The following is a 1,153,433-nucleotide window of genomic DNA, read 5'->3' on the forward strand; positions in this document are numbered from 1 at the left end:
TGCCAGTGACTATCCAAATTTATTTTTGGAGAAAGATGCAAATTGTAAAATTTTATTAATCTGGTAAAGAAGGCTAATTTTGAAAAGGAAAAGTAATAATATAGGTGGAGTTTAAAATTTGCAAACAAACATAATAGTACACATGAGAACATACTAAACATTCCATTTACATTGATAAGCCTGTTCCTTTATTAGCTGTTAGCCTTGTTTAGACTTCTTGAAGAATATAGTGAAAGTTCCAGACTCTCTCCTCAGAAAAATGCACATGTATTTATGCACCCAAAAGATTGGATATGAGTTCAGGGAATTCTAAATCCCCAGGAATCATACAGATGGATCTTTGCTTTGGAGGATGGAATAAGCAAATTAATAAATTCTATGATTCTATAAAAGAGCAATTTCTAACTACAGTAGCCAACTAAAATTTAGTCATGAGGAAAATAATGTTAAACACATTACTTGTCCAAATGATGGTGTGAAATTATATTACCATACATTTTAATCGTGTTTTTGCATGTGGTGATCTAGTAATCTGATATTCTGCCCTTTGTTTGCTATTATCCTCTTATTTTGCTTAATACTAGTATCTTGCAATATAAATATGTTATATGCCATCTTTGATATAATTATCTAGTTTTGTTCTTTTCTTATGTTTCACTTTTGCTTCTTGTCCCCATTTCAAGGAATTTTAAGGTAATGGGACTCAGGAGAGTGGGTGGGTGGGGATTATTTCCAGAATAGATTTTGGGACTGTAAAGGAGGCTTTGAAAACCCAGGCAGGGATGTTCTTGGGGGCTGAGGCCACTCAGTGCCCCTGTAGAAGTTTCTGTTGGCTGGAGAGCTGGTTGAAATGGAGGTCTCCTTGGTCACAGGGGGTGATAGAGGTACATGGAGTGGAGATGAACAGGACTATCTGAGCCTTGGATTCAAATTTAAATGCATTTGAATAAAAAAATGCATGTATGTCAGGTACCACGTTAATTATTGTTCTTTTTTCAGAAGTGTTCCTCTGAGTGATTTTCTTCTGTTTATTCATGTGTACAACTGATTTTTGCAGGTTTTAAATGCTGTTTGAAAAACAGAGTTCATCCACTCTGGCAAATAAAATAATTGAGGGATTTAACTCATTTACGAAAAAGCATTTTGTTTTCAAACAGTTTAAGCTGTCCAAATGTTTATTAAATAATTTACCTTCTACCAGAAATCATAATAAAATAGTAAAAGCAAATACCCTTCCCCCCACAGTGCATTGGTATACACGACTATTCCTTTTGTAAGTGAATCTTGCCGAAATTTTGTTTGTTAAATCAAAATTAAAACTTCTCATGTTAGCTAAAATCTCTTTCATATCTAAGCCAGTTTGAGACACATCTTACCCGACAGATGGCAAAAGATTCCTTGCCCTCACCTTCTCCTCCTACCATTCGGAAGACCAGAAGACCAAGTCTAGTTGAGTAGAAAAGCTAATATATCTATATTTCAATGCTTAAAAAGAAAAGGCACATAAAGCAGAAGCAGATTTTTCAGTATTATTTTTAAGTCCATTGTCTACTTCAGAAAATGTCTATCTCGGTGTGAAAAAAATAAAATAAAAACAACAAATCACTTAAATTTCTGCAGAAGATGCCTGAAAAGTTTAGGGAAAGATCAGATGACAGAGGGAAGGGCTTCAGAATCAGGGAGAAGCTAAACCTGTGCAGGTCATTGCCGTCAAAAACCTAATTAATCAATAGGAGGGCAGAGCACGCTGTGGTGTCCACGGCTGTTAAAGAAACGCTCCCAGAAGACGTGTCCTTATCCTGCTTCTAGCTGTAACTAATGTTGGTTAACAGAATTTATGTGCTGAATGAATGCTGCTATATTTTTCCAACTAGACATGCCTGTTTAGACTTCAAACTTTACTCTAAGTAAAGAGAAAATCGGCTGGATTGCATAAAAAAATTTGCAGGCAGATGAATGCATCACTTACCCCTTGTTAAACACCTTCCTTACCGGAAGTGCTAAGAAAGTTAGAATCAGGCCTGGCTGGGTGGAAGATAGGCCACCCCCTCCTCTATTTTTTTTAAAGGCGATTTTCCAATCCTAGTCAAATGGTGGTGCTAGTTCTTTATTTTTGAGTGGCTGCATTTCCTAATTTCATGATCATAACGGCCCCCTGTCTACTGCCTCAGAACGGATTGCTCCAAAACTGAAAATGCAGGCTCCATGCTCAGAAGCTCCCTAACGACGCCAAAGATTAATGCTCCTTTCTTCCGTCCATTCAGTAACACAAGAAGACAGCCTTCTCTTCAAGTAGGTATACTCCTCTTTCTTCTCAATTTGTTATTATTATTTTTTTTTTGCTATGTGTGCTACTGTTTACAAGCACAGTGTAACTTTAGAGATTACCTCTCACGTTAAAAGATGTTCGTTTTTCTCCTACTGCTCCAGGGCTGTTTTGCAAAGCCTTTGCAAAGCAACATATCCCTGTAAACAAGTCTTACTATGATGTTAAAATGTTGACTCTAAACTTGGTACAGTGGAAATTCACTTTTGGAATAATATTCAGCTGAGTCAGAGGGCAACACGACTACTCTCTTTAGCTCTGCACTGATAGCCTGTTTGGCTGCCCCAGATGAAGTATATTTATTGGGCACAGCTCCTCGCTATGAGGTTCTGTATTGTTAGTGTGTCGGAATCTTAAAAGCTCTCAATTCAACTGATCATGGGTTAGTGTGAGCATACTACCTGTTTTCTTCGTCTTTGGTGCTGTAACTCATGCGAGTTTGAACTCAGCAGTCAGAATAAGCTATTATGTGTTTCCGGAAGATAGTAATGTCTTCTGAAAAGCTATATAATCTAGCCATGCCAGGCTGAGACACCCTGTGTTTCAATGGCCCTGTGATTTCCAATAAGTTCTTTTGAGTCTTGCTACCTTAGACTTCTCTTCTGTTACAAAGATCAGCTACTTTTAATGCAGCAGGGTGGTACGTGTGTCAGTGACTCCACCACGTAGAGCAGTGTGCTAGTTGATGAACGATGTGGTAGTCACAAAAGCCGGGACAGAATACTTTCATTTTGATTAGAGGAATGGCCCACGTTTCAGGAAGCATTCGTTAAGTTTTAAGTTTCATGCTTTGTCAAGAAGGTCACTAGATTTTGTTCTCTCAGACATGCCCATAGAAGTTAACCTGATTTTTTAGAATTATTATTTTTTTACTAAATACTGGATAAGGCCTGGGCTTTATAGAGCTTGGAGTTGTGGCACTGATTTCTATTCAAAGGTCCCAGATTTCTATCGGCCAGATTGAATGAGCTTGCAGAATAGCTCTAAGCACAAGGTTGCTGGAAACTTCTCTGGTTTTGAATGTATATATTCATTAATATATATACATACATATATTCATGTGTATATTAATGTTGAGAGTGAACTTGCAAATAAGAGGTAGAAAGATTTGAACTGAATCTTAAAATGTACAGATAACCAAAAGAAATGAAGTTGGATGGGAACTTCTGAGATCTAGGATTCAGAGCCCATTTCTACTCTATAACATTCCTTCCTATTCCTCAAAAACAAATGTTTGCTCCAGTAATTAATATTCTGTGGACACTGCCCACTATTATATCCTTGCTAGGCAGGGATATAATACCATAGAAGTTGCTGGATTTTCAAAGACACTGGTAATAATAAATAATTTAGGTATCAGAGACAATGGTATGTGGAGAGAAAAAGCTAGATTTTGGATACAAAGGTCATGTTATTTCTTACTGGGACATTTTTCTTGGACACTTGGAGATATTTGTCATGTTTCATTGCTTGTGACAGTTAAGGAAAGGGATAAACCTCATGCGTCTTAAACTTGCAGCAAAAACTAAGTCAAACGACTCTCTTTTATTTCATTTAACTCTGTATCTTTTGTTTGGTTTAGGATTTGGAGCTTGCTACCTCCCTAGAATCCTCATTCTCACCCTTTATAAAAAGTAAATATCTACATCAGTTCCTGCAGAACACTTCTACGTGGTTCTTGGCAGGTTCTTGGAGTCTTTGTCAATGTTCATTTGACCAAGGTGGTAAAGGTAACCGCTGGAAGTTTCAGTTTGCTGAACTGGTGGACTTTCAGTTTGCTTTGCATGGAGAACAGCTCTACTCCGTGGTTATAGATTAGCTGCAAGGAAAAATCAGCGAGAAAGAGGGTGACCCAACCCAGAGGAGACCTTCACACTGTGGAACACTCATAGCACGTTCTTCCTCAACGGCAGTTGAGACGTAGTCATACCACTGGCTTCCATTCTTGCTGCATCTCTGTTGTCAGTCCCCGAGAAACCCTCAAGGAGGGTACTTTACAAGTGGCTTTTGATGAAGCTGATGGTGTTGAGGGTGAGCCTGCCTTCTTGGCAACCTCCCAGTAGACTTTCCCTAGGTTATTCCCTCTGGATCACAGCAGCAAAACCTTGTACAATGGTGTGTTCTATGGTTCTTTATGAGGAGTGTATAATTTTTATCTATCAAAATCTGTGCCACTTCTAGAGGATGAAGAGGTTTGCACTGTCCATTAACTCCCCCAACCCCCATATCTCCCTAGAAACTTATACTTCTGATCAGGTTTTCCACATTAGGATTTGGTGAGGATTCCAAGATTAAATAGTTCCATTCACGGTTGACAGCTGGAGCTTTGGAGTCCAACAGAGTTGAAGCCAAGCCATAGATCCCCACCACGTTCTAGCTGTGTGATTCTGGGCAAGTTATTTCAGACAATAAGAGTAGCTACCAGGCATAATTATATGGAATGAATGAGACTAAACTACTCATTAAATAACTTTTACACTCTTCCATATGTGGAAGTTGTTTTTATTCTAGGTCTAGTATAGTGTTGGATGCTCAATAAACATGGGTTGGAAGGATGATTGAGTGAAACTAATGAGGGTTTCACATCCCTCTGGCCATAATGGGGAACTGACTTGCAAAAAAAAAAAAAAAAAAAAAAATGACAGTGAACCCAGTCAGCTGAATATGCCATGGGGTTGAAATTCTGCTGCTTTTGTAATGGGCATGAAGTGCTGGAAGAAAAAGTGCTGGAAACCTCCAACATCCTTCCCTCCATTCTTCATCTCCTCTGTGATTATTAGGATAGTCACATCCCTTTGGCAAGGGAAGAGCAGAGCAATAACAAAAAGGCAAAATTCTTGCTGAGATGAGCATGTAAAAAACTTGTTAAAGATATTTCACATTCATTTTCACATCAAAGGATGCATTCTGCTCCACTGTTGGTTAACATCTTAGTCTGTCCCTACATCGAGTTGCCCCTAACTTTTTTACCCAACTTGAGGTCAACAACCTGAGACCGTCTCTTCTTCACTGGCCCCTTAACATGTATTTGGAGTCCACAAAGAGGTAGTAAAAGCAATAATATTTGCATCTAACCTGTAGGGAGCTCCTCCTTGGTGCAATATTTTTTATAGGTATTACCAAATTTAATCCTTCAGCACACCCAGCTGGCAAATTCTCATTTTACAAATGAGGAAACTAAGGCTTTGTGAAGTAAGGTAACATATTAGATGTCATACAGCTTATAGTCTGGAGCTCTGGACCCCAGAAAAACATGTTCTTAATCTTAATCCACTCCTGTGGGTACAAACCCATGGTAAATAGGACCTTTTGAGAAGATTACCTCAGTTAAGGCATGGCCCAGCTGAATCAAGATGGGTCTTAATCCTATTGCTGAAACTCTAATAGGGAAGGTCACAGAGAGAGAAAATGAAAGGGAGATGCCAGAAGGTGGAAGTCAATGGAACCCAGAAGAGAAAAGAGAGGCTGCCATGTGACAGAAAAGTCAAGAACCTAGGATCGCTGGCAGCCAGCCCCAAAATGCCACAGACTCCTGGGAGAAAGCATCACCTTGATGATGCCTTGATTTTGCACTTCTCCTAGCTCCAAAACCATGAGGTGATAAATTCCCATTGTTTAAGCCTATTTATTGTATGGCATTATTTCAGCAGTCATGGAAACTACAAATGAAAGTCCTAATATGTGAAGCTAAGCCAACCTAATTCCAAAGCCCATGTTCACAACCATTACTTGAAAGAGTAATAATTTCTAATGCTTTTGATAAATATGATCCTTGCCTTGGAGAAGCAAGCTGAGCATCTGTGGCTGATATAAGATTACAGCCTCTCCAAGACTCGGTGTCTTTGTCTGTAAAAAGGCAATGCCAATATCTGACTTGTAGAAGTTTTGCAGATGTTAATGAGTGTTCAATGAAATGGTGTATTTAAAAGGGGTTTGTAAAAAGTTTAGTTTTAAAAAATATGAATAATTATATGGACTGCATAAATGATTACTTAGTTATACATAAAATGTTGTCACCAAGTGAGAAAGAGTGTAGTGCTCTGAAGTGGGCCTGGGGGTGGGTTGGTTTATGGTTCTAAAGAATTGGGAGACTGAGCCGTGGGGTGAGTGAGGCTGGAAAGTTCCAGCCTCCCAGGCATTTGGTAGAGCTTGAACCAGACGATGTCAGGCAGGTGGGTGGGATTTTGGTGGGATGGTGGAAGAGGTTCTCACAGAGAGCCTCTCGCTGGGGCATCATTGAAGTTTTGGGTGATATTCTTTGACTTCTTTGAGAAGATAAGTTGCCAGGAGCTGTGTTGTAAAAACTGTAAAGATTCACATCAATTGAGGCTGCACACCTGGAGCTTTACCTCCCCAAACCATGGCCTTCAGAAACCTAATGTGGCTCCACTCACCTATTCAAAGCTGTCTCCAACTCTCAATATTCGGGGTTTCTGGCCAAGAATCAATGCAAATGTCCTAGTCTTCCAGCTCTCCTTTCTGACTGCCTTGAAGACGATAGCAGGCCCCATGTGGTTGCTGCTGATACCCAGGGGGAGAAGACAGGTCACAATGAAATGTCAATCCTGGAGAAGTTTCCAAGAGCCAATGAACTCACTGAGCCTGTGCAGTCATGGCTTCTGCTCCAGGATCCTAACCTTTGCTGGGGTAGTGAAGAGCCAGTGGGTTTCTGACATTTCTTTTTTGTGTGTGATCTCATCAAACTATTCTCTCACCAAACAGCTAAGGTACCCTTTGCCCTAGGTTAGTTGGGAAGGAGCAACAAGGCCTACTTGCAAATGGGTGATCCACATTTTGGAGAATCTTCCTTCTGGGGCATTTCTTCTGCTGTTCATAGAAATGGTCTCATTGGGGTATTTCTTTTCAGAATTTCCACAAAGACACCAAGAAATCCACCATGACATTTTGAGTTTCTCTGATAGAAGGCATTTATTTGCTTTTTATACTTTCATTTTTATTGACTATAGCCAATCATTCTTCAGATTTTCTTAAAATGATGTAAGGGATGGTATTTAATAAAGTCTATCCCATCATACCTAATCGTCCATCTTAATATCATTTACTTTAAAATTGCATGACAACTACAGATATAAATTTCTTTTTTTAGGATATGGAATTTTGAAAATTCTACTTGCACGAGTTTTAGTAAAGGGTATTTAGGATTTATGGTTACTCCAAATCCAATGCAGTTCAATCCAACCAACATCGTTAAACTCTTTTCCTGATTTTGTCTAAGGAATGGGTAGCATTTACTGGACCCTACTGTGGTTTGCCAAGGTCTGTCGCAGTGTCAAATTGCTCCACGGGCAGAGACAGAATTTGTTTATTTTTGTGCTTAGTGCCTTTGGAAGGGACTGGGACACACATTTCAGTATATATTGTTGTATCTGATTGAACCTGATGTGTCCTTGATCACAAGACATTTTCTATCAGTTCTAGTCAGTAAGGTGCATGCCATGATATAGGATTATGACATAATAAGTATAATATGCACATCTTATGCTAGTAAGGTAGCCTAATATAAAATAGAAAAGTGGGATATGAGGTGTGCTTTGAGCGGGATGAGGCTGCAGGGTAGAAGCACAAAGAGGCAGTGCTGGTTAAGGATGGCTTCTCATGAGAAGTGACATCTGAGCAGATAAAAGGAAAGTAAAAAGCATGAGTGGAGGTGGGGGCAAGTCTTGACCAAAAGGGGGAAAAGAAATGAAACAAAATAAACTTTCAGTGGCTGAGAGATTTCAAATTGAGTCCAGAGGTCATTTTGGAGGTTATTCTCATGCATTATATAGATATTCCTTTTTTAGTTTCTAGTGTATTAGAATATCTAGAAGGAAATACCTGAATTCTGTTGAACTGTAATCCAGTAGCCTTGATTCTTGATGGTAATTGTGTAACAGTATAGCTTTTATTGTGTGACCGTGTGATTGTGGAAACCTGGTGACTGACGCTCCTTTTAACCAGTGGATGGGCCAATGAGTAATAAAATAGTGACAAAGAATATATAAATAAAAGTGGGTAAAGAGTATGGGATTGTTTAGGTGTTCTTTTTTATTTTTTTTAATGTTTAAAAATTCTATGTGTATATTATTTATTTTGGAATAATGAAAATGCTCTAAAATTGATTTTGGTGATGAATGCACAACTATATGATGATACTGTGTGAAACTGATTATACATTTTGGATGTATACTAACATTATATGGCATGTGAGTATATATCAATAAAATTGCATTAAAAAAGGCCAGGGGCAAGACTTTGGGGACCCCGTAGCCAGTTTGATGGGAACATAAGACAAGGGCAGGGAGGCATAGGAAATAATTTAAGAGTGGAGAGTTAGATGCTAAGGAGCTTGCAAGATTAAAGATTTTAGGGTAGAGTTGAATGAAGTAAAAACTTAACCTTAGGAAGTTCTCAAATGAAGAGTAGGTACATCAATTTGGAGGCTATTAGAATAGTTCAAGAGAAGTGTAACACAATTTTAAACATCTTTTAAGACTTGCTTTCTGAAATCCTGATGGGTTATGGTTATAAAGATTTAGTTCTAAAAAATAGCTAGTGGTGAAAGAAGCGAGTTGGGAGTCAGAAGATACGATTCTTCCACTAATATGTTGCATAACTTTGGCAAACAATTCGTTCTGTTTCCCAAACTGTAAAAAGGGCTTAATGACTACCAAATTCATATTAAAAGGTTAATCTAGAGCTATAATGAAAACTAAGTGATAGAACTTTGGAAAGCAACACAGCTCATAGCTGCACAAAAGGCTATTAACTTGGAATAATTGTGCAGTAATAAAATAATAAAAATATATGTTATATATATTTAATACATAAAAATTATAATAGGCATATAAACTATTTTCCCAAAAAGAGATTTGGGAGAAAATAGTTTATATGTCTATTAGATTAGATCAAGATGAGTATCATTTGTTTATAGTTATCAAATAGGTACTTTGTATTGGGTGCTGAATGAGTCTTTTGAGTTTCGGGACCTCGTTTCCCTCACCAATTGAATAAAGGTGTTGTTGGATATGTGGATGGACCATTTTATGGTTCTGTAGTTCTTGCCTAATGTCCAGTTAGAAGTGTGAATTGTGCCATAAGCACAATCAAACCCACTGGCATTCATTCTGAGAATAAAAGGTGTGACATCATTCCATTGATTTAGGGCTTCAGTGGGAAAGCAGGCTGCGGTGTCTCTTGCAGCTGCCTAAAATGCTCTACATGAGGGAAATGGGGGAGCTGAATCCAGAGACTGAAGGGCAGAAGGGCAGAGGTAAAAGGGCAGATTGTGCTTTCTGCCTTCCTCTTTTTTCTTCTCTTCTAAGGGGAAAATAAAAGCCAAGGGCATATTGGGGATAGAGCTTGGGAGGGAAGGCCAAGCACGCTAAATAATTTCAGTTCCAATAAATCTCAAGTGATGATACTACAGTTTTGAGAATGTTCCAGAGTGGACAGTGCCTGGGCTTTGTGTTTTGAGCAGGGAATTATAAGGACACAGTGACATCACAATGGCCAGTGTGCAAGACATTGCCCAGGTTGCCTTGATGGGGCCCCTCTAGGTCACTTGGGCTGCACAAATCAAGTAGACAAGGTACTTCAACCAGTGGGTGAAGGAAAAAAGTCACAGAAAAGCATTTTCTAGGAAAGAGAAGAGCAGAAAGCAAAGGTCTTCTGCATACTGTAGTATTCACAATGCAGAAGCAATATTAACGTCATTGCCTGTTAACCAGTTAGTAGTAAAGCTCACATGTTGTTTGCATTTGAACTGTGCAATGCCCTTGCTTTACTTCCTTGTCATCTGGATTCTATCCATTTTTCTTCTTCCTTAGCACTTGGAATAGAAGTAAGAAAGAAATCCAAATGTGCCAATTTTCTACTTGCTTGCAGCCATGGTAATGTGTTCAGTAGATGAAGAGATTTCTGATGTTAAATAGAAGGATGTCTGGGGATATTTAAGGGTTTAATTTGTTGATGGGATTCCTAAAATCCATTTCCATTGATATTTGAGAATCGAGTAGATAAGTTTGTAGATTTACAAAAGTGTAGCTGACATGAGTTGCACTTGATTTTCTTATCCAGCTCTTTAGTCCTAAATTTGTTGCTAACTTTATTTATCAAATGTATTCTCAAAGGAGTGGTATTTGCTGTGACCACAGGGAAACATCTGTGAGCTTAAACCTTAGAGGCAGATAGCCAGTTGGAACATTTGGCACATGTGGTGTAGATTGAAGAAGAGAAAATTAATCAAGGCGACCCTCAAAAATAATGTGAAGACAATTAAGAAAAATGTCTTATCACTGACGAACTGAAATTTGAGTTCAGCTTAATTAATGAATATCAGAGTCCATTATAAATCAATTAGGAGTGTCATATTATGGCCAATTTGGAAGTTGATTTCAATCCCTGCAACCAGGATTTATGGTAGCTTATATAATGGAATCCTGAGTTCTAAGAGATCAAAGGCAAATGCTGGCTCTTTCTTCATCCATTCTCTTAGGTCAAGCCTACCCAGCAAGAAGCCAAGTGGAGAGTTGAGTAATTATCTGAAGTGGGCAGTAGAGATGGCCAAATCCAGATAATATATAACCAGAAAATCACAGTGGAGGGAAAATTTGGACTGAAAAAAGTCAGTGCCAGGGGCAGGGGTGGGGGTAGAGTGCCAGGCGATTTGGTTAGTGTCCTAGTCCAAATTCACTGGATAGCAGTCAATTACTTGCTTCATGTGGTTATTTAGAATGAGCCTGGAAAACAGGGGTTAAAAAAAAACAAACCAAAAAACGATCAGTTCGTTAGTAAGGTTGCTGCATGTTTATGCAAAATTTCTCCATGTCTATAGCATGCCTAATTCTGAATATTTCCAGGGGTTAGATTTGACTATTTAAGATTGGTGGGTAGAGGTGGTTAAGGAAGCCCATTATAAGCTATAGCCCTATGTGGAGAAAAGTTTTCTTTTATAACTTAGTTGAATGTTATATTTTATTAGCCTTTTTTTCCCCTCACAATACGTGCTTTTGAATTTCCCATTTAAAACTCTAATGCTGTCCTATCTTTATCATTTCTTCATATGGCTATTTCCTTAACTCCTTGATTTTAATAAAAAATAGCAATGAAGTATACAAGTCCACCAGAATAGAATTTGCATTACTTTTGGCTAAACAAACAAACCTACTAGAGTCTTGGAATCAGTGTGGCATTTTTCCTCTTGTTTGATATGGAAATCATAAAATACTTACTTGGAGCAGATGTTTCTCAGTCCTAAAATATAGCTATAAGTCCATTGGTCCCTATAAATCTGCCTGTGTATATCTACTAATTCTGAAGACTCCTTAATTCAATGTTAAACTTTCCATTTGTTCTTTTATTGGGAGAAACCTCATAAATTAGGTTCACTGCTGCTTGAAATTAAAAAAACCTGCTAATGTTTCAGATGGAAAAACAAAGAAGTTAAACAAGTTTTTTTTTTTTTGTCTTGTGCAAATGTCTGTGCATTTGAAGCCTTTAAACAGCATTTTAGAAACAAAGATAATCAAGGACCATTTTTTTTCAATAGCTCAGGCTAAAGTTCGAAACCCGTACTAAAAAAATGTCTCATGGAATTTGCTTGAAGCACTCCAAGGGAGTCTAGAGAAATACCTAACAATAAAGTAAATATTCAAGGAAAATTTTACATGCAAGTAAGTTGTTTTTCAGTTGTGTATTAAGTGACATTGCTAAATTCCTACTTGCCCTGAGCAGTGACTGTTTGGTCCATTGACTTCTGGATCTCTGTGGCGAAACTATACCACACAGCCAGGCAGGTGCCACTGTGCTACTGAAATCATGCTTTGAGAGCCTTTGGGCCAGGACTTTTTGCTCTAACAGCAACATGGATCTCCAGAAATGGAAGGCATTTCCTGGGGCCAAGCTGATACGATGGCTGTGGCCCGTGCATTCTGAATAAATGCTGTCAATATTGCCAGTGGTAAATAGCTTTATGCTTTGCTTAGCTTTGTAAAAGAATTTGGTCAAAGAATATGATCTGGACAGGTAAGCAAAACATTGATTCTTCAGTGCCTATTGAAAGCAAGACGACTTTTCACTTTTTCTGAAGCCATCTTATTTAATTTGAGTGGTGAATCAAACCAGCTTTAATTAAGGAAGTCTTTAGAAATCACCCATACCACCCTTCCCCTCTCTGTTAAAAGTAAAACAACAATAAGAAGAAAACTAGAAAGACTTAAGCACAAAAACTTCTGAACATTGTCCAGGATCTCAGCGCAGATCTTTTTGTGCAGATATTCATCTGATTCTTGAACTATCACTGCGATCTGTGTGAATATGCCAGTTTTCTCTTTCTCTTTCCTGACTTCTTCCAGGAATACATAAGACCTAATTTCATCATTAAGTTCAGAAAATGATTTTTCATTTAATTTCTTTGATCATCAAGCACGTATAGCACATGGCAACCACTCCACACAGATGCCTTGACTGGAAACCAAGAACAAGATCTATGAACTACCACCACTTAAAAATCCCTTGCACACATTGAGTGGTTGAAGTTTCTTTACGTGTTATCAGGGAGGTTAAAATATTTATTGACAATGCCCAATAACCCACTACTCTTATTACAGAAAACCCAAACTTTTAAATGACTTTTTAATTTCGTTCTCTTTTTTCCTCAGAGCTTTACTATAGCTGCCAGGGAGTGAAAACATTTTCTGATGGGAACTTCACAACCTTCTTCTTCTCCAGCAAGTTATATAGTGCTAATGAGGAGCAAAATGTGAGCTTATGTTTAATTTCACCCTAAAATAGGAGAACATCTTCATAATATAGATGTTGTATGTTCTGTTACCTACCTAAAAATAGAGACATGGTTCTTACATTCTCAGTCACTAAGAACCATTAAGAAACATTCTATTGGACTTAATTATTCAAAGGGACACTTGGCATTTTCAAAAGAAAAACAAGCCATTTATGTGGACAAGCAGCCATTTCACTTATATTTGTGATTACCAAATAAACACATCTACTTTTATTTAAAATCTAAAAGACAAAATACCTTATTGAATTTCAAGTCCATTAGTCATTTCCTCCATGGAACATTTTAAATTCTAGTTAAAGAACCTCTTGAAAAGCCATGCATATATTACAATGAAAGTACAAATTGTCACTATCACCTGGAAACTAACTTGAGAGCCTGTGCATTTACTCAGCAATTTGTGAATCCAATACCAGGCATGTAATAAAAAAGATTAAAAGCCCCTCTGATTTGCAAATACCATGCTATCCTTCAAAATGTTGAAAAGCACAGGAAGTCTGAGTCAACTGAGTAATACCTTGGGTTTATTTTTATGTACCCTGCACAAATTGCAAAGGAGGGGTGGGGTGTGAGACAGGGGTCTGTCTACCAATCAGAAAAACCTGATTTCACCATATTGCCCAGCATGGAAACTTCCTGATTGTAGAACCTGGGTGTTGCAGTTAAGTATCTCAGGAAAATTTTCAGTTGGACCATGTCTGTCTCCTACATAGGAAATGAAGGTTTCTAGACAAAGACTTTACTTAGTGACTAAGCAAAATGTTGAATAAACCCCCCATTCCAATCTTAGCCACTATCCTCTAAGGACTGGTCTGGTTAGTCTTCCAAGGTTGGAACGTTCCCTGGCAATTGGGGTGGACAGAATCTTGCCTGCCAGGGTATCCCACACTGCGGGCTGTTTAGAAGCATAGGCAAAAACTACTCTGGCTAAGGCATTGTTATTATACCCACTTTCTAGGGAAGCAAACTAAGGCTTAGAGGAATCAAATAATTTGCTCAAGACAACCCAGCTAGGAAGTAGTAGGACAAGACTTGAATCTCCAACAATGACTCAAGATCTTGGCCATTGCATATATGGGTTTCTGGGTTATAGGTGCAGGCAGAAGGGCATAGATGCTAAAGGAAACACAGAAGCAGTATGAAAAGGCAAGCTCTCTTTGTTTAAAAAGCTTATAATCAATTGAAATATGGCGCTCGAATCTCCACTGTGAAATCAGAATTGTATATTGTTTCGGACAAATTCCTTCGACTTGCTTTTTATGGTTTTTGAATATGTTTTTCTGCCTATGACACTTAATAGACATTGACTAATTGATTATATTTGGATCAATTTTGCTTAGCAAAAAGACAAGAGGCAAGGATGAGTTGACCAGTATCTTCTTTGTGCATCAAGTTCAATTCCCATTTTCACTTCTCTCCCACTGCTGAAAATGTGTCACGAGATTTTGTCCCAAACTAGAGGTTGTTTTCCTAATTAGGTTTGACATGGATTAATGGTAAACATGATTTTGGGGTGTCTGGACACATATGAACTAAGGGGCTCCAAGGTTGCAGAGAGAAGGAAAATCCACAACATTGGTAAATCACACCTGAATTATCAAGAACTGACTACAGTATAACAATGTGTTCATTTTCCACTAATAAATAAGCTTCTGTTATGCTCTCTTCACTCTGAGACAAATTACTTCTCTGCTGTAGTTCTGTTCTTACTGGTGCCCACTTGCTGCAATGTCTCCCAGTTTAGTCTGTAACTTTTTGCTTAAACTTTTCTCTAAGTAAATTGCAACCCAGTAAATATATTCCAACATTCTTTACTGTAATTCTTGCCTTTCTGTAGGTGCTGAGAAGAAAGCATTTCTTTTATTAATTTATCTGCCTGGATATATGCTAGCGGGAGCCTTGATACAAATTTATCAGGTTGATTGGATGGGCCTAAAAGATTCAGTTTGACTTACTAAAAAAAATTTTTTTTGCCTGTCTACATAGCAGTTAGTGCCACAGAACCAATTACACTGTTTTTTACTTGTATTGTTGACCTGACATATGGTAGCAAACAAGATGGACCAGAATATTCCATCTAGTCCAAACCTGTATGTATCCAAAAAGACATTTTCTTTAGAAGTGGAAACCTTAAGCAGTCATCAGGAAGTTTGGGTTTCACGATGGCAGAGAGAACCAGGTACGAGGGCTTAGAATCAGTAGAGGATATTAATGCACAAATCCTTGTCCATGTTTTCTCCCTATTACACAGCACCTATTTAACTTATTACATGTTATTGCTCATCAAAGTATCATAATAGTTTGTTTCCAGTTTGGAGTTGAACAATTTTTCAGAATGGTTTGCTGATCTTTACTCAACTCAAGCATGTAGAACACATTTCTTCAAATTTCTTTGGCAACAGGAGGGACTGGTGAGTGTTTTCTTTTTTTTTTTTAAATTAAATTCAGTTTTACTGAGATATATTCACATACTATCCAATCATCTATGATGTACAATCAACTGTTCACAGTACCATCATATAGTTACGCATTCATCACCCCAATCTATTTCTGAACATTTTCCTAATATCAGAAAGAATCAGAATAAGAATAAACGATGAAAGTTAAAAAGAACACCCAAATCATTCCATCCTCCCCCCATCCCACCCTATTTTTCATTTAGTTTTTGTCCCCATTTTTCTACTCATCCATCCACACACTGGATAAAGGGAGTGCGATCCACAGGGTTTTCACAATCACACTGTCACCCCTTGTAAGCTACATTGTTATACAATCGTCTTCAAGAGTCAAGGCTACTGGGTTGGAGTTTGGTAGTTTCAGGTATTTACTTCTAGCTATTCTGATACATTAAAACCCAAAAAGCGTTATCTATATAGTGTGTAAGAGTGCCCACCAGAGTGACCTCTCAACTCCATTTGAAATCTCTCAGCCATTAAAACTTCATTTTGTTTCATTTCACATCCCCCTTTTGGTCAAGAAGATGTTCTCAATCCCAGGATGCCAGGTCGAGATTCATCCCCGGGAGTCATATCCCCCGTTGCCAGGGAGATTTACACCCCTGGGAGCCAGATCCCATGTAGGGGGGAGGGCAGTGAGTTCACCTGCGGAGTTAGCTTACCTAGAAAGAGAGGGCCACATCTGAGCCACAAAGAGGCACTTGGGAGACTCTGAGGCACAATTATAAGCAGGTTTAGCCTTTCCTTTGCAGCAACGAGCTTCAAGAGGACAAGCCCCAAGACAGAGGGCTCAGCATACCAAGCCTTCGGTCCTCAATGTTTGTGAGAACATCAGCAACAGTTCACGAGGAACTCCAACACTTCCACATTTTCCCCGAGCTCCTCAGGGGGGCCCTGCATATATATTTTTATTCTGGTGAGTGTGTTTTAAAGAAATCTGCCATGTTTCCAACAGCCTTTTCTCAGATCCCACTGGGCAATCGGAAAACTATGGAACAGAGAGCCCTTGTTAGCCTCCACCAGACAGGAGATGTCCTCCTGAGGTGGGGGGGTGGGAGCGCTTCAGAGGGTTGATGTTTAACTGGTTGGCCCGGGTCTGGGGAGGGAAGATTTGCTGGGATAAGAACTGAGCTTACCCGCCGTCCCTGCTGTGGTGGAAGAGAATGCGAGGCCTCTTCACTGTGAGGTGTGTTTGCCTTCCCATCCCCGTGTCCCTTCCCATCCCCACGTCCCGCGTCTCAGCTGAAATCCCTTCCACCCCAGAGGAGAGCCGAGAGAGGAAATGGAGGAGGGGTTGTACATTTTTTGACGTCAGATCAAACTACAGAAATCTGGTCTTGCTGGAAATCTGAAGAAATGAATCTGCAGTCTTGTTCAGTAGAGGTAATAATGAAAAACAGCCTTGCTGGGTTTGGATCATAGAAGGGCTTTCTGAGCCGCCTAAGAGCCGACTGGGGTCTCCATCCGCGAAATGTGGACATTGCTCCTTCACCCGGGTTTGCAGGATTCAGGAGGAGCAGCTTGTTAATCTAGGGGGCGTTGGGCTTTTATCTTTATCCTGCTGATGTGAGACCCATGTTTAGGTTACTGCGAGTCTTAGTTCTATTTTCTAATGTTGAAGGAGCGTCGGAGGCGGGTTATGCCTCTGAAGATGTAGAATGGACCAGAACTGCCCTTACTCATTTTTAAATGAGTGAGTTACTTTATTTACGCTTTCCATTAAAAATGGCCACTGGGCTTTTGCTGACTGTAGACTGCATATTAATTTTAGAAAGTTTTAAAAAGGGGGAAAAAAGATGTAAATAGAAATCACTTATATTTTCACCTGTTGATAATCACTGATAATGTTTTAGTTTGTTTTCTTGCAGTCTTTTTCTTAGTATGTGTGTATATATGTATATGTTCATGTTTATATATCTGTATATATAATAGAATGAAAAATCCTCCCAAATAATGTTAATGAAGACCCCAAATGTAAAACAATTTCTATTTGAAAAATGCATACATGTATACATAAAATACACACACATCTATACAATTTGTCTTTTGCAAATTGTATCTTTGTTTTCATTAGCAATGTATAGTGTGTTTATATATGTATAAAACACATATATACATAAAGTACCTACATATATACAGTTATATGTTTTGAGAATTGAAACTATGTTGTATCTTGTAAAATTTAGTTAATGTAAGAATGCATTTAACAATTAGAATTCGTTGTACTACTTTGGTGTTTTAACAGACATTGTTGTCCACATCTCTGCTTATTTACTTAAGAATAATTACCAACAGAAAAATTTTGTCAAAGTGCAAATCTATTTTTAAGATTTTTGAGGGGATATTGTCAGATCTCTTACTTTTTTTTAAAACTATTTATCTATTGCAGAAACTCTCTTTAAAAATTGTCCACAATCCCATCTAGAAACCAAATCACTGATTTATTTGGCAAGGTCACCTCAGGTCCTTGTCTAGGAGCTTATTCTATTAATATAATAGAACTTTATTTTCTACATTTTCTTTTGTTATTTGCCATGCATAATTCCTTTTATGCTATAGGCTTCCTTTTTTGTCTATCTTCCTCCTTCCTCCTTCTCTTTGCTGTCCCTCTATCCCCTCAAAGAAACCAGTAAATACAGCTTGACATGTATCTTTCCACTTCTTTCTCCATGCTTATAGAATCCTACACAAGCACATATACTGATATATATGGAGATGGTTACTATCTTTATAAAGCATGTGATCAGGCTGTATGCCCAGGATATGCATATGTGTCACTCTGAATCTTGCTTTTCTCACTTTGCAGTGTATCTTGGACATTCTAAGAAATACAGATCTATCTTCTTCTTTTTCATAGTTGTGTGAGGTCTGAATTTACTGAATTTACTATCACTTTGCTAATAGTAAGAATTCTGTGGTTTTCAGGATTTCAGCACACAGACAGTGCTGTCACTATAAATATTCTTAGACATATATTCTTAGCTAATGCTGTTTTTATTTTTACGATGTGATTACCAGAAGTGGGATTGCTGGTTCAAAGGGTATGTGGTTTTTTTAAAAAATTTTAATGGGTTTTCCATATAATTTCCTAAAAATATTACAGCACTGCGAGTATTATTTTCCTCACATTTGTATTAGCATTGCTGTTCTGTTTTCTATTTTCTAATTTTAGAAATATTTCTATTTTCTAATAGTTTCTAATTCTTGCTAGTCTAATGAGTGAGCATTGTTAGTTTAATTTTATTTTCTTGACTCCTAATGAGATAGAACATCTTTTCATATTTTATATTTCCCATGGATTCCCTCTTCTGTGAATTACATATTTGTATTCTTGGCCCATTTCCCACCATGTAGTTGCTTTTTTCCTTATTAATTTGTAGAAGCTCTTTGAATATATGTTTTTTGGTCACATTAGATTTGTCACATATCTTTCCCCGTAAGTCATTTGTCTTTTAATTTCATTTTTAAAATTGTTAAGCATTTTATGAAGTCAAATCTCTCCCTCTTTCTTTCTTTACAGATTCTGGGTTTCCTGTCTTTCTTTCTTTAAAAATATCCTCCCAGCTTTTATTTCTTGAATTTTCTTCTAAAAATTCTATTTTTAACATTTTAGTATATACTCAATCTGGAATTTATTTATTTTTATAAAGTGGAGAGTTCCATTGTATTTTATTTTATATGGATAGCCATTGTTTTTGCACCACGTATCCAATAAACTGTCTTTTCTCCAGTAAATTACATTTCTACATATAGCAGATCTGATTTTTTGATTATTTTTTTTCTATTCCACTTGTTTATTTGTCAATTTCCATGCCTATGAAATATTGATTATAAGTAACTGTTTGGTGTATTACAATGTTTGGTAAGGTTAATGTCCCTCATTCATTATTATTATTATTCACAATTTTGGTCTAATTTTCAACATTTATTCTCCACATGTATTTTAAAAGAATTTTATCCAGTTTTCCTTAAAAACAGAAAACCATAAACAAGCAAAGAAGAGTGTAGCCTGTTAGGTTTCTGGTTATGACTAATTTAAATGTATATCCCAATTTCCAGAGGTTTGACAGCTTTATGATATTCTTCTTATCCAAGAACATAGTATATCTTTACATTTGTATAAGCTTTGAATTAGATTCTTCCATAGGATTAATTTTATTCATATTGATTTTATACTTTTGTTGTCATGTTTCCTCTTAGAGTAAAAATAATCCAGTAGGAAAAACAAAACTGGAAGCAAATGTACCAAACTGTTGACAGTAGCTGACTGTGGTAGTAGGATTATGAATGAATCATTTTTCATTCTTCTGTATTTTCCAACTTTTCCATACTGATCATGTGTGATTTTTATAATGGTTAGAAATTAATAAAGTTTATTTTTTAAAATAGGAACAATAATGTCTTGGAAAAACCACAAAACCTGTAGTTTCACGTGGTATTATATTGTTCTCACACTAGATCAAGGAGGGAAGGAGGCAGGGTTGGGAAGGAGCTTCTTGTTGGTTTTGTGCATACAATTTTCAAAAGCATTTTCCTTTTTATTCTCCAATTTAACCATAGCCTCCAGCTGGCATCTAGTAGTACTCAGCCAACAGTCGATGAATAAATGACTCTTATTAAACATTGTTTCTGGGAAAACAAACCAAAAATCTATTGTTTACATAACACTAAATGAGAAAGTAAAATTCAAGTAAAAACATCTTGTTGCTTAGTAAGAATGTGCAGAAGATAAACCTTCTTGTCTATAAATCAATAATTATTAAGAAGTTGCACCAAGGAAGTCAGTCTTTACCACAGAGTTCTATCTGGAGAAGGAGCATGAAATTTACCTTTTTTTATACAAAGGTTCAGATAAACTGCACTGAGGGTGTGGTAAGAGTCACAGCCCCTCATCTTAGTACTTCTGCACCTAGCAAAGATTCTACCACCTAGTGAGAACTTAAGGAGGATTGGTGAACTGGTTAAATAATATTGAATTAGTTTTTGGGGCCAAAGAATTGGCCAAAAAAATTGGGCTTTTTATTTTAAAGATATGCACAAGATTTCCATCTTTCTGCCTGAATACTATACTAGTGAGAACAATTATGCAAGGACTAGGAAAAAAAAAAATCCCATTTTTCCTTACTAATGGGTCAAAGGTGGAGGTGATGGAGTGGTTTTACTATCTAAATGACTGAAAAATAGGTTATGGTGCCCCAGGCGAGTCATTTTACTTACTGGCAATTAGTATGTCTGTTTAAATCATGGAGTTTTATTGGGCCTTAAAAATATCTTTCAGTTAGTTTCCATTTCTACTTGGGTCAAATGAGGGCTGGGAGACTGGAATGACTCCCTGTCCGGTTGGAAGGTCTAACTACATTTTACCTCTTTTCAGATGAGAGCCCTTAGCAGTTCCTCCCTTTCTCTTTCTAATATTACCATTTTACTCCCTTCTTCAGTATTATCTTAGCTCTTCTTTTCTTCCTCCCATTCTTCAGGGGTTGGAGAAATAGTTGGCCTGAGCCAGTAAGAGGTGGGGGAGGTAGAAAAGAACCCCATCCTTGTTCCTTCTTCCTCCTTTCACCTCCTTTTCATTAAGCTCCACCTTCAGCCTCAATTGGACAAATCCGACTTAAAGGACTCATTCCTTCACCCATTCAAAAGTTTTTTAGCTCCTACCATGTCAAGGTGGTGCTCGAGATGCTTGGATCTATCAGTTAACACAGACTTCAAAGTCTTGCCTTTGTGGTGCTCACATGCTATGGTGGGGGGCGGGGGGGGAGGCAGATGATAAACAATAAACTCAACAAATAGAATTGCCAGATGGTGGTGAGTGCTATGGAAAAGTGCCCAAATAGAGCTAGGCAAGGCATATCAGCTGTGTGGGTGTGGATGGTTAAGGTAAGCCTTCCTGAGACGCATTTGAGCAAAGACATAAAGGAGGCAAGGAAGTGAGGTAGTGGACATCTGGGGAAGAAATGTCCAGACAGAGGGAAGAGCCAGGGTTAAGCCTTGAGGTGGGAGAGTTCCTGTGAATTTGGAGAATCAGGAGTCCACTGTGGCTGGAAGCCAGTAAGGGTGGAGGATTCGGAGAAAAAATCAGAGAGGGCAGTAAGGGGAGATGGCACCTGGACTGCTTTTTAGTTGGGGAGTTCAAAAGGTAATGGTTTGGATAAATAGAAATGAAAACTTTCACACACTCATTTTCATATTCTCTGTAAAAGTCACTTCCATGTGGAATCTAGATTGGCAAGCGGACTGCTATATGGTGACCTCCCCTCAGGTCTGTAGCAACATTCTGTTTCATAAAGTTTCTCTTCTCTCCCTTTTTAATTCATCAATAGAGAAAATAGATATATAGGAACCATAGAAAATCAAAGCAGAGTCTCCCAGAGCCACTGAGATATAAATACGCTTAAGCCACCACTGAATTTATTTACGTATTTCTCTTCGATATTTGAAGGGACAGAAGTACTTGACTTGGGATTTGTGATTGCTTACAAATGTGACTCAACTAGTAGCTTTCAGAGAGAATGCAAGGTCAAACTTAGCAGTTGATAATAGCAAAGAAGAGGACAGAATGTTTTGAAATTACATGATTCAGGTCATCCATTGGCATTTTATTTTCTTTTTGTCAACCTAAGGGTATAAGGTAATAACTGATGTTGAGAATATTCTTACATCTAACATTTATTTTTACCTTATCCCATGTCTGGCAATATGAGTAGTGCTCTACCTCCATGATTTCATTCAAACTGCTGAACAGGCCTATTGAAATAAGTAATTATTAACCCTATTTCGCAAAGTAAGGAAACTGAGGTTTAGAGAGGATAGATATTGTAGGATCATATACATAGCTGGTAAGAACAGAATTCAATGTTCTCTGTTTTGCCTTCCTGCTTTGTTTGTACTCTGATTATATTTAAATAAGTGGAAAGACTTTCACTTATCTTTAAACAAACATATACAAAGTAGCATTTCTTAAGTGAGTTTCTCAAGATGTTGCTTTGTTAAAGACTTTCTTCAGCAAATAAGAAAATGCTGCAGATTTCGAGCTTCCTTTTAAGAGACTTCAATGCAGATTAGCATATTAAGGACTCTGAGGAGTAATGACACCTGATTAACTTATTTAACCCAATTTTCCCCAAAGTTTTTGATCATTCAAGTCTCTTAAATCTTTTAATCTTCTTTGGGAAACCCCTAGGAAGTATTAATGTGAAAAATGTAATTGGATAAATTAAAAAATAGAAACCTACTTAAAATTATAATATTTTAGAATGAAATATAAATTTTGGTTTTCAGCTGGCTGACGTATCCTAGTAAGGACATAATGTGCTTTTAGTGATTTACACTCTTTTATTTTTTTCTTTGACTTTCTCGTTACTTTATTAAAGTAATTACTTAATCAGACCATTTATTGCATGTCAGAAGACTGCTAGGTGATGATCCTATAAATGTCAACAGAACACGTATCCTGGTATGGGCTCATGGTATGGGAGGAGACACAGATATGTCATTTACAGGATTGATATAAATCCTACATTAGACACATCTATAAAGGGCTATGGGGGACGAGGCACAAAAAACTTAATTCTGCCCCAGAAAGTCTTCTGGAGGAGGCCATGCTTGACTGACACTTAGAGGAAGATAGACTCTTATCAGGAGCACCAGGACGTCACATTAGAGGTGGATATTCAAGAAAGAAGCAACAAGAAACGTCTTTTGGGAAACAAAAGAGGAATTGGCACATTTGGGGAATTGCAGGTGGCTCATTGTGACTGGAGTGCAGGGTTCCAGGGAAAGACTGGGGATCAGCAGATCACTCAAGGGCTTGCCATGTCCTGGTAGGCTACCAGGACAGAAATGACAAAAATCAGATGTGAGTCTTACAAGGGCCTTTGGCTGTGACGTGGAACATGTGGGGTTGGATAATTGAATGAGTGAGATCCCTAGGGAGACGGAAGGGGATAGGGCAATTGAAGCACATTTATAACCTTTCAAAATTATTACAGGAAATTTTAGGTAGCAAAATCTGGGCAGAGCCACGAACTCTTTGGAAATCATGCAACCAGAATGTTTGGAAAGGAAGAGGCTAAGGGTTTTCATTCATTTGTTGAGCATCTACTTCTTGAGTGTCTGCTATCACCCAGCAGTGCATCCAATGCTAGAATACAGCAGAGAACAAAACACGGTGCTGGATGCTGGTAAGAGAAAGAGCCTGGCTCTTCCTTCACAGAGCCTCAGTTTAGGAGACTTGCATTGGTTTACAGCAATCAACAAGGGCTTTTGGCGTATCCACGTTAACAGGAATTCACTGTTTTTCAAAGACAATTCATTCATCCAACAATTATTTGTTCAATAAATGTGTGTAGCATTGTAGTCAGTACTTGGGGAGCTAGATGTACATGTGAAGTATATTTCATTTATTTGGAGTGACTCAGACTTGTAAGCTAGTCTAGTGATCCCAGACAGTGTGTAATTTGCTTTAAAAAACATCAATTCCCTAAGAGACTGGTCTGCCTTGCAGGCATTGGAGAATCTTGTTAGGGAAGCAGATTAGAGTCAGGACCCCGGAAATTTGGAGGCATTATTGAGGCAGAGAGGGGTGGATGGAGGTATACCTGGGAGGAAGGGAACAGCATCTGAACAGCTTTAGGGGGAAGACAACCTGATCAGGAGCTGTGTGGGTCTGGGAGGAGTGAGATCCTGATGTCTGTGGGTGGGTGGGCTCCGATTGTGGAAACTTGGACAGGCCTGCTGAGAAAGTTTTGGTTTCTCTCTGTAGGTGACAACCAGCCATTAGACTTCTTGGAACAAGGAAGTAACAGGTGGAAAGCAAGGATTCCTATTGGGAAGTCCCATGTATAGGGAGATTTGATTAGGAAAGAGGGAGGAGGCAGCGACAATGCGGAGGAGAAGGCAGATATGGCAGAAGGAGGAGGAAGAAGAGGGAAAAGTCACTGGAGTTTTGTCTGTGTATGGGAAACCTGGTGCCTTTGGTGGAGGAGAGAGCAAGGACATATGAACCAACACGGTCGTGCGGAAGAGCTGATATGGTGTCCAAGTGGGGATCCTGTGTTAATAGTCATTCTGGCACTGCCTTTCCCGAGCATTTATAAATTCTGATAATGTTTCAGAACTGGAGTAACTTTATAGTCTGGATATATTTCAATGAACATCTAAGCGTCTCTGAAAATCTTTGTCTTCCGTAAACTGGTAATGATCACGAGTAGCATGCACCTTTGCAGAAAGCCACTGAGGTAGATCTTGTTTAAAGTGAATTCATTATCTGAGCGAGTTGTTGTTTTATAGTGTGATGTAGGGTACGTTTGGGAGGGCAGAATATGAACGCTTTCAGTGAGCTATATCTCGTAACACTTATTATAAGCCTTTCTCTGTTCCTGGAACAGAGACAATTGCACAGAAACAATTTCTGCAAAATGCCAAAGATTAGATAGGTTCAGGCTTGCAGGGTATAGCATACTTTGAAGTTCTTTTGAAAGATAAATGTTCATGCCTCCCCGGTCTCAGATTTCAATATACATGAAAGCAGTATATCATAAGTTTTTAACATTTTTTAAATTAATGAAATGTTTCAAATACATGTGGAAAAGTATGAATATCTGTCCATCCATTTTTAACAAATCTCAACATATTGCTACAATTGCTTTAAAAAATACAGATAAAGTTTAAGCTTCCTATGTATCTCTTCCTGATCCTGTTACCCTCCCTCCACAGAGGCAAAAACTATACTGAATTGGGTGCCTCTTGCTCTCTTATCATAAGTTTTGATCTGTGGATTGGGAAGGAAATGGGGTTTCATCATGGCCATTGGGCATATGGAGCTGCTTAGATAAAAAATGCTCTTTAGATTACGTATAAAATACAATCAGGGGCTTCTGACTAAATGTAGAAGATGAATTTCCCTGAAAATCTCACTCAAAGGGCAACAGAGGAATGGGAAAAAAGCTTATATCCATAAGAACAAAGAGTCAGAGTGATAGATGAGATTCTGGAATGTGGCAAAAGCTGATGGGTGAGTGGTAAACAATTTAGCAGACGAGTTCATGTGTAACCTAAGCCTAGGCGTGGGGTGGGGTGGGATGGGGTGGGGGAAGCTGGTAGAAAAGCAAGCCCCCATATACCACAGAACCCCGGAAAGGCTTAGGATTTGGAAGCAAAATTACCTCTGAGGGCTAGAGTTGGGGTGAGGCTGAAAAGAGAATTGGCTGGAAGTCTTAAAAAGGAACAGTCAAAGCTACAGATAACCTCCAATACGTGAACCCTCCACAGTTCAGTGGAGAGGGGTAAAGATTTTCCTGAAAATAGGGAGACTAAGTGAAGGCTGTCATGTCTGATGGTGAGACCCCTAACCCCTCCCACCTCGATACTGGCGGCAAAGCTTGAACTGTGCCAGCAGGAGTTTGGAGCTGTCTCTGAGAAAACTAGCCCGTCCAAGGGAAAGACCCTTCAGAAACTGACATTTAGGGGTCTCCAATGAAATGATAAGGTCCCTTGGCTTAGAGAGACACATACACAAATATGATTGGGTAATCAAGGTTCATTAGATGATGCTGGTGGTGTGAAAGATAGACACCAAAACAGATCCACATGCACATTCCAGATTTCTTGGAAGAATTACCTAGGGCGAAGGAAATCTTGTATCTTTCTTAGCTACTGTTTGCTGAGAAGAGTGGGTTCATGTATTCTTGGTTTCGCTAACTGCACCCTGAAGACACATCTTTATGAGTCAAAGAAAATCTGTTCAGTGTTAGCAACGTCGGACGTCATCCTGGGTCTTTTCTGATCTCCATCCCTGCTCTTTCTCATTTTCAGATTTAAATTCAGAGCAGGGGATAGAAGAACCTGGAGCAAATTTATGGATCTGTTTTCATAATTCGTCTTGTAGGAATCTCAAGAAACCTATGACATGTGCTTCCATTTGATCACTTTAAGAACTAAGGTTTTGAATTTTAAGTATTTGTATCCCTGTATGGTCAGCCAATGGAATAAGGGAACAAATTTGCTGTCATTCTTGTCCTTCTGTGCATTATGACTCACATTTCAAATTTAGAATGAAGGTTTTAAAAGGATAAGATTTTTCATTTGTATATCATCCATTGGAGGGCTTTCTGCCAAAGATTTATTAAAATTCTCCCATCTTTGGTCTGAGAGGAATCACACTCTTCTCCATGATAACTCGTTAAATCCATATACCCTCTCCCCCACCCCCAAGGCAGCTAGTCTACTCTTAGTAGATTTGTTTGTTGATTGGAGCTTTAGCTTTTGAGGTCATGTGGGGGTGGCATGTTTTATTGTGTCTCTCTAGTATTACAAAACTCCAAGAACACAAAATTTATTTAAAAGGGTCCTGAATTTTTTTGCTTGTTTTTTCCAGGAAACCTTAAGGCTATGTTCTTTGATTTGGGACTATAAGGTTTCTGGGTAAAGCCTCCAATTCTTACTTTTCCGGGTAAATTTGTGGGAATGCTTGGGAAGTAGTAAGGCTCCCAAGATTATTGTCAGACTGTTTTAATTAAAGGGGAAAAAGCCATATAAATCTTAAATTTCTAGGGTCCTATGCTATTGCATCTGCTTGGCTTATAACCAAAATGTCATCTAGTTCTTATCCAATCATCAGGGCAACATATTTCTCATCAAACAAATCACTTCAGTGAGTGTTTATTGGGCATTTCCTATGTTAAAAGTCTTATGCAAGGATGAACCAAAGAAATAGAAGGCATGAATTTTATCCTCTTGGTGTGAGCATTCTAGTTACAGAGGTGAGTTGTGAAAAGTTAAGTATTTAAATAACAGACAATGTAAGAGCTCGCAAACATTATTAAGACTAATCATATGCCAAAATTATTATAGAACTCAAGGCAAGAGAAATTAATTGAAAGCAAGCTACACAAGGAAGAAGTTCTGGAAAGGTAGCATTATCCTGGATGAGTGGATTTGGGCAGATGGAGAGGAAAAGGAGTAGCAGGAATCAAAATCAAAGGTGGGAAAAGACAGAGTGTAGTTGATTCTCAGAGGACAAAGGAATCAGTTGATGGGGAATGAGGAACCCTCAATTCAAAATCTTGGGACCAGTCAGGGTGTGGGATTGTAAGAAGCAGAAACCGACTCGGTTCGCTCAGGCAGAAAAGGAATTCACAATACTGAGCCTGCCAATCCATGAGCATATAATCACCCCACCCCCTTATTATAAATAAATCTTTAAGTATTTATTAAATAAATAATAAATACTTAAGCCCAGTTTGATTTCGCTTTCCTTTTTCTTTATAGTTTTCTATGTGGCCTTGTACATCTCTTATTACATTTGTTCCTGGAGAGTTGATATATTTTTTTTTGTTATGGTAAAAGATATTTTTAAATATTTCTATTTCTAACTTTGCCATTATCTAGACACAATAGATTTTTGTATGTTGCTCTTATTTCCAGCAAAACTGCTAATTTCACTTATTAATTATCATAACTCTACAGATTCTTGTGAATTTTCCGAATATACAAAGATGTCATGTATAAATAAGGACCCTTTTATTTCTTCTTCCTGGTTTTATATCTTTATTCCTCCTTCTTGCCCTATTGCACTGGCTAGAATGTTCAATACAAGATGAATAGAGGGTGATGGCGGGCATTCTTTTCTCATTTCTGATCTCAGAAAGAAAGTTTTTAAAAATTCATTATGAGTGATGTTTGTGTTGTAGTTTTTGTTGAAACCCTTTATTGAATTAAGGTAGTTAACTTGTTTACTATGGTTCTTAAAACTCATGAATTGATATAGAATTTCATCACAGGCTTTTTCTGCATCTATTGAGATGAGCGTGTGAATATTTACCTTCATTTTGTTAACATGGAGAATTACACTAATTGATTTTCAAGCAAAGTTTTCACTTCTGGACTCAACCCATCCTCATTTTGAAGTATTGTCTTTTATCAAAGCAGAAGTTGACTAATGAGACTCAGAGAGAAGAGGAGGCAAGGGAAGGCTGAGTGGCCCTCCAGTGGGGGTGGGGAGTTTCCCCCAAACCAAACCGGGGTGTTGGTACAAGAAGGGGGTGTTCCGGTTTGCTAATGCTGCTATTTTGCAAAGAACCAGAAATGGATTGGCTTGTATAAAGGGAGTTTATTTGGTTACAAAATTTACAGTCTTATGGCCATGCAGATGACCAAATAAAGGCATCAACAGTAGGGTACCATCACTGAAGAACACCGATGGTGTCTGGAAACCCCTGCTAGCTGGGAAGGCACGTGGCTGGCATCTGCTTGCTCCAGGTTGCGTTCCAAAATGGCACTCTCCAAAATGTCTGCATCAGCTTCCAACAGCCATCTTCAAAATATCTGTCTCAGCTCCAGACCCTCACTCAGCTCCTGTGCATTCCTCAAAGTGTCCCTCTTGGCTGTAGCAAGCTTGCTCCTTCAGTCTGAGCTTATATAGTGCTCCAGTAAACTAATCAAGGCCCACGCTGAATGGGCAGGGCCACACCTCCATGGAAATTATCCAATGAAAGATCTCACCCACAGTTGAGTGATCACATCTCCACAGAAATATCCAATCAAAAGTCTCCAACCCAATCAGCACCAATATGTTTCCTGCCCACACAAGACTGTATCAAAGATAATGGCATTTTGGGGGACATAATACATCCAAACCAGCACAGCATCCTAGGATCAAGAGCCAGGCTCATCCTTGGGAGTGATGTTTCATGTTGCTGGGGAGACTTACATCCCTGGAAGTCATTTCCCATGTAGGGAGAAAGGTAGTTAATTTGTAGAGTTTGGCTGAGGGAGAGAGAGAGATAGAAAGAGAGCAAGAGACAGTGTGAGAGAGCACATTCGAGCAACAAAATAAGTTTTGTGGGAGTGACTCTTAGGCATTAATTTTAAGTAGGTGTTCTGGTTTGCTAATGCTGCTGTTATGCAAAACACCATAAATGGATTGATTTTTATAAACGGGGTTTATTTGGTTACACAGTTACAGTCTTAAGGCCATAAAGTATCCAAGGTAAGGCATCAACAGTCGGGTGCCTTCACTGAAGGATGGCCAATGGTGTCCCGAAAACCTCTGTTGGCTGGGAAGGCACATGGCTGGTGTCTGCTCTGGAGTTATGGTTTCAAAATGGCTTTCTCCAAAATGTTACTCTCAGCTTCCAATGGCTGTCTTCAAACTGTATCTCTTAGCTGCAGCCAACTCCTTCTGTCTGAGCTTATACAGTGCTCTAGTAAACTAATCAAGGCCCAGGCTGAATGGGTGGGTCACATCTCCATGGAAACATTCAGTCAGAAGGTTCCAATCTAATCAACACTAATAAGTCTGTCCCTACAGGACTGCATTAAAGAATATGGCTTTTTCTGGAGGTCATAATCTATACAAACCAGCACAGGAGGCAGCACAGTTTGGTGATTAAAAGCAGGGCCTGTGGACTTGGACCAGTTGACTTGAAATGCTGTTTCTGCCTCTTACTTGGTGGATGGCCTCAGTGCCAAGTTCCCACCTCTACAAAATGGGGATAACTGACCTCGCTTTTTTATCAGGGATAAAATCGATAATGACACACCAAAGTACATAGTTTGTATCCCGTCCTCAGTAAGTGATTATGATTTTGCCTGTTGTTATTGCCATTAGTGAATACTAGACAGCAAAAACGGCCTGCTCTGCCATCTTACAAATGGAAAATTCAATTGGATGATGAGAAAATTTTCAATCCATTTATCAGAAAGATTTTCATCAACCAGAAACATTGGTTGACTTTTTGATGCTTTGGTCTGATACAGAAGCCTGAATAATGTTCAAAACTCATTCATGTTACCTGAGCCGTTCAATGATTTCCAACCTTCCCATTTTTGACAGCTTTATTGAGGTATAGCAGACACACAACAAACTGCACATATTTACACTATACAATTTATGAGTTTCCCCATATGTATATACCTGTGAAATCACCACTACTATCAAGGTAATGTACATTTCCATCACCCCCAAAGGTTTCCCTCTGCCCTCCCTGCCTTTAATTTCTCCTCCTCTCCCTCCTTCCTCTCCACTGGGGCACTGAAATATCTGATGGTCCTCTGGGGCCATCTGACTCCAGAAAATAATGCAGAGCAAGACAAGGAAAGTGCCTCTTCACCGTGTGGTTCTATTAGACTTTAATGAACAAGATGTCATTTGAGCCACATAAACCCAGCACTAAAATTCAGGGTTCATTTCAGCAAGGATGATGCTATTAATGCATGCAGATGAAAGGTCTTACTTGTTCAATCATCAGCCACTGGGGTGAGATCTTGTTATCTCTACCATGACCCACTCATACCTTTGCATTCCAAACCTGTCTGCCGTCCTTTTGGCCTTCACTCCCTGTCAGCTCAACACACTATAGATCGCAATGAACATCTTGTCCCAGGCACTCCGGCAGGAACCAGGCAGGTTTGTACCTGAGATCAAGGAATGTAGAACGTAAATAAGGATAAACGGAAAGGAGTAATTGGGTGAAGGAAAATAAGTTGCATTTATGGAGCCCTTCCAAGTATTAGACACTGTGCTAAATGGTTTGTACATGTCTCAGCAAGCCAGTGAGGTAGGTCTTAGTAGCCTACTTTACAGATGGGGAAGCTGAGGCTCGGAGATCTTAAGTAACTTTACCAGAGTTATAGAGTTGTCAGTGGCAAGGTGGCAAAGGGCTGCTTCTAGTCTGGGGAATTTAGAGAGGATTGGAGCCAGTCCATCTTTGGCTCAGCCTCCCATCAGCCTTGTCACTGCCCCTGCTCTGAATTGTGTCCTAGGCTAGGTAACTGATTCCTTTTCTTGTTTCTGCAATAAGCCTCTTCCTCTCTCCCTGGTCTAGTTCCTAGGTTCCCGTTCTGGTTGTGCACACCCAGCCCTGAGTTTCTGAGTCTCCAGAGATTGGACTCTTGTCAGGGGGCATCCTGGTCCCCATTCAGCTCTGTTTCTGGGGCTGTTCTCCTTGCTGCCTTAGACCCCTGATGCTGGCCCCATCCTTACATCCTGCCTGCTTCTACACCCCCATCTTCAACTCTGCCTAATTGCTCCTCACTCTGGATGGGAACTTCCTGGTCTGATCCATTCACTGGTTCCCACTCTCTCTAACCATCTTCTTCTGGTCTTGTCTAGCTTCCCATTTTCCAAGGTTGATCTGTCCTCAAAGATCTGCTTCTCTTTGGGGGTCTCAAGTTCCAGCTCCCCCAGGACTGGCCAGTCTTGGGGACCAGCACCTGCTCTCACCTGTCTCATTGGACCTTGGCACTAGCTCTTGTTCAATCTCTCTCTTTTTTTGTCTGCCTTTGGCCCTCCTGCATGAATCATTACCAAGCATATATGTGTCTTCACAATTAATTACTCGTAGTGTGGTACTCATCCTGAATGCTCACAAGTCCAGTAGATTAAGAAGAAGCAGTGCATCATATTAGATGATTTTACATTACCTGCGATTATATGATGTTCTGCATTATAAGCATAAAGGGTGGCACTGAAGGTATTCCTGCTAGTCTTCCCTGGTGAAACATTCATCCCAATTTTCCTTTTATCTCTGAGACCACTTTCACACAAGCTTTAATTGGTCATTATATTAAACAGATTCAATTTTCTCTGTCTGGCCAAACCGCAGTTAGAAGGATCTTTGTCTATCACTGATTATAAAAAGGCCTTTGAGTTGCCTCTTTTCTCTAGAAGGGAGCCTGTGGGTCATTCAAAGGTGAAGGATGTCCTTGTTCTTTTGTGTCTTCTTCATCTGCTCCAAGGAAATTGATTAGCAGTGAGAAATGTGAGCACTGATAAGGGTCTCGGATTTTTTTGTTTTGTTTTGAAAATCCTTGGAGGGATTGGGTTTGGCTGGCCAGGTGGTTGGAGCAGAGTAGAAAAGAGACCCTGCTAGCAGCCTTCCTGATGGAGACCTCACCCAGAGCCCCGGAAGGGGCTGTTACAGAGGATGCCAGATCCTCTGCTTTGGTTTGGGCCAGTCCTTGCAATAATCTTTGTATCCAACTCCTATAAACCCTTTGAGAGTTTATACCAAGCCAGTTTCTCAGCCATGGCTTGCCAGTGATGGAATACTGATCACATTTTATCCTGACCTCACACGTCAGAGTGAGATGGAGTGGTAGTTCTTTTTTTTTTTTTTTCTTCTAACAACCCTCATCATCTTCTTTCCTCTCTTGTCAGGGAGACAGAATAAGGTGTCTACATCACCACTTTCATCATGCACTTGCAAGAGCAAGCTAGAGGTTAAATCCATGGTTACGTTTTGATAGACTGCTGCAGGCTTGGTAACATCGATGTAAAGTGCTGTTTTCCCACTAACCAGAAAAAGAAATTGCTAGTCATAATGAAGTGGGCCCACTGTGAAATAGGAGACAAGAAATAGAGCAGGTGCATGGAATTATGTGCAATGATGGAAGGTGCCTGGAATTGCCCTTTCCACCCTGTACATTAGATCATTGTGATTAACTGGCTGCTGTTTACTCTGGAAGTACTTTTTTAATTTTTTTGAGAGAGAGGGAGATACAATCTGAAAATGCAAGTTTCTTCAAGTTACAACTGGTGACTTTTTATAACAGTTTTAGAAAGCTTCTTTTCTTCTCCGGGGATAACATTTTGATTTCAATTATAAAATCACCACTATAAATAGCCAACTCAAGTTCATAGGGCCTTGGTCTCATCAGGCAGTTAATTTACACTGTAAAAAAAGTATGAGTCATTAAACAAAAATAAAAAATGTAACTGATGTCTTGTTGTCACATACTTTATGTGAGGCCTTTTGTCAGAAAGGTAGAGTGATTTTGTAACCTTGCCAATTTCATCCCATAGAACTAAAGACTTGTTTGTATCTGTGAATTTATGTTATTCTGGTTGTGAGCCACAAGACATGGCTATTTTTCTGATGAAAATAAAAACTTTGCACTTCCAGGATATGCATAATTGTAAATAGGTTTCTTTTCAGTTTTTGTGTATGAAATTATGTGGGATGCATATAATTCATACTTCCCTACTAGTGAGTGTTAATTTAATGTTAGTCTTCTCTGATGACCTATTGCACTTTAAAGGAATTTTTTGGATGTGGTGCCTTAACCCAGAAGATTAACTCCAATGATGAAATGACCTTCGGGTTCTCAAAGAGGCTAGTAGGGGACATATTTTGGGGTGAAGGGTCCTTATGCCAGCCATCAGACCCCATTTTACAGACCGTGGCTACTCTAATCATGACCCATGAAGACAGCACAAGCTGTTATAGTGAGATTGAAAGGGGAGGGATTGCCTTTTGGACAAGAGAGGAACCAAAGTTGCTGGGCCTTGCAAACCTAACCTGCCATCCAGCCCCATCTCCTTGGACTGCTTTGCACCCACCTTCTGCTTCTGTCCTGCTCATAGTTCCTCTAAGAGTACCCACCCTTAGGTCTCTCTGCCTTTATTTCTCTTGTTTTTCCGGACCTGCACAAAACCCAATGGCAATAGCAGATGGCATTTATTTATGGAGCACTTACTGTGTACTGTGCCCTCTTCTAAGTGCTTTACCTATACTTAATTTTTATCTTCACAGCAAATCATTTTGCAGTGGAGGAAATTGAGGCAACAAGAGGATGCACGACCTGCCCAGGACCACACAGTTCATAAGTCAGTAGAGGAGTCCGGATTTGGACCCAGGCTGTTGAATGCAAGAATGCTCGTTATTATCACCTCACTATCCTGGGCCTGGACCCCAGATCAGTCATAGGAACCCATCACGTACTAAAATTAATCAGGGGCACAGCTGTCTCCTCTCCTTAATTATGTGCATCTTGTGATGAGGAACATGCACCATCTCCAGCACCTGGGCAATAACTGTTATCATCATTATCATCATCATTGTCATCCTCTCCCACGTTAGGCATGTGCCAGGCCCACTACACACAAATTAGATTAAATTCCCACAACAACATTATGAGGTTGATGTTACCTGCATTCGGTTCTAGTACCCTTTCCCTTAACCACTGCAAAGGCATATGCTCAATGGATTAAGAGAAAAGGAGCTGGGTGGGTGAGACAAAACACTGAGTGATGAGTTTTGCTTCCCCAGGTGTTAGGATTTCTTTCTTCCTCATGCTAAACTCTCGCATGCCCAGATCGTGTGTAGCGGTCTCTCAGAAGGGAAGGTTGTTTATCTCGGTTTTCCTGGAGTCACAAGAATGTTTCTGCCCTTCACTAAAGGCCTCTACCTTAAACAATTATTTTCTCCCACTCATTCTATTGAACACATATTCGTTTATGACAATTGGGTTCTCCCTCCTATTTAAAACTGTGAGACAGGTGACTCAATCTCAGCTTGGAATGAAGCTCTGAATCCAATTGTTTTGCTTTCAACGCCTCAGGTCATGCCAGTGCAGAAATGGGAGTTTTAATTGGTAGTAGGACCAAGAGGTTGTATTGGGGCACAGGGGTACTTTAAGAAAGGGCAAACTTATCTTGCAGGAATGAAGCGTGTCCCTGGGTTTCCTTGGAAAACCAGTGGGTGGAATGAGAGGCCCGACAGCTTGGGAGGGGTTGATACGGGGTTATCATGCACAGGAGAGATGCAGAAAGAGTAGCCACAGTTCAAAGTCAAGTTCCATCTTCTATGTGAGTCTGAGGATCTCTGAAGGGTATTTTCCCCTGAGCTACCTTTGGAGAGTGTCGCTGGCCTCGAGTGCCAGGTCTTGGTCACCCTCAGCTGCTGTTACAAGAATAATTTAGGGGAGCTTCAGAGGAATGCTCCTCTTTCCACCTGGCAAAGCCCCCTCTGGTTTGCTATTCTCCAGGAAGAGCGCTGTCTGTGTGGGAAGGGGACTTGCAACCTGGGTGACAGCGTCCAGGACCTCTTGCTTCACTTCTCAGCACCCTGCTGTTTCCTACTCAGGGGCAAAATCAAGCTCCCAAAGACAACCAACCACCACCACCACCACCATGTAAACTGAAATGAAGTCTAGGTCCGAAAGGGCCATTGGATGATTCAAAGCAAATCTAAAATAAAATGTTTATGAAACAGTTTGTGAACAAATTATATTCTTTGGCCATTCCTTCATTAGACAAGGATCCTATCTTTCACGATTATGCTATTTTGGGAATGGATGATAACAAAGAGAACCAATGTAACATCAACAGATTGTTTTTCTTCGTTCTGGGCTAGGTTTCTTAGCATAATGCATTGCTGTGGTCCTCATGGCCTGAGATTCCTTTGCCAAGCTTGCTTCATCAGTCCCCTGTTGTCCTACAGGTTTGTGAGACATTAGAATCCTAGCAACAGATTTCTCGTTTAAGTAGGATCTGCCTGATCATGACCAGGCTCCCACAGGTTTCTAGAAGTCTTATGCTTCTTCTTATCACTCATAGAACATCCCCAGAGCATTTTAGTTGAGCCTGCCCTTCCACCGATTTGTTAGAAAAATATTAGAAAATATGTCTTTCCTGTGAAGCCATGCTCAGGTTTCCAAAAGAGTCGGCCCCCTCCAAGGAGATAATGTTAGATGTCTTACCTCAGTGGTAGAGGTGGTTTGTATCAGTTTGTTTTTGTTTATTTGTGCATAAGAAGGTGAATAACAGGAAGGAACTTTCACCTTTATTAATTTGAAGGACCAAACTGACAGTAGTCCATTCCTTTGCAAGAATCTCCTGATTAAATATATATTTTTTAATCCATTGACCCCCTAAATCTTATTCATTGGTGCTTTTTTGATTCTTAGAAACATGTAATAAAGTAAAAGTTGAAGTTGCATAATAGATCATCAACTTGGGTTTTTTAAAGATGTCTTCCCATATTCTAAAGGTAGTAACAGCAGAAATAAGCATTTCTATATCACTTACTATATTCTAGATACTGTTCTAAGCAGTAGGCTTCTGTCAGTTTCTTGGCCTCACAACAATTTCTCTTTGTGATAGTAATTATTATGATCCCCTTTTTACTGATAGGAAAGGGAGGCTTGAAATCAAGGCACAAAGAGATTGTGTAACTTGACCAAAGTCCCACTGTAGCAAATAGCAGGGTTGGCATTGAATTCTGGGTGGTTTGGCTCCTGAGACCATTCTCCTAACAATGAAACTGTATTTGTTTAATGTAGTGAACTTGCAAAACACAGAAGAATGTGTACAAGAAAAATACCACCCTAAGACAAAAAAAAGTCATATGTACTTTTGGAATTCTTATGCACATGTTGTACATACTTTTAAAATTAAAATAGCAGTTTATTTGCATATGTGGATTTGTAGCCCCTCTTTTTAACTTTCCCATGTCAAAAATTCTCTGTCACCACGTTTTTTTTGACTGGGCCATGCTCCATTGTATGGAAGTATATCATTTGCTTATTTAAATTTCTTGTCAAAAGACACATGTTATATCCAAAGTTTCAATAAATGTCATTGACCATTATTTTTAGATATTTCCTTAAGATAAATTGGTTATTTGCTTAAGAAAAATTCTTAGGGTCATTTCTGAGTGATTGAGGCTGAGGCAAAGGATATGCACATTTTAGGTCTTTTTGTTCATTTTGTTAATTGTCCCGCAGAAAGACAGTCTCAAGTGACATTAGCGCTGGCAGTGAAATGGAATGGCTAGTTCCCTGGGCACTGAATGCCATTGGTTGTGATTCATAATACTCTTCAGTTATTTAATAGACAAAAACAAAAGCAAAACGTTTCTCTTTTCTACGTGCATTTTTTGATTTGCAAGAAGTTTGAAAAATTAAGAATTGTATTCATTCCTTGATTAAAGGTTCATGGTTCAAAATTTTAAAGAAACAAAATATTATATGGTGAACGTACTTGGACCTCCTACATCTGCCCCCCAGACAGCCACCTGTAATCCTCTCAGGAGGCAACCACTGTTAGCATTTTTTTGCATAGACTTCCTAAAATAATTATGCTTATATACTGCAAGAAGTATGTAAACAAATACACATGAACACACAACAGAAGCATACTGTTTTGCCCTTGCTTTTTTCACTTAATGTATCTTGGAGATTAATTCATATCTGTACACAAAGAATGATCTTATTCTTTTTAATGTCTTTATAGTATTGCAGTATAAGGAAACGACTGTAAGCATTAGAATTTATTTACTTCACATTTCATTATTGTCTTTTGATTTTGTTTTATGGTGAAATTTTTGTTGTTGCTGCTGTTTTTGTTTTTTGTTTAGGTGTGGATATAAAGAAGCTTTTTTGAAAATGTAATTTTAATGAAATATATTCACATACCATACAATCATCCAAAGTGTACAATTGTTCACAGTTTCATCATATAGTGGTACATTCAACACCACAATCAATTTTTGAACATTTTCATTACTCCTCCCCCAAAAATGAAAATAAGAATAAAAATAAAAGTAAAAGAGAACACTCAAAGCATCCCATACCCCTCCTCCCCCATTTACTTTTAAAAAAAATCTTTTTAATTGAAATATATTCACATACAATACAATCATCCACAGTGTAAAACAGTTGTTCAGAATATCACCATATAGTTGTGCATTCATTGCCACAATCAATTTTTGAATATTTTCATTACTCCAAAAAATAAAAATAAGAATAAAAGTAAAAGTAAAAAGAACACCCTAAATGTCCCAAACCTCCTTCATCCATATTATTCATTTACTTTTTTTTTTTTTTTTTTGTTCTGGAACAATTTAATGAATGCATGAAAAAAAATCAATCTTGACCCAATCTTTACATCATTCCACAAATAAAAATTACTTCAAGGTGGATCACTGAACTAAACATAAATCTGAAATGCTAAAACTTCTAGGTATAAATGTAGAAGATTATCTTTTTTTTAAATTAAATTAAATTTTATTGAAATATATTCACATACCATACAGTCATCCATGGTGTACAATCAACTGTTCACAATACCACCATATAGTTGTGCATTCATCACCCCAATCTATTTTTGAACATTTTCCTTACACCAGAAAGAATCAGAATCAGAATAAAGAATAAAATTAAAAAAGAACACCCAAATCATCCTCTCCATCCCACCCTATTTTTCATTTAGTTTTTGTCCCCATTTTTCTACTCATCCATCCACACACTGGATAAAGGGAGTGTGATCCACAAGGTTTTCACAATCACAGTCACTCCTTGTAAGCTACATTGTTATACAATCACCTTCAAGAGTCAAGGCTACCAGGTTGGAGTTTGATAGTTTCAGGTATTTACTTCTAGCTATTCCAATACATTAAAACCTAAAATGTATTATCTGTATAGTACATAAGAATGTCCACCACAGTGACCTCTCAACGCCATTTGAAATCTCTCAACCACTGAAACTATTTCGTCTCATTTCGCATCCCCCTTTTGGTCAAGAAGATGTTCTCAATCCCATGATGCCAGGTCCAGATTCATCCCCAGGAGTCATATCCTGCGTTGCCAAGGAGATTTACACCTCTAGGAGTCAGGTCCCATGTAGGGGGGAGGGCAGTGAGTTCACCTGCTGAGGTGGCTTAGCTAGAGAAACAGGCCATATCTAAGTAACAAAGAGTTACTCAGGGGGAGACCCTTACGCACAATTACATGCAGGTTTAGCCTCTCCTTTGCAGTAACAAGCTTTATAGGGGCAAGCCCTGAGACAGAGGGCTCAGCATATCAAGCTGCCAGTCCTCAATGTTTATGAGAACATCAGCAACAATCCAGGTGAGAAAGTCCAACACCTCTGCATTCTCCCCCAGCTCCTCAGGGGGGCCCCAAATATATATTTTTATTCTCCACCCAAATTACTTTGGGATGTGTTGCTATGTCACTCTAACCTATACAAACCTACCGTATCTCACTTCCTGTTCAAAGTTCCATGTAATTGTGGTGTTTGAACAAACTGTAGAAGTTATACTGTTTAGGAAATATAGATCCTGCACCAAATGAACATCTCTTCCCTTGGTCTCACATGGAAGTTGAAGTCTTAATACATAGTTTCAACCTTTACCCTTTGGCCCTATTTGCCCTAGTCTTAACTAGATCTGCTTCATTCAAATCTCTAATTGAAGTCTGGGCTCTTTTTCAGCTTTTTTTTTTTTTTTTTTTTTTCAGTTGCTATATGAGCTAATACTGACATTCATATCTGCCAAGCTCTAGCTCTGAGTTTCAGGTGTCACACAGATACCCAATGTTCCAGAGACCAATTAGGTTATACACAAAGAGGTCAACATCTCAGAGTTTGGAGATAGCCATTACAATTCAGGAATAGATTTAACTGCTGTAAGAACTCACAATCTAGGGACCATTACAATAATCATTCCCCTGTTAGGCTGTGCTCTAAGATTCAATTCTGAGTTTACACTTTGTAGTTAGTCCATATTGGTGAGGCATTACAGTGTTTGCCTTTGTTTCTGGTGTACTTCACTCAAAATGCTGTCTACAGGATCTGTTCAGCTTGTTGAGTATCTCACAGCTTCACTCTTTCTTGTAGTTGCTCAGTATTCCACTGTATGTATACACCACAGTTCACCATTCTGCTCCTCAGTCAGTGTACCCTTAGGCCTCCTGTATCCATTGCAAATCATGAATACTGTCTCTCTAAACACCAGTGTGCAAATGTCCATTCATGTCTCTGCTCTCACATCTTCCAAGTACATACCCCATAATGAAGTTGTAGGGCCTCATGGCCCCATATACTTAGCTTCTTTTGGAGCCACCACAGTGACCTCCAGAAAGGCTACACCATTCTGCCTCCTCATCAACAGTAGATAGGTACATCCCTCTCTCCATATTTTCTCCAGCACTTTTACCCTTATTTATATTTTTTCCTACAATTTTATAGAATATAGTCACATACCATCCAATTATCCACAGTGTACAGTCAGTTGTTCACAGTATCATCATAAAGATGTACATTTATCACTACAATCAGCACTTGAACACATTGATTACTACAAAAAAAAGTTTTTTTAGCAAATAATAAAAACGATAATAGAAAGCAAAATAAAATGTCATAAGTAAAATATAATAATAATGACAGAAAATAACACCACTTCCAAGAATCCCATATTCCTCCCTTATAACCCCCTCTCATACACTTAGCTTTGGTATATTGCCTTTGTTACATTAAATGGAAGCATATTACAATGTTGACCATAGACTCCAGTTTGCTTTGATTGTATTTTTTCCCAAATACCATCCCTTTTTCAACACTCTGCATGGTTGACATTCATCATCTACTTTTTGTCCCCATTTTTCTACTCATTTGTCCATATCCTGGGTAAAGGGAGTGTGAGCCATAAGATTTCACAATCACATGGTCACATCATATAAGCTATATTGTTATATGATCACCTTCAAGAATCAAGGATACTGGATTGCAGTTCAATAGTTTCAGATATATCCTTCCAACTCTTATAATAAACCAAAAACTAAAAAGAGTTATGTGCTGGTTTGAATGTATTATGCCCCCCAGAAAAAGGCATATTCCTTGATGCAATCTTGTGTGGGCAGACATATTAGTGTTGATTAGATTTTGGAATCCTTTGAGTGTTTCCATGGAGATGCACCCCACCCAACTGTGGGTGATGACTTTGGTTGGATAATTTCCATGGAGGTGTTGCCCTGCCTATTCAAGGTGGGTATGAATTAAATTACTGGAGCACTATATAAGCTCAGGCAGAAGGAACAAGCTTGCTACAGCCAAGAGGGACACTTTGAAGAATGCACAGAAGCTACAGATGAGAGACATTTTGAAGATGGCCGTTGAAAGCAGACTACTTGCTCCAAAGAAGCTAAGAGATGACAAATGCCCCAAGAGCAACTGCGAGTGGCGTTTTGAAGAGGAGCTGCAGCCTAGAGAAGAACGTCCTGGGAGAAAGCTATTTTGAAACCAGAACTTGGAGCAGATGCCAGCCACGTGCCTTCCCAGCTAACAGTTTTTCCAGATGCCAATGGCCATCCTTCAGTGAAGGTACCAGTTTATTGATGACTTACCTTGAACACTTTTTGGCCTTAAGACAGTAACTGTGTAACCAAATAAGCCCCCTTTATAAAAACCAATCCATTTCTGGTGTTTTGCATCCTGGCAGCATTAGCAAACTAGAACAAGTTATCTATATAACACATAAGAATAACCTCCAGAATGACCTCTTGACTCCTTTTGAAATCTCTCAGTTACTGAAACTTTATTTTGTTTCAATTCTCTTCCCCCTTTTGGTCCAGAAGACTTTCTCAATCCCATGATGCAGGGTCCATGCTCATGCCTGAGAGTCATGTCCCACGTTACCAGGGAAATTTACACCCTTGGGAGTCATGTTGCACATGGTGGGGGAGGGCAGTGAGTTCACCTGCAGAGTTGGCTGAGAGAGAGAGTCCACATCTGAGCAATAAAAGAGGCCCTCTGGGAGTGATTCTTAGGCACAATTATGAATAGGTTTAGCCTCTCCTTTTCAGTAACAAGCTTAAAGAAACTTTTTTTTTTTTATGTAATCAAATCTATTGATCTCTTTGGTTTGGTTTATGAATGATTTTCCTGCATGATCAAAGGCTACCACTGCCTTTTTAGATGCTTTTGGCATAGAGTCATTGGGTTTGGACTAGAGAGAACTTAGGGGTAACAGAGTCCTGTCTTCCATTCAGTGCAGAAGCCAATAGCAATCTGGAAAGATAAAGGTCTTCCTCTGCTTGAATGAATCAATGACCAGGAGCTCAGCCCCTAGCAACACCCATTCCATTGGCCAGCTCTAATTTCTACCAAACCTTTTATTGAATAAAACTTCAACATACCACCTTGTATCTTCTGTCTAGTATTGGCGTCTTAGTCAACCCCAAACAGATCTGTTTCCTCTCCTGCATACAGTCATTCAATTGTTTTGAATATAACATTCCTGTCAATATTTGTTTTTAAAAAAGTAGCTCCCAAGTGACATCCCTCCAACCTCACATAGTCTTTAAGAGCAATATCACAAATGAGAACATATCTGTAGTTGGAAGACTTTTGTCTTCTGTGGGTTAGCTTCATTTTACATATGCATCATTTATGAAATAATTTCTAATGGGCATAATCTGAAATTTAGTGGCTGTGGTCAAAGTGGTTGTGCTGGTTTGAATCTGTTATGTACCTCAGAAAAGCCCATTTAAAAAAATCCAATCTGGTGGGGGCAGACCTGTTGTGGGTGGGACCTTATGATTAGGTTATTTCCATGGAGATGTGACCCCGCCCATTCAAGGTGGGTCTTAATCCCCTTGCTGGAGCTCTCTATGAGAGGATAAAAGGCAGAGACATTTTGAAGGGAGCTCAGAGAAGCTAAGATATGTAATCCAGAGTTTGCCCCTGGGAGGAGCTAAGAGAGAAGCCAAGACAGAAGCCCAGAGACATTTTGAAGAGAGCTCAGAGACGCTTAGAAAGAAGTCTCCCAGGGAGAAACAAGATGGACCCACGGAAGAAGCTAAGGGAGGCAGAAGCCTGGAGACATTTTGGAGAAAGCATTTTGAAACCAGAAACCAGGAGAAGAAGGACCAGCAGATGTTGCGATGTGCCTTCCCATGTGACAGAGGAACCCTGGATGCCAGTGGCCTTTTCCTAAGAAAGTATCTTCTTGTTGATGTCTTAATTTGGACATTCTCATGACCTTTGAATTGTAACTTGTAACTTAATAAATCCCCATTTGTTAAAAGCCAACCCATTACTGGTATATGGCCTTCTGGCAGCCTTAGCAAGCCAGAAAAGTGGGCTTAATTTTGAATTGGAGTTGATTAATTCAGGGTGGGTCTGAATTAAATTACTGGAGCACTATATAAGCTCAGGCAGAAGGAACAAACTTGCTACAGTCAAGAGGGACACTTTGAAGAATGTTCCTCTCTAGGCTGCAGCTCCTCTTCAAAATGCCACTCTCAGTTGCTCTTGGGACATTTGTCCTTTCTTAGCTTCTCTGGAGCAAGTAGTCTGCTTTCAACGGCCATCTTCAAAATGTCTCTCATCTGGAGTTGATTAAGTGAAATGACTGATGAGTTTTACATTGACCCAGGAACTGATGGGGGCTGAAGGTCCTTTAAAGGAGGGGTAGGGACAATACTGGAGCCTTGTTAACCTCCATTCCTTACTCTGTTGACTTGGCACTTTAGTACTGGATTCAGCACATGGTAGACATTCCCTAGGATCTGAAGGCAGCAGGACACCTGAAACCCTTTTCAAATCATAGACTATGGGCTATTGGAAGAGATGTCTCTACCCTGAGTCCTTTCTGATATTTCATGTTTTATCTTATTTATAAGATAGGGCTTTATCATGTAGGACCATCTTGGCTTGGCCATTAGGTGATTCGGGGGCAAGTTTCTTAATCTTGGTAGGTATTAGATTTCTAATGTTTCAAACAAGGATAATAATACTAGTTCCTACCTCAAAAGGCTATTGTAGAACTAAATGAGCTAAGACATGAGAAGCACTTAGCAACATCCCTGGCCTATGAGTGTGCAACAAATGTTAGAAGTGGTTGTTGTTGTTGTTATATCCTGTAACCATATCATTGAGATCAGCCAGGTTTTTATTTATTATTCCAGACACTCAAGATAAAAGTATAAAACCATGGGTGTGGATTTCTTTCTAGGGAAATTTTACTAGCACCAGAGATAGATCTTCACTGTGGATGGTTTTTCTTTCTTTCGTCTCATCAATCTGCAGGGATTCCAAGTTCAGTACTGATTGCTTATTTTCAAAGTGAATAACAATTGCTGACGGCAGAGTCATGATTATAAATAAAGTCTTCCAAGTGCTGTGTGTAATATACTTCAAAGATTTGTTTTTCACTAAGCCATTGCCCTTTACTCTCAAATGACAAGGAAATCCTTACAGATGGAAACTCCAAATCCCTTTGATGCCATTTCCAAATATGGCCTTGAACATCGATTTAGGTAAATTGTCTGATTTTACCTTGTGGTCCCTGTTGTTCATGCTCAGAGTTGATTTTCAACTTCCATTTTTACTTAGAGGTACCACACTGCAATCTCTTTCTGGAAGAAGCTTGTTACCCTTTAATTTCATCTCTTAATAACCTACCCACAATTTTCTGCTAAATGGTCCTCATTTGCTGTCTTTTCCTTCCTTCCTTCCTTCCCTCCCTTCCTCCCTCCCTCCTTCCTTTATCATCCACAAATATTAATTGAGAAACCTACCACCTGCAAGTGTTGCACTCCTTAAAATCTGAATCTGGATATTGTTTTTGTTTGGTCTGTCTCTGAAGATTCACCAGGGGCTCCCTGTATATATTGAAACAAATGTTCTCTGAGAATCTTTCCAGCTTCTGCCACTTACGAATGGGCTGTTTCTGAGTTGTCTCTCAGGCTCCTTAACCTCTGTGCTACCCCATGGCTGATAAAATATTACCAGAACTTGTTTCTGGCATGTGCATGTCTGGGTTAATAGTTCTTTGAATCAGATGCCCAAAGTTCTGTTTGGTTAATGCTGAACATTCCTTTTTAGTCGTTTATTTAGCATTTCTACCTCTTCTCCTTAAACCCTTAGCTTTTATTTCAAGAATATGGATACTGATGTTCTCTCTATCAGGTGGGTAAGTGTGATTCAAAGGCCACTGATGCTTCTGCAGCAGTGTTTCCCACTTCCTGTTGGCTATGGCCATGTGCGACTCCAAGTGGGGTGCCATTGCAGAGATGGCTGCTGTGTGTGGCTGTGTCTACTTCCTGGCCAGCCAGGTCCTCTGTAGGAAGGATGTTTTTCCATTTCTGATTGGGCAGGAGAGAGGGGTCTGTTGGGTCCCGCTCTTCCCTAGCAATCCACAGCAATGCTAATTTACTGTCCTCCGTGCCCTGATGGGAATCTTTCTAGTATCACAAATGTCCCCTAATCCTCTTCCCTTTTTCCTCTTCCTGCTTCTTTTCCTCCTCTTTCTCCTTCTTGCTCCTTTATCAAGGTTCAGTTTAAATACTTCTCAGTCAAAATTCTTCCACATTAAAAAAAAATTTATTCACCCCTCCTCTGTGCTTCATGCGGCAAGTTCTTTCTGGAAGAAGCTTGTTACCTTTTAGTCCTTGTCGTTTTGTATTATAGTTCTCAATTTCCGCTGCTAACCTATGAGCTCATACAGGGTAAGGACAGGATATTCTTTTATATATGTATATATATGTCTATATGTATACACATATATATATAGTTTCATTTGAAAATATTCTTCAGGCATTTATGAACATCATTAATTTATTGTGTTTTCTGGTTTGGAATTATTAGGCACAATAAATTATTTTAAACTCTTTTTTTGCAGTAACATATATACAACTTGAAATTTCCCATTTTAGCCACTTTCAAGTGTACAATTCAATAGTATTAATTGTGCTCACAATATTGTATTACCATCACTAATCATACCCATATTTGTCCTCTGTGTCTGGCTTCTTTCATTCAACATGAAATTGTCAAGGTTAATCCTTGTATCGTAGCACGTATCAGAACTTCATTCCATGTTATTCAATATCAGAACAGAAGAACATTCCTTGGCATTTTTCCATTAATCAGTTGATAGACATCTGGGTTGTTTCTACTTTTTGGATAATTACGAACAATGAATGCTACAAACATTTGTGTACAAGTTTCTGAGTGGATGTATATTTTCATAGCTCTTGGGTAGATAGCTAAGAGTGAAAGTGCTGGTTCATGTGGTAACTCTATGTTTATCTCCATGAATAGCTGCCAAACTGGTTTCCAAAGCGGCTGCATGCTTTCACATTCCCACCAGCAATCTATGAAGGTTCCTATTTCTTCACATCCTCACAAACACTTGTTATTGTCTATTTTTTGTGTTTTTAAAATTTTATTTTTAGTTTTTTATAGCCACCCTAGTGGGTGTGAACTGGTGCTTCGTTGTGGTTTTGCTGCACATTTCCCAAATGGTTAATGATATTGAGCATATTTTCATGTTCTTATTGGCCATTTAAAAATCTCCTTTGAGAAAATGTCTACTCAGATGCTTTGCACATTTTTAAATTGGGTTAATTGTCTTTTTATTGGGGACAGATAAGTACTTTTTATTTCTCTTGACTACTTGACACTTATCAGCTATGCAATTTGAAAATATTTTCTCCCATTTCTTGGGTTGCCTTTTCACTTCCTTGAAAGTGTCCTTTGTTGCACAGAAGTTTTTAACTTTTAAGTCCAATTGGTTTATTTTTTCTTTTGTTGCTTGTGCTCTAGGTGTCATATCTAAGAAATTGTTGCCTAATCCAAGATCACAAAGATATACCCCTATGTTTTCATCAGTGATTTCTGATTTTAGCTCTGACATTTAGGTCTTTGATCCATTTTGTGTTAATTTTTGTATATGGTGTGAGGTAAGGGTCCAACTGTGGATATTCTTCTTATCCACGGATGTGATTATGTTTCTTCCCTAATAAAAAAACACTGATTTCCACCCATCCTCCATGAAATCCTGCCAAATAAGCAACATAAAATTCAAGATCCTTTATGGTCTAACCTCAATCTACCTTCTAATGTTATTGTGTTCTTTCTCCCGTCCTGTCTGCCACCCTTTCCCAGACATCCCTGACTACTCAGCCTGTCTCTTTCTGTCCTACGTGTGACATATGGGTTAAAGAGAGATGCACATCATGGCTTTGGGTGTTTACTGTCACAGAACTACTTATGGAACATGGGTTTCCGCCTGACTTTAATTAATATCGATATTATCGGCATATTTATCCTATTGAAATGACTTAAGGCAAACTTCAGAAATCAAATTTTTGGGACTAGCGTTCTATTTTAGGATAGTTTGGGTAAAAAATGAACTTTCATTTTATGCATAGAGTAAAATTCACAAATGATTCTTATGTTATAATTTGAGTAATCAAAAAACCACCCCAACAGACTCTATGTCTCTGTTGGTTAGTTTTGCAAGTTACAGTTCTGCATTTTTCACATTCTGACACCTGCATTAAGGCCTCAGACTTTACTAAAAACTATGGCTTTTGCCATTGAAATAAAATAGAAGTCATTAATTTTTCAATTGATTTTCCCACATGGGAATGTTAGCTAGGTTTTTGTCTCTAGTCTTACCTATGTACTTCCAATATTTTTATACTTTTAAAAGGTGTTACTGATAGAAAATGTTGAACCATGCTTTTCACTTTTATACACTTGTAACAATTGCATCTGCTAAGATGACTATCACAGAAAATTGCTCTCTGTTTTCTTAAGTTGAACTTTTGTCACAAACCATGTGGATAATTAAAATGAAGGTGATTTTTTCCTTCTGGGGTTTTCTTAAATTCACTGAATTTAAGTATCTCCCTAAATTCACTGAATAATCAAGTAATTCTCAGCCCCAAACTCTTATTTCCTGATTTAGGTTTTCCATTGTTTTCTGAACATTTCAACTTCTCTACTTTGCTTCTTTTTAGACACATCCCATTAGGATAACTGTTTTGGTTTCCTAGGGCTGCTGTAACAAGTTACCACAGACAAGATCACTCAAAATGGTAGAAATTTATTTTTCTAGAGGTTAGAAGTTTTAAATCTGTTGGGGAGAATCATTCCTCGACTCTTCCTAGCTTCTGATGGTTTTCCAGTGATCCTTAAGCTTCAGTTTTTGCCTCCATTGTCACAGGGCCTTCTGTCTGTCTATCTTAGTTCTCCACTTCTTAAGGACACTAGTCATATTAGATTAGGGCCACCCTAAGCCAGTTTGGACTCATCTTAACTAATAACATCTGCAAAGATCCTATTTCCAAATACGGTCACTTTCACAGGTCTGGGGGTGACGGTGTGAACAGGTCCTTTGAGGGGGGAGGGGCACAATTCAACCTAAAATGATAACCGTGAACAAAGTGCTATGTGAATTCCATGTACCTTGTGTTTTTCTTTTCAACAGGTGGAAGTGCTTGAAGTCCATCAAACTTGGGGACCTTAAAATAAATATAGGCTGATCACCATTATTACTGTTGGACTATTGGCTAGTCCTATATAATTCCATCAAAACAAGTTCAAACTTGGAAAAAATAAATCATCCCAGTAAAAAAGGAAAAGTAAATCTCCCTCCTTTTTGGAGGAGACTATAGACCCAACATTTGATTGATTTACCTGATTTTTTTGTCTTTTAAATTTATGGTTTTGCATCACTTTAGAGATAGCACACAAACAGGATGGTTATCTTAAATTGTCCCAACAGCTTTAAGGGGTTTCAATAATTTTCTTAGATGGTTCATGGTCATTTTTTGTGTTTTATAACAAATCCTATGTATTTTAACACGGAAGTGAGGCTTTTCAATATGCCAGTTTTATTTAGCACAAAAATACAGTGGATGGATGTCTATTAAAGCCCTCTAGCTAACAGATAATAAGACTGTAATAAATTTTGATTGAGACATAAGTGCTATATGCAATAAAAAGTTGATTCTGAAGAAGACAAAGGTGAAGAAAGGTACGAATTAGGGTGACTGTATTAATTTGATTTTGGGTTTTACTTTGATTAAGAATGTTCTTAGGGAAAACACAATCTGTTGCAGCTTTTTTTTTTTTTTTTAACAGATTAATCTGGGATTTAGGTAAAAAGGAGGTAGAATACTGGTCAAGAGCAGGGATTCTGGAATTGGAGAGCTTGCTGCCAATACTGGCTCTGTCACTTACTAGACTTTTGACTCTGGGCAAGCCACTCAGAGCCTCCAGCTCCTCATCTGTAACCTACAGGAGACAATGGGATCTGCCTATCAGATGGTTGTGATGTTTAAATGAATTCATTACAAGAATTCATGTTTAAATGAGCTTGCTAGAACAATGCCTGCTACGGATTGGTGCTATATAAGACTTCACCGTCGATTTCTAGCATCAGTCATGAGTTCTTAGGTTGTTCTACGTTCATTTTATTACCCCAGGCATCATTGTTGTCATCTGCAAAGAATAATGCTTTCTTAACTAAATGGTTTTAAAATATAAACAAATCAAATGTTTAAAACCTCCTTTCCTCTTAGTCAGTCAGTAGTGCATTAATTGAAAGAGTGATGGATGGAACATTTTGTACCCCAAAAACTCTTAGCTACTGAATGCCCAGGGAACACTGAAAGAGTCAGTGAGTGCATCACAGATATATTCTGGGTGGATGCAATCATTTTTAATGAATGAATCACTGAATAGGCAGATGGGCTGTGGGAGGCAAACCCCTAGTATGTTTTTTTTCTTTTACTATAGAAACATTTCTGAGAGATAAACACCCAAACCGCCATTCATGACTATAGGCTTTATTTAATTTTTAAAGCCTTTGCTATTTTGCTTGTCTGTGTTTTTCCATATGCATGTTCTCACCTGTACAAATCCAATGAGATAATGTAATGTGATAGCACTTGTAAAACTATTTTTTAACAGCTTTATGGAGATATGTTTTGCATTCCATAAAATTCACTCCTTTAAAGTGTACAAGTTTGTGGTTTTTAGTATATTCACAAGGTTATGGAACCACTGAAATTTAAAAAAATTTTTGACTCCCTAAAAAGCAACCCCATACCGATCCATCTGCCGTCATCCCCATGCCCTTTTCCACCAGGCCCTGGCAGGCATTACTCTACTTTTTTTGTCTCGATGGATTTACCTATTCTGAACATTTCATATAAATGGGACCATACAATGTGTGTTCCTTTGTGACTGGCTTCTTCCATGTTTTCAAGGTCCATTCCTGTTGTAGTACATATCAATACTTCATTCATTTTTATTGCTGAATGTTCTAGTTTGCTAATGATGCTGGAATGCAAAATGCCAGATATGGATTGGCTTTTATAAAAGGGGGTTTATTTGGTTACACAGTTACAGTCTTAAGGCCATAAAGTGTCCAAGGTAAAACATCAGCAATTGGGTACCTTCACTGGAGGATGGCCAACGGTGTCCGGAAAACCTTTGTTAGCTGGGAAGGCATGTCATCCCCACTGCTCCAAAGTTCTGATTTCAAAATGGCTTTCTCCCAGGGCATTCCTCTCTAGGCTGCAGCTCCTCAAAAATGTCACTCTTAGTTGCTCTTGGGGCATTTATCATCTCTTAGCTTCTCTGGAACAAAAGTCTGCTTTCAAAGGCCATCTCCAAAATGTCTCTGTAAGCTGAAGCTCCTCTCTCAGTTCCAGTGTGTTCTTCAAAGTGTCCCTCTTGGCTGTGGCAAGCTCACTCCTGTCTGAGCTTATATAGTGCTGAACGGGCAGGGCCACACCTCCATGGAAGTTAGCCAATTAGAGTCATCACCCACAGTTGGGTGGGGCACATCTCCATGGAAACACTCAAAGATTCCAATCTAATCACCACTAAAATGTCTTCCCCACAAGACTGCATCAAAGAACATGGCTTTTTCTGGGGGACATAACAAATTCAAACTGGCACACCAAATAACATTCCATTGTATGGATATATTGCATTTTGTTTATTCATTCATCAGTTGACATTTGACTATTATGAATAATGCTGCTGTAAATGTTTGTGTGTGACCACTTGTGTAGATGCATGTTTTCATTCCCCTTGAGTATATTCCTAGGAGTGGAATTGATGGATCATATGGTCACTCTGTGTTTAGCATTTTGAGGAACTGCCAAATTATTTTTCACAGTGGCTGCACCATTTTACATCTTCACCAGCAATGTCCAAGTCTTCCAATTTCTCACCATCTTCGCCAACACTTATTACTGTTTGTTTGTTTGATTTTAGCCATCTTAATCAGTTTGAAGTAGTTAGAAAAAAGTAATATATACATAGAGTAAAAATAAAATTGAAAGAATATGGAGAGTACTGACCAGGCCCAGATCCCCTCCCCAAAGTTAAATATTTTTTCTATAGTCCTCTGTATCAGTCAGGTTCTCCAGAGAAACACAACCAATAAGATATAAATAAATAAATACATATATATAAACAATTATATACAAATATATACAAAGAGATTTATTTCAAGGAATTGGCTCACATGTTTATGGGGCCTGAAAAGTCCAAAATCTGCAGGAGAGGCCAGCAGGCTGGAAATTTTGAGGGGAAATTTGTGTTGCAGTCTTGAGGCAGAATTTCTTCTTTGCTCTTGAGGCCTTCCTTCAACAGATTGGATGATGCCCACCCTCGTTATGGAGGGTCATCTCCTTTACTTAAAGTCAACCGATTGTAAATGCTACTCCCATCTACAAAATACCTCCACACCAACATTTAGGCCAGTATTTGACCAAACAACTAGGCACCATAACTGAGCCAAAGTGACACAAAAAATTAACCATCCCATCCTCCAAAATGGTCTATGTACATATGATGTAACTTTAGATACATACTTTAAGAAACCCATCTGAAAGCATACTGTTTTGTAACATTCTTTTTCCATTTCACAATATACCTTAGAGTGATTTCTATAGAACATATTGGTCTACCTCATTCTTTCTACTCTCAGCAAAATATTCCTTAGTGCGGTTATACCATGACTTATATCAACAGTTTTTCTCTTGAAAGGAATTTTGGTTGTTTCCAATATTTTGCTATGAAAAATAATGTTCCTGCGAACAGCCTTGTATAATTATTTTTGAGTCCAAATTGTGAGGATGTTCAGAAGAAAAATGTGTTTTATGTTGTCACCAACAGGGTATGAGGGTGTCTGCTAGCTCACAATCCCTCCAACATCACACTGTGTTAACTGACTCTCCAATCTTGGCCAATGTGATAGGTGAAAAATGGTTTAGTGAAAGTGAATTAGACCTATAAGTCATGAATCAAGTGTTTGCTATTTGAAGCTTGAAGGTCAACCTCTCAAATGTATCAGAGTGGAACCCCAGGTAAAATAGTTGAAGCTTTCAAATTTCTAAAATAAATGCAGTTTTAGAGATTGTGTGTAAATTTGCCTTAATAATTAACATAACCATATGCTAAGTGAAAAAAAAAATTGGTTCGTTTATTCATTCAACTGATATTTATTAAGCACTTATTATATACCAGGCAGAACAGGGATAAATAAGAAACATATTGCCCACAAGTAAGCTATGGTCTTATAAAGGAGAGACACATAAATTGACAAGCATGACAAAATACGGAAAACAAGTGTCAACAAGTTCTGTATATTAGTCAGGCCACAGGCTAAGCTGCTGTTAAAAGAAGAAACCAAAGTACTTGGGAGATTATTTTTGGGAAGAGATCAGAGAAGCTTATGGGAAAAGGAAAAGAAGGAACATGGAGAGTAAGCATTTCCTTTTAAGAGTGGAAGTTTTGCACATAGCTTCTCAAAATCCATTGGTAAGCCACTCCTAGTTGCAAAGTAGGCTGGGAAAAATAGACTCCAGCTGGGCGGCCACAAGCCTCCATGTTACTCCATATTGGAAGGGCAGCAGGGATTTAGGCTCCCTGTCTGGGGATTAGGTAGAGGAGCAATTAGTTGTGCCTCTGTGATGTTTTTAGCACTTCAGGGGACAGGAAATGCCAAACAGATCCCTGCCAACCTGGGACTTGCATCTCACTGCAAAATCAAATCACAGAGATGACAAGTGATTAGTGAACAGGATTATTCTATATAACATTTTGTGGTGACATAATAAATATGATTCACATGATCACATAATAAATTATATAGAATTAAATTTATGTAATGTATTGATTGTGTGGCACAGTCCCTTAAATATGAAAGGAATTGGAGCGGGAAAGAGAGTATAAATTGATCCTTAAGATATTTATGATATTATGTTCCATAAGCTAACACCTCCTTTTGGGGATATTTCTTCATGTTGTATTTTTTAACATAGATTCTTAAGTTTTATATATTTAGAATACTCCGTGCTTTATAGCCACATTTATGAGGAATTAAAATTTTCCTTTTGTAAATTTGCTAGGCTATTTTTTTCCTATGGCAAGGACTATTGATGCTACTTAATAGTTCTAAGCTTTGGCGGTTCAGAAATATTTTCCTTGGTCAATAATAGTCTGCAGAGTTTGCTTGAGGGCATAGCACGTGAGGACAGGTGGCTTTTGGTTTTTCTGTCCCATGCCTTCCTCAGATTTGGGTCACTTTTGAGCAAGGAGACTTAAGTCTTGTATGTAAGAGTGCCCTACTTCTAATTATTTTCATAGGGATGCTTTGTAGGGATCTTTTAGAACTCACAGAAGGATGTCCCTGATGAAGAAAATTTCCCAGGTGTCCAGTGAAAGGTTTTTAAATGACCAAGTACAATTTGCCAAGCTTTCCAAAGTGGTTTTCCTTTAGGCTGAGAAACCATCCTCTGACTTCGTCTCTTCTGTTGGAATGCTAACCGTAAGACAAGACCATTTCAGAGAAGCTGTTTGTTTTTTTTTTTTTTTTTTTTTGTTTGTTTGTTTTTATTTTGCCATTGAATGTGCAATTTCTGAAGATAGGGGATCTGAGAAGTCATTACCGAGCAGGTCAGATGGATTCCTGTGATATTGCGATCAGGCCTAATTTTATGACTATGACTAATAAAAAATTAAAAATCATATTCTCTAAACCCAAAAGCAAAGTTCAGAACTCAGACTGTTCATAACTGCTTCTCTAAGTTTCCAGGATGCCAAGGGTTATTTGAAGAGAAGCCTGGGAATCTAACCCAAGGGGAGAAAAAAATCACTTTTATGTGAAATGCAGCAGACAGCCTTGAAGAAGCGTAGCCCAGATATTGCAAAGGGTCTGAACCCCAGTCTTCAGAGCACGTAAAACAGCATGCAGTAGATATTTTAGGTATTTAAGGAAGCATGATAGTTGACCAGGTGCTCAATTTTTGGCTGAGCCTGACTCTGCCAATTGCCCTTGGATGAATTTGCCTGAAGCGTGTGATACTATCTATAGGGAAAAGATGCTGCAGAGATTTCCCGAGGCCAGGACCTACAGGGTCACGGCTATTGCTTGGGAGGTATCACGTGCTCATTCATATAATATTTACACAGAATTGGTCCATAATCAGGCCATTTGAGATCGAAAGTTTGATTATTATAATGTCACTCCTTCCGTATTTTTCTTTCTTCACGCGTTCTCCCTTGCTACAACCCAGCAGACCTCATAAAATGTGTCTATTGCTGATAATAAGGCACAAAGGGTCTTGCAAAATAAACGAGAGCCATTATGCTCATAAAGCAGTTTTGTCAGACTGTAAGCATTTGATGAAATCTTTGTTGGAGAGTCTGGATGGGATGTACTGAAGCTGTAAATTAAAAAAAAAAAAATTGGGAAGAGCTAATATTCAAATCAGGAGACTTACCTAGTAAGTATGACTGAGCTGGTAAATTGTGGTCCAATTTAAACAAAGTATTTTTCGTTTTCTTTGAACAAACATCCTACATAAACACAAATGATGATAGGAGACAGAGATATAACTTAGATCACAATATTTTCCAAAACTACAGTCAGGTGGCCAGTTGGTGGCACATGGGAGAGAAGATAATTAAGAAAGGGCTAAGAGCATTTCATTCTGTAGCCCACACTACGTGGTACAGGACTGGAAACAATGCATTATAATATGGAGGCACTTTATTAAAATAATATTTTAATGGGAATATTTAATACAGATTAAGAAGTGGGCATTTTCCTGCAATGATTTCTCAGTGGCTCTTCAAAATCGTTACCTCTGTGCATTTAAGTGGAGGAGTGGCTGTGTATTTTGGTAAGCACATTTGGCAGAAGCATAGCTTTGGCAAAGGAAGGGTAATAGCATGTGAGAGCCCTGTGTACTGGTGAGGCAGTGCTACAGTAACAGTAGCTTTTAGCAGCTACCAGATTTACTAAAAGCAGCCTCGTCCAATTAGCAGTAAGTGCCTTGTACCTGCAGTTACTAGGAATTCAATGTTTTTGGAAGGCTGAATCTTAATGTAGCTATTTTTTTTTTTTTTTTTTTGGTAAATAATGAATATCATCCTCATAATATACTCTGGGGGAATAAAGAAAAATTATAAATGGCAAAATGGCAAAATGAAAACATTCTGAAATTTATTATTAATGCAGATTTAGAATATAGGGGGAAATGTGCAGTCAATGATATATTTTTAAACTGCATTATTTTTAAATGCTGTTTTTTCACTGTTTATCATCAGGTTTTGAATTTAATTCTCATATTAATATTGCAGTTGCTCCTTTAGAAATATACAAACTGGCCACAGGCTCCCTATAGGTTTCCATGATTTTCTACAGAACTTTTCCATCAGGATAACAAAAATAACAGTTCCAAATTGCAAAGACATAGGGGAAAACAGTTCTTCTCAACTTCTTTTTAAGGTGGTCAAATTTATCATGATAGAAAGGACTACAGCATACTATTAATTATTTTAAACAAATCATCCTTGTTTTGAAGTGTTTTCAGCATCTTCTTTTTCCTTAAACACTTGATATCCTTTTCCTGAAAATGTTTACATTCAGAAAATTTTTTTGAGTGTTCTGGGCAATATGGTATTTCTTCTTTTACTTTACTGCTTTTTTTTCTCTCTTAAAGGATATTGTAGGAGAGAGACTTCTGTTGGGTTAAGCATTTTCTGGAGTTGCTAGGTTATTTAGTTCTAATAAGACTAAGGGACTAATAAAATAATTTCATTGCTCCTGGAAGGTGTTTTTTTAAAAGAGCCAAGAACACCAAAATAATCAAATCTAATGTAGAACATACAGTAACTTTTATTTTCCTCTCCCTCACATTTGATTACTTGATGAGATCCATCATAATGAATAGATCATAAATATTAAAATTGCTGCCTTTTAATGTACTCTGGAACTATTTGCTTCAACTGTTTGTGCTTTAGAGTTAGGACTGGGATAGCATGCCAAAAGGATCCCAAACCATCATTGTTTGAATTTGTACTGCTCACCATTGAGAATTAGGTAAACCAGTTTGGAAAAATTGTGAAAATAAGAAGTCATTGTCAAAACTGGTTCTTTGATGAAATTTCCAAAGGTTGGTCCCCAACTGATATATACCATTGGTTTGGGTACGTAGTCATTGCCATGGTGTCCATTTATTTAGCACATAACATTATTTAGGTAAAAGTTCAGCCAGACTTTATCAACTTGGAACTTCTAAATTCTGGAGCATCTGGTTCAACCTGTTTATGTGGGAATAAAGGAAGCACATGACCAACTAAGTCACCCCATCCCTCTGCCCCTTCCAGTTTCTCTTTTTCTCTTACCTTTCTTCTTTCTTGTCTGTTCTGAAAATCCATTACGTTTCATGAGTGATGACAGTTTGCTGCTGTGGAACTAGGTAGAATCTTATAATGCCCAACATCAAATTCATTATGATGGTTCTGAGTCAGGATCTGGAAAAGAGGCAGGGAAACCAGGACATGAGGGAAGAGAGAAATCTGAGATGCTTACACAAACAAGAAAACCTGCAGAAAGGAGAGATAAAATGGAAAACCAAAACTCAAACCAAGATAATGAATGGAAATATAGATTTTTTGCATTCTAGGTTGAAAAAGGAACAAAAGTTTATTTTTAATTAAGAAAAAAAATTACCTATAATTTCCTGAGTATTGTAAGCAAAAAAATATCTGCACCTCACGTAAAGTTAGACCTCTTGTTAGCTAAGTAATATTAAGTGTTAAGATTAAGTCAATCATTGGAGAGAAAATAAAAACATACATATTGTTTATGATTATTATTTTGCTACGAGATAAGGAAAATATTTATTCTCTTCAGCCTTTGGCTTATAAAGTAAGATTACCAAACAAAGACAACTGAAGATCGTTGGGTCTTTTTTCCTGTAATATAATTATTTAGCCAAAAATTTGATTGATCTGTTTCACTGAGGCCAGTGGCCATATGACAGCAGCAGTCTGTCTTCATTGATATTACCAGGGATAATTGCTAAATCCAAAGACAGTTTTCGGTCCCTATCTTATTGACAAGTTGGCTGCATTTGACCAACTGATCACAGTCCATCTTGAGACCTCACTCTACTTGGTTTCCAATATATTCTGCTTTCTTCATTGGCTGCTCCTTTTCAGTCTTCTTTGCTAGTTGCTTCTCATTTCCACAGTCTTTCCAAATTGGAGCTCCCCAGGATTAAACCCTTGAACCTCTCCCTCAAGTTTGATATTGTGGCTTTGAAAACTTTATTAAGACTTCCTCTCTGCCCTTGAACTCTGGACTCATCTATCCCGCTGCATACTCAACTTGGATGTCTAACAAATTTCTCAAACTTGACAAGTCTAAAGCCAAATTCCTACCCCTCCTCCCCCAATAAACCTACTCATCTCACAGTGTGTCCCATCTTGATTTACGGCAAATCCTTCCAGTTCTCAGGCCAAAAACTGTGGAGTAATTCTCCACTCTTCTCTTTCACACCACTTATCTGAACGCCAAAGAATCCTGTTGGCTTTACAACAAAAATGCATCTGGAATTTAATCACTTCCTACTCCTTCCATTCCCACCACCCACCCTGGTCCCAGCTACCACCATTTGTTGCCTGGAGTGTCTAATAGCCTTGTAACTGGTTTCCCTGCTTCTCCTTTCCTTTCCATAAGCAGTCAGTTCTATCATTTAAAAATGAAAGGAAGATTGTGTCATGACTCCTCAAGACCTCCCAATAACTTCCACTTTCACTCAGTAGAAGCTAATTCTGAATCTTCCCTCCCCCATCCTTACCTCTCTGTCTTTATCTCTAGCTCCTACTCATTCTGCTTCAGAACACTGGCCTCTTTGCTGTCCCTTGAACTCACTGGACATACCTCTGGTCCAATGTCTTTGCATTTTTTATTTTCTCAAGTGCATGGCTTGCACTTTCATTGTCTTCATGTCGATATTTCAATGTTGCATTGTCCACAAGACCTTCCCTGACTACATATTTAAAACTGTCACCCTCCCCGCCTTGTGTCTCATCCTTCCACATTCAGTACTATCTTCTGTACTTTATTTTCTCCCTAGCACTCTTCACCTTTTAACCTACTGGATACTTTACATTCTATTTGTCTGGCTCCCTACACTAGAATATAACCCTATGAAGCAGGGGTCTTTGTTTTGTCCCTCATTGTGTCCCTAGAACTTAGAACAGTGCCTGACACATAGTGAACAGTCAATGAATATTTTGAATGAATTGAATGTTTTTTTGAATAATCAATCAAAATAAATTAGAGGATCTCAAAAGGTGTCATTCTTGTATTGGATGAGAAAGGAAAAAAGTGCATGTGGGTGAGGCTGAGAACCTTATTTGGCATTAATATGGGAGTTCACATCTGAGTTATCTACCCTCCTTACGTGGTACTCCCCTCTTGTGAGTCAAATAAAAAAGAGCTCTACCCTTGATAATGGAACAGTTTTGGTATGGATGGTGGTGATGGTATCACAACATTGTGAATGTAATTAACACCACTGAACTCTATGCTTGAAAGTGGTTTATGGAAACTTTTAGTTTGTATAGATGTTACCACAATAAAATTAAAAAAAAAATATCCTATAGAACTGTACAACACAAAGAGTGAGCCCTAATGTGAACTAGGGGCTGTAGCCAATAATATACTATAATAATATTGGTTCATCAGGGGTAGCACAGTACACACTAATGCAAAATGGTAATAACGGAAAGCTGTGTGAATGAGGCAGGTGGTAGCGGGGATCCATGGGAACTCTACTTTCTGCCTGATTTCTCTCTGAACTTACAACTGCTGTAATAATAATTAAAAACAAAACAAAACTTTACCCTGGAGCACACCTTTTACTAGTCCTGAGGCTATTTTAATGTTCCATTAAAAATCACTTAAAATTAAAAAAAACCAGGGCTGTATTCCTTTAACTCTGACCTTAGAAGACTCTCTGTTTTATAACTGCTTAGAGAAAATGTGGAAAGACTGAATATGTTTGCTGGCCCTGATCTTTTCATTACTCATCTCTATAAAGAGGCTTTTAAGGACATTTTTAAAAGTTTCCATCTCTCTTGTCTCTTGCCCTTCTTCTCATCATCCTTCCTTGCATCCTGAATGGTCAGAAGCAAGACCCTGATTTCTGGAGGAAATGTGCTCTGGTGAGAGCAGATGGGGTGGAGCTGGCCTAGAACCTGGAATCCTGACCTCAGAATTACTACTTGTATTAGTGCTCTCTAAAAAAGTGAGCTCGTGTGCCTTCATCACTAAGAACTAATTTAGCCGTTGCTTCACCCAGAAGTTAAAGTTCTCACTTGCACCCTGTGCTTGTTTGTGCTCATTTGGATGTGTTCCCTTGTGACTGGGTAGAACTAAGATGAAACCTTCAGTTCTGAGAACAGGTGCCACAACCAAGGAGGCAAAGAGGCCATATAGTGGAAAGCGGGGTGTTAAACTGAGAAAGCAGGTAGTTTTTTTAGAAAAACTGCAAGCCAGAATGACTTCATCCATTTCCTGTAATGAGGCAATAGGCTGACCTTGAGGAAGCCATTAAAGTGTGCTTCCAAATACAGAGGCCATTTCTAGGGCTAGATGTAGATTGGGATTTATCCTCAACAGCAATCGGAAATAAGGAATATTCTTGCAGGAATATAAAGTTTTGCAGAATCTCCAAGTCATGGGAAGGGAGCTTAGAATTTGAATGTTCTTGCTGTGTGAACTCTGTAGTTCCATAGCTTGTTTATTTAGCATTCTTTAGAGACACCTGCATGATAGAGATTTAGCAAGAATTTGTATGCAATTTTGTTGTTATGGGCTTATTTGTTCGTTTGTTTTCCTTAATAGAGGTAGCAAAATAGCGGCTAAGAAACAAAATGCTTAGACTCTTTTAGTTTCTCAGATGCTAAAACAAATACTAGTACAATGGGTTGGCTTAATCAATGGGAATTTATCATCTCATGGTGTTGAGGCTAGGAGAAGCGCAAAATGGAAATGTCAACAAGGTGATGCTTTCTTCTGGAAAACTGTGGCATTTGGGGGCTGGCTGGCAATGATCCTTTCTTCCTTGGCTTTTCTGTGACATGTCAGTGCACATAGTGGCATCTTCTCCTTTCATTGACTTCCAGCTTCTGGTTGCTCCCCGTGGTTTCTCGCTCCATTGGACTTTCATTCTGCTTATAAAGGCTCCAGAAATCTGGATTAAAGCCCAACCTGATTCAGTGGGGCCACACCTTAACTGAAGTAACATCTTGAAGAGATCTTGTTTGCAATGGGTCCACACCCATCAGAATGCAGACCAAGATCAAGAATGTGTCCAAACTGGGGTACACAATTCATTCCACCACAGTGCCTCTGAGGGCCTCTTTTTTTGTCATTGGAACTTAAAATACACTTGTCTCTTCAGTTCCTTTTTATGCATTTATTTTACAGTCTTCAGCTGATGTCTTCTCCATAAGCTGTTCCATGATTCTTCCAGATAAACACCATAATAGCACATTTAGAATCATAAAGTTATGGTGTGTTTGAGCTCCAGGGGACTCTAGGAGCATCTAACCCAACTCCTTGTAAGATGAGCAGTGACTTGTCCAAGGTGTCACACTGAATTGTGTTAAAAGCTGCTTCTCCTAATCTCTTTCCAGTATTCATGCTGTGAAATCACAATTAAGTCACAAAAAATAGCATGACGTTATTTCCCAAATTGGTCTTTCCATATTTTCTGGTTATATGGAAGAATAAAACTTACTATAAACTTTAGAGTAACAAAAATGACAAAACAAAAACAAACTCATCAAAATCTACTACATGATATAAAGAACCAAAACTAGAATATCCTTGTTGTTTCCATTGAGTAAGACAAAATGGTCCAGCTGATATGTTAAACAGTGCTGATATATTATGTTCATTTCACTGCATTTAAAATGTTCAGGGAATTTAAGTTATGCTAATGTTTTCTTGGCATGCATGCTCTCCCATGCCATGGAGTCTTTATCTTGCAAAACACCACCTGCTGGCCTATATCTAGAAGGTAGAAATCAAGGACACATTTACAGTATTGATAAAAAGGACACCATGTTGTGATCACATTGTACAAAAATTTCTGCTGAAGTCAATCAGGTGGCATGTCCAGGTTGCTTGAGTCTATGGATTCTGTTTAATCCTGATGGACCATTTTTCTAAGCAAAGAAAATTTCCTCTCTGTGAGGTGCCATTTGTCAATATTTTATAAATAAATGCATAAATATGTTATACCCACATACTTAACGATAATTAATATCTAGCTCCAATACCATCATGGTTCTGATGTAAATTCCAGTCCTTCTTCATTAAAGAGTTGGTGAATACTTCAGCCCCAAGTGCCTAAGGGAAAATTGCCTGCTGTATTTTAAAGTCTGGGTCCTCTTATTTTTATTGTCTTAGCTCTACATCTTCAATCAGTCTTCTTTTGGGTTTCATCAACCTCAGACAAGTTTTTCCTTATATATGCGCTATTCCACTAAACAGAGAAAATTAATTTGTTTGCAATTGTTTAAAGCTCTGATTTCAGTGCAGTCTTTGTTGTTAATTCCATAGTTCTACCATCCAATTCCATGCAAAAGATGGAAGTACAGTTCTAAGCACTTTCTGTCTGCTCAGCAAAATTTCCCTCTGAGCTGCCCTGCAGCCATGGCAAGAGTTGTTTTTTTTGCTTTTTTGTTTTTTGTTTCTTGGCCTCCCTGGTTTTGGAGTAGAAGAAACAACTTCCAGGTTGAATGTTCCTTCTTAAAGTCTTCAGCCATTACTAAGACATTATGTCTGGTTGCCTTCCGTTTTGCCCTCATCAGTGTTGTCACTGAAACAACTGGGTTCCTCTATTCAGTTTTTTCTGTCCCATTCTGTGGAGGCTACACCATTCTGGATGGGACATGACTGGAATGAATGGGTGGTTGGAAATACCCCAAATGACTGTTATTACCTGAGTATCAAAAATAAAAACCACAACAAAAGTCCACCTGTTCTAGGCCTTATGTCATCTAATGAGAAATTGTAAATCATATGTTTTTAGGTGCAAAAGATTTCGTCTTTGAGGAGAGTGATATCCATTTATGGCAAACAAATATTTGAATATTTTTTTTTTTTCTTTCTGAGAAAGTAGTCAGAATGTCAAGATTGGTTTAACTAGAGTGCAACATGGAGGTGCAGTGCAGTTAGTCATTTCACTGATGCTGTTTCTGCAGGGCCAAACAATGTAACCCTTGTATGCTATCTGTAGAGTTAAGGACAGATATTAGTAAGGATGGTTAGTTAAAATTTTCTTTTTTGTCCTTCCTTTAGGAAAATGATCACACTCCCAACATAGATAACAAGTCGTATGCTTTCCATGAAGAAATATGGGTTCTAAAAAGTTACTTTTTTAATGAAATTAATTGGATCTCCATTAGGGGAAAAATCAGAGTAGGAATATTATTATGCCAAAAAATAGATGAATATATCAGTGGATTTGGTATGGTAAATGTGGTACTCCTAAATAATCCTTCTACCTCTCCAACGTGCTCTCCAGTGCTTCCTTGCAGAAAGCCTCCCTGAGGCTACCTCCCTCTAGGCAGCATCTTCTGTGTCTTTTCCCCAATATCTTCTCCACCCCCACCCCACCAATGATGGTAAACACACTGCGCATATCTTTCCCATAAACTGACACCTCCTGGGGTGGTAACCAGACTTCAGTGTCTTAAAGTTCTCCAGTTGCTTCCAATGTTCAGCCAAGTTTGACAATCACTTCTAAGATCTCTTCCAGGTCAAAAATGGCTGTAATTCTAACTTAAATGAAGGGCTAAATGAACCTGTTATTAAGGCCTATTATCTACTCTTCCATGCCTGGGCTTAGCCCATGAAACATAAGCATTTCTTTCTAAAGGTGTATGCATATCTTTTGAGCATCTTTGGGGGTCTTTTTTGTTTCTTCGTTTGTTTTTAATTCAGTTTTATTGAGACATGTTCACATACCATACACACCATGCAGTCACAGAAAGCGTACATTCACTTGTTCACAGTACCATCACATAGTTGTGCATTCATCACCAAAATCAGTTTTTGAACATTTTCATTACCACACACACACAAATAATAATAATAAAAATTAAAGTGAAAAAGAACAATTAAAGTGAAAAAAGAACACTGGGTGCCTTTTTTTTTTTGCCCCCATTTTTCTACTTCTCCATCCATACACTAGACAAAGGGGAGTGTGGTCCATATGGCTTTCCCAATCACATTGTCACCTCTCATAAGCTACATTTTTATATAATTGTCTTCAATATTTAAGGGTTCTGGGTTGTAGTTTAATAGTTTCAGCTATTTACTGCTAGCTATTCCAGTTCATTAGAACCTAAAAATGGTTATCTATATTGTGCATTAAGAGTGCCCACCAGAGTGGCTTCTCGGCTTCTTTTGGAATCTCTCTGCCACTGAAGCTTATTTCATTTCCTTTCACATCCCCCTTTTGGTCAAGAAGATGTTGTCCATCCCACGATGCTGCGTCCAGTTTCCTCTCCAGGAGTCATATTCCATGTTGCCAGGGAGATTTACAACTCCTTGGGAGTCTTAAGGATTGCCCCAAGTCAACTTGGTGCTCTCTGAAATGTTACTTAGGACTGCAGATTATTTTTATAAATCTGTTTTGCTGATTTGTTATTTCATTATTGGAGAGTAGTATAGGCATTTTTCTTTGCATCCCAGGGGATTGCTATTTAAGGGATCTCCTTAAATCCCAGATCTTCCCTTTATAAATTCAATAATCATACAAGTTTTCCCACCTCTCTCTTCTCCAGATCTCTCTGTAAAGTGGGAATAAGTATAGAATCTACTTCATAGGCTTTTGAGACTCATACAGGTAAAACTTTTTGACACAATTAACACTCAAAAAATCATTAATAATCTAATGTTCAAAAATTTATTTTCAATTTTAAACATTTTCATTTTATTTCCATGTTTTTAAAGTATAAAGATATTTAAATTTCATTTAAGTATATGAAAATAGATAAGTTTAAAATACATAACTATATAAAATTAATATATATTATTTAATATATTCTAAAATTTTTCTCTGTATTTCTAGAAGCAATCTATTTCCTTATGTATTATGTAATATTTATGAAACATATTGATATAATTTCCAAATAATCACCACTGTAACTCCTGGAGTAGGAGGACTATGTTTGATACTCCTCAGCACCCACCTCTTCCAGAATCACATTGCCTCTGTCCAGATACACTTCTTCCACCATTGCTACACATTCTCTCTGCCTTGCTACCATAATGGAAAGAAAGATCCATATTCGAGCCATTGCAAGATTCAGAAGCAAAAATCATTAACCTATGCAGAAAATGAAAGTGAAGGCTTTTGTTATTGCCCTTGCTTTTTGGTGCATGTATGTGTTTGTGTGTATGTTTCTTGGTGGAGGGTGAGAGGGATGGGAGGTGAGGGGTGGTGTCATGGGTGAGTGACAGGGTGATGTTGCCCCTTGTGTTGGAGGGGCTAAGAACAGGGAGAAATTCTCTAAGGCTGGGAAATGGCAGAGACATCCAGGCTTGAAAACAGTGTGTTGTTCATTGTTATGTCAGAAGAGGGGTATATGGGTTGGAGGAAAGCCAATGGAACAACCTAGAACTCAGATACATTTCTAACCATGTTGACCTTCATTCATTCACAAATTCAACTAACACTTATTGCCAAGCACTGATGTCTATAGTAAGCATACAAAAATGAATGGTAAGACTCCTGGCTTTCAGGAGCTCATAGCTGGTGGGTGGCTGGAGACTGGACAGAGAATTAAATACAATATATAAAGACATCATCTCTCAACCTGGAGGAGTTGGATTGGAGAGGAAAGATGTCTGAAGGATTAATGTATAGCAGACAAGTTAAGGGGTGCCAAGGAAGAGGTGGTACATGTGGGCCCACAGGGGTAAAGGGAAGGAGGCACACACAGCCTGTTTGAGATTGCTAGAGAACCAAGTATGAATGTCATCTCTCTTGCTTTACTGTCAACAAGTCATATTGACAAGTAGGGTGACCATCCATCCTTATTTACCAAGTACTGAGGGTTTTCCTAAGGTGTAGGACTTCCTTTGCTAAAACCAGAACAGTCCTTGGCAAACTGGAATGGTTGGTTACTCTTTGTTTGGGTTGGAAAATGCCAATTGAATCATGGGCCTGTCTGTTATTTTTTTCCCTTTTCATCTGAATAAGAGAAGAATATATTAAAGATATAACATGAAAAAGAAGTCTTAGAAGAAGGGTGTGTTTTAGTTTCTTTGGTGCTTAAGCAGATACCACGAAATGTGTCAGGTTAGACAATGGGAAATTTATTTGCTCATGGTTTGAGGCTGGGAAAATGTTCAAATCAAGACATCATGAAGGTGATGCTTTCTTCCCAAAGACTGCGGTGGTCTGGGACTGGCTGCTGGTGATCTTTAGGCCTCATGTCACATGGCAAGGCATGTGGTGGTGTGTTCTAGTTGGATTGGCTTTTATAAAAGGGGGTTTATTTGGTTACACGGTTACAGTCTTAAGGCCATAAAGCGTCCAAGGTAACACATCAGCAATTGGGTACCTTCACTGGAGGATGGCCAATGGTGTCCAGAAAAATCTCTGTTAGCTGGGAAGGCACGTGGCTGGCATCTGCTCCAAAGTTCTAGGTTCAAAATGGCTTTCTCCCAGGATGTTCCTCTCTAGGCTTAGCTTCTCCCAAAATGTCACTATTAGTTGCTTTGGGGGCATTTTTCCTCTCTTCGCTTCTCCGGAGCAAGAGTCTGCTTTCAAAGGCCATCTTCAAACAGTCTCTCATCTGCAGCTCCTGTGCTTTCTTCAAAGTGTCGCTCTTGGCTGTCGTACCTCTTCAAAACATCATTCACAGCTGCAGCCGCACTGTGTTCCCTCTGCCCATCAGCTCATTTATATGGCTCCACTGATCAAGGCCCACCCTGAATGGGTGGGGCCACACTTCCATGGAAATTATCTCATCAGTGTTATCACCTACAGTTGGGTGGGGCATATTTCCATGCAAACAACCTAATCCAAACGGTCCAACTTAATCCCCACTAATATGTCTGCCCCACAAGATTGCATCAAAGAATATGGCTTTTTCTGGGGGACATAATACATTCAATCCAGCACATGGTGTCTCCTGGTCTCCCCCTTCTCTTCTGGGACTCATTTATGTTCATCTTCTTGATTACTTTGGCTTTCTCTCTGTCTGTCTGAATTTCATTCTGCTTATAAAGGACTCCAGTAATAGGATTAAGACCCATCCTGACTGAGGTGGGCCAGACCTTAACTGAAGTAGCCTCATCAAAAGGTTCTACTTCCATTGGGTTCATGCCCACAGTGAATGGATTAAGTTTAAGAGCACATTTTCCTGGGGTAGATATAGCTCCAAACCACCATGGAGGGCAAGATTTTTTTAGATGGAAGGAAATGGGCATCTTCAATGAAGGGTGTGTTTATACCATGAGTGAGGATTATTTCAGCAGCCAAATATATAAGTTGAGACCACAGGGCTGGTGACCGTCTATGCAGTGTGCTTGTGAGGATGACAAGCAGAGGGAGCTGAGGGGCAGGGGACACATATTAGGCTGGGGCAACAATGTTGGGAGTTGATAAAAGAAACGGAGCAGGAGGCAAGCTTATTGGGTTGCTTCAAAATGTTTTATTCATGTCATCAGTTCATTAGCCATGACAGAGATGATTTGTGCTTCCATTTATCAGGACTCAGACTTTGTAACATCGTTAGCTATTTATCAGTCACAGTGATGATCACTGAAGAGGGGTTAATCATGCCCTTTAAAAACTGTGTTTATATTAACCCGTACAAGTATCAGTGCCTACTTCAGTTTTTAAAAAATTAATTTGGGGATCAGATAGGACCTAAAAACATTTAAAAATATAACACTTCATGTAATTTCGTAGGTACCAAACACATTTACCTCTTTTTCTGCTTTTAAATCAATTAGAAGACTGTTGTGCAGGAGAAGTATGTGAACCACAAGTACCATTTAAAATTTTCCCATTACAAAAAGAAAAAGAAACCAATGAAATTAATTTTAATAATTCATTTTATTTAACAAAATATATCCAAAATATTATCATCACAACATGTAATACGTATAAAATTATTACGAACATTTTCTTTTCTTTTTTTTACTGTCTTCAAAATTCAGTGTGCCTTTTATACTTATAGCACCTCTCAATTCAGATGCTAAATTTTAATCATGAATATTTGATCTGCATTTAGATTTCTTAAAATTGAAGTGAAAAAGTAGATTCACATATCTAAGTTGTTTCAAACAGAGTTAAAATTTCCCAATGACTGAATCGAGTATCACATTTTAAATATAAGTCGATTCAGTTAATTAAAATGGAATGAAATTTGAAATTCCATTCCTCAGCCTTACTAGCCACATTTCAAGCGTTTCATAGCCACATGTGGCTAGTGGTTACCATATTATTGGACAGTGGTGTAAGAATTTAAAAGTGAGCACATTTTATGACTCTCCTTTGTCATGCTATTCCTAATATTTTTTTCCTTTGGCTGATTACAACTTTAAACCCCAGTATACTCCACATTTTTGTAGGCATTACTTTCATATGCTTCCTGCAGATGGCAGCGCTTTCTTCCTGAAACTGTGAGGGGGAGGAGCTGCTAGATTTGTCTTCCACATTCTGGAATTTTTCACAGAAAGTCTTAGTTTTCTGGAAAGTTCTTTGGTAGCATAGGCCAGAAACTTTTCTGCTCTATCGTCATTGTGCAAAGACAGCTGTTGCTTATGAAAACAATCTCTTGGCCTCTAGTCTAGATAACTGAATATTCCTCAGTTTGGGCTAAGAGGAAAGAAATGAACTATAGGGCAACACCAGAAAGAGACAATTAAAGAACCTTGATCGAGATGCTTTCACTTGCACACATCCACACTTTGGAAATGGTGATCCCAAGGACCACTCAATAAAACTTTTCAAAGTAGATGAGAGGCCGTTTTTGTCTTGCATAATGTAGCAATATTAATCTATTTTTTCATTTTCCACTGGACTTTTTAATTGAAGTTTTTAGAATGCACACAGGGTTTCAGATTGCTTTTATATATAAACATTCACTTCTGTTATTGGAAGAGGATAACACTAAGATGGAGCTAAAGTTCTATAATCCCTGTGTAAAATTAGCTTTTTTACCTTTCGAAGCACCCCTTCTCTACCTTCACATTGTTCTTGTGAGACAGCCAGGAAAGGTAAGGAATACGTACGTACCAGGGAGAGAAGATACAGAGATTTGGACTTGGGTTTCCTTAGAACGCTGCACATCTTTTTACAGCACATGAGATCCCTCGGTACTAACCCCACCAAATTGTGGTTTGGTTTCTTGATCCTCCTTGACTCACATTTTTAAAAACCACAGCCTCTCTTTATTTGTAATTATCACTCAATTCACTTCCCCAATAGAATATCAAGGTTCTGTGTGAATTTTAATTATGTTTTTGCTTGTCTTGGGTTTATAGCTATGGTATTCCTACTGTAGCTAGCATAAAAAGTCTAAAACCGATGCTTTTGCTGTAAGAAAAAATTTACATTTTTCTTGATATAGTTTTTAATTATTAATAGGTTTAAACTCAAACCTATTCTGGGAAATGGATTGTTATTTTATTGGGTTGGAGGAAGTTTTCAATATTGGGGCATTGTCCTGGGTTGTTTTGTATGCATTTTCTTGTGCTATCGCCTTTAATTTGCATGGCAATTTTATGCTTCAAGTAAACAGCAGATATAGTCTGAAAACCCACTGAAATGGTTTTGTTCCTTATTTTTTTGAGTAGGGACTACCTATAAGGACACATTCCATATAAAGGCATCTTAGAATTTAAAATATGGTGTTGGATTTATGTCATCTCTTGTACCATCTATTTCTGGTTCTCTTTCTACCCTTCAGACCATTCTTCTTTCTATTTCCTTAACCACTTTTCATCTTCCCTTTCAAAGTGTTGCAGTTTCTCAAAGTTCAGTACTTGCTTTTATGTTTTTCTTTTTCTTCTTCAATGATCACAACCACTCCCATGGCTTCAACTATCTTCCTATGCACATAATTTCCAATTTTCTAATTTTAGTCTCTCTATTCATCAGGATAGGGTGAGTGCTGAACAAATAACATCCCAAATATTAATGTGGATATTTCTGACCTGCTTTACTGGGTGTGTCCCCTCCATGCAGTGACTCAGAGATTGGCTCCCTGCATGTTACCATATTTTGTGCTTTGGGTCCTTTTGGCAGTTGGAAGAAGCCTGTGCACCTCCTCTCAGAATAATGTTTCTAAATGTTAAAAAAAAGCAAAAGATATAGTGGCAGATCTAATCATTAAACTTCAAACTTAATTTCAAGTTAGTAATTATAAATATGCTATTTACATTTTCTGCATTAAGCATGATGTGATATGAAGTTGCTGTGATTTCTATTGGTGACAAAGTTGCAGCTACTGCTAACACCATTTTATTGTTATAGGGAAAAACACTAGTTTATTGCCTATCTTCATAAATCATTTCAGTTAAAATTAGCTAAACTTCAGTTAAAAATCAGTGAAAATAAAGATACATTTTCCTCATCCAAGTCCAGGATTCCTTGAATCTCATAGACCTGAATGCGCTAGTGGCCTTTGGGAGAAAAGCCTTTGGAAAAAGTCCTCTTAGAGTCCTTTACTGGTGCCTGTGCATCCAATTGACTGACAAGAAAAGATCTTGCAGGATAACATAAGGTGTTTGGGAGGCTAAACCAGGAATGGGTATATATCACTTCAGTTGGTTGTGGCTTATTGAATGGAATTAGTTACATGGTTTCTTCCAGATGCCAGAGGACTAGAGATTATATTTCAACTATGTGTCCATGAAGAAGGTAAGGTGTAGGCAGGGTGAACTAGGCTTTGCTGCATTGACTGCAGTGACCTCTTGACCTCCTGTTCTGTGGTTCCAACTGCTCACTGTGACTTTATTCTCTACCTCACATGTCCAGAACCAAGTTTTTGGATTTGAATAGGAGGTTGTCATGAGCTTCTCTTCATAGCTTCTCGTCAAGAAGTACACACAGCTCCCTTCATGTATTGACTCTTCAATGTTGAGAGCCTAGGTTCTCCTTTCACAGATATTCCTGATATTCTTCTCATGATAAAAATTCTCAATCCCTCTGTTTCTCAGTCCAGTTCTCATATAAACTCAAGCATAGCCTAGTTGAGCCAGACTGACACAATTCTCCAGAGAACTAACAAATAGTAACTATGGTATTACATAATCATAACTCTCTAAAGAAATGAATGCTTCCTTTTATCTCTTAAGATGTTGTTAATCACAGTTTTCAAGGGTTAACAAGTGTAAATACTCAGGATACCTAACAATTCCAATGCCTTTTCTTTGTAAAATGATATACTGTTAAAAGATAGATGCTAGGATTCCCACAGTTGGAAGAGGGAGTTACAAATAAGGAAATGGGAAAGGAGGGTGTTTTGGTTTGCTAAAGCTGCTGGAATGCAATATACCAGAAATGGGTTGGCTTTTACAATGGGGATTTATTAGTTTACAAGTTTACAGTTTGAAGGCCATGACAATATCCAAATTAAGGCATCAAGAGGAAGATACCTTCTCTGAGGAAAGGCTGCTGGCATCTGGTGGTCCTTTATTGGATAGCAAGGCACATGGGCAGTATCTGCTGGTCCTTTGCTCCCGGGTTTTGTTGCTTTCAGCTTCTAGTTCCACTGGCCTTCTCTTTGAGCTTCTGTGGGTCCTCTCTTAGCATCTCCAGTGTTCTTCTCTCTCTAAGCTCTCTCCAGGGGCCTTTTCTCTAAGCTCTCTCCAAAATTCTCTGGGTGTTTCTTTCTGAGCTCTCTGGGCTTTTTGTGTCTTTTATCCTCTCATAAAGGACTCCAGTAAAGGATTAAGACCCACCATGAATTCAGTGGGTCACATCTCAATTGAAACCACCTAACTAAAAGTTTCCACCCACCACAGGTCTGCACCCACAGGAATGGATTAAAAGAATGTGGTCTTTTCTGGGGTGCATAACAACTTTAAACCATCAGAGAGGGTCAGAATAAACTCTGTGGTGTTGAATTTGAATTAGAAATAATATCAGTATAAACTCCTCTTTGCTTTTAATAAATACAGATAGATACAAAATTATATAGACACCTTTACACACTTTTATATATGTGCATATATATATGTGTGTGTGTATATGTGTGTTTATATATATATATATATATATATATATATATATGCATATACCTACATGTATGTCTCAGCTCTGTCCATTAAGTGGACCTAGAAACAAAGATATCCCATGCCAATGAAAACATCTAGTTCATAGATCTTGGTTACTAAATACCGTTCTCCAACAAAAGGAATCTGAGCTCCTTGAAGAAATGGTTGATTCCAGGGCTGAGGCAGGGAAAGTCCAAGATAAACCTGAAATATCACGTGGTCCAGATAAACCTGAAATATCATGTGGTCCAGAAAGTGAAGATGTGCTCAAAGAGGAAATAATTGATGGCATCATGTCTAAATGACACAGGAGCCAACTTGAACAGGCTTACACTGGCCAGATTTGGGACAATTTAAACAATAAAATAAATTAAACGAGTGTGCCAGTTTGAATATATTGTGTCCCCCAAATACCATTATCTTTGATGTAATCTTGTGTGGGCAGATGTTATCAGTGTTGATTAGATTGAGACATCATCATGTTGATTAGATTAAGTGTTTCTGTGGAGATGTGCCCCACCCAACTGTGGGTGATGACTCTAATTGGATAATTTCCATGGAGTGTTAGCCCGCCATTGGGTGGGCCTTGATCAGTGGAGCCATATAAATGAGCTGACAAACAGAAGGAAATCAGTGCAGCTGCAGCTGTGAGTGACACTTTGAAGAGGAGCTACAGTCAAGAGGGACACTTTGAAGAATGCACAGAAGCTGCAGATGAGAGACAGTTTGAAGACGGCTGTTGAAAGCAGACTCTTGCTCCGGAGAAGCTGAGAGAGGACAAATACCCCAAGTGCAACTAAGAGTGACATTTTTGAGGAAGTGCAGCCTAGAGAGGAACATCCTGGGAGAAAGCCATTTTGAAACCAGAACTTGGAGCAGATGCCAGCCACGTGCCTTCCCAGCTAACAGAGGTTTTCTGGACACCATTGGCCATCCTCCAGTGAAGGCACCCAATTGTTGATGACTCACACTGGAGACTTTATTGCCTTAGGACTGTAACTGTGTAACCAAATAAACCCCCTTTTATAAAAGCCAATCCATCTCTGGAGTTTTGCATTCCGGCAGCACTAGCAAACTAGAACAACGAGCAAACAAATTAATGAATTATAACATATAGAATAAAAGAAGTATCCATGCTTATACAGATAAATGTATGAATAAATAAATGGGAGAGAGAGAAATGCTCTTATTTTTAGCAGATTACAACCAATAAATGTAGAAGGAATGATGGAACTATAAAATCGCTATTTGTCAACTACCCCAGCAAGAACTGTTTCATCATCCCAATGGATGCTAAAATTAGTGAGGGAATGTATGATAAGAAACAGGATATTTTCATCATGTCAAAATCCCTCCCCACTTATGAATTGCATGTGGAAAATAGTAGCTTTCCAGAGAAGAAGAAATCTGGCATACACCACTAAAGCAAGTGCTCAAAGGTTACATCACCAGTAATGCAACAAATTAGCATCATGTACTTCCTTATAGGATGCACAAAGAAGAAGAAGATATCAATTCTCTGGTGTTCCTTCCCAAAATACATAACCTGAATTTAGTTATAAAGAAACAATAGGCAAACCCAAATTGAGGGACATTCTACAAAATACCTGGGTAGAACTCTTCAAAATTGTCAAGGTCATGAACTGTTCTAGATTAAAAGAGACTGAGGAGACCTGACAACTAAGTCTAAGTGTGATCCTGGATTGGATCCTGGAGCAGAAAATGGACATTAAGGGGACAATTGGCAAAATCTAGATAAGGTCCATAGATTAGATAATAATATTTTATTTATGTGAATTTCCTGAGTTTGATAAGGGCACTTTGTTTTTGGAAATACATACTGATGTAGTTAGAGATTAAGTAGCATTTTGTCTATAACTTACTCTCAAACCTTTTAGGAAAAAATTAGGTAGAATATAGATAGATAGAATTATAGGAGCTATACGACAATGATAAAATAAGTGTGGCAAAATGTTAACATTTGGGGAATCTGGATAAAGCACATATGGGAAATTTCTGTAATATTTTTGTGACTTTTTCTTGAAGTCTGAAATTATTTGAAAAAAAAAACAGGAAACTTTTTATTTTTAAGCTTGGCTTTTATAAAACTGTGCCTTGTGCTTTCCACACTATTAAAGAAACTCACACCTGGAATCCCTGATATGTGAGATAATAAATATTTTTATTGTCTAAACCACTTTAAGTTTTCTGCTATAATGCATCTTGGGTTGATCACTTAACATCAGATAATATTCTACTTAACATCGGAGTATGAAAGTCTAGGAGTTCCTCGGCCATGTGGAAAGAATACAGCTCTCCATGTTTTGATCCATTTTCTTGATAAGACAAACTAGATGTGCTTTACTGTATGGACACTGCCTGCTAATTTACATACCAATCCTGCAGATTCTGGAACATTTTATTATCTTGATATTACCTTACATATATAGGTAGATTTGAGTGTGAGAATTGTCAATGTTTTGCCAGGGCTTCATTAGAAAATCTGGACTGGGAAGTTTTCTTCCCCAAGGCATCTCTCCAAGCATGACTTCTTGGACCAGAGGAAAAGAACTGATCAAACTCATTTATCAACAAAAGCTTATAATACTGATTGGCATTTTCTGGAAATCTAAGGAAACCAATGAGCAAACACTGAAGTCTTTTTACATCCTCTGGAGGTGATCCTTTATTATCAAACTTATTCTGATCCTCAATATCCTTGATCCTGACTCTAAAGCATGTGTGCATCCATTGCATTCACATACACACATGCACACCCATGTACACATATGCACAGATGCACATGCACACACATACATGCATGCACACACACACCCCAGCAAGAGTATGGAGATGAGGGATCTAAAGTGGAGTAAAGATTTCTAGAATTTTAATTAACCTTTTGATCACATTTAAGTAAGTATTGATATTTAGGTAAATATTGATAAAAAGTTCTCTTTTAACTAATATCTTCAGCTGTTAGATTTGTCAGAACTGGTCAGTCACTTGCCTTAGAAATGAGGTACTATAACACTGGGTAAAAAAAAGACACCCCCAAATCAAAGGATCCTGATATATTTGTCAAGGGTCCACAGCATGTAAAATCCAGTTCAAACTACTCACAAATTATTAAGAGTAGAACCTTACATAAATAGTTTATTTATTCAAAACATGTATTAAAATAGTGTAAAGTTTTGGGCTCATCTCTCAGGGGCAATGCTGAAGCCTGTGTTTTAGTAGAGTTTTGCTTAAGTATAACTCTGGCTAGAGGAATGATAAAGGTGAAAATCTATCTGTTGATGACAAAATTACTTTGCCAAATTACGTAGTTCTACTGTGGTTTCTTTACTGAATCTCTTAACTTCCTCAAGTGGAAGGCAATAATGCTTTCCATTCTAAATTATGACCAACCAATTACCAGAATTTTAAAAAAGTTTACAGAAAATTGTTTGACTACAGAATTCTTTAAAATCTATTTGGAGCAGTAGACCTCATGTAAATAAAAAGCGTATTTACAAACAGCTCTAAAGAAAACAAATTAAAAAACTCATGCAAAATCCCACCTTCTTAATCTTTATCTATTTTACTTTTGGGGTGTGTGTGGACTACATTCTTTGTTCATGAGAACTTGTGTTTTATAGTTTTAAACAGTATATGTATGATTTGCATTGTGCTTTTTTTGACTTAGAATTGGATTATACGTTCTTTTCAATATTTCTACATGGTGTTGATAATTATTTGAAATTTACACATAATAGTCTATTTATTAATTTTTTTTACTGGAATTTATTCAACTAATCCATTATTGTGAGAGCTGAAAATTTTTCCTCCAATTTTTTTTTCAAAATGGATAATACTTCCCAAAATATCTGCATGTATTTCCTTCTGTTGAACTTTTTCCCAAAGATAAGGATAATCTCCCAGGAGTAAGATTGTTATATCTAAGAATATGCATGTGTGTGTGTGTATACTCTCATTGTGTATTATTTTGAAAATGTCTTACCAGTTTTTAGAGGTCTGTACATACCATTTTCACCATCAGCTTATGAGATTTGTGTATTGCACCCTATTTTTATTTCCCAAATCAGTCTAATTATGACAGAGGGTAATAGAAAGAGCATGGACTTGAAATCATTAAGCTTTATGATCCAAATCTGATTCTTTAGGGATTCCATGATCTTAGCCAAGTTACTTAACCTCTATGATTTAGTTTCCTTTTCTGAAAGGTGTTTAATGACATCCACTTCTTAAGAGTTTCTGTGGGTATCAAGTGAAATGGCACCTAAGAAGGGGTTGGCAGTGGAGGTGGTGAGTAGTGGAGTGAGAGGAGCATTTAGGATCTATAATTGACAGGCTTGGTGATTGATATCATTGGCAGGTGAATTTCTACCTTAAAAACAATTGAATGGGGTGACATGTAGTGAGATAGAGAACACTGGGGGTGGGGGGGATAGATTGGAGGAGGCTGGGGGTAGATTGCATGTTCATTCTGGGACCTGCTGAGTTTGAGGTTCCTGTAAGATATCCACATGAAGAGGTCAAATTGGGAGTCACGTATTCATATCTACATTCCTGTCAATCAAAGCTTCAGAGAAAATGAGATTTGAAGAGTTCTTTGAATAACAGGAAAAGAAGGTCTTAGTAAGACACGATGGCATGATAGTTTGAGGAAGAGTTCCAAAGAAAAACACCAAAGAAAGCTGTGAAGAGCTCAGTATAAATTATCCAGGATGGAAGAGAGGAATGGGGAGATTTGGAGCCTGACAGGTGAGTTAAGAAGGAAGTTCTTTGCCTCAACAACCAACCCAGATAGTTTGTGAACTTATGTGGTGACATTCTAGTAGATCAAGGACAAGTTACTTCAGTATTATGTTCTCTTAAGTTTTCATTTATAAATTAGAAAATACTATGCAATACTTAGCACACTCTTCCAAAGAGCTGAACCAAGAATGTTAATGAAATTAAAATGGAAAAACTCTTTATTGTGCTTGGAAGAGATTTCATTATAAATATTTATTGAATTAGGGTAAATTACTCTAGAAATATTTGTTATACAGCATTAAAAAATATAATCATCACCAAAAAAAGCCAGGCATAATTTCAACTACTGTTTCATAATATTCAGTTATTAAATATAATGGTAAATTACTGGAAAAGGTTAAAATCAAACAATCTGAAGAACTAGCCTACAATTAGCCACTTCCTTCAAGAGGTATTGGTGATATGTAATTGGGTCTGTATATACGAAGCAAAAGAGAATTAAGCCAATGCCGAGAATTTCAGGCAAAGGTGTTTTGGGTATAGTTAACTAATTATGTATACGATTTTGCTATTATAAATGTTGTCCAGTCTATTTTTTATGAAGGTTCTGTTATAATGGGAGACAAAAGAAGGCTAGGCAGATGAAAGACTCTTTTTAGAAATCAATCTGCACCTCAAATTAGACCCGGAGATGATTAGTTTGACTATTTCAGTTGTTTCTGAGCAAAAAAAGAAGAAAGAAAAAGTGTACAGCTTAGAAAGAAAAAAGTTTGAAGAAGAAAGGACAAAAAAAAAAAAAAAAAAAAAGGTTAGAAGTACAAAGGAAGCCTCTAGACCAGTAAGATACCCTAGATATGTATCAGCAACATGGATTATACCACAGTTTTCCACGGAAGAATTGTAAATCACTGCAAAATAGTGTACAACTTATTTGCTTAAAATTTCCAGTTAATGTGCTTCAGTAGCATTTTGTGGATAACAGCTCTCACTCTCCACTTTACCACAGAGGCAGAGCTGTTTCTTTCTGTCCCATTCTCCACCCTGTGATATACTTTTTATTGCTCAAGCACTATAGAACTATGCCCATGCCCTACTGTCATCTGCGTGATGGGAATTCATGTAATTGAAAGCATTTATCCTCTCTTGGTAGAAAAATTGGGCACTTGGAAGTAATGAAATCCCCCACCTTTGTCCATGGCTCAGGAAATAATATTCAGTTAGCTCTTTTCTAAAGTTTCCAGTTTTGCCAGTTTAACCTGTGGAGAATTTAGTCCTGTGTAAGAAATAAAACTGGAATTCCTTGTAGTAGTCTAGCCGTCCCTGTTCATGTAGTAACATCTTTGGTGGCTATTTCATCACCAGTCAAAAAAATGAAATAAAATTGTGCTCTTTAAAAAGGAACACAGAATGACATGAAGAAAGTCTATAATATATTGTGGAGTGAAAAAAGGTAAGTTCCCATGCAATATGTCTAATGGATCCTTTTTTCTAATAAGCATATATATACACATATATATATGACACTTAAGTATGTATATTAGATATGTAAAGATGAACAGTGATTACCTCTAGGGAGCAAGATTAGGAAAAGTAAGGAGAGACTTGCACATTTTACATTACACTTTTAAAATTTATATACTCTGTATTGTGCAAATTTTTAAAAAATGAGCAAGTATTATTTAGTAATTAAAAAAACAACTGACAAAAATCTGCAGGGAGTAAGAAACTACTAGGAATGGAATACATTTAAATAATTAGTCTATACACTGCTTGACCATTATTTTCTTTTGCTAAATCAAAACTCCCCTGCTTTTCTCAGGACCCTGGCTGCTTTGAAAAGGAAGGGTTAATGTTTCTAATGAAGCAAGCAGCTTGACCTTCGCACACCAGCCTAAATTCCTCATTTTGGGTTTGTTAGTAAGAAATGTAGCATGCAGAGCTTGAAGGGAAATCAAGGAATGTGGGTGTTTAACAGGGTGGTACACACTACCGTAGTAAATGGGAAATCAGGTTTTTTTAAACAGCTGGTTTATCAAATTGGAGCAAGAAGGGAGATACAGAACAACAGGGAGTAGGTTCCAACAGGGGTCTCAACTGTCCTTGGCATTGTGACTCGGTGACCGAAAATGTCATGGAGTAGCACTTCAAACTTAAGCACCAAGCTGAATCTCTTCAAACTTTCTTTATTCTACCACAATCAAAGTAATGGGGGGGGGGAATGTTGCCAAGAACTTTTGTCAGTTATAGCATCATGTTACAAAGGATGGTTGCCTTTTGTGTGGCTGCAGGTATGTGCAAAATATAAAAATAAAAATAAAAATGAAAGCATCAGATATTCTTTAGGTCTTAATGTTTTAGGCAGAGCTTGGCAAAATACGTGGTGGATTCTTCAACTGTCTATCCTATAGACATTATCAACGTTTTAGGGGATTTATCATGGAGGCCCTGTCTGGGGTAGATTTGAGTGCAAGATGAGTGCCAGAGAGATGAAAGGGCTAAAAATGATGATTGCTCAATGATAATCTACGCAAGCGTGAACAATCTGAAACCTAGTTCTGTTGGCTGGAGAATCCAGATTGGCAAATCAACACCATAAACTTTGTAGTCTCTAGACTTATAGTCCAGAACATATACACATGTGCTAAAAGACTGCTCGACCGGGAGATTATAATGATGAAAGCTCTGCATGGTTGTAAAATGGACAAATTGTAAAGCATTACTCATAGGCTTACTCTTCCTCTCATCTGCTCATTTAGATTATTACCCTCTGCTTCATTTGATGCTACCTGAGATCTATTACTACTTGGAAACATCCTTTTCTTCCAGAATCTTGAAATCTCTCTTTCTCATCTGTGATAACACTAATGCTCTGAAGCAATACTTACTCATTCTTCTGTAGAAGCTGAAAGCTGACTGGTGAAGAATAATTATCTTTGATAGAGCAGGTGTTTGAAGGCAGAAGCTGGAAGGCAACTGGAGGCTTTTGTCCTTGTCCTAGTTGAAAGTCTGGGGTGGAGTCAGTTGGCCTTGTTGGCAGGTAACCCAATGACTCATGAAAGCTAGGATTGCTTCCTCGCTTATTGGGCCTTTGTGCAAGTGGGAGCTTTAGCATCTTCTTCTTTTGACTGATTAGTGAGGGAAACCTGCTCACTGTAGCATCAAGGAAAGAGCCTCAAGACAGAATCTAATTATCCCTTAAAAAAAAAAATCTCGTTTTCTCTGTTGGCAAATAATTGTGCTGTGGAGGTTCTGATAGGAAAATTGATCCCTAGGTCAAGTTCAATGGGTGAGCTGGTTTTTGGGATTGTTATCAGTGGTAAAGTTATGGTGTCAGATGGTTTTCAAGTAAATAAACCTACCCAATATCTTTGGTAAAGAGAAAGCTTTCTAAAATAAAAGCAATTGAAACACCATGCTTTGCATGATGTCAGTATTCAATAAGTATCTGTAGCAGTAGTGTTGGAATAAGTTAGATATTATAAGGAACCTAGAAGGCCTCTGAAAGAGTTCGGTCAGTTTTGGTTCATGTTGCAATGAATTTGGACAGAAATTATTACACTGTCTGGTAAAATTAATAAGCAACCTGAGATAGAGACTTTCACCAATTGCACTTGTTACTCCACTTCCAGAACCTTGTTTTGGTCATGCCAAATGGTGCCGTTTTGGGGCTGTCTCATGGAAAACAGTGAAGTAGGAGGATGGGGGGGACAAACGGTTGTTCTGTGATAATGAATAACTTTGCCATGTTGTTTGAAATTAAGTTGGGTCATTTGAACTTTTCTATCCCTGAACAAGGCATCATATGCCAAGAATGGGCAACAATTTACAGAACACTGGGGACCAATTTGTCATGCATGGGTAGTGACACTGCATTCAATTTCTGAAACTTTTAAGCAGCTTGTGACAGGTTCTCCTGCACCGTATTGGGAGGGCTGAACCACTACCAACTTTCATCTGCATAAGTCTTTCCTTTGTGATAGCTCCCAGTGGTTAGAGATGACAAATCAATATTCAGGTGAAACTGAAAAGAGCCGAAATCTTTCTAGACCTTTACGTTAATAAATTAGTCGGTCAGGTGCGTAGAGAAAACCTGGGATTAAAATGAAGTCATCTGTGCCAGCGTGAATGTATTGTGCCCCCCAAAATGCCATTATCTTTGATGCAATCTTGTGTGGGCAGACGTATTAGTGTTGATTAGATTGGAATTCTTTGATTGAGTGTTTCCATGGAGATGTGACTCAATCAGCTGTGAGTGAAATGTTTGATTGGATAATTTCCATGGAGGTGTTACCCTGCTCATTCAGGGTGGGTGTTAATTGGATCACTGGAGTCATATAAAGGAAATGCATAGAGAGAAGGACCTCAGAGCAGTAAGAGTGACATTTTGAAGAGGAGCTGCAGCTATGAGAGGAATAAACACCCCTAGAGCAACATCTTGGAGAACACCACTTTGAAATGCAACCTAGGAGCAAGCGGATGCCAGCTATGTGCCTTCAGAAATAACAGAGGTTTTCCAGATGCCAATGGCCATCCTTCAGTGAAAGCACCCGATTGTTGATGCCTTACTTTGGACACTTTATGGCCTTCAAACTGTAACTTTGAAGGCCAAATAAACCCCGTTTAAAAAAGTCAATCCATTTCTGACGTTTTGCAAAACGGTGGCATTAGCAAACTGTAATATCCTTAACCCATTTAATAGCTATATGTTTATTCAAAGTGCCTTTCTCTTGGTTTGTCACTGACTTCATTTGTAGTATCCTTGTAACAGACTAATCCTTCAACTTACCATAAAGGACCTAGGGAATAATAGAGTTGGGGTGGAACTTGAGCCAACATCTAGTCAAATATGGCCCTTTGATTTTAGGAAAAGTCAAACTTCAAAATGTTATCCTGCATGACCACTCTCCAGGCAGCCAGTTCTATCACTGGGCCAAGACTGAAGTGGCAGGAGAGATAAAAGGATGAGTCAGGACAGCAAGTAGACAATAAAGGAAACCAATCTGTTACACAGGGCAGACATACTCCAAAACACTGAAGAGCTCATTGATGGAGATAAATACTGGCAAATGCAAATTAATATAGTCCTGGAGGTTCTGGCTTAGAGCAGTGAAAGAAGAGAGATGAAATCTCCTAAGGATGAGGGATGTTGAAGACCTGCTCAAGCTAGGTCTCAGAATCAGGACTTGGGGGCACTTAAGAGAGGTCAGGCCAGTCAAACCAGATAATGTGCTGAATTTTTATGATCTGGACAGCAAAGATGTGGTCAGAAAGTCAGCTACTATGAGAATGGACTTGTGAGGATGTTACAACCCAGAGGGGAAGCAGAGTGCAGAATATAAGGGATGGATGGGCAAGTGTGGCAAATAGGAAGATTCAGGACTTCAGAAGCAGGGAGCAGCACATAACGCAAGTCCAAGGAAAGAGAGTGAGTCAGATGGGTTCTGGAACACCAGAGGGATGCCAAGAGAACATAGGGAAGGAGGAGAGGGCTGAGAAAAGACTGGGAAAATAAGTAGGGCACCAATTGAAAGAGGCTGGCACAAGCAGTCAGAAACCAGGAAACTGAAATATTAGGGAAAGGAGGTCCAGTAATTCATTTCAGGGTGGAAGGGACTTGCAGGGCAATACCAACTGGGGCAATTGCATGAGAAGAGATACCAAAGCAGAGGCAATCTGTTTCTGGTCTCAGCATGAACAGACAAGGGCTGGCAGGATGGTTTGGCAGCCAAAGGGAACTGTAGATCCTGGATGCTGGGGTTGGGAGAAACAGCAAAGAGTTCTCACGTATGCAGACCTAGGGATAAATGAGTTGTGTTCAGGAGACAGACTGCAGATTGGCCTGGTTGGAGACAGAATTTTGTATGGGAGAGAAATAAGAAGTTGGGCTGATGGTATGGGCTAGCAGGAGGGTATTCAGGTTTTACCTGATAGCTAAAGAGACCCAAAGTCATTTTATGCAGATGAAAATGGCATCTGAGAAAGGTAAATACAGGCTTGTGGGGAAGCTTACTTCGAGTATGAGAAGCCAGAGGAGGGGATGTTCAGCTCTGAGGCTCTGGCTTTTGTTTCTTTACCAATAAATACATTATTGGTATTTAATTATTTACCCAAATAAAGTGTGCTGGTTTGAATATATTATGTCCCCCAAAACGCCATTATCTTTGATGCAATCTTGTGTGGCCAGATGTATCAGTGTTGATTAGATTGTAATTCTTTGAGTGTTTCCATGGAGATGCAACACACCCAACTGTAGGTGATAACTCTGATTGGATAATTTCCATGGAGGTGTGGACCTGCTCATTTGGTGTGGGCCTTGATTAGTTTACTGGAGCACTATATAAGCTCAGACAGAAGGAGCGAGCTTGCTACAGCCAAGAGGGACACTTTGAAGAATGCACAGAAGCTGAGAGAGTAGCTGCAGATGAGAGACAGTTTGAAGATGGCTGTTGAAAGCAGACTCTTGCTCCAGAGAAGCTAAGAGAGGACAAACACCCTAAGAGCAACTGAGATTGACATTTTGGAGAGAAGCTGAAGCCTAGAGACAAACATCCTGGGAGAAAGCCATTTTGAAACCAGAGCTTTGGAGCAGACGCCAGCCACATGCCTTCCCAGCTAACAGAGGTTTTCTGGACACTGTTGGCCATCCTCCAGTGAAGGTACCCAATTGCTGATGTGTTACCTTGGACACTTTATGGCCTTAAGACTGTAAGTGTGTAACCAAATAAACCCCCCTTTATAAAAGCCAATCCATTTCTGGTGTTTTGCATCCTGGCTGCATTAGCAAACAACATGAGGCATTAGCTAGGATGGTGGCTGTGGAATTTGGGAAGAAGAGGTGAAATTAGCAATTGGGTATTTCACTGGACACAAATACTGAGTTTTGACAATCTCGAGAGCAAGGGGTTGTGGTCAGAAAGGTGTTAATGTAAGAAGGGGTGTCTGGGGACCAGCAGTCATCAGAGGCCAGACTGATGAATTCAGAGGAAACAGACAACTGTGGGTGCTTCAAATGTATGCTGGATCACAGAACAGCAGGAAATCCACATCTTGACACTCAACTACCCAAGACAGTATTCACTGCAGAAAATCACTGACAGCCCTTGTTCTTGAATTCTTCCTTTTTGTCCTTGCAGGTTCTCATGGTTAAGCCCATTTCTTCTCGTGCTGTGCACAGCAGGGAGTAGCATGACAAACAAACCTTGTGCACCTGTGTATTGCTAAGTAAAACCTGTCTTTGTTTTCCTTCGAGCTTTGGTGGTTCCTACTCTTTCCTTTTCCTCATAGGTTCTATTATTTAGCCTGTTGATTCTCAACTGAGCAGCACATCAGAATCGCTCTGGGAACGTAGGAAGATACTTAGGGTGAACTCCCCCATCCCAAGATTGTAATTTCTTTGAAGGGGTGAGACCTGGACACGGATATTATTTAAAAGCTCCTTCATGGTTCTAAGGTACAGCTAGGGTCGAAAACCAGACTTTCAAATTTTTTATGTATTTCCCAAAAGGCGAAATCTAGACTTCGGCAGAATTCAGATAGGATTAGGTTTATGTTCGATGTTGTTGACTCTTGATGCTCAGTCCGTTCAACACGTCCCAGGATAGCAGATGATATCAAAATCCTGGCATGAAGCTGCTGACACAAGTTCAGTTTATATTTCCCTGCTGACCTGAGAGTGCTTTTTGCTGCCTTGTCCATACAAACATAGTGTGGTAGAAATTTCCAGCTAGACATCTCATTTTGTTCCTGTTTTTTAAAATCAAAATGTAGCAGAGAATTATTAAACATTAAGTGGCTCTTAAATATAAAGTTCAGATTTTGGACACCATTGTTGCAGGATGTGAATACTAACAAAATGAAATCTTTTCTTCTTAAAATATACATTTCTTTTAGAACGTCTTTCAAAGTAGAATTGTAAAAGAGGAAGTATCCTTAAAGATTATTTTAATATAATCCCATAATTTTGTGAATGAGGAAGCTGAAATTCAAAGAGGATAAGTCTGAAGCAAGGGGGAACAGAAGCCAGGTTTGCTACTTGTGGTTGAACATCCTTTTTCCTATATTCCTGCCTCTTCCCTGTTTCCATTCTTCTCTTTTATGTTTTCATCTATTTTCAAGATACCCAAGTTGTGTACCAGACAGGTCAGAATGACTTTAACTTTTCATTTAATGAACAAAATAAAATATCTTTCTAATAAACATTGGTGAATATTTGTAAAAAAAAAATACCATGCAAAGATACATTTTCTGGACAGGATACATTTTCCAAATTATGTTTTTAATATGAACTAAAGTACTGTTAAGAGTACCTGGTGTAGTTGATTTTATTGTTACTCTGATTTTCTGTGAAAGAAAAGTAATGTGTGAAGCAGAGGAAAACAGTACTGAGGAAATAACAGTTAAAGGGTGATGTAATATTGAGGCACATATAGGCAAAGATTTTTGTTGGGTATGACAGAAACCTGCTCTAGAAATGCATATTACAATCATATAAATAATGGAACTATGAAAAGTTGGGGACTTGGATTGTGCTTGGTTCAAGTCCCTTGTTTTAAAAATGAAGACTTTAAAATTTGCTTTACTAAAGGTTAGCCAACACTGGATGGAGCAGAAACTTGATTCTGAGTCTTCATCTTCCATGTCTGGGAGAGAGAGGGAGAGATGGAGAGAGAGGGAGAGAGGGAGGAAAGGAGAGGGAGAGAGAGAGAGGGAGAGAGAGAGAGGGAGAGAGAGGGAGAGAGGGAGGAAGGGAGAGAGGAGAGAAAGGAGGGGGGAGGGAGGTTGAAATTAATTTATCAGTCATTTTCTTTCTATTTATTAAAGTAATACATGTTCATATAGAAATATGAACAGCATAAAAAATGTTAAAGATTATAAAGAGGTATGCATTGTATATATTTTTGAAACCTGGCTTCTTTGCTTTATATAAGATGATGAATCTTTTCTTGTGCCAGTAACTATTTTTGAAGAAATTATTTTAAAGAATTGTATTATATAATTCGTTATTAGAATTAGATAATGATTTATTTGATTGGGGTATTTTTTTTTAAGTTCAGTTTTATTGAGATATATTCACCTACCATACAATCATACATGGTGTACAATCAACTGTTCATAGTACCATCATATAGTTGTACATTCATCACCCCAATCTATTTTTGAACATTTTCCTTATATCAGAAAGAATCAGAATAAGAATAAAAAATAAAAATAAAAAAGAACACCCAAATCATCCCCCCCATCCCACCCTATTTTTCATTTAGTTTTTGTCCCCATTTTTCTACTCATCCATCCATAAACTGGATAAAGGGAGTGCGATCTACATTGTTATACAATCGTCTTTAAGAGTCAAGTCTACTGGGTTGAAGTTTGATAGTTTCAGGTATTCACTTCTAGCTATTCCAATACATTAAAACCTGAAAAGGTTTGTCTATATAGTGCATAAGAATGTCCTCCCTAGTGACCTCTCGACTCCATTTGAAATCTCTCAGCCACTGAAGCTTTATTTCATTTCATTTCGCATCCCCCTTTTGGTCAAGAAGATGTTCTCAATCCCACGATGCTGGGTCCAGATTCATCCCTGGGAGTCATATCCTGAGTTGCCAGGGAGATTTACACCCCTGGGAGTCAGGTCCCATGTATGGGGGAGGGAGGTGAGATCACCTGCTGAGGTGGCTCAGTTAGAGAGAGAGAGAGAGAGGGCCACATCTGAGCAACAAAGAGGCACTCAGGGGGAGACTCTTAGGCACAATTATAAGTAGGTTTAGCCTCTTCTTTGCAGTAACAAGCTTCAGAGGGGCAAGCCCCAAGCAGAGAGCTCAGTATGTCAAGCCGTCAGTCTGACTGGGGTATTTTTAAAGTTCACTTCCAAGTTTTTCCCAAGTGATGCTATAATAAGCACCTCTGTTACCTTAGTGTGAATCTTGGATTTGTTCCTTAACATAAATATATTAAAAGGCATAAAAAGGCATAAAAGTCACATATGTAAGGCTCTTGATACATACTTCCAAACGTGTACACCTATTTAAAAGTGCGTCCATTTTACTGTTCCCTGTCATTTTGGCTGCCTGCCACATAAATCAAGCTGCCCTGGTATTACATCTCTGCTCCAGAAATCAATCATTTAAGCACAGGAACTGGATCTGTGCGCAGACAATTAAGACCTGACTAAATGTGGAAAACCATTGAGGCTAAACTGAAATCAGCTGCAATATTAAATGCACTTCCAAACCCTTCTTCTTTCCCTTGTCCATGCTCTTTCCAATACCCCACATCCACTCAGTGAAATTTGAAGTAACACGTTCTTATTTCATATGACACTTGAGATGTCTGAGCTATGGGCTTGTTTAGGTGAGTTTCTTGCAGTGTAGACATGACCCCACCCATCCAGGACCCCTGTCTCCAAAAGTCACACAGCCTGCATGCCATCAGCATTCCCAAGCACACACCCTCAGTCCACCAAGGGTCACACAACAACTCACCCAGTTGGTGCCCGGTTAAAGTTGCTGGGCTGAGGGGGTGAGAAACCAGGGCACTTAGTGCGAGGCTGCGTGTGCTGCAAGAAGGGGCACTTTCTGCCAATTCCCAAGAAGGCCCCAGAGGGGTCCCTCTCCTGCTGAGATGCCTCCTGGGAGAGATGGACAATTGGGAGGGAGGGTTGTTCCTGTATCAATATCCTTTTCACTCTCTAATTTTTCTTAAATGGAAGAAAAAGCATGATGCAGTGGTTAGTGCAGAGACCGTGGGCTAGACTGGAGGAGAGCATGGAGATCCGTTAAACTAGAGACCCCCAAAGTTCTCTCCAGTCCCCTCTTCCTGTGGTCACCTGGCTGATCTTCACTGTGTGTCCAGAATATTCTTGGCTTTGACAAAATTTAACAGTAAGGTTGCAACTGATAAAGAACTGGCTGGTAGTGGTCTCTGTTTCTGGAGAGAATTTTCCTGATTCTAGCTGGGTCAGGACCAAGTTCCAAAGTCAGATGTTCTTTCCCAACCTTGCCTTTCCTGCCCCAGCACGGCTCCACGTGAGCCACAGGGCTAGGGGCTATGCAGAAAAAGATCTGTGACAAGGATCTGGAGACCTGGCAGATCCTGGCACTCTTTGAACTGAATTTACCCTTTCTTCATTTCGTCCTTGCTGGCCTTAGTTTAGAGAGCAATTAACAAAATGACCAAGCCTATTTTCTCCAAATTTTGCATTTTTAAACCACCACCACCACCACCATTTACATACATAGATATTGTCAAAAAAGATATTTGGCTTTATGCAAGGTTAAAAACCGAGCCTTTTAGAGGGTCTTTTGTTGGCTTACTTTGAAAACTTGGTGTTTGCCATATGAAGAATTACGAAGACATTTATTCCAGTAGGCATCAAGTGTGCCTTGGAAAGAAATAGGAGACATGTAGATTTGCCTGGCTCAGCAGATTCCATACCCATTAGACTAAACTGTCAGTTATGGGATCCATTTGTTCTATTTTTGAAGGCTGGGGCATGTGTGTGTGTGTGTTCATGAAAGGCCTGAATTCCTTGAAGGAATGTAATTGTGACCAATACGCTAAAAAGCAGGACTCACAGAGTATGGAAAACAAGTAATTGCAATGCCTTTACATTTATTCTTTGGGAAAGTTGTTTCCCTGGATGAACTGTAAAGCACGTCTCAAGACTTTCTGGTAACTTCCCAGTACTAAAGGCCCACTAATCACTAATTATTATAACCAATCTAATGTGGATATCAAGATGCCCTTCCCAGTTCAGGCTGATGCTGGCTGGCTGCTTGCAGCAGGTGAGGTGACACAATTGACCTCTTCTTTCCTCCCTCTCATTTATTCTTCTTTGTGCATCTTTCCTGTAAGTTTGAAGAGGGTGGTGTCAGGAGGAGAAAAAAGGGTCAGGAAATATTGTGGAGAGCTGGTGACCTGCTCTCTGGGTCTAGCAAATGTTTGAAGCTGCCTCACTCTCTCTCAGGGGCTCATTCATGGATTCTTTGGATCACCTCTTGCCCTGATGCCCTGATGCCCTAGACCTGAAATCGGTTCACCTGCAGATCCCTCCTTGCAGGTAAAACTACATCCTCTAGCTGATTACCTGTGCTCCCTCCTCAGCCTTTGGAGATGAGGTAATGCACCTTCTGTTGATGCCACTTCCAGGGAGCCCTCTTGGAATCGATTGAAATGGAAGCTATGCTGGATCTGTCTTGTGTGTGACCCACGTCAGATCCATCCTTTGCCTGCACTAGCTTTGGGAGTACAATTCCCTTTTCTTGCTTGCCATCAGGAGTGGGCCAGAATTCTCTTGTCCTTAAGATTTCCAGTTGAGTCATGCATACCAGGCCACTGTGTCTGCCCAGTCTTAGCAGACACTTATCAGGTCCTCTGGGGCTTTGCTGAGATCACCTTCCCCAGGCTTGAGACGAGGGCAGGCCTGCCCCACCTCCTCCAGATGGGTGGAAAGGGACTCACAGCCAACAACTTTCTCCAAAACTCACCCTCTAATTTTCAAACTCCTGATCCTTCTCTACCTTTGATGTACATGAGGGAAGAGTGAACCCTCCTTCTTTTCTTTTTAAAGTACTTCCTGGAGGCCTTGGGCTTCACTATGAAATGTGGCATCTGATATTTTGGGGTCTCAGGGACTAAATATTTCCTTTCTAACACCCTGTTTGTATATACATTCATTTGACCAAAGAAACCTGCTCCAGCTTTTTCAACTCATTGACCATCAAATCACTTAGTTCAGGTCACAAAAAAGACTGAAATAATGAGGTCAATCTTTCTACAACCCAAGAGTCTCCACTGCACAGTGCTGAATTGGTTTCTGAGCTTAATCTCCACCTTCAAAGAGTTTATAATTCTACTTGGCAATTTGATCTTGTAATAGACATTTCTGCAAATCAATAAATACTGTACACAAAGTTGGATATCATCAAATTTCCCAAAAGTTCCAGTATAAGTGTAAATGCTATAAATAACCATGAAGAATTTATGGCAGTTGAGTATAATTGTCTCATCTGGGCATGAACAGAGAGAGCTCCTGAGCTGGCCCCAGCAGGGTGTGCAGGGTTTGGGGTCTTAGCAACATTCTATTCATACCTCTCGACTATCAGCTGTGGATGGCTCTGTGATCACTGGGTCACATTGCTTCAGAGTTGCCAAGGGTCATTAAGAGAAGTCCATGCTCTGACTGATCTGGGATACAAGAATCTCAGAGGAGACTCAGTTTAACTACACAAAGAGCCAATCTTGAGTCTTTAGGACAGGGCTGGGACATTTGGAGGCACATGGCATTCATCTACCCAGAGAAAGTGTCTTCTGTCCCCATTCTTCCTGAGAGTGGATGTTGTTCCATAGTTCAGGTATTATCAACATCTGCTAAATGTTATATGACCCAACACAACAGGTAAAATACTGAGAAAACCTTTTAGCTACAGGAGGCTAGACAGGTGTGAGTTATTTCATGCATTCACTCCTTCTCTTCCAGTATGTTTATTGAGCACTGACTATGTACCAGGCAATGTGTTAAAGGGCCATAGGCTCTCACAGTCTAGAAAGCACAAAGTAAAACAATACCTAGAATTCATAGCAATAAATCCTGTCACAGTAGGTTGTCTATCCACTCCCCTTGGAGAACATAACTCTACTTGGTTGTTAATTTTAGACCCATTTACTTGTAATATACTAAAAAAAACACACTTTAAAAAACATTGGAGGAATAGAATGCTATCTTTAATAAGAGGCTATTTAATTTTCTCTTCACTGATTTCTAAAAAATTGGGATAGAGCATTATTTAACTGTGGAAAGAGTCTTAGTATAAACTGTACTCTGATATTTATGCTATGGATCAGGAGATTAATAAGCACATTACAGTTGGGTTTTCTTCTAATACCAAAACAACTATTTGGTTTCTTTTGAACAATAATATAAATCCTCTTCTTTTCATTAAAAATACTTTGATGGTAACAATCACTGTTTTCCCATCTTTCTTGGGACCCAAGTAGGTTTCCACAATAGCCAAATGCTGTGGCTTATTCATTACATAAATGGGAAGATTAAAGACACAGTTAAAGAAAATTGGGTGATTTATAATTTCAGCTTTACAGATAATTTTGCACATGAGGGATTCAACATTATACTGTAGACATGTTTGCCATTGAGTTCTGTGATGGTTAGGTTCATGTGTCAAGCTGGACAGATGATGGTGCCCAGGTGTCTGGTCAAGCAAGCACTGGCCTGACCATTACTGCAAGGACATTTGTGGCTGGTTAATATGCCAGAAGACTGGGTTATTAAATCATCAGTCAGTTGATTGTATCTGTGGCTGATTACGTCAATGAAGTCAGTCCGCTGGATTTAAGACAATCAGTGGGAGACTTTTAAGGGAGAAGAGAGAGAACTTTCTTTTTCTTCAGCCAGTCAGCTTCTCCTGGGGAGTTCATCAGAGACCTTCATCCGAGTTGCCAGCTTACTGCCAGCCCTATGGAATTTGGACTCATGCATCCCCACAGTTGTGTGAGGCATTTTATAAAATCTCATATTTACAGATATCTCCTGTTGGTTCTGTTCCCTAGAGAACCCTCGCTAATACAGCTTCCAAGGTATTTTAGCTATATATCAAAGCATTTTAATGTTTGATATTTGACAGTCTGCTTCAATATATTTATTTTATTTTTTTTGAAAACCATAGTTCTTTCCCTGACATGACAGCCACAACTTTGTCAACAATCTACACTTATTTGTAGAGGCTTAAACTCCAAAGATAGATATTTACTTGTAGTGTACAATGTCTCAATGGGGGCAATGAAAGGTAGTTTGCATTGGGTCAGAAAACATTGTAAAATAGTAAAAACTGACATTTCAATAATTCACCTCCAAAAACATAGTTACTTCATAAGTGGGTTACTGTTTTTCAAGTTTATGTAGCTTGCTTCTGGTGCTGCTGTCCCATTCCACAGCTAAGATGCCCCTGTGCATGGTTATTATTATTATTATTATTATTTATCCCTGGGGAGACAGTCATGATTTGTACTGAATTTCAGTACAAATTATTATTTTGGAATGGTAGTAAACATGCCTCCAACAACAGCTCTTTATTTCATCTAAAATCTCTGAGCCACACAACTCTGATTTTTAACTAACACAGTTCGCATCACCTACAAAACATTATTAGCTTGTGCTTCTGGGGCCCCAGTAATTGTTAACTACTGGGAAAATAATGGTGCAAACCAATGGGAAGAACTTGTATTTCTTACATTATTGCATTTAATTCTTGCAACAATTATACTGTAGAGTTTAGAATTGTCCCAACTTTACAGATTCATCTCAAATAATTTTTCTTCTTTTTGCATGGGATGTTTCTGGAAGAATACTTTTAAAAACTGGTAACATTAGTTGCCTCCAGAGAAGAGAAATGGATGGGTGGTAGACAAAGGCAGGAAGAGATTTTTGCAAGAGGACTTGGGAGTATCTTTTGAATTTAAAACACAAACTGCATTATATACTTAAAAGTAAATGAATTAGAAGGAGACAGAAAAAGATGGCAGTATAGAGAGGAGTGGAAGTTAGCTAATCCCCCTGAAGCAACTAATAAACAACCAAGAACAACTAGTAAATGATCTGGAATAACTGCTGGGGGACAACCGTGGCTGTCCACACATTGTGCACCAACCTGGATTGGGAGGAATGCCTGAGATCACAGCATGGAATCTGTGAGTAGAAACTGCAGATGTGAGCAGGGAGCCCCTCACCCCAAGGCACCCCAAACTGCAAACCCTCACAGTGATAGAGAGTGGCACTCTCTGAACAAGTGAATATTCCTCAGTCCAGCTCCAACTGGGGTTTTAATTGGCAAGCGTGGACTGGTTGATACAAGCTGCAAATCCCCAACAAGAAGATAGAGGCTTTTAGTGATGACTGACCTTGAAGAGCCAAGGGACTTCTCTGTGCCAGGAGGGGGAGCCCAGAGGACCAGGTGCTGTCTCTGGTCAGCAGGTGAAACTGGGGGTCATGGACCGGCCCTGAAAGGGGCTTTCTGTCCCTTTTTCTCTCTCTCAACCTGAGTGGCTCAGTGGAGAAAGCCTCAGCCATTTTCAGATCACAGCACTCTGCAGTGGAGAAAGCCTCAGCCATTTTCAGTTTGCAGGACTCTGACCCCGACAAGGGTAGAGACAGCAGAGTCAGAGAGATAAAGAACCCATTTAAATGCAAAAGAAATCTCCCTAGGGGTGTAGCTACCCTAAGATGAAAGAGGTGGTGCCCAGCACTACTACTCACCTTCCATTCGGACCCCAGAGGCTGCGGGAAAACAGCCATGGGCCACACCTCCTTACACCAGTCAGGAGCTACAGGCTGACAGGTGACACCTGCTGGTGGTTAGGAAAAGCAGAGTGGCTTGAGGCCTACAGGATGTGTCAATCTTCTAAGATACACCCTCAGGGAAGCCTGATACTGAATGTTTCTTCCGTCTGGGACCTGAGCCCATTCTGGTCTAGGAAAACCTGATTGAGGTAACCAAGGAAATCAGATGCCTAGACAACAGAAAACTACAACCTACACTAAGAAAAACAAAGTTATGGCCCAGTCAAAAGAACAAACTTATACTGCAACTGAAATACAGGAACTGAGACAACTAATGCTAAATAAATTCAAAAAGTTTAGGGAAGATATGGCAAAAGAGATGAAGGCTATAAAGAAAACACTGGGCATACATTAGGTAGAAATTGAAAGTTCGAAAAAACAACTGGCAGAATCTACGGAAATGAAAGGCACAACACAAGAGATGAAAGACACAATAGAGATATACAACAGCAGATCTCAAGAAGCAGAAAGAAAACACTCAGGAACTGGAGAACAAGATACCTGAAATCCTACATACAGAAGAACAGATAGAGAAAAGAATGGAAAAATATGAGCAATGTCTCAGGGAACTGAATGACAACATGAGACGCATAAATGTGCATGTCGTGGGTGTCCCAGAAGGAGAAGAGAAGGGAAAAGGGGCAGAAGAAATAATAGAGGAAATAATCAAAGAAAATTTCCCATGTCTTATGAAAGACATAAAATTACACATCCAAGAAGTGCAGCATACCCCAAACAGAATATATCTGAATAGACCTATGCCAAGACACTTAATAAGCTGATTATCAAGCATCAGAGTCAAAGAGAGAATCCTGAAAGCAGCAAGAGAAAAGCGATCCATCACATACAAAGGAAGCTTAATAAGACTATGTGCGGATTTCTCAGCAGGAACCATGGAGGTAAGAAGGAAGTGGTGTGATATATTTAAGATACTGAAAGAGAAAAACTGCTAACCAAGAATCCTATATCTGGCAAAACTGTCCTTCAAATATGAGGGAGAGTTTAAAATATTCTCTGACAAAAAGGCAATGAGAGAGTTTGTGAACAAGATACCTGCTCTACAGGAAATACTAAAGGGAGCACTACAGAAAGATAGAAAAAGACAGAAGTGAGAGGTTTGGAGCACAGTTTTGGGTGATGGTAGCACAGCAATGTAAGTACACTGAACAAAGATTACTGTGAGTATGGTGGAAAGAGGAAGGTTAGGAGAATGTGGGATACCAGAAGGAAAGAGGAAAGATAAAGACTGGGACTGTATAACCCAGTGAAACCTAGTGTTCAACAATTGTGATAAAATGTACAAATATTTTTTTTCATGAGGGAGAACAAATGAATGTCAACTTTGTGAGGTGTTAAAAGTAGGGAGGTACTGGGGGAAAAATACAATCAATGCAAACTAGAGACTATAATTAACAGAAACATTGTATTATGCTTCCTTTAATGTAACAAAGACAATATACCAAAGCTAAATGCAAATAAGCAGGGGACATAAGGGAGGGGTTTGGGACTCTTGGCATTGGTAATGTTGTCTGACTCTTTATTCTACTTTAGTTTAATGCTGTCTTTCCTTTTGTTGCTTCCTAGCTGTGATGATTTTTTTTTCTTTCTCTCTCTTTTTTCTTTTTCTTTTGTCTCTCTACCTTCTTTGACTCTTCCTCCTGCTTTGTGGAAGAAATGGAGATGTCCTTATATAGATAGTGGTGATGGTGGTGAATACATAAATATGTGACTATACAGGGAACTATTGATTGTTTACTTAGGACAGAATGCATGGTATGTGAACAAAACTGTCTTAAAAAAATGGGTTGATGAAGAAACCTTGAGGGCACTATATTGAGTGAAATAAGTCAGATATATAAGGACAAATATTGCAGGGTCTTCCTGATATGAACTAATTATAATATATAAATTCATAGATATGAAATATAAGTTACCAGGATATAGAACGAGTCTAAAGAATGGGGAACGGTAGCTTATTATAAGCAGAATGTTCAACTAGGTTGAAATTAAATGTTCAGAAATGATCTGAGATGATGGTAGCATGTTATGAGAATAAGTAACAGTGCTGAATGGTGCATGAAACTGGTGGAAAGGGGAAACTCAGAGTCATGTGTGTCACCAGAAGGAAAGTTGGAGGTTAAAGGACGGGAATATATAAAACAGTGAACCTTGCAGTGGACAATGTCCATGAATAACTGTACAAATAATAGAAATCTTTTATGAACTAGAACAAATGTATGACAGTATAGCTAGAAGTTAATAATAGAGGGTATATAGGGAAAAAAATACGCCTATTGCAAACTATATACTACAGTTAGTAGTATTTTAACATTCTTTCATCAATAGCAACAAATGTACTATACCAAAACTATGAATCAATAATGGAGGGGGGGTGGTTAGGGGTATGGGAAGATTTGGTTTTCCTTTTCTTGTCTTTTTTTCTTTTCTGGAGAAATGAAAATGTTCTAAAAATTGAAAAAAAAATTAATTGCGGTGATGGTGGTATCAGGGGCAACTGATTGTACAGTTTGGATCTTTGGATAATTGTATGGTATGTGAACAATCTCTCTCTTTCTCTCTCTATAGTAAATGAATTAAAATTTTAAAGTGAAATAATATCTGTAAAGTAGTTCAATTAACGGTTTCCAGGATTTATGCTAGGCCCTGGTGAGGCCTTAGAAGAGAGTTATCAGTACAGAAATCAGCTCTAGAAAAGATATTTCTGGATGTTTTGGTTGTTGTCAAACCAATCTGAAAGAAAAAGTTCCAAAATGGATGGTCATGTTTGTAACACACGGTGGTTTGGAGCTGTCTGTACCCCAGAAAAACATGCTTTTAACTTAATCCATTCCTGTGGGTGTGAACCCATTGTGAGTAGGACCTTTTCAGGAGGCTCCTTCTGTTAAGGTGTGGATGGGGATGGATCTTAATCCTATTATAGAGTCTTCTATAAGCAGAATGAAACTCAGGTAGGAAATCACAGGAAGGACAAAGCTGAAACTCAGCAGAACCTGGAAGAGAATGGAAAAGCCGGGAGAGGCCTTCGTGTGCACTGCCATGCGACAGAGGAGCCAAGGACCAAGGATCACCGTCAGCCAGCCCTAGAGCATCAGTCTTTGGGAATAAAGATTGCCTTGATGATGCCTTAATTTGCACTTTCTCTTAGCCTCAAAACCATGAGCTAACACAATCCCATAGCCTAAGCTGATGCCTTGCATAGTATTTGCTTGAGCAGTTGAGGAAAACTAAAACACCACACCAGTTCAGAGTGAATTAAAATGATCCTCACCGACAACACAGCTCACAGGGGCTGAGAGGATCTAGTTCCCTTCGCCAACTTCTTTCCTTTCCACACAGATTGGGGTGCTAGATGACCAAAGTCTCGGTAAAATGCACAATGCTGCCACCATTCTCGTGAGTGAATGAGGTTAGGGATCAGAGTTTCAACTGAAATTCCTTTAAACAAAGTAAAGTGTGTATACCTGGGGCTGCAAGTGTTACTGAGCACTCAAAAAACTTTAGACTACTCAAAACAGCAGGACAGTTTGGAGGAGGGCCAAGATGGGAAAATGTGCAAACTACATAGTTAAGGGTAAATGTGAGGTAATTGGGAAACACTAATTTGAATGAATGTAGCAATTACATTCAAGAATAAGCATGTCCAGACTGATTAAGCAAGAACTATATTTAGTTCAGTCCTTTTCACGCCCATTCTGAAAAAACTGAACCATCATGTCAAAAGGAATCAAAGATCACATTTTGCCTGCAAGGAAAGTCAGTGGACATGGTACTGTTAGACTTAATTTTTGCACATTTTATACTAGCACATAGAAAATGAGTTTATCACTTTTGTGTTCTTCTGTCTCTAGTATCTCAATGTAGCAAAGGAGCACATTTTAGCTATATGGAATGGTCTCACCTTCCATTTCCTTTAAGAAAATTGTTAGCTCTTCTGATACAACTGATGTGGAACACGTACTGTGAAAAACATAACTGCCCCCAGGCCCTGTTGTGCTAGTTTACTGTGTATTGTTAATTGCTTGTGCAAGGACAAAGAGAGTAAGGACCACATACCCTTACAGAGATGTGAAGAACTCGATGGGTGAACCACGGCTTGGGTTGGCACAGCTCCCTCCCCTTCTGCACTTTCAAGCCTCCTGGGAAAGAAAAGAGCAAGCTATGCTTTACATATAGACACCTCTTTCCTGAGTTGTAGGCTTTCCTTTTCTTTCTTGTGCTCTTCTCTCAGTAAAGATTTCACTTATTTAGTCAGATTTCCCTAATTAAAATTCAAATGCCTACCTGTGAGGTAAGAATGGAAATTAGTTCAAGCAGATATGTTCCTATGAACTGCAGTCTGAAAGGAGGACTGAGTCAACCAGGATTTTGATGGGATCGGGGACTGGGTGGGGAGGGGTGGGTAGTTTTGCAACTTGAACTGCAGCATGCTACCGAAAGCCAGGTCTGAGAAAGTTGTATTGAGGAAGGAGTGTCAACAACTAGGGATCCTGCAAAGAGAGAGAGTTCAGGACGCAGAAGTTAGAGCACCTTAGCCAGGAATGCATTTTTTTTTTTTTTCTGCTGTGAGTTTAGATTAGAATTCTGCGTCTCAGTGGGGTGACTCATGTTGATTAGCATGGAAAGACTTCACAGAAGAGACAGACTTGGCAAGAAGGAGTAAACACACCATGGAGGTAAAGATGTAATAAGTACAGAAAGTACAGAGGAAGGGTAGGGTGGAGAAAAGAGAAAAAAAACTACTGTTTCTACAACTTAGCTATTTATTAGCATTTGGCTTAAAAGTGTGAGGAATTATTTTTTCTCTGTATTTATGGCATAAAAAGCTGTGGGCAAGTGTCACTAAAAATAAGGTCATTATTCAAGCATCAACCAAAGTTTGCCATTAAGTTCTTTTTAGTCTTTGAGAGTTTAGTTCCAATATTCTTTCTAGTTCTTTTAAGAGGCTAATGATTTTTAGGAAGGTTATCACTTTCTGGTATTAAATGGTTTCTTTGATGAGTATGACAACAAAGTGGAAAGGAGCTTTAATGTCTTTCCGATTAGATTTTCTTAGAGATTGAAATGTATCAAATAAAGTTAAACAATTGTGTTTTTTTTTGGTGAAATGCAATATATTTGCAAGCTTGATCAATAGATGAAGGCTTTAAAGTTTTGGTTTTTTTTAAGCCTAGCTACAAAGTTTGATTCAAATTATGTGGCTATTTGAATGAGATCTAAATTAACTCTTTTTTTTTTTTTTTTTTTTTTTTTTTAATCATAATTTTATTGAGATATAATCACATACCACGCAGTCATACAAAACAAATTGTACTTTCGATTGTTTACAGTACCATTATATAGTTGTACATTCATCACCTAAATCAATCCCTGACACCTTCATTAGCACACACACAAAAATAACAAGAATAATAATTAGAGTGAAAAAGAGCAATTGAAGTAAAAAAGAACACTAGGTACCTTTGTCTGTTTGTTTGCTTCCCCTACTTTTCTACACATCGACCCATAAACTAGACAAAGTGGAGTTTGGTCCTTATGGCATTCCCAATCCCACTGTCACCCCTCATAAGCTACATTTTTATACAACTGTCTTCGAGATTCATGGGTTCTGGGTTGTAGTTTAATAGTTTCAGGTATCCACCACCAGCTACCCCAATTCTTTAGAACCTAAAAAAGGTTGTCTAAAGTGTGCGTAAGAGTGCCCACCAGAGTGATCTCTCGGCTCGTTTTGGAATCTCTCTGCCACTGAAGCTTATTTCATTTCCTTTCACATCCCCCTTTTGGTCAAGAAGATGTTCTCCATCCCACGATGCCGGGTCTACATTCCTCCCCGGGAGTCATATTCCACGTTGTCAGGGAGATTCACTTCCCTGGGTGTCTGATCCCACGTAGGGGGGAGGGTAGTGATTTCACCTTTCAAGTTGGCTTAGCCAGAGAGAGAGGGCCACATCTGAGCAACAAAGAGGCATTCAGGAGGAGACTCTTAGGCACAAATACAGGGAGGCCTAGCCTCTCCTTTGCAGCAACCGTCTTCCCAAGGGTAAAACTTATGGTAGAGGGCTCAACCCATCAAACCACCAGTCCCCTATGTCTGTGGTCATGTTAGCAACCATGGAGGTGGGGTAGGCGAATACCCCTGCATTCTCCACAGGCTCCTCAAGGGGGCACTACATCGTTTTTTTTTTTTTTTTTTTTTTTTTTTCCTTGTTTGTCTTTTTTCTTTTTTTCTTTTTTTTTTTTTTAACTTTCCCTTCTTTTTTCAAATCAACTGTATGAAAAAAAAAGTTAAAAAGAAAACAAACATACAATAAAAGAACATTTCAAAGAGACCATAGCAAGGGAGTAAGAACAAGACAACTAACCTAAGATAACTGCTTAACTTCCAACATGTTCCTACTTTACCCCAAGAAAGTTACATACTATAGCAACATTTCAGTGAACTTGTTCCTACTACATCCATCAGAAATTAACAGACCATAGTCATTTCTGGGCATCCCCAGAACGTTAAATAGCTTATCTGTTCTTCTTGGATTATTGTTCCCCCTTCCTTAATTGCTCTCTACTGCTAGTTCCCCTACATTCTACATTATAAACCATTTGTTTTACATTTTTCAAAGTTCACATTAGTGGTAGCATATAATATTTCTCTTTTTGTGCCTGGCTTATTTCGCTCAGCATTATGTCTTCAAGGTTCATCCATGTTGTCATATGTTTCACCAGATCGTTCCTTCTTACTGCCGCGTAGTATTCCATCGTGTGTATATACCACATTTTATTTATCCACTCATCTGTTGATGGACATTTGGGTTGTTTCCATCTCTTGGCAATTGTGAATAATGCTGCTATGAACATTGGCGTGCAGATATCTGTTCGTGTCACTGCTTTCCGATCTTCCGGGTATATCCCGAGAAGTGCAATCGCTGGATCGAATGGTAGCTCTATCTCTAGTTTTCTAAGGAACTGCCAGACTGACTTCCAGAGTGGCCGAACCATTATACAGTCCCACCAACAATGAATAAGAGTTCCAATTTCTCCACATCCCCTCCAGCATTTGTAGTTTCCTGTTTGTTTAATGGCAGCCATTCTAACCGGTGTTAGATGGTATCTCATTGTGGTCTTAATTTGCATCTCTCTAATAGCTAGTGAAGCTGAACATTTTTTCATGTGTTTCTTGGCCATTTGTATTTCCTCTTCAGAGAACTGTCTTTTCATATCTTTTGCCCATTTTATAATTGGGCTGTCTGTACTATTGTCATTGAGTTGTAGGATTTCTTTGTATATGCAAGATATCAGTCTTTTGTCAGATACATGGTTTCCAAAAATTTTTTCCCATTGAGTTGGCTGCCTCTTTACCTTTTTGAGAAATTCCTTTGAGGTGCAGAAACTTCTAAGCTTGAGGAGTTCCCATTTATCTATTTTCTCTTTTGTTGCTTGTACTTTGGGTGTAAAGTCTAGGAAGTGGCCTCCTAATACAAGGTCTTGAAGATGTTTTCCTACATTATCTTCTAGGAGTTTAATGGTACTTTCTTTTATATTGAGATCTTTGGTCCATTTTGAGTTAATTTTTGTGTAGGGGGTGAGGTAGGGGTCCTCTTTCATTTTTTTGGATATGGATATCCAACTCTCCCAGCCCCATTTGTTGAAAAGACCATTATGGCTCAGTTCGGTGACTTTGGGGGCCTTATCAAAGATCAGTCGGCCATAGATCTGAGGGTCTATCTCTGAATTCTCAATTCGATTCCATTGATCTATATGTCTATCTTTGTGCCAGTACCATGCTGTTTTGGCAACTGTGGCTTTATAATAAGCTTCAAAGTCAGGGAGTGTAAGTCCTCCCACTTCGTTTTTCTTTTTTAAAGTGTCTTTAGCAATTCGAGGCATCTTCCCTTTCCAAATAAATTTGATAACTAGCTTTTCCAAGTCTGCAAAGTAGGTTGTTGGAATTTTGATTGGGATTGCATTGAATCTGTAGATGAGTTTGGGTAGAATTGACATCTTAATGACATTTAGCCTTCCTATCCATGAACATGGAATATTTTTCCATCTTTTAAGGTCCCCTTCTATTTCTTTTAGTAGAGTTATGTAGTTTTCTTTGTATAGGTCTTTTACATCTTTGGTTAAGTTTATTCCTAGGTACTTGATTTTTTTAGTTGCTATTGAAAATGGTATCTTTTTCTTGAGTGTCTCTTCAGTTTGTTCATTCCTAGCATATAGAAACATTACTGACTTATGTGCATTAATCTTGTATCCCGCTACTTTGCTAAATTTGTTTATTAGCTCTAGTAGGTGTATCGTTGATTTCTCAGGGTTTTCTAGATATAAGATCATATCATCTGCAAACAATGACAGTTTTACTTCTTCTTTTCCAATTTGGATGCCTTTTATTTCTTTGTCTTGCCGGATTGCCCTGGCTAGCACTTCCAGCACAATGTTGAATAACAGTGGTGACAGCGGGCATCCTTGTCTTGTTCCTGATCTTAGAGGGAAGGCTTTCAGTCTCTCACCATTGAGTACTATGCTGGCTGTGGGTTTTTCATATATGCTCTTTATCATGTTGAGGAAGTTTCCTTCAATTCCTACCTTTTGAAGTGTTTTTATCAAAAAGGGATGTTGGATTTTGTCAAATGCTTTTTCAGCATCTATTGAGATGATCAATTGATTTTTCCCTTTCGAGTTTTTAATGTGTTGTAATACATTGATTGTTTTTCTTATGTTGAACCATCCTTGCATGCCTGGAATGAACCCCACTTGGTCATGGTGTATGATTTTTTTAATGTGTCTTTGGATTCGATTTGCAAGTATTTTGTTGAGGATTTTTGCATCTATATTCATTAGGGAGATTGGCCGGTAGTTTTCCTTTTTTGTAGCATCTTTGCCTGGTTTTGGTATTAGATTGATGTTAGCTTCATAAAATGAGTTAGGTAGTGTTCCATTTTTTTCAATGTTTTGAAAGAGTTTGAGTAAGATTGGTGTCAGTTCTTTCTGGAAAGTTTGGTAGAATTCCCCTGTGAAGCCATCTGGCCCTGGGCATTTATTTGTGGGAAGATTTTTGATGACTGATTGGATCTCTTTGCTTGTGATGGGTTGGTTGAGGTCTTCTATTTCTTCTCTGGTCAGTCTAGGTTGTTCATATGTTTCCAGGAAATTGTCCATTTCTTCTACATTATCCAGTTTGTTGCCATACAGTTGTTCATAATATCCTCTTATAATTTTTTAATTTCTTCAGGATCTGCAGTTATGTCACCTTTTTCATTCATTATTTTGTTTATATGGGTCTTCTCTCTTTTTGATTTTGTCAGTCTAGCTAGGGGCTTGTCAATCTTGTTGATCTTCTCAAAGAACCAACTTTTGGTGATATTTATCCTTTCTATTGTTTTTTTGTTCTCTATGTCATTTATTTCTGCTTTAATCCTTGTTATTTCTTTTCTTGTACTTGGTTTAGGATTGGTTTGCTGTTCATTTTCTAGCTTCTTCAGTTGATCCATTAGTTCTTTGATTTTGGCTCTTTCTTCCTTTTTAATATATGCGTTTAGTGCTATAAATTTCCCCCTTAGCACTGCTTTTGCTGCATCCCATAGGTTTTGGTATGTTGTGTTCTCATTTTCATTTATATTTAAATGAAATTTAATATAAATTTATTTTTATTAAATATAAATATATTTATATTTAGCAATTTCTCTTGCTATTTCTTCTTTAACCCACTGATTGTTTAGGAGTGTGTTGTTTAACCTCCAGGTATTTGTGAATTTTCTAAGTCTCTGATGGTTATTGACTTCTAATTGTATTCCATTGTGGTCAGAGAATGTGCTTTGAATAATTTCAATCTTTTTAAATTTATTGAGGCTTGTTTTATGTCCCAGCATATGATCTATTCTGGAGAAAGTTCCGTGAGCACTAGAAAAGTATGTGTATCCTGGTGATTTGGGATGTAATGTCCTGTAGATGTCTGTTAAATCTAATTCATTTATCAGATTGTTTAGGTTTTCAATTTCCTTATTGGTCTTCTGTCTGGTTGATCTATCTATAGGAGAGAGTGATGTGTTGAAGTCTCCCACAATTATTGTGGAAACATCAATTGCTTCCTTTAGTTTTGCCAGTGTTTCTCTCATGTATTTTGTGGCACCTTGATTGGGTGCATAGACATTTACGATTGTTATTTCTTCTTGCTGAATTGCCCCTTTTATTAGTATGTAGTGGCCTTCTTTGTCTCTCAAAACATCCCTGCATTTGAAGTCTATTTTATCTGAGATTAATATTGCTACACCTGCTTTCTTTTGGCTGTAGCTTGCATGAAATATTTTTTTCCATCCTTTCACTTTCAGTTTCTTTGTGTCCCTGTGTCTAAGATGAGTCTCTTGTATGCAACATATTGATGGTTCATTTTTTTTGATCCATTCTGCGAATCTATATCTTTTAATTGGGGAGTTTAATCCATTTACATTCAACGTTAAAACCGTAAAGGCATTTCTTGAATCGGCCATCTTATCCTTTGGATTATGTTTGCCATATTTTTCCCTCTCTCTATTAATATCCTTTATTGTACCCATACCGAATCTCTTTAGTACTGAACCTTTCTCCAAGTCTCTCTGTCCTGTCTTTGTTTCTCTGTCTGTAGGGCTCCCTTTAGTATCTCCAGTAGGGCAGGTCTCTTGTTAGCAAATTCTCTCAGCATTTCTTTGTCTGTGAAAAATTTAAGCTCTCCCTCAAATTTGAAGGAGAGCTTTGCTGGATAAAGTATTCTTGGCTGGAAATTCCTCTCACTCAGAATTTTAAATATATCGTGCCATTGCCTTCTCGCCTCCATGGTGGCTGCTGAGTAGTCACTACTTAGTCTTATGCTGTTTCCTTTGTATGTGGTGAATTGCTTTTCTCTTGCTGCTTTCAGAACTTGCTCCTTCTCTTCTATGTTTGACAGTGTGATCAGTATATGTCTCGGAGTGGGTTTTTTTGGATTTATTCTATTTGGAGTTCGCTGAGCATTTATGATTTGTGTATTTATGTTGTTTAGAAGATTTGGGAAGTTTTCCCCAACAATTTCTTTGAATACTCTTCCTAGACCTTTACCCTTTTCTTCCCCTTCTGGGACACCAATGAGTCTTATATTCGGACGTTTCATATTATCTATCATATCCCTGAGGTCCATTTCGAGTTTTTCAATTTTTTTCCCCATTCTTTCTTTTATGTTTTCATTTTCCATTCTGTCATCTTCCAGGTCACTGATTCGTTGTTCAACTTCCTCTAGTCTTGTACTATGAGTGTCCAGAATCTTTTTAATTTGGTCAACAGTTTCTTTAATTTCCATAAGATCATCCATTTTTTTATTTAGTCTTGCAATGTCTTCTTTATGCTCTTCTAGGGTCTTCTTGATTTCCTTCATATCCTGTACTAGGGTCTCATTGTTCACCTTTAGTTCTTTGAGTAGCTGCTCTAGGTGTGTCTCTTCTGGTCTTTTGATTTGGGTGCTTGGGCTTGGGTTATCCATATCGTCTGGTTTTTTCATATGCTTTATAATTTTCTGTTGTTTTTGGCCTCGTGGCATTTGCTGACCTTGATAGGGTTCTTTTAGGGTTTGTAGACCAGTTGAAGTCCTTATCTCTAATTTATCAGATCTACAGCTTCGTGGAGTACACTTTCTCTAACTAACCAGCAGGTGGCGTCCACGAGCCACCTGTTCTCCACAAGCCAGATCTCCCCTGCTTAGCCTTTTTGGTGAGTGGGGGAGTGAGTCTTGTGGGGCCCAATTGGTGTCCCAAGCTTGCGTGTGTAGTTGGTGTTGCCTGCCCTGTATGTGGGGCGTGTTTCTGGGCAGTCGGGGAGGGGGGGTGGCCCTAACAATCAAATCTCCCTGATGATCCTAGAGTTTTAAAGCTACTGCAATAGTCTAATCCTTCAATTCAGTCCTGCCACAGTTTGTCTCTGCCACTGACCCACAAGTCTTTGGTATTGGCGTATGGCTCCTGAGACTTGCAAGTGGGCCCCTCTTCCAGGCTGTGCACCCCGGGTCCTCTGTTGAGGGATGACTGTGCTATGTCGCAGGTGAGTGCCGTCCCCCCAGGGCAGTTCTGGGCTGCTGGGCTGTGTTGGGAGGCTCCCAGTCTGCTCAAATGATGGCTGAATGGGGCTCTGTTAATTCACACTGCTCCCCCTTCCCAGCTCTGGGACATTCAGCTGAGGTTGCAGGGAAGGCTAATGTCCACGCCCAGTTTTGTGGTGTGTGCCTGTTATTTGAAGCTCTTCCGTCACACTGGGTTGTCTGGGGCAGCTCTGGGCTATGGGGCTGGCGATGGGCAGGAGTGTTTCCTGTCCACCAGGATGGTGGCTGTGAGCGGACACCCCCCTTTTCTTGGGAAGTTGTGTTGTTTAGTGAATTTTCTCAGCCACTGGATTATTGCCTTTTGTCTCAGAGCTCTCTTAGTTCTGCTCTTGACTTGACGTGCCCAAATTTCAATTCTTTGAAGCTTTCTGTATTGAGCTTCTTAGAGTAATTGTTTTAGAAAAAGCAAAAAGGATTTAAAAAAAAAAAAAAAAAAAAAAAAACAAAAAAAAAACGGCCCTCCTCAGAGATCTAATGGGTTATTGAAATGCTAATAGACAAAGCAACCAGGGCCATTAAGGAAAGGTGCCCAGGGCAGAGAGATCAGCCTTGCTTCGGAATTTGCATATGCGCCTCAAGGCCTGATCTCCGCCCTTCCCCTTTCTGTGTTCACCAGAACTCCAAAAATCCTCTGCTTTTATTTTGGAGTTTTTCGTGTTGTTTTTTTTCTATGTCTGTCTCCTCTCTGCTGGGCTGGCTGCTCTCAGAGTCTCTGGTGTCTGGCCTCAGTCTATCTATGGTTGGAGTTTGAATCAGTAGAATGAGTTTCCGGTAAGAGCAGCCACTGCAATTCTCCCTTCTCCTTCCTGGAGCTGACAGCCCCTCCTCCCCCGGGACTGAGCCTGGCAGGGAGGGGCGCGGGTCCCCTGGCCGCAAAAACTTACAGATTTCGCTGATCTCAGCAGTTCCACGTTTTCATGAGTGTTGTATGAAGTATGCCCAAAGACAGATTGCTCTGTGGTGTCCAGTCCACGCAGTTCCTGGCTTTTTACCTACTTTCCTGGAGGAGTAACTAAAACATACAGCTCACCAGTCTGCCATCTTGCCCCGCCTCCTAAATTAACTCTTATATGAGGGATATTGATAATTCATTTCTTCATGTTCTAGAAGGCGAGTCATTTTCCTGAACACAAATTGCTTCAGTGTTTTAAACACATTCTCAAACTCTTCTCCCCATTTCTTAACCTGGGACTTGGGAATGTGGCAGCAGTTTTGTTGTATTTTCCAAAGAGCTGGTGATTTTTAAGACTCTAAGAGTAGCCCATTGAGCCACTAAGATTATGTTTTAATTTAATTTATATTGAGCATCCACCCTAAAAGTAAAAAGAAGGCAGTGTCTGGAGTGGGGTGGGTACAGGGGTGGAGTGGGTGTGTGGAAAGAATGATGTCCTGTAGGTTTGGAGACTCAGATCTAGTCCAGGTTATCCAGCCATGTGACCCGTGGCCTCTCTGAGCCTTTACAATGATGTATTTTACAAAGTACAATGAGGAGATTGGGTCTGACAACCCCTAAAGGGACCAATTCTAATAGTCTATAATGTGATAAGAAGTCTGAATTTTTCTAGAAAATATGAACCCGAATTTTCCTTCAAGCTCTGTCTCAAAATTCCAGCCATTATAACTATCCCTTTTGAGTTAAGTTGTTGAGGAAGTCAGTTAAAAATGCAAATGTGATATCTGGGAGGGGTTTAAACAGTCATTATTCAAGTAACATTTGTTGGGGACAACCGCACGTCAGGCATTGGCCTCATTACTTTGAAAAAAAAAAAAACAGTTTCTGAGTGCCTTTTTTGAATTTACAGTTCGTTTACAACATTGTGATAAAGGTTATGGCTGGGGATGTTTACTGAGGTATGGGCATTCATAAGAGCACCAGTGGGAAATTTTTCCAATGGGAAATCAAGGAGGGCTTCCTGGTGGCTGTGATGTCTCAGGGAGATTTGAAGGATGGGTAGGAGTAAGTCAGATGAAAATGGGTGGAAGGAGGATTCCAGGCAGAGTAATGGCATATGTGAATATTTAGACTCAGAGACGGTCTAGAGGGTTTCAGGAGCTTGAAGGTAATTGAATATGGCAGGAGCACAGTACCCGTGGGAGAGTGGGTGGGGACACTTGAAAAATGAGGAGAAAGATGCAAGTGGTTTTGTTATTGAGATAGACTACATTTCCTGCGGTGTAAAGAGTGGATAGTGGAAGAAAGAAATAGAAGGCAGTGATCTTGGGAGAGAAGGTGGAGGCCTGATCATAATAGTGCACATGAGAAAAGAGAGTGGATTCAAGTAGATCAAGGAGATAAAAATAAAAAGACTTGATGAAAGTCCAAACAAATGAAGCGACAAAGGGGGTCCAGGCCCAGGGCTGGATTTTTTGGGTTTGCACAATGAATGGGAATGCCATTTGCTGAGATAGGAAACAGGTGGGGGAAGCAGGAATGGGGACATGACGAGTTAATTTGGAGCAAGTTGAGCTTTAAATGTCTAGGACATAGTAGGTGCTTAATAAATATTTGTTTGAATGAATAAACACACAAGTAAAAATGTCCAAGAGGTATCCAGAAATATGGATCTCCTAAGCAGGAAAGAGATCTTGGTTGGAGAGTTCTATTTTGAAGTCTTCAAAGATGAAACTTAAATGTCCTGGAGTGGTTGGGACCCTCCGGGGGGAGAGAGAACAGGGAAGAGAAGATGGCCTGGTGGCTGAACCCCGAGGAAAACCAACAGGAGGACAGATCCAGGAAGACGAGCTTCTAAGGCGGTCCTTCAAGTAGGAGAAAAGCTCAGTGAGCATTTTGTTTTGTTTATTTTTTGGCTAAGAAGCTGTCCCGGTACACAGTAGGTAATCACTATTTTTGAATGAATTGTATACATGAGTCATTCATTGGTATGCTCATAAATGTAGCACTCCACACTCCCTGGCCAGAGAGTGGGTGAGATTTAGGATAGAGGGTGACGGTAATTGAGCACTTGTGAGAAGGGAGGGGCACTGGCTAGTGCAGAGAATCCTGGGTAGGGAGAAGAGGAGACAGCCTGCTCCCCAGATGTGTGCAGTAACAAAAGAGGAAGAGAGAACCCATGGGGCTCAACGTGCACGAATCACCCTTTTTGTCATTGTCTAGCCCTGGCCCTGAGACTGGGGTTGGTTCCTGGTTGATAATGTTTGTGGTATGGAGTGTGGGTGAGTGTGTTGTGTGTATGCAAAAGCCCTCCTTAATATTACAGAGGAGTGATTATCTGAATAAGAGTGATTTTAGGCACAATCTGGGTATTGCTCTCCACAGAGAAATAACACCCCAAGTTGGCAATGAGACCTCAAGCAAATAACAGATAAAGCGAAGAAGAGGGACACAGTGTAACAATAGTTGGAATAATTGGAATTCTTTTATCACTCATGGCACTTACAGTGAAAGAACTCTCTAAATTGTCTTCTACCACATGTAGGTTCATTATATGAAGAGGTTCTAAAATATTTTTAAAAATAAATTTCAAACAAAATGTGCGATGAAGATTTCTAAATTGTGTTAAGCCGGTGAACAGAATTTCAGTTATTCATAGATTCATAATAAAGAGTAGCCATTCTGCTTGACGATCAAAAATTCAAGCTATCTTCATTGACTTCTGGTTAGGAAGCCACCAGATGACATCTGAGGTCTCAGGGTTTGCAGGAGTAAGGAACTTGGGCTTTATTCTCAATTTCTAAATAATACCATTTTTTTTTTTTTTCTTTTTTGGAGTGGCAGTAGAGAAGAAAAGGCTGTTTAGAAACATGTTAAAGAACACTGAATTTCTGTGGCTTCTCATCAACTTGCACGCTTAGGTAACATTTGATCATGTTAAAAGCCTGTTATACTTAAAAAGGTCTGTGAATAGAGGGATGGTAAAGCTCTGTGGCCTTGGAGGGACCCCCTCCCAGGCAATGGGGTGTCACTAAGGGAGGACGGCCTGGTAAAGCCTCATGCCCACACCTGATGGGCTATGCAATTGGTTGGAACCTCCATTTTGGATGATTCTCGTGGCTTGGGGCACCCAGTGGCTCTTTACGGCCCTTGGCTGTTTGTCCCTTGTGTTTGTGTGGTGCTGGTGGCATATTCCTGTTGATTGTGGTCCCTGGTGTGCAGTGGGTGAATTTTTCCCGTGTGCCGCTCTGTTGTCAGCTCTCTGTGCCACTTGGAGATATATTGTGCAGTCACTTATCTGTATTTGTTATTTGTGGTGCTGGTCTGTGGGATTGCAAGCCTTTGGTCCCCCTTTTGGTCCTGTTTGCCTTCATTGCAGCTCTGATACTTAAAAAAAAAAAAAGAGAGAAATCACGACAGTGGTCACCTGTAGGAGAGGAGGGTTGATTGACTAACAGTACAGAGGGAACATTCTGGAGTAGTAAAAATACTCTGTATTTTCACTGGGTTAGTCCTTGCATGGGAATACTGTATACATTTATCCAAACTCATCAGGTTGTAAGATGTGTGCCTTTTACTCTATATCGATTATACTACAAAGCAAAACAAAAATCCAAAACCAGGTGAAAAAGGTCTAAGAGCTAAATGAAAACTCATAAAACAAATGGCCAAACTATTTTTAAAATAAGCAGAAATTTAAAAGCATTTTGAAGGAAATTCTTCATTATTCTTTAGTTTTAGAGGAAAACTGATGGTGTCAAATAAACACTCAAAAACCCAACTCCCAAACAAAGCATTTATATTCAGTATAATGGTCAATTTGAAGAAGGCCAGGCCTCCATGGCTGAGAGATCCATTCCTAGTAGTCTAATTTGGAGATATTTCCAAATTCATTTTCTCTTGTGTTTCCATGGGAGAGATGATGTTTTGATAAACGTAAAAAGCTTTTAATGGAGCCAGAGAAGGAACTATGTTTGGTCATAGTATTATCTGGTTCACAGCTAAAAATTCAGAGCTCTCCTGGGAATCATGCTGCAGAGAATTGCCAGCTTAATCCTCAAGATTATATGTATTCAACTTTATTGCCTCACAAAGATAATCTTTTAGCAAAAAGAGTTTTGAAAATGGTAGAATGATACATGGCAAGTTAGCTCTTAGAGATGGTGATTGAGATAGATTCAATCTGATTTTGTCCTTTTAAGTATCTGGATTAATAATTTAGCACACAGTTGATGACGGAAATGGAGCACTGCATTCAGCACCCAGAGAATTCTAAAGTAACTTTCTCCAGACCCTGTCCTCAAGGAGCTTCAGAGCATAAAAATATGTATACATAACTCTAGTTCAAGGAAGGATGTTATAAATGCATGAGAGGTGAAAACAAAATACTGCAGGAGTTCTAAAGAGAGGAAATTCTCTTTGAATAGGGGATAAAGAAAGGCATCATGAACGACATTGGGTTAGACCTTAAGATAATGGGTGTGATTTCCTCAGACAAGCCAGGAAAGTAGGGATGGGGTGGGGTGGTGGTTCTAGGCACAGAGAAAACCACAGAAGGAGAGCTTTGAGTGCTGGACCAGGAGCAAATGCTGGTTTGGCTGAAGCATCAGCAACACGTTGGAGGAGATGGACTAGAAAGAAAGGTTAGGAGCAGGGAGGGAGGCCTGAGCTCCTGGGGGAGGTATGACCTGGGTTGAGGGTTGAACTGAATCATGGGCAGATGGATCCTGAAGCAGTAAAGCCAATATATAGGCAGCAGGATAGAGGAAGAATATGGGGGTGAGGAGAGGAAGGGGATCAGAGCAGTTATTGGAAGCCTCAGGAGAAAGGCAAGGAGGTGAAAGAAGATGACAGAGGTGGAATGGGAAGGAGGGTTGGAGGGAGAGATTGCAAAGTTAGAATGCTTGGGAATTGGTCCCTGGTTAGGTATGGACAGCAAGGAGGAAGAAACCCCATGGAGGACTTTGAGATTTTTAAACCAAGGCAACTGTAGGGAAGGTGAGGCTGTGCACAGAGTCAGGGAACCTGAGAAGAACACCTCATTTGGAGAGACAGAACAGGGACCCATAATTTGAACCAGCCAAGCCTAAGCTAGAACTGCTGGAAATGCTTGGAGATACATTTGGAGGTGGGGCTAGAGAGACAGACTTTGCCCTTCTTCATCTGGTAGTGCCAGTTGAAGCCACAACTGGGATGAATGTCTCAAGCTTGAGAGGGAGGGAAGAGGAGAAGGCTGAGAGCCCAACAGTGAGGTTCCTTCCACAGGCTGGAGAAGAAAAATCAGGGTTGTGTGGTACCCTTTCTCACCAGCTTTCCCCACATCTCAGGGAGCAGCATTACCTAGAAGAGGAAAGAGAATGCTGGGCAGCAAGTGGTAAAGAAAATTGCCATTAGTGGGCATCTTGGATTAATTTTCATTAGTTAAGTCTCAATAATCAAGGTCTATAAAGAGCCAGTTTGGCTTCTTCTCGTTCCTATGTTACTACAGGTGAATATTGAAAGATTTCCCTTCTTTTCTCCCTCTCTCCTTTCTTTCTTCTGCCTTTCTTCTTTTTTTCTCTCCTTTCTCCCTCCTTCCCTTCTCTTCCCCTCCCCTCCCTTCTCTGTGCTTTTGTTCTCCTCCACTCCCCTTTCCTCCCTCTTCTCTCTTCCCCTCCCTTTTCCTGTTTCCTTTTGCCTCCCCTCCCCCTCCCTTCCTAAAGGAGGAGTCAGTATTGACCAATGTGACCATCAAAGGATAACAGCCTTTATTTTCAACATTTGTCCCTGTCGCTGATTGGGCAGGAAGTTCTGTGCTTCAATATTGCAATAATTTGGGTCTTTCAAAGCACAGAATATATGTTTGCATTATGACATCAACAACATTTTGGTGGCTTATTTTATTTTTACTTTTTATGCTGGTCTCAAGAGCCACTCCTAAATCTCTTGGTAACTGCTGGCCACTCCTGGCACTGTGATTGGAGTAATTTAATACCCAAGGTGGTGGATATTGTCTGGTAGTGCAAGGCTCCACTGGGCATCCCATGTCCTGGGCACGGGTACATTGGGAGCACTTTGTGACTGGGTGTCAGTACCACGGTGAGGAGAAAAGCTCAGGACCTGGTGGGCCCATGCAGGCACCACTGAAAACGAGAGACCCCTGCCCCAGGAACAGTGCTAGGTCAACCCGAAAGCCATCATTTTAAAACAAAGTTGCCCACCTTTGTCCTATCTTCATACTCCGGGCTTTTACTAATTTTTTTTTTTCATGTTTACAGAAAGAAGTCAACTGAGCTATTTGTAGAAGGGTTTGTGGGTTTGGTTAACAAGGTGGAGAAGTATTGCATTTCAGCTGGAAACACATCCCTAGAATGCCAAAACATTTATTCCAAAGTCTGGTTTCCTAGTGTGATGGGCGGCATGGCAATAGTGTGTTCCGAGACTGGGGGCTGGAGCCAGCAAGGCTTTCCATCCAAGTGTATCCCAGAAGGCTTTTTATTGTTAAATTATATTCTTCAGGAAAAACCACCCATCTCGCATTTTGTAAACTTGATACCCATACACTTTTGACTGGCATTCTATTTTAGCCGTTAAGTCTATGATTTCCAGCCAGCCCTGTTTTTCCCTCTTGCTTAGCAAGGCAGGGGAAAACGCAGGGCATTTTCCAGGCTCTGAGGCTAAGGAGCAAAGGGGGCTGGAGTTTTGCTTCTCCCAAGAACGTTTACTCTAGCTATGCCACACTGCTCTCCACTGGCAGAAAGCAACCTTCCCCTCACTCCCCACAGCCATTCATCAGCTCCGTGCAGCAGCCCAGCTGCTGTGTCTGCCAGGAGGGGCTGCCAAGTGCCCTGCCCACCGCTGCTGCCCCAATCCCTGCCACTCCACTCACAAACACATCCACACGCTCTGTCGCTCTGATCGCTCACATGCAGAGCCACTCGCGCCAGGGAGCACACTACTGCCTTCAGCCTCCCTGTCTCGGCCCTTGACTTCTTCAAGCCCATGGAGCATTTCTGGAAAGACGCTCTTGAACCAGCAGGGTAGGATTGTTTTGATTTCTCCCTTCATAGCTTTAGCATTTTGAGAAAGCAACTTACCTTTCTGGCCAGTGTTTGTCTGTCTCCTCCTTGGGGGAAGAGGATTTGCAGTTCTTCTTGGGAACACGTGAGTGTCTCCTTTTTCTTTTCAGGACTTGTAGGATTCTTTGTGCAATTTATGTACAATTTGGTAGGTTCAGATTTTTAAGAGCCCTGTAGAGTGCTTTTGCACGTGTTTTTTTTTTTTTTTTTTTAAGACATTGGAAAATTGAAAATGATTTACTGAAACGAAATCATCTGTAAAGAAATTGCTTTGGAAAGTAATAGTTGCTGGCCATTAAAAAAAAAAAGATCTGTGATTCACCTAGTGTGTTTTTAACTCTTTCTTTGCTTACAATCTATAATTATTGGAGCTAAGTCAATTTTGGCTTCATATTAAATCAGCTACATTTGCATATAGTTAAAAAATGGCCTGGCTGTTTTTATAAGAATTAGATAAAATGTGTATTTATTGGTATAAAATGTTTGTACATGCCGTGAGCATTTTGCCAGTTACTCTATAGGGTGTTTGGGATAGCAATTAAAGCAAAACATTAATGGTCTTATTGGAGTCTGTTAGGCTGGAGCAAAGGAAATTTATTAAAAACTATAAACTATCCAAGATTATGGATGCATCATATATTTATCATATCTTTTGTTTCATTAATAGGTGTATATATGTCTGAATATATGTATGTACGTATATATATGTATGTGTACATATGCAAATACATATGTGTATATGTGTGCATGCTTAGCTTTTAATTCAGTTCAAAACTTTTTTCCATATCTCTTTCATTTATTTATTTGCTTCTGTATATCTCAGCCCAAGGGAACCGAAAAAGTTCAATTGTAGGACTGAAGAAGAGAAATAATATTATTGCATTTAAAAATTTGTTGGGTCCACCAACAGGGTAACATATTTGCCAAAGATCTGATCAATGACTGGAGGTTGAGAGGTTGCCATTATGAAAAGGTCATATTTCGGATCCAGCTTTCTGAAGTTTGGGTTGCATAACCTGTGGAAGGCATGAACACCCGTGTTCGCCAAACTATAGGTTTTTGTGAATCATCGTTCACATGAGAAACCCTTATGGGAGCGAGTATAGCACTGGCGCTTCAACAGAAGCACACAGCAGGGCTGGGAGACTGTCAGATGGTGAGACCACTTTGGGAGCATTTTGCAGATAGGAGGTGGAGGTCCAGTAGCAGACTTCTGATTGCAAAATGTGGCTCTGCCTATACGTACACCTTGAATCTCCGCCCCCTTCCCCACCAGGGTCCCCCATCAGTCTCTGCAGCTGTCTTTGGCTGGCTGTATGGGCAAGCGCACACCCTTTCTATCTGCCGTATCTCAGTTACACAGTGGCCCTCCCCAGGGTCATTCTATGTACACACTACATATTTCTGGCCAACAAGGAAAATGAATCAAACAGAAAGGGAGACAAACAGAGATAGTTCGGAGTCTCTGGCTCCCCAGCACATAAGGCAGCGACAAAGTTACATACCCGGCTCAGTCTGCCGGGTTCGTTTTAAGCTGCGTCTCCCCTGGGCCACCTTTAGGAAAGCCCTCTGCGCCCCGCCCCTACCCCGCCGGGAGCGAAATGCAGCCTCGGTTCTGAAATACAAGTCAAGTAAAGTTCAGGGAAGCTGCTCTTTGGGATAGCTCCAAAACGCCTTGTGCCTGGAGTGATGTTTAAGCCAATGTCAGCGCGAGGCAACAGCCCTGGCCGGCCTCCAGCACCTTTGTAATGCATATGAGCCGGGAAGCCCAGTACTTAAAAGTGGGAGACACGGGGCGCACCGCGGCGGAGCGCTCCGGGGCAGCACTCGCTAGTCTGGCCGCGCGGGGCAGGACAGGGCCGGGGCCGGCCCGGGGCAGGGACGTGCGCGGCGCCACCTCTCACTGGCCGCTCTGCTCTCTTTCCAGGTGGCCCGCCGGCTGCTGAGCCTTCTGCCACGTGGGGAAACAGCTAGCGCCTCGCCCGCGGACACTGACCATGACCATGACCCTCCACACCAAAGCGTCCGGCATGGCCCTGCTGCACCAGATCCAGGGCAACGAGCTGGAGCCGCTGAATCTCCCGCAGCTCAAGCTCCCGCTGGAGCGGCCGCTGGGCGACATATACGTGGACAGCAGCAAGCCGGCCGTGTACAACTACCCCGAGGGCGCCGCGTACGACCTCAATGCCGCGGCCACAGCCGCCACCCCCGCGCCGGTCTACGGCCAGTCCTGCCTCGCCTACGGCCCTGGGCCCGACGCAGCCGCCGCCTTCGGCGCCAACGGCCTGGGGGGCTTTACCCCGCTCAACAGCGTGTCGCCGAGCCCTCTAGTGCTGCTGCACCCGCCGCCGCCGCTCTCGCCCTTCTTGCACCCGCACGGCCAGCAGGTGTCCTATTACCTGGACGGCGAGCAGGGAGCCTACGCCGTGCGCGAGGCTGCTCCCCCGGCGTACTACAGGTACTGTGCCAGGATCCCGGGTGGGGTGGGATCGGGGTGCTCAGGGTAGTGGTGGGATGGGGTAGGGAACCGCAGACAGGGCACCCCGGGCAGCCCCAGGACCCGAGGGAGCGCGCGGGGAGCCCGGGGCACTCAGCCCAGCCGGAGGATCCCTACGGATCCCGCGTTCCAGTTCTTGCGCTTGGCAGCTTCAAAAAACAAACGCACAACACCTCTGCTCTCCGCATCGTTGCGACGGAGTGAGAGGCAGATCCGAAACACCGTGTGCTTCCTAACTCAACAAGCCCCGAAAAACCGTACAAAGCAGCAGTCATTTGAGGGGTGAGGGCAAACCCCAAAGCATGAGTCAGTGTCCCGTGTCTTGGTATTTAGGGCTGGAGGTACTTGGGGTTAGAGGAGCTCAGGAGAATTAATAGTTATTTTAAAAAAATTCTGCTTGAAAAATTTCCTCTCCTCTAGAATCTCGGCTTGGGAAAACGCACGCTATCACTATTAGGGTTGTTGTTTAGGAAGACACTCTCTTCACCTCCACTTTACTCTCCCGCACACCCCACGTGGAAGGCTTTAGGACGGAATTGAGCTGCTCAGAAGAGCGCTGGATGAGTTGAATGGGTTTCAACAAGTTTCTGATTTCTGAGTGATCTGGCTGTAGCCGTGCGGGAGCTGCTTGCTACCATGTGACTTCTGACAGCGAGAAACGTATAGGTGTTCCGTGCGTTAAAAACACGCTGCAACAAAGCTAAAGCTTTGGTTGGGTTGCATTTCTGGCCTAGCAGGTAGAGAATGCAGAATCCGCAGGTGGGATCTGCGCCTCTAGCGCGGTAGTGGCAGCTTTGGCCGCCCCGGACAGATGGACACGTTTGTGACTTAAATGGTTACTATTTTGTGTCTTTATTTCTGTAACATAGATTGCCCTTTCTCCCTCATCTCCCACCTCCTGTGCTCCCCCTTTCCTTTGAAAGCTTCCCCTCTTCTCTCCGTGGGTCTCTGGAGGGCCCAAGAGGGTGTTCCCGGGCAGGGACCCCTGGAGTGGGTTTGGAAGCCTGGGGGGCCACGTGGCGGGGACGCTTCCCGCCTGTACATCCTGGCACCTGGGCTTGCCTCCTGCCCTCCCCCAGCCCTCTCTGCACTGAGAAGCCTGGACCCTTTGCAGTTCAGTGTTCTCTTTTTAGAGATATTTGCAGCAGAAGAAACAGGGCTAAGATGCAGTTCTGCCCAGAGATACTGAAGGACACACCCTTGGGGTATTTAACATACAGCTCAGCCCTTAGAGAAATTTAGAGTGCCCCGGAGTCAACAGGTCCAATCCGAAGTATTGCTTAAAAGACAATGAACAGAGCTTTAAGAGGTTGGCATATTTCAGGTTAATTTCACTTGTTTTAATTCAGGGTTAAAATGGAAAGAGCACAAAAATTTCTTCTGCCCACTTTTTTTTTTTTTTTTTAAAGGAAGAACAAAATATAGCGATTAAGTTTAATTCATACAGCATATTAAACTCCTTGATGGGAAGGAAGGCATTGGTGTGATGAAATTCCATAACCTCCTGGTGGACTCCAGAAACTATTTTCTTTTCCGTTTAATTTTCAGTTCTTTTATTGCAAATTAATGCCACTGAATTTCAATGGACACTAATGAGAGTGCTCCTTGGTGGATTATTTACCGCCTTGCTAGTAATTATAAAGTGAGCCTGGTCAAAGAAAAGGGAATCACATTTTATTCAAAATTATTCATCATCCTGGTGGCAGATGTTATTATAATATGTCCCATCTTAAACTTTTTTACATTAGATGATACTCAAATACTTTTTAGAATAATAAAAAAAAGACAAGAAACTTTAAGTAAAAAACTCTTACAAATTGGAATCTTTGTGGAAGTTCAGTCTTAAAAGAACCATTTTTTCCTTTGTCATTTATTTCCCATAATGTTTGTCCTCTTTTGTTTAAATTCTGCCTCTTTTGCCTAGAGAGGAAGAGAGCAGTCTTTATTGACCTCAAGAAAAACTATAAAAGATGTCAATCTAGTTGTTTCAAATAGATTGATATTATTTAGTATTTTTTCCCTCTCAGTTTTCCTATTTGTATAATGTGGGTAGAAATAAAAGGATCAATGAGACTGTTTCAGGAGCCTTTCATTTTCCTAAGAAGTTATCAAAAGTTTTGGGGGCTGAAAGCAGTGTTTTCAAACTGCTGGTCATGACCCAGTGGGTCAGGAAATCAATTTAGCAATTCTAGAATAACTTTTTTAAAGGAATAAAATAAAAAAAGATATAATAGAAAATATCAGAGTGCATGATACAAAGTGAAGGTAAGTTTCATTTCATGAAAATTCTGCTTCAGTTATACATGTTTGTCTCTGCTGACTGTAATTTAAAATGTGTTTCTTACTGTGGATTGTGGTCAAAGACATTTGAAAACTGGCCTAAAATGTATCTGTAGAAAACAAAATGTTCAGTAGAGAATGAAAAATCAAGCAAGTTGCTGGTTGCTTTATCTATGAAAACCCAATATTTTTTTCCCCAGTAAATTAGGCTGGTGTTTTTAGGTGAGTTAGATTCAGTTTTGGTATTTCTAATACTTCTGCATTTATAAAATGGTGCTATGTGTGGATCGTCCACTAGAATGTTCCACTGAAATGTTCAGAGAATTTATGTGAAGTGCACACTCTTTAGCATTAGGATGTTATCGGTACTTTTTTTCCATCAGCCGTAATATGCAGCTGCATTTATATGTAAGAAGAAATGTAATAGAAATGTAATATGCAAAACTGCTATGCACATATAATAAAGTGAGAAAGATTGTCATGTGGGAATCTTTAGCAGGGTATCAATTTGCTGATGGGCAAGCTATGACTTTGCAAGATGGGCCTTACCTAAAATTTCATTAACCTTTAATGATGAGGGCAACTGGGAGTCATCTTATGCTGCGATCCCTTTTAGACTTCAAACGACTTAGGAATTTTGAATAAACCTAAAAATGAAACTTAATCATATCCACCAAGTAAAAAATTCAAATTAGGTATTTAATGCTGCACATTCATTTGGGGTTTTACTATTCAGTATTCACTACTCAAAAAAAGCTTGACAAATATACAAATTTTACATCAAATTCAGTGCCCTGGTAATTTGTGTGCTGGTTGTCTGCATGTTTTGAATGACAGGTTTGCCCATTAGTGATAATTTAAAACTATTTCTCAACTTTGAACAGAGGCTAATCTCCAAGGAGAGATTTGAGTGGCTAATTTTCAAGTTTCCAATAATTCTTTCCTTGTATTTAGGTGATATTTTAGCACCTTTTCTTTCAGGTCTTATTCTTTTCATTCATTTAAATTGTTACTGATTACCTGACTTTTTGTGCTGGTCTAAGATTAGTCCAAGTAGCCGCATATTACCTTGGGAATGAGTGTGTTTTAGGACAAAAACAGAATCACATCTTCAATCCCCATTTCATTTTCACCTATTCTGCGTGGTCTGTACCTGTGCTTGGTAGAAGGACCCAGAAGGATAATTGCCACTTATTCTGATCTTCTTTCTCACACTTAGTTAATTTTGGTCTCTGGTGAGAGTTGTAAGTTATTTACTTTTGTGAATGTTTAGGACATGGCATTCATAATTTGAGAAAATTCAGGTTCAGGATTTTGATTTCTTATAGTTTTATGGTTATAAAAGGTAAAGTCAGGAAATTGACCTCAAGAAAAACTATAAAAGATGTCAAACTTCCATTAACAATGGCACATTCGTAATTTTGTCAGGTGAGATTGTATATGTGAAGGTGTTATGTAAGCTTAGCCATTATATTATTTTATCTATTTAATATTTGTTCTGGTATCTTTGAAAGCTAAAACAGTGGTCGGTGGGGTAGAAGAGATGTAAGTGTTCTTAAATCAGATAATATAAAATCTTTTCCCATGGAAGCAATGTTTAGTGAGAACTCTCTCAGGATCTGCAGCATTTATTTGTAGTCTGGGTTATCATAGAGAACATTTATTTTATGGCTGCATTTACAAAAGAATGTCAAAACCCTGATTATGTGAAAATGATTTTACATAAGGAAATGTATGTTTTATAATGATTTTTTCCCCTAAAATTAACACAATGCAACTTTTGAAGAACACAGTGGAGAGAGCATTGTGCTAAAGTACGTTTTTTTCTTTTCCAGGATTGATGGGGCAAATTAGCAATTTAGTTTAATTCTATGTCTCGAATTGCTTATCTAACAGAGGGAAAAAAAGTTGCTTTGTTAATTGTTTAGAACCACACAATGCATAATATGGAGAAAGATGCTAATAAATCCAAAAAATATATAACTGCTTGAACACAAACCAACCAACACAAAAGCATAAGGGATTTCATAGAACAGAAGGCAATCCAAAAAAGTCATTCGGCATTTTTATTTAATATTTTAAACTCTGCTAATGAATTGAGAAGAAATGCCATTTTAAAAAATGTATGTGTGAGCTCTCCCTTATTCCATACTTCAAAACATACTCTCACTTCACACACTCCTCTGAAATCTGAGCACTTAAATGAACTGGAAGAAAGAACCTTTAGGATATTCTTGATTTCATGAGGGAAGAAACCATAATTTCTAAGTTCTGTGTCTTGGAGAATATCGTTAGGAATGATAAAGGAAGGTCTTCATTAATAATGAACAAGGCTTTAAGTTATGGATATATTTTAAGACCCTATTAAAAATATGAAGGATACAAAATTTTAAGTAGTTTAATAAACTAATCATTTCGAGAAGTTTGGTCAAATAAGAAACGTTATGGCCACCACTCTTAAGTGATATGGTGGTATGGTGGTAATGATGGTGAAAATGGTGATGATGATGATGGTGAAGATGGTGGTGATGATGATGGTGAAGATGGTGGTGATGATGATGATGATGATGGCAATGTAGCATTGATATCAGTTTGGGTGGCTAGTATTTCCGGATGCCTGCTAGAGTAGCCTGGAGATATTTACCCTATGCAGAAATAAAATCTTTTTAATGTACTTGGCAAATTTTCATATAGTTATAATTTAAATGAATATTCTGAAAAATTCATTAAAGGCATTATCAATCATATAAAACCATAAATCTAATAAGTTCTTATAATTGCTACACAGAAAATAAAAAAGAAAACCTAAACAAACCTGTACTCCTTTGTTTCTTCTCCGAACTCCATCTTAGGGGGACACATTGCCTCACGAGTTTGTTCCCATAACATCTTCTGCTTTAATCAAATGTGTCTTTATTAAGATAAGAGACTTCTTAAAGGAAAAGAATACCTTTGTCCTGTTAATTTTATACTTCTGGAGCACCTATGACTTACACTTGGGAAATGGTAGAAGCTCACTCTAAAACTGAATTAAATTATGTTCAGGCCAAGATCTTTCCAAATGAGCCCTCAGTAAGCTCAGACAGGTTCTTTTTGAGAGTTCCCCAAATGTTGTCAGCTTCAAGAAGGGTGAAGGGCTTCCTGTAGTTACCGTTGAGATTCTCACCCCTAGCTTGGAAGCAACATGGTTTTCTGGTCCCCAGGCTCACCGCACATGTTCGCAAACGTGAGTGCCCGCAGGACACCACTTCTTGGGCGGTTTTTTTGGCTCCTTGACTTGCTTTTCTCCTTAACGGACTTGGAACTTTTTATAAGGCCCCGAAAGTAAAAAGACAATTCTCTCTTTCAGTTTCCTGCGACGAAATGATGTTAGAAATATTAATTTTTGCATTGGCACACTTCTTTCCTTCTCTGATCTGTTTTTGCTTTAAATAGTCTGTTCTCACATTTTCTTGTTTCCTTTCTTTATTTTCTAATGTTCTTCCCATTAAACTACCTTTGACCTCTTTCTTCCATAAAGTTTTCCTTTTTTCTTTCCCATTTTAGTTGTTTCATCTCTGTATTCCAATGTTTCCTTCTACTTTTCTAGTTTATTTCTTTGTCTGTTTTTCATCTGCTGTTCTAATGAAATTTGGGACAGAGCTCGACAGAGTTCCTAGTTAGCATGGGAAATTCAATAGTGTAAGAATATGCCTTAATAATTCAGACTGGCATCAATTCAATTACAAATTTCAAGAACTGTTTTTTTTGGTCTCTAAGGATAGAAACTTTAAATAAACAAGAACAGGAAGAACTTTTCACTTTATGGAATTGCTCAGACATTCACTCATTCATTCATTCTGCTACCTTGTTCTAAATTGTGTATCTCAACAAGGCTGTATACCTTTGATTGTATAAAATGCATTTTTGTATTTCCAGCATTACACAGAACAGTGTAAGCATAGAGCAGTTAGGAAACTTACTGCATGGATGGGTGAAATTCTAAAGTCACAGTCTTCTGTATTTGTATTTGGTATGGAGATAACTACAAGGGCAGCCTTGGCTATTGTAACCCAGGGGACTGGGTTTCAGAAGCTCTAGATCCACATGAACTGGCACAAGACATAAAGTGGCTATAAATTCCTACTCTATGAACAAAATCGCTCATTTTTGAACATAAGTGCATCCATGATCTATTTTATATATGCCATGAAATGTTTTAAATGGTAATCTCCTTTTTTTTTTTTTTTTGGTAAAGTTTTCATAATGCGAAATTGTCAGAAAAAATTGATTTTAAAGTTGCCTTATGATAAGTTTGACTTTTGCTTTTTGTGAGGACCTTACAAACGGTTGTGTTATTCTTCTGCTAGAATATTTCAAGCAACTCAGAGAGAAAGGGAGGTACATTCCGATTTGAGCCTGAGGCACAATTTAGTGATGTTAGTTATAGGACAAAACTTGTGGAGCCTTTGGAAGCCGTCCTGGTTTCTAATTGGAGTTATCCCTGAAGACAGATCCAAGCAGAGACGTCGTCTTCTCCACTGTTGTATTTCTCTCAGCCCTTAGCACAGTGCAAGCAACTTAAAAGCTCAGTTGGATGGTACTGGCAGGGAACACCATCTCCCCAGATTCTCTCAGACTTGTGACTATAAAAAGGCCCTCCTCTGAAAGGGATCTTCAGGAGCAACTGGAAGAATGTAGGAATTTTGTGAAACCTTCTTCTTCAGGAATAGAAGTAGAAACAAGGACTCCAGAGGACATTCCAGGGTTTAATAGAATGGCTGGGGCCCAGGCAGTTTTTTTCTGTCTGGCCTGACTCCTACCTCACTGTGCAATTTGGCAAGTTGCCTAACTGTGTGCCTCAGTTTACTGATCTGTAAATTGCCAATCAAAACAGCCTACATCTTTCAGTTGTTGTGAGAATTAAATGAGTTAATGAATGTCAAGGGCTTAAAACATGCCCAGCCCATAGCCAGCCATTGTTTCTTTTTTACTTCTCCAGAAGGTAATTGAGAACTATACACTGAAGGATATGTGTACATCTCCGGAGCATCAGTAACTTCCTTGTATTTGTTTATTTGGCCTTCAAGGGACCAACTTTAATATCCTGCTTGATTAGATGTTCAACTTTTCTAACCAAAAGGAAGGAGGAAGCTAATATTTCTTGACGTGCTTAGAATATGACAGATACTCTGCTAGGGAAAAAACCACACACTCAGAAGTGGCTGTTATTAATAAATTCCAAATAAGTAAAAACAAATAAATAAATGAAAAGAGTGTGGGGCATTAAATACTGTGGGCTGAAGTAACCCCAGGGAGGTAAGTAGTTGAAATTGAGGCAAGCAGTTCATGGAGAGGCTCTAACAGACAGAGGCCTTGGAGGGAATTTCTCCGTGGTCTGAAAAAAAGGAACATGATGGCAGCTAACACTGATAGAGTATCTTCAAGGATGTTCTTTCAACTCTGGCTGCACATTAGAATCACATGTGATTTAAGAATCACCAAGGTGGTTAGAAAAATGACTTGTGGGTGCTACTTCAGAGTTCTGCTTTAATAGCTCTGGATTGAAGGTAAAAGAGGCAAGTTTTAAAAACTCCTTGGGTTTTCTCTTGTGCAGTTGGGGTTGCAATCTGCTGATTTGCCATGTCCAGGCATTTTTCTGAGTTATGAGTGATGTTGTCTAATCTTCCTACAGCTTTGGAGGAATGGCATTACTCTCCTGGTTTTAACAGAGGAGGAAAGAGTGGTAGGATTCCCCGTGTGGCATACATAGCCCTGAGGCAGCCTGACTTCCACGTCTTCATTTCATTGGGCCACCTGGAAGTGGAGGATAGAAAGGAGAGCTGAGGAGAAAGGTGTCAGTAACCTTTAGTTATTTTCCTCATCTTTCCAAAATGAGAGTTGAAGTGGGCAGTTGCTTTTGAAATTGACTATATTGACTAGCTACAAAGAAGGTCAGAAGATACGAAGATGAAATTCAGAAAAAAACCCAAGATATGAATGCAAATATACACCTGTGCCAATTAGTCTGCATGGTTTAGGTTTTTATTCGTTTAGGTGATTGCTGGTAATCGAAGCCCTCAAACCTTCTCCACAGTTGGGGTTTCTTTCCTCCAAATATTTCAGATAGTTGCTACAACACACCACTTCATTCTGTTAGTGGTCGACATAACCTCTAGCATTGCTTATCTGACAATGAAATCGGAAAGCTCAGTGTAATTGACCGATTGCACAAAACAGAAGAGTTGCATGTTTGGAAAGTTCCAGAAGTTCAAATCCTTGAAGTCTTTAAAGTGGAGGACTTCAAGCTTTTCTCGTTTACTCCTTTCTGTCACAAAGTATTTGCAGAATTCTTTCCGCAAACTGAATATGTGCTATTTTTAACGTTTCCGCCCCAAATTTTGCATTTTTAAAAGACTGGTTTATTGATAAGGGAAACAGACACTCAGGCACTCAAGCTAGGCCCTTGAGCTTGGTTTGCAATCCAGTGAGGCTCTTTCCCACATTGCTCAATCCTCAAGGCTGCTGTTTTCCTCATGCGAATGCCCAGAATCAGCAGCTAAAAGCAAGTCTTTGAAATCCTAGAAATATGTGTAAATTCCCCTCCTCGGGTCAGAAGTGTGCACAGTCTCCTCCAGTGCTCACACGACTTGAATAACAGGTTCCAGGCCACACACAATGGCCCAGAACTCCCTACTTCTTTGTTCTTTGTTTGTGATTGCTCAGCACTAGTGATTGATGAAACCAAAGTTGCTTTTTGGTAATGAGTCCAAGTCTGTGTTTGACATTAGGAAATGGCCAGCAAAGTTATCGAGTCACTTGTAGAAGCATTTGCAGATTCTAGAGTCTTTACACTGAACCACTGTCACTCACCGAAGTGATGTAGCAGTCATTTTCAGTATATGTGAAAACACAGACCAGAAGTTTGTTCTCAAGAATCTAATGCCATTCCCTTCTTTTTATACAGATGGCCATTCCTGATTTAGTAAGTTTCTCACGTAAGTTTTAGCCTCTGAGCTTTCAAACTCTAATTAAGTCTTCAATTTGCTACCAGACTAAATTCTCCAGAGTGCATAACTGATCGGGTCCATTCCTCTGCCTAAAAGGAGTTTCTCATTGAGTAGTCCCGAACTCTTGTACATTCCTGTGTGTGGCATTCAAAGTCCTCGTATGCCTGATTCCAACCAATCTCCAACCACTCCTTGATGCTCTTGTTCAAAGCCACATTTTTTTTTAAATGCAATTTTATTGAGATCTATTCATGTAACAGATGATCATCCAAAGTGTGCAATCAGTGGTTCATGGTATCGTCAAATAGTTGTGCATTCATCGCCACAATCAAGTTTTGAACATTGTCATTACTCCAAAAAAAGAAATAAAAAGAAAAAAGAAAACCCCAAACATCCTATTCTCCTTATCTCCCACTATTATTTATTTATTTATTTTTGTTTTTTTTTTTTCTTACTCATATGTCCATATACTAGATAAAGGGAGCATCAGTTGCAAGGTTTTCACAATTACACAGTAACACCATAAAAGCTATATAGTTATACAATCATCTTCGAGATTCAAGGCTACTGGATTACAATTTAACAGTTGCAGGCATTTCCTATTAGCTATTCCAATACACTAAAAACTTAAAAGGGATATCTATATAATGCATAAGAATAAACCTCCGGAATGATCTCTCTACTCCATTTCAAATCTCTCAACCACTGAAACTTTATTTTGTTTCATTTCTCTTCCTCCTTTTGGTCCAAGAAGGCTTTCTCAATCCCACAATGCCAGGTCCAGGCTCATCCCTGGGAGTCATGTCCCACATTGCCAGGGAGATTTACACCCCTGGGAGTCAGTCCCACGTAGGGGGGAGGGCATTAAAGCCACATTTAAATGCCGTTTTCCCCTTCTGTCCTTCATTGTCTCCCCAACTGTCATAGGTGCCTCTCTTTCTTCCTGTCCCATCATTGTTAGACCAATTCTACCCTAATGTCAAGACTCAGCTCAAATGCTGACTCTATGGGGTGGTGTTTCCAGATCTTCCAAGACTGAATTTCTCTCTCTTCAGTGTTCGTTGTGTATATATACCACTGGTTTTGGTATCTCTATTATAGAAATTACCATAGAGTACTTTTCATTATGATCGTGAATAGATTTGTCTCCCCCATCTGCTTAATAGGTTTTATTAATTTTACTGGATTCAATTAGATGAGATTAATTTAACAGGTTATACAATATTATTAGTAAAATTAATAATTGTATTAATTCATTTCTGCATTCACCCACTCAGGAAGCTTTACCGAATGTTGGTCGTGTGCTGGCTTCTATGTCAGGAAAGGAGATTAGAAACATTATCTGTTGTCAAGGAACTGATAGACCAGGGAGGGAGATGACAAGGACAAAGACAATTAAAAACAGAGGGATAAGAACTGTGCCAGAGAAGGGGCCTCTAGAAGCACTTAACCAGATGGAGAGCCTGATCCATTGGTGACGGGGTCAAAAAAGGTTTGATGGAACAAGCCACCCCCCTCAACTGAGTCTTTAGGAACAAAGAGTTAGCCAGGCAGCAAACGGTAGACCCTAACATCATTCTGGTAGACCCTAACAGTTCCAGTCCAGAGCCTTAGACAGAATAAATGCTTAATAATTTACAGAACCAAATTGTTGAGTTAATAAAATAAGGGTAGGTTGTTAAGAATCAGAGAAATAACTTTAATTATATCAATAGCTAAAATTTTTTGAGCGCAGTGCATTAAGCACCTACCCTGCTGAAAACCTCAAATGGATGATCTTTGTTTATCTTCTCACACCTTGAGAGGCTGGGACAATTCTCATTTTCATTCTTTGGATGAAGAAACTGAGACTTACAGAGGGAAAGTGACTTGTCCAAGGTCACTCAGTTAGCAATGGAGGATTAGAGATTCTAAACCTAGAAGCTGGACTTGGAGTTCAAGCTCTTACCTCACTACATTATGTGGAAAAATTGAACCGGTTGTTTTTTTGTCACTGGTCAATTTACTGAGTGTTTGGTTTGTTAATTCCTTATAATATCTTTATATTTAGTTGTGACAATGCTTTAATCTTTGACTGTGCCCCAAGGCTGCTTCTTTTAGTTTTATGGGAAGTGACTATTTTTACAATGTTTGCTAAAAGCATGTTTAAACAATTTTCCATTAAGTAGGGGATGTTTTCCCTTCTAATATCAGCAGGAGCATTAAATCAAATCTTACAAAAACTTGCTGAGAGCCACTTTATGTATTTCCCTGCATGCGAAACCCATTAGAAAATTTTAGATCTGGACGAGGGATCATAGCATTCAATTGTTCCAATCCAAACAGATAAAACATAAAATCACAGTATTTTGTTCTAGAAGGGATCTTAGACATAATCTCTTCTAACCTTTTAATTTTTTTGTACAATATCCCTTTTGCTGATAAAATCATAAAATTATGATATTTTAAGTCTGGAAGGGGCATTAGAAATGATCCCCTTTACTTCTTCATTTTCCAGTTGAAGAAGTTGAAGTCCAGAGAGGCGAGGTGACTTGCCCAGCTTGTCGAGTCAGAACATCAGAACAAGAGCTAGAATCGCTATGTCTGATTCCTATCCCCTTCCTCATGGGGAACAGATGGAGGCACCACTGGCCTTCATTTGCTGAGGGTATCGAGACCATGCTGTGCTCAGTATCGTAGTTTTAGCATTTGTAGTGGAAGCTCAAGCAAAGTGATGGTGATTGCTGCAAATGTACAATGTTGGCCAATGTCAATTCACTGCCATGCCTGTCTAGACAGGCCATCATTTTAATTGGTATGTAGTTTGTGCAAGGATTTTTAACCCCTGCTTGCCACTTTAGTTTTAAGTCTCTGGTGGGGACTTATGTCCTATCCCTTTACTTAGGTTATTTCCTCTTAGTTCTAATAACTACACCTTGTTTACTTCACAATTGAAGATTTCCTTTCTTGTTTTCCTTTTTGCGTTTCCTGGGCTTAAAGTTTATGAGTTACCTTGCCAGATTTCTCTGGAGACTCTGCTAATTTCTAAAGAAGCTGGCTGCTATTTTTATTCCACAATTACCAGTGTGAAAAAGGAAATTGCGTTATTTCATCATAATTGTTTCACATTAGCACTGGCAAAATTAGAGCATAATTCAATCCGTACTTGGTCCAGCAGCCAGGTTACAATAGAAATTTTTAGTAACATGGTCCCTACGTTGAAAAACGTGCTGCCTTTGAGGCTAATTACTAAACCCAATGTTGATTACATACTGTTTACTATTAAATTTTTTCCCTTTTAGTTTAATATTGTTCCAGGAAATGAAATGTAAGTTTAATAGAATAGCAACTGATGGAACCGTATGTTGTAAGGATAATTAGTGTTCCTGGTTTAAATGTGTTGAAGAAGAGCGTGGCAAGATGGCTTGTAACTACTAAACTGAGATGATTTGACACAGCTTATTCTGTAGAAATTCATCTTTTTCAGCATAGGATTTATTATTAAACTGTAACAGTTTTCCACTTTCAATTTTTTAAATGAGTTAAAGAACTCTTTGAGCTGTCAATTAAAATATTTGAAAAGGAGACAATAAACTTACCATTCAAAACACTATATAGAGAGCATGTAGAAATCCAATATACTTTTCTTAATATTTTATGAATTCTGTATGTGTAAAAGAAAAACAAATGGAGGTAGGAGATGTTCAAATAGATTTATTCAGGTTGGCTTTCACAGTTCTCTTCTCTTTTGGTGAAAAATTGTAGCCCCAAACGTATTTTCTTCTGCTTTTGAAGGGACTGTCAATATTCTCTCAGCAAAAAGAGGTGGAAAACAAAATGAGTGCAGTGATGTTTTGGAAGGCTTCTTTTTGCCCAGCGTTTTGATTCTGGTGGTTTCTTGGAGATAAGTGATGATATGCAGTAAGTGGAAGACTAGGTCTAGGGCTGCTTTTCCTAAGTCAGTATTTCTCCTTGGGAGATGACCACTTTAATTTTCTCAAAGTCTGGGTGAAACCTTTCTAATTGGATCTACACACCGGCGAGTGGCAGCAGACGGACAGAAAGTGAGAAAGATAAATTAAGTGGCATGTGTCATAACGCTGTGCAGGATATTTCTCACCTGTGAGTGAGCTACTCTTTGGTGACCTAAGCTATATGAATTGGAAGGTACATTAATCTTTCTACTCCTAGGTAATTGTAGTAAATAGATGAACATTAACTTAATGTGCTATCCCAGTGGCCGAAGAGTTAATGAACCTTCAAAATTGCCTAATTATGCCCCCAAACAGACATTGCCTCTTGACGAGAAAGACATGGATAAGCATGTGATGATCAACCTTGTCTACTGTCTTGAATTCAAAACTATAATTGCTGCCAGACTTATGTGTCTCTATTATTTCCTTGTAAAAGCTTCATCGTTAGGGTTGCTGGATAAAAGATAGGATGCCCAGCTAAATTGTAATTTCAGATAAATGATGACAATTATTTTTTAGTGTATGTGCAGGCAGTATGATACTCAATCATTATTTGTCATTTATTGGAAATTCAGATTTAACTGGGCATTCTTTATTTTCATCTGCTAAATCTGGAATCCCTCACTGTTTAATGTGTTTAATTTTTAAGGACTGAAGGGTGATTTTTTGGCATCCCCTTTTAGCAAATACATAAATGTTCACTGATCTTTTTCTACCAGGAAAGGAGGCATAGAATTTGCTCATTTATTTTTGTCATTGTTATTGAGTACCGTCAAGGACATGGACTTAGATCAAGCATAGAATGATATAGCTGTTCATTCTAATACCTGAAGAGATAGATAAAATCCAACAGAAAATATTATAATGCATGAAGGGAAAATCAAGGAGTCTTGTAAAAAAGCTGTACCTGGAGAGTTTGACTTCAGCACTCCTGAGCAAACAACTTTTGTGAGTGAGGAATATAGGGTGTGTCTTATGGGAATTCTCTTTTTTTTGCAGCCTTACTGGAGTTCAGAAAATAGAAGTGCAGAAAAAATAAATCCCTGAAATTCTTTCAAAGGAGTCAGAGATTTAGAAGAAAAAGTTCAAATCCTGTTTAGATAAAACAATCAAAGAGACCTGCGCCCCTTCCCCTTTCAGTTGGGGAAACTTTGGGGAACCCCCTCCATAGTGGGATGCCAAGAACTTTGTCAGGGTGGCATGTGGGGTGCCACCCCATGCATAGGTTTGTAAGGAAATCAAGGCTGTGGTGTAAAAAGGAATAGCTACAGCAGTCAGTGACATAAGGAAATGATATGGTAATCTTTTGAGTACAGTTCCGATAACTGTACTTGTGTAGTTTCAGGGGGAGAGGGGGTTGTAATTCTCTAAAATCTTCTTGATGAGGCCACAGGAGAAGGAGTGTGGTGAGAATTCCTAAGCCCTTTGAAACCCAAGAACATCGATGAGCTCCCAGAGACAGGCTCCAAAGCATAGCTGGGGGTTCAGGGTTGGAGCAAGGCTGCAAGTGGGTTGCAAGTGTGTTCTTAAGCCTTTGGAAACTCACTAACAGCTGAGTAATTCTCCTCTCGGATGTGAGCTGGATTTGAGCAGAGTGCTCAGGATGGGGAAAGTAGCAAGTTGAAGGGATTTATTTTTATTTTTTGTTTGTTTTTTTGGTTTGCTTGTTTGGTTCACAGCGTCTTTATACCTTGGCAAACTACAACAGAAGAATCAGGAAGGGTATTTCTGAGCTAAATTTGAAGTTATACATACCATTCATAAGAGTCAAGATCTATGTTGTTGAAGTTCCTCTCACACCACCAAGATCATCTTGTTGGAAAATAGAGGCTGGGAATCTGAGCTCTTATCTCAGAGATTTCAGGTTGCTCTTGACTCCGCTGTCTAGAAGCAACTGCTCTCAGAGGGTTGTCTAGAAGCTGCAGGGAGCTCTAGAAGCTGCTGTCCAGGTATGAGGGGAGGCTCTTCAAACACTGATGTTTCCCAAGAGTGACCGGGGCAGCTATGTCTCCTGACTGCCTGATTCTCAGGCTCTAGAATGCTGCTGTATTGACTTCCTGGGCACCACCTTGGGTCCTTGATCGAAGGAGTTATTGGAATCACTGTTTGGTGGTCTGGTTTCAGAGTGACCAACACTGTGCTCCTTCGATGCTTATAAACTGCTAGCTAGCTTCACTCATTGGCAGGCCCAGTTTGCTCATCCACCCATCCATCCAGCCATTCAACAAATATCCATTGACTATCTGCTCTATGCCAGGCACTAATTAGGCACTAACAAGATTCCAGTGACCAAAACAAACAAAAATCCCCACTCCCATGGAAATTTTATTCTAGTGGAAGAGACAGACAATACCAAAAATATGATTAACCGTATGTTATAAAGGGGTAATACTATTGAGGAAAATGAAGTAGGGATGGGGAGAAAGGCAATGTTGGGGAGGGTATCTAATAGAGTGATCAGCAAAGATCCACTGTGAAGGTGACATTTAAGCAAAGACTTGAAGTAGGGGAGGGAGTGGAGCCATGGGGACATCCCTGTGAAGAACGCTTCAGGCTGAGTCCTAAGGCAGGAGCCTGCCCAGAGTGAAGTAAGAAGTAGGAAATAAACCTTATCCAAACTGTCTCCTGTTTCAGGATTGTTCAGTTGCTTTGGAATTCTGTTCAGTCATGTGTTCTAACCTGGGCAGTGACAGAGCAGATGAATCATGTTTACTATGATCTGTTATTTTTTCAAATCTCTGCTGGCTTTTCTTCCACTCAAATTCCCACTTCAGTCATTGTTGATAGAGCTCAGTGAACTAGGACTATGTCAAGCAAAGGGGGTTGGTCCCCATACTCCATTTTCCTTGTCTTTTCATTTCTTGCTTCCTTCTGTTGTCTTCCCATATTCTCATGCCTTGGATTAGAGATGTGATGTTTTTGTGGGAAAGTCATTTTAGCCATTAGAGGCACAGTGGCCATCACTGAAAGCTCCTTCTGATGGCATGGGTGTCCATCATCATCCATGGGTCATGGGAGTGCCGAGCTACCACCTTCTCAAGCATCTTTTAGGCATTTTATTACCCTTGGGAAAGAGTTGTTGAAGAATGGGCCATGCTCTCTTGGCACCCATTGAAGACATTCTAGTTGGCTACAGATGTTATTGCTAGCCAAAGGTATGGGGCAGAATCATGGGCATAACAATCACAAAGTGGGAAAAGAATCCAGAAAGCCTGTAGTCAAAATTTCTCACTTGTGGATGGACTAACTAAGGCCCAGAAATGTTTGGTGACTTACTTATACCACTCAGATGTCATTGGTAGTATTTGGCTAGAACCCAGGAGTTCTGACTCAGTCTAGAACTTTCTCACCACACTACCCTGCCTCCATTATTTTACCCAAAATTTTATTACATTTGCAGCACTGTGATCCCTAACCAATTGCTAATGCCCAAATACATGGTTGAAGCGAAAATTTCCATTGGCTATTCTGGCCAAGTTTGTGAGGACTTTTTATGTAATGATATATTGATCCTATCTCTTGGATGGGGTCATAAATTAAATGATTTCTGGATCATGCTCAAAAGCAGAGCAGAGTCCAGTGTTTATGCAGAATTATCTTTGGGATATGGAATTCTGTGCTTTAGTGTTAGTGGGTCTAGATTTCTTGCTTGTAGGGTCTCTTCCCAAAGGCCCAAGTCATCCTCCTTGAGTTGTCTGCTTTATAAAGCTGACCTTCTATTTCTTCTTACTGCTTTCCCCCCTCTTTATCCCCCTCCTTTTTTGTGTCTTGTCTTGTCTTCTCATACGCCCTGGCTGATAGATAGTAAGTAGATGCTCACTAAATATGGTTGAATGTTGAATGAATGAATGAATGAATTTCTTAATAATTCTGCATGTGAGTAAATTAATTACTCTCCTAGTGTACTGCCATGGTTTCTGTGGGAATTATACTGGAAATCAGCCTTAGGTTTAAGGTGTGGTGTCAAGATGCAGCTCTCTCATTGGTTTTGTTTCTTGCATCTCACTTTTGGGAGCCTGCTCTCCATTATCATTAGCACTTGCCATGGACTGGTGCAAGTGGAGAAAGGGGAGATGAGGAAACTCCAGTCAGATTGTTGGATTAGACATTAAAAACCAATAAAAGAGAAGGACATATTGACTAAATGGGATTTTTATGGAACTTGAGGCCTAGAAAGTTTCTTGTTTCCCATTAGTGTGGAAAGACTTGCTTGTATTTCGGGGTGAAGATACTTCTCTTAAGCGAGTGAGAAAACCTCTTGACATTTTACAGAAAGCCTTAAATTTTGAATGGCTCATGCTAATGTTCTTTGTGGATCAAGAATTTCGGAACTCGTGTATATGAACATTAATAACACGCCATTTTCAATTTGTTTATGAGTTAAAATAGTTATTTTATGTAATCATATTTTCAGGAAATATTCCAATCTTCATCAAGCCATTCTCTTGTATGACTGTCAGATCCATTAGCTCTGTTTTCATGGAACTCAGCAGTTCTCAGTCTTTCTACTTAAAATTGAATGAACATTTTGCCTCAAAAAAGTTGTTGGCTTTGTAATGAGTAACCATGGACAGTTCCTAATGGTAACTAATATTTATGAGTTTTGAAAGGACATCTGAGGCATTGACTTTGTCCCAAATGTGGAGAACTCTGCTCTTGGCTTGCAATGCCTTTGGGTGGAGTTCCCAAGGGCTCTGTTCTCTGCTGGAAGTCTTGGCTCAGTGGACAGACTGCCTGGGTCCTTGGTGCCTCTGTTTACCAATTGTATGATTTTAGTGAGCTACTTAATCTCTCTATTTTTGGTTACCTCACTTCCAAAACAATTTGGGTTAAAAATAGTACTTCTTAGGGTTGTTTTGAATGTTAAATGAGTTAATATACCTAACAACCATGAATTCAGAGTGAAAATTCGTTTGCCTCCCTCCACCAGCTCCTTTTACCTTGTTAGACCCAAGATCGTGCTGGGTTTTCCAGAAGTTCAGGGTATGGTTTGGATTTTGGGCACAAGCTGAAATAGCAGCTTTCACCCACCTTCTAGATAATTTCATGGAGCTGAATTGAACTGCATGTATCACCAGTAATTTTCTTGAAGAAGTTTTCTTCTACACCTTTTAGGAAAGAACATTGTTTGCCTTTATTAACTGAGGAAAAAACACAGTAGATAAAGATAAAAATTCTACTCATTTCGTGGCTAATATGAGGCAGGAGATAGAAGTTTTATATAAGCAGTGTAAAGGAACTTGAGCCTTTAATTTCCAAAAAAGATTGAAAGGACCTACTTCTGCCATGAAGACAAGAACTTTTCTCCTGCCTGCCCCAAAATGTAACGACCACATGGTATATGCTGGTTGCTCAGATCTGGCTTATTTAACTTGAACTCTTCTAAGGATGGGGTTCATGATTTTTCCTTTCTAGACTCTACCATTTTAGATCAACTTGTACATTCCTTTTAAGAACATCTGTTTACTCCCATGGAGAATAAATGGAAATGATGTAAAAATCCAAATACAAAGTTGCATAGAGATTATAAAGATCCACATTTAGGTTCTTGTCACAGGCACAAACCACCTCTAGCCTATGTCTATGATGATATTTAACACAGGGAGATCCTCAGGAGACTACACTCAGATTTGTATGTTGGTACACACAGGCTTCTGTTTCCTTGACCCATCGTTCTGTGATAGCAACAGACTCATCCATGCCTCTTGCTGAGTTCTTAATTCTTCCTCAACTCGTTTACTCAGTATTTATTGTACACCTTCCAGGTGCAGAGTACCACGCTAGGTGCTTCAGAATGATAATAATTCTAGAGTACAGTATCCATGGTCTTCTTACATCCTAGCTGGGGATGCAAAACACCATGTGGACCACGTAATTATACTCATTCCACAATCATTTATCAAATATCTCCTATTTGTCAAGACCATTATGGAACCTGGGACACACAGGTGAGGACAGTAGGGGCTCCTTCCTGGAGACTCACAGTGAAGACATAGTACATGCTGGAGATAAGGTTTCTAGAATAGTTACGTATTTGATACTTGGGAGTGCAGGTAATAAATTCTGTTGAGAAAGCCAGTGGTTGCTTCCTAAAGAGGAGGCATTTTCTCAGGAGGTTTTTGCCTTTTGGCCAAATAGGAGACAGTGGAAAAAGGCTCAGAGGTGTGTTGGCTTGGTTGGGGGGCATGGGGATAGGACTGGAGAGGGAGACAGGGGCCATGTCATGGTGGGCTGACGATACGGTATTTGCCATCTCCCCCATAGGCTGGGGGCAGAGGGCAGTCTTTGTCTGGGGCCTCCTTGGGAGACCATTTATGGGTTTCAAGCTTATAAGCCATCAAAGCACCAGGAAAGCCATGCTTTCTCCTCAAAGTCTGTAGTGTGCTGGTGCTGGCTTGCCACAACCCTTGGGCTTCCTCGGCTTGCATCTCTGCCCCCTGTCCCAGGAGTGCTCCCTCTCCTTGTGTCTATTCTTCTTGTTTTCTCTGACATTTGGCTCCTGTCTGTTGCTTTCTTTGACCTCTGACTTCTAGTTTCTTTTCTCTCTCAGGCCTCCAGTATTGTGGATTAAGACCCACCATGACTCAGTTGTCCACACCTTGACTGATAATAACATCTTCCAAAGGTCCTGTTTACAAATAAATTCACACTGGCAGGAACACAGAGTAAGATTAAAAGCATGTATTTTGAGAGGGTCTGTAATTCAATCTATCACAACCCTTTACTGTAAATCGTTGCTAAGTGTCACCGCTTTGCCAAATTCAAGTTCACTTTATCAGTCCTTGTTTTATTGGACCTCTCTGCCCCATTTGGAACTGTTAATCACTCGTTATAAGATTTGATACTTCCTTAATGCTTTTTACTTCCCCATTCTCTTGGTTTTACTGTTCATTCTCGTTTTCCTTTCTGGTATATGCTTCCTCCATGAATTCTTTGAAAGTTGGTGCACCTAGCTGTGCTCTTCTCATTCTACATGTTCTTAAAGAGGAGGATTGAGTATTGAAAAGTATCCTCAAATTATAGAGGGAAGTTATAAAAATTGATATCCAGGGTTGCTTTGTACCTATGATTTAAAATTTGGATTGTCATCTTCCTACACTTGTTCTATGCTGTTCATCCGTATGTGAATTCCAAATGCTCCAGCTGTTTTATGCTTTGTCTCTGCTGCTTGACAACCTCAGTGTGGTCCAGAGTTAGAAAGAGCGTTGGTCTTCCATGGTTATGAATTAATTGTGAATCCCTGAAAAAATGAGTGTTTATTAGAAACCAGCTAATCTCATTTTGTCATTGAATAAATTCTGATTAATATGATCTAGTGGAGGGAGTACGATTTTTTGAGCAAGTTTGCAATAAACAACTTCCCCGTAAGGTTAATATAATAGGCAAACACCTTTTGCTGCAAAAGACGGCAAGAGGCAATGAAAGATTAGCTCACGTTATGATTCATTATTTCAAAATGTCAGAATAAAGTGGATCTGCCCCATCTCCCAACCCTCTTATTCTTCAGAGGAGAGTGCATGTTTGGGCTTTTCTAATGTTAATGGATTCACTCTTTTTTTTTTTCTTTCTTTCTTTCTTTTCTTTCTTTTCTTTCTTCTTCTTTTTTTTTTTTTCCAGACCAAATTCAGATAACCGGCGCCAGAGTGGCAGAGAGAGATTGGCCAGTACCAGCGACAAGGGGAGCACGGCCTTGGAATCTGCCAAGGAGACACACTACTGTGCAGTGTGCAATGACTATGCGTCAGGCTACCACTATGGTGTCTGGTCCTGTGAGGGCTGCAAGGCCTTCTTCAAAAGAAGTATTCAAGGTAATAGTGCATTGAAAACGACATGTTCTCTTGTCAGTTCTAACAGTGGAAGGGGCTGAGGAAGGAAGACACATTGTCAACCATGTGTACAAAGCGCCAGTGCTTAGTAGGTTTCCTAGTCTCCTGAGAAGGAGCTGACAGATGCCAGAGCAGCTGTGACTGAGGAATTTTGCTTCCTCCATGTGGCAAGAATCCACACAGCCTTGAGGCATCTTCCTACAAGAAGAGGATTTCAGCAACTGGGTCTCTGAGTAAAAAAGAGAGGTTGTCCGTGAGTGATTGGAAGATGGGAGGTAGACATTCATGCTTTGTAGGCAACTGTGCTTTTATAACATGGTGTGATACTCGTTGCCCAAACATAATTATCTATGTATTTGGCCTTATGCAGTTAAAGATTCTGTCCTGATCTTTGCTCCAGACTGATTCTAAGTTAGCTTGTTCTTCTCTTCCTACTCTTCCATCTTGACTTCTTGCTAAATGAGAAGGCTCGATGGATGGTGACTTGCAGTAGGGGACATATCATGTGTACCAGACAGTTATGAAGTATCCATCTATAACATTTCATTATCCACCTGCCTTTATCCTTTTCCAGAACATAGTTTCCCAAATACAGCTTCTCTGATGTACTGCCAGCTACCTTTTATTTCTATCCTGGGAGTGTCCATGTCTTTGCATTAAATATACTACCCTGGGGAAGCATCATCTCTTTGCTACCTAAAATATCTGTGCTAAAGATCCCCTGTCTAGATTGTATGAAAATGTAGCTTCTGAGGGGTGACAATGTGATTGGGAAAGCCATGTGGATCACACTCCCCTTTGTCCAGTATATGGATGGATGAGTAGAAAAACGGGTGCAAAAAAAAACCATCCAGTGTTCTTTTTTTACTTTAATTGTTCTTTTTCACTTTAATTTTTATTCTTACTACTTTTGTGCATGTGGCAATGAAAATGTTCAAAAATTAATTTTGGTGAGGGATGCACAACTGTATCGTGGTGCTGTGAGTAATTGATTGTGTGCTTTGTATGACTGCATGGTGTGTGAATATATCTCAGTAAAACTGAATTATTAAGAAAAAAAAGATCCTCTGTCTAAAAGGAGCTAAGCCGTTTAGACTGATTGACTGAGTTCATATTTTGTCTTAACAGTGGCATTTTTCTCTATTCTTATTCCTTTGCCTTCTCAGCTTAAGGGAAGTTTAGCATATAAACACTGAGATCTTTCTGATGGAATTTTTGTCCCCTCTATGGAAATTTTGACTTAAGTAAATTGTTGGAATCGGAGTGTTCTAAATTAATAGACACTGATTAGAGACGTGATTCTCATAGGCTTTCTGTTGTAGCTCCTCATTGCCTTGATGTGGGAAGAAAGCTGGGGGACGGTACATACTGTTTATTTTTCCTTCCATTGATAGTGGGATTTTTGTTTTTTTTTTCTGTTCATATCTTAATACAGTAGCATGGGAGGTCAACGCGGAACATTTTCAAAGCATTTTCTTTGACACTTACTGCTTTCAACATCTTTTAGAACTCCATTGTAAGGCTTGGTCATATTTGTTGGTATTTTTTTTTTAATTGATGATACTTTCTGAGAGTAACTCTTTGTTAAACCAAATATGGAGTAACAAAAGTATTTAATTTTGCTAACATGCTACTTTAATTCAGAAAAATATTTATATGTCCATTTCTGGTTAGTATAAGCCCATAGAAGTCTTTCAACAACAATCTTCATTTGTGGTTTCCCTAATTATTTGATTTAGTATAAACTAAAATGTCTTTATTATAAGCAAGCATTCAATCTGGTGGTAGAAATGCATCCGACAGAGGTTATGCAACCAGCACATTTGTGGTTATGCAACCACAAATGTAGGCAAGTCATTTATCTGAGACTGAGTTTCTTCATTGGTCACAGTTATTTAGAAAGGTGATTACCAAACTTTTTCTGTAAATGGCCCATATTAAATATTTTAAGAGTTGCTGCCCCACTTCTCAGCTCTGCCGTTGTAGCCCGGAAGCAGCCATTGATAATATGTAAGTGAATGGATGTGGCTGTGTACCAATAAAGCTTTATTTACAAAAACAGATGACAGACCAAATTTGGTCTGTGGGGATAATTTTTTTTTATTGAATTCAGTTTTATTGAGATATATGCACATTCCATACAATCATCCGTGGTGCACAGTCAACTGTTCATAGTACCATCACGTGTAAAAGTAAAAAAGAACACCCAAATCATTCCCCTCATCCCAACCTATTTTTCATTTAGTTTTTGTCCCCATTTTTCTACTCATCCATCCATACTCTGGATAAAGGGAGTGTGATCCACAAGGTTTTCACAATCACACTGTCACCCTTTGTAAGCTACATTGTTATACAATCATCTTCAAGAGTCAAGGTTACTGGGTTGGAGTTTGATAGTTTCAGGTATTTACTTCTAGCTATTCCAATATATTAAAACATAAAAAGCATTATCTATATAGTGCATAAGAATGTCCACCAGAGTGACCTCTCAACTCCATTTGAAATCTCTCAGCCACTGAAACTTTATTTCGTTTCATTTCGCATCCTCCTTTTGGTCAAGAAGATGTTCTCAATCCCACGATGCTGGGTCCAGATTCATCCCCGGGAGTCATATCCTGCATTGCCAGGGGGATTTACACCCCTGGGAGTCAGGTCCCTCTGTGGGCCTAATTTGCTGCTGCCTAATTTAAAGTATGGAAAGGGAATAGTTGTTCTCTAAATCTGAATTTTTATTGTTCATGCTTATTGAGCCTTTAATCTGTACTTGTGCTGGAAGTTCTGAGGCAACTAAAAAAGATGTGTAACGTAATCTGTAATTCCACAGAATTTAGAATTTATTTTGGAAATTTACTTGGGGAGACTAGGTACTTGTATTCATGATACAATTAGAGAGTAAGTCAGTATAGATAAAGTGCTATTTATATGTTAAAGATAAGGAAAACAATAGGAAAATATTTCAAAAAGACACTATTATCAGTTGCAAATGTAGTATTATTGTGATTGAAAGAAGCACTAATCTTCCCTTCTGAGAATAGAAATATTCTCAGAATTTATTTTTCTTATGTTTGCTCAATATTTAGGAGTGTACTACATCGAATTTAGTATTTAAGCATTCAACATCAGAACAGAAAAAGCAGAAAAAAGTAAAATACACTTGCAGAAAATCAATGAAGAAAACATGAGCTTATAAAATGTTCAAACATTTTAAAAAATTTCTGCTTAACTTTTGATAGTTAACAAACCTATCTCTTATCCCCATCTTATGTATACAGACTCAAGAGTAGGATTTCATTGAAATTGTACTGTATAATAATGAAATTTCTACCTGGTTTCAGAAACATCTTATATTATAGTGTGAAGTCATTTGTATAAGGTTTCTTAAATGAGATGAATATAAAGTCTGAACTTCTGGAAGAAGCCTAGAAACGAAGCGAAGTTATTAACTTTTAGAGACAGAGAGGGACCTTAAAAATCATTCAGTTCACGAATCCATTCATTTATTTATTGAATACATCTACTGGACAAAGCAGTATCCAAGGCCATGGAGATAATGATCAGAAAGTCACAGTCCACAGCCTCACTGAGTTTATGATGTAGCAGGAGAGACAGACAAATCAACCAACAATTAAATAGCAGTGTGATGGCCCAGTGTGGGTGAATGAAAGTCCCAGTGGGATCCATATCTCACCCAGTCCTAGAAGGGCTCGGTTGGGGTCTAACAAGGGTGCAGATGTCACCTAGTCCCAGAGTCAGTGGGTCGGGGTCTCCTTGGTAAGTAGACCTCACCGAGTCCTGGTAGAGGTGGGATGGGGTCTCACAGGAATGCAGATGTCACCCATTCTTAGAGGGGAGCAGGTCAGGCTCTCAGAGAAATTGGACCTAGAGTCAAGTGAGAATGTGAAAGAGGAGGGGACGAGTGTTCAGTTACAAGAACAAGCCTATGTGAAGATCAGGAGGTCAGGCAGAGTGTGGAGCATTATGTTAGTGAAAACTTATAAAACCACTTATCATTATATGAAAACAGTTCATTCCTGGGCCATGTATTTCATCTTAAAATGTGTAAAACAAAGTAACTCATATCTTGTTTACTTTAACAGCATTTCCAGGCATTTGATTTGTTTGAGCATACAAAAGGGACATTTTAATGGTTTTTAGTCCCATTTTCTCATCCTAATTTTGCTAACCTGGAACTAAAAAGTTTTTCTGGACTTCTGTGACTCTTTATAAATCACACTGCCCCCTTAAACACGTTTAAGGACAGTGAAGAATCTGACATGGAGGTGGAAAGTTCTGAAGATACTGCAGCTCTCCTTGGTTTTCTTTTTACTAAGAAGTGGGTGAGAAATGAGAGTCAATCAGGTTATTCCAGTGCTCTAAGCTTTAGTTGAAGAGGTAGTGTTTGACTGGCTGGCATGCACATTTTCACCCACTATGTAGTGTACAAATGATTACTGAGGAAATTGAGTAATGACTTCCAGCTGAACATGTTTTTTTAAAGCAAAGTCAAGGACACTATTTAAGGGAGAGAAGTGAAGATGGATATTATATGACTTTACTAATCATTGCAGGTGAAGAAGCTAGTGTTCCTTAAGATGTGTTTTTGGCAGAGATTCTGGGATGAGTTATATAAGCAGATTTGATTATAGGGGCAGGAATCAGGTATTACTTTTGGGTATTAGTCCAAGGAAAAAAGGATTCCACTGAGTCCCTCCTTATATTATTATTTCAAGTGATTATGAGGCACAGTGGAGGCCCAAGCTTATTAATACACTGCTATGCTGCCACTTTATACTTTCTTTATGTGGCTTATCTAGAAGATGCTCAACATTAGATCAGATAGACATGGTCCAGGGTGGGTGCTGGCTGAGAGGGTAGCTAAGCTCAGGAGGACATGGTATTGGGGGTGGAGTCGGGTTAACATTCAACACAGTGGGGGTCTTAGGATCAAAAAGGGTAACAGACAGCCTGATCACCAGGTCCTAGACAGCTTCAGGATGAGACAGTCCAGCACCCTGGATAGCTCCTTTGACAGCAGCCGAGGAGAGGCAGAGACTTAATTTCTCGAGAACGTCAGGCCCATTTAGCTGGCTCCATCTGCTTTGCAGACCTCTATTAAAAGAGACTTTAGTTCTTTGGGGCCTAGAAACTCATCCTTACCCACCCAAGGTGGATTCATTTTCACGTCCAGTGGAAAATACACCTTCTGTACTGCCCAGATGCCCAATCTGTGCAGTCATGTCTGGAAAAGATCAACAAAATAGTGAGAGGGGATAGGTTCATGGAACATTGCTCTCTTCATCTATTCATCTGTTTATTCTCTGTGATTGTTTCAGAGATATGGTGCAAGGTTGAGATCCTGATAATATAAGCACGCAAACATACTCAGTAGTTGGCTCCCTGTGTCCACACTTGTCCCTGGACAGCCCAGGCTCCATGCAACAGTGGGAGGGGTCTGTTAGATAAGTTAATCAGATCACATGGTGTTTCTCTGAAAACCTCACTGTACTTGGAGTAAACTCTGCCTTCCTTTCGGTGGCTTTACATATCCTATGCACTCTTATTCCTGCTTATCTCTCCTCCCATTCCCTGTTATCTGTTTATGCTGGTCTTTTTCCTCTTCCTGCAACACACAAAGATATTCCTTCTTCAGAACCTCAGCACCTCTTTGCTTGGAACATCCAGATCTTCACTTGGCTGGTTTCTTGTCCTTCACATCTCTGCTCAATGCTACTTTCTCAGAGATGCCTTTCCCAATTACCCTATTATGAGTAACCCTGCACACCATTGCCCGTAGGCTTGCTACACTCCATTACCTTGTCTGGTTTTTCTTTAAGACTCTTAAAACCTGATGAAGATATCCTGTTGATTCACTTGGTTAACCATTGTCTATCTTCACCAAGTACGCCTTCTTCTATAACTGTCCAAACTTGGACATAAGCTCAGTAAGAGCCGATTTCTTGTCTATTTTGTTTATTGCTCTATCTCCAGTGTTTCTGACAGTGTTGGGCACATCTCTGGTAAACAGTAGAATAGGGCAAGAGGTCAAAAGAATGATGGATAATAACCACTAGAAGAACTCAGAGAAGGAAGAAATTTCACTGGCAAGAGAAGCATTAATGGTAATGGTATATTTCACATGGACCAGGAAAGAAATGGAGGGTTTTTCTAGGCAATGAGAAGTTTGGAAGAGAATCCCAGAAATGTGACTAGCACAAACGAAGACATGCTCAGGGGAAATTGAGTAACTCAACCTTGAACCTTATTTTCTCCCATCAACTCTGTAAAAATAGCCATTCCCTGGGGTCTGTAGTCTCTGCTCCTTTCTTCCCTTGGCCATTTCTCCTCCCCATTTCCTAGGCAATTTCATACATATTTAAGACCTACAGAGTCACAACTGTGCAAGGAACTCGTCCATTTCACTCCTGCCCCAACTCTGCTTCTTAGTGATGCCTGTGTGCCTCTGTCTGACGCTCGCCACCCCTGAGTGCTGAACAGTGCCATCACCATTCCTCTGTGTACACTCTTCAAACCTTTGGGGTTAGTTATCTTTATTGCTTCACTTTTCAGCCCTTGCTCCTGACGTTTCCCATTAGAACTGTCACAAAGTCCTGTTTGGTCTGTCTTTTAACTGTATATCTGCTCAATTCCCGTTACTCAGAGTTAACCCTGTTACCCTTCACCAGGGTCATTGCAATAATCAAATTTGTCTTTTTGCCCCTGACTTCTCCTTCATTCAAATCATTCTGCACACTGCCACTCTATTAATGTTCTTAAGGCAAATTAATTGTGTGAATACTTTGTACAGAATCCTTTCATCTCTTCCATGGCCTATGGAATAACCCTTAGACTACTGTTAAAGATTTCCATAATCTACCTTATCTTACTAGTCATTGAAAAGTTGATATTTCTGCTTCTGGACTAGACATTCCAGAGAAATTGAACCACATACTGTTCCTCAAATGTGTCCATCCCATTTATTTGCTGGGAATTTCTCTCCCTATTCACCTGCACAAATTCTTTTCTTAGTCAAAAGTGGCAGTCCTCAAACCTTCTCTGATGCCAGTGCAGCCATTCTCTCTTCTGTGGATACACTCACTGCTCTGTTCCCATTGCCGTGTGTTCAAGATATCTGTGTACATGTGTTCTCTCTTTCACCGACTATGAGCTCCTCAAAGTTAGGCCCAAAGCAAGGTGATGTACCTAGGAGTTACTCAATGAGTAAATAAAGGGAAGGAAGGCTAGGTTCAGTCTGTGGGGTTTAGCCAACACAAAACCATTACATTTTTTCAATCATGGGAGAGAGATGATGAAAATCTTCTTTAACGAAGGCTAATTTGCCAGAGGCGTATAGGAGGAACCAGACGGGAGAGAAGGAAAGCATGATGACTAATTTGCCTGATATTCGAATAGCCTAGACATACTGAAAATCTGGAATTTTTTTTGGTACTAGCAAAATGGGAGTAGAATTAAAGATATTATAAAGAAAGAATATGCACTGTTTTCAGATGATTAAATATGGGGTATCTGGGAAAGAAAGGAGGTAAAGAGGTTCAAAGAGAAGGAGAATGATGGTATCATCAACTGAATTAGAAAAGTCTAGAGGAAGGGCCGTTTGTGGAGGTTATGGTAAGTTCTGTCTTGACAGGCTGTGTTTGAGGAGACAGGTGAATATCCAGATGGAATTATCCAGCCACCTGAGAAACAGAATAGCACTCTGCAGACAGTCCAGGGGCAGGATTTGAGTCAATTTCCTCAATTAATTTTAAAGAAAATTGGTGAAAAAAAACCAAACAGTTCAAGTACTTCCTGAAGGTTGCACTTCATTAATAATGGGGAAGTAATTCCAAAGACTTCCTCTTGATTCTCATAATAAATATAAGAGCTCCCTGGATCTTATCCAAACCTTGTAAACAACACTCTTAATTGGCAAAAGTGCACATTCAAAGCCCTTCTAAACAGGAAAAACACAAATGGACTCAACAGGATCAAATGCTGCTCTCTGGGAGCTTACAGTTTAGAAGAGGACAGGCTGGCATTGAGCTGTACAAATAGTAAACTGCAGGAACAAATATAACTTTTTTTATGATGGTCAAACAAGAACCAAGCATAATTTTTTTTCAAGTTATTCACGCTGTGTGAGACCACAGACTCCTTTTCTGACCCAGAGCTTGCCTCTGCCATCCAATACTTCTATTCTTTACTCTCCATCTTGTGGCAGCATGCATGTTGCACAGCAGAGAAATAAATCAGATGAGTTTGAAGGGCAAGAGAGTTTTAATGTGCACGCATATAGGCTATCATAACATTTTCAAATGAAAGCATTTATAATGAAACTGTGTAAAAGAGATGTTGGTAAATTTGCCAGATGTTTGGCTCCTGGTTGTAATCAGAGGTTTAAGAAAGGCAACTGTATAACTGTTAAGGTCAAGATTTGAAAACCTCCTTCCATGTGAGAATGCCACACCCATGTCCGGTTTTAAAGGCCTGTCACTCTTTAAACAGCAGGAAAATTGGGATTTGTGTGTGCATGCACATACATTTGAAGAGGGGCTCAGAAGAGGAAAATCATGTTATTTCTACCTGTGAAATGGCAATGGTTATTCTTTTTCCTTTTTCTTTTTCTTTTTTTTTTTGGCCAAGTTATCTTTATCTTGGAGATAATTAAGACAAAATGCATCTGACAAATAAAATCAGTATAGAACCCCTATTTCTTGGCAGCGCTTGTGGACACAGCTGAAGCTTTCAGAGGTCTTTAAAAACCATGGCAACAAATGCCTTTGAAGGGTAAGCAAAGGTTCCAAATGTTTTTAATCGTTGGTGTTTTTTAATGCTACCACTTCAAGCATTCTTCTTCATTTTTTGTTCATCTGATCAAAATTAAATTTCCAATTTCCCTACTAAGTGACTGTGTCCCAGTTGTAGTCTTGACTATTTCCATTAAAGTTGTAGAGTTTGTGCCCATAAATATAGTGGTTAAGCTCATCAACAATTCCATTAGAAAGCCCCATTTATGAATGGCAGTAATTTAGCACAAAAATTGTAGATAGGCTTTAATGGGCACATTTTCAAAGGGCATTGACTGGCCCTCAAAATTACATGCAGACACTATTATTATAAAACATAACAATGGTAGTCCATGGCCTAATCCTTCCTAAATTCCCCTCTTCTTCCATAAAAATCTGTTGATACCTTTAAAATGCTATACTTTTGAAAAGAATGGTGTGTTTCTTGGATACTCATTCAGAGAAAAGTATACTTGGAGACATAGGCTGCTCATTTCTGAACTATATCCTATCCTGTCCTATCCTATCCTATCCTACCAATCTTATCCTGTCCTATCCTATCCATCTTATCCTATCTTATCCTATCCTATCCTATCCATCTTATCCTGTCCTGTCCTATCCATCCTATCCTATCCTGTCCTATCCTATCCTATCCTATCCTATCCTATCCTATCCTACCCATTTTATCCTGTCCTATCCTATCCTATCCATCTTATCCTGTCCTGTCCTATCCATCCTATCCTATCCTGTCCTATCCTATCCTATCCTATCCTATCCTATCCTATCCTATCCTATCCTACCCATTTTATCCTGTCCTATCCTATCCTATCCATCTTATCCTGTCCTGTCCTATCCTAACCTGTCCTATCCTATCCTATCCTATCCTACCCATCCTAGCCTAGCTAGCCTAGTCTATCCTACCTATCCATCCTCTCCTATCCATCTTATCCTGTCCTTTCCTATCCAATTTCTGATCTATGTAATGGGTTGTACTGTCACCTGCTTGGCCAGCATTTTTGTTTGCTTGTTTTATTTTTTTCTTGCAATTTTATTCAGATATAGTCACATTCCTTACAATCATCCACAGTGTACAATCATTTGTTTATATTGCCATCATATACTTGTGCATTCATCACCACAGTCAATTTTGGGACATTTTCATTATTCCAAAAAAAAAAAAATAAGAATAAAAATAAAGGTGAAAAAGGACACCCATACTCCCTGCTCCCCATTATTCATTTACTTTTTTGTCCCCATTTTTCTACTCATCTGTGCATGCACTGTTTAAAGGGAGTGTGAGCCACAAGGTTTTCACAATCACACTGTCACACCATCTAAGCTATATAGTTATACAATCCTCTTCAAGAATCAAGGCTACTGGATTGCAGTTTAACAGTTTCAGGTATTTCCTTCTAGCTATTCTAATACACTAAAAACTAAAAAAGAATATCTATATAAAGCATAAAAATAACCTTCAGAATGACTTCTTGAGTCCATTTGAAATCTCTCAGCCACTGAAACTTTATTTTCATTTCCTTTCCCCCTTTTGGTCAAGACTTTCTCAATCCCACTATGCTGGGTCCAGACTCATTCCCATTGCCCAGCATTTTGACTGAAACATTACAACATGCAGGACAAGTTTATTTCATATATCTATTATCCATTGTGTCAAACTTTTCTTGCTACTGTATTAATTTTCCACTCATTTGTGAATTATGCATCAAATTGGATTCATTTTTAATGAAACAAATGCATTTTCTTGAGAAAAAGAGAATGCAGTGGGGAAAATACTATTATTTTCCACACATTTTCATCTTTCTTTAGCTGAAATAGAGATTTTATATTTTCAGTTGCTTAGAAATAAAGTAACAAAAAGAGAACAACTCAATTATTTCTATTTCCATTTCTCTCTGTAACACCTTACTTTTTCTATTTTCTTTGAGAAAGAGTGTATGGATTTTAAATTTTATCCAAACGAACATCATCTAGGTCTGATTGCTTGGATAGTTTCAAACTCATATACTAGGAAGTAGGGAGTGAAAAAGTAAGGAAGCTCTTAAATCATCACCCAGGGGTGGATAGCGAGATTATATTTATAAATAATGATATTTTTGTGGGTGATTGAAATCTAAGTGCGACAATTTAAAAGAATGACTGCATCACTTTAATGAATCTCATTAAACAATATTTGCAATATTTCCCTTATACAAACTGTGTAGAAGAGAAATTAAAGTTCTTGAGAGAATCAAAATTCATGATTACTTTGTTCCTTTGATACTTCAGAGTTACTAACAAGGGAATTCATTTTTGAATGATTTAAAAGTGTATTTTGCCACTCTTAACTGGTTCCATGATAGTATTTTATAATTGCCATGGAGATGGTTTCCTCTTTTATTTTTATTTTATTTTATTTTCTGATTGCTAGTGCCTCTGTCCTTACCCTCTCAACCTCATCTTGCCGTGTTCTTTATACAGGCCTTCTGTTGGTGAGGGGTCGTCTCCAACCCTTTGTGGGCTGTTTTCCACTGCCCCTCTCATCTTGCACTTGACTTTCTCTGGCCTTTCTCACCATTGAACCTGACTTCTAAGGAGTGTAACTTCTGTTTTATCAGACTTAATTCTCTTTTTTTAGGGAGAGAAGTTGTAGGTTTACAGAAAAATCATGCAGAAGATAGTTTCCATACCCTCCCCCATTATTAACCCCTGCATTAGTGTGGTGTATTTGTTACAATTAACAAAAGAATATTATTATATTTGTACTATTAACTATAGTCCATAGTTTAGGGCCCCCTGTTTGTATCGTACAGCTCTATGCTTTTGTTTTTTTTTTTTTAATTTTTATTCTAGTAACATATGCAACATAAAATATTCCTATTTAACCACTTTCAAATATATAACTCAGTGCTGTTAGTTACACTCACAATGTTGTGCTGCCATCACCACCATTCGTTATCAAAACTTTTCCCTCACTCCAAATAGAAACTCTCTACAATTTAAGCATTAACTCCCCATTCCTTACCCCCATTCTGGCCCCTGGTAGACTATATTCTAGTTTGTAACTCCAGGAGTTTGCTTTCTAATTATATCAGTGAGATCATACAATATTTGTCCTTTTGTCTCTGGCATTTTTTAATCAACAATATGTCTTCATGGTTCATCCTTGCTGTCACTTATATCAGGACATCATTCCTTTCTACATATTCCATTGTATTCACATGCCACATTTTATTTATCCATTCTTCAGTTGATGGACACTTGGGTTGCTTCCATCTTTCGGCAGTTGTGAATAATGCAGCTATGAACATCAGTGTGCAAATATCTGTTTGAGTCCCTGCTTTTAATGCTTTCGGGTATATACCTTGTGTGGAATTTCCAGGTCATATGGTAGTTCTATTCTTAACTTTCTGAGGAACTGCTAGACTGTCTTCCACAGTGGCTGCACCATTTTACATTGCCACCAACAATGAATGACTGATCCTATTTGTCCTCATCCTCTCCAACATTTATTTTCCATTTTTTTTAATAGTAGCCATTCTTACGGGTGTGAAATGGTATCTCATTGTGGTTTTGATTTGTGTTTTCCTGATGGCAAATGATGTTGAGCATCTTGTCATGTACTTTCTGGCCATTTGTATATCTTCTTTGGAAAGATGTCTATTCAAGTCTTTTGCCCATTTTTAAGTGGGGTCATTATCTTTCTGTTGTTAAGTTGAAGGATTTGTTTATATATTCTGGATATTAAGGCTTTATCAGATATTTGGTTTCTAAATATTTTATCCCATTGTGTAGGTAGTTGTTTTACTTTCACGATAAAGTCCTTTGATGCACAAATGTTTTTAATTTTGATGAGGCCCCATTTATCTATTTTTTCTTTTGTTCCGTGTGCTTTGAGTGTAAAGTCTAAGAAAGCATTGCCTTACCCAATATCCTAAAGATGTTTCTCTATGTTCTCTTTTAAGAGTTTGATAGTTCTAGCTCCTATATTTATGTCTTTGATCAATTTTGCCTAATTTCTCTGGCAAGAACTTATAGTACAATGTTTAATAACAGTGATGACAGTGAGTATCCTTGTCTTTTCCTGATCTCAGAGGAAAAACTTTCAGTCTTTCACAATTAAATAGGATGTTAGCTGTGGACTTTTCATATATGCTCCTTATCATGTTGAGGAGGTTTCCTTCTATTTCTAGTGTTCTAAGTAATTTCATTAAGAAGAGGTGCTGGATTTTGTCAAATGCCTTTTCTGTACCAATTGACACACCTGTTTTTTTTTTTTCCTTCATTGAATTAATGTGGTGTATTACATCAATTGATTTTCTTATGTTGAACCAACATTGCATTCCAGGGATAAAGCCCAGTTTATTCCTGTTGATCATGGTGTGTAATTCTTTTAATATTCTTTTGGATTTGGTTGACTCATCTTTTGTTGAGGATTTTTTCATCTATATTCATAAGAGATACTGTCTATAGTTTTCTTTTCCTGTGATATCTTTATGCAATTTTGGTATGAGGGTGGTGGTGGCCTTATAGAATGCACTATAGGGTATTCCCATCTCTTCAATTTTTTGAAGTGTTTGAGTAGAATTTTATGTAAGTCTTTTTGGACTGTTTGATAGAATTCCCCTGTGAAGCCATCTGGTTCTGGGATTTTTTTAATTGGGAGATTTTTTGATGACTGATTCAATGTCTTTACTAATTGGTTTGTTGAGGTTTTCTATTTCTTTTTGACTCAATGTAGGCAGGTTGGTGTTTCTAAGAATTTATCCATTTCATCCAGGCTACCTAGTATATTGGCATCATTGTTCATTTTATCCTCTTATATTCCTTTTTATTTCAGTGGGGTCGGTAGTAATGTTCCCCTTTTTCATTTCTGATTTTAGTTATTTTACCCTCTCTCTTTTTTTCTTGTCAGTCTAGATGAAGTTTTGTCAATTTTATTGATCTTTTCAAAGAACCAACTTTTGGTTTTGTTTGTTCTATTGTTTTTTCTATTTATTTTTCCCCACTCTAATCTTTATTTCCTTCCTTTTATCCACTTTGGGTTTAGTTTGCTCTTCTTTTTCTAGGTCTTTTAATTTTATGGTTAGATCTCTGTTTTGAAGTCTTTCTTCTTTTTTAATGTAAGCATTTAGAACTATAAAATTCCCTCTCAGCATTTCCTTTGCTGTATCCCATAAGTTTTGGTAGGTTGTATTTAAATTTTCAGTCACATCAAGATATTTCCTAATTTCACTTCTGATTTCCTCCTTAACCCATGTCTGCTTAAGAGTATGTTGTTTTATTTCCACATATTTGTGGATTTGCCATTTGTCCCTCTGTTATTGATTTCTAGCTTCAATCCTTTGTGGTCAGAGAATATACATTGTATGATTTCATTATTTTTGAATTTAGTGAGACTTATTTTATGACTACACATGTGGTCTATTTTGGAGAATGATCTTCTCACTTGAGAAGACTATGTATTCTGCTTTTTTTGGTGGGGGGTGAACTGTTCTGTATATATCTGTTAGGCTTAGTTGATTTAGAGTTTTGTTCAAGTCTTGTATTTTCTTACTGATCTTCTGAATAGGTGTTCTGTCCATTATTGAAAGATGTGTTTTAAAGTCTCCCACTATCGATGTAGAAATGTCAATTCCTCCTTTCAAATCTGTCAGTATTTGCATCATATATTTCGGAGCTCTGCTCTTAGGTGCATATACATTTATAACTGTTACAGCTTCTTGTTGAATTATTCCCTTTATTAGTATTTAGGGATCATCTTTGTCCCTTGTAACTGTTTTTGACTTAAAGTCTGTTTTATAGGCTATCAGTATGGCTATTCCAGCTCTCTTTTGGTTACTACCTGCATGGCATATGCTTTTTTCATCCTTTCACTTTCAGCCTACTTGTATCTTTGAATTTAAGGTGAGTCTCTTGCAGACAGTGTATAGTTGGTTCATGTTTTAATTCATTCTATAAATCCCTGCCTTTTGACTGGAGAGTTTAATCCATTTACATTTAAAGTAACCACTGATAATGCAGGATTTTCTTCTGCCATTTAGCCTTTGTAAGTTTTATTCCTTTTTGTTCCTCCTTTCTTCTGTTAGTGCCTACTTTTATATTTATTTGATATTTTGAGTTGTATGATATTCAGTGCCTTCTCATTTCTATGGCTCTACTCAGGCTCTCTGTCTTATCTGAGCCTGAGTGGAGTCTTGGAGTCTGCTTCTTTTCCTGGACTTGTGCTTTCTCTGGGCTTTAGGAATTCCCTCTTTTAAACTTCACAACTGTTCCAGTGCCCCTTGAACTCCCTTTTAAATAGACTTTCACCCCCTCCTGAGTTCTCTTTTGTATGACTTAATGACAGTAGTGATTTGCCCCAGATTTCTTTGACTTGTTTCTTACACTGCTTTAGCTGTCTGCAGGCTGCTTCTCTGCCTTTCATACAAATTCTGGGAGAGCAAGTCCGAGACAAGTTTTCTGGTTCACTGTTTCATGCTTCCACTGGTTAGATTAGCACTGATATACAAGGAAACCTGTAGGCACATAGAGGTTACTCTGCTCCCTCTGGAACAGAGCCAGGGACATACAAAGTGAGCACAGGCTGGCTCCACACCATGCCAGGGAGGGGCTTAAGGAAGGGTTAGCAAGGGCACCACAAGTTTGCCTACCATTTTTCAGGGTTCTTTTTTTTTTTTTTTTTTTTTTTTTTTTTGATTCAGCACTTGTCCAGTTTCTACAACCCTTTAACTATTTTCTGGAGTTTTGAAAAGAAGGTGTCTCTGCCAGTTTTTGCTAGCTGTACAAATTTTTGTGGGCAGATGGCTCCCTGGAATGTATCATGCTGCCATCCTGCTTGAACGGAAATCCAAACTCAATTATTTATTCTCCTTATTTCACTATTCTTCACACACTTTCAGTCTGTACTCACCTACAGACCACATCCTTACTCCCAGAGAAGATTAGCCCTTTGAGCTCAAGGACATTAAAATGTTTTTCATGCAACAGATATTTACTGTATGACCATTTTATTTTAGCACTGGAAGAAATGGAAAAATATATATATTCCATAAGTACTGAGATTTAGTTAAGGATTTGGCTTGTACACAAATGGAAAGGTTGAGATAATACATGTTAAAACGTGAAAGCACTGCGTACACCTTGAGATGCCTCAAAACGGTCAAGGGTCAGAAGTGTGTCTCAAAGGATGTTAGGAGTTCAAAGTGGGGCCACGCATAGTGGTCTGGAGTAAGCTACAAGATGCAGGAGGTGACATTTGATTTGGTCTCTGCCCAAAGGACTGTGGAGGAAGTTCTACTTGATTTCAAGAGCCTATTGAGAGTGATTGCATATTAATGTCTGCATTTGTAGAGCATTTGTTATACACTGTTTTAGAATAGTGTGAATATTTATTTTTAGTAGATTTTAAAAGATATATCTGTCCCGCTATCATTTTCAAAAAATCTGCTATGTTTTCAGAAGTTGAATAATACATTACTCATATCTAGGATGAATAATGTACTATCTCAACTTATTTTTGATGGTAGACCTGGGGGTGCTATTAATAGAATCTAATACTGCTCAGTAGTAACAGGTAATGTAGCTCTCATGGAGGTATGTATTTGACATTTTTAAATTAAGTATGTGGAACAAAATAAATTTTTGGGCCTAGGTCAAGATTTATTTAGGTAGGTTCTTAGACTCCATAATGTTTAGGTTTGCAGGTTTCTTGTTGTTTTCCCCCTGTTTTAGTTCTATGAGATATTTAGCAAAGGAGGTTTACAAAAATGGCTAGAGACTCTTGCTTCTAAGAGTTGACATAAACTTTCCGACAACGTGGACCATTAGTAGCCAATAAACTTAGAGACACCCTTTAATTTTTTAAAATGGTGACAGTAAATGATCTCAGAAAAGGGAGAAAAATGATTTGGCCAGCTTTTATCAATTACATGCAAAGTGTTTGGAGGATTTCAATCTCCCTCTCCTCCAGTCCCCCATTATTAGACTTTATCTTGATGTAGCTGGTGGAAATGCAGCGATAGATGAAGTTGGACCTCAGGCATGGGCTTCTTTCACACTGCCCCTTGTTCTGACTCTGCTGCCTCCTGACTTTTCAAATGCAGGGGAGGAGCTGGACGATAAGCTGAGGACTAGCAGAACTTTGAGGATGCAGTGCTTTTCTCCTGTTTCTTGCTTTTTGACCCCTAACTACTTACTGAGCCAAAGAATCACATAACCTCATTTGGGATTCATTTTACCTAGAAATATAAGTACTGTTAAAGGCTCTTGTTGTAAAATACAGGTACATGTTAAAAAATGTTAAAGCTTCTAACATTTCTTACTTAACAAATGCTTCTTAAGTTGTCATTTTTCCTGAACTTAATAGAGGAGAAAGAGTTTGAGTCAAAGGTTTCTTATAAATGCTTTTCTTTATATAAGTGTGTGTGTGTTTAGGAATACACAGGTGCATGCATAGATATATATATATTTACACACACACAGAGAGAAAGAAGTATATATAAGCTTTGGAAAAATTTACTGCAAAATATTTGAGTGATAGGATTACAGATGTATTTTATTCTTTTTGCTTATCTGTAAATTTTTTTTGTCTGCAACAAGCATTTTTTACATGTATCATAAAAACTTTGCAATTAATTAACTAATTTCACACTAGCATTTTCTTTTCTCTTCCCTTGAAAGAGGAATATTGTCATGTGTCTAACAAGTCTTATTCATATTTTATTTTCAAGATATCTTTATTTTCAGTTTCCAAGAGAACAAGTTTGCAGTGAAGAGTGGCTTCCTTTTATTACCCAGGAACTCAGGCAGAATTGCATTGTGTGGCATTAGATGGCTGAGGTCAATTAAATAGTATTCCTTCTGGGTTGTTGAGAAACCATAGCAGAGGAGGTGAAAGGCTGTGTATTAATAATACTCTCAGGACTCTAGAATTTTAGAGCCGCTGGCTTGGCCAGTGAGGATGAATTGTTTCAGTCATGGAGCCAAATGGTGGTTGTTTATCCTAGCCATGTATTCATTCCCAGGGAGAAAAGCCAGCTCTCTGGGAGGGGCTTGGGTTTTTATCCGTTGCTGATTTCAGTTGCGCAGTAATAAAACTGAAGCCCTGATGAGATGAGGAATGGCAACCCTGATTTCCAGAATCAGCAGCTTTCAACTTCCTTTTCACATTTCTCAAGTCTCACACTTTAAAAAAGTCTGCTTTTTTATATTCCCAAAGGATGCCCCCAGTCAACTGAAGCCTTAAAATGTAGTCATTCAAGTGGACTAGTATTAGCCATAAAGTTTTTTTCTCTCATTCTTTGATTTGACTATGGCAAGATAGCCACTAAAATTCATGAAACTTTGAATTGTAATCTGACTTTATCTCCTTGGTGTCTTAGCCTTTTGACCAAAGCACTGGACTCTGAAAACCTTTCAAGAATAAGGGTCTCTTTTTCAGGGGATAAAATTTTGAGCACTTGCACATAATAGTGTTAGTTTTGGTCCTCAGTATCCCCTGATTGAGAAAACACATCCTGACAGCAAGCTTTCATAAACTGGGTAAAGCTTTCAGATGCATTTGCATCTTTTGTTTGCCATGATGTCTGCATGCATTTGGAAAGCATGAATGCACACGTCAATCTGCAGACATTCTGGAACCCCACCTTGATCGTCTATCCTTGGCTGTAACTCCAGGTACCAAGTGGCACTGAGAGAGACGTAGGGCATGAACTCTAACAATTCATTCTGCCTCCATGTCTTCATTTGGAGATTATGTATTTTGTATTCTGAGACTAGCTAGACAAAGGATAGGAAGAATCCTTTTGGGCAGGTGGAAAACTTGAAACAAAAAGTGGTATTGACTGCAGTGGACAACTGCCATATCGTACTTTTGCACCAAAAGTAAGTCTATGCTTTCAAGAAGGTCTTAGTAGAGAAGCTCCTCAGTGACTGGTGTTGGGACCCTGGTCTTCTGTGGATAAACTATGTGAAGTCCCAAGGAATGGGGAAGTCTGCAGTGGGGGCTCCCAACTGTCCTGGGTCAAGGTCAGTGTGTAGTCCAGTATGCCAAGGACTTCTTCCCCATGGTGGCAGGGCCTTAATTATGCCCCTATCAGCATCTCAGTGATTTTCTCTTTAAAGATTATTAAAATTTCCCACTTGGCTCTCGTAATGCTGGAGCTACTTTTTTCCAAATTAATTTTAGGTTTTAAAGTCCACTCAGTTGTGTTTGAAAAGACCTTCATTTTCACCTTTTTGAGCTGGGAGCTCTTTGAAAATTAGAGTAATAAAAAAGATTAGCCCCTTTGCTCTGGTAGAGTCTGCTTTTCAGGTGGTGAAATGTGTTGGGGTCAGGACACCATGGAAATAGACAAGTGAGAGGTAAAATAATTTGGATAGAAAGGGGGACACCCATCCATAGAGGGCCACAGCATATGTAGCTTGGCAGCTGATGGTGGTTCAGTCCCTCTGCAAGGAAGAGGCTACTTTGATGAGGGAGAGATGGATGCTGATTAGAAAGTGGAACTGGTGGGGGTGAGGGGAGAGGAAGGGGTCAGAAATGGAGCTGAGACTGAGTCATGATGACTGGAAGAACACGGAGGCTGATGCTTGAAGAAATTTACTAAAATGGTGTGTCTGGGGCACTGAGCAACAGTTTTGGAAGGGAATAGAATTTGAGATGTGATCTGGCCTACCACCCTGTCTCGGTCTATTCTGGTCTGTTATTAGTATTTGTCCTGTGATTAATGTATTGCTTTCCATTGTATTGTTTTTCAAAGGAGTTGAGCTTTGTGTTTTAAGTAGAAACAAGCTTGCAGTAATAACTGGTCTGCTGCCAGCCTACTCAGGACTACCTTTTTGCTTAAAACCATTACTGGATTAGGGATTGCTGTGATTTATGGCTCATGGTATTCAATCATATAAGTACTTAATAGACTATTTGAAATAAAAGGAAGGGAAATTAAAGACCAAATCATTTACCCAGAAATAACAGGTCATACTGATTTATTTCTGTAAGACTTGGTAGAGACTTGTTCCATTCTTCAAAATCACCTTTGTTTCAGTTACCCATTAAATGAGGTGAGCTGTTATAAGAAGGTATATGAGTCATATTATAGTAGCAGTCTTCAAAGAATAACTGTACAGGTGCAGCCAGTATGTGCCTCTCTGCTTTCTACTTGCCAAAATTGCAGTAGATCTGGATGGGTCAGCAAACAGGGCTTTAAATTGATGAGCTTTTACTTTTTCCTTCTTTTCACCTGTTTATTTCAACTCTCATGACTCATGATATACAAATAGCACAACCATTCTTTTCCTTATTATTTTAAAGATTTCCTTTCATTCAAAGTACTTACTAGAATGTCACTTTTTTAAGGTTCTTACAATTTGGAGGAGAAAGGAAGAATTGACAAAAAGAAAGTTAAACATTAGATGAACAGATAAATTTGCTTGTACACTCTTCAAAGTTTTCAGTCATTTTCTTCTCATAGAATTTTTTTAACTTTTCAATTTTTAAATTAATTTTATAAGCTGCCTGATTTATCTCCATAATTGATTAAATCTTTCTGTTTTTTTCTCTTAGAGTACTTCTATCTATTTCCCTTATTTCTTTTTTAATATATTTTTGTTGTGAAATTTAACATATATACACAACAGTGATAATTTTCAAAGTTCAATTTAGCAGGTAGTTAGAGAGCAAATTTCAAAGAATGTTATGGGTTACAGTTCCACCATTTCAGTTATTTCCTTCTAGATATTGATACCCTAGTATCTAAAAAAGTATTTAAATAAAGATTCAGTATTTGTAATCCTTTGTTAAATCCTATCTTGTCTGTTGCTACCCCTTCCTGTCATTTAATCACTTTCTTGGTATTCAGGGGTGTCTAGGCAGTGACCACCCTAACTTGTTCATATTGAATAGGGGGTGTCAACATTATGGGAAGGGGGCTGCATCTGGTTGCTGTTCTTAAAGAGGCTGTTGCATATGGGTTTTAGGACTTGTCACGCATAGGAACACTCTGGTAGATTTAAGTTTCTGAGAGATAAACTTAGTGAATGAGACTTTCATAGAATCTCAGATAGGGACTTAGGTATTTTGGGACTACTGTTGGTAAGGGTGTGTCATACTGTGGCCATTTGGGATATCTAGCTGGAGCTTGCATAAAAGAAACCTCCAGGATAACCTCTTGACTTTATTTGGGATCTCTCAGCCATTGTGACCTTATTTGTTACTTTTCTTTTCCCTCTGTTGGTCAAGAAGATATTTTCAGTCCCTCAAAGCCAGGGCCAGGCTCATTCCTGGGAGTCGTGTCCCACGTCACCAGGGAGATTCACTTCCCTGGGAGTCATGTACCATATAGTGGGGAGGTTAATGAATTTATTTGCCGATTTGGTCTTAGAGAGAGAAAGGCCACATCTGAGCAACAAAAGAGGTTCTCTGGTGGTGCCTCTTAGGCATAATTATAGGAAGACTTAGCCTCCTATATATAGCCCTAAGTTTCACAAGAGCAAGCCTCAAGACCAAGGACTTGACTTATTAAGTAGGGGATTCCTAATTTTACATAACATATTTTCTGTCCAAGATAAACAGCCAGTTTATCACATTATCTTCACTTAGTTGTACAGTCATCATCACTCTCAATGTTAGACAATTGTCATAACACAAAATATCCCATAGCTCTTATCAGCTGCTAATTATTCATCCTTAGTATTAGTGTAGGGCTGGTAAGCTATTCCTATTAAATATAGTCTATAATATTTAATGGGTAGTTTTTCCATATACCACTCTGTTGTTAACTCTTCGTACCAGTGTTATACCTTGGAAGTATATCATACAAACACATATTTATATTTGTAGTGCTGCAGTGGGTTACATACCCTTAAGCAACCACTTTCAATCATGTTCACCTTCAATGCAGCACTGATACTTATAATTAATGAGCCATCATCACCCCATACCTTTAAGTTGCCATACCTTTAAATTCACCTTCCTTATCATGTCTGAACATATTAGGCTATCATTCCTTCTTCACTAGCTTCTATCTCTAGTTCCCCTACATTCTACATTATAAGACAATGATTTTACATTGTGCACGGAGTTCACATTAGTGGTAACATACAATGTCTCTCCTTTTGTGTCTGGCTTATTTCACTCAGCATATGTCTTCAAGGCCCATCCATGTTGCCATGTGTTTCAGGACCTCATTCCTTCTTACTGCTGCATATTATTCCATTTTGTGTATATACCACATTTTGTTTATCCACTCATCTGTTGAAGGACACTTGGATTGTTTCCATGTCTTGGCAATTGTGAACAATGCCGCTGTGCACATTGGTGTGCAAATGTCTGTTCATGTCACTGCTTTCAGATCTTCTGGGTATAAACCGGGAAGTGAAATTGCTGGGTTGTAGGGTAACACGATATCTAGTTTTCTGAGGAACCACCAAACTGTCTTCCAGAGTAGCTGTACTATTATACACACCCACCAGCAATGAATGAGTTCCAATTTCTCCACGTAATCTCCAGCATTTGTAGTTTCCTGTTTGTTTAATGGCAGCCATTCTTATTGGTGTGAGATGATGTTTCATTGTGGTTTTGATTTTCATTTCCCTAACAGCTAGTGAATATGAACATTTTTTTTTCATGTGTTTTTTAGCCATTTGTATTTCCTCTTCAGAAAAAATGTCTTTTCATATCCTTTGCCTATTTTATAATTGAGCTGTTTGTACTACTGTTGTTGAGTTGTAGCATTTCTTTGTATGTGCAGGAGGATATCAGTCTCTTATCAGATATATGGTTTCCAAATATTTTCTCCCATTGCTTTGGCTGCCTCTTCACCTTTCTGACAAATTCCTTTGAGGTACAGAAGCTTTTGATTTTGAGAAATTCCCATTAATCTATTTATTCTTTCATTGCTTGTGTTTTGGATATAAGGTTTAAGAAGCTACCTCCTAATACTAGGTCTTGAAGATGTCTCCTTACATGATCTCCTAGGAGTTTTATGGTACTGTGTCTTATATTGAGGTCTTTGATCCACTTCAAGTTAATTTTTGTATAGGGTATGAAATAGGGGTCCTCTCTCATTCTTTTGGATATGATATCCAGTTCTCCCAGCCCCATTTTTTGAAGAGACGGTTCTGTCCCAGTTCAGTGGATTTGGGGCCTTATCTAAAAATCAGGCAACCATAGATCTGGGGGTCTGTTTCCAAACTCTTGATTTGATTCCATTGATCAATATGTCTATCTTTGTGCCAGGACCATGCTGTTTTGACTACGGTGGCTTTATATAGGGTTTAAAGTCAGGTAGTATAAGTTCTCCCACTTCGTTTTTCTCTTTTAGAATGTTTTTAGCAATTTGATGCCCTTTTCCCTTCCAAATAAATTTGATAACTAGCTTTTCCAAGTCTGCAAATTATGTTGTTGGAATTTTGATTGGAATTGCTTTGAATCTATAAAACAGTTTAAGTAGAATTGACATCTTAATGATCTTTAGCCTTCCTATCCATGAACACAGAATATCTTTCCATCTCTATAGGTCTTCTTTGATTTCTTTTAGTAAAGTTAAGTAATTTTCTGTGTAGAGGTCTTTTATATCCTTGGTTAAGTTTATTCCACAGTACTTGATTTTTTTAGTTGCTGTTCTTGAGTGTCTCTTCAGTTAGGTCATTTCTAGTGCATAGGAACATTACTAACTTTTGAGCATTAATCTTTTATTCTGCCAATTTGCTGAATTTGATTATTAACTCAAGGAGCTGTATCATTGATTTCTCAGGATTTTCCAAATATACAATCATATCATCTGCAAATAATGAAAGTTTTACTTCTTTCTTTCCAATTTGGATGCCTTTTATTTCTTTGTGTTGCTGGATTTCTCTGGCTAGAACTTCTAGCACAAAGTTGAATAATAGTGGTGACAATGGACATCATTGTCCCATTCCTAATCTTAGGAAGAAGGCTTTCAGTCTCTCACTATTGAGTACTATGCTGACTGTGGATTTTTTATATATGTCCATGTATATTTGAGGAAGTTTCATTTAATTCCTACCTTTTGAAGTGATTTTATCAAAAAAGGAATCTGAATTTTGTCAAATGCTTTTTCTGCATCTATTGAGATGATCATTTGATTTTTTCCTTTCAGTTTGTTAATGTGTTTTATTATATTGCTTTTCTTATGTCAAACCAACTTGCATGCCTGTAATGAACCCCACTTGGTCATGGTGTGTGATTTTTTTAATGTGTCTTTGGATTCAATTTTCAAGTATTTTATTGAGAATTTTTGCATCTATATTCATCAGGGAGATTGTCCTGTAGTTTTCCTTTCTTGTAGCATCTTTATCTGGTTTTGGTATTAGAGTGATGTTAGCTTCATAAAATGAGTTAGGTAGTGTTTCTTTTTCTTCAATTTTTTGAAAGCATTTGAGCAGGAATGGTGTCAGTTCTTTATGGAAAGTTTGACAAAATTCCCCTTGAAGCCATCTGGCCCTGAGATTTTATTTGTAGGAAGTTTTTTGATGACTGAGTGGATCTCTTGTGATTGGTTTGTTGAGATCTTCTATTTCTTCTTGGGTCAGTCTCAGTTGTTCATGTGTTTCCAGGAAATTATCCATTTCCTCCAAATTGTCTAGTTTGTTAGCATACAGTTGTTCATAGTATCCTCTTATGATTTTTAAAATTTCTTCAGGATCCACAGTATTGTCCCCCCCATTTCTGATTTTATTTGGGTCTTCTCTCTTCTTTGCTTTCTCAGTCTAGCTAAGGTTTGTCAATCTTGTTGATCTTCACAAAGAACCAACTTTTGTTTTTATTTATACTATTTTTTTTGTTCTTCATATATTTATTTCTGCTTTAATCTTTGCTATTTCTTTTTTTTCTACTTGGTTTAGTACTAGTTTGCTGTTCGTTTTCTGGCTTCTTCAGTTGTTCCATTAGTTCTTTGATTTTAGCTCTTTCTTCCTTTTTAGTGTATGCATTTAGAGCTATAAATTTCCCCCTCAGCACCACTTTTGCTGCATTGCACAGGTTTTTTTTTTTATTCAGTTTTATTGAAATATATTCATATACCTACAATCATCCATGGTATACAATCAGCTGTTCACAGTATGATCATATAGTTATGTATTCATCACCACAATCTATTTCTGAACATTTTCCTTACATCAGAAAGAATCAGAATAAGAATAAAAAATAAAAGTAAAAAAACAACACCCAAATCATCCCCCCATCCCACCCTATTTGTCATTTAGTTTTTGTCCCCACTTTTCTACTCATCCATCCACACACTAGACAAAGGGAGTGTGATCCACAAGGCCTTCACAATCACACTGTCACCTCTTGTAATCTGCATTATTAAATAGTTGCCTTCAGGAGTCCAGACTACTGGGTTGGAGTTTGGTAGTTTCAGGTATTTACTTCTAGCTATTCTAATACATTAAAACCTAAGAGGTGTTATCTATATAGTGCATAATAATGTCCACCAGAGTGACCTCTCAACTCCACTTGAAATCTCTCGGCCACTGAAAGTATTTCATCTCATTTTGCATCCTCCTTTTGGTCAAGAAGATATTCTCAATCCCACGATGCTGGGTCCAGATTCATCCCCGGGAGTCATATCCTGCATTGCCAGGGAGATTTACACCCCTGGGAGTCCGGTCCCACGTGGCAGGGGGCAGTGAGTTCACCTGCTAAGGTGGCTGAGTTAGAGAGAGAGAGAGGGCCACATCTGAGCAACAAAGAGGTACTCGGGGAGACGCTTAGGCACAATTATATGCAAGTTTAGCCTCTCCTTTGCAGTAATGAGCTGCACAAGGGCAAGTCCCGTGACAGAGGGCTCGGCACATCAAACTGCCAGTCCCATTGTTTGTGACAACATCAACACCAGTCCAGGTGAGGAAGTCAAACACTTCTGCACCTTACCCCAGCTCCTCGGATGGGAGAGGGGCTGTAACTATATTTTTTGTTCTCTGCACAAATTACTTTGGGATGTGTCACTATTTCACTCTAACCTATACCAACCCACCATATCTCACTTCCTATTCAAGGCTCCAATTGCATAGGTTTTGATATGTTGTGTTCTTGTTTATATTCTTCTCTGGATATTTAACAATTTCTCTTGCAATTTCTTCTTTGACCCACTGTTTTGGAGTATGTTGTTTGATTTCCACATATTTGTGAATGTTCTGGTTCTTTGATTGTTACTGACTTCTAGTTGCATTCCATTGTGGTCAGTGAATGTGCTTTGAATAATTTCAATCTTTTTAAATTTATTGAGGCTTGTTTTATGCCCCAGCATATGATCTATCCTGGAGAACATTCCATGAGTGCTAGAGAAGAATGTATACCCTGGTAATGTGGGATGTAATGCTCTATGTATGTCTATTAAGTCTAATTCATTTATCACATTTTTTTAGGTTCTCAGTTTCCTTATTGGTCCTCTGTCTGGTTGTTTTATCTATAGAAGAGAGTGATTGAAGTCTCCCAGTATTATTGTAGCAAGGTGTATTGCTCCCTTCAGTTATGCCAATGTTTGTCTCATGTAGTTTGGAGCACATTGATTGGATGCATAAACATTTATGATTGTTATTTCTTCTTGGTGAATTGTCCCTTTTATTAATATATAGTGTCCTTCTTTGTCTCTCATGACATCTTTGCATTTAAAATCTGTTTTTTCTGATATTAGTGTTGCTACCCCTGATTTCTTTTGACTTGTAGCTTTCATGAAATATTTTTTTCCATCCCTGTACTTCAATCTGTTTCACTGCATCTAAGATGAGTCTCTTGTAAACAGTAAAAAAAATTGATAGTTCATACTTTTTAATCCATTCTGCCAATGTATATATTTTGATTAGGGTGTTTAATCATTCATATTCAATATTATTACTGTGAAGGCAGTTCTTGAATCAACCATCTTATCCTTTGGTTTTTATTTGTCAGATATGTCACCCCCTTCTTTTTTGTTTTTCCCTTTTTGTTTCCCTGTCTAATACTCTTCACCTCCTGGGACACCAGTGATTCTTGTATTTGTGCACTTCATGTTGTGCATCATTTCCTTGAAATCCATCTCAAATTTTTCAGTTTTTTTCACCATTTGTCCTTTTGTGCATTTATATTCAATTGGTATGTCCTCTAGTTCACTTCTCTCTTTTGTCCCTTCAAATCTGCTGCTGTGTTTCTCTAGTATATTTTTAATTTGATCATCAATATCTTTTATTTCCATAAGATCTGCTTGTTTTTATTTACTCTTTCAAATTCTCCTTTATTCTCTTCTAGAGTTTTCTTCATGTCCTTTATGTCCTTAGCCAACTCATTGAAGTTGTTCTGGAGATTTGTGTGTACTTCTCTGATTAATTGCTCCAAGCTCTCTGTCTCCTCTGGTTTTTTAATTTGGTTGTTTGGGTTATTCATATCTTTTTTTTTTTTAATTCCTGTGCTTTATGATTTTCTATTGTTGGCCTCATAGCATTTGCTTATCTTGATAATGTTAATTTTGGAAAAGCAGGATTATTTGAACATTTATCTATAATTTGGCAGAGTTACAGCTTGGTGGAATGCACTTTTCCTGCCCAACAAGCAGATGGCACTCTTGAGCCACCTCTCCCTCAGCTTCGCCTGTGCATTAGGTGGGTCCAACCTGGATGGAAATCCAATTGCACATCAGTTTTCTGTGTGCACTTGGGACTGCCAGCCCTCTGGGAGGGGGCAGGCCCTGCACAGTTCAGCTGGGACTCTGCTCTAGGGCACAGTGGTCCTGGAAGTTCCTGGGGCTGCAAGTGGACCACACTGGGACTGTAGAGCTGTGCATCTCAACCTCCAGCTCAAATACACTGAAGTCCCTCTCTGCCATATGCCTGCAAGTTGCTGGGGTTGGGGAGGGATTCCCCCATTCTGTGTGGCACACTTGCCTCTGGGCTGTGCTCCCCATGGGCTTTCATGGAGGAAGAGTGATTGCAGTCACAAGTCCGCTGAATCCCAAGTTCCCTCACAGGAGCTCTCAGCCATGGGGCTATGAAGGGTTATCTCCCCAGCCAACTGTGGAGATGAGTGCAGGGGGCATGGAAAGCTGTAACTTTCCATGCTCCTTGGTCAACTACAGCCCACCAGTCCCAGGCTTGAGAGTTCTTGGTTGTGGGGCTGTGAAGGGTTATCTCCCCAGCCAACTGCTGAGATGGTTGCACAGGACTTATAAAGCTGCTTGCTCCTGTGCTTGTTGGCCAGCTCCAACTGCCAGCCCCCCATATGAGAGCTCTTGGCTACAGGGCTATGAAGGGTTATCTTCCCAGCCAACTCCTGAGAAGGGTACATGGGGTGTGGAAATCTACTCCCTCCTGCACTTGTTGCCAGCTTCAGCTGCCCATCCCCGGTGGTGGGCCAGGCTGCTCACCCCATCCTTTCAAATGCAGTCTCTCTGCCTCTCCAACTGAGTCCTCTGCTTGGCTGGTGGCACACTGGAACTGCTGTTCTGGAGTCCTTTCTGCCCTTTATCTAGTCATTTTCATGGAGGAGAATTTTGCTCTGCCTCTCTTAATCCACCATCTTCCCAGGAGTCCTCCATAGCCATTCTTTTTATAAACCTTTTACAGTGGTAACACATATTCAACTCAAAATTTCCTATTTTAACCACATTCACTCATACAATTAAGTGGTAGTCATTATATTCACAATATTGTGTTACCATCGCCAACACCAATTACTCCAAATTTTTCATCACCTCAGATAGAAACTCTGCACCCATCAAGCAATAACTCCTGCTCACCTTCCCCACTGGCTCTTGGTAATCTATAATCCACTATCTGTCTCTATGAAATTTGCTTTTCTAGGTTTTTCATATAAGTGAGATCATAAAATATTTGTCTTTTTGTGGCTGGCTTGTTTCATTCAACATTGTGCTGGTTTGGATATATTATGTCCCCCAAAATGCCATTATCTTTGATGTAGTCTTGTGTGGGCAGGAAACATGTTAGTGTTGATTGGGTTGGAGACTTTTGATTGGATGTTTCTGTGGAGATGTAATCACTCAGCTATGGGTGTGATCTTTCATTGGATAATTTCCATGGAGGTGTGGCCTTGATTAGTTTACTGGAGCACTATATAAGCTCGGACAGAGGGAGCAAGCTTGCTACAGCCAAGAAGGACACTTTGAAGAATGCACAGGAGCTGAGAGAGGAGCTGCAGCTTAGAGACATTTTGGAGATTGCCTTTGAAAGCAGACTTTTGCTCTGGAGAAGCTAAGAGAGGACAAGTGCCCCGAGAGCAACTGAGAGTGACATTTTGGAGAGAAGCAGCAGCCTAGAGGGGAATATCCTGGGAGAAAGCCATTTTGAAACCAGAACTCCAGAACAGACACTAGCCATGTGCCTTTCCAGCTAACAGAGATTTTCTGGATGCCATTGGCCATCCTCCAGTGAAGGTACCCAATTGTTGATGCATTACCTTGGACACTTTATGGCCTTAAGACTGTAACTGTGTAACCAAATAAATCCCCTTTTATAAAAGCCAACCCATTTCTGGTGTTTTGCATTCTGGCAGCATTGGCAAACTAGAACAAACATGATGTCTTCAAGGTCATCCATGTTGTAGCATGCATCAATACTTCATTCTTTTTAATGGTTGAATGATATTCCATTGTGTGTATATACCATATATATTTTTTTAATTTTTATTGAGATTGTTCACATACCATACAATTATCCAAAGATTCAAAGTGTACAATCAGTTGCCCCTCATACCCTCATACAGCGGTGCATATCAGCACACTTAATTTTTGTTCAATTTTTAGAATCTTTTCATTATTCCAGGCAAGAAATAAAGCAAAAGATGAAAAAAGGAAAAAAAAAAAAAAAGGAAACTCGAATCCTCCCATATCCCTAACCAATCCCCCTCAATTGTTGACTCATAGTATTTGTATAGTGCATTTGTTACTGTTTATGAAAGAACGTTGAAATACTACTAACTGTAGTATATAGTTTGCAATAGGCATATATTTTTTCCTATATGCCCCTCTATTATTAACTTCTAATTGTATTGTCATACATTTGTTCTGGTTCATGGAAGAGATTTCTAATATTTGTACAGTTAATCATGGACATTGCCCACCATAGGATTCAGTTTTATACATTCACATCTTTTGACCTCCAACTTTCCTTCTGGTGACATATATGACTCTGAGCTTCCCCTTTCCTCCTCATTCGCACACGATTTGGCACTGTTAGTTATTCTCACATCTTGCTACTGACACCTCTGTTCATTTCCAAACATTGAAGTTCACCCTAATTGAACATTCTGCTCATACTAAGCAACCACTCCCCGTTCTTAAGCCTCGTCCCATATCTTGGTACCTTATATTTCATGTCTATGAGTTTACATATTATAATTAGTTCCTATCAGTGAGACCCTGCAATATTTGTCCTTATGTGTCTGGCTTATTTCACTCAGTATATTGCCCTTGAGGTTTCTTCATCAACCCATATTTTTTTTTAGATGGTTTTGTTCACATGTCATACATTCCATCCTAGGTAAACAATTGATGGTTTTCTGTATGGTCACATATTTATGTGTTCGCCACCTTCACCATATAAGGGCATCTACATTTCTTCCACAAGGCAGGAGGGAGAGTCAAAGAAGGTAGAGAGGTGAAAGAAAAAGAAAAAAGAGAGAGGAAAAAAAAATGACAGCTAGGAAGCAGCAAAAGGAAAAATAACCTTAAATCAAAGTAAAGAGTCAGACACCACCAATGTCAAGTGTCTAACACGCCTCCCCTATCCCCCCCTCTTATCTGCATTTACCTTGGTATATCACCTTTGTTACATTAAAGGAAGCATAATACAATAATTCTGTTATTTACAGTCTCTAGTTTGCATTGATTGCATCCCTCCCCCAATGCCTCCCCATTTTTAACACCTTGCAAGGTTGACATTTGCTTGTTTTCCCTCATAAAAGAACATATTTGTACATTTTATCACAATTGTTGAATACTCTAGATTTCACCAAGTTACACAGTCCCAGTCGTTATCTTTCCTCCTTTCTTGTGGTGTCTCACATGCTCCCCACCTTCCTCTCTCAACCATATTCATAGTTACCTTTGTTCAGTGTACTTACATTGCTGCGGTACCATCTCCCCAAATTGTGTTCCAAACCATGCACTCCTGTCTTCTCCTATCACTCTGTAGTGCTCCCTTTAGGATTTCCTGTAGGGCGGGTGTCTTGTTCACGAAGTCTCTCATTGTCTGTTTGTCGGAAAATATTTTGAGCTCTCCCTCATATTTGAAGGACAGCTTTGCTGGATATAGGATTCTTGGTTGGCAGTTTTTCTCTTTCAGTATCTCAATTATATCACACCACTTCCTTCTTGCCTCCATGGTTTCTGCTGAGAGATCTGCACATAGTCTTATTAAGCTCCCTTTGTATGTGATGGATTGCTTTTCTCTGGCTGCTTTTCATCTTTGTCTTTGACATTAGATAATCTGATTATTAAGTGTCTTGGTATAGGCCTATTCAGATCTATTCTGTTTGGAGTATGCTGTGCTTCTTGGATCTGCAATATTATGTGTTTCATAAGAGATGGGAAATTTTCATTGATTATTTCCTCTATTATTGCTTCTGCCCCTTTTCCCTTCTCTTCTCCTTCTGGGACACCAATGATATGTACATTCTTGTACTTTGTTTCATCCTTAAGTTCCCAGAGATGTTGCTCATATTTTTTAATTCTTTTCTCCAACTACTCCTTTGCATGTAGGCTTTCAGGTGTTTTGTTCTCTAGTTCCTGAGTGATTTCTTCTGCCTCTTGATGACTGCTGTTGTATGTTTCCATTGTGTCTTTCATCTCTTGTGTTGTGCATTTCATTTCCATAGATTTTGCTAGTTGTTTTTTTGAACTTTTGATTTTTGCCTTATGTATGTCCAGTGTTTTCTTTATAGCCTTTATCTCTTTTGCCAAATCTTGTCTAAACTTTTTGAATTGATTTAGCATTAGTTGTTTAAATTCCTGTATCTCAGTTGAAGTGTTCCTTTGACTGGGCCATAACTTCATTTTTCTTAGTGTAGGTTGTAGTTTTCTGTTGCCTAGGCATCTGACCTCCTAGGCCACCCCAATCATGTTTTCCCAGATGAGAATAGGCTCAGGTCACAGAAGGAGGAAATATTCAGTATCTAGTTTCCCTGATGGTTTTTCTTAGAGGATTGAAACACCTGCTTTCTGCCTGGCAGGTGCACCTCTCAGCCTGTCAGGGGCTGGTATAAGAGGGTGTGGCCCATGGCTCTCCTCCCCTAGGCTTTGGGGTCTGGTTCCAGTAAGGCAGGCAGTAGAGCTGGACCCCTCCCTTTCCTCTTGGGAAGCTATGCCCCCTCCAGAGAGGTCATCTGCATATCAGTAAGTTCTTTGTTTCTCTGACTCTGCTGGTCAAAGTGCTGCGATTTTAAAATGGCTGAGGCTTTCTTTACTGCTAAGTGCTGTGGGCTGAAAACAGCTGAGGCTTTCTCCACAGAGAGAGAAAGGGACGAAAGCTCCCAGATTCACCCGTCAGCCAGAGACAGCACCTGATCCTCTGGGCTCCCCGTCCTGAGACAGCTATGTCCCCTGACTCTCCCAAGGTCAGTTGTCACCAAAAGCCTCTGTCTGCTTGTTGAGGATTCGCTGTCTGTATTGAGCAGTTAACATTAAAACCCCAGTTGGAGCTGGGCTGAGGTACACTAACTTATTTGGAGAGTGCTGTTCTCCTGAACGGCAAGGCTTCTGTGAGGGAGGGGCTCTCGGCTCTCAGCTCTTGGCTCTCAGTGTGGGTCCGCAGTTTTTACTTACAGATTTTATGCTGTAATCTTGGGCATTCCTCCCAATTCAGGTTGGTGGATGATGAGTGGACAGTCACCTTTGTCTCCCCGCAGTTATTCCAGGTTATTTACTAGTTTTTTGGTCATTTATGAATTGTTCCAGGGGGTCTAACAGTCTTCCACTTCTCTCTATGCCACCATCTTAGCTCCACCCTATACTGTGTATTATTAAAATCCACAATGGACACTTGGGTAGCTTCCACCTTTTGGCTATTTTGTATCATGCTGCTATAAACTTTGGTGTACAAGTGTCTGTCCAAATCCCTGCTTTCAGTTATTTTGGGTATATACCAAGAATAGTGATGGCTGGGTCATATAGTAATTCTCTTTTCAACTTTCTGAAAAGAAAGTGACTGCACCATTTTACAATGCCACCAGCAATGTATAAGGGTTCTTATTTTTCTGCATCCTAGCATGACTATTCTTTACCCCCAGTGTATTTTTACATTTTAATCTGGATCGTATTTTGTCACAATTTATAAAATATAGCTAATAAAAGGATTCTCAACCAAAATGGCTATTTCATGAGAACATGCCTTAAAGTTATAAATTACCATAGAAATGTTAATTATTATTATGACTTGTTGGGTAGTCTTAGAAAAATTATTTCACATCTTAGTCAAGACTTCTAGTTATGAGTGACCCAAATGTAACTCCAACTAGCTGTGGTGGGGGGGGGAGGGAATGAATTTTAGCATAAGGACACTTGAGTGTCTTGGCCAACTGCAGAAATGGCTCCGGTGGCCACAGACCCAGGGACTCACAGCTTGTGGGAATCCCAGCTGGGCCTCTGCTTCCATCTCTGTGTTAACTTCATGCTCTCTGTCTGTAAATTACTGCTTTCCCTGAGGTGGGAAGCATGGCTTCCAAGCTTCACCTCCTGAGACACTCCTCCAGTTAGCAGAATACTAAGCAAAGGGCTCTGATTGGCTCAACTTTGGTCAGGGCCATTCGGCCGTTGTTCAGAAGCAGAGTCTCATTGCTGAGGTGATCACTGGGGCTCACCCTGTGTAGGGAGCTGCTCCTGAGAAGAGATCATGGTGAGCCAAGCACCTCCAGTTGGTGTCGTCCATGTCTCCCATACCTCATGCCCCCACACTTCCATTTCCTTAGGTATAAATAGTACACTGATCCTTACTTTGCCCATTTGATGTAACCATTAGAGATGATGTTTAACATACAAGGATTCTCTATAGAGGGTCCTTCTTATTGCCAACACTGCTATCTCCAATGCTTTACTGAGTTTCCTGTAAATTATCTTCCTGCTCAGAAGCTTGATAGAGAAAATAACTGCACTGTTCGTGATTCTGCTTCTAAGTCAATCTTTACCCTTACTTCTTTTTTTCTTGATTTCCTCCTCTTGTTGCACATTACTTGTGTATAGGAACACTACAGATTTTTGCGTGTTGATCTTGTAGCCTGCTACTTTGCTGTATTCATTGACTAGTTCTAGTAGCTTTGCTGTAGATTTTTCTGGATTTCCTACATATAGAATCATGTCATCTGCAAATAGTGAAAGTTTTACTTCTTCCTCTCCAATTTGGATGCCTTTTATTTCTTTTTCTTGCCTAATTGCTCTAGCTAGAACTTCCAGCACAATGTTGAATAACAATGGTGATAGTGGGCATCCCTGTCTTGTTCCTGATCTTAGAGGAAAAGCTTTCAGTCTCTCCCCATTGAGTGTGATGTTAGCTGTGGGTTTTTCATATATTGCCTTTATCATATTGAAAAAGTTCCCTTCTATTCCTATCCTTTGAAGTGTTTTCATCAGGAAAGGATGTTGAATTTTGTCAAATGCCTTTTCTGCATCAATCGAGACGATCATGTGGTTCTTCTGCTTTGATTTATTGATGTGGTGTATTACATTAATTGATTTTCTTGTGTTGAACCAGCCTTGCATACCTGGAATAAATCCCACCTGGTCGTGGTGTATAATTCTTTTAATGTGCTGCTGGATTCGATTTGCGAGTATTTTGTTGAGGATTTTTGCGTCTATATTCATTAAAGAAATTGGTCTATAATTTTCTTTTTTTGTAGTATCTTTGCCTGGTTTTGGTATTAGGGTGATGATAGCTTCATAGAAAGAGTTAGGTAGCTTTCCTTCTTCTTCAATTTTTTTGAAGAGATTGAGCAGGATTGGTACTAATTCATTCTTGAATGCTTGGTAGAATTCACATGTGAAACCATCTGGTCCTGGGCTTTTCCTTTTTGGGAGCTTTTTGATGATTGACTCAATCTCTTTACTTGTGATTGGTTTGTTGAGGTCATCTGTTTCTTCTTGAGTTAATGTTGGTTGTTTATGCTTTTCTAAGAAGTTGTCCATTTCATCTAAGTTGTCTAGTTTATTAGCATATAGTTGCTCATAGTATCTTCTCATTATCTCCTTAATTTCTGCAGGGTCAGTAGTTATATTTCCTTTCCCATTTCTGATTGCATTTATTTGCATCTGCTCTCTCTTTTTTTTTGTTAGCCTAGCCAGTGGTCCATTGATTTTATTGATTTTCTCAAAGAACCAACTTCTGGTTTTGCTGATTCTCTCTATTGTTTTCCTATTCTCAATTGCATTTATTTCTTCTCTAATCTTTGTTATTTCTTCCCTTCTGCTTGCTTTGGCATTAGTTTGCTGTTCTTTCTCTAATTCCTCCAGGTGAGCAGTTAACTCTTCAATTTTTGCTCTCTCTTCTCTTTTAATATAGGCATTTAGGGCAATAAATTTCCCTCTCAGCACCACCTTTGCTGCATCCCATAAGTTTTGATAAGTTGTGTTTTCATTGTCATTTGCCTCAAGGTATATTCCAGTTTGCTAATGCTGCAGAATGCAAAACACCAGAGATGGATTGGCTTTTATAAAAAGGGGGTTTATTTGGCTATACAGTTACAGTCTTAAGGCCATAAAGTATCCAAAGTAACACATCAGTAATCGGGTACCTTCACTGGAGGATGGCCAATGGCGTCCAGAAAACCTCTGTTAGCTGGGAAGACATGTGGCTGGCGTCTGCTCCAAAGTTCTGGTTTCAAAATGGCTTTCTCCCAGGACATTCCTCTCTAGCAAGCTTGCTCTTCTTCAAATAACATCACTCACAGCTGCACTCCATCTGGTCTCTTTGAGTCAGCATGTTTTATATGGCTCAACTGATCAAGGCCCACTCTGAATGGGTGGGGTCACGCCTCCATGGGAGTATCCCACCAAAGTCACCACCCACAGCTGGGTGGGGCACATTCCAAGCAAATCTAACCAGCACCAAAACGTCTGTCCCACAAGACCACAAAGATAATGGCATTTGGGGGACACACACAATACATTCAAACTGGCACAAGGTATTTACTAATTTCTCTTGTAATTTCTTGCTTTACCCACTGGTTTTCTAAGAGGGTGTTGTTTAGCCTCCATATGTTTGTGAATTTTATGACCTTCTGCCTTTTATTTATTTCCAACTTCATTCCATTGTGGTCTGAAAAAGTGTTTTGTATAATATCAATATTTTTAAATTTGTTGAGACTTGCTTTGTGACCCAACATGTGGTCTATCCTAGAGAATGTTCCATGAGGACTTGAGAAAAAAGTGTATCCTGCTGTTGTTGGATGTAGTGTTCTATAAATGTCTGTCAAGTCTAGTTCATTTATCATACAATTCAACATCTCTGTTTCTTTAGTGATCCTCTGTCTAGATGTTCTATCCATTGATGAGAGTGGTGTATTGAAGTCTCCAACTATTATTGTAGAGGTATCTATTTCTCCTTTCAGTGATCGCAGTGTTTGCCTCATGAATTTTGGGGCATTCTGGTTTGGTGCATAAATATTTATGACTGTTATGTTTACTTGATGAATTGACCCTTTTATTAATATATAGTGTCCTTCTTTGTCTCTTTTAATTGTTTTGCTTTTGAAGTCTAACTTGTCTGATATTAATATAGCTACTCCCGCTTTTTTCTGGTTGTTGTTTGCATGAAATATCTTTTTCCAACCTTTCACTTTCAGTCTATGTTTGTCCTTGTGTCTAAAGTGAATTTCTTGTAGACAGCATATAGATGGGTCCTGTTTTTTAATCCATTCTGCCAGTCTGTGTCTTTTTATTGGGGAGTTTAATCCATTTACATTCAGTGTTATTACTGTAAGGGCAGTACTTTCTACTACCATTTTGTTTTTTGGAATTTATATGTCATATCTTATTTTTTCCTCTCCTTTTACCTTTCCTGATAATCTTCATTTCTGCACTCTTCTCCAGCTCTCTCTCTCCTGTCTTTTCCTATCAGCCTGTAGCACTCCCTTTAGTATTTCTTGTAGTGCTGGTCTCTTAGTCACAAACTCTCTCAGTGTCTGTTTGTCTGAGAATGTTTTAATCTCTCCCTCATTTTTGAAGGAAAGTTTTGCTGGATATAGAATTCTTGGTTGGCAGTTTTTCTCTTTCAGTGTCTTAAATATATCTTGCCACTGTCTTCTTGCCTCCATGGTTTCTGCAGAGAAATCTGTACATAGTCTTATTGACCTTCCCTTGTATGTGATGGATTGCTTTTCTCTTGCTGCTTTCAGAATCCTCTCTTTGTCTTTGACATTGGACAATCTGACCAGTAAGTGTCTTGGAGTAGGTCTATTGGGATCTATTCTATTTGGGGTACGCTGTATTTCTTGAATCTCTAATTTTCTGTCTTTTATAAGAGTTGGGAAATTTTCAGTGAATATGTCTTCTATTACTCTTTCTGCCCCTTTTCCCCTCTCTTCTCCTTCTGGGATACCCATAACACGTATATTGTGCATTTCATGTTGTCACTCAGCTCCCTAAGACCCTGCTCATATTTTTCCATTTTTTTCACCATCTGTTTTTTTGTGTGTATGAGTTCGAATGACCTGTCTTCCAGTTCACTGATCCTTTCTTCTGCCTGTTCAAATCTACTGTTGTGTCCCTCCATTGTGTTTTTCATCTCCTCCATTGTGGCCTTCATTCCCATGAGTTCTGCCATTTGTTTTTTTAAGTTTATGAATTCTTCTTTATGGTCAACCAGTGTCTTCTTTATATCGTTCAGCTCTTTTGCTATATCTTCCTTCATTTCATCAAATTTATTTAGCATTATTTGCCTCCACTCCTGTGTCTCAGCTGAGCTATTAGTTTGTTCCTTTGGCTGGTCCATGTTTTCGTGTTTCCTGGTATGGCTTGTTATCTTAAGTTGTCTAGGCATCTGATTTTCTTGAATAGTTTATTTTGGAGCTTGTTTTCTGTCTTTTACCTAGTGGTTTTCTTCTTGGTTGGCTTTGTTCTCTGGCCTCTGTTATTCAGTTCAACTTATTCTAGACCTCTAACTTAGGTTCTATTTAGTTGATCAGAATTTTTCCCCTCTTGTTTTTTCTGTTTCTTGCTCTGCCTCTATGTAACCTTTTTGTCAGTGGGTCTCCTCAGATATGGTCGACCCTAGTCAGATTTTCCCAGTCTAGTGAGGCCCAGGTCTCATTGGGAGGGTATGGAGTTTTCCTGAGAATGAGACCCTCCTATGAGGCCTTTAGAATTGGTGCTTTTCCTCTCCTGTCCAGCAGGTGGCGCTGGCCAGCCCGCAGCTCCCCCACCAGTGTAAGGAGGTATGGAGACTTTAGTTCTCCTGGTGACTCTGATCCTGTCAGGGGCGTGGCTGACTGAAGCCAGAATCTGAATTCAAGCCCCTGGGGTCTGAATTCCCAGAAGGAGGACTGCCAGTTGAGCTGAACCTCCCTCCACTCTCCCAGTCCTCAGAACTCCAGTTGTCTCTCAGGGGCACTATTCCCTTCTCCTCTCTCCTCTTTGGGGCCTCTCCAGGTAGATTCCTTGGTCAGCCTGAGTTGCCAATTAAAGACGGGGGTGGAGGCCTTCAGTAGTGAATATGGAATTCAGACACTGTGGGTACTCTGTCTCCCCCAAGCCCAGCCTAGTCCCTCAACCTGGGCTTTCCGATAGAAAATAACCACATATATTACTTTTAGATTTAAAAAAAAAAAAGAAAAGAAATCAAGAAAAAGACAAAAGGAAAAAACAAAAAAAGAGTCTTTTAAAAGTCTTTCCCCAGCCTGGAAGTTTTGTCAGTGTCAGAATAGAGCATTTAAAGATATGCTTTGGGCTATTGTCTGATAATTACTCTCCAACCGCTTCAGTTCCACCCCTGCTGGGGGCTATTGAAATGCAAAAAGATAAGGGATCAGTGAGAAGCCAGAAGGGACAAAATGTAGGGGGAAAAAAAAATGGCTTTTTTGGAGTCTGGGAATGGGTGCCTGCTTTTATGTGCCCCCACTTCTCGGAGTCCAGCCCTTCTTTAGCACCCCAGCTCCCAAAATTAGTTAATTAATTTGTTAATTAATTCTGCAGTTGAGGCTGGGTTGAGCCTCCCTTCTTGCCCTCAGGAGATTGCTGTTTTTTGGTTTTTTTTTCCCCCCTTTCAGGGAGCCGGCAGCAAGACAGTCTGTGAGGTCTGGGTGGGGAGGGGCGCCAGACCCCTGGTCCGGGAAACTTACAATGTTCACTGCGATCTCAGCTTTTCCTCCAATTCCAAACTTGTGTCCAATGTGTGACTGGTTACTGGAGACCCCGAAAACACTGTTTCATATAGTTCTTGGTAATTGCCAGATGCTCTAGGGGAGAGACGAAATTCTGCCCCTCATCACTCTGCCATCTTGCCCCGCCTTTTCTCTACCCTTACTTCTTAAATATGACTTCCATCTTATAGCTAGCACATGAAAATTGGTTAATACTTCTACTACAAAACCAAAAGAAGAAAGTCAGAGTTTATGCAAACTTCTCTGTGGATTTCTACCCCTTACCTATGTCTTTATCTTATTAAGAATGTGAGACTTTGGAGAGTAAAGACAGTGGATCCTTGGGCTTCTCATGATGTCAAATATGTAGCTTCTGGCACCAAGCAGGGACTCAGAAAATTCCTTGAATGAATGGATTTTCTTCATTCTCTTTTATTGCCATATCATTCCTTTTTGTAAAGTTTTTTTTTACTAGCCTTCCCTTACATACTTAAAATGTTTCTAAAAACTTCTTATTGTGATTACACATTTATAATACAAAATTTACCATTTTAACATTAAATTCAGTGATATTAATTACATTCACACTGTTGGGATACCATCACCACCATCCATTACCATGACTTTTTTGTCACTCCAAACAGAAATTCTGTACCCATTAAGCAATAATTCTGTTCCCCTAAAATATAGTTCTTTATGCTTTTAAAAAGAGGAAGTGTAGTGTTTAATTTGCATACTATGGAATTAAAGGTAAAGAAATTTTAAAACTTGCTGCAAGCATACTTGTTGGGCTATACTTTATCTTAAGGCTGAGTGAGATGGAAAGTACATTCAGCTGGCTGTATTTTGTGACACTGAGGGGTATAATCTTTCTCTATGACAGCATTCCCAAAGAGGGAGCTGTGCTTCCAAACAAGCCTAGCTTTTTGTAGTAAATTAAAAAATATCATAATAACTTTTATAATTGCCACTTCAAACTGGAAGTTTGGAATGGAATAAATTATTGATCAATCAATTGACAGACAGTAGATTTAAAAAAATAGTTATACCAAATTTAACACTTCTCAAAATATATTCTGTTAAATAAAATACATTCCTTCTTTCTTGCTCTTATTTGTAGGCAATGTGGCTGGTTCAGGTGGCTTGAATCAGGAATCTGAGAGATTTCTTTTTTCCACAGATTGGCTTAATCATTTTAGGCTTTCTTCAGATTGCAGGTGACTGTTTTACTTTAACTACTTGGGCAGGGGAAGCAAACAAGTTCACTTTAGAGCCTGGAAGTGAATTGTTAGTCTAGTTTAGATCTTGAAGAGGCATGCAATGACTTTCTCACATTTCTGGACAGGTAGACTATAATTCTTGGTTGCTTAAAAGTGTATTCGAATGTATTATGTTAAGAGGCTTGAATAAATGGCTGCTCTTCTTAGATATTTTGCTTGTTTTTTCAAATATTAAAATAGTATCCAGCTCTGAGAGGTAGCTTTATACCAACTGCAGTGAGCTTTTGGATGGGGGGAGTTTTTTTGGATGATTTGCACTTAAATGCATAAATGTAGCCTACCAAGTTACACGATGTGAAAAGATTTACTTAAGGGTAAGAAAGAATTAACTACTGAGAAAATGATAGGTTATTATAGATTGGATTGAGCATATCATAGTTTAGGTGCTGTCCCTACAAATTGAGCCCTGCTGGTCTGGAGATTTAGTACCTAATAATAGTGACACTTGATGTTTAATGAGTATTTGTCCTGCACTAGATTCTTGCTTATGGGTTTTATGTGCATCATCTCATTTAATCTTCTCTGGAGTGTCAGGAAGTCAGCACTATAGTTACTCTTATTTTACAGGTGATGAAACTGAGGCATATAAGGAAAAAAATAAAACGGTAATACTTGAGCCTGGCTAGCCTGATTGTAGGACCCATGCTTTTAATCCTCTAGCACCTCCTCCAAAGGAAAAAATGCTTATAAAAGGGACATTGGAAATGAAGACCTCTAGTTGGCCAGGGTTAATCTTGATTGCCAAGGGGAAAGGGGCCATAGCTGTGTGTCTTAGTTTGCCAGGGTTGCTGTAACAAAGTACCATGGATGAGTTGTCTTAAGCATCAGGGATTTATTGGCTCACAGTTTTGGAGGCTGGAAGTTCAACATCAAGGTGTCGGCAGGATCACACTTTCTCTGAAGGCTGCAGGGCTCTGGCGGTGGCTTGCAGGCAACCCGTAACTCAGTCTCTCCCTCTGTCATGTGGCTGGCTGTTTCCTTCCATCCTACTCCTGTGTCCAAATTTCCTCTGCTTATAAAGACTCCAGTCATATGGATTAAGGCCCATCCTGATTCAATTTGGCTTCACCTTAACTCATATCATCTTCAAAGATCCTATTGACAAATGAGTTCCCTTCCAAAGGACCTGGGTCACTGGAGGGAGCATGAGTCAGTCCATATCAGTGCTCAAGGAACAGAACCCAGGATCTGCGTGTGCCTCCTTGTAATCGCAGGGCAAGAATAAAGGTTGATGATGGCTCTCCCCACTGCACAGGAAGGTGACCAAGGCCCCTTCAGGATATTGAGTAAGCTGGAGGAAGAGAGTCACAAACACTTGGGAGCCAACACAGAGACAGGAGCCTCTCTACCTGTGGCTTGTGTTTCTCCTTCTTGTCTGCTGGAGTATCTCAAGATTGAAAAACATGCCTCACAATTAGCCTTCCTCCTATTTTTTGTACAAGAAATGTGGTAGTTTTCACTTGCTTAACAAGGCTCTGGTTGATTAAGTATATTGCTTAGTCCATGGGTTATGGATTGAGAGAATTAACGACTGAATGGGATTTTAGCAGAATCAGAAAAGAAATGAAGATGGTTAATGCTGAGCTGGTGTTGGTTTGACATTTTTAAATAGCTTTTCAAATATTTTTTTAATTATGAAAAGGCGCAAATGCACATGTTTAAATGATAAAACCATACAAGATGGTACATGATGAAAAGTTATGGTCTTCCTCTTGTCCCACATCAGTGTTTTTCCCAATAGGTAAACACTGTTAACCTGCATATTTGGTAACTTAAGTGATGTCATCTCTATACATTATTCTGCACCTGGCTTTCTTCATGGGGTAATATATACTGGAGGTATTTCCAGATCACATCCTATCATAGAGGCCTCACTCATTCTTTTTTTAAAATTCAGTTTTATTGGGATATATTCACTTACCATACAGTCATCCATAGTGTATAATCAGTTGTTGACAGTGCCATCATACAGTTGTGCATTCATCACCACAGTCAACTTTTGAACATTTTCCTTACTCCAAAAAAAAAGAATAAAAATAAAAGTAAAAAAGAACGCCCAAAGCATTCCATCCCTCCCAATCCCACCCTATTTTTCATTTAATTTTTGTCCCTATTTTTCTACTCATCTGTCTGTACACTGGATAAAGGGAGTGTGAGCCACAAGACTTTCACAATCAGACTGTCACACTGTGTAAGCTACATATTATGCAATCATCTTCAAGAATAAAGGCCACTGGGTTGCAGTCCAACAATTTCAGGTACTTCCTTCTAGCTATTCCAATACACTAAAAACTAAAAAGTGTTATCTATATAGTGCATCAGAAAGCCCTCCAGAGTAGCCTCTTGACTCCATTTGAAATCTCTCAGCCACTGAAACTTTGTTTCATTTTGCTTCTTTTTTTTTGGTCAAGAATGCTTTCTCAATCCCACAATACCAGGTCCAGGCTCATCCCCAGGAGTCATGTCCCACATTGCCACGGAGATTTTTACCACTGGGAGTCATGTCCCTCATAGGGGGGTGGGCAGTGAGTTCACCTGCCAAGTGATTTTAGAGAGATAATATCTGAGCAACAAAGAGGCTCTCTGGGGGTGACTCTTAGGCACAATTATAGGTAGGCTTAGCCTTTCCTTTGCAGTAACAAGCTTCATAAGGGCAAGTCCCAAGATCAAGGGCTTGGCCCACTAAATTGGCAGACCTCAATGTTTGTGATATATCAATGTTATTGATATTCTCACTGATTCTTTTTAATGGCTGCATATTATTCCACAGCATGGAATGATACCTTCTATTTCATGCAAAGTTTTACAGTTGACGAAGTGTGGACATATATTATTTCACCAAGCCTTCCAGTAGCCAGTAAGGGAGACAACAAATGGCCCAGAGGTTTACCTGACTCCACCAGGACCATTAGGAGCCTGGGATGAACACAAATCCATGCCCCTAACATAATGCCACTCCCGACATGAGCCCATCTTCTTTGGATTAATGCAGTGACCACACAGTCACGGTACACTCTAGATCACCAGTCTGGAACCCAGAGATGCTGGGTGAGAGGGAAATATGATCTCCAGAGGGTGCAAAAAGAGAATAGAAGGATTTGGGAATGAGAATGGACCTGATGATTGATAGAATCATCCCTTCCCTTTACAGATGAAGACCTGGGGCCTGGAGACATAAACTATCTTGTTCAGGCCATATGCATAGGTAATTTTTTTTACCTGATGCTAATTCTGGAGAGGAGAGGAAAGGAGGCTCTGAATTTTTCTCATCAGCTATGATGGGGTGTGGGCAGATTCTAGACTGAGAAGTCCAAACACACTTGAGAGATGCAAAATCTCCTTTCCAAGTGCTGTAATGCAGCTTGCCTGAGATAGTTCTTCTCACAGAGCAGACACAACCACATAGACTGGCAGTGTCTGGGTGCTCAGGCAATGAAAATTTGAATACTGCATCCACTTCTGCCTCCTTTGTTTACCCAGCCTCTTATAGTCACACAGGTCTGTGCTCACTGCAGGACGACTCCTGCATATGTTTAAGACATTCTCCCTTACCCTGAGGACTAAAGAGCATAGGGCACTACCTATTGCTTTTTTGGGTTACATTTACCATGCAAAGATGAGAAAATACATACAAAATATTTCTCCTTGTGCATCGGTTTTGTTTGTGGAGACCAGCATTCACTTATTTTAACTTGTCAGGAGACATTGTTACTTGAGCTGAGGAAGGAGGTTAGTACTTATGTCTAAGTCAGAAAGGATATCTTTTGGTTTGTTTCCTTATTTTTGAAGTGGACTTAAATAAAAAAAGGAATGACAAAACTCATTCTGTTACAAATGCTAGAGGAGTTCCAGAAGTTCTGGAATGTCCTTTCATTGCAGGGATGCCTGGGAGAACTTTGCCTAGTTTGTTAATTTGGGGGGGTCCTGAAGATGGTGAATCCTGCGAATAGCAGTTGGACAGTGTTCTAGTTTGCTAATGCTTCTGGAATGCAAAGCCCCAGAAATGGATTGGCTTTTGTAAAAGGGGGTTTATTTGGTTACACAGTTAGAGTCTTAAAGTGTCCAAAGTAATGCATCAACAATCGGGTACCTTCACTGGAGGATGGCGAATGGCGTCCAGAAAACCTCTGTTAGCTGGAAGGCATGTGACTGGTGTCTGATCCAGAGTTCTGGTTTCAAAATGGCTTTCTCCCAGGACATTCCTCTCTAGGCTTTAGCTTCTCTCCAAAATGTCACTCTTAGTTGCTCTTGGGGCATTTGTCCTCTCAGCTTCTCTGGAGCAAAAGTCTGCTTTCAAAGGCCATCTCCAAAATGTCTCTGTAAACTGCAGTTCCTCTCTCAGCTCCTGTGCATTCTTCGGAGTGTCCCTCTTGGCTGTAGCAAACTCACTCCTTCTGTCTGAGCTTTTATAGGGCTCCAGTGAACTAATCAAGGCCCATGCTGAATGGGTGGGGCCACACCTCCATGGAAATTATCCAATGAAAGATCTCACCCACAGTTGAGTGATCACATCGCCATGGAAACATCCAATCAAAAGTCTCCAACCCAATCAACACCAATACATTTCCTGCCCACACAAGACTGCATCAAAGATAATGGTGTTTAGAGGAACATAACACATCCAAACCAGCATATACAGAAGTCTTCAAGGGAATATTCAAATGTGTCAGGTTTGAGGGACATTCACCTTACACCCACAGTCTTTCTGCTCTCTTCCAAAGAGCCTAAATGATCTAGAAATGGGAGAAATCCCCTGCAGTCAGCACAGCCCTGCTCTGGGTCTATATGGCTGTTTCCCACCAGCTCTGATGGTTAGACGATACTCCTCTTACTTGCTTCTTCAGCTTAGCACAAGAACAGTTTCAATTTCTTTCTACTGCCTTGGGGCACCAGCCTTTTGGACTTCCAATGAATCTGTGGGGGAATAAAGCTTGGGGAACTCTCTAGTAACATTAAACAGAGCAAAGGAGAGGAGTCTCAAGGTTGAGCTGAACACTGCTTGGTGTTGAACTAATTGCAGTGTTTATCATAGGGCTCTTCTCTTTGTTTGATGCATATCAGTGTCTCAGAAGGAGCAATTTCAGAAAGTCCTTTCCTATGCTTCAGAACAGCGCTAGCTTATTTGTGAAGCCCTAAGAGGCATTCCTGAAAGCAGATTATTGTCTCCGGGGTATTACAATGAGATGGTGGTCACTGATTTCATTATGTTTTCTTCTATTGCAGCTGTCAGTTTGATCCCATGCCAGGTGGTTAGAACAATTGTAGTTTTGCAGATGATAAGCGAGGTTGGTCAAGAAGAGAGATTGTGTCCTTGCCCCGGCCAATATTTTTAGCAGACAGGGATCTGGTGAGGGAAAATTGATAGCAGATTATCTTGTCACTTCATTTTCATTTAGAGAAAGAATTTTTCCTGGATGATTATCTTTCCTAGAATTCTTTTTAATAATTTTTTCCTTTGAAAATATACTTAAATACAAATAATATTTCTGTATCACTTAAAAAAAATCAAATGCAAGTTGAAGCTGGTTATCACTGATAAGATATACTACAGTTGTCGCATTGTAAAAGTATAATTTGAGATGCATTATTAAGGCATCCTGTTTTTATTTGTATGTGGTTAGGTATAGAAGTGGTTGTGAAATAGTTCAAATCATGACACGTTGAATGTCCTTACTGGATTTTTAGGAATGTGTTCACTGAGACAGCCAAATTCTATTTCATTTTGTTTGGCTCCTTGCATTGGCTATAAATCAAAAAGCGTTCACTTTAATATCTGAGTCAAAATTTGTTTCCAAACATAATATGGCAGTTGTTCTTTCACAGGATGTAAATTCCTTATTTATTTCCTCAATACCTGCTTTCTCTCTTCTCTTTCTCTCCTTATTTTATGCTGGAGTGGGCAGATAGATTTTCCAGAAAGATGATTATAAAATATGTCATAATCTACTGATGGGTGCATTTCATGTGCTGCATCTCTTGTGTCTTTAACTATGGGAGGGCTAGGATTCCAGAGTTTGCAGTTTCTATAAATAATTTTATTGTTGCCTCTGAAATGCTCTCCCAATGATATGATACAGTAATTGTATTAGGGAGTTATATGTTTTGTTTGTTTTTGTGCTATTTTACTATTTTATTTTCTATTTTATTTTATTTTATGGTTGCTATGTCAATTTTTAATGCATTGCTTTTATTGTGAACTTTGACATGTACACGTAACAGTGATAATGTGTTCAAAGTACGATTCAACAAGTAGAGAGCAAATTTCAAAGACTATCATGGGTCACAGTTCCACAACTGCAGCTGTTTCCATTATTGTAAAATATATAACATGCATACAGAAAGGTGTTAACTTTTGATGTACAGGTCAACAAGCATTGATATAGGTCATTTCGAAAATTGTTATGGGTTATAGTTCCACAGTTTCAGTTCTTTCCTTAGTATGCAATATAGGGTTAGGATTAGGGTCAGGGTCTGAACAAGCCAACCTATAGTGTAGAACTTTGATTTCTTTTCCTGCCCTGCCTCGTCTTGAAGCTTCCTGCTCCTGCAGCTTCCTTTTTCAGTGATTCCACAACTTTGCAGAAAGGTGAAGACTTTCAAAGCACAATTCAATGAATAGCTATAGAGCAAATATCAAAGGATGTTATAGGTTACAGTTTCACCATGTCATTTACCTCCTTCCAGCTATTCCAACACCCCAGCATCTAAACACACATATATACAAAGTTTCAGTATTCATAGAACTTTGCTGAATCTTATCTTCTTTGTTGCCATCCCTTCCTCTCACTTAATCTCTTTCTCCATCTTCAGGGGTGTCTAAGCAGTGAGCACCCTAACTCGTTCGTACTGAAAGGGGGTGTCGACAGTATGGGGAAGGGGCTGCATCTGATTGTTGTTCTTAAAAGGGCTGTTGCCTCTGGGTTTTAGGACTTGTCTGGCATAGGAAGGCTCTGGTCGATTTAAGTTTCTGAAAGATAAAACTTAGTGAGTGAATCTTTTATAGAATCTCAGGTAGGGACCTAGGTATTCTGGGACTACTGTTGGTAAGGGCATGGCATACTGTGGCCATTTGGGATGTGTAGCTGGAGCTTGCATAAGAGAAACCTCCAGGATAGCCTCTTGATTCTATCTGGGATCTCTCAGCCACTGTGACTTCAGCTTGTTATCTTTCCTTTTTCCCCCCCTTTTGGTCAAGTAGGCATTTTCAATATATTAGGGAGTTATATTTTTAATACAGTTTAAAGTGCAACTTAATATTCAGGCCTGTGGTTCAGTAGTTACCAACTTCTTTCTGGCTCATTAGCTCTGATGTTCCTGGAAGAACAAAGGCTTATGAGTGAGAACGATCTTGAACTCAATCATGTCTCTGCTGTCTTCTAGGCAGGTGACCTTGAGCATGTTAGTCAACCTTTGAGAGTCCCATTTCTGCTTTTGTCATGTCGGCATTATGCTAACCTGCCTCGTCAGTTGTGATGATGAGATACAGAGCCTAACACAGAGCCTGGCCCATGGGAATCACATGCTCACTGTCGCTAGCCATCTTTGGTTCTAGAGTTTGTCACGCAGAAGGAAATCTGAGCAAGTCAATCTATGGTGCACAGCTTTGATTCCTTTTCCTGCCCTGCCTCATTTTGATGCTTCCTACCCCTCTAGCAACCTTTTCTACATGACTCCCCAGCTTTGGAACTGCATTTAAAATAGCCTGGTGGGCCGTTGCTCTTTGATGTGTTACTGAGATCCCCGATACGACATGTTTAAAATTGTCCCACACCTCTTTTTCCCCGACCCCTTTCCAAATCAGATCCTTTCTCTGATTAATGATAAGAACAATTTATAAGCCACTCTGGCTCAAACCACATGAATCTTCGACTTCCTCCTCCTCTTCCTTCTGGCCCTAAGCATTTGACAAAGCTATTTCAAGCTTCTTCATATCTTCTTTCTGCTCTGTCTACTTTACAACTAAAATCTGATCAGTGTATATTTTGGTATGATTTTTTTTCCCCTTGACATAACTTTGAATACTTTTCATCCTCCATGTTTTATGACCTTCATATACTTCCATTTTCATTTAGAACTCTTTTGAACTCTCACTTCTATTACAATCTCCCAGTCTTCCTTCTCTTTTTGCTAGTGTGTGCCCCAGCAACCTACCATTCAAATCTGTTCTTTGGTATTACCCGGTAACTCCCATAACACAGGAAATGAAGGTGAGTGGCCCTGACAAGATAAAGCATGGGGCTTATGAACCAGGGGCTGGGGTAGAGGTGTATAACGCAGGAAACCAGTGTTTTCCTCAGAATATAGGGGAAAGCAAGACTTGTTTTCCTCTCCAGAACTATGCCCAGGAAAATCAGACCATGCATTTCATCCCTGAGATGTAGGTCAAACTTTATTGCCAAACAATTCAAGATTGGTTTGGTCTTACTCGGAATTTATCTTGTTGATGTAGTAAATAAAAGCCAACAACATTGGCTGTGTTAACACCTGGCTTTTCACGTTCTGTATGAGAGCTCCCTGAGGAGCAGGGCACTTAGTGGTCAGCCTGTTGCAAAGAATCCTACCATTACTGCCTCGTGGAAATAGACACTGTTCTTGAGCAAAGAGCTTGCCCTTTGGGGAAGTTGGACCTCCTGCCTAAGGAGGCCATTAGAATGGTGAAAAGCTCAGTCTCTGGGATGAGGGAGACCTGGGTTCAAAACCCATCTCTGCCTCTTGCTTGCTGTGTGGCTTTGAGCAGTTTTTATAACTTTTATCATAGTTCTGCATCTGTGAAATGGGGATTCATATAATTCCTTCCTCATGAAGTTGATCAGGGCCTAATGAAATAATCCATGTATAACATAGTGCCTGGAGCCTATGGTTCAGGTCAGTTTTCTTAAGAGAGAGAATGTTTGGTCAGACGATCTTATGAAGTTGCCTCCCAGACAGGAAGTGAGCACAGTGTGAAATGAACCAGTCTGAGGAGGAACGTCTCCTGGAACCGACCGCTCAGGGCTGGGAGGTTGCAAGTTTATGTAATAGTGCTTTGAAAATTCATGAGCAGATGCTTGTTTTCCCAAATCTTAAGGCTTAAATCTATGGTTCTTCGTGGTTTCTGAACCTTAACACCTAAAAAATAACAGAGTCACTGATAACACCAAAAATTTGTGTGTCCCCCTGCCCATATGTGTGGTTCCTGTGATTCCTGTGTTCCCACATCAAATTTAAAACTGTATTTAACATCCTTTAAATATATATTGATATTTAGAAGAAGAAAGAAGTACAGATTTTGACATCTCATTTGGCAGCTTAAGCAGACTGTTTATGCACAGCTCCTGGATACTTCAAATTCTGAAAAAAAACCAGAGTTAATTTTGTGCAATATTCAGTGAGAACCTTTAAATGAAGAGCTTCTAAAGATAGCCAAGCCCTAAGGATGTTAGCTAAACTTTTGGAAAAGAATAGGACTTTGAAAATAAAACATTATTTTGTTGGAATCTTCCAATAAGCCTTTTAGATAGAGTTAGCTAAAATTGGCTCTTATTTGATTTGTGAGTACTTCAGACATTGGAGAGTTCATTTCTCTTTAATTTGAGAATCTGTTTTCACACAGATGCCTTAAAAATACGAACAGTTAGCTAAACGCTCATGTGTGTTGATAGGAAATGTTAAGTGTTTATTCCTGAGTTTTATATAGTTGGCTTTTTGCCTAACTTCAGGGAAGTTTCCTTGATTTTATTCTTTTTTTTTCAGATTATTCTTTATGTCTTAAGTGAGCTCATTTATAATTGATAGTAAAATAAGAGTTGACATCATAGTTATCAAGATTTTTTTTTGTGTTGTGAATTAACTGTGGGTTAATTCATAGGTGAGTGTGTGTGTGGGTGTGTGTGTGTGTGCATGCTCATGGAACACTCCAGGATGAATCAATCAGCAGAGAGAGAAATAGACAGAACTAGGTAGAAAGCACAACTTCACAAATCTGGAAAGCAACAAAAAAGAGAAGAAAACTACTCTACACACATCTGTCATAGGACTGCATTATGGAAGCAAATTCACCTTCTGATTCATGTTGTATTATTGAAGCAAATATTTTAAAAATATTCAAATATGTCAAACTAAATGTTTTAAGCTGTGAAGCCACAAGTAGATCACCATGTGCTTTAACTTCTCTTATAAATTGTGCCAGTTTCTGAATAGTCAATATATTTTGATGTGTAGGAAAGTCTATGATCAAGATGGACCTTTTCCCTACTAATATCTTGACCTTGCTAATAATTCAGAATTTTCATTTTCTATGAGAAATAATAAAATTGACCCAGTATATTTGGAGCTACACCTTTTCTTTGGTGATGTTGGTGGGGAGCGGGAGGTGAGGAAGTTGTGAGTCAATCACCTTGTAGTGTTGAACTTTAGTAAAATCACAAAGTAGAAATTTAAAACCTATTTAGAACCGCCTATGAAAATAAATCATTATTAGTAAAACAAACCACATTAAAATGCATACAGAACCAAAATGTTTGAGAAAAAAATAACATTTTAATTTAGGAAAACATTTCTATAAAGAAAAAGCTTCAAAATTATTAAAGTACATTGATTTTTATTTGTGACAGTCATAAAATACACTCATTAGAAAACCAGCAAGTCATCAAAATAGAGATAGTAGTGAAGGTAATTCACAGGTAATGACTGGTTTTATCATTGTTGGCACGGAACATCTGTGCCGATCTGCTCCCTTGTGCTAATGTCTGTTCCATGCCATGATGATAGAGCTCCTGGAGCTGAATGGTTTCTCCCTTAGCTGAGTGCCTGCTCCTTGCACCTGTCTTAGGGCCAGATATTTTTCTGGGCACCTGAGTTTTGGCTTCCTGGTTTGTAGCAGCCATTACTTTGTTCCTGGTCTTCATCATCTCAATGTTACTTCCTTTATGGAACTCCAGTCTGCCCCGTCCAGAGGCCTGTTCTCCATAGTCAGGGCTGGGGAGCAACATGGAGCTCTGACAATTGCATTTTGTTCTCATGACAGGTACCTGATGAGATCTGTTATGTACCTGACAGTGTATTGGCCATAGGATCGGTGGGGAGAAATGAGACCAATATGGTCCCTCTGCTGCCAGGCTAAGGTGAACTGGGGATGGAGGCCACCAGTTAAAACCCAATATGCTGAGTGCTATGGTAGGACAAAAACAGCATCATCTGAGAGGCAGGAAAGATTTCCCAGAGGAACTGATGAGTCAGCTGGCATCTTGGAAAGATGGGTAGGAATCAGTTGGGCCAAGAGTAGGGAAAATGTATTCCTGTAAGAAAGAAGAGCATGTGCAGAGTCCTGGAGGTGAGAAGGAGCAAAGTGAGTTTGAGAAATGGGAAGTCAAGGCTAGAACTCAGATGAGACTTAGAAAGTGGTGAGAGAAAAGGCTGGAAAAGGAGCAAAATGCCACATGGCAAAGAGCATTGTGAAGCCTTAAGGTCATTAGACTTCATCCCAAGAGCTTTGAGGAGCCTTGGAGATTTAAAGCAGGAGAGTGGCATGATGGTGTGTTACCATGGTGACATGGTGATGGATGATTGGCAGGGGGAGGCTGGCGCCAGGGGACCACCTGGTGAATCTTTCACATCTGGGTGGGGTACTATATGGACTGCAGTAGTGATGGTGGGCCTGGACAGAAATAGATTTTGATTTTAAAAAGAATTAGAAAAGAATTGATTTGATTGGTGTGTGGAGTCAACTGAGTAAGAACAGATTGGTGAGAAGAGAAGATGGTTAGTTCTGTTTGGCACATGTCCTTTTTTTTGTTTTGTGGTTTCAATTTTTATTGGGGTAACATATATATAGCACACAATTTTCCATTTTAACCATTTTGAGTATACAATTCAGTGGTGTTAATTACATTTACATTGTTGTGTTACCATTGCCATCATCCATTACCAAAACTTTTTCATCATCTCCAAGAGGAACTCTGTACCCTTGAAGCAAAAACTCCCCATTCTCTGCTCCCACCAGCCCCTGGTAACCTCTAATCCACTTTCTGTCTCTATGGAGTATTATTCTAGATGTTTCATAGAGGTGGAGTCATACAATATTTGTTCTTTTGTGTCTGATTATATCATTCGATATAATGTTTTCAAGATTCATCCCTGTTGTAGCATATATCAGAATTTCATTCCCTTTTAAAGTTGAATAATATTCCACCACATTTCGTTGAGCCATTCATCTCTTGATGCACGTTTGAGCCGTTTCCGCCATTTGGGTGCTGTGAATAATACAGCAGTGAACATTGGTCTGCAAATGTCTGTTCAATTGACACATCCATCTTGAAGGTTCTGTGAGGTAGATAAGTGTGGATGGACCATGGGTTGGTAGATACACAGGTCTAAAGCTCAGAAGGGAGATTTAATCGGAGGTGATTGCCAGAATATTCTAAGGGAAAATGGTGACAAAAGGAAAGGTGCAAAATATTAAATTTCTCTTGGACTACTGCACATTTTTAATGTGGCCTGTTTTTATATTTCTTTTGAATCTCTGAAGATGGGTCATTGTTTATTTTCATAACTAACAAATGTAGACTTTCTGTGTGATGATAACAAAGAAAACCCACCTGCTATTGAAAGAGGGAAAATAAGAAGAAAAGGAAAAAAAAATAAGTCAAGAGAAAGAGATCCCAGAAGGCTTAGGGAGAGCTTTGTGTGAGCCCTTCTGTTGCCCTAGCAGCCAGGGGCCATCTTTGGAAATTCCTGCTATAGACCTCTTCTCTTTCCACCCTTCATTCTTCTGTGATATTCTTTACTCTCCTCCTTTGCACTCCACTTCCTATTATTCACACCCTGGATTGCCCCAAAGCTTTTTTTTATTTATTTACTTTCTGGTGGGCAAGGATATAGTCTTTATTTCTCCAAACCTTCACTTGACTTTCAAATCTCAGCTTCAAATTTGTGGGATGCATCTGCAGAAGACATTTTTAGGCAGATTGGTCACAAGTATACAAAGTTCTTCAGTCTCTTCTGTAAAAGTTTTGTATGTTTCACTAATGCAATTGATGCGAGTTGCTTTTTAAAAATGAGCTCTATTTTCTCATGCATTATTTTCCTGAAGTCAAATGCTGAAAGTTAAAAAGGAGATTCTTCTTAAGGACACTTAAATCAATTGCCGCAATGACTCATATTTACCAAGTTCTGCTCATTCAGAAAAAAGCACTACTTTGTTGCTTTCATCTTCTGATATAAGTTAAATATAATAACTTATATAATAATAAATAATAATAATAAACTGATATAAGTTAAAGACTTCCAAATAATTACTAGTGGTTTATTATATATATTTATATATACAAATATATATAATTTATATATCATGGTTAAGAAAAATTTGTTTTAATTGTACGTATCAAATATGTACTTATTAATTTTTTTCTTTTTGTTGATTCATCAATCCTAAATTTTAGTGGATTTGAGCAGATGAAAGCCCAGCTTTGTCACAGAAGTGTTGCATTATGAACAAGATTCTATTGTGCATCTATGTTTATTATTGCTAAGGGATGACTTCAGTCACACAGATCCCATGTATTTTATGTGTTTTAAAATGTTAGTTCAGGAATTTCACTTGGTTCTATAAAGATACACATCTAAAGTGGATGATGACCCAAACACAAGACTCAGCCAGCTGGCCTCTCCAATTCGGTTCTCCCATCTTCTGGCTTGCAAAGCAACTGCCTTTTGGGGATGAAAGAGAGTCAAAGTAATATTTGACTTGAATGGTTATTGACTATTCTGAGAGTTAATGTCTCAGACATTTCTTTTTAGGGCATAAATATATCGACATTTACTTCATTGACACTATAGGAGATCAAACACTGTTAAGTCTCTTAAGATGTCAGGGGAATACCACTTTTGCTTAGAGTTAGCATCTGTCCAAGAAAATTGTATTTCTGGTTCTATTACTTCCTCTATTTGTCCCAATTAATAAGGACAGTTCTAAATCTAATAACTCTGCCTGGATATTCCAACTCTGATAACTATTTTGCTGGTTCCTATTACGCAATAGGAGAATCAGATGCTAATTTGATCTGAAGCCTGTTCTTCCAGTGCCCTTTATAATGTATACCTAAGGATGGAGAATCAGATTTTATGAGATCAACATTTCTTGTCAAGTCCCTACTCCACCCTTTTTATTTGGGACTGATCCTTGAGTTGAGTAAAGAACGAAGAGTTGAGTAGCTGAAACATTTCACCACGTGTTGTATCTTGCCCTTAGTAAATGGGAAAATTTACTAAGAGACTTTAACCAAGAACCTGAATTAGAAGGTGAAACATACACTCACTTGATTTTTCTTTTGTTGAGAATGGGAAGCATGTTTTTAAAACAATACGTATTTCTTTAGTCTAAATTCAGGACATTTTCCCAAGATATGTGAGAATTTAGACTTATGTAAATTGGCTCCTTTATATAAACAAGTCAATATTTATAAATTTGTTTGTGAAGTTTAATATTCTGTACATTGTAAACTAGACTTTTTAATGGATAAAGAGATGGAGGGGACTTTAAAATCTTAGAGTAGAAACTTCAAGTGGGCAATTAGATGGGTTTACCTGGAGCTCAGAGAGGAGGGCTGAGTTGGGAATATAAATTTGTGTCACCTGTATTTGGAGCCAATGGAACTCATAGGTATGGAATAGATTCTCTGTTGGAGAATACAGAGTGGGAAGAGAAGAGAGCATGGTTGATCCCTTTTCAGCTGCTGTTTGATATTGGGTGATGGAAAGTAAATCTGCAAAGGACGCTGGGAAACTGCAGCCAGAGAGGTAGAAGGAAAGCAAGGAGAGTGTCGTGTCATGGAAGCCAATGGGCAGGCGTGCTTCCAGAGGAAGGCAAGACCCAGGGGGTCAATGCTTCTGATAGGTCAAGCATCATGTGGACTGAAAATATCTATTGACTTCAGCAACAGAGTCATTGGTGAGCTTAGGGAAGCAGCTTTTGTGCGATAACAAATGGAAAACAGATTGGTGAAAGCTGAACCATGAGGGAGAAATGGAGGAGAAGGAGACTTCAAGTGTAGATATCACTGAGAAGTTCATGTGTGAAGGAAGGAAAAGTTAGAGGATTGGTGATAGAACGCAATGCGAGGTCAAGGGAGACTTTTTTTATGGCACAGATTTGCACATGATAAACACCAATGAGAAAGTAGTAGCATTTGAGCCCTAGACAGATTTGATAAACAAGAGAAAAAATAAAGAGGAATAATAATAAAATAGCAGTAACAGCACTTAATGTTTCTTGAATTCTTGCTGCGTCCAGAACACTGTGGTAAGTGCTCAACATGTATTCTTGCACGTAATTCTTGGAGTAATATGATGTAGTGGGTGTCATTACTTTCTCTAGGTGAGAGGGAAGGAGAGTGAGACCCAGAAATACTGAGTAACTTGCTGGGCATCCCACAGCAAGTGATGGTCTGGCTACAGTCTCTGAGCCTTTCCCCATGGCCCCAGCCCACCACCTGGGGTTTGAATTGACGGAGTCCTTACTAAATTTGAATACTTCACTTAAAGAGTCTTTACATGCAATTTTAAATAAAAGGGCCACTTTGAAAGTCTCTGAATGCTCTATGTCTAGCAGCTCTCTCTGACAATTTGAGCCACTGGTCTGGTCTTATCTGCTAAGAAAACATAACCTTGTGACTATCTATAAAATATGGTGCCCCAAAATATAAGCTGTGTGAACTGAGGGTGATTTGCCCAAAGATCTCCCCAAAGCAATGAGCTGGAGCAGAAATTAAGTCCAGGGGAGTTTTTGCTTTTTTTCACGTAGAGGAGGACAGAAAAAGGAAGGAAGGCTGAGGTAGCAAGATAGTAAGGCCAAGCGAGTGATGGGAAAACATCCCCCAGGCACCTTCCCTGTTGATCCTGAGGGGCTGAGTTTCCTGAAGTCATATTAATTTTTTCCTCTTGCTTTTAATAGGGCATAATGACTACATGTGTCCGGCCACCAATCAGTGCACCATCGATAAAAACAGGAGGAAGAGCTGTCAAGCCTGCCGGCTCCGCAAGTGTTACGAAGTGGGCATGATGAAAGGTGGTAGGTGCTCTGGGACCAGGGGCCGCTGGGCATGGCGGGTGCCATCCAGCACTGGGCATCTCTACTAAAGTCACAGGGCTAGGGATGGGCTTGAGTATTTTCACTTCTGATTAAAAATATATTTTTCCCCACTGTTTTTTTTTTTTTGGTTGTTGTTGTTGCAACAAAAGTATTTCCATAATACATTTTATTTTTATAAAAAGAGGAAGCAGCTGGAACTGGAAATTCTAACTTGCCTTTTTGTGTTTCAAATATGTCATGCTTCAAATACAAATAATTAAATTTTAAATCAAAGGTGTGTGAGAGGTGGTGGTGGAAGGAAGGAAGACAGCTTAGTGTATGACTCTAGAAATATTTTTTCAGTGACTGTTAAGGTTGCGAATGCTAGGAAAAAGGAAACTGCAAATAAAATTGCCCTGAGTTGAGACTTGTACATGTGAAAGCAGAATAGCTAATTTATAACCTTTCAATCTCTTAGCTTCCCTTAGGGAATTTGATTCCCAAACCAAAGGCAGCTTTGTCCTTGAGAAGTTGAGCCAACCGGCAGCTTTCATAAGCACAGTGTGTTGGGAACAGGTCAGTGTTTCCTGAGTGTGGACAGATCACATAGCCGTCAGGTTTTGTGCACGTGTGCCTGTGTCCTTGTGGGTGTGGTTGTGTTTTGGTGTGGTTTTCTGCCATCTCATATATTCGGTCTTTCAGTTTCCGCATTTGGGCATCTGGAGTTGGGTTCTGGGGGCAGTAGCTGCTCCATGAATATGGTTATCTGACTGAGTGCCTGGTATTTTGGGGCTCATGAGGAATCATGCTCCCAGGAGAGCCTTCAAAATAGTGGGAGAAAATGAATCGGAAATGTGTAATTAAAATAAGGCTGCAGGTGCCCACCAGTGTTCCAGGATGATGTGGAGGGGAGAAGGAGACCATTGCGTTTGCTGCATGCTTTTGATCCTGTTGGGAAAAAGCTTTCTGAAAGAGATGAGGTTTGGTGCGATAAGAATTGCACAGAAAAGCAATAGTGGTTTTGCCAATGAAAGGCAGCTGGCCTTTGACTCATCATTACTTGAACCAAGGAGGCAGGAAAGGAACAACTGAGAAGAGAGATCAGTATAAAGCACACCTGATTGGTACAGAATGTAAAGCAAAGGTTCCTTAGTTCCAGGGTCAGAGGTAAGCCTGCCAGGTTGAGATTTAGAATGCAGCGTTTGGAATAAATTCTCTTGACAAACCGATGAAATAATGAATTTACTCATTGTGTGAGCTGTGACTGTCATGTGTTGAGTGTTGGAAAAAGCAGTTTTAATTCTAAAGGCAATTAATTCCAAGAATTTACCAGCCATGTTTAGAAAATAACACCTTGAGTCATAAATGGACTAAATATTTAAGGAATTCATCTTTCTTTGTACTGTTGGAGAACTAATCAGGCCTAATTAAACTCACAAAAAGTTTTGTCAGGCAACTTGATAAGTAACAGGAACATCACAGTCATGTGAAAAAAATTTAATTTGAAACAGTAGAGTCCAAATTTAATATTCTTCTTTGGAGATTGTAGGTGGGGTGAGCCCATTCTTACATGTTCCCTCTGAATGCTGAAATAATCAACTTGTGAATACATTGGAAACATTTTTTCTTTGAGGGTACCCATACTTTGACCTGACTCCCTAAAAACAGTGAGAAACCAGGAGACAGAAATCCTAGTCATGAAATTCTCAGCATGGGAATTTAGCATGGGCAAAAACAAAAACAAAACAAAACAAAAAAAAAAACAAGAGAGATGACTGATTAAGCTTTTCCTCCAAAAGCTGGTAAAGAAAGAAAGAGATATCCTGATACCTAGTTCTCTTGACTGCTTACAGGGAAGTGGGCAGATGAGCATCTGTGTCTTTAGTTCAGTTGGACAAAGCATGATGATAGGCAGCCCAGCAAAATGACCCTTCTATGAATCAGTCTATGTTCAGTTCTCTTACCATAGATTTGAGCATCTTTCATATAAATTTGACAAAGAGCATGAAGAGATCAGCTCAATTTAAAGAGGGATCGCTCCACCAAACCTACTTTTGTGAAGGTCACCAAAGACCTCCACGCTTGCTAAATCCAGTAGTCAATGCTCAGTCCTCACCTTCTTGACTGATTAAAAGCATTCAATCCTTCGATAACTCTCTCCTCTTTAATATTCTTTCTTTCCTTAATATATGTTTCCTTTCTTTCCAGGACAATATGGTCTCGGGGTTTAATCTTGACCTCATTGCTCACTCCTTTTAGGTTTTCTTTGTGGGTTTCTGCTCTTCTCCCTGAAAACTTCATGTTGGAGTGCCCAAGGATTTCATTCGGGGCCCTCTCTCATTTCTTTATATACCCTCTCCCCTGGGGATCTATTCCGCTCGCATGGTTTTAAATACCATTTCTAGGCCCATTACTCCCACCTTAACACCTCCGAGCCAAACCCTTTTCCCATGTCCCCTACTTGTATATTTGAAATTGTTCCCTTTTCTTCTCCCACTTGCTTATCTCATAAACTTCTCAAACTCAGTTTGTTTGAACCTGAATCCAGGTCTTTCCTCTCTGCTATACTTTACCCACAATATTTCCCATCTCAGCTGATAACTCCATCTTTGGAATGGCTTAGTCTGATGACTCCACCTTCAAATATTTCTGATCACTTCTCGTCACCTTCTCTACAACCACTCTGGTCTGAGCCACGACTGTCTTTCTCTCAGTTTATTGCAGAGGCCCTCCCTGCTTCTTTCCTTGCCCCTCTACAGTCTATTCCCTCTATGGATACATTAACAATGTAAATCAGAGCATACCACTTTTTCACTCAAAACCTGGCAATGGCTTCCCATTTTGCTGAGCCAGTGTCATCACCATGGCCATAAGAAGCCCCAATGTCACCTGCCTCCTTCCCATTCTGACTTATTTGGCTTCCTTTCCTATTACTGACTCCCTGGTTCCCTCCACTCTAGTCATTTTGGCATTCTTCGTGACAAATGCATTTCAGTCTTACAGCATTCCTCTCCCTGGAATGGCATTCTCCCAAATATCTGTGTAGCTAACTCCTTCACATCCATCATATCCATTTATCCATTTATCAATGTATTATTAATATCAACTTGTCAGTGAATTGTACCCCAACCATCCTATTTAATAGTGAGATTTGCTCCCCTCTTATCCCATTGTCCTCTCAATCTCCCTAGGCAATCCCATCCTGTTCTATTTTTCGATAACATGCCCACCTTCTAATATACTATATAATTACTTTTGTATCATATTTATTGCTTGAATTCTATCTTCCACACTAGAAGGCAATATCCAACAGAAAATTTATAAACAAAACATGCTTATATATATGTATATGCTTATATATGCTTATATATATGCTTATGTATGCTTATATATATGCTTATATGTTTTGTTCTCTTATGTATCTAAAGGTCTGCAAATAATAGGCAGAGCATGTAAGGCAATATCCAACAGAAAATTTATAAACAAAACATGCTTATGTATGTTTTGTTCTCTTATGTATCTAAAGCACGTAGAATAGGAAAGGTCTGCAAATAATAGGCAGAGCATGTAAGAAATAATAGAATGAATAGAAGGAATGGGTAAACCTGAGAGTACATTCTAAGCATAGAGCTATGAAAATTGAGAATTGAGAATCTTCTGTTTTTCTAATTGAGGGAGAAAATCTGCTTGTAAGTTAGAATTGGTATAGTAGCTTTTGCTGCATTAACAAAATCTGACCTCAAAAGCTAGGCAGCCTACAGCAATAAGCCTCTGCTGCCCCCATGTCAGGGAGATTGGTTGGGACAGAGCTGATACTGGCTAGGCTTGCTTATCTATCTGGATATCAGCTAGCTGATTTGGCTAGACTGACTGGGATGACTCAGTTTTGCTTCATGCGTCTTTTAGGCATGTTTCTGTGATAATGCCAGAGGCACAAAACGGAGCAAGCTCTAATATATGAGCCTATTTCAAGTCTTTGCTTTTCTCTGATGATATCCAAGGGGCCAAATGGTTGAGTCTGTGGGCAGGATGGGAGGATGCCTCAGAATTATATAGCAAAGAGTACAAATTTGGGGAGCATTTCGGTAATCTATTTCTACCAGAAATATGGGCTTTTCAGACTTTGGACATACAAATAATTACAGAGTCTTAGGATCTTAGACTTGGAAGGGATGTAAAAATTTACCTTTTCTTCTTTCCACTCAATTCAGGAATCCCTATGTAGCTTCCCTGACAGCTTGTGCTGGAGTGCAGAGTACAGATGTGTATTTTATTTTCCCACATCTCTTATGTACATGATGAGTGGACAGTATAAAGCAGAAAAACCCAGGAGTAGATGTATGTTAGTACTTCTGGAAACACATTGATATGTTAGATGTCACTCTTTTATTCAGGTGTGTGTTTAATGTGGGCTTGTATGTGTTACAATTGGCTGTGACTGGAGATTAAAAAGCAATGAAATAAAAGGCTATTTTAATGTTTCAGTTAAAGTTCACTGCATATATAAAATTAACCAAAGAAGGCTGGCAATAATACTTTTGTTTTTATTCAAGTTATAGTTAGAATACTGATGTTTTCTTTTATCCTTAAGCAATTTGATTGCTTATTTAAAGGTCATTTCTCAAAGGAAGGCAGAAGAGGGGTCTTTCTACCTTGCCAAGAATGACTGCATCTCCCTTTCCAATGTGTTTTTTGTCAAATGGAATGAGTCCTGGCTAAGGGTCAAGTATTTAGGACTCTGCACCAACTACCTGGGCATCTTGGGCAGATCTCTTAAGTTTTCTGAACTCAATTTTCCCTTCTGCAAATGTGAGCTTAGGACTCAGTGGTCTCAAAAGTATCTTTCATATCTTAAATTTTATTCTTTATGATCTAATTTCAGATTTATAATGGAAAGGTCAGAATCTAAAGTTCCAGGTAGAATATACAAGTTTCTGGATATTAGGAACAACTTGTATTTTAAGCTAAATTTATCAGATGGGATAGCAACTGGAGAAATCGTTGGCACAAAATTATACTCTTTTTTTAAAAATGCAGTTTTATTGAGATATATCCATACACCATATAATCCTTCCAAAGTATACAATCCGTGGCTCACAGTATCGTCATATAGTTGTACATTCATCATCACAGTCAATTTTAGAACATTTTCATTGCTCCAAAGTAAGGAAAAAATAAAAATAAAAATAAAAAGAACACCCAAATCATCCCATACCCCTTACTCCCCACCATTATTTATATACATATTTTGTCTTTATTTTATTACTCATCTGCCCATCCACTGGTTGCAGTCAAGGTAACCCAAGGTTTTCACAGTCACACAGTCACACTATAAAAGCTATATAGTTATGCAATCACCACCAACAATCAAGTATATTGGATTACAGTTCAACAGTTTTGGGTATTTCCTTCTAGCTATTCTAATACACTAGAAACTAAAAAGGAATATCTATATAATGCATAAGAATAACCTCCAGAATGGCCTTTTAACTCCATTTGAAATCTCTTAGCCACTGGAATTTCATTTTGTTTCATTTTTTTCCCCCTTTTGGTCAAGAAGATGTTCTCCATCCTGCGATGCTGGGTCTAGATTTTTCCCCAGGAGTCATATTCCACGTTGCCAGGAAGATTTACACCCCTGGGGGTCAAGTCCCATGTAGCGGGGAGGGTGTTGAGTTTATTCGCAGGTGGGCTGAAAGAGAGAGGCCACAGCTTAGCAACAAAAGAGGTTCTCTGGGGGTGACTCTTGGCCATAATTATAAGTAGGCTTAGCTTCTCCTTTGCAGGAAAAAGTTTCATAAGGGCAAGCCCCAAGATTGATGGCTTGACTTTAGTAAATTGGGAGTCCCTAAAGCTTGCAAGAATATCAGGAATTCCCCAGGAAGGGAAGTTTAATATTTCCACATTTTTCCTCAGTTCCTCAAGGGAACTTTGCAAATACATTTTATTTTCATCCCGGAGTACGCTGAGATGTATCAGGGTAATACATTAACCTGTACAGAATAACACGTTAGAGCTCATTCCCCATTCTAGGCTCCATGTAGTTACGTTGCTTAAATAAACTGCCCATACAGGTTAAATTAGATAGTGTGCTACAGAGAATATAAATTTTGTACCAAATAAACATCTCTTAAATAACAGTTTAAACTCAGGAATAGATATGACTTCTGGAAGAGCTTACAATCTAGGAACCTTTACAATAAGCCATATTGAACATTCTGTACTCCTGAATCATCAATTGCCCAATCTCTGCCCACGTTCTATCCCTGGTAACCTATGCTCTCAAATTCAAATCTCAGCATTTGTTCATTATAGTTAGTTTATATTAGTGAAGATTTAACGATGTTTGTCCTTTTGTTTCTGGCTTATTTCACTCAACATAATGTCCTCATTATGCAACCTGGCTGCATGCCTCAAAAATTCATTCCTTCTTGCAGCTACTCAATATTTTGTTGTCTGTATATGCCACAGTTCACCCTTCCGTTCACCAGTCAATGTATTGTTAGGCCATTTCCATCCATTGCAAATCATGAATACTGCTGCTACAAACACCAGTGTGCAGATACCTATTCATGTCCCTCCTTTCAGTTCTTCCAAGTATATACAAAATAATGGGATTGCAGGAGCATATGGCAACCCTATACTTAGTCTCCTGTGGAACCACCACACTGTCCTCCAGAGGGGCAGCACCGTTCTACTTCCCTAACAGTGAATAGGTATATCTCTCCCTCCACACCTTCTCCAGCACTTTTATCTTTCTGTTCATTTTTTTAAATAGTTTTATTCACACACCATACAATCCATCCTAAGTGAATAATCAATAGCTCCTGGTATATTCACATAGTTATGCATTCATCACCATAATCTCTATGGGAACATTTCCATTGCTTCCCCAAAGAAAGAAGAAGAGGAAAAAAAAATAAAAGAATAAAGAATAAAAAAATTAAGAAGGGAAAACAGCAACAACAAAAGAATCCCATACCCCTTCCTTATATCTCCCTCTATTGACATTTAGCTTTGGTATATTGCCTTTGTTACAATTAATGGAAGAATATTACACTGTTACAGTTAAGTATAGATCCTAGTTTGCCTTGATTGTATTTTTTTCTTCTATGCCATCCCATTTGCAACACCTTGCAATGTTGACATTCACTTATTCTCCCTCATGTAAAAAACTTCTTCTATTTCTACATTTAATCACCATCATTCTCCACTCTAGGTTTTGCTAAGTTATACAGTCCCAGTTTTTATCTTCTATCTTTCCTTCTGGTGTCATACATTCCCCTCACCTTCCTCTTTCAACCATACTCACACTCAGCTTTGTTCATTATAATTGCAATATCATGCCACCGTAAGATGGTATTGTGCTATTTCTGGATCTATATACAATCAATCCTGTTGAACATTCTGTACTCCTTCAATATCAAATGACCAATCTCTACCTTGTTTCTACCTCTTGATAACCTGTTTTCTTAGCTTTCACTCTCAGAGTTTGCTCATTAATGTTAGTTTATATTAGTGTGACCATACAACATTTGTCCTTTTGTTTCTGGCTAATTTTGCTCAACACAAGTCCTCAAGGTTCATCCACATTGCTGCATGCATGATGATTTTATTCTGTCTTACAGCTCTGTAATATTCCACTGTATGTATATGCCACAGTTTGTTTATCCACTCACTCATTGATGGACACTTGGACTGTTCCATCTCTTGGGAATAGAGAATAATGCCACCAAAAACATCAGTGTACAAATGTCTGTTCATGTCCTAGCCTTCAGTTCCTCTGAGTATATACCTAGTAATGGGATTGCTGGATCATATGGCAATTCTATACTTAGCTAATTGAGAAGGCACCAAACTGCTTTCTAGAGTGGGTGCACCCTTCTACATTTCCACCAAGAGTGAGTAAATGTACCTCTCTCTCCACATCCTCTCCATCACTTGAAGTTTTCTGTTTTTTGGATAACAGCCATTCTGGTAGTTGTGAGATGATATCTCATTGTGGTTTTGATTTGCAGCTCCCTAATAGCTAGTGAAGTTGAGCATCTTCTCATATGTTTTTAAGCCATTTGTATTTCCTCTTGGGAAATATGTCTGTTCATGTCTTTTGCCCATTTTTTAATTGGATTGTTTGTCTTTTTGTTGCTGAGTTGTAGAATCCGTTTATATATTCTGGATATTAAACCCTTATAATATCTTCCATTGCATAGGTTGCCTTTTTACTTTCCTGAAAAAGTCCTTTGATGAGAAGAAGTATTCAGTTTTGAGGAGATCCCATTTATCTATTTCTTCTTTCATTACTCATGCTTTGGGTGTAAGTATTAGGAAACCACTTCTTATCACATGATACTGAAGATATTTTCCTACACTTTTCTAAAAGTTTTATTTTCTTAACTCGAAAATTTAGCTCCTTTATCCATTTTTAGTTAATTTCTGTGTAAGGTGTGAGATAGGGGTCTTCTTTAATTATTCTGAGTATGGATAACCAGTTCTCCAAGCACCGTTTGTTGAAGAGGCTGCTCTGATCCAGTTGAGTTGACTTGACCACTTTATCAATGATCAATTGTCCATAGATGAGAGAATCTATTTCTGGACTCTTAATTCTATTCCGTTGTTCAGTATACCTATCTTTATGCCAGTACCATGCTGTTTTGACCACTGTAGCTTTGTAATATGGTTTAAAGTCAGTGTGAACCTTCCACTTCATTTTCCTTTCTCAAGATATTTTTAGCTGTTTGGGGCTCTCTGCCCTTCCAAATAAATTTGATTATTGGTTTTTCTATTTCTGTAAAGTAAATTGTTGGGATTTTAATTGGTACTGTATTGAATCTATAACTTAATTTCGCTGGAATTGGCATCCTTAACTATATTTAGTCTTCCAATCCATGAACACAGGATGTCCTTCCATTTATTTAGGTCTTCCTTGAATTTTTTTAACCAATATTTTTGTGGTTTCTGTGTATAAGTCCTTTCTGTCCTTGGTTTAATTTATTCCCAAATATTTGATTCTTTTGGTTGCTATTGTAAATGGAGTTTTTTCTTGATTTCTTTCTCAGATTGCCTTCCCAGATAGCTCCTTATGAGTGTATGGAAGCACTACTGACTTTTATGTGTTGATCTTGTTTCCTGCCACTTTGTTGTACTCATTTATTAGCTTTAGTAGCTTTACTGTAGCTTTTTCAGGATTTTCTACATATAGGATCATGTCATCTGCAAACAGTGAAAGTTTTTCTTCTTCCTTTTTCCGATTTGGATGCCTTCTATTTATTTTTCTTGCCTAATAGTTCTAGCTAGAACTTTCAGCACAGTGTTGAATAATAGTGGTGACAGTGGGCATCATTGTGTTCCTGATCTTAGAGGGAAAGCTTTCAGTCTTTCCCCATTGAGTATAATGTTAGCTGTGGGTTTTTCATATATTCCCTTTATTGGATTGAGGAAGTTTCCTTCTATTCCTATTATTTGTAGTGTTTTCATCAAGAAAGTATGTTAAATTTTGTCAAATGCCTTTTCTGCAAGTGATTTTTCCCCTTTGATTTAATGATGTAGTGTATTACATTAACTGATTTTCTTGTGTTGAGCCACCCTTGCATATGTGGAGTAAATTCCGCTTGGTCATGGTGTATAATTCTTTTAATATGCAGCAGGATTCAATTTACTAGTGTTTTGTTGAGGATTTTTGCATCTATATTCTCTAAAGAGGTTGGTCTGCAATTTTCTTTCTTTGTAGTATCTTTGTCAGGCTTTGGTATTATGATGATGCTGGTTTTGTAGAATGAGTTAGGTAGCTTTCCCTCCTCTTCAATTTTTTAGAAGAGTTTGGTCAGGATTGTTACTAATTCTTTCGTGAATGCTTGGTAGAATTCACATGTGGAGCCACCTGGTCCTGGATTTTTCTTTTTTGAGGAGTTTTTTGATGACTGGTTCAATCTCTTTATTTGTGATTGGTTTGTTGAAGTCTAGTATTATCTTCTCAAGTCTGTGTTAGTTGTTCATGCTCTTCTAGGAAGTTGTCCATTTTGTCTGAGTTGTCTAATTTGTTAGCATATAGTTACTCATAGTATCCTCTCATAGTATCTCCTTTATCACTTTGGGGTCATCAGTAGTTATGTCCCCTCTCCTATTTCTGATTTTATTTATTTGCATCCTCGCTCTTTTTTTCTTTGTCAGGCTAACTAAAGACCCATTGACTTTCTCAAAGAACCAACTTCTGGTTTTGTTGATTCTTTCTATTGTTTTCATGTTCTTAATTTCATTTATTTCTTCTCTAATATTTGTTATTTCTTTCCTTCTGTTTGCTTTGGGGTTAGTTTGTTGTTCTTTGTCTAGTTCTTCCAGGTGAGCAATTAAATCCTTGTGTTGGTTTGTATGCATTATGTCCCCCAGAAAAAGCCATATTCTTTAATGCAATCTTGTGGGGGCAGATTGATTAATCTTTTTGATTAGGAGGGACCTCTTGATTGTGTGTTTCCATGGAGTTTGACCCTGCCCATTCAAGGTAGGTTTTGATTAGTTTACTGGAGTCTTTTAAAAAGAGCTGACACAGACCCAGACACTGCCGACATTTTGAGATGCTAGCCTAGAGTTTGCTCCAGAGAAGCTAAGAGAGGAAAAAATGCCCCAAGAGCAGCTGAGGGAGACTGTTGGAGAGATACTTGGGAGCTGATGCTCAAGAGATGCTTGGAGATGTTTGGAGATGTTAGCCCAGAGACATTTTGGAGAAAGTCATTTTGAAACCACAACCCTGGAGCAAAGGATCAGCGGACACCAGCCACATGTCTTACCAGCTAAGAGAATTTCCTGTACACCATCGGCACTCTTCAGTGAAGGTATCCTCTTGCTGATGCCTTAATTTGGACATTCTTCTGGCCTTTGGACTGTAAATTTGTAACCTAATAAACTCCCTTTACAAAAGCCAATCCATTTCTGGTACTTTGCCTAACAGCAGCCTTAGCAATCTAGAACAGTCCTCTATTTTTGCTTTCTTCTTTTTAATATAGGCATTTAGGGCAATAAATTCCCTCTCAGCACCACCTTTGCCATATCCCATAGGTTTTGATACGTTGTGTACTTATTTTCATTTGTCTCAAGATATTTACTAATTTCTCTTGTAATTTCTTCCTTGATCCACTGGTTAAGAGTGTGTTTTTTTAGCTTCCACATATTTGGAATTTTCCAGCCTTCTGCCTGTTATTGATTTCCAACTTCATTCTTTTTAAATTTATTGAGGCTTGTTTTGTGACCCACCATGTAGTCTGTCCTTGAGAATGATTCATGAGCACTTGAGAAAAATGTGTGTCCTGCTGTTTTGGGGTCTAACATTCTGTAAATATCTGTAAAGAGTAGTTCATTTATCATATGACTCAAAATCTCTGTTTCCTTATTGATCCTCTGTCTAGATGTTTTATCTATTGATGAGAGCCTTTCTCTTTCAACCTATATTTGTCCTTGAGTCTAAAGTTAGTCTCTTGAAAAAAGCATATAGATGAGTTCTTTTTAATCAATTCTGCCAGTCTATACTTTTGATTGGGGAGTTTAATCCATTTACAAGTAATATTATTTCTTCAAAGGCAGTACTTTTTTCAACCATTTTGTCTTTTGGATTATATTTATATGCCATATCCTGTTTTTTTTTTCCCTCTCTCTTTATACTTATTGATAATCTTCATTTCTAGACTTTTTCCCCAAACCTCTCTCTCCTGTTTTTTCCTGTCTGTCTATAGCACTCCCTTTAGAGTTTCTTGTGGATCTTGTCTCTTGCTCACAAACTCAGTGAAAAGAGTTTGTTAGTCTAAAACTATTTCAAACTCTCCCTCATTTTGGAAGGAAAGTTTTGCTGGATATAGAATACTTGGTTGGCAGTTTTCCTCTTTTAGTATCTTAAATATGTCATACTACTGCCTTCTCACCTCTATGGCTTCTGCTGAGAAATCTGCACATAGTCTTACTGAGCTTCCTTTGTATGTGATGGATTGCTTTTCTCTTGCTGCTTTCTGAATTCTCTCTTTATCTTTGACATTTGACAATCTGATTAGTAAGTGTCTTGGAATAGGTCTATTCAGATCTATTCTGTTTGGGGTAACTTCCACTTCTTGGATGTGTAATTTACATCTTTCAGAAGAGTTGGGAAATTTTCAGTGATTATTTCCTCCATTATTCTTTCTGACCCTTTTTCCTTCTCTTCTCCTTCTGGGACACCCATAGCTTGTATATTTGTGTGCTTTGTGTTGTTATTCAATTTCCTGAGACCCTGTTCATATTTTTCCATTCTTCACCCTATCTGTTCTTTGCATATAGGATTTCAGATGTCATGTCCTCTAGTTCACTAATCCTTTCTTCTACTTCTTCTAGTCTGCTGTTGTATGTCTCCATTGTGTTTTTCATCTCTTCTATTGTGCCTTACATTCCCATAAGTTCTGACATTTGTTTTTTTCAAGATTTCAAGTTCTTCTCTATTGTTGCTGAGTTTCTTCTTTATATCCTTCATCTCCTTTGCCACATTTTCCTTCAGCTTGTTGATTTGATTTAAAAGATTTGTTTGAACATCTTTAATTAGTTGTTTCAACTCCTGAATCTCATTTGGAGTGTTAGTTTGTTCCTTTGAATAAGCCATATCTCCATGCTTCCTGGTATGACTTGTAATTTTTTGCTGGTGTCTAAGTATCTGATTTCCTTGGTTTATTTATTCTTGAAGTCATTTTCTCTCTTTTACTTAGGGTATTCTTGTTGGCTGGCTTTGTTCTCTTTTTGTTCTTTGAGATTCAGTTCAACTTATTCTAGACCTCTAGCATATCTTCTGTTTAACTGGTCAGAATTTTTCAGCTCTTGTTTTTCTAGTTCTTGCCCTACCTACTTGGAAATGTTTTAGAAGGCTCTCCCCAGATAGGGTCAACCCCAATCAGATTTTCCCAGACAAGATAGGATCAAGACTAAGGAAAAAGATGCAGTCAGTATCAAGGTTCCCTGGGGATGAGACCCAGCAGGTTGTCAGGCTTTCTTGTGAAGCGTCTTTGATGCTGTGCTTTTTCTATCCTGCCCAGAAGGTGGCGCTTGTCAGCCCACAGGTCCCTGCTGGCGTAAAGTGGTAGAGTGCCTTTAATTCTCAGCACACCCTGTTTCTACCAGGGGCATGGTTAAGGCTGAGGCAGAGGGTGGGCCTAAACTGTTTCTGTTTTTGTACCCCTGGGCCTGAATTCTCTTCATGAGAGCCACCACTTGCACTGGGCCCTGCCTCCCCTTTTCTTGGGGGAAGATATGCCCTTCAGAGAATTATCTCCTTCACCTGACTAGTTACTTTGTGTCTCATATATTAACTCCGCCATAGCCTGGGGCAGTGCTGACAACTGAGAAAACCTGCTGCTTTATTTAGGCTAAAAAGTTAAAAACAAGTCCTTTTCAGAGCTATTCTCCAGCCCCTTTATTCACCAATCAAGAACCAGAGTTGGTACCCAGCTCTGCATGCCCCTTTTCTTGTGAAACAGCCCTTTTCTAGTATTCTGCACTCAGCTGACTCCAAATGCCTCTTTTTTTTTTTTTTTTTTTTTTTTTCCTCTATTAGCCTTGCCTCCTTTCTGCTGGGAGAGACCTCTGGGTTCCTTTCAGCTTTCTCTCGGTTATCTGTGCTCGGAGCTTGTATTCAGCAGTATGAATTTGTTAATTAAGTCTGCAATTGGAGCTTGGCTGAGCTACCTTCTGTTGCTCCCAGTAGAGACTGCTGCTTTTTCCCATGGGGAAGTGAGTCCAAAACAGCCTGTCATTCTATTGGGGGTAGGGCACCAGCCTCCAATCTTGGGAAACTTACGTACAGTTCTGTGCTGTGCTCTTGGTCATTCTACCCATTTCAGATGGTGTACAATGTGTGTCTGGTCACAGAGGTCCTCCAAACAGTTGTTCCAGACAGTTTCTGGCTATTTACTAGCTGCTCTAGAGGACAAACAAAACTCCACACCTCCCTACCCCGGTTATTCTCCTTTTTAATGTGGAAAGTAAATCTCTTCTGAATGGGAGATGTCACAAAAACGAGTTTGAGGCTATTGTTTTAGTGGTGTGAACAGATGGTTATAATATCTCTTCAAATTATTTAGTCACATAAAAAAAATAGAATTCCAGACCTTGGATTTTGAGATAGGACTTTGAGAAGATAACTATCCTCTTTTATGTTACCTGAGATATAACAGTCATAACCAAGACCCGAGTCCCAAGAGCTGATAAAATTTTCTAGTTTCTGCCTCATGGAATGGGGAAAGGAAGAAGCCAAAAAGATAGTGAATCTTGGGAAGCTTCTGATGAAGAGCACCCATGGTAGCCTGATGATGTTTGCATGGAAACTCTCCAGCAGGTGCACACCAATACACTTGGGGGCAGACTTCCTGGAAATCAGACACATCTGCCAGCCTTGGGAGGGCCTCTAAGGCAAAGTATTTTGATCACACCTGGAGGCAACATATGGTATATTTTAAGCTCAATGGATCCAATAAAAACTAGCAAGAAACATACAAAATTATACTTACGTGTTTAAGTTTGCTTTAAAGGACTAATTATTACCATATTTATTTTGTGTTAGTTTTTTAGCGGTTTTATTTTAAAATTTTACATAACAAATGCCAGGCCAAGTTTAGACTTCTTTCTTTAAATAATTTAGGTAATCTTTATTGAGCATCCACTATGTGAAGGGGTTGAGGACACAAGGAGATTTAAGACATGGACATTGATCACAGAGTCCGGGCAATCTAGTGGTAGAAAAAGGCCACTCCTATGAAAAGATGACCAGACCCCTCCATCTGCTTCCAGAGACCTTGAGGGAGTTGGCCTAAAAATTGGTGCACCTACTGGTTCTGACCTTCCTTACTGATATCCATGGTCCTGGGGATCATACAAGCTCAAGTTCACTGGCCCTTTGTACTTTGTGGCTTTAACCTCTAGCTAATATTTCGGGGGCTCTGACCTGTTGTCAATTTAAAGTCCTGCTCATTTTGGATTTATTTCCCTCTCTTCATGGATTCCGACTGCATAGAAAACATACTTGTGTGAAGGCACCAGCTACCTCATAAGGCTATATTCTGAGACTCAGAGATACAGACTGTGTGTTGATAATTACAAATTGCCATGCAAGTGTTAGATATTATTATTTCTAGATGGTTTGGCATTGGGGTTAAGAGTTTAACCTTGAGAATCAGACCACCTGGGTTCAAATTTTAGCTCTGTCTATAGATGCACAACCTTGAGTAAGAAACTTCCCATCAGTTTATTTATTTGTCAAATGAACATGATAATAATAATAGTACATACTTAATAAGGTTGTTTGAGAATGAACATAAATTGTGCTTGGCATGCAGTAAACCCTAAAAGTTGGTTACAACAAGTAATAAAGAGTACACTCAGTTTTCACCATATGTGCTTAATTTAATGTCCAACAGACAAAAAATACAATTTCATTGTGTCATCATCATCATCATCATAATTAAACAAGGCTTATTCAGTAATTGTTTATTATGTGTTTATTTCCTTTGGATATTCAAAGATATATCAATTGTAATATCCAGCCCTTTAAATGAGAATTTGGCTTTCTGCTATCCCTGACATGGATCACACCTATTTTTTTTCAGACTCTTTGCTACTCTCCTAACAAACCATTGGCTCCATCAGTGAGCAAGCAGATCTGTTCATTGACCTCAGAAAGTACCTTGCTCCTTTATGTCTTCTTTCAACCTAAAGTTGTTTACTAATAACTGTATATATTAATAATGAATGTTCCTATTTTTTTTAACTCTTTTCAGACTCCCTGGAAGTCATGACCTCTTCCCTCTGAATCCCTATAGTATTCTTTTTGTCTCCATTAGGTTTTCAGGGTTGCTGCTAAGCCTAGCTTCTGTGTTCATGCATTCCCTGAGCTCTTGGAACCCTGCAAGCTTGAGGACGAGATGTGGTCAATTCAAACTGCTAGAGAGCAGTTTCAGCCTTGGTTCTTGATTCCTGCCTGACCCCAGCCCCCTTGCTTGTAAGAATAACTTCAACTTCTGTCATCTGCTGCTCCTCCATTTCTGATCTTTGACATGACCCCGTCTGCACTGGGTTTTGCTTTTGGACTGTAGATCATTTTCCCTCATTCAAGATTTAATTGGGCTCTGACTTTGCTGTCACTCACCTGTAGATATGTCAGTCATCTAGTACGGGCCCTGGGACTGTCACCCTGTCTTGTCCCCAGCCCCTCAGGAGTGGCAGCGTCCCCATGCCAGCTGGCTTCTGTATCTCTGACCCTGCCGCACCCTAACACCTAGCAGACTGTCTGGCACTGTGCTGAGTGTCTCTTTGTTTATTGAACACCTAAATGAATGGGATACAGAATTTACCTTCTGTGTGCCAGATAGCATTGAGCCAAGTTCATTACTTAAAATTTTGTATTTTGAAAATATGTTCATCTCATATCTCTCCAATTAGGTTTTTCATTTCTAGAGGCAGGGATGATTGTATTTTCATTTGATCCCTAACACAGTGATATTTTTATAAATATTTGTTATTGATTGTGAGTTTAATGATAAAGGAAAAAGACAAGGTGATTTATATTAATGCTTAGCTAAACCATTCCATATGCCTATTACTTGGATCACAAAAGTATGGCGGAGGTAATAACCACTAGCAGAATGATCTAGGGTTTTTGCACAGTGCATGGATGTGCGGAAAATTTATGATGAATATTAAGCATATAAAGTAATGACAGCAAACACTGTTATCAAAACAAATAAATAAAAAGTATATGTGAAGTTAAAGAAAAGCGAGTTTTATGGAGTAAAAAAGCCATTTCCAAAATTACTAAGTCAAAGTCAGGTTTCCTTAGTATTGAATTATTTTAATGACATTGAAAATCACAGGTAAGATGAATTACTATATTGATGACTGACCCTTTTTATAGATATTTGTTTTGAGACCTGCTAGGGGTAGCATCTTTCCTGTTGAATGACAATTCTTATATACATATTTTTGCTTTATCCTATATATTCATGTTTATTAATTTGTTTTTGTGGAGACTTCAAAATATGCATTGTATGCTATGCATATAGTATTCCTATAAATTTTTAGTTGTAGTATGGCAGTTCCATCATGAATTTTCCAGGTTTTTTTTTTTTTGGTGCAGGCAGATATTAGCTCTATTTGATGTCCAGCACCTTCATACACAGAGCACACATGCACACACAGCCAGAGACACGCACACACTCTCCCACTCTATCAATAAGTACGGTCTGAATTCATTAAATGAAAGCTTTTTATAAGTGCTAAGCCTTCCCTTTATTAATAATTGATTTTAAAATAACTTGTTATATTTGCTCCAGGGCTGTAGCTCACCTTTTATTCAGTTGTCCTCGCTCAAATTAAATTATGTGTATGTGAAATTGATTCGCTTCACATGGGAGTTGTCATTTACTCCGAAAGAGATGTGTAGGTTTCTGGCCTTTCATTGCGGTAGTAGGTTAGAAAAGTGCCTTACAGATCTGTCACATTTTCACGGACTGTATTTTGCAGTTTAATCCACTTGGAAGGGCTGGGGGTCAGGAAGTGAGTACCACCCTCAGGTTACTTTTCTGAGTGAAATCCTATTAAAAGAATTAGAGAATTGTCTGGTACAGGGACAAAATGAATAAAACATAAACAGCAGTACCAACACCAGTGAGATAAGCTTCAAAAGTACTGAGAGTGTTTTAAAAATAAAATAAAATTCTCCAACAAAGTGTGCTGGTCCAATTAAAGAGCTCTGCAGCAGGAAAAGGGGGCAGAGCCGACTGGCCGAAACCCAGCAACGGAGCAGGACTGAGACAGCAGCTGGAGGAGTAGCGATGAACCGAAACTACTGTAAGAGACAGGAAAAAAACAAAAACAGATAAAGGCAAGAACTGACAAAAGGGAAGTGGCAGAATGCTAAAGTACTATGCTTAGTATATTCTTAGAATGCAAGAAAAAATAAAAACACCTGTGGAGGATATAAAATGCAGGCTTAGTGCAACTGAAATAAAGGTTTGATATAAAACTAAGCTAAGTTATACAATGTGCTGATGATAATTCAGGCAGAACTGGTAGAACTAACAGTAGAAAAATGAATTTGAATTTAAAATATTTGAATGATATAGGAAAATATAATTAGGCATATCAGTTAAAGAAAACATTCCTGTAACCAAGACCCTGTATTTGGGTCTAATCCTCAGACTAATTAGCAGAATCTGATCTGCTTTTCCATTTAAGCAACAACTACAGAGACTTTTGTGTTAAGACTAAGATGTTAAAACTGTTCCAAGGCTTTACTTCTCCATATTTGGTGCATAAAAGGATTTGGGGAAAATACAGAAACCTAAGACGGATTTTATGAGCACCATAAGTATAGTTTATAAGTAAGCTAACTTGCATTTAAAAGCAGAAAGATACTATCTCAAGATTTGAGATAGTTATCATTGGTAGGTTCCATCTGAAAAAAATGATGAAGGGCAGATGTGAGACACTGAAAGGCAATAGAATAATATAGCAAGAAAAAGTTAATGCTGCAAAGCAAACTATTAAATTAGATGCACCATATTTTTAAAATTAGAAGAGACTGTGAACTATGAGTTATTTCAAAAAACTACCTATAAAGGGTGGGGAAGATAAATTCATTCAAATCCATATCCCCTCTTGAATGTCAGAGTTTACTCAGTCAATTGAGGAAATTAAAAGTACATATTATTGTTAAAACAGAAGATTGCTTTTAAGAAAGTACATTAGTTAAGGTTAATTTTGACCTAGTTGTGGAGGAAACAGTTTAAAATTGTGAAATGGACTGGAAAAGCATAAAATTGTCATAAAAATAAGCTAATAGTAAAATTTTATCTAGAACTCAAAACATTCAATATTTAACAAAAATGGACTAAAAATAATTGACTGGATTAAAAAAAATGACCTTAAAGGGACAATATAACAGCTCTGAATTTTTTGTGTCCAAATACCATAGTGACACAATACCAGCAAGAAAAATATACAGAGACACTAGGTTATATTTTCTTATTGATTTTCCAGAGTTCTTTATATGTACTAAATTGTAATTTTAAAGTTATTTCAGTATTGCAAATATATTAATCTAGTACCTAGCTTGTCTTTGCTTTGTTTATGGTGCCATCTGTTGCACAGACAATTTTAATTTTGAAGTGGAATTTATCAAACTTTTTTTTATGTGTTGTGCTTTGACTTCTGTTTAATACATTCTTTCCACCTCAACATCATAGTTATTCATCTATATTATGCTTTAAAAATTTTAAAGCTTTGCATTTTCACATTTAGTTATTTATTTCACCCAAAGGAGAATATTTTGTATGATATGAAGTTGGAATATAATTTTATTTTCTTTTTTCTGGATAACCAAATTGTCCCAGAAAAATTGTCCCTATTAATTAATTGATTTGTGAAGTGACATCCGTCATATATGAAATTCATATATAAGGGAAAATCTGATTCTAAGCTTCCTTTTTTTTCTGTGGCCTGTTTGTCTATGCCCTCATAACCCAGTTAATTTCTGTAACTGGGTAATCACTTTGACATTATAATTCTTCCTGAAAAATACTTTGCTTTTCTTCAAATTTGTTTTGACTATTTATGGCTACTTTTGCCTTCAACAAGTTTCTAAATCAACTTTTAATGAAATTGCATTGAATTTATAAATTAATTTAGAAAGGATTGACATCTTAAAGATATTTAGCTTCCTTCCCATTAACATTATGTGACTCTTGATTTATTTTAGGTCTTTTAAAATGACTTTCAGTAAAGTTTTCAATTTTCTCCAAAAGATCGTGCGTGTTTAAAAAATATTCACAGCTTTCTAATTTTACTGATTTTTTAAAGTTATCTTTTAAAAAATTACATTATCTTATTTCAGAAATGTCATATATTTTTAAAAATATACAAATGTGGAATTACGCTATTTATTTAACATTTTCCCATGCGGTTGAGTATCCTTCAAAACAAGATTTTTAGGACAGCTGCATTAATATTCCAGTATGGATATATACTAATTTGTTTAATTATTTCCTTCGTAATTGGCTATTTACATGTATTTCTAACTTTTGCAACTTTAAACAAGACTGTGATGAACAGCTCTTTTGCTACATCTTTACACACAACAATAATGATTTCTTTAGAATCCACTCAGACCTTGAATTGCTGGGTAAAAATGTGTACACTTTTTCTCGACTTTTGAAATATTCAATAAAATTGGATTAATGCTGATTGATTCAGAAATCGTTATGTATCATATAAAAGAATACTCTGCAAGCATCACAAATTTTGATATATAGAAATATGTTTAGTGACCTGGAATGTATCATGAAGAAAGCAAATTATATATAGTACCTAAGTATTTTCATTTATATAGGCTTAAATTGAGAGACAAAGAGGAGAGTGAATGAAGGAATAAATGAATGAGTCTGGAAGGGTATGCAACAAAGGGTGAACAGCAGTTAGTCCTGGATAAAGGTCTTATGCATGATTTTTAATTTCTTCTTTCCACTTCTCTGCATTTTCTATTGATAAATAAAATATAAATGACAATTTTTATATACTTAAATAGGCTTTGTGGCATAGCATTTCTCCTTGATTTCTCCCATTTTTTAGGAGAGAAAAACTTTCTTCATAGCAACTGTTTTTCTTTCTAAATGAGTCTTCCTCTCTTTTAGTAGTGAGGTTGGCCAAGGATATTGCCATAACAACTGTGTATGTTATCACTGTTGGATCTAGCAGATAGATTTCACAACTGCACTTAGACCTAGCAATTAAAATTTAGGTGAGCCCAGAACTGTCATCATAAAGTAGTGCTGTGGCTGGTTTCTTGGGTATTAATACGTTTATAGGTTGCATGTGTGTTTTGGGTGACGGAAGGCCCATTGCCAAGGGCAGGATCATGGAAGGCAGCTCTGTGCTTCTGCTTCTCTCCCTGTTTAGCATCGACAGTTAGGGTGGATGTGACTCGGCAAGCTTTAGAGAAATCAGTTAACTTTTCCATCCCTATATCAAAATGTTTTCAATCCCTCTTGAAGGTAAGTGGAGCAACTCCAAGTAAAGAAAAGAGATTTCATGAACAATGAAAACATTCTAAACAATGGAGAAAAAGATTGTTCCCAAACAATTACTCATGCCCCGTCCTTTAATTTGACTGTTTGCTCAAGGCAATGTGGCAAAGAGATGGATGGTTTTATGTTTAAAGTAATTTTTTCCCCAGCAAGGCATCCCACTGTCCTCGGGTTTCTTTTAGAGGGCTCTGTAACCGATACGTGCTAGCTCATTCTGATTGCTGCCCCCCATCCCCTACAGTACACGCTGTTCCACAAATCTCCAAGCTGAAATATTTTCATTTGGGCAGCTTCTGCAATCAAGGTAATTCACCCTATCTTCAGAGAATATGATGGAAAAAAGGCAACCTAATCTCTGTGACCTTAAACTTCCACTGGAACTTAGAAACGGGGTAGCTCAGCTGGCGAGAGCTCTGTGCTAATGACACCAAGGTCACAGGTTCGGTTCCATTTCAGGGCAGTGAGGCTCAAAGGAAAAACCCCACTGCCTTGGCCAGCCTCCCTGGGACATCTGCTGGCCGTTCACAGCGATGAAGAGGAGTGTGGATTTTTTTAGTGAATCATGCCACGACCTAGGCACTCTCTAACTCATGTGGGACCAATTAATAGGGCTGGGTGGAGAGGCATTAGCGCTCCTTCTCGAAGGGTTGCTGTAACAAAGTACCAGGGGTGGCTTAAAATCACAGACATTTATTTCACCATTCTGGAGTCCAAAAGCTCAAAATTCACCTGTAGGGGAAAATCTGTTCCATACCTCTCTCCTGGCTTCTGGTGGTGGCTTGCTGGCAATCTTTGGTGTTCTCCCCTCTGTCTGTCTGTTTTTCTGACTGTGTCCAAATTTCTTCTTTTTATAAGGACAGCAGTCAGATTGGATTAAGGGCACGCCCTCCTTCAGTATGACCTCATCTTAGATTGCCTAATTCTATTTATAATAACCCTATTTCCTAATGAATTGACGTTCTAAGGTATTTGGGATTAGGACCTCAACATCTCTTCAGAGAAAAATTAAATTGGCTTTAGGAAGTAGGTGACAGTCCAAGAGACTGAATTCAGTGGGTGTACCCAGGAAGGATGGGGTCCAGACACTAGGAGGGCTTCCGGAGGCAGTTACTGCATAAACAGTGTCAGGATATCTGTCTATATGGGGCAGGACCCTCTGAGGCAGGCAGGAGCTCTTGGGGATGGGATCTATTACTTGAAGATGCATGGGCAGCTACACAAAATGGTTTTTCCCAACAACCTCTGGGTTTGTCATTGAGCCACACCTCTGAAGAGCTTAAGCAGAAGCACAACCTCAAGAACTTGGTCAACCAAACCAGGATGGAGTGGTGTAGACAAGGAGTAGGGTGAGGACATGTCTCTGCTGGGTTGGGAAGCATGATTTGATTATAGGCTTCACTAGATGGGCAAGCTGGGAATACTGACAGGCCGTCTTCTCTGCATTGGCTGAGTTGGGGTCAGGGAGGGACTGGCTGGTAGATGTGAGCCCCCAATGGATGCAACAGTAGGGAGATGGGACCGGTGAAGACGTAAGGACCAGAGAAGGTCATTGTAACCACACATCATCATTGCAAAACCTAGGAGGAGATTAAGTTCTATCAGCTGTCACCTTCTTATCATTCCTGACAAAATTCTAGTGTAGTGCTGTTGGAGAGAACTTTCTGCGATGACGGAGGTATTCTGTGCTGTCCAAGTTGGTAGCTGGTAGCAGGTGGTTATTGGGTGCTTGAAATGTGGCTAGTGTGACTGAAGCATGGAATTTTTCATTCAATTTAAATTCAATTAAATTAATTTTAAATTTAAATAGCCATATGTGCCTGGTGGTTATTGGGTTGGACAGAGTAGATCTAGATGCAGAGTAACATCTTGAGAATAATGTAACTTAATAATGATAAATAAATTAGGAGGACCAAGCTCAAATGGGGTCTCTCTACTGGCCTTGGCCATACCCTCACCCTCAAATAAGTAGCCTTCATATTTTAGTTTACAAAATGTAAACTCCTTTGCCTGCAGTGACAAATGGCCATCTCGTTATTGAGATTCAGCACAGAGACCACATTGAATTCATTTTCCAGACCTTCTTGGTGCTGCAGTTTGCCCGTCTGTAAAATGGTGATTAAAATCTTGTTGGCATTTTTGTCAATAAGCAGATATCTCACACGGTAGATATTACTGGGTCAGTTTCTAAAAAATCCTGTCGAATTTTGCGTCAGTGATTCTCATAGTCATTTGGAAAGCAGGCAATCTATTGAAGTGTAAAAAGAAACTATTTCTTTTTTTAAAATTCTCATTAAAAATCGTAGTTCATTTTGAATGTTTTGTATGCATATGACACGTTACTACACTAGTATACTAATGGCATTAAAATATGCACATCTATGGAGGATGCTTGCACAAAATTTTTTTTTCCTAAGAGAGATGTACAAACAAAAAAGTTTGGAGCTCACTTGTCAATAAACTCAGAGATTTAGATAGCATGACAACAAAGTTATCAACAGGCTCTCCTTTACAGTATCTTCAACAGCTACAGTAACTGGTTCTCTTGTTATAAGTTTTATAATTCTGTTCTACACTCAGTGTGTTTTATGTTTTCTTCCCATGTATACATCTTTTCTATATTTCATTTCCCCTGTATCCTCATAGCTCCTTCTAACAAAACTCAAAATTAATTGGAAGCTTCAAAACGGGGCAGTATTACCATGTAACCTACTGTCTCCCCGCCCACAGCTGCCCACAAGTAATATAGAACATATCCAGTGCCAGAAACACTGGTTCTCTGGGCATCTCCATTACCTAGCTTCAATTACTGTTCTGATTTAGAGGTGGCAATTCTATGTGCGGTGTCTATGCCTGAATCAAGTAGTTTAGACACTCTGAGGGAGGATCCCAAGTGATCAGAATTATTTTCAAAGCTCCCCAGCTGATTCTAATGTGCAGCCAAGAGTGCAAACCACTGAGATGGCTACTGCTGCTAAGCATGAGCGGATGTTAACTTTGTTGTTGCAGATTGCTGTACTGCATGTTCCTAGCATAGTAGCCACCAGCCTCATGTGGCCAATTAAGCTTGTCAATTACAATTAAATACTATTTTAAATTCATGTCAGTCGCAGTAGCCACATTCAAGTACTCAGTAGCCAGGGGTAGCTAGTGGCTACCATACAGGACAGCACAGATAGAGAATCTTTCCATCAGCACAGTGTTCCATGGAACACTACAAAAAATAGAGAAACATCCAGAGATGTAGCAGTGGAGGAGGGAAGGCACAAGGGAGGAATGGAAAAATCCAAACATTCTGTGTGGTTGGCGGCGCTGTATTTTAGATTGCATTTAGAACATAGTTTGGGTATTCCTTAATTTTTAAATTCAGTTAAAAAGAATTTTAGTCCATTTAAGTGAAAGTCTGGTGCTTGTTTTAATTTTATGCGGTGCACTTAGCTTGCCTTCGTTTAAGGTAGCTCTGTTGTCACACTGTTTGCAGCAAGGTCTCACTCAATCCCTAACTTTTTGTTGTTGCCGTGCCATTTAAAAACAATTTAATCACAGAGGTTATCCCCTCTGAAATCTATATTGTTTCAAGGAAGAGATGAACAGCTGGTGAAAATCGCCCCAAGGTTTCTAATCCCACCAAAGGAAAATGTGGTGTCAGTAAATTGCCTTGCACCGTGACATTTGTGAAATCCAGGAAAGGACAGATTTCCTGCTCTGATAATGCATCAACATCAACATCTTAATAAGGTGCTACCAAAGCCACCTCAGTGTATCTCCTGCAGCAGGAGCAGAAGAATGCAAACTTTAATGCTTTTTTCACGTATTAAAAAGCTGAAAACTCAAAGTAGCCATTTTACCAGCTAGCTGCGTGTTTACTGACTTTGGGTAAGAATCACTTTCTCAGATAACTTGAAACCTCGTCGCTGATGTCTCTACGCTCTCAAAGGTGTGGCTTCTCCGCTGTGCCGGATATTTCGTTTCATATGCCCTCCTGCTATTTAGGACACTTTCATTAAGTCCCTCCCCCGTACATAAACAGAACACATTGGGCCATTAATGGAACTGATTATGCTCATTTGTCTTTGCCAAGAACTATTGAAAATGATCACAAATAACTATGTAATTATAATTAAGATTTTGTAGATGCATACACTTTATTTTTAACAAGTTCATTCTGTTAAGTTTCACCCTATTTCAAATAGTGACATTCACTGGTACAAAGAAGAATTATTAAAATGACAGTTTAACTGATATCTTTGGCAAGTAAGTCAGTTATTGTATTCCACTATTGTAATTATTAGCTCATAATACACAGATAGTAACTCCAGGAAATTTATTATGTTAGAATACTTATGAAGATAAAGTAGAACAACTTATCTCACAGATTTATTCTAATAGTACCTGACTACTGAAGTGATTTTCTTTTCATTTTAGTCCATATATCTGCAGTTTTAATTTCATTCTCCTAAAGAAGGCCGAGTCTTGCTCAGGATGATATTTCAGATTTTGTAAAAATGTAATACTATGAGGAAGAGTAACATACATTAGATCTGCTTTTCATTTACTGGGCTAAAAATTGTAAGCATCACCAAATCACCAGAAAATTCTTATTGTAACAATCAGTTCCTTAGTGCAAAAACGATTCATTTTAAAGAAATGTGATAATCTTGTAATTTTCAAAGTAACATCTTTAGAAACTTTTTTTTCATTACTCTTCTTGTTTCCATTCAGGACATTTCATCAGGACCTAAATTTGTCTTTCCTCTACTGTATGTGGTCTTTATGTGCTTTCTTGCAGAAAAATAAAATTTTTAGTTTCAGGAGCCCCGTGTTCTATTCCTTTACTTTAAAATCATGGGAAAAATAACTGTCATTTCCTTATCCCTGTCTCCAATTCCCTCATCATTTTCAGCCAGCCAATTTTCTCCTTTTTCTTCTGTCTACTATAAGGAACTTTTTATTGTGTCCCATTCTCTGTAATTCAGTGCTCACAATTTCTTTGTGAGCTTCTCAGATTATCTTTTGTACTTGAGTCTACTTTTTCATTAAAAGAAGACTTCAATTTTCCTTTGACTTCATCATCTGTATATTGACATATTTAAAACCCATCTGCTTATTGACTGAACCAAACTTTTCTTCTGCTTAATCATACTGAATGTATAACTTTTGAATGTGTTAAGAATCATTACATACTGAGAGAATTTTCTGGCATGTTCAGGTTGCTACATGTGGTCCGCTGAAGTGTAATAGCTTATAATGAATAAAATACCAAGAAATAATGATGAGACTCTGCATATACAGTGTACTGGACCAACAAGCCTTAAGGCAAATCATCATTTTATCAGAAATTTGGCACATGAAACTAGAATTGGAGATGGTATCAAGAAGGGAAAAGGGCGGAGACACTGGGATTAGCCGCCTTGTTTCTAATTGTTTGCCAGACCCTAAATGTGTGCCTTTAGTCTAGGCCGTTGTTATCTACTGAACCTTTCCTTAAAAAATGGGGTTAATATCTCAGGTGTTTTAATGAGGTGTTATGCAAAGCACCCTCCAAAATGCATAATAAATAAGCATTCCATAAATGTTAGTTCTCTTCCTTCCTAAAAATGGACTTCTGCCTTGAATTCAGATGAATGAACTTCAGCCTAGAGCTGACCATTTCACTAACAGAGTATTTTCCTTTTATCATTACTGAATAAATGTGCTACATGGGTAGCTAAGCTTGCTTTTCACTTTGTCTACCAACTGAAAACTTGGTCTCAAATCCAAAGAAAGTATTAGACTGAATATCCCATCTGATCAAATCTCAACTAAGTATTCTTTCTTGCTTTTAAAATATTTTATCTCAGTTATAAGCTGGTCTATTCCCTGCATTGAAACTGTTTCTTCTGTGATTTCCCCAAGTCAGACCATTCGGCTGTTTTCATAAGTTTGATTACACTGCCTTCTCTGGAAAATTCGAGACCTCAGACATTAAGGCGTCACTACAAATAAACTTGAAAGTCTATGAATTCTACTGTAATAGATGCTTACTTATTGATTCAAGGCCCTGCCATTTAAAACAAGGATAATTTCAGATTGTTTACTGGACACCTATAATCACAATAAAGATATAATTTATATACCATAATCACTTCCAAAAATATTGTAAGCTTGTAAAAGTATACACTTACCAGTTGTCGAGTATCAAAAAATTTGGTGAGGTTGAAAACGGGCAGAAGTCCTTCTGTGTTCTTTCCTTCGGGAAAAGCATGCTGCTGGGGAACCCCTTACTTTACCAAGAATGCTTGGAATCTGCCTACTAATTTTTGCCCTGTGTCTCCCCGAGGAACATATACTAATTATCTATGCTTTCATGAGCTGCAGATAAGGTCTAAGATGTTTTCTCCAAAATTAAAGCAATAAGAGCACTTTTTTTTTTCAGTTGACCACAATCTTCTGATTCCCAATTTTTTTATCCTTCATCATAATTCCTGGCATTTTTAGAAATGGATACTGGTGGAGCACTTAAAGGGCCAGGGAACTACTTAATTATCCTTCTAGAATATTCTCACTTCAAGGAATCAAATGATGAAATGGGCCTATACGATTGGACTGTTAACCAGATTAGATGAGGTTTCTAAGCCTTGAACCGATTTTATAGATTTTCTTCCTTAGATCACAAATGTATTTTATCTGGGCTTGAGAGTTTTCTGGATGGTTAGTTTTGGAATTTCTGCTGATACCCTATTATAGTCATCACTGATATCAGCTTTTGCATTTTGACTGAAGGCCCCCCCCCCCATAGTCATCACTGATATCAGCTTTTGCATTTTGACTGAAGGTTTTCTCTCTCTCTCTCTCTCTCTCTCTCTCTCTCTCTCTCTCTCTCTCTCTCTCTCTCTCTCTCTCGTTTCCCCCCTTTCCAGGAGTAAAATCTACATTTTATAGGAGACCAGTAGTTACCTTAGGTTGCTAAATACCCTCCCATTTAAGGAGAAGCATTTTGGAGAAGCATATATTTAGTGTTTGACATTTGATAAACTACCCTGTTTAAGACATTTTCAATACAATGTCAGCTCTGGCAATGATAAGCAAAGGATCCAGTTGGTGTTTGGCCAAGTAAACAGATGTGGACACGTGGATACACTACGTGCATCTAAATGTATTAATTTTTCTGAAAAGTGGATAAGAACTTGTAAGGATGAATAATGGAATTTAAAGCAGTTGGAGAGAGATATTTGATATTCAGGAATAAATCACAGTATAATAAATGTGCTGCTTTATTTGGATTGAATGAGGAGTCACTAATGCAGAAATATAGTCAGGGAAAAGGAAAAGGAAGATTCTGTAGAGGAGATGCCACCCTTGGGTTATTTCTGGTGCCACCAGGGAATGTTGTCTTCTTTGAAAGGCAGTGGTTCAGTTCAATCAGGAAACATTCACTGATCACTACTTAGGAAAGCTAATTTATCTGCAAGGCACAGAGTTAAGTTCCAGTGGGAAGTACAAAGAACTAGGCACAGTTCTTACCATTAAGAAACTTAAACATAGGCATATTTCAGACAGAGAGATTCTCTGGCTCAGGGCAAAAGGAGCCTCCTTTGCAACGAGCGTGGGGAAAGTATTGCTCCTGATATATCAGTAATGAGTGGGATATTTCCTTTTGTTGACCTCTCTGTTAAAATAAAGTAGAACTTTGACATCCTTAGGACCTTGATAATTCTCCATTTTGTCAGCTTCTAGTACTAGTATTTGTCCAGATCGATAATTTGGAAAAGGAGCAGTGTTTTCTAGTCCCAGTAATTTCTGTTGGCCATGAGGATAAGATATAAATTGATCATTTGACACATATTTATGAATCCCCTAATTTGCCTAGCACTGGGCATCTAAAAGATCTCTTATGTATTTAAGGTGACAGAGTTCACAAATGAGACTTATAAAAAGGAATCTCCCTTTTTAATCCTCAGGAAACCTGATGTGCACCCACTTGAGGATTTGTTTACGCACCAGCTAGGGTGAACTAGCTCGAGACCCACTTGTAGAATCTATGCTTGAGAACTGTCCCACTGGCAGGTGTTTCTTGTCGAAGGGAGAGTAATTGGGTGTTGGTGATTCAAAGAGGCTGGGAGGACTCATCCTTGACCACATTAAAAACCTCAGGGTCTTTATTTGTATCATACTCAGCACCGATCAGCATGAGACAAAGAAGAGACCCGTGGAGAAGTGAGGAGACAAGCTGTTTCTTTTACTAGGTGGAGAAGGAAATCCGCAGGTCTGAGTTGCAGAGCTGCTAAGGAATGGGAGTAAGGAGAGAGAAGTCCACAGGCCGAACCTTGGTGTCTTATTTATTCCTCTTGGTTACAGAATCCCTGCCAGCAGGAGACTCATCACTAAGATATTACAGGGAAATGAAGCCAGGCAAGAAAAATATGTATTGCTTTCTTCCTCACCCCATAAATTTTGTTATTAATATATCAGATTCTTATAGAACAGCCTGCCATGACTGTCTCTACAATGTTTGAGTAACAATTTTTATTAAAATACACAGTAATTTCAAAAGTGAACAGTGTACTTTTTTTGATTTTCAGAAGTTTGTTGTTTATTTTAGTAACACATGTACAATCTCAAATTCCTCCCTTTAACCACAGTCAAGTATATATTTCAATAGTGTCAGTTACATTCAATGTTGTGCTACCATCACTATCATCTATTACCAAAACTTCTCCATCACTCCAAGCTGAAACTTTGTTCCAATTAAGCATTAACTCCCCATTCCTTATCACCACCCTGGCTCTTGCTAAGCTGTATTCTAGTCTCTGGCTCCACGAAATGCTTATTGTAATTATTTTTTATCAAGAGATCATACAATATTTGCCCTTTTGTGTATGGCTTATTTCACAATGTCCTCAAGATTCATCCATATAGATGCATGTATCAGAAATTTATCCCTTTTTATGGCTGAATAATATTCCATTGTATACATAGACCGTGTTTTGTTTATCCATTCATCAGTTGATGGACACTTGGATCGCTTCCATCTTTTGGATTATGGAAAATGTCGCTATGAACATTGGTGTGCAAATAGCTGTTAGATTCTCTGCTTTCAGTTCTTTCAGATATATTCCTAGAAGTGGGATTGCCTGGCCAAATGGTAATTCTAAACTTATTGAGGAAGTACCAAACTGATTTATGCAGCAGCTACACTATTATACATTCCCGCTAATAATTTATGAGTGTTCCTGTTTCTCCATGTCCTCTCCAAAACTTATTTTCCATTATTTTTTTTTAAAATAAGCTCTTCTAATGGACATGAAATGGAAACACGTTGTGGTTTTGATTTGCATATACCTAATGGATAATGATGTTGAGCATCTTTTCTTGTGTTTTTTTTGACCATTTGTTTATCTGTTTTGAAGAAATGTCTATTCAAGTCTTTTGCCCATTTTTAAAATTGGGTTGTTTGGCTTTGTTGTTGATTTGTAGGATTTCATATATGTATTCTGGATATTAAACCTTTATCAGATATGTGGTTTCTAAATATTTTCTCCCATTTTAAGGGTAGTCTTTTTATTTCATTTTGAAGGCCTTGGATGTACAAAAGTTATTCATATTGATGAACCCCCATTTATCTATTTTTGCTTTTGTTGCTTGTGCTATTAACATAAAGCCTAAGCAACCATTGCCTAACACAAGGTCCAGAGGATGCTTTCCTATGTTTTCTTCTATAAGTTTCATCATGTTTGTTCCATTTTGAGTTAATTTTTGTATATAATGTTAGGTGTGGGGTCCACATTCATTCTTTTGCATATGGACATCTAGTTTTTCCAGGATCATTTGTTGAAGAGACTATTCTTTCCCCACTATATGTACTTGGCACCCTTATCAAAAGACAACTGGCCATAGACATGAGGGTTTATTTCTGAACTCTTAAGTTGACTCTATTGGCCTATTTTTCTGTCCTTGTGCCAGTATCATGCTGTTTTGATTACTGTAGCTTTGTAACAAGTTTTAAAATTGGGAAGGATGAGTCTTCCAATGTCTTTCCTCTTTTTCAAGATGGATTTGGCTATTCAGAATCCCTTATCCTTCCATATAATTTTTTGTGTGATTTTATTGAGATATAGTCACATGCCATACAATCATCTAATGTGTACAGTTGTTCATAGCATCATCATATAGCTGTGCATTCATCACCAGATTCAAATTTGAACATTTTCATTACTCCAAAAAAATAATAAAAATAAAAATAAAAGTAAAAAACAACCCATCTCCCCCATCCCCCCCATTGTTCATTTACTTTTTTGTCCCCATTTTTCTACTCATCTGTCCATACACTGGATAAAGGGAGTGTGAGCCACAAGGTTTTCACAATCACACGTCACACTGTATAAGCTATATCGTTATACAGTCATTTTCAAGAATCAAGGCTACTGGATTGCAGTTCAGCAGTTTCAGGTATTTCTTCCTAGCTATTCCAATACACCAAAAACTAAAAAGGGATATCTATGTAATGCATAAGAATACCCTCCAGAATGACCTCTCAGCTCAACTCTATTTGAAATCTCTCAGCCACTGAAACTTTACTTTGTTTAATTACTCTTTCCCCTTTTGGTCAAGAAGGCTTTCTCAATCCCATGATGCTGGGTCCATACTCATCCCAGGGAGTCATGTCCCACATTTACACCCTGGGGGTCATGTCCTGAGTAAGGGGGAGAGTGGTGAGTTTATCCACTGAGTTGGCTTAGAGAGAGAGGCCACATGTGAACAGTGTACTTTTAAATCGAAATGGATGACTCTGAGAACACGTGATTGTGATTTACCCCTTATTTGACTTGGATCTTGGCTCTTGAGTTTTGTTGCTGGGAGAAGGTAGCATGATTTGACACGCAATTAAAGGTGTGGTAACCTGTGATTGATTTCCCATTCTTGACACTCCTGGGAAAATCCCCAAACAGTTCATTCTTATACCAAGGCTACCTTCTTCATTACATTGGCTTCTCCAAGGGACAGTTTTTCAACAGAACAGCAACAAATCAGGACAGAAACTCAGCAAGTCCTTTTCTAATTAAAATCTGAAGCAAATATTATCAAAGTAAATTATGATCTTCCAATATAATTCGGCTAAGAAAGGGAGACTCATAATCTCTCTGCGTTGGTTTTGCGGAAGGGTTAATTTTAAAAACAAGGACATACATGGATTGTTTTTCCAATTGTAAACATAAATACGTGCAAATTTTAGAAAAGAATTGCTATTATCTTGCGATTTGTGTACGTCAAGTGACTTTCAGCCAGTCAACTCCAGTCTCATAGGGCAGAGACTGGGTTGTTAAAGGCTTGTGGGAACATGCCCGTAAGAGGACAGACAAGTCCAGCCAGGGCTGATGGTGTGCTGATTACCTTTTCTTCAGTCCATGCCATAGTTGTTGCCTTCTATACTGCCGAGTCAGAAAAGATTATATTCAGTATGATTCCAAATATATGACATGCTAGAAAAGGTAAAACTTTGGGGCAGTAAACCAAGCAGGGGTTACCAGGTATGCCGGTTTGGATGTATTATGTCCCCCCAAATGCCATGTTCTTTGATGCAATCTTGTGGGGGCAGACATATTCATGTTAACATTTTACATTTTATGGTACATTCATCACAATTAATAAAACAATATCGATTCATTACTATTAACTAAAGTCCATAATTTATTCAGATTTTCTAAGTTTTCCCCTAATGGCCTTTTCTGTTCCCATCCAGGATTTCACATTACGTTTAGGGTCTGGTCTCGTTCGGCTACTCTTGGCTGTGGCCGTTTTTCAGGCTTTCCATGTTTTGGATGATTTTGACAGGTTTGAGGAGTACTATTCAGGTATTTTGTTGAATGTCCCTCTATTGGGATTTAGCTGATGTTTATCCTCACGATTACGCTGAGATTATGGGTTTTCTGGAGGAAAACCACAGAGGTGAAGTGCCCTTTCCATCTCATCATATAAAGGGCACATGCTGTCAGTATGACTTACAGCTGTTGATCGTGACCTTGATTGCCAGCTTGAGGCAGTGTTTGTTATGTTTGATCACTGAGTGACTCTTTCCCCCTTTCCGTACTGTACTCTTTGGAAGGAAGACATTATGCATAACCCACACTTAAGAAATGGGAATCTCTGCTCTACTTCCTTAAGGATGGAGTATCTACATAAATTATTTAGAATTTTTTCCTCTCCCCCATTTATTTATTTATTCGACTATTTATTTATATCAATATGGGCCAATGGATATTAATTTTATACTTTGGGTTATAATTCAATTCTTTATTTTCTTGCTCAAATTGTTCCACTTTTGGCCATTGGGCACTCTCTCATTTGGCTCCTGAACTCTTTTGATATATCCCTCATTGTGGGTTTATTCCCTGCCTCTGTCCTAGAATCAGACATTTCTCCAAGGGGGCCTGGATTCTTTTATTGGCGAATGGTTTTAGAAACCAACATCTGGGTGCTAGGTGTACTCATTGCTACTGGGATGTTTTTGTGTCTAGGCTTTCTCTGCTGACAGAGCAAATAAATATATCTGTGTATACTAACTAGTATATTTAGTCATATCTGTAAATATTTTTATATTTATCCATCTGTGTCTATATTAAGCTAAACATGAGTTAATACTGATATCTCCAACTTTAATCCATTACAGCATAGATCATTCTAGCCCTTTCTCCTTGCTTGTCTGTAACCTCCCACTCCAACAGTGAGAAATCTTCCTCTTACCATCTACCATGGTTTAATTAATTACTCAATTCCAGTACACATGCATAGTGGTTTCAGAATTATTAGCCCATACTTCCAGAAGAAACTATTTTTTTACCTGGAGTACAGGGCTTATGTAAAGTTCCTTTTGCCTTTAGACTAACAGACTCTGCTTATTTCCAAAGTTAGTTAGGTCAGCACCCTTTTTCCCCAATTGCACTGGTGAGTTTGTTTCCTACATTTGTAATAATTTTAGTGTTTTTTTTTAAATCACTTTCTACATTCCATCCTGGGATCCCACTGACCTCCTAAATGCTTTTCTAAATTTCCATACATTATGGTTTATTTTGGGGGACTGTGTAGTTTTATAGGTTTTGACAAATGGCATCTGATACTCCCTATTACAGTAATATACAGAATAACTTCACCACCCCAAAACATCTTGTGTCACCTATTCAAACCATGACCTCCCCTTCCCTGCCCCAAAACCCTGGTGTTCTGGTTTGCTAATGCTGTCATTATGCAAAATACCAAAACTAGATTGGGTTTTATCAAGGGTGTTTATCTGGTTACAAATTTATAGTATGAAAGCCATGAAAACATCCAAATTAAGGCGTCAACACAAGTATACCTTCACCAAAGGGAGGCCAATGGTGTCCAGAAACTTCTGTTAGCTGGGAAGGCATATGGCTGGTGTCTGCTGATTCTGGATTGTGTTCCAGCTCCTCTCTCACCTCCTGTGCATTCTTCAAAATGTTGCTCTTGGGGTATTTTGTCCTCTCTTAGCTTCTTCTGAACAAACACTGGGCTAGCATCTCCAACATGTCAGCAAAAGTCTGCTTTCAGCAGCCATCTTCAAAATGTCTCTCTGAGATCCTTCTGTTTGTGAGCTCTTTTATAGGACTCTAGTGATCAATTAGAACCCATCCTGAATGGGCAGGGTCCATATCTCCATTGAAGTAATTCAATCAAATGTTTCATCCACGGTTGATTGACTCGCATCTCCATGGAGACACTCAATCAAAGGATTCCAACCCAATCAACACTAATATGTCTGCCCCACAAGATTGCATCCAAGAACATGGCATTTGGGGGGACATAATACATCCAAACCGGCAAACCTGGTAACGCCTGCTTGGTTTACTGCCTCAAAGTTTTATCTTTTCTAGCATGTCATATAATTGGAATCATACTGAATATAATCTTTTCCAACTGGCTACTTTAACTTCGCATTATGTAGTTGTTTCTTCCATGTTCAAGCCATTTTCATGGCTAGATAGTTCATTTCTTTTTACTGCCAAATAATATTCCATTTTATGGATGTACCTACCACCTTTTCTTCATCCATGTATCTATTAAGGATATCTGGGTTGCTTCCAGTTTTGGGCAATTATGAATAAAGCTGCTATAAACATTCATATGCAGGTTTTTGTGTGGATTACTTTTCAAATCAGTTGGGTAAATACTTAGGAGTGCAATTGCTCTGTCATATGGTAATGCTATTTTTAGCTTCATAAAAATTTGCCAAACTTTCTTCCAAAGTGTACCATTTTGTATTACTACCAACATCGAACAGGAGAGTTTGCTCTGCATCCTCACCAATATTTGGTCTAATCAGATTGTTGGCTTTTAGGCATTCTAATAGATGTGTAGTCGTATCTCACTGTTGTTTTAATTTGCAATTCCCTAATGACAAAAGATTTTGTTCATCTTTTCATATGCTTATTTGCTATCTGTATATATTCTTTGGTTAGATGTCTGTTTAGATCTTTGACCCATTTTGAAATTAGGTCGTTTGCCTTCTTGTTGCGTTTTAAGAGTTCTTTGTGTATTTTGGTACAAGTCCTTTATCAGATATGTATTTTGCAAATATTGTCTCCTAGTCTGTGGTTTGACTTTTCATTCTTTTAACAGAGTCTTTTACAGGGCAGAAATTTTAATTTTAATAAAGTCCAACATATAATTTGCTGCTTTCATGGATGGCAGTAATTGGTATTGTATTTAAAAACTCATCACCAATTTAACATCATGTAGAAATTCTACAACTAGAATTTGTCCTATGTTTCCTTCAGGGAGTTTTAGAGTTTTGCATTTTACATTTAGGTCAGTGATTCACTTTGAGTTAATTTTTGTGTAAGATGTAAGGCAAGATGTTGGCTTCTTTCAAGATTTTCTCTCTGTCTTTCGTGTTCTGCAGTTTGAATCTCTTGCATTTTTTCCATGTTGGGATTTTTGTTTGTTTGTATTTAACTTGGTTGGTGTTCTCTGAACTTCCTGGATCTGTGGTTTTGGAAAGTTATTGACCATTATTCCCACAAATATTTCATCATCTCCTTTCTCTCTTTCTTCTCCTACTGGTATTTCAATTAAGCATTTATTATACCTCTTGAAATTGTCCTACAGTTCTTGGATACCCTATTGTTTATTCCATTCTTTTTGTCCTTTACATTTCAGTTTGAGAAGGTTCTGTTGATTTATCTTCAAGATCAGTGATTCTGTCCTTAGTCATACTAAGTTTATTGATGAGCCATCAGACATTCTTCATTTTTGTTCCAGTGTTTTTTGCTTTCTAGCATTTGCTTTTGATTCTTTCTTAGAATGAATTTCCACCCCTGCTTACATTACCTGACTCTTCTTGTATGTTGTCTACTTTTTCCATTGCAGCTGTTTACACCTTAATCATAGTTATTTTACATTTGCTTTCTGATAATTCCAAAATTTGTGTCATATTGGAGGGTGATGATTGGTTTGTCTTCTCAGATTGTGTTTTTTCTTGCCTTTTGCCATGCCTTGTAATTTTGTGTTGAAAGCCAGACATGTTGTTTCAGGTAATAACAACTGAGGTAAATAAGAATTTTGTTACTCTGGCTAGAAGTTGGGCTTTGTTTAATGTTTGCTATAGCTATAGGTGCCAGAGGCTTTGCAGTCCTCTACTATCCTTGTTTTTGTCTCTCCTCTTGACTTTGGGCTTCCTTCGTTCCTCAGCAGCTTCACTCCCTAGCTAGATTCATCACCCATGGAGTCTTAACCAAGTGCCTTTCATCAATTTACTGATGACACCCAAATTTATGTCTCTAGGCTTGACTTCTTTAAGTTTCTTATTCATACATCTAGTTGCCTATTAAACATATCCTCTTGGATGTCTAAAAGGAACCTCATCATTCATCCTCTTAATTGCTGCCTATCCCATAGTATAGAAATCTCAATTTAGTCAACCATTCTCTTTTAATGGACAGCCACTCTGTTCCCATTTTTGCCTTTCCTTGGAAGGATTTCCACAGGCTATTACTAAGTAAGAAAAGCAAACTGTAGAGAAATGTGAATGAAATCATTTCATTTTTGAAGAACCAACAGTGATAAAAGCCTAAGTGTTTATATCATATAGGTTATGTTTCTCTCTAAGTTTGTATATGGAGAAATATACAGATGGTTGTTCACACGGATGGGATATGGAGATGAGTTAATAGAAGAAGAAGATGGGATAATGGAACAAAGACAAAAGAAGAAAATATGAAAGCATTAAAAATCAATTGGCATGATATGATCACATATGAAATTAATAGGCACCTCAAAATTACATGTCTAAAGTGGAATTCTTTATTTTTTTCTTTCAAACTTGTCCTTCCCCCAGATGTGTCCATCTCAATAAATGATCCCTCATTCCTCCGGGTCCCTGCCAGCAACATGGAGTCATTTTTTATTTTTGTCATCAAAGGTTGTTGGCTCTACTTTCAAAATATATCTCTCATTCTGGTCCCTGCTGTCACCCTCACCCAGATGACTGTCTGTCATCTGTCTCCTAGACAACTGCAGTGGCTTCCTTGCTTATTTGGTAGCTTTCACTCTTGACTTCTGATTCTTCCCAGAGAACTCTTTTTAAGAATATAAATCCTATCATGATTTATCGATATTTCTCTGCTCAAAAGCAATGACTTCCTTTCTCTTAGAGCACACTGACGACTCCTCAGCTGGGCTCCAGGGCCTGCAGGATAGACCCGCTGTCTCACTCCCTCTTCACTCACTCTGCTCTCACCTTCCAGGTCTTCCTCTCCTCCTGGACACCTTTAAGGGATCTCCTTCCCTGTGGACCTTCATTTGCTGCTCCTGCTTCCAGGAACAAGGCTCCCTGCCCTCCTCGCTCCACTCGGGTCTCTGCCTCCTCCATGAAGCATTCCCTGATCTAAATACCCTCTCTGTTCTTCTTTCCACTCTATTTTCCTGCCTGGCACCTAGTGCTACCTGGCATTATACATTTACTTCTTTATTGTCTATCTTCCTTACAAAAATATAGGTGCTATAAGGAAAGGAACTTTGACTTGTCACCCCAGAGCAGTGTCTGACTTTCAGTAATTTCCTTTGCATGAGTGAGTGAGTGAAGTGATGAAATTAAGACTGATTCAATGTACATAGTTTGTATAGGTAAGGGTACATTTTTAGAATGTGTTATATGGGTATTCTTTCAAACCTTGGGGCTCTTTTCACCACTGTCAGCTGTTTGTGGCATCTTAGAAAGATCATGGTAAAGATGACTTTGAGAACTGATTTTGGTAGGGAATAGATGTCAAATTTAGCCCATCTCCTGCACTTGGAGAAAATAATCTACCCTAATGCATGTGAAATTTAAGCTATAGGATTCATTAATAGGGAATTAATTTGTATCCATAAATGCACCAGTGGAAATACAGGAAACTCATTTTTATTTCCAGGCTAGAATTTTTGCAATTTGGAATCTCTAATAGGAAATGTTTTAGTTGATACTTCCAGGCAGTATAGAATCTTGGTTCAATCCAAACATGATCAGCATAAGAGGACCAGTCTACATAAGAGTTTACCCACCAGGGATTCTGGGCCCTCAAATGCAAGCACAGAAACACAGAGCATAAAATATTTATATTGGTCAACAATACATGTGGGTTTGTACAAACTGCACCCATGAGTGTTTCCTGAGGCAGCTTGGTGTTTGAGGGTGTGGGCTCTGAAACCAGTCTGCCTGGGTTCAAATCCCACCTCTGAGTTTCATTTTCCTTGGCTATAGAAGGGGATAATAATAGTGCCTACCTCAGAGGGTTGGTTGTTTTGAAATTATATAATGTAATTCAGGTCAAGAACTTAGAATGGCATGTAGTACACAGCAAGTGCTCAATGAATGTTCACCATCACCATCATCATCATCATTATTATTGTTATTATTAATTGCAAACAAGGGAAGCTGGCTCTGACTTTAGCAGAAAAAGAAATTACTGAATTGATTTTGGTTAGGTCACAAACCTAAATACAGAAGAATGAGGCTTGGAAAACAGGTGGGAACCTAGCGCAGAGCAGAGCTGAGCACACGGTACCCCAGGAGCATCTGGCAGGATCTCTGTCTCCACTCATGGGAATGAGAGCCCCCACTGGGCAAGAAGTGGATTCTTTTCCGTCCTGGTTGCATGGTCCCACAGACAGAGCCCAGGTTGCCTCCCTCCACTCAAAGTGTCTGCAGCCATGGGAAACAGCGAGTGTCTCATGGATTTTGTGGTGGAAGGCTAGCCTGACACCCGCCAGCTCAAGTACCAGGGAATTCCCTGATGTAGGGAGGCCATCAAGATGCCAGGAAACGAAAAACCAACAAATGTCCATTTCACAAATTAGTTAACACAATCATAATCTTTCAATAGTTTCTGAACAATCCTCCATAATTAAATAAAGCTCAGTTTGAAATGCTCAACAAAATGACAACATCTCACCTTGATCCTTAGTTGTTCTAAGTCTCTGTAACTTTAGTGGTTAGTAGAGGTTCTGAGTCTCTAGAAAACTGCAGATTCTTACTTTGGGATTTAATCAAATCCTAGTGCAGGAGGGTCATGTTAATCAGTGCTTTTTTTTTTCCTTTTATGCAACATGAACTAGGGAGAACTTTCCAACTTGACTTGACCCCTACACAGGGGTGAACCATCCCATCCAATGAAGGAAGAGTTGCATTTCCATGGAGACACTGAGGGAGTGTGGAAAACGTTGCATGTCTTTGAGGAGACACTTCACCTGGAATCATCTGGGGGTCAGTGGATTAGGCTGGCTTCTTCCGGTTCCACTGTGAGGGCAACAACATTGTCTCCAGAAGACCATTGTACTCTGGGTCCAAGAGGGTCAGATGAGTGAGATGGAAATATTCTCATGGTTGGCTGGTGGAGAGGGAGGGAGCCACAGAATGGAAGCCAGGAATCGTAATAAAAGGGAACATAGAGGTCAGGTTTACGGAGCCAAGGCCCCGAACCTACTTAAGATAAACTACTCTCTCCACCTCCCTTGCCAATTTTGTCTAAATTGGGCTTGAAATTTTCTTTGCTCATTATGCTTTACAGGAGAAGACAAGGAAATCCGAAATGATCTATTGTAATAAAACTCTAGGAGAAGAAATGGAAAATTTTGAATTGTCAGTTGGTTAACAGAGAAAAGATGAGAATGAGGGATTTTATTAAAATTAATGAGCAAAATAATTATTGGGAACTTTGGCTTCTGGCCCAGGTGATTTATTCTCCCACTAGACAGATCTAAGAAAAGGGACAAAATATATCGAACAAACAGTTTTTCAACCTTGGACATCAGGCAGTGCAGGACTGTATTTCCTAAGAGAGGGAAAAGAAATGGGGTGATTGTACGATTGCTCCAGCTTCCCGCCTGGAGACACCATCCTCAGAAAGGGGAGCCCAGGTGTAATTAAACATGCAGGTAGGACACGATAGTTGCCTAATGAATGGCTCAGGAAACAAAAGCTACCAGATCAGAGGAGGCAGAGCCACCAGACGGAGATGGTATCCAAGGTTGTCTCATGGATGAAATGAGATTTTAACTGGGCTTTGGAGGATGATAGAAGAAGAGGGCTAGGAAGAAGACGGGGTGGTGGTGTTGGGAAGTATTATCTAGAGAGGCATCAGACTCTCCATGCTTCACGAAAAATAGATTTGTGGAGATAGGCTTGAAAAGTAGTTTGGGATGATTTGTAGGAGTTCCTGAATCTTAAGTTGGAGTTTGCCTTTATTCAGTGTGTCACTGCTTTTTGAAATTTAAAATAAAAGCACTAAAATTTTTTTACCCTAATCCCGATACACAAAACACACACACTTGCTCTATATATACCTACACATTCAGACACAAACACACATGCACACACATAGAACACACATGCATAGCTCTATGTCTTTATATCTATGTCCATCTCTCCATCTCCGTATCTATTTTATCTGTCTATATATCTGTTTAGATGAATGGGGGAAAGGGGGTGACCAGAAGCCCCAATGGCACAATCTCTGATTCCCCAGAATAATTGCAAACAGTCTTTAGAGCATAGTTTAACAACTCCTGCTGTAGGTTATAGAAGTCATGGAGAGATTTAAAGATCTGAGAATAACAGGATAAAATGGGTATGCAATGAAATTTATTTCCATTTTCAGTTAATTGAATTGGAGGAGAGATTGATGGTAGGCAAGAGACAAATTAGGAGCTGCTGCAGTCATCTAGGCAAGAAAAGATAAGGGTTGAACTAGGATGGTGGCAGTGAAGATAGAAAGGAAAGGACCAACGGAAGAGATACGTGAGGAAATAGTGGGCAGGTTGTTGTGACTTGTTGGATGGGAAAGGAGAGGGGTAAAGAGTATTACATTGCTTTAAATGGATTGGATAATTCATAGTTCCTTGATCTGTCTGTCGCACTTAGAGGAAGTGATCATAAAAATAATAAGTGATCATTATGATAATAACATAATATTAATAACAATTATATAATTATATAACAATAAATAATATTTATAAATAATTACATAATTTAATGATATAGCATAATATAATAGTATAGAGGCATTAGAATCAGAATAATATCATGGATTAGAAACCTAAGTAGGGGCAATAACCATGCCTGCCTCATAGAATTATTTGCAAGTGTTGTGCAAGGGGGAGCATTAGAATCCGTTCAGGAAAGTCCCCCTGGAATAATTTTGATTAGTTTTTATCTTAATTTAATGCTTAACTAATAGGCATCAATGTTTTCAATATGTTGAATTGAAAAGCTTTTGGTGTATTTCTTAGTCTGACTCTTTAATACCTCTTGAATAGTGTGGTGATTATTGAGAAACAAAAGGAAGGGGATTATGCAAATGCTTGAAAATTAATAATATAATAAATTAGCATTGTGAATTGGATAAATAACCTTACTGAAGCTATACTAGTTGTTTAGAGGCATGTGGTATTAAGAAGAAAAGGAATCATTTCCGAAAAGAAAACTTAAGAAATAGAATGTATTAGAAGAAAATAATCTAGTTAATTCTATTATTATGACTATTCAGACTATATATTAACTTTTCCTGAGCTACGATGATGGCCAAGCCAAAGAATTCAAAGAAAGAAAGAAAAAAAAAAGAATGACTAAATAAACTCTAAGTAATTAGTAATAGTCTTCAAAATGTTTAATCTGACGCATTAAGACAAGTCTTTTGAGTTTAGGGCCAGGCCACAATTGTTTAAGCAGCGGATTTATGTCTCCGTGCCTTTCTCTTAGTGAAGACTCAGTCCCTGCACCCCTCTCAGCCCACCCCCCAAATCCCAGAAGTCCTTTTGAAGAGCTGCATTAGAGCCTGCCTTCCCTAAAAAGTGTGTTACACAACACCTCACTCCCTTTCACTCTCTTTCCCAGTGCAGGTGTTTATTGGGTTATGAATTCCCTCAAGTTTTCACCTTCTGGGGATGGGATTAGAATTAGTCAGATCCACTTTGTTGGGAGGAGGTTGCATGCCCTGCCTCTCTTAAGTCTTTATAACAGTGTTGAGGAGGATTCAGTGAATTAAGCCACATTGAGCGGTAATTTCAAGTCCGATGATAGTGGGTCGGCCGGACGAGAGAGAGTTTGGTTGGAGTTTGGTTGGAGTTTGTTTGGAGAGTTTGGTTGGAGTTTGGTTTCTCCATCCCTCACAGTGGGGTGAGTCCTTTTTCTCCAAGATCCACAGCTGGGCCCGGTTAGGAAAATCGTTGAGAAATTCTTTGCCTAAAAATTTCAAAAGGACGTGTAAAGAAATTTGTTTTGATGCAAGCATTGTCTAATTAGTGACAACTTGAGAGCTAACAATGCTTGCCCTCCAGCACATCCCTTATGCGCCATCTGTATTGTGCTGTTGGACACGTATTGCTCAACCCTTCTAGAAAGTGTCATTTTTGTGTCCTAAATGATAATACTTCTTACTTAAATCACTTTATAAGCCAAAAGGCTATTTGCTATGAATAAACATCTTGACTGTCAAGAGGCTGTCTGCTTAGTCTTTGGATTATCTAGACTAATTTTTTTTATCCCCTCTGCTCTGTGAACAGGTAGTTTGGTCTTTGGCTTTTCCACTGGTAGTTAAAATCAAACAAAAAGGAGTGTAAGTAAAATGCAAATCAATCTTTGTTGCTGCTCTATAGATAATTATGGAAAATGCCTTGGTTGGGAGCAAAGAATGAGTTTTTAATTCTGTCTTCAGGTTTCTATTATCCAGGCCATGCCTGTGCGCTACTATTCTATAGAATTTAGTATTGGCTCGATGGTTTCTAGCTACGTAGCCTGTATTCATTCATTCTGAGCTGCAGTTCTCACTTACCTATGTTAAAACAGAAATAAAAGTAGGATTATTTTTCACCTTTTTCTGCTCAATTCTAGTTAGGATTTTTTAAACTGCTTTACATATTTGTGCACCATTGCCACTGGTAATGGGCACGATCACTACATACAGGGAGAAAAGGATGTCTTCCTCAGTAAGTTAGTTTCTGGGACCCCATCACATCCAGTTGGCCACGTAATATATATAATTTGCTATTTTTGTTGTTGGTACATTTTGCAGGCACTTTGGCATTTGAAAAATATGGTGCATTTGGGGTTACGATAGAGAAAATACTTAATGCTAATTGAATCTGCCTTTCCCTATTTAACTGTTTGATGGTTATTTAAATATTCAACTCTCTACATCTCTCCAGTTGTATTTTATTGTTCCACATCCCAAACCTGCGGCCGTTTTGTATTGTGTTCCACATGAATCTTGTATTTGTGAGACTCTCAGGGGTGTGGTGGGTCAGCTCACTGCATTAAGTAATACTACAGCGAAACCGTGTGAGTAGACTATTTCTAAATTCCTCCAAGAAAGGAAATTTCAAAAGACTGCCTGGGATTTGGCTTAAATGTAACTTCCTCTCCTAGAGAAGTTTTCTTTGTCTCCTTCCTTCCTTCTCACCTCTCTTCCTTACCTCCTCCCTTCTGTTACTTGTGCTTTTGGCAGTTCATTCATTTATTCATCCATCCATTCATTCTACTAATATGGAATAACTTTTGATTAATGTTTTTCTTCCTCCAAGCTGAAAACTTGATGAAGGGTAAGATGATCTGATTTTTGTTCACTACTGCATCTTCTGTGAACATGCATTGTAAATATTCAACAAATTTCTACCAAATGGACAAATAATCTGATAAACAGTTTGTGATAACTGCCACTAGTAGTCCCCGAATTGAATCTAAAATTCTTCTGGTGGAAATCAGATGATCTTTATTGTGTCTATTGGGACCTATTAAAGTGGGTGTTACTGTGTTTTATTTGTTTTTAATCTTCTACTTATTTGTCTTTATCTTTGAAATCTTCTAAAATGAAGATAAAACACATTTGTAATAGAAAGCAGAAACTATTTTTACAAAGGAAAGTGCTTGTGTGCAGTTGCAGTTAGGTAACTTGATCTTAGGGAAAACAATATCACCTTCTAACCTTCTCTTCTTTAGCCGAATGACTTGCTTTTATCTTTCAAAGTAAATCTGACATTAAAAGATTTTAATTGCTCCTGCAATTTTCCTGTGAGCTCTTCTCAGTCTCTCTAAACTTGTAAACTGGGAGGCTAAGTAACATTTCAGTAATAGACTAATATTGAAGAATAATGCATAAGTCACTCCCTTTTTTTTTTTTTTTAACCCCAGTCTATACCCAAAGTAGGTGAATGCCAATTGGATTTCATCTTCCCCAAATTCTGATTTCAGAATTTCCTATGAAGTGTCAATCTAAAGGAACTCTTTATGTGGATCTTCTTTTCCTATTTTTCATTTCCGGTTTTTGTGTTCTAGAAGGAAGATCTTAGAATCATGCAAGCTCAGGATCATACAGTATACGGAAGTTATCTAGTGCAAATGCTTTATGGATAATTGAATCTCTTCTGTGACATCCTGTAAAGTCTTCACCTAGTCTATGCTTGGAAGTCTCCAGTGATCCAACTCATCGTTTCCTTTTGTGGTAGCTTTTCTCTTTGTGGTCTGCCCTATTGCAAACTCCTTCCTTATAAGAAGTTTTACTAACTACCCATAGTTTCCACACTTTGCTTCTGTTTTATCCTTTGGCCATAAAGAGCAAATCAAATCTCTCTTATATAGGACAGCTCATCATGTTTCCTATAAATCTTCCTTTCTCTATGCCAAATCCTCTTAGTTCCTCCATCATTTTCCATGTAACCTGAATTCAAGGCTTCACATCATCCTCCTAGTCATTATCATCTGAACACGATTATCTTGCTTATGTGTGTCTTAAAGTACAGCATCCAGCAATGAGTGTGACCCTCTGTGTATGCTCTGATGAGCTGAGAAGCGAGTGGGGTTGTCATCTCCCTTATCCCAGATATCCTCATTCTGTTAGCACATCTGGCAATGAAATAGTTATGACCAGCTGTATACCACTGTTCTTGTCTGAACTGTTGTGTATCTAGCTGTTCACAAGCCTGTTAACCTTGTACCTATGTTAATTGATAAAATTCAGAATATTTGTTAACTGGAAAAATTGTCTGCATTTCAGAACCAGGTTCTGGAATCACACTTAATAGTGAACGACTTTGGACAAGTTAACCTCCCCAAGTGATAGTTTCCCAATATTTGGGTTTTTATCTTACAGGTTTATTTTGAGGACTAAATTAGTTAATATATGTAAAGTGCTTAAAATACATGGTAAGTTCTCAATGAGTATTAATAATAATCATCTTTATTATTATCATTACTTAGCCCCAGAGGTCTGAGACATGTGTAGTACTGAAAATTATTGTTCAATACTTAAAGGCTTACTTCTGAGCAAATAGGAAGGATCTCTGGCTTCATTATATATATTTCTAAGTGTCCACTAATATAATATATCCAAATTATACCTACAAGAGAAATATTAATACATAAAAAATTCAGAATCACACATTTCTCCAAATCCTGTGACAAATTAGAACAAAATCGAGCCATGGTATGATATCAGTTATTCATTTGCTATGGATTGATAGAACAGGTGGTATATTATGAAGAGGATTTGCTTCTCATGTCTTTAATAGTAAAAATGGTATTAAATTTTTACCAAAATATATACCTCCATAGAAATCTAAGAACTGTTGCTGCCTGACAAATTTTGGAGAAATTATTATTTTTTTTGGGAAATACAGAAGCTCATGTTAATTTTTGTCTTTTTAAAATATACATATCTGCTGATACATTTCAGCATCCCAGCATGGCCTTCTGCAGGTTAAGATGCTGAGCAGAAACCTGAAAGTGTCACTAGTAAAGAGATTGTATCATCCCCAGCATTTAGTTAGTAAGATCCACAGCTGAGGAAAGCTTTGGGAGGGAAATTATTTGTGACTACTTTTTAAACTTTTATATTAGGAAACAGAAACACATTGTGAAAAGCTTAAAACCAAGTCAACTTCCTGAGGGACTTAGCTCAATTCCTAAGATGATGAGGTGCAGTGTAGTTGCAGTGAAACTCTTACTGAGCATGGGGATCCAGAAGCTGTGAGAATACATTCTGGGCACATCATTCTTCAGTGTCTTCCATTGAGGGTCTACTTGGGCAATAAGGAGGTTTACGGAGAGCTTACGAAAAAAAAGATTGATTTTTAAAATTTATTGTTAAAAGAATATTCATAGCAGAAGCAATTTTCCATATTAAATCAGATTTCAAGAATAGCTAATTATTATAATTCCTGTTCTTTTTTTTATTTTTTTAAATTCAGTTTTATTGAGATATATTCATACATCATGCAGTCATCCATAGTGTAAAATCAACTATTCACAGTACCCTCATATAGTTGTGCATTCATCACCTCAATCTAATTTTTGAACATTTTCCTTGTACCAGAAAAAGTAAAAATAAGAATAAAAAATAAAATTAAAAAAGAACACCCAAATCATTCCCCCCATACCTCTCTATTTTTCATTTAGTTTCTGCCCCCATTTTTCTACTCATCCATCCATACACTGGATAAAGGGAGTGCGATCCACAAGGTTTTCACAATCACACTGTCACCCCTTGTAAGCTACATTGCTCTATAATCCTCTTCAAGAGTCAAGGCTACTGGGTTGCAGTTTGACAGTTTCAGGTATTTACTTCTAGCTATTCCAATACATTAAAACCTAAAAAGGGTTAAAACCTAAAAAGGGCCTGCTCATTTTTAGAGCATTTTTAACACACACGCACACACACAGACAACTCTAAGCAGTGGTGTGCTGGTGTTGGCTTATACAGACTCACAGAGCCTATTGATAAATTTTCAGCAGCTTTCTACGCTGGTTGAGGTCAGCTAAGTGGCCTGAAATTAGCCACGGTGAAAGGATTTACACCGAGGAAACTGGCAACTTTTACAAATCAATGCCTTTTGCTTTTCCCTCCCAGCCAGCAGGTTGTTAAACACTTACCCTGAAGCATTTCATTAAATACAGGGCTATATGTGTGGAAGGTTTTAGTGTGAGAGTTCACATCAGAAGAAATAAACTATCTTTTTTTTTCCCGTTGTTCCCAGGGATTCGGAAAGACCGCAGAGGAGGGAGAATGTTGAAACACAAGCGCCAGCGAGATGACGGGGACGGTAGGAATGAGGCGGGACCGCCTGGAGGCGTGCGCGGCGCCAGCCTTTGGCCGAGCCCGCTCGTGATCAAGTACTCCAAGAAGAACAGCCCGGTCCTGTCGCTGACGGCCGACCAGATGGTCAGCGCCCTGCTGGACGCCGAGCCCCCCGTCGTCTACTCCGAGTACGACGCGACCCGGCCCTTCAGTGAGGCCTCCATGATGGGCCTCCTGACCAACCTGGCGGACAGGGAGCTGGTGCACATGATCAACTGGGCCAAGAGGGTGCCAGGTAAGAACCGTCCGTGCTAGGAGCCAACGACTTTTCACGAACTGGTTGAGATGGCGTGGGAGAAAGAGCGGGAAATGATAGCTTGTTCTCTGATTGGTTTTGAGGTTACATCAGAATTGGTCAATACATTGAAATTCTAGAAATTAGGAAATTAAAAAAAAATCAAAATCTAGAAGATTAAATTCCTTAACCTGGCTTGCTTGCTTGCTTCCTTCCTTCCTTCCTTCCTTCTTCCTTCCTTCCTTCCTTCCCTCTTCCTTCTTTCCTTCCTTCCTTCCTTCCTCCCTTCTTTTCTTCCTTCCCCCTTCCTTCCTTTCTCCTTCCTTTCTCCTTCCTTCCTTCCTTCCTTCTTCCTTCCTTCCTTCTTCTCTCCCTTGCTCCCTTCCTTCCTTCCTTCCTCCCTTCTTTTCTTCCTTCCCCTTCCTTCCTTTCTCCTTCCTTTCTCCTTCCTTCCTTCCTTCCTTCTTCCTTCCTTCCTTCTTCCCTCCCTTGCTCCCTTCCTTCCTTCCCTCTTCCTTCCTTTCTCCTTCCTTCCTTCCTTCCTCCCTTTTCTTCCTTCCCCCTTCCTTCCTTTCTCCTTCCTTTCTCCTTCCTTCCTTCCTTCCTTCTTCCTTCCTTCCTTCTTCCTTCCCTTGCTCCCTTCCTTCCTTCCTTCCCCCTCCCTTCTTCCTTCTTTCCTTCCTTCTCTCCTTCCTTCCTCCCTTCCTTCCTCCTTCCCTCCCTTCCTTCTTTCCCCCTTCCTTCCTCCCTCTCTCTCTCTCTCTCTCTCTCTCTCTTTCTCTCTCTCTCCCCCTCTACCACTGTGTAGGTATAGACACTATGGAAATCAGCAAATTCTATAAATCAGAGACTTTATTTTATTGTATGTCCTTTATATTTCCAAACAAATATCCCCCACTTTCACCCCTCATTCCCTTGTATCTTCCAACCTGCTTTATATCTCTGCAGATTTGAAATTTCTGGTCATCTCTTATAAGTGATATGACTTATATGCCTTGCTTGTTTCACTGAGCATAATGTCTGCAAGTTTCTTCTATGTTGCAGCATATCTCAGAACTTCCTTCTTTTTTATGGACAAATAATATTCTATTGAGTATAGGTTCTACATTTTATTCATCCATTCATTTGTTGATGGAGACTTGGATTGTTTTGGCCTTTTAATTACTTGATTTTTTAACTTATCTCCTTCATCAAAAAGATTTGGGTAGATACTACGTAATAAAATTATTTCATATTTTGTGCTTATGGGTGTCAGAAATCTTTCACGCTCAAATGATCTATACCCTAAAAAACTTCTTAATATATAGGACCTATGTTCAAAACACCTCAATTATTAATAAACAATTTCACCATAAAAATCTTTTCCTTTAAGATTTTTGTGGAAAAGAGAATACAGGGTTTCTTTATTGAATGCCAATTATTTATCCAACCCCACATATGCCTAGTATTTTAAGAGAAAGAGAAATTGTATAGAAAAATAAGTTGGGTTCTTGACCCTCAGAGGAGCTTGTAGAAAGATGTGGTGGTTCAAGTGACACTTTGGTCCTTCAGTTGATTCTCGCAGAACTGCTGTTTCTGTAAAACTTGACTGTTGCTCTTATTCAGGAAGAAGAACTGTAATTATTATGGAAATAAGACTGGGAAACCACCCTCTTCCATGCCCTACCCATTCATTTATGAGCTAACATAGATGAACCAAGGAAAGAGGAGCCCAAACTTCTTTTCTGGGCTTATAGGTTAAATGACTGATGGATTTAGACAGAGATTTTTCTCTTTTGGTTTCTTTTAATAGATGAAATTAGTTATTAATTTTGAAGCATAGACCATTTTTCATTAAACTAAATAAATGTGGAGTTTGGTACTGGTATGCATGAGTCACATATGTCTAGCCTTAAAAATATTGCATATGTTCACATATATCAGCATATAACCATGTGGTCCATTAACTAAGGAGCCAGTGATGTGGTGATTAAACCTCCTTGGAGGGTATCCACTTAGATGGTGGAGATTGGGTTACATAGAGGCATGTGGTTAAATAGGCAAATTTAAATTTTCAGGGTCAGTCCAGTGGGAAACTAAACTCCTAGCTGTCTTTGAAATTCACAGTTGTATTGAGCGCCTATATATCTTAGCATTCTCATTTGTAGCAGATCTGTGCAAAGCAAAAGTTGGACTCTGAAGGTAATGGTGGCTATGAGTTTTATCTTTATCTTTATATCATTATTGCCTTTAAAAAAGTACTTTGGGAGAAGAGGAAAACAAAATAAACCAAAACTAAACTAATTGCCATATCCCTGAGAGCCACTTCTTGGCTGCTAAGTTCTATTGCTCTCTAAACTTGTATTTCTTCCCATGAAGTTTTGGCAATATTTGTCTGAGTGCTGGTGAGCCCAGTATATATATAGATATATTTTTTTTTCTTACTTATTAATAGATTCCCATCATGATATTTTTATAATTATAAAACTTTGAAGGGCATTGTTGAACCCAGAACTGTATCAATTTAATAGAATGAGATGTGTAGCCAAGCCACTCTATAACTTGATTGTGTTAGTTTAAAAGAGCCATATAATTCCAGAACCCTTGGACCAGACTGTATCTTGTTAGTTTATGGTTTAAAAAAAAGAATTGTAAAGGCAAAAACAAAACAAAAAAATGTGTGTGTGTGTGTGTGCCGTTGGAATACAGCTGTTATGAATCAAAAGCCACTATCTGACAACACAGAAAATAAAAATAGTCACTGATTTTAAAAGGATGAAAAATGATGGAAAAAAAAGGTCTTTTGGAAAAACTCTGAAGACAATTGTCAAGCTTTACAGAAAAATTGCTAAAGACACATTTTAAAAATCTTTGATATGTACAAATACCATCTGTCATTCAAAAACATAGCCCACTCTGAAAATTTAATGTGGACAATATTACATTTCTGTAGTAGAGTTTAGAGAATAACAATAATAGTGTTTTAAATAGAGAGAGAATAAAAAATGCCATTACTAAGATAAGTATCAAGAAAACCTGATCTAGAGGTACCTGGAATTAGCTAAATGATTCAATATCTGTATGAGACATTTGGCTAATCCTCAGCATGGCTATCAGAATAACAGAAGTTAGGAATTGACTTCATTTTAAATGGTAAACTTTAACAAAAAAATCAATAACTCAGTATTTTAATTCTAGAAGTATTTTTTCACTATCATCAGAATTTTAAAATATTGGTGATTATAAGTTGAATTTTCCTTTCCTTTAACATCTTTTTTGACTTGATATATCTGTCTACTCAAAATCAGGATGTCAAGAGAATTAGGATAAAATCCATCATGCAAGTGTGATAGACAAATTCTGATCAAGAATTTTTTTCCTTTTGCAATTAAAAAAAAACAACAACAGTGGCAACTGTTATTATCAAGTATGATAAAACCTGTCTCCCCAGTACTGAAAAGGGATGCACTTTTATAACCTATGTTACATATTGACTTTGGATATCTAGCTCTATAGAGGGCTTTCCTCTTTATTGTTTGTTTCTGAAATTTGTTAATCTTTAAAAGATTTTTTAATGATTTTATATAATGTATGTTTTACATTTTACATAATGTATCTGTGGTTGGAGATTTAGTTTTTAAAAGAGTTAACTTATTAAATCTTAATTTACTTTTATCCTACTCAATGCAAAACTGGTACAGAAAATGTAACATCATTCAGCTGACGGACAAAAAAAGAAAAAAAATCAGTTATATTTTTAATTTCCTCACGCTCAATGGTATTATTGAGTAGTTGACCTTTAATTACAGTGTTAATGAAGTACATCTGATTTTTTTCCCCAGAAGCTTGAATCATGTCACCAAATTGTCCTTTTGATTTCTTAAAGATTAAGCCTTTTCCAAATTCCCTGTAATTTTATATACCTCAAGAGCAATTTCATATTTCAGATTTATGTTCTAGTTGTATATATTTAATGACTATCTGGGTAAATATCCGGCCTGGGGCCCTTTACCATCTTTTAAAAACTGATAACTAGGGGGCCTGCAGCTTCACCAACCGCTCAGCACCCTGGGGAGGGTTGGCTGGGGCTGCAGCCCAGGAGGATGGATGAGAGAAAAGTTACTGAAGCCTGCTTCTGTGGGAAACACACCATTTGAACCACTTCCTCGCTCCCATCAGGTGCCAAGGAGGGGACTTTTCTCTTTCCCCTTTCCTGTCCCAGTCCCTCCCAGAATACTGGAAGAATCCCTTTTTTTTTCTGAGGCCTGCCTTCCCACCATTTTTGGCCCAGGAGAAAAGCATTCCCTTCCTCTGGATCTGTCTCCCACCTGTCACAAGCCCAGGTTTCTCAGGAGCTTCTTGGGCTGTCTCCTTGGGGGTAGGGTTGGCTGAACCCTCAAGGCTTCTTTGCCCTGGCATTTCCCAGGAATCCAGAAATTCACATCTCTGACTCTAATACTCCTCCTCACGGTTCAAACCGGCCATGAACTGAGCTCAGGAAATGCTTGTTGAAGGAATAAATGAAGGAAGGAAAGGCGGCTTTGGAAGCTCCTAATTTTAGGAAATGTCTGAGTCTTGTTAGATCTCAAATTTTTCATAAACTGAAACGTCTCTTTAAGGCTGTGGTGTTATTACCCTTCTTTTCCTCCTCCTTCTTTTTTTTTTCACTCCTTCTCTCCAAGTCTATCTGTTTTTCTGAAATCTCTCTGGCAGCTGCCCTGGTGAGAGATTTGGTTCCAACCTTTCTTTTCTAGGGAACAGAGTGCTGTCCAGAGGAACGTGTCCAGAGCCTGAGCTTGGAACTTTAAGAGAGCTCCACTGGCTATCATCAAGTTTGCATTTACTGCGTGTAATTTAAAACTTCACATGGGTAGGGACACGGGGACAGGGAGAGGCCACACTACCTCATTCTGGGAGCTGGGAGCTGGGAGCATCTTCAGGGAGCACATTCTATTCCGGGAGGTTGCTGAGGGTTCACAGGCTGTTGGCAAGCCTACCCCATCGTCGGGCTCCCAACCTGTCATCCAGCCAACAGCCTCTGCTCCCAGGACATGTGGCATCCCAGATGGTCTGGGGATGGCAGGGAAGGCTGACAGGGATGCAGCGGTGACAGATGTGAGTGTTTAAGGGTGAGCTTTGCTGCTTATATATTTCAACCATCCTGTAATGATGGCCCCAGGACTGGGTTGGAATTGCCCAATGGATGGCAGCCCATAGGGGATGCAGCGGGGAGGTCTCTGAAGTGCTCTGTGTCCATGTTGATCCTGCCACCTTTTCAGTGCTCCCACAAAGGCTCCAGGGAGACACAGGACACTTAGGATGCTTGTTGGCCCTGATAATTTTAAGCCTTTAAAATCCTTATCTCATCTTGAGAGACACTTGACAAAAATGCCCTACCTAGGCCTCTCCGCCCAGCCCACCCTCCTCCTCTCTCTTTCAATGAGTCTGGGTGGGGGCCCAATCTTGAGCTCGGTGGCCGTGGTGCTGGATGGGCTCAGGCCCCCTGTAGGGTGTGTTGGCCTGTGGTTCTGCTACCAGGGGGCACTTGGCATGGAGATGTGTGTTTGTGAGCCACAAAGACATGTATAACTATTAAAGTGAATTAAAAATAAAAAGGGCTTGCATTTTAGGGGCAGAAGAAAGGAGCTGTTGACTTAAGGGGAATGTTTGGCTGATCCAGTACAGGCTTGGCTAATCATTTACTCTTGTATGTTCTCTCCCCTGCCTGCCCAAGGGGTTCACTGAACTTCTAGCTTTGAAGTTGATTTAGAACTTTAATATTTCTGGGTGTCTACCTGGTAAATACCTTATTAAAATATTTTAACCTATACCAGAATGTTTTCACTTAGTACTTTTAAATAATTTCCCTTTCTACATTTATATCGTTGTTCCATTTTGATTTATCCTGGTAGACAGTGTGAGATGTGGCTCCAGTGTGGTTTTTGTACAGATAGCTCCTCAGTTGTTTCAATACCATTTATTGAATAGCCTCCTACAGAAGAATTTTAAAGGCATCTTTTATAATTGATCTTCCAAGTTTACATTTTGGGAAGAGCTTATTAAGTAGAGTGATAGATATGACCCACTGGTTTACATGTTTAGTTATTTTTCCCAATTAGAAATTCAGAAATAAAAAGGAAGTACATTATTATTTGCAAGTTATGCATTTTGTTTAGTTTATATTAATTGAACCTGTAGTGTGATTCGTCTGTCCTGTGTAGATATTTTTGGTAACTTTCCACTTTTAAAGATAATAGGCACATGGTCATGAGATTTGATGCCAAAAAGACCAGTGCTGATAAAAGGTATTCGGGTGACTGACTCATCATTCAATTTTTTAATACATTTTTTATTGTGAAATTTAACATATATATAGAACCGTGATAACTTTCAAAGTGTGATTTAACAAATAGTTATATAGGTAATTTTGAAGAATTTTATGAGTTCCAGTTCCACAGTTTTTGTTATTTCCTTATTGAGAAGTATACAGAAAGGTGATAACTTTTAAGTACAATTTAACAAGTAGCTACAGAGCAAATTTCAGAGAATGTTACGGGTTACAGTTCCACCATTTCAGTTATTTCCTTCTACCTAATCTAATACCCTAGTATCTAAAATATATATATATATATATATATATTTATTTTTTTATATAAAGATTCAGTATTTGTAATCCTTTGTTAAATCCTATCTTGTCTGTTGCTACCCCTTCCTCTAGTTTAATCATTTTCCCAATCTTCAGGGATGTCTAGGCAGTGACCACCCTAACTTGTTCATGTCAACATTACGGGGAAGGAGACACATCTGGTTATTGTTCTTAAAAAGTTTGTTGCCTCTGTGTTTTAGGACTTGTCTGGCATAGGAACACTCTGGTGGATTTAAGTTTCTGAGAGATAAACTCAGTGAGTGAAACTTTTGTAGAGTCTCAAATAGAGACCCAGGTATTTGGGGACTACTATTTAATTTTAATATGACAGAAAAAGTGTCCCTTGGAGAGAGAAGGAAGGATGAACCAGGCTCTCTTCTCATTTTCCCATCTCTAGTTGGTACCCCCAAATCCTCCAGTTCTTGAGGTGGCCCTGAACCCTCCTGCTGCTTTTTACCAACTTGAAGAGTGCACTCAGAATGTCAGCTGAGACCTTGTACAGTCATGATTTCCAAATTTCCTTCTCTAGGTCCCAAATACCTAATGTTCCCACTTTCAGCTGCCTGCAGGACAAGAGTTGGATGTCACATCTTCGTTAATGTTTCTGAGCAGAATGAGCCCTTTCTCCCCTTGCCAGCAAAGTCCTGTGTCTTCTGGTCCTTTCCATTTCCACTGGGGTCCCCCATTCTTCTTTACTACACTGTGGGGTCAGCTTTGTGCCTGACCCTTCTTCACCCTCTGCTGTCCATCCTTCCTCTTCAGCATCTCTAGATTTGTGCTTCTTCTCTGTCCCACTGCCATCAGTCTGCTCCACGTCCTAATTTTTCCCCAAGACTGATTAATATAATATCCTTCTAATTGCTTTTTTTTTGGCTCCAGCTTCTCCTCACTTCAGCTCATCCTACTCATCACTGCCAGATTAGTTTCCCTAAGTCACCATTTCACAATGCAACACTCACAATTAAAAATTTGGCTGTGGGACCTTAATAACTTAATAACTAAGCAGATAAATAGCAGTGTTCCCCAAAGCTTAAGTGTTAAGGTGCAGAACCAAACTATGTCTCAAAGGGCCAAATCCTAGGTTACCTTTGCGAAACAGACCCTTGGGAAGGACCTTCTTTTAGAAAGGCTGTTACATCTGATTGCAAACTCTGAGCTTATTTCTGGGATTTGTCAGCTTTGAGCTTCATTGTGGGTTGAACTGGGTAGGTCATTTATTGGGAAACTACCAAGGCCATTATCTTTAGGTCTTTCTTCTGGGGTTAATCAAGGGTTGGAGCTGGGTTTTGTGAGGCTTGAAGCTTATAAAATTGAGGGAGGCTCTTTAAGAAAGAGAATGCAAAATCACAATTTCAAAATTAAGTATGAAAGTAAATATTTATTTAAATGTGATAAAATCACAATGATTTACAAAATTTTAAAACCTGATGATTATCAGAAAACGTCGCAAAATATGAGAAAAAATATAATATTTTGATGAATTAACTGCTTGGCACACAACTATAATTCTTTTTTCCTTCATTTGGGGGCTATGAAAATGTAGTCTTTTTTCTACCATGGTTAATAAATTTCATTTTATTATTGTCAGTTTTATGAAAAAAAAAGAAAAGAAAAGAAAGGCTGTTAACTAGCACACTCTCTCCCATCTTATTTGAGTTCTACTTTCCAGCATGATACACTAAAATCAGACAATGCCCTTATCCCACCCTTACCCGTCTCATTCTCCCCCTCACACAGTGTGTATTTTTATTTTGCTTGAATTGCATCCCCTCATTCTGTTCACATTCTGTGCTCCTTTTTTTCCTGCTAAAGTGGCATCTCAACTTCTACTTCCTTTTGGAAACTTCTACTTTAACCTATATATTCGTGAATTGAGTTTGCTATCATAACCCATATATTCACGAATTGAGTTTGCTATCAGCAAATAACCAGTCCCTGGCATGGTAAACTCAAGTATCTTCCAACACTATATTGCCGAACAGAATCAACTGGGGAAACCATTCTTAAACTATTCTCTTGTTTCCCTGATGGCAAGTTTGTTGCTAGATGATTCATTTATACTATGTTTGGATTTCTTCTTTGAAATGAAAAGAAGGATAATTTTTGTTGGCAGGATATCTATGTTTGTTTAGAGGACTTTGTGAATGGAGAATAGTTTCTAAAATCTGAGTGTAACTTGCATCAAGCCACAGACATATTTCTTAAATGTTATGCATGGGAAAATGAATTTATTTTAAATTAATCATACTTCAATTGTAGTAGATGTCTTTCACTGAAATAAAACCTATGGCAGAGACTCAGGAACTGGGCATTCCTTTGACAAAACAGTTGTTCTTTTCCCTAAAATTTTATTTCTCACAAATTAAGATTTCTGAGCATGATGGCCCTTTGGATGAACAGTAGAGCTGAGTTCATAGAATGGCCTTGAAATTGGATGGCTTCTCCAGGGTACTTGTGGCAGACTCTCTGGCACAACTGTGTGTGATGCTTCTGGCTTCAATTATTCTGTGTCTAGGACTGTGGAATCTACTCATCCTCAGTAGTGGATTGTTTGAACAATCATAGATCTGACTTTCCTATGCCTTAAGCAGCCACATGGCCAAGACTGAATTTGAACTTCCCTGCCATCCAATGATTACATCCTCAATGATGTAGTATGTTAGTTTTCTTTAGGGGTTGAAGACCAGAGTAGCACAAAAAGGAGAGGAAATCAGTGATGGCCGCATGAGATCTAAGTAAATGAAGGTGTAAGACAGTGAGCATTTGGAAAGATTCTCAGTGGTGGGGTAGAATTAAAAGGCAAGAATTCATTTACTTCCTGTATGACTCCTTATATAATCAATAACTTTCTGGAGAAAGCACACTAAATAGATTAGCAAGTTGAATCAGACCACCACTGTGTTATCACTTTCTTTCCCAGGAACCGGGGAGTTTGAATCAATAAGTTGATGGTGTAATCTTTATATTAGACTACAGTCTAAGACGATGGAATAAACATTTTTGGCACAATTACTACTTTTCTTCCCTCACCCCTAGCTCTCAAAGACTCACAGGAAGCATTTTTCTAGCTAGCGTGAAGAATAAATCTACTGCCCCAGTGGTTAACCGTTGAAGCAGACTGAGAAGTATCAGTAGTAGACTAGACGTCACCTCGATATGTGTTCCTTTTCTCTAAATCAAATACTTCATTTCTCAGAGTTGGCAGTGTGAGCGATCTCCAAAGGTGATTCATTGCTGGAAAGGTAATAGTCATTAGGTAATCAGATGCTCACACTGCATTTCCGGGGTTGCTCAGAGGGTGGCGAGTTGCAGAAAGTGCAGTGGCAAAATGCTATTATTGCTTACAGTATTTTAGTATTAACAGTGAGGTAGGCACAACCTTGGAGCTGCTTATGTTTAGGTTTTTAATCCCACCGGAGTCACCACAAGCTGCCTGGGGTCAGGTTCATCTCCCTCAAAAGGATAAGTGACTGAATTAACTGTTCTGCTTCGGGAACCCCTTGTTCCAGGGGATCTTGGGGCTTCACTTCTGTTGCCTTGGTTACTCAACTGTTCCATGCTGTTTGCTCAACTTTGAATGGGAACTTCTCTTAGGAGCATTCCCCCTTATAAGTAAATTGCTTAATGTGTTAAAATTCAAGTTCTATTTAAAAATTCTTGAGGCAAATTTACCCTGGTTTAGTTTAAGATACAAGTGGTGTTGTCCTTTTGGTCTAGGATTTATCTCTTAGTCGTACTTAGCAGGGCCCTAACATAATAGTATGAACATGTAGAAGTGTGATTGCTTACAAAAAAGTGAAATTTAGTAAAATGGTGGCAATACACTTCTCTAGAGGGAATTAAGGTTTCTCTTTGTAGTAGAGTATGCGTTTATGATGTGACTGTCTCATGAACACAAAAACCAGTAAAATGGTGGACAGTTTTCTTCTCTGGAGGTTATTAAAGTGTCTCTTCATCAATAGCATGCCACATCTGAAGATTTGGTCCTTTTTACCTGGTTTACCTAAGTTTGCTCAGGACATTTGAAATGTGTATTTGAAAGCTAGCAGATAAATGCTGTGAATTCAAAAACTCATTCAAGACCTTGAGCTGTTGAAAGATGTTTTCCAAAGCATGCATTCAAGCTGGATCTGTCAGTGTGTTCCTTCTTGTATCAATAAAGCAGAAGTGGAACATAATCTGATTTGGTTTCTCTTTATTGCTGTCCACAGTTCAAGATATAATGGAAACATGTTTTCCCTTTCTAGTAGATCGTGATATCCCCCACTCTGTGATTTGGAACAGTGCTGCCTTTAAGTTATGTCTGTGGGAGTGGGAAACTCAGTTGCGACTGGTTATGAAAGTTTGCAAATGTAAAAGATTTACAAATATATATAATAAAATACAGTCACATCATCAGTGTCTTATAAATTTGTACCAGAACTTGTGGCCCCCATTTTATGAAATCAGACACCTACTTAAATACCTTTAATATTGTTCCTTACCAAATAATAGACCCCTGTGACTGACTCCTGTGAAAATGATTGTCAACACTGATAAATAGTTATTATTAGCCTAGTTAACCAACTTCTGATTTGCATTAGCTATAACTTCATTTAAACATATATCATGGAAGGCATATTTTTAAAAAGGGGTGGGTAGAGTACTTTATATAAAATATGTGAAAAGGAAATAGACATCACATGGCAAACACAAAATTAAATAGATATACAAAAATGTCAATGAAACAAGAAAGAGAACCTATTGTAGAGTAAATCCTTCTTCAAATATAACTGTTTGAAGATTAGAATCAACTACATGTAACAGAGAACACCCAAATAATGGTGGCTTAAACAAGACGTAAGCTTATTTTTCTCTTAAAATAAATCTGGACTTCTTTTAACAATGGTTTGGCATCTCCATAGTAAAAAAAACTCATGCTACTCTGGCTCTCTGCTTCCCTATCCTATTACCACTTTTATTTTCAAAGTTACCTCATGGACAAATATTGCTGCTGGAGCTCCAACCATCACAGCACAGGATAGTGAAAGAGGGGAAAGTCAGATAGGGCATATATCTCTATTGAAGTGGCTTTCTTTAAGGAGCTTTTCTGGAAATTTCACTTGGCACTTCCCCTTATATCTCTTTTGTCAAGCCTAAGTAACACCTAGCTGCATGGTCAACTGGGAAATATCATCTTTAAGCTGGGCTCTTTGTATCTGGAATGAAACCTGTATTCTATTAATAACAAAAAAAGCTGAATGGATATTTGGTGGGCAAATAGCAGGCTCTATCACAATAGCAAACTTCAAATCTTAATCTGAGAATTGGATATCCTCTTTAATGAACATTTTGACTTACTGCACATCAACATATATCATCCATAGATCACCATTTTAAAAAGAATTAGAACACAATAAAATATAATTTCCAGTAAGACCATATTGAGAGAGAAGCTGCTATTTAACTGTGTTTACTATTGAGCGCTGTGTAAAATGTGTCAATGTCACCATAGCAACCCTCTGAGTTAGATACTATTACTGTTGCTATTTTACAGATAAAGAAACTGAGGCACAAGGATGATGAGTAGCTTTGCCAAATGAGGCATGGACTAAGAGGCAGAGCAGTATTCAAATCCATGCGGTTTGGTTCCCAGCTACGAGCTTGTGAGGCCGTTGCACTCTTCTGCTCCCTTTTGTAACTCCAGAAAGGATTTTAGGGTGTGGCAAGCAGTTACCATGAACACTATCATTCTATGGTTTTGTGAAGAATTCTGGCCATTCAAACTATTTGATTGCTTGGATTTGTACATGTGTGATTGTACTGTGTGCATATTTTTTCAAACATACGTTATAGATCAAACTACACTCCCATTTAATTGAGAACAGTTTTTGTATTGAAAGAATTTTTCTCTCTATGTGAGACAATGTGTTCTGAGCACAAGTGATACATGTATAGTATACACTTGCCTTCAGAAAGCACCACCACCCTGAGTCCCGGAAAGCAGGATCGGTGCAGATGTAAAGCCAACAGCTTCAATGATCTTGAGTTTTGGCATCATTTCGGCTTTTGCCCGTTTGGGATTCAAAGATGATGAATTTAAAGTGGAGTTCAACCTGCTCCATTGGAAGAGACAAAGTTTCTCCAAGTGTGTGTTTGTGTTTCTATATGTATGTCTGTGTATGTGTGGTCTTTGCATGTGTCTATGTATGTGTGTGTACATGTGTGTCCATACATCTGTGTATGTGTTCCTATGTGTTAAGTATCCATGCACAGGTTTATCTATGTGTGTGTTTATGCATATGTGTCAGGTGTGTGCCTATATGCATCTATATGTGCATTTCTGTGCATATATGTACTTTGCATGAGTCTATGTGTATGCATTTATGTCTATGCATGTATTATCTTTGCATGTGTGTGTCTATGCATATGTTTCCATGCAAGTATGTGCCTCTGTGTGTATGTTTGTTCATGTCTATGCATTTGTCTATGTAAGGTGCTTATTTGTGTGTGTACCTATGTGTGCATGCAGGTGTATGTGTCTAAAGAGAGCTGTTCTTTGTATCTGCAGGGGTATTGCCATTAGCAAGGAGGGTGGCGTGTGAGGAAGTATTGGGAAGGTCAGGACTGGCATCTGTCAAGAGCTTCAAACCCACTGCCTAAAGTATGTAAATATAATTACCCCCAGGCATCAGCTGACCATCTTGGGACTGAAATGCTTAGCAGGAAATGACCCCTCATCAACCCTCATTTCCTTGGCTGCAGAGCTTGGCTTGTTTCTTCCATCTTTGTTTGGGTCCTTCCATTAATCAACCTTAGACTAAGACCATTTAGTCATAGATGTATGCATAAACTCTCAATTGTTCTGAATCACTGGTGCAGTGAACACACTTTTTCTACCCAGGAACAAAGGTAATGGTTGCTTTTCTCATGAGTTTTTCTTTAAAAAAAAAATTCTCAGGCTAAATTAATCACAGCCTCTTTCCTTGTCTCTCTCCTCCACTCTAATCTCATTTTTTCTCAGTCTCTATGTTCCAATGAGTCACCAAAGTCTCCCTTGGCAGTGTAGTAGGGTGGCTCACTCCCGTCTAGACCTGGGACCCTCAGCAGCTGCAGGGCTGGGCTCAGGGGCTTCCTGGAGCATATGTTAGTGGAAAATCTGAAAGCCAGCGACCCAAAGGGATCTGTCACATCATCACAGTGATTTTCAGCCTTCTCTTCATGATCGTTCCCTTCCCCAAGGAGAAAAATCAAATTAAATTAAATTTATGGAGGGAAATGAAATACTAAGGAATAAGATGTAATCTGTTATGGTGGAGCTTTGGAAGATAACAAAAACATTGGAATATCTAAATTTTTTCATTGTCCCACCCCCCCAGAACAAATTTTCACCCCCAGGGGATGCTATCACCCCTGTTGAGAACACATGCATTAATGGAAGAGGTCCACACTCTGTATGAGCATCAATCATTGAAGAATATGTCTTGGATATGTTTGCAGCATGCTTTCAGTGCTTATAAACCCATGGAGCTGGTAGAAAGTAAGTTTCATGAGGGCAGACCTTTTTACCCGTTTTGTTGACTGCTATATCTCCAGTTCTTGCAACAGTATCTGAAGCTTAGGAAGTGCTCATTAAATATTTGTTGATTGACTTGTGTGTGAATAAGAAAATACAAGTTCAGTCTACACATTACTGATTCCTGGGATTTTTTTTTTGGTTATTATATATTTTCTCAGTCAACGGGCACTAAAAGGACAACTAATGTTTGTGTTTAAGGGAGGGTAGGAGTAAGTCCTCAAACTTTACTGATGTTCAAATGGAGTTTCCATACTTAAAAAAGTAGAAGGAAATACTGTCCTAATGATCTCATATTGTGGTTGGAAGTGGCAGCCTCTTTGCTCATTCAGAAATTTTTGTTGAGCATGCTATGGGCCTGAGATTGTTCTAGATGCTGAGGATACATGATGCTTTGCCCTCTCAGGGCTTGCATTCCAGTGGGGGAGGGAGGGAAAAGAGCAAATCTCATAGGCAAGTTACTTATCTCTTTATGGAAGGTGACAGGTACTGTGGGAACAGAAAAAGAGCTGGAGAAAGGGGGGCAGGAGTGCCGCGGTGGGTTGCTTTTTAAATAGAGTGGCTGGACTAAGCATAGAGAGGACAATTGAGCACTATTTGAAGGTGTATTTAAGGATGCCTGGCAGATTGGCATTCCAGGTAAAGGGCCTAGCAAGAGCATCCTGAAAGCAGTTGCGATTCTGGAATATTCTAGGAACAGTCAATGACTGGAGCAGAGGTTATGAGGAGTGAGGTGGTGTCCCACCTCTGCCACTCAGTAGAAGATATAGGTACAGAGGGAAGGGGAGGAGAGATAACCTAGGACCCTGAGGCCACTGTGAGACATTGGCTTTTATTCTGAGGAAAGGGATTCCTTGCAGGACTCAAGAGACGTGACCTGACTTCCTTCTTAAGTGTTCACTCCAGCTGCTGGGTTGAGAAGAAACTCAAAGAGGGGTGTAAAGATTATCAAACATTCAGTCAGTAACTGCAACAGCTTCTGCCACCAATTGCAAATCCTGTAATAACTCAATCGAATTCAATTCTGACTCTTAACTATACAGAGTCAGTCAGATTCCACAGGTTCAGGGCCATCCTCTACAAGGATGTTCTCAGGAATCAGCTGCAAGTTTGGGGACCCAGGTCACCTGCACTTTTGACCAACTGGCTACAAACTTCAGGGGTTCCCACCACCCCCTGGTGTTTGGTAATTCACTAGGACAACTCACAGAACTCACTGGAAGCACTATACATACTGTTACAGCTTTATTACAGTAAAAGGATATAAATAGGGAGAAGCCAAAAGAAGAGACTTGCACAGCGTGAGGTCTGGGAGGGTCTGAAACGTGTCCTCTCCACGTGGAGTTAGACCTCGTCACCCTCCTGGCACAGCGATGTTTCTTCTCAATCATGGAAGCTCATTGGAGCTTCCAGTGTCCCGAGTTTCTGTGGGGTCTCGTGAGGTCTGGGAGGGTCTGAAACGTGTCCTCTCCACGTGGAGTTAGACCTCGTCACCCTCCTGGCACAGCGATGTTTCTTCTCAATCATGGAAGCTCATTGGAGCTTCCAGTGTCCCGAGTTTCTGTGGGGTCTCGTTACGTAAGCTTGGTTGGTAGACTCAGTGCCCATGTGGTTGAACTCAATTTGCAGCCCCCCTCCCCTGCCTGAGGTCAAGGAGGTGGGCTGACAAGAAGTGGCTCAAAGCCTGCACCCCTGAATACTTCGGAAGGTGGAGCTGTCAGGGTGTGTCCTCAGGGGCTGAGGGGAGAGTGTGAGAGAAAGAACAAAGCCAAGGGTAACTGCAGTTATCTGAGCCTGAACAATGAGGAAGTGGCATCGTCAACCACTGATACAGGGAAGACTGCAGGGGCGACAGGTTTTTGCGGGTTGGGGAAAATCAATTGCGTGTTGGCTGTGTTGAGTCTGAGATATTTGTTAGACACTCCAGGTGGAGACACCTGGAGTTTGGGAATGTGTCTGGCCTTGATATAATTTCACGAGCCCTCAGGGTAGAGATGAAGAATAGGACCACCCAGGGATGAGTGTAAAGATAAAAGAAGCAGAACCAGGACTGAGCTTAGGATGTCAAGACATTAAGAAGTCAGAGAAGAGGCTGGAACCAACAGAGGAGACTGAGAAGGCGCCACACTGCCATTTCTTGAAAGGCAATGCAGGAAGTATGAGAGGAAAAAATGATCCGTTGTGTCATATGCTGCTCTTGGGTCAGGTACCACGAGAATTTAATAATCATCCTTTGCCTTTAGGGACATGGAGGTCCCAGGTGATCTTGCCAAGAGTGGTTTTGATGGAGCAGTAGATGTGAAGTGCTGATCGGGGTGGGTTCATGAGAGAGTGGGTAGACGGGAATCGAAGACAGCAAGTGTAAGCGACCTTTCAAGGAAGGAAGAAGGAAGAATGGGCAGAGCATTCTCGAGTAGGAGAACACTAAAGGAGGGATAGGAGTGTGGGCAGGAAAGCAGAATGTGGGTGCTGTGCCCAGAGGTGGGCAGCTGTGGTTCTGATTGCCTTAATCCATAGGGAATTTGAAACACAGTCTTCAGCTGAGGGTGCATGGGGGCAACAAGGAGTACAAGGTACACAGAGACAGCTGGTTTCACATCTGTCTAGGGGAAGGGGAGTGAATGGGTCAGAGAGGAACAGTATGGGTGCTGGGCTCACTAGGGGCCCACTGAGGTTAGGGTCCTGCAGGAGTGGGTGTGTTTCTCTCCAGGTGGTCCAGCTGCTTGGACAGCAGGCAGAGAGAGTTGGCTTTAACCAGGATGGTGGTTCTGGCGAGGAAGCATGATGAGTCAGGAGAGGGACAAGGTGGTCCAGAGACTGTGTGAGAGAGTGATTCTAATGATGGACCATGAGAAGCAACATAGGTGAGGAAGGAAGAGTGGACATTGAGTGGATAGTAGTCAGAGAAAAGGGAGTGGATCAGTGCACCTGCTGCTTGGCCCTTCTAACTGTAGTTGGGGTTCTTCTGCTTCAAGGGAGTCCCTGAGGTGGGGTTCTGCTGGATGCCTAGGAGTCTGCTTAGAAGAGTGTTGGGATTCCTGCAGACGCCCTACATTCTGTATTGTTTGATCTTGAGGCCCTCTGATCTTTGGGAGATTCAGATGGAAGAATTACTGTGGGGGTTTAAAACTGAAATGGATTGTTTAGGCTCACATAGTCCATCCTCTGTTCCAGGTAATTCTGGGAGGGTCATGGGAGCCCCTGAAGTGGGTATTCTGCTCTGCTGTCCTCCTACCTGCTTTGTGTGATCACAGCCCTATATAACACATGTACTGAGGTGTGGTGGAGGGCTCCTAGTTGATGTAATTCCCTTTCAAATCAAATCTTTTGTTATAGCAATCCAACAAGGAATTAAATGGAGACTGGGCTTTCTTTTCCTTAAAAACCAAAACTAAGAGAGAATGAGAAAAAAAAACAAAAAACAAAGCAAACAAACAAAACAAAACAAAATGAAAGAAAAAGCAAATAAAACTCTACCAGAAAGCCTGAAATAGTCCACTCCGTTTTGTGAGGAGAAGCACTTAAAATTTCTTATAAATAAAAATTCTGCTGCAAGCACGCACCAAAGCAGCTGCTAGTGTAAATTTGCCTTCTTCAGTAAATCAAATCAATGCACATCTTATTCAGGAGACTGTTCCACACCATAAGGATCTGTTATGGGGAATCAACAGATATGTATTTAAGTGACTAATGTAAATGAAACATGGTTTCCAATTTTCTGCAAGAGAAGATATTCAGAGATCTTTTTCCTGCCTACAAGCAAGGGGAAAAACAAAGTGTGTGCAGGTCATTTTATCAAATAAATTTCTTATTGATGGCTGATGCCATCACAATCTTCCATGAATGAAGGAAATGAGACTGAGCAAAACTACTGAAATTGAACTGAAGAAATGGTTCACAGATTTGAGCATTGCACAGCTGGCAAGGCTTTCACCTACGGGTATAAATTCTACAACACACCTTTCAGAGATGAAGCAATGTAGAAGCACTCAAACTCCTGGCTTAGACCCAAGTTAAAATCCAACTGTGCTACTGATTAGCTGCTTCACCTTAGATAAATCAGTCTCTCAGAACTTTCTTCATCTGTACAATGGGGATGAGCCCAGCATACGTCTCATAGCGTTGTAAGGATTAGTTGAGATTTATACCTAGTTATAAAAGTCAAGTACCACTGAAAGGTTTGTAATAGAGAACAGTCCTCTCATGTTCACTCATCAGAAACAACAAGCCTCCACTTTTTTCTGCAGTTTCTATGATACTGATAGTTGCAGTTATGTATGGATTGTAGGCTTATGCAGTTATTTCTAGTCCTATATATTGATTTTAGACTCATTATCTCTTGATTCCCAGTGATGGAAGAGAACTTAGCTTTCCCCCACCCAACCCAAGTTTCTCTTTCTTCCATTTCCCCCCAATATAATTATATCATGATTATTACTCAAGTCATTACCATCATATGTAAATATTGCCCACTGCTGAGCCTCACAGGGAGTTAAAAATGGCCGTGCTAATGTAGACCTGGCATTGTGGGATGGAGAACATCTTCTTGACCAAAAGGGGGGTGTGAAAGGAAATGAAATAAGCTTCAGTGGCAGAGAGATTCCAAAAGGAGCCGAGAGGTCACTCTGGTGGGCACTCTTACACACACTTTAGACAACCCTTTTTAGGTTCTAATGAATTGGGGTAGCTGGTGGTGGATACCTGAAACTATCAAACTACAACCCAGAACCCATGAATCTTGAAGACAATTGTATAAAAATGTGGCTTATGAGGGGGGACGGTGGGATTGGGGGGGCCATGGGAATCACACTCCCCTTTGTCTAGTTTGTGGATGGATGAGTGGAAAGGTGGGGGAAGGAAACAAACAAACAAACAGACAAGGGCACCCAGTGTTCTTTTTAACTTTAGTTGCTCTTTTTCACTTTAATTATTATTCTGGTTATTTTTGTGTGTGTGGTAATGAGGGTGTTGGGGACTGATTTAGGTGATGAATGTACAACTATGTAATGGTACTGTGAACAATTGAATGTACAGTGTGTTTTGTATGACTGTGTGGTATGTGAATATATCTCAATAAAATGAATATTAAAAAAAAAAAGTAAATCCAAGACATATCATTTCAAACATGAATATTTTTGTAGGTATCTGTAACAAAGATTTTTTAAAACATAAAAAAAAAAATGGCCATGCTTTTCTTCTTGTACAACCCTTTATCTCGAGGTTGATAATTGCTTCATGTTTTCTATTGCCAGGCTCTTAATCTTTATTTTTTTCCAGATGCTTCAACATGTATGTAATATTCCCATCAATAATGTTTTCCATATTCTCAAATACAAGGTTCCAACTTGTTCCCCAGGGATAATATTTGACAGAATCATCCATCTTTCTGCTCAAGTTGAGATCTTATATCATCTTCTTTCTTGTTTTACTTTTTTGCTTTGTCTTAATGGGCAAATCTTTGAGGAACTTCCTAAGAAAGGGTGCATGCTAACTAAATTTTTAAAGTTCTTACATGTCTGAAAGTGTCTTTTCTTCCTACCCTTATATGTAAATGAGTTTGGCTGGGAATAAAATTTCCCTTTATTGTTTTGAAGGCATTTATCCATTGTTTTCTAATATTCAGTGTTGTGATTGAGTAAATTGATGCCAATCTTATTGTGGATTCTTTATATGTGGTTTCTATATCACAGCCCACTCTGAAGCTTTTTGGCTTTTTTGTCGCTGGTGGTGTGAAATTTCACGGTGATGTGTTCTTTCTTCTTTCATTGTGCTGGGTACATAGTCAGTGAACCTTTTCCTTTTTTCTTTTCTTTTCTTTTCTTTTTTTTTCTTTTCTTTTCTTTTTCTTTCTTTCTTTCTTTTTCTTTCTTTCTTTTTTTTTTTTTGGTGGGTTTGAGGGGTGGGAACCTCCTTTTGTAGGAGATTATTTCAATTTTATCTTCCAACTCTAACAATGAGTTGTTAAAAATCTCTGGCCCATTTTAATTTCCAGGAAATATCCTTTTTTTTTCTAAAATTTCTTTAAAACATATGAAATAGATTATACATGCATATGTTTTTGTATAGTTTTGGATTGTTACAATGTCTTTTTTATTTGTCTGAGGATGGTAATTATAGTGGGTTTTTTTTTTTTTGTTAACTTTTCTTCTGCTCCTTGAATTATCTCTTTTCTCTGGCCAGTCTTCCTCCCTCCCTCCCTTTCTTCCCTTCTTCTTTTTCTCTTGCTTTTGATTTTGGAGGTTTATCACAAATGTGTGTCCATGTCCAGTTTCAAGCATGAGGGACTAAAAAATGCTTATACCTAATTCTCTTTCAGATAATTTTTCCTCTGATTAAAGTGCTCTCCACTTTTCCTTTGGAAAATCCTGTATCCGGGGAAGGTTGCTACCTACTACTTACTGTTTGAAAGAGTTCTCTTCTTCTGGTCACACAGCAGGTCTGTTGGCCTTGGGATTTCTAAATCATTTCAGTTTCTGTTTTCAATTTTAAAAAGTGCTACAAGTTGAAAGCATAGGATTGTGTCCAAAGTACCTCTGCCTGATGATAATTTTCATTGGCAGGGTGAATTTTTAAGTTTTAAGGGCTCATTTCCACAGATGAATATTTACAATAATGTGAGGAAACTTCCATTTTTTAAAAGCAAATGTCAAAACTTGTGTTTCCAAATGAGTGTTGACATTCAATTCTGTGTGAGCAACTCTACACCTCAGCCAGCGATGCTGCTACTCCTCAAAATATTGCTGAAAATCCCCTTGGGAATTTCTTTTAGACCCAATTTGTAAGCCTCGCACATGATTGTGTTCTTGCTTTTATGATCCCCAAATGATATAAGAGACCTAATTAACCACATATACCCTTGAATAATGATTGACTGCAATAAAATATTTCCTTCATTTTTTTGCTGCACTGCAAAAGTATAATTATAAAATTAGCATTTACAACATTATTATACAAATACTAGTTACTGTAGTTGCACAATGGAACTTGAAGAATTTTCTGAGCATGGAGATCATTTCTTCTTAATCAAACTCACTGTGTTTTATATTTATATCTCATATCAGCTTCTTAGAGCCTTCTTTTTTTTTTTTTTTGGATTTGAGCAATTTTTCAGAAAGTGTAGGTGGGTTATAAACTTTCTGACCTCTCGGATGTCCCCCAAAATTTTGTATTCACATTTGCTAATATATTGGCTGAGTATCAAATTCTAAGTTCAAATTCTCTTTCCCTCAGAACTTTGATGATGTTGCCTCAGTATGTTCTAGAATCGGTCATTGCTAATGAGAAATTCTAATGTGTGTCTGAGTCATTTCTTTGTGGTCATCTATTTTTTTTTTTTTCTTCTAGGAAACTCTTAGAATTTTTAATTTATCCTCTGAAAGATGAAACTTCTTGGTTGTTTCTCTGGGTGTGAGCGTGTCTTTTGTTTAATTCTGTAGGTCCCCAATAGGCCTTCTAATTAAAGTCTCATCTTTCTTCAGCTCCAGGATATTTTATTATGCTTTGCTTTCTTTTTCCTCTTTATTGTCCCTATTCTCTCCTTCTGAAATGCCTTTTAGATAGATACTGGACTCCTTAAATCTATTTTCCTTGTCTTTGAGATTTTCTCTTACATGTTTCTTTTGCTTTCTTTTTACAGTACGTTTAGAATACTCTACAACTTTAAGACACCCCTTACTAGATCTTCAGTCACTCTATTTTTTTTTTTTATTTCCAATTTTGGCAACCATGTTTTTACATTCCAAGAATTTGTTGTTTGTATCCTGTTTTCTCCCTGAATCCCTACTGCTGCACCCAAAATACCTAGAAAGACTTCACATATCCATCGCTGAGTGTAGAGTGTGATGGGGCAAAGGTTTCTTTCCTTTCCTTCTCATCTCTTCTGTACCCAGAAGCCCTTGCTTCTCCTGGCATCCCTTACTCTCTTTTCCTCCATGCTGGTCATCACTCCTAAGGCCCTGCTTCATTTTGCCATTACAATTTGTAGTGGAACCAGGAAACACCCAATTCTTATTGGCATCCCTCAACTCTGCATTGACAGTCCTGCTTTGGATCCTGTTATTTAGAGTGGAGTGAGAGAAATAAAGGCAGCAAAGAGAGAACAATCCCATGCCTCCCACACTCCTTTTTCGTTGCAACTTTCTCTTGTTTCATAGACCCAGCAGCCTGTTTTGCATCTCTGTGAGGATGGAGAAGAGAATTTTTAAAGCACTCTTCTCTTCCTGGAAAGATCTCAATTATTTTTTCATGGCTCATTAATTCTGTTTGTTCATCTTGTATTTTCTCTTTCTTGCTCTGTTTCCCTCCAAGGTCCAGGGGCCCATGTGGTCCATTCGTGGTGTTCATATGTATTAGTTGAAGTCAAGGTTGCCACCGGAAGCTGGTGAGACTTCACTGTGGTTGCAGAAGTCCATTTCCCGTCCTGCCACTCCTCATGCTGGGCAAGCTGACTGGGGTTCCGGGTCACTGGTTAGAGCATTTCCTCTTACAGGCTGCTGGGTGAGAGCGGGCGGCAGACGCCTGGAACACTGCCCAGTGAGAGTAGCCTTCCTCCATGCAGCTCCTGGGCTGGGCTGCCTTTTTGATTTATATTTCCTTCTCCCTGCCTATCGTGGAGGTCTAGAGTTAGCTCAGTCTTTCTCAGGCATCAAAGCCTTGCCCTGCCAAGAGACTTCTGTGTTCAGCTCACCCACATTTTTCTTCAGCAAGCTAAGCTCAGGATTTGAGTGCAGGCTGAAGGCCCAGTTTTTTGCAGGGAGAGAGGAGGGACACAGTTCTCAGTGCCGGTCTTCAATGAACTACCCTGGTAATTGCTCCAGGGTTCTTTGCCCTTGTTCGCTTGGGGCTTCTAGAAGAATCGTGTTACCTCTGGTGTCTTGGAGTGTGGTATGCTCTGCTCAGAGTTCTGCACCCTTCCATCCCATGTGCGTCAACCCTCTGACGGTGTTTGTCAATTTATTTGTAGCAGATGTCCCTCTGGTTCATTTTAAATGTGATTTCATGTTTCTACAGACTCAGAAACTTTATTATAGTTATTAATCAGCCTTTGCTTTCATATGGAAAGAGAAAACCAAAATAAAGTTTTATATTGCAAAATCTGCTTTGAAACCATTTTCTAAATGAGCCATTCAGATATACAGCAAGGATGAGCCCCTGCAAACACTTGGTGTGCACACACATAACACATATTCTCCTACACACACACGCACATGTACACACATGCACACACATAACACATGTTCTCCTACACACACACGCACATGTACACGCATGCACACACATAACACATATTCTCATACACACACGCACATGTACACGCATGCACACACACATGTGCACAACATGTGTACCCGATTGTACAAACACATGTGTACACACACATGCACATGCATACATGTATGCTTGCATGTGCACACATACAGAGTATATTCACAGGTGCACATAGAATATGCTCGTGTGTGCACACATTTGCTTTTTTGCACACACACATATGCTGATGTGTACACAACATACATGTCTACCTGCATTCATACATATTCACACACCTACCTGTGTATGCTCACCTGCGTGCACACATATACATGTACATACATGATGATTGCACACCAGTATGCTTGCATGCATGCATGCACATGCACACACACAAACAGCCTTTTTCCTGGTCTCCTCTTACCTATTTCCAGCAGATACAGGCATCCGGGTTGCGGGGAGTTGGGGGTAGTTATCGGCCTTTCTCAGGGTCAGTGGCTATGCTGACAGTTTGTGCAGAAGCTGGCCCTGTTCACACCAGGGGTAGAACTGAGTCATCAGGAAATGGTTTTCCATCCCACTTACCTCTTCTCTTGCAGCGAGCAACTCCCCAAAAGAGCCATGGGGGCCTCAACTGAAGCTAACTTGCTCAGCCTGTTTCTACTGTGAGCCACAAACCCCTTAGACATTTTGTTCTCCCAGGATTCTGGAGCTCAATGAAATAAAAACGAAACTCACCACCCCCTCCACCAAACCTACTCTCTGCTTCATTGTTGGTAGCAGGGTTTCTCTCCCCTCTTTGTTTTCCTTGTAAAGAATAACTGTTTTTTTTTTTTTCTAATTTTACGATGATTCTTCATTGTCCTCCCTCAGTGGCCCCGCCTTCCCGTGGCATGGCTATTGCTCAGTCTCATTTTCCTCAGACTCTTGCCCCTTCTGCCTTCTGGTTGCTTGGCCTTCCTATTAGTTCCACTGTCTGGGAGTGGAACTTCCAGGGAGGCAGTTCCAACGCAGTCTCTGAGGATGTCCAGCTCGGACACTTCTCAAAAGGCAGGATCCCTGTCTGATTCCCCCGGGCCCTCCCATGCTCACACAGTTCTGGGCAGTCAGTGAACAAGGTCATGGCAGCTCCATGCTCTCCTTTCTCCTCCACCACTGGCTCCAGCTTCCCTCCCTCTTTCTTCTGTCATGACACATGTGACTGAGGACACTCGCATGGAGAACACCCTTCACATGAGCATACCTAGGTTGTATGAAAACACAAACATCTGCCGCGTAGCAAAGCACTTGGAGGCTACCTGTTTCTGGGCTTCTGGAAGGTAGGCTGGGTGCCGTGCTGACCCCTTTCTCCTCTCTAGAAAGCAGATCTGAGCTATTGAAGGAAATGTTATGACAGGAAACACCTGGGATCTCTTCTAATTTGTATTTTAAAGGGAATTCAAACTTTATATTGTTAGTACCAGGTTCCTTGGAGAAACTGTGGACAGTTGGCCAGGAAACCCTGCACTTGAGCAAATGAAGCTCCCCTCTTGGGCAGCACCGTCAGCCTTTCTCTTGGTTTCATCTTGGTTTAGCCCTGGCTTCTTGCTTATTCATTCCCTCTCAGCTCCAGCCCAACAGGAGGATTTCCTGTTCTGTTGAATCCAGTGTTTTCCTTTTGTAGGACCTTTTCCCACACCATTCTCTCTCGGTAGAATACATTGCCCTCCCGTATCTGCTTTGGAAGCCAAGCTCAAATGCTACTTTTCTGATGATACACCCATCCTTGCCCCAGCAAAAATCTTCAGTTCCTCTAGCTGTTTGTACCTTTCTTATAGTATTTTTCACCTATACCACAGTTGTTTGTGGAGATGCCTTATTGCTCCAGACTGTTATTTCATATACTATTTGCCTCTGTGTGGGCCAGCATAATATGTTATGTATCATAGGTGCTTGTTGACTGTATTTATATTAAATTGGATTTATATTAAATTTGTCCTGGCTAGCAAAGGCACCTATATGGGAGAATATCAAAAACTATTTTTTCAATGTGGTTAATAGTTAATGGTCCTCATGGAAAAACAGATGCTAATAAAAACAATTACATTAATTACTAACATATACAAGACCTTCATCTATCTCATTCAATTCTTGCAACAACACAGTGTTAGGTATTTATTTTCATTATGCTGAGGAGGAAAGGGGCTTACAGGGGTTGAATAATTTGCCAAGGATCCATAGCTAGAAGAAAGCAGGAGAGCCAGGATTTATCCTGTGTTCTGTGTCTGTGTGCAAAAGTGTGTGTTGGTTTATTAGTTCCTGGGGTAAGCTCAAGCAAAAGAATGCACTGAATTTTTCAGTTTCCTCCAGCTTCCTCCTTGGCTAACCAGACTTGCAGAGTCAGTGTGGGGAATAACCCTGCTCTGGGGCACCAGAAAATCCCCAAATTTTATTCCTGGTACTAAGTGTTTAAGATACATAAAGCTGTCCATGTTATCTGATAATGCTGAGAGCCACCATGCTTCCAGTGCCAGCGGAGATGGGCCTTCTGGCCCAACCTTTCCTTGCACTACCGTGTTGGAAGCAGGCACAGAAAAGTTGTTGTGTAAGTTACCTTCCTTCCAAATTCTTCCAGAAACAAAACACAGTTTCAGAGGAGAGCCAAGGGGTGTATTTTGTTGGTAGAAAGCAAGGCTTTGTGTACTGTAGACACTCCGTGAATGCTTCCTAATCAGAGACGTGGATGGAAAAACACAGCTCCCTGGCTTTCTGTAACTGCCTGCCCATTACCTCATGTCAGATACCTGTCAGAGTTGTTTATTTGTGTGTTTATTTAGTTTTCAATTTTTGTCATTGAGTTAAAGCAGAGGAAAACTTTCTGCAAAGGGCCAGATCGTAAATATGTTAGCCTTTGGGAGCCGTATTGACCTCTGCTGTCTTCTAGCACTAAAGCAACCATAGACAATCAGTAAATAAAAGATGAGCATGTCCTGGTTCCAAGAAAACTTTATTTAAAACAATGAGGCATCCACCTGGTCAGTTGTTTAACATCCACGAATTTAAAGTAAAGACAAAATGTACTATGCTTGTTAGATAGTAGCATGTTTCATTTTGTGTTTTCCATGTTTTTCTAAAACTTGCTGGACCAAAAATGACTCAATTGATGATGCAATGATAGAATTTAATCATTGAGATAATAATGACTAATAGTTACTGAGTGTTATGTATCAGGCATTTTGCTAAGCACTTTTCATGCTTTATACTATTTATAAAGCAAGCATGATTATCATCTCCATTTACAGCTCTGGGAACTGAGTCAGAAACTTAGCTTGTCAGAGGCCACATAAACAGAAACATTGATTCAGGAGGTCTGATTACAGGGCTCATGAGCTCCAATGCAGATAACAACAATATTGAACTGACAGGAAAGAAAGTGTGAGGCTTAAAATCAGAAATCCAGGTTCATGTCCCAAATCCATTCCCTGGCAAACTGCATTAACATTGAGCCTCACTTTTCCCACCTATAAAATAGGAATAATGATAGGACTCACCCTACCAACTTTAGAGATTGTTATGAGGATCAAAGTTATATGAGTGCACTTTACAAACTATAAACACTACACAATTGTTGCTGTTATTAGTATGTCATTTGGATATATTTTACTTGTTTTCCCATGTGAAACAAAAACTTTAAAGAGTAGCAGTGGAATTCTTGGAACTATAAATGGCCTCTAAGGGTGTCATCACTTAAAGCCATGGTCACCATTTGCTCCTAGTATGACTTCAGCTCTGTCACATGTTGAATCACATTCCCACAAAGGCATGTTCAAGTCCTAAGCCCTGGACCTGTGGATGTGAACCCATTTGTAAACAGGATCTTTGGAGGTGCTATTAGTTAAAGTGAGGCCGAAATGAGTCAGGGCGGGCCTTAATCCGATATGACTGGAGTCCTCATAAGCAGAGGAAATCTGGACCCAGGAGGAGGAGGCAGACAGGGAGAGAGTCGGCCATGGGACAGAGGCAGAAATTGAGTTACAGATCTCTAGCAAGCTGTCACCAGCAAGCTACAGACCGCAGAGGAAGCACAATCCTGCCAATGTCTTGATTTGGACTTTTGGCCTCCATAACTACAACAAATTCCTGTTCTTAAGCCAACCAGCCTGTGGTATTTGTTACAGCAGCCCTGGCAAACAAAGACAAGCACTAACTATTTCTAGGTGTTTGTTCTTTTATTACTGCATCAGAGCCACATTTGCTATCAAGAAAATGTGCACCATTCTCTCTCCTTCCCTGTTGAGTAAGATTTAACTTTTTTCAAAAGGACTTTTCCTAGATCACTCAGTTTGGGTGAAAATAGGGGTGAAGCTGGGGTGTAAAGAAAGAAGACAAAGGGTACATAAAAGTATTGTTAGATTTTTACAGAGTTCAAAATTGTGATCCTCGTCCAACTAAGTCTTGCTGTAGATTGACTAGGCTTCTGAATCTGAGGATGCTGTCTTTCAACAATTCTGAAGAATTCTATTGCTTTGAGCGTTACGTTTTCCCACTCCTTTTACTATCTTCTCTAACACAGTTTTGGGGCACCCAGTCCCCAATTCCATCCCTCACCTTAGCTTGCCTTCCAGTCAAGAGTTAGTGTTTTACTCACATGGGTCGGTCATCATACGTCTCATCTGAAAGGAAACCCCAATGGAAGAATGGAGACAGCCTTGAATGCTGCTTCTTTTCTATTTAGTCAACTCCCACTTTATTTTTCCCTCAGCTCTCTTTCCCTTTTCAGCTACCTCAGGTCTATATTACCCTTTATTGGTAACCTGTCATTATATCCCATCTATAACCCTGAAGTGGAGAAGAATGTTGGTCATCCTGAATGATATCTTTTGGACCCATGCGGAGATAAAGGACCTTCTTCTTGACCCAGTAGGTGGAGTGAAATGTTTGCAGTGTACTTGGCCCTACAGTTCACTTACTTGTTGGTTTTTCCACTGTTGGCTTCATGCATATAGTATTCTGATTAATTTGAAAGAGCATTATTTGCCAAGGATGGAGATGATGATGGTTTATCATTAGCTTTACCAGTCCAAGAATTGTAAGGGGTTTCTTCCTTTTACTAAAAAAATGATTTTGATTCTTAAGTTCAATAAAATAAGTTTCATTCTTTCCTATAAAAAATCTGGAGAAGAACAGGAAGGGACAAAGTAGCCCTTCAGAGGTGTGATTTGTAACCTAGCTTTTTTTTCACCGATTCTGTTCTGTTTATGTGAGATTTTGACTGAGTTAATGAATATCTATGCTAGTTGAAAAGTATAACAAGAAGTACACCAATATGTTTATTTAATGGCTAATGATGTTGCTCATGTTTTCATATACTTATTGGCCATGTGACTGTCTTCTTTGGAAAAATGTCTACTCAAACCCTTGGTCAGTTTTTAAATTAGGTTATCTGTCCTTTTGTTGCTGAGTTGTAGGAGTTCTATATGTATTCTAGATATTAAACCCTGATCAGATATATGGTTTCCAAATATTTTCTTCCATTCTGTAGGTTGTCTTTCACATCCACTAGGATGGCTATTATTTAAAAAATTACTGAAAATAACAAGTGTTGGAAAGGGTGCTGAGAAATAGGAACCCTCATACATTTTCTATGGGAATGTAAAATGGTGCAGCCACTGTGGGAAACAGTTTGGCAATTCCTCAGAAAGTTAAGTGTAGAATTACCACATGACCTGACAATTCCACTCCTAGTTATATAAACAAAAGAATTGAAAGCAGTCCCTCAAACCAACATTTGTACACCAATGGTCATTGCAGCATTATTCACAATAGTCAAAGGTGGAAGCAACTCAAATGTCCAGCAACAGTTGAATGAATAAACAAAATGTGATATATCCATGAGATGGAATATTATTAAGCCATAAAAAGAAGTGAAGTGCTGGTACATGCTACAGCATGGATGAACCTTGAAGACATCAGGTTGAGTGAAATAAACCAGACAAGAAGGACAACTATTATATGACTTCTCTTAAATGAAATACTTAGAGTAAGCAAATTCGTAGAGACAGAAAGCAGAATCGTGGTTACCAGGAATGGTGGTGGGGGTGGGGGTGAGGAGTTATTACTAAATAAGTATAAATTTTGATTTGGGAGATGAAAATAGTGTGGAAATAGATAGTGGTGAAAGTTATACAATATTGTCAATGTACTTAAAGTTAAAGAATTGCCTACTTAACTGTCAAATGATTCTTATGTTAGGTATATTTTATCAAAATTAAAAATAAATGAATTATAAAAAAAGAATTTATTCAGAGACTTCATTTGCTGACAGTATGGTGCACAAAGCCCATTGGAACAATTAAAAATGATGGATTACCTCTTTAAAAAATATCTTTCAAAATGCATTGCTTAGCTGGCACAAAATTCTGACATTGTCAAGAACAAAAGAAAGTGAAAGTCCAAATCCTGGGAGGTAAGAGAGCCTGAGGCTCTAGCCCTGAAGATATTTGTGAGAATTGGGTAACCTCCTTTCCATTCTGACCTGCACTAGTCCAGTAGAAGATTGGTGCATGCACCTGGCACTCCCCAAACTACATCTCAGTGTTAGGATGATGAGAACTAAACTCTGTGCAGAAGGAACAGTGACAAAACTTGGCTGATACAACTTTGGCTCTGGACAGAAGAAAGGAAAATGTCTTTTCTGAGAACTGATCACTCCAAGCTGGCTTGGGATGTGGTTACAGCAAGAACTGAGGTCATCTCTGCAGTCCACAAAATCCACAGCCTGACTTCCATTTAGTGTGGTCCCAGGTTGACAGTGACTCCAGGAGACTGAGAAAGGAAAACACAAACCCTCACTGGGGAATGGAATTTCAAGGGGGGCTTCAAAGATTTCCCACTAAAAAAAGCTTCAAAGAATATGCACCCAAAGTCAGAAAGCACAAAACACCCTCACTTTCAAAAAACAAACCATGTGTGAGCCAGTGGAAAAAGAAACAGTAGAATCAGACTTGTAGAGACATTGGATATTGGAGATTTAGAGCCATCATACAAAAGGTGCTAAATATGAGAAATAAAATGGAGGCTTGAAAATATCAGCAAGGAGCAGAAAGCTATGACAATGATCAACAAATTTGAAAATAGAACCAAATAGAGCTTCTGGAAAGAAAAATATTAAAAATTGTAGTTAAAAAGTTATTAGATGTGTTAAACAGTAGAATCGATATAGCAGAAGAGAGATATAGTAAACTGAAAAATATATCCGAAGAATTGATCCAGAATGAAGCTGACGGAGATAAAGAGATGGGAAGTATGATGTGTACCTTAAGAGACATGGAGAACAGAGTTAAGAAGGTGAGGTAAATTCTAACCAGTGTTAGAGAAGATAGTAAAAGTAGTGGGAAAACACAACACTCAAAGCTATAGAATTCTTCAGAATTGTTGAAAGACAGCATCCTCAGATTCAGAAGTCTATAATTTGCTAGCAGGAAAAGTTGATTAAAAAAACAATCCCCACCAGGACCCATCTTAGTGCAAGGCAGAGCATTAAAGATGAAGAGATTGCCTTGAAAACAGCCAGTGTGAAAAGACAGATTCCCTTCAAAGGAAAGGGCAATTAGATGATTGATTTCTTAATAGCAACAGTGAACATGAGATGCTGGTAGAATGATACCTTCAATATGCTGAGAGAATATAATTTTCAGTTTACAATTTTATGCAAAGTAAAATCAGCTTTCAAAAATGAGAATATATAATGACATTATCAGACAAAGTGTTTCCTATAAAAAAAACAATCACTAAAGGAAATTCTGGAAGATGTATTTCAAGCCTAAGAAATAAGCTTCTAGACAGAATGCCTGACATGCAAGAAGGAATGGTGTTGTTAATTGAATTATGAACCCTAACAGAGACGTTTGTGATCTGCAACTATTGTCAACCCTTTGTGAAGAGAGAGGACTTTTTTGAAGCTGTTATTTTTAGTTAGGGTGTGATCCAACTGAAAAAGTTTGGATCTTCATCTGAATTACTGGAGTCCTTCATAAGCAGAAGAAATTCGAAGACAGTTGATAGAGAAGGCCACAAAGAAAGAAGCCAGAAGTAGTTGGAAACCAGAAGGAGAGAGAGATCACCATGTGACAGGAGGCAGAGATGCAAGCCAGGAAAACCCAAGGATTGAAGCGAGCCAGCCCAAGACTGTCACAGACTCCCAGGAGAAAGCACAGACTGGCTGATGTCTTAATTTTAAACTTCTAGCTTCCAAAAATATGAAACAATAAATGCTTGTCGTTTAAGCCAACCATTGGGTGGTGTTTGTCATAGCATCTTGGAAAACTAAGACAAATGGTGAGCAAAATATTGAGAAATATGTGAGTAGACAGAAATAAGCATTGACTTTATGAAACAATGATGTGTAGTTTGGAAGTTAAATAATGAAGTAGAACTAAAATGGAGGACAATATAGTACAAAAGATGGGAGGGAGGTGATGAGATTTAAAGTTCTCCAAACGTTGCATTACTTAGTAAGAGAGTAAAGATAAGATGCTGATTAAGAAGAAGTTTGCTTAAGGCTAACAATCAAATGAACAAACATTAAGAACATAACTTTCAAGCAGGCAGAGGGAAAGTAATGAAGGAGAGGGGGATGGGAAACAAAGAAGACAAGAAAGGAAGAAAAAGAAAAAAAGTAAGTAAGTGAATATAATAGGTTATTAATTATTTATTTTTAAAAGCACATGTTTGAATGTGCAGAGAGTCTGAATTGGAAAAATAAGAGTTAGGGTGGGGAGACTGGGAGTCAAGTTGATTTTTATGTACATTCTTTTGTACCGTTTAAATTTTTGACCATGTGAACATATTACTTGATTTAAAAAATAATTACTGGGCTTCCAGGAAGATGGTGGATTAGGAGAGACAGAGCAAAATTCTCCTCCATGAAAAACACTAAAGTATGGAAGTGTTCCAGAAAGCAGTTCCAGGGTGCCACCTGCTGGGCAGGACATCTACACCCGTAGTGAGTGTGTACTTGGAGAAACTGCATTTAAGACCAGTGAGTGTTCAGCCTGGAATGCTGCCGGGGAATGGGCAGTTGGAGCCACCTGACAAGCATGCAGGCGAGCAGCCTTCCATTCCCTGGACACTCTCCTGAGCACTTGACTCAGTGATAACCCTTCACAGACCTGTGGTCAAGAGCCCTTGTGACAGGGACTGGTGGTTGGAGCAGGCAAATGACCATGGAAGGGGACAGCTTTACACACCCTGTGCAGTTAACTTTGCAATTGGCTGGGGAGATGACCCTTCACAGCCTTGTGACTGAGAGCTTCCTTGAGGGAATTCGGGATTTGGCAGGCTTGTGATGGCATCCACTCCTCTTCCACGCAAGACCATGGTGTGCACATCCTAGAGTCAAGGATGCTGCATGGAAGTGCCAGGAACCCTCCCTCAATCTCATGGACTCATGGGTGCACAGCAGACAGGGACTGTGGGGCATTTGAGCAGGAAAGTGAGATATGCAGCTCTGCAGCCCCAGAATACTCCACCCGCAGCCCTGGGAATGTCCAGGACCACTGTGTCCTGCAGTGGACTCCCTGCTAAACTGCACAGGGCATGCCTTCCACCCACAGGGCTGGCAGTCGCCAGTGCACACAGAAAATTGGTGCACTGATTGGACCTCCACATGGTTTGGACCCCCACTCAGTACATAGATGAAGTTGGGGAAGAACTTGGCTTGAGGGTAAGAGGTGGCTTGAGAGCGCCATATGTTGGTAGGTCAGGGATATTGCACGCCACCAAGCTGTACCTCTGCCAAATTATAGATAAATGTTCAAATAATCCTGCATATCCTAAAGGAACCCTATCAAGATAAGCAAATGCCAAGAGGCCAAAAACAACAGAAAATTATAAACCATATGAAGAAGCCAGAAGATATGGATAACCCAAATGTCCAAATTAAAAAGCCAGAGGAGACACAGAACTTGGAGCAGTTAATCTAAGAAGTATACACAGTCATCAATGTCATGGCTCAGGATATAAAGGACATGAAGAATATCTAGAAGAGCACAAAGAAAAATTTGCAAGAGTAAATTAAAAAAAAGCAGCCCTTTTGAAAAGAAAAGATACTGTTGATCAAATTAAAAATATTCTTGAGACACATAACAGCACGTTTGAAGAAGTAGAGGAATGAATTAGCGAACTTGAGGACAGGATGATGGAATGTGAAAGCACAAAAGAACAAATGGTGAAAAAAAATCAAAAAATTTGAAACAGATCTCAGGGAAATGATAGACAACATGAAGCACACAACTATAAGAATCATCTATGTTCTAGAAGGTGAAGAGCAAAGGGCTAGGAAGTGTATTTGAAGGCATTGTTGGGGAAAACATCCCAAGCCTTCTAAATGATATAAATATGCAAATCAAAGATGCCCAGTGAACTCAGAATAAATCCAAATAAACCCACTCTGACGCATAGCCTGATCAGACTGTCAAATGCTGAAGAGAAGGTGAAAGTTCTGAAAGCAGCAAGGGTGAAGCAATTCACCACATACAAATGAAATAGCATAAGACTAAGTACAGTACTGACTACTCAGCAGGCATCATGGATGTGAGAAGGCAGTGGTATGACATATTTAAAATTCTGAAGAAGAAAAATTGCCAGCCAAGAATTCTTTAACCAGCAAAGCTATCCTTAAAAATGGAAGGAGAGTTTAAAATTTTCACAGACAGACAAAGGCTGAGAGAATTTGTTAACAAGAGGCCTGCCCTACAAGAAATGCTAAAGGGAGCTCTACCAGCTGAGAAAAAAAAAGGCAGGCTAGAGAAGTTGGAGAAAGGCACAGAATTGAAGAGTATTAGTAAGGGTAACTTAAAGGAAATAAAGAAAGGGAAAAAATAGATCTGACAAATGAAATCCAAAGGATAAGATGGCTGTTTCAAGAACTGCCTTCACAGTAATAACATTGAATGTGAATGGATAAAACTCCCCAATTAAAACATATATATCGGCAGAATGGATTAAAAAGTATGAACCATCAATATGCTGTTAACAAGAGACTCATCTTCAATCCAGCAACACAAAGAGATTGAAAGTGAAAGGATGGAAAAAAATTTCCCATGCAAGCTACAGCCAAAAGAAAGCAGGGTAGCAATATTAATTTCAGCTTAAATAGACTTTAAATGCAAAGATGTCTTAAGAGACAAAGAAGGACACTATATACTAATAAAAGGGACAGTTCACCAAGAAGAAATAACAATCATAAACGTTTATGTATCTAATCAACGTGCCCCAAAGTACATGTGAAAAACATTGGCAAGACTGAAGGAAGCAATAGATGATTCCACAATATTCATGGGAGACTTCAATACACCAATTTCTCCTATAGATAGATCAACCAGACAGAAGACCAGTAAGGAAATTGAAAAGCTAAACAATCTGATAAATGAATTTGATTTAACAGACATATATAGAACATTACATCCCAAATCACCGGGATACACAGTGTTCTCCAGTGCTCATGGAACATTCTCCAGGATGGATCATATGCTGGGGCATAAAACAAGCCTCAATAAATTTAAAAAGATTGAAATTATTCAAAGCACATTTTCTGATCACAATGGAATGCAGCTAGAAGTCAATAACCATCAAAGATCTAGAACATTCACAAATATCTGGAGGTTAAACAACACACTCCTAAACAATCAGTGTGTCAAAGAAGAAATTGGAAGAGAAATTGCTATATATCTAGAGACAAATGAAAACAGGAACACAACATATCAAATCTTATGGGTTACAGTGAAGGCAGTATTGAGGGGGAAATTTATTGCTCTAAATGTATATATTAAAAAGGAAGAAAGAGCTAAAATCAAAGAATTAATGGAACAATGGAAGAAGCTAGAAAACGAACAGCAAACTAATCCTAAACCAAGTAGAAGAAAAGAAGTAACAAGGATTAAAGCAGAAAAAAATGATACGGAGAACAAAAAAAAACAATAGAGAAAATAAATGAAGCCAAAAGTTGGTTCTTTGAGAAGATCAACAAGATTGATAACTCTTTGCTATACTGATGATGTCAAAAAGAGAGAAGACCCAAATAAATAAAATGATAAATGAGAGAAGGGACATTACTGTGGATCCCACAGAAATTTAAAAAATAGTAAGAGGATACTATGAACTACTGTATGCCAACAAACTAGATAATATAGAGGAAATGAATAATTTCCTAGAAGCACATGAATAAGCTAGACTGATCAAAGAAGAGATAGAAGATCTCAGATCTCAACAAACCAATCACAAGAGATCCAAGTAGTCATCAAAAAGCTTCTTACAAATAAAAGCCCAGGGCTTCACAGGGTAATTTTACCAGACCTCCCAGAAAGAACTGACACCAATCTTACTTAAACTCTTTCAAAGCATCAAAGAAAAGGGACTACTACCTAACACATTTTATGAAGCTAACATCAATCTAATACCAAAACCAGGCAAAGATGCTACAAAAAAGGAAAACTACAGGCCAATCTCCCTAATGAATATAGATGCAAAAATTCTCCACAAAATACTTGCAAATCGGATTCAAAGGCACATTAAAAAATAATACACCATGACCCATTGGGGATCATCTCAGGCATGCACAGGTAACTCAACATAAAAAAAATCAATCGATCTAGTACAACACATTAACAAATAAAAAGCAAAAAATTAAATGATCATCTCAATAGATGCTGAAAAAGCATTTGACAAAATTCAGCATCCTTTTTTGATAACAACATTTCAAAAGGTAGGAATTGAAGAAAATTTCCTCAATATTATAAAGGGCATATATGAAAAACCCACAGCCACATAGTACTCAATGGGGAGAAACTGAAAGCCTTCCCTTTAAGATCAGGAACGAGACAAGGATGCCCACTGTCACCACTATTATTCAACATTATGCTAGAAGTTCTAGCAATCTGGCAAGACAAAGAAATAAAACCTCACAGTTAGACAGTGAGGGAGGAGTCTAAGGGATTCGCTTGGTGTGCCAACACACTATTTCCAAACATCAAGTCTGGTTTATCATAGCTCTGATTTTCAGTTATAGAAATAGATTACAGATCTCTACTTCAAATTGGAGAAGAAATCAGCCTAATTTAGCCAAATTTTTGAATTATATTGTGACATATATTATAAATCCAACTTTTATAGTAAAATCCCATTTTCTTGTGGAAATATTAAACTTCCCCACCTGGGGAATCCCTGATATGGTGCAAGCATTAGTGACTCCCGATTTAATAAGCCAAGCCCTTGATCTTGGGGCTTGCCCTCAGGAAACTTATTCCTGCAAAAGAGAAACTAACTGTACTGATAATTTTGCCTGAGATTCACCCCCAGAGAACCTCTTTTGTTGCTCATATATTGCCTCTCTCTCTCAGCCAACTCTGCAAATAAACTCACTACCTTCCCCCACTACATGGGACATGACTCCCAGGGATGAGTCTGGCCCTGGCATTGTGGGATTGAGAATGCCTTGTTGACCAAAAGGGGGAAAAGAAATGGAACAAAATAGTTCCAATGGCTGAGAGATTTCAAATAGATTTGAGAGGTCACTCTGGAGGTTATTCTTATGCATTATACAGATATTCCTTTTCAGTTTTTAGTGTATTAGAATAGCTAAAAAGAAATATCTGAATCTGTTCAGCTGTAATCCAATAGACTTTATTCTTGATGATGATTGTATAACTTTATAGCTTATTTGGTGTGACCGTGTGGTTGTGAAAACCTTGTTACTGACATTCCCTTTATCCAGTGTATGGGCAGATGAGTAATAATATAGAGACAAAAAATATATAAATAATAGAGGGGGATAAGGGGTATGGGTTGTTTTGGGTTTCCATTTTTACTTTTATTTTTTTCTCTATTTTGGAGTAATGAAAATGTTCTAAAATTGCGGCAATGAATGTACAACTATGTGATTATACTGTGAGCTATTGATTTTATATTTTAGATGGATTACATGGTATGTGAATATATCTAAATAAAATTGCATTAAAAAAAAAACCGTTTTCTGGAACTGGTAGAGATCAATGCTATGCTGGAGGATTGAACTTGGCTATTTATCTTAAGATGCTTTTAGGAGAAAATGGATATTTAACATAACAGATTTCCTCCTTTATGATTTTATAAATGACATAAGATGCTTAAAACACTCAATAATATAAACAGTAGACTAATAATTATAACTGAGATTTCTGCTCCTGATTTTAATATTATAATACTATTTCCATAGAAATAGAATCATATAAATCATATTTTAATTTATTTTCAAGACTGTATGATATGTGAATTACCTCTGTAAAACTGGATTGAGGAAAAAAAAAGAATGTATGATGATTCAAAGTAGGAAAACAGAGTGCAGAATCTGCTTTAATGAAGAGATAAGAATGATTAGCCATTATAAAACTAATTATATATAGTTCTTATAAAGTGCTTGAAAATAATCTGTTCTAACCAGGGTAAATATCCTTCCTCTGTAGTATTGTTTGCAATATTGCTTTTCTTGATTAGCCTGTTTTTTTTTTTCTAGATAGTAAAGCAGAAATCTTGGGTGCATTTGCTTTCTAAATACCAAATTGCACATAGAATTAAAAATTAATGAGTTTTTCCTACTGTATTCTCAACAGGCACAATCCTTATTTGCTGCTGATTTTTCAATAAGAAATATTTCATTGAGTCACAGAGTGGATCACATAAGAACTTTAAAATCAGTTAGGTTTTCTAAATTGCATAATGCCATTGCTTAGTTATTTTGCTAATTATTTTTTATGACAGATATTTTATTAAATATTTGCTTGTCTGAAGTTGGAAGAGTCAGACAAACAATGAACTTTTAGTTGTTGCATTTTGGAAAGGGTTTTTGGGGGAGGAAAATTACCCTCTAGTTGGTAGGTAAGTGATGGATTTTCTTGGAGCACATTCCTTACTAATATTACTAGACAAGAAAATAAATTCAAATGGTCAGCTACATCCCAATTTGTATTCTTCCCCTGAAGTCCTCCCCTTTTGCATTCCTGGTTTTTGACACTCCTACACACCAGTAAAGTACTTGTTAGAGTGTTCAAAAGAAATTGTTGCAATTAATTTCCCAGTCTCTTCTCTCTTTGATGTGTCACTATAATGCTTTGAATAATTTCCAGTGTCTGGCGTCTGTTCAAGGCCAATTTCTTGACTTTGAGGAGTCAAACATAAAATGGAAAGAATGTATATTTTTCTCCTAAATAGGAAACAAAAAGCATGACTTTTTGTCTAAATAATCCCAAACTATTTTTTTTTCTAGATAGGTGACAAAAAATAGGCAACGAATTGGCACAGTTGTAGACTGTTAAGAGCTTTTCTCTTTGGGGTAGCTAGTAAGGGCAAACTTTGACCAGCAGTCTTTACTCCATCCAGCATGGCTAGGTTATCTCACCCAAAAGAAATTCAGATAGATGAGCTTTGCAAACTGGAGCCATCTGTAGGTTTAAAATGGCTGCAGGTGTCTTCGTAGGAGACTAATTTTATTTTCTAATGATTAGAAAGAATGACCAGGCCATGAACTCTTGGGCAAGGCTTCATTTCTTATGTCCTGCACAGTGTGTTCTAAGGAGTTTCTATTGGTAGCTGTATAGTGGTTGTCATCTTGTTCACTCTATACTTGCATTTTAAGGGTAAGAGGGATTTTATCTTCCCTTGCTTCTTTTCAAACTTGTTTCATTTTATTTTTTCCCTATGCTTCTGTTCTTAAAGGAATGACAGCATTTTCAGGGGCAGGTAAAAAGGGAAAGAAATTATAAAACCAGGAACTTGAAGGGACTTCTTATCCCTGGCCGCCTTCACTGTTTAATAAGCAGCACCAAGCTTTGAGTGGCACCAGCAGTCATATTTCAGTAAAACTGAATGGAATTTGTTTAGAGTGAGTGACGATAAAGAAAACAGTCTTGCAGAAACTTTCAATACAAGGGAAATACCAAGACTAATGGTTAAATATTCTCCTTCTTCTGATGGATCCTGAGCTTTTTTTTTTCCTTGAAAAACAAATCCACATTTAAAGATAAGACATTGCCTGCTGACAGATCAAGGCCAAGAGAACAGATTTGAGCAATATGTGTAAGATGTCTATTAAAAAGTCTGTCATCCTATGACATACTTTGAAATCTGCCAATTACTTGTGAAATCATACTTTGAAAGTTATCACTGACATATATTTATGGTAAAGTTCATAAGAAAAAAAATGTCTTGTGTGATATGAACCTAAGAATATGAGAGTGTCCTAACTGTTCAATAGCATTATTACTGCTGCAATTTTGGGCAGTCTGAAATATATTGAACCATAAAATTCATCTGTGTGCTGGTTTGTGATATCTCTTGCTTCATAGGTGGATGTTGCTCCCTGGCTGCTGTGTGCAGCCAACCTCCCAATGCCTTGTCTGGCTGTCGTTTGGCTGAACTCTTGTTCACAATGAATGCATTTCTTTGGTCAAAAGTAAACACCAAAATCAAGGCGTTCCACAGGGGCTTCCAGACAAGTCACAGCCATTTTCACCGTCTCTGCATTGTTCAACTCAAATCTGAAATTATAGAGACTCCTTCAAAGTTTGCAAATTTATCCACATAGCTCATCTCATTTCATTCACTTTCTCTGTGTTTAATTCATTCAGTAACAGTGTATTGGTTGCCTACTATGTGCAAGTTGTAGACAGAAAGAGGTTTCAGGATTCAGGCATGGTCCTGAGGAATCTACAGTCCAACAGGTTGGCTGATGTGTCAAGCCAGGGAAATGCTGGGAGTGGGACAACATGGACATCTGGTTCCAATCCCACTGACCAACTTCTCCTGGTCTCCTGGGTGTGTTCATGAGTATCCTTTAAAAGCTTCTGTTCCCTTACTGGTATGACAGTCTTAAAATATAAAATGCTTATTTCAGTGAGGAACATTTGAAAATGTCTATAGAATATCTAGAACATTGCTTGTCCAATAAAAATATAATCCAGGCCACCTATATTATGTTAAATTTTCTAGGAGCCAAATTAACAAAGTAAAAAGAAAGAGGTGAAATTAACTTTAATGATAGATTTTATTTAACCCAATATATCCAAAATGTTAGTGTTTCAATATGCAATTGATGTAAATTATAATTAGTGAGATATTTTGCATTTTTTTCTTTGTTCAGTCTTCTAAATGTGTCATGTGTTTTATACTCAGAGCACATCTCAGTTTGGATGTTCAATTTTCACTGGAACTATTTCATCTGTATCTAGCTTTCATAAATTTTAGGGTTGAAAATGTAGATTCACATGCCTAAATGGTTTCAAACACGACTTGGTTTTTCTGGTCACTGAATTGACAGAGTATCCATTTTAAAATTGGAATTAGTTGCAACTAAATACAATTTAAGATTTAATTCCTCCTTCATACTAGGCACATGTCAAGTGCTCTGCAGCCACAGCAATTGGCTCCTGTAATGGACAGTACAGCTCTCAAAAGACAGCTCAGTATGATAAGTGCTGTAAGCGAGGCCTGAGCAGAGAGGAATCAATGAGGTGGGTCTTGAAAAGAAATAGGAATTTATGAAGCAGGCCAAGAAGGGGAAGAAAACTCCAGGTCAATCTCTCAGGAGCATAGGAAGTAGCAACAGAACACTCATTTAACCATTTAACAGTAATTTATTGAACATGTGTCATGTGCTATTGAAGGGCGAGATGCTGGGGCTTCCGTTAGGGAGATCTAGACCCTGAGCTCACATAGTGTATGGTCTACATATCACTCATGCGCCCATTTTCCAGAGAGGTGGATATGGGCATGCAAAAATGCTGTTGCTTCCCATAGCTCAGATTTCCAGTTTATTGCTTTCAAGATTTCCTGATCAATATGGCTTTCTTCTTCTTCTTCTTTCTTTATTAGAAAGGTTGTGGGTTTATAGAACAATCACGCATAAAATACAGGATTCCCATATGCACTCAATTATTAACACCTTGCATTGGTTTGGAACATTTGTTACAACTTATGAAAACACATGTTTATAATTGCATGAAGTATAGTCCCTGGTTTAACTTAGGGTTCACTGTTTGTATAGTGCAGTCCCATGGATTTTTTAAAAGATTTTTATTCTGTTACCATATATACAACCTAATATTTTTCCTTTTAACCACATTTAGATATATATTTCAGGGCTGTTAATTGTGTTCACAATGTTGTACTAACCATCACCACCATCCATTACCAAAACATTTCCATTGTTCTAAATAGGAACCTTGTATATTTTAAGCCTTACCTTCCCATTCCTTATCCCCATCTCATCCCTGGATAACCCGTATTCTAGATACTGACTCTAGGAGTTTGCTTATTCTAATTATTTCAAATCAGTGAGATCATTCAATATTTGTCTTTTTGTGTCTGGCTTATTTCACACAACACGATGACTTCAAGTTTCATTCTTGTTGTTGCGTTAATTAGACTTAATTCCTTTTTATGGCTTTTGGGGCCATAAACAGATTTATTTTGCATATTTGGTTTCCCATGAGAAGTTTTTTTTTTTGTTTTTTTTTTCTTTGCAAAGATGACATGGCTCATTCTGAAGGTTTTGTATAGCTTCTGGGGTTAGTTAGTCATTTGCTCGCTGGCATTTCAAACTATTGACCAATGTCAAGCCACATCCCTTCCTGCCTTCAGGTTTTTTTTTTGAATACCTGGGCAATGGATGGGAGTTGTCGCTATTCTGTCACTTCTCTGGGGTGCTGGACCTGTCTCTGGGACAAATAGAAAGGAGATGACTTAAATTCACATGACTCTTATTTCACCTGCCAGCTAAGATTCTCATAAACTTCTCAGCATGTTGCTTATTTTACAGTTCCTTGTTCCTACCAAAGATCAAGTAAACTCCCAAACTTGTAGATTTCTATTCATTTGACCTAGTTTGGAGTTTTCCTGTTGCTTTTTGTCCAGCAACTCTCCCTGAAGATTAAGGGAAAAAAACAGACTCTTGCAAAAAAAAAAAAAAAAATAGCTAGGCACATCTAGAAAGATTCTCAAGACTATTCTCAACACGGTAATTGTCTACTCTTTAAAATATTCAGAAAAGGAGAATTTTGCTGTCATTCTTGATTGTATTTTATGAATAATCTTTTTAGTTATAGGAAGCTTTTCTTAAAAATCTAACCTGTATGTCTGTTTTCTCATTGGGTGTCTTTAATGAAGGGAAGGCTATTCCCCATCAGTCATAAAATTTTTCCTACCTTCTGAGAAATATGGGTTCAAGTGAAATCAGAGACTTTTCTTAGAAAGGAGGTAGCCCATTCAAACCCAACTATGAGGAAAGAATATGTCTAAGCAGGATACAAAGAATCAAAATGTTAGAAATAAATCTTGTTATCAATTTTGGTTAAGAAAGCTACACTAAAATCAGCAGCTGTAACTCCTGCATGTATGATGGAGAATTTAGGGCATGAAGTAATTTTTTACCTTTGTTTTTTTACACTATCTGTTTGCATAGACAGACTTCACTTCCTGTAGCCCATCCTAGGCTGTGCAGTCTGAACCCTAGTCAGCTATTTTTTATAAGTATTATTCCTATGATTCTCCTTCTTTGTCTCAGAGCTGGAGTGCTTCTCTTTCTTAAATAAGCCACTTTATTTCTTTTTTTAAAAAAAATAAACTTTATTTTTAAATGAATTCAAACTTAGAGGTCACTTTGAAAAATAATTCAAAGCCTGTACTCCAATGAACCCCCCTACCCAGATACACAGGTATACCACTTTTTAATGTTTTGCCGCATTTGCCATATTATTTATGTATGTATGTGTGTATGTATGTATGTATATGTGTATCTCTCTAGCTATCCATTTATCCATCTGCTTTCCAAATGTTAGAGAGTAGGATGTATGCATCATGGTCCTTGAACACTCAATACTTCCATGTGCTTTTCCTGGGAACAAGGATATTTACTTATATAACCACCTTAAGTACTGTTATCACTTTCAAGAAATTTAAAATTTATATAGAGTTTACAGTATATTTTCCAGTTTTTCATATGTCCCAATAATGTCCATTTTCTCCCCCATTATTAGACCCAGTCTAGGATCATGTATTATATTAATTGTTATTGTCTCTTTACTCTTTCTCTCTTTTTTTTTAATTGTGGGAACATGCACGACATGAACTTTCACATCTCAGACAAGCCACTTTGTTTCTTACAGATACATGCTGTTTTCATAGGACCCTATTTTTACAAAGTAATCTATACCCATACTGAAATCTCAGACAAGTTTAACAGATATTTAAGGTACTAATTTTTTTCCTTCTATTCTAAATGTTATCCTACTTTAGCTCACCATACATGGACATTTTGAGACAACTGTAGAAGAAACAACACCGAAACCTGATTTGAAGGCCTGGTCCCTTCCACTTACCAGTTATATAATTTTGCACAACAAATTTAATCTTGTTCATCCTTAGTGCTCCATCACTAAAATGGGAGGCAATAAGCCCTACACCATGAGATTCATATAAGAAGTAAGATATCCATATCTGTATAAACAGCACACCGTAAAGTACTAAACCACTGAAGCATATTATTCAATATGTGCATGTATGTAGCTCACTGTGGCTGGATTCCATTCCAGTTGGTCACTATGGGCATCTGTTTTTCAAAATAAGCAGGATCTATAGACAATACTAGTGAATCTTCTGGAGCAAGGCAGCAGTTATAAGCTTGCTTGTTTGTTTTTAATTGTAGTAATATATATATATATATATATATATATATAAAACACAGAATTTCCCATAGTCTTTGAATTGGGGCATACGCCTGCTCTCAGGCATTAGAATAGTAATAGCAATAATCATAATAATAATGATGTTAATTTTCTAGATCAAATTTTTCATGTGCACAGTATACTGGAATACAGAGGATGGGCTTCACAGTTGTATTGCTGATGAAAATGCGTAGAGTATAAAAGTACAGGTGGGTGAACTTATCTGTCTTCATAGCAGGGCCACAACTAGGGTGAGGGAGTGAGGCACTTGCCTTGGGTGCAGAATATAAGGAGGTACCAAAGAAAGAAAAGCTCATATCAAGATAAAAAATTTAATACAATATTTTAAAAAATCAAAATTAATACAAAAATACATGATAAAAATATCAAATTTTAAGTAAAGACATTGCTCCTTTCTTTTCCTCTGTATAGTAGCACAAAACTGTTTAGGGGAGAAGTAATTGCCCATATTTTCTCCTCTTACTCCCTTATAGCAATTTATGGGGGTACACTCTAAACTAATTGGCACAGAAAAGTATCATTTATTTTGGTTAAGATTATAAAAATGGATGTAAATATGTATCATGAACATTTTCTGGACCAACTAGATGCTTTAGAAGACCTATATTGAAAAAGCTCATTAGGTATGTGCACAAGGAAAAGTAATTCATGTATGGATGTGTATTAAATGGAAAAGTAAAGGTGCCCCTTCCTACCACCTTCCCTTCAATTCTTTTCCTCAGTGGAAAACTCACCAGTTCTGGTGGCCATGGCCATAATTCTAAGCAATTGCCCATGTCTCTTGTTCTTGGCTTACCAACTTCAAGAAGAATCTCATGACATCTTGGTATTAAAGATGGAAAATATAGATCATTTGCTCTCTCTCTTCTCTCTTCCCTCATTCAATTGTGTGTATGTGTGTGTGTGTGTGTGTGTCAGTGTGTGTAAAGTAAAGCCTGGTGGGCTTTACATCTGGAAGAAGATAGTCAGGGTGGCCATCTCTCTCGCAGAGCCTTGGCCTTTTCCAAGCACATCATTCAATTTCCACAGAGGTGGCTTGAGGTGTGGTTTCTCCTCCTTCAGCCTGGGTGCAGATGGCTTTGCTGCCAGTGGTGGTTCTCATTCTCCAGATCCCTGCTGTGTGTCAGTCTTTCATGCTCTGTATATTAGTCAGGGTTCTCTGGGGAAACAGACTGACAGAAAATATCTGTAAACATTATGAGATTTTTATAAGAATTGACTCATGTGTCTGTGGGGTGGGCAAGTCCAAATTCCATAGGGCAGGCTGCAAGTTGGGAACTACAGTGTATTCTCCAGGAGAAGCTGGCTGGCTGACGTAGAGACGGAAATTCTCTCTCTTCTGATTGCTGATATCATCACTTCTCCTTTTAAAGCCTTTAACTAATTGGACAAGACTTCTCTCCTTATTGAAGGCAGTCTCTTCAGTTGATTGTAGATGTTATCAGCCATAGATGTAATCCACTTACCGAAGATGTAAGTCCATGAAATATTCCCACAGTAACAATTGGGCCAGTGTTTACTTGACCAAACAACTAGACACCAAAACCTGGCCAGGTTGGCACATGAACCTAATGATCACACACCACTTCATCCCCCTGCATTTACCCATCAATCATCTCTTCCAAGAGTTCATCAAAGTCTTTGATTGATTGATGTCACATGCCTCCAGTTCATTGCACTTTTAAGAATTTTTCGTTTTGTATGTTGTTATTATTTTTAAAAGGCTCTTGGATTTTTCATATTAATTACAAAAAGTAGACCCTGTCTGTCCTTTAAGCATCCATTGCTTTGTTACTTGAATGTCTCATAAATATGTATAATTTCTTCTCCAAATAATACAAAGTGCAAATAAAGAATTACTTCTCTTGCTTATCATCTATGTTTAATTCTGGGCTCAATGGAATTAAAGCCTAAACATAAAATAGTTTTATGAGTATAAGATTGCATTTATATATGAGTTTCCAAGGAGCGTATTTTTCCTCTTCTTTTTTTTTTTTTTTTTCATTTTATTTTAAGAACAGTCAAGATGGGTACATTGAGTAGGAATTTTACCAAAACTTCTTGCAAAATTGAGGCTCTGCATGATAAAGGAATCTTTTAAAATTTGATGTAGCTACTTGGGGAAGCCTCGCCCCTAAAGATTCTGTCATGTATCTTCTTGAGTGTCCTGATGAATCTCCCAGCCAGATCTTCAGGGCCAGAAAAATTCATAAGATGAGATTCTTGAATTAGAATTCACTGCTTCATTTATTTGGCCAATGTAGAGAGAGTTATTCTGGCAGTGTGAATCCAGTGGGAATATTTTTATTTTATTGCTATTTTATCTGGATCTTGCCCTCTTAAGGCCTGTAAAAAGCACGTTTAAGGCCTTTAAGCAGACCTAGCACCAATTATATTTATAAATATTGTCTTGTTGATAAAAATATTTAAAAGACTTCTCTAAGTCAAAAAGAAGATTACACAGTTCAAGTTTAATAAATACTTTCATGAGCATAGTTTATTTACTTTTTATTACTATTGTTTCCTTATGATGTTTTTCTCCAAGATTAATTGAAAATATTTAATAGTAGTGCTCATATTATGGTCATTATAGTTCCCTCTACACTTAACAATATTCACTTTAAAAGTATGATAACATCATTATATTTTAAACAGCCATAGATTAAAACGGTTTGCACAGGGCAGTGAAAAAAAAAGTTTAGTGATGAGCACAGAATTAGACTTGGTTGCCAATAGTTTTTCTTAGATTGAGGTAGTTCCCAAATACATGTATTCCAGCTAAAGTTCTGAACAGTTAAAAATGTGGAATTTATTAGTTTCTACCTAGATTTCGTTAATATATTATTAGCATATTGTCTTGAGATTACTAAGATCTCAAGGCAGTTAGGTAAATGGATATTCTGTGCACATTCTCAATATCTCTATTAGCTTCCATATACTTTCATATTAACATGTGTATGTTATTGACACTAGAAATTAGATTTAGTTTCCATCAGAATTTAATAGTTGTCACCCATGCTTTGTAAGCTTAAGCATACTGTTTGTGCTAAGGGTGGGGGTGGCTGCACATTTATGCTGGATTAGTGTATCTGGGTTTGTGGCACTGCCAACTTCTTCTCCTCTAGTTAGTAATTCTCTCCATGCACAAAAAGACATCCTCTAGCCCTTAGGCTCCCAGCATTTTGATATCACTACATTTCATGAGTCATCAGTGGACTGTTAGATGAATGGTTGATTAATGTAATGTCAATAAATATAAAGAACAATAAATAATTCCGCTTAGATGCCAATAAAGAAATTGCTGATAAATATAAATTTGCTGGCTTTACATAATTTAAGCATCTGAAATGTGGGACAAGTCATCACAGTTGGCCATGACTAGTGCAGTCTTTCTTCTCATTTAATTTTTTATGTGTGATCTCATTTGTGTAATGAATGTGCATACATGTGTGTGTTGAAGAGAGAGAAGAAAGACACAGAGAGAGAGGGAAAGAGGTAAGGAGAGAAAGGAGAGAAACACAAATGCATGTTATGTTAGAGAGATTTAGCCACTATAACAACACTCCAAAATTTGAGTGGCTTAACACAATAAAAGTTTATTTTTTGCTCACATAACTGTCCATTGTTGGTGCTCCTGATTGGTGGCTGGCTGTACTCCACATAGTGTTTCAGGGATCAAAGCCCCTTCCTTTGGTTATCCCCTTTAAAGTCCCCTGCATTTAGTTTGCAGATGAGTATAGCGAGGGTGAAGGATACTTACTGATTAACTGCCTTGGCATGGCCATGATGCATATCCCTTAGGTTCACATTCCCTTGGGAAGAAGTAATGACAACTGACATGGTGGCACAGAGCTGCTGCGAGGGGGAGACTGGGAGGTATGGCACCTGGAGAAGCAACTTCTACCCAGCGCTAATTCTGTATGATGGGAGGGGAGCATGAATTTTCGTGGGCAGTGAGCCATCCTCCACCTAATATTGAAATAAGACCCCCTCAATGTTGTGACATTATGCAATATAAATATATGGAATAATCATCATTGAAAGCCAGACCAAAAAGAAAAAAAAAAAAAAAGGAAATCCTTCTCTTCCATTTTGAGTTCTGTAATTCAATTTTGCTTATATTTTGGGTTATATTATAGATATGAGTAAATGAGAGAGTGTCTATAAACAGATATATAAATTAGTATCTTACACTAGGGGCAAAAATGACTAAGAAGAATTAAATTAGCTGCCCAAAGCCCTGTAGTACCACCAGGGCCTATGTCTTCTAAATCCAATTTTATACTTTTTTTCAGTGCCCTAAATTTTTGCCTAGTAGTGTTCCTTGGGAGAATGTTGTTTTCAAGGAGAATTCCAAGCGAAGAGTCCATTTTTCATTCTCTCCACAATGAGGGCAAGTTAATTTCTTGGAATCTGTGGCTTCTGATTTTCTCTGACGACAGGGCAAATACTGACCAGACTTCTGAGTACCTCTGAGATACAGAGATTTTGAGGTGCAGGGGAGCACAGCCTCATGATCCTGCATTTTTAAAATACATAGATGAATTATTTCTTGGGGGTAAAAATTTCTTCTATAGAATATGTTATTTTCTTTATTAGAGAAGTTGTGGGTTTACAGAGCAATCATGCATTAAATACAGGATTCCCATATACCACCCTGCTATTAACACCTTGCATTGGTATGGAACATTTGTTACAATTGATAATAGCACATTTTTATAATTGTACTATTAACCATAGCCCACGGTTTAACTTAGGGTTCACTGTGTAGTGTAGTTGCATGGATTTTTAAAAATTATTCTGTTAACATATACAGAATCTAAAATTTCCCCTTTTAATCACATTCAGATATATATTTCAGTGCTGTTGATAGAAATGCTTTGGTAATGAATGGTGGTGATGGTAGCACAATATTGTGAATGCAATTAATAGAATTTGGTTTTGAGTTTCATTTTTATTTCCTTAGGAGCCAGTAGTTGGAAATTCACAAAGAATTCTATTTCAAACACATTTATTGAAGAGAATTTTCTAATCTCACCTGTTACGTGCTTTGAGGGACAAAGCAATATGTGCTTTCTGCCCTTTGAGGGGCACAAAATCCGGATTAAGGGAAAATAAGACCAAGAAGTAGAGTATGATGGGGAGCAAAATGAGTGATAGAGAAGGGTTATGAGAGGTTAGAGGAAGGAAAGATGATCATGAATTACCTGGCAAGGGAAAATTTCACAGAGAAAATGCACCCTGAACTGGTTCTCAGAAGATGGATCATATTTGTCTAGATGGCGTGAGGGACAGAGAGAAAAAGGATATGGTACTGAGAGATTTCAAATGGAGTCAAGAGGTCACTCTGGTGGACATTTTATGCACTACATAGAGAACACGTCATAGGTTTTAATATATTGGAATAGCTAGAAGTAAATACCTGAAACTACCAAACTCCAACCCAGCAGTCTGGACTCCTGAAGACAATTATATAATAATGTAGATTACAAGGGGTGACAGTGTGATTGTGAAGACCTTGTGGATCACACCCCCTTTATCTAGTGTATGGATGAGTAGAAAAATGGGGATAAAAACTAAAGGACAAATGGGGTGGGATGGGGGGATGATTTGGGTGTTCTTTTTCAACTTTTATTTTTTATTCTTGTTCTGGTTCTTTCTGATGTAAGGAAAATGTTCAGAGATAGATTGTGGTGATGAACGCATAAGTACATTATCATACTGTGGACAGTGGATTATATACCATGGATGATGTATGGTGTGTGAATGTATTTCAATAAAACTGAATTTAATTAAAAAAAAAAAAAGGATATGGTAGCGGAAACAACATCGTGCATAGGGGCTTGGAAGTTGCCTCCTAGCTTCATGTCTATGACTCTCTCTCACCTGTGTTTCTGCCCCAGGAACACACATTTAGTTCCCCACAGGGACCATGTACTTCTTCCTCTCCCAGCCTTTCTGTGTGCCCTGCAGGCGACCTTTCCTTGCAGGGAGAGCACAGGGGTTCTCTCTTGGCTTCTCCTCCCATTGCCTTATCCCTGCCACCCCTCCCACCCCAGACACTCGCAGACTCCTGCTTGACTTGCTCTTTAATTGTTCACTCGGACACAAGCAGGCAATCACCTCTTCCAGGGAACTTACCCCAACACCAGAACACCAGGCTACGTTACCCAGATGGCCATAACATTTGTGCACAGCTAAATTGGGGCAGCCACCATTTGTTTTATGGTTGTCTGGTCCCCCAACTAGACAGTGAGTTCTCTGGGAGACAGCTATTGTGCCTTATTCTCAGTTTAAATCCAGATGCTCTGCGTGATACTGTGTGTTCTCATGCAAGTGTCTTATTCTGTCCAGGCCTCAATTTCCTCAACTCTAAAACAAGTGGTATGGACAATGGAACTCAGAGGTCCTTTCCAGCCTGAAGATTGGATTCTGAGGTTCCCACATAATATGCAAGATTTTAATCCTGGCTTTTTGTGATTGGAAACTTGGCACTAAATATATATATATATATATATATATATATATATATATATATCCTACCCCATATTCTTGGTAAGCTTTCCAAATATAATTTCAGGTCTCTCTTTTGTATTTCCTGATGAACTTGAGCAATGCTAAGCACTAGACATTCAGTAAAAATTTGTTGAATTAAGTTGCAAAATAATCCCCCAAATAAAACGAAAACTGAACTTTAAGGACTCACTAAGATCCTGACCCACTCCTTGTGCTGCTGGGTCAGGATCTGAGGGTGACAAACCATCTCCCACTTGTTGTTCTATGTGTGACTGTGATTGGCATCGGAATGCCCTCCATCAAAAGCAAGTCCAGGGAAGGATATCAAAGAAAGATCTTTCTCTTTAAGAACTGCAGTTCATTCTAACATGCTTGCAGGAAGCCTATTAAATCTCATTTTTAAAATATCTTCACAATCAGGGAAAAGATGCTCAGAGAAACAGAGAGAGAAAGAGAATGAGATTATTTAGACCTATCTGTTTTTTTTTAACCTTTTTTTTTTAAATTAAATTCAGTTTTATTGAGATATATTCACATCCCATACAATCATCCATGGTGTACAATCAACTGTTCACAGTACCTTCCTATAGTTATGCATTTATCACCACAATCTATTTCTGAACATTTTCCTTACATCAGAAAGAATCAGAATAGGAATAAAAAATAAGAGTAAAAAAGAACACCCAAACCATCCCCTCCATCCCACCCTATTTTTCATTTACTTTTTGTCCCCATTTTTCTACTCATCCCTCCATACACTAGGTAAAGGGAGTGTGATCCACAAAGTTTTCACAATCACAAGGCCTATCTGTTTTTGCTTAGGGTATTTTCATTTGAGAATTTATTAGTGGAAGGATCAGTTTCCCCAGATTTCAGGATAGGTTTCTTACATTGACTTTGAAGTGATTCTATATAAATAATATCTAAATAACATGATTTTCCCATAGGCAGAGAAGAAGACTTTATGGTTTTCATATGCTCTCACGTGTTTCTCAAATCCCCACTTGGAGTCTCATTTAGGGAAGATTTAAAGAGAATGAAAAGTGGGTGGAGCACACAGCAGCTACAGTGAACTCCATGGGTTACCTTTTTATATTCTGAAGCTTCCTGTACACATGGAAATCAGCTCCTAGAAACAGGGGCCATGGCCCTGGATCCAAATCTCCTGAAACCATAAAAGGCTTTTGATTGTTGGAGCCGGGAGAGTAAATGACCTCTCACTTACTGGCCTGCATGACTACTTGCCTTCTTTCATTCATCCACCTATCCATCCATTCATCCATCTATCCCTCCTCCCATCCACCTGTCCATCCTCCCATCCATCCATCCACTAACTCATGCATCCATGCATGCATGCGTCCATCCATCCAACCATCCATCCATCTATCCTTCCACCTATCCATGCACCCACCCACCCTTCCACCTACCCATCCATATATACCCAGTCATCCACCCACCCCTCCATTTATCCATTCATCTATTCAAGATTTATTGAATGCTTATGTGCCAGAAAATATGCTAGGGAGATACAAAAGAAAATTCTATTCAATTCTTCTCAGGGCAAGAACCAATGTCAGAAAAATTTTCATATGAAAAGTGATACTTGAAATAAGATTATGGTAAACAATGTTTGCCTAATATTTGACAAGGGTACTTTTAAGTTCAACATTGAAATTCTAAGTACATTGTGTTCTTAAGTTCTGTTTTCCAGTCGTATTTCTTTGTTAAACCTTCAGAAACTGAATTATTATTATTATACTGTATTTTATTTATTTCATATGAATGGCAAGAATTGTAGAGGAAATTGAGTATCCTATAGGCAAAATATTTTTATACCAAACCAATTCTTTATCACATCAAATCATAACAAGAGCATTACTACCACTAATGATAAGGGAAAACTTATTGAGTAATTAGCAGGTGCCAGACGCTGTTCTAAGCACTTCCTATTTATTAGTCCATTTACTCATTACAATAACCCTATAGGGAACGTACATTTATTATCTTCCTCTTTGGATGAAGAGTCATGGAGAAGTTAAGTAACCCTCTCAAAGTTTCTCCACTGTTAAGTGTCTGGGCTGGGATTAAACCAGAGGCCATCCTTCTAACTAAGTCACACTGCAAGGTCTCACCGAATATTGCCTATTCCAACCCATTTTCCTTTGAGGCTAGATCTTGCCTATCACGAATGTTAGTATCTGCTCATAAACGGCATATTTTTTCATGGTTGCTCTAGTGTACACAGAACAGCATCCTCATTTGTCTGTAAAGGATCTCCAGCTGTGGCGACCACAGAATCACATCAACACTTCTCAGCAAGTCACTAAGACCTGCCCCAATTTGGCTATGCACCACCTAGACAGATCTTTTCTTCTCCCCAGGACACACCCTTTGTTTTAGCCAAGGTGACTTCCTCCTTGTTCTCTCAAAGTGCTATGCTCTTTCCCAAATGAAATTCCTACAGTGGAGTTTGCTTGTTGCCTCTTCTGCTAGCAACGTAGCTCCTCTGCCCTGCCGTCTTTGTTTATGTCCCCTCTGGTGGACCTGTCTCCCTTCTGATTCTCCTTTCCTCTAAAACTCTTTGAACTACAGCCTCTGTCCCTGGATCGGTTCAATCCTCAGACTACCTTATTTCAATACCTGTAATATGAGACCGTATTATTTGCCTCTTTGTGTATCATTCACTTTCAAGCAATAGTGTATCATTCACTTTCAAGCAATAGGGAGCGATAAGCATGCATATGGAAGGCAAAATTAGAACCTTGGGCTCCACCCCAAAGTACAAAGGAAATCAAAGTTTGCTGAGTTTCTCCCTTAACTCAGTGCCTATGTATAAAAGCCTATAATAAATATTTGGGGGATGCACTTTTTTGTTATACTCATTTGCCTGAGCAAATCCATCAGTGTCATACCCTGTGTAAAAGGACAGGGAATCCAATCTTTTGGGTCATTCAAACAGGTCAGAGTCACTCAAAGAGATTTAATTGCTGAAAAATTTTCCAGTCCATCCTAAGATTTTATTCTAATATTTGAGCCCAGCTGGTCAAATGGGGCAATAAAAACCTTTCACAAACCAGTGTAATCTCTATGGAAGTGCCCTTTCTAGTCCAGGCCAAAGGAGAAAAAAATATGAAGATCTCACTGTTTATTGTTTTGCTTGGTTTGCCCAAATCTAGTTGATGGGGCTACATTTGATCAGTTTTGGAGGGAAATCGGTATTGGTATATGCCTGGCCTCTGAATTTTCTCATATTTATTCATTTATTCATCCATTCAATTAATATATAACTTTACTAAATGAAAAGTTCTGTGGTAGATCCTTCAAAAAATAGAAATTGAGACCCTAAGTCACTGCAAAGCCAAATCCTTTTGCTCAAGTTAAATGATCTTATTTTGTAGTGACTGTAGGAAATTCAGAATGCTTTTTACACTCTTGTCAAGAAAAAAAAATTTTCTTCCACCACAGCCCCAGTCTTGCAAAATGAGACAGAAGACACAAAGTATCCCAGGGAGTTGACATTATAGCTGTAGGAACTTCAAATGGACAAGTATAACCCGTTACAACTGTTAATACCGATGCATCAGGAGAAAAATATACCCTGGGAAGTAATGTGCAGAATAGCTATGATTGCTGGAAGCCGAGAGAGCCAATAACCTAAGTTATTTTTCAACAAACCATCATTCTACTTTCTGCCACTTTCTTGACATTGACTGTGCTTTTAGCAGGGCAAAAGTGATCTGAAATTTTTGTTAGAGTTGAAAATTTCACTCATGTTCACTTTGCTAAAACTCCCCTGGATGGAGTAGCGGAAGGAAAAAAAAAACACAGATATAAGAGAAGGGGAGTAAAAGATAATGGAAAAGCTAAAGAGATGCCACAATCCTGAAAAGATTGGAAAAGTGAGCCAAGAAAACCAAGGGGAGGGACAAAAGTCACTTGGAGTTGTTCCTAAAGTCTTCCAGAAATGGGGAGATGTCCCAGCCCTTCTTGTTACTGTTGGCATTTCCTCTGTCCGTTCCTCAGCTTGTTTTGGATAATCTTTCAAGTTGCTTTCTCTCTTTGATTTTTAATTTAACACCGGCTCATTGGTTTTCATATTCCATTTAACAAATTTTATATGTTTCATGGCCTTGTTGCTAGCAAAATTATTTGCTCTCAGATGCATTGCTTTTAGATTATCTGTGTAATTAGGGCAATTATTTATCTTTTGGAGAATAAAATCCAAAATATTTACTCATAGAGTGCATTGATCTCTGTCATTCCTCTGAAGCATCTAATTTGGAGAGTGGATAATAGATGGCTAAGTAAAATGTCTGCATAAATTTAATATTCACACAATAATCACAAAGATATTGAGGTCTCATCTAGCAGATTCTACCGAATAACTAGGATGATATTTTTGCCAGTAAAATCAGTAGTAATGTGCTTCTTTTTATCTATTCTTTCCTGGCTTCTTTCAAACAGTCACTCCCAATGTTTTTTTAAACATCAATTTTGTGAAAAGTACAGCAGTGTGTACTTTGGGGAAAGCAAGGATGAGCCAGGCTTCATGTTCCTCCCTTGTAAGTCCACTGTTGACGATGACTCAGTGGGGTGTGCAGTCGAGGGGCAATGTCTTCTAGAACTGGGGAAAGGTTAAAGACAAGCACCAGAATCCTTTTTAAGTCAAGAAATTACATTTTTCTGAGAGCATGTCCTTAAGCACGCGCAGCCTTGCAGACTCCAGATAGGGACTATATCATTGGTCTCCTACTGCAAGGATAATCGATTAGTCCAGGATCAGTGATTCTTCATGTATTTATGATTAGCATCTGCTTTGTTCCCTTCTGTTTTCATTCCCAACCTTAGATGTTCTTCACATTCATTGGCCATCCAAAGCAGAATCCTTTCACAAACGACAGGCCTTACAGATGATGTGGTCGTACTGTCGATTTCCAGACTGAAAAATTGACATTTATGGTGTCTAAGATGACATGGACAGATCCACAGAAGTTCCTCACAGTGGGCTGGGTGCACAGCTCTTACTTCATCCATCCCAACCAGCCCTTGTAATGGTCGCATCCAGCTCAGTGGCCAAGTCTGTGTCCCAGTTCTCCTCGCCCAGTTCTCAGCTGGCCATTTATCTTCAACCTCCAGAGAAAGCCTCATACCTTGGGCAAATTGTTCTGAGAGATTTGAAAGAAGTCAACCATGTAATTTTGAGGTTTAACCTGTCTATTTCATGCATAACTTCTTATTAAGAGATTTTGCTGTCGCTTAAAAATAAATAAAACATTTTTTTGATATTTTAGGGTCATTTTATAATTTGTTAAAGTAATAGTCTATCTTAGGCTTACCATTTCTCATTAATCTTCCAATCCTGATTATTTTTTCACAAACATCCTAATTAGGTAAGGAAATTAACTATTTCCCTAAATAGCTTATGAAATGAGTCATTAAGACAAACTCCTGTACAAGCTCTTAAATAGAAGTTTTACAAGATCTGTATTAAAAACCTTTCTTTCAGATTTCTTTGTCTCTTATGTAGAAAGCATTCTTGGTAGTTTGTAATACTCTCTTTCTCTTTAACAATTTTATGAGCACATTCCAAAAAAGGAGGGACTTCCCTGTTGTAATATGATATACATGAAATTCTCATTTAATTTATCGTGTCTTAGATTCAAGAGAAAATATGTGATGAATCAATGTGTATTCTATAGCCTTTTGAAAGAATGTATTAGTTAGCCTACCAGTAGCCTTTTATCATCTGATAAGTCATTAACCTATCATGAGTTCTTAATCTGGGATTCAGGAATACCCAAAAGTTTTTAAGAATAACCAGATTTCAGTGTAATTGGTTTGATTTTGTGATTTTTTAATATTTTATTTTATATATTTAAAGCTTTATTCAGAGAAGGTGTCCATAGACTTCACCAGACTCCCAAATAGAACAAAAATATGCAAGAACCCTGTCATAAATGTATTTCTAACCATATATTCTAGATGATGAGACTTATGGTCACATAGTGACCATGCATAATATTTGACACATTTTTCCATTGTTAAAATTGAACCTTTAGTAATGATAGCTACCATTTATTTGGTGACAGCCAGTATTTTCTAGGAAATATGATAAGTCTTTCTTACCTATTCTTAGTTGTCACCTAGCACATTGCAGGGAAAGTATTCTCACTCCTATTTGCTGAAGAAGAAATTCATTCAGAAAATATTTATAGAGCATACAGTAAGGGTAGGCAGGATGCTATGCAACAGAGATCTCATTATTCAACCAACGTTATACACCTAAAAAGGGGCAAAACTGGGTGGGCTTGACAAAGTCCATCATTCTTTTCACCACATTTTGCATCTTCCTTTTAGAGTCATGATATCTTATTCCACCTTGGAAAAGTTAAAAATCCTATTGAGACACACAGAACTCTAAGAAGGTACCCAATGGATATTTTTCTCTTTATATAAATATTGAAACAGATAATTAGGTCTTCCTAGTAAGGAAGTAGTCAATCTGGTCATGCTTTTTCTTCATTCTAGCATTGCTTGAGCAAACCAGAGCCCAGTGATTTCCTGGAATAAGCCATTTCTCTTCTAGGACCATGGCTTAACTAGTCTGGTCATCATGAGATGGAATTAATAGTGTATGTAATTTCAGTGTGGACATTTGCAGTCATTTGTGTCCAGGAAAAGAAACCTACTCCTCCCCTTGCTAAATGTGCAAAAACCTTGCTTCTAGTTTGGTGCAGATGTCATTGTTGCTGTAGTTGGGTTTTTGGAATGATCCCAAGATTTTCTCATTGATGGTCTGAAACACTTAGAACAAGAAGCTCTGCGATCTTGAAGACTGATGATATTTTCAGCTCTCAGTGTAAGCCAGGTTTGTGCCAATCAGGACAACTTCTTAGAGTCAAGAGAAGGCTTCATGCCCTTCTCTGGTTCAGGTTTAACTCTTCTTTCTGATGTCTGGTGGAAGCCTGTTTGAGAAGGGAACCATGACACTGTGCAATGTGGAGACCAAGTGGAGGAATGTTGGCTTGTTGCTCCCTGAGGGATTTACTAACTTCTTCATCAGGGGTGGAAAGAGAAAGACCAAAAAAAAAAAAAAAAAAAAAAAATCATCCTTTACTCCTTTACTACCTTCTTTATGTCTTTTTGGGTTTATGACAGTGCAATATAGCTTAGATATCTGGTTAATTCCAAATTACTGGACATGGATATTCTCTTTTAAGAATTAAAGTTAATTTTGATTTACAAAAATGAAGACAATTCCCTATAAGAAAAAAAAAAATTAAAATTCTGTTCAGAAATTCTTTTATTTCCAAGTACTCAATACGGACAAAGTAATTTTGAGTTGCACTTTCCTCAGATTTCATTCCAGACTGACACCTTGCTTTCCAGCTTTAGGAGAAAAGCTTGTCCTGCTTGACACTGCCCACTTCCCCTAAGGATTGCATTGGACTTGTTCCAGGCTGGGCAGCCCAAGGCCTGCAGCTTCTCCTCCAAGAGGAATTTAGTGCAAGATCTGCCAGGAGGCCCCAGCAACCTCACTGCTAGAGCAGGGGCCCCACTGCTTCCTAAGTGGTCCCAGTTGGGCTGGGAAGACACAAACTCTATCTTGTGCCTCAGGATGTTTTAGGGCCTGGGAGCTTCTCCTCCAGCAGTGCCTCCTTCGATTGCAAATGAAAAACACAAGCCATTTTTTCCTGCTAGTCTTCTAAAGTGAGAAAGTGGAAGTGTTGCTTAACCCCAACCAGGGATTATCAGGAAATAATATATTTTATGCCTTTTTAGGAATTCTTGTTCTTGAAACTATTTTGATAAAAAGCCATACGCCCAGCATTGATCTTTTCAGAATCAATAAACAGATGTTCATTTTGCCCTCTCAGGACATCTGTCTAACAACTTTGGACCTAATAAGTACAAAGAAAGGCATGTGTGTGCCAGTCCCATGCTGTATATCTTTTATGTTGGATATGATCTCTTAGCAGGGAGAAAGGTTCTTTGTAAAGTTATCAAGTCATTGTTCTTAGAATGGGATAAAAACAGTATTTTTTTATGCAGTGACGTTTGCTCAGGATATTCTTTGCCTTCCCTTTATTTTCTCTGCATACCCCTTCCAATTGGTACCACTCATCCCCATGATTTTAATGTCCACCTATTTCCTGATAATAGTCACATCTATAACTTCAGGCAGCTCCTCACTCCTGGGCCTCACACCCTTATCTCAGCTCTCTACTGGACATCTCTACATGGGTGCTCCATGGGAATCTCCAATTAGCATGCCAACACCATGCCCATCCCCTTCCCCTATGACCCTTCTCTTCCTTACAAATGGCCCATCAGATATGGGTGGCCAACCCTACCATCCAGAGCCTTAAAAGACCCTTGACTACTCCTTCTCTCCTTTTCATCCCTCAGCTGCTATATACTGTGGATTCCCCCTCCTTAGTATCTCATAAATTGGTTTCTTTCTTTTCCATCTCCCCACCATTACCCTAGTTGAGAGGCACATCTTTAAACTCCTTCACTTGCTTCTCTTTACCTAGAGGCTGGAGTCTAAGCTCTTCAGATGGATCTGACCTCTGCTTTCTTCTCCAGCCACATTTCTGACCACTCACCTTCACTTTTTGGGCACCTGAAACTTTGCCCGAGAGCTGGTTTCAGGGGCACGCCACACTTTCTGATGATCTGCAGCTTCATTTCCCTCTCTTCAACCACACCATCAAGACTGGGTTTAGGAATCCCAGGATATCTTGGCACCCGGATTAGGTGCCGATACTCTATGCTCCCAGTGAATCCTGTACAATCCACCAATGTGGCCTTAGACCCTCTTTTCCAATCCTTTTTGAATTGGACCACCTTCTTTCTTGTTTTGATGTCAGAGACCTTGACATATGAAATTTTTTGTCCCTAACATCAACCTAGTGCCTAGCATGTAGTAGGTTTTCAAAATAAATATTTTTGAGTGAAGTTGTTTATTTTTCTGTAATTAATTCATGTTTTTAAGTACTCCCAATATTGCTGTATTTATGAGTGTTGTTAAATATTTTTCTTTTTCTTTGTAGGGAAAAGTTATTGGGTATTCAAAGGTCACTTCTTGCTCCTTAAAAATTGGGTCTTAGACATAGATTATACGGAATTTTTAAGGCTTAAACAATGCTATATTCCAGGGACAATTTTCCCATTAAAGGGAAAGATGCAATATTTTAACCTATGATCATCTTCAGACTTATCTTTGGATAGATTGGAGAGTCTGACAGCTAAGTTTCCAGTCTGTTCTACCTGCCTGTGTAGCACATACTCTTTCTCTCTTTTTCTCTCTGTCTCTCTGTCTCTGTCTCTCTGACTGTCTCTGTCTCTTCAAATTGTAGCACTACCCCTGGAAGATCATACCCTTACACCCATCCTCATATCATTCAATTATTTACCTTTTCCCCCTTCATTTGTCAAATATTTAATAAGTCCCTTTTCTTAGCTGGTCACAGAGCTAAGTATTGTAGGTACAATGGTGTCAAGAGATAGTCCCAGTTCCCAAGTTATTTCCAGTCTGGTGAGTGATGCTGATAAGAAATTAGGCACTTTCAGAGAGAAATGCCACTTCAGAAGATCTAGATGCTGTGAGATTTGAGGTCATCAGAAGAGGGAAAAATATGTGCTGTCACCCAGAAGTAGAACCTTTTCTCCAGCCTTGGAGAATAAGGTGCCCTCTCTCTGGGGTGTCTATCTTGGTACTAACACTCATCATGATTACCACATGTTCATTTGTCTGCATTCTTTTGAGACCACGAACTTCTTGAGAACGAGGATGCTGTCCCATCTCTGAACCCACATTACCCAGTCTCACCCTCGTTTTATGCATATAGGAGATGCTCAGTCAATATGTGCTGAATACTGAGCATGGTTATGCAGAATATGAAATGTTTGCAGTTTGTGAGTCTTCATTTTTATTAAGAAATATCATTGTAATTCCTGTTGTACTTCTCAGGAAGTCAATAGTATGGGACCCACTTCCAGGCCAGGACCCAGTTAGAGCTAATGAGAAATGGTAGTCCTTGCTTTCAAGGTAATTAGCATCTAGAGAATCTCTCTTTCAGACCCAGCTAGCTACCCATTTTATTTTAAGAGTGATTATTTAGCAGCCTGGTGAGGTCTGCTATGCTTAGAAAAGAATTCACCATGTGTTAAAGGCAAATAGTTTCTGGCTTTCTGATCTCCTCTTGGCCTCCCTTTCCAGTGGTGAATATAAGTTGAGCAATTGCTGATTTCAGTGTGGGGTGGGAGATGCTGAAATAGTTCTTTCTCCTTCCTATTGTGTCTTGTTCTCTCTTGTGCTGCTGAAATTGGTTTAGGATAATGGAACGAGGTGGGAGGTGGGAAGACTGGAAGGGAGGGATTCCTCCATGTAAGTATGAGAATTGCAGAACCCAGAGACCCCAGATCCGATGGCCTGCCCCTTTTTGGCATGAAGGCGGACTAACCTGCCCTCTGGTTTTAGAGCTGGATTGCCGATATGTGATTTGGTATCTCTTGGTGATTTTGACTTATAAATTCCCATTTCAACATTCTGGATTTAATATGTCACTGGGAGAAGAATCCCTTTTTCTGCTACTTATGCATTCAGAACTAGATCTCCCTGGGTCATTGGCAACCACATTTAAATCAAAGTGTGTGTGTGTGTGTGTGTGTGTGTGTGTGTGAGAGAGAGAGAGAGAGAGAGAGAGAGAGAGAGAGAGAGAGAGAGAGAGAAAGAGAGAGAGAGAGAGAAAGCACTCCCTGAAGCTGCAGGATGGTCATGAATTTGGGTTTCTGGAGGGGCTAGAGCAAGGTGGAGGTGGAGAGGAAATCACCTTTGTCCATTTGTTTTGGGAACTTGCTCTTATAAGGAGCTTGTCTGCTTGCCTCTCTGTCTTTGTGTTGATGACATTTGTAGAGATTACTGGGAGCATACAGTCATCCGGAAAACTCAGACTGATGACAATACTATTTGAAATGCTTCTGTAGGTCTGCTTCTAGGTTGATGGGGGAAAAAAATGTATCTTCCAAGGTACAAGTGCTTGTTGACTTTTCAAACACAGGCCATCTGCACTCTTTGTTGCAGAACTCAGGACCACTCCGTAGGGCAGGCCTTTCTGCCCATTCCAAAAACACTTAAAAGGACAGTCATAAGTACTTTCCTTTATAGTTTATTAATTTTTCATCCTCCTTTAGTTGGCAATCTACTCTGAGAAACTGGAAAATAATTTCTTTTACTTTATTCCTCTCTCATATAGCTGAAATTGATTTCTTTCTGAGCTCATAAGAAAAAAAAAGCGGTAGTTAATACAATCGCCATTGCTGAATAAAAGTAAAAGATTAGTTTACCTTCAGGCCCTGGTGTATCTGAATAAAGAGACATTCTGTCACTCCCAGGAGGGTTTTGCTATCAGAGTGCAAATTTTCGTAGTATCAATAGAGAATAATTACGGTCCCTACAAGAAGTCATAGAATTGTGTGTTTGGGAGTTGAGGGGTGGAGATGGGTTTTTGTGTGTGTTTGGAAAACTGGGATGCTGGGGAGACACTCTTAAATCCGTCAGCTTCTCCAGAACTCTTCTCAAATGCTTATTGTCATGACAACCATCTCTTCATAAACCAAGGCTCCGAATGTAATACAGATGGGGTTGGTAGCAAGGTAGAGTTGCCATCTGCTTTGTTTTCTCTGAGAGACATTTATTTTTTTTTTATCCCAAGTCTGATCTTCATATCTGAAAGTTTTGATTTATTTTCTTTCTAGGTTCATATCTAGCTTTAAAATTTATTCTTTTCTTCTGACAAACTGCTTTCTTACCTGTCATCACATACTTTACTTACGTTAAATAGAGGAAAAAATGGATAATTGTGTGAGTGTGTATGTGTGTGTGTGTGTGTGTGTGTAAGGATATATACATGTATTAATGATTTATTTTCTTATCTACTTAGTAAAATCTGATATGAGGTGCCTGATAATTTAACAGTACAGCCAAAAGGGAAGTCAGGAGGAAGTAGGACTAAGGCAATAATTTTCCCTGGAAACAGGTAAAATTGTGACTGTATTTGAACATTATATTAATATCCATGTTTCCTGATAGCAGGGCTGCCTGCAGTTAGCAATAAGCTTTTACATTCTTTCTCTCCAACAAGAGAGAGCATATCAATTCTTCAGGGAAGGAAAACCATTACCTGTTACTAAATGTGAAGAGAAATTTGCCAAATGAATTAATTTTTACATGAAGAACACAGCCTAATACCTCATCCTCCCCTTTGTCAAAGACGCAATGACATTTTCTCATATCAACTCACTACAAAAACTGAGGGCATAATTTTTAAAGGAACATATCCAGTATTTCACCAGTTCATATATGCTGTGATCAGAATTAAGATATATCCAGCCTTTGAAAAATAAGAAAATACCTATGTAACCATTAAGAGGTGTGTGGTCAAGTAAATTGATAAAAAAAAAGGGAAAACATTTCACGAATTTTTAAAGTCAGGAGTAACTTCCTTCTTTGGATGATAATTATTTTATGTATGCTACAATCTATAATTCTAAACCTTCAAGTTTCGAGAGGCTTTTACAATATTGCTCTATTTTTCTTTCTAAACAGAAAAGTTCTATAATTGCCACTCTAGATCGGTAATTTTTTTTTGTATACTGTTTTTATGTTCTACCTGTTGGTGTGTAAACATAGTCAAATACTGGTGGATATATAAAATGTATAGCTGCAATAAGTTATATACACAAACCACATAGGAAAACGCATGTAATGAGTAAACAATAAACGTGAGCCAGTTCCCAGAGCAGGGGAAAGCTGCTGGAAGACGTACGATGTAGAGCTGAATATGCTTCTGTAGTTAAGTCAAATAATCGTTCACAGCAGCCGTGAGGAGTGTGGTTGCTTGATGGGGTTTGAAACTGAGAAAGGGGTGAACAAAACTCGAAACCAGTTCTCTTTGGGTTTCCTTTCTCAGTGAGTAGTCTGCGCCTAAGACCTTGTCAAAGGGCAAGAAAGTCCTCTGCATTTCCTTTATACTTCAAGCATGCGTCATAAGAGGGGTGTCCGGGAAGCAAATCTGGCCCTTCCAGGCAAACTCTCCGCTGGTCTTTCTCTTTCATTTAGAAAAAAATTGGGAAGAAATGGAATTAGGTTAATAATATTGCTAATTTTTATTTTGGCGGTGCCTTAGAAACGTATCTCTGAATCTGTACATATAAGAATAATTCTGAGTCAGACATGTTACATTATGCTTCATGGTACTGAAGGAATTGATAATGGTGTTATAAATGCCATTATTTTTGTATTATATGAAATAACACAAGGGAAGATGTCAGACTCAGAGTCAAGTTGCAAAGTTTGTAGATTAATGCAGATACCATGACTTTCATTACTTGTAATTCTTTCAAGAAACAGTCATCTTAATATGTAGTATTAGAGGCAATGGTCAGTTAATTAAAAAAAAAAAGCAGTCTGTTGATTTTTAAATCTGTGGACTGAATTCTTCAATATTTACTCAAAGTAATGGGGTATCAACTCTGCTAATTGTGACATATTTTTAAGATATCAAATTTGTCACCTTTGGTTCCTCACTTACCATTGGTTTTTATTGCTTAGTCTTTGTCACGAGAGCACCAGTTCATTTCCCTTAGTAAGTAGCCACCTCAGAGCGGGATTCCAAAGCAAGTAAGGTGCAGCCCACGCAATGAGGAAGGCTACTGAATTCAACGGGAAGCTGCAGGCCCTTATACTGGGGGCTGTTGGACATAGCCCTGTTTGGGGTTTGCTAAATATCTTGAAATGCTTTGAAAGTAATAAAACCCCAAATGTGCTTTCTTTTCTCATTTTTTCACGTGTATTCCAAGAGAAATATAATCCACATGTCCTTGTTCCCTCATTTTTAAATCATGAAAATGTTGTTTGGTAAAAGCAGTTTGATGTCCAAGAAGTCTTTTAACTTTTTTTATTACACTATTTATATATATAAATAAAAAGAAAAAAATAAATGGAAAACACAACACAAGTGACATCGTGACTTCTCAGGGCAAACTCAAAGTGCCCAATTTAAGTTTGAAGCTCAAAATTGAAAATATTTCAAAAGAAAACCTTTCTCTTGATGTTTTGCAAAAAGCAGGCTCCCTCCTTGAAGGCAGAAGGTACAGGTCTATTAGGATGAAGAAGAGAAAAGATTAATATTCACTAATTGGCTACTCTGGTACTTGGAACATCTGCTAACTCCTTACTCTTTACAACAACCCTCAGTGTAGGTCAGTATGTCTGCATTTTATAGATTGGAGAGCCTTTCAGAAATCTTAAATAACTGGCTGCAGGTCACAGGGGAATGTCAACCCAGGTCTCCTTGACTTTTTGGCTCATACTCTTTTCATTACTGCCACCCTACCCTCCATGTAATCCAAAAATCCCATCTTGGGAAGTGACTTGGAAATACGTAGAAGGAGGGCTATTTTTGCTTTAAGAAAAGTCATTTCAGTGTTGGCAAGGAAATGTTTAGTATGGCAATTGAGCAAGAGTGTTGGGTAGGTGATATTGGTGGGGGTTACTGCTCACACTTGCCTGTCTTATAGCAGAAGAAACCCAGAATGCACATGGTGATGGGGATCTGGGGCAGACTCAGGGAAGGGCCAGGGTTTAGGATTGCGGTTTATAACATTTCTTCCAAAAACTGAGACTCTCACCATTTATCTGATTTCACAACAGTGCTATCATTGGTAAGACTGATGCATGAAATTATACATTTAAATGGATTAAAGTCATTTCCTAAAGAAGAAGTTCCCAATACGTGTACTGTTATTGGAGACATCTGAAAGTGTTGTAGAATGGGAATCAGAGCTTTAATGATCTCTCCATGAATAAAAGGGAATCTGAGAATTTCTTTTGGAGGGGTGTGGGGTGGAGAGAAAGTCATACTCAACTCTTCCATGGAGTACGTGCCCACAGTCAGGAATTAAGTTGTAAAAATCATAAAATGGAGGGCACATGGACTGCTCAGCTTTGGAAAAGGAATGTAGCTTGTTCTGATACCATTTGTCCTATAGGCTTTTTTCTCAGAAATCCCAGGCTTTATTCTGTTTGTAGCTGTCTTTGTACAACAGTCTCACCTTCCATGATTTATTCCCATTTTTGATCTTATTCTACTTGTGCACTAAGTCTTTGGCCTCAAGAAGAAAAAGAGATGGATTATTCAAATCATCTTCCATTGAGTAATAAGACAATACAGAGAAAAATGCAATTGGCAATTTTATAACTGCCATTTGGGAGAACATTGGGGTTATCATATGACTAAGAAAATGATTAATTTTGTTTGAAGGTCAGGGCATCAATATTTTCTTCCAGTGGATTTACTAAGGGAACCAACCACCTGACTTCTAGTTTTGTAGATGGCATTTCCCAGAGAAAAGTTGTTTTGGAAAGTCAACTCCATAGATTGCATTCTATGGAAATAAGAAGTAGAATTACTGCAGCATTAATTATTCTCATGCTTCTGTAGAGCCAGCCTGATTTATCATTCAATCCACGGCAGTGTGGAACTTTATAAGCATTCGTATTATATTAGTCATTTTGCCTAAGGGTCTCTGAGTACTTTTCAACATCACTTCTAACAACCTTGCCATGCCCCACAGGGGAGGGTGAAGCTTTAAGAATCAGCCTGTGACCGAATCCAATGAAACAATCTGTATGTCTGTCCCTAGAAGAATAGAGAAGAGGGTTTAGGATCTTATGAGGCTCAAGAGTGGACATGCTGTGAGCTCCTTTCACAGTCAAAACTAAGTTAAAATATCTTGGAGGAAAGGCAGATAACTCGGGACAGAGGCAGGAAGGTCCTTGCTTGGTGGAGAAGTTGGAAATCCCAAGCCTGTTGAATGTCTGGGAAGGTGTGTCTTTTTCTAAGATACAGACATCCCTCCACCTCATTAGCTAGGTTGTTACCCAGTACCAGAGGTAAGGAGTGGGACTTGAGGCATTTCTATTTCCAGTATGTTCTATCTCTGGTTATTCTATTACTAGACCTGTGAATGTAGAACAGAGAAAAAGAGCTGTTTTCTTTTTTAAAAATTTTATTTTGTGAGATTTCTGAGCATCTGATTTCATCTAGTCCCAATAAACTATTGTCACTGTATTTTAGGTGTATATTCTGTCCCACTGGTGGGTGTATATTCTGTCCCACTGGTGTCCTTGTCATTGACATGGGGGTCCTCACGTGATGGGGAGAGGTCCACTGTCACTGGGTCACCTGTGAAAATATCTGTTACTGACGCCTCCACTCCACCCAGTAGGAGCTGCTAGCACCATTTTCATTTTGGCAAAACTTTCCAGTGTCCAAGAAAGACTGGGGATTTACTTTTGAATGTCTCTGAGTTGTTATTATCAGATCCTTTAGAAATTGCATATTAGATCATTCTTCATGTTCATTAGGAAGATAAGCCAAGGGACAGAAACTTGACATCTATAGGTAGCTGTTTTTTTTTTTTTGTTTTTTTTTGTTTTTTTTTTTGCTGTGAGATGTGTTGCATTATTTTTCCTCTTTAGTTATGAATTGAAAGTATTAATGGGCATTTATTTCTCTGTGGTTAACGTAAAGTCTAGGGCAGTACGTTGCAAGAAAGGAGGTTCTCCTATTATGGCTTCCTTTCCTAGTTGTCATGTTCACTGAGGATTAAATGATATTTTTCTTTCCACATCTCTCTCCCATCCCTAACCCTACTCCAAGAACTCACAGAAGATACTGTGGAGTGGCCATTTGCTTAGCTGGGAAAGGTAGTTAAACAGACTCTTTCTTTCTGTGAGTCCTACAAAATTTCAGCAGAAGTACCCAGCAATATTTCTGGACTCTGACAGAAAACTGTTACATTCTTCAGACAGATTTCATAATCACCATACTTGTGTGAAACAAATGGTTCTGGTGAGCTTCTTAGGCTCCCAAAAAAGCCACTAAAACTGTCGAACTTCAATAGCACTGATGTTGTGAAGTGAGAATTTAAAAGCATGATTCAGTTAATATGTAAAGTTGCTACCAGAAAGTGCTCCTTTGATTTTCCAAAATTGATGGTTTACAGGGCCAGCTGCAGTTCTTGGATGTCCAAACCACTGAGAACTGCGTGGGACATTCCCAAACCCCAGCCTGTCTCCCTCTTTTTTTTTTTTTTTTTTTTTTTAACCCCATCCTGTCTCTCTCTCTCTCTCTCTCTCTCTCTCTCTTTTTTACTGTCTCATTTTCTGAGGTTGATGTAGGGTATTGAATAATCTGGTGTAGGTTTCATAATGGGTGATAGTATCATATGATTACATCCCCCCCCCCCCCAAAAAAAAAAACAGTGAATGTCAGGAGAAGAGAGAGCAAAAGCCTCACTTTTGAATGTTAACATTTCTGAAAATGAGTTTAATTTGCAATATAAATCTACATTACTATTCTGAGAGTTGGCCTAAAAGATTGGGGTGAAATCTTAGAGAATTAAAACTTCCTTGAGAGCTTTCACTTTAAGTACTGCTCCTTCGATTTGGTTTATCCCCTTGGTCACTGGACACCGAGAAAGAGGACCATTTCCTGCTGTCTCCAAGTGATGGTTCTCTGTTTCTCCCAGAGCAAAGCTAGGCCACTTTGACCTAATGCCCTCTCTGGGCCAATAGCTGTAGGTTCTAGAGAAACCTGTTCCTTTTTTCCCTCTACGGGGTATGAAACCAAATCAGTTTTTTTGTTTTTAAATTTTATTCTAGTAACATAATAACATAAAACTTGCCATTTTTAACCATTTTAAGTGTACAGTTCAGTGGCATTAATTACATTCACAGTATTGTGCTACCATCACCATCATCCATTACCAAAACTTTTTCCTCGCCCCAAACGGAAACTATGTAGCCATTAAGCAAAAGCTCCCCATCCCCCTTTCTCTCATCCCTGGTAATCTCTAATTTATCTAAAGATAAGTTAAAAATAACTTATCTTTATTAAGATAAATGCTTAATCTGGACATTTGATATAAGTGAAATCATACTTATGCAACTTATGCAACTTATGCATACTTATTCTACATTCTCCCTTCAAGGTTCACCATATTGTATCATTTTGTATCATGTATCAGAGCTTCATTCCTTTTTATGATTGAGTCATATTCCATGTATGGTTATACTGCATTTTGTTTAGCCATTCATCTGTCAATGGGCATTTAGGTTGCTTTCACCTTTTGACTATTGTGAATAATGCTGCTGTGAACACTGGTGTACAAGTGTCTGTTAGAGTCCTTGCTTTAAATTGTTTGGACCAAATCACCACTTTTTAATCCTTTAGTTTTCTTATGAATAAAGCAAGCAGTCTACTTTCTCATTTCTTCATTTGCAAACTCTGCGTTATGTGATTGAACCCACGCTTTCCATCAAAAAGACCTCTGCTCTGATAAAGGCTGAATTGTTTTAATCCTTGGCATGGTTGAGTCACGTTGTGAAAGATGCAATAAATCCAAGCTGAATTTGATAAGAGTCATGAATTTTGTGCATGAGTACACAATCTAGCAGGATTTACAGATTCATGCATAATTCATCTGAATATAGTGTGATAAGATGATCGGTTAGAAACGTGAAAAGATTCTCAACATCATTAGTCATTAGGGAAATGCAAATTAAAACTGCAGTTTGATTTCTCTATATGTCTATTAGAGCACTAAAATTAAAAAGACTGACCATATCAAGTATTGACAGGGTTGTGGAGAAACTGGTACTCTCATATATTACTGATGGAAATGTAGAATTGAACAACCACTTTTGAAAACTGTTTGGCAGTTACTTAAAATGTTAAACATAGACCTACCATGTTATCCAGCCATCCCACTCTTAACTATTTACCGCAAGAGTAATGGAAGCAAGTTTCCATCCAAAAACCTGTGCATGGATAATCATAACAGCTTTATTTGCCAGAGCCCCAAACTAGAAACAACTCAAATGACCAATGAAAGGATAAACAAATTCCATACAATGGAATGCCACTCAATAATAAAATGAATCCAGTGTTCATACTTACAACAACAGGGATAAATCTCAAAATCATTCTGCTGAGTTAAAGAAGCCAGACAAAAAGGTAGGAGACTCTTGGGAACTCAATTAATATGTTAACCACAGGAATGGAGAGGAAGAATTTGAGAGTTACTTCTAAGATAGATTGACAAAACTTGATTATGCGAAGACGGAGAGAGAGAAGGCATAGACCTGAGGTCTGTCTTTCGCTTGGATTTCTCTAGGTGAATTATCACCTATTTGGAGGTAAATACTAGGAGAAAGATGGCGTTTAAGCATATAAGAAACATGAGCTAATTGTCTGATGATGAGCATGTTGTGTTTCTGAGGCCCCTACAAAGAAACATCTAGTGTGCAAATCATCAGTACTTGACTGTTTAAGGAAATAAACTTATGATTTGCTTTTTAATAAATGCAAGCACAGATAGCTAATGAAAATGCAATATTAGAGAAGATAAAGAATAGAAGGGAGATACCATAGAAAAAATGGAATTTCCTAGAGCCATCCTCATGGATAAGAGGGAAAAGATGGTTGAGGGAAGGAAGAGAGAAAAGAAATAGATTGTGATGGGATAAATTAAGGCAAAAGATCAGGGAACTGATTTGGAAGGCAGCAAGCCTTATGAACATTTTGTTTGCTTAATGCTCTAGTCACTCTGGCAAATTGTCATTTGTATGGTTGGGTGTTTGGTCACGTGTTCCAAATTCTGTAATTAACTGGAGTTCATAAGAGGTAGAGACAATGGTGGTCAAGAGTCATGTTCTACAGTCAGAGATTATACTCCCATCTCTGACCTTAACAAATTATGTAGGCTCTTTGAGCATCTATTTCCTTATCTGTAAAGTGGGATATCAGTTCCTACTTCTTAGGGTTCTTGTATTAGAGATGAAAAGAAGTTGTGTGCAAGAAGCACTTGGCATTGCTTCTAACCCATAGTAAGGGTTCAATAAATTTGTCATCATGGTCTTTTTCTCCTCCTCCTCCTCCTCCTTCCTTCTTCTCCTTCTTCCTTATCCTCTTCTTTTCTTATTCTTACTAACAGTCATCCACCGTTCCATCAGTGATGATTGGAAAAGCTGTAATCTACAAATCAACCATAAAAATTTGAATGGCTAGTTCCAGAAGAAATGATAATGTCATCTTGTATGCCATGAGGCTCATTCTCCCCAAGTGAATTGCATGTGCTATTTCATTAATCTTTATTTTACCCAGAATGAAAAAAGAGTATGGATTAGTGACTAGGTAAAGAAACAGAAATTTAGTGACCTGAGTTTTGCCTTTGCTCGCATTCCTGTATAGTTAAAAGCAGTAATTTAAATTTCTTGCACCTCAGTATCTTCAGCTGAAACACAAATGAATAATAATAGTCACATATGGTTATTAGAAATGTCTAAGTAGAAATCATACAAGTTTTAACACTATTTAACAACAAAACATCATAGAAAGGTGAATTGCATAAGTTAGCGTATTGTCTGTCGAAGTACTATTAAGGAATTAAGAAACATATTATTGCATTGAAATTCACTGATATAGCTAGGTTTAAAAAAAGAAAACAGTCACTTGACTTCCCCGTAAAGTTTGCTTCTGTTACACTTAATTCCACTGAATGGAAAATAGACCATACTGGCTCAAATCCTTGGTTGCATTAATTTTGACAGTAATGCATACTTGTTTTCTTAACTTGTTCCAGGCTTTGTGGATTTGTCCCTCCATGATCAGGTCCACCTTCTGGAATGTGCTTGGCTGGAGATCCTGATGATTGGCCTCGTCTGGCGCTCAATGGAGCATCCGGGAAAGCTCCATTTTGCTCCTAACTTGCTGCTAGACAGGTGAGTGACCTGGCTGTAGCTGGGGTGAGCACTTCCTCTGCAATCAGCAGATTATTCATGAAGTTGTATTATTCAGTACTCGGTGAAACTTTAGGGAACTTCGTAAGGTATGTTTACTTTACAAATGGGTAAATTTGGGTGATGTGGGCTTCTCAAGTCCACAGAAAACTAAGGATAACTTTCTGTTAGACATCTGCTCGGAGGACCTTTATTCTACATTCTTTTCCAACTATGAGCTGTAGTTTTCTAAATCTACCTTCATTTTGTCTTATATGAAAGTGATGAATAACCTCTGTTAATCAAAATTTTTTTGATGGTGATGGTAGCACAATATGATGAATGTACTCAATACCACTGAGTTGTATACTTGAAAGTGGAGTTGTATACTTGAAAGTGGTTAAAATGGAAATTTGGAGTAGTATATATGTCACTACAATAAAAAGTTTTTTAAAAAAACTATTTTTGGAGTAGGTCCATCCAAATCACAGTAGCCTTTTCCTTTCCTTCTCCAATATTCCCATCAGTAAAATGAGAAATTTGACCAGAGCATTCTGGAGGCCACTCTCAGTTCCGTGAATCCACAAAAGTTACTTGCTTATTTTAGAAAATGAAGATTTCTGTTTTCAAACCTGTTGCCTTCTTTAGTGTATTTTGTTTGGGTTACGATGAACTGGGAGTCCTTTCTTTTTCAGTAATTGCTTAAAGTGATAAGTGATAGCATTTAGACATTATTCAATGGCAGCACCCCCCCCCCCCCCATAGAGTCTTGATCTTTCACCAGCCAGTGTTTAAGGTTTCACATATATCATCTCACTTCCTCCCCATGGCACTTCCTGGGAAACAGCATATTATCATTCACCTTGTAACGGAAAGCGGTATCTCAGAGACATCTGCTACTTGCAAAAAAGCAGAGAGCTAGCAAATGATGGAGCCAAGATTTGAATTCAAGATCCTTTTGACTCTGGCACCTTCTATTGCTTCCTCTCCTGAACACACTCTTTCATGCGCAGAGATCCCTCCTTGGTTTGCTGCCATAGACTTTTGTTTCCAGGTACACCTTGTCTTTGTGGGTTTCATCACAACTGGAATGGGAAGAACCGTCTTCTCAGCCTTAGCAATCCCAGGCTCCCCGTTGTCTGCATCACTTCAGAATGCCCCACACTGCCCCTCTCTGGTCTGGCTCCTGGGACCCCCATACCTGCCAAGCCCCCTGGAGCAGAGGCACAGAAAAATGAACTGAAGTGCTGGCAAATTGTCCAAGGTGTTGGCTGCTTTTTTGCCATTTTATATTAATAGGGCTTTTGAATAACTGTGCTGATACTGTTCAAGAAGCAGATTTTGCTGTCCATGGAATATTCCACTATCACAGTCTCTCAAAATGATTGAGATTGGCCACTAGTCTCTCTCCTCAGAACTGTACTCACACCACATTCCGTCAGCCTTCTGGAGGATGTCTTCACAGTTTTCCTTTCCCCTCCCCTCCCCTCCCCTCCCCTCCCCTTCTCTTGCATTTTCATGCTGTTCTAGTTTGCTAATGCTGCCAGAATGCAGAACACCAGAGATGGATTGGCTTTTATAAAAGGGGGTGTATTTGGTTACACAGCTACACTCTTAAGGCCATAATGTGTCCAAGGTAACACATCAGCAATCAGGTACCTTAACTGGAGGATGGCCAATGGTGTCCGGAAAACCTCTGTTAGCTGGGAAGGCATGTGGCTGGCATCTGCTCCAAAATTCTGTTTTCAAAATGACTTTCTCCCAGGACGTTCCTCTCTAGGCTGCAGTTCCTCAAAAATGTCACTCTTGGTTGCACTTGGGGTATTTGTCCTCTCTTAGCTTCTCTGGAGCAAGAGTCTGCTTTCGATGGCCATCTTCAGACTGTCTCTCATCTGCAGCTCCTGTGGTTTCTTCAAAGTGTCCCTCTTGGCTGTAGCTCCTCTTCAAAATGTCACTCACAGCTGCACTGCACTGAGTTCTTTCTGTTTGTCAGCCCATTTGTATGGCTTCACTGATCAAGGCCCACTTTGAATGGATGGGGCCACACCTCCATGGAAATTATCTCATCAGTGTTATCACCTGCAGTTGGGTGGGGCATATTTTCATGGAAACAACCTAATCCAAACATTCCAACTTAATCCCCACTAATATGTCTGCCCCACAAGATTGCATCAAAGAATAAGGCCTTTTCTGGGGGGACATAATACATTCAAACCGGCACACATGCCTTATCATTGTTTTCCCTTTCCACCTCGTTTCTCCTTTCTTTTCCTTTACCTTCCCCTGCCCTTCTTTTCTTTTCTCCTCTCTCCTTCTATTTTTTGATTGTCTCCCAGTAGGATGGTTCTGTGACCAAATTATACCAAATCTGACGGAGAAAATCTTAGACTATGTATGCTATTTCCCTGCCACAGATTCAATGTTAGGTTTTCTGAATGTCTGTAACTGACTGGTCTGCTCCATGATTTGCAGCCTCATCCATGTCTGTCTTCTTGGGTGTGCCCTTGCTGAGAACATTCATCAAAACATAGCATTTTGGATATAAAAAGGACTTCCGACATTATCTTGCCCCGGTGAACTCATTTTACCAGTGAGGTGATATTATCTGCCACCAGCTTCTCTTTCCTTTCCATACACTTTCAGTGGTTAATTCACTATCGTATCTATCACTGCAATCTGGGTGGCTAGAAGTTCTCATCTCTATCCATTCCTACTTTCTGAAGCTCCATATTTGAAGTTCTTACTACTTCTAGACAAGCATTTCTCAATCTGGGCATTATTGACATTTTGGGTTGGAAGATTCTGTGTTGTGGGGGGGGCTGTCCTGTGCGTTACTGAATGTGCAACAGCATCCCTGGCCTCTCCCCATCAGATGCCAGGAGCAACCTCCCTTCCCATTATAACAACCCAAAATGTTTCCAGACCTCGCAAAATGATCCCTGGGATAGGACTGGGGGATGGGTGGGGATCATCCCTGGTTAAGAACCACTTCTGTGGACTTTCCTACTCCAGTGTTCTATATGCTCTTCAGAGTCACCATATGCTGAACTGAATACATTACCCTCTGCTCCAACTCTGGGCCATTACTTTTGTTCTGTAAGTAACGTCAACACACATCTAGGTGCTGATGCTATAAAGCCTAAATTCGTGATAGATTACACATACACACACCAGATTATTCTGTTGACTGTGAAGTCACTTCTGAACTTTTTCTTGAAATCTGACTCTCTCCTTTGTCTCTATTCCACTGCCATAGTGTGGGCCTTCTTGTCTGTTCCCCAGATTTTTGCCTCTTAACAACCATCTCTCTTTCTCAGTTATTGTCCCTCTTTCCTTTCCCACCCCCAACGGTGCTGCCAGAGACTTTTTTCTGAGATGCAGCTGTGATCATAATTCCTGACTCAACTGTCATTGGCCCGCCCAATTCTTTAGAAAGTACTATATAAACTTATCTTGCTAATTATGAATTCTTATTACAAGCCTCACAAACTCAAACATCTGCAGAGCCGGTCAGATGATGTAAATGAAGAAGGCCAGTGGGTGGGTGGGTGTGACACCAAAAAGAGAGCGTTGGGGATTAGGGTGACCCGGTGTGTTCTATGCAGGCTAAAAACAGTGATGAGCTGAATTCAGCCTGAGAACTGTGGGTTTTAGTTTGAACTTTCCAGCTTTTCTTCTACTGTACCCGCTCCTGCACCCCATGATAACTCTATCCTTGGCACTATGTCAGGCTTCCAAAATGCCCTGCTTGCCTCTGCTTCCTGAGAGACCCTCTATTTTTCAGCTTCCTTGTTAACATCTTATCTGTTCTGTAAGGCTCAATTCAAATGCCACTCTTCCTTAAACCTTCTTTCTGTCTCTCTCCTCCCCAGGCAGAAAGTAACCACGTCTTTATCCCAGTTCTCATTGTGCTTGGTTTGCACCTTTCCAAAAGTATGTCTCCTTCTGCCATGTGGTAATCATGATACATGTCTTAGCTTCACCACCAGCTCATATACTCGTTATGGGCTGGGACCAGATCGTCTCTGTCTTTGCATCACCTCTGATGTGCAAAGTCTTCATGGCACCCAATAAATGTTTAAGTCGCATGGCCAAGATCACCCTGGTAGCTGGTGGAGGAATCCAGAGGAGAGTCCACACCCTCTGGCACACATTTCAGATGATCTTGTCATCTAACTCATGTACCTCCCATGCATTGCTGCACATCCATTCCTGGCTTACTCACTTATAGACTTTGCAGAAATCAGTATCCGTCTGCATAGGAGGGATTTGCTTAATTGCTAAATACATCTGGCTTATGTATTCTTCTGCTTATACTCCACAAACCTATTATGCAAATCCTAAATCCCAAATGGGAATGTGTGAAAGATTTACTAGTTTTTACACAACTAGTCTCACTATCAGGGAAAATCTTAAGTTTGTAATAAATTTAATAATACTTAGGTAAATGTTAATAATTAAAAAAGCATAGAAAGTTTAAGATGTAAAATGTATACTGCAAATATAGTTCATATAAAATATAAATATATTTATATAAAATATATAGTTCATATAAAATATATATTTATATGAAATATAAATATGTATTTATATGAAATATAGATACATTTATATGAAATATAGACACATTTATACACAATATAAATATATAAAAATAAAATATTTGTAATACGAAATATTTTGTGCTTTTCTAATCATTAACATGTACCTAAATATTGTTAAATATCAATATTATAAAATGATCCCCTTGTATCTGAGGGTCACTGCTTTGAATGACATTGACATATGCATAACAGTAAAAAAAAACACAAAAAACTGTGACCAGCAGCCAATTGGAATTTTATACATCTGGAAGACGGCTGTTGCTTGCTAGCTGAGAACCCAACCCCTCTGGTTGAATGGAGCTCTCTGTTTGCCATAAGTCACCCCCTATTCCTTTTGCTCATTTCCCATCATATTGTGCTAAAGTTGGTAACTGGAGGCAAGATTTTATCTGGAATTATTACAATGATGTCCTCATTTCTCAAAACATTGGAAATGCAGGCATTTGTGCCTTGCAAGGCCGTCCAGAGGCTTGCACTGACCCCAGGCACTCACATTCGTAGTTACTCAAATGTTGGAATTGGCAAGTGGGGCTCCGTGATCACAGGAATATAAAAAGCTGTTGGGTTATCTCACATTTGTGAGGAAAGGACCTATTTCCTGACTTTTGTCCATTTAAAAAGAGTTATTGCTGGATTTTCTCATGAGATCTTGATTCTGGTGGCTTATAACTTTCCTGATCGTCATGTGTTTGCTGGCCAAGCTCACCCTGCCATGCTTCACCTAACCACATTTCCAGTTCCTGCCTGAATCCTGCAGCAGGGAGTTCCAAGCACTTAATGTAGTCATTCTTGTCAAAAACCAAGAAATAGAGGTTATTGTAAGGTAAAGTAAGGAGCCCCATAACTTCTCTTGGTGTGTTTGTGCTTTATAAGAGGAAAGCAAAAGATAATAAAAACACCTGTGAAAGTAATCAGGAAATGGAGAAACTCATTTTCCATTCTAGCACCTAATCCTTTGGTGTTTTTTGGCATCAGAAAACACCAAATATGTTCTCTGTGTCGACCAGGACTGCGTCTCTTTGTTTAGTCCTGCCTGAGTGCTCACCCTGGAAAAATGTAGACTGAAAACTGAAGCAAACGTGTTCAGCATATATTGTTCCTTGTGGGGTCTCTTTTCTTTCACAGGAGTAAAATTTACTATAGCTGGAAGGCAGATGTGATTCTAGAGGAACCGATGTAAATTGAACGTTCAGTAAGAATATCCGGTTTCCAAGGGACTGCCTAGTTCTGTTTTGCTGGCGCCATCCATGCTAACAAATTCTGAGAAATATTTGCGGATTTCTCAGTGAAGCCAAAGCACTCTCTTTTGACTCCTGTGCACCCTCAGAGAAAAAAAAAGTATTCATCCATTTGAAAAGCAGGGAATAATTGGACAAGCAGAATATTCTCTCTACCAAGCCTCTGGCTAGAGGGCTGTTGACTTAGCTCTTTCCATCACTTGCATCAGGGGACTCTGCCTGCAGGAAATAGTATTGGACAACAGAAAGTTCTTTCACTTGTAGGCATAGACTCTGACGAAGTTGTCTTCCTTAAGAAAAAAACAGGTTGCCGCCTGAGAGAAAACATTTTGCCTTTTCTATTAAATAGCAGGTTGTTTTCAGATGATAAATTCATTTTAAATTGGAGAATAAGAGTCATTTTCTAGAAGCATGCATATTCTTCTTTTAGGCTGCTTATTGAAAATATTTCCGAGGCATTAAAGTGAGAAAAAGCACGTAAACAAGACAATGCTTCCAGCAACGCTTTTATTGCATTTTTCCGTGTAACTCTTGATGTTAAGTTCTTTTCAGATTTTCTTACTTGGAAGAATAAAAAAATAAAGTTCTGAGATCAGTTTATGAATTCAGAATGTAACCTGTCTGCATGTGTTTCTCGGGCATGAAGAGAAGGACCTCTCTTTATTTCTCCCTCTCATAATTCTCCCCTCTGAAAAATGTGTGTGTTCCGGTTTGCTAATTCTGCCTTTTTGCAAAATACCAGAAATGGAGTGGCTTTTACAAAGGGGTTTTATTTGGTTACAAAATTACAGTCTTAAGGCCATAAAATGTCCAAGGTAAGGCATCAGCAATAGGGTAACCTCACTGGAGGAAGGCCATTGGCGTACAGAAAAACTCTGTTAGCTCAAAAGGCATGTGGCTGGCTTCTGCTTGCAAGCAGGTTGCATTTCAAAAAGGCATTCTCCAAAATGTCGGTGTCAGCTTCCAGCAGCTGCCTTCAAAATGTCTCTCAGCTGCAGCTCCTCCCCAAAATGTCATTCTCAGTTGCTCTGAGGTCCTTCTGTCTGTGAACTCCTTTATACCAGTCCAGTGATCCAATTAACACCCACCCTGAATGGGCGGGGTAACACCTCCATGGAAATTATCCAATCAAATGTTTCACTCACAGTCGATTGAGTCACATCTCCATGGAAACAATCAAAGAATTCCAATCTAATCAACACTAATACTTCTGCCCCCACAAGATTGCATTGAAGAACATGGAGTTTTAGGGGACATACTATATCCAAACCAGCAGAGTGTGCTACCCCCAAAGGGGAGCTTTGTAGTTATGGGAGGGGGCAGTTATGGGAGGGGGCAGTGATCCACCCATGAGCCCAATTTGCTGGGATGACTGGAGACATTTACACCAGTTTAGCCCACTCCCTCCATAGCTTTCTGGATGCATAGGTCCTTTTGTCCCATTCATAACTCAGAACTTTGCTCATAATCTTTTTTCACTCTGTCTTATGGAATTGAGGGTAGGGGTGGGGCTGGGGAAGCAAGAAAGGGAGCCCACATTTACTGAACCTTTTAAATGTATGATGCTGTGCTGGGTTATCTTCTCGATTTCACTCAATGTATAGAGAATACAGGAAACAAAGGGCTTTGCTTGTTTATATGTCAGTTGTTTCTTTCCAGTTCTGAGCACTTAGTTATTCAATGGCATGTGCCAATTGATTGATTCTTAAAAGTCTTTGGTTTAGTGCCCTGATAAATCCTGGAAATATGAAGCTGTTCATTGTAAAGGAGAAAACTTGAGGCCAAAAGAATGGAGAAATATGCCAAACTGTCATTAAACCGCTGCTACTTTTGACAAAAGATAATTCAAAATTTCTATTGGACTAAAACCCACTGAATTGTGCATTTTAAATTTGTGAATTTTATGATATGTGAATTATATCTCAATAAAGATGGTAAACACACACAGACACACACACAATACGCACACATACACAAGAAGTATCTTACTGTTAATCGACAAGTTAGGATTTAAGGAATGATTATGATTACTGAATCATTACATAGATATTCCTGTTTATTTTCTGGTGTATTAGCATAGACACAGGGAAATACCTGAAATCTCTGAACTGTAATCCAGCTGCCTTGATCTCTGATAATGATTGCATAACCTTTATCTTGTGCCCTTGTGATTGTAAAAACCTTGTGACCGATCCCCGCTTGTACCCATTTTATCTGGTTTTTGGACTTTGTAATCTTGTGATCACTAAAGACAGCCCCTAATTGTTATTAATGAATGGCCTTGGGTCAACCCAGAACTAAACCATCCAAATTCCAAAGTTATTTTGATAACCGAAGCTGGATCTAACCAAAATGGGCCCACCTGATATGTGAAGTAGCTTAGGCTTTAAACTATAAGTGACCTATACCTCATTATAAATACCAAAAATCATGCCCACCATTATATTAAGGCTGCTATTTTCTTATATACATTCTGTGACTAAGCATGTAATCAGTTTGTGCGTGCTCAATAATTAGATCACCTCTAATTATATCATCTGGAGCCTTTGTGCTCATTATCCTAAAATCTGCCCATCTTTTGATGCTATAAAACTATCAGAATTACTGCAGTTTGAAGAGACCAGTTCTGGGGCTGATAAGCCATCTGCTCTCCTGCTTTGCACCTAGCAATAAACTCTTTCTCTCTTTGAAATCCCGGTGTCTCAGGAATTGGTCATTTGAGTGCATCAGGCAGAGAATCCACTGCCTTTGTCTGGTAACAGTACTGGAATTTCAGGAAAAGTCGTTTTGACCTACCAGGCCATCAACCATGAAAGTATTTGCTAAGGGTTCTGTTGGGAAAAGGTAAAAAACAAAAAAACAAAAAAACAAGAAACTCAGACCAAGGTTTCTCCTTAAAAGTAAAAGCAATTAAGCTGCATTATATTATAAAGCTTGCTGATTCATGTCTTTAAATCCTCAAGAGAAGTAAGCCTATAAACAGCAAGGATCCACTCAATATAAAATCATTCCCCTGGAAAAGGCATTACTCCAGCGCAAGAATTAACCTTGTGTTAGAGGTTAATTTGACTTTTTAAGATTTTTACAAACCACATTATTTTTGCCTTTGCTGTTTATTATTAACGATTAAACATCAGCTGAATTTATCTCTCTTATAATCTAAATAATATGTTTAACAAAGCTCAATTTAAGATATCTTAATAATATTTAAGTCGTGCATACTATACAGGGGTAATTAAATAATCCCCCTCTCACATCTGCTTTAATTACAGCTGTCTTGTCTTTCCATAGTTGACATTAGAAAGATTTTGATTTGTTTCAATATTAATGCCCTTAAAATCTGACAATAAAGGGAGATGGTCAACCACGGGGCAGCGTTTGTCAGGATTCAGTTTACGTCAACTCGGTAGATGATGATTGGGCACCATCATACCCTAAAGGCACTGAATGGTACCGAAGTATGGGAAAAAGAGGTGGGACCTGCCCTCAGGGCATTTGCTGTCTGCTGATGGAGCGATATTAGCATGCAGATGTTACAAGGCCAAGGTTACAAGCATGCCTCCACTACACCTCACACCATTCACTGCTAGTTTATCTTCCTCAATCATGTTCTAATGCCTGTGGATTCCAAGTGAAAAGGAAACCCTCATTTACAAGTTGCATTTATTTACTGATATACACATGACCTTACGTGCAGAGTGTTGGCAAACTTGTACTCATTACACATTTATCCTACCTAAAAGCATATTATAACAGGTATAGCTCTAAAAGCAAGATCATTCCAGGTATTGGTCCTTTGGGGGCTGCCAGGAGGGCAGCAGTTGGCAGAGCTTGTCAAGGTAGATGAGCACAGTGTACATATTTTGAAATATTAACTCATGTCAAGGTGTCACTACTGCCTGGATATATTCCAATGATGAAAACTCTTAATTTTACCTATAGATAGAAGTTTGGCTTCAGAGTAAATGATGTTAGTATGTCTATTTCCATTTCCTGTTAAAGATTGAAATTGTCTTCTATTAATAATGTCACAGTTATATAATTAAGTTCCATGGTATTATTGATTTCTCCCTGTGGTCTCCTAACCCAAAGAATAAGGATGAAATTTCTCTTCTGACATTTTTAAAGGTGATCATTCATTAAGTAGCTACGTATTCTTATATGTGACTTTTCTCATGTTTTCATTTTATCTAATAGAAAGATACAAAAAGCATGCTGTTGGAGTTTTCTTCAGTTTTACATCAAAGCAAAGATCGATTTCTTGACCAGCTTCCATATTTTACCATGCTCCATTGGCACAGATTCTAAGAGCCATCGTAAATTTATAGTAAGTAGTTGGAAAAGAGGATGCTTTGAGAATATGTTAAGACAACAAGTGAAGGCTACTTACTGCTTACTCAATTTACCCAGGCTTTCTGGACACCAGGTTTCTAGACTGGACCTCTTGATAAGTAAAGAGCTTCTAATGTATCTCCAAATTTGTTCAAGATTAGTTTATTTCCCATGTACAGCTGAACCTGCAGGTCCATTTTAGCCTCTGGAGAGCGCAGAGCCTGAATGAATACTTAATTCAATGTGGGTGTGACTATTATCACATGGAATAAAATTATAATAATTCCTTGATATTATCTAAAAAACATAATTAAATTTCCTTGGCTGTGTCCAAAATGTCTTTTTATAGTTGGTTTATTCAAATCAGAGTCCAACTGAGGCCCATATATTAGAGTTGCTTGATAATGTCTCAGTCTATTTGAATTTAGAGCCATTTCCCCTTAATTTATTTTCTCAAGCCTATGTGGTCACTGGGTCAGTGATCTTGTATCTGTCTGGATTTCTCTGATGGTTTCCCTCTGGTATAACTTAACTGGCATCTCTCTCCCCATCTAGGAACTTAGCTCTAGAGCAGGAGTCAGCAGACTCTGGTTGGCTGGAAAAGCAGTGCTCATTCATTTATTTAGTGTCTTGTGGCTGCTTTCTCACTACAACAGTAGAGTTGAGTAGTTACAATAGCATGGCCTGCAAAGCTTAAAATATTTATTATCTGACCCTTTACAAAAAAAGTTTGCCAACTCCTAGAAGCTTGATTAGATTCAAATTCAACTTTTTTTTTTTATAAAAATTCTTCATAAGTGGACTAGTGTTCTTCGAATTGTGTCATAATATCTGGTAGACCCACATTTAGCAATACTAAGATTAATCAAAGGTGACCACCTCTGTTGAATTTTTAATCTAATGGTTTTTCATTCATTATTTAATTGCCTGAATCACCAATTTCATTAGAGTTAGCAGAATTCTATCCTTCATTCTGTATTTATTAGCTGTAATTCTTTGGTAAAAAAGATTTTGCCTTTTCAACTCGGGCACTTTGGTTTCCCTGATAGTTCATAGAAGAATAGCAGGACAAATGTTTAATTCTTTCCTCTTAATGAACAAATTTCAAAGAAAGGAACTAGTGTCTTAGTTACATCCACTGATGTCCAAGGAGAATATTCTGAATGCCATTTTGAACTCATAATTTTTTGTATATTCAGTGCGTATCAAACAAATTATTTATTATCCTTTGGTTGATCAAATTGTCCCTTCTTTGGCTAATGATAGTTCCTTCATGTTGACTTTTGTGTCATTTTGACATAGGCATTTATCTTTGATGGTCCTTGCTATCTGGCACAGCAAAACATTCCACTTTCAGATTGTAAATTTCCTGTAAAATTTGGAGCAATAGTGGTGTGCCAGTTTGAATGTATTATGTCCCCCAGAAAAAAGCCATATTCTTTGATGCAATCTTGTGGGGCAGACATATTAGTGGGGATTAAGTTGGAACGTTTGGATTAGGTTGTTTGCATGGAAATGTGTCCCACCCAACTGTAGTTGATAACTCTGATGAGATATTCCCATGGAGGCATGGCCCCACCCATTCAGGGTGGGCCTTGATCAGTGGAGCCATATAAATGAGCTGACAAACAGAAGGAATTCAGTGCAGCTGTGAGTGATATTTTGAAGAGCAACTGTGAGTGACATTTTGGAGAGAAACTGAAGCCTAGAGAGGAATGTCCTGGGAGAAAGACACTTTGAAACCAGAACTCTGGAACAGACACCAGCCATGTGCCTTCCCAGCTAACAGAGGTTTTCCAGATGCCATTGGCCATCCTCCAGTGAAGGTACCCGATTGCTGATGTCTTACCTTGGACACTTTATGGCCTGTGTAACCAAATAAACCCCTTTATAAAAGCCAATCCATTTCTGATGTTTTGCACTCTGGCAGCATTAGCAAACTAGAACAAGTGGGCACCATTTACTTGGACCTGGTATGTGCAGCAAAGCTTCTATTGTTTCCCCAATATGCAAGATCATTTATATTTACATTATAAAAGTTTCCATGGGTTTCTGTATTATTGTACTTATTGGGAATGAAGTCTTATTATTTTTACATCAAAATTCACAAGAAAGTTTGGTGTGCAATTTTTTGTTCTTGTTGTTATCAATGTTATATGTGCCTCACAAAAATATTTTGGAATCTTTCTTTCATAGATGCCCTGGAAAGTTTAAGTAGCATTGGAGTATTTGATCTTTACAATTTGATAGAATTCCCATTTGAAATCATCCTGACCTGGTGCCTTCTTGCAGGGAAGCTCTATGAAAACTTTATTTCTTCTGTACTAATAATTGGTCTCTTTAGACTTTCTATCTCATCTGGGGTCAGTTTCAGTACACCAACTCCTCTGATTAAGTTATCTATTTCATCAGGTTTTAAAATTTATTGCATTAAGTTGGACAAAGTAGTTTCTGATGATTTTTTTTTTTTTATTAGACAAGTTGTGAGTTTCCAGAACAATTGTGCATCAAATACAGGATTTCCATATACCACTCTATTATTCTGATGATTTTGAAAAACTTCCTCTGGTTTGATGGTTACTTCCACTTTATAATCTGTTTTATGTATTTATCCTTCTTTTTGAAAACTTAGGCTACCTTGTGGTTTCTCTACTTTGTTGATTCTTTTCCCCAAAGAACCACTTTATTATTATTATTATTTGTTCTGCTGGTTTTTGGCTTTCTGACTCATTAAGTTACAATTTTAGCTTTAGTAAGCCCTCCCTTTGCTTTCTTTCTGCTAACTTTGTAGTTCTTTCTCTACTTTTTAGTCAATATTTAATTCATTTTTATTTTATAATATAGGTTATTAAGGCTCAGAATTTTTTTAGATCATTGCTTTAGCCGTGTCCCATAGATTCTGAAAAATCTTCCTTTCATAATTATTATTTCCCCAAAAATCAGAAATGTCATTTTGTATTTCTCTTTAATTCTGGAATTGTTTAATATACAGTTTATTTTCCCAGTTGGGAAGGCCTTTTTCATTTTCAATTTGTTATTAACAAATATGTCTGCCTTGTAATAAAAGAATACTGTCCATATTACTTCATTGTTGGAACTTATTAAAGTTTCCTTTGTGACTTATTATAATTTCAGTTTCTCTAAATGTTCCATATACATTTGAAAGGAAAGTATGTTTTATCTTACTGAGTTAGAAGATAAAACATTATCTGCCTGTGTCTATATCTCTTCTCATATCCTGTTATATCTCTCTCATATCTTGTAGTTTCTGCTTTATGAAAGTGCTGATTTGTTATCTGCTGCATAAATATTTACATCTGCATTAGCTCTACTGCACATTATAGTTTTTAGTATTATAATGTTTTGACTCATTTAATCTTTTACTTGCATTGAATTCTACCCTGTATAATATCAAGATCATGACCCCTGCTTCCTTTTTTTATGCATTTTTTAATTGTGAACTTTAACATATATACATGACAGTGATAACTTTCAAAGTACGATTTAACAAGTAGCTAGAGAGCAAGTTTCAAAGAATGTAACGGGTTACAGTTCCACAATTGCAGTTATTTCCATTATTGTAAAATATAACATATATACAGAAAGGTGTTAACATTCAAATATGGCTCAACAAGCAGTTATATAGGTAATTTCAAAAAATGTTATGGGTTACAGTTCCACGGTTTCAATTCCTTCTTTATTATGCAACATAGGGTATATACAGAAAGGTGAAGACTTTCAAAACACAGTTCAATGAATAGCTATAGAGCAAATTTCAAAGAATGTCATAGGTTACAGTTGCATCATTTCAGTTATTTCCTTCTAGCTATTCTAATACCTTGCATCTAATATATATTTATATTTATATTCATATTTATATTTATAAGTTTCAGTAGTCATAATCCTTTGTTAAATCCTATCTTGTCTGTTGCTACCCCTTCCTCTCATTTAATCACCTTCTCCATCTTCAGGGGTGTCTAGGCAGTGAGCACCCTAACTTGTTCATATTGAAAAGGGGTGTCAACATTATGGGGAAACCCCTGATTCTTTTTTATTTGTACTTGCCTAATATATTTTTCCCAGTCTTTAATTTTAACATCTGAATATCTTTTTTTTAGGTCTCTATTTTATATAGTCTAGAAATGGATTTTACTCTATTAGCCAATCTGAGAATGTTTTTCTTTTAATAGGTGAGTTAAGCCAGTCATATTGGAGTGAGGTGCACCCTGATTCATTAGACCTCACCTTAATCAAAATCATCTTCAAAGATCCTATTTACATATGGGTTTACTCTCACAGTATCCATTGTTAGGACATTGACATGTCTTTGTGGGGGACATGATTCAATCCATAATATACCCCAACCCCAATTTTTAGTGTAAATTCTATAGTTAAATATATTTAATGTGCACCCTCAGACCACATGCTCGTGGTTCTCCAGTCATTTTTTGGTTGTCTGGAGCTTTTTTACTTGTACATTTTTCAGGAAAGGTTATTTATTTACTTAGTTTCAGTCTGAAAATGTTTATAATATTTTTTATGGCAAACATATTGAAAGTTTGGCTGAATATAAAATCTTTGGCTCACATTTTCCCACAAGTATCAAATAATCGTTCATTGTTTTCTAGTATAAAATGTTGCTCTCCAGAAGTTGGATGACAATCTGATTTTCTTTTCTTTTTTTTTTTTCTCTCCCTTAGTAGTGATTTGGAATTTTTGTCTGAATGCCCAAAGGAATTTTTTCAAAGACTTAACTTTCAATAGTTTTACTAAGATATGCATCTGTGTTGATCATTCTAAGTCAGTTTTCCCAGGTCCATAGTGTGTCTTTTGAATACATACATTGAAATCTCTTTTACTTTTGACTCTCTTGATTTACAGTTTTAAATATTTGTTTTGCCACATTTATCTTGTTTTCTTCTTTAGGGAGCCTATTTATACATATTTTGGATGCCCTTTTCCTGTCTTCCGTATTTATGACTTTCTGTTAAATCTTTTTGCTCTTTTCTTCTACTCTTTATCTTTCCATCCTTTAGTCCCCTCACAAGTCATAGAGTCTATTCACTGTTATGTTCCTTCTCATTTAGTCTGTGTTTCAGGATGTTTTTTTCAAATCTTCTTTTCTAATTTATTTCTAACCTACCTCAGTCCTTGTTTCATTTTCTCCTGTTTTCTGACCATTTCATTTCTGACTTTTCTATTTCTAAATTGTGCAACTCTATCAAAGCTTTGAGAAATTTCTTAAATACTGTAAATTCATTCTGAAATATCAGGCTGAAGTTTTCATTTGCTTTGTGGATTGTTGAAACAGACCCACATGAATCATAGTTCTCACCACACCGAGTCTTTACTAATGATTAGCAAAGGATACAAGCTAAAAATGTGCACAAACAAATATCATTGGAAGGACTCTAAACATCAGGTGGGCTTCCAAAGACCCTTTTTCTTAACTGGAATGTGTTTTTATTTTTAGAGTAATAGATGGTTGCTAACTGTGTGTGTACTGTAAGTTCATCCAGAAGTTGCCATTTAAGTTTGATGCTTCTCAGGTTTTATATTTTGTTAGTCATGCAGATAGAAAGCCTATCTGCATCCTATGAAATAAAAAAATTCCATTTCTTCTTTTTCTTTTCTTTTTCTTTTACTGTAAGCCATGTATACAGACCTGATATATCCTGCTTAAAACATTATGAGATAAGAACTTTCTTCGTTATCTTTCTGAGAATAAACCCCATCAGAATATTTGCAAGAAGTTCAGATTAATCAATATCCAAAAACAAAACACAATGATATATGCTGTGATGGTTGGGTTCATGTGTCAACTTGGCTAGGTGGCACTGGCCTGATGATTGCTGTGAGGCTATTTGAGGCTGGTTAATAATCCAATGGGCTGGTTTGTTGGATCATCGGTCAATTGACTGCGGCTGACTGATGACTCATCAAGGGGCGTGCTTCCACAGTGAGAGAATGCAATTGGCTGGATTTGGTCCAGGTGATCAGTTGAAGGCTTATAAGCAGGATTGTTAGAGAACCTTCACTTCTTCTTCAGCTGCCCAGTGAAGCGTTTCCTGGGGAGCTTGTCGAAGTTGCCAGTTCGTTTCCTGAGGAGTTCATCAAAGTTGTAGGTTCGTTTCCTGAGGAGTTCGTCAAAGTTGTCGGTTCATTTCCCGAGGAGTTCGTCGGATGTCTTCCTTGGAGTTGACAGCTTGTTGATGGCTCTGCAGAATTTGGACTCGTGCACTCCCGCAGTTGCGTGAGTCACTTTTACAATTTGGTAATCAGAGACATCTCTCATTGATTCTGTTTCCAAGGAGAACCCTAACTAATACATATGCTTTTTACAGCATTAACCAGAACTAATGTGTTTCAGAATAAATTTAGTACGGGAATTGCAAAAGATCTTTGAAGACAATTATAAACTTCTATCGAAAGACATTAAGGACATGAAGAAATTAAAAGAAAGCTATGCCATGTTTATGACTAGGAAAATTCAACATTGAATATATATCAAATCTCCACAAATTGATCTATAAATTCAGTGCACTTCCAATCAGAATCCTAAGAAGCTTTTTTATGGACTTTGGCAAACTCATTCTAAAACGTATATAGAAGAGACCAAGGACCAAGTCTGGCCAAGATTCTCCTGAAAACTAAAATTAAGTTGTGGAGACTGATTAAAAAGCTATAATAACCAAGTCATAAAGTGACTATAATTAAGACAATGTGGTATTGGCATAGAAATGAGCACAGTGACCGACAAGAAAGAAAAGGATTCAGAAATCATCCCACCCCATTTATAAATAACTGATATATAAGAGAGGGAGCCTTGAGATAACTGGGGAAAGGAGGAGCCACTTAATTAATGGTCCTGAGAAAATTGGTTCTCTATGAAGGGGAAAAAGAGAAAAAAGAAATTTGATCCTACTTCACACTATGTGAAAAATAAATTCCAGATGAATGAAGGAGTTAATTGTAAGACAAAACTATAACTTTTATAGGAAAATAGAGGAAATCATCTACCTCAGGGTAGACAAATATACCTAAAATAAGATTCAAAAAGTGTCATCCACAAAAGAAATCTTGATAAAGTTGATTTCTTCAAAATTAAGAACTTTTGCAAAGAAAATAAAAAGAAAAGCCACAATTTGGAAGAAATATTTATAATACAATAAGACTTTAGTAGTCACAGTATATAAATCTCTATGTAGCAATTGAAGCGTAAGCAACTCACTTGTAAATGGGTGAAACACATGAACAGATACTTCACAGAAGGGTAACAGCAAAGAAACACAGGATAAGAAGTTCAGTCTTACTAGTAATCAGATGATACGAGTTATCATTTTATGCCTACTGGATTAGCAAAAGTTTAAGAGTCTGCAAATATTAAGTGTAGAAGAGTGGGTGGATCTTGGGGAACTCTTGCACTGCTAATGTGAATGGAAATGGGTACAACCACCTTGGAAAATAATGTGACATTATCTAATATGAATTGAAAATTCTCCTTCCTTACAACTCTGCAGTTCCACACTAGAACATACAGATGTATATCTACTAGGAGACATTGCATGTACAAGAATGTTCATAGCCGTATTTCCATAATATTCAAAACTGGAAACATCCAAATGTCCGTCATCAGGAGCATGCATAAAATAAATATGGTATAATCACATAATAGAATAAAATGAATGTGATGCAGCAACAGGAAACAACATGGATGAATCATAGAACATAAAGTTTGGTATTAAAATAAGTTTCAGAAGATTGTCATTTATAATACTTAAAAATAAGTAAACCTAACCTATATTAATGTTTAAGGATGTATATAAAAATGTGATAAAACTTTTTTGAAAGGGCATAATACACATATTTTAGGATGGTAGTTACCTCTGGGGTAAGGGGATGTCACATATGTTGTACTGCTTTTGGTATAATACCATTGGTAATGTTCTAATATTAAATCATGTTGCTGAAGAGTGGGTATCCATTTTTATTATACTTTATAAAATACAGATATAATGAATAACCTTTTGTATGAATCAAATATTCTAAAATCTATAGTAAGGAAAGAGAAAACAGCCCAAACAGCTCATAATGACCATCTGTTTATACCCATCATCAACTAAGTCAGGAACCTGCATCACTTAAAGTTTTCTCAATTGTGAAATGAAAATACTTGTGGAGGGCTCTCACAGATACATTTAGAGATTCTGTGTTCAGGAAAATGGAATTGAAATGTTTTAGTGAGAGTCCTGGGCCCAAACCTTGAAATAGATGTTTGTCGAATTTTCTATGGCTTGTAATTGCACCACAATGAGACTCAAAAGCATTTCAATAAGAGTGGATAGAAGAGAAGACTCATATGGCTTTAAGGACTTCATTAGCTTTCTGCAGACTGGAGCTCTCCAGACCCTTGGGGAGGAGTTCTGCTTAACTTGGCTCAGAATCACTTTCACCCGTCATTGAGGTCTGAGGGTTTCAGAGTGCAGCACTGAAGTCCTTGGGAATAGTCTGGGTTGGGGGAAGGGAAGGTAAAAATGTTTTTCTGCAAGTCCTGAATTAGGCTCAAGCATTGTGTACTAGCTGGACAATATGTCTCAGTGCCAATCATAGATGAAATGAAAGGGCCATATTGCAGTCCCTACCTCACTTTTATTTCTTAAAGCAACTTCTGGTAAATTAGTGCAATGACATCAGCCCAGTTTAGCCCCAGAGTCTCTTGTTTTGTTCTGTTAGAATAAAGACAGGATTTCTATACATGCCATGGCCAAAAGCCTTGGAAATGTTTAATAGGGGTAGAGAAAGTTAGAGAGAGACAACAAAACCAAAACTAAAAAATTGCCCTGTGAAGAAAGGATGATGAGAAAGACACATTTATCCATAAAAGACATCTGGATGATCTCTCATTTCTTTCTGGAAAATGCCGACCTACACGACTGTCAAGATACACTAATCTCTGTTGTTGAGTGGGGCCGTCGGGGCTGTGAAGCCACGTGGGTGCTGCAGTGCTACACTCTGGGAACATGTTGAGGATTGAACCAAGGCCCCCCATAAAGTCCCCTGGTCCTGTGGGCATTAGCCCATTTGTAAAGCGGACCTTTGTAGCTGTTATTATTAGTTAAGGTGTGGACTCATTTGTGAACAGGATCTTGGAAGATCCTATCTGGATGAGGCCAAATTGAATCAGGGTGGGCCTTAATCCATATGACTGGAGCACAGCAGATGGGGCATGGAAGTAGAAACCAGAAGTCCGAGAAAACCTCAAGAGGAAACCAAGAAGACAGATCACCCTGAGACAGAGGCAGAGGAGCAAGGATTGTGCCAAGCTCCTGGGGATGGGGGTAGGAGGGCATGGCCTATCAAGACCTTGATTTTGGTTATCCAGTCTCCAAAACCATGAGACAATACATTTATGGATGGATGAGTAGAAAAATAGGGGAAGGAAACAAACAGACAAAGGTACCCAGTGTTCTTTTTTACTTCAATTGCTCTTTTTCACTCTAATTATTATTCTTGTTATTTTTGTGTGTGTGCTAATGAAGGTGTCAGGGATTGATTTAGGTGATGAATGTACAGCTATGTAATGGTACTGTGAACAATCGAAAGTACAATTTGTTTTGTATGACTGCGTGGTATGTGAATATATCTCAATAAAATGAAGATTAAAAAAAAAAAAAAAAAGGGCATCAAAGAACAAGAGAAAGATACCTCCTGGCTGTTACAGAAAGGATATACTTTCAGAATGATAGAGATGAGCAGATATTACTTGCTATAAGAACAATGAAAGATCAACTGTGGCAATTTCAATCCTATGGGATTTATAGTATCTTTGTAAATAATACTAAAATTGTATTTAACAAATGGAATTTTGAGGGCTTAAAACCAGATCATAAAAAGCTGAGAGAAAGTACTGAATAAAAGTTATCACAATCAGGTTGAAAAGAATATATATCAAATCATTTTGTGCTTTGCATTTTCCTTTGTAAATCCTTGCTTCATTTGGTACCATGAATAAAATCTATTTTTATCATAGTAAAAAAAAAAAAACAAACAAACAAAAAAACCATGAGACAATAAATTTCTGTTGTTTAAGCCAACCAATGGTTGGTATTTGTCAGAGCAACCCTGACAAATGATGACAGATGATGTAATCTATTGGGGTGAAAAGACAGTCACATAAATACATAAGACTTCATGTATCAATAACAAGTGCATGAGGTGGGGCATGTTGTCAGTCAGCCTGTATTTACTCAGGCTTAGTATCTGGAAAAGGGGCAGTGTGGAGTAGTAGATGGCAGCACAGGAGGGGTTTTTATTTTGTCCCTTGTATGCATTGGAGCGCTACACCTTGCTTTATTTAATAAAAGACTTCCACCTCTAAATATGGTTTGAAAACCATTGCTTTGGCCCAGCTTCCTTGTTTTTCAGATGAGGAAATGGAATTCCAGAAAGATTAAGTGATTTCTCCCAAGGTCTCATAGCCATTTACTGAGGGTGGGGACGAGAACCCAGGTTCCCTTGCTCCCAAGACAGGGCTCTTCATGAGATACATCGTGCCACTTCCACAGCACAGTGCAAGAAGAGTGCATTGCTTAGATTTTAGCACAATCAAAATATGAGAAAAATTTTAAAAATATACCTCCAAATCAGCACCTAAAAGCATGAGCTGCAAAAAACAACTGTCAATTTAAAAAAAAAAAATTGGTATTTAACTCAGCAGATACATATCCACCCACCCTGCCACTGGAAACAGCTTTCGACATCACTTTCTCTTCATATAATTATATTGCTTTTATAACCATAGTTTTCTTTAACTAAAACTTAGGTCCAGAGGCATGAAATTAAGTTAGAAAATGGAAATTATATGGTGAACTTAAGGCAAAGATCATCTGCAATAAAAGAAAAGAAGACTAAATACCAAGATTGAGGGGAACAAAAGAACTGGAAGAGAGCTGTGAACATTAAGAAAGAAGTATTCAATAAAATAGGATTGTTTCAGATAGGAATAAGAAGTCCTGCCATCCATGGTTGACTCTATTCCTGGAGCTACTGTGTGAACTACTTCCATGGAATGCCGTTATCCCCCCGATGGTTACAGTTTCAGATTTGTTAAATCATGTTATGAAAATGCTGGAGAGTTTAAGAAGAAGCAGTGTTTGGACCAGTTCTAATTTTACTTTGTCATTTCAGGTTTCTTTGATTGTTTGGCAGAGTGCTTTGCTTTTGCTGGTCTTTCTTTTTGGATTTCAAAGCCAAAACACTTTTTGGTAGCCTTAAAACCAATGATCAAAATAACTCCCTTTTTCTATTTCTTTCCCTAATGAAAAACAGTTTGTAAGTTTCTCTTCTAAAACTCCATCCTGGATTCCTTCAAAGACATCTTGTCATTCAGGCTTCAATTTAAATATCACCTCTTTAAGGAGATGCTGGCTAAAGTTGCCCATCTACCAACTTACTCCCTGTTTTAAGTTCTAATAGGACTTTTATCTGCAATTATCTTTTATATGTATTTATTTGGAGTTATCTGCCTATATCTCTTGAATTTAAGCTCCAAGAAAGCAGGGACCTTGACTAACCAGCTAAATGCTTAGAACCCAAGTGCTTCATAAATACTAATTGAATGAGCGATGCTATAACCCCTGTGCAACGATAACATGAAGATTTCTAGGTCATTAGCTATTAAAGATTCCAGCACTCCATATTGGAAATGTGCACTTGTCTTCAAAGATTTGAGTGGGTTACAGTTTTATGTAAAAGGAAGAGGGAAACAAGGACATTGATTTTTTTTCTTCTGGCATTTCAATAGCCACAACTGATCCAAAAAACTTATGTTGCTTTTTTGTTTGGGTTTTTGTGTGCACAAGAACTTTTGCACTTGCTATTACCAGGTTAAGAAGTGTTACACTTTATTTTCTTCCTGATACAAAGAGTTGAAACATTCCAACTGGGGTTTCCTTGAGGGCAGGGTCTGCTCTCTGAAAAATGCAAATCTTACCTGTGGCTTCTCTTGGCCCCAAGCTGAAGATGATAATCTTTGCCAATACCGTTGGCCCTACTTTGCAGCTTGACATTTTGACCCCATCTGTTCCTGCTCATGCCTGGGATCATTGAGTTTCAAGATGTTGACCTTGTAATTCCAAACTCACCAAACATTTTTTTTTTTTTTTGCTTCCAAAACCTTCACAGTTGTCTCTCTCCTTGGCACACTCTTCCCAATTCTTTTCCTGGCTAAATCCTAGTTCTTTAGGTTTCAAAATAGCTGTCACCTCCTCCAAGAGACCTTATCTGATCAGACACCCACCTTCCCCTTATCTAAGTTTGTCCCCTTATTATACTCTCTCCTCAGATCCTGTACTTCTCCTTCTTGGCATTTATCATCATTAATATTTTGCTTTTTTAAAAATTTGCATGTGTGTGTTTGATATTTGTCTCCTTTACTGAACTGTCTTCTTTACTGAACTGTACACGGTAATGGATTGTGTCTGTTTTGCTGTTATATCTTTGGCACTTAACTTGGTGCCTGGAATACAGTAGATTCTGACCCAAAAAATGTTTACTGAATGAATAGAAGAATGAAAGAATAGAATTGGTCTTTGTGTCCTTAGTGCCTAGAGTCCAGCGTATATAATGGACAAGAAAAAAATAGCTGCCAATTAAAAACAAATTAATGAACAAATGATCCATCTATCACATTTTCTTACCAAAAGTAGAAACTTGCTCTCATACACATCACATGGTGCTCTCTGTTCATTTGCCTTCCAATACCTTCATTCTAGACAGCAGAGCCAACTCATTGTACTATGGTGCAAAAATTCTACCTAATTGTTTTGTCCATAGAACTCCAAATCATCCAAATGAAAAAGAGTAAAGGAGCTGTTCTTCCTCGTGTTTTACATCCTTGATGTGGGTATCTTAAAATATTGACCACACTTCTCTTCACCTGAGTAGAAACAACCATTAGAGAATTTTCTCCAAGGGAATTACTTTGGCTCTTAAAGTATATAAACTGAACGGGCAAACTCAAGTGGATCATTATCTATAGAAGTGCAGAATTTCATCTCTTTTGCAAACCATTCAAACCCAGAAGTGTGTTTTATACGTCTGACAGAAGGATCTATAAAAACCAACTCTAAACTCCTTTCTTGCCACTTTCATACCCATAAGCTTATGACACAAGTGCATGGTAATGCTTGTTCTATTTATTAGAAAACATCTTGTGGTTTGAAAACTGTTTTGACTACCACCCCTCTGATGTGAGAAAAGTAAGTGGCAAAGAGTTTTGTATCATCTTACTTCTGTGTGCTAGATAACTTAATAAGGATAATTGAACATTATATGACTAAGTGTTTGAGGAGAATATCCAGACATCTCTGAGACAGGTCAATCTAACATTTCCTGTGTTATTTTCCTGACAAACATTTGTCCAGCATGAACAAAGAGGATCTGAATCTTTCTAGGTGAGTAATCATTGTATCAGTTATCTGTTTTTTTCTGTGTTTGTTTTTACAAAAAAATACTCCCCCTTTTACCCTTCCCTCTTTCCCTGGCAGCCTGTAATCTACTTTCTATCTTTGTAGTCACCTCTTGTAAGTGATATCACACAATATTTGTATGATACAATATTTGTCCTTATGTGCCTTTCTTATTGCACTAAGCATAATGTTTTCAAGGTTCTTCCATGTTTGAACATGTCTCGGAATTTCACTTTTTCATATGGCTGAATGCTATTCCATTTTGTGTATGTACCATACTTTATTTACCCATGGATACTTGGGTTGTTTCCACCTTTTGGCTATATGTGAACAGTGCTGCTATATACACTGGTGTATAAGTATCTGTTTGAGATCCTGTTTTCATTTTCTTTGCGTAAATACCTAGAGGTGGAATTTCTGAGTCATATGGCAATTCTATATTCAACTTTCAAGGACAAGTTCACAGTGGCTGGACAATTTTACATTCCACTTAAGTGTATTCTTGACTAGGGTTTGGAGGTAGGCTCCCAACCACTTTTGCAAGTCTCAGGGCCACCCTTGGAGATTGCAATAAAGAGAGGGGAGGAGGAAATGAGGGTCTTCTTTGCCTTGTGCCAAGGTCATGATTGAAGGGCATGGGATAGGCCTGCATTGTGGAAGGAGTTGGGTATGGAATTAGACGCATGTAGGAGACCTGATAACTTATGGCAACAACTTCTTTGCTTCAGTGATCGGAGTGGTAGTGCCTCAACAAGGCAGGCCTCTAAAGGAGGGTGATTTTCCCTTCATCTGAAAGTACCCTCAGCCTACAGACACTGCCTGAGTAAGGAAATACTCTCTCTTCTCTACATGTTCAATGTGCATGGATTTCCTTATACTAAGAGAATCTTTTTGGACTTTCGTTTTCTTTCACCAGAAGTCCTTGGTCGGCTTCTCTTGATACGTGCCCAAAACAAAACAAAATAAACCAACAACAAATTGAAAACTTTCTTCCTACAGTTGTGCTCCCTGATTTCTTCAGTAAGGTCTACCTGACTCAGAGTCTGCCTTCTGAGAACTTTACATTTTTAAAACATTGCTAAATTGCTCCGTGCATTTATTCCTCAAACCCTCAGTGAAGACAGCACTGGCTTTCAGTCTCATAGCAACTCTTCTCAAGGTAACGGACCAACAGTCATTTCCACTTGAAATCTGGTCCTTCTAAGTGAATCATACTACTTGTTGCTTTTTTTTCTCCCTTTTCTCAGAATAATTCTGTGAAGGTCTCCTCTGACCAAATTCTTAAATTTTCTGTTTGTTTTTATTTCATTCCATTTCTCCTTTCTCTACATTGCCCTGCGCACTGAGCATTGGCCTCTCTGAGAGGAATGAGATTTATGCTAGTTATTATATGTTTTTGACTCACTTGCCTTTATACAGAGCTCATGATAGCTGAAGGAAGCTGACACAGAAAGTCCAGAGCTCACTTCAGGGCTGACTAGACTCATGTGTTGAAAGGTGGGTAGAAGGAAGGTTGAGCAGGAGAGAGATCATGGATGGAGCTCATCTTTGCAGCCTTTGGGTTGTCTGTATTTGCTCAACATAGTCTTCAGAGGAAACGACTCAAACTTGGGATTTAAAGAGCCAGAAACAAATAAGCCCTCAGTAATTTTTCAAAACAGTTAGACCTATTGTCAGTGCTTGATTGGCCACTTAATGCTGGGCTTTGTTACAATGATAGAAGCCGTGGTCTCAGTGTTCTTAATGTCCTCCATTTCTGTTATTTTGTTTTCCTCTACTTTAGTAGATGCCACTGCAGGGAACTCACCTCCCCTGAGAATTGAATCATTTGCAATATCTTAAACTGGAAGCTCTCCTCCCTAGGACCATAATCTCTGTAGCCTCCCTCTCCCACTTCTTATTCCTCCTGAACCCACTTGTTATCTTTGATACTGAATACCTCCTATTCTTTTCTTTGATTATAAACAGTTTTCTGATTTCGTTTTCCTCCCAGTCTATTATCAATCATTGCAAAAACACCCTCTAAAATCTCACCCCCTTAATTTTCTCCATTCCTAAATAGCCAATATCCTACTCTGGACTACATCCGCTGTTTACTTCTTTCACTTCCATCCCCAGAGTAGCCAACACTGACAGAAAAGGCCAGAAAACATTATGGAACAGGCCAAGAAATTCATTCTTATCATCCTTGACTTCTCTAAACTGTTGACGTTATGGATCATTCAGCCCTTCTTGACACCGCGCCATGACCTTGTGTCACCTCTCCTTCCTGGCTCATTCCCACAGCCCCCAACACTCCCTTTGTGCATCTTCTGAAGGCTCCCCTTCCTCTTAGGTGCATCCCCCCAAGATGTTGTCTTCTCCTCTCTGCGCACTAAGGCACTCGCCCTTGGCAACTCCCAAATCTGAACCCCCAGACCCAAAGGTTTATTTGAGCTCCAGGTTAGTAATTCTGACAGGTCTACTTGATGTCTCACAACCATCTTAAACTTCTCTTATATATTAGGGCCCTGCCACCCTGTTTTTCAATACCTTAATGCCTATTTTTTTTCTCTTTATACCATTAATTACAGCTTTACATAATTATTTCTTTTCCTTACTTTACCGTTTTTTTTAACTGTCTGCCACCCCAAATAGATGGTTAGCATCTCTGAAGCAAGCCTGTGCTGGTTTTGTTCATCTTCATCATTATATTCCTGTCACCTAACATGGGCACATAGTTAGTGCTCAATAAATTGGTTGAATGTAGAACAATGATATCGAGCAGTGGTCGGCGAAAGATAGACCACAGACCAAATCTATCTGGCTAGTGATCCATAAATAAAGTTTTAGTGGAATAAAGCCATGCTCATTCAATACATATTGTTTAGGGCTCTTTTTATGCTAAAATATCAGAGTTGAATAGATGTGACAGAGATGGTACGGCCTGAAAAACCTGAACTATCTGGTCTTTTACAGAAAAAGTTACCAGAGTGCAGAGGAAAAGTACATAAACCAAGGGAGAAAGGCTAAAACACGTTAGGCTGTCAGAAAGTCTTCCTGGAAGAGGTGAAACCTATGTCAGCCTGAAAGGATGAGAAGGAGGTACCTCAGGGTGGAACTGGGGAGAGGGAAAAGATCCAATCAGACAGCTGAAAAATATGCATTTGTTTAGAAGTGTTCTGGGGCATAAATTACAAGGCAGGCAGTAAGAAATGGACCTAAAGAGATGGGGGGAGGGCCAAATCTCCAAGGACATTAAAAAGAGCCTGAGTCTTATCCAATCCCAGGACCTCAAGAGCTTTTCCAAATGTTTCCCATATCCCAAGTCCTCATCCCCTGTCTCCCTTGCCTTATTCTCTGCAAATAATCTCACTTCCCATTTACTGAAAAGTTCGAAGTGATACTATTTCTATTCATTAGCTTTTCAGAATTTTTCTGTTTTCACACTGTTTCTTCTATTTTCCTTGACTTGGGAAAAAGGCTTTCCTTCTCTTACGATGAACTTAACACCATCTTTATCAATTTCTGATGTATCTCTCTCTCTCCTTCCCTTCCTCCCTCTCTCCCTCCCTCTACTCTATCCCATTCCACCATCTTGTTCACTTTGACTTTCAACCTCTCCTCCCTCTTGAACAGACCCCACTCTGAACAATCCTCTTCTTGACTGGCTCCATTTTCTCCTACGATGCTGAAAATGTCCTTATTTCCCCAGTTTCTTTCCTCTGTCTCTGCCTGTGCTTTCCCTGCATGAGCTCACTCTCTTTCCCAGTTCCAACTGTCATCTCTATGCAGATATCTCCAAAGTCTCAATTTCCAGCCATTTCCATTCTCTGTTGAGGTTAGTGTAAATTGGTGTAATCTTTTTGGAGGGCATTTTGGCAATACTTACAAAATTTTAAATATTTATGCTTTTGACACTGCTAGTACATGTTTAAGAATTTCTTTGGCACATGCTGTTGTAAGTGTAGAATATCTATGTTTAAGAACAGTAATTGCACATTGTTTATTACATCCAAAAATTGAAAACAATATAAATGCCTATAATGAGGGGGCATTTAGATAAATATGAATATAGTAGAGCACTGAGCATCCATTACAAAAGTGAGGTTTATTTTTACATGCTGATTTGAAAAGATGTCTTTCATAAGTGGAAAAAAAACTAGTCAAAATTGATACATTTAACCCTGTTCTTTCCCAACTTTCAGACCCATTTTTTCAGTTTTCTGCTTGATATCTCCATTTATATGGTCCTGTAAAATTTTAAATTCCATATACTTTAGAGGAAGTTATCTTCCACTGCCGAATGAGAAACCCTCTGAATTCCCCTATTTCTGTTAATGATACCATCATCATCTCTATCATCCTGGCATTTAACTTCAGAATAGTCTTTAACCCCTTCCTTGCCTTGCCCAACACTGTGGATCACTCATCAAAGTCTGTTGGATTCCTCCTTTTCGAGGGATTTTGAAACCATCCCTTATTTCTCTTAATAATCATTGTCACTGTCTTGTGCCTCTTCTCAGAACTGCAGTCTCTTCCAAGAGCCTTTTCTTCTCTCCCTGACTTTCATCTGCATACTGACAGCAAATTAGTCATACCAAAGCATTTATTTGATCATCACCCACTGACAAGGTTTTAATAGTCTTACCTCGGACATTATCTTACAGTTAGCATCTTCAGCCTCTTATTAACAACTCTTCACAGGTTAAAACCTGTCACTCCAAGATTATCTCCTTACAAATACCAAACTCTATCAGCTGGATTACTCAACATTTTCTATGTATGTCTTCTCTTCTACCACCTCTGGGTCTTAACTGGCACCATTTATTCTGCCTAGGATTTCCTATCTCCCACTCACTCAGCTCATCAAGACCCTCATCAAATGCCACATACTCTTTGAAGACTTTCCTAGTCATGCCAGTTGAAAGTGATTAGAATCTATAAAGTGAAGTGCCGTAGAAATGCATTTCTTATACCTGTTTTATCAGGCAGTAGCCCTGTCCACCCAAGATAAATATATATTTACATCTTGCATGTATTTGTGTGCTGGTGGTGTATTGGGGACGATTCAGGGCAGGGAGGAAATAGATACAGGCATCCATTCTGTGTCATGGGGTACAAGCACCTGGTTGTAACAAACATTCCTGAAATTTCATCCCCTCAACACAGTAGAAGCTTATTTCTTATTCAGGGAAGATACACCTGATTCTTAACTACTTCATCACAGAAGTGATGCAAGTCACTCCCACTCTTTCATTAGCAGAACCCAGTCATGTGCCTACCCTTAACTGATGGGGAGACCGTGGTTTCTAGGAGGAAATTCAGGAAAAGGAAACACAGCAGTCTTTGCCACAGTCTTGGTCTATTTCTCCTCAAGGTTCAATCCAAAGTCCCACTCAGCCATTGCACCTGGCTAAAGCCCATTGAGCTCAGAGATGCCTCAGTGACCTCAGCTCTCTCCATCAAGTAGGGTGTGCTTCTTCCGGGTCTACATCCTCACCCCTTGGGTACCCCCAATATCCAGTGGTGGAGTACGGGAAAAACAACTACAATGAAAACTCCATTTGGAAAAAAGGGGAGCAGGGAATACTCCCCATGTCAGTCATCCATGACGGTTGTGAGATTCTACTAGACAGGGGAGGCTTTTATTCTGAAGGGCTGTAAAATTCTTTGATTAGTCCTGAATTCAGCCCTCTGGAACAAATCCGTTTTGTGTTTTTTGCCATGGCCCCTTGGCTTCCCATCTTCTGGAAGGTTCCTTCTTGCCTGTCAGTCCCTTTGGCCACAACTCAAGTGGAGAAGTTTATCCTTTTGGTGAGCTATACAGCTCTCAAACCACTTCCTGCCAGGCAAATTTGAGACTTAAAAGTTAGAAACATAAACAAATAAAGCCTTTTGTTTTTTAGTTCAGGCTTATGAATTTCTTTGGCAGTGCAATTCTCTTAAAAACCTAGTAGAGAGGGACATCATCAACATGGTTCCATAAGACATCCCCTGAAAAAGACTCCCCAGAGATTCAGTGAATAAAAGGATATATCCCACTAGCTTAGAACTCTGGTGGATATTAGACATGGCAAATGGACTATACAATGCTGAATTGAAGAAACAGAAAAATATCAAGTAGGAAAATTCCATTCTAGACCATCAGTCCATTCCCATTCCCCTCCCCCTCACTGTGCACACACAGCATGAGAGTCTCACAAAGGCAGCTTGACCTGTGTCCTTCCCACCACAGAGAAGAGACTATAGAGAGACAGCAGTGAGCTGGAACTCCATGCATATCCTAAGTCTACAGAGATGACAGAAAGTATGCATAAGGAGAAAAAGATATTAAGAAGACAATGTGTGAGCACAAAGAAGAATGTAAAAGTATAAAAGGAAACACAGAAATTATGGGGATGAAGAGCACATAGTAGAGATTAAAAATACACTAGAGGCATCCAACAGCAGATTGAACAGGCAGAAGAATCAGTGAGCTAGAAGACAGAACAATATAAATCATACAGTCAGAAGAACAGATAGAGAAAAGAATAGAAAATATTGAGCAGCATCTCAGGAATTTGAGTGACAGCACAAAGCATGCAAACATATGCATCATGGGTGTCCCAGAAGGAGAATAGAAGGGAAAGGGGGCAGAGAGAATATTTGAGGAAACAATGGCCCCAAATTTCCCAACTCTTATGAAAGACGTAAGTATACATGTCCAAGAAGCACAAGGTACTCTAAACAGAGTAAGTCTTAATAGACCTACTCTAAGACACATACTAATCAGAATATCAAATGTTAAGGATAAAGAAAGAATTCTGAAAGCAGCAAAAGAAAAGCAATTTGTCACATATAAGGGATCCTCAATAAGACTAAGTACTGATTTCTCATGAAAAACCATGGAGGCGAGAAGGCAGTGGTATGATATATTTAAGCTACTGAAAGAGAAAACTTGTCAGCCCAAAACTCTTTATCCAGCAAAACTGTCCTTCAAAAATGAGAGAAGTTTTAAAATATTCACAGATAAACAGAAACAGAGAGAGTTCATCAACAAGATATCTGCCCTACAAGAAATACTAAAGGGAGTTCTGCAGGTTGAAAGGAAAAGACAGGAAAGAGAGGCCCAGTATGAAGAAATTAAGATCATCAGTAAGGGTAACTAAAAGGATAAATGCAAAATCCAATAGTACTGTATCCTCAATATACAACTCTACTCTTTAACTCATATAAGAATCAAAATACAATTGAAGAAGAAAAAGGCCTACTTCCTGATAACTGACATGCAAAATATAAAGTGGTAAAATGGGACAAAAAACAACATAAAGAGGGGAAACAGAGGTATATGTGAGCAGAGGACCTGAATGCTATTGATGCTAAGTTGGTATCTTTTCAAATTATTAGGTTATAGACGTAGATTGTGCCATATAAACCCCAGGGTAAAAACAAAGAAAGTATTTTTTAAAATATGCAGAAATAGAAATGAGAAAGGGATCAGTCAAATATATCACAAAATATCAACTATATAGAAAAGGAAGGGTCAGTAAAGGAAAAGAGAGACAAAAGAAAAAAAAGATATGATATATAAAACCAAAAGACAAATTGGCTGAAGTAAGTACTGCCCTTACAGTGATAACACCGAATGTTAATGGAAAAGCATGGTCCAACTAAATGTGGCTCACAAGAGACTTACCTTAGAGCTAAATACACAAACAGGTAAAAATGAAAGGATGGAAAAAGATCTTTCATGCAAATAGTAACCAAAAAAGAGTTTGGGTAGCTATACTGATATAGGACAAAATAGACTTTAAGTCAAAAGCTTTTATAAGGGACAAAGAAGGACACAACATGTTAATAAAAGATGCAATCAGTCAAGAAAAATTATAACTATAAATATCAATGTACCTAACCTTAGTTCTCCAAAATACATGAGGCAAACCTGAAGGGAGAAATAGGCACCTTTATAATAATAGTTGAAGACTTCAATACACCCCTCTCATCAATAGACAGAACATCTAGATGGAGGATCAATAAAGAAACAGAGAACTTGAACAATGTGATAAATGAACTAGACCTAACAGACATATACAGATCATTGCACCCCAGAACAACAGGCTATACATTCTTCTCAAATACACACAGATCACTCTCCAGGATAGACAACATGTTTGGTCACAATTCAAGTCTTAATAAATTTAGAAATATTGAAATCATATAAAGTATCTTCTCTGACTATAATGGAATGAAGCTGAAAATTAATATATAGATAACTGGAAAAAGCATGCATAGATAGAATTAAATAACACTCTCTTAAACAATCAGTGGGTTGAAGAAGAGATTGCAAGGAAAATCAGTAAATATCTTGAGATGAATGAAAACAAGAACACAACATACCAAAACTTATGGTATGTAGTGAAGACAGTGCTGACAGGGAAATTTATAGTCCTAAATGCTTACATTAAAAAAGAAGAAAGAGCCAAAATGAAAGCTCTAACTGCACACGTGGAGGAACTAGAAAAAGAAGAGCAAACTAGATGCAAGCAAGCAGAAAGAATCAACAAATATTAGAGCAGAAAAAAATGAAATTGAGAATTAAAAAAATAGAATTAACAAAACCAAAAGATGGTTCTTCAAAAAGATGAATAAAATTGACCCTTAGCTAGACTAACAAAGGAAAAAGAGAGATGACACAAATAAAATCAGAAATGGTGAGGCATTACTAAACTGACCCCACAGGAATAAAAAGGATCATAAGAGGATTCTATATATGCCAACAAATTAGACAACCTAGATGAAATGGACAAATTCCTAGAAACACACGAATAACTTACACTGACTCTAGAAGAAAGAGAAGACCTCAATAGACCAATTTCAAGTAAAGATACTGAATCAATCATCAAAAACCTCACAACAAAGAAAAGCCTAGGACCAGATGGCTTCACAGGTGAATTCTACCAATCATTTCAAGAAGAATTAATACCAATCTTGCTCAAACTTTCAAAAAAATTGAAGAGGAGGGAATGCTATCTAACTCGTTCTACGAGGCCAACATTACCCTCGTACCAAAGCCAGATAAAGATGCTACAAGGAAAGAAAGTTACAGACCAATTTCTCTTTTGAATATAGATGCAAAAGTCTTGAACAGAATACTTGCAAATCAAATCCAACAGCACATCAAAAGAATTATACACTATGGTCAAGTGGTTTTATCCCGGTATGCACAGGTGGTTCAACATAAGAAAATCAATTAATGCAATACACCACATTAACAAAATGAAGGGAAAAAAACCACATGATCATCTTTGTTGACTCAGAAAAGGCATTTGACAAAAATCAGCATCCTTTCTTTATAAAAACACTTAGAAAAATTGGAATAGAAGGAAATTTCCTCAACATAATAAAGGGCATATAGGACAAATCCACAGCTAACATCGTACCCAATGGTGAAAGACTGAAGCTTTCCCTTTAAGCTCTGGAACAAGACAAGGATGCCTACATCACCACTGTTACTGAACATTAGTGGAAGAGCCAGGACTTTAAAATTCCTGGAAGAAAATGCTGGGAAGCATCTTCAGGATCTTGTTAGGCAAATGGTTTCTTAGACTTTTCACCCAAAGCACAAGCAAAGAAAGAAAAAATAGATTAATGGGACCTCCTATAATTAAAAACTTTGTCCTTCAAATGACTTTGTCATGTAAGTGAAAAGACAACTTACTCCATGGGAGAAAATATTTGGAAACCACATGTCCAATAAGGATTTAACATCCAGAATATAAAAAGAAATCCTACAACTCAACAATTGAAAGACAAGTGACCCAATTTAAAAATAGGCAAAAGACTTGAATAGACATTTCTCCAAAGAGGATATACAAATGGCTAAAAAGCACATGAAATGATACTCAACATCACTAGCTATTAGGGTAATGCAAATCCAAACCACAATGAGATATAATTTCACATGCACTAGAATGGCTACTATTAAAAAAAAACAGAAAATTACCAGTGTTGGAGAGGGTGTGGAGAAATAGGAACACTCATTCATTGCTGGTGGGAGTGTAAAATGGGGCAACCATGGTGGAAGACAGTTTGGCAGTTCCTCAGGAAGGTAAATATAGATTTATCATACCACCTGGCCATCCCACTACTAGGTGTATTCCCTGAAGAATTGAAAGTACGGACTTGAACAGGTATTTGCACACAGATGTGCACAGCGCCATTATTCACAATTTCCAGAAGATGGAAGCAACTCAAGTGTCCATCAACCAATAAATTGATAAACAAAATATGTTAAATACGTACAGTGGAATACTATTCGGCTGTAAAAAGGAATGAGGTCCTGATGTATGCGACAACGTGAATGAAACTTGAGGACTTATGCTGAGTGAAATAAACCACACACAAAGGACAAATATTGTATGAGTTCCCATTGTTATGAACTAATTATAATAAGCAAATGCACAGAGTCAGAATCTAGAATATAGGTTACCAGGGGATAGATTTGGGTAGAGAATGGGGAGTTAATGCTTAATTTGCACAGAATTTCTATTTAAATTGATTGTAAAGGTTTGGAAATGGATGATGGTGATGGTAGTACATTATTGTGAGTGTAATTAAAATTGTTGAATCATGTATGTGAATGGGATTGAAAGGGGAAGTTTTAGGTCATATATATTAATAGAAAGTTAGAAGATAAATTATGAAATTATGAACTATGTTGTGGACAATGGACTAGGGTTAATAGTACAAGGATAAGAATATTTTTTCATGAATTATAACAAAGTACACTAATGCAAGTTGTTAATAATAGGGTGGTACAGAGGGAAAAATACACCTAATGTAAACTATGGACTATAGTTAATAGTACTATTTTAATATTCTTTCATCAATTGTAACAAAGGTACCACACTAATGCAAATGTCAACAGTAGGGGATATATGGAAAGGCTGTATTTTTTACATGACTTCTATTTAAATCTACAACTTCTCTTACTGAAAGTTAAAGAAACTTTTCTAGATTAAAGGAGACATACAACTGAATATATTATATGTACTGTGTTTGGATCCTCATGAGAATAAACAACTATAAAACCCTATTTGGAGACAATTGAGATTTTTAAATATTGACTTGATATTAATGATATTGTTGGGTTTTTGTTCATTTTCTTTTATAGTATTACTGATATCTTGTAACTAAATGTCCTTATTATTAAAAGAGCCATGTCAAAGTGAAAAACAAAAAACAAACCAAAAAAACTAGCAGACTTGTATTCTGCTTGCTTCTTATTAGTTACATCTGCTTGTAACCACACCCCAAGTCTTTTCCTAGATTTTTTTCATTGTTTTTTTAATTAACTCTTTTTTTTTTAGATCAACTATATAAAAAAAATTTAAAAAAACATACAATTAAAAAAACATTTCAAACAAACCATAACAAGGGGGTAAGAAAAGGACAACTAACCTAAGATAACTACTTTACTTTCAACATGTTCCTACTCTACCCCAAGAAAATAACCTAATATAACAACATTTCTGTGAACTTGTTCCTACCATACCCATCAGAAATTAACAGACCATAGTCATTCCTGGGCATTCCCAGAATGTGAAATTTACCCACGATAGTTTATCTGTTCTCATTGGGTTATCATTCCCCTTCCTTAATTGCTCTCTATCGCTAGTTCCCCTACATTCTACATTATAAACCATTTGTTTTACATTTTTCAATGTTCACATTAGTGGTAGCGTATAATATTTCTCTTTTTGTGCCTGGTTTTCCTAGATTTTAATTCCTTGTCCCTAGGCCTCTTCCTAGTGATTTACTGGTGAGCCCTTGAGGTTATTTGAAGCAATGGGCTTGATGGAGATTATTTGGAACAATCATCTTGGCTTGAGCTTTGCCCCAAACTAAGTTACTTTGTAAACTGAGAAGTCTTACTGGGTCTCAGATACTCAAGACCGTCTTCGATTTCATCTCTTAATGTTTTGTGGCCAGAAGCAGTTGGCGTTACCAAACTACAGGGCCTTGTCTCTGGCTTTCCTCCATTTCTTTCCATCTCTGCCTGAAAAGAATTCTATTCTTGCCTGAGTTCACTTCTTTCTTATAATACCTCTCCAAAGGCAAGCTATGGAATCCACTGCACTGACTCTTTCTAAACCCTTCCCTAGATGCAGGATCTGCATTCCAAGTTATTTCAGAATGCAGTTGTACCAGAGGCCTCCAGCCATCCAGCTAGCTATGTCTGCTTCCTTGAAGCCTGACACCAGGGTGCTGGACATTTTGTATGACAGTACTCCAATTGCAGTTCCAATTTCTTTATTAATCCATATATAGGTTTACTGCAGTAACAACTCCCAAATCCCAATTATTTCTTATTCAGTCTGTGGTCCAATGTGGGTGATTCTGTCTATATGTTCATTCAGGGATAGAGGGTTTAAATAATCGATTCAAGGTCACGAAACTAGTAAATAGTGTCATCAGGATTTGCGCCCAGGTGGTCTGATACCGGAGTCTTAACTTTCCTCTCAAATAAACAATTTTTCATCTTTCAAGATATATGGCTTGACAATTTGCCATCTTCAGCATTTTCTTCCACATTAAAGAGATCATATCGCTTAGAGCCACAGCATTTCAGGGGCATGTGCAGAGAGATTTGCAGCATCAAAGATACAGAAACCCTTTTACTAAAATTCAGTTTAACACTATAGATTTTAAACAGCATCTTGACTTGTAACTTTTTTTTCCTAACCATACTGCACTTTTTTCAGGACAGCTGAGTTTCCGTTTACCAAATCCTTTTATACAAAGAGATGCTACAGGGTAACTTTACATCTCTTAACAAATATTTTTGAAGGCAAACAAGTGAAGGTGTGGCCTGCACATTCTCCTTAGAGCTCCTTATTTTCTCTGTGGAGTTATAGGTACCTTAGGGCTTCTGTAAAACTAAAGGAGAAGCTTCCAGGACATGCCATGAGCAAATGCTCTTTCAAGTTCTGTTCCTTTCACCATAATTTATGATAAATACACTGTATTTTAAGAGCGCATGTAGCAGAACAAGGTCCCCCCACTAACAGATTTTAAGCTGCTTTGAAAACCAGTCTCATAGACTCCATGGAAGAGTTTCTCTTTTCAGGCTGCCGCGTTTCACAGCAGGAGTCAGAGGCTGGTCTGCTTGCTAAACTACTTCTTCAGATTCTTGCCTGAATCCTTTAAAAATAAATCTTGTTTTTCCATCCCCCATGTTCTTCTGAGCCTCTGGAATACTTCATGGACTGAGACTGATCTTGCCTTGTTATAGAAGTCTTCTCTCCCAATTCTTAGTAATCACCCCGTTTCTGAGTGTGTCATTGTACCCATTGCCTTTGAAATAGAGTTAAATCCTCTGTTCTGATTTGCTTCTTGGAGTTGGTATAGAATAAGAAGACAGGACTTTGACAATGAAGCCCTGACCATAATATATCGTGACCTCAGTAGACAGATAAATGTTTCCTTTGTGTTGGGCAGATGGTCAGTGTCTGTGCAATCTCCAGATCCACCGAGGTCTTAGGCTAGCAAGTTACCTGCTCACTAGCTCACCTGCCAAGCTCTTTCACCTTGAGATAATAATGTGATAGACCCACAGATCCCATGTAATCATCCAGTATTTTAGATTCTGATAACGTTCTAATGACTTACCAATCTATCATGGGGTACTTTTATTTATTAGTGCATAAATAATGGATTCTTTGTGGATGGACTGAAGTGTTTAGCTCATTTGATATTTTCCCATTGGAAGAGATAATGGGTTAATTCTAATGGAGACATCAGCATAAATTTTTAGACTCTTACAGCACAGCTTAGAAAGTTGCAGCTTCACTGCATTGAATACTCACAGCCCAGGAGCCTCCAGGGTCAGAGTTGCACCATTAAAACAGGAAGCACTTCTGCTCAACTGGAAGTAGTCTCCAGAGTGCTCAATCAAAATGGGTCTATGACTAGTTGTCAATGTTTGCCTTCCATGTCCTGCCTGCCCGCTCCCCATGCACCCCACCCCCCCAAAAAAAAACACAGTGAGAACTGAATTGAGAGTTTGGGGACCTGGCATCACTGAGGGCACAGGCTACGGTCTCTAACGTGTGCTGAAGGGCAAGCACTCTTGCCTTTTGACGGATAATAATGACTGGTTAGGAATAATAGGATATTCGTGAAAAGAGACTGAGAGAAATATGCTTTTGCTGGAAGAGTGAAGAACCAGCTCCTCATGGAAAACATGGGTGACAATTCAAAAGGAACCAGAAGAAAGGAAAATTGTTAAGATTCTACTTTCTTGGTTTCTGAACTGAACTTCTGCTCACAGCAGGTGAAGGAACGCTGCGTCCCACACTGAAGCGTCCCCCCCGCCGGTGTGCAGTCTGTCAAGTAAACAGAGACTCTATACTGAGAAAGGAACATTTCTCTATTTTGGCTATGAGTTGTTATTTTTAAGGCCTCATCCTCCAAACATTTTCCCCTAGCCATGTTTATTTTTTCACTAGAAAGAAAATGTGCTGCTTCAGAAAGAATAATTCAACTACATGACAAGAAAAACCCACTTCTAGAATGCTTTCCCCACTTAGTGCCAACTAATTCTTCATTGGGACTACTCCCTTGTCCCCCTGTTGAACCAGATAGTTTCGAAAGTCTCTCTTCTGCTTCTATAGAGAGTCCATGTATCCAGATTTCCGCAGTCAAAGCAAAATGCGCTGTCTCAATCATTTTCTGAATTCTTTAGATAAAAAGACCAACCCCTCTCTTAAGATCTGTGTATCTGTTTAACAATGTCTATAGCTAATCTTTTAATATTGCATCTACTGTGGGCTGGGCACTGTTCTAATTGCTTTGCATTAACACTCATTTGACTTTATGCAAAATACTCTGACCATTGCTCAATTTGGGCAGACTGACATTAGATATAAGAGGTTTTCTTTCTCTACTTTTTTGGGGAAGTATCCTGCTGTGTCGCACCTGTCTTCTCTTGGTCTATCTTGTCCTGTTTCTGGAACACCTTGTTCACAATGTCCATGTTTTTCTTCTCTGTACCCTTATGTCTAGCACAAGGCCTCTTCTATAATAAGCCCTCAATAAATTGTGCTGAATGACTTAGAGTAGAGGAAGGAAGGAAGACAAAGAGAAAGAAGGTCTTATTGTTAGGATTCCTTTTTCTGGAGGTTGGGCAGTGTGGTTTCACTTAACATTTTTGAATCCTAATTCCGTCTCTTGGAAAATGGGAATAATAATACTAATCTTGAAGGGAAGTTGTGAGAAGTATATGAATATATCAAAAGTGCCGAGCACACTTCAAGTCAGTGTGAGAAGGATGGTTTGCTCCAAAAAGTGTTAATAAAACTAACTAGCCACCTAGAAAAAAATATTAAGCTGAATCCCTACCTCACGGTCCACCCCAAAATAGATCCCAAATGATGGTTGTGCAACTCTGCGAATATACTACAGCCCACTGAATTATATCTCGATAAAGTTGTTATAAAAATATATCCCAGTGGTTCAAAGATTTAAACATAAAAGTATGAAACTGCACTAGGAGGAAACATAAGATAATTTTTATATGTTATTGTAATGGGAATGAACTTACAAACAGGACATACTATTCAAAAGTCATAATTAAAGGCTTGATAAATTTGTCTACATAAAAATTAAATGTATTTACAAAAGAAAATACCATAAACAAAAATCAAAAGAAAAGATGACAAACCATGAGAAAAACATTAAAAACACATATGACAAAGGGCTAGTTACTATAAAATATAAAAAGCTCTTAAGAATCAATATGAAAATGACCAGTAACTCAGAGGAAAACGATGGACAAAGGACAAAGACAGGCAGCTCAGAGAAAGAGTTTATACCAAGGCATTCTATTAGTACAAGCTTTCTGGAAGCCATATCTGAACTATCTATTAAGATGAAAAATGTATAAATTCTCTCATCTTGCAATTCCTCTTCTAGGAAGTTATTCCATGCATCTCTATACTTGGGCCCAATGACATAAAAATAAGAGGTAGTCATTGCATGAATGTTTGCCACAGCAAAATACTTAGAAGCAAACTAGTGGTGTCTTAGTCAAGGTTCTCCAGAGAAAGAGAACTAGCAAGGTAGATTTTAAGCTATTTATTAGAAGGTATTGGCCTACATGACCATGGGGGTTGGCAATTCTGAACTCTGTAGGGCAGACTGGAAACTGATAAAAGTGATGTTGAAGCCCTTAGTCAGAATTCCCTAGGGGAAGCTGGCTGGCTAGAAATTCCTGCAAGAACCAATGGTGAAGCTGAGGCATAAATTCTTCTTCTGGCCTCTGAAACCTCCTCAGCTCTGGATTTTAAAACCTCTAACTGATTGTAGATGCAAAGCCCATCTACAAAATACCTTCACAGCAATAAGTGGGTCAGTGTTTGACCAAACAACTGGACACCATAGCCTAACCAAGGTGACACATGAAATCAACCATCATGAGTGGTTAAATAAAATATAGTATTTCATTAAATGAAAAACTTTGTAGCTTTTAAAAACAACAGCTGATTGAAGAGCTCTAAATATATTAGTAAAAAAAAATCAAGGTGGTAAATCATGTATAGTGTTCAGGCTTTAAATATTTATATATTTCATAATATATGTTTGCATAGGTATAGGATATTTTAACTCCTTCCTGATTCCCTTAAATGCTTCACACCCTAAATTCAACTTATGAACAAATACATGAATGAGTTCCTTTCAACCGTATGGAAACTATGGATACTAATGCCTTTTCATTTAAAAATACTAAGTGTCATGAATCTTTGGCTTTGCTTAGTTAATAATTTAAACTCCCAATGGTTAATCCTTGGTGTCAAGGCATTGTTATACAGGAAAAAGCCTACAATTCTAATGATGATGCAGGACATTCTTCCTTATCTACCATTTTCCTGCTTTCCTAGATTAATCTCCTGTCACCCGTTTGCCTCCATGCTCATTCATTACTTCTCCTGCCCTCATGTAGGACCCTCTTCCAATGACACATGCATGCCTCTGCTTGATGAAATTGTGCATCTCTTTAAAGTGTCAACTCATGTGCCACCTACTATCCATACTTATGATCCTCTGCAGCACTGATGGTTTTACCCAAGCCACAGTCCTTAATTAATTGTAGTTTCTCCTATACTTCTAAAGCACTTTATATATATCCATTAGAACTAGTTATAGTATTTTCTTTGGTCTCCTCCTAAAGACCATGAGCATCTTAACAATAGGTGCTAACTGCATCAGAATCTTGAATATAGTAGCAAATCGATAAACATTTATTAGAACACTCATTTATACAATCTTAATCATTTTTGATTACCCATAAGTCAAAGAACTCTATAGTTATCATGGCAGATTTTAGGATTGGACGATACATCTCTTCTAAGAATTCAAAATGAAAATATTTTAATATTTTATTGATGGAAAATCTTTCTTTTTTTTTTGTCTTGCATTCTAGAATTCAGATGAATATTCATGCCCCATTTACATTACAGATTTGGAGCCAGTAGATTTTTATGATTGTGAACCTTATCATGTCTTGTGGGAGCTTTTCTCTCCTTTAATACAATTTGCTGTTGTTATTGTGTTTTCATAGGAATCAGGGGAAGTGTGTAGAAGGGATGGTGGAGATCTTTGACATGTTGCTAGCTACGTCGTCTCGGTTACGTATGATGAATCTCCAGGGAGAGGAGTTTGTGTGCCTCAAATCCATCATCTTGCTTAATTCTGGTGAGTTGATAATATGGGTGAATTTAATGCCAGGTTGCTGGAAAAAAATGTTTGTTACTTGTTTTCCTCAACCAGATACAATCTACATGCTATGGAGGCAAAATGTCATAAATTGAAAGAAACAACTGATGCACATTTAAAACGACCTATTGTTATTTGTAAATGACTTATGGAGGTGGAACTGCACTGGTCAAATACGATGAATGAAAAATGAAAACTAGGCATTGAGTCAAGGGTCCTTCTTGCTGAAATATTTGCCTCCTTTCACACGTACTGGGGTTGTTTCTATTAAAGTAGTAAGTAGGTACACAGACCTGTGCCTGTTGATAGCTATAAATGTCAGAAAGTAAGTAGAAAAAGTGTCCCTGTTAAGAAATTGTGACCAATTCTAAGCACCAGATCGCAAGGAAAGAGGCATATTTGAGACAGATCATGTTTCTGGCCAAAACTGATTAGATTGAAAAAAAAAAATACACTTGGTTCAGAGATAGAAAATCCTGTTCCTAAAACTAGGGAAAAAGAATGCAGTAAATTGGTTCAGCTGAAAGAGCATTTTTCAGTTTGGTCTATGGAGTCTAATTCTACTGCTCCCTCCTATTTATTCATTTTAGAAAGCTTAACTAAGAGCCCCATCTGTTTTTTTGTAGTGAGGTTGGCTGTTGTATGAAGAGTCACTCCAGGTCACCCAGATGGAAACTGGCTCAGTCTGAATCAACACCCTGACTCCTCCCAGCGCCCTTTGTATTTGGGCAGCCTGTGGGACCCAAAACTCAAAGATCGATAGCAAACTGCACAGCAAATGCCCTTATCCTAGATCTTGCCCCCCAACCCCTGCGTCACACCCCACACTGCATATCACATTGAGATCATACTGATTCTGAAACCCTAGGCCTCATTTAGTTCCTTATACATTACACATAGTCTCAGTATTGACCACATACATAGATGTACAGCCCACCAGGACTCTTCCTCTTTTCAGATGCATTTGCCTCTTTCTGATGAAAGCTGATCCCTTCCCACCTCCCCTAAGCTTTTCCAGCATGGAGACGAACAATTTGCCACTTCTCCTCCCCAATGATGCTTGTAACCTATATCATGTAATGGTTATCACCGTAATCATTTTCACTTATCAACCGGTAAATGGAAATCTGTACTATGACACTAGGCAAGGACTGAATCACAGAATGAAGTTGCATGAAAAATAACCCCATCTACACTGAGGAGGTGATTACCACTCCATTCAACTTTCTGGTTCCACTCACATGCATTGTGCTCTTCATTTTAGCCTTTTGTCCTGTGCACTGAAGGGTCCAGGTCCCACAATGGCTCTTTATTGGAGGAGCATTCTGGGAGCAGTGCCACTCGGCTGCTTGGTGCCAGGTCCCGAGCCAGTTGTCCCTTGGTGGCAGGCTGGCACACGCTGGCGGGAGCATGTGGGTGACCTGTTAACTTCGGAGAATGCAGGGCCTATCAAGTGTTGGGACTTTGTTCCCACTATAACCAGGAAATGATACCTCCTCTGGGAATTGAAATCAGCCAGGAGTTGCATAACCAACACAAGTGGATGCTCTAAGCTTGGGGATCAAACCTATTTCCTTTAGATCCATATAGCATTTTCCTCTTCCTGTTCTATATATATTATGGGACTTTTTTTTTTTCCAATAGTATACAGAAAAAGGCAAGAGTTTTGCCATCAAAATATTGGATTCTTAAAACCAGGTTTTTTAAATCCAAGGAGGAAAAATACTTTTAGCCTTCACCAAAAAGAAAAAAATGTTTACTAAAAGTTGGTTTCATAACCTCAAAACTGCTTTTCCTCACTGCGGAACTTGGCTTTCCCAACTCCTTCTCACACCAGTTAAACTTTCCTGCCCTGCCCTTGCTTCTTCATCTCTTTCTTAGGATCTTCTGGAAGTTCCTTGCTCCTGATGGGTTGGAACACTATTTTGTAAATATATGCCCTGTATACTGACTTCAGTTATGGTGTTTTTTTTTTTTTTCTAATTAAGCAATACCAGGGCAACAGACAGCTTGCCTTTTCCAAGGACAGCAAGCCCAGCTGGTTCTTAAGATCAGTAACAAAACAGAAGCTGTCTCTCAACCCATAAAAAGATGAATTAGATCTTCTCACTACAAAAGTGAGCTATTTTGGAAAAGCAGTTTTGCTGCCGAACACAGCTCCTGGTGTCTCCTATTCTTCCAGAAAAATCAGAATCAAAAAAGATAAGATACCGAAGCACAAATATAGGATAGTGGGAACCTTTTTCTGAGAAAACCGGAGATCCAGTTCTATGAGAGTTACCATAATCAACATTTATCCCCCCACAACCAGAGATAAGAGCTTTTCTAAAAGCCCAACAAAGATCTGGGCCAAATTTTGCCTATCATGAGACAAATGACTAAGTGACTGTTACTCTAGGAATCTCTGACAGAAACCAAACTGGAAATGATTCAGGAAACCCGAGCTAGAGGATACTCTTCTGATCCCAGGGGAAACAGGACCTCAGTGTACGGAGGAGGCACCTTAGTTTCGTGTGGTGGGGGTGCTGTGTTGGTGCTGGCCCTGCCTGTCAGGGAGAGGCATGAGGGGAGCCGAAAGGTTGATGCTAGGCCCTGCTAGGAACGCCTTTCTGAAACTCTTGAGAGGGTCTCCCAGATGCCAAAATTTCCATGGGAAGCCCTGTTCCCAGCTGATTGAGAGTGGGAGGTATTCGCCATGATTTCTGCCTCATTTAGGAGACCTTATTACTTTACTTGCCTAGAATCAGCCACAGGGCAAACCCTGTTTGTTTTCCCATTCCACACCAAAGGACAGAGGCATTCCCGGGTGATCCAAAGATGTCTTAACAGAACAAAATGCCAGTTCCAGGCATTCTGAGAACTAGCTGGACAGAGTTCAAGAGTCGGACAAATAACAGAATAAATGAGCTCAGGGGAAAGACTTGTGAGGGAGCAGCCAAGGCCAAGAACAGGGAACTGGAGCTACAGAAGGGGGTCAGAGAGGAGGCTCTGGGCTTCTTCCTGGTTCCTTCTACCCAATGTGACTTCAACTCTTCTTTAGGACAATTTTCATATTTCTAATTCTTCCAAATCTCACCTAATTCAGGAAATCTCGCTATTACCCCAGTCCATAATGAATTTTCTTTCCCAAGACTGTTTTAGTTCATAGTGTCAGTATCACCCAATCTAGCATTTGCTTACTTGGTTGACCAACTTCATTCATTTATTCATTCAATAAATATTCACTGAGTTCCTACTATGAACCCTGTGCCGAACTTATGAAAATGCATGCTGCAATTTCTTACTTTAATTTGAGTTGTTCTTGGGTTGGCTAAATGTTTGTGGGTCCTAATGTCTCCATAAACTATTTGTACTTCTTTTTTGTTCCTCATGGTCTGCAATCAGACAACAGATATCATGCCACTCAGTCGCTTAATAGATGCTTATTTAGTTTTTCCATGCTGCTCCTACTTTTCTGAAACATGTCATCCTTTTGAGTGTACCAAAGACCTAGATAACATCAAATTATTAAATGGGAAAACAATGCCTATCTCCTCGGGTTATTGTGGGGTAAAGGAGGAAATGTGTGTAAAGCATCTAATACAGTTTATGGAATAAAGGACACCTCAATCAATCACAGCTATCATCAACACTGAGAATCTGTGGCTTAAACTGAGTCCTTCATTCCTTTCCGATATAATTGTTTACCCCAGCTAGGCTAAACAAAACAAAACAAAACAAACCAAGCAAAATGTGGGGACTCCAAAGTAATAAAAACAATATAGAGATTGAGTGTTCCTCTAAGACCTTGTTAATGGTGCCACTGATTAAATATATGCTAATTAATTATGTTTAGAGAAGTTTGAAGCAACAGTTCTTTGCTGGTTAGTAACTGATTAAACATGAGCCTTAATATTGGAAGACTTTGGTGAAAACTCTGTGGTGAATCTTTGTGGAATCACCACATCATCATTCTTCAGTTGGCTTATTTCTTCTCACCAACATCCCTGCAACATGTATCATCTTCATAACTCTTCACATTCCATCGCCAGTCAGAACCCTATCCTTTTTTTATTTTATCCATCCATATCTCACATTATCATCACTTATTTGTACAATCCTCATCACTATCCATTTTAAACAATTCTCATGACCTTACCCTTTTAATGACTGTTGCCCAAGGCTTAGAAAAATTCACCTGTCAAAGCTTAACATGTGTAAATCTACAGTCTCTAATAAATGTTTGGTTTGGCCTTCAGATTCAATTCAATGACTATTTCTATCCCAATGTTGAATTCCTCTCTGACCACAATTCTTTACATTCCCCAGTAATTTCAAAGAGCCTCACACTTCAATTCCTGGCAACTTTATCCAACTTGCCACCAGTAGACCCTGCCAGACCCCTAACTCAGCAACTTTGCCCTCTCTATCAGTTAACCTTCTCTCCTATCCTAACCTGCAGTCTGACTCCAGTTACCCAGAAGTCATCCCTGTGCCTGCTAGAGAGCTGGTCACCTCTAGCAGGTCGTCTTGTTGCACGTGAAATGTCTCCTGCTATTGAAGTGTGGTAGCCCTGATCACCTGGTCATCCAAAATTGATCTTCACACAACTTTTGCGTTTCATTTGATGAAAGTATTGATTGATGGAACAACAAAGAGGTGAAAAGAACCCTAAACCATTGTGACTTAAGGACCTGAGATGAAAAGGATATCAGAAAGAGGCATGCCAACCCTGGTGTTCATTTAGTGACAAAGGGGATATGGACTATCACCCAGAAACATACATGGTCATCATAAACAAAATGGCACCCACCATTATCTGTCATCTAGTTCTTCTTTGTTAACGTGGTCTGTCTTATCATCTCAGTGCCCTGATGAAACATATCTTGCTGAAGCCAATGAAATCCCATTGGCTTAATATGTATTCACTAGAGGTCACACTCTAGTCAGAAAAATATTTATTTAATGATTTATTTCAACAAGCTTTTGTCACAAAGAATATTTCCTCTCTCCAGGGCTGAATTCTTTGCACTTTCTCTGTATTATTAGATAATTACTTAGAGCATTTATATTTTTGAGTTTGGAAATAAGACAATGACTCAGAGAGGCCTTTTATTTAGATGAAAGAACACTGTAAAAACATTGGCTCTTCACACTGAGGAAAGTTAATTCTCTACAATTGAAGGATTCTGACAGGAACAGGCCTTGAAAACTGTGAATGGGCACATTGTCAGGTACGACCATTGTCACATTGGAGAAGAGCTGATTATATTGTGTCTGGAGTTCTTTGTAGCTGCCAAACCTCCTCTCCAGGGAGCCAGCTTACTGCCATTATTTTGAGATAAATGACACTTTGTAGTTATTAAGTGATTTAAGGCCATCTTCTCTCTGGCTGATTGGCTTCTGTAGGCAGCAGATGAAAAACTTGGGAGCTTTCCCTGCTACTGATTTATGGTGTGGCCTTAAACAAGCCTCAGGGCCCCAGTCAACTTCCTGAAAGCATGACACGGTACAGACTTTGTATTCAGGCAGGTCTATCATTTAAGAAAAGCAGCTCTGCCCCTTACTTGGGGGTGATGGACTGACTTGGAGAAGTCTCTTCCCCAAGCATCTTGTCTCAAAGAGAAGTCATGATACCCAGCTCATGGAATCATGACTGCTAAGAAAAAAATGCATATTTATTAAAGTATCTTGTACTGTGCCTGACTTATCACATAAACACACTCATGTTAATTTGCTTTGGCCACACACTCCAAATACAAACACCCTGGGTTTTGTCTCTAGGAAAAAAAAAAAAATATTACATTCTTCTTAGCAGATAGTAAATGCATTCCTGCCTGGAAATCCTAAGGCAGGATTTCACCCCTGCCATCTGGGATTAGAAAATTACATCCTGATGTCTAAAGTGTCCTCCTGGTGGGTAGAATAGTCTCTGGCCCCAGGGATGGTGGATTTGGTCTTGCATCTTGTTGCAAGATCTCTGGTTGCTCCTGGGAGACTGGGAAGCCAAGAAAGCACCTGTAGGTTGGGTAAGACATGGGGAGTCCTAAGGTGAATTCTTGGGAGGGGACAAAAAGGCAGCCAGCAATGTTCAGGATATTAGCAGCAGATTTCCATTTGTGGTCCAGACCTCAGAGGGAGGCATAACTGTTTATCATTTTGTGCTCTCAAGAGCATCAACAAAGAGAAAAGCCATGTCCTCTCTCCTAAGGCCTCAGTCCAAAGATTATGCGTCCTAACTTTTCCAGGGTCTGGAAATCATGCAAGTCAGTATTTTTAAAAGTTGAATAATGTATGGACCCATTTAAGAAGGAAAACGTGCCCACAGACTCCCCTGGTGCTGATGTTAAAAATATTCTCATTATTGCAATGTTGCTTAAATATGAATAACCATTATTTATTACCTAAAGGCACCACCAAGCATAAGCTCCATATGCTCATAGCTCTTACAGAAGCTTAAAACCAAAACAAATTCACAAATTAAATGCAAACTAAGAGGCAAAGTGATACTGAGAATGTTTAGCCAACATCACATTGCTGCTTGCGACACAGCTATAGCATGGACCTCCGGTTCTTTTTGGTCTGACATGCATATTTTGCCGTCTTCATGAAATGACTGAGTTCTCCCACTACCTGCCTTTGTGCAGGACTAACACAAAACCTTTGCTTGTGCTGTACGCCGTGATATCAATGAGCTTTGGCAAGAATACATCATTTATGTATTTAGTTTGCTCCTGTTCTTGATTTATTTTTCCAAGACACCTAAAATATAGCCACTAGATTCAAAGGCAATCGAGAGTACCATGAAAGATGTGTTACTTAGAAAACAGTTCAGGGTTGTATGGATTATCTAGGTCAGTGAGCCTCAAAGTTGACCATGCATTTAAATCATCTGGCAGTCCTTGAAAAAAATACCCATGTGGGAAACCTCCCCAGCTCCCCAAGAGGTCCCAATTTAAGTATTCCAGGGTGGGGCCTGAATATCTGTGTTTGTTTATGGTTCCCCACCAAGACTCGAATCCATGACAAAGATTGAGAACCATAGATTGAACTGCTGCAGAACATTCTGATATTGATATCTTAGGTATCCCTTTGATGCCTTTGTATCAAAGGTACAAAATTTTAAATTTCTAAAAGGCAATTTAAGGACCTGTGAGAATCCATCTACAGTTCCCAGTATGTGGAACCCAGTTTGAAAACCCTTGATAAAGATTGCAGAATTTCTACTAAGTTAAAATACCTCCCTGCTGCAGTAGAAAATCAACCATTCTGCACAATTTTAGGGTGAATTGGCTTATGCTTAAACTATGCCTGGCACTGGGGGCATGAAAACAGATCAGATCTGCTTCCTTCACAGACTGGGGTCGGTGGGGTGGGCACAGGCAATTAACTCTTTATCTCAATCTATAGAGACAAGAGGCTGTGATGGCAGTGAGCCCTGAGTTCTGCAGAGACAGCGATGGGGTTCTTGGTCCAGACCGAGGATTGATATGCTAGCTCAGTCTTGAGGAAGCTGCATGTCTTAGTCTCCTAGGGCTGCTGTAACAAAGTGGGTGGCTTACAAAACAGTTGTGGAGGCTGGAGGTCTGAAGTCAAGGTTGTCAGCAGTGCCATGTTCCTTCTGAAGTCTGTAGGGAAACATGTGTTCTATTCCTCTCTCCTGGTTTCTGGTGGTAGCTTGCTGAAAATCCACGGTGTTCTCTGCCTCAGTTGTCACGTGGCCTTCTCCCCTATGTCTGTCTGTGCCTCCTCTTCCCTTCCATACAGACACCAGTTGTGTAGGTAACAAAACTTCAATCAGTTACTACAAAGACTGCCAGGTCACTCAGTGGATTCAACTCTGGCCAGAGTTTGGCCAGACCCCACAGAATTCAGGTCCATCCTCTACAAGACTGCCCTTCAGGCACCAGGTGCAAAATTTGGGGGCCCGGATCATGGCACTTCTGACCAACTGGCTACAAATTTGTAGATTTCCACTTCCCCCTTGAGTTCAATAATTCCCAAGAAGGACTCATAGAACTCAATGTTAACGCTATGCTTATGATTATTGTTTTATTTTAGTAAATGGATTCAAACAAGAATCCAAAAGAAAAGACGCATAGGGCAAGGTCTGGAAGGATCTCAAATGCAAGCTCCTGTGTCCTCTCCATGTGGAGTCAGAACTCGTCACCCTTCCAGCACAGCAATGTTTCTTCTCAGTCATGGAAGCTCATCAGAGCCTCAAGTGTCCCAAGTCTCGTTACATAGGCATGATTGTTGGAATCAGTGCCCACGTACTTGAACTCAATCTCCTTCTCCCTACCTTCCCAGAGGTAGGGGAGGTGGACAGACCTGACTTGGCTCAAAGCCCCCATCCACTAATGGCACGATTGCCTTTTCTGGTCAGCCCAGCCTCCTGGACCCCCAAGACTGCAGGTGTTGTGGCCCCTCCCTGCCATCTCATTAGCATATAAGCTATCAGGTATGGTCCTGGGACTACCATGAAAAACAAACGACACTTACACAGGAAATTCCAAAGATTCAGAGATTGCTTCTCCATGAACTGAGGACAAAGATAAGTTTTTCATTGCACTGCACCAGTCATATTGGAGTAGAACCCACCTTACTCCAGTATGATCCCATCTTAACTAATAACATCTTCAAAGACCTTATTTCCAAATAAGGTCATATTCACGGGACTGGGGTTAGGACTTTTGAACTTGTCTTTTGGGGGAACAAAATTCATTATATACAATGCATAGGACTGAGCTGGAGTCAGAGAAGAGAATGACACCACTGTTAAACCAACAGAGGCTCTCAGCAATCACTGGACTTGTCTTCATTGGTTTTCTCACTATTCATTAGAAATAATAATTCCAACCAGTCTTGCTAGCTCCATAGATTTATTATATTACAATAAGATAGTTTATAAACATAAGCTTGTATCATCAGACTTATTATCAACCATTTTTCAAAAGGGAAATATGAAGCAATCTAATATCCAACAAAGATTTTGGAGTCAACATCTCTCTGCTCTAATCAAAGGTCTGAAACTATAATAAATCAGGCCCTGTATTTGGAAGGCCCATAAGTGTCCTCCCTCTGCCCTCATGCCCACCACCCCTAAGTATAGTCTAAAACCATCTTGGCAATTGAACTGTTGAAAACCATGAGAAAAATTACAATAAATTAAACCTCACTAATTTTCTGAAAACAGAAGTAAAATAAAATATTATTTTTAATGTTGTTTTTCCCTTACAAGTTAGTTGTTGAACAAGGAAATGCCATAATCAAATACGTATGTTTTCTTGATAAATTTAAATTCAATATCAATGTGTTCTGTGTCTAAACCAAATATCAAGACACTTACTTGACACACCTACTTCTGGGCTCCAGCACCTGTCCACTCTTGGCTGCCTCCTTCCACTTCTCTTGGGTTGAAAGGAGGAAGGAAAAGCAAAATCTCCTCTCTGAGGCTCCCTGCCCCACCCATAGTGTCACTGAGCCCTGCATCAGATCCGGCTCCCTTCAGCATGTCTCCCTCAGAGGACATGGGTGACTTTGAAGTTGTCTCTGATCTAGTTTATCTGAGTTGTCACTTTATGCCTTCTTTTGAGGCTTTACTTTTCTACTGGCATATAAGAAAGAAAGTTAAATGCCATTTATCTGAGTAATAGCTATGGCTTTGTGGTCTAGTTTGCTAATGCTGCCAGAATGCAAAACACCAGAAATGGATTGGCTTTTATAAAAGGGGGTTTATTTGGTTACACAGTTACAGTCTTAAGGCCATAAGGTGTCCATCAACAAAAGGTACCTTCACTGGAGGATGGCCAATGGCATCTGGAAAAACCTCTGTTAGCTGAGAAGGCACATGGCTGACATCTTCTCCAAGTTCTGGTTTCAAAATGGCTTTCTCCCAGGATGTTCCTCTCTAGGCTGCAGCTCCTCTTCAAAATGTCACTCTCAGTTGCTCTTGGGGTGTTTGTCCTCTCTTAGCTTCTCTGGAGCAAGAGTCTGCTTTCAATGGCCATCTTCAACTGTCTCTCATCTGCAGCTACTCTCTCAGCTTCTGTGCATTCTTCAAAGTGTCCCTCTCAGCTGTAGCAAGCTCGCTCCTTCTGTCTGAGTTTATATAGTGCTCCCGTAAACTAATCAAGGCCCATGCTGAATGGGTGGGGCCACACCTCCATGGAAATTATCCAATGAAAGATCTCGCCCACAGTTGAGTGATCACATCTCCACAGAAACATCCAATCAAAAGTCTCCAACCCAATCAACACCAATATGTTTCCTGCCCACACAAGACTGCATCAAAGATAATGGCATTTTGGGGGACATAATACATCCAAACTGGCACACTTTGTAAACCATTATTTATTAAAGATCCATTTATCAAGGAGTTATTCCTTCCTGGGTCTTGTGCTAAGGACTGGGGAGACAAAGAATGATATGCCTTAGGTCACTGTGAGATGGTGGATAATAGCGGTACCTACATTATAGTTTACTTGTATCAAGGCATGTGGACAATTCCCTGGCACCTAGGGATGGCTCTGTCAAGATGACCACTGTCCTGGCAACTGTGGTCAGAGCAGTCCTAGTCATAGTATCAGTGTATATAGCAACAGTGGTCATAGTGGTCATCATAATGGTGATGGTGGCCATCTTGATAGTTGTCATTGTGATCATGGCAATAGCAACAGTGGTCATAGTGGTAGTGGTCATGGCAGTAGTGGCCATTATAGTCATGGCCATAGCAATGGGGGTCATAGTGGTCCTGGTCATAGGGTCAGTGGTCATTGAAGTTATGGTTACAGTAATAGTAGTCACAGCAGTTGTGGCCATAGCGATGGAGGTCATAGCTGGAGCTCTCATTGCAGCCATGTTCATATCACTAGTGGCCCTGGCAGTCATGGTGGCACGGGTCATAGTGTCAGTGGTCACAGCAGTCATGGGCATAGCGGTGGTGGTCATAGCAAGAGTTGTCCTTGCTAGTTATAGCACTAGCAGTCATAGCAGTGGTGATTGTAAGGTAGTCCTACCTCAAGACCTATGACAAAGACAGATGCAAAATGATATTTATGTTTTTCAAATTAAAGTTGGGATTACAAAAGTCATATATTCAACTTAGAAAATTTTAAAACACAAAATATAGAATTAAGGAAGTAAAAGCTACCCCACCCGAAGTTAACCGTGGTTTGTGTTTGGATGAATCTCACTGCATTATAGTGTAGGGTTGACAGCAGGGACTCTGGGGTCAAGTTCAAGTCCTCTTTCTGCTGCTTATTTGTCTGACTTTGGACAAGTTGCTCAGAACCTCTGTGTTTCGGGTTCCTTGTTCATCAGACGGAGATGACAACAACGCTGACCTCACGGGGCTATTGCTTATCAAGGTCAACTCTAAGAACAATGCCCACTTAGACAAAATTCTCAATTTGGGTTAGGTGTTACTTTCTTTTCTACGCATACTGTGTTTGTGTGTATTTACATTTACTTATTTTCATTAGGATTTTACAGGTATATACTTTCTTTAAAAATAAGATTTCAAATGACTGTATAATCATTTCTGAGGACAGAATTATTCTCTTTTTTATGGTATTATAAAAAATGTGGCAGCTTGTATTCTTGTAAAACATCTCTTGCCCAATTTTGTTTATTACTTTGGATCTCTTTCTAGAAGTGGAGTTGCTGGTTGAAAGGAAATAAACATTTTTAAGGCTCTTGATACATCTTACGTACCACTCCAAAAAGCTTTATCAACGTACACTTTTCCAACAGTGTCTTTGAGGACTCACGTGAACCTTCTCGTGCAGTGTGGGAAACAGCTGCATGAAAACTGCTTGAGAGCCATGGAGCAAGCATGCTCCTCCTGCCCAGCCCCTGCCCTAGTTGGAGAATGTCTACACGGGTCAGAGTTTGAACATCACATTAGTAGCATCCCTTGTGCATTCCATTTAAAGCAAATTATCTCCTACTAGGGAACTTTGGGTTATTTTGTTATACATCTGGGCAGTTGCTATGTTAAGTTTTGTGACTTGCAGTAATGCACAAAAGGTTAATATGCTGTCTTATTTTCTGCTTTTGTCATTGGTATTTTAAAGCAATATTTGCCAATGGAAAGCCAAGAGGTTGACTAGCTGTGAACACATCTCCCTTTAAAAACTCACATAAGGAGGGACAACCCTGCTTCTCCAGGGAATTCATTTACAATGGCCTTTCTTTGTCAGTAATAAGCTTGGAAGAAGTGTCTTAGCAGGTGACCCCAAGATAGCTCCAGCGTGCCCTTCTCTGGAGATGATATTGCTGCTGGTTCAAAGAACACACTGTCTGGTCCCATGGAGCCCAAGGATGAAGTGCAATCTTGGGTCCGGATCCTCCACGGCAAAAGTCCAGGCCGTGGTGGGGCAGAGGCCTTCGGGGCTCTGAGGTCCACCAGGGAGAAGGCAGTCAGCTCCCAGGATAGCTAAACGTGACTGTCAGGAGGAGACGGGTAGGGGACCAGCAGAAACAGCTGGTTTGTTCTTTGAAACTGGCACCAACAACAGTGGTGATCAACAACCCAGAAGGTAAACTCCATTTCCATCTTGACAGGTGAAGCATCTGCCATTTCTTTTGGTGTACCAGTTTGGAAATATTATGTCCCCCAGAAAAAGCCATGCTCTTTAATGCAATCTTGTGGAGCCCACATATGAGTGTTGATTAGGTTGGAACCTGTTGATTGAGTGTTTCCATGGAGATGTGACTCCATCAACTGTGGGCAAGACCTTTGATTGGATAATTTCCATGGAGGTGTTACCCCACACATTCAGGGTGGGTCTTAATTAAATCACTGGAGCCATATAAAAGAGCTGACAAACAGAAGGAACTCAGAGCAGCTATGAGTGACATTTTGGAGAGCAGCTGCAGCCTACAGAGACATTCTGAAGACGGCCGATGAAAGCTGATGCTGACATTTTGGAGAGCGCCATTTTGAAGCACAACCCGGGAGCAAGCAGACGCCAGTCATATGCCTTTCCAGCTAACAGAAGTTTTCCAGATGCCAATGGCCTTTCTCCAGTGAAGGTACCCTATTGTTGATGCCTTGCCTTGGACACTTATGGCCTTAAGACTGTAGCTTTGTAACCAAATAAACCCCCTTTATGAAAGCCAATCCATTTCTGGTGTTTTGCAAAACAACAGCATAGCAAACTGGAATACTCGGTGCAGCAAATATTAATCTTTGGGTGAGATAAAGTAATCTTTGCATTCAGTGGCAGCCAAATACTCAGCACCCTCCAGAAAAGCCTCCATGCTGGGCCTTCTTAGTATCTGATTGGCAAGTCTTCTGAGGATGATATATTGTCAGTCTTCAAATTTGATCTTTTGTACTTAGATATGTAGCTTAGGTTATTGATCAGAGGTCTTTCCGGCTAAGCAGTTCATGCTCAGAAGCTTTAGTAACAAATTAGTCACCCCCATTTTCTGCCGAAATGACAAGTCGTGCAGTATTTCAGAAATGGGACTAGTCTTAGGGGTGATGGAAATATGCAAAAAGCCTTAAATTTTACTACTCCAGCAAGCTCCCTGTTCTTTGGGATATTCATTCACCACCTGCATTTCTCCTCTCATCAGCCCAAGCATTGACAAAGCTTGTGAAATGATAAGAAAGAAAGGGACTTTGATTTTGCATTTTTAATAGCATTTCCTCCCCCAGATTATGAAAGTAATGCATGCCCAAGAAAATACAGAAAAGCTACCATGACAGATAATCTCCTTAGTAATCATAATTTCACTGTCTGTGCCGGTTTGAGTGTATTGTGTCCCCCAAATGCCATTATCTTTGTGGTCTTGTGTGGGGCAGAAGTTTTGGTGCTGGTTGGATTTGCTTGGAGTGTGCCCCACCCAGCTGTCGGTGATAATTTTGATGAGATGTTCCCATGGAGGCGTGGCCCCACCCATTCGGGGTGGGCCTTGATTGGTGGAGCTATATAAATGAGCTGACTCAAAGAGAGGAAAGAGAGTGCAGCTGGGAGTGATGTTTTGAAGAGAAGCAAGCTTGCTGGAGAGGAACGTCCTGGGAGAAAGCCATTTTGAGGCCGGAGCTTTGGAGCAGATGCCAGCTGCCTTCCTAGCTAACAGAGGTTTTCCGGAGGCCATTGGCCATCCTCCGGTGAGGGTACCCGATTGCTGAGGTGTTACCTTGGACATTTTGTGGCCTTAAGACTGTAATTGTGTAGTGAAATAAATCCCCGTTTTATAAAAGCCTATCCATCTCTGGTGTTTTGCATTCTGCAGCATTAGCAAACTAAGACAGATTTTGGTACCGAGAGTGGGGTGCTTTGCTGCTGAGTTTGCGAATACCGAACATGTTGGAACGGCTTTTTAAATGGATAATGGGGAGTTTCTGGAAGAGTTGTGAGGAGCTTGATAGAAAAGGCCAAAACTGCTTTAAAGAGACTGTTTGTGGAAATATGGACTCTAAAGATACTTCTGACGAGGCCTTGAACAGAGATGATCAATGTGTTGTTGTGAACTGGAAGAAAGGCGAACCTTGTTTTAAAGTGGCACAAAATTTGGCAAAATTGAGTCCTGGTGTCATATGGAAGGAAGAATCTGGAAGCAACAACCTGGAATACTTAGCTGAGGAGATCTCCAGACTACGTGTGGAGGACATATCCTGGCTTCTCTTTGCAGCTTATAGTAAAATGCGAGCAGAGAGAGATAAACTTAGAACTGAACTCTTGGGTTCAAAGAAACCAGAAGTTGATGGCTTGGAAAATTACAGGCTTCCAGGGGGTGGAATCCCAGAAGCTACAGCCCAACGTGAGGATGTAACCAAACATGGAACCCAGCTGCCATTTCAATACAAGCCAAGATTGGAGATGGAATTATCCAGAAGGGATTTGTGGAAACTTCTGTTGTCTGATGGCTTTGACCCCTGCATGCTTCATGCAAAGCCAACAGAATTTTTGCGAGATCTTTATAGAGCCATTGCCGGTCTGGACTGGAGGAGACAGACAAGGAAAAAATTAAAGGAAAAATCTCTTCAAAGACAGAGCCATGGAGGTTGAGGTCTGGAGTCGGGAGGTCTAGGGCTGAGAGAGCGGAGCAGCCCACACGCAGGGAAAGGGTGAGTTTGCCCTGGAGGTTGAGGGTGGACCTTCCACCTCGTTGCTCAGGAAATGTCCTGCCACCCCAAGCCCCAAAGAGGGTGGAGCACATTCCCAGGGAATTGGGGAGAGCCTGGCTGCCACCACGCTGTTCTGAAGGGGTTGAGCGTGTGCCCCAGAGATGGAAGGGAATCCGGGAGCTGCCCCGAGGTTTGAGGAGGGTGGAGCCGAGAAGGTGGTCTCCCCAATGTGTGGAAATGTTGGAGCACTCACCCAAGCATTTGGAGAGGAAACAGCTGCCAAAAAGGCCCTTGGGAAGGGTTAGGCTCCCGCTCTCTCAAGCCCCAAGGATGCAACATTGTTCTGTAAATGACTCTCGGACTTTGAAATCTAATGGACTTTGTCCTGTGGGTTTTAGGAACTGTTTTGCTCCTGTTAACCCTGTTTTCCTTACTGTTTCTCCTTATGGCAATGGAAATGTTTATCCTATGAATGTCCCTCCTTTGTATATTGGAAGCATATAACTTGTTCTAAGTTCACAGATCCACAGCTAAAGAAAAATTATGCCTTAGGACTGGCCATGCCTATAATTGATTTTGATGGGATCTTGTACTTAATTATTGTTACTGAAATGGATTTAAGTTTTTGTGATATTGTGATGAAATGAATGTGTTTTGTATTTGGAAAGATAATGTCATTTTGGGTTCCAGGGGGTGGAATGTGCCGGTTTGAGTGTATTGTGTTCCCCAAATGCCATTATCTTTGTGGTCTTGTGTGGGGCAGAAGTTTTGGTGCTGGTTGGATTTGCTTGGAGTGTGCCCCACCCAGCTGTCGGTGATAATTTTGATGAGATGTTCCCATGGAGGCGTGGCCCCACCCATTCGGGGTGGGCCTTGATTGGTGGAGCTATATAAATGAGCTGACTCAAAGAGAGGAAAGAGAGTGCAGCTGGGAGTGATGTTTTGAAGAGAAGCAAGCTTGCTGGAGAGGAACGTCCTGGGAGAAAGCCGTTTTGAGGCCGGAGCTTTGGAGCAGATGCCAGCTGCCTTCCTAGCTAACAGAGGTTTTCCGGAGGCCATTGGCCATCCTCCAGTGAGGGTACCCGATTGCTGAGGTGTTACCTTGGATGTTTTGTGGCCTTAAGACTGTAATTGTGTAGTGAAATAAATCCCCGTTTTATAAAAGCCTATCCATCTCTGGTGTTTTGCATTCTGCAGCATTAGCAAACTAAGACACTGTCCAAAATTGGTAACATTTTGGTGAAAGTCCCTAATTAAAGAGACTTTTGGGAGATGTTAATTCCCTCCACTCTTTTCTCTCCCCACACCATCCTGCACCCTGTTTTGAAAAACTGTCTCTCCTAAATCATTCCAGAAAAATTATTTCTTTTCTCAAATATGTCTGGAGAAGAGTCCATTGACTGTCGTTTCTAGTTTTCTTGCAAATCTTGATGTCAGGAAATTCTGTGGGAAGGTAACTTTTGAGCCCTGGGCCCGGAGTGAGTGCTATCTGGGTTCTCTTCCAGCTCTGTGAGTTCTGTGTGACTTCAGTCCAGCCCAGCTCAGCTGCCCCTCTTAAGTTCCTGCCAGCTATAGCACCCCATGGCCCCATTACCTTAACCTCTGTGAGCCTCTGTGTCCCAGCCGTTACAGTAATCTGATTGGGTTGCGGGTTTTAAAACCACCTTCTGCTGAGGCCCAGTTTTCTAGAGTAAGCCTCGGGAGGATTGGGGCAGTGAGGGAGAGGCCAAGAGAATATTCTCTAGGCCTCTGTTTCTTCTGCTTTAATCAGAGAAGTTTGACTTCTTCCAGTTGAGAGAGGAGGGTTTCCAATGAAATTTCACTTTTTTTTTTAAAGAAAAGGGTTTGATTGTCAAAATGGTTTGAAAACCACTTATCTTAGTTTGCGAGGCTTGCTGTAACAAAGTACCACAAAACAGGTGCCTTAAATCAACAGAAATTCACTTTCTCAAAAGGCTGGAGGCCAGAGGTCTGAAATCACGGTGCTGGGAGGGCCACGCTCCTCTGAACCTGGAGGGCTCTGGCGGTGGCTTCTGGACAGTCTGCAGCATAACTCAGCATCTGCTGTGTCACAGGGTTGTCTTCTCTGTCTGCCTGTTTCCAGTTCTCTCCTTCTTAGAAGATCACCAGTCTTGCTGGATTAAAGGCCACCCTAATCCAGTTCAGCTTCATCTTAATTAATATCTCCAAAGATCCTATTTCCAAATAAGACACATTCACGGGACTGGAGCTTAGGACTTGGACGTGTCTTTTTGGAGGGCACAATTCGGTACAAAACACAACTGAACTAGATGATCTGCAGGCCCCTTTCAAATCCATAATCCTGGAATTGTGTGCCTCTTTTTAAGGAGAAATGAGGTCAACCTGCCACACACTGTCCTGCGACCCTTTCTCAATACAGTTTTCATCAGCTGTAGTGCTCAGTTGTAATAATGGAGAAGAAATACTTGAAGAACAGGCACCATCGACACTGCACTTATAGTAATTTTTGACACTATTTATCATTTTCAAAATAAGCGGAGAGAACTATCAGCCATTTCAATTTTGTACCTAGGAAGAAAGGGTGAAAAATATATCTGAGGCTTTGTGGATCTGGAAATAAGCATGCAGATAAGAACCAAGAGGGAGCAACCTTCATTTATTAACCACTGGGATGGACATCCTCCGGTATTTATGCATTCTGTTCAGTTCAGGATGATGTGACCAGGTGCATTTTGGCCAATTATATATTGTTAGATTGTATACCCTGTTTTCTGGGTCACAGGCTAAGTCAGATGCGTGTTTAATGATGTTTACTAAACATTCATATTCACACTGACACTGTTCATTGATTTGGGGATCACATTATTTTATTTATATGTTGCTTATTCCACAGAAGTTTTGAAATGGCTTACCAAAAGCCATGCCATGCAAAAGGGGAACATCAATAGTTGACAAAATCTGAATGAAGGGAAAAGAACATGAAGAAAATAATAAATCCAGGAGTCAGATTAGCACACAGAGGTACATCTGTGCAGTTTCTGGGAGTGGGCCACAAATTTGGCTGTATGTTTCCTTTGGTTAGCCAAAGCAAAGAGGAAAACACATTCCGTTTTGAGATTCACAGGCTTTTAATAAAAATAAAATAAAATAAAATAGACCCGTTGTTCAACAGAAAGGCTCTCCTTCAGGCAAATTTCTACAAAGTCTGTTTCTCACCACCAGGATTTGGTAAGGATTGTGGGACTGAGAATTTAAAATGCTTTATTCTCAGCTAGCAGTAAATACCTGAAACTATCAAACTACAACCCAGAACCCTTGAATCTTGAAGACGATCATATAAAAATGTAGCTTATGAGGGGTGACAATGGGATTGGGAAAGCCATATGGACCACACTCCCCTTTGTCCAGTGTATGGATGGATGAGTAGAAAAACAGGGGGGGGGGGGGGGGCACACCCAGTGTTCTTTTTTACTTTAATTGTTCTTTTTCACTTTAACCTTTATTCTTATTATTTTTGTGTGTGTGGTAAGGAAAATGTTCAAAAATTAATTTTGGTGGTCAACACACAACTATATAATGGTACTGTGAACAACTGAATGTACGCTTTGTATGACTGCATGGTATGCGAACATATCTCAATAAAATTGAAAAAAATTGAAAAAACATGAATAAAGTGCTTTATTCTCTAGTGAGAAACTAGAGTGCAGATGTTTTGGGTTGCCGGTTAAGGGCAGATCCGTATGTTTCAATAACCAGCTGGGCAGAGGTTACAGCGAAAGGCCTCCTGTGAAAATTGTAGAATTGTAGACTGTGCACTGTATCTGATAGGATGAGCTCAAGCCTCTTACCAATGCACAGTCAGGGTCAAAGGCAAGGACTTGTCAAGGCTTTGGTGGGCAATAGAATTCATAAGGGGAGGCAGGAAGTATTTAAATGCCATTACATCTCATGGTGTACCTGCTCAGGAGTCTAACCTCCCACCTGTCTATTCTGGGTCACTTTCCACCCTAAGTGTCCAGTGCAGATGCCCAGGTGGGTTTGGGTTACTGCTGCTGTGTAATAAAGTAACCCAAAACTTAACAGCTTAAAGAAGGGTTTGGAGTCTTTCGGTCTTGAATTTGGATAGAGCACAGAAGGATGGCTTGTCTCTGCTCCACAGTGCCTGAGGACTGTGGAGGGTACTCATCAACTAGGAGTGATTTGATAGCAGGAATCATCCAGAGATGTATTTATTCTGGCCATTGATGCTGGTTGTTGGCTTAGATGTCAGATGAAGCTGTCAACTGGAATATCTTTATATGGCCTTTCCACGTAGCCTGGACTTCCTCATAACATGGTGGCTGGATGTCTTGCAAAGTGGTCAAGTGCTCCAAAATCAGGTGCCCCCATGGACAAAGCCGAGGCTGCATTGCCTTTTATGACATACATACCCTTAGTGGTCACACAGCATCACTTTTAGCCCATCCTGTCGGTTACAAGCAAGGCACAGGTCCACCCAGATTCAACAGAAGGGGCATAAATCCCACATCCCAACAAGAGGAGTGTCAGGTCATGCTGTAGAAAAGCATGTGGGATGGGAGATATCATTGTGGTTATCTTTGGAAAATACAATCTGCCACAATATGTGAGAGCCGCTTCCTGGTCAGTGTGGTTGCTCTAATATCTCCAAAAAGCCAGGCAAAGATTCATCTGGGCTATTTTGACCTTTCTGTTCTGGGAAAAATGAAATCCTAAAGCCCCGCTGAGACTAGGCTTGCTCACTGAGATGGTAGCTCTGCATAGACCTCATGAAAAACGAGGTTCTTATTTTCCATCAAGGATCCCTTCAGAATGTCTCCCTTCTGACCTCAGAAAGGTAATAATTCACTGTTTGAGGAATTAGATATTCAGAACCTGGCATCTCTTAATTATATATATATAAATAGAAATACAAAGCAAATACATATGTAAACATAAATGTATTTCTTAATATATTATAGATATAACTAATAAAAATAAGGCTCCCAAGCAAAATATAGACCCATCATGATTTTGTCCTAGTAGGTTTAAGGCAAGGATACTATTTATTATAGAAACACAAAAATTACAACCTGGGGTTTCCAGATATGATAGTGAGACACATGGCTGCCACTGATATTCTGAAACAATTTTTTAAGTGTGCCAATATAAGATTTCCTCTTAAGAAAACTGAACTAGTTGATCAGTTTCACCATCTGCAATCATCACTAAGAGATTTGTCCTCTGAGTCAGCTTGAATTTATTCACATACCAAGAATTTGCCTTCTGGAACATCAAATGGATTTCACTAAAAAATTATAACAAAATGACTAATGTCACTGAATCAGAAACATATGGTGTCATAGTCATCTGTGGGTATATAGTGATGCCAAATGAACCGGATGACCATGCTCCCATCTTGGGTTTGGGCAAGGACACTCATCTTCACTGTGATCATTCTAGCCTTGAGGCCGCTTAGAGGAGGGCTTAAATAGGCATGTGATCTTTCAGACACTAGTGTGATAGTAAACGTTTGCTCAGGGATTGGCTCATGGACAGGTTCTTCATCTTTCAGGTCAAACAATCCCACAACAGGAGAAGCTACATCAGGAGAAGGTTGGGCATTTCCCACCAATGGAGAAATATTTCCTATAGCAATGCTCTTGTTGTTCAATCCATAGAATAAGAAGTTCCAGCACAGCATAGAGCAATCTATTTGAAGTCCTTAGTAATATTAGGGACTGTGGCATTAAATTATAACAAATTAAGCAATCGGATGGCCTAGTCTTTCCCCTTGGTTCTTTGAACATACTGGTTGCTTCTTAAATATGTTAGGTTAGTATACAAAATGAATGGTTATCAAACAACACATAATAAGGCAGTTCCAGGATTTCAATCATGGTTTCTATAACAACGTGTGGCAACATTGGCATTTGAGAAGAGAAATAATTTCTAAGTAAACTATACAAACTAAGGTCTTATAAATGTGGGAAAGGGTAACAAAAAGACATATACAGAACACCCTTCTGACTTAATCCTTCTTTAAACAAATGTGTTCATTTACTTATTCAGTCAGTAAGTCATAAAATATGTACCATCTTGTATTAGAGTAGGATAAGTGCTCTAACAAGCAAGCTTCAAAATGTGTGTCCTAGTTTGCTAATGCTGCTGGGATGCAAAACACCAGAGATGGATTGGCTTTTATAAAAGGGGGTTTATTTGGTTACACAGTTACAGTCTTAAGGCCACAAAGTATCCAAGGTAACACATCAGCAATTGGGTACCTTCACTGGAGGATGGCTAATGGTGTCCGGAAAACCTCTGTTAGCTGGGAAGGCACGTGGCTGGTGTCTGCTCCAAAGTTCTGGTTTCAAAATGGCTTTCTCCCAGGACGTTCCTCTCTAGGCTGCAGTTCCTCAAAAATGTCACTCTTGGTTGCACTTGGGATATTTGTCCTCTCTCAGCTTCTCCGGAGCATGAGTCTGCTTTCAACGGCCATCTTCAAACTGTCTCTCATCTGCAGCTCCTGTGCTTTCTTCAAAGTGTCCCTCTTGGCTTGTAGCTCCTCTTCAAAATGTCACTCTCAGCTGCACTGAGTTCCCTCTGCCTGTCAGCTCATTTATATAGTTCCACTGACCAAGGCCCACCCTGAATGAGTGGGGCCACGCCTCCATGGAAATATCTAATCAGAGTTATCACCTACAGTTGGATGGGGCACATCTCCGTGGAATCACTCAAAGAATTCCAATCTAATCAGCACTAAAATGTCTGCCCCACAAGATTGCATCAAAGATAATGGCGTTTGGGGGACATAATGCATTCAAACTGGCACATTGTGCAATGGCTCAAACACATAGAAATTTATTTCTTGTTCACCTAATGGGTTTGTGCCTTGGCTCTCTTCCAGGCAGTCATTCAGGGACTGAGGCTCAGGAAGGCTTTGCCATCTTAAATGGGTGGTTTCCAAGGTCATCCTAAGGGTATCTCCATTCTACTCAGCCCAGCCAGAAGGGGAGCACTTAGTGGCAAGGGAAATGCATGAAGAGGGTGTCCCCTTAAAGTCATGTTAGTGTCATGATAAAGCACCTTTCATAGAACAAAAATATAGTCCATGTTTTTGAGATTGTAAATTTTCGTGGCCACACTATGAGCACCAAGTATTCAAGTGATTCTTAATCCTGGTTGTGCATTGGGTTGATCAATGGAGAAATGTCTTAAAAACACAGATATCAGGGGCTTCACCCTCAGATTCTAAGCCAGCAGGTTCGGATGGAACCTTAGCAGCTGAGTCTTTTAAAACTCCACCGGAGATCCTGAGCCATGTTGGAGAACCACTAACCTGGGAGAAAAATCACCTGGTATTTCCAATAAAACATCAGTCTAATTATATTTGTGCACATACCTTTGACTATCCTGAAATGAAATGTACAGATGATTTCAAAACTATCATATAAAGGAGAAATAATCTTAAATTAATTTAAAAGGAAGTGATATGTATTTTGACACAGATATCCATGCTTGACAATAGTAGAAAGCATAAAAAAGTAATGACATGCTTGCCTGTATTTATAATAGAAGTTTGGATACAAAATGATGACCAGAAGCCATTCTGCACAAGAAGTATAAGCATATGAAAAAGCAGAGGTAGAGATCGATGCTAAAAACTAACCAAAACTTATTTATATATGATAAGAGGGGAGCAATACACTAAATTGATTTATAAATAACATGACCAAAGTGAAAAAAATGAGGAAGTAGGATAATTTTACAATTGAGCTTTTGAGGATAATTTTACAATTGTGTATTGACAAAGTAATTCCCTTTGTTATAACATAGGATGAGGAAGTGCCAAAGTGTATATGTGTATAGAAACATAGATCTTTCTTAATATTCCACAGCATTCAAGACAAATATTTAGTTTCTAGAACTTAAATAGGCCTTGGCAGCCCTGTCCTTTGGATAAGCAATGGGGAAGAGATGATGGATTGAAAAGGAAACCCTAGTACATATAAGGGACTGTCAAGTTCTGTGTGGTGAACCTGTAGAGACAATGTCAGTGTGAGACAGAAGGACGAGAAGGGCCCCCAAATCATTTTATGGACTCTTCATGACATAGATTTCTTATTGTGCATCAAAAATTGTTCAAAAATCAATATTTTATTGATGTCTCCTAGTTTATGGGTTGATTCAAATTTTGTTTAGAAGAGTCTTGTGTCTTCTCTCTACACATTTGCAACCAGTTTTGTTGCTTTTATGGAACCTGGACAACTACCAAAATCATTTCAACTAAATGTGTGGTTGGAAAACTTATACAATACAATGAATTGACAGATAGCATAAGGTAACTAATTTATTTAATTACTTTGAGAAAAAGTATTCCCTTTAAGCTTCCCTCTCTATAACAAACTTATGTACTAGACTTTCTATGTGCATCCCTGTAAAAGTTTTCAAAACTTCTCTCTCAAAGTTTTTATTGGTAATAGGTATAGTCCAGTGGTACATTCAAGAGACCTAGTAATTATGTTTAAAAAAAATGAGAGCAACTAAAGAGGCAATGGTGGTTAAAGGCAATACCCAATCGTAGACTGGATCTAATAGTGGAAGAGAAAAGCCCAAAAGGACATTATTGGACATATAGAAAAAATTGGAATATAGACTAAAAGCTTTACATCAACGTTGAAGTTCTTAAACTTGCTTCTGCCATTTTGTCCTTCTGCCTTCTGCAAAGTGCACACACAAGACCTGGGGGCTCCACCTGCAAGGTGGAGAGGGAAAGGGAAGGAGGAAAGAGGTGGTGTCCAAACATCCAAACAGAGACCCAGAGCAGGAGAGCAGAGTCAAGAGATAGCAGAAGCAAGAGAGCCAGAGAGAGATGGGATCAAGACTCTTGCATATGGGTGTGTCCATGAGCTTGTGCTGTCTGTCCTTTTCCACTACCAGATTTCCCAAAGATGGTTCCCAAATGTCTCAATGTTGGCTGCAATATTCACAATATGTAGAAGCATGGATTTGCCAACAATGCTTCAAGACGGGATAATGCCATCCAGATTGTTTTTTTCCATCTTTGGGATTTGGAGCAGCCTCCAGAGTTGCCAAAGCCTGCCTGGTTGCAAGACTGTTTCTGAAGGCCCTCACTGTCTGACCCCTGGCTCTGTGCCACTGGGGACAGTGGTGCCACCGTGGACCAGGGTGGCAGAGACCACCTGGGATGTGGAAATGACCGGCATCCCTGTTTTGCTCTTGCTCATTAACAGCGGTTGCCAGAGCACCTGAAGCATCCTGCAAGTTTGGATTTCTGTCATTTTCTCTCCATCAGTCCCTTAGGGCACAGTAACAAAGACGGACCGCATTTTACCAGAAAAGCCAAAAAGGATGATGACTGATGTTGTCAATTATTGGCATTTCAACAGGCCTTGATTTTATTTCTGAGTGTATCTGCATGGCTGGGAAGCATCTGCTGACCAGGATGAGCTGATAAGCTGTATTGAAGCCAAAACAGGACTAGAAAAACAGGCTTGTTTGGAGACTGGTTTGCATCCAGTGTTCAGAAGATTCTTTCTCCACAGGCAAGACCTGGTCTCAAAACATTAGCACTTGAAAGAAAATAAGGCTTGAAGTCCCCATTGCATAGCATCAAGCATGCATGTAGTAGATTCTCAATAAATTGCTTGCCCGAAGGAGTCCAAGCATGTGGATGAGTTAGGGGGTGGGGGGTGGGGATGAAGGATGAGCAACCCAAGAAAAAATTTCACTCCCTTACCCCGGAGTCTGAGTGTCCAGTCTTTGATCTCCACTGAAAAGAGCACTGAGCAAATGTCAGCCCCTGGGGTTTCTGAGACTCCCGTACTGTGTGCTTCAGTACTCTGCAAGTAAGGAGGGACAGCAAGTGCTGGGCAAGTGTCACCTTCCCTGGTGTGAACATCAGATCTGTCTCTTCCTAGATTCTGTGCTTCCCTAGAACAAGAAAGGCATCATGGGTGAATGAGGCCAGAGTAACAATGTGGTAACAAAAAAGGAAATTAGTAGGGAACCCAGCATTCAGGTTGGACTAACCCAACTCTGTGGCCTGGGCAGGCTCCCAGGGTCTCCAGCCAGATGCAAAGCCCCTGGATATCTGAGGATAGAAGGTGTGTGATGCCAGAGAGGATGGGAGAGGCAGGGCCCAGGGGAGTTCAAAGGAGCCACCCCTAGCCACCAGCCTACCAGGGCACACCTTCCCTGCCATTGCTACTTCCAGGCCAATCCCCACAGCTCCTGACATCCCTTTCTGACAGATGCGTCCTCTTTCTTTGTCTACAGCCTACCTGGAACCTAAGTGAATCAATCCTGCTCTTTCTTTCTTATCCCACTGCCCACCTGGGGCTTATTCATTCTGTGCTTGATTTGTGTTGGATAGAAGCACCTTTGGGTACCCAAAGCTACACAATTCCATTCAAGTGACTATAAACCAAGATCCTGACCATCTTGGCCATGCTGTTGTTGTTTTGTCTGTTTGTTTTAAACCTCAGCCATTTTCCATCTGGGCAGTTACAACTCTGTTTACTATGAATTCCTCTCCATGGGTATTTTCCCCCTTCCCAGCCACCAGTCTGTGGCATATGAGTGGAAACTTGTTCCCCACAGTACAAGTACAAAGTCGAGGATGGATAAACTTGGGAATTTCTAACTTGACAATGCTCCTGAGGACAGGGAAAGGGGAGAAGAAATACAATATTCAGTGGGCCGAATAAAGGCAAGACCAAAAATGTTGCTAAATACACATAAATCTGGAGAAAAAGTCTGTCATCTGCTCACTCTAAGGCAGAGGAATTAAGCAGGATGGAGTTTATTTCTGCAGTGTTCACTCAATAAAAAATCCATCCAGTGGTCCCAAGACACAACTAATCCACCCTGTCTTCCTCCTTCTCTAGATGCTTCTCACCTTTTTTATCACTTGCCTTCCTCTGGTCCTTGGGTGGAACCTACAAGTTATTCTAATAGTTAGGATTCTTTCCATTGCAAGTGACAGAAACCCAGCTCACACTACAAGCAAAAAGGGAATTGACTAGTTCATATGTTAGGAAGGACTCTATGCAAGCTCAGAGGTTGAGTGAAAAAATTCAAGTGCCACCAGGACCTCTTGGGCATTGGAACTAACTATTTTGTGCTGCCAGACCTTTCTTCACCTCTCATTCCTCCTCACCTCTTTCTCCCTACTTCAACCTCCCTTTCCCTCCTTCTCTCTCCCTCTCCCTCTTTCTCCTTCTCTCTCCCTTTTCCTCTTCTTCCCTTTCTCTTTCTCCTTCTCTCCCACTTCCCCTTCTCCTCTTTCTTTTCCTCTGACCATTTCTCCCTCTTTCCCCCTCTCCCTCTCCTTCTCTTCCCCTTTTCTCTTTCCTCCTCCCCTTTTCTCTCTCTTCTGTCCTCACTCCTTCTCTCTCTCTCCCTTTCTCTCCTTCTTTCTCCCCCTTTCTCCTTCTCCCTCCCTCTCTCTTTCTCTCATTTTCTTTCTCTTACACCCTCTCCCTCCCTTTCTTTCCTTCCCTCTTTTTCCCTCTCACTCTCTCCTCTTTCTTTCTCACTCCCTTTCCCTCCCTCTCCTCTCTCTCCTTTTCTCTTTCCCTCAGTCTCCAGTCTCCTTCTCTCCAACCCCCACTCCCCATACCCCTTAACTATCACCTCTGCTTGTTGCCACTTGGCTCCTCTCTGCAGTCAGGAGCTCCGTGTGCTGGAAAGTGGCAGTTAACAACCCCATATTTGCATGCTCCTTGCTTAGCAACCCAAGAGGAAAGAACTTCTCTCTCACAACCTCCATATAGAGCCCCAGAGAAAGACTGGTTGGCTAGCTTGGGACTCATCCTGTCCACGATTGCCTGAGCGTTGGTCCTGGGTCTACCTAAGGACCAGGGGGTAGGAGCCATCCCTAGAAGAATAGCAAGAAGGAAAAATGTCCAGCAGGGAAAAAGTATAGTCCCCGTGGTTCTCTAGACCTGCCCTCATCATGAACATTCGAGCTGGGGCTGAAGAGTGCTCAGACCCCAAACCTGACCTGAAAATTAAAAGCCAACTAAATCCCACCCCGAAGAATGGCCTTCTGATCACAGCAAATCACTCACCACCCTCTCCAGCAGTCTCACCAGGAGGTTGACTGCGTCTCCTGGAATGTCTCCATTATAATGACCAGACCTCAAGTCAGCAGATTGGGTTCCTTACCAGCCCTGCTACTCACCGTCTGAGTTATCCTAGCAAGTTCCTAAATCTCTCTGCACTTCTGTTTCTTGACGTGAAAAAGGAATAGCAATGCTGCCTTGCGGGGTTGGGGTTGTGTCTGTCAAATGGGACAGTTCACGCTGGTACTTCCTGTCAGAGAAGGGGCAGCTCATGTTCTAGGGAGGATCTCAAGGTCATGGTCTCTACTATGGGAATCTTGACTAAAAATCCCGGAAATCTGCTGTGCTCCCTGCTGTGTCTCTGCTTTAGGAGCTTGGATACCTATTTTGGTTTCCAAGGTGCCCTGACCATCCCTAATGCTGTGTGGGAGGAGGGCCCTGGTTCACGATTGCCCCAATCTACTCCAAGTCTCCCAGACATCATTCTCTCTCCCTCCACACTCAGGAGTGTACACCTTTCTGTCCAGCACCCTGAAGTCTCTGGAGGAGAAGGACCACATCCACCGAGTCCTGGACAAGATCACCGATACCTTGATCCATCTGATGGCCAAAGCTGGCCTCAACCTGCAGCAGCAGCACCGGCGCCTGGCTCAGCTCCTCCTCATCCTCTCCCACATCAGGCACATGAGGTGAGACCCCCTCAGGGTGGAAAAGGGGTGGCGGGTGCAGGGGGAAAGGGGGTTGTGCCTGGCTGTCCATGGTGCCCCATCCTTCTGCAAGCGCAGCGCCTTCTAAAGGCACTGGCCCATGCACACAGCCACTCCTGTGTCATCCTTTCCCCTTGGAAATCCTAAAGGAGACACTTTAGGAAATCCTAAGGGCCAACCGCTTCCTGAGGAGTCAACATGGACCACCCCCACCCTCCCAAACCCCTTCTGTCACCCCCCCCACCTTCACCCTCATCCATGTCACCATCCTTCCCTACTGGGTTTCAACACCAGCCACCTTCAATCTCCATCCTGTCTAATCCTTTCCCCACAGTGTAGCCAGAGTGGTTTTGGATAAAAGTATAAGTCCCTTTATCTTGCTTATGCTACTCTTCAGCCTCTATGGAGGATCTAGCCCCTACTTAGATTTCCAGGACTTCCTCATCATCTAGCTCTAGCCATAATAAACTGTTTGATGGGTCACCTGGAGAGGGCTGTACTTCAGGTTGCAGACTGGCTACCTGGCTCTGCTCCCTGAGCTGGGCTCCCGCACATCTCTGGAGCCAGCTGATGGAGGTTGGCACAGCTGGGCAATTTTCAAGCCGCAGGACTGCCCAGTGTCTAGATGACTCTGTTCCACATGTCTTTTATCCTCCTCCTGTCCAGCTGGGACATATTCTCACAACGATGACAGAGGCACAAGAGAGCAAGCCCATTTGAGCAAGTGCATTTTAATCCTCTGGTTAAGTCACACGCACTAACATTCCATTGGTCAAGCAAGTCACGTGGCGAAACCCAAAGCCAAGGATCGTGGGTGCGTGGCAGGGGTGGTGGATGTTTCCAGACAATAATCTGCCAGAACTTAGATGTCAGTCTTCTTTGCAGGAAGCATCTCCTGAACCCCGAAGACCTAGTTGGACTTACTTCCTGTTCTTCTCTGTTGTTATCTCCTGTTTTATTATCCGTCGCCTGCTAGCCTGTAAACTCTGCAAGGCGCTCCCCACCATCTGTCCTGCCTAATCTCTGTACCCACCACCGCCTAGTATGTGACAAGTCCTCAATGTGTGTTTTCTACAGGAGCCAAGGAGGGGCTCCCACAGAGGAAACAGAGCCTTCCTGTGGTGAAAGGGGAAAGTGGCCCCAGTTCTAATCTAAATTGTCATGCAGTTTGGCTGCAGCAGCTGAGCAGATACCATTCCCTTGAGCAAAACTCAGGTCATGCAGGGAATTGATGAGCAGAGCAGTGGATTATTTATTTCAGACCCCAGAAGAGCCCCAACAGTGAGGCCAAGTGGTGGCAGCTGAGGGACAGGTGCCCATGGGGGACAAAGTCTATGTGATCTTGGGTTTACACCAGGTCCCTAGGAATGGAAAGAGGTCCCTCTCCTTGCAGCCATGAGGAAGGGCCAAGGAGGGGCTGGAAAGGATTGGATGAAATCATTTTCTGAGGCCTTTAAACCTTAAGATGCTATGATTCAACCGGCAAGAAGTTTGTCCCATCCAAGTCCCTTTCTAGAGACAACCTTGCAAAGTTGTCAGCTTCTTGAAAAAATGGATGTACCTTTTTCCTCATATCCCCCCAGAGCCACCTATGAAGTCTTACGTAGAGTAAGCATTCACAGTGTTATTATCGAGTGAATCAGTGGACCAAGGACTCCTGAGATTTTTCCCTGCCCTAGGAATTTAAACTTCCTGAGCAATGCTTTCACTCTGTAAAGTTTGGGGTAAAGTGATTGCAATGCCTGTTCCCAAGAGACTCTGTGAAACAGAAGCTTCCCATCTGTCAGGGCCAAGAGGTCAGTGGCACACATTTCCAGTCCATTCCCGTCTGTTTCTTTCTATGACTATCACAGAGAGGGAAGCCAGGTAGGGGTCAGAACACCACATCCTCTGCCAAATTTCCTGGCTCCAAGAGTGACCTTGCCTTGAAGAAAACTTCTGAGCTTTTACTCTGAGTTAGGAAGTTCAGTGATGTTATAGAAACCATGCATTATAGCTGGGTGTTTTTTTAAATGCAATTTTATTGAGGTATATTCACATAACATACAATCATTCAATGTGTACGGTCAGTTGTTCACAGTATCATCATATAGTTGCGATTTGTCACCACGGTCAATTTTTGAGCATTTTCATTACTTCAAAAAACAAAATAAAAACTAAAATCAAAAAGAACATCCAAAACATCCTATTTCCCTTCTCCTCCCATTGTTCATTTACTTCTTTTATTGAGATATATACACACATACAGTCATCCACAGTGTACAATCAATTAGTCACAGCACCATCATACATTTGTTAGTTCATCACCAGAATCAATTGTTGAACCTTTTCCTTACTCCAAAATAAAAATAAAAGCAAAAAAGAACACCTAAATCTTTCCATCCCCTCCATTCCACCCTATTCTTCCTAATTTTTGTCCCCATTTTCCCACTCATCTTTCCATACACTGGATAAAGGGAGTGTTAGCCACAAGGTTTTCACAATCACACAGTCACACTGTGCAAACTACATAGTTATACAATCGTCTTCAAGAATCAAGGCTACTGTGTTGCAGTTTGACAGCTTCAGGTATTTCCCTCTAGCCATTCCAACACACTAAAAACTAAAAGGTGATATCTATATAGCACATAAGAATACCCTCCACAGTGACCTCTCGACTCCAGCTGAAATCTCTCAGCCACTGGAACTTCATTTTGTTTCATCTCTCTTCCCCCTTTTGGTCAAGAAGATCCTCTCAATCCCACAGTGCTGGGTCCAGGCTCATTTCCAGGAGTCATTTTCCATGTTGTCAGGGGGATTCACACCCCTGGATGTCATGTCCCATGTAGCGGGGAAGTGGACTTAGAAAAGAGGGGGCCGCATCTGAGCAACAAAGAGGCTCTCTGGGGGGGACTTGTAGGCACAATTATAATAGGCTTAGCCTCTCCCTTGCAGCAACCAGCCCCATAAGGGAAAGCCACCGGATCGAGGTCTCAGCCCACTAAATGGGCAGTTCTCAATGTTTGTGGGAAAATCAGCAACAGCCCAGGTGGGGAAGTCCAACATTTCCGCATTTCTCCCCAGTTCCTAAGGGGGCCCTGCAAATACACCTTTACTGTCTGCCCATATCACTCTTGGATGTATTGGGATTTCACCCCAGCCTGTACAAACTCACCAAATCCCATTCACAGCTCCATGCACCCATGGTGTTCAAACAAACTGATCATATAAGTTAAATTATCTAGTGTGCTACAGAAAATATAGATCCTGCACCAAATAAACATCTCTTCCCTTGGTCTTGCATAAAAGTTGTAGTTTTGAAACCAGATGGGTGTTTTTATATGTTGGTAGGAATTGCTGAATTTTTAGGTCCATGAACTGCTTGTCAGCAATAGCAAGGCTAATTAGTTAATACCAGCTATAATCAGACCTAATGCAGCCCTTGCTGATTTTACTGGTGACTGATGGCTGAGGACAGAGGCAAGGAGAGAGTTCAGAGTCTCTGTTGGAATTGTGTGAAAAGCTGTAGAGACTTTGCTATTCCGTTGACAGCCTTGAGTGTTCTCTCTCTCTCACTCATACACACACACATGCACAATAAAATATTTTGGTGCCTCCTTACTGCCAATCTAAATCACAGAACTCTGTTTTGTTAAGCTTGGCCCCAGCCATATGCTGCTACTCAGAGAATTTCCAGATTTCATTTGACTGTCAATGTGATTCATTAGATTGTACCAGAAAGACAGGGGCAGATCCAGAGGGCATTTAATTTTAAGGGAATTTTAAATTAAAAACAACAAAATACAAAATACACTTAAAAATGTGATTTCAGTGTTTGCATTGGAGGGCCTAGAGGCTTTGATGCTGTGTTTTAATGGCACTTTTCCAACTTGTGCTGACTTTTCCCCTACTAAAAATGTAAATATTTCTAGGACATTCTCTTGGGCCTGCCTACTCATAATTCATATTCCCTTTAAAAGAAATTTCAAGCTAGAGATCAGTTCTTCTTTTACTAATTTCCTGGTGGGGTGGTGGGGGTGGAGCAGCATCAAGGCCAGTGGAGGAAGACAGAGAAGCAGAGTGGTAAAAAGTGAGATGCTTCTGCCCATAACCACTTAAGCCATTCATCACATACTTTCTGTGCATTTCCCAAGTTCTGGACCCTGTTCTAGGCTGAAGTAGAGAGCAGAATGCATGGGTCTCTGCTCCTTGGGGAGCTTGCTTTGTGTGTTTTGGGGGCATGTTTGTGTGTGTGTTTGTGTCTTTGGGAGGGAATAATGAACATAAATAAATAAATACCTGGAAGAATTTCAGGTAGTGATAAATGCTGCAAGGAAGTTAGAGGGTGCTGGGGCTGCTATAATGGGGCAGTGGAAAGGGCTTTCCAAGGAGGTGGGCTTTGACATCTGGGGACATGAGCAAATGTGAGAGGAGGGTTCTTTCTTTCTTTTTTTGCTCTTTTCTTTTCAAAGTGGGAAGGGTGATATTGAGCCTGCAGGGAGCAAGCTGGCTCCAGTCTTCTCAAAGTCCACATCATTTTACCTCCAATTCTTACATGTTCAAGGACAGGAAAACACAGACACACACACCTCTCTAGGAGGGTTACCTTATAAATTTTAATAGTGAAAACTTGAAAATCCTAACAGAGATATCAAGAGGATGGGTTCTGAGACTGGCAAGCCTGTTGAAATCTCAGCTATGCCTCAACAAGCTCTAGGACTTTGGGCAAGTTGGGTCATTTCTTTAAGGAACAATAGCACAAAATGCAGTATGGCCAAAGAGTGTGGCTTGGGGGAGAGAGGGAGGATGAGGTCTGAGCGGTGGCAGCCAGATCATTTGGACCTGGTAGAGCCTGGAAGGAAGGTTAGACTTTCTTCTGAGTGAAATGGGAAGCCACTGGAAGGTCTGAACCAAGTGAGTGTCCTGAGCTGATTGGTACAATTAAAATCTCCTTCCTACTTGCCCACATATCTCATTTCTGTTCTCTTTTTAGACCTAATAGCGACAGAGGGGAATGGGATCTCTTTTGGGGCAGCAGAAGGAAATCTCCTGGCTGGCAGAAGGGTGTGCTTGTGAGACTATGGCTATTCCTGTTGGAGGTGGGGAATGAAAACCACAGAGATGAGTCCCAGACTAGAAGTGACGGGGTCTCGGAAGGCCTCTCATCCTTCCTTGGCAGCCATCAGAAAAGGAGGAAAGATTGCCAAGAAAGTCTCTTTGGAGTTTTCCCAGCTTCCCCTTTCTGGAGTGTCAGCCATGCCAGCACTTGGGCTGGGTCTAAAGGAGTCCTTTCTGTGTCTTCCAACCCACAGTAACAAGGGCATGGAGCATCTGTACAGCATGAAGTGCAAGAATGTTGTGCCCCTCTATGACCTGCTGCTGGAGATGCTGGACGCCCACCGCCTGCACACCCCAGCCAACCGTGGGGGCACCCCCATGGAGGAGACGAATCAGAACCAGCTGGCCACTACCAGCTCTACTTCAGCGCATTCCTTGCAAATGTGTTACATCACTGGGGAAGCGGAGGGATTCCCCAGCACAATCTGAGAGCTCCCGGGTACCCTCAAATTTCCAAGAATCCCTGCAGCCTTCTCCCCACTTCATGCATCACCCTAGCAAAATTCTACCCCCTACTCACACTCCAGCATGCACCCACAGCCAGCGGCTTTCTGACACAAGTGGCCGTTCATTTGCTCGCTCAGTTCTTCATGGCATGCCTTCTGTCGAGAACAGCCAAAGTAATTCCAGGGCTGACTGCTTTGTTCCAGCTCTCTTTGCCCCTTTGCCACATTAAAGCATGAGGATTCCTGTGGCCCTTTAAAGGGCCCGTCCAGTTAAGCCACGTGTTTGAGACCGTGGCCTGGAAAGCACTTTTTAACAGCTCTAAAGAATAAGCCACAGGAAAGAATCCAAAATGGCTCCTTTAATTGTTGACTTGGAGAGACCTGGGTCAAGGGTTCATGAGGACATCTTCTTGTATTCCTATAGTAATGTATCATCCTTTCAGTATAATATCTTAAAGCTTCTGCTCTGTTGCATGGCTGCCACAGAAAATTCAGTGGCCGTCCATTCATTTCCCCTGTAGGAATACAAGACACATACAGGGATGTTAAGGTCCCCTTGCTGTCAAGACTGAAGCAACCTAATCCTCCACACCTTTGGGCTTACTGAAAGCTCTGCCACTGGCTTTAGAGAGTACTATTTGCAGGCCACGGAGGGTGGTTACTTGGGGCTTCCCGTGGCTCAAAGGAAAATACCAAGTTGACCCCAGCTAAGTCCCCCTCATGCATTTCAGTCTCCGTAGATGAGGGATGAACTCATGCATTTTGTTTTTGTTTCTAAAGAAAGCCCTGGACTTGCAGTAAAGTTGGTGGCAGGGCCTGTTCTGGTGTGCTGTCGCCCTGTCAGCAGAGGGTACTCTACTTGGCACTTCTCGTCCGTAACTGGCATAGCGGGGGAATTAGCCACAGAGAGCGCCCAACCTATGTCCGAGGGCAACTTAAATGAACGGGCACTTTGGGGACACTTTCAGCCCCGGGGCACTGGGCTAACCAGTCAGTGGGCATGATTAGTGCAGCTATTAAAGAACAAGGAAGACAGTGGGGCAGAAAGCAGATACAACAATGAGGCTCAGGTCAGTCCTGCTCCAAAGGGCTGTGCTGGGGTCTGGAAGATGATGGCGTCTTCTTCAACACTGGAGTTTCTTGCATTCCTGCGGCCATCCCAGCATGTTCTGGGAGGGACAGGAGCTCTCACCCTCAGGCTGCCTGGGTTGCAACCCTTGGTTGGTTAGAACTTATCCCAAAGTCGGAGTTTGCCCTTGTAAGAAAATATCCCCCCATTCACCCCCCATCCCAGCTCATTCCATCAAGCTCCATAAGACAAAAGAATGAGATCAGAATTGGGCCACAGGAATCCTTTGACTTTAAGGCTAAAAGAGACAGGCTCACCCAGCCACAACAGAGCAGCCACCCCCCAGCCTGTGCTTTTCTAGAGCAAAAAAATGGGTTCTTTTACTCAACTATAAAGAAAGTTTGGTTTTCCCCAGTGGGTGACCTCATTGTCTATAATTCAAATCCCCTTTGAGAGGTGATGTGTTCCCCTAACAACCCAGCAGAGCTGCTAGGGCTTTCCTTGGTTTGCCTCGTTCAAACAGTGGATTTCATTCATTTCCAATTGCCCAGTAAGCGATCACCAAAGAACTGGGAAACTGGGAGAGCCAAAAAAAAACATTTTTTTTTCATATATGTGCATCTGAATTTGGGGACAGTTTTATGTATCTGCATCAAGAATATGTTTAGAACATAATTCTTTTCTTGTTGTTTTTGTTGAAGAAGCACCTTATATAGTATAATATATATTTTTTTGAAATTGCATTGCTCGTTTATCAGACAATTGAATGTAGTAATTCTGTTCTGGATTTAATTTGACTGGGTTAACATGCAGAACCAACAAAAGAATTGAGTTTTGTTTTTTGTTTTTTTGTATACTTTTCAAGCTACCTTGTCACGTATGCAGCCATTGATGTCTAAGGCCTGGTGATTATTCATTTAAATGAAGATCACATTTCATATCAACTTTTATATCCACAGTAGACTAAATAGCACTAATCCAGATGCCTATTGTTGGATATTGAATGATAGACAATCTTATGTAGCAGAGATTATGCCTGAAAAGGAAAATTATTCAGGGCAGCTAATTTTGCTTTAACCAAAATATCAGTAGTAATATTTTTGGACAGTAGCTAATGGGTCAGTGGGTTCTTTTTAATGTTTATACTTAGATTTTCTTTTAAAAAAATAAAAACAAGTTAAAAAAAAAACTCTAGGACTATAGATGATGTAATACCAGCTAAATCCAAACAAATAGTACAGTGGGGGGGGATTTACATTATTCACCTAATGTGCTTGTACTCGTGTTAAAGATACTACTACATTTGAAATGGGCAGAGAACATTAGAAGGCTGGGATGTTAGCCCAGGAGTCTTAAATAATTTTAGAAATCTCTTTTTATTCTTCTCTGAAGTGCCACTAATGGGCAGCTGGCGCTTTGCAGCTGACGTTGCCATTGGATATAGGGCAAACGCTGGAGGACTTTTGCTTGTGTTTTTCTTCCCACTCTGGCGCAATTAAAAGTTTGAAAGACATGTTCCACTTGGGGGTTGGGGTAAGGTGGGGAAGTGGGTTCAGGGAGTTGGAGAATGGGAAATACAGTAACAAGAACATTGGAAGTATTTTGAGGCAGATCGATACTGGTGCCTGGGATTTGCAGCAGGGTGCAGTGCTCTGCTCCTACCCTGTAAATCACAAATCATGTGTTCCATCTGACAGCCATTTCTAAAATGGTGGGAACGGTGCCAGCAGTAAAGTCCAAGGGAAAGCCAGCTGGTCACTGTTTCTTTCAAGCATTGCCTAGCTCTCGGCTTGCCATAATGATTTTGTCAAAGAGACTAGGTCCTCCAAAGAGAAGATCCAATACAGGTGGTAAAATCCAGCCCCTAAAGAAGTGCAGCCTTTGATCAGACTTCTCTAATAATTCTGCAAATATGGCTATCCAGGCCCTTTGAGGGCTGAACAAATAAGAGACTTACTGATCATTTACTTTTAATCCCACTGATGTGTTCTCCCATTGAAACCTTACACAAATGATCACCGATCTGGGCCATTGGTTTAAGGTATCCCTAAATGAATCCAGTTCCAAATCCCTTCGTCTTCATCCTTCCCAACTCCGAGGTGGACTGGGAATACTGTGAATGTTTGCTAGGACTGGAGACACGTGTAATACTCACTGCAAATCTGCGTAGGGAAACTAGTTATTTGGAAAGGAAAAATAGAGGCCTCCTAGCTTATAAGGCAACCATGAGTCTCTTGGAGGCAAGCCTTGGGAGGTTGAGACAGATTTCAGGGTACACTTCCTAGGTTAACACCCTGAAAACTTACTCTCAGCTGGAGCAAAATGAAATTAACTGTGGTCCCAAACAGCCATTTCTTCATTGGTGTGATAATTCTGTGTTTCTAACTGCATTTCCTTTCCATCTGAATTCAAGTGTGGCCTCTTTATAAGTCATTTACAATTATTTTCTAAGTAATTGCTGCCTCTATTACGGCACTTCAATTTTGCACTGTCTTTAAGAGATTCAAGAAAAAATTTCTATTCTTTTTTTTTTTTTTTTTTGCATCCAAATGTGCCTGAACTTTTTAAATATGTAAATGCTGCCATGTTCCAAATCCATCTTCAATGTGCTTGTGCAGAGCTGTGCACCCTGGAAACAAATACAGTCCCATGGTCAGGTGCCTGAGACACAGACCCCTTTGCCTTCACAGAGAGGTCATTGGTTATAGAGACTTGAATTAATAAATGACATTATGCCAGTTTATGTTCTCTCACAGCTCATAAACAATGCTTTTTGCGCACTACATATTCTTCAGTGTAGGCTCTTGTTTTATGGGAAAAGGCTCAAATGCAAATTGTATTTGATGGATTAACATGCCCTTTTGCTGTTGCATACTATTATGGATGTGATTCTGTTTGGTCGCGGCTTTGCTTTGTTTAATGAAACACACTTATAAACCTCTTTTGCACCTTTAAAAAGAATCCGGTGGGATGCTTAAGCACCTGTAAACAATTTTCTCAACCTATTTGATGTTCAAATAAAGAATTAAACTGAAGACAGCAGATTTGTTTTTTGTGAGCTCCATTTTGCTAATGGTTCATCCTGACGTCTTAAAAGCAAAGTAATTAAATGTATCTGTAGAACACATTGAATTCTGATGATCAATTTGCATGCCAGGCTCCCTTCCACTTTAATTCCTAACCCTTCCCCACTACATACATTAGAAAGTGTGTGTGCCTGGGAGGCAGGTAAACCTGGCCTCAACTCTCAGCTCCACCAAATATTGGTTTTATGATCACTAGCAACTTCTTTGATTTTTCAAAGCCTCAGGGTCTTAGTTGCCTAGCTGCTATGACAGATAGCACACAGTGGGTTGGCATCAGCAGTGGGGATTTATTGGCTCGGGTTTTGGAGGCCAAAAACATTGCTTCTTCTAGGGGCCGACAGCATTCTGGCTGGACAGAAAACTTGGGTTCCCTAGCTCTACCAGCACATAACAATGTCCTCTCCTTTTTCTTCCAGTTCCATTGGTTTCTGGCTTCTCCATGTGGCTTTCTCGTCATAAAGCCTCCAGTTAATAGGATTAAGTCTCAAACTCATTCATCTGAGCTGCACTTTACTTAAAAATAACATCTTCAAAAGGCCTTATTTACAACCACCCACAGACATGATTTATGATTAAGAATTTTTTTTTTTCATGGCTGTGGATTCAACCTACCTACTCAGTCTTCTCATCAACAAAATGGTGCTAATAACACCTAACTCACAGGGTGGTTGTGATGGTTAAATGAGGTGCTTATTAAAATTGTAGCTATTTTTAAATGCCTGACTCTAAGCCCTTCCCTATGAGGGAGAAGGAAGCTTGGAAGTAGTTGTCTATGAATAAACGAATGAGTAAACAAATCATCTGAAACCTATATAATCAGCTCAAAAACCTCTCCCATCCCCATTGTAAAGCAAGTATGGCAAGTATACTCCCACCCCACTGCAACCAGTTTTCTCTTTCAGGACTCCTTTCCCCTGTAAGCACCTCCTGCAGGTTCTCTTTTCCCTATTTTCTGTGTGATTAACTGATGCATTGGGGGAAAGGATAATGTGACTTGTGGGTAGTCAGCACAGTACACTGGTTGAGCACACAGGTTCTGCAGCTTGACTCCTCAGTTTGAATCTTCATTCTACCATTTATTGTGTGACTAGGGCAAGTTAATTTCCCTATGCTTCAGATTCTTCACCTGTAAAGAAGGATAATATGGCATCTGCCTCGAAGGGATGCTGGGGAGACCCCATGGGTTAATTCATGGAGAGCATTTAAAGACTGTGGCTGATACTGTTTGTGCCCAACTGCATGTCTGGTGTCACCCTCTATTAGGACAGGTTTGTATTCTTCACATTATTTGAGTCATTTGAAATCAAAGAAACTTTTCATTGATCTTGTTCTTTCATCCCTGGGCATCCCTTTAATCCGTCTGTTCTAGTTTATTAATGCTGACGGAATACAAAACACCAGAAACGGATTGGCTTTTATAAAAAGGGGTTTATTTGGTTATACAGTTACAGTCTTAAGGCCATAAAGTGTCCAAGGTAAGTCATCAACAATCGGGTACCTTCACTGGAGGATGGCCAATGGTGTCCGGAAAACCTCTGTTAGTTGGGAAGGCACGTGGCTGCATCTGCTCTGGAGTTCTGGTTTCAAAATGGCTTTCTCCCAGGGTGTTCCTCTCTAGGCTTCAGCTTCTCTCCAAAATGTCACTCTCAATTGTTCTTGGGGTGTTTGTCCTCTCTTAGCTTCTCTGGAGCAACAGTCTGCTTTCAAAGACCATCTCTAAAATGTCTCTGTAAACTGCATCTCCTCTCTCTGCTCCTGTGCATTCTTCAAAGTGTACCTCGTGGCTGTAGCAAGCTTGCTCCTTCTGTCTGAGCTTATATAGTGCTCCAGTAAACTCATCAAGGCCCATGCTGAATGGGCGGGGCCACACCTCCATGGAAATTATCCAGTGTTATCACCTACAGTTGGGTGGGTCGCATCTCCAGGGAAACACTCAAAGAATTACAATCTAATCAACATTGATACGTCTGCCCACACAAGAGTACATCAAAGATAATGGCATTTTGGGGGACATAATACATTCAAACTGGTATACCCTCTTTTCCTTCTTTTCCTCATTTGTAAAATGCAAATAAGAACAGTAAGCACTCTGTCTCAGTTTGCTAGAGCGGTTATGACAAATACTACACGATGGGTTGACTTAAACAATGGAATTCATTGGCCCATGGTTTTAGAAGTCAGAAGCCCCAAAACAAGGCATCAGCAAGGCTTTGCTTTCTTCTTGAAGTCTGTAGTGTTCTTGTGCTGGTTTCCATCATATTTGGGATTCTTTGGCTTGCATCTCTGCTTTGGTCACTTGGTGATATCCTGGATCTCCTGTGCCTTCTCTGACTTCTGGCTTCTATATCTTCTGGCTTCTTTCAGTTTCTGGTTTCAATTGACTGCATCCAAATTTCCTCTTTATAAGACCCTTAGTCATAGGGATTAAGACTGATTCAACTTGGCCACACCTCAACTAATAATATCTTTAAGAGGTCCTATTTACAATGGGTTCACACCCACAGGAACATGGATGAAAGTTAAGAACATGCCTTTTCTGGAGATACATGATCCAATCTACTACCCAGCCCATAGGGATACTAAGGGGATTAAAAGAGATAAACATCTAATGTGTTAAGAGCAGAACCTGTCACATATTTCACACTAAGTAAATGTTACCAAATATCAGAATTACTTTTACCCTCTCTTGTCATTTACATTTAATGGAATTTTTATATGGTTGGATTTAAATACACCATTTTTTATTGATTTCTTTATGTCTGCTATCTTTTTTTTTGTTCCTCTGTTCTTCCTTATTTCCTTCTTTGTTCTTGTTAATACTTTTAGCTTTCACCTTAATTCCTCTGCTGATTTTTTCAGAACATTTTTACTATTTTAAAATTATTTTCTTAGTGGTTGCTCTTACAGAATGCATCTTAACTTACCATAATCTATTTCAGACACTAACTTAAATCTGGCAAAATAGAGAAACATGGCTCCATGATAGCTTCATCTCTTCCTTTTCCTTTATCTTGTTATCATATACATTATGTCTACACCCGCTGAGACAATGTTATAATTATTGTCATATACAGCCTTATATCTTTTAAAGAAGTTAAAAGAAGAAATGAAAAAAATGTATATTAAGGGCTTTTATATGTTTTTTAAAAATACTCTTCATTTCTTCCTGTTGCTTTGAGTTACTCTCATGCATAACTTTTTTTTTTCAACCTGAAGGAATTATTTTAGTATTTCTTACAAGGCAGATCTGCTGAAAATAAATTCTTTCAGTCTTGGTTTATGGCAAAGTCTTTATTACACCTTAATTTTTAAAAGTTTTTTTTAAAATGTTGAATTCTTGATTGAGAGTATTTTTTCTTTCTTTCCACACTTTGAGTATATGATCCACTGTTTTCTGGCCTTCTCTTTTCAAATGAGAATTTAGTCATCAGTCATTTTAAGGCTGATCTGAATGCGATGAGTCACCGCTTCCTTGATGCTTTCAAGATTTTCTTTTTGCTTTTGTCTTTCAAAACTGTGACTGTGATGTATTTAGGTGAAGATCTTTTTGTATTTACTCTTCTTGAGATTCACTAAGCTTTCTGAACATGTAGATTAATATTTTTAATCAAATTTGGGAAGTTTTCAGCCATTATTTCTTCAAATATTTTTTCTGCCACTTTATCTCTCTCCTCACCTTTTGTGATTCTTACTACATGTATGTTGGTATTCTTGATGTGGTCCAAATGTTTTCTGAGACTCTGATCATTTTTGTTGTAGTCTTTTTTCTCTGTGTTCTTTTTTTAAAAAAATTTAATTTTATTTTTTATTTTGAAATAAATTCAATCATACAGGAACAGTTGCAAAAATAATACAAACCCCATACACAGAACTCCAGCATACCCCAACCGCCCTCCATCAATACCCCAATCTACCAACTTTAATATTTTGTCACTTTACCATTTCTTTCTTTCCCTCCCTCCCTCCCTATCATCCATCATCTATTGCTCTGTCTTCTGAACATATGAGAGCAAGTTGCACACATGCTTGAATAAATAATATAATTCACATATACATTTCCTATGAACAAGAATATTCATTTATGTAATCACATTAAGTGTAGTTAAGAAGTTCAAGAAATTTAACATTGATATAAAGCTTACATTGTAGATTTCATTTTTTTCCTTATGTCCCAGTTGTGTCCTTTTGAGCCTTTTCTCCTCTACTCTTAGATCTCGTCCAGGATCATCTATGACATTTAATTGTCATTATCTATTTAGACTGTCTTTTTTTTCAATTGTGGAAACATACCTACAGCATAAATCTTCCCATTCCAACCCCTCCCAAGCATTACATTTAGTGGGATTAATCACATTCACAATGTTGCAATGCCATCACCTTCCTACCGTCCATTACTAGAAATTTCCCTTCACCCCAAACAGAAACCCTACACTCATTTCTTATTAACTCCCCATTGCCCCTTCCCCCACTTCTCGTAACCCATACTCTACCTTTCATCTCTATGATTGTATTCTCTGATACTTTCTTTGTGTTTACCATGGGCCTTAAATTTAACATCTTAAGTGTATAACAGTCTTGTTTTCTTTGATACCAACTTAACTTCAATAGGACACATAAACTATGTTCCTATACTCCTCCATTCCCCCACCTTTATGTAGTTCTTGTCAAAAATTACATATTTTACACTGAGTCCAAAACTACTGATTTATCATTACAGTTTACGTATTTTAGATCCTGTAGGAAGTAAATAGTGGAGTTACAAATCAAAAGTACAGTAGTGTTGGTATTTATATTTACCATGTGATCTTTACTGGAAATCTTTATTTCTTCATGTGGTTTCTGTCAATTGTTTAGTGTCCCCTCCTTTCAGCCTGCACAATTCCCTTTAGCATTTCTTATAGGGCTGATCTACTGGTAATGAAGTCCCTCAGCTTTTGATTATCCAGGAATGTTTTCATCTCCCCCTCATTTTTAACCTCCAGGTGTTTGTGAATTTTCTAAGTCTCTCAAGGTTATTGACTTGTATTTGTATTCCACTGTAGTCAGAGAATGTGCTTTGAATAAATTCAATTTTTTTTTAAATTTACTGAGGCTTGTTGTATGTCCCAGCCTATGGTCTATTTTGGAGAAAGTTCTGTGATCACTAGAGAAGAATGTGTATCCTGGTGATTTGGGATGCAATGTTCTATATATGTCTGTTAAATTTCTCTATATATCTCTCTCCTTTATTTCTCTGTTGGTAGGGCTCCCTTTAGTATCTGAAGTAGGGCAGGTCTTTTATTAACAAAATCTCTCAGCATTTGTTTGTGAAAAATTTAAGTTCTCCCTCAAATTTGAAGGAGAGTTTTGCTGGATAAAGTATTCTTGATTGGAAATTTTTCTCTGTCAGAATTTCAAATATCTCATGCCACTGCCTTCTCACCTCCATGGTGGCCACTGAGTAGTCACTACTTAGTCTTAGGCTATTTCCTTTGTATGTGGTGAATTGCTTTTCTCTTGCTGCTTTCAGAACTTGCTCCTTCTCTTCAGTATTTGACAGTCTGATCAGAATATGTCTTGGAGTGGGTTTATTTGGATTTATTCTATTTGGAGTTCACTGGGCATTTATGCTTTGTGTATTTATATTGTGTAGAAGGTTTGGGAAGTTTTTCCCAACAATTTCTTTGAATACTCTTTCTAGACCTTTACCCTTCTCTTCCCCTTCTGGGACACCAATGAGTTTTATATTTGGACGTTTTATTTTATCTTTCATATCCCTGAGATCCATTTCGATTTTTTCAATTTTTTTCCCCATTCTTTCTTTTGTTCTTTCATTTTCCGTTCTGTGGTTCTCGAGGTTGCTGAGTCATTGTTCATTTTCCTCTAGACTTGTGTTATGAGTATCCAGAATCTTTTTAATTTTGTCAGCAGTTTCTTTTATTTCCATAAGGCCATCTATTTTTTTATTTACTCTTGCAATTTCTTCTGTATGCTCTTCTAGGGTCTTCTTCATGTCCTTTATATCCTGTGCCATGCTCTCATTGTTTGTCTTTAGTTCTTTGATTAATTGCTCCAAGTACTGTGTCTCCTCTGATCTTTTGATTTGGGTGTTTGGGTTTGGTTATCCATGTCATCTGTTTTTTTCATATGCTTTAGAACTTTCTGTTGTCTTTGGGCTCTTGGCATTTGCTTTACTTGACAGTGTTCTTTTAGGATATGAAGGATTATTCAGACACCAATCTCTAATTTGTCAAATCTACAGCTTGGTGGCATACACTTTCTCTAACTAACCAGCAGATGGCATCCGCGAGTTGCCTATTCCCCTCAAGTCAGTTCTCCCCAACTTTGTCTTTGTGGTGTGTGGGGGTCTGGTTCTTGTGGGGTCCAATTGGTGCACTAAGTTTGGGTATGTTGTTGGTGCAGTCCACCCTGAATGTGAGGTGTGTGTCTGAGTGGTTAGGAAGGCAGGGCAGCTTTAATAATCAAACCTCCCAGGTGTTCCTGGAGATTTAAGGCTGTTGCAAGGGTCTAAACCTTCACTTCAGTCTCACCACAGATTGTCTCTGCTGCTGACCCACAAGTCCTTGGTATTTGTGTAGGGTCCCTGGGATTTCTGAGTGGGTCCCTCTTCCCAGCTGTGTCCTTCCAGGGCCTCTGCTGAAGGAAGGCTGTGCTACGTCACAGTGCGTGCCATCCCTCAAGGGAAGCCCTGGGCCGCTGGGCCGCGCAGAGGCATTCTCGGCCTGCTATAAAGATGGCTGAATGGGGCATGTTAACCTCCCCCTTTTTGCATAGCTCTGCCTTCCCAGCTCTGGGACAACCAGCTGTGGGTGCGCAAAAGGCCACTGTCCACAGCTGTGGCTTGTGCGTGGTGTTGCAGGAAACACTTCCCATCACAATGGATCTCTTGGTGCAGCTCTGGTCTGGGGCTCCAGCGCTGAGCAGGAGCGCTCCCAGCCTGCTGGGAAGATGGCTGCAAGGGGTGTGCTTTTTTTCTCCTTTTGGCTCCCCTCTGCCCTCCCCACTCCGAGACAATTAGCAATGGGTCCACGAAAGGCTATCTTCCATGCCAGATAATGTGTTCACACAGCCTGTTCCCACCACGTTTCACTGTGTGGATCTCACGTTGTATCTGCAGCTGCTCCTGGTTTTTTTTTAAAAAAAGAACTAGTTCACCTCCAAACGCCAACCAACAGTTTCTATGCCGCTGGACATTCAGCAGGTTCACTCACTCATTCCAGAATGCAGACTCCTGGTTTCACCAAGTGCATGGTCCCTGTGGATTTAGCAGACCTTGTCCAGCTGGTGCATCGCTGGAACTGGTGTTCTGGGTCACTCTCTGGCTCTTATCTAGTATTTTTCACAGAGGTGTTTTTTTGCCCTGTCTCTCCTAGCCACCATCTTAAGTTCTCCTCTGTGTTCTTAAACTTAGATAATTTTTATTCAATTATCTGCAAGTGAACTTTTTTCTTCTGCCATCTTGAATTTGCTGTTGAGCCCTTCTAGTGAATTTTTCATTTCAGTTATTGTACATTTGACCCCAGAATAACAATTTATTTAGTTCTTTTAAAATAATTTCTGTCTCCTTATTGATAGTTTCTATTTGTTTATTAATTGTTATCATACTTTCCTTTAAGTCTTTAAACATGGTTTCCTTCAGTTGGTTATTTTGACATATTTATAATAGCTGTTTGAAGTCTTTGCTAAATCCAACATCTGGAGATACATAGTTTCTGCTGACATTTTTTTGTCCTCGGTACAAGTCACATTGTCCTATTTCTTTGCGTGTCTCATTTTTTTGTTGAATACCAAACATTTTAAATATCATATTGTAGTAACTAGGGATTCTGGTTTCCTTCCTTAAAGTTGTTGTTGCTCCTGTTTGTTTCCGTCTTAGTAACCCACTTGGGTTAAATACATGAAATCTGTCCTCTGATTTTCTGCTAGGTTTTTATTGTTCTTATTCTTGTTTTTATTTCTAAGCCTGACTTTCAAGGACCTGCCTCTGTGTCTGCATACCTTATTGGTCTTCCAATGATTAGACAGAGATTGTGCTCCAACCCGTTGAGCCAGTATCTTCTGCTGATGGAGCTATGTGTGTATAGGAGAGCAAATTCATGTTTTCAGGCTGTTTTCAGGTCTGACCCAGCTTTTTGCTGGGTTTTCCTCTGCACACATGCACATCCTCGGGGTCAGACAGGACGAAGTGTGTAGCTAGGTTGGGCATTTTGGTCTCCTGGTACATGTGCACAGCTTCAGCAAAAAATAGGCTTGCCACAACCATACTTCAGGCTATTATAGCTCTTGATCTTCCCTACTCATCTGTCAAATCAAGTGGCAGGAAGGTTGTCAGTCCTCATGGCCTGCCCTACTCAGTGCTGAGCAAAGTGTGGAGGGTGGGGGATAGGAGAAAACCCAAGCAAGAATGCCCCAAACCTGCACTGTTCTTACCCAAAGAAGTTCAGCAGATTTTCAAGTGCAAACATTTCTCAGATTGTTGTATGCCTTTGGTCAATTTCCAGAATGCTGAAATGGTTGTTTTTGCCCTCTTTGTTCAGCTTTATAGTTGCTGTTTGGAGAGGAGATTTGCCAGTCTGCTCGTACAGCATAGCTGAATGTTACGCTCTCCCTAAACACTGTCCTTTATTACCCTTCTCAGAATACCAAGGCATAGAGTTATCTGTGTTTGCCATGTATTATTTTTGGTGCTCATCAAGCTTTTGAGTGAATATTCAGCAATCTGTGAAACTTTAAAATCTATCTGTTGGAGTATGTCAAAGTCAGAAAGCCTGAATGGGGGTTGACTCAACTCATGCACTTGCTCACAATCTTAAGGCTTTGGGGAAATTTAAATCCAGAATTATCATATTTAGGTTTTCTTCCCCCAAAATATAGAATGTGCTACATGGGGAAGGAATATTTTTCCTAAATTTTACTATTTGGACTATGTGCACTAAGGAGCAAGGGAAGGAGCAGGGACAGGAATTCCAAGGTGGCCATCTCTGAACACTTTGCTAAGAGCCAGTCACCCTGACAGCCACTGGATGGATGGCACTCGGGGTGACCTTGATTCAATACTCTGCTAAGCCTTTCTGCAGCACAGCAACCCGTCATCAGCTCCCTTTCCATTGAGAAGCCAATAATTGTGGGAAAGACCAGTGAGAGGTTTGTGAGCTGGTAAACCTTTTTTATGGGATCATTGAATTCTAGAGCTTGCCTCAGGCTCAGTGGAGTTGAAACAGTAGAGAGTCTTGAGTGTTTCCACATTTACAATCAGAACATGTTTCCAAACCCAGCACCCCAGACCACAGGCAGGAGGGAAGGAGGAAGGGGCAAGGGGAGAACACAGGCTGCAGCAAGGGGCCATGCCAGGCCTCAGGGAGGTGTTTGTGCATCTGCACTGGCCCCTGGAGGATGCCAGGTGCAGAGCAGTTCATGAGGCTCAACCACAGGAAGGGAAGGCTGCCCTTCAAACGGAAGAGCAGATCGGAAGGTGCCAGAACTGGGGCTGTTAGATGATTCATCAAGAACAGGTTACCAGAATAGATGGTCTGTTTCTTTATCTTTGAATTGATTGTTAAATATTTAAAAGCACCCCTTATAATCCACAATCAGTTTTGTAAGGCTAAAGAAATGTGTATAAGGGAAAGCCTCAAGTGAGTTTCTGAAAAGACAAGGAGTATGGAGGGAGGAGTTTATTTTAATTTCTTGATGATGTTGGTAACAACTGGCCCAGAATCATTAAGATCTGAGTCCAAGAAGCAGTGAGACCTGGATTGTGGGCAGCTCCAGGTTTCTTCTTATGGAAAAAGCTGCTAAAATTTGGCCTCGGTTTGAAAAACAATTAAAAGTCTATACAAGGGAGCTTAGGGCATTATGGAGAATTTTTTCAAATGTTATCTGTGATTACACAGAAGCAGAAAGATAAAATAGATGTTGTCTTAGTTTCCTTGAACTGCTGTAAGAAAGTACTGCAAAATAGATGATTTAAAAAATAAACAGAAATATATTGTTCAGCTAGAAGTCTGAAATCACGGTGTTGGCAGGGCCGTGCTTCCTCTGAAGCCTGCAGGGTTCTGGTGGTGACTAGCTGGCCATCCGTGGCATAGTTTCAATCTCTGCTTCCATCACATGCCCATCTCCTTCTTCTACTGACTGAGTCCAAATTTCCTCTTCTTACAAGGACACAAGTCATATTGGATTAGGGCCAACCCTACCCCAGTTTGGCCTCATCTTAACTAATAACATCTTCAAAGACACCCATTCCCAGATAGTAAAATATTCACATGATTGTGGGTTAGGATTTAAACTTTTCTTTTGGGGGGACACCATCCATAATAGATTCCCTTTCAAACTTCCTGTGTCAGGTGTCCTGACTAATGAGCTCCTGTCCCCCAGTCTCAGGCCTGACTCCATTCCCAGCCCCTCCTGTCCCCCACCCCAGGCCCTCCTCTTCCTTAATGCCAGCTCTGCTCCTGTCCTCCAACTCCTGTCCTCCAGTGCTGCCCCTCTTGTCCTTCTACCCTAGCCCCCTCATGTCCTCCAGCCCTAACTCCATTCCTACCCCCTACCCCAACCCTCTCCTGGCCCCCAGCCCCAGGTCCCTCCCAGTCTCCAGCCCCCCTGGGATACTGGAGGGTCCAGATCTCAGCAGCTGCTGAGGCTGTTCAGGTCTCAGGAGCACCACAAAGCCCACCAAGGGAAGAAACTTCTTGGCAATGCCACAGGGGAAGTGTCAGGACCTTCTCAAGGCAGTAGCTTTGACAAATAAGGCTTCTCATCTGCAAACTCTGTCCCCTTCTTGGCCCCATACTTCCCATTTCCCCTCAGCTCTACAAAGCCACATGCACTCTCCCTGCCAAGGCAACTTAGTCCTGAGAAAACAGCTGTGCAGAGGGGCTTCTCATTCCTGAAGTCAGCAGGCAGCTGGGGGAACAGGAGCCTGTTGGCCTGGTAGGCCCCATGAGGACATGGACAATACAGCCTCCCAGAAGACAAAGCACTGCTCGTGCCTACAGCTCAGGGGAGAAGGCGCCATTTCCATTCTGAAGAAAAATGCTAAAGCTCTGCCCAACCCTACACCCAAATAAAATCACTCTGAAAACGTATGGAGCAAAAGAAAGCAGCTCTCTTCTTCAATTGCTCAAGCAAATACCACAGAGTGGGTGGGATAAAAGAATGGGAATTTATTAGATCATGGTTTTGAAGCTAGAATTCCCAATCAAGGCAGCATTGAGGTGATGCCCTCTTCCCGAAGACTGGCGTTCTGGGGCTGGCTGTTGGCGATCCTTGGTCCTGGGCTCCTCTGTCACATGGAAATGCATATGGCGGCCTCTCCTGGCCTTACATTTCTCTTTGGAGTTCCACTGATGTTCAGCTTCTGGCTTCTCCCTCTGTAGGCTTTCTCTCTCTTTGTCTGAATTTCATTCTACTTATAAAGGACTCCAGTAACAGGATTAAGACTCATCCTGATTGGTTGGGTCACACCTTAACTGAAGTAGCCTCATCAAAGATCCTACTTACCATGGGTCCACACTTACAGGAATGGATTAAGTTTATGAACATGTTTTTATGGAGTATACAGCTCCAAACCAGCACAGGTGTCACAGAAGTGCCTTCAGGGGAAGAACCCATGGAGCTGTCAGATGGAGGTTTGGCCGGAAAGAGAGCTCTCTGAAGAGGTGCTGTCAGGAGAGGGAGATCAAAAGGCCCCAAGGTCGCACCTGTCCTAGCTCTGCCACTAACTGTGCTAATCTTTGGGCAACTCAGTCTATTTCAAGGGTCAGCAAACTTTCTCTGTAAAGACGCAGATAGTAAGTGTTTTAGGCTTTGCAGGCTCCTTATGGTCTCTGTCACATTTTTTGGCTCATTTTTTGAGGCAGGCACTGTAATTATTCCGTTTTACCAAGGAGGAAACTGAGGAACAGAGAGGTTAAGACACTTGCTCAGGTTACACAGCTATGAAGTGGGAGGGCTGGGATTTAAGCCAGATTTGATTCCAGAGTCTATGCTACAGGTAAAGCTTCTCTAAGACCTGGACAAAAAGACTTTAAAATGTCCACATCCTATCAGTTTTCCTCTCTGATTAGCAGACTCTGTACGGGGGAAGAGGGGACTGAGCCCCAGGCAAAGCCAGGCTTGAGTGCACAGGCCCTTGGGGGAGGTTGCAATTAGGGGTGCTGGAAAGGAAAAGCAGAGGAGTACAGCTCCTTGGGGCTAAATGGAGAAGCTGCCTGGGACTTGGAGTCTTGTCAGTATCCCTTTTCGTTTCCCGCCGCCACGCTGCCCCTGGTCCACAGATTTCACCCGTTGAAAGGGTGACTTCTGGAGGAGGGTGGTAGTTTGGGAAGTATAAACAGAAACCCTATGTGGGGTTTTTTCTTGAAAAAATGACTCCCATTCAGACATCCCCTGAGGTTTACAGGTTCCCTGGTCAGGAGCCTCCTATTGCAAATCGGTTCCTTGCAACACCTTTGCAAACTCAAGATGAACACTGAGCAAGAAGGTGCTCATTAGTAGCTTGACATTTTTACCAAATGATCTATCACCATATATTCTGGGCATACTCCCCCCCCCCCCAAATTTTTTTAAACATTAAAAACCAAGTAAAATATGGTTTCCCCATGCAGGAACAGGGGTGCATTTTTCTTTGTCTATTTAAATGAACATTCTTATTTCAGCAGTTTGGATCTCAAAACCAAACCATGCTCCTTATCATATTTAAAACAATACAAAAGTTTTTAAACTAAAATCCTCTCTCCCTCCTGACTGTATCCACAATGGTAAGCCTTGAACTTCATGTATGTCTCTCCAAACATTTTCCTTGCTTTATACAATCACTATATACGCACATGGGTTTTCTCTCAACAAAAATAAGATCCTACCATACAAATTATTCAATACCTTCTTCCTTAATTTAGGAATATACAGTGAAAATCTGCCCTAATTGATACATAGATTGATTTCATCTTTTAAAAATAGTTGCACTGTAGTCCATACTATGTGTGCACTCTCATTTATTCAACAAGCTCCCTCTGACTGACATCTAGGCTGCTAAATAATAATGAAAACAGCTGCATCCCTGTCTAGTTCTTGTTTGGTTTGGGGACAATTGTCTATTCATTTGGAAAATGACAAAGTAGCTCCTTACTTCGCACCAAATAAAAAATGATTCCAGAGAGATTACAGACTTCCCAGAAGAAAATACAGGCAAATGACTATAATCTGGGAGTAAAAAGTCCTTCTTAAAATAATCCAGATGCTGTAAAAGATACACAGCCTGTCAGACTGATGAAATAAAAATTTGCAATTTCTGTGTGATGAAAGGAACTACATAAAATCAAGAAAAATGACACACAGGACTAATTTGTTTAATATTTACATGGTTCTTTAAAAATAATTTGAAAAAATAAAAAAAAAAGAGAAAAGAAAAATGTCCTAAGATAAAGCAAGCTACTCACAGAAGTAATCAAATGTAACAATTATCACATAAACCTGTTGGGGAAATGCAAATTTCAAAAGCAAGGAGCTACCCTCGCCCTCAACTGGCAGTATTTAAAAAATCTGGTTACACCTAGTTCAGCCCTTCCCAGAGTGGGAGTCACCTGGGGAGCTTCAAAAAAAAAAAAAAATCACTTCTCCAGAGACCACGATTTTATTGGTTTGGGAATTGCCCTGGGGCTAAATTATCAAAAGTTCCCTGAGAGCCTAATGTGCAGTCAGGGTCTGAGACCACTTTTCGAGCTCAAGGGAGGCTGTGAGGAAAGGGTTCTCGTCTCCATTATGGAGTGGGGGGGGGGGGGGACTAGAAATCATTGCAACTTTCTTAAACAGTAACCTGGAAGAATTTACTGAAAGTTAGAATGTACATACCTTTTGATGCAGTAATTCCTCCTTGAGCACTGCATCTTAGAGAAATAAAAATAGACATACATGCAAATATGTTTTATGCAGCATTGTTTTAACAGTAAAAAAAGCCTTGAGGAAAAACAAATGCTGAAAAAGAAAAAGACTGAGATGTGTTGTGCAGAGAAGAGGCATACGTATGTATTGATATGTCGGTGGAAAATTAAGTGAAAAATACAAGATATGGAAGAACAATAAAAAGATCCCATAAAAACACATATGTCTATGTTGTTTGAATAAGAAAACCAAAAGGCATGCAAAGGTAACATCAAATCGGAAAATGATCGAGAATGAAATAGGAAATTGTTCTGTTCATTTTTCTATAGAAAATAAGGGAATCTTTTGCAACTCAAACTACTGTTTCATTTTTTAACAATTAACTTTTATAACAGACACATCATATACACAGAGAAAGAAATGGTGCTGTCCTTAGATATATTAAACCTATACCAAAGTAACTAATAAAAATATATACAGTAATTGAGTATAATCCATTATGCTATAGACTGCTATAATTAAAAATAGCAATGGGCAGATAGATCAACAGCACAGGATGGATTTCAGAGTAAAGATCCAGATTTATGTGGAAATCTATCGTTTGGAGATGGTGGCATTGCGAGTCAGTTAGGGAGGGTGGGGAACTTGCTTACATTACTCGTCAATGTGCCAGCTGGAGAGAGTTAAATGGCTCCAAGATGGGGAAATCCTGGGGCAGGGGCTGGCCTGGAAGCCCGGTTCCAGAGCAGAAGTGGGCATTTCTAATGAGTTAGAATGCGTTAGGTGCTGCAGATGCTGCATGTCGGAGACCCACTCTTGGAGAGTCACCGGCCTTGGAAGAGCGACTTTTGGCAGAAAAACAACCTATTGCTACAGTTTCTGGTCCACCTGTAAATTCCACGTGTGTGTGTGTGTGTGTGTGTGTGTGTGTGTGTGTGTGTGTGTGTGTGTTGGAAAGCAGAGAGGAAGGGCAGTACTGAGTCCAGGAAATGTGGTTTTGAGTGGGGGGTAACTGCTTGCAAGTTGCTATTGGTGTTGGCAGCCACCTGGCAGCTGCACTCCTGGTGCAGCAACTGGCTCAAGAATGCGTCTAGCAGGGCATGCGTCATGCCAGATCTGATATTAACATCCAGCAGCTGATGTGGATTTCTTGTTGACCACCTGTGTACCCAATGCACTCCAATCTGCCAGCACAGCCTACAAAGGACTTTCTCCTCTCCATAGGAACCATGGTTTCCAAATTCAGTTATGCTCCTGTCCCTGTATTGGGCAACAGGTTTAAGAAATTAGCAAGGCTGATTCATTTTACTGTGAACTTCATATTTGAGAAAGATTGCATTTAAGGCCCCACTGGCTTCCTCAGCTCCCCAGATTAAATGGTCCTTGCTGTTCAGCCTGCGTTACAGTTTATTGCCCTGGTTTTTATTAGCTATTCTCAGCTCTCCAAACTCCCTAGTCTGCTGGTATGCAGAGTTCCAATGAATTCTTCTAGCTCCCACTCTCTGTCCAGCAACAGACAGGGTCGCTTTGGGTCCAAGAAGCACCACAGGAGGATACTTAGTGGAGACTGTATGACGCGCCACAATTCACCCAGTTCGTTCATTTCTCCCGTAAATGTGGAATATGGCCTCTCCCCCAAATGGAGGTTCCTCTTTGGTAGTCTCCAAGGGATTCCTGACTGATATTTTTAAAACTGGAGGGAGAGGTTAGAGAGAAGTCACAAACGGAAGAATTGAAGTCGTTCCTTTTAAGGCTCATCATCCCCGGGTCACTCAAGGTGTGGCAATCACAATGTATTATTAAAGCTAAAATTGAAATGACCACTCTCAGTAAAACATCTTCCCTCCTGCCCCGAATTACCTTCTTGGGCTGCAGGTGACTGAGCTGAAAATCGCCTCCCTGTCTATGAACCACTTACTTGTCTTGATTCCCACAGGCTCCCCCATGCTCTTCAAAAACGCAAATGCATTCCACTAAGGCATCAAACCGGGTGACAAAGAAGTCAAAGGGAGAGGAGATTTAATACCCCACTACCCCCACAGGACATAGTTTTTATTAGGTTCCCTTAGGTTGCCTTCATCCCGGGTTTCAGGACGTGGCTCGTGGGAAATGTCATCTTCTGTATGTCAAAGGCTCAGAGATGGTTGCTTTTACTGCATATTTAAACAAGAAGTTATGAGGGCCTTGCTGAGACTCGGCCACGAGGGAGCTTGGAGCAGTTCCTGCTGCATGGAAGAGGTTCAGTGAACACTTGTCATGAGTGGATACTGCTCAGCCCTGACACTTCTGAACCTACCGGCCCAATCTGAGAATATTTTGGGTTCCGCACAGTTCCCCATGGATCTGTTTGGTGATAGCGATGGTGGGCTGGTAGGCACAAGGACAGAGAACCAAACTATTCAGGGTGCTCTCAGGCCCGTTCTGACCACCCTTCAGAGTCCCTATTTCCTGGGCCTGACAGCTTTCATGACTCAAGTTACTCCATTGTTCTTTACTTTATGATGTTTTATGCGGCTTGTCAATAAGACTTTGTAGCTGTAATTTCTTAATATTTGGCCCCAGGGTCTACCACAATCTGTCTTCGTATAGTAAATCCCAGTGTTCGGTTGGCTGAGTTTACCATCCATGTCTTTTCAAGGTTTCTCCTCTCATTTCTTACAAAAACAAGGAAAGCTGCTACCGCCCCATTTTTCAGGAGCCAGCATTCCCGTGCTCCAAGCACAATTTCCCTGAAGACCTTTTGGTTCTCCCTGGATTTCTTAGTTTAAGTCCCTATTTTTGCTTCCTCTTTCTTTGTTTTAGCTTCATGGGTTTTCTCTTTCTTGCCTTTTCTAACATTTCCTTTTAGCTTGCTCACATCTTATTACCCAAATGTTGTCTATCTTACCCTTGCCTGTCAATTGATCATTTCTTTGCCCACAGCCACTTACCTAGGGCATCACCTCCTATCTCTGGCCACTGCTGAGCTCCCGACAGTCCTCAATCCAGAAATGGGAGCCTCTTAACAGCCACTGGCATCCTTTGATCCCTCAAGATTCTTTACAACTCTCACCTCCTCCATGAAGCCCTTGGATGAACACATCCCCTTTCTCTGTTGCCAGGCAGCTGCTGGGTTCAGGGAGGATGTTCCTAAGTTTAACCATTGTTCCCCTCCCTCAGAAGGCATTTGGGGTTGTGAGGGCTCTGGGAGGAGGTTCTATTCTCACCTGCAACTGGCTTGAAACTGTTCAGGCTGGCTGAACATTCACCTGGGAGAAAGCAATGACCATATGGCTTCAATGCTGACTCTCACCAGGGCCTCCTACTTGCTTCATGTTCCAACATTTCCCTGATTAAGCCTTCAGAAACTTTAGTGGGAATGCATGTCATGCTCCCTGTGGGGTGTTTCCCGCCATTTAGAAAGACACAAGTGGGACTATCCTCTAAGACTTTTCTGCATCAAAATCAAATGATTAAGCTTTGATTCTTCAGTGATGGGAGATGCCTAGTAAGTCAGTTAATTGTAATGTTAAGAAGAAACAGCCCTGAAGTCTCCTTTTGCTTGCCTTTTCCATGACTAGCATCTCACTGGTGTCTTCCACGGCAGTGGCAATGTGAGTCTGTCAAAGGGCTAGAATAGGGAGGTAAGACCACTATTTCCAGCTATTTGGAACAGGAGTGATGGGTGAGGCTCGAGTTGCGACCCTCCAGGTAAGGGCACAGGTGACCTTCACTTATAATCTCCTCCACAATCACACCCTCCAGAAACAGGAAGGTGGTTAAGTGTGCTCAACATGGGCTTGTCCTCTTTACAAAATAACAATGCTCAGCTCCCTGAAGGGGGATTACAGGGTAAAAAAAGAGATAGGAATGACATGATGGTAGAAATCAGCACACGTATGATAGAAATCCCGCAGAAGAAAAGCTCAGCAGAGGAAAGTCTTAAACATGGTCTAAAAGGATACAGGATCATAGTCAAGAAGGCTTGTGAGCTGAGTCTTGTGAGGGAGGAGAGCAGGTGGTGATAAAAAGGGAAGCAAGAAGGTATAGTCTAGGGAGTTTTTCAACATTAGAATGAATAAAATCACCCCAGACATCATTCCAAATGCAAACTTCCAGGCTCTAACTCAAGAGACTGAATTAGAAGTTCTGAAGTGAGCCCAAGAACCGGGCAGCTTAATAAGCCCCAGGATCTCGAGTTGAGATCTAGTTGAGATGACAGTCAGGTTGCGTTCTTCATGGCAAAACGACGGAAGGCAGTTCAGGTAATTGTGAGTTTTGCAGTTTGGGTAAAAGGCTCAATTTAGAGCAGCGTTTGTGAACTCAAACGTCAACACAGACTAGGCTTTATGGCAATGACAGAAGATGAGAGGATGAAAGTGCAACTATAAAGACTGTTCCTATTCTTAAAGGGAGGAGATGCTCAGCTCTAGCCAATTTCTGCCATTCTGGAATCTGATGCACCCAGGACACCAGAGCATTCAATTGCTAAGAGGAGCCTGAAACCTGGGTTTTAGGGGAATACTCCCTCCAATTATAAGTGATAGATTAAAACACCACCAAGGCTGAATAATTCTTTGTCAGAGGGCCACTAGTTGGCAAGATCAAAGGCACAGAATGAAATCTTACTATAGACAGATTTGAATGACCAATTAAAAGTTGTATTTTATCTGGTAGACGTTGAAAAACAATAGAAGGCAAAGAAGGAATCTGAAAACGAGTCCTTTAACAAAATGAATGTGGCTGTTGTGTGCTCTTGGGGTGGAGAGGAGGGGCTAGTAGGCTAGGAGGGTTTTCACCTGTGCAAAGGGAATAGAAAGAAAGGAGAGCATAAAAGATGATGTGAAGAAGGAATTCATGAAATTTGATTGGCTGTGGGAGGAGGCGGGGGCAAGGAATCATCCAAATATGAGTTTTTCCAGGTTGCTCCTTCCCTGCACAACTGGAAGAGATGGAACCACTTTTCTTGGATCCTTTACATCTAAATACAGTACACCCTTCTTCTAACCATCCCTGACCCTTAATATATACTTACTTTCCATGTTAATTTCTTCTATAAAACAAAAGAAGGAAAGAAAATTTAGGTTGCGTTCTGATGAGTGCCTGCTTACTAGGGAAATTTAGCATCATTTCTTTAGGAGAAAAAAAAAGAACAGACAAAATATTTCACAGTATCTATAATAAATGCAAAGAAATCAATATACAAACAAAACTTGGCTTTAGCAAACTGTACATACATAAATATGTTTTTGTTTTACTTTAACATTCAACATTTTTTAACATATATGTTTCCATGATCTTATTTATTACATCCAGTTTTTTCTTTATATCTTTAAAAAAAGTGCCTTTTAGATTTACAGCAAAGGTTAGACCATCATGCCCAAAAGGAAAACAAGGTAAAAAGGAAGCTGCCATATAAGCTTTAAAAAATTGTATGTTACACTGTTCTAAAATCTCTCCAGCACTGGGTGGTTGGTAGATTGTGCAATGTTGACATGACGCTCAGGGAGGACCCTTTATGGGATGGATGGAGCAGCACCGTAAGCGGCTGCCCACACGTCCACTCAAGTCCTTGGCTGTGCAGAGAACGGGCCACAGGCCCCGGATTCCTGTGCATGGTGGACTTTGGAGGTCCATCCTCTTAAATCTTTAGTGCTTTGGGTCAGAGTTTTAAACTGAAATTTCTTCTCAGCCTTTTTGCATCTGTTTGCTCTCCTCCCATCTGTTTCTCATCCAGCCCTGAAGCCACGTTTTAAGCCCAGGGGACACAGAGGAGCTAAAGCTGTCACACAGAAGTTAACTGACAAGATGAAGGTCCTCTTCTTGATGGCTTGGGATTGCTTTCAGCCGAGGCCTATGCTCCCAGCACTTCTGCCGTCAGCAGCTGCTGGGTTCACAGTGGAGGAGGGCCGTTGGTGTATCTGAGCATGGGGTGGAACGATCGGGCAAAATTGTTGGAGTGGGCACAACTGTAGTCTTCCTCGGACACTGGCACAAGGCAGGCGAGCCCGAGGAGGAGGAGCAGGAGGAGCTGAATGGGAAGGGCGGCTCTGAGGACTCTGAACAGAAAGGCTCGGCTGGACCGAGAGGGCCGGGGCTCAAAAAGGGAGGAATCGGAGCCACCTTTTGTGGACCTGAGAGAAGAATCAACACAAATAACTCAAATAACTCAAGTGTTGGATGGATGTTGCCTTTTGCTTCCGCGCCTTCCTGGAAGCTACAGGGCTACGCCAAACCCAACCCAACCTGGCAATTAGCTGCCAGCAGTCAGCAGTAGACCCAGGCCATTTCCCCACCTCAACCTAAGTGTTGGGTGGAAATAGCACTGACAAAAAAGAAACATTTAGTCAGTCAACTACTGGCAACCGATCGATATTCAAATTCTACTCATGTTACCCCTTAATTTGGTAAAACATTTTGAATTAACAAAGATAACTGCTCTACACAAGTTTTCCCAGAATAAATTAACTAGATCCAGGATAATTAAAAAAAATTTTTTTAAGAGTATCAGGAGTACCGTTAGGCAAAATTGTTGTCAAAGTCATACAGACTATCCCACTAAGCCATCCTGGATATGCCAAAACACATGCAATATGTCTAGGCACAGCCCCATCATTTTTCAGACTCAGTTAATCTTAGCATGTACCCTGGTTTCATTTTGCACTGAATCAGCAACTGGCCCTGACGTTACTGGGTTCCAAAGCTGTGTGGATGAGGCGTGGTGCTGGGTCCATTTGCAGAGCCCTGGTCTTGAAAGACCCAGATTCTAGGCTGATCTTGTCACTTACTTGCTCTGTGACTTTGGGAAATGAACACAACTTTTCTGAAGAAGATGGATTGTCATCATGAAGTTCCCTTCTAGATTTAAAATTCCAAGTTTTTCTAACTCACTTTGTCTCCCTTTTAAGTAGTGTATTAGAGATTAAACATGAATTTCAGAATTCATAGGAAAGACTGCCTGTGAATTATTGAACATGGAAGTGGGTTCTGGGTTGGCTGCCTCGGTCTTTTCTGTGTGAACCTCCATTAACATTTTATTTGGTAATCAGTGGAAAGACGGAAAGAGAAATGTCATTTACAAGAGGCATTTGTGTATACACACAAAGACACACACACACACACACAAGACCATAGGAGCAAAATAATAGCTGTACAAGGACACACATTTCCATAGTAAGAATTCCCTAATGGTTTTAAGCCCAATGGGTAAGGGCATTGAATGTGAGGCCACTGGAGAAAAACGAAGGGGTCAAAACTTTATTGGTAACTCTATACTTTGCTCCTAACAAAACACTTTGTTTATAGCTTTCCTATTAGCTGCTGAATTCTGAAGGCAGATAATACTGGCAACAGTGGGGGATAAGGGAGGGAACCAGAGAAAATAAATGTAAAATGAAAACCAGATATTATCCCCCATAAAAAGGAATGAAAGGATTCCTCCAAACTCTCTTGTTAAACCAGCAAACAAAGATAGGGCACAGATAGCCTGGCCCAGTGGAAACCCCAAGCAGCCATGTACCACCCTGTGTTTCTACTATGGTTGTTGAGTAATGAAAAACAAATCACTGGCCTAAATTGGAAACTTGCTCTTTTCTGAATTCCAGCATTAATGACTGCACAACCTTGAACAATGTGCTTTATCTCTAAGTGCCATTCTCTTCTCTCAAATTACACTAGGTGGTTTTCCAGCTTGAAAGTTCCATGTGTTATATCTCTTACATCTTCTACTAATTGGTCAGAGTAAACAGTCTTCCATCTAGGAGGCCACAAGGGTTCAATCACCATCTAGTGGCCAAACTCATTAACCGTCCTTATTCCGTGACCAATGATTCATGAGCCGAATGGGAAAATTGGATATTTTACGAAACTATAGTTGAGCATGGAAGTCATAGAGGTTGCATCTCTAGTAACCTAATTGACAAAATATTAATTATAATTTTTATAATGATAAATAATAATTTATAATACAATTATTATTGTAAAATATTCACGGCGAGAGAATATCTACTCCATCGCCTAATTTATAGGTGAGTAGCTCAGGATAGTTAACACTTCTTCTAATTGCTAAGTAGTGCACTAAGCATCCATCTTGGGTTCTCTAATTAAATCCCTACAACAGTCCTCTGAGGTTTGTATTCACTGTCTTCACTTTATAGATGAAGAAAGAGGCTCAGAGAAGTAAAACAACTTGCTCAAGTTTACACAGCTAGCGAGTGGCAGAATTGTATTTTAAATCCCAGAATCTATTCTCTAGATGATGGGTAAGTGACCTGCCCCAAATCCCACAATCTTTTAGGAGCTCAGGGTTCCAAAGCTGCCGCCTGCCACATGCAATGCCTGTTGGTGTTGTTTGGTGAAGTGAATGCTGGTCTTGCCATTGCTACTTACGTCTCAGGTATATCTCATGTAGAAGCAAATAAGAGAGTATCTGCAGTACATTAGTGAGAAGTGAGTAGTTTCCTAACGTCTAAAATAAATGCCTCTATTATAAAGGCTCACAAAATTACACTGATGATCTCATCAATGCATGGACATGGGAACACTTTGTTCTGAGGCAGCTGAATAATCTTGGGCAAGTAAATGAGTGTCTCTGGCCCTCAGTTTTCTTACCTGCAAAGAAGGGGAATGAATTCATGTTCTGAAATCTTGTTAGCTCTGGTGGTTTGTGATTCAATGGTTGGCCTTGAAGTGTCTTGAGAAGGACCTATGAACTCTGGCTTGAATCTTTTTTCAAAATATCCTTCCCTCAACCTAAGAGTATGTCCTGGCAAACACCATTCACCATTCACCGGCTGAGTTACACAGGACAGAAGAGAGCTCCAGGTTTCCTCAATGTTAAATATCTGAATAAAATGAATGAAATTTCTAACTGACTTTGTTTTCTTCAGGGGACATTTAAGGATTTTAGTGATGGGCAGATTTGTACATGTAATTGATAATACAATTGGACTGACAGAGTTGAAGAGCCCCTGTTTGTCAATTATTAGCTTCTTTGAACAATTAGGTCAAAGGTTAAGATCTGAACAAGGGCTGCACATGGAAGAGGCCATTCCTGAGAAAAACCAGAAAGGTCACATTTTGGAAAACAGGCTCATATGTTACAGGGTCCATTGAAGGACATCAGAGAATTTCTTATTAAAATTTAATTACCACATGCCTTCTAATGTTAAAGAATGCCAAGCTAGGGAGAAGTAATGGGCTGAGACAGGGACAAACAGAACACAATAGTGCTTAATGATCTTCCATGCACTTGACTGCTCCTGAAAATGTCCAATCTATCCACTGAGAAAACAAGCCCACTCCCTCGGAGCAATCACATTTCAACATGCCCAGCTTTGTCTCTTCTTTAGGGTGAATCTGTTCTAGAGCTTTTAATATCAACAGGTTAATTAATGATAGCAGGGTAACAGGTACTTTTGATATTTATCCACTGACCTTAAGTTTGAATCTAAGTTTCAAGAGTTTGGGGAAAGTCTCCAAGGGAAAGAACAAAGACAATGTGTTTAGTTACTCTTCTCTCTCCTCTGGTCTTATTACAAACATAGATGACAGTTTAGTTTGGGTCTATATAAGAACAATTAAATATGCCAACTTATTTGGGTAATTTAATCAATGGGGATATTTCTGGATGATTCTGTTCAGAAAAATGTGTTTATTGTCTACAACTGAATATTTTATGATTTTTCTCACTCCCTTCGCTCCTCCAAATTTTTGATAAACAATTGCCCAGGAATTGTTTCCCAAAATCCATGTAGTATGGGCAAAGGCCGGGGTGGGGGCAAGGGGGGTTGCTGCTAGGTGAGGGAGGAATACACAATGACACACGCAATAAAGTAAGATGAATACATGTGAGAAGCCTGACTACTGTATATAGAGCATGACTCACAATGAACATTTTACACAATCAGGGAAAGTGGCAAAAGTTAATTCTGTGCACATGTCCTCGAAACCCAGGTGAAAAGAAACTTCAATTCATTTTGTTACTTGTAGGCTAATGTTGGCAGTATCGTAACAGGAATTCATTGTGGCAATAAAACAGCTATAGGTCCAAGGAAATTTCTAGGTTATCCATGACCTCAGTGTCTGTTCTTGTATGAATAGTGTTTGAAAACCAATGCATTTCCTCCATATGTGGCTCAGAAGATAGGTTTACAGAATCAATTTAGGACTCTAGACTCCTTTTATATCCAACCCAATGTTCTGTCTAGTCTGAAGCTATCTCAGCAGCCTGTGGTGGTTCAGGTCCAGGAACTGGAGTTTAAAGCATTTTCCCCAACAGCCCTTCAACAGAGTAGAGCAGTTAACAAGCTAGGATCCAGAATCAGGTGAGATCTGGATTTACATCATAAATCTTGGGGAAGTCTTCACGTCTTCTATTCTTCCATTGCCTTATCTACAAAATGGGGAATGTAACCATGTCACATATAAGGCTGGGAAGGCTGAATTGAGGTAACATATGTAAAATGTTTAGCATGGTACTTAGAATGCCCTAAGTGGTAAATAAAGATAGCAACTTGTTGTTACCAGTATTATTTTACCAAGGGTGTGCTGACTCCTATCTGGTGATTGGCTGGTTCCAGGACAGGTTCCTCATGTACTAATAGTGCTTACAGAGATAGGCTGCATTTCCCACAGGCCTGACCTGTTACCTGTAACCACGGGGAATGGGGACCTCCAAAGAGCAAAAGGGAAACCTCCTGGAGCTGTCCCCAGGGCCGACTGCCAGCCTGCCTGAGAGGGCTGCTCTATGTCAAGGATCTTTGAATGCTTTAAATTAATAGATCCCCAAGATAGAGCCTGAGAAAAAAGACTAAAAACAAATTCTATGAGATGAAATAATATTTACGGTGAGGGCCTGGCTTCCATGCAAAAACAAAACAAAAAAACAAAACAAACCCCACTGCACTTGCTTAAATATATTTGTTACTTTGTACTGAATTTTTGTCCTCCTTTTCCATGTTGTAGGCAGGCACTTGGCACTTCTCATTTCATCTTAGTTTTCTGTGCAGATGGTGCCAGAGACTAAAGGTGTCCAGGGCCATTTTGCATTTTACAACGCTAAGCTTTAGAATGACGTCATCAGTTCACACCACCAGATTGCAGAGCAATTATTCCTTTGCTCTCTCTGGAAAATTGAGAAGGGAATCTTCCCATTGGTCAACTCCAACTAATCTATAGTTTTGAAGAATTATTGGTGATAGGGTTATAAAATTTTAGACCAGAAGGGGTGAGGAAAGTCCCAGCAGGATCGTCACCAGCTCTGCTTCAAAAAGCATGCTTCTAAAACATATTTAATCTCAAATAAAAGTTATGAATGTCTGCACAGATTTTTTTTTTCATATGTTAATAATCACAAGGAATCTTGGAGAGTTCCTTATACATGATTCAGGGAATCCGGATTTTGAGTTTGCAAGTCCTTTAATGGCAGGAATCATGTTATATTAATTTCGTAGGCCTAGGTCCCAAACCCAGTAGGGATTCAATAAACAATGGCATCAATTCATATGCAGGTCTATAACAGTAAGCAAGAACAGACAGAATAGCTACCAGCTCCCATACAATCAAACTGAGGTAGAGAGAAGGCAAGCAACCAATATTAATATCTGAATTTAAACTGACCAAATCATCTAAGAAATCCCTTCCTTCAAACAAATACCCAGTTCCTTTCAACTCAGCTGCTCACCCCTCACAGGGAGAATACATGTCTAAAATTTTCCTATTGCAGACTGCTGGGGTCAACACTAAACTGTTTGGGCTTCTGCAATAACCTTTCAGATTTGCTGGACCAGTGCAAGATCAAACACAGGGTACTCTCAGTGTCAGTGTAAAGGAACACTGTGGCAGCCTGGACTGTGAGTGAAGTTCATTCTTTTCTAACAGGTTTGCATTTCATTGTCGGGCTTGAGTGCATCCCAAACACAGGTGCCAAGGCATTAAGAAGTTTAAGAATGTTCAACCACAACCTGTCTGCCAAGGAAGGCATTGGATGCAGTCTGCCTTTCAGGTGACACTCATTTGTATTCCCTGCCCTCCCGGGTAGCAAATTGAACATTGTGCTATGTGCTCAGAAAGATGTTAATGAACAGTGCTGGAAAGAGCAGAGTTGGAGGCACCAGAGGATGTCACAGTGAGAACGTGGCTGCCCCAGCCGCAAAGCCCAGTTAGGAGACACAATGAAGCACTTACTGCCCTAAGAAATGATGCCTTAGAGATTTTCAGACCTGTGTGACTGTTTGAAAGAACTGAAGGAGCAGATGGATGTGCTATTTCTGGGTACATTTTATCTAGTAGAAATAAACTTCCGACACTAGGAACCAAAGGGTGGTTGCTATTATGTTGCAAAATTAACAAAAGAGCTTTCCCTTCGCATCATCATAATGCATATCAACCAAAGAACTGATCTCTTGTATCCTATAGGGAATGCTATGGCAATAGTACCCATCTCTGTTCATGGCACATCAGCCATTTTTGGGAAGAAGATGGAAACTATAATACAATGGTCTGTCCATAATACATGATTGCCTTTTTTGGTAAGGGGCTAAGAAAACATCAGAGCACCCACAAATGATAATATGTGAATCATTATCTTCAAAAGTCCCATTAGGTCTTCCTCCATTCATGTTTTATCATTAATATTTTATTATGGAGAAAAGAAAAGCAGTACAAAACAAAACAAAACAAAAACTGTCTTCAAATCAAACCAAATGGAAAGAAAAAAAAGAAAAGCAAAGGGAGGCTTAAAACCAGAAAGCACATCACAATATATCCTGCACTTCTTCAGCTAAGTAAGAACAACCAAATAATATAGCCAATCCTGTTGGGCACACAGCTGGAAAAATGAAACTATTTCTCAGGGGTGATTTGCAAGGGCTACACTCGCTCATTCCCTAACTTCTTTCCAGGAATTTAGACTCCTGCTCATGGTGATAAGCTTCCAGGGGGATAAACTGCTGTAACAGTAAACTGCTTAGGATCAGAATTAAAAATTGGCTCTGGGGACAGTATTTTCATTTTTAAAAATTGTCTGGGGAAACGTGAACTGATTAGTGAAAGAGGAAAAGGCGCACAGACATCAACACTGACAACAAAGAAGGCAAAGCACTGCCAGCAGCAGAAAGGAGGGTTTGCTGGAGGCAATGTGGAAAGCACCAAGGGGTAGATGTCAGTGGGCTCCGGGGAGGGGACTGGGCAGGGAGGCGGGTCTGGTTCCCAGAGTGCAAGAGCTTGCCAAGTGTCAGGATGGGGAGTGGCTGAGTGTGCTGGCCAGAGAGAAGATTTACGATAAGCAGAAGAGAGAAGGGGCGTGTAGATTTGTAAATAAAGATAACCAAATTAGGACTTGCCATTTTGAGAATCCAAAACCCACAATCTGGATAAAACATGAAAATAAAACAAAAAGCTGGGGATGTTAGTATATTTTATTCAGATCTGTGGGTTCTGCGAATGGTAAAATAATTCATTGATCTATTACCTGTTCTCAATGTAAAATCTAGAAACAAAGAGGATGATAAAATTCTGCCATGAATTCAAATGGTAGTGTGTGCTATCAGCTGTACACAGAAAACCATTTGATATAAAGAACCAGAGGGCCCATGCATAGTGAAACAAGATTTTGGTGGGGTCTGAGGATTTTGTGCACTGGGATTTCTTGGTATTTTCCATTTAGAAAGGTCCCTTCCAATTTATCAGGAAAGGGTGTAGACTGAACTGAGTAACTTCTCAACCACCCTGAGGCAGACCAGCTATACAGGCCTACCTAAGTCATGGACAATTTTCATCATCCTCTTGGAGTTCTAGAACAGTGTGGAAACCAGGAGAATAAGGTACCTGCTATGAGGACTGTTGGCAGAGGGTCCAGGCTGGGAGAGACTACATTTGCCTCGTGGCTGTTTGCAATGAACAGGGGGTAAAGAAAGAAGAATGTTCAGTCCAGGCAAATAAAGACAAGCTACTGATGAAAATTAAACCAAAAGTGCAGCAAAGGAAAAAATAAATCAAACAAAATGATCAATATCCACACATTAAGGAAACTGGCTTTTCTTTTGTTGAAGATGTGAACCAAATTTACATCCACATTCTTAGTCATTAAAGAAACAGATTGTGGAGCTGGAAGAAATGGCAAATTTCTCCCCATTCAATGACTTTGCACTACTTGAGAATCTCTGTATTCTTCATTAAAATGGATATAAAATTTTCTATGCCATAGCATATTTCTCAGATACTTCACATATTTTTTTCATGGTCTAGAACACTGAAACATTTTTAAAAATTCTCTGTAGATGAGAAATAACAACATGAAATTGTTCTTTGTACAGTGATGAAGACCCAACAAGTTTACAAAATTTGACATGAAAAGCCAGTATTCCTTCACATTCTTAAACTAGGATCTATAGAAACTAGTGAATGTAGTTAAAAAAAAAAAAAAAAAAAAAAAAAAGGAAATCCTAAAAGGGATAATGGCATTCATCAGCACAGAACTTAAGTGTTTAAAACAAAAAAAGTACAAATGAAATTAAAACGTCTAAAAACTAAGGACAAGGGAATGATAATAAAAAAGGATGTAATCATAAAGCCGGACAAGAAAATAAAATTTAAAGGGAAGAAAAAAATAACAAGCTTCTAATTACACAGAGAAATCAAGGTATAGAGGGTAGCAGGGGCCATATCTGTCTTTTTGTCCTCCCTGCATCCTGGGGATGCTGCCTGAGTGGTTGTCACTTTGGGGGCAGAAAAGTCACCGACCACCTTCAGGACCATCACTCAGAAGCTTCTTGGCTTGAGAGTCAACAGAACCTCCACTGTCTCATATAATTAGGTCAATGATCTCACGAGCCGTTCGCAGCTTGCACAGCTCTGGTCCAGCCCCGGGCAAGGGCTTTCCTGTCGGTAGTGCTGGTGGTGTACAGGAAGGGGCCACCAAGAGGATAAATGAGCACCACTCTAGAAGTGGCCCACTGAACAAGGAACACAACTGGTCTCCCTGTGTACCAACCACACTTTGAGCCCTGGTTCTTTTGGAAAACAGAACTACTGCTTGCCGTCCGGAGTGCACGTAGGTGGTACGGGGCAGGGCTGGGGGGCAGCACCACGTGGTCCAACACCCTCCTCTGCGTGGCTCTCTGGCTCTGTGGGGTGAGCCTGCACACCCTGTGGCAGGTACAAATTCCACGGCTCCCATGTTCCTGCCCACGGGCCCACCCAAATGACCAGTGGAGAGTTACCGTTCTCTGTCTGTTTGGGGTGCTTCTTCCTGAGGCAGGACTCACAGATCCTGAGGTGTCCAGCTCATCAGCAGAAGACCAGGAAGACAAATCCTACGGGGGATCAGACCTCGGTGAGGATCCTGTGAACAACTCCGCGTCCTTGGGCCATGGGGTGCTGCAACAGCCAATGTATTTCCCACCCCATCCCCAGCCACTCTCCATAAAAATTAAACCATGATCCTTGGAAACAAGGGGATCAGACAACTACCAGAGGAAGGATATCTAATTCTTCAAATGGACTGCAATTTCCTGGTTGTAAGTTCAGGTCCTCTGGGAACTATCATGATAGCTTTGTTCTGACTAGTTTCACCGGTGGCTTTGTTATTTCTCAGTGAATGATGCAAATGAGCTAAAATGCTCTAATGAGAGGAAAGAGGTTGCTCAGGTCGGAAAGAATTCAACTCTGAGTTAGAAACAGGACAGAGTCATCCGGGGGTCTGCCTTCTTGCCTCAGAGAAACTATTATTTCTGGCACTGCTGTTATTCAGAGCCGACTGCTCTTTGCATGTGCAGAGAAGGGCAGAGTATTTAATTGTGTGTTCATGAGGATTTCACAATTCAAAGTCTTAAAACTTACAAAACATCTCTAAACCTGCAAATGCAATTCTCAAAACTAATAATGCTACCATGAGGTAATCAATTTAGGAAAAAAATACAAAAAATAAACAGAGGAAGTTTTCTGTGAAATAATTACAGTATTGTAAAGAGATTTAATGCCTTATCAGGTATTAAAAACCCATTTGCAGAAATTACCATCACCATGCAACTGAAAATATGTGAATTCTTAAATTAACAGGGTGAGATAAAACTGCATGGTAGTGGTGGTAAAAGGGTTGGTAGTAACAATTCAAAAAGCCTTCGGATTTAACAGAATCAAAAGCAGTGGTCTATTACAAAGGTTTACAAGTCTGCTTCTGTATTTTGAAACAGGACTGGTGAGAGCAGTGGCTGAGAGTGGACACTCCATCCTGACGAGTACCGCATTTAAAGACTTTTGAAAACTGGTGAAGAGGATGCTTCTTTGGCATCATGGAAGAAATGCTATACAATGCTGTCTGTGTAAAGCTTACCTGCTGACTGCCTGACATGTCTAATAACTTCTCCAGGTCCTTGATGTGACGACTGACCTCCTTCAAGAGCAGCTTCAGCCGGTTTCCAATCACGTGGACTTTCTCTTTGGCTTCTAAACAATCCGTCCCTTCCGTATTCACCAACAGTTGGCAAGACATGTCTTGAAGCGAGGCCACTTTTAGCTGCGACTCCAAGAGCTCACGCCTTATTTGCTATGTATATGATAAAAAGTAACTTTCTAAGAATTTTCAGCAATTGAAGAAAGTTCCAAAAAGTGCAGAATGCCACTACTCTGTAATTTTGTGGGCAATTATACCTGATCATCAGGACATGGTGCTCACACAAGAAATGAGGCTTGGGGGACCTGTACTCTAACACTGTCTTTGCCAAAATTTATTCTATAAGACCCCGAATCTCTCTTTTCTTGGTTTTTCTAATTTGGTGAAATGATGATAATGAGCCTTGCCTGGTCCACAGTAAGCATTATTGGAGGTTCAAATTGGTTAATATATGTGAAAGTACTTAAAATATAAACTATTATGCAGAAGAGACATTAGGTATTATTTTAAATACAAAAGTAAAATGTTAAGGTCTAAATATAGCAAAACTCAGGTATGTCTAGGTATACTCTGATATCTATGCAAAATTTTAAAAAGATGTATAATTCAGCATTCACAGTTTTATGCCTGAGATCAAAAGCCTAGTAAAAATGCAGTTTCATAGCTATTTCCTCCTGGTGTAAGACACTCATGGTCCTGAATTAAAAGCTACCAAACCGTAGATTAGGTTACTGGGCATATCTTTTAAAACAGCGTTTTAAAAATACTTAAAGCTACTAAATGGAAAGTCCCTTCTCCTAATGGAACTCAAATGTTTCCTTATTTTCTCTAAAATTACTGTACAATGTACAATACACTGCACATTACAGTATTCAAAGTTCCTCGTATTAGGAATCTAGACAGTAAACTTCCTTTTGAATTTAGTACTAGGAACAAGTTTCTTGTTTCCTGAGAACTGGCATGTTTCTTTTTGTCATCTAATGAAAATAATCTAATGCATCATGTTTCATTTTTTGTCTTGGCTTTCAGAGACCTTGGTGCTAAGGCTAATGTTTAAAGTGGTATATTTAAGTTAATCTTAAAAAATCTTAGTGGTTTCTTTCTATTTTAGTACTTTTCATTTTATTTTCTTAGAAGACACCAAACATACTACTGGGACATAGATGTACTACACAAAGTTTACATTAAAAATAAATGCAATTCACCAAAGAGTTGCTTTAATAAACACAAGCTAATTAAGATAAGGCACATCTAAGGTTTCCACAACTGAGCAATGATGTTAGAAGCAGATCCTAAAGCTAGCAGATGTCAGCTTCTATATACATGTTTTCCACAAATACTGAAACCATAAGGAGTGAAGAGAGTATGTTAGAGACATAAAAGATTTTGAAAAAATACCACCTACATTCATTTTCCGTAAATAATATGGAATCCTGTTAAAAATAACCAGAGGCTGCCTGAGTTCACACATCCTACCATAAGCTGTTTGTGATGATCCTGAAGTATCTCTACATCAAGGTTAGAATCTATCGGGACAATTTCGTTTTTCCTTCTGTCAATGTTCTCCAGCATAAGAAGCAAAGCATGGCTCATTTCATGGAAATCCTACAAAACAAAACAAAACAAAACAAAGAACATATGGGGATGTAAGATAACCAGGGATAATATACTGTTTCTCTTTCTCCCACAGCTTAGAATTAAATTTCCATTCTCTACAATTGTTATGACTGACAAAGATAATGCTACTTTCAAGATCTGATATACAACTGCTTCCTAAGGAAAGCATTGGTGCTGCTGTAATTACCTGAGTTCATGTTCCTACCAAAAGCATCTAATTTATTATTTGGATCATTTAGACATAAGAAAATTAGCATTAAAATACTTAATTTCTTAAAGAAGAGTAGAGCTATTAAACAATTTGGAAGGAAGTGACTCTACTCTCCTCTCTTCACTGTATATTTAAATCTTCCCATCTTTTGAGGCACAGAACCAACCCTACATGTCCTTCATTCATTCATTGGCCCATTCATCTAACATGGAACTACTGAAGATTGACTATGTTTGAAGCCCTGGGCTAGGAGAGCATGCAAGAGTGAACTGACAGCCAACATACCTGCTTTCAAGGGCACCCATAAACCTGGAAAACAGCCTTCAAATCCTGGGAGGGCCTCTCATGTTCTGTATACAATCCTAACTCCTGGCCATGACCTACCAAGGCCTTGCCACTATGCTCCAGTCACATCTGCTTCCCTTTTCTGTCCTTGAAGAGACTAAGCCCTATCCTGCCTCTGGGACTTCCCATTTGCTGTATTGCTTTCACAGCAACATTCTTCTTGTGCCAGCTCAGAGATCCACAGAACTTCCCTCAACACCTTCCCAAAGTGTTACTCAGTGACTCTTATCAAAATCTATAAGCATCAGGGCTAATGATTATTTGCATTTTTATTGCCAGTCTTCCCCAAGAAAAGCAGAGTGCACACTGTATCTTGTCTGCTTCATGCAGTCTTTGGCATACTGTGGATGTTCAGCAAATAACTGTGGCATGAAAGGATGAAGAAATGCAAGTGTCAGTTGGATGTTCAAAGAATGTCTGCTCACAAAATACAGCTGATCCTCATTATTCACAAATTCCATATTTGTGAATTCGCCTACTTGGTAAACTTTATTTGTAACCCCCAGATCAATACTCGCGGTGCTTTCGTCTTGTTCACAGACATTTGCAGAGTGGTGAGAAATTTGAGTCACCTGGTGTGCGTGTTCCCAAGTGAGGTCAAACAAGGTAACGCTCTGCCTTCTTCTTTAACCCTCAATGCTGTAAAGAAGTGTCCTTTATGCCGTATATTTACTGCCACGTTTCTCATATTTTTATGCTTTTTGTTGGTGGTTTTGCTGTTTAATTGTCTTCCATGAGTAGTGCTGAAGTGCTGTCTAGTGTTTTCAAGGGCACAGAGGCTGTGGATGTGCCTTACGTGTGTTAGACAAGCTTTGTTCAGGCACAAGTTGCTCATGAGACACTGTTGTTCATGAGTTCAATGTTAACGAATCAACAACATATATGAAATAAGGTGTCTTTAAACAGAAACACACACAGAACAAGGTTATGTTTGGATCGACTGACAAAAATGTGACCAGAGGCTAGCAGGAACCTAACTGTATTTTTCCAAGCAGCAATGGTTGAGTATTTGCCAATTTGGTGTCCATGGAGACTTTATAGAATAGAATTATTGCAAGTAATGAGAGTTGATTCTATTCTTAAAGTGAATGAACGAAATAAATGAATGGATCACAGAAGGATCAGTGGACTAGGATAAACCTGTGGGGACAGCATCTTCTTAGCTGGACAGAGGATAAGGTCTGCAAGCCTGAAGCCCTGCTCACATGCACAAATGCTCCAGTGAAAGGAAAGTTTAGGACACCAGGTTAGCTCACTAAGATACCAATGCTGGGATGCAACTGCAGACCCTTGTTAACAGTATTAAATCAAGTGACAGAGCCAGTTGAACTGGCTGTTTCCCCGGAGCCACCTGCCCAGAGCCCCACACACCTGGCACTGCATGAGTGCGTCCTGGAGCAGGCCCCGCCACTCCTCCAGCAGAGTGCACACGCGGTCCCAGAGCCCGTTCAGCTGTGACAGGCGGTCCTGCAGGCACCGGCTCTCCTCACTGCCAGCCCGGGTGAACTCGGGGCTGCACAGATTGATGGAGAGGATGATGGCTTTGCGGTGGTCCACGGCTCTCTGGAGCTCCTGAAAAGAGAAATAGTAACAATCAGATGAGGACCAGGACCACAGAGACACCTAAAGGGAGTTTAAGACCCTTGAAAATGCTTCACCCAAATTAATAGATCCATTAATTAAAACAGGCCTTAGGGTGGCTAGGTGAAACATGGTGGGTGGACACCATTGAGGAAGTGCCACAGCTAGTTAGATGTTCACTGGATAACATGGGTATAACGGGGGTATAATAAAGAAAATATGGTATGAAGTAAAAATATATATACATTTAAAGTATAAAGTGAAAAAGACAGAAACAATATGTTTAGCACAACAGCAATCAGGTAATTTTAAATGCATGCACACACACACAAATTCACAAGATTTGCAAGCATACATATGAACAAAGAAAACTCATTAAATATTTTAGAATGACTGCTACAGGTTTGAAGTGTGGGAATTAAAAAAAAACACACATACACAACAGTGGGAGAAAAGGATGAATAAATAAAATGAAAAGGAGCCTTGAAGAAGGCAATGAAGACCTTGTGTCAACCTTGCCTGGAGGCTCAACCACAACCCCAACTTCTACAGTCTTCAGCTCAGGATACCTGCATTTTTTCTGTAGTGTGATCACAATTGCCTGGACCAGTCGTTCCGAAGCTTGCGGGCAGAAAAATGAAGTGGCAAGCTTGCTAAGAAAGCAGATCCCAGGGCCCTGAACTTGATGTCCTGAATCTACAGTATGCACAGGGTGCCAGTGGGCCATAGGTTAAGGATACCCCTGCCTCACGGGCCACCTTCCTAATGGCAGAGAGAAGGAACTGGGTATTTCACCAGCTGACCAGTTTACTTTGACTTCACTAAAGCCAAGTGACTGATTTTTGACTTTGTGCATTTCCAAAAATTCCAGAGCTGTATTCCAAGAACTTAGCACATGCTTATCTCTTAATAATGGAGTATCTGAGTCCTGTTTAAATAACCCCCAGATGGGCTGAGGGTGAGGGGTCCTGGAGACCACATGTAAGCTGGGCACAATTTTCTTACACTTTCTTGCCCTTCCTGTTATGCTTCCAATGCATCTTAATTTTTCACTTTTCAATGGGTTCTCAACATGATGTAGTATAGATTCAACCACAGAAAGAGCCTAAGATCAAGAGACATCATGGGAAGATGCTGGGCTATGCCATAGGAATATCCAGAGAAAACACAAGCAGGAAGGCTTGGGAAGGTGCACACAGGAGCAGGGCTTTTTCTTATCAGCCAGGCTGACTTTAGATCTCATTTTCCTGCCCTAAGCTCTCTAAGACCTCAGTTTTTTGAGGAATTTGGTTGTAATGGCAACATTGCCTTATGTTTCTCAGAGAGGAATTGGAGTAATCTAGCAACTATAGAGAAAAATGTGTTTTATATTCCAGGCATCATAAAATGCAGCCCCCACCCGGTGTTTTGTCCTCAAATTGGGAGGCAGAGGCTTCTCAACAGGGATGCAATAGTGTTAAGGATCTGTGGAAAAGACTTCTTGCTCTCATGGAAACATAAAAACAAAAACCACACAATGACCAGAAACAAGCCACAAAAAATCAACAAGAAATAAGTAGCATCACTAAAACCATACAATGCAGGGACCTGCGGAGGCTGGAGGAGAAGAATGTCTTCATGTTCTCCAACCAAAAAGCAGGATCAAAGGAGCTATTAAAGAGAAACTGAACTCTCAATACACAGCATGCTTACAAAAGCCTCCACATGTTAATGAGTTTTATTAGGGAGGGCTAAGGAGGACTTTTAAGATCTGAAGATGGACTGAGGGGCAGCTATTTTGTGTACCACACCTGGATAGGCCAAAATCAAGTGCAAATGCCAAGCATGTTACCAAGCACAGTTTTGCATTGTTTCCTATTAGTCGTTACAGTAAAAATCACTTATGCCACTGCCATAATCCATTTGGGAGGTGCTGCTGATTACAGAAGGTCATGTGGTTTCACCAGGACTGTCCCCATACTCACAGGGTACAATCTGGGAAATGACTGCTCTCCAGCTCTAAGTGACAGGCTGCCAGGATCCCCCCGTCTCTGAATTTCTCTTGTAAATAAAAAGGTCCCAGAGGTGTCTGGATGTTCCACGTGAAACTTTACTTGGTCATTTCTTAAATATCAACCTATCAAATTATATGTGATTATTTACATGGGTAGATAGTTCCAGAATGAGGTCCATCTTTCTGGCCTTCAAAAGCTTTCTTTACTAAAACCTCTTATTTGGGATGTCTCAGGGAGAGGAACATATTCTTATTCACTTCCTGTGTGATGGCAAGAGAGCTAGAACTAGTGATTCCAGCTGCGTGGGCACTGCAGGGGAAGCCCACTGCCCAGCTGCTGTGGGAAAAAAAGGCAACAGGCAGCTACCTTGAGCTTTTTTATTTGGCCCTCGATGGTCTGGATGTCAGTGCTGAGCTCCAGCCGCTGGAGCCGTTCCAGCTCCTCCTCCATCTCCCCAAGCCAGGCCCAGATGCTGTTGAGGTCAGAGTTGAACTGCTGCCACTTCTGGAGGTTCTGTTTCATCCTCAGCTCCTTGCTCAGTGCCTGGGCCTGGAGGAGCTCCCATCGATCAATCACACCTGGGGGGACATGCACGCAATAGAGAGGTATTTTCTCCCCATGTGAAGTTTAGAAAATGGTTTCGGCATAAATGGGGTGGAGGTGGGGGCAACTTTAAATAGCAACAAAAAGTAAAGCAATTCTGCTGGACATTTCTGTTGTTGCCATCGTCTGTAAATAATGGTGAAATGAGCATAAATGGCTGTCTGCATTTTTATCTTGTCTGCATGGGACTTACCACTGCAGAGACTTACGAAGTAATAAACAGAAATGTGCATGACATAGCATTCAATTTTTGTGTCCATTCTAAAACTGGAATCTGAGAGCACATAAAATGTATGAAGACAAACATTAGCGGCAGTCATTAGAATAAACGGAATGTGGAAGAAAACACCGTGGTGCTCATCACCTCCCTCTCCGGGAACCTGGAGAGAAGTTCTCAGGACAGAATAGTATAGAATGAGTGAAAGGGGTGGAGTGGAACTTGGGGTGTGACAACATGCTCCAGAACCTTCTAGTTCTTTTGTGAACAGAGCACGAACCACTCACCAGCTGTTTGTGTTTCGGTACTATTGAGGTTAATAAATCCAGGGAAATTCTCTTCCTCCTCCTTCAGTTTGTGTTCCAGTCTTTTCACTGAGTCTATACTGTCGCTGCATTCACCCAGCAGTTTCATCTGTTTAGAAATAAAACACAGGCACCCCTGTCACTGAAATTCTGCTGAGTGCAGAATTCCGGGAAAAATATCCCTGTAGTTTGTCAACCATGACCGTGACTGAGTTTCACATCTGTGAAGACTATGCCACCACGTTATAAATGAGCTCACGCTCAATAGCATGCTTTCCAGTTTGAACATAATTAAAATAGGAAATATTAAATTTTATTTATGTAATCAACTTAAAAATTAAAAAAACACAAAGAATAGAAATCTACAACAAAGAGTAAGCACTAAACTATGGACTATAGTTAATAATATAATTATAAAATTGTCACAATGCACAATGTTAGTAAAGAAAACCATAGGGGGATATAAGGGAACTCTGTACTTTTTGCATGATTTTTCTGTAAGCTCACAACTACTCTATTAAAAATTTAAAAAGACAAAAAACAACCAAAAAAAGCATGTTTTCTAAATGAGTGAGACATTCATATATATGTCAAGCAAAGCCTTTAGATATACTTTGCTTACATGCCTTTGCATGAGAAGTCCTCAAATTTTTTTTTAAATTCATGAATCAAGAAACTAAACCCATCTGGGTTTAAAACTCTGAGCCCTCTGCCGGCAATACAATATGGAATATTTGGCAAGTAGCTCCCTCTTTCTCTTTCTTAAATGGAAATGTGGGAAAAATAATTTTACCACAAATCTCACAGGAACATTTTTTTTTTTTGCATTAAATAATTAAGACATTCAAAAGCCTAAGGCAATATTAAATCCAGCTGTTTTATGAGAAAATTTAAGCAACAGTTTTAATAGGGACTAAATGTTTAGTCTCTGTGGTTAATAGGGACTAAAGCCTAACATCAGGGAAGATGGTGAAGCAGGAAGCTCCAGGAATAAGTCCCTCCACCAGAACAACTATCAGATAGGTGTGAAGTATAGGGATGATTATTAGCACTAGGATGGAGCAGATAAGGGCTAGGACACCTCCAAGTTTGTTAGGGATAGAGCATAAGATGGTGTAGGCAAAGAGGAAGTACCATTCTGGTTTAATGTGTGGTGGGGTGCTGAGCGGGTTTGCTGGGGTGTAGTTATCAGGGTCTCCCAGGAGATCAGGATAGAATAGTACTAGTGTCAGCATGATGAGCGTTATGAGGAATAGGCCCAGGATGTCTTTTACGGTGTAGTATGGATAGAATGGGATTTTGTAGGAGTCCGATGAGATGCCTAGTGGGTTGTTTGACCCGGTTTCGTGTAGGAAGAGCAGGTTTGTTAGCACGAGGGCTAGGATGATGAATGGGAGAATGAAGTGAAAGGCGAAGAAGTGGGTTAATGTGGCTTTGTCTACAGAAAACCTGCCTCAGATTCATTCTACCAGGTCTGTTCCGATGTATGGGATGGCTGAGAGTAGGTTTGTGATTACTGTTGCTCCTCAGAATGATATTTGTCCTCATGGTAACACGTAGCCTATGAACACTGTGGCTATGACAGTGAATAGTAGAATGACTCCAATGTTTCAGGTTTCTAGGTAGGAGTAGGAGCCATAGTACAGGCCGCGGCCAATGTGTAGGTATAGGCAGATGAAAAATATTGATGCTCCGTTAGCGTGGAGGTAGCAGATGATTGAGCCGTAGTTCACGTCTCGGCAGATGTGGGTGACGGATGAGAAGGCGGTAATTGTGTTGGATGTATAATGTATTGCTAGGAATAAGCCTGTTAAGATTTGTGTGATCAGGCAAATTTCCAGAAGTGAGCCAAAGTTTCATCATGCTGAGATGTTTGATGGCACGGGTAAGTCAACGAATGTGTGGTTAATGATTTTGCGAATGTTGGTCATTAGTTCTCATAGTTGAATTATAACGGTGGTTTTTCATATCGTTGGTCATGGTTAGACTCCATGTGAGAATTATGATATATACCTTATTTTTGTTATGTGTGGTTTTTGTAGTTAGTTTTATTGGCTTTTCGTCTAAGCCTTTTCCTATCTATGGTGGTTTGGGACTGATTGTGGGTGGAGGGGTTGGGTGTGGTATGGTGATGAGTTTTTGGGGGTTCCTTTTTGGGTTTGATGGTATTTGTAGTTTATCTTAGTGGAATGTTGGTAGTGTTTGGGTACACTACTGCTATGGTGACTGAAGAGTATCCTATTTGATAGACTCAGATTGTCTGAGTCAATGATTTCAAAACTCTGGAGTCCAGGAGAACACTGTACGGCAGCCTGGGAACAGTGGGAGGAGGAGGCTGGTAAATTACAGTAAATACCAGTGAATGGCTCTCTCTGTGTGGTGGTTACTGTCACTTACCCCAACTCGGGCAGGTGGCAGTAGGGTGTGGGCATAGCTCGCTGATGCCAGAAAGGGACATAAAAATACAGTTTCCCAATATCTGGTCTGGGGAGTGGGTGGTGTGGGCCAATCAATGATCATTGCTTTTGATTAGCTACTTTGGACTGCTGGGAGTCTGGTTCTGAGGATGCCCACTGCTCCAACCTGCCTGGGACAAAGGCAGTGAAGGAGACTTAAGGATAGCAGACTTCCTCAGAGCCAGCGACACTGGCCGGGCAGGGGATGAGCCAAGGAAACACAGCTTTGAACTGCAGTGGAAGAAGCTCCTAGAGCCCTTCCTAGCCCCTCCCCAGGGCAGTTTGGAGATGGCCAGTGCTCCCCAGCCTTGTTCCAGCTAGAAAAGACGGACTTGAGAAACTCCTCTTCCGCATGACCCCCTTCCAAAATTTGCCTTCTAGGCAAAGCACCTTGAAATAATGAAAGCAATATAAGGAGCAACTGAGGAAGACAGCCTGGGGCAAAAGCTTACCTGCTTTAAGTCCCTCAGGGCAATACCCAGGAGAGGGAGATGATCTATTTCCTGGTAAGAAGAGGGGGCATTCAAACTCTTTTAAGCAGGGGAACTCCTAAGGCCACCAGTAAGCACAAGCCCAGGACAGACACAGGCCCAGAAAAGACTGGGGGAGTGAACCCTGTACTATGCATTCACCTTCGGCTGACCTCCCTGATAGGATGGCTGAACTTGGACAGAGAGCATCAGCCTATGCAAAGCCAATTTGCAACGACGGTGGAAGGTGTTTCTTGCTTAGGTTTGCTTGGTTTCGGTAGCTCCTGACACTAAAGGAAATCTCTGTCATCTTACCAGTTGGTTACAAGCTCAAGAAATAGACATCTTAGGGAAAAAATCCCAGAGTGAATATTTTAAAATATTAAATTGTGCAGCATGCCACAAGAGATTACAAAACAAACAAAGAAACAGGAAATGATGGTTCATTCAAAGGAAGAGAATAAAAATCCAGAAAATATAAACAGAGAAGATCAGACTGTGGATATACAACAAAGTCTTTAAAAAAAGGATCCTCAACAATGCTCAAGGAGGTGAAGGAAAATACAAAGAACTAAAGGATGTCAGGAAAACAATGAATGAACAATATGATAATCTCAACAAAGAGATAGAAATTTAAAAATGGACCAAACAGAACAGCCCCATCGGAACTGGCAGAAGAAAGACTCAGCAAACTCAAAGATAAGACAATTGGAATGAGTCAGGCTGAGGAGCGAAAAGAAAAAAGAATTATAAAAAGTGAAAATATCCAAAGAGACCTCTGGGACATATCAAGCACACCAATATACACACTATGGGAGTCCCAGAAAGAGAAGAAGGAGAGAAAGGGGTAGAAGGAATATTCAAAGAAATAATGTCATAGAACTCCCCAAATTTAGCAAAAGATGTTAATATGCACATCCAAGAATCCCAGATAATACCTAACAGAATAAACTCTACCAAAAAATATGCCCCATCAAATACTGATCAAACTGTTGAATGCAAAGGACAAGGAGGGTGTTCTGAAAGCCGCAAGAGAAAAGCAATGTGCTATGTACAAGGGAATCCCAATTAGATTAAGTGATGATTTTAATCAGAAAACCATGCAGGCAAGAAGGCAGTGGGCTGAAATTCATAAGGTGCTGGAAAAAAAAAATTTCCAATCAAGAATTTCATATCTGGCAAGACTTTCTTTCAAAAATAAGGGAAAGATCAAGACATTCCCAAATAAACAAAAGCTGAGGGCTGGGCCTACAAGTGATGCTAAAGGGAGTTCTTTAGACTGAAAGGAAAGGACACTAGATATGGGTTCAAGGCAGCATAAAGAAATAAAGAACTGTGGTAAAGGCGTAACCATTTGGGTAACTATAAATGCCAGTATTAGTGTATTATAATTTTTTTGGTATGTAACTCCATTTCTTACTTCCCACTGGTGCTAAAATGCAAATGTATAATGATAAATATATGGTTTGGGCATACAGTGTACAAATATAATTTGTAACAAGTACAAAAAAAAGATCGGCGGATGGAGAGGTATATGAACAGTGTAGGTGTAAATTATTGAAGACAAATTACTATCAAATCAAATATGATTGTTACATATTTAGGATGTTAACTTTTAACCCTATGGTAACCACAAGGAAAATATATGAAAAATACATCTCTATTGAAATGAGAAGGGACTCAATATGGTACCACAACACAAAAAAATCAAATAAATATGAAAGTAGACATTAATGGAAGAATTGAGGGGCAAAAAAGGTATAAGACTTAGAAAGATTAAATAGCAAAATGGCAAGAGAAAGTCCTGCAGTATCAGTAGTGACTTTAAATGTAAATGGATTAAACTCTTTAGTCAAAAGGCGAAGAATGGCAGAATGGATTAAAAAAACATAACCCAACTGTATGCTGTTTACAAGTGACTCACCTTAAAATAAAACACATAAGTAGGCTGAAAGTGAAGGGATGGAAAAAATATATCCTATGTAAATAGAAACTAAAAGAGAGCTGGGGTAGCTATACTAATACCAGATAAAAATAGACTTTATGTAAAAATTTGTTGCAAGAGACAATGGCAGTCATTATATACTGTTAAAGGGATCAATTCAAAAAGAAGACATAACAATTATAAATATACATGCACCTAAGAGCAGAATCCCAAAATATATGAAGCACATAAGTCATGCTACCTGGTAATAAATGATCAGAAGAAGAAATAAAAGAAAAAATCATTTAGAATAGCAACTAAAAGAATCAATTATCTAGGATAAATCTAGCCAAGGAAGGAAAGGGCTTGTACACAGAAAACTACAAAACTTTGCTAAAAGAAATCGAAGAAGACCTAAATAAGTGAAAGAACATTCCATGTTCAAGGATTAGAAGACTAATAATGTTGAGATGTCAATTCTATCCAAAGATTCAACAAATTTAAAGATTCAACACAATTCCAATCAAAATTCCAAAAGACTTCTTGGCAGAAAATGGAAAAGCCAATCATCAAATTTATATAGAAGTGTAAGGGGTGCCAAATCTTGAAAAAGAAGGATGAGGTTAGAGGATTCACACTTCCCAATCTAAAAATTTATTACAAAACCACAGTAATTAAAATATGGTGCTGGCATGCAGACAGACATATAGACCAATGGAACCAAACTGAGAGCTCAGAAATCAACCTTCACATTTATGGCCAACTGATTTTAGACAAGGAGGCAAAGACCACTCAATCGGGAAAGGATAGTCTCTTCAATATATGGTGCTGGGAAAACTGGATCTCTACTTGCACAAGAATGAAGGTGGTCCCCTATCTCACACCATACGTAAAAAATCAACTCAAAATGGATCAAAGACCTAAATATAGGAGCCGGAACTATAAAACTTTTAAAAGAAAATGCAGGGAAGCATCTTCATTACACTTCTTCATTACATTTTGTTAGGCAATGGCTTCTTAGGCTTTATACTCAAAGCACAAACAACAAAGGAAAAAAATAGATAAATGGGACTTCAGTGAAATTAAAAAACTTTGCAAATCAAAGGACTTTATCATGAAAGTAAAAAGACAAACTATACAATGGAAGAAGATATTTTGAAACCACATATCTGATAAGAGTTTAATGTCCAGAATATATAAAGAAAACTTTCAACTCAACAACAAAAAGACAAACAACCCAATTAAGAAATGGGGAAATGATTTGAACAGACATTTCTACAAAGGAGATATAAAAATGACCAAAAAGCACATGAAAAGTTTCTCAATGTCATTAGCCATTCGGGCAATGTATGGCAAAACTACAATGAGATAACATTTCACAGCCACTAAAATGGCTCCCATTCAAAAAAAAAAAAAAAAAAAAATGGAAACTGACAACTGTTGGAGAGGATATGGAGAAATAGGAACATTCATTCATTGCTGGTGGTAATGTAAAATGGTGCAGCTGCTGTAGAAGACAGTTTGGCAGTTTCTCAGGAAGTTAAATATAGAACTACCATATGACCTGATGATCTCATTTCTAGGTATAAACCCCACAGAATTGAAAGCAGACAACTGAACAGATATTTGTACACCGATGTTCATAGTGGCATTAGTCACAATTGTCAAAAGGTGGAAGCAACCCAAGTGCCCATCAACTAATGAATGGATAAACAAAATGTGATAAATAAGCACAAGGGAATATTATTCAGCCATAAAAAGGAATGAAGTCCTGTTTCATGTGACAACATGGATGAAACTTGAAGACATCATGATGAGTAAAATAAGCCAGGCACAAAAGGACAAATATTATATGATATCACTTATACCATGCAATTAGTATAAGCAAATTCATAGAGTCAGAATCTAGAATATAGGTTACCAAGGGAAGTGGTGGGGGCAGAGAATAGGGAGTTAAGGCTTAAAATGTAGGGTCCCTATTTCCAATGATGGAAAAGTTTTGATAGTGGATAGTGGTGATGGTAGCACAACATTGTGAACTTAATTAACAGCACTGAACTATAAATTTGAATGTGGTTAAAAGGGGAAATTTTATGCTGTATGTATGTTACTAGAAAAACAATTTTGTAAAAATCCATGCAACTGCACAACACAAACAGTGAACCCTAAGGTAAATCATGGACTGTAGTACAATTATACAAATGTGCCTTCATCAATTGTAACAAATATACCACACCATAGCAGAGGGTTAATAATAGGGTGGTATGTGGGAACCCTGTATTTGATGCATGGGTTTTTTTGTAAACCCAAAACTTCTCTAATTTAAAAAATATTCTCACATCAAAGAAAATGCTTCTGACTCCATTTTTAATGTCACGCAAAATATTTAAATACTAAAAGAACAAATCATTTCAAGGCACCCTTACCACACTGACCATAAATTATCTTTCAAAGCCTTTAACAAATCCAAATGTTATTAAATTACTCTGATTTCTTTTGACTGAAATTCAGTATAATCTCAGGCATGCCAGCATAGTCAACATAAAACAGAATCATACTTAAAAAAAAGTTTTCCTATAATAGAAGTCAGTGGAAGAGGCCAAGTTGGATAGGAAATAATCTCATGATTGATTACTCTTGTGTAATCGTGAGGATATTAACATCAATATATCTAGCTAGGATGGCTCCCATCCTGTTTTCATAAATTAGTATATGGGAGTTGTGATTAGACTTAGGGAAAATTAATTTTTCTCTTCTCTTAGAGAGCAGTCTTTCAGATGTGAAAAGAGGGTATGAGGCAGCAAATAGATCTACTTTAAAATTCTCTTGCTTAAAATAGGTGTTGGAAAACAGGAATTTTCAGGGAAAAAAATATTTGTTCAGTCACTTGAGCAGAGCAAATAAAGTTATTATAATTCTTTCCTAATAGCTGCAGAGTACTGGTTTAGGCCATAATTCATTGCTACTTTTTTCCCCAAGCAAGTCCCTCTTGCTCATCAGAATCGTTTTTCTCAGAATAAAAATGAGCCTACCAAGAATAGAGGACAAAAACATTGCTAAGGTCATTAAGTGAATCAATAAACCCAGAAAAAGAAAAAACTCCATGTTAATAAACTTAGCTAAAATCTCCCTCTCCAAGGATACCCTTGGTCCAAAAGTTATTAGTTAAATTTGTAAAAATGCCTAATGACTTCTGGGATCCAACACATTTTGGGCTTTCAATTAAACAGACCAGTTCAATTCAAAACAGGGCTGTGTTTTTCATGTCGACATCCATGAATCTAAGGGGGCCTGGTATTCAGACAGCTCACAAGACCTCATGGTGTGGACAGACCGTTCTTTGTCACGGAGCTATGATTTCCAGGTACGTTATAGCCAGGACTTCAGGGATACTCACATAGCCTTTGTAGCTGGAGTCCAGCTCCGGTCCCGTGGGAGTTTTGCTGCGGATAATATTTTCGGTTTGCTGCATGTGAAAGTGGCTATCATGGAGGGCTCTGTCCAGTTGTCGAATCTGTGACTCCAAGGCACCGTGATCCCCTACAGCGTCAACCAAAAGAATCTTTACGGGCCATATCATTTGCCTTATTTCAAGCTTAACATTCAAAGAAAAGTTTAAGAAATTATTTCAGTTGAGGCAGCAAAGAAATGGCATGTGTGGGGTTAATTATAAAGCAAATTTGGTTCTAAAGTGCAGGTGGGTTAGACGTTGAAGTGGCGAAACCTATGAATGGGCTGCTGTGTCCTACCAGGCTGGGAGCTGCAAAAGGGCTCTGGCAAAACTGTCTTCTAGGACTGCTCCTTCTTCCAGTTTGATCCCCTGACAATCTGAATGTCCTCAAGTTATCGAAGGGCTTTCTGAAACCTGAAATGGAGTCTACTGTTCCCCAGGAATCAGGAATCAGGAATCAGGACTGATTACAGCAGAGGAAGACACGTCCTCCACTTTTTCCTTTCTGCAACCTTAGTAGAGGTCCAGGATGCTGCTTGTCATTTAAGGCATGACTTCAAGCTCACTCAGTTGAGACCAGTTTGGGATACATAAGTGTGTGGTGATACCAAACTAGCAATGAGTGCTTTTATTTAAAACCTGAAACAAAGCCAGGAGAAAGCTAAGATTTTGTTCTTTCTTTCCATTTAGATATGCTCCTGCTTGGAGCCTAGAACTTCTGCTTACTCTCCTCTCAGAGTCATAATGCACTTTGTGAAAAATATCTATCTGACAGCCTATGAGCTGAACAGGATCATCAGAGTGAAGCTGGCACAGGATGAAAGCAGAAAAAATATTAGTAACTATATCACATTTATTTTTTATTTTGACGAAAGCCCTCTACATGTGCCTGGGTGAGGCCTTTTCCTGTAACTCCATCAGGCAGTCCATTATCTCAGTAATGCTACTTTGCTGCATGTCCTTTATACTTTGCTCCAAAAACTAAAGTGTATGCTAATAATTCCATGATTCAATACCACATCAGTGTGTTCAAACCCTATTCTCCACCCTCCCCAAAATTACTGACCCTGAACTACAGTCTGTTTAGTGCAAAGTGAAACAAAAATGTTCGTTTTCTTCTTCTTGCAAATGTTCTTGTCTCAGGAATAGTTCTTTCCTTAAAGCAAAATGTAAGGTTCAAGATTTTGTGGAATACTTTTCATTTCAAATTATTTTAGTGAATTAAAATCTTAATTGCAATATCTTATACAGCTGAACATCTGGTCTCATACCTCATTGGAGATAAGGAGGGTGAGGGGGCATGCCCGGGGTCACAAGTGCAGGCAGGAGAGACTGGAACTCTCGACTCCCCAACCCCACTAAGTCAGGATCCCACAACCAGTGCACAGCAGCTGAAGACCATGCTCTCTGTGCCTTATTTTCTCCCGTGAATGGACACCATAGGTCTGTGGTCAACGAGACTAACTATCACATTGAGGAGCTATTTCATTTTCCTTGAACACTGAAATCCTATGCTTGGTGTTGACCTGCCAGCCACTTTTTTCTAGGACAGCAGAAAGAGAGGAAAGTTCTGCCTTAACATGCGTGTGCCACAAAGCTGTGAGAGGGACAGCAGGTGTGCCAGAGGAGGTGTGCTACAGGGGAGGCAGAGAGGCTGGCCCCGGCTTTCTGTGCCTACCAGAGGTGCTTTTGATTGCATTTTCTGTGAGTTTTACAAAGGCCTCGGGGCTTTCAGGGATCACTACATCTGCAAAAAGAGCACAACCTAAGTTAACAGCTAAGTGCTGGAAACCTTGATTCCTGTGGGGCAGGACAATAACTTTCCTAGGGAAAAGGAGATTGGTTAGTCATTCTAGACTGCCCAGAGAGTTTCTAAGCCCACAGAAGGGTGTGTCAAAGTGTCCGCAGGGCACTTTCTGAGAGCTCACGGTTATCCAGAGTGCTTTGCCATCCAGGTACTGTTTGAAGCACTCATTTATCCTCACAGGAACCCTCCATGCTGCATAAGATTGCTATTCCTATTTTATAGCTGAGGCACTGAGATCTAGAAGAATCAAGCCACTTATTCAAGTTTACATAGCCAGAAAGGGGCCAAACTGGGGCTTCCCCCCAGTCAGATTCTAGAGCACATGTCATGCTAAAGGCTCTCATAATCACACTGAAAAAGGAATAAGAAACAGAGGACACTCGCAAATTTGAATGCAGTAGTTAACCAAACTGATAGATTCAAATTATGATCTTTTTTTTTTTTGGACCAAGGCTTTGAAATCTGGTGTGTGGTTTGCACACACAGCACATTGCAATTCACACTGGTCACATTACCGGGCACTTAGCCACATATGAACAGTGGCTACTGTATTGGGAAGTGCAGTTCTAGAAGCCACATGTCTAACTACTGGTTTATACTGTAAAGACAAAATAGAAATGGGAGAAATCATTGTTTTTCTAGACTTGGGAATCCACATGTGAACCTTCAGAAGCAAGCAAAAAGGCCCATCGATGTTCTTTTAGAAAATGTACGAGATGCTTGTACAAATGCCACAGATTGATCTCTAATTTGTTTTGTCTCTTTCTTACTGACCTTTCTTTTCATATTCCTCTTTCTTTATTGATACCTTCATTTTGTGGACATTTATCCTTCTCATTTCCTTCTACATTACATGCTCTTTCTGGGTGATTTCTTGCATTCCCTCGGGGACAACTATCGTTTCCATGTGGATAACCACCATAGCTGTTCTGACAGCACCTCGATTTCAGACCCATCCACCCACCTCTTGGGCTTTTACATTTGGATCCTCTGCAAGTATCTCAAATTCAGTATGAATGCTCTGAACTCCTCACCCCTCCTTCTCACCCCCTGCCCCCTTACCCAGCACATGCCTGCCCACAATGTTCTCTTTCTTCTGGGACCATCTGCATCTTCCATCAAGATGCCCAAGCCAGGAAATCAATCCCCCTTCTGATTCCCTTGATCCTCGGTGAAAGAGGATTCTTCTCCTTGAGATGGCTCACCTCTGTTTGGTTCTCTGTACCCCCCATGCTGCTACCTTAGTTCAAGTCATGGTCACCTCTGTCTTGGATTGTAAAAAGTTTCCATTTGGATTCCATCCCTTCTCTCCCAATAAGCTCCCCTCCACTGAGCATCAGGACAGGTTCTTTGAAAATGTACACCCGAAGGCAGCAGCTTCCTCCTGAAAACACTGCAGTCCCCCTCACTGCCTTCAGGATAAAGCCAGGTCCTTCCCATGGATGACAGGCTGCTCTCTGGCCAGGCTCTTGATGGCCTGTCCAGCCCCCTCTTCATCCCTGCCAGGCCTCCCAATCTGTAGCATGCTTTCTCCCCGTGCTACTCATAAAGCTGGGGTGCACCCCCCTCTCCTTTCTTCCTCTGGACTTTTTTGCATCCAACTCACCCTACCTACCCATCCTTCAGCTCTCAGCTCACAAGCCTCTTCCCTGAAGCCTTTCCTCAAAGCTCTGGGCTAGCCGCCCTTGATCACACACCTTCCGATCCTAACACCAATCACACAGCCATTTGGTGTTCACGTGTCTGCATTCCACCCTAGCACGTAAGCTCTTCAACAAGACAAGGAATCCTGTATCCCCCGCACTTAGAAAAGTGTTTGTCACATAGTGGGATAAAGGGATGTGCAAATTTAGGTATTTGATACTCATATAAATACCGAAATGTCCCCTTGTGTGTGACACTCCCTGACTGGAGAAGGAGGAAGATGATTTGCGACCCCCTATGCCTTTCCAAGCACAACACTGATTTCTTTTTATTTTCTGTGCAGCGGGCAAGCAGGCAGAGCTGCTCCCTACCTGACACGCCGGCGGCCCCGCGGAGGTAGAAGCCTCTGCCGTGCTGGCCGCCCTCGTCCTCCGAGGGGAGGGCTCCGGGCGCGGCGGTCTCCAGGTCGCGGCTGAGGTCGTAGTCGTGGTCCCACTCCAGGGGGATGGAGTCCACGCTGGCGGGCGTGTCCCGACCCGACGGCTCACTCCGGAGCGGCTGAGCCAGGCACAGGGCGGGGTGGGAGGAGGGCAGGGGGGAGAGCGCGCGGTCAGCGGGGCGGTCGGGCCAGCGGAGGGCCGCGAGGGCCGGGGGGTCGTCCCGCTCCGGCTCGCGGTCGGAAAGGCCATGCTCGTCGTCGGCGAGCTGAAAGGGAAGGCGGCCGGCCGTCACCACAGCCGCCACACGCCCCGCACCACTCGGGGCCCAAGCTTCTCCGGACACATTCTATATGCGGGAGCACGTGTGAGTGCGGGGAGTGGGGCTGTAATTTCTAATTTTCTATCAACAACCTAATAAGAATTATCTTCTCATCAGTTTGCTTACCTATATGTATCTTATCATCCATCCATCCATTCTATGTATCTATCCATCCATCTATCTATCTATCATCTATCTAATTATCCATCTAATCTATCTACCTAATCTATTCATCCATCTAATCTATCCATCTAATCCATCTAATCTATCCATCCATCCATCCTATATATCCATCTTATCTATCTATCCATCCATCCTATCTATCCATCTATCATCTATCTATCATCTAATTATCCGCCTAATCTATCTACCTAATCTATCCATCCATCTAATCTATCCATCCAATCTATCCATCCATCTAATCCATCTAATCTATCCATCCATCCATCCTATATATCCATCTTATCTATCCATCCATCCTATCTAGCTATCCATCTATCATCTATCTATCCATCTATCTAATTATCCATCTAATCTATCTAATCTATCCATCTATCCATCTAATCCATCTAATCTATCCATCCATCCATCCTATATATCCATCTTATCTGTCTATCCATCCATCCTATCTATCCATCCTATCTACCCATTCTATCTATCCATCCATCCTATCTATCCATCCAGCCTATCTATCCATCCTATTTATCTATCTATCCATCCTATCTATCTATTTACCTATCTACCTATCTATCTATCCATCCATCCATCCATCCTATCTATCAATCATCTATCTATTTTTATTGTGGTAACATAATACACAAAATTTGCCGTTTTAACTGTTTTAAGTAAATAATTCATTGGCATTAGTTGCATTCACAATGTCATGCTACCATCACCACCATTCATTACCTACATTCTTTCAACACCCCAACAGAGACTCTGTACCCAACAAGGCATAACTTTCCATCACCCTCCCTTCACTCCTGGTTCCTGGTTACCTCTTATCTACCTTCTGTCTCTAGGGATTTGCATATTCTGTTTATTTCATATAAGTGAGATCACACAATATTTGTCCTTTTGTGTTGGCTTATTTCACTCAACTTGATGTCTTCAAGAAACATCCAGGTTGTCACATGTGTCTGAATGTCATTCTTTTATAGGCTGAATAAGTATTCCATTGTATGGATATAACACATTTACCTGCTCACTTGTTAAAATGTTTTACTGCTTAATCTACAAAAGCTCAGTTTTATCATTAGTAAAATGGAAAGAATATTAAAATCTAATTCAAAGAATTGATATAATATTAAATAAGACAATGTAAATAAAGGTAATTGTGGTGTTTGGAGCAATATGTACCCCAGGAAAAAAAAATGTTCTTAACTTAATCCATTCCTGTGGGTGTGAACCCATTGTAGGTAGGACCTTTTGATGAAGTTACTTCAGTTAAGATGTGGCCCAGCCCAATCAGGATGGATCTTAATCCTATTACTGGAGACCTTTATAAGCAGAATGAAATTCAGACAGCGAGAGAGAGTGAGCCACAGAAGGAGTGGCCAGAAGCTGAAAGTCGAAAGCACCTGGAAGAGAAGGGAGCGGCCAGGAGAGGCCGCCAAGTGCACTGCCGTGTTGCAGAGCAGCCAGGAACCAAGGACTGCAAGCAGCCAACCCCAGAGTGCCAGTTTTGGGGAAGAAAGCATCACCTTGATGACTCCTTGATTTGGTTTTTTTCCCAGCCTCAACTGTGAGCTAATAAATTCCCATTTAGTTTAAGCTGACCCACCGCAGGTATTTGCTTGAGCAGCCAGGGAAACTAAAACAGCAACCTAACTCCGTGCCTGCCACACAATGGGTACACATGGCAGATAGCAGGAACCAAAGAAAATTACCAATAAAACCTTGGCTTGCCCTTTTTACCTTAAATCAGAGATATAAAATATATTTATCACAAAAGCTACCAAATCTTCCAATGATACCATTTGATGGAATTATAGTAGCAAGGAGGGAAATAGAAGAAAAAAATTTCACCTAAACCTACTCTCATTCATTGAGAGTTTACCTTGCTCACTTCCACTTCCTCGATTCTTCCAGAAGCTTCCTTATTTTCCTTAGAAAATACAAACCAAATACTCTTCTAAGGTCTTTACATGTATTAACTCATTTGGTGCTCATAACCATCCTTCCTATAAGGTAGGTACAGTTACTAAACCTGTCTTACAGTTGAGGAAACTGAGGCAAGAGGGGCGAAGTAGCTTGCCCAAGGTTACAAAGCCAGCACATGTCAGAGCTGGGACATGAACTCAGTCAGTCTGGCTCCTGACTCTGGGCTCTTACCCGCTATACAAGCTACCTAACCCCACACAGTCAGTTCGCTTTAGATTTAAGGACAATGAGAACGTGAGCGTCACGTACCGGCAGGCGAATCAGTTTCTTGTGGTATCTCTCCACACGACCAAAGACCTCCTGGCAGTACCGGCGGAGCTCGTCCAGCTCCTCCTCGATGACAGCGGCATCCAAGGGCTCGCTCTTCTCTATCAGCTGCTCCCCCTGGGCGATTATCTGCTCAATCTTATTGTGGTTCAGTGCAATTTCTTGCTGGAAGGCCTAGGGAGCACCAACCTCATGTAATCTTTTATTGGTCACATCGATAAGTAGTGATTGTAAGGTGGAGATTTCTAGTTACATTAGAAGATCTGTTAGGGACAGTTCCATTTACCACATACAATGACAAGCCGAGAGACAACTAGAGACTCTCTAAAGTAAAACATTAAAATACTAAGCCAGGTCAGGAGTTAGAACAGGAAATGTTAGAATTCCAAGACCAGAAATGAGCATTTGGCTAATACAATTTATGACCATATATAGTGTGGGTAGAAGATTACAGGGAAAAACATTCAAATGCATCATAAAGTTCATAGCGCTGATTATCCCCTGATAAAGAGCAATAGCAATCAATACAATGCCATTGAAATCAATTTAGTGTTTTAAAGAAATATGTAGAGCATTTTAATCTTAGACTTTCCTATCACAGGGCAACCATAACTAAGAGCCACTTAAATGGCAATTAATGTCACAAATTCATCTCAGAAGATTCTTAAGTTGTTTCAGGCCATAACCAGGTAAAATTACAATGTTTTGAAAAACACAGATTTCTGGGAAGATTATTTAAACTCATTCTATATGGCTCAAAAGGATTAAATTATGACCAGTGGGGACAAGTTTCAGAAGATAAATTTTGGTTCAATACAAGGAAAAAAATCTGGAGTAGTTTCATTGTCCAGTGATGTAAAAGATGGCAAGGGAATAAGGAAGTACAAGTTCTATGATACTACCAGAGTACAAAATTGTCTACTTGGCAAACAATTCTGGTTGGAGGGTTTAAACATTGATTTGCCTGTGGGAGGACCTGGGGGCTGAGAGTAGGGGGTATGAGGTGGAAAGGAGTTGGGCAAAACAGCAGGGTTTACTATTTTATGTTTTCTTTCAACCTGAAAATCCATGAGTAAGGGTAACTTCCTTGATTTACTATATCAACTTAAAGAGATGGGAATCAAGACTGTTCTTTAAAAAAAATCCAGCAATCCATCCATCCATATCTGTCTATCAAGCAACATCATCATCTATCTAATCTTTGTCTACCTACCTACCTATCATCATTTATGTCTGTCTCCCATCATTATCTATCAATCCATTATCTGTCTATCCATATCTATCTACCTATCTATCTATCTATCTATCTATCTAATCTCTTATTCTATCTACCATCTATCTATCATCATTATCTATCTATTCAATATCTATTTACTTATTTATCTATCTAGGGGAGAAGAATGCAAAAACTACCTTGCAAATTATTCAAGTTGTTAAACCCTTTTCCCTCAAGGGAATCTTTATACGTAATGTATATCCCTTATATTTAGATTTTAGGTAGCCATCATGTTTGGTTTATATGGTGAAAAGTATAAAATGTGTCTAAAAATTAACCTGGCACCTGAGAAAATTTTTGTGGAATGAAATTCCAACATAAGAAAGAAATATTTTTGAAGTTGTTAGAAATGAATCAAAAAGGTAAAACAAAACCATAAAAAGGAAGCCTTTAAGATCCTGTAATCAAGTTAATAATTAAAAGTATATGTGTTAATGGTAGTTAACTCTGGGTGCTGCTCTTTATTTTATTTTTAATATCTTTTGTATGTTTTGAATTTTTTGGCGACCAAGAAGTACGAATTCTTTTCAAGAGTTCTTCGCCATGTCCTTCACAAAGGAATTTACAAATTCTTTCCTTTTCAGACTTTCTTAGCACTGAGAGTCCAAAAAATCTATTACCTTGAGTTGTTTTATTTTAGCTTGGACATCGCACTCAGAAAAATGTTCAATGTTGGTGAGTTGCAGATCCATCTCTGTTAGCCAGACCAGAATGCTGTCCCGTGCAGTCTCAAACTCCTCACGCTGGCCAATAAAATGCTGGATGTGAAAAGAAAACAACAGAAGTAAAACCAAAAACCTAAACCAAAACAAAAAACTCCACGAGTGTACTGAGATGGCATGGAGATTCCAGAGTTCTTCTGGAAAGTCATTTTCTCAACAAGCCACAGCACCCTGCCATCTTTTTCTCTGGCTAGCACCCCTGCCACCCCAACCTTGCAGAATCATCGAAATGGTGTCATAATATTGTGTTAGATGGCCCAGACCTGCCCTTGGGGCCTCTTAAGATACAGATGAAGAGAAAAAGGAACCTTGAGTCTGCGCAAGATGGAGGTGACCCGCTTTTGCAGGTTGTCCCATCTCTGGTTGCCTTCATGGACCATCTGCTTGAGGCTCCCTGCTGAGTCTGTGCGGTTCTCCCTGGCCAAACGGCGGTACTGCTTGTTGATGAGTTCCAGCTGGGTCAGGCTCTCGTGGACCTGCCGCTGGAAGGCCTGAGACCAGAGAGAGGCAGAGAAAGGAGATGAGGGTAGGCTCTCGGCCATGGCTCCTGGTTTCCATATTGCGGTGCCAGGGAGTACAGAAAGATCACAGAGCACAGAGCGCTGTTGCCAATGAAAGCCTACATCCGCTGGTTAAAGCAAAGGAATGTAACCACTGTGGCTTAAGGAAAGGGAGTGGATCAAACAAAAATAGGCAAGAGCACGGTGACTAGTTAGCTAGAAGTACTCATAATATAGCTTTTAAAATAATTAACACCTTGGAAACAAATTTTTTCAAGAATAATATTACAAAAATATATATGTGCGCCAAAATGAGTTTGGAGGGTTCAATATTTCTGATGTCGATACTGAAGAAATGCATCCATGATAAAAGTGTTTCTTTCTTTGAAACATAAGTAACTTCCTAAAAATCCGGAAGTTGCCTCATTCTGGTTACCACTGAGAAAAAAATGAAAACTTTCTTTTTCAGAAGGTCCTCTAAACCAAGCTCATTTTTACGAAACAATAAAAGCAATTCAGTAAAATACTAGTAACCTTACACTAAAAAGATAGGAGTCAGCTCTATTTCTTTTCTGTTGTTCCTCAAAATTATTCACAGTTTCTATAAAATGGGTTGGAGCTGGTATGCCACCTGATAGTGTCTAACTCACTTTTGAGGTCACCCTATACACAGGTCATAGTTTCTGAAGGTGAAATACTCTCTTCTCTTTCTCCCTGTTCTACAGCATAGCCCTAACATAAGAACCATTTGTCAAAAGGAAAATGAAGCTTTTTTTGATGTGTATGATTTGTGGCTGATTTTTATCCTGACATTAGACAATTTTATAATTGATTAATTGGATGGTACTCAAATAAGCCCCCAGATTCAGCTTTATTGCCTCTTCATGTTGCTTATGTGTTCCCACATTTCTGCTTCTCAAAGGGTTTTCCTTGTGAAAGCTAGGATTACGATAAGATCCTTCATCGTTAATCTAGTCTTCTATGCCATAAAGCTTCTCAAGTTATTTCCCCCAGCAAAGGAAGTTGGAAAGAGAGTTCAGCTTTTGCTGTTACTGGATGTCAGGTAGCACGTGTTTGCCCATGGGAGTGGATGGTGTGGCACCCCTGGTGGGCATCATGGCACTCCCAGAGCCACCCCACCATTCACACATTTGAATGGCTAAAGATTTTCCTCAAGCAAAATTTTGTTTCTGGACTTATTTCTGTCTCTTAAGAAAATTACCTTCAAGATTCAATCATGATGAAATTATTCATTATAGGGGTTAACTATATAGCGAATTTTTGTTATAAAAATTAGAGAGTCTAAAATAGCATCCAAAAGGATCTTATTTAATCAGCTTTGCAGTATAAGCCAATTATAAAAGGCTTTAACCTTTGTGAAGCTGAAAGTAATAAGATGCATTACAGTAGCACTCTCAGTAATATTGGTTCACATTGGGATGACCTGAAATCTACTAAAGAGTTTATTGTGGCTTTCTTCTAAGGGAAAAATCTTTTTCATAGGATTTTTTTTCTGGAATCTAGTCATATAGCTATATATAAATCCACCTATATCAGGCATCATAATAAATATTATTTATTTTACATAGTGCTCATAAATATATATGAATGTTTCATGGCTTCACTTGGCTGTCCATCTTATGACTCTTAGATTTTAAACACCACAAGAACAGAAAACAGACTTCACACTTCCCATAATAGGCCTCAGTAAATGCCTACTTAATGATTGTTGCAAGGTAAAATGCCAGCTGGTTTTGGTTGAATTTTTAGTCCTATTTTTAAACATCTTGAGAGCTTATGGCTGAGCTAGCTACTGAGACTGATTTTTGTAAGACACATGGCCCGGAAAGGTTTGCTGTCAAAATATACCTGAGTATCCATCTGCCTGTCAGTGGGAGTGTAGGGAGGTGACACCTCAAATTAAACACTGTCATCCTTAGGGTCCCTCAGGTCCTCTGTGAAAATGTGAGACAGCTGAGAAGCCCAGTTTCCTCTATTGCAGTGACAGGATGGACCCAAGATTGAGTATATGGTCCAGGAACTGAAATCAATTATCAAATGATTCATTTCACAAATATAATTATACCATTGCTATTTTTGTTTCTATATAATTGAAAGAAAGGTCTTGGTAATTCACAAATGGCACTGCTCTTTGTCTTATAATTAGAAATGGGTTTTTAATTAAAATGTCTTATTCAATTCTGCAGTCAATTCTATTTTATCTATGATTTTAAAAATATATGCTCCAATTAGGTAAAATAAATTGAGAAAACACATTTGAACAAATAGATTTTTATAGTATGGAAAAACATCACTTTTTAATCTTAGAAATGAAAGTTGTTTATGAATAATCCTGAAATTAAAAATAATGTCAAAGCTTTTTTTGGGGGAATCACAATTTCTTGTTTTCTAATAGAATTTCTCTTCTCTACTATTTTACTTGTGATTCATTATAATCTTAAATTCAAATTAAAAAACACCTTTCCCCCCTTTCTTTACCTACTTATAAAGCAATAATAAAAATGGCTACAAAATCACCACCCAGCTGTTTGAACAAATAATGTGTTAGGTTAATAGTTTATGACTTGGAATACCAACGACCAGCTGGCTACTTCAATAGCAGAATACGTGGAATTATAAATCACCTCAAATTTCTTTAGCTCTTCCTTGGCAACTGTATAGAGCACCCCAGAAGAGCTGGGGAAAGCAGCTGTCCTTTCTGAAATCTTCAGCCAATCTTCAAAACGAGAATAGTCATCCAGAAACTTCTGCCATAATCGCCATGTCTCTTCAATTCTGAGGCAGAAAATGAAAGAACAGAATACGCTTGTTTGAGACTGTTTATGCTCCAGAAGCTGGTTTGATTCCTGACACAGGATGAAGAGTGCCCAAACCAGCAACTGTTGTGCCAAACAATAACTGTGCTTTGAGCCAAATTTTACCAGAGTGTAAAAAGAGACAACTGTTTGAACTAAAATAAAACAGCTGCTTTTTTTTTTTTAAAAAAAAAAAAAAGCAAAAAATAAAAACAAAACACGTTCTATAGCCTGTAGCCCTGGACTTGGAATTAGTCAAATCGAATATTATATGCACATAATGCGGATTGTATTGGATATGTGTAAGGAAGTTTAGAAATACAACATGTTTGCAGTTTGCAATCACGCCAATGTTCCAAAGAAATAAAACTGAGGTTTGAAAATCCAAGTCCAACATCTAACACATTCTAATAAAAATCAACCCATCTTAGCAAGACATATATGAGCCTTCAAGTTTACCAGAGAACACAAGGTGTGTGTTACAGGTCATTATAATAATTTTCTAATACTTCCCCATTTTTTACCATGTTAAACTTCAAAGGGCTTAAAGATAATGTTTCTCTTTTTATTATTTCATGTTTCGTAAAAGAATATTACCTTTCCACAGCCACAAATTCTGTAATATTATACTTGTTTGGCAAGGACATATTTTTTTAAAACTTTAAAAGAACTTTTGAAATAATTTCAAAGAAAAAAATAATACAAATGCCATACAGATAACTCCAACATTCCTCCCACCCAGATACCCAGATCCGCCAACTTTTAACATTTGCCACATTTACTGTATCATTCTATCCCTCTCTCTTATATATATCTAATTATATATTTTCTAAAAATATATATTTTCTAAAAATTATATATTTTCTAAAGGTTGTATACATCATGGTCTTTGAACACTCAACGCTTTCAAGTACATTTCCTAAGAACGTGGATATTCACTTATGTAACAACCTTAAGTAGCTTTATCAAGTTTCAGAAATTTAACATTGATATAAAGCTTACAGTCTGCATTCTATTTTTTTCCCTATACCTCAATAATATCCTTTTGGTAATTTTCTCCTCCATTATTAGATCCAGGGTAAGGACTTTTTTTTTTTTTTTTTTTTTTTTTTAATTTTATGAATGCTATTTAAGCCATCAGGCCAGGCATTACCTGGCTTGTTATATTTATATCTAGCCTTCACTTTCATTCTCCCCCTAACCCAATGTAGGCGATATCAGCTTTTGGAGAGCCTATTTTTGGATACTCTAAGCCAAGGGCAAGAGTGGACCTTGAGTGCTCTGCGTGTGGTCTGCGCCCCGGGACGCCCCTGCGTACTTGAGCCGCCTCTCCATGGACATGGCGCAGATGTCCCTCCAGCGCCGGTCCAGGTTCCGGGTCGCCTGCTGGATGGATTTGCACTCGGCGTCGGTGGCGCACGCGTCGCAGTCGTGCAGCAGCACCTCGCACAGGTTGAGGACGGAGGCGACGCCCGTGCTGTGCTTCTCGATGTCCCGCTGAAGGGCCTGCAGGGAAAGCCACAGGCTTTATTCAAACACCGCCGTGTCCGGAAGAACCGAGAGCAGGGACTCGCACAGGTGCTTGCACGCCAGTGTTCGCAGCAGCATTTTTCACAACAGCCAAAAGGTGGAAGCGAAGCACGTGTCCCTCAATGGGTGAACGGATAACCAAAGCGTGGTCCATCCATTCAACGGAATGCTATTCGGCCCTAGAAAGGAAAGAAGTTCTGATGCACGCACGCGGCGACACGAAGAGACTCTGAAGACATCGTGCTGAGTAAAATGAGTCAGACACAAAGGGGAAGGTACTATATGCTTCCACTTCTATGAAATTTGTAGAATATACAGATTCATAGAGACAGAAAGCAGAGTAAACGTTACCACAGAATGGGGTAGGCGAGCAGCACGTGGGAGTTACTGCTTAACGGGTATCGAGTTTCTATTTGGGGTGATGAGAAAATTTTGGTAATGGGTGGAGGTGATGGCAGGACAACATTGTGAATGTGATTAACGCCTCTAAATTGTACACTTAAAAATGGTTAAAATGGCTGGTGGTAATGCCAGCACAAAATGGTCAATGTATTTAATATACTGAATTGCACACATATACATGAAAATAGTTAGAATGGGCAATTTGTGTGGCATGTATGTTCCCAAAATAAATTGAAAAAAACATGTTGAGTGAAATAAGCCAGACATAAAAAGACAGATTTTATACAATGTATCTAGAATAAGCAAATTCACAGAGACAGAAAGTAGAAGGGGCCAGGTAGAGAAGAAAGGGGAAGTTAAAAAAAATGGTTAAAACACGTTACCACAATAAAATAATAAATTTTTAAAAAAAGATGTTAAAAAAAATTACACGTATCCACATGAGAAGATGCTGCAACAGTATTTGTTGACTGAAAAATGGTTAGGATAAATCTTGGAAAATATTTCATTTCTTTGAATGCTGGGAGTTGCTGGAACCTCGATTACAAAATCCAACAAGTTTAAAAGTATGAGAAAATAAATCTAGTAATATTTTGGCAACATGAACTATACAAAAATATAAACTGAACAAGTGAAATAGACTAAATATTAGTAAAACATGTTTAATTACTGAAAAATTAATCTTGTCCAAGTTTCTACTTCACAGATAATCACTTCCATTCAAATCAGTCAATCAAACAATCACTCAGTAAAAGAAAAACATGGACACGTGCTAAGAGTTTGGGCTTAAGAACTGGGTTTTGAACTTCAAAGGGCTGCAATCTTGTTTGAAACAATTATGCCATAGTTAAAAGATCGGGTTTTACTATCCATCCAGCCTTTTACTTTGCTATGAGACTCCAAAGGGGGACACATTTAGGAAATGCAATGGAGTTTTGCAGGTCTAAGGATTTAATTGTATCTCACTTGCTAGTATTGTTTATAATGACTAAAGTACCAATGCACATTTATTCTACCATAACTTATTTGACTGATTTCATAAATTTTAGCACCTGTTAGAGTCAATCATATCTTAGTGGCCTTTAATACTCTGAAGTTAATTATGTCTTAATAATCTTACATCAGAAAATAGCTCAAGGGAAACACACATCTTAGTTCCAATGATGTGGAGTATATACCATTGTAAATATTGTGGCAGAAAGGAGATCTGTAGCTCTAAAATGTGCTAATGTGATATTTTATGGTGAATATTAATTTGCATGAAAAAGTAAAAATAAATATGAAATACATTTCATATATAACCAGGACATATTTTCCTGGAATGCACATAATATGAAATGAGACAGACATCCCACAAAAGAAAGTACACAAATGCTATGTTTGCAAGACCAGAATATATATAGAGAGGAGCCCTTAATTTCTTTATCTTAAACTGTAGTAGCAATTTGGGGTTTGAATCAGAAGTCAAGAAAACTTTTGTGATAATTTTAAAAATCAATCAATTATTGGTACTCTTTTTAGGTGTGATAAAATATTGTGATTTTGTTTTGTAGGAAGAATCCTTATATTTTAGAGATATGAATTAAAATGTTTATAAATGATGTCTGAGATTTGCTACCAAATAATATAGGATGGTGGGAAATTTGTAGGGTACAGGTCGGGAAAGACTGGCCTTAAATGTGGCTGCTAATCATCGAAGCCATTAAGATTAGTATTTGGGGGTTTATTATACAATTAATTATGAATTATTTTAAATTTTCCATAATAAAAAGCTAAAAAAAAAACAGTTGATAAAAATTCTCTATCTGAATTTATGGTGCAAATAAATCTTAGAAACAATTTCTCCATCTTGCCTTTATACAAATCATACTTAATTTTAGAAAAGTTGAATTTATATATATAGCAATGTAAGTTTTCCAAGAACATCAAGCTTTTGCTTTTACTGCAAAGGTCCTTTAAGAATCTCAATTTAGTTAGGCATTAAGAGAAGATTTGGAATAATTCAAAATAAATGAAACTTGGAATAACATATATCAATAGCAAGAGCTATAATTTCTAGGAATCATATTATGTGTTTGTTTTAGGAGGAAAAGGTCTGGCAGAGATGATGGAGGCTCTTAGTGGGAATGGAGAAAACCAGGAAAAGGAAGACGTTTGTAAATAAACTCCAATGCCACTGCTCACTAATGACTGCATACCTGATGGTCAACTCATGGTCTATCTATGTTCTCTCAGAACTCAGATCTCCCTGAGTGTCCTAGGTTTATAGGGTTCTTTCACCGATGGGATCAATCTATTCAATTTAAGAAGTTCTGTGGTGATTGATGTTGTTGTTGTGGCACTTTACTGTTTCTGGAAGCTCCTTACACTTGTTGCTCCTCACACTCTTGTCATAACTCTTACAAACCAAATGATAGCCTCCATTCTAAATTGTTGCTTCTACTTGGTTATTGGCTTTGTGGTTGGGTGAATTATGTACCCCACAACCACATGTTCTTCTTCTTAATCCACTTCTCTGTAGGTATGAATCCATTATCAATAGAACTTCTTGAAGATGTTATTTCTAATTAAAGTGTGGCTCAATTGAATGAGAGTGGTTTTAACTCGTATTACTGCAGGACATTAAAAGAGGATCTGGAAGTACAGAAGCGAGAAGAGAGAGGACATTGTCATGAAATGGGAAGCAAAGATTCAAGCCAGAGAACCCCAGGGATTGCCGACAGCCAGCAACAGAAGGCTATGGTCTTCAGGGAGGAAGCAAACCTTGCTGATCTGATTTTGAACTTCTAGCTTCTGTTACTATGAGCCAATAAGTTCCTGCTTAAACAACCCAATGTGTGGTAGCTGTGATAGCAACTCAGCAAACTAAGTTTCAGAAACCAGATATTTGAGAATGTCAAAATGGTCTAAACCAGGGATAGCAAACAGATTTCAGCTCCTATGATAACTGCATTTGACTGGTACTGGTCACTCATCCAGTTGAGAAGAATACTGTGGTTGCATCAGGTTGCAGTGGGAAAGAATGCATCTTGGTTAGTGGGGTCTGGGAAAAGGGCAGATTGCATACTGTAGCTTTTCACCCTGGTCTAGGGAGAGAAAGCACATCCTGAGTATTCATCTCGTAAGAAGAGAAATAGTTATTGCTAATACTTCTAGGAAATGAACACATGCTTCATGAGGGGCAAGACTCTGACTTCACTGTCATTAATATGTATGTGAACAAGCATGTCTGCGAGGGAGGGAATTTAATGAACTATAAGTATCATGGTTTAAGTTCTCTAAGTTCTGTATCATGTAATGCATCCTCACTATCAGCACCTTCCTTGGTGAGCAATTTCAAATGTAGGGCAGAAATAGAGAGTTTATAAATATTTACAAGGCATTGAATTTCCCCAGAGTCCTAAAATGTGATGTCTTAATATGAACTCCATAGAATATAAATCCCTAATATATTCTATTGCAGTTTTAACTCAGTTCACTCCAAGAAATCTTACCAGTTCCATTCATTTTATTACATGCCCTAATTAGTATAGTCCTTAGTGTGTATTCCTTTTCTTTGGCACAATTCTTGAATTTGTCCAGCTTTTCTCTTGTTCTAATGATAATTCCTCAACTTACTCAGATAGCTGAGATTTATAGTCTTGATTTCTCTTCCTCTTATTTTCCTCCTGAACACAATGTTTCAATATTTTCTATAAAAACACTAGCTGATTGTTGAATGTAATAACTGTACCTGTGATTACTTTTTGGAGATTTTATAGATTAGGCATCAGAAGATAAAGTCTTCCAAGTACATTTCTATTTCAGTAAACAGTCTTTCTAAGTCTCTCAGATAAACTCTTTCATTTACAAGGAAGAGATTATCACAATGGAATGCTGGTCTAAAAATATAAAATAAAGTATTATGAGTTGAACTCATATCTGCTCAAAGAGAAAAGTAAAGACAGAGAAAGTTATGAGGTCTTAAAGAAAAGGATATACAGTTAGAAGAAGTGTTAGGCTCCTGAACATAATCTATGTGTTTTAAGAAGTTACAGCATTTTGATGTATTTTTTTTTCAAAACACGTAAAAATTCTTGTTAAAATGAATATCTGAAATAGCAAACCTAATGGTGAGCATTTTTATAGTATATACAAGTTCCCTAACACAGTTAAGGACGCCAGTCTCAGCTTTAGCCTCAAAGGGTAATGTGGTCTTGAATGACCACATGGAGTCTCTGAATTTATTCTTTGTTATAACAGAGAAATCAGACAAAAAGTTTTCTAAGGTCATTTCAAATCTACATGCAGTTCTGTCCAATGAAGTCTATAGTAACTAACTTCCACAAAATAAACTAGGAAGTCTACAAAAATAGAATCTGAGGGCTAAAATGGTTCATTCTTTTGAGCAAGATCAAAAGTGGTGGGGTCAGGATTTGAACCCAGACAGCCCTTACTTTCACCATTGGTATATAGCTTTTTAAAGCTTTAAGTTAAAATTTAACTAAAAAGTAACAAAACAAAACAAACAGCAAAAACAAAAAACCCACTACAAATTACAACTGCCCCGTAGGTTTGAAATTATTTCAAAATAAAAAGTTTAGAGGGAAAAAATACTACAAGGCTTCTAACAAAAGCAGTCTTTTCCACCCTCAATTTCCTCCTCCTAGAAGCAACCGTTTCCTTCTCTTTTAGCTCTTTCATGCTGGTGTCATTTCTATGTTTCTAAGTAAAATGTTTATTCTGCTATTTCTTGATTTTTCAACTTTAGATATTATCAACACTTACTATAGTAGCAAAGGATTTATTCCTTCCATAAGGTTCAATGGGCTCCAAATAACAGCACAGATTACAGCTACAGCAAAGTCCACCGGTTGTGTGATGGTGGCCATTTAATACTTTTCGCATCTGAGTAACCTAACATACTACAGTTATATTTATTTTCTAGTACAATTTTTTTTTTGTTTTTCTGGAATTCATAATTCTTTCTCTTTTTAAAATCAATAGTGTTTGCTTCTACTCTCACTCTGTGGAACTAATAAAATTCCTTCCAGGATAGCTAAGCCCATGGGGTAGTCTAGTTGAACTGTTCTCCTTCTTGGAGACACCTTGCCAAGGGCATTTGAGCCTGTTTTCCAGTCTAGACATGTGCTCTGGGCTGCAGGATATCTGTCTTCTGGGGCTCCCCTTTACCACCATCCTGGGAACTCCCTTTGCTTTCTGCTGGGTTGGATATTATTTTTTGCCTCTGTCTTGTTTTGTTTTGTGCAGCAGAGCTTCCTGAGAATGGGGGCAAGGGAAGTATTTAAATGTTTTGTATACATAAAAGCAGGATATAAAATTCCAAATTCTAAATAACATTTTCTAAGATTTTTGAAGGCATTGTGTCATCGCCTTCTTGCTTCCAGCATTGTTTTCTAGAAGTTGCATGTTTTTCACTCTGAAAACCTTAAAGTTATCTTTATCCCTGTGTTCTACGATTTCATAATGTAGTAACTTGGAATGATTTTGCTTTTTTAAAAATTTTCTTGGGACCTTGTAACCTGGACGTGTATGCCTCTCAGTTTAGGATTTTTTTTTTAAAAACTACCTAACTACTTTGATAATTTCCTCCACTCCATTTTCTTTAATCTTTCTTTTTTGGGGTTGTATTGAATAACCGAACTGGATTTTGGACCTCCTGCATTATACTTTTCTCTCCTACTTTTCAAATCTTTATCTTTTTGTTTTACTTTGTAGGAGATATTTTCAATTCTAAAAGTTCCTTTTTTTAAAAAAAAAAAAAAAAAGCACCCTATTCTTTTATGAATGCACAATCATGTCTTATTTCTGAATTTTTTTTTGAGTTTTCTTCCTCTTTCTACAATATGCTTCCCCTGATTTCTGATTTCTCTTCAACTCTTACTTATTTATTTATTTTTACCCCTTTGTTCTTTTCTTTCATGGGAGATTTTTGCTTATTCATTCATATTTGAGAATGAGTCTGCTTTTGTAAACTGTGCATGCATTCCAAGGCATGTCAACCAGGAGGCTGCAGGGGAGCTGGGTTGGTGTTGGGTCTTTTGTGATGTCTCCTCAAATATTACCACCTGAACTTCTTTTCTCTGGCGGGTCAGTTTCTCCAAAGTAGACTCCTCCAATCTCCTGCCTGAGGGTACAAGCCTGGCTGGCAATTTTACAGAAAACACCTGGGAAAGTGGGGTAAGACTCAAATCATTTCTCACCATATTTCACTTAATCTCCCTGTTTTCAATATAGTAGCTCCAGATTTGCTGTGTCCCGCATATGAAACCCAAAGTCCTCTGGTTTACCTTCTCTGGAGATAATCCTTTGGCCTTCTACTAGAGTGAAACAAGTAGAGCTCCCTGGACACCTGGGCTTGGGAGGGGATCTGAGGTTCTAACCACTCTTTATTTAGATTTCCAAGAAGTCTTCCATTCCACAGCCCTACAGACAACAACCTACCTGTCAGTGTACTTGATATCTCCAATACCTGAGCCTGCTTGGAGTTCTGTGGCACCAATCAGCTTTTTCTGCCCTCCATTCTGCTCAAGCATCCCTTCTCATCTATCCAATTTCTATCTTGCAATATTACATTGATGTCTATTATCTCTAACATGTTCTCTCCTGTTCTCTTTGCCATCATGGCTTTTTACCACTTTTCCTCCTTTATTCTACTTATAGTGGGGTTTTACTGGTGAGTACAGCTATAAATGCATAAGATCAATTTCCTGTTATTTCACCAGGTATCTGCTATTCTCTTTTGATGTTCTGACATTTACTAAACAATATGGTCTTGTCACTTTAGACATCAACATCATTTGGGAGAGCTGGAGGCCAAAAATGACCCACACACTTCAGTGAGCAGAACTTCAAGTATCAGGTAGTTGATCAGAGGAATTTCTAGTAAAATAAATCTTACAAAAATTTAAAAAGTCACAACAGTTTTTTTGTTAATGGAGTGCTAATTTAAATGCTAAAAACAAAATGAAACACCCAACAACCATTGGTTTAAATAGTCTACAAAATAAACCATTGGTTTAAATAGTCTACAAAATAAAGATAAGTAACTGAGCTACTTCTTTCATGGGATTTTAAAAACAGGTGCTGTTTATATCTTATAAAATTTCATGATTTTTAAGTTAAGCAACTTGGCTATAATGGCCTTAAGTGGTAGATGCAATCAGAGTCTGGATGGAATTTTCAAGGGCTATCTAAAGTCTGTGACCCACAAAGAAATAAACAAAAATGTCAGCACTGTTTTGGGTACATTAGTGGAGCTCAACCTTCCCTACCGTTCTACAGTGGCTTCTTGATGGGCCAAGGACACTAACCCTATGTTGGCGCCAGCATCTTCTCACAGGTCAACTTCTCTGTGGTGACGCGGGACCTGCTTGCCCCCAGCACATGCTAAGGCTGCCCCTTCCTTGACTTCCCCCACCTCGACCTTCCACCCTGGTCACCACCTCACACCCACCCCTCAATCCTAGCCAGGAGGACAGGCCTTCCGGGGCCTGTGAACTCTTCCTCAAGTGTTTTTAAGTTTTACCTGCTGCTCGTTAAGCTTTCTCTGTATTTCTGCGGAGTCACAGGAATCGTAGACAATTGGCTTGGCCAGCTCTGACTCAATGTGAGCGAGCCAGCTCCTCAGGCTGCTCATGTTCTTATCCAGCTGCTGGACCGCAACCAGGGTCTCCTTCAGCTTCTTTACCCTGGGGACAAAGAAGGTGAGACATCCAGCTTCAATGAGACTGTAAAGGAGAAGTTAGGATTCAAGGGCTGCTGCTGATTACTGGACCATTATAATAGACACTCCTTTTTACTTTCTGGTATATTAGAGCAGACAGAGGGAAACAACTGAGCTCTCTGAACTGTAATCCAGCTGCCTTGATCTCTGATGATTGTATAGCCTTTATTTTGCGCCCTTGTGATTATAAAACCTTTGTGACTAACCTCCACTTATACCCATTTTATTAGGTTTTATGTCAGTCTTATGATCAATAAAGACAGCCCCTAATATTTATTAATGAAGGGTCTTGGGTCAGCCTGGAACTAACCCACCCCAAGTCTAAAGTTATCTTGATAACTGCAGCTGGATCTAACCAAAACGGGCCCGCCTGACTTGTGCAGTAGCTTACACTTTAACCTACAAGTCATCCATACCTCATCATAATACTAAAAATCACACCCATCACCATATTAAGATTGCCATTTTCTTACAAATATTCTGTAACTAAGCATGTAGCTGATCTGTGCTTGCTCAATAATTAAATCACCTCTAATTACATCATCTTGAGCCATTGTACTTATTATCCCAAAATCTGCCCATCTTCTGATGCTATAAAACTATCAGAATTATTGCAGTTCGAGGAGACAGATTTTGGGCTGATAGGCCATCTGTTCTCCTGTGTCACGCCTAGCAATAAAACTCTTTCTCTCTTTGAAACCCTGGTGTCTCAGAAATTGGTCATTTGAGCACATGAGGCAAAGAATCTATTGCTTTGGTCCAATAACAAGACCCCACTCATGTTGCCCTCATGCCTAAAAGATGAGCACTGGGTCTAAAAACAAACTGCCCTGGTCCATCCTGGCTCAGCCACTTAAAGGCTGTGTGACTTCGGGTAGGTCACACAACTTCCCTGTGCCACTGCTTCCTCACCTATAAAATGGAGATCAAGTGAGAGTCTTCATGAAACTTAATTGAGTTGGGTTAGGTAGAGTACATGGAAATAGTCATTAAAGACTAGCTTTTGTTATACTCCACACAAAGCTATAATGACATACCAATGTCAGAACCTCATGGTTATCATAACAAAATTGTATTTCCACAAATAACTTAACTTATACCTCTTATGAGGAGTACTTGAAAGATAAAATATGTTAATTTTTCCAAATCACTGTCAATAAACATATTCAAATACCCACAGTTCCGATATAACTCAAACATAATTTCAGCCTGGGCAGGATTTAATTCAGCATCCTTGTGGCAGAAGCTTATTAAAAGAAGAAAGTACATTTAAGATAACCTAGCAGTAAGTTGTCACATGTGCTTAAACACTCAGAGTTTTAACTAAGCACCTGCTAGATTACAAACGACAGGGAAGATATAGGGTCTACAACTATCCTGCCTCCCACCCTGATAGCACAGTACTCTCTAAATAGAATATTTTTAACAAAGTTTTCCAATTCTTTCTAGGAAGGAGGAGAAACCAATTTCTTTAAGACTGTCATTTATCCAACACTTGGGTGGGAATACCTTACATGAAAGATGCCAGGAAGACAAAGATAAATAAGACTTGATTCATTTCCTCATGGAATGCACAATCTGATTGGAAATCTGGGCTCATAAACAATGAAATATAATTCAATTTGGTGAGAACTAAACCAAAGAAATGAACCAAGTCTCTGGTTGATATGAAAGAAGTGATCACTTCTGTCTGGCCACATTCAGGCAATACTTCATTCATCTGTTCTCCATTTGTTCACTTCTTTCCTCATCCTACAGACATTTATTGTGCTAGGTAGACATTGTAGACTTGGTGACGTCTAAGGCACCAAGCCTGCCATTGGGACCTTAGACGCTAATGAAAGAGGTGAAATGAGGAGATGACATTTGAGCTGTGGCTTGAATTTTCAGTCTAGGAAACAGAAAGAAGATAAGCAGGGATTTTAAAGGTAAAAAAAAAAAAAAAAAAAGATGTGGTAGTGCTAGACAGAGGTGGGGAAGTGAGGATGAGGACAGAAGCAGAGAGCTATTAAGTGGTGAGAGATAAGACTGATGTATGGACAGAAACAAGATTACCAAGATCCTCTAGTGACATGATAATGAGTTTGTATGCCACTTTAAAGATAAATGGGAACACTGCCAAAATGGATTTAGCAGAGTTCTGATTTTGCATATGTAAGTTTGAAGTGGGGATGTTGTGGGGACCCATTCAGGAAGCAAAATGGAATAGTTCAAGCGATTTACATCAAAAGCCTGCATTTGGGAAATGGTGGGAATAGAGGTGGGGACCGGATTGCTAAATTCATGAATTGAGGCAGAAGGAGCTAAATGATGAGTTTTCTAATAGGGTGGCTAGAGGCACAAGACTGCCTTAGAATATGGAGGAAGAAGATTAGGAGTACATTTAAGTGTGGGTATGACAAGTCGGAGAGACCAGGTGGAAATGTGCAGTAGCTGGATGGAAATGACATTCTCAGGTCCAGAAGAGAGGAAGGAGTTCTTAGCATGGCTTGAGATGTTATTGATATAGAGCTGAAGCCCCCTGAGATCCAGTGAATGAGTTCATCCTGTTAAGGGGTAGTCTAAGAAGAATGAATATTTAAAAGCTGGTAAAAAAGAAGCAGTTGCAGACTAAGAAAAAATAATCAGAACTGTGATAGGCTGAATTATGTACCACAATTTAGAAATGCTCTTAATCTTAATCCATGTCCCTGAGGGTGTGAAACCACTGTAGACAGGACCTCCAGAAGATGTTACTTTTAATTAAGTTGTGACCCACCCTCATTCAGGTTAGGTCTTAATCCAGAAATGAAGAGAAAGCCACAGGGAGAGGCCAAAAGCCAGAAGTTGCGGAAACCCAAAGCTCAGGGAGAGAGGAGAATAATTTCCACATGACAGGAAAGCCAAGGAGCTCCAACGGTTGCTGGCTGCCAGAGCTATAACACTACAACCTTCGGAGAAAAATCAAGCTTTGCTGATATCTTGATTTTGGACTTCTCCTAGCCTCAAAACCATGAAACAATAAAATCCCATTGTTTAAGTCGACCCATTGTGTGGTATTTGTGATAGCAGCTCAGACAAACCAAGATAAGAAAGGAAGACGGAGAACCAAAAAAGTATAGCACAGAACTAAAGGCAGGAAAAGAGTTTCAAGAAGGAAGTGTTGGGAAGGTGTGACCTGAAGGCCCAACTGCTTTAGACTCACCTGGTTCACCTCACATAAATGCAGACTCCTAGACCTCAATCTGATCCTACTGAATCAGAACCTCTGGGATGTGACCAGGGAACTTCTTTTTTCCCAAGCATTTTAGGTGATTCTTATACATACTCAAGCTTGGAAACCACTGCTCTACACTCTCAAAGCCAGAGCAGAGTAGTATGATATACCTGGATGGAGGACCCATGATCTTGCAGTTTGAACAGCACTGTTGACCTTGACTAGTTCATCAAAGTCTGTGGGAATGGAAAACAGAGCACAGTGGGCTAAGAAATACATTTATGGTAAGGAAGGACAGTTAATTAATTTAAGAGAGTTGGCAATGGAGGTAGGTAAACATGGCATGGAAGATAGGAATGATCTGGCTCTAAAGAAAAGCTGGTTTTGTGTTTGCTTGTTTGTTTAATGGAGTTTAATATTTGGAATAGACTTAAAATGTTTTTAGGCAGAGAGAAAAGAACCCAGGAGGAAGAAGCCAAAGACAGAAGAAAAAGGAGGGGAGAAATTAAAGGGGAATATGGTTGATGGAGCAAGGAGAGGCAGAGGAGGCCGAGGCCAAAGGGTCAAGAGCAGGCATAGATAAACTAGCTTTGAAAAGGAGTTTTTGTGGTTGGGCAGGGTGTGTAGCCAGGTGCGGGACACTGATTACGTGCTTCAACTTGGCGGGCCTGGGCTGGGGGACCTGATCAGCCCCTGGGGAGGGTGGTGGGCACGGGCGACAGCGCCCTCCGCAGCCCCCCGGGCCTGGGAAAGTGAGGCCGGAGGCAGGCCCCATTTCCTCACCCAAAATACCACTGTTAGGGGAGGCTTGCCGGAGGGAACCGCCTTTTCCCCACCCCCTTATCTTGCCCGGACACTCCCCGTTGCCAGTGCAACTCCCATCACCACCAGTGCGCATACATTGTTGCCAGACACCGTTACCGGAGCAACTCTCGCCCCTTTTCAATCAACCTCCGCGCCCTCTCAGAACCAATCCAAGCCTTTAACCTCTACAGCTACCCCGCCCTCTAAACGCCCAATATAAGCTTGTACTCTCCCCTAATAAACTCTCTTGACTTCTTCACCCTAAAAGAACCGTGTCCCGCCTGTTCCTTTCTCGCCGCCCTCCATACTTTGCACGCCTACGCCGGGGACCGGGCCCAGTCCCCCGCCTCGCCCTCGCCTCCGGGAAAGAGCCCCCGCCGCCGGTACCCTCCAAGCAATCCTGAGAGCCTAGGATTTGACAACCGGCCGCCACCTCCCCCCCCCCCAGACGAGTCAACTGCGACCGCAGCCAGGGTATGGGGGGGAGGGAGGTAGTATTTCTTAACTCCAGTATAATCAAGTAATAGCAGCAAAAATCTAACATTGAGTCCCCACTGAAGGCTGGACATAGCCAGTGTACATAGATAGTTAAAAAAAGAAAGGCCATGGTGATGATAAGCATATGATTAATTATTTCTAGTACATCCCTTATTTAAAATTAAATTCTGCTGATAGACCATGAATCCTGCCTCTTTGTTCAGGAAATATGGTTGCAAATTGGCACTGCTCATAATATAGGTGAACAGCAGATAAGCAAAATACTTCAGGCTCCTAGGGTGTCGTCTTGGCCCAACTGAATTGGTGTCTGCCTGAAAAATGTGTCAAGAGCAACATAACTTTGAAGACTCTAGGAATGTGATGAGTTAAAGGCAGACATCTGCAATAGAATGTTCTCAAACACTGTTAATTTACACTAAGAGTCATCAAGTATTTCTCAATTCGACTACTTTCAGATACTAAGGAAGTGATTCTCAAGCTGGGGCTGACACAGAACCACCTGGAAATGCTTTCCAATGACACAAACCAAAGACTAGATGTCTTCCCAGCACTTTCCACCCCTTCCCCCAGAGGAGTCTAATATTCTCTCTGATCATCGGTCTGAAAAAATATCCGATAGTCAGAGTATTTTGCACATTTTGATTCATTTTTAGCTGCCCATAACTCATATCGCCATTTCTATTATAGTTTCAATAAATCAAAGCTTCTCTCTCAAATGAAATTCTAGTCATCTGATCATAGAATAACTTGTTTTTGTCATACAAATGCTTTTAAAAGGATTTTCTCCATGGTCTGTTATTAATAATACTAATATCTATATTTGATTAACTGCAACTAATAATACTACCTATATTTGAATAACATTTTCAGTTTGTAAAGCACTTAGATGCATTATCGTAAACTTGTGTTAAAAAATCATGTATTATTAAAGATTACGCTCATATTCCACAATATATTCTAATGATGGGGAATGGAAAACATGATGTTGTGATATGCTTACCATGATTCATAATATCATTCAAGATAAGACTTCCCTAATAAGCACTGTATGCACAAATTATACCCTGTCCCCAGGGTATTTCAAGGCATTGCCTTAAAAAATATTTCCAAGAACTTTTTCATCCAACTTATTCACATTTGTCTCATACAGAAGACAAACTTCACTTGGTTATCAGTCAGTGCAGGATAGTTTTAGAATGGCTACTGGGTGCAAAGCCTGAAGAGAACATTCTATCAACAACCATGACGCGGGCATGGGATTTAACATGGCCTGCTTGCCCTGCTCTTTGACCAAGACTGAAAGGACAGTCTCCAATCAATGAACCCACTGGAACTAGGCTGAAGAAGGGCTCATTGTCCTGGTTTTGCCTTGTAAGAATGGCCTCTCCACTACTCTGTCCACCTGACTGGCTTCCTGTCTTCAGATTTGGTAAGAATTAAATGCTCACCATGCTGTGGGGATGGGATTTTATAATAACAAAATAAGCCATCTGGGTTTGGCTGGGCCAAGAGGCTGAAATCACTCCTCACTCAGTGCTTCTCCCACTCTACCCTACCCTACCTCTCCCTAGCATTATTCCTGCACAAATGGGTCTCCTCCACAGTAATATCCTCAGAAAGCAAGGGCTGTGAACTTCCACTTTTGGATATTTCCCCCTCCTGCCAGACTAAGCTCAGTGCTTTGCACAAAATGGGGCACTATTTAAATGCCTGGTGCAGACTGATAATTAGTATTTTAAATTAAATGTTTTTAAATAAAAACACTTTATTTTTAATTTATTTGATATTACATGTATACTTAAGGTTTTCCTCCAGGTACGATATTTGTAAGTGGTCTGTTTGTCAAATACTAAAACTCATTCATTTTCTTGGTGCAAAAGATCCAAAGCACAAAAGTATGCAAGAATACACTGTTTCAATGGCTATTGTCTATACTAGTCAAATAAATCACAGGATTCAGAAATCTTGTATAATACTGAATACATTCCAACAGTTGGAGCAGCTAGTATGCAGTATGTCAAGGGCATAGTGACACGGAAATGCCTGTTCATATAGTCCATTAGGGACAAGTTCCTCTTTCAAACTAATGTGTAAATCCAGTAATGTCAATGGAGGTGAATACTGAAGTGGTTCTCCTTATTTTTTTAAAACATATTTTACTATGAATAGTAAAATACATTGCGTGTGCGTTGGGGGAACAGATGTGAGCTGGGGTAAGTGGGTGGTAGATCCCACATACATTTTTCTTGAGCTTATTAAAACTTGATATTTGTAGAAGAGGGATTATTCTTTTTAACAAAAATCAAAATGTCCTGTGTTTTTTTCATTATTTCTTTAACAGAAAGCTTTGGGGTAAAGTGTCACAATATTTTTATTCATTTACCATTGTTTGAGCACTGTTACTTTGGTAGCATCTAGGATTATAATTCAAAACAGATGCTAAAGACATCACATGTCTGGGTAAGTTTAGCAAGCCTGATAAATCTATGTCCCCACAGCTTATGGTTCTCCTTTCAGAGTCTAGTGTGTACCAAAGGCAATTGACTTTCTTAGAGAAAGTTCTACTATTGAGTCCAGTTGTCCATCTCCTTAACCTTGTTACATGAATATATGTACAAATACATGTATATAGTATATCTACTTACACAAATGTGTGTGTGTATATACATGATGTTCACTACTTTTCTTCAAACTAATTTAGTAGCTCCATTCAAAAATTCAAATTCTAAAATAATAGAAAAAGAAGTACTATCAGTAAATCCCATTCATCTGTAGAAATTTATCTGAGGGGTGATGTAGTTAAGAAAGAAAAGCATCAAAAATTAAAAATAAAAATTCCTCCCATATTGTTATTCCAACCAAAAGAAATCATGAAATAAATAGTTGTGCAATGCACTAAATTATTATTTTAAACATAAATTTGCATATTTTATCCATGGGTTTCAAAAAACTTGATACTAATGAGTGATCAAAATTTTGTTTTGGCCATCACAAACAAAAACAGATTTCCCAGCCACCAAGAAAGAAGAAATCATCCAGGTCCCTGAAAATATGAGTGTAATTTTATTGAAGAAAGGGAAAGCTTTTGGCTCCAAAGTTGTGAACTGGCTAAGGCTGGATTTTCGGTTTCTCAGAGGCCTGTCTTTAAATAGCAAATGACAGAATAACTGGCTATTTTTCTGAATCTCCTTCCTGTGTCTGAGCTCTCTGCTGTAGCCATACCCCTTGCATGACACATACAGTCCAGTGACAACTGGAATACCAAGCTATAATAAAGTCCATCAACCTTTCTACACAACTTCGCCTGCCCAGGAGGGGGACAAGCAAACAAATTAACAAATAGCTCTTAGTGGTTTATGGCCAACAATCTCCTAACACCAAGCACCTCCACTTCAAATGGCACAAAACAAGTATGGATTAAACTTTCCAGCAACTATCCCTCACACCCCACGTAACACAAAAGCTACGCACGAAGGAAGAAACCCAAGAAGATGCCTGCCTGGTGACATCGCAGTCACAGTCTGGGAGCTCTGCGTCTGCACAGCCGTCCTCTGCCATCTTCCGGGCACACAGATCCTTGGCCACCACCATGAAGCTCCCGCTAGCAAAAGTGAGGCTCTGCAGGGCGAAGGGCTGAGACTCGTGTGGGGTAGAGGGTTCCCCCTTGTCGGAGTATACAAGGACGAAAATGCTCACTCTGGACAAATGTTGGTAGCTCTGCCTGATAACATGACACTGAGCAGACAAGTGGTCATGTTTCTAAATAAAACTTACATTCATTGCCATGTGCCAGGCTTGATCTCCTGGAATGTAGGCCACGAGGGTAAGAAGGGGAAAAGGCTCAGTGTAATCTGCATGCAGGGGGAGGCTACGGGTCTAAAGAAAGAAGGGCATCAGAAATAATGCTGGTGGCAGACGAAGCCACTCTGTAAGGCCAGCTAAGTTCCCCTGCAGAGTGTCTGTTAAGTTGGAAGGATATTTGAAGAAGAAAAATCACCCAAATGCAAACAAGCAAACAAAACCTCCACACGTACAGAAAATTGTAGTAGCCAAGAGAAACAACTTCTTTTTTTAACTTCAGTTCAAAATCCAGCTAAATGGTATGATAGGAGTTTTGTAGGCTGTTTGGGAAGGTGGGATGGGAACGATATTCTGTGGAAAGTACTTGATCTTTGTACCTTTGAATAGATGATTTGAGCATAAAAAAAATAATGAAGAAACAAATATTATTTTCCCCTTACATATTCAAAACCTGTCTTTTACAAAATAATGATGTAAGATGACAAAAATAACATGTACATTTTGAGGTAATACAAAAGTATCTATCAATTTGCTTGATGGGATTCAGGTAGCTCTTTTTTCTTTTATGTGTTTCAAGAGTTTACAAATTTTCTGCACTAAGCATATATTAATTTCATAATTTAAATTTTTAAAGACAGTAAGCACTCAGATTATTAATTTCTGGCAATTTTTAACAGTGTGATTATCCTGGCTGCTTTTAATCCTTTCTGAATTGAGGTACATATAATAGTAAACTATAAATAAATAAATACATAAATATTAAACAAACGTAATCTTGAGCAGGGTCAGACATCATCTCATAAATCATATGATGAATGGCAACTGAAATAAAGACAGTATTCAGTTCTGGTCATGTGAGTTGGGATTTTACAACAGAACATAGGTGGGACACACATTTTCTTTAGAAAAGAAATAAACCTCTATTTGACAAGAAAAATAGAGTCCAGTAAGCTAAGTTATAAATCAAATTATTTTTCAAATCCTGCTATTCAAAGATATCTCATTGTGCATTCTTTTTATAAAATAAGTATTTCTATCATGCATTATTTTAGCAATCAGGAATGTAAACGTACAAGCTTTGATTAAAGGAATATGTTAGCCTAGATTCCATACTAGGAGGCAAATTTGTTTTTCCTTGATTATGAAATAATGAACAACTTTAAAAAACTTGAGAACTATCTTGAAAGAAATAATGGCAGTAAACCATTTTTAAAGATCTCAGCAAGGTCAATGTCCATCAACAGGACTGCTGTTGATAAATCACGGTATGTTTACATTATGTAATACTCGGCTGCCATCTAAAAGGACAAGACTGACATTGCATTGTATAGCATACATGGTCCTTTTGCTGCATGATCTCACTGGAGACATGGCAGGTATTATTATTTTTTTAACTATTTATTTTTAGAAACAAACACTTCCCCTTTCCACCACCTCCCATCCTCCTGTGGCAGTTATTTTGATGAACGTTTTTGAAGACAAGGAAACTGAGCTTAGAGAGGTTATGCAGACATCTCTAGACCACACACCCTGAGTGGGGTTGGCCAAACTTAGGCCTCCTGATTAGTGCACACGCTACCAACGCATCCTGGCCAGACGCCTTCTTAGTTGACCTCCATCACGTAATGCCACCATCAAGTCTAAGAATCAGGTTTCCTGTGACCTCAGATGAAGGTAGAACTTCCCCCATGAGAAGGTGGGGGTGGGAGTGAGCACAAGAGATAAGGAAAGGGCCCCGGGCAGCTGATGTATTTGCATATTTGTTTTCTGACCCTCATTTGGTCAGGGACCATTGTTTCACTTTTATATCCCTGTGGCAGGAATCTGCAAAGGACAGCTGGCTGCTTGTTTTGGTAAATAAAATTTTACTGGAACACAGCCACACTCTTTTGTTGACACATTGTCTATGGCTGTTTTTGTGCTGTGATGCCAGAGTAGTTGTGACAGAGGCTGTGTGGCCCACAGATCCTGAAATGTTAACTCTGGTCTTCATTGAGAAAGTTTGCCAGGGCTTGCCCTATAGCATTATGCACAGTACTTCATATTGAACAGGCTTTCGATAATTTTTAAAATTATATTTGTTTTTACTCTATTTACATCTACAAAATGTTTTAGGAATTATAATAAATACACAGATTAAAAACCAACAGCCAGTCACAAAAGGCCCCATAGTGTATGATTCCATTCATTTGAACTGTCCAGGCTAAGGAAATCTGTAGACACAGAAAGCAGATCAGTGATTGCCCTAAGGCTGGGGGGTCAGGGGGGTAAAGTGGAGTGACCACTAATGGGTAATGGGATTTTTATTTGGGGGTGATAAAAATGTTCTAAAATTGATTGTGGTGATGAATGTACAACTATGTGATGATACTATGAGTCATTGATTGTATACTTTGGATGGACTGTATGGTATGTGAATATATCTCTATATAATTTCATTTAAAAAATGTCAAGGCAAAACACAACTATTTTGTACCCAGAATGACCTCCACTAATGGAAATGAGATACAAAGTTGATTCAAAAGAACTGCACTACACAAACAGTGAACCCTAAATTAAGCCATGGACTCTAGTTAATAGTACAATTATCAAAATGAGCTTTCATCCATTGTAACAAATGAACCACACCAATGCAAGATGTTCATAATAGGGTGGTGTATGTGAATCCTGTATTTTATGCATGATTGTTGTATAAACCCACAACGTCATTAATACAAAAACGGTGTTTCTTCTATTTGTATGCAATAGGTTTATTATCAGTGAGGTTTCTGAGTGCTCGTTTATTTTAGTTTTTGGCTTCTGTGATGGAAATTTAGAAGACACAGTTTATGTTTTTATTAATTGGGAAGATGTTCACCTGAAAATAATAACTTCTCCATTCCCACAAGAGTACCACCACAGCCCAGAGTTATCAGAAGGCACCGGCTAGGTTATTCTCTACTTTAATGAAGAAGTAAAAAAGGGGGGGAAGAGAGAAGAGTCATGAAGGAGAGTGAATCAAAGAAAGCTGATATATCAGCCGACAGCTGACAGTGGGAAGTGGGTGCAGGGCCAGACATCAGTCCATGCACGAGTGAAGCACCGATGACAAGGAAATACCAGGGCAGCAGGATGGCCGATGGGCCTTCTGTGAAGGCTGCAAGGGAGCCCAATGGGGACAAATGACTGCTCTATACTTCCTCTGATCTAATTTGGAAGGAGGCAATTAGAAATGGCTAAGATATGTACGAAAATCTCCCACAGGAATTACATGTGTGCATGACGTGCGTCTGTAAAAGTGGAACCATATGAGACTTTTAAGGACTGGAGTGTAAGTCATGTGTTCCTTATAAATGTTTAATCGATTCAAGTTTAGTAGTGCATCTTTTGGAGAAACAAACTAAATAGTATCTAGAAAATTCTCACCTGAACGGCCAGACAAAAAATGTTATCAGTAAACATGTCCTTGAGGAGAAAGTACCAAACTCATTTGGTTGGTGTACTGTTAACTAATAGCTAGGCATACACTAAGCTACCTGCTTACAACTAAATTATTTTAAATTAAATTTAAAACACCTTTGACACAGTGCATCTCCATTCTCTATTCCACCAAGCCACTAAAAATCAGGAAAGAACACTGACTAGTGTAACTGAACTATGCAGAAATGCAATTCAATCCATGAGTCATAGTCTGACCAAAAAAAAAAAAAAACAAAACAAAAAAACCCAGGGTTGTTTACCAAGTAGACAGCTTCCCTAAGAAAAAAGTATTTATTACACCAGATGCTTCAAACTCTCCTTCTGAAACAAGATTTTATTATCATTTTAATGGCTGAGAAGAGAGGCTACACATTGGTTCGGGATTCTAAATCCTACATAAGTCTAAATATTTAGAGTAGTTAAAGCTGAAACACATTTCCATCTCCTTCTAGCACCTTCAACAGAGCATATATCACATTGTTTTACTTGATTTCTTCCTATGTGTTCCCACCATGAACTCCCTGAGGGCTGGGCCTCTGCAAGTCCCTCACTGACCCTGTCACATTGCAAGTATTTTGTGGACAAAGGATTGAGAAATTCAATTGTCAAAATGAATAATGGAACCTAATGTGTCTTAAACTGCGTTCTCTGTCAGCAAAAAAGCTTGGCAGGCAGGAGAGCGTAACGGCCAAGAGCATCGGCTTTGGAGTTACACAGGGTAGCCTGGTCTCAGCCTCCTTGCCTGTAAAATGGGTATAACAACACTCGCCTCAAAAGGTGCGGTGGGCAACACGTGGAAGGTGCATTTGAATCCGGTAGCGTGGTCACCGGCACAAAAAAATGCTAAGCAAATGCCCACTATGACAGTGCTATCATTGAACATTTAAAAAATTGATTACAAACTTTGGTTCCATTTTCACTTTACTGTTGCTAAAATAAATGATAATCTCACCTTCTTCCTAAAGTGGATGCTCTTTGACATGGAAAAAAACAAGCAATATACTGTTTTCAAAATTAGTATACCGAATGGCCATGCCTATGCACAGTTTTAGTGGACACATGACATTTCAAAGGGTGCTATTTTATGTTCATCTTTACACAGCACAGTTGAGGGAATGAACCCAGATGGAACATTATGGGAAAACTCCCTCATCTATGTGAGTCACAGGCATTTGTAACATTCCAACTCTCCTAATTGCTGTCAAGAACATCCATTCCAATATTCAAATATTCATTCATTCATTCATTCAAATACCTACTGAGTCCATTTACATCTAACCACTGCTCACGGTGCTAATGACATGAAGTGAACAAGAACAAGAACCTTTGTCCCTGCCCTCCCGTAGCCCACTTCCAATGTGAAGCCAAGTCCTTCTAAAACAAACCTTCTATCTACTCATTCCCTGTTTTCATATGAAATAATACAGTGCATTCAATCATATGACTTTTATGTTGCTAGGAAAGACCTTCTAAATTTTTCTTTTGGACTTTTATCCCTTTTACTCATCCTGCCCTTGAGCAACAGAAACTTAATGTAAAATATACTTTCAAGGTACAAGGCAGACACTTATGAGTGATCATTAACACCAAACACAATATTATAATAATGTAGCAACTCGTTTTCCCAGCTGAGCAGTATGACAATAATCTGCTTCTTCCCCACACATAGTAGGAATAGGATGGCATTTCTTTTACTACTGCAGACAAAAACACCCTCTAGAGGTACTTGACAGTAGGTTCATTTTCTTCCTGATGGGAAGTTGAATATCCATGAAGCCCTGGCATAAAGAATTTTCTCTTGGGGATGCATTTTGTTTGGTATGACTCTCTTAGCTAGCTACAAACACCACTAGACTGAGGAAAAGAAGGATAATTTTAAAGTTAATGAGAATGCCATTTAAAGGAAAAGCATGAAGTTTAGTTCAGGGTATGCTAACACAGTGGTGGGCTAAAATAGAAAGCTAACGGGGAGACAGAGAGACCTGGGAAGAGAGAGACTGGAAGATAGGAAGAAAGAGATCACGGTGGGCTAAGATGGTGGGTTAATGCTGGAAGAGAGAGAGAGATTGGCTGGATTATCTGACATGAAAGGTGGACTGAATACTTTACAATCCTGCACACCCATGTCTTCTTAACAAGGTCCTTTTTTACCTGGCTGCAATGAGATCCAGGAGATGCTGCCACCGCTCGTTGACCTTCCCGAGCTTGTACTCAATCTCAGACGCTTTACTTTCATGGCTGGCTTTCGCAAGTCGCTCTCCCATTTGCTGGAGCTGGATTTTGTTCTCTTGGGCAACAACAATTTCCTCTTGATAATCCTGCATAATAAACAGCAATCACAGAGGTCAGAAAGCATATTCTTAATGCATTCAGCTCGGCTCTACTAGAAACATGATAATTACAGTTTTCTATTGCATCAATCCTGCTAGACTCAGGACTGAATTTTTATATAGATGTTTTTAAAGGGAATGGAGGGGGGTGGTGCTTTCTATTTATTTTAAATGAGAGTTAAAAAATAATTAAATGTACATAGAGACAAAAGACAAAACTTAAAGCATTTTAACACTGAGAAGCTAGATCTTATGGCTCCAGTCACCAACCTGACATTATACTTAGAATCAGTCCTCATACAAATGGTTGCCAAGAAGCTGATAATTGTGTTATTTGTGCAGCATATTTTTATTGAGCTCCTTCATTTTAAAGAGATAGCCTCTCTAGAATAGCAACATTATACAGCATTACACAACAAATAAATCAATGGTGAATTAACTCTAAAGAATATTACCCATGAATCTTAGAGAATCTATTGGTTTCAAACCTTCATTTATGCAATTTCTGTCCCGGCTCTCCTTAAGGATTGTTTTGGTTAAAGAGAACAGACTCTTTGCAATAGCTAGGCCACTAAATGTTGCAATTCGAGTGATGACAAGAGGAAACCCCAATCTCCCTGACTCTCCTCCTCTCTTGCCCCAGTGACAGAGATTCCAGTCCAGTCTTCAGGATCAACCTTTCCATTTATGGTTTAAGTTCCTGATACACAGTCAAAATTTTCCCAGCACAATAATATATCAAGACTGGTATACAAGAGTATGGATATTTTCAACTTCTCTTGCTCTAAAGTTAGAGTGCCCAAGCAAAGAGGGCCCCTAAGAAATGGGAGGGGCCAGTGACATTTTATTACACCCCAGTGTTAAGTGCTCTCCTTACCTCTATCACTTCAACTACTCTCCCTGATCTGTTATTTCAACACAATGGGATTCAAAGGCCAATACATTGGATGCACTTAATAATTGCAGTATTTCACCACAAAAATGTGATGTGAAAAACATTGATTTCAAAGGAACTATTCCAAGCCTAAAAGAAAACCTCTTGGGTTCTCTTTTTAGATTAAAATATTTCTGAGTGTTTCTGATTTGCTAATATCTTGGTTTCAATTGGTTTATCAATTGTTTTTATCTATGTCATCAAGATTATCAAGCCTTGGTTTTATTTTCCTTTACAAAAGAGACACCACGATAGGCAAGCTCCTAAAGACTTTCTTTTTCCAATCCTGTGACTTATTTTACATACAAACTAATACAGTTAATATTTTAAGGACTACTCCTAGTGTTGTGCCAAATAATATTAACAAAGGGATTTATGTGACCAGCTAAAGATTTCCTAAATTTTAAATTGATTTGATTTTGTTCAAGAGAGCTTTGTTTCTATACCCCTAAAGTATGCATCTTAAATTTCATGATGCAAATCAGTGAGCCTACAGATACCCTTAACCAATATACATTCTATAGCAAATTTTATTTTAATACCTATAGGATGTTAATTGTGACCAGCACAGAACTCTCTGACACCTAGTGCCTAGCAAAGTGCAGTGCCCTGAGTAGAAGCTAAATGAACACAGTATCATCTTAGCCCACAGTTTAAAGGTTTACTATTTCAAATACATAATAGCTTATTTATAGGTTTGCAATTTTAAGAGGAAACCTATAAAGTTATAGTTTGTAGTTTTTGCTTTTTTTTTCTATGTGTTTGCATGGATAAAGATAACTTTTTCCTAATATCCACTTATATTTCTTTTCAGAATGAATGAAACTATAATTCATTCATTCAATACATAGCCACCGAGTGTTTATGAGAAGTCAGGTACTTTTCTGGGTGCTGGGTGTATAGCAATGAATGAAAACTGACAAAGTCCCTGTTCCTGTGAAGCTTACAGTCCAGTGGAGCTTCCACTCTGGGCAGATAATAAGCAAATCAGTGAGAATGCACATCAGATGGTGATATGTGCTATGGAGCAACACAAGCTAAAGTAATATTAAAATTACTAATTGTTAAAAAATGTGGAAAGAACCCTGAAATCATCAAAAACACCAAAATGCTAGAAAATTTGAACAGCTCTATACAAAGTCATGAAAAATGTCCTGGATCCACATGAACATAGAAAAAAGTTAATAAAGCATTCATAACTGGAAATAATATGAGGCCAAAATTCCCTATTAACCATGTTTTTATAGAGAAAATGTCCATTTAATTTATTCCAAGAATTCTTCCTTTTAGTTACTCTCTAGTGATTCCACCTCTATGAAAACAAAATAAAACAAAAACAAATATGCATAAACCATTCCCCTTGAACAGGTAGCAAAAGTCTCAGCAAATAATCTATTCTACCACAAACTGAAAATATTCTAAATATTATATAGGTAAAGCAGGCCTTCTCAGGCAAGCTGATTTTCTATTAAAAAGATGAAATATTTAAACTAGAGAAGTCCTCTGGCATGCAAGGAATTGTAAGGCTATCTTCTATCACTGTTCAAAATATGCCTAAGCATCATGAAGACTGAAAACATACACACTGTGAATCTCATACCTTTTTGAGCTTCTCGATCATTTCTTCAATGAGAATGTCTCCATTCTGAGAAACTTTGCTTTCCATCTGAGTCAACCATTCACAAAGCTCCTTGTTCTTCTCACTGAAGACTGCCCATTCATTCAGTCGCTCACTTATTTGCTGCCGCCTTGAGGAGAGCTGAAAATTTTTAAATGGGAGAAAACGCAAAAACATATTGAGAGAGGAAACCTTAGCCTGAGAAAATGCCACACAAACTGTGTTGGGTGGCTTAAAAGAGCAGTTGTGCATCAACTCAGGTCACTGATTCCTGCATTCCAAGAGATACTGGTTTCCAACAATGTTTTCCAAAAAGGATTTGCTTTTATATATGCCCAGGAGACAACGAATCCTAGATTTCTCACCTGAAGATTCACAGTGCCCATTGGCTTATGAGAGGTTCTGAATAACCCAAATTCCCACAACAATTAGCTCAGCTTAAATATGATACTTCATCAATGAACAAACTTTTATTAAAAAAAGAAGGAATGAAGGAAAAAAGAGAAGGAAGGTAAGAAAGGAAGGAAAGAAGGATAAAAGAAAGGAAAAAGGAATAAAGGACAGAAATAAAGAAAAGAAGAAAGGAAACAAGGAAGGAAGGGAAAAGGAAGGAAAGAAGGAAAGGAAGGAAAAAGGGAAGATTTAATTGTGCTCAACTATCCAGAGCGACAAGAGCAGAAGGACATAGTGGAAAGAGGCCTGAAGTAGAAGGCATATTTCCTATGACCCAGCTGAAATAATGACAGCTTTCTATGGGTAAGTTCCTTTATTTCTCTTCCTTATTTTTATTTGTTTGTTTATTTATTTTATTCCTCTCTCCCTCTCTCTCTCTCACACACACACACCGACACACACACACAAACAGCTTTATTTTGATATAGTTCCCCTGCCTCTATCACATTCACCCCTATTTAAATTACTGTTCAAGTCAATGGTTTTTAGTATATTCACTGAATTTTGCCACCATAACACAATCAATTTTAGAACATTTCATCACCTCCAAATAAAAGCCCCATTGCCCACCAGCAGCCTTTCTACTGCTTCATTTCCTTCCCAGCCTTAGGCACCACTAATCTAGGGTTTGCCTACTAAATAGGATTTGCCTATTCTGGACAGTTCATATAATGGAATCAGACAATATGTGGCCCTTTGCAACTGGCTTCTTTCACTTGGCATAATATTTTCAAGGTTCATCCATGTAGAAATGGATGTGTCAGAACTTCTTTATTTTTATGGTTGTGTAATATGGATACACTACATTTTGTTTATCCATTCATCATTTGATGGATATTTGTATTGTTTCCATTTTGGGGTTACTATGAATAATGCTGCCATGAACATTCTTGTACGAGATTTTGAGGGGGTGGATGTGTTCCTTTCTCTTGATATATAACTAGAAATGGAATTGCTGGGTCATATGATAACTCTAGGTTTAACCTGATGAGGAACTACCAAACCATTTTCCTTGGTGGCTGCTCCATTTTACCCTTCCACCAGCAGAGTATAAAGGTCCCAGTTTCTGTACATCCTCACAAACAGTTGTTATTATCTGGTTTTTTTTTTGTTTGTTTGTTTGTTTTAATTACAGCCATCCTAGTGGACGTGAAGTGGTATCTCATCCCAGTTTTGACACTGCATTTCCCTAATGACTAATGATGTTGAGAAACTTCTTGCATGTTTACTGGCCTTCTGTATATCTTCTTTGGAGAAATGTCTATTAAAATCCTTTGCCCAGAGAGTCTAAACTTGCATGTAATGGTGCCTAAGAGTCTCCCCCTGAGTACCTCTTTGCTGCTCAGATGTGGCCCTCTCTCTCTCTAACTGAGCCATCTCGACAGGTGAACTCGCTGCCCTCCCCCCTACGTGGGACCTGACTCCCAGGGTTGTAAATCTCCCTGGCAATGCAGAATATGACTCCCGGGGATGAATGTGGACCCGGCATCGTGGAACTGAGAGTATCTTCTTGACCAAAAGGGGGATGCAAAATGAGACAAAATAGTTTCAGTGGCTGAGAGATTTCAAATGGAGTCGAGAGGTCACTCTGGTGGACATTCTTATGCACTATATAGATAACACTTCTTAGGTTTTAATGTATTGGAATAGCTAGAAGTAAATACCTGAAACTACCAAACTCCAACCCAGCAGTCTGTCGAAGACAATTATATAATAATGTAGATTACAAGGGGTGACAGTGTGATTGTGAAGACCTTGTGGATCACACCCCCTTTATCTAGTGTACAGATGAGTAGAAAAATGGGGATAAAAACTAAAGGACAAATGGGGTGGGATGGGGGGATGATTTGGGTGTTCTTTTTTCACTTTTATTTTTTATTCTTATTCTGGTTCTTTCTGATGTAAGGAAAATGTTCAGAGATAGATTGTGGTGATGAACACGTAACTATGTTATCATACTGTGGACAGTGGATTGTATACCATGGATGATTGTATGGTGTGTGAATGTATTTCAATAAAACTGAATTTAATTATATATATATATATATATATATATATATATATATATATATATCCTTTGCCCATTTTCAAATTGGGTTATTTGTCTTATTATTGAGTTGTAGGAGTTCTTTACACATTATAGATACAGTGGGCTTGTTTTCTTTTCTCTAGGTCTAAAGTGAACCTTTCTAGAATTCTAAAATTCTCCTGCTGCACAATATTCTTGCTTTTGCAGTGCTGGTGGATATACTGAGGAATAATTCTAGTTGAGCTGACATACATGTTTCCAAAATATGAAGTGATTTGAAGGACAAGAAGAAGGTCCCTGTCATAGATGTTCTTCCTACATAGTCATGCTGATAATGCTAGACAGTCCACTATTCAGTCAATTGCATTAGATACTACCCTCTTCTTATCTTTTTCCAACATTCATTATGAAAATTTTCAAAACTACAAAAAAGTTGAAAGAATTGTACAGTTAACACCCTTATATGCACTTCCTAGACTCTATAATTGGTAACATTTTGCTAGTGTTTGCTTTTAAATATATATATATATATATCCTTTTATTCATCAATCCATCTTGCTTTTTGATGCACTTCAAACCAACTTCTTATATATATATATATATCTTAATTTTTTTATTCGGCTTTGAACCACTGTCTAGTGTCCTTTCTTTTCAGTCTGAAGAACTCCTGTTAGCATTGCCTGTATGGCAGGTCTAGTGGTGATGAACTCCCTCAGCTTTTGTTTATCTGAGAATGTCTTAATCTCTCCCTCATTTTGGAAAGGAAGTCTCGCCAGATTTAAAATTCTTGGCTGGCAGTTGCTTTTTTCACCACTTTAAGTATTTCAACACACTGCCTTCTTGCTTCCATTGTTTCTGATGAGAAATCAGCACTCAATCTAATTGGGCATCCACCATACGTGACATGTTGCTTTTCTCTTGCAGCCTTCAGAACTCTCTCTTTGACCTTTGCATTTGATAATGTAATCAATATATGTCAGTGTGTATTTCTCTTCATGTTTATGCTGTTTGGTGTTCTCTGAGCTTCCTGGATGTGCATATTCATGTCTTTTGCTAAGTTTGGGAAGTTCTCTGTCATTACTTTTTTTACTATTCTATCTGCCCCTTTCTCTCTTTCTTCTCCTTCTGGGACTCCCATAATGTGTATTTTAGTGTGCTCAATGGTGTCCCAGAGCTGTCTTAGGCTATTTTGGGTTTTAATATTTCTTTTTTCTTTCTGCTTCTCAGTCTGACTCATTTCAAGTGCCTTGTCTTCAAATTCACTGATTCTTTCTTCTGCCAGCTCCAATCTGCTCTTGAAACCCTCCTGGGCATTTTTCATTTCAGTTATTGTGGTCTTCAACTCAAGTAGTTCTGTTTGGTTACTTTAAAAATTTTCTATCTGTTTACTTAGACTCTCACATTGCTTATGCATTGTTTCTCTGATATCGTTTAGTTCTTTCTCTGTACTTTCCTTCATCTCCTTGAGCATTTTTAAGATCATTTTTTAAAAGACTTTGTTTGGTATGTCCACATTCTCATCTTCTTCATTGTTGTTTTCTGTATTTTTATCCTCTTCCAGGATGGGCCATCATTTCTTATTTCTTTGTTTGTCCTGTGCTTTTTTGTTGCACGCTGAACATTTTAATATTTTAAAATGTTAACCCTGGGATTTACTCCCTGGGATCTCCTTTTCTTGGCTTTGTAACCAGTTGGTGATAAGGTAAAGATTTTCTTGAGCTTCAGCCTTCCTATCAGGAAGGTCTGCCCAAGGTGAATGCAGTGCAATGTGCAGGGTTTTCCCTGTCTTTCTGGGCCTCGGTCTTGTCCTGGGCTTTTGCTTGTTAGTTGTTTTGGAGTTTCCCTGTTTATAGGAGTTTGGTTGTCCCCTCTGTTTCCCAGAAGACAGATCTCTGTCTCCCATGTATTTGATGCTAGTAGGCCTTTGTCTCAGAGTGTCCACCTCTATAGATTTTTACACTCTTTTCATTGTTTCACTCTGCTTTTATTGAAGGACAAATTCTGGGAGGAAGGTCACTTGGAAATGACTTTCTCAAGTCACTCTTTCCCAGACAAAACAGGGCCAGGGACCCACAAAGGGGGCACAGACCAGCTCCAAAGTGCTCTGGGGATGGGATCAAAAGCCTCTCTGAGGCTTTTCCTGGCCTGCCTGACAAATGCAGCTGTGCCAGTTTGAATATATTGTATCCCCCAAATGCCATTATCTTTGATGTAATCTTGTGTGGGCAGACGTTATCAGTGTTAATCAGATTAGAATTCTTTGAGTGTGTCCATGGAATGTGCCCCACCCAACTGTGGGTGATGACTCTAATTGGATAATTTCCATGGAGTGTTGGCCCACCCACTGTGTGGGCCTTGATCCATGGAGCCATATAAATGAGCTGACAGGCAGAGGGAACTCAGTGCAGCTGTGAGTGATGTTTTGCAGAGGAGCTATAGTCAAGAGGGACACTTTGAAGAAAGCACAGGAGCTGCAGATGAGAGAAAGTTTGAAGATGGCCGTAGAAAGCAGACTCCTGCTCTGGAGAAGCTGTGAGAGGACAAATATTCCAAGTGCAACTGAGAGTGACATTTTTGAGGAACTGCAGCCTAGAGAGGAACATCCATGGGAAAAAGCCATTTTGAAACCAGAACTTGGAGCAGACGCCAGCCACGTGCCTTTCCAGCTAACAGAGGTTTTCCGGACACCGTTGGCCATCCTCCAGTGAAGGTACCCGATTGTTGATGTTTTACCTTGGACACTTTATGGCCTTAAGACTGTAACTGTGTAACCAAATAAACCCCTTTTATAAAAGCCAATCCATCTCTGGTATTTTGCATTCTGGCAGCATTAGCAAACTAGAACAGCAGCCCTTGAGCTAACCATCCCCTGCAGCCCCAAGGAGGCACTGCAGTCTTTAAATCTCCACCCCCTCTGCCCCTGTCCTGGAGGTTGAAATGATGGCTGCCATCACCTTTGTCCAGGGCAGGTTGAAACAGTGGTTGCCGTCAGCACCAGGACCCAAATTCACTAATCAAAAGCCGTGATCTGAGATCAGCTGTACCCACCCCCATTCTTAGGGAAGAGGATTTTTATGTCCTTTTCTGTCACCAGTGAGCTAGCCAAGGACTGGCGCCCACAGTGGCTGCTGTGAGAGTTGGGGATGGGTGCTGGTAGCTGCCATGCAGAGAACAATACACAGGTCTTTACCGTAATTTATCTGCCTCTTCCTCCCACTCTTCCTGGATGCTTCAGTGTTCTTCTGGCTTCTGGAGTTTCAAACTAATTGCATCAGACAGTTCCTGCCTGTTGATAATTGTTTTGGTGGGAAGACTGAGTCCTGGAGCTCCCTATTTCATCACCTTCTCAAGAAGTCCCCCAATTTCCTTTTTTAAATGAAAATTAAAATATTTCTAAGTTGCTCAACACTTACTAGTTAGTAATTCTGCCCTACGTCGACTCTGTTCATGATTAGGTGGATAATATCCCTGGTCCCACAGTGGTCAATGTCTGTGATTCTACATCTAAACAATAGCTGAGGATTAGACTATAAGACCAGGACACCTACACTGGCATCAGTCTTAGGGACAATGAGCTGCCTAGACAGTGTGCAATTTACAGTTCTTTATAATCTACCAGTTTTTGAAATGCCATCATTAGAAATTCATTCTTTGGAACTAATTATGATCTTCTTTTAAAACACAGATTTCTCTGGTTTGGGTGACAGCAAATGAATTCATTAAGCATTTCCCTGTTGGTATAATTCAGTTAATCATTTAGCTTTCTTTCAGTCAGACTAACAGCACAGTGAGAGGGCAAAGAATTTACTTAGGGTGGGTACTGATAAGTGTGGAAGAGACTAAGGAAACACAGGTTAAGCAGTATTGGAGACAAATTTCACCCACTTGAAGCTGTACCTGGAACAGTGCTGAAGATACTTGCACAAGTCTCCTAATACCCCCTTTTCACTGTAATTCTGAGAACAGAGCATGTCCTGACATTCTGCTAGAACTCTGAGATTTCGAATTCACTGGGGGGTATGATGTTTTCCCTTTAATTCACAGAGCATCAGAGTCAGGAGTCAGACTGATGGCTACAATTCTGGCTTGACTGATGCCCAATTCTGGCTTGACTGAAACTCTACATGAATAATTGGGAACACCCAAGGAAATGTTAGAAAGCCCTGCATTTCAGGAAGAAGAACTGGTCTTGTTGGGAGCAGCAGCTCTTCTCTCACTTTTCCCCAGATTAGTGCCTGCCTATGGCCATGAGCTAAGGATGGAGTCTTGGGCTTTCCTCGACAATGTCTAAAGGGAAGATGACCACTTATATAGGAAAATCTTATCCATTACTTCAAGAGACAGGTACTAGCATCTCCATTCCACACTCATGGCAAGTGAAGGCTCAGTAAGTTTGAGGCATTTGTTTATAGTCAGTATGAGACAGGACCAGCATCACTTGAGTCTTTGATGGAGGCTGCAATGCAGCATTATGATCAAATATCCAAGGCAGCTGAGATTCAAAAACAGGCTCCATCTGTATTAGTGGTATGATCTGGGCAAGTTACTCATTTTCTCTTTGCTCCACTTTCTTCATTTGTAAATTGATCTTTTGTCTGTTTCAGAATCTATTAAAAATATGTTTATTGTTTTAGTAAACCAGTGTCTTCTATCTGCCAAGCACTGTCCTTTGTTTGCCAGAATTTAGTAGATTGAATAGAGTATGTAAACAAGAAACTAATTTAAGAAAGTGACTGGTATGTACTAAAGTCTTAACAAAAGCTGTTCATTGCCACTCCTACTGCTCCTACCAGTATAACTCATACTACTGGTAGTACTGATGATACTACTATCACTCCTCCTTATCCTACCACTATCACTGCTACTACTACTGTTATTCCTCCTCCTTCTACTTCTACTGCTACTACTACTATTACCCTTACTATTACTACTGCTACTACTACTCCTACTAAACTGTTACCCCTGCTCCTACCACTGTTACTGCTACTACTACTATCACTACAACTTCTCCTTCTCCTCCTCCTGGTACTATTACTACTGCTACCACTACTCCTCCTACTAGTTCTGTTACTACTATTGCTGCTGCTCCTGCTGCTGCTACTACTGCTACTACTACTACTACCACCACTGTTACTGCTTCTACTACTATTGCTATTACTCCAACTCCTCCTCTTACTGCTGCTGCTGCTACTACTGCTACTACTACTACTATCTCTCTTTCTCTTCCTACTGCTGCTATTACTACTACTACCACTACTTGCTCCCTTCTTCCTCCTCCTCCTCCTGCTACTATTATGATTACTACTGCTACTACTACTATTACTATTATTCCTCCTACACCTACAAATTACTCTTGTTTCTTCTACTGTATTGTTGCTGCTACTAATACTACCATTATTACTCCTGTTCCTCCTGCTACTTCTACTAGTATCACTCCTCCCCCTACTGCTACTAATACTGCTACTGCTCCTACCACTATTATAAGATTACAGGTCATTATTTAAGTTTTTAACTTGTTTTCTCCTTGACACTCATGTATCCAATATTGCCACTAAATAGACTGAAAAGATATTTACATGATTATAGGACATCATTTGAATTTTTAAATTCCTTTCTCTGTGGCATTCACATATTCTATGTCTCCACTAAGCAGCTTGAATAGATGTCCCTAGTATTTATCACACACCATGAAGTTAGTGCTTCCATTCATTTGCTGTGGAGCTATAGCTAAAAGAAGAGGCAGGAAGCACTGGGTGCAAACTGCAAGCCAAAGCTTTCAAAGAGATGCAATTTCATAATGAGGACCCGTCTTCCTTTGGTTGGTAAAGCTAACATTTAGGCTGTATGATAAATGACTGTCACCATCCCTGCCTGTGTGTTCAGTTGAAACCCCAAACTATTTATCCACTGAGCCCATATTTATGGTTCCTTAAGGGTTCAAACCTGTGGCACCACCAACAGCTGACAAGTACCAGCTAAAATCTACAGAGTCTTTGTCTGTTGATCAGGAAATACATCCTTTTCTACTTCAAATATTTTCACCATAACAATTTGAAAAAACACCGAGCAATTACAATGATGATATATTTATATCTCAAGCAGAAGTACACGCAGATCTGAAAACCAAAACAGGAATAAAAGCAAATATGAGACACTGCTGTACACAGGCACAACAAAGCGTTTGGGGAGATAATTTAAATAAGAGGAGACTTGTACATACGAACTCTGCTCGGCAATGTTTACTTACAGCATGCCTTCCTCGTTCCCATCTGCAGTCCCCAAGTCCTGACTTCCCATCCACTGATGCAGATCCAGTAAGAATGGATCACTCACGCCTTAACAGACGGACAAGGCCATTTTTAACTAAAGTTTTTGACTTTTGAAACGCCACATAGGCAGAAACCCACTTCCTTTTGTGGTTTCAAACTTGATAGAAGTTCACCGGAAACAACTAACTCAAGAGCTAGTAACTAATCTATAGTCATCCTGGCACCTTAACTTGAATACCCATGACTAATTCTCACTGGTTTAAATAAAAAAAAAAAATTTACATTGAAGCAATGTAAGATGAGGGTGCTTTAGCTTTATGCCTCAAGATCCTTGAAGATGCAAAGTTTCTAGAAACACCATACATTCAATCTACTTCCTCTTTTTTACTTAATTCTTCATCCATTCACAGGTGCAAGGTATCTCTTCACAGCATATCATGTGATTGATAGCAGCTTTCGAAATATATTTCCAAATGGACCATTGCCTAGACAGATCTAAGCGTGTTGAGCAATTTTATGACATATGAACTTTAATTTAACCAAGAATAACATTTCCATGGCATTTTTACATGATACTAGTTTTCTTCAAACCAAGGTGTTGGATGATGCTAATTTTATTACTCTCCAAAATAATCATAAATCTGGTTCTTTTACATATAGAAGAACATTAAGTGTAAAGTCATAAAACCAGTGCCCTAAAGTTTGTCCTAATTGTTAACAATGCAGAATGAAGACAGCTGTTCTAGGCACTGGAGATATAAAAACATGGTCTTTGCCCTCAAAGATATCTCTGAAGGCTATACAGGCATCAATTAGCTAGAGCAATGGTTTTGTCCTAATTCATTTCATTCTGTGCACTCAAAAGTGTTGAGACAGCAAGTCGTGCTAGCTAGGATTTTCTCAAAATTAAGCAAAACAAGTGAAGCTCAAAAAAAATGAACATTGCTTTGATAATTGACTGTAATTTGTACCCACCAGATATCTTTTGACATTAAAAATTCTGCAATAATTTATTGGATGGTAACATATTAATCTTTCAGGGAGGAATCAGAGAAGAATAAAAAGTGGTGACTAATATTATCAATTTCTCTGAAGAGCTCTGTGTACATCTCTCATTGCTATCACTGAGAAGACAGAGCTCTGTCAAAGATGGCTGAATTCGTTTTGGACACAAATCACCGACATGTGGATAAAAATCAACTCTTGCATTTCCACCCCTTAAAAGCATGTGTTTATAGGACACTGTTCTTATCTCTACCAAGTGTGTCCCAGAGTTTTCCTATGGACCATAGTCTGAGAAAATACTTGGGTTTAAATCTAAACATATAGAGAAATCTTCATAAGAACAAAGTTCTTGTTGGTGTCAAATGAATCAAGAGGCCATCAGCTAGTTTATTTAATATTTCCTGAAGCTTGAAAATAAGCATCCCTTAAGGCAGAGAAAGAGGGGAGGGTGGAAGAGAAAGGAGCTCCCTAGGGTAGCATAGCTGGTGTGCAAGTGGGTGGGCACAAAGAGGCCCCTTCTCAGCAGTCCCTTTCCTTCTTTCCAATCTCTGCTTTTCCACAGAAAGTTTCTCTCTCTGCTCCCCTTCTGTGACTTTACTCAGTCTGCTCCCTTCTTGTCCAGCCTGTCTGCTTGCTCCCTCCACGCCCATCTATCTCTTCCACTCCCCATTTCAGGACGCAATTCATGATTAATCCACTTCCAGAAGCACCTCCTTTATGGTCTGGAGTCCACAATGACCTTAGCTGGCTTACATCTTTACTATTTTTGAATGTTGCTTTAGCTCATTTATACTTGATTTTCTTCTTAACTGTAAAGGTTCTTCTTGACTGTTGTTATTGTAAAGTTGATGGCAGGGGCATCTTGTGAAATTAACAATAATTAATATGAGCCATTCATCACAGCTTATTAAGAGACAAGCACAGTACTTGGGGTTCAGGAAGGACCAAGGCAGATGTAGCCACTGCCTCCTGGAGTGATGCACATTCTTTACTGGAGAGTTTTAACCTCCTATTCCTCTTTGCATAGGATGTCTTCTTGCTGCCTTTCTACCAATCTCTGCCTGTCATTTCCAACTCAGAATCCCATCTGGGCTCTATTTTAAAGCAATAAACTTGAAAAAGGTACTTAATAAATGAATAACATGACTAAAAATGCCACACATCCATGAATTACTAAGGAACAGGTATGGAAAATCAGCAGCAACAATAAATGCACCATGTACAGAATCAGCTCCATGGTATTAGCTAAAATTGCAAATAAGCAATGGTTTTCACATTTAAATATGGAAGACACACACACAATATCCACCTTGCCAAAACCACACCTGGGAACCGGAGCACTGTCTCCTCTTAAAAAATATTACAACAGCCAGTGAAAGGGAGAGAAAGAGAATCCAGTTTTCATGCACCTAAAACATAGTGATAAGATACAGTTGTCTGAATCTGAAACATTCTTGTAAAAACCACAGTGTCCTTTCTCTGCGCAAACTATGAGCTCTGGGATGTCAAGTTATTGGACATTCCCAGTCATCTCCCAGTTTTCCATCATTTTGAGCTAATGCTGGTCCTTGTCCTACCTGGTGGCAAAGCTCTTCCCACTGCCTTTGCAGAAGCTCCGTGCGTTCATTAAGGATGGAGATGTCATCGGCACTGATAAAGGCAGAGAGGGTGTCCTTCAGCAGTGTCAGCTGCGTCAGGTCTTCTGTCCAGCTCCCAACTGCATTTTCTAATTCCTAGATTTAAAAAAAAATAATTTTTCAACACCCATGGGCATCTATGTATCTTCAACAACTTCTAAAGTGTCTTCAGAAACCCCTCTTGACACAATTTCCTTTCTATTACATTCTATTTGAGCATCCAAATTGGAATTGACTTTACTTGCTTCCTGCATAACTTGATAATCAAGTTCCTCTGATAAAATACCAGGTTGCTTTCTACCATCAAATTATCATTTCATTTATCTTTTTTGATGGCCTTTTCTAAGTTGAAGTTTTGACTTCATAAACTCCTAGCCCACCCTTTCTTTTTACCCCAAGTTGCCAATCATTCTAATGAAGTATTTTTAAAAACTGACTCCTAGATTAAACTTTCATCTTGATACACTATGAATTGTTACATTCTGTGATATATATTTATAATTTAATAGCTGAGAAGATCTGTTGCTATTTTAATTCAATTAAAAATAATGGATTGGATATGTTTTCTGCAGGAGCAGAGATTTCTTAAGGTTCCTGAAAAAAGTGATATACTCTGCCCTTTTTTGGGAATGATTTAAAAAAAGAATCCATGTAACAATATTTGAATGAGTTGACTTCATTTTTTGCAGTGCTTTGACAGATGACCAGTTTTGCAATTTGTATAACTTTTGCTCTCTGGCAGCTGTTGTGGTTTTTAGATTCCAGCTAATTTAGTACATGAATAGACTATTTTGCATAACTCTTTCCTTTCCTTTCTGTCTCCTCACATGAAGAACAAGTTTCCAAAGGCAAAGTCAATTAAAAGAACTATCTGAAGCTAACTTCCAAGGCAATTTAGGCAAACAAGGTCTTAGCTTGAATTTCCCAGGTAACTGCCTTGTTTTGCTTGCTAAGGGTGGTTTGAGGCACAGTAGCAGATAGCAACATAGACAGAAATGAATCTTTTAAATCCACATACTCAATAGCAGGGCGTGTTTGTGACTGTCACGCATTTTGGGAAATGAGCCTCTTGATATCAATATTTAGCTGAAAGACCAAGCTACCTAGGTGAATTAAATATGCAATATTTCTGTTTATATCCCTAGACATATTAAATTGCCATATGAATGCACAGATTTTCCTTCCTTACACCAATTTTTAGCCCCCAGCTCAAATATCTGATTTGGTGTCAGTTAAAAAAGAAAGAAAAACACCACCATCAGGAAGAACGTGTACTATACCCAGCCAAGTTATTAATTATGCATGAGAACAGAACAGAATAAAGGCATTAAAAAAAAAAAAAAAAAAAGAAAAGAAAAACACCACCACCAGAAACCAACTGTTTCAGACTTATAGTATATCTTTCCATCAGATGAGTCACTGTGGATTCAGACAGACCTGATATTTGCTAACTATGACAAGATATTAAACTTGTAGAAGCCCACTTCCTTATCTCTAAAAGGGAAATAATAGAATAATAGGATCTCCTAGTGAGCTTACACTTGTGCCAATTGAGTTGGCACAGGGACAGTGACTATACAAAAGAAGAGTCCACTAAATGCCCATTCCTTCCTATCAGAAGTTTCCTTCAGTAATTTTCTATAAATCTACAATTACAGGTGTAAAATAAACTCTTTCTAATCTTCTCATACATCTGAATGCACCACCTGAAGGTAATATTTCACTGATTTACAGTCCATGATGTAAAGTATTGTTTTCCTTAAACTTGCCTCTTTCAAGTTTCAAAACTTATCCTTGAAATTTGATATCAAAGGGAAAATTCTTCTATCCACACATTTCATGATATCTAGACTTCTTTAAAAATTAATCTTTCTCAAATGCTTACAAATTCTTAGCCAAAGTGAGACAGGGAATTTCTTCCTAAAATCCAAGTCATTTAAGTATATGTGGGGTTTTAAACAGAATTACTCTAGAGCAGTAATTTTGCAAATGACCCTAAGTACAAGGACATGTATAATTTGAAGAAAGCATATTTTTAAAGGCAATTTTGATATGATTCTGCACATGGAGCAGCTGAGAGCTGCTGCTTGGGTACATTACCTGGCTACCCTGGTAGAATGAAATGAATCCCACAAGCCACCAAATCACATTAGTCTCCCTGAACTCCTAATAATGCATGGAGTGTCTCTAGTGGCTACTAATTTGCCTCAGAGTGCAACCTGAGGTGTGGATCCTAATCTTTAAATCCTTAGGGTCCTGGATAACTAGGGATTGTGCATCTCCATGTGGTGACTGAGATCCACTACTTATATTTCCCTTTTTCTTTATAGAAAGTTCTGGAGGGCAGGGTGTGTTTCTCCTAGAGCTACTGTCTGCATAATTTCCAGTTAGCCAGACAGTTGACACAGGCTCTTCTGTGAACTGCACTCTTCTGCTAGAATGACTCTCCACTGTGGATTCTCTGCAAAGATTGCTTTTTGCTCTTGGTCCAATTTTAAAGTAAATTTTAATTTTCATTAACTTCCTCAAGGTAATTCATAAACTAGCCTATAATTTCATCAACTGCAATAAATCAATGACACAGATTTCACAGAAGAGGTGTCTGCCCTAATCTGATACACACCTAATGAACTTGCTTCTGCATGTGGACAGACACATGAGCTTGGCTTCATTACACTCCTGTTGGGGCTGAATCATGTTCTCCATAAAGACAGGTTCAAGTCCTAATCCTGAGTCCTGGGATGTGGACCCATTTGTAAATAGCACTTCTGAAGGTATTATTAGTTAAGGTGTGGACTCATTTGTGGATAGGATCTGAAAAGCTCATATTTAGATGAGGCCAACTTGAATCAGGGTGGAGCATATTCCATATGACTGAAGTCCTAATAAGCAAAAGAAATTTGGACTCAGTTGGTCAGTGGAAGCCAGAAGTCAGAAGAAGCCAGAGAATGAAGGAGATCCCCATGTGATGGAAGCAGAGCTGCAAGCCAAGAAACCCCAAGGATTACAGCAAACCAGCATCAGAATGCTGCAGGCTCCGGGAGAAAACATGGCCTGTTGGGACCGATATTGGATGCCTGCCCTCCAAAACTGTGAGACAATAAATTCCTGTTGTTCAAGCCACCCTATTCTGTGGCATTTATCAGGGCATTCTGGGCAAACTGAGACAACTTCCAAAGGTATGATTACAGCAGAGGCACATACCCAGGTGACGAGTAAATGCTCAATGCGCTTTACCTTGCACCGCATTTGCTCTGCATGAAGGTCTTCATGGTGATCTGGTAAAGGTTGGGAAAGCTTCTTTTTGAAAGTTCTTAGTTTCTCCAGAGAATCAGCTATTCCCTTCTCACATGCTTCCCAGTCCTGTAAGGGATAAAAAAAAAACAAAAACAAAAAAAAGCAACAGAATATGGAATCTCTTTCAGCATGAAAATAAGTATGGGAGAGAGAAGTGCGGGGAAATAGTAAAATAACTCTGACTCTAGCTCAATCTAGGAATAGGAAGAGCCACATAGATGTTCATTGTTACAGAACTACAAACACAAAATTACAAAAGGCATGACATTTGACTGGTTCTAGCTTCACAGTGTTGAAACATGTAACAAAGGGTTAAATACATGATACATAAAAACCCATACAAATCAATAAGTAGTAGAAAAGTGATAATGTACAGTTTAAGAAACAGCATGCCAAGTAGTGAACGTTTCTGGGAATATAGAAAGAAGTGGCTGAGCATGGCAGCACTGTGGAACATCATGCAGAACTGATAGATCTCTATATACTGACAAAAGAAACTGTCTAGAAGATATCGTGTGGTTATGTTTTGGAGGGTTATACACCAAACTGGTAACAATGGTTACCTCTGGAAAGAGAGTAGAATTTGGGAAGTGATACAGGGGCAATTTCATTATTTACTCTACATATTTCATTATTTCTTGATATTTTTAATCAAACATGTATTTCCCTTGTAATTAAAAAAATAATGCGAGGAAAGGATTAAAAGATCCATAATAGAGACTTGATTCTTTATAGCAGCCTATCTACAAATTAACTCACATCTGGTGTCACAGAGCCAATTCAAATTAAGTGACCATTTTCACATCTTTAATTACCGAGTTACAAAGAAGGAAAACTGAAATAATTTTTAATAGTTAACTAGGTGCCAAATCATGGTGCATTTTCCTTCCCAAATCTCTTTCCTTATCACCAGTCTTTCCTTTTTTGGATTCTTTCTATCTTTTCTACTGACTCATTTTAGCACACCAACCCACAGATGTTATTACCACAAATGTCTTCTGTAAGAATTGTTGACTAAAGTACTCCCTAATTCAAAATACCTTTTTGGTTTCTAACCAAATTGAGATTTTGGTTCAAGATTCTCATTTATTTTTAAAATTCATTCAGGGAACAAACTAAATGCATAACCATGCTCCCTCTTCCATTTACCGGAGAGACTCTTTGTCTATCTGGGGCAGATTTGTTCCAGGTCGCTTTTATTAAAATATCTGTTTTCCCTAGGCAACATTTAAAAGTCCATCAATGCTAAACATAGCGAGGGTAGGGAAAAAAATCTTCTTTCTGCTGAAATTAAACAGTATTCTCAATTAAATCATCACACACTCTGAGATCTATCAATAGCCAGTCAATAAATATTCAATGACCTAAAAAGAAAAGGTCAGCTTTTAACTTCATAATAAAATTGAGAGGATAGTAGATGAACACACAGGGCATCAAATCAACATAACTTTTTTTTTTTTTTTTTTGGCCAAACATTAAGAGCTAAATATAAACATAATAGCTGTGGCAAAAAGATACACTAAAACGGGACAGAACAATTATTAAAATTTAGCTTGATAAATTCCTTCTTAGGCAAATATGTCTTGGTGTATGATTCAAACAAATAAACTTTAACAAGAGAAGAATAGGGATTTCCCTTTCCAAGGATGACTTAGATTCTGAAGCTATAACCAAGTCTTTTCACTGCAGCAATTATAAAGAAATAATTTAATGCCATGAATACAAACAGCTATCAAAGTGGATATTTAACACACCAGCAAAGTCTGACAAGAAAAGCAAATGCAGTGACTCAACTACCATGCCTTGTTAAGTTTTGGGAATATGTCCAAAAACCACACACAAATAAAGAAAAAATTATGACTAACATTCTCTACAGAGCCAGTTACAATGTTTTAATCCTTTCCTGATAGCAAAAAAGAAGGGAAAAAAACAGGTATATTGTATTACTGATAAATTGTGCTGTTGTGCAAATACTATATCTCTACAGAAGATCAGTAGCATTTTTGATTGATTGTTTCCTACACAGAAGGTAATATATTATTCAATAAAATTCAGTAGGATAAACTCAATGGGAATGCATACTTTAAGCATTTTTTTTAAAAAAAAAGCAAAATGTGTTCCATTAAGTTTAATTATTGCCTGCAATCCAAAATAGTGACAAGCCAAATTTAATAGATAATCTCATTAAAGTGTTGGTGATTTCAGCATATCTAAAATTTTGGTATTTAGCTTTGTTTACTTTGAAAACATGGTAACATAGGATTGACAATGATGACTACTGCCATTTATTGAGTGCTCAATACGTGCCAGGTACAGGACCACATGATTTCATTAAATCCTCCACTGGCCACAAGATGATTTTATAGATGAAGAAACTGAGGCTTAAATAGGTTGAGTTAATAGGGTTACTTGGCTTGCTATGGCTTTAAATTGTTTATCTGAGCTTAGAGCCCATATCTTTTATTAGCTGTTGATTTAATTATGCATTTAATTATAATATCTGGAATTAGAAACTAAAGAAGAGAAGCTTATTGTTGGGGGTCTGAATAAGTTAACATTTCCCCAAACTTACTGTGTGATCAATAGGCAATCTTTATCCAACTAAAGGCTAAGTCCACTTCCTGGAGATTTTATCTCATAGCAATTTGTTTGGATAAGCTAAGATCAAACAGAGAGTATCCTCTTGCATAGGTTTTTTATTTTCCCCTGCTATAAAATGAGAGATATCAATCTTGAAAACCACTTTAGAGTCTTAGATTAGGGAGTGGAATCTACTCTTTGAATTCCTGTCTGGATTTATAAAGTCTTCACATGGCTCAGGGCTTAGTCCTGGTCATTAATCAGAATTCACAGTCTGGATGGTCTTCTTTAGACATAAAACTACTTTGTAGGGAGATTTTTCTGAAACACAACAACACCAAAAATTGGGGAGCTCTTCTAGTTTATGGGGCAGATGGGACAAAGCCTTAAGACACAGAGGGACAAAATTCTGCAGGGCGTTACCTGATGATCTGTGCATGATTTGTTCAAAGAATGACTGAAAAGAAGTAGTAGGCACTTTGGAGTAAAAGGCATTTTAAATTATCTTCCAGAATGAAGGACAACGTGTCCGCCCAGGGCTACAGGAGGAGATGGTTGAACTTACTTTCAACAAGAAGGCCAGTTTTTTCTTCTGTTCCTCCAGATGCATGCTGGCTGCTTTCCATTTCTCTTGGATTTCAGTGAGCTCGGCCTGCAAGGCAGCCTCGGCACCACTATCTGCAGAAAGCAGGAGCTGCTTGCCTGCCTCCACGGTCAGAATGTAGCTTCCTTGTTGGCGCAGGAACACTTTTGCTTTGAACTGAAAGGAACCGTAGATTTTTTATGTTCTCATTTTCTTCACCTTTTCCCTATCATAATTATTTTTAAATGACTCTAAATTTTAGTACCTTGGGTATACCCTCTTTCATCCAACAAGCATTAACTGAGTAGGTACTTTGTGCATGAATGAACCAATGTATAAGTGGCTGAGAAACAACAGGGAGAGGCTCAGCTTCTGCCCCCAAGTTAAATACACTCATGATGCAGCATGATAACTGCTCTCTGATATTTTCTGCACAGGGGACACTAAGGGACACCTAAACCACCGTGGGGTGGACAGAGAGGCAGAGAAGGCTTCCTCACAGTGGGAAAGGCTGGATGAGTCTTGAAAAATAGATGAAGGCAACCAGATTGAGCAAGATGGGGACCAAGAGTCGGGAGGAGATGCATTCCACACAGAAATAAGGATGAGCAAATTCATGATGCCAAAGGGATACGATGAATTCTGGAAACTGGATGTAGTTTTCAATGACTGGAATACAGGATGCATGCACAAGAGTGCTAGAGGATGAAGCAAGACCACTTCTTGCACAGGAATTTATTTTTTATTGTAAAAGTGACTGAAATTCACAGAAGACTATTAAGCAGAAAAATGACAGGTCTGGATTGAAGTTTTAATAAAAGCAGTCAGATGCAGGGTAGAAAATGGAATGGAAGAAGGGCATATATTGGATATAGTAAGACAGGTTAGAAAATTATGTCTATCTAGGCAAGAAGTCACAAGTGCCTAACTTAAGGCAGTGGCAGTGAAGATGGAGACTTGGGGCAGAGTAAGAGAAAAAGGAGAGCAGAGCCTTAGAATGACTGAGTTCCTGGATTGGTAGACCAGACAGCTGGTGGTGATCTTTCTTTGGATTGAGGACATAAGAAATGGAGCCTGACTGGCAAGCAGTGGTACAGAGATCACAGGCTTAGTTCAGACCCACTGAGTATACTACATCTGCAATGCACATAAATCTAAAAGGCGGTTGAATATACAAGTTGAAAGCTCAGGAGAGGGATGTGACCACTAGATACTAACATGGCCCTTCTCTGCTGGTAGGGGTAATTGAAGCCATGTTTTTGGGTGAGATCTCCAATAGAAATGAGAAGGAGAAAGGAACCAGAAGGAAGGAGTCCATGAAGTACACTGGGAATGACTGATTAGAGTGCTGGGAGATTTCTCTCTAAGATGTTGGAGTCCAAATTCCCAGGTTGGTGAAAGTAAGAAGCTATACTGGGAATGAACAGAGAGATCAAATAGAACTGAGCCCTCTGTATTTTCTGGCATCTCCAGTTACACGTTTAACTTGCTCAGGAGTAAAACACATATAATCAATGCACAGTTTTCCTTTCTTTGCCACTGGTTTCCATCTGTGCAGGGCCACCATGAGCTGGTGTGAGGCTGAGAGGCTGGGGCTTAATCTAATTTCTGCAGTCAAGGTAGGCTTAGCGTTGTGATCATTTCGTATCTTTCTATCAATATTGGAGAGCTATGTTTGTCCTAACTCCAATGCCACTCCAGACTCATGAGAACCGAGGCCAGGGTAAAAGGGTGCCTTGGAAATGCAGAAGTGGTTGAAAACCAGTGCATTTTGCACCTCACCTGCACTTCATCAAAGAGGGTCCTCGCTTGTTGCAGTGGTATGGGGACGCTTCCGAGACCACACACGGGCAGATAGGACACTTCGACCAACCACTTCCGAAGCTTCTCTGCCATCTCCCTGTAGCGCTGCCACTGACGAATCTGGCTGTCGATGATCCCTCTCCTCTGCTGGGCCCTGCGGATCACTCCCTGCCACTGATTGCTGAGAAGGGTCAGCTTCAGGTTGAACTCATCCCTGTTGAAGAAATAATTACATGGCGGAAACCACTGTTAGCTTGAATGCAGTACAGAATCAGCCAATGTGTACATACATGGTGACCTCCCACTCTGAAAAGTGATCCAGGGCAGCACAAAATATCATGCTGTGATCTGACATCAGGACCATGGCATATAATTTTTAAAAGTAACAACAGCTCAACTACTGGTGTTTGCAAACAGCAAGTGTTTTCGCCTATTAACCCAGGTTGAAGGCATATCTACAAGGTCGTTGTCATTCACTCTCTCCCTGAGGACATGCGAGGGGACAGGAGTGGAGCTCAGCAGAGAAAGGGGAGCAAGTAGAAAAATGGGGAGAAAAGTTGAAGTTTACCCTTTGTCTTCAGCTAAAACCATAAGTCACTTCAGATAGATAAAACTGGGTTATTTTAGCTGGAATCATAAACCACTTAAATAAAATTCTGTAATTTAGAAATATTTTTAAAAATTGTGCTCCATAAACTCTCACAGTGCCCCCTCACAATAAACAGCCCTGATCTTTAGCAAATTCTGCATTTTAGGCCCCCTTCTCTTTGTTCTTTAAAAAAAAATAAAAAATATCTAATCATCTTATAAAGGTCCTTCATATGTTGAGAGAGATTCGATTTTATGTAAGCTTTCTCTATTATAAGCTAAAAAATCTCAGATCTTTTCATTTTTTCTTCCTACCTCTGTGTTTCCCACTTTCAAAAATCATTGGCAATTCTTTATTGAGTTGTATATCACATTAAAGTTGTAACTTGAGAAGTGACTGGAGAAGGTTTGGCCAGCATCAGAGAGATTGAATTTCTCTTGGATGATAGTGTTTTTCACATAGCTGAGAACTAAAATGTAACATTGCTTGTTTTCTTGTCATATTAGTATTGCTTTCTTCCCTGGATATATTATCCTTCTCTTTTGAGAGTGGCTTTACATCTGATTTAGCTTTACTACTCTGGATTCCTATAGTCTTGCTACCTCCTATTACCTAGGATCACTGTTAACTTTGACTTTGTAGCCAAATGTGTTATTATTCCTCAAAACATATTTAATGTTTCAACTCGAAAAACAAGGTGAATACATAGTCAAAGTCGATGAAAGCAGTATTAAACGCAAAAGGTACTCAATAAAGCCTCAGCAAAATTTTCCTATGCTCTCTCATTTCTAACATAGAGCTGTAGATTCTTATGCTCTCTCATTTTGAATATAGATCCATAGAATAACTACTTAGTTTTGATGGTGCTTCTGTTTTTGAAAGAAAATTCTACTAATGATGGTCAATTGCAATAGAATCCAGTTGCATGGTACTTCCCTAAAAGTTACAAGCATCTGTCAACTCTGAAATTACACAAGTCCAGGACGTGAAAATGTTCTGGAACATGGGAATGGCCCTGCCTGCCGCCTTCCCTATCTGGTAATGACCTCGGAGCCTCTTCTGTCCTGAGCTACCTGCCAGCAGGAGGAACTGCTTAAAACAGATTATTCCCAGTTCTAAACTTGAAGCTCTAAAACCAGAACTTGTAAATTAACTTTTAGAACATAGTACATTTGTAATTTGGGGCCTTCCTATTGATAACATGTTCTAATCCAAAATTTTTTTACTTGCAGTTTTCAAAATTCTTTATCCTCAGGTCCTATCCTCCCATTTTCTTTGTTTGGCGTTTTTTTCTAAAACATGAACATTTGAAACTTAATAGATGCTGGCTTGTGCATGAATTTTAAATTTTATTTTACTTAACGGCTCAAACACTTACAATATTGTTATAGAGTTGGCTAAGAGAAAGTAAAGCAAAAGATAAAAGTTAATTGCATTTAAATTTATTTTATTTTGAAGGCCTTAAATTCTCAGGAAAGCTCACATTTAAGTTTGGCTTTCTCAGAATAGGATAAATATGTTATCACATTTTATTGTTCCAACCTTAACCATGAACATCTTTTGTGTACTTCCAAAGAAATATCCAGCTAAAACAGAAATTGCTTCCAAAACATTTAAAAATAACCTTTTAATAGAAATCATGATTTATTTTCTACTTTTTTTGACAAAATACTAAGTTAATTTTAATCACAACTACTGGTCCTAAACATGGAAAAGATATTACATATGTAATAAAATAAACCAGGTTTATACTCCAAATAACACCACAGAAATCAGATGAGACAGTGTAAGTAATGTTTCTAGGAAACATAAAAATAATACATAATCGTTAATTCACACACAATAAATCTGAACCTGAAGAGGAGCTGTATTTTACCTCTCCAATTTTAATAAAGAGATAATTTGCTACGTAAATGGGAAGGAAGCAGGATTTCAGGTTGATTGTGATCTGACTTAAGGTTTAACACTCTTTCCCAGCATGGAAGACTTAGAATGGGACTGGAGCTGACTGGTATAATGCAGTACTCACCAACCAGACATAGGAGACCTCAGTCTGATTCAGCTGATACTTATTTACCTGCCTTTGGTCAGATCAGTTCACATTTCTGGAACTCAGATAAGAGTACTAATGGAAACATCCATAAGTAACCAAAACGGACTAGTGATCTCTAAGCTCCTTTTAGGAATAAAATTACTATGATTCTATGAGACTATAAGAACTATCTGTTTAGAAACCATTGAATACACCATTGATACAATTCACTCTGATTTATTCATTAAATTCAGTCCTCCACAGATGACTAGCAAAGGTTGGCTAGGTGATTTCCAATTACTCCATATCCTTTATATAACATAATGGCAGCTCTTTAAAAAAGATTCAATACTCAGTAATTTCAGTGATTTGGACAAGCCTTTCCTCCAATTACTGAGGCTCCACTATGGTACAATTGCCCTAGGAAGATTGGATATATGCCCTCTAATCTGATTATTAGAAAGAAAATGATCAATTTACTGGAAGCTTTCTTCATAACAAGATACCAAAGATCCTACCTGTCGTCAACTTGACCTTGTTCTAGAAGACGCTGTCCATCCATAATGATTGAGTGCAATATCTGCTGTCGACTGAACATTTCTGCTTGAAACAACTATTAATTTTTAAAAAAGAAGAACATGTTTTAGAGTTCCTAATTAGTGATGAGTTCCCTGATGACTTTCCAAATATTCTGGTTGTATTGAGGCTAAGAAAAAATCTCCACTCATTCAGAATATGTGTGAAATCCTTTAGTGCAGGAATAATTTAGTTTTAAAACATCAATTACTATATGCTTAAAGATAAAGTTTAGTTTTTGATTTACTAAAACTAAAGTTCTTGGTTATCTACCTAAGAGCAGAATTGCTGGTCATATGGTAACTCTATGTTTAACCTGATGAGGAACTACTAAACTGTTTTCCACAGTAGCTGCACCATTTTACATTCCCAACAGCAGTGTTTGTGGGTTCCAGTTTCTCCACATCCTCAACAACACTCATTGTTATCTGTTTTTTGTTGTTGTTGTTGTTTTGATTATAGCAATCTTAGTGAGTGTGAAGTGGTACCTCATTGAGGTTTTGATCCATTGTCTTTAATTCAACATCTGTCAACTCAATACTGAACATAAAAATACCTTACACCTTTCCAAATTCTCCACTTTAAAAATTTCAGCAAAATTCTTTTAAATTAGCTTTATTCTCTTGTAAGATCTGAATTAAGCTATTCTCTGCTCGTTGGTAAATCCCATCTCTTCATGTGAGCATATGTCATAAACACATGCAGCAACTTAGTTACACCAGGAAACAGTGAAATATGGACTAATAGTTGGCAAATTAATTAATTTACTTTTTTGTATATAGTTCTGTTTCATTATTTGAGAAATAATAATGTAATTGATAATAATAATTCATAATGTAATTTCATCAAGACATATACTTGGAGATATTCGGTAGCTTGATTTTCTGGTACAAAATGCATATACACTTTATGGAGAACACCTGCTTTTAATATACTAAAGACTTTTGATCAAAATATACTCTCTTAAGCAATATTAATGTAGTCTGCAACCAAATTTGAAAATTCCCTAACTTTCTGCTCTTCTTTCCCCCATCCCCTTTCCCCATTAAGCAGCCTTTGTCCACAGTTCTGACCTTACACGTTGGAGGGCACTAAGCCTGCTGCTGCATGTTTATAGCCAACTACAGAGCTGAACACTGGACCACATTTTTGCAATTAAGCCACAAAAACCTTAAATTTAAAAAAGAAGGCAAAAATGAAGCACAAATTTCCTCAGGAAAAGTATTTCAGTTTCTCTCTATGGAAATTTGCAGCATCTTCCAAAGGTCTGAAACTTTTTCTTTATTATCCAAAATTCTATTGGTAAACTTACTTCATGAGCTCTCTGCTGTTCCAAAAGATGCTGGTAATTGCCTGAAATCTCCACCGCTAACTTTTGCTCTGTTTGAAGCAGGAATTCCATCCATGTTTCACATTTTTCCAAGAAAGTCTGATGTTGTAACAAAAATGACTGCAACTTACTGACAGAAGAAAGGACAAGGAAAAATGTTTTAATAAGTTTTATTGTTTAATCTTATATCTCTAGCATATAAAACTAGATTAAATACTCTTTGCCTCCAAATTCCAATTTGAACACTACAAAACTTTAATGTTAAATGGTAAAATAAAAAAAAAGTTAAGTGAAATTTTAAAAAACATAAATTTAAAAACAAACTTATGTTTGTGCTTTAGTATCTTCTTCAAGTAGTTTTTTTTTCCCTAAGTAAAACAAATTCACTACATTAAACATGGAAGACCATTTATACAATTTGAGTTTCCCACTTTTATTTCAAAATTTGCCAGGACTATTGGAAAGACCTAGAACTGATCAATACACAAAAATCGTATTCTACTAATACTCTACTGAAATATAGGAGTGGCCCAAAATCTCTTGGTTGCTCTACCTGAATCTCTCTGTAGTTTGAGAGGAGATCAGGGACCAGTGCCGGTTCAGATTCTGCATCCTTTTGATTTCTTTATGATTCAGGGGCAACCTGTACCCAAGCTCATTTAGACGGTCTAAATCCGGAACCATGCTGCTGAACTTTAACATCTGTCCCTGAAACCGAGATTTGAAAACGGGCTTAGCATTGTGGTCAGAGAAGGCAAAGCTTTTTCAAAAGGCACATTCAGTAAAAAGTCGGTCTAAGTTCTATGCATTTCTGGACCACTTACTGGCAATCTCAAGAGATGCAAACAGAGAAAGTTAGGCTGCTGCTGTTATCACTGTTACAGCTACCTCATTGTCTTTTATTGAATGCTGAGCAGATTACATTGTTCATCATCTTATTTACTTGACTTATCTACTCACATACGATTCTTGATAGAGCCAAATAAGGGATGAAAATTATGCTGATGACTAAAAAGGCTTATTTCTAACCTTCTATATTTCATTTGTCCATGATAGTTTGTTTCCTATATTTAATAAGAATAATACTCATAACAATGATAGTTAACATTTATTGAGCACTATGAACCAAGCACTGTTAAAAATGCTTTACAAGTAATACTCATTGTATCCTCAAAACAATCCTATGAAGTAAGTACTACTATTATTCCCACTTTACAAATGAGGAAAGGGAGGCACAGAAAATGTAATTAAATTGCTCTGGACCACCCAGCTAGTAAGTGATGAAGCTAGATAAATAAGAGTTGCTGAGTTCTTTCATGATGGAATACCATTGCTCCTCAGCTTTGAAATGACCACACACTGCCTTAAGAGCTTCAGATTTAGTTCCTTGACTCCAGTCTCAAAGGTGTTGTGACTCAACCAAAGATCAACCAAAGTTGCTTTCAGATCTCTTTTCTCCCTTCAAATACAAGACCGAGCTACCTTGTCTGAATTTTCCATGGGTATTCCAATCTCTATAAAAGGAATTGGCTGCAGGAAGGAGAACATGTTAGGACACTTTTAGCATGGTGTGTTCTCTTGGCGTGCTCTGCAAAAAGTCCATCATCCCCAAAGAAAGACTAACTCTTCCCAATTACTGAAGCCCAAAGCAAAACTGTTAGATGGCAGAACTTTCATGGGCAGACTTAAGTAGTGAACAAAACTGACATGACATGGTGTCCCTCCTCATGGAGCTTACAGAGAGTAAGAAGTAGAGGGGCCAATAGTAATCCTAAACACACCAACATAACTAAACACCGTAATAAAGCATTGAATAAAAAGCTTAACTTGCCATGAAAGTGCATCATGTGACACAAAATGATCAGGAGTTTAGTCTTTTAGTAGCCAGGGGAAGTTGTTGGAGGAAAGAAAAGGAATTCCAGAAAGGGGGAACTTGATGTGCATAGACCCCAAGGTAGCACTGTGGTCCCCAAGTGTCTGGAGAGGGAGGTGGATGGGGGTGCAGGATGAGACCCCCAGGAGAAACAGAACCCAGATCATGTCGTACATGGTAAGCCACACCAACCTTTATCTTAAGAGCAGGGGAACCCACTGAGGGTGTTAAGCTGGGAAATAATATAAGAATGCATGTCTATTATATTAGTTTATTTACTTCACTGAATGTTTGAAATAGTTCATAATTAAGTAGAACTCTCTTCTTAATCAAAGATAATCTGACAGCTGGGGGGTGTGGGTTGGAGGCACACAGGTGGGTGTAAGGAGGTCTGAGGCAGCTGTCACAGTGGTCCAAGAGGGAGAGCAGAGTAGCGGGAACAAGGAGCAGATGATGCTAGAGATGGAGATGACAGACTCAAAAGACTACTAAGGTGGTGGGCGTGGGGAGGGACCAGAGGTGGAGAGAGAGGAGGAGGGAGGGGGTTTCCTAGGACGGTCCCGGCCGGGCTCCCTTCAGGGGCTATGCTTGCATCTGACACCCAGTTCACGGCCCTCAGGAAGGAAGAAAGCCGAGCTGCCCAGAGCACCGTTGGAAGCTCAAAAGGCAGAGTACGTCTAATCCCAGGAGATTTGAGTTTTCCTTAAGATTTTGAGAATAGAAGAGATAAGATCCAGAGTTAGAATTAAAAAAAAAAAATTATTGTGGTAATATATATACAATATAAAATGCCCATTTTAGCCATTTTTAAGTGTACCCTTCAGTGGCATTACTTCCATTTACAATGTTGTGCTACCATCACCACCTTCCATTACCAAAACTTTTTCATCACCCCAAATGGAAACTGTATCCTTTCAGCAATAACTTCCCATCCTGGTAACTGCTAATCTACTTTCTGCCTCTATGAATTTGCCAATTTTAGATTTTCATACAGGTGGGATCATTCAATATCTGTCCTTTTGAGTCTCTTAGCATGTTTTCTAGGTTCATCCATGTTGTATTCTGTATCAGAACTTCATTCCTTTTTATGGCTGAATAATATCCCATTATATACATATACAAACATTTTGTTTATCCATCTATCTGTGGATAGACACTTGAGTTGTTTTTATCCTTTAGCTACTGTGAACACTGGCGTGCAGGTATCTGAGTCCCTGCATTCATTTCTTTGGTGTGGGTACCTAGGTGTAGAATTTCTGGGTCAAATATGGTAATTCTGTGTTTAGCTTTTTGAGGAAACACTAAACTGTTTACCACAGCAGCTCCACCATTTTACATTCCCACGAGCAATGTCTGAGAGTTCCAATCTCTCTACAACCTTGTCAACACTTGTTATTTTCCGTGTGGGGCTTATGATTTTGACACACTTACCTTAAGCTCGTCCATCCTTTCCAGGATGGTCGAGAGGTCAGATGAGTGGCTAGGGTCCTGTGCTTGTAGGATTTCTTCAGCCTCTACTATCCAGGCCTCCAAAGCTTCTAAACTCTTGGCAAAGGTTTCGTAGTCAAGAACTCCAGCCTTTTTATCATAAAAGAAAATTGAAATTTAGAAATCTAGTGAAAAGGCAAGCAGATTTTAAAATTATTGTTCTTATTCTTGTATCCAATTGCTATTTGCAAGATGCCATTCCTAAAGAAACGAGGCTATGGAGACTTGAATTTTCTTCTCTTTATTTATGTAATTTTTCTAAATTGTACCATTAATCAACTAACCAACTAAAATTATTCTTTGAATAATTACCAAACTATGTCTGAAATATATTCTGATACTTGCAAAAAGTCAAATTATGTATACCTGAATATTAACATTAAAGACACTTGACTTAGTGTTTATTAATTGAACATATTTTACTCAGTAACATGGAGATCAACATTGTTTAGGGACTAATTATGCTCCTAATATTGTAGAAGTCCATTGGGAATTCTGTTTGCTTTTTTAAGACTATGACTTCCAAGTTCAATTATTTTTCAATATTTTGGCCCAACTACAGAAATCTGTCTCAACTACAGAAACTACAGAACACCGAATTACAACACACAGTGAGACTGAGCTCTCTACCTGTAGCATAGTTTGCTGTTTGCACAGAGCCTCCTCTAGGGCACATAAGCGTTGACTCAAGGAGAGTTGATCAGACTGAATGGCAGAAGCTGCAGAAGCATCTACTTGTTGCTTGAGTTGCTCACCCAGCTCATGGAGAACAAAAAGGGAATCTTTAACTGTCCCCAGTCCTTTGAGGAGGTCCTGTAGAAGACGAAAATATGAAAATGCCTGTCAGGAAACACATGTTAAGTGCACTCCTTATAAATCAGAACCAGCAAAGAGCTACCTAGCTGGAAGGACTCAATTCTTACTTGTCAGATTATTAAATGGAATAACCTTCACCTGCCAAAAAATAAATGATCAAGAGTTGAATCCAATTTTCTTCTGAATGCTATAGGTGTATATTTACACCTCAAAAAATACTACTGTTAATAAAAGACACCTAGGTTCATTGTCGAACATTTTGGAAAACACAGAAAAACATATATAAACAGGAAAAATAGCACATAATTTACAAGTAGAGTTAATTACTGGAAACATCTGGCATAGATTTTTCTTGCCTTTTTATATAATTGATATCAAATTGAAAATACAGTGTTGTATTCTAATTTTTCTTCTCCTTAACATGATCAAATGCATGAGGAATGAGTTCATCACCTAGGTCTTCTGAATATGTGGCTATAACATGGTCTTGGTGGCAGCCCCTGCTCTCTAGTGGCTGCAGAACCCCAGGGATGGCTTGTGAGCAGGGTAAGAGGTGGTAGCTCCACTTTTCCCATAGCACATCTTGCTACTACTTTGAATGGGACACTCTTAATAGGGTCAAAAATAGAAGCCAGTGGAATTTCCCTGTTTGTGGTCTCCACCTACTTCTAAGAGATAAATGACTGATTCTTCTCTCCTTGCCCAGTGAGGATGGAGAAAATAAAGCCCAAGCAGGGACCACTGTGAGAGGGAGAGGGGCAAGGAGCACCTTTAACTGCAAACCAGATACCAGAAAAATTCACAGGAATAATTTGGAGTGCTACATTCTAAAACAGGTATATCTCAACTTGGGGGGCCTGAAATGACAACTCCTGTAAGGATAAATAAGCATGTGGAAGAAAAAGAGAAAAAGAAAGGTACTGTATTATCTTTACTTTAAAGATTAAACTAGATTTAAAGTGATTATTCATATGAAGGTAATAGAAAAGTTTAGACTTGCATATATGTAGATTTGTATCTATAATTTTCCTAATTCTAATGACATGATTTGGGAACGCTTATGGATTATAAAAATACCTTTGTAACAAGTTCATTAAAATAAAGACAAATAAGGGCAAATAGTAAGAGCTATTTAATGGATGAAACAAGAGAAGAACTGTTGCTGGAAAGCTTAAGTAGGTTATTGGCAGAGGCAGTGAAAAAGAAACATTAAAAAGCCATTAAAAGGAAGTATACCAGCACATCATACTAAATTAATAAGTCTTACTAAATTCTTTCTTTCTTTCTCCCACCAAATTCTTAGAGAAAATTATGTAGATGCTTACAAGAGAGATATTGAATTGAAAGGGACATATCTTCAACAATGGATTTTCGGAAGGTATAAAATTATTCCCCCCTGCTCATTTCTTATATTGACCACCTCAATAAAGACAGATAGCCTAAGTCTTTCACATGGATCATTTTCCATTGGGAAAAAGGGGAAATGAGTAAGTTTTACAAAAGAAACAATGGCTGAATAATACTCCATTGTGTGTGTAAATACCACATTTTGTTTATCCACTCATCTGCTGATGGGTACTTGGGCTGTTTCCACCTTTCGGCAATTGGGAGTTAATGCTGCTATGACTGTTACTGTACAAATAAAGAAAAAGTGAAACAATGGGAAGGGACCTCTTCAATCCAATCCAATCCACATACCACAGCTCCGGAAACCTAGCCGGCTCTTCGATACTTGAAACAATTTGAGGGGATCATCTTATATCCCGAGACACGTCCAAAGCTTACACACATCACCACCAGCCCCAGAAGATATAGGAAGTCTACCAACAGCAGAGCCGGGAAAATGGTAGTTCTCAACCTACGTTACAGTCTTGACTCCACGCGGCCACTTCATCATCGGCAATGTCCTTGCTGGTGGCAACCTTCAACAGCTCGTTGGTGCGGTCCTCCTGCTGCTGCACCCCGGAAGCACACTGTGTCCAGTAGTCCTTGTATCTTTGCCAGAGCTGAAGCAGGGCCTTGCTGCAGTGCAGCTGCTCAGCAATCTCTTCCAGCAAGTTATTCCACCTGGAAACGACAGCCAGTGCTGAGACACAGATCACCGCCACTCACCAAATGCTGCTAATAACTCTTTTCTTGTTCATGATCCTGGGTCATGTGAACGTGGGAATATTGCAGGGATGTCCCATTTCCATTTAACATAATAAAAAGTAACGTTTCACACTCTCTAGGTTTTCAGTGCTAACAACATGCAATTTTAAATATTATCCTTATGGTCAACACTGAAAACCGAATAATACTTTTCATGTTGGTATCAACCTTGTAGTTTACAAAACAATGCTGAACATTTTACCTCATTTTGGTTATTTCATATCTCAGTCACAATGTGGGTTAATTGTGTTTCTGGGCGTCAAGTTGGGGCCTGACCCCTGTTTGAAACAGGGGTCATCAAAGCACTGTCTGAAGGCCAAATCTGGCTCACAGCCTGACTTGTACAGGCTACAAGATAAGACAGGACTTTTACATCTTAAAAAAAAATTTTTTTTTAATCATATTTGAACTCCTATTTCAAGGGTGGGTGGAGTGCAATCTTCAGATCCATGACAGCTATAACATCTTTCTAAATATCTTCACTACACTTACCTATCCTTAAACACATTTTGTGTAAATTGAAACTTTAATAGAATAGAATCTAAATAATGCAACCTCAAAATGCCAGGTTTTAACTGTGTCATTATTTATAATAAGGTTTAAATCATGCATCACAGTGCATATGGACATATTCCTTACCTCATGTTGGTTTCTTTCAGTGTGTTGCTGAGAGTATCTGTCACAGGTGGGTGACACTCTTTTAATAGTTGGTTGGTGACAGAGCCAAATTTTTCTAAGCTCCTTTCCTGTTTTTCTAGATCATCTTGAAGACTCTGACCAAGGAAAAAGTACCACAATGACATAACAGGATCTAAATTCCAATAACTAAATTTAAAGACAATTTCTAGATGTTTTCATAAACAGATACCTACAAGTACATAAACCATGCATGACTTTGCTCGGATGCTGTATAAGCTCTCTCTGGATAGTAATTCCTTTTCTTTTTAGGATTTTATACTTATCGGTGGGAGAAGATTCTCAGCAATGAAGCTTTCTAATCTTGGCATCCGAGATGCTGCTTAGAAAGTCACCCAGGGCGTCCTGATCCATTATCCAGTAGGAGCCTATGATGAGGACCTGCAGGCAGTCTGTCCCACTGGGATTCTCCTGCTGCTCCAAGCCAAAATCCAGCTCTTTGTTTTATTAAATACCTAGTTTTTCTACCACAAACTCCTAAATATTAGACCTTACCAAGTCATGGCTTCTTCTGAGTGCCATCTCTAAATACCATCTCTGGGGGTTCCTCCTTACATAGAATATTTATTAGCAAGGTTTTAAGGCTTGGGCAGAGTCTTTTACCAAGGACCAGTGAGGGAAGTGGAAGAAAGATGTTTCCCTAGAAATCTGGTGGAGTGACAGACTCAGTTCTTAGTAAAACACAATAGATATGGCAGGCTACAAAAATCCAGTACAATTTAATGCCGATATTTGACTGTCCTGAAATCAAAATATTTGAGCACTTAGTCCTTTCATATTTCCAGACAGGTCTTGAAGGCATTAAATACAAAATATATCAAATTTAAAAATATTCCTAACTTCCTCATATTCTAAAATGTGTTTTAAACTTAAGTTTTATTGCTTCTTAGTAGCATAACAACTATGTAAGGCTTAAAGGAATTATATATACACATTTCATTCCTTCTGCCTCCTCCCTCCCCAAAAAAGACATTCCCTTAACAAAGTCTGCATATGACGGCAGTGATATATACAGTTTGTTTGCCAAGCCAGGGTATTCTACTAGCTAGTGTCCCAGCCAGAGTGGGCCTGCTCTGTCCTTCCCAAAGATGGCATTATTTAGCCAAGAAGAAGGAGTAGTGAGGACGGAGCATGGCCCAGAGCCCGGCTGTGTAGGGAAGTGAGGGCAGCAGCTCCTTGGAGGACAGTGGCCAGAGACAGAAGAGAATTCTATGCTTGAGACGAAAAGCAGCAATTTCATTCTAGAGGAATACAATGTTCATGGACAGATTGGAAACCAAGCAATAAGTGCTAGAATAAGAGGATTTGGGGGAATACATTGGACAGGCTGCTGACATTGCACTGAATGGAAAGAAGATGACTTAATAGTTTAAAAGTTTACCACTTTTGCTATTTTTCTGTTGTTATTGTTTTTTTTAAATCCCTTAGAATATGTTTGAGAAGCAGGATACAAAGAGGGAAGGGAAGACATGAAATGTGGAGACAACAGATCCAGGAGGATGATCTGTGTAAAAAACCATTTTATAAAATATATTTGCATGGCAATTTATATAAAAAGTTTTAAAAATTACTTAGTTCTGTACCAGCTGATTCAGAATTTGGTACTCAGAGACAAGTCTGATGATGCAAGAAAACAAAGCAGGCAAGATTAATTTTAAAGATTTTAAAAATTACTAAGTGTTAATATATTTGTGATATTTCAGCTGACACGACAGTATTTACATTTGCTTATTTTTTTCAGTTTTCTCAAATAAACAAGAATGTCAGGGACATGTTAATGCCCTTCCTTACCTGGAGGCTGTCCACTTGAACCTTCACAGCCTCTAAGGAGCCAGTTAGCAGGCGGAAGCGGGAGAGAGAGTACCTGGCGTCCATGAGGTGACAGTTTATCTCATCAAAAGCCACTTTGTACCTGCTCCATTGATCCAGCATGGACTTCAACAGTATCTTTAATTGCCCAACCTTTGGAAAAGAGACAAACGCTTCTTGTCATCACATACTATTTAAAACAATGGAATACATATATTCCACTGAAGGACTTCGGGTGTTACAAAGAAACTAGTACTACCCCTCAAAAAGGTGTGAAAAGTAAAATGTGGCAACTTCTAAATTTATACCTTTCACACTTTTAAACAATCAGTGCAAAAAGAAATGCTTAGGGAGGCGGGGCAAGATGGCAGACTGGTGAGCTGTATGTTTTAGTTACTCCTCCAGGAAAGCAGGTAAAAAGCCAGGAACTGCGTGGACTGGACACCACAGAGCAATCTGTCTTTGGGCATACTTCATACAACACTCATGAAAACGTGGAACTGCTGAGATCAGCGAAATCTGTAAGTTTTTGCAGCCAGGGGACCCGCGCCCCTCCCTGCCAGGCTCAGTCCCGGGGGAGGAGGGGCTGTCAGCTCCAGGAAGGAGAAGGGAGAATTGCAGTGGCTGCTCTTACCGGAAACTCATTCTACTGATTCAAACTCCAACCATAGATAGACTGAGGCCAGACACCAGAGACTCTGAGAGCAGCCAGCCCAGCAGAGAGGAGACAGGCATAGAACAAAAACAACACGAAAAACTCCAAAATAAAAGCAGAGGATTTTTGGAGTTCTGGTGAACACAGAAAGGGGAAGGGCGGAGATCAGGCCTTGAGGCGCATATGCAAATCCCGAAGCAAGGCTGATCTCTCTGCCCTGGGCACCTTTCCTTAATGGCCCTGGTTGCTTTGTCTATTAGCATTTCAATAACCCATTAAATCTCTGAGGAGGACCGTTTTTTTTTTTTTTTTTTTTTTTTTTTTAAATCCTTTTTGCTTTTTCTAAAACAATTACTCTAAGAAGCTCAATACAGAAAGCTTCAAAGAATTGAAATTTGGGCACGTCAAGTCAAGAGCAGAACTAAGAGAGCTCTGAGACAAAAGGCAATAATCCAGTGGCTGAGAAAATTCACTAAACAACACAACTTCCCAAGAAAAGGGGGGTGTCCGCTCACAGCCACCATCCTGGTGGACAGGAAACACTCCTGCCCATCGCCAGCCCCATAGCCCAGAGCTGTCCCAGACAACCCAGTGTGACGGAAGTGCTTCAAATAACAGGCACACACCACAAAACTGGGCGTGGACATTAGCCTTCCCTGCAACCTCAGCTGAATGTCCCAGAGCTGGGAAGGGGGAGCAGTGTGAATTAACAGAGCCCCATTCAGCCATCATTTGAGCAGACTGGGAGCCTCCCAACACAGCCCAGCAGCCCAGAACTGCCCTGGGGGGACGGCACTCACCTGTGACATAGCACAGTCATCCCTCAACAGAGGACCCGGGGTGCACAGCCTGGAAGAGGGGCCCACTTGCAAGTCTCAGGAGCCATACGCCAATACCAAAGACTTGTGGGTCAGTGGCAGAGACAAACTGTGGCAGGACTGAACTGAAGGATTAGACTATTGCAGTAGCTTTAAAACTCTAGGATCATCAGGGAGATTTGATTGTTAGGGCCACCCCCCCTCCCCGACTGCCCAGAAACACGCCCCACATACAGGGCAGGCAACACCAACTACACACGCAAGCTTGGGACACCAATTGGGCCCCACAAGACTCACTCCCCCACTCACCAAAAAGGCTAAGCAGGGGAGATCTGGCTTGTGGAGAACAGGTGGCTCGTGGACGCCACCTGCTGGTTAGTTAGAGAAAGTGTACTCCACGAAGCTGTAGATCTGATAAATTAGAGATAAGGACTTCAACTGGTCTACAAACCCTAAAAGAACCCTATCAAGGACAGCAAATGCCACGAGGCCAAAAACAACAGAAAATTATAAAGCATATGAAAAAACCAGACGATATGGATAACCCAAGCCCAAGCACCCAAATCAAAAGACCAGAAGAGACACACCTAGAGCAGCTACTCAAAGAACTAAAGATGAACAATGAGACCCTAGTACGGGATATGAAGGAAATCAAGAAGACCCTAGAAGAGCATAAAGAAGACATTGCAAGACTAAATAAAAAAATGGATGATCTTATGGAAATTAAAGAAACTGTTGACCAAATTAAAACGATTCTGGACACTCATAGTACAAGACTAGAGGAAGTTGAACAACGAATCAGTGACCTGGAAGATGACAGAATGGAAAATGAAAACATAAAATAAAGAATGGGGAAAAAAATTGAAAAACTCGAAATGGACCTCAGGGATATGATAGATAATATGAAACGTCCGAATATAAGACTCATTGGTGTCCCAGAAGGGGAAGAAAAGGGTAAAGGTCTAGGAAGAGTATTCAAAGAAATTGTTGGGGAAAACTTCCCAAATCTTCTAAACAACATAAATACACAAATCATAAATGCTCAGCGAACTCCAAATAGAATAAATCCAAAAAAACCCACTCCGAGACATATACTGATCACACTGTCAAACATAGAAGAGAAGGAGCAAGTTCTGAAAGCAGCAAGAGAAAAGCAATTCACCACATACAAAGGAAACAGCATAAGACTAAGTAGTGACTACTCAGCAGCCACCATGGAGGCGAGAAGGCAGTGGCACGATATATTTAAAATTCTGAGTGAGAGGAATTTCCAGCCAAGAATACTCTATCCAGCAAAGCTCTCCTTCAAATTTGAGGGAGAGCTTAAATTTTTCACAGACAAAGAAATGCTGAGAGAATTTGCTAACAAGAGACCTGCCCTACTGGAGATACTAAAGGGAGCCCTACAGACAGAGAAACAAAGACAGGACAGAGAGAGTTGGAGAAAGGTTCAGTACTAAAGAGATTCGGTATGGGTACAATAAAGGATATTAATAGAGAGAGGGAAAAATATGGCAAACATAATCCAAAGGATAAGATGGCCGATTCAAGAAATGCCTTCACGGTTTTAACGTTGAATGTAAATGGATTAAACTCCCCAATTAAAAGATATAGATTCGCAGAATGGATCAAAAAAAATGAACCATCAATATGTTGCATACAAGAGACTCATCTTAGACACAGGGACACAAAGAAATTGAAAGTGAAAGGATGGAAAAAAATATTTCATGCAAGCTACAGCCAAAAGAAAGCAGGTGTAGCAATATTAATCTCAGATAAAATAGACTTCAAATGCAGGGATGTTTTGAGAGACAAAGAAGGCCACTACATACTAATAAAAGGGGCAATTCAGCAAGAAGAAATAACAATCGTAAATGTCTATGCACCCAATCAAGGTGCCACAAAATACATGAGAGAAACATTGGCAAAACTAAAGGAAGCAATTGATGTGTCCACAATAATTGTGGGAGACTTCAACACATCACTCTCTCCTATAGATAGATCAACCAGACAGAAGACCAATAAGGAAATTGAAAACCTAAACAATCTGATAAATGAATTAGATTTAACAGACATCTACAGGACATTACATCCCAAATCAACAGGATACACATACTTTTCTAGTGCTCACGGAACTTTCTCCAGAATAGATCATATGCTGGGACATAAAACAAGCCTCAATAAATTTAAAAAGATTGAAATTATTCAAAGCACATTCTCTGACCACAATGGAATACAATTAGAAGTCAATAACCATCAGAGACTTAGAAAATTCACAAATACCTGGAGGTTAAACAACACACTCCTAAACAATCAGTGGGTTAAAGAAGAAATAGCAAGAGAAATTGCTAAATATATAGAGACGAATGAAAATGAGAACACAACATACCAAAACCTATGGGATGCAGCAAAAGCAGTGCTAAGGGGGAAATTTATAGCACTAAACGCATATATTAAAAAGGAAGAAAGAGCCAAAATCAAAGAACTAATGGATCAACTGAAGAAGCTAGAAAATGAACAGCAAACCAATCCTAAACCAAGTAGAAGAAAAGAAATAACAAGGATTAAAGCAGAAATAAATGACATAGAGAACAAAAAAACAATAGAAAGGATAAATATCACCAAAAGTTGGTTCTTTGAGAAGATCAACAAGATTGACAAGCCCCTAGCTAGACTGACAAAATCAAAAAGAGAGAAGACCCATATAAACAAAATAATGAATGAAAAAGGTGACATAACTGCAGATCCTGAAGAAATTAAAAAAATTATAAGAGGATATTATGAACAACTGTATGGCAACAAACTGGATAATGTAGAAGAAATGGACAATTTCCTGGAAACATATGAACAACCTAGACTGACCAGAGAAGAAATAGAAGACCTCAACCAACCCATCACAAGCAAAGAGATCCAATCAGTCATCAAAAATCTTCCCACAAATAAATGCCCAGGGCCAGATGGCTTCACAGGGGAATTCTACCAAACTTTCCAGAAAGAACTGACACCAATCTTACTCAAACTCTTTCAAAACATTGAAAAAAATGGAACACTACCTAACTCATTTTATGAAGCTAACATCAATCTAATACCAAAACCAGGCAAAGATGCTACAAAAAAGGAAAACTACCGGCCAATCTCCCTAATGAATATAGATGCAAAAATCCTCAACAAAATACTTGCAAATCGAATCCAAAGACACATCAAAAAAATCATACACCATGACCAAGTGGGGTTCATTCCAGGCATGCAAGGATGGTTCAACATAAGAAAAACAATCAATGTATTACAACACATTAAAAACTCGAAAGGGAAAAATCAATTGATCATCTCAATAGATGCTGAAAAAGCATTTGACAAAATCCAACATCCGTTTTTGATAAAAACACTTCAAAAGGTAGGAATTGAAGGAAACTTCCTCAACATGATAAAGAGCATATATGAAAAACCCACAGCCAGCATAGTACTCAATGGTGAGAGACTGAAAGCCTTCCCTCTAAGATCAGGAACAAGACAAGGATGCCCGCTGTCACCACTGTTATTCAACATTGTGCTGGAAGTGCTAGCCAGGGCAATCCGGCAAGACAAAGAAATAAAAGGCATCCAAATTGGAAAAGAAGAAGTAAAACTGTCATTGTTTGCAGATGATATGATCTTATATCTAGAAAACCCTGAGAAATCAACGATACACCTACTAGAGCTAATAAACAAATTTAGCAAAGTAGCGGGATACAAGATTAATGCACATAAGTCAGTAATGTTTCTATATGCTAGAAATGAACAAACTGAAGAGACACTCAAGAAAAAGATACCATTTTCAATAGCAACTAAAAAAATCAAGTACCTAGGAATCAACTTAACCAAAGATGTAAAAGACCTATACAAAGAAAACTACATAACTCTACTAAAAGAAATAGAAGGGGACCTTAAAAGATGGAAAAATATTCCATGTTCATGGATAGGAAGGCTAAATGTCATTAAGATGTCAATTCTACCCAAACTCATCTACAGATTCAATGCAATCCCAATCAAAATTCCAACAACCTACTTTGCAGACTTGGAAAAGCTAGTTATCAAATTTATTTGGAAAGGGAAGATGCCTCGAATTGCTAAAGACACTTTAAAAAAGAAAAACGAAGTGGGAGGACTTACACTCCCTGACTTTGAAGCTTATTATAAAGCCACAGTTGCCAAAACAGCATGGTACTGGCACAAAGATAGACATATAGATCAATGGAATCGAATTGAGAATTCAGAGATAGACCCTCAGATCTATGGCCGACTGATCTTTGATAAGGCCCCCAAAGTCACCGAACTGAGCCATAATGGTCTTTTCAACAAATGGGGCTGGGAGAGTTGGATATCCATATCCAAAAGAATGAAAGAGGACCCCTACCTCACCCCCTACACAAAAATTAACTCAAAATGGACCAAAGATCTCAATATAAAAGAAAGTACCATAAAACTCCTAGAAGATAATGTAGGAAAACATCTTCAAGACCTTGTATTAGGAGGCCACTTCCTAGACTTTACACCCAAAGCACAAGCAACAAAAGAGAAAATAGATAAATGGGAACTCCTCAAGCTTAGAAGTTTCTGCACCTCAAAGGAATTTCTCAAAAAGGTAAAGAGGCAGCCAACTCAATGGGAAAAAATTTTTGGAAACCATGTATCTGACAAAAGACTGATATCTTGCATATACAAGGAAATCCTACAACTCAAGGACAATAGTACAGACAGCCCAATTATAAAATGGGCAAAAGATATGAAAAGACAGTTCTCTGAAGAGGAAATACAAATGGCCAAGAAACACATGAAAAAATGTTCAGCTTCACTAGCTATTAGAGAGATGCAAATTAAGACCACAATGAGATACCATCTAACACCGGTTAGAATGGCTGCCATTAAACAAACAGGAAACTACAAATGCTGGAGGGGATGTGGAGAAATTGGAACTCTTATTCATTGTTGGTGGGACTGTATAATGGTTCAGCCACTCTGGAAGTCAGTCTGGCAGTTCCTTAGAAAACTAGAGATAGAGCTACCATTCGATCCAGCGATTGCACTTCTCGGGATATACCCGGAAGATCGGAAAGCAGTGACACGAACAGATATCTGCACGCCAATGTTCATAGCAGCATTATTCACAATTGCCAAGAGATGGAAACAACCCAAATGTCCATCAACAGATGAGTGGATAAATAAAATGTGGTATATACACACGATGGAATACTACGCGGCAGTAAGAAGGAACGATCTGGTGAAACATATGACAACATGGATGAACCTTGAAGACATAATGCTGAGCGAAATAAGCCAGGCACAAAAAGAGAAATATTATATGCTACCACTAATGTGAACTTTGAAAAATGTAAAACAAATGGTTTATAATGTAGAATGTAGGGGAACTAGCAGTAGAGAGCAATTAAGGAAGGGGGAACAATAATCCAAGAAGAACAGATAAGCTATTTAACGTTCTGGGGATGCCCAGAAATGACTATGGTCTGTTAATTTCTGATGGATGTAGTAGGAACAAGTTCACTGAAATGTTGCTATAGTATGTAACTTTCTTGGGGTAAAGTAGGAACATGTTGGAAGTTAAGCAGTTATCTTAGGTTAGTTGTCTTTTTCTTACTCCCTTGCTATGGTCTCTTTGAAATGTTCTTTTATTGTATGTTTGTTTTCTTTTTAACTTTTTTTTCATACAGTTGATTTCAAAAAAGAAGGGAAAGTTAAAAAAAAAAAAAAAAAAAAAAAGAAATGCTTAAACGGGCAATATATGTATATGGACATTAAAGCAATAAAAGGTCAATATACTTAACATTCAGTTTAGGAATTATATTGAAAGAGTCTTTTTAAAAATGTTAACTCATTTAATACTCATACATCCTTAAAAGATAGGTATAATTAGTATCCTATAAAACACACTCTCATGCACACACACACACATATGCACGCTCGAATGACTCTTAAGACAAAACATCTAAGGATATCTTTCCCCCATATTTATCTGTATCAGAAAATTTTTGTTTGGTCTGCACCATTTAGAAAGATATCTGCTTTGGGTTTCCTGAATGTAATGGCTAATCTTCTAAACGTAGCCTTTTGAATTTCGACTAAGTATGGTTGTACTTATAAATTAGTTGCACCTGCTTTTCTTCTTATATTAAAGAAAAAAAAAACTGTAGAAACCAATAAAAATTCTATCTAGTTGCCATAGGGTGAAGAAAGCAATTCCTGAGACATGAAGCAAACCCTACCTGCAGACAGGTGCCAGGACCTGTCCTCTGAAAGTCAGTGGGCAGACATGATGATAGACAAAGAAGATCAAGGAGAATTTTTAAACAGTCTGTTTCTCCTTTGCATTACTTTTGCTTGTTTTGTATGAGATGTTTCTACAGAAGAACTATCTAGTTTCTATTTATGTAGTAAATTACGCATTCAAAAATTAGTGGTGAGTTATAAAGATGCATGAAATTAAATGGATTTAAAGTTGGGTCAAAGATAAGATAAGAATAGACCAGAAAGCTGAGTGTGGAGGAGAGTACATGGACAGTAAGAAGCTATTTGCTGTGCACCATTGCTCCCAGTCACTTAACCTCTCTGTGCCTCTGCTCCCATCTCTGTGAGGTGGACAATAACTACCTGCTCAGGCGTGTGGTGAAGAAGAACCGTGGTCTCACACCACAAGGTGTAGTATTTGTTGTTATATTTATTCTTATTATTGGAGGATTCAATACTTCATTCAACAAGTACTTATCAAATGTCTTCACTGAGCTTACATTTTAGTGAGAGAAATCTGTACAACCAAGTAGAGTCTGTAGCATGTTATAAGTGGATAAGTAATATGAATAAAAACAGAGCAGAGATGAGAGTCAAAAGAGTGTGAGGTGGGGATGAGTAGGCTGTAATCTAAAACAAGGTGATCAGGAAAGTTCTCTTGACATGGTGAAGTTGGGAAAAGCCTTTGAGAATAGGGAGTCAACTATGCAGATATTTGGGAGAGGGTGTTCCAGGCAGAGAGAAGAGCAAATGAACAGCCCCTGATGGGGAGCATGGCTGCTGTGCTCAAGAAGAGGGGGAGAAGGAAATGGCTGAAGCAAAGTAAGCCTGTGGGAGACCAGCAGGAGATTCATTCAGTTGGGCAATGGGAGGCAGAATGTGGAGGCCATCACAAGTCTTTGATCTCATCTGGAAAAAGACAAGAAGCTACTGGGGGTTTTGAGCAGAGAAGTCACAAGTCCTGACTTCAACTTAAATAGGAACCCTCTGACAGGAGACTGCATGGGAAGCCACTGAAATGATCAAGGCAAGAGAAGGCGGTGACTTAGACCTGGATGGTAGCTGCAGAGGTGGACATGGGGATTGGATTCTAAATTTGTTCTGAAAGCAGAGCTGGCAAGATCTACTGATGTGGGAGAGAGAGAGGAGGAAAGAGTGAAGAATGACTTAAGGTCTTCTGCCCAAGCATTGAGACAGGTGGACTCATCATTAACTGAGATGGTTGGAAGGCAGGTTTATAGGGAGAGATTAGGAGTTGGTTTGGGGCTCCGGTGTTTGAGATGTCTACTGGCCATGCAAATGGAGATGTCTAACAGGTGGATCTCTCTCTGTCTCTCTCTCTTTGTGTCTGTCTCTCTCTGTTTCTGTCTCCATCTAGAGTTCAGGAGAGAAGTCCAGGCTGGAGATAGACATTTGAGAATTGCCTGTGCCTAGATGGTATTTATAGCCACGGGGATGGATAAAATTATTAAGAGGGTACTGTTTATAATGATGTTTATTGCAGGAAACATAAGAAGCTAGACTTTTCTAAAAATCAGGTTAATAAAGTGAATTTAACAGCATAAACAGATGATATATAGATTTTGATAATTATCTATTCAGTTACTCTAGGAAAACCTAGAAATTTGACACCAGCTTGGAGTCTGCCTGACAAAAAGTCTCATTACCACGTGGTCCAAATGTGCCCAGGTCTGGTTGAGCTCCTGCAGAGTGGACATGACAACACCAGAGACTTCTTCTTTCTTGTTCTGAATCAAAGCAAGTCCACTCTGCTCAATTTTCTCTACTTCTTTTTCTTTTGCTTTGATCAAGTCTTCCAGATCCTGCAAGATTAAAAAAGTAGTCATTTAAAATTGTTCTATTATGGAACTCTGGGATGCCATTATAGTTTTATATCCTAAAAACTTTTTACTTATCCAAAAGAGTTTACCATTCTTAGAAGAGGGTCTCTACAGTGATACTTCTTCTCCCACTTAATTTTTTTAAAAAATCTTTTTATCCCATGGAAAATTAGCATAATTCAAAAAAGTAAAATTTGATTATCTACTAGATAAGGAAATGACACCATGTATTTTTTTTTCTAGGAGCTGGGAGAGAGGAAATACATGTCAGAAATGGAAGCATGCTTTATATTCTTAAATTCATATACACTGAGATTCAAAAAAAAGACAGAATGGTCTTCTGAGCCCCAGTCTCTGAGAGCTAGACGAAGTTCTGCTACTATCAAGCTTTGTCACTTTAGGGTAAGTCGGAAAACTTCCATTGCATTTCAGTTTTCTTCAAAAGGAAAATCAAAAGATTGGAATAAATCATATGTAGTATCCTCTTTCTCTCCCTAAAATACACCCATTCTCTCTGATTCTGAAAGGTTATAGGCTTTCTTCATGATTCCAATCCTTGTTTCCATTTGGGTGTGCATTTATAACTGTGTGTATGAAATGCTCAAGAAGGAAAAATAAAGTGAGGCAAATATCTGGAGCTTCTGCTTAACCACACATCATAACTCTTGCTTATATTTTAATGCCATTTGAAAATGTGGGAAGTTCAGTGAGGCAGGCTGAGAATGCAATCCCCATTTCAAAGATGAACATGTGGACTGTCAAGTCACACGAGCTGTCTTGGGTTGGGTCAGTGGGTGGTGAGTGCCAGAGGTGGGATCAGAACCCACTCTCCTGGGCCTCCTACTCCAGCCAGGGGGTGGAGATGAATCGGCCAAGCCTGGTCCTGAAGAGGGCATGTGATCCCACGTTGGTGACATGCCCAGCCGTGTGCTAGCTAAGGCAAAGCACCATTGCCATACTCACATGTACACTCCCAGGACAAAATTAGACTTGTAGGACCTGGAGGTTAGAGAGGCAGAAACTCCAAAATATTTTAGGTCTGGGTAATGTCTCAATGATGTAAAATAGATTTTCACCCCACTCTCATAATCTGTATATTGGTGATAATGTTGGTTTTGGACAGGTCTATTGATTTGGTGCTGTGGAGGAGTCCGTTCTCTGCTGCATTAATTACTAATTTTGTGCCTCTTTTATTTTTGTTTTTGTCACAGTTCAGTCTTTTAATTTCTCTCATCTTCATTTATGAAGTAGGGAAAATAATTTTCTGCTTTCCTCAAAGGGATAAGTTTAGATAAATGCATATGAAAATATCCATCAAATTCTAGCCAAAGAAAAGATCAGTCATTTGCTAATCTTCCATGCTTCAGTGCAAATTTACTTATTTTTCTCTCAATTATCATGCAGCTATTTCTGTCTTGTTGTATTAATTGGAAATTCATGCATTTGGTAGCTCAAAGAGATCATTTTTGTTTTTAATGTTGTTCTCTTGTTTCCATTTTATAATTTTGTCAATATTTTGACAGTTTTGATAATTACCAGAGAAGGAAGACAGTAATTACTGGGGTTACAGGTCTTCTATGCAGTATAGAAAACATAATTAATTTTACTATTCAAGGATTTTTCTATTTCTCTAAAAGATAAAAGTAGCCATAAACAATCCTTCCAATATGTCTTTACTGTGAGTCTAAAATTCAACCACTAGAAATCCAATTTACCCTCATTTACTGATAGATATTAAATTTATTTACTAAGTAACGTTAAACTAATGATCCATTGCTTAGAAATACATCTCTAAAATGCCCTGCTCATTTATGTTGGCATAAGAGCAAAACCTAGGAGGGAAGCTGGATCGAAATATATGTTTTGTGCAAAAATAGGTAGGTTTCCCTTTTCATTTCAATAATAATAAAAGATGATTCTGTTTTTGATCAATAAAGGGAAAGAGTCAAACTTAACATTTTGTTGTATTGCTAATAAATATCAGTTTTTATGCTGGCTTAAAATTGATAGATCACCTCTGAAAGACTGGATAATATTAAAGATTATTAAAAACAAAATGAAGCTTGACTCCAGTGACTGGTTTAAGTCTGCTGGCTTGAATTTCACACTTTGGTCCAAAGGCACAATTTCTCAAAAATGACAATAAATTTCATCAAAGTTTGTGACACTGCCAAATACAACCTGGCAGTTACGTTGTTGTGATTTATATGGGATGCCCTAAAATAACTGTATGGGCTACTTTCATTCTGTTTGTCATTTCAGAGAAAAGACTTTTCATTTGAAATCATGAATTGGCATTGGTATAGTTCTTTAAACCACACTTCAAAGTTTCCCTCCTGAAACTGAACTTATCTTCTGGTGGGCTAAAACTTGGATTCTAGAAATAGTCAGTCTTGGCCACACTGCTGTACTTTCCAGATAGCCATGAGACTCTTTATAAATAGATGACATACATATAAAAAGAAACAAAATGGAAAATGATGGGGAAAACTGCATTAAAGAGAAAGACAATAATCTGGAGGAAAAGAAAGGTAGAGGAGAATAGAAGGAAAAGGAAAGCTATATTAGTGCATTATTTCAGTCTGATAATTAAGGTTATCACAGCAATGTAACAAGGAAGCACCAGGCCTGCTGATGCCAACACTTAAAAGTATCTTTTGATTTTGGAAATGGAAACATTTTAATTTAGGAATTTATCAGGAGGCATGGCTTTCCAGCTTGCAAAGTAAAATTTTGAAATTCTGGCTTCTTTGTAGATCTTAGAATTTATGGCCTAAATTAGAAAATACTCTGGAAAATTGGAAATGCAATGAGACCAGTTGGTACATGTTTGCAGTCTTCGATCTTTTTCCACACCCATCTTCTGATGTGAGGTGTTACTTGTTGCTGTTTATTTCAAGGTATTTTTCCATATGATGTTTTTCTTCGTCATTTTTCTCTACTCTCAAAAGTTTTCATGCAACCCGTTAGCATGGGAGCTCAGCATGAGAAGCTTCTGCTCTTCCTTTTCTGAATCAAAAAGCTTTGATTTCATACTTAAATATATCTCTCTTCACAGATGTCCCCACAGGAAAAAAAAATGCTAGTTGGAAAGGAGATCATTGCCAAAGGGATTTCTTTTTGAAACTCAGAATATAAAACCAAGATTTGGGGAAAAGGAACTTTTCTCCAGAAATACCTCCCGGTCAAGTCTTTAAGTGTGTTTAGGAAACATGACAAGAGAAGAGTAATAGCTCATCTGAAACATATTATGAATTATTGAATTAATTTAAAAAAAATTTCTATAGCAGTAACTGCAATAACTCACATTTCTTGTGTAGGATGGAGAATGTTGAGGAAAGATGATGTGATCCTAAGCTACTGGGAAATATTTAAAATATGACAGCTCAAACTGGACCCCAGGCCCTCACCATTAACAGGGAAACAGACCGACCCTGCTTGCTTCCTGAGGTGACACAAAGGAAGGGGCACTGTCACCTAAGGAGGACTTGCCCTCAGGAGTAACTCAAATCCAATCAGGCCTCTCCCCCCACCTCCACTTATAGGAAATTCAGAGGAGAGAAGAGCAACATAAATGACATCTTAAAGAAGTACATGAGCAAATTCTGAAGTTAAGCCAGTCCATAGTTTCTGCAACAAATTCATAGTATTAAAAAAAAAAAAAAATCAAAGAAACTTGAGATCTAACAAGTAAATGTAGCATATGGACACTGTTGTATCCTTACTTGAATAAACCAATGGAAAAAGTCATTTTGAAGACAATTGAGGAAATATGGTTACAGATTGAACATTAAGTAATTTTAAGGAATTACTGTTAAATTTTCAATGGTGACGGTGATAGGATAGTTATATAAGAAAATGCTAATTGTTTTAGAGATATTGCCTATATAGGAATAAAATGACATGATGTCTGAGATTTGCCATAAAATCTTGAACAAAAAAAAAAAGAATTTTGACAAATGTGTCAAAATCTTGATGAACATTATATCTGGTGATCAGTATATGGGGTTTCTCAGCAGTGTCTCTCCCTACTTAGGAGTTTGTTTGAAAATTTTTGTAATTTTGGAATTTTAAAAACAGGTGAAAAAGCCTAATAGATTTAAAAAAAATCCATAAACCCACAGAATCAGAGAAATTGGTTATCAAATGTAACATTTTTCAATATTTAACTCCCCATTCCCAGAGCCTACAGATTCTTTCGGCATATTCTGTTACCTGACAGTCTTTCATCACATTCTGAACTGAGGCCTGATCTCCGATACGATGTTGCTGCTTTAGTCTCTTCTCTTGGGTTTCAAACCAAGTTTTCAGACATTGTACATTATTTTCATATTCTGACCAAGATTCCAATAAGCCTTCCAACAGCTGGATCTGAATAAACACAATGCAATGAAATTTACAATTTTATTTTAAAATCGAATCATTCCCAGGCTAATTAATCACTCCAGCTACTCTTTCCTCCAAATTAAGTACTCATAAAATACAGTCCATTGTGTATATGACAAAAGAAACACTGAATTTTACATAGTGTGGGTCAATGATCATTATCGGTAAGCAAATGAAGACCTTAAGTCAACCTGTAGCAAAGGCAAAATAAATGACAAGGCACTTCTTAAAAACATAACACGAAATATGCAAAGAGTAGAGAAAATAATTAACAGGACTAAGGAGAATTTCAAATACGGTGACCTTCAGGGGCAAGCTCGGAAGCATTCGTGCACCCAGGACGGATGCACCATTAGTGAAATGAGTTTTCTATCTCGAGCAGGCCTGTTCTTGGAGTTTTTGTGTAAATATGGGCCAACAGCAGGCCATCTGGCTCACCTTCTCGGTGACCAGACCCTGCAGGATTTGCCAGCTTTTATTCATTGCTCCAAGTTGCTCAGCAAAATCAGTCTTATCACTCCGTTTGCTTTCCACATCCTGACTACTGATTTGTAGCACAGACTGGTTCACAAAATCGACGGTCAACTGTTTACAATTAATGTCTATCTTGAAACCCTGAAATAGAGGGGAGGAAATAAAAGCAGGTCATACATGCAAATGTCTTATTATACCACAAGTCGGAAAGCCTTAAGTAATCTTAGGCCTTATTATCACTCCCATGATTTAGTCCACCTCTTTAAAAGGAAAGAGGATGCAGAACTGGATAAATTGCCTAACTTTATAAAATATTTATGCAGTATTTATTTTTATTATTTTGCTGACTTTCTTTAAATGATGCAAAATTTTATTCAAAATTATTTCTAATATTGGACAACTTTTCTATGCCTATAACTAGCGATGCTATTTTCTTGAACATCTATCCAGTCACTATGGATGGAGCACATACTCCAAGACCTGATTTCCATAATTGGAGTTACTGAGTTCTTCCAAATAAAATGGTTAAAAACCAAAAATTTTTTAATTACCTTATATTTCTGAAGGTATTCATGAATTTCTTTGCAACCTATGGCATTTTTTATTTTCTCTTCATCCATTTGAATAACATTTTCCATTAGAGAAATCCAGCTCATGAGCTCAGTAATAGCATGGCGGGAGGGCAGCTTATCCATCTGGAGCTGTTCAAATTACAGGCAGAACAAGTCACTGTGTTAAAATTCGAAAACAATTTCTGCTGACTTGAAAGCCCTACATTGGTTCTTATTAACGTACCAACAAGATGACACTTCTTAATGACGTTTTAGAACTTAACTCCACTAGAAACTCTAAATTAAACATCAGGCAACAATGAACAATAATAGTCATCTTATGTTCACTTGACATCCAATCCTTATAAACATTGTATAAACATTAACTAATTAATCAAAACACTGGCAAGAGGAAAATATTATTCTTATTTTATAGCTAGTTTTATGAGTTTATAAAAACAACTATAAAACATTCAACAGATGTATTCTGTATTTTATTAGTTATCTTATAAAATCTCTGTGTATTATGACTCAGGAATGTTAAAAGAAGAAAGAAAAATACCACTATGAGCTATCATCCTCTAGATTTTTGGCACTCTAATATTTATTCCAAAGAGCATAGCCAATTTCCTCAGTTTTAATGCAAGTATACTTAGAATTCTATATTTTACTTAATATATTACACGTTTATGCAGATACTTATTGTGAATAAGGATTTACAGGAATAAAAAAGCAATCACTTAAAATATTTACGGATCAACTTCTACGAGGAAAACAAATATACATAGGTGAATTTAGGGCCTGTCCTCTAAGAATGTCCACCCTCTGAAGAGAAAGGATACCTTAAACACAGCATGCATACAATGATGAATATCAAAAAAAGATAAAGCTATGACACTCTTGCAACTGAGGGGAGGAAGGCATATTTCCAACTAAGAGGAGTGCTAACATTTATTGAATGCCTGTTGCTCAATTGTAGGTAAAACAATAGGTCTTTTGCACATATTACATTATTAAATCCTCATAACTGCTCACTTTATGAGGGAGATATAATTACCTGCATTTTGCCCATGAAAAAACCAAGAGTTTAAACAAGGCCAGAAAAAGATTCCAACACGCATATACACGCACCACGTTAAAGAAGCTCATGAAATGGAAGAAACGTCATTTGAGCTTTTGTTTTTGTTTTCATATGTAATGCAGTGAAAGAGAAGGCAGCAAGAAGAAGTCCAAAGCAAAACCGATTTACATTTGTGAGCAAAAGCAAGCTAATGTACTTTCCTAATTAATACAGCTAAAGCTATCACCAATCAAATCAATTATTTCTCTACCTGGTGAAGCTTTTCCTGTACAACTGGAATATTTGTCAGCAGCTCAGTCCACTGGCTATCAACGTGAGACAGCTCAGAGCGCAGGGCAGCTGTGTCAACCTTTTTTAATCGAAGGAGCTGATTTCCAGTGCTCAAAACAGATGATTTCAGGGAAGATTTGGCATCCACTTCTTTTGAAAACTCCTAAAAGAAGTAGCAATATTCATATCAGGATTAAACAAACAAACCTTTCATTTAAGGAAAGAGACCAATTTATTATATCAAACAACTTTCTCGATGTCTTCAGGGGGAGTTAGGTTGAGCACCATAGAGGAAAACAGAAGCAGCACATCCTTGCCTCGGAGTAAAAGCCAACTATGAAGCCATTTCTCCAAAACTGCTTTGAAGAGGAAACAATGAATGTTGAGTCCTATTATTTTAAGTAATTCTTGAACACACAGAGTAAGTTAACATTGACAAACTGTCTCTAGCTCACCTTATTAAGTATATCCATTGACAACCGATCTCCTTTCTACTGTCATATGGAAAAGGCCTTGACTAAAGGCCTGAAAACAGTAAGAGAGACTCAATGCCTTAGATTCTTAGGCTTACCAGGAAACCGTTCAGATGATCACGGACCATTTCCAGTTCTTGCGGGACTGTCACAGATTGCTGGGTCCAAAATTCTAGCTTGTCTTTTGCAGACTGTAACCAGTTTATTAGATCTTCAGATTCACTTTGATACCTACAAGTACATTAACAAGCCTATGAAGTTAAAATCAACCCATGCCATTCACCAATGTCAACAGTGTTAAAACAAAAGGCTAGATAGATTTAGCAGAAAAATGCTCTGGGCTGACGCTCTGAAATTCTCTTCTCTTATTTATACCTTAATCAAGTGAATCTCTCAGGGTTTCAGGTTTCCCATTTCTATGCTGAAACTAAAAAATAACTTTCTCCTATTCCGTCACATTGTGGCTATTTCAAAAAAAACAAAAAAACAAAACAAAACAAAAAAACAAAAACAGAAGATGGCACAGAAACAGAGTATTTGATTGTGTAAAAATCAACCCTCTACCTTGGTTGGCTACTTCCTGCTGCCCTTGGAGAATATCCCCTTCTCAATACACACTCTCTCTTCTTTCCTGCTTCTAAGGTTTACTGTCAGCATCCATATACAGCCATTGGGCAGAAGATGACAGCTCAAAGGTAAGCTGCATTAGACATCTGCCTCCTGCTCACTTTCAATTATACATTGAGACGACTGTATAACAATCCAACTGGGGACTCTGTGCTTATCTTTATTTTCCACACTATGCAGTAAACTCCTTGAGGGACCATTCCTCTTTCGAGTCCTCAACCCACTAACCTTATACTATACAGCACTAAACTAAAAATATGGAAAGTAGTCACTGCATTACCTGGTCCAGTGTTTGAGTATTGTTTCCAATCTGTGAAGCTCCTTAGACACTTTGTTCGTGTTATTTAACCAGTGTTCTCCAAGTTGATTTAGCTGGCTTTCCAGATCTGAGCAGCTAATGGATATCAGAAGTCGTTTCCCATCATCTAATACCTGATATAACTTGGGCTGGTATTCATCTAGGCTGGATTTTAAATGCTAAAGTGATTGAAAGTATTGGGTTAAAAGTCTGGATAGTTCAATTTTTAAGAATTATAATTTCTCTGGTGCACACAGTGGTCCCACTACCCTTTATTTAAACTTAAACTATTTGCACCCAAGTAACATTGGAAACTTTGAAATCGTTCATCGATTTGTAACTATGGATGTTCTCTCTCTCTCTTCTCTTCCCTCTCTCCCCCCCCCATCCTCTCTCTCTCTGCCCCCTGAAGTAACCGTAGGTGCATTGAAAACTATCAAGCTATAGTTATTTCAAGATTAGTGTGAGACAAACATGAACTATAGAAAATGCTTTTGGTGGAGGCTGAATTCTCAAAAATAGCTCTCATTTAAAAAAGCGAGAGAGATCTTTTCTTTATATTATAAAACAAACACTCCAACTCTATCTTGCTTTGTGAATTCCAACAATGTAGATAATTTGCAAAAAAAGATGACTTAAGATACTTGGTTGCAAGTTTGTTTAAATTCTGTTAAAACTACTGGAAATTTTCAAAAGGAAATGCAATGCCAAGATGCCATTGCATGCTGACCTGGTAGAGTGCTATCCGGTCGATGAGCCTGTCTTCGCTCTCCTCCACCAAACCCACACTTGGAATGCTACTTCCCACCACTTCAAGCTGTCTGCTGAGCTCCTGGTAGTCCTCGTCCAGATGGGTCCAGGTCTAGAAATGCAACGTTGGTCTGTGAGCTAACAAATATTTCTTAGGTACAGCATTCTTCTTTGTGTGCAAAATATACACTTGACAGATTCTCTTTAATGTTATGGCAGTGCTGTTTGTGTCTGCGAAGCAAAAGATGGCTTCAAAGCAAGTAGACAGATGGCATTCCTGAAAAGCATCGTGAACAAGTGCTGGCATCGGCAGTTAACTAGCTGAATGGCCAGGGCAAGTTACTAAACTTCACTGAACCTCATTTTCAACATTTAAAAAATGGGGATAGTCACATCAATATACTCACCTCTAGAATGTACTCCAGCTCCACGCCCCTCTTGTGAGCACGTTTCAGCACCGCTGAAGCCTGAGCCATCAGCTCTGTATGGAATTGAGTTTCCTTCAGGACTGCAAAGCTGATGATCTTTCTGAAGAGCGTTTCAGTCAAGATCATATGGGATTCCAGGCCCTGAAAATATTCCTGCAATTTTTAAGGTAGAAAGAGTCAACAATTCATTTATGCACAAACTCACAATAAAAATTGCTACCAATTAACAGAGGAATGATACCCTTCTGCTCCTGCTCACTTCCACCTTCACCCAGGCCTCTGCTTCATGTGGAGATGGGCTCTGCCCTCTGAACTGGCCTCTCTTGTCTCCCAATTAGGGGCATACTATACCCGACGTGCAACAGACACCCTGTCCCCCAAACAAAGCTCTTCGTAGGTTACCAGCTGCTGGAAAGACTCTTCTGCCCTTCTAATATCTCATGCATGCACTCTATGCCCTTCCTTATTCACTGTCTCCACCACCCAAACTGGCTTCCTCATCCCTTGAACACATCAGCTGCCATCCCCCATCTTTCCCAACTCTGACTTCTGTTTTTCCCAAGACATCCTCTTTTGACATATCCAGTGATCTTCCTTCCTCCAGTACTGGGTTTGAGCCCCACTCCTGAACTCCTGGGGTATTTGCTGTGTGTATTACTCTTTGCCAAGGACAACTTGACACATACTGACTGGTATTACACATTTTAAATTTTCCTTCTGGTTATACCTACATGCAACAAAATTGCAGGCCTTGCACAATCCTACAAATGTTTTTGACATATTAATTTCCCATGTCAGTGGTTCCAGATGATGGGGATGGAGCTTCTCCCATTTCCTCTTCCCAGAGCCATTAGCAGAATTGAAGGACTGGAGATCTGTAATAGCAGCTAACTCTGAGTGCTTACTGCTTGCTGGGCACTCTTGAAGCACTCAACCTGGCTAACTCACTTACTACTTACATTAACTATCAGAAGTGGGTACTTTCATTTCATAGTTTATGGATGTGGGCATGGAGCCATATGGGATCTGTAACCTCCCCAAGGTCACCCAGCTAGGAGTGGCAGAGCCAGGCTTTGAACCTGGGCATTGTGGCTGAATCTGACTGCTGATTGCACTGCAGAGCTCTCCCTCAGCAAATGGCGTGGTTGGAAGAAGCTAGAGGCATTATTTTTAGCCAACGATGACTATAATTATGGTATCATAGGATCTTCAGTCTGGAAAGGACTTTGGAGCCCATTTAGCACAGCATTCACCAGAAGCTGAGGTTCCTTTTATACCTGCTGTCCTCTGACTTCCTTGACCGACCCACCACCAGGAAAGCTGTCCACTCTGCAGCAGTCTGCTCCCCATGGAGTTCTTCCACTGCACTTCATTTCCCTGTTATTTATAGTCATTGATCCTGGTTTCCCCTCTGGAATAACTCAGAATGATCTTTTATTGCTATGTCCAAAGATTTGAGAAAAACCAGCTGCTAACTTGAAAGCAGTGTTTTCAAATTCAAATGATAAGGCTTCAATAAATCATGAAGTTTTGTACAAAAACCTCTGGGAAAAAGAGCAAGAAGTCCAATTCCAAAACAAACCCCCCAAAATCCACCTTTACAAGCCACCAGAGATCTACACGGCGGCAGATTTTGTTAACCATCTATAACCCAATGGGAAATTTTAAGCTTCCTTATGGGAAATTTCCATAGTATGGAGGGCTGGGTTTCTGGATGGGAAAAATCTGCTCATTCCATAACCCTTGCTAGTAATCCAAAAGTTATGTTTGTGTGCTGAACAGGCATTTCTCTACTAAGCAATGGGGTCCAGCTTGAGCTTGATTATGGCACATGCTGATTAAGCTACATGAGGCCTCCCAGGTGGGATTATGAGTTGAACATATCTGTGTCCCCAGGAAGAGGTTCAGAGGCCAACAGCAGCTGAGGCTCATGTGCTAAGGGTCAGAACAACGGAGTGATGCATGTCAGAGACTCAAACCCAAACCAGAGTTGCATTCTCAGAGCCAGCATCCTCAATGGGACAAATGAAGGTGAAAAGAGCACCCAAAATTAGATGAACAAAGAGGCATAAAAGACCCATAGGGGGGAAAAAAACAAAACAAAACAGCCTTAAGAAGGAGATTGGGCCCCCTCAAAGAGAGGCCCTCAGTTTCCTTTTGATTGCAATTCATGAAAGGAGCAAGCCTGGCTAACACTAGTGAGGAAATGATAATCAAAATTGCTGGTAAGACTAGTTCTATTAACCTACAAAATTATAGAAACATAACCCCTATAATTTCTTTATGTTATTGAATGCCATTGGAATAGCATGTACAAGTAGGATACACTTTTTCCCTCTCTTTTATAGTACCTTGTGTTTGTCAAGCCATTGCTGGATTTCCTCCTTGGAAGACACGATGGTTTTCTGGTCTTCAGCCATCTTCTCTCGTCCGGTGTCCAGCAGGTCTGCCAGATCTTGCAGTGCCCTCTCGTACTGACCCTTGAGAGCCAGATTCTGGTTCAGACAGCTCCGCCGGGAGCCGATGGTCATCATCAGTTCATCATACATGTCCTAGGAAACAGCAGCACAAGACTTGCTGTCAATGCACTTTCAGGTGCCTCTTTAGATAGACACCATGGCCAACCCAAGGAGACTCCTCCAGGTGTGTGACTGCCGTGCATCATCCTCATGGAGGGTATCGGCCGGCCTTCCCTGTGAGTCTCAACTTTAAAGCTTCTTTCAGAAAGATCAGCTTAACATTTTAACATTCCAAAGCATATGCAAACATGTTGCCTGGAAAAGGCTCATGAGATGCATCTGACATCTTACTCAAGATGCCAACAGTTAATGGTGAGACGTGGGGTTGAGATGCCACAAAACGGTTCATGGGACCGAGGGAGATGCGACACAAAATGTAACTCTAATTTACATCATGTTCTCCAAGTTAAATAATTTTAGAGTCATCGAGTATACCATTCCTGATGTTTTATCTGCTAAATAATCATCAGATTTTGACTTATTCCTCAAAGAAAAAGCTGAAGAAACAGAGGAGTTTAATGTGAGCAGAAAGAGGTTTTAAGGCTTAAAAAGGCAATGTGTTTGCCAAATGTGGTGGAGTAAGTAACTGTTTAAAACTGGAAAGTCATTTTAGGATAGGATGATACACCAAACACAGAATTTATTTGAGGCACATGGACCTGATTAACATATCATATTAAGGGCCAAAATAGCGCAATCTGGAAAAGTTCAATTTTAATGCCTATTTACAGCTATGACGTTTTGCAGTGACACCTGATGCCTTCAGGACCATAGGAAAGCTGTTTGGAAAGTACAAAGTGGGGGCAGCGGGCTTATGACTGTGTGAAATGTTAGATAAAGGAATGACAGAGTTAAACTGAAAATTTTCCTTTTTAATGGAACCATTTCATTTTCTCAAAAGAAAGAACTTGTGACTGTACACAAGACTCATAACACTCCCTCCATAGTTCTCCAATAAGATGTGCAGAGAAAATTTAGCGTGTTTGTCTATCTGTGTGTCTATGGATGTGTGTGTGTGCATCACCAAATAAAATTTTTACTTAATATAACAAATCCATATTGCCAGTCAGATGCTAAATTTGACTGGTCTCCTATCCCAGCATCTTCCTCCCACCCCAATATTGGATTCTTGCCTACATGTTACATCTAGGAAAGCAAATTAACCCAAAGTGTTATTCTCTGTTCCTGAATGATGCCAGGAAGTCTGTTCAGATTTCACTGCCTTCTAGTTTAATTTTTGTTGTTGTTATTCCTGAATTGAAATAATGTTTCTGTTCCAGTCAAACAAAACCACAAAAACCACTTTCTAAAAAGTACTTAGTCTGAGTATTTTTCCTTTAAAACATTTTTTCAGGGGGACACTACAATATAAGGAAGATATTTCTTTTTTAACTTTTCTAATTATAATATTCTCTAGAGCAGAAAATAATCTGCTACAATGAAACTATACCAGAATAATAAAGTAAATGTCAAAGCATGAGAATGCAGTTCCTTTTATGGCACTCAAAATGGTAAAATTTTCAGAAAATTTTCCAAGAGTGACTTGAAAGAAAGGGTAGAGCTTAAATGACATAACTCCATGAGAAAAACAAGAAAATAAAGAACATAATTGCCTCTTGACTTCAAGTTAGGATGTATCATTGGGGCTGAAATTGGTTGGAATTGTACCTGGAGTTTGGAGAGCTCCTGCATGGATGGCTGCTCAATCTGCAGTTTGTCCCCTTGTTTTTTTAATTCGATGATCCCTGCATCAAGCTCTTTCAGCCCATCTTCCGCCTGCTGGATTGCCTATGTAAAATGTATGATATTCCATTAAAACTCCCAGGAACAATTCCCCAAGCAAAATGTGATTGTTTTGCCTCTTTATTGGTTCCTCGTCCCTCCATATAAACACTTTCGATACAAATGAAAGGGGTCATGTCAGTAAAACAAAAAAACACTGTGGTTATCTATTATATAGAAAAGAGAAGAAAGCCCTTTATTACACTAGAGCCCCACTCTCTGAAAGGTAAGGAGGAAGGACAGAATTAGGATGGGGGTGTTGGGAGAACAACAGCTTCCTTAAAAGAAACAAAATTTGTTAATTGCAGCACCTGTAAAGGAAGCAGGATTTAGGACGTAGTTAGAAAGGTACTTGCCTGAGATTTTCTAAGGGCTCATGTTTTGGTTTCCTGAAATGCTGCTGTGAGTCTCTTTGGAGAGAGATTCAGCAAGGCAACAGGAAAACATTTTGCAGGATGGCCAGGGAATGCTTACTTGTTGTGAAGGGGGAAATCAACCAACACGTGATAAAGTGACTGCTAGAGCTAAGCGTTTTGTTCTTTCCAGTGTGAGCTTTGTGGAAACAGAACAAGGTCTCATCTTAGCCTTCAAGGAGCTTACAGTCTGGTAAGGAAGCCACATCAAAGGGAGGAAAGCAACACGTGGCTGAATACAATGACATGCTGAATTTGATGATGCAATTCAGTCCTTTCAGAAGAATCTGGAGAAGGGAGGCACCTGTGGATGCTGGAGCAGTTTGAGTGGTCTTTTGGAAGTGGTGTAACCTCAGTTGGTCACATCTGGACTCCAGATGCAGATGAAACACATGCATCAGATTTTCTTCTCTCAAATCCCACTACAACCACAGGAAAGACTTTTTTTGTTTCGGGGTGTGTTTCCCCTCCCCAGAAATCTACAAAGGCCTGGAAACAGGAAAGAGGACAATAGCAACAAAATCCTGGATTCTGGAAACCAGAAGGATATATGACAAATAGACTTAGGGAAGCTAAGAGGGCTGAATTCTAAGCCATCAGGAACACAATTTACAGGGACAAGAGCCTCTGGAACCCTGGTGAAGAGAGTGGGGCTAAGTAAAGAGGGTTGGAGAGAAGCTGTTTGAAGAGCAATTAAATCTTTAGATCCCCTTCCCTCTTAATTCTGCCCCTTTCTTTCCTTGTTAAAGACAGAAAGTTTATTTTCTGCATAAAGTAAAATAGATGGTCTCTGGATGGAGGGGCACCAGACACAGGTGTGGGCTTGTGACTGAAAACTGGGGGTTGCGGAGATGGGGTACCTGCCAAATGCTGACTGAGAACCCCCTAAGTCTTCTCACCAGGTCCAGAGAGCTGTACTCGGGGCTCTCCTCACCAGGCAGAAGAGGGGAAAACCTGGCAAAACCAAAAGAAAAGGCCTAAAAATTTGATAAAGGGATTCTCTAACAAATAGCCCAGAGGGACCATCTTTTAGTGAAGCTCAAAGTGAGACCAAAGTTCCTATTTAGCTATTTAGACCCCCTAGCCCTAAATGTGAGCAGACAATAAAGGATTTGAATATATTTGGTAAAGCTTCTAACATTACAGCAAGAAACCGAAATAAGGGAAACCATCAAAGCAACCTGGAGGGAAAGAGATCATACAGGAAAAAGGATATTTTAACAAAAATATCATTAATATCCTGAAGAGATTACAAAAGATACTGCATCCATAGAAAAAGAACAGGATACTATAAAACAAAGATCATTCAGAGAACCAAAAAGAGCTCTGGGAAATTAGGCACATGAGAGCAGAAATGAAAAACTAAGGAGACGGGTTTGAAGTTGAAATGAAGAAAATCTCCCAGACAGTGGAGCAGAAAGACCAAGAGGAGAGGAAAATGTCTCCTGATGAGAAAATTAGAGAACTGGGGCAGAGTATCCAACATCTGACTAAAAGAAGTTCCAAAAATGGAGACAGAAAATGGAGGGATGAAAAGTATTAAATAAATCATTTGAACTTTTCCCAGAAAGGAAAATTGTGAGGTGCCAAAAGCCCCAATAAACTCCTAGCCCAGTAAATGAAAATAGATCCTGCTGGAGCAGGCATATCACGAAATTCCAGAACACAGGGAGCCGTCAGGAGTTAGAATGATTTCAGATTCCTCAAGCCAACCCTGGAAGCTAGAAAATGACGCTGCAGAAGCTTCGAAACTCTGAAATAAATTGATTTCCAACCAAGAATTCTAATTAGAGCCAAACTATTGATCAAGAAATAGCATATTCTAAGAATATTTTCAGACATGCAAGATCTACAAAAAAAAAAGCCACCTATTATGCATGCTATCTTAAGAAGAATATACTTAAACAAAACAAGGAAGCATTTCAATAAAGAGAAAGGCAGGATTGGGACTCAGAAAAGAGAAGATTCAAAGGAGGAGTGAAGTGATGATGGCTAAGAGAGATCCCAAGATAATGGTGCCCCAGGCCTGTGAAGCACCAGGTCCTGTCGGGTTGGGATTGGCATTACCCAAGAGCTTTGAATATCCTGAAGGGAATCAGCACCACGCCTTCTGCTATCATTGCCTTTTTAACCAAAATAAATTTTGGACTGAGAGCCTTCTTCACCGTAACAAGGGGATCAACCCAGAAAGAAGAAGACATGAGATCTAGGAAACAAGGGGGCTCTACTCAGGAGAAAAGTGTAAGTTTTTCCTAGGATGATGGCAAAAGGAAGGTCTAGTGAGCAGCCAGTGGAGTGAGGAGGAGAAAGTGTAGATGACAATAATTGAAGCTAGAATTAGCCGATGTGATTTGATTCTTTGAAAAATCGTATTGGGGAGCTTTTGGAAATTGTGAGAAGAATGAGAAATAGGTACAAAGAAAATTAAAAAAAAACACACACAGAGCAATTTATAACTTTAGAAAAAAATAAAAAGAAAGAAAAAAAATCAGAGTACCCTACAAGGCATGGCATTGCATAGGCATAATAATGTAAACATCAAATACAGACTTAACCAAAAAGTATTCTATAAGCAAATTGGGAGGATGGGAAAGTCAAACAGAAGAGACGTCTGTGTAAGGGAAAGAATTCTCCATTGACCATAACAGAAAATCAATAGATGATTTCTTAAACGGATGAAACAAAAGACAGCAGAATATACACGTTGTTTAAACAGAGAGAGTATGGCCAACACTGGGGAAAACAGCTAAAAAAGTCAAAAGAGAAAGGAGCAAGGAGGATTAGGAAGGGATGGAGCAGGGAAACAACTGTATTTTCTTATAAATCTTTTGGTACTACTTAACTTTTTAAACTCTGAGCATGTATTACTTTGATAAAATAAATTTTAATTAAGGTAAAAAGAAAGAGAGCACTGGAGGTAGTGAATTCTCACGGCAAGGGCTGACAGGCAAATAACTTTGGAACAGATTCAAACAAGATAGCAGGGAGAGAAAGAGGAAGAAAGGATGGGAAGGAGAAGGGCTTGAGCAAAAGCACTGAGATAGACAAGATCTGGGTATTTGTGACATTAGAGGGCTCAGGATTGAAGGAACCACTACCAGCAACAGCACACAAAGGATGTTGAAGACTGTTGTGGGTGGGGATGGAGTTAGCACATTCATTTGTTGCTTTCCATCGATTCAGATAAACAATATAGTAGTTTATTTATTTATCTATGGCATTTATTTTACCTTATATTCACCAATACTTGGTTTAAAATATGCTATTTATGATCATCCATGTCCTGTATTTCACATTAAAAATCCAAGGCAGAAACATCACCAGAGCTGCTCAAATTTTTTTTGGAATTGGGCAGGTTCTAAGTCACAAGAAAGAAAAAAAAAGAAGGAAAGAAAAAGAAAGAAGGGAAAGAAAAGGTCCTTTCATGTGGAAGATAACACATAAAATAATGATTTTTATTTCGGTGGAAACACAGGGTTTGAAAAGCACATGAAATTATGGCCCAGAAAAAGAAAAGGCACATTCCCATAACATTTAGCAAACCATCTCAGCTAATTACTGGACTCCCTGTTAGGAGATCCCTTAGGAGTTTATGGAAACCAGGTTTAAGAAATCCTATAAAGAAGCCCACTTCTCATAATTATTTAACTTGTGAAACAGGAGATAATCTGTGTAGCATCCTTTCCATTTCTTCTCTCCCCCCCTTTCCGTTGCCATTCCACTAACTGGAATTCTCACTACTTCTCATTCGTGTGGTGGTGTGAAGCTCCATGATGACTATCCTGCCCCCAACTGCACTGCCTTGTCAATCATCCAGAAAGAGGGTCTGCACTGTCCCTTTTTCTCCAGCTTAAACATCCCTGGGGGCTTTCCACTGCCAGAGGTCTCCAAGGTGGGTAGGCATTGCCCCCCCAAAAATGCGTAAGATGATCTATGAGGATGTGAAGAAGAAAACACTATATCTTTTCATTTATATTCAACAACATTCATTATTAATTTTCATTTTTGTGTGTGCTCTATGGGATGACTTGGTACTTGCTTATAATTTATAAATAAGCAAATAAACATATGTTTGTGGTGTGTGCACATGTTGTTTGATTAACAAGATGCATCTATAAAGGTTGGAGACCAGTGGTTTATAAAGTCCCAACTCTCTGACATTCAGCAGGCTCTTCAAGCTGCCTCAATTGTACTCATCCAATCTTATTTCCCCTCAATCACCTTCATTCATGGTAAACTCGGTTAAACAGGATTACTTGCTTTTCTCCCTACATGTTCTGAATTTTCTAACATTTATGCCTTAGTCTTACAGCCTTCTGCACTCGGAGACATTCTTCCCAGGCTCTGGCTGTCCAAACCTCCAAATTTCCCTCTACAAAGTTTTCCCTGATATTCCCCCTGCTGGAGGCAATAACTGTAATGCTTTGCCTGTGCCCATACCAGGACGGTTTTGACTTTCTCTCGTGTGTCATTAAAGTTCATGTCTGATCTCACTGTTAGAAATGAGAAATGGGAAACTGTTCAAGTCAGCCAACGTAGCTGACACCTTTTGCTAGCTCCCTTTGTCTACTGCCTTGCAGAAGTAAGTGACAGAATCAATTGTAAACTGGCCAGTTATTCAAACCCAGCTCTTAAAAAAAAAATCATATGACAAAGATGCTATGGGAAGCTACTAATCTTTCATAGAATGTTTTAAATTTCATAGTAAATCAGATTCACAGATTTATGCATTTGCTTTCTCAATTTCCACGAAAAGGCAGCTGTAAATACCTCTATTTGTTCCGCTATAGGCTGTTCAAATACATTGGCCAGTTTCTGCAGAATGATGTATTTGCTGTCAGCAAGTGATGTAAACAGCACCTTCAGGTCATTCTGAGGAGAAAAGCAATAGACAGACTTAACATGTGCAACTGGAATTTCAAAATGGTTTTAAATATAATGCAGATTCTTAGAAATAATAGTGAGGTATTTAATTTCCAAAAGAAACACTACTGTCCTATGGGAAGGTAAAAAGAACTGGAAACAATTTACTTAAGTTCTAAAATTGACTTGTGAAGATTTTGTTACACAAGCACTTTCCTCTTAATACAAATGGAGTGGTAGCACTCAAATATAAAGCAATGCTGGTCGCCCTGATCTCCTTGTGACATCTGAAATAAATGTATGTTCAAACATTGCAGATGAGGTATTACACTGATGATTTTTATCTACAAAGATATCCTATAGGAGTTAGCTTGATTTGGAGAAAACATGATTCTTAACAATAATATCTCTTTTTCCTACCGTCCCTCTCTTCTTTCTTTCTCTTATTTTCAAATTCACACAAGCTTATGAAATGCCATCCATAAATCATGATAACCAAAAACACATATGAAGGGCTGACACAAAAAGATCTTAGCTAAGCCTTTTGTTCATAAACATGACTCGTTAAAATGGCCAGATGTTCTTGCACTGAGTTATATTTGTACAAAAAGGAAATAACTACCAGAATTTTGGTACTCAGTTCCTATGGGAATAATGAACTGGAGGAATATTTGAATTAAACATTTTTAATTTCTCCTTGAAATATCAGCAAATAAGCCTATTTCTTATTAGTAGTCAACCATATACATATGGTGGGTTGCTTGTTCATCAGAGGGTGAAGCTTGACATGTGACATGCCTTTCAGTGTGGGCTGCTCATAAATGAGTACAGGCCACCGAGATGTTAACATTCTATCTCATGAGAAGAAGGATAACCATACCATGGAAGAAAGAAAGTCTTTAAGGAATCATGGAGGCATTATAACATAAAATGCAAGGCTAAAGGAAAACAGTAGGTGAATTACACAGCCAAAACCAAATCAGAATTTTAAAAAGTGCTAACATGAGAATTAGAGAACAGCATACAATCCTAAGAGGCACTAGTTATCATTAACAAAACTCAAACCAACCTGCAAAACCTAATTGCAGACCAAAGAGAAATTGTAATGAGGGCACTGGATGAACATGGCTGGGAACCAGGAATTGGCATTTGACTTATGAAAAATGCTGTTATTGAACTGTGTTCAGAGTAAGATGACAAGTGTCATTAGAAACCACTAGGACAAATTTATCTGTTCATATACACATTCAAAGGCATTTCCCACTCATTTGAACAGATTCAAAAGAAATAAATTATCCATTGTCTACAAATATTTTGAAAGGCACCAGTCCAGTTAACCCAAATGAGTAGATCATTATAAATAAGATAACATGGGCTAGAAATGAGTGATGCATGTATATTTCCTATACATTATCCTTACATTTTAGTAGAATATTTCCTATCTTAACTATAGTCTACACAAGCTAAAAGAAAACAGGTTTACATTTCTTGAAGTCATGCTAAATACTGTGAGACTAGTCAAAAAGACAGTAAAGCAGAGAAACATGATTGAGTTTAAATGATCAAATAAAGACTTGAAAAGGTGGTAATAATCAGACAGATGTTGATATTTTCTTAAAAATGAGAATCCAAAGGCTTTAAACACTTTTTTATTACTATAGTGTGATACAGCGGGGTAATGAAGGTATCTGTATATGACATATAGATAACATAGACATTACACTTTTCTTTTTTGTTGTTGTTGTCACTAGAATTACTGGCAGGTATGAAGGGATGGGATTCCAATAGTTTGAAGAATAGATCTATAGAAAGTTCAAGTTTTAGAACCATCTGTGCTGTGCCTCACTTGTTTATTAAAGAATTCTTTCATTTTCCATTTTTAAATAACTTAAAATACTGAATTACATGCTATGGAAATTTATTGGGGCTAAGTCTACGGTATAGGAAATTCTAAAATACAGAAAAGTTGATAATTTACTTGTTCATGACTCCACACAGATATGTATATGTTCATGTATACATCTAGTATACATGAACATATACATGTACCATCTTTGCATTCTTCAAGATAGTCTTTTGGGTATAGAATAATGTTAGGAGCATGGCAAAAGCTAACGCTAGAAAGTTAAATGGCAAACTAAAGCGTCACCATCCCAACAAATACTGAACACTGACAGCATACCAGGTGTTTGCTGCAAAGTAAAATCAAATAGTTTGTGACTTGACTTTCAATTATATTGACATTGAACCCCTTCTCTCAATTAAATTGGGACACAAACATTTTGAAATGTCAATTTTTGTTCGGGAGCTGGCCATCAACAAGTAGAAACTTGTTGGCAGAAGAAAAATAGACAACATGATTTTAAAAGAATTTCATGATTACATGCTTTCTTCTTAGTCCCCTACAATAAAATAAGTGCCAGAGTATTCATAGTTTGTATTTACTGTGACTGGTTATAATTACCAATAAAATTTAAAAGTACCAAAGACACTAACATGATAAATGCAATTTGAATAAGAGAAATATGCCTCTGAGTGATAAACACATTTGCACTCTTTAAGCCACCTCATTCATGGCTGATAGAGTAGAATGCTGTCATAACTCGGCATATTATTTTATGTAAAATTAATTTTAAAGTAATGAAACAAGTTTCTATCAATTGCATAAGTGTCGCTGGGCATACACACACATGCAATTACATCTTGCATCCAAACAAAATACCCAAATAACCAACTCCAGCTTATCTGACTCCAGGTGAAATACTCTTTCCTCTCTATGTACTATACAAACTAGCAGATATATATGCAAATATACAGCCCAGGTCTCTCCTGTAAGCCACAAACTCACACACACTAATGTTTCCTCTGACTCTTCTCCTGAGTATCTCAACTCTACCCATATCCTTCCCCAGTCTTGTGCACTGATCAATGGTACCACCATCAAACTAATCTAATCCACTGGGGAATGACAAAGCCATCCCCCAATCATTCCCATTAATCAGTGCCCCCAAATGCTCATATCAGAATCCCTGGAGCTCCTTAGCAGTCCTCCTCTCCTTTATGCTCCATATCCAAACCATCAGCATATGCTCCATATCCACCTCCATCACTCTAATAATACAAAATACAACAATCCTGGCTCTAGTTCTTGCTGGTTGAGTAATAATGTAACCTTCCTATTGGTTTCAGAGCCTGTCTGTTACAATGTTACTATTAATAGTGGTAGTGGTAATAAAACTTGCTGAGTGTTTATATTTTCCAGGCCCTCTCCAAAGTATTTTACACATTTTAGCTCACTGCATCCTCCCAACACTCTATGAGGCAATTACCATGGGACCGATACAATGGTTGAGGATAGGGGTCATGAAAAGCTTTGTAATGGATGGTAGTGATGAACATTGTGAGTGTAATTAACAGCACTGAATTATATATTCGAATGTGGATAAAAGGGGGAATTTTAGGCTGTATATACATTACTAGAATAAAAATTTTTTAAAAAATTAGTTGAGGCAATTAAGGCTCCAAGGAGCTAAGAAGATAAGGATACAGCAGTAAGGGTCATAGCCAGAATTTGAATCTGGGAAGATTGGTTTCACAGCCCATTGTCTTAAATATTGTTCTACTGACTTGGCAAAATATTAGAACAATGTTAGCCAATAGGAATGTTGTGAATATTAAACAAGATAATAGACGTGAAAATTCTATGTGAATTTAAAAATGATACACAGATGTTTTTAATAGTTTTACTTTGTAGTTTTAAGAATGCAAGCTACTGGAAAGCAGTGATATTTTGTCCCTCTAGATAAATATCTAGAAAATCCCATGTCTCTTGATTAATGCCACATTTATTTGAACATCTTCAGTATTTTTTTAATAAATCAAAATTTTACATCAAACTCTTACCCTAATTACATGTATCTATTTCACAAATCATAAGTTTTTGCTAAAAATAGTGTTCAGTTAAAACTTAGGTATGTCTAAAGGGTGTTTTTTATATTAGAAATGAAAATCAATGATAAAGTTTTATCAGTGGCTTTTGCATTTGCTTTAGTTTACAGTCACAGGAAAAGTTTCATAAGCTCACAGTTATTCAGTTGGCAACAGAACTTTAATCTGGGGCTGAAATGCAAAAAGTCTGAGGAAATATGATTGGGAAGTAAAATAATGCATTTTTAACCTAGCTAGAAGGAATTATATAGTCACTTCCAAAGGCTCTTGGGTACTAGGGTCTACGGTTCTTTATCAATTACAGTATATCCAGCATATTTCTTTGGTAACATGTTTTAAACTCCATTTTTAACAACTGGAAATTATAAATATACTGTGCCATAAATTTGACTTGGGTTAGTTGAATCTAAATTTCTATTCAGCCCTTAGTTGAATTGGGTGGTTTTTTCAACCCTCTACTACTAGGAGCATAAAATTCTTAGTGTTTGAACTTGTTAGTTCAATCTCAAGATTTTCTGTAATGTTCTTGCTCTTCATTGTATATTTGGAAAAAAAAAAGTCTATAACATATCTCAATAAGACATCGTCAAAAATCATACATCTTCTTGAACATCTTCTTGACCAAAAGGGGGATGTGAAAGGAAATGAAATAAGCTTCAGTGGCAGAGAGATTCCAAAAGGAGCCGAGAGGTCACTCTGGTGGGCACTCTTATGCACACTTTAGACAACCCTTTTTAGGTTCTAAAGAATTGGGGTAGCTGGTGGTGGATACCTGAAACTATCAAACTACAACCCAGAACCCATGAATCTCGAAGACAGTTGTATAAAAATGTAGCTTATGAGGGGTGACAATGGGATTGGGAAAGCCATAAGGACCACACTCCCCTTTGTCTAGTTTATGGATGGACGAGCAGAAAAACAGGGGAAGAAAACAAACAGACAAAGGTACCCAGTGTTCTTTTTTACTTCAATTGCTCTTTTTCACTTTAATTATTATTCTTGTTATTTTTGTGTGGGTGCTAATGAAGGTGCCAGGGATTGATTTAGGTGATGAATGTACAACTATGTAATGGTACTGTGAACAATCGAATGTATGATTTGTTTTGTATGACTGCATGGTATGTGAATATATCTCAATAAAATGAAGATAAAAAAAAAAAGGTCTATAACATATCTCAATAAGACATCGTCAAAAATCCTTGATAATGTCCTACTTACCTGGAATGTTAGTATTTTTTGAAGCCTTTCCTTCATCTGATGACATCGTTGATTTACCACTGAGTCTAGCAAAGATAACCTGCCAAAAAGACAGCCCAAAGTGTCCTCAATCACGTCTCGGTTATCACCATTCTCTGGAAATGCTTGAGAAAACAAGTTCTTGTTCTTATCCATTTCTTCAGACATTTCCTTAATATCTTTGGCAAGAGTCTAGGATTGATAAAAGTGAAAGCCCATTTCAATGTGTAAAATCTAGTCATTTCCTCCCCCAAAAAGTCCACTCTCCCACTCTCGCTGTTAATAATAATTATACCTAAGTCAAGTCGAAACTTTCACATGCTCTATATATTTAAGGGAAATTGCTGTTGAAGAGATTTTTCTCAGGAACTTTGTATCATTGGCTATTAATAATATAAATTTGATTAAAAAAAGACTTTCATACAGTGCAATATAGGAATTCAGTACGTTAATTTTTTAGCCCATGCTTCATATATAGAGTGTTGGTGATATATAACAGTGTTTCTACAAAGAGTCCTCCAGCTTTTTTTCTTCCCTATGCATACATAAGACAAAGAATAAAAATGCAAAACATAAATATTGTTGAGAGCTTATGTTTAGACAATTGTATTCTACACTATGCAGCTTGGAAATGCATCTAATTTTGCTTTATTATAACATTTTATGCTTGGCCTTCTTTACACATAACATTAATTATCCAACACCAAAATTTCAAGTGCTTTGTCACGTCATACACTCACGGACACAAGCTGCCAAACATACCTCTTGGTTGAAGATGCAAGTTTCTGTTTCTTCCGGTAACAGTGCTGAGGCAACAAACAAAAGTTCTTCAACATCATCCAACCAAGTAGAGGTAGCTGAGACTCCATCATATAACTTCTGTTCCAAGTGAATATTCTGCCTCTTTGTCCCTCCACCCTGAAAACAAAACCAAAGGGCCACAGAGTCAGTTACAGAATCTGAGGAATCAAAAGTTTTGGGGTCTCAGCAGGTCATGCATAGAGCAGCAAAACACTATGGAGGCCAAGTTAAAAAAGCAAATCCACAGCACAGCCCTACCTGGGATGACGCTTCCTCGAAGGCCTGGTTCAATCCATCCAGTAGAGATGTAACTGCAGCCTTGTCTTGGGTGTGCCCATCCCCTTTGTACAGTGGCACGCCAGACAGGAGCCGGTTGGGCTTGCTGTAAAGCTGGAGGCAAACAGGGGGAGCTTATTGAAGAGTATATGTACCATGCCCAGGTTTTCTGCTTTGGAAGAGCACACTGATGTAGATGCTAGAAAATTGTCCTTATGAAAACCTCCTTTAAATATAACTACTTCTATAACACACAATGCTCACTGAATGTGCTGTCTTGATTTGGCAATGGCAATGTTTCCAACGATGCATTAAAAAAAAAGTCTCCGAAATTGTCTTCTTGGTCTTAGCACTATCCATGGTGAAATAATCCATTCTGTATACCAGGTCCAGACTGATCTCTGCTGGCTCACTCATTAGCTTTCTAAGGAGTCAGTTCCCCTGCCTCCCAGTTGTTCGCTGGCTTATTATTAGAATGAACAAATAACTCTGATCTACCTGGAACCTTCTGCCATTACACTCAGTTCTGTTGGACTTGCCATGCTTTCTGGAACTAAGCCCAGCATTACCCAGCTCCCCAGAGGATCAGTAACCATTCTAACTGACCACTGGCTTCCCCTCCTTAGATCTACCCAATGTGTCCCAAGATATTTCTTGTTAAGAGCTTCTGAAATTATTGAATACTGGAAACAGCAATGGACAATAATATAACCTAACAATTTTAGTTTCAGATCTGTGGGTTTTCTTTTGTCCTCAATGTGTCTACCCTGAATTTGCATCCACAATTTTCAAGGTTGCAAAAAAAGGGAGGCACTTAAAATTTAATGGTTTATGCTAATGGGGAAGCAGATATTAATCATCACTGAGGAAAACAAAGTATCTAAAAGACACATTTTCACATATTAATATATAATTCTTAGGGTTACTTGACACAGGTTGGCAAGAAAAATGTAGAATGAATCATTTGTGTTTTCTAATTTTGAAATTCATAATGAAAATATAGATTATGACACAATTAGATTCCCTTAGCAGAAGATGTACACCTTTTATATTACTCAATGTATAAAAGCAAAAAATTTGATACCACTTGTTCTTGTTCCTGTTCCAGAACATTCTGTAGCAGTTTCTGCTTGGTACTAAATTCTTGGTGTAGGCTTTCCCATTTCATTCTCATCTGGTCTTCAGCGGATGCTCTCTCCCCCTCCATCCCCAACTCCTGGGATAACACATCAGGTTTTTCACTATTAGAAGAATAAATAATCTAAGTTTACAATGTGTGCAAAAAGGTGATGAGATAGGTAACTTATTGGGTGTTCTAGACCTGGCCTCTAAAATTGGAACAAGACCATTTTATTCATTTGCTTGCACTTTAAAATATAAATAAAAATAGAAATTGTGAGACTAACCATAAAAATAAGTATAATATTTTTCACATTATAATTGAACCATGAGCATAATGATAATTCAAAAATACATTGATAAAAGCTCAATACTGAATAAAATAAAAACTAGTTGTAACTATACAGTGTGTGATTACAAACTATGCTTTGACAAAGAGCCCACAAATTAGTTCAAAACCCTAAAAAAAATTGCTATTTGTCTATTGACAGTTTTTACCAGGAGCCCAGAAAGAATACAACAGACGTTTCCAGGGCACTGAGGAGGCACTGCAGCCTTAGCAAGAGGTGACAGTGAGCATCGCATCTAAGAGAGGATGGTTTTGAGGGAGAAGCAGGTCTGGATTTGAATTCCTGCTCCAGCACTTTAGACTTGTGACACTGGGCAATTTGCTTCACTTCTCTGTGCCTTGGTTTTCTCATCTTTAAAATGGGGATAGTGGTATCTATCTTGCACTATGATGAGAATTAAAGTAAGAGAACACACACATAATGGCTACAATCCTATCTGGCAAATAGCAGCCACTCAAAAATAGGAACTAATAAAAATTATAAGAGTAACAATAATAATCTTGTGGACTGAATGGCCAAGAGATCTCAGTTTGTAAGGAGCTGTGAGGCTTATGTCAAACTAGAACCATCTTATCTGAAAGGCATATCGGATATTAACCAATATGTTGACAGAGCCTTTTGCCCCAGTAGAAAAAAAAACAATAGTTAGTTCATTCATAGGATAATACTTCACAAAGTTCCAAAGCCAACTCTTCTTAGAATAAGTATTAAATAAAATAGTTTCTTGAGGTAAGGCTCTTGTAGTAAGTCTGTAAGAAAATTCTATATAAGCCTATGATGCAAGAATTCTACTTCTAGTTATATCTTAGAGAAACTCTCCCATCTGTGCACTTAGAGACATGCAAAAAATTTAATTTCAACAATGCTATTAAATGCAAAAAAACCCCACTAAATCTAAATGTCCACCAATCAGAAAATGGGTGAATAAACTATGCTCATAAGATAAAAATGTTAAGAAGTTAAAATGAAATAACTAGATCTCTATATAATAACATGGATAGATCTAAAAAAAACAATGTTGAGTGTAAACAAAAAAAAATTGAGAGCTATAATTGGGTGTTTTGCTATATCAGTTTCTGAGCTTTTATGTGTGTGTGTTTTTCTAACCTCTTAAACAAAAAAGCACTTTAAATTTCCTATAAAACCAAATTTCTTTATTGTGCTTTCTTTTGTGGCGGTGGCTGTTTGTAGTGCATTACTTATAATTCATTTATGTTTGCATAACAATTTAGCACAAAATTCAGAGAATATTTAAAATCTATATTCTTATTTTTAATTATTGCCACATGTAAAACACCAGCAACAAATCAGACTAAAATTAGAAGACAGCCTTCATTTTCCATGGAAAATATTCTTCTTTTTTTCAATATATTTCCTTTATCTTCTTTAGCCCTCCAGCAAGCCTCCAATACATCACACAAGTACTTATTCTTTTATATTAAATTTGTATCTGGTCATGCCTTTCCCACAGGAGTTTTCTTACATAAACCAATTCACATTTGATAGTTTAAAAAATCGGCTAAGTTAAGGGCTGAATACAGAGTTTTGTTGTTTTTTTCCTTCCCTAGCAACGTTATTCCATTCTTTATATATATATGTACTTTTCCTTTGGCTTCCGGATATCGCTTAATACATAGTTGTTTGTTTTATTGGTGTATCTATCCAGAAGCTTGAGAGGAATCACTGAATTGCAACAAATTATATATAAAGGTGATTTTTTCTAAAGAATTTTTATTAAAAGTAAAGAATTTACAACCAGTCTTTAAAGTGAATTTTGTACAGAAAGCCAGTACTTCACCACAAATTTCTTTTAAAAATATTTTTATATTTGAAAGAGCAATTTATAGTTGTATGATTTTCCTCTAGGTCCTTACTGAAGCTAAAAGCCAAGGAGAAGAAAAAAATCCTGGGAAGATATTTGCAAAAGGGTCCTACTGCTACTTTTTGTGACTCTACGTATGGTAAGGAGGCAATGTGGGATGGGCTCTTTGTAAAAACAGAGCTTTTGACAGAAATTTTCAGAAAACTATGAGGGATGAGTAACATCTTAGAGAAACTGGAAACAGAAAGTATAAAGTGAAGGAAAGTCTCAACTTAAGATCAGTATGGAAGGAAAAGGGCATCTCATTTTGGGTTTACAGAGACATACATACTTACGGCCTTACGAGCATTTTTAAGCATGATGGAGAATAGAGATCTTTTTAACTCCCTTATTATTTTTGACATAATTTTACAAATTTACAATTATTTTAATGCAATCCCTGATCATAAATGTCATAATAGTATCCATCGTATTCTTTTAAACCAGTCTTTATTGTGCCAATATTTTACTGTTTTCTTGCTTTTCCTTTCTTGAATGCCTTTCTACGTCTTTTCTTAAAACATGCCCATTGCATTTGTTTCCCTGCTAACATTTTGACCTTCAAATTCTTAAGATATTACAAATATATGCACATATACATTTTAATTATTCCAGTATTCTATAAGCATTACAATGATAATCTTAAAAATCACCTCCAAGTCTATCCTTTCCAAAAGTTAATGTTGATTTATCTACATTCTCTTGTGATTCTTACCACACACTCACCATAATGCATATTTAACCCTAAACACAGTACACTTTCAACTGTATATCACACTTTTACTTAGCATCATATCTATAGTTTCTGATATGGCTCTGCACATTTTTTAATTTTTTATTAGTTAAGATTATATATGCTACAGTTTTTCTTAGGCTTTTTGACACTAGTGGGCATGTCTGCTTTTTCAATTATTTGGTATTATAAATAATATTTCAAAAGCATCTTCATAATATAGATTTTCTACTGGAGATTATTTCCTCTGAAAAATGTTTACAAAGGGGAAATGGAGTCAATGATGTTTCTCATATTGTGGTTGCCAAAGGAGGCTACCAAATTATGACCTTTTGCAATATATGAACACACAGGTTTCACTGAGTCTTTTTTTTAGCTTAAATGACTTATATTTTAAAGAAAGCTTTCCTATCCAGCCTCTTAGTTGGCTTTTACAGCCTTCCCAGCCATTCAGTGATGAAGATAAATCAGTTATTATTCTAATTGTACGAGTGAGAAAATTGAGGCCCAGAGGTGAGTGACCTTTTCAGGGTCATACAAACCTGTGGCATTGGAATAAAACCCGGACCTGACTTATAAGTATACTGTGCTGCTACAGCTAGTTCCTTTACCTTCCTACCTATTGATTCAGAACTTTTGACTTGAAAATTCTCCTTCCTTCATTTGTCCTTACCTATTAAAATATTTTTAATCAGAGAAAGTATGGGTTTACAGAGAAAATATGCATAAAATACAGACTTCACATATACCCCCTTATTTTTAACATTCTGTGTTAGTGTGGTACATGTTTTACAACTCACGAAAGAACATTTTTATAATTGTATTATTAACTAGAATCCATCGTTTACAATAGGGCTCGCTGTGTCGTACAGTCCCTATGTCTGTTTCTGTTTTTTTTTTTTTAGTTTTTATTTTAGTCACATTTAAACAACCTAAAATTTCCCCTTTTAACCACATCCTAATACATAACTCAGTGCTGTTCATTGTGAAAACGATGGTTAGAGCCTCGAAGCAGGTGGCAACGCCTTACCCTCTGCGTGCTAAGCGAGCCGAGGGCCTCTTCCATCCTTTCCAAGAGGAGTGCTGATCCCCTCTTCTTTCCTACAACACTCACTTCTCCTTTAACATTTTAATTCTCTGTGTATAAGGCTTTCACATTTTTCACTCCAACCAGGACTTAAAGCTCAATGACTTTACAGGTCAAAATTATAGAAATGGATCCTTAAAACAGATCATATTATTGGCAGGCACACATTTATTGTTGGTATGATCTTAAAGGAGGAGAGCAGCTTGTAGGGAAAATGCTCTGCAGTTAGATACAATCATTCCATTTTAATCATCATGGATCTAATTTTATAATGCATTTGCAGTTTTTTCATTTAAAAAAATGAACTTATAACTCCCTGGTCTGGACTAATATGCTGAGCATACCAGAAGGAGGGCAAACAAGTTAACCATTAAAGTTACTAGTTAGGCTCATGCTGTGCAACAAAATGTTCAAAGTGCAAGCAAACTCGGTATCCCAAAATGATTAAACTTTGCATGAGATGTTTAAAATAAGATTGAGAAGTTTAATTTTTTTTTTTTTAATGTCAGGAAAACACAATGAAGAGGAGAGAAAGTACGAGGGTTTCAAAACATACCCAATGCCAGAGGTTTCTGCAGCGGAATGTTGGGTTAGAATTTCCTCTCCACGACTGGCTACTGACTGAAGGAGGCTCTTCTGTTCTGCTAATTCCTGTTTTAACTCCTGCTCAAGAGAAAGGACACATGCAAACAACTTTGTAACTTTATGATTATTGTCTACAACTGGGGTTGTAAGTCAAGGAAATTCTGAGACCTTTGACAATATACTTTTAGGTTTGCACACTGCATGCAAGTTGTGTATCTATATGTAACTATTCAAATGTGTTTAGGCAAATATTCAAATATGTCTCTAAAGTACTTAAGAGTAGAAGTCTTGAGCATTGATAAAGAATATCTATGAAAAAAATCTGTTGATCATAGGAAAAGAAAATTTTGCTGGGCAATGGTGCCCTCAAGTGGTACAAAATGTATTTTTTAAAGTCAATATTGGCTGTTTCTAGGCAGGTCAGATGTTGAGAACTGGCAGCTCTTTTTAATTCACCACTTCCTTGATAAATTGCTTCTCATGGATAAGGTTTTACTTTTTTTTATTATTATTGAGAAAATAAAATCTTTTAACATGCACTTTTCACAAAGTCAAGGAATCAATAGGAAATCAGGTTTATTCAGCAAAGCTCATTTGTTTTGCCAGGTGGAAAGATGTGACCCTACCCTTGTCATTACATATACTTTAAAGTGAAAAAAAAATTGCGTTTCCTTAAAAAAAACACATGCAATTCTAATTCTGACTTTTACTAAATCTCAGAGGCTTTTCTTCTAAATTTGTCTAATCGGAGAAGTTTTATGATTTTAAATAACAGACTCAAATGGAAGCATATCTGAATAGGTACCCGTGATAAGGCAGGTTATAATTGAGTTAGTGTTTGTGAATCCAAACACAAGCTTTTCCTAAAGTCTGGCCTTTCAGATGAGCACAAGTAAGGACACTGAAGCTGTTAGCCAGGTCTTGCTTCCATCCAAAGAGTTAGAGAGGAGAGGGGCATTCTGCCTGTCTCCAAGTACAGAAGCACCTTGTCCTTCTCAAACAGTTCTCTCAAGTCCTTCCTTAGTAAAATGCAGGCTAGAGAGAGGGAGGAAAGACTTTACTTCTTGCTGCTGGAGACTGCTCTGCCGCTGGTGGGTCCGTGAGCTGCGTGCATGGGCCAGCCACTCCTGGACGCTGGCGCTCGGAAAGGCCTCAGGGTCAGCGCTGCTCTCCTCCTTCTCGGCGGCTGCCCCCTGCTTTAATGAGGCAGAAATCAAGGACCACACTATCCACAGGAAAACCTTAGCCTCAACAGAACAACGGCTGCTTTGGTGTGGTCTGTATAATGACACCGAAGTGGCTCCCTTTGGTCATGAAACCACATTTAAAAATAATAATAACACAAAACACATCTGGATTTGTGGCATTTGAAGCAGGGAGAACAGTAAATGGATGACCATGCCCAGAACCATTTGAGGGGAAAGCCTATTTAAAGGGTGGGCGTTCTGACTGCCCAAGTGCTCACCAAACATTATTCCAGAATGTTTTCCACAAGAACATAATGCTAGATCCTTTTATGAGTACTTGTTAAGTGTCTGAAAGTAGAATTTGACTCAAATGATCATTACCCCTCATAATTCCCTATGGGAAAGCATCGCCTGGCCACAAATCTCTATCCAGCTGCATACAACAAATGCATATGGCAAGTACTTGCTTCTAAAGACTTTTCTAAGTCTTTTTTTTTTTTTGATATTTCTTTGATAAGCAGTAAGTCCACAACTCTGTAAGGCATGGTACTCTCTACAATTCAGTCAGAGCTGAAATTTAAGTTTTGGTTCAAAAGGAAGATAATTTGGCTGTAGCACAGAGGATTCCCAAAGCCTCCAAGTCCTAGGTTCTAGAACTGCATCATGAGATGCAGGACTCAGCCAAGCACTGCTAATGCAATTCCCAAGGCACTTAAATGGGCAGGTGGCCTCATCCTAGAAACTGGTCTTCAGCAGTGGTCAATGTCCACACTACTGGTGCCCTCAATTTGAATTGTTACTGGTATTCTCTATTTTTGAGTGAGCTTGGTGCTCATATAGGTAAGATAATAAATTGCTCTATCCATAAGCAGGCTCTGCTGAAATATGAAAAATCTTTAAGGGTCAGTCATTCAAAGTCATTTAAGAGAGCACATATTGAAAAAAAATTGCTTACTTATGGGCACGTTTGATTACCATTTCACAAATTAATTAAGCATCTAAAGTGAAATGGTGTGATAATTAAGGGTAAAAGATCTCCAAAAACATGCTGTCCAAAAGTACTCTGCTATTATTATTACCACCACACCCTCTACTACTCTCACCATGACACAACCCACTGCATCAACCCACTGCTATCGACCCACTGCTATCAACCCACTGCCATCGACCCACTGCCATCGACCCACAACCATCAACCCACACCATCCACCACTGCATCAACCCATTGCATCAACCCAGTGCATCCACCTACTTCATCAACCCACTGCTATCGACCCACTGCTATCAACCCACTGCATAAACCCACTGCTATTGACCTACTGCTATCAACCCACTGCATAAACCCACCACCATCAACCCACCACCATCCACCCACTGCATCAACCCACTGTCCTTGCTATTGTTACCTAGGCCTTAGAAGTTTTTTTTCCTGCCCAATTACTCTAAAGGCATGAAAGACCCTAAAATGCTGCATATCTAAATGGGATCAGGGCTGTAATAAGGATAAAGTACATAATTTTAATACAGCTCATGCACTAAATATTTATTAAACACCCACTATGTGCCAAACACTGTTCTAGGAACTGCGGTCTTCTGCAAAGAAGCCACACAAGGGCCCTGGCGGGGAGCAGACAACAAACACATAAGTGAGATAAGTGGAAATGATGATAAGGATGGCAAAGACAATGAAACCAAGTAATGGGGTTAGACGTGAAGGGGGTGGGCTTCATTTCACTGAAGAGGCAGCATCTTCAGAGGAGAAGACAATCACACTGAGCTCTAAGTAACGAGAAACCACCAGCCAGGCAAGATCCAGGGGTGGGGTATTCCAGGCCCAAGGAGCAGCGAGTGCAGATCCCAGAGTGAAAGACTAGTGGCATTTTAGAAAGAACAGTGGCAATAAGGCCACCAGGGAGGCAGAGAGGACTGGCATTTAGGGGCTGCTTCTATAGAAGGGTCATCTTGCCATCTATTTCTGTAGCTGCCACTCCCTTGCCCCGAGGTTCTTCCTTGCCAAACATGACCAGGGGGTGGGAGCCAGCCATTCCAGCTCAACCCGCTTATTTTCAGAATCTTACACAAACCATTATAGGGAAATGGATGGTTCTGCTTACTCTTGTCTTTCTCATAAGAATCTCGTGATTGTCAAATTTTTGAAAGAATGGACTGCACTTGCATGTTGGTATCAGTGCTTGAAGCTAAATGAACCGACGGAAATAATGAAATCCATAGCCTATCTAATCCTCTCCCAGATTCCCAAGCCTCCTTAGCTCACAGGTTCTTTCATACCTTCAAGAAGATCCAGGTTTCCAGCAAGAGAATGTAGAGCCATGGAGCGCCTTTGGTCTAAAATATGCTCTTTGCATTTCAAAAGACCTTCAGAAAGGGCAACTAGTGACAGCCAGTTTACTAAATCCCCGCCCCTCAGGAACACCTCTGAAGATAAGCACTGGTCCTCCTGTAGGTGGAGGTGGGTTCAGGGTGGATAGGCACTCTTTCCAGACACAAGCTCATAAATTCCCGCATGCAACAGATTCCATCTCTCCTTTCTGAGAATGCATTGTCTATCCAGAATAGGCTCTGAAAGACAGCTCCTCCCATCAAGGAGGAAACAGCAAGGGCCTGCTGGATGATGCTGACAAGTTGTTCCCAATCAAAGTCGCTCCAGCAGGCAAAATATTGGCCTGGCCTGGCCATGGCCGGCTGATGCTCCCTTTTTGGGCCACATCCTCTCTGTGTCGCCCTTCAGCAGTGGTTTCTTTCCAGAGCCCAGCCTGCAGATTCCCTTGGAACATCACTCAGCACTCAACCAACACTTGGCTCTATTCAGTGACTACTGTCTGACCCAGAGCCCTTCTTCAAAACCCTCAAGCTAAGCGTATGATTGGAAAAAATGACCTTTGACATCTTCGGTCTTAAGAACAGCTTGGCCACTTTTACATGTACAAACATATATTCAGGCTAAGACTTAAAGTCTAACAAGGGAGACCCATCTAACTAATTGAATCCACAGCTTTAGAGAAACAAAAAATTACACAGCATTGAAAGCAGATGCCTGGTATATATTTCCTGTGTAGTTAGGTTTGGTTTTTTGGTCAGTGAATTTTTCTCTGGCTGATGTAGGCATTTTGAAACATAAGACTTGGACCACAGAAAGCAAAAAAAAAAAAAAAGATTACGAATCCATTCTCTTTCCCCCTGGATGAGAAGGTGTTGGCATAAAATAACGGTAATTATTATTCCTTTGAGGTCTAATGATAGCTTTATATCCAGGGAACAGAAAATAAAGCTATTGTCACCACAGTCTCCAATGGGTGGAGCTACACACACTGTTTATTTTGGAAAGACTAGAACAGTAGCCGCTTTCACCAGGAACATTCCTTGGAAGATCAGTGAGGATTGGGAAATGCTAACTATTAAATAAAAACAGTTCCTTATAAAGCACTTCATTATTTATTTAGGACAAACCTTACACTCATTCAGTGGATGGTAATGTGCAAAAACAACTTAAGCCTCTTATAAAGGAAGACAGCACTCAATTCCAGAGCTATTACCTGTCCTTAAATTCTGTTTATTCTTATAGAGAAGGTCAGTTGTGGGGGAAACTAAAGGGCTGGTTATTCATTGATATATTTTGAAGTCCAATTAGTTAAAAAGAGTGGGGTGTTATTACCTTTCTAGAGATCCTGCAGCAACGAGAAACTGTGTGCTTATAGGTAAACAAGACTCCTGAGTCATGCAAATCCTAATTAAAGGATACAGCTTTATCATCATCCGCATCGAATGGAAGGCTTGATTCTTCCAATTAACTTTGCTTAATTTCAACTCCAAATTATTTTAAATTTTCTACACAAAGGGAAATAATCCTTTACATGGCAGTAACCTATAAATAGGGTTCCTTTTATTCCTACAGATGGAAAAATAATCTCCTCAGCAATATCTAATTATAAAACAACTCCATCAACACATCTTGTATTCTGGAAACCTCATTAGACCTAAGGTGATGGAATTTGTAATTATTTTAAAAATTAACAATGATCATTTGCAATGCAGTAAAACAGTACTTCATGTGTCCATATTTACAGTTTATGTACATTATCTGAAGGAAAGCTTACAGGGGCCTGCAACCCTCACTTATATCTCCTTCCCCCCAAGGCCCTGGAATTCGTGGTTCCCTCCTGGTTTAATCCCTGTGTACATATGTGAGATTCAGCTGCTCCCTTTCAGTAAAGGCCTCCTGCCTCTCAGGAAAGCATAATCTGCTCTTAAGAGATAACAGCAATTCCAGACATCAAACTCTGAAAACCTTCTCTTTGTTTTGGCTTCTTTAAAGATAAAACTAACCCACACACCACCATCGAAAAAGGAAAAAAAAAGGCACCGAACAGACAACAAATAATACTTTTTTATGAACCTAACTTTATGGAAGTATGAAAGCATGTTGCATACAGTTAGAAAATCATTCTCGTTTAGTTCAATTTTAATATTTATAACATTTTTTTCTGTCTGCTTTGATTCATAATGTCAGATTGCATGTGCATTTTAAATTTTGTAAATGTAAAGAGAAAAGTTGTGACTAGTTTTTATTTACATTTGTCTATCCAGTTGGGAGTGCACACATTTTTTCATGTATGTTGGCCATTTGTATGTCTTTTTCTTTGAATTGCCACTTCATATCTTTCATCCATATTTCTATTAGGTGATCTGTTTCTTATTGATTTATAAAAGATTTATGGATATTAAGTGAATTAATTCTTTATCATCTGAATTACATGATTTTTTCCCTGTTTGCCTATATCTTTTAACTTTGCAATTTTTTTGGGGGGGATGTCATACAGAACTTTTCATTTTTATATAGCAACTTTAAGGAAAGTATAAAATTCTGAGTATGTGGTATACAGGCAAAGATTCTTCTTATTCTAGGGATTTAACAAAAAAAATCCATACATCTAGTACTTTAAAGGTTAAATTTTTCATTTAATCCATTTTATCATATTTTGAGTGATTAGCCTATTGCTTTATTATTATTTATACAGCAAGTAATATTTTACCCACTAATTTGAAATGTGACCTTAAGCACATCAAATTCCCTATATTCTGGGGTCACTTTCTGGAATATTTTTGCTGTTCATCTATTTATTGTGCTAGTAACAAATAATTTTAATTATTATGGTACTGTGTTATAATATATGATAAGATGAATGACCACTCATAAGTTTTTATTTTTATTATCTTTTGATTATTTTCACATATTTATTTTTCCAGGTAAATTTCAGTTTCATTTTGCCACATTTCAAATACAGGAGTTAGGATTTTAGTTGAGAATATCTTAAATTTATGTACTGATATAGGAAGAACTGATGTCTTTGAAATATTGTCTTTCTATCCAAGAAGAAAGCATTTCCATTTTTTCCATTAAAAAGTGTGATTCACTGAGATTTCAAATATTTCAGCTTTTGCAGGTATTATAGAAGAGATATTATTTTACATTACTTTTCTAACTTGTTTTTTGACTTATACAGGAGAGTAATGGGTTCTCTATTTTATTATTGTTTTTAATAAGCCAGTCATCTTACTAAATTTGTCAACTTCCTATAATAGTTTTCGATTGCTTAGGTTTGGTTTTCCAGATGCTACAGTCAAGCGAATAGCAAAGAACTGATAAAATGCACGTTAAACCAAACACCTATTGTAAGCAATCGTAGTGTATTTCCATTAACTTTCCACGAAAATATTTAAGCCCTGCCAGAGTCTGCATTCAAATACTCTACTTTTTTCTCCTGTTACTGCAGTTCTAAGATTAAACTTTCTATTTCTAGTCCTGTGCTCATTTTCTTCCATAAGAAAATGACTTTTGCAATCTCACTCCCTTCTCATCAATTTTTCCTCTACTGAGTCACTTCCATCTCCAAGTAAATGTGTCATTATTATTTTATATACCACATAGTGGCTGGCACATAGGAGCTTCTCAGTAAATACCTGCATAATTTTCTGTATAGCATAAAAATAAGTCCCATGGGGAGAAACCTAAGTGAAAGTGTTCTAAGATTGTCATATTGGTCTGGAGGGAGATCAAAATATTGATTTATGCTTTATGGTAAAAACTAGAAGGAAAAACCAAACAAGGGAAAAAAAAAAAAACTATGACAAAAAGGATAAAGAAGAATAGAAAGAGCGGGAAAGAAACAGAAAATAAAATTAAGATATAGTAGTCCAAATATCTCAGTAATTATAAGTTTAAATGGACAAAACTTGCCATTTAAAAGTAAGAGATTTTCTGATTAGATAAATGTTTAAAACCAACTAAATACAGCTAACTGTTCTTTATAAGAAACAAACCTAAAACATGAGGACACAGAAAGTTTGAAATCAAAAGTTTAAAAGCTCTAGTAATATAAAACAAAAAAAATCATTATTAGAAAACACATGACAGTAAAAAGGTTCAATTCACCTGGAATTCACGATGCTTCCATAATTAAACAGCCTAAGTGTATCTCAAAAGTAGAATGAAGGAGAAATAAATGCAAAAGTGCCACATATTTTCATCAATCCATTATCTATGTTAAAAATTTTTAAGAAATGGTGTGTTTGCTAGATTTGTTAATTATTTTTATGTTCTTTTCCTTTCCCACACTGTAGTCTCCAGGTCTACAGAATCAAACTGTCTTCACAAAACCTACCTGAAAATCTTTTGCCCAAGTCGGAGCGTGAATTAAAACAGCAAGCTAACAGTTTAGTGTAAAGTGGGCACACGCATCAGGCCAGATCACCCCATCACCGTCCTCATATCTCACACGCTCAGGGGAGGCACGGGCCCGCCCTCACCTGAATGGTGAGCTGCTTGTCGTGCAGAGCTCTCTGCAACTCCAGGAGGCTCTCCTTGAGCGTCCTCAGTTTCCCGGCAAGTTGTTCAGCCTCGTCCTTGGTGTGAGCCTTGCCCTCCAGCAGCAGGCTTTCGTTGTGGACTGAGAGCTCCGACAAGGCCACCACCTTCTGCTCAATTTCCACCAGCATGTTCTGGGGCAACAAAAATATGGATGAAATTCATCTATCTTGCCAGCCTCGGCGAGGAGTTTCCCACAGCTAGACAAACACTCCCTTGATCTTTCACCCAAGGGACAGGTTTTCATATTTTTTTCCTAGTTTTTCCACAGCCTTAAAGAGTAGAATACAGACTTTTTTTTTTTAATTCTTTGAGCTTCTTAATGTCTCTCTTTTTTCATATGAGATATTACCTAATGAAACAATTTTCTTTAGAAAGAAGAGTAGCTATGGAAAACATTTTATATTGACAACATCAGGGGAAAAGGCCACTGGCGTGGCATTACCCCATTACTTTAGAGTAGATTATGGCACTTATGGCTAATAATAAAGAGATCACACATGAGCAATTCTTTTCTGGCCAAAACACTGCTACTGTCAGTTGATTTTTTTTTTTTTTTCAGCTTGCTGTTCTTATCTCTGATATTTTCCTTAATATGATATATTTTTCACTGCATGTCTCTGGAAGTTTCCTTAAAAGTTTACTTTCACTTTCTGTGACAACTCCTAGTGCTACAGGGCTTTCCTCTAAAATGGAGATTAAGTCCAGGGAAGAAACAAAATAGCACTCCTTTCTCCAAATTAAGATTAAAAATTAAAACAAAACCGATCAAACAAAATAAACAAAGTTCTAATACACTTTCTACAGGAATCTATCATTCTAGTTTTATTGTCCTTGACTCTGAACATTTTGAAATAAATGCACTTTCTAATTTATATTTAATCACTAATTTATTTATGAAAAAAGATATTTTATTTTCCTGTACAGATTTAGAATTACTGCTATCACTGTAAGAACACAGCTATAAACCAAAAAACTACAACTAACTGAGAGAGCAAATTTTTTAATGAAACAGGCCTTAATAGATGCTTTCCTGAGGATTATCTCCTTGTGAAATGAATATGAGTCTGTGCGAGACTGATTTCTCCATTTGACAGAGCAGGTACAGTGCCCAGGGCCCATGATATTTCTAGGGGCCCAGGAATATGCTTCAATGTTAGTTTCTTTTAAATTCAGAAGAAACAATGAATATAATGATAAATGATTATATAATAAGGACCCCACCTTGGATTTCATTTGTCTTTACACCAAGGCAATTGTAAAATATAATTTTTGATATTTTTAATAGAGGAAGGGGCCCACAAAGGCAAAATGCTCAGAGCCCCCAAAGTCTGACTGGTCCTGATTCTGTGCAATAGCCACAATTGTATTCATCATACAGTTGGCTCAACTACCAGATAGTAATTGAATGAAGGGCTATTATTCATTTATGCAATTTAATAAACATGTAGTTTCTTAAAGTATGGCCAAAACACCATTGTAACACTTTATAAAAAGTCCTGAAATATATTATCTGAATTAAGGATTTTCTTAAAGTATGGCCAAAACACCATTGTAACACTTCATAAAAAGTCCTGAAATATATTATCTGAATTAAGGATTTTATGCATCATCATAAAAATAGAGAGATCCAAAAGGGAGAGGTGGTAGCAATGATAAAGTATAATTTTTAATTGCTGGTGTATGCAATAATTTCAAGTGGTAGCATAAGATACTAAAAACAGATTTCTCTTTTTCAGAAAAGAAATATTAGAAAAGATGATATAAATAGAAAACACTTGTATGTGGCCATCTAATTTTTCCATACCTCCACAGCAGAGATTAATAATGCTTTGAATACACATAGGTAAGTTTTCGACAGCATTTTAAAAACCCAAATTATAATGATCAACATTATGAATCTCAAATCATAAAAAGGAATAGCCAAAATGGTAGATTATATATTGACTTAAGAAAACAAGGTATTGTTCATTAATTAATGCTTTTTTGCTTATTTCCTCCAATTCCAAATGAAAGAAGTATGAAGTCATGCACACTGGCGTTTAACCCTGCAGAACAGGTGGGACTTTCTAGAAACTTGGAAGTTAAAAGAATGAGCCAAGAAGACATAGCTTACCCATGATATGAAGACTAGTATTCTGATAATCATTAAAGACTGATGATTGGTATATGGGGGTTAATTATATATTCTCTATATTTAGATATGTTTGAAATTTTCCATAATAAAGAGGTCAGAAAGTAATATTAGAATAAAAACCCTAAAGCAATTACCTCTCACGTTAATTCCTAGAGACCTAACATGGGAGGAAACAAATTCTCTGCTCCAATGGATAACCTTTCCATGTCCAGTCTGTCTGTCTGCCTCTTACTGACAGTTTTTCCAAGTTCTCCAAATAGTGTACCAGGATTAAAACCAAAATTGCTACAGTGCACCAAGGGACACTTCCTGTTGAGTCCATCCTCAGTATGACTTGCTGATATGAACTCCCTTCATTGGGTTTATATTCTTTATTAGCCAGTAAATATAGACACTATAAGTGTTTTGGTAACTTCAGTCTTTAAAAATGTCCTTTAGAAGCTAAAACTGTTCTAAAGAGTAGATACCATTGGTAAACTTTTTTAAAAGACAAAAGTGTGGATTTCATTTAAGTTTTTATAATTGATTGTGTTTCTACTCTCTAGACATAAAAAGCATATGGCTTGTGGAAATCATATATTCATACCAAGAGTTTTAATTGTATTTCCCGTAGTTAAATATGTACTTTGTCCACTAGGATGTTCATTACTTAAAAAAAAAAGCAGAAAAGCACAAGTGTTGACAGGGGTATGCAGAAATGGGAACTGTCATATATTGCTGGTGGGAATGTACTAACAGATGCTATGGAAAACACTTTGGTGATTCTTCAATAGCTTAAATATAGAATTACCATATGATCTGGTAATCCTCCTTCTAGGTATATACCCAAAAGAATTAAAACAGGTGTGCTGGTTTGTATATATTATGTCCCCCAGAAAAAGCCATACTCTTTAATGCAATCTTAGTGGGGGCAGATGTATTAGTGTTGATTAGGTTGGAAATTTCTGATTGAGTGTTTCCATGGAGATGTGACCCACCCAACTGGAGTGACACCTTTGATTATGGTGTGACCTTTTGATTGAATGTTTCCATGGAAATGTGGCCCTGCCCATTCAGGGTAGGTCTTGATTAGTTCGCTGGAGTCCTATAAAAAGAGCTCACAAACACAGGGGCCTCAGAGCAACTGAGAGTGACATTTTGAAGAGGAGCTGCAGCTAAGAGAGGACAAAATGCCCCAAGAGCAACATTTTGGAGAATGCCATTTTGAAACACAAGCTGGGAGCAAGCGGATGCCAGCCACATGCCTTCTGAGCTAACAGAGATTTTCCAGATGCCAATGACCGTCCTTCCGTGAAGGTACCCTATTGTTGATGCCTTACCTTGGACACTTTATGGCTTTAACACTGTAACTTTGTAACCAGATAAACCCCCTTTGTAAAGCCAATCCATTTCTCGTGTTTTGCAAAACGGCAGCATTAGCAAACCAGAACAACAGGGACACAAACAGATACTTGTACACCAGTGTTCATAAGAGCATTATTTATGATAGCCAAAAGGTGAAAGCAACCTAAGCATCCATTAACAGATAAATGGATAAACAAAAAGTGGTTTATACACACAATGGAATATTATTCAGTCATAAAAAGGAATTAAGTTTTGGTATATGCTACAACATGGATGACCTTTGAGGATATCACATTGAGTGAAATAAGCCAGACATAAAAGAGCAGATACTGTGTAATTCCACTTGTGATGGTTTGAAGCTGGATGTACCCCAGAAAAACTATGTTCTTAAAGTTAATCCATTCCTGTGAGTGTGGACTCACTGTAAGTAGGATCTTTTGGTGAGTAGGATCTTAAGATTTGACCCACCTCATTCATAGTGGGTCTTGTTCCTCTTACTGGAGTCCTTTACAAGAGAATGAAATTCAGACAAAGAAAGAGAAAGCCATGGAAGCAAGAAGCTGAAAGCAATGAAACCCTGAAGAGAAAGGTTGCCACCACGTGCCTTATCATCTGACTGAGGAATCGCCAGCAGCCAGCCTTCAGGAAGAAGATATCGTGTTGATGATGCCTTGATTTGGACATTTTCATGGCTTCAGAACTGTAAGCTTGTAAACTAGTTCCTGTTACTAAACGTCAACCCATTTCATGGTATCTGCTTTCGGCAGCCTAGCAAACTAGAACACCGCTTATATGAAATAATGAGAGCACATTCAGAGACAGAAAGTAAACTAAATGGGCTGCAGGTTGGGGTGGGGGAATGGGGGTCACTGCTCCGTAGGTACTGGAACTCTGTACCTGGCAGTCCTCCAGCTGAGCCTCCATGTCCATGGGCTCTGTGGGTGTGCCCAGCGCGCTGTCCAGAGTGGCCTTGGTACTCAGCAGCCAGTGGCCCAGCTCGTCTGCCTCGCAGAGGTACCTCTGCAGGGCCTGCTCCTGCTTCTGCTCCTCCAGCTGTTCGTTTAGCTTTTCCTAATGAAAGTAAGTAAAACCTCACACAGAGCCCCTGAGGAAAACGCATCAGGAATCAACTGCCACCACGATACAGCTGTGGTCCATGCTAATCCTATAATAGGCACTGATGCAGTCAACAATAGTGACATGGCTAATCAAATTATGATAGAATGAGCAACTAAATGAAATATTGTTCGATCATTAAAATTACATCAACAAGTACCAGGTAGCAACTGAGAAAATGCTTGTAATATACTGATAGGAAAAATAAGGCTAAAAATGTATCTATGCTTTGGAGAGAACTATATTCAATCATTCTCTTAAAATAAAAGGAATTAAGAACCTGCTCTGTGCCAGAGAAGGTGCTAGGACCTGGAGATAGGAGAAGCACCCTATAAAGGTCTTCTAATCTAACCCCACGATAGAGCAACAGTACAAACATCATACATGCTCATGACTGAGAATTACAGAGAACAAAGGAAAAGGAAAAGAGCTGATTTTTTTTTAAATCACAGGTTGTGGTTGCCACAATTCATCTCTATATCAGATAATATTTAAATTAAGTCGCATGACAACCAGAATTGGTTCTCACAAACTAATGAGCCTGAATTGGCTCACAATGAGTAGGCAGGTTTTATTCTTCATAGTTTTAGTAATAGTGGGGATTATTCCTAAAATGCTCCTAATGCATTATTCCTAAAATGCAAACCATTATGCAAACCTTCTACAATCATTCTTCTCAACACTCAAGTCTACCAAGTATTTGCTTTCCACATTCTTACTATTTCATGCATGAAATGAGTCAGAAAGGGGTGACAGGGCATACTCGTGTTCCCCTGACTCAATGCTCTATTCACAAAACCATTCTTGAAACACAATGCCAGCTTCTTATGAGTGCAGGACAATAAGAATGCCGGACAAGTAGGAAACCCTGACATCTGTTAACACAACTTTAATAGTTAATTTAGGAATGAAGAGCAATGTCACAGTTGCTCATTACCTCCAAAAGCTGTTGCTTCCCTGATGCTTTCATCTTGATGGTGGACATCCTGTCGGCCAGCACAGTCAGTGTGGACTGCAGGGCCAGCTGCTCTGCAGGGTCAGACTCTGGGGACTCGGACACCAGCTCGTCTGCCAGAGAAGACTGAAGCTCATTGATTTCATCTTGAAGCATGAGGATCTCGTCCATCAGTGCCTGTAGGAAAGACTATGGAGTCACGCTCACGCATTTATGTTTTTCACTGAATAATCATACCACAAGCCGAGTCTTTTATGAATTGAGATCAGTGGAAGATATTTCACTTGCAAGACATTTAACCACCAAATAGGGAGCCTGCTAACATGTTTCAAAACGAAAGTACCTCTCTGGCGATCAGAAATTTCTGTTTTTAAAACTATTTCTGTCCCTAATTTAGGGGAGCTTGAATAAGTTAATCAATCTTTCTGGTTCTCAACAGGCTCATCCATAATGGGAGAGGGGTATACTCAGTTATCCCTAAGAGTCTACAATTCTCGCTGGAGAATCAAATTCATCACTTTCTTCCTTAATGTCACTTTTCCCAGAGAAACTTCCCACTTGAAATTTCTCCAAGTCTGAAAAAAAACAAGTACCATGTTTTAATCCAAAACCCACATTAAATAACACCCACATTATATAAACCCACATTATTTAACCCAAAACCCATATTATACCAACCCACATTAATTCAAAACCCACATTGTATATTATGCAAGGGAGAAATCTCTGATGCTCTCCTTATTCTTCTCCTTTGCAAGATTCACCTTCTCTACCCAACTCTGAATTCTGAAGTTTTTCAGGGTTAATTTCCAGGCCCTCTTTTCTTTCTTCACAGTTTCTCCCTTTGGAATATGGTCCATTTCCAAGGCTTAAATGCTTTCCAATGCCAAAGACTTCCAAAAGTATATCACTAGCCCAGACATCTATTCTAAATTTCAGGCTTGCATATTCAACTTAAACCTTTCATAGTTACCTTAACCTTAAACATAAAACCTGCTTCCTCCTTTGTCTTCCCCTTTCAGTAAAGGATACTAACCCCCACCCCACCTCCTAATTGCTCAATCTGGGATCTGGAACACATACTTGACAACTTCCTTTTCTTTGCTCCTCACATCCAATTCATCAACAAATCCCATTTACCTCCAAAATATTCCATATACCATATATATATATATATATATATATATATATATATATGCCATACCATATATACTAAGTCAAAGCATATTATGACCTCCCTAAGTCAAAGTCAACTACAGCATTTACCTTAATTGCTATAATGGCTATTGTGGGGTCTACCTACTAATATTCTTGTCTCTTCAGTCCAATCCTCAGGAAGCAATTAGAGTGTCCTTTTAAAAATGTAAATCAGATCTTGTCACTCTCCTGCTTTAAAATACTAAAAGGCTTATTGCCTGTAAAATAAAATTCAAACTCCTTACCATACTTGTTTGGCCTCACCCCTTCCTGCCTCTTATACCACACTTGCTCCTCACTCACTACATCCTGCCTTCTTCAGTCCCCCAGGGCCCAGCTCTTTCTGGCCTCAGGGCCTCCGTACATGCAGTTCCCTCAAAATGAATGCTCTTCCCACTCTGTTCTCTTTATCTTTGGGGTCTTAGATTAATTATCATGTCTTCAGAGATGCATTTCCAGATCACCCAATTGAAAGAAAATCCCTATTAATCTCTCTTAATAGTACACTGTTTTCCTATTTAACACAAATATACCTGATTTTTGTGTCTCTATTTTATATTTTAAAATCTGCTCTTTAGCTGGACTCTTCTCTTGAGAAATTCCTTTTTAAGATCTGAGTGGCATATTAGAAAACCACATACAATTATAGGAGAACAAAACAAACCATGAATGAAGTAAGGTAACAAAGGATTTATATTTACCAATAGTTTGAAGTTTGAAATGTGCCTTTACTTGTGTAATTCCTGTCTCTTCCATAGGACTATAGGCCTCACTTGTAAGCTCAGTGCATCCTCAGAGTGGGTTCTCAATAAATATTAAGAAACAAAACCTTCTCCTCCTCTAATATCAAATGTCATCACAACCAACTGATATATTAAGCTATTATATTGACATTATTACACACATTTAGAAAAACGCAAAGATTTTTAAGTGCACAGCTCTATGAATTTTCTTGAAATGCGCAACCAGATCAAGATATAGAATATCTTTAGGACCCTAGAAGCTCCTTCGACCTTCTCCCAGTGATTACCTCACTTCTCTCCAAAAATAACCATTATCTTGACTTACAAACATCACAGATTACTTTTGCCTGTTGCTGAGCTTTCTGAAATGACATCAAATGTGATGGACTGTCTTGTGTTTGGCTTCTTTCATTCCCAATTATGTCTGAGAGAGCCATTTGTATCACTGAGTGTAGAAAGAGGCTTTTTATCATTTTTGGTGTTGTATGTAGTATTCCACCATTACCTGGTTTGTGAGTCTTTTTCATCTAAGCCTTTCTAGTGGGTTCACAGTGGTATCTCATAGTTTTACTTTGCAACTCCCTCATGACTAAGGGGATCGAGCACTTCTGCAGAGACTTCTTGGCCATCTGGATATACTCTCTTGTGATTGTCTGCCAAGAACTTTTGCCCATTTTCCATTAGAGTCTCACTTTTTCTTGTTGATGTGGGGAGTTTTCTGTATATTCTGGATAGGGGTCCTCTGCTGGTTTGTATATTGTAAATACCCTCTTGCAGCTTGGATTTTGCCATTAATGGGGAAATATTTCCTTTATGATGTCTTTTGTAAACAGAAGTTCTTAATTTATTGTAGTCCAAGTATCAATATTTTCCTTTACAGTGGGGGCTTTTTGTGTCCTATTTAAGAAAACCTTGCCTACCTCTGTAGTTGTGAGTATATTGTCTTATCTTCTAGAAGAATGATACTCAAATTGTGGTCTGTGGACTGAAGCCAGTTTGCAAAATGCTTACCAGTCCATCGCAAGATAAATACAGACATTAAGAGTGTGCCGGTTTGAGTGTATTGTGTCCCCCAAATGCCATTATCTTTGTAGTCTTGTGTGGGGCAGAAGTTTTGGTGCTGGTTGGATTTGCTTGGAATGTGCCCCACCCAGCTGTGGGAGATAATTTTGATGAGATGTTCCCATGGAGACATGGCCCCACCCATTCGGGGTGGGCCTTGATCGGTGGAGCTATATAAATGAGCTGACTCAAAGAGAGAAAAGAGAGTGCAGCTGGGAGTGATGTTTTGAAGAGAAGCAAGCTTGCTGGAGAGGAACATCCTGGGAGAAAGCCGTTTTGAGGCCAGAGTTTTGGAGCAGACGCCAGCTGCCTTCCTAGCTAGCAGAGGTTTAGAGGACGCCATTGGCCATCGTCCAGTGAAGGTACCCGATTGCTGAGGTGTTACCTTGGACGCTTTGTGGCCTTAAGACTGTAACTGTGTAGTGAAATAAACCCCCGTTTTATAAAAGCCTATCCATCTCTGTTTTGCATTCCACAGCATTAGCAAACTAAGACAGAGTGTTAAGCAATTTTTACAGTAATTTGCTACTGCCATGACATCCAAAGCAGCAATAAAGTATTGGTGTTTGAAGGACTAGAAGAAGAAAGAAAAGATTCTTCACCACAGACAGTTTGGGAAGCATTGTTTTAAAAGCTCTGAATTTTTGTTGTTGTTTTACCTTCACATTTAGATATATAAACCACCTAAATTTAATTTTTGTGTACAATAAAATGTAAGGGTCAAAATTCTCTGTTTTTTTTTGTTTTTTGTTTTTTTTTTCACATAGGTATTGACCTAGCACCATTTATTGAAAAGACCATCTTTTCCCCCATTGTTTTGCAGTATAATCTTTGACATAAGCAAATTGTCTCTGTAAACATGGGTCAGTTTCTGACCTCTGATTTCGTTCCATAGATCTATTAAGCTTTTGTGCCAATGCCACACTAAACTAACTACTATAGCTTTATAAGTCTCAATGTCTGGTAGAGTATATTCCTCAGCTTTAGTCATCTTCACGGTTGTCTTAGCTGTTCTTGACCCTTTGCAATATATATATATATATATTCATGTATTTGCAGTGTATCTTAGAGTAAGGTTCCCATTCTCCACCAAAGACTCACTGGGGTTTTTTAATAGGATTGCACTGAATTTATAGACTGATCCTGTTTATTCTTACATGTTCAAAAGGTTTTATATTTTCATTTGTCCAGAAAATTATTTTCTACTATTCTATAATTATTTTTATGGTACCTGATTGCCAAGAGAATAAAATTCATATTATTTGGTCTGTTTTAAAGGCTTTTCTGTAGCTAGACTAACCTCATTTTCCTTTTTGCCCTGATCCTTCTCATTCTCTCCTCCCTGCCTTTCCTCACACTTTATGATGCCTCCTTCCCACTTCTGTTGCTAATCCAGATTTTCAAACTCTGTGTCTTCATGAAGACCTGGCTAGAGCTTCAATTTTATCTACTTCCCTCCATACTAACCTATGCTTCTATTTTCCGGACAAGGTGTTGGTACCATTAAAACATGCTTCTTAATCATATATTAACTTAAGGACTTGTCTGTTTCAGCTATGCATATAGTAGCTGAAACAGACAAGTTTCAGCAACACATCTACTTGAATTATGTTTCCTGATAGATAAACTAGATATCTGGATTGCAAAGCCAACGGGGGGATAAAAGCCTCCTCATTTATTCTCAATGGATGTGAACAGCCAGATGTACAGTGAAGTTACCAGCTTCCCTTTCAAACTCAATGTTCTAAAAGAGATCTCTGAATGTTCTGCCTTAGGAAGTGAAGGAATTAGGAACTCAAGAACAATTTATTTTTTATCCTATTAGAGTCAGGTCTCTCTATTTGTGCTTCAGTTTACTCTTAAAGAAGAGGTGTATTTTTGGAAGACAGCTATTTTATTTACCTTCAAGATCCAGCAGTCAGATATGTCCTCACTTCTGCAACTTTGCCTGAGTACAAGAGCTGGTTACCCACCCGATCCCTACATCTGATTCAGAAGTAACAAGAAGATGAAATGCATGTCTTTGGGTTTCTGACTGTGTTTATGAGCAGGGTGAAGGTACAGCCCTTACTCAGGTGGCTTACTGAGGTTCCTTGAGCTTTTCTAAAATGACTCACACTTTAAAAGTAAGAGCAAACCACAGTGTTCACATTGGGTGCGAGACTGGAAGTTAACAATTTTATTGTTAGATTTTCAGAACTATCAATATCAAAACAGTTCTTTTCAAATTCTATTTGAGTTCTTATATATGTTAAGAAACAAAAACAAAAGCAAAAAACTCTCCGAGCTCTGCCTACTCTCTATCACTAAGCTTAATGCAGCAAAGACCAAGATACACAAAAATCATTAGATGCCTTTGATGATGGTGTCTCAGAGGGCTTACCACTCAGAACAACAGCTGTGGTCAGCTATAGTCAACAATAGGCAGGTACTGTCTACAAGTCCCAAAATTAAATAATCTATCACACTATTTAGAGAGGCCAATGGGAAAGGCACAGCACCCCACCCAAATCCACTAGACTCAGACAGTGTTCAGAAGAAAAATGTAGGACTTAGGTGAGCTCTTTAAAGAAACACTGATACTTCCGAGGGAGTGCTGGCAAAGAAATGACAATAAAAAGTGTTTTTATTGAATTTTAGGAATGATGCAAAAATACTGGACTTTCTCGCCACCATTCAGTTGGAATTTAGAAATAGTAGCTCTATAATAGTGCTTGGAATTTTTAAAGTACCATTTCAGAAGCCAAAAACAAATTTAGATATTGTGATACCACATCAGATTTTTCATGTGGGCAGCTCTGTCCTAGATCTTTGAGGAATTTAGAAGCAGACAAGAAAAGCTTGCAAAACCAGGTCAGAGGGAAAATGTTAGATTTTTAAAGAGATGAGAACTATACTGAATTATAGATTGTTTATATCTCCCTCCTTTCCACTGGAGCATGAATACAATTGTTGGGCCCCAATGATGGGGAATCATCATGCAATTAGCTATATCTGTTCCCCACTAAGAAGATTACCACTACCCCAGGTCATGTGGTTGGCCTTGTACAAGAAAAGTCACCGATTCATTTCGAATTTACAATACTTAGCATAAACTTCCAACTCTGAGTTTTATCCATTAAATTGCTTGAACAAAATAATAATTTTGCTCTGCATTCAGTTTGTGTCTGTGTTCATGCTAATGGCTGACAGACAGCGCAGTGGTGGTGATTAGGAGGCAATTTGCATTTTCAATTTAAGAGCTTGAGAAGGTCCAAAGCAGGCCACCAGGGTCCAGCTTTCATGCAGTTCCTAAATCCCGTGGGAGCCAGCGAAGGGTCTTTGGAGCTGTGGCCAGCCACCTGGGCCACAAGGACGATGAGCTTTGGCCAAAGGTGGAAATGACCTGAAGGTAGAGAGGAAGAGTCACCAGACCTAGGCCCTCTCCTGGAAAAGCGCCTCCTGAGAATCTGAGTGCGTGACTGATGGACTCAAATTCAGCCCTTGCATAATGCATACTATGTTCCTTTTGGGTGCTGTGATGGTTAATTTTCTATTGGCTAGGTTAGGATACCCAGTTGTTTCACCAACACTAGTCTAGAGGTTGCTGTGAAGGTAATTTGTAGATGGGATTAGCATCTGTCATTGGCTGTAGTAAAGGAGATTACCCTGGATAATGTGGGTGGGTCTTATCCAATCAACTGAAGGCCTTCAAAGAAAAAAGCTGAGGTTTCTATTTCTCAACACACTGCCTCCAGATAAAAAACTGCGGTTGACAGAACCTTTTAAAAATAATGAGTCAGGAACAATCACAAGATTACAATAAAAAACCCATATTCTACTAACTGCTTCTTTGCCTAATGAAATCTGAGACTCCCTTTCTTAAGTTATATAGGCGAGTATTGAGCACACACAGGCTAAGTTTCTGAAAACAACACCCACAGAAGGTAGATTTGGGAGACATCTTATTCTTACAACAATGGCTTACAACAAAATCACAATAATTTGGCAACCCCAATCACCTCTTGTCTGAGTTTCCAGGACCTAGCCTACTGGCCTCCCCTAGAAGTTCAGACTTGTTAGCCCCCCTACAATTGCATGAGCCAATTGCTAAAAATAAATCTCTTTAAATATGGATCTATCTATTCATCCTATTATCTTTATTATCTTAGTGGCTTTGTTTCTTTAAAGGACAACCCATCTAAAGTTGGCCTAAGAAGCTGTAACCCAATGTGGGGACACTCCCTTCCACTCCTGAAACTGCAGAACCACAAAATCCCAGGGGGCACATGAGGACAACACCCTCAGAGAAGAATGAGGTGTGTTGACAACTAGAAAACTGGAGTACCAGTTGAAGAGAACTGTGAGTTGCCAAGGCAGTCTAGACAGGGAGGACCTGGGTGTATGGAGTCCAGTAAGAAAATGAGTGGCGCTCAGAGGACCCCAGCACTGAAATAGTCACCCAAGTCCCCAACTGTCCCCATGACTAGTTTGGTGCAGGTAAACAAAAGTTAATTATAATTTCATCCTTTAAGGGCATCTCTCCTAGCTAAAAAGCAGGCTGATTATGGTTGACTTTGAGATAGCAGAAAGACCTAACAAAGGCAGTTTTACCAAAACAAGGCCCAAACATGGGTGATAGGCTTTTTGATATTTATCTGAAGAAGTTACAAGAGGATCCAAGACCTGAAACTACTATTTCTCAATATGCTGCCTCTAGATAAAATGTTCCCTTTCTTGTGTTATACAAAGAGGTCCTATATTGCCAAAGAATTCAGTTTTATCCCAGACTTTGACATAGGAACAGGCAATATATTCCAAAGTCATCCTGGGTTCCAAAATTACAAAGAAGTAAATTAGAAGAAAGGCAAAAAAAAACATTAAAGCTGATAAATTTCCCTGTCCTCCATAAACACACTTATCACATCATGCGTTTATAAGCTTGCAATTTGCATCTAAAAATATCTTTCCTGTGTCTTTTGCAGGGCTGTCATGGGCTTCTGGGTTCTGGTTGGGGGGTAGGAGTGGAGCAGGCAGGACAGTCCCACATGTTAACCCTATTTACATGAACACACACTTCAGTATCCTTAGCCTTAATAACCTTGTATAAATCTGATTGTGCATTATCAGTACACTGATAATATTGATAAAGTACTAACCAGATATTAATATATCCACATTTCTTAGCATTCATTTCCAATTGATGCATTTTTTGCACTATCTTTCTGAGTTTGATTAAAGCAATCATGTTTCCATGTAAAGCTGAAGCTTTGCCCAGTTGACAGAACCTTTTAAAAATAATGAGTCAGGAACAATCACAAGATTACAATAAAGAACCTGTATTCTACTAACTGCTTCTTTGCCCACTGAAATCTGAGATTCCCTCTTTTAAATTATTATGGTGAGTACTGGGCACACACAGGCTGTTTCTGAAAACAACACCCAGAGAAAGTAGATTTGGGAGACATCTTATTCTTAGGACAACGGCTTACAACAAAATCAAAATAATTTGGCAACAACAAGGAAGTACTTTGTATAATGAAAGTAGAAAAGCAGTATCAATGTATGTAGACTTCTTTAATTGGATTCAAGAGCTGCATTACTTTCTTCCCCTCTTAAGTCCCTCCCTGGAGCAGCGGCTGAAACAACCACTCTTTTGGAATCTTCTTTACCCTGTAATAACTGATATGTTTAAAAAGTGTCAGCCTGAGGGCAGCCATTCAGAAAGCACACCTTCTTACTCATTCAGGAAACCGAAGTCATAGCTGTTTTTACCTGGTGTTCAGCCATCTGGCTTTCTGGACTCTTGCCAAGTTCTAGACTCTCATTGAGTCTCATCTCCACAGCCTCCATTTTTGTAGAGATGGACTGCAAGGAATCTTGGTACTTCTGTTGGCGTTCCAATGCTTCATAGAGGGAACGCTGTTTTTCACTGATCTAAACAAGAAAGGGGATATTACCAAATGTTTCCTAGCCCCTTATCTTTCAGCTGCTTAAGACACTCATTTCCTCACTGCTTTACCTCTGTGGCCCAACAGAGGACATTCAACTGCGTCCTGGATGTGTCAACAACAGGCCTGCATGTCATAAGATGACAGTAATATAGCTGGTGTCTGGTGGGCTTAAAAAATCCCAAAGGCTGGAAAGTCTTACCACATTCTTCAAGGTTTCCCAAGAACGCTGCAAATCGTCCAGTTTAGCCGTAGCGGATGGCTCCAGTCCTGGGTCATAGAGCTGCTGGAATGAGGACGGGCTGGGCTGGATCCTGGCAGCATCTGTCTGCAACCTCTCGGCAGACAAGGCTTGGTAATAAGCAATGTCCTGCGAGTACAAAGCAGAGCGTTGCGTTGGAAAGGGAGGCGGAGTCTAGATTAACGTGCTCAGGGTATATCTGCCTTGCGGAAGAAAGGTTTAGGTTCTACAGCTTTCACTAGGAGCTACAAACTAGTGAAGTCAATGAATTCTAGGGATAAGAGTTTAAGGATGAATCATCACAGCAAGGCACATTTTAATTACTTAAGAACTTTGGTTTATCTAGTTATAAAAGAAGAGCTTTACCAACATTTCAGGTTGCCAAAACTCACTCTGATTTTAAATTGGTAAGATAAGCACTTTATCTAAGTGGTGCACGTCTATTTAAAAATGAAGTATTATAACAAAAAAAAAATAAATAAATAAAGGGGGGGAAAGTGGGGTGTCCAAATTACCTATTTCCTAAAATGTTTTTTAGTATACTGATTGAAGTTTTGAATAATTTTTAAAAGTACATGATTCACATAAAATTACATGTACAGAAAGCCATTTTTCAGATATAGCCAGATGTTTAAGATTTGTGAGTTCATTATTCTAAGGAATTAATTTAATATTTTAGTATTAAGTGAGGGAAAATGTAATGGGACAGTTAAATCTACTCTAAGGGAAAAAAAAACAAATAATAAAGTGACTTCCTTCTCTTCAATTCTTGTAGATACACAAAAAATGATCAAAGTGTATGATGAAAAAACTCTGCTTTTGACTTTTTCTTAATTTCTTGGATCATAAGTAATGTCATACATTTTCTTAGAATTGATTGTGAAATTTACTATGTTACAACTTATAATGTAGGCATTTCCAACTGTTTCTGTTGTTATTTATTGGTATCAATATGGATAGAAATCGAATTTGCAGGTAATGCTTGTAATCTGGGAATTGCTGTAGCTGAGTGTGCCAGTTTGAATGTATTGTGTCCCCCAAATGCCATCATCTTTGTGGTCTTGTGGGACAGACGTTTTGGTGCTGGTTAGATTTGCTTGGAATGTGCCCCACCCAGCTGTGGGTGATGACTTCGGTGGGATACTCCTATGGAGGTGTGACCCCACCCATTCAGGGTGGACCTTGATCAGTGGAGCCATATAAATGTGCTGACTCAAAGAGACTGAACAGAGTGCAGCTGTGAGTGACGTTTTGAAGAAGAGCAAGCTTGCTAGAGAGGAACGTCCTGGGAGAAAGCCATTTTGAAACCAGAACTTTGGAGCAGACGCCAGCCATGTGCCTTCCCAGTTAACAGAGGTTTTCTGGACGCCATTGGCCATCCTCCAGTGAAGGTACCCGATTGCTGATGTGTTACCTTGGACGTTTTGTGGCCTTAAGACTGTAACTGTGTAGTGAAATAAACCCCCGTTTTATAAAAGCCTATCCATCTCTGGTGTTTTGCATTCTGCAGCATTAGCAAACTAGAACACTGAGTTACCTATTTCAGCAGTTGTAACACTGAAGATAATTATGTTAACTTAAAATACATAACCCTTCTTGATAAATGTGCTTTGGCAAAAAACATTAAGAAAGTCCCCAGCCATAAAATATTTAAAAAAAAGGAAAGGCCCTTAAAGAAATGCCTGAGAAACCCAAGTAATAGCAGGGAGGGGTCTAGTGTTTGAGGGACCCAAGAGAGGGCCGAAGCAGGGTAGCAGAATGAATTCAGACTAGGGGTCAGGACACCTGGGATTGTAGTTGCAATTCTTTTCCTAAACAGCTCCATAATTAGAGCAAGTCACTCACAGCTTGTTAATCAGTTCCCTTGTTTGTGTACTCTTGGGTTGTTCTGAGGATTAAATGAAGTAATGAGTGGCTATGACACCTTTTACTCATTTTGTTGTTATTGCCGTGGCTTCCAGATAATTCCTCAATAGTTACTGATGTCTTCAGAACATAGGGATAGTTTTCCCCTTCATTCCTAACCCTGCCACCATCTTGAGTGAATTTCCTTTGTATCCTCATGTCCTTGGATAGTCTCAAATCCATTGTCACATCCATCTCAATCCTCCATGCCCTTGAACATGACAGCCCATCATTACCAAGTTGCTCCACCCCACTTTAGCTATGTCTAAAGTTACCCAGATCTCCCCTTTTTTTGGCCATCATCCTTGTTTCCCTTGCCTCATTGGCCTTTGTTTCACATACCTGGAAAACCCTAACCATGAGTCAATTCAACTCTGAGTGCTCATGCACACACAAACTGAAGCCATCAAGGAGATATTCCTGCAGCTTCTCAAATTTTCCAATGCCTGTCTATATCCAGTCTCACTCATATCTTTTTTTTTTTTTTTGCAATGCTTTCCCTTTAATCTTTCTGTTCTAGTTCTCTGATCATTCAGTCTTTCTCTTTTGTAGTTTGTTCACTCATTCTTAAACATTGGTGTATTTATACATTCCAGATTCACAATCCAGTAGCACATATGTATCTTACAGGCTCTTCAAACTTAACATTTCCAAAGGAAATACTGGGTGAGAAAAGGATTTCGGAAAAGATGGTGAAGTGTTATCCCTCTTTCAATGAGTAGAACTTATTCTCAACTGCTTTTTCCTCCTTGTCTCCCACTGCTGAGGTAAGGATGAAGTTCTCTTAATGCAAACCCTTGCACGACCTGGGATCAAGTTCTCATTACAGCCACAACTTCCTGGTCAAAGTTGCAAACCGGCAGCCTATAGGCTACCTCTAGCCCGCATGAGTTAAAATGGAGAGATTTCTTAAAAATCCAGATTTATGGCTTCTCTTGAAACTTGGAAGATTTGGCAACACTGGACTCATCTACATGGTTGCAGTAACTCCAACAGAGGACAGGCAGACTCATCATTATAAGGTGCAGGGGCTCCTTAGGTCCCCTTAGCTCCTCCCAGTCTGGCTCCCTCGTCTACATCCCCCACCTGGACCAGGCAGGAGAGTTTGCAGCTCCCGCACCTGACTAGCTTCCCTAACTCTGCATTTTCCCACCTCCATTTTCCTGTCCATATTGATGTGGAACAGTCGATTCTAAACATCAGTTAAATTTCCTCAGTGGTGAACCATTAGCTTCAGGGAAAATTTCAAATTCTTTTCGTGTGATCTTCAAAGTCCTTCAGAAGATGGTTCCCATGTCCCTCTCAGCCTCATTTCATTTCCCTGTCACAGCCTCAATTCTCCCCTTCCTCCTCCACAAAACTTATGTTTTTTCCAGTTATAATGACACTATTTGCAGTTCTTTGATTTTCCTTCCTTACTCCACATCTTCCCATATGCACTTCCTTCTCCCACCCCAGTGCACCCCCAGTGGCTCCCTGGTACACTTCACTGAAGGAGGCCAGCCTTGACCCACCTGAACCCCAGCCTGGGCAGGAGCTTCCTCTGGGTCCCCCCATAACCCCCTGTGCCTCCCTCCCTCATAGCACCCTCCACCTCTACCGTAATCACTGGCCTGTTCTCCTATAATACTGCGAGTTCCCTGAAGATCGAGGCAGTGTCTGGAATCTTTGCTCCAGAGCACACTGTTCAGTGTTTGGCAAATAACAGGCAGGCATAGGTATTTATAATGAATAGTACGTGCAAAAGCCCTTTTGTAGACTCTACTGTTTTATGTAAGTGGAAGGCAGTATTATTACTGTCCTCAAGGAAAAGCAAAAATTTGCTTTAAATGCTGTGCAAATTTGAAATAAAATACCCTATTACAAATCCAGAAATCCCCCAAAGAGCTAGAATAAAATAAATTTGCTAAAACAAATCTTTTTGAATGTGTGTGTGTGTGGCTCATGCCTATTAACAGGAGGTGACAACTTCCAGTTTCTCAAAATGATTTGGAACTATATTAACTGTTGCAGATGAGTAATGAATATTTTAGGGCTACACAGCAAGTCACTAAATCGATCAATACTATAAGTAATAAATAAAGGATGTATTCAGTGTGGTGAAAAATCACCTCTAGAAATACATCTTTCATTGTTATTGTACCTAATTATGAGAGTTATTAATCTACTGGATACCTAAGGAAATGCATTTGGGCTACTACTTGATCAGTGTTTTCCAGCTAAAAAAGTACTTTCGCAATTCACATAACTTTTAATTTTCACAATCTCATGAACAAAGTAGAATTGTTTTCCGTTTACAAATGAGGAGATTGAGGGGCTTTCAGGAGTATTTGGTTTAGATGGGGAAGAGCTGGGACCCACAGTTTGAGCTTTGACTTTGAGCCAAGTGCTGCCCATTTTACACCAGCACTGTTTCAAGCCTCTGCTCCTTTCACCCCTTCCCTGGGGGTAAGCCTGGGAATGCTTCTAAGGGGATCAAGAAGGCAGCAGCAAATTCTGGGGGTGCCTAAAAAATTACCTCTACCCTCAAGTAAACTTGATTGTGATTACAGGTTAGCTAATAGCTACTGTTAGAGATCCAACACATTGACTGCGAGTGGGAATCAACTGGTTACATAATCGAGATCTACTTAGAGAAGCAGCAAGCACAAAGATTTGTTTTAACAGCAGCAATTTGATAAAGTAATTATATTTACTCTCTCCTTGAACAATGAAGCACAGCTGTGCATGTTCTGTACAACATTTTGAACCTGTAAACTGGAAATTCAGGGTACTCTAAATGCCTTCCTCAGATTCAATAGAAAATCTGACAAATCCAATGCATCACTGGTCACATTGCAGTATTTTTTATTGTCTCCTCACATTACTGTAGAAGAATAAAATGTGGCTGTAATGCCAGGTTTGAGCAACACCAAGGATAACCCATTTGCTTTTTAACAGCTTCCTCCAACTAATGCTGTCAGATTTAAACTGAATGAAGACATTTTCCCACTAATTAGTAAAATTAAACATATTAGGTTAACAAGTTTTTTTTTTTTTTTTTTTTTAATTGATGGTTTCCTGAGACTGAGAGATGGGTGTCAAAAAGATTAAAACAAAGCACAACCTCATAGGTTTAGGATTTGATTAAGCTTCATAGTTAAAGTGATAATAACAAACACATTCGCCTGTTTTATCTTTGCACAGATACTGAAAGAAACTTAACAGGAAGTGGCATTAGTGTTCCAAAAGGTATGTCTATTCCACAGTGAAGGTCAAGGTCAAAACGTATTGTTCAATTTGAAATGTTTAAGAATAGTAAGCAATATATAAATGATAAATTTTTCCTATACAATAAAGAATAAACAATAAACAGTTGACTATAGCCACATTTCCCTGATTCTAATAACAGCTGTGACCACAGAGAAAAACATTTCATCAAAGAATGAGTAATATGTATTTTTAAAATCAGGATTTGGAGTGCAGTTTCCAAATCCTCTGGAATGCCTTGAACTTCTGCTTTTTAAAAAAAAAAACAGTCCTCTCATACTTTTGTTATGACTGGTTCCACGTCTACCTGTCCCTCTAGGTCATAGATTCCTGAGTGCAGGGGCAGCTGTTCTCTCACTCTGTTTCTCCCCTCCAGTACCCAGCTCGTTGCTTCCTGCCAAGCAGGCATCCAATAAGGATTTGATGAGTGGAGAAATTGTTTTACCTAAAGGTTTCCTCAATTTAATTTTCTCTTTATCACAGAAATCCTATTTTGAATGCTTCTGCTCCTAAAATAAAGACAATATGATCGATTTATACTATAGCTTATGAAACATTTGCTGATGTATAAAGTGCCTTCCATTATACTACATCACAACTTCTTTGGAGATGTGCATAATTTCATAGGAACTTGATTTTTAAATGTTTTTAGTTGTTCCGGCTAAAAACAAGAAAGGAAGTATTGCATGCATTTTAAAAATAGTTATTGTAAAATACTTTTTTTTACTTCTACCCAATATTTTTATGAAAACTTGACATATTTAATTTAGTAAAATCTGTATTTAATATAATGTAAGCTAAAACAAAATATTATCCCCATTTTATAGGAAATAAAATTCAAGATTATTGAAAAAGAATTGAAGAAGCCCAAATATATATATTCCAGTATACATACTGGCAGATGTCCCTAAAATTGGTTCACAATTAGTTATTTTTTAAAAAATATGAAAGGATATGATACAGTGGCCAGAAGTTTTTCATCTTCAAAATCCAAGCTGTGAAGTGTCAAAAACTATGTTCAATGTCAGTTAAAATAGCAATGAACCATACTATTTATAATGGTGACACAAACATTTCATTTTCTGTTACAGGATGCAGATAGTTATAAGAAACTAAAGCCTTAAAATGGGCCTCTCCTGGGACTACAATTTTGATGACTTAATTTTTGCTCATCTTGCTTTCAGTAGCCAAGGAGAGGAGATGATGAACTGAGCCAGTGCATGGTCTCACGTGACAGTCACAGCTTCTGCAATGGTAACACCTAATGGTGTGCCCCTTGAACTAAATGCAGCAAGGTCTAGGAGTTATACCCACAGCCTGGTAAGAACAGAGGCTAAGGTCCAGCATCCCTCCCGAGAGCACAGCTACAGGGATGCCCAGTGGGAGATACCTGGTTAACAGAAGCATCTGTGTGAGCCACAGGTGACGGAGAGCGGCAGGCAGGTGGAGAGGAGACCTCACTGCTGGTCCCCTCCTCCCCAGACTCCTCACTGACAGGGGACAGCAAGGTGTGGCAGCGGCCAGCAGTCACCTGCCACATAAAGGGGAAGCCCAGAAGGCAGGAAGATCAGTTAGCTGGGTCAACAAGGCACAGGCAAAAATCAGAAATAATTGTATAATCAAGGTCAGAATTATAGAGACCCAAATTGGCACTCTAATTCTGCATTAGTACTTAAAAATGTTTGTCCTGAAATGAATGTGACACTAATGACCATTTGTAAAACAAACGGGGAGTTGGGGGTGGGAGTGGGTGTGCACATTATAGTAGAGTTTTGCTCTTTTTTTTTTTTTTTAAGAGTTTTGCTCTTGGTTAAATATTTCTTTCTTTCTTCTTTTTGTTTTTGTTTTTTGGTGTGTCTCTTTAAAATAACTAGAAAGATCATGAATCATAGAAATGAGGAGAGCAATTTAAGAAATAAATCTTGGTCTTTCATGGGCATCTCTTGTTCCAAATATCCTAGGGAAACAATTGCATCCAAAGTAATGTCTTGCTGAACTGGAGGCCCAGGTACTACTATTTCCCAAGGCACAGCTCATACGTGGGAAACAAAGCACTGGACAACACTGTCATTACCATCAATGTATTTTATATGCAAAGTGTATGGGGAAATTTTGGTGTAGGGTGGAAATTGGTTGAATTTATTTATTTTTAATCCAGAGCAAACATCATTTTTTTAATAACAGCTTTTCTTCTAAATTTTATTAAACATTTATTCAACAGAGTACATGCACATATCTCATCAGTTCCAGTGTGAACTTGGAAATAAACATATGTAAGGTGATTCTCCCAGCCCCCAGAACACCGGAAGAATGTGCAAAGATTTTTTTTTTTAAAGCTTAGAGCCTCTCAGTATTATTGCTAAATAATAAACAAATGCAGGGCAGACCTGCTGACATCTTAAGTAGTTCAGCAGTCTCAAGCAAAGCAGCTTCATTTCAGCTTCACTGTTTACAGTGTCAAAGATTGGCCTTGGCCCAAATGAAGTCAAAGAGAGTTAATGGGAAACTGCTCCTTAATTCTAATCTGCAACATCCAAGGCTGGTCCCTAAAATGGACCCCGGAGAGGAACCTGTAGCCAGTAACCAGGGAACACAGAGATGCGAGCGCCCTTTGCCCCAGCAACCCCAGGGCGGTGCTGCCCGGTTCTTACCATGACCACAGAGGGCTGGGCCGAGGGCGCGGGGAGGAGCTCCTGGTCCAGGTCCTCCGTGACGGCCGCCAGCCCCTCCACCTCGGTCACGGTCAGCAGCATTGTGGCGTGCTTGGCCCGCATGCTGAGCATCTTGCACTTGGAATTCAGAGAGGCGATCTGCTCCTGGTAACCCTTGATTTTCTGGGCCAGCTCCTGAGGAAACATTTTTTTTTTTCTTTTTTTTTTCTTTTCCCCCGGCTGCCACAGCAGCATCAAAAAGAAACCGAGCTGCAAGCAGCGTTCATTCTCGTCTGGCCGGCAGGCTCCCCTTCTGCAGGGCCAGCCAATGAACGCGCAGGCAGCCCCAGCAGGGCAGCGGAAAGGCAGGATGTGCGCCCCGAGCGAGCGAGTCAGACAGCAGCGCACGGCAGAGCCAAACCACAGCGCCCAGAGCAGGGCTGCGGGGCCGGGCAGCGCGGGGGACGTGGTGCTGGGGGGAAAACAGAAAGTCGACAGGTGCGGATGCGTGTGCGGGCTCCATCGCCCAGTGACGCTCCGCAAGGATCGGGAACTAGGGGACCCTGAAGAACTTGCCCTACGACGCCTGAAGAACCTGAAATTTGCCAGATGGTTCGTGCCATGGAAATGAGGTCATGTGATGAGAAAGACGACAGAAATGCAACATTCAGCTCTTACCAGATCGAATACATCCCAGAGAGAAAACAGTCACTTGTAGACAGGGTCACAAAATAAACCACCTGTCAATTCCTGATACCCAAGGAATTGTTTTTTTTTTCCTAAATAAGTTAAATTTTACATATGCAACCTTAGTTTTTATGCAGATTTCCCTCCAAATTTTCTCTCATGTACTCCCTCATGTTGCAAATGTTTCTGATGTTTCAAGCTAGAGCTTTCAACTTCAAGTTCAATTCAAATCTAATGGTTTTTAAGTTCATTTGCTGTTGGGGGGGGGCTTGTTTTCAGAGATTAAGGTTTTAAATTTTTTCTACTAGGAGCTTATTTAAAATATATTCTGGACATAGCTCTTTAAAAGATAACTATGGATCCATTTTGAGAGTATGGCAATTCTAAAATATTACAGTTACACTTTTCTTGCTTGCTTAAAAGATACATGTATCTTAAAAGAAAGGAAGATGCATATTACTAAATATCAGGCCAAAATGTGAAAAGCCTGGCTCCTTTACCTGAAAAGCTGAGATTTAGTGTGTGTTCAGAACACAGCTTGTGACAAAAGCATAAAATATTGAAGTCTTTAAAATAATAATGTGTATACATATAAACATACATGCATACACAACACAAACATACACATATAACATACTTAGTTTTGTATTCATTTTCTTTGTTTCCTTCCTTCCAACCAAAATTGGCTGAGTGCAGGGAGAGCCCAACAGAGGTCAGCCAGTAGCCTGCTTTCTTGACTTCTAGTACAGTATAGGAATTTTTTAAAGAGGGATTTAAAAATTATGACCTCTGGATTAGAAAATCAATACCTCTTTACCTTTGGGACTGTAGATACTGAATTAAACCTAACAGGGTTTTTGTGATTAAATATCTATTTGCTTCATCCAGACTAGTGTTTATCACATAGGCACTCAATAAATGACATTTATTGCAATTATTTAACTCACAGAGCAGACACCTGCCTGCTCTGTGGACTCCTTGAATGCTGTGTTTTTGTAGGGCAAGTCACTAAGCTGTCTTACAATGGCTTTCCCTCCCTTGGGGATAGATTTGCGGGATCTTGGTGAAGCAGACAGAGTCTGGCTTGGCTCTTCCACCCTTGCTGCCCGCGTGGATGTCCACCATCCCTACCCAACAACTAGCAGGGGCGTGCCCACACCGACAGTGTGCATCCATTGCCTAGACCAGAATCCTCAGCCTTATTGTGTATAAAGCTCTTCTGGGTTATCTGTCAAAACTGTAGCTCCCTGCTGCTTATGTCCAAGATTTAGAGTGACTAGTTTATAAGAATCTGCCGGGAGGGGAGAGGGGACAGGGAGCAAAGAGGATGGAATATTCTCTCCCACAGTATAAAAGTGGCAAGAGAATTTTTTTTTCAAGTTAAATGCAACCTTTGAAAACTCACCAAAGGAGTAAAGTGTGAATTCCTTAGAAATGAATATATGATCAGGTCTTTTTATGAGGTAAAGTTACTCACATGGGAATCGGGATTTACCTTAAGATAGAAATTCAATTTTAAGGTGAATCTGACTGAAAATACAGGGAAAGGCCCACTTCCAAATTTGTATGTCATCATCCACTCAGCACTTTCCTTCCTGTGTTTGTTACACAGACAATGAACCTCCCAAAGGACAATTATCATAATTCATATGGAAATGTGTTCTGCATCACATACCACTAACAGATGTTTACATTAATTTTTGTAATTAAAAGGAGAATATGTGACAAGATACACAGATACTCTAAACCAGAAGCTGGGCAGCCACATTCCACCTCTGACTGCTGATAGCTAGATCTATGACTGTGGAAAGTCATTTATTTCCTTTCTTGCAGTGCTTCTTTTCTTCAGTCCAATGAGGTAGCCCAAATGGTCTCTGCTACAGTGAAAACATCATGGAATTTGGACCAAAGATAGTGGGTTTGAGTCCAGTTTCTATTAGTTGCTAGATCTAGGAGCTCAGGGAGTCATTATATTAAAAAAAAAATCAGTTGCTCAGCTTTTTTGTCAGTAAAATGGAGATGATTAAAAAGAAGAAAAATCCCTACCTTACAGGGTTGTTATAAAAAGATGATGTAAAACTACTTTGCAAATTATTTTAGAAAACAAAATAGTAATGGTAATTATTATTTTAGATAAGACTAAAAGGTATTTTCAGTACCATGAAAAAAAGTTGTTATAAAAAAAATTCTGTATCTTATGAAATGGGATTAAAAATACATAATAGATAGTCTAAGGTATGAGTATATAAATAGTAGTACAAACATTTGTAGAACATATTTTCATTTAACCAGCAGCATAAGAGAAATAAATATTTAATATAAATAGCTCTAGTCATAGGAGTAAATGTAAGTGGCTTATTTATTTAAATTATTGTGTATATCATCTATAAATGTAAGTGATCGATGTATTGGATGTGTGAAGAAATTAAAGAACTGCATTGGAGGGGAGGTGGTGAAACTTCCCATCCTCAAAAGGCACCACTTAGATCTTTGTATTTTGTTGCTCTTATGACAGAGTTAAAATGGAATAGCTAGAAGGATAAGCTAAACCTCTATCCTTTGCACAGAAAAATAAAACATCTTCTTGACAGTCATTTACCAAACTTCATGATGCTATGAACCAACCCCCAAAGGAAAAAGTGAATGAGACCTACACAGGAACTGATAAGTCAGGAAAGGAAATAAAACAAGCAGCAATGGACTCAAACACTGGAAGTCTTTGGTCTCTGAGAACACATCAGCACAAGAGCCATCCACGTCCTAAGGTCATACTGATGTCAAAGGAACCAGGAAGGAGACACATTTGAAAGTGGATAAAATGCAAACAGGCCCAATCTGGAAATCAGCAAAATCAACAACACAGATGATTCTCTGATTTTGGTGAAAGGAGTGGAAATGACCAATGTTTGAAAGAGCAACCACTTAAATGTTTGTTTTTTAATATATGTTTTTTTTCTTTTTTTGAGATGGCGATCAACAAAGCAAGGCTTTGAACGTTGTTCTTTCTTGTAGGCTTTAAACACAAGGATTAGACTGTTTTAATGTGTTAACTGTGAGAATCTGGGGTGCAGATGACAGTTGGTGGGTAGCAGTTGATATAGGACATGAACAATCTGAAAAGAGGTTGTGAAATAAGGAGAAAACTCAAGTTACTTGGTCTTGGAAAGGACCAGCAGAAACAGCCCTCAAAATGCAAATCCAAGAAACTGCCTGCGTGCTGAACACAGCCCTTTGCAGGGCAAGGAAAACCTTCCCCTCCCATTCACTGGGAACCACTCATATATGCTAATGCAGCCAGCTTCCTGCCCTTGGCTTTCTGCCTACATTCCTGTCTTACCTCGTGCTGAGAAATCTGGGCCTGCAGCTCCTGGATGTTGCTGGTGGCCATGGGCTTGTCCTCAATCTCTCTGTGAGCTCCTTCTATCAGCTCCTGGAGGTGCTTCATTTCTTGCTCATACTGCTCATACTGCACCACAGCCTCCTTTGAAAAGCACACATGATTTTCTTCTTATAACCATGATCGTGTAAGTGACACCATGCAGCTGTCTGCCAAACTACACACCGTGTTAACTCCTATTCACGTGTGTGTCTAGGGAATCAAGAATTGACAGGTAAAATCCCTTCTTAGGTGGTTCAAATCTTTGACATGACTCATATTTCTGAGCCTTCTCTCTAAAACATTTCACCCAGATTGTTGATGAAACCAAACATTAAGTGTTTAGAATTCTCCCTCCTCCCTATGTCATTCTGGAGATGATAAAGTGATGGTCAGAGGTGGGAAACAAAAGGAAATCCACAATAAATTCATTTTCCGTCTAAGAAATACTGAATATATAGGCAAGGCATTCTGGTAAGTGCCAAGGGAGGGGGATAAAAAAATGAATTATGCATGACTTCTATCTCAGGAATTTACTGTCTATCAAGTTACAAGATAGAGCAAGGAGCAAGGATAAATGGACCATTAGGAATTTAATGAGAAACTATGTATGCTTCTTTTGGGATACAGAAGATAGATATTAATACGGCAGAGAAAAGACTCAAACCACTTAACTATTTTTGTTTCATCAACAATTTTGGTAAAAGGCTTTCAAGGAAAGGCTCAGAAATATCGAAGTGGTGTTGAAGATTCGAGCCATCTAGGGATTTTGCCTCCTATCACCCCACCTTCTGATGATCGTATCACCATCTCCAGGACAAATAAGGCAAATAGGGTCATATCTTTGTGTTAAATGATTCTTCTCTTATTAGGTGAAGAGACAAAGAGCTACAACACTGAGGTGCACTTCTTAGGCCAAAATACAAAAAAAAAAATCATTCTGTAATATGATACCAGTAAACTCATACTACAAGGTTCTAGATTATTCTCAGGTGAATAGTAAGCAATGAAAATATATGAGTGCTTATAAAACGAGCCTTTACAGGTTGTTCTATATGAAAAATATCACTAAAAGATACCTATCGCCTAAGGAAATCTTCCATAGAGGCTTTTGTGCATGATCCAAATGATAGCATTTTCATCTCCTGGTTTTATTATATAACCACAACAACCTGTCAAATGTAGCACTGTGGCTGTGTTCTGATGGCTGAGCCCACACAAGGCTAAGAAAAGAAGCCTGTGACTCATTTGCTATTTCCCCGCCAGCCTGGGGACGGTCCCACAGACACTGGGGTACCCGTGGCACCTGCCTGCATGATGTTGCACCGCTGGATGGCCGCATGCTGCAGCCGGCTGGCCTCATTCTGCAGGCGCAGGGCTGCCTGGCAGAGTGGCAGGCTGGTCACCACGTCCTCGGGGATCCGTAGTGCGCTCTGGCAGGACTGCACAGCTTGGACTTTGGGCTTCAGCGACTCCATTTTGGACAACAGATGCTGAAAGTGCGATTTCACATTTCAAACCTTTACGTTTTAATACAATATTCATATAATATTATATTTGAATAGTTTATTTTGTAAGCAAGTACCGTTTACTAAATTGCAGGCATGTTACAAGTTACAAACATTTTAAAAAAGCTAATGCTTTTTTTCAAAAATTTAAAAATAGAGGTATTTTTAAACATAATGTATAAAAAGGTGCTAAGACTATAACAGAATTTACAAATTATTTTTCATAGCTATCTTTTTGTTTTCTGTGTGTGGGTGTGCGTGTGCACGCGCATGTGTGTTGCTTACCTGTCGATGAGAAAGTTGCTCTTTCAGACTGAGTCGTCCAACTTCTGGAGAAGTCAGCGTTGTCTGGGCTTGCTCCACAGCAGCTTGTAGGTTTTTTAACTCTGCCTCAAACTTTTTCATGTCCTGGAGAGTAAAACCAACAAGAATATCAGCATATAAGCATTTGAAGCCCAAAACCATAGATTAGGCAAGAAACCATACCCGAGGTAGGCACTGTATCTCCACAGCAGCACTGCCTTTTAGTAAAGATAGATGTTTTTTACCTTGGCAGCATCTTGGAGACTCTGCAAACGAATTTTGATCATTTGCCGCAACTCCTCAGCCTCCCGTCCCAGCACTGCCACTTGCTGAGACATTTTCCCTGTCGAGTACACACTCGTGAGGTGTTGGAGTTTTTCAGTCATTGCCTCCAGATCGCTGTGGATTTCTTCAGATTCTTCCAGCAGGCTCTAGAGTGAATTACCAATATTCATAACATTGATAGGGAGGCAGAGAGGGATAGGAACTCAGTGTGGTGGAAAGGACAGCAGCCAGGGAAGGGGGTGAGGAGAGGAGAACCGAGTGGCCACCCACACCTCCTGTGAGCCCTGTGCAGGGGCTGTGGGAATGTTCTCGCATTTACTCCTCACCCACCCACTCACCTGGGCTCCCGCCCCCACGAGGCAGCCACCCACTGCTGTCCTTATTTCACAGGAGAAGAAAGTGAGGTTCAGGAGCCGCAGTAGATTGAATTATGCACTGCCCCCCCCCCCCACCACAAAGACACGTTTTTAATCTTAATCCACATTCTTGTGGGTGTGAACCCATTTGTAAATAGTATCTTTGAATATGTTAAGATGAGTCAGGCTGTAGACTCCTTTGTGAATAGTATCTTCCAAGGTCCTTATTTAGGTGTGGCCAACTGAATCACTGTGGGTCTTTAATCTGTATTTTTGGAGTCCTTGTAAAGAGAGGAGCCAGATGCAGGAGATCAGAGGAAACCAGAAGAGCTGACACAAGGGGAAGAGATCACCACATGAGTGGAGGCAGGGCTGCAAGCTGAAGACCCCCAAGAACCGTGGTGAGTCAGCCCCAGAATGTTACATACTTCGGAGAGAAATTATGGCCTTGTTGATGCCTTAATTTTGGACTTCTAGCCTTCCAAACCATGAGCCCATAAATTCCAGTTGTTAAGCCAACTCATCTTGTGGTATTTGTCGTAACAGCCCTGGCAAACTAAGACAGCAGCTGTCAACAATTTGCCAAGGTCACAGGTTGCTAAGTGTTGGGCCATAAGGCTCATGCACTGGTTCACACACTGGCTCCCACCCCTAGCTGCTTCCTCTGAGAGTGCGTATTCCTGCAAAGATGATGTGTGAACACACAGCATGCCTTGATGGGCCTCTGAGCCTTCCCTTCCTCCTATTGAAGCTAAAGAGGTTCTTTTCGGCTCTCACGTGCTATATCTAAGACCTGAGTGCACATCGGTCAAAAAAATGAAAATAAGACAACAGCATTACCAGTGAAAATACCTTCAATCACTTGCTTTCAGTATGACAAAGGGGTAGGAACTCTTGGGGATACCAAGAGGAATAAAACACAGCCATTCAAAGGATATACTCTACTTGGAGTAATAACAGATAAATAAATGGATAAAAAATTATCATCTAATGCACATTATATGAAAAGTGGTGTGAAGGAGAAGCAAAGCCTCAAGGGATTGCAGAGTTAAGATGAAAGATGATCTCTGACGTGCAGAAGGTGGGAGAAGTCTCCCTGGCATAGCCACTACTGAGCTCCGCCTGAAGGGTATTTGCCTTTTCAGAGATGGGGAGGAAGAGGAAAGACATTTCACACCAAGGGAACAGCATCAGCAAAGGCACAGAGGTGGGTGAGCTCAGAATGTGTCACTGGTGTGTGCAAAGTATACAGAGGAGAAATGGAAGATAGGCCTCTATTTGTCCAAGAGACCCTTATTTTAAAAGTAAAATGCATATTTTTTCTAACAATGAATTTAACACTGAGATATTGCAGAAAGTGTGGAAAACAGAAAAATGTAAAGAGGAAAGTAAAAATATTCCATAATTCTGTTATCCAGATATAGCTGCTATTACCTTTGGGAGTATTTTTAGGTAATTGAGATCAAAACAGATCTACGAATTTCTCTCTCTCTTTTTCACCTAACATTTGAACATTTGCATTTTCTCCCTGTATGCTCTTCTTGGATAAACTCAGCTGGCTTTGGTTCCTAAGGCAGGCCCATGCGAATTTCCTGAAACACTGTGCACAGGCTCAGTTCTCTCCTGAGCACCTGTGCCAGAAACCCATGCTCCATGTGAGCTCTGGCCACCCACTGCCCAAGTCAGAGAAACCTGGGAACCACACTTCACCCTCCCTCTCTCTTACCCACTTCCAATCAGTCACAAGGTAAGGATCTTCTAGATCCTTCATGTCTCATAATTTTGTTTCCTTCCTTCAATCTCCAAAGAAAAGCAGTGCCATTTTCTACTGGGATACTGAAACCATCCCCTAACAGCCTGGTCTCCATGATATCCTCTCCTCTTCATTAATGCTAAGTCACCTTTCTTAAAATACAAGTCTGAACTTGGCTTGCTAGCAGAATGCCTGTCAAAGGCTTCACAGCGACTTTAGGAAAATGTCCAAATTCTTAATCCACTTTCATGGTCTGCCTATTTCTTATCTCTCTACTCTCATCCCTCTTTCCGGTTCCCCTCCATCCCTCCTCCCCATTCTGCCCTCCAGTGGCCCAAATATAGCACCTCTCTGTTCCTTAATTAATGCTGAGACATGCTGCTTTTGTCTAAAATGCATTCCACAACAAGCAGGCTGCCTGTTTTTTAAGACTAGCCTGGTATCATCCTTTCCCAAGAAGCCTTTCCTAATCTTTCCCTCACCCCCTGCAGTCTGTTTGAACACCCTCTTGTGGGATCCTTGGGCACACGGGGGCCTCCATCCCTGTGCCCACCACACTAGATTATAACCGTCTCCACTGTAGTTATTTATTTTTAATGTGTTTCCTCCCCTAGATTGTCAACTCCCTGCAGAAAGGAGAAGAACGGGTTATTCTCTGTATTCCAAAATGCCTAGCAAAACTCCCAGCTTTGGAAAATACTCTCTAAATGTTTGTTGAATAAATCTATGACTGAAAATGCACAGGAGATATTTTTTAAAGTCTCCAACGTTCATTTTAAGGACTTCATTCCATTCCATTATATACAAAAATTTACTCAGAGAAATTATTTGACATTTAAGTTTCCTTTAAAATTTCACTATAGTTGTTCATACTGCGTAAAATACTCACTACATTTTGGATTATAGCCTTAGTATAGAGACTGGAAAGCATAATCATCAGATCAGATTAGTATCATTTTGGGGCTCACAGTGCATTTTGCCAATTGTTTTTCAAAAGACTTTATCATATCATCAGCAGTGTCTGAGCACTTGCTTCATTAAATGCGAATTTTGAAGAGAGTGTTAACTTGATAGTTAAAATGCTATCTCTTGCTCTCTGTTTTTTAGCTTTAATTTGCATTTCTAGATTTCTAATGGGGTTGAATGTTTCTTCCCTGTTTACAAGCCAGTGGTAACTTCAATCTTGTCTGTCAATATCCAAGCACCTCCTCAAGCAGAAGACTGGAGGTGTTTAAGGAAGACTGCCCTGGGGAGGAGGGTGCAGGCTCCAAGAGAAGGAAGAGGGTGGATTTAGGGAAACCGATTAAGATGCTGTTAAAACATTCCAGGAAGGAGAAAATGAGGTTTTGATTCCAACTGCAATGGAAAAGGAGATGAATGTGAAAGACACAAGTATACATAAGTCAGAATAGAAGAGAGAACATCTAGAATACTCAAGGATACCCATGTAACTTAAATAAAAGCAATTCTTTATCTTATTGCAAGATTATAATTGGGCTACTGGATATCTGATTCGAGCCTGTGTTATAAAAGGATGAAATAATTTCCGGGATGACATGACCAAACAGAAAGGAACATTTCTGTCCCATAACTTCAGAGGAAATGAAGTCATGCAGCCACCCCATGATGTGGACTTGTGGCTCTCTCCCAGCTGACCCTCCCTATGCCCCCACATTCTGGGAGCCCTTAACTGAGACCTGGCAGGGTGCAAAGAGGAAGGGGGCATCAGACTCTTATCAAGCACCTGCACACACCAGGTAATGGGCTAGATGTTTGCACATGTTAGATCAGTGAACCTCACAGTAATTCTGCATTATACAATTATTTATGCCCCCATCTTATTGATAGGAAGCCTGAATTTAGAGAAGCAAAGTGTTTTACTCCAAATCACATGGCTTTCAATGGCAGAGCTTGGTTTTCCCAGCTAAGTCTAGGGCTTATACTCTTTCTAAATTCTCCACTATGTCTTTTCATGAGAAAAGCTTTCCTCTCTGTATCCCAGCATATAATTGTTTCAAAGGAGTTGCAAAAAAAAGAATCCTGTATAGCTGATCATTTTTGGTCTTGGCAACAAGAAGATCTAGGGAAGATAGAGGATATTTGCAAACCACAGTCTTATGAAATCTCATGGGTAGCTAGTTCTGTCAAACCACTGGAGCAACTCTTAGCCCTCTTTTTTATCTGGCACCTACAGTAATTTTACACCAAGTTCCTCTAAAACTGTGTCCATCCAGCCAGTTAAACCAAACTGCTCTCTTAGTTACTCTTTAAAAACAAATTCTCAAGGTTACCTGATGTGAAATGTATTGCTCCCGAAGTTGGCTTGCAGAATTCCATGCAATATTGCCATGCACCAAGACCTTAGCTTTTTCAATCCACTTCAAAATGAATTCAAGCATTTCATTATATTCTTCTAAATATGATGCTGCCTGAAATAAAATCATTAATGTTTAGATTATGTAAGCTTTGCTTCTAGCTAGAAATCAGTGTTCTATTTGTCTCATTGGATACAATAATCCCAGAGGTGGGCTGTTATTTAAAGTTATCATGAAAAATAATTTCCCAGTAGAAAATATGTAAAAAAGCTTCCTGGTGAGTTTAGGATAAAGTCCAAGCTCTAAGTATGCTTGAATGATCTGTTTTTGTTTTTTTTTTATTTCTCCATTATCATCTCATATTCCTCTTTCTACCTCCCCTGAAGCCCTCCTCCCCATAACCAACACTCATAGGGAGGTAACTGGACAAGGAGGTAGCAGGTGGGGATCATGGCATGCCAGCCTTCAGTATGGGAATGCATTGGCTGCCAACTCCTTATTTAACCTTTCCTTGATTGTATAAAGAAAATAATCAATTTGCACAAGTCCATTCTTTACTCAACAATTATGATGAATGTGCAACCTGAACCTAGTAAGGGAAAGATATAATTACCTATCTGACTGTCCATCGTCCATCCATCTATCATCTATCTATATTGATCTATCTATATCTGTCCATCCATTATCTATCTATCTATCAGTCCTTTATCAATCATCTACCTTACTTTAAATTCCTTGAATTCATCCCAAAATGATTTTATTAACCATGTGAATGGGTGAGTATTCATTTGAAAAAATACTTCCCCAGTGTACAAAATATTCACCCCAAAGTTCATTTATGTGACCACCTTTATCAGTGAATTTAAAATACGATTTCATATTAAAAAAAACAACACAGATTTACATGTAAATCTTAGGGACACAAGTACAGTATGAAATAAGCTACATCCAAGCTACACTCATCATTGTTAATATTTTCTTTTTAAGAAAAGGAAAATAGAGCACTGAAGTTTCTGCCTTTGAGAATTCGGATGCTGGGCTGGAAAGCATACCTGGCTGAGTTTGGAGAGCCGACTCTCAGCCTGCCTCATGGTCTGCTGGTGGAGCTCAGTCAGTTTTCCTATCTTCTTGGCCAGCGGCTTACCTAATTGGCCATTCTGTTCAGAGAATTTTTGCACTGCTGTGTCTAGTTCCATTAACTTTGTATTACAGCCATCTAATTCTTCTCCCAATACCTAGACATCAAAATGAAAGAACAGTCTACTATAAAAAGTCAATTTCACCAGGTTTTCCAAGATCAAAAGGATTATGATTAAATTTTAAATGATTTTTATAAAAATGAAATATTATAGAGACTGATTCTCCTATGACCAGGTCATCTCTGTTATTTCACTTGGAGAGGCAGAGCAGGATGTGATGTAATCCTAGTGTTTATTTTCCTGTGAGGCTGAGTGGGAGGCTAACATTTCCATTCTGTCCCACCCAAAATAGAATTAGAGTCACTTAAGTCAAAAGCAGAGCAAGGACACAGATTTAACTACTGAGAACAAAACTGACTTTGGAATTCTCATGCTCGTATTCCTAAATCATTACTGAGTCCTTTGACACGCTTCCTGCTTAAACAACATGCATACATATTCATTAATACAAGAAATTATATTGTGTAAGTGGATTTAAGCCATTCCATTTATAAGGTTTGTTTACTTCCTGCTCTCTTACTGTCTGGTTTCAGTGAAGCTTGATAATGAGGAAAGTTTTTTGTTTTTTCCTTTTTTTTTTTAATCTTCAAAAAAAAAAGCAGACTCCAAAAACATGTTTAATTACTGCAGTATCACCTGTTTTGTTTCCACTTCTCCTTCCTTACCTTTTGGTCAGTTTTAGCTTGATCCAAATTATCGGTCTTTGCTTTCAGCTTCGTGAGAATAGCTGTGAGATCTCTGGCTACCTTCTGAATTTGCCGGCTGAACTCCTGGCTCGTGGCCTTGTTCTGCTCAATTTCTTTTACTTTGTCCTGGATCTAAATAACCAATGAGAACAGCATGCTTGTACAGTGATTCTTTCATTCATCAAGTGTTCACAGAATACTCATAGCCTGGGCTTGAATCCCATCTCCTCCATTTACTAACTCTGTGAACTTGAGCTCTTTAAGCCTTTTTCTTCTCAAAATGGAAACAATAGGTTTGTTTCTGAGCATCTTTTTATAAGTAGCTGATGATGATGATGAAGGGTTAACACTTTTTCTAACTTCCCGATGCATTCTTACAGTATGGCAACAAAATGTTAAACACATCCAATGATGACATCCAATGTGTTTCCTTTAGAAAATGTTCAAAAAATAGATTGGGGTGATGAATGCACAACTATATGATGGTACGGTGAACAACTGATTGTACACTTTGGATGACTGTATGGTATGTGAATATATCTCAATAAAATTGAATTAAAAAAATTCCTTTAGTAGGAACAAAACTAACACCATCAAGAGCACATTCATTTTTTGGACTTCATGAATTTGAGTTGAATGCCAAAGTAAATGGAATACTTATGAATAACTCTACTATAGGGAAACTTATCTAGATTAAAAGAAAACTTAATTTGAATTTTTTTTTCTTTTAAAGTTCTGAGCTCACCAAGTCATCCTTCCCAATAGGCCTTTCAATGTCTAAGAAGAAAAGCCAAATAGGTCAATTGAACATTTAAAATAGAAAATAGTACATTAGTTTTAGGTCAAAATCATCATGCAGTAGAATTGGAGCTTAGTTCGGTTTTTAAAATACTTTGCCTCACACGTAACAGAGTCTAAAATATACAGCCCACTTGTGTGAATTTTGTAGCTCATACAATACAATACTACTTTTCATTTATTGCAGCAGTTTAGAATTAGTATATCTTCTCTTTGTTCTATACAGAACGATTTTAACTAAACTGTGCTTTAGCATAGTGCTGCCAAGAAGGTGCTGGAAAACCATTACGTTTCCATACAGATGTTACCGAAGACATTTTCACTACACAAAAGTTTGTTCTCATAATGAAATCGAAGATAGCTATTTCTCTCTGGTCTTACTACTATGAACAATTATTTATTTATTTTTAAAAACTGATTAAAAAAATCTATGAAATGGATTATATTCAGTCTTTTCACTGGCAGTTAGAAAGCCAGAGGTAAACTGATGGCTTTCCCTCTAGAACTTTATGGGACCCACCAACACGCATTCTGGATAATAACTCCATTCTTGACCTTATTTTTCTTACTTTGATTTTTCCTTTCCTCAAATATCTTCCCTTACTTAATTTAGATCTTGCTGAACTGATATACCACCTAGAAGAGGGTCTGGCACACTGTGGGTACTCAAAAAATACTTGTGGAATACAAATACATGCAATGTATCCTATTTTGTTTATTGCTTGAAATCATTTTTTTTCTTTTTTTTTTTTTTTGGAAAAAAGTGAGGGGGAGCAGATAAATTATCTTTAATTGTATGCCACGTTACCATGCATGTCTATGATCATCTGATGTCTTTTCTAAGAATCAAAGCCTAGTTGTAATACTCTTGTTTTGTACAAATGTTTTATTACCCAGTTTCCATGAAGATGTGGTGAAAATCAAGGATTCTCACACCAGAATACTGATCCAAGAAGGATTGGCAAGGCACTGTTTCTGAGCAAAGATTTACCTGATCATAGATAGTTCCTAGGTCCAATGCCACTTCGGCTAGCTGAAGGGAGACTTCTGCAGGTAATATAGTATACAGACCCAGGTACTTATTCTTCTGCTCTTCAGCCATTTTCTCAACGTTCTGTCGGTGATGTGTGCATTCTTTTAAGAGAATCTGCAGAAAAGTTCAAAATAAGAACCTCGGGGAGTCCGATAAAGATACTGATTTTTATGGATACAAAGAAAAGGTTGTGTGTTGCTCATCAATATACAGTTAAGTGTGAAGTTAGGAAAAAAAATTTTTTTATTCTGAATAAGAAGCATGTGTACATTAACTAAGGAAGATCCTATGAAACAATATGAAATGCTTTTTATTTAACACATTTGTGAAAATATGATTGAATATTTTCATTGAATATTAACGAGTGTGTCTACTAAAAATTAGAGTGTTTTTTTTTTTTACGATGAGAATAGGGAAAGAAGCGAGCTTTGTACCTGAAGTTCTTCAAGTTGAGCGTCTATTTCTATTGTTGGATTCCCCAAATATTCCCTCATTTCCTGAACCCAAGATTTCACAGAGTTGATCTGAGCCTCCACCACTCCACGCTCCTTCAGCTCCTTCTTTACCAACTTTCCACTGTTCTTCACTTTCTCCTGCATGCTTCAGAAACATCAAAGGACAAAGCAGAAATGAGTGTGGACCTAAAGGAATCCCCTTCAGGCATGACATCATATCAAAAATGGATACAAAAAAGTCAACCCAGTATATATTTTTTGTAAGCAAAGGCACTTTCTCAATCTGCCAATAATTTTCAGTAACATTGGAGTTTCATTCAAGCATAGGCAAAAGAATATATATGCATCATATGGAAGTGAACGATCTATGACTGGAAAATTGAGGTTGACTCTCTCCCAGGCCACTAAATTACAATTAATTTTCCAACCTAAAGTAACCTGGAGATTGCTTGATTATCTACTTCTTCTTTGGAAATCTTGTCAAATGGTGCAGAATAACTGGTATTTAAAAGAATCACATAATTGGAATATTTGTGGGGATTAGAAACCGGTTTTTTAAAGAAAGAATCAAGCTTCAGAAATTTCACCATTAAAAATGTTGCAACATCAAAATTTCAAGTCATTATTTGAGTTCATGTGAGTTTGGTATAAAGGATTAAATAAATGGACAGATTACCCTGACATCCTCTATACTGAAAGAGGTGAATATAGGATCTATATGAGGTAATATTATTTAACACAGGAATTAAATTATCTGGCATTTCTTCTGTGGCCCAGGAGTGAAGCAGGCTGATTATATATCATTACGATTACCTTTCTCTTTATCCTAAGTTTCCTGTCAGTAAAAGGCTTTTATTTACCTAGACCTTGGCATCATATTGTTCCTATCTCCCTGTCACCCCATATAGCCAAATGAGTTATCAAGCTTTATCAACACTAAATTCTAAATAGTTTTCAACTGTTGATCTTTCTAGCTTCAATTTCCATGGATTGCATTCTCCCCCATCCTCCACCACCCAGCAGCTCCTTGAAAGTGATGTTCTTACTTCCAAGCTTTGTCCTCCTGTTTGGACAATTCTTCACCCCTCACTGCCTAGCTAAACCTGCTCACTCTTCAGCTTATACATCCTTTTGAAAGGAATGCCTTCTCTGACTCCTCTTCCAGACTAGCTGCCTCTGTTTTGTATTCCCATAGCATCCTTCTCAAACTTTACTGAAATGCTTCTCTAATTGTCTGTCTCTGCTCCTTGTAGGTAGAGAGTAGGGACTTCTAGTATGGCTCACCATTGCATTCCTAATTACTACCAGATACGTAATTTTTTTGAATGAGTGATTGAAAGCTTAGGACAAATGAAAAGCAGGGTTGATAGGAATGGAGCCCCACATTTTTAAGGTGGCACGATGGAACATCCCCATATCCTGGGACCACACTTGTCCCTTTGGGTCACGGCCTTCATATAGGAGATTGAGAGCAGGTGTAGACTTACTTTAGGCATCGGTCTTGCATTGCCATGATTTCCTTTAGGGCAGCTGGCTCTTCTCCAGGAGCTGCTGGGGGGACCCCATCCTGGAGCATGCTTAGTGCTTGCTGCTGCAGCATGCCCAAGGCTGCCTGCTGCTGTTCCAGCTCCAGAGTGAAAGAGTCATGATAGTCCAGGAGAGTTAGGAGTTCTGCTTTTGAGGCTTTCTCTGCTGAACTTCCAGGCAACTTATCTTGCAGCTGGTCAATCACTTCAGTGCTTTTCTTAACCTGATGATAAATGTACATACTATGAAGCTCAAAATAAATAAACAAAAAATGGGACAATTCCAATACATGCCACATTTGACAGTAATGTCTCAAAGGACTCTGAAGGTGATGGTGTGACTTACACGTTTCAGGAAGCTAGAACCTGAGCTATCTCCTTAATGCAAAGGGCCACCTGTACAATTCCGGATTTTAATTGTGGGTTTTAAGCTTTAATCTCAGAATAATATCAGGGCAATCAAAAACAATGTATAATATAGGAAAAGTTTTTAAAAAACTGAACAAATTCTTTTCAGTATAAGTTAACATTCAATATAGTGGCTCTGAGTCTTCCTTTAGGGAAGAAGTAGCTTAATACAGAATTTTGGAAATGAGTTAAATTCCTGCCCATTTTCACAGGGAAGAAAAAGTATTTTGTACATTTCACCAAGAGCCTAACGTGAGGCAAAATGGGCTTGTTTTCCTTTCAAAATTTAATTGCTTGTTTCCTCACTGAAAGAATTTGACCTTGACTTGGAACTAAACTGCACAGTGCATATTGCGTTTTGTTTCATAATTTGGTTCCCTTGTTATTGAAATAAAGAAAAAAAGCCTTTTTACTTTCATGAGGCAAACTTCAAAATGGAACAAAATAATGCTTTTCAAAAGTGAGGAAAAGGTCATTTTGACCCATCAATAATGGAAATTACCTTATCGTTAAAGTTCTTCCACTCGTCCACTGCATCTTCTAAAATCTTCTCCTGGTCCTGGGCCACGGCATGGAGCCGCGTCCAGCGCTGCCAGACAGTCGTCATTGACCTGCTGATGGCTGCTTTGCTTGCATCATTTCCATCTTTCTGCAGTTGTGAAGCTTTTTCCTCTAGGGATGCAACCTTCTCACGGAAAGAGCTAATTACTGACACTAAAGCCTGGGGATGGGAGACAAAAGAAGGAAGCGGTGGGGGGGGGGGAGATTTTTTTAAGTAATATGGATTTTGGTAAAGCCCAAATTACCTTCAAAGTTCTCTCCCAAAGGAAATGCTCCTCCATTTGTTTATTCCCCTCTAGCAACTCTTATTTTTATATTTATTTCTAAAGTAATTTTACTGAGATATATTCATATACCATACAATCATCCACAGTGTACAATCAATTATTGTTCACAGGATCATCATACAGCTATGCATTCATCACTACAATCAATTTTTGAACATTTTCATTATACCAAAAAATAAAAATAAGAATAAAAATAAAAGTAAAAAAGAACACCCAAAACATCTTATATCCCCTCCCCCCTATTATTTATTCATTTACTTTTTACATTTATTTTGTAATTGGGTTTAAAAATTGAGTTTAAAAATTGAATTTAACTGGGTTACATTTTTTGTGAATACTATTTATTTACTAATAAGAGAAGTTTAATTGATACCTGAGATTACATTTTTCCATTTTTAAAAAGCAGCCTAAATGCAAACAAACCAAATTCGTTATGTTTGTTGCATTTTTCCTATAATGCTGTAAAAGATGAGGGGACCTCCGTTATTAATTTTATGTCTTACTTGAATTCATCTAAGTTATCAAGAAAATGTATTTAAGGAAATTCCTTAAGTGCCACATCTTGTCAGAAGCAAATTGCTCTGAATATCTCTTTTAGCTATGCATTTCCAGTGGGAATCCTACAGTAACAACATTTAACTAACAGTACTGATATGTGGTTAAAGACATCCTTTTCAAACTTAAGGAATCAAGATAGAAATGAAGATTTAATGACCTCTTTCTAAAACCATCATATTGCAAAAACTCATTAAAATTAAGATTAAAGGACATTAAAAAAACAAAACAACAACAAGAAACTAACCTTGTGTTCTGACAATTTTCCTTCTGCTTCATGGCTGGAAGAAGTCTTCAGTAAAGAAAACTCAGACAATTTCTTTTCTGCTTCATTCATCAATTCAATAACCTCTCCCCTCGCTGCCTGGTAATCCTGCCATTGAGCTGCACATCTTGAAAAAGTCCAAAAGAAATGAAGTCCAATGAGAATAAGCAACATGGAATCACACATTTCTATGTAGAGTTCTGATGTCAATTATATCTAATGATACTGAAGAGAGAAGAGTGAATTTACATGCTAATGTATATCATTGGTATATTCCTATTTTCTGTGGTGAAAATTCACTTCCCTGAAATACAAAGCATAAAACACTAACTCTAAATACCTTTGCAAGAGATCTAATTGGGCATGTGCATCCTGGATTACTCTTTGACTCCTCTCTCCCAAGGAAGCCATTTTCTGTGTGAGATCCTCTTTCCCAGCTGGCTTGATGAGTGGGTCCAGGCTGGATCCCAGGCCTTGAAGTTCCTCCAGATTACCACGGAATTGATCCTCTGTACTGAAGAATTCCATGTGGCTCTTTAGATTTTCCTCCGAGCTCTCCACATCTACACCACTGCTTGCCAGTTGTAACATTTCCTGGGCATCCTCGAGCCAGTCGTTGGCTGCTTGAAACACTTGATAATATCTTTGACACTGACTGTATATTTCAGTCAAGGTGGCCTGAAAAATAGCAATTGAAAATGAAATCTGCTCTCAATTGCAATGTGTTTGCCAGTAAATAGTTTAAATTTTCCATTTCTCTTCCAGTCTGTAGTTATGTAAATGTATACAAATGAATTGAAAAGTTGGTGGGATTTTTGTGTGTAAAATTCATTATCAGTCTTTATTTTTATTTTTTCTTTCTACTACTCTTGTCATAATTTATTCTTGCAGTTAAAATAAATACATAGTAAACAAAGACAGAAAAGGAGTAGCAATCCATGGTGGTACATTGACTACTCTGTATCTTTCTCATTCTAAAAAAAAAAAAAAGAAAGAAAGAAAAGAAAAAAAACAATACTTAGTAATATGTGGCAGACTGAATATTTACCAACATGCCATAAAACTTCAGTTGTTTAGAAGTATAGCAATACCAAACTTCCAAACTGGCACTCACCAGACAAAATAGCAATTTCTGGAAATGAAATAGTAGCCCAAGAGCCTTGAATAGAGGCTAAAATGGAGAGGAAAATTTAAGGCTGGAAGCCTGGTTCCCATGTAAGGAAGTTCATTCAGGTCTAGAAATAATGGTGGCCCCACCCACAAATGTGCAAGCAAAGATGCAGAGAGGTGGTAGAGAAAATACAGACAAGATTAGCACTTAATGAGGAAAGAATGAGGGGCACAAAGCAAGAAATCAGTTCTGGAGCAATGAGAAATGTCCAGGAACCACAACCTTCAGTTACTGGGACCTAAGCAACTAAGACAACCACCAATTATAAGAGGGCAGAAGAAGTAGGGACACTGGTTCAAAAAGTCAACAAAAGACAAGCTTGTATGACAGATGTTTTTCTAGAGTGACAAGTCCAGATAACTGCTGTTCTGACTTTTCACCCTGGGTCATATATATTCTATGTCTATTTATATATACAGCTATAGGAAAATAGCTTTTGTTTGTTTTAACAATGATCTTGAATCAGCAAATCAGAATTTTACATAATAAAATTTATTAATTTTTAATACAACATTCTAAAAATAAAAAATGCTTTGCTATTTAAATTGCCTACCTTAAATTACTTGGAAAATAAAATTATGAGACAGCTAATAGTCATTGAGGCCCGATGCTAATTATATAAACCTAATTAGGGTGATATTACTATCCTCTTCCTCAGAAAACAGAGACTTAGGGGAGGTAAGTGACTTCCCCAAGATCACATATCTGAGATTAAAGCCCAAGTCAGCCTTACTTCAAGGCTTTAGTTACTACAATATCCTGCGGAAAGTTATCTTTTACCCAAATGGTTGGTTGAAATCCCCTAGAATTAGAGGGACTGAGGAAAGATGTGGAAAGGAGACTCTAATCTCTTCTCAATTTTGAATACACAGAATTTGCAAGCTCCAGGGCAAGCCACAATCAGGAAGCAAAACTGGGAACTTATGGACATGCCCTCTTTCATTGTTTTTTTTAATCCTCAAGAAAGATAATTTTGAAAATTCTAATCTTGCTTCTGCTGTGCTGCAGGCAAGCAAGGGGAGGGGAACCGGTACCCTATATTCACTGTCAAGGAAGGGTGGAGAGATGGGGCAACAAGCATGAGACACCCCTCCTACACACACACACATACACACGCACCCCTCAAAACATGGCTCAGCCTCAGGGTGAAGGCTGCCTCGTCCATCTGCCGTTATTCATTTGGCGACTCTTCATCTGGTGCTAATCTTCTAAAGTCCAGATTTTACATTGTTTAAAGAAGACATAATTTATTATAAGGACAGGTTATGTTCCCTAAAGGTGAGGGATAACTGGGGTATCACTGGATTATAGATAAAGTGAAGTTGACTTGGAAACACATGAAATCAATATTATGGGCATAGCCAATAAAAAAGTATCCTTTTAAGTCACCGTTGAAGATGGTTCCACACAGTATCAAAAAAGAAATATTTAAGCAAGCAATTCTCCCCCACCCCCTCCAAAATCATATGAATTTCTCATAGCTGCTTATGAAAAAGCAGCCTGTAAGGAAGAAAGGAGAAGCACCCTCACACCCACCTGTCTGGTACGTAAAGCTTCCTGAACTTCCCCATCGATCTCTGAGAGTTCTGCAAGGGTATGTTCCAAATCAGCAGAAATGAGTTCCTTCGCCTTCGTGAACTTCTCCTTCTCCTTGTTACTCAGTGCATTCATTATCCTCAAGCTGGACTGCACCTCCTCCTGATGGATTTGGACCTTGCGGATCTCCTCCTGGATGTCCTGCAGGTTCAGGTCCAAGCACATGGGCCCACTCAGCTCCCCTTTCACGCTCCTCAGCCACTGCAGGGCACGGCTCACCTCTGTCTGGAAGTCTATGCTCTGCACCATTCGGTTCTCACACTCGGTCACCGTCTCTCCGATGGCAGAAGTTAACACCTTCAGCTCCTCTTGCCAGCACTGGGTCTGACGCTGGGCTTTCTCATAAGCCAAGGGATCAAGGTGTGGAGAAAGCTCTTCAAGATGCCCAGTCACTCGCTTTAGCAGGATTCCTGAGTCCTGAAGACTTCCTGCCAAGGAGTGATAGATTTTGAGCTTTTCCTCAGCAGGAAGTGTTTCCTCATTCACTTGGGTCTGCTCTTTTTTCACAGCTTCCAATTGTTTCTGCAGCTGTTGGCACATCTTTTCATGCTCTTGGTAAGCACTGGTGATATCTTCTAATAAGCTAACCCTTTGCTCCGTTTGTCGCTTCAGTCTCTGATATAGGGTGACCAGGTGCAGCACCCTGTCTGGATGCCAAGGTTGACCTGTGCTGCGAAAACTCTCTTTCTTCTGGTTCAGCTCATCGACCGCATCCCCGAAGCTTGCCACCTCTTCCAGAAGAGCTCTGGAATCACCCTGAAGAGAGAGGGCCTCTTCCACTTCCAGCTCGGTGGGAACTTGCCTCGTCTTCAGGAATCGATCTTCAAGCTCACTCAGAGACTGGGCGGCCAACTCGATAAAGGAAGAGTATTCCTTTCGAGCAAGAATTGCTTCTTGAACTTTATAGAACTTGTCTTTGGCCAAGGTAATGATGACATTAAATTGCTGGGGCAGAGAACTTAGCTTTTCATCGAGGTAGGAATAATCAACCTCGTTCAGCGATGGAAATATGGCCTGCCCAGTTCTCTGTAGCGTAAGTAGGAGATTTTCATATTCTGGAGACTGTTCAAGAATGTGTTGGTATTTGGCCAGTTGTGTATGAAGCTCTGTACTCTCATTCATCAGGTTGATTTCAGGGAATGTGACGATATCCGCTTGTTTTAGCCAGTGACAAGCCTTATCGAAATCTTCTTTAAAGTGCTTCCTAGAAACTAAACTTTTCTCCAGCTCTTGTAGCCGATGGGCACACTTCTGTAAAACAGCGTCATAGACACTCTGCAATTCCTGAAGCTTGCCCAGTACTTCGCTCTTTTCCTGTTCTGTGACTCCTTTCATTAAATCGCGACCCTGGGCCCAAAGTCCGGAGATTTCATTTTGGTAGGTCTTGAGGCTGGCTTGTGCACTCTTACAGGTTTTAATTTGTTTGCTGACATCATCTGGTAACAGGCAGATGTGTTCACGGAACATCATCTTTCGCTCATGTTGCTGGATTTGGCTGGTAGCCTGGAATACCGCCATGAGAAACTGGGTTTTCTCGGACAAGGCCTTGTTTAAGTACTTTCGTCTCTGGCCCACCAAGTCACTCAGACAATTCACGTGTCTTTGGGCATCAGAGAGTGTCTTCTGGATTAGCTGCCGCTCATTTAGGCCAAGGTCAGCCATCACCCTGTCAGCATCCTTTATGAGTGATTTCAGGAGCATCTGCTTGGTCTCCAGTTCACTGCAGATGACAAGGTGATCCATGAGAAGGTTCTGAGCCATATCGGGAGGGGGGCTCTGCTTGAGGGTCTCGGCAATGCTGGGTTGTTGCTCTTCTGCCCACTCCATTAGCTCCTGAAATCTGGACTGAACAACACTCAGCTCCTCCAGGTTGGTGACCGATGCTTGGATTTTCTTCTTAACAAGGTCCTCGAGCTGAAACCAGCGTTGTTCAAAGTGATGTGTCTGTTCTTTAACTAATTCTTTGTCATCTAAATTCAGGTGCTCTATTATTTTCTGTTTCTGATCTTTCAGGTCTTCAACAGCATATTTCCTTTCCTGCAATGCCAGTGCTAACTTTTTCAAAGCCTCCAAGTGGACAGCAGTGCTCTCTGTGTCGGATCTGTAAATATATTGAAAAGCATAAAAGCAAATTAGGTTGAGTCAATATCTTTTTTGGTTCAAAGCATGTTAAATTAGATGTCATCATTTTCTTTAAGGTAGATGCTCTTTGTTTAGGCAAGATACTTGTGAGTAGCTCAATTCCTGGTTTATTGAGGCGCTGTGTAATTATTATGGAATCTAAGCCCAGATAGTCCTATATCAGAAAGTGGATGAAATCAAGTACCTGGATACCTCCTCTCTATTCTTTTTTTCTTCTGGCTGATGCTGCCCTCCAGTCACAATGGATATATGCTTTAGTTTCCTCTGCCCTTCTCAACTTAGCAGAATTTTCAATTGACAAGATCCCTGGATGATTTGTGTAAGCATTAAAAAATTGAGAAGCACTGATCTGCATTCATGAAAATGGCACTTAAAGAAATTAATAAGTGATTCGTGACTTACGTGAGAATTTTAAGAGGCACCAATAACAATATAGCACTAGATATTAAAATCTGCAAGGTATAACCAATGGCTCTAATAGCTACTCAGTTGTGTATTCAGCATATATTTCTTGTTGATCTTTAGAAATCTTTGAAATGCAAAGACTTCTCATCCCTTTGACTAAAAAACACATGAGAGGAGGTGGAAGCTTATGGTCTTTTTCATTTACAAATTTCTGAAATATGAGGAACAGATTTTGGTATCAGGATGATGAATTCTGCTTTAGATATAGTAAGTGTGAGGTGCCCATGGGCTAACCCGATAAAGGGGGCTAATTGTCAGCCAGAAATTTGCTTTTTGCTGATTTTGACTGGAATCATCCCTATTGATACAATCAGAACTAAAAGACCAGTGAGATGTTGAGCATCAAGGTTAAGTATTGTAAACAAATCCAACAATATTATACAAAAAACTGCAATAATGCTGCAGTTTTAATTGCTACAAGGAAATAAAACTGGGTAGAGGAAGTACAGATTTTGACAATTACAGTGATCAAAATTGTGAGATTACTTGTGATGACCCAGCCAACGGGGGAAAAATCCTTATTTTTCATAGCAAAAAATGATCAGGGGTTCAATCACTATAGATTCACCAGTCACAAATTAACTGAATTTGGATTGTTCCCTAATTTCCTGACTACTACAAGTACAAGATCTAACTTGACTGAATTAGATAGAATACACTACTTTACAGAGTTGACAAGAAAATCAGGAATATACAGGCTCAAGAAGGACTTATTTCATTAATTCATAGATGATAGCCCCATAATTGGGACTATACTAGAAAATCAGAAAATTCTTGGTATATTCTTTGAGGTTCCTGAATAACAGTTTTGGGAATATCCTTTGAGATCACAGAGAAAAGCCATGCCATTTTCAAACATTCTCTTTTACCCACTGGTTAAATGAATATTGAGGTAGGAAAATCATGACTCTGTATCTGTGTGACAGTATTAGGTTCTTAATTGTGTTCTATCAACATCTACAATGATAGACAATACCTATTGAAAACACATATAAGACATTTTTAATTTTTATAGGAATCAGGACATTTCTGGCTTAGCACTTATTTTAGTGACCAACAGGGGAACTTGTTACCTGGCCAAGCTGTCCCATTCTGCAGTAAATTTTTCTAAGAAAACTTCAATGACATTCATACAGTCATGGTAATCTTTTGTTCTCTGGAGATCCTCTTCTCTTTTTAAACACAGAGTGTTAGACTGAAGGCACAGGTCTCGCCACTGGTCATTTAAATGACTGATCTCCTTATGCTCGGGGGACTCCTGCTTCTTTGTTAACTTGTTCACCTTTTCAATGATTGCAGTCACTGACTCCTGTTTGGACTGTAGTTTCTTAACAAAATCCTAAAGAGAAGCAGCAGCAAAATATTAAGTAATGCATAAAGAACCCCTCGAGTAAATATAGAGTGAGATATAAACATAAAGCCTACAAATACTTCAAGTACTTTGATATGGAAAAACTCAAGAATGTATGAGGGGTCAGGAGAGGCAAAGAAGAAATCTAAAAATCACCACACCTCTTAACAAACACAAATTTCCAAGTGAACAAGAATCAAAGTGACTGTGGAATTTTCCTGTATTGTGTTACTTTGATGGGTATAAAGAAAAACTGACAAATATGAAATATTATAGTCACTAAGGAGAAAAGTTAGTATCTTATCTTAGGTTGCAGCCTTAGTTTTCTGAACATGTTTAAAGAGTTTCATGCTTTTGAGAAAAAGAAATCTAACTTATGTCGTGCCTGCTCTCTTTTCCACATTTGCAAACAAATTCCAGAGAAAGTATATATAGCTTAATATCAAAGAAAAATACATATCTTTTTTTGAAGAATCAAGTCTAATTTCCAATCAAGTTAATTTACTCAATAATTTTCTAAGACATTCTAATCATAAGCTTATATTCATACAGCTTTAGCAATATTGTGATGAAATTTTAAAAAAATAACAAGGCTTCATATCTGTTTAGTGGCAGAGCCTTCTGGCTCTGCTGCTAAACCACTGCTGCTTTGTTCAGGAGCACAAACCATTGAGTGAACGTTCTCATGTGCAAATTGCCTGTTGGAGCACCAAGAAAATATCTGAATGTTACCTTTGTAATTTATCCTTCCTTGGTACTAAATGGAGGATGTTCTGATTTATTTCCTTAAATAGATACACTACTGTCTAAGGACTAATTGACATCTGGGCATCCTGGAAGTGAAATATTCAATACATTTCATCTTTTCTACCATCTTGGTCTCCTCTATCATCCTGGAGACAAATTATTTCCTACCTTTACTTGAGAAACCATGTTCTGTGCAATATTGAGCTCCAGTTCTGAGTGTCTCCGCTTCATGTTCTGCAGCTGCTGATCGGCATCCTGGAGATAAATCCAAAGCTCAGCCTTCATGTGCTTGATCTCTTCCCAGTCCTGAGTTAGGTTCTGAGCCTGGACAAGCCTCTGTTCAATCTTGAGAGGAAACAGGGGTAAAAGTTAGGGTTGAGAGAAGCATTGATGCCCACTGAAGCAGTGGTACATCTCTTCAACCCATCTATGCAGACGCCCACATGTGTGTGCGCACGCACACACACACACACACACACACACACACACACTATGTAACTCCACAAAGAAATTCTTTATTTGCTTCACAAAAAGCAGATTTTCTTACAGATTTAGGTTATCTAAAGACTTTAAATGTCTAAGCCTTATGCCATATGATTGTAATCATGTTGTGAAACTCTAGGAAGCTTTACCAATTTATTAGCTCAAAAGCTGCCCTACTGGTGGTCTCTCATTGGGCGCTACCGTAGATGCATTTGTTTGACTGACCCAAGAATTTAGGGTTGGGGCTAACTGGAAAAAGACATATTGTTCTCTATTATATATTTGCCAGAGCCTTCTTACAAAAACTGAGTTATTACTGTTTTGGATATATTTTTTATATGTTTCACTGTTTTTTGAAACTATATACTTTATTTCAATAAATAATTTCTAAAAAATATATATGAATTACATCATCATTCATAAGGATTTAAAGACAGATTGGCTTTGATAAATAATTAAAAATAGAGAAACTTACATTGCTTAAGACGTTTTTTTTTTGGATCTAATTGATTCCAATGTGAATTTTTAATCAGTTGAATTTCAAAACTAAGTCTTATGTTTCTTTTAAACCCATATGTGTTGCATTAACGAGTTGAAGGCTGCAGTAGTGAAACCATGGACCCTATGCTGCCAGTCTTGTCTGTTGTGGGCAGACACCACTAACACATCACAACACTTTCCTACTGAGTCCAGATACAGCTTCAGAATCCTTCTTAACACTCCACATGCAAAAGTCACCTTACCAAAGAAGGTAAAAAGATCATGGCAAATGGCATGGTCTTTGCCATCCCTGATATGAAGTAAGGGTCAGGAATCCCTTTAATATTTAATATTAAGAAAGAACAAAATAAAAAAGAAAATAATGAAAAAAACAAATGGGAAAATAGGGTAAACAGAGAGAGAATGGTAATTAAGGAGGAAAAAGAAGAGGAAAGAGGGGTATGTAATGGGTAGCAGTTGAATGCCACTAAATGTTTCCATTGCATTTCAGTGGTATCAGTATCAAAATGTGCTTAGTTTTCTGTGACTTAGTTGAAATTCACATATCTATTTATTACAATGGCTATAAGAGCATTATAGAAAGAATAATCCAAGGAGATATTTTCTTTAAACTGCTTATATAGGCATACCTCATTTTATTGCACTTTGCTTTATTGTGTGTCACAGATAATTGCATTTTTTACCAATTAGAGGTTTGCGGTAACCCTGCATTGAGCAGGCCTATCCGCACCATTTTTCCAACAGCATGCGTTCATTTCACTATCTGCGTCACATTTTAAATAAGATATATACATTGCTTTTTTTAGACATAATGCTATTCACACTTAAGAGACTATAATAAGTGTAAACATAACATTCATATGTACTAGGAAACCAAAAAATTCATGTACCTTCCTTTATTGCAATATTTGCTTTATAGCAGTGGGCTGGAACCAAACCTGCAATATCTCTGAGATATGCCTGTTTAACTTTTAAGCAAGAGAGTATAATAAACAGACAAATTAACTATTATATTCTTATTTCAATTTTTACCATTTGCTCTGTTTGCTGAATGTCTTTTGCTGTGGTTTTCACTGTAGAATTTGACAAGTCACACATTGAGCAAAGGAGATCTAAGTAGGTCCTTGCTTGCTCTTGCAAAGCTCGGAAGTGTTTGACCTGAGAAAAAGGCAATTGTCAAAGTAAAAAACATACACACTGTATTTGGATACTAAGTATTTGTAGCATTTGTAACAGTTTTGCTGACATGAAAAAAATAATCTTGCTGTGCTCAGTTTTTTTTTTTTTTCAATTTTATTGGGATATATTCACATACCATACAGTCATCCACAGTGTACAATCAATTGTTCACAGTACCATCATAGAGTTTTGCATTCATCACCACAATCAACTTCTGAACATTTTCAATACTCCAAAAAAAATAAAAATAAGAATTTAAAAAAGAGTAAAAAAGAGCACCCAAAACATCCTATGCCCCTCATTTTCCCCTATTATTCATTTAATTTTTGTCTCCATTTTTCTACTCATCTGTCCATACACTGGATAAAGGGAGTGTGAGTCACAAGGTTTTCACAATCACACTCACACTGTGTAAGCTATATAGTTATATAATTGTCTCCAAGAGTCAAGGCTACTGGGCTGCAGTTCAACAGTTTCAGGTATTTACTTCTATATGCTCAGTATTTTAACCATTGTTAAAATGTTTTCACCATTGTACATTACTGTAAATGACATATACATGTTACTCCCAGGAAGGAATTCAAAGTACTCTAAGCGGGAGCCATTTGGCCACCATGTGCTTCTCATTGTAATTAAAGTCATCTATATAGCCCAGGAGAGGGCAAAACCCAAGAAATTTCTACAATCTTTCCAGATTTTTCTGCTCAAATTCTAGCTTGTTTCCCATTTCAGAAAAAAAGTATCAACAGCCTACTCTGGCCTGCTCCTTATAGCATGTGTTTGCCTATCTTGAAGACATAAACAAAAAGGTAGAGTGAGTTTGTAGGCTTCGTTGGAGTGAAGTAAAAACAGAGATGGTCAGGCTTATTTGTTTCTAAAGAAAGTTCATATAGTGTTTCTCCCTTTCCACAAGCTCAAGAAAGCTTTCTCCAGGTTGACCTTGAATCTGTAGGTCAGGGAAATGTGTTTCTTTGAAGATGTTCTGTCTATCCAGGCTGTGTTTGAGTTACTGGGCATAAAGCAGTACACAAAAAACACCTGTGACCCCATGGAGCTTATGTTCTTATGAAAGCAGGGAAGGCGGTATGAAGCAGTTTGTATGGGATAAAGTTGACCAATGAAAACATCAGGTGATTTTCCAAAGTCAGTCATGGAGCCTAATTTTTTTTACTTTCATTTCAGTATCTTTTCCTCTGAACTCTATGTATTGCCCACTATTCTCATGGAGAATCAATAAATACAAATCAATTCCCCATTAAGCCAAAAGCAGCCCTTCAATTTTTATTCAAAGTCCAAGCTGATGATATTTCACTTCCAAAACAGTGTGCAAAAGCACCTCTGTGACCCAGGGTCAGTTTTATGTCTCAAACATTTGGGAATGAGAAGAGATAGTAATATTAATTATAATTTTAATTATAATTTTAATCATATATATAATATATATTTATTTAAGAAGAGTAGTGATTTATTTTAAGATTTTTATAGCTTTCCTGATTCCAAAAGCTCTGGAAGCAGTTTATGGATTGTCAGGGAAAACACACTTCCAAAGACTTTTGCTAAAATGAACATCAAAGGTAAATGTGATAGTGCTTCCACCCATTGCCCAAAATTCACACTTAATTCCTTATAAAAACATGTGGCAGTGAGAGTGAAATCACATCAGTGTGTGGCTTCCTGATGTTGGTATGGAGTGTGTCATCTGACCTGGGAGGTACTGGGGATACACAATGTGTCTTGGAACCAGAACCATATTGTCACTGCAGCCAGTCAAAGCCTGATCCGGGTCTGACTCTCTGCAGTCGTCAATAGGGGAATCCTCTCAGTCAGGACTGAGGGTAGCTCAGGTCTACATGACACAGTACTAAGTTAAAGCAAGGCAAATCAAACCAACCAACCAACCCTTCCCCTTCAGGGAGACTCGGCTGCAGATGTCTCCAAACACCCATGATTCTCTTTTCTGGGTACTTTCTAAGAGGGGACAGACCATACTGAAAAAGCATGTGCTGGAGCAGAACCCAAATGGCCAGCCAGATAGTCAGATTCTCTAGATTCCAAGAAGCATCAGTATCCTTTGGTACCGGTTTGTATATATTGTGTCTCCCAGAAAAAGCCATGTTCTTTGATGCAATCTTGTGGGGGCAGACATATTAGCGTTGACTAAGTTTAAACATTTGAATTAGGTTGTTTCCATGGAGATGTGCCCCACCCAGCTGTGGGTAATAACTCTGATTGGATAATTTCCATGGAGGTGTGGCCCCGCCCATTCAGCGTGGGACTTGATTAGTTTACTAGAGCATTATATAAGCTTAGACAGAAGGAGCAAGGTTGCTATAGCCAAGAGGGATGCTTTGAAGAACACACAGGAGCTGAGAGAGGAGCTGCAGATGAGAGACAGTTTGAAGACAGCCGTTGAAAGCAGACTCTTGCTCCAGAGAAGCTAAGAGGAAAAAATGCCCCAAGAGCAACTAAGAGTGACATTTTTGAGGAACTGCAGACTAGAGAGGAACGTCCTGGGAGAAAGCCATTTTGAAACCAGAACTTTGGAGCAGACGCCAGTCACGTGCCTTCCCAGCTAACAGAGGTTTTCCGGATGCCATTGGCCATCCTCCAGTGAAGATATATAATTGTTGATGACTTACCTTGGACACTTCATGGCATCAAGATTGTAACTTTGTAACCAAATAAACCCCCTTTTTATAAAAGCCGATCCATTTCTGGTGTTTTGCATTCAGGCATCATTAGCAAACTGGAACACCTTCTTTAACTACAGCTTCTTCTGGTAATCTTCTGTTAAGTGTAGTAAATGTCTTGTTCTAGCAAATGGTGGTTAGGATTTATACTTGCTTTCTACTTGTTTTCCTTCCTTCTCTCCTCTCCCCCCACTTTTTTTGATCTTATTTGGTAACAAACAAAGAAGAAAAATCAAGCTTTGGTCTGGAGGGTTCTGATTAAAATCCACTGGAAAGAAATGGCCACAGGACAGGAAAAGACTCAAGAAAGCTCAGAGCCTAACAAAACAGCAGAATAGAGACAGGGTCTTTCATTCACTTTTCCTGGTTCAAGGAGACTCACATTTCATTTGTCTTGGTCCTATCATATATAAGGTACAACATGTGCACATTTGTGAACCATTTCATGACTTACATAATGTAAATAATTTAACCCAGAAAGCAGACTTTGTGAGATGAATTAACTGGACACACTCTCTATTTGGAGTAAATGAATAAGCACATTGTTTTAATTTCAGTTAGTTGTAAAAAATAAATCAACAAATAATACTGTAGTTCTATATCTGGCAGCAATAACATTTACAACCAAATTCCTCTGAAATATTTTTCCACAGGGTTATCACTGCATAGAGAAAAGCTGCTTAGTACAAAAGGCTTTTTACTTTTACTCACATATTCTGATTAAGTCTCAGCATTAAGCATGTGACTGTCAAATCAATAAACAGTTTCCTTTCACATAATAACAATATTTCCTTCATTATTCATTCAATAAATATTTATTAAATACCTTTTTTTGTGCCAGAAGAAAAAAAAAAAACTGTAGTAGAGCTAATATTGCTTTTCTGTTCATTTGTGGTATGACATTTAAATTTCATTTAAATTTCATCATAACTTTCAGAAGTAGGGATACTTACAATCATCACCTTACATATTAAGAAACTGAGGCACAGAGAAACCAAGCACCTTAAGTATTGGATTTGATGTTCTATTTGGTTTCAATGCCCAGGCTCTTTTACTCTACCAGCTGTTGCCCAGGGTCATGTCTACCTTCTGGCTAGAACACAACCTCAACTACAGCGTGTTCAGACCTTGTTTATAACTTTATATTCCCAGAAGACAACAGATTTTGGCACATAGTGGGTACATTGAATTTCTGAATGAATCACAAGTGTAACATAAACTGTCAGGAGTCTCCTACCTGCTTAACAGCTTCTGCCCTGCTGGGAGGTGGGAGAGGGCTGGGCTTCAGATCTGGTTGGACCGCGGAGAGCCAGGCCTGGCACTGCTGCAGGGTGTCTTGTCGGCTAACATGCTTCTGAAGCTCATGTTCCAAACTCTGGTACACCTAAGGCAGAACAATCATGCCGAGTGTGCAAAAGCTATTTAAAATCTCCATAACATGTTGGAACGAAATAAACACTTTGGTAAGTCCACTTCAGCTGACCCCTGCTTGGGGTCCCCAAACACCATATACAGATCTAAGGAGGCTACACCTGCTCCAGGACAGTAGAGCAGGTAGAGTGCAATGCCCAGCCCTGGCTTACAAACATTTGACCCATACATCACAGTGTAACATCCTGATTTGGAGAAGAGAATGTAGGTAGGGTTAATGTGACTGCATAAAAAACATATGTTGGAGTTCATACAGTCATTGAAGTAAATTAGCAAACATTAGTCAAGAGGGTTTTGCAGTTTCCCCCATGTGGTATAAATATTATACTTTTTGTTTAAAACAGAAACTAAAAGTAAAATATAAAATATCTCATGCAAAGGTAACCAATATTTCTCTGTGATCATTCTGCCTTAGAGGTAGGGCCAGATTGGACTTAAATTATAACATAGGTGGAGGGAGAGTTTGATGTCCTCGTTTCATCTTAGAAGCTATGTTCCAGAACAACAGGAATCCAAAATAACCCATACATTTTCTGTCTATTCAATTATCAGTCCTCCACCAGCCAATTTCCATTTTATCCACAAAGACATTACGGAAAACTTTTCTATGTCTCCCTAAAATCAAGATGAAATACACCTATGATGCTGCCTGAATAAACCATTTCACCAAAAACAAACCAAAACAATAACAAAAAATGAAATTATATTAGTCTGGCATTTCTTTCATTATTGAGGCAACAGAAGCAATAATTAAATTTGACTTGTCTCTGGCATCTGTTAAATTCATCATTTTCTCTGAAATTTTGCCTATCTCTTGTTTATTCTTCTTTCAATAAGAACTAAAAACAGTGTCTTGCTCCCTTTATCACTTATCCTTTGCAATTACTTGTTAGATTCTTCTACCCCTCCTGTTTCTTAAGGTTTTGAAGGTGAAATCTCCAAGTCAAGGGACTCAATGTCACTTAGCATTTTTTTTCTATTATCATGAGGAAACCAAACCACTCTCCTCACATCACTTGCAAATGACCCCAGTTCATACTGGCTGGTCCAATGAGTCACAGAAACACATGGAAGAACCCCTGTGATGGCTTATAAAGACTTCCTGCAGTTGTCATTTAAAAATTCTGCAATAATGAAATAGCAATTCACTAATTTTATTAAGTTTATGTTCAAAAGGCAATTCTTATCCCTCCTAAACTTATTTCTACAATATTAACGATTCCATTTTAGTGGGAGCGCACCCATGAAAATAGCACTCAAGATTAGTACTTATTCCTTTCTTCAATTTCTATATGAATGCATAAAAATACTGAGTTACAGTCAAGCCTAGGCTGCATCAAGCAAAAAAGACAATCTCTGTGAAAATGACAAAATAAACCTAATTCTTTTGGTGTGATAGAGTAAACAGCAAATTAGAAAGAAGTCCTGATGGTGTGCAAATAAAAACAAACAACTTCCCAGTTCAATTAATTTTCACAGCCGACTCATGAGATAAAGGGATTGGGTAAAACCGAACGACTAAAATTCCCTGCTTACATCTATCAAACGTATGACGTATTGGTTCTGTGTTCACATAGAGACTGTGAGAGCTCTCCTATCTCCTGTCTGAGCATACACCCAAAGCACCCCAAAGACTTAGGCACCGATACTACTAAACACCTGGATTCCACAGCCTTTCTCAAATCGAATCATCTCTGTGTCCAGTCGCGGGGATGCACTTACCCTCTGTGCTGTACTGCAGATGGCTGAGTAACTATCCTTCGTGCCCTGGAGGTGAGCACGGACGTTTTGTTTAAGTTTAGCTTGAAGGTGATCTGCGCACTGACTGACCAAATTGTCGCCTTGAATTTTAAGGTTGTTCAAACGGTTTTCAAAGCCAGCAATTTCTTCCATCATTGCCTAAGAAAATGAAACAGAGTTCCGATAGTTCCAGTTTTAGCTTTCAAACCTCCATCCATCAAACAGAAAGTTATAAAGATCGATAATTTCAGTGTGTAATACTCTGCCATGTGTTAAAGAGTTTTGTCATTGCTCTTTGTTAAATATTAGTAAATGAAAAAAAAATGTATCTTTTCAGGGAGTGTATTCTAGTGGAAAGAGTTAATGAGAAAGAAAGATTAAGTTACATTGGGAATAATAAAGTAAGCTTTGCAACTAGAGTGCATTCAGGGCTGGTTTCAGTTAGCAAGATACCTGTTCTATCATATGATTATCAGAGAAAAGGCTATCCCAATATTTTTCAGCTCTGTAAATTATATATCTAAAATAATCTGGTTATCATTTAATCTAATTTACCTAATATCTAATTTATCTCATAATCTAATGTCTAATGTATCCAACCATCTACTTTTTAATTTATTTAATACTCATTAGCAATATCTAATTTATATCTAACAACATACATCTGAATAAAAATCACATTCACTACTTACCATTTATTAAGCATCTGCTATAATCCAGAAGCCATACTGAAAACCTGATAAATGTGTATTATTATCATGGTTTGCAGAAGAGAAGACTGAAGCACAGAGGGGTTATATAACATGCTCCAGGTCATACAACTCCTGAAGGGCAGAGGTCCACGGTTAGGACACAACTCTGCCTGACTCCAGCTCATATCTCTACCACTTGAGTTCTCTAATGAGCATTCCTCATGGATCACTTCAGGAGGAGGAACCAACTTTCTCCAACCAGGTTTCCATTTCCTCACTGCTACAAAATGCTAATGGTAAGTGACACATTCCAACACAGAGTTCCCCAGCTTGGCCCATCAATTCATCTAAGGGAAACTCGGTGGTCCCTGAGTAGCCCCGTGCCCACCGCCTTTTCCAACATGCTGGGTTAGCAGTTAATCATATGCTCCATATTGAAGAGAATCACTTTGTTTCAAGTTGGAGTACAAATACCACATCATGAGATTATGGAACAGAAGGATTTCCTGGGTTGGTATCTCCTCTGTGTCTAGTAGAATGCCTCATGTAGTTGCTTTTCTGTTCATATTCACTACATAAAATTTACTACCAATAGGAATACTGAAGCCCAGAGAGGTTAAGTGGCTTTCCTAAAACACACTGCCAGACACTGACCAAGCCATGTCTAAAATTCATGTTCCCATTAAGGTTACCAATTGGTCCATAAAATTGTGACCATATGATAGTTCTCAACTGGTACACATAATTACTAAAAACACATATTAATAAAGATGAGAACACCTCACGTAAGTTTTGTATTTTGTGGTTTACAAAATGCTTTCCCAAACCTGATATTTTGTGATTATGAGATGGGGCCTCTCTTCTTGCTCTTTGCAGAGAAGGAAAAGAAAGCTCAGAAAGGCTATGTCCCCTCAGCTAGGAATGGGAAGAGCCTGACCCAGTCTACAGGTTTTCCGGTTATTAGTCTTATATCCTATCTTCAGTTGCACTTTTCTAAATTAGAAAAAAAAAATCTTTCTTTGATAAATTACTCCATAAAGATTAAATTCTGCAATAAAACTATTAGCTGAGGAAAATGCTACAATGTGTTTGGAAGTTGAAAGAGCAGCATTCAATTGTTCTTGATGCAGTTGCATATTGAATTCAACTGTTGTCAACTGTCTGATTTCTTGAGCTCCTGAGCTGACTTTTGAGGTACAACCATTATAATCCATTGACGTATACATGCAAGCATGTACAAACCCCATCCTCCTCTCCCAGGCACAGCCACGAGATACCTTGTGATGGGCCAGTTGCTGGGTGATGGTCTCCAGGCTGCTTGGTTCCATGAGGTCGGGGGCCACTAGCCTGCCTGACATCTGCAGCAACCACTTTTCCACTTCTTGCAGCTCACTGTTATAATCTTCGTGGTCCTTGACTTTTGCCTCAAGACTCAAGACGTGCTCCTGAGAAAGCAGGTGACCATTAGGGGTGACTTTCAAGACAGAAACCCACTCCAAACTGTTTTATATCTCAGCAGCCCTAATGCAACGCACAGGGCAGGTGGAATTATATCAGAAAATTATTTGGAACAGGAAAAAAAAAAAGAACATAAAAAGTCATGCCATTTTAAATGCCCATCTAAATTGAAAGGCAAAAACTAGCCTCTACCAGCCCTTAAAATGATCTGACATAGACAGGAGCCATGACCTCTTTTTTGGCAAATAAACACATTTCTATTGGACGCCTGATGGCTCCTTACTTTTCCTGCATTGCAGAGGTCCTGGTAATCAGCATGAAGTTTATCGATTTTGTCCTTTAAAGGAGTGTCCTGCACTAGTTCCAGAAGAGCTTCACCTTTCTCTCGCACGGATTTTACTGATGGTTCATGGGACAGCACCGTTTGTTGAAGAGACTAGAAGTACAAAGGAAAAAAGAGCCAGCTCATTTACCTACATGATCAAGATGACTATGTACTCACACCCAAAGTGTGTGTAAGAGATGAATACCCCAAATGAAGATCTGTTACAGATTTTATAAACAAAAAATGTAAAACCTTAAAGAAAGAATGATTGCTAATTTTTTAGCAATGATATGATATGACAAGATATGATATGATATGATATTAGCAATGATATGACAGCTAATTTTTTTTAATGCAGAGAAGGGGTAATGCATCAAATACCCCTTTTACATGTGGAGAGGAAAGAATGGAAAGGAATTGCATTTGGCTAAATTTAGCACACAGTTCATATTTCTGGTTCCCAGCTGATTCCTTTCAGCAGAGAAAAATAAATCTCACCAGAAAATGAAGAGAGTGAGCCTCCTGACTTTTGATTTTGAGTTAATGAAGTGAATTCCAGCTTGAGCTGGATTTGGAGCCAGGGAGACAGATTCCAGCTGCAACCTTGCTATGATAGGCTAAAAGCACTAGTTAAATATCAAGAAGAGGCTGACTCTTTAGTGGCACCTTAAAAGACAAGCCCTCAGATTTGGCAATGAAGCTAAAGACAAGAATAGACCTATTGGTTAGAGGAGACGCTTGCAAAAGTTTCTGGCAGGAAAGACCTCGGGGTAAGCCATGTTTGTAATTCTTAAAGGCCACTGCTAAATCATTTGGATCTAAAGTAGAACATGCATTATTCCACATATAAGCTTAGACAACCATTTCAAAAATTTGAGCAGGTAAAATGTCTGTGTCATGTATAACTACAACTACTTCCCTATCTAGTTATTCATTTAGAAATTAATTTCTAAGATGTTCAGTGATATTTTGTTAATTAGAACTTATTTTCCTACAAACATGACATCTCATTTTCTAGCCCCCAAATATTAGCCCTGGGTTCCAAAGATGAAGGCCAGTCTCTAAATGGGACAGATCAAACTGTAAATAGGGGATCCTGATGCCAAGATCCATATACCTGGATTGAACTCCCAGAAAAGATCTCCATTTATTGGTATAATCTTTGAAAATTAGACAAATGTGATCCTGGAATGGAAAAGTAACTCCAAGGTGGTGTATCTAGCCCAATCAGTCTACTCATCACCAGTGGAAGACCTACAAAGGATGTCTTACTGGCAGCAGTGACGGGTGACAGCCTCCCCCAATCCCGGGAACCAACCCCACTCCCAGTTGGACCCTATATGACCTCCACACATTGTCCATAAGGAACAACATAAGTAATAACCTTGTATTTAGATAATTGAGCTTTCTTCTCATATAATTCCATTTTGGGTTCTTCAGGAGCGTGTAGGATTTCCTGGTACTCTGCAATCCATTGAGTCTGGGCTTTATATTTATCTGAGAATTCCTTTGCTAACTGAAGGCCCTTCTCCAGGATTAGGTGCTCTCTGCGGACAGTGCTGGTCAGTTCCTTCAACCGCTCCATGTGATCATGGATCTCTTTCCTGAATGTTTCCACCTCATCCTCCTCCAGGTATTTCACTGCCCTCTCTCCTTTCTCCCGAGCCGATTTCAGCAAACTGTGGCCTTTCTCCATGTCTTTTAGCAAAACCTGAGAAAGTGAGCAGGAAGCACATGAAAATACATAGTCTTACTTCTTTCTTTTAAAAGAAAAGGCTTTCCAGACTCACCTCTTTCCCCTTCCAGTAAGTATTTGAAATTTGTAACCAGATTTGACCTGCCAGGAATAAGGAATCCTCTTTTCTTTATTTACTTCAATATAGGTATTTAAAGTCTTAATCAATATGCCATTTCCAAATCAGAGAGTTAAAAAAGAATGTGACATTTCTCTCATCTTTAGCAGTGTTTCCAAAGATCTAAGTTAAAACTCTTTGTTATAGCACAATGCCAGAAACTCAAGATGGGTTTTTTTCATCTTAATATTCAAGTGCCAAAGTAGAATTCAGGTAAGAGTTTCATGAGCAGCTACGTGTAAGTCATTCCAGTTGACATGTTACAAAAAAGCAAAAGCCATCTTTTGGCCTTAAAGAGCTTATGACTTAGTAATGGGAGTGAAATGGTGAGACAGGATCACCATGCTGTGAGGCAAGGATAAATACATATGTGCTTGCAACATCTATAAGGAGAAGGGGCAGCTCCATGAGAAAAGAAAGGCCAGGGGCACATCTGCAGTGGCTTGCCTACCTCCAACATCTTCATTTTCTTCTCCATCAAGGCTCTATCTACTTTATCAATTTTGGTAGCCACATTCTTGAAGTTTTTATGAGTTGAGCTGTACCAATCAGCATAAGAACTGAGGGATAATTCTGATTCCTCTAAACTCTGGATCTCCTCCTCCAGGAATTTTATTTGTTCCTTGGAAGGGGGAAAAATAAAAAGAAAATGGACAGTGAGTTCAAGACCTGTGCCTGTGTCTTAATTGATAAATAGGCACTGGAAGTTAATGAAAAGGAGAACTTTTGGCACGTGGTGTTTGCTGGTCTACAGTGGAGTGGGTGGTGGCTCACCAGCACTTGGAGAAGGAGGGCCTGGTATCTGGAAGTCAGCTGGGTGGCCCGGCAGCCCATCCTGCTGCTCACGTGGCTCTCGTCCAGGATCTCCTGGGCTCCGGCTCCTACTTCCTCCACTTCATCTCTGCATGCTGTGATTTCTTCATGCCACTTCTAAAAGGAAGTAAGCATTGGGGGGAAAGTCAATCTTTGGCATTCTTGAAAAGGATGAATGCATATATCCTCTTATTAGGAGATTATTTTAGTGTAGGTTTGGAGAAAATTTATTCTGAGATATAATTTCAAAAATGCATCATATATAACTTTCATGAAAAATTTTGTGACAACAAAATGATAAACATTGAACACATAATTTGAGCACAATTCTGTATATGTTACATTTTAGTTCAAAATATCTTGAAAAATAACAAAGCAGCATATATTTTTATATCTTCAGTTGTACTTAAATCTATTTGCAACTAGACAATGAAAAGAAATTCTAAGGGCCCACGTATTATTTTGGTTGTGCATGCTGAAGCAGCATAAAAATGAGAATAAAACTCATTATCAAGTATTATTTCAATGCACTATATCAAAGCAATTTCATACCACAGCCATAAACTTAAATGATTGCAATGCCAGTATTCATGTATCTTTAAGAAGCAAGATGATAGGGCATGGAAAGCAAATATAAAATATGAACATTAAACTGTATTCTATTTAATTATTCTCTAAAGACTACTTTAGGATTCTATGAAATAATTACTGTAACAGAAATGGCCTCTTGTATTTTATCTTAAATTCTGAGACATGCAGAAAGAGAACAAAGTCACTAAAGATTTTAATGAAACAAACTCTGTAAGACCACTGTTGCTTTGATACAGATAAGGCATTTGCAATGGCCATACCTTCATCTGATGCAATTGCATCTCCTTGGTGGCTCGGTTCGACTGACGTCCAGTCCTGAGACAAACCTTCTCCTCCAGTGCTTTCAGCCATTCATCTACTTGCTGACATTTTTGCTCCATCAGCCGCAGTTTGTTCGCTAGGTTATTGAAGTGCATGCGTGTCTCACACAGCTTCTGCTGGTAAGCCTGCCAATCCTGTCGGAGGGACTCCAGAGCCCGGTCCTCTGTCTGTGGAAGGCCGGATGGGATCACTTCCTCCCGGATGTGTAGCACTGAGTTCAGTAACGCCTGCCCTTCTGCACAGCGTACCTGCAGCTCCTATGGAGGAAAGGAATGGCTGTCACTCTTACATAAATCTTGACTCCAGTGAGGCATTGCCTTCTAAGCAGAAAAAGACAAAAATCTGCTGGTGACAGGTAGCTTATTGGTGCAGGACCTGCTGGAATGGCGGGCCGAGAGGGGTTACTTATAAAAACAAAGTCCACTAATCAGAGCACATCAGTAAGCTCTGACACAAAGTTGGTGAGACACAGAGTTGTCTCATTGGCCTTTCTACATTCTTTCTATGTGTGTACCTGGTGACCCCTTCTGGGGACAACTTTCTGACCCCTACCCATCTCTTTAGGTAAGATTAAAGGCCACTCTTTGATTCTTCCAAAAGATCCCTTGCATAGGCTATTATTGAACTTACCATATTGTTTATAAAGATGTAACTAAGGGTCTTGCCTTGCTCCCTAGATTACGAGTTCTCTGAGAGCAGGAAGTTTGCGGAGTATGTATATCATATTAGGTGTTCAATAGATGTTGAATGAATCAAGTAGGTAAAGAGGTTGTGACCACTTCCCCACTGGGTCTGCTATCGAGCCCTGAACCGCAGCACACTTGTCTGAGCACCAGTGCTTCTTCTAGATTCTTAAATTCTCTCTTCAAGGCCTCTGACCCAGGGCCTATATCCTCGCCATCTTGGAGGTTTTGGCTGAATCCAGGTTGCCCAAGATTGCTGCCACCAGCTTGATTTTGAGGACTGTCTCATCTACTGGCTCCCTGCTATGCCCCACATTGGATCCAATTCTTGGGGAACAGCTGGCAGGTGCCTTGGCGACCCCATGAATGAAACCATCAGCCACTCCCGTCAGGAAATACCCTACAGCTGACCGAGTTCCTCAATCCCCTGTCCTACCCAGTGGATCGCCTACCAAAAGATCTCAACCAGCATTATGAGGCTCCAGATGCCTTAGATCCAACCTTACGAGGGCTATGGTGCAAATGCATCAGCTATCTACAGGAATCAAGGACACATTCATCTTCCCTTGCCTAAGCCAGAACATTCCTTTGTTTTAGGATGAAGTAGCTCTTACCTGAAGATCCCTTAATGTTGTCTCATGAGCGTTAACATCACCTTCAAGAACCGAGTATTGATCCAGCTTCTCTTGTTCTTGCCCCAGCCAAACTTCAAAGGCCTTTAGGTCTCTCTGGTACTCTTGGTGCAGACGAACTAGTTTTTCAGACTTGGTTACTTCTTCCTGTTATAAGTGATGAAGATTTTTCAGAGAGGAATACGCAATTTCACACAGAGTCAATGTGCTGCAGGAATTTATTTGGGAATATTTTAAGAAAGCACAATTCTTAGGTCTTTGGAACACAAAAAATTTCCTGGAAGAATGAATATTCAAAATTTATGTAGAAAGATAGACATAATATTTGAGGATGGAAATGGGCCTTAAAGGTCATTTGGTTGAATTAATCATCTGTTTCTGAATTCCTTACAAAATATTAAGTAAGATACATATGTCAAAAATGAATTAAATTTCCATCTTTCATAAAAATATACTTTTTCCAAGTAAAAGAAAATTGATTTTCTTATTTTGACTAAGTGAGGTTTGGATTCACTGCGGATTTAAGTGTCCATGTACTTGTCTAGTCAATGTAGCATTTTGCTCTGAAAAATTATTTTCATTTCCTTTGTGAGAACCTACATGAAGAATGACAAATACTATTGGCTATTGCTTCCTACTATAGGAAACTCTCAAATCACATGTAATAAAGCATCCATGAGTCTTCATCATGAAGCTGTCAAAAATTTTTCTTAAATTGGTGACTATCTAGGAATTTTGAGCTCAGAATTATTTTACGTTAGTAATGTTCATATACTAATAATATTTGAGGGGGTTTGTTCAGTTTTGCCAGCCAGACATTTAAAGTATTAAAAATCCACTTATTTTACTTTTCTTGTTCTACCAGAATTCACATGCCTGTCATTCCCCAAAATAAATATATCTTTAAATATATTTAAGCATGAAACGCTCCTTTTTTGATGAGTCTACATGGAACATGGGAACATGGTAACCATGTACCTTGACCCTCTCTTTGATCGCTCTGTATCGTTCCTGCAGATCCTGGAGTTCCAGCTGGGCGACATAGTGCTCCATCATGCCAGCTCCTTTGACTTCTATGGTCTCCAACAAGCTGCTGTGACTCAGGACTTCTTCCTTTAATAACTGGAGAACATTTTAAGAAATACAGGAATTACCATGTGCACCATCATATCGATAATATGGGTAAATTCAAGGTATTTTAAATGTACAGTTTACAAGTACTTCCAGGTTATATATATTCATAAATTTGTATACAGATATAGATATATAGATACAGTTATTGCTATGGATATAGACAGATATAAATGCATGTGTGAGCATGGGTCTATGAATGCGGGCTGGTGTGTATTCGGTATCTGGCTCAGAACTTTCTCTGACACTCACTCCCAGTTGGCTACTTGAATATCTCTGCTGATATGTCCAGAATTGGGCTCCCCATCTCTGTCCCACTCCCATTCTGCTCCAACGAAACCCCTTTCTCCTCCAGTCTTTCTTCAAACAGTAAATGCCACCACCGCTCACTTAGATGATCAAACTAGGAGACTGGAAGTCATCCTCACTACCTCCCTCCTTTGCTCCATCCATGATGAAATCTGTCAGTTCCACCTTCCCATTATATCCGAATTTGTCCTCATCTTTCCATGTCGGTGGCAAACGCATTAGTCCACGCTGCAGTCACCTTTTACGTGGACGTTTGCCACAGCCTCCTGGGCAGATGGCTGCCACCAATTCTTGCCCTGCTCTTTGCCCTACTACACACAGCAGCCTGGGAGACTTTTTGAGATTGTCAATGGAATCATGTCACTCCTTGGCTTCAAACACAGATGATGTCCCTAGTGCTGCCAGGATCAAATGTACGTTCGACTCCTCTGGTAGGCCCTCACGGCTCACCTTGCCACAGCATCCCCTGCTTCTTCTCTGCTTTGGCAACACCGCCTTTCAGCCCCCGTGTTGTGTTGGCTTCTCTCCATCTTCAGGCTCTGTGCACCTGCTGCTTCCTCTGTCTGAAATGCTCTTTCCCCAAACTCCTCCCAGACTGATTTCCAGAAACTAAACCCTTCAGGGAGGAGTCTGCATGTGGGCCCCACATGTCCCCTCCCCTCACACCAAACAATCTCCATTAACCCTTTCCACTACTCTCTTTTCCTTCATAGCACTGGTCACAGCTGGTAGTTATCTATTTGTCCGTGGATCGGTTTGCTGAGTTTATGTGTCCCACCAGGACATACAGCTCTCATCTGCATTCTTCACCTAGAGTCTGGCCCAATGCCTGCATGTAGCAAGTTCTCAAGAAGTATTCGTTGAATGAACAAATCATTTCATTAATTAATCAATTAATTATTACAACCATCTATGAGGTAGATAATTGTGATTATTTAATTTATCCATGCATATATGAGACCCAGGAAGGTTAAGGGACTTGGCCTAGGTCACATAAGCCCATTTAGTCATTCCAATAACTTTTACTCACATTTATTCGGTGTCAAGCAGAGAGCCAAGTGTTTAGGATATAAAGAAATTTAATGATCTCTAGGCACTGGGGGAGACAGACATGTAAACACACATTCTATAAAATCAGCACAGAGATATGAACAAGGGACTATAAGAGAACAGAAGAACTAATCAAGTCTGGGGTGGTGGTGATGCTTTGATAACAAAAGTGACTTCTGAACTAATTCAGAGAGATGAGTAGGCAACTGCCAGAAGCAGAGGCAGCATGAGGGCATTCTGTGAAGAGGGAGGAGATTCTGCCAAGGCATGGGGTCTTAAAAGGAGGTGGCATGTCCAGGAACTAGAGCTTCAGATCTGCTGGAGCATGGGAGGGAGGAGGGGGATAGTGAAGGAGAGGAAGAAGGCAAAGAGGACTGTTAAATCTTAGAAAACAAGTGAGGGCGATTGGAATTACACTGGGGGCAATGGGGAAGCCCTGGGGGTTCTGAAGCAGGGAAGGGAGGCACTGTCTTTTACAGGGAGATAAGAGAAGACGGAGATAAGAAACCAGGTGAGGAGTTAGGAGTCTGTAGCAATTCAGGTGGAGGATGGATTATAGTCATCAGACATGCCTGAGATCTAATCAACAGGACCTACGGGCTGAGGGGATGCGGAGCTGAGAAAGGAGCTGAGGACAAGGAGTTTTCTGACATAGGGTATTCAGTGTGTTGACACAAACTGATATGGGGAGATCAGTGTGGTGCACAAACTAACTGAAATTGAGATAATATAAGAGGTTGAAAGATTTGGGGATAGAGGATAATAAGTACTGCTTAATGACAATGGAACAGACTATCCAATGAATATGCCCTGAACACTGCTGAAAAGACCTGAAGAAGGTGCAGCTATAAATCAAAGGTCTCCACAACTTTATGTTTGAATACAACTGTCAGTTTAAAAAAAATTTTTAAGAACATATGTCCAGTATTTATTTATTTATTTATTTTTAAATAAAAAATTATTTTCTTTTAAAAAAAAAATATATATATATATACTACACTAGTACATGCACAAAAGCAGAAATACATAAGGGCATGAGAAAGAAAGCATTGCTGTTTTCTAATTGCTTTGAACAGGCTGAAGATATTCAAAGCTATTACAAGTTGCCAAATTTTAAATGGTGCACAGCATAAAAGATAAGTCTGTGTGGTTTTCCTGGAAGAGAAAACTTTCACTAATAAAATAATCACAAATAAAAGTCCCATTTAAGAAGCCACTAGGGAAATGACAGTACCAACCCTAAATATTATTTACTTATAAACACAGTCCTGACTCACAGAGAAGTATGGTTTTGTCTGACTCTGGCATTCTAAAGAAACCCGTAGAGGACCAGTGGCACCTGAAGTCGTCTCACCTTGGCTTTTCCCAGGGCAGCCGTCTTCTCCCGGAGTTCCGCACACTGCCTTTCAGATTCATTTATGCTGGCTTCGACGCTGTCCATCCAACTGGAAAACTGCCGAACATCATCCTGATAACTTGTCCATTTAGATAGAGCTCCTTCGAGTTGACTGAAAGGAATTTTAAAGGATAATAATTTACAAATCCAATCTGTAATCCCTAAGTCCAGTGTGTGCCATCGGGTCTGCTCTGTCCACTCCAGCCAGAAGGGATGTGGAGATTGGTGCAGGGGCCAGCTTGGCAGGGGCAGCCTCGCCAGTGCTTGTCAAATCTGAGTTCAGGTCTCTGGAAAGGATGGCCCCAGGAAACAAGGGACACTAAGCCCAAGCTGACAGTCAGAGTCTTGAGGGTGCCCAGAGAGATCCCCTGAGGAGCCTTTTCTGGACCCCCAACTCTGTGCAGGGAGAGAGCCACTGGGTAAAGTTTCTGAGCTGGGCAGGGCAGGGCATTCAGAGCAGGAGAGAAAGGGCAGCATTAGGAGGGAAGAGCCAAGAGAGAAGAACAAACTCAGCAACTGTCATGCATGAGGTTTAAAAATAGAAAATCCAAATGGAAAAATGGGCTAACATGTCATGAATTGGTATAAATATTAACCTTTGATCACTTTTCTTTCAGATAAACTAAATACCTCCTTCTCTCAACAGGCATGGTATGTTTTTATTTTTATTATTATCCATGCCTAATTTGATGACTATGATTTGGGTCTTTTTGCCACAGACGCTATCAATATCATTCCCCTATCCATCCTCATACCATACCATGTTAGCATCTGCTAATGGGACTGCCAACTGCTGGCTCCTCCATCTCTCAGCCTGAGGGAGAACTCTGGCTCCTGGTGTCTACTTGGCATGAGGGTAAGGCAGACAATGAATGCTGGGGAGTTATGGAGAGCCTTCAATTGCTCTCTGACCCAAGAGAGTTCGTTTACAGATAACCCAGCTCCTTCCCCCTCGGGTGGAATAACTGAGGCACATGCTCTACACTGGCTCCCAGAGTTCCCCAGAAAAACTGAGCTTCAGGTGTCCACAGGGGTCACTTGCTTGATAACAATGTATCCTTAATTGGCTGACCTCCCTCGTTTGTCTCCCTGATTGGGGTTTCCTGGGGTTACTTCCAAAGTAAATGACTTGACTTTAATTAATATACCTTTATGCCATGAAATATTGATTCATCTTTTGATTTTTAAGCAGCAAGCAACCATAACAACAAAAGAAACGTTGTTTTAGTTATCTTAAAACATAGGTGTTCATAGGAGCATTACTCTCAGTGGCCAAAAGGTGAAGAAAACAAATGCCCATCAATAGATGAATGGATATACAAAATGTGGTATGTCCATACAATGGAATACTATTCAGTCATAAAAAGCAAGGAGGTGGCAAAATGGTGGAGTAGAAAGTTTTACAAATAGCTCCCTCCACTAGAAAAATGAAAGAGCTGGAAAAAGAGACTGGAATTAACTAGGTGGTAACCCAGGAACCAGAATGGACATTTAGAACAACTACCAGAGAGCCAGAGGACACGAGGGGCTGCCAGTGGTTTCAGCTTCTGTGAGGCAAAGTACGAACCAGTGACCAGCCCCCATTGCTCAGCCCCATGGCAGCAGACACAGATTCTGGGAGTAGCTGGCTGGGGCCAGCACTGGCAGAGAAAACCTACTCCTCTCAAAATTGCTGTTGAAGTTAGAGATTGCCCTGGGGGCTCCCTGAGGAACCAGAGCAGAAGCTGGCCCCAGTTTCAGTCCCCTGGAAGGCAGTGTTTCCAGCCTCTGGGCAGCATCCACCCAGATGTGAAGAGCTAGTGTTTAGTTTTCTTTTGTTTTGTTTTTTTCTTTCTATGTGTGGGTGTTTCCTGGTCTGGCAGATCTCCGAGGGCCCAGCATAGCCTCTGTCTTGGTTTCAGCCTTCCAAGCAGCATTAGCTTCTGGTCTCATACCAACATTTACCACAACTTAAAGACCCAGAGCACTTTTTCACTGGTTGGGTTTTTTCTTCTGTTTCTTGCATTGTTTAGTGAGGTGGATCCTGGAGGGCCTGGTTCAGATGCTAGCTTCAATTTCTCTCAGAAGCAGTGACTTCTGGCCTTATACCACACTAGCATCTATAGGGAAACAGAGAGCAGTGCACCTCTTTTCTTTTCTTTCTTTCTTTCTTTTTTTTTTTTTTTTTTTTGGTTGGTTGGTTGGTTTTTTTCATTCTCTGTTTTATATTTTGGGGTCTGGCAGGTCCTTGAAACATGGGCAGAGACACTGGACTAGGATTCAGCCTCAAAAGCAGCAGCTCTGGCTTCCCACTGGCACATAGCAAGAGACTTGGGGAACTTGGGGAAGTGGTACCTTATTATTATTTCCTTACTCCTTTTTTTCTTTCTTTTGTGTGTGTGTGTGTATGACCGGGGGTGGTGGTGGTATACATGTGTGGGTGTTTTGACTGTTAGCAATTTTCATTTCATTGTTTTCCTCTTTTTCCTTCCCTCCTTTTTATTTTCTTCTTCTTGTCCCTAGTCTGGGAGCCTGAAGAATGGGAGCACTAGATTTCCAAAATGACCACACATAATATTCAGAATGTCCACTTCTCAGCAAAAAGAAATCACAAAATGTACAATAAGACAGGAAAGTATAACCCAGTCACAGGAAAAAAAAAAGAATTTGATGGAAAATATTCTGGACAAAGTGTGGTCTCTGGAATTATTAATCAATGATCTTAGATCAACTCTCATAAATAGGATCAATGAACTACAGGAAAACATGGACAAAGATACAAAGGAAATCAGTAAAAAAAAATACATGAACAAAATGAGAATTTCAATAATGAGATATAAATTATAAAGAAGAACAAACAGAAATTCTGGGACTCAAAAGGACAACAACTGAAGTGAAAATCAACAGAGGGGTTCAAGAGCAGATTGGAGAGGGAAGAAGAAAGGATTGAAAAACTCAAAGATGACACAATTGAAATTGTCCAGGTTGAGGAGCAAAAGTAAAAACAATTGAAAAAAAAATGAACAGAGTCTGAGAAACACAACCAAGCATACCAATATATGCCTCATAGGAGTCCCAGGAGAAGAGAGAGATAAAGGCTAGAAAAAATGTTTGAAGAAATAATAGCAGAAAAACTCCCAATATGATGAAAGATATGAATACACAAATCCAAGATGCTCAATGAACACCAAGCAAGAAGAACCCAAACAAATATACAGCAGGACATACTACGATCAAATTCTCCAATGCCAAGGACAAAGAATCTTAAAAACAGCAAGAGAGAAGTGATGTGTCAGATATGAGGGGTTCTTAAAAGTATCATCCAATTTCTCAATAGGAGACCAGAGGGCAGTGGGAGGACATTTTTAAAGTGCTGAAGGAAAAAAAATTACCTGAGAATAATATACACAGAAAAAGTCACCCTTCAAAATGAGGAAAAAATTAAAACATTTCTAGACAAATAAAACTGAGGAAGTTCATCACCTCTAGATCTGCCCTATAGGAAATGCTTAAAGAAAGTCCTCCGTGTTGAAAGGAAAGGACACTAGACAGTATCTCAATGCTGAATAAAGAAATAAAGGTCTCTGGTGTAAATAACAATATGGATATATATATATATATATATATGTACACACACACATATCTACATATATACCAGTATTACTTCAGTTTTTCATTTGTAATGCTGCCTTTTGCTTCTTATAAGGCTAATAATAATATAATAATAATAATTATAAGGAGTAGAAGGGATCTTTCTCAACATGATAAAGGCTATTTATGAAACACTTAGAGTTAACCTCATAATCCCCTATGATCAGGAACACAGAAGCATAGAACTTTTTTAGTAGGCACACAATGTAAAAAGATCTATCTGTGACATGAACATCATAAAAAGGAGGAATGGAGTAATACAGGTACTGTGTACATGTAGGCTTTTGAAGTCAAGTTGGAATCAACACAAAATAAATTGTAATAGATACAATATGCTAGATGCAGTCTCTGTGGTAACCATAAAGAAAACATCTAAAAAATCTGCTCAAAGGGAAAGGATAAGTGGTTCAAAATGGCTCATTATAAAAGATGATCTAAACAAAAAGGAAGGCAGTAATGGAGGAAAGGAGGCACACACACACACACACACACACACAAAAGATATGAGACTTACAAAACACAGTTAACAAAATGGCAGGAATAAATCTTGCCTTATCAGTAATTTCCCTAAATGTAATAAAATGGCAGAGATTAGAAGAGTGGATAAAGAAACATGACACAACTATAGGCTGTTTACAAGAGACCTATCTTAGATCCACGGATACAAATAGGTTGAAAGTGAAAGGGTGGAAAATATTTCATGCAAATAGTAATCAAAGGAGAGTGGGGTGGCTATATTAATATCAGACAAAATAAACTTTCAGTCAAAAATTGTTACAAAAGACAAAGAAGGACACTGTATATTGATAAAAGGGTCAGTTCAATGAGAAGATTTAACAACTATAATCATAAAAGCTCCTAACAGCAGACACCAAAATCAATGAAGCAAACATTGGCAAACAGGAAGGGTGAAATAAGACATTTCCACAATGGTAGTTGGAGATTTTAATACACCACTTTCAACAATGGATAGAATATCTAAATAGAAAATCAATAAGGAAATAGAGGATCTGAACACTACTATAAACCAACTGGATCTAAACAACAAACTTTTCCATAGAATTCCAGAGGAAGGAACACTCCCTACTTTATTATACGAGTGCAGAATTAATTTGATAACAAAGTTTGGTAAAGATATCACAAGAAAAGAAAATGATATAACAATTTCCTTTATGAATATGGACGCAAAATCCTTTTTTTAACTTTATCAAAAAATTATAAAAAAAAACAAAAAAATGCACATTTCAAACAAAACAAAGCAAAGGATTAAGAAAAACAAATAACCTAAAATAACTACTTTACTTCCAACATGTTCCTACCATACCCCAAGAAAATTAATAAACCATATCCAAACAAAGGAATAAGAAAAACAAATAATCTAAAATAACTACATTGCTTCCAACATGTTCTTACCATACCCTATGAAAATTAACAAACCATAATCAAACAAAGGCATAAGAAAAACCAAATAACCCAAAATAACTACATTGAAGCTGTAACAAAATACTAGCAAACTGAATCCAATAGCTTATGAAAAAGATAATAAACCACGACCAAGTGGGATTCTTCCCAGGAATGCAAGTGTGGTTCAGCATATGAAAATCAGTCAATGTAATATACTACATAAATGAAATGAAGGCGAAGAAAAAACATGATTATCTCAATAGATGCAGAAAAGGCATCTGACAAAATCCAGCACTCTTTCTTGCTAAAAATGCTCAGGACCGTAGGAGTAGGAGGGATCTTTCTCAACATGATAAAGGCTATTTATGAAACACTCACAGCTAACCTCATAATCCCCCACGATCAGGAACAAGACGAGGATGTCCCCTTTCACCATTGCTATTCAATATTGTACTAGAATTTCTTGCCAGAGCAATTAGGCAAGAAAAAGGAATAAAAGGTATCCACACTGGAAAGGAAGAAGTAAAACTACCTCTATTTGCAGATGATATATGTAAAACTTAAAGGAACCCACAAGAAAACTATTAGAGCTAATAAATGAATTGAGCAAAAGTGGCAGGGTACAAAATCAACATGCAAAAACAACTGTGTTCTTACACATTAGCAATGACCAATCTGAAGAGGAAATTAAGAAATCAATTCCATTTACAATAGCATCTAAAAGAACAAAATATCTAGGAATAAATTTAACTAAGATTAAAAAAGACTTGCATACTGAAAACTACAAAACTCTGCTGAAAGAAATTAAAGAAGACCTTAATACATGGCAAGACATCCCATGCATATGGATTGGAAGAGTTAACATTGTTAACAAGTCAATATTACCCAAAACATTAAACAAAGGCAATGCAATCCCTATTAAAATTCCAGTAGCCCTTTTTTTCAGAAATGGAAAAACTGATCCTTAAATTAATATGGAACTCCAAGGGACACTGAATAGCAAAAACAATCTGAAAAATGTAGAACAGGGTTGGAGGACTCACACCTCCTGATTTCAAATTGCATCATGAAGCAAATTGTATTATGAAGTGACAGTAATACAAACAGTGTGCTGCTGGTACAAAGATAGACAAATAGATCAGTGGGTCAGAAGTGGAAACTCATAAATAGACCCACACATCTATGGCCAGTTGATGTTTGACAAGGGTGTTAAGTAAATGCAGTGGGGAAAGAATAATCTCTTCAACAAACGCTATTGGGAAAACTGGATATTCACATTCAGTAGAATGGAGTTAGACTCCTACCTCACACCATATACAAAAACCAACTCAAAATGGATCAAGGACTAAATATAAGAGCTAAAATGATAAAACTCTTACAAGATAACATAGGAGCAAATCTTCATGACCTGGGATTTGGCAATGGATTCTTAGATACGACATTAAAAGCACGAGCAACAAAAGAAACAACAATTAAATTTGATTTCATCAAAATTAAAAACTTTTGTGCATGTAAAGAAATTGTCAAGAAAGTAAAAAGGCAATGTACAGAATGGGAGAAAATAATTTGAAACCACATATCATATAAGGGTTTAATATCCAGAACTCCTACAATTCAACAACAAAAAGACAAACAACCCGATTTAAAAATGGGCAAGTGACTTACATAGACATTTCTCCAAAGAAGATACACAATGGCCAACAAACAAATGAAAAGATGCTCAACATTGTTTACCATTAGGGAAATGCAAATTAAAACCATAATGTCATAACAGTTCACAGCCACAAGGATGGTTATTATTTTTAAAAAAAAGTGTTGGAGAGGATTTGGAGAAATTGGAACTCTGGTGGATTGTTGGTGGGAATATAAAATGGTGCAGCTGCTGTGGAAACCAATATGGTGTTCTTCAAAAAATTAAATATAGAATTACCATTTGACCTGGCAATACCACTTCTAGGTATATACACAGAGTGAGTGCTAACAAGGTCACAAGCAGATTCTTGTACATGGATGTTTATAGCAGTATTATTCACAACAGCTAAACGCTGGAAACAACCCATGTGTCCATCAACAAATGAATGGATAAACAAAAAGTGGTACATACTCACAATGGAATATTATTCAGCCGTAAGAAAAAGATGAAGTTATGAGACACGCTGCAACACTCTGAAAACATTACACTCAGTGAAACAGGCAAGGCACAAAAGGACAAAAATTGTATGATATCACTTATAAGAAATGACTAGAAATAGCAAATTTCGCAGAGTAGAAGGCAGATTAGAAGTTACTGGGGGCCGGGGGCATGAAGTGTGTTTAAAAAAAGGAATGAAATTCTGATACATGCTACAACATGGATGGCACTTGAAGACATCATTTGGATGAAATAAGCCAGACACAAAAGGACAAATATTATATGGATTGTTTCAAATAAGCAAATTGACAGAGACAGAAAGTAGACTAGAGCTTAACAGGGGCTGGGTGAAGGGGAAAATGAGAAGTTATGGTTAAACGTGTATAAAGCTTCTGTTTGGGATGAGGAAAAATTTTGGTAATGGATGGTGGTGATGGTAGCACAACATTGTGAATGTAATTAATGTCACTGAATTATTAATTACTTAATGCCACTGAATTACTTAAAATGGATAAACTGACAAATTTCATGATACATACATACATATATATATAACCACAATTCAAAAAAATTAAAAAACAGAAATAAACATAGGCATAGTACTGCAGGTCAATATAAATGTAAGATACACACCAGTTTCTTTTGTTCTTATATTTTAATAAAAAACAAAAGGAGAACAGCCTGTTCCTGAAATGTTGACCTTTTAGTACTGTCTTCCTGGCACTTCGTGTCCATACCTTTTACATCGAATCCCTGCAGACAGAAAGGAGGCCCACGTATCCTTCACGGCCTGCAGCTGCTGCTGCAGAGCAGGTAGGCCTTCCGGAGAGGTATTCTGCAAGACAGACTCCCCTCTGGTCACTATCATATTCATCTGGATCTCTTTTTCCTGCTTCAATGACAACAGAGCCTGTAAAAGCAAACACAGAAACCCTTTGTCTTTTGTATGTTCAACATTTTTGGCTTTAAATATGTGAGAGCTCCTGGAGGTACTAGAACGATATGCAACTCTGGTACCAAGAGTGGTTCTTGGGAAGCAGAATCTTAAGGACAAGATCACCGAGTTGGTTCTGAGGATTTTGGAATTGGTTCTCCAATCTGATTAGATTAAAATGTACTAATGACTCTATTTCCAGTGATCACTAGGGCACTGACAGTTCATGGTGTGAATTGGCAATAGAGATAACACAAAATATCACCGTTGGATACAGCTACTCAAATGTTTATAAGAGGCTCTGAGTGACAGTGTATTTGATAACTTAACAGAGTTTGTGAAGTTAAAACATATAATGATACTGACTGGTTGTTCCTAAATATACTGGATAAAGTTGTTAAAGAAAATGATGAATTTACGGCTTCAAATTCTCAACTCAAGTGCCACATAAATGACATGAAAAGTTCTCTATATACCCTGAAGGAAACTCCTGCAGCTACAGATTTGAGATTTCTGGAAACCAGATATTCATCTTATAGTACAAGTAGTTGAATTGCAACACAAATTGAATTTCCAACTTCCAGGTCTCTGCTATTAAAGGGAGGGCACTGATTAGAAAGGAATAGCATCCTGAAAATTGGAATGGGGACATAAGAGTTGATCGTGATGACAGTGGGGACCCTGAACCCCTAAATTCTTGCTGAATCTCCTCATCCAATCAGTTGAGGGTTTAAAGCAAGAACAGCAGATTTCTGTAGACTTAAAGAGGAATTTCTATGTCTACTTCAGCCAGCTAGCCTCTCCTGGGGAATTCAACATCACCGTCATCTAGCTTTCATCTTATGGCATGCATATAGAATTCAGATTTGCCAAACCCCATGGTCATGTGAGTCAATCCCATAATAAATTCTTAATACTTACTTATGTATATTAAATATGTACACACCTATGAAATACACACACACACACACACAGTCTCCTGTTTTTCTGGAGAATCCTGAATAACACAGATTCTCTAATACAGAATCTGTATTAGAGGGTGGGAGAGGGTGGGAGGGTCAGTGGCCAGTGAGAACAAGGACCCAGTCTCCAGAGACCTTCTGGGCTCCATGTGGCCTGGCTCTGCAGGTCTCAGTTCTGCTCTGAATAATCCATTCATCCCGCTGAAGTTTTATTTTTCTGCTTTTAATAAGGGAAAACAATACTCCAGTCGAATTCATAAATTCTCAAAAGCCATAGGATATACAGCTTATCAACCTTAAGGTCTCCAGCACAAAGGACTCAGAGAAATAGATCAATTTAAAGAATTCCAGCCCAACTTTCAACTTTGCTATAAGCATTGTTCTTTTTCTTCAAGAGAAGGAAGTTTTGATTCAAAGTTATTGAAGTAGCATCATCACAAAAGAGGCACAGTTTCATCTCCCTCCCTAAACTGGAGCTTGCAGACCTCTACACCTCAGCTTCACTGGCTCACTGCCTCCAGTTTTTGCTTTAGTAATAAAATACTGCTAGCAATTTCTCACACACCATGCTGTTTTTATTCCCCTCTGTCTTTTGCTTATGCTTTCATTGCACCCTGGTATCATTCTCAAATCTCTACCTTGCCATCTTTGCCAGGATAACTCTGAACATCATGCTGAAAATGATGCTTTAGGTTTTGGACTTCCTGGGAAACCTGCTCTGGCTCTCAAACTCATCTCTCCCCTGCACTGTCTGCACCTTTTCATGCTATAAACACAGTTTGCCTATCTGTATCTGTCTTTCAGCCTCCAGCCTCAGGCAATGAAATCCTTGAGGCCAAAGACCACATTTTATTCATCTTTGATTCCCTGGTTTCAAGTCAGACTGGCAGCACCAGAAAGGATGCAGGGTAGGAATGGGAGAAGAATGAATGAAGAATGATTGTTTTAACACAAATGCCAAGTAGAACTGTCATCCTGCGTTAGGAGATGAATTAACTAAATGATACAAGCAGGCAAGTGTGAGTTGAATAAGATGGGAAAATCTTTGCCCTATAAAATGTTTCATCACATATTTTCTCAAGATACATGGGTCTGAAGGACAATGAAATGGCATTACATGAGCTGGGCTGATCGAATAATGGAGAAAATGCCCAAAAGGATATTTTCAGGGACAACTGAAAAAACTGGAATATAAACTGAAAACCTTTATATGAGTGTTGTGTTTTGAACTTGATAATTATACTCAATGTGTTTACATAAGCGAATATCCTGTTCTTAGGAAACAGACATGGAAGAATTGAGTGTTTCAAGGAGGCATGTTTTATGCAAACTACTCCCAAATGTTTAGACAATAGATAAAACAAATGTGGCAAAATGTTAAAAGTTCGTAAATCTATCTGGTAGGGGGTATATTGGAGTTCTCTGCATTATTTTTGCAACTTTCTTATGAGTTTTAAATCATCTCAAAATTAAAAATTAAAAAAGATGTGTCTGTGGTATACTTTGAAATCTAACTGTAATTAGCCTCTTAACTGGCTACTGAGCTAATTAAAAAGATTTGGGTTATTTTACTTAAGTTTTTGTAAAGCATTTGTGGGCAAACATGGCTGGGTAACATTTAGGCATGCCCACCATAAGTCAACAGGGTCATGCCCACCAAAGGCATCCTGAGATTTCTCATGGAGACGGTGTGACAAAATCACGCCAGTGACTTGAGAAATTTTGAGAGGAACAAAGTCTATGCATTAGATCTTTCTCTCTGGGAACACGCACCTCCAGCTTCAGCATCCTGCTATCCAGCACACTCTTGTCAGATGTTGGGTGGCAGTAAGAATCCAGCATGTGCACCGCATCAGTCATCCAGTCTTGTAGTTCTTTAATCCCGAGAGAGAACTGATTGTGCTCTGCAACAATCCTGTCCAATCTTGACACTTTCTCCTGGACATGACAGATATGGGCTTCACTGTCTATCCCACAGAGCTTTCACAGCCTAAAGCTACACAAAGGGTAGAGCTAACAGTTTGTTTGAAATCAGTAAGATCAATCATAGGTTCACATGTCAAACAGATGCTATGATGCAAATCTATATTAATTCTATGACATATGCTAAATCTCTTTATAATAGTAAAAATATTTGCAATAATTTGGTCAAAAAGCAGAAAAATTACCATTTTGCTGCACCTCAATTCATTCTTATTTATGACTATTCTTTTTTATGACAAACGCAAAATTTTTGTAGAATCAGTAAAATGTCTTCTTACTGCCTTGTATGGGGGGATAGTAAGAGCAGTCTCTAACTTATGCACGTCCATTCAGCTCAATTGATACCACATGCCCACATGAACTACATGAGAGCCAACAATCTAAAAAAATAATTATATGGAGTTTTGTAATTTTCCTAAATTGAAAAAGTTGAGACCACAAATGTCATTTCATTCATTCATTCAAGGTCTTAACCAGCACTATAAGAATAGTTTGCAGTTCTTAAAATATTCAAATATCTATTAAGTTTTGGTATCTAAATAGATACCAGGGAATAGAAAAATATACTTATTTCATTCCAATTTTACATATATGCCAGATTCTGTCAAGGCAAAAAAAAAAAAAAAAAAAAAAAAGTAACTTATTCATTGAACCAACATGGCTGGAAACAGACTATTTACTCCAAGCCTATACTAGAGTGACTGTCTCAGTGACATTTTTTTTGAAGACTCAAATTAGTAGACCAGAAATAATTCCATGCTAAAATAGGGTAAGCCAAATTAAAGATGAAATTATAGTAAGTTCTCTACATTCTAAGATGTGAAGTGCAAAGGAGAATTACAGGGTTCAAATACTATAAGCCTCATCAAACTCAAGTTGGGCCAGTGCCATAAGTTCAAGATGGGTCTGTGTGGTACCAGCTGAGAGCTATATAAGAGGAAAGAATGGGATCCCATTTACTTTTATTCTGACCCATCTGAAACCTAACCCATCAGTTACGTGCATCATTGCCAATTTCAAGCTTGGGAATTACTCTAGGGACTTCTGGCAAATAAAAAAAAGAAACCAAATTATTATCATAAACTCATTGTATTTAGTCCACTAGAATTTAATCTGCTTTGAATTCACATTTTTCTGCGGTAATTTATTCCTCAGATTCTTCAGAACAAAAACTCTGAATTTTGTATTAGGTTTATGCTTTGCATTTTAGAAATAAAAAAACTCTGTGAAACGTATCATTTCAGTAAAAAAAAAAAAATTGTGCAAAAACAGAGATTGAAACTCTTCGATCTTTGAACCCTGCCCTGCTCTTTTCAGACAACAACATCAAGATGGCTAGCACACATGGCGAACTTGATCACAAGGCTGGGATTGGCACATACATGCCTCAGGCCAGACTTGGAGACACGCCACAGGCTTTTCCAGCCACACACCTTGCACAACCCAACCACGTGCCTCCAGATCTGTGACATGACAACACTGCTCACACACAACACTTGCCAGGCGTTACCTTGGTTAGATTGCTTAGCGCTAGATACTGAGAAGACAGCTGCGACACTCTGTGCATAAAGCTCTTGCTGGCAGCCTGTCCTTCCCACAGCTGCTGAGCTTTCTCTTTTAGCCTGTTGAGCTGAGGCTCGTAGCAGTTTATTTCCTCAAGGACAGACTGAAAAGCACAAGCAAGTTACTATTAAGGGGCTGGGGGAAAGCACATCGGGGTCAAAGCCTTGGCCCGAAGAACACGGAAATAAACACTGGCAAGCAAGAGGTATACCAGGAGGGCTTTAATATTTCCAAGCTACATACCACAGAGCACTACTATGGGAAGGAGGTTAAGTCACACCTCAAAGGAAAGCCAGAAAACATAAAACCTGTCAGAAATAGGGAAAGCATATACCTTATCTCAAGACACTATACTATAACTCTGGCATACCCAGCATGCATCTGAACACAGGATAGACAGAAAGATAGGGCCCGGAGTCTTATCACCTGGAGCTTCTGCTGTTCTCTCCTTTTTGCTGGCAGATCAAAGAGCCGGTTGGTACTTTCATGTACCATCTTCTCGGTTTTACTCAACCAGTCCTGGACAGGCTCAGCACTTATTTCGAAGTCCTTCATTTGGATCTTTAGATTCTACAGGGTTGTAGATAGTGTTAGGGATCTTTAAACAGAAAAAGTGTTAACGGCAGATCCAAAGTTCTTTCCTTGGCATTCAAAACCTATGACAATTGGGCCTCTCTCCTTTCCTTCTCCGGCTTCCAATGTCTGGAGCATTCTACAATTCACCTTGGCAACTGTATAATTTTTGAACATCCTTTAAGAACTTTTTAGGGATCTACTCTTTTTAAAAAGGAATCTTTCCCTAAGCATCCAGCCCACTGCAAAAACCACACTGACTTCTCAGTTGAATAGCATTTTCTGTTTGTGCTAGTTGCCATATTCTTATCAGAGACTAGGTTGGGTTGTGATTTTTACATCCGATGCATGCTTGCCTCATCTCCATGGATTACAAGGTCATGAGGGCAAGGGGCCTGGGTCCTGAACCTGGGACACACCGGGGAACCTTGCAGGAATGTGAATAAGTGTTAGGAAACATCTGCTGACTTTGATTAGTGGTGAGACAAGAACAGCAGATAGTTTATATGCTTATCCTGTTTTCAATAAACAATTTGTTTATTCTGATTTATGAGATAAAAAATACCAAATAGTGTTATTATGTGCTTATTACACAAGCGTGTTGTAAATAGTTTCATAGATACCTTTTAGGTACTATTTGCTGTAATATGTATTTGATAAAGCCTAATATGGTGCCATTTCACTGTAGCAGTGGTGTCTACATCCACTGTCTATTGCTAACAAGCGTGTCCATAAAAGTTAGTTGAAACATCCAAGCAGCAAGGACAGGGGCACCTGTGGGAAGAAAGATCATGGTTCCATCTGTATCTGATCCAGGATGTCTACAATGTGGGGATAATTTGCCTGCCATAGTTACCTCTTAGGGTGGTGGGAATGCCTTGGAAAGTTGGAAATGCTTCACAAATGCAAGATACCAAGATGAGTTCTAGAGAATTATACTTAAAATTTAAGCTTCGTGGGGGTGGGAATTTTGTTTTGTTTTATTCTCTGTTGTATCCCCAGGGCTTGGGATAATCCCTGGAAAATGGAAGGTTCTTAGCAATATTTGTTGAATATTTTTAAAAAGTTCAAAATTTAAGGTGTTTCCATCTTCCTGTTACTGGAATCTCATAGACCACTAAATAGGGCAAAGCAGGGGATGATGGTCAGGAATTTAGGGTCTACAAAGGTAAGCGACATAGGAACAGAGAACAAGGGGCTCAGACAGAGGTCTGATACAAAAAAGTTGGGTTCCTTATTTAACGATTTCAGTCAACAGGGTTTGAGCAAGGCATCCAGGTAACAGGAATAAAGACAGAGCTTGATTCTAAGTCAACTAACTGCTACAACGTCTCATCTACTTCCACCTACAGGGGTGTACAGGCCTCCTGTTAAATGTCCATTCTGCATGTTTTTCTAATTATTTCTCCTACAGCTTCAAATAACCACCTTCATACTTGCAAAGCCCACAGTTTTACAGTAGCATTTATACAACACTCTGAGCCAGCCTGCCTAGGTTTGAGCCTTCTCTCCATTGCTTACTAGCCACATGAACTTGATCAATTATTCATCCATTCCATGCCTTAGTTTCTCAACCCACAAAATGGTGATAATAGAGTTCTCACTTCGACAGATGGTCATGAGGATTGAATGAGTTCATATTGGTTAAGTGCTTACAGTGGACTGGCTCCAGTCTGCTACCACAATTATTGTGGCCTGAACCCTTCTCTTGGCTTTGAACTCAGGTTTACAGCTGCTTTGCTGGCCCTTGCCCCCTTGGACATCTTGCAAGCATATCAAATTCAACATATATTAAATTGAATTTATTTTTGCTATCCCTTCGAAAATTCCTTTTCCTACTACATTTATGTCTGCAGGTAACAGCAACCCTTTTCATGCAAGCTTCCAAATGGAAACTAAGGACTCACACTTACCCTCCCTTTCTTCCCTCTTCCCCTCATCTTATTAGTTACCAAGTCCTGTTGTGTTTCCCTTTAGAGATAAATTCTCCATCATATTATCCTTTCTTTAATTCAGGTCCTTGTCACTTTCACTGGACCATGATAAAAGTCTTTCTATCTGTTCTCCCTGCTATTTACTATTCCTATTCTTGTCACACTGTAATCAGAGAGTTAATCATGCTACTCTCCTGCAAGTTCCCAACTCAACCTTTCTCAACCAGGTTCTGGGAGAGAATTAAGTCCTTATGCCCTAAAGCATCCATAGCATGTAATGAAATAACTTCTTTCCTACACATCTAGAATAGTACTGGCTATGTTCCACACTTGGGAGAATTGAGAGAACAGATGTTCGAATCATTTTCTGTGCTCCTTGGTTCAGATGAGGAACCTTGGTTGAGGGTCAAGATCAAATTCCTTAGCACACAAGACATTTCACTATCTAGACCTAATCTGCAGTCTTATCTCCTGTTCTTTCTACAAAACCCCATACTTGTGTCAATGTGCCCTGTTCATAGTTGGCACATGTGTCTGCCTGGCCCTGCACATTCAGTTCCTTCTACCTAGAATGCAACTCAGCCTTTGTGAATTCCAAGAATATTTGGCCTTCAAGACTCATTTAGAGTGCAGCATCTCTGGAAATCTTCCTTGGCTTCTCCAAATAGTTAGTAGTATCTTTCTGCTGTTCCCTGAACATCCTCTACCATATTCCAATCATCTCTTTATATGACTGCTTCCCTTCTAGAAAGCTAACTCCTTGAGAAGAGGAAAAAGACATAACCCCCTTGTGTTCCTAGCATAATGGCTGGCAATACTCGGCATTTCAAGATCTGCCAGAGAAAGGAAGGAGAGGTGGAGGGAAGGAGGAAGAAGGAAGAGATGGATCAAGTTGAAGAGTTATGCTTGTCATGAGGAAAGAGACAGATGAAGAAAACAGGCAATTTCTGACCTACACACCTACTCCTGGACAGGTCTTGAACTAGATAATCTTGCAACCAATGCTAGATACACAACACTCAACAGCTGGTGCTTCTGAGCTCAGGCTGCAGGGCACTAATGACCCCTGTGAGGTTAAGGGTACATTTCTAGGCACTGAACAATATTTATCACTCTCTTTTAAATGGAGGATGACTGTGTTTAAAGGAACAGCTACGTTTCCAAAGGAGAATTGGTCGTGGGTTTGAGAAGAATTGAAGAAATAGGCTTTTCTTTTTATGGATATTAATTCTCCATTATTGTTTTTTTTCCCCATCCTACACTTAGTGTGGTCATAATCAAATTAAAGATCTATTCTGTGAGGAAGTGTTTCCTTAAAAGAAAAAAATACTCTCCATGCCTCCTCTGAGTAAAGAATTGCTATGCAAAACTAATGATCTTGGAAGAAAAGTAATTGCATTGTGGCAGTAATTATGTTGCAATTACAAGAAATTCAGCTTATGTTGTCTCTAGTTAAGTGAAACTTGTATAAACATTGTCTCTTTGCATACTTAACTCCTAAAAAACTACTACTTGATATTTGCATTTGCTATAATGTACCCTCTCTTGCCTAGCGTTTTGCTGCCTTAAATGGATATTTCTGTTTATTCTCCTAGAGCAATTTCCAAAGTTTGAAGCATTTCCAATGAAAGATTAATGACATGTTTAACTTTAAAACTGGCATTTCCTGTTGGAATGGTGCATGGGCAAGTTTGTGATAACAGCCCCTAACATGCAGGGAGATTTTTAATTCCTTTGTGAGGCTCACACTTCCAGTTGTCTTTCATCCAGTTATCCAGTTATCCATTCACATTCAGAGAGGGATGGACAAAACTACTGGTCAGGGTACTTAGAAATACTGGAACTTTGGTTTAACTAAAACAAGAGTGACAATACAGAACGTGTCCATATGGTTGGCAATATATACCTCTAGGGCAGATTCCTTTTGGTGTAGATTTGAATGAAAATTTTTCCAATCTTCTTTTGCAGCTGAAACTTTGGCCTGGATACCTTTAGCTTTCTCTTCAGTCAACAGCGGAATCAAGAGTTCTCCTTTAGACAGCATCATGTTTAGCTTATGCTGTCCATTTTCACTTTCTGACAAAAACTCCTATAAGAAAAAATACAAGATTAGGCATAATAAAAGGTTCTATGTTTTAAAATACATCATTTTTTTTCTACTTAGTTTCTAACAAAATCAAAGAGGTAAACTGTTTCTATTATATATATTACATGACCCAGATAGTCCTTTAATAATTAAGTTGTAAGTTATTTTATTTTTTAATTTAAACTCTAGCTTGTCCCAAAAAGGCCATGAGCTAGCTATCTCATGAAATACTAAAAATGAGATAAAAACAAACAGGAGCAGAAATGAATACCAAGGGAATATAAGAATTGGAAAATAAAACTAAGTATGGCGAATATTACTTTGCAAAATAAATGACAGATGTTTCTGCATATGTGGAGCTGGGTTGTGACTTTGGTACTGAGCATCTATGCTGCCAAAGCAAAAGAATCAACACAGCCAGATATACATCTCACAGGGCCCTCCAGTAAAACCTAGCCATCTGCTCAGCAGAAGCACAACTATTTCTAGAAAGGGCCAAGAGATGAATTTCCCTGTGGAGCCTTCACAAAAGGAACTCTGTTAAGTATAGTACAGACCATATTGTTATTTGTAGTTCACCAAAAATAACAATAGAATATTACATACAGTCATCTTTATGAAACCCAAGTCAATGATATAATGACAAAAATAATCCAATTAAATGTAGCCAAGGCATGCATTTTTCCTAGCATCTGGTTAGATCTAAGGATACAGTCTCACTCTATAAAAAATGGGTGGATTCTACATTCCACAGTCAATTCCCATGAGTATTTTCAAGTATTTAAGAAGAAATGGAAAGCACAATCTCAAGGTTATTTATTCTGGCAAGAAACAGATGCCTAGATAGCCTATGCTGTGGATTTTGATCAAAGGAAACTCATCACGACATTTGTCTTAATGGAGGACATTTGTCTTAATTGGAGGTACATAGAGTTGTTCTGAGATGGGGAGAATCAGAGAAAAATCCCAAGACTGTCATAAAACATAGTTTTAGGTTTTTCCAGCACAGACAAATAGGTGATTGTGCTGGTTTGATGCTGTTATGTACCCCAAAAAAGACCATGTTCTTTTACTCCATTCCTCTGGGTGCGGACCTGTTGTGGATGGGACCTTGGGGTTAGGTTGTGTCAATATGAGTTGTGACCCACCCCATTCAAGGTCGGTCTTAATCCTTTTACTGGAGTCCTTTATGAGAGGATAAAGGACAGAAAAAGCCAAGAGAACTGAAAGAGGAAAGGCCAGAGAAGCTAAGAGAGGACTCACAGAGGAAGCCACTGAAGCCAGGAGCTGAAAGCAATGGAACCCAGAGAGAAGAACCAGTAGATGCCCGCCATGTGCCTTCCCACGTGACAGAGGAACCCTGGATACCATCAGCCTTTCTTCGGAGACGGTATTGTCCTGTTTGTGCCTTAAATGGGACATCTTCATGGCCTTAGAACTGTAAATTTGTAGGCTAATAAATCCCCATTGTAAACGCTAACACATTTCTGGTATATTGCATTCCAGCAGCTTTAGCAAATCAAAAAGTATTTGAGGACCCTAAGGTCTACTCCTTATCCTAGAGGAAAACTGGAAAACTTTTAAATGGAAACATTTTCAAAGCAGGAGTTACCCTGTAATATTAAACTATGAACTACAAATGTGAAAGTGGAATAGATATGACCAACACTGGTTTCAGAGCCTGCTCCTGGTGTGCAATCTTCAAGTGTGAGCATTTATACATGGGTTTCAATATACATATGCCTTCTGGGAAAAAAAAATAAAATTTCATGGCCAATCACTCAGTTCTGCTAATATACTAAATAATTAAATATGCACAAAAATGAAAAGCAATACCAGTAATTTTCCCTAAAAATTGTTGTTGGTGTGAAATGTGGTGTGTAGAAAGTTCCCAATCAGTTGCAAGGTAGATGAAGAAGAGATTAGGAAAAGAAAAGCATGAAGTCTGCCTACTATTTTACATACCAGCTCTGTAACTTCACTAAAACCCCTTTGCCTTGTCTGTAAAATGGGAATAATAATGTTATGCACCTAATATGATTATTGCGAAAATTAAATGAGAAAATTTACTCATAATGCTAAGGCACAATGCTTGTCACATAGAAAGAGTGTTCATATTTCCTAAATCCCTACCAATACATAAAAATACCATGTATTTATGTGAATGCACTAGCTTCTCTTCATGTACACAGTTAATTATTTCAAACCTGGCTTTACTTGAAATTTCAATTTCTTCAGCAAAACTTTATATGCAATGCAATTAATTATAAAAAGATCTACAGGCACCTTTTTAATCCAATTCAGCACAGTACTACAATTAATTGATACAGTCTTACCTGTATTTTTTGAAGACTTGTTGAAACTTCACTAATATTCTGAGGTATATCAAAACATTTAGCTGTGGTGATTTTCGCATTAACCAACCACTGCTGGAAGTCTCTGTAAGCTTTCCGAAATCTTTGTTGTAAGATCTGTTCTTTATTCTGACAACCCTTGGATGCTTGCAAACAAAGGCTAAATCCATGATTCAAAACATACAATGGGAGGAGAAAATGATAAAACAGATCAAAATAATATTTGATAGAATCAGCAGTTCTTAGACTATATACCCACTTTATTTAGTAATGCATGGATGATTAATTCATTTATATTATTATCAAAATCACAACTCAGATGAACAAAACACCCAGCTGCTTATTTGTATACAAATAGTTTGAACACTTGAGGGTCTTGCTTACCAATTATACTCTTTAATCAAGCCAGAAACATTTCCACTGTATGTGCTCACATCTCTGGAAAATCGACAAAGTTCATTGAGCTGAGACTTGAGAGCCTCAGTCTTAGGCTCTGCTTTTTCTAGAGCATTCAGTATCTCCTATTAAGAAAGAGCAAGACAGTGGAGCAGGCATTTAGATTATGCAATGTACATGTCTTCACACTATGTAAACATACCTCTTATTATAAATTATTACTGAGTGTGCCGGTTTGAATGTATTATGTTCCCCAGAAAAAGCCATATTCTTTGATGCAATCTTGTGGGGCAGACAGAATAGTGGGGATTAAGATGGAACATTTGAATTAGGTTGTTTGCATGGAGATGCGCCCCACCCAACTGTAGATGATAACTGATGGGATATTTCCATGGAGGCGTGGCCCCACCCATTCAGGGTGGGCCTTGATCAGTGGAGCCATATAAACATGCTGACTCAAAGAGATGGAACTCAGTGCAGCTGGGAGTGATGTTTTGAGGAGGAGCAAGCTTGCTAGAGAGGAACATCCTGGGAGAAAGCCGTTTTGAGGCCGGAGCTTTGGAGCAGACGCCAGCTGCCTTCCTAGCAAACAGAGGTTTTCCGGATGCCATTGGCCATCTTCCGGTGAAGGTACCCAATTGCTGAGGTGTTACCTTGGATGCTTTGTGGCCTTAAGACTGTAGCTGTGTAGTGAAATAAACCCCCGCTTTATTAAAGCCTATCCATCTCTGGTGTTTTGCATTCTGCAGCATTAGCAAACTAGGACACTGAGGGAAGAACCAACCCAGCAGATTGAGCAAAGAAATATGGACAACTTTCAGGATTCCTCATGGCAACTAACAGCACTGAGCTGATCTGCATCCTTTTCCAGCCATGGATGGGCACTCCAGCATCAAATTTAGTCAAGTGACCAAATGATCAAATGATGACTGAAAGAGTGACAAAGAACAGAAAGGAGAAAGTGGCCTAAAATTGTTTAACAATGGTCTGATTAGGCCAAGGGAGATAAGTGTATTATTTAAAGGTAAAAAAACCTCATTCCAAAGAATTTTTTATTCTGGATAAAAAAAATTAGGAATTGATTTCAATGTAGTATATGCAATTAACTTTCCCATTAAGTTCTTATCATCCATGGTCCCTTTATAACCAGTGAGTCATCAAATATTGGTTAAATGTTTGTTAGATGCCAAGCATATGCTAGATTCTGGGGCCCACAAATGAAGAAAGGTGTGATGGTTGTATTTGAAGAGCTCACAGTTTAATAGATGAGAAAGATACATGAATAATCACAGTACCACACATCCCTAATCCAAAATAAAGTCTTGGGACTTGACAAATATGCCTCTGAAATCAAGTTCATGGTCACTGGAGTTACAGGAGGTGCTTTGCCATCAGAGCCTTCCCCTTGTAGAGTTGTCACAAGGAGAAAATGAGACCATGCATGCCAAATATTTACCATAATTCCTGGCACAATTAAAGTGCCTAATGAGCAAAATCAGCAGGAAAATCATTCCCAAATATTTCAAGGGACTGTGTGGATAGTGGTATGGCCAAGGTTAAAAGAAAAAATTGGGGAGGGGGCAAAGAGATGCCTAACTACTTTGATAGCTGTTTCTGTTAACTATGATTATTCTCAAGGATATTTATTGAGAGATAGCCCAGATTTGCAGGGAAGAAATCAAAAAACACATCCCTCAACAAACCAGGTCTGTGTTGCATTCCTCATTCTGGTAAATGGCACCACTGTGCTCCCACTGATTGAAATCAGAAAACTAAGCATCATCTTGGTCTCTCATGTTTCCCTTCTCACTCTCTGCAGGTGGAAACTAGTCTGTCTGAGATACCTCTTTTAATCAGGCACCTCATAACCTTTGTATCCTGCCTCTGAGTGCCTCCATTTACACCCTCATCATCTTTCTGGAATGGAGCAATGGCCTCCTAATTGGAGTCTTGATCTCTGGTTTGATCTCCTGTGTTCTCCTTTCCTCAGCAATTTTGCATCTTGATGCTGTTCCTTCATCTCATCTATCTGGTCAGTTTGTCATCAGACCTCAAGACTCCAACAACAACTCCTCCAAGGATACCTTGGAGGAGTTGTTTATATTTATTATTTTATGTATCATGTTTTTAGGTTGTTTTTTTTTTTTTTTTTTTTTAGTTCCTTATTGCCAAGAAGCTCCACGTTGTAGGGGCTTCTCTCTGAGCACACAGCAGCTTGTCTGTGTCTTAATTCCGGCTGTCATCAAAATCGGGCACACGCTTTGTCTCTGTACTGGTTTGTCTCTCTATTTAGCTTGTTATCTTGAGCACAGGAACAGTGCTCTCTTGATTTTTTTAATTCTTTGGTTTACCTCCATGACTGGGCTAGAAAAGCCTAAAACATTTTTATTTACAAAAATAATAAACGAGGACTAGGAAGTGTCTTTCTGGAACACCAAACACTATACTAGCAACAAATATTATATACCATAATGAATCTTTTTTTTTTAAAGGGGGAACATTACAAGAACTAAAGAAACTTACCACATACTCCAAATGTGTAATAATATAGTCAAATCAGTCATTTAGGAATTTGGCTGATATCAAAAGTAAAAACCTTTCATCAAAACTTTACACTTAAAAATTTTCCATAACTTCACTACAACTGAAAGCATTTCAGTGGAGTCTTTCACCATATAAATGTCAGGGCAAATTGTGCTTTTTCAGTTAAGTCCTAGAATACATTATTTTCCTTAGAAGTTACATAGCATACAAAAAGTACCATATATTCAACCCTAATAAATCAACAAATATTAGGAGAAATGAGTACTGCAAACACAGTGAATGAGATTTTTTGCAACATGATTTAATGTAGTTTACAGATTATAGTCCATTATTATGTTTTAAAAGGTTTCTTCAGCACTCTCATTTAATTGCAGAAGAGAAAATATATATTTATGAAGGTCCATGATTATTTTTATGATTGTTAACAAGGACAAAGTCTTCTTAACACCAAAACGATGCTATAAGAACCCTGGCAAATGCACTATCTTGTAGACATTTTCCGACATCCTCATATTTGAAATATTTTATAATTGAAGTATCATGCCCATTTTTAATATATCCCCATCCTTACAAATAAGATGTGACTATTAACAGGCGATGTGATAACTGTCACCAAAAACAAGGGAAGTGGGCATGAGCAGAGGATTGTCATTTTTTTAATTGTTTGTATAACTAAACCCCCATATTATTGCATTGTCATGTGTATTTTTATAGACATCACTAATAGCATCAACAAAGAAAATAGCTAAAGCTCACAATAGTAATGTAATAGAGATACAACCAAATCTTTATTTTTTAAAATTTCACTGATATTGAAGGAAAGGGTGAAAAAGGAAACAAAAAGGAACTAGAACAGTATAACTGATTTTATGATGTTGGAGTGAATAATACTGACCACATAGTATAATTACTAACTTCCTTGTCCTTGTTTTACAGACTGATTTCTATCCTTTATTCTGGTGCTTGAGATCTAAAGGACAGGAAAGGCACTAAGGAACTAAAAAAAAACAACCTAAAAACATTATACATAAAATAATAAATATAAAGATATTAAGGATATTATAAAGTTGGACTTTTTTTTTCCTGGTGAGCTGTATTTGTTTCAAATATTTGATTTAAAACAAGACAATACTGGAAATACTATATGACTGTCCTCCTGGCCATAGCTATTTTGAAATGAATATAATATAAATAGAAACAGAGAAGTTTACTAAACTTCCTTTTAAGGACATCCATGATTCAGAGCATTATAAAACTGCAAATAGTGAAAATGGCTTTCAAAGATACGATTTAAAGTAGGAGGACTTCAAACTTCTGCCCATTCTTCACTATCCCTTACACTTCCCTTCCTCACATTCTAAAAGAACTGCCATTAGTTTAAAAAAAAAAAAGGCCCGGGAAAGCAACCAGTGAGTATGACGTAGGAGTTTTGCTAACCGGATAATTCAAGTTCAGCTGTCAAAACTACACATAGGAAAGCTAATCAGGGTCAAAACCGTTCCTTGTGTGTTAGGGGATGACCAATTGTGTCTTTAAAAACTATAAATTCAACCATTTGATAGTTCAAAATAGTTAACTGGCAAGAAAACAGCTGTGACTCTCCGTCTAGCCCTGCCTCGCCCACGGGCCAGTTTTCAGTCTGAATGGCTGAAAACAATATTACAGTCTCTTCCACCAACAGAATGAAAGCAGAATTTCTCCACTAAAAATCCACGTTCCCTCTAGTCTATAACTCCTTCTCCCCATCTTCATTTTTACAAAAGTTCGATTCATGAGAAAAGGAAACAGCCCAGACTAGGCAAATTTAATTCCAGAACTACTTCTCTCTGCCAAGTCTGTGTTGCATGTTTTCAGCTCACCCGGGCGTTTTAGCAACAGTGAGACTCAAATCATGTCTTTAGCATAACCACCAAGGGGAAACAGGAAGCCCACTTACTTTTCCTTTGTGCCAGCATTCGGCGAGCTCCTTGTCCGTGTTCTTGCCTTCCAGGAGTGCTAGCTGCTGGGACCAGTCTTCCAGAAGGACCCCGAACTGCTCCAGGGCCTGCTCGAGCTGAGCCACTTGACCGGAGAACTCCTGCTCCGAGAGGGCCATTTGGCTCACCAGGTCCTCCAGGCTGCCCTGCGTCTGGAAAACTCCGGCTTCCCACTGCTTCCAGTCGGCCCGCAGGGCCTGCATCTCCCCGTCCAGGAGCTCACACCCCCTGGCAGTCGTGTTCTGTTTCACGGCGGGAGCCAGCCACTCCACTCTGCCCAGGCGGCCTGCACCGATCTCTCTGGAATCTATCAACTCCTGTAATGGAATATTGCCATGGTAACCGAGGAGGCTGTGACTAACTGGGACTGTGAGTCTCCAAATGTGTGCGGAAGGGGACCCTCACCTGCTAGGAAGTTTTAGCAAGCATGCCACAAGGAACCAGGCTCCACACATCCTCCCGTCTTGGGGTTGATGTAATACCGGGGTATGGGCTTTTTGGATTTGAGGGGTAATGGCCAAAGAACTGGAGGAATCTGCAACATCCCGAAACTGACTAAACAGGGACCAGTGCACTGAATATGGGGAAAGGTTTTGCTAGTGATTTAAAGATTATCCTGTGCTGTAAATAAGCAAATCCATATTCCCTCTCCCCTCGCCTGGGTTGAAAGACAAGTGAACAAGAGTAGCAGCAGAAGAGCTGGGCTTTGCTCAGAGTTTTGCCCCATTTTCATCTTTTTACACAAGGTAGTGGCTCAGCTCACACTTCTCTTCTCCCAGGGACCAAGTAAACCCATCACCACAAGAAACAAAGAATGAGCACTAAGCAATTTCAAATACTTCGGTATCTTAGGTAAACTTTTTTATAGAGACTAAAATAAATAATTCACCGATATACTTAATTAAAAGTTCAACATAAACGTTAGACTGGATTCATTTATTACTATTAGTTTTACCTTTTAAAAAACTTCATCACCAGAAATTTAATGTTAGCTATAAATTTTGTCTTAAAGCATTCAAATGCTCCAAAGGACAAGATAAAATTAAAATATCCATTGTTAAATATGTATAATAGTGGCATTTCTTTCTGAGAATGGATTCTTTTACTGAAATTCCTCTCACTGACATCATCATATGGTGTTTACATGTTTATAGACCTCTTGCTAAGCCAGGATTATGCTAATATTAATCCAAAACTATGACTTCACTCCTGGATTAAATGGAAGGAAAAGACGGTTATTAAGGAAAAACTTCAAAAAGAATGTTCATTAAAAATTAGCAAGTAAAGACAAAATTGAGATGTCAAGCATAGAGAGTGTGCTTCATAAATTATGCTAAGCCTAAATTATGTCTTAACTAGTCTATATAATGCAGTCATAATTCATTAAATTAGTTTGAAATAAATATATCTTCTACGAATTACAGACAACAGCCACATTGTAGTATAGGTCATTTAAAAGTACTTAGATATACAGTAGTCCAAAGTACTAATATGAAATCCCTATGCACAGTGTGCATTTAATATATATTTTCATCCTTTTCTCAGCAGCAGGATTTCAAAAACCTACCCTGCTTATTGGTGCATAAGGTAACTAGTGATTTGATGAAGGAAAATTATAACTTTTTTTAAAGCTCTTTTTAACTATTAGATGTAAATATTTATAATTTGGCTTTATGAGTGATTTCAAATTTGGAGTTCAGAGGGTATCAATTTTCAAAAATCACTTTCCCAAACTACTCTTCAATGATGATCCTATGAAAATGGGGCATTTCAATATTTGCATCACTCATTCTATTCATATAGATTTTGAAGAACATCAACTTTTAAGTGTTTTGAAATGACTTTTACATGAATTTTCCTGTCTTGTATTCAAAGTCTTTTAAAATATTATATCTAGGCACACGTGTAGGTGTGTACACACCCTCATCATGTACACTCATTTTGCTGAGTGTTGGTGGTGACTTCCAGAATGGGGACGGATAATGGCATCGAAGGACAGAGTTGGGGCTTCTCTGCCACCTCCAAGCTTTTCTCCTCACCCACAAACCAGCCCACATTCAAACCTGACCAGGAATTCTGGAAGGCTGCCTTCACCAGGCTTCACTTCCTCCTTCTCAAGTTCCAATTTCTTTCCTCCAGTACCTTCTCCTATATTCCCTATCTTTGTTGAAGTGTATAATTCAAAAAAGAGCATTTGGTAACACAGGAAGCAGTCTTTGTAAAAGAATGAGCTTACTTTTCTCATATCAGCTTTTCAGAACAGTGGCCTGCCCTGGCTGCCTCCTTGGCACCCGAATTCTCCCCAGTCTGGCTGTGAAAATGGCTCTGGGTGGTGACAAATGGCCTGTCGCCCAGGATCTCCCTCTAAATGGCTGCCCCTGCTGTGCCTGTCACAGTGGATGACACCCCCCTCCCCAACCCTGTGCCCTCCTGCTCCTCTCTTTCTTCTCTCCCTTCTCTCTCTCCCTTTCAAGTCCCCTTCTTTTGTGTCCCCATTTCTGTTCTGTGCCCTTTTTCTTTCATCTTATTCGTACATCTTGGGTTCACACACTCTGGCAGCTTCACCTGCAAATTATATGCTGATCATTGTCAACTCTGCCTTCAATTTGGCTTCCTATCTGAAATTCGGACTTGAGCGTCATTTGCCGTCCAGATGTTACCATCTGGCAGGTTAAATTCTACCTGTTCACACATCTGTTCCCCTCTTAAGTTGGCTCCTGGGCACGTTACTGTCCTCAGGTGGTGACAGTGCTACAGCCTCTGGGTAAAGGCTCCACGTTCACCCTTGACTCTTCCCATGCTGTCACCCCACGGCCACTTAAATCTCTCATTTACCAAATCCCCCTGGATTTTCTTACTGAGTGCACTCTATGTTCCAGGCTTTATGCTAAATGCTTTAAGTGCATTGTCTAATTTAGTCCTCATAACAACCCCGTAAGATAGGTACAATTGTTGTTCCTATATTACAAATTAAAAGACGGAGGTTTTCCCAAAGATGCAGCTAGAAAATCAGAAGAGACAAGATTCTATCTGTTTCCAGGGCCTGAGAAAGAAAAGTGTACTGAGCTGTCATTACACTTTCTATATTATTTTATAAATGTCAGTTTGTGCCTCCTTGTTTCCTACTAGACTGTGAGTTCCTTGAGGGTTGCTGTGCTGATTGGTATGTATTATGTCCCCCCAAACACCACATCCTTTAATGCAGTCTTGTGGGGGCAGACATATTAGTGTTGATTAGTTTGAAATCTTTGAATTAGGTTGTTTCCATGGAGGTGTGACCCACCCAGTTGTGGGTAGTACCTTTGATTAGATTATTTCCATGGAAGTGTAGCCCAGCCCACTCAGCATGGGTCTTGATTTAATCACTGGAGTCCTATAAAAGAGTTCACAGACAGAAAGAGCTCAGAGCAGCTTAGAGGGACATTTTGGAGATGGCTACTGAAAGCAGCTTTTGCTGATGCTTTGCAGATGCTAGCCCAGCATTTGCTTAAGAGAAGCTAAGAGAGGACAAAATGCCAGAAGAGCAACATTTTGAAGAATACAGAGCAGCTGAGAGATGAGCTGGAACATAGCCCGGGATCAGCAGATGCCAGCCACATGCTTTCCCAGCTAAAACAGGTTTTCTGGACATCATTGGCCATCCTTCAGTGAAGGTATACTCATGTTGATGCCTGAATCTGGACATTTTCATGGCCTTAGGACTATAACTTTGTAACCAAATAAACCCCCTTTATAAGAGCCAATCTGTTTCTTGTATTTTGCATAACGGCAGCATTAGCAAATTGGAACAGATGCTCAACTCTGGTCAAATAAATGGATGAACTGAATGGATGGAAGAATAAATCTGCACATTACTGAGAAATTTGTCAAAGAAAAATATTAAAGTATTGCAGAGCTAATAAGAACGTAAAAACTGGCTTCGTAAGAGTCATATCTTATTTAAACTGTATAGGGTCATTGTGAGGTTAAATGAGGTGCTTTTACTTCTAAGTAAATTCCCAATAAATGAAGTTATTATTATTTTTTTTATGATTCTTATATTTTGATCTTTAGGAGTCAGAACACAATATGGGTCTTAAACTCCTGACCACAAAATTGAATTACTTTATTCCCAACATTTCTTCATTAAAACTAAGCCACTGAGGATTTCATAATTGCTTAATTTTTATATTAAAATCTAAGATTTTCTATGGGGGGTTGCTGCAATTTAATATGCAAGCAACTAGCAGTACACTAAAGATATTAAAAATCTACAATTCTTGTAGAATGTGTGAATTTCGATTATTCAAATTGCCCTTGTGAACAGTAATACAAGGTGATAACTTTATTGTCCTCCAAAGTACTGTCTTCTGTTGTGCTGTTCAACTGTTGGTTAGAAAAGCAGAATAAGATATGTGGAATGATATTTCCAAGTTATTGTCCAAGTGTATACTTAGCTAAGTTACTTTACAGACTTTTCTTCCACTGTGCCAGGAAATAGTATTTGATTTTGTCAGCCCGCCGAGCAGGCATGTATTTCTCAGTCTCTCATACAATAGCAATATAGAAAGAAGCACATGTGCATATAGAAGCATGCAAGAACAATATGACATTTTGCTTACAAGTCTAATATGTTTTAAATTCCTTTCTTATTTTGCTCATGTGTACAGTTAGTGAAGTGCAAGGTAATAAACAACTCTGAATAGAAAATGGGAGGGAAACATTCTAAATAACAGAATTTTATCCATGGAATCTGGGTCCCTGGTATGTTATACTCAAGAACCAATGAAACATGTAGTTATAATAGCTGACAATTTTCTGACCTTAATTTTAGACAACTTTTTCTTGGTGGCTGATGAATCTCCAGACATATCTGACCACCGGTGAAGCTCTTCCTTTGCTGAGTGGAGCCAATCTGTAAATTCCTGCACTGCATCCAAATACATGAGATGGTCCTTCACAATCTCTTCCATTTTCCTCATTTTCTCCTAGTAAACAAAGAAAAGTCTACTTTAACCATGGTCTTTATTGCTATGAGTTATTGGAAATATGAAATCGGATAAGAGAACAGGCCTGTATAGGTTTCCTAACACATATCTAAGAAGATTTCATTCTGATTCTTCATTTTCTCTGCAATTAATATCTTAAGATGAAAAGATCAAGTGTATCTCAGACTGAAGGACTTTGTAGAAGCAACCATCTTTCCTATAAGTAAGTTTACATTGTCTATCTCGGCATAAAATTTATGCTTAATGAATTTTAACCAATAGCCCTTACTAACAATCCACTTAATAATAATGGTATAATAACAATTATTATTATTAAAGTAATTATCTATGTTGGCTTTGTGTACAGCATTCTGCTCAGCACTTTAAATGCATTTGCTCATTGATTCCTCACAATGGCCCTATAATGAAGAAGCTACTATTTTCACCACTTTACAGGAAAGAACAGTCAAGCTTACAGAGGTTAAGTTATGTGCTCAAAGCCATAGATCAAAAAAGTTGCAAAGTCAGAATTTAAACTTAGGTCTTTTTCACTCCAGAGTCATACTTCTCAATCATTCCAAGATAAAAATGGAGATAAACAAATGCATATGATAATAATTGTGGTATCAATTAAAAAAAAATGAGAGTTCCCAAAGTGTCAAAAAAAAAAAAAAAAAAAAAGGGGGAAAAATGACTCTCACATATCTTCTTTAACATTTTCACAAATACACAAAAGAAAAATCATGGAGGAAAGTAAAGATTCAGACAAAGAATTGGAAAAAATCTTAATATTATTGAAGTAGCCTATGTTTTGGAGAACAGTGAAATGCAGCTTTCACTAAGATGAGAAATAAGTACAATCCTTTGTAATATGACTGAAACTCTGGTAGGTAAACAGACTTGCATTTAATATAACTACTATCAATAGCAACAAAAGAAAAAGAACTTTAAACACTGACATGGATGTGCAGACATTGTATAAACAGAGTAAATGGTTGGCTAACATTCAAAGTAGAGGAGAAAGACGAGAAAGGAAGATTAAGAATAATCCAAGACTGATAAAAGTAAAAAAAAAAAAAATTTGCATGGGTATTCATCAGAGAGAAATTATCTTTATCCAGCCAATCCCCATTAATTCCACCCACAGATTATCCTTTACCTGAGTCTTCATTATAAAAGACTAACCTTGGCAACCGTTGTTATATCATTAAACTGCATCTTCAGTTCCTCTTGAGTTGTTTCTTTGAAAGATGCATCCTCCGTCTTTGCATAGAGTTCCCTGGATTTTGCAGCTAGGCTGTGAAGGGCTCCAGCATGTTCTTCTGCCTCAGAGACAATGGACTGAAAGTAGTCCAGCAGGGAGAACTTCTCCTTCAAATCCGGCTGCAGTTGTAAAGGATGCTCTACTTTCTGGTCCACTGATTCCATCCACTTTTCCAACTGGTTTTTCCTTTCTAGATAGTCATTCCATTGGCTAAGCACAGACTCTAAAGTGCTGGAATTGATATCACATATTATACAAGTGAGTTATTTTGACATCTGAACTTAGATCCAATTACCAGGGCATTGCATTACTGAATGCTATTGTCATTGATGTTAAAACTTTGTAGTGCAGGCAGAAACACTACACCTCTAACCCATAAGATTGCTCCTTTAAAACAAAATCAAATCTATGTCCACACATGAAGAAAGATGGTGTAGTCATATATGCTTTTGGAGATTTGTATTCTGAATGCTAACTATCCTAAATGAACAGATAAATTTATGTTATGTCATTGAAAGTCATCCCCGGAGCATTAACAGAATTGTATTGGATACGTTTTGGTTCTTAATTTTCTTGGGCTCAGTTTATTTTATTAAAATCAGATGGTAATTATCAGTCAACGGGAATTCAAAATTCAAGGAATTTTTTTCTGGATAAATAATACCATTAGATTCCTTTTCATTTAAGAGTAGATATATGTTGATTGATTGTGAATGAAAAAAGGCTCACTGCATTTATAATACAAGGAACATTGTCCCAAATACTATAGTCAAGTAAAGGGCTCTTCAGAGTGGCATTGTAAAAACCTCCATCATTCAGTTTTGTTTTTTTTTTTTAAGGTTTTTAAATTTCTATTTCAAATATCTTTAGACTTAGAGAAAAGTTGCATAAACAGGATAAGTTCCCATTTATCATCCAGCTTCCCTTAATGTCGACATCTTACCTAACTATTGTACAATAATCAAAACCAGTGTTGGACACAATACGATCAGCTAATCTGTGGATCTTGTCTAAATTTTGCTTTTGTCTCACAAATATCCTTTATCTAGTCCAAGATCTAGTTGTCATGTCTCCTTGGTCTCCTATGACAGTTGTTCAATCTTTGTCTTTCATTACCCTGACACTATTGAAGAGTACTGCCTAGTTATTTTGTAGAATATCCCTCAATTTATGTTTGTCTGATGTTTTCTCATGACTAGATTGAGGTTTCCATTATTCAGTTTTACAAACAATTTTGAACTCATCCTGTGACTCCTTCCCTCATACAAGGGACTGACATCTGTGGCCAAGGGACCTCTAGCATTTGTTCCGATTATTCCTTCTGCTTTAATAGGAACTGCATTATATACACCTTAAAGTCTTGTTCTTTCCTAAGAGAACTTTCTCAAATATCCAAATCAATCTCAGAAACCACCCCAGATCTTGATTGTCACAGGGATGGGGGTGTGTCCAGGAGAACTAAAGTTCTGCAATGTGTGGACCATTCTCACACAACCAGCAATCAATCCCAAAGAGTCTTTTTAAAACTTAGTAACCCAACCTGAATAAGAGTTTTTCAAATTTATCCTACTCTAGCTTCTGAGCTTTTAGAGGGCAAAACTACTTTGTTTCCTTTCATTATTTTAGCACAGTAATTTGAATGCTGCTACTTCTCCATATATATTTGCCACATTAATTTCTTGCTTAAAGAGGAAGCAGAGGATCTGAAACTGCTTCTTGTATTTAACATTTTATTCTAATACCTAAAGAGTATTCACCCATGCTGTTAATAACTTTTATGAAGCTGAACTATTATCAAGCATTAGAAAGTACAGTTTAGCTTCTAGAAGTCTGCTGTATAGAATTAGAGCTCCGCAGGGTCTGATCTTTCTTTCCACATGACCACTATGAGTTGTTACTAAGATTTAAAGGCCTGTTTTTTTGAGGGGTGGGGGGAGTGGTGAGTCACCACCTATGCTCCAAATTAAAGGAAAAAAACAAAACAAACAAACAAACAAAACCTCTAAAACTGTAGTTGTAACCATGGTTAGTTGTTCACATTGCAGAGGGTGATTAGAGGATTTTGTTTTGTTTTGTGATGAGCTTTAATTTATTCACCTATTTATTATAATTCCATTGAGCACTCACTTCTTCAGTGATCTAACAGCACAACCTTCAGAAGACTCCTGAAGAGAATGATTCTGAATGAAGGCCACTTGTCCAACAAGCCATCTGGATTATGTGTGGACACTGAGAAAGAGGAAGGTGATAATCTTCCTCTTATGAATACAACAATAACAACAAAAAGATAAACATCTCCTGGTATGACATCCACTATCTCCTCCACCTTCTCCCCATCAGCATCTGCTGCAGTGCTTCTCAACAGGGGAACTGCCGGAATTCTGGGCAGGCTGATTGCTGGTTGTATGAGAAGGTTCCACGCATTGCAGAACTTTAGTTCTCCTGGACACACCCCCATCCCGTGACAATCAAGAACACCCCACACATTCCAAACTCACCCAATGTGAGTGCAGTACTTCTGGTTGAAGAGTGTCATTAAGCTCAACCATTGCCAACAACTTAATTTCCCATATGTCCCTTTAAAAAGCTATGAAAGTTATTAAAGACCATATCCTTGTTTTACTGAGCCCAGATCATATGCAAGAATCCACCAAGAGAGGCTATGGAAATTTAAACATGCAAGCAAGCAGCCAAACATACCTGGTCTTTGCCCTTACAGAAAATACAATCTAGACAAAGACAGGAATGTATACAACTAGCTAAAATCACATGCTTGGTAACTCAACCACAGGATAAGCTCAGGACTACTCCATCATTTCACTAATTCACAGGACTTTATTTAGATAAATAAACACTAAAAATAGCTCTATACCTCTGAGCACGAACGGAGGAGCTCATGATGTTAGCCCACGTGTCTTTAAGGGTCTGTAGCTGAGTCTCAATCACCTTCTGACCTTCTTTGTTGCTACTTCTCAAGGCTTGTTCCCCTTTGCCAATGGCCATGTTCAACTTCACTTCTCCTTCACCTTTCATCAGGAGAATGTCCTGTGAAGGAAGAAGGAATATCCAAATAAACAGAAAACAAATGTTTTGGAAATAATATCCTCCTAGTTTGTTTGTTTTCTGGACTATAAAATTGAACATATTTATTGTAGAATATTTGGAAGAGAGAGAGAAGGATGAGGAAGAAAATAAAAGATCAGTCTATTATTTTACCACCAGCATATGAACATTAAACATATTTGGGTGACTATACTTTCACATATGTGTAGGTTAAATTCTTAGAAATGGAATTATTCTTCCATCAATGACTTCTATTACTAAACTATTTTAAGCATTTTCCCTTTTGCCACAATACAAATATTTGTCAGTAAGAATATTTAAAACTTTTCATATTTCTTAAAAAGATTATCTTCCTGATGCATGTTAAGGTAGAAAATATCCTACTCCATCTGTGCCAGTTTGAATATATTATGTCTCCCAAAATGCCATTATCTTTGATGTAATCTTGTGTGGGCAGATGTATCAGTGTCGATTAGATTGTAATTCTTTGAGTGTTTCCATGAAGATGTGCCCCACCTAACTGTGGGTGATGACTCTGATTGGATAGCTTCCATGGAGGTGTGGCCCTGCCCATTCAGCATAGGCCTTGATAAGTTTACTGGAGCACAATATAAGCTCAGACAGAAGGAATGAACTTGTTACAGCCAAGAGGGACACTTTGAAGAATGCACAGAAGCTGAGAGAGGAGCTGCAGATGAGACACAGTTTGAAGATGGCTGTTGAAAGCAGACTCTTGCTCTGGAGAAACTAAGAGAGGACAAACACCCCAAGAGCAACTAAGAGTGACATTTTTGAGGAACTTCAGCCTAGAGAGGAACGTCCTGGGAGAAAGCCATTTTGAAACCAGAACTTTGGAGCAGACGCCAGCCACGTGCCTTTCCAGCTAATAGAGGTTTTCCAGACGCCATTGGCCATCCTCCAGAGAAGGTACCCGATTGTTGATGCATTACCTTGGATATTTTATGGCCTTAAGATTATAACTGTGTAACAAATAAACCCCCTTTATAAAAGCCAATCCATTTCTGATGTTTTGCATTCTGGCAGCTTTAGCAAACTAGAAAACCATCTTAAAATGTAAAAAAGAATACTAGACTCGGAATCTGTGGACACAGAGTCTTCAAAATATCCTACTATGAACATTTACACATTTATAAGGCTTTGCTTAAATTATTAGCTATCTATGAGTCTAGGGGCCAAAGGTTAACTCTAATTAAAACTTTTGGAAACCCTGGGCCACTAGCCTAGAAATTACAATTTATTGTATTTTGTTCCAAAAGTAAAAAGAAACTACATTGGCAGTGAAGACCTGCCTGGTAAAAACTTAACTGTCTCATGGGAATCCCTTCTTTCCTTCCCTAGCAGATTCCTGTCCCTCAAGGTTGCCTTCACCGACAGGGGTCTGGGTTGGTGGCACCTTCTCTGTCCATTCCTAACACTCTATCTCAACCAGAACTCCTCTGTCACAGGTGACAATTCTCTTGGTGATCTTTCCCACTAGACTGGAAGAGCAGGGACTCTGTCTTTCATCTCTATAGCCCTAGTATCTTGCATGGGGCTTGGAGCAGAGTAGTTATTTGGTTTGTTTGTTGAGTATTTACTGGATGAACTTAAAATTATTTCAAAGCAATTAAAACAAAAAAGTTCCTCTACAAAGGAGAAAAATGACTCCTGTCTAAGTGTTGTGCCTGAATTCTCCCTTTTGTTCATATAATCTTCCTTTAGAAGCTCACAGAACAATGGAGACTGGAGGCAAATATCTGTGAATCTTCATAAATTGGTCCTCAAACGTTGTCAGTGGTCCGAATGGGCCAGCCCTACCTGGATCTGCAGCAGCCGCTTCTCCAGGAGGTCTTTGCTCCCAACGGTGCTCTCTGCACACGCCAACCTGTCTTGCACATCCCTCAGCCAGGACCACATGCTCTGCAGTGCTTCTTCCAGGACTTCGTGCTCCTGGAGGGCCAGCTGGCAGCTGTGGAGCTTCTCCTTGGTCAGCCGGAGTAAATTCTGGTAGCTGGTGAGGAGCTGTGCACACAGGCGTCCTTCCTTCCCGGCGCCATGGCCTTCTTCGCTGAGAAGCTGCCCTCTCTGGGAAAGCTTATCAAGAGACTCTCTTAAAAAAAAAACAGAATTTTTGTTTGTTTGTTTTAATTACAACATTCTGGAGTGCAGAGGAGTAACAAATGATTGTTGATATTGGAGCAATAACCAGACAAGAACTCACAGCTGGCAGCCCTTTTTAATAAAGCTGCTGAGATCAGGGCTGGTTACCTGCTTTCCCTTACAGATTCTCACTATGTAGTCACTTGACACTGGGGGATATGGCTGAATCTATGCTATGCCCAGATCCAAACAGTAATGATCGAGCCTCCTGGATTCTTAGGAACTCAATTCAGGAAATGGACCCAAGCCTGCCTCTCCTGGCTCATCTCAGCTTTCTCCGTTCCTATGCAACGCTCTGACCATGAAAAGCACCCTGAAATTCTCAGAAATACTCTGCTGTTTTATATCTACATGGAGATTCCTCCTTTGAGAAAACCCTTCTCTCCTCCTCTGCATCTTCAAAGCTCAGTGAAGCACCACATCCCTAGGAAGCAGTGGGTGGAGAGTGCAGGCCTCCTCGTCTGTGTACCTTCTGCTCCTCATCTAGCTCTGTCTCCTAAAATATCTTGTCTGGCTCCAACCACAAGCCTTGCACCTTCTAGAAGTTATGGTTACTCTACTCATTTATATACCCACAGCACCCAGCTCTCTCCCTGCACAATGTTTAGCAGAGAGAAAATGCTAAAAGCATGGTTGTTTCAAAAAGATGTTTTGTGAGTGTATGTGGTTTCCATGTTGTATTTTGGATATTTTGCTCAGTTCCCTTTTGGGAACATTAACTCTGTTGATGAGGTCAAAGGAAAAAAAAATGTAATTGCTACATGTCTGCATGAGCTTCATTCTGACCTACGTTTGCCAATGCCCAGGGGTCAGAGGAGACCATGGAGATGTCTAAACACCAACTGGTAGAACACAAGATCTCCACTTTTTCCTAAGCAAGTACTACAGCATCCTGTGGACCACTGTGAGATATGCAAAACATTGCACCTACTCTAAAAGACATTGATTCATATTTATTCTTTGATGAGACAAGAAGGTGGCTTAAGCAACACAGTGGGTTGACTAATAACTAAAAAAGAGAGCTATCACTTGTCAATACAAGATGAATTACTTAATGGATGACATAAAATCATTTTTGCTCTAGAGAATGCTGCACCAGTCTTTCTATCCCAGACATTTCAGAGACAGGAAGAAAACACTATCCACAGCAACCAACTAACCAACGAACCAGCCAAATGAATGAACAAGAACATGGTAGTAGGCAAAGGGTCTATTCAGTTTCTACACCATACCTTGCAGCCAGTAGTTCTCCCAGAAACATTTCAACTTTATGAACTTCATTTTTCTTCTCAGGAATGTGCTGTTTACTCCCCCCCAAGTTTTCTGTACTTAACCTTTCTTCCATTTCATGAATCCATAAGTTCAGTTTTCTGTGCTGATCCTCGAAGCTAAAGAAAAGAAGAACTCTGTAGAGAAATTCTTTTATGAGCTTTATAACAGATACATTCTAATAGTTGAGGTCATGATAAGTTTTTAGGTGGCAATTAAGAAATCATGGATTTTAAATTTATGAAAGAAAACAAACTCAACAATAACCCCATCCAAATTACCCCTTATTTCAGTAACAGAATGACAAATTAGAGAATTTTTTTTTTTGAAACTCAAGCAGAACAAGTATCACCCCATCTAGAGGATTAGATTTAGTGGTGATTTAGCAAGAGTACATCCCCATGTCACTGTGCACTCAGCTTTATGTCTTGCTACAAAGACCCCTGAATCGGGGCCAATGGATAAGTGGGCAATGGAAACAACTGGGAAAAGAAGAAAAATGTGTCTCTGTATCTTAAGGGACTTTGAATATAGCTCAAGAGCTCTAAATTTTGAAAACAATGTAGGTTTTCCAAGAAGAAAAGTCAGGCAAATTACTTTGCCACCAGAAAGTTACTAATAACAAGTTTGTTTTCCTAATTTTACTTTTTTTTCCAAATTTTATATTTACTCCTGTTGCCATATCTCACTGATTGGAAACTTGATCCAAAGAAATTCACCCAGTCTTATCCCCCGCCCCCCACTCAATCCTAGCAGAAGTGGACATAAAGCAAAGGCTTGGATAATTTAAAAACGGGAGTGTCAAAGCTCTAATATCTTGACAACTAAATAGACAAAAATTACATGCATTTATAAATGCCACTTGCAGATACTAGTGAACATAATTTTTTTTCTTCTTCCTATGTAGCAAATAAAGCCAAATGATAATTTCAGAGTCTGACAAATCGATTATTGCCCCAGTATGAACCTGCACTTAAGATCAAAGGTTATTATTTAAATTCATAATTTCAAATCTTCTTTGTTTATTCACAATGGCTCTTTTCTCTAAGGCTTTGGAAAGCTGCTTCTGCAACTGGTAAGCAGACATTTATCAGACACCCACCTCCCAAGTTGTAAAGCACAGTCTTGAAGAGCCTGTTTGTCTCTAAGGCACTGTTTCAGAAACGCCTGGAACTCTTCGTTAGCCTTTGTAACTTGCTCCTGAATACTACTGACAATTTGCTTAGACAAATGGGCATACAGAGTTTGTCCTTCTTGAGTCACAGCATCAAGTTTGCTCTGTCCATCACTGACTGAGTCCAAAACATTCTGTTAGGGAAATAAAGGTAATACAAATCAACTAGGATTATTCAGAGACCTCTGTGCATGGACGCATCAGTTACAATCCAGAGCTGAGATAGAAGAGCAAGAGAAGAAAATCAAAGTCCAAGGGCAAAAAGTCTTTAACAAAGCTGAGAAGGAAGGATGCAGTTTGACACAAGCACCACTCCTAGCTGAGGAAGGTACTAGCTAGGCACTGGAACCACCGAGGGCTAGATATAAATGATGGCCAGCTGGAAGGAGATGCTCCCATCCTCAGTCTCTCATCCTTGAACTGTCCCCAGCCCCATCCAAGCTCCACGTCCTTACATGGTTAGTAGGACATCCCTCTAACTGGTCAGCCCTTCTTCCTTCCCCTCTGACTGACTCTGCACATGAAGTCCTGTCCTTTCGTCTTTCCCATCATGCATTTTTTCCTTGAAGGATCAAATGCAAGAGCTTGGCTTCAGCAAAGCAAAGGAATCAAAGCACATCAGTTCCTGCCCTGCCTCGCCCCTGATCTCCAGAATGGCATGTACAGTTGTCACTCAGACGATCTCTGTCAAGTTCCACTGGCATCTCAGCCTTAAAAGGGGGAAACTCCATGTCTGATTTCACCATGCCTCCTGTTTGTTATTATAACAATGTCCTATCCTAATTTCTAATCTAATATAATATATAAATAATATAATTATTATTAATAACTAATATAAGTTGTCAACATAATTGTCATCACTCAAGTAGACCACAAAATCCTTGTGGTCTTTATTAATTTCAAAAACTACTTTTATAATATTTAACATAATATTTTGTTCAGCTTAGTAACTTGAAAAATTTCTCTGAAGCTTAATTTGAAACTATTCTACTGTAAAACATTTCTCAACTCTGCTTTACAATAGCCTTTTCCTTCCTGAAGTCATACATTTTTCATAGTAAAACTTATAAAACCTCTAACAGCTATGGTTTTAATTTGAATATAACCTATTTCCAAATTTAGTCCACAGGCTCTTAAAAAACACCAGCCACATCTTCTCCATCTTTTAAAAATTCCTCCACAATGTTGACATAAAATTGATATAATTATTTATGCTCTTACTCCTCCACAATTTCAAATTAGATTTATTTTTTAACAAATTCCAAAGAAACACAAATAGACTAAAAAAAAAAAAAAAAAAGAAAGGAAAAAAGATCTAGAAATACTTTAGCTCCAACTTATTTTCTCAACTTTTCTTTCTGCCTATCTCCTTCTGGCTCAGGAATCCTAATCCTGTTAGGGAAGAAGAAAAGATTGAATAAAATAAGAAGATTTGGGAAAAGAGATGATTCAGGTCTGACCTGAAGGCACTTGAGTACAGTTTGGGGAAGAATAAAAAGGATCACCAACTTTTGTACCTGAAGATCATGGAGCTTTGCCTCCAGAACTTTGCTGTCGCCAGTTCTATCTGATGATTCTTTTGCTGCTGCCTTTATTCCAGAAAACCATTTTTGGAATTCCTGCATAGACTCTTTTGAAAATAAAAATTAAGAATAAAAAATACATCCAAAACATTGAATGAGCTTCCAGGATTACCCAATAAATTAATTCTGGCTTCAATCCATCTCATATTGCCTTATAAAAATATTCCAGAAAGAATATAATATAAAAAAATATATCATATGATCTACAAGCTTGATTGATCATGGTAAAATTGAGGAATTATCTCAGAGAAAAGACTAAAAAGAAATTGATATTTCTGAAGTGCTTGTTTTCCTATATGGTATTTCTTTCTTTTGGTAAAGAGATTATTAATTCCCTGGTTATGTGCAAGTGCAAGAGAAGAAAAGCACCAGGGTGTTAAAACCATTTTTATAGCAATGGGAGGAAATATCTCTACTTTCCACCAAGATGACTTAGAGGACATAACACTTCAACATTGGGAATAGGCAGAGCTGTGTAGGAAGCAGTCAGAGACATATGACTAGAAATTTCTGGGTGTGTGGTTGTCACTTTTTTATGGACTCTCCTAATATTCAAGTTTACTGGGGCGCACCATCACAGCAAAAAAAAACTTCAATAGATATTTGGACAGTGGCTGCTGGCCACTTGAACCGTGGAAATAATTCTCCATGCAAACATGCTACGTGCAGAAACATCAGATGAAATTCAGAATCATCAAAATGGTGGAGAAGTGGAAGAAGTCAGCTTATGTTGTGTGCCCCATGCAAGGCACTTCAATTGTCCAAATCTCAAAGCCCAAATTATTTTAAAGTGATATCCTCCTGGAAAATTTTCTCAAACTTTTGCTGCCTGTTTCTAGGCAGCTTTTGGTTTGGATTCTTTCTCAAAAACAAACAATTCATGCTAAGTCCCGTTGGAGCTCACCATTGAAGTGGTTTTCCAGAGACTCTTGCAGGCTAGCTTGTGCTTTGGAGCACAGCTGGCTCACAGCTTCATGTTTCTTTATCAGCTCCGTCATCGCACTGCCCAGGCTCTCCAACTCAACCGAGTGGTATTTGCGGCACAAGCTATTAAGATTTTCTTGGGTAGAGCTGATGTTGCTTTGCTGACTCTGAAGATCTTTTTGTATTTCCTACAGAATAAAAGTATACCATGAAGGGTAATTCATCACATTCACAAGAAATACTGTGATATTTTTGTGAACCCGAAATTGATGTTATCATACCCCACTCAGTAGTATACACATTTTGATGAGATTTTTTGAAGTATTGGAGTATTAGTGATAAATCTGTATTGATTCTTTCTGAATTTTGCCTGGGTTCTCATTGGGATCAACAGGAAAGAGTTGTTGGGAGGTGGCTAGAATTTGGGTTATAGTCTATCACTCCAAGCAAATTGAGTAGCTGCTTATGGATTCCTGTCCACAATCTTGGGTTTGGTCAGTTCATTAGAAACTGTTAATGGATTCAACCTTCTCAATTCACATTGGTGCTAGTTGGGCTTTTCTGCAGAGCCACAGGCCAAAATGTATGTACTTAATCTCAAGTACAGTAAGAAAATATGCTCAAAGAGAATAGAGCACATATGTTGAAAAGTCAACTCGGCGACCATCCCATAGAGTCAAGATGTGAATATGACTCTACAGGAGTCATACTACAACATCATCTTTTAGGAGTCTATTCTACTTGATCTGCGAATACAGACAGCATGGACATGGGTCCTTTTCTCAGAGGCTTCTGCTTAAATATACCCTTCTCTAGATTACAGTAGTGATACTGGCCAATACAAATAATTAAATACTGAAAAACTATTTGGCATGCAAGCTTGAAAACTCATGGAAAGTCAAAAAGATCTCCCATAGTCTCCACGATTTTATCAAAAGAATATTAGCAAGCATGGTCTAGGAGCAAGCCCTTCAGGGAGGCATGCTTTCAGTTTCTTGTTACACATTATTCACCTTTGATTTATCATCTGCATTCAGTTCTTTACCTATTGCTTATTTTGCTGTGTCCTATATCCTGGATATGTGGTCTGATGTTTACATGGGTAATTCAGAGCTGAGAGTTTATTTTTGATTGCAGTCACCACAAAACAGGAGACTATCACCATTTGAGTGGAAACACTGAATAATAGCTCATTACCTACCTTTACTTTTTTCAACCCTTCACATGTCTCAGCTTGAGCATAGTTCAGCAATGATTCTTCCAGTTTTGACAGCCAGGTTGTTTTGTCATTAACAAATTTCTCCACCTGTGTGGTCTGAGCAGTGAAATCTCTCAGGGTTCCTTTTGCTACTTCAGTTATTTCTTTGGCATGATCCAGTTTCTGCCTCAAGTCTGCTTCTATAAACTAAATATAAAAAATAATTAAAATGTGTGAAGACCAGAGGAACATACATTCAGTAGAAATTCTGCTCATGCACAGCTTACTTGTCAAAAACACTTAAGACTTGCACATTAATGCTCATAGCAGGGTTATTCACAATAGTCAAGAGATGGACACAAACCCAGTGTCCATGGACAGGTGAATGGATTAGAAAAATGTGGTCTATTCAGTCAATGGAATATTATTCAGCCATGAAAAGGAATGATGTTCTGATACATGCTACAACATGGATGAACATAGAAAACATGCTGAGTGAAATAAGCCAGACACAAAAGGACAAATAGCATATGATTCCAGTTTTTTGAAATATCTGGGATGGGCAAATCCATAAAGATAGAGAGTAGATTTGAGGTTATGGAGTAGGAGAGAGGGAATAAGAAGTCATTGCTTAATGGTACAGAGTTTCTGTCTGAAGTGACAAAAAGTTTCGGAAATAAATAATGGTGATGCATGCAGAACATTGTGAATATAATTAACTCCACTAAATTGTACTCTTAATAATGGTTAAAATGGTAAATTTTATGTTATATATATTTTACCACAATAAATATTTTTTTAAAAAGCTAAGGCTAACTAGGAAAGATACCTCAATTGCTAATACTACTTTTCTAAGAAGGCAAATCAGTGGCCACAAGTTGCCAAATATTTTGAGTAACGGGAAAATGGAAAGAGTGAAGATTTCAGTTAACGCAGGAAGTCAAAGTGGCAGTTTCATCTGAAATTCCAAAGGATAATAGTGATCAGTTTCTGAAAAGGAGCCAGACCTGCACAGAATTACCCAGGAGGTAGTCAAAAACTTGCTCTAAATTCTCCCTGGGAAACACTCATACATTTTTTTGCCCTGATAAAACCATTACATGAGACAAACACCACTATAGGATTTTGTCAAAAAATCAAATTTATTGGTGTCTCCCACTACCGCCTTAAAATATGCAGTGGAGCTAGCTCTTCTCTGCTCCCATTTTCACAATTAAAACATCCGGGCCCATTTAATAATTAAAACTTTGCACTGAATGTGAAGTTAAGGCTTTTCTCTTGCCCCGGCTCTGATCGGCTGCCAGCAGGAAGCCGGCAATGGGGAAAGGGGTAGCATGCCTCTTTCCTCACCTAATTTCTATTCTCTGACTTCAGCTTGCTAACTGCAGCTACGAATTTTTCTGATAATGTTGTGAGCTGGCATCTGCACTTTTAAAGGGGACCCAGTCTCCTTTTCTCGTCTTTGGTCTGTGGGGTAGCTCCTGCCCCCTCCCCCCCAACCCCCCGATCCTTCCTGGATGGCCTGAGCCAGCCCCCGACTCACATCTGGGCTCAATGTCTTTTTCTGGCATGGATCCCCTGACAAACGCTGGGAGTGTAGGCCACCAAAGCCAGCATTTCTCCTTTGTCAAATCCATCAGCAGTCAGCCAGCCCATCTCTCGCCTCCTCTTTCTGGGGGAGTTAGATCCTACACTCCCAAGTTCACCCACTCCAGGTGGGACGGATGACACCATCCTCTCTCGGCTTGAGGTCAGGCACTGGCACCCGCACACACCTTCTTTTGAGTGTGTGGGGGCATGCGTGTGGGGAAGGATGCAGAGCACAGCCCTAGCTTTCTTCCAAAATTCTGCCACCATTTTCACTCCGCCAAAGTCCAACGGTTGACCATTGGACTTTGACATAGGTGGCGTATATATACGCTCTTTTTCAATTCCAAATAGGATCAGCACCCCCTTTGCTACTTGTTGTCTTGGGTGATGCTTCTGCTAACATTCCAGAACTGATGATACCGAGTCCCGGCTCAAAGCAAAAGTAGAGTGGAGCAAGGCAGAGAGATTAATTAGTGAGAAGGAGAAATCAAGGGCAAAGGCTCAAGAGGAGGAGACAGGAGGAGGAGGAGAGAAAATAGAGAGAAAAATCCATGAGGGCAATAACAAAAATAGAGGCTGAAGTGAAGACACAGAGCCCTGGGACTGCAGCCAAAGAGACCCTTAGCCCCTGGGCGCTCCTGGGCCCTGGCCCGGAAGTTGCTCAGCCCTGCTCTACCCGTCTTCCTCCAGGTTCCTGCAGCTCTGTGCCTCCCACACGGAGCCTTGGGAGGGACTGTCCTGGTGCTGAGTCAGTGAATTAGCAAAACACCAGTAAGAACATCAATAGTCCTACATGCTGTTCCTTTTCCTGTTGTCTGGAAAGAGAACGGCCTGTGAGATGAGCTGGCTGATGATGCTTCCAAAATTTAATAAGGAAAAAAGAGAAGCAGTCATATTATAATCTTTGAGTCTGAACTACACTATTAGTACTGGCACAAGGAATTCTAACAATGTTTATATTGTATATCCCATATCTCATAAGGTCTACATGTTTGTTTGGAATTATGTTGACGATAGCAATTAGAATATATGTATATATATATAAAACATAGGAGATACACACACACACATATACATATGCACATGCATCAAGAGAGAGAGGAGGCAGGAGGTGGACAAATAGATTAACAAAGTGTCTTGTCTCTAGTAGCTATTAAAAACCTGAGTTTAGTGCTTACCTGAAGGTCTGGAGGTGTTTCTGGATTTTTTGTTAATTCTTTGAGATCATTAACTTTGGAATGAAGTTCTTCCAATCGCAAAGCTTTGTTTTTAACTTCAGACTGCCAAAATAAAAGCCAAAAGTGAAAACCATAACTAATTGAAACACTGACTTGCTGTACTTGGTACTTAATAACTCTGTGAAAATATCCTGACTTTAAGCCAGTGTAAAAAAAAAGGAAAAAGGCAAAAACCCCACCTCTATTTCAATATTTCATTTTTCAGAAGGGTGTCATTATTTATGAAAGTGGGAGAATATCATAATTTACTTTCACTTGGTGGAATGGAAGGGAGTACATGGAATTTTCTTTCTTCCTGCCTCCCTCTTCCTTTTTTGGAAAAAAAAAAAAAAGCTCTTGGAAAAAATTAAACACTGACCTAAGTCTTGACTCAGTGGGGATTTTTAGAGGCTAACTGCTGTTTATTCATTAACATTAAATGTTACTCATTACTATGACAGCATTACACCCTTGAAAAAGTTTTCTAAACAAGGACAAAACAAATACATTAAATACTCTGATGATATGCAATACAAAAGCAACATTTAAAATAAATATTTTAAGGATGTTAAAACAGAAGTCATGTTAATTAGGAAAGGGCATCTACTATTTGACCTTTTTTTTTTTTGCACACAACCAACACTAACTCAAAAAGAGGAAAGAACAATAAGAACGATCAAAGACTCACTACTGAGAAAGTTATATGTTCTAAATCTTCATTAGTTATTTGTGGCCATGAGGAACCATTTAATAAATGACTTTTCTCGACTTCAAAATGGTATTTCAGAAACTGGTAGACAGTAACAAACCTCCTGATGCCTTCAATCTATAAAGTAATTTACTTGGCCAGTAAAATGTGATGAATTACTACCAGGCCTTCCATCTTTATCCACAAAGAGGCCAGCAATTAAGGACTCAAACCAACTCACCTACACTTCATTACTGTGCTGTGTGGTGATGCCACCAGTCACAGAATGGAGGGTTGAATCCATTCACTGATTTCATCAGCTAGTGTGTCAGCCAGGCAGTCAGTAATATAAAAACCATCTCTATTATACACAGAGTGAACCTTAATGTAAACTATGAAATGTTAGTTATGAAAAGTTTATCAATATTGCTTCATCAATTGTAACAAATGTAACACACTAATGCAAGAAGTTGATTAAAGGGGAAGCTGGTGGGGGCAGGGCAGGGTATATGGGCATTGTATACTTTTTGTGCAATTTTTCTGTAAACTTATAACTGCTCTAAAAATACAACTTATTATTTAAAACAAACAAGCAAAAGCCATGAATGTCAGGGACTGAAGCCGGGTTGTACTGAATGTGGGTCTGATGTCACATGGCTCCCTGGATCTTCAGGTCAGGGTTGTAAATGTTTAGCAACTGATTCTAAATTTGTAGCATTTACCATTTTCCATGGTAAAAATATTCCAGCCACAACTCGTTTCTAGATACAATGTGATGTTACAGCACATATAGCTGGAGGATATGTGCAGCATCATACAATTCTATAGTATTTCCACCATGAAGATATAATAGGTGTAAATAACTCCACAGCAGAGAGAATAGCTATAAAGAGAATAATAATTAGGAAGTGATACATTTTATGTATTTATTACCTTTGTTTTTAATATAATTGATTTAACTGAAATGTATGTCATTTGCTTTTTAATAATGGTTGTATTTGACACTGGCTTGCAAAATTCCAGAAAGTTTAACAATGATTTTTGCAAACCGGTACAGTGAGATCCAACAAACACCACTGTTGAGCTGCAATGCTAATTTAACATTAGAGACATCACCAGTAAAGAGACTGCAGCCTCCCTCACTCCCGACTCTATTTTTAGGCTGGATAACGTCCTTAGAGGTTGGAATTAGGTGATGCAATCTCTACAGTGATTGGGTCAGAGATAATTAGAACAAAGATAGCTGGATAACTTAGGTATTCATTCACCTGCATAGTCAATCATTCACTTCTCGGTCAAGTTCTCTACATATGCCAGAGAATTCCACGGTGACCAGTCTCTGTCCTCACCATGAGAACAGTCAACTCTTTGCTTTGCAAAACAAGTGTCTCTCATCACACTCTTTTCTCATACCCTGCTCCAATTTTCATCATAATCCTTATTACTCCCTGATATTTAATACAGATATAATATATTGTAATATAAATCATGTATATTCCATGAGAGTCAGGACTTTGTTTTACTATTATATTCTCAGTTTAAAACAGTACCTGACATAAATCAGGTACTCATTAAGAATTTGACAAATGAATGAATAAATGAAAGCAAGAGATGTGGATAAAAGGAGTATAGAAGAAGTTGGTGACTAGGACTCTAAAGGGTCCAAGCCTTTCTGCAGTAGCCTGCAACATTCCAATCTTCAATTTTCATCCTTTTCTAAATAACAAGTGGGACTAGCCCATCAGCCAGCATGGTAATCAGCAGATATATAGTTTTGAAGAAAAAGTAGATTCTGTAAATTGCCAAGTTACAAAACATTTTCAATTTCTTTTTCAAGTAGGAAGGTGACATAATCTCAGATGAATGAGAAAAATTACAGATTTTATGGACTTTTATTTTCCTACAAGTACTTCTTTAAGTAAGGAGCTTCAACTAAGTAGTGATAAAATGCAGAAAACTCTTATCCACAGCCTATTTAAATTTGAAGTAAGTGACAAAAGATAGGTAAGAGTTTTGCAATGCTCACATGTGTCCCTGAAAGAAATAATGGACTTCAGTTATCAAGAAAGTGAAAAGACAACCACAGATGGGAGACAAAAGTTCCAGAACATATATCAGATAAGTGCCTAATATCCAGAATATAAAAAACATTTACAATGCAAAAACAAAAAGACAAAGATCCAATTTAAAAAATGGGCCAAAGATTTGAATAGACATTTATCCAAAGAAGATGTATAAATGGCCAATAAACACATGAAGAGATGCTCAATATCATTAGCCATTAGGCAAATGCAAATCAAAACCACAAGGAGATACCACTAGATGGCTATTAATTTAAAAGAGGAAAATAACAAGTGTTAGCAAGGATGCAGGAAATTGTAACTCTAGTGCATTGCTGGTGGGAATGTAAAATAGTACAGCTGCTGTGGAAAGCAATATGGTGGTTCCTCAAAAAGCTAAATATAGAATTTCCATAAGAACTGGCACTTCCACTTCCGGGTATATACCCATACAGTAAAAACAGGGTCTCAAATAGACACCTGTAAAACCAATATTTATAGCAGCATTATGCACAAAAGCCAAATGGTGGAAACAACCCAAGTGTACATCAAGAAATGAATGGATAGGCAAAATGTGGCACATAAATATAAAGGAATATTATTTGGCCATAAGGAAGGATAAAGTTATGAGACATGTTGCAACATGGAAGAACTTCGACATCATGGTCAGTGAAATAAGCAAAGCACATAAGGACAAATATTGTATGGTATCACTTATAAGAGATGACTAGAATAACAAATTTGCAGAGACAGAAAGCAGATTAAAGGTTATCAAAAGATAAGGAGAGCAGCAAAGGGTGGTATTTATAAAAATTTTTTTAAAAAGTCTTATTCCAGAATTTCTAATATGTAGATCCATGTAAAGATAGACAAAGGCTGTAAAAAGAAGAGCAAAGTACTTTTAATGATGCAAAAACAAAAATAATGGAAGTTTAAATGAGACAGTTTTTCATAATTTGGTCAACCATACATCCCAAGCTCATTTATGTAAGCTTAGTCAATTTACCTCAAATTCTTTAAGGAACTCTTCTGTTTTGAGTCTGTCATTCAGATTGCTGATGGTTTTAGACAGTTGGGGCACAGAGTTGTTGGCCCATCCATCGATCTCCTCTTTACTGGAAAGCACATCGTCCCAAATGGACAGGCTTACTCTCAGCCTATCCATGTTCTCCTCAATTCTCTCCAATATCTACGACAGCAAAAAGAAGCCAGGCCATTAATAGTCTGAGGCTTTAAAAAGCTCACCCCCCACCAAAATACTAAAAAGTCAATGCTTCCTGAATCATAAAATTGTATTCTTATTGAAAAACAAATTCTTACCAAAATTGTTGTCAGCTAATTAGTGTGCCCAAATCAAGTTTGGTTAAGCATTACATAAGTTGTTTCTGCCATTAGAAGAGTTGCATGAAAATCTGAGACTTCCAATTTCCATTTGTAAATTGGGATACAAATTCCAAAATTATTGTAAGCTACTGAAGTCCATAATGTAACTCACTATATGGCTGAACAGAGGTCCACGTAAGGTACTATTTATTTGTAATACTGATGCACAGAAATGGGCCTTAATTAGATGTGAACATATTTAAAGAATTAGTAAACACATAGGAAAACAAATAATTTTTCACTTCTAAATTCAGTATTATTGCTTACTACTCTTACTGTAGTAAGAATGTCCTTTCAAAAGAGGCAGATAGGGTTTTATGCAGCTCAAAAATTCTTTGACTATACTATACAAATATGAAATCTAGCTTTAGTAATTTAGCTCAAGTAAGGGAACCCATTGTTAAGTTAAACTTCTGAACCAAGGTAGAGATAACAGGAGGGGGCAACAGAATCACTGAATTTTTGAGCTGGAAGGTAATGTAAAATATTTATGGTTAGAGATGTAAAGCTCCAGAGAGATCAAATGACTTGTTCTATAGTCATAGAGCTAGTAAGTGACAGAGCAGGAACTAAAACCCAAGGCTGTAAGCCACAGGTCCAATATTCTCTAATGTAAAATTACAGCCTTTGTATTTTGAATTATTCTACATTATGATTTAATATCTTACAGAATGCTTATAGATTATTCATATGTTTTTATCTATAATTACAGAGTTTTGAGGAGAAAAACATTATAGTTATAATCATTTATGATGGGAGCTGGCAGGTTAAATTCCAGAAAATCTGCCAAGAAGTTTTTGCAAGCAAATGATTTTTTACTATTTCTAAACCTTAGGTGAACACTAGTTTTCTTCAGAATATCACTTTGTAGTTAACCCTGAAAGTTACAGATAGAATCCACGTCCTTGAATGATCCTTTGCCCCCAAAATGTGGTTGAGGAATGTGACTATCTGAACTGCTCCCCAACCCCCAGGGATCATCTTACATCCAACCATCTGTCCACAGTGCTCTCCGTGTCGGTTTTCACCAAGATGAAGTCACCGCTGTGAATTTTTTTTAGCTCAGACAGCAAGTGTTTTCCTTTACTGGTAAAGTTATCCAACACTTTCTGTTTCTCATTCATTTCATTCTTGGCAGCTTCGTTCTGTGAACATAAATATTTCCTTAATTAATAAAACACTTAGTGATAAGTAAAACATTTAAAGCCATTTGCCCCAAAGAAATTCAATTCATGGTTGACCTCATGCAGAAGTGAGTGATATTAATAAGCTATATGTATATATAATATAAATGTATGTGTTTATATATAACCACACATATATACACATATAAATATATACATATACATAACTATATGTAAATCTTCTTGAATTGCTAGAATCCTGTGATATCAGTATTCCTGGAAAAAAAAATTGAGTTTATCAGTATGAATTATCCATATCTAAATGTACTGATGAGAAGAGTACATTAAGAGCAGAGAATAACATTAAGAATAAAAAATAGATCTAATAAAGTAGTCTACCAAAATATATAAATTTGAATTATTACCTTAGATAAAGCCCATTTCAGGTCCCCCTGATCTTTTATAGTAGTTCTGGTTACAAGCACATTGCTGGCATTTTCTAGGATTTTAGTTACAGCTGACTTCAAGTTCTGATATTCTCTCATTAAATCAATAAGTCCACAGCATTGACCCTGGCTGCAATGATTAAAGAAAATATATCATTTATCATCATGTCTCAGGTAAACAAAAAGTGAAAGGTATGTATTGAGGCTTCTGATTGTTTGTTTTGGTTTTAGTGCATATGGATATCAAATTGCTCTAGCATCATTTGTTGGAAAGACTATTCTTTTGCCATTGAATTGTCTTTGCACCATTGTTAAAAATCAGTTGACCATATGCATGGGTTTAGTTTTTGAGCGGTTTGTTCCATCAGTATATTTATACTTCAGCTGATAGTGCACTGAAACCAAGTACTGTAAGTCCTTTAACTCTTTTTCCAAATTGCATTAGCTATGCTAGATCCTTTGCCTTTACATATAAATTTTAGAATCATCTGTCATTGTTTAAAAGGCAATCCTGCTGAGATTTTGATTGGGGATTGTATTAATATAAATAAGGCTTACATAATAAGAAAACAAACAACCACCCCCCAAAATAGCCAATTTGAACAGATACTTTATGAAAGAAAATATTAGTCATGAGGGAAATTCAAATTAAGACCACAATGAGCTATCACAATGTGTCTATTCAAATATATCACAAATGAACAAAAACATGACAATATCAACTGCTGGAAATCATGTGAAACAATTGCAACTCTCATACATGGCTGCTGGGAGTGCAAAATGATGCAATCACTTTGGAAAATAGTAAGGTGGTATCTTATGAAGTCAAACATACCCTTACTATACAACCCAGCAGCCCCGCTTCTAAGAATTTGAACATAAGAAAACTTACGTTCACACAAAACCCTGCAGATGAAGGTTTGTTTAGAAGCCTTATCTGTAATCACAAAACTGAAAAGAACCCAAATATCCATCAACTGGTGAATGGATAGACTGTGGTAATTCATTGGATGTTATTTAATTATAAAAGAGAATGAACTAATAACACATAACAGCATACATTGTGCTAAGTAACAGAAGCCAGATACAAAAGGCTACATTCTGTACGATTCCATTCAGATATCATTCGGAAAAAAAGACAAGACCATAGTGACAAAAACTGATCAATTATTGCTAGAGACGTTGGATGGGGGGAGGGATTAATTACAATGAGACATGAAGAAGGATTTTTTGAGGTGGTAGAACTGTTATTATGAAATTTGCAAGTTGTGATAGTTGCCTAACTGTATGAATCTGTCAAAACTCATAGAACTGTATGCTAAAAAGCGTACTTTCACTGAATGTAATTTATACATCAATTAAAAACAAACAAACAAAAAAAAGCAAAAATAAAGAATTGAGGTTCTGACTTTGATAGTGGCACTTTCAAACTGTTGACAATTCCTGCATTTAAATATCAATTTGCAAACGGGATTGTTAGCTCAAGACCATATCCTCAATAAAGTTCTGTAGAACTAAATTTGTAATGTTACTAAAGAGATACAGAATACCTGCAATGGAAAAAGATATCCAACTCTTGATCACACACCAACACAAATCAACAGGCAATGGCCCAATGTCACAAAAAAAGTGCTGAGAAATTAGGACTTACTTTTCATGAATGAGTTTTTTGGTATCATCCCAGGTGGCTTCTAAACGGTTTATCTCTCTATCGACTTCAGGTGCAAAAGCTACATCTTTCTGAGCAATTTGTTTTGCTTTGTCTTTCAACCAACATAGTTCATGTTCATGAGAATTCAGTTCATCTTCTAACTGATTAAAGACTCTCAACCTGCGAATTAAAATGTTCTATTATTTTACTTTAGTAGTGAACTAATATTTTCCCTCCAAAAGCATGACGGGATCATAGTACAGCTGTATAGATAGATAGAAAAACTCTTAACAGCAATTAAATTCTTGTATATCAACTGATGAAGATACTTTTAAAGTTAACTTTGCAGAACAACTCAGTCGACAGCTCAGAAAGCATTTAAAGTCATTCTTACTGTTCACCCTCAACTTTAGATTGTGTTATCTTTCTACTTTGCCTTGATGCTATAATACTTTTTTTTAATTTTATTTTGAAATAAATTCAAAGTTATAGGAACAGTTGCAAAAACAATACTAACCCCATACAAAGAATTCCATCATACCCTGACCCCCCTCCCCCAATAGCTCAATCCACCAACCTTAACATGCTGTCACACTGCTATTTCTTTCCCTCCCTCCCTATCTATCATCCATCATCTATTGCTCTGTCTTCTGAACCTATGAGAGCTAGCTGCACACATCCTTGAACATACACTATAATTCACGTATACACTTCCCATGAACAAGAACATTCTTTTATGCAATCCCATTAAGCGCAGCTGAGAAGTACAACAGGTTCAACAATGATACAAAGCTTATATTCTATATTTCCTTTACCTTATGTCTCAACTGTGTCCCTTTGAGCCACCTGTCCTCTATCCTCCAATTCCATCCAAGTTCATCCTTGGCATTCAATCATATATTTAGACTGTCTTTTTTTTTTTTTTTTTAGTTGTGGGAACACACATACAGCCTAAATCTTCCCATTCCACCCCCTCCCTAGTCTTCCATTAGTGGGATTAATCCCCTTTAGAATGTTGTAATGCTCTTTCTCACCATCCATTACTAGAAATTTCCCTTCACCTCAAACAGCAACTCCACCCTCATTTCTTAACTCCACATTGCACCGTCCTCCATTTCTCTTAACCTGAACTCTACAATTCATCTCTATGGTTACATTCTCTGATAGTTTCTTTGTGTTTGCTGTGGGGGTTAAAATTAACCTTTTATATCCATAACAATCTTGTTTTTCTTTGATACCACCTTCACTTCAATAGAACACATAAACTATATTCCTATACTCCTCCATTCCCCTACCTTTATATAATTGTCTAAAACTACATATTTTACATTGAGTTCAAAACCACTGATTTGTCATTAGGGTTTGTGTAATTTATATCATGTAGGAAGTAAATAGTGGAGTTACAGTTCAAAAATTATTGACTTCTATTTGTATTCCATTGTGGTTGGAGAATGTGCTTTGATTACATTCAATTTTTTTTTTTTTTTTTTTTTTTTAATTTCTTGAGGCTTGTTTTATGTTCCAGCTTATGGTCCCTTCTGGAGAAAGATCTGTGATCACTAGAGAAAAATGAGTGTCCTGGTGCTTTGGGATGTAAGGTACTATATATTTCTGTTAAAATTCTCTATATCTCTTTCTTCTTTCTGTTGTTTCTCTGTTGGTAGGGTTCCCTTTAGAATCTGAAGTAGGGCAGGTCTTTTATTGGCAAAGTCTCTCAGGATTTGTTTGTCTGTGAAAAATTTAAGCTCTCCCTCAAATTTGAAGGAGAGTTTTGCTGGATAAAGTATTCTTGGTTGGAAATTTTTCTCTCTCAGTATTTTAAATATGTCATGCCACTGCCTCCTCGCCTCCATAGTGGCCGCTGAGTAGTCACAACTTAGTCTTATGTTGTTTCCTTTGTATGTGGTGAATTGCTTCTCTCTTGCTGCTTTCAGAACTTGCTCCTTCTCTTCAGTATTTGAGAGTCTGATCAGAATATGTCTTGGAGTGGGTTTATTTGGATTTATTCTATTTGGAGTTCGCTGGGCATTTATGCTTTGTGTATTTATATTGTGTAGAAGGTTGGGGAAGTTTTCCCCAACAATTTCTTTGAATACTCTTTCTAGACCTTTACCCTTCTCTTCCCCTTCTGGGACACCAATGAGTCTTAAGTTTGGACGTTTTATTTTATCTATCATTTCCCTGAGATCCGTTTTGATTTTTTTTATTTTTTTCTCCATTCTTTCTTTTGTTCTTTCATTTTCTCTTCTGTGGACTTCTAGGACACTGAGCTGCTGTTCAGCTTCCTCTAGTCTTGTATTGTGAATATCCAGAGTCTTTAATTTGGCCAACAGTTTTTTTTTTTATTTCCATAAGATCTTCTATTTTTTTTATTTAGCCTTGCAATGTCTTTTTTATGCTCTTCTAGGGTCTTTTTTATGTAGCTTATATCCTGGGCCATGGTCTTCTTGATGTCCTTTAAATCCTTTGCCATGCTTTCGTTCCTTGATTGTGTTTCTTTGATTAATTCTGCGAGGAACTTCGTTTCTTCTGATAACTTGATTTGTGTGTTTGGAGTTGGATTCTCCATATCATCTGGTTTTATCATACGCATTGAGATTTACTGTTGTTTTTGGTCTTTTGGCATTTGCTCTGCTCGACAGGGTTCTTCTAATTTGTAAAAAAAAAAAAAAAAACCTATCTAATTTTTCAGAAACACTGTTTGGTGACATACACTTTCTCTAACTAACCAGCAGATGGCGTCTGTGAGTCACCTATACCTCTCAAGTCAGTTCTCCACCTTGTCCCCGCGTTATATGGGGAAACGATTCTTGTGGGGTCCAGCCGGAGAACTCAGCCTGGGTGTGTTGCTGGAGCTGTCCGCCCTGAATGTGGGCGCTTGTACGGGTGGTCAGGGAGGAAGGACAGCCTCAATATTCAAATCCCCCCAGTTCCCGGAGATTCAAGGCTGCCACAAGAGTCCAAGCCTTCATTTCATTTCAGCCCCAGCCGCTCTCTCTCGATGACCCACAAACCACCAGACTTGGCGTAGTGTGTCTGGGATCTCCGAGCAGGTCCCCCCACCCAGCCGCGATCCTCCAGGACCTCTGCTGAGGGAATGCTGTGCTACGTCATCAGTGCGCGCCGTCCCTCAAGGGGAGCCCCGAGCCGTCGGGCTGAGCTGGCTCACTTTCAGCTTTATGCAAAAATGGCTGAACGGGGTGTCTCCACACTCCCCTCCCCCGCACAGTTCCTCCTTCCCAACTCCGGGACAACTGGCGGGGCTCTGGGCTGTGGGCATGGCCCCAGGCAGGAGTTTATCCAGCCCTCCCGGGAGCGAGCTGCTAGCCGTGGGGATTCTTTCGGCTTTTGGCTCTCCGCTCCATTCCCCTGGCCCCAGGGATATCTGCAGCGGGCTGTCTTCCAGGCCAGACACCGAGAGGCCGGTCCAGCCCCCTCTTGCTGTGTTTTACTGCATGTTTCCCACGATCGCACCTGCAGCCGATCGCACCTGCAGCCGCTCCTGGCTTTTCCCCTTTTTCCTTTCCTTTTTTTTATTAAAAGAGCCCATTGGTCTCCAGACGCCAAACCCTGGCTTCCCCGGATCACCGCACGGCTGCAGGACTTCCAGCCAGCTTACTCACTCGTTTCAGAATGCAGACTCTCAGTTTCACCCAGTATACAGCCCCTGGGAACTAGCAGATCTCGTCCAGCTGGCACATCACTGTAACCAGTATTCTGGGTCACTCTCTGGTCCTGATCTAGTGTTTTCCACAGAGGTGTTCCTTAGCCCCGTCTCACCTAGCCGCCATCTTGGTTTCTCCGATGCTATAATACTTTTAAGACTAGACTTGACCTTGTAGGATGTAGGCGACTACCATTTGCAGAGTCATTGGGAAGAAATCTTTCTGGGTCATAGGGGAAACTCATGTAAAATCGTATTTAAGGATCACATAGTTATTTCATTCAAATAAAATTAGCTTTATTGAGCTCTTCAGGAAAAAATATTTTTTAAAGTTTAAATTACCTACATTATTGAAAAGAAGGTTAACACGAGAAAACAATCATTTGGGGGCCCCCGATATAATACTATTTGAGTATTTGTAAAAAGCAGCCATGTAGAGGCAGCTCTTGACTCTTTGATTCCTTGATTTAACTGGAGTGCTGTAGAGCTTACGAACCGAGTATACATTCATTATCTCATTTAATTCCCAAAACAAAGTGGCTGGGCACAGGCATTATTGTTATCCCCATCTTAAAAGCAGGAAAACTCATTCAGAGAGGAGACTTGAATGCAGTGAAGCAGAGGTATGGCTGGGATTTCATAAACCCCCAACTCAATGCACCCTCTTCTGTTGCCTGTTGTGTGACTCTAGCGAGTTCAGAGTTGGGGACCTTCTCCAACAATTTCAGGACATCCTGCTAGCTGGGCCTGGCAGTCCAGAGAGAGCCCCGCAAGCTTGCAGCGCCGACACCTCTGCTGGTGTCCAGGACAGATGGGCTGCACGCTCACCAGACTCTATCCCTCATTCTGACTTTCCCTTGAGGCGTTTTCCCCTTTCCAAATTTTATACCCCTTTGTGAGTTTATTGTTAAATGGCACACAATGGGTGTAACTCCAGCCTGTAGCTGCAAAATAAACTCCAGTATCATCTAACAGAAACCTTGGCCTCATGTTTCACTCCGTTTCAAAGAAAGCAAATGGCTATGCTTCTGATGGAATCAACAGAACCCTTATCAATTACGGACACCTGGAGATGAACTGCTGCTAGTTTTTTTGTTTTTGTTTTTGTTTTGGTCCCTTCCAGAAATGGAAAAGAGAGTGGCTCTGAAAACATAAATGGAGAGAAGGTTCTGTTAAGAAAGAGAAGTAGGATTGAAAACACAGTGGCAGCATTGAAAAGAAAAAAAAAGACATTACTTTTCAAATTTACTGAGGTAAAATACCCTCGACCCTTTCACTTCTCTATTAAACTGACCCAACAAAACCCTAACTTTGTTTAAACAGTTCTTTGCTTCCTCCAAGCCTGTTGGTTGGTGAGCAGTTATAAATGGCTGAACAGACCCACTCTGCCAAGCTGACTGGTTCTAGTTTAAATGAATGAACTCACATCTCAACTGGCCACTCAACACTTTGCTGAGCTCCAGAGGTATCCTTCCTTCTTTACAAGAGAATTATTCCTCTCCTTTCCTCTTCTCCAATATCCTGCCACCTGCTCTCAACTAATGAACTTGTTCCAGTTTTTAAAGAGGGGCTACTAGGAAAATCCCCTCCTATTTTTACCCCCAAAACTACAAATCTATTTGGATTGCTATCTTTCTCTTCTGCTGTGATTCTCGTTACAGAAGATGAATCCCTTCTTCTATCAGTTACAATTTGCTTTAAAGTAAATAATACATTTATATACCCTTGCAAGTAACATCTCTAAGTGGCTCTTAGGGAAACCCATAGGAAACCAAAGAAATTTTAGCACTTATATGTCAAATTAGTCATTTATTTTATCTTCAAAATATTTTTTGAAAAGAAATTGCTAAATATGGTAATGTAAAAAGTTTTGCAAAATAAAAATTCTGGAACAAATACAAAAAAAACTAGACCACAGGCTTCAATACAATTCCCTCTTACCTCTGTTGAAGAGCTTGACGGGTAAGTTCTTTTAATCGTTCTTTGTCAGTCCTTTCTTCAATGTCCTCGATGCTTTTCAGCAGCTCCTCTCTCTGGTCATGGAAGGCTTTCTTTAGTAGTGCCAGGGCATCGGCCTCACTCTGTTTGGTTCCCAGAAGGTTCTGGATCTTCTCTAATTCTAGACAGAGCTGGTCAGCAGAGGCTCTGCAAGAAGCCCTTTGCTCAGGGCTCCCGCTTTTCAGATGGTACTGGGCTTTTGCAAGAATGCTGTCCAGACTGATGGCCATGGATTCTAAGGCTTTAGCATCTTGAATAGCAGCAGTCAGGTCCTTTTCTAAAAGATCGGACTGTTTCTTATTCATACTGTTGGTGGCTTCCACCATTTGCCTCAGCTGGTGGAGCAACCCTGTCAGGGAGGCATGGCTCTGTAGAAATTCTGCCAGCTGGGACAGGGCCAGCTGGCGCCTTCCAACCACCTGGCTGGTCTCCTCAAACAGCTGGAAGCAGTCCTCTGCCTTGCCCTGGAGGAGGTGGAGGTCTTCAGCTCGGCCGAGAGAACCCAGCTTTGCCAGGTGACCCCGAAGATTCTGCATGTCTGCCTTCCTGCTCTCCACTTCCGCTGTGTGGTCCTGGAGAGGAAGCAAGGGCTGTTGATTCCTCAGATAAATATGGTTTATGCTAAAGATATATTACAGGATTTGCGATGTCCAATTGTATTTTAATTGCAATGAATAGAATGCTAAAGCTCATCCATAGTGAATACTTTGGAAATGTTTGTGAAGTTTTCCCAATTCTGCAGATCTACACTTTTCACATGAAACTCAACTTTGAATTTGGGACTAATTCATTCCACAGAAAAGAATGCCCCCATGGATATAAATTGTTAATTGAAAGAAATAGAAAACTTGGGAGAGTTTAAAAGATGTTTATATATTCATTGTAGAGCTCATTCTAACAGAGCTTGCAGGGAAGGGATTTAGGCATAGATGGACATTTAGCATCTCCACAGAGGTGGTGGGTAAGGTTGATGAAAATCTGAACAAATCTTAGCCACTTTTTCATTAAAGAAATACAGATTAAATGGATGAGAATGTTGTATAAGAAATCTGACTAGCTCACAATAAATGATGTTCAAAATCTAGCAGAAAAATTGCTAAAAATATCAGCATGGTTCCCATTAAAGAGAAATTATGTGCTGCCTTAAACCTTTTTGGTTGTTTAAATCTTCGGAACAAGACAAGGCATAATAAATTACTGCTAGTACTGTGTATTAATCGTAATTTTCTTTCCATGCAAACTGACATTCACATAACATTCCATAAAACACACTTTTGCTGAATCGAGCATTTAGCAGAAAGTGTATATTATTTCTATTTCCATTAATATCTTTATTTATGCACTACCATTGCAAGTGTGAAACCTGGAGATAAGTATTGAACCTCTGTATGCATCAGTTTCCTCATCACATTTTCCTCATCATTCAAATGGCAAATAAAAGGAGTTGCCCCCTTTAGGTATGTTGGGAGGGCTAGAGGAGATAATGTGTTGTTTGCTTAGTACAATCCCTTGCATAAAGTGAGCAGTCAATAAAAAATAAATCATTATCAAATATTGTCATAAGCTCATTCAATTTATCTCCAATATTGCAGTGCTTGATGATCAATATTTGATTTTTTAAATGTTTTCTTGATGCTCGATGAGATATTATGCATGATTTACAAATAGGGAAAGTAAGTCACAAATTTAAATTCCTTTCACGCTAAATGGTAATTCAGAAAAACTATATAGCTAAAGCATTGGAATTCAGTATTCATTTTCAGCATTGGAACAAAATAAACTGGGTAGCTTAAAAGTGAACATTCTTAAACCACTTTGCCCTTGCAAGTGGTTGGCCAGAAAGGGAGACACCTAACAGATGTCAACCCATTTCAATACACATGTTGGGATTGCCAGCAAAAGTGCAACTCGTACAGGCTCTGGTGGAAAGATGTTTACTAACATGGAGAAGAGACAAAGCAAGGTCAGCTTCAGTAGTGGGTATCAGTCCCATATGGCCAGCAAGTCTCAATCCACTGACCAGCACCAGAAGCTGTTCTGATCTACACCCACCCACCTTGTGTGTGTGCGCCATAGTGGAGGAAAATCGTAGTGGGCAGGATACACCACAGTTATGTGAACCCAACATCATAAAATAAGCCCATCCTCATCAGATTGTCTCCAGTGAATGTTCACATATGCTCAGGACAATGGAGAAGGAACACACTTGCAGTCCCTGTATCTACCAGGAGATTGTGTTTTATCTTGCCAGCCGATACACCTGATCCTGAGCACAGGATGTATTTGTGGGTCCCAAGGAAAGATGGCAGGCTGCAGTAAGACCATCCCCTACAACAAAAACATTTGCTCCACCATGAAGAAACAGGGTCTTAAGTGGTCACCTATTTTGTCTGATTTGGTTTATCTGCTTAATCTATCTGTATAACACATTGCCTGACCCCATATGCTCAATTACTAAAACATCTGCATATGAATAAAAAGATAAGTTGCTGCCAATTGTCTTTTTTTTTAATGCTGCATTCCTTTGTAGCAAAAGAGCTCTCTCTTATGAATCAGTTCTTCTACTGTCTTAAAAGAAAGCGTGTTACCTTATGCCTTGTCAGAGCTGCTAGGTGGTCCACCATGCTTATCTCCGAAGTAGACTGTAATTCACTGAGAAACAGCTTAATCCAGACAGAAAATGAAAGCAGCTGCTCATCAAATTGCTGGTGTTCAGCAACCACAGACTGAAGAAAACTAATCCTACAAAGAGAAAGGTGAAAGATAAAATGCTTCATAAATGATAGACAGGGTTAGTGAGATACATATATATATATATATATATATATATAATATATATAGTGGATATATATATATATATTATATATATAGTGGATATATATATATATATATATAGTAGAATATAACATATTTACATAGAAGTAAAGACTTTCCAAGTGCAATTTAACAAGTATTCAGAGAGCTAATTTCAATGAATGTTACAGGTTACAGTTTCACAGTTTAATAAGCTTACCCAAGGGCAAAAGTGATGTCAAACACAAGCAAACCAGAACTCGGGATATTTTCCACCTGCAAACCAGAACCTGGGATATTTTCCACCTGTCGCCACAGTTTTCCCCATCTCAGTAAATGCTAGCCCCATTCACCAAGTCTTGGAGACATCCTTCACTCCTCCACTTCTTTGCTACTGCTAGGATCTATCAGCATCTCCTGTAACCCTTCCCCCACTGCTCCCCCCCACACACACACACTATATGGTTGGCTCTTCTCCCCACTCCTCTGCCTCACCCAGTTCTGAATCTCTTCTTCTCTTGCCCTGACCTCCAATAGCTTCCTAACCTGGCCTCCTTCCTCCACACTTCCCTCCTTACACTCCACTGTCTACACGATAACCAGGACGACTTTTTGTAATCAGAACACTCCCCAGCCAGGTGCAAATACTTGAGTCATTTCCTATTGCACTTAGGGAGGCAAAATCCCTTACTGTGGTCTACAGGGAGCCCCACATAATCTACCAGCTCTGACCTCGTCATTCACGAGGCTCTGCCCCACATTCACACTCACCTTCTGTTTCCCAATGTCCCAGCTCATGACTGCGTCAGGACCTTTGCCTGTTTAATCCCTCTGTCTGTATTCTCTGCCCCAGAGCACATGTCTGCTTCCTGCTCAGCACCCGAATCTTAAATCAGATGTCAACTCCCCAGAGACACCTCACTTGACCATCTAGTCTAAACCTGCACCACCCTGTAAACGCTGCCAATTGTATCTATATTTCATCTTCATAATACCTTATGCCACCTGAAATAGCCTTGTTCATTCATTTGTCCAATTATATATTTTTCATCAACCCCACCCCTACCCACAGCACATAAACTTAACTGTAAGCTCCAAGAGAGCAGGGATTTATCTGCTTTGCTCACTACTTTTATCCTTAGTGCTTAGAAAGGTGCCTGGGATGTGGTCAGGGATCAAAAAGTGACTGTGTAATAAATTAAGTTGATTAAAATAGGTGATCTGAAATCAGAATGCATCAGCGCTATCAAGAACAATACTCAAATATTAATCTCTGTTACAGTGGTGTGTATTCAAAGTTCAAGTTTTTAAATTGTCTTTCATGTTTCAATCCTCACACATTATGTTTATATGCATAAAGTATATTTTGAAGGCCTTCACACACGTGTCATTTGAAAAGTCCTTTAATTTCCCTCTGTGAGTTAGGCCCATCTCTGTGAGATAGATCCTGCCCTATTTTACAGAAAATTACTCGTCTTTCAAGAGATAGCATCACATCCTCCTGAAGGCCTTTCCTGAACCCATCCAAACATCCCTCCTTTCTGTTCTCATGATACCCTGTGCTCATGCTTCTCCTTGGTTTCCTGTTATCCCCACACTGTAATTCACTTGAGGTCAGGGACCAGGTCCTATTTATTTTTACGGCTTCAGTGTCTAGTATCTGCTCTCACCAGATACCCAATATACATTGATTGATAGACTGAATAATGAAAGAATAAACAGGTGAATAAACACAGGCTCTGGGAAAGTAGAATGGAACTCTGTTTATTATTTTATCATTGGGACATAGAAGAGGGCTCCACTCAGTGCAGAAGGTTAATACATATTTGCTGAATGACTGAATGAATGAATGATAAATGCCTCATCCAAAATCACATAACAAGTTACAGAGAAAATTTGTTTTCTGGCATATTATAAAGTTATACATGCCAATCATTAAATCACCTAATTAAAATTTAATCCACCTTTGCATCCATCTACTACATGAATAACTTTTTGTAGGATGCAAAATTTCAGTCACCATTTTTCTCCTGTACATAAACAGCTTAGACAACAAATAATACAAAAATAGCAACCCTACTCTCTTCAGTATTTCTTAACTCGTTTGATCATTTGTGCTGATTATAAAACTGAAATTTTGAATTGAAGTTCATTCAAAGTAATAGTTTTTTGAACATCTTGATTTTAAAAATGAAAAAGTAGTTTCCCCCCTTCTGTAATTATCCCCTGAATAATTAAGTTTAATAAAGTATGAGCAAGACTATGCTTTCTTAATTTACATGCTCACCATCTAAAAATAAATGAACATTATTAGAGTTTTCTTTTTCCAAGAACTAACCTCTTGCTAATTATCTGTGGCAAAACTCTCCATCTCTCATCCAACTGCTCCATCTGCAGTTTCACCATTTTCACATCATCTTTGGAGGCCACTGAGAAAAGCGATTCCTTCAACTGCAAAAGGTTGCTGTAGGAGGCGGCCTGGGCTACAACTTCATTTTGCAGTGCCTGAGAAAAACAGAATCTATTACAGACCCCGTTCCAACGTGATTGACAAGGAAGGACCACAGGTGGTGGTTGTGCAAAGGCTTCACGTTCTTGCAAAAGGGAAGTCATTGGGCCCAGGCTGAAAGAGAGAGTCCTTTTTACTTGATTTAGAAATAGATCCACTTAACTTCTGTGATGGGCAGTTTTATGGACCAATTTGGCTAAATCTCCAGTTATTCAAACACTGATCTAGGTGTTGCTGTGAAGGTATTTTTTAGATGTGATTAAAGTCTTTAATCCATTTGCTGTAAGGAAGATGATCCTACATAACCTGGGTGGACCTGATTCAAGCCATTGAAAGGCTGTAAGAGCAGAGCTGAGGCCTCCCTGTTGAAGATGAAATCCCACCTGCAGACAGCAGCTAAGCCTGTGCCCAGAGACCCTCCCTGACAAGCTGCCCTAAGGATTTTGGACTTGCCTGGCCAATCCCATCCTCCTACTGGTTCCGCTTCTCAGATGGAACCCTGACTGATGCACCTCTAATGCAATTTTAAAAATGTTACTAGAACCTGAATTAGTTTTCCATCATCTGAGTCATATTAAGCTAGGAAACTTTAGAAGGTGTGGAATTTCTTTCAGAACAAAGAAATTGAATTACCTTTTCAATTGCTTATGAGAATCAATGCATATCTAACAATAAAATGCAATTCCAGGTCCTTGGGGCCTTAAATGTCCCTCATTTTACTTTCACACAACAGAAACACTTATTCTCTTATTTCATCAGGCAGTAAATCCCTTGGGTGTGGGGTTGTATGAGGTGCATGAAAGTTACAGTTCCAACCTCAAAAAAGAAGATATAAATACTTATGTGGGATATACTCTGGTTTTTCTTCAAATTGAATAAATCTTTCACTTTTTATTAAAAAAAAAAAAAAAAAAAAAAAATACTTATGTGGATGACCAAAAAGGATGAAATGGGGTTAGATGGTATGATAAGTGTAAGCATGGTACAGAATAGAATTTATCAAATGTTTTGTTTCCTTCCCCTGTGAGGCTTTGCACATGCTATAAGTAAGGTTGCTAACATATCAGCGGAAACAGTAAGTAAGCCCCACAGCCTGCTTTGCAGATGGCAAAGGAAGGCCACAACGTGGAATGGTGACAATGCTGATTAGGAGAAAGGCCAGGGGGTGGCAATGTACAAGCAATAGTCAAACAACGGTGGGAGGGCAGCTTGGCTTATGCCATGTCTGGGTGTGGGACCTCCATAGGCCCGCAGCTCCCTTTTGTTCCTGCAACTGAAAAGCACTTGCTTCCCATATAGAGACACATACGAATACAGTTTTATGTGGTCAGTATCTGTGTTATGGCTTGCCATTTTTTAAGGAAAAGAGCTGTGCCTTCCCCTCTGAGAACACCTCACTGTATTTATGAGAAGAACAGAACCAAATTGTAGATAGAGGATTATCCTTTATTATCAGGGCAGTAAATGGTTGCTGTAGGTTTCTGGGCAGGGAATATTGGAAGGTTAATGCAGAATATCAGTGTTTAGTAAACTAGGAAGGAAGGAGAACCATGATTCCAGGGTAGCGTAGTCAGAGAAGGAGAAAATTTGAAGATGGAGCAACAGATACAGATTCTACACACCCCTTGAGAGTGAATTTTTAGAGTAACAATTATGAAAAGTAAAAGAACCTAGCTGCCTCTTAAAATTTTTATAAAAGGTGATGGGGGGAAGTTAGGGCATAAGTCTGGAATACAATAACCTCTTTTGATCAGCAATTGTGCCTCCTAAATTCTGCCACAGACATCATCACTTAAAGCAATTTAATCCCCAAAACACAGTAACATTGCCTGTAGCTTCAATACTCAAAGATTCTTTGGAGTTTAAAACGTTGGCTTCTTCATAGATGGAATAAGGCATCATACTTAGTTTTTCTACTGGTCATCCACATGTGCACTCATTCATTCATTCTGTCTCACTTTAAAATAATCATCACTGTGGCTTTTTCCTACCCTGTATTACTTCTTTTTCTCTTTTAAAATTTTTTATTACAAAAATTCAAATAAATACAAAAGTAGAGTGTATATACCTATTACCCAGCTTTAAATTTATTAACTCATAGTCAACCAGGTTTCCTTTCGATTCTTATTCATTCCTCCCCCAACCTCCCTGCCAGATAATTTTATTCATACACCAGACATCACATTAGAGGATTTTCTAATGCATCACAAAAATGCTCATCACCAAATTCATCATTACTTTCTTTCAGCCCCAGGTAACTCTCTTCTTTTCGGGATATCTTGACCTCAATTGATGCCCCAGGGAACACAAAACCAAAGCAAGAAGTAAGTTGGAGAGAGTTGTTTTTGTTCTTGTTTTTTTTTTTTTTTAACAACCCAACCATAACAAAGAGCATTTAATTTTCCTTCCCCAAACATCCCTGGACTTGCCTGTATTGATTGAAGTTCACCCTCCACTTTGACTCTGTCTGCAGAAACACCCACTTCTGGGGAACTGGCTATAGCTTCACAACGCTCTAACCAGGTCAGAAAAGATGACAGTTCTTTCTCTAGCCTAAAGAAAGCAGAGAAAACAGACTCATACAAAATTATCATACTAGAAAACAACACCCTTGAGGTTGGAGGGCCCAACACAAGCCATTATACATAATACAGGATTGGTTATCCTATTCCTAGATGTGAAGGGGAAAAAAACCACCTTTCATTTCCATGCATGTGTTTGCACATGTATTTATATCTGCAAAATATGTAAAGATACATTTGTATTCCCTCCATCTTAGGGATCTTCATCTTTTAACACAAATCAATAAGATCTTCTCATATTAGACACCTGGTTCTGCGGGTTTTACATTTGGATGACTATTTTCCATCAAGAGAGTAGTTAGTCCAGCATTTACATTAAATATTGGCTTTGAAGTCCATGTTTCAAACTCAAGATGGGAGACTGCTCACCTCTGCCAGTGTTCCAGAAGGTTCTCTAGAGCCTCCTGCCTCTCTTTAGCCCTGCTCAGCATCCCCTCATATTGCTGCTGTATGGCCGCAGCTTCCCGAACAGAGGAGTCCCTATTAGAGACCTTGCGGGCACTGGCTGCAAACGCGGAGACTGGGCTGGATAGAGACTCCAGAGCCTGGCAGACATCCTAGTGGAGTACACAGGGGACACAACAGAGGCTCAGGGTAGTGACAGCACTACTCACCAAAGCCAAAACGTGGGAGCAGCCCAAGTGGCCATCCACAGATGAATGGATAAACACAACGCAGTGCATACATACAATGGAATATTATTCAACCATGTAAAGGAACCATGTTCTGATACATGCTACAACATAGATGAACCTTGAAAACATTGTGCTAAGTCAAATAAGCCAGACACAAAGGGACGAACATTGTATAATTCCACTTACATGAAATATCTAACCTAGGCAAATTCAGAGAGACAGAAAGTAGATTAGAGGTAACCAGGGGCTGAGGGAGGGATTTGGGAAATATTGCTGTTTGGGGTGATGGAAAAAGTTTTGGTAATGGATGTTTGTAATGATAACACACTATTGGAAATGTGACTAATGCCATTGAACTGTATACTCAAAAATGGCTAAAGTGAGAAATGTTGTGGTATATATATATATATATATATATATATATATATATATATATGATAGCACAATAAAATTTAAAAATAAAAGTAAGAACTGCTTTTCTTCTTTGAGGCATATCTTCACAAAAAAACTGTCACAAGCAGCCAATATGTCTAAAAAATGTGTCTGCCCATGATTGCCAGTAAAGACATAGTGAAAGTGAGGAGAAAGTTGTTTCATCAAGGCAGAAATCAAAAATGAGATTGGACAAACTATTCTCAAAATCAGAGTTCATTGTTTTTCATCTGGTTAATTTCAACTCTCTCTTAATGATTCAGATACTTTATGAAAATTACTATTAATTTCATGTTAAAGATGTGAGCATTAAGAAAAAAAACTATTCCTAATTTACAAAAGTGACATGTAATATGCTATAATCTCTATAAAAATATATAGATTTTTACTCTTATTTTTCTTCTTTTTTTTGGAGTAATGAAAACATTCAAAAATTGATTGTGGTGATGAAGCACAACTACACAATGGCACTGTGAACAACTGATTGTTCACTGGATGATTGTATGGTATGTGAATACATCTCAATGAAACTGAGTTAAAATATATATATAGAGAGAGAAAGAAGAATCATGGCCCATATAGCTGCTGCCAAGAATCAACTATAATAAAAATAGGGTGCTTTTTAGGTGGCACGTACTATGTTGTGTACATTTATTAGCACATTTAATCTTCATAAGAACCCTAAGAGGCCTGTTCTCTCATTATTCCCATTTTACAGATTGGAATATCAACATAGAGAAAAAAAACTTCCTTTAGGAAATCTAAATATAAGAAAAAATGGAATGCTATGCTATCCAGTACTCAATTAGTCACTGGTTGTCTGTTAAAATAATTTCATCAAATTCAATTTTCCTATTTTTCCTCATTTTATTGTATCTTTAAAAAAATATGTAACACAAAAATTACACTCTCATTATAAAAGATTCAAATGATATAGATTCCACTCCCCTTTCCAGAGGTACCAGTAGTCAGTCTTTTGGTTTCTAGCATGCAGCTGACTTTCTCTGCATTATGCATACATGCACACATAGGCACATGTAATAGGGATAAAATATATATATCTACATATTTTAAAATTAATTAACACATGGTTCACTTTTGTATTTCTTTGCTCCTTCCCCCTGAAGCATCTGTTTGTTGCTTTGCTAAAGATCTCTCAATGGTCACCAGTTCAAGAACCAGATCAAAAAAGCCAGCCTGGAAAGAGACGGGTGATGATATACTCTTCACACATGAGTGTGGTTGGCTAAAATTTAGAATCTGCTGCCCACATATTTTTCATTGCACATCAAATTTTTTCAAATGCTGGCAAGAGACAACAGAGTAGGAAAAGGTTTATTAAAGCTGTAATTTGAAAATGTCACACATTCAAGTAAAAAAAGAATATATTTAAAATCAATATTTCTTTAGCTTAAGTTTTTGTGAAAAATTATTTGCATGGTAATACTACTTAATTTACATGAAGTTGGAACATTTGTTCTACATAACTGATCAGATAACATAAAATATTTTCTATTTTAATTCTCCTCAAGAAGTGATAACCGAATTTCCAAGTTGATAAATAAGTAGAAATGTTGGAGCATACTCTTACCATATGTTCTTGGAGAACTTTGTATGTTTCTGTAGCTGAAGAGCATATTTTAATTGGTTCAGCAAGTTTATCTTCAAATTCAGACACAGACTGCTGGATCTAAAACATTGGTGAAATATAAAAATATTGGTGGGAAAAATGCATGAAGGCAAAGAAGCTATTATTGGGAAGGAAGCAGCATGCCTACTTTTTTGGATGGCTTTCAATGTGATGATAAATGTATTTAAAAAAAAAATCTAAAACCAACATGTCTCATTATTTAAAAGGAATATAATTAAGCCCTGATGCCTCTCTGAACACAATACAATGACATCCTTGCATTCCCTCAAAAAAGGTGCCAGTTTGGGAGATTATTGGTAAATTCTGTTTCTTCCTTGTTCTATTATTTCTGGAATATATATATATATATATATACATATACATATATTTACGTTTTGCTACAAATGTGAAGTAGATAACTTTAGCATGCAAGGATCAATTCCTACCTCTTTAAGATTCTCTTCAAACTTTTGCTGCTGAGATAAATGTCCCAGGATTGTTCCTTCCAGACACTGTGCATGCTCTCGGAGTTCATCCCAGTATCTTCTTATTTGTGTCAGCTTGGCTTTGATTCGAGCCGATTCTCCACTGGTAAGAAATTGAGCAAAAGACTGAGCTTCTTCTTCCAAGCCCGTAATGCTGCTGATCTTGCTTTCTATTCCCTGAATTGAGATCTAATATTGAAAATAAGAAAAATGACAATGCAGGCTGAGAAAGCTTGCCTTCCTGAAGTGGTATAATTATATGCAGAGAAGGAAAATCAGGGCACTTCCCCTTAACTGACATTTCAACATACTTGGACCCTTAGAACAGCTATGAACAAACACCATGTGTTTCGTGATCTCCTCTGTGGATGATGGATATGCAAACTATGAACTGAGGATAGTCTGCTTTCTGGCTAGAATGTGAAAAGAAATAACTACCCCTGCTTGCCGGAAAGTAAAGTACAGAGACTTACCTGCTTACCCAATCAGTCAAGCATTTAATCAACCTGGAGAAGCAGTGTATTCTAATAACTTATAGGAAAGCAAATAATGGCATTCATTTAATTGTTGAAAAATATAATTAGGTATTTCATATGTTCATATTCTACTAAGCTGAAGTATGTTTTCTGATTTGACTCCCACCTAAAACTAGTCTTTTCAAATCCGTCACCTATTTCTTTATGCCAGTGATTTCTGAATTTAAATAACATCAGAATCACTGGTCCCCATTTCTTCAGATTCAGATTCAGTTAGTCTGAAGAAGGGTCCAAGAATTTTCATTTCTAACAAATCAGGGGTGATGCTAATGCTGCTGTCCAGGGACCCCACACTGAGAACCACTGCTTATTCATTAGCTTATGCATTCTACAGTAAAATTTCCTATATACTACAATTTTAATTTAGTGCACAAAGGACATTATATAAATGTTGAGCAACACTTGAAACCACTGATCCCCATTAAGTATGTGGGGCGGGGAGTGGGGAGGCGGTGCTGAGGGGAGGGTGTGTGTGTGGAGACGTCTTACATAAATACAGAAGGCTTTTTGATCTCAGAGAATAAAAATGGTTTCTCTGAAAAACAAGGGCCAAATCATTCAATCACTGTAAAGCCAAATATTTAGACAAGTCAAATAATTTAGATGGAAAATATCCTTATCCTAGAAAAAGCATGATGTCTATTTAGATGATACAATATGGTCAGAAATAACTTACTTTAGATAAAAGCCATGTACACATCATTTATTTATCTCTATTTTTCATATGGCTTAACTATAATAGTGTATCTAATAGATGTGGGTTGTGTGATCATGGATACAGTCTTTCTTTGTACTGCTGTTTTTTAAGATCTTAGTTTAAAAATATGTAGTCATAAATTCAACAAATATGTATGAGGACCTACGATGTACCCATAATTGTTCTAGGTGTTTGCAACACAACAGTGAAACAATCTTAGTTCAGGACAAAGTTCTTACTTAGTTCTCAGAGTCATACATGCCATCAACAAACTCATAAGTATACAACCATATGTTGGATTGTGGCAAAATAAAATCTGATCCAAGAAAAGAAGATGGAAGATGAACCCAGAATATGTTCTAGAAATTATCAGTTAGGAAGAAAATTAGCATGGAATATGGAATAGCATACAATGAAGACCAAAAATTGAGCTTAGAGTACTTATCATCACAAAAATGCCAATGCTTCATTAATTTTAATCCTACAGGTTGTTTTACGTTGAAACCATCATGATTAAACAGGTTTACCATATTTTTAATATTTCCTATAATACAATCTTCTGTTTGGAAACAGACATGAATCGATTAGGCCAAATTCCACACTGGTGTGTTCCACTCTATCTGCTTATTTCTAGCAAATACATTTTGCCTGGTATTCACATTCATTTAACATGTTTTTTGATAGTTTTTAAAATTCCATATTGAGCATATCAAAATGTATTTTGCTTTGATAGAATAGTAATCCATAATTGAATGTTTAAATATTTAAAAATAAAATGTCATCATTTTTTTCCTTCGAAGTAACAATATGTCATTTGATCACTGACCTATTTGGAAGTCCTGGAATAATGGGGAAAATTACAGTAAGTGAGAGCCTAAACAAGTCAAAAAGTGTTTTCTAAAATTCTCCAAAGAGGAAAATGTTGAAGCAAAATGTGCTATTCTTTTTTTTTTTCCTTAGAATTTAGAGGAAATAATTAAATGGCAACTTTAAAATTGTGTTAAAGATTAAAAATACTCCAAGACTATTCTTTAATGGCTTGGCCTCTCTTTTTCCCAGGACAATACAGAAGACAAAAGCAGACTGCATATACCAGATTGCATACAGCCTTGATCACACAAGATGAGTAATAAGCAAGGGTAATCTGCACAGCGTCTAATCTTGGCTAGGCGACGTTGCACCTCCCACCACACATGGTGTGAGAGCTCATTCTGAGTCGCAATGTGAAATGTTCCCTCACCTTCACATGCATTTTACTATATTTAAACAGATGAAATGGCAGAGGGTTTTCCCATTTCAAAGGAAATGAGCTGATATAGAAAAAGAAGTGGCTGAATTTTGAAAATATGTTAAAATTGCATAAAAGAGAGGTGAATACTCAGAGCTCGTTTTCTTTCAGCCCATATATTTTGAAACTGTTTGAATGAAGTAGATGATGACAGTCTATCCACAAGAGGGTCTTTTTAGAGCTGGAAGAGCCTAAAGTTATCAGCATCTTATTCCAGGCCCCAAGGTCATCATATATGAAAACATGAGAGCAAGGGTGTCTTACATTTCACCTAAAGAAAGTAATCTTTCAAACTCCTCCTTGTGGTTAATGAAGAGAAACACTTCTAACACATGAGCTAGACATTTGGGATAGTTCTTTCATAGCTGTAGATGATGAATACATTATACACCATATAAGGGCATCAACAGAGGACTCCAGCAGGGTTAACTCAAAATCAAGGAAAAGAATGATGTAACCATAAAAAATATTTTAATGATATTGCACACAGTATTGATTTGGAATGCATGTCAGACAATATTAATACATAATTCCATTGTAAAGTGTTGCCCAGTATCAAGCAAGACCTCTTAGCTCTGTATCCTGCTCGAATTTGGTTTTAATAGAGTCACATAGCACTGAAAGATTTGTCCTGGGGGCAAGTAGCATTTGTTGAAATGAAAGAAAAGAGTTCTTAAAAGCTAAACGTGGATTATAAATGTAACGTGTGAGCAGGTCACCTTAATTTGGTTGATTTGCATGTCCAAGGCAGATGATGACGTTTCCAAGGCATTGAGTTCTTTTTCTTTCTCAGTTATCCAGATGGACAGGGTCTCAAAATTATTGCCAAAATGATCCCACTTGTTTTTCACCATTTCCATGGTTTTAATACTAAAATTAACCAGATCAAGTAAACAAAATGCAGTATTTTAATAGCGAGCAATAACACATTTTCCTTTAAATCACCAAGTGAAGACATCTGTGACCATTTCAAAGTTGAAATTATTGAATGCAAAATAAGTATGCATTTGATCTGGGTTGTGTGCTAGGCCTCCATTCATTTTATTTCCTCTGAGAATGAACATTTAACGAAGTGGCATCTATGATTCACTCTGAACAGAGCTGTGCTTCCAAGAGTATTGCTCAGCCAAAGGGGGTCTGAACCCAGGTACGACCACGTTAAGCTCTGCACTTGACTGGTGTCAGGACTTACTTTACAAACTACAGCAGCACAGAATCCAGTGCAATCTACTTTTTAGAGGTCCTCTTTTCGGAGACATGTATCCTTTTACTTTCAAAGGAGAGACAATGTGGTGATGATTTGTAATTATAAAAGAACTTTATAAAATGCATCTTTATGGATGAAGATGGAGGTTGTAATATAAACTGCATGCTATCATGCAGCAGCTGTTCTACCATAGGGTTGAGCCTGCCATTAATGACCTATAGAGATGTCAGCTATTCTTGGGTATTATACTATCCTGATTCCAGATGGCTTTTATGATTTCTTGCACATTACCACCTTAGCTGCTTTTAGATGATTTGCGCTTTATTTGCAATAAACCTAGTGAAAAAAGCTTCAAATATAGATTCCTAGTTTGTATTAGCTATGCATATATAACCAGGTGAATATGGCTTTCAGTTTAGAAAAAGACTGAGGAACTAACAGTATGTCATTTAACTGATAAGTCTTGGGTTAAAAAAAAAAAATGTGGAAGATTTTCCCTGTTTACCGAAAGGCACTTGAAGACATTAAGAAAAATACAATGGCATCACTGATTGTCAAATAAAATAGTATTGCAGTCTCAAATTTATACTCTGGGTGTGCCTAATGCTTTCAGTAAGCTGTTATATTACAAGTTTTAAATGGAATAAAGATTCAAATGGTTATTCCTAATAAAACTGGCTTCCTTTCTGATAAACTCCAAGTTTTACTATCTCCCTTGATGGAGAATATTTAATGTAAAGTCCTCAAAGTGTCAAGTCATAAGTTGTTTTAAATACAATATTCATCAAATTTTAAAACTTAGGGAAATGTAAAATGCTAATCTCAAGTTGTTATTGTATTAAATACAATATATGCATTGTATTGTATTAAAAATGAACTTTACATTTTAAAATCCCTCTTAGAAATGATGCCCTATATCTTAAGAATAACATGCTATTAGGCACCAATTTGCCACTATTTAAACAAAATAACCTATAAAATATAAATTTTTAGCCATATTATTTTTGAGGAACATTTGCCATATCCTTATATGTTTATCCCCTCCAAATTCTTTTTGTATAGAGTGTAGATAAAACAATATACTAATAGGCCAACCATTCATTTTTTCTTTTTAGATAAACAAACATTACAACTTTTAAAAAGAATAGATTTTTTAAGACAATTTCTGGAGATAGCATATCAAGCAATGACAATTTGGACACTGAGGCACTATTAAAAAGCTCCATGAGCTCCTAGGTGTTGGAGACATTTGATCTTTGTGATATGTATTTAGGCCTAGAATCTACATAAACAAACATATCTACCCTTCTAACTGGCGACATGAGAATACTACAGTAAAAATGTATTTTAAATATTGGTTCCTTCTTGAGATTCCCTCTATAATGTACAAAGGCCACAGAATTTAACAGATATGGCTTTCTCATGAACAGAGTGGGTTTAAAATGCATAAACCACAACCCTTATAGTTTGCTTGTTCTATCGTAGATGTTGGTTTCTGTACTGGCGATACTTTCTTTCCAACGTGAATTGCTTCCTTCAAAACATGCTGACATACACAGATACTTTGAGATTTTAAAAGAATGTTTTGAATACAACATACAAGAAGGATTGTTTTAAACTTTATCTCAGAGAAAAAAATTTAGGACTTGTCAAGCACATACTCTTCTTTAAGCGTGTCTTCTAATTTTTTGACTTGCTCTTTGATTGACTGGGCCTGTTGTTGAAGCAACTGCTTATTCTTGGGCCCAAGTGGTATCTCCGAAGCTTCCTTTACAAGATTTTCAGCCTGCACTGCAATACCTTCTGTTCGTTTAGAAAAGTCCTAGAAAAAGATGGAACAATTTTTAGAAGGGCATCTTATATTAACCTCGACCTTCAAATAAACTGTATATACTGCAGAGAATCTCCCAGGATGGCTGGCTGGCTGCATGGATGCAAGGATGCATGGATGGATGGATGCATGGATGGATGGAGGGATGGATGCCTGGATGGATGGGTGCATGGATGGATGCATGGATGGATGGATGAATGGATGCATGGATGGATGGAAGGATGGATGCATGGATGGATGGGTGCATGGATGGATGCATGGATGGATGCATGGATGGACCTTGCAGTACTATTGGCTAAAAAAAATGCCTTATTTTCATCATGGCTAAAATGGACACTTGGCTAAATTATATATATATATATATATATATATATATATATATATATATATATATATAAAATCAGCTATCTACCTGCATAGTTATCCAACAATTCTCACAAAAATGATATCTCCATTGTTTCCTGGTTTTGATTTATGGCTGAGGATTCTGAGCTGCATTACACTAATTAATTCATCCACAAATATGTTAGTTCATGAAGTGAACAATCAAAAAGTGATTGATCTTTCAATCATAAACATACTAGACTTCTAGGCCAATGAATATGAAGATGTGTTTATTCAAATGAATAAATGAAGAATATCTTGGCTAGTCAATAAAGGGTATCAGTGATCTTTAAGAACACATTTTCATCACTAGTGCTCTGAAAAGAGATGTAATCTGATCTTAATATCGTTGAACTTTATCTACTATGTATGCGTACACTACATGGTGGAAAAAAGGTAACTTTTGCACCAGTCAAAACTGGGCTACACTCCTGGATCTGCCAACTAATAGTTGTTTGGGCAAATTGCTTAACTTTTCAGGCTCTTCCATGAAAAATACAGATGGTAATGTATTTTTCGTAAGGTTACTGTTAGCATTTCATTAGGAACTTCATTTTTAAGTGCCGAACATTCTGGCAGGTACCTATTATCATTTTTTATATCCCTCACATATAATTGAGGACAAAATGGATTATAAAGTTCATACACTGATTGTCAGTAATTCTGAACTAACTATTTTAATTCAAAAATTGATTTATATGTACAAGGTAAACTTGCAACTTGTAAACTTTTGCTGTTATCTGAACATTGTCAAGTAAATATACTGAAAACTGAAATAAAAAGGTAAACAGAGATAATCTTGAGTGAGAAAAATTAACATAGTGTCTCACTTCTTCTCATGTAACAAATCCTCATGGGATGTATAACCTTGATGATCCATTTCCCTCTTTCTAAACAGATGATGTAAAACAGTGGTGTAAGCACCTTAAAAAATCAGACCTGACAGGCACTTTTCCCTCTGAGCAGCTCCCAGAATTGGCAAAAGATAGCATTACTACATAATACTATGATATCTTGATGTCTTGAAAGAATTAATGCTCTCATAGAAATATCAACCTTATGTCAGAGAAGTACCCTGCAATTTAGGAGACTAAAAACGAGTAAGGACAGCTTCCTCATGGTATAGAGATTTATAGTATCCTAAAATATGACATTTGCTTTGCAACATTAAATTCCACGGTTAAGAGCACCCACTATTACAATATGTGAACTTATTACTATTGTTATAGATTAAATTGTGATGACTGTGAATCACATCATAATCTGTCAGAATCCCATGAATAGAAATTAGAAGTGTAAAATAAAGTAGGTTTTCCCCTTAGTGTTTTCTGGTGCCCAGAAAGAACATGGAGAAAGTAGAGTTATGTTTGAAAATGATTCTATACATTTAATCCTCTAGCCTTCTGTGTGAGCTCCATGTAGGGAAAGCACAATGCAAAGGAATCCAAAGAGCAGAACAACATTGACAAAAATAAAATCAAACAGAAACAGAAAACCTTTTAAGGCTTAATAATGAAGTCCTAAAAAGAATACGTTATCAGGAAAGAATCGACTCTGGTACCAGAGAGATCTGAAGTTAAAGCCAGGTTCTATGTTCAGTAGCTGTGTGACCTCGAGCCACAAAACTCTCCAAACTTCCATTTGCTCACTAGGAATGTTCATGTCTCACTGTGAAGATTGAATGTGATTTTGCTTTGAGCACTCTATAACAACCTGGCTCACAGAGGTTAGTCCAGTGTGAGTTTTCCACTCCTTAGCACAATACTCAAGGAATACCAGCTGGGATGAAGGCTGTACTAACAAGGAAAAGTGAGGAAAGAACTGGAAGAGATCCATTATTCTAGATTATACACGCTCATGAACGTCAATGATTAACAAAGAGGCTCAGAGGAAAATACAGTGTAGTGGCTGAGGTGTGGGCATTGGACTCAACTTCACCATTAAATAATCTTGAGATCTTGGACAAGTTCAGGAACACCTTTGTGCCTTAGTTTCTGTGTGTGTACAACTGGATCAACAATGGTACTTATTTCTTAGTTTTTTTTCTGAGTAGTAAATGATATGATGCATATGAAGTGGTTAGACTGACAGTACCAGCACATAGTATGTGCTCAGGGAATGGTAGCTCATCAATCCCAAAGCATGAAAGATCATAGGCTAAGGGGGATTTTAGTAATAAGACTAAAGGGTCACATTTGTGTCTGCCAAAGGTGGTCAAACAGAGATTAGTGCAAATGGAGTCCCAGGTGTCAGAAATTGGGTGGAATCAGGAAGAAAGCACATGTGAAAATCAACACCATATATATATATGTGTGTGTGTGTGTGTGTGTATACAACAATTTGCATGTATGTATATGTATTTTTATCTGTAAAAGAAAACTGATTTTTTTTGACACTGTTGTATTTAAATGGCCAATAAACATCATACAGACCCTTTAAATATTTTGTGGTCTTATGAAACTTCAAGCTCCTCCATAAGTTATTGATCAGAGAATCAATGAAAATTAGCAGTATGAGAGACAAAGAAGACTTTTGCTGGTAAGAAAACAGAAACAGCTAAAGACCATGGATGCAACATCTTTCATATGCTTTGGCTACCACATCTCTGTAAGTAATTCAATCTTTCTGTAAACCCCAAAACAGGCCCGTACAACTTCTCTAACGGTTGCTGCATATGTGCTGGCCTGATCTGAGTGTCCAAAGTGTTTGAACTCACAGGGTTGAACTTACAAGCACATCTCTAAATATGATTCCTCAGACGTCCCACTAGAGCTTCAACTCACTACGTCCAAAATGGAGTTAGTCACCTTCCCCTGCTAACAGTTACTCCTTCGTGCCCTTGATCTCCCTCCCATCTTCTCTGTCAAGCTCAGAACTTTGGGTACCATCTTCTTTTCCTTCACCCTCTCTAGCTAGTTAGGTGCCTTGTCTTAGAGTGCATTCCAGATCTCTGGCAATTGTCCCTAATATCCCTTGCCACCCCCACTCTCCTTATTTGTGTTCATGTTTGGATGCAGTAACTTTCTTGTTGGATCTCATGACTCCAGTCTTTCACCCTTTCAACTGATTTTCTACAAATGCCTAAAACTTCGACTCCTAAAGCACAGCTCTGATACTGTGACTGTCTTTCTTAAAAATCTTCAATGGCTCCAGGTTGCCAAGATAGCATTGTTGTAGGCCTGCAAGACTCTTTGTGGTACAACCAAATTCCCAAGTTCATTTGCCTTTATTCTGCTTGACAATACAGCATCCCTGAGTCTAGCACTTCCATTCCTCAAGTCTTCACTTGTGTCATCTCCCTTCCAGGGAAGCCTTTCTCTGCCTTAAACTCTGCTTTCTAAGTCTTACTTGCCCTTCAAGGTCTAGTTAAAAATATCATTGCCTCCAGGAAGATTTTAAAAATTCTTTCCATCTGTTAGAGTACTAACCATTTCCCAGTTTAACGAAGACCTTCGCTTAGTTCTTGATGTTCAAATCTTATGTATGTTCTCATTCTCCAGAGCAACTAGCTCAGTGCTTTGAAAAGAGTGTGTCATCAATAAATAATTAGCACTGATTAAAGGAATAATAATTAATAGTAGGAATGGAGTAAAAATACAATTTTTCTTCTGAATAATGAGTACCCAGAAATTATAAGCACTTATTGATATACCTTTGTCTGTTCCAATTCTGAAGATAAACTTTCCAAACTGCTAAAACTCAAGAAGCGTTCGTGACTGGAACCTGTTTGAAAAAGGTATCTGACTACTGTCTCTTTGTTTGTTTCAAATCGCTCCCATTTTCTTAATGAGACCTAAATTTGAAAAAAAATAAACAACATAGTTACAAATTACTAAAGTGCATCATAAAATATTGTCCCGTTTTCATTCATTTGGAAAGCGGTCAACTTCCAATTAACTTTTAGTTCAAATTTCACTCTACCACACTGAATGAAGATTACTCTAATGTCTTCTATAAGAATTTGCCCTCTGGGTTTCAACATCTTCATCTATAAAGAGAATGTGAACTAGATGATCTCTGAATTCTCCATCAGCTGTAAAGCCCTATGATAGTATTACTTAAAGTGTGAAAAGGGAATAAAGGAAAAGAAAGCCTGCAGAGAGAGAAAGAGAGAGAGGAGAGAGAGAGAGAGAAGGGAAGGAGTGTAGGGCTGGGCAAGAGAGAAGAGAAGGGAAGGGAAGGCAAAGCAAGGCAAGGAAAGATAAGAGAGAAAAGTGAGCAGATGACAAAAAGTAAAAAAAAAAACTTTCACTTAAAGTAGCACTCTTCTAATGTTTCAAGATCATGAGATGGAATAAAGCTTACTGTTGGACTTTCCAGAAAAGTGAAATGATATGATGTAAATTTCTGGAGACTTACAAGTATGGATTCAAATCCTGGCTCTATTTCTGATGGCTGCTGTGTGACTTCGGACAAGGTCTTTGAATTCTTTCTTTTTAAGCATCCACACTTGCCAAAATGTATTAACTACCGTGCCCAGGCTGTTGTGATGATGAAAAGACCCAATTGGTGCAAAGTACCCAGCCCAGCGCTGGAACTTCAGAGGCGGAAGGAGTGTTTGCACAGCTTTGCTGCAGAGCCTCTATTTAAGGCTCTGCGACTCGCCATCTCCTACCTGGATGCGGCGTTCCTGCTTCTCTCTGCTGTGCTCCACACCACCCAGGGTACTCTCCAGCTTCTGCAGCTCCTCTCGGGCTCTGCCGGGCAGCCCACCTTCTTCCTGTCCCGCCTGAGCAATCTGCTGCTGCACATCTCTCTTTTTTGCAGAGATCCTCTTTGTCTTTTGCTGGCAGCCATTTGTTCAACAGATGGATATAAAGGTTACTCTCTAAGCAGCTAACAGGGATAGGAACACCCACCCTTCAACAAAGGTACAGAAAAGTGAGATCCCACGGAGCGCAGGGCCCAGTCTGTATTTTAAAGTTAAGATTAGCCGGCAAAAGAATAAAGTGGATCTATATTAGTTAGAGGTGTACCTTATTTCTAAATATTTTATGTTTTAATGACAAATAACAATTGGTTTACTTTAGTGCTTGAATTGGGACAACTTTAGAGAACATTGAACATTTTATGCAATATTCCAGAAGGACTTTGGCAAAATGATCCATTGGACACATACATCCTTCTCCTAAAATAATTATTTTCTGTCTGGTAACACCAAGTCCCACCTCCAATTTTCTTTATCAACTATTCTGTAAAAAAAAAAAAATGCTGTTAAATCTGCCAAGGGATTTAATTCCCAGTTGTATCAAGAATGATTAATGTGCTGAGATGTATTGGGAAAAGTTTTTTTCTTTTTAAGTTAAACCTTTACTGAAGTATATTACATATAGAAAGGTACACAAATTTCATGAAGAAAGCATTCTTATGTCACCAACTACCCAGTCCAAGAAAGTAAAAGAAGTTTTATAATATTATATAAATATCTATAATCTTATATGTGTCTGACAATGCAAATTGAAACCCAAATGACAGTTTTACAATGATTGATAACAATGCAACACCAAACATTATTTTTTTGTACTCACAACCTTGTCAAAATTTTTAAGTAAATCTATAAAGCCTAAAGGCTACTATTTTATGTGTAATTATAATGCAACTCTTATTTTTATATATTATTATATATAAAATTAGCTAGTATTTTGCTATACTTTATCTTAGCTAGAATTATTAACTATTTGATTTGAATGTTCCTGTTTACATTGAGTTTGATAAGTAATATACCGCACTTATGCATATATATTTTAATACCTATTACCAGACTATCAGGACTTAAGTTGATTAAAATTATTTATCATCAATATGTGCACCAGATTTTCTTTATTTCCATTTCTGATGCAGAGTAAGATCATATTTTTCTGAAAGGTCTGGTACTTCAAGTGAGAGTTACAATTTCTCAAACTAAGGTGCTTTAAAAGTTGTAAATTCAAGAAAAAGATTTTAATATGACAAAAGAATAGTGTTCTCAAATATGAAACAATTTGTCCATTTCTATGCTTTCCTTCTCTATTAGGAAAAGGAAAATCAAGCAGTTTTCATACAGATTTTCATGGCTAAATCAAGCTTCCCTCTACAGTATTTCGTGAACTTTTGGATGTCATTGGGTCACTTAGTTACAGAATTTGTTCTGCAAAATCTTCTGAAATATTTAACATTTTACAGCGAGAACAGAAATGCCAAATTCTTTTAACCATTCAACCTCTCCCCTGCTGCCCCCATCTGCCAGGTGTTATACTCTCCATCTCTCTGGATCTATCAGTAATTAATAAACTTTCACAAACGCATTGCAGTGGAAAGGCATCTACCTGGTGATGAAGAAGTAACTGCTGTGCTTCCAACAGATTTTCAGTGTCCAGGATCTTTTCAGCTTGTTCCTGGATTTCTTTAGAGTCAGAAATTAACTCTTCAAGGGAACTTTTTACTATTTCTTTGTACTGGACACAGTCACCAAAGTTGCTTAACATCTTTTCAACCTAGATTTTCATGAAAACATGCAAATAATATATTTTTCACTGAAATTCATGTCATCTTAAATATTTTAAGATTATGTACAAAGTCTGTCACAACTACTTGAAATATGCACACACATCTCCAACAATTATACTTTCACACATTTTTGAGGCTTATTTAATTATCATTAAATATACAGTCACTTACAGGAATTGTGAAGCCTTATGTTAGATGGTGCTCTGTGACATATTAAAAACTGATTCTACCTGGGACAGGATGATGAAACAGTATAAATGTGCATGTATGTGTTGTCTGTGTTTGCATGTGTACATATATATAATACATACATACACACACATATATATAGTCTCCTGGGTTCCCTTAATTTCATTCTCATAACTAAAACATAATTATGAAAATGTCTTACAAGAAAGTTGAATTTGTCCTGTTCAAAGTAAATAAGGAAAAATACAAACAGAGAAGAAAAAGAAAAAAAGAATAAAACAGTATTTGGGTAAAATGCATTTCTCATATTTCCACATAAAATATCAAAATAAATAATTTCTAATTTTGCAAGTCTTTAACAAATTCTTTTCCTTGTCATTTTCCTGAATTTTCACTCTTCAATTTCTTTCTGCATCCTCTATTTCAGTTTCACCTATATCTTTGGTATTCAGTGTCTGTCCCTCTATATCTTCCCTATCTTTATCCACATTTTTATCATCATTTGTCTCCACATACGCTTTCTAGTTTTTCCTTCGCATATGCTATCTTTTTCTTTGCCCCTCTTCTGATCTGAGTTGTCTAAGGTAGCTTACAGCATGTTGTTCTCCAAACAAACAGCAATAAGACCCTGTGAAAAATGCAAACTCCGGATCTCAGCAAATCATCAGCTCTGGTGAAAGAAGGTGTTTTTTTTTACCACGTATTATGAATACGTCCACAATCTTTTTTCTTACAGCAGACAATTGTGAACACTTTAATACTAAATAGATTATAATTAAAGGAAGGGATCTAATGGGTCAAAACCATGATTTTATATATAAATGTATAAACAAACAATGTTTATCTCTACTCTCCTCTCTCAGCTTTCAGTAAGCTAATTAAGTAATAAAAAGTACTTAATTAAGTACTAAAATAAATTATGTAAAATTTTAAGATAGATAAGTGTGCAAACAATCAATATTTGAATACGTGTTTGTTAGAAGTAGACTGTTGCTGCAAGTCCCATGGGTAGTGTAATGAAAGTACTTGGGAGATAAAGGTAAAATGTTAGGAAGATAAGTTTTAATTTTAAAGGTGGATAATTTCTTTTTTGTGTGATGAAATATACTATAAATTTATGTAGCAGTGTGACATAAAATTATTTCCTAGGCTTAGGATCAAAGAGCACCTGCATATGTACTAACTTTCCAACTGTTACCATTACTTGACTAGTCAAGTAATATCAGAATTTCATTCAAAGTATGGGAGTGGCAACTAGTAAAACTTCCCCAATGCTATGAGCAAATGATCAAAATAGTTTATGCTCCAAAATTTGATTAGTCATATCACTATTTGTCAAAAAGTCTTAAGAAACCTGTAATTTATAAATTCTCACATAAAATGCAAATTGCAAGTAAATTATTTTGACCTGTAAAACTACCACCAGAGTCTCAACCAGAACCACATGGTTTAATATCACAAAAGGTTTAATGACAATCTAACTGTTACTTTAGGCAACTTTAGGCATATTTATAGAATATTCCAGATTTTCAGAATCAGGGTGTTTTGTGGACCTATAGTCATTGAATACATCATTTTTTCCATGCAGGTTTATATTTAAATGATAAGAGAAATACTTGTAAAACTACCTATTCTACTTTACATTTTTAAATTATCTTCCCATGCTCTTACTCATCATCCTTGTACAGCAAACTGCTCAGGAAAAATATTCCCACTGAGGGTGGAAAGTACATTACTACAAATGAAGTTGATGGATGTGTATATTTTAATCTATAAGGAGATACAAATGAGTGTGAGTAGCTTAAAACGAGTAGACTTCTAAAAGGGAATTTTCCTGGCATTCTGAGTAATCAAAGAATACTTTATTATTACTCACTACCAGCCATGAGTGCTTACTCTGTTCTTACTCTACTAAATGCTTTACATTCATAATTGCATTTAATCCTTGACACTGTCATTTGGGGGTATTTTTAACTCTGTTTTGCAAATAAGGAAACCAAGGACCAGAGATGTTAAATGACAAGTGAAAGTCACACAGGAAGTAGGGTATCAGAGCTAAGCTTTAACCTTGAACTGTCTGACTCTCAAACCTGTGTTAACCTCTATGCCATACCTGAAACTGACGATGAAATAACAATGCTTCCCATAAGCATGAAAACGGCGGTCTGGCTAAGCATTCTTATTTAGACACAGAGCGTTAATCTGAACTGACATATCCAATATCGGCACACATGAAACCCCAATCCCCACAGGGAACTGTTTAGAGTATAAGTGGTATACCTCGGACAGCAGTGTTACAAGAGACTTGAAGCCACTAGATAACTTTGCCAGCTCATCCCCTTGTTTCTGGGCTTCCTTCTCGGAAGAAACTTCAGTCAAAACTTTAAGCCTGGATTTCAGCCAGCTGAGAGTCTCTCCTTTTTGGGTAACACCATTTCTGATCTCCTAGAATGAAAGGACACTTTTGATGAATGGAATACAATTACGGACTATAACTTTCCAGCATGAAAGGACACAGTGTAAATTCTGTAAGCTGGAGGTAAGAGAACCTGACATTCTTTCGCCAACAGAGTGCCTGCTCATTTTATTCTTTGTACCCTTTACATCTACGAGTGCTAGAAAGAAATGTTTCCCCAAAACCAATATCTGATATATATATAAAATCAACATTACCTATAACAAAAACAAATGACCTCAATAATTGAATGGTTACATATTTACAGATATTCCCTTCACCATAACAAAGATTGCTTTAAAAATATTGCAGAAGAGAATGAGATTCCAAAATTACAAAATTACACTCAGCATATACTTTATCTTGCTTTCTGTGAGCTGGAAGGAACACAGTATATTTTGAAAAAGAATGAGAGTCCTTTTTTCAGTGAGTTAATTTCTTTTTTGAAGCATTTACTTGTAAAATATCGTTATGGATGCTCTATAGGTTTATCTTAACTTCATTAGCTTACATTTCCTGTCTCATTTTTGTTAACTTTTAGAGACCAATACCCAAGATATTAAGAGGCACAAACCCACCAAGACAAAGCCAGGAAGACCCCAGCCTGCAGCCCTAGCAGCAGACAGGTTCAGGGGAATGGTCATTGGACAGTTTTCCCTCCTACAGCAACTTGGAGATAACTCAGAGGCAGTTGTCCCCAACCACACCTGCTGTGGCTATTCCAAGGAAAATACATATCAGCAAAAACCAGATGGCTCCATGAAACAGGTCATCTCTTCACTCTAAGACTTGAACATTTTTGTACTATAATACCAACCAATAGCAAATCCAGATGTCTTTCTACATATAGTCTACAGTTCTATTATAGAGCACATCCAGCATCTGGCGGTCTCATATGATTTAAGAGGGAAAAAAATGGAACTCAGAGGACAGGGACAGAAAAGAAATAAATTCCCATTAAATACAATTATGTGACTTGCAAAGATGAAAAGGATGAAAGATAAGGAATTTTACAATAGTGAATAATAGACTCCAGGAGTCTAGAAAACTAAGGGTCAGGCTGGGAGGGAGACGGCTGCCATGTGCCATTCATAGAATGCAAACTGAACTCAGGCCTGTCACCCTGGCTGGGTTTTCCAGGCTGTGCCCAAGCTCCAGAGGCCAAGTGCAACATAGCAACAGAATGCTTAGAGACCTGGCCCAACTCGCTGACTTTTCTGCAATCTGACTTTTGAAGGGCTGAAAACTTATTATATAAAAACCTATCATGTCCTTATTTTCCCTGGCAATTCTTTTATGCTTTATTTGCAGTTGAAAGATAAGTATCTTTTCTAAGTTTACATTTTCTAAGGAAATGAATTTGTCTATTCATTGAAAGTGCTCTTTTATCCTTCTATTAAGCAAGCAACAGATTTTCATTGTAGGGAAAATTATATTTTCTAATGCCAAATACTCTATATTGATATATCTTTACAGTAAATGCAAAGATGTGATTAGTTGATACTGAGTAATCAGGAATTTCCCATTTGGGCACAATCCTAGAAATCAGGGGTGAGGTGAGGGCTATTTTTGGTTGGAGGTGGGAAGACGTAGGTATTTATAGAATTATATAAAGGATTTTAGAAATCCATAAAATCCATACATGTCCCCCAGAACTATCTATAGACTGAATTAATACTACATATTGCATGTACACACTGGATATTGGGAGTGGCAAGTGAAGATGTATTTCACTTCAAAAAGGCATCTTCACATTCAAGAAGGTTGGTAGCCTCTTGCAATTCTTAAACCTCTGCTGTGTTACACACCCATGCAGGCAGTTTTCCACTCACGATTCCCCATTAGCTAAGGATGTATTGGAGGCACCACTGAACGTGACCTAATCTCAAAGTTACCAATGACTCAATAGGCAAAAACCCTAAAATTTTCCATAGTAATATGAGAAGACTCATTTTTAAGGTGATTTTCCAGAACTTAACTTTTTTCCAGAATGATAAAAAGACAACAGATTGTCTACCATTATTTTTTAATTGGAAATTTCCCAGCAACACCAACACGAGCCCAGGACTCACCTCTACAACCTGTTTAACCTCTCCATGGCTGGCAGTATCGATTGTCTCATCCTTAATCCCCTTCAACTGTGCCTCCTTTGCAGATATCCAAGATGAGAACTCAGAAAATCTGAAATGACACAAATAAATATCTTCTAATTAAAGGGAGAAAATATCAGGGTGGGCAAAATATATATTTGGTTTTGAATTCACTTGTGGAAAGTTAGCAACCAAGGGATGAGCAAGTAGATTAACAAACTTTCTGAAAACTGACGTTTTAGTAAGGGGCTCAGAGTTCCTCAGTAACTTAGAAGGAAGAGAGAGACCAAGCAGGGAGAGCTCAGTTGAAGGATGAGTGATGAGTCCCAGGGCTTGGCTGGCCTGAGCACCTGGGAGTTAGGAAGGCACCACTTGAGATCTGGCCCCATCTGTGCCCACCGAGGTGAGGCTCCAACGCAGAGGCTGAAGCCCCACCTTTCCCTTGACACCCACACATTAGAGGATTTTAGGGAGTTCAAGAGAAAGGATTGCCCATCTCTTCATTAAATGGAGTGTTTCTGGATAAGAACACCTTAATGCATAAAATGAAAGAGCCGTCTGGATGAATGGAATGGAGATCAACTCTGACGCGACTCTGGAAGCACTTCTGAGACTACCTGCTGCTGTAGTCCCTCCATTTGTCCGGGTCCTCCCTGAGCCGCCTGAAGGTCTTGTCGATGTCCGCTCTGAGCTCCCTGAGCGTCGCGTGGCAGGTGTTGGGTGTGTCTCGCACGGCATCCCGCCCCGGGAGTTTCAGGCACAGCTCTTCGATGAGCTGCAGTCTCTTCTCACAGAGGTGATGAGGACTTTTGTCACTGAAGAACATCTAAAGGCAACAGGTGCTTTTTACAACCCCAGTGAGGAACCATACAATATTGTTACACTGTCCCAGAAAACCCAAAGGAGGTTTCTCATCCAGATGACCAGTGTAAAGCAATTAAGCTATGTGATGTTTTCGGATCCAAACCAAAGCATCAGTTCTGTCATAAAATAACAGTGAGGCTATACATGACTCTACCCTCGGTGGTGACGGCGGAGACATACCCTGTGTTCTTTAATCATCTTTTCGCTGCCCTCCTGGGCCACCAACTTTGCTTCCCGATCCAACTCAGTTCTGCATTCGTTTATAGCGGCTAAGAATCGATTTTTCTCCACTTCAATCTTCAGATGAAGCAAATGGTATGGGGCTTCTCCTTGAAGATCCTGCATATCACAAGAAGATTCAGAAAAATGATAACATTCCTGATAATGTACATTTCCTTTGGGACCAATGTGATTTGATCACTAATGTCTGTATCAAACTTTTGTACTTTTCCAAGTACAGGGACCCAGGCTAAAACTTTGAGCCAGGTGCTTTCACAGAAATCATTCTATTACATTTTCACAGGACCCCCAACTAGTACGAATGTTCCTATTTTACAGATGAGACCATCGAGGCTCAGGAAAGAAGCAGAAAAGTTGGAATTTGAACCCAGATTGATATCTCGCTCTGCTATGCCACGTATCTCTCCTCTGCATGTGACCCTTTTAATTGCACCTACAACTCTGTGAGGTAGAAAAGGCAGATGTTATATTCACTTCACAAAGGAAGAACTTGAAAGAAACTTCACTAGTTAAAAAAAAAAAAAAAAAAAAAAGCCAGGATTAAACAGCTCAGGGCTGCCCACCTCTTGCCAAGTACTCTTTTCCTTAGACCACACCTTGAGAAAACAAGCAAACAAGAAGCAACAAAATTTTTTACATTCCCCTTTTTTTGATATAAACACAAGTTTTATCATCACCTTTAGTCCTAAAACTTAGTTGCTTTAGCCCACTGGTATCCTGTAGCATTTAAAAAGTTAACTCTAAAATGGAATAGTAAGAGAATCGATGAGAAAATGAGGGGGAGCTATGGAAAGATTATAACAGATTATATCCTAGCTTGTTTAATATGAGTACATGTGTGTATGTGTAATGAAACGCAACCTTAAATTATAGCCTCCATTCCATAATAACATTTATGATATGTTAAGCTTCAAAGACACCTTTAAGAACTCAGGTTTCTTTGTCAAGAATTGTTTTTATTTTAAACAAGAGATAATTAAAATTTCAAATTAAAAAGTAAAAAGAGATTTCTTTAACTGTGTTTCCCCTATGGTCAGGGCCGAGTCGTTAGCCTTTGCTACTGAGATCAAGACATCCAGAAAGCAGCACAACCTGATGGAAGTTTGCCAAACTTCCAACCCCCCACAACTCCTTCATATAATGCCTATGGCATATGTACTTGATATTACGTTACGATAGTACTCATCAACCTGCTGCTGGAGCATCTCCCCCCAGTCTGGCTCAAGGAAGACAAATTCAGCAGGGTCTCCATTCTAGCGCAACTGCTTGCCTGACATGCAGATTCTGAAGTCAGTCTCCATCTGAAAGACCTGGCCTGTTCTCCCACGATTCTCCCACAGCACGTGACCTGAGGACATCCTCAGCAGAAGTCCATCCTGGATCTCCGACTTGCACATTCTCAGCTCTTTTTTTTCTGGATGCTGTTGCTTCCCCCACAGACCCTCCCTCTATCTCTTCTTCTCCTTTAAAGTCCTAGCTTAAAACAAATTCCTTTACTTGCTCTTTTCCAGTCTCCAAATGTGTTCACCTCCTTCTGTCAAAGCTTTCAAAAATATATTACTTACAGTTTTTTCTTGACTTATCAGTATGAGATATACTTTTAATATCTGCAATGAATTATCTCCCCTACCTGACTTTAAACTCCATAGGGAAAAGGACTATGTGTTATTCATCATTAAATCCCTAAACAATAAATGATTTTATTTATATTTGTAGATAATAACTATCTAAACTAGCTAGCAAAATCCTTGAGGGCAGCAACTATATTTTATTTTGAAATTTCAGTAGTATACCTAACATAATTTACCCATAAATATTTACTCATTAAATATTGCTTGAATAAATTAAATGCCCATACTATCCCTGCCCAAAAAAGTCAGGAAACCAAAACAGTTATTATGATACAATTGATGATTCTAAAAAATAAGAAGAACAAAATTCTATCTTATGCAACTATGTTTTATTCAAGTTCCATTTTCTTTACAATGAGATAAGTAGCTTGGTAACTTTCCAATGGCTTTTTAAATTTCTCTTGGATTTCAACTATCAAACCTTCATGTTCTCTCCACTGATTCACGTCCCATGGTGTTACGATGATGTCCCAACTCACCTTCCATTGCTTATGGAGTTTCCTGACAGCTTCCTGCAGACCCTGCTGCTCCTGCTCAGGGAGGATGTCCGTGAGCTCATCACAAGCTTTCAGGAAAGCATTTAGCACCCTTTGGTCCAGCTGGCTGAAAAACTCCTGACATGGAGAGGAGGAGGGCGGTTAAGACTGTAGGGCAGAATAGAAGTCAGCCTCAAACGCTGTATAATGAAGCAGCATGTCTCAATGGTTGCCCTCAGGTTTCAAGAGGACAATAGCTGCCTAAGAGGCTTGTTTACAAGAAGAAATTGCAATAATCTATGAGTCAGAAGCCATCATATTTGAAATTCAATTTTTTTTTATTTATTTTTATTTTTTAGGAAAAAAATGTTCTCGCAGTTTTCAGATTTGGTAGACTAATCTGTCAGGTCAATAGGGGATCTTCAAACCTTGAGTCCAGAGAAAGAGAGTTTTCATTCCTCTTTGGTAAAGTCATAAAGTAGACCAAAAGTCAGGCCAAAGCCTCACCACTCCCAGTTCCTGAACGGCAATGTGCTCACGGCCTTAATGGTCCAGTACAAGCCATTTCTGCATTCACACACGAGCACACATGTTCACACATGACTAAGCCCCACGCAGCCTTAGGAGTACGTTGGCAGATTTATTTTGAAACGACAGTGATGCCAAAGAGAAAGGGCCATTCTGGAGATGTGCATAAGCTGAAGGAGTTGTGTGATCACCAACATTATACCTAAATCCAGTCAACTGTGTCACAAATGCACTACAGACATCATTTGAGAGTGTTTTTTTTTTTTCTTTTAATAAAAATATCCACAGAATGTTCAGGGAAAATAACTCAAAATACATGTTCTCAGAGTGCCTATCATCTCCATACATTGCTTCATACATCACAAAGACTCTCAAAACTGTTATAATTTAAATGAGTATAATAAATGCAAAGATGACATCACAACCCTGGGACATGTCATGTATCAGCTACCAAGTATCAAGACAAACTGGCATGGATGGTTGACTAAATGAGCACAAAGGACGTAACCACTCACCTAAAATTATCTATTAAAAAGAGTTGATGATTATGCAGGAATTTCTCAGCTAAATAATGAACTAGTAATTTGGGGAGACTGGGTTACCCTACAACCCTCTACTACTCCAGTGGGGGAGCGGGGCTTAAGAATGACCAGTTATAAACCAGCTAATCAGTTGCTCTTGAAGCTCGTTTTGCTCACTATTTCTTTGGGCCTCACACCCCAAAATTTCTGCCTTCCTCATTTCTCCTTCTCTGTCTCCTTCTTTTAATTCAATTTTATTAGGATATATTCATATATCATACAAACCATTCAAAGTATACAATCACTGATTCACAGTATCATCACATGGTTGTGCACACCACCCATGATCAATTTTAAAACATTTTCATTACTCCAGAAAATAAATAAAAAGAAAAAAGAAAACCCAAATCCTCCCATACTCCTTATCACTACCCCCTCCCCTCATTATTGATCCCTAGTACTGGTGTGGTACATTTGCTACTGTTGATGAAAGAGTATTAAAATAAATATTAAAATATTACCGTTACCAATAGTCCATAGTTTGGAATAGGTATTACTTTTCCCATATACCCCTCTGTTATTAACTCTTAGTACTAGTGTCACACATTTGTTCTAGTTCATGAGAACTTTGTTATTTGTACAGTTAATCACAGACATTGTCCACCACAGGATTCACTGTTTTATACATTCCCATCTTTTAACCTCCAACTTTCCTTCTGGTGACATTTGTGACTCTGAGCTCACCCTTCCCACCTCACTCGCATGCCATTCGGCACTGTTACTTATTCTCACAATAACGTGCTACTCATTTCTCCTTCTTTCCCCATCCTCCCCCTTTCCTCTCTCAGTATTAGATCAAACTGTCTCTTTCTTTTTTTAATCCAAGGTCACCTGCCCATGAACTCAGGTCAAACCCTCCAAAGTGCAAACTCACAGTATGTCTCTTCAGAAGGTCTTCGGGGTCCCCCTTTTCCTCCAGACCCTCCTGCGCCATACGCAGCACCTTCTCCAGCTCTGCTCGGGACTCCTCAAACTTCTTCATCAGGCGGCTGTTGGTCTCCACGTGTTTCTTCCAATCACCCGTCTTCTTTACCATATTCTTGATTAAAAAAAAAAAAAATCACAATATGAGACTGACTGCTTTTTGTATTATTGAAAGTATCATTTAGCTAGAGACTTATTTCTTTAAAAACACTTGGAAAGAAGATATATGATTATGATGGCAATAAACAATCCCTTTCAATATTAATTAACAAGTAGAAGTAAAATTACTGATTTCTGAACACCATTAGGTAATGAGTCTTAGCAAGACTTAACACATGATAAACGATGATGATTTGTCCTCACTCTTTGTAGTTTCCTACTCCAAAGCAGTGGGAGCAAATTACCTGAAAAGCCACATGAACATCTGCAATGTGTCTTTGTAACTTCGTCTGGTCAAAATGCTTTAGCACATTGCTCAAGGTGACAAACTTTTGAACATTTTGACTGCCTTTCTCAATTAGGGCCAGGGTTTTCTTACAGCTTTCTTGACAAGCTAACAGTTCCTATAAGGAAAGGAAACCCACGATATTATTCAAAGAGAGGCAATAAAGAGAGTAATCATTAAAAACAACAAGAACAACTTTATATAGACTTTATAAAGGCCTTAGGCAGCAATAAGGAAAACCAAAGTACAAAGGACTATTTCTATTCAAGAGCTCAATTCTAAGCAATCACTAAAGTTGGTGCTTTTTATAGATGGCATTTAAATGTCAAAATGATTTTTTGAGATTTTTTTTATATTATATACTTTTATATCTTTTGTAATTCATGCATGAACATTAATAAAATTCCAGGGCAAAAAACAAAAATTATTTCTCTAGTGATGCATTCCTTCCACCAATTAATTAGAACTATGGTTACTGAAAGAATAATAATGAACTCAGCCTACGTAGCAAGTTTTAATCTGATTAAATAAGTTTCACATCATTGCACACTATAACTTACTGAAAGGATCGGATGCAGCAAATTATATATTATTTGTGTATTCTACAGTTTCTAACATTTGAATTGCTATGGTTCACAAGCTGTCAACATCATTATTAAATGGTGTGCCCAGGGCCTAATCATAAAAGGCAGCAGGGCAGTGTGCCGGGGGAGGAACTGCAGTTGGTCAGTATTTTGCAGGAGGAGAGCCAGTGTTTCCTGCTGTCCTACCATTCCTGACTCACAGCCTGGCATCAGAGAGATTTTTGCAGTTGACAAGAAGAAAGCTATCCAGCTAAGCCCAAGGCAGACAGCCATTTTTTTGACTTGAATCACACACCCTGCCTTTCAACATACCCAACTGCTTTGGAAAAAATATTTCAGAATGCTCATTTGGATACCATGTTTGGTAGCCTAGAAGTAAAGATGCAAGAGCAGAGTTTTTGTTCTGTTGGGTGAAAACAGACTAAGGGTGGCCTTTGCCTTTTGAAGATTTGGTAGTTAGAGGTGGAATGTAAGTTGAAAAGGACATTAGAAAATATTATTTTAAATGTGAAAGGATTCTTTGATGGCAACTTATGGAGATTTGGGAATGTAAGAAATGGCACTCTGTCTCAAAGTGAAAGAAATATATTCTTTAATAAATATGAATGAGCAGTCACTAGACTAGGGCTTGGCCACATAACCATTTGGCTTTACTAGCCATGATTATGATGATGCTGATTAATAATAATAATAAAATGACCACCAGTTAAGGAAAACATATTATGTGCTTTTATGTGCTAGCCACATTATATAATATCTCATGTAATGTCCACAGCAAGTTCTCAAATCAGGTATTATCAGGTATTGTTTAAAGTGAGGAAATTAAGGCTGATCAAGGCTTTGTAATTTGCTGTGTCAGATCCAAGATCTGAACACAGCTCTGACTCACTCCAGATACTCTGCTCTTTCTGCTAAATGATGTGACTTCCTTCCGTGAATCTGTTGCAATGGCAAACCATCTGCATATTAATTGTGCCCTTCTCTGATGGATAGGTTCATTTATAATATACCAATTAAATAAGTCAATTAACTGCAGCACTCAGTAGGAGCTCATTATGCATCCAGTTTTCCTCTTGACTAATTATATGAGATAAAGAAAAATGGTATCACACCAAACACATTTCCAGAACTCCAAACAGATCTGTTCCTAGAGGCAAAGAAAAGATCTCATAAAACACAGCCTATAGATTCCAGAAACTGTATGCAATTTTATATATATGTATATGTGTGTATTAATATATATAAGTATATATATCCATATATTTTGCAAAGAATCAAAGAAAGAAAGAACATGTATTTGTTGAAATGAAATCTTTCATCAAATTAGTGAGGCAGCAAATTGATGTCCAAAGACAAGTGTGGGGAGCAACATTCAACAGTTTCCCAAAAGGAGCTTAACTGAACTTGAAAAAACTAAATATATATATATATATTCTATATTTTTAAAAACACAAATGATAGTTTATTTACATTAAATTCTTTATGGGCTGAGCTGGTGAAACTTGATCCCTAGATTCACTGACAGAAAGTCACTACAAGAAAATTGAATCAACACAAAGTGCACAGGATGATAGAAAGTCCTTAACAAAAATGGTCAATCTAAATAATATGAGGTTGATTTTTGTTTCAAAACAGAGTAGTGAACTTGACTATATCCCTAAAACACATCTCTCATTTCAAAGAGCTGCAGTGACCTTCGTGACTCCCAGGCTTGGAATTTGGAAGATAGACACAAGCAGCAGAGAGCAGATGTTCATAAGTTCTTGCTGGACATCATATATTCACAACATTGCCCAATTCGTAGAAGGGAGAGTCAGGTGCCTTTCAACAAATCTGCCTTCATACTTTTGCTGAGCTCCCTCAATGTACTAATTCAGAAGAGATTGCCTGGCTCCAGGGGCCAGCCAGCCCCACACAGTGAACTGACAATACCTGGACACAGAACACACCTGAAATTCACCCGCAGCGCGGCGGGTTTGATCTTCAGGTGGACATTTACTTTTATTTACTGCTCTAGAAAATTGTTTCTTGTCCAATCTGAATTTCTATCACTGTAAGCCCTTCCTTAGCCTCTTTACATAGGCTTTCACATAACTGAGACTCCTGCAAGGGACTTTTCCTTACCTGATGCTTTTGTTTGAAAAGAGCACTAGATTGTGCCTCATGCTCAAGGACTGTTAAAGTTTCATTGATTTTCCTGAGTGAGTCATAAAAGAATGTCATCTGCTTTTCTAATTCCTCCAAAGGGATCGACAGCTGTTGAGACTCATAGAGGAGCGGGGGGTAACATTCTTTGACCTTTAAAAACACAAAGACAAAGATTCCATTAAATTTAATTGCATTAAATGACATCTAATACCCCACATTCAGGGCACTCTTCATCTCCCTCCTTAGTTACAAATCCCCAAAGAAATGCCTTTCATGGTATTTTCTGTATATTGTTAATAACATAGACAAATGGCCACAAAGTTTTCTCATGAAAATTCATCTATACAGTCCATCTGGAGAGCACTTTCCCAACTAACTGATTATGGTTCATGAGCCAGATGGCATCCAAATTCCACTTCATATGCTAGGCAAGTCATCTTCACTTCAGCCTTGGAATCTGAACTAAGATAGTCACTGATTACAATTACATTAATTGCATTATCCAAACCCACCTCTGTCTTCTTACTTTACTTTCAAGAACCCTTCTTACTCGAGTGGTTGTCTTCAGGAATGTTTATAGACTTGTTGGCTTACTTTTCCCAGACAAGCTTTCCCACCTCACACTAATTCTATGCTTCTGCTCTCTGCCTATCAAAACCTGACTCACCCCAAGAGCTCATGTCACAGACCAACTCATTCATGACGGTTCCCACACTAGGTGACATCTCCCTAAGACTGAATGGCTCAAGCCTCATCTGTCACTTTTCTTTTAAAAGGTTGTTAGTTCATGCAGCTACATAATCTTCATGATGAGCCCATAGCTCCAGAAAGTATCTGCCTTGTCACATTTGATAGAAACTGGGACCATGCAATTCTCCAAGAACCTCCCGGCCCACCTCCTTTTACTTAGGGTTACTTCCAAGGTATTACGTACAGACAACCAAGGAAAGGGAATCAAACAGCATCATTAGTAGACCATTTCATTGTTTTGCTCAAGTTATAAAAACAATAATGTAAATGATGTAAATCAGTAATATTCCAATGCTAATCCTTGAAGGAAGTGGGGGATATATTGTTTACGCTATTAAATAAACACCCATGTATGCAGAAATGTTTTCACATTCTAAAATATAATCCTTGAAGGATAAACTCATCACCAGAAGAAAGATACAGCCCTTCTACTGTAACAAGACTCTGCTAAAACCACCCTGAACAAAACAAGAAGAAACTATAATAACATGCACAAAAATCAGTGGGCTTTATAAATTTTTCCTGGGAGCAACAGAAAACCTAGCAAGATGTGAGATCTGAAAAAGAAGTACAAACATTTAATGACTCAGATGGTGCCTAAAGGCACAATTTGCTTCCTTGGAAGTTGTCTTAAATCACTGAACTGGCACAGGTAGGAAGCACAAGGCTGAATATAGCCCTTAAGAGCTGCTTGAAGTTACCAAATAGAAAATGGTGACTTAGAATTGAACCTATCCTTTGGTAAATTTTGCTAGCAACAAATATTATCATTATTGTCCATTACTATTAAATTACAAATAACTCTGATTTGAATGTTGAAATCAATTAAAAATACTATTCTAATGTATAAGAGATTGAAGGATGAAGTTTTCTTTTAATGACCATGATTATATTTTCACTTTCATCATTTATTCCTCTTTTCCATTAATCCTCCAGTACTGATTTCATACTGGTCAGTCATTTTCTTTCTCTTTTTCTCTCCTAATTAATAGTTTTTTTTTCTGCTTTCTTTTCTTTTCTTTTCCAATTCTTCATTAAAAATGTTCCATTCATTTATATAATCATTCCTTTCTTTTACCAGAAATTAATTTTCCAATCTAAGTGGACACTGCAAACAACAGCAACTTCCCAAAATTCAAACAGTAGATGGATAAATGTCCCAACAGAACTTCCAAAGCTCTGGAGGAAAATCCCTTCATAGACTAGAAAAGACTTACAGCTGGGACATGATATTCATTTAGCTCCCATATGTATCTCTCTCATGTGTGTGTGTGTGTGTGATTAACTTTTTGCCCCAACAAAGGTTACCTTTCTATTAAAATATATCTACCAGTACTTTCAAATTAACAGAAGTTATAATTGGTGTCAGCTTCATAGTTTTACCATTAACACTTAAAGTCACCAAATGATAAAGTTACTATATTGAGAATCATAAAAAGAAACAAAAGGATGATTTATGTGTTAACAAGCAAACCAGTAGTGGTTGCCTCTGGTTGAAAGAAGAGGTGTAAAGCAAGTTGAAGGCAGGTTGGTCCCATGCGGTGGGTAGTACATTCCAATGCTGGCCCACCTTGGTTAGCTGCTCTTTGAGCCCAGACATGGTTGCAAACATTTCATTAGCTTCCTCTTGAGGGCTTTCCTTTGTAATGAGGTGTGCTGTCTTTGTGATCATCTTGTACTGAGCATCCATTACAGGCACCCTCTGCTCTATATCCTGCATGAATCATGGAAACAGTTAAGCTAACACACAGAATGTTCCTTTTAATTTCAGGATTCTACAGAAGGCAGAACAAATTCACATACACAGTATAAAGTTCTTTATTTACAGTTAACTTTTGGAGATTCCAATTATTTTTACCTTTATTACCAATATAGCATATATTGGTAAGAAGATATAAATAAATAAAAGCTTCCCTTTAAAAGTGATCATAAAATCTTACATTAACCTAAAAATTAGCTGAAATAATGTTGACACTTTCAAAACCACATGGCAATGTAGTATGCAAAGATTAGTTCGTGTTACTATGTTAACAATTTGGGATATTTCCTCTGAGTTCAAAAATGAAACAACTTATTGTATTCTTTAAAAAAGTAATACATCATCATGGTAAAAAATTTTAGAAATTAAGGATATTAGGATAAAGAAAATTAAAATGCCTATAGTCCCCTAATACAGGAAAACCAGAGTCAACCTCTTATCACTACATCATTGATCTCTTTTGCTGTGTATGTTTACACCCGTTTTTTTATTTTTACAAAAGAAAAAGTGATACTGTTTGTTTTACTAACTTAACAATATATTATAAAATCTTTCCTTGTCATTGAATATTCCTCCATTACTTCATTTTTGAGAGCAGCAGTGTGTTCAAAATATGGAAATACTACAATGCATTTAATAAATCCTTTATTTTTGGAAGCATTTGTGTGAAGCTGTTATTAATAGAGGTTTACTATTTCTCTTAATGCTTTATAATTACGGCATAGAAGATCTCTAAACTGAAAGAAAAACTATTTTGAAGTTAACTCAGTTGGTCAAAATACATCTTTTAAAACTTCAAATATATATTTATATGAGAGATGCAAATCAGAATTTGCAACCATGTCAAAATTATACCAAGGAAACAAGAAATAGCTTTGGCAATGAAGGAGCAACCTCACTGAGCTTTCTTGACAGAAAAATAGGTTTTTTATTTTATGGTCCAAAAACCTCCTCACCTCCAAATCTTGGATTAGTAACTTGACATTAATAAAAGAGACTTCTAGGGGTTCAGAAAGTTTCCTATGCGCTTCAGTTGCAAAAGCAGATAGGGTAGTAACACATTCTGCATATTCTTTCTTCATTCTGTCCATCTCATCAGCTCTTGCATACTGTCAAGAAGAGGGAGAAGGGCAATATTATGAAAAATCCATAAGCTGCAACCCTACAAGTCTGTAACTTACACTTTTACACACTTTCAGAAATTATTACATGCTAAGAACAACTCTAATTCCTGATTCTTATTTTAAATAAATTTGAATTAAGTTGCAATTACAATGCAGGAGAAAAGGAACTAGTATAGAAACTAAGAACTTAGCTACGATTCAAAACTAATCATTGATAAGTAGGTCCCATATGTCAACATAATCCTTAATCAAATTAAACATTTCTGTTACGTGCCTCCATTAAAAATAGGGAAGAATGAATGGTCTGTATAAAACCTAACTGTTATAAACACATCTACATTCTGGTTAATAAGCTCATTCTAGAACAGTACAATAGTGTCTAAACGAAGTGTTTTATCACAACAGCTGTAAGGCACTCATGTTCAGATGTAAGTCGATCCGAAAGACATACTTGCTTGACTTCCATAAACAACTCCCTCCATCGTCCATTTAGCAACAACAATTGCTGTTTCAGGTCACGGGAAACCATCTCATCACAGGTTTCAATGAGAAAATTGCCAGCATCATTCATGGCACTGTGCTGCTGAATCCAATGGGGCAAATTGCGAAAAAAATCCTAAACAACAAAGAATGCATGGTATCGCAAACCGTAAACCAAAACTTAATAATAATGGATAGGAAATTGATCGGACAAGGAGAAATATCTTTGTTCTAAAATCTGTAAAATTTTAAGATAAAACTTAAATCTCTTTCAAAATACAATTTTTAATAAAGATGTTCAGAAATATGAACTTGGAATGCTAAGAGCGTCTTGTTAGAAGAACATCTATGCTAAATCCTTTGCTGAAGACTAGCATTTTTACAAATGAAAAAGCTGAATTTCCCTGAGTGTAGAAGAAAAGTCTTATACGTTGTCTTCAAGCTGGTAAGTACCAGTGCCAGGTATTATAAAAGGCATAATAGTTTATGGAAATAGAGTAGCTTTCTTAAAAAAAATTTTAATCTGTTTCTTTTGATTTTTAAATCAGAATGCAGTACATCAAGGAAAGTAATTATCACTGAGATAAACCATCAAAGGGAATATGTTTTCAATTAAATACCTAATTCAAGAACATAATGCAATAACATCCTTCCTTATCTGTCTGTTGCACACTTGGCAATGAAACAGTCTCTGCCTCATTGCAAGTTAAATATATGTGTACATGCACTTACACACACATACACAACAGCGAAAACCAAGGATACCAAAGGTAATTCAAAATTCATTTCACAAGCTATGTGTGGGAGGAGTTCCTGCATAAATAGATGAGAACATTTCTGTTTCTGGTTGATTCCCTTGAATCAAATTAACGTATATGGCATTACTAGGGCCCTGTTGGTCTCATCAGAGAAGTCAGTCTCTGAATGGGTATATAATGATCACTATCCTCAGGTATGCAAACATATTTAGTCTATATGAAATATGGAATGGTAAAACATTTAAAAATTATAAATCTACTTGCATTGCACAAGAATAGAGGAACCAGTCTTGGATGACAACCAGTAATTCTAACTTACACGCTATACTTCTTAATGGGAGCCTGCCATTGTGATATCTATTACATATATTAATTAATTTTCCATCTGAACACATGGTTAGGGAATTTTAACACTTTATTCTTGGCCTTGGTGGAATGTTTCTTCTAGTTGTGTTTAGAAGCTCTGCACACACAGAATAAGGAAAAATGTAGTTATACCAAAATCAGAACTTCTGAACTCATCTAGCAGCATTTAGCAATCTATGCACAGCAAGAAGCAACCTGTGAACTCTCAATCAAAAGGAAAAATGCACTACCCATGAAGTAACCACTGAGACAGCTCAGATTGAAAAAAGAAAACAAAAACACATAGGTCAATATGGCCCAGAAATATTTATCACCATACCCATAATTCACAATATTAGTGGAAGTACTTTATATATTTTTACCAAAAACATTATTGTTTATTTTTAGCAATTGTTTTTAGTTTTGTATAATTCTAATGCAGTACTTATAAAATAAGAGTAAAACACAATATATACAAAATAAATATGCATAAATTAGTCCATTTCATGATATTTACATGAAAGTGACATTAAAGTAAAACAGTAGCTTGTGCACCTACACACATACAACCATGACTGTCAAGAAAAAAAAAAAAAATCAATGCTACCCAGAATAAGACCTTTGACTGAGGGTTGATAAAATCCAAGAAAAGAATATCCAAAGAGACAAAAATATCAAGTCCTGTTGTTCAACTGGCGCACACCCCCACACACGTAGTATGCTAGCCAAGGTTATTTACATCCTCAGTGACATCATGAAATGCTCATAAGCTAAAGTCTTAGACACACCTGTTCAGGAACCCACTCTACTGCGAGCAGAGTTCCCTCTGTTGCCTGTTGGGCTTGGCTCAAGCTACACCACTCATTGCTCTTTCAAGGCAAAAGCCAAATGCTGAACTGGTCAGATAAGGGATTATTTCAACAGAACTTTTACTTGCTACAATAACTCGCTAATCTGAGAGTGCAACTTGTCAGGATTCTTGAGACAGACTTGCAAAGACAGAATATTTCCAAGTGAACGATCCTGTGCAGTCTCTCATTTCTAAATTCCTAGATGGTCTTTGGCTTTTGTATGCACCCACCTTACCTTTTTGGCATGTTCTGACTGGTTGAGCATTTTTTCCGCATCCTCCAGCCAGGCCTGGAGGGAAGCCACTGTGTTGCTGTAGCGATCCCAGTTGGAGATGACCTCCTCCAGCATGCTCCTCACACTTCGTACCTCCACCGACAGGTTCCTCCACTGCGTGGTGGTCTCATTCATGAACTTCATCACATTCTCTGCTTCTTCCACTGAAACAGGTAAAATTAATTACAATCCTTATCTTGTATTCTAAATGCACCATCACGTCTTTCGTCTGAGATTGCATACGATGGTGTGCATTCAAAGTCCTTCTTTAGATTATAAAGTGATCAGATGGAATGTTAGAATCTTACAGCTAATGCTGGGAATAGTAATACCTTATTCACAAGTATTGATAAAGATTAAAGATGACAATTTATTTAAAGTTGCAGACAAATGGGATGCAATAAGGGGTGTATATGTATTCATTTGTATTTCATATGTACACAAGTAGATGGAGACATACATTGTATCAATCACAAATGCTTAGTCCATTCCAATCAAATAAGACAGACCTATTTAAAAATTGAAAACAAAAAATTTTATGACTTCTATCTTCACACTAAAACTCTCATTTACTTGAATATGATATTCAAGCTATTCCAATTTTTTTGCCTTAAATCCTCAGAATTGAAAACAGTTTGGAAAATTGAAATTTAAGAAATGAATGCTTAATTTGCTCTCTCTCTCCTTCTCTCTCTCTCTCACATACACACGCACACACACACATAGGAGTAGGATTATGCAGATTATGCATTGCACAAAGGCACCTAGCTGAGAGGGCAAGTAAGGGGATAGAGTCTAATCTGTGCCCTCTAGGCTAATATTTTCATCACACAAAGATTTTCCAGAGAAAAACAAAATTATCTGATGACACTGAAACCTGTAGGTTCCAGCCCCAAATGGAGTCAACACTGCAACAAGTTCTGTTATGTTTTTACCTGAACCATCTGCTTTGACGTACATCTCAGCTGTCTGTTTCAAGATCTGGTATGTCACTTCATATTGCTCAAAGAATTTGCTATTTTCTATAAAAGACTATAAAAGGGAGAGATGGTTAGAAGATAGCAAACACAGGCTTATGCAGAAATGCCAACAGCAATTTTCTTCAGTATAGGTAGATAGATATTTTACCCAAATTTACCAATCTCACTCTTCTTAAAAATATCAAAATAATTCCATGGCCACAAATATCCTAAAATTATTCTTAGCATATAGATTGATTCCTTGCTTTAAATTCTAACTTAGTACTAGACTAAGAAAATATTCTATTTCTTTTCTACCCAAGGGCTTTCTATTATAAGAGGTAGAAGCTCCTCCAGAGAATCTACTAGCATTTAGAAAGAACTAAATTTCGAAGAACATTTTAAAGTGTCCCACTGTGTTTTAGTTGTGGGATTCTGTGGCTCTTTGAACATTAATCCTTGTGAATGACTGCTCTCAGAAACTTCAGATTATAAACAAGCAGTGCAGTGCACAAACATTTCCCTTAAAATAAAAGGTAAGTACAAAAATTTTACCTGTAGAAAAAGTTAATATAATCACACTTTCCATCCATTTTATCAGGGGTATCCTATTTCCATTAGGATACAATTTACAGATAAGACACCTCTATATCTATATCAATATATAACATACATATGTGATAGAGTCACTATCAACAAATGGATATTATAAAATTGAGAATGTCTGCAAACCCTCCTTAGTTGTTTTATTATTATTAACCCGAGGAAATAGGAAATAAGTCCTATTTCAAAGATTATTCCTACCCCTCTAAAGTAGAAAATTAATGCAATTATAGTTAAAAATATATCACTAACAGTTCTTTAGTTTCTTTTAAAACTGTAATGATTCCAATAGTGTGACCCCATTAAAAATACCTGGGAAATGCCACTACTATAAATGCAAAATTATCCTTGAAAAAACCAGCAGAAGTTTGGTGTAGTGGGCTAATGGGTCCTTGATATGTGAATAAAAAATCACTCATAAAATAATTTTATAGACATCTCTGGATTTTTACCGATAAGTATTCATCATGTTTTCAAGATAACATTTAAAAATATTACCTACATAATACCCTTCACATCATTCATAAGTATATTAACTATACCAGTGAGTTACCTGGTATGGTGGTTTGGAGATACGCACCCCAGAAAAACATGTCTTTAAACTTAATGAATTCATGCGGGTGTGAACCCATTGTCAGTAGAACTTTTGATGAGGTTACTTCACTTAGGGGGTGGGCCCAACCCAATCAGGATGGGTCTTAATCCTATTACTGGAGCCCTTTATAAGCAGAATGAAATTCAGATAGAGAGAAAGCCACAGGAGTAAGAAGCTGAAGGTCAATGGAACCTACAGGAGAAGGACAAGGCCAGGAGAGGCCGCCATATGCATTGCACTGTGACAGAGGAGCCCAGGACCAAGGATTACCAGCAGCCAGCCCCAGAATGCCATTCTTCAGGGAGAAAGCATCACCTTGCTAAGGCCTTGATTTTGACTTCTATTAGCTTCAAAACTGAGAGCTAATTGTTTAAGCCAACCAATTATATGGTATTTGCTTGAGCAGCCTAGGGAACTAAAACATGTGGGATGAGATATTCCATGATGAAGACTTTACTCGGTGACTTTAATGGGCTTTATTATTTTTGTTTGGTAATAAAATGAGACAACAGTAATTTGGTTAAGTCAATATTTAGCCTTATGCCTTACTCCTTTAACCCTTTCACATCCTCCTACTGGTGACAGTGTAATTTATATTTTGAATAATTTAACCAAATAAGCTATGATTTAATAAAAAATGGGAAATTATACTAAAGGTTCAAGACACCATGTAAGAAATTGAAGAGATAAATATATCTGAAAAAGTTCTCAAAATATTCTCCATTTAATTCTAGCACAAATTTCAAGAACTTAATGGAAAAACAATGCTCCAAATGTGGAAAAAAAAAAAGAAGAAGAAGAAATAGCCTCTGTATTGGACAGAAAGACTCAAATAGTCTTTTTCTAGAGTAGTTTATAAATTAATTAAAAATGAACAAGACAGAAAAGCTTATTTCCAGTTTCAGTTTTGGTTCAAGGGGAGAAAAAGAGATGTTTGAATATTATAAATGTTGTAGGGACGCATTAAAGCATTTTTAAGCTTTCCTATTAGAAGACTGCAGGCAATTAACTTTTTTGGGGGGGTGGGGCAATTAACTTTTGAGGGGAGATATATTATTTGTTATTTTAATTTTCCATTGGTTTAATTTGGCCCTTTTTTGAGTACATAGTAAATTCATTTAGTATTATGAATTATTTTGTCCATTAGAATCACATTAGAAGGAAAATTGACAAATCTCCATTTCACTGTGCACTATCTAGACACAGCCTCTCAGAAAAATGCAAAAGTAAACCCAAAAATATATTTAAAATAATGATAGGATTTGTTCATTTCTTTCAAAATAAACCTTAAAATTGGATATAAAGTTTGGCAAATAATCCATGTTAGTCAAGGGTCTTTCAAGTTGATGGTACTTCCAGGAAAATAAGACACCACTTGATGCCATTAAATTTGAAGTATTAGGGGAAGCGGCTAAATTTCTACTCTCGCAAGATGAGTATGGATATCAATAGACATCAATGTCAATTCCACTTAAAGGATGGAAAACCAGCTAAGTTAAAATTTTTAAAGTCAGCTTTGAGGAGTCGTTTCATCAGGATTGGTTATTTACATTAATATAAGTGATTATAAATAATAAATGCCTTACTATTTAAATTGCAGTCACACAGTCCACAATTCCAAGAGCTCTTGTCAACTTTAAAGTGAAAGAATGAAATGTTATCCTGTTTTTCCCATAGTAATATGGAAGCGTGTGCTAACCAACATGGTCCAAAGAATAATTCCGATAACAAGGACAAAACCAATTATCTCCTGATTTACATTACTGTAAGTAATCTCTTACAACATGTAGCCTAAATGAATCACAACAATCATCTATGAAGCATTTTCTAAGAATTTCTTGTGCCCTTAGTACTGCATACCTGGGCATCTGGTTTAAGAGATAAGTAGGAAGAACATTCTCTAGTCCTGAGATTTATTTAATCTCTCTCTATTTTGTTTTATTTTATTTTATTTTATTTTATTTATTTTTGGCAGGTGAATAAGATTGAATTGGGAATTCAAACTAAGGAAAAGATTTTAATGAAACCTTTACATCCAGAATATTACTTTGGTTATCAGATAATGTAGAATCATACAGCTCATTACAATAGATTTTTTTAGAAACCAACGAAAGCTTTGCATTTAAGAAACCGATTTTATGATTTTATTTGAAAGTCTTCATGCTCTCTGAAATAATCTATTCTAAGGAGACTGGTTTTCCCACAAGGCCCAAAAAGTTGAGAGGGGTTCTGTGGGGTATGGAATAGAAAAAAAATAATGTGTCAGTCTTTGTTTCTTAGAAATATCCTTATTATTCTATTATTATTATCATTAGAAATTTGGGGAAAGACTGAATCTTCTAGATATTAAGTTATTCACAAAGTCACATGGACAATAAGTGGCTGAGTCCTGACTCAAACCCATTTCTACTTGACTTTGGTGGCCTGGTTTGAGCACCCCCCACTCCTACTCCCACTTCCTCAATAGCATGCTGCCTATCACATAATTAATGGCAACTCACAGTCTAGATATGCAAGTGCGAAATGTCAAATATGGAGCAACATTAAATGAAACTAATGTTTATTTGAGCTGCATGCATTAGTTCACTGAACTATGAGTTATCAATCATATCGATGATATGGTCTTCCAAGTTAGACAATATGTTTTTCACAGCCATTTTGTTAGATAGTGAAGTTCATTGTTTAAGCACAGGACTTTGGATTTGGAAAGATACGCATTCAACTTCTAGCTCCACCTTTTACAAATTGCACCATCTGAAACATGTGACTTGAGCCTTCAAAGCCTCTGTGTCCTCAGTGTTTAAAACAACCTGACAATGCCCAACCTGTGGGGCTGTCACTGGGATGAAAGATAATGCATGCAAAGCAGCTGGTATGTGGGAAAAACTCAATATCTCAAAAATTGATTTCTTTTTGCGACCATTAACCAAAAAAGTGCCTTGAAGCTCTTTTTGGGTTTAAGGGGAAAAGAAGCATGAGTACTAATTCAGCAGGGTTGAGAATATTAGGGAAACGTCATTAAAACAGGCTCTGTTCATAAAGTAATTATAGCAATTTTACAAACAATTTTGAGAGTTACAAAGTGGTTTAAAATTAGCAGCTAAGTGAACTTCTCCTTAACTTTATAGAGCAGGCAGAACGTACTGTGTTTTCTTTTTTTTTTATCATTATTAACAATTCTCTATTTATATACTTTATTTTGAGAAGTTCAGAGTATTACTAACATCATTGTATCAGAACATTAACATGCTGGAACAGTCCCATTAAGCAGTTAAATCTGATTGGATGTCCTTAAATAGTTAGCACAAAGATGAATCCTGCATAATTACCTCCTGGGTTCAGAGTGTATCGTTTGATATGACTAAACCTGAAAATATAAATGCATATCCGTATTTAATATTTAAAGGACCAATGTAATTGCTTAAGCTTTAAAAGTTGGATTTTTCATATTACTTTGCAAAATAATAAAAAAATGAATTAAGGGACATATCAAATCAAATTTCACATTTTTTGACAAACGTTTCCTGAGAATTTTGGCAAATCAAGGGAAAGATTTTACTGTAAGCCTGTTAAATCTTTCTTCTTTTTAAAATATATTTATTCATTTATCACCAAGAAAATGCAATTAGAATATAGAAAAACATATTTTGGTAATAGGATACTTCAGTTCACTAAAGGCATGATTTCAGTAAGTATTCAAAGACAATATATTACAGAGTGTGGCTAATCAGGTTAGAAATGGACTTGTATCTTAAAAATTTATTAATTTGTCACTTTTCATTTGTGATTAAACATACACAGATCAGTACAGAACTGAGCTTCCCTATTAAACATTAATTTCATGAGCAAATTTGTATTTCTAATAATTCTGTAGAAAGGTGGCATTTTAGTAACTAAGAAATAAACTGCCTTTAATATTTATTACACTAATATATTAATAATTAATGCAAATGACAGCTGCTTGTTACAGAATATTCTAATTATTTCATTGATACTGGGCTACTATTCTACATAGATAAAGGATTACCTAGACAGTCCAAAATATGAGAAACCTTTACAAATTAAGTTGGTACAGAGACTCAACTTTTTCTGGTGGCACACAGGAAACTACAAACTAGGGCAATGCCAATGAAAAATATACTGAAACTAAGCTAAAAAAATAGATCATCCTCATGTAGACAATTGAGAGTTGTACTAAACACTCATGATTGGACTTTGGAAGACGTGAAGATAATCATGTGCAATGCAAAAACTTTTGTTAAAGCAATAAAGTCATTCACAATTGTTCAATATGATTAATGCAGCAAAACCTTTCTAAGCAAGGGGGGATTTCAAAGTATCAAATTTTAAAGAAAATAGATTTTCATTTCAGATTACTCGGGAAAATTCACAAACCTATCTGTAACCCATTTAATATACCAGTACCTTTATATTTATATTCAAGATTAAAGTAACAGTATCAAATAAACTGGCGTGTGTTGGAGGCTAAATTCATGGGTCTCCTGATTTGTCTGTCAAAGCACAAGGGAGACTTACAATGTAATTTTGTAGAAGCAGCTCCACTGATTCTCTTCTCCCATACTTGATGATCCAAGACTTCAGCTTTGACTCTGCAAGGACCAGCAGTGACAGCAAACGGTACTTTAATTCTAGAAATTCCATTTTCATTAAGTGTAGCTCTGATGTGGAGGAAACAAAATGAAACCTAGAAATAAAACACCGAGAGTTTACAGAATGTAACTAATAGTAACAGAATGATGCTTATTTAACCTGTTACATGTAAGCTTTAAATATAATGCAGCCAGCCAGGAGATTCTTTTAACTCCTGGTTGATCACCATCTGGAGATCTGACTTCTCTAGCTCTGTGTTTTAAAGCAAAACATGATTGATTGAAGACTTTGATTTAGTCCTTTCCCCTGCCAACACATCTCGCGTCTGTTTCTTTTATAAGCTGCTTTTGCAATATTACATAATGTTCCTTGCAGTACTGAATAAAAATACAGCCTATTTAAAAAACCATCTCTGTGATTTCCAGGCTGTGGGTACCTTTAGCTTTACCCTTTTTGCTTTATAGTATATCAGACTGTTGGCATTCTTAGCATATCTTAATGGGATCCCAATTTTTATTTACCAAATGTAAGCTTCTCTGTAAACAAAAAAAAAAAAAAAAAAAAGAAAAGAAATTCTTTGAAAAGAAAACAAATGCAAAAAGCAACCATCAAGCATTTTATAAAAAGACTTCATTTAAACCCATACATTGTCTTACCTCTCAGCCATGTCCTCTAATTGATCCGGGGGCACTGGGATCCCGTTAACAGACCGGGTCCGGTAGATTTCATGGAATGCTCTTTTGTGGGCATCTGTGTTTTGAAGCAGATCCTAAGATATAATTTTTTAAAAAATTAAAAAAAAAGACACAACGAAACATGCTCGCAGGAGGCTAAGAAGCATAATTTTCTGCCTGCATCGATGAGTCAATGTATTCAACAATTTGATCAGACTGCCACCTTCCTGTGCAACTTGGTGCCCATTGTAGGCTTTTACCTTTCACAGTGCTTGCGGGTAAGACACCAGGGAGAGCCGTATCTGGCTAATCGTTATGGCATTTTTACATGCACATGACACTTGCATAGCAATCCATTCAGACATTTTAAAGGCACATGATCCAAAGGAAAATGTAATTACTGCTACAAACGACTTTTTTTTTTTTAGCATTTTTCCTCCTACCTTGAGTTAAATATGTTGGTTTTTAAAAGCCTAAAGCTAGGAACAACTTATTTAATCCTTTAATGAAAAAAGGTATTAGACTTTCAATTTTTAGGCTTTTTTGAATGAGTGCAGATTGCTATAAGATGATATTTGCTTTGGTGTCAATTTCATTACAATTTATTTTGAAAACAGCCCTGTGGTTAGGAAATTTCAAGCAAGCACAAGGAGGAACCATAGGATCACAGTGGAAAGAGCAAGTGTGACATTTATAAATACTCTCTGTAGACTGAAGAGAACTCACGAATTTGATTCATTGTTAGTTTAGTTGGAATCTCCCTTGATTCGTTTGCTGAATTTTTCATTGTTGACAAACTTATTAATAAAAAGTTCTACGGGCATTTCACAATTCCTAATCAATTTCTCTCAGAGAAGCAAAGAGAGGTGAAAGGAGATTCCCCTTACCCCATGTCATATTTTCCAGAGCTTCATTTCTCTCCCAATAGCAGAATAAATACTCACTGAAAACAGTGTGACCACTCAGTGAAAAGTAAGACACATTAGTCCACCAGAATGATAAACTAAAGTTAATATTGTTTCTCTCAAAACAGGGTTTAGTGGGTTAATTGGAGAAAATAGAAGCCAATGTAAAAAAACTTAAAGTCACAAAAGGAATACTTGAAGGAAGAGAAAAATGAAGATTCTCAAATGTGACATTAATTTTACTTCATAGAAAACCCCAGGATTTCTCTCCTGATATATTTTGCTGTGATCACATCTGACCTATTTGACCTTGCACAGACAGGTGTAAGTCACTTGTGCTCAGAGGGAGGGCACTGCGCGAGCCAAGAACTGATCAGAAGAGACACGGCACAGAGGACTGCCCTTAGAACAGCCATGGACAATGAGTATTTTAGTCACTCTCTACCCTCGTTTGATGACACATTTCTACGGCGTTTGATCTTGACTGAAACCGCCCACAACTGACTCCAGGAAAAGCCTTGAGCCACTGCTACTCCTAGCTCTGATTTGTCATATGTGACTGTAAGTTAATGTATGGATGGGTGTCTGTGCATGTAAGACAAGACACAAATGTTCTGTTGCCCTGGAAGCAGCTTTCCTAATTGTACAGTTTTCAGTATCTAATTCATCGAACATTTCTAAATAAGATATCAAAATGAAGCATTTCAAACATGCAATAAAAGAACTTCTGTAGCTGATGTTATATCACTGGATGCTCTGAAACAGCCTCTCGCTATATGCTGGGTAAAATGCATGATTTTAATTCACTGCTGAGTTCATAGGAAGTATGTGAAATCATTTAGATTCTCCACTCTCAGTCAAACAATACCCAAAACTGAATCACAGACCTGTGAGCAAAAACAAATTGCATGGACAGTGGTGATGGTAGCACAACATGGTGATGATAATTAACACCATTGAATCGTATACTTGAAAGCAGTTAAAATGGAAAAGTTTACAGTGTATATACATATATATATAACTTTTTTAAAAACCACAGAATTGCAAAACATAAAGTGAACCCTAATGTAAACTATGGACTACAGTTAATAATATAATTATAATAGTATTGGTTCATCGATTATCACAAAGGTATCACGCTAATGCAAAAAGTTAATAATTGGGAAAACTGTTTGGGGGGGGAAGTTATATGGGAACTCCACACTTTCTGCCTGATTTTTCTGTAAACCTACAACTGCTTTAATTTGAAAAATGCAAAGGCCAGACTACCCTGGTCAAATATTTATACCATTGCTGTAGAAGACTGAGTCTTTGGACATGAGCAAGAGCTAAGACTTAACCATTTAGCCAGAACCCTCAAAGTGGGCTAACATGGCCCAATTGGAAGCAAATGCAAATACAACAGGGGGAGAGAAAAGATCCCTAAACATGGGAAATAAGCTACCATGAGTGAGAATCAGCAGACACTAAAAATTTATGATCTTAGAAAAATGCCAGTTATGAAATACTTGACAATAAAAGCATGTAAGTCAAGAGGAGAATGGTCTGGTTAGAGCGATCTTAATCCCTTATATTGATTAAGAGGAGATTAAGATATTTCTTAACTTTCAATTTTGTTAATCTATGGTAAAATTTCAAGTTGTACTTGAAATTTAAGATAGAATTTCAAGTTGTACTACACTATACAGCTAGACTATAATTTTCAAAGCGGTAGAGGGAAAAACATGGACTAAGAAAAACAAGCAAGGGAATAAGTAAAAATCCTCAATAAACTTATAAAAAGCAAGAAAGTAGAAAAAGGAAATAGGGCAAAAAGAAAGCAAAAAGTCAGACAGTAGAAACAAAATCAAGTATATCGATAGTTATAAGTAAATGTGAATGGAGCATAAATTCACTAGTTAAAGTATAGAGATGGTCAGCTGGACAAACAAACTAAATAGAACCATGTGCTTTTTATAAGAGATACAACTAAACATTAAGAACATGGCAAGGTTGAACCCAAAGGAATGGAAAGAATGTGTCAGGCAAATATTAACTTAAAGAAAGTGGGAATGAATATATTGATACCAACCAAAATAGATATCAGAACAGAGAGCATTCTTAAGACTAGGGATGGTAATTGCTGACTGATGAAACTTCCAATTTAGTAGTATGCATGTAAGGATGGTTCCAATATAAGAACAATCAATTAATATAATATACTGTGGCTGACTATTAAAAATACACTATTTTCGATATATTTGCTCACTTGGCTTTTAGGACCATGCAATATCTGGGTTTCCTCCTACCTCACTGCTTGCTTCTTCTCACACTCTTTTGTTGGTTCTACTCTTTGATTTCTTAATATTAGATTTCCCTGTGGCTCATTTCTTGATCTTTTTCTCTTCTCTGACTATATGTACTCCATTATTTAATGGAACTTCTCTCCTGAACCCGTCTACTATCCCCAACTGCTCATTCAAAATGTCCACTTGGATGAGAAAATGGCATTTTATACTTAATCTGCCCAAAACTGAATACCTGATCTTTCCTCCCAAATCTGCTTCACAGGTTCCATCTCAATTGACACAAATTCCATTTTCCTAGTAGCTGGGTCCACAAAGCATGGAGTCATTATGACTCCTCTTTCTTGACACTCTGTATCAAATGCTGGAAATTCTGCTTGCCCTAACTTCCAAGTATCTTCAGAATCTGATCATTTCTCACCACCTCTATGGCTACCATCCTGGTTCACATCAGGGAGGACACTTTGTGACACATTTTACAAGGTCAATATCACCCTAATACGAAAGTCAGTTAAGGACATCACAAGAAAAGGAAATAACAGACCAATAACTCTTATGAATATAGACACAAAAGTCCTCAACAAAATATTAGCAAATCATATCCCACAGGACATTAAAAGGATTACACACCACGATCAAATATGATTTATCCCATGAAGGCAAGGATGGTTCCAACAGAAGAAAAACCAATTAATATAATACACCACATTAACAGAATGAAGGAAAAAAAACACATAAATGTCTCAATTTATGGAGGAAAAGAATTTGACAAAATCCAACACCCTTTCTTGATAAAAGCACTCAGAACTAGGAATAGAAGAGAAATTCCTCAGTATGTGATAAAGGAACATATATGAAAATCCTACAGCTAACATCATACTCAAAGATGAAAGAGCTTTCCCCATCTAAGATCAGAAATAAGACAAGGAGGCTTCTTTTCACCTCTACTATTTAACTTACACAGAAGTTCTAGCAGGAGCAGTTAGGCTATAACAAGAAATAAAAAGGTCCAAGTTAGAAAGAAACGAGTAAAACCATCTCTGTTCACAGATAACATGAAACTATAGAGAACATCCTGAAGAATCTACAAAAAAGCTACTAGAACTTATAAATAAATTTAGCAAAGTGATGGGATGCAAGATCAACACACAAAACTTGGCGGTGCTTCTATATAACAGCAGTGAACAATCTAAAAGGAAATCAAGAGCACAATTTTATTTATGGTAGCACGTAACAGAATAAAATATTAGGAATAAAGGTAGCCCAGGATGCAAAGGGCTTGTCCATGGGAAACTAATTGTTGAAAGAAATTAAAGAAGACCTAAATAAATGGAAAAACAATTTGCTGTCATGGATGAGAAGACATAATTTTGTTAGGATTTTGCTAATACAAAAAGAAATTTACATATTCAACACAATTCAATCAAAATTCTGACAACTTTCTTCACAGAAATGGAAAATGCAACCATCAGCTGCCAAAGGAATTACAAGGGCCCTTAATAACCAAAACCATTTTGGAAAAGAACATAGACGAAGGATTCCCACTTCCCTTTTTCAAAACTTAGTACATAGCTATGGTAATCAAAATGGTATGGTACTGGCACAAGGACAGACATACAGACCAATGGAATAGAATTCAGAGACCAGAAATAAACCTACACATCTATGGCCAACTGACTTTTCACAAGGGTGCCAATTCTTTTTTTTTAATAAAAAAATTACTTTATTTATCAAATAAAAAAAAATTTCCAAACAAAACAAAGCAAAGCAATGGGAAAAACAAATATCCTGAAATAACTTCATTCCTTCCAATATACTTCTATCATACCAAAAGAAAATTAATGAATCATAGTCACACCTAAGCATTCTCATATTATTATGATCAGCCTCAATATCTTGTCTGCTATTAGATTATTGTTCCCCTCTTCACTAGCTGCTGTTTATCTCCAGGTCCCCTACATTCTACAATATAAGACACTTACTTAGCATTTTTCACAGAGTTCACATTAGGGGTAACAGAATATCTCTCCTTTTGTGTCAGGCTTATTTCATTCAGCATTATGTCTTCAAGATTCACAAGGGTACCAATTCAATTCAGTGGGGAAAGAATAGTTTTTTCTACAAATGGGGTTAGGAAAATTAGATATCTATATTCAAGAGAATGAAAGTAGATCCCCACCTCACACCATATACAAAATCAACTCAAAACAGATAATGACCTAAATATAAGCTACAACCATGAAACTCATAGAAGAAAACATGAAGGACTATCTTCAGTACCTTGAATTCAGCAATGGATTCTTAGACTTTACATCAAAAGCATGAGCAGAAAAGAAAAAAATAGAAAAATTGGACTTCATCAAAATTAAAAACTTTCATGTATCAAAGGATATAATTAAGAAACTGAAAAGATAACCTACAGAATGGGAGAAGATATTTTAAAATCATAAATGTGACAAGGGTTTAATAACAAGAATTTATAAAAACTCCTACAACTCAACAAGAAGACAAAGAATCCAAGTTAAAAATTGGCAAAGGATTTGACTAGATATCCTCCAAAGAAGATACATAAATGATCAACAAGCGCATGAAAAGATGTTCATCATTAGCCATTAGGGAAATACAAATTAAAACCATAATTAGAGATCACTTGCCATCCACTTGGATGGCTATCAACTGAAACAAAACAGAAAATAATGTGCTGGAGAGGATGTAGAGAAATAGGAACACTTAGGCATTGTTGGTGAGAATGAAAAATGGTACAGTTGCTGTAGAAAGCTTTATAGAGTTTCTTCAGAAAGTTAAGTATAAAATTACTATTTGATCTGGCAATCCCACTCCTAGGTTTATAGCAGCATTATTCACAGTAGCCAAAAGATGGAAGAAACCCAAGTGTATATCAACAGATAAATGGATAAACAAAAGTGGTATATCCATGCAATGGAATATTATTTGGCCCCAAAAAGGAATAAAGTTCTGATAACATGCAACAACATGAATGAATCTTGAAGACATCATGTTGTGTGAAATAAGTCAGCCACAGAAGGAAAGATACTGTATGATTCCATTTATATAAAATAACTAGAGACAGAAAGTAGACTATAGGTTACACATGGGTGGGGTTGCAGAGTGGAATAGCGTTTCAGTTTGGGGCCATGGAAAAGTTTTAGTAATGGATGGCGGTGAGACAGTAATTAACATATTTGATATCATTGAAATGTATACTTGTGGTTGAAATGGGAAATTTCATGTTATGTGTATGCCACCTTGATAAAAAAATTAATTAAAACATAAATGCTAATTCTCTGCTAAAATAATAGATGGAAAGAGATGTTTAAGGTTGAAAAAAAAAACTAATAAACAGAAACAAAAATGTGATAGAGTAAATTGACAATGCCCAAAATGTGATTGATCAAGGGAAGTCAGAAGACACAAAAAGCAAAATTGGAAATAAAATAGGGGTTTAATGACAGGCAAGAAAAGATTTCCAAAAAATAAGAGGATAGTTTGAATAACTTTGTTTCAATAAATTTTAAAACTTACTCAAATGGACATATTCCTGGAAAAAAAGAGTAAGAAAAATAGATCCAATTCAAAAAAAAAAAAACAGAAACAAAAACAGAAAACCAGAAGAGTTCTAAAATGACGTAAGGTGCTGGGAATACAACAGTGAAAAACACAAAAAATCCTGTCCTATAGAGCTGACATTATGATGCAGGAAATCAAACAAGAAACAAGCTAAATAAGTGAAATAATTGATAAGATGACTATAAGCACCAACAGAAAAATCAACAGGGAAGTGGGGAAGGGAGTGTTTGAAGGAGTTTCAATTTCAGATGGGGAGGCCAGAAAAGGTTGAAAAAAAGGTGACCTTTCAGTAAAGGCCCAAAGAAGGAGAGGAAGAGAATAATGGGAATATCGGAGGAAAAAGGGAACAGGTGGAGGAAAGAGACATTCCAGGAGGATGATAAGGGCAGAGGCTTTGAGTTGGGACTGTGCTTGCCTGTTTGATGTCATCCTTTCTTGAGGCCTCACTAACAACTATATTTAACATTGCAGCCCTACCTAATACTCCCTGCTCTTCTTCCCTCTTCCAATATACTATATAATTTCCTTATTTATTATGTTTACTATTTTTAACTTCCTTCTTCCTCCCACCAGAAGGCAAGTTATACAAGGGCAGGGATTTTTGTCTGTTTTGTTAACAGCTATATCCCAAATGCCTAGAACACTGCTTCGTGCATAGAAAATACTCAGTACATATTTGTAGAAAAACTAAAAAAAGCCATAACCAGAGACTAAGGGAGAAAATTAGAAAACCAATGAACAAAGTGTTTCACGAATGAAGGAATAATTATGTCCCTAATAGGTGAGGCTATATGAGAACCGAAAATTGGCCATTGGGTTAGGAAAATGAAGAATCCTGGTGAAGCCGACATAGATAGCAGGTGAGGACAGCAGCTTGATTGGAATGGGTTCCAGAAAGAATGGGAGAAGAAATTTTCAAACTGAAATGAGAATGCAGACAACTATCAAGGAGTTTTGTCATAAAAGGAAGGAGGAAAAATAGGAAGTGACTAAAAGGAGAAGGAAGGTTTAAACAGAGGCTTTTTAAGGTGAGAGAAGTAGCAGTATATTTGCATGCAGGTGGGATAAGTCCAGCAGAAGGAGGAAGATTAAAGAAAGGAAGAACTACTGCAGGAACAGTGTCTACAGAAGGGTTTGGGGACTTGGACCTAGTGCACAGGTAGGGGTTGGCCTCAGCTCTGTGCACAGATGGTCCATCTCTATCAACAGGAGTGAGGACAGAGGATTTGGGCGCAGATACAAGTAGGTGGGCTGGTGCAGTCGTGGGAGTGCACGGAAATTCTTTTCTGATTGCTTCTATTTTTCTCAGATAAATAGGAAGCAATGTCATCAGCTAAGAATGAGGATGGGAGAGGAGGTGTGGAAGGTTTGAGGAGACAGGGTACGAAGCAGTTGTCCCGGAAATGGAGAGGGAATGGAGTAAGGAAATGCCGTCTGATTGCCAAGCAGCGTGAAGAGCCCACGTGGGTTAGTCATCCTGCCTGGGAGTGTTTGCCTCCTGCTTGGTGAGCTGCAAGTGCGTGGGCATGGACGGGGCAGAGTTGGCTCTAATCAGGGTTGTGTTTCTACCGGGATAACAGGACAGAGTGAGACATGGAGAAGGCAGTGGAAGATGCATGCAAGGGAGGATTTTCAATGACTGAGCAATTAATTTCAGCAGAGTGAGAAATGAAATGAAGAGGATAGGGGGCAGTAAAAGCATTAGGATCAAAGGATTACAGGTCACAGAAAAGATGAAGAATAGTTGAAGTTAGGGGTCCTATGGATTACTGAAGAGTAATAGCATGCACTGTAATCTAGGATATAAAATCTTCAAGAAAAGAGGTTCCAGAAGTGCCCTGGTTGATAGGTTGATAACCCCACGGAAGTGTGAAGGCTAATCTCATGATTCCTTATGAGTGAATGCCTTACCTTACCAAAGCAACTCTACTACTAAAAACTAACAAGATTGATCACTCATACTATATGCAATAGCTTTCTGGACATATTTTAATTTCAGTGCTTAAGATCTAGACAACCTGGATTGCTAGAGATTTAACCTTGGGCAAAGTCACTTAAACTCTCTCTGCCTAAAGTTTACTCATGTGCAAAATGAGGGTAATACTACCTACCTCATACCTCACATATCAAATGTTTAGCAAAACCAAGCACTGCAGACTGAAATGTGGTTGAATACTCAATAATAGCTATGATTGTCATTAACTATCTGTCTTTCTAAGATAACTGGAAATTATGGTATCTTGAAAATAGAAAAGTGAAGATAATATAGGCGTGCCTTGCTTTGCAGCATAAACATGTTTCTAACATACATGCTAAGTAATTTTTAAAGTATTTTTAAAAGACGCTGGCAGAGATAATAAAAAAATATAATTACAGCCTCCCCCTCCCCAGCCTCGAGGATCTGGGGGAAGGTGCGGATGTGTTGGACATCCTCACCTGGACTGGTGTTGATGTTGTCACAAACATTGGGACTGGCGGTTTGATGTGCTGAGCCCTCAAGCATGGGACTTGCCCTTATGAAGCTTGTTACCGCAAAGGAGAGTCTAAACTTCCATGTAATTGTGCCTAAGAGTCTCCCCCTGGGTACCTCTTTGTTGCTCAGATGTGGCCCTCTCTCTCTCTAACTAAGCCATCTCGACAGGTGAACTCGCTGCCCTCCCTCCTACATGGGACTCAACTCCCAGAGTTGTAAATCTCCCTGGCAAGGCAGAATATGACTCCCGGTGATGAATGTGGACCCGGCACCGTGGGACTGAGAGTATCTGCTTGACCAAAAGGGGGATGCAAAATGAGACGAAATAGTTTCAGTGGCTGAGAGACTTCAAATGGAGTCGAGAGGTCACTCTGGTGGACATTCTTATGCACTATATAGATAACACGTCTTGGTTTTAATGTATTGGAATAGCTAGAAATAAATACCTGAAACTACCAAACTCCATCCCAGCAGTCTGAACTCCTAAAGACAATTATATAATAATGTAGATTACAAGGGATGACAGTGTGATTGTGAAGACCTTGTGGATCACACCCCCTTTATCTAGTGTATGGATGAGTAGAAAAATGGGGATAAAAACTAAAGGACAAATGGGGTGTGATGAGGGGATGATTTGGGTGTTCTTTTTTCGCTTTTATTTTTTATTCTTGTTCTGGTTCTTTCTGATGTAAGGAAAATGTTCAGAGATAGATTGTGGTGATGAACGCATAACTATGTTGTCATGCTGTGGACAGTGGATTGTATACCATGGATGATTGTATGATGTGTGAATGTATTTCAATAAAACTGAATTTAATTAAAAAAAAAAAAACACTGGCAGAAAGCGACCTCTGAAAAATAAGCTTAAAAAATGATCTGAATCCAATTTTCAAATACCACAAATGCATTAATGATGAATGATGGTCTATTCTGTAGTACATTAAAGAAATAAAAAGTTGTGAAAAAAACCAAGTATTATAAATTTTGATAGCATGTTTAAGTTTTCATTACAAGAATCACAGTTACTTTTTAGACTGGGATGGTCAAATATTCTTTTGCTCAAACATTCATTATTCATGTATCAATGCTGCATTGTGCTTTTTCCAATTTATTATGTCTACAAGTGAGACCAATATACCAGCATTGAGTAATGATATCAGATTGGTTGTCTAGTTTACTGCTATTGAGGAAACCTAGAATTTTAGTTATCTTAACAGTGATTCAAACTTCTCACGTCATCAAAGCTTACCGTATTTATTATAGGCATTTAACAAAAAAAATGTTGAATGAATGAGAATTAATCTTATAATTCACAGTTCCATTGTTTTATGATTGCTGATTTAAATATCTGTGTTCCAGCCTTGTATCAAATAGTCACATCATTTAAAATTGTTCCAGTCATGTCGTGTTATACATGGAGAGAAATTACTGCATAGTATTTTATGTCTAATTGCTAATTCAATGAAATTGTTATTTTTGTAACCCTGTTTTTAACAATTTCCTCCATTTTTAAAATATACTGGGAGCCTCAAAATGGAAATGGCTTGAGCTTTTCTACTCTTCTGAGGAATGCTTAATCTGGTTCACTCCCAGAAAAATTTTCTATGGCTTACTCTCTTGTGAGTCCTGAACTCTGCCCCCCTTGTGGCTTACCCCTGCCTCCAGGGAACTAAGGTGGAGACTCAGAGGCCAAGCTTTTATGTGTCTGTCTGTGCAGACCTGAATAGATCCCAAAGCCATGCCATAATCTAAGAAGTAAGACTGGGGGGAGGTCTGTGTGTGTATTTGTGTGTGTTGGTGGGGGACAGGGGGAAGCTACGAGATTATCAGCAAAACTAAAAGTGGCTAAAAGCATGGACTGTAGCTGAGGAAGGGACAAGAATGAATGGAGAAGGGGCCTGAGTGATAGATACCTTGCATCAGTCTTGCTTTGATAAGGAGCTGAAATGGCATGAGCAGGACCCCTCTACAGCTTTACACTCTAGTTCCAAATTATAAGGTCCTGGAGAGGAGTGAAACAAGACCAGTCATGTATTTGCTTTATGATCAAGTCTAGAATGTCCTCAAGGTAATGTTTTTTAAAATCAATAATTTTGCAAATATATATATATATATATATATGAGTTATAAATTCTCCATATGTAGTCAAGAATAGAAATATCTGATCATCTGTTTTAAATGCAAACACAACAAAATCCAACCCTGAAACAGTAAATGGGGTACAAAAATTAATGCAGGATTGTACTATTGTGATGCTAATGAAAAGTTGCATTTTCAGCCCTGAACTAGCACAAAACTTACAAAAAGGAAGTATAACAGAACTTATCTATACACACCAAGCTCACACAGTCTCAAATGGTGAAGAGGCCATCACAGCCTAACTCCACCACTCCCTCCACCCCACTCTGTACCATCAGGAAATAAGGACTTGGCCTGACCACCCCTGAGAATGGGGGCAGAGATGAGGTCTGGAACAAATCGCCAATCATGTTATTACGTAAACTTGCTGTTATCGGTGGGCTTATCTTTTGAAGAATAACATATAGCAACAGAAATAACAAAGAATGCTCTAGATGAAAAAAGACCACAGAGCTACTGGAAAATATCCCAAGAAACCAACCTACCAGAACTGTCATTAGCCCTTGTGAGTCTTTGTTTGATAACCCTGTATATCTCTCTAAATTTCTGCAATGTATTCATAATAACCAGCATTGAGAGAAAACAATAATAAATGGTGTACAGAGAAAATGAAAAAAAAAAAAGTGTAGGGACGGGAAACATGAGTGAAAGGATCTTTAAGAAGGTGCAGTGTGCTCGAATCTGTACAGATGGATGCTTCCGAGGCCTGCTCAGGGCAAGTCCTGTATCAGCACGTCTGTCTCCAGACTGTATAATGACTGCTGTGCTGGAAAGTCTGTCAAGCGGAATTTTACCTTGTGCTGCTCAAGTTTCCGCTGAATCGTGTTTGCCGTTTCCTCGTGGACCTGCTGGATGGCTATTTCCTCTCTCAGGGCCACCTCAGCTCGGTACAGCCAGGCACCTATAGTGCCCAGAGGTGCAGGAAGGGATTTATCGAGCTGAATATGCCAGTCAAAGAGCTGAAATTAAAAGGCAGAAAAACAAAAAGAAAAAAATAAAACCAAAGACAATTCCGAAAATTCCCCCAAATGATTTTTAAGGCTACATAAAGTTTTAAGTTATTGATTTTAGACTAATTTAAAAATATCAGGTAAGTAATTTGGGGATAGGGATGAAATTAGTTACAAGTAAATTGTGAGGAAACTCAAAATGTATTGCAGGCATGGAAGGATGTTATTGGGAGATAAAGCAAACATTATTCTTATGAGGCAGGCACAATGTACTCATTTATTTCCAGTTTGGCCTTTGCAGGTTTGGGGACATGCTTAAGTATGCAATAGTTATACACCTGGTTGTCATACACCTGTTCATTTTACACCTGTTCATTATACACCTGTTCATTTTACACCTGTTTGTTATACACCTGGTCATTTTATACCTGTTTGTTATACAGCTAGTCTTGAGTGAGGATCGCTTTAAAACCTCCCATGTGATCAGAACAGGTCCAAAAAAATCAGATTCATCTATACAGCTCTGGAGAAAGATGATTTTTCAGGATTCTTTCTCTAATCATATGATTCTTTAACCTTTTTTCCTTTTTCACAGTTTACCCAGTTATCAAGCACTGTTTCCTGACTTGTTGGTATGGCCAGATAGGGAGAGTTGATGTGCTTAGGAACTACTCTATTCTTTGATGGAGTCTATAGGAGAAAAAAATAGATGATCAAAATGAAGGAAATAGGGTAGGTTCAAGACAAATATTCCCCTTAGAGAGAGAAGAGTTTTGGGGATTTTGAAGTCTTTGTCTCTAAGCACGCAGAAGAATATGGAAGATATTGAGTGGTTTTCTTTCAAGTTCATGAAAGGCCAGAAAAGAAGAGATGGATAAATGTAAAAAGATAAATTGTTGTTTATTATGGTGTACCTGGCATTTAATGACCAGGGAGCTTTTCAACTGATAGGGTGATGAGACATGGTTTTGGAACATGGAGAAGTTTAGGCTCCTTTCCTGAAGAGCTTCTACAAAAGAGGCAGGTCTTCTGAACAACCCAGAATGAAGCTGTGTGAAGTGAGACGCAAGCTCAATGGTCTCTCAGCACTTCAATCTATTTCTATCCAATGTTACATGCAGGGCAGGCAAGGCAGAAAGGGTTTATCACACCCAGCACTTCTACTAACTTCTACCCACAGCCAATCCTTTCCAACTTCAGGCAGAGGCAGTAGAAACTGATGCAGTATCACAATGTAGAAAAGACGATGGAAAAGTCTCTTGGATTGAATTATGTAAGCCCTATTGGAACTTACCCTGGAGGACACTCTATCCCAAGCTTGTTTTATCAATGCTTGGTCAAGCGACAATTTGCCGTCTCTATGTATTGGTTGTACTAAGTGTTCAATCTGCTTCCTCTTTATTTCATACTGGACTCTGAAGTGCTTAAAAGACTAAAAGAGGAGAGACAGCAACAACATGGAGATGAGTCAAAAAAGCAAATGCAAAGAAAACCACATTTCCTGTGTAACGATCATTTCCATTTAGATAGCATTCATTGTATGTTATTGTTGATAATAATACAGGCACGATGCTAACAACAGCTACCACTCATGGAGCCCTGAGAGTGTGCCTGACCTTGGGATCAACACCTTCCACACGTTATCTCCTTGGTGCTCCCCATTCCCCTACCCAGGAGACATGCACGACTGTTATGACCACATGACTCATGAGGACATTGAAGCCCAGGGGTGACTTGGCAAGGTCAAGTAGTTGGTGCAAGACTAAAGCTTAGGATTTCTCACTTCCAGTTAAGTATCTAATGCCAGTTCATGCTCTTCAGGAAGTATTAGCAAGTAGGAATATAACTGTATGCGTAATTCAACATAGATGCTTTGCTTCAAAGTACTAAACAATTTACCAGTGGAAATTGCATCTATCAAAATGGTACTAAATTAAATATATGTAAGTGTGTGTTCACACCTGTATGAAGAGTTTACTTTGGGAGAGCTCATTTACATAATAATTCGTTGCTTTAGTTCTATGGCATTAAAATGGAACGTACTATATCATTTCTTTTGTCAGAGTACAATGAAAATAAATTTGGAATATGTGGACTCAGCCATAATCCTAATACTAACCTAAAAATGCAGTTATTTTCATTAAAGTTCTACATTATACACTAAGTTAATACACCCTAAATATGACTCCCAGCCTAAATATGAATTGAAAATACCATTAAAATGGGTAATTATGTGAAAGATGGGGAGACTGGCCCTATGGAGCTGAGCAGATAGCCCAGCTAAAAGAATTTCAAAGTCATAAATAAACATGTAAATTCTCATGAAGAACACTGGGGGGAGATGCTGAATAAAAATTTTACCACAAGTTTTATCTTCCATTACCTCTAAGTTAATGTAATTTTAGAGTACCAAAAGATACAACCAATCTTCAATTTTACTCATCAGGGTTCTATGCATGGAAACCTGGAAAATACACTCTTGATTTATAATTAGAAACATGTGGAAAACTCTGATAACATAATAAACACACAAGTGAAAGAAAATGTCCCCTATTTGCTGGGTTCAGACGATCTCTCACCCTATTTTAAGAAACTAGTGGTCATTTTTTGTGTGTGTGAAAGGAGTGTCTCTGTTTTGTACTTTTCTAAGCTTCCACATCTCTCTTACAAAATAGCCTCTGAACAAAAGGTAACTTTATAATTCAGGATTTGTCGATAATCTACGCTAAAACTCAAACTAACCAATGGACAAAATAAGTATATTCACTCTGTTCTTGCATTTCTGTTATTAATTTACTGGCTTTATTTTGGGGGAAAAATACATCGAGTTTCAGAGCAAAAGAGTACCTTTGTATAAGTACCTATTTCTCATGTTGCCAGCTTCAACAAATACCCATCTACATTCAGGCACACTGTTTAGATACGGTTATATAAAATCACACAGTTAGTGGCGTAGCTGCCTCTTTTACTGTCTGCCTTGTTGAATCTCACATCATTGCTCCCCCTTTTTTAGCAAAATTTCTTGACATATAAAGTAGAATAGAATATACTACACTTCCACTACTAAAATGCAGTGACATTTTAAATAAGAGGGAAATGTCAATGCCACATAGAATAAATAACATTTTTAATGGTAAAAACCTGTTCTGTGTCCTGGAAGTGGAAATTGGAAGTAGAAAACCAATCAATGACAGTGTAATGAGACTGAGGATAAAACAACTAACCTAGTCTCTATGTGAATGCAATTGTGTTGAACTAGTTAGATGGCGGTAACATTTATCTCACTAATGGGCCCAAGCCAAATGGTATGTTGCAATTCTATAAAATCACTAAATTCAGCTTATTCTATAGTAATTTTGGATTTCACTCATAAGTCATCCTCTGTGGATTTTTATGGTATGTGACATCTACAAGACCATGAGTGCTATAAAAAGTGAGTAGACATTTGAGTTCTTGGTCATCTACAAGATTTTGAGTACCAGGAAATGGATGATGTGTACAACACAGATACAATAAAATTTAAAACTAACTATAAATAGAAATACAATTATTAATCTCATTCAAACTTATGATAATGCATGTTATTTCTTTAAAGGATTTACTTATTAATATCATTTGAATGAGTGAACATAGATTAAACATAAATCCTACTCATGAAAAGCTTTTGAAAAATCAGTCTCTTTTCCATACATTACCTGATACTTATCGTGCAAACTTGATTCCGTCATCTGTGCCCTTGTCAAATCTCTTTCAAATTGCTCTATCCAAACTTTCATCTCCTTCAAAATTATCCTGTCTTCTCTCTGCAAACCAATGGTAATTACAATTTTATTAGTTACTGTACATTTGTTTAATTGCTTATTAATTACCTGGGTTCATCCAAGAATGGGTTGATGAGTCAGTCCCAGTCTTCTCTGATGTTTCTGACCTGTTTTAGCTATGTGACCTTGGGCACCTGTGTTTTAAATCTCTCTGCCCTTGCACCGTCACCTGAGGAATGGTACACGCTTTCAGTGGCTTTGGTGAGAATTAGAAATAATCTATGCAATGAGCCTAGGACAGAGATTGGCACTCAATGCTATGGTGACCCATATACCCCTCTCACTTTCTGATCTTGCAAAGGTGGCTGTTTGGTGCTGGAACAGCTCTGTTCTCATTGCCCCTGGATCACGCCTTCTTCATGGCTAAGCTCATCCTAGACCATCTCTAGGAAGCTTTTACTGACCTAGAAGCCTGGGATAGGGGCCCCCCCTCGAGGCCAGCTGTTCTGCACTGGAATCACCTGGAGGGCTTATGGTTGCTGGGAACCACTCAGACTTTCTGGTTTGGCAGGTCAGAGGTGGAACCCAAGAATTTGCCTTTCTAACAAGTTTCCAGATGAAGTTCATGCCGCTGCTCCAGGGTCACGTTTTGAGCACACTGCTCTATGATGCTACAACAAAAGTGTTTGCCCTAACACTATACTCTATTCGTCCACTTAATCATCTCTTTTTTCCCATATTACAAAGCTCTTTATTTATCACTTTATCACCAGTGCCTAACACAGGGCCTGGCACCCAGTATCACTCAATATATATTTGTGGAATAAATGTTCAATTGGTAACATCATTAATATGAGAAAGAAATGGGACTGAAGTCCAAGACTGCCAAGCTTGCAGTCTTCCCTTGACGTCTCTTCTGAACGAACATGTGAATGTAATCCAGGCACACACTGGTTGATTTGCATGCCTGGAAAGCACTAATAACCCATACTTAGGAGTTCAGAGCAGCAAAATGGGTTCCTGGATGCATCTTCACTGCAGATTTCCAAAGAGAGGCTCTCTGTCACCCTCTGCCCCTCTCCGCCCTCCTGCATTTGTAAAGCACTCTGGACAGTCCCTAAGAGGAGCCATTTAATCAACAATTGAAATTCTCTCACCACCTGAGAGAAAAAGGATTATGTTTTTAAAATAACTTGAAGTACTGGCATCCATTTAGTAAACTACTTTTTCTATCAGTGGGAAGGTGTCAAGTAAGTTGCAAAAAGGTAAGAAGGATATAGCTATTTATATGGTCAACATTCTCCTTAAGAGGAAAACGAAGCACAGAACAAGAATTAGATCCCAGAAGCCATAAGTCTTGTGACTGGTGACTTTTTCTCACTGGTAGCCTAGCCTTTGCATGCATTCAAAAGACATGGGGTCTATTTGCTACTACAGGACCACCGAAATTTCAAGTAGCTATAGTCTCAGCATTCTCTCTCTCTCACTCTCTCTGTCTCTCTCTCTCTCTACCTCTCTCTCTCTCTCTCTCCCTCTCTCTCTCTCTCTCTCATTCACTCACTTTGTCTCTATTGTGCATACAAACACACAGGCACATTTATATCTTTTGTATAAACATATACATGCTTCATGGAGTATGAAATAAAAATTAATTTAACATTTTGTGAGAAATTAGTTACTTCTAATTTTCTATTTCAATGTTGGCACTGTCTATTTTATTGACAGATCCTTAACTTCACATCTCCCTGAAATATAAAGAAAGATGGAAAAGCTGAAGTCCAGCAAAAGCACTCAACAGCTGAATATGGGAAAGAATTCAGAATCATTCATTCCACAAATATTTTCTGGGTGAAGTAACTTTACTGAACCATGTAACCCAATATTGAGCCACAAATGATGCAGTGTGTTTCATAGGCTTACAAGCTAACTGGGCACTTACCTTTTTCAATAATTTCCCGCTTAATATTTGAAGATATAAAAATACACCTTTTAACTTTATTTTTATTTTCTGTGTTACATATAAAGAAATCAAACATAGTTTTAAATTTTTCATTTTATTAGTATTATTAAGTGTTATTTAAAATGATGTCATCTTATAATGAAAGATTAGTAGTAAAGTCTATGGAAGTGGCTTAGACTATGACTATTCTTTGATAACACATAAGTTCTGTTATTTGTTCTATTCAGAAAAAGGAAGTAACATAATTGAGGTAGTAAAAGAAACATTTATATAAAGACAAATATATGCAAAGGAATGGTTAGCAAGCTATAGTATGTAAGATGTTTGAAAGAGGTCACTAATTCAAAATTGCTTAGCTCTTACCTTAAAATTTTGAATAGAATTTGCAAAAGATGGAAAACCTGGAAGTATTTCCTAACAATATGAAAAGATAATATATAGAAAAATAAATATATCAGGGACAAAAATTACATTGGAGACAAGAAGAAAACCAATGGAGACAGATCTGTTTATAAATAAATTTACCAAATCTGTAAGGGCATAACTACTTTGAGATGTTTTTGTAACTTTTAAAAAAAATCACAATGTTTGACTTAAGGCAACATATTTATCTGGCCAAGGTGAGGCTTTTATTTTTAATTCATAACAGTCATACGTGGCAACATACATATTTTATAGACATGTCTTGAAATAACACTAAACACTTTAGACGGAGAACTGTATAAGGAAAAGGTATATGGACTCATATTTTGTTTTCTCTATAAATATACCCAGCATACATGTGGTGCTTCCGAAGACAGTCTATAATATTTGTTACAATGGAGGAATGGATGAATGGATAAACAGTGAAAATTTAATACATGAGAGAGTTAAGCCAATAGGCCTACTTTGTTTATTTATGATCGAGTGCTAAATATCCAAAGAATACTTTTAGGTAAAATGTTTATCAGTTTTATTGGTTAAAGGAAGAAAGGCATAGTAATGTCTATTTCAAGTAAGAAAATTAGATTTAAATGATATCCATAAAAATGTTTAAATAAATTTAAAAAGAGGATATAGAAGTCAAATACCCCCAAAATTTGGAGGTGTCTTAGATATGTTGGTGCCAAAATATTTATCAATGAATCAAGAAAGCTATTTACTGAGACCTGACTTGACAAACATTGAGTTTTTTGGGGTGATTGCATCAGTCTACTTCATATGCATAGTTTATAAAGTCTTAATGGTTCATCTGGAAAAGTTACGTTGCCATTGACCTGCATTAATAAATATAAGCCCTAATCATAAAAATATTTAAAATTAATTTTTCATATTCTAAATTGTCAGTTTTAAATGCTGTGTCAAACAGTACAGATGCCACAGTAAAAAAAAAAAAAAAAAGCGGAGCTTATATTTTTCTCAAAGTTAAATTTTGAAATAAACTCTAAAGAAATCATATGCACTCTTTTTGGGGGGAAGGGATAAAGGAAATTAAAAGTAAATGATCAGAATTTATTCTCTACGTAATTAAATTAATCTTTAGCTAAAGTATTTTTAGCAAAGTGTATTAACAAGCCTTTACCAGAAGCACATGTTGTGTGTTTCAAGTCTCTAAGGAGTTTTGCATGAAATTCCTGCTCATGTGCATTGACTAAAGCAATTCCTTTAGTTTCCAGCCACAAAGTTTATTCATCTGGAGATATAATTTATATCAGAAATTAAAGCAGATCAGAAACAAATCCAATTGGGTAACATAAGGAGGCCTTTAGATATGAAAATTGGATGGAAACCTGATTTTCTCTATTCTGTATGGGTAAGTCTAATGAGCTTTCCTATAGAGTTTCTTACAAATAGCAACATCTATGTTCAAGTATATTGTCAAAACCGAGAAAATCCTGGATGACTACAAAGAATATACACCAATCTATGCTGGGATTTGCACATACCTTATTTGCTAGGCTTTTGTGGTGTTTCTTAAAAACATTACTTCACTAACTAGAGATAAGTTCCTCTGGGGGTCAATATTTGTGCCTGAATCCTGAAAAGGAACTATAGATTTTAAGAAACCTAATAGCATAGTTCAATCAAATGCCAGATTAACCTCATACAAGCCACCCAGGAAACATCATGGTTTTCTTAATTGCATTATCAACTCACTATCAATGCAATGCCTTTTCCTATTTGAAAACTTCCTGTTATATTTCCCTGACCTTTCCCTTCCATAGATATATTTCTAATTCTATTTAGAAAACACTTTTTTTTTTCCTTTTATTGCTCTTCATTGCAATCTGACTGCTCTGAAAACTCCAGGCCAGACCTGAACAATGAGGACAGAGAGGCAATCTTTAACATGCCTTGAAAATTTCATTTATTATTTTATATGATGCCATTTTGCCTCATAATTAATTCTAAATTCAGCATTGAATCCAACTCTCTATAATAAAAAATATATACTACTACTTTACAAAGATTAGAAGAATGGTAATACCTAATGCTGTTAAGACTGGAAAAATAGGCAGTTCAGTATATTGACTGGAGTGTAAAATGGAACAAACTCTCTACAGAGGAATTTGAAAAAACACATAACAATAACAACCAAAAGAACAGCCTTAAAAATCTATATGCCCTTGGCGGGGCAAGATGGCGGAGTGGTGAGGAGCAGAATTTCGTCTCTCCCCTAGAGCAGCTGGCAATTACCCAAGAACTATATGAAACAGTGCTTTCGGGGTCTCCAGTAACCAGTCACACATTGGACACAAGTTTGGAATTGGAGGAAAAGCTGAGATCGCAGCGAACATTGTAAGTTCCCCGGACCAGGGGTCTGGCGCCCCTCCCCACCCAGACCTCACAGACTGTCTTGCTGCCGGCTCCCTGAAAGGGGGGAAAAAAAAAACAAAAAACAGCAATCTGCTGAGGGCAAGAAGGGAGGCTCAAACCAGCCTCAACTGCAGAATTAATTAACAAATTAATTAACTAACTTTGGGAGCTGGGGTGCTAAAGAAGGACTGGGCTCCAAGAAGTGGGGGCACGTAAAAGCAGGCACCCATTCCCAGACTCCAAAAAAGCCATTTTTTTTTTCCCTTACATTTTGTCCCTTCTGGCTTCTCACTGATCCGTTATCTTTTTGCATTTCAATAGCCCCCGGCAGGGGTGGAACTGAAGCGGTTGGAGAGTAATTATCAGACAATAGCCCAAAGCATATCTTTAAATGCTCTATTCTGACACTGACAAAACTTCCAGGCTGGGGAAAGAGGTTTAAAAGAGACTCTTTTTTTTTTTTTTTTTTTCCCCCCTTTTTTCTTTTTCTTGATTTCTTTTCTATTTTTTTTTTTTTTTTTTTTTTAATCTGAAAGTAATATATGTGGTTATTTTCTATTGGAAAGCCCAGTTTGAGGGACTAGGCTGGGCTTGAGGGGAGACAGAGTACCCACAGTGTCTTTGAATTCCGTATTCACTACTGAAGGCCTCCACCCCCGTCAATCTACCTGGAGAGGCCCCAAAGAGGAGAGAGAAGAAGGGAATAGTGCCCCTGAGAGACAACTGGAATTCTGAGGATTGGGAGAGTGGAGGGAGGCCCAGCTCAACTGGCAGTCCTCCTTCCGGGAATTCAGACCCCAGGGGCTGGAATTCAGATTCTGGCTTCAGTCAACCACGCCCCTGAAAGGATCAGAGTCACCAGGAGAACTAAAGGCTCCATACCTCCTTACACTGGTGGGGGAGCTGCAGGCTGGCCAGTGCCACCCGCTGGACAGGAGAGGAAAAGCACCAATTCTAAAGGCCTCATAAGAGGGTCTCATTCTCAGGAAAACTCCATACCCTCCCAATGAGACCTGGGCCTCACTAGACTGGGAAAATCTGACTAGGGTCGACTATATCTGAGGAGACCCACTCACAAAAAGGTTACATAGAGGCAGAGCAAGAAACAGAAAAAACAAGAGGGGAAAAATTCTGATCAACTAAATAGAACCTAAGTTAGAGGTCTAGAATAAGTTGAACTGAATAACAGAGGCCAGAGAACAAAGCCAACCAACAAGAAAACCAGTAGGTAAAAGACAGAAAACAAGCTCCAAAATAAACTAATCAAGAGAATCAGATGCCTAGACAACTTAAGATAACAAGCCATACCAGGAAACACGAAAACATGGACCAGCCAAAGGAACAAACTAATAGCTCAGCTGAGACACAGGAGTGGAGGCAACTAATGCTAAATAAATTTGATGAAATGAAGGAAGATATAGCAAAAGAGCTGAAGGATATAAAGAAGACACTGGGTGACCATAAAGAAGAATTCATAAACTTAAAAAAACAAATGGCAGAACTCATGGGAATGAAGGCCACAATGGAGGAGATGAAAAACACAATGGAGGGACACAACAGTAGATTTGAACAGGCAGAACAAAGGATCAGTGAACTGGAAGACAGGTCATTCGAACTCATACACACAAAAAAACAGATGGTGAAAAAAATGGAAAAATGTGAGCAGGGTCTTAGGGAGCTGAGTGACAACATGAAACGCACAAATATACATGTTATGGGTATCCCAGAAGGAGAAGAGAGGGGAAAAGGGGCAGAAAGAGTAATAGAAGACATATTCACTGAAAATTTCCCAACTCTTATAAAAGACAGAAAATTAGAGATTCAAGAAGTACAACGTACCCCAGATAGAATAGATCCCAATAGACCTACTCCAAGACACTTATTGGTCAGATTGTCCAATGTCAAAGACAAAGAGAGGATTCTGAAAGCAGCAAGAGAAAAGCAATCCATCACATACAAGGGAAAGTCAATAAGACTATGTACAAATTTCTCTGCAGAAACCATGGAGGCAAGAAGACAGTGGCATGATATATTTAAGATACTGAAAGAGAAAAACTGCCAACCAAGAATTCTATATCCAGCAAAACTTTCCTTCAAAAATGAGGGAGAGAGTAAAACATTTTCAGACAAATAGACACTGAGAGAGTTTGTGAATAAGAGACTGGCACTACAAGAAATACTAAAGGGAGTGCTACAGGCTGATAGGAAAAGACAGGAGAGAGAGAGTTGGAGAAGAGTGCAGAAATGAAGATTATCAGGAAAGGTAAAAGGAGAGGAAAAAATAAGATATGACATATAAATTCCAAAAAACAAAATGGTAGTAGAAAGTACTGCCCTTACAGTAATAACACTAAATGTAAATGGATTAAACTCCCCAATAAAAAGACCCAGACTGGCAGAATGGATTAAAAAACAGGACCCATCTATATGCTGTCTACAAGCAATTCACTTTAGACACAAGGACAAACATAGACTGAAAGTGAAAGGTTGGAAAAAGATATTTCATGCAAACAACAACCAGAAAAAGCGGGAGTAGCTATATTAATATCAGACAAGTTAGACTTCAAAAGCAAAACAATTAAAAGAGACAAAGAAGGACACTATATATTAATAAAAGGGTCAATTCACCAAGAAAACATAACAGTCATAAATATTCATGCACCAAACCAGAATGCCCCAAAATTCATGAGGCAAACACTGCGATCACTGAAAGGAGAAATAGATACCTCTACAATAATAGTTGGAGACTTCAATACACCACTCTCATCAATGGATAGAACATCTAGACAGAGGATCACTAAAGAAACAGAGATGTTGAATTGTATGATAAATGAACTAGACTTGACAGACATTTATAGAACACTACATCCAACAACAGCAGGATACACTTTTTTCTCAAGTGCTCATGGAACATTCTCTAGTATAGACCACATGTTGGGTCACAAAGCAAGTCTCAACAAATTTAAAAATATTGATATTATACAAAACACTTTCTCAGACCACAATGGAATGAAGTTGGAAATAAATAAAAGGCAGAAGGTCATAAAATTCACAAACATATGGAGGCTAAACAACACCCTCTTAGAAAACCAGTGGGTAAAGGAAGAAATTACAAGAGAAATTAGTAAATACCTTGAGGCAAATGACAATGAAAACACAACTTATCAAAACTTATGGGATGCAGCAAAGGCGGTGCTGAGAGGGAAATTTATTGCCCTAAATGCCTATATTAAAAGAGAAGGGAGAGCAAAAATTGAAGAGTTAACTGCTCACCTGGAGGAATTAGAGAAAGAACAGCAAACTAACCCCAAAGCAAGCAGAAGGGAAGAAATAACAAAGATTAGAGCAGAAATAAATGCAATTGAGAACAGGAAAACAATAGAGAGAATCAACAAAACCAGAAGTTGGTTCTTTGAGAAAATCAATAAAATCGATGGACCACTGGCTAGACTAACAAAAAAAACGAGAGAGCAGATGCAAATAAATGCAATCAGAAATGGGAAAGGAAATATAACTACCGACCCTGCAGAAATTAAGGAGATAATGAGAAGATACTATGAGCAACTATATGCTAATAAACTAGACAACTTAGATGAAATGGACAACTTCCTAGAAAAGCATAAACAACCAACATTAACTCAAGAAGAAATAGATGACTTCAACAAACCAATCACAAGTAAAGAGATTGAGTCAGTCATCAAAAAGCTCCCAAAAAGGAAAAGCCCAGGACCAGATGGTTTCACATGTGAATTATACCAAGCATTCAAGAATGAATTAGTACCAATCCTGCTCAATCTCTTCAAAAAAATTGAAGAAGAGGGAAAGCTACCTAACTCTTTCTATGAAGCCATCATCGCCCTAATACCAAAACCAGGCAAAGATACTACAAAAAAAGAAAATTATAGACCAATTTCTTTAATGAATATAGATGCAAAAATCCTCAACAAAATACTCGCAAATCGAATCCAGCAGCACATTAAAAGAATTATACACCACGACCAGGTGGGATTTATTCCAGGTATGCAAGGCTGGTTCAACACAAGAAAATCAATTAATGTAATACACCACATCAATAAATCAAAGCAGAAGAACCACATGATCATCTTGATTGATGCAGAAAAGGCATCTGACAAAATTCAACATCCTTTCCTGATGAAAACACTTCAAAGGATAGGAATAGAAGGGAACTTTTTCAATATGATAAAGGCAATATATGAAAAACCCACAGCTAACATCACACTCAATGGGGAGAGACTGAAAGCTTTTCCTCTAAGATCAGGAACAAGACAGGGATGCCCACTATCACCATTGCTATTCAACATTGTGCTGGAAGTTCTAGCTAGAGCAATTAGGCAAGAAAAAGAAATAAAAGGCATCCAAATTTGAGAGGAAGAAGTAAAACTTTCACTATTTGCAGATGACATGATTCTATATGTAGGAAATCCAGAAAAATCTACAGCAAAGCTACTAGAACTAGTCAATGAATACAGCAAAGTAGCAGGCTACAAGATCAACACGTAAAAATCTGTAGTGTTCCTATACACAAGTAATGTGCAAGAAGAGGAGGAAATCAAGAAAAAAATCCCATTTACAATAGCAACCAAAAGAATCAAGTATTTAGGAATAAACTTAACCAAGGACACAAAAGACCTTTACATAGAAAACTATAAGAAACTGCTAAAAGAAATTGAACAAGACCTGAAAAAATGGAAGAACATACCATGTTCATGGATTGGAAGATTAAATATAGTTAAGATGGCAATCTTACCTAAACTGATTTACAGATTCAATGCAATACCAATTCAAATCCCAACAACTTACTTTACAGAAATAGAAAAACCAATAACTAAATTTATCTGGAAGGGTAAGGTGCCCCGAATAGCCAAAAATGTCTTGAGAAAGAGGAGTGAAGTGGGAGGTCTCACATTACCTGACTTTGAAGCATATTACAAAGCTACAGTGCTCAAAACAGCATGGTACTGGCATAAGGACAGATATACTGATCAATGGAATCGAATTGAGTGTTCAGAAGTAGACACTCACATCTATGGACAACTGATCTTTGATAAGGCAGTGAAGCTGAAGCAACTGGGAAAGAGCAGCCTGTTCAATAAATGGTGTTCGGAGAACTGGATATCCATTTCCAAAAGAATGAAAGAGGATGTCCATCTCACACCTTATACCAAAATTAACTCAAAGTGGATCAAAGACCTAAACATTAGCACCAAGACCATAAAACTCTTAGAAGAAAATGTAGGGCAATATCTTAAAGATCTTGTGAAAGGAGGTGGTTTCTTAGACCTCACACCCAAGGCAGGAGCAACCAAAGAACAAAGACAAATGGGATCTCCTCAAAATTAAACACTTTTGTACATCAAAGGACTTTGTCAGAAAAGTAAAAAGGCAACCTACACAATGGGAGATGATATTTGGAAACCACATATCAGATAAGGGTTTAATATCCCGAATATATAAAGGAATCCTGCATCTCAATAACAGAAAGACAAACAATCCAATTAAAAAATGGGCAAAAGACATGAACAGACATTTTTCTGAAGAGGAAATACAAATGGCTCAAAAGCATATGAAAAAATGCTCAACTTCACTGGCTATTAAGGAAATGCAAATCAAAACCACAATAAGATATCATCTCACACCTACCAGAATGGCCATTATCAAAAAAACAGAAAATGGCAAGTGCTGGAGAGGATGTGGAGAAAGAGGCACACTTATTCATTGTTGGTGGGAATGTAGAATGGTGCAACCACTCTGGAAGACAGTATGGAGGGTCCTCAGGAAGCTAAATATAGATTTGCCATATGACCCAGCTATTCCATTGCTGGGTATATACTCAGAGGAACTGAAACTTAAGACACAAACAGACATTTGTAAACCAATGTTTATTGCAGCATTATTCACAATTGCCAAGAGATGGAAACAGCCCAAATGTCCATCAAAGGACGAGTGGATAAACAAATAGTTTCAGTGGCTGAGAGATTCCAAATGGTATGTATACTATGATTGTATTTTTGTTAAAATACCATATGTGTCTATATATACATAGAAAAATGTTGGTAACTAATATCAACATATTAATAGTGGTCATATCTGGGATAATATATCTTTAGGAGGTCAAGTACAGATCATTTTCTTTTCCTTTTTTCAATTTTTTATTTCCATTTTTGATAATGAATATAAATCACTTGAGCAATATGAAAAAATGTAAATTACAACTATTGAAAGGCTGAAAAATTATAATCACAGTGAATAATTAGAACTTTACTTCCACATGTTTGCAATGAGTAGCAACTTACGTAATGAAATCTAAAAATCAAAATTAGATTTCATCTGATCTATCAGAACAAGACGACTCACAACCCAGATGTACAATGACGCGATGCTTAAAAAATTGCTTCAATTTTCAAATTATTAATATGGAGTTACCCAACCCGGCTATCTTTCTGCAATTTTAGTTCACCAGCATTATATCCATAGCATCTGTTATTAATAAATGCTACAACACACAAACCAGAGAAATCTTTTCCCTTAATTTCCTCCCATTTGGTGATATTTATTCTTTACTCTGTGGCTTTCATATTAAAATGCATTACAATTTAATTTTTTGTGAACAACATGCTTAAAAATCTGATTCTCTATTGTTAAGTGCACTATCGGTACTGAAAGAAAAACAAATACCTACATCAGGCTCTTGCCCATCAGTGCCTGCATTGTGGATATCAGGATAATGTTTCAGAAACTGGGCTACATAGGTCATAATGGACTTCTCATCTGGTTTGTCCACATCAACATCTGGAAAAACCAAAAGCAAATAATTAATTAATTAAAATTCACTGGATTTTTTTAAAATTTAAGAAATTTTATTTTGAAATAAATTCAATCTTACAGGAACAGTTGCAAAAACAGTACAAACCCCATACATAGAACTCCAGCATACCCCAACCCCCCTCCACCGATACCCGGATCCACCACCTTTAACATCCTGTCACACCACTGTTTCTTTCTTTCCCTCCATCTCTCCCTCCCTATCTATCATCCATCATCTATTGCTCTGTCCTCTGAACATATGAGAGCTAGCTGCACATATCTTTGAACAAACAATATAATTCACGTATACCTTTCCCATGGACAAAAACATTCTTTTATGCAATCTCATTAAGCACAGCTAAGAAGTTCAAGAAATACAACAATGATATAAAGCTTACATTCTATATTTTCTCTTTTTTTTTCTTGTGTCCCATCTGTGTCCCTTTGAGCCTCCTCTCCTCCATCCTCAGATCCCATCCAGGATCATCCCTGGCATTTCATTGTCATCTATTTAGACTGTCTTTTTTTTTTTTTTCCCAATTGTGGAAACATATATATACAGCCTAAATCTTCCCATTCCACCCCCTCCCTAGCATTCCATTAGTGGGATTAATCACATTTAGAATGTTGCAATGCTATCACCTTCCCACCATCCATTGCTAGAAGTTTCCCTTCACCCCAAACAGAAACCCTACCCTCATTTCTTAACTCCCCACTGTCCCTTCCTCCACTTCTCGGAACCCCTACTCACTTTTCATCTCTACGATTATATTCTCTGATACTTTCTTTGTGTTTGCCATGGGGCTTAAATTTAACGTCTTAAATCTACAACAATCATGTTTTTCTTCGATACCAACTTAACTTCAATATGACACATAAACTATGTTCCTATGCTCCCTCATTCCCCCACCTTTATGTAGTTCTTGTCAAAAATTACATATTTTACATTGAGTCCAAAACCACTGATTTTTCATTACAGTTTATGTATTTTAGATCCTGTAGGAAGTAAATAGTGGAGTTATAAGTCAAAAATACAGTAGTATTGGTATTTATATTTACCATGTGATCTTTACTGGAAATCTTTATTAATTCATGTAGTTTCAGTCAATTGTTTAGTGTCCCTTCCTTTCAGTCTGCTCAACTCCCTTTAGCATTTCTTATAAGACTGATTACTGGTTATAAAGTCCCTCAACTTTTGATTATCCATGAATGTTTTCATCTCCCCCTCATTTTTATCCTCCAGGTGTCTGTGAATTCTCCAGGTCTCTGATGGTTATTGACTTCTATTTGTATTCCATTGTGGTCAGAGAATGTGCTTTGAAAAAATTCATTTTTTTTTAAATTTTATTGAGGCTTGTTTTTATGTCCCAGCATATGGTCCATTCTGGAGAAAGATCCATGATCACTAGAGAAGAAGTGTGTCCTGGTGACCTGGGATGTAATAATCTATATACGTCTATTAAAATTCTCTATATCTCTCTCTCCTTTCTTTGTTTCTCTGTTGGTAGAACTCTCTTTAGTATCTGAAGTAGGGCAGGTCTTTTATTGGCAAAATCTCTCAGCATTTGTTTGTCTGTGAAAAATTTAAGCTCTCCCTCAAATTTGAAGGAGAGTTTTGCTGGATAAAGTATTCTTGGTTGGAAATTTTTCTCTCTCAGAATTTTAAATATGTCATGCTACTGCCTTCTTGCCTCCATGGTGGCCACTGAGTAGTCACTACTTAGTCTTTGGTTGTTTCCTTTGTATGTGGTGAATTGCTTTTCTCTTGCTGCTTTCAGAACTTGCTCCTTCTCTTCAGTATTTGTCAGTCTGATCAGAATATGTCTTGGAGTGGGTTTATTTGGATTTATTCTATTTGGAGTTCACTGGGCATTTATGCTTTGTGTATTTATATTGTGTAGAAGGTTTAGGAAGTTTTCCCCAACAATTTCTTTGAATACTCTTTCTAGACCTTTACCCTTCTCTTCCCCTTCTTGGACACCAATGAGTCTTAAATATGGATATTTTATTTTATCTATCATATCCCTGAGATCCATTTCAATTTTTTCAATTTTTTCCCCATTCTTTCTTTTGTTATTTCATTTTCTGTTCTGTGATCCTCGAGGAGGCTGAGTTGTTGTTCAACTTCCTCTCATCTTGTATTATGAGTATCCAGAGTCTTTTTAATTTGGCCTAGAGTTTCTTTAATTTCCATAAGATCTTCTATTTTTTTATTTACTCTTGCAATATCTTCCTTACGCTCTTCTAGGGTCTTCTTTATGTCTTTTATATCCTGTGCCATGCTCTTCTTCATGTCCTTTATATCCTGTGTCATGCTCTTGTTGCCTGTCTGTAGTTCTTTGATTAATTGTGCCAAGTACTGTGTGTCTTCTGATATTTTGATTTGGGTGTCTGGGTTTGGGTTCTCCATCATATCATCTGGTTTTATCATAAGCTTTAAGATTTTCTGTTGTTTTTGGCCTCTTGGCATTTGCTTTACTTGATCTTTGTCAGAATTGCAGCTTGGTGGCGTACACTTTCTCTAACTAACCAGCAGATGGCATCTGTGAGTCACCTATTCCCCTCTAGTCAGTTCTCCCCAACTTTGTCTTTGTGGTGGGTGGGGATCTGATTCTTGTGGGGTCCAACTGGTGCACTTAATTTGGGTGCGTTGCTGGTGCTGTCTGCCCTGAATGTGGGGTGTGTGTCTGAGCGGTTAAGGAGGAAGGGCAGCTTTTATAATCAAACCTCCCAGGTGTTCCTGGAGATTTAAGGCTGTTATCTACCACTGACCCACAAGTCCTTGGTATTGGCGTAGGTTCACTGGGATTTCTGAGCGGTTCCCCCCTCCCTGCTGTGCTCTTCCAGGACCTCTGCTGAGGAGGGGAGGGCCGTGCCATGTCACAAGTGTGCACCGGCCTCCAGGGAAGCCCTGGGACACTGGGCTGTGCAGGGATGTTCCCAGCCCACTTCAAAGATGGTTGAATGGGACATGTTAACTTCCCCCTTTCCACACAGCTCCGCCCTCCCAGCTCCGGGACAATTGGCTGTGGGTGTATTAAAGGCCACTATCCACAGTGGATATTGTGGCATGTGCACAGTGCTGTAGGAAAGACTCCCTGTCATACTGGGTTTCTTGGGGTGGCTCTGGGCTGTCGGTTTGGCCCCGGGCAGGAATGCCCATGCCCGCTGGGGAGATGGCTGCAAGTCGTGTGTTTTTTTCTCCTTTTGGCTCATCTTTGCTCCCCTGGGCCTGAGACAATCAGTGGTGGGTGTAGGAAGGGGTATCCTCCACACCAGACACCGAGGCATTAGCTTAGCCCACTCCCGTCATATCTGCAGCTACTCCCAGGCTTTTTTTTTTTTTTTTTTAAGAACTAGTCCATCTCCAAATGCCAACCCACCATTTCCCCACACTGAAGCATGGCCAAGGGACTTTCAGCTGGCTCACTCATTCATTTCAGACTCCTGGTTTCACCAAATGCATGGTCCCTGTAGATTTAGCAGACCTCGTCTGGCTGGTGCTACTCTGACAGTGGTGTTCTGGGTCACTTTCTGGTTTTTATCTAGTATTTTCCATGGAGGTGTTTTTTTTGCCCTGTCTCACCTAGCCACCATCTTAGGTTCTCCCTCACTGGATTTTAATAACACAAACTTTGAAATCAAGCTATCATACAAAAAAAAAAAAAACTTTTTGAAATGCAGAAGAAAAAAGAATCACTGCTTAGAGATTTTCTGGGGAAAGGAAAAGATATTTAGTATGGATCATGCATGGTGGAAATTTTATGACTCTGAAAAAGGACACATGTTTAACAAAGAACTTTTAGGAAACAAAGAGTATATGTTTCATGTAAATAACCTCAGAAGTCATTCCGCAAAAATATGAGATACTATGTTTATTTAGACATTCCATCTAGTTAACAAAATACAAGTAATTAGTAAATTTCACAACTGGGTTGAGTGGGTAGTATCAAAAAGCTTTTAGGTCTGGCTCTGAATGAAAAGCGACGAATATGGCTCTCATGTTCTTTACTGATCACGTTCTTAGAGCTGGTTCATTCCTGTGGGTGAGACCCTATTGTGGGTGGGACTTTTTTATTAGGTTATTTCAGTTGAGGCATGCCCCAGCTGGTTCTTAATCCTCTTACTGGAGCCCTTTAAAAAAGCATGAAATAGACAGAAAACAGAGAAGCCGAGAGAGAAGCTCAGAAAGAAAGCCACAGATGGAGAAGCCAGAAGCTGAAATCAGCAAAACCCCTGGGAGAGAAGGGAGAAACCAGCAGCCTGCTGTGTGCCTTGCCACGTGGCAGAGGGCTGAGGATCGCCGGCAGCTGTCTTCAGAGTCCGGGTACTGTCTTTATGACGCCTTGATCTGGACATTTTCACAGCCTCAGAACTGTACGCTCGTAAGCGAATAAATCCCATTGGTGGAGGCAGCTCATTTCTGGTATACTGCAGTTCAGCAGTTTTAGCAAACTAAAACAATTGTCAACTATAGGTAAGCTCCCCTCGCCAGACAAAATTTTCCCTAGAAAAGGAGATGCATATATTCTATTCCTCAGAGAATCTCTCCATGTGGGACAATTTCTCCAAATTGCTATATTTTGAACAATCATGTTCCCTTTGTGGGGGACAAATTCTGAAAAGCTCTGAATCATAGTGACTTTGAAGCTTCCAGGTGTTACCTAATCAAATCAGTAAAAACCAGGCAAAGAAATGTAGGTGGATTTAGTCATTACACACAAGTTAAGACTACATAAAGCAAAATGCTGAACATGGTAAACAAGCCTTTTAAAGATCTCTTTCAAAGGCCATTTTAAAAGAGATTAGATTTTGGAGATACAAATGTAAAATATGTACCTACAGAGTGAAAAACAAAGCAAAACAAACAAACAAAAACCCTGGCAAAACCAAAATATAAAGCTGTTCTATTATTTTATAAAGACACTTTCCAATTTGAGATAAAATTTCTAGGGGCTATCAGTGTAGGATTTAAAAAGGGCTGCAACTCAAAACACTAAAAAGTAAACAAAGATAGCTTTTTTGGAATTTGTTAGAAGAGTTAAAGGTGATTTTAGAGATGACAAGATCACTAATGTTGAAGATATATGTGAAGAATGAGTACAACTGTTTTGTGAAACATGAAAGTGAGAAAAAAGCAACATTTAATACATGATTTAATATATTCTATGCTTTTAAATATATAGGTACCTAAATCATAAAATAAATATTATGATAGGTATTGGTATATTTAATCTGTATACCTAAAAGTTTATATTTAAGTTGTGTAAAGAGCTTTTTGAAAAGGAATTTCTCATTAGGAAAATAAAGGATCACTTTATATTTGGGACAGTCTTGTATTAAAGCAACTGTAGTTTCTGATCATCAAAGAAAATATTAAGATCCTCTAGTCTAGTAGATATGAAAGAATCATTTAGACTTTCCTCTCTTCTCACTCTAGAAAAAAATTCAGCTGTTACATCCACTGAAGCTGAAAGCCGGAAATTACGAGTGTGGCTTTCCCTTTGAGCCTCGTAAGTATCCTGAGCCCCACTGGCCTTTGTGTGTCTGTGTACAGAAACAAGGTGGAAAGCCCTTGGTTACCTTAGTGAGTCCAGGGAACACCAAGAAGGTTCCTAACATGGCAAGGGATCTCCATGCTGCCCTCATCTCAGAGGAACCCCTCCAAGGAACTGCAGATTTCTTTGACTTACTCTTGGCAACTGTGATGGTTAATTTCATGTGTCAGCTTGGCTGGGTTATGGTGTCCAGTTGTTTGGTCGAACAAGCACTGGCCTGAATGTTATTGTGAGTGTGTTTCATACATGGATTTAAATCATTACTCAGTTGATTGCATCTATGGCTGATTGCATCTGCAATCAACAAAAGAGATAAGTCTCCTTGTGCAAACAGTTGGAGGTCTTAAACAAGAATTAAGGATTGCAGCATTCAAAAAGAAAAATTTCTCTCTCTCTTTCAGAGTTTCCAATTTGTAGCTTCTCCTGGGGAATTCAGTTACCTTCATTGAGTTTTCAACTTACAGCTTGCCCTGTGGAATTCAGGCTTGCCAATCCCCATGGTTGCTTGGGCCAATTCCTTTAATAAATCTCTTGGTATTTACATAAGTCTCTATCTCCTATCGGTTCTGTTTCTTCGGAGATCCCTGTCTAATGCAAAAACCTAAGTGTCTCTCTCTATTTTAGTTAGGAATGTTTATCCTGAAATCTCATCTTATAGATAATATGATTTCACTATATTTATACTCCTGTACTCATTAATAAAAATTCCCTTAATTGCCAAGGCAAATATGAAATTATTTGCGACATTTGACTGCTTCATTTCAACATAACGAACTTACTAAGTTCATTAAAGTCTTCAAAATGATCTTTTGAAGGCTTGAAAGAGTTAACTCCATTTCCAGAGAGTCTTAAAATTCACAGCCTTACCAAAACAAATACCAAAAAGGTGTGAAACAATTGGAATGAAAAATATTAGTCAATCACTTCTATAGTTGCCCAGTTGACAGCAAAACACTGCATGGCTACGAACATTTCTAAGTATCTAATGACTGGTGTTATTAAGGATAAAATACCTGGATTAACTCATAATCATTTATTTCTTTCGGATTCTTTGCAGTTATGTATATAGAGCAAATTCTTGTATCCTGTGATTCCCACCACCTACCCACACACATACAACTATAAAATCCATTCCACCTTAAGTACATGGAGCAGCTATAATTCACCTGGCTGACATTACTAATGCCAAAATATAGTTCTTGGAACAACAGAACTATATTTTGCTCCTGAATATGAAGGTGGCAAATATTTAAAGAAAATCCATTCAGGAAGATGCTCTTGCTACCTGCTTTTCTCCAGTCTTCTGGCCTTTAATAAATCTTGGAAGTAAACCATAATTTCTGGATTTAAGACATACAAACATACTGTGATGTGGTATGCAAGAGTCAGCAATAACTCCACATACCTTCAGGATCCAGCAGTCTTGGAATCCCCAGTTCTGTTTCAGCAACAGTGAAAGCCTCCTCCAGATTTTCCCTGTTAGATCTTCCTTTCACTTTCTCTAAGTCTACTAGCTCCGGTCGAATGGCTTGGATGATGGAATGAAAAGCAACCCCACTTCTCCAACTCCGTCCAAAGTCTTTGACTTCTATTCCAGCCTGTCTAAAGGTGATGAAAAATAAAACAGTGTCAATTCTGAAGAAATGACAAGCACTGTCCTTGAGGATACCTGCCAAATCCATCCCTCTTCACCAGTGAATGAGGTGCAGCCAGCTATATCAGTTAAATGTTTTGGAGAAAAAAAATAAGCAAAGCAAAATTGTTATCGGGTAACAAGAGAAGATGTGGAGATTCTGATTCCATACTTTGAGTTTCCTACATTAGATTTTCAGTAATTTAGGGACTCAATATAAAGCACATTTTACACTTTTTAAAAAAATGGGAAGGCCAATTTAGAGAAAACTAGTAAAATAAAAAAGGAAAAACTAAAAAAACCACCAAAAGTGGTGATAATTCACCATTCGATAGTTTTTGTGTGTAGATATATGTGTGTTTTGTTTGGGGGAGTGGATGGGAATTATCTAATGTGTGTCTAATGATAAGCAGCAACATGCTGCACCTACACAGATCCTAACAGACAAAGGTAATGTTGCTGAATTTACCAAACACCTTAGGGTTCAAAAGCAAACATGAGTGTGATTATAGCTCTAAGGTGGTCACCACAGGAGCCCGTCCTTCACGTAAGTCCAGACAATGATTCCAGCTACCCCATCCATTAGGGATTGGATTGTGTTTCCCACAAAGACGTGTTCGAGTCCTTACTCCCAGTCCTGAGGATGTGAACGCATTTGAAAATAGGATCGCTGAAGATGTGATTAGCTAAGGTGTGCCCAAACTGAAACAGGGTGGGTTTTAATCCAATATGGCTGAAGTGCTTGTAAGTAGAGGAAATCTGGACACAGTCAGTGGGAGACAGAAGGAGACAGAGAGAGAGAGAGACGGAGAAAGAGAGAGAGACCGTGTGACAGAGGCAGAGGTTGAATTATGAGTTGCCAGCAAGCTCCTATCAGAATGCTACAGACTTCAGAGAAAGGATGATCCTGCTAATGCCTGGATTTTGGACTTCTAACCTCAAAACAGTAAGGCAACAAATTCCTGTTGTTTAAGCCAACCAATCTGTGCTATTTGCTATAACATCCCTGGCAAACGAAGATGCCACTGATCAAATTGTTTTTTCAACTCTTCATTTGGAATTGCTTTGAGGGTAGCAAATTTTTGTTCCTTGGCAGTGGATTTGATTAATTCAAATGAGTTATGATAGTTAAGAGAGTCATGATGAAAAAAACTGTTTTGCTGTCGTTAAAAACAGAAGTGAAGGAAGTGCAGCATGAGTGATATTTTCCCCTAACATGTGACTTAACTATAAAGGCAGTTCCAAAAAGAGAGCTGCAAAGATATTTTTGAGCAATAAGCTTAGAGCCTTTAAAGGTGATCACTTAAGTGAGCTTCAAGGAATAAATTCATCTGTAGTTTGTTTTATTAAAAAATTAGTCTCTAATTTTACAGTTGTTTCTAAATAAAGCAGAAGAAACATCATTTATTTTTTACCAGAGCCTCAAATTTCCCATGAACTATAAGAAAAAATATCTGGTTGATATTTAATGAATTGGTAAATGTTCTTACATTTTATTTCAGCGAACTTAAGATTCATTTTAATGCCCATGCACATTCAGTTTACATAAAATATATTAAACTAAAAGTAGCTTGTTTGTATCTCATCACTGGTCTTATAAATAATTTTACAACAGTTTTGTAAGAATCCAGTAATTATAAAGTAACCTTGAGTCTTCTCTTAGTTCTTTTAGAGTTTACATCTGTGGTGGTACAGATACATATTTTTTAAGTCAACTGACATACTGGTAAATCTTCATGTATGGTGACCAATATCCCCTTGTTATCTATTCATTTATATGTCACCTCTGGCTTCATCTTACTTTTGTATCTATAAAAGTATTTCTTCATTTTAAAAATGTTTTTGTATTGTCAGTTTCTTTAAGCCACTTCAGAAAAATTAAAAAAAAAAAATAAGTGTGGGGCATAAATAAATAAACACTAAGTTAATAGGGATTCACTATGTAATTATAAATTTTCTCTAACTTGTTTATTGTTTTAGAAATTTTCAAAAATAAATATATAAAACAGTTTCTTAAATATTTACTGCATTGGAATAATTTAAAATTTTGCAGTGCATTTTCTTTCTCTCTTTCTGTGCCGTATATACTTGTTCAAGATACATATACTGTTTCTTATTAGATGAAAGGAGTAGGCAATATTCCTGAAAGATTTTAGTTCAAACCTCTCACTTAAGATCTTGATATACTAACCTGAAGAACTGATGAAATATGACTGATTTATAGGCATTTCTGACCTCTAATACACTTCAAGTACATATCTTCATTTGTTTGGTTATCTCATTAATTTGTGCCCTGAAATATAATTTTCTTCTTATACATTTTTCAATAAAGTATGCAAATCTCAGATATGCTACTACAATGTAGCACCTCCATTTCCAGGGGTATATGCACTGATTATAATTGAAATTGGTAAAAAAATTAAGAGGCCCTAACTGTTTTGTGTTACTGAAGCAGTTTTCTGATTTACTTATCCTCAAATTTTTTTAAACTGTATATGAAAACAATGAATAGACTCTGACAGTTTGTCTGGTGTTTACTGGATCTTTTATCCTTTCTCATTCTATTCAGTCTTGTGAGTTTAAGGGACCTTCAAATCACAGAGACCACAGATTTTAAGTTCAGGAAAAATGTCATATGTGGAAATGGGTACAAACTCTAAAAGTCTGTTATCCATCTCTGGTAAGTCAATGCTTACAAAGTACAGATTGGGTTAGTATGAAAAGAAGCTTTTAGAAAATGCTCAGCAATTTGGCAGCATAATGGAACCTTGTGTCTGTTAGAGAATTTTCATAGCAGAGAACAGACATCTCCCCAAACTTCTAGAATTTATGTGGCTGTAAAATAAATGGATATCATTGTTGTGTTGATGACTGGGGAACCCTTGGGTACATCGATAAACATATTTACAGAATAAAGAAAATACTACCTAAACTGAGATCACAAATAGACTAAGTAAAAGAACAGCTTTGTGCTGTCACACATCAGACTCTGCATCTTCTCTGTCACCCAAAGCACCAGGCATTAAACAAAACTAAATATGGGCTAACTCCAACAGCACTAAATCTGATTCCCCCCAGCTACTAAATATTGAATGAAAATCAATTTAATGCTGTCTGAAGCACACACTAAAAATAGTTATCATGTTGACATGGCTACAAAGTTTCATTGCAAGAACATTTTAGGAAATGTCATAGCATGTGGTCACCAGTATCCTCCCACACAGCCCTTCTCCCTCTGCCCAGTTAAACTGCACTAGAGACCCGGGAAGCCCATCCAAGGTATAAAGCAAACAATGTCCTGGCAATGTGCAAAGTGCTTTTTATTTCATTTCTACTACAGCTTCTAAAAAGCCACACAGCTTTGAGTTCATAAATACATTTGACTACAGTTTGACTCATACAAGCATATTCCGAATTAGAAAACCACCAACACTTTCAAAGCAAAGCAAAATTTATATAAATTGGTAACACTAATTACATCTTCTCTGTGTTTATCTCTTTTTTTCTCTATTTTTGCCCTTCAAATGCTTTAAAAATAGAACCCCCTCTGTTTGGCACGTCAATATTTTATTATGATAATTGCTTGTTTACAATTATTTTCCAGAAGTAGAGAATCAGATTCAGATTAGATCTAAGCATAAAAAACAAGATAGGAAGTGAGTCAACTTTGTCACTCAGAAAACAGGCAGGCATAACTTCCACGTCAAGTGGCTTTACATGACTAATCACAAATTATTGGTATGATCAATTGAAAACTCTGTTCAAATTGCTCTGGGAAGATATTTTTCTAGAGCAGTAATATTTTATCCAGCATTATAACATAAATGTACATAAACATCATTCCACTATGCCTAGAAGCATACTGAAAACTAGAAGAAAATTCTTAGCCCATAAAGCTGAGAAGGGATTTACATTCCAGATAAAAAAAAGAGAGACCAGAGGAAAAAAATATTAAATAAAAATAAAACTAAAGTTAAAAAAAAAACAAGGAAAAAAATATGTAGAGCCCCCTTGAGGAGCCTGTGGAGGATGCAAGGGTACTGGCCTACCCCACCTCGATGGTTGCTAACATGACCACAGACATAGGGGACTGGTGGTTTGATGGGTTGAGCCCTCTACCATAAGTTTTACCCTTGGGAAGACGGTTGCTGCAAAGGAGAGGCTAGGCCTCCGTATAATTGTGCCTAAGAGCCTCCTCCCGAATGCCTCTTTGTTGCTCAGATGTGGCCCTCTCTCTCTAGCTAAGCCAACTTGAAAGGTGAAATCACTGCCCTCCCCCCATGTGGGATCAGACACCCAGGGGAGTGAATCTCCCTGGCAACGTGGAATATGACTCCTGGGGAGGAATCTAAACCTGGCATCGTGGGACAGAGAACATCTTCTTGACCAAAAGGGGGATGTGAAAGGAAATGAAATAAGCTTCAGTAGCAGAGAGATTCCAAAAGGAGCCGAGGGGTCACTCTGGTGGGCACTCTTACGCACAATTTAGACAAACCTTTCTAGGTTCTAAAGAATTGGGGTAGCTGGTGGTAGATACCTGAAACTATCAAACTACAACCCAGAACCCATGAATCTCGAAGACAAGTGTATAAAAATGTAGCTTATGAGGGGTGACAATGGGATTGGGAAAGCCATAAGGATCACACTCCCCTTTGTCTAGTTTATGGATGGATGAGTAGAAAAATAGGGGAAGGAAACAAACAAACAAACAGACAAAGGTACCCAGTGTTCTTTTTTACTTCAATTGCTCTTTTTCACTTTAATTATTATTCTTGTTATTTTTGTGTGTGTGCTAATGACGGTGTCAGGGATTGGTTTAGGTGATGAATGTACGGCTATGTGATGCTACTGTGAACAATTGAATGTACGATTTGTTTTGTATGTCTGCGTGGTGTGTGAATATATCTCAATAAAATGAAGATTTAAAAAAAAATTTTTAATCCTAAAAAAAAAAACTAATGTGTACTTTACACTTACAGTGTAGCTCAACATTTAAAGTGCTCAATAAGACACATGTGGCTAACAGCTACCTTATTGTACAGCATGGATATAGAATCTTCCAATCTTTGTGTACTCTCCATGTAAACAATTACATCCAAATAGGACAAGAGAGCCATAAAAGGATCCATCATACTGGCTCCATCACTGGTAAAGGAGATAAATTCAGGTAAGATGGTATTATTTGCTAAGTGATACATAATTTAGCTTACTGTATCTTTTTAAGGTATTCTTAGATTTTTCACCATTAATTAAAATCCACAATTCAAAAATAAATAAATAAATAAAAAATAAAACTACCAGAAAACTTTCAGGAAATAAAAACAAATTAATTCTTTCAAGAATGTGGACTTTAGCTCGCATTACTATTGAACAGAACTCGATTGTCATATGAAGAAATATGCCAGCTTAAACCTCCATTTAGTTCTGAAAAGATTACTCAATAGAAGCAAAAACGTCAACCAATGACCTAATATGAACTAGCTTTCATGCTACTAACCAAAGCGTAGGGATTAATCAACTTAATTAATCAGGCTTACTTCCATGAATGAAGAATGAAGAAGGGAATTGATTTTATTACAGTATTTTCTCAGCGTATTAGTACTGATTCGAGTTTATGCGTTAGTTCAAGGAAAGTGAAACAAGTACTAAATAAAGCAGAGTCATTCATACAAATGTCTCTTAAAATTTGCGACCACTGGAAGATGCAATCTGTAATAAATTGATAAGTCAATGTAAGAGTTCCGAATTTAAACAATCTCTTGGTACTTACTTGGCTACTGCATACTGAACCCACTTTAATAAAGCCTGCTTGGCATTTCCTTGGATCTTTGTGGCCACTTTCCGCTTACTGGGTGGGCTGGCGGTCTCGGAACTGACCATGCTGTCCACAGATGACGCACTACTGGACAAAGACTGCAGCTGTGGCAGGTTGCTGGTCAGCTCCTCAATCTGTGAGTTAACAGGAGGCAAAATATAAGAATTATCTTTCTCCTTCTTTCCTCAGATATTTTTCTTTTCCAGGCCATACAATTTTCCAGCTAAAAATGATTTACTTAAATTCTACTATCATGCAGAAAATTCTGACAATGGCCATTAACTATGTAATCAATAATTTGAAATGTTGTAGGATCCCAGAAGCAAGGATTCCTGCATTTGAAAGGGCCCTCACCAGTCACAATATTTTAATTCCCCTAAATCACCCCACCCTTTTACAAGTGAAGAAATTGAACCTCAGAAAAGTTCTGTGACTTTTCTGCAATCACAGTTAACATAAGAACCTAGGGTGTCTGCCCCACTGTGGAAATCAGTATGAGGTATTGTACATTTTATTAAAGATATATAATAGCACTAAACATCTGTAATGCTATTATCTCATGTACAGATGTACAAACAGAAAATAGATGTACAAATAGAAAAATGCAGCACAGCATCATATTACATTCTTACACTAGACATTCTTGCCTAAAATATGCATGGATAGAAGATAAAATGCGAGACAACTTATAGTTTAAACTTTCTATATTACACTAAATGTCCCTCACAATCTTTAGCAAGCCATCTTCTCTATCTTGTCATTTATCCTCTGCTAAACATACCCAATATTCCAGCCACACCAACCCCTTTATTTTATTGTTATATATAAAACAATCTCTTCTTCCTGCTCACCTTCACTTACAGCATTCCCTTACCTGGGCAACCAATGCTGTCACTGTCTCTTTCTTATAAAAACCAGAACTTTCAGCTCAACTTTCCCCTCCTCCATGAAGTCTTTCCTATTTAGTCCCTATTTTGAGTCATCTCTCTCCCTACCCTGAAGTTCCATTTCATTATATTGTGTCTTTCTATTGGCGTTTATAAATGGCAGCTTTCAATTTAAATTTTCTCTGTATGTATCTTAATACCCTGACAAAATTTAAGCTCTTACAAAAAATATATAAATAATTGGGGGGGATAAGGGTATGGGATGGTTGAGGTGTTCTTTTTCATTTTTATTAATATTTTTACTTTATTTTGGAGTAACAAATATGCTTGAAAATTGATTGTGGCAATGAATGTACAGTTATATGATGATACTGTGTGCCACTGATTGTATACTTCGGATGGATTATATGGTGTGTGAGTATATCTCAATAAAACTGCCTTAAAAATAGTAAGTGCTTAAAGGGCACAATGGATATCATACTCCTTTTTGTACCTCCCATTGCATCTAGAACTGTATCTGGCACACATTAATAAATATTTGTTAAATACATGGATGAATTAATACAATAAAACCTAATGGTTAGAATAAACCTTTCCTTAGGAAATTATTCTGGATGGGATGGCAAGTTAATTTCATCTCTTCCTGGCTTATAAAAGCATAGAACACCTCCCTTGCAGAGAAAAAAAGGAAAATTCCCCTGTGCTCCTTCTATACCTATATTTCCTCTCTGTTGTCCACTTTTCAGCTTGTGAACATCTGCTGGAATTCTTTGGGATTTCCATCTTTGAGGGGAGAGGAGGGAATTCTCCTGCTACAAAATATCAGTGTATCTGTGCAAATCACATTTCTGCTAACTCGAGGCTCTACCCCAGAGGAATGACAAATGAGGGCATTATTAAATTGTCTACCACAATTAAAGGTAGTACCATACCTGGAAATAGAGAATAATGGTCCACATCAATCCAAGAACTATTGAGGGTCGGCCATCAGCTATATCAGTGGAATTAATGTTGACTAATTTAATCTGTTTAAAAAGAAAAACTGTGCTAGTAATGTACTAGAAGACCATAACATTTAATTATGCAATAATTAGGACTTTATTGGACATCAAAAAGATCTGTACATGCCCATGTCATGGCACACAAAAATGAGGATGGCGAGCCATTAAAATAAAGAGCACGTGGTTTAAGTGGAAATTCCAGGGGGCATTCACTAAGTGAAGAACAACAATAAAATTATCAAATGGATTACAAAAATTTTTTTGTAAAGTTGAAAAAAATATGACATCATGCAAGGAATTACCAACAAAATACCAGACAGAATAAAACATTATTCTTTTTACATCCAGAGACTGACCAGAACATAAAAGAAACTCTGTTGAGTAGATTAATAAGATGTACTTAACTTTGAAGTTTGTTACCAAATAGCATGAAACTTATGTTCTCTTTTACCTATAAAAATTAGGAGTTAAAAATTCTAAAATTTGTACTAACCGGTGATCCTCTGTACATGGACTGACATGAAAAATAAAGGGAAAAGATGATATACATACATAAATAAATGCTCAAAATCAGCCTTATTTGTTCAGTAGCAATAACAATGTAGGTAGCAAATTTAGAGCATAATTTTGGGAATATAGTTTGGAGACGAAATAAAGAAAACAACGAAATAGTAAAATAGAGACTCAAAGGTCAGTTAGTACTTTTATGCAATAATAGTTAACAAAGCATAGAGGGTAGATGCCAATCTAGCTACAGTCTTCCCCTGTTATTCATTTCCCTATTTTATCAATTATTTACAAAGCTATTTCCTAGGTTTGAGAAAAATCTCTCTTGGATTCACATACTAAAAAGTCCACCTCAGTCAATCTCTATAGAACACAGAGAACAACTGCTCATCATCCCTTTCATAAAAATTAACTAAACTAGAAAAAGAACATAATAATGACACAGAACTCCTTGGACTTCTGGCTCAACAATTCTCGATGAAGATTTCATGAAAAGAGGATTTATAATAAAGTTCAGAAGATTACAAATGATTTACTTTTTAAAAATTTATCAGATGCAAAATCATCCTCCAAATATTTTACTTTTGAATGATTAGTTTAGATTTATTAGTTGCACATCAGAGAAGTAGTGTAAAAGTTAGCACAAAAATCACTGTAAATAATTTGGCATATACCCATGGGATTTTGTCTCACTGGGGAAATTCATTCATCAGTTTCAGTGATAGGAAAAAAATTTGAGAACTGCCATAGATTATTAGCTTGTTTGTCTACTTCTTTTAAATCTAGAACAGTATAAGATATTTAATACATGTTTGTGGAAAACAAAGACATCAATTTTCTTTAACCTTTTATGACAGAACTGTTGCAACTCTATAATCATTCTGATGGCTCTGGTTTATATTTCCTCCAGAATTAACTCCACACCCTTTGTAGTATCCATTGACTACAAATTGATAATGTCTGCTAATAGCCATATGATTAATTCATTCCATAGAGGATAGATTATTTCTTTTTCCTTGTATACCTTCTTATTTTTAAAATGCATTGAATATAACCTGAATTTCCTGTCTCAACCCATCTCCAGCTGTACTCCTTGTTAACGTCTTAACCTTATCATAGAACCTAAGACCTTTTTTGATCAACTTGTAAGAACAATTTTTTTGTAATCTTTTTCTACCCTAAAAGCTGTGCTCCACAATGGGTTTACTGAGTACTAGTTTTTATCCACCCTTCCTTGAAAACTCCCATTGAATTTATAATAAATTCTTAACAGCCTAGGAGGGTGCAGTGGGGAACACAGAGACATCCAAAGAGACTGAAGAATTTTCAGAAGCCGGGAAGCGGATGGGATTGTGTTGATGGAGAAAACCAGAGCAGAAGGACATTTAAGGAGACCAGTGGTTCTCAGTGTGTGTCCCCAGAGCGGCTGAAGCAGCATCACCTGGGAATTCATGGGAAATGCAGAATTCGAGGCCTTAGCTCAGAGCTGCTGAAAACATTCTGTGAGGCTATGGGATTAAGAAATGCAAGACCATGTGGGTGAAAAATAGAGGCTTCAGGCAGATTTTATTTTCTGGGAAATTAAAAGACATTATGGAATTTGTGGGGACAGAAAGTTAGTGTTTTGGATTTTGTTTAAGTATTCAAACGCATTACTTTTGCTCTAAGTGATGTAATACATGAAACTCGATTACTCTACTTAACTCTTGTTTTATTACTTAAGTTGTTTTGTACAAAAATGACCTTATGAAGACATGTCTTCTTTATAAACAATGACTTCAATAAATTAAGTCATTAAATTTGGTCCAAGACTTCATTAATTACGAGAAATTTTGTCTTTACAGTCTAGTCAATAAATATGCCTCAGAATGATGGATAAAATCATTATTCAGTTGAAATGGGAGACTGAATGACATGAAAAACTAAATAGCCTGATCAACAAAGCCTCATCAACTTTCCATGAAAAACTCAAGGAGGGCAGATAGAAAGTAGATAAACCCTCCATTAAGAATGAGATTTGAATGATTTGGAAACACCATCCACTATTTCTCAAAAAGCTACAACTGTTTTCCCATACCATCTTAATGCCTGAAGTCACTCTTCGGCATAAAGTTTATGCAACTGACTGGACCTTCTACTGATTCATTACACCTTAGTTTTGTATTGTCCAGAGCTCATTACACTTTATTTTTGTATTTTTCAGAGTTCCATTCTTATAGAATGAAAGGTTATTAACTTCAGTGTAGGTTGCATTTGCAAACACTGGAAACAATCCAAATGCCCATTCATAAGAAAGTGGATGGATAAACTATGGTGCATCCAGACAATGGAATAATGTGCAGCTGTAAAAAAAAAAAAAAAAAGAATGAGGAAGATCTCTCTGAATTACTCTGGAGTGAGTGATTTCTAGGATATAATGTAAATGAAAAAAGCAAAGTGCAAAAGGGTATCCATAGTATGCTAAACTTCACATGAGAAAGGAGACATAAGAAAAAAATACCTCTATCTGTTCACCTGTTAAAAAGAAACTCAGGATGGATAAATCAAAAACTAGAGGGGTTGGTTACCCAGAAGTGGGAAAAGGAATAAAAGCAATGGGAAAAAAGACAGTAAGATGGGTGAGGATCAAGTGATACTTCTTTGAATATAGCTTTTACTCTTTGAACCACAGGAAGGTTTCACACACCCCAACATAAATAATAAAATTAACCACAATGACTGGGTAACTCAAAATGGAACCCAAACAGTAACAAATAAACCTAATTATTAAAATGAATAACATAATCACACTGAAGGATTTGGGGAAGAAACAAACTAATGCAAGAAAATTTGGAAAACAGTCTTTGGACTGGATAATGCAATGTTAAAGACAAAGAGAACTTCACACAAATACTGTACTCTAGTGAATAAACTTTTTTCCACAGAGGTATAGGTGAGCTACACCGAAACTACTTTATGTTTATACTAGGGGTAAACAAATAAGTGAATGTATTGTAGATAATGAGAGCCAATTTTTTCACTGTCAGAGAAAGAAATAATGAATAAGGAAACAGGGATGCTAGAAAGAACTTTGCGGTGGTGTTGGATTGAATCAGAGGTATCAGTTTGAAGTAATATATAATTGTGTGTGTGTGTGGAGAGAGAGGGAGAGAGAAACAGAGAGAGAAACAGAGAGTGAGAAATAAACATAGATATGTGGGTATACACAGGTTAGTGAACATAGCCTAGGAGCATTAGCAATGATTATGCCCAGTGAGGAGATTTAGTTTCTAAATACCATTCTCCAATGAAAGGAACCAAGGCTCCTCAGAGACATGGTTGATTCTAGGCTGGGGACAATAAAAATATAAAATAAGCCTGGCACATCTATTGTTCGAGAAAATGAGGAAGTGCTTGAAAAAGGGTAAGATCAAGTCAAAAGGGCACAGAAGCCAAACTGAACAGTCTCTAAATGGCCAAAGTTGAAATAATCTGAAGAAGAAAACACTAATAATAATAGTATGGGATTATAACTATGGTGTAAAAAAAAATATCACTAGCCCATACGGATATAAATAAGTAGTTCAATAGATACATAGAGAAGAAGAGGCATCTCATCCTTACAGAAGAATTACAGTTAACTGTAGAAGGAATGAGATACTTTTTAAAAATCACTATTAGGCGGTAGTAATAATTGCTGAAGTGAATATCACTAATTAATGCTACAATCAATTCGAGGAGAGGCAGAATATTAGCAGTCTCAAGTATCTCCCCTAAGATATTTATCAATTGTAAAAGGAGAAACAGTTAACTATAACATTGGGAAACATGCCAAACACATAAACCAAGTGATCAAGGTTTCTATCAGCAGTAATGAGAACATCCTATAACTGCTAATAGGATGCTCTGAAAAAACCCACACCATCACATCACTGCCTTGGAATTCTTGCCAAATGTATAATCTCAATCTAATAAGAAGAAAGCATCATACACACCCAAAATGAGAGACATTCTGCAAAATAACTGACCAGCACTTATCAAAAGTGTCACGGTCACAAAACACAAGGAAAGAATGAGGAACTATCAAAGAGAGAAAAAATGCAAGGTGTGATCTTGTATGGGATCATGGAATAAAAGGAGGTGGCATTCTACTGATGTCTATACCTTAGTTAGGAGTACCATCCTATTAATTTCCTGATTTTGATAATTGAAAAATTATTTCATAAGTTCGTAACTTTGGGGAAAGCTGGGTGAAGTCTGTACATGAACTATCTGTACTTTTTTGCAATTTTTTTGTAAATCTAAAATTATTTCACAATAATCTTTTATGTCTACATTGTACAAATTATATGCAATGCTTTTCTTCCCTCAGTCAATATTTAAAACATGAGTGTGACCCCATCTTCTTTCTCAAGTGTTTTCTCTTTGTTTCTCTCTTACCTTCCTGCCTTCAAGGAACTTGAGTGCCGTGCCAATGTTAGCCACAGCATGGATGCGCTTCATACGGCGTCCTTGTTCACAAGGCTGAAGGACGGAAAGAAAAGGTATAAATCAAAATGCACAAGTTAAAAAAGATAGTTATAAAATCTATTTCAATGGATAAAGAATACACTTGAAGAATATTCCAGAAGAACAACCAATATCACTCAATTTTTATAAAGGTCAGTGAATACATAAAGCATTATTATCCCCATAACATTCTGTAGATGTACAAATTTACTCGGTAAGGATATCCACTCTCAGCTTATCTATTAATGCCTCCATATGCCTAAGAACCAAAATTCACAAAACTTGTATGTTGTCTATTGAGACTGTCACTCCTATAAGTTAGGAAATATTTCTTGGTCACGCATCTTTTTTTTTTTTTTAGTCACAGAAGTGTGCAAGGATAGTGATGGCAACAGTTCTCAGTCTGAATGACCAAAAGACCAAGTTTATAAAGCAAGGCTAGAAATGAGATTGTGAGTATGCAAATGTTACTCACAAAATTGTATCTTCTGGTATATGGATTCTCTAAGTTACTTTGTGGCTGCTATTAATAATTCTTGTGCTTTCTGTTTGCCATGCTTTTAATGTTAAAACTCCAAATAATGCCAATGAAGTAGATATTATTAGCTCCCTTTACAGAAACTAAGAGGATAACTGAGGTTAAGTAATTTCTCCAAGGTTACATAGCAACCGTCTTCTTCTCCGTGACCCCAGAAATCCAAATGATCTCTCATTAAAGCTCAAAAACAATATCTTCTAATTTCCAACTAATAGTGTACCAGGTAATTGTTATGATATAATGTTTAAACAACTATTTTAAATAGAAGGTTTTATTCCTTTTTTTAATTTTAGTTTATTCTTTACTAGGACCTCTAATGTACGTGACATATTCTCATCATTGATCCACATAGGGCCACTTCAAATGAATAATTTAATTTTCCTTTATAATGTAAAAAGTACCCATGAACCTACTAACTAAAACAAAACTAGACCTTGACAGGAGCCATAGCCCTCGTAACTACCACCATTCCATCCTCCTACCTCTCTACACCTGAAATCCAGTCCAACACTTTCCTTTTTATATGGTTTTATTTCATTTATATGCATTCTTAAAAATATTTATTTTAATTTTTAACTTTATGTAAATGGTAATACACTATTAATCTTTTGAGTCTCACTCACATAATTTTATATTGCTAACATCTGTCCATTCTGTAGCCTTCCACTGCATTTCATTTGTTTTGACGACTATATAATTTGCCATGCAACTACTCTCATTCTGATGAGAATCTGGGTTATTTTCAGGTTTGGGTTCTTGGGACCTATGCTAAGATCACCTGTATACATCTAATCTTTTGTACAAGTATAAAGAGTCTCTTGGTTATATATCTAAAAATGGAATTGCTGGGTCAGAGTAAATGTTACTTTTGAACTTTTGAAGTAATACCATACTTTTCCAAAATGATTGCACTACTTTTTGATTTCATCAACAATACAAAATAATCCTGTAGATTCATATCCTGTCCAACATCTGATATTGATAGATTTTTTAAAAAAGTTAAATTGAATATCTGTAAAGTGTCCTTTCATTGTGGTCTTCATTTGCATTTCCCTGATCAACTATTATCTGAACCTCTCCGTATCTGTCCATTTATGTTTTTTTTTTTTTCTGTGAAATGCCTGTTCATGTTTCTTGCCTCAATTTTCTACTGGATTATCTGTACCCTTACTGCTTTGTAGATATGCCTTACATATTCTTTTTTTCTTATTTTGAACTTTAACATACATACATAACAGTGATAACTTTCAAAGTACAATTTCACAAATAGTTAGAGAGCAAATTTTAAAGAATGTCATGACTCACAGTTCCACAACTTCAGCTATTTCCATTATTGTAAAATACAGCATACATACAGAAAGGTGTCAACTCTCAAACAGCTCAATAAGCAGTTATATAGGTAATTTCAAAAATTGTTATGGATTACAGTTCTACAGTCTCAGCCCCTACCCTATTATGCAACAGAAGGTATAAACAGCAAGGTGAAGACCTTCAAGGCACAATTCAACAAGCAGCTAGAGAGCAAATCCCAAAGGATGCTATAGGCTACAGGTCCACCATGTCATTTACCTCCTTCCAGCCATTCCAACACCCCAGCACCCAAAAAATACATATGTAATTATATAAAGCTTCAGTATTCATAGGCCTTTGTTAAATCTCATCTTGTTTGTTGCCATCCCTTCCTCTCACTTAATCTCTTTCTCCATCTTCAGGGTGTCTAGGCAGTGAACACCCTAACTTGTTCATACTGTAAGGGGGTGTTGACAGTATGGGAAAGAGGCTGCATCTGATTGTTGTCCTTAAAAGGGCTATTGCCTCTGGGTTTTAGGACTTGTCTGGCATAGGAAGGCTCTGGTCGATTTAAGTTTCTGAAAGATAAAACTTAGTGAGTGAATTTTTTATAGACTCTCAGGTGGGGACCTAGGTATTAGGGGACTACTTTTGGTAAGGCCATGGCATACATATTAAGCCTATCTTAATACTTTCACCACATGAATTGTAAATATCTTCAACCAGTTTGTAATTTCTTTTGTCACTTCCTTTAAATGTCTTTTGATTTAAAATATACTTAACTTCAAGATCGTCAATTGTACCAATCTTTTCTTGTATAGTCCATATGTTTGTGCCTTACTGAATGACTTTCCCTATCACAAGGTTTAAAAGTTATTCACCTATATTTTTTACTAAGAGTTTAAAGTTTGTTTTGCCATAGTGTTCCTATGTTTATGTGCAAATAAAGATATGTAATCACTGACCCATTTAATGAGTAAATGTTTACAAATAATAATCGAGGGATGTAGAGAAACTCAAGAATATTATTTTTTAAAAATAAAAATTCCCTAAGCCTGTAAATACAGTCATAGACCAGAGAGTCATAGCAGGCTGTGAAAGGGGAATAAGATTCTGAGATTCCACCTTTACCCTGAGACACTGGCAGTAAGGGGTTAACTAAGCCTTTTGGCCACATTTCCCAGAGGATCATGGTCAGAACTGCAGTTCCAGGCTAAAAGCTGTGACAGTAAGTATAATGTTCTACACATCAGATAATTATAGAATTCCTGCACAGTGTTAAAGCTCCAGAGGGAGATGCTCTCACCCACATTCTCCCTTTGGAAAGCTCTAAAAGAATGTCTCAGATGCTCATTCCTTGAAACGATGTGTTTCATCTTACTATGGTCCTAAACCACAATACACACACATACGAAATTTAAATAACTATTGTTAAGGTTTATTTGTCATTTAAGAGTAATTTCACTTTATGTAATACAGAATCTTGCATATAAATCAATACAAAATATAATACAAATAATAAATATTTATTAAATAATATAAATAAGTAATAATGGTTAAAATGGAAACTGCCCCTTTTTGTCTCAGTGTCCCTATCTGTTAAATGAGGACCCTGAGATTCTTTCTAAAATCCCTTTCAGCTTTAACATCCTATTTTTCTGACTATGTGTGAATAAGAAGAGTACTTCAAGAGAAGCAAGGTTCTTAGGATGTATATCCTCTTTATCTAGAATTATTAGCTTGGTAGTTAAGTTCCCATCAAGATTTCTGTATACTGTTGGCCAAGCAGAAAGAATGATAGAATTATACTGACATTCGGAATGACAGATGTACTTCTTAAATATCCATTTGAATTATAATGAAGTCTCCTTTAACCTTTCAGTGAATAGCTAATTCAGGAGGATGTACAAAGATGGGCAGTTATATCAGGCAATCAAGAGCTTATATATTGCAATTGACTCCCACATCCTAATGTTAATTCAGTTTATTCAGCTCATGTATATGACTGTAATTTCCAAATTTGCTATTCATACAGGTCTTTGTTAGAGTTCCACAAAAGCAGAACCTGAGACAAGGACTTGGGTGCACTTGGTTTATTGGAGGAGGTGGTTCCAAGGATGCAGGGTGAGACAGGGAAGGAGGAAAGGCCAGTAGAAAGTGTGCTATTGAGCTGGTTACCACTGGGGGCAACTGGGGCTCCATCCCACCAGGGACCCCATAAGGAACTCTGTGGAGGCATGGGTAAAATATGCCTCAATGTGTCTCTCGGAGGAACAAGAGGCTGGGGCATTCACTCATGGATTCCCATCCCCATTGGTTGAAGTTCTTTGGGACCATGAGCTCGCCCATTTTCCAGGGCTGCCCTGTGGACTTGTGGCTTTGGTAAGAGCCCTGAGGTAGAAACCCAGAGACCTGCTTTAGTGCTTGAGTTGAAATGCTGTCAGAATGTAGCTGGAATCAGAGGTGAGCTGAGATGGGACATGAGGCACCAAAATCTCTGCTATAATATGAGTCAAATTAGACAAAGGAGTTACACAAAATTATTATCAGTTTGTATTTTCCACCAAACGAGCCTTTTAAAAAGCTATTTTGAGGATCCTGTGTCTATCATCTTATATGTTATTCTCAAGACTATTTGCTGAGCTCTTTTTTTCAGTTATGGTAAATATCATTTATAAATAATTCAAATTTACAAACTGCTTGCTGCTCTTTTATTCTAAAATGAAGAAACACAGGCTAGCAAAAAATAAATATTTTATAATTCAAGGAATGTAGAAAAATGTATTCTAAAGCTCACTGTTGTCAGACCCCAGAAAAAAGAGTCTAACATATAGAAGGAATGTCTGATCCAGGGGCCCTGCTGCTTATCTCATAGATACAAGGTGGGCAATAGACTAAGGGTTAAAGGCTGTTTTAGAAATCCCAGTCATAGTGGAGCCTAGACCCCAAAAGGATGGATAAGACAAGATCAGATAGGTCCATAAGATGAATGACCTCAAACAAGCCAAAAGGCCTGCTTCCTCCACATAGATAACACAGCTACATTTCAAAGAAGAATAATGCTCAGAACCCTAGCAACCAATCAGCCCAGAAATTGATAAACACTCACCCAGTCGAGGCACAGAACACACTCAGCAGGCACCCTTTCCCCCCAACACCCTCCCATCCCAACATGGGTTTTTCCTTTAAAAAATGCTGCTCTCCGAGAGCGAGCTGGAGCCGTTATCTTTCTTTCTTCTTTTCTGCTGGCTCCCACCTGCTTTCTTCCTCTAAGAAACCTTAAACTCTCTACTTAAACCATGACTCGCTGCGTTGTGTGGACTCCTGAACGACTCCAACCTAACAACTGTCGAGGCTGTTTTTTCACTCTGCTGGTTCTGATGCACATAAAAACAAACGACTGAGTGAGCTGTTCCCCTGTTACAATGATTGATGGGGGTGGGTGTCAGCAAGAACAAGAAAAATGCTACCCTGATTGCAGGCTCAATTTTCAACAAACAACTATAAATGCACAGATAGGGACCAGAGATCCTATCCAAATGGCAAGCAAACACTGCAAGTGAGATAGACGTTAATTTGCAACCAACCATCTTGGGTACTCCACACGAATGCCATAATTAGCCATGATGGGTTCCCAATGAAGCCTTTTGGTTTTCCTCTTAAGGTTGTTACTACCATACATAAAGCTTTAAATCCATGACAGATGGCAGGAACGAGAAAGAAAATGTATTCCTGGCTCCCAGAAGTGATCCACAGAGTGATGTTTCCTTTGTGTTACCAACTACCAAAGAGGAGAACTTTCTCTTAAATGGACAATAACCCTTAAACTATCAACCCAACAAACCCCAAATTCCAAACAGTAATAATTTGACATGTAGCTAAGGAAAACAACCTCACCAGTTTCTGCCCAGACAGGACCTCCAGAAGGGCAAGCAGCTTAACACCATCTTTCATGTCTTCAAAAAGATCATCTACCGCCATCGGGGGTTTCCGCTGTAAAATCAAAAAGGAATAAATGCAAAGCAAAATAATGCTGTTCTCTTGCTCTCAAACCTTTGCTATTCATTGTGGTGAAATATGTAGGGGGAAATTTCTAAATACTGTCATTCTTTATTTTCGATCTGATTGGCAATTACCTTTTGATAACTGTAAGGAGAAAAACAATCCAACTGGAGGTAAAAATTTAACATCAGAAACCTAAAGAGATTTACTACTAGTGCTTTAAATAATGCAAGCTTCTTTCTAGAAAGCTGTTTTTTTACAAGGGTGGGACAGTGTGATACCAGGAAAGGAAAAGACGGCACCAACCACCCAAAAGATAGGAGAGGTTTTAAAACATCACCAATGAGGAGAGCAGGAAGTGTCCCAATAAACGGGGACCATCCTCACAATTACAAGGTGTAGCATTTCTAGGGGACATTCTCACCAAGGTGATCTCGTTAGCACAGTGACCTGCTGTGGGAGCCCTGTGTTTGCACAGCCAAGATTGACAGGTGGGCTGGCTATGATCTGCTTCACTGCCTGATGAATCTAGCAAACCTTCTCTCTAAGGGTGACATTGAGCCCATAGGATCATTAGCAAAAAGCACAGACTGATGAGAGCAAATCCATCAACACTACTGGAAAAATAAGCCAAAACCCCTGTTCAATTAATGGAAGGTCTTTTTTTTTTATGAGGCCATTAAAACAATTAATATATTGGTATTCAATTGATAGCGCCTTGAATTAGGGTCTATTTTGGCTCAGAACAAAGTAAAGAAGCAAAGACACTAACACTGATGCCCAGCAGAGGGCAGAACCACAGATCTTTCATACAATCAGATTTTTTCCCACTTATCACTGGAGTTCAAGCTCTAAAGTTTTCTGATTCTCAATGAATCATATGAAAGACCAAATGCTGGATTCCTGGCTTTTTTTTTTCCTGAAAAATCATATGTTCTATTTAGAAATGTTTAATCAAGGATTTATACTAAAATGTAACTTTGTTCTCTACCCACTGATATGTAGCATTCTTATTTTTCTATGACTACATGGATTAGGGTCTCTGAATGGTATGAGTCTAATTTTAAATGCATTTTCCTCTCTTTATAAAATGAACAGTTGAACACATCGTCTTAGCAAGCTGTGAAATACATGTTCAAAAAATAAGAGTTTTCATTTTCAGTCTTTCTCTTTTAAATTCTACTATTCACAGTGCTTATTACTTACACAGCAAAATGTGAGAGCTGCTTTATATTCTAAACACATAAATAAAATAATTCAGAATAAAATGAATCATGACAACAAAACTACTTGGTGTGTTAAAAATCAATATTCTTGTATTAGCTCTATATAAACATTAAAAACACAGTGCATTTAATCACTCAAAGTGTTCATTTACATCCTAGTAATTTAAATAAAGTAAAACGATGAGGAAAAACGTCCACAAATATGTGACAGATTCAGGAAACAAATACAAATATACTTTTCCTTGTGTTGTTTTAACCTGAATGTATAAAGTAAACAAAGGAGGGAATTCCCATGAAATAATAAAGATTTCAAGGAATCTAGCACCGACAAAATGGTAAAATGTATCCGTCTGACCAGTCTGCCTTTAAACATGCATAGGTGGTCATTTTGAAGACTATTTTCTCTCGTCTCCTCTTCTGCCCCTCCTGTTTGTCCTTTTGTGTCTATTCATGTTCCACTTGCCCCCCTTTGCCCTCCAGCTGCCCAACACTCCTGGAACTGCCTTTGGATCAGCAGTGACCACTGACCCGTTGGCTTCTGCACTGGACATGGTGATACTATCCTCTCCTAAGCCTGTTCCTCACCGAAGCTATTTGAGGAGCCTGCCTGGTTTACAAGTCTCTTTTCCTTCTTGCTCTCCTTTCTTCCTAACTGTGGTCATTCCCCAAACTCGCTCCTGAGTCCTTTTTTCTTTACAAAATGTCTTCCGGATAGACAAATGGGTCTTGAATCCTTCTTTCCAAGTAAGTGTATTCTTCTTTATTGGCAGACACTGAATAAATATAATACTGAATGAATGAATGAATGAATGAATGAATGCAGTTTTCCAAAATTTTTAGCTTTGTAAGCTCTGGTGCTCATATTAATGGTTTTTAAAGTGTGGCATGTAAACAAATGTTCTTCAGGTTCTAGGCAGACTGCAGTGTAATAGAGATGGAAGTGTCTTGTTTCAGAATGTTTCATTCACAGTAGACACTCATTCAGTGCTTGAATGAATGAATGAAGTTTCTAGTCTGGGCAGGGAAAAAAATAGACGGTTTTCATTTCAAGAGGACAAGAGAACCACAATACTGTTATGTTCCTCTTAGCAAATAACTGGTCAGTTTGCAAGACTTAGTTCATATGTAATCGTTCTCAGTTTCCCAACTCAAACTAATCACTTTTTTTGTCCTTCTAAATCTACTGCTCAGATTATAATATCACATTGCATTTGAGTTATTATTTACAAATCGGTGTCCCAGGCATTCAGGTCACAGAGCTTCTTGAGGACAAGGATAAAGTTGGATTTATCTTTATATATATAATACCTGGCACAGTGCTTAGCAATATTCAGCAGGAAACATGTGAATGAAAGATCAACAGGGATAGGTGCTGCTTAGTTGTAAATACCTTTTAAGATCTTAGACAGATAAGCACAAATAAGATTGTGATGCAAAAATGTCTCTTTTTCTATGAAATATGACTTGCTTCTGATCAGTTTTCTCACAGAGGAAAATATACTATTACCACCAGTGTCTTTCTACACAAAGTAAAAAGAGCTAATCTGATGTCAGTTAGCAGACTAAATAGAAACTCAGAGAAAATATTACACTTTGAAATGAAAATGCATATGTCAATTTAACTTGTAGTATATAAGTATCATATTTTCACCATTCTGAACTAGCATTATGTTATCAATTCTCTATTTAATACTTCTACCAGTAAAGAGGGAAAAAATTAACCCCCTGCCACTCTTACCACAAAGAACTGGCAAAAAATGTATACTAGGAAATGATCTTTATATTTCTACAAGTGCTATCAAATTGCACTAATGTAAATATTGTGCAAAACCAACAAAATATTTTTATTTATTAAAAATCACACCAAAATAAAAAAATCCTAGTAAATATTGGACTTATTTTGCCATCCCACTTTGTAGAAGATATTAGTTTATATGTAACCCACCATTAACTAGTGGAGCTCTTTATGATTGTGGCTGCATCATGCATCACAAATTTTTTTTTTTTGAACATCAGTGTTACATTAGAAAATCTTTCAACTACAATGTTTCTCCTGTCACTTATACAAATACTGCACAAACTGATTACTTTGATAGGATTCAGGTCATGTTGCAAGAGGCCAAAAGGAAGACTTAGAAATGAAGGTAATTTATTGGAGCCTGACTTGATGGAAAATAAAAATAACGTGGTTTTGCTCCTATTGCTCACCAATTTGCAGTTTCAAGCACTAGACAGAACTCTATCAGGCACTTTCCATGATCAGAATTACCTTTTTTTATTAATGGAGAATTGAGATAACCTCTTTTTTCTACAGTTATTTGGAAAAATTATATTTTTCTTTGATCCAACCAGTCATAGTTCGTATATTCCACGGGGGGATAAAAATGTGCTCCTGACTGGGTGAAGAGAGAGGAAGGTGGGAGAGGATGAGGAAATAAGGAGAGACTTCGCTTCTATGGCTACGGGCTCCTGGAAGGCCTCCTCCAACTAGACGTAAACCCTAAGTTCAAGCTCCAAGAATCCCCAGGTCCCTAGGAGTCTCAAGAAGTACCTTCAAGATGTGCCTGGCTACCCCCTTCCAGGGAGTTAGATCAGGAGTGGAACAGAATCCACAGAGCATTATTCATATTACATCTGTCTTAGTTTGCCAAGGATGCTATGACAAATACTACACAATGAGTTGCCTTAGCAGCAAGCATTAATGTCTCATGGTTTTGGATGCCAGAAGCCCAAAGTCAAGATATTGAGAAGCTCCACACCAATGCAAGGTGTTAATAGAAGGGTGGTGTTTTCGTTTCCTAGGCTGCTCAAAACAGGTCCTGTAAAATGGGCTGGCTTTAACAATGGGAATTTATTCACTTGCAACCTTACAGTGTGGAAGCAGTGAGAATGTCCAAATCAAGCATCATCAACGCGATGCTTTCTTCCCAAAGACCAGTTGCTGGCGATCCTTGGCTCCTCTGCCACAGGGCAAGCTGCACAGCAGCATCGGCAGCATCGGCAGATCTCTCCCTTCTCTTCTAGGTTTCATAGCTTTCAGTTTCTTGCTTCCATTGCTCCCTCTCTCTCTCTGTATTCATGCCGTTTATAAAAGACTCCAGTAAGAGGATTAAGACCCCCTCCGGGCCACACCTTAGCTGAAGTAACCTCATCAATAGGTTCTACTTACAATAGGCTCACACCTGCAGGAATGGGTTAGCTTTAAGAACATGATTTTCTGGAGTACATACAGTTTCAAACCACCACAAGTGATATGTGGGAATCCTGTATTTTAATAAAAGAATCCTATATATGGATTTAATAAAATAACCCTTTAATAACTTCTTTAATAAAATACTCCTATAATATGGATTTAATAAGATAATCTGATAATGTTTAATAAAATAATCCTATAATACATAAAATAATTTAATAAAATAATCCTATAACATGGATTAAGACCTGCCCTGATTCTACTGGGCCACAGCTTAACAAATAATAACATCTTCACAAGGTCCTATCTTCAGATGTATCACACCCACAAGAATGCAGACCAAGATTCTTAAATGTCTTTTGTCGGGTACCTGATTCAGTTCCCAATGTTATCTTCTCCCCTTTGTTTCTGCCATGGCAGCCCTTCAGTGCATGTGTAAGGAGACTCATTTCCTTTCTCTTAGGACTTCAAGGAGATCAAATGTTTCCTTTTGGTTTTCATGAAATATGGGAAAGCACAAATATCTTTGACACCATTTTTACCGGGTCATTCGTTATGTTAGGGAAAATAATCTATTCTTTAATACTTTTGGGGACTAACTTGTGCACTTTACTAATATGTAAGCACCAATACATAGTTAACTGTTATTCATCCTCTGATTTCACATTTTAATTCATGAAAGAATGACCATATTTGCTATGCTATGTGTCAATTTTATACCCAGGGAAACAATTAGATTACTTAAGGGAAAAGATTAAGAGAATTATTTTGATAAAAGAAGACAGAAATTACAATTTGTCATGAAATGAAAATTTAAGGAATTCTTACATTGAAAAATGATATATAAAAAGAAAACTGTCAGTACATAAAATAAATATGGCAAAATATCCATTAGGGTAGACTACGTATATGAATTCTATTATTTAGTAGATACTTTTGTGGCTAAGATATTCAGACACACTAATTTACTGAGTGTGTTAATGGGCATGAAAGGAGGAAGGGAGAAGGAAGGTAGAAAGGTGTAGAAAGAATGAATAAAACATTTCAGAATCCCTAAATGTGTGTGGCACCATGCTGAGCAACCTCACAGGTTACGTCATTTAAAATTCACTACCACCACGTGTGGGAGTTCCACACTGGGTTTTCCAGAGGAACAAAGCCTACAGGATATGTATATAAATAATAAGAGATAGGAGTATATTGGAAGGAATGAAGTTATTTCAGGATATTTGTTTTTCCCATTGCTTTGCTTTATTTCATTTAGAAATGCTTTTTTTTTTTAATTTGGTAAATAAAGTAATTTTTAAATAAAAATTAAAAAAGAGATTTATTATAGGAATTGGTTTATTATAGGAATTGGCTCACACAACCATGGGGATTGGCCAGTCCGAATTCTGTTCCCGCAAGTTGGGAACTCGTTGGCAATGTTGAATTCCCCAAGAGAAACTGACTGAAGTAGGGATAGAAATTCTTCATTCTTACTGCTGAAATCCTCAGTTCTCACTTAAGACCTCCAACTGATTGGATCAGGACACTCCTCTCTTTGCTGAAGGCAATCTACCTCCTTTGTTGACTGTAGATGTCATCAGCAAGAGAAGCAATCAATTTACTGATGATTTAAGTCCCCAAAATACCCTCATACTAACAATCAGGTCAGTGCTTGCTTGAGCAAACAACTGGACACCATAACCTGGCCAAACTGACACATGAACTTAACCATCACACACTCTCTCTTCAAAAATCAGGGAATCCAAATTTCAGAGAGGCCAAACCATCAGCCAAGGTCAACAGCAAGTAAGCAACTAAACTGAGATCTGAGCCCAGGTTTATTATACTTTGACAGACCTTGTTAGATAAGAAACTTAGTATAAAAATGAAGGTTTTAACGCTAACTTTTTCTGAACAACACACAATATATAAACGTGATTTTCATTTAAAATCAATAAAAAATGTGTATACTGAGAAACTGAAGAGGCTGCCACTGTACTAAGAACAAAAATTTTATTAAAAAAAATGTTGCTCTAAAAGTGGATATAAGGAAGGCTAAAAAGCAATAATGGAAGCATTCTGTATTTAAATATATATTGGCACAGAGACAAGTTAGCACAACCCACAGTGTTACAAATTAAATCGTATCCCCCACAGAGACCTGCTCAAGTCCTAAACCCCAGTCTTATGGATGTGAACCCATTTGTAAATAGGGCCTTTGAAGGTGTTATTAGTTAAAGTGTGGCCAAACTGAATCATGGATGGCCTTAATCCAATATGACTGGAGCTATTATAAGCAGAGGAAGTTTGCACATGGTAGTAGGAGACAGTAGGAGACAAATGACCATGTGATAGAGTCAGAGATTGAGTTATAGAATTCGAGCCACCACCAGAATGCTAGAAACATCAGAGAAAGCATAATCCTGCCAACATCTTAATTTTGGACTTCTAACCCACAAAACCATGAGACAATAATGTCCTGTTCTTTAAGCCAACTAGTCCATGTACTTCCTTACAGCAGCCCTGGAAAATTAAGACCAACACCAAGTCTCCCCATGGTCACATTTGTGCCACACTCAATTGCTTGTTAGAGCTGAGTGATCAGAGCTGACCCATCACAATTTCTGCTTGGATCTAGAATATGGATAGAGCCAAGTTATCTCATGGCAGGGACCTAACGAGAAGTGTCACCAAGTCCCGACACTCTGGCTCAGTCTTTCTCACGGCTGGGGCAGTCAGCAAAAGGGTGTCCCCAAGACCACCTTCAGGTTCAATGATTCTCTAGAAAGAGTCACAGGACTTAGAAAAGTTGTTATATTTACAGTTTTATTACACTAAAAAGATATGGATTAAAATCAATGTGACAGTTTGAAACTGTTCTGGACCAGAAGAGCCATAAAGTTTTAATCCAATCTTGGTGGGTGGAACCTTTTGATTGAGTGTTTTCATGCAGATGTGACTCACTAAGCTGTGGGTGATAACTCTGATTAAATTATTTCCATGGAGATGTAACCCCACCCATTGTGGGTGGAGTCTTGATTAGTTAACTAAAGTACCTAAGAGAGCTCAAGAGCTGATACAGATGCTGATGCTTGAAGATGCTTGGAGATTAGACAGAGGGACATTTGAACTTGCTTAGCTAGGAGATGAAGCTCAGAGTTTGTCCTGGGGAAGCTCAGAGAGGACCCTCAGATGCTTAGAGAGAAATACCCTGGAAGAACAAGCAAGAATGCACAGAAGATGAGAGAGAGAAGCTCAGAGAGACATTCTGGAGAAAGCCATTCTGAAACCAGAACCTGGGAGCAAAGGACCCGCAGACGCCAGCCACGTGCCTTCCCAGCTGACAGAGGTGTCCCAGATGCCAACAGCCTTTCCTCAGTGAAGGTATCCCCTTGTTGATGCTTAGTTTAGTTTGGACACTTTTATGGCCTTAGAACTATAAATTTGTAATCTAATAAATCTCTTTTATAAAAGCAGTTCCATTTCTGGTATTTTGTATAATGACAGCTCTAGCAAATCAGAACAATCAACAAAGGGAAAAGATGCAGGAGACAAAGTTCAGGAGAAACTAGGTGCAAGCTTACAGGTATCCTTTCCCAGGGGGAGTCACACAGGCATGCAGCTACTATGTGTGACAGCAAGTGCAAAATGCTGCCAACCAGGGAGGCCTGCCTAAGACTTGGTGTCTAGGGTTTTTATCGGGTATCAGTCATGAAGGCACGCAGCTACTCAGACACCAGAACCCCCCATTTCCCTCAAGCAAAAACAGGCATTCACCATAAATAACATTTTTAAGATAAACTCTTCTGTTCAAATTGGCATGGCTCAAGGCTTCAGGCATACAACACACTCTTATATTAGAAAGAATATTCCAAGGACTCAGAGCTCATCTCCCAGGAGCTAGACAAGGGCTATTCCTAAATACAAGCCTTCTTGGGACTGTGCAGGTCTGAGCAACTCAAGCCTGCTGAGTTAACCCTTTCCTGCCTAGCTGGCTTTTCCTTCCATACCTTGAGGCAATCAGTATCTTTTCAACAGATCTTCCTTCTTGATTTAATCATCTAAAGTCTGTTTTTTTCACTTGCAACAAAATAAAGGACATGCATATCTATTTTTCTATTTGTTTGCCAACACTGTCCTGTGTATAACAGTTTACATTTCAGTGCCCCCTAGAACCCCCACTCAATGATGAGATTCATATAAGTGACCAGAAATAAATTCCTTCTTTACTGATGGGAGTGTGCATTTTCAGAAGAACCTGATTTTATTTGATGTAAAAAGATACTTTATAAACTTTTGGTCAACAGATATTGCTATTTCAAGAAGGTGGAAACACCTGAATGTTGTCAATAAACAAACACAGGCAAATAAATAAATAAACCATGAGAGCAATTTTATAAAGACAAGTAAATGGCTATATATCCAAAATTACAAACATTTTAATTGATTATATTTTTATCATTTTCATTTTTGCATTAATAGGACAATCACATGCACATCAATTAAAGTGAAAGAAGACTTGGTTATTAGCTGGAAATCGGTATTGAGAAAGAATACAAACCTACTTTGAAACATTACTAGCATATCATCACTTCATCAGTGCATGCCTACGTATCTGCTAAGAGTCCTCGAGTCCCCAGTTACCAGTATCACACATTTATAAAGTAAATTTTCATCATGAAGAGTTCAGTCTTAAGCAAACAAAGGAACAAAATCACCAATCAAGGTCCTAATTTACTGACATTACTTTTAGACTAAGACCAAAGGGCAGTCTTTACTAAATGTTTTTTCATTTCTCTTGGAGTAAGGTTCTCAAAACATTTTATGAAACAAAATCTATAGTATTTTAGTTTAAAATACTTAGCACATATCCTAGGGTTTAAAAATTATGATTTTGGGATACCTAGTGAACTGACAGTGGCTGAGAGATTTCAAATGGAGTTGAGAGGTCATTCGGGTGGACATTCTTATGCACTAGATAGATAACACTTTTTAGATTTTAATGCATTGAATAGCTAGACATAAATACCTGAAACTATCAAACTGCAACCCAGTAGCCTTGACTCTTGACGATTGTATAGCAACGTAGCTTACAAGGAGTGACAGTGTGATTGTGAAAACCTTGTGGATCACACTCCCTTTATCCAGCGTATGGATGGATTCAGTAGAAAAATGGGGACAAAAACTAAATGAAAAATAGGGTTGGGTGATGATCTGGATGTTCTTTTTTACTTTTATTTTTTATTCCTATTTTTACTTTTTCTAGTATAAGGAAAAATGTTCAAGAAATAGATTGGGGTGATGAATGCACAACTATATGATGATACTATGAACAGTTGATTGTACACCATGGTTGACTGTATGGTATGTGACTATATCTCAAAAAAATGAATTTAAAAAAAAAAACTGAACTGAAAGACCAGAGGAAAAGCACATGGTACAGATAACTATTTACTTCAGGCTGGACACACACTGCTGAGCAGTCAGGCTTGCTGAAAATGAGGCATATTCAAGACCACAGATATTAACAAATTGGCCTTCTGTGCAACACGGAAGGAGGTTCTAAGGCAAGGAAATATGTTAGAAACGATCATCTTCAAAACCTCTGTGTGCAGAAGGGCCCATCACTTCTAGAACTATAGAGACACACCAATTCAGGTTTATATGTTTCAGGTAGAAACTATTTCACAGTCTGAAATCAACAGTCTTAGTTTGCTAGGGCTGCTATGATATATACCAGACACTGGCTGGTTTAAGCAGTAGAAGCTTGTCACATGGTTTTGGAGTTTAGATGTCCAAAATCAAGGTGTTGGCAAGGCTGTGGTTTCTAGCAGAGACTACACTGTTCTGGTGTTGGCTTGCCTCAATCCTTGGGGTTCCTTGGCTTGCAGCTCCGCCTCCACCGCATGGCAATATGCTTCACGACCTGATTTATTCTGACTTCTTGCTTCTACAGACTGACTATGTCTGAATTTCCTTTGCTTAGAAGGGTTCCAGAGGATTCTAGTCATATGGATTAAGCCCACCCTAATTCACTTTGGCCTCACCCAAACAGATTCTTTGAAGATCCTATTTGCAAATGAGTCCACACCTTAACTAATAATAGCATCTTCACAGATTCTGTTTACAGATGAGTTCACGCTGATGAGTAAACAGGTTAAGACTTGAACGTGCCTTTAGGGGGAACTGATTCCATCACCAACAGGCAGTATATGGGGAAATATCCTATTCAAGGACCAGTCTAAAGTTTTCTCCATGTGCTGGTGGTTATCTAATGGGTGGGAGAAACCTGCTGGACAACAGGAAGAGCGAGAAGAGTGGGAAGGGAAGAGAGGGTGATCAGCAGAAGTAGACTGGGTGACCTCCCGACAAGCTGGCGAAGAGCCCGCCATACTACAAGGTCTGACAATGCCAAAGTAGCCTTGGAGCAGATCACAAAAACATGATGATATCCGCTGTCAGTAGCCAAATAAAATTAATTCAATGTCTAAAAGCTTTTGTCATTCTAGTAAGAATATCTAAGTAGATATTCCCAATATCACCAGACATGAGATGAAATTATTGAAAAATTTCTGTGTAATCTGTTTTTCTTTCCCTCCCTTTATAAAAGCACTACTACAATTATTTTCCACCACCATTTGGCAAAGGTGGGAGGATGGATTCTATTCTTTTTTGCTTCCTCTGACAGAAAGTATAATCATTTCCACTCCCTTAATTGTTTAACCCAATTCAGAACAAACATCCCAAAGGTAACCTTGGCAATAACTGCCATGCAGCCCTGTTTTAAATCTGCTCGGAAAACACTTAGAAATTTTCACAGGCAATAATTTTTTTCTCTATATAGCATTAAACAAGCATGCCCCCCAAGTTCCTTGTTCTATTCAGCACTAACTTGGGGTAATCCTTCACTCATCTCTTTTGCTCACATCCCATATCTGATTTACCAAAAACTCTTGCTGGATTTATTTTCAAAATGCACTGAGGATCCATTCACTTCTCACCACTTCCACTGGTGCTACCCTGGCCCTATCTTAGGTCTCTTGCCTGGATGACTGTAATAACCTTGACAATTTATCCTCCTCCTTCTGCCCTTGCCCCACTTCACTCTACTCTCAAAAGAATAGTTCATTTATCTCCTTTACTGTGTCTTTCCCATTAAAACGTAAGCTCCAAAATGCAAGGATTATTTTTTCTCTTTCATTCACTGCTGTATTCCTAGCAACTAGAATATTGCCTAGAATATAAAAATCATTGAAAAAAATATTTGTTGATGGTTTGAATACATAAAATGTTTTTGTAATAGAACTTTGACAGATATTACCAAAATATGTGTTAATTCCCATAGCTGACTTTGCTAGATCTATATCCATGTTATCAATAAATCAGTACATCTTATTAATAAGTTAAAAAATGCTGTTCATTTTTAAATGGTGATTTACCTTTATAGTCTTGTAGTTGCATACTTGAAAATAACTTATCAGTATGCTTAGCATTAGCAACTAAAGTAGTTTCAGAAAAGCAACCAAAGAATGATTTCTGCAGTGAATTATTACCATATACAGTTTCCCTCCTCTCTCTTTTATCTTCTCATCTTAGTTCATTAATTGTCCCAGCAAACCATGTAGGAGGAAACAGATGGGAGGGAAATTCAATTCAGAATGTTTCCATGTTATATCTTAGGAAGATGAAAGCAACCAGTAAAGTGGTATTTTGTGAACAGGAAGATGTCAATGAAAGTCATCATTAGCATGGATTACTAACAAAAAGAGAGAGAAAATCACCAGTGCTCCTTTTAGAAGATTGTATGAATCTAACTTCATATTAACAAATTATGTGGTTTTCTGGTTGAACAGAATGGTGGGATAAGATGTTCTGGCGTTCTGCCTGTCCCCACGGTATTGATCAACTACAAAAACTGGCACAGCCGTTTTCCTCCCCAAGCTCCAGAAAACAGTTGAGCTACAGTAACTGGGTGAATGGCAAATCAAGAAAAGCAACTTAAAAAAAGGTAGGAGAAGCTGAGGCACCCTTGCTCACTCCTCCCCCAGTCCCTCCGTAGTGGGGTACGGGTGGGGGCGGAGCTGGGCTATGCTCCCAGGGGCATCCCTGGCCCTGCTCTGGAGGGAGTGGAGTAGCCCCAGACACACACTGGGGAGCCTACAGGTAGGTGCCCATCTATCAGAAGGCTGCCTAAAAGACTGATCTCTGGCTCACCCTCCCAGAACCTGCCCTGCAGGCAGAAGCAGCTTGCAGAGAGCCAAAGTAGTGTAAGAAACAGTAAAAGCAAAGCATCTTGGGGCAAAAGATGAACTACTTTAAATATTAAAATGTACAGTGTGCAACAAAAGATTACAAGACAAAAAAACAGGAAATCATGGTCCATCCAAAGGAACAGGATAAAAATTCAATGAAGAAAATCAGACTTCGGGCATACTAGACACAGACTTTAAAAAAATTGCTCTTCAATATGCTAAAAGAGATGAAGGAAAGCACAGAGAAAGAACTAAAGGATATCAGAAAAACAATGAATGAACAACATGAGAATCTTGATGAAGAGACAGAAATTTTAAAAAGGAACCAAACAAAAATTATTGGAATTGATGACCACATTAACTGAATTGAAAAATTCCATGAAGACCTTGTGTTAGGCAACAGTTTCTTAGACTTTACATGAAAAATCACAAGCTACAAAAGAAAAATAGGTAAATGGGACTTCTTCAAAATTAAAGCCTTTGTGTATCAAAGAACTTCATCATGAAAGTAAAAAGAATAGGAGAAAATATTTGGAAATATAATATAACATAAAATAACATAACTGATAAGGGTTTAATATCCAGAACCTAGAAAGAAATCCTAGAACTCAACAATAAAAAGACAAATAACTCATTTAAAAATGGGCAAAAGACTTGAATAGACATTTCTGCAAAGAAGATACACAAATGGCCAATAAGTACATGAAAAGATGCTCAACATCACCAATTATTAGGGAAATGCAAATCAAACCACAAGGATATACCATTTTATACTGAATAGAATGGTTACAATTAAAAAGAAACAAGAAATGAGTTTGGGAGAGGATGTGGAGAAAAAGGAAAACTCATTCTTCGTTTTTGAGAGTGTAAAATGATACAGCTTCTGTGGAAAACACTTTGATGGTTCCATGGGTATTTGCTCACCACTTTTCAAATCAGCATTATACAATCACCAAACAATGGAAGCAACCCAGGTTTCTATCAGCAGATGAATGGATAAACAAAATGTGAGATATATATATATTCACACGCACATTTATCTATCTATCTATATTTATACACATGCACACACATCTACATACACACACACACTGGAATGTTATTCAGACATAAAAAAGATGGAAATTCTTATACATGCTGCAACATGCTACCTTAAAGATAGCACATTGAGTGAAATAACCCAGACACAACAGGACAAATATTGTATGAAATCACTTATATGAAATAATTGGAATATGCAAATTTTCAGAGTAAAAACTACAATACAGAGTACTTGTATTATGGTGGAGGTAGGGAATGAGGATTTAATGCTTAAATGGTACAGAATTTCTGTTTGGGGTGATGGAAAAGTTTTTGTAATGGACAGTAGTAATGGTAGCATAGCATTGTGAGTGTAATTGACACCATTGAATTGTATATTTGAATCTGGTTAAAAAGGGAAATTTTAGGATTATATACATATATACAAATATATGTATATATATAACTACCAGAATAAAAGAGCCCTAATGTAAACTATGAACTATAGTAATAGTATAATTATAGTAATATTGTTGCATCACTTTTAACAAAGGTACAACACTAATGCAAAGTATTAATAAGGAAAATTGCATGTGAGGGGGTGGTGGTTTCTAGTTTACTAATGCTGCTGGAATGCAAAACACCCGAAATGGATCAGCTTTTATAAAGGAGGTTTATTTGGTTACACGTTACAGTCTTAAGGCCGTAAAGTGTCCAAGGTAATGCATCAACAATTAGGTACCTTCACTGGAGGATGGCCAATGGTATCCGGAAAACCTCTGTTAGCTGGGAAGGCACATGGCTGGTGTCTGCTCCAAAGTTCTGGTTTCAAAATGGCTTTCTCCCAGGACGTTCCTCCCTCAAAAATGTCACTCTCAGTTGCTCTTGGGGCATTTGTCCTCTCTAGCTTCTCCAGAGCAAGAGTCTGCTTTCAATGGCCATCTTCAAACTGTCTCTCATCTGCAGCTCCTGTGCTTTCTTCAAAGTGTCCCTCTTGGCTGTGGCAAGCTCAGTCCTGTCTGAGCTTATATAGTGCTCTAGTAAACTAATCAAGGCCCATGCTGAATGGGAGGGGCCACAACTCCATGGAAACCATCCAATTAGAGTCAACACCCACAGTTGGGTGGGTCGCATCTCCATGGGAACACTCAAAAACACTGATGTGTCTGCCCACACAAGATTACATCAAAAATAATGGCATTTCCGGGGACATAATACATTCAAACTGGCACAGGGGGTTATGGGAACTCTGTACTTTCCACATGATTCTTCTTTATACGTACAACTTCTCTAACAAAAATCCATACCTGAAACTCAAAAAACGAAAAACTAAATGTGTTCTTAATGGGACCTAAATAACATTTTATGAGGCATTTTCTCCCCCTCGCTTGTAGAAAGTGAGGTGATCCCAAAGAGATATTTAAAATGTTCACTGTGTACCCTGGGTAGTTACTTATCATCAAAATGTCTCCATAAATTTAAGGGTGTCAGATTTAAGGATAAAGGACTGCTCACTGGGCTGTGGAAAAAGAAGCTAGTCCCATTTCCAGAAATAGTAAAAAATGACTATTTGGGACCTAATCTGTTTTCAAAGGGTTTGGTTCAAACTATCTATTTATTTCACAGCCAAACATCATAGATATAGAATCAAAGATGAATAAATACAGATACAATATTCTATTCTATTTGAACAAAATACATCATAGATATAGAATCAAAGATGAATAAATACAGATACAATATTCTATTCTATTTGAACAAAATGAAAGCAAATGTGACACTTCAAGCATTTCAAAAGAGTGCAATCAATATTAATATTCAAATATATTACTTTTTCTAATAAAAAATTGATAACTTTTTAGAACAGTTTTTTGGAAAAGACATCCTTACATTATTCCCTTTGGATGCCAACTTGGCACTGTGGAATTACAACAGATTATGGATCTAGCATAAAATTTAGGAATATTCTAAATCAATTTAATAAATCAATTTAAAAATAAGAAAGAGCTAACATCTTTTGAACTGTTCATTTTTTAATATATTTACCCTAACAAATTATTTTTTGCTAAAAAATGTAAAGACTATTCTGTTAGACCTAAGAAACATGCAGGCATTATGTGGGGATCTCCAGAAATTCGAGCTCCCCCACCCCACCCATCTTCCTCTCTTCCCCTACCCCAAACTTAGGTATATCCACCCCCATCTTCACTCTTGCCACGCTGGTCTTGGAGTAAAGGAGATGACTCTCCTCCAGCACACCCTTCACCTTCCTCCTGTGCTCTTGGATCTGCCCTCCCACCTTACCTCTTCAGGATCCACCTTCTTTCATTAACAGAGCTAACAGAATAGAAAGATGCAGGTTTCTTCTTGAAAAAGAAGAAAATTATAAGTTCCATGTCTAAAAAGTGCCATCCTTGAAAGGAATTATCAGGTATATGAAATAAACACAATTCACAATTTTTTGTTAAAGGTTTTTTATAGGCCATCAAAAATTTGTGATTTGCAATGCTTTGTGTAATTGCAGAAGGACAAGTTCCTCAATTGAAAAGAAAGCAAACATTGAAAAAAATGAATGTGGAGAGGGGGCAAGATGGTGGCATAGAGAGGAATGGAATTTAGTTAGTCCCCTGGAGCAACTAACGAACAACCAGGAACAACTAGCAAGTAATTTGGAACAACTGCTGGGGGACAACCGTGACTGTCCACACATTGTACACCAACTTGGATTGGGAGGAATGCCTGAGATCATAGCATAAAATATGTAAATAAAAGCTGTGGAACCATGCTGGGAGCCCCATTGCAGGCTGAGCTGCAAAACCTCGCTGTGGTAGAAAGCAGCACTCTCTGAGCAAGTGGATGTAGCTCAGCCCAAATCCAACTAGGGTTTTAATTAACAAATGTGGATGCTGAATACAAGCTACAAACCCCTAATAAGCAGACAGAGGCTTTTAGTGACAACTGACCTTAAAGAACCAGAGGACTCATCTGTCCCAGGAGGGGGAGCCCAGAAGACCAGGTGTTACCTCTGGCCGACGAGTGAAACTGGGGGGCTGTGGACTGGCTCTGAAAGGGGGCTTTCTTTCCCTTTTTCTCTCTCTCAACCTGAGGGGTTCAGTGGAGAGAGCCTCAGCCATTTTCAGTTAGCAGCACTCTGACTCACACAGGGATGGAGATAACAGAGTCAGAGAGACTATTCAAATGCAGATGATAAATCCCTAGGGGGTATATCTTCTCTAAGAGGAAGGAGGTGGTGCCCAGCTCTACTACAGGCCTTCCACTCAGAACCAGATCCCAGAGCCTGGGGAAAACAGCCAAAACAGAAGCTAATGGGGCTACATCTCCTTACACTAGTTGGGAGTGACAAGCTGACAGGTACCACCTGCTGGGCAGGTTGCAAAAAGCACAACAGCTAGAGACTTCCCAGGAAAGTCTGTCAATCTCTAAGACACACCCACAGGGAGACATGAAACTGAATATAACCCCATTCTGAGATCTGAACCTGTTCTTGTCTGGGAAAATCTGATTGGGGTAACCAAGGAGACCAGATGCCTAGACAACAGAAAACTACAATCTACACTAGGAAAAATGAAGATATGGTCCAGTAAAAGGAACAAACTTACATCTCAATCAAGATAGAGCTGACATATTGTCTCACTTTAATGAAACAATCTATTAAAGATTTTCAAAGAAATATGTTAAATCAAATCAAAAACCAAATCAATGAGTTCAGGGAAGATACAGCAAAAGAGATGAAGGCTATAATTGGGCAAACATAAGGTTGAAGTTGAAAGTTTGAAAAAACAACTGGCAGAATCTATGGAAATGAAAGGCACAACGCAGATGAAAAATACAACAGAGACATACGACGGCAGATTTCAAGAGGTAGGAAAAAACACTCAGGAACTGGAGAACAAGACACCTGAAATCCTACACACAAAAGAACAGATAGGGAAAAGAATGGAAAAATATGAGCAACATCTCAGGGAATTGACTAGAGAAAGACTGTGACTGTATAATTCAGTGAAACCTAGAAGCACATGAATGTATGTGCCATGGGTGTCCCAGAAGGAGAAGAGAAGGGAAAAGGGACAAAAGCAATAATAGAGGAAATAATCAATGAAAATTTCCCATCTCTTAAGAAAGACAGAAAATTACGGATCCAAGAAGTACAGCTACCTCAAACAGAATAGATCTGAATAGGCCTAAGCCAAGACACTTAATAATCAGATTATCAAACATCAAAGATAAGGAGAGAATCCTGAAAGCAGCAAGAGAAAAGTGATCCAGCACATACAAAGGAAGCTTGATAAGACTATGCGCGGATTTCTCAACAGAATCCATGGAGGTAAGAAGGAAGTGGTGTGATATATTTAAGATACTGAAAGAGAAAAACTGCCAACCAAGAATCCTATATCTGGCAAAACTGCCCTTCAAATATGAGGGGGAGTTTAAAATCTTCTCTGACAAACAGACAATGAGAGAGTTTGTGAACAAGATACTTGCGCTACAGGAAATAAAAAAGGGAGCACTACAGACAGACAGGAAAAGACAGGAGTAAGAGGTTTGGAACACAATTTTGGGTGATGGTAGCACAGCAATGTAAGTACACTAAACAAAGATGACTGTGAGTATGGTTCAAAGAGGAAGGTTAGAAGCATGTGGGACACCAGAAGGAAAGAGGAAAGAGAAAGACTGTGACTGTATAACTCAGTGAAACCTACAGTGCTCAACAATTGTGATAAAAGGTACAAATATGTTTTTACATGAGGGAGAACAAATGAATGTCAACCTTGGAAGGTGTTAAAAATAGGGCGGTAGGGGAAAAATACAATCAATGCAAACTAGAGACTACAGTTAACAGAAACATTGTATTATGCTTCCTTTAATGTAACAAAGGCAATATACTAAAGCTAAATGCCTAAAAGAGGGGGACATAAGGGAGGGATATGGGACTCTTGGCATTGGTGAAATTGTCTGACTCTTTTATTCTACTTTAGTTTAATTCTATCTTTCCTTCTGTTGCTTTTTAACTGTCACGTTTTTTCCTTTCTTTTTCTTTTTCTTTTGTCTCTCTATCTTCTTTGACTCTTCCTCCTTATTTGTGGAAAAAATGGAGATGTCCTTATATAGACAGTGGTGATGGTGGCGAATACATAAATATGTAACTATACAGGGAACCATTGATTGTTTACTTAGGATGGAAAGTATGGTGGGTGAACAAAACCATCATTAAAAAAAAAAGAGTTGATGAAGAAACCTTGAGAGCACTATATTGAGTGAAATAAGTCAGACACATAAGGACTAATATTGCATGGTCTCACTGATATGAACTAATTATAATATGTAAACTCATAGACATGAAATATAAGTTACCAGGATATAGAACAAGGCTAAAGAATGGGGAGCGGTTGCTTATTATGAAGAGAATGTTCAACTAGGATGAACTTAAATGTTTAGAAATGAACAGAGGTTATGGTAGCACATTGTGAGAATAACTGACAGTGCTGAATGGTGTGTGAATGTGGTGGAAAGGGGAAGTTCAGAGTAATGTGTGTCACCAGAAGGAGAGTTGGAGGTTAAAAAATGGGAATGTATAAAACTGTGAATCTTGTGGTGGATAATGTCCATGATTATACTGTACAAATATTAGAAATATCTTTCATGAACTAGAACAGATGTATGACACTATAACTAGAAGGTAATAATAGAGGGGTATATAGGGAAAAAATATACCTGTTTCAAACTATGTACTGCAGTTAGTAGTATTTTAACATTCCTTCATTAACAGCAACATATGTACTATACCAATACTATGAGTCAATAATGGAGGGGGGTTGGTTAGGGGTATGGGAGGATTTGAGTTTTCTTTTTTTTTTTTTTTTTTTTGTCTTTATTTCTTTTTTGGAGTGATGAAAATATTCTAAAAATGGAAAAAAATTTAATTGTGGTGAGAGTACCACAAATAAAGAGACTTTTGAATTACCTTTTGTAATACAAGTTTTATTTTTTAGGCCTATTGTGTGAAGGCCCTCAGATAATAGAGATCCCGCAAAATATTTGTGTGCTTTGGGTTTTTGGATGATTGTATGGTATGTGAACAATCTCAATAAAATTTTGAAAAAATGAATGTAATTATACTGAAAAGTTTGAAAAATCTAATCTGGGTTCTAAAATGACATAAACACATGCACCCAGTAAATCTTTAGTGTTTTTTTTTGTTGTTTTTTTTTCCTATTTTTAATGAGATTTTTGTTTTAAAGAAAGTATTGCTTGAAAACAGATTGCTCTCCTATTTGCACCCTATGTCTTCATACTACTGTCATAATATTTATAAAGAATTGTTACAGTAGAATGGAATGTCATCAGTAAAAGAGGTTATTTTATTTAATTAGAACTAAACATTTTGTTAATTTCAACTGAGCCAAGCAGCCAAGAACAAAAATGAAAATTTCCCACAAATTCTCTTTCAGAATGCATCTTCTGAACATCTCCCAATCTGACCTGAGATAGAATGACCATAAGACAGAGGTTCCACTTTTGTCACTGCTTAACTCAATATCCCAGCTCTTAAACCTGCCACTAACTAGCATTAAAGCTGTTTTTCAAAATGGTCAATTTCCAAAGAAGATTTTGAGAAAATAGGTATGAATTTTCTTTCCAAATAAAGAGCCTTTTGAATTACCTTTTGTAATACAAGTTTTATTTTTTAGGTTGCTTAAAAACTTTAAAGATGGAGATAGAGTAGCAAGAGATGATCACAGAACTGAAGATGAAGTAATTCATCATTTTAGTTTAGACTTACAAAATGCCTATTATGTGAAGTCCCTCCAATAATAGAGATCCTGCAAAATATTAAAACATTGCATTCCAGAAAATTTGACACTCTTTTTTTTCCTGGTTTACTTGGAATTTTTCTCCTTTCTTGTTCTCAAAAGTAAAATCACTTAGCACATTACCCAAAATAAATAATAAGGTGATTTAAGACCAATATCTTGTTTACTAGCCTAAAATGTATTTCTGACATAGGTCATTTTCACACCTTTACTGGTAGATGTCAATGGAAAATTGAAGAGGGAAAAAAAATCAAAGAATAACATGCATTTTAATTCTTTCAAATGGTTCCATTGTTAAATTATCTGAAACTATTCCAAGGCACAGAGCTATATATAACAAGAATTGCTATATATAACAGGAAACACAGATATGAAAGAGGAGACAAACTCATTCCCACCATCATTTCAGGTTTTAGTTCCTGTCCCTTTATAACCAGCATAGAAGAAATTCTCAGCTGCTTCAACCAGACCTCACACTAAGTTGGAATCTAAATTTATTGAGTATTTACTGGACTAAGTGGAACAAACACACACACAAACAACATACCAAACCAAACCTAACCTGACCCAACAAATTACAAAATGTGGGGTTCTTTCAAAGCTGAAAGCACTGGTGGATCTGTCTTTAGGCAGACTATTTCTTTGCTGTGGGGCAAACCACCTGTCCAGATTATTTAATAAGTGAGAGGGACAAGGAGAAGTTGGTTTCAAGGCGTTCTGGAGGATAAGGAAAATCTTTGAGACAGGTGAAGTTGCTTCTCTGTGGATTTTCTTTTTTCTAGTTACAAATGTTTTTGCTTGTTTTTTAATTAGTGAAGTTGCAAGTTTACAGAATAATCATACATAAAATACAGAATTCCCATACACCACCCCACCACCAATACCTTGCATTGGTGTGGAACATTTGTTACAACTGATGACAGCACATTTTTATAATTGTACTTTTTTAACAGTGGTAACCTTTGTTACAACTGATGAAAGATTATTAAAATAGTACTATTAACTATCATCCATAATTTACATTAGGTGTATTTTTCCTCACATACCACCTAATATTTGGGTTGTTTGTTTGTTATAATCCATGAAAGAATATTCTTATTCTTGTACTATTAACAATAGTTAGTTCATCATCTACAATACAGTTCACTTTTAATTTTTACTCTATTAACATATGCAATCTAAAGTTTCCCCTTTTAACCGCATTCAACTATTTAATTCGGTGCTGTCTTTTATACTCACGATATTGTGCTACCATCACCACCATCCATTTCCAAACTTCTACAACCCACCCAAACAGAAATTGCATACAAATGAAGCATCAATCACCATTCTCCAAACCCAATCTATATCCTGGTAAACTATAATCTACATATAATTCTATGGATTTGCTTATTATAATAAGATAATGTCAGTGACATCATACATTATTTGTCCTTTTGTATCTGGCTTATTTCACTCAGCTTGATGTCCTCAGAGTTCATCCATGTTGTTGCATGCCTCAGGACTTCATTCCTATTTATAGCTGGATAATATTCCATTCCTATGTTTATACCGCATTTTCTTTATCCATTCATCAACTGATGGACACTTGGTTGCTTCCATCTTTTGGCAATTGTAAATAATGCCAGTATGAACATCGATGTGCAAATATCTGTCTGAGTCTATACTTTCATTTCTTCCTAGTAGCAGGATTGCTAAGTCATATGGTAATTCCATACTTAGCTTTATGAAGAACTGCCAAATTGTCTTCCACAGTAGCAGCACCATTTTACATTCCCACCAGTAATGAATGAGTGTTTCTATTTCTGCAGATCCTCTCCAACACTTGTAGTTTTCTGGGGTATTTTTTTTAATGGTAGCCATTCTAGTGGATATGAAATCTCTCACTGTGGTTTTGATTTGCATTTCTCTAATAGCCAGTGATGTTGAGCATCTTTTCATATCCGTTTTAGCCATTTGTATATTCTCTTTGGAGAAATGTCTATTCAAGTCTTTTGCCCATTTTTAAATTGGGTTGTTGACTTTTTTTGTTGACTGGTAAGATTTCTTTTTATATTGTGAATATTAAACCCTTATCAGATATGTGATTTCCAAATATTTTCTCCTATTGACTAAGTTGTCTTTTCACTTCTGTGACAAAGTCCTTTGAGGCGCAAAAGTTTTTAATTTTGAGGAGCTCCCATTTACTGATTTTTCTTCCACTGCTTGTGCTTTGGGTGTAATGTCTAAGAACCCATTGCCTAACACAAGATCTTGAAGATGCTTCCCTACATTTTCTTCTAGGAATTTTATAGTCCTGGTTCTTATATTTAGGTCTTTGATCTATTTTGAATTAATTTTTGTTAAAGTTTATGAGATGGGGCCCTCTTTCATTATTTGCATGTGGATATTCAATTCTCTTAGTACCATTTGTTAAAAAGACTATTGTTTCCCAATTGAGTGGTCTTGGCACTGGTTTTATTCTAAGTATATCTTTGGGTCTGCTCTGTGACTGAAAACCCACTCTTGTCTGGGGGAGGTATCTGTGCATTGCTGAATGGTGATCAGGAGCTGAGGACCAATATGTAAGAAGTTGTTTTCATGAAAGACTTAGTGAGAATCTGGGTATGGCATATGCTTCATGGAGTTCAGCTAACTAAGGATGTGTGTGTGTGTACCTGTGTGTGAATGTACATGCCTGTGTGTGCATCTCACCTGTCTGTGTGTCTGTTGTCCATGTCCATGGATGCTAGATGATGGAATAATCCAGAGGCCAAAGCAAAGATATGTAATTGGCCTTGTTTTTGGTGCATTTGAGATCTTATTATCCTCAGAATCCCCAGCAATAAGTGAGCACACCAGAGTGTGGAGGGGAGTCTGTGATTCCATTTTAATCTGTATGTTTAAGTGTGACCTCAATGAGACTGTGAAGCCTAGGTCAGGCAGATTGTGTCTATTTTTGTAGGGATATGACAGGGCTAGGAATGGAAATAGAGATGGAAAAGGGGAAATAGATTGGAGTGGAGATATTGAGATAGAGGAGGCTAGGGTGGAGAAGGAAATGGGACGGGGAGAGATAGAGACAGAAATGGGTCTGAGATAGAAGAGAGGGCAGGGAAAATGAAAAAGACATGAAGCTGCAAAAGGAAATTCAAATAGAGAAGAAATGAGCAAAGGATGCGAAAGAAAAAAAAGCAATCATAAATATGTACTTTACAGCTATCCTGAATCTCTTTCCATTGATAAAGCAAGGTAATGACATCAGATTTAATTTTCAGAATTTTTTTGAAATAAAAGTGAAACTGAAATGGAAATAGATTCCAATGAATTTGTGGGTTCGGGATATATTTGGAAACATACTAGAATGTTGCTGTAAATGAGTTCAAGACAACAGGTACAAACATTACTCTTCTGCTTCAGGTTTCAGGATGACCCAAGAGAGGAAAAAATCACAACTATAGAGCAGAAAAAAAATAGCAACAAAAAACCTTCTATCACATTAAAGTGTGTTATAATGGGGCAGCATGGAAGCAATGATCTTCCAGGATTTTCAAAATGATACCGTTCAGAGAACTGCAGCCCTCACCCTCATCAAGATGGTGGAGTGAGATGCTCAACAAACTCCAAACAGGATACCCAAATAGACCCACACCACAAGATATTATATTCAAACTGTCAAATGCCAAAGATCAAGAGAGATTCTAAAAACTGCAAGAGAGAAGCAATGTGTCACATACAAAGGAGCCCAATAAGATTAACTGTTGATTTCTCATCAGAAACCATGGAGGATGGATGACATGCTTGAAGCATTAAAAGCAAAACACTGGAGGAGGCAGGGCAAGATGGTGGATTGGTGAGGTGTATGTTTTAGTTACTCCCCCAGGGAAGTAGGTAGAAAGCCAGGAACTATGTGGACTGGACATCGCAGAGCAATCTGACTTTGGGCATACTTCATACAACACTCATGAAAACGTGGAACTGCTGAGATCAGCGAAATCTGTAAGTTTTTGCGGCCAGGGGACCCACGCCCCTCCCTGCCAGGCTCAGTCCCGTGAGAGGAGGGGCTGTCAGCGCCGGGAAGGAGAAGGGAGAACTGCAGTGGCAGCTCTTATCGGAAACTCATTCTACTGATCCAAACTCCAACCATAGATAGACTGAGACCAGACACCAGAGAATCTGAGAGCAGCCAGCCCAGCAGAAAGGAGATAGGCATAGCAAAAAAACAGCAAGACAAACTCAAAAATAAAAGCGGATGCTTTTTGGAGTTCTGGTGAACATAGAAAGGGGAAGGGCAGAGTTCAGGCCTGCAGGCTCATTTTTGCAAAACCTGAAGAAAAACTGATCTCTCTGCCCCCTGGATCTTTCCTTAATAGCCCTAATTGCTTTGTCTCTTAGCATTTCAATAACGCATTAGATCTGCCCAGAGGGCCCTTTATTTTTTTTCTTTCCTTTATCTTTTTTTCATTTTCTAAAACAATTACTCTAAGAAGCCCAATACAGAAGGCCTCAAAGACTTGCAATTTGGACAGGTCAAGACAAGAGCAGAACTGAGAGCTCTGAGACAAAAGGCAATAGTCCAGTGGCTGAGAAAATTCACTAAATACCACAACTTCCCAAGAAAAGGGGGGTGTCCTCTCACAACCATCATCCTAGTGGACAGGAAACACTCCTGCCCATCACTGGCCCCATAGCCCAGAGCTGCCCCAGACAACCTAATGTGATGGAAGTGCTTACAATAACACGCATACACCACAAAATTGGGCGTGGACATTAGCTTTCCCTGCACCCTCAGCTGGTTGTCCCAGACTTGGGAAGGTGGAGCAGTGGGAATTAACAAGCCCCATTCAGACATCATTTCAGCAGACTGGGAGCCCCCCTACACAGACCGGCAGCCCAGAACCACCCTGGGCGATGGCACTCACCTGTGACATAGCACAGTCATCCCTCAACAGAGGACCAGGGGGTGCAAGGCCTGGAAGAGGGACCCACTCACAAGTCTCAGGGGCCACACGCCAATACCAAGGACTTGTGGGTCAGTGGCAGAGACAAACTGTGGCAGGACTGAACTAAAGGATTAGACTATTGCAGCAGCTTTAAAACTCCAGGAACACCAGGGAGATTCGGTTGTTAGAGCCGCCCCCCTCCCTGACCGCCCAGACACACACCCCTTATACAGGGCGAGCAACACCAACTACACATGCAAGCTTGGTACACCAACTGGACCCCACAAGACTTGCTCCCCCACTCACCACAGAGGCAAAGCCGGGGAGAACTGGCTTGAGGGGAACAGGTGGCTCGCAGACGCCACCTGCTGGTTAGTCACAGAAAGTGTACTCCACAAAGCTGTAGACCTGACAAATTAGGGATAAGGATTTCAATTGGTCTACAAATCCTAAAAGAACCCTACCAAGTTAAGCAAACGCCAAGAGGCCAAAAACAACAGAAAATTTTAAAGCGCATGAAAAAACCAGATGATATGGATAACCCAAGCCCAAGCACCCAAATCAAAAGATCAGAAGAAATACAGTACTTAGAGCAACTAATTAAAGAACTAAAGATGAACGAAGAGACCATGGCATGGGATATAAAGGACATCAAGAAGAGCATGGAACAGGATATAAAGGATATAAAGAAGACCCTAGAAGAGCATAAAGAAGACATTGCAACACTAAATAAAAAAAATAGGTGATCTTATGGAAATTAAAGAAACTGTTGACCAAATTAAAAAGATTCTGGATACTCATAGTACAAGACCAGAGGAAGTTGAACAATGAATCAGTGACCTGGAAGATGACAGAATGGAAAATGAAAGCACACAAAAAAGAATGGAGAAAAAAATCAAAAAAATCGAAATGGACCTCAGGGATATGATAGATAATATAAAACGTCCAAATATAAGACTCATTGGTGTTCCAGAAGGAGAAGAAAAGGGTAAAGGTCTAGGAAGTGTATTCAAAGAAATTGTTGGGGAAAACTTCCCAAATCTTCTAAACACCATAAATACACAAATCATAAATGCCCAGCAAACTCCAAATAGAATAAATCCAAATAAACCCACTCCGAGACATATTCTGATCACATTATCAAATATGGAAGAGAAGGAGCAAGTTCTGAAAGCAGCAAGAGAAAAGCAATTCACCACATAGAAAGGAAACAGCATAAGACTAAGTAGTGACTACTCAGCAGCCACCATGGAGGCGAGAAGACAGTGGCACGACATATTTAAAATTCTGAGTGAGAAAAATTTCCAACCAAGAATACTTTATTCAGCAAAGCTCTCCTTCAAATTTGAGGGAGAGCTTAAATTTTTCACAGACAAACAAATGCTGAGAGAATTTGCTAACAAGAGGCCTGCCCTACTGCAGATACTAAAGGGAGCCCTACAGACAGAGAAACAAAGAAAGGATAGAGAGACTTGGAGAAAGCTGCAGTCCTAAAGAGATTCAGTATGGGTACATTAAAGGATATTAATAGAGAGAGGGAAAAATATATACGACAAACATAAACCAAAGGATAAGATGGCTGATTCAAGAAATGCCTTCACAGTTATAACATTGAATGTAAATGGATTAAACTCCCCAATTAAAAGGTATAGATTTGCAGAATGGTTCAAAAAAAATGAACCATCAATATGCTGCATACAAGAGACTCATCTTAGACACAGGGACACAAAGAAATTGAAAGTGAAAGGATGGAAAAAAAATATTTCATGCAAGCTACAGCCAAAAGAAAGCAGGTGTAGCAATATTAATCTCAGATAAAATAGACTTTAAATGCAGGGATGTTCTGAGAGACAAAGAAGGTCACTACATACTAATAAAAGGGGCAATTCAACAAGAAGAAATAACAATCATAAATGTTTATGCACCCAATCAAGGTGCCACAAAATACACGAGAGAAGCACTGGCAAAACTAAAGGAAGCAATTGATGTTTCCACAATAATTGTGGGAGACTTCAACACATCACTCTCTCCTATAGATAGATCAACCAGACAGAAGACCAATAAGGAAATTGAAAACCTAAACAATCTGACAAATGAATTGGATTTTACAGACATATATAGAACATTACATCCCAAATCACCAGGATACCCATACTTCTCTAGTGCTCATGGGACTTTCTCCAGAATAGATCATATGCTGGGACATAAAACAAGGTTCAATAAATTTAAAAAGATTGAAATTATTCAAAGCACATTCTCTGACCACAATGGAATACAATTAGAAGTCAATAACCCTAAGAGACTCAGAAAATTCACAAATACCTGGAGGTTAAACAACAGACTCCTAAACAATCAGTGGGTTAAAGAAGAAATAGCAAGAGAAATTGCTAAATATATACAGATGAATGAAAATGAGAACACAACATACCAAAACCTATGGGATGCAGGAAAAGCGGTACTGAGGGGGAAATTTATAGCACTGAATGCATATATTAAAAAGGAAGAAAGAGCCAAAATCAAAGAACTAATGGATCAACTGAAAAAGCTAGAAAATGAACAGCAAACCAATCCTAAACCAAGCAGAAGAAAAGAAATAACAAGGATTAAAGCTGAAATAAATGACATAGAGAACAAAAAAACAATAGAGAGGATAAATAACACCAAAAGTTGGTTCTTTGAGAAGATCAACAAGATTGACAAGCCCCTAGCTAGACTGACAAAATCAAAAAGAGAAAAGACCCATAGAAACAAAATAATGAATGAGAAAGGTGACATTACTGCAGATCCCAAGGAAATTAAAAAAATTACAAGAGGGTACTATGAACAGCTGTATGGCAACAAACTGGATAATGTAGAGGAAATGGACAATTTCCCGGAAACATATGAACAACCTAGACTGACCAGAGAAGAAATAGAAGACCTCAACCAACCCATCACAAGCAAAGAGATCCAATCAGTCATCAAAAATCTTCCCACAAATAAATGCCCAGGGCCAGATGGCTTCACAGGAGAATTCTACCAAACTTTCCAGAAAGAACTGACACCAGTCTTACTTAAACTCTTTCAAAACACTGAAGAAAATGGAACACTACCTAACTCATTTTATGAAGTGAACATCAATCTAATACCAAAACCAGGCAAAGAAGCTACAAAAAAGGAAAACTACCGGCCAATCTCCCTAATGAATATAGATGCAAAAATCCTCAACAAAATACTTGCAAATCGAATCCAAAGACACATTAAACAAATCATACACCATGACCAAGTGGGGTTCATTCCAGGCATGCAAGGATGGTTCAACATAAGAAAATCAATCAGTGTATTACAACACATTAACAAATCAAAGGGAAAAATCAAATGATCATCTCAATAGATGCTGAAAAAGCATTTGACAAAATCCAACATCCGTTTTTGATAAAAACACTTCAAAAGGTAGGAATTGAAGGAAACTTCCTCAATATGAAAAAGAGCATATATGAAAAACCCACAGCCAGCATAGTACTCAATGGTGAGAGACTGAAAGCCTTCCCCCTAAGATCAGGAACAAGACAAGGATGCCCACTGTCACCACTGTTATTCAACATTGTGCTAGAAATGCTAGCCAGGGCAATCCGGCAAGACAAAGAAATAAAAGGCATCCAAATTGGAAAGGAAGAAGTAAAACTGTCATTGTTTGCAGATGATATGATCTTATATCTGGAAAACCCCGAGAAAGCAATGATACAGCTACTGGAGCTAATAAACAAATATAGCAAAGTAGCGGGATACAAGATTAATGCACACAAGTCAGTAATGTTTCTATATGCTAGAAATGAACAAACTGAAGAGACACTCAAGAAAAAGACACCATTTTCAATAGCAACTAAAAAATCAAGTACCTAGGAATAAACTTAACCAAAGATGTAAAAGACCTATACAAAGAAAACTATGTAACTCTACTAAAAGAAATAGAAGGGGACCTTAAAATATGGAAAAATATTCCATGTTCATGGATAGGAAGGCTAAATATCATTAAGATGTCAATTCTACCCAAACTCATCTACAGAGTCCATGCAATCCCAATCAAAATTCCATCAACCTACTTTGCAGACTTGGAAAAGCTAGTTATCAAATTTATTTGGAAAGGGAAGATGCCTCGAATTGCTAAAGACACTCTGAAAAAGAAAAACCAAGTGGGGGACTTACACTCCCTGACTTTGAAGCTTATTATAAAGCCACAGTAGTCAAAACAGCATGGTACTGGCACAAAGATAGACATATAAATCAATGGAATCAAATTGAGAATTCGGAGATAGAACCCAGATCTATGGCTGACTGATCTTTGATAAGGCCCCCAAAGTCACTGAACTGGGTCATAATGGTCTTTTCAACAAATGGGCCTGGGAGAGTTGGATATCCATATCCAAAAGAATGAAAGAGGACCCCTACCTCACACCCTACACAAAAATTAACTCAAAATGGACCAAAAGATCTCAATATAAAAGAAAGCACCATAAAACTCCTGGAAGATAATGTAGGAAAACATCTTCAAGACCTTGTATTAGGTGGCCACTTCCTAGACTTTACACCCAAAGCACAAGCAACAAAAGAAAAAATAGATAAATGGGAACTCCTCAAGCTTAGAAGTTTCTGTACCTCAGAGGAATTTCTCAAAAAGGTAAAGAGGCAGCCAACTCAATGGGAAAAAATTTTTGGAAACCATGTATCTGACAAAAGACTGGTATCTTGCATATATAAAGAAATCCTACAGCTCAATGACGATAGTACAGACAGGCCAATTATAAAATGGGCAAAACATATGAAAAGACAGTTCTCTGAAGAGGAAATACAAATGGCCAAGAAACACATGAAAAAATGTTCAGTTCACTAGCTATTAGAGAGATGCAAATTAAGACCACGAGATACCATCTCACACCAATTAGAATGGCTGCCATTAAACAAACAGGAAACTATAAATGTTGGAGGGGATGTGGAGAAATTGGAACTCTTATTCATTGTTGGTGGGACTGTATAATGGTTCAGCCACTCTGGAAGTCACTCTGGCAGTTCCTTAGAAAACTAGATATAGAGATACCCTTCGATCCAGTGATTGCACTTCTCGGTATATACCCGGAAGATCGGAAAGCAGTGACACGAACAGATATCTACACACCAATGTTCATAGCAGCATTATTCACAATTGCCAAGAGATGGAAACAACCCAAAAGTGCTTCAACAGATGAGTGGATAAATAAAATGTGGTATATACACATGATGGAATACTACACGGCAGTAAGAAGGAACGATGTTGTGAAACATATGACAACATGGATGAACCCTGAAGACATAATGCTGAGGCACAAAAAGAGAAATATTATATGCTACCACTAATGTGAACTTTGAAAAATGTAAAACAAATGGTTTATAATGTAGAATGTAGGGGAACTAGCAATAGAGAGCAATTAAGGGAGGGGGAACAATAATCCAAGAAGAACAGATAAGCTATCATGGGTAAATGTAATGTTCTGGGAATGCCCAGGAGTGACTATGGTCTGTTAATTTGTGATGGGTATAGTAGGATCAAGTTCACAGAAATGTTGCTATATTAGGTTACTTTCTTGGGGTAGAGTAAGAACACGTTCGAAGTAAAGTAGTTATCTTAGGTTAGTTGTCTTTTTCTTACTCCCTTGTTCTGGTCTCTTTGAAATGTTCTTTTATTGTATGTTTTTTTTTTTTTTTATTCTTTTTAAATTTTTTTTATTTTTCATACAATTGATTTAGAAAAGAAAAGAAAGTTAAAAAAAAAAAAAAAGGAAAAAAATATGCAGAGCCCCCTTGAAGAGCTGGTGGAGAATGCAGGGGTATTGGCCTGCCCCACCTCGATGGTTGCTAACATGCCCACAGACATAGGGGACTAGTGGTTTGATGGCTTGAGCCCTCTACCACGGAATTTGCCCTTGGGAAGACTGTTGCTGCAAAGGAGAGGCTAGGCCTCCCTACAATTGTGCCTAAGAGCCTCCTCCCGAATGCCTCTTTGTTGCTCAGATGTGGCCCTCTCTTTCTAGCTAAGCCAACTTGAAAGGTGAAATCACTGCCCTCCCCCCTACGTGGGATCAGACACCCAGGGGAGCGAATCTCCCTGGCAACGTGGAATATGACTCCCGGGGAGGAATGTAGACCCGGCATCGTGGGACGGAGAACATCTTCTTGACCAAAAGGGGGATGTGAAAGGAAATGAAATAAGCTTCAGTGGCACAGAGATTCCAAAAGGAGCCGAGAGGTCACTCTGGTGGGCACTCTTATGCACAATATAGACAACCCTTTTTAGGTTCTAATGAATTGGGTTAGCTAGTGGTGGATACCTGAAACTATCAAACTACAACCCAGAACCCATGAATCTCGAAGACAGATGTATAAAAATGTAGCTTATGAGGGGTGACAATGGGATTGGGAAAGCCATAAGGACCACACTCCACTTTGTCTAGTTTATGGATGGATGAGTAGAAAAATAGGGGAAGGAAACAAACAGACAAAGGTACCCAGTGTTCTTTTTTACTTCAATTGCTCTTTTTCACTCTAATTATTATTCTTGTTATTTTTGTGTGTGTGCTAATGAAGGTGTCAGGGATTGATTTAGGTGATGAATGTACAACTATGTAATGGTACTGTAAACAATCAAAAGTACGATTTGTTTTGTATGACTGCGTGGTATGTGAATATATCTCAATAAAATGAATAAAAAAAAAAGCAAAACACTGTCCACCAAGATTTGTATATTTGGCAAAATGTCCTTCAAACTGTGGGAGGGATTAATACATTAATACATTAATACAAAAGCTAAGGTTGTGAGTTTGTCACCACTAGCCCAATGCTGCAAGAGAAGCTAAGGGGTGTTCTGTAGGTTGAAAAAAACAACAATAGACAAAAGATAAAGGCTGCATGAGTAATGGCAATACTGTTGCATTTTTGGTTTGAAAGTCCACTTTTCACTTCCTAGAGGTTCTAAAAGGGAAAAGCATAAAATGCAGTGATAAATCAGTGTTTTGGGACTCGTGTACACATATGTAATTTGTGATAAAAACTTCATAAAAGTGGGGATGGGGAGATTCAGGAGTATGAGACCATAGTTAAGTTTGGTATTAAAGCAAATGGGATTGTTGGAGATTAAGAATTTAAATCTAAGCCCCATGGTAATTTCAAAGAAAATATCAGAGAATATGCAAGCTCATAGAGGCAGAAATTAGAGAACAAGGTCCCAGGGGGTTGGGAGCAGGGAGAATGGGGAGTAAATGCACAATGGTCTAGAGTTTTTATGTTTGGGGAGATGAGAAAATTTTAGTAATGGATGGTGGCGAGGGTATGACAACAATGTGAATGTGATTAACTGCACTGAATGGTATGCTTGGGAGCAGTTGAGATGGGGCAGTTTATGTTGTATATATGTCTCCTCAATGAAAGGAAAGAGGGAAGGAAGAGGGGGAAGGGCAACTAAAGAGACAATTATAATTAAATACAACACAAGATCCTGGATGGGATCTAATGAGGGAGGAGAAAAGGCTCAATGGAACATTATTGGGACATATGAAAACATTGTCTATATTTGATGGTAAGCTTTATTATTAATGCTAAATTTTTTGGCAGGTTGATAACTGCACTTAGGGTGGTTATATAAGTGAATATCCTTGTTCTTAGAAATGAACATGGCAGTATTAAGTGTTCAAGAAGCATGATGCATGCAACTTATACTCAAGTGTTCAGAAAATTGATAGATAGATAGATAGACACATACATACATGGATACAGAGAGGCAGACAGAGAGGCAGATGGATGGATGGATGGATGGATGGATGGATAGATAGATGGACAGTTAGGATGATACCACAAATGTGGCAAAATGTTCAAGTTGTTGGAATTGGGGGAACAGGGGTCTGCTGGAGTTCTCTTTAGGGAGTTTGTATTATTTTTGTAAGTGTGCTGTAAGTTTTAAATTATTTCAAAATAAAAATTTTTTAAAAGTATACCAAGTGAAAATGTGTAAAGTAGGGAAAGAACACCTGGACTTTGGATTCAGGACAGGATTCAAATCTCAGCATCATCAATTACTACATGTACCAAGATGTATGTTGTGAAATAATCTGTGTTAAGTACTCAGTGCAGTGCCTGAAATTAATCATTAACATTCTTTTTACCAATATGATGGTTTTATCATTCAAATGAATATAAGACAAGAGAAAGACATTTTGCTGTTGCTTTTTGATTAAGCACCTCTGTATGGTATTCAGTGCTGTGTTGAAAGCTAGTAGGATTTACAAAGAAATTCTTGGAATAAACATATGACTTAAAAAATTTTTACAATGTCATTGGGAAGGTGAGATATTAAATAGTGGAAAATAATTTAAGACATGCTACACTTCTTCACCTATTCTACAGGTTCTGGAAAAGTGCCCGGATTTTGGATTCTATAGCAGCAGAGGCAGAAATGCCAGAGAAGAAAGGGACAGAGAGCTGGAGGATGAGTGCAAGGAAAACAGTTAGCAATCTTGGAGCATTGCATGGGGACAGATCCACTGATATAAATGTGATCAGAGATGACTTCACGAATGAGAGGGGCTTGCACTACACATTAAAGGCAGGACTCAGAAATGTAGGCTTGGAATAGCATAAATGCTATGATTGCAGCCTAAAAAGAGACCAGAAAAGGAAGCCTAGTGGTAAAACCTACCACCAACATCCACCAGCTTAGCACGTGACTATGAAAAGTAATGTGAAACAATTAAAAAAAAAAGCTGATTTGAAAATAAGCTCTTGGCAGATATTCCCTCCACAGAGGCCCTTCATACCTTAAATGACCTTGCATGCATTCTGATCCTCACTTCTTCGTAAATATTCAGTACATATACTCTTAGAGAAATGTATCCCAAGAATTCTACTTAAGAAACCCTCACAAAGAGAGTCAACCTCTATTTTCAAAAAAGGAGAAACACCAGAAAAATTAAAGACAGGCTATTTTCACCAATCAGATTGTAAACTACTTTTTAAAACTTTAAAAAGTGTTTTAATGGTACAAGGAAATGGCGATTCACAGGAGCTCCTGGTATATATTAAAATTATAAATGTGTATGTCTGTTGACTAAAAATTTATCCTAGGAAGAAAACTCACATATGTATAAATACACATGCATAGGGAATCTTACTGTAGCATTTTACGCAATATTAAAAACTGAAAACCATCTAAATGATATCAATAGGCAGCTGATTAACTTATGATATATGAATATAATGGAATGCTATGCAGCCTTTAAAATGATCATGCAGCTCTGTATCTATTGCCATGGAAAGGATGTACTGAGTGAACTACAGACTTACAGAACAGTAAGTATCACATAAAACCATTTAGCTGAAATTGTGTGTGTGTGTGTCTGTGTACAGAAAAATGGTGAACAATGTATTAGTAAAGATTATTTCTGGGATGGGTGATATAAGGTGATTTTTACTTTCTTTAACTTTGCAAGAGATTTATTATTAATATCATTTACAATTAGCATGTAACCTTTGAGGAGTCCGACTCCAGGTCAAAATCCTATCTGTGACTTTTCCGCCCAATCATGGGCAATTACCAAGGTTTTACCTAGCAGGCTGCAAGGTGTACAGCTTCCCTCCCCACACAGGCTTGGTGCCCAGCCAGTGCACTGTAGCCTGGAGGGAGTTGCAGTCAAGGACTCAGGTCCCCTGGCTGGTGACCCATTTATGCATTCCTAAGAGGCTTCCCCGGGCACCTCAGCTGAGACCTCCTTATTAACAGGAGGAGAAGGAGACCTTGAAGACACTTTCTCCACTCTGACTCAGTACTCAGTATTTTTCTACTGCTAGGTTCCTCCCAGTACCTGGGTCCATAAGACTGCAGGAGACTTTTGTTGGGACTCCCTTTGCAATGAGACCCCACATCTGCACTGATCCATCTGACCCTCACTTGGTGGCGGCGTTCCATGGGAGAAAATGCAACAGGGGGATCTGGTGCTTTTCTTCAGGTTTGGCTCGTGCTTCTACCATCACAGTAAGTGATTAAAGTCTTGACTTCTATTTTCATTTTGGCTTTGATTATCTTAATTGGCTTCTCTGATGCAGCTCAGCTCAGTTCTTTCTCAGCTCAGCTCTTGACAACTCATTTAGTTTCCTGGCTGCTAAAACAAATACTATAATGGGTTGTCATAACTACAGGAATTTATTGGCTCACGATTTCAGAGGCTAGAAGGCTTGCTTCCTGCTAGACTCAGTATCTTCTGGCTGGCTGGCAATCTTTGGGGTTCCTTGACTTTTCCATCACATGTCACTGTACATGATGGTGTCCTTTCCTTTCTCTTCTGGATTCCCTCGACTTCTAGCTTCTGGCTGCTCCCTGAGGCTTCTCTCTCGGTGGCCTTTTCTATAACGCCACTGGTCACAGGATTAAGACCCATCCTGATTCAAGTTGGCTCACACCTTAACTGAAGTAACCTCATGCACCCACAGGAATGGATCAAGATTAAGAACGTGTTTTTCTGGGGTACATAACTCCAAGCCACCACAACAACCATTTTTACAAAACAAGAAAAAATTCCCCAGTTGACAGCAATTCTGAATTATAAGTAGTGGTCAGCTGGCACCAACCCACACTGAAGAAAATGAGCTCCCAAGTCACAGAGTCCACCTCATCCCCTGCCATTTTACAGGGCAGATTCTGGGCACAACCATGGGGCTAGAGAATCAAGTTCTCTGAGCCTCTCATCAGGTGGCTTTTGGAAAGAGATGGTTGTAGGAAAGATAATCCCAGTTCATCTGTATCTTGACATAACATTCTACACTCCTTTCTTTGCTGGATTGTGAGCTTCTTGATGCTTGGGGAAGCATTTTATAACTTTGTTCCTGTCTCCAAAGCTCAGCAATAGACACATAGTAAACAGTTAATTTGTTTACTAGAGAGGAAATAACTTGTCATGTTTTGTTTGCTTCTGAACTATAAAAAGCTTTGGGGAAGTGCCTGATCAAAAGCTGCTCATAGTTTTATTACATACTATGTTTTATTTATGTATGTATTTATTACATACTATTTTACATCTTAACTTAAATGTTAATTACCTATTGAACCCCATATACATGTATTAAATTTATTATTTATTACAGACTATAGCTTTCTTAGACATATTCTATTATATCAGTTTTTTTTACTTACTACAGAGACTGCTCTCGGCCAAAAGAGCTTCCGGGTTCAGACAATTCTCCTACAATCAGTGTTTATTTTAACAAATGTGATGTTTCTTGGTTTGCATGTTTTGTCAAATTAATTTAATTCTAATGTAGATTACAATTTATTTTATATTGGTATTTATGTTCAAAGACATTGCAATGTATGAACACACAGGCACCTGATACAACCTAAAATCAGTGTGGATAATCTCAGCATGATTAGTTTTTCTAGCACCCCACCTCTGAAGTTATGTTTTTATCAAAGCATCAGAGAGATGAGCACAGCACTATCACAACCACCCCAAATTTAATTCTTTGCTCAGGGAAGACCACTCATTGTTTCCTTCTGTTCCAAACAGAAACGGGCAAATCCAGAACAAATCATCCTTTTGTTATGACACACACATTAATATAGAACAAATAATTGGATGAAATATTTCATCAAGATTCATAGAACTAACCCGAAGTAATTGCTCTTGACTCTACCTATCAATTCTTTTCTTCCCAGAGGCGTGAATGCAATCACCAAACTCAGGTGATAGTTAATCAATAGCATTGCCAATATCATTGATTAGTAAGAGTGACAGTAGCAGTAGCAGCATCCCTTTGACCTTTGCGGTGTTCGGTTAATAGTTACTAGTTCAAAATGCATAAACATATAACTTTGGGTAGTTTCCTTTACCTTGGCCAGGTGAGAGTTGATCCATTTTGTGAAAGTGCGTTTTTGTACTATCTCTTGCTCATCTAGAAGAAAAAAAATCTGGTTAGATAACACAATATGCTTTGAAGTTGTATCATAAAAATAAATCATAGTTATGCAACTCTAGAAGCAGCCAAAAATTACTTTATCTTCTAATTCTTTTGCTGGTTATTGCCTTGAAAGAAGAGGCAACACGCCCCAAATATATTAATCAATCAGACCATTCCTTTGAAAATAATTGGCAAATGTTTTAAAATTTGCAGTATGCTAGCCCTTTGTTTACCTTTATTCATTTATTAAAAGGTCACTGATCAATTATACCATAATAAAGCCGTTATTGCAAAAGTCACTGAGAGCAACTAAGTGCCAAGTCTTGTAATGGTGCAAAGGCAAGCAAAGAGATAAAGCAGGGAGATGAGTGTTCTGCCATGGAAGAACTAAAGGTGAAGAGACAAGCCAGGGCAGATATACCTAGAGGGTTATAGGGTAAGGGAACAAGGCGGAGCTGTGTACCTGAGCTGTTACAGGAACTCACCCTGACGGGGACTGTGGCGAACAGACCCTAGGTGACCTCCAACAATCCCCATCTCCTGGTGTCCACACCTTTGTGCAATCCCCTCCCCTTGAGTGTACACAGAACTGCTAGAACATGGCAAAAGTAATGTGTGTCACTCCCATGGTATTGTTACTTTATGTCAAACTCCACCTTAGCAGCCAGGAGTGGGATTCTGCTGCTAGCTTTGCAGAAGCAAGCAGCTGTGTTGTGAATTGCCCATGGAGGGGGCTGCATGGCAGGGAACTGTGGGCAGTTTCTGGGGGCTGAGAGAGGCCTCTAAACATCAGCCAATAAGAAGCTGGGGGCTTCCATCATAAAGGTGCAAGGAAATGAATTCTGTCAACAATCTGAATGAGTATGGAGGCAGATCCCTCCCTGGTTAAACCTCCAGATGAGAACACAGCCCACCAACACTTTGACTGCAGCCTGCATGAGACCCTGATCAGAGGACCCCCTAAGCTGTGCTCAGACTCCTGACCCATGGTGCTAGTTTGAATGTATTATGTCCTCCAAAATGCCATTATCTTTGATACAGTCTTGTGTGGGCAGGAAACATATTGGTGCTGATTGGGTTGGAGACTTTTGATTGGATATTTCTGTGGAGATGTGATCACTCAACTGTGGGCGAGATCTTTCATTGGATAATTTCCATGGAGGTGTGGCCCTGCCCATTAAGCATGGGCCTTAATTAGTTTACTGGAGCACTATATAAGCTCAGACAGAAGGAGCAAGCTTGCTACAGCCAAGAGGAACACTTTGAAGAATGCACAGGAGCTAAGAGAGTAGCTGCAGATGAGAGACAGTTTGAAGATGGGTGTTGAAAGCAGACTCTTGTCCTGGGGAAGCTAAGAGAGGACAAACACCCCAAGAGCAACTGAGAGTGACATTTTGAAGAGGAGCTGTGACCTAGGGAGGAACATCCTGGGAGAGAGTCATTTTGAAACCAGAACTTGGAGCAGACACCAACCACTTGCCTTCCCAGCTAACAGAGGTTTTCCGGACACCACTGGCCATCCTCCAGTGAAGGTACTGATTCTTGATGTGTTACCTTGGACACTTTATGGCCTTAAGACTGTAACTGTGTAACCAAATAAACCCCCTTTTAAAAGCCAATCCATTTCTGGTGTTCTGCATCCCAGCAGCATTAGCAAACTAGAACTCCCATGGAAACTATGAAATAATAAATATGTATTGTTTGAAGATGCTATATTTGGGATAATTTGTTATGTAATAAGAGAAAAATAGCATAGGAAGGAAAAGAAATAGAGTTCAGGAAGAAAGAGTGGGTCAGTTCAATACATTTGAAAAAAAAAGTGAATTCTATGCATTTAGTCCACATCTTCTGGGTGCCAACTGTTCGTAAAACACTAGACTAGATGTCCCGGGGAACACAGATATAGCACAATATAGTTTCAATTTATCATCCTTTGGGGAATGAGTTTCCAATCTGCATCTCTAGATCTGACCTGTCCTGGGTCCAAACATTTGGCTGCCCCAGGAGGACAGCAACTCTGTTCCCGATGACTCAAAACACATCGAATAAATACTGTTGAATGAAAGAATGACGATATTAAATAACAAAACCTCATCAACTTGGAGAAATCATGAAAATACCCATATAATTTCCAGAATGGGATAATTTCCAATGTCTCTTAAGAATGCTTTTTTGTTTTAACCTTCAAATACATACCAAAAACATGCCAATATAATAAGTAACAGTTCCTATGTATCAGATGCTATTCTAAATACATATATACTCATTTAATTCTTATTTATAATATATAATAAGCATATATATACTCATTTAATTCTTGTTTTAATTCTTGTACAAATCTGGAAGCAGGAACTATTATTATGCCCATTTTTCAGGTAAGAAAATCAAGGGACAAAGAAGTGTTTTTACCAAGGTCACCCAGCGCAGAGTCAAGTTTTATTTTCCATGAGTCTGATTTGTGTACAGTATACTGCTAATTGACGGCAGCATAAAAATTCTAAATTAATCACATCAAATATCAATCATATCAAAATGATAAAATCATAGTTAAATAAAAAACCAATAGGAGTTTGATCTTACAGTCTTTAGACTGTAAATAAAGTCATGTAGCAGCAGAATTATTTTAAGTAATCAAACTAGGTATTACAAAATACGGTACTTACAATAGAAAAAAATCCAATTCTAAATCTAAAATAGGCTATAGACACAGTGTGAGCATGTATACGTTTTTTTACATGCAATTTGACATTATATATTATTTTGTAAAGATTATAAGATGTCAGTGTTCAAAAATTTTACAACAAATTGGCATAATATATTAGTGTATGGTGTCATATATTTAACTATACAATCCACTGATAATATATTACTTCCTGATTTTAAACGGCTATATTTTTAAATGTTATAATATGTATTCACCTTTAGTGAAACAGTACTGCTATTCTAACAGTTTCATCTGATGGAAAAAATGAGCTCATATTTAGAATTTAGCTAAAAGGCCTTTTTTTTTAAAGCAGAGTTTATGGGTTTTGTAGCATGGTACATATCTAAATGTCAAATTCTCTACTTGTTTCCTTTTATATTATGCCTACAAAAACAGATTTTATTAGATTCTAAAAATCTACTCTTTATATCATCAGACACAACCAGCTAAATTCCAAGTCAAAATTTTCTAATTTTACTTACTATTGACCCAGAAGAAAAAAAAAATCCTAAAATTTCATCATGTGAGCAAATCCTCAATTTTAGTGCAAAAAGCTGAATAATTTACTCCAGGATTTGGTGATTAAATCTGATACCAAGAGCATAAAATATTTAAATTGTAGAAGCAATATTAAACATGCAAAGAATATGTACCAACTTGCATGAAAAAGCAATTATGAGCAATAACACTTTATTACAATATCGTTGGTGTGGAACTGAACTAATTCCTATGATATAGGTTTATAAGGCTCGCCATGTACAAAGTTAGTGCATTTAGGGAAACATTTATTTAAATGCCTTTAATAATTAACATCTTATTCATGTTTTTTTCTGTCTTCAGCTTTCCAATACAACAGCAAGATGTGGTCTTGCCAAGTGTTCATATAGCTGCATACATAATATTTCTACCTAAATAGTAAAAACATTAATTCATTTGAACATTTTACTGTACCTTTATGTTAGAGCCAAACATAGTAAGTGTGTCTATATCCCACAGGTAAACCCAATCCTCCATTTCTACAAATCACAGAAAACAGGGAGTTGATCCCATCTGAGTTTTATTCCCTAATTTTAAGATCCACCAGTTCTTAAGCCAAAAATATGGGAATCACCCATTCATTAAGAACCGTCTCAATGTTACTTCCACCAATGTCACCTAGTTCAAGACACCATCATCTTCTGGGTGCCTGTTCATCTTTACCACTAGAGTCTAAGTTCTAGATGAGATGACATGGACTAGGTCTTCCTTGCTCACCATCACATCGTAGATGCTGAATATATAAGTGAATTGACAGATCTGCTAAGGAAATGCTGGCACAATGACACAGCCTCTGTTCTGAAAGAACTGGAAGGAAATGGAAGAGACAGGCATATAAACAATAATAAACACATGCGTCAACTAGTGTGATTGATGGAGGAACATATAAAATGCTAAGGGACCCTAAATATGTGAGCAGATCATTCTGTAAGTTAAGAGAACAGGTTGGAAGGTTCAGAGAAGTTAAACCCTATGTGCCAGTTTGGATGTATTATGTTCCCCAAAACACCATGATCTTTGATGCAGTTTTGTGGGGGCAGACATATTAGGGTTGGTTAGTTTGGAATCCTTTAACTGAATGTTTCCATGTAGATGTGACTCAGTCAACTGTGAGTGAAACGTTTGATTGGATAATTTCCATGGAGGTGTTACCCTGCCCATTTAGGGTGGGTGTTAATTGGATCACTGGAGTTGTATAAAGGAATTCACAGACAGAAGAACCTCAGAGCAACTGAGAGTGACATTTTGAAGAACAGCTGCAGCTAAGAGAGGACAAAACACCCCAAGAGCAACACTCTAGAGAACGTCACTTTGAAACGCAACTTGGGAGCAAGCAGATGCCAGCCACGTGCCTTCCCAGCTAACAGAGGTTTTCTGGATGCCAGTGGCCTTTCTCCAGTGAAGGTGCCCTATTGTTGATGCCTTACCTTAGATACTTTATGGCCTTAAGACTGTAACTTTGTAACCAAATAAACCCCCTTTATAAAAACCACATTTCTGGTGTTTTGCAAAAAGGCAGCATTAGCAAACCAGAACACCCTACATCACAGGATAAGTGGAAATTTGCAGGTAAAGAAAGTAGAAGACTTTCTAAGAAAGAAAAAAAAAAAAAACACAGTGTGATATATTGATGTTATGACTGGAGGGCTTAAGAAGGTTAATAAGAGAATGGAGTCTGGAAAATATACAGGAATCAGGTTATTAAAGTTCTCAAATAACATGCCAAGTAGTTTGGTCTCCATCTTATGGGCAATGGGGAGCCACTGATGGTTTTGGATTGGGCAAGGGCATAATCATATTAGACTTGAAACACAGAAATATGTATTCTGATGGCAGTGCAGAGGATTAACTGAAGGTAGGGAGGATATATAGGAACTTACTATCAGAACATATGCCAAAAGAGGTGAAGGCAGTTCTAGGGTAGTGCCAACAGGGATGAGATGCATAATATTGCTACAAGGGAACTATCAGAAGTAGAATCAAAAGGAATTAGAGAGGAGCAAGGGTGCTTTCTGGGTTTCTCAATCTTGATCACCTGGGTAATGATACCATAACCAAGAATGGGAAGAGAGAAGAAGAAGTAGGCTTGACAAGGGAAGATTAATAGAATTCAGGCCCATTGACAATGTGCAGTAAAACATCTATAAAAGATGGCAGGATCAAGGCAGAGGAGGTGGGGGGAGCTTGAAAAGCCAGCTTGTGAGGTGAGTGTCTCACAGATAGGAACCTGTTATGGGCTCAGGTTTAATACCAGTTTTTGGCACCGGTGAGTACTAACAGAGGCTGGCTCAAGCTCCCCTCCACTCCTGTATTTTGACTCTTAATTCTTTTCTAAAGTCAACACTATGTGAAAAAACTAGTAAGGGGAAGTCTCTAGGTCCTTCACCCTTGAGGTTTCCATCACTGGTTCTGTTTCAAAAGCAGATGGTCTTACAGGCCTCACAGTTGGAAGCTGCCGAGCCTTGAGATATTTCTCTATAGGATGGCTGAGTAATGTTGTTCTGAGAAATAGCCCTCAATTTCCAAGGCAATGTCCCTCTGTAGAGATGAGTGAGCGCTAAAAAGAGCTGGCTCTGACATTCAACTACTATATTTCTTTGCCCGTTTTTAGACAGCGTCTCAGTGTTTTGCCATTTTGGAACAAGATCATGACACATGGGAAATGTAGAAATGAGGCCCAGCTTGTCAAGGGAGATTAAACTGGACCATGAAGAAACTGTCACACTTGACTACAGTCAATGGTGTTCTAGAAGTAGTGACTTGCTGATATCACACCACTGTGGTTTATCCCAAATGACTTGCACGTACCCCAGAAGCATTTTTATTTACCCTATCATATTACATATATAGTTACATGAAACTGTGAAACAGAATCCTTTGAGCATTTATTTTGAAATGACATTAAAAAATTAAAAAATTAAAATATGTGCCATTATCCACTTAACAGATGGTATTTTTAAAAATATTAACAGTAAATGAAATTGGTATTTCATTCATTTAATAAATTATTCTATAAAATTCTATAAAATTCTTAATTCTGAGAAATATAGGACTTCATACATGAGTATACCCATAATGATGCATAATGTGTGTTTGATCACAGTCACAAAAATAAGTGAATTCTTAGGTATAGCCATCTTAATCAATACTGTATTTATTTATAAAAAGAAATAAGGAAAAAGTCTGTTTAAATAAATATAGTTAAATCTGAAATGGTTATATCTGAGAAAAATATTAGAGTAACACATTAACTGATGATAATTTGTGATTGATTATGATTAACTTTTTTGTGTTTTGCATATTATCATTACACCCAAAAGTGCTTTTAATGATAAGGATGGCTTAACAAAAGGCTTGCAGATTTCAATTACTGCAAATGTAAATGCTAATTTAAAACAAACCACATGTTTAAAATCACATTGCTTTTAATTGTTTCTAATAAAGTTAATTTTTTAAATCATTTTTGATGCAGATGGACTCATTTCAGTGAGAAAGTCTGAATGAAATTTAAAAATAAAAAGAGGCTGATTCATTTTCTGACACAACCCAAAGACTGCGGCTACATGGGAAAAACTAAACAATCAAAAATGCCAGAAGGTGACAATGTAACTTTTATTAAATAACAGCCAAAATCAGATCACCTAAGTCAAATGATTCATTCTGGGATCAGAATTATCCCAACTGTAGAACTACAATTGCTAAACTCATTGCTAACTTCATTATGCATAGGTAAGGTCAAACAGATATTGAATACCTCAACATAATGAAATACACAGTTCACAGACTTTTATAACTACACACTGTTTAAAATTTTAAATTAAATATATAACTAAATACAAATTAAATATATGATATCTATCTATCTATATATATAATCAACAGCACAGGCTGTAGCAGATTGCAACCTATGTCTACAAATCCTCCCATCCTGAGAAGCACATCCTGTACCATGTGAATGTCAGCTCCTCCATCAGGAAGTAGAGTCCATTGCCCGATGGGAAACACCCCTTGGATCTGGGCCACCCTGGACACTTGCTTTGGCCAACAATGTGGCTGAAGTGATTTTATGGGACTTCTGAGGCTGGGCCTTAAGAGGCCTTGTGGCTCCACTTTGATTCTCCAGGAATTCTGCCCTGCAGCCAGCACGTAAGGAAGCGGGTTTGGCACACTAAAGGGTGACGTCAGACTTGCCTCGCTGACCCTGCAGCAAATGCAACCTTGCCAACAAGCTCAGGCACAGCCAGTGGAGAAAACACCCAGCCCACCCACAGAAACATGTGCAATCATAAGCTGTTGTGGATTTAAGGCACTATGATTTGGCGGTGGTTTGTTACACAGCAAAGGCTAGCTGCAGAAATTGCTACCAGGAATGTACAAAAACCTAGCATGTGTGACACTGATTTTGGGAATAAGTGGGGAAGGAGGCTGTGAGGAAGCAAAGACACCATTAGTGGAAGCCGAGGGAACAGTGAAGAAGCAGCTACTGGAAACTAGAGGAAGAGCCACATGTATTAGTGTGTTATATATTTTGTCACCTGCACTGGCTGGTGACTGTCACTTGTGCATCTGGCTAGAGAGGCTTCCCCACAGAATGCTGAAAGTGTCCATTGACTTCCCTTACCTGCATATTATAAGGTACTGGAAGGGAGAGACTAGAATTGAAGAAGGAAGTGTTTAGCAAGCAGACTTTAAGAGAAACATGGAAAGCCAGGGATATGATGGATGGGAAAACAGCTGTTTCTCATTCCCCGTCTCTCCTTAAAAAAGATCTGCGAAGCAACAAATGGCTTCAGGATAAAGATAAATCAAGGGTGTGGCTGTAAGATTATTTGTTAAGAACTCAGAAAGATTTAAACTGGTGCCTAGTTAACCCTCTGGATTAGGCAAAAGGGCTTCCAAGAATCTTAAGGGTGTTTCCCACAGCCGCCTCTCATGTGGATGAAAGTCTGTCTCAAGAATAATTATGGATGTGGCTTTGGGGGCCAGAATGAACCCCACACAGATTTTTAGGACACCCACAAATTTGTTAAACATTGTACTGATGAACACACCACCAGCTTGCACTAAATGGACAGGGCAGGTCAAAATGAACAGAGGATTGTGGAACCACAACTCCATATGGCTAGGAAGAAGGATAAAAAAAAAAATTATCAGCTGCAAATATTAGTCACTTCTTATCAGCAAAGTATAAGAAATAGCCCTTGCCCCTGGATTAGAAGAACTAGAAACACAGGCCTAGCTGGATTTCAGAATTACTTCAAACCAGCCATTACTCTTTCCCTTCTTTGCTGCTTTAATAGAGGCAACTACTGCAATTACCCTGCTTCTGTCTCATCATCGCATATTGAATGCACGGGAGGCGGATAACTTCCCTTTTTATTATACAGGTCTGTGGATTGAGAAGAATGACATCCAGGGAGCCTCATCTGTATCCAGAACAGATGCAAACTGCATGATAACAGAACTCGGAGCTCAATGCCATAACTGGAAGAGACTTTTAATGAAGGGATGAATATATTTTGCATGTAGAAATAATATAAATCATAGTGATCAGAGGACAGAGTGCAAATTCTGGCCACAAAATCCTCTAATCTCAATATGCATACTCCTTTGCAATGTGACTTTGTCCTTCTTCCTATCAAGGAGTGGAATCAAGTTACCCTCTTCTTGAATCTGAGCTGTTACTTTATTTGCTTTGATCAATAATTTATGTGATTTCTGATTCTATGCCTTAAGAGATCCTACAGTTCCTGCGTTTGTTGTCTTTGAACATAATCCTAAGACCACTATGTAAGGAAGCCATCTGACCTATTGGGTGTCCCAGCTGACAGCTGGAACCGACCTCCAGACACATGAATGAGGTCACCTTGGACTTTCTAGCTCAGCCAGCCCTCCAAATGAACAGCCACATGTGGGCCCAGGTGACACCAGCAACAGAACTAACCAGCCAACCTGCAGATAGTGAAAAATGGTGATTTGCAATTGTTTTAAGCCACCAAGTTCTGGAGTGCTTTGTTACACAACAAAGGCTTACTGAAACAATGCATTTATTTGCTGTGTGTCTGTGTTTTGTGTTTGTGTGTGTAATCGTCCATCTCTTCTTTCTCCTCCTGCACTCCGTCCTCCAAAACAGAAAGATTCTAGAGTGGCTTGGTCAAGTACATCTTCTGTGGCTTTTAAGAAAACGGCAAGTGTGCTGGTTTGTATATATTATGTCCCCAAGAAAAAGCCATATTCTTTAATGCAATTTTGTGGGGGCAGACGTATTAGTGTGCATTAGGTTGGAACCTATTGGTTCAGTATTTCCATGGAGGTGTGGCCACACCCATTCAGCGTGGGCCTTGATTAGTTTACTAGAGCCTTATATAAGTTCAGATTTAAGGAGCTCACAGCTGTAGCTGAGACAGACATTTTGAAGACCGCCATTTTGAAACGCAACCTGGGAGCAAGCAGACACCAGCCATGTGCCTTCCCAGCTAACAGAGGTTTTCGGGATGCCAATGACCTTTCTCCAGTGAAGGTACCATTTGTTGATGGACACTTTATGGCCTTAAGCCTGTAACTGTGTAACCAAATAAACCACCTTTATAAAAGCCAGTCCATTTCTGGTGTTTTGCATTCTGGCAGCATTAGCAAACCGTAACAGCAAGGAAGAAGAAGGCTGAAAGTTATTCTGCAAAAGTTCCAGCATGGATTGATAGGGGAGGACAGAGAGGCAGAGGAGAGGAATAATTGTCTGAAGGACTGGGCAAATACCATGAAATGGGTCCAATTAAACAAGGGGGAATTTATTTGTTTGCAGTTTTGAGGTTAAGAAAAAGTCCAAGCCAAGGCATGATCAAGGAGACGCTTTCTCTCGAAGACTGAGGTGTTCTGGGGCTGGCTGCTGGCAATCATCGGCCCTTATCTTGCCTTGTGGCCAAGTCCCCTGGTCTCTCTTTTCTATCCTGGGTTCCACTGAATTTCAGCTTCTTGCTTCCTGGATGGCTTTTTCTGTCTGAATTCCACTCCATTTATAAAGGACTCCAGTAATAGGATTAAGACCCATCCTGATTGAGGTGAGCCATACTTTAACTGAAGTAACCCCATCAAAACATCCTACTTACAATGGATTCACACCCACAGGAATGGATTATGTTTAAGAACACGCTTTTGTGGAGTGCATACAGCTTCAAACCATCTCAATGAGTAAAGAGAATTTTAGGAAGTCTTGCCTATGATGAATGCCATAATTATTGCTTCAATTTTTTAAAAAGAATATTAATAAAGGATTATATTGCTTTTCAAGACTTTTGGAACTGGGGTAGCATTTCTCTTGGATGTAAAACCAGTGACTAGCTCCCAAAAGCCTAGATTCATTTAAGTTACATTTGCAAAATTTAGCAAAATGCCACTATAAATCTAAGATACAAGGAAGGAGAAAAATACATTCAATCTCAATTCCTAATTCAGAATTTCTCAAACTTGACACTATTGACATTTTGGACTGGATAATTCTTTGTTGGGGGGACTGTCCTGTGTGTTGTAGGGTATTTAGTAGCATCCCTGATCTCTACCCACACCCCCAAGTTGTGACAAGCATAAAAGACTCCCACCCATTGTCCAATGTCTGCTGGGGAAATACCATCCCAGTTAAGAACTACTGATACATCTATACATGAAGTCAATGCATAATGATGTGTATAATCTAGCATGAACCTTTACGAAAACATACAATAGCACTGTTATTGACAAAGTTTCAGCAGAAGTATTATTCTCCCTAGTTTTTCAAATTACCACCAATTAACTACTCCAGAAAGTTTTTATCATATTGGGTTAATCCCACAGTTTATATGTTTATTTAGGCAGAATTCCTTCTATTCTGAGACATATGTATTTGAGAAGTTCCAAATAACAATGAATCTAGACCTTTGCTGAAAGGTCTTATAGAAATTACACAGGTTTTCCAAATGAATGAAGCATTTTACGATGTTTGAGATACTTTGTCATCTGAATCTGAAAAGTTTGGTCTTATGTGGTAGGGAGTGGATGGCTGGTGAGAGGGTGTGTAAATCCTGATGTTGTGTTTGGTTATTTTACTACTTTAAATCTTCTAAACATTTCTTTCAGAAATGTAAGAGGTAAAAAACACAAAAAACAGACAATTGGCTTCAGTTGGTTATTTGTAATTAAAAATAAATATTCTGAACTAATCATTACAATATTTTAATTTTATCACTGTCAGACAAGAAAAGTATCTAGCATATGTCACTCAGTGAAATATAAAAAATATTTATAAATTTTTATGTATTTATATGTATTTGTGTATACTTTTATGTATTTATATAAATACATGTATTTATATTGGTGGAGGGAGAGGGTAGTCAAATATGCATGATTTTAAGAGAACCAATATGCCAAACTATGAAAATGCAACAAATGCTTAACTCCCATCTTGGAATTTGAAGAGAAGAAATAAGAATATTGCTTAAAACCTATGGCCTCTTTGACCCTTCACCATGACCCATGGGTTTTTCACTACAGTAAGTCCAAAAATCAGTATGTTTCTGCCCATGAAATAAAACAAATGCAAAATTTTCAGAGTACTTTTAAGTTCACAAATTTAAATTTCACAGTTAAAATGTGGTCAAACATTAAATAAAGCATGTTTTTCCATTGTTCTAGTTTGCTAATGCTGCAGAATGCAAAACACCAGAGATGGATAGGCTTTTATAAAACGGGGGTTTATTTCACTATACAGTTACAGTCTTAAGGCCACAAAAAGTCCAAGGTAACACCTCAACAATCGGGTACCTTCACCGGAGGATGGCCAATGGCATCCGGAAAACCTCTGCTAGCTAGGAAGGCAGCTGGCGTCTGCTCCAAAGCTCCAGCCTCAAAACGGCTTTCTCCCAGGACATTCCTCTCCAGCAAGCTTGCTCCGCCTCAAAACACACTCACAGCTGCACTCCCTTTTCTCCCTCTAAGTTAGCTCATTTATATAGCTCCACTGATCAAGGCCCACCCCAAATGGGCGGGGCCATGCCTCCATGGGAACATCTCATCAGAATCACCTCCCACAGCTGGGTGGGGCACATTCCAAGCAAATCCAACCAGCACCAAAACTTCTGCCCCACACAAGACCACAAAGATAATGGCATTTGGGGGACACAATACACTCAAACCGGCACATCCATGTATCCCTATAAAGATTTATTGATCAGCAACATGTGCCAGGGACTGGGTTAATCTCTAAGGATAAAAAGGTGGAGAAAATGTTTTCCTCCCAGGAGGAACTTGGAATCTAGTATGTATGAGGTGGGGGGAGGGTAACAGATGCATTAGCCTTGAACCCTTAGGTACCCAATCTCATACATTTTTAAGAAAACCATTTGTGCAATCTCCTCACCTGAAATGAGAAAAGGCTGTTTATAACCTTTCTTTATCCCCTTATTGTGAAAATTCATATTTTTCTCTGCAGAAATATTAATGCCTTTGATTGCAAGGTGCTGCCACAGACCCTGACTGGGGCAATACATAATATGTTGTATATGTACTATTGGGGTTTGAATCATGACCCCCACAAAAAAAACATGTTCAAGTCCTAATCCCCAGTCCTTTCAGTGTGAGCCCATTTGTAAATAGAACCTTTGAAGATGTTATTATTAGTTAAAGTGTAGGATCATTTATGAATAGGCTCTTTGAAGAATTTATTTAGATGAGAGCAAATTGAATCAGGGTGGGCCTTAATCCAAACGATTGGAGTCCTTATAAGCAAACAAAATTTGGACTCAGTCAGTCAGTAGCAGCCAGAGGTTAGAACCCAGAAGTCAGAAGAAGGCAGAGAAGAAAGAGATCACCTTGGGATGGAGGTAGAGATACAAGCCAAGGAGCCCCAAGGATTTTGGCAAGTCAGCACCAGAACGCTACAGACCCTGGGAGAAAGTATGGGAAGTTGAGACATTAACTTTGAACTTCCAGCCTCCAAAACCATGATACAATAAATGCCTGTTGTTTAATCCAATTAGTGTATGATATTTTCTATAGTGGCCTGGCAAACCAAGACGTGCACCATAATCCATTCCTAAAATCTAAATGATTTTGAGTTTGAAAACAAAGCTGGGACTGTTAGAGCTTTGCATAAGGATTGTGCGTGTGGTATGGTTGTATGATGAGAGAGATGTGCTCTGCAAAGGAGTAAAATCAGAGAAAGAGAAAAGTAACAATCAATGCGATGAGAGTGAAGACAGCAGAGTCCATCACGGCAATTCATAACTGAGGCTTCCTTCAATACCTTCAAGTTCTAAATAAAGACAGTACATTTGAATAGTTTCAGCAGAACATTTATTACTGTTGTTTTTACTGGTATTTTGTTCTTCCTCTATTTGTGGATATACACCTTCCTAAAAGTAAATGATGACATAGTGAAATAATGACAATGCCGCCTATCTGCATAGCATTTGAATTCACCCATGCTTTCACACCATTTCTCATCTGATTCTCAGAAGTAGCCTGGCCAAGTGGCCAGCATAGAAATCATTCACCAGAGGGTAAACTAGAAAACTGAAGCAGAGTGGGAGTTACGAAATAAGGCAGAAATCCAGAAACTGGGATGAAGGCAGACTTACCAAACCACAACCGGAATTTACGTAGTCCTACTCTGATGCAATTCTAATTTCTACAGTTTCATTCAGATTATTTGTTTCACTGATTTAATAAATTCCATCATGCAGTGGCTTCTTACAGCCCCACAGGGAGGGCAAGAATTTAATAGCATCCACCAAAGCCCTAGTTCGGTACATGCAGAGAGAAGCTAAGAACAGATAGAGACATGAAATATGAATGCAAAAAAAAAAAAGACCACAGCTCTGAGGTTAAAGGCAGTGTGAGTGTGGGAAAAATGAAAGCCAAACCCCATCATTTACCAGAATGGAAGCTAAGAGGAAAATGCTGCTTTTAAATCTAGTATTTTCCTTAGAAATTACATCTAAAGTCATGTTAAGGAAGAGTGAGGCCAACTACTACTCTTGAGAAAGTACATTTCCAATCAGAGAATACAGATCCTTTAGCAGTACCTCAAGCCCTACTGTAAAAAGTGGCCAGTCTCTTGATTTTGTAAGAAAGCTCCCACAGCTCTGAAACCTTTTCCTGTTGTGAGCTCTTAGCAATACAAGCAACGCAGAAGGAGAGGGAGTATTGAAAAATGTCCTGGCATACAATCACTTTAACATTAAACTATATTACTAGTGTTTCAATGAATCAAATTACAGTGTTTATTTTGGGTAGGGGGAGGGAGGGAAGGGGGATTGATTACAGTGTTCATATTTTATATCCACTATGCAGTCTAGATCTTTAAAAAAAAAAAAAACATATTCTCTCAGAAGAATAACTTTTCCCCTGATAGTATGTTCAAAAACATCTTTTTTCCATTAAATTACTGTCCTTTGTCTTAACCAGGTTCAGGATAACAATTTCACATTTTGGGATTTTAGATTTCAACTTACTGCTAACGGTATTTTTTGTTCTCCTCCTGTGATCGAAAATTTTCTTTCTTCTCTCTTTGAGTTATTTGCATCAATATCTGAGCACCAGCATAACAATTTTATCCAAATTCCCTTTTATCTTATCCTCTTAAGAAGCTGTTAAGAGACCTTCAGTTGCAACACTGAAATTCATAAATGGAGACGAAAAGATAAAAAACAAGTAAAACTGAAAAACAAGGTCAGGTAGAAACTGGTTGAAGAGCAAATGCTGGAAATTCCAATCTCAAACAAATTCAACCTCCAGCACAGCATTATCAGTTCACCCCCAGGGAAGACCTGCTTTCAGGTTCATTCCCGCACAGACCACCAGATGGAGCTGCAGCTTACACTGCTTCTGGAAGGATGTGTTGTGTTATCAGTGATCTTCCTCGCGAAAGGAGAACCACGGGCAGCTGTGAGTCTGGGCCAGTGGCTGGTGGGTGTCACACGTGGGCTCTCAGGGAGTCTGCCCAACCTCACAGGTTCAAGCTCATTTGCATGGTAATGTATTAGCTTATTTTTAATAATAACAACTATCACCTGTTCAGAGTTTACATGTGCCATAAAGTTAAGCATTGTCTTAGTTTGCTAATGCTGTAGAATGCAAAACACCAGAGATGGATAGGCTTTTCATAAAACGAGGGTTTATTTCACTACACAGCTACAGTCTTAAGGCCACAAAGCATCCAAGGTAACACCTCAGCAATCGGGTACTTTCACCGGAGGATGGCCAATGGCGTCCGGAAAACCTCTGCTAGCCAGGAAGGCAGCTGGCATCTGCTCCAAAGCTCCGGCCTCAAAGCGGCTTTCTCCCAGGACGTTCCTCTCTAGCAAGCTTGCTTCTCTTCAAAACATCACTCCCAGCTGCACTCTCTTTTCTCTCTTTGAGTCAGCTCATTTATATAGCTCCACCGATCAAGGCCCACCCCAAATGGGCGGGGCCACGCCTCCATGGGAACATCTCATCAGAATCATCTCCCACAGCTGGGTGGGGCACATTCCAAGCAAATCCAACCAGCACCAAAAACTTCTGCCCCACACAAGACCACAAAGATAACGGCATTTGGGGGACACAATACTTTCAAACTGGCACAAGCATATTCACTACAAACCTTCTCTAATTTACACTCTGCAACAACCCTTATGAGGAAATGTATATTCACTACAAACCTTGTCTAATTTACATTCTGCAACAACCCTTATGAGGAAATGGGGTCTTCTTTACCCTGGGTGTCTTGGGTTTGCCAGGGCTGCTGAATCAAGCATCACAGGCTAGTTGGCTAAAACAACAGGAATTTATTGTTTCCCAGTTTGGGAGCTAGAAATGCAAAATCAAGGTGTCAGCAGAATCATGCTTTCTCTGAAGTCCATAGGGTCCTGGTGGTAATTGCCGGCAATCCGTAACTCAATCTCTGCCTCTGTCACATGTTGTCTCTCTCCCTGACTGTCTCCAACTGTGTCCAAATTCCCTCTGCTTATAAAGACTTATTATATTGGATGAAGGTCCACTTGATTCAGTTTGACTTCTCCTTAACCGTTTCAAAGATCCTATTTCCAAATGAGAGTTCACACCCACCAGATGGGGCTTTAAGAGTTGAACACCTCTTTGTAGGGGACACGATCCCATCCATAACACTGGGGCTCACAACATTAAATCTTTTGCCTAAGGTGACACAGGCACTGAGTGGAGTGGCAGAATTAAGAGTCTGTCTTCCTCTGAAGACTGGGTAAACCACTTCACTCTACTCCACGTCCAAGCCCACTGGGGTTTCCAGAAAACTCACAAATCTCAGCTCATCTTTACCAAAGTCCTGGACGCAGGTGTTTCAGTTTCTTAGGACCCTCAAGCAAATACCATTAAATGGGTCGGGTTAAGCAATGGGAATTTATTAGCTCATGGTTCTCACACTTGGAAAATGTCCAAATCAGGTCATCTTCAAGGCGATGTTTTCTCCCCACAGACTGTTGCCTTCTGGGGCTGGTTGTGGCAATCCTTGGTCCTGGGCTCCTCTGTCACATGGCAATGCACATGGCAATATCTCCTGGCCTCTCCATTCTCTTCCAAGTTTCATTGATTCAGCTTCTGACTTCCTGTGGCTTTCTTTTTTTTTGTCTGAATTCCATTCCACTTATAAAGGAGTAAAGTAATAGGATTAAGACCCACCCTAATTGAAGTGGGCCACACCTCAACGAAGGAACCTCATCAAAAGGTCCTACTTACAATGGGTGCACACCCACTGGAATGGATTAAATTTAAGAACATGTTTTTTTCCAGGGTACATACACCTTTCAACTACCACAACAGGCAACACGGATACTATCTCCAACTCACAGATGAGGCAACCAAGTTTCAGCAATTATGTACCAAATCCAGAACTAAGGCCTTCTGTCCTTCTGACCCCTTGCCCCACTGTTCCATGTTAGAAACTATTGGGCTAGGGTCCTAGTCAATGATACAGCACCTCCAGGCTAGGCCATGTAAGTCTGTCACTTTCTAAGTGACAAACTTTATGGACTTTGCTCCCCAGGGACCCCTTGATCTCCCACCTACAGACCTTTTCCATCCCTCATTCTCAGCCTACCTTGCCCTGCCCAGTACCCTCAACAGAAGCAGCCAACAGAACCTCACCAGGTATTCAGGGAAGTCAGCCCACATACAAATCCACTGAATGATTTCCTCTCCAAATCTGGATATTTGTATCTGCCTTGCCCTCTGTGAGCCCTCAGCAGGCAACCCTCTGGTCAGGGGAGCAGAGCGGGGCTGGGGCCTCAGAACTGAAGGATGGGTTTTGGGCTGTGCCCACAGCATGCACTAGGATCAGCTGTAATATCTACTTCCAAGTCCTGAAAATCGGGGTCTCCCAAATAACAGTGAGAAAAGCAATTCTCATTTCTTGTGAGTTATCTTAGATGTATTACTTATGCTGTCTCATTTAGTACCCCCAAAGTACTTTCAGTTATGTACTAGGATCACTGACTCCTTTTTTTAATGCATTTTTTATTGTGAACTTTAACATATATGCGTAACAGTGATAACTTTCAAAGTATGGTCCAAAAAGTAGTTTAGAGCAAATTCCAAAGAATGCTATGGGTTGCAGTTTCACAATTTCCATTATCTACATTATTGTAAGATATAATATATGTAAGATATATATACAGAAAGGTGTTAACTTTCAAAGTACAGCTGAATAAGCAGTTACATAGGTAATTTCGAAAAATGTTATGGGTTACAGTTCCAATTTCAGTTCTTTCCTTATTGTGAAATATAGGATATATAGAAAGGTGCTAACTTTCAAAGCACAATTCAATGAATAGCTATAGAGCAAATTTCAAAGAATGTTATAGGTTACAGTTCCACCATTTCAGTTATTTCCTTCTAGCTATTCCAATACCCTCACAGCTAAAAAAAAAAATGTATTTTACATAAAGTTTCAGTATTCATAACCCTTTGTTAAATCTTATCTTATCTGTTGCTACCCCTTCCTACCATTTAATCACTTTCTTGATCTTTAGGGGTTACTGACTCTGTTTTAAAGGTGAGGAAACTGAGGCTGAGAGTCATGAGTAACTTGTCAAAGCCCCAAAACCCATCAAGAGGAAGTCAAGATTTGATCCTATTTCTTTTTGACACTAGTTTCAAACCCTTAACCACCATGATGTGCTCCCTTCCTTTGAAATGAACGATGTTTCCAAGTCCCCCTTTGCACTTTTCTGAGGACTGGATCATAAGCATGATAGCAAAAGGATAGTGGAAAGAAAGAGAAGGGGCCACATGTTTCATGAGACTTCATTACATGAAGTTTTCCAAATCATCTCAGACATCTTAAGCTTTTCTCCCAGTTAGATGATTTATTACTCATTCAGACACTACCTTAAAGACATTAACCAACCAAGCCTGTTCCTGCCCGTCTACCCACTAAGCCTACATCACAACTCTACCTCTCTAAGGTAACTTTCTGCTATGCCAGCAGCCCCTGCTGCCTATCCTCTGCTTCATTATTTTCCCTGCATTTGCTGTGTTCTTCAGTTTTGTATTTTTAAGAAGCAGGGAGTTGCAGAGTAGTGTCATGCGATGCAGGCAGAATCTGAGCTCAAAATGTATGTTCTTTCACCAAGTAATGCTCTAAGAAAATATTTTAATTAAATGGTTTTGGGTGCAAAACCAGTTTTCCCTAGATCTATCACTCTCTATGTCTTAAACCACCTGCTTCACAAATCACTTGACTGATTTGAGTAACTCCATTGGGGACATCTAGAAAATAGGCAGACTAGACCTCTTTATATGCACAGATAAAAAGTGAGATAAGGAGGCTGTAAGATGAGAAACTGAGAAAGAGGCAAGAAGCAGAATCAAGAACCTCCCAGTGTAAAGAGAAACTCCATTGTAACTGTGGATAGGGTTGTTTTAATTATATCTTTAGAGGAAGTGGAGGAGATATTCTGCTCACTTTCCCCAATTCCCCCCAACCCCATCTCAGTATTTTAAATGAGTATAAATTTAAGTAGGTACATTATTTTAACTGAATATTTCATGGGAACTCAGAACAATCAAAACCAAAGAAAAGTGACTTGTAATGATGTGGATATAAAAAATGGAAACATACATAGTTTGATAAACCATATAAAATGTAAGAGTTTGGTGTTTTTAGGTATAACAAAACACCAGAATCCAAATTTTAATCAACCGTAAGAATGTATGGTGCATTTTATATAAAACTTTAGAAATCATGAGAGCCCATACCGAGAGCAGACAAAAATTGTCACTAACAGACTATGACAAATTTTTGACCAGAGAGTTGGGCTTCAAGAGAATTGTTATCTGTTAGTTTGGGGAAGATACTTTGCCATGTGTGATGGATATTGACAAACTGATTTCTTAAATTTTAGATGCCATCTTAAAAATACTAAATATCCATCACTGAAACTTCTGTTTTGAAAGCCAAATTTTATTCTTAGCATTCTTAGTAAATTTTCACTCTTCAGCCTTTCACTAGTGTCACTGATTTTAATTTTGCAGACTAATGAGTGTGAATCAATACAATTCATTTCACTTCCATTAATTAATTTTAGGTTGATATGACAGAAAGCAGATTTTTTAAACTTATAGATTTGTTTTATTTTCACTACACAACACCACAATTTCATATATATACATACTTCTTTTTTTTTTTACCAGAGATCCTGATTTGAATTATATGAGAAGAAAAGGACACACACACACACACACACACACACACAAGAGAGAGAAAAAGCAACAAAAAATACCTTTTATCGCACCAGGTGTCTTGAAGTTTGTTTTTATCATATCCCACCTATTATAGTGACTTTTGCAAGCTGCCCTGATTCAGTAAGTATCTACACCAAATTCCACCAAGAGAACTTGCAGGCTTCCTACAGCATTATCCTCAACACCTCACTATAGCAACACCTCTATAAAAGCACACTATTCTTTCTCTCGTTCTTTAGCCTTACCCCCTGCTTACTGACCAAATGCACTGCTCCCCAGTGCCAGCTTTTCTACAAAGACCGTTTTCACATTGATTTATGAAAAGTGCTTGAGATGCATTTTTAATGGAAAAAAAAAAAGACGCAACTTTCAGGCACTATTTAAGACTTCAGGCATTTTCATGATGTTGAAATCTTAATAATAACCTAAGGGTTTTTTGTTGAAAAACTCATTCACCTTATAAAAAAATCTCAGAAGTTTACCTTAGAAACGTGTATGAAGATTTGGATTCAGAATTTGGGAGAAAAAAAACTAAATGAATCCTTTGTAGGCCAATATTACAATAGCATTTAATTTCTTGTGTTTGCATTTACAGAAGAGAAAAGGGTATTTCTTTCTAATTTGTTCTTTGAACTTTCTGTAATTTTTTTCCAAATACCTAATATTGTGAGATACATTTTAAAAATTATAATTATCATACACAAATAAACATTAGAGCAAGTTGCCAAGGGAATCACACAGTTTTTTTAAAATATGCAAACAATGTTAGAGAGGATTTAGATTAAAAAAATAAAATATCAGTTAAATAAATAGCCACATAAAGACAAAAAATATAGGTGCAAGAATACACAAAGAGTATTGAAAAAGTCCCATGTTCTGATGCCTAGAGTCTCTAGCAACAAATGTAAACAGATTTGTGGGTCTCTCAAGCCCTAGAATAAAATAATTCCTAGTCCTGAGATTTCAAGGCAAAATAAAAATAATCAGTTGTTGCCATACTCATCCCTGTTAAAATGTCAACACAATAAAATTAGTAATGGGAATGTTTTCATTTTTCTTTTCTGATTAGGGTTAGGGTTAGGGTTAGGGATGGTTAAGTAAGGAATTAAGTAAGGGTTAAGTAAGGAATGTTTATGTTGACATAAAATTTATTCACACACACACCCCAAATTTCTTTGTAAAGAATGTTAGCTGTTCTCACGATTTATAAGAGCAAAAACTACCGCCCAGTAGAGGCAAAAATGAAATAATTTCCTGAGAAATAGATTTTGAGTTCTGAAAATCCAACAGATCTGACTTGGAATCGTTTTCTGGGGGACCTTAAATAAGCATTTTAGCCACTTCATGCTTCAGTTTATTCATTTGTAAAATGGGGGTGCAAATAATGGCACAAACCTCGTAGAATCACTGTAAAGATTACATTAGATAATTTACATAAATCTTTGCTCATAGACTATCATATAGTATTTATTCATCAATAAAAGGTATTGTTTTGTTTTTACTTATATTAATTTAAACACGATCACCAGAAATAAGTTATGTGAAGGGAATAGAACAGGCTATTGTTTTCTTTAATATTATTACCAGAATATGCATTTAATAAAGGCCAGAATGCTAAGAAGTTTCTATAAGCCAGGGAAAATCGGATGTGTTTTTTTTCTTTTTCTTTTTTTTTAATTTTTAGCTTACAGCACCCAGTATTCTCAGGCGGTCTCCCATCTAAGTTCTAACCAGGCTCAACCCTGCTTAGCTTCCCAGATCAGATGAGATCTGGCATACTCAGGGTGGTATGTCCACAAACCCTGATGTTTACTTACATGATTCCTTATGTCCCCACCTGCTTCCTAACACTAAGCATCAGAGCTATATATGAAATGCAGACATGACACTAGCTAGCTAGCTATTATTCCATAGGATGTGTTTACTGAGCAAATCTGAGCCATTAGAATGAATATACCTTGATATGTTTGGGGCCTGCAGCTAAGTTAATCAATTATTGGTATAATAAAATAATCCTAAAGCCTCAAGCCTCAAGGGCCAGCACCTACTCTTCATCCCAAGGAGTCTGTCCTGCAGTCGGGAATGTGGAATGATGAAAGTCAGTGCTGTTTCTCATTCACCGGAAGCAGTTTTGTTTCATTTTTTTTTCGCTCTATCCATCACTAAATCATTATGTTTCTTCCCAACCAATACCAATATTTTCAACCATGACTCTTCAACCTTTATTAGTTTTGAAATTCTAACATTTCTGAAGACCAGGAAAAGAACCCAGTTTGCTAATCTCTACAGTATGCTTAAAAATCTCCCCTGATTCAGAAACATCTCCTGCTGAAGGGGGAAAAAAAAGAAAAGCAACTGTAATGATGGATATATTTCAAAGAGACTGAAGAAATAAGAGGGAGACAATTTATAACTGATTTACAAACAGGATGCCCTGCCTATCCTTTCAAACGTCTCTTTTAAGGCTTATTTCCATTCAGTAAGCAATTACTCCGTGCTGAATAAAGGCAGGGAACCATGGAGATAAAAAGTTATATTAAAGAGGGTTTTTAGTCCCAAAGGGAGGCCAGGTTTTTTAACGGACTTAAGAAACATTTATTTCACACAAATTATATGCAAGGTCCTGAATGGGTGTATTGGTGATTTGGGGCATTGGGGGGGTGGAGAGGGAGTGGGGAGGGGGGGAACCAGAGCAGGGAAACAAAGAGGAAAATGCAAATCCTAAACCTAACTTCCTTGTAAAGTTCATCCCTTTACATCCTTGAAAACTATTTTTCCTCCAACAGTATTACAGCTGTGTGTGTGTGTTGGGTGTACTACAGCTGTGTGTGTGTATGTGTCTGTTTGTGTGCTGGGTGATGTTGTAAGGGAACAAGCATCAGACAAATGTAGCACGCTTTGCTTTATTACCATAGTACCCCAAAGTTGAGTGTGTGTTACACATGGGAACCAAAAAATAAGCAACTCAGCCAACTGAGATAAGAGTGCAAGGGTAACAAAAAGAGATGCAGGTAAGATGCTGGCTGATTTGAATAACATGTTCTCACCTAGCAAACTGGAGCAAGCAACGCTCATGACCTTCCCTTTCATATTTGGCTTTCATTGTCAAGGGCAACATTGTTTTTTCCAGGAAGAAAAAAATATCCACATAAAGAGGAGCAGAAACAAAGGCATGTGATAGGCAAAAGGTCCAAAAGGGGCAAAGGAAAATACAGGAGTGGTGAAATATATATTTAGAAGTAATTTTAGTCCAATGCATCACCTTTCAAATTAAAGTGAAAGCATGGTTCAAATGGCCCTACTGGCACTAAATCTCAAATTCACAGAGCTTTCCGACAAGGTTTGGTGGAATTATCAAAGTGGGTGGATGCCAAATGGACATGAGGCAGGAAGAGAAACCACCGGCTCACTCCCAACAAGGAGACTTTTGCAGGATTAGTCAACATAGACTTTGACCTGACTCAAAATATTAGTTTCACAAACAACTGCAGTTACAAGAATGACTCTCATCATTTTCATGTGTTTCTGTGGCACTGCAAAATGCCCCCCTAGTCTCCTTTATATTATTTTAAACAGTAATCAAATCATGCTAATTATTTGCCAGTGAAACAGATTTTCTTTTTTTCACTATAATGTAACAATGTGTTTCCTTTTGTTTTCCTAACCTACGTAGCCCTTATAATTTTCTTTAATAGCTAAGATCTTTACCAGTGGAATATTCTACAAGCCTATAGTGAAGTATAAGTACTAGATTATTTGCATGCTGTTATTGAATTCTTTTTCTCTATTCTTGCCATTGAATTCTTTCACCATTCACTGAATGAAGCAAAGGCAACAGAGAAGAATAAAGGATCGGAAGAATAGTGTTTTTTCATCTGTCAGGATGGCTTTAGCCTGAAACGCTCCTGTTGTTCCAAAGCCAAATAGTTATAATAGTAACTTCACATGTATAGATTTCTGTGCAAAATCCAAGAAGACAGTGATCTTTATCAAGCTGTCAAAAACTAGCTTCTTAGGTGCTTCCTGGAAAAAAGAAATGAATCATGGGATCAGGTGTGACTCTTTCATGAAGACAATCTCGGATATGAAAGAGAAACATAATGGGTAGTAGAGCAGGGGGTTTGCTCTAGCAAATTTTAAAATACAATCTAAAGCTAAATTAAGTAAAGCAGTGTGATAACAAAGAAGGGGCAAACCACAAAATGGAATGGAATACATGGTTCAGAAAGAGACTCTCATCTATCTAAACAAAAATTAGAAAGATGTTTAATGAATAGTTTAGGGAAAACTTAGGAAGTAAATTAAAATAGAAAAATCAATATAGAGCCTCACCTGAAACCAAAATCAATTCCAAGTGTTTTGGGAATTGAATAAAGTAACTAAAACAACTACCTGAAATTAAGATAAAGATCTATGTTTACTGATAGAAGAAAGACATTGTTCTAGTTTGCTAATGCTGCCGGAATGCAAAACACCAGAGATGGATTGGCTTTTGTAAAAGGGGTTTTATTTGGTTACACAGTTACAGTCTTATGGCCATAAAGTGTCCAAGGTAACACATTAGCAATTGGGTACCTTCACTGGAGGATGGCCAATGGCATCCGGAAAACCTCTGTTAGCTGGGAAGGCACATGGCTGACATCTGCTTCAAAGTTCTGATTTCAAAATGGCTCTCTCCCGGGATGTTCTTCTCTAGGCTGCAGTTCCTCAAAAATACACTCTTAGTTGCACTTGGGATATTCGTCCTCTCTCACCTTCTCCAGAGTAAGAGTCTGCTTTCAATGGCCATCTTCAAAATGTCTCTCATCTGCAGCTCCTGTGCTTTCTTCAAAGTGTCCCTCTTGCCTGTGGCAGCTTGCTTCTGTCTGATCTTGTATAGTGCTCCAGTAATTTAATTCAGACCCACCCAATGGGCAGGCCAACATCTCCATGGAAATTATCCAATCAGAGTCATCACCCACAGTTGGGTGGGTCACATCTCTGTGGAAACACTCAAAGAATTTCAATCTAATTAACACTGATAGGTCTGCCCACACAAGAGTACATCAAAGATAATGGCGTTTGGAGGACATAATACATTCAAACTGGCACATTCTAGGCCTATGATTAATAGAAAAGGAATAGATTTCATTGCATAAAAATAATTTAAGAAGCACACCCAAAATATTAAAAATATCACTAAAGGCAAAGAGCATATTGGGAAAATATTTGCCAAAAATGTGATAAAGAGTTCAAATCTATGAGAGAAACCTTAATACCTATTACATTATTAGGCAAAGATATGAACAAACAATTCACAAAATGGCATATTTTTTAAATGTGTGAAATAAAATTTAACATCACTAGAAATTTAAAAATGGAGATTGAAATGAGATAAACTACAGGGGTAATTTTTAAGGAAAGAGATTTTGAGCTGCAAAATTCAGAAACTCCTATATTTTAAAGCCAGTATTTACAATTATTATCCTTAAGATTAAGCAACACTGATAAATTAGCTCTGCTTTCCCTTGATCTCAATATCACCATAGATCAGCAGTTTTCTAAGTATCTGGTCCAGCACCATCACCTAAGAACTGGTTGGAAATGAAAAATCTCAGGCCCTACCCCAGACCTACTAAATCAATCAACAATTTGTGGTTTAACAAGACACCCAGGTAATTTTTATGCGTGATCACATAAGGCTGAGCAATACCATATGGAGCATAAGCTGAATAAAGCTCTATGGTGTGAGGATGCCTCCAATTTATCTGGGCTAAGTCCCAGCTCCACCTCTTGGGTTATTCAGACTCTCCTTCTTTCAGCTTCCTTATCTATAAAATGGGGATAACTTTATAATGTGCCTGCTGCAGAAGATTGTAAGGAGGATAACATGGGGTTAATATGTGAAAGGCATATAAAAGTGCTTAGGATGTCATTTAGCCCTACTGTTAATTAAAAACAAAAATAAATTAATACTCTTTAAATTTAAAAGGGTAAAGACCACCTGGAAAGTTTTTTTTAAAAAAGGTAATCAACAATTACACCATTAGAACTATAAGATTTGTGCATCCATAACAGGAATAGAAAGTAGATGATACCCAGCTTTAGAAACTATGAGAAGAAAAAGAGAGAAAGAATAAAGAACATACATAGGCTACAACCAAAGTATTCTCAAATACTCTGACAATCGAGGGCCACATAATTAATAATGATTAATTTGAAAGTCTTCTTGGAGATCACTCTGGAAGGGTGAATTCTTGCGCTGAGTATAAAATGATTTGGAGATATAAGCCACTTCTGACAGCAAAGACGTGTTTGACTTTCTATGTTACTAAATTAGCTCTAGAAACATGTCTGAGGCCATCCTTTTTTTTTATTTTTTTAAAGGAAAAGTGGCCCTTTATTAGTTTACAGATGGTCCAAATATGATTTTGGCCTGTCATCAAGATGTGTTCTTAATAATTTCTGTCTACTTAATAGCCACTCCTCTGATTAACATTTTAGTTACTGTGGTGGTTTGAAACTGAATGTACCCATAGAAAAGCATATTCTTAAAGCTAATCCATTCCTGTGGGTGTGAACCCATTGTGAGTAGGACCTTTTGATGAGGGGACTTCACTTAAGGTGTGGCCCGGGGTGGGTCTTAATCTTTTTTACATGAGTCCTTTATAAACAGAAAGAAGAGAGACAGAGGGAAAAGGCCACAGCAGCAAGAAACTGAAATAAAGGAAACCCAGAAGAGAAGGGAGAGGCAACTAGACACTGCCGTGCGCCTTGTCATGTGATGATGAGCCTACGATCACCGGCAGCAGGTCTTCAGGAAGAAAGCATCACCTTGATTAGGACATTCTCACAGCCTCAACTGTAAGCTAATAAATTCTCATTATTTAAAGCCAACCCATTTCCTGGCATCTGTTTTCAACAGTCTAGCAAACTGAAACAGTTACCGAAATAATTTAAAAACAAAAAGTGCAAGTCATAATTATTTCAGTGTTGACTAGACTCTGTCTGACAACATCACTGAGTTCCTCAATTAATTAGCTGTTAATATTAACTAAATAAATTAGCATGAAATCACAGAAAACTAAATGAAAAGCACAATCTTATATTTTCCATTTTCATTCCTGCTAATTTGCTCAAGACCAAGCCAGAGCATCATATTTAATGTATTAAGAGTTTCCATATTTTGTATAGATATTTGAATCGTCCACAACACATCAAAATATCCTGTTATGTTTTCAAAAAATTATCAAAAAAATCTCTTAAGTATCTGTTTATAACATTCAATATTTTATATTTTATGTATTTTATATCTCCTGTTTGTTTCAGCCTGAACAGGATGACTAAGGAGCTAGCGGTATTTTTTGGGTCAGTGTATGGGGGATTGCCACTGAAGGTAAAAGAGGCTCATGATAAGTAAAGGGAATGCTGAAGAACAAAGTGGTCAACGTCCCCCTCCTCCTTGGGGAGGCCCAGCCTTGCTATCACTAGGAACATTACCTCTGAGGTCATCTTGGAACTCCTGCCTCTCCTTGCAAAAGGGAAGGTGCTGGCTTCTACTCGCCCGTCACCCAAAAACAAGTTTGGGAAGGGAGGTTTGCTCCACCTACTCCCACCAGGAAGTCAGAGTGCAGAGTGTCTAATAAGTGTTCCACAAGCTTAGAGGCACCTTCTCCTCCTAAAAATTCATAGAGGAAGCCAGCAAGGAAGATTGGGTCCCTAGTATCACAGCAAGAAATCTTTAGTTGCCAACCTCACTGAAGAGAAAAAGCAAATCCCCACCATGGCAGCTCAGAGAGTGCCAGTGAGGGGATCAGCCAGCCAAGGACACTCTCCCCTAAGTAACAGGACCCACAGGGGTTTGGTGTGGGGCTGTTCTGCACAGGCTCACGAAAGTACGAACACAGGGAGAGTCATCCCTTTGGCTGGAAAGCCAGGGAAAGGTAAGGCACTCAGCTCAGAAATTAAATCACTTCCATTAATCTAACACACACTCTGGTCTGGTCTTTCATGACCCATGCAGGAAGGCACAGGTTTTTTGTTTTTTTTTCTTTTTTTTTGCAATGTGCAATTTTCTATTTCAGTGACTTAGTTTCCATAAATGAAACCAGTAAATACTACCTTACAGTGTGTTCAATTCGGAGGCTGCTTTTAACTCAATATAACAAAAAAGTTCCCTGCTGGTTTCTTGTCTTAAGTGATTGCTTAAGAATGGGAAACAAGGTACCCATTACTGGTCCTCCTTTTAAAATAATAGCCTTGGCAATGACCTCTAGCTGAGAAATGGCACTTTTGTTCAATCTGAATCTTCAGAAAAAGAAAATCAAGGGAAGAAGGAAAAATACAATGCACAGAAACAAAAAAGATCCGAGGAATTCCTTAAAGAATGGAGAATATAAATGGGTATATGAATCCTGTTCCAGTATGGAAGTTGGATACCTACAGTCCTTTAGAGGCATTTCATAAGTGCTGTAGGATGAAGGAGAGAATATATATTTAATTTATATCTGTATGTATTTTTTACCCTAACAAAAGGAGGAAAGAAGCATGCATATTAACTGCTTGTCATGAAAGTGTGATTTAATTTGTTTGCAAAAGCTGTGGCTTGAAAATGCCCATAAAGATTGAAGAAGGAAAGTTGGCCTCAGAAACAAAAATTGCCCTAGGTGGCTTATTGTAGTTTGCTGATGCTACTGGGATGCAAAACACCAGAGACGGATTGGCTTTTATAAAAAGGGGGTTTATTTGGCTACACAGTTACAGTCTTAAGGCCATAAAGTGTCCAAGGTAACACATCAGTAATCGGGTACCTTCACTGGAGGATGGTCAATGGCGTCCAGAAAACCTCTGTTAGCTGGGAAGGCACGTGATTGGTGTCTGCTCCAAAGTTCTGGTTTCAAAATGGCTTTCTCCCAGGATGTTCCTCTCTAGCAAGCTTGCTCCTCTTCAAAACGTCACTCACAGCTGCACTGAGTTCCTCCTCTTTGAGTCAGCTCATTTATATGGCTCCACTGATCAAGGCCCACCCTGAATGGGTGGGGCCACGCCTCCATGGAAATATCCCATCAGTTATTATCTACAGTTGGGTGGGGTGCATCTCCAAGCAAATCTAATCAGCATCAAAACGTCTGCCCCACAAGCCTACATCAAAGAATATGGCTTTTTCTGGGGGACATAATACATTCAAACTGGCACATGGCTGTATATTTGTACTGGGTCAGGTACTACGACAGAAGAGGACACTTTCTCCAGTAGAGAAAATATTAACATTTAATTTTTTTCAATAATTTAAAAAAGAAAGCAACTTGTGGCTAAACTTACTTTTTAATTGTTTCATGCTTACTTGCTTTATGCAACTGACTTGCTATTTTTAAACAGCTTTTTAAAAATTTCAATGCTAGTTTGTACGTCATCACGCATATTCAGAACATCCTTGTGAAGAGATTATCTTTCCAGTCACTTTCTAAATAAGGAAGAAGAAAAAAACAAAAACATCAACAGCTTCACAACAAAGTCTTGGACTGACTTTGACTTGAGCATTTGGGAAATAGGCTAGAAATGGTAGAAATCAATATATTTTTAGGTAAGGCCTGCATTCTTCAATGACACTGTTGAAGGTGTCTGGAAGATATTTTTATTGTCATTACATAATACTTATCATTTACTGTGGTGGGTATGTCAACCTTGGTAATTTTTACTACAATTTTATGTAAGCTGAAATTTCTACAAACTAAAGTATGTGTTTATATTTTTGTCAATATCACCAATTGATGTTCAATTCTCACCATCCTTGTTAAAGGAGGGTACAAAAATTCACAACAATCTACTTGGTTGTTAGAACAATTCATTCAGTCCTAGACGTCTTGCCTTTTGTAGAAATATGCATTTCATATGCCTTCTGGGAGAAATTAATCAGATTGGAAGGGCTTCAGAGCAAATAAACAGAATAAGGGGACTCACAGAATAATAAAATTCTAGAATTAGAAGGCTTTTTTATGGATTAGGAAACAGTTCCAGAGTCTGTGATCTGCCCAGTGTCACAAAACCAGCTAGCGACAGAAAGTCTGAAATAATGCTTTCTACTGCCTGGTCCTCAAAAGCTCTTTCCTCTCCAGCTGGAAAGATTAGCTATGGAAATAGTCTTTCTCCAAGGGTAACTAATCACTTTTTGCTAGAGGATGAAGAGTCATCTAAAAGGGGAGAGAGCAGACTTAAAGGGAAGTAATAAATGTAACACCAAAAACTACTGAACAAAGCAGATTCCATGAATTTTGCACATTGGTGTCTTGTGTTTGTAGGTGATGTGTGTGTTGTGTGTTCATGGGTGACATGTGTGTGTGTGTGTGTGTGTGTGTGTGTGTGTGTGCCAGTCATCTGCTTTACCAGAGTAGACAGGGAAAATTCACTAACATAAGAAAATATCTCAGCCACAAATTCCAAACAAGGGAGTTGCCTTTGGTCTAATGAATATTTTAGGAATGTAAACACCTACTGGGAAAGGGCCTATTTGTCATTCACACCTCACTGTCAACCTTGCTAATTAGACAACACCTTGCTGAAATAGCCTTGAGCAATGACAACTAAGGGGTGGAGAAAGAGAAAGGAATATTTTTAAGGGTAAGACACTTAGAGGAGGAAAATGCCCTGAGTACAGTATCTGGTGTTGGTCCTAATAGAGGACTCTGGCATCTTAAGTGAGGATGGAGAGAAAGGATGGCACAGTCAGTGGGATTCCTTGTCCCACAGCTCTTCTTCCTTAGGTGTCCCAGCTCACCACTCTCCATTTTGATGTGGGAAATTATGTTCAAGAAGCCTGTGGAACCCATCTCAGGAAACGCCGGGAATGTATCCTTGCAACACACATTCAGTTACAGCTCCCCTGCATGGATTTGTTGAGTATTTTCCTGTGAATGTCTATGTTTCCCCAGTGCTCTAATCCAAAGATGGAAGGATTAGTTCAATCATTTCAAAAACACTATCTGATTCAGATGATCAAACTAATAGTGGCAAAAGCATCTACTTGTCCTAAAACAACAGTTAGACAGGCAAATCTCCACAACTGAGAAACACAGCAGGGTCATTTTCAGGTATCACTGAAGCTCGATGTCCCTGGATGGAACGCGAGTCCATAACTTAACAAAATGAAGTGGGGGGTTGGTTCAAGCATGTTCAGTCAAGCTCTGCGCCATCTCCTTCCCAGTTACAGCTTCTCAGAAACAAGTTACAAAAAGGTCCAGACCCTCTCCTGATCCCAATCTGCCAACACGGATACTGACAGCAGTTTGAGCATGGGGAAGACTGGAGAAGAGGGATGCAATCTACTATGCTGGCATTTTTTATTTTTGTGGATGAGATTTAGGGAGTTGTCTAAGAAATGCACCCACACCTCTAACAAAAGGTGCCCCCAAGCATAATCCTGTGCAGTTACCCCGTTTGCTTTTCACACATGATGGTCTATGACTCTAACAGACAACAAAGCTGGGAGAGGCTTCATCTTGCCTCTCACCTTCACTCCCTTCAGAAGTTCTGCAGGGCTTGGTTGATTTAGCTTAAACCCTCTGGTTATTCCAAATCTTCTCTCATCAATTGGACTAAAACAAGCTTGAGGGCAGAAAAGGAGCAAATACTGTTAGTTGTTTCTTAACCATGGAACATGCCACCCAAAGGAGATGACCTTTTGAAAATTTTATTTTATGTTTTCACACAATTAGTTGTATGCTTTGAGGTAATCAAAGCATCTTGCCCCAGGGCATATAAGTCCATCTCTGGTTTTATCTGGGAAGTTAATGCAGTTGAATCCTATGATCACTGCCAACCTGGGGTCCATTGCTGTCAAGTCCTTATAGAAGGGGACTCTTTGAACTTTGGTTCTCTGAGGTTTTTTTTTTTTTTCTTAATTATTATTTCTCTGGATTCACATGCTTTTAAGTGTCCATGGAAGTACTTTCCTTGAAGAGAATAACCCTTGGAATCAAGCTCTTCTAAGAAACATACATATGAGTAAATGTATCAAGCTTTAAATGTAGGAGTTCCTACAGCTGGATAGGAATCATGTCCCTGAATCATGCTTGGTTAGTGTCTCCAGGGGATGAGGGTCCTGTGGGACCATTGCAAGGGGACCCCTCTTCATGAAGGGTTTCGCAATGCAATACTACGTTGAGCAAAATGATTTTAAAAGAAGTTTATTTTTAATGTACTGGACAGAGTTAAATTTCTTTTGTTTTGCATTTCTCAAAATGTGGTTCATGAACCAGGAGCCTCAGAAGTACCTGGGGAGCTTTTTAGAAATGTAGATTCCTAGGTTCTCCATCAGACCCTACGAATGAGAATCTCTGGACTCAGGGCTTAAAGGTCTGCATTTTAACACACTCCTCATGCAATTCTTATTCAAATTAAAGTTTAAAAATCCCTGCTTTAGATCCTGAAGATATCTGTGTAATTTAATAATCTTAATCACTGGTAATACTCAAGAGAGCATTTCACTGTATATCACTAATCAAATAACATCTTTCCATTTTTAGAATGTGAAGTTATGGGGAAAACAAAACATGATCTTTGGTGTCAGAACAGCCTAGATTTGCCACAACTTACTAGCTGTGAGCAACTTCCTTAACCCATCTAAGCACCAGCTTCCTTATCTATAAAATGGAAGGATGAATTACAGCAACCTCCTAGGGTTACCAGGAGATTAAATGCATATAAAACATATGGCACATTGTCTGGAAAATAATAGGCACTTAATTTGTGGGAAATTTTATTATTGTTATCACCTTCCACCTTAGCAACAAATGCACATATAATTTCTTCTAAAATATTCAGTTTAAACAAAGTCTCTCTTATAATTCTTTGCAGCATTATCAGTAATTTTCTGGGAAACGACTATTGCATAATATGCCAAATAAGAACAAAGTGGACCTTGATTAAACAGTCAACATGCCCCAGCATGTCTTTCTGGTTGTCATTCAGTCAGCTATTAAATTGCTCCTGCTGTGGGTTTTTAAAAAAATATGTTCCAACCACTCTTTCATTACTAATGTTAAGTCTAATCCACATTAACTGTTTGCTTCATGCAGATATTTGCATGCATTCACATCCTATAGGTATAGGATATATCCAAAATGAATAAAATTGTTACACAGATTAGCTTCGCAAATGGTCCTGGGCAGGCAAAGTGTCATGGTGTTTACTCATAAGGCTGAGTGAAATTGTGAGAAATGTTGGATGACAGCTCACAAATAGAGGATGGGAATAACTAGCTAATAGGAAGTTATGGCAGACATACTAGCACATTCTATAATCTTGATTTTGAGTCATGCTGTGCACATTCTACAACACTCCCATATAGTCATTGTTTTGTTTCAGTCTCAGTTTCCAAGACTACATTGTACTCAAGGTTCTTGATGACAAATCCTATTTAACTTAGGTGTTTACCCCTCTACACCTTTTGCCACCCTATTAACTTCTAAGATATACCTTCCTAAATCTTTGACAAGTAAGGAGCTAAATGATCATTACTCCAAAATTGTGGCAGAAACATTTCCAAGTGAGATGATGATACACAGACCAAAGGGTTTTCAAAAGCTTGGCAAGATCTTTTGAATCACAGCAGGTCTAAGGATAGATAGCCAGATTCTTGACCTTTCTATTAAAATTAGCTAGAGGAAGTGCAGAAATTATCAAACACTCTCCTGAATCTGGCTGTCAAGAATCAGTGGAAAAATCCACGTTTTGTCTCCTAAAGACATTTTGTCCAAATAGAATAAAGAAGACAAGGTAACCTTCAAAGCCAGCAGAGGAAATGGAGATGCTATCTGACTTAAGATTTAGCATTAACAAAAGATCTATGGAAAACAGATTGTGATCTAAAGCATATATGATTGGTACTGATGATTTTTATATAAGAACAGCTTTTCATATAAATTGAGAAAATACAAAAAAATGTCAGCTTTCAATTGTCAGGCAATTACAATTGTTCATATGTTAAAATGTTATTTTTTTTTTTTTATCTTTTCTTCAAATCAAATTCAGCTTTGGATAGAAAGACTGCTCACTATCACTGGAACTAATGGGATGCTTTTTATTTCTCATGAAGAAAAAGCCTTTTGCAAATGGTTCCATAATGGGGAGAATTTTCTTGCGAGCTACAATGAATGCAGAACCTTAGAGGAGTCACAGAGCAAATCTGGGGCCCAGGTTTTCAGGCAGAATATGGATATAACTGCCACCTCTTTTGCAAGAGGTTGTGTACACTGTGTTGGTAAAGAGAACTCACCAAGATTCATAAAGCCAATTGATTCTTAAATGACATGGTTGTGGCGTTTTAATTTATAAAAACATAGTCTAACACTAACAATGATACTAACCAATACCTTAATTTTCCAGATGTAATTTGGATGTTGTCACATCTTGTCACTCCATTATTATAGGTTTGAGGATATTTTTTAGCCTTGTAAGCAATATGTCAATAAAACAATTTACTTATTTATTACATTGTATCTTGCCTACTTAAGAAAGGCTTAGAGCATCCAACAGGATTTAGCTGGAATCTAAGCACCAGAAACAAACAGTTCTTGTGACAATGAACCCCCCAACTTCTTCACTTCCTGCAGTGCACACTGTGAGGTGACACAGGATTTGTGTGTGTGGGTGTGTTTGTTTATGTCTACATGCTTGAAAAGTGCCATCATTTCTAATACACACACAAGTCCAGATGGCTGAAACAGTTTTTTCCTTTCATGGGCAATGAAACAACAACAAACTGTTTTTCTTTGGTTAAATTCATGAGATGGAGCATGTGCCAATTTTCAACTGTTATGGACACCAGAAGAGCCATGATCTTTTAATCCAACCTTGTTGGGTGGAACCTTTTGATTAGGTTGTTTCCATGGAGATGTGACTCACCCAACCACGGGTGAGACCTTTCGATTAGATCATTTCCATGGAGGTGTGACCCCACCCACCCAGTGATTAGTTCACTGGAGTACTTTAAGAGAGCTGACTGAGAGGAGCTCAGAGAAGCCAACACAGTCATTTTGGAGAGAAGCTAAGAGCTGACACGGATGCTTGGAGGTGCAGACAGAAGGATGCTTGGAGATGCTAAGCTAAGAGGGGACTCCCAGATGCTTAGAGAGAAACATCCCAGGAAAACCAAGGAGAGAGCTGAGAGAAGCTAAGAAAGACAGAAGCCCAGAGACATTTTGGACAAAGCCATTTTGAAATGCAACCCAAGAGTAAAGAATCGGCAGGTGCCAGCCACATGCCTTTCCAGATGACAAGAGGTGTTCTGGATGCCATTGGCCTTCCTTCAGTGAAGGTATCCTCTTGCTGATGTCTTAGTTTGGACACTTATGGCCTTAGAACTGTAAATTTGTAACCTAATAAATCCCCTTTATAAAAGCAAATCCATTTCTGTTATTTAACATAATGGCAGCATTAGCAGATTGGAACAGATTTTGGTACCAGAGAAGTGCTGCTGAGTTTGCAAATACCAAACATGTTGGAATGGATTTTAAATGGGTAAGGGGAAGATTCTGGAAGAATTGTGAGGAGCTGGATAGAAAAGGCCTGGATTGCTTTGAAGAGACTATTGTAGAAATATGGACTCTAAAGATACTTCTGATGAGGCCTTAAGCAGAAATGATGAATGTGTTATAGCCAACTGGAAGAAAGGCAATCCTTGTTTTAAAGTGGCAGGGAATTTGGCAAAATTGAGTCCTGGTGTCTGATGGAAGGCAGAATCTGAAAGCAACAATCTGGGGTCTTAGCTGAAGAGATCTCCAAAGTAAATGTGGAAAATGCAGCCTGGCCTCTCCTTGCAGCATATAGGAAAATGCAAGAGAAAAGAGATAAGCTGAGAACTGAACTCTTGGGTAATAAGAAACCTGAAATTGATGGTCTGGAAAATTCTGGGCTTCCAGAAAATGAATCCCCAGAGGCTACAGCCCCATGTGAGTGTTTAACGAAACCTGGAACCAGCCAGCCATTTCAGTACAAGCCAGGGTTGGAGATGGAGTCATCCAGAAATGGTTTATGGAAAGTCCTATTGTCTCACTGTTTTGACCCCTGTATGCTGCATGCCAAGCAAGCAGATTTTTTGGAAGATCTGTATAAATGAAACCACTGCCAGCCTGGAATAAAAGGGACAGAAAAGGGACAGATTGAAAGAAAAATTTCTTCAAAGATAGAGCCATAGAAACAAAGGTCTGAAGCCAAGAAATCTTGGGCCAGGAGAGCAGACCTTCCCATACATGTGAAGAGGGTGAGTTTTCCCCAGAGACAGAAGGCAGGCTTTCCACCTCAATGTTTAGGAAAAGTGCTGCCACCCCAGGCCTCAGGGAGGGTGGAGCACATTCCCTGGGGTTGGGGAGAGCCTGGACACCACCCCACTATTCTGAAGGAGTTGAGCATGCCCAGAAATGGCAGAGAGTCTGGATGACACCCCGATGCTTGAGGAGGGTGGGGCCAAGAAGAAGGTGGTCTCCCCAATGTGTGGATATGTTGGAGCAATCACTCAAGAGTTTGGAGAGAACAAGGGTGTCACGAAGCCCTTGGAAAGGGTGGGATTCTTGCTCTCTCAAGCCCTGAGGCTAAAACTTCATTCTATAAATGGCTTTCAGACTTTGAAATCTAATGAAGTTTGCCCTATGGGTTTTAGGAATTGTTTTGTTTCCATGACCCCTGTTTCCCTCTTAATTTCTCCCTGTGGCAATGGTAATGTTATCCTATGACTGTCCCTCCTTCATATATTGGAAGCAGATAACTTATTCTGAGTTTAACAGATCCACAGCCAGGGAGAATGTTGCCTTAGGACAAACCACACCTGAAACTGATTTTGATAAAACTTTGTACTTATCTTTATTGCGATGAAATGAATTTATTTTTGCATTTGGAAAGAACATATCTTCCTGGGATCCAAGGGATGAAATGTGCCAGTTTGAAACTGTTATGGACCCCAGAAGAGCCATGCTCTTTTAATCCAATCTTGTTGGGTGGAATCTTAAAAGGTTGTTTCCAAAAAGATGTGACCCACCCAACCGTTGGGTGAGACCTTTGATTAAATTATTTCCATGGAGGTGTGAACCTGCCTGTTCAGAGTTGGTCTTGATTAGTTACCTGGAGTCCTTTGAGAGAGCTCATGGAGAGAAGGAGCTCTGAGAAGCTGAGAGAGACATTTTGGAGAGAAGCTAAGATATGTAATCCAGAATTTGCCCCCAGGAGAAGCTAAGACCTGACACAGACCCAGATGCTTGGAAATGCAGACAGAAGGACATTTGGAGATGCTAAGCTAAGAGATGAAGTCCAGAGTTTGCCCTGGAGAAGCTAAGAGGGGAGTCCCAGATGCTTAGAGAAAAATGCCCCAGGTGAACCAAGCAGAGAGCTGACAGAAGCTAAGAGAGACAGAAACCCAGAGATGTTTTGGAGAAAGCCATTTTGAAACACGACCTGGGAGCAAAGGACCAGCAGATGCTGGCCATGTGCCTGCCTCCAGCTGACAGAGGTGTTCTGGACACCATCAGCCTTTCTTCAGTGAAGGTATCCTCTTGTTGATGCCTTAGTTTGGACACTTTTATGGCCTTAGAACTAAATTTGCAACCTAATAAATCCTCTTTATAAAAGCCAGTCCATTTCTGGTATTTCACATAACAGCAGCTTTAGCAAACCAGAACACAGCATTTCATATTCTTTAAGTCCAATGTTCTTAATTTGACTTCAAAGTTCCCTACCCTGGAAACCTAAAGATTGGCTAACTCCGGGAAGTCTGCAGTCCTGTTTTCGTGTTTATGCATTATTAAGAATTTTGACATTTCGTTACCATGCATGCATCTCTCCTGTGAATTCACAGAAATACTATTGTCTATGATAGTCATTTTCTGTTTAGTTCATGAGCATTTTTTAATAGTAAGAGCCACATTTTCTTTCCAGATTATCCACTAAAAAATCAATAATTCTTTGAAGACAGATATTAATTTAGCATTCTAATTTATTTCAGACAAGATGAGATTTCATATGCCTATAACCAATAAATGTGAATCTGTAATACGCATAACAATACTTCACCTGCTGCTTCTCACTTAACAGGCTCCATTGATTTAAACGTAGTAACTTAAGGCTGTTTGCTTTTGTATCATGTTGTGGAAGGCTGCATTTTCTCAAAAAGACAACAATATTTGTGGTCTTCCAGAATCTTGCTAGCACCTTATTAGGAAGTAGAGCCTCTTTTCCCTCCCCTTGAAATTAGATGGGCTTTTGGGACTGTCCTGAAAAACAGAATGTGTCAGAAACCATGTTGTATGACTGCTGAGGCTTGGCCTTAAAGGTAAAAAGGCTTCTGCCTGACTCAGTCTGGCATCACTGACCCTGGGAACCCAACTGCCATATTTTGAGGAAATCCAAGCTCCATGGAGAGGCCCCATGCAGGCGTTTCACCCAGCAGTCCCAGCTAAAGTCTCAGCCTAGAGCCAGAATCCACTGCCAGATGTGAGTGAGTGAGCTTTCCAATGATGCCACTCCCAGCATTCCAGCCTTCTGAGGACCCAGATATTGTAGACCAGAGGTAAGCTGTCCCCCTGTGCTCTGCCTGAAGTCCCAATCCACAAAATGTGTAAACATGGTAAGTGACTGTTTTATGCTACCAAGTTTTGGCCTGTTATGTTATGGAGCCATAGTTAACCAGAACACATGTGTTCTTAGACATAAGCACGTACACCAAGGCTATTTCTCATACTTAATGCTCTGCACCTGCTAACACCTATAATGTTGCTTTCCCCTTGACTTTTTAAACAGCTTGTTACTTTTTCCATTTACCAACTTTTTTCTCCACTTGGTAAAATATACTAAAATCTACCCTTGCAGAGCTGTCAGACTGAAAGTATTTAAACAGTTTTCCAAGGAGACCTCAGGAATCTCAGATGTGTGAATCTCAGCAAAGAACTGCCTTGCTGAAAGTTTCCACCAGGGTAACACTGGCAACTAATGAGACACATGGGCAACTGGACGAGGCTGAGCCACATTTGAGTCTGGACGAGTGAGTAGCTTTGTGCACTAACTTGCAGTCTCTGCTTCAAACACGGTGACCCCAAGGTCCTCTGAGAGAAACCACATTTACGCAGGCTGCAAAAAGCGCTATCATTCTGCAGATATTTACTGAGTGTCCACTGCATCCTAGGAGGATCCTGTAGGGTCGCCAGAGGAGGAAAATGCCCCTGAAACAAATAGCTAAGCTGCAGTGAGTGGCACAGTGAAGATAAATGCATGGTCTTCTGACTTCCTACGACAACTCTTTCTCTGCCAGTGCTTCAACCTCAATCACCTCTGACCCTTTCCATTCCTCCTCCTTCCTCCACTCCCATCCTAGTTTCAGTTCAAACACCTTGCAACTTCCGCAGATGTTTCTTAAAGAGTGCTTAGTGGTCCACCAGCCTAAGAGCCATTTGGGGCCCTTGATAATATTGCAGACCCCAAGGCCACTCCATACCCACTGAGTCAGAACCAGTGATGGTGGAACCTGCAGCTCATATTTTTGCAAATGCTCCCAGGTAGCTCTGTGCCTCTATTCCGGTCTCCCCTGACCATAGTCTCTCTGGTATCCAAGTCATAATATTCACTAACACTAGAATAATTTTTTAGCACATAACTCTGATAAGCATCACTCCCTTGCCACCTTAAAATGGGTTACCGTTGCCTAGAAGGGCTTTCACTCCATAACTCAGGACTTGGATCTTTTTTTTAGTCTGGCCTCAACCTGCTTTCTAGGCATATCACCAATAGCCCACATAAACTGCGGCTTGCTTTTGCCCAATGGTGCTTCTCCACATTTCCCACAGTCTGGATTCTTCCCACCAGCTGCCTCCCCAACCCGGACTTCCCACAAGTTGGCCCTGACATCTTGGGTGTCTTCAGGTCCTCAGCTATGCCTGATAAAATTCCCCCCCTTAGAGCCTTGTTCAAAGGCAAGCTCTCCCATGATGTCATCAAATCCGGAAGTTCTCTTTCTCACCTCTCAAAATCTCCACCACCTTGTCTCAAATATTCTCACACAGTAGCTCTCATTCCTTCCTTGTATAAATAATATCAATATTTATCTTTCTGTCACATAGCTCAAATATATATAAAACATATATGCATATATATATATATATATATATATATATATATATACATACACACATTCTAAGTTAAATTAAAAGAGAAAAAGGAAATTTATAATTGACTGCAGTCCTGAATGAGCTGCAAAGGTAAAATTATCTCAGCAGGAAATTCGGAAGAAAATCATATAAAATCATCTTTTGATTATCTATTCCTCTGAATCTCTATGTTCAAAGAGCTTTAAAAATGTAAATGGATATTTTGATTCACAAATAATGGAGCATGAAATATAATTTAAGGTTCAAATCACTTTACTAAACAACTGGGTTTTTAATTCATTTCCAGAAAATTCTGTTTTTCTTTTAAGGACAAAACAAATGATGATTCACCATTTTTATAATTATCAATAGCCCAAAACACAAAGATTATATTTTCTTTTTAGTGTAACAGTGTTACATGGAGGGCCTACAAATACCCACAAATAGCACCAACCACTCACCTTAGGTTCTTTCCTGCATTTGCTGATATTCATAATTCAGAAATGAAAATTCCATTTCCCATGTTTTTAAAAATTAAAACAGAATAGTTATGTCTCATTATTAGACAAATTAAAAAAGTACCTAAACAGTGAACATTTTATTCCATAGCTTCCAAGTACTTTGTGGAAGGTTCCAGTTACTAAACATTTTTAATTGGTGCTTTATCAGATTGTTTTATTTAGCATTTGTTTTGCCATGAATATGGACAAAATCATGGAGTGCTCTTAGAATTAAATTAGTTCTTTATTAGAGTGGAGTGCTTTTAAAGGATTCTAAATCTGACATATTCTATTATATCTATATATATATCTCTATATAGAATTATATGTAGAGTATATAATTATAATTAATATATTTGATATAATATTCTATAAAGTATCTATAATATTCTATAAAATATATATAAATATATAATATTCTATAAAATATATATTCTATATAATTAATATATTCTAAATATATTAGAATAAATGATCAATTGACTCAATTCAAATTCCAAATCAAGGACCCTCCTTGAGGACCTCCTTGCACCAGGACCTACAGGGTGCACTGGCTTTATGAGTCACGTGTTAAAATCAAGGACACTGAGGGTGGAAGGGGCCTTTAGGACCATCGCGGTCAACACTCTCGTTCTGCCACCCCACCTCATAGCAGTTTTCCAAAGAGGATGGCATTATAATGCTCTCTCTACCATTGCTAGTCAGTGTCCTCGGTAACAATTGTGTCCACTGGCTTCCCATGGTGACTGGGAGGATTGCACAGCATGATAAGAAATCCATAAATGTTAGATATTTTATTACAATAATCCCTGCTTCCAGAAGCTGAAAAAACAGGTCACATCATGTTTACAGACACCAGGAACTGTCCTCCTTGAAATCCCCTTGATCAGCCTGTGACCTCATGAAAGCTTCCAGTCTATCATTTGTGATCTCTCCTCTTCTAAAGGCTGAGGTGTGTTGGCTACTGAAGTGTTATGTGTCCTGGAAGGAGAGCACTAGGCCTCATGGGTCTTCTGTTCCTCTACATGACTGGATTTATCAGATCATCTCGGGAGTGAGATGTGGAAGGAGAAAGTCACACAGGAAAACTGGGGCAGACAGCAAAGGAGGCATACACTGGAGGTGGGAGTGGTCGAAACATAGTTCCACCACTCAAAAAAGGTGTACCTGCCCAATAAAGGAGGGAAACAGAAAGATACACCCTTAATAAAAAGCAGTGATGAAATAATATCCATGATATCTCCTCTTTCTCAGTATTTAGAATGAAAAGAAAGGCAAAAACTAAGTATTTTTCAGCTGAGCACAAGATAACATATTAAGCTGCACCACATGAAATTGCCAGTTTTGTAGGTCAAAGAGAGTCAAATGACGGCAACTTCATAGGTTTGGCTTATAGTCATCATGTATTAGTCTCCATGTATGAAAATTACCTATTTTTATCCCTAGAATCATACGCAGGGAGGTGAGATGCTTGCACTCAAAGGGATGCTTGAGCTCAGAGGGGTAAGTGGGTGCTGAGGCTGGCTGAGAGAAAAGCTGGCTCAGGGCTCCCATCTTCTTCTCAAACTCACTCATTCCCAGTCAGAGAAGGAGTGAGGGAATCACCTGTACTAACTAGCTAAATCTCCTTTCCTTTCTTTTGTGTCAGCAGATAGACTTAATTTTAATTAAGGCCCAAATAATGCATAACACAAATACCTAATATTTATGGAACACACTGGTTTTGTCTTCTAGGCACTTTACATGGATAAAGCCATTTAACCCTCACAACAAATTAACAAGAACCAGTTTTTCTCTTAATACCCAACTTATATACAATCAAACAAGGTTAAGTAACTCATCCAAGGTTGCACAACTGATAAATAGTGAAGGAAATCATCCTACTCCAGCTGGATGGCCACAGAGCCCACATTTCAACCATGGGAGATGGAGAGGGTGAGAGGAAAACTACTGAAGCCCGGCTTGGACATTCCGAGGGAATACAGAATCCTTGAGACAAAATATCAGTATACTATAAAGACCCAGGCTACTTCATCTTCTTGTTCAGCTTCTCTCCTGGAGACCCGCCCCACTCTAAGATCTAATCTTCAAAGGTTAATACAAAGTGTCTGTGCCGGTTTGAATGTATTATGTCCCCCAGAAAAAGCCATATTCTTTGATGCAGACTTGTGGGGCAGACATTTTGGTGCTGATTAGATTTGCATGGAAATGCACCCCACCCAACTGTAGGTGATAACTCTGATGAGATATTTCCATGGAGGCATGGCCCCACCCATTCAGGGTGGGCCTTGATCAGTGGAACCATATAAATGAGCTGGCACACAGTAAGAACTCAGTGCATCTGAGTGGACTTTTGAAGAGGAGCTGCAGCCAAGAGGGACACTTCGAAGAAAGCACAGGAGCTGCAGATGAGATACAGTTTGAAGATGGCTGTTTAAAGCAGATTCTTGCTCCAGAGAAGCTAAGAGAGAACAAATACCCCAAGTGCAACAAAGAGTGACATTTCTGAGGAACTGCAGCCTAGAGAGGAACGTCCTGGGAGAAAGCCATTTTGAAACCAGAACTTGGAGCAGATTCCAGCCACATGCCTTCCCAGCTAACAGAGGTTTTCCGGACACCACTGGCCATCCTGCAGTGAAGGTATCTGATTGCTGATGTGTTACCTTGGACACTTTATGGCCTTAAGACTATAACTGTGTAACCAAATAAACCCCCTTTACGAAAGCCAGTCCATTTCTGGTGTTTCGCATTCTGGCAGCATTAGCAAACCAGAATAGTGTCCATCTGTATAAACTTCCCATTCTTCCTCTGTTCAGGTAAAACTATTCCTCAAGTCTGGAGTGGGGTATCTACTCACATACTCTTTTTCAATCAGTTCAACCAGTGGGGTGGTGTTTTGGTTTGTTAAAGGTGACAAAATGCAACATACCAGAAATGGGTTGGCTTTTATAATGGGGATTTATTAGCTCATAAGTTTATAATTCAAAGGCCATGAAAATGTCCAACTCAAGGCATCAACAGAATGATACCTGGACTCTGAAGACAGGCTGCCAGCATCCAGGACACTTCTGTCACATGGGAAGATATGTGGCCAGTGTCTGCTGGTCTTTTACTCCCCAGTTGTGTTGCTTTCAGGTTTTAGTTCCAGTGGCTTCCTCTCTGAGCTTCTGTGGTTCTCTCTTAGCTTCTGGGGGGGGGTGGGAGTGGGGCTTTTCTCTATGAGCATCTCTTAATTTCATCTCTCAGCTTCTCTGGGCTTCTCTGAGTCCTCTGAATTTCATGTCTTCTCTAAAGGACTCCAGTAAGAGGATCAAGACCCTGGAATGAGGTGGCTTACATCTCAATTGAAATAACCTAATCAAAAGTTCCCACCCACAATAGGTCTACACCCATGTATTAGTTAGGGTTCTCTAGGGAAACAGAATCAATGAGAGGTGTCTCTGACTATCAGATTTGTAAAAGTGACTCATGCAACTTTGGGTATGCACAAGTCCAAATTCTGTAGAGCAGTCAGCAAACTGTCAACTCCAAGGAAGATGTTCGATGAACTCCTCAGGAAAGAACCGACAACTTTGACGAACTCCTCAGGAAACGCTTCCACTGGACAGCCGAAGAAGAAGTGAAGGTCCTCCATCTGTCTCGCTTATAAGTCTTCAACTGATTAATTGGATTAAATCCAGCCAATTGCATTCTCTCATTGTGGAAGACACGCCCTTTGGTGAGTCATTAGTCACAGCTGTAGTCAATTGACTGATGATTTAATAAACCAGCCTGTTGGTTTATTAACCAGCCACAAACGTCCTCACAGCAATTGTTAGGCCAGTGCTTGCTTGACCAGACAGCTGGGTACTATCACCTGGCCAAGTTGACACATGCACCTAACCATCACAACCCACAAGAACAGATTAAAAGAACATGGCCTTTTCTGGGGTGCATAACAGCTTCAAACCACCACATACTATTTATGATTCTTTCCCTTCTAGCTCCTCTGGGTTATAGACAGAAATTTAATATAGCCAGATAAGAATTCATGACAGTTTTGTTTTTGAAACACTTAAGTCAGTATGAATGTGTAGCTCTAGCTATGCATATTATTTCCACAAGCAAAGAAGAAATTTGTTTAGCCGTACAATGCAAAATGATTTTATTGCCTTGGATATGGAGTTAGCATTATTGATAGTGAATGAATAAGGGATAGCACTTCAGACTGCAAACCACAACAGTTACAATTTTAAGTAATTGCTGGGGAATAGGGTTCTGGACACAAAAAGTCACTTGGGTTGGAAAAAACAGTTCTACTTATCCCATGACAAGCAACAATGCTGCTTTTACTTCAGTATCAATCTGAGGATCAAGAATTCATAGAAAAATAACTACATAACAGTTCAACTGGAAAAAAATGTAATTGATGTGCTAAATAGTTTCTACAATATTTCTTGTAAGTTTAAAAGTTTAAAAGATCACTAAAAGAGCTCTGTGAGTAGGAACCAGGAGGTGCTTGGGCATAGGCACTGCCCAGACAGTCAGGGGGTTGCTTTGTGAAACATTCCAGCTAATATGGAAATACAATTTCAAACTAATGGAATTGGCCTACATCACACAACAACATGCTATGTGCTATGATAGAAAAATGCAACAGAAATGGCAATACATGTATTCCTTGAATTATAATGCACCAAGATATGTCAGCTGTCAAATCCTGCAAAGCAAGATAAGCATGGAACAAAGACAAGATGTTAATACTCCACTGAGTCTCAAAAACTAGAATCAGTATCATTGGAAAAAATCGGGGATGCAGCGCTATGGAAAAAAAATTTTAAAAAAAACAACCAAGAATGATAAGAGGGAATGTAATATGATAAAATTGCCCTTGGCCAAGGCAGTTGAAATGTGTAGTTAGATGAATATCAGCCTGAAACAAACAAAAAGAACCTTCTCAAAGCCAAGCTCCTAATAAAGACAGACAGCTGCCTCTTGTGCAACTTTTTTCCAGGAAAACATAGGCTGTTAAAAGATACAGGGGAACTCAGACCTAAGGAAATGTTGACTTAATCAGTTTCTTGGTGGAAAGTATAAAATCTAAAATAGCACAACTACCTGCTTGCTATCATACTAGAGCTGGCTACTAAGAGAACAAGGCAGACTCTAGTGCTTTGGATTTTATACAGTCCATAATAGAATATTATGCCTGCTTTTTTTTAAAAAAACAGAGCATAGTAAAAATGTACACTAATATTTGAATAGTTTTTTCATTAAATAAAAATACCCTATTTTTAACTGTCATACAGAGGATTCACATGCATGCCAGAACCATCATAATATATGGAATAATAATAAAGAAAATCAATTCCCTAAAAACATCCCAAGCAGACACTACAAAGTTATATTCTTCCAAAAATATTCTTCTGTGTGCAGGCGTGTGATGGATTTCTCTTTGTTTATGTACAAAGAAGCATTATTGCTCAGGGGTTATGAGCATCAGTTTGAAGCCAGACACCTGGTTTCAAATCCTGGCTCACCACTCACTAGCTTTGTCATCTTTGGCAAATTACTCATCTCTGGGCCTCAGTTTGCAAACCCAAGGATAATCAAATAAATACTTCCTTAAGCGATGCTGTGATGTTTAAATAAGATGACGTGTAAAACAACAGTGTCTGGCACCAAGTTTCAACAAATGTGTGTGTTTGTGTGTGTGTGTGTGTGAGAGAGAGAGAGACAGAGACAGAGACAGAGACAGAGGGGAAATCACAAAATATGATCATATACTTTGTCTCACTTTTTGTACTTAATTTACTTTGAACATCTTTCAGTGTCAATAAATGGTAACAGCTTCTCGTTTTCCTTATGTTTTTAATACACTGTTGAACATAACAAGTTAATATTGAGATATTACATATACCACATACTCTTACAGATGCAGAGACTATTTCTGGGGATGGACGTATACATATGATTCCACATCTTCACCTACATATAAATCTTCCTCATGTTTAAATAGACGTATAATATTTTTCTTTTTTTAAAATTTATTAGAGAAGTTCTGAGTTTACAAAACAAGCATGTATAAAATACAAGATTCACATATACTGCCCTATTATTAACACCTTGCATTGGTGTGGAACATTTGTTACAATTAATGATGGCATTTTTTTTTATTGGACTATTAACTAAAGTCCATGGTTTAACTTAGGTTTTATTCTTTGTGTAGTATAGTTCCACAGATTTTTTTTTTTAATTTTTATTCTGTTTTATGTATAATATTTTCTTGTATGGATCCATTTTACTATTTGTAAAGAGTTCCCCATAGGGAAATTTAGTATGCTTCTACTTTTGGGTTTTTTCTTTAACTACCAAAAATACTGCAATCAACACCTTTGTAATCTAGTTTTGCATACAAGTGGAAGTAAAACCATGAGAATTACCACAAGCAAAATTGCTGACTCAATGGTTATATGCATCTCTAGTTGGAAGAATATTGCCTAAATGCAAGCATTTTTTTTAAACATCATTTACCTATTTTCTACCAGCTGATTATTTTTTTCTTACTGATTTATAAAAGGCCATTGCCTATTAGAAAAATACAACTTACGTCAAATGTGTGACAGATATTTTTCTCCAACTTTTTCATTGGCTCTTTGTTTAGTTATATATTTTGTGTGCAGATATTTTTACATACCCACATGTACAAATCAGTTTCTTCTTGGTTCAGAGCTGTTGTGAAGCTAAGAAAGGATTTCCTCACTACTACATTATAAAAGGAAAAAATTCTGTTTCCTTTTCATAGTTCTATGATTTCATCTTTTTAAAATTTCAGTTGAATCACATGAATATTCAAGTTATTTTAGTCTATAAAATTTTGATTCCATATGGTTCAAACTAATGTATTTAAACCTTTGATCCATTTGAAGGGGTGTATGTGTGTGTGTGTGTGTGTGTGTGTTTGTGTGTGTGCATGTTGAAGAAATGAGGTAAGAAGTCAGCTGGTTCTTTCTTCCTTCCCCAAGGTCATCCAGTTGTCTCCAACTGATTTGCTGAATATCATCTCTCACATACTCAGGTCTGTTTTGAACTATATATTCTGCTCCAGGGGTACATCTGTCTTAAATACTGTGGTTGTCAATTATATTTCAACAGCTGAGAGAACCAATCTTGCCTCACAACTCTTCTTTTGCAGATTTTTTCTAGATAGCATATCAGGCTTTTTTTCCTAGATGATATAATCATTTTGAGTTATTCAAATTTAAAAATACTGTTAATAACAATTTGCTTGAGGGTTCAATTTTACCTTAACTTAAAGAGATCTGACATCTTTGCATACAATTTTCTTCTCCAAGAACAGGATGGGCCTTTCAATTTAGTCGAACCCTCTTTTAAACATTCCTGAAAAGGGTGTTCAAAGTTTTCTTCATATACTTCCTCCACATTTTAAATTTGTCACTTTAGAATTCTTATGTTTTTAACAATTTTCCAGTTGATTCTTTCCCAGTTATACATTCATTCATATTATATGCAAACAATACATTTACCATTACAGATTTTTTTAAATCAGTATTAAGTGCAAATTTCATGTAACTTTTTTGGCATTTGGACTAGTAAATGGTTATTCTCTTTTGAGTTATTACTAATATAAATTAGATTAATAGAATTCATAATATTCAATTACCCCTACATTCCTAGAGAAAAAAACTCCACTTAATGGTATATTATTATTTTAATAAACTAATAAATTCTATTTTCTAATATTTTATTTATGGTTTCTTCCTTGATTTTATAAAGAAACTCTGTCTATAAAATTGTTTTAAATTAGTGCTAAAATTTAGTTTGATATTGGTGTTATTTTGAATTTTAAAAAATTATTTAATTCTTTACATTAAATTTAAATGAGATTTAAATTGATATAACCTTGAAATTATAGGTTCCTGGGAATTTGGAAAACCTCACCTATGAAAACCTCAGGGCCTGGAATAATTTCACAGTGAAGGATTCTAAAAATCTTCCAAGGTTTTCTTTCTCTTTCTTGAATTATTTTTTATAACTTGACTATTATTAGAATACTAGCCATTTTATCCAGGTTTTCAAAGAATTATACCTATAGTATTTTTAAATTTCTCTATATCAGATTTTCTAATTGGGTATGTGATAGGCAAAATAATCGTCCCCCATAGATGAATGTACACATGCTAATCCCTGAGACCTGCAAAATGTTACATTATACGGCAAAGGGGAATTACAGATGCAGATGCGAATCAGCTGAATGTAAAACAGGGAGATACTTCTGGATTATTCAGGAAGATCCAGTGTGATTTCATGGGTCCTTAAAAGTGGAAGAGGGAGCAGGAAGAGAGAGGTAGAGAGAGGGTCAGGAGATGTGATACGAGAAGGACTCAGCCCCCTGGGGCTGTCCTTGAAGATGGAGGAGGGGGGCACCCAATGGCTTCTAGAAGCTGTAAAAGGAAAGGAAACAGATTCTCCCCTAGAACTTCCAGAAAGGAATTCAGTCTGGTTATTGACCTTACTTTAGCCCAGTGAAATCCGGGTCAGACTTTTGACCTACACAACTGAACAATAATTAATTTGTTTTGTTGAAAGCCACTAAGTTTGTGATAATTTGTCATGGGAACAATAGAAAACTAATACAAGGGGTATTTGAATTTTAGTTTTTTCTTTGTGGTTAGATAATCTAATGGTTTTTCTGGTTTAAACTTTGTTCAAAGAACCACCCTTTATTTATGAGTTTTATTGTTCTGATGTTTTCCAAGTTAATTCAGTTTGTCTTCATCTCTTATGTTTATTTTGGTAGTCTTTTCTAAAATTTCTGATCTATTTATACTCATTCTTTTTTTCAGTTATGCAAATGCTCAAGGATTTGGATTTTTCACTGAGTTTACTTTTAACTATATCTCAGAGTTTCTCTCTGTAGCATTAATTCTCTCTCCCATATTTCCACAGTCATAACTGATAAAATGTAAAATGTAATGCTGGGGACTATGATGAGTCTCATTTATGTGGCAGAGATTCTGAGGAATAAACTGAGTAGAGACGAATTGTCTGAACTGAAAAAAGCACAGGCTATGATTCTCCATCCACAGGTTCACATCTAGATTTTCTTTTCTTTTATAGCTTTGAATATTATTTTTCTAGTACTTCCTCTGTTCCCTTCTCAACACAAATTATGCTTCTCTTCAATCATTTTAATAGATCTATCGGGGTGAGGATACTAGGTCAGAGAGAATAAAAATACCTCTGTGTGTCCTTCCTCAACCCTGATCCTTATCTGATGTTCTTCAGTTTCTCCATTTCTACAGCAGCCTGCCATGGATTGCTTCAGGACCATGGTGCTTACTTTTTAGAGAAGGCCATGTTCTACTTCAGCTTTTAAGAAGTATGCATTCTTTCTCCGTGCCCTTCATTTTATCTGACACAAATGTCCTTGTATTTGGCAGATTTTCACCAGGGTTGGATTATGGGTGTTTCTAAGTTTACTAAAATTGAAATTTTTCCTTTACTTCCAGTCCTTTTTTGTTGTTTTTCGTAAGTTGCATAGACTTAGATTTTTATAAATAAAAATTTCATTTCTTGTCTTCTTTTACCAAAAGTCTCACATCATTACTCTAAAGGCTATCCATTGTTCCTCTGAGCAGCTGTACTTAATTTATCTAACAAATATCCTAGTTTCAGATGCTTAGGTTGCCCAAATTTTCACTGTTGTAAACATCACGGGAAAGGCAGAACATTTAAAAAGGCCAAGAGCGTAGAAAATCCATTTCAATCACACAAAATAAAAACTAGCAAAAAACTATAAGATTCCTGTAGTATAATGGAAAAATACTAATTACTGCTACTTTTTTGGCGGAGCTGCTCAGACAGCAGCATAGCTGGAACTTCATCTCTTTGGCAAGTTCCTCTTGTTTAATAGCCTCTTCTCTTTTTCCGTCCACACATCCTCTCTCACAGGATCTACTGTGGCAATATTGCTGTGAGAAATTAGAACAGCTTTCCCTCTGATGTGAAGGTGCCAAACTGGGACTCGGTAACAGGCAGTCTGCTGTTTCCTTTTCCTTTAGTTCTCATTTACTCGAAAATCCAAGGTTGCCTTAATAATAATTGTGGGGACACTGGGTGTTCAGACTCACTTTCTGGAAGAAATACCTATTGTAGCCTCTGGGCCTTCTATGCCTCATGGGACTCAACTGCTATCAAGAGTGATATGGGGAAGTGCAATATTTGTAGTCAAGTATGTGGTCACCCTGAGTAAAAGTGACCAGGCAAACCCCTACCTTGGACTTGTATATGTTGTTTTGTTTAAGAAAAATGATATTCTCCAGTATATGGACAGATGAGTAGAAAAATGGGGACAAAAAAGTGAATGAATAATAGGGGTGGGGTGGGGGGATGGGTTGTTTGGGGTGTTCTTTTTTACTTTTATTTTTGTTCTTACTTTTATTTTTATTATTATTTTTTGGAGTAATGAAAATGTTCAAAAATTGACTGTGGTGATGAATGCACAGCTCTATGAGGATACTTTGAAAAACTGATTGTACACTTTGGATGACTCTATGGTATGTGACTATATCTCAATAAAATTGCGTGAAAAAAAGAAAAATGTCAGCAACATCATATTGGTAACCTCTCTTAGATGTAAATGCGACAAAATTTTCAAATTATGTTTTTGCCTTTATCCTTTATCTGGAGAATCTATAGATGCAAACAGTCTAAATGGCATTCTTCAACTCCTCCCCATTCAACTGCTCCATGAGACCCAGACGCCTCAAATCACATTGATGGTGAAGATATGCAACTACAACAGCAACACCAAATACTTAAATAACTGCTGTGTTTAGGCTCTGTGCTCAGCAGTAAGGATGAAGAAGTGTATTTTAAGTTCTGTGCCTTCAAGAGCCTTACACTGCAGTGGGTCAAACAGAATATTTACATATAGATGACAATTTTTATGTGGAAAATATTCAAAGATTTCAGTAATCAGCAAGAATTATTCTTCAAGTCCTTTCGTCTGGATTTTTTTCTGAGTGGATACAAATTGGACAGCCAATGAGAGGCTTGACCGGGGGTTGCCTGCCTTCTAGGACAAGAAAGGTCAAGTCTAGAATTGGACAGGGAGAAAGAATCTTCTTGGAAGACAAAGGTGCCCCTGCACTATGGCTGGTAATGACCGGGGAGGGAAGGAGGCGGCCTCTATCAGACTTACCAGCAGAGCTGTTTCAAAATCCACATGCGGGCTGCCTCCCCTCACAGTTCTGGTAGACATTAGAGGGGACACAGGGAGATATGTATGTTTTCAAGAAGCTCCCCTAGGTAATTAATTTCCTTTTCTCCCCTGTCTGTATTCACATGGTTCTGGCTGAGCCCACTGCCCTGAAAAGATTCATCAATCTGGCTAGAACATTCTGAGGCGGCCAGGTGACCCTCTACAGCCATATACTAAGGAAAGAGTTACTCAGCTAGCAGATCTGCAAAAGAAAAACTAGGAAGCCTCAAATATTTAAATGCTTGTATTCCAATCCTTCCTTTGGATATAGGATCCTGGGTGTTTGTCAGCCAGCTCATGAGATTATTGAAAAATTGATACAGTAAGAAATATTCTATAAATAGTTCTGGTGATCTGGGAAAGACTACTAAGAATCCCAGAAAATCATTTCCTACCAGGAAATTCAATATAAATCCAGTATACTTTAAAGTCTTATCTTTTACAGTGGCTTTAAATAAAAACCCATTAATGTGAAAATTCTTCATCCTCTTACCAGAAAATCAATCCCAAAAATGAGTTTTGGTAATAAATGGATCTAAACAGATAGAGATGTGGGGGCATATATCACCATTTGAAAGGAACAGAAATAGAACCGAACAGGGATATTTTTGTCTGAGAAATCTGCAGTCAACATTTCAGCCATCAATTCAAATTGCCATTAATGTGTGACAGTTTTGAGTCAAGCAAGAATCATAGGCACATGTCCCCATCCCAAGGGACTGAATGGGGTGGCAAAGGCCCAGTGTGCCAGTCTAATGCATCTCCCTTAATTAAACTTGAAGTACAGTTTTCCCTTTGAAACATTCACTCAAAATGAAATAAAGGATTTAGCAAATCTCCATTGAATCAATGATGTCTTTCTTAGACACATCCTTTCACATTTGTAATTTGTAATATTATTAATTTGTTTTTGGTAATTCAAACCTATAGTCTGAAAACATACTTCACTTGACAGAGCTATCAGAACCAATTTGTCCCTAAAAAAATCTCTTTATATTAAAGTCCATCTACCCAATAACTCTGAAAACTGTGTTCATCTGAATGAAATATACAGCACTTGAAGATAAAACAATGTTTCATATTATGACAAAAAACTTTTAAAATAAGAAATTTATGGGGTAAAACCAATTTTTTGGTAATATTTATTCTTCTAGGTTATTTTTATATGTTCAATGGTTTTGGTATGGTGTCAAAAAAGCAAAAGCAATTATTCTTATAATATTCACAAGTGTAATTTATCTTAACCAAAAGATCCATGAACCTCCTATATGTTCTGAAATTATCTTTTATCACATGCGAAAAAAAAAAAATCCATTTTGGCTCCCTGTTGCCTGGGGCAGAATAACAGTCATAACCATTGTATATGGCCTGGCTTCTTAACTTGTCTGCCACTGCTCTCTGATGTGCATCCTTTGCCCCAGCTACCATGAATTACTGGTTGTTCCTGGATGTACCATTAAGGCTTGCACCTCCACCCCATTGCTCAGGCTGGGTATGTTCTTTACAGACGGAACATGACCTCCTGTGAGCTACCTCATTCTCTCATGCTGTGAAATCATCTCACATCCTAACATATTCATGAAGGATGTCAAATTCCTCTACTTGGTAGTGTCCACCCCACCTCCACACATGGCGCCAGAGGCCAGAGAACTTACCGGTGCCTGTCTCAGGATCATCCATCTTATTGTGCCTTGTGTAACTATTTGCATGTCTGGGTATCTTTTCTATAGAACCATTAACTTCTTAGGGGCAAGTACTGAATTTTCCCACCTTAACATCTCCTACAGAGCTCCTGAAAAATTCAGGCATAAAGAAGGTACTCAACAGAAGGGTATAAAATAATGAAAAGTATAATATAATGAAATATATAACATCTGAAGAGGATAACATAATGAAGAGCACACTATAATGGAAAGTGTAATATAATGAAATATGTTGAGAAATAACACATTTTCAGAGCCACCAGGTAAGGGGCACACTCCAGAAAGGGCTCCAAAGCTGTGATCTGAGCACACTGAGAGGTAGCAGGTAGAGTATAAAGGAGACTCTGAGATTGACTGTGGCTCTAATGTCAGCACTGCCATTTGCAAACCACGTGTCCTCGAACAATTTATTTAGCTTTTTTGGTCCTTCATTTTCTCATTCATTAAACAGGGATTGAAATGCCTGGCTGTGAAAATTATCTGAGATCAATAAGTTGGAGTACATTGGCATGCTCATTACACAACAGCTCTCCCGTCAAAAAGGTCAGGAGAAAACACAGTGACTGCTCTGCAGAATTGAACTCTCCACTGAGAAAAGTCCACCTGCCTTCTCGTTCACTTCTTTTTTAACAAAATCTTAAATCAGGAATAATTTTTTCACTTTGCTTTATTCCTATCTATTTGGATTCCAGAGAGGCTGAAAGGAAGAGCTGTTGCTTGGACACAAAGTCAAGGGAAGGGTTGACATTCCACAAAGGAAATCCTATGGCAATGCCATTTTAAGTGGGACGTGGAACACTGGAAAGAAACAGAAGTCATATTGTTGAAGGGATTGGAAACCACATCATGCAAAGAGTGAATGGGGAGAGATGGGTGGGTTTGTCCATAATGGAGAAGGGCCAGGCTCACAGCGCATAGAAGAGGAGGCTGATAAGGCTTGTGTGGCTCAGTGAGATAAAACTAGAACTCGTGAAAGAGTTACAAGGAGACAGATTTCTATTTTGTACCCCTGGACGACTTTTTTTGACAGTTTGGTCTGTCCAAAGACAGCATGGACTGCCTCACTAGCAGCTCTGTGGGTCTGAGAAGAGGAAGTTAGACTCTAGTACCTTTTAGAGGTATTCCAAACTTGATATCCAAGAAACCTTTGAAATCTTCCAAAAGCTTCTTTGTGTTTGGCTCTGTACAAGACTCAACTTATAGCAAACAGAGTCAATTATTTATTTTATAGTAAATTTATTGTAAAGTGTTGAGAAAGAGTTGATCAAAATAAATCTCCCTTGATGCCCTATCTCGCTCCACTTACCATCAATTTCCCTATGCTACTGGACAGAAAAACTCTTCAGAAGAATTTCTAATGCTCCAATCTCCACTTCCTATGTCCCAGTCCTTCTTGAACCTGCTCCAATCACACTTTCATCCTCACTATTTCAATGAGAACACTCTTGTCAATGTCACACCCTCATCTTGCCAAATCCCAAGGTTAATTCTCAGTTCTCATTACAGGAGCTCTCAACACATTGGCATTGCTAGTGACTCCCTCATTCTTTAAACTATTCTCTCGAATTCCAGATTATCTCCTACTCCTGTTTTTGTTTTTGTTTTACTGTACTGACCCCTCCTTTTCAGTATCCAGTGTTGTCTCCTCCTCCTTTTGCTGAACCACAGATACTGGGGAGGACCAAGTGAGCAGACTTCCTTCTCTATTGAGCTTCTTCCTTCAGGAAATTTCATCTAGATGAATGTTCCAGTTTGCAAATGCTGCCATTATGCAAAATATCAGCAAAGGACTGGCTTTTATAAAGGAGATTTATTAGGTTACAAATTTACAGTTCTAAGGCCATAAAAGTGTCCAAACTAAGGCATCAACAAGAGGATACCTTCACTGAAGGAAGGCCAATGGCATCCAGAACAACTCTGTCAGCTTGGAAGGCACATGACTGGTGTCTGCTGGTCATTGGCTCCCGGGCTGTGTTTCAAAATGGCTTTCTGCAAAATGTCTCTGGGCTTCTACCTTCACTCCTCTCTCTTAGCTCCTGTGCATCCTTGCTTCTTTCTTCCAGGACATTTCTCTCTAAGCATTTCTTAGTTTCTCCAGGGCAAACTCTGGGCTTCATTTTTTAGCTTAGCATCTCCAAACATCCTTCTGCCTGCATCTTCAAGGGTCTCCAAGTGTTGGCTCCTGAGCTCTCTTAAATACTCCAGTGAACTAATCAACACCCACCCTGAATGGGCAGGGTCACACCTCCATGGAAATAATCTAATCAAAGGTCTCACACACAGTTGGATAAGTCAGGTCTCCATGGAAACACTCAATCAAAAGATTCCACCCAACAAGACTGGATCAAAAGATCATGGCTCATACGGCAACTGTTAGCACTAAGTTAGCACTAAGGCAAATCAGGCCAAAGTTACGGTAAAGGATGATATTGATTGGTTTAAAACTTCAACTTCTGTGTGAGACCAAGGGAAGAGATGTTTATTTGGTGCAGGATCTGTATTTTCTGCAGCATACTAAATAATTTAACTTGCACTGTCAGTTTATTCGAACACCATAATTACGTGGAACTTTGAATAAGAAGTGAGATCTGGTAGGTTTGCACAGGTTAGTGTGAAATCCTGATATATCCTAAAGTAATTTTGGCAGAGAATAAAAATATATTTGCAGGGTCCCCCCTGAGGAACTGGGGAAAAATGCAGAAACATTGGACTTCCCCACCTGGGTTATTACTGATATTCTCACAAACTTTGAGGACTAACAATTTAGTAGGATGAGCCCTCCATCTTGGAGCTTGCCCTCATGAAGACTGTTACTGCAAAGGAGAGTATTTATACTTACCAATTATATTGTGACTACTTATAATTGTGCTTAACAGTCTCCCCCAGAGAACTTCTTTATTGCTCAGATGTGGCCTCTCTCTCTCTCTCTAAGCCCACATGACAGGTGAATTCACTGCCCTCCCCACTACATGGGACTTGACTCCCAAGGGTGTAAATCTCCCTGGCAACCTGGAACATGACTCCTGGGATGAGCCTGGACCCAGCATCATGGGATTTAGAACATTTTCTTGACCAAAAGGGGAAAGCGAAATGAAACAACATAAAGTTTCAGTGGCTGAGAGATCTCAAATGGAGTCAAGAGGTCACTCTGGAGAGCATTGTTATGTGCTATATAGATATTCCTCTTTAGTTTTTAGTGTATTGGAATACCTGGAGGGAAATATTTGAAATTGTCTAACTGCAACCCAGTAGCCTTGATTCTTGAAGGTGACTGCAAAACTACGCAGCTTACATTGTATGACTGTGTGATTGTGAAAACCTTGTGGCTCACACTCCCTTTATCCAGTGTATGGACAGATGAGCAGAAAAGTGGGAACAAAAACTAAATGAAATATAGAGTGGGACTGGGGGAGGATGGAATGTTTTAGGTGTTCTTTTTTACTTTTATTTGTATTTCTTTTGGAATAAGGAAAATATTCAAAATTTGATTTTGCTGATGAATGTACAACTATATGATGGTACTGTGAATGATTGTACACTGTGGATGATTGTATGGTATGTGAATATATCTCAATAAAACTAAAAAAAACTGGATTGTGATGATGGTTGAACAACTTGGTAAGTTTACTAAATAAAGATCAGTGAATGGTACACTTAAAACTGGTGAATTTCATGGTATGTACATTATACCTCAATGAAATCATTTGTAAAAAGAAAAAAAAAAGATCATGGTCTTTTGGGGTCCGTAACAGTTTCAAACCAGCACAATAAATGTCATCTATATGCTCCTGAATCACAAATACACATCCTGCCTTGAGCTCTCCTCTGAGCTCCATCTACTCAGAATAACTCCTTTCTCACCATCTCCACTTGGATGTCCAATAACATCTCAAACTGAACATTTCTAAACCACAATACTTGATTCCACTCCTTGCCCTCTGTGCCGGTTTGAATGTATTATGTCCCCCAGAAAAAGCCATATTCTTTGGTGCAATCTTGTGGGGCAGACAGAATAGTGGGGATTAAGTTGGAATGTTTGGATTAGGTTGTTTGCATGGAGATGTGCCCCACCCAGCTGTGGGAGGTGACTCTGGTGGGATACTCCCATGGAGGTGTGGCCCCACCCATTCGGGGTGGGCCTTGATCAGTGGAGCCATATAAAACATGCTGACTCAAAGAGACTGGAGGGAGTGCAGCTGTGAGTGACGGTTTGAAGAGGAGCAAGCTTGCTAGAGAGGAATGTCCCGGGAGAAAGCCATTTTGAAACTAGAACTTTGGAGCAGATGCCAGCCACGTGCCTTCCCAGCTAACAGAGGTTTTCCGGATGCCATCTGCCATCCTCCAGTGAAGGTACCTGATTACTGATGTGTTACCTTGGACACTTTATGGCCTTAAGACTGTAACTGTATAGCCAAATAAACCCCCTTTTTATAAAAGCCAATCCATCTCTGGTGTTTTGCATTCCACAGCATTAGCAAACTAGAACACCCTCCTAATTTCAAATGTCAACCTGTGTCCTCTCAGCCCCACAAGGCAACATCTTTCTCATTCAGATCTCTGATTAAATGCCAACTTTTAACCATGCCTTAGCTGACAACCCTATCTCAGGTAGCACTGTATAAGTATATTAAATAGTTGGTGAATGAATAAATGAGCAATCATTTATTTTTTTAACATAATATTTAAATTTGCTCTCACCAGCTATTCTAACTTGTTTTGCCAGAACCTACATTTTCTTTACTAAATTTGGAAACACTGGGACAGAAATCTTTTAACAGGGCTTTTGTGGGAAAACGTAGTTGACTCTACATCTGTCCCTAGAGGGAACTCTGAGAATGTTATAACAGGGCTGTGACAGCAGGAGAGCCACCAGAGATAGGGGTGCTAAGGCTGATCCTACAGGCTTCCTCACTATTCCTTGTGCTACCCTCCCAAAGTGGTACACTGGCCCAAAGAATCACATTCTAAAAAAAATGATTTGTGTTCCCTGGCTGGAAATGCCTTAGAGAGGAACTCATTGTTGGTATATGTGTAAAGGCCTATTTTAAAAATTTTATGGTTATAATTTTAACTTAATTCCCCTTCTACTGTTCTCACTCCTTTAAGCTTCCACTACATATGGTAACTGGAAGAGTTAACTGTTTATTTATACTCCAGGTTAAGTGTTAGATGTAAGCAGAGTGAAAGGAAAAGATACAGAGACATGATCTTTACAGGACTGTTTCAATTATGTTAACTACAGTAATCAGAAAACAAGACTTTTAAAAATTGATTAGAAAGAGATCTCCCATCTGGTAGCCTTCCCTTCCTGTTGAATATGACAGTCTTATGTAAATTTGGTATATGGACTCTCAAACTTACTGGGGCACTTGGTGTAGTTCACAAGCACTGGTTTTCTACAAAGAAACAGACTACTCCAGGAAAAAACTACTCATCCTCTGTGCCTGGAACTTAAGTACTTTCATGTGTTTGGGGAAAATGTGGGCATCAGATTGGCAAATAGAATAAAATTCAATAAAACACTCTTATTACCCTCCTCTTTAATCGTGCATATTTCTTTAAATACATGGAGAATTTTGTTAAATTAAACGTGAAACGGTAGATTTCATTTACATGCACCAACCTGGAATGCTCTAGATATTTTCATAAACCAACAGATATTTTGAGTTTTCAACAACATGATTTTTTTTCCACTAAGCATATGTCAGCAAATCCATTCTTAGATGTTAAATAAATTAGATATGCATCTAACAATAACTAAAACTTCCTCTATGCCTCAAACTTTCTACCTTATGAAAGTGGCATGGCTTATCAAGTACAAGATAAATATCTGTTGAATTAGATTTAATTCAATGGTCCCAGTAACTGTTTTGTTCAGAATAAGGGAGCATAAATTCCAGAGACCATACTGACTACTATTGAATTGTAGAGTGCATGTCTAATGAGAAAATAGATACCTGAAAGGGATCATTTGTTTTATTACAACCTCTATGGATAGTCATAAGGAAAAAAAATCTCAAAATATATGCTTAAATATGTAGTTAAATTATACTCTAATGGAAATGTCCTTTTCTAGAAACAAACCTTTTCTTTCCCTATGGCAGCTATGGCATTGGGAACCATTTATTTTTAAATGATTATACACATATATGTTTCATTTTCTTCATTTTCTAAGAAAGGAATCACTGAGTTGGTGAGTGGTAAAAAATGCACTTCGCTTTGATTATACTTAAAAAAAAAAGTAAGGGGAAGCAAATATTACCTGGGGCTTAGAGGGTAAAAGATCAAGTTTGGAAGCTCAGATTCAAGAATTATATATATATATATATATATTAAAATATTAAAATCATTCTTCTTTAAATCATTTAATTAATTAAATCATATTTGTTAGTTTTCCTTTAACCTGATGGTTTCTTAGCAATATCACCCATAGTAAAGATGGTTTCAGCTTCAGTGTATTCAAAATAGCATCAAGTGGATTCCAAGGTTAAAAGAAAGCTTACCATTTGTACAGCACAAGAAGAAGGGACAATGTGGTAATTACTCATCACTGATGGTAACTAATAATAGCCTCTAAGAATCTGGGTAAGTCTGCTCTTATGCAGAAAGCAAATTAGGTAGACCGAGCATCAGTAATATACACATATACATACTGTATACATATGCACTCAATATTTAATCTATATCTGACAGATAACACAATGGCCAACAAGAGAATTTATGACATTATTAATAGAGTTGTTTTCATTTGACTGTTTTTCCCTGTTAATCCAGATGTTTTATGTTATTAATCTGAGTCACAGAGAAGCAGAATAATTAGCAAATTCAAATGTCCTTCTCTTTCGTAAGAGATCAGAGGTCTCATCTGCATCTTCCACAATAATCAGAAAATAAAATCAGAGAAACTCAGGGATGTAACTTTCATTCTTCGTATGAGACAAATAAACAACACAGTCCAAGAAAATTGGCTGTTTCTTTAGAAATTTCAATAATAAAAATACTCAGGAAAGAAAAATCATCATTCTGAATTTATTTGAAGCCCTAAACCTGGGTCTTGGTGGGTCTCTCAAATTGTCAGAAATTTTAGATTGGAGAACCCATTGGCTAAGTAATGGCTATAAAAATCTGCCAAGGAAAACATCACTGTGGGTTGGTCTAACAAGTGCATGGAATACAGAGGAAGAATGTTTGTTGTGCAATCATATTTGGAACTACTTATCTACTGGCATCAGGTTATCACACTCCCACGGGCTTTCCAGAACTCCTCCCACTTCCCTCCATTGACCCAACTGAGCAGTCCTACATAGGCGACAGTATCAGATCAAGGAACTAAAAATGTCTTTGGTTCCCCAAGGAATAATGACAGAAAGAACAAGGACAATTCTTGGAATTAGTGCTCTGGACGTTCCCTGTCTACCACAACCAGATAAATCAGTGTTTTCTTCTTACTTTGCAGACAAAGACAAACCAACCATAAAAAGCTGCATGAGGTTCAGTCAATACCTTTAGTAAGAATCCCCAAACTCCTATTTATAAAATGGATCATTTATGTAACTAAATTTCTGCTGCCTGTCTACGATCAGCATTAAACCTATTGGCCAGATTCACTTTAGTCCAGTGTCTTCAGGATATTATTCTATTTACACCACTACAACTTCTATTGTCTCCTTACTCTAAGAAAACAATGCACATACTAAATTGCATACTTGTCCTATGGCATAGAAAGTCAGATCTAAGCACTCTGATAATAGTGTTGCATGTGAATGACTAGTGTTAAACACATGGAGTGATAGCTGGAAAGTGGGAAGTGGAAGATAAGGTCACTGGAAAAACAAGAACTAATTGGAAGACAAAGAGCGTGACTTGGGCTGAACCCGAAAATAATAGGGGACTTGGAAAAGATTCAGTAATTTATTTGAAATGTCTCTCTTTTAGTTGCAGCAAGAATCAGCCAAGCCCAGGAATATTAGTAAGGACTGACCATGGTGTTAAATGGAGTAGCAGATGGCAAGTCCTGAAACGTCATATCTATAACAAAGATGGCCAGTTTAACACCAGAGGACAGCTCTGATGTGATGAAAACCTTAAAAGAGATAACAAAACAAGACATTGACTGGTTAGCAATAAACAGCTGCCAGAAACCTGGGTGAGAAAGGACTGAGAATCTAAGCAAATTTTACTTTTGCATAACTTTCTTTTAGACACAGGAATATAAAACAAGAAATTTTATCCAACGGCTAACAAATGGAGATAATTGAGTAAAAAATTGTCTATTAAAGAAAAACAAACAAAAACACCTTCAGAAGAGTGTCTTATATGGGGAATTTAAAGCAAACTTTTACGGCTAGGCATGACTGAGTAGAAGCTATGCTAACTTTTCTCCTCTGTGGTTGAAGTGTTTGCTGGCAAGTAATCCAAAGAGAAAACAAATGGATCTGCTGAAAATCTGCCTTTGTATTTTAATTTGAACTAATAACAATTTTTTACCATCAACATTTATGTTCAAGTTCTGCTTTCTTCTTGGCTTTGCCTCAAGCAGTCTAAATTCTCTTTGACTTTCAGAGAAATTGGAAGATGGAAAGGAAAGCTTTCCTCTATCTGCCTCCTTATTTCAGAAAGCAAAAAAGGTGCATTCTGAAAATTTCTCAGCAATTCAGAATATGAATTTGTACCTAATGAAATTAAAAATTTTCCTTAAATATAGCCTTGAGAAAAATATTTCAATAAAAAATTAACCATCCAGTGAGGGTATGAACAAATAGTTTTCCTCTTTTGTTGATGGGAACCATGCTACAATTCTTCCAATGTATTTACAATGTCTTAAAATTGCAAGCCGAAAATCATATAATTTGGAAAGGTCACCTTCCAAATCTAAGAAGGCAACAAAGTGACAAGCCAAAGAGAGTGTGGTGATGAGAGTGACACTGTTGGCTGAATGATGAAGGTTTGCTCATTCAAGTGAGTTCAGGGCATGTTCTAATAATTTACGTCCAAGTAGGGAACAGCCATTCAAACCAGAAGGAACATTGGTAGAAAGTCCACACGGAGTTAGATGACTGGAATAGGAAGATTTTGAGAGACAGGATTTATAGATAATGGTACCAGCTTTCAAGGACATGAAAAATAGCAGACCTAGCTAGGCACAGTGGTAACTTTTTTTTTCACATGAGGAAGCATTTATTTGAAGTTTAAAATGAAATCATCCAAATAAAATTTGTTTAAATTGAAGTCTTCATTGAGTCATAACACAGATAGCAAAGGACAAAGCAAGAACAAAGAAAACGAATTGGCTGCTCTATGCAGTTGACCACAGTTGTGTGTTGTACACTAGAAAGTCTATTACAAAATAATCATCTCAGATCAACAGAAGACCAATCTTCAGAGTCGTCATGCACAATGAGTTTCTTTAGCATTCTCTCCTTTTTTCTCCAGTGTCCTCCTTTAGGATGGCTGCTAAATGCTTTGGTGATTGCCTTCAGAATGCCTTGCCATACATTCTCTGTTGGCCACCATAGCCTGCATATCCCTGTCCATATCCATAGTTCCCATGGTTAAGCCAAGTATAATCATATCCACTATAGCCACTACACTTTTGATCACCATCACAGGCACTATTGTGTATTCATATTGGTTTTAGTTTCCTTGGCTACTCAAGCAAATATCATGCAATGGGTTGGCTTAAGCAATGGTAATTTATTAGCTCACAGTTTTGAGACCGGTAAAATGTCCAATCCAAAGAATCATCAAGGTGATGCTTTCTTCCTGAAAACTGGCATTTTGGAGCTGCCTGCCTGTAATCCTTGGGCTTTGGCTCCTCTGTCGCATGGCAATGCACATGGCGGCCTCTCCTGGCCTCTTCCTTCTCTTCCAGATTCTGTTGACCTTCACCTTTTGCTTCCAATGGCTTTGTTTCTATCTGTTTGAGTTTCATTCTACTAAAAAAGGACTGCAGTAATAAGATTAAGACTTATCCTATGCCACACCTTAACTGAAGTGACCTCAACAAAAGGTCCCACTTACATGGGTTCACACCCACAGGAATGGATTATGCTTAAGAACATGTTTTTCTGGGATACATACAGCTTCAAACCACAATATCCTTGGTCATAATAGTTATTAAATCCTTGGTTCCAGTTTAGGTCTTGACTTTGTCCATGTCCCCTAGTACCACTTCATTCACCAGTTACAGCCCCTCTTCCTCCCTTCTCTATATATTTCTTTGGGTTGTATAATTTTGATTTCACACTTTCCAGAACCACTTTGATGATACCTGCTTTCTAGTAATTTCTTTTTTGACTCTTTGTATGTATATGCAATAAAACAAGACTCTTTTTCCATTTATTTCTGTATCTATGCGAAATTCAATATTTTCAATATCTCCAAATGCTCCAAAATCCTCTTTAGTTTGTTCTTTAGAAGTGTCTTCTAGGGGGCTGTTTCCATTTTAAAACTGTGGCCCTTTGAGGTTCTATCAATTTGCCAGCCAATTTGTGTTTTTTCAGTTCTGAAACCTTATCAACACTAACTGTGTCTGAAAAGTACAAATCCAAATCCTTTTGATGTTCCAGTGACTGGATCTGTTTTAATTGTGCAGTCTACAACCTCTCCAAATCAAGACAAATATTCAGTCACATCTTTCTAGCCTGAATCCCAGCTCAAGCTTCCAATAAACATTTTACCATCATCCTGCTGATTCTTGCTCATGTTGCTCTTGGCCCAGTTCTCTGAATTCTTCTATGCTGCTGTACTCATTCATGTCCTCCATGGTGACAGAATTGTCAGCTTAGTGCTAACTTAATTAAAGAAACTGAAGTTCACATACCTGGGTAATCATCCTTAACCATGTGCTAATTCACACATTTTAGGCAAAGAGGTAGTTCGAGGTCAACTTTTAACAGCCAATACCACTGAGATCTCTGAAAGGGGCCAATGAAGCAAATGAAAGCACAGAGCAGCCTAAGCCAGGTGAGGAAATTTTGCAGCAGGAGAAAGATGAAATACCTTACTTTCTCAAAGAACAAAGGATTCAGGCAGGATGTAACCTTGCTGAAATAGCTATAGAGTAAAAGTTAAGTTCAGACCATAGGCAAAAGTGGTGTCTTGGATGCCCATGGAAAAGATTCGAAACCACAATCTGTGCTTTGAGTGTCACTAGACTTTACACCTTGAATGGAATTTAAATAGGTTCATATGATGAGATAAAAGCATTGGGCAACATGAGGATATCTAAAAGAGGAGTATAGGTATGTCTGTTCTTCCTTGATTCTGTACTGACTCCTCTCCAATCATAGGCTGTATGTAAAAGTAACATATGCTTTGGAAATTCTTCTCCAGTGTTCACCTGGCCACTTGCAGCTTGCCTACCCATATGCTCCTAGCCCTGGATTGTCTTGCTCCTTGATTCCCACTCCTTTGGAATGGGTGCTTGTGCTCCTTCAATTGATGCCAAGGTCTGGGAATTAGCAATTGGTAGATAAGTTTCTCAGTGGGTCTTCTCCACTCTCTACTCCCCAACATCCAAACCCCCTCAGCCCTTAGCTTGAGAAAGACTTGGGCACACGTGCACCAAGCCAAGAGTGAAGGCAATGTTAATTAGTACTTTCCGTGGGCCCAAATACTCACATTCTCATTTAAAAACAAAATACATCTGGTTGAATGTATGTTTGTTATTTTCAACTCTTTCTGGAACAAGTGGTGTATAAATAAAGATTTCTCTGATCTGATACTAGACCCACAGTTGTTTCATCTTTTTGTTAAAACCTGTTGAATTTTAAGTAGTTGCTTTTCATAAGAAGGGAAGGGAGGGAGGGAGGGAGAGAGAAAAAAGGAAAGCCAGAAAGAGAGAACTTTAAAAATGAGAAAAGGGCATGTGCTACTTTTTGAGGCAGCAGGGGAGGGGAAGAATGAACCCTACTACAAGAGTTTGGAAGGAGGGGTACCCCATTTGTGGCAGCACAGAGATAAGGCTAAGCAGGTCATTTCCTGTGAGCTGAAGGAAAAAAAATAGAAAAGGATAAATATGAGTCAGATCAGGATGGAGAAGCAGCACCAGGGGCCAACCTGGGAAGAGATCCTGTGTATATCAGACTAAGACAAGTCCTCTGCAAGCTCAATCATCATTGCCAGGAATATGAGACAAGACTTTCGCATCTTGGGCCCTACCATTTTCAAGACTTCTCACAAGTTCTCACTCCTACTCACAAACAAATGAGGCTGAGAGCGGAGACAGTTGTCTGGGTGATTCAAGGGAAAGGAAAACAAAGCTCCAAAACCTCACTTGCCCATATTTTACATGGGAATTGAGAACTAGTTTTTGGCCTGTGTCCCTGATTTCTATACTAACTTTTGCAATGTAATGATTGCATTCGCCTTTATCATATCATAGGTGGTGTTACTTTGCAGAAGTGTGTTTGTGACATTTACAATGAAATGCAACTGTGACAGTTCTGCCCTTAGCCACATGGGAATGTAAAGGATCAAATGAAAGAAAGCATCAGCTCCAGACATCAATTTCATTTCAGATCTTCCCATTCAAGTTGGATGTGGATGCAGGGAAGATGACTCAGCTTCTGGGTTAGGTAGTTTGACTATACCTGAACAAAAGGTTTGGGAATTTCATTTGGAAATAGTCCATACTAATGGGAAATTTACACTAATTTATTTTCAAATTTTAACTCACTAATAATTAGAATTACATCATCTTCTCTCTTTTAATTTTATCCATTAGAATGATTATAAAACTGATTCTTAAAAGGCACAAACTATCTTATATTTAGTCTATGTTTCTTAAAATAAAAATCAATCCAGAAAGAAAAAGCACCCTATTTTCAAAATAGTGGAAAACCAGACAAAATAGAGGATTCGCTAAATCAATAATAGCATGTATCTAAAATGGAATATTATTCAACAATTCAATGACAATATAGATTTATATTTACTGATGTGTGAAGATCAATATTTGCTCCATAAAAAGTACACATTATAAAACAACATTCATAGTATAAACCCATATTTTCTCATTTTATGTTTGTGCATTGAAAAACACCTGGAAGAATATCCACAAAAAATCCATCTATCTATCTATATCATGTCTATTCATCTATATCTATCTAAATATGTAGTGGTATTGAGGAAGGATTTATATTTTTCTTTATATTTTTCTATGTTGGTTGAATTTAAAAAAAAAACTTCTATTTCTTGTAATCTGGAAAAAATAAGCTCTTTAAATTTTGGAAAAAAATTAGAAACCTATCTAATGTATTTTTTTTGGTTGACCTCATTGATGGAATGCTAAAAACTTCACTATAATTCATGAAGAATAATTGTGCTTAAAGTACAGAAATCTTACTGGGTTTTCCATTTAGATCTATTTATCTTTTAAAGAAGCAATAATGAAATCTTCGTATGTTCTAGGCATTGCATTTTCTACATTAAATTATTAAGTAGTTAATAGTAATGAAGAAATAAGAAATATGGACTCCTGTTTCCTGTCTTATACATTTAAACCAGAAAAAAAGTGACTTGGTACCACAAAGGCAACAACTGTCCTTGAAATATAAAGGGAACGTCTAATGTTCTGCATCAATAATCTGACCCACATTAGAAGCTATTTTGGATAACATGAAACAGTGATCTTTATCAACATATAAAAGCTCGCATTAATGGGTTGGTGGTGGTGAAGCAAATCTGCCAAGAAGAAATGCATTACAGCACTTCAGTCCAGCGGCGTGCACTTAAGGCTGATTCAACATTTCCATTATAATTATATATTTGAGGCATCAATAACTAAACCAATTAAAATCAATTCCAGGTTGAAACCCTGCAGGTAACTTTCTGGACAGAAAGGCTCTTCTCATATTTTGGTACATAGAAAAAACTTCACTTTTCTAAAGGTAGATGTTTAAAGGTATTTTTATAGTTGCAATGAAGGCTTGGGGCTTTTACTAATTTTTTTTTAAAGAAGTTTTTCCTTACTCTTGGAGCTATACCTGTGCACTACAGTAATGCTTGGTTTTAAATAAAAAGGGCAGAGTATGCTATTCAACTAGTCCATACCTTCCCAAAGCCAAATTTAAAACACTACATTCAGGAAAGTAATCATTAACAATTACTCCTCCTAAATGTTTTAGACATGGAAGGAAAGCCAGTCTTCCCTTATATAATGAAGAATTGGCTAGCTTTACAAACCTGTGGTATACATACCTGTGGTGCACTCTGGGAAAGAAGTGAGCATCCCTTCTCCCTCCCTGTTCACATTCTGTAGTTTGGCAGGGCTTGGAGCAAACAAGCCCAAGTGTGTAGTCTACAAGCCAACGGCCCAGCTGGAGTGTGGCAGGAAGGGGAGCTCATTCTTATTGGCAGTTCTGTCAGAATGTGGCCTAGTTCCCAAAGCCTGGCATGAGAATGAAAGAGAAGAAGGGCTAATGCCCAAGCCCGAGCCCAAGCACAGCAGTAGCGGGGGAGGCTCCAGAGCTGCCCGCCATTAGCCCAGGGAGAATCGGAGCTCACTTCCAAAGGGTCCTCTGTAATTTGGGCAGAGAGTAAAAAAGTATATACAAAGCCCCCTTTAGGGGCTGAGGAAAAGTGTGGAAATATTGAATTTACCCACTTGGGGAGTTCCTAATATTCTTACAAACTTTGGGGACTACCACTTTAGTAGGTCAAGCCCTCGATCTTGAGGCTTGCCTTTATGAAACTTCTTACTACAAAGGAGAGGCTAAGCCTACTTACAATTGCACCTAAGAGTCACCCCCAGAGAACCTCTTTTGTTGCTGAAATGTGGCCTTCTCTCTCAAAGCCAACTCAGCAGGTGAACTCACTGCCCTCCTCTCCACCCCCATGTGGGACATAACTCCCAGGGGTATAAATTTCCCTGGCAACATGGACATGACTCCCAGGGATGAGAAAGCCTTCCTGAACAAAAGACGGAAGTGAAATGAAACAAAATAACATTTAGTGGCTGAGAAATTTCAAATGGAATCAAGAGGTCATTCTGGAGGTAACTCTTATGCGTTATATAAATATCCCTTTTTAGTCTTCAGTGTATTGGAAGAGCTAGAAGGAAGTACCTGAAACTGTCGAACTGTAACCCAGTAACCTTGATTCTTGAAGATGATTGTATAACTATGGAGCTTATACTGTGTGACAGTGTGACTGTGAAAACTTTGTGGCTCACACTCCCTTTATCCAATGTATAGACAGATGAGTAGAAAAATCGGGACAGAAACTAAATGAAAAATAGGGTGGGATGGGGGGAATGGAATGCTTTGGGTGTTCTTTTTTTACTTTTATTCTTATTCTTTTTTTTTTTTTGGAGTAATGAAAATGTTCAAAAATTGATTGTGATGATGAACACACAACTGTATGATGATACTGTGAACAACTGATTGTACACTTTGGATGATTATATGGTATGTGATTATATCTCAATAAAATTGCATTTTTTAAAAAAGGGGTCCTTTGCCCCCAATTGGAGGTACTCAAGGCAAAATCCTTTGAAGGGGGCAGGGTACAATCCTGCTGGCAAACTGGTCACTAACTCTGGAGTTCCTGAAGGGCAGGGCATGCCTGTTGGTTTCAGAGTGGTATCCCTCGTGTTTAACACAGTATGTGGAACACAGGAGGTGTTCAGTCTGCATTTGTTGTAGGAACAGAACATCTGAATTGCCATTCGTTACCACATTTCACAAACAAAAGATCACACACATGCAAAGAAATGAATTAATCATATGGCAAAATTTTCAAAAGAAAAAAGTGTCCCTAAAACCAGCATTAATTTTTAATCTATAGTCTAAGAGTTAGTATTTACTAGTTCAGGGGACTATAATGAGTTAAACTGGAACCACAGAAAAAAGTCTGCAATCACCCTAGTGAAGCAACAACTCAAGAACTCTCTCTTCCTCCCTCCCTCCCTTTCTCTCTCTCATTTTCTCTCTCTCTTCAAAGGCACACTACGAAGGAGGTCAATGTATTAATTATCATCTATTCAACAAATATTTAGCAAACACTTATTAAATCTTGCAAAGTTGAAAAAGACATTGGCTATGCCCTCAACCTCTCCAACTATTTGCAATAGGTGGCTGAATTAGAGGTAAATATAAGGTACATGTTTTTATGCAAACTAAGCATATACTAAATATAAGTCCTGTTTTAAGTGACAATTGCTATCCTCATATAAAACTCAGAAAGATAAGTGTAAGACTCAATGTTGTCATGAAACTATTTCTTAAGTACAAATTACAAAAGAAGAAAAAATACAAATATATAAGAAATAACATTCCTTCTCTGCTTGTTTGATTATGATTGTGGTGGTGGGAGTTATTATTTTGAAAAGGAGCCATTTTATTACAAAGGTGAGACACAAGTATTTCATAGAAAATAGACTCATCATATAACCAAAAAGAAAGAGTGCTATTTGTCTACATATATTTCCGGTTTGATTTAAAAGTGCTTCCTATCAATTTGTTATTAAATTCAAATTATGCAACAGTGTCAAGCTATAGTAATTATGTAAATAATGAAGCATCATAATGTTGGACTGCAAAATGATCAGAATATCTGACTCTCACTACAGGAAACCCGTGAATTTGGCAACGTTTCCTCAAGTCGATGTCCTCACACCTTTTGACTTGTAAACAAAAGAGCCATGCACCTTTAGGGATTTTTCACAACTTCTTTGAATAAGATAAAATCAAGAGATATTTTCACCAAATCTTTTTGTATGCCATATATCTCATTTCCTCCAAATTCGACTAAAGTGCTACTAATTGCAAGGTCCGAGAAAATAAAGGGATATAATTAGCATGAAACAATATATCCAGAAATAAGAGGACTAATTGCTGGTTTCTCATCATGATTACTCAGTATGACTTAAATGTTTTTGGTGGAAAATTGGATATTAAAATAATCTTCAAAATGATTTTTATCTTGTGAAAAAATGTTATCAGCAAGGGTCAATTCACCAAATGGTCATGAATTCATTTTTATGCTAAGTTATGTTGAACCAGAAGGAAAAGGTAGTAAGTGAGGAGACGGTTCCCAGAGTATTTAACCCGTGGAGAGATTGAGTACCAGTGATCAGGGACTACGTTTGAGTTCTGGTCCAGAGAGGGTTGAAATGAGAATGAGAGAGAATCCTCCTCTTGCTTTCCTAGTTTACAAGATTGATTCCACATACAATTTCGAAACAACTAAGGACTCTCTCTGGTATTTTGCATCCTCTCCTCTTCATTGTTCCCCACCTCCTCATCTCCTGTCTGATCACTCCCTGGGCGTGGGAACTGTGCAGTAAGTAGCCCAAGGCTCTGCACTCACATGACACCACATGTGCTCTGATGCTCTGCTGCATAATAATTATTCCTAGTAATTTTTGAACAAGGGGCCCTAAGGTTTTATTTTGCACTGGGACCTGCAATTTATGTAGCCAGTCTTGCTTATTATCCATAATAATCAAGTGATTGTTACACCTGGAAGGAATCTGCACTGATGTGCAATGTCCAGAAACCCCTAAACTGTCTCAAAAATTTGGAGTCCCTCAAATATCTACTTGCAGCCTTGACTTTGTCACTTCACTGCCCTAGAACTCTGTTACTTCATTTGCAAAGTAATAATATTAAACGGTGCACTCGAACTTCCCTTCCAAACTCAACAACATCCACACCACCCTATAGACTGAGACTTGTGCTTTTAAATAAGGTATTTTCAATTCATCCAGAGTAAAAGATTACATGAAAATAATTTAGGCCATCCAATAGTCTGCCACCCTAGTCAATTTACCTAATATCTGCCTGGTTTTGTGGAGAATTCATTTATTTTTTCATTTATTCATCAATGACATATGCCTCATGACATCTATCATGCAGTTTATAATTTCCTTTTTACTACCTAGCATGCTCTTCAGTAGATTCAAGGGTCTATGAAGATAAGAACTTGTACATTGTGATCACATTTGTATTCAGAGGACTTGGACACAGTAGCTGCTCAATAAATATTTGTCAAATGCATGAATGTATGATGGAATGAACTGAATACCTACTAAAGCCAGGTTTTGAGCTCAGTCCTGGATATCCAAAGTTGATTAAGACAAGGCCCCTATCCTCAAGGACTGGATATTCTAATGGGCTACAGAGAGGAAGAAAACAAATGGTTACAGGCTCAACCTAATCCATACTTTAACAGAAACAAATACAAAGGAGGGATCCCCTCACTCTGGCTGCTGATATTGGGAAAGGCTTCAGAGGGGAGGCAATGTTTGAGCTGAGTCTTGAAGCACCAGTAGAAGTCCAGGTAAATGGAAGAAAGAATGAAGAGAGAGGGGGAGGGATATGCAAAGACCATGGAAGGTTGATCACAGAGCTTGAGGAGGGCAGCTAGTGGTTCTGAGTGGTTGGGACACCGTAATCTATTGAAGGGGATCAGAAATGAAGACAGTTTATCTTGAAGGTCATGGTGAGTCAAAATAGGCTTTTAAACAAGGGAAGGGACACAATCAGAGTTGCATTTTAAAAAGATGTCTCTTTTACAATATAGAGGGTGCAGTGCGGTTTAAATCCTGGGTATCTAGATATATGTAAGAATTTCACATTTTTCTGTTGAATATTGAAACACTGAATGCTCATATTATTGAAGATTCGATAAAATGAGATGATCTGTAAGATCCCTCGGAAAAGTAAAGGAACTGAACAATGCACACCATGACTAAATAATCAGGATAATTCTTGGCAAAATGAACACTGTGGCTCATAAAATGACAGCAACAACAAAACTCATAAAGTTCTTCCCAAGTCAGTAAACAAGTTAGCAGTGTAATAAAAGAATAAACAGATACAAGGGATCCAAAGCGCCAGGTGGACAATGTTGCTGTCACATGTGAGGAGAAAGAAAACAAAAGAATGAAAGAAAATCATATAATTCAAGGTAAATAATTTTTTTAAGGTGGGTAGAAACCACTGTTTACCAAACATGAAAGAGTAATATCAGTAGAGGAAGGAATGGTTTGCATTTAATCCAAGAGGTCATTGTGAACTATGAAAAAAGAGACCATAAGTTACCATAGAAATCGTTTTTTTAAATACTAAGCAAACTTCACAACATCTAAGGAATTCAAAATCTTTTGTGGATCATTTGACCCTGAACCCATTTAGGTAGTCACCAATTTTCTTCCCAGATGTTTCCATTCCTTTACTTGAGTACAAACAAAAACTTATCAGTTGCCAAGGATGGAAAGCTGATTACTGCCTGAGGGAAAGACTTTTTACCCTTAAGACACAGTTCTGATTGGTCTCTACATGCACATAGAATTGTATTTAATGAACTATTAAGGAATCGCGCTTATCCAATTAACTCCCAAAAACTTGCCATCTTTTATGGGTAACATAGAGGGCCATACTTTTATTCTTCCAGAAATGATTTAAAAATATACAACACTTGCACTTATACCTACTCAGTCCTGATATTATATATTATAAATATATAGATGTATGAACATGCACCTACAGAGAAAGTTAACGAAATTAGCACAGTTGATCATGCTCTCCTTGAACTCTTTCTTCTTTTGGCTTCCAGGCCTTCATTCTCTCTTCCTTTTCCTATCAGACAGGCTGCAGCTTTCAGGTTTATATATGGGACCCTCTCATTTCCCCTCCCCTAAATGTTGGGCACTCCAGTTCGTAAACCTCTTCTCTCTTCTATTTGCTCTTCTATTTCCCTCACTGGGTTGTGTTAACCAATCCAACAGCTTTAAATACCATCTATGCAAAGATGATTTCCAATTTTTTTTTCCACCTGTGTCCTCTCCCTTGATGTCTATAGTCATATATCAGCTACCTTCTTGGATATCTATCAGGCATCTGAAATGTAACATTTCCAAAACAAGCTCTTGATTTCCTCTTCAAGGCTGTTTCCCCCAACAGTCTTTCCTCATTTCAAAACAAAAAAACAAGGGGATCTGGTGGGCATGTAAGAAGGTGCAGCCACTGTGGAAAGGAATATGGTAGTTTCTCAGAAAAGTTAAATATAGAATTGCCATATGACCCAGCAATTCTGCTTCCAGGTATACACCCAAAGAAAGTAAATCAGACAATTGCACACCAATTATTATAGTAGTATCATTTGCAATAGCCAAAAGGTGGAAACAACCCAAGTGTCCATCAGCAAATGAATGGATAAACCAAATGTGGTACCTACACACAGTGGAATATTATTTGACCATAAGAAAGAATGAAGTTCTGCGACAGGCTGCAACATGGAAGAATCTTGAAAACATTATGCTCCATGAAATAAGCAGGGTGCATAAGGACAAATATTGCATGATTTCACTTATAATAGATGTATAGAAATAGCATATCCTCAGACACAGAAAGTAGAGTAGGTGTTACCAGGGAATGAGGGAAAAAAAGGGGAGTTTATGTTTGTGGATATGGAGCATATGAAATAAAATTAATTTTTAAAAAATGAGGGGACCAACTTTCATCTCTCTCTCATACACCACATCCAATCCTTCAGTAAATTATTTAAGTTTTACCTTCAAATGTATTAGAATTTGTCACTACTCTCCCTATCCACTGTTTTATAACTAGTTCAAACCATTCTTCTCTCTCTCCTGACTTATCAAAAATAGCCTCTCTCCTAGTCTCCCTGCTTCCACCATCAAAAATCAATATGATATTAAATACTTACATTCATGCAACAGACACTTACAATAAAGTATCCACAATATGAAATGCACTGAGCTAGACAATGAGTAGGGCACAAACATGAACTTGACACCATTTCTGCCCTCAAGGATTCCACACATATATGTAACATAACACAAAGAAATATTAGATAATTGCCATAATAGTGTTACAAACACTAAAGGAGTTTAGACGGGGAATTTCTGATTATATCAAGCAATAACGGCTTCACTGAGAAGGGTGCATTTAAGTTGAGTCTTGAAGATAAATCCAGTTTTAGGAGTAGTCAATAGAGCACACAGGTGCCTCAGAAAGAGAGAAAAGAGTCAGTGCATCTTTAGACCATGCCAAGTAGTATCATTTAGCTGCAATCTAGGGGTATAAAGGGAAGCTAGAGGGGAAAATGCTGGGCAGTTACAATGGAGGTAGAATATGGAAGCCAAGCCAAGAAGTTGGGACTTTAATTGGGAAGTCAAGGGATATTTCAACATGGGAGTAACAAAATTAAAGTCGCATATGAAAAAGAATTAATGTGGAGGCAAGATACAATGTGGAGGCTTTATGTTTTATTTGTATCCTTAGATGCTCTTTCTTTTAGCAGTCCTGCCACAGACTATCAAGCGCAATAAAGTATACCCAAACACTCACATTCAGTAAATAGACTTATACATGCATAATTTTTAATTGATTTGTTTTATGTTTGACTAGGTGACATAACGTTAGGATTGTTAAACCTTTGCTAATTCTGATTTAGCAGCTTTCTTCTTGTATTTCAGAACCAGTATTGTTGTTGGCCCCTGAAGGTCCTGAAGGCCTCAGGCACTTTCTCCATGATGAACAGTGGATAAAATAGCTAACAGAAAGGCACAGAGCGCAGAGCACTATACAGATGCAATCACTTTAATATGTCTAAAAGTAAAGTCAACATGTAATGTACCTTAATTATATATTATAGTTACAAAAGGAATACATGCATCCAAGAGGTCTACACACATCATCACCCATTCAGGAAGGATGGGTGTCCTCAAACTGATTTTATGGCCCTAACACTTTTAATTTAACACAACGTCCAGATAAAGATTCTTTAAAAAAAAATTTAAAAAGAGGGCTGATAAAGTAAGACCTAATTGAGCTGATTTTCTCCCTTTGCTTTTGCATATGGCCCTACAAATTTCATCTTGAATTCATTAATTTAGGGATCACTGATTCATTTATTCATCAAATATTTATTTAACTATGATGTTCCAAAATATAAAGAAATGACCACTGTTTTGTGCTGAGTTTTATGGTGTATTTAAATTCAAGATTTTATCACACAACATTCATTGCAGGAAGAAAAAGATTAAAACAATAAGAGAATATCGGCCTAAACATAGTATTTTTTTTGTTTTTTTGACACTTTTGTGGCTTAATAAGAGTCATTAAGTCAGAATCATAAGGTATAAAACTGAATTTCTCAAGACTGTATGATGAATTTGAGTCTTCACAAGATGACAAATTAGAAGAAAATTAAGTTCTCACTATTTATTATTTCATTCTACTTTTGTTCAACTGTTTTTTTTTGTAATATAAGGTTTTCCTTTATGGTGTAATGGATTTCTAGGAAATACTACATTTAACCAATACAAGTTTTAAATTACTCATAAGAAATTTTTAAGAGGCCACAATTATTTTTTACTGAGCAGTTTGCAAATTTCATTGATGTATCTCCAAAGGTAAATCCTTATTCCTTTTCTCCTTTGTTTCTCTTTGAATTGATTCACAAGATTTAAAAATTAAATATTGACCTTATCATCAATAATCCTACTTTTTTATTAAACTGCTCTCCCTATGACATCTTAGTTCTCTGAGGTTGCCTTGGTGTCACATTGGTTTATATTAACCAGCACTGACACATTACTTTAAATATCCATAACATTTAATTGATTATCTTCAAATGAAGATATGTATTGGATAAAAATCAGTCCCAAATGCTTTTTAAGCAAAAGCTATGCAAAAGCACTATGAAAAAATGACAAAGAGCTATAAAATGCTGTCACTCTCATAAATAAATTTATCATTTGAAATGTTCAGTCATTTATTTTTTTAGATGTGACTGTAAACTAGAGACTCCATAAGCCACCTGTTCAAGTGAATTTCCTTAGTTATCCCTTAAATGTAGAAAATGTATATACTCTGTGCATTTAAAATTTTAATACCCCCATATTATACTATTGTCATGTACTTGCTTGTAAGGCTATAGTTAAATTGATTAAAGTTTCAGAAACATTCATTATTCTTAATAGCAAATGAAACTCTGCATTGCAGTCTGAATACTTCATCTATAATTCAGGAACGCAGCCTAGAACAGCATACTCAAACAAGCACAAATATTGGCAAAGGTGAAATATTGAACTGCTACAGTAGCAGCCAAATTATGTAGCAATTTGTGTATGTGCTTTATTTTCCTAGCACCAGAAATAAAAATTGAAAGCAGAAAAATAGTCAACAATTATGGTTGTAAACAAAATAAGCAAGATATTAAAACAAACTTCCAGCTATTCAAAGCTATACGCTCTTTATTAGTAATGCATGGATCTGATATGACAATAAAATCCAAGAAGGGGAACAATATCTTAGTTACTTGCATTACCTATTCAGCCAAAGAAAAGGGAAATCTAGAAGAATGTTCTAATAGATTTGAGCCTTGAAAATAGCCACTCTGGTTGTATTTGAGTTAACAGATTTATTTTCCTCCATAGGTTTGTTTCCCTTAAGTATCTGGGTAACAATGCCCACCCTCAATTTCATTGGAGCTTGTTTGGAGACTCCAGCAGACAAGCAGGCTTACTGAATACCCTTGACAGAAGGTCTCCTCCATCCTGGGAGGCTGGCCTCTATTTGGGCTCAAAGCATCAGTATGAATGCGTAATGAGAACCAAGAGTGGGAGGGGACACTCATCTTGCCAGCTGGATCAGCAGAAATAACCCAGCAGAGCAAAGCGTTAACAGATATACCTCCCAGATCACCTTCACTTCCTGCCGTTTCACTTTGCTTTCTTTGACACAGGTGAAATGTGTCACATTAAGTGGCACTGCAGACCTTGCATCACTTTTGCAGCCATGCGTAACATAAATATGAAGTAATTGCTATCAAAGACTAATAAGAGTGTCATCAGAAATTTTGTCTCCTTCTGAATTTTAAGGTCTACAGATTTAAATAACAGGTCCCCTTATGGCATGTGATAACTCCTTCTTTTACTAGAAAGGAAAAACAATTAAATACAGTAAGGAGAGTCGCCTCATGAAATTACTACTTTTATACAGTGCAGAATATATAAAAACCATAAGCATACCCTCGCCCCGCCAAACACAAAAACTGTGTGATTAGCAAAAGTTGCTACAAATTATCAGGCCTGTGCCTTCTCATCCAATTTTCTTCCATGGCTATTTGGACAGCTTACCATGTCACAGAATTTGGGGCTTTTAAAGCACCTTGTTGAGTTTCACAATTCTGAGTGGGGTTAAGAAGGGTGGGTAAGTTCTGGGTTTTGAAAGTGGAAGTTGAGACACAAAGACGTTAAATAGGACAGCGCTGTCTCAGATCTAGTAAAGTGGCATCTCTAGTTCTTTCCCTCACTCCACATTATCTCTTCTGGAAAAAAAAGTTAGATATCCACTACTAAAAGCAAATAAGCAAAACTGAGGCATCAGCACTCTCCAGCCTCCCCTTGTCCCTAGCCACTGCCTTGATAAAAGGATCTCCACTCAAACCAAAATAAGAATAAAGAATAGTAGAACACGTGTTTGTAAGACCACAGTCTGATTCTAATTACTCCTTTCACATTTGCTCTATAGAACTTTCCTTTATTGTCAATATGCATCTCATCCAAAGGATTTTCCTATAGACTCAAAGAAAATTTGCTTTATTACCGAGTTTATCACCCCCCCCCACACACACACACACATTGTGAAAGGGACCTGTCAGTTTCCTTTCCATCATTTCACTGATGATATCACCAAGGCACAGAATGGGTCAATAATTTGCCTCCAGGCAAACAGCAAAGACAAACACAAACACAGGAAGGGAATGCCACATTCAGTGTTCCATCTACCCAGGTAAAGATGCTACAGTTTAAATCTGAGATCCTTGGCACTGGGCAGACCCAGTCAGAGAAAGTTCTGCCTGTGGAGGAGGTTCAGTCAGCATCTGCAGTTTTATCTAGCAGGGCTCTTTAAGCACTGCTCACACTAAAGCATCAGAAAGCAGCTCCAGGCCAATGAACAATGAGTGGGGATCCCTTGACTACAGGTATATTTGGGCAAATAGGTGGTATCTGGTCAGAAAAGGAGATACTCCCAGTTGCACTGATCTCTTGATTTCCTATGGCTTATATTCCGGTTCACTTATATTTGGATTTGAGTCTAGTTTGTATTTTGAAAGTCAAGAATGCTTAAATGGAAATTACTCGTATGCACATCAAATGCATTGTAAGCAAGGAGAGTTGGACCATGACAGATTACTCTATTAGCTGTGCTGCAAAATCCTAATGGTCACTTACTGGAGATATGCGAAAAACTAAAAGTTAAGCTATAACAGTTTTTTAAGCTCTGTTGACAAAGACTGGAGTAAAACTCTCCTAATTTCAGATATTTTATTATCCCAAAAATATACATTTTGAGGTATATTGGGATTATGATGAAAAAGGAATATTTTCATATACCTACAAATGATCATTATTTTACATTTCAAGGAAAGAGAATTAGAAGTTCACCTGTGAGCTGCCATAAAACAGTTTGACATCAGAGAACCAGCATTCGTTGGGGATGTCGGTTCTAGTTCATAAACTACCACGAACCGTTAATCTTGTCATACCATTTCTCCTCTCTGGGTTCCTTCTGCCTCATTTTGATTAAAGTCTGGCTGGATCTCTAAGCACTTTCTAGATGGGATATGCCACAGGTTTATGCATTTGCCAACGGCATATTGCTGTTTAACCACCATTGTCGTGATACCCTATTGAAGCATTATCCATGGTGTTATATTGTCATTGGAGTTACTGAAGGACAGCATTGTTATATTTCACAATAACTCTGAATTCCCAACTGAATACTGAATAGCTGTTAAAGTCACTCAAACGCAGACAGAAAATCACAAAAAGAGCTTTATCTCTGTCTTTTTGCTACATAAAGAGGACAGCATCTTAAAATAGCATATACTGGTTTGAAAGCGTGGTAAGATTAAGGCTATCATTTTGCCTGTCCTTGTTGTAGTTTCATAAAACTGAAGAAAAATGGAAGCAAATTTAAAGGTTTCTGAGATAAGCTCAAATTTGAACCTGAAATGTCTGCCCTTACCTTGCAACCTTTGCATCACGTTGGCAATGTCACGGTGAGACCGCGAAGCTGTTCTGGAGGCCGCCATGGTGCCTCCTGTAGCTTGAAACCAACACCAGGAGAATCTTCACCTTTGACAGGGCAAAACTATCCTGCTCTGGGAATCATCTTTGAACATTGTCAGATCTGCTGAGTCATAAATGAATCCCAGACATCTGGAGTAGCCAGTGAGAAGACAGCACTACCAAAGACTGAACACTTCTTTTTCTTTTTGTGCTTTAAAATTGTCTTCTTAAATGAACTCAGGAACCTGAAAAGCAAAAAGAAAAGGCAGCATGTGAAAAAAAAAAAAACAACAACAAAACTACAGAGGTCATTGCGGTACTAACAGCAGGAATATTATATATTTGATGTGAACACACCTTATAAATAAGTATTATGCAAATGTTTAGGAATGTTTATGATATGTGATCAAACAAACATAAATGTGATATACATAAAAAAATTGGTTGCTAGATGGAGAAATATTCACCTATCTTTCATGTTTTCTTTTGAAACTATAAACTTTCTCCTTTGATACATGAAAGTGAAAGTACTTGTACTTAAAACATTGCGCTCTATTTCTCAATATTCACAGGTTCTTTTACATGCTATTTCAAGCTAATTTACATACATATATTGCTTTTTTGTTGCACACTGTCTAGGAATGAGATCAGATTTTATCGCCTAATAACAATTTGAAGAGTCAACATGGTACAAAGGTTAAACTATGTCATTCTTAAAACTTGTTATAAATATTCTAAATTTAGAATCAAATGGACTTGACAACTTTATTTTCTCCCTGTAAGTTACAGAAGTGGGGTAGGGGTAGGCTAAGCAGAAGAAATTTCCATTCTAACCTTCCTGAAATCTCTCACTCGTTCAAGTTATATTAATCTTTGAGGACTGAGGGAGATGAAAAAGAGGTAGGAGAGTATTTGATGAAATCTTGACATTGAGAAATGTACTTTGAACAAGAATTTCCTAACTCTTGAGGCAGGCCCTAGAGTTAGCTGAAGGGAAGATATTTTCATGAGCAGGGTAATTAATGGCAGGAAGAAGTGGGAGGAAAGAGGGAATGTGAGTGATGAATGTACCCAGAGAAAGAAACTTATCCAAGAGGCCAAAGCGGGGAGGCTCATGTGACAATGAGAATTTATTACAGTTCATGCTGCCTCTCAAAGTTATGATGACCAGGTAAGAAAAAGGAATGGGAGTGTGGGCAGGGGAAACACAGCAAAACAGTAAAAAAGCACACACGTATATATGGGATGATCCACCTGCTGGAAAGAAAAAGAAAACAAGAGAAGTCTACGAATGCTCTAAAAGTCCTGTTATACCTAAATGCATGATCCATAAAAACAGTATTACTTATGAAGAAGTAGTTAAATAACAGAGTGGAATCACAAATTAAAATTGATTTAAAATCAACATTATTAAGACTGGGATCTCATTATATGATTTGATGAAGAATTAAAAATTAATTAAGAATAAAAAGGGGCTGGGAATTAGAAGATATGAGTTCTGGTTTTAACTTTTTTCCAACTACTTGGGTGATTTTGAGCTGGTTCTATACACAGAGGTCCTCAACAACTGCTTACCGAAGGGAATGTGGCAAAAGAAAAAGCAGAGACTTTGGACTAAGAAAGACCTGGAGATACCACTTCATACCCACTAGAATGACATATTTTTTAAAACTGGAAACTAAGCATTGAACAGGTTGCAAAGAAATTTAAACCCTCATGCATTGTTGGTGAGAATGTGAAATGGTGCAGCCACTGTAGAGAGTAATATGGTCGTTCCTCAAAAAGTTAAATATAAAATTACCATATGATCTGGCAATTCTACTCCTAGGTATACACCTAAAGAAACTGAAAGCAGAGACCCAAACAAATATTTGTAGACCAATGCTCATAGCAGCATTATTCACAACAGCCAAAAACTGAAAAAATCCAAGTGTCCATCAACATGAATGAATAAACAAAATGCAGTATAAACATAACGATGGACTATTATTTAGCCATAAGAAGGAATGAAGTTCTGATGCATGCCACAATATGGATGGAACTTAAAAACATTATGCTGAGTGAAATAAGCAAAGCACATAAGGATAATCCTATATGGTTTCACACATATGAAATATCTAGAAATAGCAAATTCATAGAGACAGAAAGTAGATTAGAAGTTACCAGGAAATGGGGAGATGAAGCAGGAGAAGTTGTTGCTTAGTGGGTATAAAGTGTTTGCAAATTTGGGAAGTTTTTCAATAAAATTAATAGAAAGAAAGAGCAAGACAGAGGAAGGAAGGAAGGCAGGCAAACAGGCAGGCTCGCTCAGAATTGAATCTTAATCCTAGTTCTTACTGTCCCTGTGACCTTAAGAAATGGTAACTTTTCCAAGCCCTTATTTCTTCATCTGTAAAATGAGGTAATTTCTTGTTAAATTGGTTCAATTTTATCTGCTTAAATTAAATTTAAAAAGATAAGTATATAATGTTCCCAGCAGACTGTTTGGCATGTAGCAGGGATCAGCCTATAACTGGCTTTCATCTTGCCCTCCGGGGCCTCAGCTGCTCCTCCCATAATGAGTGGGCGGGCCTAGAATGACACATATCAAGTAAGCTCTCCAGTTCCAGAACCAATGGCAGCACAAGTGACAGCTGAAACCACTACCCCTACAAGGTCGTACAAACTTGGTATTCACTCCCAGGACTAACTGATGACACAGCAGGGTCCTGGTTGTGGAAATGCCCTCCAGAACCAGAGCAGCAGAGAAAATCCAGCACCTTCAATGAGCTCTCTTTCCCAGGGTAATTTAAAGAGATTTCAATAGCTACAAGTTGTAGTGGTAGACAGAGGGGAGAGGTTGACAGGGGCAGCCAGATATTGGGATGGAAAGGAGAACTGATGAGTTGTATACCAACTAATAGTCCTATTAGTCCCTACACCAACACCAACACCAAATCTTTCCAGGGGAACTAAATACACCCACTGTGCCAATTCAGTGTATTATATCCCCCAAAACGCCATCGTCTTTGATGCAATCTTGTGTGGGCAGACATATTAGTGTTGATTAGATTTTGGAATCCTCTGGGTATTTCCTTGGAGATGTGATTCAATCAACTGTGGACAAGACCTTTGGTTGGATAATTTCCATGTAGGTGTTGCCCCACCCATTCAGGGTGGGTCTGAATTAAATCACTGGAGCACTATACAGGCTCAAACAGAAGGAGCGAACTTGCTACAACCAAGAGGGACACTTTGAAGAAAGCACAGGAGCTGCAGACGAGAGACAGTTTGAAGACGGCAGTTGAAAGCAGACTCTTGCTCCAGAGACGCTAAGAGAGGACAAATGTCCCAAGAGCAACTGAGAGTGACATTTTGAAGAGGAGCTGTGGCCTAGAGAGGAACGTCCTGGGAGAAAGCCATTTTGAAACCAGAACTTTGGAGCAGACACTGGCCACGTGCCTTCCCAGCTAACAGAGATTTTCCGGACACTATTGGCCATCCTCCAGTGAAAGTACCCTTTGTTGATGGACACTTTATGGCCTTAAGACTGTAACTTGGTAACCAAATAAATCCCCTTTTATAAAAACCAATCCATTTCTGGTGTTTTGCATTCTGGCAGCATTAGCAAACTAGAACACCCACCATAACTGGCAGAGGTGTAAGACTTATGTATGTATTTCCTACAACAAATATGTATTGCACAGTGTTATAAGGGACAATGGGACTGGGTAAAATAGCAGTGAACAAGGTAGGAAAGCCCTCATAGAGCTTATATACCAGAGAGGGAGATGAAGAGTAAACAGTACTGCAATACAGTATGGTGAGTATTGCAATGGGAAGTCCAGAATACAAACAGTACTCAATCAATAACCATCTGCTGCATTGATTGTGCAGGATGCAGAGGGAATTTAGACTGTCTGCTCTTTGGGACTCTCCTGGTTAAATCATGTACTCTTCTTAGCACCAACATCTGTGAATAAAGAGAAACACAACTCGATTTTCCCAGTTTCTAAACACAATTGCCTACTAACGCATTTTCTTGTTTGTATTACTAAAGAGGAATATATTAAGGAAAGCACTAGAAGAAACACGGCTCGGCCACTAGAATACATCTTAAAGCAATGCAACTTGTTTTTAGGTCTTAGGAAACTATGACAAAATTCCAAACCCTGAAACAACCAGAGATGATATGCTTCATTTCTAACTAAGAAAGCTGAACTGAGATCATAAACATACACACAAGTTCACAACAGTATGAAGCACAGATATTACTCATATAAATGTCTAATATGTACAAGAATAACTCTGATATTAAACCCACTATTAAACATAAGTTTAAAAAAAAGCTGGTGAAAAAACCTCAACTCTAATCCTACCCAAGTCCTTTGCTGGAGAACAAATAAGTACCTAATTTAAAATTTAGTATTTTTTTCCTCTCTATTCACCCTTTAGTAATGGTAGTAATTAATACAAACACTAATATTGCCAAAGGTAGGGAAGAAGAGGAACATTATTAATGTGTAAATAGGATATCAGTAAATTGCACTGTTAATTAACTATTCCCTATTACAACAGGGAAGCAAATGAGAATTGGCCCTTTTTCTGGAAGAACAAGAATAAGAACAAGTAATCAAAAAACAAAAACAGCTTTTGTTTAAAGCTGATCAGCATGAAAGTTCACTGTCATGACTCAACTTTTTCTTGAGGGGGTGGGGGGCAGGCAGCCTGGTACCCCGCAAAGAGATCTGCTAGCTTCCTTCCATACTTTACTGCAGTGTCTATTGCACTCCTTGTCAAACATTAGTTCCCATTGAGCCAGACTGCAAGCAAGGACCAGGAACACAGAACTAAGAGGGGGAGAGATACAAGTGTCCCCACAGGGGAGTCTTGGGTCATGGGTGCCTGTCAGGTTCAAGCCACAGTGTGTGGCCAGCAGTAGTGACAGCTGGGGTGGCAAAACTGCTACTAACCATGCCCTGTCATGGGCTTCTTACATCCTGTTTCAGTTAAACCTCATTTCAATTCTACGAAGCTGTGTCTGCTGCATAATTATTTATGGGCAGGTCCCGGTGTAGCATTCCCTGTACATTTAACACAAGCAGTTCTTGAAAAAATTTTAAATGGTAAGTTATCTTTTTCCAACCCCCACCCCTTTGCAGGAAGGAATCAGGTGAGAATAATTCTTTTATGGAGACATTGAGGACTGAAGTCAACCCGTGTGTGAAAAACCATGAATTAAGAACAATAAAAATGAAGATATAATGTAATAGCCGAGAAAATATTTTCAAAGGCTAGTAATATTATTATTTGGGTCAATCTGAAGACGTTTCTTTATCTCCAGCATGAAACATACTTAGTTAGCATTGCTCTAGCACATTTTGTTTTAAATCTGTCACAAAGTAATAAACAGACTACAAAATACAAGAGAAACTGGCTATATATTCATTACACTAGTCTGATAATGCCAGGAACTTTTTAATCCATATTATTAATAATTTTCATCATGAGGAATAGAAAGCCTCTCAAAGAACAATCCTTATGACTCATCACTGAATCAGTATTTTATGCAGATTTTTGTCCTATTAATAGCCTTTGCTTAATGGAGAATTTTTATACTCTAACATAGGTCTGGCTTTAAAGAAAGTATCTGTAAACAAATACTTTCTTTAAAAAGGAGAATCTCAGATGACCACAAAAATAGGTGCGATTAAAGAAGAATAAAGTAATTCATCTCGAACTTTCTTAAATGTGCACAGAAAGATTTCAGATACACACAGATTTCCCTCTCCAAACTGAAAACTCAGAAAGGAACATGCCAGGATGCTAAGGCCATCTGCACATCTGGCATTTCTCCCTGGACTGGACCTGACTCTATGGAAGAGGACCTGAACTTGCAGCCTCAGAAGGCTATTATCCCAGCTTGAACCCCGTTTCCCAAGGGGCTCTCCTTTCTTGATGGCTGATGCCTGCTTTATTTTGCACTATTCTCCTGCACTTTGCCATGCACCTGCTCCTGGTGAACCACCATTTCACCCAACTCCTCCGAGAGCAAAGCAGGATCTCAGTCTGAAACGTGTCTTGCTGGAGCAAGGATGAAAGTTATCTTGCCCTCTAGTGTGGGCTCTGACTGGAAGCCACGACACCATGACAGCGCCAGGGGACTCTGACAGGACCCAGCCTCCGCACTGCTGCGCTACCCATCCCTTCCCCCAGCCCTCCCCAAAATAGTCGGAGGTGGAGGAAGGGAGGCTTCTAGAATTGTTTCAAAGCCCTACACCTCCTATCTAATAGTAGCAACAGTAGCGACCATCACAATGAGGGGGTAGCCGCCTTTTGCTTCTGCATCATCGGAGCTCAGGGGATGTGCCAAAAGCGGAAATGACAACTCCGAGAGGGGGATATTAATAGGGATGTCTACGTACAAGATGCAAAAAGAACGCTCCTTGACCTTCCTATCTCCTTAAGCACGAACACCAAACACGTACACACACGCGCACACCCCACCATCACCTTCTCCCTCCTAAGTACGCACAGCCTCATCAAGCAATTGCAAACTTGCTTACAATTAGTCGGCAATGTGTTGCCTTCCACCTATCCACTCTTTCCCCTTTACCTTCTCTTTCTTGCAGGCAGCGAAGGGAGCAGGCAGATCCTCCAGCTGGCTCAGTCCCGCTGTGCCGGAGCCGGCGGTCTAGGTGGCTCCCTTCCTCCCAGCCCCCACGGACGCTCCTGCCGGGTGCAGGGCCGCGGACAGCCGGCCGCCCTGGTTACCGTACAACAACCCAGCCTGCTGCACCCGCGCCCCTCGCTGGAGCACCTGCTTTGCGCCCAGTTGCTCACCGACTCCCCCCGCTGCCTCTTGCAATCGGTTCCTCCTCCCGACTGCACCCAGGGCTTTCAGGCCTTCCCTCCAACTCCCCCACCCCACCCGGGCCCCGCAGCGAACCCTCCTTTCGGAAGAGAAGATCGCAGCGCACTGTTCCACCCCAAGTCCGGGTCCCAGCGCGAGCCCGCCCTCGCCACGCCCCTCGGCTGCTCAGCGCTGGCCGCAAGGTGCGCCCCGCACGGGAAGATCTGGCGAGCGGGGCCGCGGGAGGCGCTCGGTGAGGTCCCCCTGCCTCTTGGAGGTGCCCAGCCTCTGAGCCCCCTCTGCGTGTGTCTCCGCAGCAGCAGAGCTGTCTGCGCCCCCCGCCCCCTCTCGATGTCCCTTCCCACGCCGTCCACTTCCCGGGATCGAGGACGAAGAAGTGGCTTAGAGCCCCGAACCTTTTGCCTCCGCGTCCCAGACAAGATGCCGGCACTCGGGCTAACTTTTGCCTAGGGTTTTTCACTGTCCAGCTGACCTTCCTGAACAGAGGGTATCTTGAAAGGCTGGGAGGTTCCCAGATGGTCCCGGGAAGGAAGTGATGCAGTTCAACGAGTACTCCGTTTAAATCAACTGTTTTGATTTTTTTTTTTTTTTTTCGAAAAGATCATAACAGCTGGCCTGGCTATGGAAATCAGTAGCAAATAACTAAATTTTAGGGAGACTGGTCAGGCTTCATTGGTTTTCATTACTGTTTATAAAACTTAGATTTCTTGGGAAGGCTAAGTTGACTGGCCTCAATCTTATTTATTCTTTATTTATTAAGATAGCATTGACCAAGCACCTTTAGATTGGTCAGAGGCACTGCTGCATGTTGAGGAGCCATTTGAATCTTTTGTCCAAAGTCATGATGTAAAAGAGATCACATTGTTGCCTAGAAGCATTGGGAGAATTTATTTTGTTGTGGTTTTATGGTTTCCAAGCAAAGTTAAACAGTCTCTCTTCACCAACAATGAAGTCCAAGCCCAACAAAGATTATTGCAGCTAAAGCAGTTGAAGCTATGTTGCAAGAATCTTGAAAATAATCATCACTCCTTTGAATTTTCAATCTGAACAAAACAATTTTCTATTCTCTAAATTCGCTGAATGGAAGGTCTAGCCTTGGGCAAAATTATGAAGTGGATGGAATTTCTTTTTGCCTCCTGCCTTTCCCTCTCACGCTGTCAACACTCCCCCTATTTATCTTTCCATTTTCTTCAAATTCTCATCCTTCTAGATCCCATCAAAACATAACATTTGAGACAAATCCCTGATGTATTTGCATTTTTAGAGGCCAAGCAATGACTCTAATTGCAGAACTTGATGTATTGGAGCATTGGGCCTGGAGAACGGGGTGTTTGGGATAACTCACAGTGCACCTCTGCCCAGGGGAACGCTTATCAAGGAAGCCCAGAGGGCCGAGGGCCTTGTGGAGAGAACCCACCAGAACCTGGTCAGTCCAGATCAGCATTCTCAGCCAGGGAGACCAACTTCCACACTTGTGACTCAGAAGACAAGGAGCTGACTATCTCAGATCTCCGTCTCATTCTCTACCTTTAAACAAGCAGTTCTCCCTGTTTGCTTTTGAGATGGGTTAGGGAGATAATCTACTAACTTGATGGTCTGTGTGTTAAGCAGCTGCTTCCTTGAGTTGGCTATAAGAGAAGTGAGCCACTTACAGTGCAAGCCTGAAACATTGCTCCCACCAACAGAATAGCCTCTGCTAGATCTGCCCTCTTGTCTCCTGGGCTCAGACAGGCATGAACACAGAGATGGCTGGCGAGAACTGCTTGCCCGAGGAGCTGAGGCCCACTTTCAGCTCGACTTTATCCTCCATGGAAGGAGTAATTACATCACAGGCTTTTGGAAAGGGCCTTTCTTTTTCACACAGCCCAGGGAAGGGTGTTGCAGCCCTTCATACATCTACTATAAACCAGATGTTGTCCTAAGCACTGAGGCTACAGTGGTGAGAAAATCTGGCATGGATCCTGCCTTCAGAGGACAAGCAGGGAGTCAGACATTCATCACCAAATCACACAAATTATTGTAAAAACCCCAACCTCCAGGAAAAGGCAAATGTTATCTTGGGAGCTTTCAACAAAGGGAATTAGCTTAGTTGAGAGATCAGAAAGACTTTCCTAAGGAAGTGACCTTTGAACTGTGATCTGCAGGAAGGGTAAAAGGGGAGCAGGGTGGGGCTCTGGAAGTGCACTCCAGCCAGAGAGAACATCATGTGCCTGGTCTCTAGGGAAGCAAAGAACCTAGTGCATTCGAGGGACTGAGGATGCAAGGGAGAAGCCCAGGGGTTCAGGAACATTGGCTCAAGGACTGTGCAGGCCTTAAAAACCAGGCTGCAGAGATGGGTCTTTGCATTAGGCCATTAAAGTATTTTCAGTGGGTGGGGCAGCATGATCAGATTTTTCCCTTTGGCCATAATGTGGAAAACAGATTAGAAGTGAGGCCAAAATGGGTGAAAGAGACCAGTTGGGAAGCCAGTGCAGGATTCCTTTAGAAAGCTCACAGCATCAGTTCTTAGAGTGATCGTGGTGGAAAAAAGTGATTGGATTTGAAAAATATTTAATAGCTAAAATTTACAGGATGTAAGGCTATGTGTGCCAAAAGGTAGTCAGAAGAGTTGGTGGTCCAAGTCTTGGGTTTTGGAGCAAGAAGGGCCTCAACTGAGTCCTAGCACCACCATTAACTATGTGTGTAATTTTTAGCTAGTAATCTGACCTCTCACAAGTGCAGAGTTTCAAGTCTATAATTAGGGATTATAGTATCTTATTCATAGGGCTGTTATGGGGTCTAGATGAGCTGATGTCTGAAAAGCATGGAATACTTCAGTGCCTGGCATTTAGTCAGTAAATATAACAGAATTAATATCATTATTATTGTTTTAATATTGCGATTATGCTAGATGCTTCAGAACTGGCCAGTAAAGGGAAAGCAAACAGTATCTACTTCACATTGCAACAGCCTGATTGGCCAAGCATCAGTTCCAGAGAGCAGCAAAATACAATGACACTCTGAGAAAGCTGCCAGGGAAGCTTGCTGACTTCCTCCACTACCTAGCCCAGGCCCATCCTCCTCCTCTGTCCTCTTCTCATACTCTCTCAGCTTACATAAAGCCCTGGTCTCAGACATCACTGCAGCTGGGACCCCAGCAGAACAGCAAAAATAGCAGATTGGTTTCAGCTCAGCCTCATCCTGATGCCTGTATCCTTGTGTGCTATCCGCTTGTAAAATAAGGGTCATGGTGCACACATGAAACCAGCAAATCCTCACTTCTGTTTCTATCATTTCTATTTTACGTGGTTATGTTAACTCTATGGCAAACTTTGCCATAATGAAAATGTGTTGTGGACTTACCCAAAGCAACAGACCCACGATCTTACCAGAGGTGTGCCTTTACTGGAATGAGTGCAGGTGCATCTCAAAAAAGCGGGACCTTCCCCACCTCTCTCCTTTAAGCCTTTAATCTCTTCATGCACGATGCACTAAGCTCTAAACAAAACAGCTCTTTTACTTTTTTAAAGGTTATGTCAGCATCCCAATGCAGTGAGTTGGGTTTTAGAAGCATGGGCTGCCCCTTGCTGCCAATGGCCTCAGGTAGGGTCACTGCATTCTGCTAACAAGGGAGGAAAGTCAGGCAGGGAAGGAGGGGCTCACATCTCCTGTCAACGAAGTCTTGAGAGGATTTGGGGTTCAAGGTACTCAGATTCATCTGATTCCTCCAAAGTGCACCTTTCCCAATTCTCAGGACTCTCTCTTTACAAACAGGGCCTGCACTTTCACATAAGAGACTTGTCAAAGCTTTGAATTCAACTTGCACTATGATTTTGCAACATGCAGAAACAGAACTTAGGTTTGATTTTTGGCTACATCAGACATGTGGCTGCAAAGGTGAGGGGCCTAGAAGCACTGTGGCTCTCTGATCATGCCTTGGTCCAAAAGCATACAATTCCTAAGTTGGCATTTTCTTTCTTTATGTTCTCCACAGTAGTCAGAAGTAGAAATAGCCAACACACCCCCTAGTTCTTCTAGTCCTCTTTCCTACTTTAAGGTTCTATGGTAGTAACCCGCTAGGCCCCCAAAACTCTTGTCTTCAATAGGCCCTTGACTGCAAGCTACCTTAGGTGTTAATTTAAGTAATTCTTTGCCACTACATGCCATGTACCCTTAGAATAGTTTACATTGTCAATGAGGTCCTCACCATCTGCCAACCCAATCAGGCCAGATAACCAACATGGGATTTCCCTCTCTGAAGATACGGAATCAGTCTTAGCGTGCAATAATGTGCTGGGCAAGATTCATTGTAGAACAATGGAAACAACTCCAGACTTTAATACAGGAAATTCAGGGCTTACAAAATATGTCCAAAAGGCTTGAGAAGAGATTCCCAATGTGGCTGTCTAGCTTTCAGGCAACACCACTGCAGGTGGAATCCAGAACTCAGCAACTTGCTGCTGCCACCCAGAGGTGAGGACACTGCAGCAAATCACTTGCGTCATCCCAGCATCCCGCGGAGGCTCTCCCTGGTGACAGCCATGGCATTCAGCCAGCCACTGCACTACTGCTGCTGTCACTGCCGGAGTGGGAATTTCTCTGTGTCCCTTTGCCTTTCAAATTTCATGTGAAAGCATGGGCAGAATGCATATCATCTCCAAACCCCAGAGGAGAGGAAGCTTGGGAAATGTGATCCCCAGACTTCCAGCCCCTGAGATGCAGGAGAGAGCACAGAAAGGGTTGTGAATGAAGGTTGTTTACTGAAAAGCAGTATCCAGTACCAGCACGGACTTGAGTTGAACAGGACAGTGCAAACATTTATTTAAATTAAAACACACAGAAATTACAGTTTAAAAGTGGAATCTTTTAAATCTATTATAGCTACCGTATTAATCTTTAGAATTCTAAAAATTAGGATTTTAAGACTATTTTTTTAAAGAACACAGAATATTGTACCATTACTGATGAATTGTAAGATGATATTATTAATTCCCAAATATGGCTTTCTTTTGTGCTTCTTAGACCATTATTGTCTGCCCCCCCACCCCTACTTTATCCACACACTACCATGATAATGCTCTTGACCTTGGCATTATCAGTAATGACAATTATTCATTTATGATAATGACAATTATTTGATAATTATATGATAATGACATCCCCCCCCCCCGAGAGCCACAGGGCTTCATAATCAGCTGGAAATACAAATCCAGTCTGCCTGCCTATCTACCTGCTCCCTGATTCTTTAATTCTCTGCAAACCTTGTGTACTGTCTGAACACTGTGGGAGCTGTTGCAATGCTGCAGAGTCAGCTGCAGTTTTGCCTCAACATCCCCTACCCTGTACCTCAGCAGATCCTGTGAGGAATTCATCTAGGGCAGTTTGGGGGCCTCTGCCACCACCTAGGGACAGCCTCAAATACCCACAGTTGTAAGCACCCCACTCTCTGATCACTGCCTCTTTTGTTTCCAGTTTGCAGTCTACCCCCTTTAGACTCTAACTCCAATAATCCCTGACTAAATAGGACCTTATATCCATTTGCAGGGCCATTACAATGCCTTTGTTTGAACTGGAGAGGGGACCCTTCTCCAAGGCAATTCACTTACATCTGTTAAAATTATTGTAGTAGGCTATTTTTTTAATAAAATAAGACATTTGAGTGCCATCTGCTAGAAAATTTTTACAATAAATATACAAATCATAAGCTTCAAATGTGAGTGGCACCCATGTAGAAGAGGTACCCTTAAATGTCTGAAGTGTAGAACCCGTGTTAGCCATGTGCGGGACCTTCATGACTGTGGATTCTACTACTTTTTCATTGTCCTTCACCCTTTTTATGTTCATTATTAAATTCCCTGTGCAAACATTAGACTCACTCCCTTGCATGTGTCTTAACTCCCTCCCTTCTCATTTTGCAATATACACTTGGCTAAATAAACCACATCTCTTGTTAATTTAAACTCTGCCTACTTTGTGTCTACACCCACATAGCTGAATGTGGCTGGAGAAAACTCAATCATGCTAACTGGCCTTTGTATTTATGATCACTAAATTCAGTGCCCCTAAACATTGCCCAGCTATCAGACGATATTTCTCCAATCAATCCACTCTCCCACTTTCCTATCCAAATTTCATATTCTCTCCTGTCTCCTCAACTTCTACTAAATTCATCCTCATCCAAATTCTCACCTGGTTACCTTGCTTCCTATTTCCTTAAATGTTTTAAGCAATCAAAAGAGAATTCTGGGGGAGAGGATCTAAGATGGTGATATAGAGAGGAGTGGAAGCTAGTTAGTCCCCCTGGAACAACTAATAAACAACCAGGAACAACTAGTAAATAATCCAGAATAACTGCAGGGGGACAAACGTGACTGTCCACTTATCATACACCAACCTGAATTGGGAAGAATGCCCGAGATTGCAGAATAAAATCTGTAAGTAAAAACTGTGGATCCAAGTTGGGAGCCCCCTCCCACGACAGCCTGAGCTGCAAAGCCTCATGGTGCTAGAGAGAAGCTCCCTCCCAGCAAGCAAATATAGCTCAGCTGAACTGCAACTGGGGTTTTAATTAACAAGCATGGACTGCTTGCTACAAGCTAAGAATGCCCAACAAGCAGACAGAGGCTTTGGGTGATGACTGACCTTGGAGAGCTGGAGGGTGACTGCAGACTGGCTCTGAAAGGGGCTTTTGGTCCCTGTTTCGGCTCAGTGGAGAAAGCCTCAGCCATTTTCAGTTCCCAGCCCTCTGACCCAGACAAAGGGGGAGATAGCACAGGCAGAGTCGATTCAAATGCTAATGACCTCTCCATAGGGGGTTATTTCCCCTAAGAGGAAAGGGGTGGGGCCCAGCTCTACTAACCACCTTGCATTCAGAACCAGACCCAGAGCCTGGGGGAAAACAGCCACAGGCCGTACCTCCTTACACCAGTCTGGAGTTATAGGCTGACAGGCGCCACCTGCTGGGCAGAAAAGCACAGTGACCAGAGGCATCAGAGGGTGCACCAATTTTCTAAGACACACCCTCAGGGAAACCAGATACTGAATATTTCTTTCTTCTGGGACCTGAGCCCATTCTGGTCTGGGAAAACCTGATGGTGGTAACCAAGGAAACCATGCCTAGACAGCAGAAAACTACACCCTACACTAAGAAAAATGAAGTTATGGCCCAGTCGAAGGAACAAACTTACACTTCAACTTAGATACAGGAATTGAAACAACTAATAATAAGTCAATTCAAAAAGTTTAAAGAAGATATGGCAAAAGAGGTGAACTGTATAATGAAAACACTGGACGAACATAAGGTAGAAATTGAAAGTTCAAGAAACCAACTGGCAGAATCTATGGAAATGAAAGGCATAACACAAGAGATGAAAGACACACTGGAAACATACAACAGCAGATCTCAAGAGGCAGAAGAAAACACTCAGGAACTGGAGAACAAGGCACCTGAAAGCCTACACACAAAGGAACAGATAGAGAAAAGAAAGGAAAAATACAAGCAATGTCTCTGGGAACTTAAGGACAAAATGAAAAGCAAGAATGTACATGTCATTGGTGTCCCAGAAGGAGAAGAGAAGGGAAAGGGAGCAGAAGCAATAATAGAGGAAATAATCAATGAAAATTTCCCATCTCTGATGAAAGGCATAAAATTAAAGATCCAAGAAGTGCAGTGTACCCCAAAGAGAATAGAACTGAATAGGCCTGTGCCAAGAAACTTAATAATCAGATTATCAAACATCAAAGATAAAGAGAGAATCCTGAAAGCAGCAAGAGAAAAGTGATCCAGCACATATAAAGGAAGCTTGGTAAGACTATGTGTGGATTTCACAATAGAAACCATGGAGGAAACAAGGAAGTGGGGTGATATATTTAAAATATTGAAAGAGGAAAACCACCAACCAAGAATCCTATATCCGGCAAAACTGTCCTTCAAATATGAGGGGGAGCTTAAAATAGTCTCTGACAAACAGACAATGAAAGAGTTTGTGAACAAGATACCTGGTCTACAGAAAACACTAAAGGAAACACTGCAGACAGAAAGGAAAAGACAGGAGTGAGAGGTCTGGGAAACAATTTTGGGAGATAGTAACACAGCAATGTAAGTACACTGAACAAAGATGACTGTGAATATGGTTGAAAGAGGAAGGCTGGGATCATGTGGGACACCAGAATGAAAGAGGAAAGATAAAGACTGGGACCATGTAACTGATGGAAACCTAGGGTGCTCAATGATTATAATAAAAGGTACAAATATGTTTTTACATGAGGTAGAACAAATGAATGTCAACATTGCAAGGTGTTAAAAATAGGGGTGGATTGGGGAGAAAATACAATCAAAGCAAACTAGAGACTGTAATTTACAGAAACATTGTATTATGCTTCCTTTAATATAACAAAGGCAATATACCAAAGCTAAATGCATATGGGGGGAGAATAGGGGAAGGGTATGGGACTCCGGGCATTGGTGGTGTTGTATAACTCTTTATTCTACTTTAGGTTAATCTATCTTTCCTTTTGTTGCTTTCTAGCTGCAAGTTTTGTTTTATTGTTGTTTTTTCTCTCTCTCTTTTCATTTTCTTTTGTCTCTCTGCCTTCTTTGACTATTCCTCTTTCTTTGTGGAAGAAATGGAGATGTCCTTATATAGATAGTGGCAATGGTGCTGAATACATAAATACATGACTACACAGGGAACCAGTGATTGTTTACTTTAGGACGGAATGTATGGTGTGTGAACAAAACCATCTTAAAAGAAACGGGTTGATGAAGAAACCTTGAGGGCACTATATTGAGTGAAATAAGACACATAAAGGCAAATATTTCAGGGTCTCACTGATATGAATAATTATAATACATACACTCATAGTATGAAATATAAGCTACCAGGATATAGAATGAGGCTAAAGAATGGGGACCGGTTGCTTATTATGAGCAGAATGTTCAACTAGGGTGAACTTAAATGTTTGGAAATGGACAGGGGTGATGGTAGCGTGTTGTGAGAATATCTAACAGTACTGACAGGTGTGTGAAGGTGGTGGAAAGGGTAAGCTCAGAGTCACATATGTCATCAGAAGGAAAGTTGGAGGTTAAAAGATGGGAATGTATGAAACACTGCATCTTGTGGGGGACAATGTCCATGATTAACTATACAAATATTAGAAATCTTTCTCATGAACTAGAACAAATGTATGACACTATAACTAGAAGTTAATAATAGAGAGGCATATAGGAAAAAATATATACCTATTGCAAACTACATACTACAGTTAATAGTATTTTAACATTCTTTCATCAACAGTAGCAAACATACTATACCAAAACTATGAATCAATAATAGAGGGGGGCATGGTTAGGGGTATGGGACGATTTGAGTTTCCCTTTTTTGTCTTTATTTCTTTTCTGGAGTAATGAAAATGTTCTAAAAATTGAAAAAAAAATTGTGTTGATGGATGCACAGCTGTATGATGGTGTTCTAGTTTGCTAATGCTGCCGGAATGCAAAACACCAGAGATGGATTGGCTTTTATAAAAGCGGGTTTATTTGATTACACAGTTAAAGTCTTAAGGCCATAAAGTGTCCAAAGTAACACATCAGCAATTGGGTACCTTCACTGGAGGATGGCCAATGGTGTCTGGAAAACCTCTGTTAGCTGGGAAGGCACGTGGCTGGCGTCTGCTCCAAAGTTCTGGTTTCAAAATGGCTTTCTCCCAGGACATTCCTCTCTAGGCTGCAGTTCCTCAAAAATGTCACTCTTAGTTGCTCTTGGAGTGTTTCCTCTCTTAGCTTCTCTGGAGCAAAAGTCTGCTTTCAATGGCCATCCTCAAACTGTCTCTCATCTGCTGCTCCTGTGCATTCTTCAAAGTGTCCCTCTTGGCTGTGGCAAGCTTGCGCCTTCTGTCTGAGATTATATAGTGCTCCAGTAATCAAGACCCACCCTGAATGGGTGGGGCCATGCCTCCATGGAAATTATGTCATCAGAGTTATCACCTACAGTTGGGTATTTTCCAAATACTCAAAGTATTCCAATCTAATCAGCACTAAAACATCTGCCCCATAAGATTGCATCAAAGTACATGGCTTTTTCTGGGGAACATAATACCTTCAAACTGTCACAGATGGTATCATGGGCAATTGATTGTTTGGATCTTTGGAAAGTTGTGTGGTATGTGAACAATCTCTCTCTCTATAAATATATATATAGATATATATGTGTGTGTGTGTGTATATATATATATATATATATATATACAGAAAAAGAGAATTCTGAAATGCTCCCACCACTACATAGATGTACCTACCTGTGTCAGTGCCCACATATAATATTCACACTTGTCTTCTATTGCTATGAATGAACTCCCCCAGCTTCTAGCTAAGGCTAACCTCTCCTCCTATTTACTGGATCCGTCCCTTCCTGCCAACAAGTTTTCCCTCTCCTCCCAGAATCATTCAGTACTTTTCTCTCTACTAGTTCATTCCCATCAACATGTAAACATGCTGCTGTTTCTCCTATCTTATTAATAATAATAATAAAGACTACCTTGATCCCCACTTGAGCTCTAAATACTACTTCCTTTCTTTCCTTGAAATAGTTGTCGATGCTCACTGTTGGCAATCTCTCCTTGCTCTTGAGCTCACTCCAGTAAAGTTTTCACCCCATCACTCCACCAAAACTACTCTACCTAGCTCACCAATGACTTCCTTGTTAAATTGAATGGTCCTCTCTCGGTCCTTATCTTGAGTGATTAATGTCATTCAACAACGCTTCTACATTGGGCTTCTGAACACAACACACGCTTTCCTGTCTTCCTTCTGGCTCCTCCTTCATGGTTCCTCTGCCAATTCCTGCTCATCTCCCTGTCCTCTGACTTTGGAGTGTCAGGACCTCAGTCCTTGGAGGTTTTGTATTTTCCAGCTGCACTAATTCCTAGGGAATCTTATGCAGCTTCATGGTAGGCTCAGAACTCCTAAATTTAAATCTCTAGCCCACACCTCTCTTCTGAACTCCAGATTTGCATGCCCAATCACCTGCTCAGGGTCTCCTCCTGAAAGTTTAAGTGGTCTCCCAAATAAAATTTGTCTAAAACTAAATCCGTGATCTCTTCCTCACCGGCCCCTCTTGCTATCTTCCTGGTATCAGTTAATGGCAAAGTCATCCTTCTCAGTTGCTCAAGATGAAAACTTCTGTGTCAGACTTGACTCATCACTTTTTCTTATTTTTCACCTTCAGTCAATCATCAAATCATGTTGACTCTGTCTTAAAACTAGATCTAGAGAGATTCCTTGTTCTTAGGAAGTAAAGTCTGAACTATTCAGCAGTAATAGGGCATGGTATCTCTAACATACTCTCAAATGACTCAGAAAAAAGTAACGCAAAGAAATAAAGGGATAGATAAATACAGAGAGCAAAATGGGGCAAAATGTAAATAATTGATGATTCTGGGTGAAGGGCTTATGGGATTTCTGTGTAATATTCTTGAAACTTTTCTGTAAGTCTAAATTTATATTAGAATACATGGTTACAGAAAAATTATATCTAGACTCCACCCATTCATCAGCTCTTGCTACCACCCTGGATCAACTTACCTGGCCTTGAGGCCAGAGGAATCCTCTGAAAGCTTAAATCTGATGGTGTCATGCCTTTGCTCAAAACCCTCCAATAGCATTTCATCTTACTTGGGTGACAGTCTTTCCATGATCTGCAAAGCCCTACGTGATTCGCCCCTCCCCACTATTAGCCATCTGATCTCACCTGCCCTCTCCTTCCCCTCACTACCCTGCAGCCTCAAGGCCTCTTTGATGTTACTGACACCTGCTGGTGCTCCTGCCTCAGGACCTTTTCACATGTGACTCCCTGTGTCTAGGAATTCAGCTCCACAGATTATTCACATGGTTCACTCCCTTTCTTTAACAGGTCTTTTCTCAAACCTCACCTTCTCAGTGAAGTCTTTCCTGGCTGCTCCATCTGAAGCTTTAAAGCACCCCCTTATCTGCCCTGAACTTCTCCAGCACTTAACACTAACAGTCTATATAATATTTTCCTTGCTTATCTAGTCTCCTTTCTGTCAACCCCACTGAATATGAGCTCCACGAGGACAGAGATTTTTTTGTCTGTTTGCTAACTCTTATTCCTGGTGCTTAAAGTAGTCACCTAAAAGGCCCTCAGAAAATAGTTGTTGAATAAACGAATTAATACATGTGATGAATAATGTACTGATCTTACTGTGCCTTGATGAATTCTTCATATCATCAATAATATACTTATATTATTATCAAACCTATTGGAAATTGGTTACTTAAATCTCCTGGATGACTTGTTCCCCAGTGGACCACCAAAACAGAGTATACTCCTACTTCATGATACAAAGTAGCAGAAAAATATATTTTCTTTTCAACTCTTAATTTTATCCTTTCTTCTTAGTTTGCAATTTTGGAACTATTCCAAAGTCTTTCTGTCAATTTATCCTTGGCTCTGTTTGGATATATAGTTTTATGTCTGAGATGGCTCCTGATAAGTAGGAATCTCTGAAATCCCCTGATAAATCCACTGCTGAGATTTTGTTCTGCATTTTATGTTTCCCCTGGGTTTGTGTCTCACTTTAGGCATCTTGGAGTCTTTTCTTTGTTCTTCATGATATATTAATATATCAGCTACTCTTTCTCTGTCCTTATTAGGTCTCTCTTTTTTTCAGGGACCTTAACATTTTTTGCAAAATTTTTAAACTTATTTCATGGGCATCGAGCATTCTGGTTAACTTGCATATAAAGCCTTTCTTAAATACTGTTTGGAAATGAACTTTTGTTTACAAGATAGCTGTGGCAATAATGACATCAGGTTAGAGATGAGTTTTCATAGGAAAAGATGATGTGAGTTGAAGGAGTTTCTAATTGGATTCCTACAAAGAGGCTTCCGAAGTAGCTGAATGAGCTCATGGGTATGCAGTTTTATAGGCCACTTAGAAGTACTTCAAGGAGTCTCTGATAAGTGAAAGAGGATCCTTACTTGTGAATTTCTTCTTCGTAGTTTATTTCACTACCCATACCTATTTTCAGCTGGAAAGTATGAAAAACCATTAGAATCAAAGTTTCATATGAATACTTGATGATACAAGTAGCAGAAGAGTCACCTGAAACTGGCATAAATAATGAAGATTTATTAACTCATGGAAGTACAGAGTGGCATAGGTTTGAGATTCACACACAGTTTCCATCAAGGATCTGATTTCTTTCTGTTCCTCTCTATTCTGCGGTCCACATGTTGGCTTTGTTCTAAGGCCAACCCCCCTCATGGCTTGCAGGATGGCTACTTTCAATAAAATTCTTGGTTTACCCATTGGGAGAGAGAAAGTATTTGTGCCTGAGCATTCCAAGCAAAGGTCCTGAAATTTACCCCAATTGGACTAGCATAGATTATATGCCCAACACCTTCCTCCCACCATCACTGTGGCCAAGGGAATAAAATGTTCTGAGTGGCCTTCACCATCCCTGATCCCTGGTGTTGAACTTGACATAATGTTTTCTCAAAGCAAATGGTCTACATGAGTAAGGTACAGATACTTGCATTTGCCAGAGTCCCAACAAGAAACAGAAGTCATACTAGATAAGGAAAATAAGAGATGATTTTTTTAAATACAAAGGGTCAAGTTACAAAGATATGGATGGGGTGTAGTAGAACCATAGGGACAGGAATTGAAGAACAGCTGAGCCATTACAAATCCTAGACCAAAGGAAAAGGGGAAAGGGGTGATTACTGGAATCTACAAGGATTCCTGTAGAAAATAACATGTTGAAACTAGGAGTGGACCCTCACTTGAGAAACACAGCCAGCTGAGCTAATCTCAGAGGAGAGGAACTAAAGGAATTAATACTCTGATATTCTTCTTTTCTCCTGTTTCTACTAGACCCCCATTGTCCCATCTCACCCAGAAGCCTGAGGATGCAGGAGTCCTGTTGATGTAGCCCAGACATGTCAGCTTTTCATGGCAGAAAGCAGAGTGTGAAAGGATAGAGAATAGATCCAAAGAGGAAAATGGAAAATATTATTCACAGTGTCTGAATAAAAATTTGGGTGCTACGTGGAAGAGGGAGGGGATAATAAGCTATGAAGAAATAGCCCACAAATATTCTCTGCAGACAAGAAGTATTTGACTCACTGATCTTACTAGGGACCCTCAAGATAACTTAGGGCAAGGTTTTGAATTCTGAATCACAGAAAAAGTCTCAAAAATTTTTTCAATATCACACTATATTTAAATGGATATTTTTCAATGACTAGAAGAATGGACCTGCTAGATATCTTAATTAAGCATATTTATCATCATCAACTGTGTTTCCAGTTACAGAAAGAGTATTGGTTAATTAATGGGACATATTAAATAACTTTTAGGAAAGCTCAGACAAAAATCCCGGCACATGAAAGATTATCATATAGATGCTAAAGGTCTCTTATTCCTTGCCTTTCTTGGGCATAAAATAAGAGAAAGTGAGTTTACTATTAGCATCAGAGATTAGATTGAATAGAGGAAGATATATTGAACACTGAAAGATTTTTTTTTAAATATCTGTGAGAAGAGTTTTAGAATTACTCTGCCTATCTTCTAAGATAAATCTGGCAACCAAAAGGTCTTAAAATGGATATAACATGATACTTTTGCCTCCCCAAGAACAGAATTGCTCAATGTCCCAGGGAGGCTGCCACTGTTCCAGCTATTGAAGTTGCTATCTCCATTTCCATCTGGAGTTAGCCTTAGGTATTCAGATGGCCAAAGGGTTGCACTGCCCAGGAGGGCCCTCAGCTTCCTTGCTAGCCCCTTGTCATGTGTCATGAAGGGGCTCAAGCATGGAATGATAGGGTAGACCACATGGGACAAGACTGGAAATCCAGGCACCCATGTGGAATTAAGGCTCAGAACATTCATTCATTCATTCATTCATTCATTCATTCAATATTTGCAGAGTGCCTACAATATTCCAGATGACAGCCAATGTTCCAGATGCTCATTAGGGCAGTGAACAAGAAAAAAAATCTTTGCTTTCATGAAGCTTATCTTCTAGAGGGGAAAGCAGGCAATTAGACTATACAAATATATGCTATATTGGAGAATGATAGCTGCTAAGAAGACAAAATAAAGCAGAGAAGAGACAAAAGATATGTCCTGTGAGTGGCTGAAACTTTAGTTAGTGTGGCCAGAAAAGACATCACTGGAAAGGGAACATCTGAGGAAAGTTCCAAAGAAGGAAAATGAGGAGGTCATTGGCTAACTGGGAAAAAGCATTCCAGGGAGAGAAAAGAACCTGCACAATGGCCCTGGGATTGAAAGCTTCCTGTTCCATTTGAGAAACAGAGAGGATTCTGGAGTGGAGAGAATGAGAGGGAGAATGATCAGAGATGAGGCTGAAGAAATGATGAGGGTAGTGGGTGGAGAGCATAAATCCTATAGGCCTGGCAGGTCATTATAAGGACTTGCCTTTTATTCAGGGTGACATGGAAATCCACTGGAGAATCCTGTGCACAAGAATGACAATTTGGGACTTGCATTTTAAGAATATTGCTCTGGAGATAATGTTGACAGCAGACTGAAAGATAGAAGGCAGGAACAGGGAGACCAATAAGGAGACCATTGCAATAACTGAGGTTGGCAGCTTGGAGCAAAGCGGTGGCAACACAGGGCTGAGAAGGGAGCAGGCCCTGACTACATTTTGAAGTGAGCACTCATAAAATTTATTGACATCCTGGATGTGGCATGTGAGAGACAGAGATGTCATTAGGACATTAAGACCAGTTCCCAAAGAATGACCTTGGAAACATTTGAGTTCTAACAGGTCTGAAATTGGAATAGGTCACTCTCCTGGGGGGAAATGACAAGTGAAATTCAAGAACAATCAAGATGGATAGAACAACTAAGATTCCAAACCCAGGGTAAGGTCCAAAGTGAAGCAAGGTGATTCAAGAATGGCTGAGAGAGCAGCTGATTAATCAGCGGATCTCTATCAGACGATCAACCCAAGTCTAGCAGGTAGGCAGAAAGCATCAGGGATGCCTAGGAACCCTCATCATGGTAATTCTGTCTCTGGTGGATATGGGTTACTAAGCAGTATGGTAGATTGAGTTATGTGTCCCAGAAAACAAACATGTTCTTAATCCCAATCTGCATTCTGTGGGTGTGAACACATTGTAAACAAGATCTGTTGAAGATGTTATTTTTAGTTAAGGTGTGGCCACCTGAATAAGGGTGTGTCTTGATCTGGATTACTGGAGGCCTTATAATGAGGACCATGAAATACAAAAGCCAGATAGGAGAGGACATCTCCATGTGATGTGACACAGAGAGGAAAGCCAAGGAACCCCAAGGATCACCAACAGCCAGCAGCAGAACACTTCGGTCATCAGGGAGACAGCAAACCTTGCCAATATATTTGATTTTGGATTACCAATGACCTCAAAACGGTAAGCAAATAAATTCGTGCTGTTTAAGCCCACCCATTGTGAGGGGGAGGTATTTGTGATAACAGCTCTGGCAAACTAAGACAGGCAGTAATTTGATCTTTGTGGAACAAGTCAGTATCTCATTAGTTCGAGAAGGGTCTGTTTATAGTGGACCAAGTCACTAACCCAATTACTAGGACAGCCAGGACAGAGCTGGGCTGATAGCATAACCAATTTCATGGTCAAGTATTGAGCTGTTGTCCTAGGGTTCTTGATATGATGTCTGGTAAGCGAGAGCTGATCCCAGACACAGGGGCTGGGCTGAACCCCAAATAGGGAGTGTAGAAAGTCACATGGCCAAATGCCAGGCATGGTAGTCACTGAAGCAACGGACCTAGAGGTCTGGCCTCTCTCAGAGACTCACAGGATATCAGAACATGAAGTCCTAATAGTAAAGTAGAGAAGAATCTTCATCCTTCTGTGGCTTCAGGCAGCCTCTACAACCTCAGGCATGGCACCAACAATTTCCTGATGATGTATTCAGTCTGTTCACCACATAGGTGAGATTGGAGGAAAGAAGTGTATCCCCAGATAGAGACATAGAGATTGTGAAAGGCATGGAGGTAATGAATTAATTGGGATGTATAAAAATGGTGAGGAGTCATATTTTGTTGAAACATGAGGTTGGCAAAAGATAAATCCAGTAAAAAATGCTTTCAAAGACCGGGAGGAGAAATCTTTGTGGGAATTCTTTTATGATTTGTGAGAAAGAGAGGAACAGTATGGATGCCATGTTTTAAAAAGATTTATCCATCTGCTGGTTGAGGGTTTTTTTTTTTTAAATCAAAGACAAGATACAACTGTAAATTTCTAGTGGGAGGTAATTGGGGGTCTGAACTAAGGTGGTCACAGTGGAAAAGAAAAGAAAATGGATTTGAAAGTCATTTCATAGCTATAATGACTTTGCAATTGATTGAATATAGAAGCCTAGAGAGAAGAATCCAATGGTTAATCAAGTGTTGACCTGGGTGACAAGGAGAATGATATTGTCCTGAAACAAACCTAGTGCCCTCTAATTTGAGAATCTTCCTCTTTCATTTGTCCTTCATTTGTTTTCTTTAGAGACCACTCCCACCTCTTTTTCTTTCTCTTCTTCTACTTTTTCTACTGTATTCCAATTTGCAACTGCAGCAGAAATTCTGAAATTTTCCAACAGATTAATCTTCCTTAAGACAATTCCAGGAAATGAATCCTTCTTGTCATCTCTACTGTTTTCCTTTTCTGAGCCTCTTCCTACATTTTCAGGCATCCCAATAGTTTCGTTTGATTTCTCTATCTGTTTACTAGTCTATCAGGTTTTCTTAATTAACCTTCCCCCTCCCATTTCTGTTGTCATTTCCCGTTGGGTTTCAGTGACTGTCCTTTTGAACCATGATGTCCAAGTTATTGCTTGATGATTTACATAGAAAGAGATAATGTTAAAGGCAGTTTGCTTTGAATGAGGGAAACATAATACAAAAGGAAGTACCACTTTACAAACTATGCAACGTGCTTTTGGAACTCAATTCCCCAAAGTGATACTGACTAAAATAGAATAAGTTCATATAAACTGAGGCATGAGGGAACACACATAGGATATTATGAAAAAGGAGGTTTATGGGCAGTCATTAGAAAGTATATTATGATGGAACTTATATTATTTGAGTGTGTTTTCCAACATTTTTGAGATATAGGTAATAACAATGCTTTCCTAATGCCATATCTAAATCATCTGGGGAGCTTGCTAAAAATACATTCTTACAGATCCCAACCTCACCCATTCTGGTTCTTCAGGTCTTGGATGAGGTGTGGGAATTTGGATTTTAAATAAATTCCCCAGGTAATCCAAACCCCTGGCAGTTTTGAGAGCCAATTTCTAAGAGAATGTCTGTATTTCCTGTGGACAACATTGGAAGTTGAATATTGGCAATGTGGGTTTTAGAACTGACTGCAATAAGTCTGTATAATAACCAAAAATGGCAGGAGTTACTCTGTTGATTTTATTGTTGAAGTTGATGAAATGAAACAATCTTATAGGTAGTTCTAGAAAAGATAAGTTTTGCTATCAGTGTTAAAATTAATGAAAACCCTGCTCCCGGACAAATGAAAAACAAACCAAACAGCGACAAATTTAAAACAGCTACATGTGAGTAAAAGTGCCTCCTCATTATATTTTGAAAATTCTGGTCATAGTACCCATTCCGGTTTGCTAATGCTGCCTTTTTGCAAAATACCAGAAATGGATTGGCTTTTATAAAGAGGGCTTATTTGGTTACAAAGTTATAGTCTTAAGGCCATAAAGTGTCTAAGGTAAGGCATCAACAATAGGGTACCTTCACTGGAGAAAGGCCATTGGCATCCGGAAAATCTTTGTTTTCTTTCTGTCAGCCATTTTACATGGCTCCAATGATTTAACTAAGACATACCCTGAATGGGTGGGGTAACACCTCCATAGAAATTATCCAATCAAAGGTCTTGCCCACAGTTGATTGAGTCGCGTCTCCATGGAAACACTCAATCAATAGGTTCCAATCTGATCAATGCTCATATGTCTGCCCCTACCAGATTGCCTTAAAGAATACGGCTTTTTCTGGGGGACATAATATATCCAAACTGGCACAGTGCCTATACAAGAATATTTATTCATTTATGTCCTGTTTGTCAGGCACCGAAAATTGAAGAAAAGGTTCCAGCTTCACATCTAGATCATCTAACCACTTTTACCCATATTACCCTGCAGACACAGGGATTTGCAGTTAGAAATTAATATCGAAAATAAACATTACAAATAGTTTTAACTCTTTTCTTATTATTCAAAAAGACATGCCAACCTATCAACACTTAGCAAATTAAAAATGAAACATGCAAAGGAAAAAGGTTGTGTTAATTTAAAGAAAATTTGCTGAGTCAGACTTTCAAAAGAGTAAACCAAATAACTGCTATTAGCCATAGTAAATTCCCACGAGGCCATTGGTATGGATGAAGGGGAGGTGGCAAGCAGCAGGGGCAGGTAGAATTAGAGTGTGAGCCACGGGCACTTCACTGTGCCTTGCAGGCCTGACTGGGACAGGCCACATAGATACCGCTTCCACCTTACAATGGAGTGCTACTGTGCAGGTACAATTTTACAGATTGGTGATTATATACTATCCAGTTCAAAAAGTGTCACCCAGATTGCACAGTCACCTGTGGTCTTTGTGCAGGACCTTGGCCAGGTTTAGTCTCTCCCGGGACCAAGCAAACCCTTCCAAGCAAACTGAAAGAGGGAATGGCCTTACTTCCAGAACCTAAGGGTCAGTACTATCATTCTCTCATTGAGACTTTCCAGAGCTGCTTCTTTTGTCCAAACAAATACAGCATCTCCATTTGCCCCAGATTCCTCTACTAACTACTGCATCTTAATGCCCAAGAGTCAGGGCAGCACAGCCTGGACCTGTGGCAGAGCCTTTCCTTGCTCTGGGGCTTACTCAAACCTAGCAGCTTTATGGATTATGGTAAATTGCATAGGAGCAGCTTGACAAAGGTGGCATGTGTTACCTCTAAACCCAATGAGGTTCAGCATATATTGCACTTCTTGCTCTGTGGTTGGCAGTGTAAAGTACTGTCTCTCACTTTCAAGCAATATTCTGATATGCTTCATACCACAGGATCTCTAGAAACTTAACCAATGTGACAGACAACTGAACTTCCAGAGTGTTAATCTCCTATCTCATGACAGTGAATAAGTCTTCCTAAGGCATTCTGGAATGACATCATCAGTATAATAGATCAGTGGGGTTCTGTGGGACCTCAGAATGACTCAGGCTCCCCTGATGTCTGATAGTAAGAGAATTGACATAATTCATTAAAAATATACTCCAGGCTCTGCTGTGTAAATACAAATTGCCTCTCATTTTCCTTACTGATGGGAATAGAGGAAAAATTTCCACAATTGCTGCTTTTTAAATTTGCTCCAGCAGAGATACCACATCTGGAAATGCAGTGGTGATTGGAATCGCTAGTTGATTAAAGTTGCTATAATCTGCTGTTATTCTCTGCAATCCACCTGGCTTTCACCCAGGTAAAATAGATGGCTTGAATGAGTATATGGTAGGAGTAACTCATTTGCACCTTCATGTCTTTAATGGCTGCAGTTATCTCTACAGTTCCCCAGGTATGCAGCATTGCATATTGTTTACTATCTTGGCACAGGGTGGGGATGGCGGTGCAGTTCCAGTTCAAAGATTTTTCAGTCTGTCCTTCCTACCATAATGCTCCTTCTCCATGATCAGGGGGCCAATTTAGGTATTCTATCAGGTACTAATTATATCTATTTTTACCAGACATTTTGGACCTGGGCATTTTGGAACTGATTATTTTACAAAACAATTACAGGATAATATTTGTGGATATATCAAATGTTATTAGGAAACACCTTAAACCTCTGCAGAAGTAGAGAGAACTCCTGTATACCCATCACCTCCTGGAAAACAGACTTGGTCTGCGGCTGTCTGTCACAAACCCATAAGCCCCTACACTGACTATGGAGCAGGATGGTGTTTTGGGGTCCCTCAGAATCATCATCATTTCAGAACAGAATCAGAAAACCCTGAAAAGATTGGATATTTCCCTTTCTCCAGTAACCCCAGTAAATAGCCTCAGATTCTCTGGCAAAGGCTCACGGAAAGATTCACAGTTTTCACTTCTGGCAGTCTACAGGGACCTTCCTAAAAGAAACCCAATTTTCCCTCAGTCAAGGGACTCGGGACTCAAGACTCAGGGGCTGCAAAATGGTTTAGTTTTGAGAACTAGATTAGAAGTTAGGAATGTCTACTTTTAAAATTTGAATTACATTTCTGCCGCTGGACCTATAACTGTCCTCTATATATGTCATTTCCCCACAGATTTTTTAAATTGTTTAATTGCCTTATAAATTTTGGTGCTGTGAAAGAGAAATCTAATGAAGTTTGAGTCTTAGTTTGAGTCTCTCTTTTTTTGCAGATGATATTTTCTCTTTCAAAAAACATTTAAAATCTTTCCTCTTCATTCAATGTTCTGATATTTCAGTAGGATATGTCTAGATTTTTTATTACAATTATTAATTGTGTCTTTATGTTCTTCAAGATATTCTCCTACTTTTTACTTAAAATTTTCTCTTTTACCTTATATTTGTTATTTCTTTTTGAAACTGATGTTTATTGAATGTTGGACCTTGTGATTGGTCCTCTTTGTCTCCAAACTTTGCTCTCATTTTGTTGAAATCTCTTTTTTTGTATATTCTGAAAGATTATCTTGGCCCTATTTTTTGCCTTTCTTTTTAATTTTTATTTCAGCAACCCAAATTTTAATCTTTAAGAGTTTCTTCTTATGTTTTCTACAGCATTCTGTTTTTATTTATGGATGTAATAGCTTCTTGAATCTCTCTCAGAATGTTGATTTGACTCCCTGTTTCCTCTGAGGACAGTTTTTGTTTATTTACTTATCTTGGTCCTTCTCCTTTTGTAGAACAATTCTCTCTTAGAGCCAGCAATCTTTGGTTATCTGTTTATATTTAAGAAAGAAGACAGGAGAGCTGGTGCAGGTTTTCTTCCTGTTGTATATAAATATCTTTATTCTTTCTACTCTTTTCTTTAGTAGGAATTCTGACTGGAGTTCTGGGTGGGTATGGGTGGGATTTGTGTCATCTGGCAGGAATCACTCTATATGAGCCACTGTCCAGTCGCAGGGTACTCAATTAATTATAGGACTGAGAACTTTTCTCTTGGGTACAAGCATTCACACTGGAAGCCTTAGCTCTCTCTGAAAGTTCATTAACATTCTTGAGAAAGGGTCAGAAATTTGCCTCTCTTCCCTCAACCTCCAGTCCATATAGGGGGATAACTATCCCAGTTTGCCCAGGTTTCGTCCCAGTTTCAGCATTGAAAGTCCTGTGTCCCAGGAAACCCTTCAGTCCTGGGAAAACCAGGATAGTTGTTCACCCTACCTATGCTGGCACAGTGCAGTGGGAAAGCAGTATAGAAGTATATGCAACTTCTGTCTCTGTTCTGTATGCAGATCTGCAAATAATTTGCAATTAATTTCTCCTTTGTAGCACTGCTTGCTTCTCATTCCCACTCTTTCTGTCTTTGAGGCAGGCAGCCCTGTGAAGTTCCTTATCTGCTCTACAGAAACCACATAGGGGATTCATGGTTGTGGCTTTTTTTATTGTTCTCATCCATCAATACACACCAGCTCCCTCAGTCTCCCAAAAATCTGTTACAATCTCTCCTCTACAAAAGATACTTTCTCCTACCATCTATCTCAATTTGTGGTTATTCCTTTTTGTGCTTCTGCTGGGTAAGTCACAGACACACTCAGTGGCCATCTCTCAGCCCTCGTCAACCCTTCTCCTTTGTGTGCAGTTTCAATATGTTGCCATTTCACAGCTAGGGAGAGGCATGGGGTCTAATGGAATGGCTTGACCGTACCTTGAACCCAAACCCAGGAACAAGTACGGTAGCTGCTTATCAGGGTGGGAACACTACACAAAGATTGCTTGATACATACTTTTTGCTTAGTGGCATGACCCCCTGCCCTGGGGGTATAAACACCCTGCCCTTGAGCAGCACAAATTTGTCCCTCCTCTGCAGGGCTTGTGGACCTGTTCCAACTACCCTGACCTGAGTAGCTTGATCTCCCTGGGAGCTGGGCCACGATGGGAGCTCTTTCCTTGCTCTTTTGGACCCTTTGCATTGTGTAAGTAATAAAACAGTCATTTGCTGAAAGTTTCTGTTGTACCTGAGCCTGGGTTCCCACGATACATTGTGTAGCATTGTACTCTTGTCTCCATTGCGGTGTCAGAACGGACAACGGGGCGTGAGTGCGTCCTGTGCTTTCTAGAACCAAATGCATTTTTCTGTTATAGTAACAAGACAATATTTTTGGCTTTGCACATTTCATTACGAAACATTATAAGCAAATACAGAAGTATAAAGAACTCCCACATACCCATCACCTATTTTTAACAATTTTTAAGATTTCTCTGTTTGCTTTACATACCTTTAAGTTTTTTTCCCTTCAATAAAGTATTTTAAGGGAATCTTATACATAATGTTATTTCATCTCTACGTATGTCAGTATGCATCTCTAAAAAATAATTACATTTTCTTGTATAACTACAGTGCGATTGCCGGTGACGTAGTACTTTGAAGGTATCTAATATTCAATCTACAATTAAATGTACTCCATTGTCCCCCAAATGTTTATACAGTGATTTTTCTTTACTTTTTCAACTCAGGATTCACACACTGTGTTCGGCTGTTAAATATCTTAGGTATACTTATGTCTAGAGTAGTTGTCCTCTCCTAATTGGTTTCTTACTTAAACTACTTCAGTTCTCCTGTATTCTGGATATGTCTCTTTATTTGACCATGATGTCATATTTTATGTAAAGGGAAGTTAGCTCTAAGATTCTGATTAGATCCAGGCACACTTTCTTGTTAAGAATTCCTCACCAGTGCTACTCGGTGCTTGATATCACCTTGTGTTAGGAGGCACATGATGGTGGTGGTTCTTTTAGAGATGCTGAAATTGATGGGAGAGTTTAGTTAACAACAGTCTGATACCTTTATTTATGTATCCTTTTAATCTTTTTTTCTGATGAGCTTAATCAATGATCTTTGCTTAATTATTTCAGTAGGCATTACAAAATGATGATTTAAAAATTCTATCCTTTAAATGGCATATGTGGCTTACATTATATTTCTATTGGAAGTGTTATTTCAGAGCATTAACCATTAATGCAAGTATTTATATAGTTGGATTTGTCTACTATTTTGTTATTTGTTTTCTTTTTTTTTTAAATTTTATTCTGAAATAAATTCTAAGTTACAGGGACAGTTGCAGAAACAATACAAACCCCATACATAGCATACGCTGACCCCCCACCCAATACCCCGATCCATCAACTTTAACATGCTGTCACACCACCATTTCTTTCTTTCCCTCCCTATCGATCGTCCATCCTCTGTTGCTCTGTCTTCTGAACATATGAGAGTAAGCTGCACACATCCTTGAACAAACACTATAATTCACATATACAATTCCCGTGAACAAGAACATTCTTTTTTGCAATCAGATTAAGCGCAGCTAAGAAGTTCAGGAAATTCAACATTGATACAAAGCTTACATTCTCTATTTCCTTTTTTTTTTCTTGTGTCCCAACTGTGTCCCTTTGAGCCTCCTGTCCTCCATCCTCAGATCGCATCCAGGATCATCCTTGGCATTCAATTGTCATCTCTTCAGACTTTTTTTTTTTTTTCAATTGTGGAAACATGTATACAGCCTAAATCTTCCCATTCCACCCCTTCTCGAGCATTCCGTTAGTGGGATTAATCACATTTATTTTTTTTTTATTTTTATTTTTTTTTTTTTAACTCTATAAGATTTAGAATGTTGTAATGCTGTCACCTTCCCACCATCCATTACTAGAAATTTCCCTTCACCCCAAACAGAAACCTTACACTCATTTCTTAACTCCCCATTGCCCCTACCCCCACTTCTTATAACCCAAACTCTACTTTTCATCTCTATGGTCATATTCTCTGATAATTTCTTTGTGTTTACCATGGGACTTAAATTTAACCTCTTAAATCCATAAGAATCTTGGTTTTCTTTGATACCAACTTAACTTCAATAGGACATGTAAACTATGTTCCTATACTCCTCCATTCCCCCATCTTTATATAGTTCTTGTCAAAAATCACATATTTTACATTGAGTCCAAAACCACTGATTTGTCATTAGAGTTTATGTATTTTATATCCTGTAGGAAGTAAATAGTGGAGTTACAAATAAAAAATTATTGACTTCTATTTGTATTACATTGTGGTCAGAGAATATACTTTGAATATATTCAATTGTTTTTTTTTTTTTTTTACATTTATTGAGGCTTGTTTTACATCCCAGTATATGGTCTATTCTGGAGAAAGATCCGTGATCACTAGAGAAAAATGTGTGTCCTGGTGATTTGGGATGTAAGGTTCTATATATATCTGTTAAAATTCTCTATATCTCTCTCTCCTTTCTTTGTTTCTCTGTCGGTAGGTCTCCCTTTAGTATCTGAAGTAGGACAGGTCTTTTATTGGCAAAATATCTCAGCATTTGTTTGTCTGTGAAAAATTTAAGCTCTCCCTCAAATCTGAAGGAGAGTTTTGCTGGATAAAGTATTCTTGGTTGGAAATTTTTCTCTCTCAGAATTTTAAATATGTCATGCCACTGCCTTCTCACCTCCATGGTGGCCACTGAGTAGTCACTACTTAGTCTTATGTTGTTTCCTTTGTAGGTGGTGAATTGCTTCTCTCTTGCTGCTTTCAGAACTTCTCCTTCTCTTCAGTATTTGACAGTCTGATCAGAATATGTCTTGTAGTGGGTTTATTTGGATTTATTCTCTTTGGAGTTCGCCGGACATTTATGCTTTATGTATTTATATTGTGTAGAAGGTTTGGGAAGTTTTCCCCAACAATTTCCTTGAATACTTTTTCTAGACTTTTACCCTTCTCTTCCCCTTCTGGGACACCAATGAGTCTTAAATTTGGATGTTTTATTTTATCTATTGTATCCCTGAGATCCATTTCGATTTTTTTGATTTTTAGTCCATTCTTTCTTTTGTTCTTTCATTTTCTGTTCTGTGGTCCTCTAGGACACTGAGTCGTTGTTCAACTTCCTCTAATCTTGTATTATGAATATCCAGAATCTTTTTAATTTGGCCAACAGTTTCTTTTATTTCCATAAGATCTTCTATTTTTTTATTTACTCATAATTTCTTCTCTATGCTCTTCTAGGGTCTTCTTTATGTCCTTTATATCCTGTGCCATGTTCTTCTTCATGTCCTTTATATCCTGTGCCATACTCTCATTCTTTGACGGTAGTTCTTTGATTAATTGCACCAAGTACTGTGTCTCTTCTGATCGTTTGATTTGGGTGTTTGGAATTGGGTTCTCCATATTGTCTGGTTTTATCACATGCTTTAAGATTTTCTGTTGTTTCTGGCCTCTTGGCCTTTGCTTTGCTTGATAGGGTTCTTTCAAGTTATAAAAATACTAATCTAATTTGTCAGATCTACAGCTTGGTGGCGTACACTTTCTCTAACTAACTAGCAGATGGTGTCTGCGAGTCACCTATTCCCCTCAAGTCAGTTCTCTTCAACTTCGTCTTTGTGGTGTGTAGGGTAATGATTCTTGTGGGGTTCAGTTGATGCACTCAGTTTGGATGTGTTGTTGATGCTGTCTGCCCTAAATGTGGGGCGTGTGTCTGGGTGGTTAGGGAGGCAGGGCAGCTTTCATATTCAAACCTCCCAGGTGTTCCCAGACATTCAAGGCTGTTGCAGGAGTCTAAGCCTTCATTTCAGTCTTGCCATAGATTTTCTCTGCTGCTGACCCACAAGTCCCTGACATTGACGTAGAGTCCCTGGGTTTTCCGAGTGGGCCCCCCTTCTCAGCTGTGATCTTCCAGGACCTCTGCTGAGGGAAGGCTGTGCTACGTCACAAGTGTGCACTGTCCCTCAGGGGAAGCCCCGGGCCGCCAGGCCGTGCAGGGACACTCCCAGCCTGATGCAAAAATGGCTGAATGGGGCGTCTCAACCCTCCCTGCCCCCGTTTTCACACAGCTCCACCTTCTCAGCTCCAGGACAACTAGCTGTGGGTGCACCCAAGGCCACTGTCCACGGCCGATATTGTAGTGTGTGCATGGTGCTGTGGGATACATTCCCCATCAGACTGGGTTTCCTGACATGGCTCTGGGCTGTGGGTACGGCCCCGGGGCAGGAGTGTTGCCAGCACACCAGGGAGCCGGCTGCAAGGGGTGTGGTTTCTTTCTCCTTTTGGCTCTCCCCTCTGTCCCTCTGGCCCCAGGACAATCAGCAGTGTGTGTGGGGAGGGCTATCCTCCATGCCAGACACTGAAGCATTGGCTACAGCCCGCTCCTGCGGTGCTTCACTGCACGGTTCTTACTGCCGTATCTGCAGCCACTTTCTGGGTTTTTTTTTTTTTTTTTTAAAAAGAACTAGTCCATCTCCAAATGCCAACCCATGGTTTCCCCACACCTCAGCATGGCCGCGGGACTTTCAGCTGGCTTACTCACTGGTTTCAGAATGCAGACTCCCGGTTTCACCAAGTGCACGGTCCCTGTAGTTTTAGCAGACCTTGTCCAGCTGGTGCATCGCTGAAACTGGTGTTCTGGGTCACTTTCTGGTTTTTATCTAGTATTTTTCATGGAGGTGTTTTTTTGCCCTGTCTCATCTAGCTGCCATCTTAGGTTCCCCTGTTATTTGTTTTCTATTTATTCCCTTCTGTTTTTTTATCTCCCTGCTCACCACTTTTCATAGTCTTCAGATGGCTACATTTGGGGGTTTTTTCCCCAGCGATTTTAGTTGTAATTAGCAAAAGGGATGGGCTGCAGTGGGCTTATGACCCTGTAACAGAACTGGAATGAATCTTATTACATTTTGATAAAAGAATATTGCTTGTACTCCTTCTACTTATTTATTTATTGAGATTTTCACTGTGAATTAATATTATTAATTTATTTGAATGTCCCATGAATACATGAAAAGGAGGGTTATTCTACATTTTTAAGGTCTAGTTTTTGGTGTGTCTATGCACTGGCCTGCACTGAATGGATAAGAATGAGAAATAAATTGAGATTTAAGGATTGTTAATAAAATAGTGTTATTTACCCTATCTAACACAGAACTCCACTATCTTTACTAATTTTTTCTCCACTTTATCTGTCATGGACTGAGATGGGTTTGACAAATAATAAGCTATTTTATCTCAGCTTCAAAGCCACTCTTCAAAAACTCAGATTTGTGATCTGGAGCCTCTTAGATTACACAGGAGCATTGTATCCTTGTTAGAATCTGGATTTTTGCTATCACTATTTATTTATAGGAAAGTCATTATGTGTGAGAAAAGTTCAGTCTTTGTTTTAATAGGTGAGTATAGGCACTTGTATTTCTTGAGATATATTTAGTCTTAATTTTGTCATTATAGTTCATTATGCTCCTTGTTTATATATGTGTATTTTAAAAAAAAATCTCACTTTTGATTTTTTTTTTATAATTCATCTGCCAATTTAGTGGAATTGTACTTTTGTTTTAGTGCTTGCCTTTATACCTACATGTATGCCAAACTCTACTTAGTGGTCCCAAATCCTCTCTATTTTTGGACAGTCAACAATGACTGAAATATGCACAAAACAGATTTAGTGTATTTCCCTTCCTCCACTTCCCTTACTCACATCAACATTATTTAATTATATTGTCTTCTTAGTGTTTCTGCTAATATATTTAATATTCTCAAACCTATATTACTTAATATATTAGCTCTTATATCAGGCTTTGACAGAGACTGCTTATCAAATTTGGTGAGATTTAAGGATTCAGATTACAAATGAAAATATTACAAGGGGTTCCTAGAAATGTTTGTGGAGGGGAAAACCATTTATGAGTCAGAGATTTCTGCTGGTTAGTTAGTGGTGGTGGTAGCAGACCTTCAAGAAAAGAAATTTATTCTTAACATGCCAAGACATATGCAGCACTAATAAAAATCAGGGCAGCTGGATTATAAATTGATTTGCCTGTGAAAAATACCCATTTGAAACTTTGTTGAGTCTTTTTTTCAAATCAGTAAAGTTTTCTTTTCGTTATTATTATTATTCCCATTATGAATACATGCACGATTTTCTGGATTCTTCACAAGTAGATGGAGTCAAGTAGTAGAGAAGGAAGAATTAATATTTCTATTTTTAGTAAGTCAAAACAAGGCTGAGTCAACTGAATTAATTTCTTATCCATCACTTTTTTTGTTAGCAACATTCTTCCTAGATTTTGGAAATTGCTGGAGTCTCATTCCTACAATTTGGACTTTTTGGTTTTTTTAATACATTTTAGTGGTAAGTTTATTAATGCAACAGATACTGCTTAATTAATTGGTCCTTTTGTAGTTACTAACCCAGAATATTAGAGCATTCATTTTTGACAAACAACCTGTTTGCTCTATGACTATTTCTCATTTCCATGAGGCTTTTATGTCTTTTTTTTTCCAGAGGCTTAACTCAAAGCAGCAACGTCAACAGGAATTAAACACAACTCTTTATTATTCAACCATTTTAGATTTTTTAGGTAATAAATGATACTTATTCTGCTTGAATTGATGCCAGGTTTCTCTCTTTATTTTATGAATTTGACTAACCCACTATTAATTTAAATTATTAGTGCTAGGGCTATATTCACATTGAGTAAAATCCAATTAATTTAAAAGCGAACAATGGAAATGTTCAGCTGGTTCCATTAAAAAAAAATAGAGCTAGGAACTTTCAAATATTTTTATCTTGGGTTTAAACCAGAGAAGAAAATTTAATTTGCATAATTAATGAAGATAAAAACTTGAATTTCCTTGCAAGAAAAATAAAGCACACATGAAAAGTTTTATAATACAATAAGTACATGAATACATTTTAAGGCTAAAATATAGAGTATAAAAAACAACTAATTTTGATAGAATAAATTCACTTTATGTTTGTGAATCTTGCATGTTCATTGTTGAAGATAGAAAAAGATAAAGACAACTCAAAAAAGAAAATAAATAAAGACTGGTGTAGAAAATGGACAGAAGCTCAATTTTGGCTGTGCTGAAAAGGTCAAGATCAAGTATATAATGGGCAAGGAGACCAAAGGGATGTCCTTTGATGGACCTTCAGATCTGAGATTTTTTAACACTGTACTTTTTCGCTGCCTGGTCATTAATAAAATCCTGTAAATCTGACAATGCCTATAATGTTGGGTGATCAAAATATACATAGCATATCTAAGGCAAACCACTAAAATGAAAAATATTATTTGCTGAAAACAAACTCTGATTTTTCAGCTTCAGCAATTTTAATGGCAGGGAGATATGGAGTTATATATTGCCATCTTCTGGTGAGTTTTATTAACTCCTTGCAGTACTTAGATGGTAAATAAGCTTTTACAATAGATTCTTAAAATGGCTGACTCTTCTGATTTAATGCCTTTCCTAATAAGAATCTATATGTGTTTATTCGATTAACAGCATAAATAATTGCTGAAATAAAATGACCAGTTTTTAGACATAGGCAGCTGTTAAGTTCCAAAAGGCTGGGCTTGTGATTGTTTTGTTTATCATTGTGTCCCCGCTACCTAACACTATTTATGGCACATAATGGATATTCAATATATTGAATAATAATAGATTTTGTTACTGTTTTTATTTAGTCCTAACTTTATTTTCCAGGATCAAATAGAAATTGAAGTAAATTTCCTTCTTCTGGACTCTCTCAAAACGTGTTGCCTAAGATTGTGTTCATCCTACTTCTTGTTTTATCCAATTCATTCCTACTACTTGCGAAAGTTACAAAGCCTCAGTCTAATACTAGAGGGATAATTTGCTTTCTTTTCCAAACTATCTATCTCTTCCAAGGTCCAGGTTAATTTCAGACATCTCCAGTTTTCCTCACAAAATATACAGACAATGCCTGAAGTCTGTCTTAACTCTGAGATTTTATCACGTTGACCCTTTATTTCCCCTGATGGAGGTTTGATCATAGTGACATGTAACGTGTTATTGTGTTATCCTTCTCATAGGCTTCCCCTCTCTCAGCCCTGTCCATTGGGCCATATGTTCTTACTGGGATGCCTCTTTCTAACTAAGATCACAGAGGATGCACATTTTGGTTGTGAGGCCAAACTCCTTACCGTAAACATTACATACTGAATCTGGGGGGATTAAATATCATCTAGTGTACCCTACTCATTTTGTGTGTCACAAAATGGTGGCCCATCAGTTGAGGATGACTTGCTTCAGGTTATAAAGCACACAGGGTGCAGAGGTTGTTATAGCAGCTTTGCCCTCTTTTGCTCTTGAATCCTGCAGACATGTTTGCCTCTCCAGCACAAAACAAATGGTTTTATAGAAAAGCTGTTTTCCTCTCAGTCCTGTGGGGAGAAATTCTCTTTCCCTTCCTTATGTGATTATGTCATTATGCCTCCACACTTCTTTCCACTATATTTCCAAGAGGTACTGTCTGAGATTTTTTCCTTTTCTACTCTTGTATATTTGTGCCCTTCTTCTTGCCTTGTCTCTCCTTTTCCCCCTTCATATTGGCAGTGTCAATTTTCATCATCATCTTCCTGACTTGCTGATTCCTTTGTGGTTATATATTTTCCTGTCCTAGCTTTCTCATTTCCTCCTTGTCCTGAGATTGCTATGATAGTAAATATTTTTGGTGTGATGCTTCTGAAATGAACTAAAGCCTTATAAATTATTTTTGCTGACAAATAAAGACTCACACTTTTTTCAAAAATATGAATTTTTGTGTGTGACCATTAACAGATCTCCTCTCCTGCCATTTGCTAATTAACAAAAGCAATAACTACCCTGATTGAACATTTGTGTGTCAGTCAGGCATGGTAAGAAGCACTTTAATATCCAATATTTCTAGTATTTATAACATTCTTATGAGGTAAGATCTATGTTGCCTCATTTTGCAAATAAAAGAAATTCAGAGGCTCAGAAATTAAAAATTTGCTCAAGGTCAGAAGCAGAGTTAGGATTGGAACCTAGAATCCAAATTTTGTGTTGTTACCATGAGATTATATAGCCTTTGAATACTATAGACACGTATTTTTACTCCTTCATTGCTACTTTATGCAATGTGAATGACCCAAAAGACATTTGAAAATAAGCCATATTTTCATGGGTGCCCATTCCAAAATCAGCAATTACAGAACAGGATTGTCCTATGGAACTTTCTGCAAGGATGGAAATGCTCCACATCTGTGCTGGGCAAGATGAGCTCTAGCCACACATGGCTTTTCAGCACATAAAGCATGGCTAGTGCAACTGAGAAAATAATGTTTAATTTAATTTAAATCAAAATTAATTGCAATTAAAATTTAAAGACCCACATGTGGCTGGTGGCTAGAGGATTGGGCAGTGTGGCTAGCAAACGTTCAAGCTTTATTGTTTTCTGGTGCCTCCTTCCTCCCACTTTGAAGGATTCTATTCCATTTGAGCCACTTGAAATCACTGAAAAGCAGAAATTTGAGTCCTTGAGTGTAAGGACGGTAATGTTTACTAATGGAAATTACATTTAAATGCTAATTTCCAAGAACAAGATTATGGCATCACAATATATCTTTGCTTCTGCTTAGATTCCTCTCAACTAATGTTAAAAACTTAACACCTTTGTCTTTAATTGAGACTTAATTAGCTTTGATGTGCGATGTAAAGGTTTCCCTTTAAAGTCAGCTAATTCACAGTTTATTTTCTTGGCTGCATAGCATCATTTCTTGCTCTTGCATTCGTGGTATTTAAGGTGCAAAGAGGCTGAGGTTATACCCTGTCCACCTTCGGGTATCATCTCTATGTCAAAAATCACTCAGTTAGCATATGCACCAAAACATAAAGAAAGTAACTCAGAATAAATTGAGGGTAATCTTCTTATATATATATATTTTAAAAGATGTTCTTCACAAAATACATTTTATTCAACAAAGCAAAAAAAAAAATACAGTAAAATCTGTTTGAAATAAATATCAACCTAAAGTTTTGTGAAGGTATAAAATGTATCCACAAAATATATCTTGACCTTACTTTTAAAATATCACATATCGCTTGATGTTTTGTATCACAAAATGAATCACAATTTTACCAAAATAATCCTCTAAAGCTTCTTTTAAATCATGAGCTCCCGTGTTTTATTTAAAATAGGTTATAATTACCTTTGGAAAGGTGTGTCTATTGCTTATGTATGATACATCTAAAATAATTTTGATAAGGGCAAATTCAGGTTATAAGAATAAACAAACCAAAGTTGTTTCAAGTTTGTCCTTTAGAGTATATACCACGATCTAAGCTACAAGATGAAAAGCTTGTGGGCATTGAGAATTTTGGATTTGTGAGCATTTGTTATCCACAGTGTAAACTGTGCATGATATAAAAGAAATCACTTCCAACGGAATACAATTTCACTGATTATACATAGACCTTTAAGGACATTTCTGCACCGTCTCTTCCCCTGGAATTCTTCAGTTAGGGTGTGAACTAAGTAAGAGGAAATGAGTCTTTAATAAAACTTAAAAAGAACTACTCTAGTGCTAACTTGCTTTTCACCTTCAAAATGTTAATATCTTATAAGAACTAGTGGAAGAGGCTAAAGGAAGAAAAAGAGAAAAAAAATACTTGTTTAGAATATTGTATTTCTCTTAACATAAAAGCACTATTACAAAGTTTAGTATTTTTATTTATAACCAAAAAAATTATATTTGGTAGAGAACACCATTGGGAGTATTTTATGTCTGTACAAACTTATATAAGCTTATTATGTGTCATGAATTCCTTTGAGATAAGAAGATATGGTAAAGATATATTTTTTCCACCTATAGGAAAATACAATCATATTTCTCCTTTATTATTTACATACATTTCCTCAAGGCAACATTTGCTTTAAATCATTCAAAATTATAACACCATGTCACTATTCCAAAGTAAGAAACACGAATAAATTATGTTCAAGGTTTAATGTTCACAGAAAGATTTTTTACCATTGTTTTACTGTCTGCTTTTCACCTGCTTCTACTGCTCATTTAATTTTTCAGACACTTTATCTAAATATAATTCATATAAAAATACTGATTCAGGCAGTTAATGAACCCATTTTCATTCTTACTGAAGTCTACTACCAGCGATTAATTTTAAATAACTATTTCTCTAACATTTAAAAAAATTATACTAGATCATTATAATCAGAAAATATTCACCATAAAATTAGATTACAATAATAGCTAGTATATCTCTTAGAACTTTTTTAACCAAGTCATTTTATAAAATAATGATAAAAAGGCTTCAAATTTGCCAGGAACTAATCATAGCTGGTACATATTGACCTCAGATGCTAGAGGCTTTGCACAGGTCTTTTCATTAAATCACATCTCACTGTGATTATCACGTGAGGAAATTTAAGTTCAAAGAGAAAAAGACAGAGGAAAGAGCAGAAGAAATAAAAGAAGGAAATCAATAGGTAAGTGGCCATTGAGGTAAAATGCCTGCCACAAATGACTGACAAGACACAGGCCAGCTCCTAAGCCCCGAAAGAACCCACTCAGTAAATGAGATAGGAGCATAAACAGAAAGTGATAGCCTCCTGAGAAGCAGATTGATGAAAGAATGCAAACTTCAGCTGTCACAAAAATGCGAAGAAGAAATGCCATCTGTAATTTATCAAATTGGAAAAGATTTGGAAACTAAAATTACCTTGTTCTGGTGAGCATTTGTAAAAATGAAGTTCTCGCGATTTGCCTGTAGGAACGTTATATGGTACATCCCTGTAGACATTGGACAACCGAACATCACATAAAACAGGCTTTTAAGGCAAATGGGTTTTAGTTAGATTGTGTTTAGGCTAAATTGCTGGATCCCATTTTAGAGGTTAGGAAGTAGGCACTTTGGGATTAAATGACTGGGTCTAGGACACAAATTATGACTCCTGCAGTGGTTGAATGTTGACCAGAACCTCTAGCCCAAGGCCTGAGTGATAAGAAGGAAGAGATTATGGAGGAGGGAAACTAAAGACAATGTCTAACCTCCCTCAACCTGTGCAGTCATCTCCAATGTCCCAGTTATTTGAAAGCAGGAAAGATCTTCTTGATTCTAACTCTAGCAGTTGTCTCCATGTCATGGCAGACAGGAGCAGACAGAATCTGGGCCAGTTGTCTCCTGATTGTGGGTCCTTGTGGGAAACAATGGAGACCTCTGAGGCCCAGTGAAACCCTGGGCCAGGAAAGAAGGGCCAGAGCATGAGGTACTGAGCCAAAAAAAAAGGCTGTGTCGGTCTCGGGATTTAGCACCTTAACCACTTCTAAATCACCCCTTCCTCATGCTCACAATCTTCAGAACGTCTCTCCATTTTGTGCTTTCCTCCTTAAATTTAATACTATTATTGCTACTGTTGCATTTTTATTAGCCAAACCTGCATAGCTTACCACATTTTGTAAAAGTATCATCATAATCCATCCTCTCACAACCATCCATGTGAGATATTCTTAGAATCCCCTTACTGCAGACGATGCCTTTTCTTTACTGTGAGTAGGTGGGACACCATTGTTGCTCTGTGAGACCCCCTACCTGCTAGAGTCACAGCCTTTGCTCTGGAGTGTGGACTCCAAGATTAAGTGTTCTGCTTTCTCTCAGAAAGTTCACAGACCCTCTTTAGAAATTGTCTTAGTTTGCCAGGGCTGCTGTGACAAATACTACAGGATGGGTGGGCTTAAACAACAGGAATTTATAGTCTGTCGGTTTTGGAGGCTAGAAGTGGAAAATCAAGGTATAGATAAGCCATTTTTCTCTGAAGTTGGTAGCCTTGTGGTGATGGCTCAACCTCTGCCTCAGTCAAAGGCAATCTGTCTCTTTCTGTCTCCTCATCTGATTTCTACTGACTGCAACTGGATTTGCTCTTTGTGAAAGGATTTCAGTCATATTGGATTAAGGCTCACCCTGATTCAGTTTGGCTTTAACATCTTTGAAGATCTTATTTACAAATGAGTTTACACCCAAAAGGTTGGGTATTAGGAATCGAATATGTCTTTGCAGGGGGCATGATTCAATCTAACACAGAAAGGAAGCCATTTTTGCCAAGGTGGTGGAGGTAGAAAGGAGGTGAGTGGTGATGGAGAAGTATGGGGAGGGGTGTGTGTGTCTGTGGAATGCCTGGGTGCCTGGCTCTCAAGTATTCTCCATGCATTGGAGGATTATGGGAGAATGTACATCTGACTCAACAATGAGTATACTTTTGGTTAAGCCACCTATTTTATTTCCCACATCTCATTCATTTGAACTCAAACTAAGCATTTTCATGTCCCAAGATTCTCTGAAGTTTGGCAAGGCAGACAGACTAGATACATAGATTTCTTCTCCTGAGTCTTCATCTGTCCTATTTCCCAGTCACCTCTCCACCATTCATTTCAATCCTTCAGAAAGTTTTGAAATTCTTTTTCTTAAATCCAATCTTGTATTCCTCTTAGTTATGAATTTATCTACTCCGTTTTCTTTTTTAATTAAACTTTTAATTTTGAGATAATTAAAGATTCACATGCAGTTTTAAGAAATAATACAGATCTCTTGTATCCTTTACTCCATTTCCTCCAATTGAAACATTCTGTAAAACTGTAGTATAATACTACAATCAAGATACTGCTATTGATACAATCCATTGATTTTACTGAGATTGCCACTGTTTCATATGCATGTCTGTCTGTGCATGCATCTGTTTACTTCTATGCAATTTTATCTCTTGTATCTGGTCAAGCATCTGTCTACACAGTCAGGCTACAGTACAGCTCCATCAGGACACCCCTCAGGTTGCCCTTTTATACCCTCACCTACTTCCATCCCATTCCCAACCCCCTTCCCTGGCAACCACCAATCTGTTGTGGATCTCTCTAATTTTGTCATTTTGAGAGTGTTTTAGGAATGGACTCCCACAACATTTATAATGATGAATTGGCTTTTCTTTTTCACTTAGGAAAGTTCCTTCTAGATAACTTCCAAGTTGTTGCATGTACCACAGTTGGTTCTTTTTTATTACTAAGTAGTATTCACAGTTTCCATATTTTGTCAGAATTTGGTGTTGTCACTATTTTTTTTTTATTTTATTTTGGTCATTCTGATAGGTGTTTAGTAATCTCTCATGGGCTTAATTTGCATTTCTCTAATAATGAATGATGTTGATATGCTTATTTTTTTTTTACATGCTTTCTTCAGGTGCCTCTTGATCTTTTCACATACTTATTTACCATCAGTATATCCTTTTTACTGAAATGTCTATTCATGTCTCTTGCTCATTTTCAAACCAGCTTTTTTGTTCTTCTACTGTTGAGGTTTAAGAGTTCATTAAACATTCTTGATACTAGATTTTTGTCAGATGTGTGGTTAGCAGATATTTTCTCCAAATGTGTAGCTTGTCTCTTCAACAACTTGACAGGATCTTTCAGAGATCAAAAAATTTAGATTTTGATGCAGTCTAATTTATCATTTTTTCCTTTTATGGATTCTACTTTTGGTATAAAATTTAAGGATTCTTCACCTAACCTTAGATCCCAAAGGCTTACTCCTCTGTTTTGTCTTTGCTTTCTAGGCTGCTATAACAAATGCCACAAAATGGGTTGGCTTAAGCAATAGGAATTCCCAGGGTCATTTGCATTCTGGCTGGCTGAAAATCCTCAGATTCCCTGACTTTCCCATCTCATGGAGATGTCCTCTCCTTTTCTGCTCATACTGACTTCCAGCTTCTGGTTATTCCCAGGGACTTTTTCTTTGAAAGTCCTCCTATAATAAGATTAAGACCTATCCTGATTCAACTTGGCCACACATTAACTAAAAATAACGTCTTCAAAAGGTCCTCTTTACAATGGGTTCACACCTACAGGAATGGAATTAAGATTAAGAATATGTTTTTTCTGGGGTACTTAACTCAATCTGCCATAGTTTGTTCCAAATTTTTTACATTTTATAGTGATATATTTTGCATTTTTTAGTTTTACATTTAAGTCCATCATGCATTTTGAAATAATTTTTGTGTAAGGTGTGTTCTAGTTTGCTAGAGTTGCCATTATGTAAAACACCAGAAATGGATCGACTTTTATAAAGGGAATTTATTAGGTTACAGATTTACAGTTCTAAGGCCATAAAAGTGTCCAAACTAAGGAATCAACAAGAGGATATCTCTACTGAAGGCTGGCCGATGGTGTCCAGAACACCTCTGTCAGCTGGCAAGTCACGTGGCTAGTGTCTGCTAGTCCCAGGCTGTGTTTCAAATTGGCTTTCTCCAAAATGTCTCTGAGCTTCTGTCTTCACTCCTCTCTCTCAGTTCCTGTGTGTCCTTGCTTCTTTCTCTCAGGGTATTTCTCTCTAAGAATCTGGGGGTCCTCTCTTAGCTTCTCTGGAGCAAACTCTGGGCTTCATCTCTTAGCTTAGTGTCTCCAAACATCCTTTTGTCTGCATCTCCAAGCACCTCCAAGTATCCGTGTCAGTGTCAGTTCTCGAGATTTCTTAAGTAGTCCAGTGAATTTATAAGACCCACTCTGAATGGGCAGCAACCACACCTCCATGGAAATAATTGAATCAAAGTTCTCACCCACAACTGAGTAGATCACATTTCCATGGAAACATTCAATCAAAAAGTTTCCACCCAACAAGTTTGGGTTAAAAGATTATGGCTCTTCTGGGGTCCTTAACAGTTCCAAACTGGCACAGTGTGAGACAAAGGTTAAGGTTCATTTTTTAATGCAATTTTATTGATATAAATTCACATACCATACAACCATCCAAAGCGTACATCAGTTGTTCACAGTATCATCACGTAGTTGTGCATTCATCACCGCAATCAATTTTTTGAACATTTTCATTATTCCAAAAAATAAGAATCAGAGTAAAACTAAAATAAAAGTAAAAAAGAATACTTGAAACATCTCATACTCCTTTTTTCCCCCATTATTCATTTACTTTTTGTCCCCCTTTTTTCTACTCATTTGTCCACACACTGGATAAAGGGAGTGTGAGCCACAAGGTTTTCACAATCACACAGTCACACTGTAAAAGCTACATAGTTATAAGATCATCTTCAAGAATCAAGGATAGTGGATTGCAGTTCATTAGTTTCAGGTATGTCCTTCTAGTTATTCTACTACACTAAAAACTAAAAAGGGATATCTATGTAATGCATAAGCATTATCTCCAGAAGACCTCTAGACTCCATTTGAGATCTCTCAGCCACTGAATCTATATTTTGTTTAATTTCTCTTCCCCCTTTTGGTCAGGAAGGATTTCTCAATCCCATGATGCTAGGTCCAGACTCATCCCTGGGAGTCATATCCCATGTTGCCATGGAGATTTGTACCCCTGGGAGTCATGTCCCATGTAGTGGGGAGGGCAGTGAGTTTACCTGCCAAGTGGGCTTAGAGAGAGAGGTCACGTCTGAGCAACAAAAGAGGTTCTCTGGGGGTGACTCTTAGGCACCATTATAAGTAGGCTTAGCCTCTCCTTTGCAGTAATAAACTTCATAAGGGCAAGCCCCAAGATTGAGGACTTGTCCTACTATAATGGTATTCCCCAAGGCTTGCAAAAATATCAGAAATTCCCGAGGTGGGGAAGTTTAATGTTTCCACATTTTTCCCCAGACCCTCAAGGGGGCTTTGAAATACCTTTTACTCTCTGCCTGAATTACTCTGGGATGTATTGGGGTTTCACTCTATGCTGTACAAACCAACCAGATCTAGCTCCCTATTCAAGGTTCCATGTAATTATGGTATCTTAATAAACTGACCATACAAGTTAAATTATATAGCATGCTACAGAAAGTATTGATTTTGCACCAAATAAACATCTCTTCCTTTGGTCTCACACAGAAGTTGAGGTTTTACAACACAGTCAATATCACCCTTTTCCCTTTAGTCTGGTTTACCTCAGTTATAATCAAGTCCATTTGTTCATATTTCTAACTGAAGTCTAATCTCTTTCAGCTTTTTTTTTTTTTTTTTTTTTTACTATTTGCCGTATGGGGTAATGCTGACATTCATAGCTGCTGAACTCTGACTCTGAGTCTCAGGTGTCACACAGATACCCAGAGTTCCAGGTACTGACCTGGTTATACACAACAAACAGCTCAACAACTCAGAATTTAGAGATAATCATTACAACTCATGAATAATGGAAATTTACAGTCCTGGGGGGCTGCTTTTCACCATGATAGTAATTATCATGGTTGGAAGTGGCCCATTGTCCAGCAGGGGGAAAAATATGTAAATCTGTTGCAAGAGAAAGTAAATTCAACCTGACCTCTCAAGATTCCCATAGATTATTTTGAGCCAAATATAAGCCCACAATTTAAAAAATTACCAAGTATAGGAGGAAATATACCTCTAAGAGTGAAACGCAATAGAAGCAACAACAGAAACACACTTAGATCTTAAGAACTTGGAATTATCAGATTCAGAATATAATGCAGTTATGTATAAATTGTTTATACATAATTGCTGGATAAATGTTTAAGAAGCTATGGGACAGAATACAAATTGAGCTAGGAAGAAATGACTATGAACATGACTTATTGTGTGGCTATGAGAGAAGCCTTTTAAATGTGTTGCTTGCCACTGAGTACCAGGCACAGACTGCTTACAACAGACCAGATGTATACACAGCAAAATGAACAGTACTCAAAAACAGTGCTGTGTGAAAATAAGTGAAAGGCAAAATGAGGTCTACAACACAATAGTGTTTATTAAAAATGCATGCACTCAAACAACTCTTTGAAGTTAGAATGGTTGTTGTTAGAAGGAGGGAAATGAGAGTGGTGAATGGGGATGTAAAGGAGTAAATAAATAAAATGAGATAAATAATAAATAACAGAGGTGCAAATAAACACAAAAGTAAGTTTGAAAGCATGAACTGATGACGAAGTGTTTTGTGAAAGGATAAGAATGGCCTTAGATTCCTCCTTGAAAAAGCAATACAATAAAAGAATTAACTGCCCACCTCACTACTTTATTGGCTCTCACTCTGTAAAATGTGTGCAAGTACCTTGGGAAACTGATCATATAAGCAATTCTTAATGATAGATTCCATTTTGTGAAAGTATAGTGTATGCATAATAAATTGTGAAATAAAATGAAATTTAGCAATTGTTTTGTGACTGGGTTTAAGATACTTTCCAAATTTGTTCTTATATTTTACTCAAAGGCCTTCAAATAATCAATAAGGATATGATCCATATACCTAAGAACTGTTAACAAATATTTATCATGCATTATTACATATAAATGTAATATTTTATAGAATAAAATTATTGATAATAATGTATAATACTGAATTACAGGCATTATTTTAAATATAATTTTAAATTTATTAGATTAATGATATTTAATGATTAAAATGGCTAACTAGTAAGTCATACATCATATAAATTATTGACTATTTCAGGTTAATATAATACTCACTGAGTAACTGTCTTATGCTCAGAGGGATGGTATAAGATGTAGTAAACGTAAGGGAGGCAAAATCCTAAGAGAAAAACTCAGTGTATGTGGGAGGAATTTAGGGAATAATCAGTTATAGAATTTTATAATTGTCTAATTTGCAATAGGAATTCAAAGTTGGATGAGAAAGGTTTTATGGAAAATAGAGCTAATGCTAAGTCAGGGCAATATGTGGGAAAGTGGTAGGGAAATAATTTGCATTACAGGTAGATCTGAAATACCTATTTTAAAAGAAAGTGGATAAAACAGAAAAAGCATATATAGGAATATAGCACTGATCTACAGGAGTGTAAAATAAACAAAATGAGAAAACTTGGAAATTTATTACATTCAACAACATATGCAGCTTTTTAAATCATGATCGGAGCCAGAAAGTCAAAAAGGAATAAAGACCAATGACATGGTTAAGAAATTCAGAGAGAAGAGCATTTCAACTCTCCTTTTTCTTACTTCTTGCTGGTTAAGGATAAAGATCCTTAGACTGAGAAGTGGAACAAAGACTGAAAAGAAAAAATTGAAGTCATTGGTGACTGAAGAGATTGTAAATAAACATTAAGCTACTGTAAGTGAGCAATATTTTCTGGTCTGAGCAATTTGGATTCTAGCATAATGGGAGCTAAATATTAACCTACCAAATGAAGGTATAGAGAATCAAGAATAGGAAAGGTTTTATTTTTAAAAAAGATGAAATTCCTTCCTAAAATTTAAGATAAATATTTGCAATCAGTTGTAATAGGTTTTAGAATGAATTTTGAATAAACTATACGGGGAGTACTTAAGAATATTTTAGGAGCCTGTATTAAGTGAATGGCAAGTCATGCCATGTTAAATTAATTTCCTTATTAAAATATGTCTAAGCTTTGGGGCTCTTACTATAAATGGTGATCATATGAACCAGAGTGCAATATTCTTAAACGGGAGAGAGAAAATCAGTGAAGCATCACTGGCTTATGAGCCAGTTTTGAATCCTTCAGGCTTCACCAGTTTGATTCTCAATTCCTGTCCCATCACAGTCAGTCCAGAGGGGTCCCACTTCTCTTGTCCCACTCCCCAACCCCAACCAGTTATGCCTGGAAGACAAGCAGTGGAAACATTAAACAATTGATGCAGCGATTAGCCAGAGCAAAGCAATATGAAGTAGCTCTTAAACTCGTATGAAGACATGCTGAGTAAGCATTGAGGGTGTATTATGTTGATGTTACAATAGACAAATTAGAACTTTGAGTACAAATTTCCACTTTAATATTTGCATCAAAACATGGTTTGCTATCAATTTATATAAGTTGGTATTTTATTTAAGTTACAAATAAAATTTTGCTTTATTATGCTATAATTATTTGATAAAAGCTATAACTTACACTTATTAAAGCTTAGTGTATGGCAGATGTGGTTATAAATAGTTTTATATGTAATAACTCATTTAACTCCATACAGGCTTAGGACAATCAGTATACCCACTTAAAGGTGAGGAAGTGGAGGCACAGAGTGGTTAAATTTTGTGCCCAAGGTCACACAGAGAGTAAGTAGATGGGACTCAAATCTAAGCAGGAAATTAGCAATATGGTATTTGTGAGTTGGTAATATACATGCTTGTTTTTATGTGTTTTTTTGTTGTTGTTCTTTTCCTTTTTTTTTTTTACTTTTCTTCATACAAAGTAGAAAAAAGGGTTAATTTCTAAAATACATTTATTTTCAAATTTTTCACCTGAAATGAAAATTTTTTTTGTTGAACATTTCTAGAGATTTTTTTTCACCAATTTCCAACTCTATGCAAAATAGTTTGAATTTTTCTTCATTTCTCTCAGATAGTAAAGTATTGGTCTTATTTTTAAGACAAAGAACAGTGTCTAGAGTGTCATCATAAAGCCCTAAAAATAAATCATCTATCACTTACTTAGTATGTGACACATACATTTAAAATTCAAGATAATTCAAAATTGGAAACAAATGACAGTGAACTACTCAATTCACATGTGTGTTTGAAAAATCTTTAGATAATTGGAGGAACAGCTAGCAATTGAACCTCATGAACTAATGCACCACATTATCTTGATAAAGAAGACTACACTTCAATATTATACTTGTAAAAATTTTAAATACAGAGCAAAGTAAAAGAGCTCCTTTACATTCTACTCCATATCCATTTCTCTGCACAAATTTAACCATTGTCAACATTTTGATGCTTTCTTTTATGCATTTTTGTGTAATTACATATAAACATTCTTATCTATACATATATTTAGTCCCCATTTTCAACCAAATTGAAATATCACTGTCCTTGTTTTGTTTGATTTTTTTCACCTAATCATACATATTAGTGATTGTTCTATTTGTATTATGTAAATGCATAATATTGCATAGTATGAATACACATTGATTATTAAACTGGTCTGCATTAATGGAGATTTAGGCTGTTAAAGTGTTTTTGCCATTCAAACATTTTATTTCATAAAATACTGCATTTCATTATTACAACCTATGCTACAGTGAACTGCAGTTATATTTCTATGAAATGGTTCTTTATAAAGGAGTTTATGTGTCAAAGCAGTCTTCCATGAGAACTTTAGGAGCAGCTGATCAAATCCAATGAAATGTCATTAATAAAATCTTTGTAATAAATCATTGATATAGCATTGAGTATATTGAAAAAAACTGATATGGTAATGTTATGTGGTATCTGAGCACAGCACGTCTTTCCATCTACTCAAGTTTTCTTTAATGAACATATTCAGTTCTATACTTTTCTTGATATAGGTATTATATAATCTCGTTAGATGTGTTCATATAGTTTTTATAGGTATTTTATAGTTTTTCTCATTAAGATGTCTACATTCTATTATATTTTCTATTGGTTACTGAAGATATATAAGAAAACCACTGGTTTTTAATATGTTGGTCTTTTATTCATGCAGATGGAATTGAATGTCTATATGGAAAATCCAGAAGAATCTATTGACAAATTATTAGAAAAAAATAAGAGCCTTACAAAAGCTTGCTAAATGAAAGTTCAATATACAAAAGTCAATTCCATTTCTATATCAGTTTGTGGGATGGTTTTTCTTTCTTTTTACAATGTTTTTTGAAGGACATAAGTTCTTTATTCTAATATTATCAGCTTAATCTAATCTTTTAGATTTGTGCTTTTGGATGTGTTTTCTAAAAGCATCTACCTGGATTTCTTATTTTTGTAAGGTATAGATTAGGGATCCATTTTTTTCCATATGGATATTTGGTTGAACAACAGTGTACTTTTCTGAATAAGCCATCCTCTCTCCATCGATATGAAATGCTGCTCAATCATACATAAAAATTCCATATATCCTGAACATATTCTATCAGTACATTTTAAAAGTCTTTCATGTCTTTCAATAAAATATTATCTTTTTTCCATATGAATTTTATACATTGTACATTTTTGTTATATTATTTGCTATATTTTGTGGCTATTAGTGACTACTTTCTCTTGTAAATTTTGTCTATTGCTTGTGAATGTGTAGACAATCATATAACCAGCAACTAATTATAGTTGTATTTCTATTTCTCCAGTCTTTTTACATTGAATATATTTTTTCTTTTTCTTATTGTACTAGCAAAGTTGTGCAGTCCAATGTTGAATAAAAGTAGTGATAGTGGCCAAACTTGTTTTGTTTCTAGAGGGGATGTTTTAAAGGAATTATAAAGGGATTGCTTTAATATTTCTTCAGTGATTATGTTTACTGAATTTGTGTTTATTTGATAATATCTTTCAGGTTAAGGAAATTTCATTCTTTTCTTCAGACTATAATTAGTCATCAATATTTTTGTCCTCCTTGTGAACAATACAGGCACTTAAATGCTTTAACTCATTTTGCAGTTAAAGAATTTTAATGAGTTAAACTAATTTCCCTCCAGGCTTTTAGTTCTTTCTTGTTTTCTTGTTTTATGCCAACAATTTAGATTTTATTGTTATTATTTCCATACAATCAGTATATTTGTTTGTACTTACCCACAAAGTTATCAGGATTTTTTTTATCACATCAACTTTTCATTCTAGAATAATTTTTCTTCTTTCTAAACTTTTAGCAGTTAATTTAGGATAATAGACTCACTCTTTGTTAACTTGCAAATGTCTTGCTTTGACTTTTATCCTTGAAAGATAGTTTCACTGAATACTTAGTTGCCTAGATGAACAGCTTTTCCCCCCTTCTTTCAGTACTAAGAAGATATTATTTCATTGTCTCCTGGCTTCCATTGTTAGTATTTGCAGGTCAGTATTTAGAGGAACCAATTTCCTTTGTAAATAACCTGTGATTCTTCTCTGGCTGATTTTAACATCTTCTCTTTGACTTTTGTATTTTCCAGGCCCACTAAAATATGCCTGGATATGAATTGCATTTTATGAACCTACTTGAGATTCACTGTACATTCTGAAACTAAGAGTCTCTGCCTTTGGAATCTTTTTTCTTTTTCTTTTTTCTTTTTTTCTTTTCCTTTTCCTTTTTTTTCTTTTTTTTTCTTTTTGCTCTTCAATTTCCTTGTTTTTACTTATTTTTCTTTTTAAGTTTCCTCTTAACACTGAATATTTTATTTTTAATATTTAAAACAATACATGTTCAATATAAAAGATTTGAAAAATACAAGAATGAAAGCAAATATTGTCCAACATCCTGCCAATCAGTGATAACGAGCATTAACATTCTGCTATACATCTATATGATCTGTATGTCTCTGTCTTAAAGAAAAATGGAATCACACTGGATGTAGCAGAAACTGAGAGTTGTCTCCCATTATTTGTTCTCTCTCTCTTGCTCTCTCTTTTTTTTAAGTAGAAATATCGCAAACTTTTAGCTTGGGACATGACCTCAGCTTGCAACTTGATATGGCCATGTGACTAGTTCTAGCCAATGAGCTGTAAGTATAAGTGCAATAATGTGCAGTGTCCAGGAAATTTCCTTAGAGAGAGAGGGCATTCCCCTCTTTCTTCTTCTCCTTCCTTTTTCTCCAGATTGCATTTTATTGGCCAGCAGGGTTTCCAGCCCTCCTCTGGGCAATGTCAGCTCCAGGGCTCTTACCCTGCAGTTACAGTTCTGCTCAGCTCAGCTTTGAGCTGACTCCTCCCTCTAATCTGACCATCACCTTAGCCCACTCCTACACCCGTGAAGCCATATTTACTGAGAACAAAAATTGTACAGCCTTAAACTCCAGCAGTTAGATTTTTCACACATATAACCTGACCTCTATTCTTGGTCTTTCTCAGTTTTGTCACTCATCTACCAAAGTGAATGAATTTAAGGAGAAAGGATAAAGACGTCTCCTCATACCATATAAACAAGGGAGAAAGAAGGCATATAAATATGTTAAAATAGTATCTCTCATTTTAATTTATCCTTAATTCAAATAGAAGTAAGATTTAAATTTTCTGGTGGTTCTTTTGTGTTTCGAGAGTACTCTCGGTTTAGCTAAGTTGTGTGGATCCATTTAATATGGGAAAGACAAAACACATTAGGTAGATTTAAGTGGTAAAGCTGAAAAAAGAAGTTTAAAATCAAATGCATACCTTCTCTTAAATGCGACGATTCCTTTTGTATCATTTGATCCTCTCTCATGTTATAACTCAAAATTTTAAAATATGGAAATGACTGTCAATAGAGATTTTTAACTTTTGTTTTAAGTATTGAGAGACCTTTTAAATTAACCTGACTTGGAATGTCCAAAATATTTTCATCTTGAGATCCTTTTGCACTATTTCGTTCTTTTATTTAATAAATATATAATATATCTTGAGCAGGTGACATCTGGGTGAGACCTGAACTCAGAGGGAGTGAAGTTCTGAGGAAGAAATGCAACTCCAAATGTCTTTTATGACTATTGGAGAACTCAGACCTAAAGACCCCACTTGTGAAATAATGAACAGTAGAAAAGCAGACTTAACATTTTTGTAAAGATAAAAATCAACTTCCTGTTATGGCATTGCAAGTCATAGGACTCCAATATCACATAGACATAAACATTCACTTGCACGGCTCTCTGCCAAGGAAAAGTACGAATCCTTAGTGAGCAAATTGCGTGCATTGAATGCACAAACCAATGATATCAAGAACTGTTAACGTAAGAGAGAACTATCCCTGGGTCATAAATTCATACCAAATAAATTTTCTTCAGGATTTTGACTGGGTTCTGACCATCTGCAAAAGTGAAAACATTGGAGAAAATCTAGATGGCTAAAACATGAAACAATGAAAGGAAATTTCAGCTTGAATCCCAGCCCAAGATAGAATGAGCTCTGTGTCTGCTCAGAACGCAGTTTAGATAAAGCCAAACTCATCCAGTTCACTCATTCTGGTTTGTTGTTTGGGGGTAAAATGCAGCCTATCTACCTGTTTATGAAATTATATACATTTTTGAGATTAGGTAGTATTTATTGAATCAGGTAGTCTATGACAATAAAAAAAGTGTGTCTTTAAAAATATGTATGGAAAAATCCTACTCTATGTTTTTAAAAGGAAAAGGTGGATGGAATTTCAATATACTTTCATCCAGGCTTTATTTTTTCCAGAAATAAGATATTCTTTTAATTTTCTATTTTTATTAACTGTGTGAAAATAGTGAAAAGTTAAGGTTGAGAATGATGGTCTTATTTTGTTTTCCATAAGCAGTAATACAAGAGATTTTATTTACTAGATTATGTAGAAAATATAGTTAGCCAGGACATTATAGAGGTTAGTCTCTTTATTTTGGCTTAGTGAAATCTTCAGATTTTCTTTAACCCTATTACACCCCTTTAGTTGCCCATGTCTTATTCTCCAATACATATCTAGTTAACTTAATTGCGTGAGAATTGATAAAAATGAGCAAAAGCACCTCATTTTTGGAGAATTAGTAGTGCAAAAATTTTAAGTAACTTACACCACCCGAAGTTTCATGTAACTCTTTCCTCTAGGGCCTCCGTTTCCTAAAGCCACACCCAGAATACGCCCAAGAGGAATTTTAATGATTCCTCTGTTTATGGTCTCTTTTCTACTTGCAAAACCTTATCACTTGCTCTCCATCTGGCAAAATTATTTTCATACTTTTATACCAAGTACAAAGCTCATCACCTCTCTCAGACCTCTTTGTGAAAAATGAATTACTGTGATCATTGTACCACCTGTTGTGTGACACATTTCTTTTGTAACTGAATGTATTTCTCTCCCCTACTTGATTTAAATAGGTTCCTTCAGTGTAGAGCCTGTCTTTTTCATATTTAAATATCAACTGAAGAGTAATAAAAAATTAAACATAAATGACATTTTACAGAAACATTTATGACACGAATTAAGGAAATAACTTCAAAATTAATATACCAACATATAAGTAGGGATAGCATGTTAAGAATTTTAATAAGTGAATTTCATAAAGAAAGAATATTAGATAACATTAACTATACCTGAATAGCTTTTATCCTAATTTACTCAGTAAATGTAATTGTCAAACATTGAAGGGTAATCTATTTCTCTATCTTGTAGAAATTTAACCCAAAGTGTTGTAGTTGAGTGTTTGCAATCTTTCTATGCTTACAAAGGATGGGGAAGATCAGGAAAAAGTGCCTCTTATCCCAAAAGCAGTTTTGATGTGGCTGAGATGAGGATACCTAGCAATTTAGCTGAGGAAATGACGAGAAGGAAATTGTTTTGTGTCTCAGGAACTGTGTGGAATTCCAAGATAAGAAAAACAGTTGCTAATTTGAGTATAAAAGCAGGAAACATGATACACTTATTTCCTTTTATGCAAACACAAGTATATGAAGGGTTGTGTGAAAATTATTTTTCTCCCGCTGAACCACAAAGACATACAATCAAAGTGCTTCTTTTGGATATATTGGTTTTCTTTTTTTTTTTTTTTTCCTTCTATCTAATTCTTGTGGATATTATGGCTAATAACACAACAAGTTTAGGGAGTCCGTGGCCAGAACATTTTTGGGGTAAGATATTTTCTTTAATTGTTTTTAATTTCAAAGCAGGATGCAGAGACGTGTGCACTATAATTTATTAAAGTGTTAGAAATCTCTGAGACATTTTGTTTTTTCTAAATTGATTACTTAAATTTTTGTAGATTTATTACAATAAATACATTTATGTAAACTATGCTATGAGGACACTCAAGAAGAATCTAGGCTAAAAATATAGATTTTGGCTGGGGTTATGAAATATAATTAGAAAAAAATGAGAATAAAAGTCAGAAAAGGGGTAAAAGGTGGAAGTAATTGTTGTTTGAGATATGACAATGTGGATTTTGTTGGAAAAATTTTTCTATTTGTCTTAAGCTTATAGATTATGTATTTTTGATGAAACCAATCATTTTTATAGAGGCATTTTCACTTATGTTGTCAATATCTTTAATTTCAAATGTAAATCTAAATGACAAACCTGTATTTGAATGAATTAGAGTTTGGCAATATAGGATCATCTTAGGAAATTAGAGAAAGCTGTAATAGAAAAGATTAAGTGGAAATAACATCACATGTAACACTACAAAGGAAGCCTATCACATGGGGGAAAAAAGGAAACATACAAAAGTGCGTTTGGGCTGAGATCAGGCACAGCAGGAGCCAGTAGGCAAATGCTCTCTGATGCTACAGCAGCAGATGGTGCTGAGGTCAGGGCTACCGGCTGCTCCAGGCTAGAAGTACAGGGAAGAAGGGATAAAATAGGAAAAAGTGGCATGTGCTCTTGGGCTCCCGGAAATTTTAAAAGTATAGCGGGCAATTTGAGTTAAATCCAGAAAAAAAAAATTAAAAAAGAAATGGAGTGCATGAAGAGATCTATCATCCTATGCATAAGTCCAGAACAAGTTTTTAGTTACAACTAAGAACGATTTCAGACTTTCTGCTCTGATCAAGGAGGCATTTTGGGAACCGATGGACACAAGAAAAATGGGCAGCAGAGGCCCAGCCTGTGACATCTAGTTGTCTGCCGTCCCAGAAATGTGCATATTTTGTGAAGAGAATTAATTAATTTTATTTTTTCATCAATCATTTATGTTTGCTTCAAGCCTGGGAAGAGGGGACATTGATGTGCATCCTAATGTCACTATACAACAAAGTTAGGAGGAAGAAAATAAATTATACTTGTGTGTTGTAAGGAATGGCTATGGTAATGAGTAATTCTAGATGACTACCAATAGACAAAAAGCCTTTGAGTTGTGGGGGTCAAATTAAATACGTTTGTTACAATATTATTTGGTTTCACATTTACAGGGAATGTCCGTTTGCTAAATGCTTGCTGAAAAACAGCTAGGGTGTATTTAAAGGAAACCCATCACTATAAAAATAAGTAACTATAAATTGTTAAAAAACAAAGTGAACTCTTATTTCAAAATTAATCTGTAAAAGCCAGATCTATTCCTTTTCAGACCATTCAAAGTGAAATTTCAGATTTACTTAATGAAAAGAAATCATTATCCACTGACTGAAACATGGAAAATAACCATAAAAATAAACCTGAAAACAATAAGAGAACATTTAATTGGAGTCTATCCATTGAATCTAAAAATATATTTTCTTTTTATCTTATGGAAATCTGTGCTTGAGGGGGAATTCAAATTTATTGTTCCAAAGAAAGGTTCTAGTGTTCCTTTGTCTTAGTATATGAATACAACAGAAAATAGATGGAAATAATGGAGACCAGGAAGGAAAGTGCCACGTAGATAAGCATTAACAAAACCAATGCAAATGTGTTGAGCAGATGAAATATCCATGGTTCTAATGATTTGGGGAAACATACGAAAGGTTACATTATTGCTTCTGAGCTAAAAAATATTAAGTGTAAAATGCAAATACAAAAATTTCCTGAAATATAAAAGTATATCCTTTTCATTTTCATTCCAATTTTTGCATCTCAATTGAGAAATCTTTTGATCACTGACTCCACAAAAATATTATTTTGCAAATAATAAGATAAACTTTTGTAAAGTGCCCTGCAATGCATTCTCTGTAGCTTCCAAAATCAGTTTTCTGTGTGGCCCTTTAAATGCAGAGAATAAAGAAAGAATAGATTAAAAAAAGCAAAACTTGTATAGTGAGCCATGGAAATTTCCCATATTTAATAAATGTAAGGTGTATAAAATTTGTTTTGCAAATATAATTGCCCTGGGTTACTTGAATGAATGAAGAAGATAATGACACTAGGTTATCACTGATAATGCTAACTTGCATTTTCATAGTAACCACCCACTCTAATTTACTAAATGAAGTGCAAGTATTGTTAACAAAATTGGTCTGAGTGAGAACCTACCTGAAGAGCATCAACATGCAGTTCTCCCCTTGCTTTCTTTAATGCACTTCCCTTCTCTATGAGTCCCCATGAAAGAAATAGGAAGCATAGCCTGTGAGAGTTTGCTGTGCTCTGTCTTAACTCTGTTGGCAAGTTATCATCTTAGTACTGGACTTAGTTATCATCTTAGTACTTAAGAGTCCTAGAGAATACAGAGGTCTTTGGGGCTGTATCTCCAGCCTTACCACGTGGTTTTTCTCTTTTGGATTGCTTTGTGAAAAATTGGGAGAAGATATTGGCCTGGAGCTTGCATTTATCCACCTCATTTAATCCTCACCAAAAGTACATCTCTCTTCAAGAGAACTGTACATATATGGTCATATATATGCATATAGAGTTATACAAGAGTGCAAGATAATGCAAATGGTAAAATGGCAATGATTAATAGTAGGAATTATAGGAATTGTTTGTTGTATTTTTTTAAGGACCTGAAATGGTTCCTGAAGTCTTCTTAAGAAAAAAAAAAAAGGCTTTAGCTGGCCCTAGATAGTCAGATTCAAATAGGTAGATAATTCTAGGATGGACATTTTAGTCTTGAGTTTTTCACTCATTAACTCATTCATTCATTCATTCAGTTCATTTTCACTCAGGAACATTGGCTGCCTATCCATTATGTCTTAGTTTGCCAAGGCTGCTTTAACAAATATCACAAACTGGTTGGCTTAAACACCAGGAATTTATTATCTCACAGTTTTGGAGTCTAAAAGTCCAAAACCAAGGTGTCGGTAAGATCATGCTTTCTCCAAAGTTTGTAGCGTTCTGGTGGTGGCTTGCCAGCAACCCATAATTCAACCCCTGCCTCCATCACATGGTCGTCTGTTTCCTTCTGACTCCTCCTCCACTTTCTACTTTTGTGTCCAAGTTTCCTCTGCTTATATGGACTCCAGTCACATGGGTTTAAGTCCCTCCCTGATTCTCTTTGGCCTCATCTTAACAGGATCTTTGAAGATTCTATTTACAAATGAGATCACACACACAGGACTGGGGGTTAGAGCTTGAGCATGTCTTTGTGGGAGCCATGACTGAATCCATAACACAGTCTACATGAGGCAATGTGTTAGATGCTGGTGATAGAAATAAGGTAGAGTCTTCCCTCAGCCTTTGTTCTAATGGTAGAAAGGGGGCAGGGAGGGTGTGGGGGGTCATATACTCTCTTGGGTATTGGAGGGGGTGCACACCTGGATCTCGGTCAAGTTCTGCCCTCTGCTGACATCTACTGACGCTTATTTCTCACCACTGTGGGAGCTTCAGCATCTTTCCTCCTGCCCCCACTGCTAAAGTATTTTACCATGAATCTGGCTTGTATGGTCCATGATAATCTGCTAATGGCATGGATTTCCCTTTCCATAAGCACTTCTGGTCTATTGTCTCCCATTCAGGTGCTTTTCTTCCTTCAGTCCCAGTGGCACAAAATAATGGGCTATGTCAGGGGCTTTTAAGCCTGGATGTACTAACCCCCCATTCTTATGCTGCCATTGAGGCTCTCACATCTTCTCGGTAAGGCTTGTCATCATCACCATCTGGACCTCAGGAAGCTGACGATGGATACCAATTTCTCTGGGATTCCCCTAAATCAATCTGCAGCTCATCACAGGGAGGGATGAGATGATGGTTTCCTTCTCCAATAACCTCCCCTGTCGTATACTCCATAGCTCTTCTCCTTGTCTGTCCAAAACTCCTCTTTAAACTGTACATGAAAATTGGTTTGCAGGCTGTGGTTTATTCTTCCCAATTCTGTTCTTTATGGTAAAAATCTGTGATTTTGATCTCTTTCAAGTTCTTAGCATTTTGAATCTGAACCAACCAACCAAAATATTTTCTCTCTCAAAAATTCTAGTTTTTGCAGTAAAAACATTGGTTTTAGAGACCATAATATATTTTATATGTTAATAATTCACTTAGTTTTTAAAAACTAAGCATTGTCTTTTGCTTTTCCTCTGTATCCTTCCCAAAATCTCAATCTTCTCTCACATGCCTCTGACTGAATAGACGGAGAGTTTTGTTTGTTTGTTTGTTTGTTTGTTTTAATAGTTTTATTCACAAACTATACCATCCATCTTAAGTGTACAATCAGTGGTTCCTGGTATGATCACATAGTTATCCATTCACCTCCACAATCTATATGAGAACATTCCCATTTCTTCCGATAAGAGAGAGAAAAGAATCCCATACCCCTCCTTTATATCCCCCTATTATTGACATTTAGCTTTCGTATAGTCTTTGTTACAATTAATGAAAGAATATTACAATGTTACTGTTAACTTCAAACCTTAGTTTGCATTAGTTGTATTTTTCCTATATATCACCCCATTGTTAACATCTTGTGATAGTAACATACATTTGATCTAGTTCATGCAAGAACTTTCTTATATTTGTACAATTAACCACTGTCATTCTCCACTCTAGGTTTCGGTAAGTTTTACAGTCTCACTTTTTATCCTCTAGCTTTCCTTCTGGTATCATACATGCCCCTAGCCTTCTGCTTTCAACCACACTCACACTCAGCTTTATTAATTACACTTACAGTTTTGTGCTATCATCACACAGTACTGTAGTGCCCATTTAATAAGGTTTTACAATCAACCTTATTAAACAATCTGTACTCCTTAGGCATCAGTTGCCCAGTCTCTGCCCTCTTTCTATTTCCTAATAACCTATGCTCTCATATTTAACGGCTGGAAGGTTTTCAATCTATTTGTTGGGGAGTCAACTGATGTCAAGGGAAGAAAACCTTGGTGAATTGCTCAAAATTTTATTCCTCAGCCTGTAGAAAAATATGCCTTTTAGGGATCTACCCCAACAGATGGAAATAGGGATATTCCCAGAGAAGTTGAGGGGGACCCAAGGATTTCATCCACATCTCCCCCAAAATACTAAACAGTTACTATAATTTCAGATGCATCCCTTCAATCTGTATTTTGAAAAGCCATGGATATCCATGCATCATTGCAAATTGACAGACTCAATTGTTTCCTTACCAAATACAAGTTTGCAAAACAAGTATTTACAAATGCTGGTCCTTAAAACTTCCACACATGAAAAACCAAGAATCATGAAAATTCTTTCTCTCTGGACTCCATGGTCAGTGATTACAATTCAGGGATGTGAGATGGAGACTGGAATGCTATATTTTTCAAAACATTCCTGATGCTAGGTCTTCTGCATCTAACGTGAGAGAAATTTGTCTATAATAGTCTTTTCTTCTGGTGTCCTTGTCAGGTTTTGGTATCACTGTTGTGTGGGTCTCATAAAACAAGGTGGAAAGTGTTCCCTATTTTCTGTTACTTGAAAGAGTTTGTGTTGAAAGACTGGCATTGCTTATTGCTTAAAAGTGTGGAGAAATGTGATGTGTTATCTGGAGTAATCTTAATAGGAAGGTTTTAAAGGACAGGTTCAATTTCTTTAACAGTAGTGGGCAACTCAGATTTTCCACTGATTCTTCTGTCAGTTATGACAATTTTTGTTTTTTAGCAATCTGCCCATTTGAATTAATTTTCCAAATATGCTGCCATAAAGCTGTTCATGACATCCTCTTATATACCTTTACATTTTATTATAAAAATGTTCAAATATACAGAAAAGTTTAAAGAATTTTCAGTGAACACCATACAGGTAGATGACTTTCCACCTAGATTCTATCATTAATATTGCACTATACTCATTTGTCACTTATCTATCCATCTATCTCCATCAGTCTACTATTTGATGTATTTCAAAATAATTTGGAGACTTCAATATACTTCCCCTTAACTATTTCAGCTTCATGTCGTTAAACGGAATTCAGTATTTTTTGTAAGTTCTTTTTACCTTTTAAGGTCAAATTTCCATTTGATGAAATGTGCAAAATTGGTGACAATGAAGCATACAAATCAAAACTGAACTTTTGCTGAGTTTTGACAAATACATACACATTTGGGTAACCCAAACCTCAGTCAGGACATAGAACATTATCATCAATCCGAAAAGTTCTCTAATGCCTCATCCCAGTCAATGCCCAGTCAACACCTCCCCCAGAAGAAACCACTATTCTGTTGTTTTTATTCTAGAATAGATTAGTTTTTCCCATTCTAGAACTTCATATAAATGAAATCATACAGCACTTATTCTGTTGCATAGGGTCTCTTTCCCTCGCATGACATTTTTTATATCAATCCAAATTGTGTGTATCAGTAATTTGGTCTTTTATATTCTGAGTGGTATTTGTCATATATTGCAAGTTATCCATTTTCATATTGATGGACACCTTGGCTGACTGCAGTATGGGCAATAAAGAATAATGCTTCTATGGACATTCTTGTACATATTTTATTGTGGATGTACATTTTCATTTTTCTTGGGTAACTTCCTAGAAATGGAAATATTGGGTCACAGGTTAGTTTAGTTTTGTTTTATAGGAAACTGCCAGAACTTTTCCCAGAGTGGTTGCATAATTTAACACTCCCTCCAACATTGCATGAGGGTTCTAGTTGCTTCACATCCTTGCCCAAAATTTTGTATTGTTGGTCTTTCTGTATATTTTTTTGCCCTTCTGATCAGTATGTAGTTCTATGTCATTGTGGTTTTTCCTTGCTTTTGCCTAATGATTAATGATACTGAAAGAGTTCAGTAAACTGTGACACACAGGCCGAATCTGGCCACAGCCTGTTTTTATAAAGTTTTATTGAGACATAGCACTACCCTTTCATCTACACATTTATGGCTGTTTCGTTCTTCAATGGCAGAGTTGAGTAGTTTCTGCAGAGAATGAAACATAGCCTGCAAAACCTAAAATATTTACCACCTGGTTTCTTACAGAAAAAGTTTGAAAATTTTTTCTTACACTTATTGGCCTTTTAATATATGTTTTAGGTAAGTATCTGTTCAAATCTTTTGTTCATTTTTCTTTTTCTTTTTTTTGTTTTGTCTTTTTATTATTGAATGGAAAACTCCTTGATATATCCTGCTTAGTTTGTTGCTAGATACACGTTTATAAATATTTCTGTCTGTGACTTGCCTATCAATTTTCTTAACAGTATCTTTTGATGAGTAGATTTTAAAATTTTGATGGTCTAATTTTCAACTTTTTTCTTTTGTGAATGCTGCTTTCTGAAAACTGTTTAAGATACTTTTTGCCTAACCTGAAGTCATTAAAATATTCTGCATTTTCCCTTAAGGCTTTAAGGTTTTAGTTTAAGGATCCATGGTTAGCCATCTCAAATTAATTTTTGCATACAGTGTAGGGGTTGAGATTCATTTTCTCCATACTAACACCCATTTGTTCAAAGACTGACCTTTTTCCTTTTAATTGTTTTGGTGCCTTTTTAAAAAATCAGATGACCATGAAAGCCTAAGCCTACTGCTGAGCTTTCCATTTTGTTCCACATTTTTTTATGATTTTTATAGTAAGTCTCAAAGTTAGGTTCATCCTTCTTTTTCAAGGTTGCTTTGGTTTTTCTAGGTCCTTTGTATTTCTATATGAAATTTAAAGTCACTTACCAAATTCTACAAAAAGCCTGCTGTTTGGAATTGAAATAAATCTATAAATAAATTTAAGGAGAGTTGATATGCTAATAATATTGAGTACTACAATTCATAAATGTGGTTTATAGCTCCAATTATTTAGGCATTCACTAATTTCTCTTCAGCAATGTTTTTAGGTTTTAGTGCAGAGATCTTGCATGTATTTTCAAAAAAATTTTCCCAAGTATTTTATATTTAAACATGCTACATAACATTGTAATTTCATTTTTCAGTGGTTTGCTGCCAGTATGTGAAAATATTGATTCTTGCACATTAACTTGTATTCTGCAACCTTGCTTAATTCATTTTATACTTGTATTTTATAATCCTTAGGATTTTCAATATAAAAAATTAAGTTAATAGTTTTACATTTATCTTACCCTAAATCCCTTGTGTTATATTTATTACATGCATTACGTGATAAAAATACACTGTAAACCCCATAAGACAATATTTTAATTTTTGCTATAAAAAAGCAGTATGTATTTCAAAGAAATTAAGATGTAATATTCTTTTATATTTTCCCCAGTACAATTTCTGATTTTCTTCATTTCCTCTTGAACATTCGCCTTATCATTTGAAAACATTTCACTTCAACCTAAGGATTTTCTTTAGCATGTCTTTAGTGTGGGTCTGTTGGTGATGAATTTGAGTTTGTTTTCAACAGATAAAGTTTGTCACGTTAGTCCTTAAAGGATATTTTTGCTGGATATAGAATTCTGGGTTGACTAATATTTTTAAGCACTTAAAAAAATGTTGATTCCACTCTTTTCTATCCTTCACTGTCCCTTATAATAAGTCAGTTATTCTTCCAATCATTATCCTTATGAATGTAATATGTCACTATTATCATTTTTTGACAAAAAATGGTATGGCTATATTTGTATCAAGCAAAATATGTTCTACAACAAACAAAATATTACTTGGGATAAAAAGAGATACTACATAATGAGAAAAGGGACACTTCATCAAGAAAATATGATTGTCCTAAATTTGTATGTATCTATTCACATAACACCAAAATACAAAAATAGGATCAATAAAAATTAAAGAGAAAGAACAAATCCACAATCACAGTGGGAGATTTTAACACACATCTTAATATTATATGTGAATCAGACTAAAGATTGGTAAAAATATAAAAGATATGAACAGAATTAACAAGCTTGATCTAACAGTCATATATACAACCCTGCACCCAATAGAAAATACATGTTCCTTTCAAGCACTCAGAGAATATTTATAAAAATTGACTACCTAATAGACCAACACAATTCTCAAGAATACCGAATATTATGTTTCATGCAGACTATATTCTTTGAAGACACTGCAATAAAATTGAAACCCATCACCCTTACACAATGGATGTAGTTGTTTCACCTTCTCTTGTGGTGTGCCAGTTTGAGTATATTATGTCCCCCAAAACACCATTATCTTTGATGTAATCTTGTGTGGGCAGACGTATCAGTGTTGATTAGATTGTAATTCTTTGAGTGGTTCCCTGGAGATGCGCCCCACCCAACTGTGGGTGATGACTCTGATTGGATAATTTCCATGGAGGTGTTACCCTACCCATTCAGGGTGGTTCTAAATTAAATCAAATCACTGGAGCCATATAAATGAGCTGACAAACAGAAGGAACACAGTGCAGCTGAGAGTGACATTTTGAAGAGGAGCTACAGCCAAAAGGGACACTTTGAAGAACACACCAGAACTGAGAGAGGAGCTTCAGCTTACATAGGGACATTTTGGAGATGGCCTTTGAAAGCAGACTTTTGCTCTGGAGAAACTAAGAGAGGACAAACACCCCAAGAGCAACTAAGAGTGAAGTTTTGAGGAGCTGAAGCCTAGAGAGGAACATCCTGGGCAAAAGTCATTTTGAAACCAGTACTTGGAGCAGATGCCAGCCACATGCCATTGGACATCTTCCAGTGAAGGTACCCGATTGTTGATGCATTACCTTGGACTTTTTGTGGCCTTAAGACGGTAACTGTGCAACCAAATAAACCCCCTTTTATAAAAGCCAATCCATTTCTCGTGTTTTGCATTTCCGGCAGCATTAGCAAACTAGAAGATGTGGTATACTCTTTTACATAGTTATCATCAAATACATACTATTTGCATTGTGCCCTTTCTCCTTAATCCACTATAAATACTTTCCTGTGTTGTTTCAAAATCTTTTATATGTTTGGATAATAGTCCATTGAATTGATGTGAGAAAGTTCTATTTTTGAAGTCTGTAATTGTTTATTCTTATTCACTCTTTTTGTCCAAGTCTTCCCATCTGATACAAAGAAATCTTTATTTGAGAAGGAATTATTTGTCTGCTCTGAAAAAGCACAAGTTTTCCTCTGCAGTTTCCTCACAATACTAAGTATCTTCAAGGGTCACTCTTTGTTCTTTTATCTGGTTCTATGCAAACAGCCATAGTGGCAGCTGGAGGACAGCATTATTTATAACTCAGACTTAAACCCTCCTGTAAACCGGCAAAACACCCGAACTTTTAAAAATCGTAAAGATTCTGGCATCCTCTGGCATTTCCTTGGAAAGACTTCTGTGAGAAAAGAACAGGTGCGGGGGTGGGGGGTGAGGGAGGTAGAAACAAATCCTTCTGAACTTGAAGATCCTCCCTGCCCCATCACTTCAAGGTGGAATTGAGAAAGAGAGTTGGGCCTGGAGCTAGAAGATCTGGAGTCCATATGATCTGGAACAGTTACTCCCTCTATCTATACACTTTAGGTTCCAAGAGCAGTGGGGCCCTATTTGATAGTAGCTGAGTTTACGATTCTTATAACTGCGAAGAGTTTTCTGAATGTTTTAATCAATGTCCAATTCTGTTGTCACTGATAAAATACTTTTCAGATTGGAACGATTCAACTTAAGACCACTAGATGGTGACATCTACTAAATTTTAATACCAATACCTAGAATTTGATTAGGTTTACCAAAAACCAGCTTTGATATTAGTATCTTAGAATTGGAAGGCAATATAGTGGCTGGTATTATGAAGCCAAGAAGAGTCAAATGGCTTGGATAAGCTAAACAAATATTATTGATAATAGATATCATTCATTGAAAGCTTAATACTTGCCAGCTCTTTACTTGTTGTGTAAACACATATTACAAATTAGGGTAACAATATCTAATTCATATGGCAGTGGGATACCTTACCAAGATTAGAATTTGTTCCTTTTGCCTTCAAAGGGAGATATGCATTTTTAAAAGTAATTGTATGGTTTCATTAGTTGTGCTGTATTGTAATTATGTGAAGTAAAATTATAGCTCACTTTTTTCTCTCCCCTAAGATTGCTGAGAAATAAGACAGGCAGTTCTCAAAGAAGAAATATCCATGCCAAATTCTTTATTTTTTCAGTTACATTTTCTTTTACACTAAGTTAAAAATAAAACTCCCAAAACATATTGTCAAAAGCCTGCCAGAATGGAATTACATACATGAATATTATAAGCTGTATGGTCTGCAGATGCTGCTTCCCTTATAAATTTTCTGGATACCACAGTTTTGGTGAGACAAATCATTCACATAGTTAAATAGAAAGAATCTCTATGGAATACTATCCTGCAACAGGCTGTTCAACGATTATGACTCTTGATATTTCTTTCTCATTGTTTTTTCTGCATTTCTACATTTATTTTTGTAGTTTGGATTTCAACGGAGCTTTCCCAGGTAGATAAACTTTTTACCATATATCTCAGGAAGTCTCAGACATTTTCATGCTAGTATTATCATTTGTAACTATTTTTTAAATTCTGCATTTATGGCAAGGCCAAAAGAATTAGTGCAATGGTATTAAAAATTTGTATTTTGAGTGACTTTATTGGTTAAGAAGTCATTTTCAGGGTACATGTATTCAACTGAAGAACAAGTAGCAAGCAAATTTGCTTAGTTAGTAAGAATAACAAAAGCAATATAATATTTTTATGCCATTTTTGTAACTTCTATAGCTCTATCTATCCTACTTTATATTCATTTAAATTTTTATATTGCTTATTATTAATGTATTAATATATTATCATTATTTCATGTACATATAAATTTTTTTATTTAAATCTTTTCCTAATATCTATATAACCCTATGTATTCTATACATTCTTCTATTTATCATAGCAATATGATATTTAGAGTCATAATTATTTACTCTGCTTGCCAATGACCAAATTTTGAGCACAGACAAAACATCGCAGTGTCAAATAGAATTATTATCAAGCCACAGAGAATGATCATTTTAAGTAGGTTTATTGTCATCAAGCTCTCCTGGAATTATTGTTGTAGGTGTAGGGCAACCAAAAATACTTGTAATCTGTATACTCACAAAATGGAAAATTTGTCCTTTAAGAAGACTTTGGTGGTTGAACATATTCTTAAACAACTTCTCTACTGGAGTTTGGCTATTACCCCTGTTTTCTTGCATTAAAACAATAATATATTTTGTAAATCAGTCATTTAGCATATAAATATATTGCTCAGTCTGTGTAATTTTGTTGTCTTTCCTAATTTTCCCAATCACTTTAATAGGCCAGACATTATTTTCCCTTGATTCTACATTTTAAAAGTTTCTATTTTTTTCTGAAACCCAACCTTATGCTATTATCTTACTATAGATAAATACTTAGGAAAATTTTATTTGTCAGGAAAAACCATGATAGAGGCTGAAAGAGTGTATGCTGAGATCATGTCTAGAAACTCTTGTAACCTTTAAATGTTTTGGGGCAACTGAATCTATTTCCTCATTTCAGATTCTTGTTTTCCCTCCATTTAACTGAAATAAAGTGAATATATCTCTTTAATCTCATCTATTTTACACAGGTATAACCTGAGATATTTAGAGTCTCAATCAGACACTAGTACTGATTTTGTAGTTTATGCACAAAATGAGGACATGTAATTTGAGAATTTGAGTACTGGTCTTCTTATTTTATATCATAAAGCAATAGTTTCCCAACCACTGCTAATTGTGAATATTCAGGTATTCAGATAATCAATAGTTTGTTCTGCCACATAAACCTTGGCTTCTTTTTCAATATCTATAACATGAGGAGTTTGAGTCAAGGCATTTTTAAGAGTTTGTTTTAGCTGAAATTCCATTTTCATGATTGTATATCTGAAGTTGTTGATACTTCAGATTCTCCACTGGAGGCTAATGATCAGGGAAATATATCTGCAGAATATATAATATTGCTTTAACACCATTTTTCTAAGTATTTCTGTTCATAACAGGCCATCAGATACTCTGGCATTAAATTGGTACAATGTTTATGCATTAGAGTTCTTCACTTTCATTTTAGATTAATATTTTTTTACTGTAACACTTAGGAAATAAACAGCCAATCTAGCTATTAAGAGCCAGTCCCTTAATACCAGCTGTATAACTATGGGCTTGATACTTAACCTCTTTCGGTTTCCTCAGGTGGAAAATGGAATAATAATAGCATTTCCCTTATGGAGTTATTTGACAATTAAGTGATATAATACACTTAATTCAGTGCCTTAGACCTATAAATACTAATCTCTGAGAGGTTATCTTATAGGATAGTTGTGAGGCTTAAATTAGAAATGTACTAGACCATTTAACAAAATAATAAAATAAAAACATGTTGTTCTTTGTAAACTATGTTCATCCCATCATCACAATTTCCTTGATCAGTTTCAGGGAAATTTTTCCAGGTTAGAATAATGGCACTTCAAATTTATAGGGAGCTTACAGTCCATCTACTAAGTCTCTACTTGATGCATTTTTTCCCACCTCTTCAAGGCCACAACAAATTCTAAATGGCTAAAAGACCATCTTTTATTCATCTGGTCTAAACAGGAAGAATTTCTGAGTGATTTTGTTCCTATTGTTTTATAAAAAAGTGTCTCATGATACTTAACTCATGGATTCCCAGGAAATCTAAACTACTCTATGAACAAACCCTCCCAGGGGCAACTCATCACTTAATAATGTACCTTTTAATCATAGCAGAATGTTCAAACTTGTTTCTCTGTTCTCTCTGCTGAGTCTATCACAGGTATCACTGCCAGCTCAATCTTTTGTCCTGCCTGGTGGATAACTTAGCTCAAGCTTCTCTGCTGTTCTCTTGCACTAACAGTGGAGAGGCTGAGCTTCTTAGAGTGGTCCTGGTGGCTCCATCTTCTGATCTGAACTTGCTCTGGGAAAAGGGCCAATGATCCTAACTGCCAGACTCAAGGGGTATTTTTCTTTTCTTATTTTAGTGGAAATCTCCTCAACTGTAAACTCCTGAGGGCAGAAACTTTGTTTTGTTCATATGCTTAGCAATACTTGGTATTTAGTAGGTGCTTTATATGTTGAATGAATGAATATATAAACCACTCTGGGGCATCCATCTGCTAATCACTTCTACCGGAAATTCTCTCTTCACTTTGATTCAATGTTAGTACTCTTTCCTGTCTCCTCATACCTCTTTGATTAATCCTTCTCGGTTTTCCTTGTTCACTTCTCCCACCTGTTGAATTTTGGTTTTCCTGGACGTTTAGTCTCCACTCACTTCCACTAACACATTTTATTTTTATTTTATTTGTGTTCCGTGAATGGTTGAAACTCTCTTATAATATGAAGATTTCCAATTTGGAACTTCTCTTTTAGGGTCTAGACTTAGCCAATCCCAGAATTCCAGAAGGATACCCCAGAAGCACCCAAATTCAACATCTTCCTAACCCCTACTTCACCCCCAGACTGCACTCTCCTTTGTTCCGTCTTGAGGAATGACCCTTGCCTACCCATGCCAGAATCCCCAGTCATTCTAGAGTCCTCTGTTACCAAATATAATTAATTAATCACTAGTTCCAGAAATAATTTCAGATATAAAAAGCTTCAAACAAATACAAAGAATTACTGACTACCTTTCCCCCACATTCTCCATATGTTAAAATCTTACCTAACCACACTACAATGATCAAAACCAGGAAACTAAAACCAATGCAGTAATAATATCTAATCTATAAGACCTTTTTCAGATTTCTCCAGTTGCCCCACTAATGTTCATTTTCCCGGTCCAGATCCAGTGCAGGATCATCCATGGATAGCACTGAGCTGTCCTGCCTCTTTAATCTGTAGAGTTCCTATTTTTCTTTGTCTTCCATGATCTTCACAATATTGAAGATTCCTAGCAAGTATTTGGGGGGGATGTGTCTCAAAATTCTGGTTACACATTTTAGCAGGAATATCATAGAAGCAATTTATTCCTTCTTATTGCATCATATCAGGAGGTGCACCCTGTCTAGTTAGCCTATTATGGGTAATTTTGCCTTTGTTCACTTGGTTGAGGTGGTGTCCAAAGTTCCCATTTGCCCCTTTGTAATTAATACGTACCTTGTGGAGAGAAACTTTAAGGCTATCAAAATAGTCTGTTCTCATTACACTTTTGCCCACTAATATTTGCATCTACTGATGAATCTTGCTTTAAATAATCATAACTGTGGTGTTTGCCAAAAGATGATTTTCTGTCCCCATCATTTCTTCTGTATTTATTATCTGGAACTCGACCGTGAGGAAGAGACTTTCCTATTTATTTAATTTCTTATTTGTATCAGTATAGATAAATGGTTTCTTATTTTATTCAATGGGTCATCAACTGTTACAATCATTATCTATTTACTTGCTCAAATATTATAAGATTTGACCATCGGCATCCACTTGAGTTTCCTTGCTGTGTCTTTTTGATATGTCTCGATCATTTTTTGAGCACTTACTTCGGACACCTCAGTATGGATGAGGCTTATCTCATACTTTTCCTGGCCCAGTTATGGGCCCAGACATTTGGCCAAGGAGCCCTGGTTCTTTTGATTGGACAGTGGTATTTAGAAACCAAGAGCTGAGAGCTAGATGTGCCCATTGGTGTGCTGATAGGCCTTGTGAGCAAGAGAGCTGGGAAATGCATGCCACATCTCTGTCTATCGCTACTCACTCTTCTCTATCATCTGTTGTCTGTCTATCCATTCACCTGTCTATATAAAAAACTACAAGTTCATACTGATATTTTTGACTCAAATCCAACACCAAAGAGCTCATTCTAGCCTTCCTCCTTTCCTTATTTGTAACTATACCTTTGTTTTACAGCAGGAAACCTGCTTTTCATTACTCATTGTATATCTACTGTTTTGCTCAATCTTAGAATACACATAAGGTAAAGAAGAAATTATTTATCCATATCTCTGTGAAAAACAAACCTAAGTAGAGCATAATACTTGTGAATGCTTTCTTTTATTTAGAGATTTCTGTTGTTTTGGTTGGTTGTGGTGTTACCTTAGAGTATACAGACAAAGTAATGAATTCCAAAGTTACGTAGACTAATTCATTTCTCCCCCCTTTCTTTCAGAACGATTATGGAATTCACTTGTAATACATTTGGGTTCATTTTTTTCTCTTTGAATTCCATTCGGGAATTTAGGGGCTTAAATTACTTTTGAGTATGCTAAACAATTGCGTGTTTGTAAAACTCAAAACTATACAAGGAGGTATAGAAGAAAATAACCACTCTCTTCCACAACTTCTACACTCTTATTAATCTTCCATCCTTTTCACTGAATTCCCTTGCCCTAGTGTTTCCATATCAACACATGCTGTATACACACACACTCACACACACACACACACACACACACACAGAAACATGTGAGAGAGGGATAGGTAGTATCCATGAATTCCAATTTTCTCAGTAAGAGATAATGAGTTATTGAACTTTGTCAAAAGCTTCTACAGCATGTAAGGAGATATTCACTTCTTTTTCCTCAGATATATTAATAGGATGTATTATTGCAACAGATTTTCTAATATTTAATCAACCTTGCATGTCTAGAATGAATCCCACTAGGTCATGTTGTATTATTTTCCTAATGTAGTGTTGGATTCTGTTTGATAATATTTTATTTAGTACTTTTGCATTTATATTCATAAGTGGTATTGATCTGTTTTTCTTTAGACCCTTGACATTTTGGTATAATCCCCCTGTGAAACTATCTGGGTCTCATGCTTTTTTGATAATTTAATTTTTCTACAGGTATTAGACAATTTAATATTTTTAAAATTGAGGTTTTATTGATAAAATTAAGGTTTTATCATCAGTAGTATCATTTTTGGAAATTTGTATTTCCTTAGGAAATTATCCTTTTCATCCAGTCTTTAATTTTTTTTATATAAAAGCCTGTAATATTCTCTTGTATGATTAAACTTTTTCCATTTCTGTAGTTATTTCCCCTTTGTAATGTCTTATTTCTTATTTTCTCTTCTTCAAGTTAGCTAGTTAGCAACTGATTAAGTGTTTGCCTCTATCCTATAGATAATTTCTTCTTTATCTTTAATATTTCCTTCTTTGTGCTTTCTTTTGGTTTATTTTGTTGTTATTTGTCTAGAATTTTTGATCTCTTAATTCAATTTATTTTTTTTTTCATTTTTATTGACAAATGTGCTTAGTACTATAAATTTTCCTTTAGTCACCACTTTAAGTGTATCCCATAGATTCTGATACGTGGTGATTTGTTATAGTTTTAGTTTTCCAGGCTCCTATGACCAAGACCACATCATAGGTTGGTTTAAACAACAGGAATTGATTGGCCTATGGTTCTGAGGGAGAAGCCCAAAATTGAGGCATCAGGAAGGTGATGTTTTCTCTCCAAAGTCTGTAACTTTCTGGGGTTTCTTGGCTTGAACCCTTGCCTCACATCACATGGTGATGTCCTCTCCTTTTTCTTCTGGATTCTGTTGACTTCTGGCTCCTCTCTATGGCTTTCTCTAACTATGCTGAATTTCTTCTGCTTACAAAAGGCTCCAGTAATCTGGATTAAGACCCACATTCCTTCAGTTAGGCCATGGCTTAACTAAAAATAATATCTTCAAGAGGTCCTATTTCAATGGGTTCACACCCACAGGAATGCAAATTAATGGTAAGAACATGTCTAAATTGGGGTACATATTTCAATCTACTATAGTTACCATTAATTTTTAGAAAATATTTACTCTCCATTTGCATGTTCCTTTCCACCCAGTAATTGTTTAAGAGAAAATTCTTAAATTTCCAGGTAAGGGTCTGTTCTAGTTTGCTAATGCTGCCGGGATGCAAAACACCAGAAATGGATTGGCTCTTATGAAGGGGGTTTATTTGGTTACACAGTTACAGTCTTAAGGCCATGAAGTGTACAAGGTAACAGCAACAATTGGATGCCTTCACTGGAGGATGGCCAATGGCGTCCGGAAAACCCTTGTTAGCTGGGAAGTCACGTGGCTGGTGTCTGCTCCAAGTTCTGGTTTCAAAATGGCTTTCTCCCAGGATGTTCCTTCCTAGGCTTCAGCTTCTCTTCAGAATGTCAGTCTCAGTTGCTCTTGGGGCATTTGTCCTCTTTTAACTTCTCTGGAGCAAAAGTCTGATTTCAAAGACCATCTCCAAAATGTCTCTATAAGCTGAAGATCCTCTCTCAGCTCCTGTGTGTTCTGCAAAGTGTCCCTCTTGGCTGTAGCAAGCTTGCTCCTTCTGTCTGAGCTTATATAGTGGTCTAGTAAACTAATCAAGACCCATGCTGAATGGGCAGGGCCACCCCTCCATGGAAATTATCCAATGAAAGATCTCACCCACAGTTGAGTGATCATATCTCCACAGAAACATCCAATCAAAAGTCTCCAACCCAATCTACAGCAATATATTTCCAGCCCACACAAGACTGCATCAAAGATAATGGTGTTTTGGGGCACATAATACATCCAAACCAGCACAGGGTCTTTAAAACAAACAAACAAAAAACTTTGTTAGTAATTTCAAGTTTTCTTGCTTGTAATCAGAGAGTGTTGTTTGTAATATTTCCATGTGTATTGGTTTGCCATGCTGCTGTCACAAATACCACACAGTGGGTTGGCTTAAACAAGAAGCATTTATTGGCACATAGTTTAAGAGGTCGAAAGTCCAACTTCAAGATATAGGCAAGGCTCTTTTTCTCCCTGAAGATGATAGCCTTCTGGTGCTGGCTGCTGGCAATCCTTGGGATTCCTTGGCTTTCATCTCAGCCTCATGTCACATGGCAATGTCCTCTCTCAATATTTCTCAACGTGTCTGCTCTTTGAGGTTCCTGCTAGCTTCTGGCCTCTCTCTGTTGCCTCCTCTGACTCTGGCCTCCAGTTTCTTCTCTTTATAAGGCCTCCAGAAATCCAGATTAAAGCCCACCCTGCTTCAGTTGGCCATGCCTTAACTAAAAATAACCTCTTCAAAATGTCCTATTTACAATGAGTTCATACCCACAGGAATGTACATTAAGATTAAGACCATGACAATGTGATTGGGAAAGCCATGTGGACCACATTCCCCTTTGTCCAGTGTATGGATGGATGAGTAGAATAATAGGGGACAAAAAAAAAAAAAAAGGCACATGGTGTTCTTTTTTCCTTTAATTGTTCTTTTTCACTTTAATTTTTATTCTTATTATTTTTGTGTGTGTGGTAATGAAAATGTTCAAAAATTAACTTTGGTGATGAATGCACAGCTATATAACGGTACTGTGAACAATTGAATGTACACTTTGTATGAGTGCATGGTATGTGAATATATCTCAATAAAATTAAAAAAAAAGATTAAGGCCATGTCTAAATTGGGGTACATAATTCAATCTACCATACTATGTAATGGAACTTACTGGTATTTTCTCTGTTACCTAGTATGTGGTCAATTTTGTTTAATGTTCTATGGACTCTTAAGAAGAAGATGCATTCTTTCTGAATATATATCCATAAAATCTACCTTAATGATTATGTTCCTTGGGTTTTCTATATCCTTATTTATTCTTTTTGTCTATCTGATAGTTTTGTACTGAGAGTGCTGTGTTAATATCCCCTATTATTAATATTTCTATGTCTCCTTGCTTCTATAGTTTTTTTTTCTAATAAAGATGGTCCTGTGTTATTTAGTGAATAGGCATTCAGAGTTGTTAAATTTTTATCGTAATTTGTAACACTTAGCATTAAAAAGTACCCTTCTTTTTCAGATTAACACTTTGCTTTTTGGCTTGAATTATACTACATCTGATTTAAGGATTTTTACCACTGTCTGATATGCTTTTGTCCATCTTTTCATTTTTAGCATCTTAAAAACATGTTAAGGTGTGTTTTAATTTGTAATTAAATTGAAATATTTTTCTTTTAATAGCTGAGTTAAACCTATTCACATGTATTAAGACTTATATGTATGGCCTCATCTCTGCAATATTGTTTTATGGTGTTATTAGTAAGTTCATTATTTACAGAAAAATAGAAGTTTCTTTTTTTACATTTTTCCTTTGTTTTTTTTATTTTTAAATGTCATTTGATATTTAGGAAGTTAGTATTTCACACTACTAGTTAACTTTTAAAATGCCCTTATTTTTCTTTTTAAAAAATTTAACCTTTTGCTTTCTTATTTATTGGTTTTTAATGGTATTCTTTAACTCACACCTATTACCTAAACAAGTCAAAGCACTTAATCTACTTGCCTATTCCCTTCTCATTCTCCTCCCATTTTTAGTTGCATTAGTTTTACTTTGTTGAAGATGGAACACATAATATTCAGTCCATATCCTTTAACATATTATTTTCTTACTTTGTTCCCAGCTTTGTTTTAGCCATAAATCTACAATTAAATGTGTTAAATGCTTGTCATCAATCATTTTGCTGAAAATTTCTGAGTCTTTTTATGGTTGGTTCAAGTTCACCTTCTAGTAGGTTCCTGAAGAAGGTTCCTGTTCCTGGGTACAGAATTTCTTGAAATGAGCTTATAGCTTTTTTATAGTCTTTATCCTTAAGAAGAGCTTGGAAGAATATAAAATATGTGTTTCAACTTTTTTTCTTGAGTTTATTGAAAATATTCTCATCATTACCTTGATTGGTGTGTTGTTTCTGAGAAGCATACCAATCTAATTATCTTTTCCTTGAAAGCTATTGTGACTGAGAGATAGTTTTCTTTCCTTGCCTGATGATTTTACTAGCATACATCGAACCCTATTCTTCCTTGGGTACTTTGTAATTTTGTTTTGTTTCCTGATGTTTTTTTTTTTTTTTTTGGTCCTGTTGCTTTTTTGTTGTTCATATGTGCTCCTAATTAAAAAATTTCTGCTTCACAGTGCTTTCTCATATCCCTGAATGCTTGATTAATCATATTTAATATGCTTTAGAGTGTTGTGCTGTGAAGTTTTTGTTTTTTGTTTGCTTGTTCTTTCCTTTTTTGCTTTGCTGTTTTGATGAAAGAGGATCTTTATCAGCAGAACTAACTGTTTTGATTCTTATTTTCTGTTTTATTTTTATAGTTTTAAAATACAGATAGATAGACAGATAGATAGATAGATGAAAACACTGTTTGTGCCTCTTAATTTCTGTGGATTGGGCTGGTGATTGGAGTGGTTTTTCAGATTCTTTGTTCAAAAGTGCCCTCTATCTCAATGGTTTCTTTAGTGGTTGACTTTTATTTTTGGAGGGCAGAAGTGGGATAGAGATTGTGCGTCCTTTTATTTGTTAAAATTGTTTTTGTGTCAAAGGGTCTTAAAATTTTCCCAACTCTTGCTTCTTTCCCCCTTCATTTTGTTTTTTAAAAGCAGTTTTATTGAGCTATGAGATACGTCTCAATTAAACATTTAAATATTTTTGGTATATTCAGAGAGTTGTGCAGCCATCACCACAGTCTAATTTTAGAACATTTTTATCCCCCCAAAATAGACTTCATATTCGTTAGTAGTCACACCTATTCTCTCCCACTCCACTCCCAGCCATAGGCAACTGTAAATCTATTTTCTGCCTTAATAATTTGGCCCATTATGGACATTTAATATAAATGAAATCATACAATACGTGATCTTTTATGACTGGCTTCTTTACCCTTGTTTCCTCAGGGGAGGGAATGTCTTTCTAAGACTGCCTCCTTGCGTTCTTAAATGCCCTTAGATGCCGTTTCCTATAGTCAGTGTGCTCATGTACAAAAACACCTTTCCATTATTTTACACAGTTTTTCCAGAACTGATATGACGGATTGTGATAGAAGCAAGGGTAATAATTTGCTGGTATTTGTTTATTTTATTGTTCATTTTACAGTTAATTTGAAGTTTGGATATTCTTTTTTTTTTTAAATTATGTTGAAGGCATGAGTTGTATAAATTTCTATTTGTTCTTTTTGTTTTTCTCTAGCGATTTTGGGGAGAAATATTGGGAGTTTCTGTTTACATAACAGCCATTGCCTTGACAACTCAGAATTCCTATTAACTTATATTTAAGCAGAATTTTAGTTTCTAAATTTTGGGGGCACTGATAGTTGCAAGTTAATTTAGAATTGTACTGTATTACCAAGAAGGATAATTTTAGGTTTTGACTACATTTATTTGCTTTTTCTTGATAGAGCCTAAATCTATGAAATCCTTGTCTTAAGGTATTGCTTTAAGGCTATGACTCAGTATTTTTTTTTTTTTTTGAGACATATTTTGTATGAATAATACTTGGCCTAGAAGATCTGCCCTAAATTATCATATAATTCAGAAGTCCCCATTCTTATAAACAGTTTATTAACAGGATTTTATATAAACAATTGTTTTAGAGGATTTTGATACAAGTATTTGTAAAGATAATTATGAAAGTAGAACAGCAATATAGTTTTTCACAGGTGAAAAATGTGGCAGTATAAAATTGAGAGACACTAAAATATATCTTAAAAATAGGAAGTTATGCTTCTTATATATTGTTAATATTGGTTTGTTTTGTTATTTATACATTCTAGATTTTCTACATATTGTCATAGATTACAGCAATAAGTTGGAAAGAACCTTCGCAATCATAAGCTCTAACTCCCTCATTTATTTTTAGAATTAATAAAATCAATGAGTTTAAAGAAATTCATTAAATCACAGAATATATTAGGGACAGATCTGAGTTCAAAATCCCTGTAGCAGTTAGCTTTTGCTGTGTAACAAACCACTCCAAAATATAGTGGCTTAAAACAACAGTCATTTACTTAGCTCATGATTCTGTGGGTTGGCAATTTAGTCTAGGATCAACTTGATGAATTTTCTGCCTTGCTCTTTCATGTATTTGCAGTCAGTTGTTGGGTTGACTTACAACTAAATTATTTACAATGATCCAACTCATATGTCTGGGGGTTAGCAGGCTCTTGGCCAGTGCAACAGGAGTGACTGTGCCAAGAGTCTTTCTTCACCCAGCAGGCTTTGTTATATGTTGGCAATTGTACGGTTCCCAAGAATAACATGGGTGAGACTGAAAGGCCTCATTAGGCTTAGGCTTGAACTTGCCCAACTTCACTTTTATTGCATTCTATGGGTCAAAGCAAATCATGAAGCCAGTCTATATTCAAGGGATGGGGAAGTAGTCTCTACTTCTTGTATTTCTTGATGGAAGGAGATGTGACAAGTTGTGGGCTCTTTTTTCAATCTCACAACCTTCAATTAATTGATTTCTACTCCATAGCTCTTTCTAATTTTAGTCCAGGAAATTTGGGAGGCTTCATCAAAGAGGCGATATCTAAAATGGATCTTGAAGAATGAGTTTCCTAGAGAAGATTAGAAAATAGTGTCCAGAAATAATAAAAATATGAGGAAAAGCAGAGTTTTGAGAGGGCATAATAGGCTTTAGAATACTGAGAAAATCAGCATGGCTTGAGGGTTAGGTTATGGGGTGGTGGGTGGGAAACTGTGGTGGATGGTGAAGATTAAAGGGTCTTCTAATATCCAGAGAGTCTTTCCATGTAAAGCAGAGGTTCAGCTACTCATTTCATTCAAGGAGGATTTTAGTTTAAAAAGAGAGGCAGTAAAGCAGAATTTCCTTTTGGGAAGGCATATTGTTTTTCCAGAAAGGAAATGTGAACAAATACAAATGCTATGAATTGGAGGATACTGGTGTGTAATAGAGATCCTATGGAGGCTCAAAGGACAGTCATTTCATTATCAGAACAAGGGCATGATAGCAGCATGAGTTGGAACTGGGGGACTAAGAAAGAATCTGAGAGTCTGCATAGTTCATGCCATCAGGTGCCAGAGTTACAAGCAACAGCTCAGAAATCCAGGAAATACGACATAAATCAGTCAGTTCCCCAGATGATCCTAGCCTAGTACTTCCTGTCTCAGAATGAACACAGGAATCACAGGTGGGAGCATCAATGGGACTGATGAAAGCAGAGAGAGGAAAAGGCAAAGTCAATATGACTAAGAAATTCTTTATCAATTTGGCACATTAGTTAGTACTGTTAGTCAAAAGGAAATAATCTTTGGACTCCTTTTGCAACTCTGTAAAAAATTCAAGAGCTAAAATATGGCCTTAATGAGACTTCATTGGCTTCTTATTTCTTAAAAATGATAAAATGGCATAAGCAACCCAGAATGCTACCACTCAAAATTTTATTTTATATTCTTTTGCTTGAACGAAGGGAAGCATAACAACTTCCATTTGTTTATATCCAAGTAAGCACACACTGTATTCTTTCCCTAATTCAAATTATGTTTAAATTAATCATGAACTGCAAGTCTGAGTTATTATTTGTGTTGTGTTTTTATTGAATTCCTTCTTTAACAAATGATTTGTCTATTTGTTTTCTTTGTTTCAGAGGATCTTATAATGTCCTTCACAGTGTCCATGGCAATCGGGCTCGTCATTGGAGGATTTATTTGGGCTCTCTTTGTTTGTCTGTCTCGAAGAAGAGCCAGTGCCCCCATTTCACAATGGAGTTCAAGCCGGCGATCTAGATCTTCTTACACCCATGGCCTCAACAGAACTGGGTTTTACCGCCACAGTGGTTGTGAACGTCGAAGCAACCTCAGCCTGGCCAGTCTCACCTTCCAGCGACAAGCTTCCCTGGAACAAGCCAATTCCTTTCCACGAAAATCAAGTTTCAGGGCCTCTACTTTCCATCCCTTTCTGCAATGTCCACCACTTCCTGACAGTCAACTGGTGACAGACAGTCAACTGGTGACTCTGCCCTCTTCCAATACCTCCCCCATCATCACCACATCGCACAGTCTGAGCCGTCCTGAGCTCCACTGGTCTAGCAATAGCCTTCGTGTTGGCCTTTCAACACCGCCCCCACCTGCCTATGAATCTATCATAAAGGCATTCCCAGACTCCTGAGTAGGGAGCCTTTGGCTTTTGCTGTTTCTTTGCTTTCTTAGCTCATAACAAAAGTCAGTCATAAACAGGCTAAAAGGAATTTTCAGAGCATGGCCCACACTGCCAAGGAGTTTCCAGGGCTGAGGCACATTGGACATTACTGTGTATTAATACCATATTTTCTATGAACTTATTTTTCCTTGTGTCCCATAAATATTAAATATTGTGTCCCAAAAATATTAAATATTTTTCAAATAGTTAGATATATATGTAGTATTCAATGTGAGGCTTGTTAAAGATAGTGATTCTAAGCTAAGAATCGCCCGTGATACAGTATATATTAGATTAAAATATGATTTTAGATATTTGTGGTTTGCAATTCTCATTCATTTTCCAATGTGACTATAAAGGGAAAAAAATTACGGTCACTTAAAAAAAAACTTCTATCCCAAGGAATTTTAATTTTACTTGCTTTAGAATGACAATTTAACCCTATTGACATCTTATAATTTTGGAATGTTATGATAGAGCATAAGAAATTCTAAAGTTCCTGATTCTACTGATTTTGTGAGAAATATGGGAATTAAGCGAAGGAAGCTGAAGTCTGTTGGTGTCATACGATACTTTGATTTTGAAACTTAATTTTTGAACTTATTTTTTCTCAAATGGATACTTTTTTGTGCTTGTCTTACAAATAGTTATCCACAATACTGAGGCAAAAGCCTTGGATTTACTGATATGATGATATAACTTTCCTTCATGGTTGTAGTTATGCTTTGCTGTTACAAAAGCAACAACAAATCCAATTCATTTGCCCTACAAACGAACTTTGATCATTTGCTCTACAAACAAACTTTAATGCTGAACTTGTGTGTGTCTTAAGGGACTGATTTTCTTTATTTGACTTGGAGCTAGCAACTGGGAGAGCAGTTTATCTGGGGATCTTCACTTACAACGTCACAGATGAAGATGTCAGGGTCATTTGGGGGAGATGGAGTCTGCCGTCAAAATAGAAATGGCAACCAACAAGAATTTTCCTTCCTGCATTGACTCTTAAATACCAGGCTCATCCTTCCATTGTTTCTCTGTGTAGTTCTAACCCCACAGCTGAAAAGCCTTTGTACAATGATTGCCATGCAGCATGGCCCCAGGACCTTGGGGCAAACAGTTATTTAAGGGGTCCCCTTCCACAGCCACCCCTCTTACAGGGGAGCACATCCCCAAATGTGGGTGCAGAGTTTCATTGGACAGTGGCCTGAGGCTGCTACTTTCCATTTTAGGAAATGAGTTCACAGGAGGATCTCTAACAAAGACCATGGTTGGTATCTAATACCATGAACATTTAGCTTATGTTGCTCTTCATTTGTTTCTCTGAATGTTGGGATTTTCAATGAAGAAACATGTACTCTCATTTTAGTTTCCACAAAGTAGTGGTTACAACTAATGTCTGGATATGGCTCAAAAATGTGATAATTCTTAAATATAAGACCTTCTGTATAGCCTTATTGTTATTATTTTTATTTAGTTTTATATTATCCATTGTTCTTTAATGATGATTATTTTCCATCATGCCTAAAGATAGATGCTCTCTAATACAATATGCCATAAAGCAAGCAAGGAAGAGAACGGGAAAAGGAAGGAAAAAAGGAAAGAGGAAAGGTTTGAAAAGCTCACAGGATAGATAACCAAGATGTTGTAAGTTGGTTTTTAACAAGGAAATTTGGCAATTGTTATATAGCCCAGAAAGATTTCCAGAGACTATTAGACTTAGCAACAAGGCTGTTTTGTTGTTGTTGTTGTTGTTTTGTTTTGTTTTACTGGTATGTCATCCTTAATGTTTAATATGAGAAGTAAGAAAAGTATGATTTTTATCTAGAATTTACATTAGGAGTAAAGCTGCTTTCTATCTGTCAAATTAGGAAAATGAGAAAAGAAATTCTCTGTTGTATTTAACCATCTGTCAGAATTGTTGCCTTTTCCTCCTTCCTGAGTTATGAAGCAATTAAGATGAGTAGCTTATAAATATTGTGTAATGTATGAAATGTGAAATTTAAAGCAAAAACTGGAGACCTTTTCTTTGGTTGCAGTTGTTTTATATGAAATGATTTGTTTATTATTAAATAAAATTGAACTGGTGTCAGTTATGCTTCACAGTTTATTGAACTAACAAAAACCCAGACATTGCGCTTACTAAAGAATTTTGTGAAATGGTAGATATGGCTTTAACGTGACATCTCATACATGAAGCCATGCAAGAACATCTTTAATTTGATCTCTCTTTTGACTTAAGCAAAATGGAGGGCACCCATGCAGGGACACTAGAATATGTGGTGGCTCGTATAGAGTATGTTGAGGGAAAGGATAGACCATGGTCCCGAGGTGTCTCATCAGAATGAGAAATAGCCTGCAGGGCCACCATGTGTCACCTCAGCTAAAATCCTCTGTGTTTGTAGCCTGGTTTTGAGGCTACTGAAAACCAGCTTCAGAAAGACAGGTTTATGAACTATGGGATTTCCAGAGTGGCAGGAGCTCCATGATTCAAGAGGGGACTTATCGACAAAATCAGTCTGCATTAGGTAAGCCCCTGCTTAGCTAAAAACAAACAGTGGGAGGGCTGAAACTGACACTGCACTCTTGACTACAAGGAGGCAAGCAGAACCAGGGATAGCAGAAGCCAAGGACCAAATGATCATGGGAATCCACGAGTTGAGGTCTGCAGAGTATGATGGGAACAGCCCAAGATGCCTGTTCCAAGATGAAGAGCAAACTGAGAAACAATATTGACAAAATATGCAAAAAGAGTTCACGCAGCAAGAAAAAAGTTTCAAGAGAGAAATCAGACAACTCACTGCTGAAAATGAACATAAGGAATCCAAAACAAAAGGGGAAATTCCTTCTGCAGTGAAAGTAGGAAAATTCCAAATTCCTACAAAGAATTCACAAAAAATAGCAACAAGGCAAGTACGATTTTGATAAAATTGACAAGGGGCCCCCCAAAACAACACATACTTTCTAGTTCAGGGACACAGCATGATATTGTAGAGAATCAGTTAAATGGAGAAAACTCTGACAGCTAACGTGAATGTCTATTCTGCAGAGATGGGCTGGCAATAGGGATGGATTGCAGGAGGGATTGAAACGTCCCCTTTCCCCAAAATCAACAGTCTGCCAATCAACAATTTGGTTCAAGGAGAATTCACTCTGCCAAGGAGTGCCAATTTATTCTCTGAAGACTTCTGTCAGAGACTGTTGAAGCCTGAAGACAAGCTTTCTTTGTGCCCAAATGTATATGTACAAATACAGTCTGTTCCCTCGTAATATGCATTTCTTTGATGCCAATCATATGTGATGGGAAGAAAGGGGAAGGATAGCAGTATAATGCAGAAGCTGAAACTCCTCTTGGTTCATTTGGGATATTTCCTTGTACATTCAAGTTTTAAAGCAATCAGGAAGAAAATTTCTCAAATAATAAAGAAAAAGTCTTAGCAATACATGAAAAGCACAGGGAAACTTGAAGATCTAGAGAAGTTCCTACTTGTAGTACAAATAGTGGCTGACTTACATCATAAAGCACTTTGCTTTCCGTAAGTTAAGCTATCTGGCAAAGCTGTGATTGTAAATAAAGGAGCTGCAAAAATATTTCTTCCATATTTAAGCAATGGATAATGAAGACAGGTGGTTACTGGATCAGATTTTTTTAATTTGTATGAAAGTCATCTCTTCATAGAGAATTGACTGTCCATTTAGGACTAGATTTGAATGAAGAAACATAAGCTTCAGGCTTACGATATTAAAGGATTCACCCACTCTGAAGCCAGATGCAAATGTTGTTTAGAAATTCAACTGCACTAAAACTATTATTAGGATTGTTAATATTTCCATTAGTGCCCTAGTTACAAAGTTGCAGAGGTCTCTTGGGTTTTTTTGAGTGATTTGCCCCTAACCTTACTTTTTCCATAAGCCCTGTTATTATTAGTGTTCAATTTTGTAAAACTTGAGGCTTTTCGGGAGTACCTATATATAGTGTTACAGCAAAAAACCACAAACACATGTATTGATACATGCATATATGTATATTTGAAAAGTTTCAGAAGTTAAGGATCTCTCTCTACTATGAATCTCTCATCACCAAAGTAGCGAGCCAAGCTGATATCTGAGTTCTATCCTACCACACCAATGCAGGACAATCTCCCAACACTAAGGATGGAATTGGCCACAGTTGAAAGATATTCCACAAGTTAGGGGAGACACTGCAGAGTCTAAACTCTGAGACTGCAGCTTCTACTGCTTTATCCACTCAATGTCCTGAATATCCAAACCAAAACAGGCTGCCTTCCATCTCAGGTGCTTGGTAGATCACAAGGGCCTCGGGAACAAGTTAACAAAAACAAGAGACTCTACTGGCCTATACCTGGGCAAATAGCACAGTTAGGTGGCTTCACCTGTTTTCATTCTCAACAGTGCTCCATGAGTCAGCTATTAAGCATCAGAAGATTATATAGGAGTATCTCTGGAATAGGGAATAGGGAATAGGGAGGAAGCCAGGTTTTTAAACACACAGAACAAACTGCTATTATGAATTCAAATGCCAAGACTCTCTCTCCTCTCTCTCTCTCTCTCTGCTTCTATCTACATGTCATTTTGTTTCTTTCTTTTTTTATAATATAAAAAAAAAAATGATCACACAATAGGGAGAAAACAAAGCCAGAAATTTCCAAAATCAATTAGTTACTAGGTGTTAGGAACAGAAAGGCAGTATAAGAGGGTTATTTCCTTACTTTTCATTGGTGAGTGTATAAGACTATCTTAAGATACTGTTTTGTCTGCCAAAGGCCCGGCTATTCTAGAAACCAAATTCCCTCCCCTGACTACCTAGCCACGTGAACAGCACTAAAACAATTAATGCATCAGAAGAGATCTTATTGATCGGCCTAGAGAAGGCACCCAGCCAAGCAGATCCATTGGGCCTTTTCCGAAGGTGTTTGGGGTAGGGATCCCAAGTGTGTCAGGCCAATAATTCACCGATGGCTAAAACTGGGAGAAATAAAAGTCTAAAGCTTTATTTTGCAATATGGAGAAAAAGGAAATAAACTAAACAACAGAGAGAAGAACAAAAAAGGGAGAGAGCCAATGCATTCAAATGATTAGTCCCTCTAATTCCTTAAGCCTTGCTCCAACTGTACCCTGCCTATGTAGTTAATGAAATCTTTTTGGAATCCATGAGATGCCACAATAGCTTTCTAACTAATTCCATTTGTATGTAAACCAAGTTGGGTTAGATTACAATAACTTGCCAAAAGGGTTTCTAACTTATACCAGCATTTAATATATACTATATTATTTCTGAAACTGATAAATTGAGAAATATGGATATTAAACATATTATGAGAAATCATATTAGCAACTGCTAGCAAAAGTAAATATACAGTGTGTATTTTCAGTAAATAGGCATATAGATAAAGCACAGGTCATATAAAAATGATAGAAAACAGGAAATAAAAGGAAATGAAAAATTAAAAGGGAAAATACACAATAAGATGTTAGAATTAAAATCAATTTCATGCTTTATAAAAATAAATATGAATGGGATAAACTCACAAATAAAACAAGAGGTTTCTGTTTTGTCAAGAAATTGCAACCATAAACCAATTTGTAAATCTTGCCTAAAGTGAGGTCATTCAGAAAAGTTGAAAATAAGAGAATTGGCATAGGTATATTAAAGTGTACCTAGTATCAATTAAACTTAGATAAAGTTTAATTCAAATGAGATGTGTGAAATAGGAAAAAGAGTATGACTTTAAAATGTTAAAGAGCATAACAAAGCATCAGGAAAAAAAAAAAAAAAACCACAAACTTATAGTGAGGGATGTAAAACAATATTTGGATAAGTGTGGAGGGCATGCCTTATTTATGAATAGGAAGCCTCGATATTTTAAGATATTTAATTCCTAAAGCAATTTATACATTCAATGTTATTTCAGTCAAAGTCCTCCAATTGGGTTTTGTTTCATTTTGTTTTGACTTTTATTTCTATTTGCTTTTGTTTGTCTTTTAACTTGGAGGAAGATAGTCATCTGGAGAAAGAAAAACTTCTGAGAAAGAAGGAACTACAGACCAAAATGCTCTTAAAGCTAAAATAATAACAAAACATCATGCAAATGAAAAAAAGCAAAGGAAAACAAAAGGGCAAATCAGCTGAACAGAATAAACAGTACAGAAATAGAACCAGGTATATGTGGGAGATTAGTAATTATAAGGGTGGCAATTCCAATAAATGAGAAAAATGGAGTATTTAATAAATATTTGTGGGAAAATTGGATAGCCATAGAGAAAAATCTTTTTTTCTCACTCTTCTCAAAATAAGTTCAAAATGGATAGGAAATGTAAACATAAAAATTAAATAATTGCATGCAATAAAAATAGATAAATATTTTAAAGTTATTTTCCTGGGAAAATCTTTTCTAAATAAGTCTTAGGATGGTGGGATCTCAGATGGTATTTTTTTAATTTCAAAATTTAGTTCTTCTAAAATAAACAAATCTTAATGATTTTGAATCTATATTTTAAGTCAAATTTACTGAGACCTGATTCTTATACAATAAGATTCATACATTTTAAGTTCACAGTTTGATAAGTTTTGATGTATTTCAACACCTATGTTACCATCACCACAATCCAGATATATAATATTTCCATCATCTCAAAATTTTCCCTTATACTCCTTTCCAGTCAATCATCACTCTCCATCCTCAAACTAGGAAATCATGGATCTGCTTTCTATCATCATAGATTAGGATTCATCCTGGAGTTTGTACAAATGTAATCATACAGTATGTATTATTTGGTTTCTGCTTTCTTTCATTCAACATAAGTATTTTTTAGATTAATCCTTGTTCTTGCATGTTTCCATAATTCATTCCTTTTTATAGCTGAATAATGTTCCACTGAATGGATATCCCACAACTTATTTATCCATGGACCCACTGATGGACATTTGGGCTATTATGAATGACGTTTCTATGAACATTGTGTACAAACCTTTGCATGGATTAGTAGCAGGCTGAATAATGGCCCCAAAAGATATTAGGTACTAATCCCCGGAACCTATAAATGTTACCTTATGTGTAAAAAGGGTGTTTGCAGATGTGATTAAGTTAAGAATTTTTATATGAGGAGATTATCCTGGATTCTCTGGTCCTAAATTCCATGAATAGTTCCCTATATGCGAGAGCCAGAGGGAGATTTGACACAGACACAAAAAAGAAGGTGATGTGAAGATTGTTCAGAGGGAGATTTAAAGATGTTGGCCTTGAAGATTGTAGTGATGCAGCCACTGACTAAGGTCTCCAGATGCCATAAAAAGCTGGATGAAACAAGATATGAATTCTCCTCTAGAAATTCCAGAGGGAGTGTAACTCTGTAGATACCATAATTTCAGCCCTTTGATGATGATTTTGGGCTTCTGACCCCCAGAAATGTGAGAGAATAAATTTCTGTTGTTTTATGCCACTAACTTTTTGGTATTATGTGTTTTGACATCATAGGAAACAAATGCAGATTTTGGTACCTGGAAGGGGGGAGGGGGGTTGCTGCCATAACAAACACCTAAAAATGTGGAAGCAATTTGGAATTGGGTAATGGTAGGAAGGGCTTTGAGGTGTATGCTAGAAAAGCCTAAATTGCCATAAGAGACTGTTAGAAATATGGATGGTAAGGGACTCTTCCAGTGATAGCTCAGAAGAAAATCAGGAACATTTTGCAGGAAGCTAGAAGAAATATGATCCTTATTACGTAGGGGCAGAAAACTTAACTGAATTAAATCCTACAGCTATGTGGAAAGTAGAATTTGTAAGTGCTGAACTTGTATATTTAGCTGTGGAGATTTCCAAGTGAAGCGCCCTAGTTTATCAGAGTTGCTGTGACAAATACCATACAATGGGTTGGCTTAAGTAATGGGAATTTATTGGCTCATGTTTTGAGGGTACAAGAAGCCCCAAATCAAGACATCAGCAAAGCTTGTCTTTTCCTCGAACACTGCAGCATTTTGGTGATGGTTGTTGACAATCTTTGGGTTCCTTGGCTTGTATCTCTGCCTCCCATCACTTGGCAATGTCCTCTCTTTTCTGGTTTCTGTGACTTCCAGGTTCTCATTATAAGGCTCCCATTAATCTGCATTAAGTCCCACCCTGGTACAGTTCACCACACCTTAACTAAAAATAACATTTCAAAAGGTCTTATTTACAATGGGCTCATACCCACAGTGACGTAGATTGAGATTAAGAACATTTGTTTGTTGGGGTAAATAATTCAGTCTAGCACACAAAATATTGAAGATGCAGACTCATTTCATCTTGCTGTTTATAGTAAAATGCAAGAGGGAAGACATAAATTGAAGAAAGAACTGTTAAGTAAATGGGTATCAGCATTTGATAAAGTGGGAACTCTCAGCCTATCGAGGTTGAAAAAGATGCTAAAATTAAGAGATTCACTGTTAAGAAAGTATGTGCTTGGGAGAAGGCCAGTAGTGTGGCTAGTGCTGAAAAGATTTGGCTTGTGACCAGGGACCCACTCAACCATTTCAGCAGAACCCAGAAACAGAGATGAGATTATCCAGGAAAAATTGGTAGAGGAGCCTCTTATCTGATGGCATGAAGCTCTGACATGTACATGAGAGACCCACAAACTTTTTGAGAATGTTTTATTGATAGAAACACTGCCAAATTGGATTAGAAGGGAAAAAGACAGGACAAAATGAAAGAAGGCTGACAGATTTCAAAAATTCTGCAGAGGTCTCAGAAACATCTTTATCAAAGCTCCAAAAACAAAGGAGGGCAGTAACAAGGTGAGCACAGAATCAAGGAAAAGGTTGCTAAAAACTGGTAGGAGCTCCTGGCCCCTGGGCTTCCCCCTCTCCAACCCCTCATCAGCTCAATGTGAAGCCAGCCCATGCTCCCAGTGTGGATCCCTGGTCCCAGTTCCAGAGGAAACAGAATAACCCTCGTGCACATACTGTGGGCATGTATGTCTGGCCCAGCATGTCTGATGGTGGCCTGAGGGACTCACCATCACAGAACTTTCTCTGCATGTAGAAGGCAGCTCCCTGAACTCTCCAGAATGCTATGGGAGAGCAGGCAAGTTGTGCTGTCTGAGGAAAGGGATTGCTTTCTGTAGGATATATAGTGCAGTACCCAGGACTATGAGAAAATGTTTCCTAGGGGAGAAAGGAAATTTTGAACCATGTAAATGGGGGAGCTTCTAGAGCTGCAAGTATACACCCAAGGCAACATACTTGGGCAAAAAGAATAAGGGAGGCTATGCTTTGACTGGAACTATTCTCTAAATTGATTGCATGGATAAGCCCTGAAGGAGAGAACTCACATAGAGAGGGCTGCAAAGACTGGGTAAGGGTTTATTTTCTCCCCTCCCCTTCCTCCATCTCCCCCTCCTTCTTCTTCTTTGCTAGCTCCTGGTATTCCAGGAAGGCTCTGTCATAATACTAGCTGGATACAAGTTTAAGGAACAGACACCTCGAAGTCTAAATACTAGCAATAGCACACTAAAATATTACAGTATTCAGGTTTCAACAGAGCATACAAAGAAATAGGATCTGATATCCCAGGCAATGTGGATTATTAAAGCAGGAGAAACCATCAATAAGGAGAAACAGACCTGGGACATGCCAAACAAAGACTTTTAAAAATGGTCCTAAATATTCTTAAAGAGCTAAAGGAAACTATGGAGAAAGAACTAAAGAAAATCAGGAAAATAATAGATGAACACAAAGAGAATATTAACAGAGAGACAGAAATTATGAAAGGAACCAAACAGAGCTGAAGGCCACAGAAAATGAAATTAAAAATTTCTTGGAGGGATTCATAAACAGGTTAGAGCTGACAAAAGAAAGAATCAGGCTACTTAAGAGATAAGAAAGTTGAAATTGCTTGGTTTGAGGAACAGAAAGAAGAAAGAATGCAGATAAGTGAACAGAGCCCAAGGAACCTGTGGGACACAACCCAGCACACCAATATAGGCATAACAGGAGGCCCAAAAGAAGAAGAGAGAAAGGGGCAGAGAGAATATTCAAAGAGATGATGGCTGAAAACTTCCCAAAGCTGACAAAAGACATGAATATACACACCCACAATGCTCAACAAACTCCAAACAGGAAAAACCCAAATAGACCCACACTGCACCAAATTATAACCAAACTGTTAAATGCCAAATATAAAGAGAGAATTCTGAAAGCTGCAAGAGGGAAGCAATATGTCACATACAAGGGAGCCTTAATAAGATTAAGTACCAATTTCTCATTGGAAACCATGGAGACAAGAAGGCAGTGAGATGACATATTTAAAGTGCTGAAAGCAAAAAATTGCCAACCACGAATTCTCCATCTGGCGAAACTGTCTTTCAAAAATGAGCTAATGGAGTTTGTCACCACTAGATCAGCCATACAGGAAATGCTAAAGAGAGTTTTGTATGTTGAACGGAAAGGACCATAGACGGTAGACTGAAGCTGCATTAAGAAATAGAGATCTCTGGTGAAGCTAATAACATAGGTAAATATACATGAGAGTACTATTGTATTTTTGGTTTGCCACTCCACTTTTTATTTCCTGAAAGATCTAAAAGACAAATGCATAAAATGTAATGATAAATCAGTGGTTTTGGACTCAATGTATAAACATGTAATTTGTGATGAGAACTACATAAAGGTGAGTGGACAGAGGAGTATAGGAACATAGTTTGTGTACACCATTGAAGTTCAATCAGTATCAAAGCAAACAAGATTGTAATAGATTTAGGGAGTTAAATTTAAGTGCCATGGTAAATACAAAGAAACTACAGGAAATATGCAAACTCATAGGGATAGAATCAGAGTATAGGTTGCCAGGGGTGGAAAGAAGGAGGAATGAGGAATTCATGCATAATGGGTGTATGGTTACTGTTTGGGAAGATGGGAATGTTTTAGTGATGGACAGTGATGAGGATTCTGAAATAATTGTGAATATAATTAATCCCATTGAATGGTTTGCATGGGAATGGCTGAGATGAGAAAGTTTATATTGTATTACATGGTCCCACAATTAAAAATAAAAAAAGAGCAACTAAAAAGACAATGACTATTAAATTTAATACATGACCCTGATTGGGATCTAGCAAGGGAGGAGAAAAGGCTCAAAGGGACATTATTTGGGCATATGAAAAAATTGGAAAATAGACTGTAAGCTTTAGATCAATGTTAAATTTCTTGAACTTGATAGCTGCACTTAAGGTGGTTACGTGAGTCAATATCCTTGTTCTTAGGAAATGAACATGGCAGTATTAAGTGTTCAAGGAGCATGATGTATATAACCCACACTCTAGTATTCAGAAAATGGATTGATATAGAGGTAGTCAGACAGACAGATAGATAGATAGATCAGTATATAGACAGACAGATAGATATAGATGATAGACAGAATGATCCAGAAAATATGGCAAAATGTAAAAATTGGTGGATCTGCAAAATGGGGAGGGGTTATATGTTAGACTTTTCTATATGGGGTTTGTATTATTTTTGTAACTGTCCTGTATGTTTGGAAGCATTTCAAAATAAAGAGTTAAAAAAATTGTACAGGCATGAAATAGGCAGTTAAAATTACTCAACTGCAAATATACACTAACCTCCAATGAAATGGAAGGATCACTCTGCAGGCAGATCCTTGGGCACAGTGGCTGAAGATGGTGGTGCAGGGGCTGGAGCCCTGGGGGCAGAAGGTGGACACTTGAAGCCTGGGAACCTAATGGAATTTTCCCTGATGAATTTCACAATTGCTTGTGACTGGTGACTCTTTTCATCCTTCCATTTTTTTCCTTTGGAGATGGGAATATCTATAACTGTTATACTATGCGTGTTCTGCCACTGTATTTTGGGAAGAGAGAATTTTTTCCCTAGTTTCACAGCTCCAGAGATGAAGAGGAATTTTGCCTCAGGCTGGATTATACCTAGAGACTCACTCATACCTAGTGTAGGTGATTTAGATGATGAGATTTGGGAGTTTTGAGCTGGAGCTATTTAGATGAGATGATGGACTTGAGTTGATGATGTAATGGAATGAGACTTTTGAGGATGTTTTCATGGCATGAAGGTATTTTGCATTTGAGATGAATGTGAGTCTTTGAGAGTAGAAGGATGAATTATGCCTCCCACAGATATCAGGTACTGTTAATAATTGAATTGTATTCCCCCCAAAGATTTGTTCAAGTTCTATCCCCCAATCTGTGAACATGATCGTATTTGGAAATAGGGTCTTTGAAGATGTTATTAAAGTGACATCAAACTGGACTCAAATGAGGACCTAATCCAGTTTAAAACAGCACGAATGTATTACCTCACAATTTCGGTAGCTCAAAGTTTGGGTAAAGCATGACTGGATTCTCTGTTCAGGGTCTTAATGCCCTAAAATCAAGGCATTGGCCCACACTGCCACTCTCATTTCCAAACTCACTGGTTGTTGGAAGGATTTATTTCCTTGCAGTTATAGAACTGAAATCCCTGTTTTCCTGTCAGTTATTGGCCAGAAACAGTTTTCATTTCCTTGAGGCTCATTTCCAGAGTTCTGAAAAGTTGTCCTTTTTTTGTTCTAATTGTGTTTGTGGAGAAACAGATTTTCAGAGGTCCTCACTCCAGCACTCCAAAAGTACTCTGCTTATTGATGTTTCAGGATTTAGACAATGATGCTCTGAAACTCTATTGGCACAAAGTGTGAGGGTCCCAAAAATCAGAGAGCAGAAAGTCCATCACCAGAATTTCACAGTGATTTCTCTCAGCCCTGCTTTGAGGATATGAAATGACATGTGGGGTTCAAGGCCATCCTTTGGAGGAGGAGGATTGATTTTAGGGGCATACCCTTTCTCAAACTTGAATCTCTCCTGAGTTAGAAAATAATTGTGGAAATGCTAGTGATGACTCAAGGCTTCTCCAATTACAAAATCACAAATTTTAATGACAAAATTCTGCACCACATATCCCCAGCCTTGCACCCTCCAACTCCTCTGAATAAACCTCCAACTTAATTAAACCTATTTCCTCTGGAAAAGCATAGAATTCAGTGTTCAAATCCCTCCCAAAGAGATCTTGAAGGGAAGAGGAGCTTGTGTGATAAATATCCAGGTCAACCATGTTGTTTGGCATAATTTCAGACCTGGTGTTTAGTCACTTTCATTCACCTGACTGGAGGGAAACACAGCCATAGGTGGTGTTCTTTCTGGGTAGAAATAGTAGATGCAACCTGTGTATAGTAACTTATTTGTCCTCTGTCTTAACCCAAAGTCCGTGCATTTACCACAGATTATTCTTCACAGAAATTCTCATTAGAGGAGACACTTCAGTAACATTTCCCACATGCTTTGACTTTTTTTTTTTTTTTTTTTTTTTTTTTAGGAAAATGTTTTATTCTATTAGGTTAATTCTACCCCAAGGTATTTGTATGCTTGGTGTCAGTCTGGTCTTTGACGTTATCTTCCTGAGTGATCTCTGATTGTTCACTCAGGCATATTGTAGACACGCGGTCTCATTGAATCTTGTGCCATCGTTAGCAAATCAAATCTGTAAAGTTCACTTGCAATTTAGCGTATTGTTTTTGAGTCATCTTGACATTTTGACATCATAAGTGTAAACTGAAAACTGCATTTACTGGAAATTTGTTTTTAAATATAAAACAACATATGCCAGATCCCTGATCTACAGATGCTTTATAAAATTAGGCAATGCTTATGAGGTAATGTTGCTGAAAGAACATTTTTTAAAAGAAGAGAAATTTATCTCTAGTATTTCTAAATTGCACAATACTAGAGGCTGACCTCAGTTCAGTAGGAGCAGAAAATAAACAAGGAAGGGTGTAAATTATTATGATAGAATCCAGTTCTTTTTTTATTTGGGGACAGAGAGTGTAGATCAAATGTTGGAAGGGTGAAAATGTTCAGCATTGCTAAAAGAACTGAAAGAGAAGATCGTCTTTATTTCAAAGATGTTAATACTGTAATTAGACAAACTTTTTGATATAATGAGATTTTATTAAGAGATCAATGCACATTAGTATGCATCAATATACAGAGGTTTTGGATATTTCATAATGAATTGTATCTTTTTTTAAATTCAGTTTTATTGAGATATATTCACATACCATACAATCATCCATGGTGTACAATCAACTGTTCACAGTACCATCATATGGTTGTGCCTCCATCATCCCAATATGTTTTTGAACATTTTCCTTACACCAGAAAGAATAAGAATAAGAATAAAAACTAAAAGTAAAAAAGAACATCCAAATCATCTCCCCCATGAATTGCATCTTAATTTGTAGTAATATTAAATGTTGAAACTTTCCTAGATGATGCATTTTATTAATGACATAAATAGTCTAAATTTAGCTACTCCCATGGATGGGATCACAATATGAGCAATTCCATCACTTCATTTATGTTGGTATTGAGAGGTAAATGAATATGGGTAGAGATGAGGAGGGACTTTTGAGTGTGTTTACCTCATCCATTCTAGGATAAGGAGATTTGGCAATTGTGATTTTGCAACCACCAATTGGAACACTTGGTTTGACAATGCATTTTGTTTACCTTTTTTTTCTGTTTTATTCTACATTTTCTAAAGTCTTATAAAATTTTAAAATATAAATCAGAATTGAATGTTTACTTGGTTGCTTTGAAAGAAATTAAGGAATTATTACAGTTAAAAAACTTCTTTCCTTCTTTTCTTCCTTCATTCCTTTTCTTTTTTTCTCTTTGCATTACTGTTATATAATACTTATAAAAAAAGGCTTTAAACAATGTAACACAAATAAGAAATAGAAGAAAAAAAAAGTGCCAAGGGGAAGTAAAATGGCACCAACAATGAAGTTAGAGTTCAAAAAGCAAAGCCTTAAATCCTATACACGTACCAGCAAAGGGCCACAGATTTGGCTCTGAACTTACTATCAGTGAATTGAAAGAGAGGAATATGATCAGTTTCATCATTCAGAATGCCCATAAAATAAAGGCAAATTATTCTTTCAGGATAAGCAGGGCTATTTCTGATTGCAAGTCATAACAGCGGTTCATTTGAAGTTCATAAAGAGAATCCTTGTGTGATGCAGCGAACAATGCAGCAAGGAGTTTTACATAGATGTATCTTGATTTAGGACATTGTCGTCATGACAAAAAATCAGTAAAAGTAATCTTACCGAGGCAAATACCACAGTATCGTCAAGGTAAGCAGCACATCCCTGGTGCTGGGAGGAGGTTCACAGAGTATCTTGAACAGAACTTCTTAACCAGAGTGAAGAACCCAAAGGGAGTGAAGTCAATAGATAAACTTTGAGGATAGAGGTGTAGGTGTCCGACAGATTGTGGGCATGTGTGGGCACAGGTGCATTTCCCTGAGGACAGGGTTTGTAGCTTTGACCAAAAGAATCCTTGCTTCAGTAAAGGTGTGGAACCACTTATTTAGAGAAGTGAAGAGGCAGCACACCCATTTTGAGTATCTTTTTATTTTAAATGTATATAATCATAAACGTGCATGATAATGAGCTTTGAGATGACGCTCTCTGCCTAGTTCCCAGGATGAAAGCATTCTGTATGCAACTCTAAGAATGAAAACACATGCTCTGAGAATCAGCCTACCAGGGTAGACTTGACTTCCTCTAATGAAATTGAGGTAGTAATTAAGGGCAAATAGTAGAAACAACTTCATGTATGCTTGGAGGCAAGCCCAGGGTGTAATCTCTGGAGAGATAAAGATTTTTATAGAAAATGATTGTGGGTTTATTCAAAATGAAAGACTAAAGTCCCCGCAGTTCATATAATGCAGTGTGTTAATAAGTTTAGCGTGAGAACTTTTAAAGTTTATCTTGTAACCAAAAGCTTATCTTGAACACTACAAAAGGAAAGTTGAGTAAATCACACATAAACCATTTGGCTCTGAGCAGTCCAGTTTCCTGGAACAAGGCACGAAGATAAATTGCTTGCAAAATGTATTCCTCTGTAACTAAATGAGGTACCCTGCTGAATGAGATGGTTAGCTATAAACAGATTAAAAGTTCTCTTTTTGGTAATTGAGAGTAAAGCCAGAGGTTTCTTAAGATCCTGGCTAGATCATGAGTATCAGAATTTATTATATGACTTTTATGTGTGTGTATATGTGTGTAACTAATGGTTTTTAGTTACATGTATATTATATATAAAAAATCACAGAGATTGAATAACTTGCTTAAGGTCTTATGTTATATGTAAATGATAAAGCTCAGGTTCAAATAAAGGCAGTGTAGCCCCAGTGTATGCTTTCAGCTACTAAGGCATGCTCCCTCCATGTGCAATATACAGTCACACTATTGGCTTAGAAAAGAATGTTGCCTTCCCATTTTCTGTGAGAGGGGATATGGTGGAGGAACAGTTTCATTCCAAACAGTATCTAATCATTTTAAAGAGCAGGTTAACATGAAAGAAAGATTATCTTTCCCTATTATTTTCTACTTGACATAATGAACTGCTCTGTCAAGACCATTAGAAAAGTGCACATTTTGTTTGAACTTTCACAACAGAAAGTACTCTGTAGCAGCTAATATAATAGCAGGACTCCTCCTTTTAGTCCTTCAGCTTTTGTTTAAGTGTAGGAAATATTGTTTCATTTGTAGATGATTTGATTAGGAAAATTCATTTAAATTGCCATGGTTTATTCTTTTTCACACTTTCAAATCTTTCTTGCCAGCTTTGTGATGTTTAATACCAGTTGATATAGCCATTATACTTCTAGGGATTTATCTCAGTGAAATAATTTAGGGGAAGCAAAGCTATATTCTTGAATATATCCAGTGCATCTTCTTTATTTGTAATAGAATATAAGTAAACATTGGAATAAAACAAAGGTCTGACATTAAGGGAATGGTTTAATAAAGACAGCTACATCAGCATCATGGACTATTTTGCAAATATAAATAATTTTAAAATTCTGTAAAAACATGTTCTGTCTAAATGTCATGAATTGATAGCAACATACTAATTTACAAACACACATTTAACATCCATTATAACTGCAACAACTAAAAATGTATACCTATAAAAGGAAATGTGCAAAAAATGGATAACCGTGGTATTGTAATGGAATTATGAACATTTTATTACTACCTACCTAATATTGTGATATTTATTTTTCCAATGTACATTTGAAAATCTCTTGACAAGTTCCTGGGTTGCCATTAGAGACTTTTAGGATTTCATTAGTCCTTAATCTCGTTCCTTCCTTTCAACTACTGGTTTGTCCAATAGTTAGCTGGATGATACAGGGTGCCCACTATTTAACTTGGCTATTTAACATTTTTTCCCTGCTGAAAATGGAGACAATATTTATCTCATAGGATTGTTGAGAGCAGATAAGATAATGCAAGTTAATTCTTAACTTGTTTGCAAGGATGTGCTCAATTCAAACAAATAAAACAAAGAAAGTGAGTGGATAAACAAACTCAGCTTCCATTGTCTTTATCAATATTTCCTGGCAATTTCGTATTTACCATCAACCTTTATGGTGCGTAATTTAGTTTTGTTTTTAACATCATCTTGATAGAAAATAAATAATGTATTATAGAATACGAAATATCAGGCACAATTTCATTTTTTCTGATCCTTTAGAAAAAAAAATGTTATTTCAATGAAAAATAACTTAGACTCATTAATAAAAATTAGAAAATATTGGGAAAAGGAGGAAAAAGAGAAAGCATCAGTGGCTTTCTCCACAAATACAACCCCAGTTAATATTTTGGGTAAATTCCATTCAGCCTTTTTTCCCCTACACATAGGATGTTTTTGAAAACATAGTATTAGAGTAATATTTGCAATTTTGTATTCCTCTTTCCACTTAACACTGGAAATTATTTTCCTTATTGCTTGATAGCCTCCTTAAACAGAATAGTAATAGGTACATAATATTAGATTGACTGGATATATTTTAATTTATGAAACTAATCTACAACAGTGTACTTTGTTTTTCATTATTAAAAATAAAGCTCTGCTGAACATTTTGTGCATAAATATTTTTCAGCTTTTAGGATTATTTTATTATTTTCTTAGTATAGTTGTTCATAGAATCCTCTTACAGTTCTTTTTGTTTTAGCAGAGTGGTAGCAATGCCCACCTTTTCAATTCTGATTTTCATTATTTGCACCCCCTCTGTTTTGTCTTTGTCAGTCTGGGTAATGGTTTGTTGAGATTATTGATCTTTTCAAGAAACCAAACTTTTTGTTGATTCTCTCTATTGTTTTTCTTTTTCTTTTTCTATTTCATTTATCTCCACTCTAATCTTTATTTCCTTATTTCTGCTTGCTTTGGGTTTAGCTTGCTCTTCTTGTTCTAATTTTTCAGTTTTGAGGTTATGTCTCTGATTTGAAGTCTTTCTTCTTTTTTAATGTAAGCATTTAGAGTTATAAATTTCCTTCTCATAACTGCCTTTGCTGCATCCCTTAAGTTTTGGTATGTTGTTATTTTCATTTTCATTTGACTTAAGATATTTTCTAATTTTGTATCTGATTTCCTCTTTAACCCATTGGTTGTTTAAGAGTATGTTGATTAATTTCCACACACTTGTGAATTTTCCACTTCTTCCTCTGCTGTTGATGTCTAGCTTCTTTTCATTGTGTTTGGAGAATATACATTGCATGATTTCAATGTTTTAAATTTTATTGAGACTTGTTTTGTGACCCAACATACACTCTGTCCTGGAGGATGATCCATGTGCAATCAAGAAGAATGCATACTCTGTTTCCTTGGGTGCAGTGTTCTATATATGTTTGTTAGATCTCGTTGGTTTAGTGTTATCATTCAAGTCCTGTATTCTTTATTGATCTCCTAACTAGATTGTCTATTTTTGAGAGTAGTGTGTTAAAGTCTTCTACTCTTAATGTAGAACCTTCAAGTTCTCCCTTCAAATCTGTCAGTATTTGCTTCATGTAATTTGTTAGATGTGTATATATTTATAATTGTTACACCTTCCTGTTGAATTGTCCCCTTTATCAATATATGATGACCATTATTGTCCCTCATAACTGTTTTTTACTTAAAGTCTATTTTATCTGATATTAGTACAGACATGCCAGTTTTCTTTTGGTTACTTCTTGCATGTTATATTTTTTCCCAATCTTTCACCCTCAATCTACTTGTATCTTTGGCTTTAAGGTGAGTCTCATTCAGGCAACATATAGTTGGGTCACGGTTTTTAATCCATTTTGCTAATCTCTGCCTTTCAACTGGAGGGTTTAATCAATTTACATTTGAAGTCACTACTGAAGCTACAGGACTTTCTTCTGCCATTTGCTATTTAGCCTTTGTAAGTCTTACAATTCTTTTGTCTCTCACTTCTGTTAAAGCCTATTTTTATATATCTGTTTGCTTTTTTGGTGTTGCACCATATTGAGTGACTTCTCACTTCTATCTGGATATATATTTTTCATCTATTTTCCTTGTGGTTACAATGGGGTTAAAATTTAACACCCTAAATACATAACAATTATATTTGGTTTGATACCAACTTAATTTCAATAGCACACACATATACATTTCCTATACCCCTTTGTCTCCCCACCATTTAAAAAAAAATACTTGTTATCCCTTATATCTTTGTACACTGTATGTCCAAAAACCTAGATTTATGATTTGGTTTGCTAAAGGTGACCAAATACAATATACCAGAAATGAGTTAGCTTTTACAATGGGGATTTAATAACTTACAAGTTTGCAGATCTGAGGCCACAAAAAAAATTTCCAAATCAAGGCAGTAACAGCATGATACCTTCTTCATGAAGAAAGGCTGCAGGTGATCTGGGACTCCTCTGTCACATGGTCATGGTGATATCTGCTGGTCCTTCTCTCCTGGGTTTCATTGCCTTCAGCTTCTGGCTTCAGTGGCTCCCTCTCTCAGCTTAGCTTCTGCATGATTTTTCTGTCTCTTATCCACTTATAAAGGACTTCAGTAAGAGGATTAAGACCCACCCTGAGGACTCCTCAACTGAAATAATCTAATCAAAGTATCCCCCACCACCACCACCACCACCAGCACAATAGGTCTACACCCACGGGAGTGGATTAAAAGAATATGATCTTTTCTGGGGTGCATACAGCTTCAAACTGTCACAGTTTATCATTACTTTTTATGTATTTGTATTTTAGTACCTATAGGAAGTAAGAAGTAGAGTTACATACCAAATAATACACTACAATAATACTGGCATTTATAATTACCCAAATAGTTACCTTTACTATAGGTCTTTATTTCTTCATGCTGTTTTGAGCTACTGTACAGTGTCCTTTCCTTTCAGTCTAAAGAATTCCTATAGCATTGCTTGTAGGGCTGATCTAGTGGTGATAAACTCCTTCAGCTTTTGTTTGTCTGAGAATATCTTAATCTTTACCTTATTTTTGAAATAGAGTCTCAGTGGATATAAAATTCTTGACTGGCAGTTGTTTTCCTTCAACACTTTAAGGATTTTAACCAACTGTCTTCTTGCCTCCATGGTTTCTGATAAGAAATCAGCACTCAGTCTAACTGGGATGCCCCTGTTTGTAACATGTTGCTTTTCTCTTACAGCTTTCAGAATTCTCTCCTTGTGCTTTACATTTTTTTTTCATTTTTATTGAGATTGTTCAGATACCATACAATTATCCAAAGATCCAAAGTGTACAATCACTTGCCCCTGGATACCCTCATACAGCTGTGCATCCATCACACTTAATTTTTGTTCAATTATTAGAAACTTTTCATTACTCCAGACAAGAAATAAAGTGAAAGATGAAAAAAGAAAAAAAAAAAGAAAAGGAAACTCTAATCCTCCCCTATCCCTAACCAACCCCCCTCAATTGTTGACTCCTAGTATTGATATAGTACGTTTGTTACTGTTTATGAAAAAATGTTGAAATACTACTAACTGTAGTATATAGTTTATAATAGGTATATAGTTCTTTCCTATTTGCCCCTCTATTATTAACTTCTAATTGTATTGTCATACATTTGTTCTGGTTCATGAAGTGATTTCTAGTATTTGTACAGTTGATCATGGACATTGCCCACCATAGGATTCAGTTTTATACATTTCCATCTTTTGACCTCCAACTTTCCTTCTGGTGACATATATGACTCTGAGCTTCCCCTTCCACCTCATTCACACACCATTCGGCGCTGTTAGTTATTCTCACATCTTGCTACCAACACCCCTGTTCATTTCCAAACATTTGCGTTCATCCTAATTAAACATTCTGCTCATACTAAGCAAGAGCATCTACATTTCTTCCACAAGGCAGGAGGGAGAGTCAAAGAAGGTAGAGAGGCAAAAGAAAGAGGAAACAAAAAAATGACAGCTAGGAAGCAGCAAAAGGAAAAATAACCTTAAATCAAAGTAGAATAGAGAATCAGACAATACCACCAATGTCAAGTGTCTAACATGCCTCTCCTATCCCCCCCTCTTATCTGCATTTACCTTAGTATATCACCTTTGTTACATTAAAGGAAGCATAATACAGTGATTCTATTAGTTACAGTATCTAGTTTATGCTGATTGCATCCCTCCCCCAATGCCTCCCCATTTTTAACACCTTTCAAGGTTGACATTTGCTTGTTCTCCCTCGTAAAAGAACATATTTGTACATTTTATCACAATTGTTGAATACTCTAGATTTCACCAAGTTACACAGTCCCAGTCATTATCTTTCCTCCTTTCTTGTGGTGTCTCACGTGCTCCCCATCTTCCTCTCTCAACCGTATTCATAGTTACCTTTGTTCAGTGTACTTACATTGTTGTGCTACCATGTCCCAAAATTGTGTTCCAAACCACACACTCCTGTCTTCTATCACCCTGTAGTGCTCCCTTTAGTATTTCCTGTAGGGCAGGTATCTTGTTCACAAAGTCTCTCATTGTCTGTTTGTCAGAAAATATTTTGAGCTCTCCCTCATATTTGAAGGACAGCTTTGCTGGATACAGGATTCTTGGTTGGTGGTTTTTCTCTTTCAGTATCTTAAACATATCACACCACTTCCTTCTTGCCTCCATGGTTTCTGCTGAGAGATCTGCACATAGTCTTATTAAGCTTCCTTTGTATGTAATGGATTGCTTTTCTCTTGCTGCTTTCAGGATTCTCTCTTTGTCTTTGACATTTGATAATCTGATTATTAAGTGTCTTGGCGTAGCCCTATTCATATCTCTTCTGTTTGGAGTACGCTGCGCTTCTTGGATCTGTAATTTTATGTCTTTCTTAAGAGATGGGAAATTTTCATTAATTATTTCCTCTATTATTGCTTCTGCCCCCTTTCCCCTCTCTTCTCCTTCTGGGACACCAATGATATGTACATTATTGTACTTTGTTTCATCTTTGAGTTCCCAGAGACGTTGCTCCTATTTTTTCATTCTTTTCTCCATCTGCTCCTTTGCGTGTAGGCTTTCAGGTGTTTTGTTCTCCAGTTCCTGAGTGTTTTCTTCTGCCTCTTGAGATCTGCTGTTGTATGTTTCCATTGTGTCTTTCATCTCTTGTGTTGTGCCTTTCATTTCCATAGATTCTACCAGTAGATTTTTTGAACTTTTGATTTCTGCCGTATACATGTCCAGTGCTTCCTTTACAGCCTCTATCTCTTTTGCAATATCTTCTCTAAACTTTTTGAATTGATTTAGCATTAGTTGTTTAAATTCCTGTATCTCAGTTGAAGTGTACGTTTGTTCCTTTGACTGGGCCATAACTTTGTTTTTCTTAGTGTAGGTTGTAATTTTCTGTTGTCTAGGCATGGTTTCCTTGGTTATACAAATCAGGTTTTCCCAGACCAGAACAGAGGGAAGAAATATTCAGTATCTGGTTTCCCTGCAGGTGTGTCTTAGAAAGTTGCTCCACCCTTTGATGCCTTGGGTCACTGTGCTTTTCTGCCCAGCAGGTGACGCCTGTTAGCCTATAATTCTTGACTGGTGTGGGGAGGTATGGCGGTGTTCCCCCAGGCTCTGGGGTCTGGTTCTGAATGGAAAGGGCCCCACCCCTTTCCTTCTAGAGAAGACAGAGCCCCCAGGTGGAGGTCATTAGCATTTCAATGGTCTCTCTCTCTGCTTGTGCTGTCTCCGCCCTTCCCCGAGTCACAGCCCTGGAAACTTAAAATGACTGGGGCTTTCTCCACTGAGCTGAAAAAGAAACAGATAGTCCCCTTCAGACCCAGTCAAGGCGACCCTCCGGCTCTCCCAGGTCAGTCGTCACCCAAAGCCTCTGTCTGTTTTTTGGGGCTGCGTACCTGTAGTGAGCAGTTCACACTCGCTACTTAAAACCCCAGCTGGAGCTCAGCTGAGCTGTATTCGCTTGCTGGGAGAGAGCTTCTCTCTGGCACCACGCGGCTCCGCAGCTCGGGCTATGGGGGAGGGGGTCTCCCGATCTGGTTCCGCAGGTTTTACTTACAGATTTTATGCTGTGTTCTCGGGCATTCCTCCCAATTCAGGTTGGTGTATGATGAGTGGATGGTCTCGTTTGTCCCCCCGCAGTTATTCTGGATTATTTACTAGTTGTTTCTGGTTTTTTGTAGTTGTTCCAGGGGAACTGCTTAGCTTCCACTCCTCTCTATGCCGCCATCTTGCCCCTCCCCCTGTGCTTTACATTTGATGTTGTAATCAAGACATATGGGGTATATTTTTCTTCATGTTTATCCTATTTGGTGTTCTCTGGGCTTCTGGGATGTGCATATTCTTGTCCTTTGACAAGTTTGGGGAGTTCTCTGTCATTATTTCTTTGACTATTTCTTCTGCCCTTTTCTTTCTTCTCCTTCTGGGACTTCTATAATGCATATGTTGGTGCACTTGATGGTGTCCCATGTCTGTTTTAAGCTTTTGTCACTTTTAATATTTTTTTCTTTCTGCTCTTCAACCTGACTCATTTCAAGTGTCTTATCTTCAAGTTCACTAATTCTTTCTTCTGCCAGCTCCAATCTGCTATTGAATTCCTCCTGAGAAGTTTTCATTTCAGTTATTGTTTTCAACTCCAGTAGTTCTGTCTGTTTCCTTTTTAAAATTTCTCTCTCTTTTCTTAGACCCTCATATTGTTCATTCATTGTTTTCCTGATATACTTTAGTTTTTCTCCGTACTTTCCTTCATTTCCTAGAGCATTTTTAAGATCATTTTCTTAAAGGTTTTATTTGCTATGTCCACATTCTCATCTCCTATGTTGATGTTTTAGGTATTTTTATCCTCTTCCTTTGGATGAGCCATCATTTCCTGCTTCTTTGTCTTGCCCTCTTTTCTTGCACACTGTACATTTTAATATTTTCAATGTTAACTCTGGAATTTACTCTCTGGGGTATCTGTGTCTTCATTTTGTAATCAGCTGTTAATAAGACAGAGATTTTCTTGAGCTTCACCACTCCTATCAGGTCTGCCCAAGGCAAATGCAGCGTGCAGGGTTTCCCTTGTTTTTATGGGCCTCTGTCTTGTCCTGGGCTTTAGCTTATTAGTTGCTCCCCTGTTTACAGGAATTTGATTGTTCCCTCTGTTTCTCAGGAGACAGACATCTTTCTCCTGGTTATTTGAGACTTGCAGGCCTTTGTTCCAGACTGTCCACCTGTACAGTTTTTTAGACTCCTTTCTTTGTCTCATGCTGCTTTTGTCTGGAGAGAAAATTCTGGGAGGTGGGTCACTGTGGAGGGGACTTTCCAAAGTCTGTCTTTCCCAGCCAGAACAGAAAAAGGGACCCAAAAGAGGGCACATATTAGCTCCAAAGTACCCTGGGTTGGGGGTAGTAAGAGCACCAACAGTTTCTTCAATGACTTCCCAAAGCTCAGATTTCCTGGCCTGCCCAGAAAAGGTAGCCCTTCAGTTAACATGCCCTGCAGTCCTGAGGAAGCACAGCAACTTTAAATCTCCAATGCTTCCATCCCTGTCCATGCAGGGTTGAAACAAATGGTTGCCCTGAGAGCCAGGACCCAGCAATTCAAATTTGCTAATCAACAGCCATCATCAGCAATTGGCCGTGCCCACCCTGGTCTCTTTCTGTCACCAGCAGCTATCAGGGACTGGATCCCACAGCAGCCTCTTGTAAGACTGGGAGGTGGGCACCAGAAGCTGTCATGTGGAGAGAGCAATTTACAGTTCTTTACCATTTTTCTGCCTCTTCTTCCCTGAATGCTGTACAGTGGCTTCTGGAGTTTCAAAATAGTTGCTTTGGACAGGTCCTGTCTGTTTAATAGTTGTTTTGGTGGGAGGACTGAGTCCTGGAGCTCCCTACTCCACCATCTTTCTTGGTAGTCCTATGCTATATCTTTAAATTACATAATCTGGCTTCCATTGGTGTAACTTTTGTGAATATATTTATTATCTGTTCAGTTTATGATTCTCCACATTTGCTTACTACCTTTGCTTCATTTATATAGTCATCATAATTATTGATACTGTTATTCATCTCTTTATTCTTTATCAAGTCATTGACATTTTCTAGGTCCTCTAGATGATTTCTAGGAATGAAAGGAAATACTTGAAATTGAAACTATGCGGGACAGCCTAGAAAATATTTGAAACTACTTGGTTCCATAAAGACAAAGCTTCTCTGTTTTCTGTATAAGTTTGGTAATTTAAGAAGCTAGCTATTTGCCTAATGGCTCTTGGGTTAACAAAGCTGAGAGAGAAGAAAGCCATTTCTCTTTTGCTGTGATAAATGTATACAAGGAATGGTATGAGTATACCAATTCTGAAGCCCGATGTGAATTGCTAAATAATTCTTCCCTAGTATGATGCATTGACTTCATGTTCCTGCTGAGGACAAAGGGGAAAAAAATCCAGACATTGGCTGTGTTTCCAAACTGGGCAAAATGACTAAGAAGGCTTGACGTCTAATATGCCCATTTGTCCTAAGCAAAACTCTTAGCCTGAAGACACCTCACTTTGTTTTTGAATGAAATGAAGCTTTTAGATCCTGGAAGTTTCAAATCTTAATTTCTTACACTTTTAAATTATACTTCATAAATGAAATGCCCTCTTGGGGATTTTTATAAAGACACAATAAAATAATCCTAATTCATTTGAAACCTGTTATTTCTTAAAAGAAGGTAAAGTTGATGACAGTATCCAGTCCTCAAACTTTCCTTTCTGTCAAAATGTTTGAAACAGTAACTTTCCTCCCTAGAAGCCAAGGATATTTTTTTTCTCCTTTCGTCTTAGATAAGAATAGAAATATCATTCAAAGGATTTATTTCTAAAACACATTTTGTAATTACTTAATTATTCTTGGATGACTCTTGATAATTTCATGTATGTCATAAAAATAGTACATATTAAATGAAGTTACATTAAAATTAGAAAAGTAAATTGAAGAGAAAAATCATCAATAATTACACAGGCAATTAATATAATAATTTTGAAGTGCATCCCTACAGAACTTTTATGTGTATATATACCATATGCATCAAAAACTGGAACCATACTCTAAAATGCTTGGGTCAGTTTTTAAAAATTTAATTATCAGCATATTTCTATTTCAATAAACACAATTATAAACATTTTTGGGTGCATTATACTCCATTTATGCCTATACCATAATTTATTTTTTCAAATGTGAATTCAGTAAATATTTTTCTTACTACATCATGCATGCTAGACATTGTAGTAGATGCTGGAAAAACAGTGGTGAACCATACAGGCATGGTTCTTGTTTATGGGAACTTACCTTACATGTTAGTGAAGAAGAAAGAACTTCAGCTTATAGCATTTTCATAATTTATTACTAGCCATCACTTTTTGCAGGAAAATAATTGGGCTCACAATCATTTATGTATCCAGGATGCTGTGACTGCTACTTTTGTCCATTTACTGCAAAAAAAGAAAGGAAAATAGAGCACCAACAGATACCATAACTTAAATTTGAATGAGAATTGTGCCGGTTTGAGTGTATTGTGTCCCCCAAATGCCATTATCTTTGTAGTCTTGTGTGGGGCAGAAGTTTTGGTGCTGGTTAGATTTGCTTGGAGTGTGCCCCACCCAGCTGTGGGAGATAATTTTGATGAGATGTTCCCATGGAGGTGTGGCCCCACCCATTCGGGGTGGGCCTTGATTGGTGGAGCTATATAAATGAGCTGACTCAAAGAGAGAAGAGAGAGTGCAGCTGGGAGTGATGTTTTGAAGAGAAGAAAGCTTGCTAGAAAGGAACGTCCTGGAAGAAAGCCGTTTTGAGGCCAGAGCTTTGGAGCAGATGTCAGCTGCCTTCCTAGCTAACAGAGGTTTTCCGGAGGCCATTGGCCATCCTCCGGTGAAGGTGCCCGGTTGCTGATGTGTTGCCTTGGACGCTTTGTGGCCTTAAGACTGTAACTGTGTAGCGAAATAAACCCCCATTTTATAAAAGCCTATCCATCTCTGGTGTTTTGCATTCTGCAGCATTAGCAAACTAGAACAAGAATCCACTGTTTCCCCAGCTGAAACTTTTCCTCTCTAGGTACCAAGTCCTCTAAACCTCAAAGCTCATATTGGTAGAGATGGGAGCCATGATTTCTCAAGTGGGTCACTGGTGATGATGGTAAGAAGGGTCATACTTACTTTCATTCCTTAGTGCTGGAAACCAAGTATTCTATTTATTGGCCATGGCCTTTGAGAGGTACAGTATGTAATTGCCCCAGTGCACCCTCCCGGTAATCACTACTGTTGCACCTCCTTTGCAGTGAGGTCTATGAGTCATTCTAGTGAATTACTGAACCTGAGCAAAGCAGAAATCAAAGGTCCTTAAACAGTACTTCTCAGTGTTCTGGAACATTTTTAATTTGTTAAGCCATTCTCATCTCATCTAAAAAGTAGATAAAAAGATGTTAGTATTGTTTATTAGTTGATATGCTTCACTAACTTGTGTTGAGTAGAAATAAATAAAAGGAAAGAATTTATTTCTTATAATATTTTGTCATAGTGTGCTAGTTTGGATATATTATATCTTGCCAAAAGCCATATTCTTTAATGCAGGCTTTTGGGGGCAGATGTATTAGTGTTGATTAGGTTGGAAACTTTTGACTGAGTATTTCCATGGAGATGTGACCCACCCAACTGTGAGTGACACCTTTGGTTAGGGTGGGGCCTCTGATTGAATGTTTCCATGGATGTGTGGCCCTGCCCATTCAGCATGGGTCTGAATTAAATCACTAGATCCATATAAATGAGCTGACAAACAGAAGGGACCTCAGAGCAACTGAGAGTGACATTTTGAAGAGTGGCTGCAGCTAAGAGAGGATAAAATGCCCCAAGAGCAACATTTTGGAGAACGCCATTTTGAAATGCAAACTGGGAGCAAGCAGACACCAGCCTCATGCCTTCAAGCTGACAGAGGTTTTCAGGATGCCAATGGCCATCCTTCAGTGAAGGTACCTGATTGTTAATGGACACTTAATGGCCTTGGGACTAACTTTGTAACCAAATAAACCCCTTTATAAAAGCCAATCCATTTCTGGTGTTCTGCAAAATGGCAGCATTAGCAAACTGGAACACATAGTGACTGCCATATAGGAACAACTTGCAATTTTATTGTTTATATTAACCACAATTCCCTGTGGCAGCTTTCTCCTAGGTTCTCTTCTATTTGGCTTCCTTTATTTAATTCCTAGGAACTCCATTCCTGAAGTCACAGAGAATTCTTTCACTCAGTGACCATGTTAGAGATTTTAATTGATAAATATTTCCTCTGGGGACCTGACCCTTTGACATTAAACTAGGAAGCCTCCAGGCTTTCCCAGAGAAGTGAGGTCAGCTGCACTTCACTGGAGCCAGGGAGACAGTGGACACCTCAAACACAAGTCTCCAGCTCCCAATGAACCTCAGGGACTTAGAACCCCTCCAGAGACAGTGGAAGGACCTGAAACCCAAAGGGGAATGAACAAGGATCTAAAATGTCTTTCTTTACGCTTAAGTGTTGGTTAACTTGAATTGGCAAATTTGGATTATTTGTTATAAGCAGAAATGGGAACTTCTGAACTTCTGGAGCTAACTAAATTATAGAAAAATTACATCCTTTCAAACCTGAGTCTGGGACTATAAATTTTAAATAGCTGTTAAAAAATGCTCAGGTTTCCCCATATTAGAAAGCTCTTTATACTTCTTATTTGTGTTGAGCTATTGCCATGTGCCTCTCCTTCACACAGAACCAAGCTTCTTGTGTCTTTCCTTTCCAATTTCCCTCTCCCTCATCTCCCTCCAGCCACCGTAGCCTTCTGCTATCACAGCTCCAGTTAACACAGCTCTTGTCAAAGTCCCACCTACTTTGTGGTTGTCAAAGCCAAGGGTAACTTTTCAGTCATCACCTTTCTGATGCCTCAGAGACCAGATTGGAAATCTGTCCTCCCTGATGTCTCCCCTCTGAATTCTCATGACCATCTGTGGCAGATCTCCTAATCTTGTGCTATTGCTTCTCAATCCCATTTTTAGGTCATTCCTCCTCTTTCCATTCCTTAAATATTGGTATTCCCCTCAAAAGTCTGTCCTTCACTTGTTCTCTTCTCACTTTACACCCTCACTTCCCAGGCAAGTTCATCTACTTTGGCTTCGATAGCAGTGTCCGTGCTGGTGAATCTCAAGTCAATGTCTCCAACCCAGATTATTATCTTGGATTTTGTACCAACGTAACAATTGCCTTCTAAATACTTACATTGGGATATATTCCACCCACCTCAAATTCAAGCTCTTCAAAACAGAATGAATCATCATCCCTCTAACATCTGCTTCCTTTCCTGGGATTTCTTACTTCTCATTTTGACAAATGGTGTCAACTGACTCAGAAAACTTTTCTGCACAATGATTTTCTGAGTTTCCATTCTTATAAATGAAAACTACTTCACCAAAGGACAAATATCTACAAAACAAATCCATTGAGGTTCTAAATATTCCCTGTTTGTCTCTGGTTACCTTATTCTTTGGGGGAATGCTTATTTTTAACCCTCCCCTCCTACAAACCTACTTTGTTCATAAAACTACCTCTGTCTGCCCATAGATCAGATCAAGATCTCACTTTACATTTTCCATTGACACCGTAAGATGGGAATTTGCTCAGCTTCCTGCCAGTAAGTCTTCACAGCTACCTGTGTCTGTTCCCTGTACCCAATTTTTACTCCTTTAATCCAGGTGCCACAGAGTAAATTGCACTTACTATTTCTCAGAAACCTTGCACTATTGATTAACCCCCTGTCTTTCTGGCATCTTCAGCATCTTTCCACTGGTTTCTTTCCATCATCATCAAAATATGCTTAAGTCTCTTTTATCATGAAAAGTCTCCCCTTTCCAGTTACTATACTTTCTTCCTCTTCCCTCTTCTCAGCCAGAATTTTCAGTAGAGTTTCTGGCTCTCTTCCCTACTTTCTACTGCCACTGCAGCTCATTTGAATCCAGATTATTCTCTCACCAATATCCTTTTGCTGAGGAATCCATGTCAAGAAATATTATATGAAATTTTCAATATACATCCTAATTAAACACTGAGAAGAATTCAACATTACTGATCACCTTGAAAAAATTAACTTCAATTTTCTTTTAAAACCTATATTCTTAGATCTTTAATCCTGCTACAACCACAGTGTTCTTTTCACTTTTCCCTCTAGAACCAGCAATAAATCTTGGAGTGCCTTAGGACTACATTCAGCCCCTGTTCTCCTTTCTTTCTACGCTTTCTTCCTAGGAAGTCTCACCTAGTGCTATTAATTCCTGTACCTTCTTCAGGTTGCTTATTCTGCTATAGCTCCTCAATATCTTTCTTTTGAACTCCTCATCCATATGTCCCTCTATCTGCTCATTATCTCCACTTAGGTGACTCACAAGCTCCTTAATTTCAACATGGCCAAGACTTAACTTTTGATCCTCATCCCCGCCGCCTATCCCACCAAAAATCAGGCCTTTCTTCCTCCTTGATTCCCTGTTCCAGTGAAGGCTACTGCCACTTAAGAAGTTCAAGCTGGATATCTGGAAAACCTCTTTTACTCCTGTTTTTGTCTCCTTCTCCTCTTCCCACATGTCACTAAGTCCAGTAAATTTAATTCTCAAGCCCATCCACTGCTACCATCAAGCCATGATCATATTTTCACCAGCACCACTGCAGTTGCCTCCTAATTGGTTGCTTGGATATGGACAACTAACCAAAAACTACTCTCGCCTCTCCCAATGCACACGCACACGTACACAATACTACCACCAAATACTGTTGGACTGACATTTTGGCTAACGTGGACTGAAGATGTCCACAGGTTTACATTTGTTTGGAAAGAGATTTTATCCAAAATTTGTTGGTTTATAAGACTGTTGAATAGAATATTGAAACCCTACATCCATTAATTTGATTGAAATAGAGAGGTTTGAATTTAGGCTCCAGTGCTATGGTTTTGAAATAACAGTGTGTGACTGTCATTTTAGATATGTGCTTTAGAGGGTTGGTGAGTGGTTCTTGCCCAGGCTGCCCCAGACTGGCCAGTTCAATTACTTAATGTGCAATCACCTTCACATCAATTAGGTTCCCAGACACTGCTTGACTTGCCACCTGAGAAGAGTGTCCTGTAAATGGCTGAGAGCTAAAAGATAAGTAAGGATAAGGTCGGTGCTCCTGAGAGAGGAGATAGTATGTTTGATAAAACAGAGATGAGAGAGAAAATAGTAGCTTGAGGAATGGAAAGCAGCTGTTGAGTGTGGCTTGAGAATAGGTTAAGGGGGGATGGGGCAGGAGCAATGAGGAGCCAGAGAGGGGGAGCAGCAGGAACTGTGACTGAGTCTGCACTTCATCTGAGGAGCAATAGGGAAGCACCAGTGGTTTTTAACAGGGGAGTGATATAATCAGAGACATTTTTTTTTTGAAAGATGACTCCGGTAGCAATGTGGAGAAGCTGGAAGAAAAAGGCTGGAGGAAGTAGTGCCCTACTGGAAACTGCTGAAAATGGAAAGAGAAAATGGATACTTTTTTTTTAGTGAAGCCTCAGTTTTCTTATCTAAAGAACTTGGAATCCCACATTTGATTTTTTTCCCCTCAAATGATAACAACTCCCATGGATAGACACAAGTACTATTGTCAGAGGTAATAAATATGTTTGCCTGGAAACACAGATAACTCCAAAAGTGTCTAATTTCATTCCCTTTTCAAGAAAAATGCCCCAAACAGTCCTTCTTATGTATGAAGCAAAGAAAGAAGCATGGCATGCTTATTATTCTCTCTAATTTTTAGGCTCAGAGATATTACCCACAGGAAACTGTCAGGGATTGGCTTTCTGTCTTCCACGTTGGCATCTGTGGAATATCCTAGGAACACAGGGGCTCTGGGGACCTTTCCCTGTTCTGATGCTGCCCAACAGCTGTTTCATTTGGCTATTAGTTTGGATAAAATCTCTTTCCAAACAAATGTAAATCCGTGGCCATCATCAGTCCACATTACCCAAATGTCTGTGGTAAATCCACATGATTTATCCACAGATAAACCCACACCCTCTCCCCACTATAACTGTTCCTATGGTTTTCATAACTCATCCTCCACTGCCTGGGTTTCTAACATGGCATGTGGTGGGCTCCACAAAAGCCAGGGAAAAGTCAGTAAACTTGGAAAGAGAAAAAAAGGTCCTAATTCCAGCTCTGCTCAACTGGAAGTCGCTTGCTTCTTTTGGGTATCAAATTCCTATGATTTGTCAAATAAAGCAACTGGACTAAATCTTTCTAGCTGAAAATTGTGGTTTTATGACTCAGAAATTAGAACATCAATCTCCCAGACTGAGAAGTACAGTGAAATGACTACAGATACAGGATATTAGAAGGATGATTAGGAAAATAATGTTTATCAAATAGCCATAGCTCATGCTTCCTAGACAGTGAGATCTGCTTTCCTGAGAACCAGATGTCAGGATTCCAGAAAAGTTAGAGCCACACTGGCCTCAAGTTGCTTCTCAAGGGCCTTTCTGCTTCTCCCAGGAGGGAGTCCATCAGGGTTTGCTTTTTGGTTTCTAGCACCCCTTTGACTTTTCCTCTAGACATGTGTCACCAATGGATCCAGAAGCTTTTCCTGGAGGGACTAGCAATTTCAAGGGTCCAAATAGGCAAATTTATTTGTGTTTTAGCAGCAACATTCAAAAATCAATTGCTCACCAACTGGAAAGAACTGCTTAGGGCTAGCGTGACCTTCCTTCAATTACCCTAAGGATTCTCTCAACTCAAATTAAAAATATGAAAACTTTTAAATTGGCAGGTCTTCCAAAGCTATCCAATGTTAAAATGACATTTCTGGAAGTAGAAGGTTGATGTGGGAATGGGAATGTACCAGGCAGTTTCTCAGCAGGAAACAAATGGCTCTTACAAAATGTTAAGTGAGTTGTGACTGATGAAGAGCTAGGCAAGACCAAGGGAACTAATGGGTGGCAAATGATGCAGGGATCAGCCTGAACAGAAAGCTGTTGGTCCCTGTTGGACTGATGGAAGAAAGAGAAAGGGCTGCTGTCAGAATTTCGGGAGTCTAAGAACTGTGGTTGTGGGAGAGTGGCCATGAGAGGGGCTGGGTCTTCAGAGGAAGAATGCTGCCCATTGCAAACCATAGCCTGGAGGAAATAAATGCCAAGAACTTTCTTTCCTCTCCCCTTTGATCTCTTTGACTTCCTCCCTTTGGCCAACCCAAACACGGAGGCTGGAAGAAGCCATACATAGAGGTCAGCCCCCAGGAGACAGAGCAGGTGGAGAATGGAGAAGGGTGGATCCAGAGGGAAAGTGAAAGAACATTCAGTAGAGAAGAGAAGCGCATGAGCATGGCTCTGTTTATCTGTGGGTCAAATCTGTCCTGAGACAAGGCTATAGGTCAGATGTACTGGGAAGTCATAATTGACCTAAGTCAAGCAAAAGAAACAGGCTAATAGCCCGAATGCCCAAGAATGGATTGGGGAAGCCTAAGGAGAAGTGGGTGTCAAAGTTGGAGAACAGCTTTGAAAGGCAAAAGGGATGGAGCAAAACACATGGTAGTCATTGACAAAGGCAGGCTAGTTACGCTTGGATGTATCTAAATGTTTCTAAGCTTCTTCCTCAGGGTCCCTTTCAAACCGATTTTGATACTAAGTTGGACACAGGGTCTTGGGCAGGCTCTTCCTAGGCAACACATGGCCATGCAAAACTCAAGGCCATTCATAAAGCAGTAACAAGTACACATTTTCACAGGCCACATGGTAAGGTGTTCAAAAACATTAGCTTTAAATTGTTTTCTCCAATTCAACTTTTATTTTGATCCTCCATTCCACAGAAAATGTAGCTTAGTCATTCCCGACTAAACTGAGTAATTTCAGATTTAAAATTCTGTCGATTCAGGGTTTGATCTCCCCCTCCTTTTTCTTGGAGTAACATCTAAGTTTCTGAGTGTATATAGCAACATGGAATCAGGAGGATGGGCCCTTGGGAGGTGCTTCTGTGCCAGGCTGTCTTCGATTGAAATGTGCAGTTACATAGAACTCCAGTGTGCTGTTACCCTGCTTTTATTCCTGGGAAGTTGGTTAAGATCTGGTCATTGGAAGCTCCTCACCACTCATTGCCCTACAGGAAGGTATTTGGGGTCTTCCCAAACAGGATACGTGGAACTTTCACTGTCATACAGGTTTGTCTTCTTCCATTACCATTGCTGAGAGTGTTTGTCCATCTTCTGGGTCACGGGATATTGAGATGTGAAATGGAGCCAAATTAGCCTCTACTATTAAGTCCCTGAACTTTATAGGTCAGGGTTCTGTCATCCATCCCTTCAAGCCCATCATAAACCTCCAGAGCTAGAGTAAGAGGGCTGCTCCCTCATCTCTAATAACCTCTTCTTTTCCCCATCTCAGAGGTTCTTCTCTGGTCTGCAAAGGACAAAGACAGGGATGCCTGGGCTATGAGACGTCACTGAACAAATATTCCACCAAACCTTTCAGTCTAACATCCAGATTGCCAGTTACTTAAAGTTAACAACCAGGAATTAGACATCTTTGTTTTTCATTTCCTCCACTGACAACCTCTACCTCTCCCTGTCAATCTCGTGTATCCTGATCCCTGAGCAGAGGGGTCCTAGAATTAAAGGTTGTTACCTGGGATGTTTATATCATGAAGGTGGGGGCACATATATCACAGATGACATAGTGAGGTGGAGGAAATTTGTTTTTGAATCTTTAGTGCTTTCCTTTTCAATGCCTACATCCCAAAATTCTGTATTCTTGTGATTTCCCTACAGTCTTCCTCCAAAATCTACTTTAATAAAACTATCTGATAAAAACAACCTTAATAAGATATAAAGGACTCACAGTACTTAATACACTGTTCTGCCTCCATGTATTTTAGTTTAAAGCAAGAAAAATTTGAAACCAAGGAACAGTTTGATTTTCTTGAAATTCTCAGCATTGGTAAATGGGATGGATGACAGTGTTTTGGAGTGAAGGGAAAGATTTTCCTCGATCATATCATTTAGATCATTATGTATCCAATTGCTTAATACTCATTAAGATGTTTTTAGATTCCATAATGTGCTGTGGTGGGTAACTTTAAAGGAAAAATTGACCTTTATTTTAACACTATTTTCCACCAAAGCACTAATATAAGAAGACTACAAGAATCTTGAGAATAAATCCAAATCTTCTAAAGGAGTTTAAAAGTATGTACATACATGTGTGTGTATATATACTTTTAATATGTATATTAATTATATGACATGATATATATTTCCTAAAACAAGTTAATGAAACCCATGGGATTTAAGAATATTAAGGTAAACATGAATTCTTAACTATGTTCCCCAAAGGAGGTTCTAGATTAGGGGTCAGTAAACTTTTTCTGTACAGGGTCAAACAGCAAATATTTTAGACTCTGTGGTTAAGACGGACTTTGTTGGGACTACTTGCCTTTGCCATTGTAGTCTGAAAGCAGCCTCTGGTTTATATTCCATTTCCTTGAAAGAAGAGAGAAGAAACATTTTTTTTTTTTTTTTTGAAAAATCAGTGAGTTAGGACTTTGAACCTACAGATGGTGCTATGATCCCATTCTGAAATTCAGTTTTGCTTTCAAGTTTAAATTCATAGGAAAAAAATGCAGCTCTTTGATTTAGCTTACTTTTATTCAGAGGTAATAAAATTGAACTAGTTTTCTTTATTTTTGTATGATACTATAATAATGGGAGAGATTTCTTTACCACGGGAAAAATCTACTATAATTACTCTTTATGAATGCTAGACATTTCCTTATATCAAATACAAATCAATTTTACGTCTTTTTGCTTTTAGATTTTTCTGCTTATCATTCAGCATTGGTTTGTCTGTGACTCAATCAACTTACTTTGCTGTTGCTGTTCTGAAGTAAAATTGCTTCACTGAGAGTTGGGTGATGAAGAGCTAAGGATAAAAAATTCCATCTGAGAACCATTTCAAACTCCAGTTTATAATAATCAGGTAAAAAAAGATTTCCTGGAATTAAGCCACAGGAACTCTGGTTTAAGTCAGAGCTGTCAACTGGGAAACAAATTTGCAGACATTTTGAAATATAATTCATTTAATTTTTCTTGTAACTGGATTAGAAAATATGATTAAGAATAGCAGGATATTCTTTTACGGTATCAGTCTGACTTTGAGCGAAGCAAATAGATACTAAAAGCTTAAAGTAGAAGAAAGAATGATGGCTTTAGAGCTATTCACCCTTGAGAAACTTTCAAACAAGAATGTAAAAGAAAACACACACTGGAAATTTACAAAAACAGAAGGAAAGATAGCATTTTATTCAGCTATCCATGAAGTTGTCCACATAACTGCATTTTTTCCTTATACTCTGATAACATCTATGCTAGGCTAATTTGAGTTGAAAATGCACAAATAGAAATTAAGTATTTACTGAAGTTCTCTGTAAGTGCTTTCCAACTTATTCTTTGAAAACCACCTCTCCAGTGACTGAGTTGGAAATGTGTGTATGTGGAGTGGGGGAGAACAATGAAAGAACTCTACACAGTTCAAAGATTTATAAAAATGATGAGGTTAAAATTTTTAAAAGGGAAGAAAAAAATAAATGCCTCAAAGGATGCAGAATAATTTCAACTCATTTGGATCATAGGAGATAGCATATATGAAAGTGTCCTGGAAATTATGACATTTTAGACAGACTTGAAATAATTCTTAACACTTTATGCAACGGTATGCATATTATTCTGTCTTAGAGACTTTCTGAAACTTTATCCTGGGATAAGTCTACCACAAACCAGGAAAATAATAATAGAAGATAAAAATAATTTCTAGATGCTTTGAAATTCAGGATAGCTCTCAAGAATGATTAAATCAGGACCCACTCAAATAGCATAAAATAACAAAAGCATTAGGAGGATTGAAGCTATGTAATAAAAGAGAATTATACCTTTGTAAACACCATGAACATAAGTGTTGTATACTTTCTGCATCTGTTCCTGCACATAAATCCTTATATTCTGAAGGAACCCCAATGACCCCAGCTACAAAACTATAATCACTCTCTTATTTCATTACTACTAAATTAGAGATTAAAACACTTCACATTAAGCCAAGGACATTTTTTTGTTTAAATAAAAGTAAATTTCCTCTTTATTTATTACGTCTTGAAGTTACTCACTATAAATTTATATAAATTAGACATAATGGCAATTAAATAAGAACTTCAAGCCCTATTCATCCCGTGGGAGTACTACTGACGTCTTCCAGAGAGCTTTGTGATTGCTCAGTCCTAAATATAAGCCCTATAAAATGATGGGCTTTGAAATGCTGGTCAGGGTAGAGGGAAGAGCAGAAGCCGGCAGTAACAGCCAACCCTTAGCCGGTTCCACGTTCTTGTTCAATACTGAGGGCAGAGAACTAACTGGTGGAGCCTTTCTCTTCTCCCAGAGGACTTCAGCACCTGGACAGCTTCTTTGGAAAAGAAAGCTCCCACGAACATTACTTGGGTAAGTGAAAACTTTACCTTTTTCTTCTCCTGTGCCTCTGTAACTTTTCTTAGGATATATTGCATTTTTCTCTCTCTTGAAAATAATTATACAGTGTTCCTCCTTTTCAACTGCAAAACACAAGTTTTTCAAGTCACACAGTAAGGTCTGAAGTTCCTTCATATTGACTGGGTTTTCAGAAAGCTGCTTATCGTGCCTGTGTGCTTTCACTACGCTTTTTTAAAATACATTCAACTGGGTTTTATTTGCTTGTGTATCAATTTTTGACTGAGTTATTGGGTACAGTTGTTGCGGAAGTTTTCAATTGAATTTTTTAAGTGCTGTGCTTTCTATTTCGTATGTTTATTGATTAAATGAACTTTGGCAGTATTTATTTTCTTCTTTATTTTAGGTCTTTATAGAGAGCAAGAGAGTCAGAAAAACTCCTAAGTTTCTATGTAGAAACGATTTGGAGATGAAATGTTTAAATGTATTAAATGCAAAGAAAGAGAAGCTTTGTTTTAAATATATTTTCATTTTATTGCAAACCCTGTTTCAATGGTAAAATGTGGTTCAATGTTAATTTTTGTATTAATTGCACTATTAATTGAGTTAACTTGTTCAAGCCCAGACTTAAGGAATTAAGTTCACAGTAATACCTATTATTAAAAAAGGGAAAAAATGTATATACAAAATCTCTTTTATGCCAATATGCATATTTATATTTAACAGAGTAGAATAATTAAATAGACAATACCCCAGCTTTATGTTAATCAGACACTAAAAGCTTAAAGTAGAAGAAACATTCAGTTCCTTGAAGCTATTTACCTTGTTAGAAAAGATACTAAACTTGGATGCTACAACTGTTACAAGGAGATTGTCCCCAGAGTTACTCCCAGCTATCCAAATATATGGCATTCCATATATACCTGGGCCAACTATGTATCTGGTGAGAGAGAGGCCACATATAAAAAGGACCCTAATTTTTATTCAAGCACCCAACAGAAAAAGAATATTCTTGATTTAAATGGCAATCATATTGCAAAATAAAAATTATTTTTTTCCAAACTCTGCAAAGGCCTTCAGAAATTACTGCTAGATGCTGAGACCTTGCTTGCTGATGGCAACTGTAGCTGGAAAAGCTTATGTGATTCTCTCCCTTTAGAGGCACAGAGATGGAAGCCAGAAGTAAGCCCCAGCTGCTGGTGCTGCTGACCCTTTGCAGTGTGCTGTTCTCACAAACGCTGGCATGGCCTCTCTTTGGAGCACCCTCTGCTCTGAGGTTAGTTCTCTTTCAATTCAGACAGCTGAACATTCCTTCTTCGGCTAAATGGGACTTTCCTCTATGTTGTTATTGACAACTTAATTTTTAAAATTTGGTATTATTTACTTAAATCTTTTGACTGATGTGTTAAACAAGTTTTTTGTTGTTATTTTTTTAAATTTTCATGATTATTCTGAGTCCTGGGATTCACTCTCAGGGCATTACTGACCATGTCAGGGTTTAGTTTTATGGGGTGGAAAGGGGATTTGACTTTCCTTTCATTCAAAACAAGTTTTAGATAAGGAATAAGCTTTTATATTCGTTCATTTCCTGGTGGAAAAATAGATGTTTAGTTGCCAACTTCATTTTGGTTTCTTTTTAAGATCAATTCATAGAACAGAAATATTTTATTATAACTAATCATGACTAGTATTTGATTAGTGGAACATTTATAAAATCATGTTGATATATATCTGTACAGACAGAATCAAGTTACCAACACTACAACTTGGGGGATAACTGATTTGTTGAGACATCCTTCCCTCCCACATTAGTGAATCCTAATAGACTTCGTTCTAACCATAATTCCTTAGTTTTGCTGTCCTATATCTTGTATTCCATATTTCAAATAAATATGAGTTATGTTATGCTTTATAGATTTGAACATAACTCATATTTAAAGCTTTACCTGAAATTTTAAAAAGAAACTAAAGAAGTGGACAGGAAAGGAAAGCTACAATAGCTTGATTTTTTCCTTCCTGTATACAGGTGTCTCATTTTGCCCATTCCTAATTCTCTGCTCAAAGTCAACTTATGCTCAATTAAGCAAAAATCTCTCAGCTATTAGTGTTCTCTGTGAAATCTGTTTAAAGCCACCTCCTGTGTTGTTTTGATACAAAATAGAATTGTTGTATCTGAAAGGTACTATCACAATGGAAGAAAAATTACAAGAATGCTGAAGTGTGTATTGATTGCTAGACTCTAGACCCACCATCTGCTATGTCACCAAAAGATACACAAGTGTCCAGGAACTGACACACCCCTTGGAAGTTTGCCCTAATGGTGTAAATACACATATTGCTGTCTGAAATGTGCATGCATCCACAAATAGAGTCGTACTCCACATATAGGTAAGGCTATTCCCAGTTCTTCCAATATAGCATTGTATATCCCTTAATAAAATTGTGTGACTACATAAGACTAGAAGCCAGAAGGTTCCACAAAATTTTACTGATTTTGACTAACAATGCACAGACGGATGAATTCTATTGAATTGACCAATACAAAAAAGTATCAGGCCAAGTTAAATCTGTGAAGTCAACCGGAGGGACCTAGACAGAGAAAACAGTTCATATCCAGCTCTTGAGAGATGTTTGGAAAAAATGATGCTAAACATAAACAAATGAAATGAGTTTTTCAGTTTTCATTTTGAACATTAAGAGAATTTTTCCAAGTTCCTATTTTGGATGAAACTTCTCTTCCTGTGAAATTTTTTGAGATTGCAAAATGAAGATATTATTGAGGAAGTGTGCTTTGTTTAACTCTCAGATAGGATTGAACCAAGCAGTAGCTCTTATATTTGGTACACCCAGCTTGTACAATATGTAGGACATCTACATTATAGGATCATCAAATATTTCACTATTTATACTCCATAAACACAGAAGCCATTAAACCCAATTACAGTTTCCATGTGTTTTGAATAGGTGATATCCATGATTTTAAGCATTTTATTTAAAATACTTAGTAAAACCATAAGCACTGTCTACAGAGGGAATGATGTATTATATTTCAATTGTGCTCTTCTCCTATGTTGGGTGACAGAATGCCATTTGAAGGACCAGATGAACCTGATCAAGGTTCATTAAAAGCAGACACCGACATTTTGCAAAATGCATTAGCTGAAAGTGACACACCCTATTATGATGTGTCCAGGTGAGTTTATTTTTTCTTGAGTTTTATTTAACAAAATATATTTTAGAAATATACACATTTAGTTTTGTCTGACTTTGAAGCTATTTCCAATGCTTAATGCTACAGGTTTCCATGTACCATGGCTTCATTCAGTCTGATTTATTGCAGCTCATTCAGCTAACCGTGATTTTCATGTGGACCAAGTTATGACTTGTTACAATGAGTCAGGATGAACTATTCACTTAAATTTTGTTGCACATAATTTCAAGATTACAGATTGTACCAACTTGGTACTAAATATGCAGCCTCAAGAATTCCATGATGATGTTGATTCTCAGGCATAAATTTCATCTCACCGTAATGAAAATGTCTAATAGCTGTCCATTAATGGAACTATTTGTCTGGAGCAGCATTCAAGTACAGACTGTGTAACTCTAGGCTGAAGATGAATTATAAAAGGTTCTTCACTTGCCTCAAAAAGTTAGACTGTCTATATTTAAGATCTTCTCTATGTTAGGAGATTTTATTTTCAATTATTTTTTCAAAAGAAGCAGCAAAACATATAATGTTATAAACATCCGAAACAGGATATTTTTCCCTTGCGTGTATCTTCATTCAGGGTGACAGAAATACAGCACCATAAATAAATAAGTAGAAATTAGTTTGAAATATATTAAATTTCTTACAGCAATATTTCTCAGAGAACAATTACTTCTAAAGATTTTGCAAGGGAGAATTATTTGTATGGAGACAAGCTTCTAAAAAAAAGCTAACTTCTCTACTTTTTAAAATGTTGAGGCTGAAAATATAGACCAAACCTTGAGACAAGTGACTAGAAAATATTTTTGGTAGGTTGTTAGGAAACCTCCTTTTGGGCTTGAGTTTGAATGTGAAGAGGATTTCATAATAAGCTGGTGCATTTCTTTATTTAATTAAAGCAACTAATATTTTAGAAAACCATTTGCAGAATAATGGCTTTCTTTTATCCCTTGTTTTAGAAATGCCCGACATGCTGATGGAGTTTTCACCAGTGACTATAGTAGACTCTTGGGTCAACTTTCTGCCAAAAAATATCTTGAGTCCCTCATTGGAAAACGAGTTAGGTAAAGAGAATTATTTTTATCAAATGCATTATCAGTAGCTAACCTACAAATTCTTATTTACATTGTTAACAATTTACTTACTTTGTTCAAAATTGAAAACTCTTTTGATAATGTTTAATTTAGTTAAATAAAAATAACATATTCCTGAATAAAGTATGCCAGGCCCATGGATTAAGAAAATAAGGCATTTTAGCAGTAATCATACTCATGGGTTCCAGACACATTTTTTCTTACTTAGCAATCATTTAAAAATCTGCAAGCAAATTGAACTAGACACATTAAAAAATAAGGCACAGTATAAGCTGAAGCAGATTTAAGGTCAATCACAGGACTTGATTTTACCTCTGCTCAAATCAAGCTTTGGGAGATCCTTTCTTTAAGTGGCTGATGGCTGAATAATTATATGGTACTGCTCAGGATGGCATAGCTTCTAAAGAAGCATTTATTTTTAAAGAATTTTGCCTCTAAGTGGCAGAGCCCAACTTCAGATGCCCCCGATTTTTTTTTTTTTTTTTTGATAAAGTATTTGCTCAGTCAGTAAAGAATGTGTCTTAAAGGCAGCCCCAAAAATGCAAAATCACATTGGATTATTCCTTGCTTCCCGATTCTTAGGCTGTGTAATTTCTTTCTAGTCACTTTGTGATAGTATACGAATTAGGCATTAAAATTCCTTTTTATCTGACTCCAGGAAATTTGGAATTTTGGCACATTTACCATTTCTTGTTAAAACTCTTCCATTTCCTTTTCCTCACATCCCTTAGCAATAACCTCTCAGAAGACCTTGCACCAATCAAACGTCACTCGGATGCCGTCTTCACCGACAACTACACCCGCCTTAGAAAACAAATGGCTGTAAAGAAATACTTGAACTCGATTCTGAATGGAAAGAGGAGGTAAAAACAAAGAGAACTTGCTCAAATGAGAGCTGATAATGGCTCCCAAAATATAATCTCTACCTAGAGACTTACCAGTCCTACCTCCAGCTTCCCCAATGCCCCCATTCTCCGTGAAGGAGGAATTCTCAACCATGGCTGGCATTAGAACATCCTGAGAGCTTTTAAAATACTGATAACCGGGCCTTCCACAAAACGAATTGCCAGGAAATCATCTCTTGAAGTAGGGCCCTAGACGTTGGTATTTTAAAATAGAGCCCCCCTCCCCCAGTTGATTCTAAAGTGCTGGGGTTGAGAATGATAACTGTAGACACATCCAGTCTGAATCTAGGAACAGATATTATCAAAACAGCTGATTAAGGAATGACAAGTTCAGTGAATTAGCAATTTGGCAACATATGGAACCTTCTTAAATCTAACTCTCCTTATGCGTGAATGTTTAAAGCCTTATTTTACCAAAGTAAATTAAGAGGAAGTTTGTATTTTTAGATTCTATAAAACCCAGACCTCTCCATGGTGTGTAAACATTGGAGCAGGAAACCTATGAAGTGAGACTATTTCTCTTTTCTCATCTCATTTTGTTTATCTGTTGAGTATAAAGCCAATTCTGTTTGGGAGAGGAGATCAGACAAGATGACCCTCTTTGCCCACCAGATTATACCACAAGTATAAAATTAAATACTTAAAGGTTGATTTATAATAACCAACTTCAAAGATAATCATTTTGTCCCAGTGCACTTTCCAGAGCACAGAAAACAGCATAGATCACATCTCGTTGCTTCTTTAGATGCTTTCTCATCTAAGAAACTTAAGATGCACAATTTTCTTTTTCTGCTCTGCAGCAGTGAGGGAGAATCTCCTGACTTTCCTGAAGAGTTTGAAAAATGATGAAAAAGCTCTTTAGAGCAAAGCTGCTGATGACTTCCCAGTGGTGGGTATATGTGTGCATTCTCATTCTTATGGCAACCACCTAATTATTTAAGTAGGTGAGAGACACCTGGTTAGAAACATTATAGGATTAAATTATTTTTCACTATGAGACTTCATCTAAGAGGGACATTTGTACCAGTAGTGGACCCCAATCTAGTAAATGGCTCAAAATTATTCAGGTAATGTTCTCATTGCAAAGAAGAGAAAGCTCCTAATGAGCAAACAGTTTGATATATGAAAGGTACTCCTAGTTTACCAGACTTATGGCTGTCCTTGTGTTGAGATATGAAACAGAAGAGCCTGATTTGCACTAATGAGAAAAATCGGATTTCTTTTTGAGCATCAAGCCATACTGCTTTTATTAATTTAACGTTTCGTCCCACAATTGACTGCTATCATCTCATTTAACTGAAGTACAGGGAAATGCAGTGCTATGAAATTGTAGCATGACTCATTATTTTGAAATTGCCAAGACACTCTGGATCTAATTGTATTCCTTGAAACACAGCAAACCTCCTGGAGCAAAAGTCAATTTTAGTTTATTTGGTCTACAAAGTGAATGTAGGTGTGATGACTCTAATAGCATTCACTGTAAAATATTTTTGAGTAAAGAAAACAAGAGTAGATATTTTTCCTTTGTGTAGTGATGGGCTTGTTAGCAAAATTGCCTTGATATAAACATGGTACAAGACGTATTTCTTTCTTGAGTTATGTTATGTTAATGTTTATATGAGCTTGTAAACACTGGCAGGTGCTTAAAGAAATTTCAAGTCATCACCATATCAGAGGTTGTCAACTTTTTCCCTAAAGATGCTAGAGAGTAAATATTTTAGGCTTTGCAAGCCATATGGTCTGTTACAACTGCTCAACTCTGCAACTGTAGCGTGAATGCAGACACAGACCAAACCTAAAAATGAATGGGCGTGGCTGTGCACCAATAAAACTTCATCTGCAAAATCAGGCAGGAGGCTGGATTCCAACCCTTGAGTAGGTCAATGAGATTAAACTAGTCCTATGCTCAGACTAAAGGCAATTCACAGTCTTGTAGTATTTCCTGATGTGAATATCCAAGGTTTTCATGAGAATTTTCAAGAGTGGAGTTAGTGGCTGGGAAACCACCTGCCTGCCTTTGTCCATTGTCTGCCTACTCCTCCTTCTCTAAGAGAAGTACTAGGACAGGGGTGATGTGCAGGCCAACTCCTTACCATGGATAGACATTTCAGAGAAACAAGTCCCTTTGCTCAAAGGAAAATTAATCACATCTAGTTTCTTGAATAAATGTCAGTAAAAACCTTCCCCTTTAAATTAAGAAATATACAATAAGCACTAAAATTTAAAGGGAGATTCATCACTCTATCTTTTCTAAATTATAAGTTCACTTATGAGTTTATATCTGCCATTTGTTTCTTTTTCTGATTGGGAGGCTTTGGACAAATTATTTTAACAGGAAATCCTATTAGGCATCCATTATAAAAATTACAAATGGATATTTATTAATGACTAATTAGTGAGTCCCTTCACATTCCAATTCCTTTCTGACAAGTCCTTTTGAAGATGTCCTTCTGATAGCATAGAGTGTGATCCTCAGTCATTGGCAAGGGGTACAGAGAAATAGATGTTTGTCACAGGAGTGGATGAGTGAATGAGACTGAGATACTGTAAATAAAAATATTTTTATGCTTAAAGCACTAAATTTTTCTTTTTCAGAATTCTTGAAGGAAGATGATAAAGTAATTATATTTTGAGTTCTACATAAGTAATTCAAGAAAACAACTTCAATATCAAAACCAAATAAAATATATTGTGTTGTGAATGCTGTGGTTTATTTTCCTCCAGTGTAATAACTGTGATGTTTACATTGTAAATATTATTTGAGAGTTCTAAAAATTTTGTCTTTAACACTCATGAAATCTTGTAATTTCATATGCTGTGTATCCTTTATAACAAAAATATATTTAATGATAAGTAAATATTAGGTTATTTCCAATTATATGAGACTTTTGGGAAGGGTGGTGATAGAGCAAAATCAATGTGTTTATTTATAGAGTTGCGTAACCTTTCAGAAAAGTTGAGCAAATAATCAGTGCATCTAAATTTGAATATTAAGCAAACAGAATACTGTGTTAAATAAACCTCAAAATGTCTAATATCAAGAACAAAGAGGAAAAGTTGTCTTCAAAAAAGATTGTCACAGAGTGTTGTTTTTCCACATTTTTAGGCTACCTTTACTTTGAATGAGATTAGAAATCTCTCAAATTTGTATCTCAAATTGCCAAAGGCTCTATTCTGAGTTTGTATTTCAATTAAGGAAAATGGCCCCTAGTTCTGGCATGTGGATCTTCCCTTTATGTTTGTGTTATTTAAAGATATGTAAAGTGAAAACCAAATGGAAAGCTTGTTTTTGAGTAATAAATATTTTTCCATAATCACTCAGAGTAAACTTTTTGTCATAATCAAGTTCCTTACAGTGAGAGTACATTGGAGACATAACTATTTTTCCAGAATGATTGTAAGAAATTAAATATGGAAAAATAAAGACATTGATTATCATTGCAGATACTTTATATTGTTTTTATTCTTTTAAATGTTTCAATAGTAACCTCTTAACTCTAAGTTCCAGGCATATTGGATAGTTTTTTTAATATTTTGAGGTAGGATTATGTTTGTGTGTAAGAATCCTAAAATAACAGTGACTTGAATAAGAGATGAATTCCTTTCTCATATAGGGCCAGAAATAAGATGTCAAGGCTTAGTATGATGGTTCTGCTCCTTGAAGCCCTCAGTAATCCAAACTCCTTCCAGCTCACCTCTCCACACCCAGGGTGTGGCCTTTGTCCTCAAATTCTAAGATTGCTGTTAGAATTCCAGCCATCATGTCTGCATTCCAGGCAGCAGGAGAGAGGGGCATGGATAAAAAGGGAGCGAAGGGTACATGCTGACTTCTTCTACGGCCATAGTCATTTACAGTAGAGGATGGGAAATGTAGTCTTTTTCTGAGTGGCCATCTGTCTAGCTACAAACTCAAGCTCTATTAATATAAAATGAAGAAAAAATAGATTTGGGATTAGGTTTTTGTTTTCTTTTAAATCTTAGGCTATGGATCTTAAAATCTCACCAAAAAGGCCTTAAGAAATGATAAAGAAATTAAGAGTCAGATCCTCATCATTAAGGAAGAGGCATTATCATAAAAAGACAAAACTTCACTCAATTTGATTAAAACACATGGCTACATAAGGAAGGTCTTAGAACTACCACTAATTGCAAAGCAGTTTACACAAGTTGAAGTGAATGGGACTAATTGTACCTTTTATTATATTTGACTCCACAAATCATTAAATATTTAGCAGTAAGTTACTTTGTATGCAAAGCACTGCAGTGGAAACAGAAAACTCCTAGGTGTTATTTGCCCATAAGGAGTGTATAAAGACCAAATGTGGGGCATAATTCTAGTGCAATTTGAATTGTGTGGTTGAAGAGTTTGGATTTCATCTTGTTAATGTAAATCTTTTCCATTTATTTCCTATTCCTTCAAGAAGTATTTATTCAATGATTATGATGAGTATTCAGGGAAGAGAGAACAACAAGGGGTTCTCCTCCAGATGGGGGTGGCTACCATAATGAAAGAAGGAGTGTGGGTAGTGAAAAGTGGAGTCTGAAGATGTCTTGAAAGTAGAGGCACAATTCCTGCTAATGTACTGAAGATGGGAAAGAGAAAAGTCAAGCATGAGTCCAAGGTCAATCACCTGAGAAACTTGAAAGAGGCCTTTACTATTAATGGAAATGGAGAAGAGTGTGGAGGACTGAGCTTCCTCTCCAGGGGAGAAGGGAGTTGAGTTGCCAGCATGTTAAAGCTGGATGTTGAGTAGGGAGTTGGAGATATATGTAAGGAGCCGTGAGGAGAGGCTGGGCTGGAGATACACGTTAGAGTCTACAATATACAGATGGGATTTAAAGCCACAAGACCAGATGAGGTCACCAAGGAGCAAGTGCAGCTAAAAATCCCAAGGTGTGATCTCTAGGGCTATCCAACTTAAGAGGTAGGGGTGGTAAGGAAACAGATGGATGATTATATGTATGTGAATATATCTCAATACAATTGAATTTAAAAAAATAAAAGGATAGAAAAGGAGCAGCTAGTGAAATAGGAGAAAAACAGAGGCATGTGTAATCCTGGAAGCTAATGGAGAAAGTCTTCAAGGGAGAGGGCTTAATTAATAGAGGTCAATGCTGCTGTTTAAGTAAAATAGCTTCCCTCACTGAGTTCTTCAAGAAATATTTATTAGGACCTGCAACGTGCCCAGTACTATTCTAGGTTCTGATAGCAATAGCAGGGAACAAAATCAGACAAAAATCCTGCCCTCATGGAGCCTGAAATCTATTAAGGAGACAGATGATAAACAAAACATTAAGATAAGTTATAATAGAAAAGTGGTACATGCTAAGGAGAAAAATTAATGCAGAGAAAGAGGATATGAGGTGTTTGTGTTACCAGACCTAGGTGGTGGATTCTTTTGCTCAATGTGCTCAAATGACCAATTCCTGAGACACCAGGCTTTCAAAGAAAGAGTTTATTGCTAGGCATGAAGCAGGAGAACAGATGGCCTATTGGTCCAAAATCTGTCTCCCCGAACTGCAGAAATTCTGATAGTTTTATAGCATCAAAAGATGGGCAGATTTTAGGATAATGAGTACAGTGGCCCCAGATTATGTAATTGGAGGTAATCTAACTATTGAGAATGTGCAGATTGATTGCATGCTTAGTCACAGAACATATGTAAGAAAATGGCAGCCTTAATACGATGGTGGGTGTGATTTTTAGTATAATGAGGTATAGGTGACTCGTACGTTAAAGTGTAAGCTACTGCGCATGTCAGGTGGGCCCATTTTGGTTAGATTCAGCTTCGGTTATAAGATAACTTTGGACTTGGGGTGGGTTAGTTCTGGGTTGACCCAAGACCCTTCATTAATAAATATTAGGCACTGTCTTGAGTGATCATAAGACTCTAAAGTTGAAAAACTGGATAAATGGGTACAAGTGGAAGTTAGTCACAAGGTTTTTACAATCACAAGGGCACAAGATAAAAGCCATACAATCATTATTAGAAATCAAGGCAGCTGGATTACCGTTCAGGTTTGATATTCTCCTCTGTCTAATATATCAGAAAGTAAAAAGGAATATCTATATAATGATTCAGTAATCATAATCAGTTCTTAAATCCTAACTTCTTGGTTACATTTGGAAGGAGGGTTGAAATTTTAGATGGGGTTCCCAGAGAAGGTCTCACAAAGAAGGCAGCATTGAGCAAAGATCTGAAAGAAGTAAAGAAACCAGCATGGAGTCTTGATAGGAAGAGCATTCTAGACAGAGAGAATATTAGATGCAAAAGTGCTTACGCAGAGGCATGCCTGGTAATTGACCGCAGAGAGAAGGCCAGGTTGGCTGGAGCGTAGGGATACAGGAAATAAAGCCAGAGAGGTTATGAGAAATTGAGTAACATAGGACATTGTAGAACATAGTAGAACTTTGGCTTTTCTACTGAATGAGATGAGAAGCCATTAAAAGAATTCACTGCCATTGGTGACTGCTGACAGGAATCATAATGTGGAGTGTTGGGGTGAAAGCTGATTTGGAATGAATTCAAGAGAGAATGGGGAAGGGGTAACTATCCTGTGAGTATAGACAATTCTTTGGGAGAGTTAATGAAAAGGGGAGGGACCTGGTGGAGAAAAGAGAGGTCAAGTAATTTTTTTTATGTGGAAGAAATATAAAAAAAAACATGTTTGCATGCTACAGGAAAAGATCCAAGAAAGGGAAAATTGGTGACTCAGGAAGTAAAGGAGGATTTTGTTTTAGTGATGTCCTTGGGAAGAAAGAGGAAATGGGTAATACATAAGCAGAGGGACTGACCTTCTTTTGGCACAGTACTCTTGAGCTATAGAAACAGGCAGATTGTTTGGGTCAAAGGCAATGAATGGGTTCATGAGGTGGTAGAAGCTTGTGGAATGCCCCTTCTGATGACTTCTACATTCTCATGGAAATCAGCTGGCAGTAATGATAAGTGGGATGTGGGGGTTTGAGGACAGTACAAATGATGAAGTGGGAAAGTGATTGAATATGGAAAGTTATTTTTTCTGACCTGAAGAACTCTGTGATGAATGGTGTGTTTTAAAATACGGATCAAGATAAGTTGTCCAAATTAAAAAAAAAAATTTTCAAAGTTTAATGAATATTAAGGACCTCTTCCCAGAAATGTGTGTGTGTGTGTGTACTTCCAGAGCATCCACAGAATCTTACATAACCATGCATGGAATTTTAGAGGGTTCATTGATTGCTCCTTGAAAACCACTGTTTTAGTAGTCAGATGGAGTTGGGGCCATGTGCGGGAGATCTGCAAGTAGGGAAATGGTATGTAGGCCATTAAAGCCATCAGAGGGTGAGATAATAAGGGTCTGTACTAGACTTGTGGTAATGAGAAAGGAAAGGGATAATGGTAATAGCTAACACTTATTATACAGCAGACACTCTTCTAGGGGCTTTGCATTGTTAAATCATATCAAGTGTATGACATATATTCTACTCCTCAACCTATTTTGCAGAGGAAGAAACTGAAGCATAAAGAAGAGAGAACAGAATCCTAGCCCTGGAAATTAATGTGGAAATATTCCACAGAGTCTCTTAATGATTCTACTCAAGACTCCAAAAGGCTAAGTGACTTTCCAAAGTGGCAGACAGGAAATAGGGCCCAGGTGCTTATTTTACTCTCTTTCATGCTTAGCACTGAAATTGGCAAAATTCAATGCATTCTTTGCGGATTCCCTGGACTCTACCCCAATTTCTGTCCCATCTCTGCAGAAGGCTGACGGAGCTCCAAGAATCATGGTGGCCAGGGCCCTCGCCTCACCAACCAGGCTTCCAGGACGTGGTCGTCTGCTTCTCTTCCCACACCCAGGAAGCCTGGAAGATGCCCATCCTTCCAGGCTGTAGCTGTGATACTGGACTACAGCCCTTCAAATGCCACCCCTCCCTTGGGGACAGGAGTAATGTTTTCCAGGGTCGTTCCATTCTTTTGGGTCTCCCATGTACTTGGATTTTTTTTGTTTCTTATTCTTGGGAGTCTAACCCTGAAGCTCAGCAGCCAGCTACTTTGTGCACTGTTCTTTGCTAAATTTTTCCCAGAGTTCCTCCTTCTTATATTTTTTCCTCACCTTGTCTTGAACATGAGGATGATCTAGTGATAACTCAGATGGCCTTTGTTTGTGATTTTTGCCTTTGCTCCGCTTTTGCCTTGTGGGTCCCAGCTCTCTCTTTGGAACCTGATCTCAGTCTGGAATTGGGCAACACTGGCCAAAGGCATAAAGCTTTAATCCATGATGGCTTGTCCCATTCCTGAGCAAGCTATTCTCTTTCCTCCTCTCATGATAACCTCACTTCCCAATTGTTCCCAACTTCCAACTGCATCCTGCTTTGTTCCCTGTGTCTTTTTTTTCCATTGCAAACTAATACTTTCCTGCAAGTTAGGAAATAGCTGAAGTCTCTGGGGTTTTGGGCTTGTGCTAAGTTTCAGAAGATGCACATTTGTCCCATGCTAGAAAATGTCTATCATTTAACAGATCAGCATATTGTGCCTGGAACAATACAAGTAGCTTTTCTAACAATGATTTTTAAAAAAGCAGTCTCTAAAGAAGATGCTTCCAAAGACTTGATTTAAAAAGGATTTATTTTAATGTATTATAGAACTTTTGACCCACTGTCTTGGCTATTGAGTGGGCTCCTTTCTGTGGCCTTGAGGCTCGTGCCTGACTCAGGGGAAAAGAGGAATTTCATATTTATCCTGGCTTGCATTTATAAATTAATAGCTAATGCACAGTTAGTGATACAATAGTCACAACTGAATTACATGTTAAGGTATGCAAAGTACACAAGTTATCAGCAAAAAACCTTATTTTTAGTTTACCATGTCAGGAGTAATATTTTTGAAACACTAACTTATGTGTCAGTATTTCACATCCCATCAGTTAACTTTGCCTCCATCATTGTGGTAGGCAGAATAACACCCCCTAAAAGAGCCCACCTCCTAATCCCTGGAACCTGAAGATATGTTACCTTACATGTATAGTGGCAAATACAAATTGAAAAAGAAATATATAAATAAAAATTTTCGCTGGTGCAAAGAGGGAAATAGGTACACCTCTCCTCTTTCAGAGCATTCTTTAAAAAACTTGCAATTGTAAATCCTTTTTCTGACACTTTGAAATGTATATGAAAGTAAATAAGTCTTTTGCCAACTTTACAACCCAGGAATGTCTTTCTCAAGGACGTTGGTGCATCTGGCTGAAATGGCAGTCCGTGCCCTTATCTTCTCTCCTCATCTCCACGGAAATTTAGCTTAGGTATCTGGCTCCGAGATGTAACTACCTACCTGTCATAGAGATCTGAGAGGTTACAACATTCCTTTGGATAAAAGCAATCAGGAAACACAGAGACCACCCCAATTACCAAATGAATTTAAGATGAACTGTGTGTGCTGTCAAGTCCTTTTACTTGGGGACTAGTTATTGCTCATCTTGAGAACATGGATGACATGGGTTGCAACTGTTTGGCTATATAAAAGGATGAGATTTCGTTCCTTCTTTGCAACCTCTTGAGCACATTGCCTGTAATGCATCACATGTTGGTGCGATGCTTATTCAATAATAAAATTATTTTTCTATCTCTTCTACCTTGGTGGAGAGGTTTTCTGGGATGGGAAAAGATTTTGTTTTTAATTATATTTCCCCAACTCATGGCAAAAGGAATGTTGCAGATGCGATTAACTTAAGGATCTTAAAATAGGGAGATTACGGGTGAGCCCAATGTAATTATAAGGGTCCTTAAAGAAGGAAAAGGAAAGCAAGAGAGTCAGAGAAGATGTGACAGTAAGCAGAGGTTGCAGTGCTCTCATTGCTTGAAGGGACCCAAGGGGATGAGGAATGATGCCTCTAGAAGCTGGAAAAGGCAAGAACAGATTCTCCCCAGAACCTCCAGATGGAACGTAGGCCTGCCGACACCTTGACATGAGCCCAGTAAGATCCATTTTTTGGACTTCAGACCTTCAGAACTTTAAAATAATAAATATGTGTTGTTTTAAGCCACTAAATCTGTGGTAGCTTGTTACAGCAGCAATCAGAAACTAATATAATGTCTTTCTCCAATTACACTAGAACTTGGGTCTGGCATCCATTGCTTTAAGGAAGGTTGATGTAGCAAACCACTGAAAAATAGAAAGTTCCTTGGAACTTGAGTGCAATCACAGGGAAAAAGTAGGTATCAAAACTTCAATTTCCTGAGGGACTCCTTAACTGACTAAGATAATGAATTGATCAAGATTATTTTTTCCTCATCTAACATTTTAAGTGCTTGAGATACAAATTAATTTCATAATCTTCAATTGTATAACTATGTAGCTTACAAGAGGTAACAGTGTGATTGTATAAACCCTGTGGCTCGCACTCCCTTTATCCAATGTATGGATGGATGAGTAGAAAAATCGGGGCAAAAACTAAATTAAATATAGGTGGGATGGGGGGAATGATTTGGGTGTTCTTTTTACTTTTATTTTTTATTCTTATTTTTATTCTTTCTGGTATAAGGAAAATGTTCAAAAAATAGATTGGGGTGATGAATGCACAACTATATGATGGCATTGTTAATACTTCATTGTACACCATGGATGATGGTGTGGTATGTGAATATATCCCAATAAAACTGAATTTTAAAAAAACTGCATGCAATACAAAAAAATAATCATAATCTTGCACACAAGTTTGAACGAGACTAAGATTACTGCCTACTAAAATTGTATTTAGAAATCATTCTTTATAGACTGAAAATAATATTTTACTTCTTCCTTTACCTTCAGTAGATACACACAAAAACTAACCCCCAAAACAATACAATATTAAACAAGAGTCTTTCAGGTTCAAGATTGAAGACTGAGCCTATGACCATATCTCTCCTTCCTCTCCAAATACCAAGAGCGTAATGGAAGGAGTAAAGAAATATGATTGCATGTAGCAAAGAAAAGAGAAAGCAACCATGTGAGTCAGGAGATTGCAATGCATTTTGGGGAAAAGAAGGGCAATGCTTTGAATAGTGAATTCAAGAAATACATCTACAGATGCCTCAGGAGTGAATCAATGGAGATGGTCTGTATCAACAGATCTGTTCTATCGAGAAACTTTGGACTTGGATTTGACAAGTACAATGTTTATTGTTTCCATGTGGAAATTCCTTCCTAACACATCTCAGGAAACTTAAGCATTTTAAACAAGTCCTAAATCCCAAGAAAAATCCGTTCAGAGATAGGAATGCAAGACTTAAAGCTTAACAACAAACACAGAATTGTTTCTTGTTTAAAGGAATCCACCTAAGTCAAGACAAAAGCAAGAGGAGGAGGACTGTTATGTGGGATTTCCTCCTTTTAATGTCTTCTATGAGTGAATGTCTATATCAGGAAGAAATCATTTTTACATTTTATTGACAGATATAATATTTTCATGATATATCCATGTATAATAATAATAAACCATGCATTTATGATTGCTTTGTAACAGAAAATCCATGAAACCTTTAGCATAATCTTATCACAGAAAAATGTTTACTTTTGTTACTAGGATCATTCATTATTATTTAAAGACATGTAAGCAAAGTGTTATAAAAAATACAAAACAACATAAAATTTTGGAAATTCCCAAGAATTCCTGCTAATTCTGATTCATATTTCCTAAGTACAGAAGATTAATATCTGTCAAGAATTTGGAAACACTGCAGCTGAAGGCAAGATGGTGGAAGGGCCTTAATATAGGGGCATAAATATAAGGCTTATTTATATAATTGTATATAGAAGGCTTATGTATACATCCCTGCTAGAGAATGCTCAGATGCCCTGAGGGATAAAAATTAGAGGAGTATACTCTAAAGAATTGGAAAATAAACTGGCTAGGGGAGAACTGTAATAGCTAGTGCAGGAGTTGATGCCCCAGAGTTACTTCTCCTTCTATGTGCTGTCACCCTAAGTTTCATCTGTTTCCCAACCTGGTCAGCCTAAAAAGAAACCTGTCTTCGAGCGTGTCCATTCACCACAGGGATCCCCATCAGCCTTCCTGGTTACTCCTTCTTTCCTTTTCCCTCTCTTTCTTCTATAAATTATCCAACAGATCTTTAAGTGCCTACTAGACGGCACGTGCTATTATAAATGCTGAACATCGATGGAAACAAAGGATCTCAGGCATTAGAAGACAACTTGAAGAAAGACAGATCAAAGTTTAAAAAAATTGATTGTGGATGAAAAAGAGAACTCAGAAATAAAAAGATAAAGATTAAGAGATAATTAAGAAAGCATTGTAGGTGTAAAACAAGATCCTGATGCAATAAAAAAGGAACAGAGGGGGAGAAAGTTCTTGGACTTTAAATTCTGCCTAAATTAAACTAAAATTTAACAGAAGAGTTGTATGTAAATGTGCCAGTTTGGATGTCCCCCGAAACCCCATGTTCTTTGGTGCAATCTTGCGGGGGCTGATGTATTAATGTTGATTAAGTTGGAATCTTTGGATTAGGTTGTTTCCGTGGAGATGTGACCCACCCAGTTGTGGGTAATACTTTTGATTAGATAATTTCCATGGAGGTGTGGCCCCAACCATTCAGCATGGGTCTTGCTTAGTTTACTGGAGGCCTATAAAAGCTCACAAATAGAAGGACCTCAGAGCAGCCGCAGCTTAGAGAGACATTTTGGAGAAAGCCATTTTGAAATGCAACCTAGGAGCAAGCAGCCACCAACCATGTGCCTTCCCAGCTAATAGAGGTTTTCCAGATGCCACCGGTGTTCTTCAGTGACGGTACCTTACTGTCGATGCCTTTGTTTGGTCGTTTGCATGGCCATAAGACTGTAACTTTGTAACCAAATAAACCTCTTTTTAAAAGTCAATCCATTTTAGGTGTTTTGCATAATTGCAGCATTAGCAAACTGCACAGTAAAAATCAAAAAATTGCCTAAAATATTGGAAATAAATTAGAAATAAGAAATGGGTCATAGAAAAATCAGTTCAAGAAATCTTACGTCTGATAAATAGAGGTTTCAGCAAAGGGGAATGGAGAAAAGGTAGGAGAGAAAACTATCATAGAAATAGAGAAATAATTTTTACCTTCACTAGATTGTATTTCACATGAAACTGGGGACATGTCTATTTTATTTAATACACATGCATATTAAATGCCTATTAAATGCATATGCACATTGTATACCCTTGGTATATTAACTGGCCTAGAAAATATGCTGGTTTGTTGCATTTGTCAGCTTGGAACAACATTCTTTTATCAAGAGCACCAATTTTTTTCTTGATAATCAGTTATTAATGTGATAAATTAAACCTTAAATTGCTTCTCAACATCTTGACCATGTCTACATTTACAACTTCTGGAGTGACAAATTCCAAATATTTAATTTTATGTGTCCCAGGAGTTGAAAAGAATCGGTCCAGTCTAGTAAGCAATTTTCATCTTATTCTTCTATAAGTTTTATGTAAAAAATACTATTATTACTACTACTATATAGACTATATTGATATGAATACTACCATAGTAATACATATATACATATACATACCTAAAAATCCCTCTGTTTCTGTATTTCAGAAATAGAAACTTTTTCCTACAAGATATCTCAAACATAGTGACTAACAATTCTTTAATAATATCTATTACTACCTGAGAATACTTGGAGCTGCAAATTTTAGTAGATCTAAATTTTAGAAAAATAGACTCCAATTATTTTTTTGCCTATTCTTGTTTGGTTTTCCAGACTCAGATGGTACCATCTCCAGTTAACAGATAGCAGCTGCAATTTTTTGAAAGGAGAGAGGGGGAAAGGACACATTAAAAGCATCTGCCTTTTCACAATCCTCTCCAGCAGCTTTCTCTCCCTGACTATTAGAGAGAAAGCATTTCTTTGGTCCTTCTCTTTTGCCTTCTGTAATTGCAAGTCTCTTGCAAGATGCATCTCCTTTCATTCTTTAACTTTTCTCATTTTCCCCCACACAATCGAGCTCTTTCTTTTTCTCTTCCTTGGAAACTTGCCCTGGTTTTATAATTTTACTTCTTTCTCATTTGCAGTTCTGTTCTCTATAGAGTCATGGATTCATTCACTTGGGTATCCTGCCCTGATTCCTGCCCTACCTACATGTTAACCTTATTCGTTCCATGACAGAAGATGCAGATTGAGCTCTTGTGATTTCTTTTCATCCCTTAGATTTTTCTTACCCTTGAACGTTAGATACTCCTGTGGCATTTGTTAAAATAGATTTCCTAATTTAGATTTTTATTTGGCTTTCTGTTTAAAAATCATGGTATCTTTGAGCTAGAGGTTGCCATTACCCTTATGCTTGTAATTTGCAAGTAGATAACGATGTCATTATTCTTAATTTTCACTCCAAACACATTTTGATACTTTTACAGACCAAAACAAAAACAAAAACTAACAAACAAAAAAACTTTAGCAATAGTCTTGTGGATTTGGGTAGAGATTAATGAGATAGAAGTTTGGAGTAGCAGGCATATGTCAAAAAGGAAAATTCTTATAGTAAAGATAAGACTTTAATGGAAAGGAACTGAGAAAATTTCTGTACCGAGGTCTCAGCTCCTGTTGAGCTGCTGCTTAGAGGGGTGTTGGCTTGAGAATATACCTGCAAAGTAAAGGCAAAGTTGTGAATGCCTTTAAGATATGTTGAGTGAAATGAGCCAGACACAAAACGACAAATATGGTATGATCTTGCTTATGTGAAATACCTAGAATAAGAAAATTTTGTAAACACAGGTAGTAGATCACAGATTACCAGGGACTGGGAGTGGGGGAGGAGAAAGGAGAGTCATTGCTTAGTGGGTGCAGAGTTTCTGTTTGAGGTGATGAAAAGTTGGGGTAATGGGTGTTGGAGATAGTAGTATAATATTTTTAATGTAATTAATACCACTGCACTGCACTCTTGAAAGTGGTTACAATGGGAAATTTTTAGTTGTATATATGTTACTGCAATAAAAAGTTAAAAAAAAAATAGATAGCCAAATTTGGGTGTCAATGAAACGGCATTCACAGTAATTATATTTTAAAGCATTATGATAGAACTTTGTAATGATTTTTTTAAAATATAAGTGAGCCTTTAATTTTTATTCTTATTATTTTTGTATGTGGTAATGAAAATGCCAAAAATTAATTTTGGTGATGAATGCACAACTATATAATAGTACTGTAAACAATTAAATGTACGCTTTGTTTTGTATGACTGCATGGTATGTGAATATATCTCAATAAAATGAATTTTAAAAAATTTAAGTGAGTATTTTACGCCCTAAATTGAATGTTACTTACTAAATTGAGGGGCATAACAGCCAAGTTGTGTGTGTGTGTGTGTGTGTGTGTGTGTGTGTGTGTGTATGTTTTCTTTATTAGAGAAGTTTGGGGTTTATAGAACAATCATGCATAAGATACAGGATTCCCATAAACAATCCCACCACCACCACCTTGCATTGGTGTGGAACATTTATTCAACTGTTTATAGCACATTTTTATGATTGTACTATTAACTAAAGTCCATGGTTTAACTTAGGGCTCACTGTTGCGTAGTGCAGTTCCACAAATTTTTTTTTTTAATTTCTTCTTTTACCGTATATACAATAGTTCCTCCTTCATACTAGGCACATGCCAAGTGCTCAGCGACCACAGCATTTGGCTCCTGTAATGGACAGTACAGCTCTCAAAAGACAGCTCAGGGTGGTAAGTGCAGTAAGCGGCACCTGAGCAGAGAGGAATCAATGAGGTGGGTCTTGAAAAAAAATAGGAATTTATGAAGTAGGCCAAGAAGGGGAAGAAAACTCCAGGTCAATCTCTTGGGAGCATAGGAAGTAGCAACAGAAGACTCATTTAACCATTTCACAGGAATTGATTGAACATGTGTCATGTGCTGCTGAAGGGCGAGATGCTGGGGCTTCCATTAGGGAGAGCTACACCCCGAGCTCACATAGTTTATGGTCTACGTATCACTCACGTGCCCCTTTTTCAGAGAGGTGGACATGGGCATGCAAAATGCTATTGCTTCCCTTGGCTCAGATTTCCAGTTCACTGGCTTCCAGGCTTCCTTATCAACCTGGCTTTTTTTTTTTTCTTCCTTTTTTTTTTCTTTATTGGAAAATTTGTGGGTTTACAGAACAATCACGCATAAAATGCAGGATTCCCATATACCACTCAATTATTAACACCTTGCATTGGTTTGGAACATTCGTTACAATTGATGAAAACACATTTTACAAGTATGGTCCCTGGTTTAACGTAGGTTTCACTGTTGTATAGTGCAGTTCCATGGATTTTTTTTTTTAATTTTTATTCCGTTACCTTACATACAACCTAACATTTCTTCATTTAATCACATTCAGATATATGCTTCAGTGCTGTTAATTGTATCCACAGTGTTGTGCTACCATCACCACCATCCATTACCAAACATTTCCATCATTCCAAATAGGAACCCTGTATATTTTAAGCCTTAATTTCCCCTTCCCTATCCCCACCATGTCCTCTGGTAGCCTATATGCTAGCTCCTGATTCTACAAGATTTTTATTCTAATTGTTTAAATCAATGATATCATACAGCATTTGTCTTTCCAAGTTGTCTTTAATTGGAAAAATATTTGGAAACTAAATAACAATGTGACTAGCTTATATTATATGGATTATATTGTGTATGGACTGTGTACACATGGATTATACTTGTATTATAGGCACTACAGAGTCTATAATATAGGGACAATGTTAATTCGGTGATATTGTAGATGAAAAGTGAAACTCAAGTCTTTAACAAGGTTCACACGCCCTTTTTGGGCACAATGCATAAATATTGATGATCAGGTTGCATTGGGGCAAACACTAGAGCAGCAATATCATATCTGCTCTATGTTCCACAGCTCTCAGTGGAACACTAAGAGCAGGGCTAATTAATTTCTCAATAGCTAATGTCCAGGTACTTGACCAACACCTATATGCTTGAATAACCTAGAAAATTAGTGTCATTAGTCTCTATGTGCTTGTGTTAAGCTACATTGTTAATTAGTGACTCTCTCTGCAGTCCGTATTTTGAGAAGGAAAGCATAGAGTTATCAGTGACTGGCAAATGACATATGCCAGTATTCTCTGGCTTTCTCAGTGCTGGGAAGAAGCTACGCCATGCCATTGGATGGCCTTGGAGTGTAAAGAGGAATGCTTCTGAGTCCTAACTTTTCCACAATGTCTGAGGTCATTGTGTTCTCATTGAGACCAAGGAACTCATTCTTGGGCTTGAAAATGAAGCATCCATATATAACCGAGAGCTGGAATCTGTCACTGAGCCAAAATTAATTTCACACCAGAGCAACCTAAGTGCCTGCACATATTTTGCACCTGCAAGTCACAGTCTGCTGCAATTCTAGTGCTTATTTTAGTATTTCCTGCTTTAGTTGTGAGTTTCTACAAGACAGGACAGAGGCCAGCTTTCCCCACTGAGTCAAGAATAGCTCAACCCCATCCAGTCTCACTGCCAGGAACAGCCTCTGCTTCAGGAGACTAGGATGAGTTCTTAGAAACTGCACTGCCCCTCTACAGCTGGTGGGAAGCAAGATTAACTTTTCCCAGAATCAAATACTCAGGATATGAAAGCAGAGCTTGTTTACATCAGGCTCCTTCCCCAGGGCCACTCTGCTGCCCCGGAAGGCTTGGTCAGGGTTTGTCTTTGGTTTCTCTCTGTATAGTGACCTTTCTCCTGGACAGTCTGCCAGTAGGGGGCTAGCGCCTCTGCTCCAGTGGGGGCTGAATGCCCTCCAGAGTCTGACTCTGCTTTGGTCAACAGTTCGTTTCGGCTCATGCCCCAAACTGCAAAGTTTAGTTGCTTACCAGTCTGACCCAGAGATCAACTCAGGGACAGAAATAGCTCTTCTTGGCTTCCAGTTTAACTAAAAGACAGAGAATATTGACTCTCATCATTTATTTTTCCTGAAACATAGCTACAGGAGTTCACACAAATGGACCTCTAGACCATGCTTAGAGTTCCCATGTTTCTTTAGCTATTTCGAACTTACTATGGTCAGAAATGCTCACAAAGAAATCGCAGAATAGGATTTTGAGTAAAGAAAATTATCAGTGAAAGGAGATCATGTGCGAAATGTATAATTCAGCTCAGATAAAAAGGAATCCAATCTTAAATTCTAATTGTGATTCCGAGCACAGAAAATTGTTTCTGAGTTTGGATTATGCAACATGAGTTCATCCCATCCCATCTCATTTTAATTAACTCCTTTTAGTTAATAATTATTTGAGCCAAAATAAAAATAAAGAAATGTTATGAGAAGGACATTTATTAGTATAAATAAGATGTTAACACTATCTTAAACATATGCTTTACTATAGTCAAAACCTCAGTGTTCTCACTGCACCAAAGCCCCACCAAAAGTTGGCTATTCCAGTAAAATAAGAATTAGTTAACTTTACTACCCTTTAAGTTTAGAACTGCACTCCTGTAGATATTGTTACTGTTCAAACTCTTTCTTTGTTGTTCTCAGACGTTTAATGACAGTCCTCGGAAAAAAAAAAAAATACCGTGGTCCAACAAGATGGGAGATAAGAAAAATAAAATGATTTGGGAAAATTGTGGCAATAACTGAGCCACTGTCAGTCTCCCTGCGTGTTCCTACTACTCTCTAAGGCTACTCATTCAATGCAGAATTACATAAAATACTTCCCATATGTGTTGACTGGAGGGCAAGTGTACAAGCTATATCTGAATCACTGGGTCTCCATAAACAAAAGAGGTGAGAGTGTGGCAGAGAGAGAAATACAGATATCTCTACATGCAAACACACTGCCTATTTTTCTATCTAATTCATCTATCTATCTACTATCTTTCTATAATTTTAAAAGCATTAGTACTGATACCTCCAATTCCAATCCAAGACTACCGAGTTCATTCTAGTCTCCCTCTTTTCCATATTGTAACTGTATTCTCCAATAATGAGAAGCCTGGCTCCCATTATTCTAAACATAGTACTCATTTTCCCAAGCCTAAAATAAGCACTCAGCTTATTAGTAAGCTCTTTCATTCATGAAGAAATCCCTAAATATTCTGAAAATTATGGTTGAACTGGTTGTAGATTCTACAGCATTTGGTATTGAATTGAATGCAATCTCTTAGAGGAGTAAGCAATTGATAATTAATTTCTGCACAGCTGTAATATGCAGTCCCACAGCCCACCACCTAGGCCAGTAGTTGCTACCGTGTTGGAGAAAGTCCATAGCTTTCTTCAAGGTCTTAAGGGAGTCTCTGATATTTTTAAATGGAGTAACTTATAGAAGGGTAGATGTTAGGTTTGGAAAATGTACTTGTGATGTGTGGTATTATGGATTGGACCTATTGAGAAATTATTGTAATAAGGATAGGAAAAGATGAAAACCTGAATGAAGCCAGTGAGAATAGAGTATGGAAATATACAGATTTAAGAGATATTATAAGTATAGAATTGACACAACTGAATGATCAATAGAATGTGGGGTAGGGGGAAGGAGACAGGAACTGCCCCTTAAAGATAACTATTATATATTGAATACATGGTATTCATGCCAACCACACTGCTAAGTGAAGATAAAGTAGAAGTTAAGTAACTAGCACAAGAACACAGGGCTTGGAAGAGAATTCATAACCAGGCTTGCTAACTCCAGAGCGTGTCTTTGTCTGCTAGGCTATATCAACTCTAGGTTTCCAACCATTGCTGAGTCAGGATGGTGGTGCCAATAGCTCATATAGGATGAGGAGAAAGATTTGAGCAAAAAGATAATGAACTCAAGGGATGAAGAGGTTGAATTTGAAGTATATAGGGTATCCATTTAGAGATAGGAGGAGCTCAGGAGAGATAACTGAGCTATAGATATACATTTTGGAGTCATCAACTTATAGGAGAGAGTCAATGCCATGAAAATTGATGAGATCTTACAGAAAGATCCCGACAGTGAGAAGAAAAGATGGTTTAAGATATAACTCTGGAGAACACCAACATTTAAAGGACAGAGGAAGGAGATTAATGACTTGTTTTTTCTTTCACATTGAAGTATAATACAAATAGCAAAGTACACAAATTCCAAATGTATCACTCCCTGAATTTCCACAAAGGGAACACACCCTAATAACATATCCATATTAAGGAATGGGACATTACCTTAATGTCCCATTGCAGGCAACACCCACCCCCAAGGGCAGCCACCGTACTAATTTCTAACATAGATTAGTTTTTGCCTATTTTTGAATTTGATATCAATAGAATCACATACCATATACTTTTTTGTTTCTGGCTTCTTTTGATCAGCATTAATTTTATGAAGTTCATCTGTGTTATTTAGTAGATATAGTTTGTTAATTCCCACTGGAGTAAAGGATTCCACTATGTGGCAGATACATCCAAAGAGGGCCCCAATGAGTCATGCCCTGTATAATCTCCTCCTCTTGAGTGTGGGTGTCACCTCTGGCTTGCTAACCAATAGAAAATAGGGCAAAGGTGGTCAGATGTCACTCCTATATCACAGTCATTTATATAAGACCAAATCAAGTGAGATTTTCCTGCGGGCTTTGCAGGAGCAAATGGCCACATTGTGAACTACCTGTGGAGGAGGCCACATGGCAAGGAACTGTGGGTGGCCTCTGGGAGCCGAGGGTGGCTTCTAACCAACATTCAGTAAGAAGACAGAGCCCTCAGACATTCAGCTGCAAGAAAATAGATTCTGCAAACAATATATTGCACTTGGAAGCAGATTCTTCCCTAGACTATCCTCCACATGAGAATGCAGCCCAGCCAACAGCTTGTTTGCCACTTAGTGAGATCCTGAGTAGAGGACCCAGGGAATCCATGCTTGGACTTCTGACCCAGAGAAATTATGAGATAATGCATATTATTTCAAGAAGCTAAGTTTATGGTAATTTGTTACACAGCAATAAAATATTAATAAATGCTGTATGAATATACTGGAATTTGTTTTACCCATTCTTTTATTGATAAGCATTTCAGTAGTTTTCAATTTTTTGTCTATTAGTGACACTACAAACATTCTTGTATGTGTCTTGAATGTGTTTTGGGGGTTATTGTATCAGTCAGTTTCAGTCAGAAGACAGAAACCACACAGTAGTCACAACAGAGAAGTTTTAATATAAAGAATTATTGACTATTTCCAGAGGTAAGCTACTAACAGGGAATAAAAGAGAACCCCCAAAATACCTGATGCTGAGGGAGAGTGCCCGAGGAAGGCATAAACTGGGAAGCATGGCCTTCCCTAAGGTGAGCATTCAGACCTCTATGGAGAAGGATGATGAAGTTACCTTAGTTGCCCCAGGTTGGAGATGGTTCATAGTCAGCAAGAGGAGCCCTGCAAGCTAGGAGCCTTCCATGATGGTGCTGGTGAGCCAACATTGGCAGTGGAAACCGCACTGGAGTGACTACGGAATTTATCACTAATCTGGGTGATTGGAGACTTCCACTGAACTCTCTGGCAAGTGGGCTGGGGTCCTTACAGGACCCTCTGTGAAGTGGCCCAAGGGGGATGCTGATGAAGCTGGGAGTGAGCTCTATTAGGTGTCCTACTGGCTAGCACCACAGGAACAAAAAGAAAAGTAGGCACATCCAACCCAGGGGAAAGAAAATCCCTTCTTTCTGCAGTCCAGGGCTGTTTACTAGCAAAGAAGGAATGTTTCCTAAATCCAGCTCCAGGATTTAAAGCAGGGCAATGAACCCTGATTTTGGAGCTGAGAGGCAATAAACTGATAATTGGAACGAGTGTATACCTAGAAGAGACCATTATATTTTTACTCTCTTTTAAATTAGCATCAATGTAAAAATGATCAGAAGTTTCACATAATAACGTCTGCTTCAACACAATTTTTATTTTGTATTTATATTACTGGGAAAATATCTTTAGAACAAACTTTATCAGAAAAAGTAAAGACAATAGCAGAAATCAATGCAACAGAAAACAAGGAAACAATAAAGTAGATCAACAAACCACAAGTTGGTCATTTGGGAAGATTAATGAGATAGACAAAAACAAAACAAAACAAAAAAAACTCTTGCAAGACTAATCCAGAAAGGAGGGAAGAAGGTGCAAAAGCCAATCAAAATACTAGGCATGAAAAGAAGAAAACAATTGCCTAAGAGAAGAGATTAAAAATACTATAAAATGGCAAGAGCACCTTCTATGCCAATAAATTTGAAATTGTAGACACAACAGACAAAATCCTAGAAAGTTGTAACTTATTAAAATGTACTTAAGAAGGAATAGAAAAAAAAAAAGCAAATGACCTTATAACTATTAAGGACACTGAAATAGTTCAACATAATTCCACAAAAGAGACATCAGACCCAGAGCTTGTATATTGGCATCCTATGAAATATTCAAGGAACAGATCAGGACAACTTTAAAGAAATTTCCAGACAATTGAAAAAGACCACTACCTACTTACACTATGAAGTGTGTACTACTTTTGATAACAAAACTAGGCAAGAAACATGTGAGAAACTAACACTACAGCCCAATCTCAGTTGTCAGCGTAGATGCAGAATCCTAATCAAAATACTAGTGAACTAAATTCATCTGTGTTTAAAAAGATAAAACCAGCTGATTAAGTTGGCTTTATCCCCAGAATGCAGGAATGATTTATTATTAGCAAATCCAAAAATGTCCCTACCACATTAACATTTTAAAGGACAAAAACCCATTAAGATAATCTCAATTGATGCACATAAACATTTGATAATTCCAGCACCCATTTATGATAAAAACTTTTAGCAAAATAGAAATACATAACTTGATAAAGGTTATATGCCAAAAACCTACAGCAAACCTCATTTTCAATGGGAAAACATTAAAAGCATTCCCTTTAAAATTAGGAACAAAACAGAGATGTGCACAGTCATTGTTTAGATGCAGCTTTGTACTTTGGTTCCTAGTATGTGAAGCTGACAATCAAAGAAAACTCTCACTCACATCCACCAGCATGCATATTCAAGAATGTTCCTACCTGCACTGTTTGTGATATCCCCAAACTGTAAATAACTAATAATGATAAGCATGAAATTCAGATACTCTAACTTTTCTGCAGAAAGAGGCTGTTTCCATTAGGGTGAGCTGTCTCTGCATTGTTCTATTTTTAAAGCTGGTTGGTATGCATAGGGATATTCTTTTTATCATATTTTTTTAAGTCTTTAAATCACATATATATATATTACACATTTTCTTCTGTATGTTGGCTCAATTTCCCATGTGAGCTCTGGATCTGGTTCTGTCCCTTGCTACTCACCATCTTAGACAAGTACTTAGTTTCTAAAATGAGGATCATGATATAGATCCAGTGATCTCACAGGATTGTTTTGAGAATCCAATGAACTCATGTGTATTAACATATTTTGCAGAATCAAAAACACCTAATTTAAAAATTCCTAAGAGAGTCAATGTCTTTCTGAACTTGATCTAACTCTAAATTGTTTTCAGTTTCCCAAATTCCTAATGGAAATCATTGTCAAAGATGATTTTTCTACTTTTACCATATATGTTACATGTAAATGAAAGGGATTTCAACTTGTAGATGTGGTCTCTCATTCATACATTAATAGGATGCTTTCATTCTCAGCAACTTTGAATTTAAAAATCCATTGAAAGCTAAGGTTTACAAGTATTTTTAGCAAATTAATAAAACAAAATGCTGTAATTATATTTCTAAATTCTATGCATTGTTTTTCTGTACTAAGTATGTTATATTATTTATTACTATCACATTTCTGTCATGTTAGAAGGTGTGCTGTTTTAGATGTATTATGTTCCTCAAAATGCCGTTATCTTTGATGCAGTCTTGTGTGGGCAGGAAGGTATTGGTGCTTATTAGGTTGGAGACTTTCATCGGATGTTTCTGTGGAGACGTGATCACTCAATTGAGGGTGAGATCTTTCATTGGATAATTTCCATGGAGTTGTGGCCCCGCCCATTCAGCATGTGCCTTGATTAGTTTAGGAGCACTATATAAGCTCAGAGAGAAGTAGCGAGCTTGCTACAGCCAAGAGGGACACTATGAAGAATGCACAGGAGCTGAGAGAGAAGCTGCAGATGAGAGACAGTTTGAAGATGGCCATTGAAAGCAGACTTTTGCTCTGGAGAAGAGAAGAGAAGAAAATCACCCCAAGAGCAACTGAGTGACATTTTTGAGGAACTGCAGCCTAGAGAGGAACATTCTGGGAGAAAGCCATTTTGAAACCAGAACTTTGGAGCAGATGCCAGCCACGTGCCTTCTCAGATAACAGAGGTTTTCAGGATGCCATTGGCCATCCTCCAGTGAAGGTACCCGATAGTTGCTGTGTTATCTTGGACACTTTATGGCCTTAAGACTGTAACTGTGTAACCAAATAAACCCCTTTTATAAAAGTCAATCCATTTCTGGTGTTTTGCATCCCAGAAGCATTGGCAAACTAGAACAGATTTTGGTACCAGTGAAGCGGGGTGCTGGTGCTGCTGAGTTTGCAAAAAACAAACATGTTGGAACGGCTTTTTAAATGGATAAGGGGAAGATTCTGGAAGAATTGTGAGGAGCTTGATAGAAAAGGCCTAAACTGCTTTGAAGAGACTGTGTAAATATGGACTCTAACAATACTTTTGATGAGACCTTGAGTAGAAATGATGAATATGTTGTTGCAAACAGGAAGAACAGTGATCCTTGTATTAAAGTGGCAGAGAATTTGGCAAAATTGAGTCCTGGTGTTGGTTGGAAGGAAGAAGTTGAAAACGATGAGCTTGGGATACTTGGCTAATGAAATTTTGAAATTAAAAGTTGTGGATATAGCATGGCTTCTCCTTGCAGCTTATAGTAAAATGTGACCAGAGAGAACTAAACTTAGAACTGAACTCTTGGGTTCAAAGAAACCAGAAGCTGATGGTTTGGAAAATTCCGGGCTCCCATGTGGTGGAATCCCAGAAGCTACAGTTCAATGTGAGGATGTTACCAAACATGAAACCTGACCACCATTTCAGTACAAGCCAAGCTTGGAGATGGAATTAAGCAGAAAGGATTTGTGGAAAGTCCTATTGTCTGACAGCTTTGACCCCTGTGTGCTTCATCTGAAGCCAACAGAATTTTTGTGAGATCTTTATAGACAGAGCCGTTGCCGGTCTGGACTGGAGGAGAAAGACAAGGAACAAATTGAAGGAAAAAATTCTTCAAAGACAGAGCCATGGAGGTTGAGGTCTGGAGTCAAGTGGTCTCAGGCTGGGAGAGCAAAGTGGCCCACACACATGGAAAGGGTGAGTTTGCCCCAGAGGTTGAGGATGGGCCTTCTGCCACCAAGCTCAGGAAAAGTTCTGCCACCCCAAGCCCCAAAGAGGGTGGAGCACATTCCCAGGGAATTGGGGAGAGCCTGGCTGCCACCCCACTGTTCTGAAGGGGTTGAGCGTGTGCCCCAGAGATGGAAGGGAATCCGGGAGCTGCCCCAGTGTTTGAGGAGGGTGGAGCTGAGGAAGTGGTCTCTGAATGTGTGGATATGTTGGAGCACTCACCTCAGTGTTTGGGGAGGAAAGGGCTGCTGTAAAGACCCTTAGGAAGGGTTAGACTCCTGCTCTCTCAAGCCCTGAGGATACAATATCATTCTGTTAATGACTCTCAGACATTGAAATCTAATGGAATTTGTCCTGCAGTTTTTAGGAACTGTTTTGTTCCTGTGAACTCTGTTTTCCTTTCAGTTTCTCCTTATGGCAATGGGAATGTTAATCCTATGAATGTCCCTCTTTGCATATTGGAAGTACATAGCTTGCTCTAAGTTTCACAGGTCCACAGCTGGAAGGGAATTTTGTCTTAGGACAAACCATGCCTGTAACTGATTTAATGGGATCTTGTACTTAACTATTGTTACTGAAATGATTTAAGTTTTTGTGATATTGTGATGGGATGAATTTATTTGGATATGGAAAGATCATGTCATTTTGGGCTTCAGGGGGTGGAAAGGGATAGGAGGTTATTGTCTATTTAACTAGGGAAACTGAATCTTTAAAAATTTAGTGTTATCCGTAGCAAATGTATGGCCATGAAGAAAGTCTTCTAGCTTTCAGCAGTGTATTTTCCAGTTCTCTGTGCTGTCTATGAGAAACAACCCATAAATAGTCATATTCTGTAAGTATCTCTGTTTCAAACTGATGTTAATGTAAAATATTGTGATTTTGTTTCCTAGGCTGCTTCAGCAAATACATGACATGGTTAGGCTTAAGCAATAGTAATTCATTTGCTTATAGTTTTGAGGCTGGGAAAATGTTCAAATCAAGGCACCATCAAGGTGATGTTTTCTTCCCAAACACCAGCTACTGATGACCTTTGGCTCCTATGTCACACGGCAAGGCACATGGTGGCATTTGCTAGACTCTCCCATTCTCTCCCAGGTTTCATTGATTTCAGCTGCTGGCTTTCATGGCTTTCTCTCTTTGTCTGAATTCATTCCATTTATAAAGGACTCCAGAAATAGTATTAAGACCCAACATGAATGAGGTGGGTCACAATCTAACTGAAGTAACCTCATTGAAAGGTCCTACTTACAATGGTTTATACTCACAGGAATGGATTAGATGTAAGAACGTGGTTTTTCTGGGGTGCATACAGTTTCAAACCACCACACATTGATATAAATTTGTGCATAATAATGCCTCTTTTAACAAAGAAATGCCTCTTTTCAAACAAAGCTAGTGATATACATCCCACGACTAGAAGAGAGTCCTGGCTTTGTAATTAACTCGATTTCTTGTTGTATTTTAAATGAGTAATTATTACTATGCAAGGTTCACAAAGGCTTGGAAGCCATTTTAATTTCTCATTTCATCCATTGATTCAGTTTGAAAATAATTCACTCATTTCGTTAACAAGGCCTATTGACAGACCTGCCCCTAAAATTTGAAGAATTCTAGGTAAATCTTTTTAGTCACTTGTAATAATTTAAGTATTCCATTTGAAATCTATTGGTTCTGGAAATCATCAAGCATCACTGTACCTCCCTTAGGGTCCTGTATAGTTTAATACACGCCTCCAGTTAGCTACATACAGTTTTAGTTTCCCAGCTACTAAAACAAATGCCATGCAATGGGTTGGCATAAACAAAGGGAATTTATTGGCTCACGGTTTTGAGACTGGGAGAAGTCCAAAATTGAGGTATCATCAAAGCGATGCTTTCTCCCCAAAGACTGTGGCGTTCTGGGGCTGTCTGCCAGTGATCCTTGGTCTTTGGCTTTTCTGTCACATGGCACGGAATGGTGTCTTCTCCTTTTTCTCCCAGGTTCTGTTGATTTCTTGCCCTGGCTGCTCTGCATGGCTGTCCTCTCTATGTCTGAATTTCATTCTGCTTATAAAGGACTAGTAATCAGGATCAAAGCCCAAACTGATTCAGTTGGCCACACCTTAACTAAAAATGATAGGTTCAAAAGGTCCTATTTACAATGGGTTCACACCCACAGGGATGGATTAAGATGAAGAACATGTTTTTGTGGGGTACATAATTTAGTTCCCAGCAGCATAATACATTATAGCTTTTAGCTGCTTTAAGATCATCATCAGTTTATATTCCACAATGGCCTGTCAGGGCACCCTCACCTTAAAGGAACATCTTTAGAACCTCCTTCACAGGATACCATTGAATAATATTTCCACATCATATTAGTTTGCAGTTTTATTCTTTTATGAGAGTTTGGAGATGCAAGAAATCCAGGTAATGAATAGGCCTGATAATTTAGGTTTTGTTGGTTATTAAAGCCCAAGTAGATGGACATTTCTACAGCAGGCCATTCCAAAGGGGGTCCCAATAGGATTTCTCTAGGCAAGCTCTAAGTTCTGGGCTCTAGGGCTGGGGACTGTAAAAGAGAGTGACATGGACAGCCTAACAATAGATAACTATGCAATTTAACTTGTGGCCTCAGCTTGGCTTGTGCTTTCCACTGAAAATAGCGTCAATCATACAAGAAACATTCTATTCTCTTAACTTCTTTGACTCTGTACCTTATCTCAATTGCATGCAAATTAGGTTAAAACTTCCTACCTACAAGTAAATTGAAAATCACCCAAGTTCCTGTTTACATTAAAATGTCATCTTCACAACAATATAGTTGTTCACTAGATAGAGGATCTATTGAAAATTTTAGTGAGTAAAACAATTACTAGTTATGAGTATGATTAGCCAATTCCATGAACATTTGAGAACGCAATTACTTATGAATTGCAGTATTTATGTTCCCTTTAGGCATCATTATGTTTCCTATGTAACTAACTTTATAACCCATGTATATCTACAAAGGACTAAATATACTCAAATACATTTGTATTTAATTTCATTAAAATGTCTGTTATATTCATCCTCAAATTCACAAAGAAACAAATAAGGATACCATGAAACTGGTTATCAGAATTTAAAAAATATTAAATATATTAATTTAAAAATAAGATTGGCTTCAAAATTTACAAATTTTTAAATCATGCAGTATAAAATACATGCATATGATTTTATACTTAATATGAAAATACTATTTTATATGTTAGAATTATTATTTCTGTTATTTATTCATTCATTTGATAACTACATTTAAAATACCTACTCTAAACAACATTTTAATTTAAGTACTAAGAATTGTGCACTTACGAACACAAAAAATCTTTTCCACTCTCTCTCAAAAGGAAAAAAATTCATAGTATATGCAGCAGCTTGGAGTTATGTATCCCCCAAAAACCTATTGTCATCTGTGCTAGTTTGCTAATGCTGCCAGAATGCAAAACACCAGAAATGGATTGGCTTTTATAAAAGGGGGCTTATTTGGTTACACAGTTACAGTCACCTTAAGTATCCAAGGTGATGCATCAACAATCGGGTACCTTCACTGGAGGATGGCCAATGGCATCCGGAAAACTTCTGTAAGCCAGGAAGGTACATGGCCAGCGTCTGCTCCAAGTTCTGGTTTCAAAATGACTTTCTCTCAGGACATTCCTCTTTAGGCTTCAGGTCCTCAAAAATGTCACTCTTAGTTGCTCTTGGGGTGTTTGTCCTCTCTTAGCTTCTCTGGAGCAAAAGTCTGCTTTCAAAGTCATCTCCCAAATGTCTCCGTAAGCTGAAGCTACTCTCTCAGTTCCTGTGCATTCTTCAAAGTGTCCCTCTTGGCTGAAGTTCCTCTTCAAAATATCACTCTCAACTGCACTGAGTTCCTCTGTTTGTCAGCTCATTTATATGGCTCCAGTGATTTAATTTAGACCCACCCTGAATGGAAGAGATAACACCTCCATGGAAATTATCCAATCAGAGTCATCACCCACAGTTGGGTGGGTGCATCTCCATGGAAACATTCAAAGAATTACAATCTAATCAACACTGATAAGTCTGCCCACATAAGATTACATCAAAGATAATGGCATTTTGGGGGACATAATACATTCAAACTGGCACCTCATCTTTAATCCATTCCTGTAGGTGTAATTCCATGATAAATAGGACCTTTTGATGAGGATACTCCAGTTACGCACGGCCTAACTGAATCAGGATGGGTCTTAATTTTATTACTGGAGGCTCTATAGAGAAGGCCACAGAGAGAAGAAACCACAGAAAAGCAAGAAGCTGGGAGTCAACACAACCTGGAAGAGAAAAAAGATGCCCATGTGCATCTAAAATATATGGTTAATTGCATTCTGTGCTAAAGTCTCAATACATGCTTAATCTGTTAATCCTCACAGCACTTTTATGAGCTTGTTATTATTATCCCCACTTTACCTACTGATTAAGAGGCTGAAGTTTACAGAGGTTATCTTCCCTGGGTCACACAGCATGAAGTAGCAGAGCCAATTTTTAATTTTATTTCAAATCTTATCATGTTAGCCAGTTTCCTATTCTTTTTTATGGCCTCTCAATTCATCCCTGGGGGTTAGAGACATACATCTTTAGTAGTGAAGTTGAATGCTTAGACAGATCTGGGGAAATTCATTGGGGCCCTAAGGTCCAGTTAGAGCTGACAGAAGACATTTGCTTTCAATTGCTCCAGAATAGGGTTTTGAATTGTTTGCAAGCCCCACTAAAAGCCTTTGATTCTATCTCTGAATGCTGATTGTAGAAGGGGGTGGGGGGCAGGGGGAGGAAGGAAGGAATATCACACTAGAATGTACCAAGATAAGGTATTTAAAAATTTTTTTATCTGCTTTCTTACCTAGCATGTCCCTATGGCCTAGAACAGTTTCTGGCATATAGTTTGTGGAAGGAAGGAATGAAGAAAAGAAGGGGAGAAAGGGGAGAGGAGGAAAAGGGAGGGAGAAGGGAAGGGAGGGGAGGTGAGCAGAAGGGAAAGGAAGGGAGGGGAGGGAAAGGAAAAGGAGGGGAGTAATGCAAACAATACCAGATTTTCCTGCTGTTGATCACCACCTGTCTGGCCCTTCCATATTAACCCACCTGGTTGCCCACCTCTAATTCTTCTAGTCCCTGCCCAAACTCCTTGAGTTCCTAAAGCTGCAGCTTTCCTAGACCACTTGCCCCAGCTTTGGCTTCCTATTTCGAAAACCTATTTCTAAGCATCTAGTTACCTTCCAAGGATGAGTCAAATTTTGGGTTTGCCCTGCTTAACAGTCAGTGATGATTTTTGACTGGCATTTTAACATTTACTGGAAATCAGATGTAACAATTTCCTGAAGAGTATGAGATCATACTTAAACTGATGCTAAAGACTGTGTTGTACATTATATTAAAAATGTACAATACACCAGTGTTCATAGCAGCATTATTCACAATAGCCAGAAGGTTGTATGCAACCCAAGTGTCCATCAACAGTTGAATGAATAAACAAAATGTGGAATATTATCCAGTCATATCAAAAGGAATGAAGTTCTGATGCATGCTACAACATGGATGAACTTTGAAAACATTATGATAAGCAAATGAAGCCATACTCAAAAGAACAAATTTTGTATGATTCCACTTATATGAAATACCTAGAATAAGCAAATTCATAGATACAGAAAGCAGATTCGAGGTTTCCCAGGGCCATGGGGAATGGAGAATGGGGTTACTGCTTAATGGGTACAGAGTTTCTGTTTTGGGTCAGGAAAGCTTTTGGCAATGGATGGTATTGATGGTAACAGAACATAGTAAATATAATTAATGCCACTCAATTGTACACTCGAACGTTGTTAAAATGGTAAATTTTATGTGATATATATGTTACCACAATTTCTTTTTTTAAAAGGGGACAAAGGAGCTATAGAAACAAAGCACATACAACTTTCAGTTGGTCTATCTGCAACTACCACATTGAAAACCACAAGCTGAGGTGAAGGCAGAAATGCCCATAGGTTTTTAGAAAATTGTAACAAACAAAACTTTTCTACAAGATTCAAGATCATATAATCTCACCCCAAAGATTTTGATTTTGTGGGATTGATTATTGCAGTCTTTCACTTTTCCTTTCCTGAAATAGGAAATGTTCTAGGAAATAAAACCCTTAAAACATAACCATGATGCTTGCTGATTGTGGCAATTTTATCAATATGTCCACAAAGGAGTTGGACCAATTTATAATTTCCTGTTTCCCGTCAAAGTTCAGGTGCACTTTGAATGCATTTATGAGGTTATTGTGGCTATCATTCTCAAAAAACCTCAGGGTGAAGAATAGCAAACAGGATGGCCAGAAAACAATTGTAAATAATTTTAAAAGACGAAAGGATTTGGATGTGTTTAGGGTAGCATTTTCAAAAGCCATGTCATTGAAATCATGACTCCTCTATCACACAAGTTGAGGCTGAAGAATTGTGTTCTTTGAATGCACAGAATTGAAGATTACACTCTTGGAATTTCTGGAAGACAACTTAGGAATTTAGGTACATGAGATGTTCTGCAGCTAACCTAATGGCCCCATGCAATTATTGGATTTTTGCTCCAACAGTGGAAAGTTAGCCTAGTAATCTTCATCCATTTCTATTAGCAGACTGTCAAATTTCACAAAATGAACACCACTTAACCATCCTTCCATCCATCCATCCACCCATTTGCTCATTTAGTTGTTCTGTATTCATTTGTTCATTATATTCATCCAACTAAACTTTGTTGAATATCTATCAACTATGTAATTGGGATGGACTAAACACCGTGAAAACAATAATGAATAAAACACAGTCCCTGCCCCCCCCCCCAAGGATGTCACATTTGTATTTAGGAGCTTGAAGAGCTGGTTTCTAGCTCATTCTTTCTCTCCACTTACAAACTACTTTGCCTCCAATATCGTTGGCCTTATTTCCCACACAATGCTAATTAAGTTAATGTGGACTCTGTTTTGGTCTTGCACACCTGATATCTTTTCATCTTTGTAACTATTTTCATTGGTGTCTGTATTAGTTTCCTAGGGTTACAGTAACAAAGTACCACAAATTAAGTGGCATAAAACAACAGAAATTTGTTGCTTCAGTTCTGAAGGCCAGAAGTCTGAAATCCAGGTGTTGGCTGGGCCACACCCCTCTGAAGTCTTTAGGAAAGACTCTGTTCCATACCTCACTCTGGGCTTCTAGCAGTTGGCAACAATCCTTAGCGTTCCTTGGTTTGTGGAGGCATAACTCAGCCTCTACCACCATCTTCATATGTCCATCTTCTCACTGTGTCTCTCTGCTGCATGTCCAAATTCCCTCTTGTTTTAAGGACAGCAGACATATTGGACTAGGTCCCACTCTAATCCTGTTTGGCCTCATTTTAACAAATCACATCTTCAAAGACCCTATTTACAAGTAAGGTCAGATTCACAGGGGTTTGGACTTGAACATGTTGTTTGGGGAACACAATTCAATCCATAATAGCATTACAGCTTATTGTAAATGTGTGAACATTCAACTAAAGTACAGTGGTTCTAACACATTTGTCCCACCACCAAAATAGCCAATATTAGAACAACACCTCGATTTCCCTTTTAGGGAATTGTCTTTGTCTGATGAGGTTGCCAATCAAGGTATATGGCCCTCCCCTGGCCAAAAGGTAAGTGCATGGCTGAAGCCAAGCAAGTCAGTTTCTCACTCTGAAATTTAAATCACTAACAGAGTGAAAAACATAGTGAAAATAGAGCTGAAATTCATGCAGGCAGAAGGTCCAAGAAGAGACTATCAGCTCCCCCAACTACACCTGCTCCTTCTTCTCTCTTCTTGAATCTTCTAATGAATTTCTTTTATATTCGATCATCTGATTCGGTATCTGCAGTTTCTAACCAGAAAACCCTAAATGATATAGTCCCTATTTGTGAAATAAATCTCTGGATCTCTAGGGTCTATTTGCAGAGCCTTGCCGTCAACATTTTGTGGATACCCAAGAAAATATCTCATGTGTGCTCACCATTCAGCCCTGTCAACTATATAGCACCAGCTCTGAGCATGATGGGCCCTCGCAGTGGAGCCAATGCCTGCCAAAAGCTGACTTCACTGCTCCCCTGGATTCTCCACCACCCTGCCCTGGAGCCTTCCTATACTGAAGCCATGCTGTGGTCTATGCATGGCACGAACCACCTTCTTTATATTGATGTTCTGCTGTGTGGGGTTAAGAGATGTGCTGCCTCATTTCCCAGTGTCTTAGCAATATTTAAACACAATAGCACTTTCTATTTTTAATTCAAATCCTTGCCTAGAAGACTGAGACAGGAATCCATGAGTGGGGCCTTGGAAAGATAGTAATTACACAAAATTTTTATTTGTGATTACACTATGGTAATGGTGATTAAAACTGCTCTTTGTGAGAGAAATGTGTTGTTTTCTTTGATTCTACACTGAGAGGTTTCGAAAAGATTCTGCAGGAGCAAACACCTGCTCACCTAAATAATGCATTTGGGTTTCATATTTGCCTCACTGTCTAAAATATTTAACTGTCTCAAAGGTCAGATGGGAATCATTTATGAATTGCATGGCTGTACCTGGAGTTTTTCCCTTCTATGATATTGAATAATGCCCACTACTTCTAGCTTACAGGTGTGGAAATTTCTGAATCGTCTGGGACATGAGCATTTTCTATACAAATTGCTTCATAGATTCTTTTTTTTCTTTTTAAATGTTTTTAGATTTTTCAGTGCAATATCTCTTATGCTTTGCCTCTCACCATTTACATAATGGAAAATATTATTTTCTTGTGTTGCTTGTTCAGATGTTTTAACTTTATTGTGAAGAATTGATCCTTATCAATATAGAATTCCAATTATTCTTTAATATTTTCTTACTGACTTTTCCTTATCAGTGTTTCAAATCTTGCCCAGTTTCTGCTGGCCTCTAATCATTCAGATATTTATTATATGCTTAAAAGAAGAATAGTATCAATAATTAATTATATACCATAGATACTTTGCCAACTCCAATAATCACCAAGTATTAATGACATTTCTATCAATGGTTTAACACTGTATATTAAACTGAGAGAAAAATCAAATGCCTTACCCAAATTTATCTTTCCCTTACCAAGCAATAGAGCTGGACAGATAAGATTACCACATATAAAGTTACTGATATGAATGAAAGCTCAACAAATTAAGCAACTGATGTGGAACACACTATAAACAGTAGAGAAGTTATGAGCTGTGGAAAATCAATGTAGATGGGAGTAGGTTGGGATCAGCATCATGGAATCTGTAGAACCCCCTGCCCCCAACATCACCTTGACCAGTCCAATATACCCATTCTTCAGCTGCTTGAGTGTTGATCTCTTATCTCATAGCTGCACTTTCTTCTGAGAATTGTTTCTGGTGGAATGGGGAATGCCCTTTCCAACAGACAATTCCTCCCTACTTCCAGAGGACAGCCAGAGGTTAGTGATCAACCCACCCAGGAGGACAAAAGGCCAGCTCCTTCGTCTTTAAGAGGAACTGACTCTGGGCAATGACTTCTGTTCCAGAGTGCCTTATGGAATCAGACAGACTGAAACCCACGTCCAACCAAAACTATCTCCCTGCTTAGCTTTCTTCCTATCAGGCTTCTCTTACTCTCCTTATCTTGAGGGATCAACACTGTGAGAAAAATCAAACATGTTACTCAATTCATATTCTTCAATTGCCAAGCAATAAAGTTGGAGGGACAAGAATTCAACAAAGAATTCCTCTCTCAGACTCTGATTGAAGGAAACCATACCTAAGACAATTGGTATCAGAAGTGGACCTGGAAAAGAGAATCTAAGAATGGCATTTGGAGGTGGATCTCTCTCTGGCCAAATCAATTAAGCACCATTCCTGGTGGAAAGTAAACTTGTGATAGCCCTGGCCTGTTATAGCAGAAGGATTGCTCATTCCTTCAATTGTGGTGGACTGTGGCAGGATACAGATAGAGGGAGGTGCACAAGCTAGTAAAATGAGAGCTTCAAGGGAAATAGTAACAAGTCCTGGAGACCTGGATGGCTGTTGATAAGTGTCAGAGATTGAAGAGAGAAAATGGAAGGTTCAGGTAGACTAGTCAGTCATGCAAACCAGATGTGTCAGAGTCTCTTCAGCAGCATTAAAGACACTCACATTCTGCTTAGGGCAAACAGAGCTGAAGACTGGACACAAGACCTAACGGCAAGAATAACAGGCTTTCAAGGAAAACTTAATTGTGAACCTAGGTAATTCTCCAAAGCCTAAGTCAGACCCTTGACAGGGAAGGGGTGTGATTTGAGATTGTGTTAAGGATGCTCTTGAGAAAGCTGACCTCTTCCCTCACTCCAATAAGCCCTCTGATCCTTCCCAAGTGGCCCCAAACCACTTATAGTAAGATAGATCGTACTCTTTCTTGAAGACCGTGGGAGACCTTGAGTGAGGCATTTCACAAGGCAACACTTGCCCTCCTCAGGTTATGCCTCTATCTCTCCTCATGGCCAATAAATCAATAATCAGGGTCAAATTTCATCATGTTTCTACTGGGTAGTACTGGGCTTGCAAAAAGGAGGAAAGGGCTTACATGCTTAATGGATTACAGGACCTTACCTACATGTGTTGACAGAACCAGAAGAGGAGGGTGAATGCCGTGGGTGCCATAGGAAGCATAGCAGAACGTAAAGCTGGAAAAGGGATATTATTGATATGGGACCCTCTTCCTTGATACAGAGTTTAACACCTTGGCAAGTACCTGGGATAAATGGTTTAACATTGTGCTGGGACAAAAATGTGTAATAAGCAATAACTTTGTTAAGAGGATTACAAGTAAAACAAGCAACAGACTGGGAGAAAATATTTGCAAACCACATGTCTGACAAAGGACTGGTAGCTAGAATTTATAAAGAACTCAAATTCCAACAGTAAAAGGATTTTGGGTTGACCAGATGGTGGCTAAGATGCTCCAGGGTGCCATCCCCCAATGGAGTCTTTGTACACCTAGCAAAACCTGACAAAGCCTTCTTCCTCAAAACTCCAGAAATAATTAAAGCATTGCAGGAACTGGGCAAGTGACAAATCAAGAGAAAAGCAGACTGAAAGTGATAAGTGAAGCTCATGGTGCCCTTGCCATGCCCTCTCCTACCCCTCTCTGGTATGATGTGGAATAAGCCTATACTCCCATATGGGTCCCAAGCCTTGTTCCAGAGGGGAGCAAATTTACCACTTTGTGCATACTAGGGTATCTATATGTCAGTGCAAATCTATTTGGTGGGACCCTGAAAGATTGAACCAGGAAATATGTCTCAGGATTGCACTCCCAGAATTTGCCTGGAAGGCAAAAAGCAGCTTGCAGACAGCTAAAGCAGTGTAAGAAACAATAAGGTTGAAGCATCTTGAGGAAGAGGACTACTTGTGTTGTCATACAGTGGTGCCCTAGGAGGGATGAAAGTCTATTTCATAGGGAGTATAGAGGGCATTTGAACTCCTGTAAACTGTAAATGGGGGAATTACTAAGGAATGCGGGAATTTCTAAGGCCACAAGCAAGTGCAAGTCCAGGAAAAGAAGCAGATTTCACAGCTCTTTCCAGGCTCAGATAAGACAGAGAGGATCCTGAACTTCATATCTGTCTTAGGCTGATTTCCTTGATAAAAGGGGTAACCTTTGAAGGAAATCTCCAGACAAAGCAGAAGCAATTTACAACGATTGTGAAAAGTGTATTTTTGCACTGGTTGGTTTGTTTTTGTTAGCTCCTGACACTGTTATCTCACTAGCTGGATATAAATTTAAGGAACAGGCAGCTCAGGAACTAAATCTCAGAGTTAACACTTTAAAATATTAAAATGTAAAAAATGTATTGAAATGTACAGTGCTGGACAAAAAAATTACATGACAAAAAAAAACAGAAAATGATGGTCCATCCAAAAGAACAACATAAAAGCCCTGAAACCATCAATGAAGAGGACCATACTGGAAAAAGACTTTTAAAAAATGATCCTTTATTTTAAAAAATATATCCTCAATATGCTCAGGGAGATAAAGGAGAAGACAGAGAAAGAATGAAAGGATAATTAGGAAAACAATTAATGAAAAACATGAAATGCCTCTTTGTTGCTCAGATGTGGCCCTCTCTCTCTGGCTAAGCCAACTTGAAAGGTGAAATCACTGCCCTCCCTGCTACGTGGGATCAGACACCCAGGGGAGTGAATCTCCCTGGCAACGTGGAATATGACTCCCGGGGAGGAATGTAGACCTGGCATCGTGGGACGGAGAACATCTTCTTGACCAAAAGGGGGATGTGAAAGGAAATGAAATAAGCTTCAGTGGCAGAGAGATTCCAAAAGGAGCCGAGAGGTCACTCTGGTGGGCACTCTTACGCACACTTTAGACAACCCTTTTTAGGTTCCAAAGAATTGGGGTAGCTGGTGGTGGATACTTGAAACTATCAAACTACAACCCAGAACCCATGAATCTCGAAGACAGTTGTATAAAAATGTAGCTTATGAGGGGTGACAATGGGATTGGGAAAGCCATAAGGACCACACTCCACTTTGTCTAGTTTATGGATGGATGAGTAGAAAAATAGGGGAAGGAAACAAACAGACAAAGGTACCCAGTGTTCTTTTTTACTTCAATTGCTCTTTTTCACTCTAATTATTATTCTTGTTATTTTTGTGTGTGTGCTAATGAAGGTGTCAGGGATTGATTTAGGTGATGAATGTACAACTAGGTAATGGTACTGTGAACAATCAAATGTACGATTTGTTTTGTATGACTGCATGGTATGTGAATATATCTCAATAAAATGAAGATTAAAAAATAAAAAAATAAAAATAAAAAAATAAATAAAAAAAAAGAAAAACATGAGAGTCTCTTAGTTGAAGACCACAATAACTGAAGTTAAAAAAAATCCCCTAGAGGGTTTCAACAGCAATTTGGAGCTGGCAGAAGAAGGAATCAGCAATCTTGAAAGCCAGACAATTGAAATGATTCAGTCTGAAGAACAGAAAGAAAAATAATTTTTAAAAAATGTGTAGAGCCTAAGAGAGCTGTGGGACAGCATCAAGCATGCCAATGTACACATTATAGTATTCCCAAAAGGAGAAGAAAATGAGAAAGGGGCAAAGGAATATTCAAAGAAAACATCCCAAATTTAATGAGACATGAACATGCACATCCAAGAAGCCCACAGAACCCCAGACAGCATAAACTCAAAGAGAAACACACCCAGAAACAAAGTATTCAAATTACCCAATACAAAGGATAAGAAGAGAATTCTGAAAGCTGCAAAAGTAGAGCAACAAGTTACGTAAAGAGGAATCTTGATTAGATTAAGTGCTGATTTCACATCGGAAAACACAGAGAAAAGAAGGCACTGAAACTAAATATTTAAAGTGCTGAAAGAAAACAATCATCAACCAAGAAGTTTATATCCTGGGATTTTCTTTAAAAAAATGAGGGGGAGATTAAGACATTCCCAGATAAACAAAAGCTGAGGGAGTGTGTCAACACTACAACTTACCTACAAGCAATGCTAAAGGGAGTTCTTCAAACTGAAAGAAAGGACACTAGACAGTGTATCAAAGCAGCAAAAAGAAATAAAAATCTTTGGTAAAGGTAACTATATGGGTAATTAAAATACCAGTTCTGTTGTATTTTATATTTTGGCATGCAACTCCACTTTTTACTTCTTACAGGTTTAAAATGGTAATTCATGAAAAGTAATGTTAAATCTATGTTTTGGGACATAAAATGAAAAGATAATTTGTATCAAGTTCAACAGAAAGGTGAGAGGGAGGAGTATAAGACAGTGTATGCATATGCCACTGAAGTTAAGTTAGTATCAAATCAAACATGACTGTTGTAGGTTTAGGATGTTAATTTTAGCCCCATGGTAACCTAAAACATATATATATATATATATATATATATATATATATATATATATGAAAAATATAGTCAGAAAGAAGTGAGAAATGATTCAAAATGGTACAATACTAAAAATCAAATAAATATGAAAGTAGGCATTAATGGAAGAGTTGAGAGACAAAAATGTTATGCCATACAAAGACTAAATAGCAAAATGGCAAAAGAAAGTCCTACATTATTAGTAACGTAAATGAAAATGGATTAAACTGTCCAGTAAAAAGGCAGAGATTGGCAGAACGGATTAAATAATCATGACCCAACCATATGCTGCTTACAAGAGAATCATCTTGAATTCAGAGACACAAGTAGTTTGAAAGTGAGAGGATGGAAAAACATATTCCATATAAGTAATAAAAGAGAGTGATACTAAAATCAGATAAAATAGACTTTAAGTAAAAAATTGTTATGAGAGACAAAGAAGGTAACTCTATACTTATAAAGGGCTCAATTCAATAAGAAGATGTAACAATTATAAACATATGTATGTCTAATGGCAGAGCCCAAAATATATGACGAAAATATTGACGGATTTGAGGAGAGAAATAGACAGTTCTGCATTAGTAGTAGGAGACTTCAAAACACCACTTTCAATAATGGATAGAACATCTAGACAGAATATAAATAAGGAAATAGACTTGAACAATATTCTAAACCAGCTAGACCTAACAGACATATAGAACACTTTACCCCCCAAAAAATAGAATACACATTCTTCTTGAGTGCACATGGATCATTCTCTAGGATAGGCCACAAGTCTCAATGAATTTAAAAATATTGAAATCATATAATGTATCTTCTCTGGACACAATGGAATGAAGCTAAATAGAAATAAAAGAGGGAAAACTGTAAAATTTACAAATGCATGGAAATTAAACAAAATACTCTTTTAAGAAAAACAATGGTGAAAAGAATAAATCACAAGAGCATTTAGGAAAATATGTTGAGGTGAATGAAAATGAAAGCACAACATACCAAAAACTTATGAGATGCAGCAAAGGCAGTGTTCAGAGAAAACTTTATATTACTAAAGACTTATATTAAAAAAGAAGAAAGATCTAAAATCAGAGACCTAACCTCACAACTGGACAATTTAGAAAAATAAAAGCAAATATAACCCAAAGCAAGCTGAAGGAAGCTGTCATGGTTAGGCTCATGTGTCAACTCGGCCAGGTGATGGTGTCCAGGTGTCTGGTCAAGCGAGCACTGGCCTAACTGTTACTGCAAGGACATTTGTGGCTGATTAATAAACCAGAAGGCTGATTTATTAAATCATCCATCAATTGGCTGCAGCTGTGACTGATTACATCTATAATGGTCGTGTCTTCCACAATGAGAGAATGCAATCAGCTGGATTTAATCCAATCAGTTGAAGACTTTTAAGCAAGAAAGAGAGAGAGAGAGAGAGAAAAGAAAGATAGAGGAATTTCACTTCTTCTTTGGCTAGTCAGCAAAGCTTTCCCTAAGAAGTTCATCGAACACCTTCATTGGAGTTGCCAGTTTGCTGCCTGCCCTACAGAATTTGGACTCATGCATCCCCACAGTTGTGTGAGACACTTTTATAAAATCTTATATTTACAGATATCTCTTGTTGATTCTGTTTCCCTAGAGAACCCTAATTAATACAGAAGGAAATAACAAAGATTATTGTGGATGTAAATGAAATAGAGAATAAAAAACAATAGAGAGAATCAACAAAACCAAAAGTTGATTCTTTGAAAAGAACAATAAAATTGGCAAAACTTTAGCTAGGATGACAAATTAGAAAACAGAGAAGAAACAAATAACTAAAATAAGAAATGAAAATGGAGACATTCCTACTGATCCCACATAAATAAAAAGGATTTTTAAAAGGATACTATGAACAGCTGTACACCAACAATTTGGATAACCTATTTGAAAACCTAGAAATACACAAACTACCTTCACTGAATGAAGAAGAAATAGAAGACCTTAACAGACCAATAACGAGAAAAGAGATTGAATCAGTCATCAAAAACCTCTCAATAAAGAAAAAATCCAGGACTAGGTGGTTTGTCAAGAGATTTTACCAAACATCCTAAAAACTAACACCAATCCTGCTCAATCTCATCCAAAAAATTGAAGAGTTAAAGAGGAGGCAGCTCTCCCAAACTCATTATATGAGGCCATCATCACTCTAATACCAAAGCCAAATAAAGATACCACAAGAATAGAAAATTACAGACCAATATCCTTTATGAATATATATGCAAATATCCTCAACAAAATACTAGCACACCAAATCCAATAGGACTTTAAAAGAATTATACACCATGATCAAGTGGAATTTATCCCAAATATGCAAGGGTGAGTCAATATAAGAAAATAAATTAATATAATACATCACATAAACAGAATGAAGGAAAAAATCTCATGATCATCTCAGTTGATGCAGAAAAGGCAATTGACAAATTCTAGCATACTTTCTTGGTAAAACACTCAGAAATCCAGGAATAGAAGGAAATTTCCCCAATATAATAAATGGTATATATGGAAAACCCACTGCTAACATCATGCATAATAATGAAAAGCTGAAAGTTTTCCCTCTAAGACCAGGAACCACACCAGGATGCCCACTGTCATCACTGTTATTATTGTACTGAAAGTTCTAGCCAGAGCAATTAGGAAATAAAAAGAAATAAAAATTATCCCAATTGGAAATTAAGAAATGAATCTTTCTCAGTCACAGATGACATGATTCTATAAACAGAAAATTCTGAAAAATCCATTAAAAAACCTATTATTAATAAATGAATTCAGCCCAGCTGTGGGGTACAAGATCAACATATGAAAATCAGTAGTGTTTCTAGAAATGGACATTCTGAAGAGGAAATCAAGAAAAAAAATCCATTTACAATAGCAACTAAAAGAATCAAATATCTAGAAAGAAATATAACCAAGGATGTAAAGGACTTGTACAAGGAAAACTGAAAAACATTGCTAAAAGAAATCAAAGAAGATGTAAATAAATGGAATAACATTCTGTATTCAAGGATTGGAAGAATAATTATTGAAAATTCCAATAGCCTTCTTTGCAGAAACAGAAAAGTCAATCATCAAATTTGTATGCAAGGGTAAGGAACGCTGAACAGCCAAAGCCTTCTTGAAAAAGCAGAATGAAGTTGGAGGACTCACACTCCCCAGTGTTAAAACTTTTAACCATGTTAAAAAGTTAAAACTTTTGCCATGTGCATTGCCTTGTGACAGAGGTGCCCAGATAATCTTCTGATGATGCCTTCATTTGACATTCTCACACTTGAAAACTGTAAACTTGTAAGTTAGTATATCTCCATTGTAAAAGCCAACCCATTTCTGGTATACTGAATTTTGTCAACTTTAGCAAACCAAACAGTAATCAAAACAGCATGGTACTGGCACTAGGATAGATATGTAAATGAATGGAATTGAATTGAGAGTTCAGAAATCAACCTTTACATCTATGGAAAACTGATTGTTGACAAAGGTTCCAAGTCCAGTCCATTGGGAAATAATAAAGATTCAATAAATGGTGCTGGGAAAAGTGGATGTCCATATGCAAAAGACTGAAGGTGGACCTCTACCTCACATAATATACACATGTCAATTCAAAATGAAGCAAAAACCTAAATATAAGAACTAGAACTATAAAACTCCTAGAAGAAAACACAGGAAAGCATCTTTAGTACCTTTTGTTAGGCAATGGTTTCTTAGACTTAACAACAAAAGCACAAGCAACAAAAGAAATAATAAATAAATGGGACCTCATCAAAATTAAAAACTTGTGTGCATCAGAGGACTTTATAATGAAAGTAAAATTACCACCCACAGGATGGGGGAAAATATTTGGAAATCACATATCTGATAAGGATTTAATATCCAGAATATGCAAAGTTATTCTACAACTTAACAACAAGAATCAAACAACCCAATTTAAAAATGGGAAAAAAACTTGAATAGACAGTTCTCCAAAAAAGATATACAAATGGCCAAAAGGCACATGAAAGGATGCTCAACATCATTAGCCACTAGGGAAATGCAAATAAAAACCACAATGAGATAACATTTCACACCAAATAGAATGACTACTGATAAAAAACTGAAAATTACAAATGTTAGAAAGGATGTTTAGAGATAGGAACACTCACTCATTTTTGGTGGAAATATAGAATGGTACAGTGCTGCAGAAGACAGTTTGGCTGTATCTCAGAAAGTTAAGTATAGAATTACAATATGTCCCAGCAATGCCACTTCTATGTATATACCCATAATAATTGAATGCAGGGTCTCTAACAGAATTTTATACAGCAGTGTTCATAGTGGCATTATTCACAATTGTCAAAAGATGGAGCAGCCCAACTGTCTATCAACCAATGAATGGATAAACAAAATGTTGCATATACATACAATAGAATATCGTATTCAGCCATGAAAAGAAATGAAGTTCTAATACATAAACAACATGGATGAACCTTTAAGCCATCATGTTCAGTGAAATAAGCCAGATACAAAAGGAAAAATATTGTGTGATCCCACTGACATGCAATAATTAGAATAAGCAAATTCATAGAGTCAGAAGCTAGAATATTGGTTACCAGGGGCCATGGTGTGATAGGGAAGGTGGAATTCATGTGTAAATTGCATAGAGTTTCTGTTTGGGCTAATGGAAAAGTTTTGTTGATGGATGATGGTGACGGTAGCACAACATTGTGAATGCAACTAACTCCACCAGTTATATATTTGAATTTGGTTAAAGGTGGGAAATTTTAGGTTGAATACATGTTGCTAGAATAAATATTTTTAAATACCATAGGACTTTAAAAACAAACAGGGAACCCTAATGCAAACCATGGACTATGGTTAATAGTACAACTATAAAAATATTCTTTCATCAATTATAAAAAAATGTACCACAGTAATGCAAATTGTTACTTAATAGAGAGGTATATGAGAATTTTGTATTGTTTGTATTTTTCTGTAAACCTACAACTTCTCTAAAAAAAAAATCAACAGTAAAAAAAAAAAAACAGGCCAATTAGAAAATGGACAAAAGACTTGAAGAGACATTTCACTGTAGAGTTTATACAGGTGACAAATAAGCACATGAAAAGATGTCCAATATCATTAGTCATTAGGGAAATGCAAATTAAAACCAAATGAAAAAAAAGGGTGGCTGAGGTTTAAAAAAATATTATTGACAAAATCAAATGCTGGTTAGGATGCAGAGAAAGTAGAGCACTCATACATTGCTGGTGGGATTGTAAAATGGTATCCACACTTTGGAAAACAATTTGATAGTTTCTTATGAAACTAAACATGCAACTGTCATACAATCTATCAATTGCATCCTTGGGCATTTCTCCCCCCTGAAAAATGAATCTTATGTCCACACAAAAACCTATACATAAATGTTCACAGCAGTTTTATTTGTAATAGCAAAAAACTGTTAACACGGATGTCTGTATATGGATGAATGGTTAAACAAAGTGTGGAGCATATATATCATGGAATTCATCATCATCATTAATTCATCATCATTAAAGAGGAATATGCTACTGATATATGCAACCACTTAAATGAATCTTGAAGGAATATTGTGGATTGAAAAAAGCCTATCCCAAAAGTTTACATACTGCATGATTCTTTTTATGTAACATTCTTGAAATGACAAAATTATTGAAATAGAGAACAGATGACTGGCTGTCATGGGTTAAGGACAGGGGTAGGAGAGGTGGGCAACCGTGGGAATCCTTGTGGTGGTGGAAATGTTCTGTATTTTGACTGTATCAATGTCAATATCCTGTTCGTGATATAATTTTGCAAGATGTTATCATTGGCAGAAACTTTTTAAAAAGCATGTGGGATCTCACTGTATTATTTCTTATATGAGCCTGCAATTATTTCAAAATTAAAAACTTTAATTAAAAAATAAGCAAAGGCCCATAGTAAGTGAAGCAAAGATACTAGAACTACCATGGCAGACTGTGCAGGAAGTGAGCGTCCTAGAAAGGGTCTGCTATATCAGAACCAGAACGCGACTAGCCGACCACGTTCCTCAAGAGGACCCAGAGGATGTCCCCCTTACTAAAACAAGGAAGACAGCATTGGGAATAGGGTGGGGTTATGGCTCCAGCATCCTGGATAAGCTCAGTTTTGGCTACTATCTCCTGTATGCTGAGGCTGTTGACACCAGTTGTTATAATAGAACAGGTATCCCTAGTAACAATGAGGATGATGAGATCATGGAATTGCAGAGGCGGCTTTCTTCTCTGGTGGAAAGGCAGGAAAGCGGGGAATATGCTGTTGATATGGATAAGAAGAAACCATTCTAATCTGGTGTGACAGATTAGAAGCCTGCAGAAGGAGCCCAGTTGCACAGCAAGTCTGCACACTCCACTAGCATTTCCCCATGGGTCTCCACTAAGAGCTTGGTGACAGTGCATCAAAACATGGGGAAAGGACAGGAGAGCTGAGAGAGATTCTTCCTTAGGTGCTTAAGGCACCCACCCCGCCACCCCCAAGATTAACACAGCCTCCCCAAAAGTAGGGAGCTGTCAGAGCAGGATTTTGAATGCTCAAACAGGCTTCTTGGGATAAATTCCACTGATCTTAATATATTATCAATTTTATATATTGCTGGATTTGAGTTGTTAAATTTTTAAAGGATTTTTCCGTCTATGTTCATGAAGGATATTTATCAGTAATTTGCTTTTCTTGTAACATCTTTGTCAGATTTTGGTATTAGGATTATGCTTGTCTCATAAAACATGTAAGGAAATGACCCTTCCTTGTCTTTTTTTCTGAAAGATTTGCATAAGGTTGACATTATAGATTTTCTAAATGTTTGGTGGCTTTGTTACATGACCTCAGGCAAGTTATTTTTCTGAACATCAATTTCTGGTACTTATTGTCTCCCTTCTCCCACAGCATTCCCGCCCTTCTGCTTGGTGAGCCCCGGTGACTTTCCTGATGGGGTGATCTAGACCCTCTTTCCAGAGTGTTCTGAGCCCTGTTATCATGGTGCCTTCAGGCCATCACTGATGAACTTGCCCATTTGCAGTTCAACTGAGCACGGGAATACAAAGGCACTCCAGTAAAAAGGTTGAGTGCCAAACCTACCCATCCCTCTCTCCAATAGGTTACAGTGATCCTACTTCCTCCTAAGGAGCAGTGCCAACCCTCCCTGCCACCTCAGGTCCTCCCCTTCAGGCCCACTTGTCACCAGCACAAGGAACCCAAATAAGCCAGTCACTCATGTGGAGTAAATAGTCCTTAGCTTTCATTAGGATGGTAAAAATTAGAAGTGACACATGGAAAAGACATCTTATGGTATCTGGCATATGGTAGGCATTCAAAAATCCTTACTGACATTATTGTTATTAGATGATAATCACAGAGAATAGGAAGAAGGAAGAAACAAATGTTGACCTCCTTTTAGAATTATCTGCTCTTTTAAGCTCTTTGTTTTTATTTTTAACAGTAGATAAGAACACACAACCCACCTTTCAGACCATTTTTAATAGTCTTAATTATTTACAAATATAAAATTAAGGCTTTTGAATCAGAAAAAGTCATCCAGTAAAACCCCATTGTAATAGAAAGCTATGTCCAAAATTTGGGGGGGTAAAATAAAAGCTTGTGTTGCTCTGAGGCTAATGAAATAATCAGAGCAAGACTGTAGAGCTTGCAGGCCAGGAGGTCTTGGAGAACAGGGATGAAATACAAAATTGTATTATATCTGGATCTATATTAGTGTGAGACCTGTTATCAAGGACAATTTCTATATATTTATAATCTCATCCACGTATCTGTGAAAAATATAACAAAAATGTTCTTGTGAAAAATTCAAGGAGGGCAATATGGTCAGACAGCATTTCCCAAAGTTGATTCCTCAGAATACTGGCCCAAGGAAATAGCCCCCCCAAAAAAGGGAGGGGGATCTAAGAAATTGTTAGTAAATAAATCTTGGCTTACCCCACTGTTACTTAATCTTATTTTAATTACTGAACAACTCCCACCCACTTTTCTTCTTTTTCTGCCCCCAACCTGTTAATGTTCTCATGTCTGGAGGATCTTACATTAGAAATACCTTATAAATAAGGAAAAAAATCCTCACAAGTGTATAACCCAAGAGAACAGAGCTGTAGGACCATCTTTGCAATTTACTTGCATGTTGAATGAGTCTCACTTCTTTGACTCTAAATTTCCTCCTACCTTCTCTCTCTCCCCTCTCTTCTTTCCCCTCTCCTCTTTCCCCTCTCCTCTTTCCCCTCTCTTCTTTCCCCTCTCCCCCCTCTCTCCTCTCTCTCCTCTCTCCTCTCTGTCTCTAACCTATTATTTATTCTCTATCTTTCATTTTTCTATCTATATCATTTATCTATCTTCTGTCACAACCTCTATCTATATCTATCTAACTTTTTTATTTTGAAACTATTTTTGATTTCTAGAAGTTTTGCAAAGATAGTAGAGGGTTCCTGCATAGACTCTATTCAGCTTCCACTAATGTTAGTATCTTACATAACCATGGTGCATTGAACAGAACTAAAAAATTAATATTGAGACCATACTAATTAAATTATAGACTTTACTCAGATTTCATCAGTTTTTCCACTGTCCCAGGATCCAATCCAGGACACCACATAGCATTTAGGAATTCCTTCTATTTTAAATGAGGGAGTATGATGATGCATCAATCCACATATACTCAATTGCAAATAACTGAAATTTGAACTTTAAAGTCAAGGAATCTCACTGAACATGAATGGACACCAAGGCAATTCAGGTGCCCCCAATATAAGATGCTGGTTGGTCTCCTTGAAGAATTGGTTGGGTCTAATCACTGGATTAACTTTTCCTGGATCATCTGTAAGCAGTCCTCCTTTTAACTGAGGCCAGAAGGGAGTGTGGTCATTTTTTTATTCGGGGAAATGGTTCTTCCAGGGCTATTTTTTTTTAATTCAATTTTATTGAGATATATTCACCTACCATACAGTCATCCACAGTGTACAATCAGTTGTTCACAGTACCATTATATAGTTGTGCATTCATCACCACAATCAAATTTTGAACATTTTTATTACCACCCAAAAAAAGAATAAGAATAAAAATTAAAGAAGAACACCCAAAACAACCCATAACCCCCATTCCTCCCTATTATTCATTTACTTTTTGTCCTCATTTTTCTTTTCTTCTGTCCATACACTAGATAAAAGGAGTGGGAGCCACAAGGTTTTCACAATCGTATGGTCACATAGTGTAAGCTATATAGTTATGCAATTGTCTTCAAGAATCAAGGCTACTGGGTTGCAGTTGAACAGTTTCAGGTATTTCCTTCTAGCTATTCCAGTACACTGAAAACTAAAAAGGTATATCTATATTATATAATACATAAGAACAACCTCCAGAATGACTTCTCAACTCCTTTTGAAATCTCTCAGCCCCTGAAACTTTATTTTGTTTCATTTCTCTTCCCCCTTTTGGTCCAAGAATCCCATGATTCTCAATCCCATGACGCCAGGGCTGAGCTCATCCCCATGAGTCATGTCCTACATTGCCAGGGAGATTTACACCCCTGGGAATCATGTCCCATGTACGTGGGAAGGCAGTGAGTTTACCTGCTGAGCTGGCTTAGAGAGAGACAGGCCACATCTGAGCAACAAAAGAGGTTCTCTGGGGGTGACTCTTAGGCACAATCTTAAGTATGCTTAGCCTCTCCTTTGAGGTAACAAACTTCATAATGGCAAGCCCCAAGATCAAGGGCTTGGCCTTCTAAATTGGTAGTCCCCAATGCATTAGGATATCATTAATTCCCCAGCTGGGGAAGTTTAGTATTTCCACATTTTCCCCCAGTCCCTCCAGGGGGCTCTGCAAATACATTTTTATTGTCTGCCCAAATTACTCTGAGATATATTGGGGCTTCACATTAACCTGTACAAACCAACCAGATTTCACTCCCTATTCAAAGTTCCTTGTAATCATGGTGTTTCAATAAACTGACCATACAAGTTAAATTATATAGTGTGTTACAAAAAATATAGATTTTACACCTAATAAACATCACTTCCTTTGGTTTCACACAGAGTTGAAGTTTTAAAACACCATCAACATCATCCTTTACCTTTTAGTCTGATTTACCTTAATCCTAACCAAGTCCATTTTGTTCATATCTAACTGAAGTCTGATCTCTTTTTAACACTCTTTAACATTTGCTGTATGGGGTAATGCTGACATTCATAGCTTCTGGACTCTGGCTCTGTCTAGAGCTATTATTGAAGTAGATTAATAAGGGAAGTTAGGAATGGCAAGGAAATAACTAACGCCTCTGTTATAATTGAATACAAGTTCTGTTCTCTTGCAGTGATCTATGGATTCAAGAATTTTTCTGTCTCTGCACTTTTAAAAAAAATCCTGTTAGGAGCCACTTCATTTGCACCATATGGTGCCTGTGTTATACTCTCTGAGGTAGTCTTGTGAAACTACCAGTTACCTAATTGCACTATTCTTGATAAAAGCAATAAAACAAATTATACTTCATAACTTGCATGATTGTATAATCCAGAAACATATTTATTATTGGAAGCAGAATGATAGTAGCTATTTATTGAATGCTTCCTGTATTCCAAATTCTTGCCAAATACTTTACATGCATTACTTATTTCATATATAAGGGAGATCTCATTATTGTCTCCATTTAATGGAGGTTACTGTTGGGATCAGAAGGCAAACCCAAACAGCCTTCCTCCTGAATTGTGCTTTTACAGCAAATATTGGCATATTTTCAAGTTCTTAATTTTATACATTTTTTAATATTGTGCCTAGATTTGCAGTTATTTCTTTCTTACCTTCTCATCTTTTATAGCCACAACCTTTTTATTGTTCCTTTTCATAATCTGGATCCATTTTACATGTTTTTCTCTCACCCTCTTTGTTTTACTTTAATAATTCTTTAACCATCTGCAACGATTCACTAGCATACCTCAGCAGAAAAAAAAAAAACAAGCGTGTATTTAAGTGCCTGATGAGGATGATAAAGCAGGCACATTAAAATACCATTTCCTTTGCATGTAGATAAGAAAATTTCTCGTAGATTTGTCTTGTGAATGCTCTAGTTTGAAACGTAATTCAACAGTACGCTGAAGCCCAGCTTAAGGAATAGTCATGGGCTGTAGGAAAATAAAATGAGACCAAGGAATGGTTTCTGGCCATGAGGCAGAGCCACAGTGGAAATAGACTTGGTAGATACCAGCTTTCTACATTAGGTAACAAATACATTCTGTGCACATGCAGTGCATGAGGGACAATTAGTGAAATATTTAAGTTTTTAGCCAACTTTCCATTTATAATTATCATTCCTTATATGTTGTTAGATCCAAATAATAAAGGAGGATAGCCATATGTATCATAAGGTAATCATTAGAAATGGCTCATGTGAACAGTCTATTAACTCAAGAATGAAAAGATAAGGAAAATTGTGTACTCCTCATCTTACTTCGGACAACTCTAATATCTAGAGAGTTCATCTTCACATAAGAAGGGAGAGGAGGAAAAGAAGGGGAGTGGAGGATTTGCTGGTGAAATTTTTATACCTTAGTATCTGGCATGAAAATTGTTTTGGGAGAAGTTGCTCTCTCCGTAGAGGTAAATGTTTTAAACAGCTTTAGGTAAAAAATGGACCCTCAAAGGCAGAGGTATTACCAGGAGTCAAAGCAATATAAGAAATGGGCAAACTGTCCTGTAAAAGAGTAATTTGCTTTCTGGTTCTTTGAAGGAGAGAAAAATAAGAGAGGAAAAAAAGAGTGATAAGAGAGGGGAGGAGGCATGAGGCTGGGAATCCACTTGGAGAGAGATAGGCAGAAAGATATCTCAGAGGAGGGAGATTAAAGGACTTTTAAGAAGTAGGTGACTAACAGTTAATGTGCGGTTGTGTTGTTGTAATGTTGACCACACCATTGTGTTCCCCTACCAAATGATTATAAAGTCTATTATAGTTCCAAAGGTTCAGGAAACACTTTGGTTGGGGTAGGAGGGTTAACAAGTAGTGTAATTGAGATAAAGTTCATGTTTGCCTCAATGTGCTGCCCAGAGATAGAGCTTCTGAGATGGAGAATATCTGTAAGTGGAATTAATTTGGCCAATGTAAGAGCTTGAAGCCTCTGATGCACATGAACTCATCTACAACCGGCTCACATTCTAGAAAAAGTCACAGAAATTTTAGGGGAATTTTAGGCTTTTAAGGGAGAAAGCACTGGGGTGGAGGAGAATTCAAGGCAACCCCCCCCGCCCCCGTTTTCAAAGGTCAGAGAAACTTCAACTGACTTCTCATTAAATAGTCAAGATGTACAAAATAGAAGGAAATAGTGCCTAATTGGAAAAGAATAACAAATGGAAATGATTTGGTCAGTGTGCAGCACAATAGCTAGCTCATTTTCAGTCACCTAACTAATGACTAAAATAAGCATATAATAAAGAAAGTCAATATTAATATTCTACCATTGCATCCTTTTTAATGGATTCCACAACATTTATATCTCCCTTGATATTCTCAACACTGTAGCATTCTTCTGCTATAAAATAAAAAACATTTCCTTTCCAAATGATGCTTTCTTAAAGGGAGAGGTTTGATTTTAAATTAAATTAAAATTAGTCAAAATATAATTATTTTCATATATTACTTCCGTAAAATTTCTTCTCACTTCTTCTGAAACATCTTTCCATTCATGGCTTGAACCCCTGCATTTGACCAGAAGTTATATGTCACTTACTTCTTAAGATTTTCTTCTGTTATTTGGGAAATCTTCTTATGGGTTGAATCATTTTCCCACCTATACATGATATTGTTTCCTAAGAGAAGAAAGGAACTGAGATGTGTGAGAACCTGAGAAGTCTTAGACATTATATTGGGCCCTGGAAATGGCTTATTTTGTTTGATTGAACTCTCCCATGAACATAGCCCGGAGGTAGAAACCATATAAACTGATTGGAAGGATACATTTGAAGTAGAATTATATCATACTAAAATTGGCAAATAAGGTCAAAGTAGAGTAACATCTCTTGAAAAATCTCTTAAGCTGTCCACAAGATATATTATACATCATTTAGTGTATATAAGCCTGTAACTAAATATGGATTTATCAATGCATATCTATCATACCATAAAGTGAACATGTTAAATATATTCTACCATATTTTTAATTGCAGAAAAGTGAGAGTGGGTATAATTGAATTTGTGTACATTAGATTAACAATACTGTAATTCTTTATAAATGTTTATATTTCATTTTTAATAAGATTAGTAAGATTTATTTTTTCTGATACAAGTATCTGGAATGAACAAGTTGGAAAGAAATGATAGAAAAATAGTACAAGTAATAAGTTTCATAATTAGTTACTGTGGGTTGAGTGTGAGGAGCCTTTAGACACAATTATATTCAACAAGTGTTATGGAAGAATGGGTCCAGAACACACTATCGTGAATGTAATTAACAGCACTGAATTATGTATTTGAATGTGGTTAAAAGGAAACATTTTCAGTAGTGTATATATTACTAGAATAAAAATTTAAAAACAAGCACACATAAGACTATCCTGCACATATAGAGAACACTACTATAAATGAAGGACTACTATAATAATACAATTATAAAAATGTTCTTTAATGAATTATAACAAATGTACCACACTAATGCAAAGTGTTAATGGTAGAGGGGATGTAAGGGAATCCTACATTTCATGCATGACTTTTCTGTAAACCTACAACTTCACTAATTATAAAAAAAACCATCTTCTCAAAACTCTGCTTTTTTGACCTTAACATGAGGAAATTCCTGCTATAGAGCTCAGCCCAAGGATTCTGATTATAATGTGTTAGTTTAGTCATTTTAAATTCTCTATCCCTGCCTCAAATGTCAGTGAACTAATTTGGCAGTAACTGACTTGTTTTACAGATGAATGCTATTTCCTGGCTTCAGCTAAGTCAGAAACACAAGGTCATAAGCATAGCCCCTTGTGAGACTCTCCTTTTCCCGTTGATAGTAGAAATTACAGGCAAAAAAAAAAAAAAAAAAAAAAAAATTAGTCTCAAAATGGGAGAATATTTGTTTTTCTAAGAAACAAAGTTTTAATTCATATTAAATACTCTCTTGGTCTTTGGCCTTAAAAATATGAATTTTTCTTACCTTATCATAATTTTTCACCTTTATAAAATTGGGCATATAACATTCTCTTTTTGCAAAGGGAGAAATACTTTTAAGGAGTCACAGAAAGTTTTGATGGTATATTTCAAGATCTAGAGTAAAGCTAAGTAATGAGAGCTATAAGCTGGTTCTTTATATTCAGAGTTGATAATGGTCTACATGCTGAAGACTGTGAGGACAAATTGTACTTTAAGTTGCTTGTGAACTGAGAGATCCAAATACTGTATGCAGAATGGTAGCTGGAGGTGAATGTGGAGTTTAGGATAATTTTTGGTCTTTTGGCGTGGTTTTTCATTTGTTGCATTTATTTTCTTTAAGATGACCATTGAAATATAGAAGAAAAAGAAGGTACTTGGTGCAAACCTTCCACCCTCCTTCATGAAAAGCCCAAAGTTTTTCAGAGATTCCCATTCTGAATTAGATCTTCTCAGAGAGACACACAATATTACCTGTGAACTTTCTGAAATCACCTATTGCATTTTGATGGTACTTATGGTCTTGTTATGCTTTTTGGATCTCATCTTGGGAAGCAGCTTGCTCTGTGGTTGATGAACTTGAATTCCATTTGCTAACTCTTGGCCCGGCGAAACTCACGTCTGAGCTTTTCTCAGAGTTTTGAACAGGAGTCCCATCTGAGTAGTGTTTGTTTGATCAGAAGGTATCCAGATGTGATTTCTAAAACCAAAGTTAGTCTAATCTAAGCAGGGCTTGTTTCAGCTGACAAGAAAAAAAAATCATGTCTCTAACCTAAGAACTCCTCTCTCATGTCTGAGAAATAAGATGCATGAGTCAAAGGTGCTAACTTTGGAGATGCTGAATGGGTCTACATTCAAAGGAATTCTCAAGATAAGTGGCATTATTTGGTTTCAGGCTTAGATGATTCAGAAATGACAGTAAATCTTATGCTTGTATACCTCCAATTCTCTGGAGGATTCAAAAAGGATAAACATTTATATTTGCCGTTCACTCTGGGCTTACAGGGTCTTAGAGAAGCTTTCTTTCCTACATGGCTTTCCTCAAGTCTGACACAAAACTAACCTGTTTTCCCACCTTTACTACCACTCAAGGCCAGATGCTTTGATCTGCAAATCTTAGTGTAGAAAACTAAAATAGGATACAAACAAACTGGTGTGAGTCACTTGTTTGCTAGTATGACTTGGCAAATATACTTTAAGAATATGGTTTAAAGAAAAATTTTAAACTAAATAAAGTATGGTATATATTTTTCTTTCTTAAGAATCCAAAGATATTTGGAAATGGGAAATAAATTAATTAGAAAACATGATAATCTTTATGAAGGGATTTACCTTTGTCCACTCAGCCAGGAACATGCACCCCAGCGCAGAGGAGCCAGATGCTTTATCTGCCCTGTTCCTTAGAGGAAAAGAAAGATTCCCCACCTCGGCCAAGTCACACATTTTTCCCAGAGGTTTAAATTTAATGAGAGCAAGCAGGCAAGTTGGCATACTCTATGCCCAAGAGATGCTATTGTCATTTGCCTGTGAAGGATGCTCTTATTTGGATTAATGTATGTTGAATCCCCATCTCTCTAATCCTCAGAGAAAAACCAATTTCTCAACCTCCCTGTGTTGTCTGGATTTATTATGGCCCCCCAAATGCCATGTTCTTTGATGCAATCTTGTGAGGGCAGATGTATTAATATAGATTAAGTTGGAACCTTTAGATTAGGTTGTTTCCATGGAGACGTGACCCACCCAACTGTGGGCGATGGCTCTGATTAGATCATTTCCATGGAGGCGTGGCCCCACCCATTCAGCATGGGCCTTATTAGTTAATTGGAGCCCCATAAAAGCTCAGAAAGAAGGAGACTGCTGCTGCAACTTACAGAGACATTTTGAAGACGGCTGTTGAAAGCAGAGTTTTGCTGATGCTTTGGAGGTACTAGCCCTGAGTTTGCCCCAAGAAGCTGATACAGAGACATTTTGGGGAACGCCATTTTGAAACACAACCTGGAAGCAAGCAGACAGCAGCCATGTGCCTTCCCAGCTAACAGAGGTTTTCTGAATGCCAATGGTCTTTCTCCAGTGAAGGTACCTGTTCCAGTTTGCTAATGCTGCCTTTTTTGCAAAACACCTGAAATGGATTGGCTTTTATAAAAGAGGGTTTATTTGGTTACACAGTTACGGTCTTAAGGCTATAAAGTGTCCATCAACAAAGGGTACTTTCACTGGAGAAAGGCCATTGGCATCCGGAAAACCTCTGTTAGCTGGGAAGGCATGTGGCTGGCATCTGCTTGCTGCCAGGTTGCATTTCAAAATGGCATTCTCCAAAACGTCTGCATCAGCTTCGAACAGCCATCTTCAAAATGTCTGTCTCAGCTACAGTTACTCGCTCAGCTCCTGTGTGTTCTTCAAAGTGTCCCTCTTGGCTGTAGCAAGCTTGCTCCTTCTGTCTGTGCTTATATAGTGCTCTAGTAAACTAATCAAAGCTCATGCTGGATGGGCAGGGCCACACCTCCATGGAAATTATCCAATCAGAATTATCACCCGCAGTTGGGTGGGTCGCATCTCCATGGAAACACTTAATCAAAGAATTACAATCTAATCAAGATTGCGTCAAAGAATATGGCTTTTTCTGGGGGACATAATACATCCAAACAGGTACAGTACCCTATTGTTGATGCTTTGCCTTGGACACTTTATGCTCTGAAGACTGTAACTTTGTAACCAAATAAACCCCCTTTTTAAAAACCAATCCATCTCTGGTGTTTTGCAAAATGGCAGCATTAGCAAACCAGAACACTCCCTTCTTCAGCCACCCCCATTTCCCATCCACAAGTTGTTCCTTTCCACTTGAAGAATTTATGCCAGGCAAAGATGAAATTGATATACAATGATCTTGGAAAATTAACAACATATTTTATCTGATATTATATGCTAAAACATATATGCTCCCATACAGGATGTCTCTCTTGTCACTTAAAGACCTTAAAGGATGTCAGGCTTTAACCTAAGGAAAATGCAATATTCTGTATTCTCTCTTTCTCTTATATTCCCCTGCCTAATTGCTTCTGTCATGAGATTCTCTCTCTAGGGGTTGATGTGCAGCCTTTCTTCCTAGTTTTTCTTGAACATTCATAGAAAATAAAATATTTTTATGACTTAATAATACAATGTTTTTAATCACTCTGGTTTTATATGTTTTGAATTCTGTGTTTTTTAAGCTAGACAACAAGCACCTTGAACTTTCATAATTCCACTGACTTGCTCCTCCCCACCCAGGGGTGTAGCTTAATAACAAGCACATAAAATATTTCTCAATATGAAACTGTTAACACATTGAGGTGCGATTTTGGAAACAATGAAAAATTGTAGGAATTAAAGTATAGAAATAAAGGGATGGATAACTGTTGGTGTCAGGCTTATATATAGGTACAGTGCTTTCATTACAGATTTCAGTGTTTTCATTAAAGATCCATTTTTGGAATTGTTACACACTCTCAGTCTTCAACAAGGCTACGTAAAAAAAAAGCCACTTGTGTTTAAATCATTACTAAATATCAGTAAAAATCTCAAAGAGAGGTGATCCCTGATGATTGAAAATACAAAGTAAAAAAATAAAATCATTCATGCCACCCAAACTCCACCTTAAGCAACCTTATCTTCCTTCCTTCCTTCATGGACAAATTTCTGTGAAGAGTCCTAGCTACCTGCTCTCCTCTTTTCATCAATCACATTTCCTCTTCAGCTCCTTCAGTATGGCTTTTGACCCATAGCAGCTACTGAAACTGCCCTTGCTATCATTTACCATTGACAGCCCAATGGTGAAATCCAAACCAAATCTAACAGTGAAAATCCACTATTGTCATACTTGACTACCCTTCACCATACAGTGCTGAATAATTTGTGCTTTCTCAAATCTTCTCCTTCCTTGGTATCTAGGACACCATTCTCCCATGTCCTCCTATTTAGATGTGGCCAAACTGAATGGGGGTGGTCCCTAATCTGGAGGACTAAGATTAAGTAAGATTAAGATTGGAGGATTTATTAACAGAGGAAATTAGAATGTAACAGACTTCAGAGAAAGCCACAAGAAGAGATCAAGGACATCACCACGTGATAGGAGGCAGAGATGCAAGCCAAGGAACCCCAAAGATAGCGGCAAGCCAGACCTAGATCACTAAAGACTTCTGGGATAGAGTATGGCCTTGCTGATACCTTGATTTTGCAGTTCTAGCCTCCAAAACTGTGAGCTAATAAATGCTTGCTGTTTAAGCCAACCCATTGGTATTTCTTAGAAGCAATGGCAAACTAAGACATTCTGTTATTTGTCCATGATCCCAGCGTCAGTTAGCAACAGAATGGAATAGGAACTAAGGTCTCCTTCATCTAAATCTCGCATTCTCTTCTTTATACCATGTGCTAAAGGGAACTACTTTTTCCCTAGTAAGCATATAGAGTATCATTACTCTTTTTCTGAAATCCCGCAGAAGTCTGGGAATGCAGAAAACCTATAGGAGTCTCACAGATTAAATCTTTCTTTATTCATAGAAGTATACATCATAAAAATAAATCACTAAAGAATCTTAATTCCTAGTTCATAATGCCACATCAAATTCAGTCTTTTAAATTATTCCCTCAAATGCTTTTTTCCTTATTTTCTGTCAATATTTTGCAGAATGAATCTAGTGTCTGGTAATGTTGCTGTCGTTATTTTACAAATTAGTCACAAATTGCTTAGCCAGTTTGTTGAACAATGAGTTACAATGAATCAGAGGTTGATGTTTGTCCCTTAAGCCATTTGAGTCACCCTGGGGGACCAAGTCTGAAGGAACATTAGAATCATAGACTCTTCAGCTCAGAAGGGACCAAAGAGGTCAACTATTCTCAAATTTCCCTAAAGCTGTAATTCATTCCTGATTGACGGCCATTTGTTCTATTATTGAACATGGTCCTGAAGCTCTGAAGCATGCATACTCATCTCTTGCAACAGAAGTTAGTAGACAGTGGTGGATTGGATATTATTTGCTGTCTTCCTATGAGCCCTCAAATATAGATTCCTAGTAGCCTGCCTCCGACTAGACAAGCCAAAGCCACAGTCTCGGGAGGAAACCATCCACCATTACCACATATCTCCTCTTTCCTTTGAGCAAGGATTACTCACATTCTGACAGTTATTATAAATTCTTAACCTAGTGCATGGAATATATCTTCTTCAAAAAGTTCAGTATCTCATGGGAGTGATGGATGGGTTGTTAAGAGCCAAACAGTCAAACAAAAGGAGAGTTCAATGGCCTCTCCTTGCTACTTGGTAGCTTGTGACCATGAGAAAGTTAACTAATATCTCTGAATATTAGCTTCCTAATTTCTAAAACAGAGATGGTTAATCTCAGAACTAAAATAAGGAGAGATTATGATCGTGTTGTACAGTGGCAAGGGTTTCATAAACAATAACTATCAAAATCTTCATTTTTTTTAACAGAAAGTAAGGTAGGATTCCTTCTTCCCTATCATCTTTTATCACTAGGCAATTTTTTGATGCTGGCTCTGATTCTTTAACTTCCTTCTGGTTCATTTCTTTTCCCTAGGGATTTTTCACCCTTGCCAATAAGCTTGAGCACACAGCAGCTTTCCCTAAGCTCTTTTACAGTCTCCACTCTGAGATTCACCAGCTTTCGTGTCTAACTCACACAAACAGTCTTTGTCTCTGACACTAAGACAAATAACCATATTGCTAGGAGGACACAGGAAGGTTTCCTTGTTACCCATATTTCCTATGTCTCAAATAAATCTAATTCCCTCGTGGTCTCCTTGAAACTCTACCTGAAAATTTCCAGCTGACAATATCTTGAGTGCTCTGATTGTTTGCAGGAGCCTCAAAGTATGGATTTTAAATCTACCAGATGGTTCTTCTTTCCTTGGTTCCTCTTGCTGAAACTCTTAGCTGTTAAGCTCAGCCTCCTTTGGAAAAATGTAGGAACATGTAAATATCACCCCAATCAACCTCACAGGAATATTGTTCTTCTAGGGTGTTTTCCCAGGGCTACTGATTTCGGTTGAATGGTATCACTGCTGATAAACTCTTTATATAGTCCATCTGTCTTACTACCCCGCGCCCAAATATAACCTATTACGGCAAGTGCTTTTATTTTGCCTTAGTCTTTGTTTACATTTATCAGTCATTCCTTAGGCATGATACATCTACTTTTCCCCCTTAATGTTCCAAAGCTTTGTGAATTTCTTTGGTCATCAGCCATTTCCTTCAACCAGAAGTTCATTTATTTCTATCAAAAGTTGTGTGATCCCAGTATTATTCCTGGTATGAATTCTACTTAAGCATATTGGGGAAAGAAAGCTCATGGCTAGCACAAAGCGTACTTTTGAAGTCTTCTGTCTCTTTTTGCATTTCCTGTATGCTCTTTCTCTCTTGCTTGAGCCTTTCTCACTTCATCTTAACTTAATGAGCACTCCCCACCCCCTATCCTCCAGCCCCACACTCATTCTTTCCTTGTACCTGTGTTTCTATTTTCCTGATAATCCTTCTTGAGTAAAAATTGGAAATAGAAAAGATTTGAAAAAACTTATACCTGATGACTCTGTAATACCACTCTGGGGAATTTATTCTCAAGAAACTAATCAAGAAAAGTGAAATGACATAATCACAAACATTCCCATAGTATTTGCAATGATAAGCCAAAACGACTTAATTCATGTACATCTGCCAAGTGGAATGACACATGACATCACAACACTGAAGGCTTTTTGGCAACTTGGAAAAGTGTTTATGAAATAATATTAAAGAAACTATAAAATGCAAAATTATATCTAAGATAATTATAGGATTGTATTTTAAAGGAGATAAAGTTGCTTAGTAATAGAAATTGATGGGGAGAGAGTACAAACATCTTGATAAAATTTTACCTGAATATTTTGTTTTTTTTTTTTGTATACCCACTTCTCTGTTGGTTACTATTAATGTCTAATACTTACTTTGTGCCAGGCACTTTTCTAAAGATTTACATGCATTATCCTATTTCATCTTCATAACAAATCCCATATAGAAGGTAGCATCCTATACTGATTCCACCGATGAAGTACATCAGGCACGGAGAAGGTAAGGAACTTGTCCAAAGGGTGATCCTGCATTTAATCAGGGTATCTGTATCCAGAATCCATTTTCTTCACTAATGTAATATGCTGTTTTTAATATTTACATTGGTGTAGGAATGTATTGTTCTTGTCAAGTTGATTAGAAAAAATGAGAACATAAACTTATTTGTGCAGTAATTGACAATTTTTTTAAGTGCTTGTTGTGTTATGGTAGTAAGATCAGTACACATACATACACACTAAATCCATGCACTAATTTCTACTATGCAAAACCACAGCTATCTATCAATTAACATATGAAGGAAAAGTCTAGGAAGGAGAATAGTTGAATTATACTGACAGGATTGTGTCAATTTTTTTTCTGTTAAATCAATTTAATAATGTTGTAACATCACATTATATTATGTGGAAAATAAAAATAAAATAAACAAAACAAAATCTTTCCTGTTGTATGGACTATTTCTGTTAATGTTTACAGAATAAATAATTTGAAGAAGCAATCCTTTTGAGGCTTGGGAAATCAAGGTGTGATTTCAATATTGATAGCAATATTCAATGAATTATAAAGTTCAATATCACGTAACATTTGGTTCTTATGAGTAGGAAACAAGTTATATATAGTATTCTAAGCTGCCAGAAATAGAAGCCTAACTTATGTTTCTTAACTTCTTTAATTCAAACATTTTTAGGCACAGTTGTAATCTCAAACCATCTCTTACATGACTATATTATGATATCACCTAATTCCATTCATCTTCTGAAAATTTAAATTATAATATTCTGTTATCTTATTCCATTTCTCTTCCATTAATTCTGCACTTCAATATCATGGACACTCATTATCTAACAATTGCTATGTTTCCTTGCAGGGTATCAAACTATTCCCATTTCATACCTTCTTTCTTCAACCTGGACTTCAAGTTGGATCACTTGGACATTCACAGACCAATATGCTCATCTCTCCAAATTCCTTCCTATTTTGCTTGTTGTACAAACCTCAATCTTTGGAACAGTCCTACTCTCCAGCACTTCTGCTTCTATATTCAGACTGGTGAAACTATTTGGAGAACACACTGAGAGATTTATGCAAATGGAATATCATGGATTGCAGTCATAGATTCAAATCCAATTATATTTCCAAGTCCCTTTTCCATGGCCCTCAATATCTATTAATATCTTCACAGCCATTCTCAAGCCAACTGGCCACCACTGCCCTTGTTTTTCTCAGAAGACAACTTTATCTTGTATTTTTCAGGGACATATCCTCAACATCCAGCTTTTCCCATCGAATATATCTAAAGCCACCACAATCATCTCAACAGATGTTCCTCTTTCTGTTCAAAGTTAATTCCCCCTATCTGTACTGTTGATCTCTTTTCCTTCCATTTCCTCAGAAATGTTACTATGTTATTCCATTATTGCGGTGGCTTGGAGTTAAGTACCTCAGAAAACATGTTCTTAATCTTATCTATCCTGTGGGTGTGAACTCATTTTAAATAGGACCAATTGATGAGGTTACTTCAGTTAAGATGTGGACCAACTGAATCAGGGTGGGTCTTAATCCTGTTACTGGAGGTCTTATAGAGAAGGCCACAGAGAGAAGAAGCCACAGGAGAAGCAAGAAGCTGAGAGTCAACACAACCTGGAAGAGAAAAGAGAAGACGCCGCCAATGTGTATTGCCAAATGACAGAAAAGCCAAGGACTAAGGATCACTGGCAGCCAGCATCAGAGTGCCCCAGTCTTTGGGGAGAAAGCTCTCCTTGCTGATGCTTTGATTTTGGATTTTTCCTAGTCTCAAAACTATGTGTCAGTAACTATCCATTGTTTAAGCCAACCCATTGTATGGTATTTGTTTTAGCAGCCAGGAAACTAAAACAATTACCAGCACTCTTTCCCTAATGAATCTGTCTTTTGGTTGTATAAGTTTCTTCAAGACTCTACCACCTTCAGAAAATGTTTCTTGCCTCCACATTCACCTCCAATTATAACTACTGTTGTATTACTCTCCTGGACCCCAAAACAAAGCAGTATCTTCATTTCCTCACTTTTTCATTCAATCTTCTCTCTTTAAGTTGACTGTCTTCAAAACCCCAAACTGAAACGTCTTTTAATAAATGGAAATCTAATTTTTAAATCCAATGGATGCTTTTAATCAGTCCTTTTTCTATTTTGCAGATTGATACTCTTTTTTTCCTCCATTTTCATCTCTCTCTCTCTCTCTCTCTCTCTCTCTCTGTCTCAACTCTCTCTCTCTCTCTCTTTCTTTGAAAACTTTTCCTCAGTTTCCTTTACTGGCTTCTCTTTTTCTACCCACCCTTTAAATTTTGGTTTTCCTTAGGATTCCCTCCTATACTTTTTTTAATTGTATATACGCTCCCTTGTTAATGTCATTAACTCCCATATTGTAAACTAGCACTTATTAAACCATTGACTCACACATTTATCTGGTTTACACTTCTCTGTTGAGCTGTATATCTATGTATTTAATGTCCTACTGGGATATCTTATCTGGATATCCTATATTCACTTCACATCCAACAGCATACCTTAAGCTGATTCTTATTAAATGTCCAGGGGGGGGGGAAAGAATGAAGAGTAAATGTGTTACTATCAATGAATCAAAATGTTGAATATTTGGTGTTTTAGGTATAGCATACTCTGATGTCCTTACCTTTTTAAGGTGAAGTCATCAAATGTGACTCATGCTTATGTACTATAGAGATACCATCTAGGGAAATTTATTCTTCGTTGGCTGGATTTTAAAAGTGATTTTGAATGAGCTCAGATAAGAAATGTTGCCATTAATTGGCAAGGACTGGATGCTATCCTGGCATAGATGCTACGCAGACCTTTCAGCAGAGATGGATGATGACCATCTTTTTCATAACATGATTCCCAATCGTTCATTTTTGAGAAACCCTTTATAAAAACAACTTCCACAGAATTTTATGACAGTTTTTCAAATTGAAAATTGGTTTTTATATGACACTCACTTTAAAAACAAATATCTTTACCTGACTCCTGTTTCAACTTAAATTGCACAATAATTTCCCAAATAATTTCCCCAACACACAATAAAACTACTTTTTTAAATACTAATATCTGTGTAAATATTTCTTACATAATCCTAAATTTTTCGAGAGAATAATGAAAATGTATCACAAAACAGCAGTACTTAGAACAGTGAAGTACTAGTACCAGAATAAAAATAAAGTTCAGAAAGCCAACCAAATATATAGAAATTAAATATAGAATACAACTGGTATTTCAGACCAGTAGGTGGAGTACTTAATGATTATTATGGGAACAATATTTTTAGATCCCTACCTCATACCATACAGAAAAATAACTGCTAGAAGGATAAAAGTACTGATACAAAATTAAGAACAAAATAGGAAATCAATCCACACAAATGTTAAATCATAAATGTAATAAAACACAACCCAGAGATTATTACCCATTTTACTAAGACTTTTCTTTAACTTCATGGGACTTTTATTGAAAAGTGCAAACTACGGAATGCTTGTCACATTCACTGTCCCTTTCCAAAGGATTTGTACCAACATTTCTCTTCCACATAGAATGTCATGTTGGAATGTCTTGATCTTGTCACTTTAGCCCAATTGCTGATTTTCCAGAGAGATTTTATAATTCAAGTTCCAAGTATAAACTAGACAGTGATCTTTGAGGCAATGAAAGCTGGACCCTTGGCTCAACAGGAATGATGATGATTAGCTAACTTATTAGATATTGGGAATTTTTAGTTCAAGATCCAAAGAGAAGGACAAGCCTGGATACCATGGGATAATAGAAGCCATGATTAAGAAAACATCCATGAGTAAGTAGAAGTTACAGGTAAGAGAATTTTAAAGTATGCAAAAGCTGAAGATAGACAGACAAGGAGAAAGAAGATATTCTCAATGTGTAAAATCAAAAAGTAATTAATATCTGGAATAAAAAGGTGCTCCTAAGAGTCAACAAGCACACGACAGGAAACCACAGAGGAAAGTGGCTAAATTTAAAAGCACTGAGATCTCACTTCATACCTGCCATATGCTAGCAAGCACATAGGAATTGGAAACACTCATGGCATTTTGGTGAAAGAGTGAACTGATACAGCCACTCCAGATAGCAAGCTATCTAGTACAATTTAAGTTTCTATAAACTTTATGCCCCGACAAAGAGGTCCAAGAGAGATACTGTTGCACAGATGCAAAAGGAGATATAACATGCAACGGAATTTTCATAGCAGCAATGGGTGAGGCATCAAAGAGTGAGAGGTAATTCATGTGTCCAGGGGACTGGATAACTAAAATATGATACATGCCTATAGTGGAAATGATGTAGTCTGACATGATAAGCCTATCCAAAAATGGATTCATAATGTTAAGTAAAAAATACAATTAGAACAATAATTCATTTATATTTTGTGTCCTGAGTTCCTCTATGTGCAAGGCACTGTTTTAGATTTAGATAATTCAGTAAACAAAATAACAAAGCTTCTTGTGGGGATTGCCTTTTGGAGATGAGATTTATAATAAATACCACCTATTTATCTTAAAATACATTTGAAAAACACAATATATTTCAAGGATATACATATAGCTAATGAAATAAAAAGAAAAACATATGGAAGGTAGAAATTTCTTCTTTCTCCTGCCTTAGCAACTTGTGCTGAAATGAGTGCACCAAAGATTGACAGATCCTAGATATCTGAGTTGATAGATTTAGTATGGCAAGAAATTAACCTTTACTGTGTTAAAACCAAAACCTGATGTAGATTGTAAAAAGAGAGAGAGAGAGAGAACTATAGATCAAACACACATATTAATAATTGAGGCAGAAATCCTAAATAAAATATTAACAAACCAAATCCAGACACCATTTAAAGAATAATATAGTATGACCAAGTGGGTTTTATAACAGGAATGTAAGGCTTGCTCAATATTTGGAAATCTCTTAAAATAGTCATCATATTAGTAAATCCATAGAGAAAAATAATCTAATCATCTCTATTGGTAGCACAAAAGGCACTGGACAAAATTCGACATACCTCCTTAATTTAAAAGCACTCAGTAAGGACTTTCCCTTAACAATATAAAATATATCTTTTTTTCAGCCTAAAAGACCTCATGATTCTTAATGGGGAAACATTAGAGGCCATTCCATTCAAGTCAAGAACAAGAAAAAAATGTTCTGTTGGATTATAATTCTTTAGCTAATACGCATCTAGATAGAAAGAAATTCAAATTATTAAAATCAGAAAACATCATCTATTTCAGATTTATGATTACTTACTGGAAAATCCCCAAAAATCAACTAAAAACTCATTTTTTAAAAAATAGGAGATTTCAATATGGTAGTAAAATAGATAATTAATATACAGAAATTAATACTTTCAAATATATAAACCAAAAACCAATTAGAATATATAATGCAAGAAAAGAACCCATTTTCAATAGCAACTAAAACCACAAAAAGTTTAAAATATCCAAAATTCCATCTTCAATTTACAGGGAGAAATATTAATGGCCACTTTTTTTCTAAAACTTCGCTTATCCAATTTCATCTGTCTGTAAATTTGAAGTAGAATTTGGTCCGTCTCAATGAATCCAATTAATTGTTTTCGTAATAGTATCAGCTACAGACCTAACCAAAGTCTGAGGGAACAGGCCTGTAAATATTTACATGGCTGATGAGGTTGCTCCCAGCAAGAGCAATTTGACAGCCCAAGACCAGAAGTCTGGAAGGCATAGCCAAGTTCAGTCCTGATGAGGGCAGATTTCCACACCAGGAGGCCTCCAATATTTTATGCCCAACTGTAAGATGCAGTGCTGTGGATGACACTTGAGTCCAGCTTTTTGGCCTTTTCCATTCTATACTTTCTGTCCATTTATAAAACGGTCTGACTCCAAGGCTAGATTGTTTTTGAGGGACTGGATGTGTAATAGAGGGCAGGATACAGCACAATACCCTACAGGAGAGCTCAGCAAAGATATCTCTACCAAGAAGAGTAGTGATTAAAATAGGACTCCATGCCAAGAAGCTGGGGTAGGGAGGAAGACCATATTTTCAACCACAGGAATGAAGCTTATCAGTAGAGAAAGCTCTACAACAGTATCTCTCAAACTATCTGTGGTGAAAGACCATATTTTTTTTCCAATCCATTATGGATCTTACTTCATAAAATGAAAATTAGTATTAATTTTATTATAAGAAGAAATATAACAGATAGAATAAAGGTATAATTACAATAAAGATGAAATTTTAAAAATACATACAAAATGTAAGTGCCTATTTTTTATTAGATTTAACAAATATAAAATGATTCTCTCAAATTTCTATAAAGTTTCTAAAAGTTTATTTTTGCATCTTGTTAATTTTAATTATCTTGTAGCAAACAAGTAACACACAGTTCACATATCAGCATGGGTCTGCAAAGCACCACTAAGTAGCCCAGCCCTTTCGAGCCTGGGAGGGGAAGTGTAGGATCACTGGGACAGGGTCTGAGAGTCCCTTGTCAAAAACTTTTACCTGACAGTGATATGGAGTCATTAGAATAGTAACTTTAAAATCATCACATTCTTTGGAAAGTTTTGACAAATTCGCAGAAATCCAGACCACCAAACTAGAAGTTTCACCTCTGTTAGATGGAAAATGGGCCCCATTTATTGTCATCATCAGCTTCTTTGGTTATTTGCTTGATGGCTCTCAACAAAATAAAAAGATGGTCATGCACATCAATTTTCTTTTTTATATTTTAAGCCATCAGATCAGATGGGAGGGCATTTCTCAGAACTCTCTGTAGGTGGCTCTTTGGTTTTGCCACTTGATTACTAGATTCAGCTATTTGTTCTTTTAAACTTAGCCAGTGTAGATGTTCTACTTTGCTAATGCTGCTGGAATGCAAAACACCAGAAATGGATCGGCTTTTATAAAGGGGGTTTATTTGGTTATACAGTTACAGTCTTAAGGCCATAAAGTGTCCAAGGTAATGCATCAACAATTGGGTACCTTCACTGGAGGATGGCCAATGGTGTCTGGAAATCCTCTGTTAGCTGGGAAGGCCCGTGGCTGGCATCTGCTCTGGAGTTCTGGTTTCAAAATGGCTTTCTCCCAGGACGTTCCTCTCTAGGCTTCAGCTTCTCTCAAACATGTCACTCTCAGTTGCTCTTGGGGAGTTTGTCCTCTCTTAGCTTCTCTGCAGAAGAAGTTTGCTTTCAATGCTGTCTTCAAACTGTCTCTCACCTACAGCTTCTCTCTTAGCTCCTGTGCATTCTTCAAAGTGTCCCTTTTGGCTGTAGCAAGCTCGCTCCTTCTGTCTGAATTTATATAGTGCTCTAGTAAACTCATCAAGGCCCACGCTGAATGGGCGGGGCCACACCTCCACGGAAACTATCCAATCAGAGTTATCACCCACAGTTGGGTGGGATGCATCTCCATGGAAACACTCAAAGAATTACAATCTAATCAACACTAATATGTCTACCCACACAAGATTGGATCAAAGATAATGGCGTTTTGTGGGACATAATACATTCAAACTGGCACAGTGGACAACAGGGATAAAGATAGAATCAACTCTGAATCTGAGCTCATATTTATTAGCTGTGTGAACTCAGCAAGCTATTCTGAGCCACCGTTTCCTCAACTGTGAAATTGTGACAGAAACCTCTTTTTCATGGGGGTGTTGTGAGGATCAAAATGATATAAGAAATGGAGGGCACCTAGCATCAAGCATGCTATGTAGTAAATATTTAACAAATGTTAATTTGACCCTCATCATATGGAGTCCATGATGATTTTTAAAATCATTCAAAATTTTCAGATTTCCCATATAGAAAATAGAACTGTTTTATTTTTCTAAAAACTATTAAATACATCCCACTGAAAAGGAGCTCTTGCAAATCCAAATCGGAATTCAGAAGAGAATTTCTATCAACGTCAAAAGGTGGTTGTTGTTGTTGTTGTTGTGAAATCAATTCCTCACTAATTTTAGTAAGTCTATGTATTGTTGGAAAGAATTAAGAATATCAAAGTTCAGGGTGTGCTGGAAGGAGAATAGAATGAATAAAATGTTGAGATCATCTCCTTAATAAACTCCATTAGAATATAGGTGTTAATATACAAACACAGTTACATAAGAATTAACCATAACACACATTTCTGTATTTTCAAAGATAATCTATTGTTATGGAATAGGTTTAGGTCCAGCTCTCAAAAAAGTGCCATGAAAATAGTCACTAGATAAACAATTTATTCCTTAAAATAATTTACACTTCAGAAGACAGATGAAGTATTGATAAAATGTAAAATGAGTTCTTACAAATTAAAAACTCAGTAGAGAAAGAGGTAAAAAACATAAAAAGACAATTCATCAAAGAACAAATCCAAATGTCCAATAAGCTTAAAAAGATGTTCAAACCAACTAACAGTCACAGAAATGCAAATTACATTAACAAGATAATACTTTCTGCTGATCAGACTATAAAGAAATAACTTTAAAAACTTGTTGACAGGGTTGAAGGAGGGAAAGTATTTGAAAGCATTGCTGTTAAAAGCGTTTAGGACAATAATATGTAAAGAGCTACTGAAATAAAAATACTTGTGTCCTTTGACTCAACAATCTCACCCTGGAAATCTATCCCATAAAAATCAAAGAACCAAAATGAACAATGCGGGGAGGAGGGGAATGGAATGTTTTGGATGCTCTTTTTTATTTTAATTTTTATTTCATTTTTTTGGAGTAATGAAAATATTCAAAGATTGATTGTGGTGATCCATGCACAACTTAATGATGATACTATGAACAGCTGGTTGTACACTTTGAAGGATTGTGTGTCGTGTGAGTATATCTCAATAAAATTGCATTTAAAAAATAAAAAATAAATAAAAGATATGTGGCTGTAATAAAAAAAATCAAAGAACCAATGTACAACATTACTCATGATGATAAAACACATCAATAAGGGAGTGAATGAATAAATTATGCACACCCATGACATGGAACACTATGTAGCCATTATATTATGCATCCACAGAAAGAATAAATAATGTAACTTGGACACATTTCTACTAGCATTTGTTGAGTGCGAAAAGAAGAAATTAAGTGTATAAGCTCTCATTCTGTTTTAAAGAGAAAACATGGGGAATGGATTCGCTGGTGTACACTAGGTTTTCAACAGGAGTTACCTGTGGAGGGGAATGCTAAATTAGTAAGAAAGAGAAAGGCGAGAAGGAGGAGGGAGCAAAGCAAAACTGGATAAAAGGTTGCCTATACTCAATTCTAAAATGCATATAATCACATTTATATAGTTATATATATGCATGTAATAAATGTTTTAAATGTTTATGTAATAAATAAAAGATTGAACAGAAATAGCTCTCTAATACAAAATGATCTCCATCCTCTGTGTTTGGAAGACCTATAAGTTTGGCTGGTCAAAAGCAACTCCTCCATTTAGTGAATTCCAACTCAATATCTTGGAGAAGCACTTTGTGATAAGTAGTGTTAGAAGGTAGGTTAGTGTGTGCCTCGATTCTGAATTCAAGGGATATACTTGTCAACTCCTTTCTGCATTAGAATTATTTTACTAATTTACACTGAATAGTCTGCCCACCCCCTGCCCCAACAACAAACCTAGGGAGTGAGAAGTGAATGTATCTTGTTCTTGACTGAGAAAAGGATAAGAATTTTGAAGCAAGGGCTCATGCTGCCCTTTCTCTAAGAAGTAAGATTTTTCAATGAAACATGAATAAAGCAAAAACAAATAATCTAAATCAATGAGAAAATTCTGGGGAAAATTGGAAAGAAAGAAAAGAAAAATCCTGGAGCTAATCTCTGCCCCAGAAATAGGTCCATATAAAAGATACAGCATTCTAGGGCAAAAATGTTATCTCTTTTCAGAGAGCTAGAGCAAGGCACCATAGAATTTGAAAAAGGAAGAACACAGAACATGAAAAAGATTTTATGGCCAAAGACATAATGAAAACTGAAAAATACTATCACTGGATATTCAAAGTGCTTTGAACACTCCAAGAAAATTAATCATAAGAAGTCAGCACTCACATAGTTTGGTGTAATTTTTAAACTTTAAAGGAAAAAAAAGAGTTCTTCAAGTCTTCATGCAAAGAAAATTTCCCTTGAGGAAGTTGAAGTCAAGATCTCTTTGAATCTCCTCACAAATATCAGTCATTTGATGGCCTGTATTTGAAGAGAAAAAAGATTTTAACCAAGATACCCAGAAAGGTCTCATTTGTATGTGAAAGCAATAGAAATGTATTCTTTGAGCTGAAAACTCTCTGGGACAATTTCCCACTCAAAGATTCTTTCTGTAAAGCACACTGAGGAATATAATCCAGAACTCTAACACCTGAATGACAGGTGAACTCTCCATTTGAATTATAGGCCATCAAAAAAAAATAACCAAAGCAAACCAAACCAAAAGCATACACCTTAGTTAACCATTGAAACCATGTTCTCATTATAAACCAAAATTACTAAAGTGGATGATTATTGCTTAATAATAGTAAACAAGGGCCCTATAAAAAGAAAATGTGTTTCTGTAAATCCAAATAACCAGGATAAATCTTAGAATAAATATATACATACATTTGTTTTAAAATAAAAATAATTGGGGTTTAGATCCTGAAGATTAATTAATGAGCTATGAGAAGATGTATGGCTTTGAAGAGAATTTGACATAACATAAAGATAAAACATACATAGATAAATATAACATTAGAAAAAATAGAATTTGCAATAGTAATCATGAAAGCAAAAATAAATGAAAACTAAAACCAATGCTTCAAAATGACTAATAGGGAGATCTAAAAGAAGCATTTAAAAAAATCATGAAATACATAAAATGATTGAAAGTGTTATGATCATTCTTTTCTAAACTATAGAAACATGAAAAAATATTTATGATACAATGTTAAATGAAAAGATAAAGTTGTATGTGCAGTATATACATTGGCAAACAAGCACAGGAATACACAAAGTTAAAAATAGGCACATCTGGTAGACATTCTTACACACTATATAGATAACACTTTTTGGGTTTAATATATTGGAATAGCTAGAAATAAATACTTGAATCTACCAAACTCCAACCCGGTAGCCTTGATTCTTGAAGACAATTGTATAACAATGTAGCTTACAAGGGGGGACAGTGTGATTGCGAAGACCCTGTGGCTCGCACTCCCTCAAAGGGAAAACTCCCTTTGAGTTTTCAGCTCAAATAATACATTTCTATTGCTTTCACATACAAATAGGACCTTTCTGGGTATCTTGGTTAAAATCTTTTTCTCTTAAATATCAGTGTACGGATGGATGAGTAGAAAAATGGTGACAAAACTCAAATGAAAAACAGGGTGGGATGGGGGCAGAGTTATTTGGGTGTTCTTTTTTTATTTTTATTTTTTATTCTGATTCTGATTCTTTCTGGTGTATGGGAATTGTTCAAATATAGACTGGAGTGATGAATGCATGACTATAAGATGGTACTGTGAACAGCTGATTGTACACCATGGATGATTGCATAGCATGTGAATATATCTCAATGAAACGGAATTAAAATAAAGAAAGAAAGAAAGAATAAAAAAATAGGCACATCTTAACATGAGATATGGATAGTTGCTTTAATTTAAAAATTTTTTATTATCATTGTTGCAGTACATTAAAACATGATTTAAAAATTTTAAATATGAAACAGTCAATTTTAAGATGCAGTGTATATTGCCACTTCTAACATAGTAATTTGACTAAGAAGGTAACATGGACTGTCTTTATCAATTTTAAAAGCATGTAAGAAGATACTGATCCCAATCAAAAGTGGTGGGTTCTCTGCCTGATGAGCTCAAATGATCAATTCCTGAGATACTGGGGCTTTGAGAGAAAGATTTTATTGTCAGGCAAAAAGCCTATTTTATTGTAAGGGAGAGATGGCCTTTTGGCCTAAAAATCTGTCTACCTGAACACCAGTAACTCTGATTATTTTATAGTATGAAAAGATGGGCAGGATAATGAGCACAATGGCTCAAGATGATGAAGTTAGTACATGCTTAGTCACAGAACACATGTAAGAAAATGATGACAGGAGTGATTTTTGGTATTATAATGAGGTATAGGTCACTCACAGGTTAAAGTTTAAGCTACTGCACATGTCAGGTAGACCAATTTTGGTTAGATCCAGTTCCGTCTAGCAATATAGAACTGGGGTGGATGAGTCTAGGTTGACTCAAGGCCTGTCTTTAATAAACATCAGGGGCTGTCATTAGTGATCATAAGACACTAAAGTTGAAAAACAGCATAAGGTGGTATAAGTGAGGGGTAGTCACAAGTTTTTTACAACCACAAGGTAAAGGTTATATAGTTATATAATCATCATCAGACACCAAGGTAGCTGGATTAAAGTTCAGAAATTTCAGGTATTTCCCTCTGTCTTTTTTAATATACTAGAAAGTAAAAAAGAAATATCTATATAATAATTCAGCAATCATAATCATTTCTTAAATCCTAATTTCTCAGTTCTAATATTAACCCACTATCTTACCATAGCTTTACATTAGAAGATAAGAAGATATTTGGTGAGTCCATACAACCTGAACAAGTAAGGATATTTTTACACCACAGTAAATATCTCTCTTAAAGTTGGAAGATCTTCTAACTAAATATATACCATGTGCACATTGCTCAAATAAAAAACAAAAGATCTGTGGGTGACATTTACAGATACTAAAAATGATACTTAAATACAAACAAGATTTTCCCATTGGAGAATGAAGGCTTGCCACATTGCTTTCAGAATTTCCTCCTCAACTCTTTAGGCAAGCCCCTATGCTTAGTCTGCATTCTCCAAAACCAGATGTTTTACTGAAACTTTATGTAATCCAGGATTGTAAGTCATTGGACCCCAACATACCAGGAGTCAGGGAAAGATTAAATAAAATTAGGAAAAATAAGGGTATCTGTAGACATTAAAGAAGGCTTTAAATTATAATGATGCTCTTTCAGTTTTATTCATGACGTTGATTAGAAAATATTATTCCGGATTCCCTCTACCTTTCCCATGTACCGTCAGTTACAATTAGATTGTTCTATGCTTGATAATAGAAACACATCCTCGAATACAACATCTGTACCTTTATATCCTCTGGCCTTTCCTTCTTAACTTCCCTCTCCCATTTCTCCAACCATCTAAATTTTGGTAATTCTACAAAGCCCACATTAAATCATAGTTCCCCCATGGCTTCTCTCAGTGGCTTTGATCCTTGCTTTATGCATGGCTCCTGGAATACACATATTGCTCCGTACTATCGATGACCTTTTGAGGTTCCCACAGCTTTTCTCTTAAGTGTCCTGAGTGTAGAAATCATATCCTCCCATTCTTTATATACTGAAGGCAACGAGAATTGACTATAAGTTAGTGTTCTATTAATACTGGATAAATGGTCTGGAAGAATGTTTTGATTTACTGTTAAAGCCATAATGTGAGAAACAAATATAAAGGGAGGCTTTGAGTATATTTCAATACAGTAAACCTATGAATAAATGGAGGCTTTGACGTTTTGACACCTTAAAATATAGCCCAATGCAAAGGCCAATTTATTTAAGGCCAAAAGTAAGAGATCAACTGAGGTCCATTTTTAGTTTAAAATTTATTCTTAATATATTATTCTTAATATTATCTTAAATATATCCTGCATCCAGAGTCAAAACCATAGAATATACGCAGAGCTTTTACTTGTTGAAAAATACTTTGTTGACTTTTCTTTGAAAAAATTACCTAAAGATAAGGAGTAGCCCTCATTCTTCACTCTTCACATTAAACAAATGGAGCTTTTTGTTATTGCATGTGCATTTAGTTGGCTTTTATTCACAGTTGGATTTCTCCTTTCTGATTTCTGTGGTATTAATCAAAAGCATTGTGCCTGGCCGCTGTATATTCTCTTGGGTAAGCAAAAAGGATGCTGGACTTGTACAATTGTGTGCCGGTGATCACATATAGCCTTCAATAAATGTGAGGGACATGGTTTTGTAAAGAGGCTTTGAATTTCCAGATTTTTCACTTCTCATCATTAAGGCAATTGGAATTCTCTCTCTGGCCATTTCAGAGACTATTATAAACTGCTACTATTTACCTTCTTTTCAGGCTTAAAGAACTAGAAGTTTTTCTCGTTAGTTTTGAAAGGAGGCAAACAACTCTATTATCAAAACCTGCCTCCACACAGCATGATGGGAATGGCCGTTTTTTTTCCTTCCAGGAGTATTCCTTTGTCATTTGATCTGCACAAGATTTGAGATGTGATATTGTCATCTGAACTTCTAGGAGCCAGCAAATATAATTAAATAATTCCGATGATGTCAGTCACCAAGATTTGGACTCTGACATTTACTCCATCATTTAATTACATAGAGAAACAAACATTAATAGAATAATTTGGAGATTTTAATCAAACAAACATGCAGATATGGAAAAAATCTTCACATTCCCCAGACATTCCATCTTTATTCTTACTTCTCTCTTTGCTTTTGTCATTTCTCTACCCCTAACCTGGAAATATTTTCCTATATCCTTTCCATTATCCAAATATATCCATCCTGTACTATCCTACTTGCTGACATAATTTATCCATTCCCTGAACTCAGTAATATAAACTCTTGATTGTTGACTATCTTATTTTATTTTTTCTCTAGTAGTTTCATACACATGCCTTCTATTTCCAAAGCTTCTGAAGGGCAGGGACCCTAAAATTGTTTTCTAAAATCATTAAAGATGTTAAAAACTTGAGCAACATTCAGACAGGGTATAAGTACATCTTTTTTTTTACATATGGAGAAACAGAGGCCTAGAAAACTTAAACTCCTTCGGTCATATATTAAATAAATGTTTGAGCGTCCACACCTTGCCTGACCCTGGGCTAAATGCTGGTGTGCCGGTTTGAATGTATTGTGTCCCCCAACTGCCATTATCTTTGTGGTCTTGTGGGAGAGACGTTTTGGTGCTGGTTAGATTTGCTTGGAATGTGCCCCACCCAGCTGTGGGTGGTGACTTTGGTGGGATACTCCCATGGAGGTGTGACCCCACCCATTCAGGGTGGGCCTTGATCAGTGGAGCCATATAAACGTGCTGACTCAGAGATGGAACGGAGTGTAGCTGTGAGTGACGTTTTGAAGAGGTGCAAGCTTGCTAGAGAGGAACGTCCTGGGAGAAAGCCATTTTGAAACCAGAACTTTGGAGCAGACACCAGCCACGTGCCTTCCCAGCTAACAGAGGTTTTCCGGACACCATTGGCCATCTTCCAGTGAAGGTACCTGATTACTGATGTGTTACGTTGGACACTTTATGGCCTTCAGCCTGTAACTGTGTAGCCAAATAAACCCCCTTTTTATAAAAGCCAATCCATCTCTGGTGTTTTGCATTCTGCAGCATTAGCAAACTAAAACAGCTGGGAATAAAATTCAGAGTCACATTTAACGGGGTTCCTGTTCTTGAGGACTGCTGTCTGGTGGGGATCCAGCCATTCACCAAATAATGACTTGAAATGGCAAATTTATAACTATGATGTGTGTGTGGAGGAGAAATTGATGGTGATGCAAAAGGATATACTGGGAGAAATGTTCTCTGGGTTCCACCATCAGTTGAAACAGAGTATATTTTAGAACCTAGACACACAGACGAATCTCTTGTATTGTCCACCACAGAGTGTGTTGAATAAATTTTTCTTAGTCAGTTGATCAACTGTTGTTCAGGTTCTCTAGAGTGGGAGATAACAGTGATATATAAATTTGAAGGCTGAGAGCCATTTATCACTTCAGCCATGATTTCATATGATTTCTTTTCTGCTCTCTTAGAAACCAGTCCTGAGGAAAACATGAGGATGTTGTTGTTTAAATTAAATTTTGCCAAAATGACACAGGTCAACAAATCAAAGCCATAAGTTCTGTGTTCTGTGGCTAAGCTCTCACCAGTGGGCCTTAGAGTCAGCCAAAGCCTGTTCAACCATCACTTGGTGCTTGAAATTCCAATTCAATTATCACAGCTATGTGGCTACCTAGTGTAAACTGGAATACTTCTGATTTTTAGAAACAGAATCCTCTAAAGTCTGCACGTTCTGTATTTAGTGAGTTCTTTTAGAATGATAAAGATGTTTGTTTGAAAATGGCTTAAGGTATGGCTACCTCTGGAGTGTTACAATTCATTGTTAGTACCATATTCTAACCCACTGAGATATAGATAAATGGAATGTAATGCGAAATATATATGAGCACACAGATATTCTTGGTGGAGGCAGGAAATTTCTGACTTTAATCCCACAAATGATGGATTGCTTTTCAATTCACACACACACACACACACACAAACACACACACACACACGCACACACATCTGAAGCCTGCTCTGTGTATCAAAAAGTTCCTTTAAAAATATCTAGAAACAGCTACCGAGCACCTGTAAGCATATGTGCCTATACAAGCATTTTCTTTGGTCTGGAAAATATTCAAGTGGAAAGCTCATGAAGCTCTGTTGCATAAGTAACAGCAATTTGTGGCAATCATGGACTACGCTGGCTATCGTCAACTGCACTGTTATCTGCTGCAGCACAATTTAATTAGAAGCCTTAGTTTGATTATCTGCCAGAGCATGCTACCTTAACTGCTCTGTTCCAGTTTGAGGACTACATTTTATCTTATCATGTTAATATATTTGAGAGGATAGCTAAACATTGTCAAGTGTTTTGTTTGTCAAGTTAGCTCTCCCTCAACAAAATAACCTTAAAAATCTTCAACATCAGCTCAAAACAGTCTCAAATAAATTAAATATTTATTTCTGGATATAAGAATACCCTGATTGCATTATAGATACAATTTCCTATTCTATAGTGCTGCTCAGATCAGGTGAATATTAGGGGATAAATGAATCACTATAATTTCAAGATATTTTCTAGATTTTCCTGGGGAAGACAGGGGCGGATGTGTATGTGATGTTTCAGAAAGAGTGGTTATAATGGTCCTTGTATGAGGGAATGAGGACTGGAAGCAAAAACTATCAAGTGAGGTGAGTAGATGCTTTAAAGCAGTTCAAGCTTCAGATAGTGAAAGGAAGGCTAGGTTGACAGGAAGAGAACATGGTAGCTGGAAAAGCAGATGAGAGACAGTAGGAAGTTGTCCAAGCCAAGTGTCAGATACAAAGCAGTTGAGAAAAAGGTTAATAGGGGTCTCCTGGAGCAAAAGGAGAGGAAGGCACATAGTCACATCAGCAAGGACAGTTTGAGTAGCTTTTGATTGAATTTCAGATGCTAGAAACAGCAGATAAGAAGGTTTGGCATTTTCTGTTTGACACTTGTTATAGAAATTTTCCATTTGCAGAGATGGCAAAACACTGATTTATTTTCATTGGTATTTTGGACACTTTCACATTACTGCTAATAATAGCTAGAAGAATTGTCATCAGAACCAACACAAAAAAATTTAGGCTCTATAAGAACATGCATAAGTAGCTGAAGAAAATATGAGATGGTTTTAACATGTGTTATTTAACTTTTTTTCTGACATTACATAAATGAAAATTTTTCTTTTAAATATATTTCATATGAATATTGGCAGAATTTATATTGTTCATTGACTTGACTTTTATAACCTATAAAGTGCTTATATATTATCCTCAAAATATTGTAAACTCTTAGAGAGAAAGTGATATGCCTTATATGTTACTGCGTGCCCTCTACACTGTCTAGCACTGTATGACATATTACAGAATCTGCCCAATAAATATTTGCTGAATTTAATATTGTAGACCATACATCATAAACTAAAATCATTAGTACTTTGCTAAATTCACTATGAAAGCATTAAAAGAAGAAAAGAAGCAACATTGTTCTAATTCTTGTTTACCTGATTTACCAAGGAGAAAACTCAAGAGGATAAAAACATGAGCATTTTCATTTTTCTCTAATCACTGCCTTTAACAAAACTCCATCAAGGATCCCTTTCCCATCACATAATGGCATCTGGAAAGCTTCACACTCAAGCTTAACTTCAGGCCACCATTTTCTCCTATAAGGAAGAACCTAGAGGGAAAAAGAGAAAGTTCTGATCATCTGCCTCCTCTCACAGCAGGGTCTGGAGGTGGATATAGTGTGGACAGGGGAAATGTACCTGGATTTCTCTTAATTAATTATGAATGCTTTTCTCCTTTCTCATCCAGGTCTAGCTTTTCTGGGGCTGTGGCAGGGAAGAGAAAGAAAAACTGAAGACTCTTCAGATTGAAATTACGGCCAAGATTTAGCTTTGGGGAGGAAACTGAGGTCTCACTCTGGCTCCATCCAGTAAACTTGGTGTCGGTTGGGCTCTATCCAGTAACCCTGGGCTCAGTCTGACTGCATCCAGGAATGTTGGAATCACTCTGGACCCATCCGGTAACTCTAGTCTCCATCTGGATCCATCCAGTAACCCTGGTATCATTCTGACTCCATATAGTAACCCTAGTCTCACAGTGGTAACATCTACTAACAGTGGTCTCACTCTGATTCTATACAGTAACCTTGGTCTCATTCTGACTTCATATAGTCCCTGAGCTCCCACTGAATGTTTGCAATAAACCTGGGCTCACTCTTTTTTGTTTTCCATTTTTTTATTGTGAACTTTATCATATATACATAACAGTGGTAGCTTTCAATGTACGATTTCCCAAGTAGCTAGAGAGCAAATCTCAAAGAATGTCATGGGTCACAGTTCCACAACTTCAGCCATTTCCATTATTATAAAATATAACACACATATAGAAAGGTGTCATCTCTCAATGTATAGCTCAACAAGCAGTCATATAGGTAATTTCAAAAACTGTTATGGGTTACAGTTCCACAATTTCAGTTCTTTCCTTATTAAGCAATAAAAGGTATATATAGAAAGGGGAAGACCTTCAAGGCACAATTCAATGAGCAGCTATAGAACAAACCCCAAGGGATGCTATAGGCTACAGTTCCACCATGTCATTTACTTCCTTCCAGCCAGCCATTCCAACACCCCAGCATCCAAATATATATATATATATATATATATATATATATATATATATATATATATAATTATGTAAAGTTTCAGTATTCATAGACCTTTGCTCAATCTTTTCTTGTTTGTTGCTCCTCCTTCCTCTCAATCTCTTTCTCCGTCTTCAGGGGTGTCTAGGCAGTGAGCACCCTAACTTATTCATAGTGAAAGGGGGTGTCAACAGTATGGGGAAGGAGGCCTCATCTGATTGTTGATCTTAAAGAGGCTATTGCCTCTGGGTTTTAGGACTTGTCTGGTATAGGAACACTAGTGGATTTAAGTTTCTGAACAGTAAAACTTAGTGCATCTTTTATAGAATATCAGGTAGGGACTACTTTTGGTAAGGGCATGACACTGTGGCCAATTGGGATGTCTAGCTGGAGGTTGCACAAGAGAAACCTCCAGGATAGCCTCTCGACTCTATTTGGGATCTCTCAGCCTCTGTGACCTTGTTACCTTTATTTTTCCCTCCTTTGGTTAAGTAGGTATTTCAACCTCATGGCCAGGGCCAGGCTCACTCCTGGGAATCGTGTCCCACATTGTCAGGGAGAGTCATTTTCCCGGGAGTCATGTCCCTCGTGGCGGGCGGCGGTGGGGGGGTGGGGTAGGGGTTAATGACTTTATTTGCCAAGTTGGGCTTAGAGAGAAAAAGGCCACATCTGAGCAACAAAGAGTTTGCCTGGAGGCACCTCTTATAGGAGGGCTTAGCCTCCTATTTACAACTAAATTATTGTAAATTTAGCTGGGCTCACTCTTATGCCAGGTAACAGTAGTTTCATTCTGACTCTATCCTGTGACTCTGTCCCCATTATGACCTCATCAAGTAACCCTGAAGAGACTCCAGTAAATATGATCTTAGGATCTGTTCAGTAAACATGGTCTCACTCTGGCTCCGTCCAGAACCAGTGCTCACTCTGGACTCATCCAGTAACCCTGGTCTCACTCTGGCTTCACTTAATAGTCTTCTTCCATATAAAAACTCAGTATCACTCAAGGTGCATCTAATAACCCTCATCTCACTCCGACTCCACTAGTAACCCTGGTCTCACTTTTACTCCACCCAGTAAAGCTGGTCCCACTCAGATGACATCCAGTACCCTTCATCTCACTCAGTCCCCACCCAGTAAACTTGATCTCACCTTGGATCCAGCCACTAACTCTAGTCTCACCATGGTTCCTCCTAGTAATCTTGGCCTCACTCTTGCTCCATCTGTTAACCCTTGTCTCACTCAGACTCTGCCCATTAACCCTAGTCCCACTCAAGCTCCATCCAATAACCTTTGCCTTCCTCTGGCACCATCTATTAACCCTTGTCCCACTCAAACTCCATCTAGTAAGTCTGGTCTCATTTTGACACCACCAAGTAACCTCGTCCCACGTTTACTCCATCTGATAATCCTAGTTCCATCAGGATTAGTCCAGTAACCCTAGTCTCACTCTAGATCCATCCAGTAACTAGTTTCACTCTGACTCCATCAAGAAACCCTGTACTCCCTCTGGCTCCATTCCAAAACTCTGGTCTCACCCTGGCTCCAGCCTGGAACCCTGCTCTCAGTCTGACTATATCTGGTAATCTTGGTAACACTCTGGCTCCATCCAGTAACCCTGGTCCCATTCTCACTCCAGCCACAACCTTGTTCTCACTCTGGACTCATCCTGTTACTCTGGTCTCATTTTTGATCCTTCCAGTAACTCTTGTTCCACTCTGACTCTCTCCAGTAAACCTTGTCCCACTGTGATGCCATCCAGTAACCCTGGTCTGGATCTGGATCTGGATCCATCCAATAAAACTTGTCTCTCCATAGCTCCATGCAGTAATATTAGCCTGTTCTTATTCTGGATCCATCCAAAAACCCAGGTCTTACTCTGACTTAATCCCATAAGCCTGATCCCATTCTGGTTCCTCCAGTAATGTTGTCTCACTCTGGACTCATTCAATGTCACTGGTATTACTCTGGCTCCATTTAGTAACCTTGGTCTCACTCTGACTCTATCCATTAATCCTGTTCTCACTCTGGCTCCAGTCAGTAATTTTTATCTCACTTGGAATAATCTAGTGACCCTGATCTCACACTGACTCCATGCAGTCACCCTTGTCTCATTCAGTATCCATCTAATTAACCTGGTCCCACTCCAGCTCCATCCAACAATCCTAGTCTCACCTGTCCCACCCAGTAATCCTGACCACACTCTGTCTCTGTTAGTAACTCTGTTCCTACTCTGACTCCATCCAGTAGCCATGGTCTCACTCAAGACCCAATCTATAACCCTGGTCCCACTCTGGCTCCCTCCTGTATCCCTGTTCCCACTCTGGCTCTGTATAGCCCTTGTTCTCCCTCTGGTTCCATCTAGGTTCTCCCTTCTCATTCTTGCTCCATTCAATAACTTTGGATTCTTGCTCCACCTTGTAACCCTGGTCTCACTTGCTGCATTCATTAACTCTGATCTCACTCTGGCTCAGTCTTCTTTTCTGCTGCTGGTTGTCTACAACTAGGAGGTTTCCCCACAGATGTTTTTCATGCCTATCTTGATATGATTTTTAGGACCTTTTCTGCAAAATAAAGCCACTTCCCCCTTCAGCCCCTCCAGTGAATTAGATCCACTTGTGTTGAAACTTTATCTTGTTTTGCCCATTTATCTCTTGGGTGGAGATCGTGACTCCTGCCCTCTCCTCTAACCTCCTGCTCTTTCCCATGAAGATGCAGGAAACTTGGAGTCTCTGCCACTACTCTTAGGAGTTTGCAGAACTGGGATAATATGATGAGATTACCCCATCTTCCTCCATGCACAAAAGAGTCTTCATGCCAAGCTCTTATAACCTCTTCAATCAAGCCTTATTCCCAGCTATCTTTAAATGAAAAGAAGACATCAGTTTCTCCTTCACATATACCCTCAAGCTCCAGAGAACAGGTATTAAGCTATTTTCTCTCTCTTTCCTGGAACAAGCATTTCTAAAGGTGGAGATTTTACTCTCTTCTGATGGCAGCACCCTCTAAGTCTGCAGGTATTAAGTGCCACCAAGTCTTTTGGGAGAATCCTATTCTTGGAAAGTCCCTGTAAATAATCATGAAAAGTGCTAAGAGAAACTCATCATCTTGTAAATAAATCAATCCCCTACCTATATCCATCTGTTTTTCATTTAACTTTTATTTTGAAATAATTTAAAACTTATAGGACTGTTGCTAAAATAATACAAAAACAATACAGAGATCTAAGATGGCAATATAGAGAGGAGTGGAAGCTAGTTAGTCCCCCTGGAACAATTAATAAACAACCAGGAACAACTAGCAAATAATCTGGAATAACTGTGAGGGGAAAAATGTGACCGTCCACTCATCATACACCAACCTGAATTGGGAGGAATGCCCAAGATCACAGCATAAAATCTGTAAGTAAAAACTGCAGATGCAACCCAGGAGCCCCCTCCCCCCACAGCCCTAGCTGCAAAGCCTCGGGTGCTAGAGAGAAGCTCTCTCCCAGCAAGTGAATATAGCTCAGCCGAGCTCCACCTGGGGTTTTAACTAGTGAGTGTGAACTGCTCACTACGAAGTACGAATCCCCAACAAGCAGACAGAGGCTTTGGGTGACGACTGACCATGGAGAGTCAGATGGTAGCCATGGACTCACCCTGAAGGGGGCTTGCTGTCCTTGTTACAGCTGAGTGGAGAAAGCCTCAGCCATTTTTAGTCCCCAGTGCTCTGACCCAGGCAAGGGTAGAGATAGCACAGGCAGAGTCTATTCAAATGCTAATGACCTCTCCCTGTGGAAGTTATTTGCCCATAGAGGAAAGGGGCAGGGCCCAGCTCTGCTACCCACCTTCCATTCAAAACAAGACCCCAGAGCCTGGGGAAAAACAGCCACTGGCCACACCTCCTTACACCAGTCTGGAGTTACAGGCTGACAGGCACCACCTGCTGGACAGAAAAGCACAGTGACCAGAGGCATCAGAGGGTGTACCCATTTTCTAAGACACACCCTCAGGGAAACCAAATACTGAATATTTCTTCCTTTTGGGACCTGAGCCATTCTGGTTTGGGAAAACCTGATTGGGGTAACCAAGGAAACCATGCCTAGACAACAGAAAACTACAACCTACACTAGGAGAAACGAAGTTATGGCCCAGTCAAAGGAACAAACTGATACTTCAACTGAGATACAGGAGTTGAAACAACTAATAATAAGTTAACTCAAAAAGTTTAGGGAAGATATGGCAAAAGAGATGAACTATATAATGAAGACACTGGGCATACATAAGGTAGAAATTGAAAGTTCAAAAAACCAACTGGCAGAATCAATGGAAATGAAAGCCACAACACAAGAGATGAAAGACACAATGGAAACATACAACATCAGATCTCAAGAGGCAGAAGCAAACACTCAGGCACCTGAAAGCCTACACACAAAAGAGCAGATAGAGAAAAGAATGGAAAAATATGAGCAATGTCTCCAGGAACTTAACAACGCAATGAAAAGCAAGAATGTACATGTCATGAGGCCTGGAAGGCCTGGTGCTGTGGGCACACCAGGCCAGCATCAAAACTAGGAAAAATAACCAAGAATGGCTGTGGAAGAACTTCAATCCATAATAAAGAGATGTCAGATCCTACAAGAGCAAAATTTTAAAGAAGAAGATTTTGGTCTGTTTCAGTTAGCAGGCCAAAGGTGTATAGCTGAAGGATTTACAGATCAACTGTTAGAAATTATTCAAAATGAGAAGAAAAAGGCCATCATTAAGAATATGGGTTGGAATCTTGTTGGTCCTGTTGTTCAGTGCCTTTTGTGGAATAATAAGGAAGATGATAAAAGAAAAGATTATTTTCTGATGTTTCATTTATTGGTAAAGATTCAATTATGAATATTTTTATAGTTATGTAATCCAAAGGAATTATTGTTGGGTTTGCTTGAACTGATTGAAGAACCCTCTGGAAAACAGATATCCCAAATTATTCTTCTTTTACTTCAGCCATTACAGACAGTGATTCCGAAACTTCATAACAACAAGGCATATTCAGCTGGATTAGCATTGTCAACACTTTGGGATCAGCTGTCTCTTCTTCCTGTCCCATACTCTAAAGAACAAATACAGATGACTACAGCCTTTGTCAGTGCTGTAAGGCCTTAATAGAGTTCACTAAACCTTTTGCGGAAGAAGTCATTTATGACAAAGGAAACTCACTAGAAAATGAAAAGTTAAAGGATGAATTAGTGAAATTTTGTTTCAAAAGCTTGAAATACCCTTTGCTGACAGCACAATTCCTTGAACAGCCTGAGGAAGCTGAAAATGATCCTTTAAGGGGTTTTGCATCTGAAATCATAGGTTTTTTATCAGCAATGGGAGACCCTTTGCCCAAAATGATTTTTAATCATGGAAGGAAAAAGAAAACTTGGAATTATCTCGAATTTGAGGAAGAAGAAAACAAACAATTAGCAGATTCTATGGCTTCTCTGGCATGTCTAGTATTTGTGCTAAGCATCAGTATTGATCACCTTCCACTAGTGTTCAGCCCATCGTACTTCTTGCAGCTTAAGATGGGGCAAGTTGAAGTCTTTTTGCAAAGAACAGAAGGGTCTGTTTTCTCCAAAGGATTGAATCTATTGGAGAATGGTTTATTGAGAATGGAAGACAATGGTCTGCTTCATCAGTATTTAGAAATCAAGAGTTTTCTTACTATACCTCAGGGTTTAGTGAAAGTAATGACACTTTGCCCCATTGAGACACTGAGGAAAAAGAGTTCAGCTGTGCTTCAGCTATATATCAACAAGTTGGATTCACAAGGCAAATATACATTGTTTAGGTGCTTATTGAATATGAGCAATCATTCAAGTGTGAAAGCCTTTGTTATTCAAAATATCAAAAATCAAATTGATGTATCATTGAAGAGAACACCTAACAACAAATGGTTTACAGGACCACAGCTGATTTCCCTTCTAGATTTGGTACTTTTTCTTCCAGAGGGGACTGAAACAGATTTACTGCAAAACTCAGACAGGATCATGGCATCATTAAATTTATTGAGGTATTTGGTTATCAAAGATAATGAAAATGACTGTCACACTGGATTATGGACAGAACTTGGAAAGATTGAGAATAATTTTTTAAAGCCACTCCATACGGGACTTAATATGTCAAAAGCACACTATGAAGCAGAAATTAAAAATAGCCAAGAAAATAGCCAAGAAGTCCAGAAGTGTAAAGATCTTTGTTCTATGACAGTAGGTGGAGAGGAGATCCCTAACATGCCTCCTGAAATTCAGCTCAAGCTACTACATTCAGCTCTTTTTACATTTGATTTGATTGCAAGTGTGCTGGCTCAAGTAGAACACATTGAGATAAAAACAAAGTCTACCTGTGAAGAAAATATTGGGATAAACTGAAGGTTCCACCTTCTAAATAAAAACGAGTAAAATATTTTCCATTATGACTTACTTAATAACTTTATAAAACATTGTCTGTAAAACATTTCTGCTAGAAAAATAAATACAGCTTTTCTCATTTTTTTTTTTTTAAAAAAAGAATGTACATGTCATTGGTGTCCCAGAAGGAGAAGAGAAGGGAAAAGGGGCAGAAGCAATAATAGAGGAAATAATCAATGAAAATTTCCCATCTCTTATGAAAGACATACAATTATGGAACCAAGAAGCACAGCTTACCTCAAACAGGATAGATCCGAATAGTCCTACACCAAGACTCTTAATAATCAGATTATCAAATGTCAAAGACAAAGAGAGAATCCTGAAAGCAACAAGAGAAAAGTGATCCAGCACATACAAAGGAAGCTTGATAAAACTATGTGCGGATTTCTCAGTAGAAACCATGGAGGCAAGAAGGAAGTAGGGTGATATGTTTAAGATACTGAAAGAGAAAAACCATCAACCAAGAATCCTATATCTGGCAAAACTATCCTTCAAATATGAGGGAGAGTTTAAAATATTCTCCCACAAACAGACAATGACAGAGTTTGCGAACAAGATACCTGGTCTACAGGAAACACTAAGGGAAGCACTGCAGACAGAAAGGAAAAAACAGGACTGAGGGGTTTGGAACACAATTTTGGGAGATAGTAGCACAGCAGTGTAAGTACACTGAACAAAGATGACTGTGAGGATGGTTGAAAGAGGAAGGTTAGGACCATGTGGGACATCAGAACAAAAGACCAAGGATAAAGACTGGGACTGTGTAACTCCAGGAAACCTACGGTGCTCAACGATTGTAATAAAAGGTACAAATATGTTTTTACATGAGGTAGAACAAATGAATGTCAACATTTCAAGGTGTTAAAAATAAGGTGGGATTGGGAGGAAAATACAATCAATGCAAACTAGAGACTATAATATTACAGAAACATTAGATTATGCTTCCTTTAATATAACAAAGGCAACATACCAAACTAAATGTATAAGGGAGGGTGGGGGCTAGGAGAAAGGAATGGGACTCCTGGAATTGGTGATGTTGTCTTACTCTTTATTCTACTTTAGGTTAGTGCTATCTTTCCTTTTGTCACTTTCTAGCTGTCAAGTTTTGTTGTTTTTTGTTTGTTTTTCTCTCTCTTTCTCTTTTCTTTTTCTTTTGTCTCTCTGCCTTCTTTGACTCTTCCTCCTTCTTTGGAGAAGAGATGGAGATGTCCTTATATAGATAGTGGTGATGGTGCTGAATATATAAATATGTGACTATACAGGGAACCAATGATTGTTTACTTAGAACAGAATGTATGGTAGGTGAACAAAACCATCTTTAAAAAAAAAAGGGTTGATGAAGAAACCTTGAGGGCACTATATTGAGTGAAATAAGACTGACACATAAAGCAAATATTGCAGGGTCTCACTGATATGAACTAATTATAATATGTAAACTCATAGACATGAAATATAAGTTACCAGGATATAGAATGAGGCCAAAGAATGGGGAGCAGTTGCTTATTATGAGCAGAATGTTCAACTAGGGTGAACTTAAACGTTTGGAAATGGACAGGGGTGATGGTAGCATGTTGTGAGAATAACTAACACTGCTGAATGGTGTGTGCATGTGGTGGAAAGGGTAAGCTCAGAGTCACATATGTCACCAGAAGGAAAGTTGGAGGTTAAAAGATGGGAATGTATTAAACAGTGAATCTTGTGGTGGACAATGCCTATGATTAACTATACAAATATTAGAAATCTCTCTCATGAACTAGAACAAATGTATGACACTATAACTAGAAGTTAATAATAGAGAGGCATATAGGAAAAAATATTTATCTTTTGCAAGCTATATACTACAGTTAGTAGTATTTTAACATTCTTCCATCAACAGTAACAAATGTACTATACCAAAATTATGAATCAATAGTGGAGCGGGGTGTGGTTAGGGGTATTGGAGGATTTGAGTTTCTTTTTTTTTTTTTGTCTTTATTTCTTTTCTGGAGTAATGAAAATGTTCTAAAAATTAAAAAAAAATTAATTGTGTTGATGGATGCACAGCTGTATGATGGTACCATGGGCAATTGATTGTATACTTTGAATCTTTGGATAGTTGTATCGTATGTGAACAATTTCAATTAAAAAATATATAAATTTAAAAAAAAACAATACAGAGAACTCCAGTATACCCCCATCCTCAGTTTTACCAACTTTTAACATTTTGCCACCTTTGTTATATCATTCATTCATTCATTCATTGAATCTCTCATCTCTCATCTGTCTATATCTATCTACCCATCTACCCATCTATCTATCATCTATCTACTTTCTAAAGATTTGAGAGTAAGTTGCATATAACATGCTTCTTGAGCACTCAATATGTTCACATATATTTCTTAAGAATAAGGATATTCACTTATAGAACCACATTAAGGATTTATCAAGTTCAAGAAATTTACCATTTATATAAAGCATAGAGTCTATTTGCCAAGTTTTTCAAATGTCCCAATAATGACATTGTGTGCATTTTCTCCTCCATTATTAGATCTGGTCACTGATCATGAATTGTGTTTATATTTCATTGTCTCTTCAGTCTTTCTCTCTTTTCTTAAAGATGTTGTAACTTACATGCCATGCACAATGTCACATCTCAATCACTCCCAAGCATACAACTCAGTGGAATTAACTACATTCATTATGTTGTGTTACCACCACCACCATACATTATCAAAATTTTCCATAACCCAAACAGAAAACCTGCACCCATTATGCCTTAACTCCCCAGTCACCCTCCCCAACACCCTTGGTTACCTGGACCCTACTGTCTGCCCCTTTGAATTTGTAGATTCTACAAATTCATGTAAGTGGAGTCATACAATAGCTGTCGGGCTTATTTCAATCAATAGGATGTCCTTCTTCAAGGTCCATTCATGTAGCAGCATGTATAAGAACTTCATTTCTTTTTATGGCTGAATAATATCCCATTATACACACACACGCACACACACACACAAACATACACAAAAACACACACACCACATTTTGTTTCTCCATTCATCTGCTGATGGAAGCCTGGATTGCTTCCACCTTTTGGCTACTGTGAAAAATGCTGCTATAAACATCAGTGTGCAAATATCTGTTCAGGTCCCTGCTTTCACTTCTTTTGGGTGTATACCTAGAAGTGAGATTCCCAGGTCATATGCTAATTTTGCTTAACTTCTTGAGGAATCAGCACACTTTTGTACAGTAGATGTGCCATTTTGCATTCCCAGCAAGACTGTACTATTTCTCTGTATACTTGTCAGCAATTGTTTTATATATATATTTTATATATATATATATATATAATAGCAATTGTTTTAGTTCACGAAAGTTGCTGAAATTCAATATACCAGAAATGGGTTGGCTTTTACAATGGGATTTATTAACTTACAAATTTAGTTCTGAGTCTGTGAAAATGTCCAAACCAAAGTATCAACAGGTGATGCTTTCTCCCTGAAGACTGGCTACCAGTGATCTAGGACTCCTCTGTCACATGGTAAGGCATTTGGCTAGCATCTTCTGGTCCTTCTGTCCCAGAATTTGTTGCCTTCATCTTCTGACTGCTTCTCTCTATGCTTCTCTGGCTTCTTTTTCTCAGCTTCTCTGTGTGCTTCTCTAAATTTCATCTTTTATACAGGACTTCAATATGAGGATTAATACCCACCTAGGGCATGCCTCAAATGAAATAACCTAATCTAAAGGTCCAGCCCACAATAGGTCTACACCCACAGGAATGGATTAGCTTTAAGAACATGATCTTTTCTGGGGTACATATGGCTTCAAACCATTGTAGCCATTATAGTTGGTGTAAGGTGGTATCTCATTGTGTTTTTAATTTGCATTTCCATAATGACTAAAAATGTTGAGCATCTTTTCATGCACTTATTGGACAATTATATATCTTCTCTGGAAAAATATCTATCAAGTCCTTTCACCATTTTTAAAATTCGGTGGTTTGTTCTTTGTTGTTGAGTTGTAGGAGTTCTTTTTATATTTGGGATATTAAACTTTTATCAGATATATAGATTCCAAACGTTTTCTCCCATTTTGTTTGTTGTCTTTTCACTTTCTTGATAATGTCCTTTGAAGCACAAAGGTTTTTAATTTTGATGAAGCCCAATTTACATATTTTTTCTTTTGTTGCTCATGCTTTTGTGTAAAGTCTAAGAATACATTCCTTAATACAAGATACTAAAGATATTTTCCTATATCCTCTTCTAAGAGTTTTATAGTTTTAGCTTTTATATTTGGGTCATTGATACACTTTGAGTTAATTTTTGGATGTGGTGTGAGGTAAGGGTTCACTTTCATTCATTATTAATCTTTTCAAAGAACAAAATTTTGGTTTCATTGATTATTTTTTTCTATTCTAGATATTATCCCCACTCTAATATTTATTATTTCCTTCCTTTTGCTCACTTTAGGTTTAGTTTGATCATTTTCTAGTTACCCCAGGTGTGAGGTTAAGTTAGTGATTTGAAATCTTTCTTCTATTTTATTGTAAGCATTTAGAGCTAAAAAATTCCCCCTCAGTACTCTTTGCTGCACCCTAAGTTTGGGTGTGTTGAATTTTCATTTTCATTCACCTCAAGATATTTCCTAATTTCCCTTGAGATTTCCTCTTTAAACCATTGGTTGTTTAAGATTACACTGTATAATTTCCACATATTTGTAATTTTTCCCTCCATTATTGATTTCTAGCTTCATCCTATTGTGATTAGAAAAATGCTTTGCATATTTTCAATCTTTTAAATTTATTTAGACTTGTTTTGTGAACTAATCTATGGTCTATCTTAGAGAATGGTCCACATACACTTGAGAAGAATGCATATTCTTGAATGAAGTGTTCCATGCCCATTAGGTCTAGTTGGTTTATGGAATTGTTCAATTCTTCTATTTCTTTATTTATCTTCTGTCTAGATGTTCTATAAATTATTATAGGTGGTATATTGATGTCTCTATCTTAATGTAGAAACATCTATTTCTTCCTTCAAATCTGTCAAGTTTGTTTCATATATTTTGGGGCTCTGTTGTTATATATATATATGTTTATAATCTGTCTTCTTTATTAATTGACTTTTTTTTTATCATCATTTTATTGAGATATATTCACATACCACGCAGTCATACAAAACAAATTGTACTTTCAATTGTTTACAGTACCATTACATAGTTGTACATTCATCACCTAAATCAATCCCTGACACCTTCATTAGCACACACACAAAAATAACAAGAATAATAATTAGAGTGAAAAAGAGCAATTGAAGTAAAAAAGAACACTGGGTACCTTTGTCTGTTTGTTTCCTTCCCCTACTTTTCTACACATCCATCCATAAACTAGACAAAGTGGAGTTTGGTCCTTATGGCATTCCCAATCCCACTGTCACCCCTCATAAGCTACATTTTTATACAACTGTCTTCGAGATTCATGGGTTCTGGGTTATAGTTTAATAGTTTCAGGTATCCACCACCAGCTACCCCAATTCTTTAGAACCTAAAAAAGGTTGTCTAAAGTGTGCGTAAGAGGGCCCACCAGAGTGATCTCTCGGCTCGTTTTGGAATCTCTCTGCCACTGAAGCTTATTTCATTTCCTTTCACATCCCCCTTTTGGTCAAGAAGATGTTCTCTGTCCCACGATGCCGGGTCTACATTCCTCCCCGGGAGTCATATTCCACGTTGCCAGGGAGATTCACTTCCCTGGGTGTCTGATCCCACGTAGGGGGGAGGGCAGTGATTTCACCTTTCAAGTTGGCTTAGCCAGAGAGAGAGGGCCACATCTGAGCAACAAAGAGGCATTCAGGAGGAGACTCTTAGGCACAAATACAGGGAGGCCTAGCCTCTCCTTTGCAGCAACCGTCTTCCCAAGGGTAAAACTTATGGTAGAGGGCTCAACCCATCAAACCACCAGTCCCCTATGTCTGTGGTCATGTTAGCAACCATGGAGGTGGGGTAGGCGAATACCCCTGCATTCTCCACAGGCTCCTCAAGGGGGCACTACATCTTTTTTTTTTTTTTTCCTTGTTTGTCTTTTTTCTTTTTTTTTTTTTTTTAACTTTCCCTTCTTTTTTAAATCAACTGTATGAAAAAAAAAGTTAAAAAGAAAACAAACATACAATAAAAGAACATTTCAAAGAGACCATAACAAGGGAGTAAGAAAAAGACAACTAACCTAAGATAACTGCTTAACTTCCAACATGTTCCTACTTTACCCCAAGAAAGTTACATAATATAGCAACATTTCAGTGAACTTGTTCCTACTACATCCATCAGAAATTAACAGACCATAGTCATTTCTGGGCATCCCCAGAACGTTAAATAGCTTATCTGTTCTTCTTGGATTATTGTACCCCCTTCCTTAATTGCTCTCTACTGCTAGTTCCCCTACATTCTACATTATAAACCATTTGTTTTACATTTTTCAAAGTTCACATTAGTGGTAGCATATAATATTTCTCTTTTTGTGCCTGGCTTATTTCGCTCAGCATTATGTCTTCAAGGTTCATCCATGTTGTCATATGTTTCACCAGATCGTTCCTTCTTACTGCCGCGTAGTATTCCATCGTGTGTATATACCACATTTTATTTATCCACTCATCTGTTGAAGGACATTTGGGTTGTTTCCATCTCTTGGCAATTGTGAATAATGCTGCTATGAACATTGGCGTGCAGATATCTGTTCGTGTCACTGCTTTCCGATCTTCCGGGTATATACCGAGAAGTGCAATCGCTGGATCGAATGGTAGCTCTATATCTAGTTTTCTAAGGAACTGCCAGACTGACTTCCAGAGTGGCTGAACAGTCCCACCAACAATGAATAAGAGTTCCAATTTCTCCACATCCCCTCCAGCATTTGTAGTTTCCTGTTTGTTTAATGGCAGCCATTCTAACCGGTGTTAGATGGTATCTCATTGTGGTCTTAATTTGCATCTCTCTAATAGCTAGTGAAGCTGAACATTTTTTCATGTGTTTCTTGGCCATTTGTATTTCCTCTTCAGAGAACTGTCTTTTCATATCTTTTGCCCATTTTATAATTGGGCTGTCTGTACTATTGTCATTGAGTTGTAGGATTTCTTTGTATATGCAAGATATCAGTCTTTTGTCAGATACATGGTTTCCAAAAATTTTTTCCCATTGAGTTGGCTGCCTCTTTACCTTTTTGAGAAATTCCTTTGAGGTGCAGAAACTTCTAAGCTTGAGGAGTTCCCATTTATCTGTTTTCTCTTTTGTTGCTTGTGCTTTGGGTGTAAAGTCTAGGAAGTGGCCTCCTAATACAAGGTCTTGAAGATGTTTTCCTACATTATCTTCTAGGAGTTTAATGGTACTTTCTTTTATATTGAGATCTTTGGTCCATTTTGAGTTAATTTTTGTGTAGGGGGTGAGGTAGGGGTCCTCTTTCATTCTTTTGGATATGGATATCCAACTCTCCCAGCCCCATTTGTTGAAAAGACCATTATGGCTCAGTTCGGTGACTTTGGGGGCCTTATCAAAGATCAGTCGGCCATAGATCTGAGGGTCTATCTCTGAATTCTCAATTCGATTCCATTGATCTATATGTCTATCTTTGTGCCAGTACCATGCTGTTTTGGCAACTGTGGCTTTATAATAAGCTTCAAAGTCAGGGAGTGTAAGTCCACCCACTTCGTTTTTCTTTTTTAGAGTGTCTTTAGCAATTCGAGGCATCTTCCCTTTCCAAATAAATTTGATAACTAGCTTTTCCAAGTCTGCAAAGTAGGTTGTTGGAATTTTGATTGGGATTGCATTGAATCTGTAGATGAGTTTGGGTAGAATTGACATCTTAATGACATTTAGCCTTCCTATCCATGAACATGGAATATTTTTCCATCTTTTAAGGTCCCCTTCTATTTCTTTTAGTAGAGTTATGTAGTTTTCTTTGTATAGGTCTTTTACATCTTTGGTTAAGTTTATTCCTAGGTACTTGATTTTTTTAGTTGCTATTGAAAATGGTGTCTTTTTCTTGAGTGTCTCTTCAGTTTGTTCATTTCTAGCATATAGAAACATTACTGACTTATGTGCATTAATCTTGTATCCCGCTACTTTGCTAAATTTGTTGATTAGCTCTAGTAGCTGTATCGTTGATTTCTCAGGGTTTTCTAGATATAAGATCATATCATCTGCAAACAATGACAGTTTTACTTCTTCTTTTCCAATTTGGATGCCTTTTATTTCTTTGTCTTGCCGGATTGCCCTGGCTAGCACTTCCAGCACAATGTTGAATAACAGTGGTGACAGCGGGCATCCTTGTCTTGTTCCTGATCTTAGAGGGAAGGCTTTCAGTCTCTCACCATTGAGTACTATGCTGGCTGTGGGTTTTTCATATATGCTCTTTATCATGTTGAGGAAGTTTCCTTCAATTCCTACCTTTTGAAGTGTTTTTATCAAAAAGGGATGTTGGATTTTGTCAAATGCTTTTTCAGCATCTATTGAGATGATCAATTGATTTTTCCCTTTTGACTCGTTAATGTGTTGTAATACATTGATTGTTTTTCTTATGTTGAACCATCCTTGCATGCCTGGAATGAACCCCACTTGGTCATGGTGTATGATTTTTTTAATGTGTCTTTGGATTCGATTTGCAAGTATTTTGTTGAGGATTTTTGCATCTATATTCATTAGGGAGATTGGCCGGTAGTTTTCCTTTTTTGTAGCATCTTTGCCTGGTTTTGGTATTAGATTGATGTTAGCTTCATAAAATGAGTTAGGTAGTGTTCCATTTTTTTCAATGTTTTGAAAGAGTTTGAGTAAGATTGGTGTCAGTTCTTTCTGGAAAGTTTGGTAGAATTCCCCTGTGAAGCCATCTGGCCCTGGGCATTTATTTGTGGGAAGATTTTTGATGACTGATTGGATCTCTTTGCTTGTGATGGGTTGGTTGAGGTCTTCTATTTCTTCTCTGGTCAGTCTAGGTTGTTCATATGTTTCCAGGAAATTGTCCATTTCTTCTACATTATCCAGTTTGTTGCCATACAGTTGTTCATAATATCCTCTTATAATTTTTTTAATTTCTTCAGGATCTGCAGTTATGTCACCTTTTTCATTCATTATTTTGTTTATATGGGTCTTCTCTCTTTTTGATTTTGTCAGTCTAGCTAGGGGCTTGTCAATCTTGTTGATCTTCTCAAAGAACCAACTTTTGGTGATATTTATCCTTTCTATTGTTTTTTGTTCTCTATGTCATTTATTTCTGCTTTAATCCTTGTTATTTCTTTTCTTCTACTTGGTTTAGGATTGGTTTGCTGTTCATTTTCTAGCTTCTTCAGTTGATCCATTAGTTCTTTGATTTTGGCTCTTTCTTCCTTTTTAATATATGCGTTTAGTGCTATAAATTTCCCCCTTAGCACTGCTTTTGCTGCATCCCATAGGTTTTGGTATGTTGTGTTCTCATTTTCATTTGTCTCTATATATTTAGCAATTTCTCTTGCTATTTCTTCTTTAACCCACTGATTGTTTAGGAGTGTGTTGTTTAACCTCCAGGTATTTGTGAATTTTCTAAGTCTCTGATGGTTATTGACTTCTAATTGTATTCCATTGTGGTCAGAGAATGTGCTTTGAATAATTTCAATCTTTTTAAATTTATTGAGGCTTGTTTTATGTCCCAGCATATGATCTATTCTGGAGAAAGTTCCGTGAGCACTAGAAAAGTATGTGTATCCTGGTGATTTGGGATGTAATGTCCTGTAGATGTCTGTTAAATCTAATTCATTTATCAGATTGTTTAGGTCTTCAATTTCCTTATTGGTCTTCTGTCTGGTTGATCTATCTATAGGAGAGAGTGATGTGTTGAAGTCTCCCACAATTATTGTGGAAACATCAATTGCTTCCTTTAGTTTTGCCAGTGTTTCTCTCATGTATTTTGTGGCACCTTGATTGGGTGCATAGACATTTACGATTGTTATTTCTTCTTGCTGAATTGCCCCTTTTATTAGTATGTAGTGGCCTTCTTTGTCTCTCAAAACATCCCTGCATTTGAAGTCTATTTTATCTGAGATTAATATTGCTACACCTGCTTTCTTTTGGCTGTAGCTTGCATGAAATATTTTTTTCCATCCTTTCACTTTCAGTTTCTTTGTGTCCCTGTGTCTAAGATGAGTCTCTTGTATGCAACATATTGATGGTTCATTTTTTTTGATCCATTCTGCGAATCTATATCTTTTAATTGGGGAGTTTAATCCATTTACATTCAACGTTAAAACCATGAAGGCATTTCTTGAATCGGCCATCTTATCCTTTGGTTTATGTTTGCCATATTTTTCCCTCTCTCTATTAATATCCTTTATTGTACCCATACCGAATCTCTTTAGTACTGAACCTTTCTCCAAGTCTCTCTGTCCTGTCTTTGTTTCTCTGTCTGTAGGGCTCCCTTTTTTATCTCCAGTAGGGCAGGTCTCTTGTTAGCAAATTCTCTCAGCATTTCTTTGTCTGTGAAAAATTTAAGCTCTCCCTCAAATTTGAAGGAGAGCTTTGCTGGATAAAGTATTCTTGGCTGGAAATTCCTCTCACTCAGAATTTTAAATATATCGTGCCACTGCCTTCTTGCCTCCATGGTGGCTGCTGAGTAGTCACTACTTAGTCTTATGCTGTTTCCTTTGTATGTGGTGAATTGCTTTTCTCTTGCTGCTTTCAGAACTTGCTCCTTCTCTTCTATGTTTGACAGTGTGATCAGTATATGTCTCGGAGTGGGTTTTTTTGGATTTATTCTATTTGGAGTTCGCTGAGCATTTATGATTTGTGTATTTATGTTGTTTAGAAGATTTGGGAAGTTTTCCCCAACAATTTCTTTGAATACTCTTCCTAGACCTTTACCCTTTTCTTCCCCTTCTGGGACACCAATGAGTCTTATATTCGGACGTTTCATATTATCTATCATATCCCTGAGGTCCATTTCGAGTTTTTCAATTTTTTTCCCCATTCTTTCTTTATGCTTTCATTTTCCATTCTGTCATCTTCCAGGTCACTGATTCGTTGTTCAACTTCCTCTAGTCTTGTACTATGAGTGTCCAGAATCTTTTTAATTTGGTCAACAGTTTCTTTAATTTCCATAAGATCATCCATTTTTTTATTTAGTCTTGCAATGTCTTCTTTATGCTCTTCTAGGGTCTTCTTGATTTCCTTCATATCCCGTACTATGGTCTCATTGTTCATCTTTAGTTCTTTGAGTAGCTGCTCTAGGTGCTGTGTCTCTTCTGGTCTTTTGATTTGGGTGCTTGGGCTTGGGTTATCCATATTGTCTGGTTTTTTCATATGCTTTATAATTTTCTGTTGTTTTTGGCCTCGTGGCATTTGCTGAACTTGATAGGGTTCTTTTAGGGTTTGTAGACCTATTGAAGTCCTTATCTCTAATTTATCAGATCTACAGCTTCGTGGAGTACACTTTCTCTAACTAACCAGCAGGTGGCGTCCACGAGCCACCTGTTCTCCACAAGCCAGATCTCCCCTGCTTAGCCTTTTTGGTGAGTGGGGGAGTGAGTCTTGTGGGGCCCAATTGGTGTACCAAGCTTGCGTGTGTAGTTGGTGTTGCCTGCCCTGTATGTGGGGCGTGTTTCTGGGCAGTCGGGGAGGGGGGGTGGCCCTAACAATCAAATCTCCCTGATGATCCTAGAGTTTTAAAGCTGCTGCAATAGTCTAATCCTTCAGTTCAGTCCTGCCACAGTTTGTCTCTGCCACTGACCCACAAGTCTTTGGTATTGGCGTATGGCTCCTGAGACTTGCAAGTGGGCCCCTCTTCCAGGCTGTGCACCCCGGGTCCTCTGTTGAGGGATGACTGTGCTATGTCACAGGTGAGTGCCGTCCCCCCAGGGCAGTTCTGGGCTGCTGGGCTATGTAGGGAGGCTCCCAGTCTGCTCAAATGATGGCTGAATGGGGCTTTGTTAATTCACACTGCTCCACCTTCCCAGCTCTGGGACATTCAGCTGAGGTTGTAGGGAAGGCTAATGTCCACGCCCAGTTTTGTGGTGTGTGCCTGTTATTTGAAGCACTTCCGTCACACTGGGTTGTCTGGGGCAGCTCTGGGCTATGGGGCTGGCGATGGGCAGGAGTGTTTCCTGTCCACCAGGATGGTGGCTGTGAGCGGACACCCCCCTTTTCTTGGGAAGTTGTGTTGTTTAGTGAATTTTCTCAGCCACTGGATTATTGCCTTTTGTCTCAGAGCTCTCTTAGTTCTGCTCTTGACTTGACGTGCCCAAATTGCAATTCTTTGAAGCTTTCTGTATTGAGCTTCTTAGAGTAATTGTTTTAGAAAAAGCAAAAAGGATTTAAAAAAAAAAAAAAAAAACGGCCCTCCTCAGTGATCTAATGGGTTATTGAAATGCTAATAGACAAAGCAACCAGGGCCATTAAGGAAAGGTCCACAGGGCAGAGAGATCAGCTTTGCTTTGGGATTTGCATATGCGCGTCAAGGCCTGAGCTCCGCCCTTCCCCTTTCTGTGTTCACCAGAACTCCAAAAATCCTCTGCTTTTATTTTGGAGTTTTTCGTGTTGTTTTTTTTCTATGCCTGTCTCCTCTCTGCTGGGCTGGCTGCTCTCAGAGTCTCTGGTGTCTGGTCTTAGTCTATCTATGGTTGGAGTTTGAATCAGTAGAATGAGTTTTCGATAAGAGCAGCCACTGCAGTTCTCCCTTCTCCTTTCCGGAGCTGACAGCCCCTCCTCCCCCGGGACTGAGCCTGGCAGGGAGGGGCGCGGGTCCCCTGGCTGCAAAAACTTACAGATTTCGCTGATCTTAGCAGTTCCACGTTTTCATGAGTGTTGTATGAAGTATGCCCAAAGACAGATTGCTCTGTGGTGTCCAGTCCACGCAGTTCCTGGCTTTTTACCTACTTTCCTGGAGGAGTAACTAAAACTTACAGCTCACCAGTCTGCCATCTTGCCCCGCCTCTTAATTGACTTTTATCAATATATAGTGCTCATCTTTGTCTGATTTAATAGTTTTTGACTTAAAATCTATTTTGTTGGATATTAATATAGATACCCCAGCTTTCTGTGGTTACTGTTTGTATGGGATATTTTTTTCATCCATTCACTTTCAACCTGCTTGGTTTTTTAATTTAAGGTGAATCTCCTGTAAATAACATATACTTGGGTCATGCCCTTTTATCCATTCATCCAATCTCTACCTTTTGACTAGAGAATTCAACCCTATTACTTTAAAGTAACTACTGATAATTCAGAACTTACTTCCACCATTGCTCTTTAGTTTGTAAGTCTTACACCTTTTCACCCCTCAATTCTTCCATTACTATATATATTGGTACTTAGTTGACCTTTTGTGGTGACCCTTTAGAATTCCTCTCATTTTCCTTTGTGCATAGTTTTCTATTTTCTTTATGACACCATGGGCTTAAATTTAACATCCTAGATCTGTAACAGTTTCATTTGATTTTGTAACAACTTAACATCAATAACATACACAAACTATGTTCCTATACTCTTCTGCCCCCCTCACCTTTATGTTGTTTTTGTCACAACATACTTTTTATACATTTGCATTTTAGAATAAAGAGGTAAGAATAAAGAATTGGAGTTACAAACGAAAAGTACCATAGTAATGCCATTAATATTTACCCATGTTGTTATCTTTACTGGCCATCTTCATTTGTTCATGTGGCTTCAATCTTTGTCTAGTGTCCTTTCCTTTCAATCTGAAGACATCTCTTTGGAATAATTGTAGTGCAGGCCTAGTGGTGATGAACTCTTAAGCTATTGTTTATTTATGAATGTCTTCATCTCGCCTTCATTTTTGAAAGACAGTTTGGCCAGATACAGAATTCTTGGTTGATCACTTTTTTCTTTCAGCACTTTAAATGTGTATCCCTCTATTCTCTTAACTCCATGGTCACTAATGAGGAATTGGCACTTAATCTTATTGAGCGTCCCTTGTACATACTGTGTTGCTTCTCACTTGCTATCCTCATGATTTTCTCTTTGTCTTTCATATTGACAGTTTAATTATAATGGGTCTTGGTGTGGGTCACTTTGGGCTTATTCTGTTTGGACCTCATTGAGATTCTTGGATTTGTATATTCTTATCTTTAATTAAATTTGGGAAGTTTTCAGCCATTATTTCTTCAAATACTCTTTCTGCCCCTTTATCTCTTTTTCCTCCTGAAACTCCCATAATGTATATATTAGTATGCTTGATTGGGGCCATTCTCTCAGTCTCTATTCTCTTTTCTTCATTCTTTATTCTTTATGCTCCTCAAACCAAATAATTCTAATTGTCTCATCTTCATGTTCATCAACTCTCCTGCTAGCTCTAATCTGCTGTTGAAAGCTACCAGGGAAATTTCATTTCTGTTGCTGTGGTCTTAAACTGTTTGCATGGTTTATTTTGTTTGTTTGTTTGTTTTTGTTGGTTTGTTTGTTGATGATTTCTGTCTTTATTGATATTCTGTTTTTGTTCATCTATCATTTTCCTGATTTTCTTTAGGTCTTTGTCCATGTTTTCCTTCAGCACTTTGAGGATATTTAAGACAATTTTTAAAAATTCTTTATCTGGTATGTCCAAGGTCTGGTCTTCCTTTTTGATAGTTTCTAATGCATTTTCTTGCTCCTTTTCATGGTCCATCTATTTCCTATTTCTTTGTGTCTCCTGTAATTTTTTGTTGCACACTAGATATTCTGATATTTTAATATATTCTCTCTGGAGTTTGTCTCTGGGACATCTGTTCCTTTATCTTGCTTCCAACTAGTGTTATGACATAGATTTCCTCAATTACAGGAATTAGCAATAAAACAAAGAAAAAAATCACTTTCCCAATATTTGCAGATTAGCTCCTTCAGAGCTTAGCCTGCCTAACAATGAGTTTAAAGAATAGCCCAAGGTGAATGTGTAGGATCCTCCTTATTCTTTTCTAAGCATTCATGTTGTCCTGAGCATGTGAATATGGCCTAGGAAATCCTTTATTCACATGGCTCCAAAGGTCCCTGTTCCTGTAGGAAATAGTCTTTTCTCCCACTTCTGGGTGCTACACTGTACATCCCAAAGCTGGCAATCCTTTGCTCCAGCCATCAATGAATTGAAAATTCTCCTACATCAGTATAGCTGCCCTGCAAGCCACCTCTATGTGCAGGACATGTTCTGGGATTTCAAGCCTATGATGAATATCCTGGTTAAGGCTTTCAGTCAGCCATCAGATGCACTCGTATGTGCACAAAGGTTACTCTGCTCCTTCCAGAACTGGGACCAAGGACCAGCCCTGGAAGTATGGACTAACTCTGTTTCAAGTAGGGGCGATGGTGGGGGAAGAGTCAGCAAGGACTCTGAAAAGCTTTCCTACCATTTTTAAGTTGCCTTTTTCTTGATCCATTACTTGACCTATTACTACAACCCTTTAACTGTTTCCCAGAGCTCTGTGAAAGATGGTTTTGCTAACTTTGTTTGTTTTTTCAAAGTTTCTATGGGGAACAGAACCCTGGAGCATCTCACTTCCCATCTTGGTGACTTCTCCATATTGACTTACTTATCATCTACATTTTAAAAATAATTAAGTTATAATAAAAGGCAAAGGATAATCTATTTACAATGACAATGCAACAAGGAAAAACAGGTTACAACAAAGAATTCTTAGTTTTACATTTCAACGTGAATCCCTGCATGAAGCTCTACAATTTTCTTTCTAAATGTCATTAAAATTAATTATGCATAGAAAACTGGAGAAAAATAGTTAAAGCAGTTGTGTGTAAAAATTGATACTCTAAAAGCCTTCCCAGGAAAAATAAAAATCCTTCACTACTGCATAGTACTAAAAGCGTGAGAATTTGAGTCAGAAAGATCTGGGTTCAGATTATTAACTGTGTCCTTGAGTACCTTACTCAACCTCTGAGTTTTGGGAATAGTGACACCTAGCTAGTAGAATTATTTCAGGAATTGAAATAGACAATGCATATACACATACAGGAAGTTCTTAATAATCATTACTTGCCCTGCTTATGACATTGACAAAATTATCCTCTACTCTTGATTTGTGGAAAGTGGGAATAAACAAGGATAGAGAGAGAGAAATCCTTCTAATAACCATTTTAAACATGTGAATTTCTTTTTGAGAAAGGAAGATAGTTTTTCTCGTGCTTCAAACTAATAGATTAATTAAAGCTTCATCCAAGGAGATATCAGGCCAAGATAAATATATAAAATTCAACATTTCAATGAAATGGTGAGTTCCACTGAGTCATTTGCATTATATGACAAGATACAGGTTTTAGGGGGGAAAAAAGGAACAAAATTCCACAATTTATGAATTTTAAACTTTTATATCCAAAATGAATTAATATAGAAGACAATTTTTGGACATGTTGAGGTTCATAGTTTAAAGACCAAGCTCTACACTGACCACTATGTGCTTGTTTGTGATCTTCTTATTTCTCATGGGTATAACTATGCAAGTTCTAAGATCTCTTCAGGCTCCAAACTTGAGTGATTAAGTGAATGGAATCCTAACAAATGGAGTTGTTCCAATTTTAAGTTCCTTTTTTGTCTAGACTTTCTACTAAGCAGATATCCTTCTCCAACCGTCAAACTTCAAAGATTATAAAATAAGTTTTCCCACTCAGAAAAAGCTCCATTCAGAACTCTGGAATTTTGTATCCTCACTCCTTGTACATGGATTTTTTCTGTATCACTTAATTAGTAGCTCTTAACTGTTCCAGCCTGAAAAAATGCATCATAACAAAAAGAACATGATGAACTTGTATCCCTTATACCTATTCTCTAAAAGAGCAAATTCAGCATCACATTTGGGATCCTACCCAAGAAAATCCCTAGCTTCAATAAAAAGTAAAGAAAAAAGAAAATCATTTCCTTTTTTTCATAATTTGTGATAGCCCCTTATATTTATTCATTTCACAAAAAAAAGATCAATACAATAATTAAGTTCTGTTTTGAATTCAGAATGATACTATTTATTCAAACTGAGTAACAATTTAGATAAAAGAAGACAAATGGACTTTCACACTGGAGGATCACATACATATTAATGATGAAAATCCTGATAGTCAATGCTTGTTGGGTTGGTTGCTGGCTGTGTGACAGGCAGTGTTCTGGGCACTTTGTACATGTTGACTCATTGGGTTCCTAGAACAGCCTGTGAGGTAGATATCAATCATGTCTCACTATTATAGTGGGGAAATTAAGAAATAGGAATGTTGGGCATCTTACCCAGGTTTGTGCAGCTGGTGAGTGACACAGACAATACAGTGAAAGAAATTATATTAGTGGAAAATATTTTACCTGTGATCCTGAGCTGCTAACACTTTAAAAATTGCACAATGAACTTAAAAATATTGGTGATAATAATTACTAGAGCAATTATGTTGTGAAATAAAGTGCCTTTAAATTACACAAAATTTAAAATGTCAAATGAATAACACAATATGATGCAATATATTAGAATGATGGAAGCAGAGTAAAAATATTTACAATGAATAAAATGGAGAGTCTACCTGATTAGTATGTCATGGGTACTAAATCCTTCTCTTTACAGAGTTATAAGCCATCCTGGTTTTGAGACTCTGATTGGTACAAACTCATTCAGTTCTGGAGGAAAAATATGTTTAGCAACAGCCACTCAGAAATTATTCTACCTAAACGACTGGGTAAAGAAACTCCCCCCACCTCTTTAACTCCAAATTATAATCTGAATCCTAACCCTAACCCCAAACCTTTTATAGAAAGTAGAGAGAGAGATCCATGATCTGGGCCACTTTAGAACAGGTTAGTATTTGGATTAAATGTTTGTGAAAATGTATAACATTCAGATTCATCATTCTCATAGCCCCTAAGTATGGGAACTTAAAATGACATGGATACAATGTCAGGCAGATGTGTAATGTTCCTGAGGAGACAGGAGGTCCAGGAAGCTGAAGCAAAGAAGTAAGAAAGATGGGGAGTCAAAATGATGGTCAGGGAGAGGAGAAGAGGTTCTGGGAAGGAATCTTGCAGCTCCAGCATTTAATGGTTAGGTTGGAAAAGGATGACCCTGTGAAGGTGACCCAGGAGGAGGAGTCAGAAAAGGAACAAAACCAGAGAAAAAGTGCTGGAACCAGTGGGGAGTAAATTGTTTGATCTACCAGATGATGAGCACATGGAGCCTTTCCCCTTTCCTGCCTCCAGCCTCTCCAGAGAGAGAGGTGATAGTCAAAGGAGTCAATCCTAATAGTGTCAAGCGCACATTCCTTCCCTTTCAAAGAGAAAGATTAAAGGAATTTTCTGTGCTGAATGAGCAGAGAGTGACTTCAAAAAGAAGGTTCCAGCTCAGTGCCCCTAACACACTAGTTTGGGGCACAAAATTTAAGGGGGAACCAAAAATCTCAGGAATCACAATAAATGATATATAATGGAATATTTTAAAAACAAAATTAATGCAAAAACTATGATGTGCAAAATATCAGAATATTAAATAAAAGCAGGATGTTGTTTGCATCACTCTGCCAGGAAACTGTGCCATGAGAACAGTCTCATTCCAGAACCCTGGTGTCTGAGGGCTGACAATGATGCGAAAACAAATTGAGCAACACAGAAATGTATATATAGTCATGTGTTCTTTTTTTATTGCAGAGATTTCATTATTTTTTCCTACTTGGTTCAAAATATGGTAGGGCATTTTCACAAATGTGTGTAGGGCTGCACATTTTTCCTTATGCTTCAGGCTCCAGTATGACTTGGCACTGCATTGTTGAAGCCTGAATTAATTTGATAAAGCAAAATTCAAATGGGAAAACCAGCAATCTGAACACTTGAAGATGTTAATGAAAAATTAAATATAATTAAATATACATAACTAAATATATGCATAATATACATTATATATGATAGAATATAATAAAAATATAAACTAAGGAGTGCTGCGCACAGAGGCTATTCTCTGCATTTTGAGTATCATATTAACATGGTGAGAACCTGAGGTTGAGGGAGGAAGTTTAGAGCTGTGCAAAATGAATTTGACTTTATCTCCCCATTTCAAATGATGATTTTTATTACCAATAAACACTAAGAGAAAAGTAAGAGCAAATATTTGAGAGAAACCAAGAACTAGTTTTGAAAGGAAACATGTAGGAAAAGCTATTGGGTAAAATCAATTCCCTAGGAAATAACATGTTACTTAGTATATTCAAGACACAGACACTTCAGGGTTTAATACAAGTAGGCTCAAAAAGAGAAGATAAATAAATTAAATAGAGAAATTCTACTCAACATATGCAGTGATGCTAAATAGAGAAAATGTAACTAGACCATCTCCTTAAAATGATCAATAATCAATTCATGCTTCATCTAGAATCAATATTACTGAGGTTGGACCATCCTCCAATTCAAGAGAAAATGTATCTATTAACTTGTTATCTTCAACACTTGGAGTTTTGTATCTTTGCCCGTTTTGTGTCAAAAGCTCTTATAAATTCTTTTTAAAGATTCAGTATTTATTTATAATTATGTTCATCATTTACTTATTAACCTCATTTAAAGTCTATTTTGCTGGCATATGAGTCATACTACCTGTTTGAAATAAATGGATAATATTTTTAAACAAAAAATTTACATACTAGTGTCCACTGTTTAAAACCAAAACATAAAAATAAAAATTGTTTTATGAAAATTTTTCTGTTTTTATAATTTAGTTTTAAAAATGGCTTTCATAAACAGAGAAGGAATCTTTCACCAATGTTTCAAATAGGACCTTGACTTGTGGTTTTGGTTTCTCAGCTGGAAAAATAAAGTCAAGGAGTATGTTAGTAAAATTCAGAGATGATATAATCAAAAATTAAAAACAGTTTTCAAGTTATTATCATCAAATTTTTATAGTTTCAAACCTAAATATAAAAGAACAATCAGTGCACAAAACAATTTTGTGCTATTTAAATATATATATATATATATATATCATTAAAATTCATGACTAAAATAAAGCAAAAAGAAGAGAGAAATAAATGCATTGGAAGTGCTCTGAGATTCTAACATATCAGTGAAGCAATAAAAGTAATAAATATACATTAGAGTGTAATAAATCAAGAATACATGGGTAGCCTTCAGAACAAGCATTAACACATCAAAATGAGGTTTGTGGAGTAATGACATTTCTTTGTTAATGAGAAGAAATGAAAGTAGGGGGAAATGAACACAAAATATGTGGGTGAAATAGAAAATAAAGAGTTCGATGTCAGATATAAACACAGCTCTATCAGATATTACAATAAATGTAAATTCACTAAATGTACCAAATAAAAACTAAAACTGTCAGACTGGATAAAAAATAAAACTCAACAACATGCTGCATACAAGAAACATATTTTAAATATAAGGACACACAAGATTAAAAGTAAAAGAGCAGGAAAGGAGGGAAGATGGCGGCATAGAGAGGAATGGAAGCTAAGTAGTCCCCCTGGAACAACTGAAAAAAAAAACAGAAACAACTAGTAAATAATCCAGAATAACTGCAGGGGGCCAAACAAGACCATCCACTCATCATACACCAACCTGAATTGGGAGGAATGCCCAAGATCACAGCATAAAATCTGTAAGTAAAACCTGCGGATCCAAGTCGTGAGACCCCCATCCCCATAGCCTGAGCTGCAAAGCCTCATGGTACCAGAGAGAAGCTCTCTCCCAGCAAGCGAATATAGCTCAGCTGAGCTCCAACTGGGGTTTTAGGTAGCAAGTGTGAACTGCTCACTACAGGTACGAATCCCCAAAAAACAGACAGAGGCTTTGGGTGACAACTGACCTTGGAGAGCCGGAGGGTCCCTTGGACTGGGTCTGAAGGGGACTATCTGTTTGTTTTTTGGCTCAGTGGAGAAAGCCCCAGTCATTTCCAGTTCCCAGGACTGTGACTCAGGGAAGGGTGGAGACAGCACAAGCAGAGAGAGACCATTGAAATGCTAATGACCTCCACCTGGGGGCTCTGTCTTCTCTAGGAGGAAAGGGGTGGGGCCCTTTCCATTCAGAACCAGACCCCAGAGCCTGGGGGAACACGGCCATACCTCCTCACACCAGTCAAGAATTATAGGCTAACAGGTGTCACCTGCTGGGCAGAAAAGCACAGTGACCCGAGGCATCAAAGGGTGGAGCAATTTTCTAAGACACACCCTCAGGGAAACCAGATACTGAATATTTCTTCCCTCTGGGACCTGAGCCTGTTCTGGTCTGGGAAAGCCTGATGTGGATAACCAAGGAAACCATGCCTAGACAACAGAAAATTACAACCTACACTAAGAAAAACAAAGTTATGGCCCAGTCAAAGGAACAAACGTACACTTCAACTGAGATACAGGAATTTAAACAACTAATGCTAAATCAATTCAAAAAGTTTAGAGAAGATATTGCATAAGAGATAGAGGCTGTAAAGAAAACACTGGGCATATATACGGCAGAAATCAAAAGTTCAAAAAAACAACTAGTAGAATCTGTGGAAACGAAAGGCACAACACAAAAGATGAAAGACACAATGGAAACATTCAAAAGCAGATCTCAAGAGGCAGAAGAAAACACTCAGGAACTGGAGAACAAAACACCTGAAAGCCTACATGCAAAGGAGCAGATGGAGAAAAGAATGAGAAATATGATCAACGTCTCTGGGAACTTAAGGATGAAACAAAGTTCAATAATGTACATATCATTGGTGTCCCAGAAGGAGAAGAGAAGGAAAAAGGGGTAGAAGCAATAATAGAGGAAATAATTAATGAAAATTTCCCATCTCTTATGAAAGACATAAGATTATGGATCCAAGAAGCGCAGCGTACTCCAAACAGAAGAGCTCTGAATAGGCCTGTGCGAAGACACTTAATAATCAGATTATCAAAGGTCAAAGACAAAGAGAGAATCCTGGAAGCAGCAAGAGAAAAGCAATCCATCACATACAAAGGAAGCTTAATAAGACTATGTGCGGATCTCTCAGCAGAAACCATGGAGGCAAGAAGGAAGTGGTGTGGTATATTTGGGATACTGAAAGAGAAAAACCGCCAACCAAGAATCCTATATCCAACAAAGCTGTCCTTCAAATATGAGGGAGAGCTCAAAATATTTTCCGACAAACAGACAATGAGAGACTATGTGAACAAGACACCCGCCCTACAGGAAATACTAAAGGGAGCACTACAGAATGATAGAAGACAGGACTGCATGGTTTGGAACACAATTTGGGGAGATGGTGGCACAACAATGGAAGTATACTGAACAAAGATAACCATAAATATGGTTGGGAGAGGAAGGTTGGGATCATGTGAGACACCAGAAAGGAGAAAAGATAAAGACTGGGACTGTGTAATTTGGTGAAATCTAGAGTGTTCAACGGTTGTGATAAGATGTACGAATATGTTCTTTTATGAGGGAGAATGGGCAAATGTCAACCTTGCAGGGTGTTAGAGGTGGGGAGGCATTGGGGGAGGGATGCAATCCACATAAACTAGAGACTGTAACTAATAGAATCATTGTGTTCTGCTTCCTTTGATCTGACAAGGTGATATACCAAGGTAAATGTAGATAAGAGGGGGGGATAGGGGAGACATGTTGGACACTTGACATTGGTGGTGTTGTCTGATTCTTTGCTCTGCTTTCATTTGAGGTTATTTTTCCTTTTGCTGCTTCTTAGCTGTCATTTTTTTTTCCTCTTTCTTTTGCCTCTCTACCTTCTTTGACTCTCCCTCCTGCCTTGTGAAAGAAATATAGATGCCCTTATATAGATAGAGGTGAAGGTGGTGAACACATAAATATAAGACCTTACAGAGAACCATTGATTATTTGCTTAGGATGGAATGTATGGTGAGTGAACAAAACCATATTAAAAGAAAAAAAAAATGGGTTGATGACAAAACCTTGAGGGCAGTATACTGGATGAAATAAGCTGGACATATAAGGACAATTATTGCAGGGTCTCACTGATAGGAACTAATTATAATATGTAAACTCATAGACATGAAATATAATGTACCAGGATATAGGACGAGGCTTAAGAATGGAGCAGTTGCTTAAGTATGAGTGGAATATTCAACTAGGATGAACTTGGATGTTTGGAAATGAACAGATGTGTTGGTAGCAAGATGTAAGAATGACTAACAGTGCCGAATGGTGTGTGAATGAGGTGGAAACGGGAAGCTCAGGGTCATATATGTCACCAGAGGGAAGGTTGGAGATCGAAAGATGGGAATGTATAAAACTGAATCCTGTGGTGGGCAGTGTCCACGATTAACTGTGCAAATACTGGAAATCGCTTCCATGAACCAGAACAAATGTATGACAATACAATTGGAAGTTAAAATAGAGGGGTATATAGGGAGAAAATATATACCTATTGCAGACTGTATACTGCAGTTAGTAGTATTTCAGCAGTTTTTCATGGACAGTAACAAATGTACTATACCAACACTACGAGTCAACAATTGAGGGAGGTTGGTTGGGGATAGGGGAGGATCCAAGTTTCCTTTTCTTTTTTTCTTTTTTCATCTTTCACTTTATTTCTTGTCTGGAGTAATGAAAAGTTTCTAAAAAGTGAACAGAAATTAAGTGTGGTGATGGATGCACAGCTGTATGAGGGCACCCAGGGGCAACTGATTGTAATGGTAAAATTATGTCACTTGAATTATTCATTAATGAAAAATATTTTCTTTTATTTCAAAAAAAAAGTAAATGTACAATGGGGGAGGAAGGGAATGGGATATTTTGAATGTTCTTTTCTATTTTAATTTTTATTTTATTTTTTGGAGTAATGAAAATGTTCAAAGATTGATTGTGGTGATGTATGCACAACTATATGATGATACGGTGAACAACTGATTGTATGCTTAGAATGACTGTATGTTATGTGATCATATCTCAATAAAATTGCATTTAAAAAAATGTAAAAGAGCAGAAAAAAGTACACCTGAAAGCACTAATCAAAAGAAAATTCATGTAGCTATGCTAAGATCAGAAAAGATAGCCTTTAAGGAACCAAACATTACAAGAGTTAAAGAGATGCATTTCAGAATGATAAAGGGGTCCTTGAAACAACAGAATGGCACAGTTCTGAATCTGTGCACCCAATGGGCATGGTTTTAAAATATATAAGACAAAAATGGAAGTAAATGAAAGTGAAATAGACGTCTTTCAAAAAATAGTGACATCATAAAAGATCTGAAAAACACAATTACAAGCAACTTAGTTTACACACATAGAACGAGATAATAAATAACCTTTTCAAATGCAAGGGAATACTTTCTGACTTTATATGCTGGGCTATAAAGCAGATCTCATCAAAGGATTGACCAATTCAAAGTATGTACCCTGACCACTATAGAAGTAAGCCAAAATCATTAGAAAGATAGTAAGAAAAATCCTCAACTGCTTGCAAATTAAGTGATAAATTTCTGTTTACTTCATGGATCAAAAACAAAATCAAACAGATATTAGAAAATATTTTTAACTGCATGATATTAAAGTTATGGCATATAAAATCTATGGGATGCAACCAAAGTGGTGCTTAGATAAAATTTTACAAACTTAAATGCACATATAAATATAGAAGGGAGACTTCCACTTCCAATCAAGATAGAGCAACATGGACCAGAATTTTCCTCTTGCCTGAAAGAATTAAGATACCTGAACAGACACACAGACACACACACTCCCAAAATATTCAACTAGGAATAGGGATTGGCACTCTACTGCCTGAGGGCTAAATCTGGCCCATGGCCTGTGTTTGTATGGCCCTCAAACTAAGACAGGTTTTTACATTTTTAAAGCTTTGTGAAGAAGAAAACGAAAAAGGAGGGGGAGCTAGTAGGAAGAAGTGGAAGAGAAGAAAAAGAAGATGGAAGAGGAGGAGGAAGAGAAAAAGAAAAAGTAGAAGCAGCAGCAGAAGTAGCGGCAGCAGTGACAGAATTTATTCCTTTTACAACTTTAATTCAATAAGAGAATCACTTGTTATTAAAGATAAATAATTACTCCAATATTTGTGAAAATAAAGAGTGCCAGGGGAGTTCCTGGCTCGTAGAAGACAGTGAGCAAGAAGAAACTGGCTTTCTGAGGAGTCATTCCCCTTGATAGTGTGCATCCCAATGCAACAGAGGCTAAAAAGGCAAAAACTACACTTACAAGGCTCCTTTTCCAGCCAGGGATCTGGATGTGATTTGAGTTCGACCAACAAGTTCCAATCACATAAAATCTGGAAGGCAGAGCAAGATAGGAGCTGTATATTTGCTCTTCTAGCTGGAATTGCTACCCATCAAAGCCATGGAGACTGAGCTTTTCTAAAGAGTGTGCAATCTCCAGCTTCTTGGTATTAGGATATGAAGGTAGCCAGGACTGGAGTTTTCTTGTTTCTTGGATTGCAGTTCCAGCACTGTGTCCTTGAACTCAAATAATGTGGTAGATTCTACAGGCCCAACCTTCCCCCAAATGACTTTGAAAGCACCAAATCCCCTGTATTAAATACCTTCCTGTGAGACATATGGTTTCTATTTCTTACACCAATACATTCTGGTAATGTGACCCTCCCTGTCTCTGATGTGCCTCATTTTACAATGTGACAACAGCTACAGATACGTGAATAAGATAATTGAATTGAATTGAAAAGAGCAGCTTCACCGTTATGCAAAGGATGGGTTTGAATCTGTGCCGCCTAAAATGCAGATACCCCATCCCTCCTAAATTGTAATGTGAGCATGGATATTTAAGAATTTTCATAAAATCTAATAATGCCTAAAAATATACTATCATTATAATGCTGAAGTAAACACTTAGAATGTCACCAAAGAATGCATTTTCTAGTCATTCTGAATAAATTCAAAATAATGTTTCTGATTCTATTTACTATTACCCAAGTTTAATCACAGGATCAATACCTGTTTTCAGTGGCATGTCAAGGTCGAAGTGGAAGAAGTAGCCTGACCCCCACAAGGCCTGCACTGTCTCTAAAGAGTCTACAAACAATAACAAAACCAACATAAATTGGTCTGCTTTTTATTTTTTGACAATTATAAACAGTGACGGTGGTAACATTTTTTTTGCCCCCAAAATAAACTTTTATTAGTTGAAGTTCTAAGCAATCGCTATGGTTAATGTTGAGTTTTATTACATATGCAAGCTTCCGATTAGCATGTTTTAAATCTTATCCTTTAATAGCAACTTCTAAATGGAAGCTCATTGTTCCTTTTAACATATATTCATGTGGTTTGTACTATATAGTTCTGTTGTATAGTTAAATTTTTTATGGCTATCCTGGAGAATGAATAACCATATTGTTATCCCCTAGAGAACCCTACAACTAGCCTCCAACCAGGAAAGTGCAGGGACAGATCTCCTACCTTCTGTCCCTGAGAGCCTGTGGAGGAGAAGTAAAGTTTAAATAGATGGCAGAGAAAATTGTTCATGGAAAATTTTTCAAATAGCTCATAAATAAAGAAATTTGATAGAGGTTGTCTCAAATTTGACTGCAATCATAAAAATTTCCATGATATCAGTAATAATACTTTGTGAAGGTAAAAGAAAATTTTCTAGCCTATCAGTAATAAACAAACAAACAAAAAAGAACAAAAAAAAATTGGTCAACCATGCTAGAGGAAAGGCTGAATAATCTTCATATTCTTTTCTGAGAAATGACACACTACAAAATTTTTGCCTATAAAGAGACCACCAAGAGGATGCAGCCAGGAAATCTAAGAACAAAAAAGGAATCATGAGTGTGTCAATAAGTTAATTAGTTAAAAACTTTGGTTTATTTGTTTGTGGTGTTCATCAACTTTTACAATTAGTAATTCAAGAAAGAATTTCTTTTCTCATTCTAAATAAATATTCACTTTTTTCCCCTAATTTTGCATTTCTTGCCCTTGAAAATGGTTTTCCAAATTGTAATAAAGTTTTCAGTCCTACAAAATCTGGACCTGTTCCTGGACCTGTAAACCTGAATCTGGATATGTGCTTCATAGTTTTTACAGGGTTTATTTTTCCACTGCCAAGCCCATGATTCCTAAATATTTGGAGGATAACTTGAGGCAGTAAACCAGGAGCCCAAACAAAACAGACCCAAGTGCCAGTTGCAGGTGAACGTGATCTCTAGGCTGTTGAGTTGAATGAATGGTAGTTGTCACCTGTTCCTCCCCACTACAGAAGCAAAACAATGCATAGTTCCTGCTGCCTCAAGCCACTTCCTGCTACTTAAGTACTATGCAGAAGAAAGTGTGATTTGAAAATATAAAAATCATATTGAATGTAGCCCAAATATGTTCATGAAATAAACAAGAAAGATATTAAAAATTCCCTCTCTTCCATGAGACTACCACCCAAATACTTAACATTTATTTGATACATACTGATTGATTCTGGGACAATTGTGTGGTGAAGACTGAGTTTTATGTTAAAGTTCACAACAAAAAAGTGCATAAAAATAAATAAACAAATAAATAATAAAAATTAAAAAGACAATCTACTCAAAGGGAGAAAATATTTGAAAGCCACATATCCCATAAGAGTTTAATATCCAGAATATATAAAGAAATCCTACAATTCAACAATAAACTTTTAAAATTAGGCAAAAAACTTGAATAGACACTTCTCCAAAGAGGATATACAAATGGCTAAAAAGCACATGAAAAGATGCTAAACATCTTGCTGCTTTTGCTTTGGGTATGAAGTCTAAGAAACCATTGTCTTCCACAAGATCCTAAAGATGCTTCCCTACATTTTCTTCTAAGAGTTTTATAATCCTGGTTCTTATATTTAGGTCGTTGATCCATTTTGAGTTAAGGTTTGTATATGGTGTGAGATCAGGGTCCTTCTTCATTCTTTTGCATATGGGTATCCAGTTCTTCTAGCACCATTTACAGTTTTTAAAGTTGGGTTCCTTGATTCAGCACTTGCATGATTACTGCAACCCTTTAACTGTTTTCTGATGATTTGAGGAAGATAGGTCTGCCAGGCTTTGCTAGTTGTTCAAAGATCCTGTGGGAGAATGGAAACCTGGGACATCCTACACTGCCATCTTGGTCAACTGGAAGACACATTAACTTTTAATATAATCTCATTAATAGTGAAATATCCCTTTTAAGTCTATCATTATGAGGAAGAAAGAAAATGAAAAGCACGTGCATTCATGGTGTTTCCAGAAATTATTAGAAAAGGGTAAAAAGATTTAACTATGGGTATGCATTTCTGCTTAGTTTTCAATGGAAATTGGCTAGGATATTCTTTCTGCAACATTTCTTTCATGGTTTCCAGCATAGAAGCACCTTAGTTCTTGAAACAGGACTTCTAGTTCTTTCTGCTTGTCTTTTCATCTGCTTTGTGTTTGTATATGTATGCCATGATTCATATATGACATATTTCTCTTGCATATAAGTTCATCTATACTGAAACAAATAGACGGGACTTGTCCAAGCTTAGAGAAATTCTTTGCTTTACAATTGAGCAATCAGTCATATTTGTGTCAGATCATTTAAAAGTTGGACAAATCTTTTCTGGTTACCTCCACTTTCCATGGTCCAGAATTCACCTGAGGTTTACCATGTCTAATTTAGAAATGCTAACTCAAATCTACCAAAATTTCTGATAACCCTGTCTTCACTCAAGATCTACAGACTATTTTGCCTTTGAAATAGCCCCTCAATATAGGCTGTTAAGGACTTTATATCTATTACAGTGTTTACTGTCCTTTAAAGACAATCATTTTAGTAACCAAGTACTTTTTCTTTCAAATTATTTTTTGTTTTCTTTTATGTTAATTATTTGTGGCTGCATCATGAAGTTGGAAATTTCCTCAAGTTTTTTTTTAATCTGCCTTCCTAGGTACTTCATGATTAAACTTTCAACCTCCTGTAGTAGAATAGGTTTTAGACACTGAAGCATGTAACTCAATTGTGCAATTCAGAATTGACCTCTGGGTTTTGTATGTCTCCAGTACAATTGTTTAAACTACTTGACATTTAAATATTAAGCCATTCTGTCATTTTTTAGCAATTTCCTGAATTATTTCCAATTTCCAAGCCATTTGTACACAGGAAACTGCTGTTTAACAAAAGTTGTACCCAGTGAAGTCAGGGGCCTTCCATCTAATTATAAGCATCCTTTATTATCGTCAATTAAGTCTGCTGTGAACCTGAAAGAACATTTCATATTTGAAAAAAATATGGAAAAACTGTAGTGGGCATCAAAATCACCTGCCCAAGGAACTAATTTTCAGGATTATTGTTAATATCTTTGCTGCAGAGACCTCTGGAGAGACATGTTTGGAAATGGCATCTATTTACCAAGGACTCACTTCCTATCAGATTTCTAGAAATATCCTTAGCTTAACTTTAGGAAGTAACATTCCCCCTAAAACAGACTGAAGTCCCTCAGCATCAGGACAAAGTCAGATGCCACGGGAAGATCCATTCACTGCAGATATGAACTTCAAGCTGAAAGGAAAAGACAGAGACAGAGAATTGAAGTAGAGTATAGAAATGAAGATAAGGGTAACAAAAAGGGTAAAAAAGAAAGACAATAATAAGGTATGACATATAAAAACCAAAGGATAAAATGGCTGATGTAAGTACTGCCTTTAGAGTAAGAACATTGAATGTTAGTGGATTAAACTCACCAATCAAAAGACAGAGGTAGAATGGATAAAAAAGTACAATACAATTATATGATTATATGAGTCTCTCATAGAGACTCACCTTAGACCAAAGACACAAATAGGTTGAAAGTGAAAGGTTGGAAAAAGATATCCGATACAAACAGTAACCAAAAAGGAGATGGGGCTGCTATTCTAATATTGGACAAAATAGATTTTAAAGGCAAAACTGTTTTAAGAGACAAAGAGGGATGCTATATTAATAAAAGGGGCAACCCATCAAGAAGAAATAATAATCATAAACATGTATACACCTAACCATGGTGCCCCAAAATACATTAGGCAAACACTGGCAAAATTTAAGGGAGAAATAGATGTCTCTACAATAGCTGGTGACTTCAATACACCACTCTTATCAATAGACAGAACATCTAGACAAAGTATAAGTTACAAAACAGAGAACTTGAGTAACATGATAAATGAACTATACCTAACAGGCATGTACAGAACATGGCACCGCAAAAGAGCAGGATATATATTCTTCATAAGTGCTCATGGATCATTCTCCAGCATAGACCATATGTTGGGACAAAAAACAAGCATCAGTAAATTTAAAAAGACTGAAAATTCATAATAAGGCAGAAAATTCATAGTAAGGCAGGAAAAACATATTGCAAGCTCTGAGGTTCTTGCTCTGAGACTTGGTGCAGGGAGGGGGGGTACATCTAGTGAGAAAAGTCAGGATCCTAAAACCCAAGGAGGCTGAATGAAATAGGATATATTGTTCAACCACACATCATGCACCAATCACAACAACCCGTTCACAATCCTTAATTTAATTGTGTATTCAGCCTACGGCAATAGCTTACTTACAGACCTTAATTTATAACCTTAATTTGTAAGTCTACTAACCAATCACTAAAATGTATAAAGAACCAATCACAACAGTCTGTTTACACTACTTAATTTGAATGATTACTCACCAATCAATGTACCAATATCTCAACCCCACTTCTCTTGAGCATGCCCCATCTTCACCCCTTAGAGCATGTACTTAACACCTTCCTCAATAAACTTTTCTCATTTGCTTATTCCTACTTGTCTTATTCTTGAATTCCTTCTTGTGACAAGATGGAAGCCTAGAAGGGAGCTCCAGGAACATCTTTCCCGGCAAAGGGAGCTTAGCTAGCAGCTTTCCTGGTGAGCCAGCCAGGAGAAAGATACTTCTTCTCCCTGACCGTCTGGACTGCTGAGTCATGACTGCTGATTGGGAGGCATGGCTGCTTGCTTTTGCTTTCCTTCTCACTGGGCAATTTGTCATCTGCTTCTATGTCCTTATGCAACTATATGATCCAAGGAGGCTCAGGGCAGTGGGTGACACTGCCCTGGGACCTTGCTGGGGGCTTCTCCACATCAAGCAGGAGGCCATGGGGAGCAAGAGTCAAGTCACCATCTCCCTGTTTCTCTGTCTCTGTCTCTCTCTGTCTCTCAGAAACCACCACACCCCAGCCCCTGGCTTTCCTTACCAGAGCAAGCTACGCCTCTGTACCACTAGAGTTTGTTGCGGCCCTTTGGCCTCGGAAGCAGGGTGGGCCCCTCTTTGGGCCGCCCCTCCTGCAGTGGGATCGCTCCCCTACTTCCCCTGCCCCCAGCAGCAGATGCATGTGAGGTGGGCAGTGCAGACTGTCCCCTGTGCACCCTCGGCAGGTGAAGACTGGCCAACGATCAGCCAGATCCACTGAGGCGGGGTACCACCAACTGGCTCCAGGATGGCTGAACCGGGAGAGTGGTGCAGAGGAGGGGGGCTTGAAAGAGTCTGATTTCCTTACCTCGCATACCTTTTCCTTCTCTTGAGATCGATCACTGCAACCCTAAGGGCTTGCACCTGTGAAATGCCCTCCCTAGGTTCATCCTTCTATCTGTGACAAATTCTTTGGTTCCCTATTGGGGAATCGAACCCAAGCCTTGCCTCTATGAGACCAACAGCTTCTAGCAATTGGACTGCCGGCTCCCAACTGCTAGACCATTGGGGAATGAGACCCTGGTCTCCGGGGTAATAGACAAGAGTGCCAACTACTGTGCTACCAGCTCAGGCAGTAATCTAAGCAATAGGTTCAGCATATAGACACCTATATACACCCAGGAAGAAAAGTGGGTCAGCTAAGCAGCTTTGGGATGGTACAGGGCCATCCGTCTCCTGAGTCTTCAAGGACTGGGGATAGAGAGCCTGATCCCATAGTGCCAAGGGATCAGTGCTCGGAACGGCAGACCAGTGACCTGGGACATGGGGCACCAGTAGGGAAATTTGCCTTGTTTGTTTCTCTCTTCCTTAAAAATGGGTGGTGCTTCTGGCTGACAGTCTAATAAAGGAAAAAGCTTATTTTCTACTGCAATAGTGCTTGGCTGCAATATCACCTGAAAAACAGCCAGCATTGGTCCACAAATGGAACAGTCAGCTATAACCGTATTATACAGTTAAATCTTTTTTTGCAAAAGAGAGTGAAAGTGGCAAGAAATTCTTTATGTACAAGTTTTCAAGGACTTATATCAGGATAGGTCCATAAAGAGCTCTTGCAAATTATGTTATGCTCAGGAGGACTGTCAGAAACTCTCTCCTCATGACCCTTCTTCAAGGAGGGAGACAGATATTTTGGATGACCCTCTTTTAAGTGGCCCTCCCCATTGCAATTCTATTGACAAACCTGAAAGACCCTCAGACCTCCCTAGAGTTAAAACCTTGGCCCCCTCAGCACCCACTTCACCCCCACCCTGCCCTAGCCTGACAGGTCATACTTGCAGAGGGGCCCCACACCACCCAACAGAGAAGAAAAGCGGGGATGGGATGTTTCCCATTCGGGAAGTGGCAAACAGGGACATGGGAATCATCCACATTCGTGTTCCTTCCTCTGTGGCTTACCTGGCACAGTGCAAGAAGCATTTAAGGAGTGTTCCGGTTTGCTAATGCCTCCATTATGCAAAATACCAGAAATGGATTGGCTTTTATAAAAGGGGGTTTATTTGGTTACACAGCTACAATCTTAAGGCCACAAAATGTCCAAGGTAAGGCAATAACAATCGGGTACCTTCACTTGAGAAAGGCCATTGGCATCCAGAAAACATCTGTTAACTGGGAAGGCATGTGACTGGCATCTGTTGATCCCAGGTTGTGTTCCAGCTCTTCTCTCAGCTCCTGTGCATTCTTCAAAATGTTGCTCTTGGAGCTTTTGTCCTCTCTTAGCTTCTCTGGAACAAAAGTCTGCTTTCAAAGGCCATTTTCAAATGTCTCTGTAAGTTGCAGCCAGCGAGCTCCTTCTGTCTGAGCTTCTTAGAGCTCTAGTAAACTAATCAAGGCCCACGCTGAATGGGCGGAGCCACACCTCCATAGAGATTATCAAATTAGAAGTTTCACTCACAGTTGATTGAGCCACATCTCCATGAAACACTCAATCAAAGAATTCCAATGTAATCAACACTAATATGTCTACCCCCACAAGATTGCATCAAAAAACATGCATTTTGGGGGACATAATACATCCAAACCAGCACAAGAGGTTCTCAGAGGATCCCTAAAAATTTATGGAAGAATTTAAAACCCTACTATTAGCCTTTAAATTCACTTGAGTAGATGTACAAGTTCCTCTTGTTGCACTTGTGAGGATACACATTAAATTTGGGCTAAAATACAGGGACACATAAACTTGTGGGCCAGCAACCTGCCCAATATGCAGTATGCAGTGGGAGCAGTGGCAGTTCCAAGTATTGATCCAGGCTAGACTATCAGAGGAGTCAGGCAGACTTGAAAGCCAGGGACTACATACTAACTTGTCTAATAGAGGGAATGAGAAAGTGTACCATCAAACCTATAAATTATAACATGTTACAAAGGAAAATTCAATAAAAGAAAAAGACCTGACTCTGTTCCAGGGAAGGTTAAATTTTGCTGGGCCCTCATTTCATCAGCCAGTCTGCCCCTAATAGTTGGAAAAAGTTGCAAAAGCCGTCCATGGTCCTGCAGACTCCCACTATGACCTATTAAAACTGCCTTTTCTGTCTTTAACGATCAAGACAAGACCAAGGAAGAGGAGAAGGTGGGAAAAAAAAAAAAAAAAAAAAGTAAGCAGTAAACCAGGGAACAGGCTCAGCTTGTCACAGTTGCTGTTAAAGGAAGCCTGTCCCTCAAAGCCATCTGAGTCATGGCTCCATGTCTCAAGGACCTTGCTTCTACTGTGAATCAGAGAGCCACTGGCAGAGAGTGCCAAAAGGCTCTAGGTGACCTTCGACCTCAGGACCCACCAGGGACTTGCCCCAGTTACCACCATCATGGGCATGGGGGTTCATCTCCCAAAAATGGGGGTGCAGGACAGCCCCTAGAGCCCTGCTCATGGCAAGAAAAAGACTAAAGGTGCCGGAGGCCACATATGGCTCTGCTACCTTCACATCTGATCATCAGCCTAGAGGAGCTTCGGGTAACACTTGATGTGGCAGGTGAAATTATGAATTCCTTAATCAACACTAGAGCCATTCTGTCCTGAACTGCCATTCTAGACCTAGTTATACGAGTTGACAGTAAAAGCCAAAATTAAAACCTTCACTACCCCTCTCCTTTGTAATCACAAAAACAGTCTGGTATCCCATCAGTATCTCATTTTCTAGGGAAAAAATCTTCACTCCTGGGGTCAACTCCCTTAAAATTAGTAAACTTGGCTAGTGCCTACCCCTTGTTTACCCTGAAGGCCTTACTAAATCAAGGTCTGTTAGTATCCCAAAGGAAATCCTTAAGCAAATAGGCCCTTCTGTGTGGGATGAGGGTATGGGGCAAACCCCTGAGTAGCAATCCTAGATCTTTAAAACACATTCTTGTACCACTACCGTTCCTGGCAAAAGGAAGCTTTCATTATAGGAATTTAAGTCTTCCTATGAGCATAGATGAATTTAAGACATTTGAACCAAAACTTCAGTATAGCAAAGTTTCAGAATTCACACGACTGGTTTAGAGAAATTCTTATCACCTTTCCCAAGGTAAATCTTTTTAGATATCTTTAGGTATCAGATACTTTCTGTATTTATTAGCTGTGTCTATGATGCAAGTAACTCTTCTTACATTTGGGGAATAGTTCAGGGAGATGGGAGCACTATCTCCCATTTTTCTGGTGATTTCTCGGAGTATAGAATTCACCATTTTATCCTTAAGTTCTCAGAGGGTTATGTTGGTGTAGGACTTAATCAAAATAGTCTTCTATTTTCAATAGGAATTTAGAAAATACTTAACTTTAAATTATATAAAGTTGTTTCCTTTAGAAACCAGATCTATTTATTTGTATTTAAAGCAATGTTTATTATTTGTACCAATTCTTACTCCTCTGTGTGAATAAATGCAAGACAGTGAAAAAAACAAACACATTCTTCATCCCTCTTCATCCTAACTCTCAATACCTAATTGCTTTTAAATGGCCTGGACTTGCTGATATGATTCCATCCCTGCTCACTTAAACAGTGCTGCCTGCCCCAAGGGTTTCGAAATAATCCCCATACCTTTAAAAATGCCTTAACAGCAGACCTTACTGATCCCCAACTGCCTCAAAGCTCAGTCTTGGAAGGTGTTATCTTTGTAAACTAACATATTCCTAATATAAAAGTGAATTTTGTTTGTTCCAATCATTGCTGAGTGAATATAGAATGTCGCAAACAGTTTAAGAAAGTGAATCTTGTAGTCATTAGCTGACTTCAAGTTATGATGGATAGAGAAAGTTGTAGAAGGTTTAAAAAGTGAATCTTGTAGTCTATTGCTGCCTGCAAGCCCTGGATGGATGCGAAAAGTTGTGGAGAGTTTGAGAAAGCAAGTTCTGTTTATAGTTATTGCTGTAAAGCTATAGAAATTTTGTGAAAGTAAATTCTGCTTATTATAAACAGTATTGGCTGGATCTGATGAGCTTGTCTAAGGAAGTATAATTTTGTGCTGTTTAAAAATTATAAAAATTCCTAAAGGCTGGACAGTGTCCTCACCGTCCATGATCTGTATAATGTGGGACAGCAGTGTGAGGTCAGTGGTCATAGTTTCAGTTGTTCTTGGAAGAAGGCCACAAATCAAGGAAACAGCAGAGTTTGTTTGTCAGTCATGCTGCTTTGCTCTAGCGCTTCTCTAGAAGTGTATGTGGTAAGCTGCAGGGTCAAAGCTTCATCTGCAACAAGGAAAGAGTTTCAAAAAGAGGCAGGGCAAATATACAAATTAAATTTCATCTGTTAATTAACTATACTGGTAAATGTATAAACATAAAACAGAACAGTATAAAACAACTATGGTTAAGTTTGTATAAGACAACAGTCAAACATTTTTATTTCTGAAAGTAGCTTCATTTAAAATGTTTGTAAGAAAATTGAAACTTGAATTGCAGGCTCTTGCAGCAGTCACATTTACTCTAGAGCTTTGGCTGCTGTTTCTAAATTCTGAGATGCTTTGCTCTTTTAATAACCTAGTGGTTCCCTGGAATTTTGAGTGTCTGTGTAACACCTGAGACTTCAGATTAAAGTTCTCCTGCTCTGGGATGGGCATTGCTCCATGCAGCAACTTTTGAAGATACTAAAGAAGAAATCAGACTTCAATTAAAGTGTAAATTATGCTAATACAATTACAACTAAAGTAAATCAAAGTATGAAGCAAATAACAACTGTTGGGCTTCCATACCTGGGGAAGTCCCTATTGTTCCCTTGAGCAATAGGAGCTCCAAATTTAATAGGTGAAGCCCTCAGTCTTGAGGCTTGCCTTATAAAACTTATCTCTTTAATGACAAAACTAGACTGTATTTTTAACCTTCTTGTCAAATTTGTCTCCACCAGGTTACATGCCTTTCACAATAAACTCATGCTGACCCACGGGTTCATTGCCCTTCCTGACACCAAACAAAGGCCTCCCCATCCTACCCCATGAAGAGTAGCCAGAGTTCCATACCCTGTCAGCAGGGACTACAATCCCTGATCAGCAGGAAGAAGTTCCATAAAAAAGACTGTCACCCTTCAGCTACCCCTTAACTCTATCATGGGGAAGTTATGACAGGTTAGACATAGGAAAAACATCCTGCAAGCTCTGATGCATCTTTGTACTCAGCACAGAGAATGGGGGGGTGGAGCAGGAATCTGGTGAAAACAGTCATAACTCTAAAACCCAAGGAGTTTGAACAAAGGAGGATACATTATTCAACCACACGGCATGCACCAATCACAATAACCCATTCACAATCCTTAATTTAAATGTGTATTCAGCCTACTGCAATATAGCTTACTTACAGAACTTAATTTACATTTTTATTAACCAATCACAAAAATGTATAAACAACCAACCACAATACCCGATTTACTTACTTAATTTGAATGATTACTGTGCCAGTTTGAAACTGTTATGGATCCCAGAAGAGCCATGATCTTTTAATCCAAACTTCTGGAGTGGAAACTTTTGATTGGATGTTTCCACAGAGATGTGTCCCACTCAGCTGGGGGTGAGAACTTTGATGAAATTATTTCCCTGGAGGTGTGGACCCTGCTTACTCAGGGAAGGTCTTGATTAGTTTACTGGAGTACTTAAGAGAACTCAAGAGCCAACACATATGCTGACACTTGGAAATGCTTGGAGATGCAGAAAGAAAAATGCTTGGAAATAATAAGCTAAGAGATGAAGCCCAGAGTTTGTCCCAGAGAAGCTAAGAGAGGACCCCCAGATGCTTAAAGAGAAACACCCTGGAAGAAAGAAGCAAGGATGCACAAGAGCTGGGAGAGAGAAGCAAAGACAGAAGCCCAGAAACACTTTGGAAAAAGCCATTTTGAAACACAACTTGGGAACAAATGACCAGCAGACACCAACCACATGCCTTCCCAGCTGACAGAGGTGTTCCAGATGCCATCAGCCTTTCTTCAATGAAGATATCCTCTTGTTGACGCCTTAGTTTGGACACTTTTATGACCTTAGAAATGTAAATTTGTAACAATAAATCTCCTTTATAAAAGCTAATTCATTTCTGGTATTTTGCTTAATGGCAGTTTTAGCAAACCTGAGAAATTATGCACCAATTACAGTTTACCAAAATCTCAACTCCACCTCCCTTTGTTTGATTTGTTAAAAAGCCCTTGTGCCAAACCATGTGTGGTGTGTCTCCCTCAAGCACTTCTTGTGCTCACCCCTTAGGGCATGTACTTTCACTTTCCTTAATAAACTTTCCTCATTTGCTTATACCTACTTGCCTCATCTTTAAATTCCTTCTTGCAATGAGACAGCAAGCCTGCAAGAGAGTTCCAGTAACATCTTTCTTGGCAAAGAGGAGCTCTGCTAACAATAGCACTTTCTCTGACCTAGTGGAATGAAGCTGGAAATCAATAACAGGTGGAGAACTGGAAAATTCATAAATATATGGACATTAGGCAACACATTATTAACCAAACAGTGTATCAAAGAAGAAATTGCAAGAGAAATCAGTAAATATCTCCAGATGATTGAAAACAAAACCACAACATAACAAAACTTACAGATGCAACGAAGGCAGTCTGAGAGGGAAATTTATAGCCTTAAATACCTACATTAAAAAAGAAGAAAGAGCTAAAATCAAAGACCTAACTGCAAACCTGGAGGAACTAAAAAAAAGAACAGCAAACTAATTCCAAAGCAAGCAGAAAGAAATAACAATAATTAGAGCAGAAATAAATGAAATTGAGAAAGAAAAAAAACACAATACAGAGAATTAACAAAATCAAAAGTTGTTTCTTTGAGAAGATCAATAAAATTGACAACTCTTTAGCTAGACTGACAAAGAAAAGAGAAGATGCAAATAAATAAAATCAGAAACGAGAGGCAGGACATTACTACTGACCCCACAAAAAAAAAATAAAAAGAATCACAAGGATACTACAAACAACTGTATGCCAAAAAAATGGATAACTTAGGTGAAATGGACAAATTCCTGGAAACATGCAAAAATATACACTGACTGTGCTGGTTTGTATATATTATGTCCCCCAGAAAAAGCCATATTCTTTAATGCAGTCTTGTGGGTGCAGATGTATTAGTGTGGATTAGGTTGGAACCTACTCATTCAGTATTTCCATGGAGGTGCGGCCCTGCTCATTCAACATGGGCCTTGATCAGTTTACTAGACCCTTATATAAGCTCAAACATAAGAAGCTAGCTAGCTGTAGCTGAGACAGACATATTAAAGACTGCCGTTGGAAGCTGATGCAGACATTTTGGAGAATGCCAGTTTGAAATGCAACCTGGGGGCAAGCAGGTGCCAGTCACATGCCTTCTCAGCTAACAGAGGTTTTCTGGATGCCAATGGCCTTTCTCCACTGAAGGTACCCTTTGTTGATGGACACTTTATGGCCTTACAAGTGTAACTTTGTAACCAAATAAATCCCCTTTTATAAAAGCCAATCCATTTCTGGTGTTTTGCATTCCAGCACTATTAGCAAACCAGAGCACTGACTCTAGAAGAAATAGAAGACACAACATACCAATTACAAGAAAAATGATTGAATAAAAAACCTCCCAACAAAGAGAAGCCCAGGTGAATTCACAGGTGAGTTCCACCAAACATTCAAAGAAGAATTAATACCAATCCTGCTCAGAGTCTTCCAAAAAATTGAAGATGAGGTAACACCACCTAACTCATTCTGTGAAGCTAACATCACCCTAATTGCAAAGCCAGATAAAGATACTACAAGAAAAGAAAATTACAGACCAACTCTCTAATGCATAGAGATGTAAAAATCCTCAACAAAATACTTGCAAATCAAATCCAGTGGCACATTAAAAGAACTAAACACCATGATCAAGTGAGTTTAACCACAGGTATGCAAGGGTGGTTCAACACAAGAAAAGCAATTAATGTTATGCAACATATTAACAAATTGAAGGGGGAAAGCTACATGATCCTCTTGATTGATGAAGAAAAAGCATTTGACAAAATCCAGCATCCTTTCATGATAAAAACCTTTCAAAATATAGGAATAGAAGGAAACTTCCTCAACATGATAAAAAGGCATATATGAAAAGGCCACAGCTAACATTGGACTCAGTGGTGAATAACTGAAAGCTTTCCCACTAAGATCTGGAGCAGGAGGTTGCCCATTGTCCCTTGTTATTCAATATTGTGCTAGAAATTCTAGCTGGAGAAGTTAGGCAAAAAAAAAAAAAAAAGAGAGAGAGACAGAAAGAAAGAGATAAAGGTATTCAAATTGGAAAGGAAGAAATAAAACTTTACTATTTGCAGATGACATGATTCTCTATATATAGAAAGTCCTAAAAAATCTACAACAAAACTATAGCTAATAAATGAGTTCAGCAAAGTGGCAGAATACAAGATTAATACACAAAAATCAGTAATGTTTCTAAACACTGTCAATGAGCAATCTGAGGAGGAAGTTAAGAAAAAATTCCACTTACAATAGCAACTAAAAGAATCAAATATCTAGGAATAAATTTATCCAAGGATGTAAAAGATTTATACTCAAAAAACTACAAAACATTGCTAAAAGAAATGAAATAAGGACTGAAATAAATGGAAGGACATGCTGTGTTTGTGGACTGGGAGACTAAATATCATTAAGATATCAATTCTACACAAATTGATGTAAGGATTCAATGCAATCACAATCAAAATTCCAAAACTTTCCTCGCAGAAATGTAAAAGCCAACTGTCAAATTTATTTGAAAGGGTAAATGGTCCCCAACTAGCCAAAAAAAAGTCTTGGAAAAAACACACAAAGTTGAAGGACTCACATTTCCTGACTTTAAATCATATTACAAAGCTACAGAGGTCAGCATGGTATTGGCACAAAGGATATACCGACCAATGAAACTGAGTTGAGAGTTCAGAAATAGACCCTTGCACCTATGGCCAATTGATTTTTTGACAAAGCTGCCAAGTCCACTCAAGTGGGAAAGAATAGTCTTTTCAACAAATGATGCTGGGAGAACTGGATATCTATAAGCAAAAGAAAGAAAGAGGACCCTTATC

The 1,153,433-nt window shown here is 38.3% G+C and overlaps 4 protein-coding genes, 2 non-coding genes and 2 pseudogenes across 24 annotated transcripts; 4 read left to right on the forward strand and 4 right to left on the reverse strand.

The window, feature by feature from the left end:
* The first annotated feature begins 2,208 nt into the window (after nt 1–2,208).
* ESR1 (estrogen receptor 1) lies at nt 2,209–390,450 on the forward strand. Of its 4 annotated transcripts, none has more exons than XM_037819617.1 (9): nt 2,209–2,292; nt 114,622–115,152; nt 136,031–136,221; nt 192,520–192,636; nt 240,204–240,539; nt 311,947–312,085; nt 353,307–353,440; nt 381,099–381,282; nt 386,592–390,450. In XM_037819617.1, exons 2-9 carry the CDS (start codon nt 114,692–114,694, stop codon nt 386,824–386,826), a joined length of 1,797 nt encoding a protein of 598 aa, XP_037675545.1. In that variant the 5' UTR covers nt 2,209–2,292; nt 114,622–114,691; the 3' UTR covers nt 386,827–390,450. The 4 variants fall into 4 exon arrangements, with proteins under 4 accessions (XP_037675545.1, XP_037675572.1, XP_037675561.1 ...); XM_037819633.1 differs by having other exon boundaries at nt 2,231–2,296; XM_037819625.1 differs by lacking the exon at nt 2,209–2,292 and adding an exon at nt 112,547–112,655.
* LOC119528380 lies at nt 385,747–385,881 on the reverse strand. Its single transcript, XR_005215683.1, has one exon. It is a non-coding gene; the product is annotated as a small nucleolar RNA SNORA38 (small nucleolar RNA).
* A 19,570-nt stretch (nt 390,451–410,020) lies between the features above and the next one.
* Nucleotides 410,021–909,920, reverse strand: SYNE1 (spectrin repeat containing nuclear envelope protein 1). Of its 16 annotated transcripts, none has more exons than XM_037819664.1 (146): nt 909,858–909,920; nt 902,566–902,854; nt 822,949–823,010; nt 785,526–785,621; nt 779,732–779,815; nt 774,737–774,829; nt 772,873–773,051; nt 766,875–767,071; nt 759,787–759,896; nt 750,654–750,704; nt 748,265–748,372; nt 745,864–746,001; nt 744,414–744,578; nt 732,212–732,324; nt 731,481–731,649; nt 725,723–725,819; nt 724,749–724,951; nt 722,531–722,695; nt 721,912–722,064; nt 720,767–720,910; nt 718,423–718,596; nt 715,674–715,832; nt 715,220–715,384; nt 713,240–713,374; nt 711,070–711,228; nt 710,643–710,851; nt 710,008–710,116; nt 707,761–707,925; nt 705,111–705,278; nt 703,421–703,591; nt 702,458–702,598; nt 698,252–698,412; nt 696,103–696,253; nt 692,824–693,051; nt 692,339–692,437; nt 690,050–690,237; nt 689,528–689,651; nt 686,928–687,094; nt 684,385–684,538; nt 681,740–682,368; nt 676,135–676,314; nt 674,463–674,613; nt 673,900–674,058; nt 672,537–672,719; nt 668,744–668,845; nt 665,979–666,182; nt 664,758–664,965; nt 663,788–663,900; nt 662,199–662,404; nt 661,060–661,215; nt 659,486–659,777; nt 657,477–657,649; nt 654,526–654,835; nt 653,176–653,340; nt 648,334–648,690; nt 643,842–643,978; nt 643,440–643,617; nt 640,924–641,106; nt 636,937–637,080; nt 636,458–636,613; nt 634,738–634,902; nt 631,806–631,978; nt 623,862–624,015; nt 620,996–621,139; nt 620,000–620,164; nt 618,642–618,959; nt 617,752–617,907; nt 617,429–617,599; nt 616,509–616,835; nt 615,083–615,235; nt 614,619–614,786; nt 612,632–612,808; nt 610,716–610,862; nt 606,642–606,767; nt 604,794–604,970; nt 603,601–603,866; nt 599,861–602,021; nt 597,494–597,831; nt 597,136–597,280; nt 595,988–596,206; nt 595,039–595,301; nt 593,531–593,696; nt 593,055–593,210; nt 591,245–591,397; nt 590,433–590,615; nt 589,357–589,494; nt 584,917–585,102; nt 584,654–584,776; nt 584,171–584,353; nt 582,822–582,965; nt 578,798–578,992; nt 577,537–577,677; nt 570,954–571,121; nt 570,576–570,737; nt 561,802–561,996; nt 560,646–560,819; nt 556,210–556,401; nt 549,259–549,393; nt 548,169–548,275; nt 543,547–543,703; nt 542,445–542,576; nt 542,148–542,303; nt 541,368–541,577; nt 536,109–536,210; nt 530,812–530,931; nt 528,976–529,176; nt 526,604–526,777; nt 526,177–526,308; nt 525,429–525,625; nt 524,620–524,752; nt 524,029–524,211; nt 522,698–522,847; nt 522,111–522,287; nt 521,502–521,657; nt 517,113–517,268; nt 507,676–507,846; nt 505,828–505,961; nt 504,900–505,104; nt 502,852–503,034; nt 502,165–502,311; nt 499,414–499,568; nt 498,843–498,990; nt 497,473–497,567; nt 494,313–494,547; nt 492,513–492,707; nt 489,308–489,433; nt 486,011–486,166; nt 474,660–474,818; nt 471,947–472,113; nt 457,840–458,002; nt 449,698–449,885; nt 448,209–448,359; nt 445,372–445,554; nt 444,962–445,099; nt 443,048–443,239; nt 440,248–440,581; nt 438,104–438,172; nt 436,372–436,514; nt 428,107–428,233; nt 427,366–427,577; nt 424,796–424,996; nt 422,728–422,856; nt 421,192–421,404; nt 420,080–420,172; nt 418,686–418,744; nt 410,021–410,992 (listed from the first exon to the last, which is right to left on the reverse strand). In XM_037819664.1, the coding sequence occupies exons 2-146, from the start codon at nt 902,630–902,632 to the stop codon at nt 410,752–410,754; spliced, it is 26,469 nt and encodes an 8,822-aa protein (XP_037675592.1). In that variant the 5' UTR covers nt 902,633–902,854; nt 909,858–909,920; the 3' UTR covers nt 410,021–410,751. The 16 variants fall into 16 exon arrangements, 15 of the variants coding, with proteins under 15 accessions (XP_037675592.1, XP_037675649.1, XP_037675583.1 ...); XM_037819721.1 differs by lacking the exon at nt 909,858–909,920 and adding an exon at nt 909,205–909,485 and having other exon boundaries at nt 440,248–440,434; XM_037819655.1 differs by lacking the exon at nt 909,858–909,920 and adding an exon at nt 909,205–909,485.
* LOC119528393 lies at nt 547,512–547,635 on the reverse strand. The gene has a single exon (XR_005215694.1). It is a non-coding gene; the product is annotated as a U6atac minor spliceosomal RNA (small nuclear RNA).
* On the reverse strand, nt 844,668–844,786 carry LOC119528242 (annotated as a pseudogene).
* Nucleotides 909,921–958,704: 48,784 nt separating the features above from the next.
* MYCT1 (MYC target 1) lies at nt 958,705–985,964 on the forward strand. The gene is made up of 2 exons (XM_037810871.1): nt 958,705–958,900; nt 983,334–985,964. Exons 1-2 carry the CDS (start codon nt 958,705–958,707, stop codon nt 983,852–983,854), a joined length of 717 nt encoding a protein of 238 aa, XP_037666799.1. The 3' UTR covers nt 983,855–985,964.
* A 35,636-nt stretch (nt 985,965–1,021,600) lies between these two features.
* On the forward strand, nt 1,021,601–1,030,224 carry LOC119515031 (vasoactive intestinal peptide). Its single transcript, XM_037810872.1, has 7 exons — nt 1,021,601–1,021,733; nt 1,022,878–1,022,994; nt 1,024,801–1,024,911; nt 1,025,889–1,025,993; nt 1,026,755–1,026,886; nt 1,027,729–1,027,817; nt 1,029,524–1,030,224. The coding sequence occupies exons 2-6, from the start codon at nt 1,022,888–1,022,890 to the stop codon at nt 1,027,772–1,027,774; spliced, it is 501 nt and encodes a 166-aa protein (XP_037666800.1). The 5' UTR covers nt 1,021,601–1,021,733; nt 1,022,878–1,022,887; the 3' UTR covers nt 1,027,775–1,027,817; nt 1,029,524–1,030,224.
* Nucleotides 1,030,225–1,111,031: 80,807 nt separating this feature from the next.
* LOC119528226 lies at nt 1,111,032–1,112,848 on the forward strand (annotated as a pseudogene).
* Nucleotides 1,112,849–1,153,433: the final 40,585 nt, after the last annotated feature.

This window comes from Choloepus didactylus, chromosome 2 (assembly GCF_015220235.1).
Source record: "Choloepus didactylus isolate mChoDid1 chromosome 2, mChoDid1.pri, whole genome shotgun sequence".
Classification (NCBI taxonomy): Eukaryota; Metazoa; Chordata; class Mammalia; order Pilosa; family Megalonychidae; genus Choloepus; species Choloepus didactylus.

Bases quoted from the DNA above. Each gene is read 5' to 3' on its own strand.
- ESR1 (XM_037819617.1), top strand. From the start codon at position 114,692: ATGACCATGACCCTCCACACCAAAGCGTCCGGCATGGCCCTGCTGCAC. The intron at 240,540-311,946 runs GTAAGAACCGTC...AACTTGTTCCAG, and splicing joins CTGGGCCAAGAGGGTGCCAG to GCTTTGTGGATTTGTCCCTC. The intron at 381,283-386,591 runs GTGAGACCCCCT...TCCAACCCACAG, and splicing joins TCCCACATCAGGCACATGAG to TAACAAGGGCATGGAGCATC.
- SYNE1 (XM_037819664.1), bottom strand. From the start codon at position 902,632: ATGGCGGCCTCCAGAACAGCTTCGCGGTCTCACCGTGACATTGCCAAC. The intron at 662,405-663,787 runs GTACAAAAGTTG...TTTCCCTAACAG, and splicing joins CAAAGCTCCATGATCTTCAG to AATGTTTTGGACTCAGTCAG. The intron at 507,847-517,112 runs GTAATGAGACTT...TCTTTTCCAAAG, and splicing joins GGGCACATTTGGACCACGTG to GTTGGGCAATTAAAGATACT.
- MYCT1 (XM_037810871.1), top strand. From the start codon at position 958,705: ATGCAAACACAAGTATATGAAGGGTTGTGTGAAAATTATTTTTCTCCC. The intron at 958,901-983,333 runs GTAAGATATTTT...TCTTTGTTTCAG, and splicing joins GTGGCCAGAACATTTTTGGG to AGGATCTTATAATGTCCTTC.
- LOC119515031 (XM_037810872.1), top strand. From the start codon at position 1,022,888: ATGGAAGCCAGAAGTAAGCCCCAGCTGCTGGTGCTGCTGACCCTTTGC. The intron at 1,025,994-1,026,754 runs GTAAAGAGAATT...CACATCCCTTAG, and splicing joins CTCATTGGAAAACGAGTTAG to CAATAACCTCTCAGAAGACC. The intron at 1,026,887-1,027,728 runs GTAAAAACAAAG...TCTGCTCTGCAG, and splicing joins ATTCTGAATGGAAAGAGGAG to CAGTGAGGGAGAATCTCCTG.